Genomic DNA, 1,134,046 nt, shown 5'->3' on the forward strand with positions numbered 1-1,134,046 from the left:
GCTACTTTTGACCAATTTGTTTTTCCTTTTGACTCATTGATTTTGCATCTTATTTTGTTGAAAATTGTCTGATTTAGCCTTTCATTTAAACCGTTTGAAAACGGTGCGTCTACCGCTGTAAGTATTAATTGAATATTTCTGTTATTGAGGTAATTTTTGAATTCAATTGAATTAAATGCTGGATATTGATCTGTAAGCAAGATGTCTATTGTTTCTTCTTTAGGAATTTTTTCTAAAAGTTTAATGAAGTCTCGAGCATATTGATTCTTGGAACATAGGATATATGTATATCTAGTAAAGTGGTCAACTAATAGATGTAAATATCGTTTTGTTGATCTTTGTCCTCCAAATCCTCCTATTGTGTCCAGTGACATTATTTGAAAGGGTTTAGTAGCTGGGCCTAATTGCGACATAAAGCCATATTTTCTATTTAGTCTTGTTTTGTTTTTTATACATATCTCGCAGTTTTTGCACATATTTTTAATATTTTCTGATAGATTTGGTGCAGTATAAAAGGGTTTTATTTTAGATTCTGTTTGATTTATTCCAGTATGACAATATTTTTCATGTATCTTTTTGATTATCGTTTTACTGTAATCTTCAGTTAGGACTATTTTTTTCATATTTTTCCCACTTTTTTTATAATAAATTCCATCTTCTAAAACCATGTTCTTTTCTAATTTTTTTATTTGCAAATTTTGTGCTTGGTCATGTTTTATGTCATGAATATCAATAATATTTACTATTCTTAAGTTGTCTTCATAATTTTCATCAACTTCCAACACCGGATTTCTGCTGAGACAATCCGCTTCTGTATTATTTTTTCCTGGAAAATATTTTATTTCACAATTATATTGTGACAGATAATGTGACATATCGCCTAATTCATCGTCAGGTCTGTTTCTTATATTTAACTTCTCTAAAGGTTTGTGATCTGTATAAACGGTAAAATAGTTTCCAATCAACCAATGTTGCCAAAACTTTATGCTCTCTTTTATGGCTAAACATTCTAAAAATATCGCTTTTTTCTTTTTTTGAGATTCATTTATTTTTTTAGAAAAATACGCAACTGGTTTTTCTTCACCATTGTGTTGAATTTGTTTCAAAACTGCTCCTATTCCTATGGCACTGGCATCAGTATAAATAAATATTGGTGCTTGTGGATCATAAATGGCTAGTATGGGTTTGGAACAGAGATAATCTTTAATTCTCCGGAATGCATGCTCACTCTGTTCTGTCCAATTGAATGTCTGATCTTTTCTCAGCAATTTATGTAAAGGGTCAAGAACTATCGAGACATTAGGAATGTATTTTCCATAAAAGTTTTTTTTTGCTCTTTTGCCCAAAAATTGTCGTATTTGTTTTCTATTTTGAGGAATAGGGAAATCTTTTATTGATTTTAAATTGTCTTTTAGAGGTGAGATCGTATTCGTCTGTAATATATGTCCTAAATATTTAACAGAATCACTTGTAAACTTACATTTTGTGAATTTTAGCCTGAAACCTTCTTCTCGAATAGCCTCCAGCAATTTTTTTAAGTGTGTGATATGTTCATCAAATGTCTTAGAAAAGACCAGTATATCATCAATGAAATTTACTGCAAATCCTGTCAGGTTATTTTTTCTTATAATATTTCCCAAAATTCGTTGAAATATGGCTGGAGATGTTTTAAGTCCGAATGGTAAACAGGTCTATTGGTAATGTCGTTCTTGCGTTACAAATCCAGTTTTGTGTCGGTCTGTAATTTTTAATGGAATAGCCCAAAAAGCTGAATTTATATCCAGAGTTGTAAAATAATTACAATTTATTGTTTTTGTTATTAAATCTTCTATGAGCGGAAATGGTTTTGATTGAGGTATAATTATTTTATTTAAATCTCTGAAGTCTATGCATAATCCACTTTTTTTTCCTTCGTCCCTTTTAAAAGCTAAGGTAACAGGTGCCGCAAATGGACTGTAAGATTCCTCAATCAACTCATGTTTTAAAAGTTGTGAGATTTGATTTTCTATTTCTATCTTGTCTTGGACTGAACATCTATATGGTCTTTTATAGCAATATTTATCAACTTGCAAATCTATACAGGCTTCATATTTCTTCACTTTGCCAGTATCATATTTATTTTTAGCAAAAATTTCAGTGTAACTATCCAATAATGTGTTTATCTGATTTCTTTGATCAGTGTTTAAATGTTCTGTATCTATATTAAATTTGTTGGTATCTATACCTTCATTAAAGTTCACTGCATATACTTCTTTACATGTAATAACTCTGCATCCAGCATAATCAATCCTTTAGTTTTACCTCCTCCACTTATTGTTTTTATTGTGTCATAACAATAATTAGGTTTTATATTCGTCACCTGAACTAATTTTGAATTTATTAATGTTATTCGTGAACCAGGATCATACAGCGCCTTGACTTCTAATTTATCATTTAACATCACTGAAATCTCAATTAGTGGAGGAAATTTTAGTTTTTTGAATCTTCATTACTCAGTTCAACTTCTAATAATGAATTAGAATTTACGTTTTTATCATCTGTCATTTCTTTTTCATAGTTATACCAGCAAACATTCTCTTTATGAAATCTATTTAATTTTCCTTTCTTCTCACAAATTCTACAAGATTTTTTTTTCAGTTCGATTTATTTCTTGGTTATTGTATTTATTTCCAGTGCTTAAGTTTTTCTTTGTGTAGTTTTTTCTTGTTAAATTTTCTAGCCCTCTTATGCAGTTAAATAAGTCATTTGCATATTTAAGACTTTCTCTGTCTATTCTATCCGTTATGTAGTTTGGTAGACCGGTGGCAATCAAATAAATCAAGGTCGGTATATCTATGGATTTGTTTATTTCCAGCAACAGTCTCTCTTTTTTTAGAGCATATTCTAACATTGATCCTTGTATATACTTAAAATTCATAGCGTACCTTATTGGTGACCAGCCTTTATCAGCAAATGTTTCACTTAAACTTTCTTTCCATACAGACCAATCAGAATCTATAGTATGTTTGATAATCATTGAAGTGTACCAATCTACGTAAGTATCGTCTAATAGTAGTTTTAGAATTTCTATTTTGTGTATCTCTTTATCTATTTTTAAACGTGTACATTCACTTTCAAAATTTTGTAACCATTGTTTGACATTTGTCGTATTTCTTGAAAATACCTCTATTGAAAATTCTGCTGGTAATCCGATCTTATTTTCTGGATTTTTTGTCAATATTGGTTTTGTCGATAACAACTCATGACTTTCTTCTAACTTTTCAAGTAAAAACCCATCAAATTGTACATTGTCATTATCTAAATATGTTGACTTCATTTCCTTGGTTAATGTTATCCAAACTTGTCTCTTGTCGTGTCTTCTCTGCAGGGATCTTTTTATTTTGTCAAATATTTCATGCTTTAATATTTCCTTGTGTAAATTAACTGGTTGATACTCTATAGGCACAATAAAAGTTTGATTTTGTGTATCCGTAATGGAAGTTATGACATAAATATTTGTCTTGTTATCATCTGGTTTAGCTTTTACAATAAATTCAAATCGTAATTTCTCCATTATGTAGGTATCCAATTTAAAATTTTCCACATGTATACGAATTGTCGATTTATAAGATTGGATTTTTTTCTAAAGCATAACACAATATGATTCTCGTCTAAAACAAAGTTTATTTAATTTTTACATAACTAATATTAACTAATGAAATACTAACCTAAAACAAAGAATCGACAATTAAATGTTCATGCTTTACATTTCTTATTATAAGAACTTGAATTGTCTTTTAAACTTTTAAATATTAAATTATATTAAAGCAAATTCATTTATGATTGTAATGACAACTTGCCAAGTCAGTGTCACCACAAAGCTTACATGTATAAGGCCTGTAGACCCAGTAGAAGCACAGTTGTAGCTAATGGAAAGTGAGTTCTTACTAGTCAAATTCCAAATCGAATATTTCAACGTGAAATAACCAAAAAATCAAGCACTTTTCGGGGAAAACTCAAATTTTTTAAAGCATTTGAAAAAAGCTTTATTTTTGTTTTTTTAAAAAAGTTTCTAACATCAAAAGTAAGTAACTTACGATCAAAAGAATGTTGGTTCATTTTTTTGTTGGTAAAAAAATCGTGAAAATCACTCCCAATTAGCATCAAAATAGTATAATGTACAACAAGTGAGAAAAAAGACATATTTCTCACGAGCGCAGAAGTTTGTTGGCACGAGCCGAGCGAGGCACGAAGCGAGGGCCACACATCAAGCGAGGGAGAAATATGTCATTTTCTCATGTGTTGTACACTGTACTTTTTCTATGGATGCGGTTTTGTCAAGAGTTCAAACTTCAAAATTAAATAATTTAGGTGCTTTTAGGTATATATTATGCATAAATTGAAATAGAATACATATACATGTAGGTATTTAATATTCTTAAAATGTATTATTATGTATCACTTTATCAATCAAAGATAGAGTAAAAATTTAAATTTTTAATTATAACGCGGGCACATGAATTTGATACACCCTGTATATTGATTTGTAACTATTTAGTAGTCAGAAAACCATGGAAGTAAGTAGAAAATCATGGAAGAAAACCAAAAAGGAACCAAAAGGACAATGCAAGAAAATCAGGAGGAAACAAAACAAGCGATAGAAGAAAACAACAGAAGTATAGAGAGTATCAAAAAGGAAATGGTTAAAAAAATCGAAGAGATTGCAGAAATGAGAGAGAAACAGGAGATAGAGATTAAAGAAATCAAAATCAAAATGAAGGAGATAAACAATTGCCGAAATAATGAAAAACTAATTGATGATATCAGAAAACAACGAGAGACGGGAGACAGGAGGGAAATACTCATCCAAAGTCCGGGTGATATTAAAATACAGTTTGGCGGGGACGTAAAAAAATTACACCCAGTAATTTTCATAAATAATTTAAAAAAGAAAGTACGATAAATTGGTAACTTCGAAACAGCCAAAGAAACGATAAGGAACGATCTTAAAGATGAGGCGAGTTTATGGTTTGATAGCAAAGAAGAAGAATTGGACAATTGGCATAAATTCGAACAAAAGTTCCTGAGTTATTTCTGGGGAAAAATACAACAGATAGAAATAAACAAGGAGTTGCAAAATGGGAGGTACCATGATAGAATGGGTATTTCAGAAAAAACATACGCACTACAGTTATACAACAATGCAAAACACCTACATTACAATTATTCGTCCGAACAGCTAGTAGAACTGATAGCCAGACATTTTGAAGATACCTTAGAAGATCACATAACTTTACAAAACTACAAAGATATCGACAGTTTGTGCCAATTCTTACAAATACGAGAAACAAAAATTAGAGAAAGAGAAATAAGAAGATCGCAAGAAAATTATAGACAACGCGAAAATCAAGACTATAGAGATAGAAGACAAAACTTTAGGAGAGATTATACAAGAAGAGAATTTATTCCGATGAGGGAAAACGAAAATAGAGACAACGGAAGAGAAAACTATGAACAAAGAAATCGGCCATGGAACGAAGACAGATATTGAGAAAACCAGAATAGAAATAACACCCGCAAATATCAAGAAGACAGAAATAATAATAGAAGGAATGAACAGGAAAATCGTGAAAACCGATACGGGTCCGACAGACCAAGAGAAAATAAAAGAGCGGTAAACAATACGCAAATAGGTGAATATGACGATGAGAGAAACAAAGCGACGAAAGAAGAAGCGAAGAAGAACAGCAGGCGTTTTTTCACGAAGGCTCTCACTAGACACAAAAAAACAAACAGGAATTTTTTGTCACCCGAAGGAAGTTATTAAATTAGCAGGAAATAATGATAAAAGAAGTGGAGTAAATTTAAAATTTGTAGATAGTTTTATCAATGAGAAACCGATTAAATGATACTGGTTCGGAAATTACATTGATTAACAGGAAAGTAATAGAAGAGGTTAATTTAACGAATTTAATTTACAAAATTCCCGGGGTAAATTTAGTGGGCGCAAATAAACGGACTTTGGCAACAATAAATAAAGGAATACGAGTAAGGGTTCGATTGGGGAAGAAATTTTATGCATTACAATGTGTTATAATGCCGAACATGATGCATGATATGATCGTAGGAGTGGACGAATTGCCAGAAAAACATCTGGTGATAGATTTCAAAAATAGCACGATGAAAATCACAGAGGAAAAAGAAGAAGAACAGGACATTCTGGAAATGGACAAGGAACATGAGAAACGGAAAAAGGAAAATTTAGACAAAAAACAAACGGTGGAAATGAATTTGGCAATGAAGCAAGGACAGAAAAGAAAGAGGAGAAAGCAGCAGAAGATAATTAAAGAAGATGAAGCCTGGGATTCCTCGAAAGAAGAGATGAGCCCAGAAGAAGAAAAAGAAGAAAAAATATTGACAAAAGAAACTGAAGCTTGGGATTCCTCAAAAGAAGGGATGAGCCCAGAAGAAGAAGAGATCAGAATAGAAAAGGAAGGCGAAAGAGATACAATTGAAACTGTAGTATTTGAAAAAGGAGTATGCGAAATGGAGGAGACAGAATACACAATAAATATGTGTAAAGAATCGGAGGAAAAAGATAGAAAATTGATATGTGGAGAAGAAAAGAACTGCATGTAATATTGAGGGAGCATGAAAATTTAATAAATGAAGAAAACAAAGTAGCCAAAAAGTATGAACATTCCTTTGAGGTTAAAAACGTAGAAAATTTTCGATCGAAAACTTACCCAATCCCATATAAGTACAGACACAGGGGCAAAGGAAGCAATTGTTTTTCAGGCGGGACTAAATATTTTGACATAGGAGAAAAGTGTTGTTGTCACTTTTCGTTGCACTTATTAAAAACGATTTTATCTCAAAACAAGGCGGGGATGTTATTATGTATCACTTTATCAATCACAGATAGAGTAAAAATTTAAAATTTTAATTATAACGCGGGCACATGAATTTGATACACCCTGTATATTGATTTGTAACTATTTAGTAGAAGGTAGCTTTTACGCAGTGTGTTTCTCCCTTAATGAGTTTTTCCCTGAAGACTTAGACATTTGTAAATAAGTGAAGTGAAATGACAATTTATTTCGGATTAAATTTAAAAAGATTGTGTTACGGGAAAGGTAAAATCCACAGGTAATTTTAATTATTAGTTTTTAGAAAAATAAAGGTAGAGAGATTTGGAATTTTGTCTGTTTGTTTAAACACAAGAATTTTTGTATAATTTCCGAAAAGTGCTTAGTTTGAGTAGAAGTATTGTTTGAAAGAATAGCTGGGTTTTTCGAATGGAAAAGAGAAATGTTTCTGATTGGCTTGGCAATTTGGAAGGGGGAACGAGAGGTTTTGAATGTTCAGACAGCTTGGAAAGGAAAGATTATTGTGTGGTCGGCATCCGAGAAAGGCAGTCGAAAGTTTTCGCGTATAGTTCAGAAGCAAGTACTAGTGGTTGTTTGATAGTGGACAGTAGCTGAAAAGTGGAACGAGAGACAAATCAAATCGAGAAGAAAAACCTCTTTGATTCTCTAAAGTCCAAGAGAGTAAGTTACAAGATTTATCGTTATTAAAATTATTTGTGACACCAAGTAAAAAATATACTTTGGTCTCAGGAGATTATTATTGAGAGAAAGAGAGGAGAAAGTTTTGGAGATTATTGAACGAGTACTGGTCAAAAGCGGCCTGGCTTGTGTTTTGGAGAAATAGTTGCAAGTATGCTGCTGGATTGATGCTGAGAACGGAGAGGGCTTTGATTGGTAGCCTAACATAATCAACAAGGAAGAGCTGTTTGGGTCAAGAGGAGACATCATTGTGTGTGAATCAAAAAGATCAATCAATAACTTATGTGATAGATGTTTTTTTATAATCAGAAGTTAAAATATTTGCGTAAAAGCATATGAATTAAAATTCCAACATTTCAATAATTTAATAGGAAGTATAAGTAGTTTGCGAATACCTAAATTTGTTTGTTTAGCTTTTTTTATAAATGGAATCAGGAACAAAGCGATAAATATTTGTTTAAATTAGATTAATTATATGGTAAAAGTTTCATTTGGACAATTATTATATGCCCACAGGATTTAATTGATAGATATTCAGAGCATTGCTTTTGATAATAAAGGTATTTGTATGTGCTTATTTAGGGTCCCGGTAAATTCGTAACTATTTTAATCCCCCATCCTAATTACAAGCCAACTGGTAACTCTTACGCGCAGGTAATTTTGCGGTAACCCATCAAGTACCGGTGAATTTGAAACTTTCTTTTCTAAGTAATTACTAACGATGTTGATAACCGGTATTCCAGATATGTACTTGCATAAATTACCCTCTTTGAAGGTGGTGTAAAAGTTATTCATCATTTATGTATTATCTCTTGGACGAGTTACATGATAAAGTCGAAATAAATTTTGTTAAAATGGCTGAAATACGTAGCAGATTTCGTAATGAGTGAACGTGGATAAAGTTAGGTAAAAATATGCTCGGAACATTAATAAAAAATTAAAATATTAAAAACTTTTGAGAAACATCGATTTGTTTCTATTTTCATTGCTTATAACTTTAAAACGATTCATTTTGGAACAAAGTCGTAGTAAAATAAAATAAAGATAATTGAATTTTGTATGATATACGACTGGTTAAAAATGTCTTAAATTATTACCCAGCGGCGGCTCGTGGGTCAATCTTCAGGGGGGTCATTTTGGTTTGAAAACTTCAAACTGTTGATTTTTTAAAGTATTTAAAAGATCTTTTAGCATTTATATTTTAGATAAAAAATACAGACTTAGATAAAACTCAATACTATTTACCCTAGTTTTCCGAAAATTAAATTTGTCTTTTTTTAGAGTAAATCTTTTAAAAAATATAGGAAAAATGGTATGAACAGGTTATTGACTGATATATAGATAGGAATATTTATAGTATAATAAATTGTAAATTTATTAAAACGAAACTTACTTTAAATATTTTTATATTTTAAGTCAATTCTTCTATCCTTTAGTTCTGCAAAATAGTCTATGACCTTCTCATTGAACAAGCAGACGGTAACTAACTAAACGTGAGGCCGTCGACTCTACTACAGGTATACGACGGAAAGGTCACTCCCACTCTCGCCCACGAAATTGCTATCTGCCGTCTCTTTTCTATTTTACATGCATTTGTCCATAAGCCATAAGAACTGTATGTAGACAATTTAAAATACGGCCCAGCCACGGGCTTGTGTATAGCGCGAGGCGCGACGTTATTATATCTATTATATTTGTTTTGCCAATGCAGACTGCTGAGAGTATTTCAGAGTGAAGTTTTAGATAAAAGATATTTTTAATAAAATTGGTATTTTTATGAGATTATTTTAGGGGGGTCATTGACCAATTGACCCTAAGGAGGAGCCGCGCTTGTTATTACCCTTCCTGCAAAATAGCAATAAATACAAAATAAAGGGGTAAAATAAACCTGTTTTTATTCAGTGTTTTTCAACCACTTTGGTTGCATTTAGAACCTTCTTAATTCAATTATAAAATCCTTACAATATACTTAAATTGTCCACCAAATTTAATTAAAATGGACCTGATAGATTTTGCATAATAATTTTGCAATCTATTTTTTTTTAATTTAAATTTTTTAAAAACTTTTTGACCAAAAATTAGACCATTTAGAGGTTTGCTAATTTTTTTACATAGGCAGCGTTCAAGTATTACGTAACGCGATTTTTGAAGATTTTTGACCCCCTTCCCCCCCTACGTAACGCACTGTAATGGGCGTTTAACTTTTACGCAACGCAATTTTTGTAGATTTTTGACACCCCCCCCCCCCCAACCAACGTTACGTAATACTTGAACGGTCCCATATAAAGAGGCACTCTACCTATCTAATACACTTTACATAATTAAAATCGGATTATCTAAGCGGCCTCAGCACTGTTTTAAAGTTATAAACAATTCTTTGGCTTATAAACAAATACAGTGAGGACGTTTGAGTTGACATAAATTCATTTTCTCGAGAATGGGCAACTCTGCAGGTAAATCCGAAACAGGTCGATTTTTCTTTTTTTTTAATTATAAATTTTTTGGCTTATACATCAAACTAGTTACGTCATCCATCTGGGTAGGGTGACGTAATCCAGTGGTTCCCAACCTTTTATGTCTGGCGACTACCTTTTGAGGTTTTTTCATATCACTCACCCATGATGATATATAATGTACGCTACTCAGGTTTTCAGCTACTGTAAGAGCCGCGCCGGGACCCACCTGAAATCTGCCCGCGACCCACTAGTGGGTCACGACCACGACCCACCGGTTGGGAAACGCTGACGTAATCAATGATTTTTTTTAAATGAGAATAGGGGTCGTATGATAGCTCATTCGAAAGGATATGCAATTCTCTATTTCCTAATATAAATCTTAACATATAATTATTTATACAGGGTGCCCATTTTTTTTAATTAAATTGAGACAAAAGACGAATGTATGTATATAATTTATTTAATTCGAAATACATTTTACTGTTGTCCTAAAACAGAAAAAAAAATGTTTTATTTGATAAACAACTATTGTTTTTCACTTAATTCAATATTAGTTGCCACTCTCCAGCCTCTTAGCAGTTTTAACATTTAATTTAAGCGAAAAACAATGATTATTTTTCAAATTCACATTTTTTTCTGTTTTCTGACTGCAGTAAAATGTATTTTGCATTAAATAGATTACCTACATTCTTTTTTTGTCTTAATTAAATTGAATGAAAAAACTTTTTTGGGCACCCTGTATAAATAATTATGTTAATGTTTATATCAGTGAATACAAAATTGAATAGCCTTTCGAATGAGCTATCACATGGCCCCTATTATCATTTAAAAGAATCATGGATTTCGTCATCACCCCCAGATGGATGACGTCACTAGTATGATATGTATACCAAAAAATTAGAATTTAAAAATAAAAATCGACCTATTTCGGGATTTATCTCCAGAGACACCCATTCTCCAGAAAATGAATTTATTCCAACTGAAACGTCCTCACTGTATTTGTTTATAAGCCAAAAAATTGTTTATAACTTTAAAACAGTGCTGAGGCCGCTTAGATAATCCGATTTTAATTCTGTAAAGTGTATTAGTGTATGTAAAGTAGTGTATGTAAAAAAATTGAGCTCTTTTTAAACAATTTAGATTGCAAAATTATTATGCAAAATCTATCAGGTCGATTTTAATGAAATTTGTTGGACGATTTAAGTATGTTATAAGGATTTTGTGTGCGAATTAAGAAGGTTCTAAGTGCAACCAAAGTTGTTGAAAAACACTGAATAAAAAGAGGCTTATTTTGTCCCCTTATTTTGTATTTATTTTACAGAAAGCTATTTTTTGCTATTTTACAGAAACTACAGTATTGCCCATAATAAACAGTACTGAAACTGAAACACAGATGTATCTTTGTGCGCGCTGTCATATTCAAATTAACTAGTATAGACCTGTCGAGTAATCTTTAAATAATTACTTATTAAGGCCTAATTGTTAAAAATGGTGTTAAATACAGAGGAGAAAGTGTTTCCCGTGGAGCATTATTTTCGCTCATACGGAATCGGCCGACGTAATGGTGCAAGTATGCTATACGTGTGTGATCAATTCACACAATGTTTTAATAAACGTTGTCCAAGTAATGCTGTAATTTTGAAGGTTGTTGAAAATTACAGCATTATAACGTTTATTAAACCGTTGCGTTGTGTGAATTGATCACACACGTATTGCAGACTTGCACTATTACGTCGGCCGATTCCGTATGAGCGAATATAATGCTCCACGAGAAACACTTTCTCCTCTGTAGTTAACACCATTTTTAACAATTAGGCCTTAATAAGTAATTATTTAAAGATTACTCGACAGGTATATACTAGTTAATTTGAATATGACAGCGAGCACAAAGATACATCTGTGTTTCAGTTTCAGTACTGTTTATTTTGGGCAATACTGTATTTTACCCTTTTTTACAGAAAGCTATGTTGTAAAATAGCTTTGCTATTTTACAGAAAGGGTAATAATTTAAGACATTTTTAACTAGTCGTATATCATACAAAATTCAATTATCTTTAATTTATTTTCCTATGACTTTGCTCCAAAATGAATCGTTTTGAAGTTATAAGCAAAGAAAGTAGAAAAAAATCAATGTTTTTCGAAATTTTTAAATATTTAAATTTTTTTAATAATGTTCCGGGCATATTTGAGAAGGAGCATAAGTGAATTATTATTATTGAAGTTGTCACCTAACTTTATCTGCAAAAATCCGAATGACACCTCGCACATCCTCAAATAGACGTTTTTTTACAGATCTGCCCTTGTCTATACATATAATATTGTTTCAATTATTTTATTAAGAGATCTAAATTTTTATTTTCTTATCGGTACATATTATAATACACAACATGTTTTTAAGCAAACCAAGAACCATTCGTTTACATAATAATGCTATATGCCCCGTGTTGGCTTAATCCGTTACTGTTCAAATTTATTTCTTACCTTTTAAATTAACTACCTGTGGTATTAGAATTAAACAATGGTTTCGAATTCACCTGTATAAGTTGCGAGTTGGGAGGGTCAGGTAGTAAAAAAGTTACAAATTGGCCGGTGTACATTTTGATTTGAAAAAGTTTGTCATTAAGAGTTACGAGTTGGCGCGTGTCCCTTATTTATGATTTTTCTATTTATTTCCTTTTCCTATTTTATCCCGATAAGGATCAACTAAGAGATACTGAAGCCACGAGAAAGGATAAGTATAATCTAAGATAATTTTAGTTAATTTTTATGACAAAAAGGCACCTTCAGATTTTTTATGAATTGTTTATGTATGATTTGCGTCAATTCAATAATTAATTAAATAAATACTCAATTAAAATAAAAGTAATAGAAAGCAGATCATAACAGTATATATCTTATTTTTTAAAATTCTAATTAACAGTTATTTTTGAACTGTTTTGATAGGTAATTCCTGGTAAGTTTTACTTTAACACATTTATTTGACAACATTAACTGTGTTTGTATTGTGCATGTTACCATGGAAACGGCGATCATAGTATGAAAGACCGTAGGAGAACCCGTGAGAAAAAGTTTGTCTCAGTGCAATGGCCGACTGTTCTCACTGCGTGAGGAATTATTCGTTTTAAATATATGTACCTAAGTAGTGAGAGAAGTTGCATATTTTATTGCATCCATAGAAAAATTAAATTAATCGTTACCGCTTCAGAAATGACTTTTTGTTTTTAAATAAACACTAAATATAATGTATATTAAAAACTTTGATACCTATACAATGTATGTTTTTATTGGGCGAGCATGTCCGCATCCCAACTGGAACCAGGGCCCGCTGATCTATCAGTACGCCACTGGATTAGGCGAGGTCCTAAAAATAGCGTAACGCCACAGTATATAGGTTTATACCATGGTACAAAGACGCCAGGTACGATATTGCGCATGCGACTATCAGCTGATCGCGTTCTGTCGACGTCACAATGAGAGTAGCCGCTGTTGGAATACATATGTTTATATGGGAGTTTTATCGATTTTTTAGCTTCTGAGAAGATTTCTGTGAGATTTAAGTTGATTAGTAGGCTTGTTAGTGTGAAAGAATTATTATTTACCCCTTAATGTATTGTCTCCAAAATAAGTTTATTTAAAAAACAACTGAACGGTATCTTAAAATAAGTTTATTGTAGTTTATTATTCTGAGATGTTTGATAGTTTAAAATTTATTGTTTATAAAGTACAGCTTTCTTAAAAGTTTTGTAAATGGATACCGTTAATAAATAAATAATATACAAATTAGTTTTGAAATTTCATTCGGTCGACAAATTATTGAATTTTACAGAAATGATTGAAATTTAAAGATAACTATATAATTATGTATAATATTGATGACTTGATATACTATATAAATTATATCCAATGTTCTTAATTATGGTAGGGGAGCCCAAGCGGGGATTTTTGCAGTTACTCGAGCGCGTCAGATTATTACATGGGGAGAAACCTGGTGCCCTGCAGATGTACTTCTACCATATATTGGCTCTTAACACATGGGAGTTCGTTAAGGGGGACCGAAAAAAAATCTATCCTTAAAAATACTCGAAATTGTCAGATTAAGATAAGGTAAGTTAAGGACATGCAAAACAGTGTATATTTCAAAAATCTGACGATTGTGAGCGGGTCGTAAGAAAATGGGCTAGTTAAAAAGTCTCACAAATAAAGCGAATAATTCGCGAAATGAACGTTAGATCGAAAAACTTAAAAATACGTGTTTTTCATATTTTTAATGTTTTTCAAAAATCTATCGAATGATACCAAACATGACCCCCAACGGAGAGGGGTGGGGGTAAATTTAAAATTTTAAATACAAATCCCGCGATATTTCGCAAAATAAACATTAGATCGACAAACTGCAAAATACACTTATTCAATATTTTTGAAAAATCTATCCAATGGTACCCAAAACAACCTCTTACGGAGGTGGGGTGGGGGTTACTTTAAAATATTAAATCGGAGCCCCAAATTTTTATTCCAGATTTGGATTCTTTACGTAAAAATAAGCAACTTTTATTCGAAACATTTTTTCAAATTATGGATAGATGGCGCTATAATCTAAAAAAGTTAAATTAAAAATGGAAAGTCCCCACTAAAATGGAAAACTTTACTTAATTTTTTTTTTGGTTTAGGACCTACTCTTGACAACCCAATAGTTCCCCAAAGCGCTCGAGTGAATGCACATTTAGCCTACTTCGCTCCCCTACTATTACAATTTACGCTATATATGTCGGTATATACCTACTCAATATTTTTCCTATGCTAAATAGTTCAAATTTCAAAGTTGCTGTGGTAAGTATTTTAAATTGAAGACCAAAGTAATAATTATTTATTCATAAAATTTTGCCCTATCGCAAAACAAAATTCTGACATAAATACGTATCAGTTATCAATAGTTCCGACTGGTCGTTATTAGATAGAAAATAAATATCATCTTACAGTGACTCAACCTCGGCTGGGCATTGGGCAATAAAAAAGGTACCTATTTAGATACTGCCACATGTATATACTTACTGCCATTTCAGTCCAGAGAAATAAAATTTTTGCCGGGACACTTTTGGATGGTTGCAAATGGGTTTTTTGTGTACTATATACCGAATACATTATAAATACAAAAATGCCCGTCGAAAATTTAGTTATTAACAAATAAGGGTCAAAAATGATAGTTTTTTCGTTTAAATCCCTACAGGTAAAAATAGGATAATTAAGTATCTTCCACTTACACGTGGATTGACCAAGTCTTCGAAGGAGGCCTAAAGAAACCTCCAGAAGAATTGGTGGTAAAAATGCATCAACTGGATACTATATTTAATAATTTTAATGGGTCTGGACTTCAGTTAAAGTCAGGGAAAAATTATTTGCAAAATCTTATTGATTTGTCTGAAAAGATTGAATGTGATTAAAAAACCAAACACCTGTTTTTTCGGTCGCGCTTGTATTTTAGGATTAAGAAATTAAACACTTAAAGAAAATATGAAAAATAAGAGAAATTTAACGAAACTTGTAACTTAGTCTTGTGTTTTATTTGTTTTGTGATTTTGTTTCACACCATTAATAATAAATTATTTTCATCTGCTTACGTTCAACTAAATGAAGGCTCGATTCATAGGCGCCCATAGATATGGAAAGGGGGGCCTTGGCCCCCATGGCTTTTCGGGTGCTTTAAACTATATATTGTCATCCAAAGTATACAAAATATAATGTGCAACATCTTCAAGTCTAGCCCCCTACAAATTTTTATATGTACGCCCATGGCTCGACCCCCTCCTTAACACTGGCCCCAAATAAGACAAGCCAATCAAAAACAAGCTCGTAAAATTTATTTAAAAAGCGACGAATACAAAAAAAATTTTGAATATAGGTACATCATAAATTTATTTTAGAAATTTATTTTTGTTCATTGTATTGTTAATTAATTATTTAAATCAAAATAATAAAACACCTACATTTCAATAAATCCTAAATAGTTAAACAGAAATTATATTAATCTATTAAAATGACTCCTTATGACCAATTTAAGACTAATTGTGCTCGGAGCGCTAATGTTTTAAATGGGGAATATTTAAAATCACTCTCATTGTGACGTCATGCGTGAACGCATTCGAATTTCGGATATTCCGACTATCGTACCTGGCGTCTTTGTACCATGGGTTTATACAACAATCAGTATAGTCACTTGCCGTGAAGTACGTAATGAAAAAATGTTCCATTTTTCCCACTGCCCATCGAGACCTTGCAGCCGGACGCAAGTGCATAACAGCGTGTGTTATACTGCTCAACATTATTTTTGATACACTGCTCGAAAATAAATAGGACAAATTTGAAATAGATTTTTAGAAATAAGGAATACTTTTCTACAATTAACGTTTACGAAGCTCTTGACAATTTATCGATAGTTTCCTAAATAATTTTTATTGTTGTTCTGAAGACTAAATGTATCAGCTTTAATGGATTCATTGAGATTATGTACCTACTATTTTCAACTAAATAATTTTTTCTATATAAATACAATTTTGGTCTAACAATGGGCTCTACTTTATCTTCATTGGTCTTCTTCTTCTAGTGCCTACTCCACTAATGATGGTTGGCTATAACCACTGCAAATTAGTTTCTTCATTATTAGCGAATATATTTATGGATTTCTAAAGAAATATTGTTTTCACTCAATTTTGAAAAAAAATGTAAAAGTGTTGAATTATATACGAAGTATATAGTTTTGATTTAAATTTGTCTTCTTGCATAGCCTCCTTGACAAAAGGTAGACCTAGAAATAGCGCTATCGGGGGACGGCAGGAGACAGATTTAAATCAAAACTAAACCGTCTATTTTTGTATTTTTACTAATGCCATACTCTGTATGAGAGTACAAAGACTCGTTTCATATAGTTTCTCTGAACCGCATTTTTGGAATATTTTCCCAGCGGTGCCTTTTGATATTTTGATATCTAGGTCAACAGAAAACTAGAATCGAGTCGCCATTTATTTCACTTATTCCCCGTTAGAGGGTGTTCTAACCTTACTCCAGTATAAATAGTTTTATTGTATACCGAAAACTACGGAAGTTTTGATTTAAATTTGTCTTCTTGCATAGCCTCCTTGACAAAAGGTAGACCTAGAAATAGCGCTATCGGGGGACGGCAGGAGACAGATTTAAATCAAAACTAAACCGTCTATTTTTGTATTTTTACTAATGCCATACTCTGTATGAGAATACAAAGACTCGTTTCATATAGTTTCTCTGAACCGCATTTTTGGAATATTTTCCCAGCGGTGCCTTTTGATATTTTGATATCTAGGTCAACAGAAAACTAGAATCGAGTCGCCATTTATTTCACTTATTCCCCGTTAGAGGGTGTTCTAACCTTACTCCGGTATAAATAGTTTTATTGTATACCGAGAACTACGGAAGTTTTGATTTAAATTTGTCTTCTTGCATAGCCTCCTTGACAAAAGGTAGACCTAGAAATAGCGCTATCGGGGGACGGCAGGAGACAGATTTAAATCAAAACTAAACCGTCTATTTTTGTATTTTTACTAATGCCATACTCTGTATGAGAGTACAAAGACTCGTTTCATATAGTTTCTCTGAACCGCATTTTTGGAATATTTTCCCAGCGGTGCCTTTTGATATTTTGATATCTAGGTCAACAGAAAACTAGAATCGAGTCGCCATTTATTTCACTTATTCCCCGTTAGAGGGTGTTCTAACCTTACTCCGGTATAAATAGTTTTATTGTATACCGAGAACTACGGAAGTTTTGATTTAAATTTGTCTTCTTGCATAGCCTCCTTGACAAAAGGTAGACCTAGAAATAGCGCTATCGGGGGACGGCAGGAGACAGATTTAAATCAAAACTAAACCGTCTATTTTTGTATTTTTACTAATGCCATACTCTGTATGAGAATACAAAGACTCGTTTCATATAGTTTCTCTGAACCGCATTTTTGGAATATTTTCCCAGCGGTGCCTTTTGATATTTTGATATCTAGGTCAACAGAAAACTAGAATCGAGTCGCCATTTATTTCACTTATTCCCCGTTAGAGGGTGTTCTAACCTTACTCCGGTATAAATAGTTTTATTGTATACCGAGAACTACGGAAGTTTTGATTTAAATTTGTCTTCTTGCATAGCCTCCTTGACAAAAGGTAGACCTAGAAATAGCGCTATCGGGGGACGGCAGGAGACAGATTTAAATCAAAACTAAACCGTCTATTTTTGTATTTGAATTATATACGTCCGTCTGTCCGTAAACACAACTCCTCAGTCATTATACCAGGTAGAATGACAAATGAGGTGTCGGATGAAAGCTTATAATCCAAGGATGGTACTAAAGGTGAGATAGTTGGCATAGGACTTACAGTTTTAAAATGCAATCGGAAATACGGTTTTAAATTCTCCGGGATAGTACAAGCGATATATTATTCGACGCGCCGTAGCAAGAGGAGAATAAATATATATTTTTGGTTTCATGACTCTCTGTCCGCAAATATAACTCTTCCATTATTAATACAGATTGAATGACAATGAAGTGTCGAATGAAAGCTTATAATCTTCTTCTTCTTCCTTTTTGTAGGTAGGCTTTAAAGACTGTTTCTTCTTCAATATTAGTCTCCTAAATTGTTTAAATTATCGCACCATCTTTTTCTTAGTCTGCAAATACTTCTTCATCCATTTGGTGACTTATCTCGTGCTATTCGTACTATCCTATCCTCTGCCATTCTACTAATGTGTTCGCTCCACTCCAGTTTCCGTTTTGTCACCCATCCATTTATGTCTTCTACATTGCATGATCTTATGATTTATGAAACAATAAGGATTTGATGCCTATTGTAGACTTAAACAGTTGTAGACTTAAACTGTATGTACCTACCAATAAAAAGAGCCGATTTTTTTTATTCCAGAAGGTATCAAAACATTAGTTATGTGAAACTCTGACTTAGCCGTCATCCCAAAGATCAGAGAAATAAAATGACTTAAACGGAGACAAAGTACTTACAGCTTTTATAGTACTTTCTTTCACGGTTTTTGCTGTAAGTTTTAAAGAACCGCTTGGATTGACATGAAATTTGGCATACGCATAGCTAACATGTCAAAGAAAAAAGTGATATAGTTAGTTTCACCCCTACAGGGGGTGAAAAAATATATGTCCAAAATAGTTCCTGAATTGGATAAACTGACTAATTTTAAGCAACTGTTCTATAGAATTTTTTCACCAAGTCAATACTTTTCGAGTTACTTGCGAGTGAATATTTGAATAACCACGTTTTTATACGGTTTTTCGCAATAACTAAAAATAAGCATGTTTTTGTCGAAAAAAACATTCTTTGCAAAAATATAGTCAGCAAAAAAGTGAAAAAAGTGGTGTATATATTAGGTATCTGGACCTAGCAGAAGCAGAGTTATAGCTAATGAAAAATAGGTTCATATTCGCCAAATTCCAAATAGAATATTTCAAAGTGAAATATCCAAAAAATTAAGAACTTTTTGGGCAAAGCACATTATAACTTTTTTAAAGTGTTTAAAAAAAGTTTTATTTCCGTTTTTACAAAAAAAAGTTTCTAGCATCAAATGTAAGTTACGCTCAAAATAAAGTAGGTCCCTTTTGTTTTGGCAAAAAAAAAATCGGGAAGATCACCCCCAATTAGCAACTTGCAAATGAAATTAATCGTTGATGTTTCACAAATTACTTTACTTATATTGTGTTTATACGATCTGTAAGTTTAATTGATTCAAAGTGTTTATTTTTGAAAAGAATTGGTTTTAAAGTAATATTTTTAAAATTTTTAATTTAAAAAAATGCTTTTTTTAAAATAACTTAAAAATTATTAGAGATACCAAAAACCTCAAACAATAAAAAAAGTCAATTTTGCTTTTCTGAATATTTTGTATTTTTATGTTTTTCTGTAAGACAAAAATTGGATAATATTTGTTGTTTCTAAATTTACGTACACTAGTAATTAGTGATTCGTTCAAGCCCTTTTAACTACAACCCTTTCAAAAATAAGGACTTTGCACCGATGAAACTTACAGATCCTATAAACAAAGTTCATTTGAAATGCTAATTAGAGGGTGATTGTCCCGATTCTTTTACCAAAAAAAGGACCAACTTTATTTTGAGCGTAACTTGTTTACTTTTTAGGCTAAAAAGGTTCTTAAAAAACAAAATTAAAGCTATTTTAAACACTTTAAAAAAAGTAGCAATGAGTTTCCTCAAAAAGTGCTTAATTTTTTGGTTATTTCATGTTAAAATAATCGATTTGGAATTTGACCAATGTGAACCTATTTTTTATTAGCTCTAACTCTGCTTTTACGAGGTATATTGACCTAATATATACACCATTTTTTTTTCAACAAAATACTTTTTGAACTGTGTACGAAAAACCGTCTAAAAACGTGGTTAGGTATTTTGTTGAAAAATGAACATATTCACTCGCAAATAACTCAAGTATTGACTTGGTAAAAAAACTCTATAGAGGAGAATTTGCTTAGAATTAATCATTTTATACATTTTCAGACTTATTTTGGACATATATTTTTCACCCCCAAGGTGGGTGAAACTCACCTTCAGGGAAAAAGCACACATCGGCACAATATCACTTTTTTTCTTTGATTTGCTATCTATGTGTACGTATGCCAAATTTCATGTCAATCCAAGCGGTTATTTAAAATTTAGAGGTTTTGTAATATTTTACCGTTAAATAATGTACTAATATAAGGCTCCTTAAGTACAAAAAGACAAATAACACCCAATAGTTTTATTTTTGAAAGATTACAGGCTTACTTTAATCACTTAATCACAGGGTCTGTTGAAACTTACAGACAACACACACATACGCACACGGAGACTGAATTATGTGATTTAATCATTTTTATACCACGTTTAATTACGATTTATTTGACCATTTTACGCAAAAATTTAAAACTACTTTAAAACTAACCTTAAAGGTTAATCATGTCAATATTTGAACTTTTATGATACTGATTCCATTTAACGCAAGTGATGTTGTTAATTAACAATATAAGGTAATGCAAATTAAACAAAATTATTACTTAAACGACAGTTTCAGTTTATTCAATCGCTAATTAGTTTAAACGGATTTAACTAACGCAGTATCTTATCTCGTTGACCTTGGCCATCAATACTTTGTAGAACATACCCTCCACAACAAATCCCAGGACCGCCTAAAAGGAGGACTTCGCAGATCGTGCCGTGACGTCACCACCCACATGTGATTTGTGCTGTTGCTGTTCGATTGTTTTGGTATAACATAACCTAAGAAATTATTTTTTGGCAGTCTGTTGATTCGTATTTTAATAATTATTGTGGGGTTCTTTCTTAAAAAATAAAGGAAAATGGGAGTGTTTTGCCGTGAGTGTAATAATGAGTTTCAGACTCAATCGGCACAATAGAAACGTGCATACAAAGTATGCAAACTATATAGAATATGAAACTCCTAAAAGATATTGCTGCAAGGAATGTAACTTGTTGTTCAATTTTAATAAAGACTTACGTGCTCATTTATTGGAGAAACACGACCATGTTACAGAATTAGTGAATCTTCAGTTTAAAGACTTAGTTTTAGCTAAACTCAGTAAATTGTATTTGTTATTGTTATTAAATAACAATAACAAGATTACAATTTACTATTTTTCTGACTCTATGTAAGCTTTGTCTCGAAAATTGTAATATTTTCAGTAACAATAAGGCATATTTCAATTCTATTTTATAATAAATTATTTTCTTTCACGTTTTTGTTTTATTCTACATAATTTCTCGTTAATGTAACTCTGCAAAATTTCTTCATAATTTGAAAAAAATATTTTTTTGACAAATTCAAATGTCGCTTTTCAATCTATTTAATCAGAAATAGCGACCCTAACTGAAAATAAGGTCACTTTCGACTTTATGTTTGTCCCATCGCATTCGGGTATACAAGGAAATAAAAGAAGCAGATCAACTAGCTGTTAACTGGAAAGTGCAAGCAAGGGACAGAACAGAATGGTGTAGAACGCTTGAGAAGGTCGATGCGCTTTAAGGGCTGTAGCACCAAGATGATGATGATGAAGATCAACTAGCCTGCTTGACATCCTTCTGCCAGGACTCCATTCATATTAACGAGGTTTGTACTTATGATTTGAAGTCAGAAATAAAATGTAATGGGTTAAGTGCCTGGCAAAATAAGTGGAGTACATCATAAAACAAACTCAAAGAAATTAAACAATTAGTGAAACCGTGGCTTCGGCCAACAGCGGATAGACCCAACCAAGTGAAAATAACACATTTGCGGCTGGGACATGTTTCGGGAAAAATGGAAAAATGTTTCGAATAAATGTTGCTTAATTTTTAATGACGGATCCGAATCTGTAATAAAAAGTGGGGGTTGGTATTTAAGATTTTAAAGTTACCCCCCACCCCACATCCAGGGGGTGGGTTGGAGGGTCACGTTTGGTGTTATTCGAAAGGTTTTTGAAAAGGATTAAAAATCTGTTTTTTAGTTTCTCATTTGGAAGTGCATTTCGTGAGATACTAGACCGTTTCTATACTTTACCTATGGTATCAGGATAAATCGTTTTTCCCAATTATAGCGCCATCTATCCACAGTTCGAAAAAATGTCTTGAATAAAAGTTGCTTACTTTTACGTAGCAAATTAAAATCTACAAGAAAAACTGGGGTTTTCTATTTAAGATTTTAAAGTTACCCCCCACCCCACCTTCAGGGGGTGTAGTGGTGGTTGGTGTTTAGTGCCATTTAATAGATTTTCTACAATGATTGAACACATATTTTTCAGTTTTTCGATCCGATGTTTAGTTCGCGAAATATTCGACCGTTCCACTACTTTTGGGACACCTTGTATTCTTTTTCTCATGATCACCTTTCAGTGCGTCACAGTTTTTCGATTTCTCTCTAACGCATTAAATTGTATGTGACAGAAAAACAGGCACGTCTGTGAATACTTTGGTAATTATTCTAGTTTCGTGATTATTCTAGTTGTCGATAGATGGCGCCATAATCAAAAAAGAATTATTTATTAAATAAAATAATACTATTATCAATATAATCTGTACAATTTATAAGACTATACAAATGAAAGAAAATACCATTTTATAAATGCAATAGACAAAATTGATTTGGTTTTATTCCAAATTGAAAATAAAATTTGACAACTGTCAGATTTAACTAAAATGTCACGTTAGAATAAATGTCATAAATGTGTATTATCACGGACTTACCTTTTTTTCTATAATTTGTGACGCACTGAAAAATGTTCATGAAAAGGAGAATATAATAAATTATATATATATATATATATATATATATATATATATATATATATATATATATATATATATATATATATATATATTTATTACAATTTTTTATCAATTATAAATAACATTACTTGGTAGTTGTGCACCTAAAACAGGGTAAAAAATAGATTTTTTGAAAAAATTTATTCAAAAAGTTTGTAAAGAAAGATTGACTATACTTTTGCATAATTATGTATTACTAATAATAGCATATTGTACAACAAGAGAGAAAAAAGATATATTTCTCACGAGCGTAGAAGTTTGTTGGCACGAGCCGAGGTACGAGGCGAGTGCCGCAAATCAAGCGAGGGAGAATAATGTCGTTTTCTCACGTGTTGTACACTGTACTTTTTCTATGGATGCGTTTTTGCAAAGAGTTCAAACTTCAAAATTAAATAATTTAGGTGCTTTTATGTAGATTATATGCCAAAATTGAAATAAAATACATATTATACAAATATTAGGTACTTAATATTCTTAATATTTATACTTATACTTTTATTTATTTAAAATTATAGTTACCAGTTATATTTGAACAGTTTTGAAAGGTAGTTCCTGGTAAGTTTTGATTGGACACATTTTATTTGACAAACATATTTGTGTTTGTATTGTGCATGTTACCACGGAAACCGCGATTCTACGTAGGGAACCCGTGAGAAAAAATATTTCTCACTGCAATGGCCGACTTTTCTCACAGCCTGAGAAATTGTTCGGTTTGAATGTATGTAAGTAGTGAGAGAAGTTGCACATTGTATAGCATCCATAGGAAAATGTATTTTTTATTTACTTTTTTTAAACCAATTTGAAAATATAGCTTACGCTCTTTCATTTAACACCTGTGGAACAGTGGTGTCATGGTGCCGGAACGCCGTTCCGGCACTGGTTAAGAAAAGAAAAAAAAATAAATAGAGAATTTAGGTTTTGTAAATAAAACACGGATTAGGTATAGAAAACGCTCACTATATTTCGATACAGTACAACGATTCACTCCACCCTCCGGGTGAATCGTTGTAAGCCGAAAACATAGAGTAATATTTTACTTGTAAAAAAGTTAAATAAAGTGCGTTCCGGCACTTCTAATTTTGCCGTGACACCACTGCTGTGGAATGGTTCTAACATCATTTTTTTCCTAACTTATGTTATTGCAAAAAAATGCTCTCAGGGATAAACAATTTGAATAAAATATAAATAATTATAGTATTTTTACTACAAAAGCAAGATTACGAGGTCAAAATTTTTGACGTATGAGCCCTGTCAAAACATTAGAATGTGATTTTTCATCATGGCCACGTTTATGTCATTACTTGTCAGAGATATTTTTCTTTGTTTTTGTTTACTATAAAAATAATATCTATAATTATTTATTCTAATTAATGATGTCAATTGGTTTTCATTACTTGCCGAAATATATTAATTAGAAACAATATTATCATAATCAAGTATATTCAAATGGGAAATAAGCCACAATATTACCTAAAAACGATTTTATTAACGTTTCGACGCCCAAGTCGGGTGTCGTTGTCAAAATACAAAATACTTATTTCCCATTTGAATATACTTGATTATAAAAATGCCACAAGAAAATAGCTTCAGAACAATATTATCATAGTGTAGGTATAATCATTAATAAATATTCAACGAGCATGTAATGATGGCTATTACTCACGATGATGAAGTTTGCGACACGAGCCGTTGGCGAGTGTCGTAATTCATCAGAGTGAGTAATAGCCATTACATGCAAGTAGAATACTATACTTTTTCTACGACCTTTTTTTATTTGGATTATTAGAAAAATATAATTATCAACTACTAACATTTTTAAAAAGAAATGTTTTATTTTTCATAAGAAAATATATATATTTTATATAACTATGGCAACACTGTTAGAATTACGCTCGTTGAGCTTATGAAACAATAAACAGTTGTCATTATGTCATGGAATGGCGGTGGCTTTTAAAAATAAGACATATTTTAAGGCAATTACATGAAAAAGAACGTGTGCTCTCAATTAAAATCCATTGTACAATGAACAGTAAGTAAAACAGAATTCATTGATATGAATTTCATATCCGCAAGTCCTTTTACGAAATTAATACCGATTGTTTATTGTTTACCTTTTTATAACGCCAATCTTAAAATGTCAAATGTTGAAATTTAAACGTAAAAGATATAGTTACTCATTGTTAAAATTAAAAATCCTTTAAACATTTTTCAAATTTAATTGTTCATATAAATTACAATGAATATTTTATTAAATAAACAAGTTCAAGTAATTTTATTTGCTAATAGGTATATTAAAAGTGCCACGCACCACTTGAATCTAACTTCAACCCGTGAGTAATGACCCGCGAGTAACTTAAGCCCGTGAGTAATGAATTATTACTCACGGGTAAAGTAATGGGTGTTATTATCTATTCAAAAATAGCGAATAATAAGTATATTATTAAACGTTCGTAGAAAAAATAGATTATTTCACAGCTCACAGCATAATTGACCGCAACCAGCAACACTGAACTGTCATTTGCGTTTGAATGTATAAGTAGTGTACGAATGTCTAAAATATTTAACTAAAATTATTATTTTTTGGAATATTGAACTTAAATAATTGTTTTAGAAAATTTATATTATATTGATAATAATAAATGTTTTTGGTTATAGTCCAGGGCGCATCGGTTTTGAGATGGACGTTGAGAGGTGACTAAAATTTTTTTGCAGAAATTGCTTGAAAATAACTCAAATAATATTATTTGAGCTATCCTCCTTCTCAAAATGGTCCGGAACATTGTTTAAACAATCAAAATGTCAAAAAATGAAGGAAAAATTCGATTTTTTTTCTTCGTTTTTTGATTATAACTTTAAAAATATTCATTTCCGAGAAAAGTTGAACTAAGATAAAAGTTGCGTAATTAAATTTCCTACAATATAGAATTGGTTGAAAATTTAAAAAAATAGTCACCCTTGTTGCATAATAGCAATAATTGCGAAAAAAATCATACAAAATGAAGTATTCGCATTTTACGTTTTTCAACCATTTATGCTACACTTAGTACCTTCATATTTCACCTAGAAAAACTTTATGATACCGTAAAATAATACTGTAAATTTCATTGAGATCGGTTTAATAGATTTTGCAGAATAAATTTTGCAATCCAGCTTTCGCAAAAAAAATTAATTTTTTTAAAATGTTTCAGGACTGAAAATAAAGCAGATAGCAAGTTGATTTTTTTTTGCTTATAGAAGTGTACTGTACCTTTCATTTGCAATTTGCAAAATTAAAATCGATTAATTACCACGGCGTCAGGAAATTTTTTAAATAAACATTAATTTTTGGTGCTACGCGCAGGACAGCGGTGTTCGATTCACACAAATTGATTTCCACCCAAATTTATTCCAATCTTTATCTAATTAATATATTATTTTCTTACTCTACATTTTGTTGTATTTTAATATTTTAATTCCACAAAAATCAAACTAATTTTATTATTATTTGTGAAATATTGTTTAAACAATTGCATATGTTTAAAAATAATAAACTATTATTCTCTAAGTTAAAATATATGAATAAAGAAAGTTTTTGCTAAAAACAGTGTTATTTCAAAGGATAGAGTATGTGTTTCTATTTTGCAATAAACAAATTTATTTATTTATATCGAAATGTAATAAAAATTAAAATGTATCAATCATTATCAAAGGTCATTGGAATGCCCGATCAGAGCAAACTATCCGCTCTCCTGCGCGTAGCACCTATAATTAATGTTTATTTAAAAAATTCCTGACGCCGTGGTAGTCAATCGATTTTATTTTTGCAAATTTCGAATGAAAGGTACAGTACACCTCTATAAGTAAAAAAAATTTACTTGCTATCTGCTTTATTTTCAGTCCTCTAACATTTTGAAAAAATGAAATTTTTTTGCGAAAGCTGTATTGCAAAATTGATTTTGCAAAATCTATTAAACCGATCTTAATGAAATTTACAGTATTGTTTTACGGTATTATAAAGTTTTTTCTGGGTGAAATATGAAGCTCCTAAGTGTAGCATAAATGGTTGAAAAACGTAACATGCGAATACTTGTTTTTGTATGGTTTTTTCGCAATTACTGCTGTTTTGCAACAAGGGTGACTATTTTTAAAATTTTTAGTTAATTCTATATTGTAGAAAATTTAATTACACAACTTTTATGTCAGTACAACTTTTCTCGGAAATAAATACCTTTAAAGTTATAATCAAAAAACGAAGAAAAAAATCGAATTTTTCCTTCATTTTTTGACATTTTGATTATTTAAACAATGTTCCGGGCCTTTTTGAGAGGGAGGATAACTCAAATATTATTATTTAAGTTATTTTCAAGCAATTTCTGCAAAAAAATTTGAGTCACCTCTCAACGTCCAAATGTGCTAATATTTTTACAGATGCGCCCTGGTCTATTATTTAATTAATATAATTCTAAAATTCTCAATGTAATCTCGATTACGTTTTTTTTATTAAAATATCATGTGGACGCCTATAAATACAGGATCGGGCATTTCCGTGTTGGTGTGGTATTTTAGCTGTGCTACACAAATTTCAATTCTAAAATTGATGTTATGGAATATCATTATTTTCGTTAACATTAACAAATATTTTGAAGAATTATAGATATTATTTTTATAGTAAACAAAAACAAAGAAAAATATCTGACAAGTAATGACATTAACGTGGCCGTGAGAAAAGTCACATTCTAATGTTTTGACAGTGCTTTTACGTCAGAAATTTTGACCTACGTAATCTTGCTTTTTTAGTAAAAATACATAAATGAATCGCTTTCAAATTTTTGTCACATATTAAGCACCAAATAATCCTCATTTGACAAAAATTTCAAAGCTGTACACTAATTTTTACAATGGTTATTGCGAAATATTTTTTTTTGCAATTTCGATCTTTTTTCGCAATTATATTAACAATAAATGAGTATATCAAACTTTGTAATAAGCCATTTTAAAGCTTTTTCCATGCTCTCGGAGATGTTTATACTAAAAAAACCATAAGTTTCATTGTTTTCCAGTGATTTGAAAAAAAAGGAAGAAACGCTGTTTTTTGATACTAAATTGTTTATAAATAAAAATGGCCGGCAGGTCCTACGCAGGAAATAGTTACAATTTGTTCTTATAGATATTACCTGTCGAAAAAACGCTTCAGTACCCTAGCTGTTGAAGTGTCACGAACAGGGTATATTTTTGTGTTATTACCCTGGCCTAATATACATCGTTGACTGTTGAACTTGTCTACTTATTATGTTGGGATTTGAGGACCGCCTAAAAGGAGGACTTCGCAGATCGTGCCGTGACGTCACACGTAAATAAGGAGTGACCTCAAACGGTCAAACGTCACCAATTATGTCAAAGTCAAATGTTGCTTGCAATGTTGGTGATTTAATTAAACTGATTTTTGTGTTTATTTTTATTGCAACTTCTAATAAATTATAAAATATCGATTCACATAATAATAATCAAGATGATTTTATTTTCATTGTGGAAGAAGGAAATGTAAGTATGTAAATCAGAATTAATAAAAATAATTATATAAAATCATGAAGTAGACACACAATAATTAGAAAACAATATTGTTTTAAAATGAAAACATTCAAAAATATCGATTGGTGAAGAAGTAAAAACAAAATAATGTGAAGTATGTGAATGTAATTCTTCTGGTGAAGAAGTAATCATGTAAGTTTACTGAAGAGTTTGAACAAGAGTTTCATTTTTTCAAAATGTTAGAGGACTGAAAATAAAGCAGATAGCAAGTAAATTTTTTTTTACTTATAGAGGTGTACTGTACCTTTCATTCGAAATTTGCAAAAATAAAATCGATTGACTACCACGGCGTCAGGAATTTTTTAAATAAACATTAATTATAGGTGCTACGCGCAGGAGAGCGGATAGTTTGCTCTGATCGGGCATTCTAATGACCTTTGATAATGATTGATACATTTTAATTTTTATTACATTTCGATATAAATAAATAAATTTGTTTATTGCAAAATAGAAACACATACTTTATCCTTTGAAATAACACTGTTTTTAGCAAAAACTTTCTTTATTCATATATTTTAACTTAGAGAATAATAGTTTATTATTTTTAAACATATGCAATTGTTTAAACAATATTTCACAAATAATAATAAAATTAGTTTGATTTTTGTGGAATTAAAATATTAAAATACAACAAAATGTAGAGTAAGAAAATAATATATTAATTAGATAAAGATTGGAAGAAATTTGGGTGGAAATCAACTTGTGTGAATCGAACACCGCTGTCCTGCGCGTAGCACCAAAAATTAATGTTTATTTAAAAAATTTCCTGACGCCGTGGTAATTAATCGATTTTAATTTTGCAAATTGCAAATGAAAAGTACAGTACACTTCTATAAGCAAAAAAAAAAATCAACTTGCTATCTGCTTTATTTTCAGTCCTGAAACATTTTTAAAAAATTAATTTTTTTTGCGGAAGCTGGATTTCAAAATTTATTCTGCAAAATCTATTAAACCGATCTCAATGAAATTTACAGTATTATTTTACGGTATCATAAAGTTTTTCTAGGTGAAATATGAAGGTACTAAGTGTAGCATAAATGGTTGAAAAACGTAAAATGCGAATACTTGATTTTGTATGATTTTTTTCGCAATTATTGCTATTTTGCAACAAGGGTGACTATTTTTTTAAATTTTCAACCAATTCTATATTGTAGGAAATTTATTTACGCAACTTTTATCTCAGTTCAACTTTTCTCGGAAATGAATATTTTTAAAGTTATAATCAAAAAACGAAGAAAAAAAATCGAATTTTTCCTTCATTTTTTGACATTTTGATTGTTTAAACAATGTTCCGGACCATTTTGAGTAGGAGGATAACTCAAATAATATTATTTGAGTTATTTTCAAGCAATTTCGGCAAAACAATTTTAGTCACCTCTCAACGTCCATCTCAAAACCGATGCGCCCTGGACTATAACCAAAAACATTTATTATTATCAATATAATATAAATTTTCTAAAACAATTATTTAAGTTCAATATTCCAAAAAATAATAATTTTAGTTAAATATTTTAGACATTCGTACAGTACTTATACATTCAAACGCAAATGACAGTTCAGTGTTGCTGGTTGCGGTCAATTATGCTGTGAGCTGTGAAATAATCTATTTTTTCTACGAACGTTTAATAATATACTTATTATTCGCTATTTTTGAATAGATAATAACATCCATTACTTTACCCGTGAGTAATAATTCATTACTCACGGGCTTAAGTTACTCGCGGGTCATTACTCACGGGTTGAAGTTAGATTCAAGTGGTGCATGGCACTTTTAATATACCTATTAGCAAATAAAATTGCTTGAACTTGTTTATTTAATAAAATATTCATTGTAATTTATATGAACAATTAAATTTGAAAAATGTTTAAAGGATTTTTAATTTTAACAATGAGTTAGTATATTTTTTACGTTTAAATTTCAACATTTGACATTTTAAGATTGACGTTATAAAAAGGTAAACAATAAACAATCGGTATTAATTTCGTAAAAGGACTTACGGATATGAAATTCATATCAATGAATTCTGTTTTACTTACTGTTTATTGTACAATAGATTTTAATTGAGAGCACACGTTCTTTTTCATGTAATTGCCTTAAAATATGTCTTATTTTTAAAAGCCACCGCCATTCCATGACATAATGACAACTGTTTATTGTTTCATAAGCTCAACGAGCGTAATTCTAACAGTGTTGCCATAGTTATATAAAATCTATATATTTTCTTATGAAAAATAACATATTTCTTTTTAAAAATGTTAGTAGTTGATAATTATATTTTTCTACTAATCCAAATAAAAAAGGTCGTAGAAAAAGTATAGTATTCTACTTGCATGTAATGGCTATTACTCACTTTGATGAATTACGACACTCGCCAACGGCTCGTGTCGCAAACTTCATCATCGTGAGTAATAGCCATCATTACATGCTCGTTGAATAATATAATATTAATGATTATACCTACACTATGATAATATTGTTTCTAATTAATATATTTCGGCAAGTAATGAAAACCAATTGACATCATTAATTAGAATAAATAATTATAGATATTATTTTTATAGTAAACAAAAACAAAGAAAAATATCTCTGACAAGTAATGACATAAACGTGGCCATGATGAAAAATCATATTCTAATGTTTTAACAGGGCTCATACGTCATTTTGACCTCGTAATCTTGCTTTTGTAGTAAAAGTACTATAATTATTTATATTTTATTAAAATTGTTTATCCCTGAGAGCATTTTTTTGCAATAGCATAAGTCAGGAAAAAAATGATGTTAGAACCATTCCACAGCAGTGGTGTCATGGCAAAATTAGCAGTGCCGGAACGCACTTTATTTAACTTTTTTATAAGTTAAATATTACTCTATGTTTTCGGATTACAACGATTCACCCGGAGGGTGGAGTGAATCGTTGTACTGTATCGAAATATAGTGAGCGTTTTCTATACCTAATCCGTGTTTTATTTACAAAACCTAAATTCTCTATTTATTTTTTTTTCTTAACCAGTGCCTGAACGGCGTTCCGGCGCGTTCCGGCACCATGACACCACTCTTCCACAGGTGTTAAATGAAAGAGCGTAAGCTATATTTTCAAATTGGTTTAAAAAAAGTAAATAAAAAATACATTTATTAGTAATAAATAGAGGAAAGGATGCAAATATGGGCTACCCATTTTGTTTTTCTTTGTAAAAAAAGAATAAAAATTGTATTTTATTTGCAAATGTACGTAAGAATACCTACATTTAGTTACTTCTAACCTGCCAAAAGTCCAAATTGATTAAAAAATATACAACTGTCTTAAATGTACAAATAATGAAAAATTGTACTTTTGCGCCGTTTGAATAATGATCGTAAATATGGGCTACCCCGAAAAATGTGTCTTAAATTTGTGTGAAGTGAGATAAATGCGTGACAAATATATTTTAATATCTAAAATACAAAAAGTCCATCAAATAACTCATAGGCTAAAACTATTTGCAAAAGTCACACACATAGGTATTCTTCTTTTTCGGCCCCAGCGCACTCGTTATGTGCCCAAAAATGACAAATGAAGCACTTGACCGATATTTCACCAAGATTATCCTCTGAAAAAAGTGCTTCGCAAAACATACACGTTACGTCAGCTGCGTCTTGTGGAGGCTGTGTAGAAGTGAAAGCATTGTAATCGCTCTCATCATCTGCATGCACATATTCCTCTCCATCCTCGCTACTAGAACCCGATTTCTTTTTTTGGTCCTTTGTGACTTTGGTAACCTGCTTACATTTCCTTTTTTTATTTCTTTTCCTTTCCTTTTTTCTTTGGCTTTTCCTATTTCGTTTTGCCTACATTGCTACATTGTTCTAAATATGGGCCACTAGCCCATAATGAAAACAGAGGCATAGCCCATATTGTAAACACGCTTGCTTTGCACAACAAAAGAAGTTATGTCTAAAAGCAGACAATTTGAAGAAAACTCATTAGCATATATCAAAGACTAATAATAGAGCTTCAACGTGACACAGATGTTTTTTTGAAATTCGTGTTTATTTTTAAATACTGGAATTTATCAACTTACCCGAAAAAGTTTTGACACTCACACTAACCGAAAAACAATTATTATAAACTGGGAAATACCTACCGCAGTGGCGCTATCGCTACGGTGATAGTTTAACTTCGTCAAATACCGTTTGCAATAGTCAAAATGTAGAGATCTGCAACGAATAGCTGTGAAACCCACCTAGCCCATATTACAAGACCAGCCCATATTTGCAGCCTTTCCTCTAATTATGCAAAAGTATCGTCGATCTTTCTTTACAAACTTTTTGAATAAATTTTTTCAAATAATCTATTTTTCCGCAAATCGCCAGGAAATTTTGACATTCCTGTCAAAATTTCTTGAAGAAAAAGTCGGGACTTCCTTACTGTAAGGAAATGTCATTTCCTTACTGTAAGGAAATGATATTTCCGTACAGTTGTTAGTGTTCTATTTATAAGCGTCAAGTTTGACAATTCAACCTCAATACGTTTCCATAGTAACCCAAGTAATTTTATTAGGAATTTCAAAGCACCATTTATTTGGGAATAAAATTATCGCGTTTTTTTTAAATCAATCAATATCTGTCGAATTTTAAACGATTTGCGGAAAAATAGTATGTTTACCTTGTAGGAAAAGCCACATTCCTGGACTCTGTGTTGCTAAGTCTCGGCTTGCGCCTCGACTTAGCAATCTTCACAGTCGTCCAGGAATGTTAAGCTTTTCCTACCCGGTAAACAATGTACTATTTTACCCTGTTTTAGGTGCACAACTACCAAGTAATGTTATTTATATAATAATTGATAAAAAATTGTAATAAATATATATATATATATATATATATATATATATATATATATATATATATATATATATATATATATATATAATTTATTATATAAAAAAAAGTTTATAGGGAAAGATTGACGATACTTTTGCATAATTATTTATTACTAATAAATGCATTTTTTATTTACTTTTTTAAACCAATTTGAAGATATAGCTCATGCTCTTTTATTTAACACCCGTGGAATGGTTCTAACGTCCTCTTTTTCTGTCTACCATGTTTGATTTTACTTGAGCGACCCCCGTTCTTATCGTATTCATAGTTTCCACATTAAGTCTAGGGATTGGCCGGTCCACTGAACCTGATGAAAAGAAAATAAGGTGGTTCATCCTGCACTGTTCCAAGGAAGCTTTTCCAAGATTTTAGTTACTTTCGTGGTATTCGAGCTTTGCATAGGGCATGCCGCTCGTCTGTGATATGTTTGTTGTCCTCTAAGAGCTCTGCAATACTTCTGCGTGTTGAGGGTTTTGCAAAACTCGCTGATTTATATAGATTTGAGAGTGACGTTGGTTTCATACACCCTGTTACTATCCTGCATGTCTTATTTAGCTTAGTATCAATTTGTTTGGTTTTGGGAGATAATCATGATGAAAAAACGTCCCTTTTACAGTAATGAATATACGGCCTTGACCTTACCTACATATTGATCATTGAGAGTGTCATATAATTTGTGGAGCAATGTGTTGTGCCTTACTGTGTCATAGGCTGCTCTCAAATCTACGATAGCAGTCTTTCTTATAAGTTTTGCCTGGTGCAAGATTTGGCTGGTCTGAATCCTCCTTGTTGCGGGATAAGTTGCGGGATGTCGAGGTATATTGTGGTTCAGCCCTAAGTTAAAGTTGCCCAGCCGTTTAAACCAAGTCTATTAGATATGGCCTTTCGTGACACTTCTATGAAGTCGTAGGGCTCGACGTTGATAATGCTCAAATCTCAAATATATTGAGCCTTATCCTATCCAACGATGGCAGTTGTACAGAAAGTGTTCCGCCGTCTTCTCTTCAGTCTGACATCTGCAATTCGCACTTTCAGTCAGTCCTATTTCTTTGAAGGTCTATTATAAAAGTATTTCGTTCTTATCAGTGGTTACGTTCCATTCGTTCCACCCGGTGCGATATCGTTATTTTGGCCGTACTTTTTGCTATGCCAACCAAATGTTCTGAGCCTATTAATGTTTCGTTAGCTTCAATAATAGTATGCCAAGGCGCCCAGAGTAAACTTACTGTGTTACTTTTTCGATCCGAATCAGATTATGAAGACAGTTCCAAACTAACTTGAATTCAAGTAATAGATCTTTCCATCCAGTTCCTCTTTAGTAGTTTTTGCAGGAATATCTCTATAGAAGAAATTTCTGCTTGAAATGTAGTGGAATGATTACCTTTGCTTTCAAGAGGGGTTAACCTTGGTTTTCCTCAATATACTTCAGCTTCAACTTCTATTATGAGATTCGTTTTATTCGACTTCCATTCGATATTTCCTGGAATGATGACTGTAAACGGCTTTTCGAAATTACATTTAGGTCTTTGTGCATCTGCTATCGTTTCCAACTCTGGGTGATTTTTTATTATCTCTCCAGATTTGATTCCGGTACCCTTTCGCCCTGCTTCCTGGCATCTTATCTGCTTTCTGTATGCTCTTACCTTCGCCTTCTTCTCCATACATGTAATGGATGGATATCAAGTATAACCTCCATGGAGGTGGTTGCGGCAGTCTACATCGCTCCTGCTATGACTAATCATGCTTGTTCTTGAAGCTTCTTCAGCTTGTCTCTAGTGGTCTTTTCTTCTTCTTCAGTGCTTTATCCGGTCCGGATGTTGGCGATCATCAAGGCTATCATTGTTTTGTTGACTGCTCTGCGAAGCAGCTCCGCGGAGGTTATCCCAAACCATTGTCGGAGGGTTTTCAACCACGAGATACGACGGCGTCCCGGTCCTCTCCTGCCAAATACTTTGCCCTGCATGACGAGTTGAAGAACTCGATATTTTTCTTCGTTCCGCATCACGTGGCCAAGGTACTCAAGCTTACGTTGTTTTACTAAATTAAGCACTTCTTTTTCTTTTGTCATGCGCTGTACGACCTCAATGTTGGTGATATGGTCCGCATAAGATATTTTTAGTATCCTCCTGTAGATCCACATCTCGAAGGCTTCAATCCGCTTTTCAATGGCTTGCGTCAGTGTCCAGGCTTCAACTCCATACATTAGCACTGGAAGAACGTAGCACCTCACTATCCGCATCTTGGTTCCCAAACTGATATCACTGCAGCACAGCAAGGATCTCAGCTTGATAAATGTAGACCGTGCCATTTCAATTCTGGATCTAATCCCTTGAGCGTGGTCCCATTGTGAGTTGAGGGTAGTTCCGAGGTAAGTGAATCTGTCGACTCTATTCTTCGCTATCTGCCATTAGTGCCCCGGGATCTAAATTTACACGGCTGACAACCATGAATTTAGTTTTCTTAATATTAAGGTTCATTCCGTATGTTACGCTCACAGTTTTCACACGGTCTAGTAAGGCCTGTAGATCATTTAGGCTGGTTGCTAGTAATACAGTGTCATCGGCGTAGCGGATATTATTGATGTATTCACCGTTCACTCGGATTCCCATCTCTAGGTTTGTGAGGGCTTCAGTAAAAATTTCCTCAGATTGAAAAGAGTCGGCCAGAGCACACAGCCCTGCCTTACTCCTCGCATGATGTTCACTTGGTCGGTCAACTGGTCTTCGACCTTGACTTGAGCACGCTGGTTCCAGTATAAATTCATGATGATTCGAATGTCCTTCTCATCTAATCCTACTCTTTGTAGGGCGGTGACCATCTTCTGGTGCTGGCAACGGTCAAATTGTCAAATGCCTTGGCGTAGTCAATAAAACAAGCATAGATATCACAACCAACATCGCGGCATCTCTAAAGTAGAACTTGTAAGGTGAAAAGTGCTTCACGTGTACCCATGGAATCGCGGAATCCAAATTGTATTTCACCGACATTTTCCTCGCATTTCTTGTAAGTTCTGGCATGTATGATTTTAAGAAAAATCTTAATTGCATGACTCAAGAGGCTGATAGTCCGGAAATCTTCGCACTTTTTCGCAGATCGTTTTTTTGGTATTGTTACAAACGTTGACAATAGCCATTCCTCTGGGATATTACCTGAATCGTATGGCGTTGAACAGTTCAGTTAACTCCTTCGTGCTTACTTCACTCATAACCTTAATAAGTTCTACGGGTATTTCGTCCGGATCTGTGGCTTTACCATTCTTAGACTGTTGTAAAGCCGATTTCACCTCGCTTTCTAGTATTGACGGCCCTGTCATGCAATTTATTTCTGGAAGGTTGCTTCGGTAGCCCAAGAAGAGTTTTTCGATGTAAATTTTCCAGGTCACCAGCTTCTCCTTAACTGTCGTCGCCAGGTTCGCGTCTTTGTTTATGAGGAAGTGTGTGTTTCTCCTCTTGTATTGACCAGTGGCTTCTGGAATCTTTCGGTGAATATTTATATGATCGTGTTTCACTTGGAGCTCCTCACTCCTTTCACTTGGAGTGGTCTTTTGTTGGCATCTAAATCACCATACTAGTACTCCATACGTAATCACACTGAGTACAGTCATATATAGCCCGCACAACTATTTGGTTTCCAAACCCTACAATTTCCCACATATTCTTCTACATGTCTAAAGAAATAGCCTTGCTTTGTTGGGTATTGTTTCGAGATGGGCGTTCCATGTAAACTGATGTTTGACCTAATTCGCCTCTTTGATAGCTTTTTCATAAAGAGCGTTCGTCCAGATGTTTTCTAGGTTCCGTCTCCTAACTACTACTGTTTTTCTAGAATTGATGAAGAGTTTTTTTCTTCTTCTTAAGGTGCCGAGACCGTTTGTCGATCGTTCGCTCTCATGTTGCGCAGCATATTAAAAATCATTGGCTTATTTACAGCCGCACGAAATAGTTCAGTGCTAGTTTTCCCAAACCATTGGCGTAGGTTTTTAAGCTAAGAAGTTGTACCCCACAGGAGGCCCACACTTCTTTTTCCCATTATTTTACCTTGCATGACAAGGTGAAGTATGTCATATTTTTCTGGGTGAACCAGGTCATCGAACCATGCTTATGCGAAGCTCCAAATTTAGATCATGACTGCATAGGATTTTCTTAAATTTCATAAAACTTGTTCTTGCTTTGGCAATTCTACTTTTTATTTCTGTACTAGGGTTCCAGCTTTCATTTATATGAGTACCCAGATATTCAATATTACTTACTCGTTCAATTGAGTCATTACCGATTGTTACGTTATAGTTATTATTATTTACGGCTGCCTGTTTACTAATAACCATAACCTTTGAGTCCATATATCAAGCAGAATGCCACCATTCGGTTCAATAATGCTTGAAGATGTTCAATTGATCCTGTCAGTAACAAGGTGTCATCTGCGTATCTGATATTGTTTATAAGCATACCATTAATGAGTATTCCCTCTTTTGCGTTTTCCAACACTTCATTTAAGATTGTTTCAGCGTAAAGATTAAACAACATTGGTGACAATATACAGCCTTGTCGAACTTCACGCTTGATTTTTACTTCTTCAGAGCACTGATTCCCAACCCTATCACATGCAGCCTGGCCCCAATACAAATTTGCGATTATTCTAATGTCCCTACCGTCCAGACCAGTAGTTTTGAGAATATGTAGCATTTTTTCATGGCGAACTTTATCAAAGGCCTTTTCAAAATCAATCGCGCACATGAAAACATCATGATTTACATCCCTGCATCTTTGAATTAAAACTTGGGTTGCGAATAGTGCATTACGCGTTCCAAGACCACTGCGAAAACCGAATTGAGTACTTGAGCTTCTTTCCTCAATTTTCTATATGTTCTTTGATGAATTACTCTGAGAAAAGTTTTTAATACATGACTCATTAGGGTAACGGTGCGATAGTCGCTGCATTTTGTGGCTCTGTGTTTTTTTTAGTACAACAAATGATGATTTAAGCCAATCTTTAGGTATTTTTCCGCTTTCGTAGATTAAGTTGAATAATTTCGTAAGTATCTTAATGCCCTCGGTACCTAAAAGCTTTAGTGTTTCTACGTAAATCCCATCTAGTCCGATCGCCTTGCCGTTTTTTGCGTTCTTTATAGCGTATTGCACTTCTTCCCTAGTTATTGGAGGACCGCTCATGTCATCTAGCGTTTCTAGTTCGCTTCTTTCATCATCGAATAATTCCTTTATATATTCTGTCCATCGTATTAGTTGACCTTCGATATCGATTATAATTTTTCCGTTTTTATCTCCGATTAGTCGAGGATTACATTTTTTATTCAGTCCTGCAACTTCTTTCAGTTTTTTGTCCATATTGAATGCGTCATAGATACGCTCGTAGTTCTCAATTTCTTTAGATTGTTGATATGCCACTCTGATTTAGCTGATATTATTTTTCTTCGAATCATACTGTTTAGCTTTTTGTATTCTGTCACATTAGCATTCTTATATTTTCTTCTTGCATCCATTAAATTCAATATCTCTTCTGTCATCCACTGTTGCTTATTCCTACGCTGATTTTCCATTAGATGGTCTTCTTGGATTTTTTCCAATGTTTCTTTGCATGACTCCCATAATTGTTCTTCTGAATTTTTATTTCCCAATTTCTGAAACTGATCTAATTTATCGGTTACTATTTCTTTCACTTCCGCATTTGAAAGTTTATCTTTGCTGATCCTAGGAGATATTTTGGGTTTTTAATCTTTTTAAATTTAAGCAATACTCTAGCTGCTAGTAAGTTGTGGTTGGAGGGTACATTCGCTCCTGGCTCCTGGATATGTTTTGGAGGATAAGATAGCATTTCTAAATCTTTTTGATATACAGATATAATCAATTTGATTTCTTACTATTCTTCCACAAGTGTCCATAGGAGATTTCCAGGTGTAAAGTCGTCGCTTAGGCAAGTCAAAAAGAGTGTTGGATATTACTAATTGTTTTTCTACGCAAAATCTAATTATTCTATTTCCACGGTCGTTTCTCGTTCCTAAACCAAACTTGCCAACGATATCTTCTTCACTACCTCTTCCAACCTTGGCATTGAAATCCCCCAATACAATGTTTATATCCTGGCTTCCTGTGAGTGATAATAAATAGTCTAGATCCGAATAAAATCTTTCGACAACTTCATCGTCATATTGTTGTGTAGGTGCATATACCTGAATGATGTTTAAGTCTGTAAGATATGTCTTTATTTGTAACATTATTAATCTATCTGAGTATGGCACGATATTTTTTTACTGATTTTGCGACATTTTGTTCTAAAATAAATGCCACACCATTTCTATGTTGCGGACCTTCTTCACCAGAGTAGTAAATTTCATAATTATCTATCGTCATATGGCCAGAACCCGGCCACCTCATCTCGCTTATACCTAAGATATTTATATTTAACCTTCGCATTTCCTTGATCGTATTGTGAATCTTTCCAGATTCAAACATACTTGTAATATTCCAAGTCGCTATTATACATTCCTTATCTATTCCCAAATTTGATGAATTACAGGGAATTCGCTTGCTGACGACTGAGGAAACCCTGCTGTTTCCGACGCCGAATCTTGGATTCCGAGTCCCATGATTAGTAAATATATTTACATTATCAACATCTGTAATCATGAGTTACTAGGGAAGTTATAATCAGGTAGTTTCCCGTTGCTTTCGTGATTCCACTGCCGTTGAGACTGAATTTTTAGCCCATCCGCATTCGGGGCCGATTTCTCAACCCCAGGACAATAGAGTGCCCTTCCGTACCTCCTGGTAACGGTTGATTGCTTATACTGGCGCACATTCGGTTTTTATTTAGGTTTAGGTTCGCAGTATCGCAGCCGGTTAAATCATTATTTGATTGTCGCCTGCGACTTTATGGCACCGCACCTGTTAGGAATTGTATTCCTTGACCGCGAGCCACTAATGACACAGCTGCTGTCCTGTGTCATGTCGCACTATCAAGTAAGGATATTTAGTATAAAATAGGAAATGGTTGAATGCTCGAATATATGAATTTTACAAAGACAAAGGCAAAATATCGAGCACTGAATTTATTTAATCTTGCCCCAGTATACTTTCGCTTCTAGAGCATCATCAGGGGCATTTCGTCAATAAAGAGAAGGTATTATCCTCGAATGTAATTTAATATGAAATAGTTTGGTGGCAACTTAAATTAACATATAATTACACACTTAACAATGGACAAAACAGATGAATTTGAGTGCCTGGTAAGGTTCTCCATTTTTGCAACAGGGAAGCAGAATCATACTTCATTCTGCTTCCATCTTGCAAAAATGTAGAACCTTACCAGGCACTCCAATTTATCTGTTTTGTCCTTTGTTAAGTGTGTAGTTATATGTTAATTTAAGTTGACACCAAACTATTTCATATTAAATGACATTCGAGGATAATACCTTCTCTTTATTGACGAAATGCCCCTGATGATGCTCTAGATAGCGAAAATATACTTAGGCAAGATTAAATAAATTCAGTGCTCGATATCTGCCTTTGCCTTTGTAAAATTCATATATTCGAGCGTTCAACCATTTCCTATTTTCCTATTCCAGCTTGCAAAAATGTAGAACCTTACCAAGCACACAAATTTATCTGTTTTGTCCTTTGTTAAGTGTGTAGTTAAATGTTAATTTAAGTTGCCACCAAACTATTTCATATTAAATGACACTCAAGGATAACAGCTTCTCTTTATTGATGAAATGCCCCTGATGATGCTCTAGATAGCGAAAGTATACTTGGGCAGGATTAAATAAATTCAGTGCTCGATATCTGCCTTTGCCTTTATAAAAATTTATTTAGTATAAGTTGGGGTGTGCTAGATAGATTGAAAATTTCCGTATTTATCTTTTACCATAATTACTTGATTATCCGCATAGTTCTGCACTTCTATCTCTTATACGTCAAGGGGTGAGATCAGGCCATCTGCTAGGTGTGACTACAGAAGGAGAGACGGCACTCCCTCCTGTGGGCATCCCTTAGCTATTTTGGTCACAATATCCTCTCCTTACAGGCCTGTTAGAATTGAATAGTCCCTACTGATGCTGCTGTATCAAAAAGAAATTTAATAATGCATTATAAATCCGCTTTCCATATCTAGAATCACCGTTAATGCAATCTTTAATTTATTAATGTAGTGACTGACCTTTTAAACTACAATCTTTTCTATTGCCTTTAACTTTTAAGTCAACTTCAACAAACAAGTCTTGAGCCTGGTTGTACCAACAGACCTTCTTAAGACGTGCTGTTCCAACATTGAGATCAATCTTCACCTTGCCGCAATGGATTGCCACGTGGATTGGCGGATTGCTCAGATAAGAATCGAAAATTATGGTGCAACGTAAGTGAGACTTAAGGCGGCTCTATCTATAAGCTGTGCTGGGCTAAGCTGGAGCTTAAAATTTGTTGGTGCAACTAGGCATCGGTGGTGTATAACCTAGTGCTATAGATCTATAGAAATTTGTTAGGATTGGCCACAAATTGTCCAATCTTTTTGTATTTGGGCAGGAAATATTGTATCCTGCCCTGGAGATTTAAATGGAGCAAAGTGGTAGATGATCCACTTTATATTCTCCAGTTTGATGTGTTTTACACAGAATTTAGAATCTTTCACTTCAGTTACCCTTACCATACTCAGTTCTCCCAAAAGAAACTATTTCTTAGCTCGCTGTAAAAATCAACCTTTAATTTTTTTGAATAAACAAACGAAAACAGCTTATTTGTGATGTATATTTATATATTTTGACTTAAACTAACTGGGTACGAAAGTGTGTATGAATTGATGAGAGTAGGAATGATTGGCGTTACTCGTAATTACTAACTGGTTCTATTTTGTTATAATAGAATTTGTGTAATACATTCCGTAATACAAAAAATAAAAAGAAGATTAACTCTTGCTTGGGCAGCCTACGGAGCTCTGAGAGACATATTTAGGAGCAGTATACCGATCGGTTTAAAAAGACAAGTGTTTGACCAATGTGTGTTACCGGTAATGACATATGGAGCAGAGACACTGACTCTAACCAAGGCAACAGCGTCGAAAATGCGGATTGCTCAAAGGCGCATGGAAAGATCCATGCTTGGCGTAACTCGGGATAAAATAAGAAATGAAGATCTCAGACAAACAACCGGTATCGCAGATGTTGTAGAACGTATCACCAGGCTCAAATGGAACTGGGCAGGACACGTCGCCAGGCTGAAAGATTCAAGATGGGCACGAAAGCTGATGGAGTGGAGACCAAGAGAAGATAAACGAAGTAGAGGAAGGCCGCCTACACGATGGGCAGATGATATCAGGCGGATTAGTAAAAACTGGCAAAAATCAGCACAAAACCGTGAAGTGTGGAAACAATTGAGGGAGACTTATGTCCAGCAGTGGACGTGAATTGGTTGGATGATGATGATTCCGTTAGGTATTTTGAAAATTTCGTAAAATAAAAAAATCATATTTTATACAATTTGAGTCCAAAAGTTAAACTGTTGCACTTTTCTTCGATGATATTTGTCGCTCGTTCTTCTCGCGTCCTCAGTATATTTCTACGGCTTGAGATATGGTATTTCGGACACAGATTGCGCTAGAGAAAAATTTTAGTACAGTTCTTCTCGGAATCCAGCTGGGAGTATACCTACCTGCTTAATTTCGTATTTTTCACGTCATTATTGTGAGAGTTATGGCGTCATAGGCAACCTCCTTATGACGTACGGGTATGAAAAATAGACCTACTCCCAGTCCGGTCGAATATACCTGCCAAATTTCATAATAATCGGTAGGGTCGTTTTGGAGGAGTATGGTAACAAACACTGTGATCGGAGAATTTTTTATATATAGATGTAAAATATTTAAATGGCTATTAAAAAATAACGGTTGGATATAAAAAAAGTGAAAATATAGGGTTGAATGTATATTTGGGTTCTACATCATAAAAAAATTAAGAACAAGCAGTTTGTTCAAAAAAATTAAAAATATATATCGGGGGCTGCTCCCCTTTTCACTTAGGTTGGTAGTACCAATTCAGAAACAATCTCGGGTTCATGTACAACTACTTTGCTTAAGATCATCACGTGATCAAATGCATAGTTTGCGAGTCTATAAGGTACATAATAATAGGTAAAAGATCCATTGGCAGAAGAAAACCTTCATGGTGGAAGAATTTAAGAGATTGGTACAAGTGCAGCAGCTGCCAATTATTTAGATCTACGGTATCAAAAATACGCATAGCCTTGATGATAGCCAAACTTCGGAACGAGGACGGCACCTGAAGAAGAAGAAGAAGGTACATACATACATACAAACATTCATTTTTATTTTTACAGTATGGTGCAAATGTCTCGAATAAATTCATTATTTCGGAAGCCAGCGACTTTAAGGAAAAATCCTGAAACAGGTCGATTTTTAATTTTAAATTATGATTTTTTGACATATTATATATCATACTAGTGACGTCATCCATCTGGGAGTGATGACGTAATCGATGATTTTATTAAATGAGAATAGGGGTCGCGTGCTAGTCCATTTGAAAGGTTATTCAATTCTCTATCCAGTAATATAAATATTAACATATTTATTTATACAGGGCGTCCAAGAAAAATTTTTTTGAATTAAATGAATCGACACAAAAAGAAGAATGAAGTTATTTAAGCCAAAATACACTCTAATGCTGTCAGAAAACAGAAAAAAAAATTTTGATAAATAAACATTGCTTTCGCTTAAATTTCAATGTTCAAGCTGCCACCCATCTGCCTCTTGGCAGTTTGAACATTGAATTAAAGCGAAAAGCAATGTTTATTTATGAAATAAACATTTTTCTGTATTTTCAATTAAATAAATTACATAAATTCTTTTTTTGTGTCAATTAATTTAATTCAAAATAATTTTTCTTGGACACCCTTTATAAATAATTCTGTCAATGTTTATATTACTAAATATTGGCCCCTATTATCATTTTAAAAAATCATCGATTGCGTCATCACTCTCAGATGGATGACGTCACTAGTATGATATATACCTATGTAAAAAATCATAATTTAAAATTAAAAATCGACCTCTTTCAGGATTTTTCCCTCGCTGGCTTCCGAAATAATGAATTTATTCCAGACATTTTCACCATACTGTATAGATTATTAGATGTGTTATAGTCTGGGCTGATTATCGGAGAATAGGCCATTTTTGGGAAAAGTTATTTACCAGCAATTTTATTGCTGGAATCGAATTATAAGATCCTATATATTAATAATATAGGTATGAAAAGTCCTCAGATAGTGTGCTACTCTTTTTATAAACAAAATGGCACACGAAAATCGTGTTTTTTCAATTATTGCTCTATAACTCCGAAGATTTTAACTTTACAACAAAAACACTCAAATAAAAATTCACCGTGATTAAATTCTGCATAAAGACGTGTTTTTCCCGATCTGCTCTGATGAAAATGCGGGTAATTCTTTGGAAAATGCGGGTTTTCCCAACAAAATTTTTAATTTTCAAATAAAGTTTTAGATAAGTAATTATCTACCAATAATTAAATATTTTGGTGACTTAAAAGCCTTCTTGGTTTAGATTATAGTTCCAGAAGCTGGTGAAAAGTGAACGAATATTTTAGCAACAATTCAATTGTTAATTAATAATTTACGGTCGCAATAATAACCAAAATAATTATGATACACTGATCAAACTTTGAAATCTTATAAAGATGAGATGCCTATTTAACATTTTCTCGACAACATATAAATTTTTAATTATTTTGCCTAATCTTTAAATGTTTAAAAAAATAGTTATAAACAAATTAATGTTTCTCAGAAAGTTTTTATTATATTATAATTTTAAAAATAGCTAAAATGCGCATTTCAAATATCTTGAAAATGAATGCTTTAAAACTTTTTTGCAACCATTTGCAAAAAAGTTATGAAACAGCAAAATAAACATACGATTACTACGGTGTTTATAATTTTTTTAAATTCTTTCAAAGCGTAGAAGTGAGTTTAAAGTACAAGCTAATTATTTACAAGAAAATATCGATTATAAGTTTAATGGTTATATTTCAATTAAAGATTATAAGTATATTTTCTTGTAATTTACACGCGCGAAAGTAGAGTAATACAGTACTGTCGCTAAAATTTCCACTCGGAGCGACGACCGGTGGCCGCGCGACGTACACTTTTAATAAATAATAATGTATGCTGCGTGTTAGTCGCTTCGAGTGAACATTTTAGCTCCGACTCTGTATCAGGCCTACTTTTGTGCTAAAAATTACAAAAAAAAGTATTTTTAATCTTTGATTATAATATAACCATTGCACTAATTTTTGACATTCTTTGTGAGTAATTAGATTGTACCATAGACACACTTTTAAGCTTTTGAAACAATTAAAACAAATTATAAACAACGGAGATATCGTATATTAACTTTGCTGTTTCATAACTTTTTTGCCAATGGTTGGAAAATTTTTTTAAATCAATCATTTTCAAGACCTATGAAATACGCATGTTAAGTATTTTTTTAAATTAGAATATAATAAACAATTTCTGAGAAATGTTAATTTGTTCATAACAATTTTTTTAAACATTTAAAGATTATGCAAAAAAATGAAAAATTTATATTTTGTCGACAAAATATTAAATAGGTATCACACCTTTATAATCTTTCTAAGTTTGATCAATGTCTCATGATTATTTTGGTTGTTATTGCGACTGTAAATTGTTAATTAACAATTGAATTGTTGCTAAAATATTCGTTTCATTTTCACCGGCTTCTGAATTTATAATCTATACCAAGAAAGCTTTTATTTCACTAAGCTATATAATTACTAATAAATAATTACTGGCCCAAAAAAATTATTTGAAAATTCGAGATTTTGTTGGGAAAACCCACATTTTTCGAGGAAAATTTTCGTCGGAGCAAATCGGGAAAAACATGCCTCTATGTAGAATTAAATTGGGGTGAATTTTTATTTGAGTGTTTTTGGTGTAAAATTAAAATCTTCGGAGTTAGATAGAGCAATAATTGAAAAAAATACGATTTGTCGGCGCCATTTTGTTTATAAAAAAAGTAACACACTATCTGCGGACTTTGCATACCTCTATTAATAATATATATGATCGTATAATTCGATTCCAGCAATAAAATTGCTGGTAAATAACCTTTCTTTGTACTTTACTAATTAGACCAGCGTATTAGAACTATTTTTTTTTTCAAAATTTAAAGAATATTAGTATAGTTTAGTTGATCCAAAAGATGGCATAACCCAGACATCCAAAGTGAAAGTTATCCTTCAACACCAAATTGTTCTATATGGTCCACACAATGTCCAGAAAAAAGTCACACCATTTTGAGCGTCGGGTTTGGGGGGGAGGGGGGAAATTCGGTAAATTCGTAGTTTTTTAAGTTTTTCGCCAATATTTCTAAAACTATGCGGTTTAGAATAAACAACCTTCTATACAAAATTGTTCTACATTAAATTTGAAATAAAAAAGGCCCTATGCATAATCTTTCTAAAACGAATGGTTCCAAAGTTGCGGAGGTAGTATAATATAACTGGTCCAAAAAAAGGCCTAACCCAAACATCCAAAGTAAAAGTTTTCCTCCAACACCAAAATGTTCTATATGACCCACATATTGTTCAGTAAAAAGTTACACCATTTTGAGCGTCCGGTTTGGGAGGGAGATGGGAGAGAAGCTGGTAAATTAGTAGTTTTTTTTACGTTTTTCGTCAATATTTCTAAAACTATGCTGTAGCGTAAATAATGTTATACACAAAAATGTTCTACATGAAATTTAAAACAAAAAATGTTCTATACATAATTGTTATAAAATCAACGGTTCCAGAGTTACGGAGGGTGAAAGTCGAGGTTTTCGATACTTTTTATATTTTTTGGGCAATATTTATGATATAACTATACCAAAAACCCAGACATCCAAAGTGAAAGTTATCCTCCAACACCAAATTGTTTTATATGGTCCACATAATGTTCAGAAAAAAGTCACACCATTTTGAGCGTCGGGTTTGGGGGGGAGAGGGGAGAGAAATCGGTAAATATAAAAGGTATCGAAAATCTCCACTGTTCAACCTCCGTAACTCTGGAACCGTTGATTTTATAACAATTATGCATAGAAACTTTTTTGTTTTAAAAGAACATTTTTCTATAGAACGTTCCTTACGCTAAAGCATAGTTTTAGAAATATTGACGAAAAACGTAAAAAAACTACTAATTTACCGACTTCTCCCCCATCTCCCCCCCCCCCAAACCGGACGCTCAAAATGGTGTAAATTTTTACTGAACAATATGTGGACCATATAGAACAATTTGGTGTTGAAGGAAAACTTTACTTTGGATGTCTGGGTTAGGCCTTTTTTTGGACCAATTATACTATACTATCTCCGTAACTTTGGAACCGTTCATTTTAGAAGGGTTATGCATAGAGCCCTTTTTATTTAAAATTTAATGTAGAACAATTTTGTGTAGAAGGTTGTTCATGCTAAACCGCTTAGTTTTAGAAATATTGACGAAAAACGTAAAAAACTACGAATTTGCAGATTTCTCCCCCTCTCCCCCCCAAACCCGACGCTCAAAATGGTGTGACTTTTTTCTGAACATTATGTGGACCATATAGAACAATTTGGTGTTGGAGGATAACTTTCACTTTGGATGTCTGGGTTTGGGTCTAACTATACCGTACTATATGCAAAAAAAAGAAAAATTTATATTTTGTCGATAAAATATTAAATAAGCATCTCATGTTTATAATCTTTATAAATTTGATCAATGTATCATGATTATTTTGGTTTTTATTGCGATCATAAATTGTTAATTAACAATTGAATTGTTGCTAAAATATTCGTTTAATTTTCACCGGCTTCTGGAATTACAATCTATACCAAGAAAGCTTTGATGTCACTAAGTTATTTAATTATTGATTAATAATTACTTACCTAAAATTTTATTTGAAAATTAGAGTTTTTGTTAGGAAAACCCGCATTTTCCGAGGAAAATTTTCGTCGGAGAAAATCGTGAAACACATATCTCTATGCAGAATTTAATTTCGGTGAATTTTTATTTGAGTGTTTTTGTTGTAAAGTTAAAATCTTCGGAGTTATAGAGCAATAATTAAAAAAAATACGATTTGTCGGCGCCATTTTGTTTATAAAAAAAGTAGCACACTATCTGCGGACTTTGCATACCTATATTATTAATATGGAGGACCTAATAATTCGATTCCAGCAATAAAATTGCTGGTAAATAACTTTTCCATGAATTTTGCTAATTAGCCCAGAGTATTATATTACTTTACCCTAAATGCGTAATCCAGTACTAGCAGTGCAAATCCATTGGTGCACTAGAGCAGAGATCAGTACCAACATCATCATCATCATCATTGGCTCTACTACCCCTGGTGGGTCATGGCCTGTTCCAAATTCAGCTTCCATTCCTTCCTATCTATCGCCTTTTCGCACTCGTAACCCTCGCAAATCGTCTTGGGGCCTGCGTCTTCTCCTCACTCGATATCCGGTCTTTGGTTATAAATATGTTTCGACGGCTCTACCTCATTCATTCTATCTAATTGGACTAGCCGCCGCAGCCGGTTTATTTTGATAGATCTACCAATACTAGGCTCACTATAAAGGCAATAAAGCTCAAAATTATAGCATCTACACTCTACACCATAATCAATTAATCAGTTTTCATCACGCTTTTATAAATATTATATCTGAGCATTATACATTCAAAACAGCTTAACCGTTCTTCATCACATTTTGTTATCGTCCCTGTTTCTGACGTGTAAGTGAGGACGGGCTTGTTTAGAGTTCTGTATATCAATTTTTTTTTTTCTTTTTTTGACTATGTTTGATGTTAAAAGTTTTTTTAGTCCATAGCCTGCTCGATTTGTTAGATACATATATACGCCTGTTAATTTCTGCAGTTACTGTATTACTTTGGTTGATTTGTAAGCCAATATATAGGGTGAGGCAGATAAAGGGCCTATTAGAAATATCTCGAGAACTAAAGACAACTGAATTATAAAAATTAGAATAAGGGGGTTTTGAAGACTGATCTATTTAATGAAAATATTTTCATCTATTTGGTACTTCCGGTTATACCGGAAGTTGCTTAAAACTTCTTTTTTTTAAATGGGACACCCTGTATAGTTTTACATTTTTGGATTCTTCTCGATTTTTTCTTTCTTAGAATATAAGGTTTTGTCAGATTATACAGGGTCGGTTAAAAGATAATTACGTTTTCTTATTAATTTCGTAGCAATATTCACACCCTGTAGGATTGTAGTAGTTTGACATAATAAAATCTATTTATGTTCAAATGATTTTTAACATAGTCTACTATTGTTACCAATTATTAGTGTAGCTAAATTTTTAATTTTAGTATAGAGGGTGGGTCGAAACTCGGAATGAGTATTTTCTGAGTTTTCTTAAATGGAACACCCGAACACCCTATATTTTAGTATTGCAATGAAATGATATTTCATGGTACTTTTTACTTCTTAAGCATTACCTATACCTAACTGCTTTAGTTTGTGCTTAATTGTTAATCGCACCAACAATCTTAACTTCGATGGTATTTTGATACCTCAACCACTATTGGCAATTTTAAGTATCAGTATAGATTAATATGTATTTATTTCCAAAAAATTATTTGTGACTGAATATTTTCACGGCCAACCTAATACAATTTCACCTATTTTGTGTTGCAATTAATGTTTGGTTTAATCAACAATAACTCACAAATTAAAGGAGTTAGGTATAGGGAATGCTTAAGAAATTAAAAAGTACCATAAAATAACATTTCACTACAATACTCAAATACAGTAAATATTTTATATTAATACAGTAAATACATTTTTTAGTAAAATAGTGGCTTATTTCCCATAAAAAATACGTAATTATAAAAATGCCACAAGGAAATAGCTTCAGAACAACTCAAATACAGGTTGTTCCATTTAAAAAAACTCAGAAAATACTCATTCCGGATTTCGACCAATCCTGTATACTAAAATTAAAAATTTAACTATACCAATAACTCTTAACAATAGTAGACTATATTAAAAATCATTTGAACATTAATAGAGTTTATTATGCCAATCTACTACAATCCTACAGGGTGTTAATATTGCTACGAAATTAATAAGGAAACGTAATTATCTTTTAACCTATCCTGTATAATATTACAAAACCTTATATTTTAAGAAAGAAGAAATCGAGGAGAATCCAAAAATGCAAAAATATACATGGTGTCCTATTTAAAAAAACGAAGTTACAATCAACTTCCGGTATAACCGGAAGTAGCAAAGAGAAGAAAATATTTTCATTAAATAGTTCATACCTCAAAACCCCTGCATTCCAATTTTCAACATTCTCTTAGCTTTAGTTCTCGAGATATCTCTAATAGGCCCTTTATCTGCCTCACCCTGTATATGAACTATATTACGCCTTCGAAAGTGTATGTTCCAACCGTTAGATCTTCGAATTTTGCTACTTGATTATTATTTTTTGTGCCCCTCGTATATTTACTTTTATTAGTGTTAACGTGTAGCCCCATTCTTTTTGCTGCTGCTTCCAATGCCGTGAACGATTAAATCAGGTCCGCCTTTCTTCTTCCTGTGATACCCATGTCGTCTACATATGCTAGTATTTGTATACGTCTATTAATAATGGTTCTCTTTGTTTTATTCCAGATTTTCTAATAGCTTTCTCTAGGGTAATGTTGAATAGAAGGCACTATAGGTTATCTCCCTGTCGAAGTCCTATTTAGGTCTATAGACCAGGGGGCATCTGTAAAAATATTAGTACATTTGGACGTTGAGAGGTGACTCAAATTTTTTTGCAGAAATTGCTTGAAAATAACTCAAATAATAATATTTGAGTTATCTTCCCTCTCAAAAAGGTCCGGAACATTGTTCAAATAATCAAAATGTCAAAAAATGAAGGAAAAATTCGATTTTTTTCTTCGTTTTTTGATTATAACTTTAAAAGTATTCATTTCCGAGAAAAGTTGTACTAACATAAAAGTTGCATAATTAAATTTTCTACAATATAGAATTAGATACGAATTTAAAAAATGGTTACCCTTGTTGCAAAATAGCAATAATTGCGAAAAAACCATACAAAAACAAGTATTCGCATTTTACGTTTTTCAACCATTTGTGCTAGACTTAGGGCCTTCATATTTTACACAGAAAAACTTTATGATACAATAAAACAATACTGTCAATTTTATTAAGATCTGTTCAATAGATTTTGCAAAATAAATTTTGCAATCCAGCTTTCGCAAAAAAAATTCATTTTTTCAAAATGTTACAGGTCTAAAAATAAAGCAGATAGCAAGTTGAAATTTTTTTTTGCGTATGGAAGTATACTGTACCTTCCATTTAAAATTTGTAAAATTAAAATCGATTAAATACCACGGCGTCAGGAATTTTTTTTAATAAACATTAATTATTGGTGCTACGCGCAGGAGACCGGATAGTTTGCTCTGATTGGACATTCCAATGACCTTTGATAATGATTGATACATTTTAATTTTTATTACATTTCGATATAAATAAATAAATGTGTTTATTGCAAAATAAAAACACATACTTTATCCTTTGAAATAACACTTTTTTAACAAAAACTTTCTTTGTTCATATATTTTAACTTAGGTTATAAAGTTTATTATTTTTAAACATAAGCAATTGTTTAAACAATATTTCACAAACAATATTAAAACTAGTTTGATTTTTGTGGAATTAAAATATTAAAATACAACAAAATATAGAGTAAGAAAATGATATATTAAATAAAGATTGGAAGAAATTTTGGTGGAAATCAACTTGTGTGAATCGAACACCGCTGTCCTGCGCGTAGCACCAAAAATTAATTTTTATTTAAAAAATTTCCTGACGCCGCGGTACTTAATCGATTTTAGTTTTTCAAATTGCAAATGAAAGGTACGGTACACTTCTATAAGCAAAAAAAAATTCAACTTGCTATCTGCTTTATTTTCAGTCCTGCAACATTTAAAAAAAATGATTTTTTTTTGCGAAAGCTGGATTGCAAAATTTATTTTGCAAAATTTATTAAACCAATCTTAATGAAATTTACAGCGTTGTTTTACTATATCATGAAGTTTTTCTGGGTAAAATATGAAGGTCCTAAATGTAGCATAAATGGTTGAAAAACGTAAAATGCGAATACTTGTTTTTGTATGGTTTCTTTCGCAATTATTGCTATTTTACAACAAGGGTGACTCTTTTTTAAATTTTTAACTAATTCTATATTATATGAAATTTAATTACGCAACTTTTATGTCAGTACAACTTTTTTCAGAAATGAATAGTTTTAAAGTTATAATAAAAAAACCAATAAAAAATCGAATTTTTCCTTCATATTTTTGACATTTTGATTTTTTAAACAATGTTCCGGACCATTTTGAGTGGGAGGATAACTCAAATATTATTAGTTGAGTTATTTTCAAGCAATTTCTGCAAAAAAAATTTGAGTCACCTCTCAACGTCCATCTCAAAACAGATGCGCCCTGGTCTACTAGAAAATTCTTGATATTCCGTTCTGCACTTTAACCTTACACTCGACTGTTGAGAGTGTTGCTTTCACCAACCTCACTAAGTGAATTGGAATGTTAAATTCTACCATGGATTTGTATAGTGCATTTCTGTCTATACTGTCATAGGCAAATGTAAAATCTACAAACACATGGTGAGTATCAATTCCATACTCATACGTTTTTTTCCAAAGCTTGTCTTAGAAGGAATATTTGATGGATAGTATGTAGACTTGTCTTTGCGAAACCCACGCTGGTCTTTGCCTACTATGCTTTCACAACTTCCCGACAGTCGATCGTAATGATTGTAGGCCAATATTTTGTAGGTCACGTTTAGCAAGGTAATGCACCTATAATTATCACAAATTGTTTGGTCTCCTTTTGTGTGACTAATACTCCAGTCAACTTACACATCCGAGGTTACAAAAATTACCATCAAGCTGAAAATTGGCAGGATTGTTCAAAATACCATCATAAATGAAATCTAAAAAGTCCTCATAAATCCGACCCGAGCTAAAAAATTTACGAGGGGTAAAAGGTCATAAAATACAGTTTTTAGCGATTTTCAGCGAAACGGTAAGTTTTATCATAAAATTAGTTCTAACAAAAAATGTAGATTAGATAATTATCTATAAAAAATATCTTAATACTTTTTTTCGTAAGAGCCACCGTTTTTGAGGTACAACGATTCAAAAAGTTGTAATCGTCATAATATGCGCACACGTTTCCACACCACCTTAAGGTAGTGTGCTTAGCGCGTTTTTTTAACGTGGGTTCCCTAGTAGGCCTATTCCACGGATCTGTTATGATTCTGTTTAATTTGAAGCTATTGAATATAGTAGGGGAGCGAAGTATGCTAAATGTGCAGTCACTCGAGCGCTTTTAGAACCTATTGGATTGTGAAGAGTAGGTCCTAAAACCAAAAAAATTTAAGTAAAGTTTTCCATTTTAGTGGGGACTTTTCATTTTTAATTTAATTTTCCATTTCCAACAATCGTTTTTCAGATTATAGCGCCATCTATCCATAATCTGAAAAAATGTTTTGAATAAAAGTTGCTTATTTTTACGCAAAGATTCCAAATCTGGAATAAATATTTGGGGGTGCCATTTAAGATTTTAAAGTAACCCCACTCGTGTTTGATGTCATTCGATAGATTGTTCAAAAATATTGATAAGTGTATTTTGCAGTTTTTCGATCTAAGGTTTATTTTGCGAAATATCGCGAGATTTGTATTTAAAATTTTAAATTTACCCCCCACCCCTCTCCGTGGGGAGTCATGTTTGGTATCATTCGATAGATTTTTGAAAAATATTGAAAACGTATTTTTTAGTTTTTCGATATATCGTTTATTTCGCGAATTATTTGCTTTTTCTTTGTGAAACTTTTTTACTCGCCCATTTCCTTACGCCCGCCCCGCTCAAATCGTCAGATTTTTGAAATATACACTGTTTTGCATGTCCTTAACTTCCCTTACCTTAGTCTGACAATTTCGAGTATTTTTAAGGATAGATTTTTTTTTCCGGCTCCCCTTACCGAACCCCCCTGTGTTAAGAGCTAATATATGGGAGAGGTACATCTGCAGGGCACCAGATTTCTCCCATATGATAACTTCATCTTCTAGGTCTTCTTATTTTTCTTTTTGTTCTTCTTCTTGTTCATCCTGGGTGCAAGTAAATTGCTCCAATAATGACACATCGCATGGCTCCTCGATAGAATCAAATGAATCCTCAATTGTTGGTGATTCAACATTGGAGCACGACCGGTTTTGACAATTAGTGCATGCTACCGAAAAAAACAGTCCAACTTTTTTGCAACCACATTTAGCGCTACATCCCTTTTTACACTTGCAAAAAATTGTGTTCAGGAGTTTTTCCGGCGCAGGTGGGAGTAAAGTTTGAATTGGTTCTAATGAACTGCCGACTAATTTCCATCCCCAGTCATTTGGATCTAGCTGATAACCAAGCCACACTTGAACTTGGTAATATACCCGAAAAAGATGTTGATTTGCAGCCGCTAAGGTTGGAAAAAGACAAGATAACTGCACTTGTTTTTTATTTCAAGTATTTTTAAAGACACATGCATATCGAAACTTATAATCTAAGTACGTAGTTTTTTTGGGCGCTCCATACATAGAGAGAAGAAAGCTAATTCTGTTGGAAATAACTTCTTGTGGAGTTGAATTAGATTTTTTAAAAACTTTACCGGAGTATTACTAGACTCAAGACTAATTAATAGCTCGAGGGTGTCATCTACCTGAAGGATTTCGCCACCCAGGAAAATAATGGTGTTATTTGCATAATAGTAAACAAACTAAATTTGGATAAAGTTTATTGTATATTGAAATGTTTATTAATACTTAGCAATAAACATTTTGCCTAGAAAGTTAGCTTTCATTATCACGTTCAAACCCTTCTGAGAAAAGAATAGGTAGGGTGATTAGATTAGCCGACGTACCGATAGAACGTGTTTATTCCGACAAAAATCATCCCTATAAATTGAATAAGAGGCATAAGTAAGAAGAATTGTTATAAGTTAAAACTTTGCCATACCAATTTACTATTTTTGTTGGGACTAAGCCGTAAAATTGATATAATTATTCTTATTATTTTCGCGTTACATTCACTTTGTAAAGATTTTTTTGTAGGCACTGTAATATAATACAGCTTATACATTGCATCACTCGGTATAGCGCAAGCTGTACAGTAGAAACATTATCATATTTATAATATCTTATATTATTATATGTACCTAATACAAGTTAAGTTGACCGATTATAACTCATTCGACTATTTGAATCGTTGTATCTCAAAAACGGTGGCTCTTACGAAAAAAAGTATTAATATATTTTTTATAGATAATTATCTAATCTACATTTTTTGTTAGAACTAATTTTATGATAAAACTTACCGTTTCGCTGAAAATCGCTAAAAACCATATTTGGTGACCTCTGACCACACGTAAATTTTTTAGCTCGGGTCGGATTTTTGAGATTTCATTTATGATGGTATTTTAAAAAATCCTGCCAAATTTCAGCTTGATGGTAATTATTATAACTTCACTTCCATTTGTGAGTCTACCTAGACCGGTCTAAAGTACAATAAATTATACCTAAGTTCCAATCTTCTGGTAGTTTTACCTGCTTTCAAATCAATTCTACTAGCTTACTTATACGACAGGTCAGATTTTTTGCACCATGTTTTAAAAGTTCAGGAGGTACGCCATCTTGTTTTCATGCATTGTTTTCTTTCAATTTTTGTATTGGAGATTTCGTTATTGATATGATCAAAGATAGAAGCAAGTAGCACAATGAAATGGCAAAAAGAGTACTGATGATAAATATCACGTGAATATGATTCGTGTGATTAATATTATAGTAAAGATGGACACAAACATTTAAAGTAAACAGTAAAATAATATTTATTACAAACATATAAACATAAAAAATACAACTAACTAACTAACTAACTAATTAACTATAAAGTAACACAATTATTTGTCCAAAATAATGAGACAAATTGTTTATTTGAAGGAAAGTTCAACCTAGTAAAATGCTCAAAAGCATAAAAAGTTATAATAATGTTGGAACCTAACATAATCATTATAATATATACAATGTTATTGGCTGTGCTATATTCCTTTACTCGAAACGCGTACATGCATATTGTACTAAAAGTCATAAGTGGTATGTGGAGCGGAAGAAAATATCCAGTACTAACAGTACAAATCCACTCGTGTACTAGAGCAGAGATCAGAACAGTTACGATTTTTCCTAAATTTCTATTACCCGGAGAAATTATTTCATACATATCTTTGTAAATGTAGGTGTAAAGCCAGTCTCCAATTACCTATAACAAATAGAAAATATTTTTTTATTACTATGCACTTTATTAACGATTTTAAAACTATAGTAGTAATCTTGTGGCATGGCTAAATTCATAGTATATTATGCAACGAGCATTTAAGGATGGTCATTATGAAGCGAGTATGAGGTAAGGCGAGTTTCGTATAGAGTACGAGTTTCATAATGATAGTTAAATGCAAGTTGTATACACGATTTTTTCTATGATCACCCACAACAAACAATATATTCCAATTTATTAATTTTGTAACGCAAACAAATTAAGTAGTTTGTCAGTTTGTTTACATATTGAGAACTGTCAAAGCGTATGAATTTGCCTCGCTATTGGTCACTGCAGAACCAACAAGAATAATATAGAACAATAGAACAATATTTTATTATACCAAAAACTGTTAACTGTAAATAAGAGGTTTAGTGTTTAGCTTCAAAATTATTGATAATTTAGTTCTTCATATCTTCTGTAATGTTTTATTGTAATGAGCTTTGCTCGTAAATATATATAAATAAATAAATAAATAAATAATAAAAAGTATTATTTAATAACGCATGAGAATATGCTTCAGATCTTAACGACTTTAAACCATGAGTCAAAATTATAATACTCAGTATGTACAGTATCCACAACAGGACATTACTATAAGTCCATCACTAAATTCACTAAAAAAATGTGCAGGGCCGTACGCACAAATTCAATATGTACCAATTCAACAGTCCTTATATAATAACACGCTCAGAGTATTCAAAACGTGCAACCGCATTTAGTTCCACAACCGATGCAGCCTTCTACTAGTGCAGCACAATATTATCCTGTAGTACCTGTTCAATCGCAATCCCAAGCTGAATCTGCACCAGATGATTGGAAACACGTACATAACAAAAAAGAAATCGAATTGATAGCCCGGAAAAATATATTAGAGCAACAAAACAACCCAAAATAGATGATTACTGGTTAAACTCACCAATATCGACCTCCAACAAATTCTCAGTATTACAAAAAGAACAAAACGATACCAATCAGGATACAGCTACAGAAGAACAAAACGATGCAAATCAGGATACAACTACAGAAGAAAACCAGAGCCAAAATACAAATACAACTACTAAAACGCCACCAATATTTGTCTACAGTGTTACAAATATTACTCCGCTTACCAAACTACTACAAACGATTCCAAAAGATGCTTATGTATTAAAAACTCTCGCTAATGACCAAGTAAAAATAATGCCTCAAAATAATGAAGTCTACTCTGTCATAACAAAAGCACTAGAAGACAAAAATACTGAATTTCATACCTACCAATTCAAAGAAGATCGCTCATTCAGAGTTGTACTAAGAAATGTACATCCATCTACAGATATCAACGAAATTAAGGCGGAAATCCAAAGCGTAGGGCACGAAGTCATAAATATCAATAACATTCGTCAATCAGGTACTAAAAAGCCATTACCACTGTTCTACGTTGAACTAAAACAAGCCGGGGATAACAAAGATATATATGAGATCGATTCATTGTTGAACTATAAAGTAATTTTTGAACCTCCGCATAAAAAGCGTGTAGTACCTCAGTGCATAAAATGCCAACGCTACGGCCATGTTTGCTACCTTACAAATAAAGAAACAACCAGGTGAAATGCGTGCTGTGTGAAGGAAATCACCCAGCAAACTATCGTGGGTGCTTAGTCCACAAAGAGCTACAAAAAAGAGCATTTCCACAACTGAGAAGCAAACCAACAAGTCAGCCTGTCCAATCAAACCAACACTTAGTAGTCCCGAATGTAACCTATGCTCAGGTAGCAACCGCTGGTAATCAAATACCATCAAATACAGCTCCCAGTCTTCAACAATCCACTGACATGCTCGAACTTACAAATATGATCAAACAATTGGTAGAACAAATGAGCACAATGTTAAACCTCTTAACCGCTCTCATTGCTAAAAAACCCTAAGATGGAGGCGTTTCTAAAACTAGCTTCATGGAACGCCAATGGCTTATCACAACATACACATGAAATCAAATACTTTCTACACCTTCATAAAATAGATATACTGCTAGTATCCGAAACTCACTTTACACAAAAAAGTTACCTTAAAATTCCAAACTATACTATATATACTACTAATTATCCAGATGGATCAGCACATGGAGGCTCTGCCATTATAGTTAGAAAAACAATAAAACATCATAATGCTGGCGAGTACCAAACAAATCATATTCAAGCGACCAATATTGTGGTTGAAGACTGGGATGGACCACTTACAGTATCTGCGCTGTATTGCCCCCCACGACACTCCATCACAAACGAACAATTTAAAGATTATTACAATTCACTTGGGAGCCGCTTCATAGCAGCAGGGGACTATAATGCCAAACATATCAGGTGGGGATCAAGACTAATCACTCCGAGAGGTAGAGTTCTCTTAAATATCATAGAGTCAAATAATATGGATTATTCATCAACCGGCGAACCAACATACTGGCCCTCGGACAGAAATAAAATCTCCGATTTGGTCGATTTTGCTGTAGTTAAGAACATCCCTAGGTCTAATATAAAAGCTACATCATGCTACGAATTATCTTCTGATCACTCGCCTATACTATTCACAGTTGGAACCCAGGTACTTATTAAAGAAATATCCCCCTCACTTCATAACAGACGCACACACTGGCCAAAATTCAGATCTATCCTGGAGAACAAGGTGTCTCTAGACATTCCACTAAAAACCAAAGAGGACCTTTTTCTTGCTGTGGAACAACTAACTGCAAATATCCAATCAGCTGCCTGGCAAGCAACACTAACCATACAAAATAAATGCATAATAAATGACTGCCCACAAGTTGTCAAAGAAAAAATTTTGCTAAAGAGAAGATTGAGGAAAAGATGGCAACAGACCAGAGATCCTGCTGATAAGCGTAGATTCAATAGGTCATCAAGGGAATTAAAAAAGCTCTTCGAAGATCTCAAAAACCAATCACTTCAGTACTACTTGGAAAATTTAGATTCCACTAAAGATACCGATTATTCGCTATAGAAAGCCACGAGAAAACTGAAACAACCCCAGAAACCGTCACCTCCAATTAAAAAATCGGACAGAGAATGGGCTCGTAGTGCACAAGAGAAAGCAAGTTGTTTTGCAGAGTATTTCTCCGAAGTATTTACTCCCAATCAAGTGAATTCACCTGTGGAAGTAGACGTATTCTCATTTCTTCAAAGTCCATATTAAATGAGTTTGCCTATTCCGAAATTTAAATCGTCCGAAGTCATCTTAGCTATTAATAATTTAAACGATAGAAAATCTCCAGGGTACGATCTGATCAGTGGAAAAGTGTTGAAAGAATTACCTATCAAATGCATAAAACTTATAACGTTTATACTCAATGCCATATTAAACTTAGGTTACTTTCCTGATCAATGGAAAGTGTCTCAGATAATAACCATCCTAAAACCGGGAAAACCTCAAGAAGAAACTACATCGTACAGGCCAATCAGCCTCTTGCCCATCACGTCTAAAGTTTTCGAAAAACTATTAGTAAAAAAACTCGAACCCTGGATCAAAAATCTAATTCCAGACCACCAGTTTGGATTTCGATCCCATCACTCAAAAATCCAACAAGTTCACAGAGTGGTAAAACATATAAATGCTGATTTTGAGGCCAAAAGGTACTGTTCAGCGGCATTTCTTGACGTTAGGCAGGCATTTGACAAGGTATGGCATGAAGGCCTCCTATACAAGCCAAAAAGGACATTACCGCACAGCTTTTACATTCTTCTTGAGTCATATTTGTCAGGTAGGTGTTACTTTATTAAATACCAAGATGCAATTTCCAAACTCTATTCTATCAAAGCTGGCGTACCACAGGGTAGCGTGCTGGGACCTACCTTGTATCTCTTGTTTACCGCAGATATACCTCCAGCTCTTCAGGAACCACTAGAGGAGAGACCACCTACAGAAGAAATGATGCTAGGAACATTTGCTGACGATACTGCAATCCTAGCCTCACACACAGACCCTATTTATGCCTCGCATCTCCTTCAAGCGTATCTAGACAGAGTACAAGTTTGGTTTTTGGAATGTAAAATTAAAGTCAATGAAGGAAAATCTATTCATGTTACATTTACAACACCAAGAGGAACTTGTCCTCCTGTAACTTTAAACAATCACCAATTACCATCAGCCAACGAGGTAAAATATCTTGGTATTCATTTGGACAGAAGTCTCACATGGAGGAAACATATCTGGACCAAGAGAAAGCAACTAGGTCTCCAATTCAGAAACATGTATTGGTTAATGGGCCGTTCATCAAGACTATCTCTGGATAATAAATTGCTGCTCTATAAGGCAATACTTATGCCAATCTGGACATATGGGTTGGAACCATGGGGAACAGCCAGTAACTCCAACATCGAAATCATCCAACGCTTCCAATCAAAAACCCTCAGAATCATCACTAATGCACCTTGGTACATCAACAACATAATTATTCATCGAGACCTTAAAACTGATATGGTACAAGAAGTCATCACAAAACGTAGCGCTGCATACATTGCCAAGTTGGAGGATCATGAAAACCAGTTTGCACTTAACCTCCTAGACAATTCCCAGGAACAGCGTAGGTTAAAGAGGTTCAAACCATTGGATTTATCATTTAGAGTAAACTTTTAAAGCAATTAGTTAGTAGTTATGAAATGTAATTATTCTGTACACAACTTTATAAAAATTGTACTTTGATTTTGCCAGTGGGTAAAATCTTTCTTGTCCTTAGTCAATGTAATTACTTTTGTTTATTGTTGACACTCAACAGATTGCAAAATACTTTTAAATAAAAAAAAAAATTGGTCACTGCGCGTGTACCACCTTCATCCCGAATGCTATATCGCGATTCTATTGGTTAAAAATCTGTATCGTAATGAAAATCTGAAGATATCGTCACAGTATAATAAACGAAACCAGCAAGGACACACTACGATGCCGCCTTTGAAGTTAAAAAATACAGAGCCGACATCATTGATCGAGTAGTACATCTCAGTGGTGATGTGATGTCTGTGTTCGTTCATCAGTGTTGCTGATGTCACTATATGAAATTATATTAAGCCACTGCTAAAATGATCAGATTTTGCCAAAAATTATGTTAAAATTTTTGATCTTGGTAGTTTCTAAGGGTAATAAAAATACATTAAGGAAAAAGTTATTTTATTAAAAAAAACTCATACAGAAGTAAAAACTTCGAGATATATTCTGGTATAAAATCGTTTATTTATACCAGAATACATCTCGAAGTTTTTACTTCTGTATGAGTTTTTTAAACTATGGTATACAGCCAACTATTGGGATTTTCCCATTGATTTTTTATTTTATTCAACTTAACTTGTTAATTCAAAAATACTTGTAACAAAATTATATGTAATATTATATTTATATTATACTATAATAAAACTACATCTGGAACGCTTTCAAATAAAGTTTCCTCATCCTCATCTTATGAAAATGAAGACTTTATGTGATTAAAATAATTTAACATTTTGTGTCTGTTTGAAAGGAGTAACATTCTTTTACTCCTTCACTTTTGCTGACACTAATTTAATATTTGGTCACAGGTCGCATTTAAACGTCTACAGACAACGATATCTAAGAAAACGTGATTTTTTTTTATTTCTGCATTGCTGCAGTATCAGTTATTGCACTAACTTTACTACCAGTAAGAGATTCTTTTTAAATATTTTCTGGAATTTCTGCAAAAGATTAACAATAGGTACAATCGCCATTCATCGTCAATATTTTGTGTTATGTCCCAATTATTGACATAATTCCCACAGGCATACGTATAAAATTATGTTAAAAAATATTTATTATCAGAATGTCATAAAAGTTAAGTAAATCTGATAATTATGTACAAATCGGCAACACTGTCGATTTTCTACACTGTCTGGACCTCGATTTTTGACCCTTCGCTTCGTTATCGATCATTCGCTATCTGTAGACTAAACAGATACGAAGCGAATACGTTCGATAACGAAGCGAAGGGTCAAAAATCGAGGTCCTGGTACTACGCGAATAATGGCCGACGATCTGCGCAATAATAGTGCGCGAACTTTTCCCGCCTTCTAGTGTGTCACTGCTGTTGCGTTTTCTATGCTGTGATATCGTAATGAAAATCTACAGGTAGTGAAATCCTAATTGATATACATATTATAGTATGAGAATAGAAAAATATTATTAAAATATAGATGTGAGTTTTACCGACTTCGGAAAGGCCTCTGACAATGTAAATAGGGTATATAAATGAAAAATTTCAAGATTATATGGGATATCACTAAATATCATATGTCATATACTGTATTAAACTCTTCTACAAAGGACACAAAGCCAACCTGGAACATTCAGATGAAGTAACAGAAGAAATAGCCGTAGACAGTGGAGTCAAACAGGGTTGTGTACTGCATTAGCATTAATTATGCAAAATCTCTTTGGTTTCATCAACATCTTTTTTATATATTAAGCTTAAAATATTCGCAATTCACGTCTTGACTCTATTTAGCGTAAAAAATCTAACAGCTGATGTAACTAATTGTAGCATTATATTCTCTTTAAAAGATTTTGAGTAATACTAGGCTGTTCAATAAGTTTTGCGGTTCGATAAGAAAAACACAATTTTATGACTTGAAATACACTTTATTATTCAGTATAATCTTCCTGAACATCAATACTCGTACAGTAGTTTTAATGAGATTTCAATTTATAAATTCCATCCCTCAGGAAGAATTAGGAAGGGCTGCAAAATATGCTTGCACAGCTGTTATAAATGTACTCATCATTTGATGAAAAACGCTTTCCACGCATATTTTTTTTAAGTATTTTAAACAAATGAATGTCGCTAGAAACCAAATCTAAATAATACTGTGGATGCTTCAACAATTCGAACTTTAGAGTACCGAAAAAGTTAATGAGCTGTAAACACGTAGTGTCTCGGCTCTTGATATTTTGTCTATTACCAGTGAAACAACCAGTTTTTAATTATAGTTAAAGTGATCAAACTAACTTTAAACTGTAAGTTTTATACTACATACATTATTTAATCGTATATTTGCGTATTTAAACCAGTTTTGTTAGTTTATATTCCTGTATACTACACCAGTTATTGTAAATAGACACAGGTTTATGGATTATAAACAATTTACCAGTTTTGTTTTTTGCGGGAAACGAAAGTAATTAGTTTCGGTAGTACCGTAAATAAATTATCAATATGTCATCAGATGTTACTATACAGGATGTCCCAGCGAATAAATCTTATTCTACCGCAGCTTCACAGCAAAATTTCTTCCAAGGAAAAGAAAACGCAATACTTTTTAGCGCTATTAATAATACACCACTGCAAGATTATCTTATTTCTTTAGGTAATTTAATAAATCCCAAAAATATCTTATTCTCGTCTCGCCTATCTAATAATCGAATATGCATGTATTTAAGTAGCAAGCAAGCTGTTGAGGATTTTATGACACACTATGGTTCTATACAGGTAAATGGAGAAACAGTCAGGGCCAGAAGGCTCATAACGCCTACAGAAAGAATAGTACTATCAAATGTTTGTCCAAGTATCCCACACGAAGTAATCATCCAAGAATTAAAACATCTCGGCCTAAACTTAGTTTCTCCAATCACTTTCCTAAAGAACAGTGCCTCTCTTCCAGAATATAGCCATATAAAAAGTTTTAGAAGGCAAGTGTTTATTAGTCCGCATAACACGACGATCCCAGATTCAATTCTTCTGAATTATGATAATACTAATTATAGAATATTCATTTCGCAGGATAGTATGACATGCTATATCTGTAAACAAATAAATCACATTGCTAGTAACTGTCCAAGCAATAAAAATTCTTCTTCTCAGCCTTCAGGACCCTTAACTCCCCCTACTGTTCAATCTTCTGACTCTCCTACCAATGCTGGTAATCAAGTAGACCAAACTTCTAATAATGATCAAAATAAAAATAACGAAATATTTCCACAAGTATCCATACCAAACACCTCTAACTCTACATCAGTGGAAATTATACAGCCCGTTTCTGAAGCAAGCCAAGATTTAAAAACTAACGAAAATACTCCACTGGAATTTTCTGCTACAGCCGAAAATATAGAGATAATTTCACAGACTTCACTAGCGATCACGAAAGAATCACCCTGTCCCTCCACCAAACGAACCATAGAGGAAACATTATCTCCACCTGTTGAAAATGTTGATAATCAAACATTTCTTCTTCCTGCTCAGCCTCATAAAACAAAAACTCAAAGGAATAAAAAACCTAAACGCTCATTACCTATCCCCGAATCACTTGAATCATATCTAAGTAAACAATCAACACCGTCCATTTTAAGCTATGATCAATTAATGATGCTTATTGAAAATATTCAAGGCAGCCAATCTCCTATCGAAATTGTTAAAGAATTCACATCTGATTTCCTTGGTCTCGTAAATTTGCTTACCGTCTCTTATCAATATATTCCAGACAGAGCCACCAAATATCGTTTTACAAGGCTAAAAACCCTACTTATACTGCTACGTTTTCTCGGTGAAGAAGCTACTACTGAGAGTGAACTCTCTTCAACTGAAACATAACATTCAACTCAATTTTACAGTGGAATGTTGATGGGCTTTTCCATCGCTTACCAATGCTCAATATCATTCAATCAGAACACTGTCCCGAAATTATATGTCTACAGGAAACTAATCATGTATCTTCTAACCCATATTCGCAAATACATTTTACATGCTTTCGTAAAGACCGAACTAACACAGCTCGCGCAAGTGAGGGAGTTGCAATTTTAGTACCACTTATTTCGACTTTCCCGCAGTCGTTGGAGTTTCACTTATCTCAACAAAATGGTAGAATAGTCAACTTCATTTGGACTCCTTGGAAATGAAGATGCAGACTCAAGTGAGCGTAGTGCAGTGACTGGTGCGGATTCAGAAACGGTATTACAATATGCCCCTAATGACTTGAAAGTGTTGTTAAAACAATATGTGTTAAATGACTGGCTCGATGAATGGCAAAACTCAAATTTAAAACTTAGACCAATTAAAGACACAGTAAAAAGAGTCAAAACAGTTTATAAAAGTTGTTATGAGCAAGCAGTTTTCAACCGCCTACGACTAGGCCATACCAGGCTTACTTACTCATATTTGGTCTCAAGATCTGAACCACCTATTTGTGAATCGTGTAACACACAAGTAACTGTCAAACATTGAATGCCAAAAATATACACAAGAACGTATTGATTTTAATATCGTATCAAATATGTCTGTTCTGGGTGCCAATAATAAAGAACCAAAAATTTAATTGACTTTTTAAAAACAGTTGGTGTATTCAATAAAATATAACAAGTTTTTGTAGATAATGCATGTAACCTTACCATTGTACTATACTTATATTGTACCACATTTTTGTTTAACCTATGTATTGTTCCGTCGCTAATAACCATTAGGTGGATGCGACTTTTTCTTAATAAAAAAAAAAAAAAAAATTCGAACTTTACTTCATGGATTTTAGCCATTGGTAAAATGCTCATATGATACGGTGCATTGTTCTGATGAAAAAGGAATTGTTTTCTTTTGCAAACCGGGTTTTAAGATTTTTTCTTTTGGCCAGTCTAAAAGGTTTCAATAATACCCAGAACAGAATTTATTGTTTTGTCAGTTTGCAAGTAGTCAACTAAAAAAAATCCTCTAACATCCCAAAAACTGATGCTAAAATGTTTTTAGCCGATTTCTGGACACAAACTCGTTTTGGAGCCGAAAAACCAGATTCTACCACTCTTTAACCTCTTGTTTTGATTCAGGATCATGGTGATAGACCAAGTCTCATCCATTGTGATGAGTTGACACACAAAATCTACTTTATCCTTTCCAAAACGCCCTAAAGATTGCTGAGAAAGTCGCATTCGAATGTGTTTGTGTTCCGTTGTCACTAAATGCGGCCCCCATTGTGACCACAGCTTTTTGAAACCCAATACTTCGGCCAAAATATTGCTTATACTGCCCAATATAATGCCTTTGAATAATTCTACTAAATCACTTTCAGTTACTCGACGACCATATCCTGTGTATTTTTTACGATGTCTGGTGTTGTTACTGTTTTTGGGCGTTCTTGACTCGGATCGTCTGGAGGGCTTGAACGACCACGTTTAAATTGAGCAAGTCACTTTCTACGGTAATAATTGAAGATGAATAGTTCTTATACACTTTCAACATTCGTTCATAAATTTCCTTTGATGTTAAACCTTCCAAAAATAAAAATTCAACCACTACACGATACCTGATTATTTCCATTGTAAAAAATACTGTGACCCATCGACAGAGCTGGGCCGGGTACTGATAAATTGTACCCGGGTACAGAGTACCGGGTACTTTTCATACTCGGAATAATTCTACTAAATCACTTTCAGTTACTCGACGACCAACGACCATATCCTGTGTATTTTCTACGATGTCTGGTGTTGTTACTGTTTTTGGGCGTTTTTGACTCGGATCGTCTTCAGGGCTTTAACGACCACGTTTAAATTGAGCAAGTCACTTTCTACGGTAATAATTGAAGATGAATAGTTCTTATACACTTTCAACATTCGTTCATATACTTCCTTTGATGTTAAACCTTCCAAAAATAAAAATTCAACCACTGCACGATACCTGATTATTTCCATTGTAAAAAAATACTGTGACCCATCGACAGAGCTGGGCCGGGTACTGATAAATTGTACTTGGGTACAGAGTACCGGGTACTTTTCGTACTCGGAATAATTCTGCTAAATCACTTTCAGTTACTCGACGACCATATCCTGTGTATTTTCTACGATGTCTGGTGTTGTTACTGTTTTTGGGCGTTCTTGACTCGGATCGTCTCGAGGGCTTGAACGACCACGTTCAAATTGAGCAAGTCACTTTCTACGGTAATAATTGAAGACGAATAGTTCTTATACACTTTCAACATTCGTTCATAAATTTCCTTTGATATTAAACCTTCCAAAAATAAAAATTCAACCACTGCACGATACCTCATTATTTCCATTGTAAAAAATACTGTGACCCATCGACAGAACTGGGCCGGGTACTGATAAATTGTACTCGGGTACAGCGTACCGGGTACTTTTCATACTCGGAATAATTCTACTAAATCACTTTCAGTTACTCGACGACCATATCCTGTGTATTTTCTACGATGTCTGGTGTTGTTACTGTTTTTGGGCGTTCTTGACTCGGATCGTCTTCAGGGCTTTAACGACCACGTTTAAATTGAGCAAGTCACTTTCTACGGTAATAATTGAAGATGAATAGTTCTTATACACTTTCAACATTCGTTCATAAATTTCCTTTGATGTTAAACCTTCCAAAAATAAAAATTCAACCACTGCACGATACCTGATTATTTCCATTGTAAAAAATACTGTGACCCATCGACAGAGCTGGGCCGGGTACTGATAAATTGTACTCGGGTACAGAGTACCGGGTACTTTTCATACTCGGAATAATTCTACTAAATCACTTTTAGTTACTCGACGACCATCTTCTTCTTCTACGGCACTACAGCCCAAATTGAGCCTTGGCCTCCTTTATTTTTTGCCTCCACTCTTGCCTGTCTGTGGCTGCTCTTCTCCATACACGGACTCCTAAAAGGGCTTGTGCGTCGCTGTTTACTGTGTCTTCCAGCGCTTTCGTTGCTTCCCAACCGGTCTCTTTCCTTGCATTCTAGCATTCAGTGCTCGTTTTGGTAGCCTATCCTCTCCCATTCTTATCACATGTCCGGCCCATTGCAATCTTTGTAATCTAATGAAGTCTGATAGGGGCGTTTCCTTATAAAGTTGATAAAGCTCGTTGTTGTATCGACTTCTGAAGATTCCGTTTTCCCTCACAGGTCCTAGTATTCTCCTAAGTACTTTCCTTTCGAATATGTCGAGTTTGTTTTTGGATGTTTCTTTCAGCACCCAGACTTCACTGCCATAGCATGTTATTGGTCTAATTAAGGTTTTATAGATTCTCATCTTTGTATTTTGGTGGACACTTTTTGACCGAAATATATGGGAGAGGGCAAAATAAGCTCTGTTTGCCTGCGTTATTCTCTTCCTTATTTCTCCATCTTCTGATCCGTCGGCATATATTTCTACTTCCAGGTATGTAAACTTTTCAACCATTTCAATGTCATCTTCATGTATAATGTTTTCTGGGACTATATTTCTTCTCGTCTGAGTCATTATTTTTGTTTTTTCTGTGTTAATTTCCAGACCTAGCATTTTTGTTTGTGTTTTTAACTCTGCATATGTTTCCTGTGCTCCTGTTGATGTTCTACTCATAATATTAATATCATCAGCATAAGCGGCCAGTTGAACCGTTCGGTTGGTCAGTAGATTTCCTCGTCCAGTTTGCATTTGCCTAACCGCATACTCCAGTGCCAGGTTAAACAATGTTGGGGCCAGCCCATCTCCCTGTTTTAGTCCCTGCGAAATGTTAAAAAAGTCTGTCCGGTGGTTTTGTATTCGTACACATGCCTGAGTTTCATCCATTGTGGCTTTAATGAGTCTTATTAACTTGTGTGGTATTGCCAATTCAGCCAATATATAGTATAGTTTGTTCCTTTTGACTGAGTCGTATGCCTGTTTGAAGTCTACAAACACGTTGTGAACATCAATATCGTGTTCCCATGCTTTGCTCAAGATCTGTTTTACTGTGAATATTTGATCCAGTGTCGATCTTCCCCGTCGGAAGCCCGTCTGATACTCTCCAATAATATTTTCTGCTAGTGGTTGGAGCCGCTGGTTTATAATATACGTGAGGACTTTATATGCTGTACATAGTAGAGAGATTCCACGGTAGTTTTTGCACTGGAGTTTGTCTCCTTTCTTATAGATCGGGCATACTATACTTTTCTTCCAGTCGTCGGGTATTTTCTCTTCTTGCCATACGTAGTAGTAGTTGAGACACGATCGAAGCAACATCGAATCTCTTTAATAACCGAATCAACGTATTAATATTTGATATTTGTTGTGATTTCTTTTTACTAGTCTAAAAAGTGATTTGCAATTAGTGTTTTGGAACAGGTATATTACAATTTTTAATTGCTTGCTAATTACAAGAATTCATAAAGTAAGGTAACACATTCCAGTCTGTTTTTTGTTTCTTGTTGTTTTTTTAAAGTATTTGGAGGAACATAAGCGTATCGTTAGCTGTATTTTCGGAAATATGCCGTCAAATTTAATATGTTCTTGCTGCAGCAAATCATACAAACCAAATTTAATGTTAAAATGCTCGGTGTGTACTAAAGTATTTAGACATACTTGTGTTAACATTAGTGCAAATGAGCTTGAACTGATTAATGATGAAGAGAAGGGATGTGACTGGTCTTGCATAAATTGTAGACAAATTGGTAATCAGATTAAAGACTTAAAATCATTAATTCTCTCACTTCAGGCTGAAATACAAGCCCTAAAAAATGATAACCAGATTTTGAAATCTTCTTCGAACCCACTAGAAATGGAAGAAATAATACAAGAAGTCAACGAACGAAATAAAAGAAAACGAAATGTTATTTTCTTTGGTGTGCCGGAACAGGATCAACAACTATCTGAGGATCATCGTAAGATTAGCGATAAGTCTGAAGTTCAAAAAATAATCTCAAGCGTAAGTCCTAATGTGAATACTGCCAACATTAAGCTCTTCAGACTTGGGCAAGTTAATCAAGGGCGAATTCGACCAATTAAGGTCATATTAGATGATGAAAATGATGTATTTGCTTTAATACGGCAAGCTAAATTTCTAAGAAATGGGAACTACAAAAATGTGTCAATGTCATTTGATCGAACTAGAAATCAAATTAATTATTACAACAATGTAAAGGTTGAACTAAACAACATGAATGCGAGTGGAAATGGATCTTTCAAAATCAAGTATATGAATGGTATACCCAAGGTAGTGCCTTTAAACCAATAGAGCCCGACAGTGTTGTAGGATGTGAACTTATATGTTATTACCAGAATGTACGTGGTCTTAACTCTAAAGTTTCAGAGTTTTATACTAGTGTAAGTGAGGGTGAATATGACATTATTGCTTTAAGTGAGACCTGGTTGAACAAGGATGTGTCCAGTCTAGAGTTGTTTCCTGATCAATACGATGTGTATAGAAAGGATCGAAAATTTGATGTTGTAGATAAAACCACTGGGGGAGGCGTCTTATTAGCGCTGAAGACGGAGATTAAATCGTCTGTTATCGATGTATCCACATACGATCTACAGTTTCCCCTAATCGATATGTTAGCTGTAAAATGTTGTGTTGGTTATAGAAAATTTTATGTTTTAGTTCTTTATATTATTGATAAGTTAAGTTCTGAAGACTTCGAATACTTTTTTGAATGTTTAGAACAACTGGATATATTTAATGAAACCATTGTTATATTAGGTGACTTCAATGTACCCAAGTTTGTAGATCAAAGCAGATTAGATAAAAAAACATCAACTGTATTAGATTTTTTAAGTTTATTTAATTTAGTTCAATACAATGATGTGCCTAATAACTTAGGTCGTTTGTTGGATTTAGTAATGTCATCAGAGAAATGTGATATTATTCATGATAATTCTTCACTGGTTAAAGAAGATGGTCATCATCCTGCACTTATGATAAAGATTAATAATTTGGGAAAAAAGGAAATTAGGTTTTTACCAAATTCTAGTTCGAAAATGTATAATTTTCGGAAAGCAAATTTCACTTCTCTGTATTCTGAACTATTACAAACTAATTGGGACTTTTTAGATAATTACGATGATGTAAATATAGCATTAAAGCAATTTTATAATATATTGTATACAATAGTTGATAGATATGTTCCGGTATACAAAAATTATAAACATAAGTATCCAAATTGGTATCACTCAGATATTATTAAAAATATTAAACTCAAAGCCAAAAACCGTCAAAAGTATAGAAAAACAGGAAACGAAATATATCACATAGAATTTAAAAGATTGCGCAAAGTTATTAAACAGCAAATTAAAACTGCATATAACAATTACATTGAAAACATTCAAGACAGTATTACCATTGAAACAAAATCATTTTGGTCTTATGTACATACTAAAAATAAGTCATCGCGAATTCCAGGTGAAATGTGCTATGAGGGAAATACTTTTGATAATCCCCAGGATATTGTCAACGCTTTTAAAACATTTTTTGAAAAAGTATATGTATCTACTGACAATAATGAACCAGAGGACATCAGCGTTCAGGGTTTTAATTTACCAACCATTAATTTTTTGAAATTTGAAGAAAATGAAATTCTGGAAGCTTTTAAAAGATTAAAAAATAAAATGACGACTGGTCCAGATAAGATTCCAGCATTTCTAGTTAAAGATTGTACACGAATATTTGTCAAACCGCTTCAAAAACTGTTTAACTTGTCTTTGGAAACTGGAAAATATCCTGAAATATGGAAAGAGTCAAAAGTATGTCCTATATTTAAAAATGGAGTTAAATCTGATATATCTAATTACAGACCTGTCTCTCTGTTGTGTAACTTCTCAAAGATTTTCGAGATTGTTCTGTATAATCGTATATATCCGTGTGTTCGCGGCTATATTGCACCTTTTCAACACGGATTCATAGATAAACGATCTACTGTCACAAACCTGGTAGTGATGACACAATTTATTTCTGAAGTATTAGATGAACAAGGACAAATTGATGTCGTATATACAGATTTCTCGAAGGCATTTGATAAGGTGGTTCATCCGTATTTATTATCCAAGTTATCAAATTTAGGATTTTCTGTTAATTTAATTAAATTCTTTGGTAGTTATTTAATAGGAAGGAGACAGTATGTATTCTATAATGGTTTTAAGTCAGATTTAATTCTGTCTAAGTCTGGTGTTCCGCAAGGCTCCAATCTAGGACCGTTATTATTTTTACTTTATATTAATGATTTGTTTCAAGAAATTAACTGTAAAAAATTGTGTTTTGCGGACGACTTGAAAATTTTCTGTAAGATCGACACTATTGGCGATTGTTTAGAACTTCAGCGTAACTTAACTGCTATTGATACATGGTGTACTAATAACAAACTACTATTAAATTCTGCAAAATGTAAAGTAGTGAGTTTTTGCAGGAAATTGACGACAATTAACTTTAACTATATAATTCAGAACTCTGTTTTGGAAAAATGTAATAGCCTCAAAGACTTAGGTGTCATTTTTGACTGCAAGTTAACTTTCAATTTGCATATTGAACAAAAAGTTTCTGAAGCTATGAGAATGTACGGTTTCATTATTAGGAATTGCAGAAACTTCACCAACATAACACCAATAAAATTATTATACTATTCTCTAGTACGTCCAAAATTAGAATATTGCAGTTTAGTTTGGTATCCTATATATAATTGTTATACAAAAGATATTGAAAAAGTACAGAGAAAACTTATAAAATATCTGATATTTAAAATTGATGGAATCTATCCTAACCGTGGATGTGATAATAATACATTATGTTGTAGAGTTGACATGGTTAGTTTATAATTAAGGAGAGAAATTAGTTCATTAACATTTTTGTATAAATTATTACATAACAGTATTGACTGTAGTGATTTATTAGCACAAATTAATTTCAACGTTCCTCGAGTTAGATCTAGATCAAACGTTTTATTTAAGTGTCCAAGAGCAAGAACAAATATATTAGTTAAATCGCCTCTTTTTGTCATGTGTAAGAATTATAATAGTATTTGCAATCATTCTGATATTTTTTCGTGCTCACTTAATGATTTGTTAAAAATGGCTTCTCTTTACTTAGATTAGGTCTCTACTATTACTTTGTAGATGTTATACTAATGAATTATGTTATTTTTTTCCTGTATTTGTCCTATAAATGGGAAATTGTTGGGCAATAAAGCTATTATTATTATTATTATTATTATTATTATACGTCTCTGATGAGCGCGTGGATGTGACTTGCTAGGTGGTCGCCACCTACCTTATATAGTTCTGCTGGTATTTCATCAACTCTGGTATTTGTTCTAGCTGGTATTTGTTTTTCTGGGCCTTAATGGCTTCGAAAACTTCCTCTATGGTTGGAGCTTCTACTCCATTCTCTTCTACGTAGATCATACCCATTTCATCTTCCATGTCTACTTGAGTTCCAAGTAGTGTCTGAAAATAATGCTTCCAGGTTTCTGTGACTTTCTGTTGGTCACTGATTATTTGCCCACTTTCATCTTTACATAGACTTGTTTGAGGTTTATACCCACTTTTTATCTTTTTCAGGTATTCGTAAGCCCCTCTAATTTCGTTGATTTTGAAATGTTCTTCCATTTTTTCTATTTGTCCATTTTCATAGGCTCTCTTTTTATTTCTACATGTCTTGTCTGCTTTCCGTCTTGCGACTTCAAATAATGCTCGTCTTTGCCGTGTTCTTCTTGTTATGTACATTTTGTGTGCTTCATTTCTTTCCTCGATTGCTTGTCTGCACTCGTCATCAAACCATGCTGCTCTTCTCTCCTTTTTCTTGTTTCCCAAGGTGGACGCTGCTGCTGTCAGTACTGCTGTTTTGATATTAGTCCATTTGCCCTCTAGGAGTGCAGTTCTAGTGTCCTTAACTCATTTGCGACTTCTTGTTCGAACTTCTCTTTACATTCCTGAATCTTCAGTTTTTCCAGGTCCAGCTTGTTTGTTCTTTGTTGTCTTTCGTTTCTTTTGCTGTTAACTCTGCATCTAAATTTGGTTTGTACTAAAAGATGGTCTGATCCACAGCATGCTCCTCGTCGTGTTCTCACATCGGAGATACTACTGGCTGCCCTTTTGTCTATCATCACATGGTCAATTTGATTGGTTGTGGTTCCATCTGGTGAAATCCATGTCATTTTGTGTATGCCTTTATGTGGGAAGCATGTGGAACTTACAACCATGTTTTTACTGGTGGCAAAATTTATCAAAAACTCCCCATTCTCGCTTGTTTCATTGTGCAGAGAGTGTTTTCCTATTGTGCCATAGAACTGCGGTTCCTTGCCTATTTTAGCATTCATATCACCCATTATAATCTTGATGTCATTTTTTGGCGCATTATCATATACTATCTCCAGCTGTTGGTAAAAGCTTTCCTTTGTATGTTGCTCTTGATCTTCTGTTGGACAGTGAATGTTTATCATTGTTAGGTTGAAGAAGTGGGTGCGAATTCTCAACTTACATATCCTTTCACTGACTGCCTGGAAGTCGATGATTTTTGACTTAAAATCATTATCCACCACAAATGCGACTCCACATTATTTGCTTCCTTGTTCCTTCCCACTATATAGAATTGTGTGCGTTTTAGTGTCCCTGACACCTTTCCCCAGCCATCTTGTCTCCTGAAGAGCAGTAATCATGATCTTATATCTTTTTAGTTCTTGCAGAAGTGCGGTTGGAGCTCCTGGTCTATTTAGCGTCCTCACTAGCGACCATATCCCGTGTATTTTCTACGATGTCTGGTGTTGTTACTGTTTTTAAGGCGTTCTTGACTCGGATCGTCTTCAGGGCTTGAACGACCACGTTTAAATTGAGCAAGTCATTTTCTGCGGTAATAATTGAAGATGAATAGTTCTTATACACTTTCAATATTCGTTCATAAATTTCCTTTGATGTTAAACCTTCCAAAAATCAAAATTCAACCACTGCACGATACCTGATTATTTCCATTGTAAAAAATACTGTGACCCATCGACAGAGCTGGGCCGGGTACTGATAAATTGTACTCGGGTACAGAGTACCGGGTACTTTTCATATTTGAGTAACGAGTACAGAGTACCGAGTACATTGCTCAAAAAAAGTACTCAGAGTACAATACTCAAAGTACAATTACCGGAATTTCTCGGGTACTTATTTCGAGTACCTACATTCGAATATAGGACCCGAAAAAAAGTAAGAAAAAAGTAATAATTAGGGAGCGGATTTATATGCGATCAATTTTGATCAAATATGTGCATACATATTATATTAAGTAAAAAATTTCGAAATACATATGCGTAAGATAGATTCTCGTAAAAAATTTTGAAATACATATGCACAAAAATTCAAAGAATGAGCATTTATTGAAACCACATATTTTCTGTTCTATTCTAGTGTATAGTACTCAACATTTTTCTATAAAAATATAATAGGCTCAACATGTTTCTATAATAGGCTTGTATGCGATTATGCCGCAGAATTTCAAAATGGCGACAGTTTAGTTCTTCAATGGCGAAAGTGTCAAAAACTATTAATAATTTGGTACTTAGTCTTCAACTCCTATGAAAAATGCTCTAACAGGTCAATTTATTTTAATTTTCTCTTACACGTACCGATAAAAATTATTGAATTTTTTATAGATATATGTCAAAAATATGCTTATTTTTCTTTGGCGTTTTCTAATTATGAGATGGCCGTTTTTGTCTTCCACAGCACCCTATTCTCGCAATCGCCATCCCTGGGGTCTCTATATTTATATCAAAGGATTTTCTTTGTTAGTTTTTCATCTCATTTCAGTATTCGCGAACTCAATCGACTATAGGTGGCAGTGCAGTTGCATGAAAATGGCCGATGTAATTGGGATATCGTATTTTTCTATAATTAATATTGTTATTGATGTAATTCATTAATATAAATAAATTACTTATTAAATGAACACATCCGACAAGCTTTCAAACGACGTCCACACATAGGTTAACGGATGATTGGTTTATATTTTCATCCCAATTCCTCTAGTTCCAAATAAGCGGCAGCACCCTCGCTTGAGCTCGCGAATTCCTCTCCATCTTCTTCCCGGTGGGTCCCAGTCCACTATTCTTTTCGGCCACTTATGCTTTGGCATTCTTTGTTCATGGCCATAATATTGCAGGGCTCTGTTTTCTAACTTATTTGTGATTGAACAACAGTTCAATGTCAGGAATGTCCCCCTGACCGTGAGCAAATAAATATTTAGTATGCTCTTCAATAAAGAAATAAGCATAAATATAGAAGACGTTTCGGGGGTGTTCTCACAACTCCTATGGAACATAGTTTTGGATACCCTGGTTGCCCAAATCAGCATGAACGGTTTCTACACAATAGCCTATGCAGACGACATAACTGTCTTTTTAAACGGTAATTTGAGAACACACTATGTGAGAGATTACAAGTTGCACTCAGACTAATAGAAACATTGTATAGAACTCTTCACCAGAAAAGAATTATTACGGGATTAATACCCCCCAAAGATTCTAAACTGCAGTCTAAACTTCTCTGAACAGGTGAAATACCTTGATACCCCTTGAAAATATTACCCTTGACAGGAAGTTAACATGGAACTCTCACTTAGATAGTAGAGCTAAAAGAGCATTATGATTGCCTGTGAACAGGATCGGCGAACGGTCGGACGCATTGCAGTTGGGGCCTTTCGCTCAGGGTGGTCGCCTGGATCTAACCTACTATCATTAGGCCAGTGCTAACTAACGGAGCTATTGCTTGGGTACCAAAAGTACTACAGGCAATAGCTGTCAATAAACTAAACCCTATCTAGCAGATGGCTCGCCTCAACTGCTGCAATGGAGTTACTCATTTTCATTAACTCTTAAGACATATTATATATCAAAGAGGCAGTGGCGTACTGAGTATGACTCCGCGGGTTCCGCGGAACCAGGGCCCGGGCCCCGCAGGGGGCCTCTTTAATGCGCTTTTTTCTTCTTTTGTTTCTAATTTGATGGGGACATTTTGAACTACACAAGTACACACATAATAAATGTAACTGCTTAATAGATTTTAATTTTTGTGTAGGTAATTGTGTAGGTAAAAACGAAGAATAACTATTCCTCAAAAAATTTGAAAACAAAATTTACTGAAATACAGGGAATGCTGTTGTAAGGTTCCCTACACCTTTTACCTGCTATCTAAAGCCCATGTTTCAACTTATAAAGACTAACCGTTAGGGCTGCCTACGCGTGATAACTCAAACACTTGTATATTAGCACGATTCATGAATAAGATGTAGGTAAACTACAAAGTTGTAAATATGTATTGCAAGTTTTATAGCAATAATCCCAATACAATAGGGTCGATACTGGTGTTTATAGAACCGTCATCATTCAGCCTGTAATTTTATATAGGTAGGTGATTTTTAAAAATTGAAATTAAATTCTAAATATAGACAGTAGTGGTAAGGATAACTAAAGACTATATAGAGACACTAATTTCTTTTTAAGAAAATCTCGTCGTTTGATAAAAGATATCAGCCCTACCGTTATCCAAGGTTTTTTTGGATATTTTTTTATTTAAGCGTTTTATCTCCCTAGAATTTTGTATGAATTTATTTAACTTATTTATAAATGTATAATATTATGCAATTTGAGAATCTATTTGGTTCATATATACATTTTATTCCAATGTTCATTTTTTAAAACCTGTGTTAGTTTTCCGATATTAAGATTTTTAATTATGACTGGAATTTTGGATGTAGAAAATTTTTGAATTTCGTTATTTATAAAAACGGCTGGCGTAAAGTGATCAATCATGTGAGTATGAAGAACGATAGGATTAATATTAATTCACTGTTTTAATAGTCTATTGTTGTTTTTTAAGTTTCTAACATCAAAAGTAAGTAAATTTCGATCAAAATAATTTTGATACTTATCTTTTTTTTTTGGTTGGTAAAAAAGTCGTGAAAATCACCTTCTAATTAGCATCCGAAATGATATTAATCGTTACCGCTTCACAAATTACTTTACTTAATGTTTATAAGATATGTAAGATTCGTTGGTTCAAAGTACTTATTTTTGAAAAGGCTGTAGTCAAATGGGCTTAAACGAGTCAATAATCACGAGTATATGCAAAATTTGAACAGGCATATCTTAAAACCAATTTTTGTCTTCAGGAAAACAAAAAGTCCAAAATATTCACAATAGCAAAACGTATATTTTTTTATACTAGTTGAGATTTTTGAAGTTGAGTTATTTTGAAAACACAATTTTTTTCAAAAGTATTATTTTTTTTAATTTAAAACCAAATTGTTTTCAAAATTGAGCACTTTGAAGCGGTAAAACTTACAGATTATATAAACCAGGGGTCACCAATTATATTCCCTGAGGGTCCGTTTCGAAAACTTATGACACTTCCTTCTCAAAACGTGTTTTTTTTTGAAAAATGAACATATTCACTCACAAATAACTCGAAAAGTATTGACTTAGTGACGAAACTCTATAGAACTTAAGGTTGCTTAGAATTAGTCAGTTTATTAAATTTCGGACTTATCTTGAACGTATGTTTTTCACCCGAGAAGGGATGAAACACCCCTAGGGCAGAATCGCACATCGGTACAATAGGTATCCCTTTTTTGGTTTGACATGTTAGCTATGTGTATGCCAAATTTCATCTCAATCCGAGCAGTTCTTTAAAATTTACATCAAAAACCGTGGGTAAATGGACTATAAATTAGTTTGAGTTTTTATGAAATATTTTATGACATATGATGATTTATATTGAATGTTTTGGGCGGGGGCCCGCATCCCAACTGGAACCAGGGCCCGCTGATCTATCAGTACGCCACTGCAAAGAGGTGTCGCTGATGACAATGATGCGATGACGCTCAGCGGTTGTAAATCTACACGGTTCTTAGACATTACTACGGTTGCCTAAATCGACTAACCAATGAACATTAAGGGTGAGATTACGTCACGAGAGTTTACTGTCATTTGAATCGTAATATGATTTTTTTCGAATCCCGAGAAAACCAAGTATTTTAGAAAAATTTAAACGCAGGATGCAAGATTACATTATTACGGACGGGGGAAAGCCCCTTAGAATAAACAAGCAGATTCTATTGAATGAAATATTTGAAATTAAATATCACACTTCTCTTTTATTTTCAGCCCTGTAACTTATTAAAATAAACATTATAGAAGTTTTCAAGGTCTTTCAGCCCTCGGTAATAACGTAGTCTTTCATTCTGAGTTTAAATTTTTCAAAAATATTTATTAGTTTTCTCAGGATTCGAAAAAAATGAATACAATTAAAACACATTGAGAATTTTTACATGCGTCAAAATTTTGCATTAACTCAATGTAAAATTCTGAGCTGTTGAGTTCCAGCTTCCCTAATAATTATTTTACATCAAAAGACATTAGAAACTATTTGTAGAGGATTGAAATCTGTATTGGAAATAACTGTTAAAATTGGTCTACGTAATTAAACATATTCCAAAATTTTGTAAAAATGTAATACATTTTAGTTTTCAGCCCAAACTTAGGCCACACACAATGAAATAATGTTCACATTTTTGAACTGTCAATATTTTTATTTTATCATCTATTGTTTAAAAACAATACAGTTGATAAGATACCCTCAGTTGCGGAGAAAGGATTAATAATAAAGATTTTTTTATTCAGTCAATGGTGTGAGCACTGTCAGTTAAATAGTAACGTGTGGCCTTACTTTTACACGCATACCTATTGTGGCAAATGTATCATAGGTATTTTTCAAAATTTTGGAATGCATTTAAATCGTAGAACAATTTTAACTTTTGATTTTAATACAGATTTTAATTCTCTACAAGTATTCTTTCATGACTTTTGATGTAAAATAATTAGGGAAGCAGGAATTCAACAATTTAGAATTTTACATTGAGTTTCCTATGGCCCTTTTTACGATTCATCACCCGGTATAAGGTAAAATGTGTACTATTTGTCTTATTATTTCATAATAACACAAATAATACACATATATACGCAATAACACACATTCAATGATCGAAAATCATTTAAAAATATGGGAATGTAAACTCTTGTGACGTAAAGTCAAAAATATAAGTCTCCCCACCACCGTCGGACAAGACAACCGTAATAAAGTCTAATAACCGTGGTAAATCTAGATGTAGGAATGGGACCGTGATGGTCGTGACGTCAAAACGTCAAAAAAAGTTTTCCAAACAGGTTGTGTCTACGTACACGCTAAAATGTACGCAAATAAAAAAGTTAAACTTCATCAAGCTAGTGACTATTTAGCGTGGGCAGTGACTGTATATTTTGATATACGCTATTTTGATATGTATAGTGTTTGTTTGATAGAAAAATATTTGTTATGACGTTTAATTCTACCTAACTTTTTTATTGGCGTACACGTTAGCATATACCTAGACACAACCTGTTTGGAAAAATTTTGACGTTTTGACGTCACACTATCACGGTCCATTGAGATGTCGTTTCTGACGGGGTGAGCTGGATGCAATACCCCTGATACAGGCAGGCCATGGAGGCGACTCAATTAAACCTACGTTTGTCTTCGACAAACCCTACAAAATCGAAACAAGATAACATAGGGAGTCAAACGTGTCAAACGCATATTGCATCCACCGATGACTCCAAAATGGAAGAAGGCTCAGGATGCGAGATATACTCCAGATCACTGAACCTTAGTATAAAATGGGGTATGGACAAAAATTCCAGCGTAGTTCAGACTGAACTGGCTGGTATCTCCATAGCCGCAAAAGAGATAACCCGGAAAGGTATAGCCGGTAAAGCAATAATAATCTACACAGACAGCAGAAAAGCGCTACTAACCCTGAATAGACCACGTCTCATATCAGGGCTAGTAATGGAGTGTCATGATTCAATAGCCCAAGCTTCGGATGGTAACAATATCATCCTGAGTTGGGTTAAAGGACACAATGGAAATAAAGGCAACCGCATAGCTGACCTGCTAGTTAGGAAGGCAGCAAGCCTAAAAATCTTAGTATCTGGTGATCTTTTTGGCTGGTAACTGCAGCAATCGCGGAAATTGCCAAATGTCCTCTCCCTACTGTACAGATACAGATATGGTTATTAATATTAATCGTTAATCTTTCTTTTCTAATATAATTAGGGAGCCATCGATAATATAAACTTTTAAAATGTTTTCGAATATTAATGTTATCTTCAAATGACTTACCATATTCCATTTCTTGTAATACTGTTGAACATTTGTACAGTTCCACCAATCAGCGTAAAACAGTCGATCTCCAAATCTAAGAAGTTCACCCACAGCATTTTGGATGGAGTGTAGTACAGTAAAGAACATCAACCATATAATAACATAAGCAGGTATGCAGAATTCAATAAAAAGTAGAAACACCTCCAACGCGCTCCATGTTTTTAAACAAGATTCTTTGAAATATGGAGTAATGACGTATTCGTACCAATACGCCAAAAAAATTATTATATTAGCTATTTCGAATAACCGGAAAAACACAAAACCCCATCTTATCTTCTTTAGCCTAAAATGAAATAAAAAAGTATTAACTATTATAATAATTATTTATAAGTTTTCAAAAGCTATTCAAAAGAATTTCAAAAATTATATCTGTTTTTTCGTGTTTCGCTTATAGTCCAGAGAAATAAGGATTTTCTCGGGACACTCAAAGATCCAGGTAGCTGACCACTTTTTTAGTTATTGTAGACCTAAAGGAACAAAATCTACCTGTTTCCTACCTAGAGTTCGTGTCCGTATTTTTAATTATTAACAATTCAAAAGCTAAATAGTTGACATAAAATTACAAAATTTAGTTTTTTAGAACATTGAAAAACCTTCAAAATTCCGATTTTTGAAAGTTAAACAGTTAATTTGCTGCTAAGCAAACTGCGAATAAGTGAAAATTTGTTATTTGTTAATAACTTTTACTAAAACAACCTTAGAACTTTAGTGTTTCACCCAAAGTTGGGTATTGGGGTACTTAACAAAACCTCAAAATTTGAGACCGATCCATTAATTAGTTTAAGAGTTATTCTATTTGTTTTTCCCAGAGATCTTTATTTTGCAATAACATAAGACAGAAAATAATGAAGATACGACAATTCTGAGTATGCCAAATAAAAGTAGAAGAGTGATAATATCAAATTGTATTAAAAAAAGATAAAAAATTAAGTAGTATAGAATCCTATTGCCAAATTTTTGAAATTTTGTAGTTTATAAACATTTAGAATAACTTTAAAAATGTTGTCCGTAGAAACAATCTTTTTATATATTCGAAAATATTTTAACACGAATTTTCAAATAAAAAAATTTAGCCTGGGTTCATTTGGGACAAAGTTAGCCATGTGTTTTTTTTATTCACAGCTAATTTGTTTATAATAATTACCGAATCTCATTAAAGCCATTTTAAAGAATGGGATTTGTATATATATTTTTTTTAAATTTGCACAAACATTGTACCTTCACCCTCTACACCCTCTACGATTAAAAATTTAGTTCAAACGATTACTAGGGGGAACCTCTAAATCCACCGAGTCAAAATACCGAAAAAGCAATTTCAAACCAATACAATTTTTTGTATCTCCGGATCAACTCAATGGATTTTGATCTTTCTTATTTTTTAATTTGTATGTAATTTCTATGTGCATTACAAATATGCAATTTGTTTGTAAATTTATTAATTAGTAAACAGTCTAATTTGTTTAAACAATTCTTGAAAAAATATTTGTTTTACAAAAATCTATTTTTTAATCATAGTATTATTAACGATCATAGAAAAAGTTAAAGTACACTTTAATAAAAAAAATATTTTTATTGGATTATTATTTATTGAAGATAATTTATTTATTAAAGTAAACCTTAACTTTTCTATGATTAATAATGGTAGTGTGATTAAAATCATGGGTTTTTGGGAAAAATTATTTTTTCAATTTTTTTTTAAACAAATTAGAATATTTATCAATTAATAAATGTCTAGACAAATTGCATATTTGTGATATACAATAAAAACAGAACGATCAAATATATTCAGTAGATCCCGAGATATAGAAAATGACATATAATAGTTTTAAGTTGCCTTTTTTAGTTTTTGAACTCGTGCATTTGTCGGCTCCTAGCTCCCCCTTCACTTACCACGACTACATTTTTACCAATTGAACTACATTTTTAAAAATTCGTGTAAAATACTAGCTTTTATAATATATAGAAGCATTTTTTCTACGGACAATATTTTTAAATTTATTCTAAATATTTATAAACTACAAAATTTCAAAAATTTGGCATTATAATTTTTGACCGTATTTTTATTTTTTTTTTTCTTTTTTAAGTACAATTTGGTAGCATCAGTTTTCTACTTTCATTTGTCATACGCAGAATACTTCATAATTTTGAATATCTTCATAATTTTCTGTCTCATGTTATTGCAAAATAAAGGTCTTTGATGGATCGGTCTCAAATTTTGAGCGATTGTTAAGTACCCCAATACCCAACTTTGGGTGAAACACTTAAGCTCTAAGGAAGTTTTAGTAACTAAGGAAGTTATTAACAAATAACGAGTTTCACTTATTTCTCAGTTTGAGTAGCAACAAATTAACTTATTAACTTTCAAAAGTCGGCATTTTGAAGGTTTTTTTCAATGTTCTAAAAAATTAAATATTGTAATTTTATATCAACTATTTAGCTTTTCAATGGGGTGCAAAAAATCGAAAAAATCGCGATTTTTGCACTAAATTGTTAATAATTAAAAAACGGACGCGAACTCTAGGCAGGAAACAGGTATGTTTTCTTCCTATAGGTCTACAATAACTAAAAACTTAGTCAGCTACCTGGATCTTTGAGTGTCCCGAACATAGTCTATTTCTAGCTTATTTCTCTGGAGTATTAACATATTTGTAAAATTGTCTTCTCAGTGAATCATTAAAGAGATAATTCAAGATGTGTTTGAATAAGATTAAAAGTTTAAATTAACATTTATAAGATGTTGGTTGAAGTAAGCAGCACCGATTAACCTCGTTTGGAACGGTCAATACTACACATTCTTCTACCTCATCAAGACGACTGGCCAGCATGCTAAGTTGTGGCCAAAACCTCTAGAAAATAAAAAATGTCGATTTTAACAGAAACAAGGAAGGTACTCAACGTGGGTCGGAATTATTCCGCAATCTTACATAGAAGGCACGGTTTTCCCCGAGGGGGAGGGGACAAGTCGACATGGAAGAAAAAACAACAATACACTACACAGACACAGACACAGACCAGAGTAATTAGCTAGAAATAGACCATGTTCGGGACACTTAAAGATCCAGGTAGCTGACTACTTTTTTAATTATTGTATACCTATAGGATGAAAATCTACCTGTTTCCTGCCTAGAGTTCGCGTCCGTTTTTTAATTATTAACAATCTAGTGCAAAAGTCGCGATTTTTTCGATTTTTTGCACCCCATTCAAAAGCTACATAGTTGACATAAAATTACAAAATTTAATTTTTTAGAACATTGAAAAACCTTCAAAACGCCGATTTTGGAAAGTTAAAAAGTTAATTTGTTGCTACGCAAACTGCACAATAAGTGAAAATCCTTATTTGTTAATAACTTTTACAAAAACTACCCTAGAACTTTAATGTTTCACCAAAAGTTGGGTATTGGGGTACTTAACAAACCCTCAAAATTTGAGACCGATCCATTAATTAGTTTAAGAGTTATTCTAATTGTTTATCCCAGAGACCTTTATTTTGCAATAATATAAGAGAGAAAATAATAAAGATAGAGCAATTCTGAGTTTGCCAAATGAAAGTAGAAAACTGATACTATCAAAATGTACTAAAAAACGATAAAAAGATTATAAAATAAAAAAAAAGATTATAGAAAAAAAAGATTATAAAAAAAAGATTATAGTCAAATATCCTAATGCCAAAGGGTACCCCCCGTTAAGATAGGCAAAATGCCCTCACTCCCAGAATTCAATATATTTATTTTTTTTACGTTTTATGCAATTAAAAAATAGATAACGCGGATTTTTAGTTCGCCACCCCCCTACCCCTCCCCCCACAGCCAAAAAAATAGATTTTTAGATTTAATTTTTTTTAGTTGGGTTGCAATTGATTTAAAAATTTCAAAAAATTCGCACATGTATCTGAGACTTTTACAAAACATGTCCATTTTTTATGGACCCGTAGGTCGAGTGTACATAACCTCAAATTGTTTTTTAACTTTTTTAAAGCTTATAACTTTTTCTTGGAGGGGGTTGCAGGTCCAATTTTTTTTGCATTTTGTAAACTTTATCAAAAGCTATCTCTCTAATTTTTTACAGATTTTTCCGTTACCTGCGCCATCTTGAAAAATCCGGAAAACTGTTTTTTTAGGGAGTTTTTGGGGATTTTCTCCATTTTATAGACTGCAACATAGATCAACTCAAGGTTTTGTTAATAGATTATGTAGAATTTGAAATAACTGAGTATTTTACGACTATCAAAAATTGGTCAAAATACCCCAAGCCCCCCAAAAACAATATTTTTTTTTAAGTTATATAAGGGTTTTTGTTGGCTTAATGATATTTTTTGAGATCGATACAGCCTAAAAATTTTGAATTTCTTTCATTTTTCTACTTTGTGATTAAAAAATAAGACTCATCGCATTTTTAGCCCACCAACCCCTCCCCCTGCCCCCACAAAAACGTCATTTTTTTATTTTGTTTATTTAGTTTAGTTTTGTAAGGGTTTTGCGGGTCTAATCATATTTTTTGAGGTCGATACAGCCTGAATATTTTTTTTTTATTTTTTTACGTTCTATGTGATTAAAAAATTATGACTCACCGCAATTTTAGCCCACTTCCCCTATTACCCCTCCCCACAGCCAAAAACGTAAATTTTTCGATTTTATTTTTTTAAGTTGGCTTGCAATTAAATCGATAATGTTGTTCTAAAGCTATTTCTTTGTGGCATTTTTGTAATTAACTATTCTAAATGGGAAATAAGCTACAATTTAACTAAAAAATGATTTTATTTTCCATCTGTAATGCGTTAGAGAGAATTCGATAATCTGTGACGCACTGAAAAAAGGGTTCGGGGCGATCTATATAAATAAGTCAGATTAAATTAAATTATTAGATATTTTTAAGATAAGATTTTTGTTTTTTTTTTTGTTTAATTTATAAATATTTTGTATTTTTACAACGTGGTGGAAGTCGAAACCTTAATAAAATCATTTTTTAGTTAAATTGTGGCTTATTTCCCATTTAGAATAGTTAATAATTATTAAATTATAAATTACAAAAAGTACATTTTAATATATCATACTTCTTGTAGTTTTGTGAATCAAAACATTTTGTCCTTTGTTCATTAGTTTGTATTTAGTAGGTACCCTAATATTACCATACATTATACATATTCTAATTATTCAAACATCTTCTTGTACCATCTACATAACCTATATGTATCTCTGCCTATAATGACACTTTGCTTCACGTTTACTGCCACATAAAACACCATAAAAAGAATGAGGAAAGTATTACCAAAGAATATATAGCTCCGTATAGGTATATTCATAGAGTATTCGGAGAGTTATATTCGTTGGTATTACACTTAACAGTTCTAAAGTCTTCATCGCTGTCTTCGTCTATTACAGGTGTAACATCTGTATTGTCAAACAGATTTGCAAGATATTCTGCTGGCATGATGATTTTTGTAGAATATCTTTCATGCCATAAATATTATACTACGGCAGCTACATGCGAACAACAGAACAGCCTATGGTTATGTTGTCGATTGCGCAACTCGCATCTACAAGATATATACAAGACATAGATATCTATCGTTTAATGTTTTCCAAACCATCTACATTTGGCTCATAATGCAAATAGTCCACGACGTATGCTTGTCCCCGTTAGGTAAATTATTCCGATTCGTTTTTTTGCACAAACTTACTCAAAAACAGGTCCTTTAAACAAATTCACCTGTACCGCGGTCGGAAAATTGTTTAAACAATTTTTTAAACGAATTCAAAAAATCAATTTTTTCACTTCGGACAAATCTGTTTTAGATTATCTGGATCAACCTGAACAAAAAAGGTCTCTCGTGATCTTGCTCTAAAATTGACTGTTGTTTAAATCGAGTTACACGCGATTTAAAATTTGAAAAAGGCGAAAATGGCCATTTTCAAGGCTTAATAACTCGATTAAAAATTATTATTAGGAAAGTCAGAAAGTGACCAAATCAAAGTTTAAAGCACCCCTTACAAGAGCCTGAAGAAATTTTTGTCATTATTTTATTACTAACTATTAATTTTAATAATTAAAAATGAGCGCTAAGCACGTATTGAGGCGGTCGGCCGCGAGAGAGATGTACAATTCATTGGACGTTCTAAAAAATATCGATAAAACAAGTATCGATCGAAGTCAAAAATACGTTTTAAAAAAATAAAAAAGGAATTTTGAGGTTATGTGTACACTTGACCTACGGGTCTATAAAAAATAGATATGTTTTTTAGAAGCCTCATAAAATGTTTAAATTAATTGCAACTTAACCAAATAAAAAAAATAGAAGAATTGTCGTTTTTGTGGGGACAGGGGGAGGGGGTGGGGCACATATAAAGTAAAAAAATGAAAAAAATTCAAAATTTTTAGGCTGTATCGACCTCAAAAAATATCATTAAGCCAACAAAAACCCTTATATAACTTAAAAAAACATGGTTTTTGGGGGGCTTGGGGTGTTTTGCCCAATTTTTGATAGTCCTAAAATACTCAGTTATTTCAAATTCTACATAATCTATTAACAAAACCGTGAGTTGATCTATGTTGCAGTCTATAAAATGGAGAAAATCCCCAAAAACCCCCTAAAAAAAAAAGAGTTTTTCGGATTTTTCACATTCGGAATACACAAAATTCAAAAAAAATTGGACCTGCAGCCCCCTCCAAGAAAAAGTTATAAGCTTTAAAAAAGTTAAAAAAAATTTTGAGGTTATGTACACTCGACCTAGGGGTCTATAAAAAATGGACATATTTTGTAAAAGTCTCAGATACATGTGTGAATTTTTTAAAAATTTTAAATCAATTGCAACCCAACTAAAAAAAATTAAATCTAAAAATCTACCTTTTTGGCTGTGGGGGGAGGGGTAAGGGGGTGGCGACCTAAAAATCCGCGTTTTCTCGTTTTTTAATTGCATAGAACGTAAAAAAATAAATATATTGAATTCTGGGAGTGAGGGCATTTTGCCTATCTTAACGGGGGGTACCCTTTGTGAAATTTTGTAGTTTAAAAACATTTAGAATAACTTTAAAAATATTGTCTGTAAAAAAAGTCATTTTACATATTAGAGAAGCTGGTATTTTACACGAATTTTTAAAAATGTAGTTTAATTGGTGACCAGTCGTGGTAAGAGAAGGGGGAGCTGGGAGCCGACAAATGCACGAGTTCAAAAACTATAAAAAGCAACTTAAAACTACTATCATTTCCTATACACCACCAAAGAGGCCACAACAACAACCACAGCAAAGACGACGACAAGCAACCGGGGCTTCCTACGCCCAGGCCACGCAGAACAACACAGCGATCCCAGACGAAGACTACCTAGTCAGAATGGTCACCAGTATTGTTACTAAGGTAGTCAAAGAAGTGATATTGGGCACCAGGGAGGCACAGAAGTAATGCTGACAGACAGGGGATACTTGAGGATAGGCTCCTGGAATCCGGGCGGCATAACACCAAACCAGAACATTCTAGACGAACTCGCCAACAGATACTAGATGGACATCGTAGCCATACAGGAAACCAAGCTTACCAACAACTTCAACCTAAAGTTTCCTGGATACGATGTTTATAGGAACGACCACACAAGAAGATCAGGAGGAACAGCCATCCTAGTCAAGAAGGGAATCAAACACACAAGTTTCGCGACTCCACTACTAGTAAACATGGAGGCAACAACAATAGAAGTGAAAATGAGGCAAGGCGCAGTCAGAATAACATCAGCCTACGTAAGACCGCAAGACCCATTAATGGATGCAGACCTCGACGCGTTCCTAAACATCGCCGAATCAACAATAATAATAGGAGACCTAAATGCGAGATCCCCAACTGGAATGATAGAGCTACGAACCGAAATGGAATACTACTAAACAACTACATAGAAAATAACGAAGATACAGTGGCAATGGGCCCAGAAGATCCAACACACTTCCCAGGAAATGGACTCCCCACACATATAGACATCGTTGTTGCTAAGAACCTAGGACTTCAAGCAGACCTAACCACACTAGACGAAGGAAACACAGACCACAACCCCATTCTACTAGAACTAGGAACATGGGAAGAAACAAACCAACCGAAGAGAATTAAAAAGAAAATAAATTGGACAAATTATAAAAGATTAGTTAGTGAAGGAATAAATATAGTGCCAACCATAAATGATCCAGAACAGATAGAAGAAAAAGTCCTAGAGCTATAAAACATCATTCAAGAAGCAATCTGAAACAGCACAACGGTAGAAGAAGTCGAGATCCATACGGGAAGGTTCAAAGACATACCACAAGAAGTAAAAGATCTTATAAGGGAAAAGAACAGAGCGAGGCAAATAGCCAGAAGAACGAGAAACAGAGTAGATAAAACCTGGGCAAATACATTAATCAGAGAGGTGAAGACGGCTCTTCAACTACACCGCAGCCAAAAATGGGACAACTTCGTACAAGAGATGGAAGAATCAGACTCAAACATGAAAAACGTCTGGAAGCTCCAGAAAATGCTAAGAAGCGACAGAAAACCCATCCCCCCATTACATGGAGCAAACGACATGGTATACTCCATAGAAGAAAAGCTGAGGCGATGAGGTGCACACTCGAAAGTGAATGCAGGCTAAACTTTCATGAAGACAAGGACGACGACTTCTTAGAAGAAGTCGAAGAGCAAGAAGAAAGACCAGAGGATCCAGAAGACATCATCCCCCCAACATCACCGAAAGAAATAAACGAACAGATAAGAAAGAGTTCACCGAGAAAAGCGCCTGGTCTAGACGAAATATCAAATAGAGCCCTAAAATACCTTCCCAGAAGAGCTATAGTGTATGTTACAAACATAGTGAATGCGATATTAAGATACAAAAGATTCCCAAACAAATGGAAAGAGTCCCATGTCATCATGATCCCAAAACCTGGCAAAAACCACACGTTCCCGCAGAACTACAGGCCAATCAGCTTACTCCCAGTGATCAGCAAAATAGTGGACAGAATCATCCTCAGAAGACTGCAAGCGGAAACAAACAGACTAGAGATAATCCCAGAAGGTCAATTTGGATTCAGAGCAAGCACTCCAGTGAGCTACAAGTATTCAGACTAACTAAGTACATAGCAGCTGGTTTCAACGACAAGCAGTACACTGGAGCAGCATTCCTGGACGTAAGCAAAGCTTTCGACAGAGTATGGGATAAGGGGCTCATATATAAAATGCGAGGCTATGGGTACAGCGGGGCGATGACGAGGCTGATCTCTTCGTACTTGGGCGACCGGAGCTTCAGAGTTCGGATAGGACAAGTCCTGTCCGAGCTCGAGAGCCCGGAAGCTGGGATACCGCAGGGAGCGGTCCTGTGACCCCTATTGTACACAATATATACCGCAGACGTACCTAGAACTCCGGGTACCATTATGAGCCTCTACGCAGACGACACAGCGACAGCGGCCAAACATAGAAACGTAGACATAGCAATGACCATGACCAACCTGCAAACAGCGTTAGAAGACATAGAAGAATGGAGTATAAAGTGGAAGATAGCCACCAACTCCGAGAAAACGCAAGCGGTACTATATAAGAAAGGAAGAAAACAGCCAGAGGAACAACTGACGGTGCAGAACACCCCCATCGAGTGGAAAGACGAAGCCAAATATCTAGGAGTCATCATGGACAAAGGATTAACCTTCAAGAAACACGTAGAAGCCACGGTCCAAAAAACCAACATGGCAAGAGCAACACTAGGAAAACTAACAGGAAAGAGAAGTAAACTAAGACTGAAGACTAAAATAAGGCTCATAAATAGCATAATATTTCCGATACTAACGTACGCATCTCTCGCATGGGGACACGTGTGTAATACAACAAAAAAGAAGATACAGGCAGTCCACAACAACAGCCTAAGAGAAGCAGCCAAAGTCCCAAAATACGTAGCCGAACGATTCCTCTTCAGAGAACTACAGCAAGTAAGAGTCACGGAGATGATGAAAGACAAGGCCAGGGTAAAATTTGCAGAACTGGAGCACCATCCAAGCCCAATACTGCGAGAGATGCTAAGGTACGACGCTTTCCACCGGTGGAAGCAAAAACGTCCAAAACAACAAATATTGTAAAGTGGGATAAATAAATAAAATATTGTAAACAGTGAACGGTTCGTAGTTCGAAAACAAGTGCCGAAGAAAACGTAACACACGTAGGTCCAATACCACGATCACCTTTAAGGTAAGTCAGATATAAAAAAAATTTAAAAAAGGGGTAAGCCACCAAAAAAATCACAAAAACAAAAAAATCATAAAATTCTTGAGTTCAAAGCCATTGGACTGAGCTCAATGGGGCTTGGTGCAATGACTTGGGGCCCACGCAAGCAATTTTAGTTCCGCGGATAAGTAATTAAGAAGATAAAGGCATAGAGCGCTTCACGCTGGCCTAGTTTTTTGCATTCGATTAGGGTACCACATGGAATCTTATTACCCAGGATTCCATTGTGAAGAGCATTTGGCTACGATAGTTGTGTCCCCATCGCGCATCAGCGTGCTATGGGGGGGAAAGGGATAGCCTGGGGTATTGGAGCGAGGTGGGGTGATCCCTGTTTTTTACTCGGGTCAAAACACCTCGCCCCAATGAATTGTTACACCCGAATGTACTTTTTCCATAGGGTGGACATCTCCCACAGGTCGGGTTGAATCAAATTGCTTGCTTGCTTGCTTATCATTTCCTATATCTCGGGATCTACTGAATATATTTTGATCGTTATTTTCTTAATTTGTATGTAATTTTTCTGTACATTACAAGTATGCAATTTGTCTAGACATTTATTAATTAATAAACAGTCTAATTTGTTTAAACAATTTTTGAAAAAATAATTTTTTCTCAAAAATCCATGATTTTAATCATACTATCCCTATTAATCTTAGAAAAAGTTAAGGTATACTTTAATAAATAAATTATCTTCAATAAATAGTTATATAATAAAAATCATTTATTTATTAAAGTGTACTTTAACTGTTTCTGTGATCATTAATGATACTATGATTAAAAAAATAGATTTTTGTAAAAAAAATATTTTTTCAAGAATTGTTTAAACAAATTAGATTGTTTATTAATTAATAAATTTATAAACAAACTGCATATTTGTAATGTATGTAAAAGTTACATACCAATTAAAAAAAGAAAGATCAAAATCCATTGAGTTGATCCGGAGATACAGCAAATTATATTCGTTTGAAATTGCTTTTTCGGTATTTTAACTCGCTGGATTTGTAGATTCCCCCTAGTAATCGTTTGCACTACATTTTTGAAAAATCGTAGAGGATGCTGTGAAGGTATAATGTTTATGCAAATTTTTTAAGAAAAAATACAAATCCCATTCTTTAAAATGGCATTAATGAGATTCCTTAATTATTATAAACAAATTAGCTGTGAATTAAAAAAAAACATATGGCTAACTTTGTCCCAAATGAGCCCAGGCTAAATTTTTTTATTTGAAAATTCGTGTTAAAATATTATCTTTTCGAATATATAAAAATATTGTTTCTACGGACAACATTTTTAAAGTTATTCTATAAACTACAAAATTTTAAAAATTTGGCATTAGGAATTTTGACTATGTTAATTATTTTTTTATCTTTATTTAATACATTTTGATACTATCATTCGGTCTCAAATTTTGAGGGTTTGTTAAGCACCCCAATGTCCAACTTTGGGTGAAACACTAAAGTTCTAAGGTAGTTTATTTGCCTTCTACCTTATAGTTAGACAGGTTGGCTGAACCAGAGGCACAGCTTTTTGATGTCCTATAACGTCCTGATCATAGGCAGTTAAGGAAAGTAGTTTATAAAAAAAATTAGACAAAAATGTTCTTACTTACCTGGGATACTGGTCTCTGTAAATTATTGTTGGTATATACAAGAAATATATAAATCTGGAGAATGAAAGCAATGTTGTTTTGTCGTTAGAATTATGTAACATCTTTGGAGCGTTATGTCTGACAAAGGCGTGAACTTTCATTAAAAAGCGTACCTAAAACATATTATGTAACTAGTTATTTTTGAATTGTACAAACTTCTTACCACACAATAAAAAAACACAGTTTTTAATTTGCTATCTAGTAACTTCAAATATGCCAACATTTATATAAAAAATTAACCAATAAAAATCCACAAGGAAGAATTTCCTGTACCTGGCTGTATACCATTACTTACAAAAAAAATGTATGAAAAATTTTTCTTTATGAAAGGTTTATTTATTTAAAAAAACTCTAAAAAGAACTACAAATACAACAGAACGTTTTCGCTCTCTAAATAGAGCATCGTCACTGTTCTTGCCTAAAATAAGTATAGGCCATAATTATATTAGTGAAGAAAATATTAGACAATGTGAAGACAATATATTAGTGAAGACAATATGTTAAATATTAAATCAAAAGGATGGATGAAATCCCTAAGGATCTGCCCTAAGGCATTATATGTCCTATAAACACATGGGTTGTTGAGTAAAATTCTATGTGTGCACAATGAGAAAGGTGAACGTCAACTAAAGTAAAGGTGTAAAAGCATTTCCGACTGATGACAGAACTAGAAAGACAAGGGAACTTAGGGTTATGTGAATTGATTTATAGTTACACTACCCACTAAAGGACACCGTACACATCTTATGGAAAATAGAATGTCACTCAAATTCAATAAGACTTACAGTAGGAAAAATGAAAGAATACCCATGAACGAACATATAAAACACGCTGTATTTTCCTGTCACCGTGTCACACAAAAAATTGGCCAGCGCAAGTACATGTAATAATTTATTGTACTTGCACTGGACAATTTTCTTTGTGACACGGCGACAGGAAAATACAGCGTGTTTTATATGTTCGTTCATGGGTATTCTTTCATTTTTCCGACTGTACATGAATGGATTCGTCTCAATTTAACGATAATTTAATACCATTGCGCCAACTCTAAATTTTCCATACTAAGAGCAGAAATTGATATAAATAAATCTGAAATCAAGTAGGTACGTACGTAAGTTAGAGAGAGAAAACATATTTTAAAATACCAAATTTATCGGTACTCCATCAATCTTCTCCGGCTATAAACCTCTTATCTTGTAAACAATGATAATAGTTTCACTAATCCGCTTAGGTCCCGTTGGGCTTAAGCTGTTTTGAATAGCACCTAGAGTACCTACTAGTGATTGTAACTGACACTTTTATGAACTTCGAAAATATGATTTTGATAAACTTTAATTGCAATTTGAGCCGTAATTAATCATAATTAAGAGTTGACACAATGATAGAAAATGACCGTTAACTTGAGACAAACCTTCATGTAAGTTTTATTGAATTTGAGTGACATTATGTTTTCCATAAGATGTGTGCGGTGTCCTTAAAAAGTTATTTGTAGTAAAATTCAATGATAAGAACAAACATCAGTTTGTTGGGATTAAAGTATTCAATATTAGGCTACCATGAATAATGTACCTAAGGTTTAAAAGTAAAGTTATTTAATAGTTATTTATGTACCAAGTCAGTAAAGTTACTCTTTATCGAGCGAGTCTGATATTATAAGCAGAGCGAGCATAGCGAGCGAGGCGAATAAGAGACGATAAAGAGTCTTTACTGACGTGGTGCTTACAAAATTTTATCGACAACAATTTTGATATTGATTTTAATACTTACAATAATTTACAATTTAAGAATTTTTTAAATTCTAGACTTCATACAAACATGACAGTGATGACCATAGACTTATATATTATCATAGACGGAGTTCCATTCAGAGAGAAGTGACGACACCATCTTTTTTATTTGGCTCAGTGCTGTTTCACTCTTACACATAGTAAAGCTGCGACAGTAGTCCTCCCCTTCCGAGCCTATACTCACACTTAATGTCATCTTAGTTTCTCGATACAATGTGCTAGAAAGAGATACCGCAAACCAGTCCAAGACATCTTGTCGTCAGGAAGCGCGGAGGTTAGGCTCACTCTATGTTAATATATACCTCTATGGTGATAACAGATCACTTTTGCATGATGACCGCTTTCGATTTTTAATCGATAGTTATAAATATTGAATAATTACTAAATCGGTAAAGTTTTGATTTATTTTATATGAATATAAATTACAAAATACTAAAGAATTTCACTTTTTGACATAAATTTAATTAAAAATGTCGTAAATGTAGTAAAATATTTTTAATAGTTAGAGTAAATAAATTGTAAGTTAACTCAAATAAATAATCGAGTCATCGACCACTTACATTCAATCTCGATTAACCGCGGCAGGTAAAGTCAAATTCTTCTTTCCGTACAATAAAGTGTTACTTTACTGCCGCAAATGACAAATGAGCACAATAATGAATGACTTTAGTGTCGGTTGGCGATAAAGCTTATTATCATTAGGGTGCAAATAAGTTAAAGATAGGCAAAACAACCATACATGCCTAGAATTTAGAAAATGAAAGATATTATTTTTATTTTAATAGTTATAGAGGAGGATAATATGTCCAATATGCTAAGATGCATCAAGGACAGGAAAAATAAGTAGATTTTTTCCAAAATCTTATATTTGGTACCTCGATGTGGAACCTCGATAAGTCGGCCCCCGATAACCCGGAAGTCCGGCTAACCCGGACCGATTTTCATCGGACAGACATTTAAACAATTAACATAATAATATATGTATTATGTTAAAACATTTTATCTGCAGCCGCTTCTGGAATGTCTTAAAAATATCGAATTTCATTGATAAAACTTCCCTTCAATCATAATATAATATTTGAGAGATAATGGGTATCTGTGTAATTTGAACTATATGATAGTAAAAATGACTCATGCACACGGCGGCGGCAGAGCGACATTCATTATCGCAAACAACAGGCACCTGTTATTCCTTTATTTATTTTCAACTGTCTTTTAAAAAATTGTTTTTTAAACAATGGACTTTTAAACAGCGAAAGAGTCACTGTTCTTAAATTACATAAGCAGACCAGATGAAATTATTGACACAACCAAACTGACTGAGTTTTTTTACCTAGAAATTAATAATACTCTATATTGTCTATACTAAACTCTATACAACCATAGGTAACTGTGCATATATATTTCATATTATTTTGCTTATAAGGGACTTTATCTATAAGTATACCGTATTTTATTAATTTTTACCATGCTCTCCGGCTAACCCGGATTTTCGATAAACCGGATCGGCCGCGGTCCGATTAATCCGAGTTATCGAGGTTCCACTGTAGTTTATATTACATTCCTATAAGTAGTTATTTGAGATCCAACAAAATGATGACTGATAAAACTAATTGAAATAAGAAAGTGTGTAGTCAACAAAGTACATATTGATGTGGAGGATAAATTAATGTAAACTGATATTAGTACAAAAATAATGTTTATGGAATATTTAAGCGTTCCTCCACACTGATTTAAAAAATAAAAGTTACTATAAAAATGTTTTATTATAAAAAGAAAAGAGAATTAGAAGAAATAATTATGGACATCGAAAGAGAAAATATCAGAAATAATTCTAAACCACTATATAATTACTTAAAATTAGGAAAAAACCAAAACCGATGGTAGCCATAGAAGAAAACATTCGGAAAACACATTTCGAAAAATTATATAAAGTAACAGGTGAGACGACACCGGAAGGAGACATAATAAGGAAAAGACAGGACATGGAGGAATACAAGAAGCCTATATACGAAGAAGTAGCAGAAAGTATCAAGAAGATCAAGAACAGAAAAGCAGCGGGTTATGACAACATAAACGGAGAACTCATCAAATACGGTGGAGAAGCTCTAACTAGAAAAATACATGAATTAATTGTAACGATTTGGAAAGAGGAAAGAATGCCAGAAGACTGGAAAACGGGAATAATTATAACAATACCCAAAAATGGAGACCAAAAAATATGCAAAAATTATAGAGGAATCACCTTGCTAATGTGACATACAAGGTCATGACGGGAGTAATAAAAAACAAACTAGCAGAGCATACCGAAAAAATCATAGAAAATTACCAATATGGATTTAGAAAAGAGAAGTCAACGATAGACGCTATTCACATAATAAGACAAAGAATGGAAGGGGCATAGGAACACAACATGGAATTGCATATGCTTTTCGTGGATTTTAAACAGGCCTTCAATAAACTGAACAGAGGAGAACAAATAGAAGATCTAACACACATAAAAATACCAGGCAAAATAATACAGTTAAGAATAATGACAATGAAAGGGGCACCGGCAGTAATAGATTTAGGTCAAAGGGCACCAGAAAAGATTAGGGTTTAAAACGGAGTCAGAAAAGGGGACGCCTTGTCAACTGAATATAAATTATCATTAATTAAGGCGTTCTCTGAAATAGAAAATGGGACAAAAAGAAGAGGACTGGACATAAATATGAAAGAAACAAAGTACATGAACGCAAGCAGATCCAAGAAAAGAAGACTAACACAAATGATAATAGATAATTACAGATTTGAGAAAGTAGATACATTCAAATACTTGGAAACGATGATTAGTAAAGATAATGAAAGGATAGACCTGAAACAAAAGCTACAAGCAAGAAATAGAGCTAACCACAAAAAAAAAATAATAAAAGATAAAAAGTTAAGCAGAAATACAAAGGTGCAAATATATAAGACTACCATAAGGCCAGTAGTAAGGAATGCCATAGAAACCAACACCCTAACGTTAAAAAAGAAGAACAGCTGAAAGTATTTGAAAGAAAAATAATGCGCAACATTCTGGGACCAAAAGTACCAAATGAAAACGAAAGAAGACCCTGGTTGAACCACGAAATAGAACAATGAATGGAAGGAGAAAACCTAGTGAAAGAAGCAAAAGCACAAAGAATAATGTTGTTCTGAAGCTATTTCCTTGTGGTATTTTTATGATTAATTATTTATATGGGAAATAAGCCACAATTAAAATGAAAAAAATTATTTTATTAAAATAAAATTATTTTTTTCATTTTAATTGTGGCTTATTTCCCATATAAATAATTAATCACAAAGAATAAGATGGTATGGTTATATAAGTAGAAAAAGTGAAGATGATCCCATTAAAGTTATTACTAACTGGATACCCCCTGAGACAAGAGCACGAGGCAGACCAAAAGCAAGATGGAAACAGCAAATCGAAGACGACTTAAGAGTTATGGGAATTCGAAACTGAAAAGAAAAGACTGAGGACCGAAGTGAGTGGAGAAAAGTAGTGATGGACACGAAGACACACTAGAAGCTTTGAAGAGGGAGATTAGAAGAAAAGTTGCCTAAATAGAAACCGCAATACCCTGTATATTGTACTATTAAGCCTTAAAATATAGAAAGTGTTTTTCGGAACTAGTGAATCTTATTCGGTTAAAGATATTCCCAGAAAAAAGAAACAATATATTGGTTTTTCTACCGGCTAGTATTTGTAAATTTTGTAAACAGAATTTAACGTGAAACTTTCTACTGTACTGAGTACCACGAAAAAAGACTAAAATCAGATAAAAAGTAGGTAATGACCCTTTTTTCCTTAGAAATTGAAAATGTTTAATTTTGTCTTTACTAAGAATGACTTACGGATTTTTGATAGTAGAAAGTTGGGTTTTTTGAGAGGACAGTAAAATTTGTTTCGATGGATGGAGCTTTGCTACGGGAAGAAAGGTCATTGTGATTTGAATACGGGGCGAGAACACTACAGTTTTGTTGAGATGACGAGTGGTAAGTAGCCAAGTTTTATAAAAAGTATATGTTGTGAAAAGTTGTATTTGTGTTTGTGGAAAGAGTTACAACTGTGGTAGCAGATAGAAGAAATAACTGAAATGCTGTAAGTAATAAACATATGTATAGTTGAGATATCTTTGTGTTTGGAGAGGAGTTGTTCACGTAGTTAAGCTTTGGAGCAGAGGAGTTAGCAGGAGTATTTGGAGAAACTGCTAAGTACGAGCAAGGCAGAAAAGTCACAATCAAAGGAGAGTAAGGTGAAGTCAGCAATTTTGGGGACAAAAGGTTAGTTTTTTCATTTTAGTAAACAGAGACTATCAATCACGACCACCTAGTTAAATTAGAGTTTTTATTTTTTGTTGGTTTTTTATTGAGAATTAAAGTAAATTATAATTTATCTTAAATCACTAAAATTAACAAATTTTTCATTTTAATACAAGTTTAATTAATATTTGTTGATAATGTTGGATATATGATTTGATGGATGTTTGATCTTCTTATTATTCTGATCATGGTATTCTGATCTGGTATATGTTTATTTGATATTTTTCACTTTTAATATTGATTGATTTTAAAATATATCATTAGCTTTGTAATTTCATAATTTTGCTGTAAATTTATTTTCCTCTTGTCTATTCCTTTCCTCACTAGCAACTAGCAAAAAGTACTTTGAAGCCACGTTTTGTTTTAATTAGTAAAAGAGCCCTGAGATTTCATATTTATTTGTCAAAAAAAAAATAATTCCAAGTAGAGAGAAGTTTAAAATAAATATTATAAACACACATTTGGACAAACCACGACACTATATTATTATGTATAAAAAGATATAGACAAGTTAATCTATCCTGATAGATATATATTATTATCTAGGAACAGGAAAAATTGAATATGATTTTATAAGCTCTTACCTTTATTGAGAAAAAGAGATAGGGTGTTGAGTAAAATTGTTATTGTATTGAATAAATTGATTCTGCGACTATTGTGAGATAGAACTAGAAATGAAGGTTTAAAGAAAGTCAAAATATAAAACAATATGTCATCATAAACGAAGTATCAAACCTAAATAAGGCTGGGCATAAAACAAATCACAGGTGGATTATCACAGGTCATTATCATATTATAACAAATCACAAGGACTACCACGTACTAGATAAACTGATGATTTAAAGAGCATAAGGAAAAACGGGATTACAACTTTCTCTCTCTACTATGGTGCTACAGCCCAATTCGGCCTTCCCCAATATCCGCCTTATAAGGCAGAAAAAATTTAGAGATGACCTATTTCCGGGAGTGAACACAAATAGCTAGTTGATGATAACGATTTAGCAGCATACAATAAAATGGGGTTTAAGCGTTTATGTCACATAAACAGAATATCTGGTCGTGAACTCCGATGCTAACTTTGAAATCTTGATAAAAGACGATACTACTGTAAAGCAGCTGGATGAGTTTAAACACCTGGGTAATATAACTAAAGAAGCTCTGGGAAAAACAGAAATTCAAAGAAGAATAGAGCAAAGAAGAAAAGTAATAGGATGCTTAAATTCCATTTGGTGGGATAAAAATATCACGAAAGAAAGGTAAATGCGAATAGGAAAGGCCTTCGTAGAGTCAGTCCTGATGTACGGGAGTGAGGTACGGACGTCAACAGCAGAGTCCAGAATACGAACCAACGCAGAAGAAATGGACTACTTGCGTCGAAGTGCTGGAGAATTTGAGGCAGGAGAGAGTTCGTAACGAGAAAATCCGAAGACGAATGCACGCCCAAGACACTGAATTGGACAGAATAGAGCGGAAGAGCTTGAAATGGTTTGGTCAAGTGCTTAGCATGGATAAACAGCGTTGGCCAAAAATATTATAAAATAGAAACCCCCTGGTAAGAGAAAGAGGGGACAACCAAGGCTATCCTGGAATGAAAATATAAGAGAAGCCATGGAACATCAAGATTTGAAGGAAGAGGACGTCCAGCATAGAAATATATGTTAGGTGACAGGATGTGGCATAGGCCGTTTTAAACCCCGTATACAGGGTTGCAAAAAAGTCTGGCAACACGGTAATTTCTCGGAAACCTCTAGAACGCTTTTTATAGATTTTGGTGGATAGGGGCTTCTAATGTGGCCGATATGATAGTGGTAATTACATTGTTGTCAGATATTCCGTTTTTCTGGAAATCTAATAAACTTTCTTATTTCAAATGGAACACCCTGTATACTTCTTGCCTTTTGAAGTCCTTAAGAAATACTGATTATTTTTCATGTGAAATTGCCTATACCTAAATTCCATAATTTCGGAGTTATTGCTACATTTATAACAAATAAAACTTTTAAACAAATTATAAAAATCAATTTTTTTCGGCTCGGGTAGACATTATTTTAGGTTCGCTGGATCATTAGGAAAAAAGGTTTTTTGTTAATTTTTCTCTTAAATTTATCGTTTCCGAGTTATAAACAATTTAAAACTGAATAAAAAAATCGAAAAATGACGATTTACTAGGTTCAAAAACACAAGTAAAAAAATATTATTTTTGGAACTACGTTGCGTCTAAATTCAAGTTCAAACCTTGTTTTATTAACTACCGATAAGTAATTTGGACTTATTTAATTTTAAAATATTGTTCTTTAGTCGTTAATGCCGCCCGTCCTCTCATATTATGCGCTTCATTAATAATAATAAAAAAAACAACATTTTGTAAAACACATTTATAGAACATTTTGTAAGCACATTTATAAAACGTGCCAAAAATTCTTAGAGGAAGCTGGTAGAAGGAGGATTGAGCTTGAATTTAGGTACTTCGTTGTTTCAAAAATAATATATCTTACTTGTGTTTTGAACCTAGAAAATCGTAATTTTTCGATTTTTTTCAGTTTTAAATTGTTTATAACTCTGAACGATTAACTTTAGAGGAAAATTACAAAAGAATTTTTTTGTTTCCAATAATCCAAAGAAGCTAAAATTATGTCTATCCAAGCCGAAAACAATTTGTTTTTAATATTTGTTTAAATTTTTTTTAATAAATGTGGCAATAAGTCCGAAATTATGGCATTTAGGTATAGGGAATATAACATGAAAAATAATGAGCATTTCTTAAGAACTTCAAAACTTAAAAAATATTTCTATTTGAAATAACAAAATTCATTAGATTTCCAGGAAAATGGAAGACTTGACAACAATGTAATTACCACTATAATATCGGCCGCATTACAAGACCCTTACCCACCAAAATCTATAAAAATCGTTTTAGCGATTGTCGAGAAATTACCCTGTTGCCAGACTTTTTCGCCGCCCTGTATGTATAATAACGATTTATTTTCCGTACTTGGGCTTTAAAATGTGCACTATTTAACCTTGACTTCCTTTTCTGTAGATTGATTGATGGCAATTACTCCTAATCTATTTTTCGTCTATCCTGTCAGGGTATTTGATTTGATATAGAGAAAAACATGTTATGAAATGTACAACTTAGAAAAGTATGTAGGTATGATAAGTAGATCTGTGTTTAGAAGTTTTTCATAAGTTTGATAAACACTGTAAAAAAATTTGCAACCAAGGGTTATCAAACAGTTAATCGATTAGCGTCTTATTTATTTGTTTGTGAATCTAATCCAAGACGTATTAATTATTATGATAAACACAGAACACTAATTCGTGTCAATTATTGCAGAACTCACGATTTGAAATATAAATAATCAAAGATAGTGATTATCTCTATTCTTTTCACAGCTCATTTTTAGTATGAACTAATAAATATTTCAGATTTGTTATTAATTTACTGTAAACAACTAGCAGATAAAATTTAAAATAAGTAGGTATATTCATACTTAGGTCTGGATCCCGCCTATGAAAAAAAAGTTGATTAATAGCAAGCTGAAAGTTTGTTAATAGCTTAAGGGTGTCTAGTCGGATAAACTTTGATATATGGCAACACTGGAACAGGGGCAGTTTTAATTGTGGAACAGGTTAAAAATTTGGAACGGTCAGACCACGAAAACGTCACATGTATTTTGTCCGACAAAACTTCCAATTGATTTGTTACCCTTTCATTAAACTCTCATGCAAAAATCAGACTGCCATTTATCACCCGTCATAATTCCTGTCATAAAATCCTGATAAAATCTGCTCAAATTTCATCTCCTTAATATTATTAAACAATGGAATAGTATATTGTACAACAAGTGAGAAAAAAGACATATTTCTCACGAGCGCAGAAGTTTGTTGGCACGAACCGAGGGCCGCAAACCAAGCGAGGGAGAAATACGTCATTTTCTCATCTGTTGTACACTGTACTCTTTCGATGGAGGCTGTTTTCTAGAGGGTTCAAACTTCAAAATTAAATAATTTAGGTGCTTTTAGGTGTATTATATGTATCAATTGAAACAAAATACATTTACATGTAAGTATTTAATATTCTTAAAATTTAAATACGTTATTTATTTAAAATTCCAATTAACAGTTATATTTGAATAGTTTTGAAAGGTAATTCCTGGTAAGTTGTGCTTCAGAGGCAACAGTAGCGGTCAACAAGTAACAACAAACGCGGTCCAAGATTGGGGCTGTAATTTTGAATAATTTGTCGAGATATTTGGCACACATATTCGTAATATAATAAAGAATAGCGATACAATTTGAGAAATATGTTAGTATGTACGTGGAAATTACTCTATTAGTCGAGGAAATGAAGCATTTTGGCTCGCAATTTTTTCGTCCAGCATGGATTTAGTTGAAATTTTCACAGAAGTAGGGCATAGTCCAAGGATCATTTTCTATATCATACCGCTGTACGCTAAAATTTTGGGGTGGTTCCCACCCCATCTCGTGGGTGGGAATTTTTTTATTACATGTTAACTATGTAAATCGATGTAAAATGTAATTCTAAGAAAAAAATGTTTTTTACATTTTCTTCGTAAAACTAATATTTTTTGAGTTATTCGAGCTTGAAATTAATTGATTTGTGACGAAAAAATCGACTTTTTAGAGGGTTTTTGGAGAATACCTCTAGTATAGTATAGTTGATCCAAAAGATGGCATAACCCAGACATCCAAAGTGAAAGTTATCCTTCAACACCAAATTGTTCTATATGGTCCACACAATGTCCAGAAAAAAGTCACACCATTTTGAGTGTCTGGTTTGGGGGGGGGGGGGAGAGGGGGGAGAAATCGGTAAATTCGTAGGTTTTTAAGTTTTTCGCCAATATTTTTAAAACTATGCGGTTTAGCATGAACAACCTTCTATACAAAATTGTTCTACATTAAATTTGAAATAAAAAAGGTCCTATGCATAATCTTTCTAAAATGAATGATTCCAAAGTTACGGTGGTAGTTTAATATAACTGGTCCAAAAAAAGGCCTAACCAAAACATCCAAAGTAAAAGTTTTCCTCCAACACTAAAATGTTCTATATGGTCCACATATTGTTCAGTAAAAGTTACACCATTTTGAGCTTCCGGTTTGGGGGGGAGATGGGAGGGAAGTCGGTAAATTAGTAGTTTTTTTAAGTTTTTCGTCAATATTTCTAAAACTATGCTTTATCGTAAACAATGTTATATACAAAAATGTTCTACATGAAATTTAAAACAAAACATGTTGTATACATAATTGTTATAAAATCAACGGTTCCAGAGTTACAGAGGGTGAAACGTCGAAGTTTTCGATACTTTTTATATTTTTTGGGCAATATTTATGCTATAACTATACCAAAAACCCAGACATCCAAAGTGAAAGTTATCCTCCAACACCAAATTTTTCTATATGGTCCACATAATGTTCAGAACAAAGTCACACCATTTTGAGCGTCGGGTTTGGGGGGGGGGGGAGAGGGGAGAGAAATCGGTAAATATAAAAAGTATCGAAAACCTCCACATTTCACCCTCCATGACTCTGGAACCGTTGATTTTATAACAATTATGTATAGAACCTTTTTTGTTTTAAATGACTTCTCCCACATCTCCCCCCCAAACCGGACGCTCAAAATGGTGTAATTTTTTACTGAACAATATGTGGACCATATAGAACAATTTGGTGTTGAAGGAAAACTTTTACTTTGGATGTTTGGGTTAGGCATTTTTTTGGACCAATTATACTATACTACCTCCGTAACTTTGGAACCGTTCATTTTAGAAGGGTTATGCATAGGGCCTTTTTTATTTCAAATTTAATGTAGAACAATTTTGTGTAGAGGGTTGTTCATGCTAAGCCGATTAGTTTTAGAAATATTGACAAAAACCTAAAAAACTACGAATTTGCAGATTTCTCCCCCCTCTCCCCCCCCAAACCCGACGCTCAAAATGGTGTGACTTTTTTCTGAACATTATGTGGACCATATAGAACAATTTGCTGTTATAGGATAACTTTCACTTTGGATGTCTGGGTTTGGGTCTAACTATACCATACTACTCGAAAAATTGTATGTTTTAGTAATACAAACCAAGTTCTTTTCCTGTAATATCTTTAAGACCAACACAAACCGAGATACGGCATGTTAAAAGTTAGCTTTTTTCGTCAAATGCATAATTTGAAATATTCAATGCCAAATAACGGAAAAACTTTGCATTTTTCGAGAAAAACTTAAATAATGTTCTTTCAAGTATACAGTTAGACCTTTCAAAAAATAATCATAAAGAGTCTCTAGCCTGTAAATTAAGCGACTTATGATCAAAAAAGGTCGGTAGCTGCTTTTCTCTATGAAAAAATAATTGAAAACAACCCCCTAACTACCTTCCTAATTAAGAATTAGTCTTTACCTTTCTTTAATTCTTTTTATATTTATACACCCAAGAAGTTTGACATATTTAAAACGTCTAATTTTAGAAAAACTGGAGTTTAAAGAAAAATTAATTTTTTGCAATTTCCCATTTTTTACCTTTTACTTCAAAATATCTCCGAAAATACTGGAGATACGAAAAAAATGATAGATAACTAAATTGTAGCTTTTTTAGTAACTAAAATTTTTTGTGCAAATATTTTCATTACGGTGAATAGTTAGTGAGATATAGCTGTTTAAAACCTCTATTTACGAGCAAAGACCCCCTTATTCGAGCCCTTTAAACCTACCCTAATTAAAAACTAAGGGATCTTACGGAATTTAGTTTACACAGTCTTATAACTCTTCAAAAATCCTACAAAGTTGTTTTTCAAAAACTTTTTATCATTAAAAATGAAGGAGCTATGTTTATAAAACCAATTTTTTTTCGCAAAATTCGAATAGTCCGCTTATTGATAATTTTCAATGTATGTATAATACCACACAACCGGTTCGTATACTGGAAGATGACTAAAAAACTATTTGTATTTGTATTTGTACATATTTGTAAATTCGTAGTTTTGTGTAAGTAAATGTTTTTGTAATTCTTTAATTCTACTTTTTTCTGTATAGATCTATTAAAATATCTACTTATAAAAACTGTAATGTTATTAAGAGTGGTTTTTAAAGGTTGAAATATTATGATATTATATCCTAAAGTATATAACAATCATTATTTAACCAATCAAAACCAAATTTTACCCATATTAAAGTTTACAATGTTTTTATATAATTTTTGACAATAAGGGGTAGTTTACACCCCTAAAAATAATCAACGCCCTTAAGCATGATATATAATATGAAGTACAGGGTGAGATGATCCTAATCCCAAATTTTTATGTAAATCGATGCAAGCCGAACTCATTATTTTAGGATAAGTATATTTTTTATATATATCTCCAACAAGGGTGGTTTTAAGCGTTAAAATATGATGATAGTATATCTTAAAGCATAAAACAATCATTATATAACTAAAAAGAACCAAATGTTGACAATACTAAAGTTTAAAATTTTATTTTATAATTTTTTACAATTAGGGGTAGTTTTCACCCTTAAAAAACCAAAAGCGTACAACGGCTCAATATAGAAAATAAACTAGAGGGTGTAATGAGCCTAATCCCACATTTTTGTACAAATCGATGCTGGACGAAAAAATTGCGAGGTTTTGCCATTTCTTCAGCTTCATTTCCTCGACTATATAACTAAATAAAATATTGCAGAAAGGAGCCTGTCCCGCCATTAAGAAGAACAAAGAAATACACTTTCTTCAAATAAACTTCTCTATCCCATGCCTAGATTTTGTGTCACATTGGATCTACTAAAAATCGATTTTCTTTAACAATGCCACTGTCAGTGTCGAATTACCGACGCACTGTTGCCACACTGTTGAAAGTTTGCAGAACTTTCGAAAAACAAAAATATTGATGACGCGCTACTGTTTACTCTTCAACACATTTTGTTTGACAACATTAACGTTGCTTTCGCGGTACTTGAAATTGTCAGGAAATTGCATAAATTGTCAGAAAATCGCATGCGCACTATAAAATAATATAAATAATACCGATATTATTACCGATAATACAGAATACAAGTTGAAGTTTTTACTTCTGTATGAGTTTTTTTAAACTATGGTATACAGCCAACTATTGGGTTTTTCCCATTGATTTTATAAATAATACCGTTGGTAGATAAATATATACAAGGTATATTTACCAAGTATAATTTAATAATTGTCGGTCATGCCGGCTCAGTTGGTTGAGGCGCAGTCGATCGACAAGTTTAGTGGATTTGCGATCGAGATTCGAGCCTCAGCCAGGTCATTTGAAATTAATAAAAGGCCAACGTCGTAGTATAAAATTCAATAGAATCTATGACTTGGTCTGGAATAAACTGGTTTCTGATCGGCCTCTGGAGGAGCGGTACGGCAAGGGATAAGGGCTTGCGGCTTGGTGATACTCCTCCAAAGATCCCAACCGAAGGGCGTTAACGCCTAATAACGGTGTATATTTATATAGAGTGGGCCAAAGAAAAGAGTTCACCTCGATATTTGGCATATTTTTGATCTAAGGGGGACACATTTTTACGGTACATACATCTGTCATTTGTCAACCCCCTTTCTTTTATTTCCCCCACACTTATTTTTAGATAGGAATTAGCGGTTGTGTGCTAGCTAATTTGAAAGGTAAGGTTATTCAATTCTCTATTTAGTACCTAATATTAACACTGATATAATTATTGATACAGGGTGTCCAAGAAAAAATATTTTAAATTAAATTAATTTACACAAAAAGAAGAATGCATGCAATTTATTTAATTCAAAATACATGCTACTGCTGACAGAAAACATAAAAAATGTTTATTTCATAAATAAACATTGTCTGTTGCTAAAATTCAATATTTAACCTACCAAGAGGCAGATGAGTGGCAGCTTGAGCATTGAAATTAAGCCAAAAGCAATGTTTATTTTTCAAACAAAATTTTTTTCTGTTTTGTGACAGCAGTAGAATGTATTTTGAGTTAAATATATTACATACATTCTTCTTTTTGTTCCAATTAATTTAATTAAAATATTTTTTTCTTGGACACCCTGTATAAATAATTATATTAATAGTTATATTATATCTGTGGGAGTTTTTTTGTCAGTTCTTCTATCAGGCGCGGCCCCCTGCGAATGGGGGATGCTTTCTGGGTGTTCGTAGCGCCAATACCCGGAGGGTAGCAGGGATACCTGCCGTGGAGCAAAAACTGACACCTGGCAGTAGGTATAAAATGCAAACCCATTAATATGGTGAATAATGATTTATGTTTAGGATCGCTGCCTGGGGATCGCCAGGGCACGTCTGGAGCCGACGTTGGACGTGACAGCATGCGGGACGTCGGTGGCAGGGTGTTGAGGAGGCGGGCCCCTGTCACACAAACAGCTACAGCCCAACAACAACAACCACCAGAAATGAGCCAAACAACAACAAGAGCTCCACTCGCTGAAGGTGCTGCGCTGGAACATCAGCCGGCGCTCACTCAAGCGGGACGACCGAGACAGCGTATGAAATGGACTGTGTTCATGAACGAAAACATCCTACGCTTTTACTATAAGGTGACAAACCTCGGTCAAGAAGCAATCGGCTACCGACAATAACTGCATGCCGGATTTTGCACGGAGTACCCAAATATTCAAGTATCTGAACAACGAGTAGCAGACCAATACCGGGTAATCATCAGAAATAATCTTATCCCTGAGACTAGACGCGATGCCATCAAAATCGAAGTCGAAAGGGAAATTAATAACCAAGAGCTAGTTGTGAATCAAGTCCCTAATGAAACACATGAGCAGATTCCCGAGCCTGCCATACAAGAAAGTCGACCTGAGAACACACATGAGAACAAAAACGACGAGTTGCAGGATAGTCTGTTAATCGAAATGGCACGAGCCGTACAAGAGTTTAGTGGAACAAACCCACTTAGCAGACCACCGCTACCAAGAATAAACTCTTGTAAGAAACTAAAGGCTAAAGAAAGCTAAAACTTCTGGCTAAAGAAGTTTTGGAGTGTTTATGAGCGATTGTCAATTTTAATTAATTATGTTATTTCTAATCCGCAGACAATACCAGCATTCCTTACTAAGGGGACCATTTATTTAATACTTAAGGATCAAAATAACACCCAAGATCCAGCCAAGTACCGCCCGATTACTTATCTACCTACATTGTACAAATTGGTCACATCCTGTGTAGCTCGGCGTATCTACCAACACTGTGCTCTAAACAATATCATAGAGCCTCAACAGAAAGGATGCGCTAAGGGTTCCATGGGCTGTAAAGAACAGCTTATTATCGACTCAGTCATTTTTAACCAGGTATATGTATATCAAAAAACGAAATCTCTTTACTGCTTTCATTGACTACAAGAAAGCGTTTGATTCAGTGCCGCATGCATGGCTTATCGATATATTGAAAATATATTAGTCGATGATAATATAGTGACCTTTTTAAAGCATATAATGACTGAATGGAAGACAAAAATTCACCTTCAAATACATGGTGAAAACAATATGGAAACTGAAGATATCCCAATTAACCGGGGGCTTTTCCAGCGGGACTCCTTGAGTCCACTTTGGTTCTGCCTAGCAATGAACCCACTATCTCAGCTACTGAATTCCACTGACTCAGGCTTTAGCATCAAAAATAGCAATACTGTTGTAGCGAAGCTTAATCATTTGTTGTATATGGATGATTTAAAATTAATGGCTTCAACTCGAAAACACCTAGATCAGATGCTAAAAACTGTAGAAACCTTCTCTAATGATATTAGTATGCACTTCGGTCTAGACAAGTGCCGTATCTTAAATATAGTCAGAAGACAGGTTCAGCCCTGTGGTTTCGATATGCAAAATGGCCAGAACATCGAGGCCATGGGTGAAAATGACATGTATAAATATCTCGGTGTAAAGCAAGCGCGGAAAATTGACCATAAACAAATGAAAACCGAACTAACTTCTGAATTTGTATGAAGGGTAAGACAGCTTAATCGGTCATATCTCAATATAAAAAATTGTTTAAAGCATTAAATACGTACGCCTTTTCCGCGCTTAGCTACTTATTTGGTACAGTCGAACCCGCTTATTGGAATAGCCTTCGTACCAAGCAAAAGTATTCCTATAACCGGGATATTCTAATAACCGATCATTGGTGGCTAGTGGAAAATTTTCGGGACCTCAAATTTATATTCCTTAAACCGGGATATTCCTTTAACAGGTATTCTAATAAGCGGGTTCGACTGTATTATCAAATGGTCAAAAACCGATATAGAAAGCCTTCAGCGGAAAGCAAGAACACATCTCACAAAGGCACACAACCATTATCCTCGCAGTGCAGTAGAGAGAACAACATTACCGCGGTATCTAGGAGGAAGAGGACTCATGGACAGAGGTGAGCAATTGGATAAACAAGTGACTAACTTAAGAACTTATTTTCACGCACAGGCTGAATCATCTACTTTACATCGTGCAATCTGCGCAGTAGATAACTCAACGCCGCTTAAACTGAGCGAACAAGAAATGCGCATAAACCACCTATCTAAGGACAAAAAAATGCGCACCTGGATGGGTAAACCACTGCATGGACGGCATCTCAATGAGGTAAACGAAGAATATGTCGACAGTAGAGCGTCGAACTATTGGTTGGTATCAGGAGAAATGTTTCCCGAGACAGAAGGTTTCCTACTTGCCATTCAGGATCAGGTTATTTTAACTAGAAATTACCTGAAGTACATTGTAAAGGATCCTCAGGTCCAAAACGACAAATGCCGATATGGATGTCAAGCCCAAGAATCCATCCAACATCTTACCGGGGGCTGCCAGGCGTTTGTCGGAACTGATTATAAAGAACGCCACGACTCAGTAGGAAAGATTCTCCACCAAGAACTAGCTAACAAACTTGGATTTCTCCAAACCGACCATCTTCCTTATTATCAATACGTCCCTGATAGAATGCTTGAAAACGACAACTACAAGCTATACTGGGATCGCACTGTGCTCACAGACCAAACAGCGGCACACAATAGACCGGATTTCATACTAGTTAATAAACTAACTAGGCAAACAACATTAATAGAGGTGGCGATACCTAACAACAATAATCTGCGTGTTAAGCACAACGAAAAGATCGCTAAGTATAGAGATCTCGAAATACAAATAAGGAGACAATGGAGAATGGAAAGTACCCAAATAATACCTATTATTCTTACTACTACTGGAGTCATTCCAAAGAACCTCATAGAAAACATCAAAAAGCTGGGTCTAAATGAACATCTTTACAAGACTATGCAGAAAGCTGTGCTACTCTCGACCTCCAGATGCGTGCGAAAATTTTTGGGAGATACTCTGGCGTACCAAGTCACCTAGGACTCGATAACACGGAAAGAGTCCCACCAGAGCTCAATCCTTTTGATACCCTAGGTATCTGGGATGAGTGAATTTTCCCCTTAGAGGGAGTGCGGGCCGTATGGCTAAATCTGGTTATATTGTTGAATAGAGAATTAAATAACCTTTCAAATGAGCTAGCACAAGACCCCTATTCCCTATTTAAAAATAAGGAGTGGGGGAAGTGGAAGGGAGAAGGTTGACGAATGACAGATGTATGTACCGTAAAAATGTGTCCCCCTTAGATCAAAAGTCGACATGTTTCGTAGTTTTCTTAAAATCTAAAAAATGTTTTCGTTTGCCCACTCTGTATATATATATATATATATATATATATATATATATATATATATATATATATTGTTGTGATCTTTATTATTGATATGAGATAATATTCTTATATGTTACTTAATTTAATCAATGTATTAATACTAATCTAATTAATTAACCAGATCACATATCAATATGTTTTCAATCTCAGGGCGAATTATAAATTAATTACTTACTTCCGTGGCTTCTAAATATTTCTTAATGGTTCCTAATCGGGATAGAAAAGAAAAGAGTAAAAAAAATACACATATGGGTTACAATTATAATCAAAATATTTTTTATTTTATTTAAAAAGGCAATCAATGCTTAATATTTGCTATTTCTTATTATTCTTAAACATAACATTTACAAATGGGAATCTTATTTCCTTTTGGTTTTCAATTGAAAGTTTTTATTAACATTTAACTATTAGGAGTTATTAGGAACAACTCTATTTAAGTTTGATGAAGCTTTTCTGATATTATTGATTATGTTATTCAATTTTTTATGTGGAATTTAATACGAAAACCCATACATTCATGTCCAAACAAATGAGACTGACCTTTTCCTGGTGAACTGAAAATGTCCTCACACAAAACCCTTTCCTGCTATCCTTGGCTGCGATCAAACCTCGTCCTGGCTTCCAGTGATGTTCTCCTTTGAAAAACTAGCTCGAATAGCTCTCGTTCCTGCTTTTGTCGTGATGCTGTGTTCTACCTTTTTCGAAACTGCTATCAGCTACCGGGACACTCTGGGCTCAAGGAGGTTCTTTTACTCTCGACCTGGCCTACTTCTCGTTCCACGATAGATACTCCACACTCACGGAACTACACCGGCTTTCTCACTCCTCGAACACTACCGTCTACTACTCGACTTCACTTCTCGACAGCTCAAAACATTCTGCTCTCACTTTGTCATCCATTCCCCTACTTTCTAAATATCCCTTCCAGATTCACAAATCAATTTTCCACCACCAACTCTCATTCGTAATATTCCTCAAAACCAATTTTTAATCTTTCTAAATATGCTTAATGGATTTCAAAAGAAAATATTTAATTCCCATTCTAAAATACTTTCTAACTATTTACAAATTTTAATGACTTATTCTCTCTTTCAAATGAGTCTTATTTAGCATAGGCTAATGATCGAAACCTTCCGCGAAAAACGATAATGAACTATCATCTATTTCACTGAGTTTTATTTAGCATAGGCTAATGATCGACCTTCCGAGAAGAACGATAATGGTACGCGTCATTCACTTTGTTTATCTAAGCACATTGTTCCGAGTTTCGTACGCTTATTCTAATCACTTCTTAAAATTACATATAACAATTTGTTGTATACAGGTTGTTTTAAATTTATATGCCCGTGGTTGAGAAAATTGAAATTATTTTATATTAAATTGAATTTTGTTTATAATTATCAAAATTTAATTTTAATATCAAATAGAAATATAACAAATTCCCGCCTTGTATTCGATAAAATTTATCTGCATTTTTAAATAAATTTTCTCGAGGCAAAACCAACTCCCTGTATATTTCCTTACTTTAATCTACTTCTTATATCCTAACTTACTATCTACTTTATGTAATTCTGTCTTTTATTCGTGATATTTGTATACATCGTGAATATTATAAATTCCTCGGATCTTTTCCGAGTTCCTGTGCCTCAACTCATAACTATTTATCCCATTTTCATTATTCACGATGTACGGGCCTTCGAAAACAGGCATCAACTTTGCGCAAATGCCCCCAGGAAGATTTGATACTCGTAATGCCCTCACGAGTACTTTTTCACCCTTTTGGAAAGTCACTGGTCTTCTTTTTCTATTTTGTTCCTGTCTTTGGATATATTTTTCGTTGCTTCGCCGTAATCTTCTCTGTACGGTTTCAATCACCTGTTGATATTCTTTTGGCTCTTGGTCTTCCCATGGCCTTATCGGCAATACACCCTTCATGATGTATTCTGGGGTCTCTTTTGTTACTGTGCTCGGAATTGTATTTAGATACCTTTCTATTTCCGCCATTTTCCTGTCCCAGTGGCGATGTTGACCATCTGTTGCAATGCGAAGAAATTTCGTCATTTCCTGTATGAATCGTTCCGAAGGATTACTCTGTGGATGCCTGATGCTGACAAAATTTGTCTCTATTCCTCGTTCTCGAAGTTGTCCCTTGAAACGATCATTTCGGAAATACGTTGCATTGTCCAGTAGGATCTTTTTTGGTGTTCCTACTATGGCTATAAAATTGTCGATTTTTCTTAATATTTCCTCCCCCTTTGTGGTGCGGCAACTATATAATTTTACGTATTTTGAAAACACATCCACCATTACCAGAATATGTTTGTTCCTTTTAGTGGTCATAATTAGATCGCTTAACATATCTATTGCTACAATGTCTAGTTTGTTTCGGGCTTCAATATTTTTGGCAACATTTTCGTTTTTGAAATTCCGACTCTTATATTTTTGACATACATCGCACTTCTGGGTAATTTCCTTTGCAATGCGGTAATCCTGTCGGCTGATGTAATTTTCCCTAAAAACGAGCCAAACTTTTCTGCTACCGATATGCCCATTGTCCTCATGTAATTTCTTTATTATCTTTTCGGCCAATGTCTGTGTCACTAAATATAGTTCCTTTCCGTCTATTCTCTTAAAATATATGTCATTTTCTACTTCCGCTCTTCTTTTCTCTCTTTCCTCTAGGTCTTCTTGGTTTGTCCTTATCTCATTTAACGAATATATCCCTTCTTCTTGTATTAATCTATTTAGTCCCACCTGTAGAGTAATTGTTTCCTTTTTTCCCGTGTCCTCATCCCGTGTTAGAGCGTCGGCTATTATGTTGTCTTTTCCTTTTATATATCGGAACTCAAAATCATACTCCTGTAATAATAGAATACCTCTATGTATTCTATTATTTACTAATCTATTCTTCATGATATGTACTAAAGCTGCATGGTCTGTTTCGATTGTGAATTTTGCTCCCAATAAGTAAAACCTCAATTTGTTTACGCAATATAGTACACTGGCAAACTCCAATTCTGTAACACTATATTTTCTCTCATGTGTTTTAGTCACTCGCGATATAAAACATATCGGCACTTCTTGGTCGTTTTGTATTTGAGACAGAACTCCTGCAAATTTTTGTATGGACGCATCAGTTCGGAGTATAAAAGGTAAATTGTAAATGGGGTGGTATATTTTCGTTCCTTTTGCGAATTCTCGTTTTAATGTTTCGAAAGCTTCCTCCTGTTCTTCTTTCCAATTACATTTTATTCCTTTTTTAAGCAACTTTATCAGAGGGATTTCCTTTTGGCTCAAATCGGGAATCAGTTTTTTAAAATAATTAATCGTGCCAAGAAAACCTCTCAATGTTTTCAAATTCGTTGGTCTTGGGTATTCATCTATGAGCTTGACTCTGTCTTCGGATAATCTTACTGTTTTGGTGTCCAATTGAAAACCCAAATAAATGACTTCTTTTTGAAAAAATTGACATTTTTCAATGTTTAATTTCAATCCCGCTGTGTCCAATTCTTCCAGAATTATTTCTATGTGTTTCAGATGACTCTGAGTATCTTGTGAAAAAATTAATAAATCATCGATATAATGAACTATGAAATCTTCGTGGCGATTCAAAATGGTATGTAGAGCTCGGACGAGTGCAGCACAAGCACTCTGCAATCCAAACGGCACTACCTTAAACCGGTAGACAATACCATCAATAGAAAAAGCGGTGTAGTTTCTACACTTTTCAGCTAACGGTATCAACCAAAAACTGTGTTTTAAGTCAATTTTCGAAAATATGTGTGACCCGGTGATTCTTCCAAAAATGGCCTCGATGTTTATAGGTGATTCATATTGTGATACAGTGTGCTGGTTGATATTCCTGGCATCTAAACATAATCTCAATTCTCCACTGCTTTTCTTTACTATCACAATCGGGTTAACATACGGTGAATCACATCTTTCGATGATTTGATCTTCCAACATTTTATTTATTTCTTCTTTCACCTCTTGTCGATATTTGTATGGAATCGGGTAAGTCTTTGATCGAAAATTTCCCAAGTTTTTCACCTCAAATGAATGTTCGTATTTTTTAGCCACTCTGTTTTCCTCATTGATCAAATTTTCGTAGTTTCTTAACATCAACCGCAATTCTTTTTCTTTCCCTTCTCCACATATCAATTTTCTGTCTTTTTTCTCAGATTCTTCACACATGTTTACCGTGCATTCTGCATCCTCGTTTGCATATACCTCCTCTTCAAATACCACTGTTTCAATCATATTCTTTTCACTTTCATTTTTTAGCTTTATTTCTTCTTCTCCTGAGCCCGTCTCTTCTTTTGAGGAATCCCAGGTTTCCTTTGTTTCTGATACTCTCAAATTTTCTTCTTCTGGGCTCAACTCTTCTTTTGAGGAGCCGCAGGTTTCATTTTCTTTTATCTTTTTCTGACCTTTTCTCCTTTTTCTTCTTTGTCCTTGCTTCGCTGCCAAATTCATTTCCACTGTTTGTTCTTTACCTGATTCGTCCGTATTTTGTTTCTCATGTTCCTTGTCCTGTTCTTTTTCTTTTTCTTCTGTTAGTTTCATCGTATTATTTTTAAAATCTATCACTACATGTTTTTCTGCCAATTCGTCCACTCCTACTATCATGTCATGTGACATGTTTGGCATTATTACACATTGTAGTGCATACATATTCTTGCCCAGTCGTACCATTACTCGTATGCCTTCATTTATAGTTGCCAATGTCCGTTTGTTTGCGCCCACTAAATTTACCCTAGGTATTTTATAAATTAAATTTGTTAAGTTAACTTCTTCTATTAGTTTTCTGTTGACCAATGTTATTTCAGATCCAGTGTCTATCATAATTTTAATTGGTTTCTCGTTGATAAATCCATCCACAAATTTTAAATTAACTCCATTTTTCTTTTCGTTGTTTCCTGCCAATTTAATAAACTCCTTGGGGTGACAAAAGATTCCTGTTTGATTTTTGGTTTTTAGTGAGCGCCGTCGTGAAAAGACGCCGGTTGCTCATCGTTGTTTATATTTTCGTCATAATGTCTCTCTCCGTCATATTCATCTGTCTGGGTATTATTTACTTCTCTTCTATTTTCTCTTGGTCTGTCGGATCTGTTTCGGTTTTCTCGATATCCCTGTTCATTTTGTCTACCATTATTTCTGTTTTCTTGATTTGAGCGTGTGGTGTTTCTATTCTGGTATTCTCGATTTCTGTCCTCATTCCATTGCCTATTTCTTTGTTCATAATTTCCTCTTCCGTTGTCTCTATTTTCGTTTTCCCTTCTGGGATTAAAATCTCGTCTTGTATAGTCCCTCCTATTTTGATTTCTATCTCTGTAATCTTGTGTTTCTCGGGGCCTGTAATCTTCTCGCGACCTTCTTGATTTTCTTTCTCTTAAACGTGATTCTCTTATTTGTAGGAATTGGCATAAACTATCTATGTCTTTGTAATTTTGCAATGTGATATGGTCTTCCAGCGTTTCCTCGAAATGTCTTGCAATCAGTTCGACTAATTGTTCCGATGAGTAATTATATTGTAAATGTTTTGCATTATTGTAAATTTGCAAAGCATATGTCCTTTCTGATACACCCATCCTATCATTGTATTTCCCATTTTGCAATTCCTTGTTAACTTCCAATTGTTGGACCTTTCCCCAGAAATAATTCAAAAATTTTTGTTCAAATTGTTGCCAATTGCCGAATTCTTCTTCTTTACTATCGAACCATAGGCTTGCTTCATATTTGAGATGGTTTCTGATAGTTTCTTTTGCTGTATCGAAATTTCCGATGTGTTGTATTTTCTTTTTCAGGCTATTAATGAACGGCACTGGGTGTAATCTTCTTACATCCCCGCCAAACATTATCTTCACGTCATCTGTGCTATGTATAACCATTTCTCTTCTTTCTCCGACATTTTGTTGCGTATTGATTTCCGCAATCTTTCTTTCCACTTCTTCTATGTCTGCTTGAATAGCGTTTTGCAACTTGTTTTCCAAACTTTCCATTTCTTTTTTCTGGCAATTCGTTAACTCCTTCATTTTATTTTGAATTTTCATTTCTTGTTCTTTCATGTGGTCCTTCATTCTCATTTCTTGTTTTTGCATGTGATCTTTAATTTTAATCTCATACTTTTCTATGCGTTCCTCCATTTTCTTATTGTTCTCTTCTATCGCTTGTTTTGTTTCCTGTTGATTGTCATCCATTTTTTTCTCCACTTTATCCATTTTCTGATCCAATTTTTGTTGTGTCTAAAATATCTTCTTGGTCTGAATGTTCTTTTTGTTTTTTGTTGTCCTTGCTTTGGCTTCTTGTCACAGACATTTGTTTTCAAGAAGTATTATCCCCGCCAAATATGAAATTTTACTAGTATGTTACCAAGACGCCTTTTTTTTTTACCCAAATATTATAAATTGTCAATAAATATATCATATGTAAATATCGTAAAAATAAAATATTAAATCAGTTATGTAAAATTTGTACCTAAAGAGATCTAAAATTTTATGTTATCAAATGTAAGTATCTCACTTTTTACCACAGGCATATAAATTTTCAAATACCGGCTTTACTCTTTCTATCCTTCAAATTTGCCACTAGAAATACTTTACAATGCTTTCCACGTTGGACGACAGTTGTTGTGATCTTTATTATTGATATGAGATAATATTCTTATATGTTACTTAATTTAATCAATGTATTAATACTAATCTAATTAATTAACCAGATCACATATCAATATGTTTTCAATCTCAGGGCGAATTATAAATTAATTACTTACTTCCGTGGCTTCTAAATATTTCTTAATGGTTCCTAATCGGGATAGAAAAGAAAAGAGTAAAAAAAATACACATATGGGTTACAATTATAATCAAAATATTTTTTATTTTATTTAAAAAGGCAATCAATGCTTAATATTTGCTATTTCTTATTATTCTTAAACATAACATTTACAAATGGGAATCTTATTTCCTTTTGGTTTTCAATTGAAAGTTTTTATTAACATTTAACTATTAGGAGTTATTAGGAACAACTCTATTTAAGTTTGATGAACCTTTTCTGATATTATTGATTATGTTATTCAATTTTTTATGTGGAATTTAATACGAAAACCCATACATTCATGTCCAAACAAATGAGACTGACCTTTTCCTGGTGAACTGAAAATGTCCTCACACAAAACCCTTTCCTGCTATCCTTGGCTGCGATCAAACCTCGTCCTGGCTTCCAGTGATGTTCTCCTTTGAAAAACTAGCTCGAATAGCTCTCGTTCCTGCTTTTGTCGTGATGCTGTGTTCTACCTTTTTCGAAACTGCTATCAGCTACCGGGACACTCTGGGCTCAAGGAGGTTCTTTTACTCTCGACCTGGCCTACTTCTCGTTCCACGATAGATACTCCACACTCACGGAACTACACCGGCTTTCTCACTCCTCGAACACTACCGTCTACTACTCGACTTCACTTCTCGACAGCTCAAAACATTCTGCTCTCACTTTGTCATCCATTCCCCTACTTTCTAAATATCCCTTCCAGATTCACAAATCAATTTTCCACCACCAACTCTCATTCGTAATATTCCTCAAAACCAATTTTTAATCTTTCTAAATATGCTTAATGGATTTCAAAAGAAAATATTTAATTCCCATTCTAAAATACTTTCTAACTATTTACAAATTTTAATGACCTATTCTCTCTTTCAAATGAGTCTTATTTAGCATAGGCTAATGATCGAAACCTTCCGCGAAAAACGATAATGAACTATCATCTATTTCACTGAGTTTTATTTAGCATAGGCTAATGATCGACCTTCCGAGAAGAACGATAATGGTACGCGTCATTCACTTTGTTTATCTAAGCACATTGTTCCGAGTTTCGTACGCTTATTCTAATCACTTCTTAAAATTACATATAACAATTTGTTGTATACAGGTTGTTTTAAATTTATATGCCCGTGGTTGAGAAAATTGAAATTATTTTATATTAAATTGAATTTTGTTTATAATTATCAAAATTTAATTTTCATATCAAATAGAAATATAACAATATATAATTTAATAATTGGTTATTAATAATAATTAAAAGTAAATATACCTTGTATATTTATCTATTAACGGTATGATTTTTATTAGGTGAGGTTAGGAATTGTCGGCGACAAATTGTCCAGGGTATCCGCGAACGCACCTTAAAGTCGCGTTTACATGATGGCAATTGTCGAGACAATTGTCAGAAGACAACTGACTGGCATGAAATTATTGTCTTCGTGTAAACACTTCAGGCCAATTGCCTTGCCAACTGCCCTCACAATTGGCCCAAAATTCAATTGTCTCCGGGAGTAGACTGAGGACAATGAGCTGCGCCCAGTGAGCCCCCCACCACTCGAAATCTCAATTGTCGCGACAATTGGCGCCGTGTGAACGGTGTAGGCCAGTAGTGCTGTCTTGTTTTTTGCCAGTTCCCTCTAGATGACGAGCAGTCAGCCATGTTTTAGCTGTCTACTGCCATGGCAATAGTTGGCCCCGTGTAAACATCTTCTCTTCCAACTGGACTGGCCTCCGACAATCCGCAACCACGTGATGACAATTGTCTCGCCAATTGCCATCGTGTAAACGCGACTTAAGTGTGTTTGTGTTGTGCATGTTATCATGGAAACGGCGATCATATGTATGGAAACCGGCGGAGAACCCGTGAGAAAAATATTTCTCACTGCAATTGCCGACTACCCTCACTGCGTGAGAAATTGTTCATTTTGAATGTATGTACCTAAGTAGTGAGAGAAGTTGCACATTGTATAGCATCCGTAGAAAATAGTATATTGTACAACAAGAGAGAAAAAAGACATATTTCTCACGAGCGCAGAAGTTTGTTGGTACGAGCCGAGGTACGAGGCGAGTGCCGCAAATCAAGAGAGGGAGTAATATGTCGTTTTCTCACGTGTTGTACACTGTACTTTTTCTATGGATGCGTTTTTGTCAAGAGTTCAAACTTCAAAATTAAATAATTTAGATGCTTTTATGTAGATTATATGCCAAAATTGAAATAAAATACATATACACATATGTAGGTATTTAATCTTCTTAATATTTATATACTTTCATTTATTTAAAATTATAGTTACCAGTTATATTTGAACAGTCTTGACAGGTAATTTCTGGTAAGTTTTGATTTGACACATTTTATTTGACAAAAATGTTTGTGTTTGTATTGTGCATGTTACCATGGAAACCGCGATTCTACGTATGGAACCCGTGAGAAAAAATATTTCTCACTGCAATGGCCGACTTTCCTCACAGCCTGAGAAATTGTTCGTTTTGAATGTATGTAAGCAGTGAGAGAAGTTGCACATTGTATAGCATCCATAGAAAACATGTTTGATTGTGACATGTTGTCACAGATATGATTTTCCTCACTGTCATTGTCATGTTACTGTCAAGAAACTATTCAAAATAATTATGTTTTATCATACAAAAAATACATTCATTAATAATTTTGTTATTATGCTTTAAAATAACTTTATTCAAACACCAAGAAGATTACAATGCATTTAAACTTATACAACTTTAACAAAATGTCAACTATAAGCGTCAAATATAGCTGATCTACTAATTATTGTCAACTTTCTATGTTAATTTTCAGTTTCTATACATTTTCTGACGTTTTAAACGTCACTAGACATAAAAAAATAGATTGCAACAAGTAAAACGTCCAGGGGTGTAATAGCTCAATGTTTCTATTTGTCTAGCAGGATGGCGGTTAATGTATATTTATTTTAGAATATGGCAACAAGGGAAAAACTACGCGTGACCCTTATTGTTTGATGGGTCTGGATCTCGCGTACCCAAAAAAAAAGTTGATTAATAGCAAGTTGAAAATTTGTTAATAGCTTAACGGTGTCTAGTCGGACAACCTTTGATGTATGGGAACACTGGAACCCAGGAAGTTTTAATTGTGAAACGTGATTTTAATTGTGGAACGTGTCATCCTGACAAGTTTATGATTGTGAAAACTAGCAGGTTATTTTTAAGTTTATTTAACAGCAAACTTTATACATATAATATATCTAATATATAAAAAAATGTTTGTCCGACAAATATGTTGGGCATTTTAATAAGTTCGACACGTAGAAAAAGTCAAATGACAGGAATTGTATTGGTAGGAAATAGTAATCTGATTTTTGCATGAGAGTTTAATGAAGGGGTAACAAATCAATCGGAAGTTCAGTCCGATAAAATAGATGGGACGTTTTCGTAGTCAGAGGTTCGAAACCTGCAACCTGTTCCACAACTAAAACTTCCCCTGTTCCAATATTCCCGTAGATACATCATTCATCTATAAATTATGTATCTAGGTCGTCTTTCTAAATTTGTATCAAATTTTCAGCTTCTTTAATAATTTCTTTATTGTTTAATTTTGGCAAATCTGTTATAACAGGGAAACTTGATCAATAAGTCGATCAGATTCCAGACGTCTATTTAGGTCTCTTATTATCAGAGTGTCGATTATAATAAAGAATGTTCGGATTTTCATCTCAGCACTAGCTGAAAAGTTCATCATCGCCCCCCTCCGTCAAGTTGAATTTTTTTTTCTCTTTTTTGTTATGCTTTATTTGGGCACATTTTTTTGTCTTCCTCTTCATAAATGGCAAAATTATTTGTGAATGAGGCAAAGTTAATTGAAAGAGCTTCATACTCTTTAAGGACAGAACCCCGATACTTTGCAGGACTCTGGACATACTTATTGGATAGGTTCACCCTTTCTAAAATATGTTGCCAAATGACAGCTAATAAGGCCATATCAAAAGTGTCCAAAAAGCATGTAAAAAGCGCACTTTTTATTTCGCTGAAGCCAATGTATAACGCTTTAGTTGCGTCCGCCCTTGCGGACCACCTATTTTCACTAAGAGATTTCGCAACAGGTGATTTTAAGTTGTCAGTCAAAATTTTTCATTTATATGTGGAAGCCGAGCAAAATGTATATATGTACTAACTCTTGTAAAAAAATGAAACAGGAAGTGGCGTTCAGACAGGATTATGGTGCTAAAGATACTACCAAATTGAGAGAATGTCCAGAGCAAGGTATGTACTCAGCAAGTTTATTGTGATTTTTTATTCTGACCTGAAGTCTTGAATATTTTCCAGACATGTTGGATGCGTTACCATATGACTGGCCGCGACAATCACTTAAATCAATGGTACATTCCCCTGAAGTCGAAATCACTCTAGATTCCAAAGCAGCAGATTTGTGACCTTTGGCATCAAAAATAAACTTAAATCTACAATGGTACTTCCAAGTTCCAGTATAAATCAAACCAAATAGTCTTTAGTTTCTGCCTTATGTACAAAATATATTTAAATTGAAGTGTTCAACGGCCCGCCGCCTTTGCAATGCTGCTGGCGGCCCAATAATCCCTAAATTTACTACTTCCGTCTGTTTTGAATGAGTAGTGTTAAGAGAATGCAATTTGTTTTCTAGAAATGAATGCCCACTTCTATTCCAGTGATGGATGTACTTAAATGTTATTCGATTTTAATTTTTATATACAAATATTGTTTTGTACAGTTTTTTGCGGTCGCCTTATATTTTTCCGCCCTAGGCAACTGCCTATATTACGTAACGGATGAAGCGGCCCTGCGCATACAGCGTAGCCGCATAACACATAGCGACGTGTAGAAAACAAGCACCTGTTGTTTCTCTGTTTTCTGTATTCTATTTAGGACTTAGACTTTTGTATGTAATTCTATTCATATACACCCATTTGCACATTATCACTGATCAGTTTTTCAGTTTTTACTATATTATTGAATGCGCAACTCTTAGTTTTGTGTATTAAGTTAATGTTCAATACCGTAAAAAGAGCGAGGGCGGTCTGATATTTTGAGCACTTTTATTTTGGTAACGTTTGAGTATTTTTATTTAAAACTATACAGAAACTTACCGACTCCATTGTAATAATAACAGCCGATGCGAATGGTAAATTCAAAGCAAAAACTACTTTTGTGATCACTACAAATGACATCATGTAATAAGTTATCAGCAGAAGAATCCATAAAGCATCCCACAATTTTCGAAAAATCACTAAAATCAAAAAAATCAAAATTACGCACGCCAATGTCTATTGTAACAAACTAATTCCTTACGATACGCCCCTGGAGGGTGACTGTAATAATTAGGATCGTCAAACGACACCTACTTTTGCAACAGCCCTGTGTTTTGTGAAATGGCCTATATATCGTGTGTGTGGTTCAGTGGCGTAGCTAGCCCCACAGCGGCCCCCTATCAGAGTCTGTCGCTGGGCCCTTTTGCACGACTGATATGGGATAGTAATAAAAATATTCAACAAAAGCAGCAAAAATGCTTATATAGAATATAATAGAAATATACTTTATTGTCACTGAAAATTTTACAATTTTATGGACAAAGCTTACAAAGAGTAGGAAAAAAACAACAACAAATACAGTTTACTGAAATTTTATACATAAATCATCAATATTACAAAATAAACAAAAACAGTCTATTGCAAAATTAAAATAAATTTCAAATTGCATAATACAACCTTAGGAATTAATAAGTTCTCTATGTCACATCCAAATATAGATAAAAATACTTTAATTAATTAAGGGTAACTCTACTTTCTTAGTTATTCATTAATAAACTATTCTACCGCTTAGTATGGTCTTTCAGATAGATAGGATTTTGTCGTTTTACGGAACTTGGGGAAAGTTGTTGCAGATTTAAGTTGTAAAGGGAGATGGTTGTATGGTTTTTTTTTTGTGGAATATAATAAAGATTTATTTACTAACTCAGTGGACGAGATTGTTAATATACACCAAAGGTTGAATTTCTGGTGGAATCATGATTATCTCTTGCTGGAAAGACATGTAGGTGTTTACAAATTAAGCAAACAGTTTCTCTAATATAGAAAGAAGTGTTAAAATTCCGTGATCTTTGAAATATCATCTGCAATGTGTTGTTATTTTAAGGCCAAACAGATACCTTATTGACCTTTTTTGTACTACTAAAATAATATCCGATTGGCAGCTGTACTAGAAACTCAAAAAGGAAGAACATATCGAAGATTAGACACGAACAAAAACAAATATGTTATTTTGGAAGATGCAAAATTGATTTCCTTCAAACAGATCTTATTGCATAGCAAGCTGAGGTTAATTTCTTACTTAAAAAACCGATAAGAAGGGACTATTTAAGTTTGCTGTCTAAAAAATACCAAGAAATTTCACAGACACAAAAGTACTAATCTGGCTGTTATTAAGAAGGAAGGGTTGAATAATCTTATCCACCTTAAAAGAGAGTAAATTATAGTCGGACCAGGTTTTTATTGTAAATAGATCAGAAACTACAGTTGCATGAAGAGTTGAAATATTTGGGTTGCTCCACGTGATACTCGTACCATCAACAAACAGAAAAATGTTTCCATCGAATTTTAAATTAGTGATGTCATTTATAAAGGTAAGAAAAAGTAGAGGACCCAATACTGAACCCTGTGGTATAATTATAGATAAAGAATAGATTATAGTAAAATATACCCAAACACAACACACTGTTTTAAATATTCAAAGGTATGGCGATTACAAAAATTGTAATTTGTCATTATACGATATACAGTGTCTCACACACAGCCAACGGTGAATGGACAATGAGAAGTAGCTTGAAAACAAAAAAGCTCTGTAATTTTGGAATAAAGGCGAGAAGCAGCAAATAGATATACATAGGTACCTGTACCTACATACAACTTACATGTACTAAGATAAATAAAGAATCCATTACACGAAAATGTTGATATCCAAACAATGAAACACTGTTTCAAAGCGTTTTAATAGTGAAATTGTAGTAAATTTTGTTAAATTTTTTAAATGGAACTTTTGTTTCGACGAGCCGCGCCGGGGCCCCTGAATGTCGGGGGCCCCGTATAATTATTGATATGGCTGATACGGCGGTAGCTACGCCTCTTTGTGTGGTCTTCTTTGGTCTTCGTCTATGTTTTAATGTTTTGCAGATGTCAGGACACAAAGACACTATTCTTCTTAATTTCTGTTCTTCAAGTTCTTCTTCTTAAGTTAGTTAGCATTCAACTTTTATACCGTACACACGAAATACAACGTTCGATCCTTTTATCGTGATTTTCATTATAAACAAACCAAAAACCTGATATTAATTACCGTGGGGTTTACCTTTATACTGTCTACTAAAATAATTATTTGGCCTTAACTAGCACAAAGTTCGTAGTGGTAGGGGAGCAAAGTATGCTAAATGTGCAGTCACTCGAGCGCTTTGAGGACATATTGGGTTGTGAAGAGTAGGTTCTAAAACCATAAAAAGTTAACTAAAATTTTCCATTTTAGTGGGGACTTTCCGTTTTTAATTTAATGTTCCATTTTCAACAATCTTTTTTTTAGATTATTGCGCCATCTATCTATAATTCGAAAAAATGTCTAAAAAAAATACTTATTTTTAAGTAAGGAATCCAAATCTACAATAAAAATGGGAGCTTCCATTTAAGATTTTAAAGTAACCCCCAACCCCACCTCCGTGAGAGGTCGTGTTTGGTGCCATTCGATAGATTTTTCAAAAATATTGAACAAGTGTATTTTTCAGTTTTTCGATCTGATGTTAATTTCGAGAAAAATCGGGAGATTCGTATTTACAATATTAAATTTACCCCCCACCCCTCTCCGTGGGGAGCCGTGTTTGGTATCATTCGATAGATTTTTGAAAAATATTGAGTACATATGTTTAAGTTTTTCGATGTGTCATTCATTTCGCGAAATATTCGCTTTTTTCTTGTGAAATTTTGGGACTCACCCATTTCCTTACGCCCCGCTCAAGTCGTCAGATTTTTGAAATATATACTGTTTTGCATGTACTTAACTTACCTTATCTTAATCTGACGATTTCGAGTTTTTCTAAGAATAGATTTTTTTTTCGGTCCCCCTTAACGAACTCCCCTGCAAAGAGCCAATATATGTATGGTACAGGTACATATTCAGGGTACAAGGATTTCTCCCCATGTAATAATCTGACGCGCTCGAGTAACTGCAAAAATCCCCGCTTGGGCTCCCCTACCAGATATAAAATTTACCTTCGCAAATCACGCTTTATCACTCTTCACTCTTTACATAATTAAATATATTTTTTTACCTTGTATGCAGTAGATGTAGAGGAAACATAAAAACGGTATAACATAAAATACGCCTCGGTATAATACCATAATAAACGAAGAATAGATCCAGGTGATAAAAGCGCATATCAAAAAAAGTTAGATCCACCTTCACCCGGATGGGTGCTCTCCCGGTTCTCCGCGTGAATCCGGGGGAGCCACAACCTTTCTCTTGGTATAAAAATAAGAATTCTGCGAAACTACGTCTTCTGTGTCCATTTTTATTGTGTTGAATCGTGTACCTTGAACAAAGATACGTTCAGATAGTCCAGGGTAATAAGGAATTTTTTGGGGACACTCAAAGATCCAGGTAGCTGACTACTTTTTTAGTTATTGTAGACCTATAGGATGAAAACCTACCTGTTTCCTGCCTAGAATTCGCGTCCGTTTTTTAAATATTAACAATTTAGTGCAAAAATCGCGATTTTTTCGATTTTTGCACTCCATTAAAAAGCTAAATAGTTAACATAAAATTACAAAATTCAATTTTTTAGAACATTGAAAAACCTTCAAAATGCCGATATTTTAAAGTTAAAAAGTTAATTTGTTGCTACGCAAACTGCAAAATAAGTGAAAATCGATTTGTTAATACCTTTTACTAAAACTACCTTAGAACTTTAGTGCTTCACCCAAAGTTGGATATTGGGGTACTTAACAAACCCTCAAAATTTGAGACAGATCCATTAATTAGTTTTTGAGTTATTCTATTTGTTTATCCCAGAGACCTTTATTTTGCAATAAGATAAGACGAAAATAATGAAGATAGAGCAATTCTGAGTATGCCAAATGAAAGTAGAAGAGTGAGAGTATCAAGATGTATTAAAAAAGATAAAAAATAATTAACATAGTCAAAAATCTTGATGCCAAATTTTTAAAATTTTGTAGTTTATAAACATTTAGAATAACTTTAAAAATGATGTCCGTAGAAACAATCTTTTTATACAGGGTGTCCCGAAAAGATTGGTCATAAATTATACCACAAATTCTGCTGTCAAAAATAGGTTGATTGAACCTGACTTAGTGCACACAAAAAAAGTTACAGCCCTTTGAATAACGCAACTCATAAATATTGGCAATATCATTTTAAAGTCTTCTACTTTAAAATGTATCATATGTATCTGAATTGCCGATATAAATGAGTCAAATTAAATAAATTATTAGAAGAATTTTTTTACTAAGCAACAACAATTTTGTTATGCTAGTAGTATTTTGTATTTTGACAACGGCACCCGATTTGGGCGTCGAAACGTTAATAAAAATCATTTTTTAATAATATTGTGGCTTATTTCCCATTATAAATAAATAGCTAAAGCCCTTTGAAGTTACAAAATAAAAATCGTTTTATTTTCATATAACGAAATCTATTTGAGATTTTTTATTGAAAATGGACATGTAGCATTCTTATGGCAGAAACATCTTGAAAAAAAAAATTAAAGTGAAATTTGTGCAACCCATAAAAATTTTATGAGGGTTTTGTTCCCTTAAACCCCCAAACTTTTGTGTACGTTCCAATTAAATTATTATTCTGGCACCAGTATTTAAACACAATGTTTTTAAAACTTTTTTGCCTCTTAATACTTTTTTGATAAGCCAGTGTTTATCGAGATATTTTGAATATTTGTCGAATCCACCACATATTTGTATATGGTTAAGTACGATTATAGAAACCTGTTAATAATCTAAAAATTTATTTATTAATTTATATTTTTAGGTATATTTTGAAAAAGAAGCCACATCTCGATAAAAGGTGACTTATCAAAAAAAGACTAAGAGGCAAAAAGTTTTAAAAACACCGTGTTTAACTAATGGTACCGCAATAATAGTTTAATTGGAAAGTACACAAATATTTGGGGGGTTAAAAGGAACAAAACCCCCATGAAATTTTTATGTAAACATATTAAAAAAGAAGCCACATCTCGATAAAAACTGGCTTATTGAAAAAATACTAGGAGGCAAAAAAGTTTTAAAAACGTTGTGTGCAACTAATGGTACCATAATGATGAAGTAATTTGACGTGCGCAAAATTTGGGGGGGTTTAAGGGAACAAAACCCCCATAAAATTTTTATGGGGTGGACAAATTTTACTATAATTTTGTTTTAAGATGTTCCTGCCATAAGAATGATACATGTCCATTTTCAATAAAATATTGTAATAGTTTTCGATATATTGAAAAAAATCGATTTTCATTTTGTAACTTCAAAGGGCTGTAACTTGTTTTATCAGCATAATTGTACTAAGGTAAGTTAGGTTGAATCGAACTATTTTTGACCCCAGAATGTGTGGTATAATTTATGACCAATCTTTTCGGGACACCCTGTATATTCGAAAAGATAGTATTTTAACCGAATTTTCAAAAAAAAAAATTTAGCCTGGGCTCATTTGGGACAAAATTGCCATATGTTTTTTTTTAATTCACAGCTAACTTGTTTATAATAATTAAGGAATCTCATTAGTGCCATTTTAAAGAACGGGATTTGTATTTTTTCTTAAAAAATTTGCACAAACATTATACCTTTACAGCACCCTCTAGGATTTTCAAAAATGTAGTGCAAACGATTACTAGGGGGAACCTACAAATCCAGCGAGTTAAAATACCGAAAAAGCAATTTCAAACGAATATAATTTGAAAAAGACTAAGTTTTCACTCTAAGAATATGGTTCGGCTGTATTTTCGTTTTGCAACGAAATTGAAAATGGTTATTCATTTTTGAATATAATTTGCTGTATCTCCGGGTCAAATCAATGGATTTTGATCTTTCTTTTTTTAATTGGTATGTAATTTTTACGTTCATTACAAATATGCAATTTGTTTATAAATTTATTAATTAATAAACAGTCTAATTTGTTTAAACAATTCTTGAAAAAATATTTTTTTTACAAAAATCTATTTTTTTAATCATAATATCATTAATGATCACAGAAAAAGTTAAAGTACACTTTAATAAATAAATGATTTTTATTAGATAATTATTTATTGAAGATAATTTATTTATTAAAGTATACCTTAACTTTTTCTATGATTAATATGCATAGTATGATTAAAATCATGGATTTTTGGGAAAAAATTATTTTTTCAAAAATTGTTCAAACAAATTAGACTGTTTATTAATTAATAAATGTCTAGACAAATTGCATATTTGTAATGTACAGAAAAATTACATACAAATTAAAAAAAGAACGATCAAAATATATTTAGTATATCCCGAGATATAGAAAATGATAGTAGTTTTAAGTTGCTTTTTTTAGTTTTTGAACTCGTGCATTTGTCGGCTCCCAGCTCCCCCTTCACTTAATTAGTCACCAATTGAACTACATTTTTAAAAATTCATGTAAAATACCAGCTTTTCTAATATGTAAAATGACTTTTTTACGGACAATATTTTTAAAGTTATTCTTAATGTTTCTAAACTACAAAATTTCACAAATTTGTCATTAGGATTTTTGACTATATTAGATAATTTTTTTATAGTTTTTTAATACATTTTGATAGTATCAGTTTTCTAGTTTCATTTGGCATAAGAAGAATTACCCTATCTTTATTATTTTCTGTCTTATGTTATTGCAAAGTAAAGGTCTCTAGGATAAACAATTAGAATAACTCTTAAACTAATTAATGTATCGGTCTTAAATTTCGAGGGTTTGTTAAGTACCCCAATACCCAACTTTGGGTGAAGCACTAAAGTTCTAAGGTAGTTTTAGTAAAAGTTATTAACAAATGATGATTTTCATTTATTTTGCAGTTTGCGTAGCAACAAATTAACTTTTTAACTTTCAAAAATCGGCATTTTGACGGTTTTTTAATGTTCTAAAAAAATTAAATTTTGTAGTTTTATGTCAACTATTTAGCTTTTGAATGGGGTGCAAAAAATCGAAAAAATCGCGATTTTGGCACTAAATTGTTAATAATTAAAAACGGACGCGAACTCTAGGCAGGAAACAGGTAGGTTTTCATCCTATAGATAGACAATAACTAAAAAAGTAGTCAGCTACCTGGATCTTTGAGTGTCCCGAACATGGTCTCTTTCTAGCTTATTACCCTGGAGTAAGAATCTTGAAAGCGTTTTAGATGTGGCTATAACAGAGAATACTTAAGATCCTAGACTGACCGGGTCACATATCAGGAAGTCCTAGGAAGAAATCTCGAAAATTACAATACTTCGGACACATTAGAAGAAAATCTCGAAAATTAAAAAAATACTTCTGACACTTTACACGAAATGATTTCAGATATGGCCTTTTACAAGCCAATAAACAAGAAAAAATATTTGGAAAGCGAGGTATAGGAAGAATAAAAACATTATTGTTAAAGAACCTTAGAACCCGAAATCAAAACTTTTTTATGCAACTTGATCGAGCAACTCTTCTGAACCTTTCGGCGTGTATGCAGTTACGACGGTATCGTCGAAATACCTTGTTATGTATTTTTATATGATGAGATCAAGCAAGCAAGCATAGTGATTTAACCCAGCCTGAGAGACTTGCTCACCCCTAGAGAATGACATTCGGGTGATACAATTCATTGGGGCGAGGAGGATTAACTCCCGTAAGCAGGAATCACTCCACCCCGCTTCAATGCTCCAGACCATCCACTTACCCCCCGATAGCACTCTGATGCGCTATAGAGGCTCTCAATCAGCAAAGTGCTTATCATATGGGAGTCTTGGGTACACGGACTCCCATATGAAATCCTACCCCGATCAATGCAGGCCAGCGTGAGGCGCTCTATTCCCGCTATCTCTAGTGACTTATCTTCGATCTGTTTTGCTTGCTCGGGCGCCGAGTCCCCGCTCTGGGCTATGTCCAGTTCGGCGACTCGGCGCTCGAGGATGTGGGCCCCTCATGCCCGTTTTTTGGGTTTTGTTACTAATATTTTTTTGTGGCTTTCGCCACATATATGATGAGATCTTCTTCTTAGTTAGAATGCATTTTTTATTATGTTGTTGCTGTAAACGTTGAATAACAGTGGAGATAATATGTAACTCTGACGAACAGCTCTCCCAACTTTAGGTATTTAAAAAAGTTGTGATATGTTTGTTAGGTGAGTTTTTAAACTATTTTTCTATTAATTCTATCTAAACAAGATCTTTAAAACATGTTTAATTTGCAGAATGTTTTGCTTCTGTTATATAGTTTTTAAGATGTTTTTTTTATATGTTGTTACCTTGACATAAAGAATTTAATAATCAATAAAATAACTATATCATTATGCTTTATTCTATTATTTGTACATCATTGTTCTCATACAATAGCACAAGGCACAAGTTTAGTTCGGTACAATGCACTCAGTTCATTAGCACATCTAACAATTTATAGTTACATTCATAGGCCAGGGTAATAAGTAGGGAGCGGATTTTATGCTAAATGCATATTGCATGCATATTTCGCATATTTGAGAACTTTACTAAATTTTGCATATTTAAAAAAAACATGCATATTTTGAGCCTATTTAAAAACATTTAAGTAAAAAAAAATTAATTTTTTAATTCGACACAAAATATTTCCCCGCACAGGCTGTCGTATCTATTAATTCGAGAACTACCTGAAGAGAGACGGTTCATTCACTGTCTTTTCATTTTTTTCTTAGAAAATACCTGATCTTTACACAAAGTACTTATAGTGCTTATAGTACGCCGTTATGAAATGATTGTAGGATGTTAAAGTGATGAAGGAGGGTTTACCGGGAAATCCGAATTTTATTTATATATATAGACCGGTCACTCTAGTATAGAGTATAGGTCGCTCAGGTTCATGAGCTCTTTTAATCCATTTCATGCGGTGGATTGGTCCGCATAATTCCTCTTCATTATCCTTTATAGATTTTCGTATTTTTTTGCTTTTTCTTTAATCTGTTTCCATTCTTTCCTATTCTGTATTTTTTCTCTCCAGCCTGTAATTTCCATATTGGATATATCCTCTCGCAGTTGGTCTTCCCATCTTATTTTCGGTCTTCCTCTAGGTCTGTTTATTACTGGCGTCGAATTTGTTATCTGCCTAATTAGTGCATCTGCTTCTCTTCGTTGGATGTGGCCAAACCATTTTAGCCTTTGTGCTTTAATGAATCTCACTATATCTTCTCCTTCCATTAGATTTCTTATTTCGTGATTCATCAGAATTCGTATTTCTCCTTGATCTGTTTTGATTGGGCCATGTATTCTTCTAATAATTTTTCTTTCTATTATTCTCAGTTTTTCTTCATCTTTTTTTGTAAGGCACATTGCTTCTGCTCCATAAGTGATGACTGGTCTAATTGCCGCTCTATATATCTTTGTCTTTGTTTTCTTGCTTAGGTTTTTATCTTTAAGTAACTTGTGGTATTTCCAGAATGCCCTATTCCCTGCTTTAACTCTTTCATTTATCTCTATGCTTCTTCTGTTTTGACCATCTACTATCACTCCTAAGTATTTAAAGCAGTCAACCCTTTGGAATACATTATCACTTATTCTTATCTCTTTTATTCTATTTACTTGGTCTTGATTTCGCGTACTTATTAAGTATTTTGTTTTTTTCTGATTAATTATTAACCCCCTGATTTTTGCCTCTCTTGTCAATGTTAGCAGTGCATCTTCTAGACTTCTCTTGTCACGGGCTATCAACCCTAGGTCGTCTGCATACCCTATTATTTGTGTAGAACTTTGGATTATTGTCTTTTTTGTTAGTCCTGTGTTTTTAATTACTCCCTCCAAGGCTATATTAAAGAGCGTTGTCGATAGGCTGTCACCTTGTCTTACCCCGTGTTCTATGTTGATATTCTTCGTTTCACCATCCACTGTTTTGACCTTTGCTGTTGTGTCCATCATTGTCATTCTGGTCAATCTTATTAATTTTGCAGGTATATTCATATTTTTCATTTCTTTTAATAGCTGTTTTCTGTAGATGCTGTCGAAAGCCTGCTGGAAATCAATAAACAATATGTGCAAATATATGCCATGTTCGTAACTTTTTTCTATTGTTTGCGTTAAAACGTGGATTGCATCAATTGTTGATCTCCCTTTTCTAAATCCCTGTTAATATGGTCCTAAGTTTTTTTCTGTGTATCTGGTTAGCCGATTTCTTATAATTGTTGTCATGATCTTATATGTTGTATTTAATAGCGTAATTGCTCTATAATTGCTGCAAAGCGTTGGGTCTCCTTTTTTAAAAACTGGTATAATGAGTCCTTTCTTCCATTCTTCAGGCATGTATTCCTTTTCCCATATACTGACCATTAATTTATATATACGGTTTAGAAGGTCATCTCCTCCATTTGCAATAAGTTCATTGTTAATCTCATCTGGTCCTGGAGTTTTGTCAGATTTTAGTTGTTTTACTACTATAAATTCTTGGTAGGTAGGTGCATCTTCTTCTTCATCTCGGTTATCTGTTATATCTTCTTCTTCTGTGTCGATTGCTTGGTTGCTTGTATTTATATCTTTAAAGTGATTTTCCCAATCTTTTTTGCTTATTTTGCTGGCCACTTCGTTACCATCATATTGTTGTTTTATATATTCAAATAATTTTTTGTTGTCTCTATTATTTGTTTCAATCTCTTGCATCTGATCTGAGATCCATGTCTCTTTCTTTCTTTTATAAAGTTTGGCCGCTTCTCTCTTTTCTTTCTGGTATTGTTCTCTTTCCTCTTGTCCGCTATTTTCAAGCCATTTATTTCGTGCCAGCGTTTTCAGTTGACTTTGGTATCGACATTCTTCGTCAAACCATTCTTTAGTTTTTTTATTTTCTTGAGGTCCTATGGTTTGCTCCGCAGCCTCTATGATGCTCATTTTTATATTTTTCCATTCCTCTTCTACGTTCGTGCCATCGCACCTCTTTAGTTTTTGTACTAATTCCTCTGAATACTCTTGTTTTGTTTGTTGCACTTTTAATTTGGTTAAGTTTCACTTCCTTCTTTTTCTTACTTTATTGTTAGCTTTGATGATTTTCATCTTCATTTTGGCTATTAAGAGTATGTGGTCAGTGTCAGCGTTTGCTCCTCTAAAGGCTCTCACATCTTGTATTATCTTTGTCCATTTTTTCGAAATCAATACATGATCTATTTGGTTGCCATCTGCTCTCCCTGGTAACATCCAGGTTATCTTGTGTTCCCTTTTATGAATAAATTTCGTACTGACGATGTAGGTATTTGTTGCTGCTGCCAGATTGCAAACTTTTGCCCCGTTATCGTTTGTGACATTGTGGATCGTTTCTTTACCTGCTACATTTTGGTTGTAGCTCTCTTTTCCCACTTGCGCGTTAAAATCTCCCAGTATTATTAAGATATCGTTCCTAGGAATATTTTCGCAGGTTTCTTCTAAAAGTTCATAGAATTCCATTTTATCTTGTTGGTCTGCTTCCTCGGTAGGTGCGTAGCAGTTAACTAAAGATATATTGGCTTGTTTATTTTCGATTCTGATGTAGGAGATTCTTCCATTAATAGCTTTGAAATGTATAACTTTTTCTCTCATTCTTTTGCTCACCATAAAAACTGTTCCATTTTCCCCCTGTTTGTCTTCTCCTGAGTAATAAATAGTAAATTTTTTCTTCTTAACTGTTCCTTCATTTTTCCATCGTATCTCCTGTAGTGCTAGTATTTCTAGTTCGTATTTTTCCATTTCTAAAGCAATTTCCTGCATTTTCCCTACTTTTAGCATTGTCTGGATATTCCATGATCCAATTTTAATGGGTTTAGCTCTTTTATTCATGTTAATTTTATTCCTCTTTTTCTTGTACATTGTTTTATTATTATCATTATCCATTTCCTTAGCCGGGTCTGTTTCCACTATCCTTCGGTTTGATTCTTTCAGTTTTTTGGATTTTCTCTGTTGTTTCGAGTACACTTCAGCTTTAAGTCTTTTATTATGTTATTCCATTCCCAAAGTTGATCGTCTATCCATAATTTTTTGAAGCCCATTTTTTCACTTTTTCAGCCAATTTTAATTTTTTTTTCACTTTCTTCCCTGCTTCCTTTTCCACCTCTGCTCTTTTCTTTACTTGCCTGTGTATTCTTCGTTCTTCATAGGTTCTTTGTTCGTCGATAAATATTTTTGTACCTTTGAGGATTTTCTTTTGTTCCATTATTTTCTTTTTATCTTGTATATTTTCCAATTTTGCTATTATGAACGGCTGTGAATTTCTTGGTCTAATTATCTCTGTTTGTTCTATTTTAGCTTCAACGTTGAGTTTTATTTTTAGAAAATTTTCTAGATCTTTTTTTACATTTTCTTCTCCTATTTTAATTCCCCTGACTATTACGTTTTTCTCAATTTTCTTTTTCTCCTCTCTTTCCGTTCTATCCTCTAGGTCGCTTAGTCTTTTTGGCACTGCCTCCTTAAATTTTAGTTTGCCTAGCGTTTCCATTTCTTCTCGCACTTCTTTAATTTCAGCTTTCATTTGTTTATTTTCTGCTCTTATTTCACTCATTTCTTGCTTTAGTAGCATATTTTCTCTTTTCAGCTCCTGGTTTTGATTTCTTAATTCTTTAAGCTCTTCTTGGATTCCATCCAATTTTTGCTCTATCCTCGTATCCCTTGTTTCCATTCTGTCCAATTTTTCTCACAAATCTTTTATGAATTCTTCCATGTTGTTACTATTCGATTGTTACTATTTGATTGTTACTATTTGATATACTAAATATATTTTTTACACACGTATAATTTGGCTGTCTGCGGTAAGTGCAAAAATCCGATTCAACCTCGCGGAGATTTTTGCCCTTCTTAGACTGGCCTATTTAAAAGGGTATTTATTTCTTTCTTCCCTATTTCTCAGTGCTTTTTTCAGATTTGGCAACACCGCCAAAAATTGTTTAGCAGTTACCTTCTTATGGAATGCAATAATTGATTGTTTTGTTTATTTATAGCTAACCTTGTTTTTTTGACCAGCACTGGCTCTGCAGGTTTTATTTACTTAAAAATGTTTGTTTCACTCCGAATTTTGATTGTACACTTCGCTGTTGTCCTTAGATACGAATTGGTGTGGTGTTTAAATTTTATTTTCACCTCAGTTTTAAGAATTTTCGCGATTTATTCACAGTAAATTTCCGAACTTGTTGATCTAGCCAAGCAACGTTGCCAACCTTCCCGAATTTTATTTACTTTTATTATATTTAGTACAATTTGTATCCCAATTTAGTAGGTAGGTACCTATAATTCTGGTGATGCTTTTAAATCCCCTATTGTTAAGAGAATTTACGCCTTTAAACCATAGTTTTACGATTTTCTAACGGAAATTGAAATATTCATGCTTTACATCAGATCCCGCCTTTAAAACTTTGGAGGACATATGCGAAATTTTTAATGGAAATTTTGAAATTGATTTTGGTGCAGAATTTTCGGCTTTAACAAGTTATTTTAAATACGCCCCAATTACTTCTGTTGATGTTGAAAAGAGTTTTTCAAGTTATAAAAATATTTTATCTGATCAAAGAAAATGTTTCCTCGTAAAAAATTTGGAAAAACACATTGTAGTGAATTATAATCGAAGATAGTGATATTGTTGTTTTATTTTAAATAGGTAACTATTGGTATCAGTTTTTGTAAAAAATGTGAATAAATTGCATATATAAAAAATAATGATATTATTTGAAAGATAATAAATAAGATTGCCGCCCACCCCTTATAAAAGAACCCCCTAGAATAGAATAGAACAGAAAATTTGTGGTTTCTCCAAATGCGCATCTTTTGAATTTTTGTGCATATTTTGCGCAAATTTCGTAATTTTTTACTGCATATATATGCGCATATTTCATCAAAATTGATCGCATATAAATCCGCTCCCTAGTAATAAGATAAGACAAAAATATACCCTGTTCGTGACACTTCAGCAGCCAGGGTACTGAAGCGTTTTTTCGACAGGTAATACCTATAGGAACAATTTATAACTATTTCCTGCGTAGGATCTAGCGGCAATTTTTATTTATAAACAATTAACTGTCAAAAAATGGCATTTCCCCTTTTTTTTCAATTCAACGGAAAACAGTGAGACTTATGATTTTTCTAGTAAAAATATCTTCGAGATTATGGAAAAAGCTTTAAAATGAAGTATTACAAAGTTTGATTTACTCATTTATTGTTAATATAATTGCGAAAAAAGTCGGAATTGAAAAAAAATAATTTATCAATAACTGTTGTAATATAAAAATTAGTGTACAGCTTTGAATTTTTTGTCAAATGAGGGTTCTTTGGTGCTTAATATGTGATAAAAATTTCCAAAGCGATTCATTCAATTGTTTAAATTTTATTCAAATTGTTTATCCCAGAGAGCATTTTTTTGCAATAACATAAGTCAGAAAAAAATGACCTTAGAACCTTCCACAGGTGTCAAATGAAAGAGCAGGAGCTACATTTTCAACATGGTTTAAAAAAGTGAATAAAAAATGCATTTATTAGTAATAAATAATTATGCAAAAGTATCGTCAATTTTTCTTTATAAACTTTTTGATTAACTTTTTCCAAAAAAATTAACGTTTTTACCCTATTTTAAGTGCACAACTACCAAGTAATGTTATCTATATCATAATTGATAAAAAATTGTAATAAATATGTATAATTTCTTATATAACAAAATAAACAGTTTATAAGGAAAGATTTACGATACTTTTGCATAATTATTTATTACTAATAAATGCATTTTTTATTCACTTTTTTTTAAACCAAATTGAAAACATAGCTCATGCTCTTTCATTTGACATCTATGAAATGGTTCTAACGTCATTTTCTTCTGACTTATGTTATTGCAAAAAAAAATGCTCTCTGGGTTAAACAATTTGAATAAAATTTAAACAATTGAATGAATCGCTTTGAAATTTTTATCACATGTTAAGCACCAAAGAACCCTTATTTGACAAAAATTTCAAAGCTGTACACTAATTTTTACAACAGTTATTGCGAAAATATTTTTTTTGCAATTCCGACCTTTTTTCGCAAATGAACAATAAATGAGTATATCAAACTTTGTAATACGTCATTTTAAAGCTTTTTCCATAATCTCGAAGATATTTGTACTAAAAAAACCATAAGTTTCCCTGTTTTCTATTGATTTGAAAAAAAAAAGTGAAAAATGCCATTTTTTGACACTTAATTGTTTATAAATAAAAATGGTCGCCAGATCCTATGCAGGAAATAGTTACAATTTGCTTTTATAGGTATTACCTGTCGAAAAAACGCTTCAGTACCCTGGCTGTTCAAGTGTCATGGAAAAAACCTTATTACCCTGGACTATCAGTTATATTAGCGCAAAGTATTACATACCTAGATAATTGGTAATATACTGATTTCTCAATGCATATACAGGGTGTCCCAGACTAATTTACCCACACTATATCTCTTAAACGAATAAAGATTTTCGAATGGGACAAAAGTTGATATATTCTACTTGTAATACACTTTAATATGGCGTACAAAAAAATCATCCCCTAAATAATCATCCCTTAGTTACAACCACTAACTTTAATTTTTTTAATAGCATCCTGTATATTTTTTTATAGTTTTGGATGTGGTCTTTTATCGTCTATTCAACACATTTTTGAAAGTAAAATCGGTCGGAAACTATCAGTTTATTTTTGTTAAATTGTGTGTCCCAGACTAATTTATCCAGGCTATATTTCTTAAACGAATAGAGATTTTCGAATGGCACAAAAACTGATCTATTCCATTTGTAATACACTTTCATATGGCGTAGAAAAAATTCATCCCTTACATATTCATCCCTAACTTACAGGGTGCTATTTAAAAAAAAAATAAAGTTAGGGGTTGTAACTAAGGGATGAATATTTAGGGGATATTTATTTTCTACGCCATATTAAAGTGTATTACAAATGTAATAGATCAGTTTTTATCCCATTCGAAAATCTCTATTCGTTTATGAAATATAGCCTTGATAAATTAGTCTGGGACACATAATTAACAAAACTAAACTGATATTTTCTTGGTTATTTACGAACCGATTTTATTTTAAAAAAATGTGTTGAATAGACAATATAAGACCACATCCAAAACTATAAAAAATATACAGGATGCTATTAAAAAAAATAAAGTTAGGGGTTGTAACTAAGGGATGATTATATAGGGGATGATTTTTTTGTACACCATATTAAAGTGTATTACAAGTAGAATGTATCACCGTTTGTCCCATTCTAAAATCTCTATTCGTTTAAGAGATATAGCGTGGGTAAATTAGTCTGGGACACCCTGTATAGTCTACATATCTATAAAAATGCACTGAAACATTTTTTTTTCTCGAAATATCCATTTTAGCATTCAGTTCTCTAAATTACTTATAAATAAGTGTAGTAGAATACGTGGGTGGTCCAATAAATACTTGGCCTCACTGCACGATGGCGCTACTATTCTGATAGGAATCTACTTCTTCTTCTTCTTTTGGCATCATAACCCTTGTTGGGTCTTTGCCTGTCTGGCTATGTCCTTCCATTCAGATCTACCTTGGGCCCTTCTCCTCCATTGTCTTATATTCATGAATAGGAATCTACTATCTTATCTATTCTCGTAGACGGCCGTTGTCAAAATATTAACCTAATCTAAATTGTATTTTTATTTTGAGCGCGTGTGGAAGCGAGCGTATCCGCGGATTTTAGTAAACTAAAAAAAGAGCAATATCGATCGGTGATTCGATTTTTGTTTTTGGAAAGGAAATCACGCAGCGAAATCAAAGAGCAATTGAATGCTGTATACATAGTGTGACCAACTCATTTTCAGTCGAATTCGGGACAAGGCTGAAAAAAATACCCGAAATCCGGGACTTTTCAATGAAAATCGGGCCATTTTTTTTATATAGAACTTTAATATCATCATTTTATTGATTATTATTTAACATTGTTATGTTAACCAAGGCATCTTAATAAATGGTCATAAAATAAACAACCTACGTTTCGCAGATGACACAGCCCTTCTTGCAAATAGTCAAGCAGAGCTGATTGATCTTATACGACTGGTTGAAAACGAAAGTCAAATATTTGGTCTGCAATTAAACATATCAAAGACAAAGATCATCATAGTGGATAGACTTCATAACAATCATCCACATATAATCACAATTGATCGATTTGAGGTTGTGAACTCATACTTATATCTGGGATCATTAATCACAAACACAGGGTCACTACAGGAGGAAATAAAACGTAGATGTGATCTAGCAAAAGTCGCCACAGCAAAAATGACCACAATATGGAAGGACTGTCAAATTTCAAGAGCGTTAAAGATGCGGTTGATCAACTGCTTAATATTCCCAATACTGACTTACGGATGTGAATCTTGGACCCTGAGAAATTTGGAAAGAAGAAAGATAGACGCCACTGAAATGTTCTGTTGGAGACGAATGCTACGAATTCCTTGGACCGACCATAGATCAAATAATTCGATTTTAAGAGAGCTAAAAGTTAGCCAACGGCTCTCCAGTAAAGTCCATCTCCAACAATTAAAATACTTTGGACATGTTATGAGAGCAGATACAGAAAACATGGAATGACTCATTATACAAGGAAAGGTGGAAGGCCGAAGATCACGAGGAAGATCCCCAACAAGATGGATTGATCAGATTACAGGAATATGCAAAAGAAATGACCAGAGACAGAGATCTTTGGAGACGGACAATACACGACACCACGTCGACCACTACACTCCCTCCGGGGCGTCAGGATTGAGAGAGATGTTAACCAAAACTTTTTTGATGGGATGGGTTGTAATGATAGGTAATTACATTTGTGTTAGTTTTTGACGTTTTGACTTCAAATCCGGAAACCGTTTTCAAAAAAGGAAAAATTAGAGAATCAATTTGACGTTGGATTTCCATGTAAATAGAACCTTAGGTTAATATAAAAATATAATTATCATTGTTTGATATTCATGTTTTTGAATCGTCTTTTCAGAAGACGATAATTAAAATACAGAAACGGGAAGTCCGGAGTTTGAGTTTTCGTAGAACTATAATACCACGATATAAAATGCATGCGTTTTGGATGTGGTATTAGTATTACTTTCTAGAAATTGTCGACTTTTTTCCTTCCACCAATTCAATTTGATGTGAATTCTTAGAAAATGTCAAAATAGAATTTTACCGAAACGTAGAAAATTCGGATGACCCGGAAGCCTTGTCCGGGACGCCGGGACACGACTTCGTAATTCGGGCCATGTCCCGGATTTTTCGGGCTAGTTGGTCACACTATGTATACAGTGACTCTTCTCCTTCGATGACAACCGTCAAATATTGGTTTAGAGCCCCCAAGGACTGCAGACTTTTTATCGGCCGATAGTTTGGTCGGCTTCTTAATCAGTAGAGAGGTATGGATATGCGCACATTACACCGATTCAGTATCGGCCGATAAAAAAGTTTGATGGGCTTCCCGATTGTCTTCAAACTAATTTGTCGGCCAACTATTGGCCGACAGTTTAATCAGTGTGGGCTAACTAGGACTTGTGCACACACGCCGATTGTTTATCGGTCGATAGTTCAATTCTCTCCTCTAGTTTTAGTGTCCAACATGTGTGCCGTGTAAATATTTTTGAAGTTATACTTCTTTAGGCGCGAGGGTGAATTTTTATATTTCCGGGCGCATGCGCACACCGATAGTATGGTATTAGTAGCTCAAACGTTATACGGGATCTGATTGGGTGTAAAATATGGAGATTATGGATAAACAAATGTTGTGTATATTAGTTTTTATTGTTGTGATGGCAGAGAAAAAACAAGTTTATAATGGTAGTGACTTTTTAAACAGTTTTTAAAAGCGACAGGTACGTAATAATTGTAAATGTTTCAGTAGCCTAATAAAAAATTACATAGGTACCTATGTACCTATTTGGAAAATTAAAATGAACCTATCTCCAAAATAGTATGTAATGCTTTGATTTACATAATTTGATTACCGTCAAAATTTCTACCAATATTCACCTAATATATTGCTTTCCACAAAATATTCCTTTAGTTCCACAAAAATTAAACTAATTTAATTAAATTCATATAAGTAAACAACTGCCAAAGTTTATGGTGTAAACGTTCAGTTAGTGCATATTCCCACATGACAGATACGCGAAGGTGGCGCAATGGGAAAGACTTTAATTTTCGATCGTCGGGATCGACGGAAAGCGGGTTCGATCCCCATGCAAATTACTATTTTTTTAATTTTTTTATACATTTTATGATTGTAAGTATAGTATTATATAATTTGTTTCAGAAAATACGTATTTAGTTAAAATTTTTGGCAACAATTATTGTTCAGAAATAATTTCTTTGTGGCATTTTTCAATGTGTTTGTGTGTGGTTTTATTCTTTTATTTTTTTAATTTTTGGTATTGTTTTAATAAAACTTTTTGAAATTAGTAAGTATTAAAATTAGTTTAATATTTAAATTAAATATAAATAAACTGTTTAAAGTATATTGATTTTGTTGAATTCATATAATAAAAGTATAACTTCTTACGTGCGTACAAAGTACACACATTCTTTTTTTAATAATTTGCGAAAAAATGGCATCGTCTAATCCACAATCGTTAATTGTAGAAACCTGTATGGTCCAATGAACATTCATGAGCATGGTAGAAACTAGCATGACTAGTTTATCGAAGCTGGCTAAGATCATCCGATAAAAGGCGAAAAACTTTTTTGGGTAATCAAGTAATTTAGAATATATTGTGTAGAATTTTCCACTAAATAGTCTACCACTGACAATTCATCATCATCATCAACAGCTATTCCATCCATCGCCAGAAGGAAGCCTCCCTTAGGTGTATCTATTCTTTCTGTTTGTTGTTATTTGCATCCATTCGTGGCCAGCCATTATTTATTTTACTTGTCCTTGGTCGACATTTAAGAATTTGCTTCATTCAACGGTTGTCTTTCATTCTTCCTATGTATCCTGCCCAGTTCCATTTTAACATTGCAATCTTCGGGATCATATGTGTTGCTTTTGACCGTCGTATTATTTCTTACACTGTGAATTGGATGCACTCAATACTCTCGGAATCTCTTCTTGGTTTTCCTCCTCTATTGTATGAGAGCGATAATAACATTTCAGGATAATTTTTGCATTGTGCGACTACTCACTTCAACAGTCAAATAAGAACTTTGGTACTAAATCGATCGAGAATAGTCGGCCGGCGTTTGCTAGTGTGCGCCTTCTTCACCAACCTGACTGTTTAGTTGGCTAGGTATGCGCACTAACAGCCCAACCCGACTAAACTATCTTCCGATAAAAAGTCTGCAGTATGCGGGGGCCCTTAACGAGTTTCAACGTGGTCGAACGTCGGATTTTGATGAGCCATGCCTAGGTGCCCCGAAAATGGCTACCAAGGAGGATAACGTGACAAAAATCCACGATCTCATATTGGCAAACCGTCCACTGAAGGTGCACGAGATATCTGAGACAGTAGCACTGGTGAAGCGTCCATGTAACCACTGTTACCATTGGTAACAGTTAAAAATCTTGCAAATAAATATTTTATGACGATGAATAATTATATTTACCAATATTTTTACCAATAGAAATATATTATTATATTATGTGGTAATAGTACCTAACTCAGTAAATAGCCAACTACTCGTAGACACGAAAATATTGGCGAGTATATGTGACTCAGTTGCACTTTATTATACTCTGTTACCAGACTCATTTCTGGTTACAATGGTTATATACCCACGCTGGCGCTCGGGACCGGCTAGTGACTGAAAATTTTGAAGAAGCGACGGCATAAGTGCGCTGTGTATCAGTAGCGCTGTTACCAGATTTAAAATTGGTGACAGTACCTATAAAAAGTGTGCGTGCAGTTAACCATGGATGAGTGTCGCTTCTTAATCGATCAACTACTTGCAAAGTAATTCTCCTTGTATAATTTTGAAGAAAAAATGAGATTCAAAATGAAAGACCTATTTTAAACAATTTAAAAAGGAATCAACAAAAGTAGTTCAATATTTTAAATTTAGTTGGTACAGGGAAAATCCTTGGTTATATTATGGTTGCAAGAAAAATATACTGTATTGTTGACCATGTCTTCTGGTTTCTACAGAAAAATGGGTGGACCAGGTTCACGATTTAAATAGTGTTAGATTTTTAAAAAGGAGACATAAATTTCTATGTTACCTACATGTAAGATATACCCAATTTGATTCAGTTTGGCAAAACAAAAATCAAAAGTTCTCTTAAACAAGATTTTAAAGCAAATATTGCTAAACATAATGAGTTTGTTAAAAAAATAGATAGGTATATCCTTAGCACACTTATAATAGATACTGTATGTTTTTGGACCAAATAAGAACTAGCGTTTCGTGGTCATTTTGAGTGCGACGACTCTGACAATCCAGGCAATTACAGGGAATTGTTAACATTAATTGCCAAAAAAAGATCAAACATTTTGTCAACATCTAGAAACATCTGTTTTTTCGAGAGTTTCAAGTGATATACAAAATGATATTATTGAAGCTACACTCACCGTCACAAAATTCCGCCACCCAAAATTTTTAATTAAGTTTGACAATTTATAACTTTATTATTTGTGCTCCTATTTTTAAGATTCTTACACCAGTTTGTAGGTACATGTATTCATATTGTTTGGTATTATTCCGGTAACAAAAAATTTTGCTTGCATGTCATTGTACAGGGGTGAAAGGAAACGTTGTATTTTCTCCTAATTAAAAAAAAAAGTGTGTGTGTACTTTGTACGCACGTAAGAAGTTATACTTCTATTATATGATTTCTTAAAAATAAATATACTTTAAACAGTTTGTTTTAATTTTTTTTAGACACCAAACTAATTTTGTGCTTACCGCTTTCAAAAAAATAAAAAAAGTATAGGATTGAACTAAATTCGAACTCACGACCTCTCGATCTCTGGCCGAATTAGTCGAGGCATTGAAGCACAAAAAAAGGCCTTACTCTTGATTTTTGGCGCAGTAAGACGGATTTTAATGCAGTTTGGTGCGTTGGATTCATGAGAATGTCAGGAAATTTTGTGAACTGTTGTAATAAATAAGAAATCTGAAATTGCATTTGTGCATAAGAAAAATTCATTTCAAAAGTGCATTTTGAAATTGGCAATTATTATAAATTTGCAATCCGGTAAAGAGTTGGGCAACATCCCGATTAATTATTTTAATTATTTTTAATCATTTATAAGTCCATATAATAATAGTCTAAGATGTCAATAACCATTAAAAATAAACAAAAAAAATTTCCTTATGTGGGAATCGAACCAAGTACTAACAGGTCCGTAGCTAAATACACATAACGCTAATCTACGCAGACACTTGCTAGACAGGTGTCTAGACACTTAATAGGTATTATTAATATCTACTAATGTTACTAAATGAAATATAAATATTTTGACGTTTCACAATTTGACAATTCACTTTTAACTGCAGTGCCTTAAAATTTTTAAAGCACCGGTGCTTTAAACCATAGGCGTAACCAGGGGGTTTTGGGGGTTATAACCCCCCATTGGGATGTACTTTGAGCTCTATACGCTTAACACCATACCCTTCAGAGACCTTCCAGTAGTTGTAACCCCCCCCTTTCAGGTAGTTATAACCCCCCTTACGATCATCCTGGTTACGCCTATGCTTTAAACTAGCATTTTTAACGCTCCTATGGAGTGCTATAAATTGTATTTTTAACACGTTTGTAGAAAAATATATTTAAAAACACTAATATATTCTTTCCACACTTTTTCTGAACTGATAAATACATAAATTAAAACATTTAGTAACGAACTCCATACTGCCTGTGTGCGCAGATTACTAAAATTTCACCCTCAATGAAATCGCGCCTAAAGAAGTATAACTTCAAAAAGGCAGTATATTTATTAACTAACCTTTGATTGTTGTTTCTCTTCCCACAAATTTTAAAACGCAACAACCATACATAACCAAACCGTCAACCGTCCACACCACAGCTGTGCTACAGCTGCCATATTGGATAATTTTTGACATGTCATTTGAACATCCAATCAGAACAAATTTATAATGCACATGCGCCCGGATCGTACGTTTTAACATATAAAAATTCACCCTCATATCGTGCGTAAAGAAGTATAACTTCAAAAATTCTGTGGAAAAATGGAATAGCTGATTTTGTTTCATAGTCCTGTCATATTTTCCCGGAGGTATCACCAACATTTTGTTTTTTGAATTATCCGAATATCTTTTTTCTTGTAAGAGCTGTACCATTTTTTGTAAATAAAAACACTGATTGACTCATACAGTTGAGGTTGGATCGATAAGATTAGAATGGCCCGCATGCAGCCCAGATCTCAATTATATTGAGCATTTATGGGATGAATAAAAAAACTATTTGACGTCATCCTAGGCCTCCAGAAAATTTGGTACAGTTATGGCCCTGGTAGAGGAATATCGGGCTATTCCCCAGGCAAGGAAAACACATCTTTATTAGATGCTAAACAGATTGCAAGCAGTCGTTGCTGCAAGAGGTGGACATAACCGCTATTTAATTGTTTTGTTTTGTTGTTAAATTTTTTTGTTTCGTTAATTCTAGTGCGTTTGATATTTTTAATTAAATAAACCTTCAAAGCAGTGTTTTTAATTACAGCTCCTACAAGAAAAGAGCTATTCAGATAATTCAAAAAACAAGACCTTAGTGATACCTCCAGGATAATACAAAAGGAGTATGAAACAAAATCAGCCCTCCAATTTTTCCACAGAATTTTTTAAAGTTAGGAGAAAAAACAACGCTTACATTCACCCCCGTATAATGCCATCTAAACAAAAAATTTTTGTTACCGGAATAATAGCAATTGACATCAATACGTGTACCTACAAACTCGTGCAAGAATCTTTAAAATCGAAGTACAAATAATAAAGTTAGAGATTGTCAAACTTAATCAAAAATTTTGGGTGGCGGAATTTTGTGCCGGTGAGTGTATATATCCATTTAGCCATATCTTAATTTTTTTAAATAAGATTTTTAGCATCTGGTTTTGGTAACACTTCAGAAAAACTCACGCGTCGCCACTGGACAGTAGGCATCTTAAAAGGCCAACGTGGGTCATATTCTGCATGAAATTTTAAGCATCAGAAAGCAATGGGCGCGATGGTTGCCGCGTTTGCTCACTCTGAATAATAAGCGGAAATGTAAGACCAGTTCAGAGCAGTGTTTGACGCTAATTAAGCGTGAATTGAAGGAGTTTCTACGTTGTTTCGTAACCGTAACACAATTTGGATCCACTGGTATACCTACACCGGAGACTAAGGGACATTCAAAAGAGTTGATTGCACCCGGCAAACGTGCTCCGAAGAAGGCGAATACTGTCTTATCGGCTGGAAAGGTGATGGTCATCATTTTAAGATGTGGACTCCATTGAGTACCTGGAGAAGAGCAAAACGATCACAGGACTCTGGTATGTCAAATTATTGAGCTCATTCGATGCCGATTTGCATACAAACAACTCAATTTAAAAACATGGGTAATGATAGTTTATAATATTCCGAAAATCTTATTATTGAAAGTTTATAAACTTAGGCACACGTCCTTACAAATCGAAGTAAGTAGTCGAGAAAATGAGGCATTTTGGCTCGCAATTTTTTCGTACAGCATGGATTTACTTGAAATTTTCACAAGATAGGGTCCAAGGATCATTTTCTATATCATGTCGCTGTACGCTAAAACCTTGGGGGTGGTTGCAACCCCATCTCGGGGGTGGGAATTTTTTATTACATTTTAACGATGTAAATCGATGTAAAAGGTAATTCTAAGAAAAAATGTTCTTTGCATTTTCTTCGTAAAACTAATATTTTTCGAGTTATTCGCGCTTGAAAGTAACAGTTTTTCGTCGAAAAAATCGACTTTTTTTTTGAGAATACCTCGAATAATATGAATTTAATTAAAAAAACTGCAGATAACAAAATTGTATCTTTTAGAAACATAAACGAAATTCTTTTTCTATAATATCTTTAAGACCAATACATACCTCGATACGGCATGTTAAAGGTAACTTTTCTCGTCAAATGCATAATTTGAAATATTCAAAGCCAAATAACGGTAAAACTTTGCATTTTTCGAAGAAAACTTAGATTACATTTTTTCAAGCATATAATTAAACCTTTCAAATAATAATAATGAAAAAATTCTAACATGAAAATAGAGCGACTTATGATCAAAAAACGTCGGTACCTGCTTTTCTCTACGAAAAATCAGTGAAAATAACCCTCTAACTACCCTTCTAATTAAAAAATGTTTTTCACCTTTCTGTAGTTCCGTGAATATTTGTATTGTCAATACACCTAAGAAGATTGATATATTTAAAAGGCCTCATTTTAGAAAAATTGGAGTTTTAAAAAAATAGATTTTTTGCAATTTCGTATTTTTTACCTTTTACTTCCAAATATCTCCGAAAATACTGGAGATACTAAAAAAATGATGGACTACTAAATTGTAGATTTTTTAATAACTAAAATTACATTGTGCATAGATAGTGGAGTCACTGAAGGTGGATATGAGCTATTATCTCCGATTTCGTTAAACCTCCATCGATTTTCATGAAAATTGGTGAGTAGATAGAGAATACCTCAAGGAACAAAGGTGACATGATGCCAACTTGCGCTTTTATCCTGGGGGTGGATGCCACCCCTTCTCGGGGGTGAAAATTATTTTAATTAAAATAATACCATAAATCGATAGAGGGACAAATTGTAAGTAAAATTTGTTATATAAAGTTATTAAAATAAACCAAGACTTTTTGAGTTATTAAACATCAAAGATTTTAGTTTTTCGTGAGAAAAATCCATGTTATTAACCGATTTTTCATAAATAACTCAAAAACTGTAAGTCTTTAGAAAAAAGTTGTTATTACCAAAATTGAATCTAATAAAAAATGAAATAAACTAGTTACTAAAAAAACATTTTAGTTTTAATTTAAAGTGAGTTATAGGTAATTGAATGTATATTATTTACGGCGAGTACCCAAATTCAAATATTCAATCTTAAATAACGGGAAAATTATGCATTTTATGACACAAAGTATTAAACATTTGTCAAAGTACTTAAAAATATCTATCAAATGAGTCCCCGAACAAGTTGATAGCGTTAAAAATTTATGCCCCAAAAATTTTTCAAAATTTATCTTTTAAAAATTTTTCCAAAAAATGGTGTTTTTTTTTAATAACTTCGTCAGTTTTTACGTTATCAGGTTCACTTAAAAACAATTTAAAAGCTAATTTCAAGGGATAATAAATTAAGTCAAACTTATTCTTTTATCCCTCTTACTTTTTTAAAAATAAAAGGTTAAATAGTCCCGATTACATGGTTGTCGCAGCAAAATTTAAGTTTTAAACGTTTCTATCTCGGTTATTTTTTACCCTAGCGAAATAGTAAAACGGTAGAATATGTCATACAGAAAAAACTAAAATTTAGTTAAGTATCATTTTTTACGTATATTGAGTATTTTTGGATTTATTATCAAAAGAAAATGAAAATAACAATAATTTTAAAAATTCTGATCTTCTTAAATTATATCTTTTTTTCAAAAATATGCATTCTAAACCGGTCAAAATTATTGAAATTATTACTTATGCCAATATAAAGGAATTTTAGTAAGAATTACTATAAATTTTAATTTTCGTGGAAATGGCGTATGCTTTTATGTTTCACTTTTTCCTAAAAAATTCGAAATGGCTCTTTTATTTTCATCATAACTTGCTTAATTTTGATGCTAATAACTTCTCCTGGAGCTCGTTTGATAGGTATTCTGAAGTACTTTGATAAGTGCATGGCACGTGTATTTTATAAAATGGATCGTTTTCCCGTTATTTAAGCTTGAATACTTAGATTTCAGTACTTGTCTAAAAAAATATACATTCAATTACCCCTAACTCACTTTCAATTAACATTAGTTTAGTTTTTTAAGCGAGGAATTTATTTCGTTTTTCATTAGCTTCAATTTTGGTAATAAAAACTTTTTTGTAAAAACTTATAGTTTTTGAGTTATTTATGAAAAATCGGTTAAAAACATGGACTTTTCTCACGAAAAATTAAAATTTTTGATGTTTAATAACTCAAAAAGTTTTGATTTATTATAATAACTTTATATAAGAAATTTTGCTTAGAATTTGACCTTCTATCGATTTATGGTATTATTTTTAATAAAATAATTTTTAAATGTAAAGACTGAAAAAATAATAGAAAAAATAAGAAAAAATAATTTTTACCGTCGAGAAGGGGTGGAATCGACCCCCAGGATAAAAGCGCAAGTTGGCATTATGTCACCTTTGTTCCTTGAGGTATTCTCTAACTACTCACCAATTTTCATGAAAATCAATGGAGGTTCAACGAAATCGGAGGCGAAAAGCTTCAGTGACTGCACTAAGATTTTCATTACAGTGAATAGTTAGCGAGATATAGCTGTTTAAAACCTCTATTTACGAGCAAACACCCCCTTATTCGAGCCCTTTAAACCCACTCCAAATAAAAAATAAGGGATCTAACGGAATTTAATTTACACAGTCTTATAGTTTTTCAAAAATCCTACAAAATCATTTTTGAAAAAATTTTTATCGCCAAAAATGAAGGAGCTATGTTTATAAAACGAATTTTTTTTTAATATTCGAATAGTGCGCTTATGGAACATTTTCAATGCATTTATAATACAACAGAACTGGTTCGTACACTGGAAGATGACTTAAAAACTATTTGTATTTGTACTTCTACATTTGTAAATTCGTATTTTTGTGTAAATAAATGTTTTTGCAATTCTTTAATTCTACTTTTTTTTCTGTATAGATCTATTAAATTATCTACTTATAAAAATTGTAATGTTCTTAAGGCTGGTTTTTAAGGGTTGATATATTATATTATATCCTAAAACAATCATTACTTTTAGTCAATCAAAACCAAATTTTACCCAGATTCAAGTTTACAATGTTTTTATACAATTTTTGACAATAAGGGGTAGTTTACACCCCTAAAAATAATCGACACCCTTGAGCACGTTATATAATATAAAGTACAGGGTGAGATGATCCTAATCCCAAATTCTCATGTAAATCGATGCAAGCTGAAATTATTCTTTTACATATAGTTCCAACAAGGGTGGTTTTAAGGGTTGAAATATTATGATAGTATATCTTAAATCATTATGTATCTAATAAGAACCAAATGTTGACAATATTAAAGTTTAAAATGTTGTTTTATAATTTTTTACAAGTAGTTTTTTAGGGGTAGTTTTCACCCTTAAAAAATTAAAAGCGTACAACGGCTCAATATAGAAAATGAACTAGAGGGTGAAATGAGCCTAATCCCAAATTTTTGTACAAATCGATGCTGGACGTCAAAATTGCGAGGTTTTGCCATTTTTTCACTTTCATTTCCTCGACTAAAGAGGTAAGAAGTTGATTTGTTGGAAATACGAGTTTTAACGATTTCACCAAATCCCGAGGTGGAACCGAAGTTAAAATGTTTATAGGCTGAAGTCAAGTCACTTTTTTATGAAAGATGAAAATTTTCTTTACATTTAATGTAATCGATATCGTAAATGTTTAAGATATTATCAAAATACATGATCCTGTTAAGGGAAAAGGAACAAAATTCAAAACTTTGACGATTGTCAAAATTTTTAATGTGTTTTAAATGTAATCATTTGTTTTTTCGAATCCTGAGGAAACTAATAAGTATTTTTTTTAAATTTAAACGCAGAATGAAAGATTACTTTATTAGCGACGGCCGAAAGTTTCCTAGAATGAATAAAAAGTTTCTTTTGAATGAGATATTTGAAATTAAGAATCACACTAAATTTTCTCTTAGTTTTTCACCCCTATAACTTATTAAAATAAACATTATAGAAATTTTCAGGGACTTTTGGCCCTGGGAAATACCGTAATCTTTCATGCTGCGTTTAAATTTTTCAAAAATTCTTAATAGTTTTCTCATGATTCGAAAAAAATGAATCCCATTTAAATAGCATTGAAGCCTGTTGAAGCCATTGAAGTTCGTATTCATCTCCATAACGTAATATAAAGTTGTATTAATTACCTTTTTGTCTAGTTTTTCCCCACAGAAGAAAGAAGTAATAAGTTGAAAATGTTGCAAAGTTGTTTCCCAGCCAAACCAGTGCAACTAAATGCATTTTTCCAAACGAACGAGGAATTATAAGTAATGCTTTGGGTAACCTAAAAATATTTGACATTAGCTTTTCTGCATGAAATTATATAGGCCTGGGTACCACGTATAAAAAAAGTTTATTAATAGCAACATACTATCTCAAGGTGAAGGAATAATAATTAACGGAAGATCTATTAACAACATAAGATATCGTCGGTCTTATGAGCAAATTGCCTCAGTCCATTTTTTCCGAATTTTTTTTTTTGTTTCATCTAGTAGTAGACGGTAAAAGCTACCGCCTGACAATTCCCACAAGCGCCATTATTTTTTTATTTCGCGCCAATTTTGCTAAACGAGTTTTGCTGAAGTTCAAACGTTCTTTCCCATTCAGACGAATATTGCCTATGCCAGTGTTTCTGAAGTTGTTTTGATTGAAAACGTTAGAAAATGTAAGTAAATAAATAAATTTTGACTATTATTATTAATAGTCCTGTCGCCAGGGGGGGTACAACGGCCTCCTTAATTCAGATGGACTTACCCAAGTTTTTTTTATATATTTTGACCCGCAGAATACGAATTTTTTGGGTAACAGTTGATCCGGATGTCGATAAGATTGTTATAGACAAAGAACTTGAGGAATTACATAACAGCGATTTCTCGCAAAACAAAACATCTTTTTGTATTTTTTGGGTCATTTTAAGCAAAAAATATTCCTACAAGTTTTTTCGTAGAATGCATAGTTTTCGAGATAACCGCGGTTAAACTTTCAAAAAATCGAAAAATTGTAAATTTTAAACCCGAATAACTTTTGATTAAAAAATAAAGTAGCAATTCTGCTTACCGCATTTGAAAGTTTAAGTCAAATTATATCGGTTTTGATTATTTGCATTGCTAAAAATTTATTATTTTATTGTTAAACAAAGCTGTAAACTGTAGTAAACACCTAGTATGTGAGTGATGTTTTCTATGATTTCTCATTTAAAATCGAACGAGTAGGTAGAGTAGCTACAAGTGCAAGCGAGGCAATTTCTACGTAGCATGCGGTAAAACGCATGTATTAGGCACGGGAAACCTATGTGTTTATAGATTAGTTTAACAATAAAAAAATTAATTTTTAGCAATGCAAATAATCAAAACCGATATAATTTGACTTAAACTTTCAAATGCGGTAAGCAGAATTGCTACTTTATTTTTTAATCAAAAGTTATTCGGGTTCAAAAATTGCAATTTTTCGATTTTTTGAAAGTTCAACCGCGATTATCTCGAAAACTATGCATTCTACGAAAAAACTTGTAGGAATATTTTTTGCTTAAAATGACCCAAAAAATACAAAAATATGTTTTGTTTTGCGAGAAATCACTGTTATGTAATTCCTCAAGTTCTTTGTCTATAACAATCTTATCGACATCCGGATCAACTGTTACCCAAAAAATTCGTATTCTACGGGTCAAAATATATAAAAAAAACTTGGGTAAGTCCATCTGAATTAAGGAGGCCGTTGTACCCCCCCTGGCGACAGGACTATAATATGGATATAGTATATAAGTAGAAAGTTTGTTTAAATATTTTGTTTAACAAATTTTGGTCAATTATGTATTGCATGGAATTAGGCAATTTTCTCTTTGTTTACTTTCGTTCAAAAGTTTTTTGTCTCTCCTGTAAAATTTTCAATTTGTGACAGTGGCGTAGCTAGCCCCACAGGGGCCCCCTATCAAAGTTTGTCGCGGGGCCCTTTTCCACGACTGATATGGGATAGTGCTAAAAAATTTTTAACAAAAGCAGCAAAAACGCGTGTATAGAATAGAATAGAAATATACTTTATTGTCACTGAAAATTTTACAATTTTATGGACAAAGCGTAGGTACAAAGAGTAGGAAAAAAACAACAACAAATACAGTTTACTGAAATTACACAAATCGTCAATATTATTACAAAATAAAAGATAACGAAATAAAACAAAACAATACAGAGTGTTTAATTAATAATTGAAAATATTTTAACTGTAGATTTCTGAGCTCAAAATATTACGGTTTAACCTAAATCACCTACTCCGAAAAGGCTTCCTAAGGGAGCTGGAGCTCTTTAGAGATGGTGCCTTTTAATTAGTTTTTTTGAAATACCTCTAGAATACATCTATTTATAAAAACTAAAACTGGTGCGGCTATTTATCTTCCAGAGATAAATCTATTTCATAAATTGCGAGTTTCTAGTACCGGTCATATGCATCCTGTTTGGGTAGGGCAACGGTTATTTTATCGCATAACTTTTTTGTCTTTAACTTTTAAGCATTTTTGACACTGGATTATTAAATTGTATGGTATTCTAGTACTAAAAGTTACTCTTACTTTAAGTCGGTAGGATACACCGTTTTCTAAAAAAATCGATTTGAAATTTTTTCTTTCTTAAATTTGATCAAAATTAAAAAAAAATTAAAAAAAAACGGTGTATTTTACCGACCTAAAGCAAGAGTAACTTTTAGTACTAGAATACCTCATAATTTAATAATCTAGTGTCAAAAATGTTTCAAAATTAAAGACACAAAAAATAATGCGATAAAATAATCGTTGACCTACTCAAAACGCAAGCATATGACCTGTACTAGAAAATCGCAATTGATGAGATCGATTAAACGTGCCAGTTCTCGTTTATTGTTTTCATAGTTTTTTTTTAAATTTTTTTCAAATTAAAAAATACAAAATTTTCACATCGACATTTCTAGAAAACGGTGTATTCTACTGACTTAAAAGCAAGAGTACCTTTTATTACTAGAATGCCTCACAATTTAATAATCCAGTGTCAAAAAGGCTTAAAAGTTAAAGATAAAAAAGGAAGATAAATAGGCGTACCAGTTTTGTTTCTCTGAATAGAAGCGTTCTGGAGGTATTTAAAAAAAACTAATTGAAAGATGCCTTTTTCAAAGAGCTCTAGCTTCTGTAAGAAGCATTTTCAGACTAGGTGATTTGGGTTAAATCTTAATACATATAATATTTTGAGCCCAGGAATCTACAATTATTTCCAATTATTGATGAAACACCCTGTATATTGCAAAATTTAAATAAATTGCAAATTACATAATACAACCTTAGGAACTAATAAGTTCAGCGTATAACACTCAAATATAGATAATAATAATAAATCTAATAAACTCTAATAACTCAAATAATAGTTAAAAAACAGATTTGAATTGACTCATTGTTTTAAAACAGATTCAGTTTTTTCAAGCCAAGGGTGAATAGACATTGAAAAGGAGCGTACACAAAGAAGCTCTGTTCGTTAACGGCGAGCGACCGGCAAATAGATATGCCTAAATACAATTTATAGATAAAGAACAGATTACACGAAAATATACGCAAACAATACACAGTGTTTCAATGTTTCAAATTATCAAAGGTAAAGCGATTACAAACATTGCAATTTCGCATTATACATTATACAATGTCTCACACAGCCAACGGTGATTAAACAATAAGAAGTACATAGCTTGAAAACAAAAAACGTCTGTTGTTATAGAACGGCGAGAGGCAGAAAATAGATAGGTACCTGTACAGTACATAAATATAGTTTATAGTAAAGAATCCATTACACGAAGTACATAGCTTGAAAACAAAAAACGTCTGTTGTTACAGAACGGCGAGAGGCAGAAAATAGATAGGTACCTGTACAGTACATAAATATAGTTTATAGTAAAGAATCCATTACACGAAAATGTCGATATCCCAACAATATATGTACACGTACACTGTTTCAAAGCGTTTTAATAGTGAAATAATTGCAGAATATTTTGTTCAATTTTTTGAATAGAATTTTGTTTCGACATGCCGCGTTGGGGCCCCTGAATGTCGGGGGCCCCGTATAATTGATACGGCTGATACGGCGGTAGCTACGCCTCTGATTTGTGACTTGGGCAACTTGCTCATTAGACCGACGATTTGCAGATGACACCGTGATTATGGCAAGCTCTGCTGAACAACTCCAATTACTGCTAAACAAAACAAACAGTTTCTGTGAAAGATATGGAATTAAAATGAATATAAAAAAGACCAAATACAGGATAATAACAAAGAAAACAAATATACAAACAAACATACATTTGGGGAATGTACCGATAAAAAGAGTAGATAAATACAAAAACCTAGGAACCTGAATTTCAGACAATAATGATCAAACAACGGAAATAAGGGTAGGATAGAAATAGCAAGAAATGCATTTGTAAAAATGAAAACAATTCTCTGCAACAAAGACCTTAGATTAGAACTGAAAGTAAGAGCTTTGAGATCCTACGTGTTTTTAATACTGCAATATGGACTTGAAAGCTGGACATTGAAGCAAGAACACATAAATAAACTACAGTCCTTAGAAATGTGGTGACACAGGAGGATGCATAGAATAGCATGGACATAGAAAAAAAACTAACACGGAAGTATTGCGAGAAATGGACAAACAATACGAAATTATAAACACGATAAAAATAAGAAAGTTAAAATATCAAGCACACGTAATGAGGGAACAACGATATGAACTACTAAGACTGATTTTACAGGGAAAGATAAGAGGAGGAAGGAGTATAGGAAGAAGGAGAGTGTCATGGTTGAAGAATTTAAGGGACTGGTTTAAGTGCAGTTCCATAGAACTCTTCAGAGCAGCGGTAGATAGAGTAAAGATAATGATGACGATACCTAACCTCCGATTAGGAGACGGCACTTAAAGAAGAAGAATAGCAAGGTAAAAACTTTTAATAGCTTAATGGTGTCTATTCCGACAAACTTTGAGGTACGGGAACACTATAATAGGGGAAGTTTTAATTGTGGAACAGGTTACAGGTTTCGAACGTCAGACTACGAAAACGAAACCTGCAAGTTTTCACAATAATAAACTTGTCAGGATGAGACTTTTACAATTATTAGAATCACGTTCCACAATTAAAACTTCCACTGTTCCAGTGTTCTCATACATCAAAGTTTGTCCGACTAGACACTTTTAAGCTATTAACAAATTTTCAGCTTGCTATTAATCAACTTTTTGTTGGTACACGGGATCAGGCCTAATAACTTTGCATGGTGTGGTATATAAGGGCATAATAAATCAATATGTATATAGGTATAAAACAATACACTTATGAGTTCGCTAATAACCGGCAAAACAACGAAGTAGAGGGAAACATAATACTTTGTAGGTAGTGAAATAAAACGAGATGAAACTAGCAGAGGTGGGAAATTATTTACAAACCTATAAAAATTTACATATTATTGATAGTTTCCCACCTTTAGACGGATAGGAGAAGATTGACAACTGCAACTACGACAGGAGAATTTTATAAAATTTTCCTGGACAGTTTAACTTCGATACATCTAAAAGTCCAAGAGATAAGAGCGGATGTTGGTCGTGATAAGTAATATGGAAAAACTATACGGGAATATGTTAAATTAGTTGTGTACATGACTTTCCCCAACGGGCGGAAACCAGAGTAGGGGACGAGGGTAGTTATAAGAAGTCAAAGTCGCGGTTTTTATTATTTTATTTGTGACTCTCATGATCGAGATAGTGCACCAAAATTTGGGAATAAGTAGATTGTGACGTAACTAAGCAAAATCTCCAGGAGAGAACGTTGAGTAGGGGACAAAGGGGTGAGGCCAGGGGTGAATATAAAAATTATAATGTGTTTTTGTGACGTTCGTGATCGAGATAGTGCACCAAAAATTGGGAAGAGGTAGATCATGCAAGTTGCGGACATATAGACGAAGATCATCACCGAAATGTTTTGCATATTGACCCCTCTACCCACCATGCAGTATTACGCCCCTGGAGATTTTGCTTAGTTACGTCAAGACCTACTTATTTCCAAATTTTGGTAAACTGTTCGATCATGAGCGTCACAAAAAAAAATAATAAAAACCGCCACTTTGACCCCTTATAACTACCCTTGTCCCCCACTCTGGTTTCCGCCCGTTCGGGAAAAACATGTACACAACTAATTCAACATATCCCCGTATAGTTTGTCCGTATTACTTATCACGAGCAAAATCCGCTTCTATCTCTCCGACTGTAAAGGTGGAAAACTATCAATATACTTAATGTAAATTTCTAGGTTTCTATTGATAATCTCTCACTTAGTATAGTAACATCCTTTTTTATATCACAACGTATTATGTCTTCCGTCTTTTGCGTTATTGTGCCGGTTATTAGAGCACTCATTACTGTATATTACCAATACAATATAGGTATGGATCCCGCGTATCAAAAAAAAGTTGATTAATAGCAAGCTAAAAATTTGTTAATAGCTTAAGGGTGTCTAGTCGAACAAACTTTGATATATAGGAACACTGGAACAGGAGAGGTTTTAATTGTGGAACAGGTTAAAAATTTGTAACGGTCAGACCACGAAAACGTCACATGTATTTTGTCCGACAGAACTTCCAATTGATTTGTTACCCTTTCGTTAAACTCTCATGCAAAAATCAGGCTGCTATTGGCTGCAATATGTCAAATGACAGGAATTATGACAGGTGATAAATAGCAGTCTGATTTTTGCATGAGAGTTTAATGAAAGGGTAACAAATCAATTGGAAGTTCTGTCGGACAAAATACATGTGACGTTTTCGTGGTCTGACTGTTCCAAATTTTTAAACTATTCCACAATTAAAACTTCCCCTGTTCCAGTGTTCCCATATATCAAAGTTTGTCCGACTAGACACCCTTAAGCTATTAACAAATTTTTAGCTTGCTATTAATCAACTTTTTTTTCATACGCGGGATCCAGACCAATCAATGATAGTAATTTAATTTAAATGTCAACACAAAGCAATTTTAACTTAATTAAATTACTGAGATTAATGGTTGAATTTTTGTTTGCGAATTTTTAGTAATTTGAATAATGTGTTCGCCCGTTGATATAATAAAATTGTCTATGTATGAAATCTGCAAACCCCGTAGAAGCAAAATTGTAGCTCATGAGAAGTAGGCTTTTATTTGTTAGATTGCAGTTCGAATATTTCAATGTGAAATAACCAAACAATTTTCAGGGAAAACCCTCACAAATTATTTAAATCTTTTAAAAAATCTTAATTTTGGTTTTCTGAAAAAAGTACCTAGCATTAAAAGTAATCAAGTTACGCTCAAAATAAAGTTGGTCCTCTTTTTGATAAAAAAATCGTGAGAATCACCGTGTAATTAGCATCCCAGATGAAATTATTAATAATTACCTCTTTACTATTTATGAAAATACTTAAATTATGTATTGCTTATATGATCTATAAGTTTAAAGTGTTTAAAAAAAAGTTTTTTGAAAAACTTTAAAAATTACACAGAATTTCAACACTTTAAAAAAATTTTGATGAATTTTCTCTAAAAAGTTGTTTTTGGTTATTTCAAGTTTAAATATTCGATTTGAAATTTGGCCAATAAGAATATACTTTTCATGAGCTAAAACTCTTCTACTACTGTGTTTACAGAATTTTATACAGAGAGCATTTTTTCTTTTGTTTTATAAGCTACAGTTTTGCTAAGAAATTTTGTTTTTCGATAAAATACTTAATTTTTGAGTTATTGTGAAAAATCATCTAAAAATGTTGATCTTTTGTTGAAAAATGAACATTTTCATTCTTAAATACCAACACAAAAGTATTGAATTAATAAAAAAACTCTATCGAACAAAAGATGCTTGGAATTAAGTCAGTTTATCAATTTCCTGACTTATTTTAGACATATGTTTTTGCCCCTGAGAAGGAGTGGCTTTCACCCCCCAAGTCAAAACAACCCTGGGTTCAACTCCAAAAGTGAAGTAGAGGGTAAGGGGAGCCTAAATCAAAATATTCATGCTATTCGGTGATGACACAGAAAATTACACGGTATCGCCGTAATTCACACTCATTTACTGACCTAAAGCTGACCACTCACGGTACTGCAGTGTCGTTCGACAAAATCGTCGATGATATCGATTCTGCAGAATTGCAGCAGACAGGCCAGTCTCTCTGTGGTCAAATTGTACGATTTTCTTGGATGCACGGTAGCCACACGATCAAAATTTTTACCAATTAGTCAGATTCATCAAAACTGAACGACGCCACAGTACCGTGAGTGGCTGGCTTAATAGTTACCTATGCTAATTCTGTATCAACAAAAAAATATATAGTCCACTGAAATGTTACATTTAGGGTTGCATTTCTTAGAGTATAAGGATTTAGTAGAAGCTTAAGTTCAAGTTTTTGGGATCGCCGCCCTTGTCCCCCGGCCGCCATCTTGGAAAAATTGGTGCAAAAGGCTTTAGCACTGTATCTCCTAAACTAGCAACGATACAGACAATTTAATTGCACAAAAAATGTGGAAAGTCCACATTAAAAAGGAAAGGGAAGAATTAGGTATCCGTTACAAAAAAATGTATTGGCTGATGGGAAGAAACTCTGCATTGTCCACATATAACAAAACACTTCTATACAAACAAATACTTAGACCAGTATGGATGTATGATTGCCAACTCTGGGGCTGTGCCAATTCAAGTAATATTCAGATTATTCAGAGATTCCAGAATAAAGTATTACGGAACATCGTTGATACTCCTTGGTATATCCGAAATGTCGACCTCCACAAGAATCTTGAGATGGAAGATGTAGACAAAGTTATCAAGAAGATGGCAGATAGTCACGAACAACGGCTCCATAGTCATGTAAACATCGAGGTTATCTAGCTCCTCGATAATACTGGGCTAGAAAGAAGACTCAAACGAAGAAAACCATTTGAGTTAGTGTAAAAACAGAGCATAGTGTTGTATTGTGTGTTAGTTTTAGTTTTAAAATGCATACTTGTTAAAAAAATAAGAGGACACCATAGGGTTAATATCTTAGATTATGTATCATTTAGTAATATAAGTTAAAGAAGAACTGATAATTGGTCAACTGATGACCAGATTTCAGTAGTACAACTGTAAACACAGCTTGTGTTTAAAAAAAAAACAAAAAATGTAGCAAATTAAATTTTCTACAATTTTATATTTATTACTTTTTATCGTCAGGTGACCAACAAAAAGTTATAAACAAAAATAAGAGAAAATTTTGTAAGAAGTTTCCTTTTGGAGTTTATAACTTTTTTTTCGCGTATTTTACAATAAAATAAAATTATACCGATTTTGTAGATAATTTGTCAATAAACAATGTTTAGTATAAAGTTGTTTAATTTTATTTATTTATCTAGGTTTTACAGCGCTCCAAACATGACCAGATTCTCGAATTCTCATGGGAATACAATAAAAACAAAACCTTACTTTTCTACCTATTTATTTATGATTTTAACATTCCTATGCTATTATCAAGCTATTTATGACCCTTTTCCCGGCCACCTATAAGGTAGAGTCTGGAGGCGCGTCTTTTGTGTGGTATCCCCAAAAGGCCTAATCCACGGACAATTTCTAGACAAAATAATATTATTATTATTATATGTTGAAAAAGATATATCGTAGTTATTATTTTTTCATTTTATTCGATGGTCCAGGCTGCCAGTCAAGATCTGAATCAGTATCCGAGGTGAATTTTTGAGGTATAATGAGAGTTAGAGTTGGCGTCACTGTCGGTAATTCATCTACCAATTAATTTTCTTCAACAATTAATGTTGATATGTCCACGATGTTGCTGCAACTTTCACCACCACAATAGAGGCACACTGCTGAACATTTAAGGTCTGCTTTTCGGCAACCACATGCACTTCCAGTTTCCATTGCATCTGCTAAAGATGAATTTCATAAGCTCGGGGGTACTAGAGGCTTGGAAGTTTGGATTGGTATCCAAAATTTTCCATGCTTTTTCCAGCCCCAATTTTCTGGATCACAATGTTTACTGAGCCATGACTGAATATGGTGATACACTCGGAGTCTGGAAACGGACTGCACCTTGTGTTGGATGAAGTGAGAAGAAATTAAATGCATTTTTATGCATTTTTTGTCACTGTTTTAGCGAATCGTTTGTATCTCAGGGTTTCCAGAGAATAGTCTTTAGTTCCGCCATATAAAGAGACGAAAAAGTTCGCCGACAACAGTGAGTAAAGATGGCTCGACTTTCCCACTGACAAATAATTTTCTGCAGTAGTTTCTTACAAATAAAATAACCACCACTCATGATGCGCTCTTACAAAAAACACAAAATGCTTATAAAGTAGAGGAAACCGACTGCTGTGCCACCTTAGGATAAATTATAATAATAAAAGTAATAGCAGGCAGATATTCAGTCCGGTACGGAAGAACATTGACATAATTGCCAATTTTGTCAATTCCTGTTTATTGCGCAATTAACTTCTAAAATACTATGTAAAGATGATACAAAAAGACCAAACTGTAGAAATGTGCTGAGCCACTATAGGGTAGTTGCGTCGTTACTGAAATACGAGCTATGTTAGACCTTGTTTCAGATGCATAATGACGCAACTGTAAATAGGGTTGAAAATGGGGCGATTAAATTAAGATAATGAAATTTGAACCAATATCGATGAAAATAAAAGCCATCGTTGTTAAAAAACAAACGCCATACCGATGCTCATGGACGATTACTCTTTATCTAATCCCAATTTTAAATATTTAAAAATAGTTTTTTTGCTCTTCTGAAGAATTTTTCATTTTGCGGTTGCGTCATTCTTCTTCTTGACCGGCAAATTTGTCATCAAACAACTTCTTGAGCCTTTTCTATTTATGCTTAAGTTTCCAAGTTTTATAGTGGAAAAAGGTCAAAAATAGATTAATAATAGCATAGCAATGTTAAAATCATAATAAATTGTACAAATAAAAAAATATTTGGATAGAAAAGTAAGCCTAACAATTTGATTTTATTGTATCTCTATGTAGACCGGGCTGTATAGTCGCCCCCGCTAGCGAAATTATTCCGATTCGATTTTTTTGCAAAAACTTACTCAAAAAGAGATCCTTATAACATATCCACAGGGTGCCGGGCGGTGCCGTGGTCGAAAAATTGTTTAAACAATTTTTTTTAAACAAACTCACAAAAATATTTTTTTCATTTCGAACAATTTTTTAGATAATATGAGTCATTCTGAGCAAAAAAGGTCTCTTGTCATTTTTCTCTAAAATTGATTGTTGTCGAGTTATATGCGATTAAAAATTTGAAAAAGCTATTTTCAATGATTAATAACTCGATTAAAAATTATTATTATGAAATTCAAAAAGTGACCCAATCAAGTTTCAAACCCCTTCTTCAAGGTCCTGAAGAGATTTTTATCATTATTTTGTTACAAAGCTCTTATTTGTAATTATTAACAATTAGCGCTATAGTTCAGGATGTATCGTCGCTCCCGTTAGTGAAATTATTCCGATTCGATTTTTTTGCACAAAATTACTCAAAAAGAGGTCCTTATAACAGAGGTCCTTTGTTTAAACAAATTCACAAAAATAATTTTTTCACTTCGAACAAATTTTTTTTAGATAATTTGGGACATTCGGAGCAAAAAATGTCTCTTGTGATTTTTCTCTAAAATTGATTGTTGTCGAGTTATACGCGATTTAAAATTTGAAAAATGTGAAAATGGCTCGACATAACAATATATAACTCGACAACAATCAATTTTAGAGCAAAATCACAAGAGACATTTTTTGCTTAAAATAACCCAAGTTATCTAAAAAAAATCGTTCGCAATGAAAAAATTATTTTTGTGAATTTGTTTAAAAAAAATTGTTTAAACAATTTTTCGACCACGGCACCGCCGGGCACCCTGTGAATGTGTTATAAGGATATTTTTTTGAGTAAGTTTTTGCAAAAAAAATCTAATCAAAATAGTTTCGCTAACGGGGGCGACGATACAGTTGGACTATTGCGCTAATTGTTAATAATTAAAAATAGCAGCTTTGTAATAAAATAATGACAAAAATCTCTTCAGAACCTTTAAGAAGGGGTTCGAAATTTCATTTGGCCACTTCTTGAATTTCATAATAATAATTTTTAATCGAATTAGTAAGCCTTGAAAATGGCCATTTTCGCATTTTTCAAATTTTTAATCGCATATAACTCGACAACAATCAATTTTAGAAAAAAATAACAAGAGGCGTTTTTTGCTCAGAATGACCCAAATTATCTAAACAAAAATATGGTTCGAAATAAAAAATTATTTTTGTGAATTTGTTTAAAAAATTGTTGAAACAATTTTTCGACCACGGCACCACCCGGCACCCTATGGATATGTTATAAGGAACTCTTTTTGAGTAAGTTTGTGCAAAAAAATCGAATCGGAATAATTTCGCTAGCGGGGGCGACGATACAGTCCCGTCTAATGAGCATTCGAGAATCTGGTCAAGTTTGGAGCGCTCTAAAACCTAGATAAATAAATAGAATTAAACACCTTAATAGTAGAAATTGTTCACTGAACCTTATTTTATTGTAAAATGAACTGAAAAAAAGTTATAACCTCCAAAAGGAAACTTGTTAAAACATTTTTACTTATTTTTGTGTACATCTTTTTTGTTGGTCACTTGACGATAAAAAGTAATAAAAATAAAATTGTAGAAAATTTAATTTGCTACCTTTTTGTTTTATTAGATTTTCCGTAGGGTTGGTAGTTTACGAGATATATCGCTAGCGCCTTTGCACCCCTTTTCCAAGATGGCGACCGGAGGACAAGGGTGGCGACCCCAAAAACTTGAACTTAAGCTTATACCGATCCCCTCTACACATTAAAAAAATAAAATTGACTCCTCTAACAAATGCAAGGTATTGCCTAAAAAATGTAACATTTTAATGGACTAATAAGGTTAGAAGGAAAATAAAAACGAATGCTGCTTACCTTTGGTGATTCATATATTCCTTTAATGTATATGCAAAAATAAATATGACATAATTTGCAACAAATATATTATAAATAGTGTTTAGCGTTTTATTTTGTTCAAATAATTGCAGTATAAACGATTCTCTAATTGAAAATTGTTTACTTGGTAAAGAGTATCTGAAAATAAAAAAATGTTATTTAAATATACAGATTAAATTCATTTATAAAATAAAAACTCATCATGTATCATGGAATAGTATATTGTGCAACAATTGCAGAAAGGTACTAATTTCTCACGAGTTTGAAAAGTTCCGGTACGAGCGCAAGCGAGTGCCGCAATTCAAACGAGTGAGAAATTTCAGATCGTACAACAATTGCAACATATGCTGATGACACTGTCCTAATGGCCTGCCACAAAAATCCGACCCTAGCTTCTCAGATACTACAAAGTCACTTAAATAGACATGAAATATGGTTTAAACTGTGGGGAGTCAAATTTAATAGCTCCAAGTCAACACACATTACATTTACACTAAGGAAGGGGATCAATCCAGCTGTAACCTTTAACAACACCCCACTGTCAATAAGAAGTGACGTCAAATGCTTGGGGATTTACCTAGACAGCCGCCTAACATGGCAAAAGCATATTTGGAAAAAACGACTGCAACTGAGGCTCGTATATAGAAATATGTACTGGTTCATGAATCAAATCACGCCTAAGTCTAGACAAAAAACTGCTGATCTACAAATGTGTACTGAAACCCATCTGGACGTATGGCATCCAAATCTGGAGAACTGCCAGGAAACAAACCTAAAAATACAGCGCTTTCAATCAAAAGTTCTAAGGCAACTGTGTTAAGCTCGTTGGTACATTTCCAACAATACTAATATAGGGATCTCCAAGTCCAACCCGTCAAAGAAGAAATTATTTCTCTGTGCTCCAAGTACCACAATAGACTACTTCGGACGTCGTTGTCAAAATACAACATATTAATAAATTAAACAAAAATGTTGTTGCTCAGTAAAAAAATTCTTCTAATAATTTAATTTAATCTGATTCATTCATATCAGCAATTCAGACGTAGAATATGGTGCAAATGGAAGGAATAAATTCGTTATTTCGTAAACCCGCAACGTTAAGGAAAAATCCTAAAATAGATCGATTTTTATTTTTAAGCTCATTTGAAAGGTTATTTAATTCTCTATTCAGTAATAAAACAATTACATAATTATTTATACAAAGTGTCCAAAAACTTTATTTTAATTTAAATTATTTGACAAAAAGGAAGAATGTATTTAATTTATTTAATTTAAAATGCATTTTACTGTTGCCCGAAAACAGAATAAATGTTTATATCACAAATAAACATTGATTTTCGCTTAAATTAAATGTTCAAACTTCCAAGAGGCAGAGAAGACAGGACTCGAGTTCTCTGAAAAGACCATTTTTTTTTAATGTGGTTAAGATAAACATCTGAATAGAAGATAATTACCATTTCCGAAAAAATGTATTTTTAAGGAATTATTTAATGATGAATTCTGAAGGGAGCTTTTTTGTCGGGGCTATTTTGTCGGGGCTATTTTGTCGGCGGGCTATTATTCCGCGGCTATTTTGTCGGATCTATTTTGTTTGCGGGATATTATGTCGGGGCTATTTTGTCGGAGCTTTTTCGACGGGGCTATTTTGACGGGGTACCGATTTTTTAGCAGTTTTCTATAGAATAAGGCATGCTGGTTTCAAAAGTGTTTTTAGTTTTCTTCTAACACGTCACGTTCGTTTTCTATGTGGGTGATGATGATGACTGAGTGCTGGGAATGGTGCACTGAAACTGCAACTGATCTAGGCTCTCCTGTTCAGTTACGTCTGTTATACTGTGGTGAAACGTTATATGTCGGTTAGCAGTATTAATTTGTCGTTACTGAAGTATATAGAACGACTTATTGTGTTTGAACTGACACGTTTCCGTAAGGCTACCTCTGCTACTACACCTCATAAGTGCGAAAACAGCCCCGATTCGCTTTGTTATATATGTGGCAGTTTTACCATTCCCAGTCAAAGGACAAACTCAGTACATTTGTCAGACAACCATATTTTACCTATTTTAAAGCGAAACTTGGTGATCAAGATAAGGCATGGGCACCTCATAAAGTGGGATATGGGCACTCAATGGGCACCTCAGTTTAAAAAGTTGACGTGATAGACAAAATCTGAGGATATTCTAAGTTTCAGACGCCAAAAATTAGTGAGAAACAGGTGTCAGATCTAACTCAACAAAAAATGTGTTCCCCAGTGTTACTTTTGTACTATTCAAATTAATTCAATTAATTAATAAAAATAACTGTATTAATTCAATTATTCTTGTAATCTTTTAGGAATTTAGGCAAGGCAACGAAGCATTAAACCTAGAAATTTTGTGCAGTAAGTTGAATAGTCATGCAATTTTTTGCATTCGATTCGAGAGAGTGTCAGGCAATTTTATGAGTTTGTGAGGCAAAACTTTTATGCATGAGAAAATGCATTTTCAAAGTGCATCTCGAAGAGATGGAAAATAAAAAATTTAGTACTCAGGAAATATTGACGGAAATAAGTTCAATTTTTACACTTGGGGATTTTGGAGGTCACTGAACACGAATTTTATAAGGGCCATGGTCTCCGAGGTACCTGGTGCCCAGGGTGGAACTCGTCGCCTGGGACGATCGAATAATTCGCTGGACGATCGAATAATTCGCGAAATGAAGATTGTATCGAACAACTGAAAAATACGTGTTCAAAATCTATCGAAAGACACTAAACACGACATTTGAAAAAATGTCTAAATGTTACTTATTTGTAAGTAAGGAATCCAAATCTGCAATAAAAAATGGGGGCTCCTATTTAAGATTTTAAAATTGCCCCCCACCCCACCTCCAGGGGGTGGAGTGGTGAGTCTTGTTTGATGTTTTTTGATAGGTACTTGAAACATATTATACACGTATTTTTTGGTTTCTTATTTAGAAGTGTATTTCCCGAGATATTAGACCGTTTCTATTCGGTCTATGTTCCATTCGATCCAATATTGACAATTCCTTATTTATAAACGATAAAGGGTAACCATTTTTTGATAAAACATATTATTGTGTTTCAATTTATCAATCAAAGATAGAATAAAAAAAAATTAATTTTTTAATATAACACGGGCACATAAATTTGATACACCCTGTTTAGTGATTTGTAAATATTTATTAGAAGTTAGTTTTCCCGCAAGGTGGTTTCTCCTTAATTACTTTTCGAGGAAGAATTAAAAACATATTTTTTAATAAAAGTGAAGTGAAAGCTATTTAGGATTTTAATTTTAAACCGATTGTTTATTACGGGAAGGCAGAAACAACAGGTAATTTTAATTATTAGTTTTTAGAAAAATAGTTTAAAAGAAAGTTTGGAATTTTAATCACTTTTTGTTTAACCCCGAGTAAATGTTGTAGAATTCCCCGAAAGTAATTATTATGATGGTAGGAATATTTTGAAAGAATGACTGTTTGTTTTCGAATGAAAAGAGAAGAAGGTGGAGAGATAAATGTTTCTGATTGGCTAGGAAATTTGGAATGGGGAAAGAGAAGCTTGAAAGTTGAGACAGTTTGAGAAAGAAAAGATTATTATATTATTAGCATCGCTGAAGAGCAGTAAACGTTTTCGTGGATAGTTAGAAAGCAAGTACCAGTGGTTGTTTGATAGTGGAGGATAGAGCTGAAAAGTGGAACGAGAGACAGATCAAATTGAGACGAAATATCTCCTTGATTCTGTATTATTGTGAGAAGAAGAGGAGAGAATTTTTGGAGCTGTTTGAATCGAGTGCTGGTTAAAAGAGGCCGGGCTCGTTGTTTTTGTTCGAGAATTGGTGCTGGTGTGCTGCTAGATTGAAACTTGAGAACGGAGAGGGCTTTGATGGGTAGCCTAACATAGTCAACAAGGGAGAGCTGTTTTGGGTCAAGAGAAGACGTCAGAGTGAGTGAAGCAAAAGGTCAGTCAATTTATGTGAAAGATATTTTTATGTTCGGAAACTAAAATTTTGAGTAAAAGCATATGTAAGATTCCAATATTTCAAAACCTAAATAGGAAGTATAAGTAATTTTGCGAATACCTAAATTTGTTTGTTTAGCTTGTTTTATCAAAGTCATCGGGAACAAACCGATAAATTGTTATTTGAACTAGAATAAATTTAAGTGGTAAAAATTTCATTCGGACAGCTGTGTCCACAGGTTTTAATTTGATCAATTTTTAGAGTATTGATTTTGATAATAAAAGACAATTCTGTATGCTTATTTTAAATTTCTATTTAATTCCTTTTCCTAATATTTTTTCCCGAGTAGAACCAACTAAGAGATACTGAAACCACGAGAGGAGATAAGTAAAACATAAGATAATTTAGATATTTTTTTTTGTATTATAAAAAGGCACCCTGAGATTTTTTTTTAATTTTTTTTGTATGATTTGTGACAATTGGATAATTGATTAAGGGCCGGTTGTTCGAACGCTAATCAACACTGATCACTATCAAATACTTAATTACTGTCACAACTGTCAATGTCAACTTTGATTGGGTTGCTAAAGACATAATTGTTGATTACAATTATGAAATTAGGTAATCAATTATGTTAATAATTGTTATGTTAATTGACTAATTAATCTCATAATTATAATTAACTATGTTTTCAGCAACCCAACCAAAGTTGACATTGACAGTTGTGACAGTAATTAAATATTTGATAGTGATCAATGTTGATTAGCGTTCGAACAACCGGCCCTAAATAAATTAAATAATTAATTGGAGTAATCAAATAAAGACTAATTGATATAAAAGTAATAAAAAGTAGATTATAACAATATGTTAACAATTGGTTTTCTTCTAAAAATGAATTTTCGTTAGAACAAGTAATTTTGGCTCTATCATATAAGGATTTAATGATTCCCTTTTTAGCGTTGATGTTGTGATTTGATTTGTAATTGAGATATCTGTTGGTGTGTGTTGGTTTTCTATACACTTGAGTCTCATATCCAGTATCCTTATTTGAGACTAAAACATCGAGGAAAGGTAAAGTGTTATTGTATTCCTTTTTCATTGTAAATTTTATTGTCTCTTCTTGATCGTTTATAATATTCAGGAATGGATCCAACAATTCTGATCTATGAGGCCATCTATGGAAAACACATCATCTACATATATCTCCACCATACTGTGGGTTTTAAATTTTGTTTAGTAATGATATTATTTTCGAAATCCTCCATAAATATATTAGCCAATAATTGAGATAAAGAAGAGCCCATTGCTAGACCAAAATTTTGTTTCTAGAATTCATTATTTAGTTGAAAATAGGTATTATTGGTACATAATGTCAATAACTCCATTATAGCTGATATATTTAATCTTGTCCTAGTTGTCAATGTATTATCATTTTCTAATTTCGTTTTAATTATGTTTATAGTTTTATCTAATGATACATTTGTAAATATACTGTTTATGTCAAAACTTACTAAAATATTATTTGGATTAAATTCAATATTTGATAATTTGTTTAAAAAATGTTGTGTATTTTTTATAAATAAATCATTATTATTTGCAAATGGTTTTATATTTAATAAAAATTTTGATAGTTCACTACAAGGAGAATTGATGGTACTACAAATGGGTCTAAGTGGAATATTCGCTTCATGAATTTTCGATACTCCATAAAAATGTGGTGTCTTACTATAATGAGGTGTCATTAATTTTCTTTGATAGTACGTTAGATCATTTTTAAATTTGAATAAAGTTCTATAGATTTTGTTTTCCAGTGTCTTCGTTGGATCCTTCGTTAATTTGGTATAAGGTCCATTTGTAATTAGATCTGTAATTTTGTCTTCATATTGTATTTTATCCATTATTACAGTTGCATTTCCTTTATCTGCTGGTAGGATTGTTATGGAGTCATCATTTTTTAAAGTTTTTAAAGCTTTTATTTCCTCTTTGCTGATGTTCTGTTCAATTTTATTAGACTTTTCCAATTCAAGTTTACATAGTACCCTATATTATTTTTTCATGATTTGGTAAACACTGGGATATTTTTTCCACTGAGCTAATTATGTCTAATTTTGGAATAGATGGATGAGTAACAGCATAGTTTAAACCTTTTGACAATACCAAATTTTCCGTTGCATTTAAATTTCTATTTGATATATTGACAACTGTCGCTAATAAGTCATTATTTCTATTTAGGTTATCAAAATCATGTATACTATTTTGTTCTAAAAGAATATTAAATTTATTTAAATGTATATTTCTTTGTTTTTGATATGAATTTTGAAAAATTATTTGTAAACTAAAAATAATTCGATCAAAATCAGAATTTGATATCATTCCGAAAAGCAAATCTTCAATACTTACGATGTCTTGTTCAATAAAAAATAAATTTGACCTATGAAATTGTAATGTTGATGATATACAAATAATAAAAAATAATGCATGGGATAATGAACGTAGAGTTCAGTGGAGAGATTCAAGTATAGTTCTGAAAGAATCAGATAGTAAAAAGAGAAAAATCAAGAAGCGGCTCTAATTATGCTAAATGAAACCAATTGTGTCGCAAATTCCTTGGTAGAATGCAGTAGGATGTGGTTAAGTGGTTACCCATACTGAAAGAGGAAGTCAAGAGAAAGAAAATACCACGATTAGTAAGTCAATAACATATCGAGTTAGTACAAATTTTATGTTTTAATATTACTTATTGTATATATATATATATATATATATATATATATATATATATATATATATATATATATATATATTTATATATATATATATATATATATATTATTAATATTATTTATAATTTAAACACATTAAAGTCAGAATTTGGTATTAGTTTTTGAAGGTAAATTAAATGTAAGACTAAATACTTACGATGTCGGGATAGTATCACGAGGTTTTTTCCTGGTTTTCCCTCGTGATTTACTATGGAATCTCTAACGCGAGAATTTTACCGTCATCGTTGCATTTGGTTGTTTTTTTTTAAAGACAGATCACATGCTATGATTTTTTTGTGACGGATATTCTTGAGTTGGGATTGATTTGATGTAATCGAATGAACTATCTTTTAGTAAAGTCGTCCCAAGAACGCAACTCATAAATATTGGCGATATCATTTTAAAGTTTTCTACTTTAAATGTATAATATACGTCTGAATTGCCAATATAAATGAGTCAGATTAAATAAATTATTAGAAGAATTATTTTACTTAGCAACAACATTTTTGTTTATTTTAGTAGTATTTTGTATTTTGACAACGAAACCCGATTTGGGCTTCGAAACGATAATAAAATCCTTTTTTTGGTAAAATTGTGGCTTATTCCCATCAAAAATAGTTGATTATAAAAATGCCACAAGGAAATAGCTTCAGAACAATACGTAGATAAAATATTGTATAAAACTGTGAGTGAAGTACTTTTTGCGAACTTACGCGATTTCTAGAACTTGCTCCGTTGTCGCTCGTGCTCTAAAAATCGCGTGCGTTCGCAAAAAGCATACTTCACGAACTGTTTCATAAATAACTATTTCGACCGCGGTACCGCCTGACACTGTGTATTTGTTATAAGGATGTATTTGTTTGAGTAAGTTTGTGCAAAAAATCGAATCAGAATAATTTACCTAACGGGGGCGACGTTACAGTCTGGACTAATAAGTAGTTGAAACGGTCAAAACAAAGAGACGCACACTCATCAAAAATGCACGTGAGATTATACTCGTATAAATTGTATAATCTACTTTTACTAACAAGAGTTAGGAAGAGTCAACTTCAACTAGTAAAAGTTGATTTAAATTTTTCAAATCAACTTTTTGCTCGTTTCAGTTGGAGTTGACTCGAACTAGGAAAAGTCAACTCTAACTGAGGATCAACTTGAACTGTAACATATATATAACAAAAGCAAACATGGACAAAATCATAAAAACGCAAAGAGCAATGGAAAGGCAAATGTTGCACATAAGACGAATGGATAAATAGAGAAACAAGTGGATAAGAGAGAAAACCAAAGCTAGGAATGTTAGACAAGAAGTTGCAAAGTTGAAATGGAGATTTTCCGGACACACTGTAAGACAAAAGGAAGACCGATGGAACAAAATTCTCATAAATTGGAGACCATGGGAATATAAACGAAGCAGAGGAAGACCACAAATGAGATGGGCAGATGATGTCAAGAAGCACGTAGGCTCTAGGTGGATAACTGTAGTGACAGACAGAGAAGAATGGAAAAGAATTGGGGAGGCCTATGTCCAGAGATGGACTGAAGAGGGCTAATTAGATAGATAGATAGTTCACAGCAACTATATAAAGATTTATAAAACAACTAAGATACACCATAAAATGATTAAACAAGTAAACGAATAACAAACATAATGGAAAAATGGGTCAGACATCAAACATTATAATATGACGTCACAATCAATGAGGACGCGTTTTGGGCTAGCTGCTATAATTTGAACTTTCCCTCGATTTGAATCGTTTTTAGGGACCAAACGGAAAACAAAAACAACTTTTGTTCTTTCATTTATATTTGAGATTATGTTCTGTTGTGATGTATAACATATATTTCGAATTTTAAATTTTATGCAAGTTCCCTATTGAGAACACGCTTTAATTACACTCTAGAGCTGGCTACACACTATAGGGCTTTTCATCGATTGTCATTTGTTTCGAGCTTCTGTCATGTGTCACATAATATTAATATATCTACGTCATACCTCTTCGGTTTGTATCATTGGTAATACCAATAACGTACGACGTAGATATATTAATGTTATGTGACATATGACAGAAGATCGAAACAAATGACTGTGAATGAAAAGCCCTATGCATATGTTCGCGATTCGTGATTATTGACATATTAAGCGTAGACTCGGCATACTCACCAAAAAACCGTAACGCGGAAATAGGGCTTTTCATCGATTGTCATTTGTTTCGAGCTTCTGTCATGTGTCACATAATATTAATATATCTACGTCATACGTCTTTGGTTTATATCATTGGCAAAACCAATAACGTACGACGTAGATATATTTAATATTATGTGACACATGACAGAAGCTCGAAACAAATGACTGTGACTGTGAATGAAAAGCCCTATAGCATGGAAACAGTCGGTCGGTGGCCTATCTATCTCTTTTAACCAAGCGATCCCGCGCATGTGACTGACAAAGATGGCTAGACCACTCAATCCTATCTCGACGTTACACCTCGATAAGGTTTTTTCCATGAATTTTCCAAATTGTAATTATTTCCTGCGTAGGATCTGGCGGCTATATTTATTTATAAGCAATTAAGTGTCAAAAAATGACATTTTTCACATTTTTTTTGCAAATCAATGGAAAACAGGGAAACCTATGGTTTTTTTAGTACAAATATCTTCGAGATTATGGAAAAAGCTTTAAAATGAGGTAATAAAAAGTTTGATATACTCGTTTATTGTTAATATAATTGCGAAAAGAGGTCGGAATTGCAAAAAAATATTTTCGCAATAACTGTTGTAAAAATTAGTGTACAGCTTTGAAATTTTTGTCAAATAAGGGTTCTTTGGTGCTTAATATGTCACAAAAATTTCAAAGCGATTCATTCAATTGTTTAAATTTGATTCAAATTGTTTTTCCCAGAGAGCATTTTTTTTGCAATAACATAAGTCAGAAAAAAATGACGTTAGAACCATTCCACAGGTGTCAAATGAAAGAGCATGAGCTATGTCTTCAAATTGGTTTAAAAAAAGTGAATAAAAAATGCATTTATTAGTAATAAGTAATTATCCAAAAGTTTCGTAAATATTTCCTTATAAACTTTTTATTTTGTTATATAAGAAATTCTATATATTTATTACAATTTTTTATCAAATATGATATAAATAACATAACTTGGTAGTTGTACACTTAAAACAGGGTAAAAAAGTTAATTTTTTTGGAAAAAGTTATTCAAAAAGTTTATAAAGGAAAATTGACGATACGTTTGTATACTTATTTATTGCTAATAAATGCATTTTTTATTCACTTTTTTAAACCAAGTTGAAAATGTAGCTCATGCTCTTTCATTTGACACCTGTGGAATGGTTCAAACGTCATTTTTTCTGACTTATGTTATTGCAAAAAAAATGCTCTCTGGGATAAAAAATTTGAATCAAATTTAAACAATTGAATGAATCGCTTTGAAATTTTTATAGAAATAGAAATAGAAATATGCTTTATTGTCACTGAAAATTATACAAATTTTATGGACAAAGCTTAATTAAAGTCAGAAAAAATAAATAAATAATATCTAGCAATAACAATAAAAAATACAATTTTCTGAAATTTGATAAATCGTCAATATAAAAAAATATACATAAATACAAAATATAAGTTAATAAAGTAAAGAAAAAACAAAATCGATATATTGCAACAATTTATAGAAATTGCAAAGTGAACATACAACAAAGTAAACTATTTATAGACATAGGAACTAATAAGTTTAAGCTGCTGCATGTGACACCCAAACATAGATAAGTTTGGTTACTTGTACATTACTGTAATTTCTTAGTTAGTTATTAAGAAACTCTTCTACTGAATAATACGGTCTTTTAGATAGATGAGCTTTTGTCATTTTACGGAACTTGGGGAAAGATGTTGCAGATTTGAGTTGTGAAGGAAGATGGTTGTATAGTTTTTTTTTGCGGAATATAATATAGATTTCTTTACTAACTCAGAGGACGGGATCGGTAAACAGACATCAAAATTTGAATTTCTGGTGGAGTAGTCATGACGAGGCCTTGCTGGAAAGACATGCATGTGTTTACGAATTAAGCAAACAGTTTCTAAAATATATAAAGATGTAAGGGTTAAAATCCTGTATTTTTTGAAGTAACTTCTGCAATGTGTTGTTCTTCTGAGGCCAAACAGATACCTTATTGCTCTTTTTTGTAATTTAAAAATAACATCTAATTGGGCAGCTGTACTAGAACCCCAAAAAGGAAGACCATATCGAAGATGAGACTCGAACAAGGAAAAATATGTTAGTTTAGAAGATGCTAAATTGAGTTCTTTCGAAACAGATCTTATAGCATAGCAGGCTGAGGCGAGTTTCTTACTTAACAAATCGATATGAAGGGACCATTTGAGGTTGCTGTCTAAAAAAATACCAAGAAATTTTACAGAATCAACGGTAGAGATCTGGCTGTTATTAACAAGCAGGGGTTGAAGAGCACTTTTATAAGATAATGCTACTGTTTTATTCCACGTTAAAAGAGAGTAAATTAGAGTCAGACCAGGTTTTTATCGTAAGCAAATCAGAAGTTATAGTTGCATGAAGAGATGCAATAGTTGAGTTGCTCCATGTGATACTGGTATCATCAGTAAAAAGAAAAATTTTTCCATCGATTTTTAAGTTAGTGATGTCATTTATAAAGATAAGGAACAGTAGAGGACCCAATACTGAACCTTGTGGTAGTATGTTTTTGAGACTAGTGTCAGTATCATTTGCTCTAACTAGTTGTTTCCTATTATTCAAGTAAGATTGGAACCAATTCAAAGAAATACCTCGAATCCCATAGAAATTTAGTTTTTTAATCAAAATGTCGTGATTTACACAATCAAAAGCTTTGGCATAATCACAGAAAACAGTGTCAGTATAAAGATTATTGTTTAGTGCTTGGTAAACCTCATGAAGCACAGAAAACAAGGCATTAGTGGTACATTTATTAGTTAAAAAGCCGAACTGATTTTGGGATAAGATGTTGTTATCAATGAGAAAGGACATAAGACGGGTTTTTATGAGTCTCTCAATAATTTTTGAAAGTACTGGTAGTAAGGCAATAGGTCTATAGTTGCAAGCATTAGATTTTTCACCACCCTTATGAAGGGGAATAATAATGGCTATCTTTAGGCACTCTGGGAATTTGCCTCTTTCAAAGGAATCATTAATTAGTGAGACGAGGATTTCCAACACATTTTCTGTGAGATTTGAGAAGATTTTTATGAATAGTCCATCAGTACTACAGGATGAATTGCTTTTGATACTATTGATAGTTTGGATGAGTTCAGATGTATCGATTGGTCTTAAAAAGAATGAATTCGAGAACACTCCTGAATTGGGGAGATAGGAAATGGGATTTTTGTGGCAAAATAGTAGAAGTTATATTTTTACTCACATTAACGAAATATTCGTTTAGATTTTCCGGGTCTGGAAGGGCAAATGTTTGAACTGCGTGAGTTCTATTTCGAAGATCGTTTATTATGAACCAAGTTTCTTTTACAACACTTTTAGAGCTTTCTATACGATTTTGATAGTAGGCTTTTTTAGCTGATTTGATGAGTTTTAGATAGGTTACCCTGTACTTAAATATATATTGAGTGACAGAGACGTTGGTAGCAAATTTCTTGATATACAATAGTGAGCGCATATTTTTGGCTGATATGCGGATACCTTTGGTAGCCCAGGGTTTGTGATGTTTTGGCTTAATTGAAATTAAAGGAAATGCCTTATTGAAGATAGAGACAAGCTTTTCTATAAAATCGTTGAAATTATAGTCCACGTCCGCAGAAGGAAAATGCCACTCATAGTTAAGCATAAATTTTGAAATTTATGAAAATTTCGAGCGGAAAAAATCCTACCTAAACGTCGGGTTTTCGAGGAGGGTTTGCTGAAAATGTTAAACTTCGTAAATACTGCTTCAAGATCTGATAATCCCGCATTAATAATTGTAGAGCAGACATCAAGGGGTGAGAAATCTGAGACAATATAGTCAATTATGGTAGATGAATTTTTGTAATCCTTGTAGGAGAATTAACGTGCATTGAGAGACCATATGAGTCAAATATGTTGACCAAAGACATTTGGGTAGCACAAGCAGCATCATAATTAATGTTAAAAGTCCCCGCATAGAATTTTTCTGCTTCTATGAGGCAAGTCATCTAACAAATTTAGCAGGTTCTGAAAAAATAGTTCCACAGGAGAGTCAGGTGATCTATAGATGCAAATAATGTAAAGATTAAGATTTTTATTATAAACTAGGGAAAACTCAAAGAAGGCTTCATTTAACAGAAAGTCATATTTTGTAATCAGAGAAAAATCATTATTTCTAGAAAGAATTAGGGTGCCTCCATGAGCTGAATTTGGACGATCATACCTAGCAATTGTGGTATATTTTTCTACAAAAAAAAAGGCTCGTTGACTTCAAGCCCGTGCTCTGTAACCGCAACTATCGGGGGAAATCCTAATTCCTCCAGAAACAAAAACAATTCGTCAGTTTTATTTCTCATAGAACGAATATTAATCAGAACCATACTAAAGTTGTCATCACTAAAATTATTCGAGGTTATCACATATTAAGCACCAAAGAACCCTCATTTGACAAAAATTTCAAAGCTGTACACTAATTTTTACAACAGTTACTACGAAAATATTTTTTTTTTGCAATTCCGACCTTTTTTCGCAATTATATTAACAATAAATGAGTATATCAAACTTTGTAATACGTCATTTTAAAGCTTTGTTCATAATCTCGAAGATATTTGTACTAAAAAAATCATAAGTTTCACTGTTTTCCGTTAATTTAAGGGGAAAATGCCATTTTTTACAGTTAATTGTTTATAAATAAAAATGGCCGCCAGATCCTACGCAGGAAATAGTTACAATTTGTTTTTATAAGTATTACCTGTCGAAAAAACGCTTCAGTACCCTGGCTGCTGAAGTGTCACGAACAGGGTATATTTTTGTCTTATTACCCTGGCCCAATATCTCTAGCCAAGTCTATCCTTTTACATGTCTCTGTTCGTGATGCGCGATGCGTGATTCACGGGCAGTTCACGAATAGTATGTAGGGTCTTGTTCGTTAAAAATCAATTCGTAAACGTGAGGCTTTTTAAGGGTGGGGCAGATAAAGGGCCATGTAAAAATATCTCGACAACCAAAGGTAACTTTTCCTCTTCTTCTTCTTTAGTCTTTTTGCATCCACTGCTGGACAAAGACCTTCCCATGAGTTCTTTGTGCTATTTGGTGCCAGTTTTTCAACATTTTGCTTTAATGTCGTCAAGTCATCATTTTTGTGGCCTTTCTCTACTACGACTGTGCTCGCGTGGTCACCAATGTAGAATGTTTCTCGTCCACCTTTCGATGTTTTGACGTAAATTTGCGCAATTCTTCCAATTACATCTTCCACCTTCGTCCTGCTTCGCACGTCCTCATTTCGTATATTATGTTCACGACACATACGTATACGAAAAGGTGAATGAATCATGAAAATTGGAATTAACTGGCTTTGAAAGGTGAACTTTAATGAAAATATTTTCATATATTTGCTACTTCCATTTATACCGAAAGTTGCTTATATATAATTACATTTTTTTAATGGGTTTATGTTTTTTGGGTTTTAGTTTTTTTAATGGGTTTAATGGGTTTAATGGGTTTAATGGGTATAATGGGTTTAATGGGTTTTTTAATGGGTTTGATGGGTTTTTAATGGCTTTAACGGGTTTAATGGGTTTAATGGATATAATGGGTTTATGTTTTTTAATGGGTTTATATTTTTACATTTTTGGATTCTCCTCGATGTCTTCTTTCTTAACATATGATGATTTGTAATATTATGTAGGGTAGTTTAAAAGATAATTAATAGGTTATTTAATTAATTTCGTAGTAACATTCACACCCTGTAGAATTGTACTGATTTGGCATCAAAAACTCTATTTATATTCAAATCATTTATAATATAGTCTACTATGGTTAAAAAGTATTAATATAGCGAATCACCCTTTAAAATGTGGTATCACTCAACCCCTTTTTCTACTAAAGATTTTGGGGGTTGTGTTCACCCTCACTAGAGGATTGATCTAATGTAGTTGAAAATTGGTCAACAAAATTTCTTCCTCACAAATAAATTTGACATATTTTTGCACATTTTTAAATTTTCTATAGGGTCCAAATTATAGAGGGTGGTACCTTTTCAAATTGACATACTGTATAAATTTTGGCCTAATGATTTCTATAGCTGAAGTTCGCTACATCTGGTATTTAAATTATATTTGTTTGTGTTCTGCGTAAAATATTTATTAAATAAATATTTATTTGTTTATTCTTACGTCTAACATTCTGTCATGTCTGTTTATCCAGAAGAGATAAGTTGCTATTATTGACAAGTATTTATTTACCAGAAATAAAATCAGTTGATATCTTTTTTACTATATAAAAATGATTTAACCAAATTAGATTAATTTTATTTACCTAAGCAAATAATTTGATTATCAGTTGTACATATTTGTGTTAAAGGTCAGTAATAATAAACTGCTTAATTTTTTTTATCACTTTATCAATATTCTAATACAAAATGAATAAAGAAAATTAATACTAGGGTATTCCGATAAGTACTTAGCCTTCAAATAGACCAGGGTAATAAGCTAGAAATAGATCATGTTCGGGACACTCAAAGATCCAGGTAGCTGACCACTTTTTTAGTTATTGTAGACCTATAGGAAGAAAACCTACCTGTTTCCTGCCTAGAGTTCGCGTCCGTTTTTTAATTATTAACAATTTAGTGCAAAAATCGCGATTTTTTAGATTTTTTGCACCGCATTCAAAAGCTAAATAGTTGACATAAAATTTTCAAAATTTAATTTTTTAGAACAATAAAAAACCTTCAAAATGCCCATTTTTGAAAGTTAAAAAGTTAATTTGTTGCTACGCAAACTGCAAAATAAGTGAAAATCGTTATGTGTTAATAACTTTTACTAAAACTACCTTAGAACTTTAGTGTTTCACCCAAAGTTTGGTATTGGGTTACTTAGCAAACCCTCAAAATTTGAGACCGATCCATTAATTAGTTTAAGAGTTATTCTAATTGTTTATCCCAGAGACCTTTATTTTGCAATAACATAAGACATAAAATAATGAAGATAGGGCAATTCTGAGTATGCCAAATAAAAGTAGAAAACTGATACTATCAAAATGTACTAAAAAACGATAAAAAGATTATCTGCTAATATAGTCAAAAATCCTAATGCCAAATTTGTGAAATTTTGTAGCTTAAAATCATTTAGAATAACTTTAAAAATATTGTCTGTAAAAAAAGTCATTTTACATATTACAAAAGCTGGTATTTTACAAGAATTTTTAAAATGAAGTGTAACTGATGACTAGTCGTGGTAAGTGAAGGGGGAGCTGGGAGCCGACAAATGCACGAGTTCAAAAACTAAAAACTACTATCATTTTCTATATCTCGGGATCTACTAAATATATTTTGATCGTTCTTTTTTTAGTTTGAATGTAATTTTTCTGTACATTACAAATATGTCATTTGTCTAGACATTTATTAATTAATAAACAGTCTAATTTTTTCTCAAAAATCCGTGATTTTAATCATACTAACCCTATTAATCATAGAAAAAGTTAAGGTATACTTTAATAAATAAATTATCTTCAATAAATAATTATCTAATAAAAGTAATTTGTTTATTAAATTGTACTTTACCTTTTTCTGTGATCATTAATGATACTATGATTAAAAAATAGATTTTTGTAAAAAAATATTTTTTCAAGAATTGTTTAAACAAATTAGACTGTTTATTAATTTTGTAAATTTATAAACAAATTGCATATTTTTAATGTACGTAAAAATTACATACCCATTAAAAAAGAAAGATCAAAATCCATTGAGTTGATCCGGAGATACAGCAAATTATATTCGTTTAAAATTGCTTTTTCGGTATTTTAACTCACTTTATTTGTAGGTTCCCCCTAGTAATCGTTTGCACTACATTTTTGAAAAATCGTAGAGGGTGCTGTGAAGGTATAATGTTTGTGCAATTTTTTTAGGAAAAAATACAAATCCCCTTCTTTAAAATGGCGTTAATGAGATTCCTTAATTATTATACGAAAATTAGCTGTGAATTGAAAAAAACATATGGTTAACTTTGTCCCATAACGAAACATAAACAACATACTTCTACCAGTAACCGATATAGATAATATCAGTAAAAACCATTGCAAACAAAATTGGCAACGTGTATATAACCAAAGTACAACGGGAATAAATTTTAGAAATTGCCAACCACTAATTCCCAATGAGAGATGGTTTAAACAAGAATCAAATAGGCTATTAATAAAAACAATAAACAGAATGAGGTCAAATCACGCACTAACCCCAGCATACAAACACAGCATAGGTATCAGTGATAACCCATATTGCGCCTGTGGTGGAATGGGAGATCTACAGCACCTAATATTGGAGTGTGGACAGTACAGACAAAATATTAAAGTGATGTATGAAAAGTTAATTGATCTAAATTGTCTTTTACCTGTCAATTTAAACGAAATTCTTTTTCCAAAAAATAAGCAGACGTTAAAATGTATTTACGAATATGTAACGTCCTGTAAATTTAAATTTTAAATAGGCTTAGATAATAAAATTAAAAATTGTAAAAATATCACACAAAGTTGAAAAATGTATTCATTAATATATTATAACACCCTGTAAATTTAGATAATAAGTAGGCTTAGATATTAACTTAAAATTGTTATTGTAATACCATACAAAAAAAAACAAATAGTCTGGCTAATTGGCTCTGTCAAAGCCATTAATAAATAAAAAAAAAACTTTGTCCCAAATGAGCCCAGGCAAAATTTTTTTAATTTGAGAATTCGTGATAAAATACTGTCTTTTCGAATATATAAAAAGATTATTTCTACGGACAACATTTTTAAAGTTATTCTAAATGTTTATAAAATACAAAATTTTAAAAATTTAGCATTGGGATTTTTGACTATGTTAATCATTTTTACTTTATCGTACTATATACGTAGTATAGTATAATAGATATTACTTTATCGTACTATATACGTAGTATAGTATAATAGATATTACTTTATCGTACTATATACGTAGTATAGTATAATAGATAGTTATAGGATCGTGCAAAAAAAATTTTTTCAGATTTCACTTTTTTTCGACGTTTTGAGTCCCCCTGAGTCTAAAAAGCAAATAAAAAAAACATGTCGGAAGTATGTACGTATGTACGTACGTATGTACGTACGTACGTATGTCGCCACCGCCCAGCAAAAACTACTGGACCGATTTTGATGAAATTCGGTATGGGTGAGTTTAAGAGAATTTTGTCGAGAAACTAAGCTTTTAAAAAAAAACCTCTCAAAGGGGGGCCGAAATAGGGGGGTTATTTTGGGCCCATTTTTGCAAATTTTAACCGAAATGAATGAAATTCAACTCAAAGTAAGCTCATCGATAGGTAAATAAAAATACGGAATTTGACATTTCCAAATTCAAAATGGCGGCCAAAATGGCCGACCGCCCACCCGACACATTTCCCTATCTATATAAAAACTTGTTGAAGATAAGTTTAATTTGAAAAAGTCGTTATATAGTCTAAAGATGGGGCTATAAGAAGGATGTTATCGTTTTTCAGAAAAAGTTACGGGTTGCCTATATTTAAGGGGTCACATTTTGACATAAATTTGAACTAGATTTTCTCAAAAATGGCTCCAAGGAATTTTTTTTATTTTTTGATATATCTTTGATATCCTATCATTAAATTGAATGACATTAGTCATATATCTTAACTCCCCATAGGAGGGGAGTTATGAATTTTTTATAAAAAAATATTGGAGTGCCCGTAACTTCCTTCTTAATAGAAACTAAAATTTGAAATTTTGCAAACATATATGGTACTTTATTATCTATTATCACAATAAATTTTACCAAAAATATGGCTTCCGGTTGAACCGGAAATGAATAAAAAATCTTAATTTTTTTAGATACGCCCTGTATATTTTAACATATTTTGAAAGAATGCAAAATTACCTTTCCAATGACATAAAATTCATTGCTGTAGCTCAAAAACTCGAAAAGTTACGGTAAATAGAAATTTTGCTATAATCTTATGTGTGTCCTCTCTCACGCGTTCATAGCAGAGCATTATTGTAGGGCAGTCAATGAGGGTATTTGGCTCCGAATTCCATCCTACTACATTGATGTACTTGATATTTTCACAGTAAGTAGGGAATAGCTCAAGAAACAAAATCTACCCTATATACTATGGCGCTTTTATCTTGGGGCGGTTCCCACTTCTTCAAGGGGGTGGAAAATTTGTTGGTCAAAATAAGCACGAAAGTGGCTAAAGAACCTATTTCTAAGCAAAAACTGGTCCATACTTTTTTTTTGGAACTCAATACTTTTTGAGTTATGCGTAGTTGAAAATTGGCCATTTTCATTGAAAAATGACACCTTTTCGGACGGATTTTTTGTGAATACCTTAAAAACTATGCATCTAACTAAAAACACTATATAAAACATTTTTTAGATTATAAATAATAAAGAGATTCGTTCCTTCGTAAATGTTCTATTTATAATACAAAAAGAGATATGGTAGGTGAAAATAGTTTGTTTTTTGGTGCATGCTCAAATTGGTGTATTCAACTTGAAATAACAGAGGAACGGTAGGTTTTAGGTGTATAATGCTACCAACACCTTTTGTAGTGTTTGAAAAGGCCTTTAAAACGAGCACCGTTAAATGTCGGTTACTTACAAACTAAGCGAGATATGGTGCAAAAAAAATATATGACTAATGTACTTTAAGGAAAAATGAAAAGTATATACATTTAACTCCCCATCTACCATAATTTAAATGCATTGTTTTCCTTCTACAATACCTTTTAATATATATATAGTGTTATTTCTACTTTCAAAATGTTGAACGGGTTTAAAATGAATGGTTTTTGTAAAAAATGTGATCAAATTATAGAATGAATTTTTAAATTTTCTTAAAAATCTTCCTTTTTCTCCATGTAATTCGAAAATAAAAATATTTCACTCCTGAGAAGTGGTGGGAACTTCCCCCATGATAAAAGCGCCATAGTATATAGGATAGACTTTGAATTAGGAGATTGGGCTACTCCCAAAATTTCATTAAAATCCATGCAGTAGGATAGAATTTGGAGATAATATCTTGTTCTTAATCTCGCGCATTGACTGGCGTAATCGAAATAGAATGAAATGCAAATATTGTAAACTATTAATTTCTCAGAAAAATGAACTAATTTGAAATGAAAGTATTACTATAATATTCTATTGATTTATGCAATAATCTACAGATCTATAGTGTGTCCCCGAAATATGGCATCGAACATTTTCTCAAATGCAGGAATTAATGATGCGTAGAACCATAAAATACTTTTAAGTACAGTAGGTGTTTCTAAAATATCAAAATAACGAGTAACTTTGTTATTTTTATAGAATTCCAGTATCTAGTACCATAACGATAATAGATCGGTACGATAAAGTTCTCGGGCGGCCCTTCCGTCCAGCGTTTTTTATCATTTTTTTAATATATTTTGACACTATCACTCTTCTACTTTCATCTGTTACTCAGAATTGCTCTATCTTTATCATTTTCTGTCTTATCTTATTGCAAAATAAAGGTCTCTGGGATAAACAAATATAATAAATCTTAAACTATTTAATGGATCAGTCTCAAATTTAGAGAATTTGTTAAGTACCCCAATATTATTACAATTAAATTAAATTACAACTTTACGTGAAACACTAAAGTTCTAAGGTAGTTTTAGTAAAAGTTATTAACAAATAACGATTTTAACTTATTTTGCAGTTTGCGTAGCAACAAATTAACTTTTTTTTTTCAAAAATCGGAATTTTGAAGTTTTTTCCATGTTCTAAAAAACTGAATTTTTTAATTTTATGTCAACTAATTAGTTATTGAATGGAATGCAAAAAATCGAAAAAATCGCGATGTTTGCACTAAATTGTTAATAATTAAAAAACGGACGCGAACTCTAGGCAGGAAACAGGTAGGTTTTCTTCCTATATGTCTACAATAACTAAAAAAGTAATCAGCTACCTGGATGTTTGAGTGTCCCGAGAAAATCCTTATTATCCTGGACTAAAAAGAAAAACGAAAATTTTGGAAAAGTGGCGATTTATTTTTGAATTTTGAACGTAGTAGATTACTCAGCAGCGATAAAAAACTGAGACCTTAGAAATTTTGAGAATCAACACCGATTTTAATGAAAATTCCACACCTGTAATTTTGAACCAATCAAAATACGTTATTTTGACAGATCACCATGGCAACGGAGGTATTTTATCGAAAATTTTTTGCTCGTGGGGTACCCAACAGCGAATTATAGTGGAAATTTTTTGACGTTTACAATAACAGAACATTTTTGACAGACTGGTTTTTATTTGTTTACATAATTTAGTTTTGATTCATTTTCTATCACTTGTAGTTACTCAAAACTTATCTAAAATTGAAGAATATACTATTTTCTATCTTGAAATGGTATTCCCATGCAACTACAATGAGTAGAAATTACGAATTTGAAAGCCTAAATAATTGCTGACAAAGCTATGGCGCGCTATTAATCTGTTCATGCAGCTTTGGATTTTCAAATGCAAATTTGGTGTGGAATTTTCTTACCGAATACCACGCGAAGTCAAATTAATATCCGGAAATTTTTTTTTGATCATGAATATTTTTAGAAAATTTCCCTCGTCTGCGACTCGGGAAATTTTCAAAATATTCATGATCTCAAAAAAATTTCCGGAAATAATTTGACCTCAAGTGGTATTACTAGTGAAAATTTGGATATAAGCTCGGTTGACCCTCTTTTTCAAAATCTAGCCTATGCCGAACCGGGCAGTTCGCATAAAACGTATCAATTATAGTATATCAATTATACCTAAATAAAGTTAATTTCAAGTGGGAAGCTATTCATTTATATTAGGATTGAACAAAATGTCGTTTTTATTGGTTAGGGGCGAGGGAAGGGAATGTAGGGATAAAATTGAGCTGAGTCTTATTTTTTAAACACATCGAATGTAAAAATTGAAAAAAATTGCATTCTGGGAGTGAGTGGGGATACGAGACCCTTTACGTTTGCGGTAGGTTTTTCTGGAATTATTATACTCGTGCATAGCAATAAAAAACTGATAAAAATATTATATTATTAATAAATTTAATGAAACATTCTTTTATAAAAGGTATATTTATTTAAAAAACGCTACGTCTATCACAAAACGTTTTCGTTACAAGTAGAGCATCATCAGTGCTGTTATCTAAAATAAGTATAACTATATTAGTTAAGACAAAATGTTAAAATTGAAATGTGGACCAAGGTAAAAAAGAAAAGTATGGTTATACTTACAGGCATGACGTGCTGAGCCACCAAAAATACATAGGTAAAACCCTTTAATTATTAACGAAATGTGTTATATTGACATAATTTTTGTTATATTTACGTACTTATTTACATAATATAAAATCCAGTTAATAGATAAAATCCCTATATATGGCCTTTGGCATTATGCCAAAGGCCTTTTATGGACTAATGCTAAGGATTTTATCCATCAATTGGATGTTTTAATAATTACCTTAATGTAACACATTTTGTTAATAATTAAAGGATTTTCACCTCTGTATTTTTGGTGGTTTAGCATGTGATGCCTCTAAGTATAACTAAACTTTGCTTTTTTACCTTGGTCAACATTTCAATTTTAACATTTGTCTTCACTAATATCGCTATATTTATTTTAGGTAATAGCACTGATAATGTTCTACTTAGGGTGAAAACGTTCTGTGATCGATGTAGCCCTTAAAGAGTTATTTAAATATTTTATTAAGGAATTTATTTATTGTGATTAATGGTAACAACCAGCTGCAATAAATTCTTCCTTGTAGATTTTATATTATATTATAAAATTAAACAATATTTCAAACTATTCTGTTTTTTTCGAAAAAACTTATTATTTTAGGTACAAAATTATAGTTCAAGAAGAGAAAGTTGTAGAAAACTTCTTAAAACATTACCCCTCCGTTAGTCGCGCGGTCTACAATCGTAGACCACTCTCCTTTAACTGGTCGCTAATTGCAGAAAACTGTACATACGCCCCCATCCCGCTTTGTAGCTGTCACTAATACGACCAACTTACTCTTCAGTTTGCTAAAAGCCGCCGATCTGTTTGCATTATGTAAATATTACATTATTCAAAGAGCACTGGTCTACAACCGTAGACCGCGCGACTAAGCGCGTTACAGTTTTTTGTTGTATATATAAAGCTAATATGTAGCCTGCTGTGTATATAAAGTTAATAACATAAATGAAAAAGTTTCAAGAAGCGATTTCATTGAAAACTTTAGCATGGGAACTACTCAAACCGCAAATTGAATATGGATCAACTATACCTTCCCTGCTAAGAGAACTTAGACGACGTACTGCTCGGAGTTCAAGAAGTCGTACCCCCTCTCCCTAATATTCCAACAAATTACATGGTACGATGTTGTATTTGTACACGAATTTGCAATATGTCAACAAGAACGGCATGCCAAAGATGTAACAAATTTGCATGCAAGAATCATCTCAGGGATATTTACACTGAATGTTTGACGGACTAAAATTGTGTCACTTTTACCATTTAATAATTTGTTATTTTTTTAATTTTTAGTTCTATTCTTTATTATTCATCCCTATTGGTCATTCTAGAAGTTCAAAGATAACAATATTTGTGTTTTTTACTAAATTGAGCTTATTTTTGTGACCATTTTCATTTACTTGCGAATAAAGACCCAAAAAATCATGACCTCGTTTTTAATTTTTGCCACTGCCAAAATGAAAAAAGCCAAGGAACAAAACGTATATCTAATATCAAAGTACGGTGATAAATAAACATGTTATTAACCATTAATTTGTTAATTTTGTCAAAATCCGATATTATACGACAAAAAACTATTGGTCTACAATCGTAGACGGCGCAACTGAGCTCGTCAGCAATAACCGCGCGCCTAACGTAGGGTTAAGACACAAATAAAGCATAAAAAGGTTTTACTTACTTTTTTTCCTTAGTTTCCTCTTCATGATTACTGACGTGTTCTTCCTGTTTAAAATTTTGATTTATAACTTTTTTGGTATTGTTGTTTTTAGATGTTCTTGATTTTATACTGAAAAAATAAAATACATAAATAAATTTTACTCTAAAAGAATGTTTACATACATTTATTCGTTTTGGCGAAAATTAACAAAAATTTACGTATGTTATTTATGTATGTTACCGGCCAAACTAGATTTCAGGAAAAGCTACTCAAAAAATTCAGGAAATTTCAACCCGAATAGAACTTGCACGAAATAGTTATTTTCCTAACAAGTGCAGAAAGTCATACTTTTCCGCACGCGACTGCAATTTGCCGAACGACGCGAAGCGGGAGTTCGGTAAGCAGTCGAGTGCGGAAAAGAGACTTTTTGCAAGCGTTAGGAACAATATTTTTTCTACGAGTCTTTAAAAAATGACCAGATCTTAATCAATTAATTTAATTAATATGATTATTTTTTAATCATTTTAACTTCCAATCGTATAGTAAGATATTTGATCACGTGTTTAATTCTGTCCAATCAGATTAAAATTATACTGAGAATTATCTCCATCCATCCAATGGCACTACAGCCCAAATCGAGCCTTGGCCTCCTTCAATAAGCTTCTCCAATCATTTCGATTTACCGCTGTTCTTTTCCATGAACGCGTTCCCAGAGAATTATCTACTGTAGAAAATTCCCGATAGAATTTTTTTGTTTACCAATTTTCTAGTTTTGACAACTGTCACATTTAAGGAAATATCCATAATAAACGTATTAAAAAATAATCTTACGAATATCACACGAGAGTAAGAATAAATAAGAAAAAAATGCTTTATTTTCTACTCAAATTTGTTGTCATTGGGCAATAGACACGAGAGCCCGCAGGGCTCGAGTGACAAAAATTTTTCGAAAAACTGTCGCATTATTTTCAATTTATTCTCACTCCCTTGTGATATTATACCCGAAAATACATGCACAAATTAATTCTTTGACAAGGTTGTCAAAACCAATCTTTCAGCATAATTGGTTAGCATGACGACGATCTTGGGTTCCATGACGACGATTCAAAACGACTGTTATTGTCTACCGATTTGACTTTCGAATATTATGTCAAAATTATTTTATTTCATCGAATTCTCGCGTTAATTTCATTAAAACATGAACACAATAAGATATATTTGAAATAAATTAGTAAATAATATCTAAACATTAGTTTATTGCATGTATTATAATTACTTTAAGTCCATATTAACATATCTAAACTAACACGCGTACGGAAAAGTAAAACGCGTGCCGAAAAGTAAAACGCGTGCGGAAAAGTAACACGCGTGCGGAAAAGTAAAACTTTCTAAACTAAAACGCGTGCGCGAAAGTAGACATTTTTGCACGCTCGTAGAAAAAAGCTTTATCAGCTGGCGTTCTGTACTCTGAACTAGACGTCTGTCATCGACTACGCGTCTAAGGGTCGATTTCTCATAACTGCCGTAATCTATGGTTCAGTTGAACCAGGTTCACCGGTGATCTACGGTTTTGTTGGGAATGTATTTCTCATTGCACGTTCATTTCAGCGCTCGTTCTACAGCTTTCAAGAAATGCCAATAGATGGCAAAAGGTAAAGAACTGTCGCCATTTTGAACTACCTTTTTTATGCTGTTTTTGAATAAAGTTAAATTTAAGTATTTATAATCAAATAGTAATTTTAATAATTATAAATAAATATTATAAAAACAAAAATAATGTTATCGTTTATCGTTAGGCTTAATATAATAAAATAGGATATATTTATATATGACAGCGTTTCGTGTTAATACAGCGCATGCGTAGTCCATGAAATCATCTGAACTGAGTTCTGAAATCTTTGAACGGCCGAATTCCACCGTTCAAGCATCGTTCAAGTTTAAACTGCCATCGGTTGAACGTGCGAATTGAGAAAGACGATTTTGACTTTAAACTGACGTTTACTAGAAGTTCAGGTTAAACTGGAGTTAAACTCGATATGAGAAATTGGCCCTAAGAGTATTAAAGTGCTACGTCTGGTCCGTTTTGTTCTAGGGATGTGAAACCTGGACAACAAAAATAAAAAATCTTAACAAATTAGAAGCGTTCGAGTTGTGGTGTTACCGTCGCATGCTCAGAATCCCGTGTACAGCACACAATATCCAACAAACGTGAGCTGGAGACCATGCACAAGAAGCGACAATTTATCAACATCATAAAAATATGAAAGGTTTAATACTTCCGTCATATAATGAGAGGACCTAAATATCGCTTACTCCTGTTGATCATTTAGGGCAAATTCGAAGGAAAACGTTGGGTTGGAAGAAATTTACTCTCCTGACTGCTTAACATTAGACAATGGGCACAGTATAAAGACTGAGAGTAGAACTACTCTCCGAAAAATTGAAAGTAAAATCTTTCTTGCGCATGGCGACCGCGCAAGGTTCCCAGTTGCTAGACCACCACTCTTGCATTGCTAGTCAAGTAGAAACGTACGGGTTTTAACAGGAAAAACTCGCATTCATTACTGGTGAATTACCAATTGCGTACTGCCGGTATTAATTCCTGAGATCAAAGTGCCGACATAGAAGAGGTTTTACTGTACCTCTTTATACTGTGCAATGGACATGTTCAACGATCGAGGAATTGTTTCATATACCTGCCGACTTAGAGAAACATTTCATCAGCTCGTTAATACGACGATAGAAAACGCCTGAAAACAAGCACGGCATACAAAGAGAAGAGAAAAATTTGAAATAAAGACACCATTAAAACAAAAAAAATTTAAACGATTTGCTGTACCAAAAATCGGGGATTAGAGTTAAAAACTTATTACACAAAATGAAAACATTATAAAATTTTATATTCGATTCGATGAACTTTATAATGTGATTTAATAATAAACAGCAATAAAATATTTGAAAACATTACATATTTATATTTCTTTAATATTTTGTTGAACTTCTGTGAAAAGTTCACTAACGAAATTGTTTTGATTAAATAACTAATATATCGTTGAAACCACAATAATAAATTGAACAAAAAAAATTAACTGCATTCAAAGTATGCCAAGACGGGTACTAGCGGTAATCAAAGTTAGAGGGGCAGCAAAATATTAAAAAAATACAAATATGTGATATTTTCGAACAGTTTATTGCTGTTTATTATTAAATCTATTATACTTAATAATAAACACCAATAAAACATTTAAAAATATTACATATTTTTATTTTTCCAATATTTTGTTGAGCCACCTTTAACTTTGATTAGCGCTTGTATCCGTCTGGCCATAAATTGAATGTAGTTAAATTTTTTTTTGCTTCAACCTGTCATTGTGGTTTCAATGATATATTGGTACTTTATTAAAATAATTTCGTTAGTGACCTTTTCATTGGAAATTTCTCATTGTAAAAGTTCCCAAATATTTTCGATCAGATTAAGGTCAGAAGTTCAACAAATTATTAAAAAGTATATAAGCATGTAATATTTTCAAAAGTTTTATTGGTGTTTATTATTAAATATAATATAGTTAATGTATAACAATAACATTACATAACAAAATTAAATTTAAAAATCACATTTTAAACAAAGTATCACATCACATTTCTACCTAGTATTATATTATATAGTACTAGGTATATTACATATTATATAGTACCTAGTATTATTCATAGTGTAATAGTTGACTATTATAAAATTTCATAGGTGGTCATAATAATATGGCCAGGGACTGTATGTATAGAGTCTGCCATCAAACGAAAACAAAGAAGAAAAGGAGGTGGCCTCAATGCTCTCAACTATTGTTGCAACTACCAGAAAATAGGTAAAGGGTTGCAACTACCAGAACTTCAGTTAGATCAACACTGCTAGATCAAGATCAAGATACAGCTGCAACAAAAACTCTTCCACAAATAGGTTTAAGTGCAAGAAAGCAATGGTACTTTGCAATTCCAAGTGCCACCAAAGAATTCCATGTAAAAATAAATAATAATTTTAATAGTTGAAATATAATATTATTGCATTTATAAAAAAACACTTACTTATTTGTTATATGTACATTGATGAGTGCGCTAATTACCGTCAAAATAACGTAAAATACGGATCACATAATACGTTGGTAAATAAAAAGATGAAACTAGTAGAGGTGAGAAATTTATCAATAAAAACCAATAAACTTACATTATATTGATAGTTTTCCACATTTAGACGTATCGGAGGAGTTTGGCAATTAACACTGTGACAGGAGAATTTTATAAAATTCTCCTGTAACAGTTTTGGTTGATATGCTCCTTCGATATGTCTAAAGGTGAGAAAATATCAATATAACGTAAATTTATAAGTTTCTATTGATAATTTCCCACCTCTAATAGTTTCATCTCTTTTTATTTCACAACATATTATGTTTTCCGTCTTTTGTGTTATTTTGCACGTTCTTAGTATACTCATCACTGTGTGTAGTACCAATTGCCCATTAGTTTCAACGACGAATCATTATCGTTGTAATAAAAATGATTATTTTATCATTATACTTACCAATATATGTCATATCATACCAATTACAGAGTATTTTATTTAGTTTATCTATTTATTTTGGCTTTGGAAGTACGTCGAACCCGCTTATTGGAATAGCCTTCGTGCCAAGCAAAAATATTCCTATAAACAGGATATTTTAATAACCGATCAGTGGTGGCTAGTAGAAATAAATGTACTGAATATACGTCATTATAGTACAACCCACTTTGTACATGTACATACTATGTAAGTACATGTACATGGTATGTATGTACATGTACATTGTACATATTATGTATATGGTTTTATTTCTTTTTATGTCAATAACACAGTACCTAGTATAACTATTGCTTATTTTATTAAAACACTAAACTACATTATCTGTGCATACATACACAAATAAGTATGAAGTGTATGCAATAATAATATGTAGATATAGGTATACATATTTTCTTATATAACATACATACAACAGACTTACTTTTTTTCTGGAAAAATAATCGGTGATCTGAGAATAATTTTTTTTGTTACCTAAAATATTAGTCACTTGTTGCTTTAAAATATAATAATGAAAAAATTGACACTGGTTTTTCCTTCCAGAAAACTTCATATGATACATATTATAAAGCGGTTATTATATACAAGCGGTTTTGACTTGTAAATTAATTGTTTCTAAAAATCTAAAGAGACAACGACGTGGGTGGTGGGTCAGCAATAACAATATTTACACAAATGAAAAAGTACCTACTTTATGATCGGTAAATGTTTGGCGGAAGTTAGAATTGGTGCCCATAATAAAGTAAGTAATAAAATGTTTATTATCGACAGGTCCTATAAACCAGAAATCATTCCCATTCGTGGGAAATTGTACATAAGGAGTTTTTGGTTACTTGAAAAATATATTCCAATAAGCGGTACTATTTTACAAAAACGTATTCCTATAAACAGTTAAATTTATTAAGGAGTAAATAGAAACGTTTCGGGACCTCAAAACTATATTCCTTAAACCGGGATATTCCTATAAACAGTACTCTAATAAGCGGGTTCGACTGTATACTATAACGGATCAACTAGTTTGATCTAGTCTAAACTGGTTTATTTTATCGGGCTTAGGATGAATTAGTTTAGCACGAAAAGGCTAGTTTTTAGGCTATTCCAATTAATCCTACCGCATATCGGAAGAACTAGTTTACCCTAAGCCAAACTAGTTTGTCATGAAATCGTGTTTGGCTGTGCACGCTGCTTTTTTTCAACACCACTATACCTTATCGGCAGAGTGTACGAAAAGTGCACGGTAAATTGAAGGTGTACTTACAAAAAAAGAATTATGTAAGTCTTTGTGCTCACTTTATAATGGTCAAAAAATTATATACAGGATCTGGATTTCAATGCATATTGTTTTTTATAATTCTCATATCAAAGTTACGCGTGAAGTTAGTCGTATTGATGGCAGTTGAAAAAAAGCCGGCGACCCAACATTATGCATATATCAAAACTGACCAATTATCTATCGCTGTATTTATTATTTACAGTCAGATAATTTGACATGTATTATTAAAAAAAATTAAGTTGGCGTTAAATATAACACAATTTTTGTGAAAATTGGAAATAAATAAAATTATAAGTACATAGAAGATAAAGAGAAGACAATAAATAACGCCAGAATATACAGTGTGGGGGCACATTTTTACATACAGATACATCTGTCATTTGTTAACCCCCCTTTCCACTCCCCCTATTTTTAAATAGGGAATAGAAGTCGTGTGCTAGCTTATTTGAAAGGTTATTCAATTCTCTATTCAGTAATATTAATATTGACATAATTATTTATACAGGGTGTCCAAGAAAAATTATTTTTTTCTATTATTTTTATAACAGAAGAATGTAACAGAAAACAGAAAAAAACGTTTATTTCATAAATAAACATTGTTGCTTAAATTCAATATTCAACCTACCAAGAGACAGATGGGTGGCAGCTTGAACACTGAAATCAAGCGAAAAGCAATGTTTATTTATCAAAAACATTTTTTTCTGTTTTGTGACAGCAGTAGAATATATTTTGAATTAAATAAATTACATACATTCTTCGTTTTCTGTCAATTAATTTAATTAAAATTTTTTATTCTTGGACACCTGTATAAATAATTATATTAATATTTATATTACTGAACAGAGAATTTAATAACTTTTCACATGAGCTAGCACACGACCCCTATTCCCTATTTAAAAATAAGGGGTAGGGAAGTGGAAGGGAGGGGTTGACAAATGACAGATGTATGTACCTACCGTAAAAATGTGTCCCCCTTATATTAAAAATCGACCTGTTTCGGCTTTTCCTTAAAATTTAATAACTACTGCCAAATATCAAGGTGGACCCTTTTATTTGGCCCTCACTGTATATTATAAAGTCAAGTATTTATTTATTGAAACAGTTCGTGAACTATGCTTTTTGCGAACGCACGCGATCTTTAGAGCACGAGCGACAACGGAGCGACTGCTGTACATCGCGTAAGTTTGCAAAAAGTACTTCACGCACAGTTTCATACAATATTTTATCTACGATAAACAAATAAAAAAACTGTAACTCTTCGTCTCTGGAATTGATTTCTATTCTACAATTTTTAGAACTTTGACATTTAAAAATTCTAATTTCTTTCAAACCACAAAACAGACAAAATTTTTGTTGTAATTTATTGCTCATTATGTCATCACCATGACAACGCGAAAGTTAAGGATATTTAATTATATGAAAGTGTATCAAAAACAGTGCGAAAAAGTAAATCCCATTTAAAATATATTGTTACTTCACGCACACTTTAATCTCTTCACGCACTGCTATCTATAATGACAGTTTTCGCAAACTAAAAACTTATACATAATAGGACATAGAGTGGATAAAGTAATTTTTTTACAAAAATGTACTCAAAAAACAGAGCAAAAAAATACAAGGAAGATCACGATTTTGTTTCTTGTTTCCTCAACTTTTTATTGGTTATGGGTATGGGGATACAGGTATAATAGGCATTGCTTTACAGGAAAAAACTTCTATTCTTCGCCACTCACACTATTTCTGGGTAAATTTTCCTTATATTTTCGCAAACATTATTCTATAACTTTTCTCTAGGCAGTTTTAAATAAACTGCGGGCATAACTTAGGGATATAGAAAATTATGCTCATTTTCATAGTTGATTTTTTCGTGAACAGGTTAGCGAATTCCGCTATTTTTTTGTTAGTTCAGATTTTTTTTTAGTATTTACACGGTTGTCCAAAGGTTTGCTCAAACTTCTTTTTTGTGCTTATACCGGGTGGAAGAAAAGATATGTTTATGTTAAGTTTGAGACACCCTATAGGGAGGACGAGGTACAAATGTGAGTATACATAGATCGAAATCGTATTTTAGTTTTATGTTTGTGAATATTTTGGTTTTGAATGTCCCTGATATCTTTAGACACGAAGAAAATAAGTGGTTTTACTCTTTAACACGTGTTTTAACTGAAACAAAACTTTAAAAACAGAAAGGCACATCACGTAAATAGTTCTTATCGATATCTATAAGAGTTCTTTGTTTAACAGAGGCTTTGTGATGTTTTGGAGTGGAGTTTCATTGAGAGTAAGTACGGATTTGGACACCATTTGGTGTCTACGTGAAGGCTCTAATAGCGAGAGGTACATTACACAGATTTTCTTTCTTTGAACACTCATTTCCTTTCGCACTATATACAGGAAATAATTTCATCTTAGTGGTATACATAATAAGACATGGCCTCCTCACCTATCGCATGTCGTTAGTTAAAACGCATAATAGAGTAAAACCGTCTAGTTTCTTTGTTATTAAAGATATAAGAGAAATTAAAAAATAAATTATAATGTTCAGAAAACGTGAAACTACAACAGAATCTCAATGAATACCTTTGTACCTTTTTCTCCCTACAGGGTGTCTCTGAAAAAAAAAGGAAGAATGGACTAACTATATAAAAGGGCTCTTCCTGGATACGAGGCCACCACTTAACACCACAAAGTATACGAATACTGGTCCTAGCATTTTAAAAGCGGAAGTAGAGAAAGCCATTAAACAGAGCAAAAATGGGAAATCTCCAGGCCCTGACCAAGTACCATCAGACTGGCTCAAACTTCTGGATTACGACAATGTCTCACAACTAACAAACATTTATAACCATATATACGAGACTGGAATGATGCCACAGATATGGTTAGAGTCTAAATTTATTCCACTCCCAAAAAAACCTAATACATCATCATGTAAAGACTTTAGACTAATTAGTCTCATGAGCCACTCTCTCAAGCTACTTCTTAAGATAATTCTTAATAGAATCAAGCAGAAATGTGAAGAGACAATGGGAAACAAACAATTCGGTTTCAGAGAAGGATTGGGAACAAGGGAAGCTTTGTTCTCAATGTTAACATTACTTCAACGATCATGGGAAGTACAGAAACCAATTTACGTCTGCTTTATAGATTTTGAGGAGGCGTTTGATAGAGTTCAACATGATAGGTTGTTTCAACATCTAGAAATGATTGGAATAGATGATAATGATCTGAGACTTTTACAACATCTATATTGGAATCAAGAAGCTTCTATTCTGGTAGACGGCAAAGAAACAGACAAAATTTGCATTCAAAGAGGTGTCAGACAGGGTTGTGTGTTATCCCCAACTTTGTTTAACGTATACTCAGAAATAATTTTTAATGAAGCCTTGGAAGGACAATGTGGAGTTCGAATCGGGGGTGAAACTATTAACAACATCAGATATGCAGACGACACCGCGATCATGGCTGAAAACATCGAAGATCTTCAATTCCTTATAGATCGAGTCACTAGAGAATGCTCCAATAACGGACTTAACATAAATGCAACAAAGACAAAGTTACTTGTGGTTAGTAAACAAGACGTCGGCCCTATGCAACTAATTGTCAGTGATGAATCAATAACAAAAGTTAACCATTTTAAATACCTAGGATGTTGGATAAACGAGACACTAAATCCGGATGAAGAAATTAAAACTCGTATAGAAATTGCAAGAGGAGCATTTATGAAACTTAGATCTATTCTGAGCAACTCTCAGCTGAACTTACAACTAAGAATCAAGTTCCTAAAATGTTATGCGTATCCTGTATTACTATATGGATGTGAAACCTGGATCATGAAGGTTAACATGATGAACAAATTAGAAGCCTTTGAGATGTGGTCGTATCGTAGAATGCTCAGAATATCTTGGGTTCAACGCATTTCAAACAGAGAAGTCTTAAACAGAGTAGGTCAAGGCGAAGGTGACTTAATGAAGATGATAAAAAAGAGAAAACTTGAATATCTGGGGCATATAATGAGAGGTAGCAGATACAGGATGCTGCAGTTAATACTCAATGGAAAGATCGACGGAAAAAGAGGAATTGGTCGAAAGAAATATTCATGACTCCGAAACCTTCGTCAATGGACTGGCTTATCGGCAGATCAATTGTTACATGCCGCACAAGATCGAGAACGATATCGGCAAATTGTTATGGAAGCTACCCACGCCTAAAAATTTGGGCACGGTACTTAAAGAAGAAGAAGGGTGTCTCAAACTTTTGTTTCGGTTAAAACCCATGTTAAACTACAAAATCGTATATTTTCTTTGTTTCTAAAGGAATCAGGTACATTCAAACAACAAAATGTTCACCAAACATAAGAGTACAATACGATTACGATGTATACTCACATTTTTGTACCTCGTTCTGCCTACAGCGTATATCAAACTTAACATAAGAATAACATTTCGTTTCTTCCGCCCGGTATAAGTACAAAAAATGAGTTTGAGTAAACTTTTTTTGTTTCAGTAAAAAATAGCGAAAATCGTTATTCTGTTCACTAAAAAATCAACTGTAAAAATGAGCATACTTTTTTTTATATCCCTAAGTTATGACTCGCAGTATACAATATATGCAATGGCACACTTATTATAAATTGCTCTTAAAATGGTATACTGCAGAGTGTGCTAGGACTATTTTTTTACAATTTTAAGTAAGGTATGGTTCTTCAAAGTCTTTTAATTTAACTATTTTCTATTTGCGATTTGCAACTTGTTTCCTATTTATTTATACCATTGTTTAAGAAAGGATACTATACTAGTCTAATTATACAATGACTATACTTATGTATTGATTTTATTTAATTTAAATTTTGTTGTACAATAAAACCCCTTTAACGCTGTAGTTTATATTGTACAAGTGAGGAAAAAAGAATGTGTGTACTTTGTACGCACGTAAGAAGTTATTCTTCTATTATATAATTTCAACGAAGTAAATATACTTAACAGGTTATTTGTATTTCATTTAAATATTAAACTAACTCTCTTATCTACTACTTTCAAAAAAATTTTATTAAAACAACCAAACATTAAAAAAAATGAATCGTCCAGGATTGGAACCCACGACCTTCCGTTCTCTAACCCACCGCTCTACCAACTACACCACGGAGCTCCATTTAACTGACACGTAAGTTTCGGATATAATTAACAACACGGTGACAAATAGACATATAAAAATGTTATACGTACATAATATTTTATTATCTTACTACAGAGAAAGACAAATCCAAAAATTATAATAAATAATAATACATTTACTAAAAACACTAATATATTCTTCTAATGAGTTATTTGCGTTGATACATAATGTACATACATACATATCTTGAAAGATTAGCAACTAAACGCCATACTGTCTGTGTGCGCATGAGTACAGATTTATGAAATTCTACTCTCAATCGCGCCAAAAGAAGAATAACTTCAAAAAGACATATTTCTCACGAGCGCAGAAGTTTGTTGGCACAAGCTGAGGCACAAGGTGAGTGCCGCAAATCAAGCGAGGGAGAAAGCAATATGCCATTTTCTCACGTGTTGAACACTGTACTTTTTCTATCGATGCATTTTTGTCAAGAGTTCAAACTTCAAAATTAAATAATTTAGGTGCTTTATATGAGTATATTATAGTATATTATATGACTAAATTGAAATAAAAGACATATGCACAAATAAGTAGGTATTTAATAGTCTTAATATTTTTATATACTTTATTTATTTAAAATCAAAATTAACAGTTATATTTGAACCGTTTTGAACGTTGTATAGCATCCATAGAAAATAGTATATTGTACAACAAGAGAGAAAAAAGACATATTTCTCACGAGCGCAGAAGTTTGTTGCGAGAATCAAGCGAGAGAGAAATATGTCATTTTCTCTCGTGTTGTACACTGTACTTTTTCTATGGATACGTTTTTGTCAAGAGTTCAAATTTCAAAATTAAATAATTTAGGTGCTTTTAGGTATATTATATGCCTAAATTGAAATAAAATACATATATACACATAGGTATTTAATATTCTTAATATTTATATACTTTATTTATTTAAAATTATAATTCACAGTTGAATAGTCTTAAAAGGTAATTTTTGATAAGTTTTGACAAGTTTGAACACATTTTATTTGACAAGAATAATTGTGTTTGTATTGTGCATGTTACCATGGAAATGGCGATCCTATATATAAACCGGCGGTGAACCCGTGAGAAAAAATATTTCTCACTGCAATGGCCGACTTTTTTTACTGCCTGAGAAATTGTTTCTTTTGAATGTATGTAAGTAGTGAGAGAAGTTGCACATTGTATAGCATCCATAGAAAAATAAAGTTTATTTGTTGAAAATGTTTCATTGAAGAAAGCAATCAAAATTCATTAGTTTTTTACTGTTCTGTTTATTATAAAATAATAAAATGGAGTGTACTTACGAATTAGATATCTGTGATTTATAAAAAATCGCGTTCTTTTGTCATTTTTTAGCTTCGTTTTTTGAATATATATTTTGTAGAGGTATATGTACGAAAAGTGCCTAGAATTCATCCTAATGCAGCCTAGTGTATAGCTAGCTATTCACTCCTTTCTCAAAAACGCACCCCTTTAAATTGTAGCACTCACGGTATTTGTTTGTTTGTTAACGTTGTAGTTTAAGAGCCGTTACCCAATAAGAAATCAGACATAATAAAAAATCTTAGATTTTCTCATTAAAGTATCCAACATTAAATGACAAAAATAAATCCATTTGTTGAAAATATTTCGTTAAAAAAGAACAATCAAACTTAATTAGTTTTTTTGATATTAATTGTGCCTATAACCAAATAATAAAAAGGTGTGTACTTACAAAGCATTTTCTCCATTAAGCAACACATTAAATATCTGTGACTTATCTTCTGTTAACATGTTTGAAAACAAACAAAAAGCTTCCGTTCAGGAGACAAACTACAAGACCAACGCTTCCAACTAAAAATAAAAGCCGGTAGCTAAGCTCTTTCTACTACAAGAAATGATAAAAGAAAAATAGAAGTTGTTTTATTTTGACCTGATAGTGCGACCTTATGTGGTAATTGAAGAGTTAGGTTAAAGGAACCTCGAATTAAATTTACTATCAGATTAGTACGGTCTCTGATGTATTAGGCGAGGCAATGAAGCATTAAACCTAGAAATTTTGTGCAGTAAGATGAATCGTCATGTCACTTTTTGCATTGGATTCGAGAGAGTGTCAGGCAATTTTGTGAACTAAATTGATATCCGGCAAAATATTTTGTGCATAAGAAAATGCATTTTTAAGTGCATATTGAAGAGATGGAAAATGAAAAATTCAGAACTCAGGAAATATTGACGGAAATGAGTTCAATTTTTATATTTGGGGTTTTTGCAGGTCACTGAACACGAATTTCATGACGGCGATAATCTTCGAGTTATAGTGGAACCCCGATAAGTCGGCTTTCAATAACCCGGAAGTCCGGCTAAACCGGACCGATTTTCATCAGACAAAACAATTTTTTTTTATTTTGACTGAGTTTTTTACCAAAAAGTAAACTGTATAGAAATGTACGCAGTTTAGATGTACTGTGCATATGTATGGTTCATTCCACCAACATACGACTGTTTTGGATTATCGCGACAACGAATATTTCAGTGTGCAACATAAGAAGTACGAAAGTAAATGGCTCTAATAATTATTCCAATAAACAGCGATGTAATTTGCAATTTATTTTCGTTCTTCATATTTTGCACAATAAAATATTCGTTGTCGAAATAATCCAACACACTCGTATATTCGTGGAATAGGGTATATATCATGTTTTTGCAATTATGTATAGTCAAGTTTATCTGTAAGTATATTAGTATTTTATTCATTTTTACCATATTCTACGGATAACTGGGATTTTCGATAACCCGGATCGGCCGCGGTCCCGATTAATCCGACTTATCGAGGTTCCACTGTACCTGGTGCCCAGGGTGGAACTCGTCGCCTGGGACGATCGAATAAATCGCGGGACAATCGAATAATTCACAAAATGAAGATTAAAAAAAACTGAAAAATACGTTATATTTATATTAATAAATTCAATATTTTTCAAAAACGCATCGAATGACACTAAACACGACCCACATACTCCACCCTCTGTAGGTAGGGTGGGGGTAACTTTAAAATCTTAAATGGAAACCCCCATTCGTTATTGCAGACTTGGATTGCTTACGTAAAAATAAGCAACTTATATTCAAGACATTTTTTCGAATTGTGAATAGATTGCGCTATAATAGTGCAGTCACTGAAGGTGAATATGAGCTATTACCTCCGATTTCGTTGAACCTCCATCGATTTGCACGAAAATTGGTGAGTGGTTAGAGGATATCTCAAGGAACAAAGGTGACATGGTGCCAACTTGCGTCTTTACCCTGGGAGTGGATGCCACCCCTCCTCGGTGGTGAAAATTATTTTATAAAAAATATCCCCACAATTCGATAGAGCGACAAATTATAAGCAAAATTTGTTATATAAAGTTATTAAAATAAATCAAAACTTTTTGAGTTATTAAAGATCAAAGATTTTAATTTTTCGTGAGAAAAATGCATGTTTTTAACCGATTTTTCATAAATAACTCAAAAACTATAAGTTTTTACAAAAAAGTTATTATTGCCAATATTGAGGCAAATAAAAAATCAAATAAATTCCTTACTAGAAAAACCTTTCAATGTTAAATGAAAGTGAGTTATAGGTAATTGAATGTATATTTCTTTCGTCGAGTACCCAAATCTAAGTATTCAAGCTTAAATACCGGGAAAATGATGCATTTTATAACATAAACTTATTAAACATTTGTCAAAGCTCATTGAAATATTTATCAAATAAGTGCTCGAACAAATTGATAGCATTAAAGTTTATGCACCAAAAATGTTTCAAAATGTATGTTTTAAAAATTTTTCTAAAAAATGTTTTTGTTTTTTTGTAAATAACTCCGTTAAATTTTAAAGTAGCAAGTTCATCTAATAACAGTTTAAAATTTTATTCCAAGAGGTATTTAAAAAATGTCAAAATAGTCATTTATACCTCTTACTTTTTTAAAAATAAAAGGTTAAATGGCCCCAGTTACATGGTTCTCGCAGCAAAATTTAAATTTTAAACGTTTCTATCTCGGTTATTTTTTAACGAAAATAGTAAAATGGGTAAAGTATTTGTTACAGAAAAAACTAAAATTTAGTTATTTATCATTTTTTAGGTATATTGAGTATTTTTGGAGTTATTATCAAAAGAAAATGAAAAGTACGGTAATTCTAAAAATTCTGATTTTTTTTAAATTATACCTTTTTTTCAAAAATATGCATTATAAACCGGTCAATTTGTTGAAATAATTAACTATGATAACATAAAGAAATTCTTGTGAGGATTACTACAAATTTTAATTTTTGCGGAAATGATGGCGTATGTTTAGTTTTTAACTTTTTCCTAAAAAAATCGAAAGGGTCCTCTTATTTTCATCATAACTTACTTAATTTTGATGCTATTAACTTCTACTGAAGCTCATTTGATAGGTATTCCGAAGTACTTTGACAAGTGCTTAACAAGTATATTCTATAAAGTGCATCGTTTTCCCGTTATGTAAGCTTGAATACTTAGATTTGAGTACTCGTCGAAAAAAATATACATTCAATTACCCATAACTCCTTTAAAATAACATTAGTTTAGTTCTTTAAGTAGGGAGTGTATTAAATTTTTTATTATCTTTAATTTTGATAATAATATCTTTTTTACAAAAGCTTATAGTTTTTGAGTATTACGTGAAAAACAGCTTTAAAACATGCATTTTTTTAAGAAAAAATAAAATCTTTGATATTTAATAACTCAAAAAGTATTGATTTATGTTAATAACTTTATATAACAAATTTTGCTTAGAAGTTGCCCCTCTATCGATTTCTGGTATTATTTTAAATAAAAAAATTTCACCCCCGAGAAGGGGTGGCAACCACCCCCAGCGTAAAGGCGCAAGTTAACATCATGTCACCTTTGTTCCTTGAAGTATCTTCTAACTACTTACCAATTTTCATGAAAATCGATGAAGGTTCAACGAAATCGGAGGTGAAAACCTTCAGTGACTCCACTATAATCGGAAAAAACCATTTATCGTGATACCATAGGTAAATTATAGAAACGGTCTAATATCTCGAGAAATACACTTCCAAATAAAAAACTAAAAAATAGGTGTTTCATATTTTTTAAGAAAATATCGAATAAAATCAAACACCACTCTTCACTCTACCCCCTGGAGGAGGGGTGCGGGGTTACTTTAAAATCTTAAATAGGAGCCCCTATTTTTTATTGCAGATTTGTATTTCTTACGTAAAAATAAGTAACTTTTATTCAAGACATTTTTTGAAATTATGGATAGATGGCGCTATAATAGGAAAAACACTATTTATTAGCGCCATCTATCAACAAGTCTAAAAATGTTTCGAATAAATGTTACTTATTTTTTCATGGGGAATTCAAGTCTGCAATAAAACATGAGGATTCCTATTTGATTTTAAGGTTACCCCCCACCCCACCTCCAGGGGGTGGAGCGGAGGGTCTTGTTTGATGTTATTCGATAGGTTCTCGAAAAATATTAAATACGTGTTTTTTGGTTTTTTGTTTTGAAGTGTATTTCTGGAGATATTAGACCGTTTCTATAATGTACCTATGGTATCACGAAAAATCGTTTTTTTTTATTAAAGCGCCATCTATTAGGGGGTGGTGTTTAGTGTCATTCGATAGATTGTTGAAAAATATTGAACACGTATTTTTCAGTTTTTCGCTGCAATCTTCATTTCGCGGTTTATTCGATCGTCCCGCGAATTCCCGACGAGTTTTATCCTGGGCACTAGGTACCTCGGAGACCATCGCCGTTATGAAATTCGTGTTCAGTGACCTCCAGAAACCCCAAATATAAAAATTGAACTCATTTCCGTCAATATTTTCTGAATTCTAAATTTTTCATTTTCCATCTCTTCGAGATGCACTTTGGAAATGCATTTTCTTATGCACAAATTTTTTTGCCGAACATCAATTTAGTTCACAAAGTTGACTGACAATCTCACGAATCGAATGCAAAAAGTTGCACGACGATACATCTTACTGCACAAAATTCCTAGGTTTTGGACTTTTTAGTGCTTCGTTGCTTCGTCTCTTTATACCAGGGCATTTTGATCTACAAACACCGGAATAAATAATTGATTTTTGAGACCTCTAAAATCAGAAGTGAACTCATTGATTGGGATTATGGGGTTCGATAAGCCAGCTATGTTTTCTAGGAGGAGGACTAATTGGATCACTGTTCAGCGGAAATGGTGGTTCGTGATTATCGATGAAGGTTTTGGCAGGCTTTATCATGGAGAAAATGGATACATTCAAATGCCTTTCTTCAAGTTTAGATGTCTTTTGCTTCTTTCCAGTTGCTGTAGATTTTGGTACTGTAAATGGGTTTTCTTGAAGTATATTGTCGGTTTCTTGAGAGGCGACTTCACTGATAAAACGTTTTAAATGAGCGTCTTTGTTTTCGGTTACTTCTGTATTTACGTTTGGTAATTTTGACTCAGTATGTTCTGAAAAGGTACTTTGGTGTAGTTTGGATGTAGCTTGATTAGATTGGAACGTTTCAGGTTGGTTAGTCGTACTGGTAAGGGTTGGCGTAGGAATCGATGCTGTTGTTGTTTGTGCAGCCGAATCAGCTACAGTTGTAGTATTTGAAGCTGTAGAGCTTAGTGGAGTTTGCTGTGTCGTAGATATATTTGTAGGTTCGGTGCAGGCTGCTGCCATATGTCCTGGTATTTTGCATTTGAAATAGACGTTTCCATCTTGAGAGAAGAATATTGTTTGGTTTGTGTTTTCGAATGTTATTGTTATGGCGTTTGGGATGGTTACATTGTAAGGGCTAACATATACTTGCCGTCGAAAGCTTAGGATATGGCTGTACTCGGGAAGATTGGTGCCGATCTTTAGAAATATTATGGGAGATACAAGATGCAGACCGATTTTTAGCAATTCTTTTTCAAGAACATGGTGTGGAATGGTCGGGGATACATTTGACATGACAATTCGTTCGGCTGATGTTATAAGTCGTCTAGCCTTTAAAAGTTCACCTCGGATAGTGATTTGGCGATAGTTATCTAAAAACTGATCGAGGATATTTTTATTCGCGAGGTACATGCAAACCCGGTTGTTGGAAAGGCGGGAGGCGAAAATGATGTGTTTAGGTTGAATAATGTTACCAAGAGGGATTAGGTAGTCATGAAGTGGAGTATTTTCGATTGCACTGAAGACTATTGCCTGGTCTCTTGAAGGGAATTTGAATTGATTTGTCACCTGTGAGTAGCTTTTCGGTGAATTTATGTTGTGTTGAGATTGTTGATATATGCTTGCTTCGGTGGAGATTATTTTAGAAGAACAGGCATCACCCGCAAGAGTGAGAGCGGCCCTGTCCCCCTATTGGTAACCGACTCCAGTTCTTGTCAGTATAGAGCGCAATAAAATTGAAAATGTGTTTAAAATGTTACTAGTATATACAATTGTATATTATAACACAATAAAAATATTTATTGTTTCAAATAATTACGTGAAAAGTAGATAATATGCCGTATATCACTTACTTGTATGTACCACTTTCACAAAAAAACTTAACTTATAAAAATAAACTTTTATTTATATCTGCTTAATGAATGATAAATTTTCTGCTAATTGCTTTTTGATAACTACCTAGCTCCTATTCGATACGTGTTAACTGTACCAATGTTGAACCTCGACTCCAGTTTTTACCATCTTCTTTAACACTTTTCATATAATATGTGTTAAAATATCTTCTTCTTTTAGTGCCTATTCGTTTCGAATATTGGCGATCATGCTGGCTATAACTATTTTATTAACTGATACTTTAAATAGATTAGTATTTGTTGTGGAGAACCATTTCCTCAGGTTCTTTAACCATGATATTCTTCTTCTCCCAATTCCTCGCTTTCCGAATACTTTACCTTGAAGGATTACCTTCAGTAATCTGTATTTATTGCCGTTTCTCATTATGTGTCAGATATATTCTAACTTTATCCTTTTAATGGTATACATCACCTATCTTTCTTTGCCCATGTTAAAATATAAGATATTTATATTTAAGTAGATACTTATAAAATAGATACCTTTCCAATGGGAAGCGAAATAGAAGAATCTTAAAAATGGTGTCATCTAGATTTTTTTGCTCATTTAGATTTTAATTTGGAGCAAATTAATATATTGCCCAAAAACAGCAAAAAGTTATTCAAGTTGTATATCCAAAAGGTCAGTTTTTTAAAATACCATCAGACATAAAACAATTAAGATTTGGTGATTCTATACGGGTATTTTTTAAAAAAATTTACTTTTCATGTACAAAAAAGCGAAAGCAAAAATTTTTGTAAATAAATCAAAACTCGTTTTGTCATTACCTCTTTATTTTTGGTTCTTCTGGAGAAGTCTCCATCTTTGACTGCTCCTAGATTTAATTATCTTTACAATTTTCCTTTCGTTTGTTTTTACTTCGTTTTTTAGTTTTATAATTTCCTTTTCTACTTTTAGTGATGAAGAAGATACAGTTATTTCATTTTTGGGTTCTTTTATTTTCCCTTTCTCTGTAATTATGTTATTCTGTAAAATGCTCTTTTCATCTGGCGAGCATCTCGTCCGTATCCGAAATCAGATCACCTTTTCCATCTTTTATGAAAGGTGTTTTCTTGTGTGTCTTATTTCTGTTTCTAGTTCTTGAAAGACATTTTTACTCTTCGTTCCTCTGAAGTTGGTTTCTATTTTCAATATTTTTCAACCAAGAAAGGATTTTTCTTGCTCTTTCTTCAATCTCTAAACTACGTTGTTTTATTTTTAACTTTTGTTTTCCCTCTGTGGCTCAGTGGTAAGAGCGCCTAACCTTTGGATCGAAAGTTCCGAATGGTAGTGAGTTCGAATCTCACCAGGGTCAGGAATTTTTTCATTTATTATAAATTAATAAATGAAAATAGTTTCTGTCCTTGTGGGATCGGTACTCACCGGAGGGACCGCAGACGTTCGGATACAATTAGCGTCTCTTTGCAAAGACAATGACGTCGACTTTGCAAAGTAACAAGACACTTACTCAACACACACACTACACATTACACCTGACTTAGTGATAAGTTATACAATTACGTGGCTAAAGGTTCTAGTTAACCAAGGCCAGAATCAGAAAAAAAAACTTTTGTTTTTTTTCATTGCGCTATATTGGATGTTTCCGTTCGTTGCCATATTTATGTCGTCGATATTTCCTTTATTTTTCCAATTATACATGTATTGTATTTATGCATTCCATGTATCCACGCATTATAACATTCCATATATTTTTTCCTCAGTTTTGTTTCTTGCTCCTTTAAACTTTCTGTCCGCCATGCCATAATTTTCTTATTTTTAGACCCAGGCGGTTGATATATTTTCCCATTAATAAAAAGTTATCACTATCTACGTGGCTCTATAACTTCAGCAACTTTTCTGATTTTTCATGCTTCTTTATAGTATTTCTTATTTATAATTATCATTCCTAATTTCATGTTTACTGTAATTGCCTATAATTGGTTAATATATCTTCTGTATTTCTATTTTTGCATTAAAGTCACCGATTACCTCATTTATATTTCATATTGGCACTAAGTTAAAGTACTATCTACATCAAAAATGATGTTTTTTTTACTATCTACATCTTCATAAAACAGTTCTTTTTCTTCATCCTTGTTATCTTCACTGTGTATAGTTAGTATACTTACTTCTTCTTTTTCTTCTTCTTCTTCTTCCTCATAATCCTTAGTGTCCTTTAGGGCGACGGATGTAGGGTTCCCCCTCTTATCCATTTCTTCCATGCACTTCTATTTGTGGCCAGATTTTTCATGTCTCTTATAGTCATGTCTCTCTTTTCACCTATATCATGGATTGGGTCCATCCATGTCTTCCACGGCCTTCCCTTTCTTTTTTTGTTTACTATTTTGGCTTTGTGTAGCTTCTTTTTTAGTAGCTTTGCTCCATTCGTTCTATGTGGCCAAACCAGTTCAATTGTTTGTTTTGATTTTCCTCATTATCGGCGTTTACTCCAGCTCCCTCCTTATATCTTCATTTCTAAATCTTTCAAATTTCGTAACTCCAACTAGTCTTCTCATATATTTCATCTCGGCCGCGTTGTGTTAGGATACACGGCATCTCTTAGTAATCTTCTTATTAAAACAAATCCTTTTAATAATTAAAAATGTCTTTAGCAAAACAAACTACGTTTGTTGATAGTAAATACGATCGACCTACATTAGCACATATCGGTGTAACAGTTTAGGTTTGACCAAGGTCGGTTTGAAATAACAATAGTATTCATTATTTTTATAACCTAGTCGACTCAGCGCTTTTAACCAAAACAATCTTACTTTCATTATATACCAAAACAATAAACAGGAGAAGACTAATTATTATTTTCTAATTCAATTGCGAAGAGTAAGTCATTAATATTTGAGATCCCAAAGGGAAAACATCACAGCTACTGAGAACTAACGTACCACCAGCTCTTTACCGTTAGTACTCTAACTTACAAAATAAATTCATCTACGGTGATACGAGTTATTTCATCAACCCTTATGGTAGGGCGTAACCAACCCTTAATTATCTAAGGTAGCTCAGAAGCTAGGAGCCACCATATGGCGATCCAAGACCAGGGAAGAACACAGGACTGGTAAACGGGACGAGTATGGAGAAAAACGTCAATGTTCTGGTACCTCGACCACCCTAGAATACAGTGTTGTATGTAGAAAGGATTGAGACATCAGGCCTGACATGGAGCTAAATGGACAATGGTATGGAAAATGGAACTTGGTATGGAGATGGAACATCGTGGGACAACGGACAATGCTATGGAACGTGCAGCGAGGACTTTTGGGTGATACGAACACAGACGGTTTAAAAGTAGTAAGTCTATTATTATTTATTCTTATGGTATTTCCACGATATTACTCCTGATTCGTATAACCATATAATAACGTAATATAATCGTAATTTAAGATATATAATCTAAGTTTTACCTATTTTTATCTACCTAGTTTATTTTAATTACCTTATTGGTATTATAAGGAATTTTTTTTTTACAAATCTTATGGTTATTTATAGGACGTAATGATACATTTTTATTTGATATTGATTTTTATTTGATTTTTATATATTTACCAACATACATTTTTATCTTTACTGACTTTTTTTTATCCATTTATTATTTTACCTACTGATTTTTATTACATTTTTATTGGTCTACTGATTTTTATCAAAGTGTGGACACGAATTTTTATTCTCCGCAGTTTAATAGTTTGATTTTAACGATACAAACGAGCAGTTCTCGGTGTATTGTGTGTTATTGTGTTAATTAGTGTTCCTTTTGTTAATTTTCTTTATTGTTTATAATAGGTAGGTTAGGTAAGTGATCAAAAAAATATATAATGGATGAGACCTCGGGTGGCACTTCGCCACCCGAAAATAAGGACGCAGAGGAGGATAGGTATGTAAATAATTTTATAGATTTAAATAATAGATATAGAACTGAGGATAAAGGTCCATATTTTGTATATATTGAGAGTACTGATAAGCATTTGGGAAGAATTTTCCCAATCCGGATTGGTCACGTTTTGTTGACTGACAATTATATAAAATCCGATGTTCTTGATATCAAATCGATTGGTCTTAATCGCGTTAAAGTTATTTTTAAGTCTTATGAAAAAGCTAATTATCTAGTTAATAATAAAATTATGTCTAATAATAACTTAGTAGCGTATATACCCAAATTTTTTACACACAAGAAGGGTGTGTTGAGGAATATTGACACATACTTTTCTGAGGAATATTTAAAAAATGCCATAATATCTAATAAAGAGGTGGTTCAAGTTCAACGCATGAAACGAAAGGTAACAGATAAAGACGGTAATATTTCATATGTAAACAGACAAATGGTTATTGTTCAATTTGTAGGAAATGAACTTCCTCAAAATATAACAATTAATTTATGCAATTTCTCTGTAGAACCATATATATTCCCCGTTGTTCAATGTTTTAATTGCCTGCGATATGGGCATTCTGCCAAGCAATGTAAAACCAAATCTTCTCACTGTCGAAACTGTTCTAGCCTAAATCATACGTCAGACTCTTCTTGCGAAAAATTCTGCATTTATTGCCAAAATAATGAACACTGCTCTACATCCAGAGATTGTCCAGTATATAAGAAACAAAAAAATATCAAACAACTCATGGCCAGGGAAAATATTACATTTAAAGAAGCTGAAAGATTGCATGATAATCCATCTTATGCCAAGATTTCTACAAATAATAGATTTTCAGTTCTTAATAATTCCACTAATTTTCCCTCTCTGCCACTCCCCAGTACGTCCCAAACTCCAAATTCTAGCTTTTTGCTACGTAAACCCATTGTTCGAAATACTTCACCCAAAAGACAAGTGCAAAAACGTAAGCCATCTGCTCCGGAGTCTCCACCTATTTCTCCGTCTCTGCCTACTTCTTCCCATTTTCAATCAAAAAAAACCAAATCTTCACATAATCCCATCATACCAAATCCTCACAGAGATGACTTTATCCAATATAAGGAAAAACTAACAAGTCAGATAATAACCGTAGTTAAACAAGTAGTTAATTCAGATTCATCCGAAACAAATTACAATTTAGAAGAAAATATTAGAAAAATGATCTCCTCTATATTAAGTCCTTCAAATCTAATTCCAGAAATCGATATAGAATCTTGTTCTGATGATTCAATCCACTAATAAGATAAGTACACTCAATAGTAAAAACATTAAAGTTATCCAATGGAATATTCGTTCTTTCTCTAAAAACCATCCAAGTTTATTAAATTTTTTACACAATAATCCTGTAGATATTATAGCTTTATCAGAAACCTTCAAAAAACCAAACCATTCTTTTAAACTAAAAGGGTATAAGATTATCCGACAGGATCGTGCAAATGGCTTTGGCGGTGTTGCCATTGCAGTTCGCCAAGACATTAAATTTATAAATTTTCCTATTACTTTTGCATATAAAAAAGATTTAGAACTTTGCGCAGTTAAATTTCCGTCCTTAAATATCATACTAGTATCGGTGTATAAACCACCTAAATTAAATGTTTCTAAATCAGATTGGTCAAATATCTTTCGGCAATTTAATTCTCCTGTTATCTTCTGTGGCGATTTTAACAGCCATCATACACTTTGGGGATCTCATATTAATAAAGCTTGTGGTAATCAATTAGTAGAAGCCTTAGATGACAATAACTATGTTGTTCTCAATAATGGTAAACCAACTAGAATTTCTCGTCCAGAAGAGCTACCTTCGGCGGTAGACATTACATTTTGCTCTGCTAGTTTGGCTAGTGATTGTTGTGTATGGGATGTCGTACCAGATGCGTTAGGTTCAGATCATTGCTTAATCAAATTTGAAATTATTAGGGATAGAGTTATAATAAATAAAAATCCAGCATCTAAATGGAATGATAAATTAGCTGATTGGTCTGCATACTCCACTATACTGGAAAATTCGTTAATTAGTACAAACCAAAATCTAAACTCCAATCTACTAAGCTTCTCTATTTTTATGGAAAAGGTCTCAGAGGCAGCATCCGCAACTATTCCCCTAAAAAGAGCAAGACAACAAGTAACTCAACGTCCAATATGGTGGGATACCGAATGCTATGATATGTTTCGTCGCAGAAAAGAAGCCCTGAACCAGTATAAACGTGTCTCAAACTATACAAACTATTGTCAATATCAAAATGTAGCTAGTCAAACTAAATTACTATTTTCTAAAAAAGCTCGAGATAGCTGGATATCTTTCATAAGCAATATTAATAAAAACACGCACCCTACTAAAATTTGGCAATTTATAAAAATAATATCAAACAAAGACTCAACGGGATCGGGCAGTATATCAGCTGATATGGTGGACGATTTTTTTGAGTTTTTTATTCCCAAATTTGCATCAAATAAAATCGACTTCAGTAAATTTAATAGTAATGTAGCATGCAATGAATCATTTTATATGCCTATCAGTTTGGAGGAATTACGATTAGCAATCAAACAATCTAAAAGTACAGCACCGGGTTTTGATAGCATTACATATAAAATGATTGAATACTTGCCTGAAATTGCTAAAGGAATTCTTTTAAATATTTTTAATAGTTGGTGGTTGCAAGGATTATATGACCAAAGTTTAAAAAAAACTGTAATTTGCTTACTTGCTAAACCCAACAAAAATTTAAGTCTACCTAACTCTTACAGGCCAATTTCATTAATATCATGCATTACAAAAACATTTGAGAGAATTATCAAATTAAGAATGGAATTGCATTTTGAAAGTAATTGTTTATTACCTATTAATCAGTTTGGATATCGCAGAGGCAAAGGCACCTCTGAAGCATTAGCTCAATTAGTTTCCGACATTCAGAATGCACTTTCCGTTAATCTTATAACGGCATGCTTGTTTTTAGATATTAAAGGGGCTTATGATACTCTGGATATTGATATTTTAACTGTTCAGCTCATAAAATACGGTCTAAATTATAAATTCGCACAAAGAATCACAGATTTGTATAGGGACAGAGAAGTTTTCATTCGAGATTCAGAAAATCACATTTACGGCCCTCGATTATTATCAGTCGGAATTCCGCAAGGTTCAGTCCTAAGTCCAGTACTTTTTAATATCTATACTGCAGAATTGCATGACATGTTAAATGAAACAAATAATACAATTAAAATTATTCAGTATGCAGACGATTTCTGTATATACAGCAGCCGTAAATCATATAATGAGTGTTTATGCGATTTGGATCTGATAATGCAATGTGTAAAAAGATGGTCTATGGCTTTTAATTTCACGTTATCCCCTGAAAAATCTAGCATCACCTTTTTCACTAGACATAGGTTAAGTTCCCCTACCAGTATAAATTTAAGTAATGTTGATATTAATGTATCCTCTCACCATAAGTATCTGGGCGTGGTTTTGGACAAAAAACTAACCTGGACACTCCATGTGAATCACATTATCAACAAATGCGAAAAAGGTTTAAACATGCTTCGTTGCATATGTAAAGCTAGATGGGGTGCCGACCCAAAGATAGCATTAATGTTCTATAAATCGTATATTCGGTCAATCATTGATTATGGATGCTTTTTATATGGTTCATCGTCAAAATCTAATTTATCAAAAATCGATCATATTCAGTATAAGGCAATACGTATATGTATTAGTGCGTTTAAGTCAACGCCATGTGCTGCAATTCTAGCAGAAGCGCAGGAACCTCCTCTAAACCTTAGAAGAGAATTCTTGTCTAATAAGTTTCTATTAAAGACCAGGACTTTAGACTCACATAAATTATTAAGTAAAATTAACAGTCTCACTGAATATAACTTAACAAATTCTTATTGGAGAATTAAAACTTCTCCCCCTCTTACAGATGCTTATCTAGAAACTAACAACTTTAGCATTAACACTAAACAAATATTACCCATATATAACCTTTCTATTGAGGAAATCGCAATCTTTCCAAAGATCATAAAGCCTACATATAGAAACCTACCATGCCAAAACAATAAAATTATAAAATTAATCTTATCTGAATTTTCTAATTTTAAATACATCTATACAGATGGTTCGAAAACATGTAATAGTGTAGGTAGTGCTTATTATGTTTCTAATATAAAAAGTGGTAATTCTTTTAGACTACCTAAATGTACATCTATCTTCACTGCCGAACTTTATGCTATTGAAAGAGCCCTAACTTACGCGGTTGAACAGAACTTTGGAGACACGGTTATACTATCAGATTCTTTATCTGCTCTTGAGGCAATATCACAACCAATAACCAAAAAACACAACAATGAGTTGTTATGCCATATTAGAAAGACAATCGCTCGATTTAAAAATAAGAGTAGTGACTTGGTCTTTATCTGGGTAAAAGGACATGCTGGAATCAAAGAAAATGAGATAGTGGATGAAATGGCAAAGAATTCGGCAACTTTAAATGAAATAGTAGATTTAACAATCTCCAGCGATTACATTCCAGAATTGCATAAAAAATTAAGAAAGAAATGGGAAACTATTTGGCTTAAGTTTGTACAAACTTCGAGGAATCCATACACTTACATATACCCACAACTTCCGCAAAATATCCCACACATATTTGATTATCACGTTACTCGGTTTTATTCCACATCCCTAAGTCGCTTAAGATTAAACCATGGCAATTTTCCTGCACATTTAGCTAAAATAGGAATGCGTATCAACTCTCTCTGTTCATGTGATAACTACTCTACTGCAGATTTAAATCATATAATCTTTAATTGTGAACTTAATAAAAACCATACGAAAGCACTAATTGCTAGACTTCAGGAGCGGAATGTAAGTTTACCGCTGAATATTTCACATCTACTAAGCTTCAATACCAAAACTATTAATGATATTATCATACAATTTCTTAAAGATTCTAAAATAAAAATTTAATATGACATCTTCAATCTTCAACTTTCAAATATCTGTGGCAAAAAGTTTATCTAATGCCATCCCCTCTTTGTGAACACACACACTGATTTTTATGGTGATTTATATTGATTGACACAATGATTTTTTTATTGCAATTTACTATATTTTTACTATTTTTGACATAATATTTTATATACATATGTATATTTACTATACCTCGTAAGACTGTCAAATTTATGCGTTCGTTACGGGTACAGGAATAAGGAAAATTATGAATAAATGAGTAGCAACAAAGTTACTTGGGAAGACTTCGTCAAAATAGTCGAGGAGATTACGCAAGAAGTAGTAAGACAAAGTAGAAGGGTCTTGAAGAAGAAAGTACCTAAATCTAGGGATATACAAGAAGAAGTAACGACACAGCTAATTAAATTGTATAACAAATTCACACATTTAACGAAGAAAAATTGGGAAGCGCTATCGGACAAACAAAGAGAAGCGTGCAACAAATATTTCGGAAAAATAAGAGACAAGGTTATACGCTCATTTCAAGCTGTAAACTTAAGTACAGTAGTTCCAAGTTCAATACACCAACCAATCGACAAGGAAATAGAGGAAGAACAAAGCGACGAAGAAGTAGAAGAGGAAAAAAGTGACGAGGAGATAGAGAAAAAAATTAACGAGGAAATAAAAGGGGGAAAAAGCGACATAAAACAAGATATAAAAATATTAAACATGGCCCTGACAATCAACGAATTTTTGAATATTGCAAGCAAGGTATTGCCCAACGAGTTTGATGGAAGCGTAGGGAAACTACAACCATTTTTAGACGCATTAGAGTTACTTGGAAAAATAGCAGAAGGACATGAAGAAACAGCGATAACATTAATAAAAACAAGATTGACTAATAAGGCTAGAAACCTGATAACCACAGAGGATACGATCCCACTAATAGCAGCGGCACTGAAGAAGGAATTAAGAGGCGACAATCCGAAAACGATAATAGACAGGTTAGCAAAGAAAAGGCGAGGAAACAAAAATGCAGCAGTGTACGCATCCGAAGTAGAGGAATTAGCGGAACAGTTGAAGGTAGCATACATAGCGGAAGGAATGCCATTGGAGCTAGTGAAAAAATACACAACTGAAACAGTCGTAGCAAAAATGAAACGAAATGTTAATACGGATAGAGCTAAGTTGATACTGGAGGCAGGTAATTTCACAACAACGCAGGAAGTAGTTTCTAAATTTTTGTCGATTGATACGACAGAGGAGAACACACAGGGAAGAGTGTTCAATTATAGGACGAATTATGAAAATAGTAGAGGACAACAGCAATACCGAAGAGGATACCATAACAAATACGACAGAGGAAGAAGAAATAACTTCGGACAACGGAACGAAGGAGAAGAAACAGGAAACCAACGGAATTATTCCAACAGAGGATATAGACAATTCAACAACCAAACGTACAGAGGGAACCAGAGAGGAGGACGTAACAGAAACGTAAGGCTACTTGAGTTAGAAGATAGCCAAGAGGAACCAGAAAACCAGCAGTTGGGGTTTTGAATGAACGAAACAAGGAAAGTACACAGTCAGAAGTGGAATATAATATTTACAACTTCGATTTAAACCTAACGAATTTTGTACGAATGAAAACAGGAATCCTAGAAAACACAAATACCTTTATCATAGACACAGGAGCTGATATTTCAATACTGAAATGTTCACAAGATTTTATGAAGGAACATGTGAAACCAAACACAAAAGCGAAAATAAAAGGAGTAACTAAAGGAGAATTACAAACAATGGGAGAAGTTGAAACAACGCTAGAAGTAAAAATATCTCGATTTGAGCATATCTTTCAGTTATTGGAACCTAGCTTTCCTATTCCAACCGACGGAATCATTGGGAGAGACTTTATTTCAAACTTTCAATGGATACTAGACTACGCTAACCTTAAAATGCACATTAAAGAGGACAACGATTGTTACATTAGTACAAACATTTTGGATAATATAGATAATGACACGATAGTAGTACCGCCTAGATGTGAAATTTACAGAGTGGTAAAAATTTTTCAAACGCTGAAGAATGACAGGATAGTGGAACAACAGGAAATACAACCAGGAATATTCATAGCGAGAGCAATTATTTCAAGTAATAATCCGTACATCAAAATTTTGAACACAACCTACGAAACAGTAAAAGTAGAGACAAACGAAATCAAAACATTAGACATTAAATTATTCAACATATATAGACTGATCAACGACAGCAAGGATAGGAAAAAGGAATTACGGGAATCATTGAAGTTAGACATTCCAGAATACATACGCGATAAGTTAGTATCTTTATGTGAAGATTATTCAGATATATTCGCCCTAAGGCATGACATGCTAACATGTAACAACTTCTACGAGCAGAAACTGAGAGTTAAAGACCAAACTCCGGTATACATTAAAAACTATAGGACACCTCATGCACAAACAGAGGAATCAAACCGACAAGTACAAAAACTGAGAGACCAATGAATAATAGAACCGTCTACATCAGAATACAACAGCCCAGTAGTGCTGGTACCGAAAAAGGCGATAGATGGAAATAAAGCATGGAGATTATGCATAGATTTTAGACAACTGAACAAGAAAATAGTCACAGACAAATTTCCTTTACCAAGGATAGACTCGATACTAGATCAACTAGGAAGAGCAAAATGGTTTTCAGTTATAGACTTAATGTCAGGTTTTCACCAGATACCATTAGAAAAATCATCGAGAAAATACACATCGTTTAGCACAGAAAATGGAGCATTTTAATTTACCAGATTACCTTTTGGATTAAATGTAGGCCCAAATAGCTTTTCAAGGATGATGTCAATAGCATTTTCGGGATTAACACCAGACAAAGCATTTCTTTACATGGACGATATAGTAGTAATAGGAATATCCGAAAAACATCACCTAGACAACCTGAAAAAGACATTCGAGACATGTCGAAAATTCAATTTGAAACTTAACCCAGGAAAATGTCAATTTTTTAGAAGAGAAGTAACATATTTAGGACATGATCTTTCTCAGGAAGGAGTATCACCAGACAAAGCGAAATATGCAACGATTGAACAATACCCGACACCTAAGACAGCGGAAGAAACAAAAAGATTCGTAGCATTTTGTAACTATTATAGACGTTTTATTCAAAATTTTGCTGAAATATGCAGACCACTCAAGAGAATATCAAGAAAAGGAGTAGAATTTTTTTGGTCAGAAGAATGTGAAAAAGCATTCAATAAGCTTAAATCATCTCTGATGAAGCCACCGATCCTAAAATATCCAGATTTCAATAAACAATTCATCCTAACAACAGACGCATCCAACGAGAGTTGTTCAGCAATTTTAAGTCAGGATTATAACGGAATAGACCTACCAATAGCATACGCATCAAGAAGTTTCAATAAAGGAGAATGTAATAAACCTAATAATCGTTAAGGAATTACTAGCGATTCATTGGGGAATTAATCATTTCAAATGTTATTTATATGGAGCACCAACATTTTTAGTCAAAACGGATCATAAACCACTAACACATTTATTTGCAATGAAAGAACCAACTTCGAAACTTACAAGAATCAGATTAGATTTAGAGGAATACGATTTCGAAATAGAATACATAACAGGGAAAAATAACTACGCAGACAGCCTTTCAAGAATCATCAACTAAAGAACCGATACATAGACAATACCCCTATATTAGCTATAACACGAGCTCAAGCAAGAGAAAAGAAGAAGGAAGCAAGGCAAACGAAGGCAGAAAGTGAACTCGCACTACAGCCAGAAGCCCCCAAACAAACAGTAAGAAAGGTACTAAATAATTTAGAGGCGCATAGACTACCAATTTTGTCTTTGGGAGCAGAACTAATCTCACCAAGACTGAGCATTAGGGTCAAAAACAAAATAAAGTGCAGCAAGAGCATAGCCACAGGATTCAATCATCTTGATTTAAACCAAATGTTGGCACAGCTTGATAAGCTGGCGGTAGAGAATGCAGTACGTAAAGTAAAAATATACGTAAACGATATTATTTTTAAAGTGTGCACAATTGAGGAATTTATTAAACAAGGAAATGAAATATTGAAGAATGTAGAAATATACATATGTGAAGTACCAGAAAAAATAGAAGATGACAAAGAAAAACAGAGGTTAATAGAAGAATATCATAATCATCCGATGTTTGGACGACACTTAAAGAAAAATAGACTAATAAAGAAGCTAAAAGCAAAGTTCAGATGGAAAAATTTAGAAAAAGACGTAAGAAAATACGTTAAAGAATGTCATAAATGTCAAATTAACAAACCGAATAGAACACATGTCAAAGAAGACGTGATATGGGCACTTCTTCGAAACCAGAGGACACAGAATACATAGACACGATAGGTCAATTCACTAGAAGCAATGAAAGCAAGGAAGACAAAAAAGAGCGGCAAGAAGAGAATAAGCCCAAAGCAACACCACAACACTTTAAAATAGGAGACCTAGTCCTGGTAAAAAGGGAAGAGAATGGTAAGTTTGATAGTCTTTATGTAGGCCCCTTCACAATAACAGAGGTAAATAATGTTAATTGTAAGATCAGATTGGAAAACAATAAAATCAGGGAAATACATAAGAATAGATTATATGCTTACAATCCGAGAACACAGTGAGTGACAAGTGAAACGGGAACAATGTCGATAACGAACATTTTTATTTTTTTTTGTATTTAATTATTATTTATAGGAAATAAAAAATGTATATATTGTATTTATTAAAACGCAGTAAGCAGGTGGTGGTACTAATAGAAAATTTTCTTCCTTTTCCGTAGTCAGAAAATTTTCGGAAGGAAAGGAAGATGTGTTAGGATACACGGCATCTCTTAGTAATCTTCTTATTAAAACAAATCCTTTTAATAATTAAAAATGTCTTTAGCAAAACAAACTACGTTTGTTGATAGTAAATACGATCGACCTACATTCGCACATATCGGTGTAACAGTTTAGGTTTGACCAAGGTCGGTTTGAAATAACAATAGTATTCATTATTTTTATAACCTAGTCGACTCAGCGCTTTTAACCAAAACAATCTTACTTTCATTATATACCAAAACAATAAACAGGAGAAGACTAATTATTATTTTCTAATTCCATTGCGAAGAGTAAGTCATTAATATTTGAGATCCCAAAGGGAAAACATCACAGCTACTGAGAACTAACGTACCACCAGCTCTTTACCGTTAGTACTCTAACTTACAAAATAAATGCATCTACGGTGATACGAGTTATTTCATCAACCCTTATGGTAGGGGGAACCAACCCTTAATTATCTGAGGTAGCTCAGAAGCTAGGAGCTACCATAGCGTTTATCATTGATTCATGTTTCTGCACAATCCAAGTTTCCGCCCCATATGTCATTATAGGATTTACTATGCTATTATCAACGAATATATATACTCTGATAGAAAGGTACGGCCCTGTAACGTTTTAGCATAGGATTTTGCGTTCCTTCTGAGTAGGTGCCATGGAGGTGCATAGACCTGACAGCGACTACGGACTAAAGCGCTGGTTTCCTCGAAAGCGGCACCGACAAACTGCGACCATAGCACTGCGATGAATTACGCCAGATTACGGTGAAAAATTCAAGGTTCTTCACTGCGGCAATGGAATGTACAAACTCAGCAAGCGGTGGCTTCCAACGCATCCTTGGAAACCACCGCTATTATTTTGCATGGTACAGTTTTTTTATGACGTCATTCATCGCAGTGTTACGGTCTCAGTTTGTCGGCACCGCTTTCGAGGAAACCAGCGCTTTAGACCGTCCGCACTGCGGCCGCAACATCCCTCGTCAACAAGCGTGCTTATAAACGTGACCATCTGTTTATTGTAAAAGCTTGTTCTAGGAGCTATATCTTCTTTGCTATTATATAGGTACTCTGAGTTTAGTTTTCTTATCTATTTCTGATTTCCCAAAAATTGTATTATTTAATGAGTAATAGGTATACATGGTAGTAGCCTTCTTCAGTTTATTACTTATTGCCAAGTCCGTTTCCCCATCATTTGTTATTATATTTCCCAAATATTCAAAAGTAGATACTTGTTCTATTACTTGTTCCTTTACTATTATATTGGTATTCCTTTTTTTCTCATCTCCATTTATTATCATGAGCGTTGTTTTCTGAGATTCATTTCCATTTTTAAGTTCTGTCTCTTTTTGCCAAGTGTCTATTAGTTTTTGCATTTTTTCTACTGTGTCTGTGATTAAGGCTATATCATCAGCATATAGAAGGGAGTTGATCGTTACTGCATTTAAGCTTTTTACTCCAGGCTGTGGGTGAAAAATAGGTCGATTTCAGGATATAATTCAGGAATTTTTGAAACCTATCAGGTGTTGTAAAGGACGATGCCAGGAATAACTTCTACTAAAATGTGTAAGTTTAATTTCGTTTATTGGTTATTGCAAAACAGCCTGCGAAAGGTCCAAAATGGCCGTTTTTTACAATTGCGTTATTTATTGTACAAATAATTTTTTTATTTTTTAAAGCTTTAAAATGAAGATCTTTCAATTCCAAACATAAAAAATTGTAAGGCCGGATTAACAAATTTGTTGCTTAGATATTATAAATTGTTTATCCCAAGAGGTCAAATGCCGAAGGCTATAACTTTTTGAAAAAAATCGTAGAGAGTTGGTGAAACATCCAATCTCCTTCTAAAGAGTTATATACTGATGTAAATAAATGCTTAGAACATTTTTAAACCTCTAATTTTTGGGTTTGAAAATAAGGGGGCAATTTCGTTATAAACACTTAGAGCTGAAGCGGCCCTGTACATCCTATGAGTTTTTAACTTACAGATTATTGTTGCTGAAGACAAAACGAAGATTTATAAAAAATAAAAAATTTCTACGACCAACTGAAGCCGAGGTAAATGTTGGGTTTGAAAATAAGGGGGCAAATTTCGTTATAAACATTTAGAGCTGAAGCGGCCCTGTACATCCTATGAGTTTCTAACTTACAGATTATTGTTGCTGAAGACGAAACGAAGATTGTTAAAAAAATCTCTGTAATATTATTTCTTCAGAAATGAGATTTCACATATAAAAGTATATCAAGAAAAACAAATACAGTGGTAAATAGACTGTATATTATAATGGTAATATTATTAAATTTATTTCGGTCAAAATTTAATACAAGTTACGTAAAAAATTTCCGAGCGCGCGGATTTGAAGCGAGCCGGGCAATTTGCAAAATTCGGCCGCTCTCAAAAGCACCGATTTTAAAAATAAGTTTTATTAATTAAATGTAACTATATTTTATAATAATTTTTATTTTAAGATAATATAAGTCGTTTTTTAGTCAATGACTGGAAAATAATTTCTTAATTGTTATAAATTAAGGCACTACGATTTAAGAAAAAAGAAACAATTATCTCGGCTTCAGTTGGTTGTAAAAAATTTATATTTTGTTATAAATCTTCTTTTTGTCTTCAGCAACAATAATCTGTAAGTTAGAAACTCATAGGATGTACAGGGCCGCTTCAGCTCTAAATGTTTATAACGAAATTTGCCCCCTTATTTTCAAACCAAACATTTAGCTCGGCTTCAGTTGGTCGTAGAAATTTTTTATTTTTTTATAAATCTTCGTTTCATCTTCAGGAACAATAATTTGTAATTTAAAAACTCATAGGATGTACAGGGCCGCTTCAGCTCTAACTGTTTATAACGAAATTTGCCCCCTTATTTTCAAACCCAAAAATTAGAGGTTTAAAAATGTTTTACGCATTTATTTACATCAGAATATGAAAATATAACTGTTTAGAAGGAGATTGGATGTTTCACCAACTCTCTACGATTTTTTTTTTCAAAAAGTTATAGCCTTCGACATTTGACCTCTTGGGATAAACAATTTATAATATCTAAGCAACAAATTCGTTAATCCGGCCTTACATTTTTTTATGTTTGGAATTGAAAGATCTTCATTTTAAAGCTTTAAAAAATAATAAAAAAAATTATTTGTACATTAAATAACGTAATTGTAAAAAACGGCCATTTTGGACCTTTCGCAGGCTGTTTAACAATAACCAATTAACGAAATTAAACTTACCATAGCTCAAATTGTAGGTTTTTTAAATTTATTACAACTTTCTATTAAAAACTTTTTCTCTGAAAACAATATCCTAAGCTGCAAAATTAAAAATCTTTAAAAATTGCAAATTTAACAAATGAAAATCGCAATAAAAAAAAAAGCTCACAATATTTTTGGTCACATTTTAGTAGAAGTTATTCCTGGCATCGTCCTTTACAACACCTGATAGGTTTCAAAAATTCCTGAATTATAACACGTTTTTTCACCCACAGCCTGGAGTATTTGTATCCTACTAAAATATAAATTAAAAGTATGCATTATTTTTATACTATATAATATTTCTGAAAAAGGCCTGAAATGTTTAAAAAATATACCTGCCCTGAATAGTCGGTCTCCTTTCCCGTTGTTAAAAATTTTATGTATTGTTGTCTACTTCAATAACTGTCAGAATTTCTTTGTGTTTTGATTCTTGTAACTGTTTATTGTATCTTCATCATGTGGACTCCTTATTTGCTTAATTCTTTTGAAAGTTGTTTTACAGCTCCTTCATTGTACCTACTTACATCTTACATTTCAAATTGCTCTGGCAAGTTTTCCTTGTTCGTTGTTTATTTTTTCCTTTGCCAGATTTTTTTCTAATTGACTTACGCAGAGTTTAACGTTTATGCCATATTGTCCCATTTCCATATCTTTTAAAATAAACCCCATCTTAATCTGTTTCCGTCTTTGTACCTCTTCTGTTGATATTTTTCTTAAACTCCTTTGTGTTTTCTACTCTTGTTTGGTTAAATTATTCTTCATAAATAATCTTTCACTCCGTATACCCATCTTTTAATTTTTTTCAAGTACTTTGGGCACGTACTTCCCCTTCCTCTTAGTTTTAATGTGTTCACTGTTCACTGTTACTTGTATTTGTTAATGTTTATTGACAAAAAGTCCACAATGCTTTTATCGATTGTTAGATCCTGAACTAAGACGTTTTTCTGCTTACAACATTTTTTCATAAATTCTAATCTATTCTCTACTTGTTCTAGTTTATCCTGGATGTTCTCATTTTATTTTTTAAATACCTCAATATCATTTTTCGGGAGCATATCCTAAGCTTTAAATTTGCTGCTAATGCTCTAGGATTTCCAGTATCATTTATATCATCTCTGTTCTTTGTTTGAGGTGTTTTTTGACTTCCTGTATCATTTTAAATAGCAGGTACGTGATACTGAGATATTTTTGTTTTTGTTTATTTTTCTTTTTATATTTCGTATCTTTTACTTTTGGCTTCCTCATCTGTGCTGTAACCGTTGTTATCTATTTGTTTGTCTACATTTCCCCCACGAGATATTTTGTAACGTTTTCGAATTCCGTAAAGAGTAAAGATGTCGACAGTTCAGAAGCTATAAAATCTTATCTATGCTATATAATAACCAGATTTTTAGATTTACTGTTAAGTAGTTTATACTTTGATTTAAAAATATTCCCTACTTACAGTTCAGTTGGTTTGTATGTTATTAACTTTGACTTTCTATCATACTGATCTCTTATGACGCATTAAGTAAGTTACCCATAAACCTAGCGGTGACCTCTTAAAAAAATCTTGAATTTACTATTTAAACTATTTATGTAGGGTAATTTATCTAGTTAAATAAAAAAGAATGTGTGTGTACTTTGTACGCACGTAAAAAGTTATACTTTTATTATATTATGATTTCAACGAAATCAATATACTTTGAATAGTTTATTTATATTTTATTTAAATATTAAACTAATTTTAATACTTACTACTTTCCAAAAATTTTTATTAAAACTACCAACAATTAAAAAAATAAAAGAATAAAACACACGCAAACACATCGAAAAATGAAACAAATAAATGATTTCTGAACAACAATTGTTGACAAAAATTTTAACTATATACGTATTTTCTGAAAAAATATACACTGCGCGTCATAGAAAACGGGCACCCTAAAAAATGGGTCAATTTTGATGTCGCGTATCTCCTAAACCTGTTGTCCGATTTAAGTAATTTTTTGAATATGTTATAGCCCTATTCTTTGTCAATATCTTTTTAAAATCATTTTTGCAAAACAGGTAAATTTTCATTGTATACCGGGTGTACGAATCAAACTGTGTTTTTTTCTCAAAGTTCGCAACACCCTGTGGAATATTCTAGCATTATTAGGTTTTCTTAACATTGTGTTTTTTGATTCATTCGCTTATGTTGGATAATACAAAAGTTATGTACTTTAACAACTAGGCATGCTCTTTATCAGTACAGGGTGTTTCTAAAGAAGTACGACAAACTTTAAGGGGTAATTCTGCATGAAAACATAATGACTGGTTGCTTTATAAACATATGTCCGCAAATGCTTCGTGTCCGACATACAGGATGTTGAATTTTTTCTTACAAACTGACGATTTATTTATTGCCCTAAAACCGGTTGAGCTATGCAAATGAAATTTCATGGGTTTTAAGACTTAATTTTTTAACATTTTTTGACATACAATTAAGAATTTTTTATTCACCATTGGCGTGCATACGAATAATATGATCGGTCATATTACCCGTATGCGCTCCAATAGTGAATATAAAATTCTTAGTTGAATGCCAAAAAATGCGCAATAACCATCTCTTAAAACCTACCAAATTTCATTTGCATATCTCAACCGGTTTTAAAGCAATAAATTATCAGTTTGTAAGAAAAAATTTAACATCCCGTATCTCGGAAACGAAGCTTTTGCGGATATATGAATATAAAGCAAACTGTCATTATTTTTAATGCAGAATTACCCCTTAAAGTTTGTCGAACTTATTTAGTCCCTAAAACCCATTAGACTTATAACACCCTGTACTGATCAAGAACATGGCTAGTTGTTAAAGTACATAACTTTTGTATTATCCAACATAAGCGAATGAATCAAAAAAGAGAATGTTAAGAAAACCTGAGGCTATAGTTGGGTTCTAATTTCAGTATTTTATAAATGCTAGAATATTCCACAGGGTGTTGCGAACTTTGAGAAAAAACACAGTTTGATTCGTACACCCGGTATACAATGAAAATTTACCTGTTGAGCAAAAATATTATTACAGGGATATTGACAAAGAATAGGGCTATAACATATTTAAAAATCATATAAAAAATCATTTAAATCGGACAACAGGTTCAGGAGATACGCGACATCAAAAATGACCCATTTTTTAGGGTGCCCGTTTTCTATGACGTGCAGTTTATATATGATAAATATACTTACAATCATAAAAGGTATAAACAAAAATAAAAAAATAAAAATTTGCATTGGGGATTGAACCTGCGTCTATCAGATTGTTATATTTTGAACTCATCGCACGCAGAATTAGGCTACCGAGACATAATATGAATGGTGTGGGAAGATATAGCAACTAAATGTTTTAAACTTTTTTGACAGTTGCTTATTCTCTTAGTTTAATCAAATAAGTTTGATTCTTGTGGAATTAAAATACAACAAAATATAGACTAAAAAAGCAATATATTAGATGAATATATTTGGTTGTCTTTTTAGAGACAGATCACATGCTATGATTTTTTTGTGGCGGATATTCTTGAGTTGGGGTTGATTTCATGTAATCGAATGAACTATCGTTCAGTAAATTCGTCCCAGGAACGCAATTCATAAATGTTGGCAATATCATTTTAAAGTCTTCTACTTTAAAATGTATAATATATGTCTAAATTGCCGATATAAATGAGTCAGATTAAATAAATTATTAGAAGAATTTTTTACTAAGCAACAACATTTTTGTTTAATTTAGTAGTATTTTGTATTTTGACAACGACACCCGATTTGGGCGTCGAAACGTTAATAAAATTATTTTTTTAATTGTGGCTTATTTCCCATCTAAATAGTTAATTATATTAGATGAAAATTGGTAGAAATTTTGTTGGTAATCAAATTATGTAAATCAAAGCATTACCTACTAGCTAGGTACATTTTCCAAATAGATATGTAATTTTTTATTACAATACTGAAACATTTACAATTAGGTACGTACCTGTTGCTTTTAAAAACTATTTAAAAAGTCACTACAATTAAAAACTTATTGTCTCTGTCCTCACAACGATAAAAACTAATATACACACAATTTGTTTACCCATAACCGTTGACGTATTAATAAAATAACCGAAATATTGAACAATTGTTGACAGGTCATTGTAATTACCCAATCAGAGGACGTATAACGTTTAAGCTGCGCCTAGGACCAAGACTTTTGATGAATGCTCGCACATATAAATTTACTCCCAACGCGCCTAAAGAAGTATAACTTCAAAAATATCCTATCTTTTAAGTTGAACTAAACAATATATACACCATGGAAGGATCTATGGAGGAGTAGACCCGCAAGCCCTTATCCCTGGCGAACTACTCCCCCATAGACCGGATCAGACACCAGTTTATTTTTCCCTTCACGTTGCCAGGATTTGAACCCATATACACCACGGCAAAGAGATGTGCGAACGACCTTCCGTCCCGCTTGGCTATCCGGCAGTAGCATTAGTCGGAGAGATAGAAGCGGATTTTGTGTGCGTGATAAGTAATATGGAAAAACTATACGGGGATATGTTGAATTAGTTGTGTACATGACTTTCACCAACGGGCGGAAACCAGAGTGGCGGCCGAGGGTAGTTATAAGGGGTCAAATTCGCGGATTTTATTTTTTTTTATGACTCTCATGATCGAGATAGTGCACCAAAATTTGGGAATAAGTAGGTCATGACGTAACTAAGTAAAATATTTAGGCGCGGAACGCTGCGTGGCCGACAAAGGGGTGGGGTAGGGGTGAATATAAAAAATATAAAGGGTTTTTTGCAACGTTCGTGATTGAGATAGTGGACCAAAATTTGGAAATAAGTAGACCCTGACATTACTAAGTAAAATCCCCAGAGCCGGAAACCAGAGTGGGGGACGAGGGTAGTTATAAGGGGTCAAAATCGCCGTTTTTATTATTTTTTTTTGTGGCGCTCATGATCGAGATAGTGAGCCAAAATTTGGGAATAGGTAGGTCATGAGGTAACTAAGTATAATCTCCAGGGGTGGAACGCTGCGTGGCCGATAAAGGGGTGGGGGTAGGTGTGAATATAAAAAATATAAGGGCTTTTTTGCGACGTTCTAGATTGAAATAGTGCACCAAAATTTGGGACCAAGTAGACCATAACATAGCTAAGTAAAATCCCCAGAGCCGTAAACCAGAGTTGGGGATGAGGGTAGTTTTAAGGGGTCAAATTCGCAGCGTGTATTATTTTTTTGTGATCTGGCACAACATTTGTCCACCACGCAGCGTTCCGCCCCTAGAGATTTTACTTAATAATGTCATGATCTACTTATCCCCAAATTTTGGTGCACTATCTCAAGCACGAACGGCAAAAAAACCCCCATATATTTTTATACTCACTCCTGCCCACTACCCCATTGTTCCCCAAGCAGCGCTCTGCACCTAGAGGTTTTACTTAGTTACGTTATGACCTACTTACTCCCAAATTTTGGTGCACTATCTACATCATGCGCACCACAAAAAAAATAATAAAAACCGCGAGTTTTACCCCTTATAACTACCCTCGTCCGCTACTCTGGTTTACGCCTCTGGGGATATTACTTAGTTATGTCATGGTCTACTTATTCCTAAATTTTGGTGTACTATCTCAGTCACGAACGTCGCAAAAAATCCCTTACATTTTTTTATACTCAAAAAACGGGAATTTGAGCCCTTATAACTACCTTCCTCCCCCACTCTGGTTTCCGGCTCTAGGGATTTTACTTGGCTATGTCATGGTCTACTTATACCCAAATTTTGGTGCACTATCTCAATCACGATCGTCGCAAAAGGCCCCTTATATTTTTTATATTCACCCGTACCCCCACCCCTTTATCGGCCATGCAGCGTTACGCCCCTAGAGATTTTACTTGGGTACGTCATGACCTACTTATTCCCAAATTTTGGTGCACTATCTCTATCATGAGCGTCATAAAAAAAATAATAAAAACCGCGAATTTGACCCCTTATAACTACCCTCGGCCCCCACTCTGGTTTCCGGCCGTTGGTGAAAGTCATGTACACAACTAATTCAACATATCCACGTATAGTTTTTGCATATTACTTATCACGCACAAAATCCGCTCCCAGCTCTTAGACTATGTACATTAAAATTAAAGTAAAATTAAAGTAAACATTAACGTGTCACAAAATTTCATTGAAATTTCTTGGATGGTTTCGGAGACTAGCGTAAAGGAACATCGTGATACGTAATTTTTATTCATAACGATATTAGTCCTGGTTCCCTCGTACCAAATAAAATATTATTAATAGCAAAGCTGAAAATTTGTTCATAGCTTAACGATGTCTAGTCGGACAAACTTTGATGTAGAGGAACACTGGAACAGGGGAAGTTTTAATTGTGGAACAGGTTACAGGTTTCGAACGTTAAGACTACGAAAACGTCCCATATATTTTGTCGGACAGAACTTCCAATTGATTTGATAGACTTGTTTTTCGTATATTATAATATAAAGTTGGCTATTGAATAAACTTTAAAAACAGCCTGCCTGCAGGATGACACGTTTATCACGTTCCAAAATTAAAAATTCCCTTGTTCCAGTGTTTCCATACATCAAAGTGTGTCCGACTCGACCAGCGGCTGATCCAGAAATTTTTTTTGTGAGGGGGTCATGGATCTTGAGGGTGATTTAGTTACTTTTCTTTGATGCAAGGTCACTTAGTCTTACAACCCCTAGGATAAGTAGCTTTTCAATTATTTTTTGGATGGGCCTAAAATTTTTTTTGACGGTTTTCGGTTTTTCCTTTCTAGGATTATTGAATTGATATTTATTTCCGTCTGGGAGGGGGAAGAAAGGGGTATGACCCCGTTGACACCTCCCTTGAACCCGCCACTGGACGGTGTTCATCATGATTGACAAATGGAATTACTAACGAGACAAGTTAGCTGTCATGATTAGTACATAAAATTTGTAGACGAAGCAATAAAGCACTAAAATCGGCCTTACCTCCGAAAAAAAAGGACAATACGGATCTTAATAATTCTTTTTGCATTCGATTCGTGAATGCGCCAGGAAACTTTGTGAACTCGAGCCATAATATAATATTGAAAAACTGCATACAAAAAATGCATTCTTAAAGTGCATCTCAAACAGGCAATAAAAAAAATTCAGAACTCGTCAATTATCGGCGAAAATGAGTTCAATTTTGTTACTCGGGGGTTTTTGGGGTCGCTTAAAACGAATATGACGTCAAAAGTGATCTCCGGAGTACCTGGTGCCAAGGGTACCTACTGCTTACTTCGTCATTAAAATTTATTAAAAAATTAGTTAAAAACCATTACTCGGGGGTTTTGAGGCCGCTAACGACGAATATGAAATCGGAAGTGATTCTCGGAGTACCAAATGCCCAGGGACCTACTGTTTAGCTCTCTTGTGGAGTTTTCGGCAAAAAATTTATTAGAAAATTAGTCAAAATAATTACTCGGGGGTTTTTGGGGTCGCTAACGGCGAATACGACATCGGAAGCGATCTCCGGAATATCTGGTACCCTACCTACTTCTTCTGGAGTTTTCGGAAAATTCATTAAAAATTAGCCAAAAATCATTACTCGGGAGGTTTTTGGGTCACTGACGACGAATATGATATCGGAAGTGATCTACGAAGTACCTGATACCCAGTGGCGGTTATCCCTTTAGGTCAATTGGTCAATGACCTGCCTGTAATAATTGTACAATCAAACGATTATAATGTAATTATTTCCTTAAAAAAGAAAATTTTCTGTATTAAAAATGTTCGGAATACAATAGTATCGTTCAAAGTTAAATTTTGCTTTTATTGTATTGACTTTTCAGTCATTTTGTTGTTGTCAAATATAGCGACAAAAATGCCGCCAAAAGATTACCGATAAATAAACATGAAATACGAGCTGTTTGACAGTACCGAAAAGCCAAATTTATCTTTGACTGAAACTACCGCAATATTACTCAAACAGCTAAATACGAACATTCACGATGGTCAAGAAATTTATTTGACCTCACTGTGAGAATACAGCACTAAGATTTCGAACGTTCACGAAAATACGCTCTAATATGCAAGTTGGTACCATCGTGGTCATTGAGCGTAGACCGTAGATCTACGGTTTTAAGACGTGACTATCTACGCAGGGAGTAAGATTAGTTCGGAATTTACAAAGTTAAGTTAAGTGCGTTCGTGAGATTAATATTATTTTATTATAGATTTTTATAAAATGTCGGTAGTGGTTAGTATAAATGAACTCCAACGCCAAATGAAATTAAATTGAAGAAGAATCGATTTACTTTTTAAATCCGCATAAAAATGTAAGTTTTTATTTATTTTAGCTTTTGAGTTTAAGTAGTTTGTTGATATTCTGGCTGTTATAATTACCTATTTACATATTTACATAATTACATATTTACATATTTACATATTTACATATTTACATATTTACATATTTACATATTTACATATTTACATATTTACATATTTACATATTTACATATTTACATATTTACATAATTACATATTACATCATACTATTTATCTGATTTATTTGACAATTAGTAATGAAGACTTGTTCCTTTTACTTATTTCATATTTACTTGTCAAATAAAGATCCGCTTAAATTTAAACAACATATTGCAAAATAAGTTATAAGAAACCGATACAGATGATGGAATAAGAAATTACTTAAAATGGGATTTGTAGGTCTTGTTTTTCCAAAAAAATCTTGAACTACCGGATATGACCTCCCCCTTCACTTACAGACCAGCCGCCACTGCTGGTACCCAGGATACCTACTGTTTACCTCGTTTTCTGGAGTTTTCGGCAAATTGATTGAAAAATTAGTCAAATATCATTAGTTACGAGATAAACTGTAGGTACTCTGGGCACCAGGTACACCGGAGATCACTTCCGATGTCATATTCGTCATCAGAGACCCCAAAAACCCCGAAGTAATGAATTTTAACAAATTTTTTAATGAATTTGCCAAAATTCAAAAAGTTTCTGGGGTTATTGAACAAGAAAATGCCATCAGAACTGACCGCCGGTGGACCTGTTACCCAAAAGCCTTCCAAACACCAGAAGACAACATGCCTTAGTAATGACCTTGGGCACCAGGTTGTCCAGAAGACAGTTCTGATAACACGTTTTTATTCAACGACACCAAATACCGCCTAGTTATCTATTTTCATGCATTCGGTACCGAAAACCTTCGAAACTCCAGAAGATGACGTTTCTTAGCAGTGACCGTTGACACCAGGTGCTCTCGGAATCGATTCTGATAGCGTATTCGTATTCATCAACCCGAAAAACACCCTTGTAACCTCTGTGCATCAATTTAGTGCCGAAATATCTCGAAACCCAGAAGATGATGTGATCCGGGACACGATGTGCTCCAGGAGTCGTTCTGATGGCATATTCGTCTTCAGCAACCCCAAAAACCCCGAGAAGTCTATTTGCATAATTTAAATGCCTAAAATTTTCAAAGCTAGAGAAGATGACGTGCCTGAGCACCAGGTACTTGGGGGGTTGGTTCTTATGGCATATTCGTGTTCAGCGACTCTAAGAACCTCCAAGTAATCTATTTGCATCAATTTAGTGCCAATAACCCTCGAACCTCCACATGACGTGCTTTTCCTGTGAATTTAGGCATTAGCTGCTCGGTTTTGATGGCGTAGTTGTGTTCAGCCCCAAAATGCCCCCTGCAGCAAAATCTGGCCCTTATGTGCTAATTTTGACATTTGCACATTATGCAGTTTAGGATGCATTTTATGCACTTTAAAATACAATTATGGATTTCCACCTATTTTTCTATAGTAGTCTTTTTTCCTGACATCATCCTGAACACAATGCAAAAAGTTCTCAAAGAGTCTCTAGGTGCTGTATTTAAAAAATCAATTTATTCCGGTATTTTAGTGCTAAATGCCTGGTCTATGAATGTGTTTAATCTTCTTATTTATTTGAATTCGTATGAATTATGAATGGTGTTTGGATGTGTCTATATGTCTATCGTTAATTGTTGATATTAGGCATTTATATAAAATTTATATACAATTACTAAATTTTGTTCAAAATGTTGGGTCACTTCAGAGTTCGCAGCTTCCCGTACCGGCAGCCCAGCCCAGTAATAATCACAAATTCTTCGCAAATAATTATACAACCAACAATACAGTATCTATTAAATAACATGAAACCTGCATAGGGATTAAGAACACTCGTTACGAATCGTATTCGCCATGTTTTACCATAATATGGCAGACCCCAGTAACTATATTTAGCACTATACTGAAACTCACAACAAAAATACTTATGGTTAAATAATGGCATGCATAAATATATCGGATGAACAACAAGGATTTAGAAGTGGAAGATCATGTAACGATGCAGTTTTTGCGATAAGGCAAATAGCGGAGAAGTCATTAGAATATAACAAACCAGCCTTTTTCTATTTCATAGACTTAGAGAAAGCATTTGATAGAATCCAATTAAAAGATGTGATACACCTACTATATGATAAAAATTTACCACTGGATATCATAAAACTGATAGAAAACATATATGTAAGAAATAAAATAGAAATGCAAGTTAATGGAATATTAACAGAACCCATATAAACAAACACAGGAATCATTAAAGGAGATTCACTAAGCCCTCTATTGTTTAACATAATGTTGGATGCAATAATAAAACAAGTGAAGAAAAAAAGAGGGTACAAAATGGGCAATAGAGAGATAAAAATACTCTGTTACGCTGATGACACAGTGTTGATAGCAGTGTGCGAAGACGACCTACAAAGATTATTGCACAAGTTCAACATTAACGCAAAAGAAATGAATATGAAAATATCAGCCCAAAAACAAAAATCTTAGTAATTGCCAAAGAACCATAAGATACAAATTGGAGTTAGACAATCAAATTATACAACAAGTAATGACTTTCAAATATCTGACAATTAATCTATCAGCCGACAAAAATATCGAAGAAGAGGTAAAAGACCAAATAACCAAATAATTAAAGCCAGTATAGAACGGCCGGATGCCTAAACGACACAATTTGCAAAATCAAACACCTAAGATTGGAAGCAAAGGCCCGAATATATAAGTCAGTTATTAGGCCAGTTATGACTTACACGGCCAAAACAAGACCAGATACAAGCAAAACACGAAGACATCTGGAAACCAACGAAATGAAGATCTTAAGAAGGATTGCTGGAAAAGAACTACAGGATAGGTTAAGAAGTGAGGAAATCAGACGCATATGTGGGGTAGACAATATAAATACCTGGGTAAAGAACATAAAAGAAGAGTGGAATGAGCACATAAGCAGGATGTCTGAATCAAGGATAGTAAGAATAGCCAGCGACAAGACACCGTTAGGCAGGAGAAGTATAGGACGCCCAAGGAAAAGATGGAATGACAACTTAGGGGCAGAATGAAAGGCACCGTTGAAGAAAAACAGGCAGTACTGCCTATCTAAAAGAAGAAGAAGAAGAAGAAGACATACATTCTTCTTTTTGTGTCAATAAATTAAATTAAAAAATATTTTTTGGTTGAAAGACTGATAGAAATATTAAGAAATATTTAGAAGAAATATTAAGAAATTATTAAGAAATATTAAGAAATTAATATAAGAAATATTTTTTGGACACCCTGTATAAATAATTGTGTTATGTTTATATTACTATATAGAGAATTGAATAATCTTTCAAATGAGCTAGCACACGACCCCTATTCTCATTTAAAAAAACCACCGCTTACGTCTTCACGCCCAGATTGATGTTGTCACTAGTATGATATACAGGGTAGCGATAAAGTATGGAAACACGGTAATTTCTCGGAAACCGCTGGAACGATTTTTATAAATTTTGGTGGGTAAGGCCGCGTTCGGAGTGGACGAGCAAAGAGCAAAGAGCAAAGCGGAGAAATCAAACTCATACTGGGAAATGGAGGTACACAGAGTGCTAGCAAAGAGCAAAGCGGCGAAACCAAACAAGTTTGATTTCTCCGCTCGCACTCTTTGGTCCATGTGGTGAGACCGCTCCCGTCTGAAAAATTTTTTGATTCGGTTTCTTTGTCAATTTCTATTCAAAAATGTCCCCTTTAAACAAATCTGAAGAGCACCGGGCGCAATTTTTGGGCAGAAATTGTTTAAACAATTTCATCTACTCTATGTTATATTATGTGTAAGTTTTTAGTTTGTGAAAACTGTCATTCTAGATAGCAGTGCGTGAAGTGTTTAAAGTGAGCGTGAAGTAACAATGTATTTTAAATGGGACTTACTTTTTCGCACTGTTTTTAACACACTTTAATATAATCAAATATCCTTAACTTTGGCGTTGTCATGGTGATGACATAATGAGCAATAAATTACGACAAAAGTTTTTACAGTTTTGTGGTTTGAAAGAAATTAGAATTTTTTAAATGTCAAAGTTCTAAAAATTGTAGAATAGAAATGAATTCCAGTGACGAAGAGTTACAGTTTTTTTATTTGTTTATGATAGAGTAGATAAAATATTGTATGAAACTGTGCGTGAAGTACTTTTTGCGAACTTACGCGATGTATAGCACTCGCTCCGCTGTCGCTCGTGCTCTAAATATCGCGTGCGTTCGCAAAAAGCATACTTCACGAATAAATAACTATTTTTAAACAAATACAAAAGATCACGTTTTTTTGCTCCGGAACATATATTTTTAGGTTTTTTGGGTTATTCTAAACAAAAAAGGTATCTTGTAAATTTTCCCAAAAATTAATAGTGTTCGAGTTATAGGCGATTTAAAATCTGAAAAATGCGAAAATACGCATTTTCGAGGCTTAAAAATTCATATTTCAATTAGTATTTTTGAGGTTGCCAGATACTTAAATTGATGATTAAACATTCAGCTTCGATTCTGAAGAGTGATCGCGTCTAACCTTAATTTATACCGTTGTTTTTTAATTGTTAAATATGCGTGTTTATCCGATTTTTTCCGGTGCGGCGCGCTCTATTTCAAAAATCTCCTATTTCCTCCGAAAATTATTTTTTCTAGATATTTTGGGACATTCTAAATAAAATAAGTTTCTTGACATTTTTCTTAAAGTTAGTTTTAAAGTTATAAGTTAATAAAAAACTCATTTTTGGATTTTAAATCGCTTATAACTTTAAAACTGTTAACTTTTGAGAAAAATGTCAAGAAACTTATTTTATTTAGAAAATCCCAAAAAATCTAGAAAAAATAATTTTCGGAGGAAAATGGGAGATTTTTGAAATAAAGCGCGCCGCACCGGCAAAAAAAATCGGATAAACATGCATATTTAACAATTAAAAACAACGGTATAAATTAAGGTTAGACGCGATCACTCTTCAGAGTCTTAAAGCTCAATGTTTAAACTTCAATTTAAGTATCTGGCAACCTCAAAAATACTAATTTAAATATGAGTTTTTAGGCCTCGAAAATGCGTATTTTCGCATTTTTCAGATTTTAAATTGCCTATAACTCGAAAACTATCAATTTTTGAGAACATTTACAAGATACCTTTGTTGTTTAGAATGACCCACAAAACTTAAAAATATATGTTCCAGAGCAAAAAACGTGATCTTTTGAATTTGTTTAAAAAAAAAATTGTTTAAACAATTTCTGCCCAAAAATTCCGCCCGGCACCCTTCAGATTTGTTTAAAGGAAATTTTAAAATATTTTTAAATAAGAATCCACAAAGAGACCGAATCGGAAATTTTTTCAGACGGGAGCGGTCTCACTACATAGACTACTGTGAGAGTAAAGAGCAAATATCCTACCGCTCCTATCCATACTGCCGAGTGGAAAAGAACTAAACTCTCGTCTAGCGTAACTACCCGCTATTAGCACTTCTTTGCTCTTTGCTCTTTGCTCGTCCACTCTGAACGTGCACTTTTTGCTCTTTGCTCTTTGCTCGTTGCTCTTTGCTCTTTGCTCGTCCACTCTGAACGCGGCCTAAGGGTTTTCTAATGCGGCCGATATTATAGTGGTTGTCAAATCTTCCGTTCTTCTGAAAATCTAATGGACTTTCTTATTTCAAAGGAACACCCAGTATATTTTTTGCGTTTTAAAGTCCTTAAGAAATACTGATTATTTTTCATGTTATATTCCCTAAATGCCATAATTTCGGAGTTATTGCTACATTTATTTAAAACAAATTTTTAAACAAATTATAGACATTAATTCTTTCGGCCCGGATAGATAATATTTTAGGTTCTTTGGATCATTGGGAACAAGAAAAGTATTTTGTAATTTTTCTCTAAAGTTAATCGTTTCCGAGTTATAAACAATTTAAAACTAAAAAAACATCGAAAAATGACGATTTTTAAGGTTGAAAAACGAAAGTAAAAAATCTTTTTTGGGATTACGAAGTACCTAATTTCAAGCTAAAACCTTCTTCTATCAGAATTTTTGGCACGTTTTATTCTAAAACATGATTTTTTTAATAATGAAGCGCATATATGAGAGGACGGGCGATCGGGCTGCATCAACAACTAAAAAACAGTGTTTTGAATAAAATAAGCCCAAATTACTTATCAGCAGCTGATAAAATAAGGTTTGAACTTGAAATTAGGCACTTCGTAGTTTCAAAAATAATATTTTTTACTTGTGTTTTCGAACTTTGAAAATCGTCATTTTTAGATTTTTTCAGTTTTAAACTATTTATAAGTCGGAAACGATTAACTTTAGAGAAAAATTACAAAATAACTTTTTTGTTCCAAATGATCCAAAGAACCTAAAATAATGTCTATCCGGGCCGAAAAAATTGATTTTTTAAATTTGCTTAAATTTTTTTTAAATATAGCAACAACTCCGAAATTATGGCATTTAGGCATAGGGAATATAACATGAAAAATAATCAGTATTTCTTAAGGAAGTCAAAACGCAAAAAATGTACAGAGTGTTCCATTTGAAATAAGAAAGTTCATTAGATTTCCAGAAGAACGGAAGATTTGACAACAATGTAATTACCACTATATTATCGGCCGCATTGGAAGACCCTTATCCACCAAAATCTATAAAAATCGTTCCAGCGATTTTCCGAGAAATTACCGTGTTTCCATACTTTATCGCTACCCTGTATATTTTTTTGAGATTTTTCCTTAATATCGCCGCCTTACAAAATAACTAATGTATTCCATATATTTGCACCATACTATATGACATGAGAAGTGCGGTGAAGAGTGTAGATATCTGTCGAAGAAAACCGAAATTTTGCATTAGAGTAAAATGTAACAAAAAGAATTTGAAATAAAAGGAGTTCGGTTCTTCACCGATAACTATAATGTTGTCTTCAATGTGGGGTCCGAATAATTTTAATATTAACAAAGTTTAATATAAGTTATAAATTGTGAATCTCAGTGATATATTGAAATAAACTGTAAGTGTACAAACTCTTTACATAATAAATAAAATAAATTTCGACCACGAGTCAGGATTCTGTTAACCGAGATACTATGGTATCAAGCGGCGCCGCTAGGAGGAGCTTCTCCAACAATGCGTCTCAGAATACTTTAAGAACACTTGGTCATTTTGTACTCTAAACCGAGTAAAGCATGAAAAAGAAAAAGAAAATAATCGTTTTCGTTTTGATTCAATTCGAGTCTCTTGCCATCCTCTGACACGGTGTTTCTGGATCTTTATCCTTTATCAAAGAGGCTATTGCAAGTAGACTGAATTGAATCAACTCGAGACGAAGAAGAACTGCATCTATTAAAATATCTGCAGTATATTGTGGTTAGACTGTCCTCTAACGGGGAATGACAAAATAAATAAAATAAATTTCGACCACGAGTCAGGATTCTGTTAACCGAGATACTATGGTATCAAGCGGCGCCGCTAGGAGGAGCTTCTCCAACAATGCGTCTCAGAATACTTTAAGAACACTTGGTCATCTTGTACTCTAAACCGAGTAAAGCATGAAAAAGAAAAAGAAAATAATCGTTTTCGTTTTGATTCAATTCGAGTCTCTTGCCATCCTCTGACACGGTGTTTCTGGATCTTTATCCTTTATCAAAGAGGCTATTGCAAGTAGACTGAATTGAATCAACTCGAGACGAAGAAGAACTACATCTATTAAAATATCTGCAGTATATTGTGGTTAGACTGTCCTCTAACGGGGAATGACAAAATAAATAAAATAAATTTCGACCACGAGTCAGGATTCTGTTAACCGAGATACTATGGTATCAAGCGGCGCCGCTAGGAGGAGCTTCTCCAACAATGCGTCTCAGAATACTTTAAGAACACTTGGTCATTTTGTACTCTAAACCGAGTAAAGCATGAAAAAGAAAATAATCGTTTTCGTTTTGATTCAATTCGAGTCTCTTGCCATCCTCTGACACGGTGTTTCTGGATCTTTATCCTTTATCAAAGAGGCTATTGCAAGTAGACTGAATTGAATCAACTCGAGACGAAGAAGAACTGCATCTATTAAAATATCTGCAGTATATTGTGGTTAGACTGTCCTCTAACGGGGAATGACAAAATAAATAAAATAAATTTCGACCACGAGTCAGGATTCTGTTAACCGAGATACTATGGTATCAAGCGGCGCCGCTAGGAGGAGCTTCTCCAACAATGCGTCTCAGAATACTTTAAGAACACTTGGTCATTTTGTACTCTAAACCGAGTAAAGCATGAAAAAGAAAAAGAAAATAATCGTTTTCGTTTTGATTCAATTCGAGTCTCTTGCCATCCTCTGACACGGTGTTTCTGGATCTTTATCCTTTATCAAAGAGGCTATTGCAAGTAGACTGAATTGAATCAACTCGAGACGAAGAAGAACTGCATCTATTAAAATATCTGCAGTATATTGTGGTTAGACTGTCCTCTAACGGGGAATGACAAAATAAATAAAATAAATTTCGACCACGAGTCAGGATTCTGTTAACCGAGATACTATGGTATCAAGCGGCGCCGCTAGGAGGAGCTTCTCCAACAATGCGTCTCAGAATACTTTAAGAACACTTGGTCATTTTGTACTCTAAACCGAGTAAAGCATGAAAAAGAAAAAGAAAATAATCGTTTTCGTTTTGATTCAATTCGAGTCTCTTGCCATCCTCTGACACGGTGTTTCTGAAATTTATTTTATTTATTTTGTCATTCCCCGTTAGAGGACAGTCTAACCACAATATACTGCAGATATTTTAATAGATGCAGTTCTTCTTCGTCTCGAGTTGATTCAATTCAGTCTACTTGCAATAGCCTCTTTGATAAAGGATAAAGATCCAGAAACACCGTGTCAGAGGATGGCAAGAGACTCGAATTGAATCAAAACGAAAACGATTATTTTCTTTTTCTTTTTCATGCTTTACTCGGTTTAGAGTACAAAATTACCAAGTGTTCTTAAAGTATTCTGAGACGCATTGTTGGAGAAGCTCCTCCTAGCGGCGCCGCTTGATACCATAGTATCTCGGTTAACAGAATCCTGACTCGTGGTCGAAATTTATTTTATTTATTTTGTCATTCCCCGTTAGAGGACAGTCTAACCACAATATACTGCAGATATTTTAATAGATGCAGTTCTTCTTCGTCTCGAGTTGATTCAATTCAGTCTACTTGCAATAGCCTCTTTGATAAAGGATAAAGATCCAGAAACACCGTGTCAGAGGATGGCAAGAGACTCGAATTGAATCAAAACGAAAACGATTATTTTCTTTTTCTTTTTCATGCTTTACTCGGTTTAGAGTACAAAATGACCAAGTGTTCTTAAAGTATTCTGAGACGCATTGTTGGAGAAGCTCCTCCTAGCGGCGCCACTTGATACCATAGTATCTCGGTTAACAGAATCCTGACTCGTGGTCGAAATTTATTTTTTTTATTTTGTCATTCCCCGTTAGAGGACAGTCTAACCACAATATACTGCAGATATTTTAATAGATGCAGTTCTTCTTCGTCTCGAGTTGATTCAATTCAGTCTACTTGCAATAGCCTCTTTGATAAAGGATAAAGATTCAGAAACACCGTGTCAGAGGATGGCAAGAGACTCGAATTGAATCAAAACGAAAACGATTATTTTCTTTTTCTTTTTCATGCTTTACTCGGTTTAGAGTACAAAATGACCAAGTGTTCTTAAAGTATTCTGAGACGCATTGTTGGAGAAGCTCCTCCTAGCGGCGCCGCTTGATACCATAGTATCTCGGTTAACAGAATCCTGACTCGTGGTCGAAATTTATTGTATTTATTTTGTCATTCCCCGTTAGAGGACAGTCTAACCACAATATACTGCAGATATTTTAATAGATGCAGTTCTTCTTCGTCTCGAGTTGATTCAATTCAGTCTACTTGCAATAGCCTCTTTGATAAAGGATAAAGATCCAGAAACACCGTGTCAGAGGATGGCAAGAGACTCGAATTGAATCAAAACGAAAACGATTATTTTCTTTTTCTTTTTCATGCTTTACTCGGTTTAGAGTACAAGATGACCAAGTGTTCTTAAAGTATTCTGAGACGCATTGTTGGAGAAGCTCCTCCTAGCGGCGCCGCTTGATACCATAGTATCTCGGTTAACAGAATCCTGACTCGTGGTCGAAATTTATTTTATTTATTTTGTCATTCCCCGTTAGAGGACAGTCTAACCACAATATACTGCAGATATTTTAATAGATGCAGTTCTTCTTCGTCTCGAGTTGATTCAATTCAGTCTACTTGCAATAGCCTCTTTGATAAAGGATAAAGATCCAGAAACACCGTGTCAGAGGATGGCAAGAGACTCGAATTGAATCAAAACGAAAACGATTATTTTCTTTTTCTTTTTCATGCTTTACTCGGTTTAGAGTACAAAATGACCAAGTGCTCTTAAAGTATTCTGAGACGCATTGTTGGAGAAGCTCCTCCTAGCGGCGCCGCTTGATACCATAGTATCTCGGTTAACAGAATCCTGACTCGTGGTCGAAATTTATTTTATTTATTTTGTCATTCCCCGTTAGAGGACAGTCTAACCACAATATACTGCAGATATTTTAATAGATGCAGTTCTTCTTCGTCTCGAGTTGATTCAATTCAGTCTACTTGCAATAGCCTCTTTGATAAAGGATAAAGATCCAGAAACACCGTGTCAGAGGATGGCAAGAGACTCGAATTGAATCAAAACGAAAACGATTATTTTCTTTTTCTTTTTCATGCTTTACTCGGTTTAGAGTACAAAATGACCAAGTGTTCTTAAAGTATTCTGAGACGCATTGTTGGAGAAGCTCCTCCTAGCGGCGCCGCTTGATACCATAGTATCTCGGTTAACAGAATCCTGACTCGTGGTCGAAATTTATTTTATTTATTTTGTCATTCCCCGTTAGAGGACAGTCTAACCACAATATACTGCAGATATTTTAATAGATGCAGTTCTTCTTCGTCTCGAGTTGATTCAATTCAGTCTACTTGCAATAGCCTCTTTGATAAAGGATAAAGATCCAGAAACACCGTGTCAGAGGATGGCAAGAGACTCGAATTGAATCAAAACGAAAACGATTATTTTCTTTTTCTTTTTCATGCTTTACTCGGTTTAGAGTACAAAATGACCAAGTGCTCTTAAAGTATTCTGAGACGCATTGTTGGAGAAGCTCCTCCTAGCGGCGCCGCTTGATACCATAGTATCTCGGTTAACAGAATCCTGACTCGTGGTCGAAATTTATTTTATTTATTTTGTCATTCCCCGTTAGAGGACAGTCTAACCACAATATACTGCAGATATTTTAATAGATGCAGTTCTTCTTCGTCTCGAGTTGATTCAATTCAGTCTACTTGCAATAGCCTCTTTGATAAAGGATAAAGATCCAGAAACACCGTGTCAGAGGATGGCAAGAGACTCGAATTGAATCAAAACGAAAACGATTATTTTCTTTTTCTTTTTCATGCTTTACTCGGTTTAGAGTACAAAATGACCAAGTGTTCTTAAAGTATTCTGAGACGCATTGTTGGAGAAGCTCCTCCTAGCGGCGCCGCTTGATACCATAGTATCTCGGTTAACAGAGTCCTGACTCGTGGTCGAAATTTATTTTATTTATTTTGTCATTCCCCGTTAGAGGACAGTCTAACCACAATATACTGCAGATATTTTAATAGATGCAGTTCTTCTTCGTCTCGAGTTGATTCAATTCAGTCTACTTGCAATAGCCTCTTTGATAGAGGATAAAGATCCAGAAACACCGTGTCAGAGGATGGCAAAAGACTCGAATTGAATCAAAACGAAAACGATTATTTTCTTTTTCTCTTTACATAATATCCAGTTAAATTAGCATTAAAGTCAAAAAATTGCAATTATTTGTTATTGTTGTCAACAAACAAATCCAGTTTTACCACCAAAATAACCGCTTTTAGTAAAGACCTATACACCTGTGTTAGCAGGTGTACAGGGTCGGACTTACTTTTCACTTAACGTTTATCGAAATGAATTCTAACATGGAATCACAAAACAGTTCTTCAATACAAGACCATCAAACTCAAATAAACGCACCACAGTCATACTCTTTGGCAGCGTCGAGAGTGCAATTTCCTTTAAAGTCCCAAGCAATTATTTTTAGTGCCTTAGAAAACACCAAACTTCAAGACTACCTTCTCCCACTTGGAAATATAATTCAACCGAAAAATATAATCTTCTCTTCTAGATTATCTAATAATCGCATATGTATGTATTTATCCAATAAACAAATAGTGGATGATTTTATGAATAATCATGGTCAAATAGAAATACAAGGTGAAATTGTCAGAGCAAGAAGGTTAGTTACATCAGCGGAACGACTTGTGCTCTCCGGCGTATGTCCTTCAATACCGCACGACTTGCTAATCAATGAGTTACAAAAAATCGGCATAGTTCCTGTCTCCCCCATGACATTCCTCAAAATTAGTGCTTCTATGCCTGAGTAAAATCACATCCTTAGTTTTTGAAGACAAATCTATATCAGTCCTCACAGTCTAACACTACCAGAATCATTTACTCTTGTTTTAGACAACACGAAATATAGAATATTCATTTCTCAAGACAGTTTAGTTTGCTTCAGATTCAAGAAGCCAGGTCACATTGCATCACAGTGCTCCGAACCACTAGCTCAACCTCAACTAAACCCCAACCAAAACAATGAAGCATCGGTATCCAGCGCAACAAATATATCTTTGCAAGCACCCAATGATACAAAGCTTCTCAGTGTGAACAAATGTCTATTTCAAATTTCCCAGAGATACCGAACAAAGTAGATGCATCAAATAAGGACAGTCACATAATTAATCAACCAACCAACCAACCAACCAATCAACCAACCAACCAACCAACCAACCAATCAACCAACCAACCAACCAACCAATCAACCAAAACGTAGCTTTAATGAAATTATTTCACCTTAAGCAGATCCATCTTCAAAAAAATGTAACATTTTTCCACCACCTAAAGCCCAAGAAAAATCTAAAAAAGCTAAAACTAGTTCAGCAAGCACTCCTGAATGCTCATTTTCTCTCTTACTTGACCCTGCTAAAAACTTCATAGAAAATCAACCTCTACCTTTCCCTCTAAACTTTGAACAACTTAACATGCTCTTAATGAATATCACGGGATCAACAGATCCTATAACCACAATTCAAGAATATACCACAGACCTATCAGCTTTGTCCCATATGCTCAGTCAAGTTTACCCCCATTTAAAGGAAAGATCCATAAAACGTAAATTCACGTCCATAAAGAAAAAAATCAATCTTACTAATGAAGTAAAAACCTCACATGTAGGTAGGTGGTATATAATTTATTAAAAAATTTTTTCTAAAAATGATCCAAGATGGATAAAATCACAAACGTTTTCGGACCAATCAGTCCATCGTCAGGTGGTAGAAACTTCAGATCCAAAGTAGTTGGAACTAGCTACATATTTAGGTCAAAAGACCTTAATGTAATAATAATTATGCCATTTAGGCTACAAAAATGTCGACAATAAGTCGATGTCACAAGAAATTAAATTGCAACGGTATTACAAAGTGGTCTTCATCTTGGCCTCAAACTGACAGAAAAAAATCAATAGTTATCTTGGCAGTGAGACATCGGACTGGGAAAGTGACACATCTCAATTAAGCCAATAATAAAATTCAAGTCTCTACTTCAGTGGAACATTGATGGATTTTTCCATCGCCTTGCTATGCTGCAACATCAAATTGGTGAACAATCTCCTGATATAATATGCCTACAGGAAACTAATCTGAATCCCAAAAAAATATATAACTCCAACCAATATGACTGTTTTCGCAAAGACAGGATAACAAATAATCATTTTTCTTCAGGTGGTGTAGCCACACTAGTAAAAAAATCACTATCAGCGAAAGAATTTCCAGTGGCTACAAATCTGGAAGTTGTAGTCGTGGAAATACAATTATCAAACAGGTATTTTATTTACAACCTTTACTTACACTCCAGTCGCCAAGTAACGTACAACGATTTAAAGAATTCATTCAGTCAAATACCATCCTCTCGCATTATTGTGGGCGATTTTAATAGTCATAATATTATTTGGGGCTCCTTTTATTCAGATGCTAGAGGAAAAATTGTCGAAAATATAATTACAGATTTTCAATTCAATTTTCTTAATGACGGATCTCCAACCAGATTTAACATTAATACCGGAAATTCTTCAGCAATTGATCTAAGTCTTTGTGACCCTGCACTCACACCACGATTATTTTGGGAAGTTTTACAATACACTTATGGGAGCGACCATCATCCCATAGTAATAAAAAACTTTATGGCTCTGACCCATGACGTTTTCATACCCAGATGGAAAATTGAAACTGCCGATTGGTTAAAATTTGAAAATTATATCGACAACTCAATGCCAAACTGTAAAATGGCTGAAAGCATTGATGAATCTTTAAACAATTTGAATAGCATTATTATGAGTAGTGCTGAGCAATTCGTTGGGAAATCAAAAAAGACAAAGAATAATCAGATTCCTGTACCTTGGTGGAACTCAGAATGCGGAGCAGCTATTAGAGCAAGTAAAACTGCATTTAATAAATATAAAAGACATAAAACACCTGAAAATAAAATCATGTTCAAATCACTTAAAACTAAGACACAACTTATTATAAAACAAGCTAAGAAGGCTTCCTGGTCCAAATATGTTTCAGAAATAAATTCCTCAACTCCTGTCAGCGAAGTGTGGAAAAGAATAAGAAAAATTTCTGGTTTGAAATACACGCCAATGATTTCAAAATTAAAAATTGACAATAGGATTTCAACTTCTCCTCAAAAGATAGCTAACACTTTAGCTGAATCTTTTAGAGAAATGTCTTCAAACAGTAACTACAATAATAACTTCCTTGAAAGAAAAATAATAACAGAAAATACTGATCTTTTTGAAAATGACAATTTAAATGATCCATTGGATCTACCTTTCACTTTTGAAGAACTGGAAAATGCTTTATCCGAATTAAAAAACACTAGCCCGGGCCCAGACGATATCCCGGCAATATTTTTAAAACATCTTCCTTACTCAGCAAAATTATTTATTCTTCAACTTTTTAACTTAATTTGGCAAAATAATAAATTTCCATCAATTTGGTCTAAAGCTATTATATTACCTTTTTTAAAACCTCAAAAATCAATCCTAGAACCTGACTCATACAGATGCTTAACATGCTCTATGAGCAAATTGATGGAAAAAATGGTAAATCTTAGATTAACGTGGACATTAGAATTATCAAATCGTTTAGTTCCGAAACAAAACGGTTTCAGACAAAATCGCTCGGGCATTGACAATATTCTTGATCTAGAATCTGACATTCATGAAGCGCTAGCAACCAAACAAAACTGTATTGCAATATTTTTCAACTTGAAAAAGGCATTTAATACTTGTTGGAAATTTAATATTCTGAAAGAACTACATTCATGGAATATTCGTGGAAATTGGCTGAAATTTATTAAAAACTTTTTACAGCACCGGTCTTTTTGCGTGAGAGTACATAATACTTACTCAGAGGAGAAAAGTGAAGAAAATGGAACACCCCAAGGATCAGTCCTAAGCCCTACATTATTCTTAGTGGCAATAAATAATATTATTAACAACCTTACTAAACCTCTAAAGGCTCGACTTTTTGCAGATGACCTTGTTGTGTATATCAAAGGAAATAACACCGCATGAATGACAAACGCTTTGCAGCATTTTCTAAACCAATTAGAACAATGGTCTCTAATGACCGGATTCAAATTTTCAGTAACAAAAACATCAGGAATACTCTTCTCCAAAAAGGCTTCATCAACGTCCTCTACCTTAAAATTATATAATACTATGCTCCCATTTAAACCAACGGCAAAGTTTTTAGGTATGTGGTTTGATCAACAACTTACTTGGCAGGAACATATAAAACAGACAATTTTAACATGTCATAAAAGACTGAATCTAATGAAAACCTTGGCAAACCGAAATTGGGTATCAGATCAGGAAACTCTGTTGAGAATATATAAAACATTAATTAGATCTAAATTAGATTATGGATCAATTGCATATGCATCTGCTTCAAAAACATTACTTAAAAAACTTGACAGCATACACAACGCTGGTATTAGAATTGCACTTGGAGCCTTCCGGACAACTCTCTCCGAAAGCATATTGAGCGAAGCCGGCGAACCACCTCTAAGCTACCGAAGAATATACTTAGCTCTAGCACATGCTACATCTATAGCCTCAGATATAAAAAAAACCTCTCTTCTGTAATACTTTTAATAACAAATATATCAACTATTACAATAATAAGCCCCGTGCCCCCAAACCTTACTACGGGAGAATCCGATTATATAGTTCCAGACTAAACATTCAATTCCCAACAGTATTTTAAACGAATACAAATAACTATCTACCTTGGACTATCGAACAGCCCAAAGTCAATACAGCGTTAAGTATATATAATGAACATGAAACTAGTCCTATTATTTTTAAAGTCAAACTAAATTCGATCCTAGATCAACAATACAATGAGTGGATTAAAATTTATACAGATGCATCCAAAGGTGAACTTGGCGTTGGAGCAGCAGTGATAACCCCAAATGACACTTTTCAATTTAAACTTCCTCTAAATTCCAGCATCTATACTGCAGAACTATTTGGATTGTTCAAAGCCATCAAGCAAGTAAATATCAAAAACATCCCTTGTTGTCTAGTCCTTTCTGACTCTCTCAGCGCAGTCAAAGCCCTGCAAAATGTATACCCTAAACACCCCATTGAGAAGATGATCAAGGCCGAATTAATGAAAGCTCAAGACAATTTTAGAAGAATCCACTTCCTGTGGATACCATCTCATATAGGTATAGAAGGGAATGAAGAAGCAGATACTAGTGCGCGTAACGCTATCAACAGTGACGCATCAGAAACAGAGTGTCGGAGTGTCGCAGGCGATCTAAAAGTTTATTTCAAAAATAAAGTGTTAAGTGCGTGGAATCGGGAGTGGAATGACTCTAGTTCTAAACTCAGAACCATCAAAAGTGACATTTTTTCATGGAAGTCCACTGTCAGAAGCAGAAGATGCCAAACTATTATTACACGTCTACGACTTGGACACTGTAGTTATACTCACGCCTATCTCTTCTCAAATAGTGAACCTACAAAATGCGAAACATGCAATACAGTAGACAGTATAAAGCACTTCTTGATAGACTGTCCTAAATATGTAAATCAAAGACAGTTTTACAATTTGCCAAATAACCTGAAAGCACTCCTCAACAAAAATTTAGTTCTGACAATTTATTGGGTTACTTAAAATGTATAAATATGTTACACAAAATTTAACTTAATTAATTGTTACAAATGTTCAATTGTTCTCAAATTCTAATTAATTGTTAAAATGATTGATTGTTATAAATGTTAAATTTAATATTATTACAAATGTTACAGCAATGTCGCTAATAACCTTTGGGTGGATGCGACTTTATCTCTTTAAATATTAAAAAAAAAAAAAAATTTGAAATAAAACAACTCTTTCTAACGAAATTTTCGCTACCCCAAGATATGATTTTATTTACGTAATTTTCATGTCTTCAGATATAATATACACTATCAGTGAATTAGTCTTATAATGGCGTTTATTTCTAAAAACAAACAATTACACAAACATTTTTTTTTCTGTACTCAGAGGTGGGATTACGAACACTCGATACGAATCGTATCCGCCATGTTTTACCATAGCGCCTTGATCAGGGCATTTAGCACTAAAAACACCCGAATAAATAAATTTTTAAATGCAGCACCTACAGACTTGCAGTTTTTTGTATTATGTTCATGATGACGTCAGGAAAGAAGTCTACTATTCAAAAATGGGTGGAAATGCATAATTGCACGGTAAAGTGCATAAAATGCATCCGAAATTGCATAATTATAAAAATAAAGTCAAAATCAGTATACTAAGGAACAAAATTTATTATTTGGGGGTTTTTGGGGTCACCAAATAGGATTACGCTATCAGCACTGATTCGCGGATCACCTGGTGTCTAAGGTCACGGCAAGAGACGTCATCTTCTGGAGTTTCGATGGTTTTCGGCATTAAATCGATCGATAATTGACTTCTGGAGTATCTGGTGCCCAGGGTCCCTAACTAAGGCACGTCATCTTCTGGAGTTTCGAGGGATTTTGGCACTAAATTGATGTAACTGGACTACTCGGGGGGTTTTTGAGGTGGTTAAACACAAAGATGCCATTAAGACAGACCTTAGGATCACCTGGTGCCCAAGGTCACTGCAATGGACGTCATCTTCTGGAGTTTCGGGGGCTTTCGGTATCAAATTAATGCAAACGGATTACTTACGAGTTTTTGAGGCCGCTAAACACGAATATGCCATCAACACCGACTCCCTGTGTACCTGGAGCCCAAGCTCATTGCAAGAGAAGTCCTCTTCTGGAGTTTGAGAAATTTCGGCATTAAATTAATAAAAATGGATTACTCGGGGGTTTTGGAGACGTTAAACATAAAACCCGTGTTGAGCTGGCCACCCCCCCCACTTGCAAAAATTAAAAAACAAATAGCCCTGATTTATGAGCTATTTATGAGCTCTCGTATTCCGCAAACTAAAAATTTTGAGCTCGTTCCACTGAGCAGGAATTTAATACCCTAGTGGGGGGGGCTGAGTCAGCCCCCCCCACTACTTAAAAATAGGAATATTGAATCGGTTTTTGCGACAGAATTACGAGCTATTTATGAGCTCTTGAAAATATATAGTTTCGATTTTTGAGCTCATCCCCTTCACCCCCAAACAACCCTTTAATTGATTTAACTTAAGAGAAAGATGCTGAGAAAACTTAAAATATATCGTATTGCGGATATAATTCCTATAGCTTATATACTCTAAGAATAAACTATTAAATCAAGGGCATTTCGATTATTGAGCTACAACCCCTTCGCAAGAAAACCCTTCCCGGCTTAAGAGAAAGTTGTACTTAAAATGCGTTAAACTAATTATTTGGCGACTACATACCATTTAATAATTTATAAGCTTCCAAATTACGCGCATTTAGATCAGTAAATTGCAATTTATTTTGTATAGTGCAGTCACTGAAGGTAAAAATCAACGATTACCTTCAATTTCGGTGAACCTTCATCGATTTTCACGAAAATTGGTCAGTGGTTAGAGGATACGTCAAGAAACAAAGGTGACATGGTACCACCTTGCGCCTTTACCCTGAGGGTGGATACCGCCCCTTCTCGGGGGTGAAAATTATTTTATAAAAAATAATTGCACAAATCAATAAAAGAACAAATTAAAAGCAAAATTTATTATATAAAGTTAATAAAATAAGTCAATACTTTTTAAGTTATTAAAGATCAAAGATTTTAATTATTTGTGAAAAAAATGCATGTTTTGAAGAGGTTTTTCGTAAATCACTGAAAAACTGTAAGTTTTTACAAAAAAGTGAATAGTAGTTTAATTCGTATAGCTTATATTCTAAGAATAAACTCTAAAATCACGCGCCTTTCGATTATTGAACTACAACCCCTTCGCAAGAAAACCATCCCATATTCCCGGCTTAAGAGAGGGTTGTACTTAAAATAATTTAAATTAATTATTTGTCGACTATATATTGCTTAATAATTTATGAGCTCGCAAAATATAGGCATCTCAATTATTGAGTTGCCATTTTCTTTCTATAGTGCAGTCACTGAAGGTAAAAATCAACTATGACCTTCGATTTCGGTAAATCTCCATTCATTTTCACGAAAATTCGTGAGCGGATTTTGATACTATCAACTTCTTCTGGATCTTATTTTTGATGGGTATTTCTAAGTACTTTGACAAGTATTTAGTACCTAAGTGTTATAAAATGCATCTTTTTCCCGTTATTTAAGCTTGAACCCTTAGATTTGAACAGTCGCGGAAAAAAATATACATTTAATTACCAATAACTTACTTTAAATTAACATTAAAGGTTTTTCAAGTAAGCAATTTATTATATTTTTTATTAGCTTCAATTTTAGTGATGAAAACTTTTTTGTAAAAACTTACAGTTTTTGAGTCATTTATGAAAAATCGCTCATGCATTTTCTTTCCAAAAATTAAAATATTTGATCTTTAATAACTCAAAAAGTATTGATTTATTTTAATCACATTATATAACAAATTTTGCTTAAAATTTGTCCCTCTCTCGATTTGTGGGGTTATTTTTAATAAAGTAATTTTCACTCCCGAGAAGGGGTGACATATACCCCAGGCTAAAACCCCAAGTTGTTATTGTCAATTCGTGAAAATAAATGGAGATTTACCGAAATCGAAGGTAATAGTTGATTTTTACCTTCAGTGACTGCACTATAGAAAGAAAATGGCAATTCAATAATTGAGATGCGTATCTTTTGCAAGCTAATAAATTATTAAACGATATGTAGTCGCCAAATAATCAATTTAAATTATTTTAAGAACAACTCTCTCTTAAGCCGGGAAAATGGGGTCGTTTTCTTGCGAAGGGGTTGTAGCTATATAATCGAAAGGTGCGTGATTTAAGAGTTTATTCTTAGAATATAAGCTATACGAATTAAACTACTATTAACTTTTTTGTTTTACAAAAAACCTCTTCAAAACATGCATTTTTTTCACAAATAATTAAAATCTTTGATCTTTAATAACTTAAAAAGTATTGACTTATTTTATTAACTTTATATAATAAATTTTGCTTTTAATTTGTTCTTTTATTGATTTGTGCAGTTATTTTTTATAAAATAATTTTCACCCCCGAGAAGGGGCGGTATCCACCCTCAGGGTAAAGGCGCAAAGTGGTACCATATCACCTTTGGTTCTTGACGTATCCTCTAACCACTGACCAAGTTTTGTGAAAATCGATGAAGGTTCACCGAACTTGAAGGTAATCGTTGATTTTTACCTTCAGTGACTGCACTATACAAAATAAATTGCAATTTACTGATCTAAATGCGCGTAATTTGGAAGCTTATAAATTATTAAATGATATGTAGTCGCCAAATAATTAGTTTAACGCATTTTAAGTACAACTTTCTCTTAAGCCGGGAAGATAGGGTGGTTTTCTTGCGAAGGGGTTGTAGCTCAATAATCGAAATGCCCTTGATTTAATAGTTTATTCTTAGAGTATATAAGCTATAGGAATTATATCCGCAATACGATATATTTTAAGTTTTCTCAGCATCTTTCTCTTAAGTTAAATCAATTAAAGGGTTGTTTGGGGGTGAAGGGGATGAGCTGAAAAATCAAAACTATATAATTTCAAGAGCTCATAAATAGCTCGTAATTCTGCCGCAAAAACCGATTCAATATTCCTATTTTTAAGTAGTGGGGGGGGCTGACTCAGCCCCCCCCACTAGGGTATTAAATTCCTGCTCAGTGGAACGAGCTCAAAATTTTTAGTTTGCGGAATATGAGAGCTCATAAATAGCTCATAAATCAGGGCTATTTGTTTTTTAATTTTTGCAAGTGGGGCGGGGGGGGCAGCTCAACACGGGTAAACATAAATATGCCATCAGAACAGACCTCTAGATCACCTGGTGCCCAAGTTAACTGCAAGGGACATCATCTTCTGGAGTTTCGTGGGCTTTCGGTATTAAATTGATAAAAACGGATTACTTACGTGTTTTTGGAGTTGCTAAGCACGAATATGATATCAGAATTGAACTCCGGAGTATCTGGTGACCAGAATAGTTACTAAGGTCCGTCATCTTATGGAGTTTCGAGGGTTTCGGCATAAAATGGATGCAAATGGATTACTCGGGGGGTTTTTGTGGTCGCTAAACATGAATATGCCATTAGAACAGATCCACTGAGCACCTGGTGCCCAGGGTCACTGCAAGGGACGTCATCTTCTGGAGTTTCGAGAAATTTCGGCATTAAATTTATGCAAATGGATTACTGAGGGGTTCTTGAGGTCGCTAAATACGAATATGTCATCAGAACCAAATCCCGGAGAACCTGGTGCCCAAGGTTATTGCTAGGAGCGTCATCTTCTGGAGCTTCGAGAGTCTTTGGTACTAAATTGATGCAAACGGATTACACATAGGTTTTTTGGGTTTCTGAACGCGAACACGCCATCAGATCTCACCCTCGGAGCACCTGGTACCTAAGGCAGGTCATCTTCTGAGGTTCCGATGGTTTTCGGCATTCAGTTGATGCAAACGAGTTACTTACTAATTGGATTTTGGAGTTGTTAAACACAATTGCGTCATCAGAAGAGACACCAGAGCACCTGGTACCTAGGGCACGTCATCTTCTGGAGTTTCGAGGGTTTTTGGTACTTAATTGATTCAAATGGATTACTCATGGGTTTTTGGTGTTTCTGAACATAAATGCGCCATCAAAACAGACCCCCCGGAGCACCTGGTGCGTAAGGCACGTTATCTTCTGTAGTATCGATAGTTTTAATAATAATAATAATAATAATAATAATAATAAACCGACTTTTATTTCCAAAAAATAATAAGTAAAACAAAAATGTACATTCTCTAAAGTAGAGGGCGAAGTTTATTTTTGCTGTGTTCTAAGACACAACAAAAATATTCTTCCACTTAACCCCAGTTTTAATAATAATAATAATAATAAACCGACTTTTATTTCCAAAAAAATAATAAGTATAACAAAAATGTACATTCTCTAAAGTAGAGGGCGAAGTTTATTTTTGCTGTGTTCTAAGACACAACAAAAATATTCTTCCACTTAACCCCAGTGTAATAGTAGTCTTATGGTTCTAACAAAACAGTAGTAAAGAATATAATATTGAACAGTAAATAGTAAAAAATGCACCTCACAAGGAACACTTACTTTTTTATTACTATGAGAACGAGAAAAAAATCACGGCACCTTAATTTTGAATGTTTAGGAGACGGCGTTTAAAAAAGAATTTAAATTTTGGTATGTTACATGTTTTTAATGTAGATGGAATCTTATTATATAAACTGCTGATTTGATAATTATAAGAGCGTCGATAAAGCTCACTTGAAAAAGGAGGAATAGTCAACAATCCCCTATTTCTTATATTTATATTGTGAACATCAGAGCGATATTTTATTTTTCGATGTAGGTAAGATGGTTTTTTATTTACAATTACTTTATGACAAAGAGTGAGAAAATGATGTTTTCTTCTATTCTCCATATTTAACCATTTAGTTTCTTTTAATTTATGCGATACTCTTTGTCGCCTTCTTATACCAAAAATTAAACGAAGACACGAATTTTGAACTTTTTGGATCTTATTTTTATATACTAGAGTTAAATTTGGTCCATACAATACATCCGCGTAATTAAATAATGATAATACAAGTGTTTCACAAAGCTGTTTTTTCATATGAATTGAAAATAAATGGCGATTTCCATAAATCATTTTAATATTACAGTAAGCGCGTTGTATCAGTATATTTACATGTTTCTGAAACCTTAGTTCGGAGTCAAGAGTAACACCTAAGTTTTTTGCAGCATTTACAACTTCAAGTTTTTCATTGTTTATATAAATGTTAATTGAATTTATCAAATATTGCTGATGATGCTTATTACCAAATAACATTACTTTTGAATTCGTTGGATTAATAATCAGGCAGTGCTCAGTTGCATAATCAATAAATGCTTTTAGATTGTCATTAAGTCATTAATAATTTTGCAGGCATTTTCCACATCATCTGGCTTAAAATTTAAATACAATTGGGTATCATCAGCATATAAGTGCACGTTGCAATTCCGAATTTTGGTTAAAAGTTGCGAAGTATATATAGAGAACAATAAAGGTCCAAGGATGGAACCTTGTGGAACACCTGATTTAAGTAATAGAAAGTTTGAATTTACACCATTGATATAAACTTGCTGCTCTCTAAATTTGAGATACTGTTCAAGTAAAGTACTGGCATTATTAGAAAATCCTATATATTTTAACATGCTAATCATAAGATCGTAATGTATGGTATCGAATGCACGACTGAAATCTAATAACACTAACACTGTGCACTCACCTTGATCTACTCCTTTTAAAATATCATCAGTAATATGAAGTAAAGCAGTAGTACAACTATATCCTTTACGGAAACCTGACTGAATAGAAGGAAGTAATGAATTAACATGTAAATAATCTTTAATTTGTGTTTCCAAAGCTCTTTCTAAAACTTTCGACAGGGTAGGCAAAATACTTATTGGTCGCAAATCTTTAAATTCAACAGGATTTTGCTTTTTAGGCAAAACCTTAATAATTGCTTTTTTCCAGGAAGTTCAAACGACACAGTTAGTTATGCAAAAATTAACAATATTAGTAATATATGAAATTATATGTGGACAACACAGTTTAATCAAATTAACATTTAAACCATCACATCCCACAGAATTAGTTTTTATGTCACAAATTGCTTTGTAAACAAACTTAAAAGTAGAATCTATAATTTTATTAGTTTTATAAAAAAATTTAACATCTTCTGATGGTTCAGATTGTGGAATTGATTCAATAAAAAATTTGTTTATCTCATCTGGATTATTTAAATTATTTGGTATCTCAATTCTTTTGTCAGGTATAAATTTATTATATTTTAGAGTACGCCACATTTCTCTAGGAGTGTTATTATTAAATTGTTGTACGAAATATGCTTTCTTTTCCCTCTTAATAGACTGAAACGTAAAGTTACGTAAATTTTTATAAGTTTGGAAATGAACCTCAGATCTAGTTCGCTTATACTTACTTAGTGCTTTATCTCTTTCTGCCATCATCATATTTATAGGAAAAGTTAACCAAGGTGCTTTAGGCTTAGTAACTCTTGATGTAACGATAGGGGCATGTCTGTCAAAAAGACCATTCAGACAGTTTACAAAATACGAAATTTTTTCATCAACTGTGGTCTGATCGAAAATTCTAAAAAATGATGTGTTAAATAGATCATTTTCAAAGCTTACTTCATCAAAAATTTTAAAACTTCTATAAGTAATAAATTTTGGAGTTTTTATGTTATTATCAATTTTTAAATTACAGAATACCATTGAATGATCTGAAATAATCTTTTGCATAACACCCCCATCATAATCAGTACTGTTCGGTATTATAACATAATCTAAAAAGTTGCCGAGGTGGCTGTAACTCTAGTAGGTTTATCAATTATCTGGCATAAATTAAGTGCTTCTAGAATACAATTAAATTTTTTTACATTTGTATTTTCAAAATCCAACAAATCCAAGTTAAAATCCCCCATACATATTATCTCATCTACAGTTGTATAAATATATACAAGACTGTCTTCAAATTCATCTAAAAAAATGTTTGTATTTTTTTCATGTGGTTTATAAATAATTCCTATGGCATAAGTTTTTTTACTAATAGTTACTTTAATCCAAAGCTGTTCCCAAATGTATTCTTGCTCGCTAATAATTATTTCGCTACGTATTGTGTTTCTAACATAAATGCAAACTCCTTTACCATTACAGTTTCTATCAGCCCTAAATAAACAATATCCATTTATAGCTAACACTGAATCATTAATACTCTCTTTTAACCATGATTCACATATTAAAAATATGTCAAACTCGTTTTGAAATATAATTTGTCTCACATCCCGTATTGAAGGTAACAGTGATCTAGCATTGGCACAACCTATCCTTAAGAAATGCATTTCGAACTATGTTCAGCCTTATAAAAATACCTACTTAATTAAAATAATAACAAAAACGATAAATAAATTCGCAAAAACAAGTAGTGATATTCCTAGTCGACACACCAAAGTGTATCTCAATTACACACATTACCAGTGCTGTAAAACATACTTAAATTTAGTAAATGAATTCAATTTAATTTAACGTGCAATTAATTACGTAATTTTGAAAAGAAAGCAAAAAAAACATTAGTGATGAAATAAACACAAAAATAGTAAATTTTACTCAGTGAGTGATTCCTGTATCTTCTATTCAGAGTTTAAACTAACAAAATAGAAACACAAAGCGTAATACTTTTTCATTACTATTAACTAATAAAATAGAAAGAACAAAAAAAAAAGATCTCGAAAATAAAAATAAAACAACTATATCAACAATTATTACAATAATTCACAATGAACCCAAATAATTACAGTGCATTAACATCATCCATCGTAGCTATTTTAACAATCCTATCAGAATTATTAAATTTAATAAACACATTACCGTATTTTGTCCACACTTTACCATTTTTCGAAACTTTTACCAAAGCAGCTTTTAAAATATTCATAGTTTTCGCTGTTAGATCCTCTCTAGCGACAATTTTGCTTTGTTTTAATAATTTTTTATTACTATAAACAAACTCCTTACAGGTTGTCGATAAAAACTTTACAAGGATAGGTCTTAACTTGTTAGTTTGCGAAAACTAACTATTCGAAAACAAGATTCAATACTGTTTTCATTTATTTCTAAGTTCATGGTCCCAGTGAAAATATCCATCATAATTTTCTTACCACTTTCTTCCTGGTTCTCAGTAACTCCATAAAATAAAATATTACGACTTCTGCTCGCTTCCTCTTGTTTCTCTTGCTTTTGTGTCAGAACCCTTATAACTTCATCCTGTTCCTCTAATTTGTTTTTAACTTGAACATTTTCTTTTTTTAATTTCTGGATATCTTCTTTAAATTTTCTGCTAATACTTTCAGTTATTGTTTTGGCAATTTTGCTTATAAACTCTTCCGAGGTACACAAAGTTGTGACTAACGATTTAACTAATATGTGCAGTTCGTCCTCTCCTTTGACCGAAGTCGATCGAGTTCTCGCTCCTTCCATTATGAAAAAACAAAAATGGGAATAAACAAAGGTACTTAGTACTTACAAGTGTAAATATTTACTGCAATAAATTTGTCAGCACACTAACTCTTCATTTAACAAGAATGTTATTTTAGTTTGCACGTATTTTCAAAATTTTAGCAATTTAAATACAGCACTGTAACAGAACGTCTACTCGATTCGAGCCATAGACTACTACTCCTAGTACTACTACGTCTCGTAGTACTACTACGTCTACTTTTCGGTACTAAATTAGTGCAAACAGATTACTCATGGGTTTCAGAGTTACCTGAACACGAAAACGCCATCAGAACAGACACCGAAGCACCTGGTGCCTAAAGCACGTTAACTTTTGGAGTCTCGAGAGTTTTCAGTACTAAATTGATAAAAAATGGATAACTTTTTGGTTTTTGGGTTGTTGAATACAAATATGGCTTACTTGAGGAATTCTGGAGTACCTTGTGATTACGGTAATTACTAATAACGTCAACACATAATAGCACTCATATAAAAAAAAAAAATAAATCAACATAGTAGAGTTCGTATTCCGTAAACCCAAAAACCCATAAGCAATTCGTTTACATTAATTTAGTACCAAAATTTTTCTAAACTCTATAAGATGATATACCTTAGGCACCAGGTGCTCCGGTGTTTGTTCTGACGGCGTATTTGTCTGCAGCAAACCCAAAAAGCTATGAGTAATCCGTTTGAATCTATTTAATGTCAAAAACCCTCAAAACTCCAGAGGGTAACGTGCCTTAGGCCCAGGTACTCCGGTGTCTCTTCTGATGGCGTATTTGTGTTTAGCAATCCCAAAATCCCGTGAGTAATCTGCTTGCATTAATTGAGTACCTACCTAAAACTTTCGAAACTCCATAAGATGACGTGCCTTAGGCACCAGGTCCTCCAGTGTTTGTTCTGATGCGGTATTCGTGTTCAGCATCCCCAAAAACCTATAAGTAATCTGTTTGCATCAACATAGTACCGAAGACCTCGCCTAGCGGATGACGTCCCATGCAGCAACCCTGGGCACCAGGTTCTACGACAGTCTGTTTTGATGGAATGTTAGTGTTTACAGACCTCAAAAACCCCCGAGTAATTTATTTTCATCAATTTAATGCCGAAGTTCCTTTAAACTTTAGAAGATGACGTCCCTTGTAGTGACCTTGGGCACCAGGTGCACAGGGTGTCGGTTGTGATGGCATATTCATGTTTAGCGACCTCAAAAACCTTCCAGTAATCCATTTGTATCAATTAAATGCCGAAAGCCCTTGAAACCCCCGAAGATGACGTGCCCTAGTAGCGATCTTTGGCACCAGGTACTCTGGAGTTCAGTTCTAATGTCATATTCATGTTTACCGATCCCAAAACCCGTGAGTAATCCGTTTACATCAAATTAATGCCGAAAACACTCGAAACTCCAGAAGATTACGTGCCTTAGTAGCGATCCTGGAAACCATGTACTCCGCAATGAAGTCAATTCTGATGGCATATTCCTGTTTAGCGACCCCAGAAACCCGTAAGTAATCCGTATGCATCAATTTAATCACGAAATCACTCTAAACTTCAGAATATGACGTCCCTTGCAGTGACCTTGGGCACCAGGTAATCGGGTGGTCTATTCTGATGGAATATTCGGGTTCGGCGAACTCAAAAACCCCCCGAGTAATCCGTTTGCACCAATTTAATACCAAAAGCCCTCGAAAGTCCAGAAGATGACGTCCCTTGCAGTGACCTTGGGCAACAGGTGATCCAGAGGTCTGTTCTGATGGCATATTCGTGTTTAACCGCCTCAAAAACCCCCCGAATAGTTCTGTTGCTTCAGTTTAGTGCCGAAATCCCTCGAAACTCCAGAAGATGACGTGCCATAGTAGTGACCCTGGACACCAGGTACTCTGGAGGTAAATTCTGATGGCATATTAGTACTTAGTGACCCCTAAAACCCGTGAGGAATCCGTTTGCATCGATTTAATGCCGAAATCAATCGAAACTCCAGAAGACGACGTCTCTTGCACTGACCTTGGGCACCAGGTGATCCGGGGGGTTAGTTCTGATTGCGTAATCGTATTCAGTGACCCCAAAAAACCCCCATATAATAAATTTTGTTCCTTAGTATACTGATTTTGACTTTATTTTTATATTTATGCAATTTTGGATGCATTTTATGCACTTTACAGTGCAATTATGCATTTCCACCCTTTTTGAATAGCAGACTTTTTTCGTGACATCATCCTAAACATAATGCAAAAAAACTGCATGTCTCTAGGTGCTGTACTTAAAAATTTATTTATATTGTGCTAAATGCCCTCGTCTATTTTTAAATAACGCTATCATTTGAGTGGTTCTCAATTCTTCTGGAATTCTTCCTGTATTTATTATTTTACTTATAAGGATATTCAGTTCTTTGTGAAGTCTATCTCCTACGCATTTTAAAAGTTCATTAGCTATTCCATCTTTCCCAGGAGCTTTTCAATTTTTCATCTTTTTTAATGCGTTCTTTATATCTTCCTCTTTAATTTCTGTTTGCTCATCCGATTCTAATCCTGGTGTTTCCAGTTCTTCGTGATTAGCTGTTTGATAGAGGTTTTTTAGGTAAGTTGTCCATGTATTTGTATCAATATGTTTTACTTCTATCAATTCCTTCATCTCTGCTCTTTGACATCTTATCATTTTCCTCATTTCCTTTTGCATCCTATAAAAGTCGTGCTCCATCCCTTTTGAAAATGCTTCCCAATATTCTATTTTCTTCCTTCTTACTATTGAGTTTAATTCATTTCGTACTCTTTTATATTTTTAATATGTTTGTCTCGTTCTTTTTGACTTGTATTCTAGGTAGATTTTCTTTTTTTCTTGGCATTTTATTTTTATTTCTTCACAAAACCATGATGTTCTCCTTTTCTTTCGTATATGTTTACTTATCTTACGTTCTCCAAGTGCTTCCGTTGCTGCCATTGTGATATATTGTCTCTGATCTTCCTCCAACTTTCTTCTATGTCTTCATGCGGTGTTGTGTAGCTTTCATTCAGTACTTTTTGCAGTCTTCTCTGGTATAAATCTCGTGTTGACAAGTCTGACTCGAGTCTGTCTTAAGTCCAATGATTTATTCTTGTCTCACATTCAACAGGGTCTTCTTTCCTGTTTCTTTGTAGCTCTATTCTGATTAAGAATGTATGTAATTTATTTAATTCAAAATACATTTTACTGCTGCCAGAAAACAAAAAAAATATTTATTTTACAAATAAATATTGCTATTCGCTTAAAGTATATGTTCAAACTACCAAGACGCATGTGGATGGCAGCTTGAAGGCTGATTTATCTTAGAATGGGACGTGGACTTGAATGGCTGTCTTGTGGGGCACGTTGAAGAATCGTGTGATATAAAAAACATTGGCTAGCTTTTATTACAATGTGACGGGGCGACAACGGGAACGTGCGCCATCCATCGTTTCGCATCGTACACGCCCAGTCCTAACATGAATCCGGCTTGAACATCAAATTTATATAAGGGCAATTTTTATTTAATAAATAAAAATTGTCTCTCTTCTGACAGCAGTAGCATGTATTTTGAATAAAATAAATTATATACATTTTTCTTTTTTTGTCGTTTTTAAATGAAAGAAGGCTGTAAAAAAAATAAGTAGACAACCGAGTTACAAAAACTTATTGGAAAAAATTTGAAAACTAAGAAAAGTAATACAATTAAATTTAAAATTTTCAAAATTTGGACCATGTTGTGAGACGTGAGGAGTAGTTATGGACGGGGAAAAATACAAGTACGCCGAAACCAAGGTAGAAGACGCCTTTCCTCTTCCTCGCTAAACAACCATAGAACGTGTATCAACTGCAGTTCTACAAACTATTCAGAGCAGCGACATCATGATTCGAATCACTAAGATCATGGCTAACCTTCTGAGCGACTAGCCTCCTAATAATTGTTCTAACCTGTAATTTTGAACTGTTAATAATAAATTATTTTTTGGTTTTAAAGAAGGTTTTTTGAACTGAAATGTTTCCCTGGAATTTGATAGTTTTTCTACGCCAAAAACCCTTTTGCCAACACAGTAGCTATGCAACATAAGTGCTGTATTATAGACCTGGATTCCATGAACCAAAAAAAGTTGATTAATAGCAAGCTGAAAATTTGTTAATGGCTTAACAATGTCTAGTAGGACAAACTTTGTATGGGAACACTGGAACAGGGGAAGTTTTATTCGTGGAACAAGTTAAAAATTTGAAATGTCAAACTACGAAAATGTATTTTGTCGGACAAAACTTCCAATTGATTTGTTACCCTTTCATTAAATTTTCATGCAAAAATCAGACTGGTGTTTAACACCAACTGGTCATTTTAATGAATGAAACACGAAGAACATGTCAAAGACAGGAATCATATTGGTTAGTAATAGCAGTCGGATTTTTGCATGAGAATTTTATTGATAGGGTAACAAATCAATTGGATGTTCTGTCCGACAAAATTCGTAATGTTTTCGTAATCTGACGTTCCAAATTTTTAAACTGTTCCACAATTAAAACTTTAGATTATCTAAACTGTTTATATCAACTTTTGATATGCATTATCTACATTACATAGTGCTCTCTTTCAAGTGATCACGTTTAAATGGTTATTTACGGCTAATTCGTCTAAATTTCTGACGTACGTGTTTTTCCGTAAACGGAATTATTAATAGGAAATGCTGATATCCATTTAACTACATAAATTTATTTCGTGCACAAAGAAACTAAGATAAAATTACACTAAAATTAAAATCTCTTAAGATGGATAAACATGTTTGTTTCTTAATCACCACCTTTTAAGCGTACTTATTATGTCTATTTATCAGAGCCGCATTTATTTATTGATATAATTTTTTGCTGACTGTATCGTCTGAAGTGAAAAACTCTTATTAATCTCTTATCACTTTTCTAATCCAACACTTTTCAACTTCTTTGCCAAAGTCTTTATCAGGACTCCCGGTGTCTCACTCTCTCCTAAGTACCCTTTCAGACTAAGACACTGGTGTCTGACACCGGTGTCCGCCAATTTTACGTTTTTCAAATTTTAAATTGCTTATAACTCGAAAATCATCAACTTTAGAAAAAAATGACAAGATACCTTTTTTGTCCAGAATGGTCTAAAAAACCTTAAAGAAAATTTGTCCAGACCAAAAATAATAATTTTTGCAATTCGATTAAAAAAAATTGTTAAAAAAAATTTGGACCTCTTTTCTCGTGGGCGACTTCTTAAACCTTATTCTGGGGTGTATTACAAATGTGATTATGCAAAAAAATCTCATGGGAATATTTTTTCCAACGAACCCTCCGTTTTCGCCTTGTCTATTAACATTTAACACAGTTATAAAATACATTTTTAATAATACTTTTTATAATTTTCATACATTTTTTAACTACTTTCTTTAACTGATGTCGGTACAAAGCTTTTTCGTAATATTGTTCTGGCGCTATTTCTTCGTGGAATCTTATTTTTTATATACATACTTTGTCCCTCCATCTCTTTTTTGGTATATTATATCTTTCCTACTTTTTTGTATTCGATTTCGTGTTTCTTTATGTCTCCTAAATATCGTATTCTCTGTCATTTCATTATTCTCGTTATTTTTTTATTCGTTATATAATTATTTACGTTCTTTCTTTTTCATTGACCATGCAGTTTTACACTTCCATATGTTGTTCTTAGTATTTTCCTCTTACATTTTTCTAAAAGTACTATTTCCGATTTCTTAAGCACCTACTCATATTTCACATGAATTTTTTACATGAATATGTATTGAAAGCTGTTTTGTAAATTCTAATTTTAGATTTTAATGAGACATATTTCAATTTCTTTAATAATTACAATGCTCCATACTTTTTGCTTCCTTTTCCTATGCTTACTTTTATCTCCAGTTTCTCATTTGTGAGAGTGTCCTACCCAGACATTTTTATGTTTCCCATTCGTTTTTTTATTTCAGCCGTAATTTCTGTTATTCCTGAGCTTTTATTGTATGTTAGTCCCGTTATTTCATTTTTTCTTCCTCTATATGATTTCTTTTATAAGGGGATTGTCTACAATTTAATGGATTGTTTCCCCTTCTTCTTACGCCCTGTTTACAGTTATGTAAAGTAAGTTTGCTAATTTCTCATAATTTCTCCTGATTGAACATTTTTAATTTATGGGATATTTTTTTGATTTGCATTTTCCATTTTTCTTCCTGGTAGAAAAATGGTATTTACATTTTTGGAATTGTTCTTATATTTTTTTGAGTTTGTTCTCGTTTAATTTTCTTTTTGTTGTTTTTGCACGTGCTCTTCATATACTAAGTATTTCCACAGTTATCACTGTATTCATTCATTCAACCGTTCTCTCCAGTTATTTCTGTCTTGCCAGTTCCCTTCCTGTAAATTTCTTCTCTCCATTTCTTCGTCTACTTCAATTTCTGAAGGATCTTCGTGGTCTACCTCTTTTCCTTCTTTCTATCACCCTCCACTCTGTTATTCTGTTTATCCAACTATTTTGGTCTGCTCTTCTGACATGTTCGTACCAGGTTAATCTCTTCTGTTCGATGTAGTCTATTATATCTGAGTTCACGCCCATTCTTTTCTTAATCTTTATGTTATTTATTCTATCTCCTCTTGTTACTATGCAGCGTCTCCTTAAGAATTCCATCTCTTTTGCTCTTTTTTTTGTTTTTGGTTTTCTTATTTATTGTCCAATTTTCACACCCATAAGTGAGTATACTTCTTGTCATGATATTACATATTATTCGTTTTGATCTTATGCTGATGTTCTTATGCAGTATCTTGCTTGCCCTTGTCTATTTTTTATATCTTCTTCAGTTGTTACTTTGCTTGGTATTATGAAACCTAAATAATTCTGCTTGACTGTTCCTCTGATTTGTTTACGGTCTATTTCTGTTTTATTTGTGTATTCTCCGTTGCTAAGTATTCCGTTTTCAGTTATTTCAGTTAGGCATTCAATTTTTGATTTTTCTTTTTCTAAATAAAACTCGTCAAGTATCTTGTCATTGAGATGTGCTAAACACGTTTAGAGTTTGTTTATTTCCCTTGCCCTGGAGTGTGATTCTTTATTTCAAATCCGACCCTGCTCTGTGATAAAGAGTCATTATTTATTTATTTGACCTCTTTCATTAACAGCTAAGTATGTATCACTTCTGTTGTTATTACTGGGTACTAAGCACTTTCGTTTATCTCGTTTAAAATTTGTCTTTGAGTTTTTAAGAAATATGAGGGTGGAAATTTTTTTGCTAATTCTTATTGCAGGTAAGTAAATATTGAATTATATTTTTTGTAACGTATTAACGTATTATAAAAATTTGTTAAATATTTCAAAACTTACTCTGCTTTAACATAATGCATCTGTCAAAACATTGGCATTATAATCCTTAAGCTATAGTCATTATCAACATTAATTTTTTGTGTTAGACTATAATGTGCTTAACTTTAAAACTTAAAAAACAGAGGAATAGTTTCCTTTGTAATTTTATAATAGAACAACTATTTTATTATAAACCAAATAAGGTAATAAAACCTTTACTAGACACAAAATAATAGTTACTTTATATTGTAACAGTAATTTTAATGACTGTTTTAAAATACAAATTTTCATAAAAATTTCATTTGTTCATTTTTTCTTGTTTTTAGTTTTTAGTCTCGTTAATCTTTTAATTTCATTTCTTTCTTTACGTCGTTTGGTATACACATAATCCAAATTTTGTACTGCTACGTGGACGATCTTGCTCATTTTGTTGGTTAATCCACTCATGAGAACGTTTTATAATCTTTTCTGTGTATTTAGTGCTGTCGCCAGGGGGGTACAACGGCCTCCTTTATTAAGATGAACTTTAGATGAATTTAACCAAGTTTTTTTTATGTATTTTGACCCGTAGAACACGAATTTTTTGGGTGACAGTTGATCCGGACGACGATAAGTTTGAAATAAACAAATAACTTGCAGAGTTACATAACACCGATTTTTCGCAAAACAAAACATTTTTTATTTCTTGGGCCATTCTAAACAAAAAAAGTTCTTACGTTGTTGAACTTTCAAAAAATCGAAAAATTGCAATTTTTGAACCCAGATAACTGATTAAAAATTAAATAGCAATTCTGCTTACTGCGTTTTAAATCTCAAGTCAAAATATACCGGTTTTGAATATTTGCCTTGCTAAAAGTTAATTTTTTTGTAAACGGCAAAGTTTTTCAATCCTAATAGCGACATTAATAATATTGAAAAATATTAAAAATATTACTAAAAGATTTTTATTAAATTGAAAACTTATTGGTCCATTTCCCTGGTGACACCTCCAAGGCTTCTACAATATGCAAGCCAGATGGATGCTGCAGTGAAGACAAAAGGGAAGGAATTCTACATTATGCAATTCACAACCCCCGTCTGCAGCTTGGCAAAGTTCCAACGGAAAATGGACCTAGTTACTCTATAGGAGTAATACTTATATAAAAATAAAAATGTAAACCATTTTTATTCAGTTGCAATGCGAATAGACCTGTCGCCAGGGGGGGTACAACGGCCTCCTGTATTCAGATGGACTTACCCAAGTTTTTTTTTATGTATTTTGACCTGTAGAACACGAGTTTTTGGGTATAAGTTGATCCGGATGTCGAGAAGATTGTTATAAACCAAAAAGTTGAGGAATCACATAACAGCGATTTCTGGCAAAACAAAACATTTTTTTTGTATTTTTTGGGCCATTCTAACCAAAAAATGTTCCTACAAATTTTTTCGTAGGATGCATAGTTTTCGAGATAAACGCGGTTGAACTTTCAAAAAATCGAAAAATTGCAATTTTTGAACCCGAATAACTTTTGAATAAAAAATAAAATAGCAATTCTGCTTACCGCATTTGAAAGTTCAAGTCAAATTATATCGGTTTTAATTATTTGTATTGCTGAAAATGTATTATTTTATTGTTAAAAAAAGCTATAAACACCTAGTGCTTGAGTGATGTTTTTAATGATTTCTCATTTAAAATCGAACGAGTAGGTAGAAGAGGTAAAAGTGCAAGTGAGGCTATTTCTACGTAGCATGCATTAAAACGCATGTATTATGCACGGGAAACACTATGTGTTTAAAGCTTTTTTTAACATTAAAAAAATAAATTTTTAGCAATGCAAATATTCAAAACAGATATAATTTGACTCAACATTTTAAAGGCGGTAAGCAGAATTGCTATTTTATTTCTTATTCAAAGTTTATTCGGGTTCAAAAATTGCAATTTTTCGATTTTTTGAAAGTTCAACCGCGTTTATCTCGAAAACTATGCATCCTACGAAAAAACTTGTAGGAACATTTTTTGGTTAAATGACCCAAAAAATACAAAAAAATGTTTTGTTTTGCGAGAAATCGACATCCGGATCAACTGTTACCCAAAAAATTCGTGTTCTACGGGCCAAAATACATAAAAAACTTGGGTAAGTCGATCTGAATTAAGAAGGCCGTTGTACCCACCTGGCGACAGGACTAGAAGGCAAAACAATCTTATTTTTCACTTAGGATACGGAGCGCAGTCCAGCACTCTAAATCGACGATTTTCGACTCTTATTGGAATAAGAGAGAATAAGAATTAATATTTTTTTTATTGTTAAACAAAGCTATAAAAAATTTGTGTTTGAGCGTTTTGACCCGTGCCCAATGCATGCCTTTTAACGCATGCTACGTATAGTGCGGCAGATTCGTGCAAATATTATAAGAATTGCACATTTAATGATACAAGCGTATAATTTGGTCCACATATACTGCACATATAAAGGTACAAATTTACATATGAGGCCAACTCAGATTTTGCCTTTTACAAAAATGGCGGTAATTCAAAATGGGCGACTATACATATGTGACTAATAGCACGATATCTTTTGAATGAAAAGTCCGATCTCAACCAAATTTGCTACATAGGTTCCTTTTGTGATTTATAAGATCGATATCGTGAACTGGAAAAATCGGTTTACCAGAAGTTATGTTTTATCTGGTTTCTTATGTAAAAATATTTTATATTATGTAAATAATTAATTTTCAAATTTTTCACCCTGTGTATATTAATTTTTCAAAATGGTAATACCACCATTGAAAAGAGCGTAAGAATATGTTTTAGTAAATATTTTGAACTTTTTAGTTATGTTAATTACCATTTAATAAATGCTAACGTATCTTCACATGTACCTATGTGTGGTAGATTCGTGCAAATATTATAAGAATTATTGTGCATTTAATGGTAGAAGCATATAATTTGGACCACATATACTACACATGCAAAAGTTTAAATTTAGATATGAGGCCATCTCAGGTTTTGCCTTTTACAAATATGGCGAGCATTCAAAAGGGCGGCTGTAGATATATAACTAATAGCACGATAACTTTTGAACGAAAAATCCAATTTCAGCCAAATTTGGCACCAAGGTTCTTTTTTTGATGAGTAAGATCTAGGTTTTCGAACCGGAAGAATCGGTTTACCAGAAGTTGTGTTTTTACTGTTTTTTATGTAAATATATGTTGTTTTTTTTTCAATTCTTCCACCCTGTATATAAAATTTTTTCAAAAAGGTAATACCGCCATTGAAAAGATGTAAAAATATTTTTTAGGAAAAATTTTGAACTTTTTATTTATGTTAAAAACCTTTTAATAAATGCATAACGTATCTTCACATGTAGCTATGTGCGGCAGATTCATTTTGAATGCCTGCCATTTTTGTAAAAGAAAAAATCGGAGATGGCCTCATATCTAAATTTAAATCTTTGTATATGTAGTGTCTGTGGTCCAAATTATATGCCTTTAGCAGTAAGTGCACAGTAATTCTTATATTATTTGCACGAATCTGCCGCACATAGGTTCATAGGTACATGTGAAGATACATTATGCATTTATTAATTGGTAATTAACATAACTAAAGAGTTCAAAATATTTGCTAAAAAATATTTTTACGCCCTTTTCAACGCCGGTATTACCTTTTTGAAAATTTAATATATACAGGGTGAAAGAATTGGTAAAGAAACAACATGTTTTTACATAAAAATTAGGAAAAACACAACTTCTGGTAAATCAATTCTTTCGGTTCAAGACCTTAGTCTTACACATCAAAAGAATAACGTATATACCAAATTTGGTTGAAATCAGACTTTTCGTTGCCCGCCATTTTTGTAAAAGGTAAAATCTGAGATAGCCTTATATCTAAATTTGAACCTTGATGTGTGTAGTACAGCGGTTCTCAATCTTTTTGAGTCATGTACCACCAAATACTTTTTATTATTTTTGGTACCACCTAACTGAAATACCTATCTGGCTGAATGATCTGATTAACTATAATAGTGGTGCTGACTTTGGCTGTTTTGCGTTTTGTGTACCACCTCAAATAATGAAATGTACCACCAGTGGTACATGTACCACAGATTGAGAACCGCTGGTGTAGTATATGTGGTCCAAATTATATGATTCTACCATTAAATTCACAATAATTCTTATAATATTTGCACGAATCTGCCACACATAGGTACATGTGAAGATACGTTATGCATTTATTAAATGGTAATTAACATAACTAAAAAGTTCAAAATATTTTCTACAAAATATTTTTGCGTTTTTTTCAATTGCGATATTACCTTTTTGAAAAATTAATATATACACAGGGAAAAAATTGAACAAAAAAACATATTTTTATTAAACAACCAGTAAAAACGCAACTTTTGGTAAACCGATTCTTCTGGTTCACCACATCCATCTTGTAAATTAAAAAAATAACCTATATACCAAATTTGGCTGAAAGCTGACTTTTCGTTCAAGAGTTGTGGAACTATTAAACACATATGTATAGTCGCCATTTTGAATGCCCGCCATTTTTGTAAAAGGCAAAATCTGAGATGGCCTCATATCTAAATTTGAACCTTTATATGTGTAGTATATGTGGTCCAAATTATATGCTTGTATCATTAAATGTGCAATTGTTTCACATATCGGCAGCACTAGTAGAAATTGACTGTTTCTAGGAGCTTGCACTTGTACCTACTCGTTCGATTTTAAATGAGAGATGCATTAAAAACATCACTCAGCACTACGTGTTTATAGCTTTGCTTAACAATAAAAAGATTAATTTTTAGCAATGCAAATAATCAAAATCGGTATAACTTGACCTGAACTTTCAAATGCTGCAAGCAGAATTGCTATTTAATTTTCTGATTAAAAGTTATTCGGGTTCAAAAATTGCAATTTTTCGATTTTTTGAAAGTTTAACCGCGTTTATCTCGAAAACTATGCATCCTATGAAAAAACTTGTTGGAACATTTTTTGCTTAGAATGACCCAAAAATAAAAATAAATGTTTTGTATTGCGAAAAAGCGCTGCTTCTGCAAGTTTTTTATTTATATCAATTTTATCCACATCCAGATCAACTGTTACCCAAAAAATTCGTGCTCTACGGGTCAAAATACAAAAAAAAAACTTGGGTAAGTCCATCTGAATAAAGTAGGTCGTTGTACTTCCTGGCGACAGCACTAATTCTAGTAATGATATTCTTTATAATCAGAAGAAGTTCGAACTAGATAAAGGTCATATTCTTATAATAGTCAGAAGAAAGAGAAGTTTGGATATGAAAACGGCAAAATCATCGAAGCCATGCTCGAAAATTATTAAGTTTCTCCAAGAAAACAAATTAAAATGTCAAAAGTTGGTTATAAACAAATGAAAATGGAATTAACTTCAGAGTTCCTATAAATGGTAAAACATAGTTCATTATGCACGTTCCATTCTAGCTACCCAATTGGCATTGCTAAGTGGACTACAACATATAGAAAATTATTAGTGAAACGGAAACCGTTCAGAAGGGCACAAAAAGAAAGAAAGAGGACTCTCATGGATCATGTAAGCAATTAGGAAAACAATTTGTTATTTACGATATTATTTTTAGTAACAGACTGAAATATCTACTTTATGGTAGGGGAGCCCAAGCGGGGATTTTTGCAGTTACTCGAGCGCGTCAGATTAGCATATGGGAGAAACCTGGTACCCTGCAGATGTACCTCTACCATATATTGGCTCTTAACACAGGGGAGTTCCTTAAGGGGGGGCCCGAAAAAAATATATCCTTAAAAAAACTCGAAATTGTCAAGGAAATGGGTGAGTCCCAAAGTTTCACAAGAAAAAAGCGAATATTTCGTGAAATGAATGACAGATCGAAAAACTAAAAAATATGTGCCCAATATTTTTTAAAAATCTATCGAATGATACCAAACACGACTTCCCACGGAGAGGTGTGGGGGGTAAATTTAATATTTTAAATACGAATCCCGCGATATTTCGCGAAATGAACATCAGATCGGAAAACTGTAAAATACACTTATTCAATATTTTTGAAAAATCTATCGAATGGTACCAAACACGACCCCCCATGGTTGTGGGGTGGGGGGTTACTTTAAAATTTTTTAATAGCAGCCCTCATTTTTTATTGCAGATTTGGATTCCTTACGTAAAAATAAGTAACTTTTATTCGAAACATTTTTTCGAATTATGGATAGATGGCGTTATAATCGGAAAAAACGATTGTTGGAAATGGAAAATTAAATTAAAAAATGGCAAGCGCCCACTAAAATGGAAAACTTTACTTAACTTTTTTTGGTTTTAGGACCTACTCTTCACAACCCAATAGGTCCCCAAAGCGCTCGAGTGACTGCACATTTAGCATACTTTGCTCCCCTACCATTACATCAGTAGTGGAGATACGGGAGAGCAGGAAAGAGGCAAAATCCGGCCCTCCTCTTCCCAAGAATGTCCAAAATTCATAAAATTTACGGGTAGTGCTCATATGAACTTCCCAGCAAAATAATATGTTAGAAGAACAGCAAATTATTTCTTTTGATTGACAGAGTTACTCCCAGGGTAGTGAGAAAAGGTAGTAATTGAAAATAATATGGAGCCGGAAATAAATGAAGATCAAGGGAATTATTCTCGTTGGAACTTTACCGCGTTGAGCAGATGGAACGTGAATTATAAATTGTAAAATTCCCTCATCTTCCTTAGTCTCAGCATCCGTTATGGCTTGCAAATTTTAGAAGCCTTGGAGGTGTAATCAGAGAAGGTTCCCATTGTTTTCAATCTGGTAGGATGTAGAGCAACATTTTTGATGTTGTTTTGTGTATTAGATTGAAAACTTAGTCTTTTGCTAGCGGTTGCCGCTAGGGCATCCATGCCATTTCGTTCGTTGCAATGCGTGACTGCACGCCGGGGTTTGACCTGTTTGGATCAGAGAGAGCAGCATATGTGCCTCTTGATGAGAGACTAATAAGCTTCGAAACCAGTAGAGGGGCTTGCAGCACTCTCTGATGAACTAGAATATGTGAGATAATAGATACTAGAGTGTGTGAGATAACAAATCTTAAAACAACAGTATCGCTACTTCTAAATTAATTCAAATATTTTAGGCCTGGATCACGTGTACAAAAAAAGTTGATTAATAGCAAGCTGAAAATTTGTTAATAGCTTAACGGTGTCTAGTCGGACAAACCTTGATGTATGGGAACACTGGAACAAGGCAAGTTTTAATTGTGGATTGTGTCAGGTTGTTCTTCAGTTTATTCAATAGCAAACTTTATATTATAATAAATGAAAAAATGTTTGTCCGACAAATATGTTAGGCATTTTAATAAGTTCGACACGTAGAACAGGTCAAATGACAGGATTGGTATTGGTGGCAAATAGCAGTCTGATTTTTGCATGAGAGCTCAATGAAAGGGTAAAAAATCCATTGGAAGTTCTGTCCGACAAAATACATGGGACGTTTTCGTAGACTGACGTTCGAAACCTGTAACCTGTTCCACATTTAAAACTTTCCCTGTTCCAGTTTTCCCGTACATCAAAGTTTGTCCGACTAGACACCGTTAAGCTATTAATAAATTTTCAGGTTGCTATTAATAAACTTTTTTTGGTACGCGGGATCCAGGCCTATTTTATAAATATATTATCAGAACGTATACACATCTAATTTGACACAGATAAATAGGTATCTAGATTTATTATGACAGTAATAAATAGGTTTTGATAGATAATAACTAATTATTACAAAATTTTAATGTCATTCAAAATAATGGTATTTGGCCATAGTAACTGATTCATTTAATCTTTTTAGCTGTCTGTTATTCCATTCCGACCATACCTGATTTGGATGACTTTGAAGAACTGAAAACAAAATGTGATAAGAGGGGAGGAAATGGCACATTTGCAAAAATAAAGGTAAATATATATATATATATATATATATATATATATATATATATATATATATATATATATATATATATATATATAAATGGCCCTTGGTCGGTAAGTGTGTCTGTCATACTCTTTGATAAAAGGTTCGTAATTACAGTAATATCCTTATTCTACATAGATAAACAAATAAACATGCATCTGGACTACCAGAAAAATATTATGGTCTTTCTACTTTTTATAATATTTAGTTTTTCAGTCTTTTATTTAGTTTCTTAAAAATTACTAAATGCGACATGTGTCACAAAAACTTATATGTGTTATAGCCCAGTAAATGAACGTGAAATACGGCGACATCGTGTAATTTTCAGTAGTAATTGCACAAGAGCTCTGAAATTATTGAATTTTTCCCGAATGACACTTTGACAGTTTTAATTTCACGAGCCGAAGGCGAGTGAAATTATGTCAAAGTATCACAAGAGCAAAAATTCTATATTAATTTCAGAGTTCGAGTGCAATTTGTTGCGATTATTTCATGAATAAAACTGTTCAAAACCAAAGTTTTATTGTAATTTATTTATGTAAGTACCATTAAACACACAGTTTTTATAAATATTTGACGATTGAAAGTCATCACTTTTATAATTTTTAAAACATTAATTGTCATTAATGTCACTGAATGTATTTTTTCGTAGCAACGAAGGGCATCTGACGTAATATACTTAACGACGGGAGATTATCAAAAATTATCGATTTAATTCAGATTTCTGTAGCTTTCTATTGGTCAGAATCTCCTATGAATGAAATAATCAATGTCACCACCGAAGTGGTCCAGTCAATACTACTTTTCGAGTTATTAACGAGTGAAAATGTTTATGCAAAGTAAATGCAAATTTGTAGCTTATGAAGGATTGTTCTTATTTGTCAAATTCCAACATGAAATAACCAAAAAAATGGAGCACTTTTCAGGGAAAACATATTAAAATTTTTTAATGTTTAAAATAAGTTTTAGATATTTTTACTTTTTATAAAAATTTCTATCATCATCATCAAAACTAAGCGAGTTAGGTACGCTCAAAATACAGTTAAAGTCTTTTTTGGTAAACAAAAAATTTTGAAAATCTTCCCCTATTTAGCACTTCAAATGAAACTAATCATTACCGCTTTAAAAATTACTTAACTTTTTTTTAAATGTCCTTATTTTTGTGCTTATTTTTGAATGGGTTTTATTGGAAAGGGGTCCAACGGATCACTAATTACGAGTGTATGCAAATTGTGAACAGCCATATCTTAAACAATTTTTGTTTTCCAGAAAAACAAAATAAAACTAAAATATTTATAAAAGAGCAAAACCTACATTTCTTTTCTCTTTGAGATTTTTCGTATCACTAATACAGGTCGGATCCAAGACCGATTTTCAGGGGGGGGGGGCATGAACTTTTTTTATGATATATGCATAATACCTAGTGTGACCAACTCCAATTGACTCGAATCCGGGACAAGGCTGAAAAAAATACCAGAAATCCGGGACTTTTCAATGAAAATCTGGCCATTTTTTTTTCAGAAGACGATAATTAAAATACATTTTAAAATACAAGAAACGAAAAAAAGTTCACCGTTTTAGTTTTCTTAAAACTGTATTACCACGCAAGATATAAAATGCATGCGTTTTGGATATGGTATTAGTATTACACTTTAGAAATTGTCAACTTTTCGTCCCACCAATTCAATTTGATGTAAATGCTTAGAAGAATAACGTATCCAAAATTGCATAATAGAATTTTACCAAAATGTGGAAAATTCGGATGGCCCGGAAGCCTTGTCCGGGACGCAGGGACACAACTTCGTAATTGGGGCCATGTCCCGGATTTTTCGGGCTAGTTGGTCACACTAATAATACCTCACACGTTACCTCGTTCAGCACAACCTTCACTATTGTTCAGCACAAAGATAAAAACATTTTTCTCGTAGGAAGCGGGATATGTGTTTAAAACAAAAACATTTGATCTTCAAATTTTAAATTTATATTAATGCAAATTCTCGAGGGATGCCCTCTGAGCCCCCCTGAGCGTAACTCGCTTAGTTTTGATGCTCGAAGCTTGCTATAAAATGCGATAAAAATGCTATAAAGAAGAGAAATAAATCTGATTTTAAAACATTAAAAATAGTTTCAATGAGTTTTCCCCGAAAAGTGATTGGTTTGTTGGTTATTTCACGTTGAAATATTCGATTTGAAATTGAACGAATATTTTCATGAGCTACAACTTTCCATTTACTGTGACTGTGTCGATAGACGTCGTGAATAATTACACCATTTTTTTTGTATTTTATAAGCTACAGTTTTGCTAAAAATATTTTTTCGATAATTTTTCGATAATATTTAATTCGATGTAATACTTATTTTTTGGGTTATTTGCGAAAAACTGCCTGAATACGTAGTTTTTTGTTGAAAATGAATTGACTTAGATAAAGAAGCTCTATAGAACAAAAGCTGCTCATAATTAGTCAATTTACCCATTTCCGGACTTATTTATTACACTCCAAATTACACTCAAACAGTCATTTACTTGGCTATTAGTGTATTCATGCACTGTTTAGGACAACTTACATTTTTTATCTTTATTGGTATAGAATAAAATAGAAAACCATTGATAAACGACTACATACTAGTACATTATTACATAGTATTATTCTATGAGATGAACAATTATCTTCGTGCACTACTATCAGCGAATATATTTACAATTTTATTAATACATGCAATACATACATACGATACATTGTATGTATCTAATGGGCAACTTCATTTTCAATACTGTAATTGATTCATTATAAATTTTCAAAAATATAACAGTAACACATTTTTATTACGCCCAGGGGGGCCCTGACATATTGAGGCCCCCGTAAGCTTCATGCTGCGGGGGCCTCTGTTACGCCCCTGTAAGTTTCTCCTTTAGAGGTTAACGATTAATATTGCGATTCAACCTTTAACAACTGCTGTAAGCAACAATTTATTTCTTTAAAACAGTTCAAACTGTTGTCGTTTGCGATGACAGAAAATTTTTTTGCCCATGATTTCTCACTATCAAAACCGACAATAAATACTCGAACTAATTTAAGACTCCAAAAGATTTACTGCAGAGATACTCTACACCTCTAAAGGTATGTGAACACTAATCAGAGGCGACTTCTTGTACACACTAGGTCTTGCAGATGATCAAATGGTAACGAGTCGAGATGAAAAAGAAGGACAACAATAATGGATTGGAAATAAACCTACAAAAGACCGAATACTTAACAACAGAAAAAGAACCAGTGAGATACTTGGAAATAGACGAAGATAGGGAACTTAACGGCACTGAAAAACTTAAATATTAAGGATTCATAATCTCAAAGAATGGAACCACAAAGCAAGATATAACTAGCAGAATAGGACAGGTAAGAACATGTATAAAACAAATGAATGGAGTACTATGGAATAGAAAGGAGATAAAGAAGATAATATATTATAACACCTTAGTAAGTAGTGTACCTAACGACTTTAGAGAATTTAGTAACAAACGAACAAAACAGGTCCAAAATTACAGCAACTGAAATGTAGTTCATGAGAAGAAGCTGTAGAGTAACAAGACAAGATAGTATTAGAAAGGACGGAGATAAAAATAAGAATGGCAGTAGATCAAGACACACTGCACTACATTGAAGACAAACGTTTAATTTCGTATGGATACGTGAGAAGAGTAGGTCCTGTAATTTGTTTATTAATTTATAGAAACACAACCATCCAGGGATTTCAAGAAAAATATTATAGACCTGGATTCCGCGTACCAAAAAAAAAGTTGATTAATAGCAAGCTGAAAATTTGTGAAAATTTGTTAATAGCTTAACGGTGTTTAGTTGGGCACACTTTGATGTATGGGAACACTGGAACAGGGAAGTATTAATTGTGGAACAGGTTAAAAATTTGGAACGTCAGACTACGAAAACGTTCCATGTATTTTGTCCATTGTACCATTTCATTAAACTCTCATGCAAAAATCAGACTGGTGTTTCTCACCAACTTGGCATTTTAATGAGTGAAACACGAATAGCAGTCTGATTTTTTCATGAGAGTTTAATGAAAGGGTAACAAATCAATTTGATGTTCTGTCGACAAAATACATGGGACGTTTTCGTAATATGACGTTCCAAATTCTTAAACTGCTCCACAATTAAAACTTCCCCTGTTCCAGTGTTCCCGTACATCAAAATTTGTCCGACTAGATACCGTTAAGCTATTAACAAATTTTCAGTGTGCTATTAATTAAGTTTTTTTGGTACGCGGGATCCAGGCCTATTATAGTATAGTTAATTTTTTATTTTGTGTTTTCTTATTATCATTTATCATATTCACGATTTCTCTCTGTCCCCAATGGAGGGTGGCTACTACAATTGCAAACTCGTCTCTGTCTTCAGCTGTTCGTATTAACTGTTTAAAATTTAGCCCTGTCTATTGTAGAATGTTTCGTAGCCACCATAATCTTTTCCTTCATAGTCCCTCTCTTTCCCTCGATCTTTGCTTTCACTATAAGTTGAGCATATTGGTACTTATTATTTCTCAGTATGTGGCCTAGGTATGATGTTTTTATAACTCTCACTTGTTGAAAGTTCTCTTTCCTTACCTATTCTATGCAGTACTTCTTCGTTTGAGATATGCGATGTCCATTAAATTTTGAGGAATTTCCGGTATATCCACATTTAAAATCACTATTTCCCTTGTATATTTACACTATACACTATAAACAGTGGCGTAGCTAGCCCCACAGGGGCCCCATATCAAAGTTTATCGCGGGGCCCTTTTCCACCACTGATATGGCATAGTGCTAAAAAAATGTTCAACAAAAAAGCCAAAACGCTTGTATAGAATAGAATAGAAATATGCTTTATCGTTACTGAAAATTTTACAATTTTTTTGGACAAAGCTTACAAAGAGTGGAAAAAAAACAATAACAAATACAATTTACTGAAATTACATAAATCGTCAATGTTACAAAATAAAAGATAATGAAATAAAACAAAACAATACAAGGTGTTTCATTAATAATTGAAAATATTTTAACTGAAGATTCCTGGGCTCAAAATATTAAGGTTTAATACAACTCACCTACTCCAAAAATGCTTCCTAAGGGAGCTGGAGTTCTTTGAAGATGGTGTCTTTTAATTCGTTTTTTTAAATACCTCTAGAACACATCTATTTAGAAAAACGAAAACTGGTACGTCTGTTTATCTTCCATAGATAAACCGATTTCATATATTGCGAATTTCTAGTACTTACTGGTCATATGCGTTCTCTTTGGGTAGGGCAACAGTTATTTTATCGCATAACTTTTTGCTCTTTAACTTTTAAGCATTTTTGACACTGAATTATTAAATTGTGAGGTATTGTAGTACCAAAAGTTACTCTTACTTTAAGCCGGTAGAATACACCATTTTCTAGAAAAATCGATTTGAAAATTTTTCGTTTCTTGAATTTAAACAAAATTAAAAAAAAATCGGTGTATCTTACCGACCTAAAGTAAGAGTAACTTTAAGTACTAGAAGACTTCGAATCTAGTGTCAAAATGCTTCAAAATTAAAGACACAAAAAAATGATGAGCTTAATTAACCGTTGACCTACCCAAAAAGGACTCATATGACCGCTACTAGAAATTCGCAATTGATGAAAACGATTCCTCTCTGGCATAAATGTACTAGTTTTCATTTTTTGTTCTTAAAGTCTTTTTTTAAAATTTTTTTTTCAAATTAAAAAAAACAAAATTTTCAAATTGACATTTCTAGAAAACTGTGTATTCTACCGGCGTAAAGCAAGAGTACCTTTTACTACTAGAATACCTCAAAATTTACTAATCCACTATGAAAAAGGCTTAAGAGTAAAAAAAATATGCTATAAAATAATTGTTGCCCTACCCAAAACGGACCCCTATGACCGATACTAGTAATTCGCAATTCATGGAGTCGATTTACCTCTGGAAGATAAATAAGCCTATCAGTTTTCGTTTCTCTAAATACAAGCGTTCTGGAGGTATTTAAAAAAACTCATTAAAAGATCCCTTCTTCAAAGAGCTCTAGCTCCTTTAGGAAGCATTTTCGGACTAGATTATTTGGGTTAAATCTTAATATTTTGAGCCCAGGAATTTACAGTTAAATTATTTCCTATTATTAATGAAACACCCTGTATATTGGAAAATTTAAATAAATTGCAAATTGCAAAATACAACCTGAGAACTAATAAGTTCTGCGTGTAACACCCAACAATAGATAATAATAATAATTAACCTAACTTTCTGGGTATTCGTAGCGCCAGTACCCAGAGAGTAGCAGGGATACTTGCCGTGGAACAAAAACTGACACCTGGCAGTAGGTATAAAATGCACACCCATTGATATGGAGAATTATGGTTTATGTTTAGGATCGCTGCCTGGGGATCGCCAGGGCACGTCTGGAGCCGGCGCTGGACGTGACAGCATGCGGGACGTCGGTGGCAGGGTGTTGAGGAGGCGGCCCCTGTCACACAAACAGCTACACCCCAACAACAAGAACAACAACCACAAGCGAGCCAAACAACAGCAAGAGCTCCACTCGCTGAAGGTGCTGCGCTGGAACATCAGCCGGCGCTCACTCAAGAGGGACGACCGAGGCAGCGCATGAAATGGACTGTGTCCATCAACGAAAGCATTTTGCGCTTCTATTATAAGGTGACCAACCTCGGTCAAAAAAGATCGGCTACAGACAACAGCTGTATGCCGAATTTTGCAGGGAGTACCCAGATATTCAAGTATCGGAGCAAAGAGTATCAGATCAATACCGGGTAATCATAAGAAACAACCTTATTCCAGAGACTAGACGCAATACGATCAAAAGCGAAGTCGAACGGGAGATTAATAACCAAGAGCTAGTTTTAGATCAAGTCAAGTTTTTAGTTAATAAAGACTTTAGTACAAAGATTAGTACCAGAGTTTAATGGAACAAATCCACTTAGCAGACCACCGCTACCACAAATAAACTCTTGTAAGAAACTAGGTGCGCTGTTACAAATTGTGAATACTGAAGTCCTACCCAATTATGTCGTAGAAGCCCACACATTGGAATATCTGCATATGCTAATCTACTGTGCAGCAACAGCAATTGCCAATGTAATGGGCGTTAAAATCAGAACACGACGGGGTACTAATAACGGAAGGACTGGTAACAGAATTGCACCTTGGGAAAAAAGACTTCTCGGAAAAATTAAATTACTGCGTAGGGATATTGGTCAAGTCACAGAATATATAAGAGGTGTAACAAGTAGAAAAGTCATTAAGAGAGCTGAAGAAATAATGCGGAGCACTGCAAGACACTCGAGATACGATCCAGAAAATAACACAGCTCAACAGTGTCTGGATACATTAAAACAAAAACTCTCCGTCTATTCAGGACGATTAAGAAGGTATAAAGTTAGTAACAACCGAAAATGTGACAATGCACTTTTTGAGAACTCTGAGAAGGCGTTTTACCGAAAACTCAATTCCACCGTAGAAAGTGTCGACAAGTCTTACCCAAGCCAAGAAGAAATTCATGAGTTTTGGGGAAATCAACTTTCCACACCAGCTGCTCTTAACAACAATGCTGGCTGGATAGAAGATACGACGCACAACTGTCACCACTACGTCACTGCTAACTACGAACCATTCACGACTGAAGAAGTCTCAAATGTCATCAAAGAGCTTCATAACTGGAAATCTCCTGGACCAGACGGAGTTCAGAACTTTTGGCTTAAAAAGTTTTGGAGTATTCATGAGTGCTTATCAACATTAATTAATCATGTTATTTCTAATCCGCAGGAATTACCATCATTTATAACTCAGGGAACTACTTATTTAATACCCAAGGATCAAAATAACACCCAAGATCCATCCAAGTACCGCCCAATTACTTGTCTTCCAACTTTGTATAAATTGGTCACATCCTGTGTAACCCGGCGTATCTACCAACACTGTGCTCTAAACAATATCATAGAACCTCAACAGAAAGGATGCGCTAAGGGTTCCATGGGTTGCAAAGAACAGCTTATCATCGACTCAGTCATTTCTAACCAGGCATTCACTAAAAAAAGGAACCTTTTTACTGCTTTTATTGACTATAAAAAGGCCTTTGATTCAGTACCGCATGAATGGCTAATAGATATATTGAAAATATACAAAGTCGATGATAACATAGTGACCTTTTTAAGGCATATAATGAGAGATTGGAAGACTAAAATTCACCTCCAAATACCTGGTGAAAACAATATTGAAACCGAAAATATCGCAATCAACCGGGGCCTGTTTCAAGGAGACTCGTTGAGTCCACTGTGGTTCTGTTTAGCTTTGAACCCCCTTTCCCAACTATTAAACTCCACTGACTCAGGCTTTAGCACTAAAAGCAATAATACTGTAGTAGCGAAGCTCAATCATCTGTTGTATATGGATGATTTGAAATTAATGGCTTCCACTCGAGAACACCTAGAAGAGATGCTAAAAACTGTAGAAACATTCTCTAATGATATTAGTGTGCAGTTCGGTCTAGACAAGTGCCGTGTTTTGAATATAGTCAGAGGAAAGGTACAGCCCGGTGGATTCGATATGCAAAATGGCCAGAACATCGAGGCCATGGGCGATAACGATATGTACAAATATCTTGGAGTAAAGCAGGCGCGGAAAATTGACCATAAGCAAATGAAAACTGAGATAAAAACTGAGTTTATAAGAAGGGTAAAACAACTGCTTCGTTCACAGCTTAACAGTAAAAATTTGTTTAAGGCACTGAACACCTACGCTTGTTCCGCGCTTAGCTATTCATTTGGTATTGTTAAGTGGACAAAAACGGATATAGAAAATCTTCAGCGAAAAGTACGAACACACCTCACAAAGGCACAAAAACACCACCCTAAAAGTGCAGTAGAACGAACGACATTACCCCGGTATTTAGGAGGAAGAGGACTTATGGATATAGGTGAGCAATTAGATAAACAGATTGCTAATTTAAGAACTTATTTTCAGATGCAGGCTGAGACATCTACTCTACACCGCGCAATTTGCGCAGTAGATGACACAACACCGATCAAACTGAGGGAACCAGAAATGCGCATAAACCACCGTACTAAGGACGAAAAACTGCGCACCTGGATGGGTAAACCTCTGCACGGGCGACATCCCAATGACGTTAGCCAAGACTATGTCGACAATACAGCGTCGAACTATTGGTTGACATCAGGAAAGATGTTCCCTGAAACGGAGGGTTCATTACTGGCCATTCAGGATCAGGTTATACCAACCAGAAATTACCTGAAATATATCATCAAAGACCCTCAGGTTCAAAACGACAGATGCCGATATGGATGTCAAGCTCAAGAAACCATCCAACATATTACAGGGGGCTGCCAGGCATTTGCTGCAACTGAATACAAGGAACGGCATGACGCAGTGGGAAAAATCGTTCATCAAGTGATAGCTAACAAGCTGGGACTTCTCCAAATGGACCATCTCCCATATTATCAATACGTTCCTTAGAGTATGCTTGAGGATGGCAACTACAAGCTACACTGGGACCGCAGTGTGCTCACAGACCAAACAGTGGCACATAATAGACCAGATCTCGTACTAGTTAATAAATTAACAAGACAAACAACACTAATTGATGTGGCGATACCTAACAACAATAATCTACGTAGTAAATTTACTGAAAAGATCGCCAAGTATAGAGATCTGGAAATTCAAATACGGAGGCAATGGAGAATGCAAAGTACCCAGACGATACCTATTGTTATGTCTACTACTGGAGTCATTCCGAAGACCCTCCTCGAAAGCATAAAAAAGCTGGGTCTCAATGAACATATTTATAAGACCATGCAGAAAGCTGTACTACTTGCGACGGCCAGAAGTGTAAGAAAATTTTTGGGAGATACACCTGCATTCCAAGTCACCTAGGGCTCGATAACACGGAAAGAGTCCCACCAGAGCTCAATCCTTTTGATACCGTAGGTATCTGGGATGAGTCAATTTTCCCCTTAGAGGGAGTGTGAGCCGTATGGCTAAATCTGGAAATTAACCTAATAAACTCTAATAAATCAAAGTCTAAAAATAGATTTGAATTGTTGAGTTGTCTTAAAGCAAATTCAGTTTTTTCAAACCAAGGGTGAATTAACATTGAAAATGAGCGTAAATAAAGGAACTCTGTTCTTTAACGTCGCGCGACCAATATATACCTAATAAATACAATTTATAGTTAAAGAACATATTACACGAAAATATACGCAAACAATACATAGTCTTTCAATGTTTCAAATATTCAAAGGTAAAGCGATTACAAATATTGCAATTTGGCAATACATTATACAATATCTCAGACACAGCCAACTATTCAACTGTGAATAGACAATAAAAAGTAGCTTGAAAACAAAAAAGCTCTGCTGTAATATAATGACGAGAGGCAGAAAATAAACAGGTAACCTACCTGTACATAGTGTATAGTTTATATGGACAAAGAATCCATTACACGAAAATGTCGATATCCAAACAGCATACACTATTTCAAAGCGTTTTAATAGTGAAATAATTGTAGAATATTTTGTTCAATTTTTTTAATGGAATTTTGTTTTGACGTGCCGCGCTGGGGCCCCTGAATGTTGGGGGCCCCGTATAATTGATACGGCTGATGCGGCGGTAGCTACGCCTCTGACTATAAATGATTCTATGTATATCGAAATAAAACAAATAATTTCTATAGATAAGATTAAATTTTTGTATTACTTACTTACTTACTTACTCACTTACTTACTTACTCCGTGGCGTTACAACCCTTCGTGGGTTTTAGCCGACTCGACAACATGCCTCCACTGTTTTTTGTCTTGAGCAACCTCCATCCAATTCTCCACGCCCATCGCGCTTAGGTCTCCTGCTATATTATCTCGCCACCGGAGTCGAGGGCGTCCGCGTGGTCTCCTTCCAGTTGGGACTTCCTCCCACACCAGTCTTACTCTTCTTTGGCCAGAATGTCTTCTGAGGTGTCCCGTCCATTGGAGTCTTCTGGACTTTATTTCTTTTATGATGTTGGCGTCTGCGTAAAGTTCTTCGAGCTCTTTGTTAGTTCTTATCCTATATTGTCCTGATGCTTCATCCAGCACAGGACCAAATATCTTCCTTAGGATTCTTCTTTCCCAAACAAGTAGTCTCTCTTCGTTTGCCTTTGTTATCGTCCAAGTTTCGCTTCCATACATCACGAGTCGTATGATTGTTTTATAGACTTGTATCTTCGTACGTCTTGTTAATTGTTTTGATTTTATAAGATTTTGGAGGGCAAAAAGACATCTGTTGCCGGCCTGTATCCTGTTGTTTATTTATTGTGATCCGTTATTGTCTTCGGTTATTGTTGTTCCAAGATATTTGAATTCTCTAACGCGCTCAAAGTTAAAGTCATCGATGGTGATGTTCTGACCAATTCTGTCTCTGCTTTGGTTATTGCGGCTCATATACATATATTTCGTCTTGTTTTCGTTGATTTGGAGCCCCATCTTCTCTGCTTCCTTCTCGAACCTCACGAAAGTCTCCTTTATTCTTAACCCGCCAATGGTCGCTATATGAGATTTTCTCTCACGGTTTTAGAAAATTGCGCACAACTTTTTTTCTGTGAAATTATACGCGCTGTAGTTCCTTCTAGTCTCCTAACTATCCTCCCTCGACAATCTAATAGACTCGTCCGCTAAGAGAGTGACTCAGTTTACTTAGTATCACCATATTGTTAAGTCAGTGCGCTTCATGTGAGAGATTCTCTCATCAAGCGACCACCGGCGTCACCAAGTGTGTATAAAAATTAATTTTATTTTTCCCCTTAAAACCTAAAATAATATCCTTTTATGATGTAATAAAAGGCGCCGTGGATGTGGTCGATGGTATGAAAATCCTATATTCTGGTTCACGGGTTAGTTGTAGATGGTCACTTACCATATATTTTTCAATGTTAAATATTGACGGCATTAATAGTCACATTTTATATATAGATAATAATAATAAAACAGAAAAACGTCGTGTCTTTTTAAAGCAAATGGTTTTATCGTTGATGAAACCTTATCTTTTTTGTAAAATATTGTAAAGAAAGGCAAAAGTTGGATATGTGAGAGAAAATGTCAAGCGCGACCACTCGCGTAACAACCTACCTAGCGACCAATGCCGGGTTAATCGTGTGTTACCTATTAGATCGATATCGTCTGCAAATGCCAGTAGTAAGTTTGGTCCTTCTCGATGAAATACTGTATTTGGTTTTTCTATTCTTGCACTTCTGATTACGTGCTCCGGAGCTAAATTGAAGAGCTGTGGTGAAAATGCATCTCCCTGTTTTAGTCCATTGTTTATTTCAAATATCTCCGAGTATTGTTGTCCAACTCGCACCTTACATCGTAACTGTTCCATACACATCCGTATCAACCTGACTAGTTTTTTTTGGAAAGCCAAGTTCCTGCATCGCTGTCCACAGTCTATACTATCCCTGCATACTCTATGAAATGCTTGTTTAAAATCTATGAACATCTGATGAAGCTCACGATCAAATTCCCAGCATTTTTCCATTATCTGTTTTATTGTGAAAATCTGGTCAATAGTAGGGCGGCCCGGTCTGAATCCGCATTGATAATCTCCAACGATTTCTTCTGTGTATTTTTTGGTTCTTTCTAGCAGGATGTGTGCAAGGATTTTATAGGTGGAGTTTAGGAGTGTTATTTCCTGGTAGTTAATACATTGCTTTTTGTTTCCTTTTTTGTGTATTGGTACAATACCTCCTTCTTTCCATTCCTCTGGCATTGTTTCTTCTCGCCAAATGTCTTGAATTAGCTTGTATATAGAACTGTACAACGCTTCTCCTCCATGTTTTAAGCACTCTGCGGGTATACCATCGCTACCTGCTGGCTTATTATTTTTAAGTTTTTTAATTGCCTGTATTAATTCTTCGTATATCGGGTATTGGTCTTCTATTTCAGCTGTATGTACTTCTGTGTTTGATGTATTTCTGTTAGCTTGGTCGTTTAATATTTGATAGAAGTATTTCTTCCAGGTTTTTAGGATTTCCTTGTCGTCAGTGATAATCTGATATCTCTGATTATTTGTTCCTGATACTCCCTCTTCTTCCTTCTCATTAGTTTTCTTGTCTCTGTTCTTCTTTGTTTATACATTTCATTGTTGTTGTGCGAGGGGTTTTGTAGCATGTTCCTTCTAGCCATATTTCTTCCTGTTATGGATTTCAGGCAATCATCATTGAACCATTTTTTTGTGGTTCTCTTTTTGTGTCCTAGTATTTCATCTGATACGCTTTTCAGAGCTAACTTTATATTTTCCCAAGCTGAGTCTATGTTGTTATAGTCCTTTGTCTGTATTAGAGCTATTTTTATAGCCTTTTGAAATTTCTGTTCTGTCTCATTATCACGTAGAACTTCGGTATTCCATAACTGTGTTGGTATATTCTTGTGTGTTTTTTGGGATGCTATTCTTGTCCTTATATTCGTTTTTACCAGAAAATGATCCGTGTCTCCATTAGCTCCTCTTAGGCTTCTTACGTCTACGCAGTTACTACCTCTCCTGGCATCTACTAGAACCTGATCGATCTGATTCCTTGTGACGCCGTCGTTGGAGACCCATGTTTGTTTGTTATGTGTATTTTCTTGTGTTAGAACATTGTCGATTTTATTAGTAGGTTATGGGACGCTGCAAAGTCTATTAACCTTGTTCCATTATCGTTGCTGACATCGTGAAGACTATGGTTACCTATTGTTGGTTTTTATGCTGCTTCCTTCCCAATCTTTGCATTGAAATCTAATATAATATGCATGTCCTGTTTGGGGAGATTATTTATGTTCCTCTAGTCTCTCATAGAAGTTATATTTTACATGCTCTTCCTTTTCCTCTGTCGGTGCATGGGCAACTAGGGAATAGTTATGTAGTTATCTAGTAGAAACGGGTTTGAAAGTTAAGACTGACCCCACAAGACTTTCCTTGACTATAAAGCCAGTGCCGAATCGATGTTCCTGTTCGCTTCCGCTGAAAAAATACTACTGATTTATTAGTTTTTAGTGTGCCTTCTCCAGTCCATCTAATCTCTTGTAAGGCAGGTATGTCCATGTTTCTGAATTCAAGTTTTTTGACCACCTGAGTTATGGCTCCAGACCGATATAGGCTTAGTACGTTCCAGGTTCCTATATTCATTGTCTTTTGTCGTCGCTTTTGTCGTCTTAAAAGATCCGTCCTTATCCGAGGCATGTGCTTCGTTTTCATAACTATGTTGTTTTTTTAAAAGAAGGAATAGTTAGTCCCTTTCTTGACCCCCCTCTTTTCTCATCCTGGACTTGGGACCAGGCAACAGCGGAGTTATTTTTTTTTATTTTTTTATTTTGGTATTGTTACATATTATTAATAATATATTTTCCTTAAAAATTGCAATTAATTTTTAGACTTCCATAGATGAAACTCAAACTTGTATTGAAGACCTGATCGACATCGATAAGTTTACTGAAGAACTTGAAGAGTCCAAAAAGACAGGATCTATGGATGAAGTATTTGCCAAATACTGCAAAAAACGCCCTGATGTCAGGAAATGTATAAAAAAATTTTATGATGCTCTTGAACCATGCTTAGACGAAGCAGAAAAGAAAGGTCTTAATTTCACCTATAGCATTTTAACCGAAATTAGTGATTTTGCTTGTGCAAAGGATGGCGACAGACTTGCATGTAAGTACGGTATTTTTAGATTCTTTGTTTCATGATGTTTTTCTTCGTCTCTTATCGTTTTCCCATTAATGAGGATCGCGATTTCATATTATACTCTATACCGCCATGTATGCCCCAAACACGGTGAGCGACATTTTTGTAGCACTAGCGAATGGTAACAGGGCGCCATTTGTATAGCAGTCCCACGAGTGGGCGCTATTAGTATAACACCATTATTATTTAAAAGTTAAATGCCAAATTAAACAAAATATAAAAATATACTTGGTGCTACTTAACTTTTTGATGTACCTCGGTAGCTCTAAGTCTTCAGAGACCTAGGGGTGTGGATTCTTAATATATGTTAAATAAAATTGAAACTCAAATGCTCGGGGGGCGCCATAATTAAAAAAGAAGATATAATATATGCTTACTTATTGCTTATATATTATATATGCAGTTAGTATTGAAATTCATTCATCTTACACTTCTACCCACGGAGACACCTGCATTGTGTGGGAAGATCGACGAACTAAACGGTTTAAACTTTTGACAGTTCTGAATTTAACCAAATAATTTTGATTTTTGCAGAATTGGAATAACCTATACCCCAGGCTGTGGGTGAAAAATAGGTCGATTTCAGGATATAATTCAGGAATTTTTGAAACCTATCAGGTGTTGTAAAGGACGATGCCAGGAATAACTTCTACTAAAATGTAACCAAAAATATTGTGCGCTTTTTTTTTTTAATTGCGATATTCATTTGTTAAATTTGCAATTTTTAATGATTTTTAATTTTGCAGCTTAGGATATTGATTTTAGAGAAAAACTTTTTAAAAGAAAATTTTAATAAATTAAAAAACCTACAACTTGAGGTACGGTAAGTTTAATTTGGTTAATTGGTTATTGCAAAACAGCCTGCGAAAAGTCCAAAATGGCCATTTTTTACAATTCCATTATTTATTGTACAAATAATTTTTTTATTTTTTAAAGCTTTAAAATGAAGATCTTTCAATTCCAAACATAAAAAAAATCGTAAAGACAGATTAACGTATTTGTTGCTTAGATATTATAAATTGTTTATCCCAAGAGGTCAAATGTCGAAGGCTATACCTTTTTGAAAAAAAAAAATCGTATAGAGTTGGTGAAACATCTAATCTCCTTCTTAAGAGTTATATTTTCATATTCTGATGTAAATAAATGCGTAAAACATTTTTAAACGTCTAACTTTTGGGTTTGAAAATAAGGGGGCAAATTTCGTTATAAACATTTAGAGCTGAAGCGGCCCTGTACATTCTATGAGTTTCTAACTTCAGTTTATTGTTGCTGAAGATAAAACGAAGATTTATAAAAAAAATAAAAAATTTCTACGACCAACTGAAGCCGAGATAATTTTTGGGTTTGAAAATAAGGGGGCAAATTTCGTTATAAACATTTAGAGCTGAAGCGGCCCTGTATATTCTATGAGTTTCTAACTTACAGATTATTGTTGCTAAAGACGAAACGAAGATTTATAAAAAAATTAGATTTATAAAAAAATTAAAATTTTTTACAACCAACTGAAGCCGAGATTTTTTTTTCTTAAATCATAGTGCCTTTATTTAAAAAATTAAGAAATTATTTTACAGTCATTGACTAAAGAAAGACTTGTATTATCTTAAAATAAAAATTATTATAAAATATAATTACATTTAATTATTAAAAATTATTTTTTAAATCGGTGCTTTTGCAAGCGGCCGAATTTTGCAAATCGCCCGGCTCGCTTCAAATCCGCGCGCTCGGAAAATTTTTACGTAACTTGTATTAAATTTTGTCAGAAAACAATTTAATAATATTACCATTATAGTATACAGTCTATTTACCACTGTATTTGTTTTTCTTAATAATCTTTTATATGTGAAATTTCATTTCGGAAGAAATAATATTACAAAAATATGATACATATAAATGAAATATATAACTATATTTTAAATTTTTTCATTGTTATATAAATATAATAATAATAATGTTACTTCTTACTATAATATACAATATAAAACTTTTTCTTCTTGTAGTGGCTATTCGTTTTGGATTTCACATATAACAGTTTACCAAGAAAAACAAATACAATGGTAAATAGACTGTATATTATAATGGTAATATTATTAAATTGTTTTCTGTCAAAATTTAATACAAGTTACGTAAAAATTTTCCGAGCGCGCGAATTTGAAGCGAGCCGGGCGATTTGCAAAATTCGGCCGCTTGCAAAAGCACCGATTTAAAAAATAATTTTTAATAATTAAATGTAATTATATTTTATAATCATTTTTATTTTAAGATAATACAAGTCTTTCTTTAGTCAATGACTGTAAAATAATTTCTTAATTGTTATAAATAAAGGCACTATGATTTAAGAAAAAAAAAATCTCGGCTTCAGTTGGTTGTAGAAAATTTTAATTTTTTTATAAATCTTTGTTTCGTCTTTAGCAACAATAATCTGTAAGTTAGAAACTCATAGAATATACAGGGCCGCTTCAGCTCTAAATGTTTATAACGAAATTTGCCCCCTTATTTTCAAACCCAAAAATTATCTCGGCTTCAGTTGGTCATAGAAATTTTTTATTTTTTTATAAATCTTCGTTTCGTCTTTAGCGAATAATAATAATAATATGTAAGTTAAAAACTTATAGGGTGTACAGGGCCGCTTCAGCTCTAAATGATTATAACGAAATTTGCCCCCTTATTTTCAAATCCAAAAATTAGAGGTTTAAAAATGTTTTACGCTTTTATTTACATCAGAATATGAAAATATAACTCTTTAGAAGGAGATTGGATGTTTCACCAACTTTCTATGATTTTTTTTCAAAAAGTTATAGCCTTCGATATTTGACCTCTTGGGATAAACAATTTAAAATATCTAAGCAACAAATTCGTTAATCTGGCTTTAAAATTTTTTTTATGTTTAGAATTGAAAGATCTTCATTTTAAAGCTTTAAAAAATAAAAAAATTATTTGTACAATAAATAATGCAATTGTAAAAAACGGCCATTTTGGACCTTTCGCAGGCTGTTTTGCAATAACCAATTAACGAAATTAAACTTACCATAGCTCAAATTGTAGGTTCTTTAATTTACTACAACTTTCTGTTAAAAAGATTTTCTCTAAAATCAATATCCTAAGCTACAAAATTAAAAATCCATAAAAATTGCAAATTTAACAAATGAAAATCGCAATTAAAAAAAAGCGCACAATATTTTTGGTTACATTTTAGTAGAAGTTATTCCTGGCATCGTCCTTTACAACACCTGATAGATTTCAAAAATTCCTGAATTATATCACGTTTTTTCACCCACAGCCTGGGGTAAAAATACAACAAAACATAGAGTAAGAAAACCTACATTAGGTGAATATTGATAGAAATTTTGATGGTAATCAAATTATGTAAATCAAAGCATTACATACTATTTTGGTAGTTTTTTTTAAATTTTCTAAATAGGTAGGTACCTACAGTTGAGTCTGCGAATCTTTACCCGTGCGTCATCATTTAAAGCATACGAAATAAGCCAATGATAAGTCGGAAATTGAAATTTACTAAACGCAACAGTAAGTGACAGTAAGTGAATTGCTGTTGCGTTTAGTAAATTTCAATTTCTAACTTATCATCGACTTATTTCGTATGCTTTAAATGATGACGCACGGGTAAAGATTCGCGGACTCAACTGTACCTATGTATTTTTTTATTAGGATACTGAAACATTTGCAATTATTAAGTACCTGTCGCTTTTAAAAACTATTTAAAAAGTCACTACAATTATAAACTTGCTTTCTTCTCTACCATCACAATAATAAAAACTTATATACACAACATTTGTTTATCCATAATCTCCATGTTGAACAATTATTGACAGTTAGTTTTAACACCCAATCAGATCCCGTATAACGTTTGAGCGACTAATAGGGCTTTTCATCGATTGACTTTTGTTTCGAGCTTCTGTCGTATGTTGTATAATCTGTGTATACGAATATTATATTATAGATTATACAACATATAACAGAAGCTTGAAACAAATGACTGTGAATGAAAAGCCCTATACCATACTGTAGGTGTGCGCATGCGCCCAGGAAAATAAAAATTTACCCTCGTGCCTAAAGAAGTATAACTTCAAAAATATAAAATTAGAAATGCCGATTAGGTACTTAAAATATCTGTACTTACCGTAGGCTACTTTCATGCCTGATTACTTTATAAGAAGGATAGAGATTGGTAAAGAAAATCTCATAATTAAACACAATTCTTACTTTATTGAAACAAATAAAAGTTTAGCAAAGTTATTATCACAAAAAAATCTTTAATCATTTTAATAATTGGCGAGAAAACGTAAGAGTTCAACGCAAGTACCTTGTTGTGTACTTAATCCGTAGGTGATCCATAGTCCATCCATGCGGCAGTTAAGGTGTTAACTATTGTCCTGATGTTACGGCACATTTGTTGTCACGGCACATAACGACACTCATTTTGACATATAAAGTACAGCTATTAATTATATTAGAGATGAAATTCCATTGTTCGTTTATTATGTGCAACACTTGGATACTATTATTATTATTGTTATTAATTAAACTTAATTAAAAGAAACGAAGAACTTTTCGACAAAAGAAAACAAATGGATCAGTTTAATCCATTACTAGAAACACAAAATACGGTCGAGAATTTACACTCTACGACCACGGCAGCCCCTTTGTCGTGTTCATATTAACAATGATATATCGAACCTATCTCCAAAGTCAACATTGGACCAAGAAACAAATTCGACATAACATCACCAACACCAACACGGCGAGCATGAGACTTTATGTGGGTCCTTATATCCTACTCCTCTGCATTCTCCAGGCATACGGTACACTATCAGTAAAAAGGAATAAATTTCGGTATAAATGCTTTATTTTCTCACTTCTTTTCTTATAATTTAGGATCTACATCATTGTGAAGTTATTATGAAGTTAATTTATATAAAAAAAAACTGTCTCTGCTGACAGGCAAATATAAGATTCTAAAGAAGACTTAACTTGTGGTGTGAGGGCTTCTTCCTCATGATCTTCTTCGGGAGGCGTCAGGTTTTGATGTACTGGTCTGATGTACTGGTGGATCGGTTGTTGCCTCCGGAGTTGCCTAAATGTTCGTCGAACCCATGGGTCTTGAGGAGCTGCTATTTACCATTTACTTGTACTTTCTGGGGGGGCATTATATATCCTCTGGGCCAAAACAGATGGTGTAAAAACTAGGGCCACGCCCTTCTCCTGGGTGCCTAGAAGAGAAAACAAGATGTAGACAACCCGCAGCATAAATTTATGAAGGGCCCCACCACCCAAGTCAACAAAACCCCAATATTCCCCACCAGCAGCACAGAAAATCTTGGAAGTGACTTTTAAACCAAACAGTAGACCCCAAATGTTCTAATGTGAACACCCCAATTAAAGAATACAATAAAATAAATGAACAAAAATAAATTAATTTAATCCCACATATTTCTATAAAATTAACGTAATAAATTAAACTTGAAAATAATTGATATTTAACACCACTGCTGATGCTAATGAATTAGCATTCACGGAAAATAAGTAAATAAATACCCCAAAATTATTTTCTTATTGGATGAATCAAATTTACAATACAAATACGTAAAAATATAAATATATCCTGCAAATTCGAGTTAGTCAATTAACAAAAAAAATATTATCGGAAAAGTAAATGATAAAACCCAAAAACAACTTACCAATTAGGTCTGTAGCGCTCGCTGCTACCTACTTGGCGAAGAATATAAAAATCAGCCGGAAAGGCACCAGCATGGTATTTATAAAGGTAAAAGAAATTAATTGAAGGTCAGGATTAGCTGATAACGAAAAAGACATTCTCATTGAAATTGACAAAGTTGAACGTTTTAAAATTACAAAAAATTAATGGCTTGATAAATAATTTTGCTTCGAAATAAAATATTTAGAAAGAACGAAAACTGGAAATAATTAAACTGTTTAAAATGAAAATGGCAATAATATTTTCTCAATAAATATTATTCGAGATGATGGAAATAACTTTTCTAATTTAAATCAGGCATCACTAATTTCATTATTGAATTGAAAATGGATATACAGGGTGCACGAAAAGAATATAAATGGACCGACTAATAAATATTTGCTACAAATGAAAATCAACAGCTACCTGAGAGGACCTCTAAATGCAGAGTGGGTCTTATTAAAATAAATTCTACAAAGTAGCGGGTTTGCACGCTACACACCCCCCATCTCGAAAAAAAATTTCAAGTGTTGGAAATTTTTTAATATAACAAATAAAAAGACGGAAGAAAATAAGGAAAGAAGAAAGCAAAGTAAGTGAAAACAACATCAATGGAGGAAGAAAGAGAACAAAAAAAATGAAGTAATATATTAGAAGAAGATTCAAAATTCTTATATAATCATATAAAATTAACAAAAAGAAGAAAAAAATCACGACTAACTCTATCTTTCAAATACACTACTTATTTGCAGCAATATCAAGTTATGTAAAAAAAATGTAACATGATTCACCAATAAGCAAATACAAGAGAACATATAATATAGTATAAATTGCAATAGTAAACCCAAAAAAAATCAAAATTTTTAACTAATATTCACTACATAAGTATATGTATCTATCGCTAACCTAACGCGATGTAGAATTACCATACAATTATTAAAAAATATATATATATATATATTTTCACCATGCACTAAAGCAACTCGACTCTAAAAAAGAAATTTGACCATCATTACTATATAATGGCAAATTTCCAAATAATATTCAAATGAATAAGTAACATAATTTAAATAGGTAAGTTCTCTATCTTACTCTATTTAAAGAACAGGCCTATTTAGTCCATAGACTAAAGCCTCAGGGAAACATAAATGATACATATAGTATCTAATTATGCTATAGGGTAGCATTTTAGTCCACCCTCAAGGGTAAATTAATGTTCCTAACAAGGATACATCAAATAAAAGTGTCCAACGACCACTTTTTATAATATAAACTGTCACAACCGTCAAAAATCTAAGGATTCTCTACAGAAATCCTAAAATTTATTCTTTTGATCAATATTTACATCAAAAGATATTATCCTACACAGTAGGTAAGCTTAAAATTCAAAACTAACTGAACTGGTAAAGGTAAGCATATATAAATATAAATAAACTGGTACCCATTATAATACCAGTACAGAATATTGTATTAAATTTATAGGTTTAGAACTTATTTCTAATCATGTCAAAAATTGGAATATCTAACACTAAACACGTGAGAGAACAAAAACAATAATGAAATCAACAAATTACCGATTTAGCAAACCTCGCTCTGAAATATATGTCTTGATGAGTACGTTTTGTTATTTAAAAATATTTAAAAAAAATATTTTAGTTTTGGTGTCCAGATGGAAAGCCAACAAAGTGGATAAAGCTCATAAATTCTAGAGACAAAACTAGTATCAACAAGAAGCCAGGCGCCAGCATTTAGATGAAAATGAAAAAGTAGTAAGCAAGATTACAAGTATACAAAAATTCGCAAAAAAAATTTAAAGCATATTAATTCCTCTAAGGAGTAAACGTGATTACGCAAGAAGAAAACTATAGCATAATGCACTGAAAATCCAAAAGAATAATACGCAAGAGGGTGTATAGTTTTAGCAAAAACCAACAAAAGTAACTCCAAAACGCCATGAAATTACACTCAGAGTTCTCAATCGAGTATAGCATAATAACATTTGAGTTTCAGAAAGAAAGAGAAAAAAAATTTTACGCAACAACACATCACTGGCCTAAGCACAGCGAAAAAAATTATATAGTGGAAAAAACAACCACTAAAAATACCGCGAGTTAAACATAACCGCCAACAAAAGCGTAAAATATATATTAAACTAAAATGGCCATAATTTAAAAAAAACTAAAGCATAATAGCATGTAAGCTATGCTTATATGGGTACTAATCAAAACTATCCAAGTGTATACTGAATATCAAAGTACCTACTAGGCGAAAACTACAAGAAAATGCAACTACGAGAACAAATCAAACTAAATACAAATTTATAATTTCAAGCAAGATTGATGAAATCAAAGAAACACAGAGTAATTGGCAAAATGTTAATTCACACAAAAAATTAAGTTACCGAACTATCATCATCAGAGTTGGTAACATCTAACTTGATATCTCTCACATGAAAGTTTCCAAGATCTACACCATTAACATCTTTAAGGTTGTAGACTAATGGAGAAATCACTTTATTTATAATACAAGGTACAAATTTAGGAGCTAACTTAGCTGAGAAATTGTCAACAGCTTTAGACTAAACAAAATTCTTTTTCCAAACTCTATCACCCAGATGAAATTGTACATCTCTTTTCCGGAGATTGTAACGCTTAGAATTTTCGACATGAGCCTGACGTAACCTTTTCTGAACCTCCGAAAAGAGAGGAGACAACTCGTCGGCAGGCCTAGGAGTAAATAACTCGTTGTTAATTTTTAAAGTATTATCCGCTCTTTCCTCAATGATACCAAAAAAGGATCCGTCAGTAGGGATGTTTCTGGCGAAGGTCAGAAAAGATGGAGAAAACTTCGTAACTTCATGTTTGGCAAGACGGATTGCCTGGGCTATTTTGAATATTTCTTTATCCCATTCTTTGTGATCATCATGGATAAAAGAACGAATAGCTGTAACAATGGTTTTATTTACCCTTTCAGTAGGATTTATCTCAGGAAAATACCTAGCGTTATACCAGATCTTTTGAACATTATATTTGGACATAAGGTCTTTAAAGTCTTTGGAAATAAATTGTGGACCATTGTCAACTGCAAAAATTTGAGGGACGCCAAAAATGAGAAAAACTTGGTTTTCTATGAACTTGACAATACCCTTAGATGTTGCTGAAGACATGGGATGTACAAATACAAACTTGGTAAACCAATCTACAACCACTAAAAGGTATCGGTTACCATTTTTCGACCTTGGATACGGTCCTAACAAGTCAGCAGACAAAAATTGAAACGGGAAATTAATGTCTCGATATTTTCCAATTTTCCCAGCAGGCGAAAGATTAGAAGACTTCGACTGGCAACAAGTTTTGCATTTAGAAATATACCTGATGACATAAGCTCTCATTTTAGGCCAGTAGTACAGTTCAGAAACTCTAGCTAAGGTTTTAGAAATGCCTAAGTGTGCAGCTGTAGGCTCATCATGATACATTCTGAGAATATCTTTCCTGTGAGATGTGGGAACAAAAATTTTCCATTCCGGAGAAGAATCTGAGAACTTAGAGTTTGAAAAAACATGTTTGTAAATAATATTATCTTGCACTTTAAACGAAGGATACAAGTCGGGATTACTAATAATTTTATTTAATAATGAACTATACCAAGCATCTGCCTTTTAGCTATTTAAATTAAGAATTGCAATATTTGAAGACGTTTCAGGAATCCGTGATAAGGAATCAGCCACTATATTTAATGATCCACTACGATGAACCACATCAAATTTATGTGACGAAAATTTCATAACCCATCTAGCCAAACGTGGGGAGGGATTTTTCATTGTAAAAAGCCATTGGAGAGAACTGTGGTCTGAAATCACCGTAAATTCAGTACCCTCAATATAACCTCTGAACTTTTCAATAGATAGAAGAATTGCAAGGAGTTCTTTTTCTGTAGTGCTATACTTACGTTGACACTTATTCAATGTTTTGCTAAAATAAGCAATTGGATGTTCAAAACCATCTTCTTTTTGAAAAAGTACACCTCCAACACCTAAATCGCTAGCATCACAGGCTAGAAAAAATTTCTTGCTAAAATCTGGGCTTGCAAGAATCGGAGCAGTGGTTAGAAGATTTTTAACCTTGGCAAAGGCTTCATCAGCTTGACAATTCCACGAAATGGGTTGACCTTTCTTTTTACCCTTTAAAAGATCTGAAATCGGAGCACAAACTGTACTAAAGTTGGGAAGAAAACGACGATAATAACCTATCAAACCAATGAGACGACGGATTTGAGTAGAAGTTTTAGGAACGGGGTACTCAAGAATGGATTGGATTTTTTCGGGATCAGTTCGAAGACCATTTTCATCAACTATAAAATCAAGAAACTTTAAAGAAGACCTACAGAACTGGGATTTCTCAAAATTAATAGTCAAATTGGCAGATTTGAGTTGCCTAAAAAGGGACGAAAGAACCTCCATGTGGGTTTTGAAATCTGGAGTAACCACTATAATGTCATCAATGTAATAGAACACATATGGATCCAATTTGGGACCTATTACATTGTCCATTATCCTACACATGGCTTGAGCACTATTGTTTAGACCAAAAGGAAGTACATTAAAACAAAATACACCGCGATTTGGAATAGCAAAAGCTGTCTTAATTTTTGACGATTCATCTAAAGGGATTTGGTAAAAAGCATGACGTAAATCAATCGAAAAAATGTACTTTGCATCTCTAACTTTAGAAATGATAGAGTCAATGAGAGGCATTGGATAACTATCTGGAACTGTCACCGAATTTAACTTTCTACCATCGAAACAAATTCTATGCGTGTTGTCCTTCTTTTTAACAAGGCACAAAGGATTTAGCCAAGGAGTGGGAATATTTAAAGGTTGAACGACTTTAAGTTGTATCAGCTCGTCGATACCAGCATTAAGGATTTTCATCATTGCCGGAGACAATGGGTACTGCCGTTGTTTTATCGGTTTCGCATCACCTGTGTCAATATGATGAGTATAGAGACTGGTGCGACCAATTGCATCCGTAGGGGCTATTTCTTTATAAAGCTGTACCATGGAATCAAGTTGTGCTGACTGTGAAGAAGAAAGACTCAGCCTATCTATTATAGTATTTACTACACAAGTGGAAAGTTCAGCAGAATTAAATGAAAATTTTGCAAAGTCAATCTTAAGTTCAAATTTTGAAATAAAATCCATGCCTAAAATTAGCTTATGGGAAATAGAAGGAACAACTAAAAATTTCAAAGTGTGGACAGTACCTAACAAATTCACTGGTAATTCCACAAAACCAATTGTATTTTGAATACTACCATCAGCAGTAGTCAACTGAATGCAAACGTCATAATTTAATTGTAAGTTAAATTTTTTTAGTAAGTACAAACAAGGAGAACCAATAATAGAAGCATTGCTACCACTGTCTATCAGTGCTGAAACATTCTCATCATGGATAGCAATCGTAATGTAAGGACGGTTATCAGATTCGTGAACATCCAATAATGGATAAGCATGTATATGATTTGAAAAATTTTCTTCAACAGAAAACTGTAGCCCTAAAATTTCATCAGAATTTTTGTTTACCGAAGGAGCAGTTGGAATTGAAGAAAAAGAAGAAGAAGAAGAGACGGAGGCATGAGAAATTGAGTCCTTTTCCTTGAAATTTGTTTTAGAATTTGTAAGAGGGCGAGAAGAAGAAGAAAAAGAAGACGGTGATGATGATGATTCATCTGAGATTATTTCACAAGTGGAAAGGGGACGGGAAGAAGAAGAATACTTCGAAGAACGACTATGGCTAAAACAAATTGAATTTATATCTGCAGAAAATTTATCACCATGAATATCGTTTTTAAAATTATTTTCCATATTATTATTTCGAAATTGAGAAACCTTAGTCGAGCGTTTATTTTTGGAAAAATGACTATTTCCACCATAAAAAGAATTTTGGGAAGTCGAAGTGTTAGAAAACCTACAAGAACGCTTATTACTTCCATTGCCAAAGTTAACAATAGCACATTTACCTTGTGATTTTTCATCATCGGGAAAATTAGAAGAATGAGAATTATCACAATCAGACATAAAATAATTCAAATTGGAACTACCAAACGAGTACGGGGTGTAAATACTATCAGTACTATAATTTCCATAAATATTATTTGAACTGTTACACTTTGAAAGATTATGTTCAGCAACTTCACTACATACAGAGACTTGGTCATTAACGCAAAAGTTCTTATTATTCGAAAAATTAAAATTGCAATTATTATGCACACCATTATTAGTTACCTTACCATATGTATCCGACACATGGTAAAAATCATTATTTCCTGAAAACTCAGTACAATTAACACCGGAATTTTCCGGAATACCAAAATTAGCATGGGTCATCAATTTCGGGACATTCCTGGAGCGTCGTTGTTTGCACCAGGGCTCGCGTTTTTTGAACATTTCGGGCAGCTATTAATGGAGACTTCGCTTCTACCACACCCAACACAAAACAAATTTTTGGGCCGTCTGCACTGGCGAAATGAGTGACCCTTTAACCTGCAATTCCAGCATGACAACCTGGAATTCCTCGACTCTCTATTCCGGAAACTTGCACTCGCAGCTGGATCCGCTGTGATTTCTAACGCACCATCAATCTTCCTACATAGCGAAGCTAACTCTTTTACAGAGCAAACTTCGTGCAAAACTAACGCCCTTATAAAATCAGGCAATAACCCCCGCCTAATTTCGGCCACAATCTCCTCCTCAGGAATTTTTGTGGGAAGACGATGAAACAGTGACCCAAAATTTGCAATAAATTGCGAAACAGGCTCTCCAAACTGTTGTTTTGTCGACCTGATTTTGTCCCAAAGATTCCTTTCATAATCCACAGGGAGATACGTCTCTTTCAAGGCACTGACTAAATCAGCCCATGAAGTGAAAGACTCACGCACAAAATGGTTGTGCCACCAGGTAAACGCTGGTCCCTCAAAAAGGTCTGATGCTGACAAAAACAAATCCTGATCCGAGCAGTTTCGCGAAACCTTTAATGTTTCCAATTTTTCGAGGAAACCAACCAAATTTTCCCTACCGGTAAACTTCTGTAGATCCCATTTGTAAACAGGAACTAATTTTGGGACTCCTACCTGTGGTAACCTAATAGGCGAAGCAATTGGTGTAGAGGCTGGTGCCTCTGCAATATCATCCTGCTGAGGTGTTACTTTCTCCTCCAATACCCCTTCTAACATTGACAACTTCGTCGTGAGTTCCTTTTTACTTTTTTGTTCCTGCTCCGTATTTGTTTCCATACGTCGCAGGCGGTTGGCAACATGACTTAGACGATCAATAAGTGTCTTATACTGTGACGACTTGTGGCTACCAACGAAAGTCTGAACAATTTCAGTAATATTTTGGACAGATTCTGAAGTTTGTTTGAAATTTTCAGCAAAATCTATGTCCACGCTAATAGAAGAAGTGCTTCGATTTGAAGACTCTTGAGTAAGAAGGCCACGTAACAGTTGTCTTCTCTCTTCCGCAGTTTTGGGGACATCTTGACCTCTAATTGAAATTTCGTACGCTAACTCACTGGACTTAAGATGGTTCGGGTTGAAAGACAAAGGCATTGTGAAAAATTTGGGAAGAAAAAACAACCAGCAAAAGAAAAACTCAATTAGTGGCAAAAAAAAAGACGACTGAACTAACCCCAGTAACACATATACGTATGTTATGATCAATATATGAAAGTAAATAAATTACTGAGTTAATATCAAATCATTAAAAATTAAAATAATGTAAATATCCATAATATGCAACTCAGTTGTATCAGCAAGAGACAAATTACTGACTAATTATGAATTATCTTGTAAGCAAAAAAAAAAGAAGTGAGAGGTTATAAAACAAATATACTAAAATTCACCCAATACTAACAGTGCAAAATATACCAAAGAAAACAGAGAGCAGAACCCAGTTGAGGCGCCAATTTTGTCGTGTTCATATTAACAATGATATATCGAACCTATCTCCAAAGTCAACATTGGACCAAGAAACAAATTCGACATAACATCACCAACACCAACACGGCGAGCATGAGACTTTATGTGGGTCCTTATATCCTACTCCTCTGCATTCTCCAGGCATACGGTACACTATCAGTAAAAAGGAATAAATTTCGGTATAAATGCTTTATTTTCTCACTTCTTTTTTTATAATTTAGGATCTACATCATTGTGAAGTTATTATGAAGTTAATTTATATAAAAAAAACTGTCTCTGCTGACAGGCAAATATAAGATTCTAAAGAAGACTTAACTTGTGGTGTGAAGGCTTCTTCCGGTGCTGTCCTAGGTTATCCACACCTCATGATCTTCTTCGGGAGGCGTCAGGTTTTGATGTACTGGTCTGATGTACTGGTGGATCGGTTGTTGCCTCCGGAGTTGCCTAAATGTTCGTCGAACCCATGGGTCTTGAGGAGCTGCTATTTACCATTTACTTGTACTTTCTGGGGGGGCATTATATATCCTCTGGGCCAAAACAGATGGTGTAAAAACTAGGGCCACGCCCTTCTCCTGGGTGCCTAGAAGAGAAAACAAGATGTAGACAACCCGCAGCATAAATTTATGAAGGGCCCCACCACCCAAGTCAACAAAACCCCAATATTCCCCACCAGCAGCACAGAAAATCTTGGAAGTGACTTTTAAACCAAACAGTAGACCCCAAATGTTCTAATGTGAACACCCCAATTAAAGAATACAATAAAATAAATGAACAAAAATAAATTAATTTAATCCCACATATTTCTATAAAATTAACGTAATAAATTAAACTTGAAAATAATTGATATTTAACACCACTGCTGATGCTAATGAATTAGCATTCACGGAAAATAAGTAAATAAATACCCCAAAATTATTTTCTTATTGGATGAATCAAATTTACAATACAAATACGTAAAAATATAAATATATCCTGCAAATTCGAGTTAGTCAATTAACAAAAAAAATATTATCGGAAAAGTAAATGATAAAACCCAAAAACAACTTACCAATTAGGTCTGTAGCGCTCGCTGCTACCTACTTGGCGAAGAATATAAAAATCAGCCGGAAAGGCACCAGCATGGTATTTATAAAGGCAAAAGAAATTAATTGAAGGTCAGGATTAGCTGATAACGAAAAAGACATTCTCATTGAAATTGACAAAGTTGAACGTTTTAAAATTACAAAAAATTAATGGCTTGATAAATAATTTTGCTTCGAAATAAAATATTTAGAAAGAACGAAAACTGGAAATAATTAAACTGTTTAAAATGAAAATGGCAATAATATTTTCTCAATAAATATTATTCGAGATGATGGAAATAACTTTTCTAATTTAAATCAGGCATCACTAATTTCATTATTGAATTGAAAATGGATATACAGGGTGCACGAAAAGAATATAAATGGACCGACTAATAAATATTTGCTACAAATGAAAATCAACAGCTACCTGAGAGGACCTCTAAATGCAGAGTGGGTCTTATTAAAATAAATTCTACAAAGTAGCGGGTTTGCACGCTACACCTTAAGCCTACTTCGGCTCTGGAATAAAAACTGAACTGAACTAAATACAAACAACTATCTCCATTGAACTATTAACAACAATTTTCTCCGTCAGCAAGACAAAGAGCCTGCTGACAAAAAGGCACCAGCTTCTTACTCTAGACTACCAGAATCGATCACGAATCTCTACCTCTCCTACAACCCAAAACTCATTCCACCTCCCCATTTTTCTATCCTACTTAAACATGTCCGGTTTTACCAAGCAAAAAATTAGTCAATTTCCACTCTTCATCTCAAAACGAATAGAAAGGATTTAAGCAAATTTTAACCACGCCTTCAGAGGCAATAGCTCTTTCTCTTGCAAATGGGATTAAACCGAACGAAATTCCGATAGCTATATTTCAGCTCAATATTCTAACATGCTTTTTCGCAACGTTCGCAATATTGCACGAGCAAACTTGTTGTATTACACAAACACACTCAGAGCCCTTATCTGTGCAAAGGAATTCACAAAATAAACAAGTCAGCTTTAAAATAACATATTCCAGTCTCACAGTCGCCAAAAATACATTAGTAAAAGATTTACGAGTCCCGATTCTTTTGGCGGTACGAAACATATCGAGGTCCCTCAGATAAAAGAGATATGAATATCCATGAGAACACAAGATCAATCCAAAATTGTGAGAAACGAATTACGTAATACACTGAAATACAAACATGATTTTAAGTATACAGGGTGAAGCAAAAATAATAATGACTTTCGGACCGTTACAACTCTTAAAAGACTTTCTCCATTGGTCTCTATCTTCAATTTCTCTAAGAATTTCACAGAATGAATGCCCCCTAAATTTAGTTAGACCATCTGGTTGGTGACCGTCCTCCTCGCCTTGTCTCCTTTGTTAATTATTTTAATTCATAGTAAAAATAAAGATTTATTCAGTTTAATACTATGCATCTGGTGCTTTAATTTGGTAGCAGTTTCCCAGTAGAAGAAAATACTTCAACTCTTCTTATCTGTGTGAGATTATCACAAGATCCGCACAGGCATTGAGCTAAATGAAGGTACCAAAATTATTAAATTAATCAGGTGTTGCAGTAATTTTTAACAATGGTGTTCCCCAAAATCTTAAAAAGGTCGTGGTTCTCGTACATTTTTAATGTAGATTTCTACGTTGAAGTACTAACCACAATTTCCTACAAAGATGGCCTCTTGAGTACTACGAACAACAAGGGACCAAGTGGAAAACCTCAGTTTCACAGCGGGATATGCGAAATATAGTCGAGCTGCAGGACAAAAACCCTACTAATGTTGGAGATTGAGGAGATAGCAGATTTAATTTCAGGCAAGGAACACATCATACGAGTAGTACGAGTAGTAGGGTCCCCAAAAAAATGTCTGTTAGGTATATTATAATGTAGTGCAAGAGCTCAAGCTACGTAAAAACATATTATGCATTGAGTAAATGCTAAATATTTAAACGATATATATTTGTTTACTGACATTATCTATTGCAATAAAATTGTGTTTTTGTGAAATTTCCAAGGCGGGTGAGATCAAACTTCCTATATTTTACCACCTCTACAGGGTGTCCAGAAACTCTCACGACAAACAAAGACCGAAGATTCCTCAGATAATTTGAAGATAATTTAACCGATTTCATCTAGTCCTAAAATCTAGTCCTTGGAATTTATTTTTATTAAAATAAATTCTTCTTCTTTTTTACGTGCCATCTCCGCGACGAAGGTTGGTAATCATCATTGCTATTCTCACTTTTGACACTACAGCCCGAAAGAGTTCAGTTGAGCTGCATCCAAACCATTCTCTGAGATTTCTCAGCCAGGACATTTTTCTTCTACCTATGCTACGCCTTCCTTGAATCTTTTCCTGCATAATTAATTTTAGGAGTTCATATCTGTCACCACGTGTTATATGACCCAAGTATTGAAGTTTTCTTATTTTGATGGAATCCAGTATCTCCCTGCTGTTTTATATTCTCCTTAGTACTTCCTCTTTGGTTATTCTGTCTATCCAGGAGATTCTCAGCATTCTTTGATACGTCTACATCTCAAATGCTTCCAATCTATTGAGGCATTGTTTATTGAGAGTCCGTGTCTCCACATCATACAAAATGACAGAAAATACATAACATTTTAGTACTCGCTTTCTAAGATTTAGGCTGAGGTCTCTACTACATAATATTTGTTTCATATTATTTCATGTGAATGCACTTCTAGCCTTTTCTATTCTAATTCGGATTTCTTTGGTATAATCGTTTGTTTCACTAATGTTTGTCCCTAAATAGTTATAATTCTGAACTCGTTCTATCGTCTTATTATTTACGTGTAGACTGATGTTTCTTATATTATTCTTTGATAGGTATAACCACGAATTTCGTTTTCTTTAATGTTTAGTGACATACCAAATTCTTCACTTGTTGCAACAACCTTATCTAAAATTCTTTGTAGATCTGTAATAGTTTGTGCTATTAGTATTGTGTCATCTGCGTATCTAATTTCACATATGGGTAGGCCATTTATTTTTATGCCTGCTACTTCATCTTCTAATGCTTTTTTTAATATTTCTTCTGGGTATGCATTAAACAGTGATGGCGACAAGACACAGCCCTGTCTAATGCCTCTTTTGATTTTTATTTCATTTGTGTTTAAATTATTTATTCTTATGACAGCTTCTTGTTCATGATACATATTATTTATTATTCTTATATCCCGTGTATCGATGTTCTTTGTTTTCAGTAGTTTTATTAACGGATTATGTTTCACCGTATCAAATTACTTGTTATAATCTAGGAAGCAGACATAGATGTCGTGGTTTACATCTAAACATCTCTGTATTAGCACATTTACTGCAAATAATGCTTCTCTGATTCATTGAGCATTTCTAAATCCGAACTGAGTTTGTCCAATGTTTGTGCTAACTTTTTGTATATTGTACGATGAATACTCTTTAGAAATACTTTGAGTATGTGGCACATTAGACTGATGGTACGGTGTTCGCAACATTGTCTGGCGTTTCTCTTTTTCGGTATAGTCACGAATGTTGATAGAAGGCATTCTTTAGGTAATATACCTGTTCTGTATATGATATTAAATAATTCGACAATTACATGAGTATACAGTCGGCTATAAGTTGCAATATTTCTGTAGGTATTTCGTCCGATCCTACAGCTTTCCCAGTTTTCAGTTCTTTAATGGTGTGTTTTACTTCACTTTCTGTTATTTCTGGTCCAGTCTCTTCAACGAAATATTCGTTATCTATTGTGTCTCGGTTGTCGTTAAACAGCTGTTCTATATAGTTTGTCCATACCATCAATTTGCTTTCTGTCTCCATTACTATATCTCCCTTTCATCAACTAGTATATTTTGTTTGTATTCTGGTTTTCTAGTTAATTCTTTGATTTCCTGTGTACATTAAAGCTGTCATGTTTATGTTGTAGCGTTTCTATTTCATCACATTTTTCTTTAACCAATTTTCTTTTGCTATGCGACTTTGTCGCCGTATTTCGTTTTGTGTTTACTGGTATAACGATTTATTTTTGTCCTTATATACTCTTCTTCTGTTCATTAAGTTTAGTATTTCTGTCATCCAATCTTTTTTCTTTTCTTTGGATTTGCGTGGATACTTTTTTGAAAGTTCTATTAAGTCAGCCTTTATTTTTCCCCAGTTTTTGTTGATATTTTCTTCATCGTATTCCCCTTCAAGCTGTACGGTGTTTAGACGTTCGTTAATTCTTTCTTTGATATTTTCTCTGATTTCTGGATTTCTTAGTGCACTTATATCAGTTCTTTCTTCTTTTGCTGTTTTCTCTATTCTTTTCATGTGAGCTTCTAAGAGATTATGATTAGATTATATATCTGCTCCAGGTTCTGTTTTGACTGCTCTAATAATATTCCGATTACTATATCTCCCTTTCATCAATCTTTCTTTAATCATTATGTAATCTATTTGATTTCTCATTATCTGATGTTCATTATCTTTTGTCGATTTCCACGTGTACAAACGTCTAGTAGGTAATTTAAATAACGTGTTTGTAACAATCATATTATCATCTTGGCAGAATTGTATCAACCTATCTCCTCTTTGATTTGTATCACCTAATCCAAAATTTCCCACTACGTTACTTTACGTGCTACCCTTTCCAATTTTGGCGTTTAGATCACCCAGATCGCCAGAATTTAATCGAATTCATCAATTGCGAGTTTCTAGTACTCATAGGCGTCCCTTTTGGGTAGGATAACGGTTATTTTATTCCATAACTTTTTGTCTTTAACTTAAGTATTTTTGACACTGGAATATTAAACTCTGGGGTATTTAAGTACTAAAAGGTACTCTTGCTTTAAGTCTGTATAATTTACCGTTTCCTAAAAAAATCGAGTTGAAAATTGTTCGTTTTTTGAATTTGAAAAAAAATTTTCAACAAAAAAACTAATGAGAAAAACGAAAACTGGTAGATACGTTTATCTATCTTCCAGAGATAAATCGATTTGATCAATTTCGAATTTCTAGTAACGGTCATAGGCGTCCGTTTTGGGTAGGTCAACGGTTATTTTATCGCTTTATCGATTTCGTCTTTTTTTTTAAGCATTTTTGACATTAGATTATTAAATTATGAGGTATTTTAGTACAAAGTCGATAAATACACCGTTTTATTTTAATTATTTTTTTCAATTTTTTTTCGAAAAACCAAATATTTTCAAATCGATTTTTCTAGAAAATGGTGCTTCCTACCGACTTAAAGCAAGAGTACCTTTTAGTTCAAGAATACCTCAGAATTTAATAATCAAGTGACAAAAACACTTAAATGTTAAAGAAAAAAAGTTATGAGATAAAATTATTACCGTTGCCCTACCCAAAACGGACGCTTGTGACCGGGACTAGAAATTCGCAATTGATAGAGTCGATTAACCTCTAAAAGATAAATAGGCATACCAGTTTTCGTTTATCTAAATAGAAGCGTTCTAGAGCTATTAAAAAATTAATTACAAGCCGCCATATTTTAGGAGGAGGTATGGTTTGAAATCAACATATCAAGCACATTTTTGTGAATTTTTTTCGAAGCTATGGTACAAATATTTTATTTTTAAATTAAATAAACATATTAAGCACAATTCAAGGAATGGTTAGAAAAAAATCCAATCCAAAATATTGGAAAATAAGCCATTGGTGACAAATTTTGACAGGCAGCTCACAAAAGAATGGATTTTGCGGTGGACATCAGAACTCGTCACTCGATCATACGAAACAAAAAATTCAAAAAGATTTAATAAGCTTATGAGTTTCACGAGGTCACAACGTCGAGTTTTTTTATTTTTAATGATTTTTGAATTTTTGGTATCACTCAGAAATCAAAAAAATGAAATTTTTAGTAAAAATTTTGTGAAAATCAACAGACTTATTATTGTTGAACAAAAAATAAGCAAAAAAAGAAAAATATCTCGACGTTGTTACCTCATAAAATGTCCAAAGAAAATATTTGCAAAATATCAGATAGATCGGCCCAGTAGTATTTCAGTTACAATGTCCACCGCATTAGAAAAAGCAGTTTTGAGAAAAATGCGTTTAAAGTTTTGACAACTGCATCTTCATCTTCTTATTTGTCTGCCAGATCGTAAAGTGATGCACATTGGAATATGTTTTTTAAATCGAGGAGTAATCTACAAAAGAGAAGGCGAACAGTTGTTTAACGTTTCTCACTACGCTCAAGCGTGCTGGCGCGAAGCCGCGGCAACGCGAGTCGATGGTAGGGATATTCAACACCCTGTATCTCTGGTAATTTTACTCCGATTATTTTGAAATTTTCAGAGAGTATTCTTGTTAGTATTTGTTAGTATGCACTTTTATTTGAAATAATAAAAAAAAATTAAATATTTCAAACCATACCCCCTCCTTAAAGAGCTCTATCTCCCTTAGGAAGCATTTCCAGACGAGCTGAACTGGGTTAGATTATTTTAAAATTATCTGAGGAATCTCCGGTCTTCGTTTCTTGGAAGAGTTTGTGGACACCCTATATAAAATGTCACAATGTTACAAATTATAAATCAAGCAGACCAATATAAATACCGTACTTGCGTACGGTATCTACAATTTGCATTCATCACCTGTCCGCTCATCTATATAAAAACAGAGAACAACGATCACATAAAAATCCAACAGAATTCTGCATCCTTGGTACTGGAATAAAAGCCAGCTTTATATTTAATTCGAATATTTCTTCTTTTTAGAGCCATCAGAAGCGCCTGTGGTGTACCTACCCTTTGTATTATTATTTATATCTGCTATTAATATTTCTTGTATTAAATATATATATATATATATATATATATATATATATATATATATATATATATATATATATATATATATATATATATATATAATGGATTTCTACGGCTGTGGCCGCCTCTCCATACCCAGCTTCAAATTTTTTCTATCGTAACACGTATCTTCATCTAATTGCCTCGAATCCATTGCGTCCTGAATCTTGTCCCTCCAGCTTCTCCGTGGTCGTCCCCTTCTTCTTCTCTCCGGTGGGACCCACTCTAATATTTTTCTCGGCCAGCGAGTCTCATTCATTCTTTTAACGTGCCCGAACCATGTCAGCTGTCTCTTTTCAATATCGTCCATTATAGTTTTTTCCACCTTCATACGTTCTCTAATTGTTTCATTTCTTACATGTTCTAATCTGGAAACCTGACAACTTCTCCTCAAGAAGTCCATTTCTGTACTAAGTAGCTTCTTTTTATTTCTTGCACTTATGTCCCAAACTTCTGCACCGTAGATTGTAGCGCTCTTCATTATACTTTCATATATTCTTTTCTTTGTTTCCTTCCTGATATCTTTGTCCCATAAAATTGAATTGAGGGATCTAGTGATGCTTGTATTAAATATTAATGCATTAATATTTTTATAGTGTTTGTTGCTGAAGGCGGACCAGACTGTATTAAATCCAAGACAGAGGGCATCCAGAAGTGCTTAAATCAAACTCTTCAATTTAATCCAGATAATATATCAAAACTTTCCATTAAATTGGCCATTGATAAGAAGACATGCGAGTGAGTATCGAACTTTGTAATATATTTTCATTTGTAGGTTTATAAGATATGATCTAAAATTATTTCTTCGATAAATTTCATTTACAATTATTACGGTAGAAAATATGTAATATCAATGGATATACGACAACATTACTGTCGCTCGTTCACTAATTTAGCGAGCGGTTCACTATGATACTCTCCTTTTTCATATACCCCTTCCTCCTCTTATCTTTCACTGGATTATCAGTCATAGCATTTCATATCGCTGTCCCCTCATTACGTATCCCAGATATTGTAACTTTCTTATTTTTATTGTGTTTATTCTTTCGTATTCTTTACACATTTCTCGCAATACTTACATGCTCGTTTTCTTCTGTGTCCATGCTATTTTAAGCATCCTCCTGTAACACCACATTTTAAAATGATTGTAGCTTATTTATATTTTCTTGCCTCAATGTCCAGCTATCAAGTCCATATTGCTGCATAGAAAACACGTAGCTTCCCAGAGCTCTTACTCTCAGTTCTAATCTAAGGTCTTTGTTGCAGATAATTGTTTTCATTTTTACAAACGCATCTCTTGCTATTTATATCCAGGTGCGGGAGCACGCCACATAGAATTCTATTTTAGTGACGTCACGTTGTCTAGCAACCGTAGATTCTCCCATTATGAAATTCTATTTTGTGACGTCAGCAAAATAGAATTCTATTTGGCGTGCACCGGGCTCTGGCCCTTATTTCTATTGTTTGATAATTAGACCAGGGCGCATTTGTAAAAATATTTGTACATTTGGATGTTGCGAGGTGACTCATATTTTTTTGCAGAAATTACTTGAAAATAACTCATAATAATATTTGAGTTATCCTCCCACTCAAAAAGGTCCGAAACATTGTTTAAATAATCAAAATGTCAAAAAATAAGGAAAAATTCGATTTTTTTCTTGGTTTTTGATTATAACTTTAAAAGTATTCATTTTTGAGAAAAGTTGTACCGACATAAAAGTTGCGTATTTAAATTTCCTACAATATAGGATTAATTGAAAATTTTAAAAATTTTCACCCTTGTTTCAAAATAGCAATAGCTTCGAAAAAACCATAAAAAAACAAGTATTCGCATTTTACGTTTTTCAACCATTTATGCTACACTTAGGACCTTCATATTTTACCAAAAAAAACTTTATGATATGTTAAAACGATACTGTAAATTTCATTAAGATCGGTTTAATAGATTTTGCAAAATAAATTTTGCAATCCAGCTTTCGCAAAAAAATTCATTTTTTCAAAATGTTGCAGCACTGAAAATAAAGCAGACAGCAAGTTAATTTTTTTACGTATATATGAATACTGTACCTTTCATTTGCAATTTACAAAATTAAAATCGGTTAACTACCACGGCGTCAGGATTTTTTTAAATAAACACTATAGACCAGGAAGGATCTGTTTTTAGGTGGATGTGAGAGGTGGCATTCGGATTTTTGCGGATAAAGTTAGGTGATAACTTCGTTAATTATAATTGACTTATGCTTCTCCTCAAATATGCCCGGAACATTAATAAAAAAGATAAAATATTTAAAAATTTCAAAAAATTTCGTTTTTTTTTTTCTACTTTCTTTGCTTATAACTTTAAAACGATTCATTTTGGAACAAAGTCGTATAGGAAAAAAACAAAGATAATTAAATTTTTTATCAGACACGATTGGTTAAAAATGTCTTTATTTAACACCCTTGCTGCAAAATAGCAATAAATATAAAATAAGGGGGCAAAACAAGCCTGTCTTATTCAATGTTTTTCCATCACTTAAATTTCACTTGGAACCTTACTAATTCGCTTAAAAATTTTTTGTAATGTGCTAAAACCGTCCACCAAATTTCATTAAAATTGACTTACTAGATTTTGCATAATAATTTTGCAATCTAAACTTTTTTAAAAATTAAAATTTTTTAAAATCTTGCACAACAAAAACTAGAACATACAAAGATTTGTAAATTTTTTACATATCAAAAAGCACTTCACCTATCTAATGCACTTTACAGAATTGAAATCGGATTATTTAAGCAGCCCCAGCAATGTTTAAAATTTATAAACAATTTTTTGGCTTATAAACGAATTAGTGCTGTGTCCAGGAGGGGGTGCTACGGGCTTCTTTATTTAGATGGACTTACCCAAGTCTTTTTTATGTATTTTGACCCGTAGAACACTAATTTTTTGGGTAACAGTTGATCCGGATGTCGATAATATTGTTATAAACAAAGAACTTGAGGAATTACATAACATCGATTTTTCGCAAAATAAAACCTTTTTTGCATTTCTTGGGTAATTCTAAGCAAAAAATGTCTTACAAGTTTTTTCGTAGGATGCATAGTTTTCGAGATAAACGCGGTGAAACATTCAAAAAATCGAAAAATTGCAATTTTTAAACGAGAATAACATTTGATTAAAAAATAAAATAGCAATTCTGCTGACAGCATTTGAAAGTTTAAGTAAAATTATACCGGTTTAAATTATTTAAATTGCTAAACAATTAATTTTTTTTATTAAACAAAGCTATTTTTTATAAGCCAAAAAATTGTTTATAATTTTAAAACATTTCTGAGGCCCCCTAAATAATCCGATTATAATTCTGTAAAGTGTATACAGGGTGTTTCATTGGGAAAGTAACATACGTTAACTGTAGAAAGAGGACACTTAGGTGGTCTCAAAAATACCATACTTAATGGGTCTTACTCCATTAATAACAAAGATACTGGGTGTTTTATCTATTTTGCCATTTTCTTAATTGTTTCATAACTTTTTAACCACACTATATATTTATTTTATATTTGGCACGCAAATATCATCTAAGGTGTACAATAAACTAATTTATTTACAATTGTAAAAAATCCAGCTCCGGATTAAAAAATATTGGAAAAATATTCCGAGCCAAAAACAACACACTGTACATTAAATTTTTTTAAAATAGATTTTTCAGTTGAAAAGAGGATGAAAAACTAAATTTAGTGGTATACTTTGAATTTTCGGCAAAATGATTTTTCTGGTCAAATTTTTAATTTGAATTCTGAAATTATGTGAATTGCGAGAGCACTAAGTAGAAAAAAATTGAAATACAGCTTACAACTTGTCAACCGCACTACATATTGATTTTATATTTAACACGCGAATATTCTTTTAGGTGTCCAATCAATTAATTTATTTACAATTATAAAAAATCCAGGTCCGGTTTAAAAAATATTGTATAAATATTCCGACCCAAAAAATACCCTGTATATTAATTTTTTTTTAAACGGATTTTGCATTTGAAAAGAATATGAAAAACTAAATTTAGTGGTATACTTTGAATTTTCGGCAAAATGATTTTTCTGGTAAAATTTTGAATTTGAATTCTGAAATTATGTGATAGATAGATAGATTTATTTAGATAGATAGATTTATTTAACTACTTTACAAAAAAAAATTGTTTGTAGCAAGTCAAAATTACAAAGTCAAAATAAGGAATATAAAAATTACAAGGTATATAAAATCACAAGGTATATAAAACAGAAATATAAAACACAACTTATAAATATGTATCACAAACAAGAATATAGATTAACAAAAAATATTTTGTGTCACGGTAAGCATTTCAGTAGATGTTCTGCAATGAGTCATATATTCTTCCGAGCAATAAAAGCAATGTTTCAACAGATACCTTTTTATTACTTTTTTGAAACTGTTACAGCTTAGCTGTTTAATATCTTTTGGTAAAATATTGTAGTAGTTATAATTAAGACAATTTTTATCTGAAAGACGCAATCTAGAGCGATTTGTTCGTAAATAGTGAGAGTATCGCGTATTGTGAACGTGAACATCAGACTGCTTTGTTAAATGGGACCTTTTTCTGTGAATTTCAGTCAGAACTTGATATATCAACAGAGTAGGTAGCGGCATAATCTTTAATTTGATGAAGAGAGGTCGGCAATGTTCCAGATAACTAACCCCTGCTAAAATCCGGATAGCTTTCTTTTGCATCCTGAAAATTTGAAGAGCATTTGTTGAATTGCCCCATAAGATTAATCCATAGCTTAGGTGTGAGTGAAATAAAGAAAAATATGTCACCTTCAATGTCTCAAAGCTGACAACCCTTGCTAGTTGACGAATAAGAAACAATGAACTAGACAGCTTCGCCTTTACTTGTGAAATATGAGCCGACCAGTTCAATCGATTGTCTATGGTTATTCCTAATAGTTTAGCAGTGTCTTTGTCATCTGGATCGCCATGTAAACCACTTGCAGATATAATCAAGTCCTGCGTTTTTTCAGTATTGAGTTTTAGTTTGTTCGCAGCAAACCATGTGCTAGATTTATCAGAGACTTCCTCGTAAGCCATTTTTAAATCCTCATTTTTATTACCTGATATTATGTATGTCGTATCATCCGCAAATTGTACTGATTTGTACGGAGATATGAAATGAGGCAAATCGTTGACATATATAATGAATAAAAGAGGTCCCAAGACCGAACCTTGTGGGACTCCATGTTTTACGGGTCGAAAATCGGAGAGATAACCTTTAGACACTACAGCCTGGTGTCTACCACATAGGTACGAAGAGATAAGCTTAAGAGGGATACCTCTGATTCCATAATAGTTTAATTTGTGGAGCAAAATGTCATGTGAAACGCAGTCAAAAGCCTTCGACAAATCGCAGAGAGAAATTGCTATGCGATTGCCACGTTCAAGCCCCTCAATCACCTCGCTCACAATATTATATACCGCGTTTGTAGTAGAACGAGCACTTCTGAATCCATATTGCGAGTTGCTAAAATAACTTTTAGACTCAAAATAAGAATATAATTGTTGTTTGATCACCTTTTCAATCACTTTCCCGAATGTAGAAACAATGCTTATGGGTCTGTAATTGTCAGCTTTCGAGGAATCACCTTTTTTATAGATAGGTAGTACCTTTGAGTACTTTAGTGCTTCTGGAAATACTCCAGTTGATAAAATTAAGTTAATAAGATGAGTGAAAGGTGTTAAAACTATTTGGTAAGTTTCTTTTAAAATTTTGCTATTTATTTCGTGAACGTCCTTACAATTGGAATTATTAAGAGATTTAATTATTTGAGAGATCTCATCTTCCACAACGGGTCGGAAACAAAAGGACTTACTCGGGGAAGGATAGTTTCTGTAACTGAAGAGGATATCGTTATTAATAGTGGGAAGGGATGTAATTATATTCTCTGCGATTGTAATAAAAAATTGATTTATTTCGTCTGGAGATAGATCTGGTTGTACCGAACTGGATCTTGTATTGCCTCTTTCGAAGTTTAATATTTTCCAGCAGTCTCTAGGTTTATTATTGGAGTTAGTAATAAAACCAGAGTAAGCCGACTTTTTAGCATTTTGTAACTGCCGATTATATTCATATTTTTGTTGTTTATATAGCTTGAAAATATCGGGATCCTTAGTGACATCTGCAATGTGTTTAATGAGAGAAAGATTAGATCTGTAAGACCTTAATTCGTCATTAAACCATTGCACGGGTGTTATTTTAGCAGTTTGTCGTACTTTTTTTAATGGAAAAAACTTTAATATTAAGTTGTTATAAGTTTCAGTTAAAAAGAACATCAAGACATCGGGATCGTTATTGGTGTCATAGAAAAAGTCCATCTTTGTACTAGCTAGTGCATATTTAAGCTTCTGCAAACCAGAAGCAGTAATAGACCGTTGAAGTGATTGATTAGTGTCAACAACTTTAAGATCAGAATCAATAGATATAAATTGTGCTCGATGGTCAGAGAAACAAGGTTCAAATACGCCCACCCTGTAGATATTTTCAGAAAAGTTAGTCATAATGTTATCGATGCAACTACTGGATTGAGATGTGATTCTAGTATAATCGTTTATCGTTATTTCTAGACCAAAAGACATTAACAGATTTTGAATATCATAAGAAGATTCAGATTTAATTTTAAAATTTATATTAAAATCCCCAAGTATAATCAGTTTGTCTGCTTTGTTAAGTAAAAATGCTATAACATTCTCAAAATTCACCAAGAACAAGTCACAGTCACCATTACCTGATCTGTATACAGTTAAAACATTGGTTCTCATTGAAGGTATATAAATTGCACAAAACTCTGAAGTTTGCTCTACGTTATATTCATTTAGATTAAGAGAAGAATACATAAGATTTTCTTTTACATAAATTGCAACGCCACCTTGCTTCTTTTCAACCCTACAGAAAAAGTTAGCTAGTGAAAAGCCGGAGATGTTAATTAATTTTAGATTTTCTTCAGTTTGCCAGTGCTCTGAAAAACATATGACGTCATAGAACTTTTTATCCGCAAGAAAAGCATTGATCATATCGACTTTATTTGATATACACTGTAAATTGACATGAAACATGCTTACCGTGCCTTGTTGAATTAGGTTATTTTGAAAATTTGATGGAGGGTTAACGGTCGTTTCTTCATCCTTCATTTTATTTGAGTATGTGTTGGACGCTTCATAAAAAACCTGCTTACATAAGAGCCTACGGGCCATAGTTTTGGGTCCATCGCTAAACCAAAATGTTGTTCAAAAATTGAGACTTTAAAGGATGAATATATGTTGGGATGCTTAGCCGTTAAGGACGTACATATCACTTCTGGAAAGTGTTTTTCTAACATCTTCTTAAGATTATCTGCCGTTGTATGCTGGTTTACCCTAGTAACATGAAGATGACTAAATTTTGGGACACCACTGATTTCAGAGTTTTCATTATTGCCAATAACAATAGGTCCATTCCTTCTTTTATACCTAACAGTTTTCCATTCTTGCCCATTATTATTTGGAACTGGAACCGAATTTTTACTCTCAGTATTTATCAAATTCTCATCGTTTGTTAAATTAATGATATCTGAACATTTTGCCTCCGTTTGTATTCTTAAAATATCAGCTGATAATTGTTTATTATTTTCGATTAAGGAAACAACTTGTTTATTTTTATTGGTACTATTTTTAAATAGAGTTTTTGTTGGGGAACTCCTTTCTTTATCAACAACAAGACTTTCATTTACAGCAACATTTTTTGCGGGTGTAGTGTTTTCGTTTTTTGGATATATTTTACTGCTAGACTGTTTCGGTCGTTCAAAATTTGGGTCTCTGTTTGAATGGTTGATTGAATTCGTATTTTGTTTTGTAGATGGCGACTGATCAGCTATTTGCATATATTTAAATAAATCTAGTTGTTCCTTCAATAAATTTATCGTAATTTGTTGATTTGATATTATTGTTTCATTCTGATTAATAATTTTCTTTAAGTACCTTATTTCAGTTTGTCTCGGATCCTCATCGTCAGCCTCACTATCCAAGGTTTTGTTTGGTGGATCACTTAACCTCACACTCTCCTCACAGCATATAACTGTCTCATCATCGATATATTTGATCGATTTTAGTTGCTTCAGGCAGCCACTATGGGATAACGTTCCACAATTCGCACATAATAGACCACTTTGTGCAACTTTATAACACTTTTTACAACACTTAACTTCCGAGTCGTAAACACGACCGTTCTTCTGAGGCGCCATGTTCCTCTCTAAATGTGCATTGCGAAGCACCAAGTAAAATAAATTAAAATATGACTTAATTTTAATTAATACCATTATTTAATCTAAATTGGTAAAATATTATCATTTGCACACGTAACAATAATTTTTTATGGTGGTAATTTTGAATAAGTGCTTTAGTTTTGAATAGTTATTATACTGCAAATTTTCGCTGTTTGTTATAATTTTTAGATACTTTGTTGATTAAATTGATGTATTCTTTATTGACACTTTATTATTTATTCATTATTTAAAGATGAATATTCGCCATAAACTATTTGTCACACATAATTAAAAAACACTGAAATGTTAACATTTTACCAATTTAGATTAAATATGGTATTAATTAAAATTAAGTCGCATTTTAATTTTTTCTGCTTAGAGCTCTCGCAATTGACATAATTTCAGAATTCAAATTCAAAATTTTACCAGAAAAATCATTTTGCCGAAAATTCAAAGTATACCACTAAATTTAGTTTTTCATCATCTTTTCAAATGCAAAATCCATTTAAAAAAATTTAATATACAGGGTATTTTTTTGGGTCGGAACATTTATACAATATTTTTTAATACGGACCTGGATTTTTTATAATTGTAAGTAAATTAATTGATTGGGTACCTAAAAGAACATTCGCGTGTTAAATATAAAATCAATATACAGTGCGGTTGACAAGTTGTAAGCTGTATTTTAATTTTTTTCTACTTAGAGCTCTCGCAATTCTCATAATTTCAGAATTCAAACTCAAAATTTGACCAGAAAAATCATTTTACCGAAAACTCAAAGTATACCACTAAATTTGGTTTTTCATCCTCTTTTCAACTGAAAAATCGATTTTAAAAAAATTTAATGTACAGGGTGTTGTTTTTGGGTCGGAATATTTTTCCAATATTTTTTAATCCGGACCTGGATTTTCTACAATTGTAAATAAATTAATTTATTGTACACCTTAAATGATATTTGCGTGCCAAATATAAACTAAATATACAGTGTGGTTAAAAAGTTATGAACCAATAAAAAATGGCAAAATAGATAAAACACCAAGTATCTTTGTTATTAATGGAGTAAGACCCATTAAGTATGGTTTTTTGAGACCGCCTAAGTGTCCTCTTTCTACAGTTAACGTATGTTACTTTCCTAATGAAACACCCTGTATAGGTAAAGTCTCTTTATACGTAAAAAAATGTCCAACTTCTAAATGGTCTACTTTTTGTTCAGAAAGATTTTAAAAAATTTGAACTTTTTTAAAAACATTTATATTGCAAATTTATTATGCAAAATCTATTAGGTAGATTTTAATGAAATTTGGTAGAACATTTATGTAAGTTATAAGAATTTTCTAAGCGAATTACTAAGGTTCTCAGTGCCACCAAAGTGGTTAAGAAATATTGAATAACAACAGGCGTACTTTGCCCCCTTATTTTGTATTTATTGCTATATTGCAGAAAAGGTAATACCTTAAAACATTTTTGACCAGTCCTATATCATACAAAGTTCAATTATCTTTATTTTATTTCTTTACGACTTTGTTCCAAAACGAACCGTTTTAAAGTTATAAGCAAAGAAAACAGAAAAAAATTGATGTTTTTCGAAATTTTTAAATATTTTAATTGTTTTATTAATGTTCCGGGCATATTTGAGAAGGAGCATAAGTCAATTATTATTACTGAAGGTGTCACCTAACTTTATCTGCCAAAATCCGAATGCCACCTCTCACATACAAAAATACATGTTTTTTACAGATTAGTCCTGGTCTATTAATTTTTGGTGCTACGCGCAGGACAGCGGATACGTTCGCTCTGATTGGGCATTCCAGTGACCTTTGATAATGATTGATAAATTGTAATTGTTAGTACATATCGAAATAAATAAATAAATTTGTTTATTGCAAAATAAAAACACATACTCTGTCCTTTGAAATAACACTTTTTTTTAACAAAAACTTTCTTTGCTCATATATTTTAACTTAGAAAATAAAAGTGTTTATTTTTAAACATATGCAATTGTTTAAACAATTTTTTAATAAAATAATATATTTTGGTATAATATATTGGAAAAATTTTTGGTGGAAATCCACTTATGTTTATTTAAAAAAATTTCTGACGTCGTGTTAGTTAACCGATTTTAATTTTGCAAATGGCAAATAAAAGGTACAGTATTCATCTATTTGTATAGAAAATTTTAACGTGATGTCTGCTTTATTTTCAGTCCTGTAACATTTTGAAAAAATGAATTTTTTCTTGCGAAAGCTGGATTGCAATATTTATTTTGCAAAATTTATTAAACCGATCTTAACTAAATTTACAGTATTGTGTTATCATATCATAAAGCTTTTCTGGGTGAAATATGAAGGTCCTAAGTATAGAAGAAATGGTTGAAAACCGTAAAATGCGAATACTTGTTTTTTATGTTTTTTTTCGCAACTATTGCTAATTTTCAACAAGGGTAACAATTTTAAAAAAATTTAATCAATCTTATATTGTAGAAAATTTATTTAATTACACAACTTTCATTGTTGTGCAACTTTTCTTGGAAGTGAATACTTTTAAAGTTATCATCAAAAAACCAAGAAAAAAATCGAATTTTTCCTTCCTTTTTCGACCTTTTGATTATTTAAACAATGTTCCGGACCTTTTTGAGTGGGAGGATAACTCAATTATTATTATATGGGTTAATTTCAAGCAATTTCTGCAAAAAAATTATAGTCACCTCTTAACGTCCATCTCAAAGCAGATCCGCCCTGGACTAAATTATTATTGCCTGACATGCAGGTTCACAGGTTTCTAAGTTTACTATTGTGTCTAAGGTTTCATCATTTATGCATTTTCAGCTTTCTACTGGGATTTGATCTGGAACTACTACTTCACCATTTTTGCTGTTTTTACCATTACGTAGTTACAATTATTTTATTATTTTTAGCGATTTGGGGCAAGTTCAGACCTGTGTAGTTGCTGAATTGGAGAAGTGTAAAGAGTCTACACCAGCTAATATAGTCGACGCACTTTTTAAATTTGTTAAGCGAACTGCCTGTAAGGATATAAAGAAGAGAAGTATAGTTGGATTCGTAGGCTTGTAAACAATTTACAATTAAACAAAAATTCTCAATAAAGATACTCAAACTTCCTTGTAGAATATGTATTTATTATTAACCTTCCGTTAGTCGTGCCAATTTTTTGTGATCGAATACTCGCGCACGGTGCAGAAGACCGGGTCCAAAAATATGGATAAGCAATATTTAAAAAAACTTTTTTTTGCAAAATTGTGTACAATTATATTATTTAATGAATATATGATCATATCATTTTGTATACATGCGTTTGTGTTAACATTACCTATATTCCTTTATTAAAAAGTAACTTTGTTCATCATCATCTCCATACGTTTCCTCGTAAGTCGATACTTTCTAAAATAATTTTAATTATCTTTGCTTCTCCTTCTCATAATTCATATCTAAATATATAAACAAATATATCGATACATCAGTATCAGAGTGCACTAACTCAAAAAACATAGTTCTTCACAAATCAACTTTAACTTATTTTCTCTGGGAGCAAATATTTTTAATCTGTTGTAAATGGCCCATTTGTTTTTCAAATAGAACAAAATTTTGGAATTAGATGTTAATTTTATGGTTCTTTTAGATGGTAATTTTTAACTAATTGTTTTTTAAATAATTCAGTTTTTTTTTTGACTTGGTGCACTATGAAACTGTAGACACATGATTTTTTAACAGTTAGTGCATTTTGTATAGGGTATTTGTATGGAAATCAAATAAAATTATGTAAGTATTTTATTTTCTTATAAAATCATTATTGTTTCCTTCTTATGAAAAAATATAATAAAATCAAAATAATTCTGAATTGTCACTTTCTTCAGCAGCGGCAACTGTGGTAGTGGTAAGTTCTGGAAAAACTGGAGATTTATTGGAGAGGATGAGAGATGGTTCTTCATAAGCCACACTCGTTCTGTTTTATCGAATATTTATGACATTATAATTTTCGTCAAAATAAGACTTCTTTTACATTATTTTGTGTGGCTGGTCTTTCTCAATTCTTCGAATTTGTATTTCGCTCCATTTTATTTTGTCTCCGGCTTCATTTGTATTAAAAATTTTCCCAATTTTTTCTAAATTTTTATTTCATACACTTCGGCAATTTCTTCTGTAGCGTACTAGGCCATCCAGTTTTTTTCTTCTCGTCTTCTTCTTCTTTTTGTATAGACATGACTGTCTGTTTTTTGAATGTGCCTCTAGTAAGTTGTCGTTTTCCATCGTTTTTTTTGTTCTTCCCACTGATCGTCTTCTTATTGGGGAACCGTCCCTCGCTGTCCTCACTACTATATTTGTTGTCATTCGGCTTATGTGGTCATTTCATTCTATTCTTCTGTTTCTTACCCACTTATTAATATATATATATCTGTACTTCTAGCTCTCTCCCATAGAGTCTTACAATCGATTTTTCGAAGGGTTTTCATCTCCGCTGTTTCGAGCAATCTTTTTGTCCTCTCTGTGTCGGGTCGTGTTTCTGTCGAGTATGTCATTATTTGTCTGATGACTGTTTTGTAAATTCTGCCTTTCATTTCTTTTCCGATATTTTTATTGAAAGTTTTCTTAGCCAGGCTAATAATTATAGGTACCATTTGCGATAAAATATAGAGCGGGTTTCCTTTTAGGTATCTTTTTTTTTCTTTTTCTATGAGGACATGCATCTCATCACCCTCATTTTGAGTATGTCCAACTACTAAGCATTTGTGGGTTATGCTTTTTATTGTTAAGTTTTGACAGCAATATAAAAACAAGCAAGCAATAAACTTGTTTTCGTTTTGGCCCAAGCAATTATAATATCGGAGTAAAATATGTGCTCATATTGAGGTCCCATGATTCTTTAGATACTGTCAAAGACACGTACTTATTTCATTAGCACCTCTGCTTGCGATACGTTCGTGCCACAAAAAACTATAGGAATGTTTGTGAGAAATATCAAATATAGTGAAGTTGTAACATGATAGGCGTCTCATGTAAAAAGAAAATCACTCCGATCTCCATTTGGTAGTGATAATACAACTTGTAGATGAAAGCAACAAACTACAGTACTGTCATCTCCCTTTGAATCCTTAATATCCAACTACTTCTCTAACTGAATCTGATTTTTTTCTCTGATATGTGCTTCATACTTAAGTTGTTGTAATACTTTTACCAAAACTGATCTTTTTTGGCTGAAAAAAGGCAATATTACATTCCCTGTTGAAAATATTGGTGTAATAATGAAGTTTTACGGGAATTTTCAGTTTTCCTCTACATTTTTCTTGGTACATGGTGGCTTTTAGAGATTTGTTTTTTCTTGCTCCGCAATAATGAGAATCAATTACTGGAAACGATTTGATGTGGGACCTCACGAATTCTTTTTCATCATCTAGTACCCTTGGTCGCCCAGCATTTTTTTTCCTCTTCGATTATCATTATGTGCAAGCCCTAGCTCTGTTTTTTTTTAATTGCTGTGCATGCTTTTTCATTATTATCCTATTCGAAATGTTTAAAGTGTTCATAAAGAAAACTTTACATTCTCTAATTTTTTCATTTCTCATCTTAAAGTAATAAGCTATATTTTCGCTTCTATGACTCCCTTCTTTCTTATATTGATATTTTGCCTTAACCGGCATTACATTGTTAACTATAAAATCTCGCCGCCTATTTAAATCACCAAGACCCCAGTAGTTGTTTAACAGTTCTTCTCTTTCTGTATCACTAAATTTTTCCGAACATTTAATTTAGCAACGGTCAGTGCAAGCAACTTTCACAGACCATTTTGAGTTAGTAGCTGACAACAGTTCTACCGATCAAGTTTCATTATGCACTAACTCAAAGTGATGCGGTATGAAACTACGACGTTGTAAAAAATATTCGATTCTGCATGTTGACAAGTCAAAATTTTTACAATGGGGTTGGAATTGTGAGATGGTGTAATTTGAAACTGATAAATAAACATATTTTAACCATTTCCTCATACTTATCTCAATATTGAAAAATTTGGAGGTGGAGCAGTCTGATACTGATGTATCGATATAAACATTGAAAATAAAAAAAGATCTTAAATTACCTTACTAATTAAAACTATCAATGTTTGATAAAAATTTGGCCACAAATACTGACACCCAGTGTACCACACCGTGTTGCCTAATTATACAAGTACAATACTCTTTTTTACACTGCACATGGACTTTACCCACAGTTGACTGACAATTGAAGAGGTATATGCAGCAGCAATTCAAAATCCCCACTACAATCAGAGTTCTAGAAAGTTATTTAGAGCGCCGGTCTCATACACCGTGTGCGAGTAACGGAGGGTTAAGTATATCATTTTTTCTCACATTCGATCCCTGTGGTAGTCTCAATTAACGAATAAAACAGAAATAAGATAAAAATGAAGAAGAAATCATACCAGCGTTTTCAGTTTTTTATTAGAATACAGCATTACCTCTGTGATTTCCACAATGTATCCAATCCTCTGTACGAGATGGTATTGTGCAGTGAAGAATCCTGTTCTATACATATCATGTCCCTGATGCATCGGGTGTTCAACCAATACCATTATCCCTATGCGGGGTCGGCTTCCCTAATTGCATTTCTCCAGAAGTTTTTATCTTGGGCCATATCAGCATCAATCCCCTTTACCGACATGTCCTTCCTAACCGTCTCCCATAGGTCTTCTTTGATCTTCCTTTCTTGCCTTTTCTAGGAACTCGCAGTTCAGTAGATCTTCATATTGGGCGATTAACGTCTCGACATTGAACATGACCAAACTATCTTAACCTATGCTTTCTCATTTTGGCATCAATTGGTGTCACGCCTAGACTTTCCCTAATACACTTATTCCTAATTTTATCTTTTTTTGTTACTTAACTTATCCATCTAAGCATTCTCATTTTCGTCACATGCATTCGCTGTTCCTCTTTCTTTTTAACTGCCCAGAATTCGTTCCGTGCATCATGTCCGGTCATATGGCTGTTTTATAAAATTTTTCGTTTAGCTTCATTGGAAGCTTTCGGTCACACAACACCCCACTCTCTTCCTTCCATTTCTTCCATCCAACCCTAATTCTATTGTATGCATCTCCATCTATTTCTCCACTACTCTGTAATAATGATCGTACGTATTTAAAATTCTCACTCTCCACAATCATTTCGGCATCCAAAGATATCATTTTATTTGTAGTAACTTCATCTTTAGATGAACGTTCCAAATACTCTGTCTTTGTCCTACTAAGTTTTAATCACTTTTCCTAAAGAGCTTATCTCCACTGTTGCAGTGTTTGTTTTAAGTCGCCTTTACTATTTCCCACCAATATACCATGCCTAAAATGCACTTATTGAATCTTCATTAACCATCAATCATGCTGCTGAAAATAGGCCTCCATCAGTTCTATCCATTGTTCTCTGTTGAGTCGTACGTACATTGTACATACATATTATATCAGACTTATCGGTCTCAGGGATTTTTTTCCTGTCAGGTTTTACCAGGTTTGGGTATAAAAACTTCTCTCTGCCAAGATCTATTTCTATTGAGGCTCTCTTTGCCATGGCCTATTTTATTGAGGCTTTTACGATTCTGTAGCCGCTACCTATATAAAACTGGTTGACTACTGGTATACCAGTATCAGGTGTCTAAGAGACTCATTAATAGTCAGCTCAGCGGGCTGCTATTATTGGAGGTGTGAAATTACATAAACAAGGGATGGTTTCATAAAACAGGTAGATCCCTTGTTTATAGAATTCCACATCTCCCACAATAGCACTCGCTGGGCTGAATATTAACTTCTTGAGCTGAGTCTGGTTTTTCTCAAAACCAGAATTATTCAACGCGGAGTCAAACATGGAAAACAACAGAAAGCACATATAGCTCCGCCCCCAATTTCTATTTGTTTCTGTCATATGCAGTTGCCTCTTCTAAGTCTCTTGCCGCCATTGCTTCATCAACATCGTTGCGCCAATTTCTCCGTGGTCGTCCTCTCTTTCTTCTTTCACGAGGGATCCATTCCAGTACTCTTCTAGGCCCTCTGTACTCTGGCATTCTTTTAACATGTCCGAACCAGATTACTTGTTTTCTTTCTATGTCATCATTGATATTTCGTTCCATTTTCATTTCGTTTCTTATTTGTTCGTTTCTAACTCTCTCCAGTTTCGATGTACCGCAGCTTCGTCTCAGATAATCCATTTCTGTCATCATAAGTTTGTTTCTAATAGCTTTGGTGACGTCCCATGCTTCCTAACCGTAAAGTGTAATACTTTGGACTATACTTCCGTAAATGTGTTTTTTGGTTTATCGTCGAATTGTTTTTTTTTTGCCAGAGAAGAAAGTTTAAGGCAAGGGTCGCTTCTCTGCCCTTGTTTATTCTTTTCCTGATTTCATCTGCGCTATTTCCCTTCTTATTTGAAAATGTCCCCCAAATATTTTCAGGATTGCAGGCCTTTGATTTTGTTGTCTTTCAAAACTAGGTCACATATTTCATCTGTTCCACTGAGAGGTATTACCATTTTTTCATATTCATGTTTAGACCTGCCACCTCATATTTTTCTTGCAGTTTTCTTACCATATAGCTATGGTCGTCGCTCTCTTCGGCAATTGCAACCTGGTCATCCGCAAAGAAAAGTGTATATAGCGTGTTTTCTCCCACCGTTATTCCCATGTTTCTACATTTTTTACCCATTTCACTAAGGATCTGTCTAGGTAGATTTTAAATAAGGTGGGTGACAAAAGGCAGCCTTGTTTTAGTCCCTTTGTTGTTTGAAAAGGAGAGGTGATGTCTTGTCAAATTTTAATTTTTGCAAAGTTTTCTTCATAGTATTTTTGAGTGGAGTTAATAAGAATTAAGTTTATTTTCAAGTTACCCATTTCTATCCATATGGTTTTTCCAAATCTATTAAAGCTATGAGTTTCTCTATTTCTCTGCACTCGTTTTTCCATTGCAATTTTTAATATGAAAATATTATCGATAGTGGAGCATCTGGCCTTAAATCCCGCTTGTTCTTTGGGTTGTTTGTTTTAATATCATTTTCTATCAGGTTTCGTAGCACTTTTGAGTATAGTCGCAATCACTGCGATCCCTCTATAGTTTTTAGGATCCGTCTTTGTATCTTTCTTGTGTATTGGAGAGATATACGATTGTTTCCATTCTTCTGGAACTTCTTCTTCGTTTAAGCATATTTCGAATAATTTTCGAATCATTTCAAACAAATTTGATGATCAATACCTAATCAACTCTGGATGTATTCCACCTGGGCCTGGAGATTGTCTTAATTTCATTCCCTTAACTGCTTCTTCCACTTGTTCTATTGATATTTCTATTCTCCTTCTACTTCCACTTGTTCATTTGTCTGTCTAAACCTTTCTCTTCTCACCGTTAATAAATACTCAAAATGCTTTACCCATGTGTTCTCTGGTATTCTATTTATTATGACATTGGTTTTTGTCGTTGTTCTCATCGTTTTTATAGTTCTCCAGGCTTCAGAGCTCTTTGTCCCTCCTATATGATTGTCTAGGTATTGGCATTTTTGTTCCCAGGCACTATTTTTCTTGGTAACCACTTCTCGTTTCACTTCGTTATTTAAGTTTTTATATTGTTGTTTTGTTGTTTTGACGGGAGACTTCCAAAACAATGTCTGGAATGGCAACCTCCTGAACATCGGAAGCGAGGGAGACCGAAAGTTAATTGGACCACCGGCATCCGGAAAGCGATGAGCGCGCGAGACCTCAGGGATGACCTGTGGCAAAATAGGAAGGAATGGAATTTGGGAATCGGACAACGCCGCAAGACGTTCTAAACCGATCATATATATATATATATATATATATATATATATATATATATATATATATATATATATATATATATATATATATATATAGGGCGAAACACATTTCTAAGAGCTGGTGTTTGGATCTTCGATTCTATTCAAAAAAATTTTCCCAGCCCGAAGTAGTGGATGTGTGAATTGTTCGTAAGGGGATTTTTCCGCATTCTCTATTTCATTTGTTTATATATATATATATATATATATATATATATATATATATATATATATATATTGTTGTTTTGTTTGTTAGTCTCTATGTTGTAATAACTTTTGATATATTTCCTTCTTTCTTTTTATCTTTTCTTCCACTTATTTATCCCACCAATATGGTTTATCTACTTTCCGTACCTGTAGCCCTAAGGCTTCTAGCGCTGCGTCTTTCATGCAGTTTGTTATATGTTCGTATTCATCCGTCGTTGATCTGTGTGATTCCTGTAGTTTTTGTGTTATGGTGTATTCCACGAATATACGACTGTTTTGGATTATCGCGACAATGAATATTTTAGTGTGCAACATAAGCTTTGATCGCGCTGGACAATTCGAACGTACCCAGAGGGAGAACGCCTGCGCATTACAAAATCGAGCGTTCGCGGAGGTCGAATGTTTCCCTCTGAACACCCTCCGGATTTTTAATTTGGTGTTCGCGCAGTACAGAAAAAAGATCCTGAACGTGTCTGGGATACCCTCTCGACGTTCGAGGATTTTGTTTCAGATTTTAAGTTCGCACAGGCATACAAAATATTTGGGAAGAATTTCTTGACATTCTGACCATTATTCTGTTCTTACTCCGTCCAATTCTTAACCTAAAATAGTGTAGATGTAGATCCTGGTTTTAAAAGTTTTTAAATTATGTAAAGTGTTGTATCATTTTAATATTCTTCAAACAAATTTTAATATTTTTTATATTAAAGCTTTTTTAGTTGTTTTTGTCATTTTTTTTCATTTGGTATGTTTATAAATAAGTAGGTACCTTTTCTAGTATTATTATCTTATTACTCTTCATTCGATATTCGATAATAATTATAGATAGATAGATAGATAGATAGACATTTATTGTTTTTAAAAACTACTGTTTTATAACAATGAGTTTAGTAAGTACAGAATATAACTAACAACTAGTCTAGAACATAAATAACTATTAACAAATTTAAACAAAAGTTAAGCGCTATCACTAACTGAAATGGAGAACTTGGTTTTTTTAATAAACACCAATGAAGGAGAAACTGAAGTACAGAATATAACTAACAACTAGTCTAGAACATAAGTAACTATTAACAAATTTAAACAAAAGTTAATCGCTATTACTAACTGAAATGGAGACTTGTTTTCTTAAATAAACACCAATGAAGGAGAAACTGAAGCCTATTCATTTAAAACAAAAGATCTAAGTTTTATGATATTCCAAATATATATTGAAATTGCTTTCAGAGATATTATAGTTACATTATTAAGACAACCAATAAGGTCGGTGCAATTATTAAGGGGGGCCATATTAACCGGTTTCATTGAACTGTAAATGGGACATTCAAACAGTAAATGTTCAAGAGTTTCCAACTTGTTTGTGTTACAAATAGTACAGATTTCAGATGGTCGTATATGATATGTTATACCATTATAGGTAAATTTTAACACATGGCGATTAGATGTTCGAAGTTGCGCCATGGCACGAATGTATTTTATGGGAATTTGAAATTCCAGATATTTCTGTACTGAGGTATCTACGGATAAATGTTTGTAAATAGTTGAGAATGTTGACATGGAGACTGCTTGAATGTCTTCTTGATGAAGCATATCCATATACTTTTTTAACATGCTTTTCTTGTTTTTTAATAGCCAATCAGAGATGTTTTCATCCCAAGAAAATTCATAATCTAATATTTGAAAATATTGCTTAAACTGTGAAACCCAGTTGTATCTGTTCGTATTTATTGAATTATTTGCTGAAGAAATTTGAAGCTGACGCAGAAAACAAATAAGAGGAAGTCTTAAATCATGCATTTGCGATAGCTTGATAAGCCAATTTAAAGTTAGCTTGAAAATAGTAAAAGAAATTTTTACTCTTCCTGTCTCCAACCTAACAGCATAATCAGGTGTATTGATACTGAGATGTAAAAGTTTTTTAAAGAAAGTTATTTGTATTCTTTCTAACTGGTCAGCATATCTCATTCCCCAAACGGGCACACAGTTCATAACAAGGCTTTGAACTAGCGAATCGAAAAGTTGCACACGAGATGTCCAAGAATTCATTTTGGTTTTAGCCATTAAACCTATCACGTTACCAATTGCGTGTTTTGCTCTTTCCACTGTTGTATCGGCCATTGCTTTAAAAAGTGATGTTGTGGTTAGGGTGACTCCAAGATATACAAATTTGTTAACAACTTCTATTTTTTCATTCTTATATAGGAACTTAACGCCTTTATTGCCAATTTGACCGCTTCGGGCAAATGGAAGAATTTTGGTTTTGCCAACATTTACAGTTAGCTGGTTTTTGTCACTGTATTTTTCTAGATAACTTAAATTTTTACCGAGTTCAACTTCCGAGTCACAAAGAATGACCAAATCATCAGCATACAATAGCATTATTATTTGATTTTGGCTATCAATGGAGATACCTTGTGATCCTTGACTAATAAAAAACTGTTCTATATCCGCAATAAATAAACTAAATAATAGTGGACTCAAAGGTTCACCCTGTAAGACTCCTGTTGAAATATCAAATGGTCTTGTGTAGCCGTTTGGAGTTTTGATGTACATCCTAGCATTATCATAAATGTTTTTCAAAATGGCTATTATTTTAGAACTCACCCCAAGGCCAAATAGCTTTTGCCACAGCAAATGATGGATAATGGAGTCAAAAGCCCGCTTATAATCTACAAAGGCAGCGTACACTTTGCGTTTTTTCAGTCGTAGTTGCAGTTGTACAGCAGAAGTGAGGGTGAATACATTATCAATGCAACCCCTTGATCCCCTGAAACCCGACTGACATTCGGGAAGAACATTATTTACTTCAACCCAATCTCTGAGTCTGTTTAACAAAATATTAGTAAATATTTTTTCAACACAATTAAGTAAGGCAATACCTCTATAGTTTGCTGGATCATCATATTCGATAATAATTATCTATTACGCTAGTATTACAATAAATTGTACTCTGTTTTAACTTAATTTCTTCTATCTAGATGAGCTTATAAGTACCTACATATTCTTGTGGTTTATTTTTCAGTTTAATTTATGAGTTAAATTAGTCTCTTATTGAATAATGAATCATGAACAACACATCAAACTTATTCTGAAACTATTTCTTGTGTCTTGTTATATTAAATTACTTTTGTGGTGTAATAAACCACAACACAACACAATGCCAGAACCTATCAAATTCAATACATATTATATCAAATTGGAAATGATTGCTTTACTAAATTATTCCTTCCTTCAGATAATGTTCAACCCCCAGGAAGTTAAAGGCTTTTTATATCTAAATAACAAGCTGCAATTTCCAAGGGTACACGACAATTAGACCGAAATCATTAGACCGAAAGCAGTAGACCTAACTCATTAGACCGAAAAGCACTTTACCGAAACCTCACTAGACTGAACAGCATTAGACCAAAGTGGTAAATAAATTTAAAAAGTTTGCAGTAAATTATGCTAAGATTTTGTATATCTGTCTTTTTGTTTATTGTATTTTTTTTGTATTATTTTATATAAAATATAGACTGTGTAAATTGTTACTCTGTACAGTCTGATGTGAAATAATTTTCTTCCGTTAAACAAATTAGTGAAGGTAAAAATAAATTAAGGGTAGAGTGACGTTAACATCACTTTAACTGTTTAAAATTACCATCCAAATAACATTTAATTGTAATTACATTAGTCTTATTTCTTTTACTGCGACAAGTAAAAAGAACTGCTTTTCGATCTTTAGCTGTTCGGTCTAGTGAGGTTTCGGTAAAGTGCTTTTCGGTCTAATGAGTTCGGTCTACTGCTTTCGGTCTAATGAGTTCGGTCTCTTTACAGTAAACCATTTCCAAGTAACTCAAACTCAACAATCGTTTACTCTCTACAAAAATTTAAGCTGGACTTCGGCGTGGAAATACCAAATTATATTGTCGAAATAATAAAGACGCTAATCAAATTTCTAACTTCTAAAAAAGGCATTGAATAGAAAATTAATCCTTTGCCTGTTGCTGTTATTCTATTTCTCTTTGTTGAAATAGAAATTTGTAATTTGTTGCATTTGCTTTGCATTTTTTGTTGACAGTTGATTTCGAAATAAGAAAGGGACAAGAAAAGGCTTCTTTCTCTAACCTTAATGTATGGAACCCGTCATTACATTACGAATCCGAAAATTGTTCGTGGAGCAAAAAATCCTGAACATGTCCAGGATAAGTTTACGTTGACGCCTGCGCCTTGGAAACTAATCCCGAACTTACTCTGAATACATTCGGGTTATACAGCGCGAATACTACTATAAGAAGTACGAAAGTATTTTGCTCTAATAATTACTCCAATAAACAACAATATAATTTGCAGTTTACTTTCGTTCTTCATATTTTGCACAGTAAAATATTCGATGTCGCGATAATCCAAGAGGGTCGTATATTCGTGGAATGGGGTATAGTCTCCAGGAGTAAAGTAACTGTGTGCTCTCGTTATTTAGATTGTCTAAGGTATATGTAGTTCTTTCTATTTTTTTCTCTGTGTTCTTTGTTGATGTTTTTGTGGTTCCTGTCTACGAATAGTGTATATGGGGTGTCAATTTGAAAAGTTGCCACCCCCTATAATTTGGTCACTATAGAAAATCTAAAAATATACAAAAAGACGTCAAATTTATTTGTGAGGGGAACATTTTATAGATCACTTTTCAACTAAATTACATGGGTCTAGGACGTTTCATCGCCGCCGTTTCAATGCCGCCAGTTCGATGCCAATGCCGGCCGATTCATCGCCAGTCAATTCATCGCTATCTGATATATTTCCGAATTTTCGACAGTTACAATTATTAGTTATTTTTAGTATTAATTAGGAATTCTAGGAAATGCGAGATATGACGGCGATGAACTGGACTGGCGATGAACCGGCGGCATCGAAACGGCCGGCGATGAACCGGCGGCATCGAAACGTCCCATTTTGAAATTACATATACCCTCTAACGGGGGCGAACACAACCCTTAAATCTTTAATGGAAAAGAGGGTTGAGTGATACCTCATTTTAAAGATCGTTCGATTACTTTTTCAAAAATACCACATGCGTTATATTTATTTCCAGTACTTTTGGAAATCAAGTGAAACCATACAGATATTAAGTATCGAGTTCAGAACTCCACAACTTTTTTTGGAGTATTGAACTCCAAATTAATTATTGGATTAATAATTATTAAGGTATTGGAGTACTTAGACTATTTTTGGAAAAATCAAGTAAAACCGTAAAGATATTAAGTAGGTATCGAGTTCAGAACTCCAAAATTTTTTTAGAGTATTGAAACCAAAATTTTTTAAAAAGTACTAAAAAGAAATATAAGGTATGTGATATTTTTGAAAAGGTAATTGAATGACCTCTAAAATGAGGTATCACTTAACCCCCCATTCCGTTAAAGATTTTGGGGGTAGTGTCCGCCTCCGCTAGAGGGTTGATGTAATTTAGTTGAAAACTGGTCTACAAAATGTCCCCCTCACAAATAAATTTGACGTGTTTTTGCATATTTTTAGATTTTCTATAGGGACCAAATTATAGGGGGTGGCAACTTTTCAAATTGACACACTGTATATTTTTCCTATTACCAGGCAGTGATCCGAGCCGCACTCTGCTTCTCTATTCACCTTTACGTCCTGTACTCTTAACTTAGTTTGTTGTGTTCTTATGAAATAATCTATTATTGATTTTGGACCTCTTGTTTGCTGATACCAGGTGTATTTATGTATGTTCTTGTGGGCGAAAAAATCATTTAAAATCTTCAACTCATATTGTTGGCATATATTTATAAGTCTTCCTCCATTGTTGTTAACAGTTTCTTCTCCATGCATGCCTACCACTTTACTTTGTACTTGTTTTCCTACTCTGGCTTTGAGGTCTCCCCTGCATATGATCTCATGGCTGTTAGGAATTTCGTTCAGGACTTTTGTAAAGTCTTCTTCAAAAGCTTCCTTTTCTTGTACTGAGTACTCATCATTTACGGCATATACCCCCAGAATTGTTATTTGTGTTCCTCTTAGGAGAATCGTCAGTTTAATAAAACGTTTGTTGTATGCTTCCCAAGATTTAATATATTTTTCGAATTTCTTGTATAAAAAATATTGATATCCCTGCTCTTGCTCTTTGATTTTTTCCCACTCCTAAGAAGAAATGTACATAGTCTTTTACTTTTTCGCTTCCATTTCCTTTTTTCTTGTTCTCCGAGAGAATGGCTATATCTAATTTTCGATTTACGAATTACTGCATAATTTCTTGTTGCTTGTTCCGGATTTCCTGTATATTCCAGATTCTGTAATTCATGGTCCATTTTCGTTGCTGTTTCTACTATAATTTCCGTCCGGTAACCGAGGCTCATTGGGTTTTTTAGCACTGTAGAATTTTCACAAGTGTAAGTTCGCTGGCCTTACGGCTTAACCCCCATCCTTGGAGGACCGAATTTTCTGTTGGGGTTCATTTCCCTAGCCGATATGTTCCAGTTTTTAGGCACCAGAAACTCGCCTTTTATGCTCTTTCGTCTGCTACATAATGCACCCCCATTGTACGCCATGTACCCAGTGGTTACGCGACATGGTATGTCTTCGTGGACGTGAGAGTAAGATTTGCTGGCCAGAGCTAAGTTTTATTCCTAAAACCTCCAACTCATTCGTTGGAAAACAGTGGGCATTTCTTAGAGTTTTGTTGTGACAAAAGCATCGGCAGCTTCATGTCGCCTCCAAGACCCCTTACCAGCTTCTAACCATCTCTTTAGATACCTGGTGGTAATATATCTCAAGATTTGCCTCTTGCCATTGATAATAAAATCGACCTCCCTCCCAATTTTTCCATTCGGGCTCTGCCATCGATGTTCTTTTTGGTAGAAGAAGCTTTTTATTTAAATAGTATGGTATAACTAGACCCAAACCCAGACATCCAAAGTGAAAGTTATCCTCCAACACCAAATTGTTCTATATGGTCCACATAATGTTCAGAAAAAAGTCACACCATTTTGAGCGTCAGGTTTGGGGGCAGAGAGGGGAGAAATCGGTAAATTCGTAGTTTTTTACGTTTTTCGTCAATATTTCTAAAACCATGCGGTTTAGCATGAACAACCTTCTATACAAAAATGTTCTACATTAAATTTGAAATTAAAAAGGCCCTATTCATAATCCTTCTAAAATGAACGGTTCCAAAGTTACGGAGATAGTATAGTATAATTGGTCCAAAAAAAGGCCTAGCCCAAATATCCAAAGTAAAAGTTTTCCTCCAACACCAAATTTTGTTCTATATGGTCCACATGTTGTTCAGTAAAAAGTTACACCATTTTGAGCGTCCGGTTTGGATGGGAGATGGGGGAGAATTCGGAAATTAGTAGTTTTTCGTCAATATTTCTAAAACTATGCTTTAGCATAAACAATGTTCTATACAAAAATGTTCTACATAAAATTTAAAACAAAAAAGATCCTATACATAATTGTTATAAAATCAACGGTTCCAGAGTTACGGAGGGTGAAAAGTGGAGGTTCTCGACACTTTTTATATTTTTTGGGCAATTGATAATAATTTTGGGTATGTTATTTTTTACAATTTTGTACAATTTTTGATGGTATGTTAGTGATAAGCCCTTGAAGAAACGTCAACCTCACCACACAAAATCATCATCAATTGCCCAAAAAAATATAAAAAGTATCGAAAACCTCCACTTTTCACCATCCGTAACTCTGTAACCGCTGATTTTATAACAATAATGTAAAGGACCTTTTTTATTTTAAATTTTATGTAGAACATATTTGTATAGAACATTGTTTACGCTAAAGTATAATTTAAAAAATATCGACGAAAAACGTAAAAAACTACTAATTTTCCGACTTCTCTCCCATCTCCCCACCAAACCGGACGCTCAAAATGGTGTAACTTTTTACTGAACAACATGTGGACCATATAGAACAATTTGGTGTTAGAGGAAAACTTTTACTTTGGATGTTTGGGTTAGGTCTTTCTTTGGACCAATTATACTATACTACCTCCGTAACTTTGGAATCGTTCATTTTAGAAGGATCATGCTAAGGGCCTGTTTATTTCAAATTTAATGTAGAGCATTTTTGTAACAAGGTTGTTCATGCTAAACCGCATAGTTTTAGAAATATTGACGAAAAACCTAAAAAACTACGAATTTACCGATTTCTCCCCCCCCCCCCCCCTAAACCCAAAGCTCAAAATGGTGTGACTTTTTTCTGAACATTATGTGGACCATATACATATAACAATTTGGTGTTGGAGGAAAACTTTCACTTTGGATGTCTGGGTTATGCCATCTTTTGGATCAATAATTGTATCATACTATAAAATAGAGATTTTTCCAGCATAATTTAGTTTTGGAACCATATTTCTTCTCACTGTTTTTATTGTTGCCGTCCCACTTCTTGTTAGATCTTCATAAAGACTTCGTCTTCTTTGACTTTTTGTGTTCAATTATTATATGCTACCGTTGATTGATGTATTGAGGGTAGATACCCAGCCTTACGAGAAATAATAAGAACGCCGCTATATTCGCCTAATAGATGTCAGGCCAAAAGCCACGTATTGAGCAGATATGTGAATCTCTTACCGTAATATCGATAAGAAATTCTGTAGTACATTCCATTTAAATTAATATTAATATTTCAATCAACGATGTTACTCTGAAACTAAGTGAGTCTCTACTTCTAGTATATTTATACTACCTATTCGTCCACTATTTTGACCTCTAAAATGAGGTATCACTTAACCCCCCATTCCGTTAAAGATTTTGGGGGTAGTGTCCGCCTCCGCTAGAGGGTTGATGTAATTTAGTTGAAAACTGGTCTACAAAATGTCCCCCTCACAAATAAATTTGACGTGTTTTTGCATATTTTTAGATTTTCTATAGGGACCAAATTATAGGGGGTGGCAACTTTTCAAATTGACACACTGTATATTTTTCCTATTACCAGGCAGTGATCCGAGCCGCACTCTGCTTCTCTATTCACCTTTACGTCCTGTACTCTTAACTTAGTTTGTTGTGTTCTTATGAAATAATCTATTATTGATTTTGGACCTCTTGTTTGCTGATACCAGGTGTATTTATGTATGTTCTTGTGGGCGAAAAAATCATTTAAAATCTTCAACTCATATTGTTGGCATATATTTATAAGTCTTCCTCCATTGTTGTTAACAGTTTCTTCTCCATGCATGCCTACCACTTTACTTTGTACTTGTTTTCCTACTCTGGCTTTGAGGTCTCCCCTGCATATGATCTCATGGCTGTTAGGAATTTCGTTCAGGACTTTTGTAAAGTCTTCTTCAAAAGCTTCCTTTTCTTGTACTGAGTACTCATCATTTACGGCATATACCCCCAGAATTGTTATTTGTGTTCCTCTTAGGAGAATCGTCAGTTTAATAAAACGTTTGTTGTATGCTTCCCAAGATTTAATATATTTTTCGAATTTCTTGTATAAAAAATATTGATATCCCTGCTCTTGCTCTTTGATTTTTTCCCACTCCTAAGAAGAAATGTACATAGTCTTTTACTTTTTCGCTTCCATTTCCTTTTTTCTTGTTCTCCGAGAGAATGGCTATATCTAATTTTCGATTTACGAATTACTGCATAATTTCTTGTTGCTTGTTCCGGATTTCCTGTATATTCCAGATTCTGTAATTCATGGTCCATTTTCGTTGCTGTTTCTACTATAATTTCCGTCCGGTAACCGAGGCTCATTGGGTTTTTTAGCACTGTAGAATTTTCACAAGTGTAAGTTCGCTGGCCTTACGGCTTAACCCCCATCCTTGGAGGACCGAATTTTCTGTTGGGGTTCATTTCCCTAGCCGATATGTTCCAGTTTTTAGGCACCAGAAACTCGCCTTTTATGCTCTTTCGTCTGCTACATAATGCACCCCCATTGTACGCCATGTACCCAGTGGTTACGCGACATGGTATGTCTTCGTGGACGTGAGAGTAAGATTTGCTGGCCAGAGCTAAGTTTTATTCCTAAAACCTCCAACTCATTCGTTGGAAAACAGTGGGCATTTCTTAGAGTTTTGTTGTGACAAAAGCATCGGCAGCTTCATGTCGCCTCCAAGACCCCTTACCAGCTTCTAACCATCTCTTTAGATACCTGGTGGTAATATATCTCAAGATTTGCCTCTTGCCATTGATAATAAAATCGACCTCCCTCCCAATTTTTCCATTCGGGCTCTGCCATCGATGTTCTTTTTGGTAGAAGAAGCTTTTTATTTAAATAGTATGGTATAACTAGACCCAAACCCAGACATCCAAAGTGAAAGTTATCCTCCAACACCAAATTGTTCTATATGGTCCACATAATGTTCAGAAAAAAGTCACACCATTTTGAGCGTCAGGTTTGGGGGCAGAGAGGGGAGAAATCGGTAAATTCGTAGTTTTTTACGTTTTTCGTCAATATTTCTAAAACCATGCGGTTTAGCATGAACAACCTTCTATACAAAAATGTTCTACATTAAATTTGAAATTAAAAAGGCCCTATTCATAATCCTTCTAAAATGAACGGTTCCAAAGTTACGGAGATAGTATAGTATAATTGGTCCAAAAAAAGGCCTAGCCCAAATATCCAAAGTAAAAGTTTTCCTCCAACACCAAATTTTGTTCTATATGGTCCACATGTTGTTCAGTAAAAAGTTACACCATTTTGAGCGTCCGGTTTGGATGGGAGATGGGGGAGAATTCGGAAATTAGTAGTTTTTCGTCAATATTTCTAAAACTATGCTTTAGCATAAACAATGTTCTATACAAAAATGTTCTACATAAAATTTAAAACAAAAAAGATCCTATACATAATTGTTATAAAATCAACGGTTCCAGAGTTACGGAGGGTGAAAAGTGGAGGTTCTCGACACTTTTTATATTTTTTGGGCAATTGATAATAATTTTGGGTATGTTATTTTTTACAATTTTGTACAATTTTTGATGGTATGTTAGTGATAAGCCCTTGAAGAAACGTCAACCTCACCACACAAAATCATCATCAATTGCCCAAAAAAATATAAAAAGTATCGAAAACCTCCACTTTTCACCATCCGTAACTCTGTAACCGCTGATTTTATAACAATAATGTAAAGGACCTTTTTTATTTTAAATTTTATGTAGAACATATTTGTATAGAACATTGTTTACGCTAAAGTATAATTTAAAAAATATCGACGAAAAACGTAAAAAACTACTAATTTTCCGACTTCTCTCCCATCTCCCCACCAAACCGGACGCTCAAAATGGTGTAACTTTTTACTGAACAACATGTGGACCATATAGAACAATTTGGTGTTAGAGGAAAACTTTTACTTTGGATGTTTGGGTTAGGTCTTTCTTTGGACCAATTATACTATACTACCTCCGTAACTTTGGAATCGTTCATTTTAGAAGGATCATGCTAAGGGCCTGTTTATTTCAAATTTAATGTAGAGCATTTTTGTAACAAGGTTGTTCATGCTAAACCGCATAGTTTTAGAAATATTGACGAAAAACCTAAAAAACTACGAATTTACCGATTTCTCCCCCCCCCCCCTAAACCCAAAGCTCAAAATGGTGTGACTTTTTTCTGAACATTATGTGGACCATATACATATAACAATTTGGTGTTGGAGGAAAACTTTCACTTTGGATGTCTGGGTTATGCCATCTTTTGGATCAATAATTGTATCATACTATAAAATAGAGATTTTTCCAGCATAATTTAGTTTTGGAACCATATTTCTTCTCACTGTTTTTATTGTTGCCGTCCCACTTCTTGTTAGATCTTCATAAAGACTTCGTCTTCTTTGACTTTTTGTGTTCAATTATTATATGCTACCGTTGATTGATGTATTGAGGGTAGATACCCAGCCTTACGAGAAATAATAAGAACGCCGCTATATTCGCCTAATAGATGTCAGGCCAAAAGCCACGTATTGAGCAGATATGTGAATCTCTTACCGTAATATCGATAAGAAATTCTGTAGTACATTCCATTTAAATTAATATTAATATTTCAATCAACGATGTTACTCTGAAACTAAGTGAGTCTCTACTTCTAGTATATTTATACTACCTATTCGTCCACTATTTTTGTTTAACCATTTAGGTCCCAAAGAAATAATACAATTGCACTCAGATTCTTGCAGTTTATATGCTTTTTCTTCTTCTTGATGCGTCTATCCTTGACGAATGTTGGCGAGCATCATGGCAGTCTTTATCTTATCTGCAGCAGCGCGGAAAAGCTGCACAGATATTGTATTAAGCCAGATTCTGAGGTTCTTTAATCAAGATGTTCTTCCTCTTCCTGGACCTCTCTTTAAAAATATTTTTCTTGCAGGATGACTTGCAGGAGGGCATATCTGGATTCATTTCGCCTAATGAGTCCGAAGTCTTGTAACTTTCGAGTTTGGGTGGTGGTGTATTGTTTATCTTTCTCTCTCTGTCTCTCTTTCTCTCTCTCTCTCTCTTGTCGTTTTCCCATTACTGAGGATTATGATTTCTTCTAATATACCTAACAATTTTTTTCCATTCGTCTCCATATTTGGTCTCCAATTCCAGCTGCTCTAAGAGATTCGCAGAATGAGTTTCCAGCTGAATTCTTAATTTGGTCATACCATCTAGTTGGTGATCGTTCTCTTGATCTCCGGTAGGTTTCCAGAAACACTTTATCTCTACAAACTATTCGTCACCTCTGCAAACCACATGACCGAAAAATTGCAGAATTTGTTGCAGACATATTGTGAACGGCCTTTTTGTTAATCTCGAGTTGGTTAAGAATGGAAATGTTTGTCCTATGAGCTGTCCAAGGTATGCGTAGCAATCGTAGCATTCCTCTCCACCCGGAATCAATTTTTAGGGGTCGCGATCACGAAGATTCTAAGTCTCTGCCCCGTATAAAAATATTTAAAAATATTGAGAATACAAGGGCTTTCACCAGTCTCATCTTGATATTTTAAGAGATAGATTTATCTTTCCACATTTTAGTTAGGTAACTCATCGCATTTTTTGCTATACCAATACGTCTCCGAACTTCTGCTTCACAGTTACCATCGTTAGTTATACTAGACCCGAGATAAAGCTGTATACTATCTGGTATTCCTGTAACATGTTAGTCAGTTGAATACTGTGGAATCTGTCGACCACCATTATTTTTGTCTTGGCTTTATTGATTTTCAGACCAACTCTTTATTGCTTTCGTACTCAACTATTTGCAGGAGATCAAACATTTCTTGCTAATTTGCTGCTATAAGTGTAGCGTCATCAGCCAGTCTTACATTGGAGATTTTTCTATAAGCTGCTGCTACTCCACCAACCCATTTTTCTAAAGCAATCCTGACGTGTTGACCAAAAATATTGAATAAGTCAGGTTACAACACGCATCCTTTTCTAACACCTCTCTCGGTTTTGAAATGGTTTGAGAACTTCTGATCTAGTCGTACTGTTGCTATATTTGACTGGTACCGATTTTTAATAAGTGTCACCAGGTGCATTGGTGCGCCCATTTCTATTAAAATGGACCACATGTTCGCTGCAATATTTAATGAAATCCACGAGGAAAAATTTCCTGTAGTTGGCTGTATAACATTACAAAAACATAAAATCCTTTATAAAAGGTATATTTGTTAAAATCCCTATACAGGGCTACATCAAAGACAGAACTAGTTTTCGATCGGTTGACCGATCATCATCAGTGCAATCCTAAAATGTGTACAACCAGATAAAATGATGCAAAGTATTTAAAATGTTGACTAAGGTTATAAAAAGTTATAGGTTATACTCACTTAGAATCTACATGCAAGCCACCAAAATAAAAATAACAGGGTAAAAACCCTTTACAATTGATCCGTCATCGGAACATATGACAAAGATGTGAATTATAACATGGATGATTAAGATATCCAATGTTTTTCGCCCGAGGTACCAATGAGCTCTATCTGACAAGTTCACATCATGACTGTACGGAACTAATTCATTTTTGTCAAAGATAACTGACGAAAGATTTTTAGGTCTGGGGTGAAAATTGAAGTTTGAAAATTTAGTGTTATTACTGTTTTGATTGGATAAAAGTAAATTTTTTTGAATTAAATTGTCTAGTTTGGATTTTACTGACTCTTTACTTTGACTCTTTGACTACATATGACTCTTTACTTTTATCTTTAGGCTTTGATAGTTTATGTAACTTTCTGAATGATGTGCAGGACAGGTTAGACAGAGTATCCTTCCCACATAACAATTTCATGTTCTTAGTAGATTCATAGAACATACTTTTCAGAAAAAGTATATACTTAGAATATGCGTAATTACCATTGCGAATGTGCAGAGCATATACTGAGTATATACTACATTACAGTACTTAAACGTTCTATGTATATACTTAGAATGTACTACCGCACTTCTTTTCAGTATATACCAAGAACATACTTTTTAGAAGATTCTAAGGAGGTGCTATAAACCTTCTATTTATATACTTAGAATGTACTATCGCACATATTTTTAGTATATGGGAAGAATATTCCAAGGAAATGCTATATACCTTCTAGTTACATACTTAGAATGTACTAGGGCACATATTTTTAGTATATGGGAAGAATATTCCAAGGAAGTGCTATATACCTTCTATGTATATACTTAGAATGTACTATCGCACATATTTTTAGTATATGGGAAGAATATTCCAAGGATGTGCTATATTTCTCAGAAGTATGTTTTCAACATCACCCAATCTCATCCTAGGTTCTACTAATATATTATATTTACATATTCTAATTGCATATGAGAATGTATTATTACATTCTACAATATTACGTAAAAAGTAAGTATAAAATGTATAAACTTTAGTTAGTTATATAGGTACCTATGTATAATAAATATTATATGGGTAAGTAGCCTATATATAAAATATAAGTAATATATTTAGGGCCGGTTGTTCGAACGCTAATCAAAATTGATCACTATCAAATATTTAATTATTGTCACAACTGTCAATGTCAACTTTGGTTGGGTTGCTGAAAACATAGTTAATTATAATTATGAGATTAGTTAGTCAATTAACATAACAATTATTAACATAATTGATTAACTAATTTCATAATTGTCATCAATAATTATGTTTTCGGCAACCCAACCAAAGTTGACATTGACAGGTGTGACAGTAATTAAATATTTGATAGTGATCAATGTTGATTAGCGTTCGAACAACCGGCCCTTAGTTATTATGTGCACATCAAAATACAAATGCTGCTTATATAATTATATAATAGCCAAATATACAGGGTGTAACAAAAATACAGGTCATAAATTTAATCACATATTCTGGGACCAAAAATAGTTCGATTGAACCTAACTTACCTTAGTACAAATGTGCACATAAAAAAAGTTACAGCCCTTTGAAGTTACAAAATTAAAATCGATTTTTTCCAATATATCGAAAACTATTACAGATCTTTTATTGAAAATAGACATGTGGCATTCTTATGGTAGTAGTATCTTAAGAAAAAATTATAGTGAAATTTGGACACCCCATAAAAATTTTATGGGGGTTTTGTTCCTTTAACCCCCCCAAACTTTTGTGTACGTTCCAATTTAATTATTATTGTAGTACTATTAGTTAAACACAATATTTCAAAAACTTTTTTGCCTCTCAGTACTTTTTTGAAAAGTCAGTTTTTATCGAGATATTTTGAATATTTGTCAAATCCACTACATATTTGTATATGGCTAAGTACGATTATGGAGACTTGGTAATAATATGAAAATTTATTTATGATTTACATTTTTAGGTATATTTTGAACCATATTAAAAAATAAGTAATATCTCGATAAAAAGTACCTTCTCAAAAAAATACAAAGAGGCAAAAAAGTTTTAAAAACACTGTGTTTAACTAATGGTATCGCATTAAAAGTTTAATTGGAACATACACAAACATTTGGGGGGTTTAAAGGAACAAATCCCCCATAAAATTTTTATGTAAACATATTAAAAAAGAAGACGCAACTCGATAAAAACTGCCTTATCGAAAAAATACTAAGAGGCAAAAAAGTTTTAGAAATATTGAATTTACCTAATGGTACCACAATAATAATTTAATTGGAACGTACACAAAAGTTTGGGGGGGTTTACGGGAACAAAACCCCCATAAAATTTTTATGGGGTGCACAAATTTCACTATAATTCTTTTTTAAGATGTTCCTGTCATAAGAATGCCACATGTCCATTTTCAACAAAAAATCTCTAATAGTTTTCGATATATTCGAAAAAATCGATTTTTATTTTGTAACTTCAAAGGGCTGGTATAATCTCAAATCAAAATGGTGTATTCATTTCAATTGAAAACGAAACGAGAATTTCTCATTTTTCTTCAATAGAATTAAGTTTTAAACTTTTTTACCATACAATTAAAACGGTTTAAAAAAATGATGAATTAGATAGTTCAGTAGTACCTACCAAAATACCTAAATTTTATTAATTATTCTTAACGCGAAGTTGATAATCTATAGGCTAACATTATTCTTCTTCCTATAGGTACATACAGTATATTCTTTTTAAGATATTTTAAAAGTATATACAAGTATGTGTTAAGCATATACTTTTGCATATACTTACGCATATACTAAGAATATTCGATTAAGGTATATTCTAAGAATAAACTTTTACGAACATTCCGAGATACTACGTACATGAATGTGCTCAGTATATTCGGTGCAAGAATATTCTTCGAAGCACATGCAAAGAACATGAAATTTAGAATGTTTTTTATGGTACATGCTATGCTTGTACTACGCATATTGGCTCCGTGCGTCTCCCCTCTACGTACAGTCACGTGATACACTGTCAGATTTTGTAAGGACGTTTTAACATTGAGTCTTATGGGATTTATTTTGTTAAACTTGAATATTTTATTTTGTAGTAACAATAACCGAAAAAAATTGTTAGAATTCATTAGTTATTAATTTATACTGTAATTTATAGTGCAACAAAAATATTTTCTTTTTCGTTAATAAAGATTTATTGACATAAACTGCGATAGTGAGGTTATGTATACAAAATCAAACTGATAATCAATATTGGAAAGTGAAGAATTTATATCAGATTAAGTGCGTTTTTAATTTCTGTTTATATTAATACATAATATCACTAGCGTGACACGGCATTTTTTTTAAATGTCTCATTTAAACATACACAAAGCGTCCTGATAAAATTTCAAAAAACCGCCACCATGAGCAGGTCGGTCGATTTTGCTTTGACACTTTGTTAACGCTCGGGGCGAATACTAAAAAGGATATACTTCGACGAATGTTGGTAGGATATGCTTAGAACATGATGCGAACATCATTGTTATGTGGGTTTATCAAATTCAATACAGTAAAATCCAAACTAGACAATTTAATTCAAAAAAATTTACTTTTATCCAATTAAAACAGTAATAACACTAAATTTTCAAACTTCAATTTTCACCCCAGACTTAAAAATCTTTCGTCAGTTATCTTTGACAAAAATGAATTAGTTCCGTACAGTCATGATGTGAACTTGTCAGATAGAGCTCATTGGTACCTCGGGCGAAAAACATTGGATATCTTAATCATCCATGTTATAATTCACATCTTTGTCATATGTTCCGATGACGGATCAACGGTTTTTACCCTGTTATTTTTATTTTGGTGGCTTGCATGTAGATTCTAAGTGAGTATAACCTATAACTTTTTATAACCTTAGTCAACATTTTAAATACTTTGCATCATTTTATCTGGTTGTACACATTTTAGGATTGCACTGATGATGATCGGTCAACCGATCGAAAACTAGTTCTGTCTTTGATGTAGCCCTGTATAGGGATTTTAACAAATATACCTTTTATAAAGGATTTTATGATTTAATGAAATGTCCTAAGACGGCCTTGCCTGCGTGCAAATATGGTTTATTACCGACATGTTTATTTTTTAGTTAGTCCGTTTTTTGTCTTCAAATAGTTCACATGTCTTAGTAATAAAAATATATAATACACTCCATTAGTCAACAGTTTCATTCATTTAGGAACAAAAGGTTGTGTGGGCAACCTAACACCACAGGTTTATCCAGTTTACACAATCAAATACCTTTTGTTAGTCAACGAAGCATATACTCATAGGTCTTGTTCCTCATAGGTCACCATTTCGAAGGCTTCTCGATCTTCTGCAATATGGAATAATTGTTCTGCATTTGATATCTGAGTCCATTCACGAATGTTTTTTAACCAAGAAACTTGTATTCTTCCTATACTTAATGTATACTTAAATTATATATAATATATAAGTATATAGGTACATACTTAAAATTCTGTAAAATTTTCAATGAGTTGTCTCAGGTTCAGGTTTTGTCCCCGTGTACCTTTACCCTTTACAAACACCGCTTTTTCCTGAGGTATTTGGTTATGAAGATAAATTTTTAATCTGTTTTTGATGATATGCAACAAGATTTTACTATTTAGCAAGTGTTATTACTTAGTGACAGTGTGCTGTAGATTTCACATCTGGTAGTAGAACTTTTTTTGTGTAGCGGGATATAAATTGAGATACACCAATCAGATGGCCATTTTCCTGAATTCCAAACAACGACACAATTTATTGTTATTGTTTATAGATTACTGTAATTCAAGGTCGAAAAATAAACACACTTATCACATAATCAATGTATTTCCCTACAATAATAATAACATTTTTGACTATCAACAATTCTAAGAAATAAAATTTTATTAATTACAATAAGGTTATTAATATATCAGTACAATTAATAATACATCGGCTAATGTTATAAAACTATATACATCACTAACTTTTTGACTCTGGCAGCAGCTTTAATAGTTTCGTGCTCACCATTATGCTATTAGAAACATTTATAATAAAAGTACCCTGTATAAAAATAAATCTACACATATCGTCTTTTGCTTAAGGTATAAAAATAATATCAAGGAAGTTTCCAAAAGCATTTTGAATTCTGGAAAAAAGGTTGAAATATTCAGATTATATTACTAAAAACATAGATCTTTCTGGTTACGTTATACTAAATAATGCAACACTGACAGGTCGGTATTTGGGTTTTTGTATTTTTCCAAGTATCAATAAATATATATTATAATATCCTTTCTCCAAGATGACCCACAAATAAATTTATTAAAAATTATTACGAATTAAAAACATTTTGGACGCGTTTCGGCTTAACACGAGCCATCATCAGCAACAACAGGTAACAAACAACAAACCAAACAGCAAGAAGAAAAAATCAGTCGGCTCAGTCTAGGCAAAAGATACCACAAACATCAAAATTTCTTAAATTATATCTAGTACTTCACCTGCTCTGGTTTAAAAGATATTTAATGGAAAAATCATTTAAGGAAGTAGTACTCTTGTTGAAAATAATTAAATTATTTTTTCATAAAATATCTTTTAAACCACAACGTGAAGTAACATAAAAAAAAATCGGTGTTTGTGGTTTCTGTTAACTAGACTGAGCCGATTGATTCTGTCTCGTTCCTCTTTGGTTTGTTGTTACCTGTTGTTGTTAATGATGGCTCGTGTTGAGCCTAAACACGTCCAAAATACTGTAAATTTGTAACGGTTTTTAATAAAATTATTTGTTGTTCAGTTTGAAGAGTGTATTACAAGCTTCTATTATGTGTTCTAGATCACATTTATGTATCTAATTGAGGTAATCATCTTACCTTCTTTTACCTCCACGTCCATTATGTATTTTTGTTGGTCTAATAATATTCACTAATTGTAGAATATAAATTAGCAATATAACGCAAAATGCTAGCAGTTGGCTAGTATTCCATATAATTTAAAAAACGCTATGTAAGTTTATTCTTCAGGGGAATATTGTTTTGAGTAGTCGTTTGAAGTACGAACTTAATAGGAACCTACACTGATTACTTGCAGTGATAGCTTAAACTTCCCAGTTTTTTAATTATATCTGATTCATTTTTATACAATAAAACTTTATGACTAAAATCGTCTTTGCAATTGTAATTTATAATATTCTTGCATAGAAAAATCCGAAATTATTTCATTAGTTTGGACTGGAACGTTACAGCAACCTAACTCTCCATGAGCTTTCCAGCAACGACCAGTGGCTCGTTCGTAATAGACTCCTTTTGTTAACATTGTCTCTTGGAGAATGAGAACCTTGAGGAACGAATTTGCTTTGTGGTTCCTAAGGTTTTGCTTTAAACATAGAAAAGTTAGCCAGAAACTATTCCAGACAACACGACAAGTCGTACATGACGCATAAGTTCTTTCTAAATAAATATGAGCAAAATCCAGATACAAAAAGATTTAGTTATTTAGTCCGTCAATTGGTTTAAAAACTGTCGACCAGTGTTTAACAGCGACATGGTCGATCTTCCAATACAACACTGGAAAATATGAGACGTACGGGACTAGAAAATCGTCGTTTGCCTATGTGCAAACTAGAAAATAATCTTAGGACTTCAAAATCTTTATCAAAATGCCATGAACTGGATGACAAAGAAGAAAGTATTACGAAGTTATGAAGGAAAGTCGAATATATTTGGAAGAGACCTTCGAATATAGTTTTTATTGCGTCTAATAATTTTCTTCCGTCATCCTTCAAGGCTGCGCCAAATACAAAATTATTAATAGATTTCGTAGACTTGTCCTTATTATGTCCCATAAGGTACCCCGTCAAAATAGCCCCGTCAAAAAAGCTTCGACAAAATAGCCCCGACATAATATCCCGCACACAAAATAGCTCCGACCAAATAGCCTGCAGACAAAATAGCCGCGGAATAATAGCCCGCCGACAAAATAGCCCCGACAAAATAGCCCCGAAAAAAAAGCTCCCTTTACAATTCATCATGAAATAATTCCTTAAAAATACATTTTTTCGGAAATGGTAATTACCCTCTATTCAGTCAGTTGTTTATCTTAACCACATTAAATAAAAATTGTCTTTTCAGAGAACTCAAGTCCTGTCTTTCCTGCCTCTTGGAAGTTTGAACATTAAAGTTAAGCGAAAATCAATGTTAATTTATGATATAAACATTTTTTTCTGTTTTCGGGCAACAGTAAAATGCATTTTAAATTAAATAAATTAAATACATTCTTCCTTTTTGTCAAATAATTTAAATTAAAAAAAAGTTTTTGGACACCTTGTATAAATAATTATGTAATTGTTTGTAAGAGGCTGTTTTAGGCGGGGCTATTTTAGCCGGGGCTGTTTTGACCGGGGCTATTTTGTGTGCGATCTATTTTGTCGGAGCTATTTTGGTTGCGGGCTATTTTGTCGAGGCTATTTTGTGTTCGGGCTATTTTGACGGGGCTTTTTTGACGGGGCTGTTTTGACCGGGCTATTTTGACGGGTCACGGTCCCATAATATAGTGAATGATTGGATAAATTATTATATTTTCCGCCTCTACTTCTCATGACTAATGACAAAATAAGTAAAAGTGCGTTTTTATTTTATTTCTACTTATAAACCTTTAAATTTACGATATGTGTAGTATTTTTTTATACAGGGCTTAATAAAATTAGCCTGAAACATTCTGCACTGACCAATAAGAGTATTTGACAATCAGAGCCCCACCTAAAAAAATGTTAGGGCCGCATTTAGACATTTATTGAAAACTACTTACTTAGTCCAGGCGAGATTGTTGGCATAATAAAATAGAAGGACATATCGAAAAACATTTTTCATAGTTATTATTTATTAGATGCATAGAGTCAGTCGTCTTCTATTAGGTACTATTATCTTAGTGTCAATTTAATTTTATTTTCGAACCGATAAATATGAAACACAATATTTTCGACATGGAAAAATTATGATTTCAATAAAAAAAATGGTTGTAATACAGATACTACTTATACTTATTTATACTTCTTAGTCACATGTCCACTAGTACTATACTCGTACTTTTTGTACTCTGAGTCTATAAAATATATTCACTCCGCTAGCCGAAAGAAAATGGTGTACAAATTTTTGTATCTAAATAGGAACCAATCTAGTTTTACTTCCTTTGTCTAATTCACTACACTCTAGAACTCTAGTAACTTTTAATACATTTTTTACTCATAAAAATAATGTTTAGAATGCCAAAACTTTTATGCCAAAAGAGTGTGGTTTTGGTTACGATGTCTCATTTCAAGGAAGTTGAACAGCATCATAATATATTAGAAATCTGTTAATCTATTTTGTTATAGTTATGCAAGAAATCTAAGAAGGTCATTAATATTCAGCTCAGCGGGGTAATACTGATGCAAATGTGTACTTAAATAAACAAGGGATCATTCCCTAAACCAGGTAGAACCCTTGTTGATAAAATTTCACACTTTGAAAAATAGCACCCCGCCGAGCTGAATAGACTCTCTTAGTTTGCTTGCAGAACTTTATTTAATATATACTCCGTTAAAACTCCATATAATGTTAAGAAGTATTCAATAATCATGTCTATAGTGTAGTATTTTATGAATGATTTCACCACACAATTTCAAGTTTGTTGTTTTAATTCTTCCTATTTTTTTTACCATAATATTGATCCACTTCTAATTTTGTCCTTATGTTTTTCCTACAATGGATTCTATATTTTTCCTGTCATTCTTGTTACGTGTTGTCTTTAACACATTATTGGTTTCTATAGTTACTAAAAATTGAAGTAATTGATCCAGTTTTAGGCTTTAGTTGTAATATTTCACCAAGCATTAGCATTATATGACTCAGATTCTAAAATCGATTACATCAGCAGTCTGAATTAAGGAAAATTTCAAATAAAGTTTTGAAACAACCTGTGGACTAACAGGTTAAAATTTTAATCAATAAATACACGGAATAGTCGTAAAGAGCAGATAATAACTATTGATCTGAAATTACACTGTTGATCGAGGTTATTAATATCCTTCTTTACGTTTTCTTTTCATCAAGGTATTTTCATCATGTCTACAATACCTCTTAAACATCAACATGACTTCAAAAATAATAGAAGAGTACTAAATATAGATACTGCATACATCTTATGGAAAATGTAATAATACTCAAATACAATAAATTTTATATGAATAGATTCGTCTCGAAATGACAATCATTTCATATCATTTGATTCATAACTTTGCGCCAACTCTGAGTTTTAATTCATAACAGCGTAAATTGTAATATGGAAATCAAATTTTTGAATTCCATAAAACTATCATATTCATAAATACTATAGGTATAATCGCTATTGAAAACAGATTAACAAATCTTGAGCTAAGCCAATTAGAGTAACTCTGTATTATGTAGTTTGCAACATTGTCATTTGTTATCTATAAGATAAGAGACCTTAATACCTGTAGAATTTTATAAACTGTCGATTGAAAAAATCTCTTGTCTCACTTCTAACTAATGTACATAATCATTTGATTTTAGATTTATTTATATCAATTTATGCCATTAATAATCAAAATTCAGAGTTGGCGCAATAATATGAAATGATTGTAATTTCGGGACGAAGCTATCCATGTAAAGTTTTTTGCATTTGAGGGACATTACATTTTCTATAGTAGGTACAGTCGGAAAAATGAAAGAATACCCATGAACGATCACATCAATCACTTATTTTGAATTTGCTGTCGTTTTCTATAACAAACGTTTGTTATTTATAGAAAAAGACAGCAAATACAAAATAAGTGATTGATGTGATCGTTCATGGACATTCTTTCATTTTTCCGACTGTATGTGAGCGGTTTCCTTTTGAAGATGATTTTATGTTTGATAAATGCAAAGAAGTAATTTCTTAGATTACCTGCTATGAAATATTAGTTATTGATCGAATATTTTTAGATACAAATATGATTATTTAACTTACAATTTTAATTTGGCATGCACTTAACCGCTTGATACAGCACTCGAAGGAGCATTTATCAAAAAAATTATCTAGTTTTACGACATGTCCGCTTTAAGGGGTTTTCGGATCTCTCGCCCAGTCTACGTGTCGGATTTGTGAGGCCATCTTTAAACTTTTTTTACAATATTTTTTAAAAGCGCAACAACAATCATTCTACAATTTTACAATGTAACAAATTCAACGGATTTATAAGCCTGATTCAAAGAGTCCTCTTACATTCAATTTTTTTAACAATGATAATTTGCTCACAAAATATTGGAGATTTACTTTTGGCCGAGAAGGGCTCAAAGTAAAAAATGTGCGTAGAGGGATCTGGTTAGTGTGCGTTGGTATTTGACAGTTATGACATCTTAGGTATTCTCGTTCAGTTCCTGTTTATCTGTTTATAAGAAATTTGCATTGGATCCCTTTAGGCAGTAAACGAATAATAATACAGGATTTCACAAAATCACAAAGTAAACATTTTTTTTTTGATTTTCACCTTTATTGATATTACTTATTGTAGTTATTTAAACTCAAAATTGGAATACATTAAATTTTTTTATACTTATGCAAGAAATAATGTTTGCATTGTAATTTCGACGATCATTTTCTCTCTAAGAAACATATTTATTTGGTAATACGAATTCCTATAAATTTTTGTAAACCGGTGACAATCAGTCATCCCAAGTCACTGAATTCATTGGCTCTTGCATGTAATAACGTAAATCTTTTGAATGTATGATCAAATGTTTTTCGTTTCTAGTCTACCTCTTTGCAAATTTTATGAATTCTTGTACTTACAGTCACTTTTATTTTACCACAGACGACGAATTTACAAATCATCATCAGGTTTGCGGTACAGCAAAATTAAATGCTAAAATTATAATAACTATTAGTATTAGGATGCTGTCTGGCACAAATAGAAAACAATAAATTAATCAGGCCACTATTATATTTATAAATATATATGTGTACCTACCTACAGTTATAATCGTGTACAACTGTATTTGTACGAGACAACCTTATAATTCTGGTTATTACAATTTTAGCCTTTAGCATTAAATTTTGCTGTATTGGAGACCTGATGATGCTTTGTAAAATAGAAAGCGAAACCGGTCATCTGTGGCAAAATAAAGTGATTAAAGTATTTTCATTTATTTCCTTCTCTAATACTTGAAACTGACTCACATAGGCAACATATTCAACATTTGACATTTATATTGATATTTATTAGATAATCATTTATTCACATGATTTCTTTTTGGAATTACCTATTATAGTGTATCACATATGCGTAAACAAGGTGATTCAGTGAAACGGTACGATTTGGCAACGCTGTTGACGATAAAATAGATGAGCTGCGGGCTTATGACGTAAACGTTGTGAATCTAGAGAGTGGGAAGTTTAATTATCATGAAAACGCAGTCGGGTGAATAACGCGCATTTTCAGTGAAAGCTTTTACAAAAATGGTGAAAGTTTTGTGCGTGCACAACGAGCGTTTCGTTAGTACTACCATTTGCCGCCCTGCGCTGCAGTTCTGTCTAACATGGCTATTAAGAATTGGGTTAGGGACTTTGAAAGTAGTGGTTCAACATCACAAAAAAGAGATGGTCGTGTCAGAACTACAGAACACCACAGAATATTGAAGCAGTGCGACATTCATTACACGCGAGCCGTCGCAGGGATCTTCAAGAACTCGCGTGTAATGAATTTCGGACCGCTTCAATATTATTTGGTGTGCGAGCAGTTCTGACACTGCCACCTCTTTTTTGTGATGTTGAACCACTACTTTCAAAGTTCCTAACCCAAGCCTTAATAGCCATGTTAGACGGAAATGCAGCGCGGTCGGCAAATGGTAAACTCTCACCATTTTTGTAATAAACTTTCATAGCAAATGCGCGTTGTTCACCCGACCATGTCTCTGTGATAACTAAACTTCCCGCTCTCTAGATTCAAAACGGTTAAGTCGCAAGCCCGCGGCTCCTCTATTTTATCGTCAACAGCGTTGCCAAATCGTACCATTTCACTGAATCCCCTTAGAAGGGAATTAATAGACAGGAATGGAATTAATCGATATGGAATGGAATTAATCGACAGAGAGGATATTAAAAAAATATGGAGATATTTTATATAAGCTGAAAAGGTCGTTTTGGAGATATGTTGGACTTCTGATGTGACTAATTTGCTAGTTAGGCATTTACGTATCTTATTTGTCTGATTGTCATTCTGATTAGTTTGACGATTTCAGTAAACCTAGCGATTTTACTTATAAGGTGGCTAACATCTCATAGATCATCAAATGTTTTTTACTCTCTTGTTAGATTTATAATTTCACTTTATATTCTCATTGGTTTATCAATAATAGACAAAAATCGTTCGGATTGTTCTTATATCTCTAGTTGTTTTGACATTATATTTAGTTCTTTTGTATTCTGTGTCATCCTGTATTATATTCTATCCCAATTTGACTGGGTCAGTTTTTAAAAGATTAAAAATATAACATATATTATAGTGTAAATTATAGAGTAACAGTGATTCTAAGAGTAATCTATAAATATTGTTAACAATTGTAGAAAGTTATAAAGTATTGTCTTTTGTATAATCTAGCACCTACCGATTTGGTTAATAAACATATTCTATTCAGGAAAAAATGTTCTGGATATGTCAAATACAACGCTTAAATATGTTGTATTTGTTTTAAACTTTTGTGTAAACATGGTAATACGCATATATAAGTTTCGATACATAAAAAACTGTAAGTAAGTCATTTTAGAAACAAAAGATTAACTATTTTTATATTATATTAACCTGTTTTCCACACCATTGTCTAGATATTTAATTTGTCTTGAGTAACTTTTGTTTGGTTTGCTGTTGGGAAATTTTTTGTGCTCTGGTTTTCATTTCATATGATACGATCTTGACTGTATCAAATATATTCTTACATTATTGGAAAAAATATCTATATATTAGAAGAATCGTACCATTGATTCCTTAAGGGTACCTAAAGAACCAATGGCATGAATTAAACACAATGATAAGTACTTTGAAAATTCCTGTTTGATAGGAATATATGAAAATATCCTTTATTTTTCCCAGTTAATTTTTTTGGACATCTGTGGAAGCATCTCTAGTTACATGACCGTTATCGATCTTGAAATATCATGTTAGCTAACATATTCGCTATCGTGACTTTATTGACAGCAGCTGTGAATAATGATGTAATCGATTTTTCGTACAATTGCCTTAGATTTTTCAACCATGATGTTCTTCTTCTAACAAGACCACGCTTTACCCCCTGAATGATCAGATGCAAAAGTTCATATTTTTCATGGTGTCTTATAATGTGACTAAAGTGTTCGATAATATGGGGTACATCCTTCTCATTATTATGGTTTACTTATTTCTTTTACACCAAAATATATAAAAAAAAGTTTTGGTAATAAATAGGTATGCTGTAAAATATCTGATGGTAAGATAACATGATGTGTATTATGTGTAATGTCTATAGAGAACTGCATGGAATACCAGCATAGCGATAATGACAACATTCCAACTCAATGGTCTTCATATAAATAGATAAAATAGATAATCAATAGGAAGTCATTTGGTTGATTATAACTGCCTATTCGACCCTTGAATAAAGAAATGGAACAATCAAAACCAGAAACTTGGAATATCTCGGACATATTACACATGGAGAGAAATACAACTTGCTCCAACTCATTATGCAGGGAAAGATCCTAGGAAAAAGAAGCGTAGGGAAATTTAGAATATCGTGGCTACGCAACCATAGAGAATGGTATGGATGCACATCAGATGAAATTTTCAGAGCAGCCGTTTCTAAAGTCCGAATAGCTATGATGATTGCTGACCTCCGTTGCGGAGATGGCACTTGAGGAAGAAGATTACCTCCTAGACTGTGCATGTTGTTTGCTTTTAAGAATAGTGAACGTCCTTTCATAATATAACGTTGGTCAGATTATCTAGACGCCCAATAACAGTTGTACCTAACATTATTCAATTTAAAAATAATATAAAAAATAACGTCATCTCAAATCGCTTTATGACATATTTCTGTTTATAGTTCACTACATTTTTATTGGTTGTTTCACCAGAGCAGCTCCATGCCTCTTTGTCCCGTTAATTATCTAGAATCTGTCTTGTTCGAAAACCAACTCAGCAATTCGAAAGTGTTCCAGGAACCAGATATCTTATTTCGAACACTAAATCATCTACATCTATAACATAATAGACATACAATAATGTAATATTTTTACCACAAACTGTGCTTAAAATTATTAGTGTAGACATTTAATTTTTATGTGAACCCATTGAAAACTGCACCGTTTATCAATAGCTCGATTTTTTTTATTTTATTCATACAACATCTAGGTATATGCTCTTACTGGTGTATTATAATAATATGACAACGACAAATATTTCAATAGAACTCTTATATTTAAGTATTAGTATATTTAGACGAAGGCAGAGAAGTTTCTACTGCGGTGTTATGTTTTCACTGTATCTGACAAATTCTATCTCAAGTTTGATTAAACATATCTAAGTCTAATTTAATGCTACTCTACTTCAGCTTTATAATTCATTCAATATGTCGTAAATATTTGTTTAAGTAGATATGCGTGTACAGATAAAACTAAAAAAACAAGAAACCCCAAACTCTCTCTCCTAACAACTCAAGTCGCTCCGTGTCCTTCACCAGCATCTGCCTCCAAGTATCTCTGTCCCTGGCTACTCTCCTCCAGTTGCCCACCCTCAATATCTCTTTAGCATCGGTTCTCACTTCGTCCATCCTCCTCTTCCTTGGTCTTCCTACTGGCTGACTTGCCACCATAGTCCTACTAGGTGTTCTGTCATTGTCCATTCTTATGAGATGACCTGCCCAGCGCAATCTTTGTATTTTTGCATAATTTGCTATAGAAGGTTCTTTGCAATGTTGGTGTAACTCGTGATTGAATCTTATTCTTCATATTCCATTGTCGCAAATAGGACACAATATCGTCCTTAATATATTTCTTTCAAAAATATTATTGAGAAACACCAAACAATGTTATTAAATTGTCATAAGGTGTTTATTGTTGGTATGTGTCAAATATGAAAACATTATGTTTTTTGAGATCTAGAATCAACTGTCTGTAATCAATGTCTTTATCTATATTCTGTGTAACACCCCTGAGGCATCCTCTGTTGTATATAAGCCTTCCCTTCATCCTTCATTTTTCTCTTTCACGAGTAATGTGAATTCATCTCAAACCGGCATGGTTTTGAGGTCATCCATCGATCTCATCTGCGATTTTCCTCTTTTTATACATCATCTCCAATTTGTAATAATCATTTTGAATTTTTCTTACTCCTTCGTCTTTTCATTTAATGCTGTGACGAATTATGAATTGTGTCTTTGTTTACTATGTTCATATGAGCTCTTATGAATGGCTGCGTTTAAAGATGTGAACATTTGGCATTTAGACATTATATATTATGTGTTTATTTTCCAATTTGTAACTGTTGTAACCAAATGCAGTTCATGCCAGTTCCTTTGGCTTTTCCTACTAACTGGATATCTCTACTCACATTTAAGTTTACTTCATTTTTTTTAGTCAAGTTGTTTACCCAATATGGTTAGTTGTTCTTTGTCCACCGTTAAAAGTAAATGAAAGATATCATCTCCATGTCTCGGACAGTTTAAGTTTTTTTTCGCTAATAATAGTTAAATGCTTCTCCCATAGATATCTTGAAAAAAAAATAAATTTATTGGGCCTTCTTCTGTATTTTTGGTATCATGAAAGCATTCCTTCTCTACTTCACTATGATAAACTTTTGCTTTATCATTACTTCTTAAAATAATGTTGATTTAAATCATCGTATGTAGTCACAAAACAAAAAGATAATTTGTCTCTAGTCAGGTCTAACTGATTTGTACTTTCAGCCTAATGTTGATTCCTTTTGTTTGAATCTTTTTGTGATTAATAACGTTACTTTGAATTAATTTCTTTTCAGAGTTATTTGTTTTTCTTCTTCTTCATGTGCCATGCTCGATTATCGAGCGTTGGCTATCAAACTCGCTATAGTAGCCAATTTTTTTTCAGACATTATTTTTTCTTTCCTAAGAAATATAACTATTTAATATTTGCCTATTCGTTCTTTTACTTATTATAGTTATTATTATTTATTATATTCGTATACCACCAGTTCGAATTACTTTGTTTATTAGTTTTTATTAGTTACCAATTATTAGTTTTCTTTTGTTACCTCGCAGACTTGTTTTAAGTGATGTTCTATGAAATAAGTGCAAGCCTCTATTGATGATTAGTGCCTATACTGTTTCTTTATTTTTGTTATAGCCTACAATTATTCTTAATACAATATTTTTGTCGATATATAGTATTATCTTCATGTAGCACATTACATTAGTACTTACATACTTGTTGGCATTTCTCTTGCTTGAGGTTTCACTTCAAACTTTCTGTACGCTCAAAAATGACATTCGTATTCGCTATTATCATGTCAAATTTGGTAATTATTTCTTTATCATGGCATATTTATTTCCTCTTTTATTGATGTTTTACAATTTCATTTGTTTACGAAAGTTTTAACTTCATGGATGGCTTCAATTTTTTATTTCTTTTTATTCTTAGATCACACCAGACATTATCCATATCTGGTATTTGGTAGTGGTATTTTCTAGACATTTATTCTCTTACAATAAAAATTAAATGATCTTTCTTGATTTTCCGTTTTAATGATTAAGATATCGTCAAAGGAAAATGAGAGACATCGTCATCATCTGATGATCCCTAACGACGCGACGGTGAAACGTACTCAAGGGCGTTTATGGTTCTTTCTCACCGGATCGATATATAAGATGTCTCTTATAATAATTTACTCCTGCCTGAGTTTAGTGACCAATAATTCGTTGCAATTTTGCCTTGATAAATACGTAGGTAGTGAAGTGCAATTTTCAGACTTCCCCGGGTCTTCTTTCATTCATCGTTAGCTTGGCTTGCAAGTAGGTACCTAATAGAAATCAGGACTTCAGGCCTAACGAGAATCTGGTAATGATTATTACCTTGGTTTATAAAGGATTAAGATATTGTGAAATGAAAATGAGAGACATCATCATCATCATCCGATGATCTCCAATGACGGCGAAACGTGCGTTAGGACGTTTATGGTTCTTATTCACCGAATTGAAATATAAGATGTCTCTCATTTTCATTTTAAATTAGTTTATTCCTATCTGAGTATATGGACCTAGAATTCGTTGGAATTTTGCCTTGGTAAATAAACAGGTAGTGAAGTGCAATTTTCAGTCTTCCTCCGAGTCTTTTTTCATTTATCGTTAGTTTGGTTTGCAAGTAGCTAACCGAAATCAGGACTACAGGCGAAGCTAGGACAAATAATCCCGGACAAAAAATCCCCACAAATTATCCCCGGACAAATAGTACCCGGACAAAAAATCCCCACAAAAAATCCCGGACAAATAATCCCCAATTTTTTTTGGACAAAATATCCCCACAAAAAATCCCCAAAAAATATTTGCAATATTTGCTGCCAAATAGTTCTCTAAAAAATTTTCCCGTGAATGCAATCGAGCAAATGTTTTTCAGCCTCAGTGTATAAGAGGTATGGCAATCGCCATGAAACCTCTTTTCGGCACGAAAATAGTGATAGCAATTAAAATTAAACATGAATTTTAATTTCTATTACAAAATTTCGAATTCCAAAATTGTGAGTTTTTTTGCTGTGGGAATTATATTGTAATATTTATTCGCTTAAATCTATTGCTCACTCTGCTTTGAATAACTCTGTTCAAAAGATTGCCTATTCGTGATGATAACTGCTTGTCCTGAAAACGATAATCTTGGTTGTAATGCAAAAAAACCTGTTTCTTTTTGTAAATTTAACGCCAAAAATATTTAGTCATCATCATCATCATTGGCGTTATAACTCTTCGAGAGTCTTTGCCACGTTTACTATTGCCTTCCATGTTTGTCGGTCGTGTGCCACTATTTCCCATTGCCTAACTCCCATTTTCTCCAGAACTGCTCTGACACCATTTTTCGACCCTTTTCTAGGCCGTCCTACAAACCTTTTCCTATCTGGCCTCTTCCCGAACAGATATGTCTGGTTTGATTTTTGGATATATTTTTAAAGTTTTTTTATGGATCATTGCACACAGATCCTTAATTGCGTTTTTTTAAAACCGGATATCGGATAGTAATACCCATAAATTTGTTCTCACAAGCATCAAAAAAGTCAAAAGAATCGAAAATCTGTATATCTTTCCTAGCCATGCATGGTTCTGGCATTGGATTTGAAATTAGTGGAAACTTCAATTGTTTTCATACATACTAATACATATATCTGCTCTCATGCACTGAGGCTGAAAAACATTTGCGTCGATTGCATTCACGGAAGAACTATTGGGCAGAAAATACTTCTTGGAGATTTTTTGTCCGGGATATTTTGTGGGGATATTTTGTCCAAAAAAATTTGTGGGGATTATTTATCCGGGATTTTTTGTGGGGATTTTTTGTCCGGGGACTATTTGTCCGGGGATTATTTGTGGGGATTATTTGTGGGAATTTTTTGTGGGGATTTTTTGTCTGAGAATTTGCTGTCCAGGGATAATTTGTGCTGATTTTTTGTCCGGGATTATTTGTCCGGGGATTAGTTGTCCGGACCCCCTACATGCGTAACCAGAATCTAGTAATGATTATTATCTAAAGGATTAAGATATCGTGAAATAAAAACGAGAGACATCATCATCATCTGATGGTCCCTAACGACGGTGAAACGTATGTAAGGGCGTTTATGGTTCCTTCTCACCGAATTGAAATATAAGATATCTCTCATTTTCATCTTAAAATAGTGTACTCATATCTGAGTATATGGACCTAAAATTCGTTGGAATTTTGCCTTGGTAAAAAGACAGGGAGTAAAGTGCAATTAGACTTCCCCGGGTCTTCTTTTATTCATCGTTAGCTTGGTTTGCAAGTACCTAATAGAAATCATTACTACAGGCATAACCCAAATCTGGTAATGATTATTATCTTGGTTTATAAAGGACTAAGATATTGTGAAATGAAAACGAAAGACATTATCATCATCCGATGATCCCTAATGATGGCGAGACGTACGTAAGGGCGTTTATGATTTCTTCTCATCGAATTGAAATGTAAGATGTCTCTCATTTTCATTTTATATTAGTTTACTCCTATCTGAGTATCATCATCATTATCATGCAATCTCTTCTTTCCACTGCCGAACATAGGTCTCTCCCATTTTTTGCCACTCTCCACGGTTCTGTGCGTCTTGTTGCCATTTCTTGGACATTCTTTTAATGTCGTCCATCCAGCGTGTTGGTGGTCGTCCTCTGCAAGGTTCATAGATAGGAGGTAGGTTGTCTCGTAACTATGTGGGCGGAAGCGAGGGAGAGGGGAAGGACTATGTCACTCGTACGACAAAGTCAAGGTTGACACTTGACAGTTTTTGTTTGTGGTTCAAACCTAACCCTCTTTCTTATGTTGTGGTTGCGTTTCCGAATATTTCTATATAATTTTCTTTAATATTGTTTATTTGTTTAATTTTTAATTAATACGTATACCTACATGGTGCATTTTTAATGGATTAGTGCTTGAAGGACAAATATTTTTTTGTATTTTAATCTAAAAATAAATTATTGATATTATTAGTTTTTTTCCTATGACTACATGATAAAAGTGCTGCACATTCCAGAAAAACCGTAATAAGTAAGTAGGTATGTAATTTTGCTAAACTTTTTTTACTTTTTGTTTTGGGTTTTTGTGCGAATTGAACTGTTATCTCCATTTAAAACACACAATAAATGTTAAATCTTCTTCAAATCAATTCTATTTTTTTGTCAGCAGACTATTGATTTTTAAGGGAAAAATTAATATAGTTAGCAATATAAGAACCACTTAATATATCTATACCCAAAAAAATCCCAAAATATATTGCAAAACCTAAGTTTTTGAACCTTTTATTAGCATTGAAACTTATGACAATTTCAAAAGTGTCGTACGGGTGACGTATTACCGCCTTTAAAAAGCGAGCATTTGATCTATAGTTACGAGACAACCTACGCCCAATCTATTAACCTTGGTCCTCTGCTGCGTTAGTCTTCTCTTGGGCACCAGTCAAGTGCCAGTCTTCTCATCTGAGTATATGGACCTAGAATTCGTTGGAATTTTGCCTTGGTAAATAGACAGGTATTAAAGTGCAATTTCCAGACTTTCACCGGGTCTTCTTTCATTCATCGTTTGTTTGGTTTGCAAGTAACTAATAGAAACCACGAATACAAGCGTAACGAGAATCCGGTCCCAAGAGAAATGTTAATTTTTGGGGATTTTTTAAATATAAGTAAACGTAGTACCTACTAAAATGTGAGTAGTATTAGTTGGTAGTTAAGAGTCTACGTACAGTAGTCATCGTATTTTTCTACCAGTACATATGATCAAATACTTTTGTAACATTATACATACAGGTACCGTACATAAACTTCAGATACTCTTCCAATAAAGTTGTGGTTGTTTTGTTCTAAAAATCGATTTTAGGTAAAGAAAAATTTTATTTTTTTTTTCTTTTAAAACCTTCCGATGACCAACCTTTTTTTGATACACGGATGACCAACGTTGGTAAAAATGACCCCAAGCCAAAAATGACCTGGAATGAATGTTTTCAGCATTTAAATCTTCATCTAACAATACATCCTCGTTTTCTGATACTATTTCATCTTCTATATCATCATAAAAATCGCTAGCAGTAACAATTTCCTGTAGCTCAGCCTCAGTAAGATATTTGCGGGCCATATCTCATATGTACACAAAATACTAAGAAACTATAATAACATACGCCAGGAAATAATAATAATGACTAACTGTAGCAGACAGGAATGTCATGATTCGTACATAACAGGCACCACAGTCTAAAAATAGATTTTGATATCGCGCAGTGTAAAACTACTTGGAATTCCACATAATAGACGGTATTTTACTAAACATCAACTTCAGAATATATATTTTTTATTCGTAAAATACAGGGAATTTTTTTTATTTCTAAATATGAGGATATCTAGAATGATATTAAAGTCAAATAAAAAAATAATGAGTTAAAAATTGAAAATACCTTTGAATTTATTAAAGGAAAGCATACGCTGGGGTCCAAATTTACACTGGGGTCCAGTTTTTCACAAAAGTTACGATTTTTGTTCTCTCTTTTGTTTCATCAATGTTTTCCTTTTTCTTTTTTTTTCTCAGTTTAGTTTCTTAAATTTTTTTCTAATTCTCCGTTATATGCTTTCTCTTCATTCTGGTGATTTCCACCCCGGTATCTTTCGTACTGGGTTTGTCTTCTCTTTTCCCATTCTTTGTTACATGCCTTCTTATCGTTTCCGCTCTTAATGCTCTCACTGCATTTAAGATTATTGGGTAGTAGAAAACTACTAATACTTCTTCTTCTTCTCGCAGCACTACAGCCCAGAGTGGGCTTGGCTCACTGCAGAACTCGCTTACATTTCGAACAGTCGTCCATGATAGTTGGGTCAGTGGGTAGGACCATTGTTATTAATGACCATATGTTATCTCTCCATCGCATTTGTGGACGCCCTTAGGTCCTTCTTCCTATTGGGTCTTCCTCCCAGATTAAATAGCAGAGGGTAGTGCGTATTTCGATTCTAGTGTATGAAATAATGATCCTAATCTATACTCCAATGTTATTGTATATCTAAAAAAATTTGTTGATTAAAACTATTTCTTATTCAATTTTTTTCTCATTTAATACCAATGTAACTCAATAGTGTAAATCAATCAATGGGATAATACCACACTTTAACTATAAATAGATTTCAAATCAAATCCAATCAAAGAAGAGATATTATATCATATGAGAAGAAATAATGATACCTAGGTATACGTCAACAGTTGTGTAGCACTTAAAAATATGAATTTTTGACTTGCTATCAAACAGCAAGACACATATCTACTTAAATAAATTCTTTATTTTAAACTATTTATCTTCAGTTAATGATCAAAATCATTAACAGTGATACCATCTAGTACTTAAAGATGTGATATCCACAAACTTTTAATATATAGCATAAGAGTAAGTTCTACTGTAAAGAATACAGTGAAAATTTAGACACCAATGATTATATACACCTCTACGAAAGCATTTAAGGTCCCTGGTCCACTTTTGAATCAATGATAGTTGATGGAACATCCCAAAATACCAAAATGTCCGCAGGAGTGACTTAAGGGCTCAGTAAAGTCTACTTCAAGGGAGATAATGATATTTAGGGATGCAGACAGATTTCAGTGATAATGATTGAATAGTATTTTACTAAACAGCATTGTTCGTTATGTAAAATCTTTCCTAAGATAACTTAAATTATTGTTTTTATTTTATATTGAATTCACAACTGCAACAAAAAACATCACACATCTTTTCCTGAATATAATTGTAACAAGAGAAGGACAAATTTCTGACACATCATGAGTTACATATTTTTAATCTAGAAAAGAACTTTCACAGGTTAGTAAAAAAAATATAAAATCGGTAAATTTATTAAAGAATATGTGTTCTTTCTTCAGCTTAATGTAGCAATTCTCAAAGTACTTCCAAGATATACTTACAAAACAATCTCACATATTTTGAAGAGAACCTACATATTCTGATGATTGTTTTAATAATTTTATCCCTAAAGTAACTCCACCTTACATAATAAAAGTGTAATTTTGGTCATACTTTGGTAAGAACTGTATAGTTTTTAGATTTTCTTTAAAATATTGACCCACTTTACTCATATAACCTTTGGGCTAAATGGCCTATTTATGTCATTAAGTTAATAATTAACTACAGTCATATAAACTATTTTGGTACCATGTTTCATCTAGATTTCGGTAGGTTCAGTAGCTGAAGTATCAGAACTATTCCGATATATTTAGGAAAATATACCAATAAGTAAATATAATGAAATATTTAGTAAATAAATAATAGGCAGCACAACACCTTACCAGATCAAAAATACGAATTGTCAATTATATTATGGTTGTCTTTTAGTATACGTCCTCATTTAAGAATATGTTGAAATTGAGTATGTCAGAAATTTTTTAGTTTTTTCTAACCAGTTACTAAGAAACAAACATTTTGTGCCTAATTTAATCAATTATTTGTGAGCAAATACTTTGAGCTGAACAAAACGACAGAGATACTATAGTCAATGTGAATTTGTAAAACTATACTATGACTAGGTACGCCAATGATTCATTCTTTGTTCAAGTTAGTATGAGAGAGTAAAGTTTGAGAAAACAGTGACAGGTATAAAGCCAAAACCGGCAGCCATATAAACTGCTCGTCAAAAGTTAGGGATAAAGAAAATTCTACCGAATTTTCATAGTAGATTTTTTCGTAAACAGATTAACGGATTCCGCTATTTTTTTTTATTTTAGATTTTTCTTTAGTATTTACACAGGTATGTAAAGGTTTACTCAAACTTTGTTTTTGTACTTATATCGGGTGGAAGAAAAGAAATGTTTTTCTTATGTTAAGTTTGAGATGCAATGTAGGGAGGACAAGGTACAAATGTGAGTATACATCGAAATCGTATTATAGTCTTGTTTTGTGAACATTTTGTTTTTCGAATGTCCCTGATATCTTTAGAAACAAAAAAAAATAGACGGTTTTGTAACTTAACATGTGTTTTAACCGAAACAAAAGTTTGAGACACCTTGTATTGAGAAAATGGCATAAAGGTGAGTATACCTCGATATTGTGTTGTAGTCTCATATTTTGTGAATATTTTATTTTTTTAATTTCTCTGATATCTTTAATAACAAAGAAACTAGACGGTATTACTCTTTAATATGTGTTTTAACTGACGACTTGCGCCACATCACACATGTGAAACATAGAAACAAATATTAAAGAGTAATACCGTCTAGTTTCTTTGTTATTAAAGATATCAAAGAAATTGAAAAAATAAAATATTCACAAAATATGAGACTACAACATAATATCGAGGTGTACTCACCGTTGTGCCTTTTTCTCCCTACAAGGTGTCTCAAACTTTTGTTTTGGTTAAAACACATGCTAAATTACAAAACCGTCATTTTTTTTTGTTTCTAAAGATATCAGGGACATTCAAACAACAACATGTTCACAAAACAAGACTATAATACGATTTCGATGTATACTCACATTTGTACCTTGTACATTTGTACCTTGTCCTCCCTACATTGCATCTCAAACTTAACATAAGAAAAACATTTCTTTTCTTCCACCCGATATAAGTACAAAAACAAAGTTTGAGTAAACCTTTGCACAACTGTGTAAATACTAAAGAAAAATCTAAAATAGAAAAAAATAGCGGAATCCATCAATTCGCGAAAAAATCAACTATAAAAATCAGCATAATTTTCTATATCCCTAACTTTTGACGAGCAGTTTATTTACTTCAAAAATAGTGACGATGTTGAGACATATGACTTTGATTGTTTGACTAAAGAGACAAAAGACGAGATCAACTAAATATATTCAAATACCTAAAGACCGAAGTAAAAATGATACTAAGTATCACCATTTTCTCTATTACCCTATTGTGTCTTACCCTTTAGTTTGAACACTCCTCCTAATTAAATAGCGTATTGTTTTTGATTTGGCGACAGTATCAATAGATACATGGTGTTAAAGATATCCTAGAGTTGCGTATGTCTTAACGAACGGAGTGTCAACTTTACAGGTTTCCCTGAAAAAGAAAAAAAAATATAAATTTATAAAACATTTGAAAAAATTGTTATAGCACCGTGAACTTTTTAGATCAAGGATATTTAAATATTTAAGAGAAATGTAATAAAAACAAGACACATACATATTTTTAGCATTATTATTTTTGCAAGTCTAAGTTTTTCAACCTAATAAAAATATTTGTAAAATATTTTTAAAAGATAATATTTAATTGAAAAACTTTTTGGACCATTTTCCTGGTGACACCTCCATGGCTTCTAAAAATTGCAAGTCAGATGGATTCTGCATTGAAGAAAAGAGGGAATTCTAAAAAGTTGCAATTCACAACCCCGTCTAAAGCTTGGTAAAGTTCCAACGGAAAATGGACCTAGTTACTCTATAGAAGTAATACTAATATAAAATAAAAATGTATACCATTTTTATTCAGTTGCAATGCGAAGCCAAAACTGTCTTAATTTTTACTTACATAGGTTAGAGAGCGCGGCCAGCACTCTTATCGACGATTTCACCTTTTGTTAGAGGCTCTTCAGAGAATGCATAGGCTGCTATCTCTACTCCAGGTAAAAACTTTCGAAAGCTTTTACCTCGAGTAGAGATAGCAGCCTTTGCAGTCTCTGAAGAGCCTCTAACAAGAGGCTGGCCACGCTCTCTAACCTAAGTAAAAATTAAAACAATTTTGGCTTCGCATTGCAACTGAATAAAGTGGTATACATTTTTATTTTATATTAGTATTACTCCTATAGAGTAACCAGGTCCATTTTCCGTTGGAACTTTACCAAGCTGCAGACGGGGTTGTGAATTGCAACTTTTTAGAATTCCCTCTTGTATTCAATGCAACATCCATCTGGCTTGCAATTTTTAGAAGCCATGGAGGTGTCACCAGGAAAATGGTTCAAAAAGTTTTTCAATTAAATATCTTTTAAAAATATTTTACAAATATTTTTATTAGGCTGAAAAACTTAGACTTTCATTTAGCAGATGCCGCTACGCACCTACTACCTTCACGTCAGTTGCAATGGGGGGACTAATAAATGTCGAAAGTTTTTACCTGGAGTAGAGATAGCAGCCTATGCATTCTCTGAAGAGCCTCTAATAAGAGGTGAAATCATCGATAAGAGTGCTGGCCGCGCTCTCTAACCTAAGTAAAAATTAAGACAGTTTTGGCTTCGCATTGCAACTGAATAAAAATGGTATACATTTTTATTTTATATTATTTTTGCCTTTAACCTGAGGCAAGATCGGCATCTCTACTTACATTTTTGCCTAAATTTGTGTGTTAACTCTTACCAATATCAGTCTCTTTTACCGAAATCCCCTGTCTTAGCACATTACACTAGATTTTTTTTCTACTCTTTACAGATATTTGCCAAAATCCACTATTTTTGGTACCTACTGGGTGATCAGTAACCAAACAATCTTAACCTATGCTCTCTCATTTTAGCATCAATTATTGGCGTCCCTCCTAGATTTCCCCTAATTTAATCATTCTTAGTTTTTCCTTTTTTGTCACTTCACTCATCCATCTAAGCATTTTCATTTCCACCACATGCATTCATTGTTCCTCTTTTAACAGCTTGTTTTTAACAGCTTAATTTGAATAATTGTTCTGTTACACAACACAACTCTCACTCCTTCCATTTCACCAGTGGCGTAGCCTAGTGGGGGCGGCAAAATTTAACGATAATTATGAATTATTTTGTGACGAGTTCGGGAAATACCTTTTCTTTGAATGATATTTATTGCGACTTGTAACAACGTCTATACTGACGTGTGGGAATTCCCCGTTTATGACTAACAATCAGCAAAACTTTTTTTTCTCATCGACACATCGTTGGGAAGTTCTGATAGCTGCTACGTGCAAAAGAAGGATTCAAGACACGCATTGGAGTGCAAGAGGCTATGCCGTAAATGTGACATGGCATCATTACAAAGATATTCTCGTCACTTTGGAAAAACTGACAGAGGCAGGTGAAAGCTTAAACACTAGAACAGACAGATGCAGGTGCTTTACTAGTTTCGATGCAGTCATTTTCCTTTCTTTGTTTTTTGGGCTTGTGGAAACCGGTGCTACATGAAGTGAATGATGCGCGAAAATATTTACAAACAAGGGGACTTGAAATAAGATTGTGCGCTCAGAAAGTAAAGGCTTTGCAGATGATATTGACAGAGAAAAGAGAGGAATGGGCAAATGGCGCTGTAGGTTACGCAAAAATATGTGCGAAAAACTTGGAATTTCCATAAAACCTCGGAGGCGCATAACAAGAAAGCATATTTTCGATGACGGAAAAATGAGTTGAGACGAAAGCTGTTTTCTTCGTTAGATAGAGTTATTTTAGAAATTCGTCAGCACTTTCAACAGCAAAAACACTGAATGTAATCTAGACTACACATCTGACGAAATTGACGAGCAGGGTTTCAAGCTGGAAGAACTTCGACTGCAGACTTTAGTTGCTGCTACAGGCCACGAAATTGATTAATGCAGACTCACTTGAATTATTTAAATTTATTGTTAAATTCAAGCTGGAAAATACTCTGCCCAATATTTTAATAATGTTCCGAATATTTTTCATAGTTGCTATAAGCAATGCCAGCTGTAAAAGGAGTTTTTCAAAATTGAAAATGATTAAAAATTATTTAAGATCGACAAGTACACTATGACTAACTTATTTGGCTTTTTGTTTATTGAGCAAGAGGTGTGTGACGCGATAGACATTGAAGGTGCAATAAAAGACTTTGAAATTAAAAAGAGTAGAGGTATAAATTTTTAATTGAAGACGGAAGTTTTGTTTTTAATTCTAACGAAATTATTCATATTACTTTTCAATAAAAATAAAAATATAACATTATAGTATCGTTCTAGTTCTAATTAAAAATTGATTTTATTTCATTTTGTCGATCGTCAAGGTGTACCCAATCTTAAGTGATAGGTACATAAGTTATATCAATATATATATAATTGGTTAAAATAAAAGAATTTTTGTATTAATAAACGTGATTGTAAATCTTTTATAAATAGATAAACTTTTTTATTTAAAATCCAACCTGTATAATGCAAAATAATACTGACTGTTCTTTCCGAAAAGTTCTCTATAATTAATGTATGTAATGTTATACAATAAATTAAAATACCTAAATAAGAGGGCGGCAAAATTGTCTTCCGCCCCAGGCGGCCGAAACTCACGCTACGCCACTGCGTTTCACCCATCCAACCCTAATTCTACTGCATACATCTCCATATTTTTCACCATAACTGTATAATACCGATCGTAGGTACTTAAAACTATTACTTTTCACAATAATTTTACCATCCAAAGACATCATTTTATTTGTAAAAAAATAAATAATCCTTTGTAATTCTATTTGTAATACTTCTATTTTTAAATGAAAATTCCCAATACTCTATTTTTGTCCTACTAAATTTTAAACCCTTTCCCTAAGATCGTATCTCCACAGTTAGAGTTTTTGTTCTACGTTGACTTCACCATTTCCTACTAACACTACATCATCAGCATACATTAAACAGCGGGGAATGTTACCCTGTAGATTCGATGTTATTGGATCCAACACTAATGCAAATAAATAAAGAGTAAACACAGAGACCTCGCGAAATAATAATTTCACATGGAATTTATAAGTATTCTTCAGCTGTCCTAACACTAGTTGTTACTCCCTCATCTCTTTCACAATATTTACATGTTCACCGGGGACTCATTTCTTAGTTGGTGCCCGCATAGGGGTAGCCAGAGGGGTTTTGGGGTTATAGCCCCCCTCCCCATTGGAATCTACTTTTAGCCTATACGCTTAACACCGTTATGTGTTGTTGACAAATCAAGCCAATTTGAAGTTGCAACCCCCCTTAGGATCATCCTGGTTACGCCGTTGATCACAGAATATTTCGAGGAACTCTATGATTTCTCAAGATCAATGAGCATTTCTTTCTTTATTCATGTATTTTTTCATCAACTGACTTATATAAAATTGCCTCTCTTGTTGATCTGCCTTGCATAAAGACAAACTGATTATCCGATGTTTAGGTTCCTTCACGTAAATGTCTATCAATTACTCTCTTCCATATTGCATATCTACCTTATCACAGGAAAAGAAGCGAAAGAAAAGAAAATGATATGTAAAATGTCGAATAGCAATACCAGAGCAGACCAATGGAAGATACAATGGGAAAATCGCAAATAAAAATGACGAAGAAAATATTGGAGATGAAGAAAATAATAGTGACCGGGAAAATAATATGTATACCTATTGTGACCATTGATACCAAATATTTATGAGATCAGTGCCACTACAGTAATATATCTTGACCACATCTAAATAAGACATAAAGTAAAAGGCATAAAGTAAAAAATGAAAAAATGCTAGGTTTGCTGTAAATTATATAAAAATTGTGTAAAAATGCTAGAACTTACTCATCTTCCCAAGGGCAAACATCGTTTGACTTTGCCTCAGCTTGGTCTTGTTCTTGATCCTGATTCTGGTCGTTCTCAGCTTCCCCTGCTTCAGCTTCTAAGGCTTCTCCAAATTCTGATGGAGGTATCTCGCTACCAGGTGATTCGCTATCTGGTTCTGCTAGGGGTGCCAACGGTTCCTGAATCGTACATATCGACAATTCGTTTTCTTTTTCTTCTTTATTCTCGAAATCGCTAACTTCTAAAATTTAAAAAATAAGAAGTGTTTCCTAAGGGTATGTGACAGGGTCTCGCAAGTGTTATGCAATTATTTTTGATTAAACTGATATAATTTGGACTCTACTCTATATTCCTCAATACGAAAATTTATAAACCGAATTATTATTTATATTTATTTTTGTCTGTTTTAAAGATTTTGAAAAGGCGTTGGACAGGGTGCAGGACCTGGGATAGACAAATTTAATGATATCGGAGCCGACAAGAGATTTTCAAATTAAAGAAGCTACTTATTGCAATCAGACAGCAATCATTAAGACCAATGGTAGCACGTTAAGGCCAGTTGAAATATAACGAGGTGTCAGACAGGATTGTGTGTTATAACCGACATTGTTTAACGTCTACGCGGAGGTAATATTTGCGAACTCTTTACCGCACTTTTCCGAAGGTATCAGGATAAACTGACAAAGAGTAAATAACATCCGATATGCATATATGACACTACCCTAATGATTGATTCGGACCATACTTCCCAGATAATGTGAAATAGGGTAACTGAGAGTTGTGAACAAATGGAGATGAAGGTCAATACTGCGAAAACTAAAGTTATGAAAACATCAAAGAAAAAGAATTTACCCCTTCCAAAATATGTTAACCACCAACAGCTTGAACACGTAAACCAATACAAATATCTTGGCTGCTGGTTCAACAATCCACTTGATTATAAACAAGAAGTATTCTAAGCGCGAGAGTAGAGGTAGCCCGACAAGGTTTTATCAAAATAAAAAGCTTATAATTAACTATGTATTTTGATTGGGAAATAAGCCACAATTAGATTGAGAAAATAATTTTATTAACATTACCCCAAATCGGACATTTCGACGCCCAAATCGGATGTTGTGGTCAAAATACAAAATTCCACAAGGAAATAGCTTCAGAACAACATTAAAAAGCTTATTTTGTAACAGTAGCATTAATAGACGCATTAGATGTCGTTTTTTGCATTGATATGTATGGTCAGAGGTGTAACAAACTCCGTCGGGGCCCCCTGCAGAATTGGAAATGGGGCCTCCTTTAAAAAATTACTAAATGCGACATGTGTAACAAATACCTATATTATGTGTTACAGCCCAGTAAATCAACGTTACATATGGCGATACCGTTTAATTTTCAGTGACAACACCGAAGTGGTCAACTGAAGACTTTTCGAGTTATTTACGAGTAAAAATGTTTATTGTTCAACAAAAAAACCACGTTTTTAGGCGATTTTTCGCAAATAGTTCAAAGAGTAAGTACTCGATCGAAAAGAATATTGTTAGCAAAAATGTATCTAGCTTATAAAAAAATGAAAATATCGACTGAGTAAAAGAAAATTTGAAGCTCATGAAAAGTTTTTCTTATTCGTTAAATTCTAAATCGAATATTTCAACGTGAAATAACCAAAAAATGAAATACTTTTCGGGGAAACTCATTAGAACTTTTTAAAAGTGTTTAAAAGAAGCTATATTTTTTTACAAAAGTTTCTAGCATCAAAACTAAGCTAGTTACGGTCAAAATACATTAACAAATAATTAACTTTTTTATATGACCTGTACGTTTCACCGGTTCAAAGTGCTTATTTTTAAAAGGGTTCTAGTTGAAAGGGCTTAAACGAAAGGGCTTGAAAGTTGAATTTTTGTCTTAGAGAAAAACAAAATAAAGCCAAAATATTTATAAAAGCAAGAACCACATTTTTTTACTCTTTGAGATTTTTCGTATCACTAATACTTTTTGAAAAAAAGGCATTTTTCCAAAATAAAAAAAGCGCTAATGATAAATTTTATTTGGGGTGCGAAATAGGTGCAGATTTTCACGATTTTTTTTTACCAAAAAAGGAGCCAACTTTATTTTGAGCGTAACTCGTATAGTTTTGGTGCTAGAAACTTTTATAAAAAATAAAAATAAAGCTTTTTTTGAAACATTTAAAAAAAGTTTTAACGAGTTTTTCCCAAAAATTGCTTCATTTTTTGGTTATTTCAGGTTGAAATATTCGATTTGGAATTGGACGAATAACAATAATTTTTCATGAGCTTCAACTGTGCTTTTACTGTGTCGATAGACTTCATGAATACGTACTCCATTTTTTTTGTATCTTATAAGCTACATTTTTGCAACAAATATTTTTTCGATATCTAATATTTAATTCTATAAATACTTATTTTTGAGTTATTTGCGAGAAACCCGTCTGAAAACGTTGTTTTTTTTGTTGAAAAATAAACATTTTCACTCGCAAATTATTTGAAAAGTATTAAAATAAGATAAGATTAAGAAACTCTATAGAACATTATATATTCCCGGACTTATTTTAAACGTATGTTTTTCACCCCAAGGAGGGGTGTCACCACCCGAAGTAAAAGCAACCAACTGCATAAATCCAACTTTGAAGTGGAGTGTAACTAGAACCTAAATTCAAATTGTCAAGCGGATACGTCCGTCGTGACGCTGATAATTTCACTACAAAACTGTCATTTACTGAGCCATTGGTGTATTCATGCTTTGTTTATGACGACTTACATTTTTCATCTTTATTGGTATAGAATAAAATAGAACAAAAATTACTAAATGATTACATTAGTATTATTCTATGAGATTATCTACTTTCTTCGTGCACTATCTATGTACTATCAGCGAATATATCTACAATTTTATTAATTCGGATGGACAACTTCATGTTCAATACTGCACTGCTTAAAAAACGTATATATGCAAATACTATAACAACACATTTTTACATATATTAGACAACAAGATCGGGCCCTTGACATATTGGGGCCCCCCGTAAGCTTCATGCTGCGGGGCCTCTGTTACGCCTCTGAATAATTGTGTCGAAATAATAAACGTAGGTAAAGAGAAAACTTATTTCTAGATTTAGAAATATTGTTCTAAAATTTGGCAAATTGCAATCCTCAAATCTTTCAATAGTCATGTACAAAACATTATAGTTTATTGTCGTCACCCATAAAAGTTCGTCAGACCGGAAAGGATTAAGTTAGGTAGATATGACCTAGATATCAGATGATTCACTTGCCAAATACGCCTATTTAGAAATTTACGTTTGTAAATTTAAACACACAAAGTAAAATCATATACAGTAGATTCGCGATTATCCGAGTCTAGGTTATCCGAGGCCCTCGGTTAACCGAGGCAAAAGTCATAACTGGTGAGTTACAACTTTCAACCTTGGCGCAACATCGCCACCTCAAAAAAAGGAATAATGCTTACGCAAAAATCAATCAAAGACGTTTTAAAACAGTAATATTGATAAAAGGTAAATGCTTTTATCTTTTATAGACAGTACTGTCTTAGTTTTGTCAATAAAATATCCACAGTTATGGTTGTTTAATATGTGTTTTTCTATCAGTATAACCAATCTTAGTGTTAACCGAGTTTTTGTATATCCGAGGTAGTCACGGTCCCAATTACCTCGGATAATCGCGAGTCTACTGTACCTATAACAGATTTTTACATAATATCAGACGACATGATGGGGTCTCTGCTCGATTGGGACCCCCCGCAAGCTTCACGCTGCGGGGGCTTCTGTTACGCTCCTGTGTATGGTCAAAACTTGTGTATGGAACGGAGGCCTAGACGCTCAACATAACGGTGATAAATAAGTTAGAAGTTGAAAATATCTTGGACAACCCACACCACCAATGAAAATGTTCTGAGGAGAATAGGTACAGATAGGGAGCTGTTGAAGATCATCAACGTTAGAAAAGTTAGCTACATAGGACAAATAATGAGAAACTAAAAGTACGGTATCGCGTAACTAATTATCCAGGGGAAGATTGAAGGAAATAGAGGTCCCGGTAGGTGCCAGATTCTATGGCTTAAAAATATCAGATACTGAACCGGCCTTGATTTAATATCTTCGTTTAGAGCCGTATCGGAGAAAGACAGTTTATAAAATTCGATAAATATTAGAAAAAAGTTGGAGTATAATAGAGTCATATAACTTATTCATAGACTTCAAACATCTTTATAATAGTATTGAGAAAGCAAATTTTCGCTAATATTCACTGGGTTGGGTAAACAACAGAAACATAAACTAATAAAATATAACGAAAGCGTACCTGCAAAGCGCGAATGAAAAAGTTTGGAAGTCAATACCGCTGCTCTAAAGATATCAGCAACAGAAGTAAAGTTTAAGCAAGTTTTTAAATTGTTAAACTAGGAGATGCGTCTTCTTTCACGATTCATTCTGCCATGTATTCTTCCTGGTATTCATAATTGCAGGTAAGCTATACGCTCGCTCCTCATAACATGTCTAGCTATTCTTCTCTCTTCTCTTTTTCTATTATTCTCAACAACTCGACATTCGTTATTCGTCCACCCATAATATTCTTCTGGAGGCACATAATTCGTATGATTCCAATCTGTCTGAAACGTCTTCCTTTTTTATTAAACCCATAAAGTAATACATAGCACACCTTGCATCTAAGAAGTTTTATCTTTAAAGAAATTTTAATGCCTCTGCCACATAATGTTTTTATCAGTTTGTTGAAAGCATTCTTGTATGTTCTATTATTGCTTGAATTTCTACTTTGTCAGTATTTTTGTTATTCTGAGCAGATATCTGGACTGTTAAACTCTTTAAATTCATTCCCCATTAAATATTAAGGTCCTATGTAGAACGGGCAAAGAATGCAAGATTATTGACACCATTAGAGAGCGCAATGAACAGATACGTGGCTTGTTGCAACTCATTCCTCAGGCCAAGGTATTTGAAAAGAGAGGACTAGGGGAAGACGAATATATTGGCTTCAAAGTCTGAGAAAGTTGTTCAGTACATCGACAAACGGACTATTCCGAATAGCAGCAAGCAAAGAGAATAGGCACCGTAAGAAGATAGATTATGTCAATTATGTGATTAGGGACAACCCATTTTCTTCACTGCGTTCTACCATTCTGTCAACCATTTGTTGTAAATAAGATATTGGAACGCTTCCAGTCGAAGGTACTAAGGGCCATAACAAATGCACCTTGGTTTATACCAAACAGGAAAATTCGAGACGATCTCCAAGTAGCCACAGTTAAGGAGGTAGTAAGTGAATACAGCAGCCGCTACTTTGTAAAATTAGAAAACCACCCAAACAATCTGGCACTAAACCCGCTAGATAATAGTGAGCAGACTCGGAGACTGAAGAGGCACAAACCATTGGAGCTACAATATAGGTTCTAAGCAGCAGTAAAGTGAAGTGAAGTGCAGTGCAGTGAATTACTTACCCTTACAGGGCACATAATTTAAGAGACTAGTGGAGTCTTTGTTATCACTGGATAACAAATCCAAATTTATACATACACCCCTTTGAGCAACAAACATGCTTATAATTTTTATTTATTGATTGCATGTAGTAATTAACCTATAATAAAATGAAATCGTTTTAAATCCTCAAGCCATTCCCCATTAAAACAGTGTCATCTTCGAACCGTCTATTATTAAGTGGCGACCAATACACTTCAATTTTCAATCTAAAAGCTTAATGGGACTAAAGTCCTAATATAGAAGTCCTAATTTCACCGCTCTCATTTAACTTTTGAATTTAACTTATTGAGGAGAAAGAACAGATGAATAGAGACAAGTTGGACCAATCATAAATATCCAAAAGACGATAAAGTTTCTTGAAGTCTCACACGAACAAACAAAATTAGTTGGAAGAATCCAACAATTTGATAATGAGGCTTTCGGGATTTTAAGGAGTTTAAAGACCTTAGGCGGGTAGTGCTGTCACCAGGAGGGGGGTACAACGGCCTCCTTCATTCAGATGGACTTACCCAAGTTTTTTTTATGTATTTGGACCCGTAGAACACGAATTTTTTGGGTAAAAGTTGATCCGGATGTCGATAAGATTGTTATAAACAAAGAACTTGAGGAATTACATAACATCGATTTTTCGCAAAACAAAACCTTTTTTGGGCCATTCTAAGCAAAAAATTTTCTGACAAGTTTTTTCGCAAGATGCATAGTTTTCGAAATAAACGCGGTTGAACTTAAAAAAAACCGAAAAATTGCAATTTATGAACCCGAATAACTTTTGATTAAAAAATAAAATAGCAATTCTGTTTACCGCATTTGAAATTTTTTGCAGAAATTGCTTGAAAATGACTCAGATAATAATATTTGAGTTATCCTCCCACTCAAAATGGTCCGGAACATTGTTTAAATAATCAAAATGTCAAAATATGAAGGAAAAATTCGATTTTTTTATTGTTTTTTTGATTATAACTTTAAAACTATTCATTTCTGAGAAAATTTGCACTGAAATAAAAGTTGCGTAATTAAATTTCCTACAATATAGAATTGATTAAAAATTTAACAAATAGGCACCCTTGTTGCTAAATAGCAATAATTGCGAAAAAAACCATACAAAAACAAGTACTGGCATTTTACGTTTTTCAACCATTTATGCTACACTTGGGACCTTTATATTTCATCCAGATAAAACTTTATGATATAGTTAAACAACACTATAAATTTCATTAAAATTGGTTAAACAGATTTTACAAAATAAATTTTGCAATCCAGCGTTCGCAAAAAAAATTCATTTTTTTCAAATGTTGCAGGACTGAAAATAAAGTAGAGAGCAAGTTGAATTTTTTTTGCTTATAGAAGTGTACTGTACCTTTTATTTGCAATTTACAAAATTCAAATGGATTAATTACCACGGCGGCAGGAAATTTTTTAAATAAACATTCATTTTTGGTGCTACGCGCAGGACAGCGGTGTTCGATTCAGACCCATGTTGATTTCCACCAAAATTTCTTCCGATCTTTATCTAATATATTATTTTCTTACTCTATATTTTGTTGTATTTTAATATTTTAATTCCACAAAAATCAAACTAATTTTATTATTGTTTGTGAAATATTGTTTAAACAATTGCATATGTTTAAAAATAATAAACTTTTATTTTCTAAGTTAAAATATATGAACAAAAAAGGTTTTTGCTAAAAAAAGTGTTATTTCAAAAGATAGAGTATGTGTTTTTATTTTGCAATAACCAAATTTATTTATTTATATCAAAATGTAATAAAAATTAAAATGTATCAATCATTATCAAAGGTCATTGGAACGCCCAATCAGAGCAAACTATCCGCTGTCCTGCACGTTGCACCAATAATTATTGTTTATTTAAAAAAATTCCTCACGCCGTGGTAGTTAATCGATTTTAATTTTGCAAATTGCAAATGAAAGGTACAGTACACTTCTATATTCAAAAAAAATTTCAAGTTTCTATCTGCTTTATTTTCAGTCCTGTAACATTTTAAAAAAATTAATTTTTTTGCGAAAGCTGGATTGCAAAATTTATTTTGCAAAATCTATTGAACCGATCTTAATGAAATTTACAGTATTGTTTTACTGTATCATAAAGTTTTTCTGGATGAAATATGAAGGTCCTAAGTGTAGCATAAATGGTTAAAAAACGTAAAATGCGAATACTTGTTTTTGTATGGTTTTTTCGCAATTATTGCTATTTTGCAACAAGGGTGACTATTTTTTAAATTTTTATCCAATTCTATATTGTAGGAAATTTAATTATGCAGCCTTTATGTTAGTACAACTTTTCTTGGAAATGAATACTTTTAAAGTTATAATCAAAAAACGAAGAAAAAAATCGAATTTTTTCATAATTTTTTGACATTTTGATTATTTAAACAATGTTCCGGACCTTTTTGAGAGGGAAGATAACTCAAATATTATTATTTGAGTTATTTTCAAGCAATTTCTGCAAAAAAATTTGAGTCACCTCTCAACGTCCAAATGTACTAATAGTTTTACAGATGCGCCCCGGTCTAATAAGAGATACGGAAAAAAGATACTACACAAAAATGTAGGGTTTTTTTTAGGTAAAAATTTCCTTTTTATTTTTCATTACTGTATCTCTTATCATTTTCGAGTTACATGGCGAAAAAGGAAGATTTTTAAGAAAATTTAAAAATGCTTTCTATAATTTGATCTTTTTTTTTTCAAAAACCATTTTAAACCCCTCCAATTTTTTGAACATAGAACTATGCTAAAAGGTATTGTAGAAGGAAAACAATGCATTTACATTTTGGTGGATTAGGGTTAAAATTACTTCTCATTTTTTCTTAAAACACATTAGTTATCAATTTTGTTTCCAGCATATCTCGCTTAGTTTTAATGTAAGAGACCTTTGATATAGCTCATTTTAAAGGTCTTTTCAAGCACTACAAAAGGTATTGTTAGCATTATACACCTAAAAGCGACCGTTTCTCTGTTATTTAAAGTTGAATACACCAATTTGAGAATGTACCAAAAAACAAACTATTTTCACCTATCATATCTCTTTTTGTATTATAACTAGAAGAGTTATGAAGGCAAGTGTCTCTTTGTTTTTTTATAACTTACAAAATATGTTAAATATAGTTTTTTTCGTTAGATGCATAGTTTTTAAGGTATTCGCAAAAAACCGTTCGAAAAGGTATTATGGTTCAATAAAAATGGCCAATTTTCAACCACGAATAACTCAAAAAATAATGAGTTTTCATAAAAAAATTATAGAACATTTTTTATAAAATTAGATTCTCTAGTAAATTCCGCGATAATTTTCCACCCCTGAGAAGGAAACCACCTCCAGAGCACACATCGGCATAGGGTAGACGTTGAATTAGCAGATAAGTAGAGGCTAGGCCCAAAATTTTATTAAAATCCACGCAGTAGGATAGAATTCGGAGTTAATATCCTATTCTTGCTCCCATTGACTGGCGTATAAGCAGACTTGCTGTTATTTTTTAATCAAAAGTTATTCGGGTTCAAAAATTGCAACTTTTCGGTTTTTTGAAAGTTCAACCACATTTATCTCGAAAACTATGCATCCTACGAAAAAACTTGTAGGAATATTTTTTGCTTAGAATGACCCAAAAAATACAAAAAATGATATGTTTTGCGAAAAATCGCTGTTATGTAATTTCTCAAGTTCTTTGTTTATAACAGTCTTATCGATATCCGGATCAACTGTTACCCAAAAAAATTGTGTTTTACGGCTCGAAATACATAAAAAAACTTGGGTAAGTCCATCTGAATAAAGGAGGCCGTTGTACCCCCCTGGCGAGAGGACTAGGGTTGCTTTTGTCGAAAAAGGTAGATATCACACCCACAAGCTGAAACTTGTTTTAATCAATATAGACTAAGAGCCGCTATAGGTGAAATTTCTTAATCATTTTAGGCAAGATGGGACCCTATAACTTAAATAGTAGAACCTAAAAGAAAACGTTTGAACACTGTGCCGTCACTTTTCAGTGGCACATGCGTCGACAGTGGCGCATCACACTTTCCACTTATGGACGGGATAAATAAATTAAAAGATACCCTCCCTTACTAACAGAATTAATTTTTTTATTTTTTTTAGTTCTATGTGATAAACATATAGGATTCAGCGTAATTTTAACCCACCACCCCATTCCCCCTGCCCCCACTATTAAAAACTTAATTTTTCGATTTTATTTTTTTTTGGTGGGATGCAATCAATTTTAAAATTTCAAAAAAACCACACGCATAGCTGAGGCTTTTATAAAACATGCCTATTTTTTATAGACCCATAGGTAGAGTGTACATAACCTCAAAAAATTAAAAGAAATTTTTTTTTTTTAAAAGCGTATAACTTTTTTTAAGGAATAGCTGCAGGTCTAATTTTTTCTTAATCTTGTGTGTTTTATCAAACACTATATTTTTAATTTTTTTTCAGATTTTTCCGTAAGGCTCCCCACCTTCAAAAATCCGAAAAACTGTTTTTTGGGGGGTTTTGGGGGATTTTCCCTATTTTATAGACTTCATAATATATCAAATCAATTTTGTTTTTATAGGTTATATGTAACATGAAGTAACTGAGTCCTTTAGAATATTTAAAAATCAGAAAAACAAGTTCAAACCCCCCAAAACCCCCTTAAAAAACAGTTTTTTGGATTTTTGAAGGTGACCAGCATTGCAGAAAAATCTGAAAAAAATATTAGAAATATAGTGTTTGATAAAATACACAAGACTAAGAAAAAATTAGATCTGCAGCTATCCCCAAAAAAAAGTTATATACTTTTTTCCAAAAAACAAATTTTAAAATTTTTTTGAGGTTATGTACACTCAACCTATTGGTCTATAAAAAATAGATGTGTTTTATAAAAGCCTTAACTATGCGTGTGAATTTTTTGAAATTTTAAATTTGATTGGATCCCACAAAAAAAATAAAATCGAAAAATAAAGTTTTTGATGATGGGGGCAGGAAGAAGGCGGTGGTGGGTTAAAATTACGATGAATCTTATGTCTTAATCACATAGAACTTAAAAAAATGAAAAAAATAAAATTCTGGTAATGAGAAAGGGGATTTTTTAATTCATGTATCCCGTCCATAAGTGGAAAGTTTGATGCGCCACTGTAGACGCATGTGCCACTGAAAAGTGACGGCACAGTGCTCAAACGTTTTCTTTTAGGCTCTACTATTTAAGTTATAGGGTCCCGTCGTGCCTAAAATTATTAAGAAATTTCACCTATAGCGGCTCTTAGTCTAATAGATTGTGATGCCAAGATGCTATGTTTAAACGTTTACCAAACATTTTGTATGGCATACCATTTATTTATAACAATTTGTAAACAAACTATCAACAATTGCTATTTTTGTTTTAAAACTACTATTTTGATAACTTGAGATATTTTAAGATGAAAGTTTTTCATGTATTTTTTCTAGTAAAATGCTTACTTTAAGCGTAAAATGCAAACAAGCAAGGCCACTGACTCACTGACCAATAGGTTGGACAACGAATTTAAAAACACAAAAAATATGAAGTAAAAGCTTAAATCAAGCAGTTTCAAATCAAAAATACAATGATGAAATACACGTAATGTAAACACAAATTATTAATATGTTAGTTCCAGCGAGAGCTTGGCCTTAATCCAAAATATAATTTAGTGTTTACCTTCATTAGGAATTTCATCCACAGCCGAACTAACACTGATAATGGGCGCTATAGACCCAACGCCGCTAGACGTAAAAGTTTTCACAAGACTATGACTCTTTTTTAAAGTTTTCGTAACCTTATCCTCATTACTAGAGGAGTTATTGTCTATGTCACTAATATTTATGAACGCACAAGACGTCGTCGCTGGCGCGGTCGCAACAGAAGGAGCATCAGTTCTACTAATCGCCACCACTCCAACGGAGATGTACGCCGAAGGGGAACCGGCTATGGCGGAGCTGTCTTCAAAAGAGGACACTTTCCGCCTCGCGACACCGGTGAAAGTTTCTGTTGCAGCCGAAGCCGTGGAATGTTGGATAGGTACGGAAACGGAGGCTCTTCTTTGGGGTTCTATCGGATGGGCCATCAAGTTGCGGCAACTGTCGAGTGTATGCTGTTGGGTTAGAATACACGACCGCTGTACCTATAAGAAAAATATAAGTAAACTTATTATAGTTATCTCATTATTTATTAATAATAACCCGAATCTCCACAGTTAAGAGAATAAAGAGGGGGCCAAAACCCTGTTATAATATTAAGAGAAAAAGCAACATTTCAGTCCATCATGTTTCGCCACTTGATATGATCGCATAGATAAGTCTAAAGATAATTTACAAACGCACTAAATAATGGAGAAATATTTGTTTACCTTATACTCGTAATCTGATAAATGTTCCAAAAAGACTTAATATAGGTACCCAGAAAGCTTAATTAGGTAATTAAGCGATCTGTTAAATGCCGTTTTTAGACATATAAATCTTCTAGAGGTTCTTCTTAGGTGTGTGTTTTTAGAAGCAAAAACAAAATATTATTTATTATTTTTAACGGAAGAAAAGTAAAATGCACATGTACCTATATTTTTGACGGCTTATAGTTTCCCAGTGAATGTTGTATTGCCTTCGGATCTAGGCTTTATTAGGCTTTTTCGGATAGTATTTATTTGTCGATATATTGATTCGCTTTAGTTTGAAAGTACATACTTATGTTAAATTCTTTTGCACTATAGCTACCGTGTAACGTTTCAATCAGCCGATTGAACGCTACACCAAGCTCCGCTTGGTATTTATCCCTCGGACTATATATTTCTATAAGCGACCCTACTATCGTCAAATCAATTAGTACATCTCTTCGAAGGTATTTAATCCGATACAAATTTGTACTTGCTCTTTTGCCATTGCCACGTAAATCAGGCAAAATATTGGCATACATTATCGTGTTTGTGTGTAGGCCGTTAAACAATGGGTAAGTTTGATTATCTAGTTTTAGCCTAAGTTTTTCACTGATTTCTTTTGCACAGCAGATACCTACTTTCTCCTTGAAATAAAGCCTAAAAACTTTTATAATTTTATTTCTTTTTGTCTGGTATATAATATATTACTTTATTTCCTGTACATAGTTATAATATTTTATTGATAGAATTCTTTCCGTTTTTTTTATTTTTAATAATACCACGCCGTGGTCACAGATTTTGCTGAGATCGTGTTTCTTTCAATGCTCAGCTTTATTTCTGTTCGGGCTGTTCTTTTGGGAGAAAACTGATCCTTGTTTGAATTTTTCTAGCCCCTACCTCGGGAAGAAGACTTTAGTCAAGCACTACCTGGAAAAGAAAACACACTACCTTGGAGAGCGGAACTGGCTTACAACCGTATCCTGATGCATCAGTAGAATGAATTAGACAAGACAGCCCTACAGAGAGAAGACAGCCCAACAAGGTAGCCCTAGACTTCCCATAACTGCCGGCGACGACAAATTCTGCAGGAATTGGGGACCTCCTTTAGGAACTGTGACGGAAAGACTTAAAGTTAAGTAAATTTTTATCTTTATAACTTTTGTACCGATTACCAGCAGGGTCTCGGTCACGGGCTCAGAAAATTAACTTGGTTGTCTGTATACAATAAAATGATTTTTGTTAAGTTTTTTTATATCTGAATAAATAGTATATTTAAAATGATTAGGTAGACTTTTTATTTCCTGTACCTTTCTGGGATGGGTGTGAAGGAAGAATGAACAGGGAACGAACCCAGGGCTGAGCAGTCGGGCAAAACACCATTCTGATGGATGGAACGGTGGACGTTTTTCTTTTGAATATCCTAAGGGATGTTCGAGGAATTCCTCCCCTCGTTTCTCCCAGCAGTGTGGTGTTGCTTAATGCCCTGGTCTTGTTATGATCAGGATGTTACAACCGTTGGTATGCCCTTCATAATCCCTGTATTTCCAAGGCAAAAGTACTTGAACCTTGCTTAGTTTAAAGAGGGCCCTTTGTTGCTGCCCTTCTTTTGACCACAATATCACTGACGCATTGATTTTACCACTTGATGTTATAAATGCATTATACCATATCTGTCTTTAAACCGCACATTTGACCGTAAGTGTGTCCGGGTATTATTAACGTCCTTACCGCTCTCTTGGTTATTCGTTCTAGGTGCTGATTCTAGGTAAGCCCAGAGTCTAATATTAGCCCGTGGTTATATTCAATCATCAGATATAGATCTGTCTTATTCATTACTTTTCATACATTTTAAGTACATTCTGTAACTATAGCTAAAGTATTTTGCATTTTATCTTTGACCGTGCCATTCAATTTGGCATGGGTTAACATGGCCAAATAATCCGCATAGCCCATAGCATGATGCCTGCCGTTGCAGAGTCTTTCTATTAGCCTATCCATGACCGGCTTCCATAAGAGAGGAGAAAATCTTGCTCAATACGCATTATACCTCTGAGGTATCGGCAGTATAATATAGGTATGTATTTTTTGTGCAGCTCGTTTTTCTTCTGAAGAATTATTGAATAAATCTTATCCAGACTCGGTGATTTATATGGATCAATCAAATCTATTACCCATTTGATTTTGTCCTAGATTACCAACATTTTGTGCTACAGTTTTCTCTAGCATCATAAGCCATGGTCGCTGATCCACTCTAGTCGCTGCCATTTGTCCAGTGGTATAAATTTTGTTAAAGATTCAGAAAGTGTTATAGCACGGAAAAGAGGTCTAGAAATTAACGAAGGAAAAACAAAATATCTACTCTGCTCTAGAAGAGAAGATAACAGGATGAGAGAAATCAAAATAGAAAACTACACTTTTGAAAGAGCCAACAATTTAAATATTTGGGAGTAATAGTGAATGGCCAAAACAAGAGAAGTGAAGAAGTAACGGAACGAATACTAACAGGCAACAAAACATACTGGAGATATCATAGGCTTATGAAGGATAAGAACTTATCCAGAAATACAAAACTGAAAATATACAGAGTTGCAATCAGACCAGTAGTTACGTACGCAGCTGAGACAATGTGCCTCACGGAAAAAGATGAAGAAAAATTGAGAATATTCGAAAGGAAAATCCTCAGACGCATTATGGGCCCGATAAGAATGGACGACGGAGAAATGAGAAGAAGAATGAACCATGAACTAAGAGACATAATGAAGGAAGAATATATAGTTAGATTTATTAAATCACAGAGGCTGAGATGGCTGGGACACATAGAAAGAAGGAAAAACGACCGACTGATTAAGAAGATCACCAGATGGAAACCGGCAACTGAAAGACCAAGAGGAAGACCCAGAGAGAGATGGGAGGACCAGGCCATGAGAGATATCAAAATTCTGGAAGTGAGAAACTGGAGGGAACTATGCACATATCGAAATGAGTGGAAGAAAATAGTAACGAAAGCCAAGTCATACAACAAACCTTGACAACATACAAGTGGAATGCGGAGTGATTCACCGCAATAAGCGAATCTGAGAGCTCTAAGCAAGAGCGCCAAACATTCCACCTGGAATGAAAAGCCCTCATGATGATGATGATAGATTCAGAAAAGTGCACCCTTTACCATTTTTAGTGTATTTAAATAACCACTTTTGGAGAGACAGAGAATAGCTAAGGTCCAGGAGTTGTCTTAAGGAGAGAGAATAAAGTCCATTGAGAGAACTTTATCGAGCCTTGACGTCTCTACAATCTGTCTATTTCCTCGAAATGCTTTCTTTACGATTCTTCCTTGTCCTTATCAGTTCCTTATTATATTGAGCTAGAACTTTGAGATGACGAATAGGACCCAGTGAAATTCGTACGATGAGCCAGTTGTGGTGCAGCTATCTGTTATTTGTCCATTGGCCACATAGACCTGGATCCCGCGTACCAAAAAAAAGTTGATTAATAGCAAGCTGAAAATTTGTTAATAGCTTAACAGTGTCTAGTCGGACAAACTTTGATGTACGGAAACACTGGAACAGGGGAAGTTTTAATTGTGGAACAGGTTTAAAATTTGGAACGTCAGACTACGAAAACGTTCCATGTATTTTGTCGGACAGAACTTTCAATTGATTTGTTACCATTTCATTAAACTTTCATGCAAAACTCAGACTGGTGTTTATCACCAAATGGGCATTTAATGAGTGGAACACGTACAACATGTCAAATGACAGGAATTATGACAGGTGATAAATAGCAGTCTGATTTTTGCATGAGGGTTTAATGAAAGGGTAACAAATTCATTGGATTTTCTGTCCGACAAAATACATGGGATGTTTTCGTAGTTTGACGTTCGAAACCTGTAACCTGTTGCAAAATTAAAACTCCCCCTGTTCCAGTGGTCCCGTACATCAAAGTTTATCCGACTAGACACCGTTAAACTATTAACAAATTTTCAGCTTGCTATTAATCAACTTTTTTGGTACGAGGGATCCAGGCCTAATAGTGAGTATTTGTGTATATGTGTGTTTGTATGTATAGTTCTTACACTCTATCCTTGCACATCGCCGTCACTCGTATTATAGGAAATAGATGCAAATATATATGAGCCAAACGTACGTCCGTTGTAAAAATTAGAAAATGACTAATATTAGATACAATGGAGGTTTTTATACTTCTCTTTTATGTCATTTATTGGCATATAAGTTGACCAATAACATTTACAGTAAATATTTAAACCGTAACCGTAGTAATAAGAGATTTAAGTGTTTTTATTGAAAATAAGCACATACACTAATATCCGGCACAAGAACGCAAAAGATGGAAAACATATTAAGTTGTGAGATAAAAAAAAGATGAACCTAGTGGAGGTGATAAAAACGATAGTAACTTGTAGATTGACATTATATTGATTGTTTCCCACCTTTAGACGTATCGGGCGAGTTTGAGAAATGCCACTGTCACAGTGACAGTTTTAGTTGTCATACTCCTCTGATACGTCTAAAGGTGGGAAACAATCAATATAATGTCAATTTATATGTTACTATCGCTAAATTTAACAACTCTACTAGTTTTATTTCTTTTCATCTCACAATTTAATGTGTTTTCCATCTCTTGCGCTATTTTTCCGGTTATTAGCCCGCTGATCACTGTATTATGTGGTGCCAATACAGTGATGAGCGAGCTAATAACCGGAAAAATAGCACAAAAGATGGAAAACGTATTAAGTTGTGAGGTAAAAAGAAATGAAACTAGTAGAGCTGTGAAAGTTAGCGATATTAACATATAAATTTACATATATTGATTTTTTCCCACCTTTACACATATCAGAGGAGTATGTCAACTATAACTGTCACTGTGACAGTGGTAGTTGACAAACTCGTCCTATAGGTCTAAAGGTGGGAAACAATCAATATAATGTAAATTTATAGGTTAATATCGCTAAATCTCCCAGCTCGACTAGTTCATTTCTTATTATATCATAACTTAATAAGTTTTCCATCTTTTGTGCCATTTTGCCGGTTATTAGTGCGCTCATCACTGTATATTGTCAGATTATGTTCCTGTTGTTGGCAAACTTAGATTTAGATTAATTTAAAAAGATTACAAAAAAGAATATATTATGTAGGTACTAACAAAAAAGGCGATATGAGAAGATTCAAATGTAAGGAAACAAAAAAAAAAAAAACAGTCGCACGGATAGCTGATATTAAAAAAAAATAATATTATAATATCATGTATAATATACATACAGTGCGTCCATAAAGTAGCGCATAAATTCATTATTTTGTAAACCGGAGACTTTAAAGAAAAATCCCCAAATAGGTCGATTTTTATTTTAAAATTACAATTTTTTGGCATATGTACCATACTAGTGACGTCATCCATCTGGGTGTGATGACGTAATCGATGATTCTTTTACTGTGAATATAGGTCATGTAATAGCTCGTTTGAAAGGGCATGTAATTCTCTATTCACTAATATAAATATTAACAGAATTGTTTATACAGGGTGTCCAAAAACTTTTTTTTTATTAAATTAATTGACGCAAAAAGATGAATGTATGTAAGGTATTTAATTATTAGAAATACGTTTTTCTGCTGTCAGAAACAAAAAAAAAAAAAAAAAAATTTGTTTGAAAAATAAACATTAAGAATTTTGCTTAAACGAAATGTTCAAACTGCCGAGAGACAGGTGGGTGGCAGCTTTAACATTGAATTTAAGCGAAAAACAATATTTATTTGTGAAATAAAATTTTTTTTCGGGTTTCTGACAAAAGTTAAACGTATTCTGAATTAAATAAATTACATAGATTCTTCGTTTTGTGTCAACTAATTTAAATAAAAAAATTTTTTGAACACCCTGTATAAACCTTCATGGTAATGTGTATATGAATGAATAGAAAATTGAATACTCTTTCAAGTGAGCTATTACATGCTATCACTAGTATGATATATATACCAAAAAATCGTAATTTAAAAATAAAAATCGACTTGGTTCGGCATTTATCCCTAAAGTCACCGGTTTACGAAATAATGAATTTATGCGTCACTTTATGGACGCACTGTATAAAAGAACATGATGGTACATACTTTCTCAGCAACTTCAGCAACAGCAACGCTAATATCCGAAGAGGAACTGCCAGAGTCCAATTGCGTTGAGTTTTTTCGACTCCTAGGCTCGTTGACACCGCTTTCCCAAGGGCAAACGTCCTCCGAAGTAGACGCTCCTGCCACTATTGCTATGCTGGGTTTCTTTACCCTACACAAACAGAGAAAATCAAAATATTACATTTCGATCTCAACTTGATTTTATTTATCCTTTTATAGCAATAAGTTTACCACAACTTAAAATATTTTAATAAGGATACTAATGGGTACTACATTAGATATACAAGAGATATACAGGAACAAAAATATTATTTGAACGAAACAATTTTTTTAATAAATAGAGTATAACGTGTTAACTAAATGAATTAAAATAATAATAAAATAATGAGTGGTTCAAAATATCTAGTGTGAAATAGGAAAAACTATTAATCGAAATAACTGGGTTATGGTTATTGTTGTTTGAATTAGGGATGGCGGTTTTTGACGAAACACCGGTTTTCGGTTATACCGGTTTTTTTTGCTTACGGTTTAACCTGGTGGTTATAACCGGCCAAAAAACCGGTTTTTGGAAAAACCGGTTTTCGGCTTTTTTAATCCAATAGATTACAAAGTTACATTTACAATGCACTTTAGTTTGCGATACTCCATTCGACTCGATATCAATATGATCAAAATTAGTACATAGATACTATCGAAAGAACATCAATATCAATATAAATAAAACACAATTTTTAATAAAACCGTTTTATTCTATTAATTAATATATTTATTTATTATTTTATTATTATTATATATTTACTGATTATTATTAAATATAATATAGCGTAGTATTAATATATACATTGGATCGAAATAAATTTTGATTTGTGTGAATCCCAAAGATTTGTGAATTTCAGTAGTCAGATGTAGAGAACAGTAAACCAAAATTATTATTATACTACTGCTCAACAGAGAGCGCTGAAATAATTCAGGTTCTATTGTCATTGAAAATTATGAGAGTAGAATATAATATGCAATTATTGTATTCAATAATGATGCAAATTTAATTTACCATTTAAAAATATAATCCTCTAAAATACCCACCAATTTTCCTCTCCTCCGAAACCCAAAAAATTCCCCAATCATTTCAACTTATAAAAAATTTCCCAGACTCTTTGAAATGACTTTAAAAATAAATATCAACATAAATATTTTACTTAAAAATAAACTGGATAATGCAATTTATTTTTATTTTTACTACCATCAAAAAAAATTATCATGTATTACGTTTAGCACGTTTGTACACATATTTGTAGATTAGGTACATTTTAACTAATTTAATACTTCCTGTATGGGTGTATCGTTTTGAAAACGTACCGAAATTCTTCGAGATTCGTATTCGTAATCAGTAATTCGATATTCATAGTCAGAGCATTATTTTTGGTAATCGGAAAAAGTCATTCAGCCAATTTCAATGTCAAGAGTTAAGTGTGAAAAATAGATTGATGTTTGCGTCTTCTAATTCAACCAGATTACTTCTTATGTAAATATTATGATTACAAATACCTTTTCAAGGAAATATTATAATTTTATTTTATTTAGCGTATGGCTTAAGTATATCACAGAATATATTTAGATTTATGCATTATACAATGCATCACAAACAGATGTCCAATTTTTTTTATATATTCGATTGACCCTTCGGTTGCCATTACAAAGTCTATAGCCTGTGTATGCTCTGCGTGGGCAGTCCTGTACAATGTGACTGATCGTCTGTCTTGCAGCGCCGCAGTCACAAGAAGGCGAGGGGAGTTTACCCCATCTGTGGAGGGAGTCGGCGCATCTTCCACAGTTTGTTCGAATTCGATTAAGGGCTGCCCAAATCTTACGGGGACGTTCAAATTCGCCAGGTTTCCCTATGATGTCAGGTAGACTATGGTAATGCGGATCTGTCCTACTTTCCCAATCTTCTCTCCATCGGGTATTTAAGTCAAAGTTGGATTGCTGCAGCGCTTGAGCAGATTGTAGAGGGGGTAACCTGGATCGGAGACGGTTTCCAAGAATATCGGGGATGTCGTTGTGGACTAGAAGCTGGCGACTGTCCATTATTTTGTTATATTCTTTAACCAATGCATGTTCGCGGCGTAGGTTGGGTGGTGCTATATTACTAAGGGTAGGTAGCCACATTGTAGGGGTGGGCTTAATTGTGCCTGTTATCATACGCATAGTACGGTTTAGTTGGGTGTCGACCAGGTGGGTATGCCTGCTATTTAACCACACTGGAGCACAGTATTCTGCCACCGGATATATCAGGCCAAGAGCAGAGGATCTTAATGTTGATGCTGTGGACCCCCATGTAGTGCCGCAGAGTTTCTGTATTATATTGTTGCGTGTTTTCAATTTTGCTGCTGTTTTCGTCAGGTGTTCTCTGAATGTGAGCGTTCTGTCTAGAGTAACCCCAATATTATAATAAAACTTAATAATTGTTTCTGGCTGATGTGAGATTGCACTTTCAGTTTGCTTTTGCATTTATAAAATAAAATTTGAATTATGGTTTTGTTTGGAATAATTACTTGAGAATAATAATTATGATTGGGATCCAAAATAATACCTAACCTAATCCTAATCACCGTAAAAACCTAATAACCGGTTTTTACTTTCAAAAGAAAAAACGGGTATAACCGGGACAAAAAAACAACCGGTAAAACCGGTTATACCGAAGTAAAAAAAAACGGTTTTAGGTTTAAACCGGTAGGTTTTTCCCATCCCTAGTTTGAATATTGACCGAAAGCTTTGAAAGTAAAAAAAGAAATATTTTTTATCCTAATATACAGTCACAAACTAAACCTAACATTACTATTCTTTGTTTTTATAAATCCAGAAAACTAGCTTCACTACTTCTTCTTCTACTTTTTCTTGTTCTTACCATATTCTATTGCCCTCTCATGTGTCAGATTGGGATTTCGACTCTTTCTTTACCCATGTTTTCCACGCATTTCTATTTTTGGCCATCGTCTTTAATTCTTTTATTCTTTTCCGTTTATTCCTTTCTATTTCTTAGATCTGATCTATCCATATCCATTTTGAGCGAAAAATCCGAAGACAAATATATGGAGGCATAAAAGAACAAGGTTTTGGCGCAGGCGTTAAAACTTTGAGTTGAATAGTGTTCTTCTTCTTCTTTAAGTACCGTGCCCAAATTAGGCGTGGGTAGCTTCCATAACAATTTGCCGATATCGTTCTCGATCTTGTGCGGCATGTAACAATTGATCTGCTGATAAGCCAGTCCATTGACGAAGGTTTCGGAGCCATGAATATTTCTTTCGGCCAATTCCTCTTTTTCCGTTGATCTTTCCATTGAGTATTAACTGCAGCATCCTGTATCTGCTACCTCTCATTATGTGCCCCAGATATTCAATTTTTTTTTATCATCTTGGTTAAATCACCTTCGAGTTGACCTACTCTGTTTAAGACTTCTCTGCTTGAAATGCGTTGAACCCAAGATATTCTGAGCATTCTACGATACGACCACATCTCAAGGGCTTCTAATTTGTTCATCATGTTAACCTTCATGATCCAGGTTTCACATCCATATAGTAATACACATAACATTTTAGGAACTTGATTCTTAGCTGTAAGTTCAGCTGAGAGTTGCTCATAATAGATCTAAGTTTCATAAATGCTCCTCTTGCAATTTCTATACGAGTTTTAATTTCTTCATCCGGATTTAGTGTCTTGTTTATCCAACATCCTAGGTATTTAACATGGTTAACTTTTGTTATTGGTTCATCACTGACAATTCGTTGCATAGGGCCGACGTCTTGTTTACTAACCACAAGTAACTTTGTCTTTGTTGCATTTATGTTAAGTCCGTTATTGGAGCATTCTCTAGTGACTCGATCTATAAGGAATTGAAGATCTTCGATATTTTCAGCCATGATCGCGGTGTCGTCTGCATATCTGATGTTGTTAATAGTTTCTCCCCCGATTCGAACTCCACATTGTCCTTCCAAAGCTTCATTAAAAATTATTTCTGAGTATACGTTAAACAAAGTTGGGGATAACACACAACCCTGTCTGACACCTCTTTGAATGCAAATTTTGTCTGTTTCTTTGCCGTCTACCAGAATAGAAGCTTCTTGATTCCAATGTAGATGTTGTAAAAGTCTCAGATCTTTATCATATATTCCAATCATTTCTAGATATTCAAACAACCTATCATGTTGAACTCTATCAAACGCCTTCTCAAAATCTATAAAGCAGACGTAAATTGGTTTCTATACTTCCCATGATCGTTGAAGTAATGTTAACATTGAGAACAAAGCTTCCCTTGTTCCCAATCCTTCCTGAAACCGAATTGTTTGTTTCCCATTGTCTCTTCACATTTCTGCTTGATTCTATTAAGAATTATCTTAAGAAGTAGCTTGAGAGAGTGGCTCATGAGACTAATAATTAGTCTAAAGTGTTGCAGTTCCGCAACTGTCTTGTTACTTATGGTTATTCCCGTATAGTTAGAATACGACGTAGATTGTTACAGACATCGTAAAAAAGGGTCATCGTCGAATATATGAACTTTTATGAACTATAAGGGCCGGTTGTTCGAACGCTAATCAACAATGATCATTATCAAATATTTAATTACTGTCACCAACTGTCAATGTCAACTTTGATTGGGTTGCTGAAATCATAATTATTGGTTACAATTATGAAATTACCTAATCAATTATGTTAATAATTGTTATGTTAATTCACGAGGAAAATAAACTTCCTGTAGCTGGCTGTATACGATAAATCACAAAAATACCAAGTTTCTTGTAAAAGGTATACATTAAAATACCCTAAATAAGGGTCACAATACAAAACGTTTTCGGATTAAGGAATCCATCATCAGTGTTTGATGATGGATTCCTTAATCCGAAAACGTTTTGTATTGTGACCCTTATTTAGGGTATTTTAATATATACCTTTTACAAGAAACTTGGTATTTTTTTATGTTAATTGATTAACTAATCTCATAATTATAATCAATTATGTTTTCAGCAACCCAAACAAAGTTGACATTGACAGTTGGTGACAGTAATTAAATATTTGATAATGATCATTTTTGATTAGCGTTCGAACAACCGACCCTAAATGTATGAATTTTTAATTACAACTTTGTTTGTTACACCAGCCGGCGAGCATTTATTATTGGGAACGTGTCGATATGACATTCTAATCATGGTAACAGCGTCCCGGAAATCATAAAAGTCGTAATAAACTCTAAACTAATTTTCTTTAATTGAGTACAAATCTAAAAAGCATTCTGGATATCCAATATCAAAGAAGAGGCCCACCAAAAATTGGTCTATTTAATCCCAGTTAGTGGGGGAAATCATCACTTGTGCTTGTGCAGTCCAAATCTTGTGAAAAAGTTAAAGAGTACCTAGCGACATTATTGGTAACGTACATTTGCTACATTTATTTGTTTCTACATTACACGGTTGCTGTGATATTGCTGCCAAAATTCAAATTAATTTGTATGGAACTTCATCTCATCGTTTGCCGGTTTGAACATTTCACGTGGTTTGAACTAAGTATACAGTAGGATGGAGCGAAAAAATGAAAGTTAAAATCTTGTTTCGCAATACCCGCCAAAAGTTGCCTATTGATAAGTAAAAAGCACTTGCAAAATATGAACAAATTCGAACAACTGCTTGGGCCCTCTACCAACGCTTGTTTTTCTCCAAAAATGAAAAAAATCGTTTGTTTTGAGCAAGGCAAAAAAATTTATAATTTGTTTCCTAATTAATTAATTTGCATACTACGCCTATGGAATACATAACTACGATCATTTTCTAAATAGACCCTACGATCGTGCCGTTGCCAAGGAAACAACACCGTAGCTAAGTAAGACGGGAGGGCGGTCTTATTGTTATGATGCAGAATCATCCGATCATCTGATTCTGCCTTCATACGATTTTAATATTCGAACGCGTTACATGGTGTCTGTTATGATATTTGTGTTTAGTAAGTACGAAGTGCCACTATTTAACCTATTTTTGGATATTTTGGTGTTTATATTAGACTTTCGTTTCATTATTAATTCACAAGTGACATTTGAAGAATTACAGCGATTATCCTGCCTAGCAACAGGTATTATTTTTTTTAATGCTCTGTTTTGCAATATTAGTAGAATATTTTGATTACAGCGTTGGTAATAATGGCCGACGGTGTGACTGGAAGAGTTGTAACCAGAAGTACAAGTGAATGTAACATTTTTGGTGCCCCTTCAGAACTTAAAAGTACCGTTTTGCCAACTATTGGAGACACTATAAATGGTTATTTGTATATTAAACATAAATTAATCCATGAACGATCCGGCCAAGAGCCAAGCGTTTCGGAAATATCCAAACAGTTAGGACATCAAATAGAAGAAATTTGGCAAAGAGCTTCGATTCCCACAGTATCACACGAACGCATCCGTCAACTGATTGGTAAGCATTATAATACATATCGTAGCCTTATCAGATATCCACAAAAAAAACGTAATGAAAACTACACCATAAAAGTAAAAACTTTTAAACACGAATCAACGAAGCTGTTTGATATCGCAGCCTGTAAATGCCCAATAATTACTTCTTGTTGTTGTGTCAAGTCACGTAAGGTTCCAACTGAAGAACGGTCTTTCCTTTTGGACCAGAGATCAAATAGAAGAATGGGGATTGAAACTGTCGATATAATTGAGACTAATAAATTAAGAAAGAAACTTGAAAGACAAAAAGCAGAAATCGAACGCGAAGAACGCTTTCGTCAATGGCAAGAAGGGGACTGTAGTCAAAGTGCTAAAATAATGGATGATAGTATTGACGATGGTAATGAGGGTCAATTTATTAACATTGTTGCAGTTCCAGAACTCAAAAAAAGTAGTAATGATACATTGTCTGCAACGGAGCCATCAACATCAGAAGTTGGACAAATGAGGTTCACACTTCCAACACTCTCACGGGTCTGTGACCAATATGGTATTTCTGATAGATGTGCTGCAGCAATTGCTTCAGCAACGTTACAGGACATCGGTATTGTAACAATGGATGATTGTTCTAAAGTTGTTGATAGAAGCAAGGTTCGAAGAGAGCGCCAGAAAACACGTGCTTTACTCAAAAATTTGCAAACTGGAAGTGGCTTAAAAAGTATATTTTTTGATGGCAGAAAAGACAAAACGCTCTCACAGGAAATAGTTGGCGACAGATATCATAAAAGAACGATCAGCGAAGAACATATATCTATGATAGAAGAACCAAATTCTCTTTATTTGGGCCATGTGACGCCGAGTTCTGGAACTGGGAAGCACATAGCGACAGCAATCTATGATTTTTGTATTAAAAATGGATTAAACTTCAACGAAGTTTTAGCTGTTGGTTGTGATGGTACAGCCACAAATACCGGAAGAAAAACCGGTGTTATTGCGAATTTACAGAATAAATTTGGACGTCTTTTGCAATGGTTAATCTGCCTACTGCATGCGACTGAGCTGCCTCTGCGTCACTTATTCGCATTCCTTGATGGTGCAACAAGCGGTCCTCGTGAGTATTCGGGACCTATAGGTAAATTGCTTGAAAACTGCGAGGCACTACCGCCTGTACAATTTGAGGCAATTACTTGCATTGTGCCCGAATTGGAATATAGTGATCTGAGTACCGACCAGAAATACATGTACGAAATATGTCTTGCAATTTCGGCTGGTCAGTGCTCCTTAAATCTAAGTACTCGCAATCCAGGAAAACTATCACACGCTAGATGGCTTACAGCCGCAAACAGAATGCTAAGACTTTATATTGCACCCGAAAGTCCATCTGCAAATTTAAAAATTCTGGCTGAGTACATAGTAAAGGTATATGCCCCAGTTTGGTTCCAGATAAAGAAAGAACCTTCGTGCGCGAATGGAGCAAGGCATATATTTAAGATAATATCATCATCTCGTTATTTAAGTGATGATCTTAAAAATATTATTGATCCTGTCATTCAACGGAATGCTTATTATTGCCACCCCGAAAACGTGCTACTAGCCATGCTAACTGATGAACGAAGGTATATCAGAGAACTAGCTTTGCGTAGAATTTTGAAAGCTAGAGAAATGGTCTCTGTTCCCACAGAAGTCAGAGAATTCCATATTCCACAACTGAACTTCCATGTCTTAGACTACATTGATGTTATCAACTGGCAGACGTGTGAAGTAACCCCACCTCCAATTTTAGCTGGCGTTTTGAATCAAACACTCCAACAATGCATCAATAATACCGAGGCAGATTTGGACTTCGTTCAGTTCCCCTGTCATACTCAGGCAGTGGAACGGTGTGTTAAGATGGTGACTGAGGCGTCTATGTCGGTGATTGGTGAATCGGCTAGGGATGGCTTCATAAGAGCAAAAATTAAATCTAGGAGCATCATGCCCTCGTTCGAAACGAAAAAAGATTATAAGGTGATGTAGTGATTGAATGGTGGCTATAACTGACTATAATGGCTATTACAGCTCTTTGTTTAAAAAGTATTATTGTTCAAATGTCCGTCTCTGCTGTGTTTGTATGGTTTTTTAGTATAATAATAAATCCTTTTTCTACTTTACTTTTTATCTTATATGACATATATTATGTAATAGTTCCAAATTGAAACTTTGGAAACATATTAAATGCCCTAATACCATTTCAACGGGCGGTAGAGGGCCAAATATGTTAAAATATTTCAAAACATCATTTACCTTTTATTTTTAGGATAATATAAGGTAACTTTTTGCGGGTATGGCAAAGTGAAATTTTGAAAAAAAAATTATTACTCCTTTAAGGGATGGTAGAGGGCCCAAGATGTTAAAATAATTCAAAACATTATTTACCTTTTATTTTTAGGATATTATAAGGCAACTTTTTGCGGGTATTGCAAAGTGAAATTTTGAAAAAAAAAATTATTACCCCTTTAAGGGATGGTAGAGGGCCAAAGATGTTAAAATAATTAAAAACATCATTTACCTTTTATTTTTAGGATATTATGAGGCAACTTTTTGCGGGTATTGCAAAATGAAATTTTGAAAAAAAAATATATATCTCATTTTCACTCCACCCTAGATACAGTGTTTAAATTATATCTTAATTATTGCATGTGTTTTAGGAATCATTATTGCTAAAATTGTATTGATTATTTTGTATGTGCTAGTTTAGCATTAAATCACTTTATTGACCTATACATTCCTATATTGATTTTATGATTTTATTGATTTTACTAGGGTGCCTTTCTCGTAATAAACGCTCATGTAATAATTTCCTTTCATTATACTCTTGTATGTTCCATTGACCTAACCGAAGTTCAATATTGTTTTGATATATTTTTAACGTTCTAAATGGCCTAATATTTTTATGACCAATAATTCTTTCTTAAAAAAACGTGCTGTTTACGAGACATCATATTTCATAGTTGCTTCGGAGAATTTAACGTCTCAACTGTTTAGAATATTATTAATTATTGTTGTGCTTCATTTACAAATTTTGTAACAGCTCATTTGGTTATGTCAAGGGCAATATTGTATGTAATTTCGTCAAAAATGTTTTTCTCAGATTTTTATAATTGTATCTATTTGTCTTGATTGTCAACATATTTGTGTAAGTTTGTAAATAATTCTTCGTTTCGTCATTAAATGTATTTTAAGCTATTTTCTGTATTATTTTACTTGGGTTTTAATTAGAGTACAATCCGACAAGGGAGACCTGGCGCGTGACCTTGTTTGAAAATACACAACGAGAAATACACAATACGAGAAGGTAACCCGCCAGCACTGGTTTGTCGGATTGTAATACAGTCCACCTGCTTCGTATATATTAGTATACACTTAATTCGATAGGGAAAAACCAGCGTGTTCTAGACTGAACTTACAAATTAACCCTCCCCTTCTCTTGGCCTCAAATGTGTATTTAGAGCAGAAAGCAACAAAAAGAAGTTTTGGAGAACCTAACGTTGTAAAATTCATTAAGGTAGCACGCCTTAGATGGAGAGGTCATGTAATCAGGCGAGAGGAAGATGCCATAGTCAGAAAAGTTTTTGATCGAAGAGGGCCGATAAGACAACGAGCAAAAGGAAGACAACGAGCAAGAGGAAGACCGAGACTTCGGTACCAAGACAACTTAGAAAATGATTTAAAATCTATTGGAATTAGAGCATGGGGAATAGTTACTAGAGACAGGGGCGAATGAAGGATTGTTCTTAAGAAGGCTTTGGCTCATAAAGAGCTGTAACGCCACTGATGATGATGATCTATCCATGTCTATCTGGGTCTACCACTTTTGATTTCCTTCTACTTCCCAATTATAATGCTTGTCTTGTAATTCTTTCTGATTTCATTATATTACCAAACCATAGCATTTGCTTCTGTTTAATGTAAGGTTTTGACTTTTAATTCAAGTTTTTTATGAATTGTGAATTTTTTTCTTGACTTCCATTTTTACAGCTTTGTGTCCTAATATTGTATATTAATAATTGTGTACTACAATCGTGAAGATGTATTTACTCTATTTGCTATGTCATTCTAACAGGCAGAAAGCTGTCCAGATAGTTCTACGTTGTGATTTTTTCTAATATTGTTGGATTACATTTTTTAACCTCCTAATTGTTTTGGTCTTTCTTTTGATTAATTATCATTGTTTTGTTTTATTTGTATTTGCCTCCATTTTAATTTTTAGTATTTCTTCAATCCAATAATTCATTAGAATCTGCATTTTATTTTTATTGTTCGGGTCCAAGTTAACTCAATGGTGAGTAAGTTACGAAACAAGATGTCTCATTACTTAAATGGTGTTTTTATTTAACTTAAATTGCTTTGATCAGCCTCTCTTCTAAAGAGTTTATTTTAGACTTGCTTTTAGATTACACTTCTTTCTTTACTTCCACCATTTTTCAGGGAAGAAAAGGATCTAAACTGAATTTAAAAGATTTGAAGCAGTTATTATTTATATACAAAAGTAGATTTATTTAATACTAGGTAAACTATATGTTATCGTGTCCTTAGGTGATGCAAATAACATATGTTTGACTCAGTTACATGCAGAAAATAAAAACAATAACATATGGTAGTCTTTCCAAGGCAAAAACGGATTCAGTTCAATATGTATTTATGTACACTTTTTATACTATATTATTTCTGACATACAACAAGGATATATGCAGAAATCCTACACTCAAAACTGGGTACGGATACAAAAAAAGTATAAAAGATAAATATGTATAGAGATAAATAAAAATAGAGAAAAATATAGAGATAGATAAAAATTAAAATAACTTTACTTCCCACTTCTCAGTTGGTCTGTGCCCATTGAACTGGCAAGAACCTAACATTTTTTTGAGCAAGGAACCATGTTGCCCTTTAAGCATTAAATCCATTAACATTGACGTGGGGTCGTTATATTTTATAAAATAATACTATGTAAATAATATATTTTGAGGTTACCACTTTTAACAGTGTTCTAGTTTCATCTACGCCTCAGAATGTAAGTACTTACTTTCCACATGTTTTTTCTCCAATTAACAATCACAATTTTAACCTTTTTCTTTAATCTAACGTGGAAATACTTCATTATAGGCACGGAAGGTGATCTAATTTAGATCGAAAACGTTTTGAAATCCATTTGGATGACATTTTAAGAAGTTTCTTAATAAACTATTTTATACCAATACAGTAGAACCCCGATTATCGATGCTCCTCGGGACCGAAGGGTGGCACGGATAATTGAAAATCACGGATAATCCGAACAAGTATTTCTTATGTATAATACACATGTACGTATAAACATACATATCTACCTACCACAAAAAATAACAGAAAAAATAAATCTTTCATTATGAGTCTCTCTTTCGTCATATAGAGTTTCCGTCAAGTGATTTACGATGACGCTATTTTGATAAAACCTCAAAAACGCAACTTGAGTAATAGAAAATCATAGCACGGATAATCCGCACCCAGATAATAGGAGTTTTACTGTATATACAAATCGAAGTCTTTTACTTCTGTATGAATTATACATATGTATTTTGGTATGAAATCAAACAACATTGCCATATTATTAAGAGATGTTATTTCTCGCAAATAGTATTTCTCCTACCTACTTAAACTGTTAATTAATTGAAAATAGCAAAATCTATTGTTTGTTGAACTCATTAATACACACACCGGCAAAATTAGCCGAACACGTTAAAAATGGGACATGTTTGATGTCTCGTATTTCATAAACCAGTGGTCCGATTTGAGTGATTCTTTTAGTATGTTTTAGCCTTATTATTTAAGAATATCATTATAATAATATTGTTGTTAGACAGGTAAAAACCATTTTATACCGGGTGTATCAATCATACTGTGTTTTTTTCTTAAAGTTTAGAACACCCTGTGGAATATTCTAGCATATGTAAAATATTAGAATTAATACTCGATTGTAGACTTAGGCTTGCTTAATAATTTTCTTTTCGATTCATTTACTTATGTGAGATAATAAAAAAGTTATGTGCGTTAACAACTATCCATGTTTTTCATCAATAAATCCTCAAAGTAGGGGAGGAAAGTATACTAAATTTGCAGTTACTCGAGCTTTATGGGGACCTATTGGATTGTGAAGAGTATGTGCTAAAATCAGAAAAAGGTTAAGTTAAGTTTTCCATAAAGTGGGGGACTTTCCATTTTTTAATTTAATTTTCCATTTGAAACAATCATTTTTCTCCAATTATAGCGCTATTTATCCATAATTCGAAAAAATATGTCGAATAAAAGTTGCTTATTTTTACGTAAAGAATCCAAATCTGCAATAAAAATAAGGGGTTCTAATTTAAGATTTTAAATTAAATCCCCCACCCCACCTCCGTGGGGGCTCGTGACACCCACGGGGAGGGGGGGGGGGTAAATTAAAAATTATAAATACGAACCCTGCGATATTTTGCGAAATGAACATCAGATCGTAAAACTGCAAAATACACATATTCAATATTTTTCAAAAATCTACCGAATGGCACCAAACACGACCCCCACGGAGGTGGGGTGGAGGGTTACATTAAAATATTAAATAGGAGCCCCCAGTTTTTATTGCAGATTTGGATCCTTGACGTAAAAATAAGCAACTTTTATTCGCAACATTTTTTCCCATTATGGATAAATAGCGCTATAATCGGAAAAAACGATTGGTGGAAATGGAAAATTAAATTGAAAATGAACAGTCCCACACTTTATGGAAAACTTAACTTAACTTTTTTTGGTAACCCACTCTTCACAATCCACTCCAGGTCACAAGAACGCTCGAATAATTGCAAATTTAGCATACTTTTCTCCCCTACTATGAGGATTTATTGATAAAAAACATGGCTAGTTGTTAAAGCACATAACTTTTTTATTTTCCAACATAAGCAAATGAATCAAAAAAGAAAATGTTAAGAAAGCATAATTCTATAATACAGTTTTACTTTTAATATTTTATATATGCTGGAATATTCCACAGGGTGTTCCGAACTTTAAGAAAAAAACACAGTATGCTTGTTACACCCGGTATAAAATGACATTTACCTGTCTAGCAACAATATTATTACAACGGTATTTTTAAATAATAAGGCTATAACATACTAAAAGAATCGCTCAAATCGGACCACTGGTTTATGAAATACGGGACATCAAACATGTCCCATTTTTAACGTGTTCGGCTAATTTTGCCGGTGTGTGACAAATTTAATTTATTCTATTTGTGACAAAAGTGTTTACGATTTATATACAATAAAACTAATTTCTACTACTACTAAATAATTTTGTTCTGAATATTTAAAGTTGTGGTAATACTTAAGTTAGTGCGTACTGGTACCACAACATATAGCTCGTGCTATATAGAGTCTGAAGAAAGCCCCCTTCAATCAGAAAGAGAAAGAAAAAAACAACATAGATTACCGGTGCAGTACGATATCTTCAAAAACAGTGTAGAGATATTTTAAAGTGCAACTACTATACCTCAATACATCAATATTATTGAAAAGTAAATGTACATAGAATAAAATACAAAAATTTACATTATAATACTGTCTTTATTTGTAAATAAAGTACAGAAGACAAATTGTTTATATACATTCCGGTTCCTTTAAAGTACACTCTTTTTTGATAAGAATCGGTGGAATGAGTAACATTGAGTCGCAAGACCCTATCTATTGGTCATCCATCAGTTGTTGTTGATTTGATACGCCAGTTTATTCTAGTTTAAATGCAAATAATCCATCTGGATTTTATACTTACATTAAACTTTTTGTTTTCTGGCCCGACACCGAACGATTGACGGACTAGACCACTCAGAATGCAGTCATAGATCAAATCATTCGGTAGTAATCAACAAATAGTTGTTGGTCGTAGTTGGTAGTACTCAGAATTTAAAAAGAAGGTCACAATTTTACTCATGACAGTAATTTTTACGACATTGTATCTTCCTACAGTCACCTATTTAAACTTCATACTAGTGACGTTATCCAGCTGCCAGAAAGCATGTGGGTGGTTGAACATTTAATTTAAGCGAAAAACAATTAAATGTTTATTTATTAAATAAATAATTTTTCTTGGTTATCTGGCAGCGGTAAAATATATTTTAAAGTAAATAAATTAAGATACATTCTTATTTTTGTAGCAATTAATTTAATTCAAGATTTATTGTTTTTGTCACCTGCATAATTAATCATGATGTTAATGTTTACATTGCAGCATAGAGAATTGAATAACCTTTCAAATGAGCTAGCGTACGACCCCTATTCTTATTTAAAAAATAATCATCGATTACGTCATCACGGTTAGACGAATAACGTCACTAGTGATATATATGCCAAAAAATCATAATTTAAAAATAAAACTCAACCTGTTTCGGGATTTGTCTCCAAAATCGCCCATTGTCGAAAACGTGAGTTTATTCCATCATTTTGACCCTCCCTATTTCAGTTGTTCATTCAAAATATTATAGCAGATTATCAAATTATATTGTAAGCCCACATTTTAAAATATTTTTTAATCTTTACTTCACATTTCTATACAAATACCTATTATTTTTTACATTTTTATACGAGAAGCCTGGCGTTTCATTTTTAGTAATAATTTAATAAACTAATTTTTCTTTTATACATTTAAATACCACGGTGCTCGTATAGAGCGTCGAAAAAAATCTACTTAAAAATTACGTAAGAGTCTAAATGGTTTTGATATAGGTAAAGAATACAAATGGTAGAATTTTATATGGATGAACTACCTGTCTATCAGTGGCGGCTCGTGATTTTTACAATAGGGGAGGCTATAAATAATCTAGACAAATTTGCACTAGCAAAAAAAATTCGCAAAAAAAACTAATTTAAGGCCCTATTTTCTTGACCATTTTTAATTTACATTTTATAATATCATCATAATTCACAATTTCATTATATCATCATTTTAAAAATAGTTAGTCTAATTGTAAAAGTGTATTATACCAAAGTTTGTGTCGTTTATTTGTTAACAATTCTATCTCTGTAAGTGGATATGCATATCAAAATAAATACAGATTTGAAGTTTTGCAGTCCATTCAGGTTCAAGGTTCACATTTTTTAAGATACTCAACTGAATTTTTTGAATTCTAAAAGCGGCCTACTTCGAATCCAAAAACACGGTAAATTACCGGTATTTTGCTTTGCATTACAGATATCGGAAAAAGTTATTTGAACAAGTTGTTCCAAATATTATTCTAATCCCACATACCAAATTTCATCACAAAACTCGCACTTTTAGCTTTTTCATTATTTGTAGTCAGGATCCGAAAATAGCAGAGGAGGCTGCTGGCCGATTAGCCGCCCTTGCCCAATCTCCGGGCAGCGTGTGCATTAAGCGATAATGCAGCTCTAAGGAGACCGGGTTTCCTTAAACTACCATGCTTAAACGCTGCTGGGCTGCGCGGAGCATTAGCAAGTGAGATTTTCCGGCCAGCAGCCTCCTTTGTGATTTTAGGATCCTGACTACAAATAATGAAAAAACTAAAAGGGCGAATTTTGTGATGAAATTTGGTATGTGGGGATAGAATATTATTTGGAATAACTTGTTCAATTAACTTTTTCCGATATCTCTAACGCAAAGCAAAATAGTAAAGTAAACAAAACAGTGTAGCAGGTGTAAAAAATTTATGGGGAGGCTAAGCTTCCTTTGCCTCCTCCGACCAGCCGCCACTGCTGTCTATTTATTGAAATAAGCTAAGGCTATGATATAAATTATCGCTCAAAATTGAATAAGAACGAACACACTTGGACCAACAGGATCTGCGTTAAGACTTGTTTAAAAATAGTTAAAAAAATAAAATCTGATATTCATTAGGGATACCTAGGATATAAGAGGACTAATAAAATAAAAATTTTGAAATATGGAGAATGCGCCAGTCTAAAACTTATGGATGGCAATGTCAATTTTACTGTAGATGCCTAATATCCAGTACTAAACTAAGACAAGGGTAAAAGAGATATTTTTGACATGTGGCCACCAAAGAAGTTGATAATTTAATCAAAAGTTGATATTATAGCAGCCATTATAAATATACGACAGAAATTTTATTTCAATAAGTACCAATACCACACAGAAAAATATTGGTATGCTAATTTGTAGCAAAAACTACTATGGTTCACGGTATGCAGGAGAATAATAATTAGTTTACCGACTGAATTGAGAAAATTTAAATTTTTAAATTTTCTCGATTGGGATAACAATGAGTTTTTAATATTGGATAACAATGGGTTTTTATTTTTTTTCTCAAAAATTTAAAACCCATTGTTAAGGGGCGCAGTACAAGGTGTAGTAGAAACCACTTATGAAATAAAATTATTTTTGTGCCTGCTTTGTAAAATTATAAAAAAACGCCGAGACCCATCGACTTTTAATCTTAACTGTGCCCATTTTTAACACATTTTTTTTTAAATTATTATTTTTTAAAATTAATAGCGCATATTTATATATAAAAGTTGGCATCAGCTTTTGTTTTTGTTCCATAAATTATTTCCGCCCTATTCGCTCCGTGCATGACTGACGCGACACCTAGCGTAGTCGCCTGAAATTTTTGGCGAACACAATTTGACGTTAAACATATGATGCGCATATGACATATTTGACGTTAATGTATTATTTATTTACCATCTCCATCAAAATTTAAATCAAACAAGTTGGAACGTCAAAAAAACGTCAAATGAAAAAGCGGATATTTGAAAATTCTCTGAAGGAAATATCATTTTTAAGGGTTTTTCTTCACTTTTTCGTTACAGTTTAGTTGTCGATGTTAACAATAATTAAGTGTACATCGAAAGCAATTAGGTAGTGTGAATTATTAATACTAGATTTTAGCATTAGCTGGGGCTATTAAACTATTAATTTTGTAACACAAAATGGAAAAAGATGACGATAGGAATATACCACCAGATCGGGGAAGGAAAGTAAGTCAGTATGAAAATATAAATATAAATAATAAAAATCAAAACTATCGAGAAAAAATTACACTAGTTTACAACCAATTTGCGACTGGAATGCAATATGCTGTTTTTTGTTAATTTTTGCTCTCTAAATATGATTATGATGATAAAAAGTTCCTAACACGTAAGATTTTTGAGTTATGATTTTTTCAAAAAAAAAATGAGTTACGATTTTTGAGTTATGAATATTTTACTAAATTTTTTTTTAAACAGTCATTTGTAATATATCGGGGAGTGATATTATCAAATTAACATTTTTTCTAAAATTTGTGCATAATTTGACAACACTGGGATATCTAAAATATCTACGAATAACACATTAAGATTTAAATAAAGAATAAACCAAAGGTAATCCTTAATCAGTAAACCTACCCATTTAAACTTATATAGTTCTAAACCGTTTTAACGACTGTTACTTCTGCAAGACAAAATTGTCTGTGTTTTCAAGGAAAAGCAAGCATTGAATATCCAGATATTATCTCAGCAATAAAGCGGGTTTTCCATGGAGAAGATTTACCAGTTCCAGGACCCACGGCAAATTGGGAGGAAGATTTGGAAATGTATGGCGACAAAAGTAAACTCGATGATGTATCAGAAAATAATGATTCTTATGTTCACGAAAGCGACGAAAAGCACCTTATTGCATCCAACAAGCCGAATTACATGATTTAGTTCGAGACCTTCACTTGTCCAAAGGACATGCTTAACTCTAGGTTCTAGATTAAAATAATGGATTTTTTTTTAAATCGAATTTAATAGCCAGTAAAACTTATAATATTTAGAAACCGTAACCAGGACCTATCTCAGTTTTTTACTATGCGGGATAAAATGTGTGTTCGTGTTAATCCACATAGTGTTATGGGAAAATTGGGATATGCACAAAATTGTCTACAAAAGACTTACTATAGTTTTTGTTTCTAGTTCTGAACTTATGTGTATATAGTATAAAAGAATTTTTATAATAAACAGCAATATTTGATGCATTCTTTAACTCAAAATCTAACATTTCACCTGACAAGACAATGTACGCGTGAACCCCTGCGCAGAAATGCACGGCACCTTAAGAAGAAGATAACTCAAAATCTATACGTGGTGGAAAATTTTAGTGTTTGAATTCGCATTCAGGGCGCTTTAAACTTTACGGTACAGCCATTTTAACATCTGTCGCAAAAATTTTTTGTTTATTTGTTGACTAGTGAATACTTGACTTGAATAATAATTGTTATTCAATTATTATTCGCCAAAGTTGTCATATTTCGCCGCTAAGGGCGCTGGCATAGTTTCGTGTATTCTTACCATGGTCACGCACGGAGCGAATATAATACTACTTAACAGTTAAAATTTTTAAATAATGCACGTTTTTAGCTTAAGCCCCACGTTAACTGGAAAAAAGCTGTACTTGGATATTTTACCATGTTAATTATATACAAACCTTTTTTAACAACAGTCATATATTATTTTTACAAACTCAAACTCTAGTATGTACATATTATGTTTAAAGCCCTTTATACAAATTAGTCATTGCTTTACAACATCAAAACATACAGCCATAACAAATACTCAGATATGACACCAATTCTAGAGACTGTTCATTTAAAAGTTAGAGTGTACATAAGGTTAGTGTCATACATAAAACTAATGAGATTTTTAATGCAGTAAAACTCTTAAAAATGATGTGTTCAATAAAGTGTTGACATTAGGGTCATACTGCCATACAGCGATTGCAAAAAAGTATGTGATAATGATAAATGAAGGGACCTACAAATATTAGTATTTGTTAATGAATGATTACAACGTATTTCAAGTGTAGATGTTGACAAAAAGTTGTATGAATAGGACGAGAATTGAAGGTCATCTATCACTGACTATCTCAAGTCTGACACCAAAGTTAAAAAAAATAAACTATAGATATAGATTTGTCAAACAGTTGAGAACAACATAGATACATTTTTAATAACAATATAGAGGACCACATTAAGTGGTATGATTATATGACATTGCCAAATAGGTTCAAACAAAGGTGCTTTTATTGGAGACACTAAATAGAACTAGCTGGGTTTAGATCTAACTATAAAGTATGTTACTACATAAACAAAATGAAGATGTCCATTAGGCTCCAAAACGTAGGTATAATAACTGGACATTAACGTCACAAAAAGGCAGATAACAGATATGATAGAGACTTCTCCTAGTACAAGAAGTAGAAGACAAAATTACTTATTGCCAGGTGAACAGCTTTGTGAGTAAGTGTACCTATTTACGTCGACTTTCATAAGTTTTATAAGTTTATAAATTTCTATAAGTTGAGAATGGTACCCTTTAGTTATGGTTTCCCTTCGGTGGGGGTAACCCTTCGAAAAATCGATGGTATACACTATGAGATAGAGCTAGAAGTACAGATATACGAGGGAGATGCAAGGTGGTCAACATTAATAACTGGATAAAAAACAAGAGAAGAATGGAACACCCACATAAGCCGAATGACAACAAATGCAGTAGTAAGGATACCGAGGGACGATTCCCCAAAAAAAAAAAAATCAATAGGAAGACCATAACAACTATGAAATGACAACTTACTTGACGCACATTTAAAAAACAGACAGAGTCATGTATACACAAATAGAAGAAGAGGAAGAAGCAGAAGAAGAAGAAGAAGAAGAAGAAGAAGAAGAAGAAGAAGAAGAAGAAGAAGAAGAAGAAGAAGAAGAAGAAGAGTTTAACTTTCTCACCAATGACACTGTCCTTTCTTCTTATAACCTGAAGGATCAGCTTCTATCCACTGCTTAGAAAGCTGTTTGATTTTTCTTCTTAACATGCCATACACCAAAGTGCGTAGGCGACTTATTACTAAGGTTATGTTCGCGGCGTGATACAGCCTGTATTGTGTATTCATGTCCATTCCTTAATATTTCTTAACCAGTCTAGTTGTTGTTTGTGACCGACTGCTCTCCTACCTACGATCTTCCCTTAAACCGGGACGGCTATCCCGGCTGTTTGATATCGGAACGTAATAGTATAACTATATTTCACCTATTGTTACACAAAAAGTCACTTCCGTTTTTATTAAAACCTACTAATAATTTTGAGGAAGTCTCATATGAATGCGTGTTTTTTCATTTTCAATTCCAAATAAACATCCTTGGTACATCAAAAATGTCGATCTCCGCACGGACCTTGAGATGAAAGATGTCTTCTTCTTCTTGTAGTGCCTATCCGTTTCGGATGTTGGCGACCATCATGGCAGTCTGTACTTTGAACACTGCTGCTCGGAAAATATTTGTAGTGGTTGTGTTGAACCACGTACGTAGATTTTCAACCAGGAAATCCTTCGCCTTCCTGGTCCTCGCTTTCTTTCTACTTTTCCCTGCAAGATTAGTTGCAGCAGTCCACATCTTTCACTTTTCCTCATGATGTGACCGAGGTATCGACAAATCATAACATTTGAATAATTTTTCCATGTTTTAAAATGCAGATTTTACTTTCTTTATCCTAAATTTGATTTCTATGGAATGGTCCCAATTTTCATTGATGTTTGTACTAATGTAGGTGTATGTTTTTACTATTTCTATTTGTTGACCATTCACACTGATTTGTCCAAATTGCTGTTCATTCTTAGAGATAATCATACATTTTGTTTCTTAGTGTTTAGTGAAAGTCTGTATCTCTGACTGACTTCTGCGATTCTGTTCATCAACTCCTGGAGGGCTTCAGAACTGTTAGCGAATACCACCGTGTCGCCTACGTATCTTATGTTATTGATACATTCTTTGTTAATTCGAATTTCGGCTTCAACATCATCCACTGCTTCTTGAAAGATATCCTCAGAGTAGATGTTAAACAGAAGTGGTGATAGTATACATCCCTGACGGACCTCACGTTTGATTTTGATATCGTCTGATTCTCCTGCCTCTGCCTGGATAGATAATGTTTGATTCCAGTACAGATTGCTGATAATCCTTAGATCACAGGTATTTATTCCAATATTGGTTAATATCTCCATAAGCTTGCCGTACTTTACTGTCTTAAACGCTTTATAGTAATCAATGAAACATGCATAAATATCGCAATTTACGTCTCCACATCGTTGAAATAGCACTTGTATACTAAACAGAGCCTCTCTTGTACCCACTACATTTCGAAAACCAAACTTGTATATCCTTTCGTGTATATTTTTTAGAAATACTTTTAAAATATGGCTCATTAAGCTGATGGTTCGGAATTCACTGCAGGATACGGATTTTGTTTTCTTTGGTAAAGCAATAAACGTCGACTTCAACCATGTTCTTGGTATTACTTCGCTTAAATATACGTCGTTAAATATTTTGGTTAGGCGTTGAATACCGTCGGTGTTAAATAGTTCTATCAGTTCAGCATATTTATGCATTGTCAGGTCCAGGAGCTTTGCCATCTTTTAGTTGTGACATTGTTTTTTCCACTTCATCTGATGTGATTGGTAAGTGGTCATCACATATGTAGGATGGAGATTGTTCAGATCTAGCATCATCAAATAGTTCCTGTATGTATTTTGTCCATATGCAGATTTCTTAATTTCTGTCTGCGATGATATTCCCCTGTTGATCTCGCAATTTGCTAGCTCTGTTGGATTTCTGAAGACCAGCTGCTTGTTTTACCTTTTTATGCATGTTAAACGTATCACGTTTTTGTTCTAATGACTCTATCTCTTCACACTGTGATTTTAACCAATTTTCTTTGGCCTTTCGTATTTCAGTTCTTATTTGTTTCCGAATCGTGTTGTACATTATTTTGCTGTTTTTTGATTTTCTTCTTTCTTCTATAAGTTGTAGTAAATTGTCATTTATCCAACTTTTTCTCATCTCTTTCTTTTCTATTAGATGTTCTTCTCTGATGTTGTTAAAGGTTTCACATATATTTTGGAGTGACTCTTCGGCATTATATTATGTTTGCTCCATATAATTTATGCTCCATGAAAGTTGTAGATAACGCTATTAAGAAAATGGCAGGTAGTTACGAACAACAGCTCCATAGTCATGTAAACGTCGAGGCTATCCATCTTGTCGATAATGCTGGGTTAGAAAGAAGAGTCAAACGAAGAAAACTAATTGAGTTGCTGTAAAGTGTTAACTAGTGTAAAAGCGTGACATAGTGCTATGTTACGTGTTAGCTATAGTGCATATTTGTTAGATACAATAAGAGGACAGAATAGTGTTAATTTATGTATGTTTTGATAATAAGTCAAAGAAGAATTGATCATACGTCAACTGTGACCAGATTGTAGTAGTATAAATATAGCTCAGGGGTTTATTAAAAAAACCACAAAATTTTTATTTATCGATGCTAAACTTTTTTTACGAATAATTTTATTTTTGGTCTGATTGGACCGAGAACGTTCAGTCGTTTCCAAAATAAAAAAGGAGAAAAATAAATGTTTTGTTTTAGTATGTATAAGATAAATAAGTTACGAAAAGTTATAAATATTTAATAGAATTATGGAAAAGAGATATGATAAAGAATTATGGAAGTTGGACAAATGTCAGACGAATGGAGAAGCAGTATATTAGTACCTGTCTACAAAAACAAGGGATACATACAACAATGTACAAACTACAGGGCTATAAAACTACTTACACCCACCATGAAAATATGGGAGAGAGGAATTGATAGAAAGATACGTGAAGAAACCGAAATATCCGATAATCAATTTGGCTTTATGCAGGGCAGGTTAACAACACATGCAATTTTTATTCTAAGGCAACTGATGGAAAAATACAGGAATAAAGAGACCAACGCTCATATGGTATTCCTTGATCTTGAGAAAGCATACGATAGAGTTCCTGGAGAGATTCTGTGGTGGGCACTCAATAAGAAAGGAGTCCCAGGCAAATATTTAAAGATTGTGAGAGATATGTATGAGGGAGTAACGACTAGTGTTAGAACAGGTGTGGGAGAGACTGATAAATTTCAGGTGAAAGTAGGATTGCACCAAGGCTCGGTGCTTAGTCCTTATTTATACTTATTAGTTTTGGACCAGATAACAGCGAAACTACAGGGTAGCATTTCATGGTGAATAATGTATGCTGATAATGTAGTGTTAATAGGAAATAGTGAAAGAGACTTAGAACAAAAACTGGAACAGTGGAGCTAAGCTCTGGAGGAAAAAGGTTTAAAACTAAGTAGGACAAAAACAGAGTATTTGGAATGTTTATTTAAAGATGGAGTTATTACAAATAAGATGGTATCTTTGGACGGTGAAAGGATTGTGAAAAGCAATAGTTTTAAGTACCTAGGATCGGTATTAAAGAGTAATGGAGAAATAGATGGAGATGCATGCAGTAGAATTAGGGCTGAATGGATGAAGTGGAAAGAAGCGAGTGGTGTGTTGTGTGACAGAAAAATTCCAATGAAGCTGAAGGGAAAATGCTATAAAACAGCCATAAGACCGGCAATGATGTACGAAACTGAATGTTGGGCAGTGAAAAAGAAAGAGGAACAACGAATGCATGTAACGGAAATGAGAATGCTTCGATGGATGAGTGGAGTTACAAAGAAGGATAAAATTAGAAATGAGTATATTAGGGGAAGTCTAGGTGTGGCACCAATTGATGCGAAAATGAGAGAGCATAGGTTAAGATGGTTTGGTCATGTTCAACGTCGAGACGTTAATATCCCAATACGAAGAATAGCTGAATAGCTGAAGTGCAGATTCCTGGAAGAAGTAGGAGAGGAAGACCAAAGAAGACCTAGGGGGAGACGATAAGGCAGGACATGTTGGTAAAGGGGATTAACATTGATATGACCCAAGATAGAATTGTGTGGAAAAATGCAATTAGGGAAGCCGACCCCGCATAAGTATAAGGCAAAGAGAATGATTAAGATAAATAAGTTACGCTCTTTGTAAGTAGGTGCTTTTGTAATCAGAATGCCTCCTCTTAGATTACAAATATAAATATTAAGTGCAAAAATTTGAAAAATGCAAATGTATCGAAATTTAAGTAGTCGATAGCTACATTAATTTCTGTTAGAGAACATAATTTATTATGTTTATTGCCCAAACTTAATGTAAAACCGAATAATAGAATAACATGAAAATCAAAAATTGGACGACCAAATAGATGTGAAATAATTCTGAATAGGCAACAAAAATAATTTTAGAGAAGGAAATTTTATAAAACAGCCATACGACCGGCTATGATGTACGTAACTGAATACTGGGCAGTTAAAAAGAAAGAGGAACAGCGAATGCATGTGGCGGAAATGAGAATGCTAGATTCATGCGTGGAGTAACAAAAAAGGACAAAATTAGGAATAAATATATTAGGGGAAGTCTAGTCCACCAGGTGATGCAAAATGAGGGAGCATACGTTAAGACGATTTGGTCATGTTCAACTTCGAGACCTTAATCATCCAATACGAAGAATTGCTGAAATGCTGGTTCCTGGAAGAAGCAGTAGAGGAATACCAAAGAAAACCTGGGGGAAAACGCTTAGGCAAGATATGTCGGTAATCGGGATTGATGTTGATATGACCCAAGATAAAAACTTATGGAGAAATGCAATAAGGGAAGCCGATAAGGCTTATATCATATTATAATCAAATAAATCCATAGCAATAATCAAATAAATCAGCTATTGTCTTATTATTTAAACAATGTTAAAAAAACTCATTATTAAAAAAGTGATTTTAAAAGAATTTTATAAAATAACGAATTTTAAAGGTTCTTTTTTTATTATATTTAAACATTTACTTAAAAATGAACAATCTGTAGATTAAAAATATGAAAATGTTTTGGCAAACGATCATTTGGAGCCTTATTCACTTACGGACTGACGTTAGATTGGGCCTGATTGGCCGAAGTGGCAGCCGCCACAACGGGTAGCTTCGTAATGCAGGCCAGATCACCCCTGTAATTTAAGCATGAATTTCCACTATCTAACTACTCTAAACATAGCCAATCATTAAATTATGCATCGGTTTGTGAATCATCAGAAATATATTTCTACGTGATCCCACTGAAAAATGACTACGTTCATAATAGCCTAAGACCCGAATATAGGTAAATCTGTACCCATCTGCTTGCCGGATGAAACATTTTTTTTATTAAATTTCATACATAGACAAATATTTCTAGCATGGATTGCCTATCAAAATCGTGTCATAGCTATCCTTAAGGGGGGGGCCGTAGGGGTTGAAATCAATATTTCAAGCACATTTTTTTTTGAAAGTATGGTAGAATTATTTTATTTTTAACTTAAATAGGCATATTCAGTACAATTCAGCCTTACACCTAAAGGTAGAAAGACTTAGGACTAAGTAAGTAATTCAGTACAATTCATAGATTATTCAAAAAAACATTCAAGGAAAAATATTGGAAAATAAGCCAACGGTGGCAAATTTTTGAAGACACCTCAAAATAAAATGAATTTTGCGGTGGACATCAGAACTCATCATTGGATCATGGTAAACAAAAAATTCAAAAATATTTTATTAGCTTATGAGTTTTTCGAGGCAACACTGCCGAGCTTTTTAGTTTTATCGACTTTTGACTTTTTGATATCACTCAGAAGTCAAAACAACGAATTTTTTTGCAAAAAAGGGTGAAAATGAACAAAAATTATTATTGTGAAACAAAAAATAGGCATAAAACAAAATAGATCTCGACAGCACTACGCCAAGAAATGTCTAAAGAAAATATATACGAAATTCCACGTGGATCGGTTTAGTAGTTTTGAGTTACAATGTCTACAAACTTTAAAAAAGCAGTTTTGAGGAAAAAGCGTTTAAAGTATTGTCAAATTTCATTTTCAATTTCTTTTTTGTTTATCAAATCGTAAAATGATACACACCGGAATATTTTTGAATCGCGGAGTGATCTACAAAAGAGAATGAGAACAGCTATTGACCGTTGTTCATTACGTTCAAGCGTGCTGGTGCGAACCTGCTGCAAAGCGAGTCGAAGATAGGGATATTGAACACTATCTCATTACCTCCCTACCTTCGACTCGCTTTGCAGCAAGTTCGCGCCAGCGCGCTTGAACGTAGTGAGAAACGGTCAACAACTGTTCTCATTTTCTTTTTAAATACCCCGCGATTCAAAAACATATTCCGGTGTGCATCATTTTACGATTTGACAGACAAAAAAGAAATTAAAAATAAAAGTTGACAATACTCCTAACGAGTTTTTCTGAAAAGTGCTTTTTTCAAAGACTGTAGACATTGTAACTAAAAACTACTTGACCGACCAACTTGGAATTTTGTATATATTTTGTTTAGACATTTCTTGAGGTAACGCTGTCGAGATCTACTTTGTTTTATGCTTATTGTTTGTTTAACCATAACAAATATATTGATTCTCACCATTTTTTGCAAAAAAATTCGTTGTTTTGACTTCTGAGTGATATCAAAAAGTTAAAAGTAGATAAAACTTAAAAACTCGGCAGTGTTACCTCGAAAAACTCTTAAGGTAATAAAATATTTCTGAATTTTTTGTTTACCATGATCCAATGATGAGTTCTTATGTCCACCGCAAAATTCATTATAGTCTAAGAACTAGTGAACCCTCCGACTAACGGTCGTCCTGTAAGGCTAGAAATTTTTCTAGTGATAATTCATAGCACACCAAGGCTAAAAACCATGACCTGGCAGGCATCAGCGGTGCACGTGTATCTACCAGGTGAATCGAAAAGTGCAAATTTAGGGAGTAAAATAAACTTTCTCCTGTAAGGTTTAAATTTAAGTTTGTGTTTGAGTAAGTCCTTTAGAAGAAATGTGTACAATGACAGGCGATTCTGAAGAGCATAAGACCTTGCCAGGCGCGGGGAAACATTAGGGTTTTTTCCTAAAATTATTCTTTTTGCATCGAACAAATTTTTTTTAGGTTTTTTGAATCATTCCAAATAGAAGAGGTCTTTAGTGATTTTTCTCTTGAGTTAATAGTTTTTGTTATACAGGGTGTTTCATTAATAATTGTCCATATAGTAACTGGAGAAACCTTAGCACAAAATACGAAGATTTAAACTAAAACACTTAAATAAAATGTGGCCCCTTACTGAGTTACAGGGTGTTTTATCTAAAAATTTAAAAATTATTTTTGCTCAGCATTTTAAGACTATTCAACGAATCCTTTTCATACTTGGCAAAAAGTGCGACTGCTATACACACTACTAAATTATGATAAACAAACGTTTCTAACTGCTACCAGAGGCGTACGACAGGGGATAGTGAATGGTTGACCTTCTCAAATTGTACGCCACTGGAGGAATTACTATTTTAGTGCGGTTTTTAGATTCTCCAATACTTTATACGTAAATAATATACTCTTCATTGGTAACGATAAAGTCATTAGTTTTCGAGATATTTGAAGTTAAATATGAAACGGCACAGTTATTTTGATTAATTTATGATATGATTCATAAGATTAAAATTTAAAAATTATTTGTACCCGGTACTTTGGCGTATTCTTATCATACTTGGCAGAAAGTGTAGGTACCGTACACCTTACTAAATTAAGATAAATAAACGTTTCAAGCTACCACCAGAGGCGTACGACCGGGGATAGGCTGGTTGACCCTTCCCAAATTCTACGCCACTGACGAAATTGCAATTTTAGTGTAATTTTTTGATTTTTCAGTACTTTTTATGTAAATAATATACTCGTCATTCGGAACGATAAAATTATTAGTTTTTGAGATATTTGAAATTAAAAATGAAGCGACAAAATACATTAATCAAAATAACCCTGTCGTTTCATTTTTAACTTCAAAGATCTCGAAAACTAATGACTTTATCGTTACGAATAAAGAGTATATTATTTTTATAGAAAGTATTGGAGAATTCAATAATTTAACTAAAATGGCAATTCCGCTAGTGGCGTAGAATTTGGAAAGGGTCAAACATTCACTTTCCCCCGTAGTACGCCTCTGGTAATAGTTAGAAACGTTTGTTTAACATAATTTAGTAGTTTGTATAGCACCTATACTTCCTGCCAAGTATGAAAAGAATATATATGTCGAATAGTTTTAAAATGCTGAGCAAAAATAGTTTTTAAATTTTTAGAAAAAACACCCTGTAACTCAGTAAGGGGCCATATTTTATTTAAGTGTTTTAGATTAAATCTTTGTATTTCGTGCTAAGGTTTCTCCAGTTACTATATGGACAATTATTAATGAAACACCCTGTATAAGCGATTGAAAATTTTGAAAATTGCGAAATCGGCCATTTTTAACACTAAATCGGACATTTATCTAAAAATTTCAAAGTTGCCAAGGTAGGTAGATATTCTTTAAACATTGATTGATGAAATACCAAAGAGTTTCTTGCAATACAATATCGGAAACGCCTTTGTTTTTTAATTGCTAATCAAGCGGGCGCGACACTGAAGTATAAGTGAGGACGGTTGAGTTGGCATAAATTCATTATCTCGAGAATGGGAAAATTTCAAGAGAAATCCTCAGACAGGTCGATTTTTATTTTTAAATTAGGAATTTTTGGCATATATATAATACTAGTGACGTCATCCATCTGAGCGTGACGACGCAATCGATGATTTTTTTAAATAAGAGTATGAGTTGTGTGATAGCTCATTTGAAAGGTTATTTAATTCTCTATTCACTAATATAAACATTAACATAATTATTTATACAGGGTATTCAAAAAAATTTTTTTTATTAAATTAACTTTGATTAAATTTGACAAATAGAAGAAAAAATTTTTTTGTACACCTTGTATAAATAATTATGTTAATGTTTATATTACTGAATAGAGAATTAAATAACCTTTTAAATGAGCTATCACACAACCCCTACTCTTATTTAAAAAAAATCATCGATTACGTCATCACGCCCAGATGTATGACGTCACTAGTATTATATATATGCAAAAAAGTCCTAATTCAAAAATAAAAATTGACCTATCTGAGGATTTCTCTTGAAATTTGCCCATTCTCGAGATAATGAATTTATGCAAACTCAAACGTCCTCACTTATACTACAGTGTCGCGCCCGCTTGATTACCAATTAAAAAAACAAAGGGGTTTTCGATATTTCATTGCAAAATAATCTTCGGGATTTCATCAATCAATGTTTAAAGAATATATATGTACCTTGGCAACATTGAAATTTTTAGATAAATGTCCGATTTAGGGTTAAAAATGGCCGAATTCGCAATTTTCAAAATTTTCAATCGCTTATAATAACAAAAACTATTAAATTAAGCTTAAGAGAAAAATCACTAAAGACCTTTTCTGTTTGGAATGATTCAAAAAACCTAAAAAAATTCTTCGATGCCAAAAGAATAACTTTAGGAAAAACCCTTAATCTTTCCCCTCGCCTGGCAAGGTCTTATGCTCTTCAGAATCGCCTATCATTGTACACATTTCTTCTAAATGACTTACTCAAACACATACTTAAATTTAAACCTTACAGGAGAAAGTTTATTTTACCCCCTAAATTTGCAGTTTTCGATTCACTTGGTAGATACACGTGCACCGCTGATGCCTGCCAGGTCATGGTTTTTAGCCTTGGTGTGCTATGAATTATCACTAGAAAAATTTCTAGCCTTACAGGATGACCGTTAGTCGGAGGGTTCACTAGCTCTTAGACTATTATATTTTAAGATGTCTTAGTGTTTTTTCTTGAATAATCTATGAATTGTATTGAATATGCCTATTTAATCTACAAATAAAATATTTCTACCATACTTTCAAAAAAAAAATGTGCTTGAAATATTGATTTCAACCCCTACGTCCCCCCCCCTTAAGGATAGCTATGACATGATTTTGATAGGCAACCTATGCTAGAAGTATTTGTCTATGTATGAAATTTATTTAAAAAAAATGTTTCATCCGGCAAGCAGATGGGTACAGATCAACCTATATTCGGATCCCGTAGTTAATTAATTAATATCACATTTTTATATAAAAAGAATAGGAGAATAGGTATACTGATAGATTGCCAATCAAAAAGTGGCGACAAATAATTTTAATTAAATGAGTAGTAATTAATTTACAAATAAAATCCATTTACATTAGAACTATTTGTTTTTTCATTCTGTATCTCTAAATCCGATTAGTAAACTCAGATTAGTAAAACTTTGACTAACCAACACCAAAGCAGAAGTAAGAATCCAAAATCAACTCCCGATGATTTTATTATTAATATTAACGACGGTCCAGCACAAGGAGATGCGCTATATACAAGAAGAAGGAACAACAACTTCTTAGATGGGAAAGAAAGATTTTAAGAAAAAAAGGGAGGCTTTAACAGGAGAATAGAGAATGGCGTATAAAAATAAATCACTAAATAAAGAGACTATTTAGTAGACTGATTATCACAAAAGAAATAAGAAGTGAACGACTGAATTACTTCGGACGTGTAAAAAGGATAAATGATAAGAGAAATACAACACAGTACGTAGAAGTGAATTAAACAAGAAGAGACTAAAATGTAGACTCAGAAAAAGATATTGGTGGCATCAACCAGGAAATAAAAGAACTAGGAATACCTACGAGAATGGGAAAAACAAATAAAGGAAAGAACAACATGGAACAGCTGCAGCGATGAAGGAAGCTGAAACAGCCAAACACATCTTGCATGACTGCAAGGTATTAGATAGTGGACGGCAAATACATTTTGGACACTGCCAAATCACTCAATAATATATGACATCCACCCACTAGCCCTGTACTACTGTACAAGTTGATAGAGGAGAACCGGTTTACAAAAAATAGCTTCCATGGAAAAATAGTATCCTTCTTTCTTGAAAGTCTCGATGATCTAGTGGACAACATTGATTGGTGAAGAATATGATTGTTATTGAAGTGAAATATTGCACAACGATAGAATACTTATTATTTTAATATAAAATATTTAGCTATAAGTTAGACTGTAGTTTTTGGATTTCAATTTTTTTAAATTTAATAATACAAACATAAAGTTTTTAAAATTTAAACTACTTAAAATTTAAATTCAAATTCCTATTCAGTTTTCTCAGATGCATTTGATTTATATAATATAGTGATTAAAAGACTATTTCTGATGTTTCACTAAATGTACTGTATTGAAAAATATTGTTAAAAGTTGATAATCCATGTGTGCCACAGTAATAAATATGGTTACACTTGAAATTATGAGAAGCCATGCGCAAGCGCATGCAGCTTTCTCACCTGCGATTTAAAACATTACCTAATTTTATCACAACATTTTTGAACTGTTCGTTATTAATGTTAGTAGTAACAGTGAAAACCTATAGACTCATCAAATAAAATTACAATACATGTAAATCAAAATGTAACTCCGTACAGGTTGGAATAAATTTTTTATCAAAGTTTAGGTCCAAACAAAAGATATTTTCAAAAAAGTATATGATTCATATGAGGGGATCATTGTTTAAATAATTAAAAATGGGTAATTTTTGCACAAAATTTACTTTTTTAACTGCTGCGGTAATTCTTGTTTCTATTAAGGATTTTGCAATTTTTTTCTGCAAATATGAAGAAACAGTCTGTTATATCAGACTTACCAAATTAAATTTGACACTTAATTTATTTAAATAATTGTAAATCACAAATTTCCAAAAAAGTGTTATTTGCAATATAAATAGGCACTATAAAATATTTTGTTTTACAGAAAAAGTTGCGCTATGATATCACTATAAATTGAAAAAAAAAAATTGGTTGTTAAATATTGAGTAGTTTATGAGATATTTAATTTGTTTATAAAAAATTACCATTTTTTCAATCGCAAAAACGCGGTTGTTGCTGATAGAGTATACAAGTTTTTAAGCTCTCATTTCTTTTGCTTTTATGCATATTTTCTATAAATGTACTGACAAGTCAAAATTTCAATTAAACACCTCTCCAAAATGGCGTTTGATAATTGGTGTAATTTGTTTAAAACTTATTTTATTAATATCATCGCCGAGATTAAAAATTTTTAAATTATTTTTCGATATTCGTATTATTGGTAATTTTTGACATATCCACAAAAGAATAAAAATTTTCTAGTAGTATTTTCGACCGAGATAGCTTTTCCCAGTTTAAAAATTCATAATTTGTTTATATATCAATATTGACATTTAAAAGTACGTGAGTACATTTATTAACCTTAATACTTAACAATGTCATTTATACACATAATATAAATTGTACAATATTTTTAAAAATGATGATATTCGTTGCACCTTAAATGAAAACTTTTTGTCTGAAAATTGGCGGAGGAGTAGTTTCCAATATCTCCGTTAATAATGGGCCAATTTCAATGTTTTCTTTTAATTTGGGTTAGCATATAAAAATTAATAGCATCTGCATGACCCTTTTTGCCATAAATAATCATTAACCAGTTATAAACAATTTTTTTTCAAATTTTTTTTCTCTAGTATTATGATAAATAAAAGTTGGCACCAAAGATAATCACAAAAGAGGATTAAAACAAATTTTTGTTTTAAAAATTTACCAAAATAGTAAAATTTTGTTCAAGAATCATAAAAACTTTTTTCCTTGTACAAATTATTGGCAACATCTCGCAAAGATAATGTGAATACAAAATATAATATATCAAATATAATATACAAAATATAATACATATAATGTATATAAAACCTCTATATAAATAAATGTATATAAGTGAATATAAATTAACAAATATATACACAATTAATTTTTAGTGTATTACCTGTTAAAAAGATTATAAAATTAAATGTAAAATACATATATACAGAGTGGGCCAAAGAAAAGAGTCCACCTCGATATTTGGCAGTATTTATTAGATTTTAAAGAAATGACAAAACACGTCGATTTTTGATCTAGGGGGACACATTTTTACGGTACATACATCTGTCATTTGTCAACCCCCTCCTTTCCACCTCCCCAGCCCTTATTTTTAAATAGGGAATAGGGGTCTTGTGCTAGCTCATTCGAAAAGTTGTACAATTCTCTATTCAGTAATATTAACGTTGGCATAATTATTTATACAGGGTGGCCAAGAAAAAATATTTTAGAATTAAATTAATGGACACAAAAAGAAGAATGTATGTAATTTATTTAACTCAAAATACATTCTACTGCTGACAGAAAACAGAAAAAAAAATGTTTATTTGATAAATAAACATTGCTTGTTGCCTAAAATTCAATATTCAACCAACCAAGAGGCATATGGGTGGCAGCTTAAACATTGAAATTAAGCAAAAGTAATGTTTATTTATCAAAAAACATTTTTTTTCTTTTGTGACAGCAGTAGAATGTATTTTGAATTAAATAAATTACATACATTCTTCTTTTTGTGTCAATTAATTTAATTAAAAAAAATTCTTGGACACCCTGTATAAATAATTATGTTATTGTTTATATTACTGAATAGAGAATTGAATAACCTTTTAAATGAGCTAGCACACAACCCCTATTCCCTATTTAAAAATAAGGGGTGGGGGAAGTTGGAGGGAGGGGGTTGACAAATGACAGATGTATGTACCGTAAAAATATGTACCTTAGATCAAAAATCGACTTGATTTGTCATTTCCTTAAAATCTAATAAATACTGCCTAATACCGAGGTGGACTCTTTCCTTTGGCCCACTGTGTATATTTTAATATTGTACAAAGAAAAAAAGTCTAAAGAAATTTTTAATGCTAATTCACTATTATTTTTTTTATAAAAAATCTTTTGTGTCAACTTTTATTTATAACATCTAGAGAAAAAAAATTGAAAAAAGAAGTTGTTTATAACAAATTCACGAATATTTATTGTTAAAAGCTGCCATAAACTAAAAAAACATTAAAATTGGTCCATTATTAACGAAGATATTGCAAAGTACTACTGCACCACTCTTCATGCAAAAAGTTTTCAGTTAAGGTCGCTACGAAAATCATTATTTTTTAAAATATTCTAAAATTTACCTCTATGTATAAATGACATTGTTAAGGAGTAGGGTTGATAGATGTAACTTGGAGAAGCTATCTCGGCAAAAAATGGATCTAGAAAATTTTTTTCTTTTGTAAATGTGTCAAAAACTACCAAGAACACGAATATCGAAAAATAATTTCAAAATTTTTAATCCCAGTGATGTTATTAAAAAAACAAGTTTTAAACAAAATACACCAATTTTCAAACGCCATTTTGAAGGGCTGTTTAATTAAAATTTTAATTTATCAGTACATTTATCGAAAATATAGATACAGACAAATAAAATGAGACCTTTAAAACTTGTATACTCTATCGGCAATAACCGCGTTTTTGCAATTGAAAAATGGTAATGTTTTATAAACAAATTAAATATCTCATAAACTACTCAATATTTATCAACCAATTTTTTTGTCGATTTGTAGTGATATCAAGGCGCAACTTTTTCTGTAAAACAAAATATTTTATTGTGCTTATTTATACTGCAAATAACATTTTTTTGGAAATTTGTTTTTCAATTTTGATTTACAAATATTTAAATAAATTAAGGGTCAAATTTAATTTAGTAAGTCTCATGTAAAAGACTGTTTCTTCATCTTTGCAGAAAAAAATTGTAAAATCCTTAATTAAAACAAGAATTGCCGCAGTAGTGAAAAAAGTAAATTTTGTGCAAAAATTACCAATTTTTAATTATTTAAACAATGATCCCCTCATATGAATCATATACTTTCTTGAAAATATCTTTTGTTTTGACCTAAACTTTAATAAAAAATTTATTCCAACCTGTACGGAATTACATTTTGATTTTATTTTATTTTATTGAGCTACTAGTATTAATTGGCTTTTGTTATAATTTCTGGTAAGTTAACATTTCACTTATTCCATTGGCTTTCTTAATATACTTCTTCTTATTGCGCTGTCTCCTTTCAAAGGTTGGCGATCCAAATGACAATTGTAGTTTAAGAGACTGCCGCACGAAAAGTTTTCTGCAGATGAGCGGTCAAACCATCTTCTCAGGTCTTTCAGCCACGACTTCTGGCGTCTTCCTACTGGTCTTTTGCCCTATACTTTACCTTCCAATATGATTTGAAGTAGTTCATATCGTTCCCCTCTCAACTCATGGCCCAAGTATTTTATTTTTCTTTCTTTGATTAATCGTAGTAGTAGTAATTCCTTTTGTTTATTCATGCGCCGAAGTATTTCATTGTTAGAAACTTTTTGTACCCATAAAATTCTCAGCATCCGTCTTATCTATACCTAATCTCCCCTGTATCTCCAAGGCGTCTATACAACATCAATGCAACTTAGTATATTACTATGCAATAATTATACAGGATGTAACAAAAATACAGGTCATAAATTAAATCACATATTCTGGGACTAAAAATAGTTCGATTGAGCCTAACTTACCTTAGTACAAATGTACACCTAAAAAAAGTTACAGCCCTTTGAAATTACACAATAAAAATCGATTTTTTTCAATAGATTGAACACTGTTTTAGGTTTCTTATTGAAAACGGACATGTGACATTCTTATGATAGGAACATCTGAAAAAAAATTAAAGTGACATTTGTGCACCCCATAAAAATTTTATGGGGGTTTTGTTCCCTTAAACCCCCCAAACTTTTGTGTATGTTCCAATTAAATTAGCATTGTGGCACAATTAGTTAAACACAGTGTTTTAAAACTTTTTTGTCTCTTAGTACTTTTTCGAAAAGTTAGTTTTTTTGAGATATTTTGAATATCTTGTCAAATCCACCACATATTTGTATACTGTTAAGTACGATTTTAGAGACTTGGTAATAATATGAAAATTTATTTATAAATTACAGTTTGAGGTATACTTTGAATCATATTAAAAAAGAAGCCACATCTCGATAAAAGGTGCCTTATCTGAAAAATACTAGGAGGCAAAAAAGTTTTAAAAATACTGTGTTTAACTAATGGTACAGCAATAATCGTTTAATTGGAACGTACACAAACATTTGGAGGGTTTAAAGGCACAAAACCCTCATAAAATTTTTATGTAAACATATTAAAAAAGAAGCAGCATCTCGATTAAAACTGGTTTATCGAAAAAGTACTAGGAGGCAAAAAAGTTTTAAAAACATTTTGTTTAACTAATGGTACTAGAAAAATAATTTAATTGGGACGCACATAAAAGTTTGGGGGGGTTTAAGGGAACAAAACCCCCATAAAATTTTTATCGGCTGCACAAATTTCAATATAATTTCTTTTTAGGATGTTCATGCCATAAGAATGCCACATGTGCATTTTTATTAAAAATCTCTAATAGTTTTCGATATATCGGAAAAAATCGATTTTCATTTTGTAACTTCAAAGGGCTGTAACTTTTTTTGTGTGCATATTTGTACAAAGGTAAGTTAGGTTCAATCGAACTATTTTTTTTTGGTCCCAGAATATGTGATTTAATTTATGACCTGTATTTTTGTTACACCCTGTATATTAATAAATTTTTTCTACAACCGTGTTAGAAATGCAATTTTTAGCACTCCATAGGAGCGTTAAAAATGCTACTTTAAGGCACTAGTGCTTTATAGTTATTTTCCTAACAAGTGCAGAAAATCATACTCTTCCGCACGTGGAAAAGAGACTTTCTGCAAGAGTTAGGAACAATATTTTTTCTACGAGTCTTTAAAAAATGACCAAATTTTAATCAATTAATTTAATTAATATGAAAATACATACACAAATTAATTCTTTGACAAGGTTGTCAAAACCAATCTTTCAATATAATTAGTTAGCATGACAACGATCTTGGTTTCCATGACAATGATTCAAAACCATTGTAATTGTCTTATGATATGACTTTTAAATATTATGTCAAAATAATTTTATTTCATCGAATTATCAGTAGTAATTGCCCAAGAGCTCTGAAATTCTATATTAATTTTAGAGGTCGAGTGCAATTTGTTGCGATTATTTCATGAATCAAACTGTTCATAACCAAAATTTTATTGTAATTTATTTATGTAAGTACACCATTAAAAACACAGTTTTTATAAACATTTGACGATTGAAAGTCATCACTTTTATAATTTTTAAAACATTAATTGTCATTAATGTCACTGAATGTATTTTTTCGTAGCAACGAAGGGCATCTGACGTAATATACTTAACGACGGGAGATTATCAAAAATTATCGATTTAATTCAGACTTCTGTAGTTTTCTATTGGTCAGAATCTCCTATGAATGAAATAATCGCGCTAATTTCATTAAAACATGGACACAATAAGATACATTTGAAATAAAATAGTAAATAATATCTAAATATTAGTTTATTGCAGGCAATATAATTATTCTAAGCCCATAATAAAATATCTAAATGCGTGCGGAAAAGTAAAACGTGTGTGAAAAAGTAAAACGCGTGCGGAAAAGTAAAACGCGTGTGGAAAAGTAAAACTTTCTAAAGTAAAACTCGTGCGCGAAAGTAGACATTTTTGCACGCTCGTAGAAAAATTTTTTAAGGCACTGCAGTTAAAAGTGAATTGTCAAATTGTGAAACGTCAAAATATTTATATTTAATTTAATAACATTAATATTAATAGTACAACTTGCGCAATTTGAAAAAGGTGGTTTAAAAGGTTTTTTAAAATTTAATTTAAACTGTATTATTGCATTTTTAACACGTTTGTAGAAAAAGCAAGTTTATGTAACGGTATAATATTTTCGCTAAGAATTTTTAGACATTATTCTCGAGTGTAGACAACCAGTTCTAACTTTTAGGGGTCATAAGTTTGATGGTTTCAGCAATTAACGAAAGTATTGTATTTTATAAATTTATAACGTTTGTAGAAAAAATATTGTACGATATACGTGTTAAAAAGTATATTTTTAAGGCACTTATGTGAATTGCAGATTTCGCTTCGCTCATTCAAACTTTCACATGCGTGCCTTAAAATTGTACTTTTAACACTTGTATCATAAATAACTGTTAAAATAATTTTTTAGATAAATAGATACTTTAAAGAGTATCAAAACCAGGTGTTGTTTGTTGTTGGGTTCTTGATGAATCCTAACCGACTATCCACACTAAAGGACGAAAAGTATTATCTGTTTGTCTCCATTTATCATATTTTGCTTTATTTATGATATAAATCATGCACTTCTTTAGGCATAATAAACTTAATTTATTAATAAGTGTCAATTAATGTGTTAAGCTATGTAATTTCGTTGAGTTTTTAAAGCAATGCAATACTATCCCAAGTAGCCATTTGTCGACGTGACAACGTTGTCTACCACGTGGCAACGTTTTGTTACAACGTTGTTATTGCCTATAAATCGACCCTATTCTGCACTAATTTGGTGGACTATTTTTGAGTTGTTTTGACATTGCCTAAGCAACCTCCTATGTTTAAGCAACATCGTTTAGTAAGCGTTGCATAACACAACTGAAGCGACTATAAAAAGCGCCTGCGCGTGCAATGGTTGCTCAAGGAGTCAGACTGGTTATGTTTTTTTACCTATATTTTTAACACCTGTATGGTGAATGCGAAAACCAAAAAGTAAACTATTTTGACATCGTATTAGGTATTTAAATTTATATAAATACATAAAGGACTTATTACCTGATGTGAAATTTATAAACGCATCTCAGATTACCGTCAAATATGGATATTTCACCTTTAAAAAACACACGCGCTCCTTTTTTATGACATTTTTGACAAAAACATGCAAACTTAAAAAAATCCAATTTTAATATAAAAGTCCAAATTTATGTTAAAGATGTTCTGTATAAATTTAATGTATTGATGGTGCTTTTAAAGGTATCAGAAAATGCCTGCATTTTTTATATTCTGTGTTTTTTATTTTCTTTAAATCCCAAAAGTCTCAGGTAAAACCAAAATGGCGCATTAAACAATATTACCAATATTACTAAAAAATACCTTATTACCAACCCTAGACGGATAAGACAACTTAGAAGTCCAATCGCCAACCAAACCCGGCCGCGCCGACTATCCCAACCATTTTAGAACGCACCCTCTTATTGGGTGACAGAGTTCATGTGATCAGTGTCAAAAGTGTAGCATTCTCCTTAACAGCGTTGCCACATTTAGCAGATTTCTACTTTTTTTGGTAGATTTTTGATATTTTTTTAAAAATTCTAGTAGGCAATATTTTTTAGTAGATTTTTGGTATATTTTAACATTTTGTTAGGACTAAAATAAAATTTGCTTTTAATAGTATTTACCCCATTTCTAAATTAATTTTCAGACCTTTTGTTACAATTTTCCAAACCGAAAATAAGATTCAGGACGTAGATAATGAATATTACAGAGAAATGAAACTGGAAACTGGATTCTGGTGTAACAAACTTGCAGATTTCAAGTAACAGTGCAATCAGTATTTCAGGTGTTATTGAAGAGTTCTGGCATTCGGTGAGCCTATTAGAACCTAACGATGGAAAACTAAAATATCTAAGCATATATGTAACTTTTCTAAACAAAAAATGTTGTGTTTGCGTGTTTCTAATGTAAAATGCGAAACAATTGTTTGAAGAATTTTATCCAGACATGCAGATGTTAAAATCAGTGGATGCCAAATATTCTAGTTGTTAAATGTACCTATTCATTTTTTTCGAATCATGAGGAAACTATAATAAGTATTTTTGAAAAATTTAAACGCAGAATGAAAGACTGCATTATTTAGAAAAACCAAAACGTTTCTTTTGAATGAGGTATTTGGAATTAAAAGTCACACTAAATTTTTTCTTTTTTTTTCACTCCTGAAACTTATTAAAATAAACACTATAGAAGTTTTCAGGGACTTTCGGTCCTCTGTAATAACGTAATCTTTCTTTCTGCGTTTAAATTTTTCAAAAATACTTATTAGTTTTCTCAGGATTCGCAGAAAATGAAAACATTTAAAATACATTGAACATTTTAACAGGCGACATTTTGCGCCTATCCCCCTAAGTTAGCTGTTGTTTTTATTATAAAAAATCCCAAATATATCCCAAAAATCCTTAAGTATATTTTAGTTTTTGATTTAGTAGATTTTAGCTAAGAAATGGTTATTACCAGTTGGTGGTTTGGCATAATTAGGTTTCCAATTTTTGGAATTCCTCTTGGGACATTTAGGACGGTTATGCAAATCACTGTATATACTGTATTTACATGACCTAAAAAGAATCTACTGATTTTGTGAAAGCAAAACTACTGAAATAGTAAAAACTGACCTGGCAACCCTGTCTACCAAAGCTGACAGAAAGATTAAGGATTAAGGTTATCAAATCTACTGATAAAACAATGGACAATGGAATGGAAACCAGCTATTAAAAAAAAACAAATAAACAGGTTGTTAAATAAATCGAAAATTTCCAGCAAAATAAAATATACATTAATAAGAAAAAAGTAAGGTTATAAAGTAAATTCTTTTTCTCCTTCTGAAGTGGCCGCGAAAGTGTCACACACCTAGAACAACACCTAGGGTCGTGACAGAAAACTACAGAGTACAAAGTCGGCCAGAAAACCCAAATCGGCGTAAAGGGGCGTAAATTAGTTTAGCATTATAACGTTTTTAAGTAGTTGCGATTGTTGAAAAAACTGAATTGTGATATGTAGTTGTCACAATGATAATAAATTAGTTGCCCGTATAACTAAAGGTATTACTTAACGTTCTAACATCGTAATGTCAGTCGGGGTAGGGGACGTTGGCCGAAACAACTGAAAATGCTCTCGGGCAACGTTATATACAGTGCATTTGTTTGTACTGACAACCAATGCGTCGAAAAATTGCTACTTGGGATACCTTATGACCACTGTCCTTTTTAAATAATATTATGATTTTAGAGGTAAACTTGCAGTCGAAAAGGCTCTGCAAATGGCTTATGCAGATAATTTGTATGGTAATGGTATCTATATTGAGCCACCAGAACCTGGTGCTGACTGGAACTGACGGACCAAGGCTATGGAGATAAAGACGGATGGATGGTTGATATTTTGTCTACAAGTCAGTTGTAAAAAATGTACCTGAAACATGCATTTCTCAAAGCAGACAATGCAGATATATAATACATTATTTAGGAAGATCTAGAAGAGTCCAATGGAACACTTGGTCACAATAAAGTACATAAGAAAATCCACGAGTAAAATAAAATTCCTGTAGCTGGCTGTATACCATAAATCACAAAAATACGCGGTCCTTTCTAAAAGGTATATTTAAAATTCCCTAAATAAGGGTCACATTATGTCACAGAATCTCTTCGGATTATCATCCGACACTATAACGTATTTAACTCTTAATGACCAGATGGCCATGTAACTCCAATATGTGAGGTTTCAATCCTTAAATTCCAACCACGTGGGAAGAATCCTGTGTTGCCCTGGGTAATATCCAGGCATATTTGCAACATCACTAAGTATTATTAAAAATATGTAGCATATCAAAACAATTTTCAACATTTAAAGGGTTTTTACCCAAAACATTTTGTTGATTCAGGCATGCTATTTTTTTGGCTTTTAGTAACACTGAGGATGGATTTGTTAATCCAAAAACGTTTTGTGATTTAATGTAAGCCTGATTTAGGGAATTTTAAATATACCTTTTGCAAAGGATGTCGTATTTTTCTACAGAAGAAAAAATCTTTCATTTTATAATTTATTTACAAGTTTGCGTTTATTGCATTATTTAAAATGTCTAGAGTACGGCGCAGTAGGCTTCATTTGAGAGAGTCGTATATCACTAGGATTTCCCTTTCCACTAAAGCAAACATTACAACAGCAGCTTAGGGGAGAGTACGAAACAACATTGGATAGAAGGTACGGAGCAATATTGACTAAATTAAAAAAAATGATAACAGTACTGTTAACCTTTACGATACAGGATGTCGTGTAAAAAGTTTAATCATATAAAATTGGTATCTCAGACGAAAAAAAAAAGAAATCCAAATTCATCATCATCATCATCATCATCATCATCATCATCATCATCATCAGTGGTGTTACAACTCTTCGTGAGTCTTTGCCGCGTCTATTATTGCCTGCCATGTTTGACATCCATGTCAGTTTTTTTATTATGACAATACAGGTCACATATTAGATTCTATTGCAAATAAGAAATTATTATAATGTGCTGAAGACATGTGTACATCCATTATACTATACTAAAATCACAATAAAGATCCACTAGAAATAAACAAACCAAGCACGTTGAATGTTACAAGGAGAATTTCCAAATTGTGATTTGCAATGTATATTATGTTACTTTGAAAGTCCGAAATTGGTGTGTGTCGAAATTCACCGGTGAATGTTTATACCTCACAAACGCCTTGGTGAAAGACCGAATATTTATCAATTTTGTTATAGTTTCGGAATATCACCGGTGTAAGTCGACAAACTCAAAAGAGTTTCGGCAAATGTCGGAAATAAGCGATTGTAACAAGGAGGTCATCTCTCCTTTAAAGTGAAATAGAAAATATTGAAACTCAGAAACAGCTCTATCTTTATAAAGGCCGTTTGAACACATTTAAAGAGAACTCGATCGGAATAGATCCGCAAACTAGCAAGCCTATATCTCAAGCACCGACTGATTCGCAGTGTAGCACTTCTAGGTAAATTTCAAGAAATACCCGTTCCGCAGCCCAGCACAGCTTTATTTCAAGTACTGACTAAGATGCACGAGAAAATTTCTTCAAAGCGAGCAGCTGTGAAAGATAATGTTTTACTTCAAGCAACAAAAATGTTGCGAACCTCAGAAAAAAGTTCACTCCGGCCGAAATGGACGATACTGTCAGAAAATTTTCAACTTTCACACGTAATTAGTTCGCAAATTGTAATATTACCATGGATGAGATTACAAATGATAAAATGTCTCTAAGAGAAGCATGTGCCAATTAGAAAAGTGGATGACAAGGCTATACGCTCTGAGCTTCGCTGGTGTCGCTCCTGGCGGATTACTAATTCAACTTTCACCGGTAATTTTTAAATTTATTATTTAATTGTTATCGCTTAATATTTACAACGCAAAAAAGTAATTAAATTGTAATCGATTTTTTTAAGATGTTGTTAATCACTTTGACGTTCTATTGATAAAATATGAATTTCTTACTTCGGATACTTTCACAATTATCGTGTAGATGGCGCAGATTAATTTATAATTACATATTACGGAACATTAAAAAAACTTAAATTCAGCATTTAAAACGTAAGTATATTTAAGGTAAAAATATATACCACAGCTTTGACCAACTAATATTTTTTATAATTAATGTTTTTAATTTTAATTTTAAATTAATCACTTTGACATTTATGTCAAATTTCCGGTAAACGTTTACAGACTCGCCACTACTGGCGTTCGCGAATTTGTAAATATCCCCTCTACGTAAATTGCATAAAAGAAAGTGTTCAACAGCTAAATGTAGTTGTCTACTAATGGCAAGGGGCTTTTGTGAAATTTGGGTATGTAGTTTAAGTTGTTGCAATAAATAAGATTATACATAATTATATTTGCTTTGTTTTGGTTTGGTTTTTATTTTATACTATACAGTGATGAGAGCGCTAATAACCGGCAAAATAGCTCAAAAGATGGAAAACATAATACATTGCGGAACAAAAAGGGATGAAACTAGTTGAGGTGGAAATTATCGTTATAAAAATCTAAAATAACGTTACATTACATAGTTTCCCACCTTTAGACCTATCAGAGGAGTATGACAACTGTTACTGTGACAGTAGAATTTTATAAAATACTCCTGTCACAGACGTCTAGAGGTGGGAAACAATGTAATGTAATGTTAATTAATTCGTTTATAAAGATAATTTCCACCTCCACTAGTTTCATCTCTTTTTGTTTCGCAATGTAGGTATTATATGTTTTTCATCTTTTGAGCTATTTTACCGGTTATTTGCGTGCTCATCACTGTTTATCAAAGTTTAAAAAGTTTTTCGCTGTTGTCGTTGATAATATTATTTTAGTTTCCAATCTCTATTTATTCTGTTTGTTTTAAATACAATAATATTCTTATGTTTATTAAAACAATGTTCCTAAATAAAAAACCAACACACATATTTGTTTATTTTAACTTAATAAAATAGTTATTTTCCTAACTAGTGCGGAAAGTGATACTTTCACGCACGAGATTGACGTTGACCCGAACGACGCGATAGCGGAGTTCGGGCAAGCAGTCGAGTGCGGGGAAGACACTTTCCGCATGAGTTAGTGTCATCGCAGCTCACGCTTGCGATGTGCATCGCCCCGCCTTCTCTCCTCTGACGCGAGTCAGAGGCTCCACCCGTCGAGGTTTTGGAATTCCCGGCTTGCCGCACGCGTCACAGCGACGCTTCTATAAAAGCTGGCGGTTCCAATCCTCGACATAACTTCTTCAATTAGCTAGAAACGAACTTCCCGATGAGTTCCACGAAATACTAGAAAATACTCCCCTACTATATCGCAGGTAACCAAACTGCATCCCAAACGCTGAATCCAAGAGCCGTTCCACTAGTGACAGCTACCTTCGCTGCTTGGCAGGTACCTAACGCAGAGATTAGCAATACAGAACATAGCATTACTTCTTCTCGCTCGCTCCAGCTAACCCAGCACTAGCAAAAACCACTGTCTAACCCCACACTTCTCTACAACACGTTACTCTTTCGGAAACAACCATGTTCCACACACTCCCGGAAAAAAAAAGGGAGTTCCAGTACCCTGAAGAGGCTTAAGCCTAAACGGGGATATAAATAACATGTCTTGATTGATCCTCGACATCTCAGTCCGCAGTCGTCCTCCGGCCTGCACGGGCTTGCCCGTCAGCCTGGGGCGCTGCATCTACCTTCCCCGACTCTGCGGTCTGGGGTCATTCTACCTCAAGAAGTTGTTTTTATTTCATCGTTTAGTCTAAGTTCCAGTAGTGCTTTTCTTTTCAGGGTTCAATTTCAAAATGTAAGAAAGCAATAGCTTTGGCCTGGTTCTTTTCAGAACCAGCCAAAGTCTCTAGAAGCAGCGTAGCAGTGTTTTATTTTTAGGTATAATTATTTTAATGTAAGAAACGACACTGAGTTCTTGTCAGAATTCAGTGTCCCCCTTTGCACTCGCCTTTGTCAAGGCCTGGTGCATTTTCCCATTGCCTTAGCCCTGGAGGGTTGAGGCGTAGCTGATGACCAGCGAAGCCGTGCCATATTTTAAAAATGGACGAGGATACGGATAGGCCGGGGGTGAATTGAGTAGCTCCTTGTATGGAATAAGCTAGAGACCCAGACTTTTGCCTAACTTATTCCCCCTATCCGTAACATTAGGAACAATATTTTTTCTAAAGCCGTACGTTTGGAAAAAAGCCACAAAAATAGAGTTATATCAATTTTTATTTAGAGGTGAAAATACACAAATTAATGCTTTGACAAGGTTGTCAAAACCAAACTATCAATATAATGGGTTACTACGACGAAGATATTGGTTTCCATAACGACGATTCAAAACCATTTTAATTATAGTTGAAAGATTGATAAGTTTGTACACACTGTAATGAATAAAGGAAATAAAAAATGTAGTATGTCAAAGTGTGTAAATAATTTATTTCTTTAGCTGAGCGCTTTCGACATAAACGTCATCATCGGAGCTAATGGTCAAATTGTAAAAAACTGGTTAGTCGGCTGTTCCTACTAGGCCAACAATGGATGGGTGATACCTATGTCATGAAAAAAGTTTTGTGTAACGTGTAATGTGCCCTTTTTCTCTTCTTTTTTTTTTCTGTTTTTAATGTTTGCGGTTGTAGGGAGGTCAAAGCATTTCCAACCAACATTCATATTTAAATTCACAAGATGCAAATGATGACACCTCAATGTTGTAGCGGTACTTTTGTTACAATTTGACCATTAGCTCCGATGAGACGTTTATGTCGAAAGCGCTAAGCTAAAGAAATAAATTATTTACACACTTTGACATACCACATTTTTTATTTCCTTTAACCATTGTAATTGTCTACTACTGATCTGACTTTTAAATATTATGTCAAAATAATTTTATTTTATCGAGATATCAGTAGTAATTGCACAAGAGCTCTAAAATTATTGAATTTTTCCCGAGTGACACTTTGACAGTTTTAATTGACAGTGAAATTATATCAAAGTGTCACGAGAGCAAAAATTCTATATTAATTTTAGAGATCGAGTGCAATTTGTTGAGATTATTTCATGAATAAAACTGTTCAAAACCAAATTTTTATTGTAATTTATTTTTATGTAAGTACAAATTAGTACAATTAAACACACAGTTGTTATAAATATTTGGCGGTTGAAAGTCATCACTTTTTTAATTTTTAAAACATTAATTGTCATTAATGTCACTGAATGTATTTTTTCATAGCAACGAAGGGCATCTGACGTAATATACTTGACGACGGGAAATTATCAAAAATTATCAATTTAATTTTGATTTCTGTAGCTTTCTATTGGTTAGAATCTCCTATGAATGAAATAATCGCGCTAATTTCATTAAAACATGAACACAATAAGATAAATTTGAAATAAATTAGTATATAATATCTAAATATTAGTTTGTTGCATGTATTATAATATATTATAATGCCATATTACAAGGCATTTTACTTTCCTGCACGCCGTGCGGGAAAATTTACTTTCACGCACGCCGTGCGGGAAAGTGCAACTTTCGGAAAGGAAATGCGTACGTGAAAGAGGTTCTTTTAGCACGGCCGTAGAAAACATATATCGACATGCATCATATTTTAAGTGTGTGTTAAAAATAAATATATTATATTTATTTTTAACACACACTTAAAATGTATGATGAATGTCGACAGTCACCGGTGAATGTTAGAAAATATGATATTTACCAACAATTCGAACATACGCCAAGCGATTTGGTGAATGTTGGTTGACATTCACTGATGTATCTCGACATTCACTGGGTTTCGGGCTTTCACAGTGACATATTCATTGTAAATCTCAAATCATGATTTTTAAAGTTTATACATTGTAAATCATGATTAGGGAGTGCTCCTAGTAAAATTCAACGCGTCTTAGTTTGTTTATTTCTAGTACATCTTTATTGTGATTTTAGTATAGTATCTATATTGTGTAAGGTGCATTGAAATGTGTAGAAAATATAATGTTGGCTTTCACAGTGGATTTAAGATAACTTGATTACCTAAGTGTACAATAAATATATTATACACGGCTCACTAAAATAATTAGTTACGCCCCTGTACTACTGATTACTTAAAATTCAAGTAGTATTTATGTAACCTTTCTGGAAACTCCAGGTTATTGTTGAGACTCGCATTTGAACCCCTCGCCGGGGCAGATCGTCAAAAGCTTCCTAACGAGAATCATCTCTAATCTATCGACGCTCCCGCTATTCGTAAAAAGGCCGCATTTTACCGGCTTTTTTTTGCTATCGTTTTATACCGCTCAGATAATTCAATCTGCTCAGTATTATCGACGATGATTTATTTAGCGTATTAGTGAGTGCCTTACAAATGAACCAAATGGATTATGGAATTCAATCAGAGCTCTGATGTGACACGTCATCAAGGAATAAAACTGTAAGTACTCTACATGTATGTGAACATAACTTATTAGTCGTGATACTGTATGCATTTTGAACCATATACCTCTCGTAGCAAATATTCTTTGTGCCATTTATGCAGATAATACTTTAAATTACATATGAAAAATCGTTATCTACTCTTAACCAGCTTACCTATGGGAATATACTCTATAACCGTACAATAAGTATAGGTTACTATTGTTAAGGATACTTTACGTATTGCCTAAACATTTCTGTTCCATCGAGCCGTATCATATTAATTATTTATTAATTAAATCCTCAAGGTCCTTCGTATTTGCATATTTTGATAATCTCTATTCTGAGAATAACGGTTTTTCATTTATAGTGTCTTTCTGTTGCATTTGGAAATTTCCAAGCCACGCCGCCCCGGCACAAAAATAAAATATTCCTCTCTTTCTGCACTCAAATTCTCAGTATTTAACCCAGCACGTCTCTACAATAGCTGGTAGGTTGTTAAGCCCGGTCTACACGTGCAATTTCAGAAACTACTTGCTTTGTTCAAATAAAGGAGTCGTTTTGTTTGTATGAAAAAATATTTGCATATATTACATTATTTTATTTTCGTAAATATATTTTTCTGTTTATAGTATACAAAAAGTGTACTCATTTCTTGGCTGATAGTACGGGTGTTATAATTTTAACATTGTTTGTTCAACCTTTTGATTTAAATTAAATTTATAATTTTGAATCCGATTAAGCCTGGTTCACAGGTTACAAAAATTATTAAAAATAATTTTGTTTTCTTGCATAAATTGTAAGTTTTTGCTACATTTAGCTTCGCTTAAGCTCATTTTACACTTCTAGAAAACTATAGAAAATAAATAATTGTTTTTTCCTTCAATTTAATTAATTTAAATACTTGTTAAGGGTGTCTCACACTTGCTGAAAAATACCCATTTTGGAAAATTGCATATATTTTGAAATTTTATAGTTTTGCATTTCATATACTAATCTGCGCTCATACAGGGTGATACTATTAAGCCAATCTCACACTATTAAACGTGTAATATATAATATATTGTACATATTCTCTCATTTTCGCATCGATTTATAGGTTTAGACATTTGCAAATAATCTATCTAATCTCACATTCTCGCAACATGGCTGACCGATCAAAATATAACCGACAGAGGCTCACCGCAAAACTTGATATAACCAAGTTGGCTGATTCGGTTCCCACAACTCTTAATTCTCTAAACAAATATAAAATTCGTGAAATAATTTCACAACTCAAACATTCTTACGGACTTTTCCGCGATGCTCAAAATGTGCTGGAGACGATCCCCGAGGAACCTACCCCCTCTACTGATTCCTCTGTGGTTTTTGATAAATATTTGGATACAATTTCTCTATTGGAAGAAAGGTTAGAGGTCATTGAAAGTTCTAATGTGACTGCTACCCCCTCCCTCCAATTTGACCCTAATTCTTCTCTAACCTCACAGTCTATGGCTAGGCAACGAACAGTAAACCTCCCTCGTATTCAGTTAAAACCATTTAGTGGCTTAGTTACTGAATACAATTCATTCATTGAGACCTTTGATACAATAATAGGATCTGATACTACATTAAGTGATCTGGAAAAACTCATTTACCTCAAAAGTTTTCTAACTTCCGAGCCTTTGACGCTTCTCGAGCATATCCCACTCACAGGTGACAATTACAAAATAGCCCGGGATAACCTGACACAAAGGTACGCCAACTCTAAATCGCTTATCAAAACTCTCATCTCTCAAATTCTTGATGCGCCTCCTATTTCTGGAAACGCAAATCACTCACAATTAAGAAATTTTCATACGGTCATGTCAAATAATTTCAAGGCCCTATTGAACTTGAATAGGCCCCCTTCAGATCTCTTGCATTTACTTCTCATACATATCGCTACTCAGAAACTCGACGCACCTACCATTAGGGCTCTTGAGTTCCAATCCGGTGGTAGCCAAGCTACCCCTGATTTTGTCCATTTTCTAGGGGAAATCGAGACACGCGTTGTTCATCTTGAGAATATTCAATCTCAATCAAAACCAAAATCGACTACTACTTCCAGACACTCTTTACACCTAGCCTCAGACACTTCTACCAGTAACCTTTCGCCTCGCTTAGGTCCTAAGAAATGTTCCTATTGCAACGACTCTCACTCGATCTACTCTTGTCCTCAGTTCAAGCAGTTGAATTCTAAAGAACGTTTTAGTTTTGTCAAACAAAATAAATTTTGTATTAATTGTCTTGGGTCTCACATGCTCGATCAGTGTAAATCCAAATTCTCTTGCATAGTTTGTAAATCTCGTCATCACACGTTGCTCCATTTCGACAAAACGGGTCATAGTAACCCTTCCGCGGCTGTTGGCCAACACAACTCAAATAATCATAATAAAACCGCTATCTCAAATAACTCCCATACACAGGGTAATTCACAACAGGGGCCCTCACATGTTAGAGCTCCTGAAACGGAAGTTAACCTTCAAAATTCGACTCCACATTCAATGGCTCTATCTGCAGCCTCGCTTGATAATCATTTGGTGTTATTAAGCACACTCCAGGTCTATCTTGTCGCTCCTAGCGGCAAGAGGGTCTTCGCAAAGGCACTTTTAGACTCGGCCTCACAGGTTTCATTTATTAGTGCTGACCTCGTAAAGGAACTGTCACTCACCACTAGAGATGGAAAATTACGGATCAATGGAATTAACTCCACCTCATCCTCGTCTCAATCTATTGTAGATACAACAATTTTCGCTGTCGCTAACGACGTTCCTTTTGACATCTCGTGCTCTGTACTCCCAAAGATAACAAATCCGCTTCCTCAAATTTCTATTTCGGCGAGCAAACTAAACATACCCTCAGAGATACCATTAGGTGATCCGATGTTCCATGTAACATCCCCAATTGGTATCCTGCTCGGTGCAGACCTGTATAACGATATCATTCAACCTGAAATAATTCGTTTGGGAAAAGGTCTTCCCGTTCTTCAACGCACTCTACTCGGGTACACGATATCAGGGTCAGTTCCAGACTTTGCTCTTAAGTCGAAAAATACTAAAAAGGCTTTGGAATTTTATTCAAACTCTCTCGTTACTTGTTGTTCTCATAACACTCCTTCCGCCGTAAATGAGCCGGTAGTGTCCAACGAGGAACTATCCGATCATTTACAAAAATTCTGGGAGCTGGAAGAAGCCGCTCCTCAGAACACCGATCTCATTAATGATCACCCCGCTGAAATTAATTTTGTAAAACATGTTAATGTTCTCCCCAATGGACGATATGAGTCCACACTCAATCTCAAACTCCCTATCGAAGATATAGACATGGGAAATTCGTTTCTCTCGGCAAAAAGACGTTTTCTCAGTCTCGAGAAACGTTTTCAACTCAACCCTGATTTATTGGAAAAATATCAGGACATTATATCGGAATATCTCAATAACGGACAAATAATTCAAGTGCCGTTAAAAATGCTAAATGACTCAGGTAAACCTAATTACTTTCTCCCTCACTTTCCCGTTTTCAAATCCAACTCTACTACTTCCACTCGTATAGTTTTCGATCCAAACAATAAATCGTCTACGGGAATCTCCCTCAGTGACGTCATAGACAAAGGTTATGTCGTCCAACATGAACTTTTTGACATTCTCGCTAAGTTTCGTCAGTTTAAATTCGCACTAGTAGGCGACATCAAGGCTATGTTCCTACAAATCGCCATTTGTCCCACTGAAACATTTCTGTTAAATTTTCTCTTTAGGGACAATATTCAGCAGCCTTTACGGTGCTATCAATTTCAAAGATTACCCTTCGGGCTCCCAAGTAGCCCATTTATCGCTCAAAGAGTTATCAAGCACATCGCTGACAACAACAAACATACCCACGAACTTGCTACTAGTGTTCTGCAAGAATCTATCTATATGGATGACCTGATCAGCGGTGCTGACAGTCTTCATGAATTAAGTTGTCTTTTCGAACAATTAACTTCTTTGCTAGAAACCCATGGTTTCCTCCTCCACAAGTGGAACTGCAGTTCTTCAGAATTTCTGTCTCAACACAATTTAAATCCCGTCTCTGAAGTCAGTCTTAACTTCACGGGATCTGATAAAGTCTTAGGCATATTCTGGGATTCAGAACGCGACCACTTTTCGTTTAAAACTCCTATCTTCAAATTGGCTAATGTTGTTACTAAACGTACTATTCTCTCCTACATTGCTACTTTGTATGACCCGCTAGGATGGTTATCCCCTGTCCTTGTGAACGCTAAGCTCTTGATACAGGAAATATGGTCCCAGAAATTGGACTGGGATCAACCCATTGACTCACCCATCATTATGAAAAATTGGCAAAACCTCTTATCGACATTCAAAACTATAGAAGAGGTCAAGGTACCTCGATGCTTACTTTTACAAAAGAAAGTTGTTGATGTTCAATTAATTATTTTCACCGACGCATCGGAAAAAATATACAGCACTTGTGTGTATCTCAAAGCGACATACTCAGACTTTTCTGTATCGTCGCGGCTTATCGCTTCTAAAAACAAAATTTCTCCGCTAAAAAATAAACTCACCATCCCCAAATTGGAACTTTGTGGAATAGTGTTGGGAGTCACTCTGGCTCATAGACTTTTTCACATCTTCAAGAAAAATTTGAGTATATCTTCATCTCATCTCTTTGCTGACTCTACAATTGCCTTGTCTTGGATACTTTCTAAAAAACACATTTGGAACATTTTTGTACAAAACAGAATTCAAAAGGTCAATTCCTTGTTGGAAACTTTTCCTTGTGATTTCCATTTCGTCAGAAGTCACGAAAACATCGCTGACCCCGCTTCCAGAGGGATAAATGTCTTTGATAATCCCCAGACCACCGAAGACTGGTTATGCGGACCTAGCTTTATTAGAGACAATCCCATCGATTTTTCTCTTCATCAAATTCCTCATTTTCAGGATGATCTTCCTGAATTAAGGAAGTTAGTTGTCTCAAACATAGCAACAAATCACGAACTCAACGACACCTTTGAAAATCTATTCGCTAAATCTTCTTCTTTTCGTAAAATTCAAAGAATTGTCGCTTATCTTTTTAGATTCATCAGTAATATTAAAAAGAAAATAAATAACTCTCCACGAGATACGGATATATTGACGCCACCCGAAATGGAGATCGCTGATCACGCGATCATCAGGTATATCCAAAGTATCTACTTTAAAAAAGAGATTCTTGAATTGAAAAATGCTAAACTCGTGACCAATAAAGCCATTCGTAAACTCAACCCCTTCCTACAACATAATGATGGGCTGATTCGTGTGGGAGGACGTCTCCGACACGCCCCCATATCGTATAATCAAAAACACCCCATTCTACTTCCTTCTAAATGTCGAGTTGTAGAACTAATCTTGACTCAAGCTCATCATAAGTTATTACATTCAGGCGCGCAAACAGTACTTTCGTATGTCAAAATGAAGTACTGGCCAATTGACGGATTAAGACAGATTAAACGCTTAATTCGTAAGTGTGTAAACTGTTTCCGATTCATGACACCCAATTCTGTTCAACAGATGGCAGATATGCATCCCGATCGTGTACTCCCCACTAGACCCTTCCAAGTCGTCTCAGTGGACTATGGGGGGTTCTTCTTAATTAAGTCCTCACATTTGAGGAAGGCACCGCTTTACAAAGCATACGTAGCCTATTTCATTTGCATGAGCACTAAATGTGTTCATATCGAACTCGTCACAGGATTAAGCGCAGAAGCCTATATTCTTACTCTGAAAAGGTTTATTGCCAGAAGATCCACGCCCAGTATTATTTGGAGCGACAATGCCACAAATTTCCATGGGGCAAAAAATGAAATGCGCGAATTCTATGATTTTTTCTTAAATCAAAATAATTCGGAACAGATTAAGGAATTCTGTACTCAAAACTCCATAACTTTCAAGATGGGTGTTCCCCGCAACCCCCATCAATTCGGCCTCCATGAGGTAGGAATAAAGAGTGTGAAGTATCACCTCTATCGAATTATAGGAAATTCCCACTTCACCTTTGAAGTGTTTAACACAGTATTATGCCAAATCGAGGCTATTCTAAATTCGAGACCCATCACTAGGATGTCGTCTGACGCCAATGACTTCGCTTTCCTATCTCCAGCTCACTTCTTAGTTCAAAGAAGTTTAACCGCGCCCCCTGAACCAAGTGTTTCAGAGATACCTGAAAATAGGTTGAATCTTTTTCAGCGTATTAGTAAAGTTCAACAGCAATTTTGGAAATTGTGGAAAAAAGACTATCTTTGCCTCCTGCAGCAAAGAAATAAATGGACCGACCCTACTGACCCTGTCAAGATCGGGGATTTGGTTCTGTTGAAGGAGGATGGTACTCCTCCACTCTTATGGCCAACTGCCAGGGTAATAGATGTATTGCCTGGTAAGGATGGTCTAGTTCGTACTGTCAAGATTCACACTACTCACGGTGATTTTCTTCGTGGTATTACGAAAATCGCTGTGATTCCCCTGGAAGATTAAAATCTATCCCTAGGGGGAAAACTTATCGTTTTCCTCCATTTTATCGTTGTTACCCCTTGTGTATATAAACTCTAATTTCTTCAAACATTTCTTATCGTTGTGCACATCTTTGCCAATCCCCTCTCTTCGAGGTGATATAGGCCATCTCTCTCGCCTGTCGCCCCCGGCAATATGTACAATAAATATATTATACACGGCTCACTAAAATAATTAGTTACGCCCCTGTACTACTGATTACTTAAAATTCAAGTAGTATTTATGTAACCTTTCTGGAAACTCCAGGTTATTGTTGAGACTCGCATTTGAACCCCTCGCCGGGGCAGATCGTCAAAAGCTTCCTAACGAGAATCATCTCTAATCTATCGACGCTCCCGCTATTCGTAAAAAGGCCGCATTTTACCGGCTTTTTTTTGCTATCGTTTTATACCGCTCAGATAATTCAATCTGCTCAGTATTATCGACGATGATTTATTTAGCGTATTAGTGAGTGCCTTACAAATGAACCAAATGGATTATGGAATTCAATCAGAGCTCTGATGTGACACGTCATCAAGGAATAAAACTGTAAGTACTCTACATGTATGTGAACATAACTTATTAGTCGTGATACTGTATGCATTTTGAACCATATACCTCTCGTAGCAAATATTCTTTGTGCCATTTATGCAGATAATACTTTAAATTACATATGAAAAATCGTTATCTACTCTTAACCAGCTTACCTATGGGAATATACTCTATAACCGTACAATAAGTATAGGTTACTATTGTTAAGGATACTTTACGTATTGCCTAAACACTAAGTATGTTGTGATAGTCCCATAGAATCCGTCCTTGTAATAAACTATTTCTTGTAAAATAAAGGGAAATTAATATTTTTGTTAAATTTTTACTTCTTAATATTAATAAATCAATTAATATAAAAAAATTCTTGTTGCTTCTTAAAAAAACTTCGTCAATTTTTTATAAAACACAGCTTTGAGCTAATAAGGTTATTAACGAAGCAGTAACTGCTAATTATACTTTGCTTACTAAATTAAAGTCTTTTAAAAACAAAAGTAGGTTGTCAATAGTGTTATTTGAATTTAAAATTATTATGAATGCTCCTGAAGCATGGATAGTTATATTTTCATGTATTTTTCCAGTTCTCAATATGATGAGCTGCCAGCGCTCTGGTGCACTTTGGACAGGCCCATTGAAATACGAAAGATTTAGGTACACCGACTAGACGTCGGCTTTCTGACTCAATAAACTAATTCCTTATCAGCCACTTCTGAAAGCCGTTTCTTGTAGCATCTTTGATAATGTCACAAAATGAAATTGGGCTTACATACGTTTTGCTTGAGCTTTGTTTTGCCAACAAATCTGTTTGTTCATTCTTGTGAACCCCTTCATTTTTGAAGTTCCTCATCACTTTTGATTTGATGAGTGCGTTTTTTACTACCCGAATAACTGCTTGGCTATCTGTATAAATGTATATTCTCTTTGCTTTGGAGTCTTCATTCATAATATCATCAATGCACGTCACCAAAGCAAACATTTTAGCCTGTAATACAGTATTGTATTGACCTCGGCGGTAAAATTTGTTATAATTACAAATGTCTGTCCAAAGACTTTTGATCCATACCTTGTGCAGTTTTAGATCCATCAGCGAATGATAAACCCATTAATGTTTGGGACTTTTTGTTCTCTAAATGCTAAAAAGCATTTTTGGTACATTCGCTGGTCGCCTAGTATCTATATTAAGTTTGTGGTGTTTTTCATAGAATATATTTATTTCCCTTGATTTAAGTTGGTTAGATTGTTACGCTAATTTAGTAATAAACGTTCTAATCTTCGTTGCACAATATTACAAAAATATTGAAACTTCAACAAAATTACAAAATAATTAGGTAATGTTTTTCTACAGGATGCTAATAATTAAACTATTCATAGGTACTCACCTGTATGGAATATCACTGAGATTACTCTGCGAATGGGAATGTGGTACTTTGGTGTCTTTAACCCCTGAGATGGCAAGTTCGTGAGCGGAACCGGAGAGACTTCTGTCGCTACCTCGACGTTTTGAAAGCGCACCGCACATCACTACTGTTCCTTGCGACGGTTGTTGTTGAATGAGCTGCTGATTGGGCGCCGTACTGGTCGAAGCTTTTTTCTTTGTTTGGCCGAACCCAAAAAAACTATAGGAAAATGGGAAACTAAAATTGATTCTAGGCGATAAACAGAAAAAACGTATACTTTAAAGATGTGTTTCAAACAAGATTAGGTATACGAATCAATATTGAAGTCATTATTAAAATATAACTTCTTCTTCTTCTTCTTGTAATATGACTATATCCTGTTTCTTCTGCTAGAGTCTCTGCTGCGATCCGGGGCTCCAGCTCCCCTACCATCGTTTTTTGGGTCTTCCTATGGGTCGCTTCGTGTTGGGCTTCTGTATCTTCGCCCATTTCGCCATACGTTCAGTAGGGTGGAACGAAAGGATAGGAAAAATTTTTTTTCTTTCATGGAACTTTCTAATAGAACTCGAAAGTTGCCTTATCATGTCTACAATAAAACTACAAAATATTTTTGTTCTAGGTTTACATCTTGAGGTGCCGCAAGAGCTTTGAAGAGATAGGTTTTTAACAAAAAATACGAAAAATTTCAAATATTTTATATATTTATCCTGGTGACGTAGTCATTTTTAGTCAAATATTGTTTCTAATAACAGTTAACATTGCTATCATTGCTACATGTACACATTGCTATAAGATTGCTTTAGTTACAATATTCATCTTGTTACTTAAATAAAATGGATTTTTGTCTCAAACTTGGGCATGATCTTTTGGGAAGAAATGTTTGCTCTAACAAAGTAATTTTTGCTTCAAGACCACAGACACTAAGAGATGACACAGTCACGAGCTTTATGGCTCTTTTCACTGCCTGTGTATGACAGGGAAAACACGGAAAATCCACACATTGTACCTGACAACTAGGGTCTATTGCTTCATTTATATATTTTTTAAGTCCTCGTCAGTTCTATGTTTTGTCATAGGAGGCTAAGTTATTTTATTCTTCCGTTCTGTTAATTACATCTATATCAATGTAAGTCATTGGCATGAAAGTTAAGCTTCGGGACAATAAACTTCCTTACACCATTTATGAGTTCCGATCTTGCCTGCAAAAGTCGCCGCAGACCTAGCTCCCTTTAAGGTTTGTCTTGTCACATTCCTTTGAATTACTGGATCAATTATTTGGAGATGTTCCTCACAAAGATAACGTGAAAATTTGATGAGTCTCCATGGATGTTTGATCCATTTACACAAAATGGTTTCAGTTTGATGTGAAACCAGACTGGGACATACACCTTCATGACATACATAGTTACAGTTGACCGAAGAAGGCGATTGGCCAACGTAAGCCTTCGTGAATGAGCTAATTTCCCATGGGTTTTTAAAGAAAGATCAGAAGAACATACAAGATTGGAGATTGCTTTGCACATTTCAAGAAATATTTTTGATCTGCGCTTAGATCATCCTTAATCTCTAGAGTAGGTAGGTAGTTTTATATGGGAACTAAATTAACCACATGAAGCTAGTTACAGATTTCAAGTTCTTTGCCTGAAAGCCCTCCAAATTCATTAAGATCTTTAGTTTTTCCATCCAATATGCAAAACAAATTATGCAAAGGCAATTATTCATTGGTACAGAACAAACAAATCGGCCACTTCAGCGGCTTATTTAGGTTTATTATTTCTATAAAAGCAATTACACCATTGTTAATACCGGTGTTAGTAGCAGTTCCATCAAATCCGACATCTGTTATATTGGAAATGTTCAAAAGATTTTCCTTTTGAAAATGCTCCATTATCTTTTATAGCTTCACCTGTTCCGGAAGCAGAAGTTATGTAAGCTAGCAAGGTTGATTCAGATTCCTCTATTATTGAAATGTGTTCTTCTGCTATAGTCAGAATGTTAAATTGTATTAAGGAATGAAATAAATATTTCCTATTAAATATTTCTTTAAATGTGGAATTCAAGTTTAAATTTTGCCAGTTCTAGTAAAAATAAACATTGGATTGTTGTAGTTAAAACTAAAATTATCTTGAAAGGGTAGTTTTAGAGTGTGTATTTATCATTTAAAATAGGAATTAAGACATTAAAATAGCTATTTTTTACCAAACCAAAATCATGAAAATTAGCAAAATTTAACTAAAAATTCTAATTTTCAACCCTTTTGCGGCCCCTCTAAAAATATTTTGTTTGGAAAAATATTTTATTTGTGGCTTCACAATGGCTATAGGCAACTTTTTATTACTATTACACATTGAAATTATAAAATCATTCTTTTCGTTCCACCCTAACGTTCAGGGTCCATCCGATCTACGTAGTCTCTCCACATGCGTCGTCGTTCTCTTGTCCATATCACTACGTCTTGAACTCCTAGCGCTCTCAATGTGTCTTCGATTTGTGTTCTATCTCTGAGTGTGATACTTCTTATGGATCTTAGAGTTTTTATCTCTGTTGTTCTCATTATTTGTTTGATCTTTGTTGTCTCGACCCTTGTCTCAGCTGCGTATGTCAGTACGGGTCTAAAGGATCGTTTAAACACAGCGATAAATCAAACAACTTATCAAGGTCAATCGAGTTGTTGCAACTTATCATTGTGTGTAAACGGTGCATCGCACAACTTATCAAAGTTGGAGTTGGGTTGAAGGTGGTATCGCATTGAATCGCAGCGTCTAAACAGCGTTTCAACTTGTCATCACAACTAGTTGCTGTGACTTATCGTTGTGTTTAAACGACGCTTAAAGGATCGTTTAAACACAGCGATATATCAAACAACTTATCAAGGTCAATCGAGTTGTTGCAACTTATCATTGTGTGTAAACGGTGCATCGCACGACTTATCAAAGTTGGAGTTGGGTTGAGGTTGGTATCGGATTGCATCAACTTATCACAAGGATCGAGTTGTTTTAATTTATCGTCGTGTCTAAACGGTACAGCGATTTATCATTGGACTTGGGTTGCATCAATTTAGGAAAATCTTACAGAAATAGAATTTATTTACATATCCAATTAAATAATGTACAGGGTGATTGATTAGTGGGGTAAAGCTACGTAGATCCGTTATACTAATAAATAGCAATAAAAGTTAATAACAAAAATTGTAGCCAACTTTGAGATTCACATTTATAAAATTAATTAGAATGTTACATAGGGTGTTCGAAAACATAGTGGCAGACCAAACTTAATTTTTTTTTATTGGAACAACCTGTATTTTATTTTATATTTAAAATCTTCTTAACTTCGCCATTACAAATGTATAAAGGATTGTTATGTTATACAGGGTATTTTACAAAGTTATAACCAATTTTATATGAAAATTGTAACAAGTTAACTCATTGTATAAATAAAAATAAGCACAAAAGCAATGGATTATTGATGCCATTTTTTTATTTATTATCAAAATTTTCATAAATTATTATTCTTCTTCTTCTTTTTGTATAGACATGGCTGTCTGTTTTTTCAATGTGCCTCTAGTAAGTTGTCGTTCCATCGTTTTCGTGGTCTTACCACTGATCGTCTGCCTATTGGGAAACCGTCTCTCGCTGTCCTGACTACTCTGTTGTCATTCGGCTTATGTGGTCATTCCATTCTATTGTTCTGTTTCTTACCCTGTCTTCTGTCGTATATCTTCACCTTTAGCTCTGTCCCATAGAGTCTCACCATCGATTTTTCGAAGGGTTTTCATCTCCGCTGTTTCGAGCAATCTTTTGTCCTCTCTGTGTCGGGTCGTGTTTCTGCCGCGTATGTCATTATTGTTCTGATGACTGTTTTGTAAATTCTGCCTTTCATATCTTTTCCAATATTTTTATTTCTCCATATTGTGTCATCCAGGCAACCTGAATTCAGGCAAATCTTTCATTATGCGTTTAAATTTCTCAAAAATACTATTAGTTTTCTCAGGATTCCATAGTTCTACATTCTACAGTGTGGCAAAACCAAATGGAGTAGATTCATTATTTCGTAAACCGACGACTAAAAAATCCGGAAACAGGTCGATTTTTATATTTAAATTATGATTTTTTGGCATTTACATACTAGTGACGTTATCCATCTCGAAGCTAAAATAAAAAATATACATGCGGACCAATGTAAAAAAGGTCATTTCATTGTTGTCTTCTTACCGGCGTGAGAAATACAAAATAAGATTTACTATTTTATTTGGACATAAGCCACAATTCGAGTTTGAAATCAAGTTTACTTGACGTTTCAACTTTCACTTCGGAAATCGTTATCAATATAAAAAAAAAACATTCATAAACTAAAAATTTAACTTTGTTTCTGGTGAAGCAACGAAGTTGGAACAAGCAGAATATTATAATTGTCACCGGAAAGCGAAAAAGGTAACGCACAACTTGGAAGAACCTATAGTTTTCTAACTTCGTTTCTGGTGAAGCAACGCAGTTGGAACAAGCAGATAATATTATAACTGTGTCAGCGGAAAGCGAAAAAGGTAGTCCCTGAAAACTATAGGTTCTTCCAAGTTGTGAGTTACCTTTTTCACTTACCGGTGACACAATTATAATATATCTGCTTGTTCCAACCCTGTTGCTTCACCAGAAGCGAAGTTAGAAAACTATAGGGTCTTCCAAGTTGTGCGTTACCTTTTTCGCTTTCTGGTGACACAATTATAATACATCTGCTTGTTCCAAACTATAGGCTCTTCCAAGTTGTGAGTTACCTTTTTCACTTCCCGGTGACACAATTATAATATATCTGGTTGTTCCAACCCTGTTGCTTCACCAGAAGCAAAGTTAGAAAACTATAGGTTCTTCCAAGTTGTGCGTTACTTTTTTCGCTTTCTGGTGACACAATTATAATACATCTGCTTGTTCCAACTCCATTGCTTCACCAGAAACGAAGTTAGAAAACTATAGATTCATCCAAGTTGTGCGTTAGGTTTTTTGCTTCCCGGTGACACAATTATAATATATCTGCTTGTTCCAACTCCGTTTCTTCACCAGAAGCGAAGTTAGAAAACTATAGGCTCTTCCAAGTTGTGAGGTACCTTTTTCGCTTTCCGGTGACACAATTATAATATATCTGTTTGTTCCAACTGCGTTGCTTCACCAGAAACGAAGCTAGAAATCTATAGGTTCTTTCAAGTTGTGCGTTACCTTTTTCGCTTTCCGGTGACAATTATAATATTATATCTGCTTTTTCCAACTGTGTTGCTTCACCAGAAACAAAGTTTAATTTTTAATTTATGAATGTTTTTTTGATATTTTCAACTCAGGCGCGCCAAAACCAACAAACCACTCGGAAACCCGTCCAAATACGTATTGCGAACCATCAAAGCTTTTGTTGAAAAACCGACAGAAGTTAGATTGTGGTGCGCAGTGTGCGTGCCGTTTGTGCGCCACTTGAAAACACGTACTAATCTGACGAATATGCTGCGCGCGAGCGGCTCGCACACCGAGCAGAGCGCATATGTATACCTGCCTTTACGATGAATTCTCTAACATTTTCTGCGAGTTAGGAAATACCACGTTTTCAATGAGGAGTTTTCTAAAAAAAAAAAAAAGAAAATAACTATCTATGCCTGCCGAGTGGGAAAGAACTAAACTCTCGTCTCGCGTAACTACCAGCTTCCACTCTGGTTTAGCACTTCTTTGCTCTTTGCTCGTACTCTTTCTTCGCTCCATTCTGTGCACTTCTTTGCTCTTTCCTCGTGCTCTTTGCTCTTTGCTCGCACTCTTTCTTCGCTCCACTCTGAACGTACGCATAGGGAATGTTGTATACAAATTAAAGTATGGTAATGGTACTTTTTAATAGTGATATAAAATACAGGGTATCCCATTTAAATTTTACTGAAAAAATAATGTACTTGAGTTTTAACTCACCCTTTATTAGATATAAAGTAAATTAGCAATATCAATCATTTTTAAAAATTTTGACAATAAATAAAAAATTATGGCATCAATAAACCATTGCCGTTGTGCTTATTTTTATTTATACAGTGAGTTGAACTTGGTACGATTTTCATATAAAATTGGTTATAACTTTGTAAATACCCTGTATAACATACCCAACCTTTATATTTTGAAAGTAACAGGATCTATTTGTTTAGGATCAAAACTAGTTATGATTCATTGAAGGGTCTAAAAGGGTCTAATGTACACAATGGTCCCCTCTTCAACTTGTTGTGGTCAACTTATCGCAGCGTCTAAACAGCGTTTCAATCTCAACAAATCACAGCAACTTGTCATCACAACTAGTTGCTGTGACTTATCGCTGTGTTTAAACGCCCCTTAAGGATCGTTTAAACACAGCGATATATCAAACAACTTATCAAGGTCAATCGAGTTGTTGCAACTTATCATTGTGTGTAAACGGTGCATCGCACGACTTATCAAAGTTGGAGTTGGGTTGAGGTTGGTATCAACTTATCACAAGGATCGAGTTGTTTTAATTTATCGTCGTGTCTAAACGGTACAGCGATTTATCATTGAACTTGGGTTGTATCAATTTAGGAGAATCTTACCGTATTAGAATTTATTTACATATCCAATTAAATAATGTACAGGGTGATTGATTAGTGGGGTAAAGCTACGTAGATCCGTTATAGTAATAGATAGCAATAAAAGTTAATAACAAAAATTGTAGCCAACTTTGAGATTCACATTTATAAAATTAATTAGAATGTTACATAGGGTGTTCGATAACATAGTGGCAGACAAAACTTATTTTTTTTTATTGGAACACCCTGTATTTTATTTTATATTCAAAATCTTCTTAACTTCGCCATTACAAATGTATAAAGGATTGTTATGTTATACAGGGTATTTTACAAAGTTATAACCAATTTTATATGAAAATTGTAACAAGTTAACTAATTGTATAAATAAAAATAAGCACAAAAGCAATGGATTATTGATGCCATTTTTTTATTTATTATCAAAATTTTCATAAATTATTCTGCTTCTTCTTCTTTTTGTATAGACATGACTGTCTGTTTTTTCAATGTGCCTCTAGTAAGTTGTCGTTCCATCGTTTTCGTGGTCTTACCACTGATCGTCTGCCTATTGGGAAACCGTCTCTCGCTGTCCTGACTACTCTGTTGTCATTCGGCTTATGTGGTCATTCCATTCTATTGTTCTGTTTCTTACCCTGTCTTCTGTCGTATATTTGCACTTCTAGCTCTGTCCCATAGTCTCACCATCGATTTTTCGAAGGGTTTTCTTCTCCGCTGTTTCAAGCAATCCTTTTGTCCTCTCTGTGTCGGGTCGTGTTTCTGCCGCATATGTCATTATTGTTCTGATGACTATTTTGTAAATTCTGCCTTTCATATCTTTTCCGATATTTTTATTTCTCCATATTGTGTCATTCAGGCAACCTGAATTCAGGCAAATCTTTCATTCTGCGTTTAAATTTCTCAAAAATACTTATGAGTTTTCTCAGGATTCCAAAAAAATTATTACATTTAAAAATACATTGAAAATTTTGAGAGCCGTCAAAATTTTGCATTTAGTTCCTTTCCCCTTAAGCTTATAATTTGATACTATGTGGTTTTGCCAATTAATCAACAATATATAATACTTTTATCAACTATAATAATTATACCTACACTTTCCAGCAAAAAAATTAGGTCACTCGATGAATTATACACGTTTGATATCTCGGAATTCCTAAACCTGTTGTCCGATTTAAATGATTTTTTTAGTATGTTATAGTTAGTGTAGGAAACAGAGGTTGAACCTTGCAAAATGGACACAAGTCCGGTTTTATTTTTTTTCTGGCATATCAAGGGGTGCTTATTATAAGACTAACTTTTTCTGAAAAAATTTCGCCCCGGAACCCCCCTTTTCACCCCTTTAAAGGGGGTAATTTATGGTTTTTGCAGAACGTAGCCCTTCCTGTAACTTTTACAAAAATTTTTTTTTATAGAAATATGAAGAGGACTATATTTTCTACGATTTATTTCCGACAGCATCTCTCTATCATCCACCGTTTAGCAAGGGTGGCGCCCCAAAGTTGACAAGTTTTTAAAAAAGATGTTTTTAAAAAATATATATTTTTCCCTAACTCTAACGAAAATTAAAAAGAAATGCTGCGGAAATTATTCACTAATAGATGATTGATTTTTTGGTATAGGTTTCACTTAAGGGTAATTGCCCTTTTTTTAATTACAGGGTGTTACATTTTAAAAAACCCCTTTTTATACCATCTGAACCGTTTATGCTAGAGTAAAAAGACTTTCAGCGATTACCCATGTACTGGTGTTATTTACAAATTTGTATAATGCACCCCCATTTTTTCCCCGGAACCACCCAAAAAAAAAAGAAGAATTAATAAATAAAGTGGTTTTCTTGGAATCCTTCACACACAATGCCCTTCATTAATATGCTTCATATATAATTTTGTGCAAGTTATTATTACCCATGCATGGACACTAAAAGCGATTTCCTAGTGCAACCCCTGTAGCCAAAAACAATAAATAAAATGGGGGGTTGAAATTTTTTTTTGTTTTTTGCTTTTTGATCCATATGGGCATATGCTTCATCAATAGTGCTTTTCAAAAATATATATGGTTATTGCAACATCCCTGCGCAAACCACTCCTATCCTTGAAAATATACTTCAGAAACTACCCCTATACCTTATCCAGCATGTTTTTACGATTTTCTCATTACCTATTAATTTTTTTTAAACAAAACTTATACAAGGTTAAAGACCACTATTTACTCTAAAAATTAGGTCCTATTCATTTTTTTCGTTTAAGCAACCGTTACGGCACAGTGGCGCCGTAAACCTCATATATGCTTTGACGGGCTCCAGTTTTTGTTTATTTTTTCGTCATCTGTTTGTTTTATTGATAAAGTACTTATGTAAAATAAAACAACACAGTGTAATCTACAAATCATGACCTATGCACATTTTACATTCTTTGCTCCCCAAAGCTACAGTGGTGTCCCAAAATAAATTTTTTCATATTATCGCCACCTACACGCATTTTATTGCGGTAATGGTACCTTAATAGCACAATATTCACCCCTAAGTGGTCGCTAAGCAGTGGCGGATCCAGGGAGTGGTGATGGGAGCGATCACCCCCACCCCTCTTAAACCAAGTGATATTATATTTGAAGATTATAAAAATATTCATTTATTTTTACAGAAATACTTATATTATATTAATATTATTTTTATAAGAATTACTTTTTATGCTTTAGCGACAGTGGCGGATCCAGCATCGTTAAGAGGGGGTGCCAATTGGTTAAATTTCTATAAAAATAAATGAATATTTTTATAATCTTTGAATACTTGGTTTGAGAGGGGGGGAGGTGATCACCCCCATCACCCCTCCCTGGATCCACCACTGCGTAGCGACCACGTAAGGGTAAATATTGTGCTGTTAAGGTAGCATTAATGCAATAAAATTCATGTAGGTGGCGAAAATTTGCAAAAATTTATTTTGGGCCACCACTGTGGCTTTGGGGAGCAAAGAATGTAAAATGTGCATAAGTCATAATTTGTATGTTACACTGTGTTGTTTTATTTTGCATAAGTACTTTATCAATAAAACGAACAGATGACGAAAAAAAGACAAAAACGGGAGCCCGCCAAAGCATATATGAGGTTTACGGCGCCACTGTGCCGTAACGGTTGCTTATACGAAAAAATGAATACGACATAATTTTTAGAGCAAATAGTGGTCTTTAACCTTGTATAAGTTTTGTTTAAAAATAATACATAGGTAATGAGAAAATCGTAAAAACATGCTCGCCAAGGGATAGGGGTAGTTTCTGCAGTATATTTTCAAGGATACGGGTGGTTTTCGCAGAGATGTTGCAATAACCATATATATTTTTGAAAAGCACTATTGATGAAGCATATGCCCATATGGATCAAAAAGCAAAAAACAAAAAAAAATTTTCAACCCCCCATTTTATTTATTTTTTTTTTGCTACAGGGGTTGTACTAGGAAATTGCTTTTGGTGTCCATGCATGGGTAATAATAACGTGCAGAAAATGATATATGAAGCATATTAATAAAGGGCATTGTGTGTGAAGGATTCCAAGAAAATCAATTTATTTATTAATTCTTCCTTTTTTGGGGTGGTTCCGGGAAAAAAATGGGGGTGCATTATACAAATTTGTAAATAGCACCAGTACATGGGTAATCGCTGAAAGCCTTTTTACTCTAGCATAAACGGTTCAGATGGTATAAAAAGAGGTTTTTTAAAATGTAACACCCTGTAATTAAAAAAAGGGCAATTACTCTTAAGTGAGACCTATACCAAAAAATCAGTCAATTATTTGTGAATAATTACCGCAGGATTCCTTCTTAATTTCCTTTACAGTTAGAGAAAAATATATATTTTTAAAAACATCTTTTTTAAAAACTTGTCAATTTTAAGGCGCCACCCCCGCTAAACGGTGGATGATAGAGAGATGTTGTCGGAAATAAATCGTAGAAAATATAGTCCTCTTCATATTTCTATAAAAGAAATTTTTTTTAAAAGTTACAGGAAGGGCTACGTTCCGTAAAAACCACAAATTACCCCCTTTAAAGGGGTGAAAAGGGAGGTTCCGGGGCGAAATTTTTTCAGAAAAAGTTAGTCTTATAATAAGCACCCCTTGGTATACCAGAAAAAAAATAAAACCGGACTTGTGTCCATTTTGCAAGGTTCAACCTTTGTTTCCTACACTAAGTCTTATTCTTTAACAATACCAATCTAATAATATTGTTGCTAGACAGGTAAATGTCATTTTATACCAGGTTTTTACACAAAAATAAAATTTTTTTGCATATTGGATTTTTGTCCAATTCATATGAGTCTAAACTGGTATTTATCTAATTATCTATTTAAAAAGGAATCATTTCGGTACATAATTAACTTGACTTAAGTAAACCTGATACCTTTAATAAAAAAGAGCTAAATAATTGAAATATTTAAAAAATGTACTGTAGGTACATTACTTCCTGAAGATGTTCCAACGTTTAATATTGTTGCATGTTTTACTTGCATATGCTTTTTTAAATTAGATGTGCTCGTTTTATAGGACAGCTTTGCTTTCCAAATATTGTGTGTGTGTGTGTGTGTGTGTGTGTGTGTGTGTGTGTGTGTGTGTGTGTGTGTGTGTGTGTGTGTGTGTGTGTGTGTGTGTGTGTGTGTGTGTGTGTGTGTGTGTGTGTGTGTGTGTGTGTGTGTGTGTGTGTGTGTGTGTGTGTGTGTGTGTGTGTGTGTGTGTGTGTGTGTGTGTGTGTGTGTGTGTGTGTGTGTGTGTGTGTGTGTGTGTGTGTGTGTGTTTTGTGTTTTATTGGCACTGGTTTTTACAACCAACTGGCCAGTCAATTTCATAATGATTTGTTTTAGCCTATAACTTATTATATTACTAACTCAGGGGAGTAATGTGTAGTGTGTGTGTTGAGTAAGTGTCTTGTTACTTTGCAAAGTCGACGTCATTGTCTTTGCAAAGAGACGCTAATTGTATCCGAGCATCTGCGGTCACTCCGCTGAGTACCGATCCCACAAGGACAGAAACTAGTTTCATTTATGTATTAATTTATAATAAACGAAAAATTTCTGACCCTGGTGAGCTTCGAACTCACGACCATTCGGACCTTTCGAGCGCTCTTACCACTGAGCCACAGAGGGGGTCTTTACAAATAGGGGGTTTTTCGGCCCACCCTAGTGTACGTGCATAAATGAAAAAAGATATATTTTTGTATTCTCTAAGAGTTAGGTATTAATATGTAAAAAGTTTTATGTCCACTTTTAATAAAGGTTCTGAAAAAAAAATCTTCAAAAAATGCTTATTTTTGGTCTTCTAAAGAATAGTAGTACCTTAAATTCTGGTGATCTGGGTAGTCACGCTACTGGTCCATTGAAAAATGAAAATATCTCGAAAACTATCCTTGTCTACACAAAATACGGAGTAACACGTGAATACCATGTGAACTGATGAAATATTTAGGTCTTTGCCTACAAGCAGTAAAACTTCAGTCAAACAGTCAGAATTCGTGGCAAACAGTTGTTGGTAATAATCCGATACAACTTCTACGAAGTAAGTACCTAATCGGACTCTTCGACTGTTATTTTTCAATAAGCACGTGCCTGATCCCTTGATCACGCATTTTTAATTACTTTTTCTTTTGCGTAGACAGACGAATAGGGAATGTTGTATACAATTAAAGTACGGTAATGGTACTTTTTAATAGTGATATAAAATACAGGGTATCCCATTTAAATTTTTCTGAAAAAATAATGTACCTACTTGAGTTTTAACTCACCCTTTATTAGATATAAAGTAAATTAGCAATATCAATCATTTTTAAAAATTTTGACAATAAATAAAATATGGCATCAATAAACCATTGCCGTTGTGCTTATTTTTATTTATACAGTGAGTTGACTTGTTACGATTTTCATATAAAATTGGTTATAACTTTGTAAATACCCTGTATAACATACCCAACCTTTATATTTTGAAAGTAACAGGATCTATTTGTTTACGATGAAAACTAGTTATAATTCATTGAAGGGTCTAAAAGGGTCTAATGTACACAATGGTCCCCTCTTCAACTTGTTGTGGTCAACTTATCGCAGCGTCTAAACAGCGTTTCAACCTCAACAAATCACAGCAACTTGTCATCACAACTAGTTGCTGGACTTATCGCTGTGTTTAAACGCCCCTTAAACACATTTCTTATAAATGCGGACTTTGCTTTCGGTGCTCATATATTTATTCCGCCGGATTATATCCCTCTGAAAACCAGATATTCTCGCTGTTTCGTTACCTGCTGTTTTGTTTCTTGTCACAGATGCCTGTCGCTAGATATTTCCACACCCAAATATCTACATAATCTATAATCCATTACCTGTTCAATTATATAGTCATCCACTACTAATTTACATCTAAAGGATCGTTTAAACACAGCGATAAATCAAACAACTTATCAAGGTCAATCGAGTTGTTGCAACTTATCATTGTGTGTAAACGGTGCATCGCACAACTTATCAAAGTTGGAGTTGGGTTGAAGGTGGTATCGCATTGAATCGCAGCGTCTAAACAGCGTTTCAACTTGTCATCACAACTAGTTGCTGTGACTTGTCGTTGTGTTTAAACGACGCTTAACTGGGTTCTTAATCAATTGGGTTTTCTCTGTGGATAGTGTCAGGCTATACTTTTTGGCGGTTATTTTAAATTTTTGTAGTAGGCGGTAGTCATCTTCGTTTTCGGCTATTAAGATTGCATCATCTGCGTAGCAATTTATTCTAATGGTTCGCTTACCCATTTTGTATCCCTGATTAATTTTGTTAACACTACCTATAACTTCATCCATTATTAAATTAAATAGGCATGGACTGAGGCTGTCCCCTTGTCTAATGCCGACTTTGATTTTGATTTCTTCCGTGAGCCCGTGTGTGGCTTTTATTCGTGTTTCGTTGAAACTATGGAGCTCTTTGATTATGTTACTATATTTCTGCGTTATGTTTCTCATTCCAAGGATAGTGAGCACGTCCTTTAATCGTACTCTGTCGAATGCCTGTTTCAGATCTACAAAGCATGTGAACATGGGCTTGTCGAATTCTATTGATTGAAAGATAACTAAGTTTAATAAATATTCCCAGGAATATTTTTAATAGATATAAAGAAAAATGATATTACAGACCAGTGTTTTCCATCCTTTCTTAGAATGGGGACATCCTTTTTTAGATTGGGGACCCCCTTTGACGAGTTCATTCGCCATTAAAAAACTTTGGAAAATCAAGATTTTAATGGAAATTATTTCGTGGAACTTAAGAAGGCCTATGACAGGGTCAAATTGAAGGACGTTATCGATTTATTGTCCTAGAGAGAGGTACCTCTAGGAATAATTAAATCGATCGAAAATATCTACAAGAACAAGATAAGAAAAGTAACCAAACTGACACAATTAAAGTTGGTCAAACTGGCAATTAAAGTTGGCAATAGGATAAGACAGAGATTGGCTGAATCCTCTATTCTTCAACCTGATCGTGGATGAAATTATAAAAAAAGTAATTCTTAAAAAATAATACCTAATGGAATAAAAACAACTTAAAAAATATTCTGCTATGCAGACGATGCAATACTATTCCCTCAAATTGAAGACGATATACAACGTATGCTGCGCCAATTTAATATAATCGCGAGAAAATAGAACATGTTAATTTCCTCAAAAAAGACAAAAGGCATGGCTATAACGGCAAGTCGAATAAGATGCAAATTAGAGGTCATGTAATAGAAGAAGTAACGCAGTTTAAATATCTAGGCATCACAATTTAACAATACCCCCAGAAAATTTAACCTGTTAATTTTCTCAAAAAAGACAAAATTCATGGTTATAACAGCAGATCCAATAAGATGTAAATTGGAGCTGAAAGGTCAGATAATAGAACAAGTTATGGAGTTTAAATACCTAGGCATCACACTATCTAGCTACGGAAGGCTCGAAACAGAAATGGAAGATCAAGTGAATAGAGCAAACAGAGCCTTAGGTTGCCTGAATGAAATAATATGGAGAAATAAAAATATCGGAATAGAAATGAAAGGCAAATTTACAAAACAGTTGTCAGACCCGATACAGAGAGAACAAATAGAATGCTGGAAACAGCAGAGATGAAATCCCTTCGAAAAATCGATGGTAAGACACTCTGGAACAAATCTAGAAGTACAGATATACTACAGAGATGCAAGGTGGAGAACATTGATAAATGGGTAAGAAACCGAATAGTAGAATGGAGCGACCAGATAAGCCGAGTGACAACAAATAGAATAGTAAGGAAAGCGAGAGATGGTTGCCGATAGGTAGACCACAAAAACGATAACTTGGATTTATGCGTCAATGGATATAATACGTCTCTGTATCCTGCCCAAACTTGATATACTAGGAAGGGTAACTAACTGGAACCCACTATGGCCCAGGTGTAGAGGAAGGCATAGAAGAAGAGAAGAAAATGGCTGGATGATGTAGAAGATTATATAGGAACAATGAATGCTAACGACTGGAAAGTTCAGTGTAAGGACAGGAAAAAGTGGAAAATAGTCACGGCACATGAAGCAAAGACACACAGCAAGCTATAAATGATATAGAGACATAATTCACCTCACCCAAGCAGGGCCGTAACTACCATTGGGGCCCCCGTTTGGTTGGCCGTGCATAGATTTTAACGAGGAAAATAAAAATATGCATTTAACAGCCGATCCTAACTAATTAATTTCAAATGACACAATTTTAAAAAGACCTTTTAAAAAGTTTTAAATTCTTCACTGGGGAAATTAGACTTTTCGACTAAAATGCAATGGGAACAGAACAGGGCCCCTGAGGCCCGAGATAAGCTGGGGCCCCCGAGACCTTAACATCAAATTTTTAATTATTACTTAGAAAATTAGTTATTTTGGCGTAATAAAACATAAAATTCCATTGGAAGAGGGGGTCCCCGAGACCTTTCGTAAACAAATAAATTGTGACTGAGGAAATTAGTTATTTTGGCGAAATAAAAACTAAAATGCAACCGGAATAGGGGCCCCAGGTCTCAGCTACTTTGTCTTAACCAATTTACCTCAGACCACATCTTGGTACGTGAAAGGAACCGCATACTGAAAAGAAAGGTATAGATAAGGTAGAACACGTTAGGATTAAGTAGCTTAAGGCACCTTTAAGTGTATTTAAATCAAAGTGAACACGAACTAAGGAACGAATTCGTAGGTGTTCGTTTGGTTATTCGTTCGGTACAAAGTAAGACCATTTAGGTATAGTGCAGTCACTGAAGGTGGATATGAGCTATTACCTCCGATTTCGTTGACCCTCCATCGATTTGCTGGAAAATTGGTGAGTGCTTAGAGGATATCTCAAGGAACAAAGGTGGCATGGTACCAACTTGCGCTTTTATCCTGGGGGTGGGTGCCACCCCTTCCCGAGGGTGAAAATTATTTTATTAAAAATAATCCCATAATTCGATGGAGGAACAAATTCTAAGCAAAATTTGTTATATAAAGTTACTAAAATAAATCAAATCTTTTTGAGTTATTAAAGATCAAATATTTTAATTTTTCGTAAGAAATACGCATGTTTTTAACCGATTTTTTATAAATAACTCAAAAACCCCAAGTTTTAATAAAAAAGTTATTATTACCAAAATTGAAGCTAACAAAAACTGAAATAAATCCCCTATTAAAAAAATCTTTTAATGTTAACTGAAAGTGAGTTATAGGTAATTGAATGTATATTTTTTTCGGCGAGTACCCAAATCTAAGTATTCAAGCTTAAATAACGGGAAAATAATGTATTTTATAACATAAACTTATTAAACATATGTCAAAGTACTTAAAAATATCTATCAAATGAGTCCTCGAACAAGTTGATATCATTAAAATTTATGCTCCAAAAATTTTTCAAAATTTATCTGTTAAAATTTTTTCCAAAAAATGTTATTGTTTTTTTTTTAAATAACTCCGACAATTTTTAGGATATCATGTTGGCCTAAAAACAATTTGAAAGTTAATTCCAAGGGCAATTAAGCGACGTTAAATTTAATCTTTTAAACTCCTTACTTTTTTAAAAATAAAAGGTTAAATGGCCCAGGTTACATGGTTCTCGTAGCATAATTTAAGCTTTAAACGTTTCTATCTCGGTTATTTTTTACCCTATAAAAATAATAAAAAAAGGTAAATTATCTGATACAGAAAAAACTCAAATTTGGTTATATATCATTTTTTACGTATGTTGAGTATTTTTGGAGTTATTATCAAAAGAAAATGAAAATGACGATCATTTTAAAAATTCTGATTTTTTTAAATTATACCATTTTTTTTTAATTTTCATTCTAAACCAGTCAAAATTGTTGATATCATTAATTATGCCAATATAAAGAAATTGTTTTAAGGATTACTATAAATTTTAATTTTTGTGGAAATGGCGTATGTTTTATTTTTCACTTTTTCCTAAAAAATTCGAAAGGGTTCTCTTATTTTCATCATAACTTGCTTAATTTTAATGCTATTAACTTCTTCTGAAGCTCAATTGATAGGTAATCCAAAGTGCTTTGACAACTGTTAAAGAGGTACATTTTATAAAATGCATCGTTTTCAAGTTATTCAAGCTTGAATACTTAGATTTGAGTACTCGTCGAAAAAAATTTACATTCAATTACCCATAACTCACTTTGACTTAACACTAGTTTAGTTCTTTAAGTAAGGAGTGTATTCACTTTTTTATTATCTTCAATACTGGCAATAATAATTTTTTTGATAAAGCTTAGAGTTTTTGAGTTATACGTGAAAAACAGCTTTAAAGCATACATTTCTTTTATGACAAAAAAAATCTTTGATCTTCGATAACTCAAAAAGCATTGATTTATATTAATAACTTTATATAACACATTTTGCTTAGAATTTATACTTATATCGATTAAGGGTATTATTTTTGATAAAATAATTTTCACCACCGAGAAGGGGTGGCTTCCACCCCAAGGTAAAAGCGCAAGTTTGCATCATGTCACCTTTGTTGCTTGAGGTATCCTCTAACCACTCACCAATTTTCATGAAAATCTATGGAGGTTCAACGAAATCGGAGGTGAAAACCTTCAGTGACTCCACTAGTACATTGTAACGAACGAACGCATTCGTTGATAATCCGTCAGCAATGTCAGATACAGATGAAGCTGTAATCATTAGCGCTGCTAATTTTATATCTAGTTATTGCAGGACATGCTGAAAAAAAAAGAAAGGAGAAAGTGTGGTGTTCACACAGGAGGGAAAATGCGCTTTCAAAGGGTTAAATATTAAACACTTTTCCGGACCCCCCTTACGCTGAGGGTAAATTCCCCAGACATCCCGGTAGGGGGCTCCCAGATCACATTTGCCCCGGGGCCCCCAACATCGTAGTTACGGCTATGCACCAAAGAATAGGATTTTGGGACATCTTGAATTTTAAAACACCCTATGTAACGCACAGCCAGCACAGCTGAATGTGGTTGAATTTTTATGTTTGTGCATGACAGTGTTGCCATGCTGTTTTCTATATATTTCTTTCATAATTTCAATCAATGTTAAATGTACCTACAAGAATAATAGAATAATAACATTTACTTCTCCGTCATTAAACTAGGTATAATGACAAATGAGGTGTCAAATTAAAGCTTATAATCCAAGGATAGTACTAAAGGTGAGAAATTAGACCTAGGTTGTCTGTCCGTCTGTCCGTCCGACCGCGAATATAACTCCTTCGTCACTATACCAGGTAGAATGACAAATGAGGTGTCAAATGAAAGCTTATACTACAAGGATCGTACTAAAGGTGAGAAATTTGACATAGGCTGTCTGTCCGTCTGTCCGTCCGACCGCGAGTATAACTCATCCGTCACTATACCAGGTAGAATGACAAATGAGGTGTCAACTGAAAGTTTATAATCCAAGGATAGTAGTAAAGGTGAGAAATTAGACCTAGGTTGTCTGTCCGTCTGTCTGTCTGTCCGTGAATATAACTCCTCCGTCACTATACCAGGTCGGACGGACAGGCGGACAGACAGCCTATGTCAAACTTCTCATCTTTAGTACCATCCTTGGATTATAAGCTTTCGGTTGACACCTCACTTGTCATTCTACCTGGTACAGTGACGAAGGAATTATATACGCGGTCGGACAGACAAACGAACATACAGCCTAGGTTAAATTTCTTACCTTTAGTACCATCCTTGGATAAACTTTCATTTGACACCTTTCATACCATTCTACCTGGTATAATGACAGAGGAGTTGAGTTTGCAAACAGACAGACAAGACGGACGGACGGACAGACGGACGTGGACAATTCAATGTTTTCACATTTTTTCAAAATTGGTGAAAACAACAACATCATATACTTTACTTAATTGGTGTTTCTAAACTACTTACTTTTAACACATTAGGTACACAATATTCCAAGGTTTCTAGCAAGTTAAACGTCACAATGATTTAAAATAATCAAGTAAAAACCTATATATACATAACATATTAGAACATACCTAAAATACACAAAAATGATACATTTCAGACTCAAATATAATATCACAAAAAATTGTAACGTGATAGTATGAAAAAATAGAGGACACGGCAACCGTGTTACATGTGACGGTCGGACCGCGTCGGATTCAATGCCAATATCTACACAGACATATTAGGGTGCTTTAATATCCAAGATGTCCGGATTTTGAACGCCATGGCGTTAGCTGCAATACACTGTCATTGGAGATAACTTACCGTTTCTTTTGCGAAGGTTGTATTCCCGTTGCTAACAAATTTTTGTAGTATTCAGACCGAATAAACCTGGGATAACAGTCTTTCTTTAGCAACAAAGTATATACATGTTCTTGTGCGGCATCGAAAGTAAATCTGCTCGGTGATTTCATTTCTTGATGTACTCTTTCCATCGTCTTGCCGTCTATGTTAATTTCGCAAGGAGCACCAGGAGCCAGAAATTCCCTAAAATAATATCAGGTTATAGAGCAGTCATCAGCGGTAAAAAACTGTAAAACCGTGGAATTTTGAGAATAAACACCGATTTTAATAAAAATTACGATTTAAGCTCGGTTGACCCTCTTCTTCAAAATCTACCCTATGCCGAACGAGGCTTTTGTCCTAGGGGTGAAAACAACCCCATCTCGGGGATGGACATTTTTTAAATCAAAATATCTACGGAAGTCGATATATTGACCAATTCTGAGTAAATTTTATTCTATACATTTTTTTTTCTAAGTTGATACTTTCCAAGTTATTAGCGATTGAATCAAATCTATTAATTTTTCATTGAAAAAACTCATGTTTTATAACCGTTTTTCGTGAATAACTTAAAAAATTTAATTTTCTAGAAAAAATCATTAAAACCAAAATTATAGATAATAAAAAAACAAAGGGACTCGCGTCGGAAAAACCTATGTTACTGATACGACTGAGTTATTGCTCTTAAAAGAATGGCTATTTTCGAAGATCCTCGAAATGGAGAACTTTCAATCTCAAATAACTCGAATGTAATGCAATATTTTGGGAAACTTTAACAGACATTTTTTAAAGCCCATTAAAAAACCTTTCAAATCAGCTTCAACAAAAATTTTTCACATAAAAACTAACTGACTGACTTATGACGAAATTAAAGTCATCGTTCTCCGATTTTTTTTATTGTAACAATTTAAACCCTTGTCATTACAATCCTAATAAAAATGAACAGCCTCCCACTTGAAATTAACTATATTTAGGTATAATTGATACAATTCATGTGATTTGACCGGTTTGGAATGCTTAGTTAGAAAAAAATAGTTGAATTAATCAAAAATTACATTTTTTTAATTTAAAAAAGTGCATTTTCCTTAAATAAATCTAAAAGTAGGTATTCATTATATGAAAAAATGACTTAAGTTTTAAGATTTTTTTGTAAGATTTTTTTTACTGAAAATTATGATTTTTTTAAAATTATTGTACCATGAATACTTTTAGGTTTATTTTAGAAAAATACACTTTTTGGAGTTATACTTCTTTAGGCACGAGGGTGAATTTTTACATTCCCTTGCGCATGCGCACACCGACAGTATGGTATGAGTCTCTACATCTTTTAAGTCATGTAGCGCAAATAAGGTGTGCGTTAAAAGAATATGTTATTAGTGTTTTTAGTAAATATATTTATTATAATTTTTATGTCTGTGGATTTGTCTTCCTCCGTATAAGTATTATTGAAATGTTTATTTTCAATTAATGTATCTGTCACGACGATTGTAATTATGTCCGAGAAATGATCGACTGAATACAAAAGCGGTGGTAGCTGATCGGTAGAGCATTCGCCTAGGGATCGAGAGGTCCCCTGTTCGAATCCTGATAAAGTCATATCCTTTTTTTTAATTTTTGGTATTCTTTTTGTTCTTTCTAAAATTAGTTTAATATTTAAATACAATACAAAAAAACTGTTTAAAGTAGACAGGTATATTGATTTCGTTGAAATCATAATATGAAGTTAGATTATATTACAATAGAAGTATAACTTCTGACGTGCGTATAAAGTACAGACACATTCTATTTTTTAATAATTATAAAAATGCCATTTTCGATTTAATTAACTATTTTTTCCAAACCAAGTGTACCGCGGTCAAATCACATGGATCCTATCAATTATACCTAATAAATAAAATTAATTTCAAGAACGAAGCTGTTCATTTCTATTAGGATTGTAATGACGAGGGTTTGATTGTTACATTTGAAAAAAAGCAGGAAGCTATGACTTTATTTTCATCCTAAGTCAGTCAGTTCTTATGCAAAAAACTTTTGTCGGAGCTCATTTTAACGGTTTTTTAATGAGTTTTAAAAGATGTCTTTTAAGTTTTCCCAAAAAATTGCACCACATTCGAGTTATTTGCGAATGAAAATTCTCCATTTCGATTTTCTTCGCAAATAACCATCATTAAATTTTTTTAATTAATTCATGAAAAACGGTTATAAAACGTGAGTTTTTTTAATAAAAATGCATAGTTTCAATCGGTAGTAGCTTGAAAAGTATCAACTTTGCAAAAAAATTTTATAGAACAAAATTTACTCAGAATTAGTTAATATATCGAATTTCATATTTATTTTGATTAAAAAAATTTTCATCCCCTAGATGGGGTTGTTTTCACTCCCAGGGCAAAAGCCCGCTTCGGCGTAGGGTAGATTTTGACAAGGGTTATAAATACTACCGAAATCCAAATTTTCAAGGAAATCGACCTTGATTCTCAAAATTCCACGAGAAAATGACTGTCGATTGGACTAATAAGATAGTAGGTATATTGGTATATTAGGTATATTCTGATTTGCGATAAAATAAATCGTGACGAATAGCGTCAAACACTGCTCTGAAGTGGTGTCATGGTTGCGCATATTGTCTGAAGTGAGCAAAAGCGCACCCATCGCGCCGACAGCTTTGTCATGCAAAAAATTTTATGCAGGATATGACCTACGTAGCCTTTTGAGATGCCTACTACTGTGTCAGCTATCTCGCGCACCTTCAGTCGGCGGTCTGCTAATACAAGATCATGGAGTTTTATCACGTTATTCTCCGTGGTAGCCATTTTAGGGGCACCTACGCGTGGCTCATGAAAAACCGACGTTCGTCCACGTTGAAACTCATTAAACCAATTTTTGACAGTTGCCATCGAAGAATAAGAGCCACCGTACACAGCATCCAATCGCTCTTTGATTTCGCTGCGTGATTTCCGTTCCAAAAACAAGAATCGAATCACCGACCGATATTGGTCTTTTTCCATTTTATTAAAATCCGCGAACACGCTGACTTCCACGCAATCACAACAATACTATATTTTCGATTTGGCTGAAATTTTGACATTAGCCGTCTACGAGATCGCATTAAATGACAGTACACTTCATTTGCGATAGTGGCGCCATCTGGCGGAGAGGCTAAGTACTTATCGGACTGCCTAGTATATAAAATTTATTAAAAAACATGTTTGATCCGGTAAACAGATGGGTGAAGGTCGACCTAGATTCGGATCCTGTACTATTAGGGATCATTGTAAAATACATCAAAACGGTCGAATTTGATAGGTAGAAGTTTCATGTAGAACTATTCAAATATGGTAGATTTTAAAAGTTGTCATATTGTCTACTTCAAGAATATTAGTGTATTTTACTTACTCAAAAATTTCCTGAACTTTCCAAGAAATCTGCGACTGTGCCGACCTTCGCAAATCTTGAACGGCCATCCAGAACCTAATATTTTCGTGGCTGTATTCTTTCCTTAGATAGTTCGTGAACTCTTGCAATCCTGTTGGATCCGATACCAACTCTTCCATGGACAACGCCCATCGTCGTACTCTTTTCTCCGTTGGGACGTCCACCCTAAAAAGAATTGAGTGATATTGATACTTTCGACAACTACAGCTGCCTGTACTTATGGTTAACGTTTAAAACACCATCAGGCTGTGATTCAAAAAGAACAAACATAAGGCAAAATACACAAAAAGATATTGAAAATCCACAAGGAAAATAAATTCCTGTGCTAGCTGTATACCATAAATCACAAAAATAGTTAAATTTCTCTTTGTAAAAAGTATATTTAAAAATCCCTAAACACGGGATACATCACAAAATAACGCTTTCAAAATTAAGAATGTTAATCACAGTGTGTTAATCTATCATCAGTGTTTCTCACAGATCACATTACATGTTTTGAGCCACCAAGATATATGGGTAAAAAAGTAAAAACCTTTAAGTTATTTTTTCTACAACGGTGTTAAAAATGCAATTTTTAGCACTCCATACGAGCGTTAAAAATGCTACTTTAAGGCACTAGTGCTTTAAAAAAATTTTAAGGCACTGCAGTTCGTATTGACCGTATATGCAATTTTGATGTAATGTCAAAAAAATATAAACTTGGAATGTCAGTCAAGTTCAACTAAAAGTTTTTGTAGATATTGTCCTGTAATTACGTTTGTAGAAAAAATATGTATGATATGCGTGTTAAAAAGTACATTTTTAAGGCACTCATGTGAATTGCAGAACTCGCTTTCGCTCATTCTGCAAACTTTCACATGCGTGCCTTAAACGTGTACTATTAACACTTATATCATAAATAACTATTAAAGTTATAAATATATTACATTATATTATAACAATTTATGTAATGTTAAAAATATTCCTGGAAATTATATTATAATGTACCTAATCGTAATATATAATTAAATATTTAGAATATTGAAAAAAGATTGTCGATCTAGACCATCCAGTTAGCTGAGACGCAGTCGATCGACAAGTTTAGTGGATTTGCGATTTGCGATCGCTGGTTCGAGCCTCAGCTAGGTCATGAAATTAATAAAAGGCCAACGCCGTAGTATAAAAATAGAGTCTACGGCTTGGTCTGAAAAATACTGGCGTCTGATCGGCCTACGGAGGAGCGGTACAGCAAGGGATAAGGGCTTGCGGCTTGGTAATACTCCTCCATAGATCCCTACCGAAGGGCCTTGACGCCTAAGAACGGTGCATGTATATAGAAAAAAGATAAAATAAAAATATATACCATTTTTATTCAGTTGTAATGCGAAGGCAAAACATCTTATTTTTCACTTAGAACAGGGAGCGCAGTCTAGCACTCTGAATCGACGATTTTCGACTCTTATTGGAGTCATCATCGGAGAGGCGTAGGCCTGCTGCTCTCTGCTCGAAGTGACCAAACCATGAAAGTTAATCCCCGCATTGCAACTGACGTGTATGGAGTAGGTGACTAGAGTCATATGGTTACTGAAAGGTAAAGTTTTCAATCCTAAAAGCAACATTAATCATATTGAAAAATATTAAAAATATTACTTAAAGATTTTTAAATTGAAAACTTATTGGTCCAATTCCCTGGTTTCTACAACACCTCCATGGCTTCTAAAAGTTGCAAGCCAGATGGATGCTGCAGTGAAGACAAGAGGGAATTATAAAAAGTTGCAATTCATAACTCCCGTCTGCAGCTTGGTAAAGTTCCAACGGAAAATGGACCTAGTTACTCTATAGGAGTAATACTAATATAAAATAAAAATGTATACCATTTTGTTTTCACCCAATTTTGAAAAAATGTGAAAACTTTGTATTATCCACGTCCGTCTGTCCGTCTGTCTGTAATCACAACTCGTCCGTCAATATACCAGCTAGAATGACAAATGAAGTGTCAACTGAAAGCTGATAATCCAAGGATGGTACTAAAGGTGAGATATTTGACCTTGGCGGTCTGTCCGTCGGTCTGTCCGACCGCGAATATAACTCCTACATCATTATACCAGGTAGAATGACAAATGAGGTGTCAAATGAAAGCTTATAATCCAAGGATGGTACTAAAGGTGAGATATTTGACCTAGGCTGTCTTTCCGTCGGTCCGTACGACCGCGAATATAACTCCTCCGTCATTATACAAGGTAGAATGACAAATGAGGTGTCAAATGAAAGCTTATAATCCAAGGATGGTACTAAAGGTGACATATTTGACTTAGGCGGTCTGTGCGTCGGTCCCTCCGACCGCGAATATAACTCCTGCATTATTATACCAGCTTGAATGATAAATGAGGTGTCAAATGAGGTGTCAAATGAAAGCTTATAATCCAAGGATGGTACTAAAGGTGAGATATTTGACCTAGGCTGTCTTTCCGTCGGTCCGTACGACCGCGAATATAACTCCTCCGTCATTATACAAGGTAGAATGACAAATGAGGTGTCAAATGAAAGCTTATAATCCAAGGATGGTACTAAAGGTGACATATTTGACTTAGGCGGTCTGTGCGTCGGTCCCTCCGACCGCGAATATAACTCCTCCATTATTATACCAGCTTGAATGATAAATGAGGTGTCAAATGAGGTGTCAAATGAAAGCTTATAATCCAAGGATGGTACTAAAGGTGAGATATTTGACCTAGGCTGTCTTTCCGTCGGTCCGTACGACCGCGAATATAACTTCTCCGTCATTATACCAGGTAGAATGACAAATGAGGTGTCAAATGAAAGCTGATAATCCAAGGATGGTACTAAAGGTGAGATATTTGACCCAGGCTGTCTTTCCCTCGGTCCGTACGACCGGGAATATAACTCCTCCGTCATTATACCAGGTAGAATGACAAATGAGGTGTCAAATGAAAGCTGATAATCCAAGGATGGTACTAAAGGTGAGATATTTGACCTTGGCGGTCTGTCCGTCGGTCTGTCCGACCGCGAATATAACTCCTCCATCAGTATACCAGCTTGAATGATAAACGAGGTGTCAAATGAAAGCTTATGATCCAAGGATGGTACTAAAGGTGAGATATTTGACCTAGGCTGTCTCTCCGTCGGTCCGTACGACCGCGAATATAACTTCTCCGTCATTATACCAGGTAGAATGACAAATGCGGTGTCAAATGCAAGCTGATAATCCAACGATGGTACTAAAGGTGAGATATTTGACCTAGGCGGTCTGTCCGTCGGTCCGTCCGACCGCGAATATAACTCCTCCATCATTATACCAGCTAGAATGATAAATGAAGTGTCAAATGAAAGCTTATAATCCAAGGATGGTACTAAAGGTGAGATATTTGACCTAGGCAATCTTTCTGTCGGTCCGTACGACCGCCAATATAACTCCTCCGCCATTATACCGGGTAGAATTACAAATGAGGTGACAAATGTCAAAGTTTAGTAAAAATGACTCAATTAGTAAATTCGTATATCAATCCACGCAAAGTTACACGTAAAATTCAAATATCGTCTTCCAGTTCCACTTTCGATTACTTTGGGTGAAAACCTAGGACTTACGAAGTCCAATTACTTGTTTATTCAAAGGTAAAGTTTTCAATCCTAATATAACATTAGTAATATTGAAAAATATTAAAAATATTACTTACAGATTTTTAAATTGAAAACTTATTGGTCCATTTCCCTGGTGATACCTCCAAGGCTTCTACAATATGCAAGCCAGATGGATGCTGCAGTGAAGACAAACGGGAAGAAATTCTACACTATGCAATTCACAACCCCCGTCTGCAGCTTGATAAAGTTCCAACGGAATATAGACCTAGTAACTCTATAGGAGTATTACTAATATAAAATAAAAATAAAAATGTATACCATTTTTATTCAGTTGCAATGCGAAGGCAAAACAATCTTATTTTTCACTTAGAATACGGAGCGCAGTCCAGCAATCTGAATAGAAGATTTTCGACTCTTATTGGAGTCATCATCGGAGAGGCGTAGGCCTGCTGCTCCATACTCGACGTGACCAACCATGAAAGCTTATCCCCACATTATTTTCCACTTAAAACAGGGAGCGAAATCCAACACTCTGAATCGACGATTTTCGACTCTTATTGGAGTCATCATCGGAGAGGCGTAGGCCTGCTGCTCTCCGCTCGGTAACTGAATAAAAATGGTATACATTTTTATTTTATATTAGTATTACTCCTATAGAATAACTAGGTCCGTTATTCGTTGGAACTTTACCAAGCTGCAGACGGGGGTTGTGAATTGCAACTTTTTAGAATTCCCTCTTGTCTTCACTTCAGCATCCATGTGGCTTGAAAATTTTAGAAGCCATGGAGGTGTTACCAGGGAAATGGACCAATAAGTTTTAAATTTAAAAATCTTTTAGTAATATTTTTAATATTTTTCAATATTATTAATGTTGGTATTAGGATTGAAAACTTTACCTGTTTGAAAAAAGATAATTTGAGCGGATAATTTGATAATGAGTTAATATTTTAAATGTGCGGATATCTGTCTCTCATTTCTATTCGTCTGTTAAAACGAAATGTGCTAGCTTATTTACCCTATCAAAATTAAACTCCATAGAATTCCAACCTAGTTTCCAGTTGCTCCACTTTCTGTTCATTACGAAGTGAATTATCGGTGACATATTGGACGATGCATCGAAACTTTTAATAATGTCGCCATGCAGCAACCGTAACCGTACATGAACAAATCTCAGCAGAGTCAAACGAGCGTCAAATGTAATAAAGTGTCCTGCAGATGGCATAGCATGCTAACATAAAATATCGCTGTAATTATTTCCAGTAGGCTCTGGTATTTAATCACTCGACTAAAGCACGGATTGCTAGATGTCACGACCTGTTCTATATCGATTGTTTTTTACAGCAAATCTAGCAAGCTCTGTACACAACAAAAACTTTCTAAAAAACTTTTTAATTTTACTTGGTACAAAAAAAAAGATCAAGAACTAAAGACGAATTAATTGCATCTTGAAACTTCTCTTATTGGTAAATTTATATACGAGTACGTTAGTAACGGTCCATTTTGTTACTCCTTTTTTCTGATTTTTCTTTCCAATTTGAAGACTTTATGCAATGTAGACGTTCAATGGATGTTTATATTCATTGTAAGAGCAACAAGGGCAAACATGTATTCCTTAAAACTTAAAACAAATATACAGGTACATGATACATACTAGAATTGGTTCGAAATAGGTATTAGGATACCAATATGGATACTACATAAGTTTACGGTATTTTTATGTGTACCCTTTTATAAGGTTTTGTAATATTGTACGAGCTAGTTTAAAAGATAATTAAGTTTTTTTGTTAATTTCGTAGCAATATTTACACCCTGTAGAATTGTACTGATTCGACATCAAATTTTTATTTTATGTTCAAACGATTTTCAATATAGTCTACTATTGTTAAACATTAACAGTATAGCGAAATGTTTAATTTTAGTATACAGGGTGGGTCGAAACTCGGAATGAGTATTTTCTGAGTTTTTTTAAAGGAACACCCTGTATTTAAGTATTGTAATAAAATAATATTTGATGGTACTTTTTTATTTCTAAAGCATTCCCTATACCTAAGTGCTTTAATTTGTAAGTTATTCGTGATTCTTTAAGCTAAACATTAATTGCAACAAAAATTACGTGACATTTTATTAGGTGGCCGGCCGCGGCCGTGAAAATATTCAATAAAAAATAATTTTTCGAAAAAAAAGTATATAATGATCTAACGATCCTTAATTTATTAATATTGGATGAGATATCCAAATACATTCGTAGTTAAGGTTGTTGGTGCTTAAAATATTAATCAAACATACAAAATTCTCCCTAGTTGGCTATGACACAAAATTTGCTTAAACATTTGACATTATACTATTTATATAGTTTCAATTGATTTGTTACCATTACTAATATTAATTTTTCTAATAAGGAACTGATTAAATTGGATTTGTGTTAGGAGAGTATAATAAAAATGAGCTACTTGCAATAAAAAATTATCATCATCAATTCCCTGATAGACGACAACCAAGAAAAGAAACTTTTGAAAGTATACTAAAAAGGTCTCAACAGACTAGATACTTAGATTGTAAGAACGGTTGTACTAATATGCTGATCCTCAGCGACACTAAGGATTACATTTAATTCCTGTTTTCTTCATTTACAATAGTTTTTGTTCTCAGATTTATCATAATCTAAGTGTACAGTCCGTTGAAACCGTTCTAGTATATTTTCAAACGTTTCTCTTCTTGGTTGTCGTCTATCAGGGAATTTCTACTGAAACTTTCTTATTGCTAGTAGCACATTTTTGTTATACTCCACTAGCACAAAAATTTTATTAATCAGTTCCCAATTAGAAAAATTCATATTATTAATGGTAACAAAGCAACTGGAACTATAAAAATAGTATAATGTCTAATTTTTAAGCAAATTTAGTGTCATAGCCGACAAGGTAGAATATTACATGTTTTTATTAATATTTTGCGCACCAACAATCTTAACTACGAATACGCTTATTTGTATATCTCATCCAATATTAATAAATTAAGGATCAGACTAGATTATGATGTATTTTTTTTGAAAAATTAATTTTGATTGAATATTTTCACGGCCACTTTATAAAAGTTCACGTAATTTTTGTTGCAATTAATGTTTGGCTTAAAGAATTACGAATAACTTACAAATTAAAGCACTTAGGTATAGGGAATGCTTAAGAAATAAAAAGTATTATAAAATATCATTTTACTACATAACTAAAGTACAGGGTGTTCCATTTAAAAAATCTGAGAACATACTCATTCCGAGTTTCGACCCACCCTGTATACTAAAACTAAACATTTCGATTTATTGTTAATGTTTAACAATGGTCGAGTATATTAAAAATCATTTGAACATAAAATAAAAATTTGATGTTAAATCACTACAATTCTACAGGGTGTAAATATTTCTACAAAATTAACAACAAAACGTAATTATCATTTAAACTACCTCGTATACTATTACAAAACTTTATATTTTAAGAAAGAAAACATTGCGGAGAATCCACAAATGTGAAAATATACAGGGTGTTCCGTTTAAAAAAACATAAATTTGTGTCACAATGTCAATACTCACGCCCCTGTATACTTGAAAATATTTTTAAATTATGGTCCTATCTGTGCCCCAACTTTTACCTAAATAACTTTTTTTCGTATCTCTTACGAGAAACGAGTAACTGGACTTTGTCACACTAATGCCTCACCCTGTATATATTATTAAAAAAATCTACAACATTAAAAGATCATTTTTTCAGGGTGTCTCATAGTGTCACCGAAAAGTATTCCAGCTTGCGTCTCTTTATTATTTTGACCAGTTGTGTTGTTAGAACAATTTCGTATCAGTGTAAATACTCAAGGAATGTGAAATCATCACTGAATTTTTAATGCCCGATGCAAGTGTTACAACAGAACCGAAGGGTAGTCACTAGTCATTCCCACAATATTCACTCCGTTCATTTTTTCCACATTCATCAGGCCACGGCAGACACCGGTGACCGCTGTTTTCCGATGTAAAGTCGTGTTGACAGGGCTAGTGAATCACGAGCAAGGTACTGAATCACAATCGCACACGTGGCACGTGGCGACAAGAATCTTAATACTACTAGTAACTTCATAACTCTGCTCAGGGCCCGGATTACGTACACTCGATACGCATCGTATCCGCCATGTTTTCCCATAGCGCCTTACGGGAAAACATGGCGGATACGATGCGTATCGAGTGTACGTAATCCCTAGGCTGGTTACGCATCGATCGTGAATAAAGTTTACACGGCAAATATTTGCTTTAGTGGCGCATCTAATAATATCCTTGTAGTCCAGGGCGCATCTGTTTTGAGATGGACGTTGAGAGGTGACTCAAATTTTTTTGCAGAAATTGCTTGAAAATATTGCAAAAATCAGATTGCTATTTATCACCAAATGGGCGTTTTAATGAGTGGAACATGTAGAATATGTCAAATGACAGGAATTATGACAGGAGATAAATAGCAGTCTGATTTTTGCATGAGAGTTTAATCTCTGTTCGGAGAGTTTAAGTCTATTCTGTCGGACAAAATAAATGTGCCGTTTTCGTGGTCTGACGGTTCCAAATTTTTAACCTGTTCCACAATTAAAACTGCCCCTGTTCCATTGTTCGCATATATCAAAGTTTATTCGACTAGACACCCTTAAGCTATTAACAAATTTTCAGCTTGCTATTAATCAACTTTTTTTTCATACGCGGGATCCAGACCTATGTCGTGATCGAGCGTTCCAACGCCTTTACGAAAACTACGTGTATGTGGTGATTTTGGCCTTCAGTTAACGGCCTGTCAATCGCCCGGCCTCTTCCATATCCGCAAGTGAGTGGCCAGCATTATTCTTGTTTTGGCCGCCGCGCCCATCAGCGGTCACTTTGATAGTATTCACTCCCGTCAGATCTGTATTTAGCAAATCGTGATATAGTGCTGAAGAGATTTGGTTAGAGCCTTTTATATACTCGTTTTCTGACCAAATATAGGAGAAGATTTTTTCCTTCGTTGAGGATCTTTTGAGGAACCCTCACAGAAAGATTCTAATTCACGAACTTTTAAAAAATAAAAAACGTATAATTAGCAACTTTTTACTTTCTGAAAGTTGAATTAATTTACAGTCATCATCCATGATCATTTAAAGAAAAATGCACTCACTCTATTTAGTCTTCTATGGATTGTCCTTAAACCAGGAGGAGTAAACTAAAAAGACAGATTCACGCCCAAGAAAGTCACTAAAAGATCACCAAATACATCTTATGTATGGCTTCCACTTTCTGCGGCAACGACAACGAACATGTCGCGCGCGCCAGCCTCGCGAAATAGATACGCTGCTTAAGGGGAAAGGCGCAAAATGTCGCTTGTCAAAATTTTCAATGTGTTTTAAATGTATTCATTTTTTCGAATCCTGAGAAAACTAATAACTATTTTTGAAAAATTTAAACGCAGAATGAAATATTACATTATTACTGAGGGCCGAAAGTCCCTGAAAACTTCTATAATGTTTATTTTAATAAAATATAAAATTTAGTCTGATTTTTAATTGCAAATATTTCATCCAAAAGAAACTTTTGAAGTTATACTTCTTTACGCGCGATATGAGGGTGAATTTTTATATGTTAAAACCTACGATCCCGGCGCATGCGCATTATAACTTTGGTCTGATTGGATGTTCAAATGACATGTCAAAAATTATCCAATATGGCAGCTGTAGCGCAGCTGTGGTTTGGATGATTGACGGTTTGGTTATGTATGGTTGTTGCGTTTTAAAATTTGTGGGAAGAGAAACAACAAAGGTTAGTTAATAGTTATATTGCCTTTTTAAATAGTTTTCATATTATATTTTTGAAGTTATACTTCAAAATGTTTTAATTTATGTATGTATCAGTCCAGAAAAGGTGTAGAAAGAATAACATATTAGTGTTTTTAAATATATTTTTCTACAAACGTGTTAAAAATGCAATTTTTAGGACTCCATAGGAGCGTTAAAAATGCTACTTTAAGGCACTAGTGCTTTAAAATTTGTAAGGCACTGCAGTTAAAAGTAAATTGTCAAATTGTGAAACGTCAAAATATTTATATTTCATTTAATAACATTTTTTTTTTTTTTTTTTTTTTTTTTTATTTTGGCTTAGACTTACCGTCATACTGCCAGACACATAAGGAATACAAGTTATCAAGTTATACAAAACAGGTTTAAAACAAAGATAACAACTAAAAGGTATTAAGTAACACTAAGCTTAACAGCTAAAACTACTAATTACCAAAGGTATTAATTAGAAATGTTTAAGGGAATTATAATGATAATTTGCTGTCTTTTAAAAAGTTAATTAAAGAGTTGTATACATCTACAGAACCAAGTGATAATAAATATAGTATATTCCAAGGAGTTGCTACTTTACATTTTAATAAATCATTTATTAATTTAGATGAGTAAATTGTATTTTTAGAACAACCAAAAAATATATGATCTAAATCACTTTCCTCTTCACAATGCTCACATTTATCATTATCCAAAACCTGTATTTTAAATAAATGCTTTGGATAACATGCGTGCCCGAATCGTACTCTAATAATAGAAGTTATGTACTTTCTAGAAGCTCTACAAGACTTGTACCAAGGAAATTTGGGAATATCGGGCTGAATTAACGAGTATCTATTTTGATTCACAAAAGAGTATTCCTTCCACTGGTAGCTCCACTCCCGATGCAGTGTTGACTTGAAAGAGATTATACTATCAGTCAGTGTTATTTTATGTAGAATACTGGTATCGGATGAAACGCTTTCTTTGGCTAATAAGTCGACATACTCATTATGTTCAAATCCTGCGTGTGCTTTAATCCAGATAAAATGTACATTGATTCCTTTGGTTAAAAGATTTTGTTTAATATGTTTAATTTTATAAATGTATGGGCAGTCTTGGATGTTTGGGGGTCCATATTTTTACCAAGAGATTTCAATACTGCTAAGGAGTCAGACAAAATTATAATATGGGCGAAATCAAATTCAGCTACATATAGTAAAGCTTCATATATTGCAATAGCCTCTGCTGTATAAATCGAAGTCTCCGGTTTCAGTTTGAATTTCTTTTCTATATGTCCCGATGGTATAAAAAAGGCGCATCCAGTTCCATCTGCAGATTTAGACGCATCTGTATATAGAGCTATTGACTCATTGTAACTATTCGTTATGGATAAAAGAATATTTTTATTTAAATATATGTTTTCACTATAATTTGGTACAATAATATCTGTAGGAGAAAAGAAAGAAGAGTACGTGTAGTTTTTGAATAAGTCGTTCGTTTTATCTATATTTTTTAAGAGTACTATATTTTGATTATAAGCTTCACACAGTAAGGGAGATTTCTTTTTTTGCCAATATTTATTGGTTAGATCATGGCAACTTAAAGTCACTATTTTTTGGTATAGAAGAGGGTTAATTAAGTATACTTCATTAAATATTTTTTGGACAAAAAACTTCGTCTTAGATTTAAAGGAGGTTCCAAGGCTTCCAAATATAAAGCTTGTACTGGAGTGGATCTCATAGCTCCTAGACATATCCGTAAGGCTGAATTATGTAAAACATTGATTTTGTTTAGTAGTGCATTACTTGCTGATCCATACAAAACACTGCCGTAATCGAAAATAGATCGTATGTAAGCTTTATAAAATAATAAACTTACTTCAACATCCGATCCCCACCAAGTTCTATTAATTGATTTAAGAAAGTTTATTCCCTTATTACACCTGTTCAACATGTCGTCAATATGTAACTTCCAGGTCAATTTTTGGTCGAGTATCATTCCAAGATATTTAATTTTATTTTTAAAAGAAAATTTATGCCCACCTAAGGTGATTGTGCTAATATTAGGAAAGTTATGTCTGGTAAATAAACAAACTTGTGATTTACTGCATGATAATTCAAAGCCATTTTCAATAAACCATTTTTTATGGAGACCATAGACACTATTCAAGTTTTCAATGGATTGCTGATATTTCTTGTGTTCTGTGTACAAACAGAAATCGTCAGCATATTGTACAACATTAAATGCAATATTGTTAATAGTGATGTTGTGTAGATCTGCTGTGTAAATGTTAAATAAAATAGGACTCAAAACGGAGCCCTGAGGTAATCCTTTATTATTAAGTCTAGGGCTTATAAGAGTATGATTATTTTTTAAATAAATTATTCTATCTTTATACAGGTTTACAATATTAGAAGCAAACTGTGATGGAATATTAAAAAATGTAATCATTTTTTCTTGGAGAATTGAAAGAGAGACAGAGTCATAAGCACCTTCGATGTCTAAAAATAAAGCGGGCACATAACTGTTCCTGGAAAAACTGTTCTGAATGTCTACAACAAGAGTTGTTAAGGAATCTAAAGTTCCATAACCTTTTTTAAAATCATGTTGGTTAGCGGGTAAAGGATTTTGATCCCTTAGCCACCAATCCAACCTAATCTTAACCATCCGTTCGAGAGTCTTCAAAATACATGATAATAATGATATCGGTCGGTAAGCTTCAGCTAATTTAGGGTCTTTCCCCGGTTTGGGAATAGGAACGACTATAATACGCTTAAAATCTATTATGCTGTTGCCTTCAATAATTATCTGGTCAAATATATTTAAAAGTAATTGTTTTGCGTTATCTGGTAAATGTTGTATCATAGGATATTTGATTGCATCGTATCCTGGTGAGGTACTAACGCGATTATCAAGGGCAAAATCTAATTCAGTTCTCGAAAAAGGTGTAAGGAGAAAATGATTCTGATCAGATGGAAGCGTTTTAGAATTAATAACATCTAACTGGTTATTTACGTAAGGTGGAGCTATTTTATCGAAAAAATCGTCTACCCATGAATTACTTAGAGGTAATGAAAAATTAACTTTTTTCCTATTCATTTTTCTTGCTTGATTCCAAATAAGACTAGATGGAGTTTGTTTATTTAATTTTGAACACCATGCAACCCAACTTTGTTTGGCCTTTAATTTCAGGAATTTTTTGACACGAGCATTTATTTCTTTACATTTACAAAAATTTTCAGGAGAAGAATTGTTTTTATAGTTTATTAATGCCTTCTTTCTTTCTGCAACGGATTGATCACATTCCGAATCCCACCACGGAGGGGGAGTCCGTTTGCATTTAAATGGTTTATATTCAGAAATAGATTGTTTAGAAGCTTCATTAATACAGTCAATAAGGAAATTATATTTTTCTTGGGTATTTAAGGATGTGTGAGGTTTTTCGTTTAATAAGGTATCAACAAGCTGAGAGTATAATGACCAATTTGCTTTTTTAATGTTCCACTTAGTACTGGGATAAATGGTATTAGCATTAGTTCCCAAGACATCGATCACAACCTTTATAACGAAATGATTTGATCCCAAGGTATCAAGATCTACAGACCACGAAGTTTTATCAAAAAGGGATGGTGAGCAAAACGTGACATCAATCATGGAATTTGAGTTTCCTGGACTCGTTTGGCAAGTTGGTTGTCCATTATTCATTACTACATAATCTAAATTCTGAATTGTCTCCACAATTTGATGGCCTATATTATCATTTTTATATGAGCCCCACAAAGAATTATGTGCATTCATATCTCCTCCAATGATACAAGGGTGTTTTAGTTGAGAAAATAACTTATCCCAATCTTCGGTTTTGGTTTTAGTTTTTGGGCACCTATATACAGAGAGTAAACTTAAATAACTTTGTTTATAGTTGATTTTAATACCACAAGCAAGCAAGTCTTGAATATAATTTTTTTTAATTGTTATGCGCTCAAAAGGAATACCAGTTTTAATTAAAATAGCAACTCCAGAATAGCCGTCATCGCGATCTTCGCGTATCACATTATAACCTCTATAAATATATACAACATCCCGTTTAAACCAAGTTTCACTTATTAAAGCTATGTCAATATCTTCGGTTATTAAAAAGTTAATAAGGCTGTTTTTGTTAGCAACAGCTGATCGAGCATTCCATTGTATTATTTTGAGTTTAGATTTGTTCGTCATTAGATGAGTTATTTTTTAAAATATTATCTAGAACATTATTAATACCTTTGGCTAACAAATTCATGTCAAGTGATTTTGCCTCTTCTAAACAATTAATATTTTGAATAAAACTTGAGAAAAGAAGTACTAAGGAACCTACTAACTTATTTTTATCATTGTCTGTATTAGGAAAACTTTCCTTATTTACGGGAGGTAAAGGTTGAGACGGTCCAAATCTGAAAGGGATGAGATATGGTGTAGGATCTTCGGAAGTTGGAGATGATACTTTTCTTTTTTTATTTGCACTATACTCAGTGCTTGATGTACTACAGCTTGGTTGGCTAAAACTTTTGGGTTTCTGTAGGTGAGACCTCAATGGCTTGAAATAAGGAGATGCACTAACTTCAGAGGAGTTAGTTAATTTTGGAAATTCTTTGTCTGAATTTGACAATATTTCAAATCTGTTATTAGAAATAAGACCAGAAAATGATGAGTCACTCAAATTTTTTGCCTCCAAATATGAGATTTTATGTTCAATCATGATATTTTTTATTTTTTTTTGATGTTCGAAAAAAGGACAGTTTTTAGAGATCGATATATGCTTATCAGTTTTACAGTGTATGCAATACTTTTTTGTTTCATCACATGTATGTATGTCATTTTTAATTTGTCCACATTGTATACAGTATTCCTGTGTACCTTTACACTGTCTAGAAATATGTCCATATTTGAGGCATTTATAACATTGCGTCACTTTACCCAACAATTTTTCCACTTGGAAAAATACATAATTTATCACAACATAGTTTGGCAAACAATTGCCTTCAAAAGTAATTATAACATTACGTCTAGGGACGTATTCTGTATTTCCATCCTTTTCTACTTTCCTGTGCATTCTTTTAATATCAATAATTGGTGAACTAGAGCTCATATATTTTTTCAAATAGTCAATATTATATTTGGTATCAACATCGCGTATCAGTCCTTTGATTTCCAAGAGGTGATTTGGAATGTACGCTTTTAAATTATCGTCCTTTAAGTGACTATTATTGACTAAATTGTTTGCATCCAAAATAGATTTGAGGATTACTTTAACACGGTTTCTTCCTATACTTTTAATTTGCTTAATATTATTAATCTTTAATTTTTGATGTAAAATATCTGCAACAACCATTGGATGCAAACGGGAAATATTCTGATCATTGGTCTTCTCAACATAAACACAACAATTTTGAAAGTCGTAACTATTACAATTAATATTAAAAAGTTTTACCTCCCTTGTAGCAGAAGAATTTGTGGTGATAGTTCCTGTATCCATGTCTTGATTACTATCACTAATAACTTCAGCAGTATTTAGTTCGCACACTGGCGTCTTTTTTATATTCTCCCCCATCTGGGGAGAATATTTTCACTTTTGTATCACTATTCTACAATATGTAAATGTTTTTACCCACGATGAAATTTAAATGTTTTAATTGTCACAAAAACTGCGAGCTGAATGTCAATATTTAGGTACGTTTAACCATGGCCAAATTTTAAACTGTTCACACAAAAGTTAAACACCGTGAAAAGAAGCCTAGGCTGTTTAACCCATAGGACTGAAACTTCTTATCAATGATAATTAAAACCACTATAAAATTAATTTAAGTTAAACTACTAAAAAATTAATTTTTTCTGGAGCTATTTTAGATGCAACCGTATTTGACGTTTATTAATGTCAAAGTGATTTAATAACATTAATATTAATAATACAACTTGCGCAATTTGAAAAATATGGTTTAAAAGGTTTTTTATTATAATTTTGTGTCTTTGGATTTGTCTTCCTTGGGCGTAAAATAATAAAACATCTATTTTTATATTTCACTTGTCACCGTGATGTATAATTATGTATATCTGAAAGGTAACTAGCATGCGGCGAGATTGCGGGTTCAAATCCCGGACGATTCATATCTTTTTATTTTTTTTTTTAATATTTGGCATTGTTAAGTTTTGGTTCATTTTTGGTAATTATTGTTAATTTTTTGTATTGTACCTGTTAAGTAGGTATATTTATTTCGTTGAAATTATATTATAATAGAAGTATAACTTCTTACGTGCGTACAAAGTACACACACACATTCTTTTTTTATTTATTCTACGGGACTTTCGGTCCTCAGTAATAACGTAATCTTTCATCCAGCTTTTAAATTTTTCGAAAATACTTATTAGTTTTCTAATTTAAAACACATTGAAAATTTTGACAGGCGACATTTTTGCGCCTTTCCCCTTAAGGTATTTATTGCAGATAATTGTTTTCATTTTTCAAACTTTATAAATTTATTAAATAATTATTGTAATTTTGTGCAATGGATTTTATCGAGTAGGTACGGTATTTTATCTAACCTGTTGGTATACTTAACAGTAACAGTTCCGTGGCTATGCAAATAGTCGATACCCAAATACCTCATTGAATATAAATATTTTTAAAATAAAAGATATTCGTTGCAGATCTTTCTTTATATCCATCAAATCCACTGCAGTAAACATTGTTCGTGTCTACAGAATCTATGCTTTTAACTAAACTATAACTACTTGCATTATACAATTTTCCGTGACAGAATAACGGCCAATCAACAGAATCAGTTATAGCTAATGGCTTACTGATGTCAGCCTAGATACCATCTACATTTATTACAAACACAATGTTGTTTGCCATGCGATGCAGTTATTTAACGAACAACGATATTTTGCATGTTAAAATATAATAGTTTTTAAAAGGATTTACTACTGATAGTAAATTATGATTATTTTTTTTTCTTTAAAAAAGTTAATTGTTTCCTTTAAAAGTATGATACGTGTATAAGTTTATATTTGATCAATGATCTGAAGAATTTTATTGGTGCAATCTTTCTTTTTGCACAAATATTGCATTGGGCCGGACATACGATAGGAATGGGAGAGGATAGGCTACCAAAAAGAGCACCGAATGCTAGAATGCAGGGAAAGAGACCGGTTGGAAAGTCAAGAAAGCGCAGGGAAGACATAGCAAATAGCGACGCACAAGCCCTTTTAGGAGTCCGTGTATGGAGAAGAGCAGCCACAGACAAGCAAGGGTGGAGGCAAAAAATAAAGGAGGCCAAGGCTCAATTTGGTCTGTAGTGCGGTAGAAGAAGAAGAAGAATCTTTCTGTTACCACTGGTTCCTCTATTATATTTTACTTTAATTGAGGTAAGCGTTTCGTAAATAATCGTCATAAATAAGTCATCTAAGATCCTCATTTTTATTTTAGATTTAGCCTCGTACAAATAAGGGCGGTTTGGCAACGTCGACGTCGCGGTTTACCTGAAAAACATAACCGCCGCGGTTCAAGATAACATAGAAACAAATGCAACCGCTCAACATCGTACATATGCAACCGCCAGTTTACCAGCGCTTAAACTGGTAAATCGCGGCGTCGACGTTGGCGAACCGCTCTTATATGAGCAAGCCCTTAGCGTTTGGTTTTCTTATATCTTTTAGTCGAAGCAATAAGGTACTGAACCTCCGAAAAAAAAGGACAAGACAGATCTTAATAATTCTTTTTGAATTCGATTCGTGAATGCGCCAGGAAACTTTGTGAACCGGAGCCATGATATAATATGGAAAAACTGCATACAAAAAATGCCTTCTTAAAGTGCATCTCAAACAGACAATAAAAACAATTTAGAACTCGTCAATTATCGGCGCAAATGAGTTCAATTTTGTTACTCGGAGGTTTTTGGGGTCGCTGAAAACAAATATGACGTCAAAAGTGATCTCCGGAGTACCTGGTGCCCAGGGTACCTACTGTGTACCTCGTCTTGTGGAGTCTTCCGCAAACTCATTAAAAATTAGTCAAAAATCATTACTCGGGGGGTTTTTGGGGCCGCTAACGACGAATATGACATCGGAAGTAATTTCCGGAGTACCTGGTGCACAGGGTACCTACTGTTTACCTCGTCTTGTGGAGTTTTCGGCAAAAAATTTATTAAAAAATTAGCCAAAAATAATTACTCGGGTGTTTTTGGGGTCGCTAACGACGAATATGACATCGGAAGCGATCTCCGGAATACCTGGTGCCCAGGGTTCCTACTTCTTATGAAGTTTTCGGCAAATTCAATAAAAAATTAGCCAAAAATCATTACTCGGGTTTTTTTGGTCGCTTACGACGAATATGACATCGGAAGTGCTCTACGAAGTACTTTGTACCCATGATGTTGGACTAATTTTTTAATGAATTTGCCGAAAACTCCAGAAAACGACGTAATCAGTAGGTACCCTGGGTACCAGGTACTCCTTAGATCACTTCCGATGTCATATTCGTCGTCAACGACCCAAAAACCCCCGAGTAATGATTTTTGGCTAATTGTTTAATGAATTTGCCGAAAACTCCATAAGAAGAAGGTACGTTGGGCGCCAGGTATCTCGGATATCGCTTTCGATGTCATATTCGTCGTTAGCGACCCCAAAAATCCCCGAGTAATTAGTTTCGTCTAATTTTTTAATAAATTTTTAGCCGAAAACTTCACAAGAGAGCTGAACAGTAGGTACCCTGTGTAACGGTCCACCCGTTATAATATCATTTTTAGCGCTTTAATTATTTTTAAAATTATTTTCTTTTGACCTCCCATTTAAATTTTTTAATTTCTCGTAAAGGACTTCTCATGTGACGTCACACTGTACGGAACATAGTTGAACCGTTCCTTGTCATTTAATTCGTGTTCCGTGAGAGTTTGACGTCTTCCTCGCTGAATGAGAGAGTAATGCTCTTTACTTGACTGTGAGCTGTGGTTCGAATCGGTTATACCAATGGCGGGTTGATAATTTCAACTATTTAAATCATTTTTGTTAATTTCCAAGTGAAAAGTTATCTGGAGCCTGGAGTATGGAAACATATGTGTAACTCAACACCTCATGGAATATGGATAATAATCAACCCGGTAAAATATTTAGTTTTTCATAATAATTTTTTTATATAGCCTGGTTTTTTTGTGATGGAACATTTGATATATTAGGTTCATTGTTAAATTTCTTAGTCAACTCATTATTTGGATTTTATGTAGATTATTCCGATTATTGAATATTCATTCAAGGAAAATTATATATTAATATATTTTTTGGTTAGACATAACCAAACATATGCAATTCTCAATTAATATTGGAAATAATTATCATTTCTCTGTAGGTTTTAAATTTATTGAACATCCAATATTTTTATAAATTCTATATATTTTTACAGATATTCCCTCAGATAAATCATATTCAAATTTCACATTCATTATTATTTGTTCATGTTTTCACACTCAAAATAGTTCAAGGTTACCTGAGATTAGTTTTTGTTCCATTTTAATGAGCGGTTTTTCTATGTTAATGCTTCTAAAAAGTTTCCTCAATTATTTCTTCTTCCCTTTACTTTTTGCTAATGTCTAAAATGGGAAATAAAACTGGGAATGTTTTTAGCCATTTGGGAGAAACCATAAGATAAAGTCATAGCCCCTTCTTTGACCACCTAGGGAAACCACCACAGCCACAGTCAAGTCAACATTGGGAGTAAGTCATTTTTGGGAACAAGCTTTTTGGGAGTATTCCAGCTCCTTTTCGTCCTGCACCTGGGCCTACGGAGGGCATGGAACCGCATCATCTTGATGCTCATTTCTGAGGATGCAGCAGCAACCTCTTTAGGAGTCGTTTGGGAACATTTAGTGTTGTGTTTTTAGTAACTATGGTTTTTATATATCAGACATTTATTTGATACATTATGTTTATTAATTATTTTTTTCAGATTTAGCGTACCTTTGTTTTTATATGACATATTTGTATACTATGGTATTTGGTTCCCAAACTTTGTATCTACGGTAACTTCTTGTGCACAGGAATAAGCCTAGAGAAAATTAGGTTTTTAATACTTTATTATTGGTTTATGTAATTCGGGTAAATTTATTTTTTTTTATTACTAGCTTGTTTCCCAAATATTTTACTGTTATTCGCTTTATTCCATTTGTTCGGTTAATTTAGGTCATCGTCGGTATTTATCTCAACTTCATTTCTACTTTAGTCAATTGTATATTTAACTTTATTTATTCATTATTGTATTTTCCCTTAGTGAGGCTTGGGCCTATTTATTTGTAGTATTTTCATCTTTGTCAGTTTCCTTTAGTTGTACGTAGCAGGCGTACTATAACCATTTGGTAGAAGACTTATGTAATTTTGTACCCTATATGTTAGTGAGAGGTACTTATACCTGTAATTTTGTAACAGGTAACATTATTGTTGTTATCTCAGATATAGCTATAACTTATGTCATTTTAGAGTTACATGATATACGCTTGTCTAACTCAGAGATTGTCCAAGATCTAGTAGTTATTTTAATAAATATTTACTTATTTTGTATATCAATTATTTTATTACTCCTTTATGTTCATTATTACAGGTTTGATATATTTAATATTTGACAGCAGTATAAGATACCTGGGAAAATGATCGAAGATCATTTTCATGGCGCCCAGGATTTGTTAGATTTATTTATCTTGTTTGTCTTTAGAAATTATTCATCTTCATTCCTTTTCAGTACCTTATTTTTATTTTATTATTTCATCTTCTAGTCATCATTACTATCTACATAGAGCTACTGTTCTTCGACAGGCATGCAAACGAGCCGTATCCATCCTTGAGTGTCAAGTGGTTTTCTTGCATCTCTTGCTAGCCAACTCTATTCAGTTTGCCTCTGTCTCTTCCCACTTCTACTTCTATCCCTTCTAATCCCCCTTTCTTCAGTACTACTGCACTTTAGAAGTATTTTTCCTATTGCGGCTTCTCAACGTAGAAGCCACTTCCCCCTTTCTTTACACACACCCCATTCTCTTCTTTTCAGCCACAACTATTTAGTTACCTAGTCTTTCTTCTTTTTCCGTACTTCTGTTGGAGTATATCTTTCTTTTTACTTTCACTCCAACAGAAGTTTTCTTCATTTTTGTTACACTGGCTGCCCAATGCGTGGTGCCAACCGTTTTTGGTTCTAAGACAGTAGTTCTTTTAGTTCATTTTTCTTTTATTGGAATTTTCTGTATTTTTACCTTTTTGATATCTTTGTATTCATGTTATTTCTGATTTATTCTTGTCTTTAAATTTTTTATTAATACTAAACAGGTAGACTTATACTGCTTTTGGTTTTGATTAGTTTATTTTCGATACCTCATTTTTAGAATTAGTGGTACAACTCATATCTTAGTTTGGATTTTGTATTTTTATTGGAAACTTATTTATGTATTTAAACTGATTATACCGATGATTATACATATCTGACATTATGTTCTATTAGTATAAATTTTTATTCCTTCTACCAATGGTAGTATGTTTGCACGTACAATTAATCGTTGACTAGATGCATACATTTTTTTCTAGTATGGTTATATTTTATACATAACTAGAAATCATTTTCAGTATTTAGGTATTTTATTTACTTTATTGATTTGATTATTTATACATTTTGCTGGCATTATTGATTTGTTGGTGTGTCACTAATATTTTCTCCATATGTATATTTGTCTTACAAACTTTAGATTATTTTTTATATTGGTTATTTTTGATATTTGGATTGTTTGGTAAGACAGGCACACACCACAAAGCAATATCAGTCCAGAACATTAGCTTCTATACATGATACGTTGAATTCGCATGGTTCGGATGGATACAGATGGTCATCCAAATTATTTTTTTTTTCTTTAATTGGTAGTGTTAAACATAACAATTATAATTATTCTATGGTAAAGTAGTTCCATTATCCATCTCATCTTCTAGGTTGTTAATTTTGATAATAATATTATATCAGTGTGGGTACTGCTATTATAAATCAGATAGATACTTTAGGTTGAGATTTAAATATAAATTCTTTATTAGGTAGGAAACATTGGTACTTTTTCTATTAAGTTTTAGAATAATCTTCAGAAGAAGATTACCTTAATAGTGTTGTTCAAGCTAATCTCTTCTTCTGTTTGTCAGGTTGTCTTTAGCTTAGCTCAATCTTTAGTATGGTTAGAAATTTTAGTCTGATATTTTTTTTGGTCATCTGATAATGCAGGTACCTACATACATTGCTTGATTTCATCTTTGGCTTTGTTGTTGATGACTTTATTTATGAATTTATTACTTACTGGTTTAAGTATTATGTAGTACTTTATGTATGAGTTTTTTTTTTTTGGTATTATACATGATGCATTTTAATTATTAGTATTGTGCGAAGATGTAGGTGTTGTTGGCCTTACACTTCGTCCTGGTGCCTTTGTTTCGCGCACCAGTTATAGATCGCTGGTTTTTCCCCTTGGGGAAATTGAATTTTCTTTCCTTAGGGAAATGGTTTCACTTTTTCTCTACTTTAACGAAGGACCACCCAAAGCTTTGGGACAAAATGAAATATACGAGAAGAACGTTTTTACTAAGTCTATTTACCAAAAACAATTACAATAACGAAATTTTGGACGCCGATAGCTTGCTTGCAATAGCTCAATAAACACACTATGAGCACGAAAACAAAAAGAGTTGGCACTAGTTACTGAACACGTATTAAAGAATCCGGTTTGCGCTGAACCGAGAGCGTTGAGCTCCAACCTTTCGACTGTCCCGTCTGGCAGTTGCAACTGTACTGTCCACTGTCCCCGAATACACACACCCCAACCCCCTTTCATCGCAACCGCCTTCCTTGACCTTCAAAATTTCCTTTTTTGGTTAAAGTTTACGTCAGCGGTCTTTCTCATGAAATGGCCTGGTTGGAATTTTTGGATAACAAAGACTGAGAGATAAAAATTTCTAACTGTGTACTGTCATTGTTATAATTCTTAAGAACGCATTATGATTATATTTAGAAAGTTACTTTTCAAGCAAGTACCGGCATCCGTAAAGATAATTAAATTTTAGGAAAATTAGGAAAGTCTATATCTTAAAACTAATATACAGCGTGAGCGAAATTAAACTAATAATAAACATTGTTGTTTAGCAACATAGTCCCCCCGTTGATGTGACCTACATCTAAATGAGTATGAGGTAGAGGACACACTTTAACAATAGATCTTATGAATGTTCCGTCTTTAGTTCTTACTTTTATGGTTCGAAACTTGCCGTCTTTACCTGGTAATGTTTCAATTACTCTTGCCAATGGCCACTTTAGAGGGGGAGCGTTGTCATCGATTAGGAGTACAAGATCGTCAACTTTAATGTTTTCTTGGGGCGTAAACCATTTGGGCTTGTTTTGGAGACGATTTAAATAATCCCTGGACCAGCACTTCCAGAAATGCTGCTGAATTTTGCTGCATTTCTGCCACAGTGACAAACTATTTTCGGATCTTGACGAGATGTCTTTCTCTGGATAGGAAGTCATGCTGCTGCCGATCAGAAAGTGACCGGGGGTTAGAAATGAGAAGTCATTTGGGCTGTCTGACAATGGACAAAGTGGTCGTGAATTTAAAACTGCTTCTATTTGAGCTAAAATAGTGGTTAATTCCTCGAATGTAAAAATATTATTGCCTATCATCCTTACCAAGTGATACTTACAGCTTTTTATTGCTGCTTCCCAAATTCCACCCTGATGTGGAGATCGAGGTGCAATGAACTTCCACTCAATTGATGTTGAGGCTGCGAATGCCTTTATGGTAGGTAGGACATCCGCTCCCATAAAGAAGTCGTAAAGTTCCTTCAACTGATTACGAGCTCCGAGAAAATTGGTCGCATTGTCCGAATATATCGTTTTAGGGATGCCTCTGCGTGAAATGAATCTTTTCAAAGTTAGTAGGAAAGCTTCAGTACTGAGACTGGACACTAGCTCTATATGGACTGCCTTAGTAACGAGGCATACGAATACTGCTATATAAGCCTTACAAATGGGTGCACGTCGCAATCTTGAAGATTTTATTTGAAGTGGGCCCCCGTAATCGATACCAACATTAGTGAACGGTCGAGAGACCTGAAACCGCTCTTTGGGTAGATCGGCCATTATTTGATAAGCCGGCCTTGCGTTAAATCTATAACAGCTCTTACATTTGTATATGATTCTCTTGATTTCTCTTATTCCATCAAGAGGCCAATAAGTGAGTCTTATGTTTGACAATGTATTTTGAGGGCCGGTGTGCAATAGGCGAATGTGTTCTCTTTCAAGCAACGATCTAACTACATGGCATTTTGAAGGAAGAAGGAGTGGAAATTTTTGATTATATGAAACATTTGCGTGGCGAAGTCTTCCACCAACTCTTATAAAACCAGATGTGTCTATAAATGGATTCAATTTTAAAATTGCCTTATTTTTAACTAGTTTCTGGAGCTGTATGTCGTTAAATTCTGGTTGAAAGAATGTTAGTTGAAAAATTTTGACTATCCTTTGCTCAGCTTCTATCAGTTCAGTAGCCGAAAGTACACCATTTCTTTTGTTTTTCTTATTCTTAAGATTGTAGATAAACCTATTGCAATATGCAATTACTCTTTGTAAACGAGTGAAGGATGAAAATTTGCAAAATGTTGTATATAGAGTTGGCTTTGAATTATTTACAGTGTGAAGAGTGCCTTTTATTTCAGGGACACCTGTTAAGTCAGTATTTGGAACGAATTCATTGAATTTAGTGGTTGTGTTCATTAAAAAGTTAGGCCCATGCCACCATAATGTATTTTCTATCAGCAAAGTGGGTGTGGTACCGCGAGAAAGAATATCTGCAGGGTTATCTTTAGACCCTATGTGATTCCATGAATAAGTTTGCGTTAACTCCTGTATTTGAGATATACGGTTTGCTACGAAGATTGACCAACGAGAAGGATGAGAATTAATCCATGCAAGTACGATTTGGGAGTCTGTCCACAACCTAACCGAAGCTATGGGAGAAACCTTTGGTGAAATAATAAGGACAATATTTGAAATCAAGGTAGAGAGCAAAACAGCACCTAATAATTCAAGCCTCGGTAGGGAAATGATTTTTAACGGAGCTACACGGCTCTTTGAGGTGATTAGGTTGCACGAAACGGTTCCATTTTCATGTAAAACTCGTAAATAAATACAAGCACCATATGCTTTCATGCTTGCATCGCAGAAACCATGGATTTCAATTCGAGAAATATTGAGAGGATTGAGCAGAGGTCTAGAAATTGCAAGTTTGGCGAGATCAGGAATGTGAGCTAAAAAATTTAACCATTCTGAGGAAATTTCTTGTGTGAGTTTGTCATCCCAATTTAAGTTACACATCCAAATTTTTTGCATTAGCAACTTTGCAGATACAGTAATCGGATTTATTAGACCAAGAGGATCGAAAATAGAGGCAATAATGGATAGAACTTCTCTTTTTGTGTATTTTGTTTCATTGGAAATGTCAGGGATAGATATAGAAAACAAATCAGACTTAGAATTCCAACATATCCCCAGAACTTTATTTGACGAATTTTCGGGTTTTACCACATAATTAGAATTTTGTGATTCAGTGGAAATGGAGTCGAGAAACTCAGAAGAATTAGAACTCCATTTATGGAGTGGTATTCCGGTGGAATTTAAACTCACAGAAAGCTGTTTATAAGTCTTATGCAAAGTGTCGATGTCATTTGCACCATGTAAAATGTCGTCTACATAACAAGAATTTTGTAGTGCATCAGCAGCTAATGGGTAATTTCCTTGATTACGAACTGCCAACTCTTTGAGGCATCTAGTGCTTAAAAAACTAGCTGAATTTGTGCCGTAAGTCACGGTCTGAAGTTCTAGACATTTTAATTCTTCTTGCGGGGAATTGCGCCATAGAATGTTTAACAGAAATGTCTGTTCCGGATTGATTCTTATCTGCCTAAACATCTTTTCGATGTCGGCGATGAGAGCATATTTGTAAAGTCTAAAACGAATTAGGATTTCGAATAAATCAGGTTGTACGGTATAACCTTTAAGCATAATATCATTGAGAGACACATTTGAGGTTGATTTCATTGATCCATCAAATACAACCCTGAGTCGGGTAGTTAGGCTATCATGTTTGAGAACACAATGATGTGGAAGAAAAAACTTATGTACTGACGATTCATTAATTTTAGAAAGAGGAACGCATTTACAATGACCTAAAGATACATATTCTGATATGAAATCATTGTACTGACGCCGTAATTCGTCTGATTTATTAAGCCTTTTTTCAAGATTGAAAAAACGTCTTTTTGCCAAATGAAATGATTCGCCTAATTTTCGATATTCATTAGGAGTTTTCAGAGGTAGGTCTACTTGAAATCTGCCACTGGGAAGAATTGTAAACGAAGATTTGAATATGTCCTCAGCTTGCTGTTCTGAGGGAGTTAATGTTTTTGCATGAATAGGATTGATAGGTTTAGTCTCTTCTATTTCCCAAAAGTTCTTTAAAAGAGAATCGAGATCAACAGTTTGTGCGTGTAATGAAACATTTGAGTAATGAGAGTGAACATTAGTTGAAGGATTCGAGTTTGATCCTAACATTGCATTACGAGAGTATGGAATAGTTCCTCCTACAATATACCCCAAATGAGTGTTTTGAAGAATAGGAAGATTGGGACCTAGTTTTATTAAGCCATACGTAACTAGATCGAAATAGATATCAGCTCCTAAAAGAATGTCTACGTCCGACGGGGTACAGAAATGTGGATCTGCGAGTTTTACATTTTTTGGTATTTTTAATAAATTTAAATCAAGCGCGACTTGTGGATGCTGGCACGTAATGCTTTCAAGGATAGCGCAAGACAGATAAAAATTTTTGTCAGGAGATGTGTTTGAATGGATTTGAAGGTCTACCATCCTGTTTGAAACAGAAGAAGTTTGAGCTATGCCTGATATTTGAAGATTTCTGGTATATGGTGAATAAGAAATTCTTTTGGCTAACCTGTCTGTTATGAACGAAACCTGGCTACCGGAGTCTGTTAAACAACGAACTGAGATGGGATTATTTTGAACATCGTAAACAGTTACCAAAGCAGTTGCGAGTAAAACTTGTAGGTTTTTCGAATATACAGAGTGAGACGAAATATTGCTCGGACCTGGGGGATTTTGCATATCTGGCAAAGATTGCGGAATTGCATTTAGAACAGAATTGTTCTGCGAATTTTCTTGAATATTCTCCGAGGTATATTGAGAAGGATGCTGGTTTTGACGTTGGTCACGGAAATTACGAACAAATTGATTTTGGACGGGTTGACTTTGATGATTTGACCTATCGGAAACTTGCTTTGCATTATTTTCCGACGGATGCGAAAAGTGGAGCAAAGAATGATGGCGCCTATTGCAGGTTTTGCAATTCGACAATGAGGGACAAATATTAGATTTATGGCCACTAGCAAGGCAATTGAGACAGAAACCTTTGTTCTTTACTTTTTGTATACGCTCTTGAGCAGTCAAATTTAAAAATTGTTGGCAAGAGTATACCTTGTGTGAGCTAGAATTGCAGACAAAACATTTAAAAAGTGTATCTCTGTTATCTGCAGAAGTATGCAGAGACGGTTTTGGTTTATGATTTGTTTTTTCTTCAAAGATCAAATTTTCCAATATCTTACATTTCTTTTCAATGAAATTCAAAAACTCATCTATCGTAGGAAGTTCGTTAAAATCTCTTTCTGATTCAAAGGATCGTTTCATATTAAAATCTAATTTTTGTGTGAATATATGAATTAAAATTAAATCTGCAAGATTGTCGGAAATATTTAAATTGTTTATCGCACTTAAATTCTTTTTTATGTGAGTTAAGAATTCACGCAAGTTTTGAGCAGTATTTTTTGTTATTGAAGGAACGTTCAAAAGTTGTTTTAAATAAGTATTAATTATTAAACATTTATTTTCAAATCTATTTTTAAGTATATCGAGAGCAACAGAAAAATTTGAACCCACAATTTCCAAATTTTCAATTAGTTGTAGAGGTTCGTTTTTGAGAATTGATTTTAAGTAGATTAGTTTTTCAATATCTGAAAGATGAGTGTCATTTACGATAAGTTTTGTGAAAATCTCGGAAAAACTAGGCCAATTCCCTATAGTCCCATCGAAATGAGGAATTTTTAGCTCCGGTAAGCGGACATGACGGTTATTTGAGTTTGTGGGACTTTGTTGAGCTGAGGTGCTCATAACAGAATTTACTGAAATTTGATCAATTTTATCATTTAAGGCTGATTCCAAGATTAGAAATCTCCCTTCTACATCTGCCATGTCAACAGCATATGCATCATCTAATATTTCTAATTCATTTTGAACGTCAAGGTACTTGTCAAAAACTTTTGATAAATAATCTTTTCTAGAAATAAGTTCATTTTTTGAAATATTTTTATTTCCATTATCTTTTAACCAATTCTCCAATCTAGTTATCGAAGCTTTGCTACGACCCCTTGCCTTAACAAGGTCATCTCTTGCTTTAGTGAGATCGTCAACGGTTTTATTCATGGTTGACTGCGTAAATTAGACAAAAATTTGATGAGCGAAAACTACGTGAAACGATTTGATCTTTGAATTAAAAACCAAAAAATAATATTAAACAGAGAAATTAACGAAATATTAGAATGTCCAATAAAATCAAGAAAATATATTAATGTCCAATAAATATAAAAAACAGCGAAATAACGAAAGTGTTCAATAAATATTCAAAGAGAGTTTATAGTGTGCACTTCACAAGTAATATTAAAATTAAAAAGCTTACAGTTTGTTGTGAGTTTGATGCGATGCGTTGAATCAGCTACCACGATGAAGAAGTCTGGAGACGTCCACTGGAAGATCCTGAAGGTGCGTCGATGTCTAACTTGAAGGTGAACCAAGCGAAGATCTTTGGTTCGAAGTTAAAATATGAAGATATCCGGTCTCGAAGGAACATGTGCGAAGATGTAGGTGTTGTTGGCCTTACACTTCGTCCTGGTGCCTTTGTTTCGCGCACCAGTTATAGATCGCTGGTTTTTCCCCTTGGGGAAATTGAATTTTCTTTCCTTAGGGAAATGGTTTCACTTTTTCTCTACTTTAACGAAGGACCACCCAAAGCTTTGGGACAAAATGAAATATACGAGAAGAACGTTTTTACTAAGTCTATTTACCAAAAACAATTACAATAACGAAATTTTGGACGCCGATAGCTTGCTTGCAATAGCTCAATAAACACACTATGAGCACGAAAACTATGAGTTGGCACTAGTTACTGAACACGTATTAAAGAATCCGGTTTGCGCTGAACCGAGAGCGTTGAGCTCCAACCTTTCGACTGTCCCGTCTGGCAGTTGCAACTGTACTGTCCACTGTCTCCGAATACACACACCCCAACCCCCTTTCATCGCAACCGCCTTCCTTGACCTTCAAAATTACCTTTTTTGGTTAAAGTTTACGTCAGCGGTCTTTCTCATGAAATGGCCTGGTTGGAATTTTTGGATAACAAAGACTGAGAGATAAAAATTTCTAACTGTGTACTGTCATTGTTATAATTCTTAAGAACGCATTATGATTATATTTAGAAAGTTACTTTTCAAGCAAGTACCGGCATCCGTAAAGATAATTAAATTTTAGGAAAATTAGGAAAGTCTATATCTTAAAACTAATATACAGCGTGAGCGAAATTAAACTAATATTAAACATTGTTGTTTAGCAACAAGTATGAGTCAATATTGTTGATTGCTGATCCTGTCAGTAGGATTACACAATTAATAATAACTTCACTTGTATTTTTGTTTAGTTTTGCACACCTAACCCCTAAGTTAGTAGGGTTGTTAACTTATTATATATTTATATGGTTGGAAAAGGAAAGCTCATACAAGTACTCTTGTTTAATATGGATATTATGATGGAACTATGTTACACTACCATATCTCAGGTTATGTGTTATATTATGTTGAATATTTGATTACTTACTAATTTTTTTATTATTTTTGATATCTTGTTATTGAATTTGCCATATTGGAAAGATGTGGTTTTTAATTTGTTATTGGGTTACTCTATTAACATTTGTCTCCAATATCTTAAACACTTCATAATAATTTATATCCTTCTATCCTACACACTATGATTCTGGAATTAGTTTGGAATGTTGATGTGAGTATGTATGGTTTGTTAAGGTTTTTATTTCTTCTTGTGGACTAGTCTGTCGTTACTCTGTTAACGCTAGTGAGTGAGTACGTGGGTTCGAAATTCAGCAACTGATCACTGCTATCCGGTTTCGTAATCTATGTCCTCATGGCAGAGTAGGCAGATGTCTTTTCATCATTACATTTCCTAACCATTTTTCTGTAATTAGTTTACTTATTCCAGTTTTTTTTTACAATTTAATAGGGAAGTATTTAGTTCATATTAGGTCTTTTACTTCATAGTATGTTTGTACTTTGATAGTAGATGGATAAACATGGATAAATATCTTGCGCACTTGTTTATAAATCAATGCTTACGCCATCCCTATACATAGTAGGTTCATTAAGTCAGTATTTGGAGTGTTTAGACAGATGAGTTGTTCATTTGAGTATATTCCCACTTCTTTCCTTAGGCATTAGTCTTGATATGTAGATTTTGGAATATTTCCTGAATAATTCCACGTATGTGAGAGCGCATGAATTTGCAGTTTTATTTAAAATTGTGCTCGTTCTCGTCAATTTTTTTCCCTATCACTTATCATAATTTTTTTTTCTTCCTATTATTTATCATAGTGCCATAGACCTTGTAAGTTCACCATTCATTCTGTTTTCCCACTTATTCTTACATTATTGGTACCTTATCTGAGTCTGGTTATTCTAATACATCTGTTGTAGCAACATGCTATAGTTCGCGAATACCAGCACGAATTAAGTTTATGTAGTTTCTATAATATTTTAGTCAATACACTTTAGGTATTTATCATACCTTTGATTTAGTTTGGTTACATCTCTGTTACTTAGTCTGTTAGTAATTTTTTTTCTGACTTATTTTGAGTACTTAGTTTGGATAGGTTCATATTACCGGATGAGGGTGTATGTAGACCTAATTTATTTATTTTGTTCAGTATTAGTTACCATTGGATCCAATAATTTAGTTTATTTAGTATTAGTAAGAATTGGTCCATAAATTTGCCTGATCGTTCTTCTTTGGATATACTCCTATATAAATCTGGTGTCCATTGATAATCCGATTCTGGATAAGTGTCCGATTCTTCATTTATTTTGTGTATTTGGTTGGATAGGTTCGTATTACCGGATGTGGGTGTACGTAGACCTGATCTGTTTATGTGATTTAGTATTGGTGTGAATTGGTCCATAAATTTGCCTGGTCGTTCTTCTTTGGATATGCCTTTTATGAATCTGGTGTCCACTGATAGTTCGACTTTGAATTAAGTGTCCGATTCCACATCTATTTTGGTTATTGAGTTTTGGATTCCTTTGGTATGTTTATTATTGGTATTATTTGGCATTAGTGAGAGTTGTTCCATAAATCTTCCTGATTGTTCTTCTCTGGATATTCTATTATGAATCTGGTGTCCATTGTTAGTTCAATTTTGGATTAAGTGTTCAATTCTTTACTTATTTTAGTTACTGATTTTTTTTTATTCACTTTGGTACACTTACTTTTGATATGGTTCGAATTGGCTCACACCTTTTCCTGGTTGTTCCGTCCTTGGATATATCCTTTATAAATCTGATGTCCATGGATAGTTCAATTTTGGTTTTAGTGCTCAATTCAACACTTAGCATTATTATGAACTTTAGTGCAATATTTAGTTTTGTTTGACTTTTAAGCAATAATGTGTTAATATTTGGTAGCAGAGAGTAACAGAGTAACATTTTAGTATGAGTTTGAGTCATGTATTGATTTATTTTTCCTTGACCATTAGTTTATGCTTAGTGGTAACCTTGCGAATAAACGTGGATTGTTAGACTAGTGTAAATTTTATTTGTTATATTTTGAGGTTTAAAAAAAAAATTCTTTGATACATTTTTTTCCCGAGTAGGAGGGGATTGTAACGGTCCACCCGTTATAATATCATTTTTAGCGCTTTAATTATTTTTAAAATTATTTTCTTTTGACCTCCCATTTAAATTCTTTAATTTCTCTTAAAGGACTTCTCATGTGACGTCACACTGTACGGAACATAGTTGAACCGTTCCTTGTCATTTAATTCGTGTTCCGTGAGAGTTTGACGTCTTCCTCGCTGAATGAGAGAGTAATGCTCTTTACTTGACTGTGAGCTGTGGTTCGAATCGGTTATACCAATGGCGGGTTGATAATTTCAACTATTTAAATCAATTTTGTTAATTTCCAAGTGAAAAGTTATCTGGAGCCTGGAGTATGGAAACATATGTGTAACTCAACACCTCATGGAATATGGATAAGAATCAACCCGGTAAAATATTTAGTTTTTCATAATAATTTTTTTATATAGCCTGGTTTTTTTGTGATGGAACATTTGATATATTAGGTTCATTGTTAAATTTCTTAGTCAACTCATTATTTGGATTTTATGTAGATTATTTCGATTATTGAATATTCATTCAAGGAAAATTATATATTAATATATTTTTTGGTTAGACATAACCAAACATATGCAATTCTCAATTAATATTGGAAATAATTATCATTTCTCTGTAGGTTTTAAATGTATTGAACATCCAATATTTTTATAAATTCTATATATTTTTACAGATATTCCCTCAGATAAATCATATTCAAATTTCACATTCATTATTATTTGTTCATGTTTTCACACTCAAAATAGTTCAAGGTTACCTGAGATTAGTTTTTGTTCCATTTTAATGAGCGGTTTTTCTATGTTAATGCTTCTAAAAAGTTTCCTCAATTATTTCTTCTTCCCTTTACTTTTTGCTAATGTTTAAAATGGGAAATAAAACTGGGAATGTTTTTAGCCATTTGGGAGAAACCATAAGATGAAGTCATAGCCCCTTCTTTGACCACCTAGGGAAACCACCACAGCCACAGTCAAGTCAACATTGGGAGTAAGTCATTTTTGGGAACAAGCTTTTTGGGAGTATTCCAGCTCCTTTTCGTCCTGCCACCTGGGCCTACGGAGGGCATGGGACCGCATCATCTTGATGCTCATTTCTGAGGATGCAGCAGCAACCTCTTTAGGAGTCGTTTGGGAACATTTAGTGTTGTGTTTTAAGTAACTATGGTTTTTATATATCAAACATTTATTTGATACATTGTTTATTAATTATTTTTTTCAGATTTAGCGTACCATGGTTTTTATATGACATATTTGTATACTATGGTATTTGGTTCCCAAACTTTGTATCTACGGTAACTTCTTGTGCACAGGAATAAGCCTAGAGAAAATTAGGTTTTTAATACTTTATTATTGGTTTATGTAATTCGGGTAAATTTATTTTTTTTTATTACTAGCTTGTTTCCCAAATATTTTACTGTTATTCGCTTTATACCATTTGTTCGGTTAATTTAGGTCATCGTCGGTATTTATCTCAACTTCATTTCTACTTTAGTCAATTGTATATTTAACTTTATTTATTCATTATTGTATTTTCCCTTAGTGAGGCTTGGGCCTATTTATTTGTAGTATTTTCATCTTTGTCAGTTTCCTTTAGTTGTACGTAGCAGGCGTACTATAACCATTTGGTAGAAGACTTATGTAATTTTGTACCCTATATGTTAGTGAGAGGTACTTATACCTGTAATTTTGTAACAGGTAACACTATTGTTGTTATCTCAGATATAGCTATAACGTATGTCATTTTAGAGTTACATGATATACGCTTGTCTAACTCAGAGATTGTCCAAGATCTAGTAGTTATTTTAATAAACATTTACTTATTTTGTATATCAATTATTTTATTACTCCTTTATGTTCATTATTACAGGTTTGATATATTTAATATTTGACAGCAGTATAAGATACCTGGGAAAATGATCGAAGATCATTTTCATGGCGCCCAGGATTTGTTAGATTTATTTATCTTGTTTGTCTTTAGAAATTATTCATCTTCATTCCTTTTCAGTACCTTATTTTTATTTTATTATTTCATCTTCTAGTCATCATTACTATCTACATAGAGCTACTGTTCTTCGACAGGCATGCAAACGAGCCGTATCCATCCTTGAGTGTCAAGTGGTTTTCTTGCATCTCTTGTTAGCCAACTCTATTCAGTTTGCCTCTGTCTCTTCCCGCTTCTACTTCTATCCCTTCTAATCCCCCTTTCTTCAGTACTACTGCACTTTAGAAGTATTTTTCCTATTGCGGCTTCTCAACGTAGAAGCCACTTCACCCTTTCTTTACACACACCCCACTCTCTTCTTTTCATTTTTATTTTCATCCCTACTAATTAGTTAAATAGTCTTTTCTTTTTTTTTTCCTTACTTCTGTTGGAGTATATCTTGCTTTTTACTTTCACTCCAACAGAAGTTTTCTCATTTTTGTTACACCTGGGCACCAAGTACTCCGAAAATCACTTCGGATGTCATATTCGTCGTTAGCGGTCCCAAAAACCCCCGAGTAATGATTTTTGACTAATTATTCTTTAATGAATTTTAATGACGAGGTAAACAGTAAGTACCCTTGGCAACAGGTACTCCGGAGATCACTGTTGACATCATATTCGTTTTCAACGACCCCAAAAACCCTTGAGTAACAAAATTGAACTCATTTCCGCCGATAATTGACGAGTTCTGAATTTTTTTTATTGTCTGTTTGAGATGCAGTTTAAGAATGCATTTTTTGTATGCAGTTTTTCAATATTATATCATGGCTCCGTCTCACAAAGTCTCCTGGCGCATTTACGAATCGAATGCAAAAAGAATTATTAATATCCGTCTTGTCCGTTTTTTTTTTTCGGAGGTAAGGCCGATTTTAGTGCTTTATTTCTTCGTCTACTTTGATCGATTTAAATTCCGTACTTTTTTGGTATCTTTTCCCTGCATGATCTAGCTCTGTAATACGGCATTTTTCTGTTTCTTTTTTAATATTTATTAAGAAAAATTGAAAAATCTTTACATACTTGAATCCTCCGCTACTTTTTCACCTATGTCATGGATGTCCCAGGCTCCATTCCTAGTCCAATATGTTTATTTCACTATCTTTTGTCTCTCTCTCTAGTTTCATCCCTACTTATGGAGTATTGGGCCTATATGCCTATATACATGAGTAGTAGTTTAGCTTTAGAAGTGTACACACGTTAAATTGGTGCTCCCGTGCTTTTTAATTGATTTTTGCTGGAAATAAGGTATTTACTTATTAAGTTTTATTTGAATTATTGCCATCAAAGACTATTAATCGACAATTTAGTGAAACAATTGAATGCATTTTTTTGCGTTGATCGTGTAATTAAAACATAATCACCAAAAAAGAACTACTGTTTATATACAGAATCAACTTGGATTTTTTCGCTGGTTCCAGTGGCGTGCTAGTGTATTACTCTTTTTTCATTTATTGTTTTATTCTTATTACACCATGCCTTCAAAAATTTGTATGTGTTGTAATAAATCGTTTAAAACCAACTTAATGATTCAATGTTCGGTCTGCAATAGACATTATCGACATGCTTGTGTTAACATAACATCTGAGGAACTCCGAGTCCTGAGTGATCCTGATAAAGGATATAATTGGTCTTGTTCAAGTTGTAGAGTAATTGGCAATCAAATAAGCGATTTGAAAAAATTAATTATATCACTTCAAAATGATATTCAAGAGTTGAAAGCTCAAAATGTGAAAATACAACCTAGTACACAGCAGGTGGATTTAGAAGAAGTCATCGAGGAACTTAACGACAGAAATAGACGCAAGAAAAATTTGGTCATCTTTGGAGTTCCAGATCACAGTCAACAGGGTGAAATCGCTAATGATAAGCTGGAGGTTAATAAAATTATTAATCTCTTAGATCCGCAATTTGATATTTCAAATCTGAGGCTATTTAGGGTTGGTCGATTTTCTGATGGAAGAACTCGACCGATCAAAGTAGTTTTACGCGATGAAAATCAAGTATTAAAATTAATTCGCAATTCAAAAGTTCTTAGGAATGGAAATTATAAAAATGTTTCTGTTGCGAGTGATCGCACTCCGCGTCAAATTACACATTATAAAAAATTAAAAGAGGAACTTATTGTAAAAAATTCGGACGGCCAACAAAACTTCCGAATAAAGTATATTAATGGTGTGCCAAGAATAGTCCAAAATTTAAACTGAACAATCCCAACAGCTTTTCAACTTGTAAAGAAGATTTATTATGCTACTATCAAAATGTGCGTGGATTGAACAGTAAATTGAAGACTTTTTTGGCTGCTGTTAGTGTTTCTGAATTTGATATAATTGCTATAAGTGAAACTTGGTTAAATGAGGAAGTATCCAGTAATGAATTATTTACTGATGATTACGATGTACATCGAAAAGATCGTAAATTTGATTTAGTGGATAAAACAAAAGGCGGTGGCATTTTGCTTGCAATAAAAATTTTTATAAAGTCCGAGGTAATGGATACTTCACCATTTGATCTTCAGTTTCCATTAATTGATATGTTAGTTATTAAATGCAGCATAAGGTATATCGTTTTTTATGTAATGGTATTATATATTCCTGATAAGTTAAGTTTATTAGATTTTGAATTTTTCTTTGAATCTTTAGAGCAACTTGATTATTTGAATGATAATTTTGTGATTATTTTGGGAGATTTTAATGCGCCTAAATTTATCGAGAATGACATATCGGATAGAAAAACTGCAGCAATTTTAAATTTATTTAATACTAATAACTTGGATCAATATAATAATATAAAAAATACTCTTGAACGAATACTTGATTTGATAGCATCCAATATAAAATGTACTGTGTCTCACGATGATTTGCCTCTTGTAGCTGAGGATGATCATCATCCGGCTCTACTAATAAATTTTAACAACATATTTTCTAAAGAAGTAACGTTTATTCCAAATTCACTTGATAAAGCTTATAATTTTAGGAATGCAGATTTTGTTAACTTATATTCAAGTATCCTACAGAGTGATTGGAGTTTTATCGAATGCTGCGACGAAGTAGATATTGCTGTACAAACTTTTTATAATAAAATTTATGACATTTTTGACAAGCATATTCCGGTTTACAAAAATCATGCTCATAAATATCCACCTTGGTTTGATTCCGAGATTATAAAAAACATAAAACTAAAAGTTAAATTCCGACGCAAATATAAAAAATCTAAGATTCATTCCGATTTTATTGAGTTTAAAAGATTACGACGACTAATAAAATATCAGGTCAAGGTGGCATATGACAATTACTTGGAGGATATTCAAACAAATATTTCTCAAGACAAAACTAAGTTCTGGTCTTACATTCACTCTAGAAATAAATCATCACGAATTCCTGGAAACATGAGTTTTGAGGGAAGTGATTACAAAGATCCGCAAGCCATAGTGAATGCTTTTGCGGAATTTTTCAGTAGTGTTTGTTTAGTTTCTGATGATGAGGGTGGTTGCAATTATCCAATAAACCCATATATGACATCAATTAATTTTCAATCGGTTACAGAGGATGAAATAAATGCTGCTATCAGAAAGTTAAAAGATAAGATGACATCAGGCCCTGACAAGATTCCCTCGTTTCTTATTAAAGATTGCGCTGGTGCATTTGTCATACCTTTAACCAAGATTATAAACTTATCTATACAACAAATGAAGTATCCAGAACTATGGAAGGAAGCAAGGGTGTGTCCGATATTTAAGGCTGGGGTGAAGTCAGAAATAGAAAACTATAGAGCTGTCTCTATTTTATCTAATTTTTCAAGGGTTTTAGAAATCGTATTATATAATAGGATCTTATCTTCTGTTCAACTTTATATTTCATCTCATCAGCATGGTTTTGTTAATAAAAGATCAACTGTAACCAACTTGGTTTATTTTACCCAATATATTTCTGAAGTTATTGACGATAATGGCCAAGTTGATGTTATATATACCGATTTTTCGAAGGCTTTTGACAGAATTGATCATGAAGTATTACTTAGCAAGCTTTCAACATTTGGTTTTACTGACAGTGCTCTTTTATTGTTAAAATCGTATCTTCAGGGAAGGATGCAGTTTGTAGCATATAATGGTTATGTCTCAGAAAAATATCTTGCTGCGTCTGGTGTGCCTCAAGGTTCCAATCTCGGTCCATTGCTCTTTCTACTATTTATTAATGATCTTGAAAATATTTCATGCGAAAGATTGGGCTTTGCTGACGATTTGAAAATATTTTCTACTATTAGGGAGCTGGATGATTGTAACCAACTTCAGCAGAATATAGAAATATTGGAAAATTGGTGCAACAGCAACAAATTACAACTTAACACGAAAAAATGTAAAGTAGTCACTTTTTCTAGGAAATCAAGTTTACTTGTATTTAACTATAGTTGTCACGATAAAATATTAGAAAGGCAGAACACGGTTAAGGATTTGGGTGTAATTTTTGACACAAAACTCACTTTTGTGGAACATATTTGTGTTAAAGTTTCTGAAGCGTTGAAGGCTTATGGGTTTTTAATTCGCAATTGTAAGTCATTTAATAATATAAAGTCATTAACATTGCTATATTATACTTATGTCCGCTCTAAACTTGAATATGCCAGTATTGTATGGAGTCCTTTCTATGATTGTCATAACATTTCAATTGAAAGCGTTCAAAGAAAATTTCTAAAATTTTTAATGTTTAAAGTAAATGGTCTTTATCCGGCTAGAGGTATAGATAATAATTACTTGTGTGATCGTTTTAGTATGTGTAGTTTAGAATTAAGAAGAAAAGTTGCATCTTTAATTTTTTGTACAAACTTGTTAATAATGCAATTGATTGTATTTCAATATTACAAAACATTAATTTTAATATTCCAAGGTCAAATTTAAGAACAAATGTATTATTTAGGTGTACAAGAGCTCGTACAAATATTCTATGTAAGGCTCCTATTAATGTAATGTGTAGAAATTTTAATGTTATTGGTAAGCATTGTGACATTTTTTCATGTTCTCAAAGGAACTTTATAAAAGTAGCTATTGAGTGTCTGAAATAAGCACTAATTTTTTATTTTATTTTATTTTATTTTTTTTATTAATTTATTTTCTTTTTCGGTTTGAATTTATATTAATTTTAGTCTAACTTGTATTATTAATGTTATTTTTTTGGTACTACTGCTTAAATCTTACCTATAGGTGTTATAAATTATGTAATATTTTTATCATTGTCCTGTAAATGGGAAACTGTTGGGCAATAAAGCTATTATTATTATTTCAGATTTAGCCATACGGCTCACACTCCCTCTAAGGGGAAAATTGACTCATCCCAGATACCTACGGTATCAAAAGGATTGAGCTCTGGTGGGACTCTTTCCGTGTTATCGAGCCCTAGGTGACTTGGAATGCAGGTGTATCTCCCAGAAATTTTCGTACGCATCTGGCCGTCGCGAGTAGTACAGCTTTCTGCATGGTCTTATAAAGATGTTCATTCAGACCCAGCTTTTTTATGCTTTCGAGGAGGGTCTTCGGAATGACTCCAGTAGTAGACATAATAATCGGTATCGTCTGGGTACTTTGCATTCTCCATTGCCTTCGTATTTGAATTTCTAGATCTCTGTACTTGGCGATCTTTTCAGTAAATTTACTACGTAGATTATTGTTGTTAGGTATCGCCACATCAATTATTATTATTATTATTATCCAGATTTAGCCATACGGCTCACACTCCCTCTAAGGGGAAAATTGACTCATCCCAGATACCTACGGTATCAAAAGGATTGAGCTCTGGTGGGACTCTTTCCGTGTTATCGAGCCCTAGGTGACTTGGAATGCAGGTGTATCTCCCAAAAATTTTCGTACACTTCTGGCCGTCGCAAGTAGTACAGCTTTCTGCATGGTCTTATAAAGATGTTCATTGAGACCCAGCTTTTTTATGCTTTCGAGGAGGGTCTTCGGAATGACTCCAGTAGTAGATATAACAATAGGTATCGTCTGGGTACTTTGCATTCTCCATTGTCTCCGTATTTGAATTTCCAGATCTCTATACTTGGCGATCTTTTCAGTAAATTTACTACGTAGATTATTGTTGTTAGGTATCGCCACATCAATTAGTGTTGTTTGTCTTGTTAATTTATTAACTAGTACGAGATCTGGTCTATTATGTGCCACTGTTTGGTCTGTGAGCACACTGCGGTCCCAGTATAGCTTGTAGTTGCCATCCTCAAGCACACTCTCAGGAACGTATTGATAATATGGGAGATGGTCCGTTTGGAGAAGTCCCAGCTTGATAGCTATCTCCTGATGAAGAATTTTTCCCACTGCGTCATGCCGTTCCTTGTATTCAGTTGCAGCAAATGCCTGGCAGCCCCCTGTAATATGTTGGATGGTTTCTTGGGCTTGACATCCATATCGGCATCTGTCGTTTTGAACCTGAGGGTCTTTGACGATATATTTCAGGTAATTTCTGGTTGGTATAACCTGATCCTGAATGGCCAGTAATGAACCCTCCGTTTCAGGGAACATCTTTCCTGATGTCAACCAATAGTTCGACGCTGTATTGTCGACATAGTCTTGGCTGACCTCATTGGGATGTCGCCCGTGCAGAGGTTTACCCATCCAGGCGCGCAGTTTTTCGTCCTTAGTAAGGTGGTTTAAGCGCATTTCTGGTTCCCTCAGTTTGATCGGTGTTGTGTCATCTACTGCGCAAATGGCGCGGTGTAGAGTAGATGTCTCAGCCTGCATCTGAAAATAAGTTCTTAAATTAGCAATTTGTTTATCTAATTGCTCACCTATATCCATAAGCCCTCTTCCTCCTAAATACCGGGGTAATGTCGTTCGTTCTACTGCACTTTTAGGGTGGTGTTTTTGTGCCTTTGTGAGGTGTGTTCGTACTTTTCGCTGAAGATTTTCTATATCCGTTTTTGTCCACTTAACAATACCAAATGAATAGCTAAGCGCGGAACAAGCGTAGGTGTTTAGTGCCTTAAACAAATTTTTACTGTTAAGCTGTGAACGAAGCAGCTGTTTTACCCTTCTTATAAACTCAGTAGTTATCTCAGTTTTCATTTGCTTATGGTCAATTTTCCGCGCCTGCTTTACTCCAAGATATTTATTATTATTATTATTATTATTATTATTATTATATGCGTTACTTGGCCAAAATTGTAAGATTGCTGTCTGGCCGGGACAGCGCATCTTCTTTTGTTTTTTTTCTCTGGATAAACTTTGTACTAGTTCCCTCTTTTCTCTTCTACTTTTTGCTCTCTTTTTGACTTCACCCCGTCTTAGTCCAATTCTTTCGTGTTCTCCCGTCGTTGTTTTTTTTCCAGATGTTGTCTGGTCTTCCTCTCTTTCTTTTACCCTCTCGTTGGTATTCAAGTGCTTGTCTTTCTATGTTGTTTTGGTCTTTCCTCAAAGTGTGGCCATTCCATTTCCAATTTATTTTCTTAACTGTAGTAAATATGTTTCTAGTTGTGCATATGTGAACAACTAGAGAAATATGTTGACCGCCAAGAATCTAGAGAACTTTCTCCAAAGTCAAATATCCAGCGAGAGAATTCAAGCCACAGACACAGATCATCAAAGATAATAGTGGAAATACCATAACAAACCCAGACGGTATCGCAGAGGTTTGGAAACAATATTGTGAAATACTATTCTCTAACAACGACCCAGACCATAATACAGAGAAAAGGAGTCATGGAAAAGAACCTCAAATATTGAAATCTGAAATTGAGTCGGCAATAAAAAAGCTAAAATGTAGAAAATCACAAGGAGAGGATGGAATAACAGCTGAAATACTCAAAGAAATGGGAGAATTAGGGACGGAAGTAATGCTTAGAATTTGCAATGAGATCTGGAATACCGGAAAGTGGCCAAATGACTGGGGTAAACTCACGTTTATTCCCATATACAAAAAAGGTTCTCTGACAGATTGCAGTAATTACCGTACAGTAGCGTTGATATCTCACGCGAGCAAAGTAATTCTAACAATAATCAATAAAAGATTAAAATCCATTCTCTTACCGGAAATTCCACAAGAACAATGAGGATTCGTCCCAGGTAAGGGAACAAGAGAACACATTCTTAATATTCGTCAAATTATCGAAAAATCTCGAGAGTTTAACATACAAACATATTTGTGCTTTATTGACTACTCCAAGGCCTTCGATAACGTAAAATGGGATAAAATGTGGCATATACTTAGAGAAATGGGTACGCCAGAACATCTAATCTATCTATTACAAGCACTTTATGTAAATAACACCGCTAATGTAAGACTTTATAATGTGGTTTCGAAAAACTTCAAATTAAAATCTGGAGTGCAGCAGGGATGTATAATATCCCCCATTCTATTCAATATATATAGTGACCACATAATGTGTCAAGTTTTTGAGGAATGGCAAGGTGGAGCAACGATATGAAAAAGAAAAATAAAAAACCTACGTTATGACACTTACATCTGTGTCTTCACCAGAAGAACTGGAAGAAATTATGAATAGGCTAGGAACGGTGAGTACAGAATATGGTTTGAAAATAAATATACAGAAAACCAAAGTAATGATCATCGATAGAATCAGAAACAACCAACCGGAGATAAGAGACTTGGCAGGTTACGAAGTGGTCAGACAATTTAATTACTTAGACTCCGTTATTACTAACAGTGGAGGATGCGAAGACGAGATCCGTAGGCGCATCATAATGGCCAGATCGGAAACAGACAAACTCACAAAAATATGGAAGAATACTGATATTACAAAAAACACAAAATTACGCCCTGTTCGAGCGTTAATATTTCCTATCGCAACCTACGCTTCAGAGACTTGGACCATCAAAAAAGCAGATTCAAAACGTATAATGGCATTTGAAATGTGGGTCTACCGGAGAATGTTGCGCATACCATGGACCGCACATCGCACAAATAATTCAATATTAGCCGAAGTTAACATAAAAACTAGACTCAGCACAACTATCAACCAAAATATACTGAGATATTTTGGACATATAACTAGAAGAAGGGAAGGCATGGAACGAATGATAGTTGAAGGCAACGTAGAGGGCAGATAGAGGAGGAGGAGGAGTAAATATGTTAGTTTGCTTTGTTCTTTCCCATAATTCTGTATTAGTTATTCTGTTGGGCAAGTATATTTTCATGATTTTTCTTAAAGATTTGGTTACAAAAGTTTGCAGTTTTTTAATTGTATTTTCATCCTGTTTCCATGTTTCTGCTGCGTACAGTAGTATACTTTTATTGCAACTGTTAAAGATTTTAATTTTTGTTGTTTCCGATATTTCGTCTGTTTGCCATATTCTATTTAAAACGTTGAATAGGAGTTGAGCTTTTATTATTTTCGTCTGTATATCCTTTTTACACCCCCGCTCCTTTCCATGACTGATCCCGGGTATGTGAACCCGGAACGGGTATTGTCTACCTCTCCTACTTTCTTACCGTTTATCATTATTGTATTATTTGAATGGTTATTATTCTTTAAAAGTTTGGTTTTCTCGGAGTTCGATCGTGTCGGAGTAGGTACTGTGCCAATTTGTCAATTTTTGCTTACATAATATGATTTCGATGTTTAGTTATCAGGCAGATGTCATCATCAAATTCGAGATCTTCTAACTGTTTGAATAGGTTCCACCAGATACCTGTTTGATCATCAATTACTTTTCCCATTACCCAATCTATCATAATAAGAATATTGTTCTGAAGCTATTTTCTTGTGGCATTTTTATAATCAATTACTTTTGATGGGAAATAAGCCATAATTTTACCAAAAAAATCATTTTATTAACGCAACTCATAAATATTGGCGATATCATTTTAAAGTCTTCTACTTTAGAATGTGTATAATATACGTCTGAATTGCCAATATAAATGAGTCAGATTAAATAAATTATTAGAAGAATTTTTTTACTTAGCAACAACATTTTTGTTTATTTTAGTAGTATTTTGTATTTTGACAACGAAACCCGATTTGGGCTTCGAAACGTTAAGAAAATCATTTTTTTTTTTGGTGAAATTGTGGCTTATTTCTCATCAAAAGTAATTGATAATAATAATAGTAGGGTAGAAGATAGTACACAACCCTGTTTAACTCCACTTTCTATGGCTATTTCATCTGTTACTTCACCTGAATGTTCTAGTTTGGCTTTGTATCCTTCGTAGAAGAGTTTAATAAAGTTTATGATTTTTAGTGGTATCCCATATAATCTTATGATTTTCCACATCTGTACCCTATTGACACGGTCAAAGGCCTTTTCAAAGTCAATAAAACTAACATCTATATCTTTATTCCATTCATTTATTTGTTCCAAGATAATTCTAAGAGTGCAAATGTGATCAATGATGGAACGTTTGGCACGGAAGCCTGTTTGGTTGTTTTTAAGTTTTTTATCTAGTTCCGGCTTCAATCCTTCCAATATGATTATGGTCAACACTTTGTATGTGGCCCTTAGTAGTGTTATTGCACGCCAATTGTTGCATTGACGTAGGTCTCGGAGTCTTTTTTTTTATATTTTTATAATCAATCCCTCCTTCCAGTCCTTTGGTAATTCTTTGTCCGTCCATATTTTGTTCAAAAGAGTATGTAGCATTTCTACTGATTGCTCGGTGTCTGATTTTATTAGGTCGATGGGTATATTGTCGATTACTGCGGCTTTGCCATTTTTTGGAAGTTTTAGGATTTTTCTAATTTCTTCCGTTGTAATTTCTCTAATATTCACTTTTAGCTCTGGTGATTCTACTTCATCTTCTATGATTTGAGTTATTTAATATTTAGCATACATCTCTTAGAAATATTTTTTACATCTTTGTATTATGTATTTCTTTGACATTTTTTATTCTGTTTTCTTGTTTATACTTCACTTCTCGTATATTCTGTTGTGCTTTTCCTATTAAGTTTCGGATGATTGTAAGTCGTTTTATTTCGGCTGCTTTTTCTGCTATATTTAGCATGTCATTTATATAGTTTCTTTTATTTTTTCTGGCTTGTTTTTTACTTCTTCGTGTTTTGCGATGCATTTCCTTTCAAGTGCACTCTCTTTTCCCGATCCTTCCTTTTGCAGAATTTCTTCTTTGATTTTTTTTCTTTCTTCTATCAGTCGTGGAGTATAATTTAGTAATCCATTTTTTATTTTGTCTTCTTTTTATTCCGATTGTTTCTTTTGCTTTATAATCACTTCTTTAAAATACTTCCATGTTTCTTCGACTGACTCTCCATTTGTTGTGATACTGTTCGGTTAATTGCCAGTTTCTCACTGAATTAATTTCTTATACATTCTTATTTTAGGGCATCGACGTTGTATTTGTTCCTTCTGCTGCTTTTTTGGTTTTTATCTCTGACTAATTTAATTTTTAGTCTCGGTTTTACTAGCATGTGGTCTGACCCCACATCAGCATCTCTCAAGCTCCTGACATCTTGCAACCAGCTTCTCCATTTATATTCAATTATTATGTTTATTATTATGTTATTTCCATGTTTCCGTGTGTATCCGTTATCTTTTGTTAGACCCAGTTATTGATGTCATCTTCGATCGTGCACGTATGTCCTATATTTTCTCCTCTTTCTGTCTAGAAGTGTCTTTACGAGATAGCTGTTCTCTGAGATATCTTCATTTCTGCTGTCTTTCGCTTGTCTTTCGATTTGTGATACTTTTCGTCGAGGTTTATGCCTTGTAGATTTTTAATTTGATGCCCATTTAAATGTTTTTGTATATATGATGTCGTTTGGATGTCCTGTTATTCTTGACTAGTGATTTTCTGTCGCCATCCGACGGGGAATACAATCATTTATTGCCTTCTACAGTAACTGCACTCAATTTTTTGTGACATCCTTCTATTTTATCGTATCTCCTTCAAATTTTTTCTACCCTCCATTTTATTTCTGACACCCTCCAATTTAATCTGATACCCTCCATTTTTTCTGACTCTTATTTTTTTATATTTTTTTCATTTTATAACTCGAGAAGGATTGGAGTGATTTGGCTACTTTTGATTTTAAAATATTTGTAGAAGTCTAAGGAAGTAGATCTTTTCCATATCCTATCAGATATAAAATTCTATTAGTGGTATAGAAAGTGTGTAAAAATGTACTCCTTGCTCAAGAATATCTCTATTTTTAACAATATCGAATATAAATATACAGAAACTATGTATATAATTAAAAATAATTGTAAACCATTGTTTACTTACAATAGTAAAAACTATTTTTCAACATTTTCTCTGCGATAAAGTTGAAAATTTAAGTTTGTGCATTAATGCAATACATTTTAATGATTATAAATTTAATGAAACAATTCTAAATATAGTGGATCCCAAACCCTTTTTTCGTGAGTCATTAATTTTGACGTCATATAGAAGAGGTGCTCAAACGGTCGATCGCGATCGACCGGTCGATCGCCAAAGTTTTTGAAGTCGATCGCGATTCACGGAAAAAATACACATGGAAAAGGTGAACACTGCGCTCACTTGTGGATGATATGAAGTGCCATGCACTTCATGAAGTGCATTAACATCCAAGTAAAATTAAAATGAAAAACATCTTTAATTACAATTCTCTGTAGTTACAACGATTTATCAAATAGGCTATTGATTATGTACTATAGAAAGGAACTACAACGTTAACGGGGTTTTATTATTTCATATGGTTAATGAATCTCTATATATGAAAAAACCGCGGAGTGCTACCATTTAAAGGGGTGCGTTTTTGAGAAATGGGTGAATTAGTCCCTGGGCATAGGTTATACTAGGGTGAGTTCTATGCACTTTTGGTACAAACACGTCTACATAAAAATTGTTCCTGATTAAATTTACTATCTAAATATAACTTTTTAAAGCCAAAGATACTTTTTTTACAAACATATATTCAAAAGAAAAAGCACAAAGAAACCCAAAAGAAAGAAATTTTGTTTTTTGTCCCATAACTTTTGTCCACGAGGACATAGGTATAGACATTGCTTCACAGAAAAAAAACTTACATATTTTCTCTTTAAAATAGTGTTCAGGAGAGGTCATTAGGATTTACAGTTTTCGAAATATGATTTTTCAAAGTTCACTACTCACAGCAATTTTGGGCAATTTTCCTTGTTATTTCGCAAATATTGTTCTGTAACTTTTTTCTACGTAACTTTAGGTATACGCAATGGTACATGTAAGAGGAATAGAAATCAATTACCTTTAAAATGGTCTACTGTATAATGTTGTACGACTTCTTTTAAAGAGGTTATCTTTTTCAAGACTTTATACTTTTAACGAGTTTTTATATTTTTTAACATTATTTTTAAAATTTCTCATTATAACTTTCTTTTTCTATATGGTATATATTATATAATAAAAAAGAAAGCTTATTCTGTTTACTTTAAAATGGTGTATTATAAAAAATTCTAGGGTTATTTTTGAATAACATATGCTTTTTCAAATTGTAATAAGTACTTGCAACGATTTTTGATTTTAGGATTATTTTTTAAATTCCTCATTATAACTTTTTTATGTGATTGTGTGTTATGATTGAATCTTATTTTTTATAGGTAATACTTTGGACCCTCTTGACTCGGCCGGGCAAACTTCAAAATATGGATTAATTCCAATATTTACTGTCAAAGCTCCTGCACCACAAGTTTTGCTTGAAAAAATAGCATGTAAATGTACCAAAGGATGCACAAAAAACTGCGGTTGTAGGAAGATAGGAATTAGTTGTTCAATATTCTGCAAAGGGTGCATGTGAATGGGTACTAATTGTGGGAACTCTAAGATAATTGAGGTGTCAGAGGAAGATACTGAAGCTAATGCTAACGAAGAGATGGACTTTGATTTTAAAAATTTTTTAAATGTCAACGTTTAAATAATTTTAACTAATGTGATGTTTTTTAAGACTAATGTTTATGTAACTTTTGTAAAAGAAATAATTTTAAATAATACAGGTAAAAAAATATCAAAGAATCACTCAGTTTCCATTATGTATTTAAATAGAGATTATACACCATTTTAAAGAGCAGAAAGTAAGCCCTCTTTGTTGCGCAATATATAGATAGTATATTGTATATTCATGTACAAGAAAAGAAAAGTTATAATGAGAAATTTCAAAAAAAATCGTAAAAAACGTAAAAAATTATATTTTTTATATTAGGTATTGTATAATATGTAACATATTATATAATAATTTTATTTTATTTTTATATTATTATATAAAAAAAATCGTTAAAATTATAAAACCTTGAAAAACCATAATCTCTTTAAAAAAAGTCGTACAACGTTATACAGTAGACCATTTTAAAGGTAATTGATTTATATTCCTATTACATGTACCATTGCATATACCTAAAGTTACGTAGAAAAAAGTTACAGAACAATATTTGCGAAATAACAAGGAAAATTGCCCAAAATTGCTGTGAGTGGCGAACTTTGAAAAATCATATTTCGAAAACTGTAAATCCTAATGACCTCTACCAAACACAATTTTAAAGAGAAAATATGTAAGTTATTTTTCTTTGAAGCAATGTATATACCTATATCCTCGTGGACAAAAGTTATGGGACAAAAAACAACATTTCTTTCTTTTGGGTTTCTTTGTGCTTTTTCTTTTGAATATATTTTTGTAAAAAAAAGTATCTTTGACTTTAAAAAGTTATATTTAGATAGGAAATTTAACCAGGAACAATTTTTATGTAAACGTGTTTGTACCAAAAGTGCATAGAACTCACCCTAATGTAACCTGTGCCCAGGGACTAATTCACCCATTTCTCAAAAACGCACCCCTTTAAATGGTAGCACTCCGCGGTTTTTTCATATATAGATGTCCAATGACCATATAAAATAATAAAACCCCGTTAACGTTGTAGTTCCTTTTAGCTATCTTATTTTGAATATAATCAATAGCCTAAAATAGAAATGTGAAATAAAGTTATTTATTTTCATTTTTTTTACTAGCAGTCGATCGCTGGATGCTTGGAATTTATGTGGTAGATCACTTGCAGTGTAAGTCTGAACAGCACTGAAAGAATGTCGCAAATCATTAGATGACATTTTAGTTAAATCTGACAGTTGTCAGAATATTTATATTTATATAAACATCAATATTTATACAAATATTTGCCAGAATATTAATATTTAAAATAGTCTAATGCAAAATTAAATAAATATAACATCAAATTTTACTATACAATGCCCGAATATACCAATGACATAAAACATTTATATTTACGTCGCTGAAAAATACTAACCTAGAAATTACAATTGTCATTTTACCATATGATCTTGTAAAAATACTATCGCAATCGATTACTTTTGTGTCAAATTATCTTTATTCGCATCATTGATTGGTTTAGATTAAGGGCCGGTTGTTCGAACGCTAATCAACGATGATCACTATCAAATATTTAATTACTGTCACAACTGTCAATGTCAACTTTGGTTGGATTGCTGAAAACATAACTGATTATTATAATTATGAGATTAGTTAATCAATTAACATAACAATTATTAACATAGTTGATTTACTAATTTCATAATTGTAATCAATTATTATGTTTTCAGCAACCCAATCAAAGTTGACATTGACAGTTGTGACAGTAATTAAAAATTTGATAATGATCATTTTTGATTAGCATTCGAACAACCGGCCCGTAGGGCCGGTTGTTCGAACGCTAATCAACAATGATCATTATTAAATATTTAATTACTGTCACCAAAACTGTCAATGTCAACTTTGTTTGGGTTGCTGAAAACATAATTAATTACAATTATGAGATTTATTATTAATTATGTTAATAATTATTGTTACATTAATTGATTATAGTCTCAAAATTGTAATTAATTATGTTTTAACAATTGACATTGACAGTAATTAATTATTTGATAATGATCATTGTTGATTAGCGTTCGAACAACCGGCCCTTAGGGCCGGTTGTTCGAACGCTAATCAACAATGATCATTATTAAATATTTAATTACTGTCACCAAAACTGTCAATGTCAACTTTGTTTGGGTTGCTGAAAACATAATTAATTACAATTATGAGATTTATTATTAATTATGTTAATAATTATTGTTATATTAATTGATTATAGTTTCAGAATTGTAATTAATTATGTTTTAACAATTGACATTGACAGTAATTAATTATTTGATAATGATCATTGTTGATTAGCGTTCGAACAACCGGCCCTTAGAGTACCAATTGTAAGCGCCAATCAGTTATACATCTAAAAGTATAAGTCGTTTTATATGCAAATACCCGTCAAGGAATACATAATTTAAGTTCAATGTATAATAATCACAGAGGTATGTTTTTTTCTGTCACTTCCACCTATAATGTGTTAAAGAGAATTCGATAATCTGTGACGTACGTTTGAAGGGTTTGGGACGATCTATACCGTTATTTAGATTAAACAAAATGCCAAAAGCATGGATTTCACGGGAAACGTAAAAAGTAAATAGACCCGAAGTTAGCCGCATAATTTGGTGACGTAAATCTAAAGAAGTATAATATAACTGTTTGTATAGACAATCATATTGTTGATTTTAGTATTTTTCTTACAATTTCATAACATTTTATCATCTTTTAAACCTTTCTTGGACTTCTGTCACAAATGTGTTAAAATAGAAATTAGCTAATTCGATTTAGTCATTCTGGAGCTGTTATAAAAAAAGATATAACAAAATAAAATGACGTGTACTAAAGGCCATTCAGTGTTTATGTTACGCTCAAACTCCAAATTCGGACAATGTCCGAAATTTTCACTGACTTCGCGATATGGACAACGTGAATTATCCACGTAGTGGAGTGAGCATTTTATTTGGACATTGGCGGAAGCGAAATACCCAGAACGCGTTGTAGCCCGATCAGTCAACACAAAATTTTACGAAAACCTCCAAAAAAATAAAGGAGGGATGAAAATTTGGAAATAGGTAGTTAAAATTGTCTGTTATTACTCGTATATAAGAAAACGTTTACAATTCTAAATCCCCTCCATTTTACAAAAATTAGGAAATACGGGGTGAAAAATATTTTCTCGTTAGTGAAAAAATATACGTTCAAAATAGGCCCGGAATTGAGAGGCCCGGATAAAATGACTAATTCTAAGCAACTTTTGCTCTATAGAGTTTTTTCACTACGTCAATACTTTTCGAGTTATTTGCGAGTGAATATGTTCATTTTTAACAAAAAAAAAAAAGATTTTTATGGACGGTTTTTCGCAGATAACTCAAAAAGTAAGTACTCTAACGAAAAAATATTCTTAGTAAAAATATAGCTTATAAAAAATTGAAAAAAATGGTGTACGCGTGAGGTTTACAGACCCAGTATAAGCAGAGTTGTAGCTAATGAAAAGTAGGTTCTCCTTCGTCAAATTCCAAATCAAATATTTTAATGTAAAATAACCAAAAAACGGAGCACATTGCGGGGAAAATTCATTACAACTTTTTAAAGTGTTTAACCCGCCAGTGGTCGCTATATGAGATTTTCTCTCACGGTTTCAGAAAATTGCCAATAACTTTTTTTCTGGGAAATTATACGGGCTTTAGTTCCTTCTAGTCTCCTAACTATCCTCCCTCGACAATCTAATAGACTCGTCCGCTCAGATAGTGACTCAGTTTACTTAGTATCACCATATTGTTGAGTCAGTGTGCTTCATGTGAGATATTCTCTCATCAAGCGACCACCGGCGTCACAAACTGTGTATAAAAATTAATTATATTTTCCCCCTTAAAACCTAAAATAATATCCTTTTATGATGTAATAAAAGGCGCCGTGGATGTGGTCGATGATATAAAACTCCTATATTCTGTTTCACGGGTTAGTTGTAGATGGTCACTTACCATATATTTTTCAATGTTAAGTATTGGCGGCATCAATAGTCACATTTTTTTATAAAGATAATAATAATAAAACAGAAAAACGTCGTGTCTTTTTAAAGCAAATGGCTTTATCGTTGATGAAACTTCATCTTTTTTGTAAAATTTTGTAAAGAAAGGCAAAAGTTGGATATGTGAGAGAAAATCTCAAGCGCGACCACTCGCGTCACAACCTACCTAGCGACCAATGCCGGGTTAAAAAAAGGTTTATTTTTGTTTTTTAAAAAAATTTCTTTATTAGTGTTATTTCTTTAATAACATTAAAAGTAAGTGAGTTACGCTCAAAATATTGTTAATGTTGTTCTGAAGCTATTTTTTTTTTCTTGTGGCATTTTTACAATTTTAACTATTTAGAATGGGAAATAAGCCACAATATTATTAAAAAATGATTTTTATTAACGTTTCGACGCCCAAATCGGGTGCCGTTGTCAAAATACAAAATACTATTAATATAAACAAAAATGTTGTTGCTTAGTAAAAAAATTCTTCTAATAATTTATTTAATTTGACTCATTTATATCGGCAATTCAGATACATATGATACATTTTAAAGTAGAAGACTTTAAAATGATATTGCCAATATTTATAAGTTGCGTTCCTGGGACGACTTTACTGAAAGATAGTTCATTCGATTACATGAAATCAACCCAACTCAAGAATATCCGTCACAAAAAAAATCATAGCATGTGATCTGTCTTTAAAAAGACAACCACATGCAACGGTGACATTAAAATTCTCGCGTTAGAGATCTCATAGTAAATCACGAGGGAAAACCAGGAAAAACCTCGTGATACTATCCCGACATCGTAAGTATTTGGTCTTACATTGAATTTACTCTCAAAATTAATATCAAGTTCTGACTTTACTATAATTTTGTTTAAATTATAAATAATATCAATAATACATGGGTATATAAGTAATACTAAAATATAAAATATGTACTAACTCGACTATTGACTTACTAATTGTGGTATTTTCTTTCTATTGACTTCCTCTTTCAGTATGGGTATCCACATCCTACTGAATTCCACCGAGGAATTTGCGACACAATTGGTTTCGTTTAGCATAATTAGAGCCGTTTCTTTAATTTTAAAGACAGATCACATGCTATGATTTTTTTTGTGACGGATATTCTTGAGTTGGGTTGATTTCATGTAATCGAATGAACTATCTTTCAGTAAAGTCGTCCCAGGAACGCAACTCATAAATATTGGCAATATCATTTTAAAGTCTTCTACTTTAAAATGTATCATATGTATCTGAATTGCCGATATAAATGAGTCAAATTAAATAAATTATTAGAAGAATTTTTTTACTAAGCAACAACATTTTTGTTTATATTAATAGTATTTTGTATTTTGACAACGGCACCCGATTTGGGCGTCGAAACGTTAATAAAAATCATTTTTTAATAATATTGTGGCTTATTTCCCATTCTAAATAGCAAAATATTTTTGGTCCCTTTTATTTTTTGGTACAAAAATCGCGAAAATCACCCCCTAATTAGCTTCCCAAATAAAATTAATCGTAACCGCTTCAAAAGTTACTTTGCTTATGTATTGTTTATATTATCTTTAAGTTTCATTGGTTCAAAGTGCTCAGTTTTGAAATAAAAAATTGGGTTTAAAATAAAACATTTTTTTTTTAATTTTGAAAAAAAAAAATGGAATTGTTCATGGAATTAACTTAAAAATTAATAGTAATACCAAAAATCTTAAAGAGTAATAAAATGTACGTTTTGCTTTTCTGAATATTTTTCCTTTTTTGTTTTCTTGTTATTCTAAAATTGATTATGCTATGGCTGTTCAAAATTTGCCTAAACTCGTGATTAGTTACTCGTTCAAGCCATTCTAATTACAGCTTTTTCAAAAATAAGCACTTTGAGCCGATGAAACTTACAGATCATATAAAATAATACATAAGCAAAGTAACCTGTGAAGTGGTAATGAGAAAATTTATTTGTGATGCTAATTAGGGGGCGATGTTCGCGATTTTTTTACCAAAAAATAAAAGGGACCAACAATATTTTGAGCGTAACTAACTTGCTTTTAATGTTACAAGTTTTCTTAAAAAACAAAAATAATCCTTTTTTTAAACACTTTAAAAAAGTTGAAATTAATTTCCCCGAAAAGTGTTCCGTTCTTGGGTTATTTCACATTGAAATATTCGATTTGGAATTTTATGAAGAAGAACCTACTTTTCATTAGCTACAACTCTGCTTCTAGTGGGTCTGCAGACCTCAAGCATACACCATTTATTTAAGTTTTTTACAAGCTATAATTTTGCTAGGAATATTTTTTCCCTGAAATATTTACTTTTTAAGCTATTTCCGAAAAACCGTCCAAAAACATGTTTTTTTCTGTTAAAAATGAACATATTTACTTGCAAATAACTCTAAAAGTATTGACTTAGGGAAAAAACTCTATAGAACAAAAGTTGCTTAGAATTAGTCATATTATCCAATTCCGGACTTATGTTGAATGTATATTTTTCACCTTCGAGAGGGGGGTATTCCCCTTTATTTTTGAAAAATGGAGGGGATGTAGAATTGTAAACTATTTCTTATATAATAATAGACAATTTCAACTACCTATTCCGAAATTTTCATCCTTCCTTTATTTTTTTTGGGGTCAGATTGTTCTTTGATCGGGCTATTGTGGGTAAAGGAAAGTACTGAACTCCCGAAATAAACACGTTCATCGGAGATTGGTCAAAACTATAATACCCATAACCCGACGTGGGTAAAATATATATTAGCCACCCATTAAGCCACCCATAACCCGACGTGGCTAATATATATTTTACCCACGTCGGGTTGGAGGTATTTCTAGTTTACGCAAACGCCGAAATCCATTTCTCCCGATTCAGAAGTGCAGGTCGAAACATGTCACCGTCACTATCCTCACTGTTAACACGAACAGGCCTACTGTCTATTTCCAAAGCATGGAGTTCTTGACAAACAGGTTTCTAGAAACCGGTTCCAGATCCGAATAAATTTATTAATAACATGGATGTACCTCATGGTACAATAAATTTCCCGTGCGAATAATGTCGTCCGTGGTATGATTTCCTATTCTGTCCCTAACTATCAAATAAATCACATATTTTTGATAAATTAATTATCTTAAACCGGTACCCCTATATTTTCCGTGGCCATCCACACACTATCCACAGCACTATCATACGCTTGTCAAAAGTATATAGATAAGTAGTATACTTCTTTATGAAATTTTGAATTCTTTTCTGGCATGGTGGTCCAAATCTGGATCAAATAAAAACAGCAAAAAACTGCTTTTTCTTATTTTCTAGCAGTTGCCCGATAGAAACAATCTGATATATAATTAATATTTCGGACTGAAAGCCTATATAGTAGTCCCCAAAAAATTATATAATTAATAAAATTCTTAATAAGAAAACAAGCAAAGAAAAAAGAGGGTACAAAATGGGCGAGAGAGAGAGATAAAAATACTCTGTTACGCTGAGGACGCCGTCTTATTATTAGAGTGCGAAGACGACCTACAAAGATTACTCCACGAATTCAACATTAACGCAAAAGAACTGAATATGAAAATATCAGCCCAAAAAACAAAAAGCTTAGTTATAGCCAAAGAATCAATAAGATGCAAATTTGAGTTAGACAATCAAATTATACAACAAGTAATATACCAAGATACTTTAGAATTAATCTATCAGCCGACAACAATATCGAAGAAGAGGTAAAAGACCAAATAATTAAAGCCAGTAGGACGGATGCCTAAACGAGACAATGTTCCACTAAGAGTGGAAACAAAAGCCCGAATATATAAGTCAGTTATTAGGCCAGTTATGACTTACACGGCCGAAACAAGACCATATACAAGCAAAACACAAAGAAAACTGAAGAATAACGATAAGAAGATCTTAAGAAGGATTGCTGGAAAAGCACTACAGGGCAGGGTAAAAAGTGAGGAAATCAGACGCATATGTGGGGTAGACAATATAAATATCTGGATAAAGAACAGAAAAGAAGAGTGGATTCAACACATTATAAGTAAGATGTCTGAATCAAAGATAGTAAGAATAGCTAGGGACAAGTCACCGTTAGGCAGAAGAAGTATAGGAAGCCCAAGAAAAAGATGAAATGACAATTTAGGGACAGAATGAAAGGCACCGTTGAACAAAAACAGGGAGTACTGCCTATGTAAAAGAAAAATAAGAAGAAGAATAAAATTTCCAATAAAAATAGTAAACTAGAATTATTATTTACTACATATTTTGATTTTGTAATAAATGCTACAAAAGTTTCTCGCTAAAATAAATATATTTTTATATAGTCGAAAATGTATTGTAATATTCGTAACAAAGTATTAACATTGGCATTAATAAGACCACCAACACCAGAAGTAATAAATTATATATGTGGACAAATTTTCATAAAATGCAAATATAACCACCGTCAAAACAGGACGCCAATAAGTTACTTTAATAAATAGTTCCATTGTGATTGTTCTATTTGTCCAATAATGAGTTCATGCACAAAGCGTACGCTGAAACAATTTGAAATGTAATATTATTGGTAATATTGAAGGTATTATTAAATCAGTATTTTGCCATCATAATCGTTAATTCACTTAGTCATACATATAACCAGTCATACATAAACAAACTGTACTTTGTTTCTCAAAACAAATAGTAGGGGAGCCAAGTATGCTAAATTTGCAGTTACTCAATTGTTATGGACCTACTGGATTGTGAAGATTATGTCCTAAAACGAAAAAAAGTTTAGTTTTCCATTTTAGTGGGGACCTTCCATTTTTAAATTTAATTTTCCATTTCCAATAATCGTTTTTCCGATTATAGCGCCATCTATCCATAATTCGAAAAAATCTCGCGAATAAAAGGTACGTAATTTTACGCAAGGAATCCAAATCTGCAATAAAAATGGGGGCTACTGTTTAACATTTTAAAGTAACCCCCACTCCACCTACGTGTTTGATGTCATTCGATACATTTAAAAAAAATATTGAACACGTGTTTTTCAGTCTTTTGATCTTATGGTCATTTCGCGAACTAGCGTTGGGTTCATATTTAAAATTTTAAAGTTACCCCCCTCCGCTCTCCATGAGTGTCGTCGTTGGTATCATTTGATAGCTTTTTGAAAAATATTGAACACTAATCTCCGTTTTTGGATCTGACGTTCATGTCGCGAAATATTCGCTTTGAATAGCTAAACAGCTAAACCAATTTGATAATGTATCTTCTGACTGTACATTTTGAGATTAATAAACATTAATCGCAAAATTATGTAGAATTATGTACTTTTTGAATGTACTCTTACAAAATTTTGATTATTTCAAGTATAATTTTACTGTTTATTCATTAACACATTTTATGCATTTGTTTCGGTTAAAACACATGTTAAACTGCAAAACCGTCTATTTTCTTTGTTTCTATAAGAGACATTCAAAAAGAAAATGTTCACAAAACATAAGACTATAATACGATTCCGATGTACACTCATATTTGTACCTCGTCCTCCCTACAGGCTGTCTTAAACTTTACATACGAAAAACATTTCTTCTCTTCCACACGGTATAAGTACAAAAAGAAGTTTGACTAAACCTTTGCATACATCTCTGTAAATACTAAAGAAATATCTAAAATAAAAAAAAATAGCGGAATCCGTTAATCCGTTCACAAAAAAATCAACTATGAAAATGAGCATAATTTTCTATATACCTAACTTATGGCTCGCAGTATATTTATACCAAAATCATAATTTATAAATTAAAAGTTACTTTCTTCGAGATTTGCGTCTAAAGTCGCCAATTCTCGAAAAAAATAATTTATTCCATCATTTTGCCACTCACTGTATAAAATCTAAAAATCATTACGTAAAGGTAAATAAATTCTAATATGAAAATAATTTGAATTTAATAAGCATTTCATAAAAATATCAATTTAAAAAACAATTTTCGAAATAAATTATGAGATAACTTTTGTCAAATAACTAATTTGATTATAATTTTCGACTTACTCTCTTCGTGTGGATCTCGTACCTGAAAAGCTATATTTCGGCAAGTCTTAGATTTAAAATATCGTTTATTATATTTTTAATTTCAATTATTCTAATTATATAAAAAGTAGTAAACTTTGTATCTGGGGCTTTTCGATGTTTTCCTCGTATTGCAAGAGATGTCGCTAGACTGCGTCTCAAAAGGTGGAATCATTGCATCGCGATGTTCGCCTTTAGGTGATACAATAGCGATCAACAGGTAGCCAAAACGCGTTCCAAGATTGCGGCTGTAATTATGAATATTTTTTCGAGATATTTGGCACACGTATTCGTAATATAATAAAGAATGGCGGTACAGAGCCCAATTTGAAAAATATATTAATATGTGGAAATTACTCTGTAATTAAATGCAATATTAAAAAAACGAGACTGTACCGCCATTAAAAAGAACAAAAAAATGCACTTTATTCAAATAATTTTTTGTCGGATGCCTAGATTTTGTGTCATTTTAGAACTACTAATGAAATAACTAATTTTCGGCAAGTAAATATACCTAATTCGAATAGACCGAACCAAACCAAAGTCAGTGATTATTATTCCATTAAGGTTTTCAGGAGTAATTGGGGCATTCTAAACAGTATCATAATTTATAATTCTGTGTACATTTGTATTGAATATCCACGAATCACTTTTCATACTTAAAGTACTAAAATTAGTTAAAATCTGAATGAAGTATACAAAATTCTGTAATTATTTCTAAGACAGTCAATGAGGTTATTTGGCTCCGAATTCGATCCTACTACATCAATTTTCTTGATATTTTTACAGTAAGTAGAGAATAGCTCAAGAAACCAATGCCAATTAATATGCCAATGTGCGTTTTTAACTTTAGGGTGGTTCCCTCGCCTTCTCGGGGGTGAAAAATTTTTTGGTTAAATAGCCACGCAAGTGGCTAGAAATGGAACCCAATTTTAAGCAAAAATTGTTCTATAATTTTTTTTTTGAAAACTCAATACTTTTTGAGTTATTCGTGGTTGAAAATCACGTTTTCATTGAAAAATGGCCCATTTTCGGACGTTTTTTTTTCGAATATATCTTAAGAACTATGCATCTAACGAAAAAAACTATATAAAATATGTTTGTAGCTTATAAAAAAATAAAGAAAGTCGTTCCTTCATAAATGTTCTAGTTATAATAGAAAAAGAGATATGGTAGGTGAGAACAGTTTGTTTTTTGGTGCATGCTCGAATCAGTGTATTCAACTTGAAATAAAAGAGAAACGATTGATTTTAGTTGTATCTATCATGCTACCAATACCTTTTTTAGTGCTTGAAAAGACCTTTAAAATGAGAAATATTAAATGTTGCTTACATTTAAACTAAGCGAGATATGCTGCAAAAAAATTGATGACTAATGTATTTTAAGAAAAAAGGAGAAATATATTTAACCCCTCATCCATCAGAATTTAAATGCATTGTTTTCCTTTTATAATAGTTTTTACTGTAGTGTTATTTCTATGTTCAAAAAGTTGGACCAGTTTAAAATGAATGGTTTTTGAAAAAAAAAATAGGATCAAATTATAGAGCGCATTTTTAAATTTTCTTAAAAATCTTCCTTTTTCTCCATTTAACTCGAAAATGATAAGAGATGCGAAAAAAGATACCACACAAAAATGTAGGATTTTGTTAGACAAACATTTTCTTTTAGTTTTTCATTATTGTATCTCTTATCATTTTCAACTTACATAATATGTAGAAAAATGAAGATTTTTAAGAAAATTTAAAAATGCGCTCTATAAATTGATCTTATCTTTTTTTTAAAAACCATTTATTTTAAACTCGTCCAACTTTTTGAACATAGAAATAGCACTGTAATAAAAGGTATTATGGTAGTAAAATGATGCAATAATATTATGGTGGATGAGGCGTTAAATATACTTCTCATTTTTTCTTAAAATACACACACCGGCAAAATTAGCCGAACACGTTAAAAATGGGACATGTTTGATGTCTCGTATTTCATAAACCAGTGGTCCGATTTGAGTGATTCTTTTAGTATATTATAGCCTTATTATTTAAGAATATCGGTGTAGTAATATTGTTGCTAAACAGGTAAATGTCATTTTATACCGGGTGTAACAAACATACTGTGTTTTTTTCTTAAAGTTCGGAACACCCTGTGGAATATTCCAGCATGTATAAAATATTAAAATTAAAACTCGATTGTAGAATTATGCTTTCTTAACATTTTCTTTTTTGATTCATTTGCTTATGTTGGAAAATAAAAAAGTTATGTGCTTTAACAAGCCATGTTTTTTTATCAATAAATCTTCATAGTAGGGGAGAAAAGTATGCTAAATTTGCAATTACTCGAGCGTTCTTGTGACCTGGAGTGGATTGTGAAGAGTGGGTGCTACAACCAAAAAAAGTTAAGTTAAGTTTTCCATAAAGTGTGGGACTCTCCATTTTTCAATTTAATTTTCCATTTCCACCAATCGTTTTTTCCGATTATAGCGCTATTTATCCATAATAGGAAAAAATGTTGCGAATAAAAGTTGCTTATTTTTACGTCAAGGAACCAAATCTGCAATAAAAATTGGGGGCTCCTATTTAATATTTTAATGTAGCCCCCACCCCACCTCCGTGGGGGGTCGTGTTTGGTGCCATTCGGTAGATTTTTGAAAAATATTGAATAGGTGTATTTTGCAGTTTTACTATCTGATGTTCATTTCGCAAAATATCGCAGGGTTCGTATTTATCATTTTTAATCTACCCCACACCCCTCTCCGTGGGGTGTCACGAGCCCCCACGGAGGTGGGGTGGGGATTTAATTTAAAATCTTAAATAGGAGTCCCCAATTTTTATTGCAGATTTGGATTCTTTACGTAAAAATAAGCAACTTTTATTCGACATATTTTTTCGAATTATGGATAGATAGCGCTATAATCGGAGAAAAATGATTGTTTCAAATGGAAAATTAAATTAAAAAATGAAAAGTTCCCCACTTTATGGAAGAATCTTTTTCTGATTTTAGCACATACTCTTCACAATTCAATAGGTTCCCATAACGCTCGAGTAACTGCAAATTTAGTATACTTTCCTTCCCTACTATGAGGATTTATTGATGAAAAACATGGATAGTTGTTAACGCACATAACTTTTTTATTATCTCACACAAGTAAATGAATCGAACAGAAAAATGTTAAGCAAGCCTAAGTCTACAATCGAGTATTAATTCTAATATTGTACATATGCTAGAATATTCCACAGGGTGTTCCAAACTTTAAGAAAAAAACACAGTATGATTGGTACACCCGGTATAAAATGGTATTTACCTGTCTAGCAACAATATTATTACAACGATATTCTTAAATAATAAGGCTATAACATACTAAAAGAATCACACAAATCGGACCACTGGTTTATGAAATACGAGACATCAAACATGTCCCATTTTTAACGTGTTCGGCTAATTTTGCCGGTGTGTGTATATTAGTCATCAATTTTTTTTTGCAGCATATCTGGCTTATTTTCAATGTAATCGACCTTTATTATTTCTCATTTTAAAGGACTTTTCAAGCACTACAAAAGATATTGGTAGCGTTATACACCTAAATTCGACCGTTTCTCTGTTATTTCAAGTTGAATACATCGATTAGAGCATGTACAAAAAAACAAACTCTTTTTGCCTACCATATCTCTTTTTGTATTATGAAGGAACTAATCTCTTTGTTTTTTATAAGCTACAAAAATGGTTTATATAGATTTTTTAGTTAGATGCATAGTTTTTAAGGTACTCGCAAAAAAATCGTTCAAAAAGTGTTAGGTTTCAATGAAAATGGCCAATTTTCAACCACGAATAACTCAAAAAGTATTGTTTTCAAAAAAAAAGTATAGAATAGTTTTTGCTTAGAATTAGGTTGTCTAGCCACTTCCGTGGTTATTTTTACCAAGACATTTTCCACCCCCGAGAAGGGGTGGGAACCACCCCCAAGATAAAAGCGCACAGCGGCGTAGGGTAAACTTTGAATAAGGAGTTAAGTAGAGGCTATTCCCAAAATTTCATTAAAATCCATTCAGTAGGATAGAATTCGCAGGTAATATCCTATTCTTGCTCCCATTGACTGGCGTATTAGTATTTATTCATTGAGTTTATAATATAAGTATAAATTTACAAGCCTGCAAAATGTTTATCAAAAAACAATTATCAAACAAAGAAAAAACAACAAAACTAGTGTATTAAAATGGTACAAAGGAAAATAAATACCGAACGTGTATAAATTTTTTTTTTAAATCACTCTTGTGCTGATCTGATTTAAATCATCTGTCAAATAGCGGGTCGGTGCAAAGACGAGTCCCAACGATAGACGTACCTATAATATACGCTCATGTACAAAAATATGAAATATTTTAAAATTATCATGTGATGTGAATTTTTTTGTGCTGGAATCCTTTGCCCTGCCAGTGTCATAGAAAAATAATGTATTTCCCAAATGCAATGTTTTAAATTACCATATGAATGCGGGATCGGATTTAAATTAGATATGGGCAATGTGGTGGCCAATATAGTATTTTAAATTGAATCTCATCAAGGTAAGTGTTCAATATTATAGCTACATAAGGACGTGTGCTATAGTATATTAGCACGAATCTGTCAATTCGATCAACCCAATATAGCAAAACAGGATGTTCTAAAATGTCCTCAATGTACATCTTAGCTGTCAGTCGCCAAAACACCTCCACAAGTTCGGTATAATATTATCCTTTCCAAACAATACGAGTACCGCTCCATAGCACTATGGCGCTACCACCAAAACTAACGCTCTATATGAGGTTACAACTGGCATACTGTTCGCCATATGGAAACGAGATTGGTGAAATCTAAGTTTACAAATAGTATACCAGTTGTAACCTCGTACAGAGTGTTTGTTTTGGTTGTGGGTGGCGGCATAGTGCTATGGAGCGGTATTGCTTGGAAATGACATACCGAATTTGGGAAGATGATTGAGCGAATGAGAGTTGACATGTACGCTGAAAACCTTTTAGAATATCATGTTTTGGCATTTGCCAGCCGTATTGAATATCACAGATTCGTACTAATATACGATATTGCACGTTCTGAGGCAGATAGGATCGTGAATACTCACCTTGATGAGATTCGATTTAAAGAATATATATTGGCAACTATAAAGCTCATATTAGATTTGAATTCGATCTAATAATTATATGACACTTTAAAACATCGTATTCGGAAAAGAAATCCTATTCCTATGAAACTGGGAGGGCTATGGATTGTAGCAAAAAAAATTTGATATCACAAGATAATTTTAAAATATTCCATATTTTTGTCCATGAGTGTGTTAACATAGACTGAGCATTGTGTACAGCTAAATGACGGTACCATATTTTTTCTGTTGTTCGTTGTGTCTCTGCTGTACACTAAGTAAGTATAGCAACGTTTTTTTGGCGCGGGAAGGAGAGAATGAGGAATTTTAATGCTCTAGAGAGAGACAGATCGAACAACCGAGAGAGGTCTTGTCAACACGCGCGGCTGGTATGCTAGGTCTATGTTAATATATACGTCTATGGTCCCAACATAACTCATGCAAGTTGAAATTTACTAAACCTTAAAAATTCAGCAAACGGCGGAGATACGCTTTTTCTGTTTGACCATTTCACTTAAGGATATTAATATCCGTAATATTATTCGAGAGAAACAAACTTGAAGTTCGTAGAGAAACTAGAACTGAACTTTTGGTTGCTCCAATTTTTTTACCATCTTCTGTATCTGTAGAGTAGGGAGGGCAAGTCGAGTCTCACAGCACTAAGGCCACAATTGACACATTGTGCGTTCTCATAGAAGGTTGTCATCCTTAGCTCATTGTCTATCCTGCCATTTCCAGAAAGGTGGACAAATCACCAGGGGACATCTGCCCTGTGTCGGCAGGTGTAGGTCAAAGCTCCCCGAACACATACTCTCGTATTGATGATAACTTTGGACATTGACATAGGTCATGCTCGAAAGTTTCGTCCTCTCGTTCACACTTTAGCCAGTTGAAAAATCAACTGTCAAGTGTATGTTTTTCCTGATCATTCTCAAGTACTTTTCTGATGTTGACTTCCCAAGGTTCCTTAGTGTTACCTTGGCAAGTCTGTATCCTGGCCCTTCTTCTCATCTTTTCACACTTTGCGTGTAGAAGTGACATTTGGCAATTTCCGCGATTGTTGACCAGCCAAAAAGATCACCAGGTGGTAAGAGTTTTTGGCCTGTAGCCATGCTAGCTAGCTGGTCAGCAATGCGGTTGCTTTTATTTCCATTGTATCCTTTAACTCACCTCAGGATTATGTTACCATCCGAAGTTTCGGCTAGTAACTCATGACACTCCATTATTAGCCATGATATGGCACGTGGTCTATTCAGGGTTAGTAGCGCTTGTCTACTATCTGTGAAGATTATTATGGTTTTATCGGCTACACCTTTCCGGGTTATCTTTTATGCGGCTATGGAGACACCAACCAGTTCAGTCTGAACTTAACACTGAAGTATCCTTAGGCGTAGGTTTAACCTTATTTCCCGACAACAAAAAAGCTTTTTAAGTTTAATACATGATGCACGTGCTATTTTAATACGTGCCGTAATTTCTTTGGTTCGGTCTACAATCAATTGACTTTTTGCATCTGCCGCCTTATTCATGATCATGTATTTAGTTTTCTTCAAGTTCATCTTCAGCCTGTATTTATGACAGTTCTAATTAAGCCGTTGAATTGGGTTCTGTAAATCATTTTTGTTATTTGTCATTACTACTGTATCGTGTGCAAACTGTAAGTTGTTCAAAATTTGTCCATTGATAGATATGTCCTCTAATGCAGTGGGTCTCAATCTTTTTGAGTCATGTACCACAAAATACTCTTTATTATTTTTGGTACCACCTAACTGAAATACCTGCCTATCTAGCTGGGTAAGCCAATCAACTATAATAGTGGTGCTGATTTTAAGCTTTCTGAAATTCATATGCACTTCATGCTGAAGGCATTCTTTTACGTTGGGTTCTTTAAGCTTGCTTATGTCTTAAGTCTTAAGTTTAGGTGGAACTTTATCAAATGACTTTTGAAAATCTATAAAACAAAGCTACTTATCCTGATTTATGTCCATGCATCTCAGCGCATTCAAGCAAGAAAAAAAAATAACTCTTCGTGAGCCTTTGCTGCGTTGACTATTGCCTTCCATGTTTGTCGGTCATGTGCCATTATGATAACTGATCAATGCCAAATTGTGTGTCATTAATTTCATATTCAAGAGTTTGTACAGTTAATTGTTCTGTGTATTATTTTCAAAAATGTTTCAAGTGTGTAACTTAATAAAGCTATTGTGATCTGCGCGAATTGTTCCACTGGATTTATTGACAAGTTTTTTTTTTTCGAAAATCTGGATTAAATTGTGTAATATACAGGATGATTGATTAGTGTCTCCTTATTTGCTACATTGTTACAATCACCCTGTATATTATCTATTTCGTTAATTAATATAACCGTGTTGTTATACTCAAGTGATCAAGTCAAAATTAGATAGCACCACTTGCCGTTTGACGAATCCATAAAAGTCTGTATACATACTAAAGTTTGCTCAGAGCTGCTAAAGCCCGCCAAAGCGCTATCCTTGACAAGATGTTTACTGCAACTTTCGATGGAAACAAAAAAGTACCTTCCAAAAAATATACTAATTAACACAAAACAATCAAGGCAAACATTACAGTTAACACCCAATTAAAAACACTTAAAAACAGTTCAAATCAGTGATAAGAATAACAACCCAAACCAAATCACTACATCTTACTGATTAATGATCAGATGATACTTGCCTTTTAACCATAACTTCAAATGATTTCCTTAAACGGTGCATCATTACCTCGCTGCAAAAAAATCATTGTTGTTACATATCCAGCATTTTCATTATGATGCTACTCTTTTCATCTAAAGTCAAACCGCATGCTTGATGTATATACTGTTCTAATCTGCGTTTTACTAAGATTTAGATCGTTATTATTTTAGTTGGTTTATTTCAAAGTGAAAAGTATTTATTGAGAAGCTCAGTTTTATTTAAAGTAATTTTTCAATCATTATGTAAGTACATCGTGCAAATTAAATTAAGAACAATAATGAAATACTATATTATGCAACGAGCGTTTAATGACGGTCATTATGAAGCGAGTATGAGGAATACAAAACGAGCCGTATGCGGCGAGTTTCGTATAGAGTACGAGCTTTATAATGATAATTAAATGCAAGCTGTATACATGATTTTTTCTATGATCATTCACAACAAAAATAATTCAAATTTATTAATTTTGTAACACAAACAAATTAAGTAGTTTGTCAGTTTGACAGTTTGTTTACATATTGAGAACTGTCAAAGCGTATGTATTTGACTCGCCATTGGTCACTGCGAGTGTACCACCTTTATCGCAAATGCCATATCGTGATTCTATTGGTTAAAAATCTGTATCATAATGAAGTTCATTAGTAGTGACATCATAATTGATATATTATAGTATGAGAATAGAAAAAGGTTTTTTTTTCTATTCTCATACTATAATATATCGACTATTACATTGCGGCCATTGTATTTGCACCTTCTTTGTTTTTATACTATCATTTTCGAAAACTACATAAAAAATCGTGTAATTTTTGTTATATTACATTTTTTTTCCAATTCTGTAAATAAATCAGTTTACAGGGGGCCAAAATATAGTGAATAACCCTGTACATAACCTAAAAATGCATTTTTTTTTCGAAAGCAGTGCATAAATTTTTTTTGGAGTCTATTTTTTTATTTAGTGTATTTTATCAAAAAAATATTTCTGTTTTCAGATTTTTCCGTAAGGTGCGGTACCTTCTAAAACCCGAAATAATGTTTTTTAGGGGGATTTTATAGATTGTAGACTAGATCAAATTAAGGTTTTTTATAGGCTATATCATAAATAGTTTGAAGTGAATTCTTTAGTTATTTAAAAATTGGCGAAACACCTTCAAAGCCCCCAAAAAACATGTTTTTTTCAGTTAAAAATCTTAAAAACATGTTTTGCAGTAAGATGAATCGTCATGCAACATTTTTCATTCGATTCGAGAGAATACCAGCAATTTTGTGAACCAAATTGATCTCCTAAAAAAAATTGTATGCATAAGAAAATGCATTTTCAAAGTGCATCTCGAACAGACGTAAAATGACAAATTTAGAACTCAGGAAATATTGATGGAAATGCGTTCAATTTTTAGACTTTGGGGGGTTTTGGAGGTCACTGAACACAAATTTGATGACGGCGATGGGGCGATGATCTCCGATGTACCTGGTGCCCAGGGTGGAACTCCTCGCCTGGGACGATCGAATAATTCGCGAAATGGAAATTAGATCGAAAAACTGTGTTCAATATTTTTCAAAAATCTATCAAATGACACTGAACACGACCCCCACTCCACCCCCTGGAGGGGGGTGAGGGTAACTTTAAAATCTTAAATGGAAACCCCCATTTGTTATTGCAGATTTAGATTGCTTACGTAAAAATAAGCAACTTTTATTCGAGATATTTTTTCGAATTGTGGATAAATGTGATACCATAGGTAAATTATAGAAACGGTCTAATATTTCGAAAAAAACACTTCCAAATAAAAACCAAAAAATATGCGTTTAATATTTTTCAAGAACCTATCTAATAACATTACGTAAACACGACTCTCCACTATACCCCCTGGAGGGGGGTGGGGGTAACTTTAAAATCTTAAATAGGATCCCCCATTTTTGATTGCCGATTTTGATTCCTTAAGTAAAAATAAGTAAATTTTATTCGAGACAGTTTTTCGAATTATGGATAGATGGCGCTATAATCAGAAAAACACTATTTATAAGCGCCATCTATCAACAATTCAAAAAATGTTTTGAATAAATGTTACTTATTTTATATGAGGAATTCAAATCTGCAATAAAACATGGGAATTCCTATTTGATTTTAAAGTTTCCACCACCACCAGGGGGTGGAGTGGAGATTCGTGTTTGATGTTATTCGATGGGTTCTTAAAAAATATAAAACACAAATTTTTTGGTTTTTTATTTGGAAGTGTATTTCTCGAGATATTAGACCGTTTCTATAATTTACCTATGGTATCACGATAAATCGTTTTTTCCGATTGTAGCACCATCTATCCACAATTCGAAACAATGTCTCGAATAAAAGTTGCTTATTTTTACGTAAGCAATCCAAATCTGCAATAACAAATGGGGGTTTTCATTTAAGATTGTAATGTTACCCCCACCTCACCTCCAGGGGGTGGAGTGGAGGGTCATTCGATAGATTTTTGAAAAATATTGAAAACGTATGTTTCAGTTTTTCGATCCAACCTTTATTTCGCAAATTATTCGATCGTCCCAGGCGACGAGTTCCACCCTGGGCACCAAGTACTTCGGAGACCATCGCCGTGATGAAATTCGTGTTCAGTGACCTTCAAAACCCCCAAGTATAAAAATTGAACTAATTTCCGTCAATATTTTCTGAGTTCTAAAATTTTTAATTTTCCAGCTCTACGAGATGCACTTTGAAAATTCATTTTCTTATACACAAAATGTTTTGCCAGAGATCAATTTGGTTCATAAACTTGCCTGACACTCTCTCGAATCGAATGCAAAATTTGCATGATAATTTATCTTACTGCACAAAATTCCTAGGTTTAATGCCTCGTTAATGCTTCTTAATAGATACAGTGATGAGCGCGCTAATAACCGGCAAAATAACGCAAAATATGTCCAGCTTTAGGCGTCTGTGACAGGAGAATTTTATAAAATTATAATGTTCATTGACAAATGTCATACTCCTCCGATACGTCTAAAGGTGGAAAACCATGTAAATTAATGTAAATTTATAGGTTCCCATCGATAATTTTACACTTCTACTAATTTTAACTCTTTTTATTTCTCAACGTTTCCATTTCTTGCGTTATTTTGCCAGTTATTAGCGCGATCATCACTGTATAGAATACGCTCGTGACGAAAAGTGTTATTTTCCGCTGTTTCCTGTTGTTATTAAGTCTTCTATTAAATATTTTAAACAGTTGAAATAGAAGATAGATATTCAAGCAAGCAATTCCCACTACGATGACGACGCGCGACGGTAGGGAAGGATATTTAGGACAAGATACATATTTAGAGGGACACATTTTATCCCGTATAGAGGTTAGTTTAAATTTGAGCTTGAGTCTTAGAATAGAGCAAACATTTAGTAATTAATTTTATTATTAATTATTTGTGCGAGATTCGAGAAGTACGTAATAGAAGCAGAGTGTGTACTAAGTAAACAAGGGGAAACATGTGTGCTTGTTTCGCGCTCACTTCGCGCTCACTGTCGAAACTCATTTGGGTTATTTACAATAAATCCTAATTATTTGTTTAGTAATTAATTAAGAAATGTTGGCTTTCGTGACTGGTATTTTGTAATGTCTCTCTCTTGTTACTCTTATTTGGGGTTTATAAACCACTATCTGACCCTCTCTCTCTTACTACAACTGTGCCAGTTATTACAAAATAAGCTGTAGGAGCAGATTTAGACGTAACGTTTTGTTACTATTATCATACACCGATGAGTAAAAGGGTTTTTACAAGTACCTGCTCTGGAACTTAATGTTGGTAATCAGATAATAATCAGAGGATGAACTAACTGACCCAATTCAAGCTGGAAATGGGATAAGACAGGGGGATTCCTTGAGTCTATTGTTCAACCTGATCATGGATGAAATAATAAAAAAAGTAAACTAAAAAAGGATATCAAATGGGAGAAAAACAATCAAGAATAATCTGCTATGCAGACGATGCAATACTAATCTCCCTAAGTGAAGATGATTTACAACGTATGCTGCACCAATTTAACATAACCGCCAGAAAATTTAACATGTTAATTTCCCCAAAAAACACAAAATTCATGGTTTTAACAGCAAATCAAATAAGATGTAAATTGGAGCTGGATGGTCAGATAATAGAGCAAGTGAAGGAAGTTTAAATATCTAAGCATCACACTATCTCGATACGGAAGGCTGGAAATAGAAGTGGAAGATCAAGTGAATAGAGCAAACAGAGCTGCAGGTTGCCTGAATGACACAATATGGAGAAATAAAAATATCAGAAAAAAAATAAAAAGCAGAATTTACAAAACAGTAATCAGAAAAATTATGTCATATGCGGCAGAAACATGACCCGACACGGAGAGGACAAAAAAATTTGCTCGAAACAGCGGAGATCAAAACCCTTCGAAAAATCGACGCTAAGACACTATGGGACAGAGCTAGAAGTACAGATACACGACGGAGATGCAAGGTGGGCAACATTAATAACTGGGTAAGAAACAGAAGAATAGAATGGAATGACTACGTAAACCGAATGACAACAAATAGAGTAGTAAGGACAGGGAGAGACGGTTCCCCAAAAGGAAGACTATCAGTGGGAAGACCACGAAAACGATAGAACGATAACTTACTAGAGGCACATTGAAAAAACAGACATAGTCATGTCTATACAAAAAGAAGAAGAAAAAGAAGAAGAAGAAGATAAATCTCGTTTTAAGTTAAATGTGCCCTAAAATATTTTATATTTTATGTCTTACATTTTTTTAAAAATCTTTATAGGCCCCAGGTCGACTCAGCCTGAATAAAATGAGTACCTTAGGTAAAACCAGGGGTAATAAAAGGCGGTAGAAGCGTAGCACTGGCCCTGTTACTTTCCTTGTATACCGTAGGCCCTAGATATAGCAGACTACCCTGATATACTCCCAAAGCCACGTGAGCGGTATAAAACGGGAGACTATTATATTATGTCTTACATTTAATTTCGTTAAATACTTTAAAGCTGAATGTGTAAGAAACATTTTTTTAAATTTCGCTTTTTTAAGAAACAAAATTGAACGAAAAATACAATATGCAGCGGAAATAAGGAGATATACGATCAAAACAAAGATTATTGGAGACAACAGTAGTAAAATTTTACAAAGAATAAGAACTAAAAAAAGAAAAATAGAATGGACTCAGCATATAGAAATTATGTCAGAAACCAAAACAGTGAGAATATCAAGAGACAAATCGTCAATCGAAAGAAGGTAAATAGTCCAAGGTATAGGTGGTCATGGTAAAGTATTCATATTGCCAAAGGAGAGTGAGAGGAGAGGGCTAGGCCTCTGTATCAATTTAATTTTAACATGTTGTTTATCAACAATTACTCTTCTATGAGGTTTTTATACCTATAAGAAGTAAGTTTTTTCAACCTTTGTATTTTTATAAAAATCTCTTAATTTACTGTTTTTTATAGGAAACTCTGATGATGGCATTTGCTATGCCTAAAGTACTAAGCTGATTTTAATAAATATTTTTTACACACTATCAGTTATTGAGAACATAAACCTCTTGCCATTTTGAATTATATAGAAGTCTGTATTAGTCATACAGTCTTTTCTATTCAATTAGTGACATTGCTTACAGTAGACTGATCCAAAATTTTGTCGTAGCGTAGAGTTGAATTTAGCAAATTCTAAATTATACACAAACCTCTATTAAAAAAGTTTGTCTGCAAAATTGGCTGTTATAAAATTATGATAAAGGAAACTTCGCCAACTCTTTTGAATTATTAAACAGGACAGCATAAAAAACAAAACAAAAATAACATACAATCTCTCGTAACATTTTGTTACTTTTTATCAAAGGCAGCTTTTGTGTTGTCAAGCTTACATTGTTAGCAGGACATATAGGTATAATAACGGCATTCGGATCATAATGCCTTTGTACGTCCAGTTAATGAGATAAAACATGTTATACCCTTTATAATCCAGCCGTTATTATGCAAAGATACAAATGGTCGCATGGAGCAATTATGTCTAGGTAATTAACTTTGTTTGGTGACTTCCCGGTACTAATTGCTCTTTTAGGAATTGTGTATTATATCATAAAGTAGGAAAATAATGTTGGTAATATACATACCAAGTAAAGATGGCTTTATTTAAAAGCAAAAAAATTAGCAAAGCATTAGTAAAATGAAAATAGACAACGTTAATGGAAGTGCAACTGTATTGTTACTTACATTTGACAAAAAAACAATAATATTGATAGTAATTGTTTGTTAAATATTTTAGTTAATTACATTAGTGACTCTTATTTTGTCACCATTTTGATGCAAGTAATAAGGGGATTGAAGGAGTGCTATCTCAAATTCAAGGAGTACATAATTTTTGCTTCACACGGAGAGAACTTCTAGCAGTAGTGAGATCAGTAGAACACTTCTATCAATACCTCTATGGACGGAATTTTCTAATCGGAACCGACCATGCCTCCCTTAAGTGTTTAATGCAGTTCAAAAATTCATTGGGTCAGATTGACAGTTAGATTGAACGACTACAAGAAGAATGGTCAATGACGACTGATCTACTACGATCAGAGAAAAACAAGAGAAAGATTCTGTTTCACGAAAAATTCAAAAGTGAATAGAAGAAAACCGCCGACCATCTTAGCAAGAAATATCAAGTCTTTGCTCAGTAGTTAAGACATTTTGGGCACAGTGGGAATTTTTTATCATGGAAGTCAGCTTAATTAAACGAGTTTTGTAAAATGATGATGTTTCAGAGAAGTGATGACACTTGGAGACTCCAAAGATCAGAATAGTAGAAAGAATTGTAAGTAGAAAAGCAGAATAACAGAATAGTAGAATAGTACTCCGTCAGTTACACGACACTCCATCTGGATGGCATTTCCCTAAAGGTGTAAAGAAAGACCTTTAAAAAAATCGGGAACGGTTTTATTGTTGTAAGATGTAAAGGAATGTTGTAAGAGATGTACATAGTACGTGTGCTACAAGTATCGTACCTTACTGAAAAAGAAAGGCACCTACGAGCCAATACAATGTTGGAAGTTCGTTTGAAAGAATAGCTTTCGATATTGCCAGGATATTTCCAGAAAGTGAAAAGTAGATGTTGGTCATGATGGATAATGATGTGGGTCGAGATTTACGCAGTTCCAGAAGGCAGCCACTATTGAAGATGTGTTAAGCACAGAGCACATCAGCTGATTTGAAGTAAATACTTACGTACTTTTCGAGATCTATAGTGACCAAGGAATAAACTTCGAGAGCGATCCATTTCGTGGAATCCATGATAGATTAGGTATGAAGAAGACAATAATTACAACCTATCCCAGCAATTAGATGAAATGGTAAAGCGAACGAAAATGGTAAAGACACTAGGCAAGTATTTGACAAAGATGGTATCCAATCACCAACGAGACTGAAACCAGTACCTTCCGTTCTCCGTAATAGCCTACAGATACGCTGTTAATAAGTCAACGGGCCAAACCCCAGCCAAAATTATTTTTGGACACTAGATACGACTATGCGATCTAGAGTATGGATGTCGACCTGGAGGGGACGTAGTTGGTGAAGAGTATGTAAACAAATTGCGAAGAAAAATGGACAATATACACGAGTTGGTTCGTTCCGATCTTCAGATCTCTAGCGACCAAATGAAGAAACGGTACGATACCTAAGCTGAACAGATGCGTTAAGAAGAACGACAAAGTCTGGATCTGTAATCCAATGAATCAAAAGGGTTGTTCTCCCAAGTTGCAGCAGTCCTGGAAATGTATGTACCTTATTATGGAGAAGATTAACGATGTCATCTAACGAATAAGCAAGATTCCGAAGGGATCACCGATGACACTACACCATAACCGGCTGGCGCTATTCTAAGGAAACTGCGACATAGATGAAGTGGACGTAAACCATCAGCCCCCGGAAAAACTTTGAAACTGTAAGATGGTTAACGTTACTATGACCTACCCAGATTTACGGAAAATCTTATTTCAATTGAGGGGTCACAAGCAGTCAAATAGCCTGTGGAGCAATTCAAATGTTTGAATTGCAGGACCCCTTGCTGCCTTCCAAACTATTCGACGGAGGGCCGAAAAATTCCAGGTTACCTGGAGTTCCGGAGAGAATTATAAATAACGGAACTAACCATAAAAATAGTGAATTTTGATTGTAAGGGTTAGGCCGCGTTCAGAGTGGACGAGCAAAGAGCAAAGAGCAAAAAGTGCACGTTCAGAGTGGACGAGCAAAGAGCAAAGAGCAAAGAGCAAAGAAGAGCTAATAGCGGGTAGTTACGCTAGACGAGAGTTTAGTTCTTTTCCACTCGGCAGTATGGATAGGAGCGGTAAGATATTTGCTCTTTACTCTCACAGTAGTAGTCCATGTAGTGAGACCGCTCCAGTCTGAAAAAATTTCCGATTCGGTCTCTTTGTGGATTCCTATTTAAAAATATTTTAAAATTTCCTGTAAACAAATCTGAAGGGTGCCAAGCGGAATTTTTGGGCAGAAATTGTTTAAACAATTTTTTTTAAACAAATACAAAAGATCACGGTTTTTGCTCTGGAACATATATTTTTAAGTTTTGTGGGTCATTCTAAACAACAAAGGTATCTTGTAAATGTTCTCAAAAATTGATAGTTTTCGAGTTATAGGCAAATTAAAATCTGAAAAATGCGAAAATACGCATTTTCGAAGCCTAAAAACTCATATTTAAATTAGTATTTTTGAGGTTGCCAGATACTTAAATTGAAGTTTAACATTGATCTTCAAGACTCTGAAGAGTGATCGCGTCTAACCTTAATTTATACCGTTGTTTTTTAATTGTTAAATATGCGTGTTTATCCGATTTTTTTGCCGGTGCGGCGCGCTCTATTTCAAAAATCTCCTATTTTCCTCCGAAAATTAGTTTTTCTAGATTTTTTGGGATTTTCTAAATAAAATAAGTTTCTTGACATTTTTCTCAAAAGTTAACAGTTTTAAAGTTATAAGCGATTTAAAATCCAAAAATGAGTTTTTTATTAACTTATAACTTTAAAACTATTAACTTTTGAGAAAAATGTCAAGAAACTTATTTTATTTAGAATATCCCAAAAAATCTAGAAAAAATAATTTTCGGAGGAAATAGGAGATTTTTGAAATAGAGCGCGCCGCACCGGCAAAAAATCGGATAAACACGCATATTTAACAATTAAAAAACAACGATATAAAGTAAGGTTAGACGCGATCACTCTTCAGAATCGAAGCTGAATGTTCAATCATCAATTTAAGTATCTGGCAACCTCAAAAAATACTAATTGAAATATGAATTTTTAAGCCTCGAAAATGCGTATTTTCGCATTTTTCAGATTTTAAATTGCCTATAACTCGAACACTATTAATTTTTGGGAAAAATTACAAGATACTTTTTTTGTTTAGAATAACCCAAAAAACCTAAAAATATATGTTCCGGAGCAAAAAAACGTGATCTTTTGTATTTGTTTAAAAATAGTTATTTATGAAACAGTTCGTGAAGTATGCTTTTTGCGAACGCACGCGATATTTAGAGCACGAGCGACTGCGGCGCGAGTGCTATACATCGCGTAAGTTCGCAAAAAGTACTTCACGCACAGTTTCATACAATAGTTTATCTACTCTACCATAGACAAATAAAAAAACTAACTCTGCGTCACTGGAATTCATTTCTATTCTACAATTTTTAGAACTTTGACATTTAAAAATTCTAACGTCTTTCAAACCACAAAACTGTAAAAACTTTTGTCGTAATTTATTGCTCATTATGTCATCACCATGACAACGCCAAAGTTAAGGATATTTGATTATATGAAAGTGTGTTAAAAACAGTGCGAAAAAGTAAGTCCCATTTAAAATACATTGTTACTCCACGCTCACTTTAAACACTTCACGCACTGCTATCTAGAATGACAGTTTTCACAAACTAAAAACTTACACATAATATAACATAGAGTAGATAAAATTGTTTAAACAATTTCTGCCCAAAAATTCCGCCCGGTTCTCTTCAGATTTGTTTAAAGGGGACATTTTTGAATAGGAATTGACAAAGAATAACCCGGTCTATATAGACATTTCAAATAACAAAAATTGCCGGAGAGCCAAATTTTGGTGGAGAGCTAGGGTATACGCTGTGAGCTTCGCTGGTGTCGCTCCTGGCGGATTACTAATTCAACTTTCACCGGTAACTTTTAAATTTATTATTTAATTGTTATCGTTTAATATTTACAACGCTAAAAGTAATTAAATTGTAATAGATTTTTTTTAAGATTTTGCTAATCAATTTGACGTTCTATTGATGAAATATTAATTTCTTACTTCGGATACTTTCACAATTATCGTGTAGATGGCGCTAAGAATTTATAATTACATATTACGGAACATTAAAAAAACGTAAATTCAGTATTTAAAACGTAAGTATATTTAAGGTAAAAATATATACCACAGCTTTGACCAACTAATATTTTTTATAATTAATGTTTTTAATTTTAATTTTAAATTAATCACTTTGACATTTATGTCAAATTTCCGGTAAACGTTTACAGACTTGCCACTACTGTCGCTCGCGAATTTATAAATATCCCCTCTACGTACGAGCTCACAGCGTATACCATAACAAATAAAGTTTAAAAAGTCCCCATCGATCCCATGTGTGCGTCAAAAGTTATTGGGGGTCAAAGGTCAAAATTTGAGATTTTTTGGATTTTTTTCGAAAACGGTAAGTTTTATCAAAAAAAACCTTAAACCAAAGTTGTAGATCTTAAAATTCTCTACAAAAATAGTCCTTACTATTTTTTTCCTAAAAGTTACCATTCCTGAGATATCGCGATTCAAAGAGTCACATTATACATGATATGCACACGTTTCCACACCACCTGTGAGGTAGTGTACTCGGCGCGTTTTTTTTTACCTTGGTTTCCCCTGTAGGCCTACTCCACTAACTGTTTTGACAATTTTAGAATAATTTAAGGAAACAATACCGGTCAAGTTCTAGATATTACCTTATTATTGATATTGATTATTGATATTGCTATTGATTATTAGGTTAACTATTGTTTTGATTTCTTTAGATATTTTAATCAGATTCATATTCTTGAAAGTCTACTTCAACAGTCAAGTATTCTTCGATTTCATCTTCTTCCTCTTCCTCTTGCTGGATGTTCAAAAATTGTTCAAATGTGACTGAGTCATTGGTCTCTTCATTAAAGTCACAGGAGTCTTCCTCTGTTGTACTAAACTGGACATGTGAGCAAGACTGACCTTGGCAGTTGGTACACACTAGAGAACACAGCAACCCGACTTTTTTACATCCACATTTGGCACTGCAACCTTTTTTGCAATTGCAAAAAATAGTGTTAAGGAGTTTTTCTGGAGCAGGTGGGAGTAAGGTTTTAATCGGTTCCAGAGTATTATCTATTAATTTCCAACTCCAGTCTTCTGGATTCAGTTCATTGCCTAGCCATGTTTGAACTTAATAATATACTCGATACAAATGTTGAAAAGCAGATGCTGATGTTGGAGGAAGACATGATAGTTGTACTTGTTTCTTGTTTCGCGTATTTTTTACAAAAGTTAAGTATCGGTATTTATCAAGACAAATAATTTTTTTTGGAGCTCCATAAACCGCAAGAAGAAAGCGAATTCCTTCCGTAATTATTGTTTGCGGTGTAGAATCAAGTTCTATAAAAACTTTACAGCAGTCAGTCAAATCTTTTTTTTTTTCGAATAATTTAAGTACTGACGTTTTGCCCCTTCTGTACATTGCGGACGTAGTGTCGCAGCCAATTATCGCATGTAAAAATAAAATGTACTTTTGGCATTTGGGATAAGCCGATAAACTATTCGAAGAATATATCTCTGTTCGCTGTTGAGCCCTTCCAGGTTTCAGAAAATAAATAACTTTATCTACTGGAGTCCTTGCAGTAATCAGTACCAACAAATCAACATCTTCACCAACTACAATTGTTGTGTTTGTTGCCTTAAATTTTTCAATTGCTGTCTCAATTATAAGGACATCTGCGTCATTTTTAACTTGCTTCACTTCAATATTCGCAGCTGTTAATTTGTCAGTTAACATGGAAATGAAACGAGATTTATTATTAATGTTGGCGAAAAATTGTTGTTGATTCGCTGGAACTGTTATATTTTCATCAAAGATAATCTCGGAACCCGATGATGTTTTTGTAGTTCGACGACGTTGTTCTGCAGCTTTAATATTCTTTGTCAAGTCATTGTAGCCGTCAAATACCACTGTCACTGTAAGCCCGTAATGTCTGCGTAGATACTGAACATATTTATCAAAAATAACGCTAAAGGTTTCTTCTCGATCCCACACAACGTGATGTAGTAGGTACCCTCCATCAATAATGTAAGTAGCGTTTCTACGATCAACCTCAGTATTGACTGATTCAAAGCGATCATAAATTTGCTTTCTCAATCATAATTCTGACTTTGTTGTTTTACGCATTCCAGCTGCATCGAAAAGTGATAAGGGGTAAGGAGCTAATTCATACTCAAAAAATTTTTCAATCTCATCCTCAAAAGTTTCAGTGATACTCATGCGTTGAAATAATAATACAGGATCTATAGCTACTTCTTCTTCGTGAACTTTCACGGTGCTACTCGCAGCTAAAATAGGGAGTACTTTTTCAGAGCGTTTTAATTTTATATTATTAAATATTTCACCTGTCATTTTAGCCATTGAAGCAATCCTAGCTTCACGAGCTTTATGGCAATTAATCTTATCATCACCAACAACTCCAAAAGCAATAGATATGATTTTATTAATTTTAGGAAAAGGATCATGTGATAAAAACCAGTCTAGAAGTTTTTTAATATCTTTAGCATCTTTTATGAGCCGCGAGTCACTTGCATCTACATGCTGATCTGTTGTGTCCATTCGAACATTAGCAAGAACTTGCAACCCCTCACACACAGTATTCATTGCATGCATTCCGTAAACCCATTTACTTATCACACTTATACCAGAGAAACAGATAATATTATGAACCAGACCTACGGACAATACTGTAGCCATTGCCTATAATAGACAATCTGTTTTTTTTTAAACAATGGTACCTATAGCCAAATGTTTTTCAAGGCCACGTGGATAGAGGAAATTCAGTTTGGGACTGATTACCTTTTGAAGAAATATTTTCAGAATAGTATAATATACTATATAAAAGAGACACAAATAGGCATTTATACTTGTCTTAAGGGCCACATATGTATACGTGGCTTATATGTGCATATAATGTATAAAGTAACTTTTAAAATCGCGATATCTCAGGAATGGTAACTCCTAGGAAAAAAATTGTAAGGACAATTTTTGTAGAGAATGTTAAGATCTACAACTTTGGGTTGAGGGTTTTTTTGATAAATCTTACCGTTTTCGAAAAAAATCAAAAAAATCTCAAATTTTGACCTTTGACCCCGAATAACTTTTGACGCACACATGTGATCGATGGGGACTTTTTAAACTTTATTTGTTATGGTATACCCTAGCTCTCCACCAAAATTTGGCTCTCCGGCAATTTTTGTTATTTGCCAAGCATTTTGATGTCTAAGTTGACCGGATTAAAACCGAATCAAAATTTTTTTCAGACGGGAGCGGTCTCACCACATGGACCAAAGAGTGCGAGCGGAGAAATCAAACTTGTTTGGTTTCGCCGTTTTGCTCTTTGGCACTCTGTGTACCTCCATTTCCCAGTATGAGTTTGATTTCTCCGCTTTGCTCTTTGCTCTTTGCTCGTCCACTCTGAACGCGGCCTTAGTCTGATAATAAGCGCGTATTGCTAAGTTGGAGCATATAAGCTTGTAATCAATAATATGTATTATATAAATGAATTATGTTTTATTGTAAATTAATTAAACGGGCGTTAGTGTAAATTAATTAAAATAAATATCAGAAGACTATAATAAATTAAAAATAACTGCGTAAATTACAGACTAAATAATACAGGTATAAAATTCTTAATAAATTAGACATTAGTAAGATCACGTTACATTACCATGGTTGCCGCAATGACTTATAATATTAGTCTGCAGATGTCTGATAGTGTCTGCGATAATTGGAGACAAAATTTTAGAAAGCAAAAAAATGCAGACCACGCGATGTAAACAAAAAAATACGATCTAAATATACCAGCCTGGAAAGACTACTACACTTCTTAATAAATTTATACCCGTAAGATAGTTTTTCATATTCACACCAGCAACCTTCAAAAAGTTTATCCTTAAAGTGGCCGTGAAAATTAAAACATGTTGTTATTGCACGCCATACATAAATTAAGCGCGATGGAGACATAATGATTAAATTTTACAAATCTTCTCTTCTTCTTCTTCTTTTTGTATAGACATGACTCTGTCATGTTGTGGTTCCATCGTTTTCGTGGTCTTCACACTGATCGTCTTCCTATTCGGAAACCGTCTCTCGCTGTCCTGACTAGTCCATTTGTAGTCATCCGGCTTATGTGGTAATTCCATACTATTCTTCTATTTCTTACCCAGTTATTAATGTTATCCACCTTGCATCTCCGTCGTATATCTGTACTTCTAGATCTGTCCCATGTCATAGAGTCTTACCATCGATTTTTCGAAGGGTTTTCATCTCCGCTGTTTTGAGCAATATTTTTGTCCCCTCTGTGTCGGGTCGTGTTTCTGCCGTGTATGTCATTATTGTTCTGATGACTGTTTTGTAAATTCTGCCTTTCATTTCTTTTCCGATATTTTTCATCATCATTCTCTTTGCCTTATCCCTATGCGGGGTCGGCTTCCCTAATTGCATTTCTCCACACAATTTTATCTTGGACCATATCAATGTTAATCCCCTTCTTTCTCTTCTACTCCTTCCAGGAATCTGCACTTCAGCTATTCTTCGTATTGGGTGGTTAACGTCTCGACGTTGAACATGACCAAACCATCTTAACCTATGCTCTCTCATTTTGGCATCAATTGGTGCCACACCTAGACTTCCCCTAATATACTCATTTCTAATTTTATCCTTCTTTGTCACTCCACTCATCCATCTAAGCATTCTCATTTCCGCCACATGCATTCGCTGTTCCTCTTTCTTTTTCACTGCCCAACATTCAGTTCCGTACATCATAGCTGGTCTTATGGCTGTTTTATAGAATTTTCCCTTCAGCTTCATTGGAATTTTTCTGTCACACAACACACCACTCGCTTCTTTCCACTTCATCCATCCAGCCCTAATTCTACTGCATGCATCTCCATCTGTTTCTCCATTACTCTATAATACCGATCCTAGGTACTTAAAACTATTGCTTTTTACAATCATTTCACCATCCAAAGATACCATTTTATTTGTAGTAGCTCCATCTTTAAATGAACATTCCAAATACTCTGTTTTTGTCCTACTAAGTTTTAAACCTTTTTCCTCCAGAGCTTGTCTCCACTGTTCCAGTTTTTGTTCTAAGTCTCTTTCACTATTTCCTACTAACACGACATCATCAGCATACATTAAGCACCATGGAATGTTACCCTGTATTTTCGCTGTTATCTGGTCCAAAACTAATGAGAATAAATACGGACTAAGCACAGAACCTTGATGCAATCCTACTTTCACATGAAATTTATCAGTCTCTCCCACACCTGTCCTAACACTAGTCGTTACTCCCTCATACATATCCCTCACAATCTTTACATATTCACCAGGGATACCACAGAATCTCTCGAGGAACTCTATCATATGCTTTCTCAAGATCAATGAATACCATATGAGCGTTTGTTTCTTTACTCCTCTATTTTTCCGTCAACTGCCTTATAATGAAAATTGCATCTGTTGTTGATCTACCCTGCATAAAGTCAAATTGATTCTCGGATATTTCGGTCTCTTCACGTATCCGTCTATCAATTACTCTTTCCCATATTTTCATGGTGTGGCTAAGCAGTTTTATAGCCCTGTAGTTTGTACATTGTTGTATATCTCCCTTTGTTTTTGTAAACAGGTACCAGTATACTGCTTCTCCATTCGTCTGGCATTTGTCCAACTTCCATAATTCTATTAAATAGACCTGCTAGCCACCTTGTTCCTGTCTCTCCCAATGCTCTCCATACTTCCCCAGGAATATCCGATCTTTTTATTATATCCTTTTATTATATCTTTTCCGATATTTTTATTTCTCCATATTGTTTCATTCCAGGTAACCTGCGGCTCTGTTTGCTCTATTCACTTGAACATCCACTTCTGCTTCGAGCCTTCCGTAGCTAGATAGTGTGATGCCTAGGTATTTAAACTCGATCATTTGTTCTATTAAATGACCATTTTGTCTTTTTTGGGAAAACTAGCATGTTAAATTTTCTGGCGGTTATGTTAAATTGGTGCAGTTTAAGTTGTAAATCATCTTCACTTTAAGATACTAATATTGCATCGTCTGCATAGCAGATTATTTTAAGTTGTTTTTCTCTCATTTGGTATCATTTTTTAGTTCTTACCTTTTTTACTATTTCGTCCATGATCAGGTTGAACAATAAAGGACTCAAGGAATCACCCTGTCTTATCCTATATCCGGCTTCAACTGGGTCAGTTAGTTCATCTTTCACTTTTACTTTTATTGTGTTGTTCTGGTAAATGTTTTCGATAGTTTTAATTATTCCTAGAGGTACCTCCGTCGAGTATAACAAATGGTTAACGTCCTTTAATTTGACATTGTCAAATGCTTTCTTAAGGTCCACGAAACATAAATTTGCCAGCTTGTTGTATTCTAACGATTTCTCTTGAACTTGCCAAATTACAAATAAACGTCAGTGCATGACCTTTCCGACCTAAAACCTTGTTGTTCTTCTGCTAATGGTATAATTTCGTTCAATTTGTTTGTTATCACTTTAGTTGTTAATTTTAATGTTGTGTTTAATAAGTTAATTCCTCTGTAATTTTACAAATCAAAACCAGATATCGAGCACAGTTATTTCTTGCCCAAATACTTTCGCTCTCAGAGTATTATCTGGGTTATCTTAAATAAGCCAACAAACGATATTGCAGAGATAGAAAAAAGTGGAATAATTTCGACAAGAGCTCGAAGCTCGAAGCCAATGTACCTATAATAAAAAATTATAATAACGTTGTGAACTTACTTAGTCTAAAAAGGAAGCCATCTAGCACACCTTCCATCGTCGTAGAGATTTACTTAAAAATAATACAAATAATACACACTGGACAAAGGATAAACAGGTTAAAATAATAGTTCGGGGTCTATATTATCGTCTATGTCTGGAGATAAAATGGTTCTTGTTTCTTCAAATTTAACGGAAGCATAAACCAACGGAAGTATATACTTCAATACCTCCGTTAAATATGAAGAAACAAGAACCATTTTACCTCCAAATATAGCCGATAATGTAGCCTCTGAACAATTATTTTATTCTGTTTGGCCTTTGTCCAGGATATGTTATTTGTAGTTTATTATTTTAAATGGGAAATAAACCATAATTTAACTTAAAAAATGATTATATTGACGTTTCGACTTCCAATTAGACGTTGTTATCAAAATACAAAATATTACTACACTGCACGTCAGAGAAAACGGGGACCCCTAAAACTGGATAATTTTTGATGTCTCGCATCTCCGGAACCTGTTGTCCGATTTAAGTAATTTTTAACATGTTATAGCCTTATTCTTTAACAATATCGCCATAATGGTATTGTTACTAAACAGTTCAATTTTCATTGTATTCCGGGTGGACGAATCAAACTGTGTTTTTTCTCAAAGTTCGTAACACCCTGTGAAATATTCTAGTTTCTATAAAATACCAAAATTAAAACCCAACTATAGCTCAGGTTTTCTTAACATTATGTTTTCTGATTCATTCACTTACATTGGATAATACAAAAGTTAGGTACTTTAACAACTAGCCATGTTCTTCATCAGTACAGAGTGTTTCTAAATAAGCGCGACACACTTTAAGGGGTAGTTCTGCATAAAAAGATAATGACCGTTTGCTTTATAAACATATGTCCCCAAATACTTCGACCGATATACGATATATCGACGGGTAATATGACTGATCATATTACCCGTATGCACGCCAGTGGTGAATATAAAATTCTTAATTGTATGTCAAAAAATGTGTAATAACTATCTCTTAAAACTTACCAAATTTCATTTTCATATCTTAACCGGTTTTAAAGCAATAAATAAATCGTCAGTTTGTAAGAAAATCTTGGAAACGGGGCATTTGCGGACATATGTTTATAAAGCAAATGTTCATTATTTTTTCATGCAGAATTGCCACTTAAAATTTATCGCACTTATTTAGAAACATCCTCTACTGATGAAGAAAATGGCTAGTTGATATAGTAGCTAACTTTTTTATCATCCACCATAAGCGAATAAATGAAAACACAGACTGTTAAGAAAACCTGAGGCTATAGTTCGGTTTTAATTTCATTATTTTATAAATGCTAGAATATTCTACAGGGTGTTACGAGCTTTGAGAAAAAAAAACACAGTTTGATTCGTACACCCGGTATACAATTAAAATTTACCTGTTTAGCAACAATATTATTACAGCACTATTGATAAAGAACAAGGCTATAATAGAGTAAAAAAATTACTTAAATTGGACAACAGGTTTAGGAGACACGAGACATCAAAAATTACTAATTTTTTGGGGTGCTTAGTTGTTTAATGTTGCTTAGTTGCAAAAATGTTGTTGCTTAGTTGCTTAGTAAAAAAAATCTTAATTTAATTTAATCTGACTCATTTCTATTGGCAATTCAGACATCTATTATACATTTAAAGTCTTTTACTTTAAAAAAATGTATAATATGTCTGAACTACCGATATGAATGAGTCAGATTAAATTAAATTATTAGAAGGATTTTTTTACTAAGCACTAAGCAACAACATTTTTCTTTAATTTAGTCATGTTTTGTATTTTGATAACGACGTCCGATTTGGATGTCGAAACGTCAATAAAATCATGTGTCTTATTTCCCACTTAGAATAATAAATTACATAAATGCCACAAAGAGATCGCTTCAGAACAATAATATTATGTGTTATTTGTATTATGTATTTTCAAACAAATATCTACGATATTCCGGGATGTGTTGAATAGCTTCCTTTTTGTGACGAAGAAGTCTACAACGTTCTGATAATTTTCGATTATACATCAGCTTCGACCACTTTTCTAAGTTTTTCCACTTTTTTCTATCTCTATAATATCGTTTTTTGGCTTATTTCACTGCCCCTGATGATGCTCTGACAGCGAAAGTAATTGGGCAAGATTTAATAAACAAAACTGTGCTCGTACTCTGCCTTTAATTTGTAGAATTAATAAATTTCAGCATTTAACCGCATCTTATTGTAATAATTAAATATTGCAAACGATAATAAATAGCTTACAGTTCTACATATTTTCATATAGAAGAATATGAGAATATGTTTTATTACATTTTCATATGAAGAATAAGTCAAATAGTACATTATCTAAAATACTGTTATTGTATTCAACTGAGCTTTTCAATAAACACATTTTTTCAATATTTTATGCATATGATGAGAATTCTGTTATTTCTTTATTTTAGAAGAAGTATTTTTATATATTAATTTAAACGAAATCAAATTGTACAGGCAGTCAGCTACTTATGCAGGATTACTATGAAAATTTCGGGTCAGTACCTACTACTTTCTAATAAAAGAAAATTTGAATTCTAATACAACGTTTGTTAAGTGTTTCAAAAGTGTGCAAATTGGAAAAATTGTGTTGTACACAATGCAGCAAACAAATTAAATAGATTAAAACTAATTATTTTTCTAGTTATTCAATTTGTTTTAAGTAAGCATACAGGGTATCCCAATAATAATACCATTAGATACTCGTTATTGATTATCTTGTTCTGTCTAATTTGTAGTTTGTATAATACGCTATAGAGAAGTTTTGTGCAGAAGAACTTTTTTTCAATTTATAGCAACTAATTTTTCGAAAACAACCCATAGTTTATGATAACAACATATATTCTGTTTCTTAGATGTAAGTATGTTAATCAAGATGCGTTAGATCTTGAAAGGCCTCACCTAGTGACATTATATCTAATATGTAAGTGATATATAATTATGTATAAAGGGATAATAATTCCCAGTAGTTGACAGTAAGGCCGTCCGCACATGGGTCGATCGAAGACACGTCTCGAAGTTCGCGCGTCTTGCTCGTCTTGTACTAACCCTGCGACACAAGCGATTGCCCTCCGCACAATAGTCGATTCTGTTTTTATAAATTAACGTATTTTTTATATAGTAACCAAAAAGACTATTTCGATCTGTGAAAAGTACGGTATTATTACATTTTTATACAGTTGCATTATACAGTTGAGAGTATTTTTCTACTTCCTCAACGAATTTTATAACAAACACCTAGAAAGAGAATGTTCGATGTTTTCAGAATTTTACAATACAAACAATATATTTCCACAAAGCTAATAGTACTACAATCAACGAACATAACATTCACCGATCTTTAAAAAGACTAAAATTTAATTTAGGGCAAAAATCAACAAAAACGAAGCAAACAAATAAAATAATGACTGCAAACGTGCGTCTCACTCGAACTTTCTCGTGCGCTTCAGATCGCACGGAACGGGAGTCGTACAAGACGAGGAGATTTGCAATCCTAAACGCTCCGTATACGGAGCCCAATGCCACAACGAAGGAACTTAAGTGACGGGGAGAGATCTACGCGATTGGAATCGAGTCGATAACTTCGAGCGTCGCTCCATGTGCGGACGGCCTTAGTCGAGCGGCCCGCTAGTTCACTGTGGCATTTTTAATTCTGATGGGCAAACTCAACGGTTTCTTATGGATTTGTGGCTGCTGATTACGAATTTCGAGGGTGGATTTCGATCCGAGTGGTCAAAAAATTGTTATAAACAATTCAATTGTTTATAAATTGTTTATAAGGATCTAACTCATAAACTAAAAGAGATACAAAAAAATTTTTCAAATAAAATTTGTTCCTTAATAAAAAATAAGGAAAGTCGCCTTTACCAAACTTAAATGCAATAGTAAGACCTCAAGATATTGTAAAATTAGTGCCTAATGCAAATTGCAATTTTCAAAATAAGTATTTTTCTAAGCTTTTTCGATCGTAACTCGGCTTCTACGCATGCAAATGAGCTTTACAACGTCTCATTTTAAAACATGATTCATATACTTCCTTACAAATTTGTGATAAATTACTTTAATCTTAATTTGTATTAAAGTTATACCCGCTAAAAGTTATAATTTTCTTAAAAAAATTGTACATTAATTTGTTTATAAGTGTGTTAAGCAAACTTGAGCAATAAATATTTATACTTTAATTAATATTAAGGATAGAAGAACCCAAAAGAAACATTTTGAGCTTAGGATTCGTAGGTTTATTTTTGGCCAATATATCGATATTTTAATACCGCGCTCTGAGGCGCAAGATCAGCTCACGTTATCTTCATTTTTCATTTTTGAAGATCCTAATACAATTTTATCATATAATTCTTACAACTAAATCATCATAAAATGCCTCTTACCACCTTTCATTCTATTTAATTTTTCTTCTATTTTTTGTACCAAATGAGAAAAAAAACATGAAAAACTAAGGTTTCATAAATATAGCTTAAAAGGAAGCTATTCTTATATATTATTATTATTTTTACAAACATTTTATTTCATACATCTGCATCGAGATAGACATACAGGAAATCTCAGCTATTTACATCTATATAAGTTTTTAGAGCAACTTTTACAGTCACATGGTGGTACTAAGTCTGTTCTTGGAGGCATTAAAATTAAACCTTTTTGGGACTTCAGAGTTTCATTATCCAACTCTAACTGTAACTCGCTCTATATCCACTTTTATATGGATATCATATGGATAATGAGACTCTGAAGCTTAAAAAAGTTTAAATTTGAATGTTTCAAAAACAGACTTAGTAACACCATGTAACTGTAAACATTTTCTAAAAACTTATATAGATGTAAAAATGCTGAGATATCTTGTATATCTTAATGCAGATGCACGAAGGAAAATGTTTGAACTAAGAACAACTTCCTTTTAGGATATATTTCTGAAATCTTAGTTTTTTATGTTTTTTTTTCTCATTTAGTACAAAAAATCGAAGAAAAAGTAAATAGAATGAAAGATGATACGAGGTGCTGTATGATGATTTAATTATAAGAATTATATGAAAAAATTGTATTAGGATCTTCAAAAATGAAAGATGTAGATAACGCATACACATTATAAATTATATTATTTTACGAGAGGTTAGCGCGCGACCCTTTACGCTGTGAGCCGATCTTGCACCTCAGAGCGCTCTATTAAAATATCGATATCTTGGCTAAAAATAAACCCACGAACATGTTTCTAAGGTCAAAATGTTCCTTTTGAGTTCCTATATCCGTAATGTTAATTAAAGTATAAATGCTTATTGCTCAAATTTGTTTAAAATCCTTACAAACCAATTAATGTACAATTTTTTTGACAATTACAACTTCAAACGGGTAAAACTTTAATACAGATAAAGACAAAGTAATGTAACAAACTTTGTTTGGAAGACTATGAAGTACGCTTTAAAATGAGGTCTTCTAAGGCTCATTGCATGCGTACAAGCCGAATAAAGATCGAAAAAGCTTCAAACAATACTTATTTTGCCATTTGAATTATGCTCTAATTTTACAGTAATAATTAAGGTAATAGTTTAGCATTATGCACTAATAATTAAGGAACAAATTTTATTTGAATTTTTTTTTATAAAACTAAACATAAACTAAAACCTCTTTTAGTTTATGAGCTAGAGCCTTATAAACAATTTATAAAAAATTAAGTTGTTTTTAACAATTCTTTGACCACTCAGATTGAAATCCACTTTCGAAATTCGTAATCAGCAGTCAAAAATTCATAAGATACCGTTGAGTTTGCCCATCAGAATTCAAAAGACCACGGTGACCTCTACTTGGCGCCTAGACTATGTATACCATAGTTTAAAAAAAGCGTAATCAGTTTATTTGCAAATCTACGAATTGCACTAGAAGTATTTAATTAATTGCAAGCTTTTTTTTATTTAGCTTAATGCCTCGACAACTTATGGCCATTGGCATGGTACAGTGGATTTTACAATCGGGTACCTAGTATAATGTGTAGTGTGTGTATTGAGTAAATATCTTGTTACTTAGTAAACTCGACTTCGTTGTCTTTACAAAGAGACGCTAATATTGTGTCCAAACGTCTGCGATCCCTCCGGTGAGTACCAATCCCACAAGTATAGAAACTATTTTCATTTATTAATTTTTAATAAATTACATAGTTTAATAAATGAAAAATTCTCCACCCAGGTGAGATTCGAACTCACGACCTTTAAGTTTGTCCGACTAGACACAGTTAAGCTATTAACAAATTTTCAGCTTGATATTAATAAACTTTTTTTTGTACGCGGGATCCAGGACTATTGCAATAAAGAATAAGGTGTGTTTCGACAATTTTATTAAAAATTAAAGGGGTGCCCGTTTTTCATACCGGTGAGTGTAGTTATTAATTTGTTTTACTGAAAAATTTTTGAAAGGTTGTGATAGCGTCGGCACGTGGATTAGAATTTCATAAAAAAAACAAAGTACTTGTTTTTCAAAGGTCAAAAAAACCACAGTAAGGTAAAAAGGAGAGAACCGGACAAAGGGATTACTTACTGTAAGTTGAACTTTTAGTAGATCCGTTCGCTCAACTCGAGAATACTTTGACAAATTCCTTTTCGGGAACATAAAACACAAAAATTACTACCTCCCACTATTAATAGCCAAAAATCAACCTATTGCTGCAGCCATTTTCCAATGAAGAAGGAACAATAATCCTGAATAATGGGAGTCTATACTTCTAAATTTTCATCAACAATTTTCCCTTTGTAAATACTTATCTATAAATGACTAAAAAATTTCAAAAATAAACTTTTGTTTTCATTGATACAGTTTGTAATTTCCAGTTACTGCCAGTCGGCCAAATTTTAACAAAATTAGCAAAAAATACAAATACACATAACACAGAGAGGAGTGAGACAAGATGATAGGTTTTTTCGAAATTTATTCACATTGGCCCTAGAGGACACTTTAAAGCAGCTTAACTAGAAGAAAACCGATTTAAGTATTGACGGACGATACCTTAGTCATCTCACACCAGCTACAAGAAATAATGTTTTCAGAATTAAGTAATGTTGCAGAAAGAATGGACTTGAAAATGAGAGCCAAGACTCTTAATTTTGAGGTGGTACAGTAATTGTGGGGATGAAAGTTAAAAAAAGAGTTGGAGAACATATGTACTTGGGTCATCTAATAAACTTGAGCAGAGGAGTCTAACACGCGAAAGTATACCGAAGAATCTGTATGGCATGGACTGCCGTTGGCAAACTTACAATACCTCAAAAAGAATAATATTCCTATAAATCCCAAGGCAAAAGTTTTTAACTCTTGCATCCATTGCAGTGATGGCATACGCTCTAGAGACAATAACGTTGATCATGAAAGCCGCCAACAAAATGAGAGTGACACAGCGCGCAGTGGAACGAATCTCGTTTCTGGTCTTGCCTACTGGGCTGTTCCACGTCCATCTTCTGTGATCTTTTTTAGAGAAGAAACTATTCATCTGGTATAGATTTTGTTGTAATACAAATTCTAGTAGTGTTTGTCCACGCTCATTTCTGCCTTTGGATCCAAATTTACCTAGTGCTGTTTCCTGTTCATCCTGCTTTAGACCGATCTTTGCGTTAAAGTCGCCGCATATAATCGTGTAGTGCGTTGGTGTTTCTTTCAGTGCTGTTGAGATAGCATCGTAGAAGTCTTCAATCTCCTCATCCGGATGGTTCGTTGTTGGAGCGTATATTTGAGTAATCTTTATTTTATACCTTCGGTTTAGCTTTACTATTAAATAGGCTACTCTTGTGGATATACTTCTTGTAATTACTATGTCATCTGCAAATCTTTTGTGTATAAAGAAACCGACTCCCCCAGTTGATTCGGTTTCACTACTCATACTGTAAAATATATGCCCTGATTTTAGTGTTGTCAGGTTTTCTCCATGTCGCCTTACTTCACTGACTCCAATGATACCCCATTTTACTTTTGGCATATCGATTTCCATTTCAGTGACTTTTTCTTCAGATAATAATGTTCTGGCATTGTTGGTACAGATAAAGAGTGTTAAGAGTTTTTTTGTCTTTCGCATCATCAGTTTTTTGTTCCCCTCAGAATCCTTGGGACAGACTGATAAATCAGTGTGAGACTTTCGATTTCTCGCTATACTCACCTAGGGTACACCCATTTCTGTTTTAAAATCTGACATTTTTTTGGAAGGTATTTGCCTTGAAACACCACGCTGGCAAGGCGGGTTGGTGAGTTTTTAATTTAGCCGCTCATTGTGAGTACCGACGCAGTTTTAAGGCGCCCGCTCCGGCTCAGATGCTTCTAGGTTTCTAATCTTATACTATCCCTAAAATCAAGGGTTGCCATCTCCGCCATCTTAGCCGTACCGAAAGTATTCTTCGTCGCCTTTGATGCCGTTCTGAACTTCATCCGTGACCCTGAACAAGGACCCTTAGCAGGTGCTAGCTTCCCGGGTCAAGAAGCCCTGGATTTAACAAGAGATCTAACAAGATCTAACAAAAGAACTAAAAGTCTCATCCGGAATCAGGCAAGGAAATAACCGAGCAGCAACTATTACAACGAATCAAATGGATAATAAGATAAAAAAATTTAAAGATTATCAGGGTATTTACGGGATATATTATGGAGAAATAAATAAATTACCACAGGTAAGACGGGAATGTATATCAATGTACAATAATGTAAAATATGAATGCAGATGATGCAAATGACAGGTCTTTGTTCTATTAGTCCAGGGCGCATCTGTTTTGAGATGGATGTTGAGAGGTGACTCAAATTTTTTTGCAGAAATTGCTTGAAAATAACTCAAATAATAATATTTGAGTTATCCTTCCACTCAAAATGGTCCGGAACATTGTTTAAATAATCAAAATGTCAAAATATGAAGGAAAAATTCGATTTTTTTATTGGTTTTTGATTATAACATTAAAACTATTCATTTTTGAGAAAAGTGGTACAGATATAAAAGTTGCCTAATTAAATTTTATACAATATAGAATTGGTTAAAAATTTAAAAAATAGTCACCCTTGTTGTAAAATAGCAATAATTGCGAAAACAACCATACAAAAACAAGTATTTGCATTTTACGTTTTTTAACCATTTATGCGACACTTAGGAACTTCATATTTTACCCAGAAAAACTTTGTGATATAGTAAAACAACACTGTAAATTTCATTAAGATCGGTTTAACAAATTTTGCAAAATAAATTTTGCAATCCAGCTTTCGCAAAAAAATTCATTTTTTTTTACATGTTGCAGGACTGAAAATAAAGCAGATAGCAAGTTGATTTTTTGTTTGCTTATAGAAGTGTACTGTACCTGTCATTTGCAATTTGCAAAATTAAAATCGAATAATTACCACGGCGTCAGGAATTTTTTTAAATAAACATTAATTTTTGGTGCTACGCGCAGGACAGCGTTGTTCGATTCACACAAGTTGATTCCACCAAAATTTCTTCCAATCTTTATCTAATATATTATTTTCTGACTCTATATTTTGTTTTATTTTAATATTTTAATTCCACAAAAATCAAACTATTCTTATTATTGTTGTTCTGAAGCTATTTTCTTGTGGCATTTTTATAATCAAGTATATTCAAATGGGAAATAAGCCACAATTTTACCTAAAAATAATTTTATTAACGTTTCGACGCCCAAGTCGGGTATCGTTGTCAAAATACAAAATAATACAAAATAATACTCTAGTATTATTTTGTATTATTTTGTATTTTGACAACGACACCCGACTTGGGCGTCGAAACGTTAATAAAATCATTTTTACGTAAAATTGTGGCTTATTTCCCATTTGAATATACTTGATTCTTATTATTGTTTGTGAAATATTGTTTAAACAATTGCATATGTTTAAAAATAATAAACTTTTATTCTCTAAGTACGTTAATATATGAATAAGTTCTCTAAATATATGAACAAAGAAAGTTTTTGCTAAAAAAGTGTTATTTCAAAGGATATAGTATGTGTTTTTATTTTGCAATAAACAAATTTATTTATTTATATCGAAATGTAATAAAAATTAAAATGTATCAATCATTATCAAAGGTCATTGGAATGCCCAATCATAGCAAACTATCCGCTGTCCTGCGCGTACCACCAATAATTAATGTTTATTTAAAAAGATTCCTGACGCCGTGGTAGTTAATCGATTTTAATTTTGCAAATTGCAAATGAAAGGTACAGTACACTTCTATAAGAAAAAAAAATTTCAACTTGCTATCTACTTTATTTTCAGTCCCGTAACATTTTGAAAAAATGAATTTTTTTGCGAAAGCTGGATTGCAAAATCTGTTAAATCGATCTTAATGAAATTTATAGTATTGTTTTACTATATCATAAAGTTTTTTTGGGTGAAATACGAAGGTCCCAAGTGCAGCATAAATGGTTGAAAAACGTAAAATGCGAATACTTTTTTTTATGGTTTTCTCGCAATTATTGCTATTTTGCAACAAGGGTGACTATTTCTTAAATTTTTAACTAGCTCTGTATTGTAGGAAATTTAATTACGCAACTTTTATGTCAGTACAACTCTTTTCGGAAATGAATACTTTTAAAGTTATAATCAAAAAACCATGAAAAAAATCGAATTTTTCCTTCATTTTTTGACATTTTGGTTATTTAAATAATGTTCCGGACCTTCTTGAGAGGGAGGTTAACTCAAATATTATTATTTGAGTTATTTTCAAGCAATTTCTGCAAAAAAATTTGAGTCACCTCTCAACGTCCAAATGTACTAATATTTTTACAGATGCGCCCTGGTCTATATGAGAAGAGGAAGAATATTTCTTTGTTTAACAACATATGGTACGACTTGAAAATAATTTATGTTAAAATAAAAGACAATAAAATAAAACTGAGAACAAATTAGAAGAAAAGTCATTAATAAAAAATTTAAGACTCGACAAAAACATGTCTTAGAGTGTTATTCTTGGTATGTTTTTTTAAATATGTATGTGTAAGTTATGTATATGTTACAACACATGACAAAATAAAACAAGTCCCTAAAATTTGATAACCATCATTGATTAATAATTAATTCCATGTTTCGTAATCCAAAACTTCTTCATTAAATTCTGATATTTGAATAATAAGACATTGTGGTAGGCGATCCCATATGTAACAAAAAGATAAGAAACCCTTCTACCCGAAACTCCTTCATTAAATAAGGTTATAATTATTCGTCAAGGTAGGTATGAGTCATAACATCTCAGTTTATGGTCTTCTGGAATTAAGCAATTAGTAAGTTGGAAGTTTTACAGCGTTAATAAAATTCGCCAGAATGTTTCATGGCGAGAATGAAATTTGAAATTTGATTGGGCATGAAAAGGATGTAGCTTTATTATCAAGTATTTCGTTTTAATTTCATTAATTTTTAGGCCACTACATATTTTCGCCTCTTTTTTATCGAATAAAATGCTTCCATCATATTTCTTTGACTTTGTGAAATTATACCATCATCTGCAAACGCTAGTGTTTGTAAAACTTTTATTATATTGTCCCCCTAGTGTTGACTTCTGAACCTCTGATTATTTTACTTAATGTGCTGTTAAATATAATACAGGATAAATCATTTCCTTATGGTAGTCCTTTTTCGACATGGATGGTATCTGCTAGTTCATTTTGAGGGCGAATTTTTTGTTGTATTTAAGTTTTTCTTAAATGTGTCCAAAGTATTGTAGTTTTAGATATTTTTGATTTCCAACCTTTTTTCTTCGATTTTTTTTTTTCGATGTAGTTCATTTTCTTCTCTCCTTCATTATACATGCTTTTTCTGCTTGTCGCGTCCTATGCTCTTGTTGTACTCGTCGGTATGTAGTGATATTATTATTGCGGTCATTCCATTTCAAATCACTCAATTTTGGAGCAAAAAAAATTGGTATATAGCTTCTGCGGGACGTAAAAATAAGATATTTAAGGTCAAAAAATCTTCTTCTTCTTTTTTTCTCAAAATGTTATTTTATGCGATTTTAAAGTGATTTGGTGTTTATTTATACAAATTTGCATTTTTTATCGGAAAGTATCAATGGAAAACATAATATTTTAATAAAAAGGACTCAAAAATGTCATTATATGGCGTTATAACAAGTTACTTTGATTCAAAACAAGCTTTTGATCAAATTTTATAGTGTAGACAACGTTAAAATACCGTTTTTTACATATTTCTCCATTCCCAAAATACATCGTAATCGATTTGGCTGAAAATTTGCCCACAGATAGACAAAATATAGGACTTTAAGTGACGAGAAGGATTTGAATTATATTACAATACCAAAAAAGTTACATGCAATATTATAGTCAGAAATATAGGCGTCTACTGTAAGTACAATTAACTCGAAAATATCGACCTTACGACAAAAATTGTTAAAAAGAAATTGTAATAATTGTAAATACGATTTATTTGGAACAATTTCAGTTTCTACCATTTTTGTCGAAAAGTTAAAAATGGCGGAGATATTGAGCAAAACAGGTTCTCCTTTAAAATCAAGATGGCGGCTAATGTAACGGACGAATTCATTTGTGATTTTAAATTTACTTTACTATTGACTCCCCTAAAGATCAGAAAAATAAAATTTTGGGCAGCTCGGCATTCAAGGCCTGATGCTATCCCGACTGGCCTAATATATACTTTTGAGTATGATATTACTGCATGTAACTTTTTTGGTATTGTAATATAATTTAAATCCTTCTAATCACTTAAAGTCCTATCTTTTGGCTATCTGTGGGCAAATTTTCAGCCAAATCGATGATGATATATATGTTTTGGGAATGGAGGAAAATGTAAAAAACGGTATTTTAACGTTTTTTACACTATAAAATTTGATCAAAAACTTGTTTTGATTCAAAATAACTTGTTATAATGCCATATAATGACATTTTTGAGTCCTTTCTATTAAAATATTATGTTTTCATTGATACTTTACGACAGAAAATGCAAATTTGTTTAAATAAACACCAAATCCCTGTAAAATCGCATAAAATAACATTTTGAGAAAAAAAGAAGAAGAAGATTTTTTGACCTTAAATATCTTATTTTTACGTCCCGCAGAAGCTATATACCAATTTTCAGACAAATCGGAGATCCAAAATTTTTTGCCTGAGTGATTTGACATGGAATGTACCATTAATTGACAAGTTATATAGATATCCATGACATGGGTTTGTATTTATAAGTATTGACAGTATTGAGTATTGACCATTGATACTCCAGTATTGACTCTCTGAGATTTTGTCGTAGTAAATTAATAGGTTATTTTCGCTAATTGTGTGAGATAACCATAGGTATGGTGAAACAACTAAATTTAATTGATTTTCTCCCGGACTTCGGAGCTATACTAAAAGTGACCATTAATTCTCTAGATTCTCATGGGGCAAAAATGGTCTAGGAGCAAATAAATAAAGCCACAAACCATATATGTATAACGTGGTCTGCGTCATATAAAAACTATTTTGTAACACCTAATAATACAGGTTAATTTCTATTACGGAACCAGACATAAGAGAATATCCAGTGAGCCATGGGCGGCGCAATGAGGAGAAGGTTAAAAACGTTTTTTCAATCCAAAGGAGATTCGCTACAGTCGTGAAGGCCACAAATATGGATGGTATACACAAAAGATCTACGAGACCAAATACTCCCTTTGTTTAAGACCTGCCATTTACACAATACAACATAAAATAAAAATGTACGGAATGAAAACACAAAAAATAAAGAAAAACATGAAGAACCAAAGACCATAGAAAAGTAAGCGAAACCAGTTAGACGATGTGAGAATAAAGGCAGAGAAAGAGAAGAAGATATAAAAAATGAAAGACATAAGAACTAGTTTTTTGAGGCTGTGCTAATATATATTTACTTAAATTATAAAAATTAGAATTGTTGACATTTAAATATTTAGATAAGTCGTTTAATGTTTCATAATAGTTTCCTAATGGATGTTTTAACTGTTGTATATGCTGTATATTTATTATTTTATCATATACTGGGACTAAAAATAGTTCGATTAAACCTAACTTACCTTTGTACAAATCTGCTCATAAAAAAAGTTACAGCCCTTTGAAGTTACACAGTGAGAATCGATTTTTTCCAATATTATATCGAAAACTAATTATAATATTGGGGTTTTGTTCTCCTAAATCCCCCCCAAACTTGTTTGTACGTTCCAATGAAATTATTACTGTGGTACCATTAGTTAACCCTCCGGTAGACGCGTCTCGTAAAGTTACATGAGTGGACACACTGCGGTACTTAATGCCGCACAAATGAAAAATGACATTAAGTAGATGTTACAAATATCAACAATTTTGTTCTGAAGCTATTTTCTTGGGGCATTTTTGCAATTAACTAGTTTTGATGGGAAATAAGCAACTTTTTTTTACTAAGCAACAACATTTTTGTTTAATTCATTAATATTTTTTGTATATTGAAAATGACACCCGATTTGGGCGTCGAAACGTTAATAAAATCATTTTTTTTAGTAAAATTGTGGCTTATTTCCCATCAAAACTAGTTAATTATCAACAATTTGTTAAAATAACAAAAGAAAAGGACACCGTGTGGACACCGGAGGGTTAAACACAATGTTTTTAAAATTTCTTTGCCTCTTAGACTTTTTTCGATAAGCCGGATTTTATCGAGATGCGGCTTCTTTATTAATATGCTTACGCAAAATTTTTATAGAGGTTTTGTTCCCTTAAACCCCCAAATGTTTGTGTACGTTCCAATCAAATTATTATTGTGGTACCATTAGTTAAACACAATTATTTTAAAACTCTTTTGCCTCTTAGTATTTTTTCGATACGCCAGTTTTTATCGAGATGCGGCTTCTTTTTTATTGTTTCAAAATATATCTGAAAAATAACTTTTTATAATACTTACCACATTTTTGTTATTTATAGGACACAATAAATAAAAGTATTATAAAAACAATTATTTTTCAAATCAAAATGTCAATTTTAAAAACAAAAAGGACTTCCGATGCCGGGAATCGAACCCGAGCCTCCTGGGTGAAAGCCAGGTATCGTAGCCACTACTGGATGTGAGGTATGGGGATAAATACTTGACATATAATTAGTGCAACAATATCAAAAAAATTACACTTTTATAAAAAAGTAATTTTTATAATATCACGGTTTTGTTATAGGACACAATACAAAATTATTAACTATATTGTTGTTTCAATATCTGTCACGAAAGATTTTTGTAATCGATTATAAACTCATATAAATCAAAGAAAATATTTAAAATTGTAAAAAATTAATGAAACATGCTTTGAAAGAATTATTGTGACATTAATATAGCTAATACCAGATTAACTGAATAAAATATAAATTTTTAGTATATTTAACAAAATACGAAAATGCTAACTAAAGTAAACTAAAAATTTTTTAAAAAAATAGCGAACACCCGTGTTTGAACCGGAGACCTCGATTTACAATCGAATGCTCTACCGTGCAAGTTCGGCAAAGCGACCTCTATTTCTACGCTCTGTACTTTTATTCGCACTTTTAATTATATTGGCCAATTATATTAGTCCTGTTTGCTGGATAATTGTCAAGGCCATAGTCCAAAAAAATAATAAGAAGAAAAAATAAGATGCAGGTTATGTTATGGAAACGTAAACAATTGTGTGTAGTAAATAAAATTAGTTATTAAAATGCAGTACTGCAAGCAAAATACAATTAATTAAATTTACCTTTATATAATAATTGCATATCATATCAATATTGTGGAGGAATATATAATTTTTCTGCTTCAATGACAGAAGGTATGAAAAATACGCCAATTTGACAATTTCAATTGAAAATATGAATTATTTAAGATAGTTGCAATATTTCTCCGCGACTCGCGCACGGTCGTTTCTCGTTTCCCTTCCAAGTACTTGCACACCGCGAACTATGTTTATAATGTATTACAAGATTTCCCGGACATAGTGACAAAGACCAAGTGAAGTATAAAAAAACGTTTTAATAAATTTTCAATTTTCATATTATCGCCAGCTTTCTATAATAGTTATTTATGAAAAAGTTCGTGAAGTATGCTTTTTGCGAACGCACGCGATATTTAGTTAGAGTACGAACGACAGCGGAGCTAGTGTAATACATCGCGTAAGTTCGCAAAAAGTACTTCACGCACAGTTTCATACAATATTTTATTTACTCTACCATAAACAAATAAAAAAACTGTAACTCTTCGTCACTGGAATTCATTTCTATTCTACAATTTCTAGAACTTTGACATTTAAAAGTTCTAACTTCTTTCAAACCACAAAACTGTCAAAACTTTTGTCATAATTTATTGATGATTATGTCATCACCATGACAACGCGAAAGTTAAGGATATTTGATTATATGAAAGTGTATTAAACACAGTGCGAAAAAGTAAGTCCCATTTAAACTACATTGTTACTTCACGCACACTTTAAACACTTCACGCACTGCTATCTATAATGACAGTTTTCACAAACTAAAAACTTACACATAGGTAATATGACATAGAGTAGATAAACTTACTTAACCCGGCATTGGTCGCTAGGTAGGTTGTTACGCGAGTGGTCGCGCGTGAGACTTTCTCTCACATATCAAACTTTTGCCTTTCTTTACAAAATTTTATAAAAAAGATGAGGTTTCATCAACGATAAAGCCATTTGCTTTAAAAAGACACGACGTTTTGCTGTTTTATTATTATTATCTTTATATAAAATGTGACTATTGATGCCGCCAATATTTAACATTGAAAAATATACGGTAAGTGACCATCTACAACTAACCCGTGAAACAGAATATAGGGGTTTCATATCATCGACCACATCCACGGCGCCTTTTATTACATCATAAAACGATATTATTTTAGGTTTTAAGGAGAAAAATAAAATTAATTTTTATACACAGTTGGTGACGCCGGTGGTCGCTTGATGAGAGAATCTCTCACATGAAGCGCACTGACTCAACAATATGGTGATACTAAGAAAACTGAGTCACTATCTGAGCGGACGAGTCTATTAGATGGTCAAGGGAGGATAGTTAGGAGACTAGAAGGAACTACAGCGCGTATAATTTCCCAGAAAAAAAGTTGTGCGCAATTTTCTGAAACCGTGAGAGAAAATCTCATATAGCGACCATTGGCGGGTTAACGATGTAAAAATATGTAATTGGATTTTACAAATCTTCAAAATATCTCGATAAAAACTGGCTCACCAAAACAGTACTAAGAGACAAAAAGTTTTAAAAACGTTTTGTTTAACTAATAATACCACAATAATAATTTAATTGGAACGTACACAAAAGTTTGGGGGTGGGGGTTTAAGGGAACAAAATCCCTATAAATTTTTATGGGGTCACTTTTATTTTTTTAAGATATTCCTGCCATAAGAATACCACATTTTCAATAAAAATCTCTAATCGTTTTCGATATATTGGATAAAATCGATTTTTTCAATAATAATATATCCAATATATCGAAAACTACTAAAGATTTTTTATTGAAAATGGTAATTTTTTTGGCAAAAACATCTTAAAACAAATAACAGTGAAATTTGCATACCCTATAAAAAATTTAAAGGGGTTTTATTCCCTTAAACCCCACAAACTTTTGAGTACTAAGAGACAAATTTTTTTTTAAATTGTGTTTAACTGATGGTATCACAATGATAATTTAATTGGAATGTACACAAAAGTTTGGGGGATTTAAGGGAACCCCCATAAATTTTTTATGCAGTACGCAACTTTCACTTTTATTTTTTTTTAATGTTCCTGCCATAAGAATGCCACATGTCCATTTTCAATAAAAAATCTCTAATCTTCTTCGATATATTGGATAAAATCGATTTTTTCCAATATATCGAAAACTATTAGAGATTTTTTATTGAAAATGGGCATGGATGAAACATCTTAAAACAAATAACAGTGACATTTGCATACCCCATAAAAATTTTATAGGGGTTTTGTCTCCTTAAACCCCCCAAACTTTTGTGTACGTTCTAATTAAATTATTGTTGTGGTACCAACAGTTAAACACAATGTTTCTAAAACTTTTTTGGCTCTTAGTACTTTTTCTATAAGCCAGTTTTTATCGAGATATTTTGAGCATTTTTAAAATACACCACATAATTTGTAAATGGTTAGGAAATATTATAGAGACCTGGTAATAATATAAAAATTTTATAATTTACATTTTTTAGGTAGGTATATTTTGAAACATATTAAAAAGGTAAAAATTCTGCCTGAAGTAATTGCGGGGTGGATCGAGTAGCTCTGAAATTGTGAATGCTGATTGGCAAGGTTAGCAGCCTACCAATCGTAAAAACGAATACTGCTCAAAGAAACAATGTGAAGTTTAAAGGAACAAAACCCCCAAAAAAATTTTATATAAACATATTAAAAAAAGCGGCATCTCGATAAAAACTGGCTTATCGAAAAAATAATAAGCGACGAAAAAGTTTCAAAAAGATTGTGTTTACCAGTTAATGGCACCACAATATAATTTAATTGAAACGTACACAAAAGTTTGGGGGGGAGGGGGTTTAAAAGAACAAAACCCCCATAAAATTTTTATGGGATGCACAAATTTCACTGTTATTTTTTAGATATTTCAGCCACAAAAAATTCCACATGTTCATTTTCAATAAAAAATCTCCAATAATTTTCGATGTATTGAAAAAATTGATTGTAATGTCAAAGAACTTTTTTTATGTGCAAATTTGTACTAAGGTAAGTTAGGTTCAATCGAACTATTTTTCATCCCAGAATAATATGTGATTTAATTTATGACCTGCCTTTGTGTTACGCCCTGTATATATACCTAATTATATTTTGTTAGTTTTTATAATTATTGTGAGTAAACTATGGGATTGTTACTGTTAAAATATTATCTACAATAATTACAGCTAGAACAGTTACAAGCACTTTTTTACAATATAACAGACTGATTTTTTTCAGTTTTAAAAACATGTTGTTTACATGAAGGTACAACAACTGTACATTATAAGGCGTCATAGAATACCTTAAAAATATACGTGCAAACAATCTAGTTCTACAAAAACGGAATGTCAACAATATTTCCAATTTATTGCGTAATCGAAAAGAAACCGTTTAAAGGTTTTTTGGATGTTACACATTCAATATTTCTAAGGATTTACGGTATTTATATACACAGAAGTCTCAACATACTCTTACATATTCGTAAGTCATTTAATCTGTATTGTTTTATTATATGTTTGTTTAGTAGCTTTTATCTTCATTTTTTATTTTTAAGCAACGAGGTAAGGTGGTGAGGACGTAAATGGTAATCAAGCTGAATATACGTGGGACGATAAAATAATATGCAAATATGAGAATATGTACAGTCAAAACATGATCAAATATCGCCAATGATAAATTAAAAATACATAATTATCACTAGGTAACGATCTTAATAATGTCTCGTATATTTTCTTTCTTTTGTTATTTATATGAAAAGTTTCTTATTTATATATTTTCGTGTATGCTTGTGTCTGTTTGTGTTTGTTCAAAATCCTCAATGAATATAATCAGCTAATGATGGAGATGAACTATGAGCTTTTTCTTATCTCCATTATTAGCTGATATATTGATGGAGGATTTCGAACACAACAAGGTACATAAACAATATAAACAACCCATTCGGGTGGAGATACGTAGATGATGTACTATACATTTGGCCATCAACATAATAATGGATAATATAATGGACATCAACAATAAAGAAGAACCCATCAAATTCAACAGGGAACAGGAAAACAATAATACACTTTCTTTTCTGGATATACTTATTCACAAAAGAAAACACAGGATTTACAGTCAAATTCTACACAAAACCAACCCACATCAACAGATATTTAAATTTCCACTCCAACCACAACACAAACATCAAGAAAGGAATTATCAGATCCCTATATGATAGAGCTTAATTATTTATATGGGAAATAAGCCACAATTAAAATGAAAAAATAATTTTATTAACGTTTCGACGCCCAAATCGGGTGCCGTTGTCAAAATACAAAATATTACTAAATAAACAAAAATGTTGTTGCTGAGCAAAAAAATTCTTCTAATAATTTATTTAATCTGACTCATTTATATTGGCAATTTAGACATATATTATACATTTTAAAGTAGAAGACTTTAAAATGATATTGCCAATATTCATGAGTTGCGTCCCAGGAACGCAACTCATAAATATTGGCAATATCATTTTAAAGTCTTCTACTTTAAAATGTATAATATATGTCTAAATTGCCAATATAAATGAGTCAGATTAAATAAATTATTAGAAGAATTTTTTTGCTTAGCAACAACATTTTTGTTTATTTAGTAATATTTTGTATTTTGACAACGGCATCCGATTTGGGCGTCGAAACGTTAATAAAATTATTTTTTTCATTTTAATTGTGGCTTATTTCCCATATATATAATTAATCATAAAAATGCCACAAGGAAATAGCTTCAGAATAACATGATAGAGCTTGAAGCAACTGATCCAAGAAAACTACATTTCAGGAAGAAAAAAACCTGCTAATAAAGGTTTTGACTAAAAATGGCTACCAATTGTCTTTTATAAACAAGGAATTCCACATTTGTAAAGGGCTAAGACAAAAATAATGGTGGTCGACAGATTTGACACTATTCAACTGACTAACATATTACAGGAATACCAGATAGTAAACTCCTTTGTCTATCTCGGGTCTAGTATAACTAACGATGGTAACTGTGAAGCAGAAGTTCGGAGACGTATTGGTATGGCAAAAAATGCGATGAGTCGCCTAACTAAAGTTTGGAAAGACAGATCCATCTCTCAAAATATCAAGATGAGACTGGTGAATGCCCTTGTATTCTCAATATTTTTATACGGAGCAGAGACTTGGACTCTTCGCGCATGCGAGCGCCAAAAAATTGATGCCTTTGAGATGTGGTGCTGGAGAAGAATGCTGCGCATACCTTGGACAGCTCATGAGACAAACGTTTCCAATCTAAACCAATTCAATATTAAAAAAAGGCTGTCCACAATATGTCTGCAACGGATTCTGCAATTTTTTGGTCACGTGGTTCGCAGAGGTGACGACAGTTTGGAGAGATTAATTGTTTCTGGAAACGTTCCGGGGAGAAGATCAAGAGGACGATCATCAACTAGATGGTCTGACCAAATAAAGCATTCAGCTGGAAACTCATTCTGTGTAGCTCTTAGAGCAGCTGAAGATAGAGACCAATGGAGAAACATTGTTAGGAATATTGGAAGAAATCACGATCCTCAGTAACGGGGAAACGACAGGAGAGAGAGAGAGAGAGAGATGGCTTATCAAAAAAATTGGAAAGGATAGGAAACAAGTGCAACATTACAACAAAGATTCCAAATAACCAACAGTTTGAGATTCATCTTGTCCAAAACCAAACCTAACAATACACAAGAGACATGCGAAAACTGCATCTATAGAATACCCTGTGAATGCAACAATTTCTAAGTGAGTGAAACTGAAAGACCACTAAGTGTCAGGGTAATCGAGCATGAAACATACATCAAGGACAGATACTTCGAGAAATCCCAGATAATTTTGCATTCCTGGTACAAGGAACACACACTACAACGGAAAGATGTACCAATAATCATGAAAGAAACAGACATTAAAAAGAGAAAAGTCAAAGAAGCAGCCCTCATCCTATTTATCGAAGAAAAATGTGAAAAAACAAACCAATCAGCAGAATACAGTAGGCTTTCGCTGCCAATACTAAAAGAAGAAGTAAAAAACCAGAACATACTAACAATAGCGGAATAAAGGAAGTTGAAGAATAAATCATTGAAAATCTCATATAAAATACATATGCAACAACCATGAACTAAATTCAACATTAAATTTTTTTAACAATCACAATTACAATACAGATTAAGTACACAAATAAATTAACACAAAATGACACACAAAAGCAGTCACACTTTGATACTCTTAGGGCAATACATACCATAATTTTCAAACATTTTTTTTTCAACCACAGATTGTCTATAAGATCGAGATCGAAATTTTATTTTCTTGAAAAGAAATAAGTATATAACCTAAAAAATCATGTATCCGGAGTGGAAATAGAAACGTCAAAACATTGATTACTTAAAATCGTAACTTTCATTACACCAATATTGTGCCTAAATCCTACATAAACATAAGACTTCAACAGTTTGTACATTTAATTCCATTGTGAAGAGCATTTGGCTGATAGTTGTGCCCCCATCGCGCATCAGCCTGCTATGGGGGGGGGGATGGCCTGGGGCATTGGAGAGGTGGGGTGATCCCTGTTTTTACTCGGGTCAAAACACCTCGCCCCAATAAATTGTTACACCCGAATGTACTTTTTCGATAGGGTGGACACATCTCCCACAGGTCGGGTTGAATCAAATTGCTTGCTTGCTTGTTTGTACATTTGACTAAGCAACGATATAGGTCTATTACGTTTGGCACCTTTTTAATGAATTTGTTTTCTTTGCATATTATTTTAAACTTCCCTTTAATTTTTAATGATTCTTCTTTAACTTGTCAATACATTGGCACATATCCTACAAAGTTATTACAAGAATCTTATGAAATTGTTTATGATTTCTACTGAATTAAAAAAATATCATACCAAGCTAGTCAACGTGCATAATATATTATACTATCTGTCACCAGAATAATTTACTAGGCGAAATATTTAAAATAATACAATGGGGTTTTAAATGTCGCTTGACAATCTTTATTATCTTATTTAGATTTATACTAGAGTAGTTAAATATACATATTTAGAAAATAACATATATTGTACGATATATAGTATGATTTTCGGTAAGTCCCCCATTTTAACAGCTTTATATTATATTATTATTAGAATAGCTATCAACAAAACAAAATTATAAGACATTATTAAGATGAGTCATCATCCAGTCTCAAAAGTCCACTGCTGAACATATGCCTCTTTCTCTTGTTTCCAGCCCTGTCTATCTTGCACCGCTCGCATCTAGTTTTTATTTAGCCTTCTTAAATCGTCAGTCCATCTGGTAGGCGGTCGACCGACGCTTCTCTTGTCTTCTGTTGGGCTCCATTCCAATCACCTCTTTGTCCGTCGCCCATCTGTCATTCTGATTATGTGTCCTGCCGATCTCCATTTTAGTCAGGCAATCCTTTCGATGACGTCAGTCACCTTTGTTCTTCTCCTGACCTCTTCGTTTTTGATTTTGTCTCGCAGAGTTGTTCCTAACATGAACCGCTTCATTATTCTCTGTGTGACTCTCATTTTTAACCGAGGCTTTATTTAAGGTAAGTGTTTCTGGGACCATTCCATAGAAATTAAATGTAGGATAGAGAAAGCAAGATCTGCATTTCAAAAAATGGCAAAGTTATTCAAATGTCATGACTTGTCGATACCCATAAAAATCAGGTTACTACGATATTATATCTTTCCTATACTGTTGTACAGAGTTGAGTCGTGGACTCTCACAGACGCCACCTGCAAGAAAATTGAGGCGTTTGAAATGTGGCTTTATCGTCGATTTTTGAAGATATCTTATACCGACCACATTACTAATCAGGGTGTTTTAATGAGCATTCAGAAAAAAAAGAACTGTTAATTACAATAAAAACAGCCAAAATCGAATACCTCGGTCACATTATGAGGAACAGTGAAAGATATGGACTGCTGCAACTAATCTTGCAAGGAAAAGTGGAAGGAAAGCGAGGACCCGGAAGGCGAAGTATTTCCTGGATGAAAAATCTACGTACGTGGTTCAATACAACAACCACAAATTTTTTTAGAGGAGCAGTGTGGAAAGTACAGATTGCCATGATGGTCGCCAACATCCGAAACGGATAGGCACTACAAGGAGAAGAAGAAGAAGTGTTTCTCCTCCGTATGTCAAGACTAGGAGACACTGATCAAATACGTTTCTCTTTAGGCATGTGGACAATTCACGTTTTAAAGTTTCCCTCAGTTTTCCATATGTTGCCCACCCAAGGCAGATTCTTCTCTTCAGTTCCCACCAATACTGATGTTCTGGTAGGGTACCAAATTTGTGATTATTCTTGTTGTCGAGATGTTTATATTTAAACCTACATTTTCTGTGGCCACAACGAGTTCCTGTACCATCTCTCTTGCCATACCTAGATCCTCAGCTATTATGACTATATCATCAGCGAAACGTAAGTTGTTTAGATTTTCTCTATCTATTTTTATTCCCCATGTCATCCAATCTAAATTCCTGAAACCATGTTCTAAGACCGTATTAAAAAGTTTATGTGGCATTGGGTCTCCTTGTCTAACCCCCCGTTCTATTTTTATGCAATTACTTTTTGTATGTAATTTGACAGTAGTTGTTGCCTGTAGGTATATTTTTTATAATAATTTTGTATACCTATAATCTAGCCTACATTCTTTAAGCGCCGGTAATATTCTGCTTAACCTTACTGTGTCAAAGGTTTTGTGAAAATCGATAAATATTAGAACTAGAGTTGTGTTCCACTACTTATTGAGATGAGATGAGTATTCTACCAAAAAATATCATTATGCGGCAGAAATAAACCGAAAGATGGAAACGGAGTTGGAAAAAACAAACCAAACAAAAAATAAAAAAAACAGATAGTTAAATGGTCATAGAAAGAAAATGAAGAAAAACAATGGTAACCTCCGCCTTTGCTAGTTGCTGGTATAGTAGCTATGAGTACTGAGCTACTTCTAACCATAGAAGGAAGGGATATGGAAAAGAGGTTGCGCCCGCCTGCAAAACTTCCAAAGGCACCCTTTGGGTTTTTTTTAATATTAGCACTTTGTATACCAGCCGCAGAAAAAAAGCTCATTTTGGTTCCCCCAAACAGCAGGCCCCTTCCGTTATCGCCGGTTCTTCTGCTCCCTGCCAAAAGTGAGCTTACCCCTTAGAGGACGGAAGGGGCTACAGAAGCTACTCCCGAGAGCTGCAATTGTAAAAGTATGGCAGCTAAAAGAGGAGATTTTACACGGAGGTGAAGACTTAAAGTACTTTGTGTGCATGATACTCGTTAGAAAAGATATAAGTCGAAAGATCTTGGAGATGGATTCAAGTTAATATATAGTAGTTCGAACGGTCACGACAGAAATGGTGTAGGTATTATTTTTAACTAGTGGAAGGATAGGATAATGATTGTCCAACTAAATGCAGGCAATACCAACGTGAACATCATAATGTGCCTATGCTCCACAGGTACGGTGTCAAGAACATTCGAAGGAAGGATTTTTGAGTGCCTTTGTTTACGAGATGCTCGAAATTCCGATAGACAAAAAGTGTTTTATTGGGGGGTGATTTTGATTGACACATTGATGGAGAAAAGTGGGAGTAAAAAGAGTTCACGGAGGTTTGGGAAGAGAATAAGAAATTATGAAAGAAATAGTGTGATTGACTTTGCAGTGGCATGGGTTTTTCTGTGGTTAAAAAGATCCAGACCAGTATGTTACCTATAATAACGGGAAAAGGGAAAGTCAGATAGATTTTGTGTATGCTGTGTCGAAGAAATCAGCTAAAAGAGGTTACCATACCAACTGCAAAGTGATAAAGGACGAGTGGGTAGCTAGTCAATACCGACCAGTGGTAGTTGATATGGAGATAAACGTGAGGCGAAAAGGAAAGGAAGTAGGACACAAGATAATAAAGTGGCGGAATATCAAGGATTATGATCAGCAGGAGTGTTTAAGCAGCGAGTTCTAGAAAATCTTGCGAGAAAAGATACGGTCAATGACTGGTGGTAAACCAACAACAAAAATTGTGGTAGAAGAGAGAAAGGGAGTGCTAAGAATAACACCTGGTGTAGGGCCTGCTAGGTACAAACTTGGGAGGTGGAATGATGAAGTATAACAGAAGGTTAGAGTGAAGAAAAAGCATAGAACAAGGTACGACAGGTTTAAAACAGAGGAAGATAATGGAATATACAAGGTAGCAAAGAGAAAATCAAAACGCGCTGTAGCTACTGCTAAAAACAGATCACCTGTATGAAGAGTTGGAAACACCCAAGGGATAAAAAGGTTAAACATAATTGCTAAAAAAAGGGGCAAGTCATCAAAAGACTTGCCGCATGTACGGCAGATTAACTGTGCAGATGGAAGATTGTTAAAAATCGATGTTGAAATAAAGCAAATATGATATGAGTACTTAGGACAGTTGTTAAACGAAGAACATCAGAGGAAACATCAAGCATGTGGGATCCCAAATGAGAATGTAATACCGGGAATAACGAGAGACGAGGTTGTCAAGGCGTTAAATAGGATGAAGGATGGGTATGGCGGTAGGACCTGATGGAGTACCTGTGGAGATTTGAAAGGCTCTATGAGGGAAAAGAGTTGATATTTGTCGAAAATTATGAGTAGCATATATAAGAAAGAAAGAATGGGTGGGGTTCACTGTGATCGAAAAATCGGGGAAGGACCGAAAGGAAAGATATGTGTGACCTATAAAAAAGATTCATAAAAGAAGATGGAGGTAGCTGAATTGAAATTGCTACAGTAGATGCCGTGTAAGACAAAAAATCACAGGATCAGGAATGATTTGATTAGGAAAAGAGCCTACAGTCTCAAAAAAGGTTTTAGAAAAAAGACTGCAAAAGTTTAGTAACGTTAGTCGTGGAAATGAAAATTATGTCGGATGAAGGATAGAGCTGTTAGAAGTTGATGGAAAGAGATGTAAAGGAAAACCGAGGAGAAGATGAAGGAACTGTGTAGCAGAGAACTTGAGAGAGAAAGGTTTAGGTAAAGAAGACATGATGGACAGAAATGAGTGGCGAAGAAGGGTAACAGTGACCCCTGAAAAGAGAAAAGCTATACCCATAAATGTATAAAAAGAAGGAAAGATAATAGAAACATATTAAATATCGTATAAATCAAGATAAACTGTTGAATATTTCAACTAAAACAGAAGTATTGCAAGATCAAAATTAAAAATTAAGCTAGTCAAATATGTAGAGCGTAGTCCATTTAGATAACACTACCCATAAAACTTCATAACATAAACATAAATTCTATAACACTCCTCATACCTACACAGGAAAGGAGATCAGACAGACCTCGAAAAATATAGGTCAATCGGTCTTCTAAACCACCTGTATAAATTATTTGCTCGAATAATCACTACCAGAATTGAGAACAAACTAGAAACATGCCAAACAAGAGAACAGGCAGGTTTCCGCTCTGGCTATGGTACAAATGACCACCTAACTTGTCTAAAGGTCCTAATCGAAAAATCTGATAAGTACAACCGGCCGTTAGTTCTAGTATTTGTTGACTACAAAAATCCTTTGACACATTTCCAACGTTCCGATATTCCAACATTATTTAACATATATATGCAAACACCACAACAGCGATAAACCTCCACACCAAAACTCAAAAAATAAAACTAAAATGGGGAGTTAGACAAGGAGACAGCATGTCACCAAAACTATTCAATGCCCTAATGCAGCATGCATTGCAGATGTTAGAATGGGAAAACAGATGTTTGAATGTCGATGGCGAAAGGCTGAACCATCTATGATTTACAGATTGCATGGTTCTAATATCCGACGACTTAAGGAAGCCCACGAAATGCTGCAAGAACTACAACGAGTTTCCCAAAAATTTTGGTTGGAAATTAACTTTGGGAAAACTAAAATTATGACCAATTTAGTACCTAGGGGACCACTGAAACTAGAAAACTGCCATATCGAAACAGTTGACAAATACATATGTATTTCTGGGCCACCAAATAAAAATAAGTAAAGACAACCAAACATGCGAATTATCTAGAGGAATAGCTTTAGGATGGGCAGCGTATGGCAAACTAAGAGACGTGTTCAAGGAAAACATCCCAATAAAGCTAAAAAGAAAAGTATTTAACCATTGCGTTGTTCCGGTGCTCATTTATGGAGCTGAAAAACTGACCTTGACTAAAGGATCAATAAGAAAATTACAAGTAGCACAACGAAAAATTGAAAGATCCATGCTTGGCCTAACTTTAAGAGACAGAATACGAAATGATGAGTTATGGAGAGGAACTGGAGTGGAAGACATCATAAACGGATTACGAAGTTGAAGTGGAAATGGTCAGGACACGTCGCAAGACAGAGAGACAACAGATGGACAAAGAAGATTTTAGAGTGACGGCCAAGGGCAGACAAGCGAAGTCGTGGAAGACCTTCTACCAGATGGACCGACGACATTAAAAGAATAGCGACAAACTGGATTGCAGCTGCGCAGGACAGAGAAGGGTGGAGACATCTTGAAGAGGCCTATATCCGACAGTGGACAAATTTGGCTGTGTGATGATGACCCATAAAACTAATTAAATTTTTTCATGATATGGAATAATTTCAAATGTTATTGTTAGGCGACATTCTTACGATGTTATTAAAATATTCATATAATATCTGCTGTTTTGAGACCATACAATTTGTACTTTTATGTTTAGGTAATTTAAAACAAGGTGATATTTATGCGTTACACTACATGTATCAGAAGTTCCAATACATCACACACAGAAGATGAGATTTTTCATTTCTCGGAGATGTCTGTTTGAAGAAAATGGCTCTATTTTTTGTGAAAGAAACATATAGACATAAGTTCGACCAGAACTGAGATACTGACAGTGCTTTATTTGAAAAATAGGGTGTCACTTATTGCCTAAACTAAAGCAGAAGTGTCATTGTGATAAATATTTACTCTTGATGCTCTAGATTTCTTTCCTGAATTCCAATATCGATATCTAGAAGTTTTATTTGTTTGTGGTTTATACATAGGACCGAACTTTCAAAATCATGGGTAAAATCTGTGAACTTAAAGTTGTACAGAAAAAGTTTCTTTTATTTAAAACTTTAAAGCTGATAAAATGGAGGAAATGTATTCGTCCACCGGATAAAATGTACTATCTAATTTACTTAATACTTTTCTAACGACATATACTTCTTTGATAGCGTGAATTTACATTAGCATACCATTTTATTTAATTTTTACCTAATTGTTTAAATCGTATTTTAGTCATATACTCCAAAATTTACAAATAAATCAAAGCCCAGATTTAACATTTTGATAAGATAAAGAGATACGATCTGTGGAACAAGGTGAATATATACATATCTAAAAGAGAGATAAAAATAAAGTAAAATACCGCTTTGGTGAAATGACGTAAATTCAATACAAAACAATAATCACTGCTACATATTGTATATTACATGGATTAGAACAAAGAAACTAGAGCAAATCAATTCTAGAATTATTAGAAATAATATACTGAAGATAGCGTATTACTAGCGTATGCAGGAGACATTGATATCATAGCAAGAAAAAAGTCGGACCTGGTAAAATGGTTCACGGCATTGGAAGAAGCAGTAAAAATAATATGGCTACACTTTAACACTAATAAAAGTAGCAAGTAGCAAAACCCGAAGATCTAATGGTTGGAACATATATATACTTTCGAAGGAGTACAAGAGTTCATATATCTAGGCTCATAAATCAATCACAGTAATACAGTAACTGCAGAAATTAACAGACGTATTTATATCTAGCAAATAAAGCGTACTATGGATTAAAGAACCTTTTAACACCAAACATAGTTACAAAAAGAACAAAAATATTGATATACAGAACTCTAAATCAAGCCCGTCCTCACTAAGGCATAGTAACGTGGACGATAACAAAAAGTGATGAAAAACGGTTAGGCCGTTTTGAAGGTAAAATCCTCAGACATATTTATTAAGGCGTGCAGAAAAACAGATTGCGGGGTAGACGCTATAATTTTGCATTTTACTGCCTTTATAGTGTGCCTAGTGTTGGTAGATCTATCAAAATCAACCGGCTGCAGTGGCTAAGGGGGGCTAATAAATACAGGGAGATTAACCACCAGATAGGAACGATGATAAAGCAGGTAAAAGAAAAACATTTTGAAGAGAAATGCAAAGAGATCGATGACCTTAGATCTATTTAATCTACACAAGAAAGTAAAAGAAAAAGCAGGGCTTAGAAAACAAAATCTGACTGGTGCATTTCTGGATAGACACGGGATTACTATAACACAGACCGATGAGAAAGTACAACGCTGGACAGAATACATAGATGAACTGTTCGATGATGAAAGAGGAGACCTGGAAAACATAGAACTTACTTCAGACGAAATCGGTACAGATATCACAAAAGAAGAAATAGCACACGCATTAAACACAATGAAAAACGGAAAAAGTCCTGGGCCTGACATGCTTCCTATCGAATTAATAAAATTTATAGATGAACAGCACATTGATGTTTTAGTTATACTCTTGAACCAAATTTATAGCTCAGGCGTATTACCCAAAGAATGGTTAACGTCGATCTTTGTTTGTCTTCCCAAAAAGAAAAACGCAAGAGAATGCGCCGATTACCGCACCATCAGCTTGATGTTCCTGATGTGCTGAAGTTGCTACTGAAAGTCATCCATAACCGAATATATCATAAACTGGACATAGATATAAATTATACACAATTTGGGTTTCGCAAAGGCCTATGAACGCGTGAAGCTCTTTTCTTACTTAATATCCTAATACAAAGGTGACTAGACGTCAATCAAGGAGGAAAGAGGAAATTGAAATTAGACGTGGGGTGAGACAGGGATGCGTATTGTCGCCAGTTATCTTTAATGCCTACTCGGAAGAGATCCTAAAAAGAGCTCTTAAGGGTGAAACAGCTGGAATAAAGGTTAACGGAGTTCCCATTAACAACACCAGATATGCGGATGACACTGTCGTCTTAGCCGAAAATATTGAAGATCTTCAGAGACTGGTTAACAGAATAGCGATATATAGCCAAGAATACGGTCTAAAAATGAACGTCAAGAAAACAAAATTTATGAGAATATCTAAAACTCAAAGAAACAATGAGAATCTCCCCATAAACGAAACCAATGTCGAACAAGTAGACCAATATGCATATCTTGGAACAATGGTTAACTCCACAAATGATTACTTCCAGGAGAATAAAATTAGAATAGAAAAGGCTAGAGCGAATTTTAACAAAATGAGAAAAGTGCTCTGCACAAGAGATCTAAGGTTAGAGCTAAGAGTAAGGTTGGCTAGGTGCTACGTTTTCTCGACTCTGTTTCACAGAATGACATCAATGAAAAACAATGGGTATATAGAAGAATTCTGAAAATATCATGAACAGAACACATCACAAACAAAGAGGTTCTGAGAAAGATGAATAAAGAAATGGAATCAAAACCAGAAAATTGGAATATCTCGGACATATTATACGTGGAGAGAGACACAACTTGCTCCAACTTATTGTGCAAGGAAAGATTCAAGGAAAAAGAAGCATAGGGAGACGCAGAATATTGTGGCTGCGCAACCTGAGAGAATGGTACGGATGTACATAAATCGAACTTTTCAGAGCAGCCGTCTCCAAAGTCCAAATAGCTATGATAATTGCCGACCTCCGTCGCGGAGATGGCACTTGAAGAAGAAGAAGTGGCTAAGCCACTTAGAGAGCATGAATTAGATGGATCCGACGAAACACATTTTTTATAACCAAAGACTGGATGGAGTTAGGAAAAACGACAGGCCCAGAGCACGATCTAAGGACCAGGTGAAAGACGGCTTACGAGTATTAAGAGTACGAAATTGGAAAACCAAGGCGAAGGATAGGAAGGAATGGAAGCTGATTCTGGAACAGGTTAAGACCCACCATGGGCTGTAGAGACAATGATTATCACGATGATATAGATGACCATGAAGATAGAGGAGAGAGTGTAATGCTTAATGTATAGATGAAATACTGATAAAAGAACAAAGTGGCTTTATATCGAAAAGCTCATGTACATTACCAACACTAAATCTTACCCAACCCATCAGGACGGATATGAAAGACGCCAGGTAGCCGGGACGGTATTTGTAGATCTCACTGCTGCTTGCGTCATGACACCTTAAATTTTAAGACACTTATTCAAAAACCGTATCACATATTAGATAGTAAACTCACTGACTTTATCTGCGTTTTCCTGCTGAATAGAAGAATTTTCGTATCTCTCAATGCATAGTCTCTCTCAATGAATAGTAGACAGAGAACACAAAAGAATGACTCGCTCATGGCAGCGTATTGGCACCCACACCTTGTGTAACATTTAGACAAACAACCAACTATACCAGTAGATACTAGGGATTTCAGATATGCAGACAATAGAGCCATGGTTGGACAAGCAAAAACTTGCAGAAGTGAAGACGAAGCCTTAGACACAATGACAACATACTACGCATCCAACTATCTTAAGCCATACCTCAGAAAAACTCAGATCTGCTCCTTTCACCTACGTAACAAAGACACTACCAGAAAACCGAACATTCAATGGCTCAATGAAGCTCTTGAATAGTTTAGTTCTCCAAAATGTCTAGGATTTATTTTGGATAGCACGTTGTCTTTCAAAGAACATTGTCTGAAAATCAAAGGCGAACTGACGACGACCAGAAGCAATATTCTCCGCAAGCTTTTAAAGCAAAAATGCGGCACACATCCTTCCACCCTCAAAACATTAACTTTATCACTCTGTATTTCTGCTGCCGAATATGTCTCTAATTGTTTAACTGCTGATGACAGCACCACTATAGTGATAGTGGTTCACTATAGGGATAGTCTTCTTCTTGTAGTGCCTATCCGTTTCGGATGTTCGCGACCATCATGGCAATCTCTACTTTGCACACTGCTGCTCTGAACAGATTTGTGGTTGTTGTGTTGAACCACATACATAGATTTTTCACGCAGGAAATTGTTTGCCTTCCTGGTCCACGTTCTCCTTCTACTTTTCCCTGTAAGAATAGTTGCAGCAGACCATATCTCTCGCTGTTCCTCATGATGTGATCGTGGTATTCGATTTTGGATGTTTTTATTGTAGTTAACAGCTATTTTTCTTTTTGAAATCTCAACAAAACATGCTGATTAGTAACGTAATCTATAAGATCTTATCTTCAAGATTCGATAATAAAGCCGCATTTCGAAAGCCTCAATTTTCTTGGAGGTGGCGTTTGTGAGTCCAAGACTCAACTCCGTGCAACAGTATAGGAAATATATAAGATCGTGGTAACCTGATATTTATGGGTATTGATAAATTTGAATAGTTTAGCCATTTTTTTAAATCCATATCTAGCATTCTCTATCTATTTGATTACTAGAGAATGGTCCCAATTTTCATTGACGTTCGTACCAAGGTAGGTGTAAGTTTTTACTCTTTCTGCTTGTTGATCGTTCACGCTGATTCGTCCAAATTGATGTTCCTTATTAGAGATCATCATACATTTGTTTTCTTAGTGTTTAGTGAAAGTCGACATCTCTGACTTACTTCTGTGATTCTATTCACGAACTCCTAAAGGGATTCAGAACTGTTATCGAATCATCATCATCATCAGTGGCGTTACAGCTCTAAGGACAATCCCCCATTCGCCCATGTCTCTGGCCACTCTTCTTCATGCTCTAATTCTAATAGATTTTAAATCATTTTCTAAGTTGTCTTGGTACCTAAGTCTCGATATCTCTCTTTAGTCCAGGGCGGATCTGTTTTGAGATGGATGTTGAGAGGTGACTCAAATTTTTTTGCAGAAATTGGATTCGATTTTTTCGATTTTTTTCTTCGTTTTTTGATTATAACTTTAAAAGTGTTCATTTCCGAGAAAAGCTGTACTGACCTAAAAGTTGCGTATTTAAATTTCCTATAATATAAAATTGGTTAAAAATTTAAGAAATAGTCACCCTAGTTGCAAAATAGCAATAATTGCGAAAAAACCATACAAAAACAAGTATTCGCATTTTACGTTTTTCAACCATTTATGATAAACTTAGGACCTTCATATTTCACCCAGAAAAACTTTATGATACAGTAAAACAATACTGTAAATTTCTTTAAGATCGGTTTAACAGATTTTGCAAAATAAATTTTGCAATCCAGCTTTCGCAAAAAAAATTAATTTTTTCAAAATGTTACAGGACTGAAAATAAAGCAGATAGCAAGTTAAAATTTTTTTTTCTTATAGAAGTGTACTGTACCTTTCATTTGCAATTTTCAAAACTAAAATCGATTAATTACCACGGCGTCAGAAAATTTTGGAAATAAACAATAATTTTTGGTGCTACGCGCAGGACAGCGGTGTTCGATTCACACAAGTTGATTTCCACCAAAATGTCTTCCAATCTTTATCTAATATATTATTTTCTTACTCTATATTTTGTTGTATTTTAATATTTTAATTCCACAAAAATCAAACTAATTTTATTATTGTTTGTGAAATATTGTTTAAACAATTGCATATGTTTAAAAATAATAAACTTTTATTATTTAAGTTAAAATATATGAACAAAGAAAGTTTTTGCTAATAAAATTGTTATATCAAAGGATAGAGTATGTGTTTTTATTTTGCAATAAACAAATTTATTTATTTATATCGAAATGTAATAAAAATTAAAATGTATCAATAATTATCAACGGTCATTGGAATGCCCAATCAGAGCAAACTATCCGCTGTCCTGCGCGTAGCACCAATAATTAATGTTTATTTAAAAAAATTCCTGACGCCGTGGTGTTAATCGATTTTAATTTTGTAAAATTGCGAATGAAATGTACAGTACACTTCTATATGCAAAAAAATTTTCAACTTGCTATCTGCTTTATTTTCAGTCCTGTAATATTTTCAAAAAATGAATTTTTTTTACGAAAGCTGGATTGCAAAATTTATTTTGCAAAATCTGTTGAATCGATCTTAATGAAATTTACAGTATTGTTTTATTGTATCATAGAGTTTTTCAGGGTGAAATATGAAGGTCCTAAGTGTAGCATAAGTGGTTGAAAAACGTAAAATACGAATACTTGTTTTTGTACGTTTTTTTCACAATAATTGCTATTTTGCAACAAGGGTGAAAATTTTTTAAATTTTTAACCAATTCTATATTGTAGGAAATTTAATTATGCAACTTTTATGTTAGTACAACTTTTCTCGGAAATGAATACTTTTAAAGTTATAATTAAAAAACCAAGAAAAAAATCGAATTTTTCCCTAATTTTTTGACATTTTGATTATTTAAACAATGTTCCGGACCTTTTTGAGAGGGAGGATAACTCAAATATTATTATTTGATTTATTTTCAAGCAATTTCTGCAAAAAAATTTGAGTCACCTCTCAACGTCCAAATGTACTAATATTTTTACAGATGCGCCCTGGTCTACTTGCTCGTTGTCCTATCGGCCCTCTTCGGTCTAAAACTTTTCTGACTATGACATCTTCATCTCTCCTGATTACATGACCTATTCATCTAAGGCGTGCTACCTTAATGAATTTTACAACGTCAGGTTCTCCAAAACTTCTACACAACTCAAAGTTGCAGCGCCTGCACCACAAACCTTGTTCTTTTATGCCTCCATATATTCGTCTTAGGATTTTTCGCTCAAAACGTTTGAGCAGTTCTTGGTGATTCTGTATGAGTGACCAAGTTTCTGAACCGTATGCTAGCACTGCTCTTATTAGTGTTTTGTAGACAGTCAATTTAATTTTTCTAGGTATTTTTGAGGCCATATCTGTCTTCTTAAGCCATAGTAACACTTATTGGCGAGCACTATTCTTCTTTTAGTTTCTTCACTGCCATTGTTATCTTTAGTTAGCAGCGAACCTTTATACCTTGCCGTTCTAGGTCGTCAATTATTATTCTTGTAGGTGTCGGGTAGCTTGACCTAGTGCAACACATATATTTTGTCTTTTGAACATTTATATTTAGTCCCATTCTCCGTGCAGATGCTCTTAACAACCGAAATGCTTCAGTCAGATATTTTGTGGACCTACCTATGATGTCTATGTCATCTGCATATCCGACAATTTGTACTGATTTGCCAAAGATAGTAGGTACCATTCGTATTAATCTGGGACTTTCGAATTATTTTTTCCAATGCCAGGTTAAATAAGAGACACGATAGTCCATCACCCTGAGAAATCGTTTTGGATTTTTACAATGCTTTCTGCTCCTGTTTGTGTAAGTTCAGTAAATTGGACAAGATGAAGCGGTATTTGAAGCATAACAAGTAGAAGTTTACTTCTATTAACTATATCTGGTCCGTTGTTGATTTATTAGGACGGAAACCGTCATATATGATATCCTCCCACTATTTGTTCGGTGTAGGGGAGGAGTCTTTTGTGAAATACGTTGGACAATACTTTATATGCCATATTGAGTAGAGTGATGCCTCCATAATTATCACACACCATCATGTCTCCCTACTTGTGTAGAGGACACAGTACACCTAACTTCCAGTCTGTGGGTGTTTCTTTCCAGTTATCAGTTTATGCATGTTATTCAAGAGCCTGTCGCCGCTCTTTTTGAAAAGTTCGGCAGGGAGATTATCTGAACCGTGAGCTTTAGTATTTTTCAGTGTTAAGATGGCTTCTCTAATTTCTTCTTTGGTGGAGAGTGGCTGCCGATCATCTTCATTAATTTGAAACAGCGGATCCTCCATCTCACCATCTTCATGATTGCCACTAAGCAGTTCTTCAAAATGTTTTGCCCATCTGTTTAGTATCTGTTCCTTGTTACTAATTACAGAGCCGTCCCTATCTTTACAGGCTATTATTCTGGGTTTGAATTCTTTTCTGCAGCTGTTTATCTGTTGGTAGAATATTCGTGTCTTTTTCATTGTAGCAGTTAACAATTTCGTTTAGAGCGTGTTCGTATTCTTCTTTCTTTTTTTTTTTTTAAATATTCTCTTTTCTTCTCTTCCAAGATTTTCATAATCTTCCAGAGTTGATCTCGTTCTGCGCTACTGGAGTCTCTTATATGCTTCATTTTTTTGTTGGTTAATATAACTACTATCTTCGTCGAACCAATCTTCTTTTCTTCTGATCTTAATAGGTTTTAATACAGTTTCAGCCGTTGTGTGCCAAGCTTCTTTACATTTAGTCCAATGCTCTTCTATACTTAAATTTTCTTCGATTTTTGGTAACGCTTCGTTGAAGTTTTTCATGCAATTATCTATAGCAGTTTCAGATTTAAGCACCTCAGGATTCTATTTTGTGGATTTTGTGCTGTGACCTTCTTTAACGTAGGATATGCGTGCTCTGAGTTTGGCTTTTATAAGGTAGTGGTCGGAGTCTAAATTAGCACCTCTACATGCTCTAACGTCCAGTACATCGGAGAAATGTCGACCTGCATAAGTACGTGGTCAATTTGATTCTTGGTCTGACCGTCTGGTGATTGCCACGTGGCTTTATGGATGTTTTTGTGGGGAAAGCACCTACTTACTACCATTATTCCAAACGATGCCGAGAGTTCAATTAGCCGTAAACCATTTTGGTTACTGACCGTATGGAGACTACATTCGTCAATAATTGGTCTGTAGATTATTTCTTCACCAACTTTGCCATTAAGATCGCCGATAATAATTTTATATCATTGTCCTGACATTTCCTACTAGTGCTTTCCACTTTCTCATAAAATAGATCTTTCTCCTCATCTTCTTTACCTTCAGTTGGAGCATGGACGTTGACAATACTGTAGTTAAAGAACCTGCCCCTTATTTGCAATCTACATATTCTTGGGCTTATTGGGTCGAAAGCTATGACCGTTGATTTTACATGTTTGTTTAGTATGAACCCTACGCCAAAAGTGTGATTGCTTTCATGTCTGCTGTAGTATAGAGCGTAATCCTTTTTCTCCAGGCTGCCACTACCTGCCCACATATTTTCTTGGAGAGCTATGATGTCTGCTGAGTATTCATTTAGCGTTTTTAATAGACATCTAGCATCCTTGCGCTACAAAGCGTACGAACGTTCCAGGTCAATAATCCAATATCATTAGCCTTATTTCGTTCGCCAACTCATCGACTGTTATCGAATACCACCGTCGTAAGTGGTAAACTTTATCAGTAAGGTGAATTAAAAATTACATGGAAGGTCAGAATAGTTATTATGCTTGCCAACTCCACCATGATAACATATAAAAAAAAGACACAGTGTAAAATCCACAACGAAATGTCCACCAAAAAATGAAATACTGAGTATTACGAATATAAATACAGATAGAGAAAAAAGATATTTATTAGTACCTATAACAACAAATTTTTGGAAAAATCTATTATTTATCGATTTTATTTAATAAATCATAATTTGTGAGAAACCCTGTACATTTTTAAAAAATGTTACTTTTACTTACATGTATACAGTGCTAGTCAAAAGTCCGTACCCCCCTCTTATCTTTTGAACGGTTATATCTATAATAGTGAAATTTGGATGGAGAAAATAAACGGACGTAAGCTTCTTAACTAGTCATGACAGGTGACGTAATAGTGACAGATGACTTTACAGCGCCACTGTGACAGATAATTTTAAATGGGACCTTATGACAAGTGATACATCGTTTGAAAGGTATTGAAAATACCTATTCAGACATACTAATTTTGTTTGAGTTTAAGCTAATTTTGATGAATAAATGAAATAATATTAAATTGTAGTTTCGCATTTAATTAATAAAAATTCTAAATTCCGCCTATGATTACTTGTCAAAAAGGTTGATGTTGTCGTAAAAACTACTAGAGAATTGAAAAACGTCAACTCTTTTGACAAAAAAAAACCATAGGCGGACATTTGAATTTTTATTAATTAAATGCAAAACTACAATATTATATTAATTTAATTTATTCACCAAAATCAAAATCAACTTAAACCCAAAAAAATTAGTATGACTGAATAGGTATTTTGAATACCTTTCAAACGAGGTATCACTTGCCATAAGATCCCATTTAAAAGTATCGGTCACAGTGGCTCTGTAATGTCATCTGTCAATATTACGTCACCTGTCATGACTAATTAAGAAGCTTACGTCCCTTTATTTCCTCGCTCCAAATTTCTATTATAGGTATAACCGTTCAAAAGATAAGAGGGGGGTACGGACTTTTGACTAGCACTGTATAACGTTATTTCTATTAATTAAATAATATTTTTTAATCGTTTGTTTACTATAATATTTAACCTTCTTATTGTTTAGATATATTTCTATGGGACTAAAATGATGCAAGCTCAAAAATACATTCTAAAAAGAATAAATTCAAAAAATTGGCATAATACATTTTTAAATATATTTTCACTCTGGAAGTCGATGCACTATTTCCAGATTTTTACTTTACTAAAAATGTGCAATATCTAACTTGAGGAATACATTACTTATAAATTTGAAATAGTTTTCTAATTATGTGTATTATAAGTTTTTAAATGTGTTTCATTATTTTTAATAGTGGCCGCTGTATATTAATTGTTTACCAAGCTAGAGGCCCGGGTTCGATTCCCGGCACAGAAATTTTTCAATTTAAATTTTAACTGAGCCGCCACCATGCTTCGAAGGACATGTAAAGCCGTCGGTATCGGCTATGTAAGTGGTCGTTAAGTCATATTAGGGGTACTTGCGTGATTTGAAAACATTAACACTAGACCTAATCCAGAGGATACACAATTTTATTTTTTTAAATTTATATTAAAAATTACAAATAAAAAATATACAACATAATAGAAGTAGGTACAACACACAAAAAAAACCAAACACAAAACCTTAGCTACTGTATTGGTTCAAAATCGAAGAGATAATAGTTGTAAGGTAATTACGGCAAATCCTGTTTTTAAGTATTTGCTTCAGAAAAAGATTTATTGATTCGTTTGACCAATTAAATCAGAACTAGACAATTATTATGTAATTAAAACGAAGAAGGATTGTCTGCAAATAACAATTGTAGATTATCTATTATTTGCCAGTACCTTTTAGATAAGTGTCAAAAAGCTGCCCAGTTAAGAAGTGGAAAACTGACCGAAGCCTATGTGCTGGGGATCAGAAACGTGAGAGAAAAATGACTTTTGGGAAGTAATTCTCCAGGCCTTTAAGCTAGAAAATTGTACACATACATTTCTTCATTATATCAGCCAGAGAATATACTAAAAAAACAAATAGACCCTTTATATTAAAATAAAAAAATTAATTATACAATTTATGTTTTTATTCTTTTTTTTAAGTCGCCTCGTTTTATTTATTTGCCTTACAAATTCTTGTGTACCAAGTAACTGAACTATTATTTTTATAAAGGTGGCTACTGGTTACTCATATATGCATTTAAAAAGTCAATTTACTTTATTTTAGAACTATACCTAATATTAAGAAGTTACTAAAGCTCTTCAATACAGGCGCTGAAGTTCACATCGGCATCCACAGCTTATGTCGTTCTCATGGCAAGTCTACGTTGACATTAATTAATTTTTCTGTTAGGTGCATCTTTGTAGGTCTTCTTTGGTCTTCCTCTCCTACTCCTTCCAGGAGCCCACAGATCAGCTAGTCTTCGGAATGAGTGATTAAAGTCTAGATGCTGAACACGAACAAACCATCTTAACCTTTTCTTTCTCATCTTGACATCAATTGTGGCCACCTCATTTCTACCACATGTACTCGCTGTTCCTCTTTCTTTTTAATTGCCTAATATTCAGTTCGGTACACCCGTAGTTAGTCTTCTAGATATTTTATACAGTTTTCCTTTCAGCTTCATTGGAATTCTTTTGTCACACAACACACCACTCACTTCCTTCCTCACTTCATCTATCTAACCTTAGCTGCTGCATGCATCTCAATCTATTTCTCCATGGCTGTTTAATACTGATCCTAGGTACTTAAAACTATCACTTTTCGCAATGGTTTCATCATCCAAATATATAATTATTTGTACTACAACTTCATCTTTAAATAAGCATTTTAATTACTTTTTTTTGTTCTACTAAGTTTACAATTTTTTTCCTCAAAAGCTTGCCTCCAATGTTCCAGATTTTGTTCTAAGTCTCTTTCACTATTTTCTATTAACAAAACATCACTAGCATAAGCACCAATGAATGTTACCCTGTAGTTTCGCTCTTATCTGATCCCAAACTAATGAGAATCAATAAGGACTAAGCACCAAGTCTTGATGCAATCCTACTTTCACAAGAAATTTATAAGGCTCTCCCAAACATGTCCTACCCCTAGTTGTTACTCCCTCATGCAGGTATCTCACAATCATTACATATTCACCAAGTACTCCTTTCTTATTAGGTGCCCACCACAAAAAGTCTCAAGGAACTCTACCATACGGTTTCTTAAGATCAATGAGTACCATATTATAGGCGTTTGTTTCGTCATTTCTGTATTTTTTCATCAACTGTCTTTTAACAAAAACTACACCTGTTGTTGATCCAAAAATAAAAGATAAAGCCAAAGTGATTATCGGATATATCGGTTTTTACTTCTAAACCACTGAGTAAACTTTATTTATATGCATACTTCGACAGCTTGGATTCAGTTCGCTTCAGGATACACTACATGCGGCTTTGAAGACGTTGATAAGCAGAAACTATGGTCAGCCGATGGTGGTGGTACCGAACCGAATTTAATCCAAAGCTTTCTTTTCTTACTGAGTAGTAACTTTTCTACCTACATAGTGACTGAGATGCGTTAAGACACGCCAGTGAAATATGAATAAAATTGTCTACGTTCATTAGATATAATGTCACAGGAACAACAAATGCCTAAACAGGAAAGTTTTTATAGAATGCTTTTTTTGTTATTGTTTGTTTGGGTTTGTATTAGTGCGGACACTAAATCTATTCGCCAAATAATGTCTTTTAGATCATACTATTATTTGCTAATAAACGACCGTCAAAAAATATAACTTTTTTTTGTTTTTAAGTATTGTTAATATGAATTCCTCAAGTTAGAGAATCTACCATTCGAAAATGCAAGTGAGAAAAAAATATTACTTACAGAGGACTGTTGAGCTGCCAATAGGTCAAATCTTCGCTAACCCATGGATTAGATGGTTGAGTTGGAGTGATTAGTGGGTCATATTCCATATATATTTCCACGTGTTGGACCATGCTTTCTAAGGCTTGGGAAACTTTGACTCTTGTTTTTGATAAGCTCTTTTTTAACAGTTCCACCTGTCAAAAGATTTTTTTTAGACTTTTAGTACATTATTGGTCTGATTAGTTAAAATTACCTCTCGCCTACAATCTTCAATAGTCTTTTTTCTAGTTCTAGTACTCCCATTCCAACTTCTTGTAGGAACTGGACATGGCTCCAAAGAACTAACCATTCCTGGTGGTGGTCGATGTACTCTCCAATACGCACGTTCTTGAGAATCGCTTACTAGTTTGTCTGCTTTCTTCAAACCCTTAGATAACTTTACCTAAAAAATATTACTTATATGTCATTATATTCTTTATTCCTTATTCCAAATTGACATTTCTTGAGATGAGTACCAGATTAGACCAAATTCATAATCATCCCAAGAAACTTGGATGCACTTGAAAACTCCACCATAACACTGAATATTCCATTGAAAGAGTGAGCAAATTGAAATACCTGGGAACGTGGCTTTTTGAAGACTGGGCATCGGACAGGGAAGTAAAATGTCGCATTGAGCAAGCTCGACAAGCTTTCGTAAAATTCAGGAGGATACTGACCTGTTCAGAGTTTGATCTTCAACTGAGACTAAGGTTAACTAAGTGCTACGTATGGTCGGCACTTCTTTATGGCGTAGAGGGCTGAACACTCAAAACGAGAGATAAACAGATTAGTAGCCTTCGAAATGTGGCTTTATCGCCGTATCCTAAAGATAGCATGGACCGCGCGAAAGTCACAATTGTAGATGTCCTTAACTCGGGAGTAGTCGCGCTCACTTCTGTAACGTGAATAGTCGCGTGTTAGATTCTATCTGAAAATACGAATTTAAATACGAATTTACAACAAATATTTATTTTATAGTATTTTTATTTACTTGTTATGTTAGAAATATTATTTCTAACAATTATTAAAGCTAATTGGCTCTGTCCAAAGCCATAAATTCCACAAAAAGAAGAAGAAGAAGAAGAAAAAAAATCTTAAGCATTACTACACCCTTCCTCAAGGAACTAACGAAATTTTTTCAAAATTGCAAAATTTTTCATCAAGTTATCGCGAAAAAGGATAAAATGTGAGATTCTATCTAACGGCGCGACTACTCGAAGGTTAAGAGAATCAATGAAGAACGCCAACTTTTCAAAGTTATTAAGAAAAGGAAAACGGCATATCTGGGTCACATCATGCGAGACGAAAAATACCAGTTCCCTCAACTTATAATCGAGGGTACAATTGAAGGCAAGAGAGGAATAGGACGTAAGAAAATGTCCTGGCTCCGAAACATAGGGCAATGGACAATGATTAGTGACATACAATCTCTGATAAACATTGCAAGTGACCGAGAGTTAATGGAAACTGTGATCGCTAACACCCATAATTGGATTTGTATCTGAAGAAGAAGATGATTAACAATAAAATATTGGCTCCTTAAATGTTAAATAATTCTGGTTTGTCTGAGCGGGGAGAAAGCTTGAACTCTACCGTAGGCATCCTTGTTATGTTATGGTATATCGGAGGAGACCCCTATCTTACGGACCAGGTCCATAAGTACCTGGTCTTCGGCGTTTATGCGACCCAGGCTGTACCGAGCTCCCATGTTAGTCCCTTAAAAACCTTATGGCCTCACAGAAAGCCGCAAGTCTCCTAAAAAACAACTCCCTCACCTGGCTCGGCTGCATAGATGCCGATCCCAGGATCTGCCACCTCCGATAGGCCAATGCCGGGCACTCCCAGAGGACATGTGAGGAGGTTTCCTCCTCCTCATTACATAGACGGCACCGTGAGCCATCAGCCAGTCTAATCAGATGAAGGTGCCGTCGGAGTCTACAGTGGCCGGTGAGCATACTGACCACCAGGGAGCATCTTTTACGATCCAGAAAAAGCAGTTAGGCTATAAGACTTTTGGATGGCCCTACTATGTGGAGCCTGGCCTGTCTCATACCTCCACAACTGGACCAGGAGCCCCGAAATCTCCGCAGAAGAAGCTCCTTGAGACTACTCCGACCAGTACTGAAGGGCGCTCCAATTACAGGTTCGGGTCCCACAGGCAGAGAGGATGGGCCCCGTCTTGCCAGTGCGTGAGCCCGTTCGTTACCTTCCACACCTGTGTCCAGGTACCCATACCAACCTAACCCTGTTGGTTATAGCAACCTCATCCAGAGCTCTCGTGCACTCAAGAACCTGCTTAGAGCTGATCTTTGGAGCTTCCAAAGCCCTTAGCGCTGCCTGGCTATCAGAGCAGATAGACATCGGCCTGCCTGAGCAAGCCCTATCTGTAATCTCTTGAGCACATGCCAGGATCGCAAAGATCTCGGCCTGAAAGCATGACTGGCTAGACTCAAATCCGACTCCACCACCATACACACCAGCACCTGCCCGCTCGTCTGTTCTAGACCCATCTGTGAACCAGGTGAACCCACTCCGACAGATCAGTGTAGGTTTTCTTTCTACCCATTCATCCCGGTCAGGAAATTGAACCAAGAAGGTTCAAGAAGTAGGCATCCTTGAAGAAGCTTGAGACTTTTGAGATGTGCTACAGACGAATACTAACGTATCTCATAGGTTGATTAAGTGACACATTGTGAATGTCTTCGAAAAATAGAAAAAAAAAACGTGCATTATTTGCCACAATAACAAAAAATAACAGAAAATAGAATACTTTGGATATATTATGAGAAAAAGCAGGAAATAACAATGAAATAAAAAAGGCCTGGGAAGACGACGTATTTCTTGGCTTCAGAACCTAAGAAATATATTTAACAAAATGAAGAGTATACTATGTAACATTAATATGATCTTAATATAAACATTAGATTGCTACTGTTAAAATGTTGTATTTTCAACTTTTTTGTATGGTGTGGAAGCTTAAGCTTTGTCAGATGCCATAATAACTTTCGAAGTGTGGTGCTACAGTAGAATGTTACGAATATCATGGACATATCATGTAACCATTGAAGCCATCTTTAGGATCTGATAACAACAACTACTACTTTAAACGGTAAAACAACGAAAATTGTTATAGTTTGGTCATATAAAGCTAAGTAAACTATACCATATTCTTCAAATTATTTTCCAGGCAAAATGACAAGAAGAACGAGACCAGGTAGACGACGTATTTCGAAGTTTAAAAATCTGGAAACAATGGACCGGAAAACTTTGTTGGAAATAATTAGAAACGCTATGAATAAGGTGTCGGCTAGAGCAATTGATGACATCCAATGAGGGTAGAGCACTGCTAGAACAATAACCTAAGAACCTGGTTTAATATGAGGACTGCAGCTCTGTTTTAGCCTTTGTAATCAAAGTCTAATGAGGATCGCCAATATACGGAACCGAAAGGTATCATAAGAAGGCGGAGAGTTGACTGAACGAAAGGGTAACCGCTGAGGAATAAAAGATATAAGCATTGGCGTGTGCCAAACTGTAAGCTCTAATATCAGTTTAGCACGTATAGCAGTATTTAGATTTGGAAAGTTAAGATGGATACTAAAAAGCACAAAGATACAACAGTACCTAAAAACCCGTGTATTTGACCAGTGTATCCTTCCTGTTCTGACGTATGGCTCAGAAACATGGACAATAACAAAGGCCAACATAAACAAAATTGAAATAACTCAGAGAAAAATGGAAAGATCTATGTTGGAAATAAAACTACAAGACAGAAAATCAAACAAATGGATAAGAAAGAAAACAGAAGTAAAAAATGTAACTGAACATATAACAGGGTTAAAATGGAGATTTGCGGGCCACAATGCGAGACAGGAAGATAAAAGATGGAATCCTGAAATACAAAACTGGAGACCGAAGACAGGAAGAAGAGGAAGAGGAAGACCTCAGATGCGATGGAAGGACGATATTGTTAAAGCTGCAGGAACTAACTGGAAAAACGCAGCCAAGGACAGACGGAAATGGAAAGATTTGGGGAAGGCCTATGTTTAAAGTTGGATAGAAATGGGCTAAAAGGAGAAAAAGATCAGTTTAGCAAGGTAGGGCAATTAATATTGGGTCTTCTTCATGTACCATGTCCTTTCAGAACGTTGTTTACCATCATAGCTATCTTAATTTTATTCAGTGCCACCCTGAATAGCATGCTTGTATCAACACAATACCAATCTCGCAAGTTATTCAACCATGAGGTTCTTCTTCGTCCTGAACTGCCTAGTCGGTTCGTGCGGACACGTGGCAAGAATTATGTAGGTATTAGGTATATAAGAAAAACTAATAATAAAACTACTCTTCTTAAGTAACTAGAACGTATAATGAAGAAGTACTTGCATACACATATTGTGAACAAGAACTGTCTCAAGGATAATATATGGAAAATATTCAATCTTTGATCGCTCCATTCCATAAACACAATATTTATGTACATACTTACTTACAGTCCGTACAATATAGATAGCGTTGCACGTCATTATCTACGTCAGAGATCTAAGTTGACATTGTTGCCTAATTACAAAAAATTAATATTCAATGTAAATAAATAAAAACCTTAGAAATAGAAAACAAGAAGTAAGTTATAATATAATCTTAGGGTAAAGTAAATAATAAAAATAATAAATGTAATAATACAATTACTTATAGTAAGGAATAAAAGCAAATCTAAAGTGTCATCAGCGCAACTGTCAAATAAATGTTACCAATTTATGCAAAAATGTCACCTTTGTTCTATCGCAGTTAGAGTGTAATCCAAACAAGTGTGCTCTTTATAAAAACGCTTTATATTCCACTTATACAAATTAAATGAAACAAGTTATGGTATGTTTCTTTAAATTTACATTAATAGAAATCTTCCAATATTATTTCTAGGCGTATATACTAAAATATGTCTAGTGGCTGTAATTCCAGTGTATTTGGCTAACCGATTCTAAAAAGGAACAGACCTACCACTTAAATATTTCGTGTTGGTATCATGTAACGCCACGTGCTATGAAGCTGATGACGTGCAACGGTATCTATATTGTACGGACTGTAAAACAGTTTTTGTTAATAAGAAAAGTGCCTAATTTTACCTGTTCCTCAGCTTGTCCCGTAATAAAATCCCATTTGTTCGCTAAATTTTTCTTCAGATTGCTCATAGCCTCGATCTCATAATCCTCCAGGCCATGCCTCTGTTTGTTTCTAAGTGTTCTTTTTGATAGATAGATGGCGTACTCAACGTTGTCAGGAGGTCGATTTTGCCAAGGCCAATAGTAGGGATTCTGAAAAAAAAAAGACATAATTAAAACACATATAAACAAGTTAACACAATATTGTTAAATTTTCATAAGCTTGACATAAACCTTGAACATTATTTAAAAAAAAATTTATGAAGCTCACTTTTATTAAAATTTAAATTTACGAAAGTTTTTATTTTTACTTTTTTTAATTTATATTCACCGTCTATTGAGTCAGTTACTTTTGAAGCACGTAACACGACATTATCAGTAGTAATTGCACAAGAGCTCTGAAATTCTATATTAATTTTAGAGATCGAGTGCAATTTGTTGCGATTATTTCATGAATAAAACTGTTCAAAACCAAAATAATTTAATTGTAATTTATTTATATAAGTACAAAGTGCCATTAAACACACAGTTTTTATAAATATAATATGACCATTGAAAGTCATCACTTTTATAATTTTTAAAACATTAATTGTCATTAATGTCACTGAATGTATTTTTTCGTAGCAACGAAGGGCATCTGACGTAATATGCTTAACGACGGGATATTATCAAAAATTATCACCTTAATTTGCATTTCTGTAGCTTTCTATTGGTCAGAATCTCCTATGAATGAAATAATCATTATAGTCCGGGAGGTAGTGTCAAATTTGACCGGGGCATTTTAGCATGGTTGTTATTTTTATTTAGTTAGGTGTTCCAAAGCTTATTAACAAATCATGTGTCAGCTGGCCCAAAACCGAGGCTTTTAGGCAAAAAAGATAAAACATGAAAGTCGATGACAAACCCTACAACTTACATGTCAAATATTTATCTTCGTGGCTTACATCCATAACGGCCTAGTAGTCCTGGCTACTGGCTTTCATCCAGGCGAGTCCGGTTCGATTCCCAGCATGGGCAATCCTTTTTGTTTTTAAAATTGACATTTTAATTTGACAAATAATTGCTTTTATAATACTTTACTATATTATATCGCATAAATAATAAAAACGTGATATTATAAAAACAATGCATGCTAAAATGCCAGTAATGCTAAAATGCACCGGTCAAATATCTGTTTGGCCTTAGAAGAACAACACATTGCAGAAGTTACTTCAAAGATCACGGAATTTTAACTCTTCCATCTTTATATATTTTAGAAACTGTTTTCTTAATTCGTAAACATCTACATGTCTTTCCACCAAGACCTAATCATGACTATTTCACGAGAAATTCTACCTTTGACGTCTATTTACCGACCCCGACATCTGAGTAAAGAAATCTTTATTATATTCCGCAAAAAAACTTTACAACCATCTCCCTCTACAACTTAAATCTGCAGCACCTTTCCCTAAATTCCGTAAACTGACAAAAGCCTACCTATCTGAAAGACCACATTATGCAGTAGAAGATTTTCTTAATCAATGACTAAGAAATTATAGTACTCTTTGCACGAAGTAGTATTTTTATTATTATTTTCAACGAAAACTTTTCGTTTATAAATTTGAAAAAGTCTGTGTGTTATTGCGTTGCCGCTCCTGCAATACTTAGAGCAGATGTATCGATGGATTCTTATGTAGTTTTGTCTTCTGAATCCAAATCTGAAAACGGCATTTCGATATCTCTAACCGTCTTCGAGATAATCGACCTCAAAATCTAAAATGTGACGTCACAATCCGGTTATTTCCTACCACGCACTAAACGTCAGGTAATAGCTATTTGTATAACAAGGGAGGAAAGTGCTACTTTTCCTCCCGAGAATGAAGTTTACTGCCCGACGCGTAGCGGAGGGCAGTAATCATTCAAGGGAGGAAAAGGCACTTTACTCCCATGTTATACATATGGTTTTTCCACCTTCCTCAAATAACAAGTCATTTTTTTATTTTTACTTAATTTATTTATGTAACTAACCAACAAAATTTATTAGAACTAAAACTAGCAAGTAGGTACAATATAACTGTCAACTGTCAAATATAAGTCAAATTATTAATGTAAACATTGTTAAATCAAAATAACAATTTACTGTTTTTTACCATTCTGCAAAATAATTCTGTTTTATAAATAAACGTTAAATGTATAGATACTTACGTAATAGAAAATAGATATTGTACAGGGCGTCAATAAGTTATATTTCATGAATGACGTCACTTTTACTTTTCCTCCCTAGGGAGGAAAAATATTTTCCTCCCTAGGGAGGAAAAGTACAACTTTGCTCCCTACAATCAGGTCCGGAAAAGTATACTTTCGGTAGAGGTAGGTGGAAAAATCTTTGATTAGGAAGTAGGCTACTTTTTTTTATCTGAATTTGTTAAGCAAAGCAAATGATATTATTTACATTTGAGTTTGACACTTCGTGAATGTCAAACTAAATTTTAAATTATTTAGCTATTAATAAAATATAAATGACATTTTATAGTGAATTTAATTATTATATAAAATAATATGTATAATAAATGTATAAAAATACAATTTGAGTATATTTTTAAAGCAATAATATATTAATAACTTTCAAAAGGTTTGTACGAGTAAGTATACGGCCTCCCCTTTAATAATAAATAGACTGTTCCATAAGTACTACGACAGTTCATCAGTAAAAAGTATCTTTATGTATTATGTATTTCACAATATTTGAAAATTGTTCTTAAAATGTTGTTTGGAATAAAAAATTATAATATTTGACGAATTTTCTCAAATTATGGATACCAACATCATTTTCATTTATGAATCTTGTTTTTTTAAATTGACGAAGAAAAGTTATTCTTCATAAAAAGCTCTTCTTGGTCTAAGATTTATGATGCAACTATCACGAATCAAATTTTATTAATTTTATACGAGGTATATAAAAAATATAAATTTCGAGTAAAGTATCTTTATACACTGCGCGTCATAGAAAACGGGCACCCCAAAAAATGGGTAATGTTTGATGTCAAGTGTCTCCTAGGCCTGTCGTCCGATTTAAGTAATTTTTTAAGTATCTTATAGCTTTATTCTTTAACAATATCGCTGTAATAATATTGTTGCTAAAAATGTAAATTTTGATTGTATACCGGGTGTACGAATCAAACTGTATTTTTTCCTCAAAGTTTGCAACACCCTGTGGCATATTCTAGCATTTATAAAATACTGAAATTAAAATACAACTATAGCCTCAGGTTCTCTTACCATTCTGTTTATTGATACATTCGCTTATATTGGATAATACAAAAGTTAGGTACTTTAACAACAAGCCATGTTCTTCATCAGTACAGGGTGTTTCTAAATAAGTACGACAAACTTTAAGGGGTAATTCTGCATGAAAAAATAATGACCATTTTTTTATAAACATATGTCCGCAAGTGCTTCGCCTCTGAGATACACGATGTTGAATTTTTTCTTACAAACCGACTATTTATTTATTGCATTAAAACCGGTTGAGATATGCAAATGAAATTTGGTGGATTTTAAGAAATAGTTATTGCGCATTTTTTGACATGCAATTAAGAATTTTATATTCACGTATGCACGCCAATGGTGAATATAAAATTTTTAATTTTATGTCAACAAATGTGCAATAACTACGTCATTAAACCCACCAAATTTTATTTGCATATCTCAACCAATTTTTAAGCAATAAATTAATCGTCAGTTTGTAAAAAAAAATTCAACATCCCGTATCTCGGCAACGAAGCATTTGCGGGCATACGATTGTAGAGCAAACTGTCATTATTTTTTAATGCAGAATTACCCCTTAAAGTTTGTCGCACTCGTTCTCGCATTTAGAAACACCCTGTACTGTTAAAGACCATGTGTAATTATTAAAGTACCTAATAACTTTTGTACTATCCAACGTAAGCGAATGAATCATGAAACAGAATGTTAAGAAAACCTGAGGCTATTGTAGGGCTTTAATTTCAGTGTTTTATAAATACTAGAATATTTCACAGGGAGTTGCAAACTTTAAGGAAAAACACAGTTTGATTGGTACACCCGGTAGGTATACAATGAAAATTTACCTGTTTAGCAACAACATTATTACTATATACAGCGATATTGTTAAAGAATAAAGCTATAAGATATTGAAAAAATTACTTAAAGCTGACCACAGGTTTACGAGATACGAGACATGAAAAATGACCCATTTTTTGGGGTGCCCGTTTTCTATGACGCGCAGTGTAGTTCACAACATTTAAATTAGAATGATGTATTTGCACATTATAACATAATTTTTAATTCTAAACAGCTTTTCGTAATAGCAATTTTCCATATTATGAATTTAAATACGTATATAAACAAAGTTTTCGTTATGATAATGCTCGCATTTTCCGCTTGTTTTATCTATATTTGGGTGTCATATGCAGCAGCTTAACTTTTAAACTTAATTACTAGGTGGACTATTCAATTTGCAATTTATTTAAATTTTTAAATTTTGCAATTGATTCTTTCTGTTTAACTTCATTATTATTATTATTATTTTAAGTATACTGACGATTTATGTAATTTTAGTAAATTGAATTGTTATTATTTTGTTTTCTTGACTTTTTGTAAGCTTTGTCGATAAAATTATACAATTTTTCATGATAATAAAGCATATTTCTATTCTATTCTATATTAAAGTTGACACTATCTCCCGGGCTATTAGTAACAAATGGAAAACAAGAAAAAAATTGAGAAAATAATAAATGTATTGAAAATTTCACAAATGGCCATCTATAGGTTATTAAAAGCATCATCGAAAAATGTATGGAGTACAACAAATTATTCGTTATAATATTTGTGGATTATGAGAAAGCATTTGACACAGTAAACCATGAGAAAATGCTAGAAGCTTTAAAAGAATGCCGAATAGATCACCGCTACACCACTGTCATCAAAAATATCTAATACACGGCATGCGACACCATTTCGCCAAAACTGTGCACAACATTATTTGAATATATATGTGTAAGCGTACAAACCTAGGCGAAAGGGGCATAAACATAAATGGAGAGCAACTTTGTCACCTCAGGTTCGCGGACGACATGGTCCTGATAACAGATAGCATTGATCATGCCATCGAAATGTGCAAAAGGTTCTACCATGCCTCTACACAAGTGGGTTTAAAGATCAACCACTTAAAAACACAAATGGTGACAAACCTCGTTCTGGGTGAGAACATCAAGATAGCTGGAACAAGTATAGAACAAACATCAGCATACAAATATCTGGGGCACGAAATTCGTTTAAGTAGAGACAACCAGACCCATAAATGAATATGTACAATAGGATTAACTTGGGCAGCTTATAGAAAGCTAAGAGGCGTTTTCAAATCAGCTCTTCCCATCTGCTTAAAAAGAAAGGTCTTTGCTCAATGTTTGCTGCCGGTTCTAACCTATGGTGCGCTAACGCTCACTAAGATGTCCGCAAACAAAATCTGAACAACACAGAGAGCAATAGAAGGGTCCATGATTGCAGGACATTCATGACAGGGATGCGTTTTGTCGTCAATTCCTTTTAAGGCCTACTCTAAAAAGATCCTGAAAGATCTTTTGAGGGTGAAACAGCTGGAATAAAGGTAAGTTAATTAAATAAAATAATTGGTATTTTCAATATAATGGAAATTTTCATTATTGTTCTCATATAATATCAACAAAAGAAAGTGTAGACAGATTAAAAAACTTATAGTTATACAACCTCTGATGATGCTATTGGAAAAGATTCAAGAAAGGGAAAATGATATAAATATACAGTTGAGAGCAAAAAAATCGACTTACTCGATGAATTATACACGTAGATGTCTCGAATTTCCTAAACCTGTTGTCCGATTTGGGTGATTTTTTTAGTATATTATTGCCTTATTCTTTAACAATATCTCTCTAGTAATAATGTGGCTAGGCAGGTAAATCTCATCTTGTACCGGCTGTACCAATCATACTGTGCTTTTTCCTTAAAGTTCGGAACACCCTATCGATTATTCTAGCATATAAAATATTAAAATTAAAACTTGATTGTAGCATTAGGCTTTATTAACATTTGCTTATATTTGACTAATTTGCTTATGTTGGATAACAAAAAAGTTAGGTACGTTAACAACTAGCGATGTTTTTCATCAATAAATCCTTATTTTCTGCTTAGTTTAATAAACAAGCCTACAGTAGGCTATGAGAAATTAACAGTTTAATGGACGGCAAATTGTTAACAGTCAAAAAGTGTCTGGTTTGATGCGAAAATTAGTAGATTTAATATTTAAAATTTCAATTAAGTCCGTATTTTTTTGTTGTTTGGTGGAAATGAAACGCGCTACAAGGAATTCGACCCACGATGAGTGTGTTCAAACAATGATCTTACATAGCGAAGGACTTAACTACCATGTTATCGGCTCCTTATATTGATAACAATTTTTTGCTAACGGACGATAATGGAAGACCTCTAGTTCACGAACTGTAACCGAATATGTACAACAGGTAAATCTTTTGACTTTCAATTGGCATCGCATAGTCCAGATCTTAGCCGGATAGAACATTTCATCATCATTTGGCTCTACAACTCTATGTGAGTCTTGGCCGCGTTTACTATTTCCCTCCATTGTTGTCGGTCCTGAGTAGCTATTTCCCATTGCTGTACTCCCATTTTACGTAGATCACAGGCTACTGTGTCCTTCCATCTCTTTCTTGGGAGACCAACTGACCTTTTCCTATTGGGCCTTTCCCAGAATGTGGCGTTCAGAAGTCTTTCGTCACTTGATCTTAGCACGTGACCCGCCCATCGTATTCTGTTTGCTTTAATGTAGCGTACTACGTTTTCATCTCCATATATTGTCTGTAGTTCATCGTTGTGTCTTCTTCTCCATTCTCCTGTTGTCTCTTCTCTGCAAGGCCCATAGATAGTCCGCAGTATCTTTCTTTCAAATACCAGTAATTTTGTCGTTTCCCGCTGAATCAGAGTCCATGTTTCGCTTCCATACGTTACTGTGGGAAGAATTATTGTCTTATATATTCTTATTTTTTCTGGTCTTGAGAGTATTTTTGATTTAAGTAGGGCCCTTAATGAGTAATATGCCCCTGTTTCCTCTAATGATCCTGGCTGCCATATGGTGGTTGCTGGATATTTACTATACTGGAATGGGGTTTGTTTAACAGGAAGGCACTATGTACTCATAACTTCTTTATTTAGTTAAACTAATACCGTATAAATGTATTCAGTTGATAGGTGATTACATTATTCTGCTCTAACGGCAGCAACCTCCCAAACCTAACTAACTAATTCGACTGACCCACTAATCACTCAAATCTGATCGTGTTCCCATATTTATCAAATACTTCGTTATGTAAATATGTTTGTATATATTCTCGTTAGTGTGTCAAATGAATAGTCACAACCTTGTTGAGTAAGCAAAACGTGCAATTCAGCTAAGGTGTTCTACTTTGCAATTATTATAACAAATATGCGTAATGTTTACTGTTTCATAAATAAATATCTGACGAATACTTTAGTTAATTTAAGGATTTCTAAAATATCTAAATAATGAGATAAATCCCATTATATCATCCCCCTTAGAAAAGAAAATTTTCTGAGCCATGTACCGTGCTTCCTTTTTCCTCCCCGAAGAGAAGAACATTTTCTTATTATCGTTGTTCTGAAGCTATTTCCTTGTGGCATTTTTATAATTACGTATTTTTTATGGGAAATAAGCCACAATTTTATCATTAAATATTCTTATTATCATCATCAACTGACTACGTTATATGTATAGATTTATACAAATTTTTACAAAAAAAATATATAAACAAAATTTACAAATATATACAATTTATTTCACTAATTATCAAACATCGTCTATTCTTAGTTAATTCTTTTCTTGTGACTCGCGAAAATCTATACTTAGAAATTGTATTTTATACTTTACTTTAATTTCAGAGGTTTAAAAAAAAATTACAACTCCTTCATTTGAACTTACTTGTTAATTCTACTTCTTTACTAGACCCTTAAGACAAATCTTTTGATGTTCTCCAATTTTTAATATTCTTCTATTAGAAATTATCTCTTTTCCTTATTCTTCTTCTTGTCTGGTACTTCACAATAACTACATATTTCTTCATTTTCTTTATACCTAGTACTTTCTTCATCGTGTACTATTAAACAAAAATCTTCTTCTTCTTCATATTTCTTCATTATTTCTTTATCATTTACTTTATATTTCATATATCTTCCTTCCTATATTTGTATTATTTTCATAGTTCTTCATTTATATATCATTTGCTTCATAAATTCTTCATTTTCTAACCCTTACCTACTTGGTGGGTAGTTTTTCGCAACTTTATATCCTTGCATTTGCTTCCGGTCCTTTTGCACGTCCTTAGTCGTGAGAAGGTTTGTTCCAAAAAGACAAAATGGATACTTGTGCACTTAAAAAAATCTTCTACATCTTGCATCCCTAAATTCCTGTCTGAACCTAGTGCTCCCCCTTAGTTGAGAATAGGATTACTTCAAAACAAAAACTGGGTATGCTAAAATCTTCGAACTTAAATTTGTACTTTTCTCTTGACAAGAGTCTGTTTTTTTATTGTTTAGCGTCTAGATAGTCTCAAATCAATTATGCTTTTACTATATAAAAATCAGTTACCTCATTAATTCAACATCATAAAACACCAAATCATATTTATACCAAAATTTGACCGATATTTACAAAAAAATTGAAATAAAAAAGTCGGTATCAAAAAAAATTTTAGCATTCAATTATGAAAAAAACGAAAGAAAGTGTAAATAAAAATAGACCATATTCTGTTAAAAAAATATCATGAAAATTTCCTAATAATGAAAATCTCCTAATAATGAAAATCTCCTGAAATATCATGAAAATCTCCTATAAACATAAAGAAAATTTCAGCTTACAATTGCTGAGTACCTAATTAATATTAAGGCTGGACGTCCATTAAAATATTTACATAAAAACTACTAATGAGAAAAACCTACAATAGCTAAATAGTTAATCTAAATTTTTGTTACTAGTTACATAGAAGTTCAGTTTCTTCACGCGTATAGTCACTTTTACGTCACAAAAATAATCTCTATTTCTCTAATTGAAATACAGTCTTACATGACCTCATTCGAATAAAATAAGTATATATGTATATTATAGAAATTTAAAGTTATTTTATATATTATACTAATAATTATGTTACTTGAAGCCATACAAAGTATTCTTCTTAAATAGTACTTTTTAGTGTAGGTACTGTAACTTTTTGTACTGTAGGTACAAAATTCTCTTCAATTCTTCTATTTTTCCAGATCTTTTGACATTAATCTTCTTCAAATTATCCTGAATACTTGTCTTTCTTCTAAGATAACTTTTTAAATCTTAATATTTAATCTTCTTTTGTCTTTTTCCTCAGATGGGATTTTCTTTTCCTTTATAAACTCCGATACTTCAACATATTTATATAACTTGTTTTGTCTTTATTTTTCTTCTTATATCAGTTCATCATCATTTCTTAACTGACTTTCTTTTCGTCACAAAATCATTGTATAAAAATAATTCACTCTCTCACGAGGAAATTCGTTTACTCAATAAAAACTCCATATGCCATTATGGTAGTAGTTGTGGGCTCTATCACGGGGGAGAATTTTATTAGTCCTATGTACGTGGTATAATCATACTCCTTGTATATAAAAAATTATTTCTTTTCCAGTCATTTTTAATTTTTCCTTTTTAAGATATGTTTCTTTGTCTTGTCATATTTATCGTAAGTAAAAATCTTTGCATTTACGTGCATTTCTCAACAAAAATTTCCATTGATTGAGACATTTCCGTCTCGAATACAAGTCCTTTATGCTGGATTTTCCAATTTCTTTCCAACATCTTAAAATACTTTCTTTTATCTTTCCTTATTTATAAACATATTGTTCGAATACTAATATCTTATATTTTCAGGTTGATTTTATTTATCATAATAACTTTCTTCGTAAAAATTGTCGCTTTAGCGAATTCCTATGTAAGTAGTTTATTCGTTTCAATTTTCAATGTCAAACACGTCATATCATCATAATATTATACTCGAAGTACTTAGTTTAAAAATAGTAAATACTGTTATAAACAAAATAACTTCCTTATGCAAAAAGTGCAGAAAAAGCAGAAATACATCAATCAAAATAAACTTATTTACGTACTCGTATGGTTAAAAATAATTTATATTATTTCTTCGATATAATATATACGAATTGTTATATTTCTATTAAAATGAAATTATCGATTAAGATTATTTATATATGATATGTAATTCTCAAAAAAAAAAATCTTCTAAATTAGTGAAATACTTTTAAAACTTAATAATATACGAAAAAATTTTTACCTAATTTACTTATATTTAAGTGAAAATTAATAATTCTAGTTCTTCTTAAATGATTATATTTATATTATATTAATAAAAAAATTATTCATATCTGTGAGACTGTATATGCAATTTAAAAAAAATAGCTAAAAAGTTACTCACGATTAGGTACACATTTGTCCACTAGGCATTGTCCATTTCTTTCCATTTGTCCTCTTGACGTTTGGGCGTGGTCCCATGTCTCCAAACCTTCGTCCATGTCGACGTCTACCATTTGGACTCCCTTATCGTTGGTCTCTCCAGCTCCATATAGTCTCCATTCCATCTAACGATAACAATTAGTAGGGGGATTGGTACTTTACCCCAAATTTTCTTCGTTTCCTCCAGTTTTTTGCCATATTTGTTCCTGTTGTCTACTGCCTCAGAAGTCCAGTCCGTCTCTCAGGTCGCCATATGGTGGTTGCTGGATATTTACTATACTGGAATGGGGTTTGTTTAACAGGAAGGCACTATGTACTCATAACTTCTTTATTTAGTTAAACTAATACCGTATAAATGTATTCAGTTGATAGGTGATTACATTATTCTGCTCTAACGGCAGCAACCTCCCAAACCTAACTAACTAATTCGACTGACCCACTAATCACTCAAATCTGATCGTGTTCCCATATTTATCAAATACTTCGTTATGTAAATATGTTTGTATATATTCTCGTTAGTGTGTCAAATGAATAGTCACAACCTTGTTGAGTAAGCAAAACGTGCAATTCAGCTAAGGTGTTCTACTTTGCAATTATTATAACAAATATGCGTAATGTTTACTGTTTCATAAATAAATATCTGACGAATACTTTAGTTAATTTAAGGATTTCTAAAATATCTAAATAATGAGATAAATCCCATTATAGCCACGTCCTTTTCATATTTATTTTCAGATGTTATGATCGCTCCCAGGTACTTAAATTCTTTGACGACTTCAAAATTGTATTCAGTAATTGTTACGTTTTGTCTAACCCTTGGTCTTTGGTTCTTCGTAACCACCATGTACTTGGTCTTGTCCTCGTTGATCTTAAGACCAGCTTCCTTGGCTCCGGATAGAAGATCTGTGGGACATAATTGGCAGAAGAATACGACAGCGTTTGCCATCTCCTACAGCCTTACAAGAGGTAGAAACAGTAGCTCTCGATATTTGGAATGATATTGATTAAAACCAAATAGCATACCTCATTGTAATATAAAAGTACATTTCTCTTTTATTATCGAACATTATTAGCGAATAAATCTAAAAACAAAATATTAAGAAAGCCTAAGGCTACAATTGAGTTTTAATTTAAATATTTTACATATGCTAGAATGGTAGAATATTCCGCAGCGTCAACCGAACTTTAAGAAAAAAACACAGTATAATTGTTACACCTGGTATAAAATGACATTTACCTGTCTAGCAACAATATTATTACATCGATTGTCTTAAATAATTAGGCTATAACAGAATAAAAAAAGTCAATCAAATAGGGCAAATTTAGGAAATTCGAGACATCTAACGTGTACAACTCAGCGAGTGAGTCGATTTTTTTCCTCTCAAGTGTATTTTTAATTCGATATAAACATTGATTAAACACAATCAGTTTGTGGTTATTCAAAACATAAATATTTAAACTAATAGCGTAATACCTTATATTTTATGCAGAACAATTATTAAGAATATCTGTATTATTAAAGTAGTTTGTTTTGACTGTAATAAATTCCCGGGCCAACTCACTAGTAATCCAAAAATACATTCATATTTTATGAATGAAACATCAACATAAAGCAATCGTTTGAATATTTAATGGACACCTTTGAGGAAAACTTAAATGCGGACTCGCTGAATTTTTCATCGGCTAACCAAAGTAAGTGGAGGAAATTAGGTACTGTGAATTAATAATTGAGTACTTGCCATTACTAATTCGTAAGAGACCTGAAAAGATGTCTTACACCTGCTCTCTGAATACGAACATATGTTTTTTTCATGAGTGAAAACTTTTTTAAAGATGGTATGAAATGTTTTAAAAGTTGTTAGATTTTATGTGTTTATTTTACCACTATAGCTGTTCAGGTAAAATTTACGGAAAAAAAACTGCAATATAAATTGTTACTCTGAAAAGATAAAGATTTTTTTCTAAAGCTAGAAAAATAACACTAAAACGATGTCGCATTAAAAAAAGAAATGTTATGAAACAGCTTTCTTAAGGCATGTCTAATAATTTAAGTATTATGCCGCTGCCACGGCTCATACCTCTGCCATTGCACGGCGTTCCCTCAAAAGTCGGTTTTTTGGGACATAAGTCAAAGGAAAGGCAGTGCGAGCGCGAGTGCGTGTTCACATTCAGCCACTCTCACTCAATCACTTGCAGCCGACGTTTGAATGCGAAATGACTTGTCATTTCGTCGTTTTTAGGGCAACTACGTATAGGCTATTGATTATATACTTTAGAAAGGAACTACAACGTTAACGGAGTTTTATTGTTTCATATGGTCAATGGACCTCTATATATGAAAAAACCGCGGTGTGCTACCATTTAAAGGGTGCGTTTTTGAGAAAGGGGTGAATTAATAGCTAGGCACAGGGTGAACTAGGGGGAGTTCTATGCACCTTTAGTACAAATACGTGTACAGAAAATACGTCTATTATCGAAATATCACCTTTTAAAGTCAAAAATATTTTTTTTACAAAAATTTATTAAAAAAAAGCAAAAATAAACACGAAACAAAGCAATTTTGTTTTGTGCCCCATACCTTTTTTACACGGGATATAGGTATAGGTATTGCTTTATGGAAAAAAGCTCCTATTCTTCTTCTTTAAAATAGCGTTCAGCAGAAGTCTCTAGGATTTATAGTTTCCAAAATATAATTTTTCAAAATTTGCCACTCACAGCAATGGGCCATTTTCCTTGTTATTTCGCAAACATTATTCTGCAACTTTTTTTGTAAACAGCTTTAGGTATATGCAATGGTACATTTAGTACGAAGAAACGTCAATTACCTTTAAGATGGTTAATTGTAGAAGGCTGTATGACTATTTTTAAACAGGACATGGTTGTTCAAAGTTTTACACTTTTATTGATTTTTGATATATTTTACGACTATTTTTAAAAATTTCTCATTAAAACTTATTTTATTAGCCATTTAGGTATACAGAGTTGGGATAAAGTATGGAACCAAGCAAATATCTTTGAAACGAAAAGAACAATATTTATGAAACTTTGCATGCAAGTACAGTGACGCAAACGGCATCTGATGCCATATTTTTTGTTACTACTCCACTTCCGGTTTCACCGGAAATACCTTTAACTTATTTACTTTAAATGGGACATCCTGTATATTTTTGCAGATTTTAAAAGAAATTGTTGTTTTTAATTCATACATACCAAGTTTGGAAGAAAAAACTATTAAAACAAGAAATAAATCTCTTTACAGTTAATAAATAGGTTAATTTATTTACGTTACACCAATGATAATGAAAATGTTCGCTGTTCACCTCCTGACAAAGTGGAAGCCGATAAATAAATTCGTGAGTCACTTTTTGCAAGATTTCTTTGCGTATTCACATTCATCAATTATTCTTTGTCTCAAATCCTGCAAGCATGTTGGTGTCCTAACGTAAACACGTGATTTTAGATAACCCCAAAGAAAAAAAAATCTAACCGGTTGAGTTTCGGAGAACGAGCGCGCCATTCTATGAATCTTCTACGTCCAATCCATCGATTTGAAAATTCACTTCCAAAAAATGAAAATTCACCATAACCGATTATCATTAATATTACAATACGATCTATTTCACTTAAATGAACTATTTTTAATACAACTTATTTCTGTCAATTAGTTCAGTAACCGTTTTACCTACTATACTAAATTCAAATAAGTCATGCAGTGCATGTAAACAACAATTTTAGTCTACAGTGTACAGCAGTGTTTCCCAAAGTGTGGTCCCGACCACCTGGGGGGTCGCAATGAGGTACTAGGGGGGTCGCCGGAAATTTCCAAAATAAGACAAAAACACTACTTTGTTAAATCATGTATTTTTATCTTAATAAAGCCGTAAATAAAAATTAACAATTAATATTATCAAACGAAACATAAAACTAAATATTAAAAGTCCTTAAAAGTAAAAGAAAAAAATAAAGTCAAATATTACAATGTAATGAGACCCATGCGCCTGTTTTTTTGAAACTAGTCTTTCAAACCTAGGCTGTGTATTTGAGACACACACAATTATATCGTTTTCAAGTACGAGACGATTTCTCACTTTTGTTTTAATGGCATTCATAGACGAGAAACTTAACTCACATAAATATGATGTTACAAATGGAAACAAATATTTTACAGCTTCATTCGCCAACTGAGGGTATTCCTGCATCTTTTTGGTCCAAAATTCGTCCGGGTTCTGGGAAAAAAATTGGAGCTTCAACATTCCATCACTTGATATTTCAATAAGTTGTTCTTTCATGTTTATTGGTATTTCAGCATGTTGAAAGGAATCGGCTAAAAACGGATTCAGTATCCATCTGCAACTGTCGTAACTGTTTTGAATTTCTTCGGGGAAATAATCACAGAGCTGTTGTTTTAAATTAAGCAAAGTAACTTGCATGCCTGCATAAACTTGTTCAAAATTTGTAGCACTGTAACATACATTTTCTATAATTTCCTGAACGCACTGAAATGAATCGAGCTGCTTTTTGCCAAGTGAAGTTGACCATAAATCGATTTTTCTTATAAACCCCTTAATTTTATCTGTGGCTGTAATTATATTAATGTCGCGACCTTGCAAATTACTGTTCAAAATATTTAATTGTTCGAATATATCAGCAAGGAAACCTAGTTTCAAAAGCCAAATAGGATCGGAAAATTGATTTTCATATGGGGACTTCTCATCTTTCAAATACATTAAAAGCTCTGCTCTTAAGTCAAATACTCTTTTTAAGACGTTGCCCCTTGAAAGCCACCTTACTTCGGTGTGATAAAGAAGATTTTGAAATATAGCACCCATGTCTTTGCAGATTTTTCGAAAAATACGGGTCTGTAAAGCTTTTCCTTTAATGGAATTTACAACTTTAATGACAGATTTCATAACACAGTCCATTTCAGGAGGTAAAGCTTTTGACGCCAGAGCTTCTCGATGTAAAAAACAATGTCTCCATGTGGCATTAGGCATTATTTCTTGTAATCTGACGACAAGACCAGATTGATGTCCTGTCATAGCTTTAGCGCCATCTGTGCATATAGCAATACATTTTCCCCAGTCAATAACATATTTACTTGTGCGTTTCACAAAACTGTCGAATAAACATTTTCCAGTGGTATTGGTCTCCAATGGGGAACAAAATAACATATCTTCTTGAATGCCATTATTTGTATCATATCTTACAAACGTCATAAATTGGGCACAGTTAGATATATCCGTGGATTCGTCCATTTGAAGAGAGAAGTACGTGCATTCATTAAGATTTTCCACAACTTGCGCTTGAATATCTTCTGCCATATCACTAATTCTTCTTTGGATAGTATTATTTGACAGAAGTATTGCTTTTAACTTTGCAGATTCTTTTTCACCAATCATTATATGTACCATTTCAACAGCTGCTGGCAAAATCAGATTTTTAGCAATTGTGTGCGGATTACTAGTTTTGGCAACGCGATAAGCAACTTTATAACTTGCTAATAATGGTTTTTCGTTAGTAGTGGTTGCCAATTGAAAAGTATCTTGCTGTTTGTGAAGGATGTTCAGCTTTCTTTCAAAGAATTCTACGGGTTTGTCTTTTTTATCTGGATGTTTGCTATTTAAATGTCGAAGTAACTTTGATGGCTTCATGCTTTCGTTTGACAATACTTCTCCACAAATAACACATTGTGGTTTATTGGAAATAATGGTAAAACCATATTTAAGATATTCATCACTGTAAAGTCTGTTTTTCTTTTTATTACTGCCACTTTCAGACGTAGATGGTTCTGCATTTCTTTTTAAAAACTTATCCATAATTTGTAATTTATCGTAGACGTAAATACGTAAACGGGAATACGTAAGTCGCAAAATATTTACTCATTACTTAATACCGCTGCATTCGCCACAACGTGCTGTTTCGAACTGAGGTCTCATTGCACATCGCCGCTTATATAAAGCCAAAACGAGGCTACGAGAACGTTCCAGAGTGCCATCTAGTAGCGAAGTAAGGAGTAGAGCCTTCGCGAATAGCATGGAAAAGTATTGCGATGTAGACACAAAGATGTCGCGGTGTACAATGTGCAGTCGACTTTTTATGATTTATTTTTATTGTAAATGCTAGTCTGGCAGAAGTACTACTAGTGTACTAGTGGGACAGATCGCAATTATTAAAATAATTGTTGAATTTTTTAAATGTATTTAGTTTGAATTTAAACAGTAAAGTAAAATAAAATTTGAGAAACCATCAGTTGTAAATTAGGCACGCTATTTTTGTCGCTATTTTGGTTTGGGTGATGAGTAGGGGGTCGTGAACAATTTTTTTAACAAAAAGGGGTCGCACTTTAGATAAGTTTGGGAAAAACTGGTCTACAGTATAGATTTTACTCGTTTATTTCCTACTACGTTGTATTAATACAAAAAATTATCTAGACACTTTTTAACAAATCTTTTCTACCAAATTTGGTATGTATGAATTAAAAATAACAAGTTCTTTTAAAATCCGCAAAAAATTTACAGGGTGTACCATTTAAATTAAATAAGTTAAGGGTATTTCCGGTGAAACCAGAAGTGGCGTAGTAACAAAAAATATGGCAACAGATGCCTTTTGTGCCACTGTACTTGCATGCAAAGTTTTATAAATATTGTTTTTTCGTTTCAAAGATATTTGCTTGGTTCCATACTATATCTCAACCCAGTATACATTGTCCACTAAAAAATAAATGTTATTTCCTTTACTTTAAAATGGTGTATTGTAAAAAAATCTGGGACTATTTTTAAACAAGATATGCTTTTTCAAAGTGTGACATATACACGTGCAATATGTCCCACTAATGAAAACTAACATAAGTTGAAACCATATGGAAAACTTTTATATTATTAACTTTATGAAAAAAATTATCCTTTATAAAATACTCTGCATAGGCTAAAACCTAAGATGCAATCATCAGATATAAAATTTTATTAATAGTATACGAGGTATGTAAAAAAATATGAATTTCGCTCAAGAGTAAAGTACCTTTATATTTCACAATATCGAAAAATGTTATAAAAAAGTTATTTGGAATTAAAAATTATGTTATAACATGCAATTATATTCTTCTAATTGAAAAAAATAAAAAATTTCAAAATTTTTCTCAAATTAGGGATAAACTTGGATATTAAATTGGATAAAATTATACCCTTGGATAAAATTATCCTTTATAAAATGCTCTGCATAGGCTAAAACCTAAGATCAAATCATCAGATATAAAATTTTATTAATAGTATACGAGGTATGTAAAAAAATATGAATTTCGTTTAAGAGTAAAGTATCTATATATTTCACAATATCGAAATGTGTTATAAAGAAAAGTTATTTGGAATTAAGAATTATGTTATAATATGCCAGTGTATTCTTCTAATTGAAAAAAATAAAAAATTTCAAAATTTTTCTCAAATTACGGATACCCTTGAATATTCTGCTGATGTCTTGTTTAAAAATAATCCTACAATTTTTTACAATACACCATTTTAAAGTAAAGAAAAAGAAAGTAAACTTTCTTCTAAAGAAGAGATGACGGTCGCGATGAAGGTCGCGAAATAAATCCTTTTTCCCCATCTTAAAATATGTTTTCCATTTATTTTAAATTCAAATACCTCTACACAATGTAAATATGCATACACATAATATATAGCATAAGCGATGACGGTCGCAATGACGGTCGCGATGACGGTCGCGAATTCAATGCTTTTTCCCCTATCCAAAAAGTGCACAACGTCGCTAAAGAAGTTTTCACTTCTAAAAAACAGACCAAATCAACCCCAAAGGATTGAAACCACCCCGAGCCCAACCGATAATATAAAATTCTGAATATATAGGTACTTAGTTTTAGCATAAAAACATGTTTCGCAGTATATATTTTTTTAAACTGAACAAATCAACCCGAAAGATACTATAATTTTTGAAAAAAATTTACAAATTACCCCTGTAGTGTTGAAACCACCCCAAAGACAGCCAATAATAGAAAATTTGGAATCTGTATTTAGTTTTACCATAAAAACATATCTCGCAGTTTGTTTTTTGGAAAAACTTAATAAATCACACCTATAGGGCTGAAACAACCCAAACCCAATTAATTATATAAAATTCGGGATCTATAGTTGAAATCACCCTGAAACTAGTCAAACAATAGAAAATTCAGGATCACGTTTACTATGAAAGTTAAAATAAGCGTATATATAATATGTATATTACGGTATACTGCAAGCTTACCACTCGCGTCACGATTATTGAATGACGCCAAATACGAATTTAGTAATTGGCGTCAAATTAACATACCGAGCGATAAGAAGTATTCACATAAAAAAGAACATCAATTTTCGTTGATTAGAACCAGAGGTATTGCGACTTTTATAAATGAGTAGTTGTGAATTAAGTTTTTGACAATAATATCAAGAGGGTAACAATCGCTTCAATTAAACCCCTCATTATTGGCGCGTCATGAACAGCTTATTTAAAAAAAAATCGTTTTGAATTTTTTTTGTTTGAACACGATCTTTAAGTCTTTTGAATTTTGCTGTTAAAATTTCCTAATGGTTATAAACAAAGCCCGGTGAATTTTTGAACAAAAGTGGCTAACTCGGGTTTTGAGGATCGTAAGACATTTTATTTTTGTTTCAGTTTGTATAGGAATACCAACATGTCGAATAAAAAAAAAATAACTTCCTGCATGTTAATGTGTCTGAGTTATTTTAATTATTGTTTATAAGCTTAAAATAACATTACTTTTTCAAAATTATTCTACAACATTTTTCTTTAATTTGATGTCTTCAGAATTTATGTAGACCTCATAGTTTACGTATAATAACGCTGTAGATAAAAGGTTTTTGGGATAAAAAAGTCTCGAAATTTTAACAGCTAAATACTTGTAATTTATTCTAACGGGAAATTAAACTTTTTGTGTAAGAAAAGTTATTAATAGTTTTCAAAATATCGACTTCTGAAGCTATTTTCCCAAGAACTAAGCAATCAATTAACAAAAATAACTTTAAAAAACACTTATTTTAAAGAATTTTCTATGCTTCTTAACAGGCTATTTATTTACTAATTTCTCTGGTCTATGAGATATCTGATATACAAAACATACATTACATTTAAAAATAATACTTCCAAACCTTTAAGCGGTTATTATAATGTTATCATTTTGATCTTACCTGAAATCTATACAGGGAGCTATCATCTTTAACAACAAGGTTCTTGGAATCGCTTATGGGAAAGAAGTATCCGTATTGACATAACTGATTGGCAATATTGAGTGCCTCTGTAAAAATAAGTATCGTTAATAAAATTCATATAAAGCAAGTTAAATTTAAGTATGTAATATAAATTTAATATTATCCCAACATCAAGGGCATCTTACATAAAATAATATTATTTCTTTCTGAAATATCTAAGAGTTATAGACAATATACGAGTAATTTTCAAGGATTCAACTAAATTATCAACTATAATATACTATTCAGAAAAAACTATCAACCTTAAATAACTTTTGAGCCATTGATTTTTCTTCTTCTTCTTCTTCTTCTTCTTCTTCTTATTCCTTCTTGTACGTATGCTTTAAAGCTTGTTTCTTCTTCAATATTAGCCTCCAAAATTGTTTAAATTATCGCACCATCTTTGTCTTGGTCTGCCAATACTTCTTCGTCTATTCGGTGACTTATCTCGTGCTATTCGTACTATCCTATCCTCTGTCATTCTACTAATTTGTTCGTTCCACTCCTGTTTCCGTTTTGTCACCCATCCATTTATGTCCTCTACGTTGCATGCTCTTCTTATGTTTTCGCTTCACTTCCTATCCAACAGACTTTTTCCTGATATTCGTCGAAGTATTTTCATCTTTGTTGTTTCTAGTAGTCGTCCCTTTTTAGATGTGTCAGGTCGTCTCCGCGTGTATGTCAATATAGGTCTAATAAATTTTTATAGATTCTTGCTTGTGTGTCTTGTCTAGGTGTTTGTTCTTCCAGATTGTGTCATTAAGAGGTCCCGCCGTTTTACTTGCTTTTAAGCTATGTTGTCGTACTTCCTTTTTAACATCTCTGTAACTGGTTATACAGGGTGAGTCATGAGGAACTGTACATACTCCTACCTCGTATGGAGGCCCCTATGGGGAATAAAAAATGACCATTAAAAAGTGTCTGCTCCCATTGTTTAATAATATACAGGGCGACTTGTTAATTTTTACAGAAATTTGTATTCATCATAATTTTTGAAGTGTAAGATCAATGTGTCTCTTATTTTGGTCAATCGTTACAACTATTACCACCTAATCAACTGATTTATTCAAACTAGAAAAAAATCAGGTCCGGATTTAAAAAATTAGTTCGTTTTGGTCTTTAAAAAATTTTCGTCCGGCTTTAAAAAATTTTACCTTTTATACGGTTTTTGAAAACTCTAAAAGAAATTTTACAAATTAGACAAATAGGCAATTAAAATGGCATAAATATTTTTCCCCACAAGATTACTTAATTTTTTATAAAAAAATCAAATTTGACTATGAATTAAAAGTTTGGTGAAGTGAACCGTAGATTTAAAAAAATTAACTTTTCATGCACTGGGTGATTAATTAGTGTGATAAAGCTCAGTAGATCCGCTATAGTAATAGATAGCAATAAAAATAGCCCGACTGCGACCTACTTGGGAGTACTGTTCACCAGAACTAACTGGGACGCAGATCTAAAGGAAACTTTAGATAGGGTAAGGAACAGAGCCAGACTTCTCAACCCTCTCTCTGGACGAATTGGCAAGACACACAAGAAGACTCTCATACACACTTACAAGACCTTTATTCGACCCGTCATTGAGTACAAATCATGTCTCTACTCTCTTTGCGCTAGAGCAAAACAAGAGAGGTTGTTGCGAGTGGAACGTAGAATCTTGCGTAGATGCAACTACGAGCACTGGAGATATCCCTCAAACGAAATCCATAACATCTCAAACATCCCCAAAATCAGTGAGAGAATAAACTCTCTGAACAGGAACTTCACAATAAAAGTAATCAACGGTCCCCCCTCCGACACACAAGAATCTCTCAAATGTTCCTGTTCATCTTCCGGCCACGTATTCTACCGAAAGCCCAAACGCAAAAAGATTCATCTACCGTCTGCTCTAATGCAAACATGCATTGACGAACTCCCAGTAGAATACGAAAACATCCTCGAGGCTACCCCGTTAGCCTTCCGTACCCACCTATAACACATCCTCTTTCCTACCCCGAACAGGGAGAAGTTGGTTTTTTGCGGTTTCCCAACTTCATTGCACAATTATACCTGTTCGTCCCAGGAAAATAGCCGCAACTATTTTCATCACTCGAACGCTCACTGTCCACGTTGCACTCAAAAGCCACCTCCTTACCGCCGACGAGGGACGCACGTTTGCCTGTCGTTGTACAAGGGTTTCTAGGGAGACTGGTCGAGAGCAAAGCACGGAGAGTACACGTAAATGTCTATGGAACCAACAACAACTCCATCAAACTTTCTTCTCTGTTGCCTTTTTAGCCTTCTGGACACCACCGTCCGGCATAACCCAGGAACACCAGATCACCAGGACACGACACTTGCCCCAGTGTGTTTTTCGGACTGTTTTCTTTTGCGGCCACATTTACATTCACTACAAACCCTGAAGAGGACTAAATCCTAAACGGGGACACTCATTGATAGCATTTCTACATAGCAATTTATTCTATACTCGCAAATCAAACAATGAGAAGAAGCAATAAAACTTAATAACAAAAATTGTAGCCAACTTTGACATTACAAAATTAGTTAGAATGTAACAGGGTATTCGATAACATAGCGGTAGACTAAACTTACAAACTTACAAAGTTATAACCAATTTTCTATGAAAATCGTAACAAGTTCAGCTCCCTGTATAAATAAAAATAAGAACAACAGCAATGGTTTATTGGTGCCATATTTTTTTGTTGATTTTGAAAATTCTTAGGAATTGTTGATTTTGCTAATTTTCTTTATCTCGAATACAGGGTGAGTCAAAACGCAAGTACATTCTTTTTTCAGAAATTTTAAATGGAAAACCCTGTATTTTATATCACTATCGAAAAGTACCATTACCGAACTTTAATTTTTGTATAATATTCCCTATGTCTAAATTCGTTAGTTTTCGAGATATTTTCATTTTTCAGAGCAAGTTATTACTTAGGGTGTTCTATAAGGTACTTGTACACTTTAGAAGACCAAAAATAAGCATTTTTTCAAGATTTTTTTTTCTCAAAACCTTTATTAAAAATGAACATAAAACTTTTTACATATTTATATTTTACTCTTAGAGAATACAGAAAATATATCCTTTTTCATTTATGCACGTACACTAATATTGTAAAGGATTGGGATCTCTGAAACAAAAAAATCGTAGGGCATTTGAAAAGGAACGGTTTCTTACGTAATAATTTACCGCCGTTAGTGAAAAATTCCGCAAAAACATTATTTACGGATTTGAAAAGAATTTGTGAAAAAATCGCCCGTTCTTCTTCAATTTTTCATGGTTAAAAATACTTACTTTTTATTTTTTGGTCAAATTGTAGTAAATTGTCACGTAAGAAACCTTCCTTTTGCAAATGCCGTAAGATATTTTTGTTTCAGATATCCCAATCCTGAGATTAACTGTCCGCCATCATTTTTCGAGGTCTCGAGTTTTGCGCCCTCTACAATATTAGTGTACGTGCATAAATAAAAAATATATATTTTTTTGTACTTTCCAAGAGTTACAAATCAATATGTAAAAAGTTTTATGATCATGTTTAATAAAGGTTATGGGAAAAAAATTCTTGAAAAAAATGATTATTTTTGGTCTTCTAAAATGTACTAGTACCAATTACTGAGAAAATAATGTACTTGCGTTTTGACTCACCCTGTATTTGATATAAAGAAAATTAGCAATATCAACCATTTTTATAAACTTTGACAATCAACAAAAAATATTGCACCAATAAACCATTGTTATTTTGCTTATTTTTATTTATATAGAGAGCTGAAATTATTACGATTTTCATAGAACAATGGTTATAACTTATATCGTTGTAAATACCCTATATAACATAACAAACCTTTATATTTTTGTGATGAGGAAGTTAAGAAGATTTCGATTATAAAATAAAATATAGGGCGTTCCATTAAAAAAAAAACATAAGTTTGGTCTACCACTATGTTATCGAACACCCTGTAACATTCTAACTAATTTTGTAATGTGAAGCGCAAAGTTGACTACAATTTTTGTTATTAACTTTTATTGCTATCTATTACTATAGCGGATCTACAAAGCTTTAACACACTAATCAATCACCCTGATTTTGTATTTACCTGTACAGGTGTGCTGCGCAGTAATGAATGCAACCTGTATCAGCAGCCAGATGACCGGTACGGTGTTGGAGGAAGCATAGGGAACGATATATTAAAGAATCAGCTGTCTTAAAATACTTTCTTGATAACGTTGCTAGACCAATCTTAGACCAATATTTTTGCGCTTTCTCTAAAAATCAATGGCTCAAAAGTTATTTAAGGTTGATAATTTTATCTGAAGAGCATTGTATGTATTTAATAACGCCAAATGACATAATCGACACATTAACTGTGAAATGAAGTCAAGAATCTATAAGGAAAGTATAATACTAATAATAACGTACGCGTCAAAAACAAGTTCCGCCACAGCCAAAACACACAGAATGCTGTAAACTGCAGAAATAAAAATACTCAGAAGAATTATAGGAAACATACTGAGAGACCAATTAAGGAGCAGTGTTCCCAACCGCATTTCTCTAGATTATCCGATGATCGCTCGAAAAAGATCCGATTTGTCACAAAAAGATACGCTCATAGGCGTAACCAGGGGGGTTGGAGAATTATATCCCCCCCCCCCCATATTTGGATGTATATACTTTGAGCTCTCTACGCTTAACACCATTACTATTCCATACATCTCAGAGGGGCGCGACCCAAAATAGTGACAAGTCTATCTTGTCGATAATAGTCTACGAGAAGTGCAGGGTAAATTGAAGATGCAATTACAAAAAAAAATTTATATCTTTGTACTCACTTTATAATGCTCAAAAAATTACAGCATCTGAATTTCAATGCATATTTTTTTATACTTCTCGTATCAAAGTTGCGCGTGAAGTTAGGCGTGTTAATGACAGTAGCGATTTTGGTGGCGACCCCTCCCAGAGACCATCCAGTAGTTGTAATCCCCCTTAGGATCATCTCGCAGATACCATCCGGTAGTTGTAACCCCCCATAGGATCATCCTGGTTTCTTTTATCTTTTTTTATATTGAATACATTACTGAAAATCCTTTGTATAATCTACACTAGCGTTTGAAAATGGTAGAATGAATAGCAATGTTTTTTTTTAATTAGGAAACAAATATATTAGCTTCATTTTTAAAATTTTACCATTTATCCATTATAGAAAAGTATTTTCACAAACCAAAACTTATTTCAACAGACGTTTACAAGAATTGCACTACATAAAATAAAAATAAAACTAAATCGTGCAGTAGCTATCAAAGACTAAGAACCCATAAATAAAATCGGACGGCAGAATTCCTGTTTTTGAAGTTTGAAATGGATCAGTATGCCTTAAGTGGAAACATTTGTGCATTCAAATTCTAAACAAAAAAATTCGCACAGGTCCCTTTTGTACCTTATTATCTTAGATAATTACCATGAAACTATGTGGAACCAAAGAAAATTAATGTGTTGTTAAGAATATATGAATTAGAAGCGGATTTTTTTAAGTTTATTTTTGTTATGGGCCATTCCACGAACATACGCCTGTTTTGGATTACTTCGACAACGAATATTTTACTGTGCAACATAAGAAATACGAAAGTAAATGGCGCTAATAATTATTCCAATAAACAACAATGTAATTTGCAATTTACTTTCGTTCTTCTTATTTTGCAAAGTAAAATATCCGTTGTCGAAGTAATCCAAAACAGGCGTATGTTCGTGGAATAGGGTATATTAGTCTATTGTAGTAGATTGGTAAATACACTGAAAAATATACGCAAATATCCGATTTATCTAAAGGTACGAAAAAGATACCACAACTTTCAAAAATATACGCAAATCGGATAATTATACGCCGATTGGCAACATTGTTAAGGAGTGACAAGCTTTCATAGAGACAGCAACTCTCAAATGAATAAGCAAAAGTGGCTTATATAAGGAAAAATAAAAAGAGTTATACAGGGTGGTCCTTAAGTAATTGTACAAAAAGAAAGAGTAGATTCGACACTCTAAAATATTACGATTAACCCAACTTACTTTAATAAAATGTTGATATTAAGAAAGATACAGGGTGGTAAAGTTAAACTTTTGTTTTGATTTAATATTAAATATTTCCTGACAGGTATGAGATAACATGAAATTTGGTATGTGGAGGTTTTTTGGGCCGAGAAAACTAAATTCCATATCAATGTATATACAGGGTGTAACAAAATTACAGATCATAAATTAAATCACATGTTCTGGGACCAAAAATAGATCGATTGAACCTAACTTTCCTTAGTACAAATATGCACATTAAAAGGTTACAGCTCTTTGAAGTTCTTCTTCTTATTATTTTGGTAGCACTGCAACCCGGGGTGGATCTTGGCTGACTGCACAACTCACTTCCATCTCGAACGGTCGTCCATGATAATTGAGTCAGTGCGTAGCCCAATTGTTTTGAGATCTGACCATATATGGCCTTCAAGGCTTGAAAATTCGGGGCAACAAGAAGCATCCCTGTCGTCTTCTTCTTCGTCTAGCCATTCACGTCCACATCTAAACATAAGTGTCTTCAAGTCTTCCTTTCCATTGTTTTTTGTTGTACGTTACTTGTAGCCAATGTTTCTGGATCTGGGTCTTTTGTGTTGGTATGGTCTCCAGATTAGAATTATTGTTCTGTGCTATTTGTTTAGATTGCTCCTAGCTCCTAGCGTATTTCCATTTCAATTTTAATAATTTTTGTACCACATCGGTGACTTTGGTTTTCTGTCATCCATGTGTTTGTTTTCCTGTCCTTAAGTGATATGCCTAGCATTGCTCTTTCCATCGCGTGTTGAGTGACTCTGAGTATGTTCATATTCTTTTTTGTGATTGTCCATGTTTGTGCCCCATATGTTAATATCGGAATAATGCATGCATCAAAAATTTTAGATCTAAGATGTAGTTGAATTTGCTGATTTCTGAGTATATAGTTCAGTTTGCCGAATGCTGCCCATGCTAACTTTCTTCTTCTTTTTATTTCTTCTGTTTGAATTTCCCTATTTAGTATTATTTTTTGTCCTAAGTATATATGACAGGGGTGGCCAAGCTTCTTAATAGTCCGAGCCACTTTTCACAAGTTGAAGTTTTTCGCGAGCCGCAATAAAATACTTATTCAAAAAGTATCTATGTATAGAAGGTATTTACAATTTTTTTAACAGAACTTTTACTTACTGAAAACAGAAATACAATTACGAAATATTTAAACTTAATTACATTTTTGTTTTCCTTCTTTTGATAATTCTTTAGAATTTGGTGATTAATATGTGACTTCTCGGTAATTCTTGTAGATGATGGTTAGGTAATATTGATCGGTGTTAGGATTTCACGAATTATAAAATGGAATAAAATGGTCCACACAAGTACGTTGTTCCTAATATGGAAATAATTCGACAAGCATTCTTTTTTAGGGTACCTTCTTGGATTCTGGTACAAATTTCCAAAATTCGGTATTCGGCGTCGACTTATAGTTTTATTTTCGAGCTTGATCTTCTTGCGTCTCTATTAATTTTAATTCTCCAGATGTTGTTTGGGTCATATATTGGTAATAATAAAAAATTCACCTTATGAACTATGTTCATTTCAAATGAATTCGGAAAAAATGAAGAGACGATTTAACATATTTTAAGTCTTCAAATATATTTTGGAGTTCGGTCAATATTCCTTCCGGCTTTTTTATATACCTACTCGTTAAGTTTTTCTAGTATAATATGGTAAACATTTTTTTCTAAGTCGAGTAAAATGACAAATGCAAAATGTGTACCTAAAACAAATTACATATGTAGCAAGAGTTATACAAAAATCGGTCTGGATTCGGTGGATTACTGACTTTTACATTGCGCCACTCTTATGTAATGTTCGTTAGCGCAGTTTTCGATGTGTCATATCATTCTTATCTTGGATGGAAATGGAATTTGTTACAAAGTCTTTCATGTTTGTTGTCAGTAAATTAAAAGACATTTTGAAATACATATTATGGAACGATAATAATTTTTTTAAATCATATCTAACACAAAATTGAAAAATAACTCGGGTATGGTCGAAGCGAAGATCGGTGGGATATGTGCATTTTATCAATGAAATTCGATATTTTTAAGATATCCGAGAAGCCGCTACAGATAAAATGTTTTAACAACCTATTAATCATTCATAATGACTCGACTGATATTGGTACAGTTAAAATAATTAAGACTATATAACCGGACAATGATGATTTAATGAGTAAAATTTAAAGTTTTTTTACTGTAATGACAAAAAAAGTAAACCCATTAGCAGAACCCAATTAAAAATTATTTTGCACATCTTATTTGAAACATTATTTCGTTGAAAAATCTCATTTTTGTTGGCAAAAAAAATATATTAATTTGTTTGGACTAAATTACAGTTATGTTTATCTTAAAAAGGATATGTTACTATCAACTTTCACACAATGTTGCCAAACTGAATTTTGTTATTTTGGGTGTAAATTTTTTCCACGGATATCCGAGGGTACAATACAATCGAGAGCCACAAGTAATCCTTCAAAGAGCCGCATGTGGCTCGCGAGCCGCAGTTTGGCCACCCCTGATATATTATATTCTTCAACTTTTTCTATAACTTTGACGTTTATTATTGTCACGGTTTCTTCGGAGTGCATGACTTTTGTTTTGTTTAAATTCATTTTCAGTCCTATTTTAGAAGATTATGTGTGTAGTTCTGAAAGCATGGTTTGCAGTTCTTGTAGGTCAGTAGCTATCAGGATTATGCCATCCGCAAATCGTAGATTACTGAGGTAGCGGCCATTGCTGTTTATTCCCTTATATTTCCAATTTAGACTTTTAAACACGTCCTCCAAAAATAAGGTGAACAGTTTGGGTGATAGAGTGTCTCCCTGTTTGCCTCACCTGTTTAATGGTACAGGGTTCGTGTATTCATTTTCATTTAGGTAGTATGTAGCTGTAGTTCATAGTTTCTTTTATTAAGTTAATATATCTGCTTTCTATTCTACAATTTTGCATTGCGTTTATTACGGCCGTGTGTTCTATAGTGTCGAAAGCTTTTTCGTAGTCTACAAATGCTATAAAAACTGGAAACCTGCATTCGTTACATTTTTCTATTAGTATTTTTGTGGTTAACAGGTGAGCGGAATTTGAATAGCCTTTTCTAAAGCCTGCCTGTTCATGTGGTTGGTATTAATTTATCTAATTTCCTTGTTAGTCGGGTAGTTATGACTTTGGTGAGTATTTTAAACAGGCGTGACAGTAGACTGATAGGCCTGTAATTTTCTATTATCACCTTTCTTGTGTAACAAGATTACCTTAAAGTTGTTTCAGCTCTTATGGATTTTGCCCTGGTGTAAACAACTGTCTATAAGCTTAGTTACAATTGCAATGAGTTTCTTACATTCTTCTAATATCATATCTGTGGTAATCCTATCTTCTCCTGCAGCTTTATTCGTCTTCATTATTTTGGCATTATTTTCGATCCAACACTTTCTATTAATTTCCGTGCTGGTCTCATTTCATCGTCTTGTTGATGTGTTCTGTAAAGTTCCGTGTAAAATTCTTATATTTGTTTCAGTATGTTTTCTCTAGTTGTGATTTCATTTTCGTCTTTCCCCATTAATAATATTATCTGACGTCGTCCTAGTGTCGGTGTGAGGCATTCTATACTCTTATTTTTTTCAATAGTTGTTGTTATTAATTTTTTTTCTTTTCTTTTTTGTTTTCTGACTCCTTTTCTAATCTGCCTATTAAGTTCTCTATATTCTTCGGTTCCCTTTTGTTAGATTTATTTAAGATCTTCCTTTTTTCTATTTGTTGTAATATTTCTTTGTCTAATTCATTGTGTGTTGTTTTCGGCTTTTTCAGTTGCAGAATGCTTTTGTTCACTGTTTCGGTTATAAGGTTATTCAAATCATCAATATCATTGGAGTTTATCTGCTGCATGTTAACTTGATTTAATGCATGCATAATCTTTTTATTAAATTCACTATTTTTATTTCTTCAGATGTCCATTTTTTATTTTTTTTCATGTATCCTTTTTCTTTCTAGTTTTTTGTTTATTACTAGTTTTGTTCTTATTACTCTATGGTCGCTTCCTAGGTCAAACTGCTTTAACGATCCCTGTCGTACTTCTCTGTTAATATTAAAAGCCTGGGATTCCAAGCCATCTACTAACTGATGTTGTTTAATTCCAATACAAATTTGCAATTATGCAAACGTCTCTGCCACCCATGCCAATGTCTTTTAGAACTTCGATCACAACAACACCACTGCTCAATATAATAAATAAACGCAAGTTGAAATATTTAGGTCACATTATAAGACACCGTATATGGTACAGGGAATGATCCAAGGTAAACATGGTCTGGTAGAAGAAGAACATCATGGCTAAAAAATCTAAGACAATGGTACGAAAAATCGACTATGTCGTTATTGAATGCTGCTGTCAATAAAGTCACGATAGCGAATATGGTAGCCAACATTATATCCAACGATCGATAATGGTCATGGAACTAGAAGAAGAATTACTACGATTATTTTTTTCACCTGTCAAATTCTGACGTTTTTCTAGCCAATCATTGAGTGTAATACTGATAAAACAGCCTCTTCCTTGATAAAACAGTCTCTTCCCTGATAAAACTTAAAGTACCCTAAATTTCACATAATACGTACATACCTGTGTTTACTAACTTAATTTATGAACTGCCCTGGTACATAGGTATTTTAAAAACACTAACCACGATATACTCAGATTTTCTACAGTTTTTATTTTCAAAATAAATATTTCTAAACTTTTCATAAATTTCAAACAGAACCAATGTAAACCGTACACAGAACACAGAACTAATTATTCTATTTTGTTGCCGATTTCAACAAACCAGTGTTATCACATAAAAGGATTCGAATATTTACAACGTAATATTTTGGAACAATAGTTACTTTTAAAATACACATTATATTAGTAGAATTAATAAAATAATTAAATTAGTAAAATAGTTCTAAAATTACATTCTCCTATTTTATTATTACAAAAACACGGGTGAATAATAATTAAACTAAAAAGGGGTAGTTCCCTGGATTGGCTGTATACCTTATAGTTAAACAAACTGGAACATGAAGTAAAAACCACTTCTATGTAAAAGGTATATTTACTAAAAATTTTTAGAATCCCAATGGATTCAATAAAATGAGTTCATCAGAACGTTTTCAAACCTATCGGTCCATCATCAGTGATTTGAATACTTGCAAAATAGCCCCAGAACCAAACAATGGTTGTGATTATAAATAAATCTACATTATGTTGAAATAAATTTAAAATGGCTAAACGCCGATGTTAAAGGATTAAACCTCTGGGAACATGGTGAAACTCTACCCGAGGACCCAATCAACCATCTTCGGTCAAGGATGACTACTGAAGAGTAGTCATCCTTGACCGAAGATGGTTGATTGGGTCCTCGGGTAGAGTTTCACCATGTTCCCAGAGGTTTAATCCTTTAACATCGGCGTTTAGCCATTTTAAATTTATTTCAACATAATGTAGATTTATTTATAATCACAACCATTGTTTGGTTCTGGGGCTATTTTGCAAGTATTCAAATCACTGATGATGGACCGATAGGTTTGAAAACGTTCTGATGAACTCATTTTATTGAATCCATTGGGATTCTAAAAATTTTTAGTAAATATACCTTTTACATAGAAGTGGTTTTTACTTCATGTTCCAGTTTGAATAATAATTAAATAAAATGCATTCACCTGGGGGTTAGGCAAAACCAATTACACCACTGCACTGTGGTGAACTCACCCAGCGTAGCTGGGTAAGACCACGAAGCAAGTAGGCCGCGCAATTTTGACCGATTTAAAATTTCGCGATTTAACATCGTCATAATTTAATTTAAACAAAATAAACGTTAGCGTTAGATTTGGTGACAATAATCATGAACAAATTAATTTAACCAATATGTATTATTAGTATTTACTAATAATACATATTGGTTCACAAAATAATCTTTTCAAATACCACTCGTCCTCTAAATTTTGCTTGATAAATTTTTTCGTTTTCATACTTAAACTTCTTTATTTAGGGTAAAATCACTCAAACAAACCGAAATGGATAAAATCACTCGTCCTTCGGACTAGTGATTTTATCATTCGGTTTGTTTTCGTAATTCTACCAAATAAAGAAGTTTTCGTGAAAACAAAAAAATTTATCGATAAAATTTAGAGGACTCGTGGTATTACCTTTGATTAAATCTAAAAGTATAAAAATAGAAAACTAATCGTAGTGCTTTACTAAAAAAACCTGTAATGGTAAATTTTTTCAGCCAGCTATTCTTTATCGGGAACAAATAAACCCTGTAATTAATCGAATCTCTGGTAAGATATACGATCTTTTCCACAATTAATTTTGTTAAGTATAACAAAAGGCAGGAAAATAATGAGCGGCGAGTACGCTTTCTGGTCAAGTAATTTAAAACTTTCCACTTTCCACTTTCCACCGCATAAACAATGCAGTGGTAGCTGTGTCACGCGAGAAAGGCTCGATCTTGATAGCTAACCCTATTTTGGAACGATGCGATATGTGTGTGTGTGTAATGAAGCATGGGTGCAATTAAAATTATTTTAATAAGTGGTGTAAAATGACCCGAAAAGATGATGTTTGATACAAAATAAAGGGCAATTTTCTAGATAATATGTATATTATAATAATTATTGGTTCTGCAAAAAAGAAACTTATTATTATTTTAGTTTATTTAGATAAGTGTTTCCCAAACTTTTTAGAACGGGTACCCCTTTTGACAAAAAATTATTTGACGGCTTATTGTCTTGTCTTACCCAGCTCTATCGCCATTTAATAGAACCAAAGAAGAGGTTCATAGTTGCAGTAAAAGTTACAGCAAAAGCTCAGAAAGATGGAAAAGTACGAAAAGTACGAAAGTAAAAGCCTTGACTTGATAACGTCACTGTTCAAGAATATATACGAAACAGGTAAAATACCATCTAGACCAGTAAGGATCTGTGAAAAAACGTCTATTTTTGGATGTGAAAGGTGGCATTCGGATTTTTGCAGATAAAGTTAGGTGACACCTTCAGTAATAATAATTGACTTATGCTCCTTCTTAAATATGCCCGGAACATTAATAAAAAAATTAAAATATTTAAAAATTTCGAAAAACGTCGATTTTTTTCTGCTTCCTTTGCTTATAACTTTAAAACGATTCGTTTCACGAATTCGTTAAACGAATGATTCGTTAAACTTTCAAATGTTGTCAGCAAAATTGCTATTTTATTTTTGCACGATTGATCATTTTTGACTGTTTACCGTGACAGATTTTACGTCAGTAGGTGACATTTACTAGCAACTCGACGGTAAGTAATCCAACTCGACGGTAAGTACTCCAACTCGACGGTAAGTAATTCACTTACCGTCGAGTTAAAAAATCTCTTAATTTTAATTTATTTTTTGAAAGAATAAAGAAAACTAACGAATTAGTTATTAATATTGAAACTTATGGTACAATTTGTTAAATTATTTAATGAAATCCCACTTGTTTGGGCTGTGGTTTCACTTCTAACAGAAACTCCTGCAGAATCGCATACATTAGTAGTATTACTAGTATTGCACAATATTTTTTCGGCAAAATCTATTTTATTTTGAAGAGAATCTTCTACATAGCTTTCTGCCACTGTCGATGAACGCCAACCTCCATGACGCTTTAATCCGAGGACATCAACACCTTTATTAGCCAAAAGCGTTGCTGATGTCCTCTTGAACGAATGGCCAGTATAGTTCTCGGGATTAGGCAAATTTAAGAATATGGCAATTTGAGAAGGCCAGCCCCCGATTGTCCCTTTCCCTATTACTTTAGCACAACATTTTCCTTTGGCGTATCTTAAGAACAAATGATTTGATTTTACTTGTAATGGACGAAGTTTTATATACTTTTGCAGAATTTCTAAATATGAAATTTTATCGTCTGGTTTATTAACGACCGTAAAAGTACGCTGGATGTTCGTTTTTATATTGGGTACTTTTACAATCATTAAACCATCGGTTTGTTGGATGTCATTCATAGTAATATATAATTCTTCTCTTCTACAGGCACCAGATATTCCCAATATCATTGTGAGCTACAAATTATGAAAACATCTTCATTAGAGTATTTCTTTTACCTAAACCAGCTTATATTACCTTGTGAACTAGAAATTCTTCATCCGGTTCTTCCATCAGAAATTTTTCAAATTGCTCCCGTGTAAAAATGCTCGCTTTCTTAGGCTTATAGCCAACATTTTTCTCTTCAAATACGCGATCAAAGTTGAAAACTTGGAAATATCAATGCATCATAAAGAAAAACGGTGGATTTAATCATTGAATATTCTGCCCAGAGGCTTCCAGGAGCTTTCAACGGCATATGTCTTTGAACGAAATATGCCAATAGAGTATTTTCTTCGATTCTTAAATTCTTGCCTTCGCACCATTTTTTAAAACTTTGGTAGGTATTTTGATAACAGATTTTGGATTTTTCGGGAATAATTGCGGAACACCCTTCTTCCCAAGCCCGTTCAATTTCTTCAAATTCACTTTCGCTCATATTTTAATTTATAATAATCAAAATTGTACTTAAAATTATTGACAACTAAATAAAAGTTCAAATCTCCATTGTTGTTATGCACCCTAGTTACTACCTAACAACCAAAGTATCTATCTTGATAAAATGAATGAAACTAGTCAATATGACGAAAATGTTTAATTTTATAATTTATAATGGTATCAATCGTGCAAAAAACGTTATAAGCATGTCGAACGTTAAGGGTAACCGATCTCAGACAATAATTGGAGTCGTCGCTCCGCTCCTCCTCCAAACAATTGTCTTCGATTGGTATAAAACCCTTACCGTTCTCCATACTTAATATACTATTTTTAATCAAAAGTTATTCGCGTTTAAAAATTGCAATTTTTCGAATTTTTTAAAGTTCCACTGCGTTTATCTCGAAAACTATGCATCCTACGAAAAAACTTGTAAGAACATTTTTTGCTTAGAATTACCCAAGAAATACAAAAAAATGTTTTATTTTGCGAAAAATCGATGTTATGTAATTCCTCAAGTTCTTTGTTTATAACAATCTTATCGACATCCGGATCAACTGTTACCCAAAAAAATCGTGTTCTACGGGTCAAAAAATACATAAAAATTTTGGGTAAGTCCATCTAAATAAAGGAGCCCGTAGCACCCCCTCCTGGCCACAAGACTAATTTGTTTATAAGCCAAAAATTGTTTATAACTTTAAAACATTGCTGAGGCTGCTTAAACAATCCGATTTCAATTCTGTAAAGTGCATTAGATATGTGGAGTTCTTCTTTATATGCAAAAAAAATTGACAAATCTTTCTATGTTCTAGTTTTTGTTGTGCAGGATTTTAAAAAATTTTAATTTTTTAAAAAAAGTTTAGATTGCAAAATTATTATTCAAAATCTAGTAAGTCAATTTTAATGAAATTTGGTGTGCGGTTTTAGCATATTACAAAAATTTTCTAAGCGAATTAAGAAGGTTCCAAGTGTAACCAAAGTGATGGAAAATCATTGAATAAGGACAGGCTTGTTTTGCCCCCTTATTTCATATTTATTGCTATTTTGCAGCAAGGGTGATAAATTAAGACATTTTTAACCAATCGAATCTGATAGAAAATTTAATTACCTTTGTTTTATTTCTATAAGACTTTGTTCCAAAATGAATCGTTTTAAAGTTATAAGCAAAGAAAGTAGAAAAAAAAAACGAAATTTTTTAAAATTTTTTAATTTTTAATTTTTTTTTTTATTAATGTTCTGGGCATATTTGAGAAGGAGCATAAATCAATTATTATTAACGAAGTTAGCACCTAACTTTATCCGCAAAAATCTGAATGCCACCTCTCACATCCACCTAAAAACAGATCCTTACTGGTCTAATCATACTGGCTAAAATCAATATTCGTAACATTACCAAAAAATCAAATTCTTCACAGTGCGATGATTATCGAATATTAAGCTTTTAATGTCTCATGTCTTGAAAACTTTTTTCAGAATCATTTATAAACGGATTTACAAGAAGTGTGAGTTTCAGATGAGCAATATTCAGTTCGGATTTCGAAATGGATTGGGAACACGAGAAGCTCTTTTTGCTTTAAATGTGTTAACACAATAATGCAAAGACATGAATGCAGATGTGTATGCATGTATTACTGATTATCCAAAAGCATTTGACTGTCTTAACCATCAAAAGATGATCGAAGTCCTAAGAACAACTGGAATTGACGAGTAAGACCTGCGAATTATCTCAGAACTGTATTGGCACCAAACAGCAACAATTGAAATAGGGCACACAACATCCGAAGATATACAAATCAGACGAGGAATGCGACAAGGTTGCGTCTTATCACCGCTATTATTTATTCAGTATTCGGAGTCTTTTCTCAGAGAAGCGTTAGTCGAGGTCAAAGGTGGAATCAAGATTAACGGAACCAGCATAGACAACATCAGGTAAGCCGATGATACCGCCCTAATAGCAAGCAATGCACAAGAACTACAAAATATAATAAATGCGGTAGTCTTCATAGCGAAATGTTTGGTTGACACTTAAACGTTTCCAAAACTAAAATTTTGGTATTCTCCAAGACACCAATAAACGCACATTTGTATAATAATGCAGGTAACGTCCATAAAATATTTGGGAGCAAAATGTAAATAGCCAGTGTAACCCAAAAAATGAAATCCTATCAAGAATCGAACAAGCGAGGAAAACACTCATGAATATGAAAACATTTTTTACAAGATCAGACCTTAGTCTGGAGCTTAGAATTCGAATGATCAGATCTGTACCTCAGAGCTAAACTGTATTAACTCCATTTTTTTAAAAAATTGTATTATTTCACTTTCTACGTAACAGACTTCACACCTTTCATATACGATACGACATTAAATCCTATTTAATGTGGTTCCAAAGACAGGCAACGTTAAAGTGTATTAAGTCCCTCCGTAGTTCCGAGCTAAACAGTCGTTTACACTTAATACCCAGCAAAATAAAAGTATTATCAGTAGTATTAGTGGAGTTAATATCACTTGCATCCGTAAGAAGTATTAACTCTATTGAACGATGTAAAGCCGCGGTGTGCTACTGGTAGTCAGTATTCTTTGGAAAATAAATGGAAGTAGAACAAAATGACTTAAAGGATTTTAAGACTCTTTACAACAACAACTGTTCCAACTGTTCACCTTTTATTATAAGGAAAAAACTCAGCAGAATGCAGACTTTCGTATGTCAGATATTGTCCACTATGAAGTATGTAGCGATAATTTAAGATTACTTTTTTCATAACTAATTTCAGGTCGGAAACATTCCAATCTGTTGATCGTAACATAAATCCTAGGCGTGTTGTTTCCTACGGCCTTGTCTGTGATTCACGATAAGCCAAAGGAATATTTTTTATAAAAATTTATCCCACTCCGATAAAGTAGATGAGGATTTATAAAATGTTTCCAAAAAAAATTGTAAGTGATCAACACTCATGATCCTTTGAGTTTCGTTTTTCATTAGTTTTGTTTACTCATTTTGTTTTATAGATATTGTTTATTTCATTTAATTAAAAAAGAGGTGTTCTTGACTAAATTTTGTTTCATGTATCATATATTATCTCCAGATTATTTATTCATATGTGTCAACTTACCATTATATTATCTACTTACCATTATAGTATCTTCGGAAAATGGTAATTGTTTTCAACAAAACTCTAACATGAAGTAAAAACCACTTCTATGTAATTGGTATATTTATTACAATTTAAAAAAATCCCAATGGATTGAATAAAATGTGTCCAATTCAGAACGTTTTCAGACCTATCGGTCTATCATCAGTGAATTTGAATACTTGCTAAATAGCCCCAGAACCAAACAATGGTTGAATTTATAATTTGATTTACATTATTTAAAAGTAATATTAAACAGGCTAAACGCCGATGTTACAAGATATAACCTCCGGGAACATGGTGAAACCCTACCAGGAAACTTAATCAACCATCTTAGGCCAACGCTGACTACCAAAAGCTGACTTGATAAACGCCGATGTTACAAGATATAACCTCCGGGAACATGGTGAAACCCTACCAGGAAACTTAATCAACCATCTTAGGCCAACGCTGACTAGCAAAAGCTGACTTGGTAGTTTACCAAACTTTTAATTATTCATAGTCAAATTTGATTATAACAGAGGCGTGCGGTCCATGGAAGCGGGGCAAGCACCGCTTCCCTATACTTCCATATAAGAAAATACATATATTATTAATTAGTATTTAATTATCAACAATGTTTCCCTAATCTAAGTAATCTACATATTATGTAGGCAATAGACATTGAAACATTATTAAAAATTGATCGCATACGAACGGACTCAAATATGCACACAATTCAACGATTCAGTCCGCTTCCGACGGAAGCGCATCTCAAGATCGCTTCTTGTCATGCATTTGTCCCGTTTAAAAATTGGTCAGGGTTTGATACCCTCACCCGCCAGTCATGTTCCTTTCACGCGAATTTTCATACCCCTGGAAGCGATCGTCCGAGCGCTGTCCGATTCCGAAATCGAGATGCGTAGACTGTTACTGCTGCTATAAGGGGTAGGTATTTAGGTACAATGACTTAAAGAAAATTTCGATTTCAATTTTTTGCTTAATATTTTTACTAATATTTTATTTGACATTTTGAGATTTTTCCTTTTACTGATATTTTATAGTACCTACGACATTTTACAGACGAAGTCAAGTGACATTGCATTTTATATAAGACAATTTGATGACTTATGATGATTAAAAAATGAGCTGTTTAAAAATATTTGGGATAAAGCTGAAAAATAATGATGATTGATAATGTCGGCGAAAGAGAGACCTATCGATGATTATACATCGAAATTTTTGATAATATTCTACAACAAATGAATTATCACTTTGAAATTTTAAAGAAATAAAATATGTAGAATTATGTAATTGTAATGTCTAATTATAATTCATCAAAATCTTGCACAGAGGTATTTAATTCAGTACGATTAAATTATGATTTTTTTTATATTCTAGCTTTGCATTCTCAGTTAAATATCATTTATAAAACACCTGAAATTAGTGATAAAGACATACTTAGGAATCGGTTGAATTTTTTGAATACTACTGGTTTAAATAACTCTCTGTGTGTAGTGGTCAAGTTGTGTGAATTAGTAGATAGGTACTAACTATCCCAGCTACAAGTGCATCAGTTGAACGAAGTTTTCCAGTATTAAAATGCATTAAAAGTTTTACAATAAATTTCACAAGCGAAGACAGACTTTCTAAGTTAGCCCTATTATCCATTGAAAAAGAGTGCATTAAACAATTATCAGAAAATCCAAAATTTTACGACGATGTTATCGACAAAAAATTTGCACTGGTTGATAGGAGGATAGGACTCGAGTATAAGTAAATAAATGTCACATTGTTGAAAGTTGTGTGTTGTGGAAGGTGATTCGAAATCGGAATATAAAAACAATTCTGAATAGAACTCTTCTTTTTAAGTTTAAAGAAACCAAGCCTGGAGCAGGGACTCGAGAGCCTGAGCAAGTAGTACAGATCGATGATAAGTCACTAGATATACGATATACTGAGTCACTATAGAGTCACTAACCTGCATTGATCGCGGTAGGATTTCGTTTGTGAGTCCTTGTATCCAGGACCCCCACATAATAAGCACTTTGCTGATAGAGAGCCCCTATAGCGCATCAGAGTGCTATCGGAGGTAAAGTGGATAGTATGAAGCATTGGGGCGGGATGGAGTGACGCTTGCTTATGAGAGTAAATTCTCCTTGCTCTAATGAATGTGTATCACCCGAATCTCATTCTCAAGGCATGTGCATGTCTCTCAGACTGGGTTAAACCCTGTACCTAATTTTTTGTAGTTGTTGTTTTTAGTCGATATAAGTTAACAGGTAATACATTAGGTATATACCTATTAAGTAGGTATATATTTTGATCTCGACCCTCGTAAGAAAATATTTGTTAAACCCTTATTGAATCGCTTCCTCTTCCGAAAATGTCACCGCACGCCACTGGATTACAAGATATTTATAAGAAATTAAGTAATCGTGTGGGAAAAAAATAAATATGCCATTTTAATTGCCTATTTGTCTAATTTGTAAAATTCATATCAGAGTTTTCAAAAAGCGTATACAGGGTGAAATTTTTTGTAAGACCAAAACGAACTAATTTTTTAAATCCGGGCCTGATTTTTTTCTAGTTTGTATAAATCAGTTGATTGGGTGGTAACATAAGTTAAATATTTGTTAAAAAAAATTAATTTTTGTAATTAAAGTTATTTTTTTTAAATCTATGGTTCACTTTACCAAACTTTTAATTAATACTCAAATTTGATTTTTTCTGTATACTATTAAACAATGGGAGCAGACACTTTTTAATGGTCATTTGTTATTCCCCATAGGGGCCTCTATACGAGGTAGGAGTATGTACAGTTCCTCATGACTCACCCTGTATAGAAGTGGTTTTTACTTCATGTTAGAGCAGTGGCGGCTCGTGATTTTTAAAATAGGGGAGGCTATACCTAACTGTAAAATATCTAGATAAATTTGCACTAGCAAAAAAATGCGCCAAAAAATGTAATTTAAGGCCCCATTTTTTGACCATTTTTTATTTACATTTCATAATATCATCCTAATTAATAATTTCATGATATCATACTATTTTAAAAATAGTCTAATTGTAAAAGTTTAATACCAAAGTTTGTGTCGTTTATTTGTTAACAATTCCATCTATGTATTTGTAAATAGATACCTCGCATATCAAAATAAATACAGATTTGAAGTTTTGCAGTCCATATATAATGAAGCTTCAATTTTTTTAAGATACTCAACTGAATTTTTTTTTAATTCTAAACGCGGCCTACTGCGAATTCAAAAACACCATAAATTACCGATATTTTGCTTTGAGTTAGAGATATCGGAAAAAGTTATTTGAGCAAGTTGTTCCAAATATTATTATAACCCCACATACCAAATTTCATAACAAAATTCGCACTTTTAGATTTTTCATTATTTTTAGTCAGGACCCTAAAATTCGTTGTCCCGAGACGCACGCAACCACGCAACGAAGCCGAGAAGCTATTCTGCCTTCCTTGGTATATCTCCGGGCAGCGTGTGATGGCACCGTAGATGCCACTGTTAGGAGACCGGGTCTCCTTAATCGCCTGCTGCGCTGCACGGATCATTAGCAACGGAGACTGCTGGGCTTCTCGGCTCCGTGCTCCGTTCATGCATCTCGGGATAACCCAGGGTCCTGCCTACAATAATATGTAATAAAACTGAGACGCGATCATGCGTTCTAATGCTAATGCTCCGTACGTATGGATAATTAGTGATAATATGGAATTTACACGTTGTATAATAGTGAGAGTGCTTTTTGTTTTCGCGATTCATGATAAACAAAACAGTGTAGAGTGTGTAAAAAATTTATGGGGAGGCTGTGCGTCCCTTGCCTCCTCTGACGAGCCGCCACTGTGTTAGAGTTTTTTAACTATATGGTATATAGCCAACCTAGGAAACTTCCCTTTTAGTAATTGTTTTCCTGCCAAACAGTATTAACTCCATGTTTTTTCACATTTTTTTTTTATTTAGCTGATGCCTTGACAACTAATGGCCATAGGCATGGTAGCTATGGTAAATTTTTGCAGTTAGGTACCTAATGTCATGTGTAGTGTGTGTGTTGAGTAAGTGTCGAGTTACTTTGCAAAGTCGACGTCATTGTCTTTGCAAAGAGACGCTAATTGTATCCGAACGTCTGCGGTGCCTCCGGTGAGTACCGATCCCACAAGGACAGAAACTATTTTCATATATTAATTTATAATAAACGAAAAATTTCTGACCCTGGTTAGATTTGAACTCAAGACCATTCGGACCTTTCGATCCAAAGGTAGGCGCTCTTACCACTGAGCCACAGAGGGGGTTTTCACAAAATTAAAGAGGTTTGAAAATAACAAATACAGTAATAATATAGTATCATTTATACTTATCAAATAGTGTATAATATCATTATACTTCAAATCACATATTTGAAGAAAAAGGAATAAAAGTTGTATTCAAAATTTACTCTTTATATTTCTTTTAAACTTCTCTCCTGTAAAATTTCAATTTTGTGAGTTAATACAGTTAATAGTTTAGCTCTGAGGTACAGAGATGTTATGTGTTTTCTGTATTGCTATAATATGGCTGTAAAAGTTGGACAATGGGCTCTAAAACAGAAAAGAGAATAGATGCCTTTGAGATGTATATATGCAGACGGCTGCTGAGAATTCCGAGAATGTTGACTCCATCAATCTCCTTAATAGAGAAAAGAGATTAAACACGTCAATAACATAAGTTTATAAAATACGTCCACCGGAATAATAGCCATTTCCTATATTATTACAATGGCACTACGTATCAATGGTGTTACACATCGACGTACATTTCATTTGATGTTTTGATTTAACTTGTTTGAAAATGAATCATGACGTTTAGGCAAAGATAAAATGGAACAACTATAGTAAACTTTTAATTATCATGTTCAAATTTAGTTGTACATAGTTTGAATCAAACTCAAAAAATATATGAAAATTAGGCGTTTCTATGCTTTTGTTTTATACTTTTAAGGTGGTCTTGACTACATAAAATCAAAAGTATAGTATAGGCCTTTTCATTCACAGTCATTTGTTTCGAGCTTCTGTCATGTGTCACATAATATTAATATATCTGCGTCATACGTTATTGGTATATACCATGATACAAACCAAAGACGTATGACGTAGATATATTAATATTATATGACATATGACAGAAGCTCCAAACAAATGACAATCGATGAAAAGCCCTATACGGTTGAACTGGTATTGAAGTAGATATCTCAATCAAGGTACGATATTAAAAAAACCAAAGTGACTAATGATATCAGAAAAATGGTAAATCTGATAACGTTACAAACAACAAAATCTCCATATTATGGTATATTGATTTTTGTATAATTTGGGCCATTTATTTAAAAATAATTAGTCATTTCCAGACCTTTGGTCTGCTCTTTATATCCAATCAAAGGGTTTCAATATTATGTACTTATGAATATTGTCATATATATTGTCAGAATTAGAAAGGAAGAATTTTGTTCGTAAGTTTTTCATTAAGAATTGTTTCTGCATATTTGTGGAACATGGATAGTTTATATAAGATACCGGAATGCCTGCTTTCCAGAATATGAAGTGCATATGTTGAGACTTTATTTCTTGGTTAAAATGGTCATAGTACACTGAGCAGCAAAATTATCGCACCACCTTAAAAATTGGACTTTTTTGATGTCTCGAATTTTATAAACCTGTTGTCCGATTTGAGTGATTTATTTAGTATACTATAGCCTTATTCTTTAAGAATATCGATGTAGTAACAGTGTTGTTCTAAAGCTATTTCCTTGTGGCATTTTTATGATTAACTATTTAGATGGGAAATAAGCCACAATTAAATTTAAAAAATAATTTTATTAACGTTTCGAAGCCCAAATCGGGTTTCGTTGTCAAAATAGAAAATACTACTAAAATAAACAAAAATGTTGTTGCTAAGTAAAAAAATTTTTCTAATAATTTATTTAATCTGACTCATTTATATTGGCAATTCAAAGTGTTTCAGAATTCAGAATATTTATGAGTTGCGTTCCTGGGACGACTTTACTAAAAGAGAGTTCATTCGATTACATGAAATCAATCCCAACTCAAGAATATCCGTCACAAAAAAATCATAGCATGTGATCTGTCTTTAAAAAGACAACCAAATATGTCAACACGCATGGGATAATGAACATAGAGTTCAGTGGAGACATTAAAGTATAGTCCTAAAAGAATCAAATAGTAAAAAGAGAAAAATCGAAGAAGCGGCTCTAATTATGCAAAATGAAACCAATTGTGTCGCAAATTCCTCGGTAGAATGCAGTAGGATGTGGTTACTCATACTGAAAGAGGAAGTCAATAGAAAGAAAATACCACGATTAGTAGGTCAATAACATATCGAGTTACATTTTAGTACAAATTTTATATTTTAGTAATACTTATTGTATATCTATGTATTATTAATATTATTTATCATTTAAACATATTAAAGTCAGAATTTGGTATTAGTTTATTGAAAGTAAATTAAATGTAAGACCAAATACTCCCGATGTCGGGATAGGATCACGAGGTTTTTTCGTGGTTTCCCCTCGTGATTTACTATGGAATATCTAACGCGAGAATTTTACTGCCATCGTTGCATTTGATTGTCTTTTTAAAGACAGATCACATGCTATGATTTTTTGTGACGGATATTCTTGAGTTGGGATTGATTTCATGTAATCGAATGAACTATCTTTTAGTAAAGTCGTCCCAGGAACGCAATTCATAAAGATTGGCGATATCATTTTAAGGTCTTCTACTTTAAAATGTATAATATACGTCTGAATTGCCAATATAAATGAGTCAGATTAAATTAATTATTAGAAGAATTTTTTTACTTAGGAACAACATTTTTGTTTATTTTAGTAGTATTTTGTATTTTGACAACGAAACTCGATTTGGGCTTCGAAACGTTAATAAAATTATTTTTTCAATTAATTTGTGGCTTATTAGACAGCTAAATTTCATTGTATACCGTGTGTAACAATCATGCTGTGTTTTGTCCTCAAAGTTCGGAACACCTTGTAGAATATTCTTGAAGAATATGCATATAAAAACTGTTGACATTAATCTAAATTTTAGCCTTAGACTTTATTAACATTCTGTTTTTTTTTATTCATTTACTTACCTTATTTAAAACCTTTTAGCATGGTAGCAAAGACCTTCGCTGTGTAAGGTTACTGCTTGAACCCTCTGATCATGGGTTGACATTAACTGTTGACTTTAAGACTAAATTTTAGCCTTAGACTTTATTAACATTCTGTTTTTTTTTTATTCATTTACTTACCTTATTTAAAACCTTTTAGCATGGTAGCAAAGACCTTCGCTGTGTAAGGTTACTGCTTGAACCCTCTGATCATGGGTTGACATTAACTGTTGACTTTAAGACTAAATTTTAGCCTTAGACTTTATTAACATTCTGTTTTTTTTATTCATTTACTTACCTTATTTAAAACCTTTTAGCATGGTAGCAAAGACCTTCGCTGTGTAAGGTTACTGCTTGAACCCTCTGATCATGGGTTGACATTAACTGTTGACTGTAAGACTAAATTTTAGCCTTAGACTTTATTAACATTCTGTTTTTTTTATTCATTTACTTACCTTATTTAAAACCTTTTAGCATGGTAGCAAAGACCTTCGCTGTGTAAGGTTACTGCTTGAACCATCTGATCATGGGTTGACATTAACTGTTGACTTTAAGACTAAATTTTAGCCTTAGACTTTATTAACATTCTGTTTTTTTTTATTCATTTACTTACCTTATTTAAAACCTTTTAGCATGGTAGCAAAGACCTTCGCTGTGTAAGGTTACTGCTTGAACCCTCTGATCATGGGTCAAATTCCTTGTAGCACGTTCCATTTCCACCAAACAATAAAAAAAATTACGGACTTAATGGAAACTTTAAATAATATATCAATCACAACAATCAACAAGCGACACACTTTTTGTTTGTTAAGAATTTGGCATCTATCAAATTGTTAATTTATCATGGTCCAGGGCGGATCTGTTTTGAGATGGACGTTGAGTTGAGAGGTGACTCTAATTTTTTGCAGAAATTGCTTGGAAGTAACCCATATAATAATAATTGAGTTATTCTTCCACGCAAAATGGTTCGGAACATTGTTTAAATAATCAAAATGTCAAAAAATGAAGGAAAAATGCCATTTTTTTCTTCGTTTTTTGATTATAACTTTAAAAGTATTTACTTTCGAGAAAAGTTGCACTAAAATAAAAGTTGCGTAATTAAATCTCCTACAACATTATATTGACTAAACATTTTTAAAATTGTTACCCTTGTTGCAAAATATATGCAAAAATGTTGCAAAAATATTGCGAAAAAAAAACATAAAAAAACAATTATTCGCATTTTACGTTTTTCAAACATTTCTGCTAAACTTATGCCCTTTATATTTCACCCAGAAAAACTTTATGATATGATAAAACAATACTGTAAATTTAGTTAAGATATGATTAACAGATTTTGCAAAATAAATTTTGCAATCCAGCTTTCGCAAAAAAAATTCAGTTTTTCAAAATGTTGCAGCACTGAAAATAAAGCATACAGCATGTTGATTTTTTAACATATGAAAGAATACTGTACCTTTCATTTGCAATTCGCCAAATTAAAATCGGTTAACTACCACGGCGCAGGAATTTTTTTAAATAAACATTAATTTTTGAGACGCCACTGTATTGATAAACATTGCAAATTATTTGCTCCGCTATTTTCTCCGTATTTCGGATAGTAACGAGCTTTTTAATTTACAAAAGTGTTTTAGGGAAAAAGTTAATATTAATACTTAACAGTGAGAGTGTTAGTGAACAAATAAACCATCGAATAAGGACGAAAAGATAACAAATTGTGGGAATATAAGGTGTTGTGACATCGATTGGTAGAAATTACCCATCCGCAAGGTTGAATTGTGGGTAATTTTTGGCGCCGGTCGATAGGCAACACATTTTACACTAGACCTGTACAGTAATTTGCATACATATTCCAAAGGCCTCATTTGCGAGTATATTTAGCACCAATTGATAGACAACATATTATACATTAGACACTAGGAATTCTGGCGCTGGGTGACTGATAATCCACAAAAACAACTAAACAACTAATCGATACCCAACAAAATAAAAAGTAAACAATCAGATTTTTATCTACATAATTGTTGATAAATAAATTCACAAATTAATATAATCCTTAAAAATGGCCAGTGGTGGAGGTGGAGCAATTAAGAAGACGGGACCGGCAAGAGTGGAGTATGAAAGCAGCAGCGAAGAGAACGGGAATAAGAGAAGTAGGGATGGGTACGATGCGGAAGATTTATTCAGAAAAAGCAAGGTAACGAGGAGAACTCCGACTAAGAGTGATAACCAAAATGAACAGATGATACAAATGATGCAGACAATTATGTCAAGAAATGAAGATATGATGATTGAACTAAAAAACTTGCGCAGAGAGCAACAAGAAACCTTGGATTGCGTCAGACAGCTGGAGAAGAAGAATAAGGAGTTAGAAAAACGACTCAATGAAGCAAATGACAGAATAGAACGAATTGAGAAGGATAAAAGAAAAAAGAACATAATAATTAAAGGATTAACTCTCGATAGCAATGATAACAGGTCTACTAAACAAAAACTAGAACAGTTTATTGAAGCAAATCTGCAAATAAAGGTTAAACTGAGGGAAGGAAATAAAATTGGTGATAAATCATTTCTGGCAGAAATGGAAAATATGACGGATAAAATCTCGGTATTAAGGAACAAAAGTAAACTTAGAAACATAACAGGACAAGGAGTATATATAGAGTCTGACATGACAAAAATGGAAAGAGAGATACAGGCTATAATTAGGAAAATAGCGAAGGAGGAAAAAGATAAGGGTAATACAACAAAAATAGGGTATATGAAGCTAAATATTAATGGAAAAGATATGAAATGGGATAAGGATAATGGTAAACTGACAGAGAGCACACAGAACAGCCAGAGAGGACTCCCAAAAAACTAAAAAGGAATGCAGAAACGACTACAAAAAGTATAACGACTAAAGCAACGGACAAGTACATGAGATTGGAAAATGATAATACGAAGTATAAACAAGATAACGAGGCAAAACAAAACCATAAGGCAGAAAAGCCAAGAGATCAAAAGTCTGACTACGTAGAGAATGATGAAAAAGGTAAAGAAATGGGTGAAGAAAAAAGAAGAGTGGAAAAAGGGAAAAAAGAGAAAATAAGAATGGCAACATGGAATGTACGCGGCACCTATGAGGAAGGAGCCATGAAGGAATTAGTAAAAGAAGTAGGGAGATATAAATTGGATATTGTAGCGGTACAAGAAACAAAACAATTGAGGTCAGAAATATCGGAATTAGAAAATGTGGTTTTTTTCAAAAGTGGAGGAGCAGATAGGATGTTGGGAACAGGTTTTATTATAAGAAAAGGTCTAAAAGAAAAGATTATGAGTTTTAATCCCATATCGGAGAGGATGTGTTATATACGAATAAAAGGGGAAAAAAGAAATATAAGCATTTTAAATGTACACGCCCCTACCGAAGAAAAAGATGAAGAGATAAAAGACATATATTATGAAAAAATGGAGATGGAATATGAAAAGATACCGAAACATGACGTCAAAATTATAATGGGAGATGTAAATGCAAAAGTGGGGAAAGAGGCAATCTACAGAAATACAGTAGGAAAGCATAGCAAACACGACGAGTCAAATGACAACGGACAGAGACTGATAAGTTTTGCAATGGAAAAAAATATGGTGGTAAGAAGTACACAGCTACAGCGGAAAGAGATACATAAGGGTACGTGGACATCTCCGGACGGAAAAACCGTTAACCAAATTGATCATGTAATGATAGAAAAACGACACGCGGAATTTATTACAAATGTCAGAAGTATGAGAGGAGCAGACTGCAGTTCAGACCATTTTTTAGTAAAAATTGAATGTAAAAGTAAAGTAGAAGAAAAAATAGTTGTAAAAAAGGATGCAAAAAGAACAAAATCATACGAAGTAGCTGAACTGAAAAAAGAAACAACCAGGCAAAAGTATCAAGAAGAAATAGAAAAAACGTTTTTGGAAACAAAGAATGAAGCCACAGATGTAGAAGAAAGATGGGAACAAATAAAACACATTACAAAAGAAGTAAGCAGAAAATTGATACCCAGAATTAAAAAACAGACAAGAACTAAGGAGTGGTTTGATAGGGAGTGTGCAGAGCTGTCAGAAGAGAAGAAAAAGTTAAGAATACGTATGTTGACCAACCCTAACGACAAAAACAGAGAAGAGTATAACCACGTACGAAAACAGTTAAAGAAAAGTTGCAGGAAGAAAAAGAGAGAATCCAATGAAAAAAAGTTGCAGGAGATAGAAGAAAAATTTAAAAACAATGAAATAAGATCATTTTATCAAGAGGTAAAAAAAGTAGAAAAAGGTTACCAAAGCAAAACAAGCTACATAAAGACCAGAGAAGGAGAGCTAGTAAGTGAGCCGGGAAAAGTTATGAAAGAATGGAAAATGTATTTCGAAACGTTACTAAACAGTGATGATGAAGATCAGGGAGAGGACGAAGACAGAACAGAGGGTGCAGATATAAGAATAGCCGAACCATCCAAAGACGAAGTGCAAAGAGTTGTAAGCAAATTGAAAAACAATAAAAGTCCAGGGCCAAACGAAATAAGTGCAGAAATGCTGAAAGCAGGGGGAAGAAAACTACTGGAAAAGGTGTATGAACTGATAGAACTTACATGGAAAGAAGAAAAGATGCCTGAAGAGTGGGCCAAAGCCTGGATAATCCCATTACATAAAAAAGGGGATGCAACGATGTTGCAGAATTACAGGGGTATTGCTTTGCTGGACGTGTGCTATAAGATATTTGCTAGGATTGTAAGAGAAAGATTAGAGGTATACGCAGAGAAACTAATAGGAGAATACCAAGCAGGCTTTAGAAACAATAGATCGACGACAGAGCAAATATTTAACATAAAAGAAATCCAAACAAGCTGCTACGAACATAAAATGGTTTTATATGCACTATTCATAGATTTTAAGCAGGCCTATGACAAAATTAATAGGAAAAAAATGTATGAAGCCCTACGGCAAATGGAAATACCAGAAAAGCTAATCAAGTTAATAAGAATTACCTTAAATATGACATCTAACGAAATAGTGTGGAACAGTCACAAATCGGAAGAGTTTATAGTCAAAAAAGGACTTAGACAAGGTGACCCTCTATCAACTGTGTTATTTAACCTAGTTTTGGAAACAATTGTAAGGAACAGCAGAATAGAAACACAAGAAACGGTCTACCGTAACGAACATCAATGCATGGCCTACGCCGACGACCTTACACTGCTAGCAAAAACTAATACCGAATTAAAGAAAATCATGAGAAGATTAGTCAGAGAGGCAAAAAAATTCGGCCTAGAAATAAATGAAGAAAAGACGAAGTATATGGTGCTAGGCAACACAGAAAGAGAACCTGTAGATATGCTAAAGTTAACAGCGTTCGATGGAAAAGAATATAAATTTAAACGAGTAAATCACTTTACATATCTAGGTGCCATTATAGATGAAAAAGGACACGAGCAAAACGAACTAAAGCACAGGATAGCTAAAGGTAACCGAAAGGTCGGCAGTTTAAAAAAATTATTAAAGTCAAATTACGTATCAAGAAAGACGAAAATTAGAATATACCAAACTGTAATAAGAGCAACAGTCACCTACGGATGTGAAACATGGGTACTAAACAAAACAGAAGAAGAAATGATAGAGAGATGGGAACGCAAGGTACTGAGGACTATTTTCGGGGGAAAAAATACGGCAGATGGTTGGCAAAGAAGAACTAATGAAGAATTAAGGATGCTTTACAAGGAACCAACTATAACAAGATACACAAAGGCACAAAGAATCAGGTGGGCAGGTCATGTCGAGAGGATGGATAGGTCAAGAATGCCAAAGAAGATACTATTAAGAAAACCAGTTGGGACAAGGAGACGAGGTAGACCAAGAAAAAGATGGCACGAAAAGTTTCAAGAAGATATAGGATCGATGGAAATTACAGACTGGAAAGAGAAAGCGAAAAACAGGATACAGTGGAGAAACATAGTGCAGCAATTTTTACATAGTCATTAAATCAAATTATATAATAAATATAAGACATTAGTATATATTGTTATTTGTATTATGTAAAATTGTTATTGTTAAGTTGTAAAGCCCTAGGCCTCCAAGGTCTGTAGAGCATGTTAAATAAATTAATTTTTGGTGTTACGCACAGGACAGTGGTGTTCGATTCACAAAAGTTGATTTCCACCAAAATTTCTTCCAATCTTTATCTAATATATTATCTACTCTATTCTTACTCTATACTTTGTTGTATGTTCATATTTTAATTCCACAAAAATCAAACTAATTTGATTATTGTTTGTGAAAAACTGTTTAAACAATTGCAGGTTTAAAAATAATTCACTTTTATTTTCAAAGTTAAAATATATAAAAAAGAAAGTTTTTGCTAAAAAAGTGTTACTTCAAAGGACAGAGTATGTGTTTTTATTTTGCAATAAACAAATTTATTTATTTATTTCGAAATGTACTAAAAATTGAAATTTATCAATCATTATCTAAGGTCATGGGAATGCCCAATCAGAGCGAAGGTATCCGTTGTCCTGCGCGTAGCACCAAAAACTAATATAATGTTTATTTAAAAAAATTCCTAGCGCCGTGGTAGTTAACTGATTTTAATTTTGCGAATTGCAGATGAAAGGTACAGTATTCTTTTATATGTAAAAATAATGAACATGCTGTCTGCTTTATTTTTAGTGCTGCAACATTTTGAATTTTTTGCAAAAGCTGGATTGCAAAATTTATTTTGCAAAATCTATTTAACCGATCTTAATGAAATTTACAGTATTGTTTTATCATATCATAAAGTTTTTCTGGGGGAAATATGAAGGTCCTATGTTTAGCATAAATGGTTGAAGAACGTAAAATGCGAATACTTGTTTTTTATGTTTTTTTCTTGAAATTATTGCTATTTTGCAGCTAGGGTGACAATTTTTAAAATTTTCAGTTAATCCTAGATTCTAGGAAATTTAATTTCGCAACTGTTATGTCGGTGCAACTTTTCTAGAAAATGAATACTTCTAAAGTTATAATCAAGAAACCAAGAAAAAAATCTAATTGTTCCTTCATTTTTTAACATTTTGATTATTTAAACAATGTTCCGGATCTTTTTGAGTGGGAGGATAACCCAAATATATAAAAATATGAGTTATTTTCAGGCAATTTCTGCAAAAAAATATGAGTCACCTCTCAACATCCAAATGTACTAATATTTTTACAGATGCGACCTGGTCTAATAGCCAACTTTAGGCTTGTTTATAAAACTAAGCAGAAAATAAGAATTTATTGATAAAAACGTGATCAACTGTTAACGAACCTAATTTTTTTTATTATCTAACATAAGTGAATGAATCAAAAAACTGTATGTTAAGAAACCCTAAGGCTACAATTTAGTTTTAATTTCAATATTTTTTATATACAAGAATATTCCACAGGATGTTCCGAACTTTAAGGAAGAAACACAGCATGATTTTTACACCCAGTATACAATAACGTTTAGCTGTCTAGCAACAATATTACTACATCGATATTCTTAAATAATGAGGCTATAATATACTAAAGAAATCCCTAAAAGCGAACAACAGGTTTAGGAAATTCGAGACATCAAAAATGTCCCATTTTTAAGGTGGTGCGTTAATTTTGCTGCTTAGTGTATATTAAAATGTTTCTCATTCAAAATTAGAGCCAGAAGGCTAACTGAACAGGTAACTTAAAAAACTGAAAGAATACAAATCTGCAAATTGTTAGTGACATTTAAAGTAAATTAACTCACCAGATTCTTCGATTCCTAGGCGCTCCATTAGCCATTCAATTAAGTCATACCCTAAAAGTAAATTTGGTTAATAAATTTTATGATTACTAGATGGTCTGATAAGTAACCACCTTTGAAATGAAAGACGTACTTCAAAAAATTCTTCTATATATTTTTAAAATGAATAACCATTTTCAATATCGTTGCAATACGAAACTACAACCGCATTATATTCTAGTTCAATCAGAGAGTGCAGCAAGCACCTCTACCGGTTTTGAAACTTATTAGTCTCTCATCAGGAGGCACATATGCTGCTCTCTCGGACCCAACCAGGACAAACACCGGCGCGGCGTGCAGTTACGGATTGCAACGAATGAAATGGCAGGGATGCCCTAGCGGCAACTGCTAGCAAAAGACTAAGTTTTCAATCTAATAGCACATAAAATAATACCAAAAATATTACTCTACATGCCAGCTCTGGTTATCTCTGGTTACACCTCCGAGGTTTCTAAATAAGTTGTTCTACTGAATAATCGGTAGACGGGACATCACTTTTGGGAATTTCCCAATTGACACAACGCAATACAATGTATTTAGCGGTATTTCCCACGGTTCTTAGACATTACTACGGTTGCCTAGATCGACTAACCAATGAACATTAAGGGTGCGATTACGTCACGAGAGTGTACTGTCATTTAAATCGTAATATGATTTTTTTCGAATCCTGAGAAAACTAAGTATTTTAGAAAAATTTAAACGCAGGATGAAAGAATACATTATTACCGAGGGCGGAAAGCCCCTTAGAATAAACAAGCAGTTTCTATTGAATGAAATATTTTAAATTAAATATCACACTTCTCTTTTATTTTCAGCCCTGTAACCTATTAAAATAAACATTATAGAAGATTTCAGGGACTTTCGGCCCTCGGTAATAATGTAGTCTTTCATTCTGAGTTTAAATTTTCCAAAAATATTTATTAGTTTTCTCATGATTCGAAAAAAATGAATACAATTAAAACACATTGAGAATTTTGCCTGCGTCAAAATTTTGCATTAACTCAATGTAAAATTCTAAACTGTTGAATTCCAGCTTCCCTAATTATTTTACATCAAAAGACATTAGAAACTATTTGTAGATGATTGAAATTTGTATTCAAAACAACTGTTAAAGTTGGTCTACGAATTAAACATACCTATTCCAAAATTTTGTAAAAATGTAATACATTTCAGTTTTTCAGCCCAAAATTAGGCCGCACACAATGCAATAATGTTCACATTTTTGAACTCTCAATACTTTTATTTTATCATTTATTGTTTAAAAACAATACAGATGATAAGATACCCTCAGCTGCGGAGAAAGTATTAATAATAAAGATTCTTTATTCAGTCAATGGTGTGAGCACTGTCAGTTAAATAGTAACGTGTGTCCTAACTTTTACATGCATACCAAATGGCAAATGTATCATATTTTTCAAAATTTTGGAATGCATTTAAAGCGTAGAACAATTTTAACTTTTGATTTTAATACAGATTTTAATTCTCTACAAGTATTCTCTCATGACTTTTGATGTAAAATAATTAGGGAAGCCGGAATTCAACAATTTAGAATTTTACATTGAGTTTCCTATGGCCCGTTTTACGATTCACAATCAGGTATAAAGATAAAATTTGTATTATTTGTCTTATTATTTAATAATAACACAAATAATACACATATATACACAATAACACACATTCAATGATCGAAAATCATTTAAAAATATGGGATTGTGTACTCTTGTGACGTAAAGTCAAAAATATGTCTCCCACCACCGTCGGTCAAGGCAACCGTAATAAAGTCTAATAACCGTGGGTATTTCTGACCAATTTTAGGGTAATTTGAAAGAGTCTGGGAAAATTTTTAAGTTCAAGTTGCTGAGAAATTTTTCGGGAGAAAAATTGGACAAAGTAAATTGCAATAGGTATAAATTTAACATTTTAGCCTATTGAGTATTGGCTATATTTTAAAAAAACAAACACCGGTTTTTAGACAGGTTTTAACAGGTTTTTTGACCGGTTGTAAACGCCAGGTTAAACCGTAAGTAAAAAAAGTCGGTATAACCAAAAACCGGCTTTTTGTCAATAACCACCATCCTTAACTAGTGCGCTCTATAATAATTCTTGTGGGCTATGTCAATTCACGTAATTTCACTTTATGATCCATTTGAACCATATCGAGGACTTTCTTTACATCTTTTGGTGTAACTGCATCGGTGAGATATCCAGTACGTAGTCGTAGTGCATCCAATGTAGATATACGGCCATTCTCTTCTTTATGTGCCGTCTTCTACCGAAGGTTGGCGACCATCAAACGATAGGTTTCTCTCTTTTGTGCCGCATGTATTATGTTCGCAGCTTCTGGTATTTGAAACCATTCTCTCAAGTTTCTTAGCCAGAATTTCTTCTTTCTGCCCAAACCTCTTCTACCTTCAATCTTCAATATTCAATCTTCTATCTTCAATCTTTAATCAAATACTTTAATCATTAACCTAAAATTTTTCGGTGTAGGATGAAAGACTGCATTAGTCTCATAATATTGGTGCAGATTTTTTTTCCTTCGCCATTTTATTCTTAGATAATAATAAACTAGAAAAGGCTTCCATTGTTTTCAGTCTGGTGGGATGTAGAATAACATTATGTTGTTTTATATGCCATTGGATTGAAAACTTAGCATTCAGATAATAATGTTTATTTAGAGAGCAAATAGTTATTTATGAAACAGTTCGTGAAGTATGCTTTTTGCGAACACACGCGATTTTTAGAGCACGAGCGACAACGGAGCGAGTGCTATACATCGCGTAAGTTCGCAAAAAGTACTTCACGCACAGTTTCATACAATATTTTATCTACGATAAACAAATAAAAAACTGTAACTCTTTGTCACTGGAATTCATTTCTATTCTACAATTTTTAGAACTTTGACATTTAAAAATCGTAACTACTTTCAAACCACAAAACTGTCAAAAATTTTGTTGTAACTGATTGCTCACATTGTCATCACCATGGCAACGCGAGAGTTAAGGATATTTGATTATATGAAAGTGTGCCAAAAAACCCATTGAAAGTGTGCGAAAAAGTAAATCCCATTTAAAATACATTGTTATTTCACGCACATTTTAACCCCTTCACGCACTGCTATGACAGTTTTCACAAACTGTCATATTATGTATAAGTTTTTAGTTTGTGAAAACTGTCATCATAGATAGCAGTGCGTGAAGGGTTTAAAGTGTGTGTGAAGTAACAATGTATTTTAAATGGGATTTACTTTTTCGCACACTTTCAGTGGGTTTTTTGGCACACTTTCATATAATCAAATATTCTTAACTTTCGCATTGTCATGGTGATGACAATATGACTTACAACAAATTTTTGACAGTTTTGTGGTTTGAAAGTAGTTAGGATTTTTAAATGTCAAAGTTCTAAAAATTGTAGAATAGAAATGATTCCAGTGACGAAGAGTTACAGTTTTTTTATTTGTTTATCGTAGATAAAATATTGTATGAAACTGTGCGTGAAGTACTTTTTGCGAACTTACGCGATGTATAGCACTCGCTCCGTTGTAGCTCGTGCTCTAAAAATCGCGTGCGTTCGCAAAAAGCATACTTCACGAACTGTTTCATAAATAACTATATTGTCCATTTGCATCATTTTTTCAAACACGTCAACTTTATGCAGCTGTCAAAAATACACTAATGGCTGCATCGAATTAAAATTTGACAGGTATGTCTAAAAAGGATTAGACTTTCTAAAATTAATATTTTTTATGAGATCGCAGTGCCTCAATCGACAAATGAAGTTACTTATCATTTTAAATTTTTTTAAAAATGAGGTTTATAAGTTTACAAAATTTGTAAACTAGTAATATTTAGATAGTTTGTAATCAAACTGTCAATACGTGTTTAAAACTAAATAACGAAATAAGTATGTATCCTAAATTAACACAGAAAACAATAATTTAATTTCACAATGGACCATGATCCATCGCTACCTATACTCACAATACAGGGTGAATGATTAGTGAGGTAAAGCTCCGTAGATCCGCTATAGTAATAGATAGCAATAAAAGTTAATAACAAAAATTGTAGCCAACTTTGAGCGTCACATTTCAAAATTAATTAGAATGTTACAGGGTGTTCGATAACACCGTGGCTGACCAAACTTATGTTTTTTTTTTAATGGAACACCCCGTATTCCATTTTATACATATTTAAAATCTTCTTAACTTCTTCATCACAAAACTATAAAACTTTGTTGTGTTATACAGGGTATTTTCAAAGTTATAACCAATTTTATATGAAAACCTTAACAAGTTCAACTCACTACAGAAATAAAAATAAGCACAACAGCAATAAATTATTCATGCCATATTTTTTTATTTATTATCAAAATTGTCAAAAATGATTGATATTGCTAATTTTCTTTACATCGAATACAGGGTGAGCCAAAACGCAAGTACATTATTTTTTCAGTAATTTTAATAGCTAATTAGCAAAATACAAGGAAGAGTTATTTACCAGCAATTTTATTATTCTAATCGAATCTTGTGATTCTATATATCAATAATATAGTTATGCAAAATCCGCAGATAGTGTGCTACTGTTTTTATAAACAAAATGGCGCCCGAAAATCGTGTTTTATTCAATTTTTGCTTTATACCTTTAAAAATTTTAACTTTACACCAAAAAAACTCAAATAAAAATTCACCGTAATTAAATTCTGCATTGAGACGTGCTTTGTCCGATTTACTTCAAAGAAAATTTTCAACGGAAAATGCTGATTTTCCAACAAAATCTTTAATTTTCAACTAAAATTTTAGATAAGTAATTATTTATCAATAATTAAATAACTTCGTAATATAAAATCTTTTTTCGTGTAGATTATAATTCCAGAAGCCGATGGAAATTGAACACACAGTTTAGCAACAATTGAATTGTTAATTAAAAATTTACGGTTGCTATAATAACCACAATAATTATAATACATAAGAATTTTTGATGATACATTACAATTTTTGTATAAAAAGACACTGTACCTATCTAGTATATTTTACAGAATTGAAATTGGACTATATAAGCGGCCTCAGGAATATTTTAAAATTATAAACAATTTTTTGGCTTATAAAAAAAGAGAATATCTCGGGAAATATTAAATTAAATTAAATTATGAAAACGGAAAAAAACCGGCAGGGCGCTTCTTTAAAAAGAAAAAACGTTTAATTGTAATGAGTGGTTCCTGAGATACAGCCGGTCAAAGGTGACCGGCATTTACGGCAAAGATATAAATAATAGGATCATAATTTTCGAACCATCACCTTTTTATTTTTGTCCTCTTTCTCCACACCAATTTTCATATCTTTAAAATACTCATAACCTATATTATAATAATAAAAACTATCGATATTACGAGTGAAAATTGCCAAAAATAGCAAAATTCCAATAAAAAATTAGGTTGGAGGAAATGTAATCTCAAAGTTCAAAATCGGTATACGTTAAAAAATGCATTTTCTCGGCATCCCATGGAGCAATTTTCTTCATTCTTTTTTTCTTCCCAAGTAACTCGACTAGAGCCACCTAACTAATGCATTATTTAATGTCAAACTTGCTTTTGTTTTGTTATAATAGATTAATTTATTTATAATAAAATAAAACTACGTATTTTTTTCCATTTATAGACTTTTTTTAGATAAACTTACTACAAGTGTACCTTTTAACGTTAAAAACACAAATATTCTCACTTGAAAGCTTTATAATTATTGAAACAATCTTTATTTAAACAAATTAAAAAATTTTATTATAATAAATAAATTAAGTTGTTATAATAAACAAAAGCAACTTTGACATTCAATAATGCGTTAGTTAGAAGGCTCTACTCGAGTCAATTAAGAACAAAAAAAGAATGAAGAAAATTGCTCCATGGGAAGCCGAGAAAATGCATTTTTTTAACGTATACCGATATTGAACTTTGAGATTACATTTTCTCCAACCTAATTTTTGATTGGAATTTTGCTATTTTTGGCAATTTTCACTCGTAATATCGATAGTTTTTATTATAATAATATATGTTATAAGTATTTTAAAGATATAAAAATTGGTCTGGAGAAAAAGGACAAAAATAAAAAGGTGATGGATCGAAAATTGTGATCCTATTATTTATATTTTTGCCGTAAATGCCGGCCACCTTTGACCGGTTGTATCTCAGGAACCACTCATCACAATTAAACGTTTTTTTTTAAAGCGCACTGCCGCTTTTTTTTCAATACCGTTTTCTCGATTTAATTTAATTTAATATTTTCCAAGATATTCTATTTGTTTATAACCCAAAAAATTGTTTATAATTTTAAAATATTCCTGAGGCCGCTCAAGTAGTCCCATTTTAATTCTGTAAAGTACATTAGATATGTACAGTCTTTTTATACAAAAATTATAGTTATTCTTATGTATCATAATTATTGTGGTTATTATAGCGACCGTAAATTTTTAATTAACAATTCAATTATCTCTAAACTATTCATTCAATTTCTATCGGCTTCTGGATTTATATTATATATGAAAAGAGCTTTTATATTACCAAGTTATTTAATTATTGATAAATAATTATTTATCTAAAATTTTAGTTGAAAATTAAAGATTTTGTTGGAAAACCCCGCATTTTCCGGAGAACATTTTCGTCGAAGTAAATCGGGAAAAACACGTCTCTGCAGAATTTAATTACGGTGAATTTTCATTTGGGTGTTTTTGGTGTAAAGTTAAAATCATTAGAGTTATAGAGCAAAAGTTGAAAAAAACACGATTTTCGGGCGCCATTTTGTGTATAAAAAAAGTAGCACACTCTCTGCGGACTTTGCGTACCTATATTATTAATATATACAATCATGAGATTCGATTTCATCAATAAAATTGGTGGTAAATAACTTTCCCCAAAAATGGCCCATTCTCCGATAATCTGCCCAGACTATACTTTAATTTTTATACCGGGTGTCCACTTATATTTTCCCCCATTTTAACTGCCTATAACTTCTAAACGGCTCAAGATAGAAATATGCGGTTTTCGCTGAAATGTTTTATTTTAGTAAAAGTTATGTTTGAATGGATTGAATTTTTTATATCGCTTTCATATACGAAAAAAAATGGCGGATTTTTGAAAAAACCACTGTTGACTTTTTTTTAATGGAACACCCAGTATACTTTTTTGCGAATTGAAAGAAAGTCATTCACCTATCCAGCGATATAAAGTTTTTCAAAGTCGGTTGTCAAATCACTGAGTAATTAATTTTAAAAATGAGAGGTGCAACGTGGATATGACATACCTAAATAACAACTAATATAAGCAAATTGATATTATGTTATGTGATTTCCACATTGCATCTCTCATTTTAACAATTAATTGCTCACTCATTTGACAACCGATTTTAAAAAAATTTATATCGCTGAATAGGTAAATAACCGGATTTTCAAGTTTTTAGGTAAATGACCATTTTTTATATCGCGTTTAAATAAAAAATGGCGGATTTTTGAAAAAAAAAATGTTGACTTTTTTTTATTAAAACACCCAGTATATATTTGTAACTTGAAAAAACGGTCATTTACCTATCTAGCGATATAATTTTTTTTAAAATCGGTTGTCAAATGAGTGAGCAATTAATTTTTAAAATGAGAGATGCAATTTGGAAATCACATAATATAATATCAATTTGATTAGTTATGTTATTTAGGTATGTGATATCCACGTTGCACCTCTCATTTTAAAAATTAATTACTCAGTGATTTGACAACCGATTTTGAAAAACTTTATATCGCTGGATAGGTGAATGACCTTTCTTTCAAATTACAAAAAAATATACTGGGTGTTCCACTAAAAAAATGTCAACAACGTTTTTTTCAAAAATCCGCCATTTTTTTTTCGTATCTGAAAGCGGTATAAAAAATTCAATCCATTCAGACAAAACTTTTACTAGAGTAAAACATTTCAGCGAAAACCGCATATTTTTATCTTGAGCCGTTTAGAAGTTATAGGCAGTTAAAATGGTGGAAAATATAGGTGGACACCCGGTATATCATTCCCTATGCCTAAATTTATTAGTTTTCGAGATATTTTCATTTTTTCGAGCAAATTACTAATTAGCTGTCTAAATTTTTGCAAATTTTAAGTTAGCCGTGACTGAATTGTCTAAAACTGATTATTTCATTCATAGGAGATTCTGACCAATAGAAAGCTACATAAATCTAAATTAAACTGATAATTTTTGATAATTTCCCGTCGTCAAGTATATTACGTCAGATGTCCTTCGTTGCTACGAAAAAATACATTCAGTGACATTAATGACAATTAATGTTTTAAAAATTATAAAAGTGATGACTTTCAACAATCATATTAATATTTATAACAACTGTGTGTTTAATTGTGCTAATTTCTACTTACATAAATAAATTACAATAAAATTTTGGTTTTGAACAGTTTTATTCATGAAATAATCGCCACAAATTGCACTCGATCTCTAAAATTAATATAGAATTTTGGAGCTCTTGTGCAATTACTACTGACACTTTACTATGATATTACTGACTATCAATCCGGTAATCAATGTAACAATGTAGCAAATAAAGAAAGACAAATAATTTATTAGTAATAAATTTAAAAAAAAACACAACCACAACATAACAACATTTTGTGAAAACAGTTATTAAAAATTACTTTTGTATGTAAATGTAACAATGTATCAAACAAAAAACAAAACATTTTTGAAAAAATTAAAAGCTACTTTTAAAAAATATTTTAAATATAATTTAATCACATATAATGGTGTTCAAAATGACCTACAAACACGTTTATGTATGTCTGAAAACGGTCATTAAATGAGTTACTAACACTACGAAGCCTTTGTAAATTAACACTTCGAAATACACTTTGTATTCTGTTCTTCATTTCATCCCTTGTTGTTGAAAGTATTTTATAACCTTCATTCTTAACATAACCCAAACAATAAGTCCAGTTTATTAAATTCTGGTGATCTGGGTGGCCACGTACTGGTTCATTGAGAAATGAAAATAACTCGAAAACTAATAAATTCAGAAATAGGGAATGTTGTATACAAATTAAAGTGCGGTAATGGTTCTTTTCAATAGTAACATCAAATACAGGGTGTGTTCCATTTAAAATTACCAAGAAAATAATGTACTTGCGTTTTGGCTCAACCTGTATTTAATATAAAGAAAATTAGCAATTACAATCATTTTTAAAAATTTTGGCCATAAATAAAAAAATATGGCATTAATAAACCATTGCTGCTGTGCTTATTTTTATTTATGCAGGGGGTTGAACTTCTTACGATTTTCATATAAGATTTGTTATAACTTTGAAAACACCCTGTATAACATAACTACCCCTTTATATTTTTGTGATGAAGAAGTTAACAGAATTTTAAATATAAAATAAAATACAGGGTGTTCCATTAAAAAGAAACATAAGTTTGGTCAGCCACGGTGTTATCGAACACCCTGTAACATTGTAATTAATTTTGAAATGTGAATCTCAAAGTTGGCTACAATTTCTGATATTAACTTCTGTTGCTATCTATTACTATAGCGGATCTACTGAGCTTTACCCCACTAATCAATCACCCTGTATATCCGGATATAATAATTACCTGTTGTTCCCGTTCTTTTTAAACAGAGTTTGTGGAAGTATGTGACTCTTAACTTTTGACGTGAAACTCGGTGAAACTTTCTACCAGTTTGTTAACCATAACATATATTTTAACGTTGTTATTTTAGACATTAGCATATTAATTTACAGCATAACTTTGTTTGCAGTCTTCATTGGCTTGGAAATGGTTGTACGGAAAACATTATTATCTAGTAACAACTTTAGTATTTCACGTTTAGGTAACTACGTAACTAAAGTAGTAGATATTTAACGAACTTAAAATTTGTAGAGTACTATAAGTTTCACTAATATTAAGATAATTTGATGTTTTTTAGTGACAAATCAATCTCGCACATGGATTTTATGTATTAAAATGTGTAAAAAAGAACATAAAAAGTCTGAGCCGTAATAGACCAGGGCGCATCTGTAAAAATATTAGTACATTTGGACGTTGAGAGGTGACTCAAATTTTTTTGCAGAACTTGCTTGAAAATAAATCAAATAATAATATTTGAGTTATCCTCCCTCTCAAAAAGGTCCGGAACATTGTTTAAATAATCAAAATGTCAAAAAATTAAGGAAAAATTCGATTTTTTTCTTGGTTTTTTAATTATAACTTTAAAAGTATTCATTTGCGAGAAAAGTTGTAGAATTGGTTAAATATTTAAAAAATAGTCACCCTTGTTGCAAAATGGCAATTATTGAGAAAAAAACATACAAAAACAAGTATTCGTATTTTACGTTTTTCAACCATTTATGCTACACTTAGGACCTTCATATTTCACCCTGAAAAACTTTATGATACAATAAAACAATACTGTAAATTTCATTAAGATCGGTTCAATAGATTTTGCAAAATAAATTTTGCAATCCAGCTTTCGTAAAAAAAAATTCATTTTTTCAAAATGTTACAGGACTGAAAATAAAGCAGATAGCAAGTTGAAATTTTTTTTGCGTATAGAAGTGTACTGTACCTTTCATTCGCAATTTTACAAAATTAAAATCGATTAACACCACGGCGTCAGGAATTTTTTTAAATAAACATTAATTGTTGGTGCTACGCGCAGGACAGCGGATAGTTTGCTCTGATTCGGCATTCCAATGACCTTTGATAATTATTGATACATTTTAATTTTTATTACATTTCGATGTAAATAAATAAATTTGTTTATTGCAAAATAAAAACACATACTCTATCCTTTGATATAACAATTTTATTAGCAAAAATTTTCTTTGTTCATATATTTTAACTTAAATATTAAAAGTTTATTATTTTTAAACATATGCAATTGTTTAAACAATATTTCACAAACAATAATAAAATTAGTTTGATTTTTGTGGAATTAAAATATTAAAATACAAGAAAATATAGAGTAAGAAAATAATATATTAGATAAAGATTGGAAGACATTTTGGTGGAAATCAACTTGTGTGAATCGAACACCGCTGTCCTGCGCGTAGCACCAAAAATTATTGTTTATTTCAAAAATTTTCTGACGCCGTGGTAATTAATCGATTTTAATTTTGAAAATTGCAAATGAAAGGTACAGTACACTTTTATAAGCAAAAAAATTTTTAACTTGCTATCTGCTTTATTTTCAGTCCTGTAACATTTTGAAAAAATTAAATTTTTTTGCGAAAGCTGGATTGCAAAATTTATTTTGCAAAATCTGTTAAACCGATCTTAAAGAAATTTACAGTATTGTTTTACTGTATCATTAAGTTTTTCTGGGTGAAATATGAAGGTCCTAAGTGTATCATAAATGGTTGAAAAACGTAAAATGCGAATACTTGTTTTTGTATGGTTTTTTCGCAATTATTGCTATTTTGCAACTAGGGTGACTATTTTTTAAATTTCTAACCAATTTTATATTGTAGGAAATTCAAATACGCAACTTTTATGTTAGTACAACTTTTCTCGGAAATGAATACTTTTAAAGTTATAATCAAAAAACGAAGAAAAAAATCGAATTTTTCCTTCAATTTTTGACATTTTGATTATTTAAACAATGTTCCGGACCTTTTTGAGAGGGAGGATAACTCAAATATCATTATTTGATTTATTTTCAAGCAATTTCTGCAAAAAAATTTGAGTCACCTCTCAACGTCCATCTCAAAACTGATCCGCCCTGGACTATAATCTAAGTAATTTTAGTTCTGGTATCTTGGTTCAGATGAAATTAAAATAAATTTTATCCACTGTGCCAAAGAGTGCTTTGTATAGGGCAAGAATAAATAAATGAAGATGGCAAAAACCGTCTAAAAACATGTCCATAGAAACGAACAGCAGCCTAGTTCTCAAAATCTCTAGACGACCAATCAGGTCGCCGGGTTTTAGTTATTAAGCTCACATTGGCATTTTTGAGCAATTCTGATTATATTTATTTGGAAGGAAGGCCCAGCATTACCTTTAAGCTTGTAGTGGGGAATGGTCATATTAAATCCGTGATTACTTTGCACATTTTGCCACTCTACTATTACCTTTTGGCATTGTTTTCCAAATCAGCACAGCATAAGTATCCACAACGTAGTGTTTACCATTACTAACAACTAACAATCATTATACACGACTAATTGATTATTTTATCTTTCAGACAATATATTTTGTCACAAAGTCTGTGTTACATCCAAAGTACCCTATTTGTACCAGACAAGCGCTACAAACCCTAAATAGACAACGTGTAATATCAGGATAAGTAGTGGAGTATCATGAGTCCAAGCCCAAGCTTCGGATGGTAACAACGTTATCCTGATGTGGACTAAAGGACACAATGGAATTAAAGGCAATTGCATTGCTGACCGGCTAGCTAGCAAGACGGCTGGTCTAAGACTCTTGAGACCTGGTGATCTTTTTGGCTGGTCAACTACAATAATCACGGAAATTGGCAAATGTCACTCTCATACGCAAACCTTGAAAAGTGGGAAGAAGTGCCAGGATTTCGACTTGCCAAGGTAACACTAAGGAACCTTGGGAGGTCAGCATCAGAAAAGTACTTGGGAATAAGCAGAAAAGGCAGTTAACTTTTAACTGGCCATTGTCAACTAAGCAAACACCTCTATACACTGGGGCTAGTAGATACACCTCTATGCAGGAAATGTGAACAAGACGATGAAACTGCCGAGTATGTTCTATGTGAATGTTCGGAGCTATCTTCAATACGAGAGTACGCGTTGGATGAACCCTAATCTACACCTGCCCACATAAGAGACATGTCCCCTGGTGCCTTGTCTACCTTCATGAAAATGACAGAATGGACAATGAGCTAAGGACGGCAGCTTTTTGGGACGATGCACAATGGGTATATTGTGGTCTAAGTGCTGTGGGACTTCACTCGACCTCCCTACTCCAATGATACAGGGAGTACCCTATTTGCATATATTCATGGGGAAATTTGCGAGGTGAGCAGACCTTGTCAACTACAACCCTGATAACTACACGCAGGGCCTATTTTGCCACTAGGCCAGTGAGGCACCTGCCTCGGGCCCGCATTTTAAGAGGGCCCGGAAAGATCATCAAAAAATTTTTATTGCAATAAAACAAGATACATTTTCAATCTACGAGCAAAGACCTTCACAATATTACAATTGTTTACAATAAGTCTATTTAGAACTTAGCTGCATTTAAGAACATTCCCCCTCGAATGTTGTCTTTCTCATTAATAATACATTTTTCTCTGTTTCACAACACATCTGCCTTCAGGATTCATTCCATTTCACTGTGTTGTTTTGACCTACGAAGCATGTCCGCTTGCCCAGTCCCTACCTAGCTATCCTATTAGCATAAGTTGGACGTATAAACATGTTATCGATGAACTTACAAAGCATCCCTTGTAACGGCATGTAATGGGGTGTGAAAGTTAATGGAATTCTGATAAACACAATCAGATATGCAGACGATACAGTTATTTTAAGTGATGATATGAATAGATTACAACACCTTTTAAATGCCATTGACACAGTGGGAAGAGAGTTTGGCCTAAACATAAACTGTTCAAAAACACAATACGTGGTATTTAGCCGTTTGGCCCACCAAGATTCACAGTTATATGTTGATGATCATATAATTCAAAGAGTACCCAGTTTTAATTATCTTGGTTGCCATATTACTGAACAACTAGATCCAGATAAAGAGATAAAATGTAGAATCGAGATAGCCCGCACATTTTTAAAAATGAGGTCATTCTTCTGTAATGATAACTTGCAACTTAAACTGCGAAAGCGCATGATTAAATGTTACATTTGGATAAAAACAGTAAATTGTTATTTTGATTTAACAATGTTTACATTAATAATTTGACTTATATTTGACAGTTATACTGTACCTACTTGTTAGTTTTAGTGCTCTAATAAATTTTGTCAGTTAGTTACATACATAAATAAATTATTTAAAAATGAAAAAATTACTTGATGTTTGAGAAAGGTGGAAAAATAATATGTATAACATGGGAGTAAAGTGCCTTTTCCTCCCGCGAATGATTACTCGGGAGAAAAAGTAGCACTTTCCTCCCTTGTTATACAAATAGCTATTTCCACATACCTCTACCAAAAGTATACTTTTCCTGACCTTATTGTAGGGATCAAAGTCGTACTTTTCCTCCCTAGTGAGTAAAAGTAAAAGTGACATCATGGTATGTCATTGATGAAATAACTTACTGACGCCCTACATAATATTCTATTATCTATTACGTAGGTATCTATACATTTTAACGTTTATTTATAGAACACCCTGTATTTTGCACAATGGTAAAAAACAGTAAATTATTATTTTGATTTAACAATGTTTACGTTAATAGTTTGACTTATATTTGACAGTTGACAGTTATACTGTACCTACTTGTTAGTTTTAGTTCTCTAATAAATTTTGTTAGTTACATAAATAAATTATTTAAAAATGAAAAAATTACTTGTTATTTGAGGACGGTGGAAAAGTCATATGTATAACATGGAAGTAAAGTGCCTTTTCCTCTCTTGAATAATTATTGCCCTCCGCTATGCGTCGGACAGTAAACTTCATTCTCGGGAGGAAAAGTACCACTTTTCTCCCTTGTTATACAAATAGCTATTACGGAGTATGACATAAAAATCGACTCTTTCACAGATATATCTTTCGAATGTCAAGAATGTGCAAAGGCAGCTTCAAAGTGTTCAAGAAAAAAAACTCATTTCAAAATCATTATCCACCGAATAACTATTAAACATCATCCAAAGCTACGACGATAAAACCCCCGATGGAGCACAAAAAACTTTTTCACCTTTGCTCATTTGAACTTGCTTGGAGAGGCAATGAGGCCGTAAACTGCAAGACTCACGTTTTCCAGAAGGAATTTGATTTTATGGGAGAATTAACGGGTCGAATTGAATACAACAGCATTTTTTTCAAAACAAATCAACGCGGTTCGAAAAGTTTGGCAAACAGCAAATGGCTGATAAGAAATTCATCAAACGAAAATGTATTCCCAATAAGATTATTTTTGAAACTAATGGAGAAATGGGACCAAACATTTCATCAGACAGACTCTTTCTTACCGTTCACCCTAACTGGAAGGATGGATCTTGGTTCAAAAACTGTCCACTTGTAATCAACACCGTATCTAAGTGGACAAAAATGTCAGCTGAAAGAATTGGAATAGACACAAAAAAAACATAAACTAACAAACCATTCTCATCGATCTTCAGCTGTGTCAGTCTTGTTCAAGCAAGGTGTTTCTAAAAAGGAGTTAATTAAATTAACGGGTCACTCAAATGCAAGCTCTCTAAAACCATATATGCAGCTGGATTCCAGTCATTACCAGAAGTTGATCGAAAATCTCAGAACAACAAATGAAGCTTGAACTTTATTCAAGTTTGTTGTTTAACGATAACTTTTGTCATGTTAGAGTCACCTTATATGCATTGTTTAACTCAGAGATGGTCAAAAATCTAGTAGTTATCTTTAATAATTGTTTATTTATTTTGCATATCATTTCTTCTTGTTCCTTTATATTTACATTTACTTATATTATTTAATATATTTAATATTTGACAGCAGTGTAAGATACCTGGGAGAGTGATCGAAGATCATTTTCTTGGCGCCCATGATTTGTTAGTGTTATTTAAATTGTTCTTCTTTATCAATTATGTTCCTTCCTTAATTTTCAGTACATTATTCTTATTTTAGTATTTACCCTTTCTAGTCATCATCATTATCTACTTTGAGCTACCGTCTTCGACAGGCATGCAAATGAGCCGTATCCATCCTTGAGTGTCAAGTAGTCGTTCCCTTGCATCTCTAGCTAGCCCAACTCCATTCAGTTTTTCCTCTGTCTCTTCATACTTTTTCTTCTATCCCTTTTAATTCCCCTTTACTCAACTTCACAATCATTATCATTATCAGTTTTCCCCTTCATAATACTACTGCAAAGTAGTATTTTCTATATATCCTCAATTTTTTTTTACTTCGGCCTCTCAAGTAGAAGCCCCTTACTTTTTGTCATTTTGTTCCATCAGCTATAATAGGCATCCAGTCTCTTTATTTTTCTTACTTCTGTTGGAGTATATCATTCTCGTTACTTTCACTCCAACAGAAGTTCCTGTTTCTTCTTGTTTCATTCTTGTTTCAGGCAACAAATTTTCATAACAGTCGAAAATATTGCCGGCAAAATTTTCTCTCTTATGATATTATATACGAAAATATTTAAATGCTACAGGTTGACTTAACCTGACTAAAATGAGTAATCTTGGGTGAAATAAGGAAACAGTAGGTTATTAATTGCAGCGTATCATGTTGGTATCATGTGACGTCACGTGCTATGACGCGGATGACGTTGAACGGACTGTATCTGTTATGGCGGCACCACACTTCGCTATGTGTTAATTTTGTTATGCACCTTATTCGCAGGGCCACTTTATCCATTAGGCAATATAGGCAGTTGCCTCGGGCGGCACATTATGAGAGGGAGGCAAAAATACTGTACAAAAATATTTGTATAAAAAATTATGGATCTGGCTTCTGTCATTAAAGAGTGTATGAAGCTCTTTCAAATTACTTTACCGCAAGGAAGCCAAAAAATTGTGCCCAAATAAAACATATAAAGAAATAAGAAAGAGAAAAAGAAAAATTCAATTTGACGAGGGGGCCGATGATGAATTAAACTTTTCAGCTAGTGATGAGAATCCACACATTCTATATTATAATCGACACTCTGATAAGAGACCTGTATAGACGTCTGTTATTAACGTTTTCGTGTTATTAACAGATTTGCCAAAATTAAGCAATGAAAAAATTATTAAAGAAGCTGAAAATCTGATAAAAAATAAAGACAACCAAGATACATCACATACATGAATGCATTCACGTAAAGGGTGATTTGGATACCACAATAAAATCACCAATTGACATATTTATCTTAATATTTAAAGATGAGTTAGCATTAAAAAGAACAAGTTGATAGCATTAAAATTGATGCACCATATTTTATATTTTTCCAAATTTATCTTTTAAAAATGTTTCTAAACAAGTTATTGTTTTTTTTTTAATATCTCCGTTAATTTTTACGAAATTGGGTTTATATTAAAACCATTTGAAAGTTAATTTAAATGGCTATTAAACTACGTTGTATTTAATCTTTTAAACGCCTTACTTTTTTAAAACTAAAACGTTAAATGGCCCCTCTTACATGGCTCTCGCAGCAAAATTTAAGCTTTAAACGTTTCTATCTCGGTTATTTTTTACCCTACAGAAATAGTAAAAAGGTAAAATATTTGATACAGAAGAAATTAAAATTTGGTTATATATATATCACTGTTTACGTATATTGAGTATTTTTGGAGTTATTATCAAAAGAAAATGAAAATTACGATAATTTTAAAAATTCTGATTTGTTTAAATTATATCTCTTTTTAAAAATATGCATTCTAAACCTGTCAAAATTGTTGAAATCATTATGCTTATATAAAATAATTCTTCTAAGGATTACTATAAATTTTAATTTTTGTGGAAATGGCGTATGTTTTATTTTTCACTTTTTCCTAAAAAGTTCTAAAGGGTTCTCTTATTTTCATCATAACTTGCTTAATTGTGTTGCTATTAACTTCTACTGGAACTCATTTGATAGGTACTTCGAAGTACTTTGACAAGTGCTTAGCATGTATATTTTATACAATGCATCGTTTTCCCGTTATTTCAGCTCGAATACTTAGGAAGCTCTCATACCAAAAGCGATATCCGAACGATATTTGTAACAGGCAACATCCCATATAGTCCAGACTGTATCGTCGCCCCCGTTAGGTAAATTATTCCGATCATTTTTTTTGCACAAACGTTTTTCTTAAAAAGAGGTCCTTATAACAAATACACAGAGTACCGGGAGGTGCCGCGGTCGGAAAATTGTTTAAACAATTTTTTTTAAACAAATTCAAAAAATCAATTTTTTCACTTCGTACCAATTTTTTTTCGATTATTTGGAATATTATGAGCAAAAAGGGTCTCTTATGAATTTTCTCTAAAATTAATTGTTGTCGAGTTATACGCGATTTAAAATTTGAAAAACGCGAAAATGGTCATTTTCAAGGCTTTAACTCTGTTAGGAATTATTATTATGAAAGTCAGAAAAAGACCAAATCAAAGTTTAAAGCACCCCCTACATGATCCTGAAGAAATTTGTGTCAATAATTTATTACTAAACTGTTATTTTTAACTATTAGCGCTAACAGCGTATGGAGGCGGCCGTCAATGTGAGTGCGAGTAAGGCTACGGCTCCACGGGCGGGAAATTGACGCTAGCAGTAGCAGTAAAATGAACTTAAGGTTCCGCGGAACGGAATGGGAATAGCCGAACTGAACCGACTACGCACAAGTCCTGTAGTCGGTATAGTTCGGCTATCCCTATTCCGTTCCGCGGAACCTTAAGTTCATTTTACTGCTACTGCTAGCGTCAATTTCCCGCCCGTGGAGCCGTAGCCTAAGATTCACCATTGGTTGCCGGAATGGTGCATCTCTTTCCCACTCACATTGACGGCCGCCTCAATACGCTGTTAGCGCTGATTAATTAAAAATAACAGCTTAGTAATACATTAATGACACAAATTTCTGCAAGATCATGTAGGGAGGGGGGGGGGGATTTAAACTTTTATTTAGTCACTTTTTGACTTTCATAATAATAATTTATAACCGAGTCATTAAGCCTTGAAAATGGTCATTTTGGCGTTATATATATATCTTAGCTTAGCTATATCTTAATCTTAGCTTTGATTCCAGGCCATACTGGAGTAAAGGGGAATACAGAGGCTGATAAATTGGCAAATATAGTCAAGACTTTAAACATTTCTGCAGACATTGAAATATATAAATTTCACTTTTTACCTTTTATTAAACACAAAATTGTAAATGAGTTTAAAGTTGAATGGACAAAACAGTTTAAAACTAAAGTGATTTTTCTACAAACCCTTTGTTCCACAAATTCACATTTGGGGATCGAAGGCACTTGACATCAATTATTAGAATGCGTTTGGGTCAATGCCTCATACCAGATCATTATTGGTTTAAAATCAATTGTAGTGATACTCCTTTTTGTGAATGTGGACAAAAGTATAACTCATATGTTACTGAATATGTTACAAAATAAATCAACTTGACCTGTATCAGGAACTTGTTAATACAGGAAGTCCAACTCCCATTTCAATATAAAATTGTCTACATAATATTAATGACCAAATCTTAAGAACGATCAATCAAATTAAAATATAAAATAGTTATTTGACAATCATAATACAATGAATTTAACGAAGGGAATATGGAAAAATTCAGACCCCTTGAAAAGAGTATTCCCTTCCAATTGCAGTCTAAATACGAGAACTGGCCAAGTACCTAAGAAGTGGAGGCCAAGAAACTAAAAGGAGAAGAAGTGATTTTGGCGTTTTTCAAATTTTAAATCGCGTATAACTCGAAAACAATCAATTTTAGAGAAAAATCACAAGAGACCTTTTTTGTCCATAATGACCCAAAGAATATAAAAAATTTACGAAGTGAAAAAATTGATTTTTTGAATTTGTTTAAAAAAAATTGTTTAAACTATTTTCCGACCGCGGCACCTCCCGGCACCCTGTGGATTTATTATGAGGACGTCTTTTTCAGTAAGTTTGTGCAAAAGAAAACGAATCCGAATAATTTACCTAACGGGACCAACAATACAGCATGGTCTAATAAATATCTGCGGTTAATTTATGTCTTCAATGCACTTAAACTACCTAGAATTCTTTAAAAGCTCGTTCGGGATCGGATTCTCAAAAAAGGGCAGTAGAGTGTGCTGTGTGCCAAAGGCCCAGATGTGTGTATTTGGGATTGAGGGCGTACAATAAGAGGGATAATAGGGCATTATAATTTTTGATATAATAGATTTATTGGTCAATTATAGGTCAATTTTTTACAATAATTTGTTTACTTACATAATAAACTTAAAAAAGTCTTAAAAGCATAGACATGCTTGTTGACTTATCTATATAATGTTTATAGATTAATATTTACAGTTTTTTTGACAAATCAATTTTTTCTAGTATAATTTAAATTTGTTAAATTGGTACACAAATCCCTTTTTTATTTAGTCCAAGTAGTATAAATAATTTTATATATATAATCTATATCTAAACCTTTCTTAAGGTGTTCGAAAAATACATTTCATGCATCTATATCAATTATATCATATACAAATCGTCTCCACTCTTGCTTATTCTTGGACCTTCGTTTCGCTTCAGTCGAAGTTGTATTTTTCTTCTTCAGAATCCTTACCACTTCATCGTTCCAGGTTTTCTTTGGTCTCCGTTTTCCTCTCTTGTTTTGTGTAGTTTTGCCTCCCATACGCGTTTTACTTGTCTATTGTCGTTCATTCTACACAAAAGCCAAAAGGATTTAAGCTTGTTCTTATCTAGTATTTGTGTTTTTGGTTCGACTTGTAGTTCCTCTGTTACAATGCTGTTTCTTATTCTATCGCGTCTTGTAATTCCTTTTACTTTTCATAAGTACTTCATGTCCATTGAGTTTATTCTATTTTTCGATTATTGTGTTAACACCCAGCTCTCAGTAGTATAGGTGAGAATCGGCCTGAAGATCATTTTATATACCCCCATCTTCGTCCTGCTGCTTACTTCTTTCTTTCCAATGAATGCTCTGTTTAAGCTGTAGTACATTCTGGAGTCATGGTTATCCTTTCGTTGACTTCTTCTTCTGATCTTCCTCCATTTTCTATTTTCATACCCAGGTATTTATGTATATGTTGTTACTTGTTCTAGTTTTTGGTTATTTATCTCTATATTTACTTGAGTATCCTCATTTCCCATGACCATTATCTTTATTTTCTCCATGTTTATTTTCATATTTCTTTCTAAGTGATATTTTTAAAGTTTATGGGCAATTGATAGTCCGTTCGCTGACAGTAAAATAATGCAAAACCTATAAATTTTAAAGATCCGCTTAAATTGGCATGAAATTTGGCATATACATATTATGTAGGTAGCATGGGGGCCCAGCGTCATCCCTTCTCGAGAGTGAAAAAATATACGCTCAAAATAAGACCGGAAATGGATAAACTAACTAATTCTAAGCAACTTTTGTTTTATAGCATTTTTTCACTAAGTTAAAATTTTCGAGTTATTTGTGAGTAAATATGTTCATAAAAAACATATTTTCAGACGGTTTCTTGCCACTAACTCAAAAAGTAAGTATTTTATCGAAAAAAAAAACACTCTTAGCAAAAATATATCCCATAAAAAAGTGAAAAAAATGGTTTAGGTATGAGATTACCTAGTAAAAGAAGAGTTATAAGTAATGAAAAATACATTGATACTCGCCAAATTTCAAATCGAATATTTCAACGTGAAATAACCAAAAAATAAAGCACTTTTTGGGAAAAACTCATTAAAACTTTTTTAAATCGTTTAAAAAAAACTTTAATTTTGTTTTAGTAGCAAAAGTAAGCAAGTTACGCTCAAAATAACGTTGGTCCCTTCCTTTTTTGGTAAAAAAATTGTGAAAATCACCCCCTAATTAGCATCCTCAGTGAAATTAATCATTACCACGTCATAAGTTGCTTTACTCGTGTATACTTATATTATTGTTTATATGGTAAGTTTCACCGGTTGGAAGTGCTTATTTTTGAAGGGGCTGTAGTTGACGCTTGAACTAGTCACTAATTACGAGTGCATGCACATTTAAATTTTTCAAAAATTCTTATTAGTTTTCTCAGGATTAAAAAAAAATGAATCCATTTAAAAAGTATTGGACCGAAATTTTGCGCAAGTATTGTATATTTTTGTAATCAGTATTTTAAAAGCTTTTAAATGAGGTGTTACATGATGTACTTTCCGATTCAAAAAAATCTTAGTTAGGACTGTCACACGAATATACTATGATTGTTTTAAAAATCGACCTGTTCGATTTGCATATTATGTCCTAAAAGTAAATAAGTTAATATGTTCAACCTCAAGTCAAAATTCATCAGAGTATTACCCTTGGGAGGTAAATAGAGTCGTTGCAGAGGATTATCCAAAAATATTAACAACAATAGTGTAGCATGAACATGCTGAACCCATTTTTTTTCTCTGACGTCTTCTTAAAAATTGCCAAGCTACAATAACGTCTTCTTCGCTTGAAGACATTTCAAATACTGATATTTGATATACTTACTGAAGTTCCAAAATTATAGCACGCTCCTGTATTCTACATTATATAAAATGTGTGCATGCGACGTTATCTCTGTTGAGTATAAACAGATGTACGCTATTATGAAATAAATGTGCAACATTTTACGTATGTATTTTATCGTATGTGTTGCATTTGGTTTGCGAGCTCGCTTAGATTTGAATACTCGTCGAAAAAAATATACATTCAATTATCCATAACTCACTTTTTATTATCTTCAATTTTGGTAATAATAACTTTTTTGTAAAAGCTTATAGTTTTTGAGTTATACGTGGAAAAGAGATTTAAAACGTACATTTTTTACGAAAAAATAAAATCTTTGATCTTTAATAACTCAAAAAGTATTGATTTATATTAATAACTTCATACATATAACAAATTTTGCTTAGAATTTGTCTCTCTATCGATTTATGGTATTTAAAAAAAATTAATTTTCACCATCGAGAAGGGGTGGCATCCACCACCACGGTAGAAGCGCAAGTTGGCATCATGTCACCTTTGTTCCTGGAGGTATCCTCTAACTAGTCACCAATTTTCATGAAAATCCATGGAGGTTCAACGAAATCGGAGGTAAAAACCTTCAGTGACTGCACTATTATTTGTAAAGGTTTTAGTGGATTGAAAAATATTTTCCCTAATTTTGACATTACTTTGCACATTTATTTGTGCACCCCAGTTGCCAACGTGTCTGCTGAAAGGTCATTTTCGAAAATGTCCAGAATTAAAAATAAAATCCACAAGTAGTGGAATCACTGAAGGTGGATATGAGCTATTACCTCCGATTTCGTTGAACCTCCATCGATTTGCATGAAAATTGGTGAGTGGTTAGAGGATATCTCAAGGAACAAAGGTGACATGGTGCCAACTTGCGCTTTTACCCTGGGGGTGGATGCCACCCATTCTCGGGGGTGAAAATTATTTTATTAAAAATAACCCCATAATTCGATAGAGGGACAAATTTTAAGCAAAATTTGTTATATAAAGTTATTAAAATAAATTAAAACTTTTTGAGTTATTAAAGATCAAAGATTTTAATTTTTCTTGAGAAAATTGCATGTTTTTAACCAATTTTTCATCAATACCTCAAAAAGTGTAATTTTTTGCAAAAAAGTGATTATTATCAAAATTGAAGCTAATAAAAAGTGAAATAAACCCCTTACTACAAAAACCTTTTAGTGTTAACTAAAAGTGAGTTATAGGTAATTGAATGTATATTTTTTTCGCCGAGTAAAAAACTCTAAGTATTCAAGCTGAAATAACGGGAAACTGATGCATTTTATAACATAAACTTATTAAACATTTGTCAAAGTACTTAAAAACATCTATTAAATGAGCTCCCGAACATGCTGATAGCGTTAAAATTTATGCTGCAAAATTTTTTCAAAATTTATCTTTTAAAAATTTTTCCAAAAAATGTTATTGTTTTTTTTTTAATAACTCCGTTCGTGTTTACGATATCAGGCTCATCTAAAAACTGTTTGAAAGTTAATTCCAAGTTCTATTTAAGCACGTTGAACCTAATCTTTTAAACCCCTTACTTTTTTAAAAATAAAAGGTTAAATGACCCCGGTTGCATGGTTCCCACAGCAAAATTTAAGATTTAAACGTTTATATCTCGGTTATTTTTTACCCTATAGAAATAGTAAAACAGGTAAAATATTTGGCACAGAAAAAACTAAAATTGGGTTATATATAATTTTTTACGTATATTAAGTATGTTTGGAGTTATTATCAAAAGAATATGAGAATTACAATAATTTTAAAAATTATGATTTTTTTAAATTATATCTTTTTTTTTCAAAAATATGCATTCTAAACCGGTCAAAATTACTGAAAACATTACTTATGCTAATATAAAGAAGTTTTTGTAAGGATTGCTATAAATTTTAATTTTTGTGGAAATGGCGTATGTTTTATTTTTTACTTTTTCCTAAAAAATTCAAAACGGTTCTTTTATTTTCATTATAACTTGCTTAATTTTGACTCTATTACCTTGTTCTGAAGCTCATTTGATAGGTATTCCGAAGTACTTTGGCAAATGTTAAGCAGGAATATTTTATACATTGCATCGTTTTCCCGTTATTTAAGCTTGAATACTTAGATTTGAGTACTCGTCGAAAAAAATACACATTCAATTGCCAATAACACACTTTGAACTAACATTAGTTTAGTTCTTTTTATGAGGAATGTATTTAATTTTTTATTATCTTCAATTTTAGTAATAATAACATTTTTGTAAAAGCTTATAGTTTTTGATTTATACGTGAAAAACCGATTTAAAACATGCATTTTTTTACGAAAAAATAAAATCTTTGGTCTTTAATGACTCAAAAAGTGTTGATTTATTTTAATAACTTTATATAACAAATTTTGCTTATAATTGGTCCCTCTATCGACTTATGGTATTATTTTTAATAAAATAATTTTCACCCCCGAGAAGGGGTGGCATCCACCCCCAGGGTCAAAGCGCAAGTTGGTATCATGTCACCTTTGTTCCTTGAGGTATCCTCTAATCACTCACCAATTTTCATGAAAATCGATGGAGGTTCAACGAAATCGGAGGTGAAAACCTTCAGTGACTGCACTAAAGGAAAAATTTCGTGGAGCTGGCTGTATACCATTAATTACAAAAATTGAAGAATAAAAATAAATATACCTTTTACGCAGAAGATTTTTCTTCAATTTTTGTAATTAAAAATAATTTCCCATCAAGTATGACGGAAGAACGTGTTAACAATTTGTCGATTTTGGTAAGAAAATTTTTTTTTGAAAAGTCTTTTTTTGAAAAGAAGTCTCTGATGTGATCGAACTGGACTGACAATTTTTTCTGTTATAGATAAATAAACATCGTAGTTTAAATCCATTTTTAATGTATTCTTATTTAAATAAAAATTTCTGCAATTTTTTTCGAAAAAATGGTACATGTTTGAAGGGCGGCTACTAGAGAATTGCCTAGGGCGTCAATTGACCTAAACGCGGCCTTGCTTATTCGGCTGTATAGGACGAAGTATGGAGGGTTCATTAGTCAATATTCGCTTGGTGTAGCTTGAGTAAGCACGCATAGCAAATACGCCTTTCAAAGGAAATATTTGGGGCATACCACATAACGCATAAAGAAGTGTAGTGCCGCCATTATTCAGATGTACAGCTGGTTCCTAAAAAAACTGATACGACTCTTAAAGCGTGTTTTGTAGAAAATTGAGCAGTGTATTTTGAAGGATAAAATTTGTTATTTACAAACTGTAACTGTCACTTAAAATCTTAAAATTTGTCAGATAACTTATTCCATTCAACCTCAAAAAATGGCTCCACATGCTAGCAAAGAACTAAAAGCAAGAATTGCAACGAAATTTGAAGATGGTTAGTCACTATCTGCCATATCGAACCATTTTAACGTAAGCAGAACAACAGTTTTTAAACAATTTTTACTTTATATATTGTTGAGTTGTCGTTTGTTTTATTCCTTAATAATATTAAAAATAATAACAACCCTATTTTATGTAAAAGCTATCATTTATATACTCTTTATAAAATGCAGGAATTCAAAATAATATCAAAATTTAGACCTTAATAATTATTACAATTTATGAATTAACAGAATATGTACTCCGCTGTTTGTTGTTTGTTTATTTTATTATTTGTCTGTCATAATAAATATAATGTCAGACCAATCAAAATTTGATTGGTCGGTATTTAATACACTGCTCAAAATGATCAAATCTTACTAAGAGTCGTATCAGTTTTTTTAATAACCAGCTGTATTATTGAAAACCAGATGTAGTATTAAAACGATTTTCGTCTAGTAATTATAAACTTTGTGTTTGCTGGAGATATTTTTCTTTGGCATTTCTGAAAGTTACTACTTATAATGATATTTACAAATTACTCAAATTTCCTTGTATTTTGGTCGATATTATTTTTTAATAAACGTATTTACAGGATAGTTTATATTGAGGAATATTAAATAGTTTTCACCATTATCGTCGGTTTATTAATGTCCAAAATTACAAAATCGATAAGTTTTCTGGTAAACACGACAAATGGTTTTTCGATAAAACCATTATAGTTACATAAAAAAATAATAAAACTTACCCATGAAAGCTGCAGGAATTGATGTTAGAAAGAGTTTTTGACTTCTGACGGGAACGCCCCCATGTTCCGTATCCTGCATTTCTCTAACCAACCCCTCCATCTGTAACAAAAAAACGTTCGTTATAATACATTGAAAATATTAACACTATTATTTTCTAGTACAAAAAATAGTTTAGGATATACTTTCAATATAGACCAGGGCGCATCTGTAAAAATATTAGTACATTTGGACGTTGAGAGGTGACTCAAATTTTTTTGCAGAAATTGCTTAAAAATAAATCAAATAATAATATTTGAGTTATCCTCCCTCTCAAAAAGGTCCGGAACATTGTTTTAATAATCAAAATGTCAAAAAATTAAGGAAAAATTCAATTTTTTTTCTTGGTTTTTTTGATTATAACTTTAAAAGTATTCATTTTCGAGAAAAGTTGTACAGACATAAAAGTTGCGTAATTAAATTTCCTACAATATAGAATGGGTTAAAAATTTAAAAAATAGTCGCCCTTGTTGCAAAATAGCAATAATTGTGAAAAAAACATACAAAACAAGTATTCGCATTATACGTTTTTCAACCATTTATGCTACACTTAGGACCTTCATATTTCACCCTGTAAAACTATATGATACAGTAAAACAATACTGTATATTTGATTAAGATCGGTTCAATAGATTTTGCAAAATAAATTTTGCAATCCAGCTTTCGTAAAAAAAAATCATTTCTTCAAAATGTTACAGGACTGAAAATAAAGCAGATAGCAAGTTGAAAGTTTTTTTGCATGTAGAAGTGTACTGTACCTTTCATTTGCAATTTTGCGAAATTAAAATCGATTAACACCACGGCGTCAGGAATTTTTTTAAATAAACATTAATTATTGGTGCTTCGCGCAGGACAGCGGATAGTTTGTTTTTATTGGGCATTCCAATGACCTTTGATAATGATTGATACATTTTAATTTTTATTACATTTCGATATAAATAAATAAATTGTTCATTGCAAAATAAAAACACATACTCTATCCTTTGAAATAACACTTTAATTAGCAAAAACTTTCTTTGTTAATATATTTTAACTTAAATAATAAAAGTTTATTATTTTTAAACATATGCAATTATTTAAACAATATTTCACAAACAATAATAAAATTAGTTTGATTTTTGTGGAATTAAAATATTAAAATACAACAAAATATAGAGTAAGAAAATAATATATTAGATATAGATTGGAAGAAATTTTGGTGGAAATCAAATTGTGTGAATCGAACACCGCTGTCCTGCGCGTAGCACCAAAAATTATTGTTTATTTCAAAAATTTTCTGACGCCGTGGTAATTAATTGATTTTAATTTTAAAAATTGCAAATCAAAGGTACAGTACACTTCTATAAGCAAAAAAAATTCAACTTGCTATCTGCTTTATTTTCAGTCCTGTAACATATTGAAAAAATGAATTTTTTTTGCGAAAGCTGGATTGCAAAATTTATTTTGCAAAATCTATTAAACCGATCTTAATAAAATTTACAGTATTGTTTTACTGTATCATAAAGTTTTTCTGGGTGAAATATGACGGTCCTAAGTGTAGCATAAATGGTTGAAAAACGTAAAATGCGAATACTTGTTTTTGTATGGTTTTTTCGCAATTATTGCTATTTTGCAACTAGGGTGACTATTTTTTAAATTTTTAACCAATTTTATATTGTAGGAAATTTAATTACGCAACTTTTATGTTAGTACAACTTTTCTCGGAAATGAATACTTTTAAAGTTATAATCAAAAAACGAAGAAAAAAATCGAATTTTTCCTTCAATTTTTGATATTTTGATTATTTAAACAATGTTCCGGACCATTTTGAGAGGGAGGATAACTCAAATATTATTATTTGATTTATTTTCAAGCAATTTCTGCAAAAAAATTTGAGTCACCTCTCAACGTCCATCTCAAAACAGATGCGCCCTGGACTAATATAAAGACCACCAAATTTTATCCTCTTGGACTCCTCAGAGTAGGGATAGGAAAAACCTACCGGTTATAACAGAAAACCGGTTTTTTTAATTCGGAACAACCGGTTTTACCGGTTATTTTTTTGTCCCGGTTATAACCGGTTTTTTTTTAAGTAATAACCGGTGAAAAACCGGATGGCTTACCTCTAGAAAAAATAATTAATTTAGAAAAAAAGAAGAGATTTCTATTCATTTTCGATCTCAATCATTATAATACAAGCATATTATAAAAATAATAGGCTAAATTAACTATTTAGATAGGAAATAAGTCAGAATTGAATTGAAAAAAATATTTTTATTACCGTTTCGACGCCCAAATCGGGTGTCGTTGTCAAAATACAAAATACCAAAATTATATTTTTTCAATTTAATTGTGGCTTATTTCCCATCTAAATAGTTAATTATAAAACTGCCACACGGAAATAGCTTCAGAACAACAATAGTTTGATAATAGGTACGAAATTTTTCCGAAAAACCATAATTCAAATTTTATTTAATAAATAAAGGACGGGACCAAAGTGCCACATCAGCTATTATGAAACAATTAAGTTTTATTATAGTTTGGGAATAGTTATTTAGATGATAATATTTTTACATAAAATTTCAGGTTGAAGTAGATATTCCAACCATCATCTAGTAATTGTTTATACTTGAGTACTTGAGTCTCTTGGAAGTTATGATTGTGAATACTTGAATACCGAAATACAATTAGGAATCTCCATTATGAAATTGTTAAACAATACATAATTCTTAGGAAGTATTAAAAATACTACCGAAATTTTTTAATGGTAATAGAAATAAAAGATGAATTGGGTTTTCGAATTTTTTTTTAAGTAAAATATAAGTGCAATTGGATATTTTTTTAAACTCGGTAGATCCGAGGGCCATTTCGGTAGATAGGTAGATAGGTATCAAATTCTGTAGATCTACTGAAAAATCGGTAGATGGAACATCACTTTTGGGAATTTCTCAATTGACAACGCAATACACGCCGACGCCGTCTATAGACGGCAGAGTTGCCAGGTTGGGGGTACTTCCGCTCAATTTTAGAATTACTTGAAAGAGTCTGGGAAAATTGTTATAGGTTGAAATGGTTAGCGAATTATTCGGGAGGAAAATTGAGGAAACTAAAGTGCAATATTATAAATAATGTAACATTTTTACCTATGGAGTAGTTGCTATTGATTAAAAACCGAAAACCGGTTTTTGGAATCACCGGTATTTTTAAACGGTTATAACCGCCGGGTTAAACCCTAAGTAAAAAATCGGTTTAACCGAAAACCGGTTTTTTGTCAACAACCGCCATCCCTACCTCAGAGTAGGGATAGGAAAAACCTACCGGTTATAACCTAAAACTGCATTTTTTTACTTCGCAATAACCGGTTTTAACGGTTGTTATTTTGTCCCGGTTATAACCGGTATTTTCTTTTTAAAATAATAACCGTTAATTTATTTAAAATAGTTTACGTCTGGAAAAAATCATTTATTCAGAGAAAACATGAAGGGATTTCTATCTATTTTCGATGCCAATCAGATATTATAAAATAATATACATACTAAGCAATTATTCCTTCTTCTTTACATGCCATCTCCGCGACGAAGGTTGGCAATCGTCATTGCTATTCTCACTTTTGACACTACAGCCCGACAGAGTTCAGTTGAGCTGCATCCAAACCATTCTCTGAGATTTCTCAGCCAGGACATTTTTCTCCTACCTATGCTGCGCCTTCCTTGAAACTTTCCCTGCATAATTAATTTTAGGAGTTCATATCTGTCACCAGGTGTTATATGAGCCAAGTATTGAAGTTTTCTTATTTTGATGGAATCCAGTATCTCCCTGCTGTTCTTTATTCTTCTTAGTACTTCCTCATTGGTCACTCTGTCTGATCCATCAGCCATTATTCCAAACAACCACAATTCAAATTTTAATAAATAAAGAACGGGACCAAAGTGCCACATGATGAAACAATTAGGTTTTATTAGAGTTTGGAAATAGGTATTTAGATCATAATATTTACATAAAACTGTAAGTAATCTGGTTGAATAGATAGCCTAAATATCATCGAGTATAATTTTTTATACTTGAGTACTTGAGACTCTTGTTATGTTTTTTGAATACCGAAATACGATTAGGAATTTAAACAATACATAATTCTGGGTATTATACAAACGTATTAAAAATACTACTGAAATTTTTTTGATGGCAATAGAAAAATAAAAGATAATTTGGGCTATCGAATTTATTTCTAAGTAGAATATAAGTGCATTTTGATATTTTTCTAAACTCGGCAGATCCTAGAGGTACTTCGGTAGAGAGTATCAAATTCGGTAGATCTACCGAATAATCGGTAGACGGAACATCACTTTTGGGAATTTCCCAATTGTCACAACGCAATACAACGTATTTTAGGGCATTTTCGACCAAATGTAGGGTAATTTGAAAGAGTCTGGGAAAATTTTTAAATTCAAATAGTTGGGGAATTTTTCGGGAGAAAAATTGGGCAAACTAAAATGCAATATAAATGTAACGTTTTAACCTATTGAGTATTGGCTATTAATTAAAAAACCAAAAACCGGTTTTTAGAATAACCGGTTTTTTGACAAGTTATAAACGCCAGGTTAGACCGTAAGTAAAAACCGGTTTTTTGTCAACAACCGCCATCCCTACCTCAGGGCACACCTCTGAACCGAAGAGCTTTCTATACTTTACAAAAGCAAACGGAAGATAAATGAATAGACTTAGAAGGGAATTATTTTTAATGATTTACTAAGATAGCAGGAAGATTTGTTTTCGATTAAGAGAGCACAACACGAGTCGCTATGAGGTGTTCAAGAGGATGAAATGTGTATACGCGAATGGTTAAGAGGTTAAGTTCTTAATTATGTTGTATAATTGAATAGAGAATGTTATATCGTTTTCAATACTAACTGAGCTATTTAATAATAAATGTCTCCATAACAGCAAAATTCCTAAAGACTGGAAATAGAGTTTAGTATACTCGTACACAAAAAGGGGACAAATGTGACCTAAATAGACATACGGTATGTGGCAAAATAAACAGTAGTAAAATGCATATGCCTCAAACTTGTATAAGTGATGCGCCGAAACGTACTTAGTGGTTTCCGACCGTCCAAGAGTAAAATCAACAATGGTTTCAGCAGGACGGGGCAACCTATCACACGGCCAGGGAGTCTTTTCGAAATACTCCGTGATCGATTTGGGGATCGCCGTATTTTGCGTGGCAGTGATTTTCCACTAGGCCTAACGTCATCTAATGGATACATACGGGAAATGTTGAAGTAGGCAGGCCGATAGACCGTCTGACATTCCGGAATTGCGGACTAAAATTAAATATTTTTCGTGCCAGAGGACATCTTTGACATATGTTTTATCGGGAATGTCGCACAATGTGTCGATTAGAACAAGCTAGGTGGACAAAATTATTTTGATCATATTTACATTTATATTGGGCAATAATAGGTATAATTTGGTAATAACATAAATCATTTTCATTAGTTAAAACTGAATCAAAGAGGTCTAGAAGCCTAGAAAATAAATAAAAGCGCTGGACGGAAGGGCCGCCCGAGAACTTTATCGTACCGATCTATTATCGTTATCGTACTAGATACTTGCATTCTATGAAAATAACAAAGTTACTCGTTATTTTGATATTTTAGAGACACCTTGTATACTTGAAAATATTTTATGGTTCTACGAATCTAGATCAATAGAATATTAGTCATACTTTCAGTTCAAATTAGTTCATTTTTCAGAAAAATTAATACTTAGAATATTTGCATTTTCATCCTATTTCTATTATGCCAGTCAATGTGAGAGAGTAAGAACAAGATATTACCTCCGAGCAGCCCAATCTCCTAATTCAAAGTCTATCCTATACACTATGGCGCTTTTATCACGGGGGCGGTTCCCACCCCTTCTCGGGAGTGGAACATTTTTATTTTCGAATTACATGGAGAAAAAGGAAGATTTTTAGAAAATTTTAAAATGCGCTCTATAATTTGATCTTATTTTTTTCAAAAACCTTTTATTTTAAACCCGTCCAACTTTTTGAAAGTATAAATAACACTATATTAAAAGGTATTGCAGAAGAAAAAGTTGCATTTAAATTCTGGTGGATGAGGGGTTAATATGTACTTATTATGTATGTACGTATTTTTCCTTAAAGTATATTAGTCATATATTTTTTTGCACCATATCTCGCTTATTTTGAATGTAAACGACATTTAACGGTGCTCGTTTTAAAGGCCTTTTCAAACAATAAAAAAGGCGTTGGTAGCATTATACACCTAAAACCTACCGTTCCTCTGTTATTTCAAGTTGAATACACCAATTTGAGCATGTACCAAAAAACAAACTCTTTTCACCTACGATATCTCTTTTTGTATTATAAATATAGATTTACGAAGGAACGAGTCTCTTTGTTATTTATAATCTAAAAGATGTTTTATATTATAGTGTTTTAGTTCAATGCATAGTTTTTAAGGTATTCACAAAAAAAACGTCCGAAAAGGTGCCATTTTTCAATGAAAATGGCGTTTTCAACTATGCATAACTCAAAAAGTATTGAGTTCTCAAAAAAAGTATAGACCAGGTTTTCCTTAGAAATAGATTCTCTAGCCACTTCCGTGGATATTTTGACCAACAAATTTTCCATCCCCTTGAAAAAGGGGACCCTTGAAGAAGATATAAGAAGAAGGGATAACCCTTGAAGGTTAGAACCGCCCCAAGATAAAAGCGCCATCGTATATAGGGTAGATTTTGTTTCTTGAGCTATTCCCTACTTACTGTGAAAATATCAAGTACATCGATATAGTAGGATGGAATTCGGAGCCAAATACTCTCATTGACTGCCCCATAATAATGCTCTGCTATGATCGCGTGAGAGAGGACACACAAGATTATAGCAAAATTTCTATTTATTGTAACTTTTCTAGTTTTTGAGCTAGAGCAACGAGTTTTATGTCATTCGAAAGGTAATTTTGCATTCTTTCAAAATTTGTAAAAATATACAGGGCGGATTTAAAAAATTAAGATTTTTTTTCCATGTCCGGTTCAACCGGAAGCCATATTTTGGGTAAGATGTATTGTGGTAATAGCTAATAAAGTACCATATATGTTTGCCAAATTTTAAATTTCAGTTTCTATTACAGAGCAAGTTACGGGCACTCGAATATTTTTTTATAAAAAATTCATAACTCCCCTCCTATGCGTACTTACAAAATTAGACTGTCATTCAATTTATCGATAGGATATCAAAAATATTTCAAAAAATAAACAAATTCCTTGTAGCCGTTTTTGAGAAAATCTAGTTCAAAGTTATGTCAAATTTTGACACCATAAATATAGGCAACCCATAACTTTTTCTGAAAAACGATAACATTATTTTTATAGCCCCATCTTTTGGCTATATAACGACTTTTTCAAATTAAACTTATCTTAAAAAAGTTTTTAGATAGGTAAGGAAATGTATCGGGTGGGCGGTAGGCCATGCTGGCCGCCATTTTGAATTTGGAAATGTCAAATTCCGTATTTCTATATACCTATCGATGGGCTAACTTTGAGTTAAATTTCATTCGTTTCGGTCAAAATTTGCAAAAATTGGCTCCAAATAACCCCCTATTTCGGCCCCCTTTGAGAGGTTTTTTAAAAGCTTAGGTTCTCGACAAAATTCTCTTAAACTTACTCATACCGAATTTCATCGAAATCGGTCCAGTAGTTTTTGCTGGGCAGTGGCGACATACGTACGTACGTACGTACGTACGTACCTACGTACGTACATACTTCCGACATGTTTTTTTATTTGCTTTTTAAACTCAGGGAGACTCAAAAAGTCGAAAAAAACTGAAATCTGACAATTTTTTTTTGCACGATCCTATAACTTTATCTCTTATACTACGTATATAGTACGATAAAGTAAAAAATTAAAAACAAAAGTTTTTCTATATTTAATACTTTATAAATACAAGTACATAAATATATAAATAAATATTCGTCTGATTTTGAAGTATATTTGACAGAGGTTGAGACTCTATTGTAGGAGCTATAATCAACTTTAAAACCTCTATGTACAATTGACCAGCTTTTTTGTTTAGAATTTCTCTGAGGCTATTTTTATCACTGGATCAGATGTTATGATCAACATTGAAAGTAAATCTGTAGTTGGGGCAATACGTGAACAGTCTCTGGTGTATTGCTCCCGGAACTTGCGGCAATCTTTGTTCCCTGCTTCGTGAGCATCTTTTGAAAGCGATCCAAGTAGAACTAATACTGATTTGATTACTTCCATACTATGTATGAGTATTTTATGTACAGTCGCTTTCAGTACCATGAAATGGCTCTTATGGCTAAGAAAAAGTTCTCTGCATTCAAGACAGAAGTTTTCAAATCCCAAAAAATGTTGTGCTCGAGTGTTTTGGTTATAATAAATCTTATCATTATCGGAAAAGGTACAGATATTACATATAGCAAATATAGCCCTGGTACAAAAGGTCCAAGTCATTGCAATCATTTGAAAGTTTCAAAACGAAGAAAATTCATTCGTTCATCATACAAAGTTTTTTTAATGTTGTTTGTGATCAGATACATTTATTAAATTAGAAAAAAATAGCACAAATATTATCCATCTTCAACGATTAATCTGTATAAACTGAGGAACACTTAATAGACGAGGGCATTTAGCACAAAATAAATAAATTTTTAAATACAGCTCCTAGAGACTTGCAGTTTTTTGCATTATGTTCAGGATGATGTCAGGAAAAAAGTCTACTATTTAAAAATGGGTGGAAATGCATAATTGCACTGTACAATGCATAAAATGCATCCAAAATTGCATAAATATAAAAATAAAGTCAAAATCAGTATACCAATGAACAAAATTTATTATTTGGGGGGTTTTTGGGGTCACTGAATATGATTATCCATCAGATCTGACCCCCGGATCACCTGGTGCCCAAGGTAAGTGCAAGAGACGTCATCTCCTGGAGTTTCGTTGGTTCTAGGCATTAAATCAATGCAAACGGATTATTCACGGATTTTAGGGGTCACTAAGTACTAATATGCTATCAGAATTGACCTCCGGAGTATCTCGTGCCCAGGGTCGCTACTAAGGCACGTCATCTTCTGAAGTTTCGAGAGATTTCGGCACTAAATTGATGTAACTGGACTATTCAGGGGTTTTTGAGATGGTTTAAAACGAATATGTCATCAGAACAGACCTCTGGATCACCTGATGCCCAAGGTCACTTGAAGGGACGTCATCTTCTGAACTTTCGAGGGCTTTTAGTATAAAATTGATGCAAACGGATTACTTATGGGTTTTTAGGGTCGCTAAACACGAATATGCCATCAGAATTGAATTCTGGAGTACCTGGTGCCCAGTATCGCTACTATGGCACGTAATCTTCTGGAGTTTCGAGTGTTTTCGGCATTAAATTGATATAAACGGATTACTCACGGGTTTTTTGGGGTCGTTAAACACGAATATGCCATCAGAATTGAACTCCGGAGTAGATGGTGCCCAAGGTCACTGCAAGAGACGTCATCTTCTGAAGTTTTAAGGAATTTCGATATTAAATTGATGAAAATGGATTACTCGGGGGTTTTGAAAGTCGTTAAACACGAAGATGTGATTAAAACAGACCATCGCAGCACCTGGTGCCCGCGGTCACTGCAAGGGGCGTCATCCTCTGGGCGAAGTTTTTCGGTACTATATTGACGCCAGCCGATTATTTATAGGTTTTTGGCGTTTCTGAACACGAATATGCCATCAGAACAGACACCGGAGCAGCTGGTGCCTAGGGCATGCTATCTTCTGGAGTTTCGAAAGTTTTCGGTAATAAATTGATTCAAACGGATTACTCATGGCTTGCTGGGGTTGCTGAAAACGAATACGCCATTAGAACACACACTGGAGCACCTGGTGCCTAAGGCAAGTTATCTTCTGAAGTTGCGTGAGTTTTCGGTACCAAATTCATGCAAATTACTTTTGGGTTTTTGGGGTTGTTGAACTTAGATGACTTAGATGAAGGATTCTGGAATATCTAGTGATTATCTGTTGGCATATTCGTGTTTAACGACTCAAAAACCTCCGAGTAATCCATTTTTATCAATTTAATGCCGAAATCTCTTAAACTCCAGAAGAGGACAACCCTTACAATGAGCTTGGGTTCCAGGTGCACATGCAGTCGGTTTTGATGGCATATTCGTGTTTAGCGTCCTCAAAAACCCGTAAGTAATCCGTTTGCATTAATTTCATACCGAAAGCCCCCGAAAATCCAGAAGATGACGTCCCTTACAGTGGCCTTGGGCACCAGGTGATCCTAACGTCTCTCCTGATGGCATCTTCGTGTTTAACCACCTCAAAAACCCCCCGAGTAGTCCAGTTACATCAATTTAGTGCCGAAATACCTCGAAACTCCAGACGATGACGTGCCTTTGTAGCGACCCCAGGCACCAGGTACTCCGAAATTCAATTCTGATGGCATATTCGTGTTTTGAGACCCCAAAAAACCTGTGAGTAATACATTTGCATTATTTAAATGCCGAAACCCCTTGAAACCTCAGAAGATGACGTGCCTTAGTAGCGACCCTGGGAACCAGGTACTCCGGAAGCCAATTCTGGTGGCATATTCGTGTTTAGCGACCTCAAAAACCCGTAAGTAATTCGTTTGCATCAATTTGATACCGAAACTCCAGAAGATGACGCCTCTTGCAGTGACCTTGGGCACCAGGTGATCCAGAGGTCTGTTCTGATAGCATATTCGTGTTTAACCACCTCAAAACCCCCCGAATAGTCCAGTTGCATCAATTTAGTGCCGAAATCCCTCGAATCTCCAGAAGATGACGTGCCTTAGTAGCGACCCCGGGCACCAGGTACTCCGGAGGTCAATTCTGATGGCATATACGTATTTAGCAACCCCTAAAAGCCGTGAGAAATCCATTTGCATCGATTTAATGACGAAAACCATCGAAACTCCAGAAGATGGCGTTTCTTGCCGAGACCTTGGGAACCAGGTGATCCGGGGGTTAGTTCTGATGGCGTAATCTTATTCAGTGACCCCAAAAACACCCCAAATAATAAATTTTGTTCCTTAGTAGACTGATTTTGCCTTTATTTTTATATTTGTGCAATTTTTGATGCATTTTAGGCACTTTACAGTGCAATTATGCATTTCCACCCATTTTTGAATAGTAGACTTTTTTCCTGACGTCATCCTGAACATGATGCAAAAAACTGCAAGTCTCTAGGTGCTGTATTTAAAAATTTATTTATTCGGGTGTTTTTACTGCTAAATGCCCTGGTCTATAAATTTCGCGTGAAAAATTGATGAACGGAACTCAACTGATTTATTCTATTACAATAAAAATACGTACCTTTGGACGCTATTACTATAAAAAAAAAGAATGATGTGCAAGCGTGTGCAGGTTATAATAAGTATTATTATTAATGGGAAAGGTGCAGCTATGATATATTAAAAATTTAGCCCGGGTACAAAAGGGTACAAGTAATTGCCACCCTTCCAAATTTCAAAACGAAGAAAATTTCCTTCGTTCATCATAAAAACTTTGAAGCACTTACCAGCATAACCGTTAGCCATATTTAACAATTGATCTTTAAAAATTAAGGAAAACATTAATTTCGTGTGATTGAAATGATGTACCGAATTTAACTGATTTATTTTATTACAATGAGAATGCGTACTTTTGGGCTCTATTACTCAACGATGGGATGTGTTAGACATAAACAAATATTAGAGTAGCATGTTTTGGGGTATTGTTTACAATACTGAAATAGTAATTCTTTTAATTTTGAATATGACTTTTGTCCACCTAGCTAGGCTCATCGACACACTGTGATGTCGTTGTGAATAATGTTTTCAAGGCAATATCATGTATAATAAATATATTATAACTAATCAGAAATATTTCAGTATTCATTTCAGTACTCTTTATTTTGCCGCATACTGTATATCGTTGCTCAGTGAAGTATAAACTATGAGAGTTATTAACAATCGGTTGACTTACAAAATGAACAATTACCGACAAGATAAACAGTCTGGCTTCAGCAACAGGATATAGATATAGAGCATTTATAGAGAAGGCAAATAAATACCAACCACTCATAAGTACCTCTTGCCTTCGTAGATTATGAAAAGTCATTTTACAGTATCGAGAAGTGAGCCACAGAACAAGCTATTATTAATTGTAGAACAGATTCGAGATATAGGCAACTAATAGATCATATTCTGATTTATGAAAACGCAGCTATGATTGTACAACTAGACGAAAATACAAATCCCATCCCAGTTGAGATACGAGTTAGACAAGAAGGCGTAATATCGCCAAAGGTTTTTAATCTAGCCCTAGAAGACGTCTTCAATACTAAAAATTGATCAACATACGGGATGATTGTCAATAGCAACAAGTTTCGCTGACCCCTTAAGATCCGCTGACGACATCGTGATTATAGTGAGCAAATTCGAGGTACTACAAATTATTATGCAGGAACTCGCAGAAACAATAATAAACACAGACGGCCCAAGATGTATAACTGTAAATCTACAGTTGGATGGTTAAGAGCCAAAAAATACCTCAATGCTTTAGGAGCAAAGTGTCCAATTCTTCCTATCATGACATATGGATGGCAAATGTAAACCTTAACTAAGACAAATATGAATACATTAGCCACAACAGAAAGTGAAATGTTAAGGATGACTGTCAGATAGAAAGAGGAACTATTGAGTAAGATCAAAAACAAAAATCGAGGATATCATAACAAAAATTGCCAAAACTCAAATGAAGCTTTAGATAAAAATACTAATGTCGGAACGCCACAATACAACATTAGAGACCTTACAAAGTTAGGAGAGCAAGAGGAACAGCTCACAGCAGGAACAGAAGACATAAAATAATAGTTGGAGCAAATTGGAAGTAGGTTGTTCAGGATAGAGACCGATGGAAAGAGTTGGGAGAGGCCTGTGTCCAAAAATGTAAGACAAAAGGCTAAGAAGAAGAAGAGCATTTTTCCTATTTTTATATAGGTACAAATGTTTGTTAATAGCGTAATTTGTGCAATAGCCAGGCCCGCGCCGTCCATAAGGGCGAAGGGGGGCGAAGCCCCCCGGCGCCGTATTCAAAAGGCGCCAGTGGGAGCCGAAAAATTTTTTTTACAATACTGAAATTGCCAGAAATATTAGTAATATTTTATTATCTTGTAAAATTTAAAACTTACCAATCGTTAGGTATAAAAATGGCAGTAAGTATTACTTTGATCCCATAATTCTACGAACCCTTATTTCTCTTATTAAACTGAACCATAGTTGTTCTCTGATGGTGTAATTGTTGTTTTTTGTAAGTATTTATAGTATTCATAATAATTTAGTTTGTAGGTATTCGCTCCGTGCATGACTGACGCAACACCTAGCTTCACCAGGACCTCGATTTTTGACCCTTCGCTTCGTTATCGATCATTCGCTATCTGTACACTAAACAGATAAGAAACGAATACGTTCGATAACGAAGCGAAGGGTCAAAAATCGAGGTCCTGACCTTTTTAGATCTCACAAATTTTTTATAAAATTTGTTATACCAACAATGCCAATGACATTACAAAGATAGCTCCAATAATGTCATTTTTGCCACTACTCACGTTGGCATCGTTTCAAGGTACCCCACCATAGCCACGCACGGAGCGAATACCGATTCTAGTCCATTCACTCACACATAATATTGCAAAATTTCCGAATTTTAAAGAACCGCTTGGCTTGACATGAATTTTGGCATACACATAGCTAACCTGCCAAATAAAAACGTGCTGATATGTGCTTTTGCCCTAGGGGTGAGTTTCACCCCTTATCGGGTGTGAAAAAGTATACGTTTAAAACAAGCCCGGAAATTAATTAACTGACAAATTCTAAGCAACTTTTGTTGTATAGAGTTTTTTCACAAAGTCAATACTTTTCGAGTTATTTGCGAGTGCATATGTCCATTTTTCAACAAACAAAAACAAGTTTAGAAACCCACGAAAAGCACTTTTCGGGGAAAACTCATCAAAACTTGTTTATTTTTGTTTTCTAAAAAAGTTTCTACCATTAAAAGTAAGCAAGTTCCACTCAAAATAAAGTTGGTCCCTTTTTTGGTAAAAAAATCGTGAAAATTACCCTCTAATTAGCATCCTAAATGAAATTAAGCGTTACCGCTTCACAAGTTACTTTACTTATGTATTATTTCTATTATCTATAAGTTTTGTCGGTTCAAAGTGCTTATTTTTGAAAGGGCTGTAGTTGAAACGGCTTGAACGAGTCTCTAATCACGAGAGTATGCAAATTTTGAACAGCCATATCTTATAGCATTGATTATAGACACGGTGTCCGTGTCTATCATCAATGCTTATAGTCCAATCTGTCCAATTAAAATTTTCTCGTAGAATTTTGAGAATCAAGGTCGATTTCAGGGTAGGCTAGATTTTAATCTTTGTCAACATCTACCCTACGTCGAAGCGGGCTTTTGCCCTGGGGGTGAAAACAACCCCGTCTAGGGGATGAAAATATTTTTAATCAAAATAACTATGGAAGTCGATATATTGACCAATTGTGAGTAAATTTTATTCTATAAAATTTTTTTGGAAAGTTGATACTTTGAAAGTTATTAGAACCGAATTATGAGAACCTTCAATCTCTATTCGAACTCGAATGTGTTGAAATTTTTTTGGGAAAACAAGAGACATCTTTTATAGGTCATTAAAAAATATAAGTTATTCATGAAAAACGGTCATAAAACGTGAGTTTTTTCAATGAAAAATGCATAGTTTCAATCGCTAATAACTTGGAAAATATCAACTGTGCAAAAATAATTTATAGAACAAAATTTACTCAGTTGTAAAAACCACTCATGTGGTTGTTTTCACCCCCAGGGCAAAAGTCCGGTTCGGCATAGGGTAGATTTTGAAGAAGAGGATCGACCGAGCTTAAATCCAAATTTTCATTAAAATCGGTGTTGATTCTCAAAATTCCACGGTTTTACATTTTTTTACCGCTGATTAACCAATTTTTGTCTTACAGAAAAACAAAAAATCCAAAATATTCAGAAAAGCAAAACGTACATTTTTTTACTCTTTGAGATTTTTGGTATCACTAATAATTTTTAAGTTTTTTTGAAAAAAATGTAATTTTTTCAAAATTAAAAAAAATTACTTTAAAACCAATTTTTTTAAAAAGCACTTTGAACCGATGAAACTTAGTTGTAATGAGTTTACCCCGAAAAGTGCTTCATTTTTTGTTTATTTCTTGTTGAAATAGGTATTTGATTTGGAATTTGACGAATAAGAACCTAGTTTTCATTATTCTGCTTCATCTGGGTCTACTGACTTCATGCATACACCATTTTTTTCACTTTTTTATAAGCTATATTTTTGCTAACAATGTTTTTTCGATAAAATCCTTTTTGAGTTATTTAAGAAAAACGTGTTTTTTTGTTGAAAAATGGACATATTCACTCGCAAATAATTGAAAAGTATTGACTTGGTGAAAAAAATCTATAGAACAAAAGTGGCTTAGAATTAGTCAGTTTATTCATTTCCGTATTTATTTTAAACGTATAGTTTTTCACCCCCGAGAAGGGGTAAAACTCACCCTCAGAGCAAAAGCACACATCGGCACAATATCACTTTTTCTCTTTGACATGTTAGCTACGCTTATGCCAAATTTCATTTCAATACAAGCGGTGCTTTAAAATCCGTAGCAAAAACCGTGAGTAAATGGACTTATTCATAAAGTTGCAAAAAACTACTTACAAAGGGAGGAGGAAAGGGGCGCCTAAAATTACTTGCCCCGGGGCGCTTGAAAGCCTTGGCGCGGCCCTGGCAATAGCATATTATGAATGATTAAATACAGGTTTAACTCTTTTCCATTCTTTTTTATTTGCGTCATTTACCTAAATACCTCTAAATTAACCTGAATTTTTTTAAATTATTTACTTCTTACGGACGCTTCACCTTTTTTAAAATTAACATAATTCAATCTACTCTAAAAATCTTCCTGGCTAAAATTTAAAGCAGATTTTGTTATTTCTACGTAATTACTTGTTCCTCATGAACTGACTAACAAGCAGTAACTAATCTAACTTTAATCGGATAAAGGTGTATGTATAATTTAAATATTCAAAATAGGAAACAAAATAATATTGTACATGCAAAATTAAAACTTTTAATCAAAGTATAACAAAGAAGATTATCTAAAAAAAGAGGACGAAATTCTAAAATACTGTTCCATACTTGCTAGCTTGCAATTTTGCTGGTAAAAAATCTCTTTATTATGCATATTATTTATTCATAAAACTCTGCAGGTTATAATAAACATGGAACTGGGATAGTATTAAAACAGTTGTTTTACATATTACGTATTAAAATATGACGATATTATACAGGGTGTCCCGAAAAGATTGGTCATAAATTATACCACACATTCTGGGGTCAAAATTAGTTCGATTGTACCTAAGTTACCTTAGTACAAATGTGCTCATAAAAAAAGGTACAGCCCTTTGAAGTTACAAAATGAAAATCGATTTTTTCAATATATCGAAAACTGAGATTTTTTATTGAAAATGGACATATATCATTCTTATGGCAGGAACATCCTAAAACAAAATTATAGTGAAATTTGTCCACCCCATAAAAAATTTATGGGGAATTTGTTCCCTTAATCCCCCCAAACTTGTGTGTACGTTCCAATTAATTCATTATTGTGGTACCATTAGTTAAACAAAACGTTTCTAAAACTTTTTTGCCTCCTAGTATTTTTTCGATAAGCCAGTTTTTATATTTTTCAATATATTTACGTAAACATTTTATGGGGGTTTTGTTCCTTTAAACCCCCCAAATGTTTGTGTACTTTCAAATTAAACTATTATTGTGGTACCATTAGTTAAACTCAGTGTTTTTAAAACTTTTGCCTCTTAGTCATTTTTTCATAAGTCACCTTTTATCGAGATGTAGCTACTTTTTCAAAATATGTCTAAAAATGTAAATTATAAATAAATTTTCAGATTATTAACAGGTCTCTATAAACGTACTTAACCATATACAAATATGTGGTGGATTCGACAAATATTCAAAATATCTCGATAAACACTGGCTTATCCAAAAAGTACTAAGAGGCAAAAAAGTTTTAAAAACAGTGTGTTTAACTATTGGTGCTACAATAATAATTTAATTGGAACGTACACAAAAGTTGGGGGGGGGGTTAAGGGAACAAAACCCCCATAAAATGTTTATGGGGTGCACAAATTCCACTTTATTTTTTTTAAGATGTTGCTGCCATAAAAATGCTACATGTCCATTTTCAATAAAAAATCTCTGAGAGTTTTCGATATATGAAAAAAAAATCGATTTTCATTTTGTAACTTCAAAGGGCTGTAAATTTTTTTGTGTGCACTGTTGTATATAGGTAAGTGAGGTTCAATCAACCTATTTTTAACCCCAGAATTTGTGATATAATTTATAACCAATCTTATCGGGACATCCTGTATATTCCTTTGTGGGATCAGCTTGTCAAGTTCAATTTTTCCAAAATAATTTCCTATCTTGGGTTATGCCAATATCACGAAAAATCTCCTTCACGAAAATGCCCTGCTTAAATTAATGTCTCACAAAATATCTTCTTTAGTCTTCTTCTCCTACTGCTTCCAGGAAATTGAATACTGGAAAAGGAGTTTTTCTGCAGCCGTCCAGAAAATAAAACTTTCGATATGATTTATTAAATCGAAATTACCATTTTACACAACCCGTACCGAAAGTAGCTACTTTCGGGACTAATTTTTTCACTTTCGGGATGCTTTATTTACTTTCGGGACGATTTTGGATAGCTAGATAACCAGGTAACGGCTTTGACAATAATATCAACTTTGTATTTTGTTATGACAACGCTTGTCATTTAAGATTCGTGCGTGCTTTCGCTCAGTTTTTCGCTTTTCAATTCCAAGAAATGGAAATCAGCAGTGAAAGTGAAGCCGAAATGATTCCAGATTAGATTAGGGAAACTAAATATCAATGTAAATAATTCTTATAATTGTGTTATTAATATTCATAAGTAAATTTTTCTAATGTTGAATTCACGAGAGTAACTTTAAAGTATTTAATAAAAGTTCATAAATAAAGTTTATCCATATATTCTTTTTAGCATACAAAACGACTGCAGAAAAAATATTGTGGGTCACACGATCCAAAAATGATTTTACGAGACACAGGATGCCAGGACTCGCCTACGGCTCGACCTGGAAACTTCCTACTCGTCTTGTAAATTGTTACGTAAATTACTATTTTTTGTTCGTAAACTTTTACGATATTGTAACGATTTATTCTGCTATTTGCAGCTGAGACAGAAATTCAAACATCATGAAAACTGGTCCAGTTATACCTACTTGATATATAAAAGCTGTAACTAAAGGATGGTGGATAAAGGTAGAAGACGACATGAAAACCATGAACATAAGACAATGGAGGATAAAGGCACAAGAGAGATCTGCATGAAAGGACATAGCCAGCTAGGCAAAGACCCATCCAGGGTTAGGTGTCAAAAGAAGAAAAAGATTTCTAATTAACTTGATGTAAAATAATTAGGAAATTAGATATTCAATAGCTTGGAATTTTCCATTCCTTTTGCGATAGCTGGTTGGACGATATATCATCCTGTATACAAGAACTTAAGTTTAGATTAGAATAGGTATATTATATTACTTAATTCATGTCCTTCTTGCCTCTCCAATTAAATGGAAGAAGTCTACGTTACTCTATAATCACATTTAGTGTTAAACTTTCAAGAATACATAATATGTAAAGCGCATAAAAAGTACCCACTTCAAACTTTAATGTTCAAAACTTACGGCTTCTTTTAATATTACAGTATAAAACATAATCATCGCATTAAGATAATAATATAATTTTAACGATTGAACGAAAAACTCTCCAAAACAAACATTTAAAGATTCAAACGCGTAACGAGAAGGCGGAATCATTAAAAAATCGTTGTGTGGGCCGAGTGGATATCCTCAAATATAAATTTTGTTATAACGAATAAAGAGCCTTTTTAAATTGGACGTAGGCGGGTTTGCAGAAATAATAGGGTCAATTGGATACACTTGTAATGGGCGTAGGGTAGTGATATCTCAAATTATTCACGTATCCTGATAGCTCGTCTCTTTTGAATTACGCGAATGGCGTATGCAGTTACGGGGTTGTTGGCCAATATAATTTTTATAGGCTTATGTAGAGGGTTAATTAGTAGCTTTTGGAATTAGCATTCAAAAAACCGTTCGGTCAGATGATTTGCATACCTTTATTGTTATTGGAAAGTAATATTCTGCTACAGGCATGGTCGTGAAAAGTGCCAAAAAATTTGCACAACTTACCAAGTGCATGAATTAACCATAACGACTTCTTTAAGATAAATAAGATAAATCGTGAGATTAAAAACAGTTAGAAAGATCTAAACAAGAAAATATCGGTCAAAATCTAGATATCATGAATTCCGCCATGGTCACCATAGCAAACGAAGTTTTGAAACCAGAAAAAGACCCAATAAAGAAAAAGGATTGGATGACCGATAAAATACTAGACCTTATTCAACAAAGAAGAAATTGGAAAAACAAAGACGAGATTAGGTACAGAGAGATATATCGACAACTAAGATACGAGGTTAAGCGAGCAAAAGAGGACTGGATGAAACAAAGATGTCGTGAAATGGAAGAACTACAAAGAAAACATGACGAGTTTAATATACATAAAAAGCTTAAAGAAATTACCTACACTCAGAGAAAAAGAACTTCTCACTTTATGAGAAACTCCAAAGGTAACATAATTCTCGACTTGGATGAAAAAAAGGAAGAATGGACTAACTATATAAAAGAGCTCTTCCTGGATACGAGGCCACCACTTAACACCACAAAGTATACGAATACTGGTCCTAGTATTTTAAAAGCGGAAGTAGAGAAAGCCCTCAAACAGAGCAAAAATGGGAAATCTCCAGGCCCTGACCAAATACCATCAGACTGGCTCAAACTTCTGGATGACGACAATGTCTCACAATTAACAAACATTTATAACCATATATACGAGACTGGAATGATGCCACAGATATGGTTGGAGTCTACATTTATTCCACTCCCAAAAAAACCTAATACATCATCATGTAAAGACTTTAGACTAATTAGTCTCATGAGCCACTCTCTCAAGCTACTTCTTAAGATAATTCTTAATAGAATCAAGCAGAAATGTGAAGAGACAATGTGAAACAAACAATTCGGTTTCAGAGAAGGATTGGGAACAAGGGAAGCTTTGTTCTCAATGTTAAAATTACTTCAACGATCATGGGAAGTACAGAAACCAATTTACGTCTGCTTTATAGATTTTGAGAAGGCGTTTGATAGAGTTCAACATGATAGATTGTTTGAATATCTAGAAATGATTGGAATAGATGATAAAGATCTGAGACTTTTACAACATCTATATTAAAATCAAGAAGCTTCTGTTCTGGTAGACGGCAAAGAAACAGACAAAATTTGCATTCAAAGTGGTGTCAGACAGGGTTGTGTGTTATCCCCAACTTTGTTTAACGTATACTCAGAAATAATTTTTAATGAAGCCTTGGAAGGACAATGTGGAGTTCGAATCGGGGGAAAAACTATTAACATCAGATATGCAGACGACACCGCGATCATGGCTGAAAATATCGAAGATCTTCAATTCCTTATTGATCGAGTCACTAGAGAATGCTCCAATAACGGACTTAACATAAATGCAACAAAGACAAAGTTACTTGTGGTTAGTAAACAAGACGTCGGCCCTGTGCAACTAATTGTCAGTGATGAATCAATAACAAAAGTTAACCATTTTAAATACCTAGGATGTTGGAAAAACGAGACACTAAATCCGGATGAAGAAATTAAAACTCGTATAGAAATTGCAAGAGGAGCATTTATGAAAATTAGATCTATTCTGAGCAACTCTCAGCTGAATTTAAAACTAAGAATCAAGTTTCTAAAATGTTATGTGTATCCTGTATTACTATATGGATGTGAAACCTGGATCATGAAGGTTAACATGATGAACAAATTAGAAACCTTTGAGATGTGGTCGTATCGTAGAATGCTCAGAATATCTTGGGTTCAACGCATTTCAAACAGAGAAGTCTTAAACAGAGTAGGTCAAGGCGAAGGTGACTTAATGAAGATGATAAAAAAGAGAAAACTTGAATATCTGGGGCATATAATGAGAGGTAGCAGATACAGGATGCTGCAATTAATACTCAATGGAAAGATCGACGGAAAAGAGGAATTGGTCGAAAGAAATATTCATGGCTCCGATACCTTCGTCAATGGACTGGCTTATCAGCAAATCAATTGTTACATGCCGCACAAGATCGAGAACGATATCGGCAAATTGTTATGGAAGCTACCCACGCCTAAAAATTTGGGCACGGTACTTAAAGAAGAAGAAGACTTCTTTAACATTTTCATTATGTTTTTGCTTAATTACGGGTATAAAATGGTTACCTATTTGAGCGTTAAAATCCCCCAGTATTATCATTTTCCCTCTAACTTGACCTACTAATTGTTGTAATTCGTCATAAAAGATTTCCCTTGTTGTGTGAGGGTTGTTATTTTCTGCGCCGTATACTCCGATGAGGTTCAGGTCTTCCTTTTCTATTCTACTTTTTGCTGTGACAATTATTTCTGATATATATTGACACTCTTTGATCTAATTTTCGTATTTTTGATGTATTAGTAATGCCTTCTTTGGCCCTGTTTTCTTTTGCTACTCGACTATAGGTAGATTAATATTATATTCACCTAATCTGGATTGTCATTTTTCTTTCTTTTCTGTTTCCCATAGCACGCATATATCTATTTGTTTCTCTTTTAATACTTGGGTGATTTCTTGATCTCTAGTGTTGAGTGATCTGATGATCCATGTGGTAATTCTCATCAATGTTTTTTTATCCTTATTTCTTGCCATGATCGTCTTCATATGATCAATCCGGTTCCGAGGCTTCACATGTTTTTTTGAGCAGTTTTTACGATTGGTAGGTTGATAACTTTGCCAGTCACCCTCCACATTTTATCCGGTCTTGCGACCGGCTGTGGTAACCGCAGAGCTAATCGATTCACCCCCAATTACCCCTGCAGTGTTTGCTCGAAAACATGTACCAGAACACCACATCGAAACACAATAAAAATAAAAGTAAAAGATGAACTAACTGTCCAAATTAAAGGTGTTAATGGGATAAGACAGGGGGATTCCTTGAGTCCTGTATTGTTTTACCTGATCATGGATGAAATAATAAAAAAAAGTAAGAACTAACAAAGGATACCACCAAATGGGAGAAAAAAAACTTAAAATAATTTGCTGTGCGGACGATGCAATACTAATCTCTCAAAGTGAAAATGATTTACAACGTATGCTGCACCAATTCAACATAATCGCCAGAAAATTTAACATGTTAATTTCCTCAAAAAAGACAAAATGCATGGTTATAACAGCAGATCCAATAAGATGTAAATTGGAGCTGGAAGGTCAGATAATAGAACAAGTGATGGAGTTTAAATATCTAAGCATCACACTATCTAGCTACGGAAGGCTCGAAACAGAAGTGGAAGTGCAAGTGAATAGAGCAAACAGAGCCGCAAGTTGTCTGAATGCCACAGTATGGAGATATAAAAATATCGGAAAAGAATGAAAGGCAGAATTTACAAAACAGTCATCAGACCAATAATGACATACGCGGCAGAAACACGATCTGGCACAAAGAGGACAACAAAATTGCTGGAAACAGCATGGGAAACTGGGAAGGTGGGAAACTACGTAACGTAATGTTAATTTATACGTTTATATCGATAATTTCCACCTCTACTACTTTCATCTATTTCGATTTTACAATGTATGATGTGTTCCATCTTTTGCGTTATTTTGCCGGTTATTAGCGCGCTCATCACTGTATATACCTAGGTCATACGATCAAACTAGGCAAACAGAATCAAACGGCGGAGATAACTAGGAGAATCCGAATGACTTGAGCAGCAGCAGGAAGACTCAGTGATGTCTTGAAAAACAAAAAGATAGATACTAATAAATCTAAAGAAAATGGTATTCAACAGTTTTATTCTACCAGTTATGACCTATGGAATGAAGACCATGACACTTACAGAGGTATCAGCCAATATATTGAGAACGACACAGAGAGCGATCGAACGAGCTATATTAGGAGTATCTCTGAGGGAACATATACCAAAGGAGGACGTGCTAAGCCGGACGAAGGTGGAAGATGTAAATGGAAGAATTGCGAAAATGAAATGGAACTGGGTAGGACTAGGGATGGGAAAAACCTACCGGTTTAAACCTAAAACCGTTTTTTTTTACTTCGCAATAACCGGTTTTACCAGTTGTTTTTTTGTCCCGGTTATAACCGGTTTTTTCTTTTTAAAGTAAAAACCGGTTATTAGGTTTTTAGGTTACAAAACCGTAATTCAAATTTTATTTTATAAATACATACAGAAACAAACTGAAGGTGCAAACTCACATCAGCCAGAAACAATAATTAAGTTTTATTATAATAGTTCGTTGAAAAGGTATTTGTAATAATACTATCTACATAAGAAGTGATTTGGTTGAAGTAGACGCAAACATCATCTATTTTTCACACTTGACTCTTGACATTGAAAGTGGGTGAATGACTTTTTCTGATTACCAAAAATAATATTCTGACTATGAATATCAAATTACCGATTACAAATACGAATCTCCAAGGAATTCCCTACGTTTTCAAAACGATACACCCATCCAGGAAGTATTAAATGAGTTAAAATGTAAATGTAATTATACAAATATACAAACGTGTTAAAAGAAATACATGATATTTTTTTGATGGTAGTAAAAATAAAAGATAAATTGCATTATCCAATTTATTTTTAAGTAAAATATTTATGTTGATATTATTTTCTTTAAGTCCCATTTGAAAGAGTTTGGGAAATTTTTTATAAGTTGAAATGGTTGGGTTAAATTGTATATTATTGCAATATGTATATATTAATCTTACGCTATATTATATTTAATAATAATCAATAAATATATAATAATAATAAAATAATAAATAAATATAATCATTAATAGAATAAAATGGTTTTATTAAAAATTGTGTTTTATTTATATTGATATTGATGTTATTTCGATAGTAATAATTTTGATCATATTGATATAGAGTATCAAGTCGAGTTGAGTATCACAAACTAAAGTGCATTGTAAATGTAACATTGTAACCTATTGGATTAAAAAAGCCGATAACCGGTTTTTGAAAAAACCGGTCTTTTCGCCGGTTATAACCGTCAGGTTAAACCGTAAGCAAAAAAAAACGGTATAACCGAAAACCGGTGATTACCGAAAAAACATTAAAAGGTGGACGATAGACATTGTACATTAAAGACCACGCGAGCACAGTCGTAGTAGAGGAAGACCACAAAAACGAAGGCTAGACGACATCGAAGCAAAAATGGGAAGAAACTGGCACCAAATAGCACAAAACAGAGAAGAGTTGAGAACTCATGGGGAGGACTTTGTCCAGAAGTGGATGCAAACAGTCTGAAGAAGAAGAAGAAGATTCGTTTATGGGGGAGTTGTGGATGAAAATGTTTGTATTTATGGATGTTAACGCCCGCCCACATAGGACTCTAGTGGTTATTGACTATCTTGAGACAGAAGGCATTCGCCGTTTGGACTGGCCTACAATGTCTCCAGATATGAACCCCATTGAACATACATGGGACGTACTCTCCAGAGCAGTTAATTCCCAATTAACTCCTCCTAGAACTCGTCATGAAGTTATAATTTCATGTAGAGAAGAATTGGAGAATCTGCCAAAGGAAATGACTGATTGATTTGTTAGCAGTATTAGAGCTAGAATCCAGGCTTGCATCGATGCCCGTGGTGGAAATACCTATTATATTAAAATTGTTAAATACATTATAATTAGAAATAACTTTTTAGTTAGAAGAAGATTTTAATTTTTTATTTATGAAAAAAAAGTATCTCTTTTAAACTAAAAATATCTACATATCTATAACAGTAGTTTCTGAAAGTAGTTAATTAGCGAACATTTTGTGTGATACATAGTTTTTAAAACTATGTGTATGATTAGTAGATTCTTTTATTGGTGTTATCAAGGAAAACGTTGTCGTTGTAACAATTATAGTTAACTAAGAAAAACAGAAACAATAAAGAGTCAGACCATAGAGATTTGAGACTTCTCTGGGGTGGATTAGAAAACATAGGAATGAATCATTTTAGTCTGGCCTAAAATAATTTATTCAAAGTAGATTTTAGGAATATCTAGCAAAAAGGGCAGCAGAAAAAATATGAGAGAATTATAAATTAAATAAGTCAGTAGGTACATATAAATTTATTACCAAAACATATATTGTTTATTAGACATCAATATAATTATATAGTTAAAATGTTTTAAATAAAACAAAAAAATATTTGATAAAAAGTCACCTCGAAGGGGCTTCAAATGAAGTACCTACCTAAGGTCCCTAAGAGCTCTTTACATTAGTTTAAAATAAAACTGTTAAATAGTTTTTATATGACTTTCCCCATTTCGCTCATGCATTTTTGTTTTTTAAGATAAAAATTTGAAATTAGGTATACATATTCCTTTACCTTTTTTAAACTTTTTAGCGTACTCAAAATAATTCTTTGTTATCCCATTTAAGGGATGTGAATTGTACAGTATATTGTACATTGTGAAGAAACGGTGTATACGACCTGTACAATATATTGCACATTGTGAGTAAATTTTAGTGGCTCTTGCGATTTTGGAAAACCTAATACAGTTAAAAATCATATACCTGCAACTAATTATTTATTTGTATGATTAAAATCAATACACTTTTTTTAATACATAAGTGTATACTGCATTTTTATAGACAAAATTGATTCTAGAACAAAATTTAGGGAATTTGCACCTAGAAAAAAAAAGGATTTGTCATCTATAATAATTCGAAAATGACCAAATCCATCCAGACTTACTTCCGCTGCTGCTCTATTTTTTGTTTTTGTTTTTCTGTGACGGAGATGAAGCCGATTCCCTTGTATCCAAAGAACGTCCCCGTTTTCTGGAGGATACTTTGTCTGATGGTATCAAAACTTGAAAAAGATGAATAAACTTCTTTCCTCTCCCTTGTCATCAATAGCAGAACGAATAACTTCCCCGTTGTCTGTACTGCTTTCTTTCAATTCATTATTCATCACTGCTAGCTTCTTTTTTCCTATCCCCCAAAGTATAATCGTCATTGTCATCATCACGAAGCACGTCAATATCTAATAAGCCTGGCTCAATTAACTCTATTAGTTGTTTTTCATTTAGCGGCTTTCTCTTACTCATTTTTATATTTTAATACTGCAAAATAAAAGAAGTACAGACAACTGTAAATAACTTATGGTTGTGTACTGTACCTGTCGACCGCCTCCATATACTCACACTGTACAATATACTGTACACTAATGTTTACTCAAATATAGAAAAAACAGACTAACTTAATGGAACGTGCACTGTAAATGCAGTAAATATAAGTGTTTCTTGCAACGAACTGTCAATACCTACTGATGGAATGGTCCCGTCCCATTCAAACAGTGAAGCGAGATTGCGGACAACATACAAGAGAGAGGTCCTAGAGAGAGACAGAAAAGGATCAGGTAAAGTTTAGGCCATGTAATTTGAGTTGCTTATATAAACTTCAATCAGGGAAATGGACCTCATATTTTTAACTTAAAGGCTGATTGGCAGTACATATTTCAAAATTTAAATACTTTTTGTATTTACAGAGTGAATAGAGTACAGAGTACCATACTTGGTGTTTAAATACTTTTCAGAATTGTTATTTGTAAATAATTTTAAAGCCATTTATTTAACACTAAATTAATAACTGTTTTATATAAAGTGAAGAAGTCCTTGATTATGTTTTTATGATTTTTTTATAATATTTATTTATATAAGATGAATCTATAATATCTGCATAGGTATTTTATTATGGTAGGGGAGCCCCAGCGGGGATTTTTGCAGTTACTCGAGCGCGTCAGATTATCATATGGGAGAAACCTGGTACCCTGCAGATGTACCTCTACCATACCATATATTGGCTCTTAACACAGGGAGGTTCGTTAAGGGGGGCTCGAAGAAACAATATCTATGGTTAAAAATACTCGAAATTGTCAGATTAAGATAAGGTAAGTTAAGTACATGCAAGAGAGTGTATATTTCAAAAGTCTGACGATTTGAGCGGGGCGTAAGGAAATGAGTGAGTCAAAAATTTCACAAAAGAAAAGCGAATATTTCGCGAAATGAAAGTCAGATCGAAAAACTAAAAAATGCGTCTTCAACATTTTTCAAAAATCTATCGAATGGTACTAAACATGACCCCACGGAGAGGGGTGGGGGGTAAATTTAAAATTTTAAATACAAACCCCGCGATATTTCGCAAAATGAACATCAGATCGAAAAACTGCAAAATACACTTTCAAAATATTTTTGAAAATCTATCGAATGGTACCAAAAACGATCACCCACGGGGCCGGGGGGGGGGGGTGGGAGGGGTTACTTTAAAACCTTAAATGGGACCCCCAATTTTTTATTGCAAATTTGGATTCTTTACGTAAAAATGGAGCAACTTTTATTCGAGACATTTTTTTTTAACTATGGATAGATGGCGCTATAATCCGAAAAAACGATTGTTGGAAATGGAAAATTAAATTAAAAAATGACAAGCGCCCGCTAAAATGGAAAATTTTACTTAACTTTTTTTGATTTTAGGTCCTAATAATCACAACACAATTGGTCCATATAACGCTCGAGTGACTGCAAATTTAGCATATTTTAGTCCCCTACTATTACGTCAAAGTCAACTGATTGATTTTTAATTATTTAAAAAATGTTACATACCTATACAAATTAATGTACCTAACTAATTATTATATCATAATTATTCTTTATAGTAATAAATTTCCAATTTTGTTTGAATACATATTATCCACAAAAAAGGTGCTACATATTTGATTCATTCATGTCTTAAAATGTGAATTTTGTTGGTGGTTAATACAGCAACTTGTTGTAATACACAACTGCCTTTTCTTTTTCCATTTCTCTGTGTTCCATATTTTTAACTTTCATGGCCACTTCTTTGAAAATGCTTTATAATAAAGAATTAAATTCGAAAGAATTAAATTGTGGCCCATTGTCCGAGAGTTATTGCACCGTGTGTGGCCTAACTTTGTCGTGAAAAGTCTGAAAATGAATTACATTTTTACAAAATTTTGGAATATGTTTAATTTTTAACTCGTAGAACAATTTTAACAGTTATTTTCATTACAGATTTCAATACTCTGCGAATAGTTTCTCATGTCTTTTGATGTAAAATAATTATTCCTACAACCTACCCTTACATACCACCAGAGTTGCCAGATGTGATTTTATAAAACCCCCACTTAGAAACTGAAATTCCCTCAAATCACCCAAATTTATATTTTTGCCGCATTTTAATACATTAATAGTCAAATGTAGAGAACAATAAACCAAAATTATACTACTTATCAACAGAGGGCCCTGGAAATAATTCATAGGTTCTATCTTCTTGGATTATATGAGAGTATAATATACAGTTGTATGTGTACATTCGCAAATTTAATTTCCCATGGCCCCTTAAAGTCTTCCATAATTTTCACCCCAAAAAATCTCCCAACCATTTCTGCTTAGAGAAGTTCCCCTATACGCTTTCAAATTACCCCAAAATTGTAGGAAAATACCCCAATCTGGCAACTCTGACGTCCCTGACTAGCACTATCAATTTGTTTGTTTACGAAAGATGGCGATTATCTTCCTGCCTTTACCTGATTATCTTCTATCTCATCCTGGCCGCATTAAATTCGCTTCATGGCGATTCCATCAGTATTGACAGTTCGTTGGTTTCTTGTCATCAATAAAAACATATTTGACATTTACAACCAATCTCTAAACTATCTTACATAGAGACACTGAAGTAACCATCACAACAACATAGTTTTTTAAATTTAATTTTGTTTTACTTAAAACTAATCAACGCTAAATGGAAGCAAGCAACGGTTTGAAATTAAAACTAATATACTCCATCTAATTTAATAACCGTTGCACGTCATCCGCGTCATAGCCATTGTGGCCCATTGTCCGAGAGTTATTGCACTGTGTGTGGCCTAACATTGTCGTGAAAAGTCTGAAAAATTAATTACATTTTTACAAAATTTTGGAATATGTTTAATTTTTAATTCGTAGAACAAATTTAACAGTTATTTTCATTGCAGATTTCAATACCCTGCGAATAGTTTTTCATGTCTTTTGATGTAAAATAATGATTCCTACAACCTACAACTACATACCACCAGAGTTGCCAGATGTGATTTTATAAAACCCCCACTTAGAAACTGAAATTCTCTCAAATCACCCAAATTTATATTTTTGCCGCATTTTAATACATTAATAGGCAAATGTAGAGAACAATAAACCAAAATTATACTACTTACTAACAGAGGGCCCTGGAAATAATTCATAGGTCCTATCTCCTTGGATTATATGAGAGTACAATATACAGTTGTATGTGTACATTCGCAAATTTAATTTCCCATGACCCCTTAAAGTCTTCCATAATTTTCACCCCAAAAAATCTCCCAACCATTTCTGCTTAGAGAAGTTCCCCTATACGCTTTCAAATTACCCCAAAATTGTAGGAAAATACCCCAATCTGGCAACCCTGACGTCCCTGACTAGCACTATCAATTTGTTTGTTTACGAAAGATGGCGATTATCTTCCCTCCTTTACCTGATTATCTTTTATCTCATCCTGGCCGCATTAAATTCGCTTCATGGCGATTTCATCAGTATTGACAGTTCGTTGGTTTCTTGTCATCAATAAAAACATATTTGACATTTACAACCAATCTCTAAACTATCTTACATCGAGACACTGAAGTAACCATCACAACAACATAGTTTTTTAAATTTAATTTTGTTTTACTTAAAACTAATCAACGCTAAATGGAAGCAAGCAACGGTTTGAAATTAAAACTAATATACTCCATCTAATTTAATTACCGTTGCACGTCATCCGCGTCATAGCCCGTGACGTCCCATGATACCAACACGAAATATTTAGGCGGTAGGTGTGTTCTATTTTAGAATCCTTTTGCCGAGTTCACTGGAATTACAGCCACTAGACATATTTTATTATATACGCGTAGAAATAATATTTGAAGATTTCTATTAATGCTAACTTAAATAAATACACAATAATATGTTTCGTTTAATTTGTATAAATGGATTATAAATCACATTTGTGAATCACATTTGTTCGGAACGCACTGTAACTGTAATCGGACGAAGGTGACATTTTGGTATAAATTGGTAACATTTATTTGACAGTTGCGGTATTGACACTTTAGATTTGTTTTTGTTCTTTACTATAAGTATTTGTTTTATTATATTTATTGTTTTGGTTATTTACTTTAAGGTAAGATTATAACTTAATTCTAGTTTTCTATTTCTAATGTTTTTATTTATTTACATTGAATATTAATTTGTTTTGTTGTAAAATCCAAGTTTGCAATAATTATGTGATCTATTTGATTTAAAATGGATTCAGGATTTTTTTATACTTTGGCAACAACGTCAACTTAGATCTCTACATAGATAATGACGTGCAACGGTAAATAAATTAGACAAACTGTATGTGTACATTACAATGAAAATTGTGAATAAAGCGGATATAAACATCGGGACACGTCATTTCGATATAAGTAAAGTGATGTACAATATATTGTAAGCCGTGAACGAAAGGGTTAAAGAAGTATCTAATAAAATATTACCTATCTTAGGAACAGATAGACCAGGGAGATATTGAAGTATCTCTCAAAAAAAAACAAAAGAATAGTCCTTTCTACGTGAAAGTAGATATAATAAATAATTTCACTAACCTTGAGTTCCCAAAATTGAACGTCTTCACACCATCAAAGTTCTTACAATCAACCAAAAGAGGCCGTTGCATCCAAAACCCTTATTACTGTGTATTGGAATATTCCATTATTAACAAATACCATTAACCATTTTGCATTTCGGTAAACATTAAATCGGAATAATATATTTGCTTAACTTCCGACTTCAGCGGACTAAGGACAAAGGACTCCAACTAATATTTGCAATATAATTTACAACTTCTCTATTAACTTATGGATGATCCATACACGTGGGTTTTCTTATTCATACAAAAAATATACGGCTGACGAAGACTTTCATAGAGATTAGATTCTACAATCCACATCCAATAAGAAATCGGAAAACTAAATCCATACTATGGTCCATAAAACGATAAAACTGAAGTTATTCTTAGAATAATCCAACATATAATTTTTGACAATATATGGACGTTTGGACCGAAGACCAAAGGCTGACCAAAACATGATTTTACTTCAAGCAATCAACAAAGACAAGACTTAAAATTAATTATATATCTATTTCGCACCTGACAGAAACCTTGAACACGGCCCAATCAAAACAAAAAGTAGGCATTTACTATTTCCGTTACTATTTAAACGTTAAATAGGCCTAATGGCTATTCAACTCATTATACATTTTATTAAGATTAGATATTCATTATTAATTATGGAACTTTGAGAAAATGACCTTTGAACCGTAACAATGGGTAAAATATAGTATTTCTTTTATTTATAATAATGTCTGCATTATCCAGATATATTTTTAGCCCTTATATTCCCTATAAAATTTTTTATCGAATATTGTCATTTTCTCGATACTAAAACTCTATTCTTTTCATTTTTAAAACTGATCCAACGGAACAAAAGCTCCTTTTCTCACAGACTTTCTTTGTATGTATGCCTTTTCAACTATCTTTCTAACAATTCGTCACCCGAGATAAAATTGAACAGCGCATCCCTGAAAGTTGTGTTGAATTCCCGATCTTACTCCAAGATATAGAGGATATATTCACAAAGGACAAGAAGGAAATATGAATTATTGCTGGTAATATAAGCTTTCTGACGCAGTAGTATTAGCTTTCACAAATAAACACAAAGAGAAATTGCAATTTACACAGCGAAGAAGGATTTGGGTGCAACCCGCAGATTGAGACTTCGTTATATCTTAGGAAATTGCTGGTAGATAGTATTTGAAGCCATATAAAGAAGTAAAATGCAAAAATTGTAACATACATCCAACTACTTTAGGTGCGGTCCTGAACTTAGTTAATTAAGTACACCTAAATTTAGTCTCCAAGTTTTTCATAATTTTTCTATAGTAAATATTTAAATTAATTATAAGAAACATAACCAGTAGTTTAGTTATTAGTGGTGATTTGATTGCCGTAAGTACTTTCATCAATATATTTATGGTTTATGGTTTCATCCAAATCTTACAGAATTACGAATTTCAATCCCGTCATAAGAACAGTTTTGTAACTTCGAAAGCGATTAACAAAAACTTGTTTTTTGGCTTATCTTCGACAAGTTAAATACTTTGTAAGTAACAGAGTCGTACCGACACAATTACAATATAATGAAACGAAATAAGAAAATTTAAATAAAAATATTTAACAATTTTTTCCCATGGCTGGTACTTCTGACTACAGGGGGCCTCCAATGTTACCCGATCAACAAACACCATCTTACTCTACAATTACATAACAGAAAGCAGCTACATTCCCTGCCAAAGAACAAGACATTATTATACCAGCAGTAGACACACTAAAATTAGAAAACTACGTTACAGCAATTGGATCACTAGTACAGCCCAAAAATGTGCTCTTTTCATCGCGAATTTCTAACGGCAGAATCTGCATTTACATCTCCAGCAAAGAAGTTGTTAACAATTTTTTAACAGACTACGGAGGAATAAAAATATAAGGCAATGTTATTATCGCGAGAAGATTAGTCACTCCTGCTAATAGGTTACTGTTGTCTGATGTCTGTCCGACTATTCCTCATCACATTGTCGAAAAATATCTTGCTGAGAAGGGCTTTCATCTTCTTTCACCGATGTCTTTCTTAAGAGCGGGAATTCAAGACCCTCAATATAGTCACGTATTAAGCTTCCGTACACAGTTGTACTATACACCTGTCGACAATCTTTTCTTTCTTGAATCAATTCTCATTGACTTCGATAATACGTCTTACCGAATCTTTCTTTCTGATGGACTTCTGCTGCTATCTCTGTCATAAATTTGGTCATATAGCCTCAACATGTACCAATACGGCCATACAGCCAAACTCGTCCATACCTACATCCCAAACTGACCAAGACTCTATTCATTCCTTTAATGTAATAGCAGAAAACAAAAATCACTCTGTTCAGAATCAAATGGAAAACACTTGTGAAGTAATGGAGTCCCAAGAACTCCATACAGAAATTACTAGACCTAAACGTTCTCATTCTGAAATATCGACTCCACTTAGTACACGACCGGTAGAAAACACAGAAGTACTTTTTACGAAACCAAAAGCAACATCGATAAAAAAGCCAGGAGCCACTAAATCTGATACAAAAACAGGAGAAACAGTTTCTACAGAATCACTTGTCCAACCTGCAAAGGAATTTATTGATGAAGCTTCAACCCAGTTTGATTTAAACTATGCAGAGGTAGTCAGATTTCTAGATGATGCACATGGTTCCCCCAATCCATTAAAAATCGCACAAGAATACACAGAAAACATAACAGGAATATTAAAAATACTAACAGAAATCTACCCCAAACTCGAAGACAGACGCATTAAATCTAGAATTACACGAATCAAGAAGAAAATACGTCGTCAACTAAATCTAGAACAAATTGAAAATGATGACAACTCCGAAGATACAGATGTTTCTCAAGGAAACTCCAATTAAAAAAGAATGTGTGTACTTTGTACGCACGTAAGAAGTTATACTTGTATTATATAATTTTAAAGCAATAAATATACTTAACAGGTTATTTGTATTTTATTTAAATATTAAACTAACTTTCTTACCTACCACTTTAAAAAATTTTTATTAAAACGATACCAAAAATAAATTAAAACAAAAGAATATGAGTCGTCCGGGATTTGAACGAACCCGGGACCTCTCGATCTCCGGTCACACGCTCTCCCACTGAGCTATATTCCCTTCGCTTTGACAGGTTACAAGATTTCTCATACATACTGACAAATTTAATAGACCAAGTGAAGTATATAAAAATACTTTAAATATACTTACTATTATTATAAAATATCTTATTCCCGAGGAAGACAAATCCAAAGACACAAAAATTATAATAAATAATACATTTACTAAAAACACTAATATATGAAGAACAAGCCTACGTTCTCTCCGATGAGGCTCCAATAAGAGCCGAAAATCGCGATTCAGAGGACTGGACTGCGCTCCTTATTCTAATTGAAAAGTAAGATTGTTTTGCCTTCGCATTGCAACTGAATTAGAAATAAAATTTTTATTTTACTAATAATAATAATAATAATAATAATATCGTATGGCATTTTTGCCGGGGAGATCCTTTCGGATAGTTCCAGCGCCAATTACATCTTTAACCCTGTTTCAAGTAACTAGTGTCGATGTACACTAGCCCAGGGGGACCGACGGCTTAACGTACTCTCCGAGGCACGGTGAGACGGCTCGTGTCATTATTGGAAATGAAAATGGTTTGTCTTTGGCAGGGATCGAATCCACGTCTACTGGCGTATGAGGCCAGCGTTTATGCCGTTACCCACGGCCGCTCAGTTTTTACTAATATATTTATAATATATTATTTTACTAATATATCCTTTTAATGGCTTATTTGCGCTGACAGCGCTGTTACATACATATCTTGAAAGATTAGCAACGAACTACATACTGTCTGTGTGCGCATGCGCCCGGTATTATAAAATTTCACTCTCGATCGTAAAGAAGTATAACTGCAAAAATCAATAAAATAAATATTAACAATAAATGGATATTATTTAGTGGAATATACAAGGATTATTTACACACATCGAAACACTTCAACTTCTAATAAAATAAATAAACCCACAAAGTATATATCTACAAGAAAGGAACTTTAAAAACAACAAAAAATATAACTTAAAACATTTTGATTCCTACCACAAATTTTGATTATTATAGACTGTCCACTATATCAACTGGAAAGACAAGCTACTGGACTACCAAGTGATATTAAGTGTGATTAATTAAAATCAACTTTGTAAAAACTCTATAGTTTGTATATTATATTAATTAAATATGTATTGTACCACCGCTAATAACCTTTTTTCTATTCTCATACTATAATATATCAATTATGATGTCACTACCTGTATCATAATGAACTTCATTATGATACAGATTTTCATTAAAATACAGATTTTTAACCAATAGAATCGCGATATGGCATTCGCGATAAAGGTGGTACACGCGCAGCGACCAATGGCGAGTCAAATACATACGCTTTGACAGTTCTCAATATGTAAACAAACTGAAAAACTACTGAATTTATTTGTGTTACAAAATTAATAAATTTGAATATTTTTTTTTGTTGTAAATGATTATAGAAAAAATAGTGTATACAACTTGCATTTAATTATCATTATGAAGCTCGTACTCTATACGAAACTCACCGAATACGGCTCGTTTCGTAACCCTCATACTCGCTTCATAATGACCATCATTAAATGCTCGTTGCATAATATACTATTATGGTTGATGCGGGTTATTTCTAAAAAAAATCCAACTTTATTTTCAGATAAATAATATTAATCTAAAAGCTAGATTATTTTTAATAAAAAAACTCTGAAGAACTTTTGTTTACAATCATCCATGTTCAGTTCAGTTCTTTCCAGCTCAGTTCTTTCCAGTGTTATATATACACTGATCCACTTGTAACCAGTTTCTCGCCATTCCTTTTAATGTCATAGGTTCATCGAGTCGGTGGTCGTCTTCGGCATATTTTGTAGTTTCTAGGCCTCCATTTCATTATTCGTCTTGTGCACCGTCCATCTTGTGTTCTAGCTAAGTGCCCTACCCAATTCCACTTAAGCGTCGTAATTCTTTCTATGATATCTTGAATTCCTGATCTTTGCCTGGTTTGTTGGTTTGTTATGTGGTTTTGAAGGCCAACGTCCAGCATTGCACGTTCCATGGCTCGTTATGTAGCTCTGAGTATATTTTCGGATTTTTGCTTCATTGTCAAAATTTACGCTCCATAGGGTTTTACGGGCATAACAGATGGGTTTAAACCTTTACTTGAGACATATGGGAACTGCATTTATTAGAGTATGGCTTAATTTGCCAAATGCTGCCCAGTGCCCATGTCAGACCTGTTTGCATCTATATTTCATGTTTTTGATTGTCATTGCTTATTTGGATCTCGTGTCCCAGATATTTGTAAATGTCTGTTTGTTGGGTGGTGTTATTGTCAATTATATTTCCGCTCATTACTATATTTGTTATGGGTTTTCTCAAAGTTTATTTTTGATCCTGCTCTCTCAGACAGAGTTTTAAGCGAATATATCATAGAAACTGTATCTTTTAAGTTCACTGCGATTAATACAACAAACTATCTGCTTTGTTTTCAATAATTCCACAAAATTTACTACAAATTAATGTCATATACATCTGTTTGTAACAACTAGCTGATGATTTTCTGTTGGAGTGAATGAAAAGGGAGTGGTAAACTCCAACAGAAGTAGTAAAAAGAAGAAGATCTACTTAATGTAGCCAAAGGACAAAAATGTGTGGCTTCTCCGTTGAAGAAGCTGGAGTAACTAAAATACAACTTTGTAGTAGTATTTGTATGGAAGGATGCCAAGACAAAGAATATCGAATTGATACAGGACTAGAGATGAGAAATCATTAATAGATAGATATAACTTGAATGGCTAGCTAAATATGTATGAGAAGGGCCACTTGACACTCAAGGAAGGATTCGGCCAATTTGCACGGCTATTTTTGGCCAGACAATAGATTCAAGGAAGTGACAATGATGGCTCGAAAAGAAGATATGAAGATAATGTTCAGAAAATAGATAGAGTAAATATAATAATATACTGAAAATAGAATGAATTTTTGGGCGCCAGAAGAAGGATAACTAGGTTAACGCTCTTCCAGGTATTCTACGCTGCTATAGAGTATGTTAAATTTGTAGTACAAGTATGTGAAAAGTTATTAAAGATTATTAAATTATAAAATATACTACTAAAAATAAAGGAGTAATAAGAAAAAAAAAATCACAATAAATGTATATTTATTGAATGTAACTACTAGATCTTTTTAACAATCTCTGAGTTAGGACAAGTAACTAGTGTGTAACTCTAACATGACAGGAAAAAGTGATACTAGTGAAAGTCAATTACAAAATCATCATACAACTATGATCTAAGAATACTCTTTATAAGGTTAGAAAAACTGACTACGGGTACCTCTCATACAGGAAGTACAACTTACAACTAGGTTAGTAGAACCCTCACCAAATAATAATTGTACGTTTATAATACGTACACCTTAATTAAATACTACCTGATACTATATATAACATATAAATACCTCACTGTGAGTGGGACAGGCACAAGCCTTATTGAATAAATAAACCTACGAGTGGATACACAGATCCTTTTCCTAACTCGTGGTTTATAATAGTAATAATAACAAGTGAAACCAAAAACTAATCTGAGGGATTAGAATCCAGAAGTTCATATGAATTTAATAAATTAAAGTTAAATAAAGTTAATAAGTTAAAGTTAAGTAAAGTTAATAAGTTCAAGTTAAATAAAGTTAATAATTACAATTTTGACTAATATGTGAAGTTAATTTTTAAAAATTTAATTAAACATATACTAAAATAATGGAATGAGTTTAAATAATTATACAAAAGTGGAACACAGCCTAAAAATAATCAAGATAAGAGTACCGACTACTATTATCAGGGAAAATATCTGAGCTCAGAAATTTATACCTTTATAGATTGCAGAGTGTTGGGGAACGCTATCAATTAAATATTATGTTGTAAAGAAAAAAAAAACCTATAAAAAATATAAAGCAGGAAAAATGTGTGTGCAATTGAACTATAAAAAAAAATGTACTAAATATCACAAAACCAGTCTGTCTTTAATAAGAGCACAGTAAATGTTCCCAAACAAACCACTCTTTCCTAATCTTGAAGTTGATGTAATGAGCACCCAAGGGTGCTAACTCTCGCTAGCAGCTGTCCTGCTGGAGGTACAGGAGAGGAAGACTGGTAGAAAGCAGCTGAAGGTACTCAAAACTGTTGGAAAGCAGCTGGAGGTACTCAAAAAAAAGAAAATGTGGAAATAATCCAGGCTGGTCGCCTATTGATTGTTTCTCTCTGTGTGGTCTGGCCTTGGTGTTGTTGTAGGGTGGCTTTAAGATTTCATGGTAGGTGCTAAAAAAACACAATGTGGTGTTACTACCAATCTACCAATGTCAAAAAAAAGAAGCAAGAGATACGAGGAGGTGTTTTTATTCCTATGGGAATAAGAAGAAATAGGTCATTAAGTCCAAAAACTTGAATGACTAGACAGCTTGACCTTTTATCAGGTTGCTATCAGATGACCTTGGTCAAATAACACAAGTAATTTCCAATTGAAATACAAAATATAATTACTGTGAAAGAATATTTTATTATAATATATACACCGGTATATAGATATATTATACAAGGATGAAATATAGTAAGACTAAGCGATGGATACTTATTTGATCATCGTTCAAAAGATAGGAGTTCTGTAGACTTGAAAGGAATATAAAAAATGGAGTTTAAATTAGCTCTATTTTCCAACTGGAAGCACAAATTAACAACGAATATTGAATTATCTCTAGATGAGTTTGATCCATGAAAATAAAACATAAAAACCATGAAAATAGACTATGTGAAACTTAGTTAGCAAATGTCAAGGACTTCCAAAATGGCTGAATAAAATACTTAATAAAATGTGTATTTACCGGGGTAGAACTCATTGGATATAGTATGCTCTAAAATTCTTCAAATCCACTGCTGCTGGATAACTTCACTATACTTTTATTGTAATATTTAATCAATTTGGAACTGAGAATTAGAGGTGAATAATTGAGTCTAATGACCCCGCACACTACGATTCAGACCGAACACTCGAGAAACAATGGCAATCCAAGGCTCACGTTCACAGCTGAATCCTTCGTACCCCTCTACTAAGCATTGGCTGTCAAAGTGGGGAAACCAATGTTGCCACGTTTTAAATGTGACGTCATCAAGCATTTAAAAATTCTGAGATGGGTTTAAGTTCTATTTGAATAAACATTGAAAGAAAATAATTCTGAAAATAATTAAATAATATTTTGGATAGTTAAATAATATCTTCCCATCAATAATCGATTCTATAAGGGGCGGAACGTCACATTCCCTTTCAACCACCAGAAAAAAAATTTTATTTAAAAAAAATTTTTTTTTTTTTTTTTTTTTTTCAAAATATTAAACTAGAGTAGTAGTGCTTAGTGTATCATTCCCCGTTGATTCGCAAGATTACAAATAATCACCACTAATAATCAAGGGAAAGTAGGATGGTCACTGCAGCAAATAACGGAAATTGCAAAATATGACCCGAAGTCCTAGTAAAAGTGCTAAAGATGAGACATAATTTATAATGACAAATAAGTGTCGAATTGGCAGTAAATCCAAAGTTGAACTATCCATGGACATCAGATTTATAAGGAGTATATCCAAGGACGAACAACCAGGCAAAGGTGAGAGCCAATTCATACCATAACGCAAGTACATATACTAAAGTCACCAATGAAATCAATAACTATAATAAGTGAAGAATCAAACACTCAATCCTAAATTGGACTAGCAATGGACACCAGATTCGTAATAGCATATCCAGAGAAGAACAACTAGGAATATTTATAGAATAATTTTCACCAATACCAACTAATATAAATAGTGAACATACCAAAGGAATGCAAACACATTAACCAAAATAAATGTGGAATCAGACACTCAATCCAAAGTCAGACTATCAATGGACAACAGATTCACAAAAGCATATCCAATGAAGAACGACCAGGAAGATTTATGGACCAATTCACATCCATACTAAATCATATAAATAAATTAGGTCTACGTACACCCACATCCGGTAATACGAACCTATACAACCAAATAAACAAAATAAGTGAAGAATCGGACACTTAATCCAAAATCGGACTAGCAATGGACACCAGATTTATAGGAGCATATCCAAAGAAGAACGATCAGGAAGATTTATGGACCAATTCTCACTAATACTAAATAACTAACTAAATTAGCTCTAGATCTACCCTCATCCGGTAATATGAGCCTATCGAAACTAAATAGTAAAAATAAAGGATGAACTTATAAGTTCTATGACTCCATGGTAAATACAAAATATGACGGGAACGAGCTCCCAATCTTTCATAAGACTGTATATTCATGTGAACATACATAGGATTATCCAGGAGATATTCCTGAATCTAAGCAACAATTAATGCCTAAGGAAAGAAGAGGGAATCTACTAAAAAGAAAATCAATAATTTGTCCCAGTGGGTTAATCACTAACATTACGACTCTACGTCTATGGAAAGTCAAGCATCAATATACTATGAACTAAGAGACATAAAATAAGCAAACTAGACTTCCCTATTATCGTGTGAAAATGTGCCTGGAATATTTGGAACAATTGCACAAGAATGGTTAGGAAGTGTTGTACACCATTTCCCAACCAGAAATATTATCATGGATAAACATCTGCCTACTCTGACAAGAAAGACATGGATTACGAAATCGGATAGCAGTGATCAGTTGCTGAACTTCGAACCCACGTATTCACCAACTTTGAGCATTAACAGACTAGTTCATAAGAAGAAATATGAAGGACTCAAGAATTCATTTATAAATCAAAATTCCAAATTCATTCCAGAATCATCCTGTGGAGGAAGTAAGAATCCGAATTAATATAAAGTATTTAAGGTACCTGTGACAAATATCAATAAAGTAACCCAATAACAAATTAACAACCACAACTTCTTTCCAATATGGCAAATCCAATGACATGATATAAAAACAATAAAAAAAATAATAGGTATGTAATCAAATATCCAAGATATAACACATAATCTAAGATATGGTAGTGTAACATAGCTCCATCTATATTAAGCAAGAATACTTGTATGAGCCCACACATCCAAATATCTTAATATATAATAATCAACAGCCCTTTTATTCTGAGAGGTTGAGTACAAAACTAAGAGTACAAGTGGTGGTTATTAACTTGGTAATACTACTGGCTGGATTAGTATTTGAGAATATTTGTCGATAATGACTCAAATGCAATCTATAATACAAAAAAAATAATAATAAACTCATACAAGCGGTATTACCCAAGAATTCGGTACCTAATAACTAATACGTGAGAAATCATCAAGCCATGCCGAAGGATAAAAATTGCTATGGTCAGGCATTATCTGGTGATTAACAATTTAAACTAAAATACTATACCATAATAAAACTAATTAAAGGCAAACACAGGAAGATATTAGCTTAAACAACCCTGTTAAGCTAATCTTCTTCCGATGAAGTTGAAGAATCCACATCGTCCATGGTGTTGTCAGGCAGTAAATCCTTTACATGAAATTGACCAATTCGCTTATTAGTCGAATTGTCCTTTAATTCATAAATCAAAGGAGATATTACCCTTGAGACAGTACATGGGACATATTTCTGGCAAAACTTTGCAGAAATGGCATCACCCTTATTGGATTTGACAAAATTGCGCTTTAAGACTCGATCACCAACAAAGAATCGCAGATCTCGTTTCCTCAAATTATAGTGCTGCTGGTTCCTTAGGTAAGAAGTTTTTAACTTCTTCCTAATGTCTGCGAAAATATGAGGTAACGTCTGGAGATCATCTAAGCGATGAAGTTTCTCAGATATTTGAGGAAGATTTTCGGAATTGTCTGAAATTACACCAAAATAATCACCTGATAAAGCCACATTCCTACCAAAATTCAAATATGCTGGAGAGCACTGGGTAACTTCATGGACAGAAGTCCTTATGGCTTGAGCTATGGAATGAATATATTGATCCCAAGCTCTGTGATCAGGGTAAGTATAGGACCTTAGAGCTGTGACAATACTGCGATTTACTCTCTCAGTATGATTTGCTTGTGGATGGTAGGCAGCATTATAAAAGGTCTTTTGAACCTTATATTTAGCTAGAAGATCTTTAAAGGCCTTCGATACAAACTGAGGACCGTTGTCACATGACACAATTTGAGGAACACCATACACCAAAAAGACTTGTTCCTCCAAATATTTTAAAATTGCTGGAGTTGTGGCCTGGCGAAGGGGACAAACTAAAGGAAATTTAGTGAAATAATCCACAACTACCAGGCAATAGGTATTACCCTTGTAACTCCGAGGATAAGGTCCAATGAGATCCATTGAGATCATCTGCCAAGGAAAATTTATGTTCCTGAAGGAACCCATAAGTCCAGCCTGTGGTAGGTTACTTGGTTTACAAGTAGCACAAACCATGCATTTAGAAATGTACCTTTTTATAGACTTCCGCATACCAGGCCAATAATATAATTCGGCAATACGGTGATAAGTCTTATAAAAACCAAAATGACCCGCCGTAACTTCATCATGATACATATGCAGAATATTTTCCCTATTTGGCGTAGGTACAACTATTTTCCACTCCGACATATTGGATAAGGACTCTATCGGACTTAAGATGTGTTTGTACAGAATATTATTCTCTACCTTAAAATCAGGATATTTTTGTGGGTCTTGAGTGACCCTATCAATCATATTCTGATACCACATATCAGGACTTAAAGAGGACAGATCTAGGACATTAATATCATGGACACGTGAAAGAGCATCTGCGACCACTACCCCGTTTGCCTTTCTATGGACAATCTTATATGAATAGGCAGCCAGTTTGCATATCCATCGAGAAAGCCTCTGTGAAGGGTTTTTCATACTATGAAGCCATACTAAGGAACTATGATCAGTAATTATAGTGAAATTACGACCTTCCAGATAATAACGAAAAGCTTCTAACCCATGGATGATAGCTAAGAGTTCTTTCTCCGTAGTTGAATAGTTTTTCTGGGCCTTGTTCAACTTCTTACTAGTGTACGCTATGGGGTGTTCGGAGCCATCTTTCAACTGAAATAATACGCCTCCAGAAGCTGTATTAGAGCAATCTGTCATTAGATAAAAATGCTCATCAAAATTAGGTGACATCATAACCGGAGCGCTCGTTAAAGCATCTTTAACGCGCCTAAAAGCTTCGTCAGCCTCAGGAGTCCAAGTAATGGTCTGTCCCTTTTTCCTGTTCTTCAAAAGATCAGTAAGAGGTGACAACAAAGTAGAGTAGGACGGTACAAATCGCCGATAATAGCCACACATTCCCAATATCCTACGGACTTGGGTGGTGGTCTTTGGTATAGGAAAATTTTTGATAGCAACTATTTTCTCAGGATCAGTCCTCAGCCCCTGGTTATCCACAACATAACCCAAGAACTTAAGACTAGGGCGACAAAACTGACATTTATCCAGATTGACCGTTAGATTAGCTTCCTTAAGACGTAAAAATAACTTATCTAAAATTTCCATATGAAGGGAAAAATCAGGAGTGACAACCAAAATATCGTCTAAATAATAGAAAACATAGGGCTCTAACGGTGGACCAATGACTAAATCCATCAGACGACACATTGTCTGAGGAGCAGAAACAAGACCGAAAGGCATGGTGACAAACTGGAATAATCCTTTACCACTGACAGCAAAAGCAGTATACTTCTTGCTCTCTTCACTCAGTGGGATCTGTAGGAAGGCCTTAGACAAATCAATAGAAGAGATGTATTTGGCATTCTGAAGTTTGCTCAAAATCACATCTATTCTGGGGATAGGATAAGCATCCCTGTTAGTTGTGATACTGTTTAGTTTTCGACCGTCAAAGCAGATCCTGAAGGATCCATCCTTCTTCTTCGTTAACCAGAGCGGAGAACAGTAGGACGATGTTGAAGGTTCTATGATATTTAAAGCAAGCATCGAATCTACTTCCTTTTCTAAATCTGCCTGCCAGGCTTGAGGTATGGGGTACTGATATAATCTGAAAGGAGTGGGATTTCCCACTTCGATAGTGTGAGAGATTAACGACGTACGACCTAGTTTGTCTTTTGAAGAAAGAGTAGTAAATTTAGAGATCATACTCTCTAATTGCCTTTGTTCAGAGCTTGATAAACTAGCAAAATCGTGAATAGCACTAAGGGTAGATAAATTAAATTCAGATATGGAAAAAGAAAAATCAGAACAACTTAAGGTACTATTGAAAGCATTGAAAAAGTCCATACCTAAAATTATAGAATTCTGCACGGAAGGAATAACATAAAATGTAATTTCCCTACATAAATCTGCCACTGTGATTTTAATTTGGAGTTTGCCCGTAATGGACTGAACTGTACCATCTGCAGTAGATACTTGCAAAGATGAAATGGGCATAATGGGAATACTAGAATTTTTCAATAAATTTAACGAATGTGCCCCTATCAATGAAATATTAGAGCCACTATCTAACAAAGCTAAACACGATTGTCCTAAAATTTGAATAGGAAGATATGGCCTATTATCATTTTGTTTCCTAACTAATAACGAATTAATATCTAGATCTAAAGTATTTGGTTGTCTACAACCGTTATATGGAACTAACCCAGACGTATCATCATCATTAACAAAACTAGAATCTAATATAGATAATGGAACCACATTACTATCACAATTATTATTGTTACGTTGAACACTACCAATCAAAGAAGCGTTTGTAAATGACCATCTGTGATCATTTGAATCAAGCGAATCTAACGTATTATCTATAGAAATAAATTTCTGGTTTAATTTTGTTTTGTGGTGTGTGCTGCTTTCTTGAACGACACCCCTTTCCCTTTTCGTGAAGATGGGTTTGGGTTGCTGGATGTGCTTGGTCCAGCAGTTTCGTTTGACGATGGGGTTTGATTCCCTGATTGGATGTTGGACGGAGAAACGTTCAGGGGACGGACCTCCGACGTGTCGTTTCCCGAACACTTAGAACAGTTTCTTTTAAGGGTGTTCTCTCGGCCACAACCATGGCAGAAAATACGATTTTGAGGAATCCCACAATTGTAAAATGGGTGACCAGGCTGATCACAATTCCAGCAGACAAGAGAACTAACAACCGAAACATTATGTTCATGACCCTTATTTAGCCAAGAACGTTGCCTAAAGGAAGTTGGCTGAGAAGAAGAGTTAGAAGAGGATCGAGATGTGGATGGAGGTTGAGAAGACCAGGATAACGTTTCCTCCAAACGTTTGCATTTTATAGTAAGGTCATCAATGTTCTGAATGTCCATAAGAGCTAATTGTTGATGATAAAAGGGCAATAGACATTTAAGGATGATTTTAATTTTAGCTAAATCTGACAAAGGAGTGTCTAAACGACTACACATACCTAATATAGTATTAATAAACATAGTAACAGATTCCCCAGGTTTCTGCTTATGATTCTTAATTTGATCTAATAAATCATCCTGGAATGAATACGGAAGAAAATCCGACTTCAACTTTTTAATCAGATCAGACCAACAAGAAAAATTACCCCTGTTATTCATAAACCATGTAAAAGCGGTCCCGGTGAACAACTCAGCAGAAGCAGCAAACAAATCCTCTTCAGAAACACCTCTAGATATTCGAAGACATTCAACCCTTTCTAAAAATGACATCACATCAGTGTGCTGTTTTTCACCTGAAAATGAAATACCCCATTTGTGTACTTGAACAGGTTTGGAGTACGTAAAGCTAGGTACATTGACTGAAGCATTAGGAGTAGAGGTAGCAATGGGGTTAACTCTAGAATCAAGTTCACCCTCTAGTGTTAATATTTTAAGAGAAACAGACCTCTTGAACGGTTCCTGTTCTTCAGAAGGACAGTGTAGCAAGTGTACACGGGCAGAAATATGGCCTAGACGAGATGTTAATCGCGCATACTCTGTATCCTTTACAGTTCCCCTAAACTTTTCGATTTTTTTAGACAAGCTGTCCAATGTTTCAGTGATTCCTTTTTGTTGTTCCTCAAAAGGAAGGGATACAGCTGAAATTTGGAGAAAACTTCTATTGCCAGCTTCTTGTTTCAAAGCACCTCTCAAAAGATTGCGTTTTTTATCGACAGTTGTCGACTCCTCTGGCATTATGTCCCGAATCTTTAATTCATAATCCAATTCATCCACCAGAAGATGTTCAGCTTTAAAAGCACACATGATGAGAGCAAAGTTATTGACAAATAGTCCAAAGAACAGAAATATGAAAAATATGAAAATATGAAAGTTTGCACGCAAAATATATATAATATAAACCGAGAAAATATCAGCAACACACCAACAAAATCAAAATAGCCAGCAAAAAAAAACATATATATATAATGCAGTATATAATCTAATAAATAAGATCAAATAAATATATAAGATCAAATAAATGGATAAATAATCCAATAAATATTGTATACTCAAGTAAACCTACTACCTAAATACTGGAAGTAAATTTTTTTATTTATATGTAACTTACCACCACTCTAGAAAAAATATATATCTATAATAATAATAATAATAATCAACACTTAGTTGTACCTCCAACTATACCACTATTGACTGAAGAAATAAAATTGTTATATGAATTATATTATTAATAGCAATATTAAATATAAGTTCCCAATAAAAATTCAAAATCTAACCCAGAATGTAAGCTGCACAAACATATACTATAATGAGGTCCCAAAATATAAACAAAAATCAAAACAGCGTTTAAGAATACCTGATATGTATCAGAAATTAAAAATAAAATAAATAAGTAACAATATGTGTATAGGATACCAAACGGAAATAACAAAGAGATTTCAGATAAAAGAGAAGAATTGACCTAAATGAATACTGTCTCAGACCAAAAATAAAGCCACCACGTTGGAAAGCCGATGTAACAACTGGCTGATGATTTTCTGTTGGAGTGAATGAAAAGGGAGTGGTAAACTCCAACAGAAGTAGTAAAAAGAAGAAGATCTACTTAATGTAGCCAAAGGACAAAAATGTGTGGCTTCTCCGTTGAAGAAGCTGGAGTAACTAAAATACAACTTTGTAGTAGTATTTGTATGGAAGGATGCCAAGACAAAGAATATCGAATTGATACAGGACTAGAGATGAGAAATCATTAATAGATAGATATAACTTGAATGGCTAGCTAAATATGTATGAGAAGGGCCACTTGACACTCAAGGAAGGATTCGGCCAATTTGCACGGCTATTTTTGGCCAGACAATAGATTCAAGGAAGTGACAATGATGGCTCGAAAAGAAGATATGAAGATAATGTTCAGAAAATAGATAGAGTAAATATAATAATATACTGAAAATAGAATGAATTTTTGGGCGCCAGAAGAAGGATAACTAGGTTAACGCTCTTCCAGGTATTCTACGCTGCTATAGAGTATGTTAAATTTGTAGTACAAGTATGTGAAAAGTTATTAAAGATTATTAAATTATAAAATATACTACTAAAAATAAAGGAGTAATAAGAAAAAAAAAATCACAATAAATGTATATTTATTGAATGTAACTACTAGATCTTTTTAACAATCTCTGAGTTAGGACAAGTAACTAGTGTGTAACTCTAACATGACAGGAAAAAGTGATACTAGTGAAAGTCAATTACAAAATCATCATACAACTATGATCTAAGAATACTCTTTATAAGGTTAGAAAAACTGACTACGGGTACCTCTCATACAGGAAGTACAACTTACAACTAGGTTAGTAGAACCCTCACCAAATAATAATTGTACGTTTATAATACGTACACCTTAATTAAATACTACCTGATACTATATATAACATATAAATACCTCACTGTGAGTGGGACAGGCACAAGCCTTATTGAATAAATAAACCTACGAGTGGATACACAGATCCTTTTCCTAACTCGTGGTTTATAATAGTAATAATAACAAGTGAAACCAAAAACTAATCTGAGGGATTAGAATCCAGAAGTTCATATGAATTTAATAAATTAAAGTTAAATAAAGTTAATAAGTTAAAGTTAAGTAAAGTTAATAAGTTCAAGTTAAATAAAGTTAATAATTACAATTTTGACTAATATGTGAAGTTAATTTTTAAAAATTTAATTAAACATATACTAAAATAATGGAATGAGTTTAAATAATTATACAAAAGTGGAACACAGCCTAAAAATAATCAAGATAAGAGTACCGACTACTATTATCAGGGAAAATATCTGAGCTCAGAAATTTATACCTTTATAGATTGCAGAGTGTTGGGGAACGCTATCAATTAAATATTATGTTGTAAAGAAAAAAAAAACCTATAAAAAATATAAAGCAGGAAAAATGTGTGTGCAATTGAACTATAAAAAAAAATGTACTAAATATCACAAAACCAGTCTGTCTTTAATAAGAGCACAGTAAATGTTCCCAAACAAACCACTCTTTCCTAATCTTGAAGTTGATGTAATGAGCACCCAAGGGTGCTAACTCTCGCTAGCAGCTGTCCTGCTGGAGGTACAGGAGAGGAAGACTGGTAGAAAGCAGCTGAAGGTACTCAAAACTGTTGGAAAGCAGCTGGAGGTACTCAAAAAAAAGAAAATGTGGAAATAATCCAGGCTGGTCGCCTATTGATTGTTTCTCTCTGTGTGGTCTGGCCTTGGTGTTGTTGTAGGGTGGCTTTAAGATTTCATGGTAGGTGCTAAAAAAACACAATGTGGTGTTACTACCAATCTACCAATGTCAAAAAAAAGAAGCAAGAGATACGAGGAGGTGTTTTTATTCCTATGGGAATAAGAAGAAATAGGTCATTAAGTCCAAAAACTTGAATGACTAGACAGCTTGACCTTTTATCAGGTTGCTATCAGATGACCTTGGTCAAATAACACAAGTAATTTCCAATTGAAATACAAAATATAATTACTGTGAAAGAATATTTTATTATAATATATACACCGGTATATAGATATATTATACAAGGATGAAATATAGTAAGACTAAGCGATGGATACTTATTTGATCATCGTTCAAAAGATAGGAGTTCTGTAGACTTGAAAGGAATATAAAAAATGGAGTTTAAATTAGCTCTATTTTCCAACTGGAAGCACAAATTAACAACGAATATTGAATTATCTCTAGATGAGTTTGATCCATGAAAATAAAACATAAAAACCATGAAAATAGACTATGTGAAACTTAGTTAGCAAATGTCAAGGACTTCCAAAATGGCTGAATAAAATACTTAATAAAATGTGTATTTACCGGGGTAGAACTCATTGGATATAGTATGCTCTAAAATTCTTCAAATCCACTGCTGCTGGATAACTTCACTATACTTTTATTGTAATATTTAATCAATTTGGAACTGAGAATTAGAGGTGAATAATTGAGTCTAATGACCCCGCACACTACGATTCAGACCGAACACTCGAGAAACAATGGCAATCCAAGGCTCACGTTCACAGCTGAATCCTTCGTACCCCTCTACTAAGCATTGGCTGTCAAAGTGGGGAAACCAATGTTGCCACGTTTTAAATGTGACGTCATCAAGCATTTAAAAATTCTGAGATGGGTTTAAGTTCTATTTGAATAAACATTGAAAGAAAATAATTCTGAAAATAATTAAATAATATTTTGGATAGTTAAATAATATCTTCCCATCAATAATCGATTCTATAAGGGGCGGAACGTCACATGTTTCGGCAGAGTAAGTTTCTCAAGTCAATTGAGTGCCTTTCTCAAATGAGTTGAGAATAGTGGAGTCACTGAAGGTGGATATGAGCTATTACCTCCGATTTCGTTGAACCTCCATCGATTTGCATGAAAATGGGTGAGTGGTTAGAGGATATCTCAAGGAACAAAGGTGACATGGTGCCAACTTGCGCTTTTACCCTGGGGGTGGATGCCACCCCTTCTCGGGGGTGAAAATTATTTTATTAAAAATAACCCCATAATTCGATAGAGGGACAAATGTCAAGCAAAATTTGTTATATAAAGTTATTAAAATAAATCAAAACTTTTTGAGTTATTAAAGATCAAAAATTTTAATTTTTCTTGAGAAAAATGCATGTTTTTAACCAATTTTACATAAATAACTCAAAAAGTGTAAGTTTTTACAAAAAAGTTATTATTACCAAAATTGAATCTAAAAAAAATTAAATAAACCCCTTACTACAAAAATCTTTTAATGTTAACAAAAAGTGAGTTATAGGTAATTGAATGTATATTTTTTTTTTGGCGAGTAAAAACTCTAAGTATTCAAGCTGAAATAACGGGAAATTGATGCATTTGATAACATAAACTTATTATACATTTGTCAAAGTACTTAAAAATATCTACTAAATGAGCCCCCGAACATGTTGATAGCGTTAAAATTTATGCTTCAAAATTTTTTCAAAATTTATCTTCAAAAAATTTTTCCAAAAAATGTTATGTTTTTTTTTAATAACTCCGTTCATGTTTAAGATATCAGGTTGATCTAAAAACTGTTTGAAAGTTAATTCCAAGTTCTATTTAAACGCGTTAAATTTAATCTTTTAAACCCTTTACTTTTTTAAAAATAAAAGGTTGAATGAAACCGATTGCATGGTTCCCACAACAAAATTTAAGATTTAAACGTCTCTATCTCGGTCATTTTTTACCCTATAGAAATAGTAAAACATGTAAAATATTTGGCATAGAAATAACTAAAATTTGGTTATATACAATTTTTAACGTATATTGAGTATTTTTGGAGTTATTATCAAAAGAATATGAGAATTACAATAATTTTAAAAATCATGATTTTTTTAAATTATATCTTTTTTTCAAAAATATGCATTCTAAACCGGTCAAAATTATCGAACACATTAACTATGCTAATATAAAGAAGTTCCTGTAAGGATTACTATAAATTTTAATTTTAGTGGAAATTGCGTATGTTTAATTTTTCATTTTTTCCTAAAAAATTCGAAACGGTTCTTTTATTTTCATTATAACTTGCTTAATTTTGACGTAATTACCTTGTTCTGAAACTTATTTGATAGGTATTATGAAGTACTTTGGCAAATGTTTAACAGGAATATTTCATACATTGCATCGTTTTCCCGTTATTTAAGCTTGAATACTTAGATTTGAGTACTCGTCGAAAAAAATACACATTAAATTGCCAATAACTCACTTTGAACTAACATTAGTTTAGTTTTTTATATGAGGAATGTATTAATTTTTTTATTATCTTCAATTTCAGTAATTATAACTTTTTTGTAAAAGCTTATAGTTTTTGATTTATACGTGAGAAATCGATTTAAGACATGCATTTTTTTACGAAAAAAAATACAATTTTGGTCTTTAATAACTCAAAAAGTGTTGATTTATTTTAATAACTTTATATAACAAATTTTGCTTATAATTTGTCCCTCTATCGACTTATGGTATTATTTTTAATAAAATAATTTTCACCCACGAGAAGGGGTGGCATCCACCCCCAGGGTAAAAGCGCAAGTTGGCACCATGTCACCTTTGTTCCTTGAGGTATCCTCCAATTACTCACTAATTTTCATGAAAATCGATGGAGGTTCAACGAAATCGGAGGTGAAAACCTTCAGTGCTATCTGCTAACTAGAAAGGCAATCTGCCAAAACAGCCGTAATAAATTAATTTGTAATAAATTTTGTGGAAGTATTGAAAAGAAAAGTATTTCAGTGTTTTAGATAAAACGAATTTCTATCAAGTAACGATCGAATCCACCACTTATTTAGATTTTTAAGTTTACAACAAGATTGGATCGTACATTCGAGTTTACAGATACCTACATTACGTTACGTGCCCAGTTGTGATAACCCAATTTATTTATTTTTTATTTCATTAAAAAATCTGGTCTAGTAGATGGTCCTGACATTGTGCATGCAAATGCACAGCTACGAACAGGATATCTCTAACAGAGGATTAAAAGAGGATTAATAAGCAGTGTGCTGTATTTTGAAGAGAAAGCATCTATTTTATCTATCTTGAAGCCCACGACATTCCTTTTTGGATGGTAAGTTAGCAAGTAACAGTCCTTATTTTCACAGGTTGTTTTGACACCTCCGCACTCCGACTCGCAGGTCATTATGTTCTTTACACATTATAGGGAGAGTTGCTGCCAGATGAAAAAATGTTTTGTTGAGTTTGTAGATCAAGCAGTCGTTTGGCCGTGTAGATCTTTTCCGAGGTAAAAGATATTTTGTCTATACCGTCCATTTATATGGTACAGCTTTCCTCGCTAAATCACAGAATATAGTTATTTCCTAGTTAAGATTTATATCGGTTTTTCTTACTAATTTTCAGTACTTTCTGTATTTACAATGTACCCCAGGCTGTGGGTGAAAAAACGTGATATAATTCAGGAATTTTTGAAACCTATCAGATGTTGTAAAGGACGATGCCAGGAATAACTTCTACTAAAATGTAACCAAAAATATTGTGCGCTTTTTTTTAATTGCGATTTTCATTTGTTAAATTTGCAATTTTTAATGATTTTTAATTTTGCAGCTTAGGATATTGATTTTAGAGAAAAACTTTTTGATAGAAAGTTGTAGTAAATTAAAAAACCTACAATTTGAGGTATGGTAAGTTTAATTTCGTTAATTGGTTATTGCAAAACAGCCTGCGAAAGGTCCAAAATGGTCGTTTTTTACAATTGCATTATTTATTGTACAAATAATTTTTTTTATTTTTTAAAGCTTTAAAATGAAGATCCTTCAATTCCAAACATAAAAAAATTGTAAAGCCAGATTAACGAATTTGTTGCTTAGATATTATAAATTGTTAATCCCACGAGGTCAAATGTCGAAGGTTATAACTTTTTGAAAAAAAATCATAGAGGGTTAGTGAAACATCCAATCTGCTTCTAAAGAGTTATATTTTCATATTCTGACGTAACTAAGTGCGTAAAACATTTTTAAAGCTATAATTTTTGGGTTTGAAAATAAGGGGGCAAATTTCGTTAAAAACATTTAGAGCTGAAGCGGACCTGTACATCCTATGAGTTTTTAACTTACAGATTATTGTTGCTGAAGATGAAACGAAGGTTTATAAAAAATAGAAAATTTCTACGACCAAGTGAAGCCGGGATAATTTTTGGGTTTGAAAATAAGGGGGCAAATTTCGTTATAAACATTTAGAGCTGAAGCGGCCCTGTACATCCTATGATTTTCTAACTTACAGATTATTGTTGCTGAAGACAAAACGAAGATTTATGAAAAAATAAAAATTTTCTACAACCAACTGAAGCCGAGATAATTGTTTTTTTTTTAATCGTAGTGCCTTTATTTATAACAATTAAGAAATTATTTTACAGTCATTGACTAAAGAAAGACTTATATTATTTTAAAATAAAAATTATCATAAAATATAATTACATTTAATTATTAAAAATTATTTTTAAAATCGGTGCTTTTGCAAGCGGCCGAATTTTGCAAATCGCCCGGCTCGCTTCAAATCCGCGCGCTCGGAAAATTTTTACGTAACTTGTATTAAATTTTGATAGGAAACAATTTAAGAATATTACCATTATAATATACAGTCTATTTACTACTGTATTTGTTTTTCTTGATAAACTTTTATATGTGAAATCCAAAACGAATAGTCACTACAAGAAGCAAAAGTCTTATATTGTATATTATAGTAAGAAGTAACATTATTATTATTATAATTATATAACAATGAAAAAATTAAAAATATAGTTATATATTTCATATAGCCAGGAGGAAAAAGGAGACGTGGTCGACCCAGATCGAAATAGTTAACTGAAGTAGAAGAGGACCTAAGAGGAACAGTAATTACAAAATGGAAAGAGAGGGCAATAGACCGGAAGAAATGGATACATATTAGTGAACAAATACAATGATCATGGGGACTGATCCACCCCGTAAAGTGGATCTAGAAAGCGAAAGCGGCGAAACCCCACATGGGGTGTTAAGCCATATACTATACTATATATTTCATATTATATATGTATCATTTTTGTAATATTATTTCTTCAGAAATTAAATTTCACATATAAAAGTTTATCAAGAAAAACAAATACAGTGTAAATAGACTGTATATTATAATGGTAATATTATTAAATTGTTTTCTGTCAAAATTTAATACAAGTTACGTAAAAAATTTCCGAGCGCGCAGATTTGAAGTGAGCCGGCCGATTTGCAAAATTCGACCGCTCGCAAAAGCACCGACTTTAAAAGTAATTTTTAATAATTAAATGTAATTATATTTTATAATAATTTTTATTTTAAGATAATATAAGTATTTCTTTAGTCAATGACTGTAAAATAATTTCTTAATTGTTATAAATAAAGGCACCACGATTTAAGAAAAAAAAAAACAATTATCTCGGCTTCAGTTGGTTGTAGAAATTTTTTATTTTTTTATAAATCTTCGTTTTGTCTTCAGCAACAATAATCTCTAAGTTAAAAATTCATAGGATGTACAGGGCCTCTTCAGCTCTCAATGTTTATAACGAAATATGCCCCTTTATTTTCAAACCCAAAAATTATCTCGGCTTCAGTTGGTCGTAAAAATTTTTTATTTTTTTATAAATCTTGGTTTCATCTTCAGCAACAATAATCTGTAAGTTAAAAACTCATAGGATGTACAGGGCCGCGTCAGCTCTAAATGTTTATAACGAATTTGCCCCCTTATTTTCAAACCCACAAATTAGAGGTTTCAAAATGTTTTACGCATTTATTTACATCGGAATATGAAAATATAACTCTTTAGAAGGAGATTGGATGTTTCACCAACTTTCTACGTTTTTTTTTTTGAAAAAGTTATAGCCTTCGACATTTGACCTCTTGGGATAAACAATTTATAATATCTAAGCAACAAATTCGTTAATCTGGCTTTACAATTTTTTTTTATGTTTGGAATTGAAAGATCTTCATTTTAAAGCTTTAAAAAAAATATTTGTACAATAAATATTGCAACTGTAAAAAACGGCCATTTTGGACCTTTCGCAGGCTGTTTTGCAATAACCAATTAACGAAATTAAACTTACCATACCTCAAATTGTAGGTTTTTTAATTTACTACAACTCTCTATTAAAAAGTTTTTCTCTAAAATCAATGTCCTAAGCTGCAAAATTAAAAATCATTAAAAATTGCAAATTTAACAAATGAAAATCGCAATTAAAAAAAAGCGCACAAAATTTTTGGTTACATTTTAGTAGAAGTTATTCCTGGCATCGTCCTTTACAACACCTGATAGGTTTCAAAAATTCCTGAATTATATCCTGAAATCGACCTATTTTCCACCCTATTTTTTACACAGCCTGGGGTAATGAGAAACATTGAGGCTGCGAATATGGTTAATTGAAACTGGGTGGCAACAAAAGTCAAATGTTCAGTTTGTATTTTTATTTATATATTGTCTAATATATTTTGTTTGTCTTCCATTGTTTCTACCATTAGTACGGTATCGTCAAAGTTCCGAAAGCGCGTGGTTATATTTTGAATATAAAGATCAGCGCACGAACTACAATGTAAGGCCAACAGAGAACGGAAGAATAAGAAGAAAAGAAGACAAAAAGAGAAACGAGTGCATAAGAGAGAAAACCAAAGTTAGGGATGGTAGACAAGAAGTTGCAAAATTTAACCTGCAGATTTGCAAAAATAAAATTGCAGATTTGCTGGACACAATATAAGACAAGAAGAAGACCGATGGAACAAAATTCTTATAAGTTGGAGACCGTGGGAATATAAACGAAGCAGAGGAAGGCCCGAAATGAGATGGGTAGATGATATCAAGAAGCACGTGGGCTCTAAGTGGATATCTGTAGCGACAGACAGAGAAGGACGGAAAAGGACTGGGGAGGCCTATGTCCAAAGATGGACCGAAGAAGGCTAATAAGATGAATGAATGAATGAATGAATGACTTTATTCAAAAAAAAAATTACAGCTTTGTATACATATATAAATAAAATATTTGAATAAAGTAGTACATATACCGATAAGTGTCTACACACTTGTTTCGGTTACATAATAATATAAATAGGTATAATTTATAATCTATAAAACTATGTATAAAAATTTGAAATTAAAATAATATAGATTATTTAATTCGAGGGAAATATAAATTCAACAATATGTACAATATAAAATTTATAAAAATCAATTTAAGTTAAAAATATTAATGTCTAATAATATAATAAAAGGTAACAAAAACATTTAAATCTAACAATTCAATCTACCAATGGATCATTATAATATATCAAAGTAGTTGTGTATAATTGATCGGTCTGTATTCAAAAGAAATATTTTCAATTGGTGTTTAAAACTATATAAATTAACAATGTACCTAATATAGTCCGGAATAGTATTATATAGTTTGGGAGCCATGTAGGTATACGATTTTTGTGTACTAGTTTTATTCATAAGAGGAACAATAAAATGGTCTCTTTGACGAGTATTATATTGGTGTGTTGGTAGTGCATCTAAACTTTTATTTGAATAATACCTGATGCCAGAACACAGATAGTATAGCTGCCTTACATCCAAAATTTTCATTTCAGTATATAGACTATCAGATGCATACACTGTACTTCTGGACAAGATTAATTTAAGAAATTTTCTTTGCATAATTTCTAGGGAGGTGATATGTGTTTTATAAGTTGAACCCCATACTAAAATTCCGTATCGCAGATGAGTTTCAACCAATGCAAAATATAAAGTTTTCAAGTGATTGGTAGGTACCAGTTGTTTTAGTTTTCTAAATTTGTACAGTATTATTCTTAATTTATTTATTAAATACTTTATATGTAGATCCCATTTCATGTGGGGGTCTATAATAATCCCTAAATATTTCATTTTCTTTTCAGGTGCAATGGACATTGATTGTGTAATACATATAAGTGGTTAAATTGAGGAGCACCCGAAGAATAGCAACTAAATGGTAGATAATTGGTTTTACTTAGGTTGACTGTTAATAATTTATAGTCCAACCATTTTTTAATTTTTAGAAAGTCAATTTCAGCTGTATGTTTTAGTTCTTCCCAATTGGTAGCATTATAGAATATTACGGTGTCATCTGCAAAGCCGATAATGCTTCCAGTAGATTCCAATGAAAATAAACCATTATATATATATATATATATATATATATATATATATATATATATATATATATATATATATATATATTAAACAGGATAGGTCCAAGTATTGAACCTTGTGGAACTCCATAATCAATAATACGTGGACTACTCTCTACATCGCTTATTTTTACAGTTTGTTGTCTGTTAGTTAGATAACTATCAAACAGTTTTAGTGATTTATTTCGTATACCAATATCTTCCATAGCTTTCAAAAGTAAATGATGACTAACTGTGTCAAAAGCTTTTGATAGATCTATAAATATGCACAAACACGGCTTACTTTCATTAAGAGATTTATTTATTTTTGAGGTTAGTGAAAGAATGGCGTCTTGTGTGGATGTATTTTCCCTAAAACCAAATTGTTTTTCTGAAAGTATTTTGTACTTTCCTAGGTAAGATACTAATCTAGTTTTGATTACATTTTCAAATATTTTTGAAATGTGGGTAATGAGAGATATAGGTCGATAGTTATTCATATCAGTCGAGTTTCCTTTTTTATATACTGGAGTCACAATAGCATGCTTAAAAGCTGAAGGATAAATAGAACTGTCCACACATTTATTCAGTATGTAGGTCAAAGGTTCAGTGATATAATCAGAAATACTTTTAATTGTTTCTGCTTTTATATTGTCAATACCGACTGCTTTACCATTTTTTAATCCGAATATTATATTTTTTATTTCATCACTTGTAATCGGTGCAAATACAAAAGAATTAGAGACAGTATGTCTGTTAGAAATGTATTCATGATCTTGATGTATTTTAGTTGCCAGTTTTTTACCGATTTCACTAAAATGTTTATTGAATTCATTAGTAATATCCAACTTTTCGCTTAATAATTTGTTTGTGTTTGCTTGCTTTATACTGTCAATTCCTTCATCTCGTTTTTTCGTCTTAGTAATTTGTTGTACCACTTTCCATAGACTTTGACAGTTGCCTTCGTTGCTCTCAATTTGCTGTTGGTAATATCGAAATTTTGCTTTTTGTATTAGCGAAGTTAATTTATTTCTGTATATTTTGTATCTGTTTTTTAGAATAATGTTATTTGGGTCGTTATGAAGTTCAGTATACATTTTATTTTTTTTATTTACAGAAATTAGCAGTGCGCTTGTTATCCAAGGAGCGATTTTATCACGTTTCCTTCTTAGCTGTTTTTTCTCACTACACGCTTCCAGGTTATGTTTCAAGATTCTCATAAATGTATTCGTCGCAACTTCTGGGTCCTGTAAAGGATATATTGAATCCCATTTAGTATTTTGAAATGTATAAGTTAACTTTGTTGTATTAATAATATTTCTGAATTTTCGAGCGTTTTTTTGTATGCTTCCACCAGTTACTAATTGTAGAATTGTTATATAATGATCAGTAACTGAAGATTTCAAGACTAGTGGCAAAACATAGTCCAAATTGTTAACTTCTGTTTTCAAAAAAATATGATCTAAACATGACTTGCTGCTGGCCTGAACCCTAGTAGGTTCATTTATTGTTGAGATATAGCCAAACTCACTTAAAATATTTAAGTACTCGGCAGTGTAGTTATCATCAGGCTGCAACAAGTCAATGTTTATATCTCCCACAAATACAGCATACTCATCTGAATCAGTCTCAGTCTTTTCTAGAAACTCATACAAACTGTGATTAAAATCATTTAAGTTAGTACTGGGTGATCTGTACAAAGCAGTCACTTTAATTAATTGACGATTTTCTAGTTTTATCTGAATTTGCAACAAATTTATATTATTATAAAAAGGAAGTATTTCAAATTTGTACTTTAAAGATGTTTTTATGTATATAACAACACCATCGTTTTGATTGTAATGGCTCTCACTATATACGACATCATATCCCGGAACATCAAATACATTTATATCAATTATTTCCCATGTTTCACTTAAGATTATACAGTCAATATCAGAATTAATTTTATTTAATGTTATTAAAAATTCATCTAGATTTTTGTTTATACTGCGAATATTCATATGCAAAATTTTTAAATTTTGATTGTTTTTATTTATTTCTAAAATCTGTGAACATTCTTCTGGTGTGTCCAGAGTGTAAGTTGGTAATGAGTATATTTCAAACTCCCGAATATATTGATCCATTGTTATTAATATTATCACTAATTATGTGTACCGTAAATCAATAAGAATATTACTTCTATACTAACAAATAAACAGTTTACAACACTATAAATTTACATCTAACAACTATCCTATTGAGAGCAAGTACCCACTATTTTTTATTTGTGGATCCAAAACGTGTTCTGGATTTTATTTCACTAGCCTTTGATGTCGGATTTGTTGGTTTTGGTACTTTTTCGTTAATATGTGTGTTTTTATTGTACGAATCTATATCTGCAACTGACGATTTTTCGGTTGTGCCTCTTTTGGGGGTGTTGGGAGCGCTGTTTGCCTGTATTTGATTCTTTGTCGCTTCAATTTCTTCAATTTCTAATATGTCTGGAGCAGTAAATACTGTGCTATCAACAAACAGTTTTTCACCTTTAATGTAGCACTTATTCGATGAATTTTTTAATCTTTTTAGATGTCTGCTAAGTATTGCATATGTTTCTCGCTGAGCTGTTGTTTGATCATGTGATATTATAAGGTGTGAACCCTTCAATTTAGAACAATTTCTGAGAATTTTTGTTTTATTGATGTTAGATATAAATTCTACTTTTATCGGTGCTTCTGGTGACTTTCCCAGACTATAAACGTTATTAATATGATCGACTTCCAATTGTAAATTCAACAAATTATTTAATTTAGTACAAACACTATCCACTGATACATCTGGTATATTTTGTTTAATACCGAATATTACAATATTATTTTTTTTATTTTGTCTTTCTAATAGCTCTACTTTCTCTTTTAATATTAAGTTTTCTTTTTCTAATGTTTTAATTTCTTTATTTAACTTTTCTTCTATCTTTAATAATATTCGAACTTCACTTGCTTCTACCAAATTTCTTATTTTCTTAATTTCGTCTAATATTTCGGCATTGGTTGGCTGTGACATGTTTTCGTCCATGGACCGCTTTATAATATTTAATGAATGTTTACGGTTCGATTGAGGTTTTTGCGGTTGTTGCCAAAATAACAACTATGTTAAGTATGTGTTTTGCTTTAGTTTTTCTAATAGTCCATTTTCAAAATATTAGTTGTAGATAAAAATTAAAAAGATATTATGTCTTACAGTTTAGATGCTCATCCACTGATGCACTTGTATACATTTATTTTCCTTTTTTTACCATGTTTTAAAACATTTCACTACGGAGCTCACAAAATACACGTCCGCATTACACGGAACCATACATTGTTAGCCCATAAGTAACCATGCAGATAGATAGATAGATCAAAAATATTAAAACACATGTGAAAAATTCGTCATTTAAATTAGACAGATTATTTCCAAGTTGATATACACTGTCAAACTGTATCATCGAGCATGTATTGATCTGAATAAAGAATATTTTGAAAAGCGATAAATTTATCTTCGATAATGTTTGACAGGACGAAGATGAGGATAGTATAGGAAAGTTCAAGAAGTCAATAATAGAAGTGAAGAGTTTTCCTAGTAGTTCTCTCACTTTCAACCTTCAATCTCATATGCTTTTGTTTTAGAAATATACTCGATTGTCACCTGCAGTGCAAAACTTCGCCTTGTGTACGTTGGCAATCGATATCGGAAAACATAAAGCTCGGCTTTGTTCCGTTGCAGCTTTCATTTATACAGAATATTGGTTGTAGAGGTCGTATCTGAATTTGTTTGCTCTAAATTAGCGCACTAGATTTCTGTTTAATCAGACAAACTACCTCAACCTACCAGTGCCGTAACATCTAGGTAAATACGACCCATAAAAATTGGAAAACGAAATGTACGAAATCTTTATTACTGTTCTTTAAACCATTTAGTTTTTAAGAAGCATGGGAGGATGACATTGGATAATATCTACAATAGATTCGCCGGTTAGTCGGTGCGGAAGGATGGGTCCAATTAAGCTATTATTTAAAACACCGCGCTACAAAATTTACAGAAAATTTATATGAGAGTTAGTGTATCGCACCACAGTTTCCGCAGAGATCCGGAATAAATTAAATTTTTTGCCTTTGATTAAAGCGCTTTTCGTTAAACCTAGAAGTGTCTGACTTTTGACTCAAACGTCGAAATAAAATAACCTTTTTCGGGCACTGCCTAGACCAGTGGTTCTCAAACTTTTTGAGTCATGTACCACAAAATTCTTTTAAATTATTTTTGGTACCACCTAACTGAAATACTTATCTAGCTAGGTAATCTAATTAAATACAATTATGCTGGACTTTGGCTGTGTTTTTGTATTTTGTGTATCACCGCATATAATTATATGTACCACCAGTGGTACATGTACCACCGATTGAGAATCCCTGGGCCTAGGCGATCCTAGGAGCGACTAATATACTCGGTCAAACGTCGATCTGTAGTGTACTGTACACTTCCAGATTCGATAAAAAGGTTCTTCGGACAGAGGAAGAATGAATTCGTCTGGTGAGAAGCAAAATGATACTGATGATATTAGTGAGTGGCAAGTTTCTTTAAGTGCTGGAATTTTAGATTCTCTTAAGTATCAATTTCAATAATATTTTATAATGCGCCTTTGATCACTTTGTGTTGATTAAATCAATTGTTTTACTATAATGTGCACTACACCGTGTAATACGTGACTTCCTGTTGCTTTGCCTAGAACGCTAAAAAAGTTCATAAAAAAGTTTCAACCTAAACTTAATATTATACTTAGTAACTACTTTATTACAGGCATATATTTATAGTACACTTTAGACGACCAAAAATAAGCATTTTTTCAAGATTTTTTTTTCTCAGAACCTTTCTTAAAAATGAACATAAAACATTTTACGTATTAATATTCAACTCTTAGAGAATACAAAAAATATATTTATATTCATTTATATTGTAGACTACGTACGTACACTAATATTGTAGAGGGCGTCAAAGTCGAGGCCTCAAAAAAAAGTAGTTCCGATGGCGGACAGTTAATCTCAGGATTGGGATCTTTGAGGTAGAAAAATCGTACGGCATTAGAAAAAGGAAGCTTTCTTACGCGACAATTTACCACCTTTAGTGAAAAATTCCGCAAAAAAAAGATTTTACGGAAATTTGAAAAAAAAATTGTGAAAAAATCGCCCGTTTTTCTTCAGTTTTTCATGGATAAACAATATTTATTTTTTATTTTTCCGTCAATTTGTGGTAAATTGTCACATAAAAAGCTTCCTCTTTCAAATGCAGTACGATTTTTTTGTTTCATTTTTCGAGGCCTCGACTTTTGCGCCCTCTAGAATATTAGCGTACGTGCATAAATGAAAAAAGATATATTTCTCTACTCTCTAAGAGTTAAATATTAATACGTAAAATGTTTTATGTTCATTTTTAATAAAGGTTCTGAGAAAAGAATTCTTAAAAAAATTATTATTTTTGGTCTTCTAAAGTGTATTAGTACCTAGTACTAGCAATGTATTGTTATATTTCTATTTGATATAAAAATTAAAATTTGATAATTATAAACAAAATTCAATTTAATATAAAATATTTTCAATTTTCTCAACCACGGGCATATAAATTTAGAACACCCTGTATACAACAAATTGTTATATTTAATTTTAAGAAGTTATTAGAATAAGCGTACGAAACTCGGAACAATGTGCTTAGATAAACAAAGTGAATGACGCGTACCATTATCGTTCTTCTCGGAAGGTCGATCATTAGCCTATGCTAAATAAAACTCAGTGAAATAGATGATAGTTCATTATCGTTTTTCGCGGAAGGTTTCGATCATTAGCCTATGCTAAATAAGACTCATTTGAAAGAGAGAATAGGTCATTAAAATTTGTAAATAGTTAGAAAGTATTTTAGAATGGGAATTAAATATTTTCTTTTGAAATCCATTAAGCATATTTAGAAAGATTAAAAATTGGTTTTGAGGAATATTACGAATGAGAGTTGGTGGTGGAAGATTGATTTGTGAATCTGGAAGGGATATTTAAAAAGTAGGTGAATGAATGACAAAGTGAGATCAGAATGTTTTGAGCTGTGGAGAAGTGAAGTCGAGTAGTAGACGGTAGTGTACGGAGAGTGAGAAAGCCGGTAGTTCCGTGAGTGTGGAGTATCTATCGTGGAACGAGAAGTAGGCCAGGTCAAGAGTAAAAGAACCTCCTTGAGCCAAGAGTGTCCCGGTAGCTGATAGCAGTTTCGAAAAAGGTAGAACACAGCATCACGACCGAAGCAGAAACGAGAGCTATTCGAGCTAGTTTTTCAAAGGAGTACATTACTGGAAGCCAGGACGAGGTTTGATCGCAGCCAAGGATAGCAGGAACGGGTTTTGTGTGAGGACATTTTCAGTTCACCAGGAAAAGGTCAGTCTCATTTGTTTGGACATGAATGTATGGGTTTTTCGTATTAAATTCCACATAAAAAAATTGAATAACATAATCAATTATATCAGAAAAGCTTCATCAAACTTGAATAGAGTTGTTCCTAATAACTCCTAATAGTTAAATGTTAATAAAAACTTTCAATTGAAAACCAAAAGGAAATAAGATTCCCATTTGTAAATGTTATGTTTAAGAATAATAAGAAATAGCAAATATTAAGCATTGATTGCCTTTTAAATAAAATAAAAAATATTTTGATTATAATTGTAACCCATATGTGTATTTTTTTTACTCTTTTCTTTTCTATCCCGATTAGGAACCATTAAGAAATATTTAGAAGCCACGAAAGTAAGTAATTAATTTATAATTCGCCCTGAGATTGAAAACATATTGATATGTGATCTGGTTAATTAATTAGATTAGTATTAATACATTGATTAAATTAAGTGACATATAAGAATATTATCTCATATCAAAAATCAAGATCACATCAGTATATTTAAATTTTTAACTAACATTATTATTTGCATGTAATTTGGTTTGGCTAATTATATGAATTGTTAGCTCAAAGATATGAAATGACACTTCAATCGGAGAAAAAACTAAGGATGACCATTAGGGTGGATCGAAAAACGGGTTTTTTCTGTTATACAATTCTAATAGCACGGAAAACTTGCGCATAGACGTCATTATAAAGGGAAAAATAATAAAAACATTTTTTTTCAAATTTGAAATCGCGCAGAAGGCCTAAAGTTACAAAAAAAGACAAAATACCGGTAATTTTCAAAAACACGTAAAATTACAAAAAAAAGTCTGTTTTCGTTCTAATAGTGAAAAAAGTGTTGTCAAGAGTGTCCTTAATGCATACAAAAAATAATTAGACCTGTTCCCGTTTATCTGAATTCGCGCAAAAAGCCTAAAGTTGCGGGTTGTTTCGTAAAATAACGATATGGCATTATTTTTGACGATTTTTAGACATATTCCAAAACCATACCATTTGTATTTTAAATTTGTAATAGTGTGAAAACCATTCAAAATTGTTTTCCTAATCCATAAAAAATACTTTCAGACCTGATATTCCTTAACTGTATTCGCGCAAAAGAATAACGCTTACTCCCCTTCGCCGGCACCGAGTGGACTCGCCCACGCGTAGTGGAACTCGCACACATGTCACACCAAAGAAAGGGACCGCCAATGAAATTGCACACAGTATTTACGAACACTTAGAAAGAAAGGAATTTGATATAAGTGCAGTAGAGGCCATCGGAAGTGATGGAACAGTCACAAACACTGGATGGAAAAGCGGTGTTGTACATAACATTGAAGTTAAGTGTCGCCGTCCTTTACAATGGTTTATCTGCTTGCTACATTTCAACGAGATACCTTATAGGCATTTGTTTGATCACTTGGATGGAACGACAACAGGACCAGTTTCATTCAGCGGTCCAATTGGAAAAGAACTCCCTGGCTGTGAGAAACTCCCTGTTGTAGATTTTGAGCCGATCCAATCAGAAGAAGTCATTGATATCACTAAAACCGATCTGAGTAAAGATCAGCAGTATCTCCTAGACATTGTCAGAGCGGTCAACACAGGAATCTGTAATCCAGAATTGGCTGCTAAGAATCCTGGACGCATCAGTCACTCTCGTTGGCTAACCTGTGCTAACCGGGTTTTAAGATTGTATGTCTCCCAAACTACTCCAAGAATTGAGTTACAGACTCTTGCAAATTACATAGTGAAGACATATGCACCTGTTTGGTTTGATATAAGAAAAACTACACTGTGAAAGATGGACCGAGGCATATTTTGAAGGTAGTTAAAACAACCAGACATCTACCGGAAAATATCAAGAAAATCCTTGATCCAGTAGTTCAAAGGAACGCATTTTTCTGCCACTGAATATTTTGATTTTATTTGTAACTCTAAGCCTTCTGCGCGATTTCAAATTTTGAAATGTTTTTTTTAATTTGTTTTTCCCTTTATAATGACGTCTATGCGCAAGTTTTCCGCGCTATTAGAATTGTATAACAGAAAAAACGCGTTTTTCGATCCACCCTAATGACCATACTGACAAATGTAGATTTGGTTGAAGAAAATTGTTGAACAATTGAGATTAGTTCTTCACATGTGATGTGTTGTATTTGCCAAAAAGAGAGCTCTTGCCGCACATACATGCATAATTATTTCTAATCAGGTTGTACATGTTGTGTGCGCTTACCGCACACTTGGTGCATACTACGAAGGCTTCGAAAGTAAAGTTACATGCATGAGTTGTGCACAGACAGAAAATATAAAAACAAAATAAAGGAAAGACGATTGATGGTCTTCATGTTCATGGTAATGTCATGATTCAATTAACTGAACAATCATTTTCGGCCACTTGCAATCGGAAAAACTGTAACTATACCTATTCCCAGATTTGATGAATCCAAAGGAGAAGATCGAAATTTTTAGAGTATCCATACAAGATAAAAAAGTTGACGATTTATACAGAGTACGGACGAATAACGGAACAATAAACACACCTTTTTCGAGTAATCAAGTAAAAGAATGCAAAAAGAATTTTTTTTAAATGTGCCCGACTTTCAGTTGTCCCTAAGAGAAATCAGTCCAACAGATTATAAATTTGGAGGATAAGGCTTTAGAAAATACTACTGTAATAAAAAATGCTCTTCATTTTTATTATTATTATTATCTCTGTTATTTATAGCGTTCTTCGCCTTCCGGTTCCCAGTTTTCAGCTTCGTTGGTCGTTCCATTCGCCAGGGTGAAGATTATTTTCCGACATTGTCTTCTGAATGCCGCCTAGCCATGATTGTTTTGGCCTTCGTCTTTTCCTTATTTCCCTTGGCGTCCATTGTTTTGGCAGTCTGTCGTCGTCCATTCTTTCCACATGGCAATACCAGATCAGTTCTCTCCTTTGAATTTCGTCTATGATGGTTGACTTGACTCCCATTATGTTTCTGATTTGGTCATTTTGTATTCTTTCAAGGCTTGATTTTCTAGCCGATCTTCTCCAGAAGTCCATTTTCAATGCAAGTAGGCGTCGTTCCAGGGATTAAGTAAGTTCTATGTTTCGCATCCGCATCCATAGAGCATTATATTTTAAAGATGGAGTTAAAGATAATATGTTTTCTTTGATTAGAAAAAACAAAAAAAATGCTCTTCAAATTTATGTAAATGTAAAAGGTCTAACTTATTTTGCAATTCTAAATGTCATACTGCTTCATCATGTAAGAATAAACACTAATTTTTATTTTAATTATTACGACAATATAAAAACAATAAACTCTACATAAAAATTACGATTTATTAAACATAATCCCAGAGAACGGCAGTTCTCGCCAGTGGCGCACAACCCCCCTACATGCGACACTATACAGTGATGAGCGCGCTAATAACCGGCAAAATAGCGCAATAGATGGAAAACACATTAAGTTTTGAGATAAAAAGAAATGAAACTAGTCGAGGTAGAAAATTTAGTGATAAAAACCTATAAATTTACATTCTACTTATTACTTCCCACCTTTAGATGTATCGGACGAGTTTGGCGTGACAGTGACAGTTTTAGTTGACATACTCCTCTACTTACTTTCTAATTTTCTTGTCCAGAACACCAACAACTTTAAATTTTATATTTCCAATGGTTGACCACATAGATGGCCCTGTCATTTGCTAAAATTAAGTCTTCTTCTGTGTAGGTCTCTTTCATCTCTGTGCATGATAGTAGATGCCGGCTGGTCTGAACCGCGCTACAGTCGCAGGTATCGTCCTCCTGGTATTCCCATTTCTTCAGGTTACTAGCACAACGTGAAACGCCGGTTCTTAGTCTGTTTAGCGTTTTCCAAGTCGAATACGGTAAATTGTGTCCAGCAGCCATTTCCTCTGAGGGAGAAAAATGTGTTGTGGTAGCTGACGCTTGCCATAGGTGTATTCGGCGCGTCTCTGGCGCTTCGAGGATGGATCTTGATGTTTTCAGAAAGCTCTTCCGAGATCTTAGTCTACTTGGCTGAGTTTGGTGGTCATGTAAGGGGTATCTTCGGTCCGTCTCCTGCTTTTTTTCGTTCTACCTCTGACGTGACCTTCCTTCTGATAGGTGGTGGAGCAATCCCAGCTATGGGGTATACCTCTTCGATAGGTGTCGGTTTAAGGCAACCCGATATTATACGAACCGTTTCATTTAAAGCCAAGTCGACATTATTTGCGTGGGCAGAGTTTGCCCATACTCGTGCTTCAAACTCCGCGGCCGAAAAAGATAATGCTAAGGCAGAAGTGCGAAGAGTGTGTAGTTGTGCTCCCCATTTTGTATTAGTTAGCTTGCGATGATATTATTTCTGGCACTTACTTTCTTCTTGACATCTTGACAGTGGTATCGGTAAGACAGAGTTCTATCCAGACGTACTGGATAATATGGATAATGGATATCCAGACGTACTGGAAAAATATATTACTGTAATAAACCTGCAGAAACAACATGGAAGGAACTAATGTTAAAGAATCTTCTTTGTTGAAAGAAAGAAAGAAACTACCAAATCCTTCAAATTGGAAAAGAGCCAAACAGAAGATTTTGAGGTTAGTATTAAACCGTAACCTAACATTGAATAAACTAATAGATAAACTTAAATAACGTGTTCGTTCAAAGTTACTACATATTACTTAGGCGTAGGCCTAGTTATTAGAGTGAAAATGGACCAATTTCTAGTAGGTACACCTAACCTATTCACAATTCACATTATTTTTATTTTTCTTTAACTTATGTTAGAATAAAATAAGTTCCCCTGACATAAAACAGTTTGTAATTTGGTTTTGAATCCAATGTTTGTTTTAGGTACAGTTCAAAGGGATCACCTGATGCTCTTTCATGTGGCCACAGAGGGAAGAAAAATCGCAGTTTATTGAAGATTACTTACTTACTTACTTACTTGCTTACTCCGTGGCGTTACAACCCTTCGTGGGTTTTAGCCGACTCGACAACATGCCTCCACTGTTTTCTGTCTTGAGCAACCTCCATCCAATTCTCCACGCCCATCGCGCTTAGGTCTCCTGCTATATTATCTCGTTACCGGAGTCGAGGGCGTCCGCGTAGTCTCCTTCCAGCAGGGACTTCCTCCCTCACCAGTCTTACTGTTCTTTGGTCAGATTGTCTTCTAAGGTGTCCCGCCCATTGGAGTCTTCTGGACTTTATTTCTTTTATGATGTTGGCGTCTGGGTAAATTTCTTTGAGCTCTTTGTTAGTTCTTATCCTATATTGTCCTGATGCTTCATCCAGCACAGGACCAAAGATCTTCCTTAGGATTCTTATTTCCCAAACAAGTAGTGTCTCTTCGTTTGCCTTTGTTATCGTCCACGTTTCGCTTCCTTACATCACAACGGGTCGTATGATTGTTTTATAGACTTGTATCTTCGTACGTCTTGTTAATTGTTTTGATTTTATAAGGTTTTGGAGGGCAAAAAGACATCTGTTGCCGGCCTGTATCCTGTTATTTATTTCTTGTGATCCATTATTGTCTTCAGTTATTGTTGTTCCAAGATACTTGAATTCTCTAACGCGCTCAAAGTTAAAGTCATCGATGGTGATGTTCTGACCAATTCTGTCTCTGCTTTGGTTATTGCGGCTCATATACATATATTTCGTCTTGTTTTCGTTGATTTGGAGCCCCATCTTCTCTGCTTCCTTCTCGAACCTCACGAAAGTCTCCTTCATCCTTAATCGTGTGATACCCATTAGATCGATATCGTCTGCAAATGCCAGTAGTAAGTTTGGTTCTTTTCGATGAAATACTGTATTGGGTTTTTCGATTCTTGCACTTCTGATTATGTTTAATATAAATAGGTTTCATAGTGCATTTTATTCTGAACAGAGAAAAGCCAGCCAAGATGCTTTTATTCTTAAGTATTGCACAACAGAACAACCAAAAAGAACCAGACCGGGAGACGGATCAAGACATACTAAAGGCGTAATCTACCAATATTGTATTGAAACAAAGGGAGGAAATATATTAGATATATGTAGGGACACGTTTATTAATGTATTGGGAATCACAAAACACAGAAGGTGTTTTCACAAGATTTAAAAAAGACGGATATCTCATCCCTGTTGAAACTCGAGGTGGTTATAGGAAGGCTAACACATATCAGAAAAAAGTGATTCTGTAATACATTTTATAAAGCAGTTTAAAGGCACAGAATCACATTACAGTAGAGCGAGGAGTACTCGTATTTATCTTGATTCCACCCTGTATATTTCTAAAATGTGGAAGATGTACGAAGAATCAGTTGTTGATGAATTTAAAGTTAAAGAGTCGTTTTTCGACACATATTCGTAACTAGGTTCAACATTAGCTTTAAAAGGCATTCGACAGATGTGTGTTCAACCTGTATACAGTACAAAGAAAAAATTGAAGTTGAAAAAAATGAGGCAATAATATTGCAAACACTTAAATCAGAGTACGCTGTTCACACTACTCGTGCTAAAGGGTTTTTAACCTTTTGAATAAAGATGAACCTAATGTTGCTACAATGGCGTACGACATGCAAAAAAATATGCCTCTGTCAAAGCTCGCAGATCAGAGTTTGTACTATTCAAGACAGTTATACTGCTATAATCTGACGATAGTTTCTGGATGTTCTACTGTAACCGAAGCTTTACACAAAGAAAATGTATCAATTTACTCTTGGGCCGAACACGAAATGAACAAAATCTTCGAATAAAATAATAGCCTCCGCAGTATTTGAAGAACTTGAGTGCAGATCTAAATCTGGTTACTTTGAAGTAAAAGACACCTTAAGGCTGATAGCTGATGGGTGTCCAGGCCAAAACAAGAATAGTATTGTATTAACGATGTGCATTGCTTGGCAGCATAAGACTAAAACTTCAATCACAACGGTAGAGCTTGTGCTTCCTGGTACCGGTCACTCATATATGCCTAGTAATAGAATTATTGGTGGCATAGAACGAAGTGTAAAGGAAAAACATACAATTGTGCAGCTTGAAGACTATCATTCAGAGTTTAGTAAGCATGGGACAGTAAAACTTTTAGGAAAAGACTGGACCAACCGAGATTGGAAGTCAGAATCTCAAAACTGTGTTAAAGACCCAACAAATCTTCATTTCAAAATTTCACAAGTCAAAAAGTTAATTCTGATCAAAAAACAAAAGTCAGTAACTATCAGTGGCGAACTAAACTACAGTTTCCTAATTAATTCAAGTTTGAGTATCATTGAGACCAGGGAAAAAAGTCTGGAATATAAACCGAACTGAACTTAAGCTTGGAGTCAAAGTGAATGCGTTAAAAATTAAAGACGTGCGCGTTTTATTACAAAAACATTATGGTGAAAAATGGTATCACGAAGTGATAAACATTAATGAAATGATGCCTGAAAATATCCTTCGTGGATGTGAGTGCTTAAATAATGCAGACTGCAGACTGCGGTGAAGTCATGGAATTCAACCAAGTTGTAGTAAACTTTTGATTCAGAATTATTGTAAGATTCAGATATTGTCTACCGATCAAGCAGGTATCTAAAGAACTTTTGTTGTTAGTGTATTGAATCGGATTTTTAAATTTTATTGACAAATATTGTATTAGCCCAATAAATTATTAAAATTTGTAACACATATTTAAACTTTTTTTAGTTTCACCAAAAAAATCTTCAGTATAGGGCAAGCCCTGATGCATTGCTACTGATATTTTACTGCTGACTTAAGATATCAGCGACACCATCAGCAATATTTTGGTGACAAAAACGACGAAATATCTCCAATATTTCAAGGTTAAATAACCCTTTAACTACAGTAAAAAGCATAAATATTATTATTCTAAGATGCTCTGGAAATAATTATTAATCAACAAAAAAAAAATTCAACAGTACCAATTGTGTGGAAGTAGTTTAAATAGTTTCTTACCTATACTGAAAATTTTGCTAAATGGAGTTGGTCATCTTTGAAACCAGGCTACAGATATAGTAACTCTAGTGTCATCTAACGACAAATACTTAAACTATAAACATAACACCTTTTGAGATAAGATTTTATAGTTTTATTAAACTTTTGGTGCAATAGAACCGTTCTTTTTTGAGTTGTGACACTATTTGAGCGGATGTGTGATATGTCAAGCTTAGATCTTCATTGTTGGTTTCTACAACATGTCCCAGAAAATAATTAAGTAACAAAGGATAATTTAATATAAGGCAAAATTTAACAATTTCTAAATCAATATGTTTTTAATTTTTTCGTAATGACCCCTACACGGAATGGAATGAAGAATGAACAAAGAGAGTCACAATAACCACTAAAATGTTAACGATTATATCAAGATCCAGTAACCTCCACCTCTAATCCCGCCAAGCGACCGACAAGCTGAATGCACGCTAGAAACACGTGTGCCAGGCATGGCGATATTTGTATACTAATAAAATACTTACCCCTAAATAGCATGGATACGATACCTAATATTATGGTGTTAGTGTGCTGTGAATATTATTGTCAGAAGCTAAATACCTCTGATTTTTTTTAAAACAGCTTTTAGTTCTCATACACTCACAATTATATTTATATGAAGTTCACTTTGTTATAAAATAACTAACTTAACTGTACCTGTACCCTATAAAACGATTGAAAATTAACTGAGTGACATAACATAAACACATGCTTATTCTTGAGTAAATACCACACTTGAGGGATAATAGAATATGGTGGGAGATTCAGGTAAATATTAATAGAGGGACGAATTAAAAAAACTTTAGGAAGATTTGATTATTTTTTAACTTTAAATTTTATCATTTCCTTTTAAGGTAGGTTTGCAGTTGAAAAAAATAAAACAATAATAATTAATATATATATACACCCAAACTTATATGAAATCATCTAATATTTCTTACTATTTCGTGCGAATTTAAAAAAACGAACACACGAAGTCAAACAATATTTATTTTAGAGCAATTTAATAACAAATACATAACAATTAAATAAAACAATAAAGTATTTAACAAACAAATTGAAAGTAGTTGTTTTAAAGTCAATAGCATACAAAATTTCAATGTAAAACGAATAATGTTTAAATGGATTTTATTAATTTTTTTGTATTTTATAGGGTAGTCAGTGTTAATACTTCTAGTCCTTATGCAAGCTTCAGTTTGCGTGGGCACGCTCCTAATCAAATTATCAACATTTTGTTGTGATAGGGTGCTCCATCTTTTAAGAGCAGGTTGTACTAGCCGTGCGGTGTTTTGTGGATTATCCCGGCGGCGAGCTCTAATTTTTCTTTTAAGCATATCATACATATACTCTATAGGGTTAAGCTCGGGTGAGCAAGCAAGCCATTCCAACAAGGGATACCTTCTGCTTCAATGATGTCTGTAGTCACTCTAATGGTATGTAGAGGTCCATTATCATGCAATAAAATTAAATTTTCTCCTGTTGCACCTCTCCAGAGCATGACTACAGGTTATCAACATACCTGTGAGCAGTTAAAATTGATTGGATGAAAATTAAAGGAGTTTAATTACGGATTACAATTCCTCTCCAGAACATTACACTTCCCCTTGTATATTTGTGAACAGATCTGACAGTTTTACTTCCTGCTTGACTTCCTCGACTTCTAAATACACGATTTCGTGGGTCATCTGATTTTACACAAATCCTGATTTTTTTTTTGAAAATATCACATTTTGTCAATTCCCAATTCCCAAAGCATAAAGTGTAATTACACCATAATGGAGTCTTCATCTTGGCTTCAAACTAAAATAAGTTTGAAGCTTCATTTTAGTTTAAAGCCAAGATGAAGACTCTATTATGGTGTAATTACACTTTATTCTTGTAACATCGACTTATTGTCACTCTCGATGTAGCCGAAATGGCTAATTTTTTATACTGGTAAGGTCATTCGACCTACCACAGTAGCTAGTTTCAACTACTTTGGATCTGGAACTTTAACCTGATGATGGACTGATTAGTCCGAAAACGTTTGTTTGTGTCGCACCAGTGATGTACCCACTTTAAGTCCAACTTGGATCTTTTTTAAAAAAATTTAAACAAATTACGAATGGATGGTTACGAATGGATGCAATGAACAACGAACAGAAATGAATGGACACATCTTTACCCCTGTTGAGCTGCCCCCACCCAGAAATTAAAAAACAAATAGCGCTGGTTTATGAGCTATTTATGGGCTTTCATATCCCGCAAATAAAAATTTGAGCTCGTTACACTGGGCAGGAATTTAATATTTTAGTAGCGTTGACTCAGACCCCCCCCCTACTTAAAAATAGAGATATTGAATCGATCTTTGCGGCAGAATTATGAGCTATTTATGAGCTTTTGAATTGATATAGTTTCGATTTTTGAGCTCATCCCCTTAACCAGCCTTAACCCCAAACAACCCTTTAATTGATTCAACAATTGATTGAAAAAATGTTAAAAATAATTAAAATATATCGTATTGCGGATATAATTCGTACAGCGTATAAATTCTAAGAATAAACTCTTAAAATACGCGCATTTCGATTATTGAGCTACAACCCCTTCGCAAGATAACCATCCCATCTTCTCGGCTTAAGAGAGAATTGTACTTAAAATGAATAAAATTAATTATTTTGCTTCTATATATCGTTTACTAATTTATGAGCTCGTAAAACACGCGCTTTCCGATTACTGAATTGCAATTTTTTTTGTATAGTGCAGTCACTGAAGGTAAAAATCAACTATTTCCTTCGATTTTGATGAACCTCAATTGATTTTCACGAAAATTGGTCAGTGGTTAGAGAATACCTCAACAAACAAACGTGACATAATGCCAACATGCGCTTTTACCCTGTGGGTGGGTGCCATCCCTTTTCTGGGGTGAAAGGTACTTTGAATATTCGAAAGGGTTTTTTTATTTTCATCTTCCCTTGCTTAATTTTGATGCTATCAACTTCTTCCAGAGCTCATTTTATAGGCATTTCTGAGTACTTTGACAAGTGTATATCAGGTATATTTTATAAAATCCACCGTTTTCCCGTTATTTGAGCTTGATTACTTTTAGATTTGTGTAGCCGCCGAAAAAAAAATATACATTTAATTACCTATAACTCACTTTATCTACTCTATGTCATATTATGTATAAGTTTTTAGTTTGTGAAAGCTGTCAATATAGATAGCAGTGCGTGAAGGTTTTAAAGTTTGCGTGAAGTAACAATGTATTTTAAATGGGATTTACTTTTTCGCACTGTTTTTGACACATTTTCGTATAATCAAATATCCTTAACTTTCGCGTTGTCATGGTGATGACATAATGAGCAATAAATTACAACAAAAATTTTGACAGTTTTATGGTTTGAAAGAAATTAAAATTTTTAAATGTCAAAGTTCTAAAAATTGTAGAATAGAAATAATGAATTCCAGTGACGAAGAGTTACAGTTTTTTTATTTGTCTATCGTAGATAAAATATTGTATGAAACTATGCGTGAAGTACTTTTATAGTTAGTATAGTTTATAGCACTCGCTCCGTTGTCGCTCGTGCTCTAAACATCGCGTGCGTTCGCAAAAAGCATACTTCACGAACTGTTTTATAAATAACTATTATATTAATATTAAAAGGAAAAATGAATAACCATTTTCAATTGAAGTTCAAGTGAACCAGAGAAGGTTCCCATTGTTTTCATTCTGGTGGGATATGTTATATGCCATTAGAGTGAAAACTTAGTCTTTTTTTTTAATATTAAAAGGTTTTGCAAGTGAAAAATTTATTCCATTTTTATTAGCTTCAGTTTTGGTAATGAAAACTTTTTTTTACAGTTTTTGAGTTATTTATGAAAAACCGCTTTAAAACATGATTTTTTTGCACAAAAATTAAAATCTTTGATCTTTAATAACTCAAAAAGTATTAATTTATTGTAATAACTTTATATAACAAATATGTGTAAAACAAATTTTGCTTAATTGTGCCTCTATCGATTTGTGGAGTTATTTTTTTATAAAGTAATTTTCACCCCAGACAAGGGGAAGAAACACCTCATAATTTCCGGAACTGAAGGGGGGGGGGGCAGCTCAATAGAGGTCATATTTTTGGAAGTCTGTTGATGATGATGAATAATTATTAATTCGCTGATAATAAAATTATTCACCAACTGCCACTGTAGTTCGGTTTTGCCTGCAATTTCGCTTATTTTGCTTTCCATTACAACAAGTTAGCGAAATACAATCAGTCAATTAACTTGTGCTTAATTGCTTTTTATTTGCCAGCGACTAATTGAAAAACGTATTTGATAGGTTGCAGGAACTCATGTACATATTACATAATTGTCTTATTGTAATACGTATAATTACGACATTAAATACGGACACAACAACCAACATAACTCTCACAAATATTGTTCAATAGAAGTTCGTTTAAAACCCGCAAACAAAAACTATTATTCAACTAAGTTTCAAACAATTCCATGTTGACTGTATTGAATAGGATTCATTATAAAGCTAGAAGGCTTCCGCCATGAAGTAGATGTGAAGCCAAGGAGACTTATCAACAATTTTAATGTTGACTGTTTCCCAATCTTGTTGGATATTAAGATATTATATTTTTCAAGAGAAATGGCGAGAATCTGTTTATAAATCAAGTACCCTCCTGAAAGCCTAAAACAAAAACAAAAATACTGAAAAACAAGAAGCAAGTAGCAATACAAGAAGATATAAGGGTTGGAGAATATACTTTCGAAAAGAGTTGGCTCTTATATCTTGGCTCCCAAATCAATCATAATAACACAATCACTGCAGAAATCAACAGACGTAGGTATATGTCTAGCAAATAGAGTATACTTTGGCTTACCGAAACCTTCAATATCAAACATAGCCACAAAAACAATACTCCAATCCCTAAAAGTTAATCTCGTCCACCTCAGCATTTTGGCCGGGGGTCGATAGGGGGCCCCAAAGCACTGTGCGGGGGGCTCCGCCGTCGGACTCCGATCACAAATTTCTATTCTATTCGAAAACTTCTTCGACATACCCACTGCGAGTAGCCGTCATGTCTTACCCCATCAATGTACCTTTCCTACCACACATCCATTCCAAATCCCGCGTAACAGGGGAGGCAGCAGTTACGCGGAAACTCCAGGTAGCCTGTGCATACAGACTGCCACTGCATTCGGAGGCAACCGTGAAAAAAAGCCTAGGGGAGTCTGAGAAAAAACCTCAATAAAACAATCCCCACTATCACGGTGGAAGGCATCGTGTCAAAGATATGAGAGATGCGAGGGTTAGAGCATCACAAACGATCCCTTCGGGATACCTGGCGACCTCCCGAAGTAACCAAGCCTTGGCGTGGTAAGGGCGCACTGCCGCGCTAGACGTATAGTACGTCCCAACTCGTGGGAATTTATATGAGTACCAATATAAAAAATACTGAACAGACTAGGGTGAGCGAAGACGACCATCGGCGAGACATGGACAATGAAACGGATACGGAAAATAAGAATAGGAAAAAACAGTCGCCTGACGACTTGGAATGGGAAGAAGAAATGAACAGTTTTGAGGGAGAGCTCATAAATACACACAAAAGAAAACAGAAGATGAATAGGTCGACTGTTCCAAAACAGTCGACACTAGTAGGGGATGAAATGCTGGAAAACAGTGAAAATGACGACGATGAGATAGGGGAGGAAAGATCCCAAGAGGAGGCGGAAAAAATAGAAAAAGGAGGGCGAAATATTCAGGAGAGGGTGTTAGCCTCTTTCCTGCCTGATGATGAAAAAATGAATAAGAAGAAAAGGAAAGGGGTCAGTCTAGAGAGAATAAATGATCTGAAGAGGGAGAGACTCAAAGAGAGTATTAAGTTTCCCAACGAAACCAAACAACAAAAAATAAACAGGAAACTCGAAGAGTTAAGTGAAAAATTAATAGAGATATTTACTAACCTAAGCGAAGAAAAGGGGGAAAAGGTGGAGATGGACACGGAATTAAAAAAACTGTTAGGAGTCATAAAATCCACCAACAACAAAAAAGAGACGACAGTATAACTGAAAAAACAGAACAAGAAGTAAAATGCGACCACTGCAAGCTAAAAGTGGAACAAGAAAGACAGAGAGAAGAGCAAGAAGAAATTAAAAGGGCTCTAAATATGGGGGGAGGAAAAAAAACCTTCATGAGTATATGTAATAGCAAATGGGAGGAGAAAGCATATATAAAATCAAAGTGGGAACAAGGGGGGTTACTAGAAACGGTCGAGAAGAAAACATGTCTGATAGTAACAAAAAAGGATGCGAAGGATAAGGGGGTAGAAAATATAATAAAGGACGTGGGAGAGGACCTGGAAGAAACACGAAAGGAAGAGAACGAGGGAGAAATCAAATTCCTTGAGAATTTTAGGAGGAAAGAAAATAAAAAACAATTTGGTACACGTTCGTCGCCGGAATAGAAAAAGAAAGGGGTGGCGATATATACGACCTAGCAGAAAAGGCTATAACCAAAATTAAGAAAGAGATGGATGAAACACCAGAGGTTGTACGGGTCGTAGCCGGTAACGACCTTAACAAGGAGATAAGGAAAGCCCTCGAATATGTGGGGCGGAGGGAAAATATCTCACAGGATATGATAGTAAGAGGGAAGGAACTCGAGGCAGAGAAGAAGGCAGAACAAGAAGAAGCCTCCTTATAAAGATGGGGTGGGGGGGGAGAAAATATGGGGGAAAATATAAATATAAAACTTCTTAGCGAAATGAGAGAAAAAATCGACATTGGAGAGATCGGTCTACAAGTTGACAAGATAAAAAGAACGAATGGGGGAGATCTACTTGTAAAGTTGAAGGGAAGAGGGGCTGCGGAGAAGTTGAGGGCTGAACTGAACAGCAAAATGAACAGGGGGGACACGGCAATCAAAAGAAAAGAGACTTTCTTCACGATTACGAGCTTGGACCCAGGGGTTGGTGAGGAAAGTCTAAAGGAAATTATAAAGAGCTATACAGGCGTTCCTGAGGGAGTGATAGAAGTGAAGGCTCTGCGAACAAACAGCTATCGGGAACAAGTCGCTACGATAGCCGTACGGCCCTCCAGAGCAGAAGAGCTGAGGAGGTACGGCTCAATAGATATAGGATGAGTCGTGTGTCCAATAATGGAGAGATATAACCCAGTTAGGTGTTTCAAGTGGCTAAAGTTCGGGCACAACACCTACGACTGTAAGGAAGTGAGCTGGGCGGCGCGCTGCTATAATTGCCTACAAACGGGACATACAGTTGCAAACTGCGGTAATAATACATACTTTTCGGTGTGTAAAGAAGAAGGGCATAGGATGGACAGGATGGCCTGTCCGTCCTACCGAGCCCTTGTATATGGCAAAGGAGGAGAGGGGAACCCCTAAAAAAATGCCAAACAAATATAAAAAAGACTCCTTGGAAAACGAAGGTGGGCCCATATGGAGCCCGCCTAGGTGTTATTTTATATCTACAAAATTTATTTGATTTATTTTATCTATTTTATTTATTTTATCTATTTTATTTATTTTATTTATTTTACTTATTTTATTTTATTTTATTATTTCAATTTTACTAAACCACTTTTATTTATTGAATTCTTTTTCTTTTATATATTTTATCTATATACCGTATCTATTTATTTTATTTATATTAATTAATTTATTTATTTTAGATTTTATGCTTTTTAACTTTTTCGAAAGACGTGAATCCGACGCAGAAACGAGCTCTGGGAACTGAACCAAAGTGGACCTCAAGGATCAACCTGGTATACGGATATTGCAGGTGAACGTGGGCAAAACACGCCGAGCACACGAACTTGTCCACGCAAAAGTCTTCAAGCAAGATGACGTAATCGATGATTACGTCTCGCCCAGATGGATGACGTTACTAGTATTGTATATATGCCAAAAAGTCCTAATTTAAAAATAAAAATAGACATGTTGAGGATTTTTCTTCAAATTTGCCCATTCTCGAGGTAATGAATTTATGCAAACTCAAACATCCTCACTTACACTACAGTGTCATTAGCAATTAAAAAACAAAGGGGTTATCGATATTGTATTGCAAAAATTCTTCGGAATTTCATCAACCGATGTTTAAAGAATACCTACCTACCTTGGCAACATTAAAATTTTCAGTTAAATGTCCTATTCAGGGATAAGAATGGCCCATTTTGCAACTTTTCAATTTTTAATCGCCTATAATATGTCAAAAACTATTAACCTAAGACAAAAGGCACTAAAGACCTTTTCTGTTTGAAATGATTCAAAAAGACTAAAAAATCTTTATTCGATGCAAAAAATAATAATTTTAGGAAAAAACCCTAATCTTTCCCCTCGCCTGGCAAAGTTTTATGCTGCTCAGAATCGCCTGTCATTGTACACATTTTTTCTAAATGACTTACTCAAACACATACCTAAATTTAAACTTTACAAGAGAAAGTTTATTTTACCGGTAAACTATGCACTTTTCGATTAACCTGGTAGAAAAACGTGCAGGGCTGATGCCTGCCAGGTCATGGTTTTTAGCCTTGGTGCGCTATGAATTATCCTATACAAATTTCTAGTCTTACAGGAAGAGCGTTACTTGGAGAGTTCACTAGTTCTTAGACTATAAGTTTCGTTCTATCTGTGATAATTCTACTCTGTCAATGATGCCACGTAAGAAAACTCTGAGCCTGAGAAAACTCATTAAAAGTCGAAGGAATTCCAAGTACCCATAGACCTATACTTTGTTGACTAGGTACTATAAACCATTCGACTATATAAACTTGATAAGTAGATCATTTTAATACAGATGGGTGTACCGATATATCTGTAATACTTATTAAAAGTCTGTATCAGTCCAAATATGGAAACAGCACGACTAGATCAAAAGTTCTCGAGACAAGAAACGAAAGCTTAGCAACAACTTAAAGACTATTTCTACACATATTCATGTGCCAAAAAATTGATGCCTTTTAGATGTGGTGTTGGAGAAGAATGCGGCATTGTTTATGAAAACGTTTCTATGAGAACACTAAGAAGATGGTTACCAACCAGGTGGTACGAACAGTTTCAGAATTCAGCTGGCCACAATCATGATTTTATTAAACGCAGATCTGAAGGGGGATGAAGATCACTAATTAACATTTACGTAGAATTCGAAGCCATGATGTTCTTCTCCTAAGAATTTTCTTTCTATATATTTTGCTCTCAAATCTTCCGATCTTCCAATCTGCTTAAAAAGGAAAGTCTTTAACCAATGCGTTTTGCCAGTTATGACCTATGGTGCTGAAACTCTAACATTAACAACTGCATCTGCTAAGAAGCTGAGCATTGCTCAACATAAGATGGAAAGGTCGATGGTTGGTGTGTCATTGCGGGACCATATAACAAACGAAGAACTACGATTAAGAACAGTAGTCACAGATGTTGTATATCAGGTGGCTAAACTTAAATGGAACAGGGCCGGTCATGTGGCCCGTCTGACAGATGGGAGATGGACAAAGAGGTTGCTCGAGTGGAGACCAAAAGCCGATAAAAGAACTAGAGGAAGACCACCCACGCGACGGACGGACGATATAAAAAGAATAACCACTAATTGGATTCAAAGCACCCAGGACTGAAGAGAGTGGACGGAAATAGGGGAGGCCTATATCCAGCAGTGAATGCAATGGGCTGATTGATGATGATGATGATGATATTTTGACCTGAATAATAAGTTGGATTTTATTCCGTTTTGGGTGTCAGCAGAAAAACACAATATAGTCGATGAGGTCTACTTCCTCTAGTCGCTACAGCGCAATTTACCTCAGTGGTATGAAGTTAGCATCAGCTCATATGCCAAGGTATCGAGAATGTGAAGACTTGGCTGCAATACTTGCACAACTTAAAGTTGTGCTCACAACGAGGCGCCGCGCCGACCCTCGCTCCCTGGTAGCCCTCGTACTGCTCGTATTTATCGATCGCCTGATGCATTATTTTTTATTATATACTTGGCTTGGTTGGTGTCACGGACTCCGCAAATTTTGTAATCCATTTTAAAAATAGTTCTAGGCTACCTAGACACCTGAAATTTTCAGGATAGCTTAGAACTAGCTAACAATGCAATATTTAACTGCTATTATACAGGGTGATTAATTATATAGTGGGGTGAAGATCCGTAGATCCGGTATAGTAATGTATAGCGATAAAACTTAATAACAAAAATTGTAGCGAACTTTGAGCTTTATATTACAAAATTAGTTAGAATGTTACAGGGTATTCGATAACATAGTGGCAGACCAAACTTATGTTTTTTTAAATAGAACACCCTGTATTTTATTTTATATTCGAAATCTTTGTAACTTTTCGATTACAAAAATATAAAGGTTTGGTATATTATACGGGGTATTTACAAAGTTATAACCAATTTTCTATGAAAATCGTAACAAATTTAACTACATGTTTAAATAAAAGCAAGCACAATTTCAATGGTTTATTGACGTCATATTTTTTTATTTATTGTCAAAATTTTCGTATGTGTTTGTTTTGCTAATTTTCTTTATATTGAATACAGGGTGAGTCAAAAGGAAAGTACATTATATTCTCAGTAATTTTAAATAGATTACCCTGTATTTTATATCATTATCGAAAAGTACCATTACTATACTATAATTTTTGTATAACATTCCCTATCTGTAAATTTATTAGTTTTCGAGATATTTTTATTTTTCAGAGCAAAATTATTAATAATTACGGGTCTAAATCTTTCCAAATTTTAAGTAAGCCATGGCTGAATAATTGTCTAAAACTTACAATTTACGATTACTGATTATCAATCTGTAATCAAAGTTGGCTACAATTTTTGTTATTAACTTTTATTACTATCTATTACTTATAACGGATCTACAAAGCTTTACCCCACTGACCAATCACACTGTATGGATAAATCGATTTTTTTTAATTTCAAACTATTTTAAAAATGTGACGAATGCAATGATATTTTAAAGTACGTTAATAAATCGATATCTACAAATTGATGGTGCCTCAGTGGCATTAGACTGCACATCGATAGGTCCCCAGTTGGAACCCGGCAGTTGCGTATCTTTTTTTAAATTGTTTTAATAAATAATTAAAAGTTTGTATACTTAAAATTATATATACCATTTTAAACAACCGTGGTATGATAAAAAATACTATTTTATACTAGTGTAATTTTTAGAATCATAATTATAAATAACAGTTAATACATCCAATAAAAATTCATATTTTGTCATGTTGTGTCATATGTACATGTACAATAACAAAACCTTGATATTATAAAATATCTATTTATGAAACAGTTTGTGAAGTATGCTTTTTGCGAACGCACGCAATTTTTAGAGCACGAGCGACAACGCAGCGAGTGCTATAAATTGCGTAAGTTCGCAAAAAGTACTTCACGCACAGTTTCATACAATATTTTATCTACGATAAACAAATAAAAAAGCTGTAACTCTTCGTCAATGAAATTCGTTTCTATTCTATAATTTTTAGAACTTTGACATTTAAAAATTCTAACTACTGTCAAACCACAAAACTGTTAAAACTTTTGTTGTAATTCATTGCTCATATTGTCATCACCATGACAACGCGAAAGTTAAGGATTGTCACCATGACAACTCAAAAGGTAAAAACAGTGCGAAAAAGTAAATCCCATTTAAAACACATTGTTACTTCACGCACACTTTAAATCCTTCACTCACTGCTATCTATAATGACAGTTTTCACAAACTAAAAACTTATACATAATACGACATAGAGAGTTACTTTATAAAGTACTTTATATTTACTCTATGTCATATTATGTATAAGTTTTTAGTTTGTGAAAACTGTCATTATAGATAGCAGTGCGTGAAGAGTTTAAAGTGTGCGTAAAGTAACAATGTATTTTAAATGGGATTTACTTTTTCGCACACTTTCAATGGGTGTTTTGGCACACTTTCATATAATCAAACTTTCGCGTTGTCATGGTCATGACAATATCAGCAATGACTTACAACAAAATTTTTGACAGTTTTGTCGTTTGAAAGCAGTTAGGATTTTTATATGTCAAAGTTCTAAAAATTGTAGAATAGAAATGAATGCCAGTGACGAAGAGTTACAGTTTTTATATTTGTTTATCATAGATAAAATATTGTATGAAACTGTGCGTAAATAAGTACTTTTTGCGAACTTACGCGATTTATAGCACTCGCTCCGTTGTCGCTCGTGCTCTAAATATCGAATACTTCACGAACTGTTTCATAAATAACTATTTTTATTAGACTGTAATTTTTGGAATTTTAAGCATTTTATCGTTAAATCGTTTATCGTTAAATTATTTTATATTCTTTCCTACAAATAATAAAAAGGTTTTATTATAAAATGTTCTTTTTTGTAAAAGTGTAATTATTAAATACGAGCCTTCACCAAAATGAAGAGTAGGATACTAAGCTATTATAGGCTAGGATACGATGCGATGGTCTCCGTATTCGCTCGATACAATGTGCTAGAAAGAGTTACAGCAAGCCAGTCCAAGAGATCTTGTTCGTGAGTAAATGAGAAGGATAGGCTCAGTCTATGTTAACATATACGTCTATGGAATTATGTATATGATATTTATGTAGGGTTATATTATACAGCGTGTCTACGTAAGTTGGACACATATTATGGGTAACTTTTTTATTTTTCATTTTACTAAAAAAAGTTATTCCCGTAAAAAGTTCTGCCTTGTGTAAGACCTAAGATTCAACCATCAGATATCAAATTTTATCTATATTATACGAGGTATGTAAAAATATATGATTTTCACTTAAGAGTAAAGTACATGTATTATGACAAGTTGTTTGGGATTAAAAACTATGTTTTAATATGCAATTACATCCTTCTAATGAAAAAAAAAATATATGTCTTTGAAATATTTTCTCAAATTACGGATATTCAACATCATTTGCATTTATATTTGATATAAAAAATATGAATTATGGGGTAATGCCAAAAAATATGAATTTAGCTCAAGAGTAAAATGCCTTTATAGTTCACAATATTTAAATTAGAAGAATATAATTCCACATTAAAACATAGTTTTTAATGTTAAACAAATTTTTGTAATAGTAATTTTCCATATTATGAATTTAAATACGTAAATAAACAAAATTTTTGTTATGATAATGCTCAAATTTTCAGCTTGTGAGACGTCACCGCGTTTAACCCTAGAATGACCAAGGAGGGTTAAAAAGTATCCACAACATTGCATTACATCCGATTTTCTAAATATATTTGTTCCTAAAAATCTCAAATAATTAGTAGTTGTCGGCGTACTACTGCCCTATTAGATGACATAATTAGCATTTTTATATAATTCAATTCATTTCCTCACACTTTTATAAAAAACTTGACAGTGGACTATAAATAATCCCTTTGGATACCTTCAACGCCATCCCAAAATGGAAAGGGACGATATCATTCTTGTGTCAAATTAGCAAAATCTAAAAGAAAAAATGCCAATAAGTGGGCAAAAACAACCATATTTTGATCAAAATGCAAGTATGTATGCGGTAAGCACAGCAAGAAGTCAACAATGTTTCTGTATCCTATGATGATGCCAATTCCACTGAAGCCGAAGACTCCGGGTAAATTATAAATTATTTAACTATTCCGTTAACGTCTAGGAATCATATAAAAGTGTTATTTTAAAATTAGTTTAAATAAAGAAGCACGTTTTTGATTAATTTATGTGTGGACATTTTTATTGACCCTCCTTGGTCCCCGCTGTTTCTACTAGAAGGTTGGTCCTGCGAGGGTTAAAGGGCACGTAAAGCCCTAAGTCCCAGCTACGTTAGTAATTTTTAACACTTTAAACTCGAGTCAGAAGTAGTCGACCAGTTAACAACAAATGGATTAAAAAGATTAATTCTTGAAATTTTTGGAGGCCCCTCACACAAGAAAAAGAAGAAGAAATATAAATGTATTATAATACATTTTAGTGACTTTAAAAAATATTTAGTAATTTCTGAGAATACCCTTTATATTAAATATTTATTTCATCATACGTTCAAATTTAATCTAAACTAAAATCACCGTGTATCATCGTGTTTAATTTTCCGTCCCTTTGGCCAATATAATACCGGAAATATTAGTATTACCGTATATAATAGCATATCAAAGGAATTGCGAACTTGTTTATGTAAAATAATTGACTTTGTATAAAAGCTAAGCAATTTCGATGAGACAGAGAAGGGAAATGACAAATAATTACATCTTTCCCTTCCATTCTCCTCCCTGACATAGCACACGGAGATGTGATCGTATAATTCCTCCTCTTTGTCGTAAAGGGCTGCTAATGGAAAACAATTGCCTGTGTATCGGCTCTCTCTGTCACTCCCTATGTTTATCTTCTGACAAAGACATAGCACATCGTCTTTATGTAAGAACATCTCATTGGATTTTCCACTATGAGCGTTTGTCTTTCAAGATGGTATTAAATATGAAAAGTGAGTTGTGTTTGCGATGTTCTTTAAGTGCTACTATTAAATATACAATTATTATTATAGTGTTATAAATATTCTTATTAGAAAATAAATTCATGAATAGATCTCACTAAATTTACATAAATGGGAGATATAAAAATACGAAAATAAATTTAGATCCTATTAACCTATAGATTTTTATTTTCACCCATTTTACAACCTTAAAATGTGAAAACCTTGAATTATCCATATCTGTCTGTCCGTCCGTAAACACAATTCGTCCTTTATTTTTATATAGATTGACAAATCAGGTATAGAATGAGGTGTGTAGAAGCCTATAACCCAAAGAGAGTGTTAAAGATGAGTTTTACCTTGCATTTCGTTACAGAGTTGCAACCGGAAAGTACTATTTCAAAGTCGCCGAAATAGTACAAGCGATATATTATTCGACGCGGCTCAGCAAGATGAGAAGAAATATAAACTTAGGATTTCATGCCGGTCTGTCCTTCCGTCTCTCTGTCCCGTGAATACAACTCCTCCGTTATTATAACAGATATAATGACAAAATTTGTCATTACCCACCTCATTTAATGATGTGGGTAATGAAAGCTTATAATCCAAAGATGGTATTATTGGTAAGAAATGTGTCTTAGAACTTCCGCTTCTAGAGCTACAACCGAAGATACTATTTTATAGTCGCCCAAAATGGTACAAGCATATGTTATGCCCAAAAAATATATATCACTAGTTTTTATATTACGTCCGAATAAAATAAATGTAACCGGAAGTAGCACATCATACTCTCAAAAATAGTACATGTGATACATCAATGAAAAGCGTATTGAAAAGTCCTGTTAGAATGTTTAGTTCCGGATTTGATGTCATTTTCAGTTAAAAAGTTTTGAGCGGAAGTTTGGCAAAAATTACTCAAAATATAGCCCTGGATCCCGTGTACCAAAAAAATGATTAATAGCAAGCTGAAAATTTGTTAATAGCTTAACGGTGTCTAGTCGGACAAACTTTGATGTATTGGAACACTGGAACAGTGAAAGTTTTAATTGTGGAACGTGATTTTAATTGTGGAACGTATCATCCTGACAAGTTTATGATTGTGAAAACTAGCAGGATGTTTTTAAGTTTATTCAATAGTAAATTTAATACAGGGTGATTGATTAGTGGGGTAAAGCTCAATAGATCCGCTATAGTAATAGATAGCAATAAAAGTTATTAACAAAAATTTTAGCCACCTTTTAGCTTCACATTTCAAAATTAGTTAGAATGTTACAGGGTATTCGATAACAGAGTAGCAGACCAAACTTATGTTTTTTAAAGGGATCACCCTATATTTTATTTTATATTCGAAATCCTGTTAACTTCTCCATCACAAAAATATAAAGTTTTGTTATGGTATACAGGGTATTTACAAAGTTATAACCAATTTTGTATGAAAATCGTAACAAGTTCAACTCCCTGTATAAATAAAAACAAGCACAACAAAAATGATTTATTAATGCCATATTTTTTATTTATTGTCAATATTTTCAAAATGATTGATATTGCTAATTTTCTTTATATCAAATACAGAGTGAGTCAAAACGCAAGTACATTATTTTCTCAGTGATTTTAAATGGAAAACCCTGTATTTTATATCACTATTGAATAGTACCATTATCGTACTTCAATTGTTAAATAACATTCCCTATGTCTAAATTTATTAGTATTCGAGATATTTTCATTTTTCAATGGACCATTAGCGTGGCCACCCAAATCACCAGAATTTAATAAACTGGACTGATTTTTTTAGGGTTACGTTAATAATGAAGTTTATGAAATACCTTCAACAACAAGGGATGAGATGAAAAATAGAATACAAAGTGTATTTCGATGTGTTAATTTACAAATAATTCGTAGAATAACTAGCTCATACAATGATCGTTTTTAAGCATGCATAAATGTGTTAGGAGGTCATTTTGAACACCTTATGTAATTAAATATTAAAAATATTTTATTAAAAGTAGCTTCTAATTTTCTCAAACCTGTTTTTTTGCAAAATGTATTACTGATAAATTATTTTTCGTTCTTAATTTGTTACATTGTTACATTTACATACAAAAGTAGTGTTATTTGTCTTCACAGAATGTTGTATTTTGTGTTTGTGTTTTTTTGTAAAATTTATTACTAATTTTCTTTCTTTATTTGTTACATTTACAAAAAAAAGTAGTTTTTAATTGTTTCAAAAATGTTGAATATTGTGGTTGTGTTTTTTTTTGTAAAATGTATTACTAGTAAATTATTTTTATTTCTCTATTAGCTACATTGTTACCTTGATTACTGGATTGGTAGTCAGTAATCGTCAATTGTCAATTCCGTCATGGCTTACTTAAAATTTAGATTTTAGACACCTAAAATAATTTGCTCTGAAAAATGAAAATATCTCGAAAACTAATAAATTTTGACATAGGAAATGTTATATAAACATTAAAGTACGGTAATGTTACTTTTCAATAATGATATAAAATACCGGGTGTTCCGGTTAACATTACTGACAAAATAATGTACTTGCGTTTTGACTCACCCTGTATTTGATAAAAAAAAATTAGCAATGTCAATAATTCTTGAAAATTTTGACAATAAATAAAAAAATATGGCATTAATAAACCATTTCTGTTGTGCTTGTTTTTATTTATACAGTAAGTTGAACTTGTTACGATTTTCATACAAAATTGGTTATAACTTTATAAATACCCTGTATAACATAACTACCCTTTATATTTTTGTGATGGAGAAGTTAACAGGATTCCGAATTTAAAATAAGATATAGGGGGTTCTATTAAAAAAAAAAAAAAACATAAGTTTGGCCTGTCACTGTGTTATCGAACATTCAGTAACATTCTAATTAATTTTGTAATGTGAAGCTCAAAGGTGGCTACAATTTTTGTGATTAACTTCAACTATTACTATACCGGATATATTGAGCATTAGCCCACTAATCAATCACCCTGTACAATGTACAGTATATGGAAACATGTTTTCCGACAAATATGTTGGATATTTTAATAAGTGCGACACGTAGGTAGAACATGTCAAATGACAGGAATTTTAATGGTGGTAAATAGCAGTCTGATATTTGCATGAGAGTTTAATGAAAGGGTAACAAATCAATTGGAAGTTCTGTCCGACAAAATACGTAGGACATTTTCGTAGTCTGACGTTCGAAACCTGTAACCTGTTTACTATCGACAACATGCAGATTGAAAATGTGGAAAACTTTACGTATCTTGGAAGTGTCATAACAGAAAACGGAGATACAGAAGACGATATTCATATGCGAAAAGCTCAACAAGCATTCAGCATATACGAAAAGCTCAACAAGCATTCAGCATGCTCAACCCTGTGTGGAGGTCTGGCGAATACACTACAAGGAACAAGATCCGAATATTCCCATCAAATGTCATGTCGTTTCTACTCTATGGATTTAAAACCTGGAAAGTGACAAAAACCCTTACAGACAAATTGCAGGTCTTTATTAACAAATGTCCACGAAGAATTGTCCGTATTTTCTGGCAAAACATCATCAGAAACGAAGATCTGCTACACCTGACCCAACAAAAGAGGGTAGAAAATGAAATAAAGTCAAGAAAGTGGCGTTGGATCCGTCACACACTCCGAAAAGATAGTTCCAGTATTGGAAAGACTGCCCTAGAGTGGAATCCTCAAGGAAACAGTAAAAGAGGTCGCCCAGCACAAACTTGGAGAAGATCCATCATGGACGAGATAAGAAGTCAAGGAAAATCTTGAGATGAGGTGAAGGCCCTAGCGTAAACTAGAACCCGATGGCACGTTTGCACTGAAGATATATGCTTAACTTAGGAGTTCAAGAAATATAACAAATCAATTGGAAGTTCTGTCCGACAAAATACATGAGACCTTTTAGTAATCTGACGTTCGAAACCTGTAACCTGTTCCACAATTAAAACTTCCCCTGTTCCAGTATTCCTGTACATCAAAGTTTGTCCGACTAGACACCGTTAAGCCATTTACAAATTTACAGCTTACTTTTAATAAACTTTTTTTTTGTACGCGGGATCCAGGCCTATTAGCGAAATCGTTTGTCAATCGACACAAAGTTACACGAAAAATTCAAATATCGACTTTCGGTTATACTTCACGTCACGTTGAGTGAAAACCTATGACTTACAAAGTCCAATTGTATGTTTATCTACTCTACCTATGTCATATTATGTATAAGTTTTTAGTTTGTGAAAACTGTCATTATAGATAGCAGTGCGTGAAGGGTTTAAAGTGTGCGTGAAGTAACAATGTATTTTAAATGGGATTTACTTTTTCGCACTGTTTTTAACTTTCGCGTTGTCATGGTGACAATCCTTAACTTTCGCTTTGTCATGGTGATGACAATATGAGCAATGAATTACAACAAAAGTGTTGACAGTTTTGTGGTGTGAAAGTAGTTAGAATTTTTAAATGTCAAAGGTCTAAAAATTGTAGAATAGAAATGAATTCCAGTGATGAAGAGTTACAGCTTTTTTTATTTGTTTATCGTAGATAAAAAATTGTATGAAACTGTGCGTGAAGTACTTTTTGCGAACTTACGCGATTTACAGCACTCGCTCCGTTGTCGCTCGTGCTCTAAAAATTGCGTGCGTTTGCAAAAAGCATACTTCACGAACTGTTTCATAAATAACTATTGTATGTTTGTACCTCCGTCCGTCTACATTTAGATTGAAAAAAAAAACTGTAATGGATAAAGAAAAACTGACGACAGATTACCAGATTACGATTCAGCATTAAAGTTATTACGAAAAAAATTGTCAAACGAAAATGCTCTACGGAGGCAAGAAAACAAGATTAAATAACTTTTAAGAGATTACTAGGTGAGAACGATTAATATAAAGAAGTAGCTAGATGACACCCGTACGATCTTCGAAAATTATTACATTACCGAATTTCTCACTGTGAAAAACAAAGTAAAAGCGGGTTAGGAAAACTTGTCCTGTTTGCGCAACATTAGAAACAAAGAACTAACCTGTAAAGCACGTATCAGAACAAACGATTTGTTTTTATTAGTTCACATTAAGCAGAGTACTTAAGTAGAGTATTTAAGTAGAGTAGATAATTTCTGTAGGGTTATGGCTATAGTTGATATCGCGGGTCCGGAATAAGAATGACGTAACTGCAAAAAACCAACTTTCTCAGGAGAACAACAAAATGATTTTTAAGTATTTAAAATATGGATTAAATGAGGAGTAATCGTCGAGGAGCATCGGTATAGCGTTTATTCTTACAAATATGTCTTTTAGTTTTATCCCTATTGATTCGAATTTCATTAGCTTAATTCAATCCCCCATTTTCAACTCTTACATTTGCGTCATTCTTCATCTGAAAATTTTTAAAATTTAAGATAGTGATTAAATAAAGAGTAACTGTCCGGAGCATCGGTATGGCGTTTATTCTTACAACGATAGCTTTTTTAGTTTCATCTCTATTGGTTCGAATTTAATTATGTTAATTTAATCCCCAAATGTTCATTCCTATCTACAGTTGCGTCATTCTTGATCTTAAAATTTTTCTATGCAAAGAAACTATTTTTAAATATTTAGTATGCCTCTTATTCTTAGAGTAATGACTTTTATTTTCATCCCTATTGGTGTGAATTTCATTATCTTAATTTTGTCCCCCTTTTTTCAACCTTATTTACAGTTGCGTCATTATTCATCTGAAACAAGGTCTAAAATGGTGCGTACTTCAATAACGACGCAATTACCCTGTAGTGGCTCGGCACATAGTTGAAGTTCTGTGCTTTTGTATCATCTGTACACAGTATTTTAGAAGTTATAGAATAGAATAGAAATATGCTTTATTGTCACTGGAAATTATAAAAATGGACTTGTTTGTGAGACCTGTTAGTAAACACACGTTTTATAATTTACGGTCGATTTAAACAAATTACCGCTAAATAAAAGCCTTTTAATAGTTAAGTTTTACTAGTGCAGTGACATAAAATACCAAGAACAGCAACTGTGAGTAAATTTTTAATATTAACTGCATCCAGACGATTTTTGTTAGGCTGATTGAAGTTAGATATCAGATACACAAGACTGAAAAGTAATTAGCTAGTAAAAACTCGCCTAGCGAAATAAAGAATTTTTAACAACAAAAGGCAGGGTCGGCCTGGGAAAAATGTTTTGGACAATAATTATATTTAACAAAATAACTTAGCAAATTTGAATATTTTAAATAAAATGTCACAACCAACATTTACAAATCAATCTTCATCCACCAACACTCACCCAGATAATAATTTAAATAATATGAATACCTCCAACACATCTTATGCAAGCACTGTCTCAAAAAATATCTACAAGTATCCTAACAAAGACCAGGCACTTATCTTCGGCTCCATTCAGGGAGCAAAACTTCAAGATTACCTTCTCCAATTGGGACCTCTAGTAAAACCAATAAACATAATTTTCTGTAGCAGAATTTCACACAACAGAATATGTGTTTATCTAACCAATAAATCACTGGTTGATGAGTTTTTAACTAATCATGGTCAAATTGTTGTCAATAATGAAGTCATCAAAGCAAGACGTCTAATTTCACCAGCAGACAGACTAGTATTATCGAATGTAAGCCCAACGATCCCACACGAAACTCTTGTAACCTTACTGGAAAATATTGGATTAAAATTAGTTTCTCCAATAAACTTTCTTAGAATAGGTGCATCAAATCCAGAATACCAACACATACTCAGCTTCAGAAGACAAGTGTATATTGCTCCTTCCCCAGATATTACCATACCCGAATTCTTAGAAATAACACATGATAATCTATCATATCATATCTTTTTAGCCCTAGACAGTCAACGCTGCTTCACCTGCAAATTATCGGGTCATGTTGCATCCCAATGCCCTTCGGGCAATATTAACCCACATTCCCAACAATCATCACAACCCACACATAATGTTCCAATCTCGTCAATATCTCAACCGGATGAAACATCTCCTAATGACTTAAATTCCCACTCAATAAATAATATTCTACCCGAAAGTTCCTCAGTAGTAGAAAATTGTGCAAACGTCGCCAATACTGCTTTGATCACATCCAATCTGGTAACAAATCCAGATCACACTACTCAATCTGAAAATATCCCAACCTCGGACAAAACTACTAAGTCAACAACTTCATCCGCAACAGAACGAACAGCTGAAGATATGACCCCAGCCACTCCAGAAGAACAAATGCCACCCAATACTTCTACCTTCTCTCTTCCCCAAACAGTCGTTCAGAAAAACAAAAAACCCGAATCTAATACATCAGATCCAGAAATAGAACTTACTGAATCTATTATAAACTATATCGACTCTCATTCTCCTCACTTCATAATCAACAGCCATCAGCTTAAACAGCTCCTAGAAAATACATACGGATCGAGGGATGTTCTTAGCATTGCGGAAGACTTCACAGAAGATATTCCAAAACTAATAGATATGTTAGAAGAACTACATCCTCACGCAAACACTAAGAAACTAAAAACTCGTGTCACAAGGCTAAAAAAGAAATTACTAAAGCAATCCCAAGATTTAAGTGATACCCAATCTGATATCTCAAATACATCTCAAGATACCCAATAAATACATTCGAGTCATTACTCCAGTGGAACTTAAATGGGTACTATACCCGTTTAAATATGCTACAGCATATCATAGCCCTCCATTCTCTGGACATATTGTGTCTACAAGAAACTCACTTCCGAGACGAAAATGTCCACAAAATGAGGGGATACAATGAATTCGTTAAAAACCGAAATGTGCAAGTTGCGAGTGGCGGCGTAGCCATTTACGTCTCAAAGAATCTACAAGCAACACAAATTAGAATAAATACAAACCTAGAAGCGATAGCCGTAAAAATTAAAGCACAACTAAATTACACCATCTGCAACATATACATTCCTCCTGACCATTATTTAATTGAGGATGAACTGGAGTCTCTAGTTAATCAACTTCCAACTCCTTTCATTCTTCTAGGAGATTTTAATGCCCACAATTACTCCTGGGGTTCTCAAAAAACAGACAGAAGGGGACGAATTCTATCAAACATATTCAACACCATGAACATAAGTTTACTGAATGATGGCAGCAATACTAGATTCAATATAGCTACTGGCAATTCTTCTTGCATCGATCTTTCATTATGTAGCCCAACTATTAGTCCTTACCTTGAATGGAGAGTTATGGATGACTTACTAGGAAGTGACCACTTTCCTATAAAATTAACGAATTCAATTATAAAAGACAAAATATCAAACGGAGATAGTATCCATCAGAAATGGAAAATAAAGAAAGCCGACTGGAGCTCTTTCTCAAAAACCATTGAGAATAACATATACAAAATTAATGAGTGGAAGGACGCAAATACAGCAGTAACTCAACTTAACGAAATAATCATAAAAGCCGCTGAATTTTCAATAGGAAAAACAAAATATATCAAGAAATTTAAACCTGTGCCTTGGTGGAATGACGAATGTGCCGAAGCAATACAAAACAGCAAATCTGCTCTAAATAGATGTAGGAGGGAGAAAACCGCAACAAGTATAATTGAATACAAAAAACATAGGGCAAAAGCAAGATATATTACCAACAAAAGTAAAAAAGAGTCATGGAAGAAGTTCGTAGGAAGCATAAACAGAAACACTACAATATCATCGGCATGGAGCAAGATACAAGGTATTTATGGAAACAAAACTTACCATGTCATTAAAGCATTAGATTATGACGGCAAACGAATAAACCAAACAAAAGAAATAGGTGAAGCATTCGCAGACTATTATCATAAGCTTTCCATAAACAGAAATATAACTAATGATAACATTGCCCTCCCTACGGAATTCAAACAGCTGGCAAACCTTAATTCTCTAAACAAACCACTGACAAAAGAAGAAATGGAGGAATCTCTCTCATCACTAAAAGACAGTTCTTCTGGTCCCGATGACATCCCTCCAGTTTTTCTAAAAAATCTCCCAGAAACGGCGAAACAAATCCTGCTTAATATCTTTAATCACATGTGGAATAATAGTGACTTCCCCTTAATCTGGAAGAAAGCAACAATCATCCCCATACTTAAATCTAACAAATCTTCACTCTTGCCTGAATCTTACAGGCCAATCTCCCTAACCTGCTCCATGAGTAAATTGCTAGAAAAAATAATCAACAAGAGACTAATATGGTTTTTGGAAACTAACAAATTATTAATTCCCGAACAATCCGGATTTCGACCATCTAGAAGCACACTTGATAACATTATTGACCTAGAAAGTCATATTCACGAAGCATTTGCTACTAAAGATAAATGTCTAGCAATTTATTTTGACATTAATAAAGCCTTTGATTCTACGTGCCATAAAATCATCCTAAATAAACTACATCACTGGGGATTGAAAGGCAATATAATAAATTTCATACGCAATTTTTTATCTCAAAGAGAATTCCAAGTCCGAATTTCTGGAACAATATCATCAACCAAGAAACAATTAAACGGCACACCACAAGGATCAATTCTCAGCCCAACTTTATTTTTAATTGCTATGAATGATGTCTTAAAAGATTTAAAGAAACCAGTTGTAGCCAGACTTTACGCAGATGACATGATCGTGTTTATCAAGGGAAGATGTCTTAGCACCATGTCTCAAAGCCTTCAGCAATGCATAACATCCTTCGAACGTTGGTCTATAATGTCTGGGTACAATTTCTCCCCAAACAAAACAAATTGCATATTATTCTCAAAAAGAAACATACCAGAGCAGCATCGACCATCAATATTCCTATACAACCAGAAACTAAGCTATACTCCACACATAAATTTTCTGGGCATGATATTCGACGAACGTCTGTCGTGGAAAAATCATATTAAAACACTAACTCTTTCTTGTCAAAAGGGCTTAAATTTATTAAGATGCTTAGCAAACAAGTCTTGGGGATCTGATGGTCTAATGCTGCTAAAAATATACAGAAGCCTTATTCGATCGAAAATTGATTATGGATGTATTGCATACACACCTGCTCGTCCTTCAATATTAAAATGCTTAGATACTATACACAACACCGCAATAAGAATAATTCTAGGGGCTTACAGGACAACGCCTGTAGAAAGCCTATACTGCGAACTGGGCGAACCAGCTCTATCTTTCAGACGACAAATTCTTAGTTTATCCTATGCCTCCAGAATAGCATCAATACCATCAATTCCTGCTCACAAAAACACGTTCTGTAGTCGTTTCAAATCAACTTTTCAACATAGCACCTCTCCACCACCCTTTTATATTAGAATTCACCGGTATATATCAACGTTAAATCTCCAAAATTTCCCCAGAACGTGGTTAATGAATGAACACAGCATTCCTCCATGGATTATCAGAACCCCACATGTAAACACCCAATTGACGAAATATAATAAATACGATAACAATCCACGTCTTATATATCAAAATTATAAACAAATAGTCGCAAAATATAAAAATTATACCCACTTATTCACTGATTCGTCTAAGTCTTCCCAAGGTGTAGGAGCAGCAGTATACATAAACAATGAAACCAAATATTTATTTAAGCTTCCCAGCTCCTACAGCATCTTAAATGGTGAACTTTATGCCATATTACAAGCGTTGAAGCACATTTCCAATGCACAAACCAAACACTCCTTAATAATATCTGACTCACTCAATTCACTGAGACTCATACAACAAACCTTTACGAAAAATCCAATAGTCATATTAATCAAAGAAATATTACACAGTCTGCATCAAACAGACTCAAAAATAGTTTTTCTATGGGTTCCCTCTCATTCTGGAATCGAGGGAAATGAAAACGCTGATCGTTGGGCTTACACAGCTGCGCAATTACCAACATTGGCAGAACAATCAATTCCAGCCGCAGATACAAAACAATTACTAAAATCAATGACTCTCAATTTATGGAGTGAAAAATGGAAAACATCCACGAGCAAGTTAAGAGACGTTAAAGAAGATACTGGTCCATGGAATCCACATACAACCAACAGATCGAACCAAGTCATCTTATCTCGTCTTCGGTTAGGACACTGTAAACTTACTCATGAGCATCTCATTACCCATACCGAAGCACCAAAATGCAGAAGATGTAATATACCAGTATCAGTAAAACATGTGCTAACAGAATGTGATGAATTCGCCGCTTACAAACAATCTATATCTGGTTATTGAAACAATATGAAAGACATTCTTAACCTGCAAACCGACTGTAAACCTCTTTTCCAATTCCTTAATAAATGTAACCTAGTAAGTAAGATTTAATTGTACACAATTTCATACTTTTGTAAACTTATTAATTGTATTCTCGTTACCCCGCTGATGACCTTCGTGGTTAATGCGGTTATTTCTAAATAAAAAAAAAAAAAAATTATAAAAATTTTATGGACAAAGCTTAATTAAAGTCAGAAAAAATAAATAAATAATATCTAACAATAACAATAGCAAATACAATTTTCTGAAATTTGATAAATCGTCAATATAAAAAAAATATACATAAATATAAAATATAAGTTAATAAAGTAAAGAAAAAAAAAACAAAATCGATATATTGCAACAATTTATAGAAATTGCAAAGTGAACATACAACAAAGTAAACTATTTATAGACATAGGAACTAATAAGTTTAAGCTGCTGCATGTGACACCCAAATATAGATAAGTTTGGTTACTTGTACATTACTGTAATTTCTTAGTTAGTCATTCAGAAACTCTTCTACTGAATAATACGGTCTTTTAGATAGATGAGCTTTTGTCATTTTACGGAACTTGGGGAAAGATGTTGCAGATTTGAGTTGTAAAAGTAGATGGTTGTATAGTTTTTTTGCGGAATATAATATAGATTTCTTTACTAACTCAGAGGACGGGATCGGTAAATAGACATCAAAATTTGAATTTCTGGTGGAGTAGTCATGACGAGGCCTTGCTGGAAAGACATGCATGTGTTTACGAATTAAGCAAACAGTTTCTAAAATATATAAAGATGTAAGGGTTAAAATGCCGTGATCTTTGAAGTAACTTCTGCAATGTGTTGTTCTTCTGAGGCCAAACAGAAACCTTATTGCTCTTTTTTGTAATTTAAAAATAACATCTAATTGGGCAGCTGTACTAGAACCCCAAAAAGGAAGACCATATCGAAGATGAGACTCGAACAAGGAAAAATATGTTAGTTTAGAAGATGCTAAAATGAGTTCTTTCGAAACAGATCTTATAGCATAGCAGGCTGAGGCGAGTTTCTTTCTTAACAAATCAATATGAAGGGACCATTTGAGGTTGCTGTCTAAAAAAATACCAAGAAATTTTACAGAATCAACGGTAGAGATCTGGCTGTTATTAACAAGTAGGGGTTGAAGAGCACTTTTATAGGATAATGCTACTGTCTTATCTACGTTAAAAGAGAGTAAATTAGAGTCAGACCAGGTTTTTATCCTAAGCAAATCAGAAGTTATAGTTGCATGAAGAGATGCAATAGTTGAGTTGCTCCAAGTGATACTGGTATCATCAGCAAAAAGAAAAATGTTTCCATCGATTTTTAAGTTAGTGATGTCATTTATAAAGATAAGGAACAGTAGAGGACCCAATACTGAACCTTGTGGTACTCCACATACAATGTTTTTGAGACTAGAGTCAGTATCATTTGCTCTAACTAGTTGTTTTCTATTATTCAAGTAAGATTGGAACCAATTCAAAGAAATACCTCGAATCCCATAGAAATTAGGTTTTTAATCAAAATGTCGTGATTTACACAATCAAAAGCTTTGGCATAGTCACAGACAACAGTGGCAGTATAAAGATTATTGTTTAGTGCTTGGTAAACCTCATAAATCACAGAAAACAAGGCATCAGTGGTACATTTATTAGTTAAAAAGCCGAACTTATTTTGGGATAAGATGTTGTTATCAATGAGAAAGGACATAAGACGGGTTTTTATGAGTCTCTCAATAATTTTTGAAAGTACCGGTAGTAAGGCAATAGGTCTATAGTTGCAAGCATTAGATTTTTCACCACCCTTATGAAGGGGAATAATAATGGCTATCTTTAGGCACTCTGGGAATTTGCCTCTTTCAAAGGAATCATTAATTAGTGAGACGAGGATTTCCAACACATTTTCTGTAGAATTTGAGAAGATTTTTATGGATAGTCCATCAGTACTACAGGATGATTTGCTTTTGATACTATTGATAGTTTGGATCAGTTCAGATGTATCGATTGGTCTTAAAAATAATGAATTCGAGAACACTCCTGAATTGGGGAGGTAGGAAATGGGATCTTTTTGTGGCAAAATAGTAGAAAGTATATTTTTACTCACACTAACGAAATATTCGTTTAGATTTTCCGGGTCTGGAAGGGCAAATGTTTGAACTGCGTGGGTTCTATTTCGAAGATCGTTTATTATGGACCAAGTTTCTTTTGCAACACTTTTAGAGCTTTCCATACGATTTTGATAGTAGGCTTTTTTAGCTGATTTGATGAGTTTTAAATAGGTTACCCTGTACTTGGTGATATATTGAGTGACAGAGACGTTGTTAGCAAATTTCTTGATATACAATAGTGAGTGCATATTTTTGGCTGATATGCGGATACTTTTGGTAGCCCAGGGTTTGTGATGTTTTGGCTTAATTGAAATTAAAGCAAATGCCTTATTGAAGATAGAGACAAGCTTTTCTATAAAATCGTTGAAATTATAGTCCACGTCCGCAGAAGAAAAATGCCACTCAGAAGTTAAGCATAAATTTTGAAATTTATGAAAATTCCGAGCGGAAAAAATCCTACCTAAACGTCGGGTTTTCGAGGAGGGTTTGCTGAAGATGTTAAACTTCGTAAATACTGCTTCATGATCTGATAATCCCGCATTAATAATTGTAGAGCAGACATCAAGGGGTGAGAAATCTGAGACAATATAGTCAATTATGGTAGATGAATTTTTGTAATCCTTGTAGGAGAATTAACGTGCATTGAGAGACCATATGATTCAAATATGTTGACCAAGGACATTTGGGTAGCACAAGCAGCATCATAATTAATGTTGAAGTCCCCGCATAGAATTTTTCTGCTTCTATGAGGCAAGTCATCTAACAAATTTAGCAGGTTCTGAGAAAATAGTTCCACAGGAGAGTCAGCTGATCTATAGATGCAAATAATGTAAAGATTAAGATTTTTATTATAAACTAGGGAAAACTCAAAGAAGGCTTCATTTAACAGAAAGTCATATTTTGTAATCAGAGAAAAATCATTATTTCTAGAAAGAATTAGGGTGCCTCCATGAGCTGAACTTGGACGATCATACCTAGCAATTGTGGTATATTTTTCTACAAAAAAAGGCTCGTTTACTTCAAGCCAGTGCTCTGTAACCGCAACTATCGGGGGAAATCCTAATTCCTCCAGAAACAAAAATAATTCGTCAGTTTTATTTCTTATAGAACGAATATTAATCAGAACCATACTAAAGTTGTCATCACTAAAATTATTCGAGGTTTCTAGTTCCTCAGAACACGTCGTGTTATTTAAAAATTTCGTCTTGGAGAGCTAGTAGAATAATAATTTCGGTGACAGTCCCATGATTTTTGTAGATGTATGATTCTTTCTGAACTTAAAGGACCTATAAGCAGCAAGATCAGCTTCCACCTCAGCTGGACCAATTCCATAGGCATCATTAAATTCTAGAAGAATTTTTCTTAGTTCCTCAGTCTTGGTAGGTAGTCCTTCGGAAGCCAAAAATAGTTTTACACTGGTGTTGGTATATCCATCACAAAATACTGAGGCAGGCTGGTCGTGTAGGAAAGCAAGATGTAGCTTAATTGCTTTTAATATATCCGGTTCCCTTAATCTTGCTAGAAGATATCGACTGTTTGCGTTATTGATTAATCTAACTCTTGGTGGTGTTAAAGGATCTAAATTTATGGATGGTTCCAAAGTATCTTTCTTAATGAAATTAATTTGGGAACGGAACGGATCTTTAGATTTGCAAATTTCGATGGCCTGCTTGTCAGTAAGTATATTTGTGTTTTGAACTTCATTTTTGTTTTTACTTGGAATGGTAATTGGATTTTCCAAGCTAACTGGGCTTCTGATGTGCTTCGGTTTCATATTTGCCTCAGATGAAGTTGTTGGTTCGGAGCATGAGGATTCTGTAGACCATTTAATGTTTGCACCAGGTGGCCAAATTTCCTTATTAAATAATAAGTCAACAGATGTTTTACACTTAATACCTATTTTGAATGAGGACCCAGTTGTTGTGTTGGCATCTTTAAGAAGGGCATAACATTAACATTCCTTGATACCTAGCTTCTCTTTAATGTAGTGAACTACTTGAATAGGAGTGTAAATTGGGGTTAAGTTGCTAATAACGACAAAGTGGCATTTATCTTCTGCACTTTTTGATTTTGTGACTGGACTAGCTTCGAAATGTTGAGTGTCTTCGGTTTGAGTACTTGAAGTGGCATACACAATGTCTCTCTTCGATACATCTTTCTTCGTTGGTATAGCAGGTAGTTTATTTGAAAGATTACTCATTTGATTAGATATTTCCCTTACGTTTGAAGAGAGCCTATCTAGTCCCAATTTTATCTCAGATGAATTTGAATATTGGACTTGCACCTTAATCGTGTTATTGGAACAGCCGAAAAAAACTGACGATATATTGAAGATATCTTGTTCCATCTGCCTTATCGATTTTAAAAGATATTCAGGATTTAGCAGGTTATTTAATTTATGTATCTCATCAATTTTTTTCGTAATATAGTCTAATTGGTCGTCATTTTTGGTTAATAAATCATATGTCTCGATGAATGCGCAATAAATAGGAATTGACAAAATTTGCAGTTACGTCATTCTTGTTCGGGACCTGCGATATGACCATCTAGCCTAATTATTCAGTAGAGCATTTTGAAAGTTTGAATCATGTTTTGCCAACTCAAAAACGAAAAGTAATCAACATAAGAAATCAAGTAACACATCAAGTTCTGCCATATCTAATAAGAATAAGTACCACATCTGATATATCATATTATGTTATATGTTTGTATAAATATCAGCAAAGCATAAGTTATTTACGAGTGCCATAATAATATGTGAGTATGACACATCCGTCAATGACAAACTAAATTTTAAATTAGGTATCAATCAAATACACAGTAAATGATATTAAGTATTTCATAGTGAATTTAATTATTATGAGGATATTTTATATATTTTGAAAGGAATAGTTTATTAACAACTTTAAAAAGGTTTCTATACAGGTTTTATAGGTTTTGTCTAACGGCCTCCCCTTCAACGGGAGTATTTTACCTAATAATAAATGGACATCTATTGTTGACGATCCAAAATACATAATATTTACTACACTTCATCAGTAATTAAATTTTTCGCCAAATTGAAAGAAAAATTGTTACTTTATTAATAAAATAAGTAATAGCTTTAGGTGTGTAACTTTATTTATACTTATTTACTTGGTTTAGGTGTACCTATGTAAGATGTTGATTATTTTAAAAATTTTAAATAAAAATTCTTTTAAAAGTTTGTTAATCCTAAAACTAACGGGTAATATCATTAGTATTTATATCTATCAAATTGGATATATATTATATTATAGGCATAATATAAATATTAAATAAAAATAAATCTTATCGAATTAAATCGAACCCAATATAAGTACACGACTCTATAAGGGTCGATTTCTCATACCTGCGGTAATCTATGTTTCAGTTGAACCAGGTTCACCGGTGATCTTCGGTTTTGTTTGGAATGCATTTCTCATTGCACGTTCATGTCAGTGCTCGTTCTACAGCTTTCGAAAAATGCCAATAGATGGCAAAAGGTAAAAAACTGTCGCCATTTTGAACTACCTTTTTTATGCTCTTTTTGAATGAAGTTAAATTTAAGTATTTATAGTCAAATAGTCATTTTAATAATTATAAATAAATATTATAAAAACAAAAATAATGTTATCGTTTATCGTTAGGCTTAATATAATAAAATGGGATATATTTATATTATGACAGCATTTCGTGTTAATACAACGCATGCGTAGTCCATGAAATCATCTGAACTGAGTTCTGAAATCTTTGAACGGCCGAATTCCACCGTTCAAGTTTAAACTGCCATCGGTTGAACGTGAATTGAGAAAGACGATTTTGACTTTAAACTAACGTTTACTAGAAGTTCAGGTTAAACTGGAGTTGAACTCGATATGAGAAATTGGCCCTAAGAAGTATTCACTTCTGTCGGCACTGCGCAAGTGCTACAATCTAATGTTTTTTTGTATCTCACACGAGACACTATCTTTGAAACTTACGCGAATACTTGCGAAACCTTTTTAAATACCAAGAAGTCCTACACTCTAGAGAAAACCCAGCAACTTTCTCATCGAGGTCTTATAAGAATTCCCCAATCTTTTGGATGTTGTACAATGAATTTAAAAAAGGGGTTAAAACTTTGTTTGTGTGTTTCTCTGGAAACTTTATATCAGGCAATCTACAATGATTTTAGTAGATGTAGAAAATAAAATTTTAATCCAAGTCACTATCGATTTTGAGCTAAATTTACGTAGAAATTCTATATAACTACTAGAATATCCAGCCTTCCCCTTCATAGGATTTAAAAACGAATATTTTCATCCGTTTCACTATCAGTATTATTTCATGTACTACTACCAAATCACACTTTACTGAGGGGTTTATAACTGGCGGAATATATATCTTCAAATAGTGCAGAGAATGGCACATATTACCTCATATCATTTCAAAACGACATTGATGAATCATTAAACGATATTCCTTTAAACCTACGTCATAATTTTTATTTTATGTACCATAGTACATCTAGGTCTCAAATACGGGCAGTGCCTATGTCGGCCAAAGAAACAGGTAGGTTTTTTTAAAATGTCCCAAGTCGGCTCAAAGATTAAAACTGCCCGATATAAAATATAGCAGCTCGGCTGATGGGATATTAATTGTTACTATCAAATAATTTTATATCTTAATGGAAAAAATACATTTATAGATTAACTTGATTAAATAGATATACAGTGCTAGTCAAAAGTCCGTACCCCCCCTCGTATATTTTGAACGGTTCTACCTATAATAGTGAAATTTGAAGGGAGGAAATAAACGGACGTAAGCTTCTTAACTAGTCGTAAGAGGTGACTTAATAGTGACAGATGACGTTACAGAGCCACTGTGACCGATAATTTTAAATGGGACCTTATGGCAAATGATACCTCGTTTGAAAGGTATTCAAAATACCTATTCAGTAAAACTAATTTTTTGGGTTTTAGTTGATTTTGATTTTGGTGAATAAATTAAATAAATATAATATTGTAGTTTCGCATTTACAGTATAACCTGCCATATCCGGACCTGTCATATCCGGACCTCCCCATATTCGGACGGTTCTGCGCCGTCCGGATCTACTGAAATCTACCGAGAAAGGCAGTCCTGCTGTTGGACAACGCACTAAAAGAAGAACTAAAAGATGGCGAAATAATATATTATAGAATCTATAAAACGTGTCTATCGACGAAAGTTATTGACGGCATTGATTACTGGAATGTATGAAGGAGAAAACATTTCAGGACTGTAAAAAAAGTAGTGGTCTTGATATCCGGATTTTTCCTTATCCGGATCGGTCTGTCGCCACATTGATCCGGATATGGCAGGTTTTACTGTAATTAATAAAAATTCAAATGTTCGCCTATGGTATTTTTGTCAAAAAACTTGACGTTTTTCAATTCTCTAGTAGTTTTTACGCCAACGTCAACCTTTTTGACAAGTAATCATATGCGGAATTTTGAATTTGTATTAATTAAATACGAAACTACAATTTTATATTTATTTCATTTATTCATCAAAATTAGCTTAAACTCAAACAAAATTAGTATGACTGAATAGATATTTTCAATACCTTTCCAACGAGATATCACTTGCCATAAGGTCCCATTTAAAATTATCTGTCACAGTGGCGCTGTAAAGTCATCTGTGATAATTACGTCACCTGTCATGACTAGTTAAGAAACTTACGTTCGTTTATTTCGTTCCTCCAAATTTCACTATTATAGATATAACTGTTCAAAAGATACGAGGGGGAGTACGGACTTTTGACTAGCACTGTATAATTAAAGTAAATTTGGTATGAACATTAACGGAGAGTTAATTAACAATATACGATACGCTGATGACACGCTAATAGTAACAGATAACCAAGCAAATTTACAGTATTTGATGGAAAACATAAACACTCATACCAATAAAATTATGGTCTAAAACTGAACATCAAAAAGACTAAATTCATGATTGTAAAGAAAAAACTATACACCAATGTGAATTTAACCATAAATAATTAGCCAGTTGAAAGAGTTACGGCCTACAAATATTTAGGGGTTTGCTTCACTGATACTAATGATCAGACAAGAGAAATCAAGGGGCGAATAGAGATAGCGAGACAATCGTTTGTCAAAATGAAAAAGTTCCTATGCAGCCGGGACATAAATATAAAATTAAGGGCACCCAAAGTCTGAAAATTTATTTTTTTTTAAGTTTTTTGCGTTATGATTGAAAATTATTTTCTGAAATCTTCTCTTTTCAACGATATATAACACATTATAGTACAAAATATGCATGGTTACGAAACTATTTATTTTCTGAACGTCTGCACTCAACTTATCGTGTACCAGTAGCTTTATAACCTATTAGAGTGTTTTATGTTTGTGCGATTTCCCGAATACTAGGTTTTTAACTTTTGATGTCAGATATCTCTGGATTCTTAGATGATATAAGGTCCAAATTTTTACAGTGGTTGTAGATAGATAATGTCTAGTCCCGCGTAAAGTTTTATTGAAAAATGTATAAAAACAAGTAAAATAAAAAATAAAATCCAAACTTTTTTGGGTTTTTTTTGTAAGAGTATTTTAAAAAAATTTAAAATAAATGTTTCTTTCACTCTAACTTTACAAAAATCAACGCGCGGGACTAAACAATACATGTAGTTTGAAAATAAAACAAAAATTAGGTCTCTAAGTGCTTTGGTTGCAGAGCTATGTGACATAATGTTAACATTGTCGTTAAATGGGACTTAAGGGGTGCCCTTAAGAACAAGAATGTTAAGGTGCTATGTTTTCTCCGTTCTGCTGTACGGCATGGAAGCTTGGACGCTTAAAAAGATAAACATCAAAAACATTGAGGCATTCGAGATGTGGTGTTAAAGGAGAATGTGGAAAATACCATGGACAGAAAGAGTAACAAATCAAGATGTTCTGCTGAAGATGGGGAAGGAATGCGAAGTCATAAAAACCATACAAACGAAAAAACTGGAATATCTAGGCCACATAATGAGAGGAGAAAAGTACTCTCTGCTAAGACTCATCATCCAAGGAAAAATCTCGGGAAAGAGAAATGTGGGACGTAGGAGGATTTCCTGGTTGCGAAATTTAAGAGAGTGGTATGGGTGCAGTTCAATACAGTTGTTCAGAACTGCAGCCAACAAAGTTAAGATTGCTGTGATGGTAGCCAACCTCCGATAGGAGACGGTACTGCAAGAAGAAGTATAATTAAACATAGCCCAATAAAAATAAAAACTAATATCAAATAATTTTTAATACTAACAGGAGTCTTTCTAATAGGTTTTCTGATTCTGGATCATATTTATGATTATTGTTTATACTAGGTGTAATGCGATTCTTATTTTCTCCAATTGTTTTGATAAAAGCAGTGGCGTAGCAGATACCCAAACAGTCAATATGTCTCAAACATTTAACCAAGCTTTATCCTACGTATCAGTAGCGAAATCGATTCCACGGCCAACATTTCCAACCAAGAGAAACTGTTTCTTAAATTCGTAAAGAACCCAAAATTTCTGTACAATATTGAAGGAAGGGGTATTGAGGGTAGGATGTTTTTCTATGTTAATAAGAAATTTTCCCCAATATATAATTCCAAGATAAAATTATTATTATACCTAGTAATGGGGTACTAATACCTACCTGTTAACCTTCGAGCCGACCTGGGGGTTTTTAAAATTTACCTGGGGTATTATAAATAACTAAAGGGTTAAAGGACTTATGATAATAATTTTAAAACCGGTTAAAATAAATGGGCAGTAATAGCGTAACATTTAGAAAGAGAAAGGAGTTCGATTATCCATACCTTACGCCACAAATAAGACTAAAAAAATGTGTTAGGTGATGTATTTTATAATTTAAAAAATATTGTTCAAAGGGTACGGACCCGTGTTTTTACGCAAAATACTCCCATAATTCATTTTTTATATTTTTTTACGTTATATGTGATTAAAATATAAGATTCAGTGCAATTTTAACCCGCAACTCCCATACCCCTACCTCCAACCAATAAAAACGACATATTTTTGTTTTTGGCTTTTTGAAGTTATACTTATTTAAGGCGCGGTTGGGAAAAATGTTGGGATTGGCATTAAATGTAAATGTAAGCGAATTCATCAAAAATTTTTGGCCCTGTGCGCATATGAATGACAGCGGCTGTGGGTAAACAAATATTGTGTTTTAGTTTTTATGATTGTGAGAACAGAGTTATAGTGACTTTTGAAATAGTTTTTAACTTAACTGTAAATGTTTTAGTATTGTAATGAAAAATTATATACCTATTTGGAAAATGTAAAATGTAGTAGTGCTTCGATTTACACAATTTGATTTCCAATAGAATTTTTACCAATCTTATCTAATATATTGTTTCCTTACTCTATATTTCCTTTTATTTTAATATTTTAATTTCACAAAAATCAAACTAATTTGATTAATTCAGACAATAAGCAAATATGACTAACTGTCAAAAAGTTTAAAACATGCAGGTGACGTGTCTTATTGGGTGCATTTTAACGTACTTGATTCCCAACCTAATATACACGAGTTCGAGACACAATGAAAATTTTTATTTTTTTTATACATTTTATGAGTATAAGTATATAATTATATAATTTTTTTTTCAGAAACTACGTATTTAGTTAAAATTTTTGCCAACAATTGTTTCGAAATAATTTCTTTGTGGCATTTTTCAATGCGTTTGTGTGTGTTATACTAACAATAACTAACCATTTTTTTTAATGTTTGACTTCGATAACTGTATTTTTGAAAAGGGTCAAACTTTATCAAACCTGTTCTTTTTTAAAATATCAGGGAAGCAGGAAATCATCAGTTATTTACTGTCCCATTCTTAATGGGACGCTAATTATAATTCGAATAATACATAATATATAAGAATTGATCTAATAACTTACTTTTGAAAAGGCGCTAGGCCTATGGCATCTGTGGTCCCGGTGATCCGCCGCTGGCGGCTCCATGGGCGTGCGGCGCCGAGGGCGGCTCCGGGGTGAGGGGGGCGGCAGAGGGGGGACCGGCCGGCTTAAGTGGCCGCTGCGGCGGCGGCGGTTTTTGGGCAGCCGGTCAGCCGGCGGGTAGCCGGCAAACGACCTCTAGCCGAGCTCCATGGGCGAGCTCTGCCCCCGCCCCATCGTGCCCACACTCACCCCCACATAAAATTCAAAACTGCAATAAAATAAAAACATCACTTTAATTTATTATTTTCATGAAATATTTTTTAAATTTAATTACTTGCTAATTTTCAATAATAATTAAAACAAAACTGATTTTAACTATATGACGTATGTATTTTATAATGTAAAAAGAATAAAAAACCGCTAAACGTGGCGCGGTAAAAAAGAGTGGCTCATACAATATTCCAGCCACAACAGCGCTGATATGAATATTAGGGGAGAGTCGGCTAATGGTTCGCGTCGGTTAATGGTGCGCATCAATGTTTCTAATCTCCTATTTAATAAAATTGCAAAAACTATATTGTCGGACCATCTAGTAGCAACTGCCATATCTATCCGACTGGTTGGCAGTTATCGTTTACATGTTTTCGCGTGGTATGATATTGTTTGTGTGACTGTTAAAATAAGCGACAACTTTTTTTCTTCACAGAAATATTGTTTAAATATTACCTATATCCTTAAGTTGTTCTCCATTTTAAACACTGATATAGTTAGTTTTGCTCGACTCTTTTTTGTTTTTATCAAATTTTGTGTTATGTGGTAAAGTGTAACTAAGTCTAATGTTGCACATTGCGCACCATTGGGCAAGGTATATAAAGGCATTTTTTACGTTTTGTGACTGCGTCATAAAACGTAAACAAGCGTTAAACAACCGACATAGTAGATAAAGGGGCAAAGGGAAAACCACGAAATTAAAAAAAGGTACAAAAGGGAAAATTTTTGAACACAACAGCTTCGAAGTTATTTCAGAAAGTGAATTGTGCCATGATGATGAGTTGGAGGATCTCGTGTCAGATCAAAATGACTTCTGTGTATTGTGATAATGGTAGCAAAAAAGACGAGGTATAGTACAAGTGTTTGATATATTGTCAATGGTCTCATGCAATCTCAGGATAGTCGAAAAGGATATATTTGTGATTTCTGTAATACTAAGATTTTTTTTAAATATCTGTAACTTGGTTTTTTTATCTTTTTCCGTATATTTTTTGTTTATTGCTTTAATATTTATGTTCAATAAGCTACATTTTCGAAGGTCATTTTTAAGTTCCATTATTGCGCAGAGTTATCCGACATATGCGCACCATTAGCCGAATAGGTCGGGCAATTTTGCATATTACACTAATTGGAAATTTCGCCCCTCACTCTTCTACTGTCCAACCATTCATGAAAAGCGGTACCTACCAATATACCTAAGCCTTTGAAGTATATCTACAAAAAATTTGGAAACTGAAATGTTTCAAGTTTGTGAAATATCCTGAATTGGCCTTAGGAGCGCACCAATAGACGACTCTCCCCTACGTGGAGCAAAAATGTATATTCAGTTTTATGGAAAATAAAATTTTATTTTATTTTGAAAGATTTTTCCCTAATATTTGCTAAAAAAGTAAAACGCACTACAAAGAGCCTCAAATGGCAAACTGTATCAAATGTACTCTTTTGTAAAGGTACTATCAAGAAATCCGTCGAGTAAGTACGCTGTTGATCCAACCAGTTTGAAATCGTAGTCCGTACGCGTATCACTGCTTCGAGCCGCGAGCCGTTATTTTATTGCGTTTAAGTTACACCTATATTTGCACTAATTAAGCAAATTGCCTATAAATAATGTAATGGTTTATTGTTGAAAGGAGACAAGTTACATTTTATAAGTTTTGAGAAAACCGTAAAAAACTATTTTAAGCCATACCTACTAAATTATTTTTGATTATTTGTTATTGAGTAAACCTACTTATTTATAGGCTGTTTTCTTCCTCTTAATAAAAATATTTTGTTTATTAATGCCTACTTTGTATTAAATTAAAATAGATCAAAAACAAGTGATATACACATCATAATTTTGACAACTTACCACATTTACAAAAAAATCAAATTATTCTTCTATTTAACAAAACCTGATCAAAACAATAAACAAACTCTACTAAGAAACATAAATATTTCAGCAAAATTAGGAACACAGAAAAATAGAAAATTTAATCACGAGGACAATTTCTAAGTTTTTGCTGGATACACTTCTCACAGCAGGTTACGATATGGTAGGGGAGCCCAAGCGGGGATTTTTGCAGTTACTCGAGCGCGTCAGATTATTACATGGGGAGAAACCTTGTACCCTGAAAATGTACCTCTACCATATATTGGCTCTTAATGCAGGGGAGTTCGTTAAGGGGTAGCCGAAAAAAGAAATCTATCCTTAGAAAAACTCGAAATCGTCAGATTTTAAGATAACGTAAGTTAAGTACATTATGCAAAACAGTGTATATTTAAAAAATCTGACGATTTGAGCTTAAAAAAATGGGTGAGTCACAAAGTTTCACAAGAAAAAAGCGAATATTTCGCGAAATGAATGACAGATCGAAAAACTAAAAAATATGTACTCAATATTTTCTTAAAATCTATCGAATGATACCAAACACTACTTCCCACGGAGAGGGGTGGGGGGTAAATTTAATATTTTAAATACCAATCCCGCGATATTTCGCGAAATGAACATCAGATCGAAAAACTGAAAAATACACTTATTCAATATTTTTGAACAATTTATCGAATGGCACCAAACACGACCCCCCACGGAGGTGGGGAGGGGGGTTATTTTAAAATCTTAAATGGGAGCCCCATTTTTTATTGCAGATTTGGATTCCTTACGTAAAGATAAGTAACTTTTACTCGAAACATTTTTTCGAATTATGGATAGATGGCGCTATAATCTAGAAAATCGATTATTGGAAATGAAAAGTTAAATTAAAAATGGAAATTTAAAACTACTTAACTTTTTTTGGTTTTAGGACCTACTCTTCACAACCCAATAGGTCCCCAAAGTGCTCGAGTGACTGCACATTTATCATACTTTGCTCCCCTACCAATAGGATCCATGCATAACCAACATTTGGAAAGTGTCCAAATATCTGGTTTATCTTTTCTTACAGTATTTGCAATGCTTTTTTGCCTGGTTGTCGATTAGGTCGGTTTTGTGTAGGCATTCCCGAGTATTTCATAACAGCTTATCGAATATGAGAAAGTAATTATGAGGATGCAGGATGCAGCCCTAATTTGCAAATAACTTTTTACTAGGTATATTCCTAATTTTTTTAATAAACTGTCTTCGTTGTTTAGTATATTCCGTATTATGGTTATTATCTATGTTTGGTAAGCGTTTATACTGGCGATATTTAGGACCCATAAAGAAATTACAAGTTGCCATCGTTTAATATTTCTCGACACCTTGTAAGGTGATGCCATTTTATGTACAATACCTACTCAACACTTGGTATCAATTTAGAATAAAATCATCTCGTGCGTGTTGCTAGTTTCGTCTATCCAGTCTGCTGTATCAGTGTGATGAAATGATGAAACCAGTAAAACATTTCTATTCTTTTTGGGTACATGCGATGTCACTTTCATAATATGTGCTCCAAAACCAAAAATAAAGGATCCTGCAGGGCGGCCTTTCACATTGGTCATAATTGGGAGCCAATCCCTTTCTTTGCGACTGAATCGAGCCCATAGCCGTACGAAAAGAATTATATAAATGAACACCGGTGGTCTATCAGGACACTTATTTCTTTGAAAAAAAAAATAAAACGATATTTTTTGTAAAATATGATGTAAAATGTTAAGTGTTCATTTTTATGAAACGTAGGTACTGAAAATCCCGACACACTTTTCGATTTCGTCTTTTTTTATTTTAAAATATAATATGATAGAATTCCTAAATAACACAAAGTATCTTCTCTCGACGACATCGCTATGCATTATGAGTAAGTTTACCGTGTGCCACGTGCCACAGACGACGGGGAGCCAAGTAATATAATATAAGTCATGATCTTTAAACTCGCGTACTTAAAGTTTGCGTGTCTGTCACGGTCTTTAGATCCGTCTGGACTAAAATTTTTGTTTTATTTTCGTTCTTCATAACGTATAAAATATAACGTGTCCTTTTTGGTTTGCAAATTAGTTTAACAAATAGTTGACATTACAGCACGCAAAAAGAGACTTTGCGCATTTAAATCGGTCCACTTGGCTCAGACATATAGCTCTTCAATTATAGGGTAACAAGGTATATTTCTGATCTTTAGAGGGGCATCTAAAAGGCTAAAAAGGCTAAAAAGGCTACTTTTTTCAAGGTACTATAATGTAGGTATAAGAAAAGTATATAACCCTCAGAGCACCAAGTTTTTTTTGCGGTGTTATTTACCAAGCGGTGTCCCAAACGGACGCCAGTTTGTTTATTGACTTTTTTTTATTTTTATAATATAGGTTTTTGTTACTTTATGCCCTAAATAACATGCTGTGCAAAGTTCAATGTTGAAATATTTATTTTCTTAGAAACAAATATGTGTGTGTTTATGTTTTATTGGCACTGGTTTAAGCAACCAACTGGCCAGTCAATGTGTTTTGAATTCTCTCTTTTACAAAATATATGCTTAGTATCTAAATTTAAAACTATTAGTACTACTGTTTTTTTTTACTCTGTTTTTTTTATTATTTTTTTTATTATATTTTTTAACATTTTTTTTATTACATTTTTTTTTTTTTTTTTTTTTTATATTTTTTTTATCGCGCTAAGACCTAAACCCGATTCAACCTCGCGGAGGTTTAGATCTTAGTAACTTTTTATTTTATTTAATTATTTTTTTTTTTATTTTTTTTTTCTTTTTTTCTCAGAGCTTTAATTTTAAACAATTAAAATGGTTGTACAAAATTTTATAAACATCTAGATTGTTTGATTGTAAAAGGTATATAAGATTAAAAGGAAATTGTACATTAACTTGAACTAGATTGGCAAAAAAGTTTGATATTTCAATAAAATGTAAAGGACATTCTAACAGCATATGTTGTAGATCAGCTAGCTCTCCACATAAACATTCATCATTATCTACAAGTCCTATTTCTCTTTTGTAGACTGGAGTCAGACAGTGATTACTTCTTATTCGACAAATAGTTTTGATAAAGCCTTTGTTGGAAACTTGATTAAACCATGTCTTGATGGGAAGTGTAGGCTGGATTTTTTTGTAATAATTTCCTTTGTCTGAATTATTGTATTGTTCCTGCCATTTCGTCCGTTTGATAGATCTCATAATAGAAATTATGTCTCCCATAGGAAGTTGATAAGTATGCAGAGTGGATTCCTTCGTTGTTGCTTTTTTAGCCAGATCATCTACTATTTCGTTGTTTTTTATACCAATGTGTGCTTTTATCCAACACAATATTATATTTTTGCCCGATTTCAAAGCTTCACTGTTCATTGCTATGATGTCACTGATGATATAATTTTCTGCAAAATTATGTACATTATATTTCAATGTCTTTACAATGTTTTGGCAGTCTGTAAATATAACATAATTGAGTTCTTTTTGATTAATACATATTTTGTATGCTTCTTTGATTGCAATGAGTTCAGCTGTGAAAATTGTCATTTTATCAGGTAATCTGTTGTTTATTTTTATACTTTTTTGTGGGTAATATATAGCATATCCAACTTTTCCTTCCATTTTTGAACCATCCGTATATAATTTCTGATAACTCCCCCAGTTTTTTTGTACACACTGAAGGTGGTCTATTTTAGTAAGGAAGTCTGTCGCACGAATATTACTTAAATGACAGTTAACTGGAGATAAATAATCTTCATAATTTAGCTTTCGAGACGAGCTTTGTTCAATTTGGTGTATGTCGCCAATGGAATTAGAAACGTTGAGGAAGCTTTCCACAACTAAAAGCAGTTTCTTTTTTTCCCAGTAATAATGAGTTAGGTATGAGGTGGTTAAATGAACAATTTTATTTAATAGCAGTTTATCGTTAACCGCTGTTTTAACTATAAATTTCTCACTTAGGTATTCCCTGCGTAATGAAAGTGGAGGTTCATTAAGCTCACATTCCATGACCAATATAGGTGTGCTACGAAGATAACCAGTGCATAACCTAAGTGCCTTATTTTTGATCCTCTCGATTTTTTGGAGTACAGAGTTTGATGCTGAGCCATAAAAAATAGATCCATAGTCTAAAATTGATCTTATCAAATTTCTGTATAGTAATATTGATATGTTTGGATCAGCTCCCCAGTTACTGACACTTACAGTCTTCATGATATTCATTGCATTTTCCATTCTTCGTAATATGTAATTTGTGTGTTCTTTCCAATTTAATTTGGAGTCTAAAAATACGCCAAGAAATTTTATTGAAGTTTTATAAGGAATACTAGTATTATCAAATTGTAGATGGCTTTGAGGAACATATCGTTTTTTAGTAAAGGTAACAATGGTTGATTTAGTCTCTGATATTGTTAAGTTATTATCGGTAGCCCATTTTTTTATAATATTCAATGTCGATTTAAGGTAGTTATTACATCTATCTATTGACTTATTTTCTGCATATATCGCAACATCATCAGCGTACTGTAGGATTTTTATGTGTTGAGGAAGTTTAGTTTCTAAGTCAGCAGTATACAGTATATATAATATAGGACTTAGGATGCTACCCTGAGGTAGTCCCAAAGATGTGTATCGGGAGTTAGATTGATCTCCATTTAATCTAACGTGAACTGCTCGATTAATGTATAAGTTAATGATGTTCCATGTTACTATCTCGGGTATTCCTATTTCCAACATTTTCGCGTATAGTATGTGAAGATTAACGTTGTCGTAAGCCCCTTTTATATCTAAGAACAAAGCACTAACTGCTTTCTTATAAGTAAAGGAACTATAAATGTCTATTAAAAAGTGGCAGAGGCTATCTTGTGTGGATTTACCTTTTCTAAAACCAAATTGACTTCTTGGTAATAGGTCGTTCTTTTCTAGCCAAAATTCCAGACGGTTTTTAATAAGTCTCTCATATGTTTTTAGCATACAGGAAGCCAGACCGATTGGACGGTAAGAATCCCAATTCTTTGATGATTTTCCTGGTTTTAAAACCGGGATAATAGTGTAAACGTGCCAATCGTCAGGAATCTTTATGCGGCGCATCCAAATTTCATTATATATATTTAGTAGTGCAGCCTTACCAATTCTTGAAAGATTTGATAGCATCGAGTAATGGATATTATCGGCACCTGGTGCTGAATTTGAGTTTTTCTTCAACGCAAAGTTTAGTTCAGTGGCAGAAAATGGTTTGACTAGGAAACGGATTGGTTCTGGATAGTCGTACAGAGCATTTAGTTGTAAATCAGGAATTATTAATTCTGCAGACGGCGGTGTGATATTTTGATGGAACTCTTCTATCCACGAAGCTTCCGACAGAATAACAGGGACTTTGTTCTTTGTTTTTCTATTTTTTATTCGGTTAACTTTTGACCATACATCTTTAATAGGGACTGACCTATTTAGGGATCCGACATAATCTCTCCAGCTATTTCTTTTAGTTTGTTTAGTGATCTTCTTGACATGTGCATCATCTTTTTTATACTTAAGTAGGTTTTCATGGTTTGGATTTTGTTTGAATATACAAAAACTTTCCTGTCTTCTTCTGACTGCTTCTTCACATTCTAAATCCCACCAGTATTTTCCTCTGGAAGTCGGTTTTTTTATTTTAAATTTGGGGATGCAGTAGGATGCAGTTGTATTTATATTGTGCAAAATTTGTTCATAAGAATTTATATCTTTAAATTGAGAGAATACATCTTCCGAATACTGTTCATATAATTTCCAGTCGGCATTCTTTAAATTCCACTTTTGTGAATATGGATTATATGTATGAGTTGGTTGATCCTCTAACTCTACTCTTATAGGTGTATGGTCTGAACCAAATAGGTCTTGAAGTGTTTTCCAAGTGATAAGGTGGTTTAAGTCAGGAGTACAAATGGTCAGGTCTATTGCCGATTTCGAGAAGTTCCTAAAGAAAGTAGGAGAGCCATCATTTTTGAATATTAAATTATTATCGTCTATACAGTCCATCAAGATTTTACCTTTCATATCTGTTTGGTTGTCTAGGCCCCAGGCAATGTGGTGAGCATTAAGGTCACCTCCTATTATAAATGGTCTTTCTATAGATGTTATGAAATTGTTCCATTGTTGTAACAATAACTTGGTTCCTGGGGGAACATACATAGATATAAATGTGACAGTATATGACTTAAACTTTATTTTTATTGCTACTTTATTGACGTTTATTAAATCTACTTTCATGGTGACTTCCTCGTAATATAGGTTTGAATTTATTAAAATTGCTGAGCCACCGCCAACAGTTACTGAAAAGCGGTCGTCTCTGACAATATTGTACCCGTGAAAGTTATAATACTTTTCTGGTTTAAATCTAGTTTCTGACAATAATGCGATATCAACTTTCTGGTCTTCTAATAGGTGGATAAGGTTTTCTCTATTAGAGTTAGCCGATCTACAATTCCATTGACAAATTACCAATCTATTCATTATTATATAAGAGAGAACTTAAAACTGATTGAATTGAATTTACTAGAACTGATTTTTCTGGAATTTCAAAATTTTTGTGATTTATATTAGAGATAATACTTGTAACTATATTTGATATTAATTCTGTTAATTCTTTTGATGGTTCATGTATTTTAGATCCTTGTTCTGGATTAAATGTAGATTGATACGAAGAAGAGGTGATAATACCACCAGGTCTGTTGGACATGGGGTTTAACTTTATTATTTTTTGATGTTCCATTGTTACTTGGTCTGGTGAGGAAGAGATAGGTCGTTTGTATTTTGGTGGTTTTATTATTGTATATCTATTTGAAACTGAAGGTAGAGCGAACTGATTGGAAGATGTTTGAGATGTGGACAATTGAGTAAAGGAATATGAAGAGGATGGTGCATTCATATTTGGAGTTTGATGAGAATTAATTGAGGAATTATTGGCTGCTATAGATGCATAAGTTATCTTAGGAAAGAGTTTAATTGTTTCCTTAAAAGATGAGCTGTTTTCAGACATATAATGTTTTATTTTCTTTTGGCGATCAAATTCTGGGCATATATCCCATTCATTAGTGAAGTGTTCACCTTCACAGGATAGACATTTTTTGTTAAACGATGATAAAGAACAAGAATCGGAAAGGTGAGATTCATGACACTTAAAACAGCGAGGATTACTTTTACACTGCTTACTCATGTGCCCATACCTATAGCAGTGGTAACAGATAATTACCTTTTGCTGGTATTTTTCAACAGTGTGTAAGACATGATTAATTACTACATACTTTGGTATATTCTGGCATTTAAAAGACACAATAACTGATTTTGTTGGATTAAATATTACTTTGTCATCTGCTACTATTTTTCTTGTTATTCGTTTCACATACTCAACCGAGAATTTGCAATGGTGATCAAATTCCTTTATTCTATTTTTAAGATATTCTTCCGATATATCTGAATCTATATCCCTTACTACACCTAGTTTAAACAATTGAAATTTTGGAATGTATGCGGTCAGATTTTTTTGAATAAGGAATTTGGAAGTAACTAAAGCATTTGCGCTACTATAATTTTTAAATGAGACCCTAACTCGGTTGCGTCCGATTGAGTCAATTTTTTTTATATAATTGTCAATTTCTGGATGTAACGTAAATAGGATCTCGCCTATTTTAACAGCGTTTAATTTTCCTGTAAAATTTAAACTGGAGTTTTCAATGAAAATGTAAAAAGGTCCTAAATCAATTTTTTCGTATAAATAAACAGGCCTGGTTTTTTCTGGTTGATCTGAGTTTACTAAAGTATTTTGTTTTTCATTAATATTGTTAAGATTAATACTACTACTTATCTTATTTTGAGGCTGGTTGGGTAGAAATCCATTTAAATCTTGTAAATCACAGCTACTATCCATCGAATTCTCAATATCAGGCGGTTCGCCTCCACTAGATGACTCCATAGAGGAGTTTTCAAGTAACGTTTAACTTATGAACACTTTCAAAATGTAAACTAAATAAGGAAAAGTTTAACAAAACTAAACAAACTAAATTAGAACGGTATAAATCAAATAATCCGCCAAAAATTAATATTTTTCGGAGAGATTTCCAAATTTAAATTGGAAACAAACATAGTTTACCCAATTAGTTTAAATAGTGCCTTTTTGTCCTTAAATGTAGAAAAAACATTTTTTAATTTCTCTTGCTTAATCTTGATTTTCTGGTTATTTTAACTGTACTAATATCCGACTAATTTTAAAATTATTTTTGGATTGTTAAAATATCTTATTTTTAAGCTGCTTGTGAAATTTTTTAAATATATCGAATTTCATATACCAAACATTGATATCGGCACTTTGTTGCGCATTCTGACGGATTTCCGTTTCGACATAAATATCAGAGACAAAGTGTCAATGAGACCAGATGGGAATATTAACTGCAAATTCTAAAGCGGAATTTGAAAAAAGAAAAGACAAAAGACTAAGCTTTCAATCTAATAGCACAGAAAATAATATTAAAAATATTACTACCTATACATCCCACCAGATTGAAAACAATGGGAACATTCTCTGGTTACACCTCCAAGGCTTCTAAAATTTGCAAGCTATATGCTGAGACTAAAGAAGATGAGGGAATTTTAGAATTTATAATCCACGTCCTATCTGCTCAGCGCGGTAAAGTTCCAACGAGAATAGTTCCCTTCTTACTCCAATCAGAGTAAAGATGTAAATAAAAAATGAATAACCATTTTCAATTTCGTTGCAACACGAAACTACAGCCGCATCCTATCCTAATTCAATCAGAAAATGCAGCAAGCACCTCTACCGGTTTCGAAACTTATTAATCTCTCATCAGTAAACACATATGTTGCTCTCTCTAACCCAATCAGGACAAACCCCGGCGTGCAGTTACGGATTGCAACGAACGGAATGACAGGGATAGTAATATTTTTAATATTATTTTATGCGCTATCAGATTGAAATCTTAGTCTTTTGCTAGCAGTTGCCGCTAGGGGATCCCTGCCATTTCGTTCGTTGCAATCCGTAACTGCACGCCGGGGTTTGTCCTGGTTGGGTCAGAGAGAGCAGCATAATATGTGCCTCCTGATGAGAGACTAATAAGTTTCGAACCGGTAGAGGGGCTTGTTGCACTCTCTGATTGAACTAGAACATGATGCAGCTGTAGTTTCGTATTGCAACGAAATTGAAAATGGTTATTCTAATTTTGAAAAGACAAAAGATTTAAAGTCGATAGAGCACTAAAGGACCCCGCACAAACCTTATGAAAAATAGGTCCCAGTGGATTTCGTTCATACTTTGGGAAAATACTCTTTGAAGCATCCTGATAAAAAGTTCTCATGGGCACAACTCAATCGTATAAAGGATTTTCAAGATATAGAGGTCCAAACTCGAAAAATTATAAGATTTACGGGGTATTCCAATTCCGTGAGTTACTGGTTATTTGGCAACATGTAGAAGTTTGGATCAAGGAAAAGTACTAGTAGTCTAGGATTTTTTCCTGGCTATCCAATGGCGACCTTTACTTTGACCTTGACCTTCAACGGACGTCATCTTCTAGAGTTTCGAGGGCTTTAGGCATTAAATTAAAATAAACAGATTACTTATGGTTTTTGGGATCGCAAAATACGAATATGCCATCAGAATTGCCCTCCGGATGACGTGGAGGCCAGGGCCACTGCAAGGGACGTCATTTTCTAGAATTTCGATGGTTTTCGGCATTTAATTGATGCAAATGAATTCCTGGAGGTTTTTTTTGAGGTCGCTAAATACGAATATGCCACCAGAACCGTCTCCCGGAGCACCTTGTTTCCAAGGTCAATGAAAGGGGCTCCTGGAGTTTCGAGGGTCTTTGGTACTACATTGATGCAAACGGATTAATTATAAGTTTTTGGGGTTGCTGAACACGAATACGTGATCACATTGTGCCGTAGGCACAATGTGATTCGTGGGTCGGATCTGATAGTTTATGCATGTTCAGTAACCCCAAAAACCTAAGAGTAATCCATTTGATTCCTCCGAAACTCCGGAAGATAATCTGCCTTAGGCACCAGGTGCTCCTGTGTCTGTGCTGATCACGTATTCGTGTTCAGCAACCCTAAAAACCTATAACTAATCCGTTTGCATTAATGTAGTACCAAAGACCCCCGAAACTCCAGGAGCCCCTTTCATTGACCTTGGAAATCAGGTGCTCCGGGAGTCGGTTCTGGTGGCATATTCGTGTATAGCGACCTCAAAAAACCCTCCAGTAATTCATTTGCATCAATTAAATGCCGAAAACCATCGAAACTTTAGAAGATGACGTCCCTTGCAGATGTCCTGGCCACCACGTCATCCGGAGGGCAATTCTGATGGCATATTCGTGTTTAGCGATCCCAAAAACCCATGAGTAATCTGTTTATATCAATTGAATGTCGAAAACCCTCGAAACTCTAGAAGATGACGTCCGTTGAAGGTCAAGGACAAAGTAAAGGTCGCCATTGGATAGCCAGGAAAAAATTATAGACTTCTAGTACTTTTCCTTGATCCAAACTTCTACATGTTGCCAAATAACCAGTAACTCACGGAATTGGAATACCCCGTAAATCTTATAATTTTCCGAGTTTGGGCCTCTATATCTTGAAAATCCTTCATACGATTGAGTTGTGCCTATGAGAACTTTTTATCAGTATGCTTCAAAAAGTATTTTTCCAAAGTATGAACGAAATCCACTGGGACCTATTTTCCATAAGGTTTGTGCGGGGTCCTTTATATCTAACGTTAAACGTCAAGCGGGGTCCCAAAGAGACCCCAGAGCATATTTTATTGAATAAATAAATATAAAACAAATATTTTTGAAAAGTCTTATACAATTGATATTTAAAAAAATTAAAACGACACATAGGTAAAGACATCCTCAAAAAAAAATTATGTAAAAAGTTATTTAGAAAAAACACTTGCTGGGGTCTCTTTGGGACCCCGCTTGGTGCTCTAAGGGTTAAATAAGACACAATGGAGTATTCTACGATATCCTAGTTTGACTTATTAGTGCTTTATTAATTTTTATTAATCAACTGTTTAGATCAGCTGTAAACGAAATACAAATAGTCTTGATGATCGTTAACTTTTGAAAGAAGACGACAACTTAGGAAGAAGAATAAATTTTTAAAGAATATTAATTAAACTCTGACGTTAAACAACGGGAACATACTTTATAATGAATTAACAGAAATCTCGACCATAAAATCAATGTAATCGCAGAAAGACGCCCGGGAAAGAAGAGTATTTTTACTAAATAAATATTTGAGTTTTAAATTAGGTTACCAAGATTTAATGAAACATAAAATGTAAATTTTTCCGTTTGGAAGTATTTCATAACTTTGCCATTTAGAAGTTACAAAGCCAAGATTAAAATTTATTAAAACGTTTCCACCATCGCAACAGACATGAAAATAAACTGCTCGTCAAAAGTTTCGGATATTATCACAAAAGCCTTTAAAAAACAAAACTATTTAAACGTAAATGATAAACATTCTTTATTATAAAATAAATCAAGATCACTCCATCTCTTTTTTATCAAAATTGACAAAATCTCTTGTAACAACCTAATAGGGATGGGAAAAACCTATCGGTTTAAACCTAAAACCGGTTTTTTATTTCGCAATAACCGGTTTTACCGGTTGTTTTTTTCTCCGGGTTATAACCGGTTTTTTCTTTTTAAAGTAAAAACCGGTTATTAGGTTTTAACTCTGACTATGGATATCGAATTTCTGATTACGAATATGAATCTCCAAGAATTTCGCTACGTTTTCAAAACGATACACTCATACAGGAAGTATTAAATGAGTTAAAATGTACCTATTCTACAAACATACAAACGTGTTAAAAGTAATACATGTTCTTTCGACTTTCGATAATACTAATTTTGATCATATTGATATCGAGTCTAATGGAGTATCGCAAACTAAAGTGTATTGCAAATGTAACTTTGTAACCTATTGGATTAAAAAAACCGAAAACCGGTTTTTCCAAAAACCGGTTTTTTTGGCCGGTTATAACCGCCAGGTTAAACCGTAAGCAAAAAACCGGTATAACCGAAAACCGGTGTTTTGTCAAAAACCGCCATCCCTACAACCTAATCATTTTCAAAATCTAACAAAAAATTGTTTAATTGGTGGTGTGTCTTTCACCACTCCATCTCTTTTGTATCAGAAATCTACCATCTCAAAAAAATACAAAACTAAAATTGACAAAATCTCTTGTAACAACCTCATCATTTTCAAAATCTAACAAAAAATTGTTTAATTGGTGGTGTGTCTTTCACGACAAAACCTCAACAACTGTTTAGCAACGTATTTGTGTACTTTTCACTAATAGTCCAGGGTAATAAGGTTTTTTCAATGACACTTGAACAGCCAGGGTACTGAAGCGTTTTTTCGACAGGTAATACTTATAATAGCAAATTGTAACTATTTCCTGAGTAGGATCTGGCGGTCATTTTTATTTATAAACAATTAAGTGTCAAAAATGACATTTTTCACTTTTGTTTCAAATCAATGGAAAACAGGGAAACTTATGGTTTTATTAGTACAAATATCTTCGAGATTATGGAAAAAGCTTTAAAATGACGTATTAGAAAGTTTGATATACTTACTCATTTATTGTTAATATAATTGCGAAAAAAGGTCGGAATTGCAAAAAAAATTATTTTCGCAATAACTGTTGTAAAAATTAGTGTACAGCTTTGAAATTTTTGTCAAATAAGGGTTCTTTGGTGCTTAATATGTGATAAACATTTCAAGGCGATTCATACAATTGTTTAAATTTTATTCAAATTGTTTATCCCAGAGAGCATTTTTTTTGCAGTAACATAAGTCAGAAAAAAATGACGTTAGAACCATTCCACAGGTGTCAAATGAAAAAGCATGAGCTATGTTTTCAATTTGGTTTAAAAAAAGTGAATAAAAAAATGCATTTATTAGTAATCAATAATTATGCAAAAGTATCGTAAATCTTTCCTTATAAACTTTTTATTTTGTTATATAAGAAATTATATATGTATATTTATTACAATTTTTTATCAATTATGATATAAATAACATTTGGACACTTAAAACAGGGTAAAAAAGTTAATTTTGTTGGAAAAGTTATTCAAAAAGTTTATGAAGAAAAATTGACGATACTTTTGCATAATTATTTATTACTAATAAATGCATTTTTTATTCACTTTTTTGAACCATGTTGAAAACGTAGCTCATGCTCTTTCATTTGACATGTGTGGAATGGTTCTAACGTCATTTTTTTCTAACTTATGTTGTTGCAAAAAAATGCTCTCTGGGATAAACATTTTGAATCAAATTTAAACAATTGAATGAATCGCTTTGAAATTTTTATCACATATTAAGCACCAAAGAACCCTCATTTGAAAAAAATTTCATAGCATTTTACTAATTTTTACAACAGTTACTGCGAAAATATTTTTTTTTGAAATTCTGACTTTTTTCGCAATTAAATTAACAATAAATGAGTATATCAAACTTTGTAATACGCCATTTTAAAGCTTTTTCCATAACCTCGAAGATATTTGTACTAAAAAAATCATAAGTTTCACTGTTTTCCGTTGATTTGGAAAAAGGGGAAAATGCCATTTTTTGACAGTTAATTGTTGATAAATAAAAATGGCCGTCAGATCCTACGCAGGAAATACTTACAATTTGTTCCTATAGGTATTATCTGTCGAAAAAACGCTTCAGTACCCTGGCTGCTGAAGTGTCACGAACAGGGTATATTTTTGTCTTTTTACCCTGGCCTATAAATAATTGTGAAGCACATCTTCACTGATTTTCATAAAGTTACGGCAATAGGTTTCTTAATTGCTGAAGAGTTTCAGGGCGTGGCTCGTCTGCATCTAATGCTTTCTGGACTTGTGACTTGTTTCCAAGCATGCTCAATACAGTTGAGATATGGAGACCTGGGGGTAATAGCAAATTAGGAATATCTTGATTGTGGAGTTGCATTATCATGAAGAAAAGAAGTCTTGACCCATAGTGGGGCTGGCTAAGATAAGAGGTAGAAAAAAACTGGGAGAAGAACCAGCAACTATTAGACCAGAAAGACAAAAAAATATAATATTTACATCATTAAAAATATAATAGAAACGAGTATTGGCTTGGGGGAAAGCTCCTTCTGGCGTTCAAAGATCCAAGAGCAGCGTTCGACTTCATTGAAAGAAAAATGATATGCCAATTCTTGCAGAATACGAAAGTCTAATTACACTGATAAAAATAATAGAAAGTATATTCAGGAAGGTCTCTTTTTATCCGAATTTTTTTTATGCGATTTTGAAGTTACGCGGTTTGTATTTTATCTAAAAATTTCTATTATTAATAACTAGTATAATTAATATTAACTATTCCCATCCAGATGTCATTAATCTGAGGGTTTGAAATTCGAGTATTTCCCCTGTAGACGGAGAGGCAGCGCTGAAAAATCTTTTTAAATTTACTAACGCTAGATCTTTCACAGTTGATTACTGTGAGTGTGTAGAGAAACATACTGCGCTCGGTCAAGCTAAACGTAGAACAGGGGTTACTGAGAGTTGCTTTCCTACGAAGGTAATTAAATCCATTTACTAAGGCTGAAAATCAGTACACACATTCTAATTTAAATATAAATAAAAGTTATTATAGTCGGTCAGCTGTATGATGGGACAGAGCTGGTCGGTCGGCCCCAATAGTCGATTGAGGATATGAAGCATTTTGGCTCACAATTTTTTCGTCCAGCACGGATTTACTTGAAATTTTCGCAGAAGGTAAGGAACAGTCCGAGGATCATTTTCTATATCATGCCGCTATCATACGCTAAAACCTTGGGGGTGGTTGCCACCCCATCTCGGGAGTGAAAATTTATTTTTTATTACATTTTAACCATGTAGTTGGATGGACAAACTGATTCTAATAAAAAAATGTTTTTTACATTTTCTTCGTAAAATTAATATTTTTCGAGTTATTCGCACTTGACAATAACAGTATTTCGACGAGAAAATCGACTTTTTTAGAGGATTTTTTGAGAATACCTCGAAAAATATTCATTTAATCAAAAAAACTGTAGATATCAAAATTATATCTTTTAGTAACAAAAATCAAATTCTTTTCCAAAAATATCTTTTAGACCAATACAAATCGAGATACGGCATGTTAAAGGTTAGCTTTTTTCGTCAAATGCATAATTTGAAATGTTAAAAGTTAAATAACGGGAAAACTCTGCATTTTTCGAGAAAAACTTAAATAATCTTTTTTCAAGTATACAATTAGACCTTTCAAAAAAAAATAATAAAAAGTTTCTAGCATGAAAATTAAGCGACTTATAATCAAAAAAATATCGGTACCTGCTTTTCTCTACGAAAAAATCAGTGAAAACAACCCCCTAACTCTCTTCCTAATTCAAAATTGGTCTTTACCTTTCTGTAGTTCCTTTTATATTTATACTATCAATGCACTTATAGACAAGGCGAAAACGGCGGGTTCGAAGGGAAAAATATTCCCATGAGATTTTTTTGCATAATCACATTCGTGAGACATCCCAGAATAAGGTTCAAGAAGTCGCCCACGTGAAAAATGGGCCAATTTTTTTTTAACAATTTTTTTTTAATCAATTTGCAAGAATCAATATTATGTCCCCAACAATTTTTTCTTTAATTTTTTGGACCATTCTGGACAAAAAAGGTCTTTTATAATTTTTCTCTAAAGTTGATCGTTTTCGACTTATAAGCAATTTAAAATTGAAAAAAACGAAAAATGGCGATTTTCAAGGCTTAATAACTCGGTTAAAAGTTATTATTATGAAAGTCAATATATGACTAAATCAAAGTTTAAAGCCCCCCCTACAAGATCCTGAAGAAATTTTTGTCATTATTTTATTACTAAGCTGTTATTTTTAAGTAATAATAATAAGCGCCATGCACGTGTGCGTGCGGGGCTGTAAATGCTGAGTGCGAGAGAGAAGCCATTCCAGTAGTCCAATTGTGCATCTTACTCGCACTCACATTTACAGCACCGTCAATACGATCTAACCACTCATTGTTATTAATTAAAAATAACAGCTTAGTAGTAAATTAATGACACATATTTCTTTAGGATCATGTAACGGCGACTTTAAGCTTTGATTTAGTCACTTTCTGACTTTCAAAATAATAATTTTTGACCGAGTTATTAAGTCTTAAAAATGGCCATTTTCGTGTTTTTCAAATTTTAACTTGCTTATAGCTCGAAAAAGATCAACTTTAGAGAAAAATTATAAGAGACCTTTTTTGTCCAGAATGGTCCAAAAAACCTAAAAAAAATTAGTCTCGGCCAAAAATATTGATTTTTGCAATTTGATTAAAAAAAATTGTTAAAAAAAATTGGCCCACTTTTCTCGTGGGCGACTTCTTGAACCTTATTCTGGGATGTCTTACGAATGTGATTATGCAAAAATATCTCATGGGAATATTTTTCCCAACGAACCCACCGTTTCCGCCTTGTCTATTAAGGAGTTTGAAGTATTTAAAATGCCTAATTTTGGAAAATAAAGTTTAACGAAAAATAGATTTTTTGCAATTTGGTATTTTTCACCTTTTACTTCAAAATATCTCCGAAAATACTGAAGACACGAAAAAATTTTAAACAACTAAATTGTAGCTTTTTTAATGACTAAAATTATCCTTGCATAGATTTTCATTACAGTGAATAGTTAGCGAGATATAGCTGTTTAAAACCTCTATACGAACAATAATAGGATACCAAAGATTACAGCCAGTAAAAATAAAAGCTTTATTGTATGTGATTACACAGTCCTTATAGCAGACTTCGTGACAAAAATGCAAAAACTTATAAACATATGGACAAAGGAAATTAAATTATTATTATTATATCAGATTTAGCCATACGGCTCACACTCCCTCTGAGGGGAAAATTGACTCATCCCAGATACCTACGGTATCAAAAGGATTGAGCTCTGATGGGACTCTTTCCGTGTTATCGAGCCCTAGGTGACTTGGAATGCAGGTGTATCTCCCAAAAATTTTCTTACACTTCTGGCCGTCGCAAGTAGTACAGCTTTCTGCATGGTCTTATAAATATGTTCATTGAGACCCAGCTTTCTTATGCTTTCGAGGAGGGTCTTCGGAATGACTCCAGTAGTAGACATAACAATAGGTATCGTCTGGGTACTTTGCATTCTCCATTGTCTCCGTATTTGAATTTCCAGATCTCTATACTTGGCGATCTTTTCAGTAAATTTACTACGTAGATTATTGTTGTTAGGTATCGCCACATCAATTAGTGTTGTTTGTCTTGTTAATTTATTAACTAGTACGAGATCTGGTCTATTATGTGCCACTGTTTGGTCTGTGAGCACACTGCGGTCCCAGTATAGCTTGTAGTTGCCATCCTCAAGCATACTCTCAGGAACGTATTGATAATATGGGAGACGGTCCGTTTGGAGAAGTCCCAGCTTGTTAGCTATCTCTTGATGAAGGATTTTTCCCACTGCGTCATGCCGTTCCTTGTATTCAGTTGCAGCAAATGCCTGGCAGCTCCCTGTAAGATGTTGGATGGTTTCTTGGGCTTGACATCCATATCGGCATCTGTCGTTTTGAACCTGAGGGTCTTTGACGATATATTTCAGGTAATTTCTGGTTGGTATTACCTGATCCTGAATGGCCAGTAATGAACCCTCCGTTTCAGGGAACATCTTTCCTGATGTCAACCAATAGTTCGACGCTGTATTGTCGACATAGTCTTGGCTAACCTCATTGGGATGTCGCCCGTGCAGAGGTTTACCCATCCAGGTGCGCAGTTTTTCGTCCTTAGTAAGGTGGTTTATGCGCATTTCTGGTTCCCTCAGTTTGATCGGTGTTGTGTCATCTACTGCGCAAATTGCGCGGTGTAGAGTAGATGTCTCAGCCTGCATCTGAAAATAAGTTCTTAAATTAGCAATCTGTTTATCTAATTGCTCACCTATATCCATAAGTCCTCTTCCTCCTAAATACCGGGGTAATGTCGTTCGTTCTACTGCACTTTTAGGGTGGTGTTTTTGTGCCTTTGTGAGGTGTGTTCGTACTTTTCGCTGAAGATTTTCTATATCCGTTTTTGTCCACTTAACAATACCAAATGAATAGCTAAGCGCGGAACAAGCGTAGGTGTTCAGTGCCTTAAACAAATTTTTACTGTTAAGCTGTGAACGAAGCAGTTGTTTTACCCTTCTTATAAACTCAGTTGTTATCTCATTTTTCATTTGCTTATGGTCAATTTTCCGCGCCTGCTTTACTCCAAGATATTTGTACATATCGTTATCGCCCATGGCCTCGATGTTCTGGCCATTTTGCATATCGAATCCACCGGGCTGTACCTTTACTCTGACTATATTCAAAACACGGCATTTGTCTAGACCGAACTGCATGCTAATATCATTAGAGAATGTTTCTACAGTTTTTAGCATCTCTTCTAGATGTTCTCGAGTGGAAGCCATTAATTTCAAATCATCCATATACAACAGATGATTGAGCTTCGCTACTACAGTATTATTGCTTTTAATGCTAAAACCTGAGTCAGAGGAGTTTAATAGTTGGGAAAGGGGGTTCAAAGCTAAACAGAACCACAGTGGACTCAACGAGTCTCCTTGAAACAGGCCCCGGTTGATTGCGATATTTTCGGTTTCGATATTGTTTTCACCAGGTATTTGGAGGTGAATTTTAGTCTTCCAATCTCTCATTATATGCCTTAAAAAGGTCACTATGTTATCATCGACTTTGTATATTTTCAATATATCTATTAGCCATTCATGCGGTACTGAATCAAAGGCCTTTTTATAGTCAATAAAAGCAGTAAAAAGGTTCCTTTTTTTAGTGAATGCCTGGTTAGAAATGACTGAGTCGATGATAAGCTGTTCTTTGCAACCCATGGAACCCTTAGCGCATCCTTTCTGTTGAGGCTCTATGATATTGTTTAGAGCACAGTGTTGGTAGATACGCCGGGTTACACAGGATGTGACCAATTTATACAAAGTTGGAAGACAAGTAATTGGGCGGTACTTGGATGGATCTTGGGTGTTATTTTGATCCTTGGGTATTAAATAAGTAGTTCCTTGAGTTAGAAATGATGGTAATTCCTGCGGATTAGAAATAACATGATTAATTAATGTTGATAAGCACTCATGAATACTCCAAAACTTTTTAAGCCAAAAGTTCTGAACTCCGTCTGGTCCAGCAGATTTCCAGTTATGAAGCTCTTTGATGACATTTGAGACTTCTTCAGTCGTGAATGGTTCGTAGTTAGCAGTGACGTAGTGGTGACAGTTGTGCGTCGTATCTTCTATCCATCCAGCATTGTTGTTAAGAGCAGCTGGTGTGGAGAGTTGATTTCCCCAAAACTCATGAATTTCTTCTTGGCTTGGGTAAGACCTGTCGACACTATTATTATTATTATTATTATTATTATTATAAATCAAATAAGGGCAGAGGAGCGAGCTCCTATTATGCCCAAAAACAAAGAGAAATATCATTTTACAACTAATACAAATTAAGAATAAAGTTAAAAATTAACAAACATCAAATAAAAATATTGAAACAATAAAACAATGTCGCCCTAAAACAATTCAATCCTGTAAAGCTCCCATAATGTTCAAAACAAAGAAAAAATATCGTTATAAAACTAATAAAAATTTTAAAGATTACAGTTTCAAACAAAATTTTGAAACAATAAATAATGCCGTCCTAAAATTATTCAGTCTTACAAAGAAAATAAAGAATTATCAAGTCTATTTTTAAAAATGTTAACACTAGTTGCCGATATGGTGTCTATATATAATTAAAGGAGAAATTGAAAACTGAAAACATCGAGAAAAGTTAAATAATTTTCATCAGCTCTCATATAGGTATAGAAGGGAATGAAGAAGCAGATGCTAGTGCGCGTAACGCTATCAACAGTGACGCATCAGAAACAGAGTGTCGGAGTGTCGCAGGCGATCTAAAAGTTTATTTCAAAAATAAAGTGTTAAGTGCGTGGACTCGGGAGTGGAATGACTTTAGTTCTAAACTCAGAACCATCAAAAGTGACATTTTTTCATGGAAGTCCACTGTCAGAAGCAGAAGATGCCAAACTATTATTACACGTCTACGACTTGGACACTGTAGGTATACTCACGCATATCTCTTCTCAAATAGTGAACCTCCAAAATGCGAAACATGCAATACAGTAGACAGTATAAAGCACTTCTTGATAGACTGTCCTAAATATGTAAATCAAAGACAGTTTTACAATTTGCCAAATAACCTGAAAGCACTCCTCAACAAAAATTTAGTTCCGGATAATTTATTGGGTTACTTAAAATGTATAAATATGTTACACAAAATTTAACTTAATTAATTGTTACAAATGTTCAATTGTTCTCAAATTCTAATTAATTGTTAAAATGATTGATTGTTATAAATGTTAAATTTAATATCATTACAAATGTTACAGCAATGTCGCTAATAACCTTTGGGTGGATGCGACTTTATCTCTTTAAATAAATAAAAAAAAATTTAATCGGCGAAAAGGAAGGAAATGAAATAAATAATATAAAATGCAAAAATACTCAACTGGAAATAGTTACCGCATATGATTATCTTAGTAGTATAATTACCAGTGATAGAAAAATAGACCTCGGAGTAGCGTTACCAGGTGTCCCGATTTGCGCGGGACGACCCGATTTTCAGGGGTATGGGGACGCGTACCGATTTGTACCTGATCGGGACACTAAATGTCCCAATTTTCACCCACGAAAACCAATTTCAGGAGGACTTACAGTGAATTTTATAACTATGTTATAAAAAACAAAGCACTCCCAAAATCGGCAAAATCGAATGAAAAATATAATTTTAATAAAAAAAAAAAATATAAAAAATGAATAACCATTTTCAATTTCAAAAAATTCAAACATTCAAAAAATTCAAACAATTGTTTTCAGTCTCGTAGGATGTAGAATAACATTTTTGGATGTTGTTTTATATGCTATTAGATTAAAAATTTAGTTTTTTTTTAAATAAATAATTTACTGAATCTACGATTTTTTTTTGTAATTTCGTCTGATTATTATTATTATGTAGGATTAAATACAGATTATAGAAACTAGTCCTGTCGCCAGGAGGGTTACAACGGCCTTCTTAATTCAGATGGACTTACCCAAGTTTTTTTTATGTATTTTGGCCCGTAGAACACCAATTTTTTGGGTAACAGTTGATCCGGATATCGATGAGATTGTTATAAACAAAGAAGTTAAGGAATTACATAACAGCGATTTCTCGCAAAACAAAACATTTTTTTTGTATTTTTTGGGTCATTCTAACCAAAAAATGTTAATACAAGTTTTTTCGTAGGATGGCTTGTGCCGTTGGTTGCTTTTACTCGGGGGGGTGACAGTCACCCCCTATTTGGGGGTGAAAACCCGTGCGTCTAAAATAAGTCCGGAGATGGATAAATTGACTAACTCTAAGCAATTTTAGTTCTATAGAAGTTTAACTTAGTTAATACTTTTCGAGTTATTTACGATTGAAAATGTTTATTTTTCGATAAAAAAATCACGTTTTCAGGCGATTTTCACAAATAACTCAAAAAGTATTTGATCGAAAAAAATATTCTTTGTAGCTCATGAAAAATACGTTTTTATTCGTCAAATTCCAAATCAAATATTTCAACGTGAAATAACCAAGAAATAAAGCACTTTTCGGGAAAAGCCAATTAACTTTTTTAATAAAGCTTTATTTTTATGTTTTAAAAAAGTTTCTAGCATCAAAACTAAGCGAGTTATGCTCAAAATCAAGTTGAGTCCTTTTTTTGTAAAAAAATCGTGAAAATCTCCCCCTACTTAGCACCCCAAATGAAATTAATCGTTACCGCTTTACAAACACTTTACTTATGTATTTTTTACATGATTGAAAGGGCCTGAACGAGTCACTAATCACGAGTGTATGCAAAATATGAACAGCCATATTTTAACCAATTTTTGTCTTACAGAAAAACAAAATGAATCTATCATATTTATGAAAGCAAAACCTACCTACTTTTTACTCCTTGGGATTTTTAGTATCCCTAATACTTTTTAAGTTATTGAAGTTATACTTCTTTACGGGCGTAATGACGGTGAAATTTTATATGGGAAAACCTAGCGACCGGGCGCATGCGCATTATAACTTTGTTCTGATTGGATGTTCAAATGACATGACAAAAATGATCCAATATGGCAGCTGTGGCACAGCTGTGGGACTGTGCATGGTTTGGTTATAATGTATGCTTGTTGCGTTTTAAAATTTGTAGGAAGAGAAACAACAAACAAAAAGTTAGTTAATGGTTATACTGCCTTTTTAAATAGTTTTCATATTATATTTTTGGACTTATTTACATAGAAGAAATGATTGTTGCATGCCAATGTGAAAGCTCATCAAACTGTGCCTAGTATGAGTGCCGCAGATCTCGCTTATTCAAAGCTAAATAATCTTTCACTGGTAAGTGTTTTATAAATAGTTGATCAAATTTTGTTATGATATTTGAACATAGCCACTTCGCACGACGCAATTGATTGCGAAATTTATTAGTCGTTATACGGGCTCCGATACCTACCTTGAACCTACCAAAATACATAAGTAGTATGTAATACTTTTATTTTACACCTTAATATTCACCTAATATATTGTCTTCTTACCCTATGTTTTGTTGTATTTTTTCAATTCTAGATCATTTCAATTCAAAATCAAAATAATTTGATTTACATAAGTTAAAAATGTCAAAAGGTTAATTTGTTTAGTTAGACGATCTTCGCACATAATGACAAGCTGTGTCTGTAGCGCAGTTTTAATGCGGGTGAATCCCAATACAACGCAAATACCAGCCGCGTGGTAAGTTGGTTCGAATCCCAATAGAAACTTTTATTTTTTTATTTTTTTTTATACATTTTATGATTGTAAGTATATTTATTATATAATTTTATTTTCAGAAAATACGTATTTAGTTAAAAAATTTTCCGACAATTAATGTTCAGAAATCATTTGTGGCATTTTTAATGTGTTTGTGTGTGTTTTATTTTTTTATTATTTTAATTTTTGGCACTGTTTTAATAAAAATGTTTGAGAAGTATTAAGTATAAATTAATTTAATATTTAAATAAAATATAAATAAAAAGTATATTAATTTCGTTTATAATCATATAATCATATAATAGAAGTATAACTTCTTACGTGCGTACAAAGTACACACACATTCTTTTTTTTTTGAAAAAAGGGTATTTTACAATATTTTAGGAAAATGTTTTTTACTATAAAACCTTTTTTTTCAAAACTAAGCACTCCCAACCGGTAAACCTTACATATTGTAATAACAATACACATAGAAGGTAAATGGTAAAGCGGTAACGGTTAATTTTATTTACGGTGCTAAATAGGGGGAGATTTTCACGATTTTTTTTTATCAAAAAAGGGGCCAACTTTATTTTGAGCTTAACTTGCTTAGTTTTAATCTAGAGGCTTTTATATAAAACAAAATTAAATAAACACTTTAAAAAATTTTAATAGGTTTTGCCTGAAAATTGCTTAAATTCAATTTGGAATTTGACGAATAACAACGTATTTTTGATGAGCTGCATACAACTTTGCTTTAACTGGTTTTATAGCCTTTCTAAACATACAATTTTTTTGCTTTTTTAAAAGCTACATTTTTGCTAAGAATATTTTTTCGATAAAATTACTCGAAAAGTATTAGTAAAAAAGTAACAAAAGTTTTTTAAAGTTAGTCACTTGATCCATTTTGGGACTTCCTTTAAACAAGCGTTATTTTACCCCCAAGAAGGGGTAACTAAATATCACCCACCAAGTAAAAGCAACCAACGGTACAAGTATTGAGAGTAAGTAGAACCTAAAACGAGATTATCATGCAATTCGGAGTTGACTCTAAAAATTACACTCCAAAGCGGTCATTTACTGAGCTATTGTTGTTTATTTGTCCCGATCTAAAAACCTAAATCCCGATTTGTTTTTGCTTATGTACCGATTAAAAACAAATCTTACTAGTCCAGGAACCGAAGCATTTCACCTCGCAATTTTTACAGAATGGATCGATTTACTTGAAAATTTGAAAATAAGTAGTGGATAGTTCAAGAATCAAAATCTATATGATGCCAAAAGGCGCTTTTACCATGGGGGAGGTTGCCACCCCATCTTAGGGGTGGAAATTTTTTATTATATTTTGACTGCAAAAGTTGATAAAAATATTCATTCTAAGCAAAGAATGTTCTATACATTTTTTTGATAAAATTAATACTTTTCGATTTATTCGCTATCGAAAGTGTTAGTTTTATACAGAAAAAATCAATGTTTTTTTATATATACTCATTTACCATTCACTCAATTTTTGCCGTAGAAAAAATTTTTTCAAACCAAGTTCTTGGTAATTAAATAACCTAAAATTTCATATAAAAACATTTTTTCGTATATCTGATGCTAATCTTTCTATTCTGAAGAAAATGGCATTTTTGCTAAACTATAAAAAGTCGTTATTCGCTTTTAACTCCAGTTTTTTTAAAACTAATCATTCTAAGCCAGTCAAACTTCTAGAATCTATTAATAATACATAAATAAAGAAGAATGAATAAGGCCGATGACTAAAAGCAAAGCTAACTTACATTATTATGCTTCCAATTGGATTTCTTTTTTTTTTCTCAAAAAAATATATTGATTTTTTAACCGTAACCTTTTTAATTTTTATCTTAGAAAGTTTGCTAAAAATAATTTTGTAGGTTTTTGCAAGACCTATAAGACCATTAATATTAAATTCTTTTAAAATCCTCAGTCGCAAAAAGTGGTGACTTTGAAAGGGTTGGTAAAGGTGATTTTTGCATGTTATTACAAGATTTAATTGTCAATAGCTCACTCAATTTTTACCGTAGAAAAAATTTTTGCAAACCAAGTTCTTGGGAATGAAATAAGCTACAATTTCATATTAAATATTTTTTCGTATCTATGATGATAATCTTTCTATTCTGAAGAAAAAGAAATTTTTTACCACACTTCAAAAATTCGATATTTGCTTTTGACTCCATTTTTTTTAAATCTAATCATTCTAAACCAGTTAAACTTCTAAAACCTATTAATAATACATAAGTAAAGAAGACGAAATAAGGTCAATGACTAATTTTATTCAGGGTGGTGATTAGGGGTTTGCTTTAAATCACTTTTTCGCTGAAAAATATTGGGTCTGACATTCTTTTCATTATAAGCCACTTAATTTTTGAGCTAAAGACTTTGTTTGATTTCTGGAGATAGATATTTTTAAATACTTCAAATTAGTTTAAACAAGTTATCCTCGAAAAATGCATAGTTTTCCCGTCTTTTGACTTTGAAACTACAATATTTAGCATTTGACGAAGACGAGCTAACATATAATAAAATATAGCTCGATTACTATTGGTCTTAAAGAAAATTTAAAAAAACGGTTTTGTTTATTTTTTCAAAAGGTACATTTTTGTCAAGTAAAGTTGTTTTGATAAAACGAAAACTTTTTGAGTTATTTGCAGAAAACTGATTAAAAACATTAATTTTTTTAATATAAAACTAACACTTTCGATAGCGAATAAATCGAAAACTATTAATTTTATCAAAAAAATATATAGAACATTTTTTGCTTAGAATGAATGTTTTTACCAACTTTTGTGGTCAAAATATAATAAAAAATTTTCACCCCCGACATAGGGTGGCAACCACCCTCATGGTAAAAGCGCCTTTCGGCATCATATAGATTTTGATCCTTGGACTATCCACTACTTACTCTCAAATTTTCAAGCAAATCGATCCATTCTGTAAAAATTGCGAGGTTTTGTCCTATTTTAAGCTTCATTACTTGGACTATACCTGGCAACACTACCTCGAAGTAACCAACGGAACTATAAAATCGAACAAACGTACTACCTACTAGCGCAAGTTCTGAGGAAAAAAGAATTATCCCACGAAACAAAAATGAAAACATATAACACGATTGTGATGCCGACAATACTATATACGGGCGAAAATTGCACTTTGCAGAAAAAGCATAATAGTAGGATAGACGCGATGAAGATGAGACATTTAAGAGCTAGAGCCGGAAAGACCAAATCGGATAGAATAATAAATAAGGCAATAAGAGGGATAAGTAAACAAGAACTAATAATGAATAAAATCATAAAGAGACAATTACATAAAGTGGTATAGTCATCGGATGAGAAAGAAATCCAGTAGACTAACGAGAAAAATTCACGAAACAAAAAAATATCACAAAAAAGAAAAAAGGCAGACCGAGAAAAAAATGGAAACATCAAATAGTAGATGCGGAAAAAATTAAACACAAAATGCTTGAAAAAATGAAAATACTAGCAAAGGACAGAAAATAATGGAAGAAGTAAGTGAATATGTAGCTAAACTAAACCCAAATCCGACACCTGAAAGGGTATATAAGGAAGGGGAGAAAGAAAAAAAGAAGACTGATAGCGGCGTGAAAATGTGGAATAATATTGTTGATAACTTCATCTACATAAATCACACTTGTCATATTTCTGTTCGAAATTAATAGGCCTGTTCGACCATCAAAAGAAATTCCTGTAACAGCAACTACCTTCTGGAAATTGACGAATTTCCTGGACAGGTCGGCGATTTTTCCGCACTAATGGATTGGCCCAAACACGTAAGAGGCGACTATCGGAATACCTTTCATAGCTAGACTCATCGGTAAAGAATACAGATTTCCATTCTTCCTGCCAATTTCGATGTTCCAGAGCTCAGAGCCCAAGCTTGTCTTTGGCGTCTCGTCTGTGCTCTGCGGTGAGGGGAACTCTACTTAAAAGACGCCTAAATAGAAGGCGCAAGCCCCAAAAAATTATAAAAAACAAAAAAAGGCGCAAGCCACCAAAAAAACATAAAAAACATAAAAACAAAAAATACTTGAGCACCAAGCCATTGGATTGAGCTCATTGGGGCTTGGTACAATGACTTGGGGCCCAAGCAAACAATTTTAGTTCCGCGGATAAGTAATCGGAAGATAAAGGCATAGAGCGCTTCACGCGGCCTAGTTTTGAATTCGAATAGGGCACCACGTTGGTTTCTTATTACCCAGGATTAGGGCTTCCAATCCCGCAATACCGAGATCTCGGTATTGCGGCATCCCGCGTCATTTTCCAATCCCACGTGATGCGGGATTACAGGCGCGGGATCCGCGGGATTTGCAGGACTGAAAAAAGTGTACATTGCTGCTGCTCAAAATTACATATTAGAAAACTGGAAAAAAATTATTCAAGGTTAGCTTCAGAATTAGCTTTGTCTTTGCGCCGTATTTTACAACGACGCGACGTATAAATGTGACTGCACAACTGATTTATCTCCAAAAGCCTCGTAGTTACCAAGCGTAGTGTGACGATGCAACTTTTCATCTCCCACCGAAAAGTTTACTTCGAAAAGAAATTAATGATTTTGTAACTGGAATGAACTTCAGCCTTTTAAATTCATCTGAGAGCAATGATGACGAAGAGGCTGATCAAGTAAGAAGCACTTGAAACAATGTAGAGGTTCCATCATCGGGTTCCGATCTTGATCTTACATTGCAACAGGAGTTAGAGTTAACTATATCGTCAGCATGTAATATTTATTTGCTCGTCGCCATCTCGAGCTAATATACTTGAGTCCATTATTAAAATAGAAATGACTCTCTATGAATCTTGGGAGTCAATGGGAAAATATCTTACATTTACATACAAAGCCTAAAAGGGAATGCCGTCGACGTATGGAAGCCGAAAGGACATTTTCTGCTGCTGGCTATATTGTGTCTAAAATACACAGGATTTTGTCAGATGACAATTTTGATTTAGATATTGGTTCGTATGAATAAAAATGAGGATGTAGTTTATACTCCAAATTTTAGAGTAAGCACATACTCCACGCGGTAGTATCTACTCTTAGGTACGGTGAGTAGAAACTCATCATATCAACATATTTTTATTCATATGAAATGTAGTATAAACTTTTACTTTATTCTCATACTCATGAGAACGTACTCGGAGTTTATACTCCATTTTTATTCATACCATCCAATATGTTGTGTTTCCTTTGCAAACATTTTTAATTGAACCCTTTAGCTAAATAATAATAACTTATACTTATAGCTAAGTAATATAGCAACTAAATTAGTAAACTACATTAATTTTCAGTTTAAAATGGGTTTTTTTGGTTGATTCATATAATTTCGTTGGTGTATTTTTTGAAGAAGATAGAGTTTTTGTTTTTGCAGTATTTATTACTGTTTTTTGTGAAGAAAAAACAGTTTAATCTCATACTAATAGTAATACTTAAATAAATGTGGAGTTAGTTGATTAATTGACTGTTTTATTTGCCTTATACTGGTATAAATATGACTATTTTCAATATGCGGGATCCCGCAAATACCGAGATCCCGCGGGATTGAAAATTCGTAGTCCCGCAAATACCGAGATTGAACTCAGGCTGCGGGATTGGAAGCCCTACCCAGGATTCCATTGTGAAGAGCATTTGGCTACAATAGTTGTGCCCCCATCGCGCATCAGCGTGCTATGGGGGGGGGGGGCGATGGCCTGGGGCATTGGAGCGAGGTGGGGTGATCCCTGTTTTCGCTCGTTTCAAAACACCTCGCCCCAATGAATTGTTACACCCGAATGTACTTTTTTCGATAGGGTGAACATCTCCTACAGGTCGGGTTGAACCAAATTGCTTGCTTGCTTAAAAGACGCCTTGAACTTAAATTGACTTCCGTAAGCCTTCGACGTAGAGTTGCTACTGAAATAGCAGTTATCGTCGCATTAAAAACCTCTTTTTGAGAATTCTACAGTGTCGAGTGGCCTTCTTCGAGCTGATAGAGTAATGTAACGGTCTAGTGCGGGCATAGTAACTCTCGGCCATTCTGAACCGTTTCGTTGAAACGATTGGCTAACTGCTTTGCAAAACATTAAAACTTTCACCTTCGTCCACTTGCCTAGCCCCAGCACGCATCATATCAATAGCCATATTTGCCGCTGCAACACGTAACTTCCTTCTTTCCATACCTCTACATGGAAAAACACCAAAATGCTAAGGATTGTTTAGAGTTCTATGATAAAAATGTACTGATATGGTTTTGTGAATAAAAAAAGGATTAATGGGACGGTTTACTTCCATTTGATATAAAAATACCCAAATTTTTTTGACAGCAAAAGTTTTACTTGATTAATACCGATATCTCTAACTGTTGTCGACCAGTTTATATCGTTAGCGCGGAGTATTTTTATTTCTTTTAAAATCGCACCGAAACAAATGCAATTTTTACCATTCTATTGTAACATTGATTTATGTGTTTATTCTGCATGTATATTTTGGATGGTATATTTCAAGCGAAAATAGAAATAAAAAATAACACAGCAGTTATTTAACTTCATTTCCACTCGGCTATACACCCACGCGGTTTCATCGGAGTTTTAAAACTAATTTATTAGTGGGGTAAATGGAAAGCGTGAAATTTTGAGGAAATTAGAAGTTATATGCATACAACGATGTAGGTATACTTTTGAACCAGTTATCGAATTTTAAAAGCCGCGATTTTTTCAGTTACGATTATGAAAACATGATTGTGAACACTAAAGACTGAATTGCCATTTTTATTTAAAAAAATATTATTTTATATGGATGTAAACCACATTTGTTTTGACGTTTCCAATTCTAACGCGGCAATCCTTTTCAAAACTTTTTAAATTATGAAATTATTAGATTTAACTATGAATTGGCGGTGGGTGGCAAAAAACAATTGGGTCTAGGAAAGTTGGTCGAGAACACTTCGTCGACGGAAATAGTTATTTATGTACCAAGTCAGTAAAGTGACTCTTTATCGAACGAGTCTGATATTATGAGCCGAGCGAGCCTAGCGAGCGAGGCGAATAACAGACGAGTTCGATAAAGAGTCTTTACTGACGTGGTGCATACAAGATTTTATCGCCAATCATACAAAACATTAACACTTACTTAATTACATCCTTCTAATGAAAAAAGAGTGTGTGTACTTTGTATGCACGTAAGAAGTACTTAAAATAACAGCCTTTCGAAGTTGCTTTTTCCTTGTTTAATCGTAGAAAATCTAAATAAATAGTCATATTTTGTTTAATTTTTTATTGTACAATCGGACTTGTCGGGGTGACGTCATTGGGGTAACTTGTCAGGACTTGTCGGGTGACGTCATTGGGCACGCCCGATTAATTATTTTAATTATATTTAATCATTTTTTAAGTCCTTATAATAATCTAAGTACCTATGTCAATAACCATTAATATTAAAGAAAAAATTTTTCCTTACGGGCGACCCGCACCAAGTACTAACACGTCCGTAACTAGATACACATACCGCTATCCTACGCAACCACTTGCTAGACACGGCCGATATTAGGTATAAAAAAAGAAATATGTGAGTAAAAATTGTAAAGAAAATTACTACTTACATACTTATAAATTAATATATTCCTAAATTTTAGAAGAAACATTTGTACATAGGTACAATTATACAAGACATTCGTAAACTTGCTTATATCTATGTCTTTATTTGTGGTCAAAGTTGCCTTCAACATTGAATATTAGGACCACATAGTCGATGGAGAATATTCTTTAGACAATTCAGAGAAATATGCTAGTCAAACACTTTCACTATAATTGTCATATTGCCTAGTGTATTTTTGGATGGATTTTGCTGGGAGAAGCTCTGAAACTGCCTCTAACTTTTTTTTTGCGTATTTTAGGTGGCGTACATGTAATTTCTTCTATTTCCAAAGCAATACTACTGTACTATAACTTGATATTCGTTTTAACACTTTTATTACACTAAATACAATTTTCAATTTAAATTTTTTAAATATGACAGTGATGACATATGACTTCTGCATGCAGCTTTCGATTTTTAGTCGATAGATAAATATTAATATTAAATAATTACAAAATCGGTAAAGTTTTGATTAATTTTATATGAATATAGTTGCAAAATACTACAGAATTTGACTTTTTGGCATAAATTTAATTAATAATAACGTAAATTATGTACGATATTTTTAATAATTAAAGTAAATAAATTTTAAGTTCACTCAAATAAATAATCGATTACTGCTATCGACCACTTACATTGAATCTCGGTTATTTTGATTAATCGCGGCAGGTAAAGTAAAATTCTTCTTTCAGTACAATAAAGTGTTACTTTACTGCCGCAAATGAGGGCAAATGAGTACAATAATGAATGACTTTAGTGACGGTTGGCGATAAAGAAAATTAGTCGACAACATTTGGTCGACAAACAGTTGGTAAAATGCACAATTTATCGAATGTACAATTATTCGTCAGCGAACATATTTGTTCGAATGGATTTTTCGTCGACAAACTGTTATTTATCTTTAAGATAAAGGGATTAATAGTGACAAATGACGGATTATTGGTTTTTATTTTGTTAACTGGAATAGTGTATTATACAAAAATTTCGAGCAAAAAGATTGCTCGAAACAGCGGAGATGAAAACCCTCCGAAAAATCGATGGTAAGACTCTATGGGACAGAGCTAGAAGTACAGATATACGACGGAGATGCAAGGTGGATAACATTAATAACTGGGTAAGAAACAGAATAATAGAATGGAATGACCACATAGGCCAAATGACAACAAATAGGGTAGTCAGGACAGCGAGAGACGGTTCCCCAATAGGAAGACGATCAGTGGGAAGAACACGAAAACTATGGAACGACAAATTACTAGAGGCACATTGAAAAAACAGACAGAGTCATGTCTATACAAAAAGAAGAAGATGAAGTGTAATATACATATCTGAATAAATTTTTTTTTGGGGGGTTTTGTTAATTATTTTTTCTAAATCTTAAATATTTTTAAATTTAATTAAAAAATTGGCTGCGGTGGGAGAGTAGACAGCACAAACCGATATTTTAATTAGTGATGTTTTACCGTTCTTCTTTTTGGTGTGGGCGCACTTGCGAACGGAGCATTTCCGGACAAGTAAAATTTGGGGACACTTGCGGACAAGACGAAATATGCGAGATGCTAAGCTAAATAAATTGTTAGGGAATCGATTCATTTCGGTACAATATTTTCGACTGCAATAATCAGTCAATATCAATAAAAAATTTAAGAAATCATGAGAATAAACTTCCCTTCACACTTTATCCAAGGCTTAGAACTGGCAATCTATAAAATATTTTTTTTTTGATATGGTACAAAGAAATTAACTTTATATATTGGCGTGTTTCCGCCATGTATTATTCCCTTTGGGTCTTTGTCGACGAAAAATCCATTCGATCAAATTAATGTTCGTCGACGAATTGTACATTCGATGAATTGTGCATTCGACCAACTACTGTTCGTCGACCATATGTTGTCGACTAATTTTCCATCGACGAAGTGTTCTCGACCAAGTTTCCGACACCGAAAACAATTTGTCAGTTGACTTACTTGTCTTTGATCTTGTGGCCAAATAGCCATATTTTGAGGATTTTCCTCAAACTTCTGATCCTCCTGTGCTTATATAGTAATTAAAGATGATGTGTGGCTCATCTTCTAATAACGAATGTAACATGTCGAAGTATCTATTTTTAGTGCATGATTCACCTTATTTATCCTAAGATTTATTATACTTGGGGTTAGATGATTAACATTGTGGTATTCACAAGATATCTTGTAAATGCAGTTCTTTGATCTCGGTGTAAGTGAAGATGCTACTAGTGAACAAATAATGTTATTTTGGACTAAACAAGCAGCTTAAAAACAGAAATTGAAGCCAAAAAACCAAACTAACAATATGTTACAGAAAACTCACTCTACTGGGTCAGAAACATGGACCATCTCCAAAAGAGACGCAACCATCTGCTCATTTTCGAAAAGTCGAAAAGAAGATACTAAGAAGAGTAATCGGTGCAATGTGAGAATGGTAGTTGCAGAAGGCTATACAACTTCGACTTATATACGATAAATAAGTATAAAGAAATAGTAAGTGCTAGAGATGTAATGTTTTTCATAAATTCGGGTAGGCTGAAATGGACTGGACATATCGTCCCTACCATTTCCAACTATCGAATGTGAAAAATCGGGTTTTTCAGATTCGATACCTTGCCCTCACATTATACGTGATACATCTTGTGGCAAATTCTAGTTATTGTAGCTTGATTGGGAGCACGGGAAATATGCTGGTTAAACCATCGAATATGAAAATTTTTTCATTTGATTGACTGCAAACTGACGAAAATGGTTATATTTGATACTTTTGTTTTGTATAAATATAACTAAAGGCGTGACCCGTCAAAATAGCCCGGTCAAAACAGCCCCATCAAAACAGCCCCGTCAAAAAAGCGCCGTCAAAATAGCCTGAACACAAAATAGCCTCGACAAAATAGCCCGCTAACAAAATAGCACCGACAAAATATATCACACACAAAATAGCCCCGGTCAAAACAGCCTTGGCTAAAATATCCCCGGCTAAAACAGCCTCTTATATTCAATTACAAAAACTTTTTTTTAATTTAAATTATTTGGCAAAAAGCAAGAATGTATTTAATTTATTTAATTTAAAATGATTTTAAAGTTGCCCGAAAACAGAAAAAAAAGTTTATATCATAAATTAACATTGATTTTCGCTTAACTTAAATGTTCAAACTTCCAAGAGGCAGAAAAGACAGGACTCGAGTTCTCTGAAAAGACAATTTTTATTTAATGTGGTTAAGATAAACATCTGAATAGAGGATAATTACCATTTCCGAAAAAATGTATTTTTAAGGAATTATTTCATGATGAATTCTGAAGGGAGCTTTTTTTTCGGGGCTATTTTGTCGGGGCTATTTTGTCGGCGGGCTATTATTCCGCGGCTATTTTGTCTGCAGGCTATTTTGTCGGAGCTATTTTGTGTGCGGGATATTATTTCGAGGCTATTTTGTCGGAGCTTTTTTGACGGGGCTATTTTGACGGGGTAGCAACTAAAGGTATATTTGTTTACAACGCTAAATGTCGAATGTGTAACATTCGTTAGATTGTGTTGTAATTTATTCAAGAGTTATTCAATTATAATCTGTAAACTCTCGAAAATGCTTAACTGCTGAGAAAAATAAAATGCACGTGTTTACAATTTGTGCGAATTTTGTTTCAGTATCGCTTCCAAGAAATTTTTGTGAGGCAGTTTATGATTTCATTTTACCGGATTTTCATTATTTGATTATACAGTTATTCGCTATTATACATTCGCTACTTTGAATCTTCGAACCGAAACAAATCTTTGATTAATACAAAAAGCAAAGTAACGAATGTGATTTTTTGGAAAGAAAAAATGATAAGCAGTTCAAATTTCTTATCAATCTATCAAGGATTAAACATTATATACAAAAAATATAAAAATTTCCCCATTTGTCAATGCGCTGAGTTAGGAGTCTCTAAAAAAAAATATTTTGCTCTCCTGAAAAGTACCACTTTTCATATTCGATAGTTGGAAATGGCAGGGACGATATGGCAAGAGCAAATGAAAATTGCCCACCCAGATAAATCCTATTAGCAGTACCAGTAGGAGATATATGATTAGAGAGTGTCTACAAGACTGAGACGGAGGACGGTGTGGAGGAGGACGCGAGGAAGATCAGCGCTACAAATTGGCAAAAGTTAGCGATGGACAGAAACGACTGTCAAAATAGATTGGGGAAGGTCGAGACTTGAATTATCTTCTTTTTTTTTGACATCGTAACCCAGGATGGGTCTTTGCCAGTCTGGCTATATCCTTCCATTCAGATCTCTCTCGTGCCCTTCTCTTCCATTGTCTTATATGCATGGCTTTCAGATCGCCTTCCACGTCATCCATCCATCTCGTTCTAGGCCTTCTTTTTTCACCTTCCTACCGGCTTCCATTTTACTATTTTCTTTGTTTTTTTGTATCTTCTTGTCTCTGACTTTTCACAAATCGTACAATATCGTACCCTTCATTCAATTCATTAACCTCGTCGTTTCTCGTGATTCTCCATTGCTGTCTTTCTCTTGCACCGGGCCGTATACTTTTCTCAGTATCTTTCTCTTGAATGTCCTGAGTTGGAATATATGTTTTTTCGTCATTATCGATGAGGTTTTGCTACCATATTTAGGTTACAACGTGTATAATCAATATTCTGTAAACAGTCATTTTGATTATTTTGTCTAATAATTTCGATGTCATCAATCTTTTATTAGCACGGTATGTACATACGATTCTCACTAGAAATATGTGCATTAATTTTGCTACATACGGAACTCTCGTGATTGATTTCTGTGCCCGGATATGTGAAGTCATCAACACGATCAATAGTATAGATTGATGTCTATTGCGATATTATTTTCATTATCAGGTGTTCTTTTAAAGGTCATGTACTTAGTTTTTGTTTCGTTTAGTTTAATCCCTCTTTTTCGTGCTTCAGGATGAATTTCCTTAAACGCTTCTATTAGTCGTGGCTTGCTCCTAATAGTGATAGGTACGCATCGTCTGAATATTCAGTAATTCGTACTGTTCTGGTATTTATATGGCCGACTACATTGTAGTATCACTGATAATGATCATGATAATACACAGTAGAATACTAGAATATCTCCTACTAGTCCTGTCGCCAGGGGGGGGTACAACGGCCTCCTGTATTCAGATGGACTTACCCAAGTTTTTTTTTATGTATTTTGACCCGTAGAACACGAATTTTTTGGGTAACAGTTGATCCGGATGTCGATAAGATTGTTATAAACAAAGAAGTTGAGGAATTACATAACAGCGATTTCTCGCAAAACAAAACATGTTTTTGTATTTTTTGGGCCATTCTAACCAAAAAGTGTTCCTACAAATTTTTTCGTAGGATGCATAGTTTTCGAGATAAACGCGGTGGAACTTTCAAAAAATCGAAAAATTGCAATTTTTGTATCCGAATAACTTTTGATTAAAAAATAAAATAGCAATTCTGCTTACCGCATTTGAAAGTTCAAGTCAAAGTATATCGGTTTTAGTTATTTGCATTGCTAAAAATTTATTATTTTATTGTTAAACAAAAGTATAAACACCTAGTGCTGGAGTGATGTTTTCAATGATTTCTCATTTAAAATCGAACGAGTAGGTAGAGTAGGTACAAGTGCAAGCGAGGCTATTTCTACGTAGCATGCATGTAAACGCATGTATTAGGCACGGGAAACACTATGTGTTTATAGCTTTTTTAGCAATAAACACAAAACTTTTTAGCAATGTATATATTCGAAACCGATAGAATTTGACTTGAACTTTCAAATGCGGTAAGCAGAATTGCTATTTTATTTTTTAATCAAAAGTTATTCGGGTTCAAACATTGCAATTTTTCGATTTTTTGAAAGTTCAACCGCGTTTATCTCGAAAACTGTGCATCCTACGAAAAAACTTGTAGAAACATTTTTTGGTTAGAATAGCCTAAAAAATACAAAAAGATGTTTTGTTTTGCGAGAAATCGCTGTTATGTAATTCCTCAACTTCTTTGTTTATAACAATCTTATCGACATCCGGATCAACTGTTACCCAAAAAATTCGTGTTCTACGGGCCAAAATACATAATAAAAACTTGGGTAAGTCCATCTGAATACAGGAGGCCGTTGTACCCCCCTGGCGACAGGACTATACAAATCTGTACCAATTAATAAGTTTTTTAAATATTTTATTATAAATTTAAAATTAGACGTTCGATATCACACAGAAAAATTTATAGTTTTGAACACATTCTTGCTTATTTTTCTTAACTGTGTTTAAAAATTCATTCACTCATTCATCAAAATTCATTTTAAAGTAAAAAGCGGCACTTAACAGAAAAATAATTTATTTGACGGTTTTTTGATGTTGCGATGTCGACGGTTACCATTAAATGAGAAGGTAAATAAAAGTTTAGCCAGATGCAAACATTCATGTTCCAATTTACTCACAAAAAACGATGTGTTCGATAGAGTTAAGTAGTGGTTTTAAATAGGAGTGAAACTGTTTCAGTACAGGTTGTTATGATGACGTTACTGTGTATTGTGTAATGGTCTTTGACGTTATATTATTTTAATAAAAGAAGAAACAATATTGATATTTTTACTATCTACTTTATAGACTCCTACTTTTAAGATTCCATCAGTAAAAATGAGTTTTTAGCGTGTATCAAAACAAAAACCATAGACATAATAGAGAAGAAGTTAATGAAGTTTTAGTATTTTTGAAGTTATACTTCTTTGGAATTTTTATTATGCCACGCGCATGCGCACACAGACAGTATGGAGTTAGTTGTTAAATCTTTCAAGTTATGTATGTATATATATATATAATAAGCGAGTCTTCTACAGCTGTCGCCGCTCCTCGCATCCTAATTTCCAGCGATTTCTGTCGAAGCAATCTTCAGTTTTTAAGTCTCTGGCGGTCATTGCATCTTCGACATCTTCTCTCCAGGATCGTCTTGGTCTACCTCGTTTTCTTCTTGTGGGTGGAGTCCATTTTTCTATTTTTTTCGGCCATCTATTTTCAGGCATTCTCTGAAGGTGTCCATACCAGTTAAGTCTTTTGGCTTCGATTGTGTCTATTATATCTAGATCGATTTCCATTTGTCTCCTAATATCTTCGTTTCTCACCCTATCAAGTCTAGTGAGTCGGCAACATCGTCTCCAATAGTTCATTTCCATCGCCTTGATTTTTGACTTGTTTCTTTGGTTGATTTCCCAGAGTTCAGCGCCGTACAACCAATACTTTCTATTATTGTTTTATACATTCTTCTTTTATTTTCTTTTGTTATTTTATTACTCCACAATAGTCCGTGTAGCTGTCTGGTGGCTGATCTTGTTTGGCCAATCCTGGAATGTATTTCGTCGTTACTCCCTGCTTTTGAAGATATTTGGACTCCTAAGTATTTGAAGACTTCTGTTGGATTTATAGTTTCCATTTCAATTTGTAGACGTTCTGGTGTTTCTCCTACAACTAAGTACTCGGTTTTTTGTATATTAATTATAAGGCCCCACTTAGTGTACTCCTCTTCCAGTTTTCTGAGCATATAGTCTATATCACTCTCGTCTTCAGCTAGAATGGCTTGGTCGTCAGCGAAGTGTATTGTGTACAATCTATCGTCATCGATTGGGATGCCCATATTGCAGCACTTTCTTCTCCACAGTGAGAGTGCCTCATTTAAATATATTTTAAAGAGTGTAGGTGCTATGCAGCAGCCTTGCTTTAGGCCCTTACTAATAGGAATTTCTCTCGTTAATTTGTTTCCAGTTTTAATGTTTACCGTCATATTTTTGTAAAGCTGTTGTACTGCTTGTATATTTTTTTTGCTTATTCCTTGTTTTTCCATTGCTATCCAGAGCATTGAAAGTGGTACACTATCGTATGCCTTTGTCAGATCAATAAAAACTATATGGGTGGAAAGGTTGTGGGCTAATCTTTTCTCAATAACTTGCTTTATAGAAAATATGCTGTCCATACAGGATCTGCCTGCAGGAAAGCCATTTTGTTCTTCTACATCTGTCATCTCTTTTTCAATTTTATTTTTTATTATTTTTCCATAGAGTCTTGAGAGTGAGTTTATGACACTAAGCCCCCTGTAGTTTGAACAATTTTTTCTATCTCCTTTTTTGTATATATTGTTAATATGTGCTTTTGTCCACTCATGTGGTAAATCATGACCTTTATAGAATAAGGTGAAAACATACGCAAGTAGTTCTCGTAATACTTGTGGGCTGTGTTTTAGTAATTCGTTCGGTATTCCTTGTGGTCCGCATGACTTTCGATTTTTTAGAGTTCGTATTGCATTCTCGACTTCCTGTACTGTTATTTCATCGTCTTCATCGTATTCTACTTCATATGTTGTTGTACTGATGTTCGTGAATTGCGGTCTTGTTTCAGTCAAAAGTTGCGAGTAATGTTCGATCCAAGATCTTTCTTCTATTAAATCTATTCTACTAGTCTCTTTTCTGTTTGTTCTCAGATTTTTTATCGTTTTCCATGCTTCTCTTGATCTTGTTGACCCTATATATTTGTTGAGCTCTTCGCATTTACTTTCCCAGGAATTATTTTTTGCTTTCGTTACTAGATTTTTTACTTCTCTGTTTGATCTTGCATACGTTCGTCTATCATCTGGGTCATTTGTTTGCAGCCATTTTTGATACGCTTGTTTCTTGTTATGTACTGCATTAGCAATGTCATCTGTCCACCAGAATGGAGTATTCTTTTTGTTCCTTTCCACTGTGCCGAGCGCTTCATAAGCTGCTTCATTGATTTTATTTAATATCTCGTTATAGGTATTCTGGGCTGAGGAGTAGGTCAGGTTCGACAATTTTTGGCTAAGCCGCAGCTTATATAAAAATGATGTTGAGTCGTTTTGCAGTGCATCAATATTGTATTTACGTAGATCCGTCTCGAGTGATTTTGATTGAGCTGGTTGGTTGTCATTTTGATGTAGTAGTCGTGGTCGATACTGTAGAAAACATTTTGATCTTACCATATAGTGGTCAGTTCCACATTCCGGTCCTCTTAATACTCTTACGTCTTCAACTTGTATGTGTGTTTCTTGTTTGGTGATAACATAATCTATAATTGACTTGGTATTTCTCGTTGGTTGGACCCAGGTATACCTATGTATGTTTTTATGTTGGTAGAATCCGTTTAGAATTTTCAGAGAGTGCTGTTCGCAGAATTCGATTAAATGTTCCCCATTTTCATTTGTTTTAGCATCACCGTATTTTCCATTAAAATCTCCCAACAGCACAATTTCTTTGTATGTGTTATGTATGTATCACAGCACAATTGTTATGTATGTATCAGAGCAAATAAGGTGTGAAAAGAATATATGTTTTTAGTAAATATCATCATCATCAGTGGCGTTACAGCTCTTTATGAGCCAAAGCCTTCTTCAGAACAATCCTCCATTCGCCCCTGTCTCTGGCAACTCTTCTCAATGCTCTAATTCCAATAGATTTTAAATCATTTTCTAGGTTGTCTTGGTATCTAAGTCTCGGTCTTCCACTTGTTCGTTGTCCTATCGGCCCTCTTCGGTCAATGACTTTTCTGACTATGGCATCTTCCTCTCGTCTGATTACATGACCTATCCATCTAAGGCGTGCTACCTTAATGAATTTTACAACGTCAAGTTCTCCAAAACTTCTATACAACTAAAAGTTGTAACGCCTGCGCCACAAAACTTGTTCTTTTGTGCCTCCATATACTCGTCTTAGTATTTTTAACTCAAAACGTTTGAGCAGTCCTTGGTCATTCTGTGTAAGTGACCAAGATTCTAAACCATATGTTAGCACTGGTCTTATTAGTGTTTTCAATACAGTCAGTTTTAGTAAATATATTTATAATAATTTTTGTGTCTTTGGATTTGTCTTCGTCGGGAGTAAGATAATAAGTGTTATTAAAACATTTTTATATTTGTACTTCACTTGATCTTTTGTATTTATGGATGTTAACGCCCGCCAACATAGGACTCTACTGGTTATTGACTATCTTGAGACAGAAGGCATTCGCCATTTGGACTGGCCGTCAATGTCTCCAGATATGAACCCCATTGAACATGCATGTGACGTACTCTCCAGAGCTGTTAATTCCCAATGAAATCCTCCTAGAACTCGTCATGAAGTTATAATTTCATGTAGAGAAGGATTGGAGAATCTGTCAAAGGAAATGACTGATTGATTTGTTAGCAGTATTAGAGCTAGAATCCAGGCTTGCATCGATGCCCGTGGTGGAAATATATATTATATTAAAATTGTTAAATACATTGTAATTATAAATAACTTTTTAGTTAGAAGTTTTTAATTTTTTATTAATGAAAAAACAGTATTTCTTTTAAACTAAAAATATCTATCTATAACAGTAGTTTCTGAAAGTAGTTAATTAGCGAACATTTTGTGTGATACATAGTTTTTAAAACTATGTGTATCATTAGTAGATTCTTTTATTGGTGTTACCAAGGAAGACGTTTTTGTTGTATCAACCATAGCTAACTAAGAAAAACAGAAAAAATAAAGAGTCAGACCATAGAGATTTGAGACTACTCTGGGGTGGGTTAGAAAACATAAGAATGAATCATTTTAGACTGGCCTAAAATAATTTATTCAAAGTAGATTTTAGGTATAGATAAGTACACTACAATACAGATGTGTCAAGTGTGCTGGACAACACGACTACCGTAAATGTGCAAAGAAGAAAGAAGACGGAAAACCAGCAAAATGTATTCTATCTGGGGGCGCTCATCCTGCGAATTATAAAGGCTGTCAAGTCTACGTTGAATTATTAAATAAGAGATTTCCAAAGAACACGAACAACAATAATAATAAAAATGAATTCCAAAAAACCGAATCAATTTATCCATCTACATCGCAGCAATATATTGGCCCTAGACCTACGTCAAGCCCGAACCAACCAAAAACTGGATTAACATATGCACAAGCTACATCAAAAAATATAGCTACAAATGATATCTATTCATATCTAAATCAACAAAACATGTACCTGCAACAACAAAATTTATTTCTCCAACAAACTTTGGAAAAACAGCAAAAAACCATAATTGAACTTACACAAGAAATCAGAGAACTAAGAGAACACAAACATGCACTCTCTCTGAAAATAAATGGGTAAGTTACTTAAGGTAGGACTCTGGAATGCAAATGGACTAGCAAATCATAAAACATATGAATGGACATAATGCTAATATCAGAGACACATTTAACAAGCAACCACAACCTTAAATTTTATGGATATATAATTTATAATGCACCACACCCTGATGCTGAAAGGCATGCTAGAGCAGGTGCAGCCGTTATTATTCGAAAAGGGATTAAACACTATCACCTTGGTAACATAGAAGAGCCACACCTGCAGGCAGCAAGTATTATCATAGAAGATTGGCTTGGACAAGTAGCAATATCTGCAGCATATCTTCCACCATACTATCCACCGAATAAAGGATCATTTACTAATTATTTTAATTCACTAGGTAATAGATTTCTTGCCGGTGCTGACTATAATGCAAAACATGTGAGTTGGGGCTCTCGACTTTCTCCACCAGGTAGAGGTAGAATCCTCTTTTAAGTGATGCAGGAACTACATCTCAAACACTTATCTAGTTACACACCTACTTACTGGCCCACTGACCCTAGTAGACTTCCGGACTGTCTTGACTTCTTTGTAAGCAAAGGTTTTGGAGAAGGCTATCTAAATATTTTACCAAATTATGAAATGGCTTCAGACCATACCCCTGTAATAGCGACGCTATATTCAAGATTTGTTGAGAAGGAACGTCCCGCAAAACTGCACAATCATAAAACTGACTGGAATGAGTTCAGGGAAGAAATACATCAAAAAATAAACCTTAATATTTCTCTCAAAACAAAAGATGAACTTGAATTGGCAGTATATGAATTTACTACACTTCTCCAAGAAGCTGCTTGGAATGCCACTCCAAAATGTAAAGATACACAGAATAAAAGAAACAATCCTATTAATATAAGAAATCAAATTAAAGAGAAGAGGAGACTAAGAAAGATATGGCAAAACACAAGGCAGCATCAAGACAAAATGAACTACAATAAAGCCGCAAGACAGCTGAAAAATACAATACTACATCACAAAAACTCCTAAATCGAAAATTATCTTCAAAATTTAACACCAACAGCAGATACCGATTATTCACTTTGGAAGGCAACCAGGAAATTAAAACAACCCAGTAAACACATACCAGCATTAAGAAATCCAGATGGTTCATGGTCGAGAACAGATCAAGAAAAAGCAGAGGCATTTGGAAAATATCTTGAAGAAGTTTTTCAACCCCTGCCCTCTGTCAGTGCTGAAGAAGATGAGGCTATCTATGAAAGTCTAGCAACAATCAACAGCGAAGTGAGCAAATTAAACCAGTAACAAAAAGAGATGTAAAAAATACTATTCAATATAGATTAAAAACCAAAAAAGCTCCTGGCTATGACCTTATAACAGGAACTATCTTAAAATAGTTACCAGATAAAGGTGTAGTTATGATAACACAACTATTCAACGCCGCAATAAGGCTGAAAATTGTACCAACGCAATGGAAAATTGCTGATATAATAATGATCCATAAACTTGGTAAACCACCTCACGAACATACCTCTTGTCGTCCTATTAGTCTCTTACCGGTACTAGCTAAACTATTTGAGAAGCTATTAGCGACCAGGCTAATGAAGATAATAACTGATAATAATCTTTTTCCGGATCACTAGTTTGGTTTCAGAGAGAAGCATTCAACAATAGAACAAGTTCATAGAGTCGTTGATATAGTAAATAAAAATTTTGAAGGAAAAAAGTACTGTTCTGCACTTTTTCTTGACGTCAGTCAGGCTTTTGATAAAGTCTGGCATGAAGGGTTGCTCTTCAAAATAAAAATGAACGTTCCTGATTCAATGTTTACTATACTAAAATCATATTTAGAACAAAGGTACTACCGTGTCAAGCATGAAGCAGATACATCGAAAATCTGCCCTATACGATCTGGAGTCCCTCAAGGTAGTGTTCTGGGTCCTATATTATATTTAATATTTTCACACGACATACCAACAAACGAAAATGTAACGACTACAACATTCGCAGATGACACAGCTGTGTTAGTCACAGATGAAAATCCCGCAACAGCTACCGAATCTCTTCAAAGGCATATTAGGAACATTGAAAAGTGGACAAAGAAATGGCGAATAAAGATCAATGAATCAAAATCACAACATATCATATTTACAAAATGTCGTAAAATATCGCCTAATATAGAAATAAATAACAAAGCAATTCCACAAGCCGAAAGCGTTAAATACCTTGGGTATGCACCTGGACAAAACTTTGACATGGAGAACACATATATGGAAAAAGCGCCAACAGTTAAATTTAAAATTTCGTAAACATTATTGGATACTGGGCAGAACATTGAAGTTGTCTATACGTAACAAACTGTTGGTATACAATACAATACTCAAACCGGTCTGGACCTATGGGATCCAGCTATGGGGTACAGCAGCAAAATCCAACATATCCATAATGGAAAGATTGCAATCCAAAGTGTTACGCTCTATAACAGACGCCCCATGGTTCGTGTCAATCAAAGACATTTATTGTGATCTAGAAGTACCTACGATCAGTGAAGTGATAGTTCAGTGCAGTGTTCGGTACATAAAACGCCTAGAAAGCCATCCAAATGCCCTGGCAATAAACTTGCTTGATAATAGTCAACAAACTCACAGACTAAAACGTAAAAATCCACTGGACCTTATTTATAAATAAGTTTTATACCTCACCGTAATTGTGTTTATATTTTAGATATATGTATTGTTTGTAAATGTAAAATGTATGTTTGTATGTAGCATATTATCGGAATGTCATGTTTGTTCCATACTAGAAGTCCAGTCATTGGACTGACCTCTCTAACGTCAATTCTTTTTTATTTCAAACCCCAAAGACGCTTATTGTTAGAATTTTTATAACTAACAGATTGCTGGATAAACGTTTCAAAAAAAAACTTCACTTGATCTACTTGTCACCCTGATTTGTCATTATGCCCGAGAAGTCATGTAAATAGGAGCGATTGTGTGTCATTGGTAGAGCATTCGACTTCAGATTGAGAGGTCCCGTGTTCAAATCCGGACGATTCCTATTTCTTTTTTTTTAATTTTTGGTATTATTTTAATAAAAACTTTAAATTTAAAAACTGTTTAATAGTTATTTATGATATAAGTGTTAAAAGTATACATTTAAGGCACGCATGTGAAAGTTTGCAGAATGAGCGAAGCGAGTTCTGCAATTCACATGAGTGCCTTAAAAATGTACTTTTTAACACGCATATCATACAATTTTTTTTCTACAAACGTAATTACAGGACAATATCTACAAAAACTTTTACTTGAACTTGACTGACATTCCATTTTATATTTTTTGACATTACATCAAAATTGCCTATACGGTTAATACGAATTGCAGTGCCATAAATTGCATTAATACGAATTGCATTTTTAACACGGTTGTAGAAAAAGTATATTTATTTCGTTGATATCATATAAAAAAAGTATAACTTTTTACAGTAGTAAACCTAATTTTGCATCTTCTGCTGCTTTAAAAATTTCCGGTGGTGTTCCATAAAATGTTTCATCGTCACTAGTTTCCATTATAAAAGAACTTCTTAAAAAAGTGTTATGAAACTTTCAGTATGATAAATAATAACGACTTACTATTCTTGACTTATTTACTTTGTTGCTAGGGTAACGCGAACATATCTATAGAGATTACTGTTTTATCATATTATTATTTCTTACACATATTTCTTTCAATATGACATTTTTTATTAACTAACCAATACAAATGATTCGGTGAGTTGTTATACAGGATGAGTTTTAATAAATTGAGCTATAAAATTCATGCAACTTTTGAAACAGTATTTATAATAAATTGTTCGCAAAAGGTGGAAAGAAAAAGAAGCATTAAAAAATAATCACTAAAACGATCGTGCAAGGAATTTTGTATCTTTATTAATAAATGATCATTAAACCAGTCGTGCATAAAAAATTGTAGGTATTTCGGGCGTAAAGAGCGTTTATGGACCTTACGTGTTAATAGCCCTCGCCTATCGGCTCGGGCTCTTACACGTCGCAGTCCATAAACGCCTATTTTACGCCCTTGATACATAAATAACTATTAAAATAGATTCCAGATATTATATATTAATAGGCAACCAATACGTAATGTATATGAAAACGCTACTATGATGGAGCAAATAGACGAAAGTACAAATCCTATCCCCATTAAGAGAGGAGTCAGACAAGGAGACGTAATATCGCCAGAACTTTTTATCCCAGCCTTGGACCTTGAAGACGTCTTCAAAACGGCAAGTTGGTCAACATATGGCATTAACATTAATGGCAACCAATTTATTCACCTTAGATTCGATGAAAAGGAATTACACATTACGATGGAGAAAAGCTACCAATACGTCGGCCTAAAAATGAATATGATAAAAACAAAAACAACGACAAAGGCATAGGACCACAGACGTACAACTATGAATATCACTGAGATAGAACAAGTCCAGGAATATAATATAATCTACCTAGGTCAATATCTGCCCATAGCCTTTACCTAGCCAATACATGGGCCAATACTTAGCCACAGTTTCAGAATTGGCCAATAGGCAAACTTGAAAAATATAATGAAAGTGGGGAAATCACTAAACGAACAATACTGGCATGGACACGATTGGGAAAACTTAGTTGGATACTTAACCCATTAACGCCCAAGTTATTTATTTTTTAAATTTCAAAATTTTGGTTATACGTAATAATTATCAGTAATCTTGTTCTAAATCAGGAAATATTCATGAAATTAATTTACTCCTTTGCAATTTTGAATTATGACCCGTCCTATTAGTAGGACGCTGGGCGTTAGGGTTATCATAATTGAAGGTATGTATTTTTAAAACCCTTTATTTTTTATGATACTGCATAAATCAATTTTTACATAATGTTACAGTACAATTTCTACAGTGTGTTAGTGGTTTGGCTTTACAATTTTCTCCTTGACGTCGTCTCTGCATTTTATGTTTTTCCATGAAGTGTCCTTTCCTATCTAATCTTACGCCCATAAAAACTTTCGCTGATGATGTACTCGGTCTTTCTATAATACTCCTTGAACTATGAGCTAATTTTAGGTAGGAAACTGCTACAGATCGACGAAAATCTAAAGTAATATTTGACTTATTGACTCGTTTGTAGAGAAGTTCTTGGCTCTGTTTTTAGTGGTATATTTTCCAACCAACCGGCCGTGTGGATCCAGGTCTTCCATGTAGTTATGATAATACTTTTTAACACGTGTGGTTGAGAAATCAAACGTGTTCTTTTGAGCTTGCGATCCCATCTACTTACTTGTGCGAGAGGTTATATTTGGCAAAATTAGATGATATACTAACACGCTTATTATCGTTCCATTTTCCAAAAAGTATTTTTCCATTTACATCACACTGAAAATTAAAAGAACCACGAGCTTCTTTAGTAAGGGTTTTCGTATCTTGTATAGGAAACTTGGATAATCTATTTTCCCGCAAGGGTCCTGTTGGTCGGTGTCATCATTTTTGTAAAAGAATTAACAAATCTCTGCTGGTAAATAAATTATCAAAAAACATCCAGTGACTTGCAGATTTTGCAATGATATCTAACATATCAAGTAGGTACCTACTACTCTTGATCCTAAGGTTAAATCTTCACGATCATTTTTAGCGATTGTTTTGCCAGTATAAAGTCAAAATTTTAAAAATATACCCTACTTCGAGAGAGTTCAAAATTTATATTTCCCCCAAATATGATTAAATACAAAACTTTTTATGCAAATCCCAACAAACAAATGTAACATTTAAAAAACCCCAACGATTTCGGCGTAGATTCAGATAAATTCAATATAAAATTGTTACATATTTTGATATCGCTAAGTACCTGCGTCCTACTTCTAAGACGGTAAAACAAACTTTAAAGTTTACGTTGAGCTTGGTATTTTTACGAGATTTATTTATGATTATCGGATGTAATAAACCTTACTCAACAATAATAACCCATTGAGAGACAAAAAAATAACGAAATGAAATTTTTATTATTAAATGTGTAAATCTAGACGAGGTCAAAAAATTTGTCCAACGTAAATAATTTTTTTACCGAATTGGTGTTTGGTGTTTGTAATATAATCAAACAAAATGTATTAATCACTTTACTACATCATAAAAAATATAAAGTTTGTCTTACACTTTAAACAAATGTTAATGGTTGAAAAAAATTAAATTTTTAGTATCCTATAAAGAGGACGCTGGCCTATAATGGGTTAAGAAGCTCAAAATACTTCAATACTTGAGGAGCAAGGTGTTCAATCAGTGTATTCTTCCTATCATGACATATGGATGTCAAACCTGGTCCCTAACCAAGGCATAAATAAACTAGCCACAACAGTAGGGCTTACAATACCGAGCCAAAATCTCAATACCGGTATTTGGTATTTAAAATTTCATATACCGGGATCCCGGTATTAAAACCGGTATGATGAATAAAAAATATACACGTTATATTTATACTATCCTCAGTTGTTATACCGACTTGTTATTAAATAATAATATGAAACCTATTAAATTTTGTTTTGAAATGAGTAGATGTTGTTTATAACATTCCATAGAGAGTAGGAATAGATAGATACAAAAAATGTGCAAATAGAAAAACTATATTTATTTGATTCTAGGATAAATTTTGCAGATAATAGGATAGTACTTTTACTTATGAAATTTGCTATTTGTAAATTAATTTAACTTTAAAATATATTAATACAAAGATTAACTACTGTGACAAATATTTTATGTGGATTACTATAAATTTTCAATTATTATTAATAATTCAGAAAATAAGTGAGCCTAATTTATAAACCACAATACACAAAAATATGAAAAATAGATCTGAAAATGTAACAACAATTCTGATTATTAAATCTTTCGGCTTATTTATAAAATAAAGTAGTCTAATTTTAAATATTTAAGAATTTTTATATAACTAATTTTATATATTTGTATACACGAGATTTAATCATTTGGATGTAGAAGCTGATATAACCCTTCGCCTTAAATTAACGACATCCACGCTTTTAGAAAGCGCTATACTTGACTTATACAGTGCGGTGGAATAAGTGTTGCCCCCCCCCTGTTAACTTGTTTATTTTAAGAATATAAGCAAAACGCTCGGACAGGTCGATTTTTAAACTAACCACAGTATATTATAGCATAAACGTTTCGAACTTTACGCGGTCCCTCTTCAGGTGACAGCCATAACTTTGATTTTTTTAAATGGTAAAGTACATCATGTGACACCTCATTTAACTGCTTTTGAAATACTGATTTCAAAAATTTATAATACTTTAATCCTTTTTGAGATTGTAGGCGCAAAATTTCGGTCGAACACTTTTTAAACGCATTTATTTTTTTCGAATTCTGAGAAAACTAACAAGTATTTTTGAAAAATTTAAACGGAGAATGAAAGATTATATTATTATCGAGGGCTAACAGTCCCTTAGAATAAACAAAAAGTTTCTTTTGAATGATATATTTGAAATTAAAAATCCCACTAAATTTTCTCTTTTTTTCACCACTGTGACTTATTAAAATAAACATTATAGGAGTTCTCAGGGACTTTGGACCATCGAGAATACTGTAATATTTCATTCTGCGTTTAAATTTTTCAAAAATATTTATTAGTTTTTTCAGGAGTCGAAAAAAATGATTGCATTTAGAAAGAATTTGACCGAAATTTTGCGACTACACTCTCAAACAGGATTAAAGTATTATACATTTTTGAAATCAGTATTTTAAGAGCTTTTAAATGAGGTGTCACATGATGTACTTTCCTATTTAAAAAAATCAAAGTTATGGCTATCACCTGAAGAGGGATCGCGTACAGTTCGAAACGTTGATGCTATAATATACTATGGTTAGTTTAAAAATCGACCTGTCCGAGCGTTTTGCTCATATTCTCAAATAAACAAGTTAACAGGGGGGGCAACACTTATTCCACCGCACTGTATGTGTAATAAACGTGTTTAATAAATATTTTTTACAATGATATTGGTTGTTTATCTTCAAAAATAATTTGTTGTAATAGCAAAAAATATCTTAGAAGAAAGATTATTGTGCATCAATTCCATTTTTATAAATTAAGCTAATACCGAAATACCGGTACTTTATTATAAATACCGGTATCGAATACCGGACAAAAATTGTCCGGGATCCCGGTATTCGGGATCCCGGAATTCCGGTATTGTAAGCCCTACACAACAGCAATAAGTGCAATGGAAAGCGCAATGCTAGGTATACGACTGTCAGATAAAAATGGGAACGACTTCTTCTTCTTAAAGTTCCCTCTCCTATCGGAGGTTGGATATCATAATGGCTATGGTCACTTTGTTGGCTGCTGCTCTGAATAGTTGTAATGAACTACAGTTAAACCATTCTCTAAGGTTCCTCATCCAGGAGATGCGTCTTCTTCCTATGCTTCTTCTTCCTTGGATCCTTCCTTGCATAATAATTCTCAGCAACTCATATTTTTCTCCTCTGGTAATGTGACCCAAATATTCCAGTTGAACGACTAGATAAGCTCAAAAAATAAGTCGAGAATATCACAAAAAAATTACCAAAATCAAATGGAGCTTTGCAGGCGACACTGCTAGACAAAAAAAACGAACGTTGGAACGCCACCATACAACATTGGAAACCTTACAAAGGTAGACAACCAAGAGAGACCACAAATGAAATGGATCTTCTTCTTCTTCGGGTGCCATCTCCGCTACGGAGGTTGACAATCATCATAGAAATTTTAATGTTTGAGGCAGTAGCTCTAAATAGTACTATGATAGTACAATGAGATGAATAGATGACATAAAATCAATAGCCGGAGTTAGCAGTATGAATTAGGAGTATGTTGCTGAGGATAGATCTCTGAAATATTGCATGTGCTTTTGAAAATATTGTGCTATATTTTTGTGATTGTAATAGGACGCAATATTGACTGTTAACCCAAGATAGAGAAAAAGATCTATTTTTGTATTGATATAAAGGTGGAAATTGCGTCCAGTTAACTAGTTTCATTGCATGATGGAATCTGCGGGAATAAGGAAGATTGAACTTTGAAGAGTCATTCGTAACGGACATGTCTAAAATGTTATTGATTGGACTTAATTATTTACAGTTATGTTAGAAGCGTAATTCGAGGTTAACAGCTGCCGACGAAGCTTTAGCGCGGGATCAACTATTTCAGTTTGTATGCTGAATTTGTTTTGTATGCTCCAAGTATAAAGTAACGTTTACACGTATCCAGTAACTGGCGCCAGTCTCACTGGAATGTGAGTGCTTGACTAAGACAGCGCTGGATAGGTTCGTTTACACGTATCCAGTAACCGGCGCCAATCTCACTGGCACTCTTTTTAAAAATCCTAATACTGCCACTGAAACCACAGGTACGATAGCGCCAGCGATTGGAACGCTGTGTTTACACGTGTCTACAACCACTGGCACGGGGTTAAGGGGGACGCGGACGAGGGCCACTGGCATAAAAAATAGACCAGCTTTCTATTCGAGACAGCGCTGGCAGACAGCGCTGGACTGGAGCAAAAAAGCGTTTACATGACGCCACTACCGTGCCAGCACTGTCGTTCCAGTGCTACTGGCGCCAGTTACTGGATACATGTAAACCTGCCTTTATCTCTAGAGAAGATAATCTCTCTAAGTGACAATAGTTACCTCTCTATGTACCATATCCCCAAAGCTTTTAACGTTGTTTTGGTGTCAGATGTATATGCTATGTTACACATCCATAATCAGTTTTGGAGCGAGTTAAGGTTCTGTATAGCATGAACAGTGTTTTACCATCAACACCACTGTTTCTCATATTGAAAGCTCTTTTAACACACCTATGATCTCAGCATTAGTTCTTAAACTTAGAACTACCAGTAAATGAATCCATTACCGACCATCGTCATACGGCTTCCTTTTTAGGTGTATGATATTGTGTATTGACAGGTGCCCTAAGTTAAGGACACCGTTTCTTGCGAATAAACGAGAAGTAATATAAGAAATAATTCGTGAATAATGTCACATTTGTTTGAAGATCCAGCGAATGGACTGTACGTCTACATAAATAAATGAGCGTGTTATATTCTTATCAATTTTAAATTTAGCAATTTGTATTTGAAGTATGGATTCAAGATTCAAGAATTTAATATTCCCTGACAAAAAATAATACCAGCGGCTGAAGATTAGAAAAAAATGAAGTCAATTGTTAGTGGTCTTTTGTTAGTAAAATAAAATGAAACATCCAATGTTCGCCACTTGGTAAAACAAGATCGTGCTCTTAAAATTTTCCGTCAAGATTCTAATTCAAACTGAAAAGCTGTAACACAATGGCTATGCCAGCAAGAATTATCCTGAAACAATCGAGAAACTTTTTAAGAAAGGCCTGCAAATTGTATTTGTCGAGCTCCATATTTCTGCTCTGGACGATTTCAAACATTTTAAAACTGAAGTTTCGGGGATTAAACTCGAAGTTCCGCCGCTTTCTCAAATATTTGACGAAGGATATTCCGTCACGTAATTTATCCTGGAACTGCACTAGAAGAGCTCGAGCTTAAGATTCTCACATAAATATTAAAATTTGGCTGCTGTGCCTGATGTGGCTCGGCTTTTCCATTTTATACAACATTCATGATGTTTAAAACTCGAATGCCTGTTGAAGCGAGCTTTTGGAATTTATTCCGTGTTGGCAACGGGAACTCACTTTAGCAGGTATAAATATATTCCTATGGATCAACAGTAACAGGTATACGTATTTTACTTTTTTGTTTAGAAAACTTTAGTTTTTAAAACAGACTACCTAGGCACCTGCAATTTTCAGAATAGCTCAGAACTAGTTAACAATGCAATATTTATCTGCTGTTATATGGATATATCGAGTTTTAAAGGAGCTAGAGCTCTTTAAAGATGGCGTCTTGGAATTAGTTTTTCTTAAGTATCTCCGGAGCGCTTCTACTTAGAAAAACGAAAACTGGTACGTTTATTTACCTTCCAAAGATAAATCGATTTCCTCAATTGCGACATTTTAGTACTAGTCATATGCGTCCGTTTTCCAAGTCGGTATCTACGAGTTAGAAATAATAAAATATGTAAAAATACACAATCGTCCCATTTAAATTAAGTGAATAAGGAGCATTTCCGGTGGTACCGGAAGTACAGTAATAAAGTAGCAACAATATCGTCTTTTTAGTTTCAAATATACCAGGTTACATACTTTGTCCCAACCTTGTATATACTTTATGAACCATCAAACATATTTTTTGACGTTCCAAAGTTGAAATTTTGTGCTAAGAAAATAAACCGTGGTATATAATTATTATTTTGGACAAAAAAATTTATTTTTTATTTAGTTAAAAATTCAAATATTTTGCCCTAAATAATAAATTAAAATAAGGAAAAAACACTAAAAAAGCTATATATTTTTCTATTAAGTTGGATTCTATATCTTTCCGTATAACCAAGCAAAAGAAGTCATTACCCCCATAAAAACTTTTATAGTTTTATTTGTAATAAACTAAATATATATTATTACCATAGACGAGTAGAAAGAACATGATAATAAACTAAATTGCGTGCGTTATCCTATTCCTTATGGCCTTATTATATATTGGTTTTTTATCGACTTTCTTAAACCTAATTTGGTCTCGGCTTATTCCATATATCACTGATACCGCCCTCCCCTTGGGTGCTGTTATCCTTTATTGCCTCATCAGGAGTGCCGGTTCTTGGCCGACTCCAGGTAATCCTGTTTTTCATCATGCCACGTTTTCTCTTTTTATTCAAATTACCACTTTATGTTGTTTATTTTCATATATTTTAAATCATCATCTTATAAAAAGCACTCTCTACGATTGATAATATCATAGGCCTGGATCCCTCGTACCAAAAAAAGTTGATTAATAGCAAGCTAAAAATTTGTTAATAGCTTAACGGTGTCTAGTCGGACAAACTTTGATATACGGGAACACTGGAACAAGGAAAGTTTTAATTGTGGAAGAGTTTAAAAATTTGGAACGTTAGATTATGAAAACGTCCTAAGTATTTTGTCGGACAGAACATCCAATTGATTTGTTACCCTTTTATTAAACTCTCATGCAAAAATCAGACTGCTATTACCAACCAACACGATTCCTGTCATTTGACATGTTCTTCGTGTTCCACTCATTAAAATGCCCAGTTGGTGATAAACACCAGGTCGATTTTTGCATCATGAGAGTTTAATGAAATGGCAACAAATCGATTGGAAAATCTGTCCGATAAAATACATGGAACGTTTTCGTAGTCTGACGTTCCAAATTTTTAACCTGTTTCACAATTAAAACTTCCCCTGTTCCAGTATTCCCATACATCAAAGTTTGTCCGACAAAACACCGTTAAGCTATTAACAAATTTTCAGCTTGCTATTAATCAACTTTTTTTTATACGCGGGATCCAGGTCTATCATGTTATGTTATGTAGCTGAACTTAACTTGGCATGTCTTGGCATATATCGGTAGCAGCAAATACTTATCGGTAATTACCAATAATGGTAGATAGTTGTTAAAAACTATAATAAAAAAAAGAATGTGTGTGTATTTTGAACGCACGTAAGAAGTTATACTTCTATTATATGATTTTAACGAAATAAATATACTTTCAACAGGTTATTTGTATTTAATTTAAAGACTAAGCTAATTTTTACTTACTACTTTCCAAAAATGTTTATTAAAATAATACCAAAATAAAAAAAAATAGGAAACACACGGATTCGCACCGGGGACCTCTCGATCTTCAGTCGAACGCTCTACCACTGAGCTATACTACCTTTGTTTTTACGGATTACAAGATTTCCAGACATAGTGACAAATAAATCAAGTGATGTATACAAATAAAAAGTGAAATATAAAAATACTTTAAATATTACTTAAATACTATCTTATTCCCGAGGAAGACAAATCCAAAGACACAAAAATTATAATAAATATATTTACTAAAAGATTTATATATTCTTTCCACACTCTTTTTGAACTGATACATACATAACTTAAAAGATTTAGCAACGAACTCCATACTGTCTGTGTGCGCATGCGCGCAGAATAATAAAAATTCACTCCTAATCGCGAATAAAGAAGTATAACTTCAAAAATAATATACGTACAGTTCGTACAGCACTTATTATTCTAGTCAGATTCTGTCGTATTATCAAAAGTGTACAATGATATTATATAAGCTAAAAAAATGTCATTCCATTAATAAGTGATTAATAAATAAATATAGGTACTCGTAGTAGCCCGTGACCAGGCCAGACAACTCTTAACGGCGACAGTTCGCAACGGCAAAAATTCGTAACCGCGACAGTTCGTAACTATACATATTCGTAACAGACAATTCGTAACGTCAAAATTGAATTATTCTGTTTATTTTTCTTAACATGGTAACTAACTTTTATTACAGTTACAACTAAAATTACGTTTATCAATTTAACGAACGAGAATCAGGATAAACATTTACAACACATTTCATATTTCGTGGAGAAATACATTTTCAAAACTGTCTTAAAATAAAAAATATAATCTAGTACCTAATGTAAGTTGTATTAAATTATTATAGTAAATACATTATTACTATTAAACTGTTTTTGTTTGTTTCATTATTCTCCACAATTAGTTTTACAACTGTAAAGAGGTAATTCAAAATAATTTTTTTTTTAATTCTTTAGTTTCTGTAAAAAGTATGTGTGAATTATATTTAAAAAGAAGTGGTCTTAAAAAGTACTAGATATTACTTTTAGTATAGGAATAAATGATAAATGCATTTTTTATTAAATTCAGTAGGTAATATTAAATTTGCTAAAAATAATTAAATGTTAATGAAACTGTAATAAAAGTTAGTGTCCATGTTAACAGAAATAAACAGAATAATTCAATTTTGAGGTTACGAATTGTCCGTAACGAATATGTATAGTTACGAACTGTCGCATTTACGAATTGTCCGTTACCATTTGTCGCGTTACGAACTGTCGCGTTACGATTTGTCGCGTTACAGAACCGTAGTAGACAGGTATGGACCAGGACCAAATTAATGTACTAAATTTAATTTTATTACATTTATATACACCGTTATTAGGCGTATATCCCTTTATTTATATCCCTTCCGGTAGGGATTTAGGGAGGAGTATCATCAAGCCGCAAGCCCTTATCCCTTGCCGTACCGCTCCGCTCCTCCATAAACCGATCAGACACCTTCTGTAAGTCGTAAATTCTGTTGTAGAATTTTAGACTACGACGTTAGCCTTTTTATTTTTCTATGCACCGGGCCGGGATCCAACCTTGAGATAGTAAATCCACTAGAGTTGTCGATCTAGGGCATCAGCGCGCTAAGCCATTTGACCGACATGGCCGACAAATTTTATTACAGAAAATTCAATTTCTTTCCGTGTTATCGAAATGGAGCCGATACGAATTGGTAGGCTGGAGTATCTCCCAAAAATTTTCGTACATATCTGGCCGTCGAGAGTAGTACAGCTTTCTGCATGGCCTTATAAAGATGTTCGTTAAGACTCAGGTTTTACATTTATTTTATAAAAGGTTCTTCGGAGTAACTTCAGTAGTAGAGAGAATAATAGGTATTGTCTGGGTACTTTGCATTCTCCATTATCTTCGTATTTGAATTTCCAGATCTCTATACTAGGCGATTTTTTCAGTGTATTTAATACGCAGATTATTGTAACTAGGTATCACCACAACAATAAGTGTTGCTTACCTCGTTAATTTATTAACTAATACGAGATCTGGTCTATTATCTGCCACTGTTTGGCCTGTCAGCACAGTGCGGTCCCAGTATAGCTTAGGGGTCTACAAGACAAGAATTCTTGTCTTGACAACAACTTCTTGTCTTGTCTTGAGGAAAATTCAAGAAATTTTAAAAAATTTTGTCTTGACGTTTTCTTGACATCTTATATCTTGTCTTGACTCAAGAAATTTCAAGATTTTGAAATTTCTTGATTACCCGATCCGGTGTTTCTCCGGCGACCTTTTTATTGTGTTGCGTGCTGACACGGCCTCTACTGTCACTGGGGGAGTCCCCGAACTGCATTTGTTTCCTGACTAACGAAAAATTGATGTGTACTTGCATGCTTAAAATAAGCATTTTGTATGGTTCGCACATACCTATTCTAAACTTAGCTGTCCAGGATTTCATAAAAATTATTGAACCAAACCGAAACAGTTAGACATCGAAAAGGATTTTGATTATTTGGAGGATGAGATCGAAGTATGAAATGATAGAAATGATACTGCTCTAGATTTCAATTCTTCTGTAAGGAAAATTAAATAACTCTTCAAAAAAGATCAAACACTCAGGGCAAATGCAACTTAAACTTAACAGTGCTTGCGAGGCCATAAATTATTGTAAGATGACTATGCCAAAATTAGATGTGCCTACAAAATGGCATTCAACTTTCGAGATGCTAACATGGGGTTTAAGTGTAAAAAATGCTTTAACTACATTTTGCGACATGGAAAATCTAAATAATTTCAAAATATTAGATAAAGAATGGGTTCTGATTTGTAAATTTTGTCAGTATCTGAGAAGCTTTAAAACATTTTCTTCAATACTCAAAGGGGAAAAATATTGCACACTCCCATTGGTGGCAATTGGGGTAAACTTACTTTTAGACAAACTGGAAATATTTTTAATCTGCGAGAGATAAAATAAAATAAAGTGTTCAATAAATTGAAATATATTATGTTATGTTAAAATAATGTTATATTTTTCACTACCTAATAAATACGTTTTAGAGTTTTCAGTATTATTAGTCAAGATATTTCAAGATTTCTTGTTTTCTTGACAAGAAATCTTGGTATTGACATAAAACTTCTTGTCTTGTCTTGAAATCTAAAATTACTTCTTGTCTTGATCTTGTCTTGGAATCAAGACAAGATCAAGACAAGATCTTGAAATTTTCAAGAAGGTAGAGACCCCTAGTATAGCTTGTAGTTGTCATTCCCAAGCGTACTTTCCGGAAAGCATTGATAGTAAGGGAGATGGTTTGTTTGAAGAAGTCCCAGTTTGAAGGCTATCTATTGATGAACGATCTTTTCTACTTAGTCGTGTCGCTCCTTATACTCAGTTACAGCAAATGTCTGGCAGCCCCCAGTAAGATGTTGGATAGTTTCTTGGCCTTGACATCTATGTAGGATTCTTTAAAGACAATCGTAATAAAAGTCCGTGTGATGGTTAACAGTTTTAATTGATAAAATAGACAACTAAATTATAGATACTCTTAAATTGACGAAATGTAAAATGATTGTGTGATTGCGACTAAAATTTTACGAGTTCTAACAAAAGAAAATGTCTTTGAAATAATCGCGTTTATCTACTTAATGTATGACCGGTTTGTCAATATATAAGTACGTCTTAAACTTCGCGTCTTTTAGATTATCGCCAAATACAGCCTCTTTCATTCGAATCTCAAAATCGACTGACTCTCGCACCCCTACGCTAAATAAAAATATCTTACATCTAATCTCCCTTTTCCGTTTCCCCTGAGAACCAACTTATTAAAATTGGTTCAAAGTATGTACCGAACTTTTCCAATAAACGAAAACTATTAAAATTAGTCAAGGCGGCTACTTGTTTATCTTGCGTCTTAGATAACTCCAATTCCAAATCCCCAAGCCGATCCGCACATGTGCTCGTATGCGTGAGACTATTATTTCGTTTTCGTAATAATAATAATTAAGAAACAATTATATACAGGGGTCTTAAAAATTAAGATAAAATATTGACAATTCTACATGGACCTGAGGGACAATATATTGTAGGTAATTTCTTGTCGGTATAACCGGATCCTGAATCCTCCTCCTAAGTGCCTTGTCTGTTGAGGTTGGAGATCAATATGGGAAATTTCTCTGTGTTCTCGGCTTGATGGATTTAATCATTCCCTGTTGTGTGGGTCCAATGTCTGATGTTTCGGAGCCAGGATTTTTTCTTTCTTCCTATACCCCTTTTACTGCTCAAATTCCCTATGGCGCAAATGGAGCTGCTCAAATTCCCTATGGCGCATTATGTGTCCTAGATATGGCGTCTTTCTAATTTTGATTGTGTTGACCAGATAAGGACGTGTGTTCATTATTTCCAGTACTTCTTCATTTGTATTTTTGCTGGTCCAGCTTACTCTTAGCATTCGGCGGTACATCCACGTTTCGAATGAATTCAGTTTGTTGACGTCATACTGTTTTAATGTCCAGGTCTCACAGCCATATAGTAATAGAGACCACACATAACATTTTAGTGTTGTCAATCTTATTTTGACTAATAGCTTGGGGTTACAGAGCATTTTACGCATGTTCATGAAGCCAGATCTTGCTATTTTAATGCGTTTTCTAATTTCTTTTGAGTGGTCTAGCTGACTGTTTAGCTCTCTGCCCAGGTATATGAAGCTTTGGGAACTCTGAAGGGTTATATTATTGATTTGTATGTTGGGTGTAATTTGTTCATTTGGGTTCTTGTGGAATACCATGATTTTGGTTTTGGAAAGATTAATATCCAAGTCCAGTCTGTGACTTTCTTCTGATAGTATGTTCATCAATATTTTTAGTTGGTCTTCTGTTTCCGCTAATACTACGGTGTCATCGGCATATCTTACATTTTTAATGATAATGCCATTGACTCTGGCACCTTCAGGGCGATCTTCAAGAGAAGCTCTGATGATATGTTAGGTATAGACGTTAAATATTAGAGGGGACAGAATGCACCCTTGACGCACTCCTCGTTCTATGTTTACATAATTGGTATTTCCGTTGTCTGTTCGAACACATCCTGTGTGGTTCCAGTATATATTACTTATTATAGCTATGTCGTGTCCATCCAGCCCTACTTCTTTTAGCATCTCAATAAATTTTTCGTGTCGAAGGCGGTCGAAAGCCTTTCTATAATCGACAAAGCACACATACAGCTGTTTTTGAACCTCGAAATACCTTTCTGCCATTAATGTCAATCCCATAATTGCTTCTCTGGTGCCTGTACCTTTTCTAAAACCATATTGAGAACGACTCAGGTATTCTTCACACTTATTGTGAATGCGGTTATAAATTACTCGCATAAAAATCTTAGCGATATGACTCATTAGGGATACAGTTCGATAGTCTTCACATTTCCTTGCTTTTTGTTTTTTAGGAAGAGCTACATATGTGGATCCTGAATGGGGAGTATTAAACCTTCTGTTTCTAGGAATATCTTTCCTGACATAAACCAATAGTTCGACGATGTACTGTCGACATAGTCTTGGCTGACCCCACTAGGATGTAGCCCGTGCACATATTTATATAATCCAGATGCACCTTTTTTCGCCCCTTGTAAGGTGGTTTAGGAACATTTATGGTTCCCTCAGTTTAATTGGTATTGTGTCATCTACTGCCTAAATAGCGCGATGCAGAGTTGATGTCTCAGCCGCAACTTAAAATAAGTTATTAAATTAGCAATATGTTTATCTAATTGCTCACCTCGCCTATATCCATAACTTGCTCTTCCGTCTAAAGACTTAGCTTTGTCTAACGAAAGTTTTACTTTTTATATTAACAATACCAAAAATAAAACTTAATCAGAACTAATATTCTAGTTACATCATAGGTGGCTTCTAAAATTTGAGAGATCTATCAAGTTGCATCTCACAACCCGCCTGTCCAGCAACAAAGATTAGTTCCCAATATTCAGAATAGGAGTAAAATTCATAAAAATTATAACTAATCATTTCTCTGTGAATCGAAACAAGAGCAGTTTTACTTTATTTAGTTAAGAGAGCGCCAAAAGTGCTCTAACTAGTTTCAACACTTGTTAAAATTTCCTCAGAGAGCACATATTTGATTCTGTCTGAACAACTAAAATTATGGTTGTCAGCCTCGATCCACAAACGAAAGATTATCATGATATGGATCGACGCTGATAGCCAAAATTTTAGTTGTACAGAGAGAATCAAATATGTGCTCTCTGAAGAAACTCTAACAAGAATTGAAACTAGTTAGAGCACTTTTGACGCTCTCTGAACTAACTAAAATAAAATTGTTTTTGCTTCGATTCACAACGAAATTATTATTTATTATTTTTATTAGTTTTACTCCTATTCTGAGTATTGGGAACTAATTTTTGTTGGAATTTTACCGTGCTGGACTGGCTAGTTGTGAGATGCAACTTGATAGATCTCCCTCGGCTTTCTTTGCTTCGGCGATTCGTTGGCTTGCAAATTTTAGAAGCCACGAATGGTGTAACCGGAAGATTACTTCTGATAAAGTTTTATTTTTGGTATTGTTAATATTAAAAGTAAAACTTCCGTTACTCTTTAGCAGATGTTGCCACGGCATGCATATTAGGATAATTTTTCGTTTGTGGATCGAGGCTGACAGCCATAATTTTAGTTGTTCAGAGACAATCAAATATGTGCTCTCTGAAGAAACTCTAACAAGAGTTGAAACTAGTTAGAGCACTTTTGTCGCTCTCTGAACTAACTAAAGTAATATTGAAATGAGTGAAAAATAATTTCGACCACGAATCAAATAATCTATTAACCGAGGTACACAGTACCAAGCGGCGCCGCTAGGAGAACACTCCAATAATGCGCCGCAGATTACTTATATGAAACGTGGTCATTTTGTACTCTAAAACCTGGAGTAAGATATGACAAAAAAGAAAATAATCGTTTCGTTTTGATTAAATTCGAGTCTCTTACCATCCTCTGACACCTGATGTTTCAGATCAGGTCCAATTCAGTCTACTTGCAAAGCCTCTTTGACAAGGAATAGATTCCGAAACATCAGGTGTCAGAGGATGACAAGAGACTCGAATTGAATCAAAACGAAACGATTATTTTTGTAAGTTTCGTATAGTTTTTAAAGCAAGTAAAATTGCTTTTGTTTCGATTCACAACGAAACGATTATTTATTATTTTTATTAGTTTTACTCCTATTCTGAGAATTGGGAACTAATTTTTGTTGGAATTTTACCGTGCTGGACAGTAGGGTGGAACGAAAAAAATGATTTTATAATTTCAATGTGTAATAGTGATAGAAAGTTGGCTATAGTCATTGTTAAGCCACAAATAAAATATTTTTCCAAACAAAACATTTTTAGAGGTGCCGCAAACGGGTTAAAAGTTAGAATTTTTAGTTAAATTTTGCGAATTTTGATGATTTTGGTCTGGTAAAAAATAGCTATTGTAATGTCTTAATTCTTATTTTAAACGATAAATAAACACTATAAAACTACTCTTTCAAGATAATTTTAGTTTTAACTTACAACAATCTAATGTTTATTTTTACTAAAACTGACAAAGTTTGAACTTGAATTCCACATTTAAAGAAATATTACAATTTAATATTCTGACTATAGTAGAAGAGCACATTTCAATAGTAGAGGAACCTAGATCAACCTTGCTAGGGTATATAACTTCTTCTTCCGGAACAGGTGAAGCCATAAAAGATAATAACATTTCCAATATAACAGCTGTTTGATGGAACTGCTACTAACACCGGTATTAACAATGGTGTAATTGCTTTTATAGAAAAAAAAACTAAATAAGCCGCTGGAGTGGCTGATTTGTTTGTTCTATACCAATTAATAATTGCCTTTGCATTATTTGTTTTGCACATTAGATGGAAAAACTAAAGGCCCTAATGAATTTGGAGGTCTTTTAGGCAAAGAACTTGGAATCTTTAACCAGCTTCATGTGGTTAATTTCGTTCCCATACAAAACAACTTTCCTATTCTAGAGATTAAGGATGATCTAAGCACAGATCAAAAATATTTACTTGAAATGTGCAAAGCAATCTCCCGTGGTGTGTATGTCCTTCTGATCTTTCTTTTAAAAACCCATGGAAAATTAGCTCATTCACGATGGCTTACGTTGGCTTCTCCTCTTATATGTTGCAACAGAATCCTTCAAATAATCTGAAAACTGTAACTATGTATGTGATGAAGGTGTATGCCCCAGTCTGGTTTCATATCAAGCTGAAACCATTTTATGTAAATGGATTAAAAGATCTATGGAGACTCATCAAATTTTCACGTTATCTTTGTGAGGAACATCGCCAAATAATTTATCCAGTAATTAATCAAAGGAATGGTTATTTCCACCAAGAAAATGTGCTTCTCTCCATGTAATGTGAAAAGAGAAAACAACACATAAGGCAGCTAGGTCTGCGCCGACTTTTGAAGGTATGATCGGAACTCATAAATGGTGTAAGGAAGTTTGTTGTCCCGAAGCTTAACTTTAATGCCAAGGACTACACTGATATAGATATAATTAACTGAACGGAAGAAGAAATTACTGAGTCTCCTATGACAAAACATATAACTGACGAAAAATATATAAGTAAGTGAAGCAAGAGACCCTAGTTGTCAGGTGCAGTGTGTGGATTTTCCGTGTTTTCCCTGTCATACAAAGGCAGTGAAAAGAGTCATAAAACTCGTGACTGAGTCATCTCTTAGTGTCTGTGGTCTTGAAGCAAAAATGGCTTTGTTAGAGCAAAGATTGCATCCCAAAAGATTATGCCCAAGTTTGAGACAAAAACCATTGTATTTAAATATCAAGATGAATATTATAACTAAAAAAATCTTATAGCAATGTGTACATATAGCAATGATAGCAATGTTGACTGTTATTAGAAAGAATATTTGACTAAGAAATTTTAGCTACGGCACCAGGTTAAATATATAAAATATTTGAAATTTTCTGTATTTTTTGTTAAAAACCTATCTTTTCAAAGCTCTTGCGGCGCCTCAAGATGTAAACATAGAACAAAAATATTTTGTAGATTTATTGTAGACATGATAAGGCAACTTTTGAGTGCTATTAGAAAGTTCTATCAAAGAAAAAAAAATTTTCCTATCCTTTCGTTCCACCCTACTGGACAGGCTAGTTGTGAGATACAACTTGATAGATCTCCCTCGTCCTTCTTTGCTCCGGCGATTCGTTGGCTTGCAAATTTTAGAACCCACGAATGGTGTGACCGGAAGATTAGTTCTGATAAAGTTTTATTTTTGGTGTGTGTGTGTGTGTGTGTGTGTGTGTGTGTGTGTGTGTGTGTGTGTGTGTGTGTGTGTGTGTGTGTGTGTGTGTGTGTGTGTGTGTGTGTGTGTGTGTGTGTGTGTGTGTGTGTGTGTGTGTGTGTGTGTGTGTGTGTGTGTGTGTGTGTGTGTGTGTGTGTGTGTGTGTGTGTGTGTGTGTGTGTGTGTGTGTGTGTGTGTGTGTGTGTGTGTGTGTGTGTGTGTGTGTGTGTGTGTGTGTGTGTGTGTGTGTGTGTGTGTGTGTGTGTGTGTGTGTGTGTGTGTGTGTGTGTGTGTGTGTGTGTGTGTGTGTGTGTGTGTGTGTGTGTGTGTGTGTGTGTGTGTGTGTGTGTGTGTGTGTGTGTGTGTGTGTGTGTGTGTGTGTGTGTGTGTGTGTGTGTGTGTGTGTGTGTGTGTGTGTGTGTGTGTGTGTGTGTGTGTGTGTGTGTGTGTGTGTGTGTGTGTGTGTGTGTGTGTGTGTGTGTGTGTGTGTGTGTGTGTGTGTGTGTGTGTGTGTGTGTGTGTGTGTGTGTGTGTGTGTGTGTGTGTGTGTGTGTGTGTGTGTGTGTGTGTGTGTGTGTGTGTGTGTGTGTGTGTGTGTGTGTGTGTGTGTGTGTGTGTGTGTGTGTGTGTGTGTGTGTGTGTGTGTGTGTGTGTGTGTGTGTGTGTGTGTGTGTGTGTGTGTGTGTGTGTGTGTGTGTGTGTGTGTGTGTGTGTGTGTGTGTGTGTGTGTGTGTGTGTGTGTGTGTGTGTGTGTGTGTGTGTGTGTGTGTGTGTGTGTGTGTGTGTGTGTGTGTGTGTGTGTGTGTGTGTGTGTGTGTGTGTGTGTGTGTGTGTGTGTGTGTGTGTGTGTGTGTGTGTGTGTGTGTGTGTGTGTGTGTGTGTGTGTGTGTGTGTGTGTGTGTGTGTGTGTGTGTGTGTGTGTGTGTGTGTGTGTGTGTGTGTGTGTGTGTGTGTGTGTGTGTGTGTGTGTGTGTGTGTGTGTGTGTGTGTGTGTGTGTGTGTGTGTGTGTGTGTGTGTGTGTGTGTGTGTGTGTGTGTGTGTGTGTGTGTGTGTGTGTGTGTGTGTGTGTGTGTGTGTGTGTGTGTGTGTGTGTGTGTGTGTGTGTGTGTGTGTGTGTGTGTGTGTGTGTGTGTGTGTGTGTGTGTGTGTGTGTGTGTGTGTGTGTGTGTGTGTGTGTGTGTGTGTGTGTGTGTGTGTGTGTGTGTGTGTGTGTGTGTGTGTGTGTGGAAAGATAATGGCATGGAATCAAGTACATTTGCCACAGAAAGTCTTAACAGAGATGTGGGTTATGCCGTTTTAAATTTATATTTTATTTTCTTTAATAAAATTTACTAAAAGTTCCAAGGTGTTTTTATTGGCAGCTAACAAAATGTGTGTGAGATTTAATGGAAGAAAATATTTCATTTCAATAAGTGTATGAATTAAATCATTGGATTTTTTAAAATGTTTTTTGCAACCGAAAAATATATAGTTTAGATCTCCGTAAGTGTTCTGATCACAACTACAGGCCGAGGACTGTATAATGCCCAGCTTAGCAAGATGCGATGGAAATCGCCCATAATTTGTTGTAAGTCGAAAAACACTTGCCAAAAAGATTTTGAAGTAGGGTAGTTAAAAATATATTGAGGTGGAGATGGTAGGGTAGGATGTATTTTAAAATAGGCATTTTGTGAGTTTTCTACAGTATTTTCCCACTGTCGTTCCCATTTTATTCTTATTTTATTTTTTATCAAATGAAAGACGTCTGGTAATGTATAAATATTACAAAGAACTCCGTTACGTACTGCTTCCTTAGCCAAACTATCAGCTTTTTCATTACCTAGTATACCTGCATGACCTTTGACCCAGACAAAAGTTATATTTAAATCTGCTATCAAATTTTTTAAATTGCATAATATAGGACATTTCATTCTTTCAAATTTTATGCTTTTTATTGACTCCAAAGCAGACTTAGAATCAGTTAGTATTACTCTATCTCGTAAATTATTTGATGTTAACCAAGTAATGCCCTTCAAAATTGCTAGTTCAGCAGTATATATGCTACATATTGATGGTAATTTAAACATAAATGATTGTTTTGTATTTTGGATAAAAACTCCACAACCAACTCCGTGTTTTGTTTTTGATCCATCTGTATATATAAATGGTTTATTGACTAATCCACCTAATATGGATTTTAGAAGGGTGTGATTTATATGAAGGTATTCTGTATAATTGGGTATTATGACTCTGTGTGGTTTTATTAGAGATCTATTTATAGGGTATGGTATACATAAACAATGTTTTATTTTTACCAAAAGAAATGTGATCAGCATTGGTCTTAACGAAAGCTTCTGCCAGTGGAGGAGAATCCTTTATTTTCCAATAGCGGTTTGTTAAATCTTCTTTTGCAATATCACTTAATTTGTTGATCATGTTTGACTCTAAGGATTTTAGTTTTAAAAGATAGTTTTGTGATAATAGCTGCCGACACAAATCCAAAGGTAATTCATGACATTCTGCCAGTATTGCTTTCACTGGTGATGATATCATCCCACCGATGCAAGTTCTAAGACATTTATATTGAACTTTGTTTACTTTGTTTAGATTGGTGTTGCAAGCAGATCCGTATAAACAACATTCATAGTCAATGATAGACCGCACATAGGCTCTATAAAACAATAAAGCTATACCAGTAGCTGCGCCCCAACTTCGATTTGTTACACACCTTAGCAAATTATAGCCCTTCTCACATTTGTTTATTAAGTGACGTATGTGACTCGACCATAGTAACTTGGTGTCAACAATGATACCTAAATACTTAAACTCTTTAACTACCGACAAGGTACGCCCACAAAGAGTTAATCTCTCTGGTGCACGTAGTCTATGCCTGGTAAAAAACATAATATAGCATTTTTCTGTTGAAAGGGTCATACCAGTTTCTTCTGTCCATGTACTTACCTTATGCATAATATTATCAAGAGCCTCAGTGCATGCTTCATAACTATTTTGGATGGTGTATATACAGATATCATCTTCATATTGTATGCAATTTACGGAATTATGAAATAGTGAATGAATATTGGCAGAATATATAATATAGGGTGTCCCAAAAGTAGTGGAACGGTCGAATATTTCGCGAACTAAACATCGGATCGAAAAACTGAAAAATACGTGTTCAATCATTTTCCAAAATCTATCCAATGACACCAAACACCAACCCCCACTACACTCCCTGGAGGTGGGGTGGGGGGTAACTTTAAAATCTCAAATGGAAACCCCTAGTTTTTCTTGCAGATTTGGATTCGTTACATAAAAGTAAGAAACTTTTATTCAAGACATTTTTTCGAACTGTGGATAGATGGCGCTATAATTGGGAAAAACAATTTATCCTGATACCATAGGTAAATTATAGAAACGGTCTAATATCTCGAGAAATACACTTCCAAATGAGAAACCAAAAAACAGGTTTTTAATATTTTTCGAAAACCTATCGACAAACACCAAAAACGACCCTCCAACTCACTCCCTGGAGACGGGGTGGGGGGTAAATTTAAAATCTTAAATAGCAACCCCCACTTTTTATTGCAGATTCGAATTCGTCATGAAAAATTAAGCAACATTTATTCGAAACATTTTTTTAAATTGCTGATAGATGGCGCTAATAAATCGTATTTTTCCAATTAAAGCGCCATCTATCAACAATTCTAAAAAGTGTTTCCAATAAATGTTGCTTAATTTTTCATGACGGATCCGAGTCTGTAATAAAAAGTTGGGGTTGCTATTTAAGATTTTAAAGTTACCCCCAACCCCACCTCCAGGGGGTGGGTTGGAGGGTCATGTTTAGTGTTATTCGATAGGTTTTCGAAAAGTATTAAAAACCTTTTTTTTGGTTTCTCATTTGGAAGTGTATTTCTCGAGATATTAGACCGTTTCTATAATTTAACTATGGTATCAGGATAAATGGTTTTTCTCAATTATAGCGCCATCTATCCACAGTTCGAAAAAATGTCTTGAATAAAAGTTGCTTACTTTTACGTAACGAATTCAAATCTGCAAGAAAAACTAGGGGTTTCCATTTGAGATTTTAACGTTACCCTCCACCCCACCTCCAGGGGTTGTAGTGGGGGTTGGTGTTTGGTGTTACTGGATAGATTTTTGAAAATGATTAAACACATTTTTTTCAGTTTTTCGATCCGATGTTTAGTTCGCGAAATATTCGACCGTTTCACTACTTTTGGGACATCCTGTATATTAAAGAGTATAGGACTAAGTGCGGATCCCTGTGGCAACCCATGATAAACAATCCTTGGACCATGTAACACATTTCTATGGTCTCTAATATAGACATGTCTAGAAAAATTTAGTTGCAATATATTTAGAACAGTCGTTTCACTAAGACCAATCTTAATCATTTTCTGTTTAAGTATATTTATATTTACAGAGTCGTAAGCCCCTTTTATATCTAGGAATAAACAAGCTAGATACTTTTTGCCAGAAAAGGCAATCTGGATGTCAATTACTAAATGAGTTACTGCATCCAAAGTACCATATCCCCTTCTAAAACCGTATTGAGTATTAGGTAATATATTGTTATACTCGATGTACCACTCCAGTCTTGTTTTTATCATTCTTTCGAACGTTTTAGTTATACATGACATTAAAGATATAGGGCGATAAGAGGAAGGCATATTTCTATCTTTAGTAGGTTTTAAAATTAAACAAATGGTAATTTGTTTAAGATGCTCAACATAGTTTGAATTCACCCACCAATCATTGTATATATTTAGTATAAATTCTTTAGCAACTTGGGGAAGATTTTTAATAATGTCATATGTAACATAATCATTACCCGGAGCAGTACATCTAGAGGTCTTAATTGCAGCTTCAAGTTCTGTTATATCAAAAGGTGCATCCATGTAGTGGCTGCCAATTTTCTCGTTCGGACCTTCAAGCATATTTGGCACAAAACTAGGTGCTACAATATCAAAAATTTGGTTTATTAGTTATTCAGATAGAGGATGTTTTTTAAAAGTTGAGTTTTTGTTCGATATTTTTTTTATAAAATTTTTGATATTGGGGTATTTTTATTTAATTTTTTAATATAATTTTTCCAGCATAGTTGTTGCTTTTGTTTAAAAAGTAATTTAGCTTTGGCCTGAATATGCTTAAACTTGAGGTAATTTTCATAATTCGTGGTAATTTTATATTCATGGTATGCGTCTTTTCTATCATTAACAATTAAAGTGCATTCATTATCCCACCAAATAGGATTTGGAGGTTTTTTACTGTTACCTGAACGAGATTTCATTGACTTAGAAGCTGCATCATTTTTACTTTCATAAAAAAATCAAAGGAGTTATTATTACTGTTATTGTTATAGATTTGTGTTTCGACTAGGTTTTGAAAAAGTGTCCAGTCACCTGAAGACTCAATCCATTTTCTAGAAGGTGTTTTGTTAGTGGGGATATATTCCCGAGATATAGTAATATGGATAGGGAGATGATCTGAGCCAAGTGTATCATTCAGAGGATTCCATTCAGATAAACTTAAAAGGCTAGGTGAGACCAAGGTAAGATCTATGGCAGAAGGTCTTTCGTTAGGTCTGACTATCTTAGTAGGTCGTCCGTCGTTTAAAATAATTAGGTTAGTTTCTTCTATAGCTTCTACAAGTCGATTTCCTTGTGAGTTATCTATTGTAGAGCCCCAAAGACTGTGATGACAGTTAAAATCACCCTGCAATTGTGAAAAAAGATTTTTCCAGTCAGTCTTAGTTGCTTTTATGTTGGGAGCTTTATAAATGGAGGCTAAGGATATCTTAAGGTCATCGATATATGCTGCACATACTGCTATTTTGGAATTAAAGTTTTTACGAATTGAAATTTCATGATAGCATAGGGAATCTTTAATAAGTATGGCAGTGCCTCCGAATCCATCAGTTCGATCTACGTGTAATATATTGTAAGTTGGTAAATGAAATATTTTCTTTTTAGATAACCAAGTTTCGTTAAGCATAATTAAATCAAATTTAACAGCGTGATCGTTTAGAAAATTAATAAGGTTAGCTTTGTTTTTAGTAATGGAGTTACAGTTCCATTGCAATATATTTATCATCTACTTAATAATAATTTTCGTCACTATCACTATCATTGTATTGTATCGTATCTAAGATTGTTCTGAATTCTGTTTGTGTTTCCTGGATAACTAGTGGATCTGGGTTTACCAAATTAAATTTTTTGAGCATACTTTCAAAAATAGAAGGAAGTTTCTGCAGTATCTGTGATTCTAATTTTTCTTTGTATGAATGGAAAGCTTCTCTATGTGGATTAGGAATGATAGGATTTGAAGCGGTATTTTTAAGTTTAAATGAAGGGGGTTTATTAACTGAAAGGGGCGAACTTACTTTGCGCTTTTTCGGCTGTTGGTAATGAGGACGTGGTACCCAATTTTTATTACTCGTGGAGGGGGAATTGTTCATGTCAATATTACCAATCAGCTCAGGGAAATTGTTTAAATTATTTAACATATCGAAATTATTATGTGTTACTATTTTAGCGTAAGACGAATTTCTTACAATAACTTCAGCTTCTTTAAATGATACATTTTTTGCAGACATGATCTTTTTAATTTTTAATTGTTCCTGATATTTCGGGCAAATTTTTGATACGAACTGATGGTCATGCTTTTCACAGTATATGCAGTAAGTGTCAGAAGTGCAATCGGTATCATCATTTTCATCATGCGTTTGACTACATTTTTTACATTTAGTTGTAGTGCTTTTACAGTATTTGGCTGTATGGCCATATCGAAGGCACCTGAATACTGAACTACAGGATATATGTAGGGCTCTACAGCAAATCTCACCAAATCAATTTTAACAAATTTTGGCAAACTATTTCCTAAAAACGTCAAGACGATCATTTGTCTAGGGACAAACTGTGTCTCATTATCAGAATCAACTATCCTACGTTTCATTCTTTTAACATCTACAACTTTATATTCACTTTCGATATTCTCCATTATATACTTTTCGGACAAAAATGTGTCAATTTGTCTGATAATTACCTTTTTATGGTTGAAAAAATAGGTATATACGCGATCAAATTGTTATCTTTTATTAATTTATGTCCTATAATGGCATTAGCAATAATATAAGATCTAAAAATAATTTTTACTTTACTTCTCCCCACTAATTTTATGTCAACAACATCCTTGTTAAAAGTAGTATTTTTAAATAAATAGTGAACAACTTTAACAGCCGATAAATGACTTTTTTGATCAACCGGTTCAACGATAACATAGTACGGTCCGATGTCTGTCGAAATATATTTGTTGTCTAAATTATATATTTTATTATCAATTTCCATTTCGCCTTGTATATCTTTCTCATCTGGTGGGTCTTTTCCAGACGGGGGAGTACCCCCGTCAGAAGAGTTACTCATAATATTAAAAAACTTGTACTTACCATAACTATGGGTTTATGAAATAACAAACCAAAATAAAATATCTACCTGCCTAAACTCGAACAAAATGTAATTAAGCGCGTGTCACAAAACCAACCTTACTGTTCGGAAGACACACCAATACTGTTTATTTTTGGTATTGTTAATATTAAAAGTAAAATTTTCGTTAGTCTTTAGCAGATGCCGTCACGGCATCCATATTATGATAATCGTTCGTTTGTGGATCGAGGCTGACAGCCTCCATTACTCCTTATTACTTAGCTTTGTCTCTCTCGATACATGTTTGGATTTCTTCATTGGTCTTAGGCTTCCCATTTTTTTTATTTCCCTTTGCTAATCTGGCATTCAGTTCCCAATCTTCCTGACCTTTTTTGTCTATAATAATCCCCGGATACGTAAAATAGACCAGTCTCAAAATTATATTCCCTTGCTTCATTAGATATGAAAATAAACTGCCCCGCTTCTTTCTGCTCTGTATTTTTGCGTATCATGTACTTTTACTTTTCCTGGATTATTGCTAGGTCAAAATATTTTGCCTCCTTTTCTAACCTTTTCATAACATTTTAATTATTTTCTTGTTATCGTTAGAAAAGTTCGATCATCAGCGAATGCCACGCATTAATGCTCATTGTTAAAGATAGTTCCGGTAATTTTAACTCAGCTATATCTGAATATTGTTTCCAATACTAAGTTAAAAAGTACCGTGGATAACAAACCTCTTTTCACTTCAAATTTATCCGAAGAGAGTATCCTCTCCATACTACATGATTTCGTGTGCTAATAATGAAATACTTGTTTTCATAAAATAGTTGTGCTTTTTAAGCGCTTTTTTGCATTTCTTTAAGCTTTTAAGAGGCTATATCAGCGCGTCATCAATATTTTTTTTTGCGAAATTTCTGCGGACTTTCAACCGTGCGGCAACAGTGCATCGGTAGTACGACAGTGACAGTGAGACTATACTATCAAAAAAGAAGGCACAATATTGTAATAACAATAATTATTATAATCATAAGCGCGCTAAATGTTGCCAAGTCAGTCAAGTTCGATTTCTTGTTATAGATAAAATCGATTTTTAGTAATTCCAATGTGACACAAAATCTAGGCATGGAATAAAAAAAAGTTTATTTAAAGACAGTGCATTTTGTTTGTTGTTCTTGATGGCGGGAGATACTCATTTTTGTAATGTTTGATTTAATTATTGTGTACTTACCACATACTAACATATACACACACCCAAACTTATATGGAATCACCATGTATTTTTAAAGTAATATTTATTTCTTTTGAAAAAACTTGTTATTGTTGCGAAGAATAAAGGTTTTTATTGATAATAAACAAATTATATAGGACAATCGGATAGTACAGCTCGGTACGGTATAGGTTATTTGCTTGAGTTGCCAATTGAACGAGAATAAATAAACTAACTTTTGCGTCCAAAAACGAAAATATGCCTCATGTGGGGTCATAGAACTTACAACGAGGAAAGATTATTGGCCTTGTGGAGAAAGTAATGTTGTCAGAGGGACTGTCCAAAACCTATGCTAGGTAACAGGAACTAGGAAAGCTCAAAAATAAAGCAAAGGAAAGTCGCCAAAAGTAATACCGGCTCCCCACGATCGTTTACTTGTCAAATAAGCTGAAAGACACCTAACCATTTCTCACCTGTAGCTCCAAAGGCAGCTTTTGGAAGCTATAGGTGTAACTCTTTCAGTTGAAAAGACAAGAAGAAGAGTTCGTACCAAGAAGTATACAGCAGGAGACAGTTATGGGTTCCCGAGTTATCCACGCAGCACAAGATTGATCGCCTAAATTGGTGTCTTCACCACCAAAACTGGAACATTGGGAATTGACAAAATATGCTATTTTCAAAAAAAGTCAGGATTTGTGTAAAATCAGATGACCCACGAAATCGTGTACTTAGAGGTCAAGGAAGACAAGCAAGAACGAAAACTGTCAGATCTGTTCACAAATATACAAGGGGAAGTGTAATGTTCTGGAGAGGAATTGTAATCCGTAATTAAACTCCTTTAATTTTCATCCAATCAACTTTAACTGCTCACAGGTATGTTCATAACCTGTAGTCAGGTTCTGGAGAGGTGCAACAGGAGAAAATTTAATTTTATTGCATGATAATGGACCTCTACATACCATTAGAGTGACTACAGACATCATTGAAGCAGAAGGTATTCCTCGTTTGGAGTGGCCTGCTTGCTCACCCGAGCTTAATCCTACAGAGTATTTGTGGGATATGCTTAAAAGAAAAATTAGAGCTCGCCGGGATAATCCACAAAACACCGCACGGCTAATACAAGCTGCTCTTAAAGGATGGAGCAACCTACCACAACACAATGTTGATAATTTGATTAGGAGCGTGCCCACTCAAACTGAAGCTTGCATAAGGACTAGAGGTGATAATACTGACTACCAAAAAATACAAAAAAAAATAAAAACAATTTAAACTTTATTCGTTTTACATTAAAATTTTGTATGCTATTGACTTTAAAACAACTATTTTCAATTTGCTTGTTGAATACTTTATTGTTTATTTAATTGTTATGCATTTGTTATTAAATTGCTTTAAAATAAATATTGTTTGATTTCATGTATTTGTTTTTCTAAATTAGCACGAAATAGTAAGAAATATCAGATGATTCCATATAAGTTTGGTTGGGTGTGTGTGTATAGAGGGTGTTTCATTGGTAAAATAACATACGTTAACTGTAGAAAGAGGACACTTAGACGATCTCAAAAATATCATACGTAATGGATCTTACTCCATTAATAACAAAGATACTGGGTGTTTTATCTATTTTGCAATTTTATTAATTGGTTCATAACTTTTTAACCACACTGTATATTTATTTTATATTTGGCACGCAAATATCATTTAAGGTGTACAATAAATTAATTTATTTACAATTGTAAAAAATCTAGATCCGGATTAAAAAATATTGGAAAAATTTTCCGACCCCAAAACAACACCCTGTACATTAATTTTTTTTAAATGGATTTTTCAGTTGAAAAGAGGATGAAAAACTGAATTCAGTGGTATAATTTGAATTTTCGGCCAAGTGATTTTTCTGGTGAAATTTTGAATTTGAATTCGGAAATTAAGTGAATTGCGAGAGCTCTAAGTAGAAAAAAATTGAAATACAGCTTACAACTTGTCAACCTCACTGTATATTGATTTTATATTTAACACGCGAATATTCTTTAAGGTGTCCAATCAATTAATTTATTTACAATTATAAAAAATCCAGGTCCGGTTTAAAAAGTATTGTGTAAATATTCCGACCCAAAAAAACACATTGTATATTAATTTTCTTTAAAATGGATTTCGCATTTGAAAAGAGGATGAAAAACAAAATTAGTGGTATACTTTGAATTTTCGACAAAATGATTTTTCTGGTAAAATTTTGAATTTGAATTCTGAAATTATGTCAATTGCGAGAGGTCTTGTAGAAAAAATTAAAATGCGACTTAATTTTAATTAATACCATTATTTAATCTAAATTGGTAAAATGTTAATATTTTAGTATTTTTTTTTTATTATATGTGAGAAATAGTTTTTGGCGAATATTCATCTTTAAATAATGAATAAATAATAAAGGGTCAATAAAGAATACATCAGTTTAATCAAGAAAATAACTAAAAATTATAACAAAACAGCGAAAATTTGCAGCATAATCACTATTCAAAACTAGAGTACTTATTCAAAATTACCACCATCAAAAATTATTTTTTTTTATACGTAGGTACGGTAAATTTTTGTAGTTGGGTACCTAGCGTCATGTGTACTGTGTACTGTGTGTGTTGAGTAAGTGTCTTGTTACATTGCAAAGTCGACGTCATTGTCTTTGCAAAGAGACGCTAATTGTATCCGAACGTCTGCGGTCCCTCCGGTGAGTACCGATCCCACAAGGACAGAAACTATTTTCATTTTTTAATTTATAAACAAAAAATTTCTGACCCTGGTGAGATTCGAACTCACGACCATTCGGACCTTTCGATCCAAAGGTAGGCACTCTTACCACTGAGCCACAGAGGGGGTCATCAAAAATTATTGTTATGTGTGCAAATGTTAATATTTTACCAATTTAGATTAAATAATGGTATTAATTAAAATTAAGTCATATTTTAATTTATTTTACTTTGAGCTTCGCAATTCACTTAATTTCAGAATTCAAATTCCAAATTTCACCAGAAAAATCATTTTGCCGAAAATTCAAAGTATACCACTAAATTTAGTTTTTTATCCTTTTTGAACTGAAAAATCCATTTTAAAAAAATTTAATGTACAGGGTGTTTTTTTGGGGTCGGAATATGTTTCCAATATTTTTTAAGCCGGACCTAGATTTTTTACAATTGTAAATAAATCAATTTATTGTACGACTTAAATGATATTGCGTGCCAAATATAAAATAAATATACAGTGTGGTCAAAAAGTTATGAACCAATTAAGAAAATGGCAAAATAGATAAAACACCCAGTATATTTGTTATTAATAGAGTAAGACCCATTAAGTATGGTATTTTTGAGACCGCCTAAGTATCCTCTTTTTACAGTTAACGTATGTTACTTTACCAATGAAACACCCTGTATATCTCAAATTGGGCTCTCTACCGCCATTCTTTATATTATATTACGAACATGTGTGCCAAATATCTCGACAAAATATTCAAAATTAAGCTGCAATCTTGAAACGTGTTTTCTGTGCGCTGGTGTTGCCTGTTAAACCTGAACTCTAAAGTAACTAGGTTGTCGACATAGCCTTTTTGTGGATACCAGATCGTTATGACATATCAAATAAATTAAATTCCATAAATACATAAAACCATGAAAGGAAATATATTCTAAAATATACTACATGTTTGCCAGTTTTATTTCCAATTATATTTTAATTTCATTTACTTGTTTAATTTTCAGTAATTAAATCGCAAAACCCATAGTAAATCAAATGATTGAATTTGAAAAATATGTTTATATTGATTGCCGCCTGGTCCATTAAAAATATAAAAAATAAATTGGACTAGCTCGGTAATTAATTGGAAAATTTCATCCATCCCGAATTCAATTATAAAAATTTAATGGAATCTTAACATTTTAAAGCTTTATGGTATGGTACAAAACTGTAAGTAGGATGAATAAAAATATACCGAACAAAACGAAAAATGAGCCAATCATTTTAATGGAAATTGTTTATTGCATTAGAATCTTAAATATATACGTCCACCCAGTAGAAAAATATAGTTTTTATACATGAAAAAGAAACAAGTTTCTTAGTTTAGTTTTCTTGTATTCAATAAAAAAGCAAAACTTGATAACATTTTGGAATCACATTTTTTCCGTTATTGAATTTCTGTCGATATTTACGTTAAAGGCTATAGAGGGATAAGGTGGTCAAAAATGCCCCCGCACCGATGAGCTGCGCTACTTATGTTTTCGATAAAGGATATAAAATTATGCCGTCATGCAAATTTTTAGCTTCCCAGAGGTCCTATATTCCCAGAGAAAAGAAGAATTTTTAGATTTTATGTTTTTGTGAGCGCAATTTTACTTTAAAAATCTGAAAAAAATTCAAGAGGATTTATCTTTTGAATACAAAACAGACTGATTTTTTTCAGATTTTTGTGATAAAAATTAACCCAGGAAAAATTTTTGAAGTTTTCAAAAATTTTTTAGGTTATGATAATATGATTTGGGCAACTCTTAAATAGTATTTTTTTTTGTGAATTTCTTGTCGTTCTTTTGAGTGGCAGAAACAGAATTTTCAATATCTGAGCGTAAGAACGAAAAAATTGAAAAATCGTTTTTTTGGCTGTCTCGAGATGCATCTCGGGACAGCCAATTTTAGGATTTAAGATCCTGACTACAACAACTGAAAAAAACTAATAGTGTGAATTTGGTCATAGAATTTGGTATATGGGGTTATAATAATATTTGGAACAGCTTTTCCAAGTTACTTTTTTCGATATCTCTAACGCGAGACAAATCGAATCGCATATCGGAAATTCACCCTGTTTGTGGATTCGCAGTAGGCCGCGTTTAAAATTTAAATTTCATTTGACTATTTTAAAGATTGTGAACCATCAATCTGTATGACTGTGCCAAATTTCAAATCTGTATATATTTTGATAGCCGAAATATAGGGGTGTCTTCATCTTAAATGCGACACACTGTATATTATCAATTTGACAATTTATTGCAACTAATATAGTCGTATTTTTTATACCTAGATTCAAAATATACATTCAAAATACTGACTAATTCACTAATTTTATCATAAACAGTTCAAATTGATTGCATTGAAGTATTGAACCAATAACATATTATTATAATTATAATTATAATACCGGGTGTCCACTTATACACTCACCGGCAGAGAAAACGGGCACCCCAAAAAATGGGTCAGTTTTAATGTCTTGTATTTCCTAAACCTGATGTCCGATTTAAGTAATTTTTTAATATGTTATAGCCTTATATACATATTATTCTTAGCATTCATCTTTATCTTATTAGCATTATTCTTTATCAATATCGCTGTAATAATATTGTTGCTAGACAGGTACATTGTCATTGTATACAGGGTGTACGAATCAAACTGTATTTTTTTCTCAAACTTTGGAACACCCTGTGGAATGTTCTAGCTTTTATAAAATACTGAAATTATAACCAAACTATACCCTTAGGTTTTCTTAACATTCTGTGTTTTGATTCATTCGCTTATGTTGGATAATAAAAAAATTAAGCACTTTAACAACTACCCCTGTTTTTCGTTATTACAGGGTGTTTTTAAATAAGTACGGCAAACTTTAAGGAGTAATTCTGCATGATAAAATAATGACAGTTTGCTTTATAAACGTATGCCCGCAAATGCTTCGTTTCCGAGATAGGGGGTGTTGAAATTGTTCTTACAAACTGACGATTTATTTATTTCTCTTAAACGGTTTGTGATATGCAAATGAAATTTGGTAGATTTTAAGAGGTAGCTATTGCGCCTTTTTGGCATACAATTAAGAATTTTATATTCACCATTGGCGTGCATACGGGTATAAATATTTTAGGTATATCCCGTATGCACGCCAATGGTGAATATAAAATTCTCAATTGTATGCCAAAAAATGCGCAATAGCTAGCTCTTAAAATTTACCAAATTTCATTTGCATATCACAAACCGTTTTAGAGCAATAAATAAATCGTCAGTTTGTAAGAAAAATTTCAACACCCCCTATCTCACAAACGAAGTATTTGCGGGCATAAGTTTATAAAGCAAACTGTCATTATTTTATCATGCAGAATTACCCCTTAAAGCTTGCCGTACTTATTGAAAAATACCCTGTATTGACGAAAAACCGGGGTAGTTGTTAAAGGGCCTAACTTTTTTATTATCCAACATAAGCGAATGAATAAAAAAAGCAGAATGTTAAGAAAATCTGTGGCTACAGTTGGGTTTTAATTTTAGTATTTTATAAAAGCTAGAACATTCCACAGGGTGTTCCAAAATTTGAGAAAAATCACAGTTTGATTCGTACACCCTGTATACAATGACAATGTACCTGTCTAGCAACAATATTATTACAGCGATATTGATAAAGAATAAGGCTATAACCTATTAAAAAAATTACTTAAATCGGACATCAGGTTTAGGAAATACAAGACATTAAAAATGACCCATTTTTTGGGGTGCCCGTTTTCTCTGCCGGTGAGTGTATTTTCCCCCAATTTAACTGCCTATAACTTCTAAAGGGCTCAAGATAGAAATATGCGGTTTTCGCTGAAATGTTTTATTTTACTAAAAGTTTTGTTTGAATGGATTGATATTTTTATATCGCTTTTAAATAAAAAATGGCGTATTTTTTAAATAATGTTGTTGACTTTTTTTTAATGAATCACCCAGTATGTATATTTTTTCGTAAATTCAAAGAACGGTCATTCACCTATGCAGCGATCTAACGTTTTTTAAAATCGGTTGTCAAATGACCGAATTGGAGGGAAGTTGCCAGGAATCGACAGGAGCGGCGACTTCTTTGTAGGGATGGGAAAAATCTACCGGTTTTAACCTAAAACCGGTTTTTTACTTCGAAATAACCGATTTACCGGTTGTTTTTTGTCCCGGTTATAACCGGTTTTTTCTTTTTAAAGTAGAAACCGGTTATTAGGTGTTTACGGTGATTAGGATTAGGTTAGGTATTATTTTGGATCCCAATCATAATTATTATTCTCAAGTAATTATTTCAAACAAAACCATAATTCAAATTTTATTTTATAAATACAGAAGCAAACTTAAAGTGCAAACTCACATCAGCCAGAAACAATTAAGTTTTATTATAATATTTCGTTGAAAAGTTATTTGTAATCATAATATATACATAAGAAGTGATCTGGTTGAAGTAGACGCAAAATGACTTTTTCTGATTACCAAAAATAATGTTCTGACTATGGATATCGAATTACCGATTACGAATACGATTGTCCAAGGATTTCCCTACGTTTTCAAAACGATACTCCCATACAGGAAGTATTAAATGAGTTAAAATGTACCTATTATACAAATATACAAACGTGTTAAAAGAAATACATGATAAATTTTTTTGATAGTAATAAAAATAAAAGCTAAATTGCATTATCCAATTTATTTTTAAGTAAAATATTTATGTTGATATTATTTTTTTTTAAATCCCATTTGAAAGAGTCTGGGAAATTTTTTATAAGTTGAAATTGTTGGGTTAAATTGTATATTATTGCAATATGTAATTAATCTTACGCTATATTATATTTAATAATAATCAGTAAATATATAATAATAATAAAATAATAAATAAAAAATATAATAATTAATTAATATAATAATTAATATAATAATTAATAGAATAAAATGGTTTTATTAAAAATTGTGTTTTATTTATATTGACATTGATGTTCTTTCGATAGTACTAATTTTGATCATATTGATATCGAGTATCGAGTCTAGTGGAGTATCGCAAACTAAAGTGCATTGTAAATGTAAAAGTGTAACCTATTTAATTAAAAAAACCGAAAACCGGTTTTTGGAAAAACGGTTTTTTTTGGCCGGTTATAACCGCCAGGTTAAACCGTAAGCAAAAAAAACGGTATAACCGAAAACCGGTGTTTTGTCAAAAACCGCCATCCCTACTTGTTTGTGAGCAGGCCAAGATCCACAACGGATTGTCGAGCCACTTATGATGATGATGATGTCAAATGACTGAGTACTTAATTTTTAAAATGAGAGTTGCAATGTGGAATTCGCATAACATAAATAATATAAACATTGCTTTTCGATTAAATTCAATGTTCAAGCCAGCGACTTGCCTCTTAGAAGTTTGAACATTTAATTTAAGCGAAAAGCAACGTTTATTTGTGAAATAAACATTTTTTCTGATTTGTGACAGCAGTAAAACGTATTTTAAATTAAATAAATTACATACCTACTTTCTTCTGTTTTTGTCAAATAATTTAACTTAAAACTTTTTTTTTGACAATCTGTATAAATAATTGTGTAAATATTTATATTACCGAATAGAGAATTGAACAACCTTTCAAATGAGCTAGCCCACGACCCCTATTCTCATTAAAAAAGATCATCGATTATGTCATCACGCCCAGATGAATGACGTCACTAGTACGCCATATGTGCCAAAATATCATAATTTAAAAATACAAACCGACCTGTTTCCGGATTTTTTCTTAAAGTCGCCGGTTTACGAAATCACGAATTTATTCCCTTCATTTGCACCATACTGTATAATAAATGCGGTAGTTCGTCATAGCGAAACGTTTGGTTTACACTTAAACGTTTCCATAACTAAAATTTTAGTATTCTCAAAGACACCAATAAACGTACATTTGTATTCCAATAAGGGACAAAAATAATAGAACAGGTAACGTTCATAAAATGTTTTGTGTTTCTGTCTTACTATATGGCTGTGAAAGTCAGTGGCGGCTCGTACCACTTTATGAAGGTAGTGCCAGAATTCTCAAAATTTTTAATGACATATTCAGGATATTGCCAAAAAAGGCGTATGTACTTAAAACAAAAATTAAAAAATAGGAGCAGATACTTTTATTACCTTATGTATTTTATGTACCTACATTTATCTGAGATGCCAAGAAATTGTCGAAAATTTGTCAAAACATTTCCGTGAATTAATAAATAATAAAAAACCCTCAACATACCACCAGTACTTACTGCTGATAGTACTTGAAGTTTGTTAATATGATCTAGTCTCTATTTACAAAGTTATGAAAATAATAGGTACTATTTCATTATTCACACACATGCACAAATTTGTGTAATATCACCTTTAAATATTACGGTATATTATGAAACCCGATTACGAGTTTTTTTTGGTTGCAAAGTTTTCAATGGCTTTATTATTAAAATAATCAATACAATTTACAAAATGCTTTTCTACAGACAGCATACACAAAGCACTAGTCGTTCTTCGTTCGTTGTATTTAATTCAAATTCAAAATATGTATCTAAAAGTTTAAAGTTTCTTTAAATGTGCTTTTTAAAATTTCATCGTTTAATAAAACCGATAGCAGAACAGCCCCAGAGGTAGTACCTAATTCATCTCGCTAATACAGTACTTCTAATTGAGTTTTAAACCGAGTTTTGCTTAAAAATTAAAACTGTCTCCATGTTTCATTAAGAAATAATTCGGGGAACTGATACTTATAAGCAGAAAACTTCTCCGACATAAATAAATTAAAAGCAACTTAATGTCCGGAGAAGGAAGACCTTTGAAAGATCTGGAACTTTGAATATGAACCTTTAAGTCGTTGTCTAATTCGGCGCTAAAATTGACCAGCTTCTTAAATATTCCTCTATTTTCTGAATTTTCTTTTTCGTCTTGATCTCTTAAAGCTAACTCGAAAGCTCCACAAAACTTTATAAAATTTGTAGTTTTTTTTTCTAACGACAAACTACAAAAAAAAGTTTTTTAAGATGCTAATCTGATTCATTGTCAATTATTAATAAATTAAACCTAAGGAATAATCAAAATATTATTTAAAATACACCCACGATCATGATGCACTTAAAGTTTAATTATAAATAATACAAAAACTTTTTAACAGTAAATTCCATAATAAAAGTGACAAGTCAGCACGTAAATAAAGTCGAAATAAATAGATACCCTCGTGCCTGGCACAAAGATTCTCATTTGAAGGTATACTAGTAGTCCAATATAGCTCTTTCTCTGTCACTTACATAGAATGCTCGTGAAATCTTTCTCTTTTTAGACGTGCCAGTACTGATTTCGGCACAATATTCTCCTGTCGAATAATCTCCCCTGTAAGTGGCAGGGATTGTACTACGCACAAGGTTGCCAGATTTTATATAATTTATGAGGATCATAAGAAATAAAAACAAAAAAATTAACAAGCATTAAAAGGTTTTGAAGGATAGTTAGCAAGGTAGTGCCATGGCTCTATGGCACTACCTCACGGGCCGCCACTGGTGAAAGTTGGACAATGGACTCTGAAACAGAAAAGAGAATAGATGCCTTTGAGATGTACCTATGTATACAGACGGATGCAGAGAATTCCATGGATACAAAAAGTTTCTAACAATGAAGTTCTTCGGCGCATGAACAAAAAAAATATGTACTAAGAATAATCCAACAAAGAAAAATACAATACTTGAGTCATGTGTTGAGAAAGGAAAGATACGAACTTCTTCAAATCATATTGAAAGGTAAATTACAAGGCAAAAGATCAGTAGGAAGACGCCAGAACTTGTGGCTGAAAGGCCCACTTGATCGCTCATCCGCAGAAAGTTTTCGTGCAGCAGTTTCCAAAGCAACAATTGCTATTTGGATCGCCAACTTTTGAAAGGAGACAGCGCAATAAGAAGACGGTTACGAATCACTCGATTAGTTGTATATGGTGGTGATCTCTAGGTATAAAGACGACGTTTTGGAATTTTGAAAATTGTGTTTGTTATTAGTAGTTGCTTTTTTACCAAAAAAATTATGTCAATAGATCTCCTCTTTCATTTCGTGTTCCCAGACCATAATTTTCCTATGATATCTTCCTGTTCCCCTTTGCCAATCCTTGCATTAGCGAAAACCAATCGCACTAGCGAAGAAGTACCACACAAGATGAATATACATATCTTTCTAAGGCTTTGTACACAAGCGGGCGCTTAACGCCGCGGTTTACCTGTTTAACGCGCTCTTGCGTGTGTACGATACCAGTTGTTCCTGGGTAACTTGAAACGCGGAGTTAGAGTTTATCGGATAAAACGCGGCGAAAGCGCCCGCATATATGTACAAAACCTAAGAAAGGATCAAAATTTCCAATCGGCAGAAAATTTCTCATTGTAAATTCTTTCAGTTAAGGCGCATTTAAATCAAAGCGAACACGAACGAACGAACGAATTCGTTTGTTAACTTTATTGTATTTGTACAGCGAATCGAGCACGACAGAACGAATTCGTTCGCATTCGCACATGTTCCAACCGATGTCGGTAAGTTAGCGAATCATTAAAGGAAATCGTTGTTCAATGTGGACAGTGGATAGACGGTAGCGAACGAATTAGTTTAGAAGTACTGATTTAATTTATTTACAAACATTAGTTTGAGAGGGTTGTTTATTGTGTAGTCGTGAAAACATAATTTTGCAATATGGAATGGACCAATGAAAAGATACTTCAATAGATATATAGAAATGAAGAATGCCTATGAAACCCGAAATCGAAGAAATATAGAATAATAAACAGAAGAACTAATGCTTGTTTTAACATTTCTTTAGGAATGGGTTTTATTCTGGCATCCTTTAGACAAGAAAGACAAAAAGAGGTTTCGAAGTGGTTTGCTTTTAAACGCCTAATGATTTTATTGGATAAATTTCAACCCAGAAATACTAATGAGGTAAGAAAATTAAATTAATTGCTAAAATTAAGTAAAACCAAATTTAATTTGATACACCAATTTTACAATTTATTATTTGAACATAATATAGCCATAATACCAAGAGCAAGCAACTTTTTCGAGGAAGAATTTTAAGAAAGCTGGTTCTTTAATATATTATTCTCTATGCTCCCTCAAACAGTGTATAATACCTGCTACCTGGCTGCTGATACAGATTGCGTTCATTAGTTCGAAGCACATTACAGGTACCTACGTAAATATATTGAATTCAAAATTATTTTAAGAAGATAATTTTTTTTGTCATTACTTTTGCCATTTTTAGAAATATGAATACAAATATTTTGTCAATAATTTACATGCTAAAGAGTGTTACGTTTGACCTTTGCTCTTATACGGAATGGAAGGATGGACGTTAAAGACCAGTTCCATTAACAAATTTGAAGTGTTTGAAATGTGGTGCCTACGTCTAATGCTTAGAATATCATGGACGCACAGAGTCAGAAATGATTAAATACTAAGGAGAGCAGCTTTACAGGATAGGGAACTTTTAATTATGTTAAAAGTAAGAAGACTGCATACTTGGGGCACATATTACGAGGGGCACATATATACTTTTCAGTAACTGATACTCGACGGAAAGATAGAGGGTAAGAGAGGTATGGGATAAAGATGTCATGGCTGCGTAATCGCCACCGCCAGTGGACAAGAATCCACGGCTATGAAATGCTTTGCAATACTGTTAAAAACAGTAATATTTTATAAACAAGACAATGTACGGTGGACGCCTACGCAGAAATGCACGGCATCTTAAGAAGAAGAAGAAATAGGAATTTATAATTGCTAGACATTTTTGGACGTTTTATTTATCTCAAACTTTAGTTGATAATGTCAGATTTAAATAAAATATGAATAAATAAAACTTATCATTAAAATTTTCAACAAAATAATAAAAAATACCTGGATAAATTATTTTTGAGTCTGGAAATAAATTTTATTTTATTTTAAATTATTAAAATCAAATTTTTTAAATTAAATAAATTATAGAATAGAGACAGGAAAAAATGAAATTATTGAAGTCGTATCAATTATACTTATATTTATGAATATGACATATTTTTATCCTTACAGAACAATCATTGCCTTTTATAAGCTATTATTGTATTATAATTTACCCAACAAGAAACACGACATAAAACTTAAACATAATGTGTGACTGGCCCATCTTAAATATATCTGAGGGCAATATGCACTCCCGATCATCAACGAATGCGAACGTTCGCTTCAATGTAAATGGCCCTACTTTGTAGCGAACGAATGACCAAGCGAACACCAAAGAATTCGTTCTTTCGTTCGTTCGTTCGTGTTCGCTTTGATTTAAATGCGCCTTTATGTGTTACATTTCTGTCTGTTTATACTTTGAAACATAGCACAACATTATAATAACATACTGTGCAGGCTGTATATTTTAGGCTTTTGGCAATATTTTGTATTATAGTTAATTACAAGGTCATATATTCGTAATTTAAATTAAATTGAAGTTAGAATTATTTATACATACCTACAATACTACAAACCAACAAACTCTAAATAAAGTTTTAGCGATTGAAATATGTATCAGAAATAAAAAAAACACGTTTTAATGAACTTGTTCCATTTAATAATGCCCATACATTAACGCAGCAACAACATGCACTACATTAAAAGCTTGACGACAATTTAATTTAATCAGTTTAATCAATTTACATTGTGTCATCCACCTAAAGCTTTAAACACTCAATTTAATTTTAATAATTCAATTTTAGATGACTATGCTTAAATATTTAATAAGTATTTTAGTTCGATCGCTCTATTTAATTGGATATAACGCACACCAATATACAGAACAAAATTTAACATATTTGGGCACTTCACTACGACCTTTAGGACTGTGATTAAGGGAGGGGGACTGGTTTAAAAATTTTGAAATTTTTATGACTATTTGTTGACAAAGTTAAATTTTTAAAATTTTTAAAAAATTAATAAAAACTGTTTTCTAAAACTTAAAACTATATCATTTTGATCCACTTACGTGCCGTTACAAGGGATGCTTTGCAAGTTTATCGATAACATGTTTAAACGTCCAACTTATGCTTATAGGATAGCTAGGTAAGGGACTGGGTAAGTAGACATGCTTCGTAGGTCAAAACACAGTGATTTGGAATGGATCCTGAAGGCAGATGTGTCTTGTGAAACAGAGAAAGATGTATTAGCAATGAGAAAGACAACGTTCGAGTGGGAATGTTATTAATGCAGCTGAGTTCTAAATAGACTTATTGTAAACAGTTGTACTATTGTGATGGTCTTTGCTCTAAGATGTTTTGAGCTATGGGCAGAGGTCAAAGTAAGGAAAATGACAAATAGGAACAAATATTCAAGTTTATATTGTTCCCAGTCACAGGACTACGGGATGTCATTATTTAGTATCATTGTAGGTGCCTAACACTTGGAAAACTATGAAATGTAGAAGATTATAAGAAAAGTAATTAATAAAAAAGATAGATAAAAAAGATTGTCAAAATAAAATTGGTTGAAAAACTGTAAAAAATATAGGTGATCTGAAAAAGGAAGGGGTTTGTTTGAGCTATTGTATGATAGTGTATGTTTAGAATGAAATATTGAATAAATAATTACAGGGTGTAGGCACTTGCTTGTGAAAATATTAAAATAAATAAATAAATTAACTCAGAACACATACGATTTTTATAAACACACAGACAAAACAACATGAGGTATAAATTTGGATGGTATAAACATGTATGTATCAGTGAGTTGTTCTGAAATGTCAACATTTGCATCACTTTTTAAAATTTTGGCTTTCTATTTGCATATTGATACAACCAGACAATGTTATAACTCTGGCTTTCTTTTAATTGTAGCAATTAACTACTTGTAACGCCGACCTAAAGATGACCTGAATAGTGTAGAGATCGAAACCGGTCGTCAAAGTATTATTAAATGATTCTGAGTAAGTCTGTTTCTTTACTTCATTTAATATGGACTCACATATGCAACCCATTCAATATTTAAAAGCACATAACTTCAAAAACACTCTTTAAAAATGTCGGGTTGATCGGAGGAAAATTACCGGAAATACAGAACTTTGAATATCCCTAACTTAGACATACTTTGCAGCAGCTTCGCGCCAGTGCACTTAGGAGTAGTGAGAAACATTCAACAGCTGTTCCCCTTCTCTTTTGTAAATTATTCCTCCTCAAAAACATTCCGGTGTGCATAACTTCACCAGCTGACAGACAAAAAGAAATCGAAAATAAAAGTTTTCAAAACTTTATACGCGTTTTTCTTAAAACTTCTTTTTTTAAAGGCGGTGGACATTTTAATTCACAAACTACGTGTCCCGTCTACCTGAAATATTGCATAGATTTTCTGTAGACATTTCACGATGTAACGCTCTCGAAATATTTTTTGTCTTAATAATAAATACGTTGATTTTAACTCGTTTTTTACAAAAAAATTTGGTATTTTTACTTTGGAGTGATACCAAAACCTCAAAAATCGTTAAAACTAAAAATTGGCAATTATTAGCTCGAGAAAATCATAAGCTAAAAAGATCTTTTTGAATTTTGACGAGGTCTGATGTCCACCGCAAAAACCATTTTTTGGAGGTGTCTGTAAACATTTTTCACTGTTGACTTATTTTTCAAAATTTTGCCATACAATTTTTTTATTGTTATTTGAATTATACTTATTTAAAAACAAAAAAAAACTAAGTTTTCAATCTAATAGCACATAAAACAACATCCAACAATGTTACTCTACATCCTACCAGATTGAAAACAATGGGAACCTTCTCTGGTAACACCTCCGAGGCTTCTACAATTTGCAAGCCATAACGGATGCTGAGACTAAGGAAGATGAGGGAATTTTACCATTTATAATTCACGTCCCATCTGCTCAGCGCGGTAAAGTTCCAACGAGAATGGTTCCCTTCCTACTCCAATCGGAGTAAACATGTAAATCAAAAATGAATATCCATTTTCAATTTCGTTGCAACACGAAACTACAGCCGCGCCATTGTTCCAGTTCAAACAGAGAGTGCAGCAAACACCTCTACCGGTTTTGAAACTTATTAGTCTCTCATCAGGAAGCACATATGCTGCTCTCTCTGACCCAACTAGGACAAACCTCAGCGTGCAGTCACGGATTGCAACGAACGAAATGGCAGGGATGCCCTAGCGGCAACTGCTACCAAAAACTAAGTTTTCAATATAATATCACATAAAACAACATCAAAAAATGCAATTCTACATCCTACCAGACTGAAAACAATGGGAACAATGGGAGGCTTTTACAATTTGCAAGCCATAACGAATGCTGAGACTAAGGAAGATGAGGGAATTTTACAATTTATAATTCACGTCCCATCTGCTCAGCGCGGTAAAGTTTGTACGAAGGGAACCATTCTCGTTGGAACTTTACCGCGCTGAGCAAATGGGACGTGAATTATAAAATTCCCTCAGCTTCCTTAGTCTCAGCTTCCGTTATGGCTTGCAAATTGTAGAAGCCTCGGAGGTGTTACCAGAGAAGGTTCCCATTGTTTTCAGTCTGGTAAGATGTAAAATAGCATTTTTTGATGTTGTTTTATGTACTATTAGATTGAAAACTTAGTTTTTGATAGCAGTTGCCGCTAGGGCATTCCTGCCATTTCGTTCGTTGCAATCCGTGACTGCACGCCGGGGTTTGTCCTAATTGGGTCAGAGAGAGCAGCATATGTTTCCCCTGATGAGAGACTAATAAGTTTCGAAACCGGTAGAGGTGCTTGCTGCACTCTCTGATTGAACTGGAATAATGATGCGGCTGTAGTTTCGTGTTGCAACGAAATTGAAAATGGATATTCATTTTTGATATACTTATTTAATAAAAAAAAAATAATTCTACCATAGTTTCAAAAAAATTCACAAATATGCGTGATATATTGATTTCAAACCATACCGCCCCCCCTTAAGCAAATTTATTTGCAATCTAAACATCTGAACAAACTGTGGTAATTAAAATAATTCATTATCTTGTTGTTCACATGAGGTAGCCGAAAATATGTTCTCGATCCGTATCTGTTGTTCGGTATGTATTTAATCAACTATATATCATCAACAAAATTAATATGGCTAGTGCAAATGACAATGATAGAATCAGAAGCGCATATAGCAGAAGCACATAAATAATAATTGTTTAAACAAACAACATTATTTATTAATTAATAATATTATTAAAACATTGCATGTTTGTAATGTAAGCAAAAAGTACGTACATAGTATTTACGAATTAATCCATTGAAATGTTACATTTAGTGTGCATTTCTTAGAGGAGTCAATTTTATTTTTTTAATGTGTAGGGGGGTTCAGTAGAAGCTTAAGTTCAACTTTTTGGGGTCGCCACCCTTGTCCCCCGGCCGCCATATTGGAAAAAGTGCTGCAAAGGGCTTTCGCTCTGTATCTCCTAAACTAGCAACCCTACAGAAAATTTTGTAACATATAAAATGTAGGAAATTAAATTTTCTACAATTTCATATCTATTACTTTTTATCGTCAAGTGACCAACAAAAAAGTTATAAACAAAAATAAGATAAAATTTTGTAAGAAGTTTCCTTTTGGAGGTTATAACTTTTTTTCCGTTCATTTCACAATAAAATAACAATAGCTATTTTGTAGAGGATTTTTCAATGAACAATTTTCATTATAAAGTGTTTTAATTTTATTTACAGTGGAACCTCGATTATCCGTCCGGGCACCGGACCAAGGGCATGATGGATAATTGAAAAGACGGTTAACAGAACATTAAAAAAAAATTCATAGTATTATGGTGACACACAGATATTGACTAATAATATAGTAATAATAATTATTGTGCTGTGCGTTTTTATTTTCGGCTTGCGATTCTAAAAATAGAACTCTAAAAGCAGGGTATCATTTATCATTGCCTATTTAAATTGAAATTTAATCCAGAGCCCTGAATAAGAACAAAAATTATAGATAAAAAATGCGGTGGTGGCATAACTGCACGTGTACATTTCAACGAATTTCGTTTGGCTTATCGCAATGCTCAAACAAAATGAATTGATGACTAAATTTTTACTTATGTATACAATATAACTTGAACCAAACAATTGAAGTACAGAGCAGAATCCGATTGGCATGGGCAGCATTTGGAAAGTTAAGATGGATACTAAAAAGCACAAAGATACAACAGTACCTAAAAACCCGTGTATTTGACCAGTGCATCCTTCCTGTCCTGACGTATGGCTCAGAAACATGGACATTAACAAAGGCCAACATAAATGAAATTGAAATAACTCAGAGAAAAATGGAAAGATCCATGTTGGGAATAAAACTACAAGACAGAAAATCAAACAAATGGATAAGAGAGAAAACAAAAGTAAAAAATGTAACTGGACATATAACAGGGTTAAAATTGAGATTTGCGGGCCGCAATGCGAGACAGGAAGATAAAAGATGGAATACTGAAATACACAACTGGAGACCGTGGACAGGAAAAAGAGGAAGAGGAAGACCTCAGATGCGATGGAAGCACGATATTGTAAAAGCTGCAGGAACTAACTGGAAAAACGCAGCCAAGGACAGACGTAAATAGAAAGATTTGGGGAAGGCCTATGTCCAAAGTTGGATAGAAATGGGCTAAAAGAAGAAGAAGAATACAATATAACTTATGTATGGACCCTGACGGTTAACAGAGGTGACGGTTAATAGAGAGACGGGTAATCGAGGTTCCACTGTAATATCTAGGTTTTACAGCGCTCCAAACTTGACCAGATTCTCTAATTCTCATAGGAATACAATAAAAACAATACTTTAATTAAAATTACATTATGCCGACCACGAAAATCAAATTTAAGGTGAATGACGAATTTTGATCATTTTTTATGTTTTCGAGGTCGCTGAATCCGAATATGAAGTTTATTTTTATCTAGATTTGGTGGAACATGTTCAAAAGTCAAATTTTATACAAAAATTCCAAAAATTAATTTTTATGATTTTTCAAATTTACCTCGCTGTATCCTTGGTCGCTGTAAATATTTCCTTTTGAAACTATTACTGTGTAATCTTTGAGGTATTGAAATAACAATGAAATTTGTCCAAAATGTTTAAACACATTATAAAAGGAGTTGTTAATTTTTAAACATTTTGTCAACATATTCCGTTAGTTTCATGTTTAGTTAAAAAAGTTGGGTGACAAACTTTTTAGTTTTTAATTTTAACCAACAGAGTAATAAAATATAATTCATGAAGAAGTTTTTTGGAAAACTTTAAGTCAAAATATACAATAGGAAAAAAGTTATGTTACTTCATAGACAAGTACACCCCAAAAAACGCTTATATCTCGAGATCCTGGTCACGGTGTGGTGGATGGCTAATTTTGATCATACTTTATGATTTTGATATCAAAAATAGTTTATTGTTCTTCTTAACAATTTTGCATTTTGCAGTTGCGTCATTCTTCTTCTGGACCGGCGAATTTGTCCTCAAACAACTTCTTGGGCCTTTTCTATATATGCTTACGGTTATAGTTTATACGGTTAAGTTTTATAGTGGGAAGAAAGGTCAAAAATACATTAATAATAGCATAGGAATGTTAAAATCATAATAAATTGTATGAATAAGAAATATATATATATATATATATATATATATATATATATATATATATATATATATATATATATATATATATATATAGATAGAAAAGTAAGCCTAACCTTTTTTCATTGTATCCCTCTGAACATTCGAGCATCTAGTCAAGTTTGGAGCCCTGTAAAACCTATATAAATAAATATAATTAAATAACCTTATAGTGGAAATTGTTCGGTGAAAAACCCTCTACAAAATTGATATACTGCTATTTTATTTTAAAATGAACTGAAAAAAAGTTATAACCTCCAAAATAACCTTGTTAAAAAATTTTTACTTATTTTTGTTTATGTCTTTTTTGTTGGTCACTTGACGATAAAAAGTAATGAAAACAAAATTGTAGAAATTTTAATTTGCTACATTTTATGTTTAATTAGATTTTCTGTAGGGTTGGTAATTTACGAGATATAGCGCGAAACCTCTTTGCACTCCATTTCCAAGATGGCGGCCGGGGGACAAGGGTGGCGACCCCAAAAACTTGAACTTAAGCTTCTACTGATACCACCTACACATTAAAGAAATAAAATTGACTCCTCTAACAAATGCAAGGTATGGTCTAAAAAATGTAACATTTTAATGGCCTAAATTAAAAAAACAGATCAAAATCTATCAACTAGAATCCGAGATAAAGAAACTTAGGGCATTTTCAAGTTCATTAACATTTTAAACGCTTTGATTTTTAGTTCCCCTTTACATGGTCCAACTAATTTTTATTCCAGCCTCATTTTTACCAGTCACAAACGATGCTGGGATTAAGATTAAACAGTAAGTTTAATCTTATCACTGCTGTCAAATTATTGTGTTATTACGATATTGCTGTGTGGTGTTTTTGCTATAAAGTTAAAATGTTTGGAGTTATAGAGCAATAGTTGAAAAAAAACACGATTTGGAGGAGCTATTTTGTTTATAAAAAAAGGAGCACACTATCTGCGGATTTTGCATACCTATATTATTAATATATAGAATCATAAGATTCAAATCCAGCAATAAAATTGCTGGTAAATAACTTTTCCCAAAAATGGACTATTCTCCGATAACACTGGTAAACACACAGTTTGCTGCCGGAAATTTTTTTACTGTTACTAGGTAATTTGGGTCTGCTGAATACAAGAATGCCACCAGATTTGCTCCATCAGATCGCTTTCAGAAAATACGACAACAGATCACATTTCTAACATATAGGGTAATTTAACATAGCTTTTCATACAATGTAGTGATGCTACCCATGAAATAAACAAAACACGAATAAAAATAAGATATTTATTGTACAACAATATACTTACAAAAATCATGACACATATCTGCCAAAAAACTTAACTTTCCATCTAACCTTATCAGCGTCGCAGCAAAAATATGTTATTCGGCATCACCTAAAAACTTCCTTTTATATGATTTTCTTGCAAAGGTTTTAAAAGGACAGTCCCTTTGAAGACTCCAGCAGTAATCTGCCATCGTGTGATTGCCCCATCTCCCCTAATACCTCTCTTCCATCTATTGGATATCTTGGTGGAAGCGTCCCCCTTGTTCCTCACTAAGGTCACCAAGATTTTCTGGAAAACGGTTTAAGTGGCTGTAGAGGTATTTTAATTCTCATATGACAACCGTGTTTGTTAAATTTGTTGAGCATTTCTTCCACTCTAATGCCCAATTGGTATACTTCCATATTTGTTGCCATTATGTAGGACACACTTTAAACTTTGTTTGGAACTATCGATAAAAAGACGCCAGTGATCTGGTGTATACTCCGATACACCCATTTTTTCTAACAGTCCTATAATATTGTTATAAAAAACCATATCATCTTGTTGAGAAAAAAGGCAAAAGATCTTTTTCTCTATTACGGTGGTATGTAATTTTTGTGTCTGGGTGAAGAACATTCCTTTGTTTTAGTCTGGAGGCAAACAACTCGAAAGAATCCTTTGGAAGGATCAAAGCTCGGATAAGATCGCTTAGCTCTTCTTGAATAAAGTGCTCAGGACGTGTTGAATCCCCTTCAAATTCACTGTCGTCTTCCCAAATCTATTAGTCTGTAGGTCGTCAGACATCATTTCGACATTATTCTCTGGTAACGTAGGTAGACTGCTAAATATTGGAATGGGTATCTGCTTAAGTTGATTTGTAATTGGTCTTATTGCTGAATCCAGGTAAAGATGGTCTTTGCTGAATCGTCAAAATGATTTTTTGGTTCCCTCCATACCATTGGAACACCAAACTTTAAACATTTTCGTTGTCCTTTCGTCCACTGTCGCAAGTTTTCAAGACAAGTTTTGCACACTACATGTGGAGCCCAGGATTTATCTTGATCTCCTAAATGAACTCCAAAATAGGCTTGATATGCCCTTTTGTCCATTTGCCCATTTGTCTTAGAGTTTGTGAAGTTTGTTTATAAACATATTGCAATTATAGTGGTGGAATATACAGAAATGTAAGAATATTTAAGTATTTGATGACTATGTTATATCTCGAAAACTAGAGCTGATACAAAGAAAAGGTTTGTATTTTTGAAATCAGCACAGGTGAATTAACTAAAATCAGTTGATTTTTTTCGGCAGCAAGACAAATTTTTTTTTGTTGGGCTGTGTAATGTGCCCAGACTAATAAAGAAGCATAAAAAACCCAAACTTTTTTTAAAAAATTTGATAGTTGACTGTTGCTTGAGTTTTCGACAATCAAAAAAATCTGATAAAAAGCACGTGCTCTGAGAATATGCACGTGTTTTCTGTTGAAATAAATAGTTATTTATGACACAGTTCATGAAGTATGTTTTTTGCAAAAGTACGCGATGTTTAGAGCACGAGCGACAGCGGTGCGAGTGCTATACATCGCGTAAGTTCGCAAAAAGTACTTCACGCACAGTTTCATACAATATTTTATCTACGATAAACAAATAAAAAAACTGTAACTCTTCGTCACTGGAATTCATTTCTATTCTACAATTTTTAGAACTTTGGCATTTAAAAATTCTAACTTTTTTCAAACCACAAAACTGTCAAAACTTTTGTCGTAATTTATTGCTGACAATGTCATCGCCATGACAACGCGAAAGTTAAGGATATTTGATTATATGAAAGTGTGATAAAAACAGTGCGAAAAAGTAAATCCCATTTAAAATACACTGTTACTTCACGCACACATTAAATCCTTCACGCACTGCTATCTATAATGACAGTTTGCACAAACCAAAAACTTATACATAATATGACATAGAGTAGATAAAATATTTTATTCTAAATGGGGCATTTCAATATCTAAAAAATATATTTTCATCCTTTACGAATTTGGCCAATTTGAAATTTTAAAAGGAAGGCAATTTAATTAGGGCTTTTAGTAAAGAAAGGAGAGTGAATAGGGAATACTGTATAGCCACAAATATCTTATATTAGCTAAATATCCTTTGGCTGAAAAATGGTACGCCTGCCTTAATGTTATTAAAAATCTCTTTGAAATTTTCATTTAATTAAAAATATTTAACATTTAAACTCCTTCTGACAACACATCGTTTAGTCCAAACATATATATTATATTTGATTCTTTTTTGTAAATTCGAAAATCAATTAGTGTTGTTTAATATAATCAAAATTTAACCCTCACGCACAAGTTGTACTACAACTTCTGTGAGAAACTGAGTTTATTGTATGTACAATTATTATTTGCTACAAATAAACTCCATCCAGATTTAGCCATATGGCTCACACTCCCTCTAAGGGGAAAATTGACTCATCCCAGATACCTACGGTATCAAAAGGATTGAGCGCTGGTGGGACTCTTTCCGTGTTATCGAGGCCTAGGTGACTTGGAATGCAGGTGTATCTCCTAAAAATTTTTGTGCACATCTGGCCGTTGCAAGAAGTACAGCTTTCTGCATGGTCTTGTAAAGATATTCATTTAGACCCAGCTTTTTTATGCTTTCGAGGAGATTCCTTGGAATGACTCCAGTAGTAGACATAATAATAGGTATCGTCTGGGTACTTTGCATGCACCATTGCCTTCGTATTTGAATTTCCAGATCTCTGTACTTGGCGATCTTTTCGGTAAATTTAGTACGTAGATTACACTGGTAAACACACAGTTTGCTGCCGGAATTCTTTTTACTGTTTCTAGGTAATTTTGGTCTGCTGAATCCAGAAATGCCACCAGATTGGCTCCATCAGATCGTTTTCAGAAAATACGACAACAGATCACATTTCTAACATAGAGGGTAATTTAACGCAGCACTACGTACATATGTAGTGCTGCTACCCATGAAATAAACCAAATACGAATAAAAAGTAAGATATTTATTATACAATAATATACTTACAAAAATAACCACACATATCTGCCAAAAAAACTTAAATTTTCATCTAACCTAACCGGCAGCTTCGCCTCAAAAATGTGTTATTCGGCGTCACCTAAAAACTTCCTTTTATATGATTTTCTTGCAAAGGCTTTAAAAGGACGGTCCCTTTGAAGACTCCAGCAGTAATCCGCCATCATGTGGTAGCCCCATCTCCCTGATACCCCTCTTCCATCGTTTTGATACCTTGGTGAAGATTTTCTGGGAAACGGTCTAAGTGGCTGTGGAGGTAATGAATTTTAATACTCATATGACAACCGTGTTCGTTAAAATTGTTGAGCATTTATTCCACTCTAATGCCCAATTGGTATACTTCCATATTTGTTGCCATTATGTAGAAGGACACACTTTAAACTTCGCTTGGAGCTGTCGATAAAAAGACGCCAATGATCTGGTGTATACTCCGATACACCCATTTTTTCTAACAGTCCTTTAATATTGTTATAAAAAACCATATCATCTTGCTTAGCAAAAAGGCAAAAGATCATTTATCTCTGTTACGGTAGTATGTAATTTTGGTGTCTGGGCGAAGAACATTCTTTTCTTTTAGTCTGGAGGTAAGCAACTCGGAAGAATCCTTTGGAAGGTTCAAATTTCTGATAAGATCGCTTAGCTCTTCCTGAGTAAAGCGCTCAGGACGTGTTGAATCCCCTTCCAAATCACTGTCGTCTTCCTCAAATCTACTAGTCTGCAGTTCGTCAAATAACCTTTCGGCATTATCTTCTGGTAACATAGGTAGACTGCTAAATATTGGAATGGGTATCTGCTCAAGCTGATGTGGAATTGGTCTTATTGCTGAATCCAGGTTAGGATATGTTCACGTATGTCGATTGTTAAGACTAATGGCCTTTATATTCATAAGCCAGAAATAGCAATCGTCAAAATGATTTTTTAGTTCCCTCCATACCATTGGAAAACCAAATTTAAACATTTTCGTTGTCCTTTCGTCCACTGTCGCAAGTTTTCAATACAAGTTTTGCACACTACATGTGGAGCTCAGGGTTTATCTTGATCTCCTAAATGAACACCAAAATAGGCCCTTTTGTTCATTTGCCCATTTGTCTTAGAATTTATTAAGTTTGTTTATAAACATATTGCAATTTTAGCGGTGGAATATACAGAAATGTAAGAATATTTAAGTATTTGATAAGTCTGTTATATCTCGAAAACTAGAGCTGATACAAAGAAAAGGTTTGTATTTTTAGAATCAGCACAGATGAATTAACTAAAATCAGTTGATTTTTTTTTGTTGGGCTGTGTTATTGTTATTAGGTATCGCCACATCAATTCGTGTTGTTTACCTTGTTAATAACTAATATACTCAGTGACATTAGAAGTGTTACACCCAGAAGGAAACATTTCTTGAACTTAATTTTTTGGCAGCATAATGACTATATTTAAAGCATGTTATGTGAAATTTTATTGTGAAAGACCAATTTATAAAGACCGGTTAGTACAGATATTTTTAGTTATGATTCCTCAGTATAATTTTATTCAGTGCAAGAATATGCCTCGAGTTCGAAGACACCAAAATTACCACCATTTTAGCGATTTTGACAGGGGTAGAATTATTGCCTATAGAGATATGGGTTTGTCGTATCGCGAAATTGGCCGTCGTGTTAATTATAATGCAATGACAGTTATGCAAGTATGTCAGGTGTGGACAAACAAAGGTAGGGGAACACGAAGAAGACCAACTGGTCAACCGAGGCGTACCACAAGGCGTCAAGATAGGCGCTTTATACTCCTGGGTCTGCGAGACCGTTTTGCTACTACGAGTGAAATAGCTGACCAATGGTTTGGAGTAGAATGTAGACTTTTTACTAGACGTACCCTATACCGTAGCATTTGAGCCTTTGGACTGGTTTCATTCCGCCCACCACGAGTGCTTCCTTTGACTGCGGACCACTGTCCTCAACGTTTGAATTGGTGCAGAGAACGGCAGCATTGGGTGGCAGAATGGCATAATGCAGCATTCAGCGATGAATCGAGATTCTGTTTAGGTATGGATGGTGGTCGTAAGATGATAAGACGCAGCCATACAACGCCTTTTCGCCAGACGATAAGTCGACGAGGTATCGGAGACGGATATCTCGTCGGACGAGATTACGGAGATTTGAAGAAGAAGTACGACAACAAAACTCAAAATCAAGTAAAGCGGCGGGATCTCTTAATGACACAATCTGGAAGAACAAACACCTAAGACAAGACACAAAAGCAAGAATCTATAAAGCAGCAAGTACTGACAAGACCTTACACATTTAAAACGAGGCGACTACTAGAAACAACAGACATGAAAATACTCCGACGAATATCAGGGAGAAGTCTGTTGGATAGGGAGAGAAGCAAAAACATAAGAAAATCATGCAATGAAGAAGACATAAATAGATGTGTGACAAAACGGAAACAGGAGTGGAACGAACACATTAGTAGAATGGCAGAAGATAGGATAGTACGAATAGCACGAGATAAGTCACCAAATAGACGAAGAAGTATTAGCAGACCAAGAAAAAGATGGTGTGATCATTTAAACAATTTAGGAGGTTAATATTAAAAAATAAACAGGCTTTAAAGTCTACATACAAGAAAGGAGGAGATAAAAAAATCGTCCCAGTGTATGTGTTATAGTCAAACTGCATGGGGAAGTAGCGAAGGCAGAGAAGACTGTTGAAAATAATTTTCAGTAGTGCAGCAGATTTTTTTAGTATTTTGCAGAATAGTGCCACAAATCAATTTAAATCCTGGTGATTTGTGTGGTTTCAGTTGCTTTATAATTTCACGAACTTCCGATAGTGTGACTGCTTTTGTAGGTAGTAATAGGCGTCATGGAGCTTCTAGGTTTTCTTCAATTTCATTGTCGATGATATTATTGGGATGTGGTATTTATTTTATTTATCGTATGGCATAGATAGAGTAAGAACACATAATTTAAAAAAAATATCCACAGATAACGGCAGTTCTCACCAGTGGCGCACAACACCCCTACAAGCGACACTATATATACACGAGATTTTCGATTTTCTAAACCTGACAATTGAAAATTGGGCCAAATCCCATCTTAAAGTTTAGGAAAAAACTTGTCTATCCATATGTTACTTCTCCATTTCAAGAGAGTGTGAGGGCCGATTTAGAACCGGTATAATTTTTGACTTCTGACTACCCGTAAGTTAGCTAGAGGACTAGGTAAATACAAAATAGCATATTTTTTGGGCGTATATATCTTAGGTTCAAGGAACGACAGGAAAACCGCAAATACACCAAATTAATAGGGTTGAGTTAAGATTTCAAAAGGCGCCTAAGCGATAAAGCTGAGACATACGCAGTGCTCACCATAGCCAAAAAACTGAAAAATTAAACTTTGAAAATTTTGGTTTTTCGACAATTACTCAAAATTTCAACCTACGAATTTCGCCAATAACTGAGCGTTTATAGAAGGACTCAGGACGCGTCTAACGGTGTATACGTTATATCTGGGAAAATTCGAATTTTTAAGTTATAGGCTTCATAATTATGATCAAATCTATTTCTTATGGGAAAAAACGGTTTTTCAAGCTCAATAATTCCTGTAATACGTTCAGTTATTATACTCGATCTTGGATGCATCAGATACTACTTGTCAATACGTTTCAAATTCATGTTTAGTGATCAACATCAGCTAAGTCGTTCAGAAGTTATAGAGCTCCAAAAGTATAATTAGTCCAGGAACTGAAATTTTTCACTTCGCAATTTTTACAGAATGGATCGATTTGCTTAAAAATTTGACAATAAATAGTGGATAGTCCAAGGATCAAAATCTATAGGATGCCGAAAGACGCTTTTACCATGGGGTGGTTGCCACCTCATCTCGAGGGTGGAATTTTTATTTTATATTTTGACCGCAAATGCTGGTAAAAATATTAATTATAAGCAAAAAATTTTCATTATACATTTTTTTGATAAAATTAATAGTTTTCGATTTATTAGTTATCGAAGCTGTTACTTTTATATCGGAAAGATTACCAGATAACGGCAGTTCTCGCCAGTGGCGCAGAAATACACCCCCCTACACGCGACACTATTATATATACGAAATTTTTAATTTTCTAAATCTGACTGAACTGAAAATTTTGCCAACTCCCATCTTCAAGTTCAGAAAAAGACTCACCCATTCATATGTCAACCATCCATTTTGGTCCAAGGGTGTCGATTTTACGGACCTTCCTATTTAGGATCTGTTTTTCGTTCTGGTCCCCAAAACTCCCAAAAACTTCGAAAATTTAAATCCGACTTTTGCGGCTTCTAACAGTACTGATTATTACCTTTCCAACGCATGTCTAATTTTGAACATTACCAGAGAACGGCAGTTCTCGCCAGTGGCGCACACCCACATCACCCTACACGCGACACTATATATACACAAAATTTTCGATTTTCTAAATCTGACTGAATTGAAAATTGGGCCAACTCCCATCTTAAAGTTCAGAAAAGACTCACCCATTTATATGTCAACCATCGATTTTGGTCCAAGGGTGTAGATTTTACGGCCCTTCCTATTTAGGGCCTCTTTTTCGTTCTCGTCACCAAAACTCCCAAAAGTTTAAAAATTTGTCCAACCTTTGCGGCTTCTAATAGAACTGATCATTACCTTTCCAACGCATGTCTAATTTTGAAAATCGGTTATACCATTTAAAAGTTATAGAGCTTAGAAATGTGACTCAATTTTTATTTAAAAAAGGGAAAATGTTTGTGGATATGTATGTATGTGTGTTTGAAAGTTAAACCGATTTGATATTTTTCTCTGTGTTTAAAGAGGGGGTCAGGGCCGATTTAGAACCGGTGTAGTTTGTTACTTTTGACCACCCATAAGCCAGCTATAGGACTTGGTAGGTACAAAACGGCATATTTTTTGGGGGTATATATATTCTTCAATAGTGTTGGCTTAAGCTTTCAAATGGTGTCTAAGCCGTCAGGATCAGACATATACACGGCTCAGTATAGCCGAAAAACTGAAAAACTAAACTTTGAAAATTTTGGTTTTTCGACAATTACTCAACAATTCAACGTACGAATTGCGCCAATAACTTATCGTTTGTAGAAGGACTCAAGACGAATCTAACGATGTATACCTCATATCCGGGAAAATTCGAATTTTTAGGTTATAGGCTTCATAAATATGATAAAATCTATTTCCTGTGGAAAAAACTGTTTCGAAAGCTCAATAATTCCTGTAATAGCTTCAGTTATCATACTTGACCTTAGATCCATCAGATACTACTGGTTAATACGTTTCAAACTCATGTTTACTGATCAAAATCGGTTAAGCCGTTTAGAAGTTATTAAGATACAAAAGTATAATCCAATTAACGATTATTCCCCAAATGGTTTATGTAGTTGTAGTGGTTACGACGCTAATTTTGATCTGGCAACGGGCAATCCGACTTCATTTACCGGCCATCTCAATATACTTTTTTTCGATATATTTCGAATAGAAAAAAATCTAGTGTACATTCGATGGACACTAGATCATTTGGGAGATAATGCAACAAAGGTGACAATTTATAAAGCTTGACGTGTAATAGAGGAACATTGCATTCAACTTCATACATTTAATTTATAAATACCTTTGAAAAACTCCTGATACAAGAATAAAAAACCGCTAAACGCCGTGAAAATGAGGGGCGCATAAAATATTCCAGCTACAAAAGATCTGATATGAATGTTACGTGGCGCGAAAATGGATTTTCATTTGATGCAAAACAAAATCTTAGTTTTATTTTAAAATATTTTTCCATAATATTTGCTAAATTTGAAGTAAACGCGCCACAAAAGAGTTTCAAAATTCAAACTGTATCAAAGTTACTCTTTTGTGGCGCGTTTACTTCAAATTTAGCAAATATTATTGAAAAATATTTTAAAATAAAACTAAAATTTTGTTTTGCATCAAATGAAAATCCATTTTCGCGCCACGTAACATTCATATCAGATCTTTTGTAGCTGGAATATTTTATGCATCACTCATTTTTACGGCGTTTAGCGGTTTTTTATTCTTGTATAAAACGTTACATGAAGTATTACAAACAGACGTCTAATGTATTAATATAATGTAAAACATTTTCAGTTTCATTCAGTAACTCATCGAAAATTCCAGGGAACCGCCTTCGGGGACTTTCTTCAACGATGTGACGGACGGTCTGTCGTTGCGCACCACAGTCACACTCAAGAGTATAGGGTAGGAAACAGAGGTTGAACCTCGCAAAATGGACACAAGTCCGGTATTATTTTTTTCTGGTATATCAAGGGGTACTTATTATGAGTCTAACTTTTTCCTTAAAAATTTCGCCCCGGAACCCCCCTTTTCATCCCTTTAAAGGGGGTAATTTGTGGTTTTTGCGAAACGTAGCCCTTCGTGTGCGTTTTGTAAAAAAATACTTAATAGTAAAATGAAGACCTAGTATTTCCTCCTATTTATTTCCCGACAGCATATGTCTATCACCCAGCGTTTAGCGCGGGTGGCGCCCAAAAGTTGACAAATTTTTAAAAAAGATGTTTTAAAAAAATATTTTTCCCTAACTGTAATGAAGTTTAAGAAGAAACCCTAAAGACCTAAGTGGCTGACTTTTTGGTATAGGTTTCATTTAAGAGAAATTGAAAATTTTTTAGTTACAGGGTGTTACATTTTTAAAAACTCCTTTTTATACCATCTGAACCACCTATGCTGGAGTAAAAAAACTTTCAATCAACGGGTATCCATGTACTAGTGTTATTTACTTTGTATAATGCAGCCCCATATTTTTCCCAGAACCACCCAAAAAAAAAATGAGAATTAACAAGGAAAATAATCAAAAATTGATTTTGGGCCACCACTGTGACTTTAGGGTGCAAAGAAAATAAAATATGCATAGGTCATAATGTGTAGCAGACAGTGTGTTCTTTTATTTTCTATAAGTACGTTATTAGACAAGTCGAAAACAGCGGGTCCGTGGGGAAAAGTATTCCCATGAGATTTTTTTGCATAATCACATTCGTGAGACATCCCAGAATAAGGTTCAAGAAGTCGCCCACGTGAAAAGTGGTTCAATTTTTTTAAAAATTTTGTTTAATAAAATTGCAGATATCTTTATATTTGGCTCGGAAAATTTTCTTGTAGGTTTTTTGGACCATTCTGGATAAAACAGGTCTCCCATAATTTTTTTCTTAAGTTGATCGTTTTCGAGTTATAAGCAATTTAAAATTGAAAAAAAAAACGAAAAATGGCCATTTTCAAGGCTAAATAACTCGCTTAAAAGTTATTATTATGAAAGTCAGAAAGTGACTAAATCAAAGTTTCCCCCCTACAAGATCCTGAAAAAATTTTTGTCATTATTTTATTACTAAGCTGTTATTTTTAAGTAATAATATTGAGCGCCATACACGTGGTAGGCGGCCGTAAATGTGAGTGCAAGTAAGATGCAGAATTGGACTGCCGGAGTGGCATCTCTCTTGCACTCAGCATTTACGGCCGGCTACCACGTGCATGGCGCTCAATATTATTACTTAAAAATAACAGCTTAGTAATAAAATAATGACAAAAATTTCTTCAGGATCTTGTAGGGGGGGGCATTAAACTTTGATTTAGTCACTTTCTGACTTTCATAAAAATACCTTTTAACCGAGCTACTAAGCCTTGAAAATCGCCATTTTTCGTTTTTTTTTTTCAATTTTAAATTGCTTATAACTCGAAAACGATCAACTTTAGAGAAAAATTATGAGTGACCTTTTTTATCCAGAATGGTCCAAAAAACCTACAAAAAAATTGTCCGGGCCAAATATATTGATTTTTGCAATTTGATTAAAAAAAATTGTTAAAAAAAATTTGGCCCACTTTTCACGTGGGCGACTTCTTGAACTTTATTCTGGGATGTCTCACGAATGTAATAATTATGCAAAAAAATCTCATGGGAATATTTTTCCCAACCAACCCGCCGTTTTCGCCTTGTCTATATCCATAAAATGAATAGGTGACGAAAAAAAAAACAAAATCTGGAGCCCGCCAAAGCATTTCTGAGGTTTACGGCGCCACTGTGCCGTAACGGTTGCTTATACGAAATATTATGCATAGGACCTTATTTGTAGAGAAAATAGTGGTCTTTAATTCTGTATAAGTTTTGTTTTAAAAAATGCATAGGTAATGACAAAATCGTCAAAACATGCTCTCCAAGGGATAGGGGTAGTTTTTGAAGTTTATTTTGAAGGATAGGGGTAGTTTCCGCACGGATGTTGCAATAATCATATATATTTATGAAAAATCTATCGATGGTGCATATGTCCTTATGGGTCAAAAAGCAAAAAATAAATTTTTTTTCAACCCCTCTTTATTTATTTATTTTTTGGCTACAGGGGTTGCATTAAGAAATCGCTTTTGGTGTCCATGCATGGGTAACAAGAACGTGCACAAAATGATGAAATATTTTAATAATGGTCATGGTGTGCGAAGGATTCCAAGAAAATCACTTTCTTTATCATTTCTCCTTTTTTTAGTGTTTCCGGAAAAAAATGGGGGTGCATTATAGAAATTTGTAAATAACACCAGTACATGGATAATCGCTGAAAGTATTTTTACTCCAGCATAGGCGGTTCAGATGGTATAAAAAGGGGTTTTTTAAAATGTAACACCCTGTAATAAAAAATGCCCTTAATGCAATTGCTCTTAAGTGAAACCTATACAAAAAAATCAGTCACTTATTTGTGACTAATCTCCCTAGGGTTTTTTGTTAATTTTCATTACAGTTACGGAAAAGTAATTTTTTTTAAAAACATCTTTTTAAAAATTTGTCAAATAAACGGTGGGTGATAGATATATTATGCTGCCCATATGCTGCCGAGAAATAAATAGTAGGAAATATATTCCTCTTCATTTTACTATTATGTAATTTTTTTGAAAAACGGAGAGGACGGGCTACGTTTCGCAAAAACCCCAAATTAACCCATTTAAAGGGATGAAAGCATTCCGGGGCGATTTTGTTTTTAGAAAAAATTAGTCTTATAATAAGCACCCCTTGATATATCAGAAAAAAAACGGACTTGTGTCCATTTTGCGAGGTTCAACCTCTGTTTCCTACACTAGTAAGGGCTTTTCTCCGTCTACGCAAGCTGTCAGCATATCTACCGCTACCTGTTTTTATTCTGTTTAGCGTTGTCCATGTATTGCGGGGCAGTTTAAAGCATGGAGGTTTCTGATCGATACAGCCCATTTGGTGTGCTTCCTGTGGCGAGTCAATCTCCCATTGTCTTCTCCAAGCGTTGGTGAGGTCGAAATGTTCCTGATGCAAGGAGACGGCCCTAAACAATGGAGGATATCTGCAGCGCAGTGTGTTCATTTAGATATCAAGCTTATAATGGTGGATGGGTAGTTGATAGTTAGCCTAGGTTTTTCGATATTTTCTGAGAAGAGAATGACTTCTTGTTAGTTTCGGCGGTGGAATGTGACTCAGAATGGGAAGCCAATAGTTCCGTGTTGGTTGAATTGTACCTAAAATCATTCGCATTGTTTGGTTTAATAGGGTGTCAATAATATTCGTGTGTTTACTATTGAGCCATACAGGGGAAGCATATTCAGCCGCCGAGTATAGAAGTCCGAGAGCGGATGATCTGAGTACGGAGGCTGAGGACCCCCATGTGGTGCCACGTAGCTTTTGAATTATATTATTTCGCGTCTTCAGTTTTTCTGCCATTCTTTGTAGGTGTTCCTTAAAACTTAAAGTTCTCTCAAGAGTCACTCCAAGATATTTTGCTGTTGAGTTATGAGTGAGTAGTCTGTTTTCAAAGTGAACGGAGAGTTTCAAAGTGTGAACAGCACACTTCGGTTTTCGTTGCATTAAGCCGTAGCCTCCATTTGCGAAAGTATTCACCCATAACACCAAGGTCATCCGTCTGTATTGTTTCTGTAACATCCATGTTATTATGTCTTGCTGCAATGGCCCAATCGTCAACGTAGCTAAATTTCTGCGAAGTTGTCCTAGGTAGGTCAGCGATGTATAAATTAAACAGTTAGGGTGCCAAAACAGATCCCTGTGGTAGTCCATTGCTGAGCTTCATTTGGACACCTTTTAAGTTGCCCATTGTGACTTGAAAAGGCCTGTCGGTGAGCATGCTATCGACGAGTTTGGTTACGTTTTGGAACGGGATGACACGGATTAGTTTGCAGATTAGTCCTTGTCTCCAGAGGGTGACGTATGCAGCTATAGGTCAATGAAAGCAACACATGTTTTTTGCTTTCTTTGAAAACCTGCTTCAATATGTGTTGTTAGGGATGGTAGGGTGTGGTGTGAATACCCTTTCAAGATTATGTGCGAATTGAGTAGCTTTTTCAGAGCTTTTTTAAAGCCAAAATGTCAATTAATTCAGCATGGTGACTTGGTGACTACACTACTAATGAGCTGGATAAATAAGTGATTTTATGAACTTTTTATATTGCGACCTTTTCCATGATTTTATTAAACACAAAACACAACATGTTACTTTACTTGTTGATCTTTAAAATCGTTTTTATATTATCTCTTTAGTATTCTCGAAGACAAGGAAAGATAAAGAGATTTTCACATTTTCGCATTAAACGTGTATTCTCAAACATGTCAAATCCATAAAACATCGTATTAGCTTTTAACATATTCTTCTGGTATTTTATTCGTTCGAGACCGGTTTAGAAATGAGGAAAACAGCACATTTTTACGAGTACAGTTCTGGTTTATTGCTGTTGGTGAGCTGCCAACACTTCCACTTCCATGCTGAATAAGCAATTACACCAGGTCGATTTATTTTTCACCTCGAGGTTTGGTAAATAAATAAAGAATGGGGGTTATTTCAAGAATGTCTCGTACTTACCAATTTAAAAATACTCACAAATTAATTTGACGATGAAGCAGTAAAAGTAGTATTTATTTGAATTAGAGGAAATTAGATCATAGTGTCTAATTTAGAATCAGTAAAATATCTGGAGATCCTTACCATATCAACTTTACAGCATTGTTACATTTTTAATAATTGAAAAACTTACAAATCTTTGACATTTTAATGTACCAATACAGTTATTGTACTTTTAAATATAATTAAAAACAAGCACCAAATTCTCAGGAGAACTGTAGTATGATTTTTATTGTTTACAAAAAAATATGACACTTTATAAGGTCAAAGAGCGGAAGTGAACGAATTCTTCTACGTTTACACTCCGATTGATCTTGGTAATTAAGAACACAAATTAGAATAAAATTATTAGCAGCATGAGATAAAACTTATGTAAAGTACAAATTTAAGCACAATAAAAGTAAAATAAAAACTTTTTCTCTCTATCCTCTGGAGAAAAAGAAAATGCTAAATTTAGGCTAAGAGATTCTACAGCCAAAGTCAGACCCTCCCCCCAGCATCCGCCTCCAAGCATCCCTTTCCTTGACTGCTCTCCGTCAGTTATCCACCCTGGGAGTACGATATAGATTAGATATCTAACAATACAAATCTTTTTTTTTGATAAGCCTATGATAGGGAAATAAAATTGGAAAATAAACGATGCAAACATTGAAGTAGTAAAACAGCTCACATACATAGGTGTATAGGTGTACAGATAACTGACAACGGCAGCGAGCAGGACGTATTAAAAATGATAATAATGTTTACTGACAAAACATACTTCTTCAAGTCGCAGGTGTTTCGATCCCAGACATCCATAGGAAGTAGCGTACTGATAGATCGGTGGGCCCTGGTTCCAGTTGGAATGCGGGCCGCCTCCCAATAAAAACACACTGTATTTTTGTATTGTACATCAAAATGTAAAAACACACTTTATTGTATATCAAAAGTTTTTAATAAACATTAAATATAATTCAACATATAAAAACTGAAGCTCATTTAAAACAGTAAAATAATATTAATCCTATCGTTTTTCATACTGACATGACTGATCACTTTACTCCAGCCGTTTTTATACCTAAATAATGAAACTCCAAAATTTTCTACATCGAAGGCGTGGATCCCGGGTACCAAAAAAAAGTTTATTAAGAGCAAGCTGAAAATTTGTTAATAGCTTAACGGTGTCTATTCGGACAAACTTTGATATATGGGAAGACTGGAATAGGGGAAGTTTTAATTGTGGAACGTGATTTTAATTGTGGAACTTGTCATCTTGACTCGTTTATGATTGTGGAAACTAGCAGGTTGTTTTTAAGTTCATTCAATAGAAAACTTTATACAATACATGAAAGCATGTTTGTCCAACAAAAATGTTAGGCATTTTAATAAGTCCGACACGTAGAAATTGTCAAATTATGTTGGTGATAGATGGCAAGATAGCAGTCTGATTTTTGCATAAGAGTTTAATGAAAGGGTAACAAACCAATTGGAAGTTCTGTCCGACAAAATACATGGGAAATTTTCGTAGTGTGACGTTCGAAACGTTAATTGTGGAACTTGTCATCTTGACTCGTTTATGATTGTGGAAACTAGCAGGTTGTTTTTAAGTTCATTCAATAGCAAACTTTATACAATACATGAAAACATGTTTGTCCGACAAAAATGTTAGGCATTTTAATAAGTCCGACATGTAGAAATTGTCAAATCATGTTAGTGATAGATAGCAAGATAGCAGTCTGATTTTTGCATAAGAGTTTAATGAAAGGGTAACAAATCAATTGGAAGTTCTCTCCGACAAAATACATTTTGGGAAATTTTAGTAGTGTGACGTTCGAAACCTATAACCTGTTCCACAATTAAAACTTCCCCTGTTCCAGTGTTCCCGTACATCAAAGTTTGTCCGACTAGACACCGTTAAACATTAACAAATTTTCAGCTTGCTATTAAAAAACTTTTTCAGGTTCCCGGGATCCAGGCCTCTTCAGCCATGATTAAAACCTGAATATCGGAAAACAGCTTTTAAAAAATGAACATTAGATGCAATTTCTGTCAACTAAATAGATTTTGAAATTGCACAGAATATGTCATATGTTTGACACATTTATAAATAAGTTAAATAATTACAAACAAACCTCTAGGAGTGGGGAGGCTTAAATAAAAAATAGCAAAAATAAACCCTTTTATAACGGTGGGGTAGATATCTTTAATCAAACGACAAGATTTTCTTAAAAAGAAATTAATAAAGCCATTTTCGCCAACACTTAGGGATAGGCGCACATTTCGGCTTTAATGTATTTTAAATACATTCATTTTTTTCGAAACCTGAGAAAACTAATACGTGTTTTTTAAAAATACCGAGGGCCGAAAGGCTTCTATAATGTAAAACTTCTATAATGTTTATTTTAATAAGTTAAAGGGGTGAAAATAAAAAGAGAAAATTGAGTGTGATTTTTAATTTTAAATATCTCATTCAAAAGAAATTTTTTGTTTATTCTAAGGGATTTTCGGCCCTCGGTAATAAGCTGGCGGTAATAAGATAGCCGGTGGTATCCAATAGACGCCGTACAGCGTGTATTGGAGACCACAGCCTTAAAACACGGTCTTAGCTCTTAGATATTTCAAACTGTAACTGTACTGATTAAGTTTACTAACTGCAGTGACTGCTTCCACACATGAAGGGCGAAAGTTCTGATACCTACCTGTAAGTTCGGTTGTCCTCATTTTTGTCTATATTTAGAATTTAATTTCAGTTATTTTATAAGAATTACCTAAAAGTAGGTAAAAGCTGAAGAATGAAGGTGCTATTGATATGAACAAAAGGAGCATCGAGCGTATAATTTATTGTCTTGGGATTATTTTTATAACCCCCGTACAAAACTCACAATGAATATCTCAATTTCCCAATTTCTATAACTTTGTAGTTTACAACAATTATTCATGGATCGTGCTGATATAAACACAAGTGTTTGGGTTAGTAGGTACAGGCGGTTATTCTTTAAACAAGTGTTGAAGCCAGAGCTTCGGCTTAAGCAGGTAAAAAGAGTACAGAACCTGACAAAAGCGTTCCCGATGTTTCTTAATAAATTTTGTTTATATCAAAGTTTATCTTTGATAAATAGGTATTACTCGTTTTTATTTATAATTACCTACACAAAAATAAAAATTTATTAAGCAGTTACATTTCCTAGTGTGTGTTTGTGTAGTTCAAAATTCCCCCATCAAATTATAAAAAAAAACAAAAAGCGTATTAGAGCGGGCCCCTGCCGTGCCCGGGCCCTGGTTCCGCGGAACCCGCGTGACCATGCTCAGTACGCCACTGTCCATACGGAATTAAAGTTCAAAATATATAAAACCAACAAACGAGAATAGCATCATAAAGCGTAAAAACATGAATCGTGATAGAAAAAATAATAAACATATTCAATAGTTTAAACGAAAGATATTAAGGATATTGGAACCCATTTTAGAACATGTGAAAAATAGGGTTCAACCACGAGTTATACCAATATTACATAGAACCCTCTACAGCTATTTTGCAAAAATACAAAGATTGTGCTGGGCAGGTCACCTTATAAGTATTGATAATAGCAGAAAACCTAATAGGACGCTTAGTGGAACTATGCCTGGATGGCGGCTAGTAGAGACCAAGGAAGACGTGGATAGACGAAGTGAGAACCGATGCTAAAGATATATTGAGGGTGGATAGACTTTTGCTACGTCATTAATATTTTCACAAATAGTACTTCTTCTTCTTTTTCTGTGTCTTCTTCTTCTCCTTGTACCACTCCTATCGGAGATCGGAAATTATCAAGGCTATCCTGACCTTGTTTACAGCTGACCTAAAAAGTTCATTAGTGGTGCAGCCAAACCACTCTCTCAAATTCCGCAACCATGACATTCTTCGAGAAAAGAACAGAAGTTATCGAATTCTTCTTACGGTGCCTATACGTTCCGGATGTTGGCGATCAGCATGGTTATCCTAACTTTGCTAGCCGTTATTCGGAAAAGTCCGATTGTATATATATTTAATCACTTTCTCAGGTTTTTAAGTCAAGATATTCTTCTTCTTCCTTGTCTTCTCTTTCCAAATACTTTGCCTGAAGAATGAGTTACAACAAGGCATATCTCTGTTCACTCCTCATAACATGGCTAAGATATTCTATTTTGCGCTCTTTGATTGTGTTAATAATCTCGCATTCCATACCCAGTCTACGTAGTAGGACCTAAGCATTAGTCACGCGATCCACTCAGTAAATTCTTAAAATGTGTCTGGAACATCACATCTCGAATGCCTCGAGTTTTCGTAAACCTGGACTATTCGCGTAGCAAAATGTTACATGAGCGATCGCGTGGGATACAAGTGTGCCGCAGGATAAATCAGTTATATTCTGTTGCCGTCTTAATATTAAACATAGTTGGCTTTTACGAAATATTTATTAGACAACCTTATGTTTTGGTAAAAGCGAATAAATACATTTCAAAAATTAAAATTGGATAAAATGGTAACCATATAAGGCCGCACCTACATTGGAACCGTTTTTCTCCGATCCGATCTGATCCGACGTCGACCGACGTCGGATTAAAAAATAAACCCATAGTATTAAATGGCGGTGCCTACATTGGATCCGTTTTTCTCCGATCCATCAGATCAGATCAGATACGACAACAATTATTGTTTCCTATTCTGTCCCTCAAAGTAAATAGTTTTATTGGGATGGTCAATTTCACTTTGGTTATAAAATTCTAACGGGTACTATGTGTCTTTGAAATTGCCAAAATAATCTTGGATAAAACCTTACTTACAATCTTACAAAGATAAGAAGTTTATTACTGCTCAATTTGTGATAAAACCAGAAGTATAATTATACTACCTATTATGTGTTATTATATGTATCTTTTTATATGAGAATATTTTTTAATACGTGCCAATACAAGGCTAGTTTGTAATAAATCAATGTATTTTTTCTTTTCTCATGAATTATTTTACATTCTTTTGAGGAAAAAAGAGGATTTTAAATTTATCAGGATATTTACTTAGATTTTTGTTTATATTAAATTTTCCTGAAGATCTGTCTTTTTAAGAACGTTGTTTTCCAACAACAGCTAACACATTAACACATCTTTATGGAACTCATTGTCGGTGGTCGGTGGTCGGAAGTTAACGGAACCAGTGTAGGCACCATCGCCGGAAAATCGGTCTATGTCGGACCGGATTGGATCGGACAAATACGGATCCAATGTAGGTGCCGCCTATCGGATCGGATCGGATCTGATCTGATCGGATCGGATCGGAGAAAAACGGATCCAGTGTAGGTGCGGCCTAATTTATCTTCTTCTGTTATGCATTTTAAGCAGACGACCGGTGATTCTTTCTGGTGTTCTTTGTAGATCCAATTATATCAGAGGGAACAATATTCCCTTGTTTTTTGTTTCTTTTACAAGAACATATATAGCATCGACCATTTCCTGTTTTGGCCCTCTTTGATTGGGATGTAGTTGTTTCTGCAGAAGTCAAAGCTTCTTCCGAGTGTTCGAACTATTGATTTTTGGACTAAGGCATTTACTCTTGCTAATATTAAAAAGAACCCACTATCTACAGCAAACACTGCTACTCCGAATACTTTTTCCGCTTCTAGCTCTTTGTACCATTCCAGCCATTTTCCGGATCCTTAGTCATTTCTCTTAGTTCATTTCGCAGATGACACAGCCCTTCTTGCAAATAGTCAAGCAGAGTTGATTGATCTTATACGACTGGTTGAAAACGAATGTCAAATATTTGGTCTGCAATTAAACACATCAAAAACAAAGATCATGATAGTGGATAGACTACATAACAATCATCCACATATAACCACAATTTATCGGTTTGAGGTTGTGAACCCATACTTATATCTGGGATCATTAATCACAAACACAGGGTCACTACAGGAGGAAATAAAACGTAGATGTGATCTAGCAAAAGTCGCCACAGCAAAAATGACCACAATATGGAAGAACTGTCAAATTTCAAGAGCGTTAAAGATGAGGTTGATCAATTGCTTAATATTCCCAATACTGACTTACGGATCTGAATCTTGGACCCTGAGAACTTCGGAAAGAAGAAAGATAGACGCCACTGAAATGTTCTGTTGGAGACGAATGCTACGAATTCCTTGGAACGACCATAGAACAAATAATTCGATTTTAAGAGAGCTAAAAGTTAGTCAACGGCTCTCCAGTAAAGTACATCTCCAACAATTAAAATACTTTGGATATGTTATGAGAGCCAACACAGAAAACATGGAAAGACTCATTATACAAGGAAAGGTGGAAGACCGAAGATCACGAGGAAGATCCCCAACAAGACGGATCGATCAGATTACAGGAATATGCAAAAGACCTATCCATGAGTTAAACCAGAGACAGAGATCTTTGGAGACGGAAAATACACGACATCACGTCGACCACTACACTCCCTCTGGGGGGTCAGGATTGAAGAGAGAGAGTCATTTCTGAAGTCTATTAGTAATAATTCCCATAAAAGAAAACAATATATAATAAAAATAAACAAATAACTCACCAACAACTATTAAGCTCACAATGAAATTCAGAGGTCATGTGGGATACGTATGTGTCCCAGAACCAACCTCACCAATAACTCTGAACAGAAAACTCACACATATGCACCCCACCAAGGTCTTGAGTAAACTGTACGAAGAGCTTACCTAGAAGCTGGTGCATCACATGCACTATACAAGAACACATTCGCGGTTTTCCGGCAAGTGGGATACGCTGGTATCCCCCGTGAGTAATGCAGGGTTAAAAAAGCTTCAAAAAGTGTCCAGGCCTCTACTCCGTATAATAACGTAGACTTTGGAACAAGTGGTAAATCGTAACTACTGAAAAGACACTTCATCATTACAGTGTACATCATGCGTTATATTATTTCAGTAGAGTGGTACCATTGGCTGTTTATATTGGTACCAATGTGTGTGTAGCTGTCCACCCTGGCAATTGGTTGTTGGTTAACCAAAGCCGTGTATTTAATATTTCGCCCTAACTGCCTACCATGTTCTTTGTTTTTTTTTTTTCGTATTGAGATCAAAAGTCCATATTCGCTACTTATATCTGACATAAGCAAAACACATCGAAAAGGATGCATCGATTATTGAACATCTAAAGAAGTTATAAAAATAGGATCAACAAATAAACTTGGAGTAACAAACATTAGAAATTACCAAAAGCAAAGAAGTTGATAATCAAGTATGATGCAAAAAAACACCTGTGAAAAAATCAAGAACAGAGGAGCTGCATTTAAAGATGGTATACCAAATGGGATAGTAAATGTCTAAGAATCGTAGCCATAGCTATTCTACGTTTTATTTCTATGTACACGAACACAATGGAAGCGGTTTCCGCTTACGGTCAATCCGCGCGGACCCGCTTTTATACGTTTTCGAAATGAATGCATGTTTTTAAAATGTACACGTACCGGGTGTCTCAATAAGAATGGCTCTCGGCCATATCTCAGGAACCGTTTATAATACAGCTTTGGGGAAAAAAATTTTATAACAAAAGTTACCTCGAGAAAAGCCTGGAAATTATTTTCATATTTGTCAGTCCACCGCTAGAGGGCGTAATTGAATGTCAAAAATTTAAAAATAAAATTTTTACAAAATTTACATAATGAAAGGGCACTGAAAATCCAATCATCGTATTCTTCGCAAAATTCTGCGAATATTTGATTTCACAAGTGTAACTCTACCTTTGCAAATTAGAGGTGGGGGTGAGTGGGAACCTTGTTATGAAAAATGGCTGTAAGTCCGGTTCTGCTTAATCGATTTTTGAAAACTTGTCTCGTTAAAAACAGATCTTTTTCGTTAATGTAAGAGTTATAATTACGAAACAGGGCAATAAGTAATATGCCAGCTAGGGGGCGCTATTTTATGTTTTTCAGAAATCTAGTTTTCTTTGGAAAATATTAAATACAAGTATGCACTTTTAACCCGGTATTACAAAATTAGACCAAATTATCAACAGAATATCGAAAACCGCATGTCGATACCTTTTTTCTATCTCAAGATATCTTAAAAAACGTATTAATTTTTAAACATAACTGATGATGTCTCCTGTAAACGAAGTTACGGAAAACAAAGTGGAAACAAGTAGTGTGCTGTGGAAAAAAATTAAAGCGTGACACTTGTGGAATGCCGACAGAAGTGAATACTTATTATAGATTCGATTATATTCGTTTGATTCAATTACATTCCATTCGATTAGATTTAATTTTATTTAATATATATTATATCTATATTTTAATATAAATATATAATATATACCTAATTTAATACATAATATTATATACTAGTGATTTTACCGTTAAAATTAGGATTAATAAGATATAAAGATACATAAAGCTTTAAATTATTATTTTTCTTAATATTGTAACCGATATTTTTTAATTTAAAAATGAGAGTTCATTTATTTTCAGATACTCTCATTAAAGGGGAGGCCGTTATACAAAAGTGACTTTTTTATATTTGTTGATTACATTATTCCTTTCAACCTACTTATCCTCAAATTGTATTTTTAAACATCCTATTCATTTTATATAATAATAATTAAATTCACTATCAAATTTGAAGTAAAACTTCTTTTGAAAGTTTGTTAATTCTAAAATTAATGGGTAAAATCACTAGTACAGTTTGTCAAACGTAGCAAAAAGTTTAAAAATTTCGGCGATTGTAAGATTTTCAAACTCTTTCCTACGTTTGACAAACCATATATATTATGTATTAAATTGGGTAGATTTTAAATATATTAAATTATAAGCATAATTATAATAAATAAAATTAAATCCAATTAAATGGAATCGAATTGAATCGAACCGAATATAATTGAATCTATGAGAAATATTCACTTCTATCGGCACTCCGCAAGTGCCCCGCTCTAATTTGTTTCCATAGCACACTACCTATTTTCACTTTGATTTCCTTAACTTTGTTTACCGGTGATATTATCAGTTTGTTTACAGTTTATACGTTTCTTAAGATATCTTGAGATAGAAACAAGGTATCGACATGCGGTTTTCGATATTCTGTTGATAATTTGGTGTAATTTTGTAATACAGGGTTAAAAGTGCATACTTGTATTTAATATTTTCCAAAGAAAACTAGATTTCTGAAAAACATAAAATAGCGCCCCCTAGCTGGCATATTACTTACTAGGCTGTTTCCTAATTATAACTTTTACATTAACGAAAAAGATCTTTTTCCAACGAGACCAAGTTTGCAAAAATCGATTAAGCAGAACCGGACTTACAGCCATTTTTCATAACAAGGTTCCCACTCACCCCCACCTCCTATTTGCAAAGGTAGAATTACACTTGTGAAATCAAATATTCGCAGAATTTTGCGAAGAATACGATGATCGGAATTTCAGTGCCCTTTCATTACGTAAATTTTGTAAAATTTTGATTTTTAAATTTTTGATATTCAATTACGCCCTCTAGCGGTGGACTTACAAATATGAAAATAATTTCCAGGCTTTTCTCGAGGCAACTTTTGTTATAAAATTTTTTTCCCAAAGCTGTACTATAAACAGCTCCTGAGATATGGCCGAGAGCCATTCTTATTGGGACACCCGGTACATAGTTAAAGCAGGTTGGCGCGGGCACACCACTGTACTCCGCTTTAAATTAGTTGTATTAGTTTATTTCCGCTTTTTATCGCGCGGGTTTAATGTTTGTACAATGAATAAGGAGGAATTGATTGCTGCTGTTTTTGAAACACCCCCTATTTGGGACACTAGGGAGAACGATATTTTACTTTCTTTCATTAATTTATTCTAAATTTTAAAATAGATGATAATTAGACAACGGAATATATGCAACACAACATTACCAAAATATGCGCATATATATGCATTACTTTTACTACAAATATGCAGGTATTTTTTCTAAATTTGTCTAAATATGCAAGTGCATATTAAAAATACTCAAAAATAAATAGTCCATTCTTTCACGGTTTTTGCTCTAAATTTTAAAGAACCGCTTGGATTGACATGAAATTTGGCATACGTATAGCTTACATGTCAAAGAAAAAAAGTGATATTGTGCCGATGTGTGCTTTTGCCGTGGGGGTGACTTTTACCCTCTCTTGGGGGTGAAAAAATATATGTCCAAAGTAAGTCCGGAAATGGCTAAACTGACTAATTTTAAGTAACTTTTGTTCTATAGAGCTTTTTTGCCAAGTCAACACTTTTCGAGTTATTTGCGAGTGAATATGGTTATTTTTCAACAAAATAACCACATTTTTAGACGGTTTTTCGCAAATAACTCAAAAAGTAAGTATTTTTTTTGAAAAAAACGTTCTTAGCAAAAATATAGCTTATAAAAAAGTAAAAAAAATGGTGTACGCGTTAGGTCTCTATATCTCGCAGAACCAGAGTTATAGCCAATGAAAAATAGATTCATATTCACTAAATTTTAAATAGAATATTTCGACGTGAAATGTCCAAAAAACTAAGCACTTTCTGCAGAAAACTCATTATAACTGTTTTAAAGTGTTTAAAAAAAGCTTTATTTCTGTTTTTACAAAAAGTTTCTAGCATTAAATTTAAGCAAGCTACGCTCAAAATAAAGTTGGTCCCTTTTGTTTTTGCAAAAAAAATCGGGAAGACCACCCCCTAATTAGCAACTTAAATGAAATTAATCGTTACCGCTCCACAAATTATTTTAGTTATGTTGTGTTTATATGATCTGTAAGTTTCATCGATTCAAACTGCTTATTTTTGAAAAAATTTGGTTTCAAAATATAATTTTTAAAAATTTAAATTTTGAAAAATATCTTTTTTTTCAAAATAACTTAAAAATTGTTAGAGATACCAAAAATCTCGACAAACAAAAAAAAGTTAGATTTGCTTTTCTGAATATCATGTATTTTTTTGTTTTTCTGTTAGACAAAAATTGATTAAGATTTGGTGTTTCTAAATTTGCATACATTCGTGATCAGTGACTCGTTCAACCCGTTTTAACTACAGCCCTTTCAATAATAAGGACTTTGAACCGATGAAACTTACAGATCATATAAACAATATATACACGAGTCAAGAAACTTGTGAAGACGCAACGATTAAGTTCATTTAAGATACTATTTAGGGGGTGATTTTCTCGATTTTTTTTACCAAAACCAAAAGGGACAAATTTTTTTTTGAGCGTAACTTGTTTAATTTTAATGCTAGACATTTTTTTTATAACACAAAAATGAAGCTTTTTTTAAACACTTTAAATAAGTTGTAATGAGTTTTCCCCGAAATGTGCTTCATTTTTGGTTATTTCACGTCAAAATATTCCATTTGGAGTTTGACGAATATGAACCTATTTTTCATTAGCTATAACTCTGCTTCTACTAGGTGTAGAGACGTAATATATACACCATTTTTTAAAAAATTTTACAGGCTATATTTTTGCTAGGAAGGTTTTATCGACAAAATACTTACTATTTGAGTTATTTGCGAAAAACCGTCTAAAAGCGTGGTTATTTTGTTGAAAAAATGAACATATTCACTGCCAAATAACTCGAAAAGTATTGACTTAGTTAAAAAACTCTATAGAACAAAGGTTACTTAAAATTAGCCAGTTTATTCATTTCCTGACTTTCTTTGGACGAATATTTTTTCACCCCCCAAAAGGGGGTGAAAACCACCCCCAGGGCAAAAGCACATATCGGCACAATATCACTTTTTTTCCTTGACTTGTTAGCTATGTGTATGCCAAATTTCATGTCAATCCAATCGGTTCTTTAAAATTTAGGGATTTTGCAATATTTTACCGTTAAAGAACGGACTAAAACAATATATTAAGTCGTAAGATCTTCAGAAAAGTTGCCTTCAAAAATACGTACAACTTTCCTCAAACAATCGAAGCCCTCATTTTTTTCTAAAATATTTTTTAATTTATTTCTAATTGTAATCCCCGTATTTCCGGGAATTTTTTGACAATGAGCAGAAAAAGTGTTAACAAGATTAACCGAATCACTTAATTCTAAATTCCTTTGTTCTAATGACTTTATTAGATCTGGTAAAAAACTAAAATTAACTTTTATGAACATAGGTTCTGTAGCAATTTGTACGTTACTTAAAGAACAAAGTATGTACGTTACTTAAGCTGAAGAACAAAAGCGGAATTGTCTACAATTTGATGGATTTTTGTATTTTGATGCTTCTCTCTATGTCCGTCTTTAGAGAAGTAAAAGCGAATTTGTCGAATAAAAACACTCTTTCCAGAAAAATTTCTTTTGTGGGACATGATGCTTTTGTTTGTCAGTTCCTCATTTAAAAAATGAAATGTGAAAATGAATGTAACTTACGATTTTGGAACAGGCCTTGCAAAATACTTTGTCTCCACTTAGCTTTAACTCGGGAAAACACTTTATCCAAGCACTTTTTTGAATGGTAGACATATTTAAATTTAATATGTACCAATCACTTCAAAAACACTAAATACGATACAACGTTTACTTTAAACAAATGTTGGCCGGAAACTGACAAAATAATTATTAGACCCTTAAAAGCGGGTAGGTACCTACGACTTGCTACGCTAATAAAATAATATTTTTCTGGGAACACCCATAATTGTTAAATTCAGGTAGTAATGGGAAAGTCCAGATGAGCGATAGATAGATAAATAACGAGCTTGTTCATATCGAAGTTACAAAATTCCCACTAAGAGAGGAAAATTTTAAATAATTTATTTTTAAAATATGCAAAATAAATCGTGTTTAGCTTAAATATGCAGTGTTGTGTTTGTTGTCTGAAAATATGCAATATATGCATCTATATGCACTTTGCATATATTCCGCTCTCTAATGATAATGTTCTCCATGAATTATTCTTTCGCGATTAAGAAAATATATACCAACTTTTTTCTTTTCAGTTTAGTCCAAACAGAATAAAAATCATGCGTATATCGTCAGAAAACGAAATATTGCTATAAGTTATCGACGCAACTGGCAAATTTGAATCATTTTTCTTGCTTTTACCCGTCTTCACTGTGTATGATAATATTTGACCATAAGCGGAAGCCGCTTCCACTATGTTTGTCCCCTATGTCTGGATCTAGTTGATCCACTATGACAGTTCCAAAATATGTCATTTTGTGAACTTTTTCAACTTGGAACCTATCAAAAAATTATCCAGATACTTGTAGTCCACAGTACATCGTGTTTTTTGGAAGATGATTACTAAAGTCTTAAAAATGGTCTTAGTCTTAACTGCTTCGTTTGAGCGAGTCTACTACTTTCCGAAAAATCTTGGAGTGCCTGTTTACGTTGTCGGACTAACGAAACGAGGCTGTAAATTTGTCAGATAAGAGATCTACAATCTTTATTAATTAAATATAAGTACTTTAAATTGAAAATTAAGAGTTTTTTAATAACAAAACTACCGCGCTAGAGTGAAGTGGGTGTCGGACTCTACGATTTTGTTGTTACAAAATTCTTAATTTGCAATTTAAAGTACTTGTATTTAATTAATGAAGATTGTCGATCCCTTGTCCGACAAATTTAGAGCCGCGTTTCGTTAGTCCGACAACGTAAATCTGTTAATGACGCGGGATACGAAAACGCGTCTAAACTGCACTCGTGGAAGTTTTCAGAAATTGGTAGACTCACTCAAACGAAGCAGTTAAGACCATTTTAACAGGTTGACTGCCACAAAAAAATGTTTAAAAAAGTCCATGGTGCCAAGTTGAAAAAAGTGCATCTGGCAGCCAACTAAAATACTTCCATTACTAATGTTTCATCAATTTTATTTATTAGTCCAAATTTTTGAAACAATATATCAGCGGTCTAATACGCCCGCCGCCGGGGCGTAGGCGACATACTTATTCCCGTGGTGTCAAGCGGTCGTTCGGGCGGTCGTTCTGTTCATGATGAGATTTGTCGTGTATTATTCCACTGAGTGGTTGTTTTGACTAATATTTCATCAGTAGAGATTTGATTGTTAGTAAGACAACGTGCTCGTCTAATTTTTAGGGATACAGGGAAATGAAGATCACCAAAACCAGGCTGATGGATACGAACAACTCTCATGGAAAAAACCTATTGGAAATCACAAAATTTTCAACTATTCTTAGGAATCTGAATTACATGCAAATTATGCTGCATATCAGTAACGAATTTAGACTACATCGATGGGCTCCTTCCAACAAAAAAGAATTAATGCAGTACTAAGAGCAAATCGTCGTGGAAACCCAAAAGAAATAATAAATAAAAAATTGAAAAATGGGAAAACGTTTGGGTTGGAAGACGAGAGAGGCATCTGCGTTTTGAAGTAGAAGGATAAAAGAGGAGTCTTGTTACAATCTACTAAACACACTACCGAAACTCAGGCAATTCAACGACGCAGTGGTGTTGTTCATATACCTCAGGCTGTAATGGAATACAATGAGGGAAAGTCCTCAATTGACCAGTCAGACCAGATGGCAAGTTATAATTCACCCCTACGAAAATCAATGAACTGGTACGTGAAGCCCGCTGTGGAATTTCTTCTTGGTACATCACTCGTAAGTTCTCATATTATTTTCTGCGCTCCTAAATTATGAGAAGTCGCTCCTAAATTATGAAGACAACATTGAGCCACATAATAATTCCGAATGGAAACAACAAAAATTAAGACGAACTATAAGAAGATCGATGCAAATTCATACTTTGGTAAAAAAAGAAGGACCATTATGATAAAATGAAAAATGATTCGGGGAAACAAAAAAATCGGGTCAAAAGAGTAGTAACTTACTGAGACACTTGTGAAGGTTAACCTCACCTTTGTTTAGAAGTTTAGATTGTTTCGACAAACATTCCAAATAACCGATAATTTTTAATTTCTTTGGTGTTCCTAGTTAACTTTTGTGTGTTATTTAGTTTGGAATGAATATTTTTTATATTTTTTACTCAAAATAAAGACATGTCAAACACAGCGGTCGAATACTGCAATAATTCCGCTTCTCTACACAACTTCTAATCTTGTATATCTGGGTACTCATATTAATGAAAGCTGGAACCCTAGTACAGAAATAAAAAGTAGAATTGCCAAAGCAAGAACAAGTTTTATGAAATTTAAGAAAATCCTGTGCAGTCATGATCTAGATTTGGAACTTCGCATAAGAATGGTCCGATGTTATATATTTCCAGTACTACTTTACGGGGTTGAAGCATGGACACTGACAGAATCGCTTTTAAAAAACCTAGAAGCATTTGAAATGTGGGTCTACCGCCGTATTCTGAAGATCAGTTGAGTAAAAAGAGTCGCAAACGAAAGGGTTTTGCAACGTTTGAATAAAAGTTGCGAAGTAGTGAACACGGTTAAAAGGCGCAAATTTGAATACTTTGGTCATATAATGCGTCACCCAGAAAAATATGACATACTTCACCTTGTCATGCAAGGTAAAATAATGGAAAAAAGAAGTGTGGGCCGCCGTACAACTTCTTGGCTTAAAAATCTACGCCAATGGTTTGGGAAAACTAGCACTGAACTATTTCGTGCGGCTGTAAATAAGACAATGATTGTTAATATGCTGGGCAACATGAGAGCCAACTATCGACAAGCGGTCTCGGCACTTTAAGAAGAAGACACAACCTCTGGCAAAACAGGAACTATATCATAGACGCAGACGGTATCAAATCGGTCGTACACGACCGCCGTGGCATGAAGTACTTATTGAATTGTCGGTCGTATACGACCGCCTGGCAGTCAACCTGTTAAAGACTTTTGTAATCATCTTCCAAATAGGACGATGTACGGTGGACTAGTGTATGTATCTTGATATTTAAATAATATGATCCAATTAACTTTATTCAATCTTACTCTCAACATTACTTTGCAGCACTTTAGTCAGATAAATGAGAAAGTAATAACGTACTATTGTTTTTATTGGATGTCTTGGATATAATTTCCTCTTCGGAAACGTTTACTTACTTTCGAGAGTGTGTAATTAAACGCCAGAACTATGTGACAATAAATTTTAACTTCGATAAATGTGTTTAATCATTCACTTTGACAAGATGAAAGGTGAGCCAGGGAGTTTCTAACCAGGCAATGTTACTTGTTAGGAATCCGAGATGGAGACGCGAGCGTTATAGGATATTTTTTTATAAAGGTTGATGTATTACACACGTTCAATAATTTAGTCGACTGAAGTTTTCGTTTCAATTTATTTCTACGAACACTCCGTTTTATCTTGGTAATTAAGAACACAAATTAGAACAAAGTTATTAGGAGCATGAGATAAAACTAATAAAGTACAAATTTAAGCAAAAAAAAGTAAAATATAAACTTTTCCTCTATATCCTATGGAGTTCTAAGGACTTGGTTTGCAAAATTTTCTTCTAGGCCAAACATTGAGTGAGCTATTGACAATTAAATCTTGTAATAACATGCAAAAAACATCTTTACCAACCCTTTCAAATTAACCTCTTTTTGCGAATAAGGATTTTAAAAGGATTTAATATTAATAGCCTTATAGATCTTGTAAAGACCTATAAAAATTTTTTTACCAAACTTTTTAAGATAAAAAATAAAAAAGGTACGGTCAAAAAATCACTATATTTAAAAAAAAAGGAGAAATCTAATTGGATGCATAATAATGTAAGTTAGAGGTTGTTTTCAGTCACTGACCTTATCCATTCTTCTTTATTTACGTATTATTAATAGATTTTATGAGTTTCACTGGCTTACAATGATTAATTTTAAAAAAACTGGAGTTAAAAGCGAATAATGAATTTTTGAAGTTTCGTAAAAAATGCCATTTTCTTCAGAACAGAAAGGTTAGCATCAGAGATACGAACAAATGTTTAAATATGAAATTGTAGATTTAATTCCCAAGAACTTGGTTTGAAAAATTTTTTCTACGGCAAAATTTGAGTGAATCGTAAATGAGTATATGATGTATGGAAAAACATTGATTTTTTCGATATGTAAAACTAACTCTCTCGATAGCAAACAAATCGAAAACTTTTCATTTTATCAAAAAATGTATAGAACATTTTTTTCTTAGAATGAACGTTTTTATCAACTTTTGCGGTCAAACTATAATAAAACATTTCCACTTTCGAGATGGGGTGGCAACCACCCCCATGGTCGTTGGACTATCCATTACTTATTCTAAAATTTTCAAGCAAATCGATCCATTCTGTAAAAATTTCGAGGTGAAAAGCTTCAGTTCCTGGATTATTGGATAAATCCAAATTTCTAGTCTCTAACCAGAAACCAAATAATAATGCACAACTTATTATGTTTGTCCAAAATATCGGACGTGTATATAAACATAAGTACCTACCTTGGAACTATAATAAATGAAAATAATGATTTTTCAAAGGATCTAACAACCGTAATTGAAATTGCATGTAACTCATTTATGAAAATAAAAAATAAATTTTTCTACAATAGAATTTTGATTGTAGACATAGAAATGAGAATGCTTTGATTTGTTACATATATAGTATTTATCCTCCTATATGGTATAGAGGCAGCCACTCTGATTAAAGCGATGATGAAAAAAGTGTAAGTTTTTGAGATGTGGCTTTGCAGAAGTATCTTGAGAATGTCTTACGCAGACAGAGTCACGAATGAAGTACTCTTTCGAAGAAAGAAACAACCCGAAATAATATGATAAATATACGCAAACTACAATATCTTGGCCAAGTGATGATAAGAGCAAAATACCAGATTCTGCAGAATATCATGTAGGGAATGATTTGAGGAAATTTTAGCGTTAGAAGGCGACGAAAGTCATGGCTGCGCAATCTCAGGGAATGATTTTATTGCTCGCCTAACCAACTTTTTACAGCAGCTGTGAACAGAATACAAATAGTCATGATGATCGCCATCCGTCGAAAGTAGACACCACCTTAAGAAAAACATTGTCAAAAAAATATTCTCATTAAAATAAAACCTGATTAATATTAATTTGTGGAATGGTATAGGGAGGATGGTTTATTGTAAATTAAATTTATAGTTACGATGACATTTTGGAAAGAACAAAACCAAAGAAACTAACATATTGTCTAAACGTATGGCTATAAATTCTGTTGCACTTACGATTTTCCGTTTAAATAAACTTAACGTATTAAGAATGGTGTAGGTGTTAGATGTTGAAAATTAATTGTGTAATAACAAGACGATGAAAAAAAAGTAAATATTTTCCTTAGCTATTTTAACGTAGCATTAGGAACGAACTGAATTTATATCTATTTAAATGTTTATATTACTATATAGTTAAGTTGTTTCAGGTATTTTAAACTTAAATAAATGATGACATTGTGCTTATACAGGATGCCGCAAAAGATGGATCATAAATCATACCACGATTTTAGGCGAATTGGCTCAACTTATCTATATGCAAAAGTGCACCCAGAAAAAGTTTCGAAGTGTTATGGTTACTTTAGTCAGGTGCCGTTCACGTGCCAGCGAGTGATATGGTTACTTCAGTCAGGCGCCGTTCAACAGAGTGGCTCCTAAGTGTTGCCAGGTCCGATTTGTGTTTAATCGGTACATAAGCAGAAACAAAAAGGGATTTAGGGTTATAGATCGGGACAAATAAACAACAATAGCCCAGTAAATGACCGTTTTGGAGTGTAATTGGAGTCAACTCGGAATTGCATGAAAATCTGGTTTTAGGTTCTACTTACTGTCTACTTCAAAGTTGAACTTGTACCGTTGGCTGCTTTTACTTGGGGGGTGACAGTTACAGTTACCCCTTCACGGGGGTAAAAAAAGCGCGCGTTTAAAATAAGTCCCAAAATGGATCAACTGACAACTCTAAAAAACTTTTGTTTTATATAATTTTTAAACTAAGTCAATAGTTTTCGATTAATTTTATCGAAAAAAATATTGTTAGCAAAAATGTAGCATTTAAAAAAGAAAAAAAAAATGTATGTTCAGAAAGTCTACAAAACCAGTAAAAGCAAAGTTGTTGCTCATCAAAAATACGTCCTTATTCGTCAAATTCCAAATCGAATTTTTCAATTTCAAATAACCAAAAAAATTTTCGGCAAAACAAATTAAAATTTTTTAAAGTGTTTGAAAAAATCTTTAATTTTATTTTATATAAAAGTCTCTAGCATTAAAACTAAGCGAGTTACGCTCAGAATAAAGTTGGCTCCTTTTCTTGGTAAAAAAAATCGTGAAAATCTCCCCCTATTTAGCACCGTAAATAAAATTAATCTTACTGCTTTACCATTTACTTATGTGTATTGTTTATACGATCTGTAAGGCTTACCGGTTGGGAGTGCTTAGTTTGGAATAAAATTGGTTTTATAGTAAAAAAATTTTCCTAAAATATTGAAAAATGCCCTTTTTTCAAAATAACTTAACAAAGTAAAGTATTAGGGACATTAAAAATCTCAAGGAGTAAAAAGTAGGTAGGTTCTGCTTTTATAAATATTATAGATTCATTTGGGAGTAAAAAAGGAGGCAACTTGATTTTGACCATAACTCGCTTAGTTTTAATTGGTTTTTCCCGAAAGATGCTTAATTTCATGGTTATTTCACGTTGAAATATTTGATTTGCAATTTGACGAATAAGAACGTATTTTTCATGAGGTACAACTTTGCTTTTGCTGGGTCTATATACTTTACGAGTTCACAATTTTTTTAATTTTTTTTATTATGCTACATTTTTGCTAAGAATATTTTTTTCGATCAAATATTTACTTTTTGAATTATTTGTGAAAATCGCCTGAAAACGTGATTATTTTGTAGAAAAATAAACATTTTCAATCGTAAACCACTCGAAAAGTATTAACTAGGTTAAAATTCGATAAAACTAAAATTCCTTAGAATTAGCCAACTTAGCTATCTCCGGACTTATTTTAAACGCGCGGTTTTTCACCCTCAACTAGGAGTGACTGTCACCCCCCGAGTAAAAGCAACCAACGGCACAAGCCGTCCAAATTTTCGTGCAATTCGGAGTTGATCCTAAAAATTACTCGGTATCGCCGTATTTCCCGTTCATTTACTGGACTACAAGGTGTTTCTATAATCTGTATCCTACATAATAATAATCAGACGACATTACAAAAAAACCCGTAGATTAAGTAAATTATTTATTTTTTATTAAAATTAAATTTTTCATTTGATTTTGCCGCTTTTAGGAGTGCCTTGTTTTTATAACATAGTTATAAAATTTATTGCAAGTCCTCTTGATATTGGTTTTCGTAGTTCCATCCTCTTCTATAGGCAGCGAATGGGTTTTAAGCAAAAGTTTAAAACGTGTTTAAGAAAAATGGAAATGTATACCATTTTTATTCAGTTGCAATGCGAAGTAAAAACTGTCTTAATTTTACTTAGTTCAGAGAGCGCAACCAGCACTCTTATTGACGATTTCGCCCCTTTTCGTGGCTCATCAGAGAATGAATAGGTTGCTATCTCTGAACCAAGCTTAAATCACCAAGTCTATTAGTCCCGCATTGCAACTAACGTGATGGTAGTAGGTGCCTAGCGGCATCTCCTAGATACAAATCAAAGCTTTTAATTTAATAAAATATTTAAAATAATAAGGAATTGAAAACTAATTGGACTATTTTCCTGGCAACACCTCCACGGCTTCTACAATTTGCAATCCAGATGTATTCTGTAGTAAAAAAGACACGAGGGAATTCTACAATTTGCAATTCACAACCCCGTCTGTTCAGCGTGCTAAATTCCAACGGAGAATGGACATATGTTACTCAATAGGAGTAATACTAATAGAAAAATTAAAATGTATACCATTTTTATTCAGTTGCAATGCGAAGTCAAATCTGTCTTAATTTTTACTTAGTTCAGAGAGCTCAACGCGCACTCTTATCGACGATTTCGCCTCTTTTTAGTGGCTCATCAGAGAATGCATAAGTTGCTATCTCTGAACCAAGCTTAAATCAACCAGTCTATTAGTCCCGCATTGCAACGAACGTGATGGTAGTAGGTGCCTAGCGGCATCTGCTAGATACAAGACAAAGCTTTCAATTTAACAAAATATTTAAAATAATATCAAATTAAAACCTTATTGGACCATTTCTCTGCTAACACCCCCACGGCTTCTAAAATTTGCAAGCCAGACGGATGCTGAAGCCAAGAAGACACCATGGTGTTCTAGAATTTGCAATTCACAACGGCGTGTTAACTTCCAACGGAAAATGGACATATGTTACTCCATAGGAGCAATACTAATAGAAAAATAAAAATGTATACATTTTTATTCAGTTGAAATGCGAAGCCAAAACTGTCTTTATTTTTACTTAGTTCAGAAAGCGTAACCAGCACTCTTATCGACGATTTCGCCTCTTTTTAGTGGCTCATCAGAGAATGCAAAAGTTGCTATCTCCGAACACTGAAAAAAATATTTTACATAGTACCAATGAACGCCAATCATTGAATTTTTTTACATTGATTCAATGAAAGTTTCGTTAATACTATAAACACGTAGTCATTAAGTAATGACCATATTCATTATTACAATGTAATTCTATTCATTAAAAAATAATGAATAGAATCATTAATTCAACGAATCGTTTTATCTATCCAATGACTTTTTTCATAATACTAATAATTTATTCATTGTCTATACGAAACTATGCATCAGGATTATGCGGTTAAATTAATGAATATAAAACGTTGCATTAATGTTCAGTGTTCATTAAATTACGAACTCGTTTATTGAATCAATGTTTTCCTACATTAAATTAATGTTTTCGTACATTAAATGAATGTTTTCGACTTTGAGTAATAACTCGATACATTGTTTTGATGTAACGCAATCATTGTTTTAACGTAATATACCTGAATCAATGATTAATACATTGTAACAACAATCTTGTACATAAACCGATACATTTCTTAAAACTCTATAAGTGTTTTCATTGGTGTAAAAAATCACGTGACAACAGTTGTAACCTCCTAGCAGACAGTTACCCTGCAGCTGCAGACTCTGAAGAGCGGTGTTTGGCACTAATGATTTGGTTGATTTTTCTAAGGTATGTATTTACATATATTTTTAACTATTTATAAATTATTTTGTTGGATTTCTATAAAAAAAAAGTTGTACTTCTATTTCCACTTTTGCAGATTGATATGAACTTTGGAGTGGCATTTGGAAATGGAAATGGACTTATTGATGGATGGGACAGCAATTTCGAAAGAATTATCTCCTTTCTTTAGTGTGAAAGTCATATCAAGGATAAAACAAATAAATTTTTATTTGAAAATATTACCTGCCCATGAAGACATTACGGAATGTAAGTACCTGTTTCATTATTCAATGCTACATATCTAGTATTAATTAATTTTTTTTTATTTACCTGATGCCTCGACAACTAATGGCCATTGGCATGGTAGGTACGGTGCATTTTTTCAGTCAGGTATCCAGTGTCATGTGTAGTGTGTGTGTTGAGTAAGTGTCTTGTTACTTTGAAAAGTCGACGTCATTGTCTTTGCAAAGAGACGCTAATTGTATCCGAACGTCTGCGGTCCCTCCGGTGAGTAATTAATTTTTGTTCTCTGTAAATTTTTTGAAAACTAATTCGACAAATGAATCGCTTATTTATGAAAGGCCTCTTGTCACAAAATGTAAATTTTGGGAAACAAGAAAAAACTGTTTAGTTTTATAAAAAACGATTTTATACTTTTCTGATTTTTCGAAACATTTTAAGGACCTTAAAACTCAAACTAAACCATGTTGTTACACTTTTTAAAATCAATACTGTATTTTTTTTATTATTGAAAATAGCTGACAAAAGGCCTTTCATAAACAAAAGTGTTGTTTTACGGGAAAATTTTAATTGGTGGCTGAATGTACACCGTGTTTATTTATAATTAATATTACTTTATTAAAACAGTTCTAAGACAATACAATTAGCTAAAATTAAATGCCATTTTATACATTTTTGCTCATTTTTTGGTTGCAACTGTAGGCCATAGGGCAAGCTCATTGTAAAACCACTTGTGTTCTTGAAGGACGTACTGCAAAAGTCTCTTCAGGTCATTAATTTTTTCTTGATGAGTTATTGGTACCTTTGATTCATTAATTTTCCTTGCTAATGACGAAGGGGAAGATGGCTCAGCAATAGACAGTGGATTAGATAATAACTTAAAGGTTTTGCTAAGAAATTCACCTATAAAATCAGGTACATCAACCACTCCTTTTTTAAATCTTTCGCAAGTAAATTCATAGTAGGAAGAAATAGTTAACATTTCCTTTTTTTTGTTTTTCTCAATTTTACTTTCTTCTGAAACACTATGTTGCCAACAGTGCTTTTATTTATGAAAAGCCCCTTGTCATCGACATGAGGCTTTTCATAAGTAAACGATGTGCGAATATATGGGTTATCATTTTCTAAGTTAAACTAAAATTTGAAAAAAGTGACACGAGGCCTTTCATAAATATTGAAAATATTTATAAATGGTATAATCTTAAAAAAGATTAGTAAATTAAATCTTTAGATGATTAAACCGTGAATAATTGAAAAATATTGTTAACTCTTGCAGTCGGCAGTATCTACACTGAACCAAAAAAGTACGTAAATATAATGAAAAAAACATTGATTCAAAAACGGGGAGCATTAATTTTCGTCCAAAGATCAGTATCGTTGGTCGAATGTAAGTAGATACATTAACTAATGCTCAAAAACATTAACTTTTATGAACTAGTACGTTCATTCAATGTACTTTCTAGTTAAGAATTAATGTACCGATACATTGATTCAATGTACCGATCCATTGATTCAATATACTTTCTAGTAAAGAATCAATGTATCGGTACATTGAATCAATGGATCGGTACATTAATTCTTAACTAGAAAGTGCATTGAATCAATGGATCGATACATTGAATCAATGTATCGGTACATTAATTCTTAACTAGAAAGTACATTGAATGAACGTACTAATTCATAGAAGTTAATGTTTTTAAGCATTAGTTAATGTATCTACTTACATTGGACCAACGATACTGATCTTTGGACGAAAATTAATGCTCCCCGTTTTTGAATCAATGTTTTTTTCATTCTATTTACGTACTTTTTTGGTTCAGTGAACCAAGCTTAAATCACCCAGTCTATTAGTCCCGCATTGTAACTAACGTGATGGTAGTAGGTTCCTAGCGGCATCTTCTAGATACAAGTCAAAGCTTTCAACTTAATGAAATATAAAATAAAATTGCAAAAAATTGAAAATTGTAGCATTCTTTCGTGTCTTCATTGCTTCAGCATCCATCTGGCTTGCAAATTATAGAAGCCGTGGAGGTGTTGCCAGAAAAATGGTCCAATCAGTTTTCGATTTGATATTATTTTAAATATTTTATTAAGTTGAAAGCTTTAACTTGTTTTTAAGAAAATTTATATTATACGTTAGCATGCCATGGCTAATAAAACCGAAGTAGCGAAAATATATTTTTTTTATATCTGACATGAAATTCATAATTTGTTACCTGTCAGTTGCTGAAACATCTCATTTTATTTCATTAGTTAAAATGTATTTCTATCGCTTTCGCGAACATCAAAAATTTATAAAATATTACCATAGTTCACATTGAACACATTTATAACAATCAGTTTGTTTCGTGCTTTCCGGACATGGAAAATTATTAACCCATTAAATTTACTGTTCTAGGTAAACATAGAAACATTTATTTCAGATACAACTTTTGAGATGGTCAGCTAACTTGAGTGTGTAGCTTTCAGCCACGGTCCTTTTGTAATGTTAACAATGAAGAATCACTGTCCATTTCGCTCAGATTTGTCAAATTTTGCAAAACTTTGAACTCGCTTTGACAAATTTCTTTGATATTTAAGTAGTTACTTCTGACTTTTTCTATTTGCCCCGTATATGACTGACGCGATACCTAACGTAGTCACCTGAAATTTTTGGCGAACACAATTTGACGTAAAACACATGATACATATTTAACGTGAATGTAATATTTATTTACCATTTTTGATAAAATTTATAATACAAACAATAAGTTCGAGTGTCAAATTAACGTCAAATTAAAAAGCTGATATTTGGAAGTTCTCTAAAAAAATATCAATTTTAAGGGTTTTTATTCACTTTTTCGTTATACTTTAGTTGGCGGTTAACATTAATTAAGTGTACATCGAAAGCAATTTGGCAGTGTGAATTGTAGTACCAGATTTTAACATTAGCTGGGTCTATTGAACTATTAACTTTGTGTTGTGTGTGTAACACAAAACGGAAATAGATGACGAAAGGAATATACCACCAGATCGGGGAAGGAAAGAAAGTCAGTATCAAAATATAAATAATAAAAATCAAAACAGCTATAATAAGGTATATATAAGCGAAATATCTATTGAAAAAAATTATTATTCGATCATTATTCGCCAAAGTTGTCATATTTCGCCGCTACGAGCGTTGGAATAGTTTCGTGTATCCTCACCATGGTCACGCACGGAGCCAGTTGTCTTTTATTTTTTACGGCAACATTGTTAATACTTATCGTGTTTTTGGAGTGTTATAGAAAAAAAATGTTGTGTTATACCCGGGGCCAAATGCAGGTTTTAGCGCTCTCACTCCTCTACGCGTGGAGATGCAAGTTTCATGTATCGCGCTAAAATCTGCTATATTTGCCACATACGGACCCGGCTAATAAATGACTATTTTTCTCAATATATAGAGAGGGTATCTCCTGAATATCTTTAACCACTACTAAGCAAATCGAACAGGGTCTGTGAAAATATTAACTAAAAATAAGGCCAGAAAACTAAATATATGATAATAACTAAGAAGACAAATTAATATACAAACACGTATATATCAGAAATTTACCGATAAAAAGGGTTGATACTAAATACAGTTACCTGGGAATCCGAATTTCAAAAAAAAATCATCAAACAATGGAAATACGGGCTACGATAGAAATAGCAAGAAATGCGTTTGTAAAAGCCACAATATATCTCTGCAATAAGGGCCTTAGATTAGAACTAAGAGATAGAGCTTTGATGTGCTACGTGTGTTCGATACTGCAATATGGACTTGAAAGCTGGACATTGAAGCAAGAACACATAAATAACCTACAGTCATTTGAAATATGGTGTTACAGAAGGATGCATGGGCACAGAACAAACCGAAACGATAAACACGAAATAATAAACCCAATACAAATAAGAAAGTAACAAAATCTGAGACATGTAATGAGGGGTCAGGACAAGAAAAGGGAGAGTATAATGGTTGAAAGATATAAGTGACTGGTTTAAATGCAGACATAGAGCTCTTCAGGGCAGAAGTAGATAGAGTAGAAATAGTGAAGATTAGGGAGCGGATTTATATGCGATCAATTTTGAGGAAATATGCGCATATAATATATGCGCATATTTCCTCAAAATTTATATGCAGTAAAAAATTACGAAATATGCGCAAAAGATATGCACAAAAATTCAGAAAATGTCCATTTCGAGAAACCACAAATTTTCTGTTCTATTCTTTTCTAGAGGGTTCTTTTATAGGGGGGCGGCAATCTTATTTATTATCTTTCTAATAAAATTATTATTTTTTATATACCTATGCAATTTATTCACATTTTTTATAAAAACTGATACTAATAGTTACCTATTTAAAATAAAACAACAATATCTCTATATATATCTTCGATTATAATTCACTACAATGTATTTTTCCAATTTTTTTACGAGGAAACATTTTCTTTGATCAAATAAAATATTTTTATAACTTGAAAAACTCTTTTCAACATCAACAGAAGTAATTGGGGCGTATTTAAAATAACTTGTTAAAGCCGAAAATTCTGCACAAAATCAATTTCAAAATTTCCATTAAAAATTTCGCAAATGTCCTCCAAAGTTTTAAAGCCATTATTTTTTTTGCAACCAATTCTAATTTCTTTTTAACTGAATTATCGATTTCACCGGGAACTTTCGAAATGTTTGCTTTAAAATTTCTAACTATTTCGACGGACTCTGTTAAAGACATTTTCCGTTTTTTTAAATTATTTATGGTTTTTACTATAAAACTATAATGCGTCTTGATAAAAGTTAGCTGATTTGCCAATGAAGTTGTTGTAACAATATGTTGTGCCTTTATAATAACAGCACTGTCTTCGGCGTTAAATTCTAAAAGCAATTCCTTAATTGCGGCAAAATGTTGAGCATAAAAAGTTGCAGCTTCCAACCAAGTGTCCCACCTAGTCAGTACTGGTTCGGGTGGTAAAGGTACATTAGGTAATTTGTTCCTGTACAACTGGACCCGTAAAGGACTTTTGACGAATACTTTTTTTACGCTACTTGTTAGTACATTTACATTAGGGAATTCACCCCTAATATGTTCCGTTAATAATTTCCGTTACAAAATCGTAAAACTATGGTTGAAGGTGTCAATTTTCTTAACAATAGGGGATTTAAAAAAATCACCAGAATTATAGGTACCTACTAAATATAATAAAAGTAAATAAAATTCGGATTCCCCGGTAAACCATCCTTCATCATTTTAACATCTTACAATCATTTTATAACGGCGTACTATAAGCACTATAAGTACTTTGTGTAAAGACCGGGTATTTTCTAAGTAAAAATAAAACGGCAGTGAATGAGCCGTCTCTCTCTTCAGGTAATTCCCGAATTAGTAGAACGGGAAACTGTGCGGGGAAATATTTTTTGTCGAATTAAAAAATTAAATTTTTTTTTGGAGTTAAATGTTTTTAAACAGGCACAAAATATGCACGTTTTTTTTTAAATATGCAAAATTTAGTAAAGTTCTCAAATATGCGAAATATGCATGCAATATGCATTTAGCATAAAATCAGCTCCCTAGTGACGATGGTATCTAACCTCAGATTGGGAGACATCACTTAAAGAAGAAAAAGAAAACAGGGTCTCCAAGCCTTCCCTCCCTAACTTTGTTTGTACAATAACGGATGAAAAACATCAATAAATAAATTACCAATTTTATGACCTTTTTGCCTCTTGGTACTATTGTTTGCAAAATGATTAATATAGAATATTGTAGAAGGTACTGTATTTTACGAAGCTTCCAGAACTGTATTATTTGGACTGTACTAAAGGCGCTGGAATCGTTTTATTTAGCCCTGGATCCCGCATACCAAAAACCATTGATTAATATCAAGCTGAAAATTTCTTAATAGCTTAACGGTGTCTAGTCGGAAAAACTTTGATGTGTGGAAACACTGGAAGAGGGAAACTTTTAATAATTGTGAAAGAGGATATTATTTGTGGAACGTCTCATTCTGACAAGTTTATGATTGTGAGAACTAGCAGGTCGTTTTTAAGTTTATTCAATAGCAAACTTTATACTATAATACAGTGGTTCCCAACTTTTTATGTCTGGCGACCCACCTTATGATGTTTTTTCATATTCGCGACCCATCCCTCACCCATGATGATATATAATATGTACGTTATTCTGCTACTGTAAGAGCCACGCCGCGACCCACCTGAAATCTTCCCGCGACCCACTAGTGGGTCGCGACCCAACAGTTGGGAAACGCTGCTATAATATATGAAAAAATGTTTATCCGACGAATATGTTGGGCATTTTAATAAGTCTGAGACGTCGAACATGTCAAATTACAGGAATAATATTGGTGGTAAATATCAGTCTGATTTTTGCATGAGAGTTTAATGAAAGGGTAACAAATCAATTGGAAGTTCTGTCCGACAAAATACATGGGACGTTTTCGTAGTCTGATGTTCGAAACCTGTAATTGTAACCTGTTCCACAATTAAAACTTCCCCTGTTTCAGTGTTTCCGTACATCAAAGTTTGTCCGATTAGACACCGTTAAGCTATTAACAAATTTTCAGCTTGGTATTAATAAACTTTTTTTTAGTACGCGGTATCCAGGCCTAATTTATTTAAATGACGATTCTATCGAATAAAATAATTTTCAAATTCGGTCATTTACTTGGAAGTTGAATACATGGATTTTCTGAGAGAGGAATAAGAAAAATATGAAAATAGTTTATGGTTCGGCAAATTTTATTAGATCTGTGTAAAAAATAATTGCAAAATAAAAAGCACTGCTAATCAGGAATAATAATTATTCACATAATTATTATGATCATATATAATTTCCAAATGAAAAAGGGCTTCAATTTAAAAAAGAAGAATCGGAGGTAGTGCTATATAATCTGAAATTTAATACGTTAGAGAAATTTAAATATGTTTAATAATTAACGCTATTAACAAAGGAAACTAAAAATATGAAGAGTGGGGCTTGAAAATTAATGTGGAAAAAACTAAATACCTATCCATAGGAGCTGAGTTATCCAATATCGAACTAGAGAATAATAAAGAAATTACATCCTGAAGTGAAAGCACGTACCTGGGAGTAATCTTCGATAGAACGGGAAAAGACGATGAGGAAAAATAGGTAACACAAGCTGGAAGAACAATTAGCTGCCTAAATTGAATACTTTGGACCTCCGAAATAGGAATAAAGAGAAAATACAATATATTTATATGAATCATAATTAAAAGCAGACTACATTACGGAGCAGAAACTTGGCAAAAAACCAAGAACAACAGAAAAAAATTAGATCGTTAGGTATGTCGTTTAGAAGATCGTTGGTATCGCAGGGAAAGCGTTCGAAATGAAGAAGTAAGATTAAGATAATTGGAATAGATGGTTAGTTAATAACAGACATTAAGAGGAATCGGTTGATTTGATATGGCCTTGTTCAGAGAATGGAAGACACAAGAATGCCCAAAACGATTATGCAGTGGGTACCACCAAACCGCAAAAAAAGAGAAGGACAAAAAAAACATGTAAAGATGGGGTAATCAAAGCAGTGAGTACAAGGGATCTTAAGATGGCCAATGATATGATAGAAGGACGTGGAAGTTAGGCATCGGACAACGTCGCAAGACGTTCTAAAACCGATTATATATAATATATAAACATATATAACTAAAAAGAACCTCTTCTAGTACCATTTGAAGAAAACTACAATTGCCTTGGTACACAAAAAGCCACGATAGATACAGGACTTATGTATATTGATAAATAAAGAATAGTGACAGACAGTTTATTACAGTACATCAATTTTAGCATTCATAACTTTTTATCTCCATTGGTTGCTGAGGATAGCCAGCAATCGCCCGACGATAGTAGAAAAAGATCTTTTCTAATTTTAAATGATTTTTGTTGATCTCTACAGTATTTAAAATACGCATATATATCAATGGCATAAAAATATGTGAAATAATCATTTAATAATCATTTCGAAGAAAAAAGTAAAATAAATGAGGGTTCAAAATCACTATAAGGTCACTTAAATCCTTAAGCATCCAAAAGACTAAAAATCAAATTGATTCACACCAAAATATGTAGCAGATATTTAAAAATGAATTACAAAATATTAACTTTCTACATTAGATATTTTTGGACCAATGTGCAGTTCTTATTCTGCAACCAACTGAAGTAAATACTTTTTGTATATTTATTTGCAGGATGACCTATGTAGTGTAAAGTCGTTATTATAATTATTGTCAATTCCTCCCTAACAATGAGAAGTATCAAATGAGCCGTTTAATTATGATTATGTTTTCTGTAAATACCTTCTATTCTCCTGGTTGCCAAACGACTCATAAAAACATCAACCTCAACCTCCGGAGCCACTCCTTCACTACATTAAAAGATAGAGCAATATATTTACCAAAACTAACTAAATTAAACATTCCTATACATTGTTGTGATTAAATAAGGCACACCCAAAATCTACTCCCACATAAAGAATAATCACAAAAGATATATCGCTCACGAAGCCCTTTATTTTGACCCAATTCTATGTAACTTTACGACCAACAAATTTTGACTAGGCTTGTTAGAGTAACAGTATAAAATCTAAGAATAGAGTCTGCACTGTAATGACCAGGGGTCCATAACTTGACAGGGTTGAAACATATGTTGATTGCAAATTAAATATATTTAAGTAATCATCAAGTTTCAGTGATATATTGCGATGTGAGTATTGGATTTTATTATTGTTAGAGATACTGCGAGATAATATGAATGTAGTAGATTAAAATCAAGATAATCTAGATCCAGATTTTGACCTTGAACCCCTCACTTGTTCTTTATTAAGGCATAGGACGCATGACTTTAGGAAAATTTTTAGAGAAAATGACAAACACTTACCAGGAAAATTCTCGATTCGACTCATCCGAGGCCACTGCTGATTACACCATACACAGCAAACGATTTGCTTATTCCCACACCGAATTTTTCAAGTTTTAAGGAGAGTTCCAGTCGTGATTAGGTTCCCGCATACAAAATCGTGACCGATTCCGACTTTCCAGGTCGATTTTCGGTTAGGAAATGGCGGACTGTGTGTGGAAACGGATGCGCGCGCAGTATTTTCCCAGGACTACGCGAAATTATTGATTTCCAAATGGCAAAGTGAAACACGTAATGAAAATTGCAGTGGAATATCTTAGAGTTGGGAGACGGATTCCTAGAAATGCTATGATCAGGCCCCGAATTCGGTAGATTACGAGACCATTCTTTAAATTCTGTTGCACAGGGTGTTAAAGAAGTTAACTGACAGTCGAATATTTAAGACCCACAATAATAAATAACTGCATTTTGTCCAGACATTCAAAGTTGAATTAAATTATATTTTATAATTTATACTAGATTAGAATATAGAAAATCTATTAAATATTTACAAGTTGTTTCTTTAAATAGTTTGATACTATTTTTATACTCCAACAAATTATAGTTTGTTTTATAAATATTTTCTTATATATTAGTATTTATTAACAATTAGAATTAAACATTCTATAAGTTAATTTTATAACAAGCATAACTTTATAAACTATAATATGGCACCCTAATTTATTGCGTTATGAAAAACATCGCCCAGCGATTTCACCTCAGTTTCAACAAAGGTCTATGATCTATGGGTCATAATCTTCGCAATTTCTGTTGTTTAGTGGATGCAGTAGTGGTAATATTATCTGGTTGGGGTGGCCTTCCAAATTTCATGGTGGCTGTTCGCTGTTTCATGAAAAACTCTGCTGACTAACGGGATGTTTAGGTCTCTATGAAGTGTTTGATGAGAAATGTACCACAGAGTATTTGCGATTGTGCGTAGAATTTTGATTGAGTTCGATTAGGTACGGCCGTACAGACCTGATTATTGTTTTGTAAATGAGTAGTTTGTTCTCAGTTAATATTCTAGACTTTCGACCTATAAGCCAATTCATTTCTTTCACATTCAACTTAATTTGTTTCTTCTTCTTTAAGATGTGTTGTTTCTAGTTTAATTTAGAATCAAGATGAAGTCCCGACGATATAGGCTATTGATTATGTATTTTAGAAAGGAATTACAACGTTAACGGGGTTTTATTATTTCATATAGTCAATGGACCTCTAAATATAAAAAAACCGCGGAGTTCGACCATTTAAAGGGGTGCGTTTTAAAAAAAGAGGTGAATTAGGGAGTTCTATGCACTTTTGTTACAAACACGTCTACAGGAAAATTGTTACAGGTTAAATTTACTATCGAAACATCACATTTAAAGTCAAAAATATTTTTTTTTACAAAAATATATTTAAAAGAAAAACAAGAGAAAAACACGAAATATAGCAATTTTGTTTTTGCCCCATAACTTTTTTCCACGGAGATATAGGTATAAGCATTGCTTCACAGAGAAAAATCTTTAATCCTACTTCTTTAACACACGTTTGGTAGAAGTCTCTATGCTTTATAGTTTCCAAAATATGATTGTTTAAAATTCGCCACTCACAGCAATTTTGGTCCATTTTCCTTGTTACTTCTCAAACATTCTTCTGTAACGTTTTTCTACGTTGCTTGAGGTATATGCAATGTTACACTTAGTAGCAAGGAAAGTCAATTATCTTTAAAATTGTCCCTTGTAGAAGGCTGTATAACTATTTTTAAGCAAGATATGGTTGTTCAAAGTTTTATATTTTAAGGGCCGGTTGTTCGAACGCTAATCAACAATGATCATTATCAAATATTTAATTACTGTCACCAAAACTGTCAATGTCAACTTTGTTTGGGTTGCTGAAAACATAATTAATTACAATTATGAGATTTATTATTAATTATGTTAATAATTATTGTTATATTAATTGATTATAGACTCCACAGACTTTTTAACAACCCAAACAAAGTTGACATTGACAGTAATTAATTATTTGATAATGATCATTGTTGATTAGCGTTCGAACAACCGGCCCTTAATGATTTTTGATATATTTTACGATTATTTTTAAATTTCTGATTATAACTTTTTTAATGCAAATTAAGGTATCTAAATTGTACAATAAAAAGGAAAGCTTATTTTCTTTACTTTAAAATGGTGTATTGTAAAAAATTCTTGGTCTATTTTTAAGTAAGATATGCTTTTTCAAAATGTGAAATATACACATTCAATAGATTCCACTAAGTTGGAACCATATGGAAAACTTTTTTATTATTAACTTTACGAAAAAAATTATTGTATATAAAATGCTCTCCATAGTCTAAAACCTAAGATCCAGTCATCATATATCAAATTTTATCAATAGTGTACGAGGTATGTAGAAAAATTTGAATTTCGCTCAAGAGTAAAGTACCTTTATGTTTCACAATATCGAAAAGTGTTATTAAGAAAAGATATTTGGAATTAAAAATCATGTTATAATATGCAATATATAACGATCTCCCTTATTCAGATGAACTTACCCAAGTTTTTTATGTATTATAATCCGTAGAACTTGAGTTTTTTGGGTAACAGTTGATCCGGATGTCGATAAGATCGTTATAAACAAAGAACTTGAGGAGTTACATAACAGCGCTTTTTCGCAAAACAAAACATTTTTTTGTATTTTTTGGGTAATTCTAAGCAAAAAATGTTCTTAAAAGTTTTTTCATAGGATGCATAGTTTTCGAGATAAACGCGGTTGAATTTTCAAAACATCGAAAAATTCCAATTTTTGAACCCGAATAACTTTTGATTAAAAAATAAAATAGCAATTCTACTTACCGCATTTGAAAGTTCAAGTCAAGTCTTATTGTCAAACAAAGCTATAAACAAATAGTGTCTTCCGTACCCAATGCATGTGTTTTAACGCATTCTACGTAGAAACTGTCTATTTGTAGGCGCGCCCACTCGTTCGATTTTAAATGAGAAATGCATTAAAAACATCACTCAAGCACTATGAGTTTATAGCTTTGTTTAACAATAAAAAAACTAATTTTTAGTAATGAAAATTATCAAAACCGATAGAATTTGACTTGAGCTTTCAAATGCGGTAAGCAGAATTGCTATTTTATTTTTTAGTCAAAAGTTATTCGGGTTGAAAAATGGCAATTTTTCGATTTTTTTTAAGTTTAACCGCGTTTATTTCGAAAACTATGCATCCTACTAAAAGACTTGTAGGGAGATTTTTTGCTTAGAATGACTCAATAAATACAAAAAAATATTTTGTTTTGCGAAAAATCGCTGTAACGTAATTCCTCAAGTTCTTTGTTTATAACCATCTTATCGACATTCGGATCAACTGCATTCGTGTTCTACAAAAAAGAATGTGTGTGTACTTTGTACGCTCGTAAGAAGTTATAGTTCTACTACATATTATGTGATTTTTAAGACAATACCAAAAATTTAAAAAATAAAAGAATAAAACACACACAAACACATTGAAAAATGCCACAAAGAAAAAATGATTTCTGAACAATAATAATTGTTGGCAAAAACTTTAAATACGCATTTTCTGAAAACAAAAAATTTTATAACAAATATACTTACAATCATAAAATGCATAAAAAAATAAAAAAATAAAAACATGCATCGGGAATCGAACCCGTGAATTTCGGGGCGCTTTGATTCGTAATCGAAGCCTAGACTCACTCGTCCAATTCCACATTATTTGTCACGTGGAAAAATAGGGTAACTGAACGTTTTACTGTTTGACAGTTGTTTTGAATATAATTAAATTATGTAGTTTAAATTTTGTGGAAGAAAATATTAAAATATAACAAAACAGTAAGAAAACAATATATTAGATGAAGATTGGTAGAACTTTTGTTGGTAATCAAATTAAGTATGTAAATCAAAGCATACATACCTACTAGATAAATAAATCTACGCCAAAAAATCATAATTTAAAAATAAAAATCGGACCTAATAATTTGGGATTTCTCTCTAAAATCCCCATTCTTGAGAAAATAAATGTACAGTAGAGCGTCGATTATCCGAACGTCGATCAACCGAACGACCGCTTATTCGAACTATCGACTCCCGCGTCCCGCACTCGAATACCGAGCAAGCGTTAGTAATTGACGCTTAAAATATATTCAATTTTCTTCAATATTGTATCCAAAAATAATTATGTTGTTGCAAAGACTGCACTTTTTTGTATAGTTGCTAGTTGTCATTATCAAGATATAAATAAATATGTAGGTATATAAATATGGCTTTTATTCACTTGTGGATAAATATGTATGACTCTAAATATGTATCAATATATTGTAGTTCGATTATCCGAACAAATCGGTTTTCCGAACACCTATGTCCCCCAATTAGTTCGGATAATCGACGCTCTACTGTATTTCAACCTAATCCAAATGTATAATTACAATATGATTATAATAAAAACTACTTACCAAATTAAAATGAGTTTTTTTTGTCAAAAATAGTCCAAAAGTCCAAAAATATAGGTATATGAAAACTATTTAAAAAGGCAGTATAACTATTAACTAACTTTTGTTTGTTGTTTCTTTTCACACAAATTTTAAAACGCAACAACCATAAATAATCTAACTACAGCTGTGTCACAGCCGCCATATTGAACAATTTTTGACATGTCATTTGAACATCCAATCAGAACAAAGTTATAATGCGCATGCGCCGGGATCATAGGTTTTAACATATAAAAATTCACCCTCATATCGCCGGTAAAGAAGTATAACTTCAAAAAACTTGAGAAAGTCCATCTAAATAAAGGAGGCCGTTGTACCCACCCTGGCGACAGGACTATGTGCAGATTTTAGTGATCTAGCTAGGGCAATAATTGGATGTCTTAAGATTGCACTTAACATATTATTATGTACATGCAATAAGTTCATTATGTGTGGAAAATTGTGGACTGTTTTTACAATGTTATTTATGCTTATATTAAACTTAATTAAACGAAAAACGAAGATATGTGCAGAAGATTAGAAGCATTTGACATATGGCTATATCGGAGAATTCTTAAAATTCCGTGGACTGACCGGGTCACAGATGAGGAGATCCTCAGAAGAATGAAGAAGAACCGAGAGGTACTGATCACCATCAAATCTCGAAAGTTAGAATACTTAGGACTCATTATGCGAAATAAATTCAGATATGCCCTCGTACAAGCCATCCTGCGAGGATAGATATTCGGAAAGCGAGTCCAGGAAGAAGAAGAACATCCTGATTGAACAACTTAAGAACCTGGTTCAACACATGTGCACAGCTTTTCCGCGCTGCTGCAGATTAAATAAAGATCGCTATGATGATCGCCAACATTTGTCACGGATAGGCACATCGAGAAGAAGAATGTGTGCCTGATTTACAGTTGAGTCTCTGAATCTTTACCCGTGCATCATAATTTAAAGCAAACGAAATAAGTCGATAATAAGTCGTAAATTGAAATTTACTAAATGCAACAGCAAGTCACTGTGCGAACAGCTCCACGGGCGAGAAATTGACGCTAGCAGTAGCCGTAAAACGAACTTGGGTTCCGCGGAACGGAATAGGAATAGCCGAACTGAACCGACCACGCACAAGTCCTGTATTCGGTACAGTTCGGCTATTCCTATTCCGTTCCGCGGAACCTTAAGTTAGTTTTACGGCTACTGCTAGCGTCAATTTCTCGCCCGTGAAGCCGTTCGCTTATTGTCACTTGCTGCTGCGTTTAGTAAATTTCAATTTCCGACTTATCATCGACTTATTTCGTATGCTTAAAATGATGACGCGCGTGTAGAGATTCAGTGACCCAACTGTATACAAATTTACTTAAGAAATATTTTGTTTCACATTTCTCCAAAAACAAAAATTGCAACTAGTCCAGGAACCGAAGCTTTTCACCTTGCAATTTTTACAGAATGGATCGATTTGCTTGAAAATTTGAGAATAAATAGTGGATAGTCCAAGGATCAAAATCTATAAGATTCCGAAAGGCGCTTTTACCATGAGGGTGGTTGCCACCCCATCTCGGGGGTGAAATTTTTTTATTATATTTTGACCGCAAAAGTTGATAAAAACATTTATTCTTTTTTGATAAAATGAATAGTTTTCGATTTATTCGCTATTGCGATTCACTCAATTTTTGCCGTACAAATTTTTTTTTCAAACCAAGTTCTTGGGAATTAAATAACCTACAATTTTATATCGAAACATTTTTTCGTATCGCTGACGCTAATCTTTCTATTCTGAAGGAAATGGCATTTTTTACCAAACTAAAAAATTCGTTATTCGCTTTTAACTCCAGTTTTTAAAAACTAATCATTCTAAGCCAGTCAAACTTCTAGAATCTATTTATAATACATAAATAATTAAGAATGAATAGGGCCAATGACCAAAAACACCGCTAACTTACATTATTATGCTTGCAATTGGATTTCTCCTTTTTTTATTTCAAAAAAATATATTGTATTTGTAACCGTAACTTTTTTATTTTTATCTTGGAAAGCTTGATAAAAATATAATTTTGTAGGTTTTTACAGGGTCTATAAGCCTATTTATATTAAATCTTCTTAAAATCCTCAGTCGCAAAAAAATGACTTTGAAAAGGTTGGTAAAGGTGGTTTTTGCATGTTATTACAAGACTTAATTTTGTCAATAGCTCACTCAATTTCTGTCGTAGAAAAAATTTTTGAAAACCAGGTTCTTGGGAATTAAATAAGCTACAATTTCATATTTAAACATTTTTGTATCTCTGATGTTAATTTTGCTATTCTGAAGAAGAGGCCATTTTTTCCAAATTACAAAAATTCGTTATTCGCTTTTAACTCCATTTTTTTAAAAAACTAATTATTCCAAGCCGGTCAAACTTCTAGAACCTATTAATACCTAATACATAAGTAAAAAAGACCAAATAAGGTTAATGACTAATTTTAATTAGGGTGGTGATTAGAGGGTTGCTTTCGATCACTTTTTCGCTGAAAAAAATAGGGACTGACATTCTTTTTATTATAAGTCACTTAATTTTTGAGATAGTGGTAGATAATTTTTTTATTTTTGGTGATAAATATTTTTAAGTGCTTTAAATTAGTTTGAACAACTTTTCCTCGAACATTGCAGTTTTCTCGTCTTTTGACTTTGGAACTACAATATTTAGCATTTAACGAAAAAGAGCCCGCATATAATAAAGTATACCTAACTCGATTACTATTGGTCCTAAAGAAAATTTAAAAAATTGGTTTTGTTTATTTTTTCAAAAGGTATATTTTTGTTAAGTAAAGTTGTTTTGATAAAACGAAAACTTTTGGAGTTATTAGCAGAAAACTTATTAAACACATTGATTTTTTCGATATAAAACTAACACTTTCGATAGCGAATAAATCGAAAACTATCAATTTTATCAAAAAAAATTACAGAAAATTTTCTGCTTAGAATGAACGTTTTTACCAACTTTTACGATTAAAGTATAAAAAAAATTTTCACCACCGAGATGGAGTGGCAACAACCCCATGGTAAAAGCGCCTCTAGGCATAATATAGATTTTGATCCTTGGACTATCCACTACTTATTCTCAAATCTTCAAGCAAATTGATATATTCTGTAAAAATTGCGAGGTTTTGTCCTATTTTAAGCTTCATTTCTTGGACTATACTGAGTCTAAGAAATATTGTTTTATTTGCGAAATTGCACATTTTTTTATTATATAATATGTTCAGTTTTGTTTAAAAATTTCACGCTTTAATAATAACTTTGTACTTAGAAGTACAAATTTAAAGTTGTATGTGATTTAAAATAATTCAAACGACCCGTGACGTCACATAGTTAAACTTTATGGTTATATTTATATTTACATTCATATTTATGGTTATCTTTAGGTATATTCTTCTTCTTATTCTTAAGTTGATTGGCCTCCACCTACTTCGGTATTTGGCCAGCTCAACGTCGCGGAATAAGAGAAAAATATTTATATTCTAATGACATATTTATCCTGTCATTGTAATAATATATACCAGTTTGTTGAGATTGGAGTTTGATACAGTTCTTGAAGGAAATAATAGGTTTACTATGGAAAATAAAAGAAAACACTATTAGTGTTGTTTAGTGCTAGATATTTTGTAAAAGTACAAGTTTTCTATGTAATTAAAATAGTTCAAACGATCAAACGTATTTTCTACTGACGTTTATAATGTCTTATTTAAAATTATATACAATTTTGTTTACTTTGTTGCTGGAGAATATACACGCAACCATATGACGACGTCACGACGCTTTTTGGGCTAGCTGCAATAATTGTAATTTAGAATCGCCTTTTTGGAGCCAAACGGAACACAAAAACAACTTTTTTTTATCTTTGATACAATGTTTTAAATTATGTTTTGTTGTGATTTATAACATTTTTTCGAATTTAGTTCCTTATTATTGGATATATCAGTTACAATACAATACATAAGCTTTATTATTACGTGAAAGCGTGTTTTTATCGGAAAATGCACAAACTAACTAGTAAATTAACAGAATATTATTGGAGTTAGAAATCGATACCTAATAAAGGGATACTTTGAATTCATAATTTTGAGCATTTAGTTAATAACCGATGCGCGATGAATTCATGGAACATAACAAGAGGGTCGTTTGGATAAATCAGATTAAAACCGGAAAGTGCAGCTCTAACGCGGTGTAACATTGGTAATATTAAGGAGAAATATGTATGTAGTTTTCCGAAGTCATACACTGAGAATCGAAAATTAACCCGAAGTACAGTCTCAACGGTCATTACCGGGATTTTCCAAAATATCATCTGGCGGGATTTTAGAAGAGATATTTATTTGTAATCCTAGGAATACTAATTTGGGGTTCTCCTAATTGAATCAAATGTGTTTAGGGAATTTCTATATTTACGTAAAATACCCATCTTTCCTATACTGTTGTATGAAGTTGAGTCGTGGACTCTCACAGACACCACCTGCAAGAAAATTGAGGTTTTGAAATGTGGCTTTATAGTCGAATCCTTAAGATATCTTATAACGACCACTTTACTAATCAGGGTGTTTTGCTGAGAATGTAAAAAGAAAAAGATATTTTTATCACAACAAGAACAGTCAACATCAAATACCTAGGTCACATCATGAGGAACAGTGAAAGATATGGACTGCTGCAACTAATCTTGCAGGGAAAAGTAGAAGGAAAGCGAGGACCCGGAAGGCGAAGGATTTCCTGGATGAAAAATCTACGTACGTGGTTCAACACCACAACCACAAATCTTTTTAAAGCAGCAGTGTTCAAAGTACAGATTGCCATGATGGTCGCCAACATCCGAAACGGATAGGCACTACAACAAGAAGAAGATATTTATGTCGAAGAGGGTAAGAAATTAAATATTTAGTTGTTCTCATCCAGTGCTCCGACACTACCACGTGTTAGATAGAAAATGCTTTATTGTCACTGAAAAGTTTACAATTTTATATGGAGAAAGCTTATTACAAATGGTCAGAGAAAAACACTAACAAATATAAGTCACTGAAATTACATAAATCGTCAATACTACAAAATAAAAGATATAGTCCAAGTAATGAAGCTTAAAATAGGACAAAACCTCGCAATTTTTACAGAATGGATAGATTTGCTTAAAAAATTGAAAATAAGTAGTGGATAGTCCAAGGATCAAAATCTATATCATAAAGAAAGGCGCTTTTACCATGGGGGTAATTGCCACCCCATCTCGGGGGTGGAAATTTTTTATTATATTTTAATCGCAAAAGTTGGTTAAAACGTTCATTCTAAGCAAAAAACGTTCTATACATTTTTTTGATAAAATTGATAGTTTTCGATTTATTCGCTTTCGAAGGTGTTAGTTTTTTATCGAAAAAATCAATGTTTTTAATAAGTTTTTTGCTAATAACTCCAAAAGTTTTCGTTTTATCTAAACAACTTTACTTAACAAAATGTACCTTTTGAAAAAATAAACAAAACTGTTTTTTTTATTTTCTTTAAGACCAATAGTAATCGAGCTATACTTTGTTATATGTTGGCTCTTCTTCGTCAAATGCTAAATATTGTAGTTTCAAAGTCAAAAGACGGGAAAACTATGCATTTTTCAAGGACAACTTGTTTAAACTAATTTAAAGTACTTAAAAATATCTATCTCCAGAAATAAAAAAAAGTCTTTAGCTCAAAAATTAAGTGACTTATAATGAAAACATTGTAAGTCCCTATTTTTTTCAGCGAAAAAGTGATAGCAAGCAACCCCCAATCACCACCTTAATTAAAATTAGTCATTGATCTTATTCAGTCTTTTTTATTTATGTATTATTAATAGGTTCTAGAAGTTTAACCGGCTTAGAATGATTAGCTTTTAAAAAAATGGAGTTGAAAGCGAATAACGAATTTTTGTAGTTTGGATAAAAATGGTTTTTCTTCAGAATACCAAGATTAGCATTAGAGATACGAAAAAATGTTTAAATATGAAATTGTAGCTGATTTAATTCTCAAGAACATGCAAACATTTTGTCTACGGCAAAAATTGAGTGAGCTATTGACAATTAAAACTTGTAATAACATGAAAAAACCACCTTTACCAACCCTTTCAAAGTCACCTCATTTTGCGACTGAGGAATTTAAAAAGATTTAATGTTAATAAGCTTATGGATCTTGTAAAGTTCTACAAAATTTTTTTTAACCAACTTTCTAGGATAAAAAATAATAAAGTTACGGTTAAAAAATCAATATATTTTTTTGAAAAAAAAAAGAAGAAATTTAATTGGAAGCATAATAATGTAAGATAGCGGTGTTTTTGGTGATTGACCTTATTCATTCTTATTTACTTATGTATTATTAATAGGTTCTAGAAGTTTGACGGGCTTAGAATGATTAGTTTTTAAAAAACTGGAGTTAAAAGCGAATAACGAATTTTTGTAGTTTGGTAAAAAATGCCATTTCCGTCAGAATAGAAAAATTAGTATCAGAGATACGAAAAAATGTTTCTATATAAAATTGTAGGTTATTTAATTCCTAAGAACCTGGTTCGAAAAAAAATTTTCTACGGCAAAAATTGAGTGAATCGTAAATGAGTACATATATCGAAAATCGTTGATTTTTTTTTACAAAACTAACACTTTCGATGGCGAATAAATCAAAGACTATTAATTTTATTTAAAAAATGTATAGAACATTTTTTGCGTAGAATGAATGTTTTTATCAACTTTTGCGGTCAAATATTATAAAAAATTTCCACCCCCGAGATGCGGTGGCAACCACCCCCATGGTAAAAGTGCCTTTCGGCATCATATATATTTTGATCCATGGACTATCCACTACTTATTCTCAAATTTTCAGGCAAATCGATTCATTCTGTAAAAATTGCGAGGTGAAAATCTTCGGTTCCTGGCCTAATAATGAAATAAAAAAACTTTGTGGTCCTTCTTCCAGTTTTTGTACTTGGTTAAAAAGAATTTATTGCAAAATTTAAATAAATTGCAAATTGCTTACTACAACCTTAGGAACTAATAAATTTAAGCTGCTGCATATGACACCCAAATATAGATAAAATTACTTGTACACAAACGTACTGTAATCGTTGATTGATGAATATACATACTGTAATTTCTTAGTTATTTATTAAGAAATTCTTCTATTGAATTATTAGACTAAGAGCCGCTATAGGTGAAATTTGCTAATCATTTTAGGCACCATAAGACTCTATAACTTAAATAGTAGAACCGTTGATTGAGGTATCGTGTAGAACCTATAGTCTGGGCTGATTATCCGAGAATAGGCCATTTTTGGGAAAAGTTATTTACCAGCAATTTTATTGCTGGAATCGAATTATAAGATCCTATATATTAATAATATAGGTATGCAAAGTCCTTAGATAGTGTGATACTTTTTTTATAAACAAAATGGCGCACGAAAATCGTGTTTTTTTTAATTATTGCTCTATAACTCCGAAGATTTTAACTTTACAACAAAAACACTCAAATAAAAATTCACCGTGATTAAATTCTGCATAGAGACGCGTTTTTCCCGATCTGCTCCGATGAAAATTTTCCTCGGAAAATGCGGGTTTTCCCAACAAAATCTTTAATTTTTAAATAAAGTTTTAGATAAGTAATTATCTACCAATAATTAAATAATTTGGTGACTTAAAAGCATTTTTAGTTTAGATTATAGTTCCAGAAGCTGATGGAAATTTAACGAATATTTTAGCAACAGTTCAATTGTTAATTAATAATTTACGGTGGCAATAATAACCAAAATAATTATGATACACTGATCAAGCTTTGAAATCTTATAAAGATGAGATGCCTATTTAATATTTTGTCGACAAAATATGAATTTTTTGTTTTTTTGCATAATCTGTAAATGTTTAAAAAAAAATAGTTATAAACAAATTAACCTTTCTCAGAAAGATTTTATTATATTATAATTTTAAAAAATAGCTAAAATGCGTATTTTAAATATCTTTAAAATGAATGCTTTAAAACTTTTTTGCAACCATTTGTAAAAAAGTTATGAAACAGCACAATAAACATACGATTACTACTGTGTTTATATATTTTTTTAATTCTTTCAAAGCGTAGAAGTGAGTTTAAAGTACAAGCTAATTATTTACAAAAACAATCGATTATCAGTTTAATGGTTACATTTTAATTAAAGATTATAAATATATTTTTTTGTAATTTACACGCGCGAAAGTAGAGTAACACAGTACTGTAGCTAAAATTTTCACTCGGAGCGACGACCGGCCGCGTGATGTACAATTTTAATAAATAATGCATGCTGCGTGTCAGTCGCTTCGAGTGAACATTTTAGCTCCGACTCTGTATCAGGCCTACGTTTGCGCTAAAAATTACAAAAAAAAGTATTTTTATTCTTTGATTAAAATATAACCATTGCACTAATTTTTGACATTCTTTGTGAGTAATTAGGTTGTACCATAGACTCACTTTTAAGCTTTGAAACAATTAAAACAAATTATAAACAACGGAGATTTCGTATATTTACTTTGCTGCTTCATAACTTTTTTGCAAATGGATGGAAAATTTTTTTAAAGCATTCATTTTCAAGACCTATGAAATACGCATTTTAAGTATCTTTTAAATTAGAATATAATAAACAATTTCTGAGAAATGTTAATTTGTTTATAACAATTTTTTTTAAACATTCAAAGATTATGCAAAAAATTAAAAATTTATATTTTGTCGACAAAATATTAAATAGGCATCACACCTTTATAATCTTTCTAAGTTTGATCAATGTCTCATGATTATTTTGGTTGTTATTGAGACTGTAAATTGTTAATTAACAATTGAATTGTTGCTAAAATATTCGTTTCATTTTCACCGGCTTCTGAATTTATAATCTATAACAAGAAAGCTTTTATTTCACCAAGCTATATAATCATTAATAAATAATTACTGGCCCAAAAAATTTATTTGAAAATTCGAGATTTTGTTGGGAAAACCCACATTTTCCGAAGAAAATTTTCGTCGGAGCAAATCAGGAAAAACATGCCTCTATGCAGAATTAAATTGGGGTGAAGTTTTATTTGAGTGTTTTTGGTGTAAAGTTAAAATCTTCGTAGTTATAGAGCAATAATTGAAAAAAATACGATTTGTCGGCGCCATTTTGTTTATAAAAAAGTAGCACACTATATGTGGACTTTGCATACTTATATTAATAATATATAGGATCTTATAATTCGATTCCAGCAATAAAATTGCTGGTAAATAACCTTTATTTGTACTTTACTAATTAGACCAGCGTATTATAACTATTTTTTTTCAAAATTTAAAGATTATGCAAAAACAAGAAAAATTTATATTTTGTCGATAAAATATTAAGTAAGCATCTCATTTTTATAATCTTTATAAGTTTGATCAATGTATCATGATTATTTTGGTTATTATTGCGATCGTAATTTGTTAATTAAGAATTGAATTGCTGCTAAAATATTCGTTTAATTTTCACCAGCTTCTGGAATTACAATCTATACCAAGAAATCTTTGATGTTACCAAGTTATTTAATTATTGCTTAATAATTACTTACCTAAAACTTTACTTGAAAATTAGAGTTTTTGTTAGGAAATCCCGCATTTTCCGAGGAAAATTTTCGTCGGAGTAAATCGTGAAAAACATATCTCTATGCAGAATTTAATTGCGGTGAATTTTTATTAAGGTGTTTTGGTTGTAAAGCTAAAATCTTCGGAGTTATAGAGCAATAATTGAAAAAAATACGATTTGTCGGCGCCATTTTGTTTATAAAAAAAGTAGCACACTATCTGCGGACTTTGCATACCTATATTATTAATATATAGGATCTTATAATTCGATTCCAGCAATAAAATTGCTGGTAAATAACTTTTCCAAGAATTTTGCTAATTAGCCCAGAGTACTAATAGAAAACGAATGAACACTGTGCCGTCACTTTTTAGTGGCACATGCGTCGACAGTGGCGCATCAATCTTTCGACTTATGGACGGGATAAATAAATTAAAAGGTACCTTCCATCACTGCCAGAATTCAATTTTTTAATTTTTTTTTAAGTTCTATGTGATTCAAAAATAAGACTCAGCGTAATTTTAACTCACCACCCCTTCTCCCTTCTTCCATCATCAAAAACTTCATTTTTCGTTTTTATTTTTTTAGGAGGGATCCAATCAATTTAAAATTTCAAAAGAAATCATAGGCGTGGTATAACTTTTTTTTGGAGGAGCTGGAGATCTAATTTTTTATCTGTTTTGGGTATTTTATCAAACACTATGTTTTTAAGTTTATGCAGAATTTTTCGAAAGGTTCGCCACCTTCAAAAATGCAAAAAAATAGTTTTTTATGGGGTTCTCCCATCTCTTTTATGGGTGTTTCTCCCATTTTTAAATGTTCTAAAGGACTCAGTTACTCTAATTTACATATAACCTATAAAAATATTAATTTGATCTATTTTGAAGTCAATAAACTAGGAAAAATCACCTAAAACCCCCCTAAAAACAGTTTTTTTTTAGATTTTTGAAGGTGGCGAACCTTTCGGAAAATTCAAAAAAAAATGAAGAACATAGTGTTTGATAAACGACATAAAATAGAAAAAAAAACTAGACATCCAGCGCCTTCCAAAAAAAGTTACACCAATTTTTCCAAAAAACAAAACAAATTTAAATTTTCTTGAGGTTATGTACACTCAACCTACGGATCTATAAAAACTAGACATGTTTTGTAAAAGCGTCAACCACGCCTATGAATTTTTTAAAATTTTAAAATTGATTGGATCCCACCTAAAAAAATAAAAACCAAAAATGAATTGTTTGATGGTGGGGGAATGGGCTGATGGGTTAAAATTACGCTGAGTCTTATTTTTGAATCACATAGAATTTAAAAAAATGAAAAAAATTTAATTCTAGGAGTGATGGAGGGTACCTTTTAATTTATTTTTCCAGTCCATAAGTGTAAAGTTTGATGAGCCACTGTCGACGCATGTGCCACTAAAAAGTGCCGGACAGTGTTCATTCGTTTTCTTTTGGGTTCTACTGTTAAAGTTATAGTCTTATGGTACCTAAAGTGATTAGCAAATTTGACCTATACCGGCTCCTAGTCTAATATTATGGTCTTTGAGATAGATAGGCTTTTGTGATTTTACGGAACTTGAGGAAAGATGTTGCAGATTTAAGTTGTAAAGGTAGATTATTGTATATTTTTATTCATATAATATAGATTCCTTCACTAACTCAGTGGACGGGATCGGTAAATAGACATCAAAAGTTGAATTTCTGGTGGAGTAATCATGATTAGGCCTTGCTGGAAAGACATGAAGGTGTTTACAAACTAAGTAAACAGTTTCTAAAATATATAAGTAAAGAAGGAAGTGTTAAAATTCCGTGATCTTTGAAGTAGCTTCTGAAATGTGTTTTTATTCTGAGGCCAAACAGATACCTTATTGCTCTTTTTTGTAATTTACAAATAACATAGGATTAGACAGCTATACTAGAACCCCAAAAAGGAAGACCATATCGAAGATGAAACTCGAACAAAGAAAATTATGTTGTTTTGGAAGATGCTAAAATGATTTCCTTTGAAACAGTGTCTTATTATTATTGTTTTTGTTTATATCCAGATTTAGCCATACGGCTCACACTCCCTCTAAGGAGAAAATTGACTCATCCCAGATACCTACGGTATCAAAAGGATTGAGCTCTGGTGGGACTCTTTCCATGTTATCGAGCCCTAGGTGACTTGGTATGCAGGTGTATCTCCCAAAAATTTTCGTACATTTCTGGCCGTCGCGATTAGTACAGCTTTCTGCATGGTCTTATAAAGATGTTCACTCAGACCCAGCTTTTTAATGCTTTCGATGAGGGTCTTCGAAATGACTCCAGTAGTAGACATAATAATCGGTATTGTCTGGGTACTTTGCATTCTCCATTGTCTCCGTATTTGAATTTCAAGATCTCTGTACTTGGGGATCTTTTCAGTAAATTTACTACGTAAATTATTGTTGTGAGGTATCGCCACATCAATTAGTGTTTTTTGTCTTGTTAATTTATTAACGAGTACGAGATCTGGTCTATTATGTGCCACTGTTTGATCTGTGAGCACAGTGCGGTCCCAGTATAGCTTGTAGTTGCCATCCTCAAGCATACTCTCAGGAATTTATTGATAATATGGGAGATGGTCTGTTTGGAGAAGTCCCAGTCTGATAGCTATCTCTTGATGAAGGATCTTTCCAACTGAGTCATGCCGTTCCTTGTATTCAGTTGCAGCAAATGCCTGGCAGCCCCCGGTAATATGTTGGATGGTTTCTTGGGCTTGACATCCATATCGGCATCTGTCGTTTTGAACCTGAGGGTCTTTGACGATATATTTCAGGTAATTTCTGGTTGGTATAACCTGATCCTGAATGGCCAGTATTGATCCCTCCGTTTCAGGGAACATCCTTCCTAATGTCAACCAATAGTTCGACGCTGTATTGTCGACATAGTCTTGGCTGACCTCATTGGGATGTCGCCCGTGTAGAGGTTTACCCATCCAGGTGCGCATTTTTTCGTCTTTAGTGAGGTGGTTTATGCGCATTTCTGGTTCCCTCAGTTTGATCGATGTTGTGTCATCTACTGCGTAGATAGCGCGATGTAGAGTAGATGTCTCAGCCTGCATCTGAAAATAAGTTCTTAAGTTAGCAATTTGTTTGTCTAATTGCTCACCTATATTCATAAGTCCTCTTCCACCTAAATTCCGTGGTAATGTCGTTCTTTCCACTGCACTTTTGGGATGGTGTTTTTGTGCCTTTGTGAGATGCGTTCTTACTTTTCGCTGAATTTTCGTTGAATCGCCGTTTTTGTCCACTTAACAAAGCCAAATGAGTAGCTAAGCGCGGAACATGCGTAGGTATTTAGTGTCTTAAACAAATTTCTACTGTTAAGGTGTGAGCGAAGCACCTGTTTTACCCTTCGTATAAACTCTGTAGTTATCTCTGTTTTCATTTGTTTATGGTCAATTTTCCGCTCTTCCTTTACTCCAAGATATTTATTTTGTTTTACTATTGTCTTATTATTACATAGCCAACTGAGGCTAATTTATTACTAAACAAATCGATATGATAGGACCATGAAAAAGTGAAAATATCATGAAAATTTTCAGAATCAACTGTAGGTAATGATTTGGCTGTTATTAAGAAGCAAAAGTTGAAGAGCTCCTTTATAGGATAATTCTACTGTCTTATCCACGATAAAAAAAAGTAAATTATAGTCGGACCAGGTTTTTATTGTAATTGGATCAGAAGTTATAGTTGCATGAAGAGTTGCAATATTTGAGTTGCTCCAAATGATACTGGTATTAGCAAAAAGAAAATAATTTCCATCGATTTTAAATTAGTGATGTCATTTGTAAAGGTACAGAACAGTAGAGCCAATACTGAACCTTGTGGTACCACACATACAATGTGTTTGAGACTAGAGTCAGTATCATTAAAGTTGTTTTAACCAGTTGTTTCCTATTTTCCAAGTAAGATTGGAACTAATTCAAAGAAATACGTCGAATTCCGGAGAAATGTAGTTTTTTATCACAATGTCGTGATGTTCACAATCAAAAGCTTTATCATAGTCACAAAAAACGTTGATAGTGTAAATATTATTGTTTATGCTTGGTAAATCTCATGTATTATGAAAATATGGCATCAGTGGTTTATAATATGCATAAACATTTTTTTATTGGTTAAAAATCTGAACTCATTTTGTGATAAAATGTTGTTTTCATCGAGAAAGGACATAAGTCGGGTTTTTATGAGTCTCTTAATAATTTTGGACAGTTCCGGTAGTAAGGCAATAGGTCTATTATTGTTGTAGGTATTAGATTTTTCACTACCCTTATGAGAGTAATAATAATGGGTGTCTTTAGGCACTCTGGAAATTTACCTTTCTCAAAAGAATCATTAATTAGTGAGACGAGGACTACAGAAAGATCAGTACTACAGAAAGATTTGCTTTTGATACTTTTGATTGTTTGGAAGTTTTAGATAGGTTGTTACGGAACAAATTGTGTATTTGAACTGACACAGTTATACTAAGTAAGTAAGTAGCTTTTTCTTCGTAGTAAACTTTGTAAAATATTGACTGTGGTAATTTTTTTAAATTGGAATATCACGAAAATATTATTATTAGTAAAAAAGTAAATAGCTTAATTTTTTTAATATGATTATGTCACATTCCGACTAAGAACGAAAACGCCGTTTGAAATTATGGGAGAAAGTTTCAAGTAACGAAGATGTGTTAGGAGGAGTATAAAAGAGTAGTAAACAAGGCTATATTTTTCTACTTACTCTTTCACTTGCATTCAAAGAAAATACTTAAGGAAGCGTTAATGGCGACAACAGTATTATTGTGAATGGTGCGACCGTGAACAATATTAGAGATGCGACGATGCCTAAATGCTGGCTAATTTCGGAGAAGACCTTAAAAACGGAATGAACACAAAAAAACAAACCTGTGGCCACTATGAATTAAAGCTCAACAATAAGAAAACTAAATACATATAATAATTCTTCCTCTTCTTTTGGTGCCTATTCGTTTCGAATGTTGGCGATCATTCTGGCTATAAGTATTTTATTAACTGATGCTTTAAATAGATTAGTTGTTGTTGTGGTTCCTCAGGTTCTTTAAATATGATATTTTTCTTCTTCTTCTTAAAATAATAGTTAGCAAACAAATGTATTTACAGGATGACGGTATTAAATTCGGAATTACCAAACTCGTGTATCTCGCTCGGCAGTAAGGTCATCCAAGGGAGTCCGAGCTACTTTTGTAAAAATGAGAAACGTACTTTGCAGCCACGATCTTAGTATTGGCATAATATATATTTACAGTGCTACTGTTAGGAGTGGAAAAGTGGACTCTATATGAGACCATGCATAAGCACTTGAAAGCCTTTGAGATGTAGTGATACATGTGGTGATATATTTTTCAAGGATATGCAGGAAAACATTATATATTATTTTATATGAAATTAAAACACAATTGATTGTAATAAGAGTTAAAGACTATAGCGGGATAAGATGGTAAAATCTGCATTCAGCTGGATTCTTATTTGGGATTTGGGACTCAAAAGTGTATGTATATTATAAGCTGTACACTCCCGTGGAAGTTATAGCTGTTTTTCACTTTAATGATCCGTTAAGACATGGGGGATCAGTCCACTTTTCTTCTAATCTGTCTCCTCAAAGCTTCTGGCGTGTCTTCGTTTCCATCACTACGTTTCTCCACTCATTTCGGTTCTCATTTTTTTTTTCCAGTTTCGAATTCCCATAACTCTTAAGTCGTTTTCGACTTGCTGTTTCCATCTTGCTTTTGGTCTGCCTCGTGTTCTTGTCTCAGGGGGTATCCAGTTGGTAATAACTTTAATGGGATCATCTTCACTTTTTCTACTTATATGACCATACCACTTTATTCTTCGTGCTTTTGCTTCTTTCACTATGTTTTCTCCTTCTGTCCATTGTTCTATTTCGTGGTTCATTCAGGGTCTTCTTTCGTTTTCATTTATTACTTTTGGTCCCAGAATGTTGCGCATTATTTTTCTTTCAAATACTTTCAGCTGTTCTTCTTCTTTTAACGTTAGGGTGTTGGTTTCTATGGCATACATTACCACTGGCCTTATGGTAGTCTTACATATTTGCATCTTTTTATTTCTGCTTAATTTTTTATCTTTTATTATTTTTGAAGTTATACTTCTTTACCGGCGATAGAGGGTAAATTTTTATATGGTAAAACCTAGCGACCGGGCGCATGCGCATTATAACTTTGTTCTGATTGGATGTTCAAATGACATGTCAAAAATTATTCAATATGGCGGCTGTGGCACAGCTTTAGTTAGATCATTTATGGTTGTTGCGTTTTAAAATTTGTGTGAAAAGAAACAACAAACAAAAGTTAGCTAATAGTTATACTGCCTTTTTAAATAGTTTTCATATACCTATATTTTTGGATTTTGGACTATTTTGGACAAGGAAAACTCATTCTAATTTGGTAAGTAGTTTTTATTATAATCATATTGTAATTATACATTTGGATTAGGTTGAAATACATACATTTATTTTCTCAAGAATGCGGATTTTAGAGAGAAATCCCAAATTAGGTTCGATTTTTATTTTTAAATTATGATTTTTTGGCGTAGATTTATTTATCTAGTAGGTATGTAATGCTTTGATTTACATACTTAATTTGATTGCCAACAAAAGTTCTACCAATCTTCATCTAATATATTGTTTTCTTACTGTTTTGTTATATTTTTATATTTTCTTCCACAAAATTTAAACTGCATAATTTAATTTTCAAAACAACTGTCAAACAGTAAAACGTTCAGTTGCCGTATTTTTCCACATGATAAGTAATGTGGGATTGGACGAGTGAGTCTACGCTTCGATTACGAATCAAAGCGCCACGAAATTCACGGGTTCAATTCCCGATGCAAGTTTTATTTTTTTATTTTTTTATGCATGTTATGATTGTAAGTATATTTGTTATATAATATTTTTTCCAGAAAATGCGTATTTAAAATTTTTGCCAACAATTATTATCGTTCAGAAATCATTTTTTTCTTTGTGGCATTTTTCAATGTGTTTGTGTGCGTTTTATCCTTTTATTTTTTTAAATTTTTAGTATTGTCTTAAAAATCAGATAATATGTAGTAGAAGTATAACTTCTTACGTGCGTACAAAGTACACACACATTCTTGTTTATTTTTGTGGTAAGCTCTATTCCCTGCTTGTAGTTTCTGTTTCATGTCTCTTCTTTCATTATCTCTACTAATCATCGTTCCCAAGTGTTGAAATGTATCTACTTCTTCAAATCTGTAATTATCTATTATCATTTGTGTTAGTTTTGTTTTCTTGAATCTGCATGCGATTATGTACTTTGTTTTTTCCATATTTATGTCTAGTCCTTTTCTTTTTGCCCCTTTTTCTATTTCAGAGAATGCCTTAATTAATGATCTTTTGTTCCGGGCTATTATAACGATATCATCTGCATAACCTACTATTTGTACTGCATTTTTATTAATTATTCCGTTATTTGTTGCTTCTTTTATTGCACAATCTAGAGCTGTAATGAATAACTTAGTTGACAGGGCATCCCCTTGTCTGACTCCGTTTTGGATCCTAATCTTCTCTGTTGTCTTTTGACCTAAATCTATTACTGCTTGTGCCTCTTTCATTGTCATTTTTAATAACTGTATTAATTTGCCTGGTATTTTTATGCGTGTTAGATCTTCTATTAGTTCTCCTCTTTTTAGTTTATCGAAGGCCTATTTAAAATCCACAAAAAACATATGCAGTTCCATGTTGTGTTCATATGCTTTTTCCATGAATTGTCTTATTATGTGAATAGCGTCTATCGTCGATTTTTCTTTTCTGAATCCATATTGGTAATTTCCTATGACTTTTTCGGTATGCTCTGCTAGTCTGTTCTTTATTATTCCCGTCATGACCTTATATGTCACAAGGATATGTAGGAAAACATTAAATATTATTTTATATGAAATTAAAACAAAATTGATTGTAATAAGAGTTAAAGACTATAGCAAGATAAGATGGTAAATTCTGCATTCAGCTGGATACTTATTTGGGATTTGGGACTCAAAATAACTTATTTAAAAAACCCTTTATGGCTGATTTATCTTACACCGGGACATGGACGACACGGTGCGTAGATTAATAGAAAGCGCACGTCCTCGGCACTTCCCGGTGTCGCCCCGTTCCGTTTTAGAATAAACTAGCCAATGCTTTTCACATCACCGTGCCCCGTGCCGTCCACGTTCCCGTCGTAACATAAATCCGGCTTTAAGCCAAATTTTTAGCTCATTAGGTGGCTCAGATGTCTCCTATGGAAAAATTGTGTTCTCTAAAAAAATTTCCTGAGCGATCCTTTGCTACAAAATATCTGAAAAAATTTCATGTACATACATTTTCATGTCACAAAATAATACGTTTTTTTGAGATTTTGTGGTTCAAAATTGAGCTCATATTGACAAATATTTGAAATTTTGAAAAAAATTTTAGGCTTTGTAGGAAATTTTTCCCAAACTTCTAAACAATTATTTCTTGTGTATATTTTTCCGTCTTTTTGAATCAGTTAGAATGAGTTCGATTTTCCATTTTCTCTCCAAAGGATTGCTTAGGATTTTTTTTCGAATACGTTTTAAGTATATTTTGCGCAAACAAAAAGGGAAATCTTTTATGACGAATTACAAGTAGTAGATCAAGTTAGAGGGAAAATGATAATACTGGGGAATTTTAACGCTCGAATAAATAACCAAGTAATACCCGGAATTAAGCAAAAACGCAATGAAAATGTTAAAAACGAAAATGGAGAACTGATGATAAACTTCTGCACAAATAACGAACTTAAAATAAACAACACATTTTTTGACCAAAAAGACCAACACAAACATACATTCAATAACACCCGTGGACAAAGATCTATGATAGATTATGTTGTAACCAACAGAGATATACATCCATCAAAAATAATCGACGTAAGATGCCTCAACTCAGCAGATGTAGGTAGCGACCATAGCCTAGTATTATGTAAAATAGGAATCATTATGAAATATTTCACACCTAAGAGCGCAGCACCAACACAAACAAAAATTAAAGTCGAAGGACTACATACGGAATCCACGGAATACTTATACAGGAAAAGAACATCAGAGAAGATTGCTGAAAATGGAATATGAGAAAACGACAACATCGATGAAAGGTGGCAAAAACTTAAAGATAACATAATCGACCCTGCAACAGAATCATTTGGAGAGAGAAAAGTAACGAATACTCACATATTAAAGAAGAAAAACCCGTGGTTTAGAGAGGAAGTTAAGATAAAATGCGAAGAAAAGAAGAAAGCCTTTTTACAATACAGAACAAAATAAACACAACAGGAATACAACCACTACAAACAAATCAGAAACGAAACGAATACTTTAGTGAGGCAAATAAAAAGGGAGCACTGGCAGAGATTCTCAAAACAGATGGAACACGACTTCTACGGAACACAAAAAGCAGTATGAATCAGAGGGCAAAGAAAGGAGATGAACGAATTAATAAAAGCGAAACACATTCAGAAGGAAACATGGGCAGACTACTTTTGATCTCTATTTGCTAAAGGCGACGATAATGAACCACCAACACCTGAAGTTACGACAAACGAAGAAATAAACATCGAGGAGGGAGAGGTAAAGGAAGCATTAAGAAAATGAAAAAATTGAAAATCTCCCGGAGAGGACAGAATATCGAACGAACTCCTAAAGTACGGAGGAAAAAATCTAACTAAACAACTGTTAAAACTAATACAACAAATAATAGAACAAAACAGAATACCACAAGAATGGAAATCAAGCATCTTAATACCTCTCTTGAAAAAAGGAGACAAATCAGACCCGGAGAATTAAAGAGGGATTAACTTATTAAACACAACATTAAAATTAACAACAAAAGTGATAACAAACAAATTGAATGAAATTATAACATTAGCAGAAGAACAACAAGGTTTTAGGTCGGGAAGGTCATGCACTGACGCTATATTTACAATGAGGCAAGTTCAAGAGAAATCGTTGGAATAAAACAAACGGGCATATTTATGTTTCGTAGACCTTAAGAAAGCATTTGACAGGGTCACATTAAACGACGTTATCCACTTGTTATACTCGAGGGAGGTACCTCTGGGAATAACTAAAACGATAGAAAACATCTACCAGAACAACACAATAAAAGTAAAAGTGGAAGATGAACTAGCTGCCCCAATTTAAGCCGGCAATGGGATAAGACAGGGGAATTCCTTGAGTCCTTTATTGTTCAACCTGATCATGGACGAAATAATAAAAAAAGTAAGAACCAAAAAAGGATACCAAATGGGAGAAAACAACTTAAAATAATCTGCTATGCGGACGATGCAATACTAATCTCTCAAAGTGAAGATGATTTACAACGTATGCTGCACCAATTCAACATAATCGCCAGAAAATTTAACATGCTAATTTCCTCAAAAAGTCAAAATGCATGGTTGTAACAGCAGATCCAATAAGATGTAAATTGGAGCTGGAAGGTCAGATATTAGAACAAGTGATGGAGATTAAATACCTAGGCATCACACTATCTAGCTAGAAGGCTCAAAACAGAAGTGGAAAATCAAGTGAATAGAGCAAACAGAGCCGCACGTTGCCTGAATGACACAATAGGAAGAAGTAAAAATATCGGAAAAGAAATTAAAGGCAGAATTTACAAAACAGCCATCAGACCAATAATGACATACGCGGCAGAAACACGACCCGACACAGAGAGGAAAAAAGGTTGCTCGAAACAGCGGAGATAAAAACCATTCGAAAACTCGATGGTAAGACTCTATGGGACAGAGCTAGAAATACAGATATACGACGGAGATGCAAGGTGGATAACATTAATAACTGGGTAAGAAACAGAAGAATAGAATGGAGTGACCACATAAGCCGAATGACAATAAATAGGGTAGTCAGGACAGCGAGAGACGGTTCCCCAATGGGAAGACGATCAGTGGGAACACCACGAAAACGATGAAACGACAACTTACTAGAGGCACATTGAAAAAACAGAGAGAGTCATGTCTATACAAAAAGAAAAAGAAGAAGAAGAAGAGAAAAAGTATATTTTGCGATACGGGACCCCTAACTTGGCTAAAAGTAGGGTTTGTTTGATTCGATTTCCAGTCCGGAATTTTTTAAATAAAGTTTATTAATGGCAACCTGTATAAATATGTTTACAAATTGGCGTTGGATAGTAGTATGGTATAACTAGATCCCAACCCAGACATCCAAAGTGAAAGTTAAGTTATCCTCCAACACCAAATTGTTCTATATGGTCCACATAATGTTCAGAAAAAAGTCACACAATTTTGAGCGTCGGGTCACAATTCGTAGTTTTTTAAGTTTTTCGTCAATATTTCTAAAACTATGCGGTTCAGCATGAACAACTTACCATACAAAAATGTTCTACATTAAATTTGAAACAAAAAAGGCTCTATGCATAATCCTTCTAAAATGAACGGTTCCAAAGTTACGAAGGTAGTATAGTATAATTAGTCCAAAAAAGGCCTAACCCAGACATTAAAAGTAAACGTTTTCCTCCAACACCAAATTGTTCTATGTGGTCCAGATATTGTTCAGGAAAAAGTTACACCATTTTGAGCGTCCGGTTTGGGGGGGAGATCGGGGAGAAATCGGTAAATTAGTAGTTTTTTTTATGTTTTTCGTCAATATTTCTAAAAATATGCTTTAGCGTAAACAATGTTCTATACAAAAATGTTCTACATCAAATTTAAAACAAAAAAGGTCCCATACATAATTGTTATAAAATCAAGGATTCCAGAGTTACGAAGGGTGAAAATGGAGGTTTTCGATACTTTTTATATTTTCTGGGCAATTTATAATATTTTTACCGATTGTAAGAAATTTTCTTTAACATGATCTGCTATTTCGGTGGCCGATGGTATGTTAATAATAAGCCCTTGAAGAAACGCCAACCTCACCACCCAAAATCATCATGAATTGCCCAAAAAAATATAAAAAGTATCGAAAACCTCCACATTTCACCCTCCGTAACTCTGAAACCGTTGATTTTATAACAATTTGGATAGGAAAATTTTTGTTGTAAATTTCATGTAGAACGTTTTTGTGTAGAACATTGCTTACGCTTAAACATAGTTTTAGAAATATTGAGGAAAAACTTAAAGAAACTGCTAATTTACCGACTTCTCCCCCATCTCCCCCCAAACCGGACGCTCAAAATGGTGTAAATTTTTACTGAACAATATGTGGACCATAATATAGAACAATTTAGTGTTGGAGGAAAACTTTTACTTTGGATATCTGGGTTAGGCCTTTTTTGGACCAAGTATACTATACTACCTCTGTAACTTTGGAAACGTTCATTTTAGAAGGATTATGCATGGACTTTTTTATTTCAAATTTAATGTAGAACATTTTTGTATTGAAGGTTGTTCATGCTAAACCGCATAGTTTTAGAAATATTGACGAAAAACGTAAAAAACTACGTATTTACCGACTTCTTCCCTCTCTCCCCCCAAACCCGACGCTCAAAAAGGTGTGACTTTTTTCTGAACATCATATGGACCATATAGAACAATTTGGTGTTGGAGGGTAACTTTCACTTTGGATGTCTGGGTTATGTCATTTTTTGAATCAATTCTATCATACTATAGTAACACTAATTTGATTGTTAAATTACTTGTTCCCTACCCACCTTTTATAAACCGTATTTTGAAAGTAGAGGAAATATTATTTCTACGTTTGCTATGACGATATAAAGTATAAAAATAACTTCCAATCTCATATTATAGATCACACTAATACACCAGGGAAATAAGGCAAAAATATACCATGTTCGGGACACCTGAGCAGCCAGGTTGTAAATGGGTTTTTTGGGTACTATATACCTAATACATTATAAATACAAAAATAACCGTCACAGTTTGGACGAGAAATTTATTTATTAACAAATAAGGGTCAAAAATGAGAGTTTTTTCGTTTAAATCGCTACATGTAAAAATAGGGTAATTAAATGTCTTATTTATAATATTTTTCTTTTAGTAGATGAGCCAAGGTTAAAAATAGCGTTTTTTGAATTTTTATCCGATTATTTGTTGCTTCGGATATTGCAAAATAAAACTAAAATTTCTAAAATAAAAAAGTTGCTATAACTTTTGCGAAAATGAATTTAGGACTTTCATATTACATGAAAAGTTAATTCAAACAGTCCATACAATGCACAAAAAATTTTAAGACGATGCGTCAATTAGTTTAAATTTTATTCAATTTGTTTATCCCAAAGAGCTTTTTTTTCGCAATGTTATTGTTCAGAAAATAACAATGATACAGCAATTATGTGAAAACAACATAAAAGAAAAATAGTTTCAACGCATTTAAAAAATCACTAAAAAGTCATTTTTATCACTCAGAAAACATTTTACTAAAATAGAGTCATTTTTGGCTTATAAACAATGTGAATAACATTGTTAATATTGAGTGTAGGCTAAAACTACAATGGAATTTGAAAAACTTCTATTTTTATACGAATTTTCAAAGAAAAACTTTTTGCCTAGGTTAATTACGATCACAGTTAGCCTCTTTTTTTTATTTAATTGACGGCTGCTTTGTTTATAACAATTAAGCAACCTAACTAGAGCCATTTTGAAGTTGAAGATATGTAGGCTATGTGTAAAAGTTTGAGTAAACTTTGAACTTCAACAGAGTGGTTAATAAAGCTTTAAAAATGGCGTTCGAACGGAATTAATTCGTGGTCGGTGGAGGGGAATTACTAAAATATGTACGTGCAATCAAAAAATGAAACTGATTCTGCAAACATATGATGCGATTAATATCGCTGGAACTTGTTGATGGATTTTGATCATAATTTTTTAAATTTGTATGTCTCGTAGTCTTATAGAGTACGTTATGTACACACAACCCCACCTAACATTACAAAATGTTAGAGGGAACTCCCCTTAGCACTCAGGGATATGAAAAATAGATTACGATCGATTCTAAGACCTACCGAATATACATATATAATTTCATAAAAATCGGTCAAGCGGTCTCGGAGGAGTATGGAAACTAACACTATGACAGGAGAATTTTATAGATGTAAATATATAGGTGGCTATCAACAAATAGGGGTTGGTGATAGAAGAGTGAAAATTAAGGGTTGTACTCTTCAATGTCCTACGGGACAAACGTATAAAATTTTATAAAAATCGGCCAAGCCATTTCGGAGTGGTATGGTAACTAACAATGTTACAGGAGAATTTGATGTATATAGAAGTAACTGCGAATTAAATAATAAAAGTGGCTAACTTTGAACCTAATTAACCTAGGCGAAAAGTTTTTTTTTGAAAATTCGTATAAAATTAAAATCTTTTGAAATCCTAAAGTAGATTTACTCTATAGTCAATATTAACAAGGTTATTCGATTTGTTTAGAAGCCAAAAATGACTCTATTTTACTAAACTTTTTTCGAAGTGATAAAAACGACTTTTTAATGATTTTTTCAATACTTTAAAAATATAACTATTATTCTTGCATGTGGTTTCCACGGAATTGCTATGTTATTATTATTTTCTGAACAATAACATTGCGAAAAAAATTTCTTTGCGATAAACAAATTGAATAAAATTTAAACTAATTGACGAATCGCCTTAAAATTTTTTGTGCAATATATGGAATGTTTGACTCAATTTTTGGTGCAATATTAAAGGCTTAAGGCCATTTTCGCAAAAGTTATAGCACAGTTTTTATTTTTGAAATTTTAGTCTTATTTTGCACTTTCCGAAACAAAAAAGGATCGGACCAAAATTCAAAAAGTGCCATTTTAAACCTTGGCTCATTTACAAAAAGAAGACTATTATAAATAAGATATTTAATCACCTTATTTTTACCTGTAGCGATTTAAACGAAAAAACTGCCACTTTTGACCCCTTATTTGTTAAAAACTAAGTTTCTCGTCCGAACTGTGACGGCCATTTTTGTATTTATAATGTATTAGGTATAAAGTACCCAAAAAATCCATTTGCAACCTGACTGCTCAAGTTTCCCGAAAAAAACCTTATTTCTCTGGACTATAAAGCCAATCTTGGTTTTATTACTGGTAACATTTTCTAAATTGAATAAAAAAGTTACAAACTCTATAAAATTATTTACGAAATTGCCCACGAAATTTATACCGGAATATTTGCTTTATAAATTGCTTTTTGTTTTAATTTTCTAACATAAACAGCTTTTTGCATAAGAAATATAAACTGTTTGTTGGTTTTAGGTAGACAACTTAGCCAATAATCCTTATTTAGACCAGGACGGATCTGTTTTGAGGTGGATGTGAGAGGTGGCATTCGGATTTTTGCAGATAAAGTTAGGTGACAAATTCAATAATTATAATTCTGATCATACTCCTGTAGTACCAACTGTACATTCAGGAATTAAAGAAAAAGAGCCTCTGCCCAAGTTGCATAAGTTACAAAACCAACTGGCAAGCTTTCAAAGAAATGGTTGAAGCAAATATTGTACTAAACGAATCACTAAAGTCACCAGAAGAACTAGAAAAAGAAATCCAAAATTACACAACAACGATTCAGGAAGCTTCATGGAAATCAACACCTCCACCAACAAAAGCAAAACAAAAAAATAATTGTCCAATAAATGTCAGAGAAATAATAATTGAAAAAAGGTATCTTAGTAGAACTTGGAAGCAAACTAGACATCCAGATGATAAGTTAAGACTCAATAGAGCAGCACGACAATTGAAGGAATTACTAAAACAACTAAAAAATAACAGCGTTCAAGAATACCTAGAAAATTTAACGCCGTCAGATGCCAGAGATTATGCGCTGTGGAAGGCTACAAAAAAATTAAAACAGCAACATCGTCATATCCCACCAATTAGAAAATCCAACGGAACATGGGCCAGAACAAACAATGAAAGGCAGAAACTTTCGGCGAATACCTAGAAGAAGTTTTCAAACCTATACCAGCTGCTGCAATAAATAACGATCAAGAAATCTACAATTTCCTACAGAACCAAACCCCGACAGGAGAAAACACACTCCACGTTTCACCCAAAGGAGTTTAAAACATAATCAACAATAATCTAATAAAAAAGAGAGCACCTGGCTATGACTTAATCATAGGTGAGGTAATTAAAAATCTACCTACCAAAGCAATTAAAATGCTAACTCAATTGTGTAATGCGGTACTAAGGCTAAAACACTTCTCAATCAAATGGAAAATTGCGGAAATTATCCTCATACAAAAATTAGGAAAACGCCTAAATGAGCCCACTTCATATCGACCAATTAGTTTAATGCGAGTAATATCTAAGAAAATGGAAAAAATAATAGAAAAAAGACTTCTACAAATACTAACAGACATAAATATGATACCCGACCACCAATTTGGCTTTAGGAAAGAGCATGGTACCGTCGAACAAGTTCACAGAGTGGTCAACGTTATAAATAAAACATTTGAAGAAAAAAAGTTACTGTTCAGCAGCATTCCTCGATGTTAGCCAGGCTTTTGATAAAGTTTGGCACCAAGGACTGTTGTATGTATAAACTGAAAAAGAATTTACCAGAGGAACTATATACAGTGCGTCCATAAAGTAAGGCATAAATTCGTTATTTCATAAACCGGCGACTTTACAGAAAAATCCCAAAACAGGTCGATTTTTATTTTTAATTTCCGATTTCTTGGCATATATATCATAGTAGTGACGTCATCCATCTGGGGGTGATGACGTAATCGATGATTTTTTAAATGAGAATAGGGATCGTGTGATAGCTCATTTGAAAGGGTATTCAATTCTCTGTTCACTAATGTAAACACTAACGTAATTATTTATACAGGGGGTTCAAAAAAATATTTTTTTAATTAAAATAATTGAGACAAAAAGAAGAATGTATGTAATTTATTTAATTCAAAATGCGTTTTCCTACTGTCAGTAAACAGAAAAAAAATTTGACAAATAAACATTGATTTTCGCTTGAACGAAATGTTCAAACTAGCAAGAGGCAGGTGGGTGGCAGCTTTAACATTGAATTTAGGCGAAAAACAATATTTATTTGTCAAATAAACATTTTTTCCTGTTTTCTGACAACATTAAAACGTATTTTGAATTAGATAAATTACATATATTCTTCTTTTTGTCTCAATTATTTTAATTAAAAGAATGTTTTTTTGAACACCTTGTATAAATAATTATGTTAATGTTTATATTAGGGAATAGAGAATTGAATACCCTTTCAAATGAGCTATCACATGACCTCTATTCTCATTTAAAAAAAATCAACTATTACGTCATCACGCCCAGATGGATGACGTCGCTATTATGATGTATATGCCAAAAAATCCGAAATTAAAATGAAAATCGACCTGTTTCGGGATTTTTTTTTAAAGTCGCCGGTTTACGAAATAATGAATTTATGCGTTACTTTATGGACGCACTGTACACTCATTAAGTCGTATTTGTCAGAAAGACACTTTCGAGTGAAGTTTGACTCAGCCTATACAAAATTATATCCCATCAGATCGGGGGTACCGCAAGGAAGCGTTCTGGGACCACAACTTTATCTGATTTATACAGCCGACTTACCCACAAATCGTAATACAACGACCACTACCTTTGCAGACGATACTGCAATCCTAGCAGTACACAAAAATCCCGTCGAAGCTGCTGCAAAACTCCAGAGAGTATTAAATCAAATAAACACATGGGCACAAAATTGGAGAATTAAATTGAATGAACAAAAATCAAACCATATTGTTTTTACAAAATGTCACAGTGAATCACCTACAGTAACAATAAATAATAAGGTAATTCCCTCAGTTACCTCTGTAAAATACCTGGGCATGCACTTGGACAGGGGATTAACCTAGAGAACCCATATATGGAACAAACGGAAACAACTGGGCATAAAATTTAGTAAGCATTATTGGCTTCTAGGGCGTAAGTCTAAGTTCACGACAAGAAATAAACTGCTAGTCTACAACACAATATTCAAATCAGTCTGGGCATATGGTCTGCAGCTCTGGGGAACAGCATCCAAGTCGAATGTATCCATAATTGAGAGATTCCAGTCCAAGGTGTTACGTTCAGTAATCGATGCTCCGTGGTTTGTTACTAACAGGAATATTTACAATGATCTGGAAACGAAAACCGTCAGTGTAGTGATAGTGGAGTTAAGTGCAAAATACATCGTACGTCTTGAAAGCGACGCGAATGTGCTTGCAATTAATTAGACAACAGTCAGGAAACAAAACGGTTAAAGAGACAGACACCATTAGATTTACCGCACAGACATTAATATTCTTACAGTAGCTAAGTTAATATAATATTTATGTAATACAGTAATTTAATATTATCTCTAAAGAGATGTGTGGGTCACAATCTCTTCATGTCATTATTTCTCAGATATGCCTATTGTTATATGTTATAACATATTGCCTAATAAACATATAAAAAAAAATAATTATAATTGACTTATGCTCCTTCTCAAATATGCAGGAAACATTAATAAAAAAATTAAAATATTAAAAATTTCGAAAAACATCATTTTTTTGCTACTTTGATCGCTTATAACTTTAAAACTATTCATTTTGGAACAAAGTCGTACGGAAATAATAAAGATAATTGAATGTTGTATGATACACGACTGCTATAAAATGTTTTAAATTATTATCCTTTCTGCAAAATAGCAATTAATACAAAATAAGTGGGCAAAAAAGCCTGTTCTTATTCAATGATTTTCAACCACTTTGGTTGCACTTAGAACCTTTGTTTTTAGTTTAGAAAATTCTTACTTCATAAGAAACCGTTCACGAAATTTCATTAAAATCGACTTAATAGATTTCGAATAATAATTTCGCAATCTACTTTTTTTAAAAAAGTTCAAATTTTTTACAAACTTTCTGAACAAAAAGTAGACCCTTTAGAAGTTTGCTAATTTTTTAGCTTATAAAGAGGTGCTCTACCGCTCTAATACACTTTACAGAATTAAAATCGGTTTATTTAAGAGGCCTCCGCACTGTTTTAAATTTACGAGCAATTTTTTGGCTTATAAACAAATGCGGTGAGGACGTTTGAGTTGGAATAAATCCATTTTCTCGAGAATGGACGACTCTGGAGATAAATCCCGAAACAGGTCGATTTTTATTTTTAGATTATAATTTTTGGCATATATATCACACCAATGACGTCATCCATCTGGGTGGGATGACGTAATAGATGATTTTTTAAATGAGAATAGGGGTCGTGTGATAGCTCATTCAAAAGGTTATTCAATTCTCTATTCACTAATATAAACATTAACATAATTATTTATACATGGTGCGCAAAAAACATTCTTTAATTAAATTGATTAAGACAAAAAGAAGAATGCATATAATTTATTTAATTCGAAATACATTTTATTGTTGTCCTAAAACAGGAAGGTAAAAACTAACTTGGGTAAGTAAAAACAACTGAATAGAGGAAGCCGTTGTATCCCCCCTTGATATATATGTCGTATAGCGACAGGACTAAGTTGTTTATAAGCCAAAAAATTGTTTATAACTTTAGAACAGTGCTGAGGCCACTTAAATAATCCGATTTTAATTCTGTAAAGTGGATTAGATACGTAGAGAGCCTCTTTATATGTAAAAAAATTACCAAACTTCTAAGTGGTTTACTTTTGTTCAGAAAGTTTTTAAAAATTTAAACTTTTTTAAAAAAATTTCGATGGTAAAATTATTATGCAAAATCTATCAGGTCGATTTTAATGAAATTTGGTGGACGATTTAAGTGTTATAACAATTTTCTAAGCCAATTACGGAGGTTCTAACTGCAACCAAAGTGGTTAAGAACATTGAATAAAAACAGGCTTATTTTGTCCACTTATTTTGAATTTATTGCTATTTTGCAGAAAGGGTAATAATTGAAGACATTTTTAACCAGTCGTATATGGTACAAAATTAAATTATCTTTCCCCACGACTTTCTTCCAAAGTACATCGTTTTAAAGTTATAAGCAAAGAAACTAGAAAAAAATTGATGCTTTTCGAAAATTTTTAAATTTTTTAATTTTTTTTATTAATGTTCCGGGCATATTTGAGATGGAGCATAAGTCCATTATTATTATTTAAGTTATCACTTAACTTTATCTGCAAAAACCGAATGCCACCTAGCACATCCAAAAATAGACGTTTTTTCACAGATCCGCCCTGGTCTAAATATTTCATTATATAGAGCGTGTAACCAAACTTCCTTGCTAACTTACCGTCAAGCAATCATCATATACTCTTGATTTACTTAAAAAGTTTTCATGTTGTTGTTCCGCTTTTCTATAAAAATAAGTTAACAATACGGAAAAATTTTCTGTTGATTTGTTTTTAGATATACTTTTCATTCATGTTATTATGAAGTTGTACCTATAATCGGTGAAGTTGTATACTCTACGTAGAAGTTGTACGGTGATCCTTGCCAGTAGCATAGATAAATTACAACAAACAATGGAAAGGGTTCATTCAGTTACCGATGAATACGATATGAGCCTCAATATTAATAAGACAAAATGGGTGCTGATAAGCAAAAAGCAAAAACCTGCTCGACAGTTACAGATAAACAACTACTACATACTAAATTGACTATGTAGAGTCTTATGTATACCTTGGCACCAAAGTAAATGCAAAATGGGAACAGAGCACAGAAATTAAGGCGAGAATAAAACGAGCTAGAGCAGCATTTAACAATATGAAAAAGCTCCTCATAAGCAAAGATTTATTTCTTACCCTAAAACTACGTCTAGTTAAATGCTACATTTTTCCGATCTTACTATATGGTGTGGAGGCATAGACGCTGACAGAGTCGCTCACGAAAAAACTAGAAGCATTTGAAATGTACCGACGCATTCTTCGTATATCCTGGACGGAACATGTTACCAACATAGAGGTGATCCACCCAATTGGAAAAGAGAAAGAAATAGTGAGCATAATTAGATAAAAAACTTGAATATCTAGGCCACCTATTGAGACACGATAAATACCGTCTACTGCAAATGATTGTCCAGGGAAAAATAGACAGTAAGCGAGGGCCAGGCAGGAGAAGACACTCGTGTTAATAATTAAGAGTATATTAAGTATGGAGAACGGTAAGGGTTTTATACCGATCGAAGACAATTGTTTGGAGGAGGAGCGGAGCGACGACTCCAATTATTGTCTGAGATCGGTTACCCTTAACGTTCGACATGCTTATAACGTTTTTTGCACGATTGATACCATTATAAATTATAAAATTAAACATTTTCGTCATATTGACTAGTTTCATTCATTTTATCAAGATAGATACTTTGGTTTTTAGGTAGTAACTAGGGTGCATAACAACAATGGAGAATTGAGTTTTTATTTAGTTGTCAATAATTTTAAGTACAATTTTGATTATTATAAATTAAAATATGAGCGAAAGTGAATCTGAAGAAATTGAACGGGCTTGGGAAGAAGGGTGTTCCGCAATTATTCCCGAAAAATCCAAAATCCGTTATCAAAATACCTACCAAAGTTTTAAAAAATGGTGTTAAATAATTTAACAAATTGTACCATAAGTTTAAAATTGTACCATTAAAATTAAGAGATTTTTTAACTCGACGGTAAGTGAATTACTTACCGTCGAGTTGGAGTACTTACCGTCGAGTTGGATTACTTACCGTCGAGTTGCTAGTAAATATCACCTACTGACGTAAAATCTGTCACGGTAAACAGTCAAAAATGATCAATCCTGCAAAAATTATTTTTTTGCCAATATATAGTCCAATAATTTATGTATAATCTAATCCTGAATTCAAGTTTACTTTCATATTATAGATATTATCATGTCACTTACAACCTTCCATTTCAGTAAGTATAGCTTTTATGAGTATGAGCTCCATTTCAGTAAGTATAAAAAAATTTTGATTCGGTTTCTTTGCGGATTTCTGTTCAAAAATGTCCCCTTTAAACAAGCCAGGGTGCTGAAATACACTACCTATATAAAATAAAATTTTTTAGGTTTTTTGGTAAAATATATTTTACACAAAAAAGGTCTCTTTTAGTTTTTAAATATAGACCGTTGTTTTCTAATTGTTAATTGTGCGCGTCCCCTCGACTTTTACCCGTGGCGCGCCGCTGCTCTTCGCACTTTCTAGTGCGTCCCTGTCACACTTACACATATTATACGTCTTCTTTTTATTGTGTCGTCTTCTAACGAAAGTTGACGATCGCTTCTTTAAATGCTTCCCTATCTTTTGCAACGTGAAAAATATCTATTCAACACTGAGGTTATTCCAATCTCTGATATTCCTCAGCCAAGATTTCTTCCCAAGCCTTTTCTTCACTCTACTCTTTCTTGCATGACGACGTGTAGCAGAAAGTATCTATCATTTAGAAGTATGTGGCCCAGATACGATGTTTTCCTTATTTTATTTTTGTGTTTAACAGCCTTACACCTAAAGGCAGAAAGGCTTAGGCAGGGCCGCCGCTAAGGTGTTGGCCTCCCGTGTGCAACTTGATATTTGCCGCCCCCTTCCAATTTCAACACTTCAGAAAAATGTTTATATGTACTAGTATTTGAAGAAATGTGCAGAAGATGCATAACAATAATAATTTGTGAATAGATAAATACTTGAACATTTAGACTAATATCCATGCCATGATCCAACGTCCAATATATGTATATCCTAATATCCTAATTTAAACGTCCATTTAATTAAAATAAACTGTGAGTAGATAACATAAATACATAGAAAAACTAAAAACGGACTTTTCGGGATTTCGTTTCGGAAAATTTGTTGACAATGTTTAACAATGTTTTTGACAATGCTTTTTTTTTGTTTTCTGGCCTTGGTGTTGAACCTTTAGCCACGTAATTACATATACTTATATCAGCTCAGTTATGTCTAGTGTGTGTGTGTGTGGAGTAAATGTCTTGTTACTTTGAAAAGTCGACTTCATTGTCTTTCCAAAGAGATGTTAATTGTATTCAAACGTCTGCAGTATCTCCGGTGATTACCGATTCCACAAGGATAGAAACTATTTCACCTATTAATTTTTAATAAATGAAATGTCTGTCTGTCTGTTCCTTTGTCACTCTTTTTCTCTTCCTGTTCTTTTTTTTTCTTGCTCTCTCTTGGTTTGTTGTTTCTCTCTTCCTTCCTACTTTTCCCTCTTATCTTCTCTGTCATTTCCATTGCTTTTGTTTGCGCTGGTTCAAGATCCGATTTATTCCTTTTCTTCCACTTTTTGCCTACAGCTTTTCTCCCCTCGAGTTTCGTCCTTTTCTTTTTCCCTCCCTCTTTTGTTTTCTCTTTCGCCCCCGCTCCCCTCTTTACGGCTTTATTTTTTTTTTCTTATTTTGTCCCATTTTTCTTCCCAAATGTTGGCTCGTGCTGATCGGTTCAGTGGGGCAGTGTGCCCTTGCCCCCAAGGCTGTTTTCCACTCGGGTTCGCCATCTCCCTTAGGTATCGCTTGTAACCCACTATGTTACCCCCTTCGACATGATGGTATCCCACCTTGAGGTTGGGGTGGCGGTATATTAGGATGACACATAGCCGTCAGCCCTATGCAAATCCGTTTGTTTACGTGGTTTCCTCCACTAGTTTCAGAGGTTTTCTCCTCGGGTATAGGTTTAAGTATCAGGACGTGTATGATGGGTAGGAAGGGGTGAGTGTCGTATGATAGTTAAAAGTATTAATAACAATCACACTGGGACAGGATAAGAGCTTGGCTATACGAGAGCGGACATCTGCTCCAATTTGTTGCGTTTTACGAAGAGCAGGAGAAGCTGTGGAGGTATTCGATCTATAAAAATATCTAAAAGTCCGAAAGCCGCCAGCCGCTTTAAATGAATAAGTATTCTCGGAACTGCTTTATGACTATACCCGCAAAAGGGCCGTTCATACCATAAGTAATATTTTCCACTATTCTTGTTTAGATTAGGACGAAAAAAAAAGAACTATAAATAATAAATGAAACACATTTTAGTATTATCAGGTAATAATAATAATAGTTTACAGAATCATCTGAATCATTACTATTTAGTTATTTGAATTTATTTCCGTTTTAAAAACAGCATTATCATCAGTGGACTGCTTTTGGCCGCCCCTATTGTTGGCCGCCCGTGTGCGATGCATACTTGGCACACATGGTAGCGGCGGCCCTGGGCTTAGGACTAAGTAAATTAGTAATTGTGCTCATAAGCTTTCTGCCATGTCTAATTTGTCTAATTACTTCTTCGTTTGAGACTTTTGCAATTTAAGTAATTTTCAGGATACGCCCATATAGCCACATTTCGAATCCATCTAATTTTTTTATAGATTGGACTTTCAGAGTCCAAGCTTCTCTATCCCATACAGAAGCTGAGATCAAACATAACATTCAACGAACTTCAATCTGATAGCCATACTCTTTTTCATATTTGTAAACATTGACTTGTATTCTATAACTCCTTTTAGGGCAATTTCTATTAGGACCTTCATCTTCTCATCTTGATCTAACTGTGAGTTTGTATAGATAGACAATGTAAATTATGGGTAGGTTAAAGATAACTTTATTTGAGAGGATTACATTGTTTTGTCCCTGTTTAGGATTGTGGTCCTCTTCAATGTATGTGGTGTAGGCAGCAAAATCAAACAGTCCGAAAAAGCGTTGGGGCAAAGTGACTGGGTGGCTTGCAGGATGCTAGACGGTGTGTTCAAGCTGACCGTTAGAAACCAGAGAAGAGAGTGTGGATTGGAAGAGATGTTCTTTCCAGAGATGACATATGCGTGTACTATCCATGCTTTGCCCTCGGCTACCGTCCCTAGAAACCATTGTATACTGGCCAGACAAGCCTGCAGTCTTCGTCGGCGGTCAGGAGGTGTTGGGCATTGCATGATCAGTGAGCGTTCAAGTGTGAGAAAATAGTTGCGGCTATTTCTCGGGGCGAACAGGTATAATTGTGCAATGAAGTTGGGATACCGCAAAAAACCAACTTCTCCCTGTTCAGGGAAAGGATAAGGATCAGATGAGGAGGGTGCGGTAGGCTAGCAGTGAAGCCTCAAGGATTTCTTCGTACTCTGCCGGGAGATCGTCAATGCATGTTTGCATTAGAGCAAACGGTGGGTGAAGTTTTTTCAGTTTGGGCTTTCGGCGGCAGAGTACGTGACCGAGAGATAAACAGGAACATTTTAGAGATTGTTGAGTATTGGAGAGGGGGCCGTTGATGACTTTGGTTGTGAAGTTCCTGTTCAGAGAGTTTATTCTCTAGATAATAGTGGGGATATTTGAGATGCTATGGATTTCGTTTGAGGGAAACCTCCAGGCTTTGTAGTTTGCTCCACGCAGGATTCTACGTTCCACTCGCAACAACTTCAGGTTTTGTAGTCTATTGAATAGACAATAGAGGCCTGATTTGTACTCAATATAGGCCTTGTAAGTTAGGATGAGAGTTTTCGTGTTTGTCTTACCAATTTTCCCAGAGTGAGATTGTCAGTGCGTATTTATACTTGTCGACCCTATCTAACGGCTTAAGCTCAAATCTCATGTATGTTGTCAACAGGGGGTTTCGAGATCACTATGTACAGTGTGCGGCAAAATAAACAGTACTGAAATAAATATTGAAATGTTTATGGTTATTTATATATCTATTATACATGATATAGCCTTGCAAACATTATTTACGACGACGCACGTTCCCGATAAAACCGATGTTAAAGATGCCCTCCGATCAGTGGCGGATCTACAGGGAGGGAAAATGGAAAATTTACCCTCTTAACTGGGTTCAAAATTAAAGAAATAAAATTGTATAAACATAAAAATATGTTAGCTGATATGAAATCAAAACCACAGAAAGACAACTTCAACCCAATAAACACGCTAGTTCGGAAAATTAAGGGAACTTTTTGTTTTTAAGTTATAATTTATGTCTTTTATGTAATTTGAGTTTATCTCTTTTATGTGTTTTGGTTGGTTTTTCATTGAAAGTGCCCCCCTAAGGCAAATTTCCCCTCCCAAGGTAAATTTTTAGATCCGCCACAGCCCCTGGCATAAAAAATCTTTAATTCTAGTCCGCAATTCTGAAATGGCAGACGGTGGACTCCTTCAGCCTTCCCCATATGTACGCATTTGGTGGCGTTAGTTCTAGTGAGTGGCAACTCCCAAAATGATCGCGCAGTATTCGAAGAGACTCCGTGGCAGTGTGACAGGTTGTCCCGTCCTGCTGAAACCATTGTTGATTTTAGGCTTGGACCGTTTTAGTGACATTTTCCGTATGACCGAAAATAGTACTGCCCCATAAAATTTTTTTCTGCAAAACTGAGAACTATTCTGAAGCACCAAAACATTATCACGACATTCACATACGTTATATTGACGTTCGGAAACCACTCAGTACGTTTCAGCGCCTGACACATACAAATTTCAGGCATACCAAATTCAGTACTGTTTATTTTGCCGCATACCGTATTTCGTTTTATCTATGGTAGGGGAGCAAATTATGCTAAATTTGCAGTCACTCGAGCGTTATGGGGACCTATTAGGTTGTGATTATTAGGCCATTAAACCAAAAAAATTTAAGTAAAATTTTCCATTTTAGTGGGGACTTTCCATTTTTTAATTTAATTTTCCATTTCCAATAATCGTTTTTTCCGATTATAGCGCCATCTATCCATAATTCGAAAAAATGTCTCGAATAAAAGTTGCTTATTTTTACGTAAGGAATCCAAATATCTAATAAAAATTTGAGGTCCCATTTAAGATTTTAAAGTAACCCCCACTCCACCTCCGTGGGGGGTCGTGTTTGGTACCATTCGATAGATTCTTCAAAAAATTTTGAAAGTGTATTTTACAGTTTTTCGATCTGATGGTCATTTTGAGAAATATCGCGGGGTTTGTATTTAACATTTTAAATTGACCCCCACCCCTCTCCGTGGGGGTCACGTTTAGTACCTTTCGATAGATTTTTGAAAAATATTAAAGACGTATTTTTTAGTTTTTCGATCTGATGTTCATTTCGCGAAATATTCGCTTTTTTTTGTGAAATTTTTGACTCACCCATTTCCTTACGCCCCGCTCGAATCGTCAGATTTCTTAAATATACACTCTTTTGCATGCACTTAACGGACTTAACTTACCCTATCCTAATTTGACAATTTCGAGTAATTATAAGGATAGATTTTTTCGGGCCCCCCTTAACGAACTCCCCTGTGTTAAGAGCCAATATATTTATATGGTAGAGGTACATCATCTGCAGGGTGCCAGGTATCTCCCCATATGATAATCTGACGCGCTCGAGTAACTGCAAAAATCCCCGCATGGGCTCCCCTACCACTATATTCATTGATCGTCACATCTTTTGCTTTTTCTTTTAATGATTTGTAGAAGATTTTGTAAATCGGCTATATCTTATCACATACTTATAACTCGAAAGCGCTATCAACTTTTGAGAAAAATGCTACTTTTATGTAAAATGACCCAAAAAACCTAAAAAAATAGTTTTCGGGGCAAAAAAGGTACCTAATTGTTTTGAATTTGTTTTAAAAAAATTATTTAAACAATTTCTGCCCAAAAATTTCGCGCCGCACCCGTATGATTTATTTAAAAGAGACATTTTCGAACAGCAATCCGCAAAGAAACCGAAGCAGAAATGTTTTCATACGGAAGCGACCCCACAAAATGGACTAATAGTAACCCGCCTGTTGTCTGGACAATGAATGGTTGCTGGGGTTACGGGGATGCGTTGTATGTCCACAAATGCAATTAAAACAATCATGAATACGTCAAAGGTATGTATCAAAGGTTTTCATTAGATTTTCTTTGAAATTTGTGAAAAAGTGGATCAGTGTGTGATGTTCAAAAATTATTGCTCGTGTTAGCGTGAGTAGATAAAAATATATTTTCACGTTGGATAATTTCTGTTTGTGGTAAATAAAAGGTTATTTTTGTTGTTAGTTACATATATATAGAACAAACATTATTTAAAATTTCGAGTAAATTAAAGTTTATATTCTCCTGTAAACACACAGTCCTTAATTTCTTCTGATTTCTTAAAATAAACAGAGATTAGTTGGTATATCAATACAAACATACACGTGATCACAACATATAAAGCCCTCAGTCATAACAAATAATATCGAGAGTCAATAGTATTTGGTCATAATCAACGAACTGCAAATACTGAATAACTGTTCAGTATTGACAGTTCGTTGGTCATAATACAGATGGAAAAGCTACTACATATTTTCAGACTTATAAAAGTAATGACACCAAGAATAATGTAGGTATAGCCACAATGTTAGACGATAATTTTTTCAACCCACTAAGACCCAAATTTTTATTTCGTTTTCGTTTTCAAGTAGGTATCTTGTTCTAAACAATAGTCTCATGCCCAATTTCAGCGACGATACCTAAACAGTTGCCTTATTAAGTAATAATTCTTATCGAAAGGAACTTCCAAGTCAATACTTTGGAACAATAGCGTTTCACAACTAAAATAACTGCTTATCTAGGAAATTCTTTCCTAGGTATTAATTCGGGTACGTTTGAACTATTCTAGATAAATAAAAAAGAAAAATAAAATGGCATTACCTTACTACTACTCTTATAGTTATTTTGTTTAGTAGTTAGTTATTTCTTGAATTAAGTTTGTTTAGTTTTGTGAGTTATTTGTATAATATGTACCGATAGTAAAATGCGGGAAAAGAAAAGAGCTCTATATTTCAAATATGACGAAAAATTAAAGTTAGTTGAATTGTCATTAATGAAATAATATTAAGGGAATGGGTACGTATTTTCGGCTACAATGCTATTCAAATGGGGATTCATTTTTATCGAATCCTGAGAAAACTAATAAGTATTTTTGAAAAATTTAACCCTTAACTACTAACACACCGTCTCTCAGACGGCATCGTTTGTTGAAAGTGGGATATTTCCCTTCCTAGAAAATTTTGAAAGTCATCTGTTTATGACTTTTCAAGTTGGGTTGTTATTAGTAGTATTGGATTCGGCAATTTTTGGCAGGTTGTTATTCGAGAGATATACACATAATTTGGTCGATCCTTGATAACTCGAGATCTTCTTTCTGTGTCTTCTTCAGAATCAGATTACAACTCGAACCAATCCAGATTTTCGATAAATTGTAGTGCTTCCACATTATGAATAGTACAAAAACAGAACTTATTAGTATAAAAGAATACAACATTAAAACTAATATAAGATTACAGAATAACAACAGAAAAATTAAGGTAAGAAACAAATTATTGACAAACGTCACAAATACATCGGTCAAAACTGTAAATACATAACCTCACGTTCAACGATAAGTTATACCTAATAATTTAGGGAGATCGCAAATTGTATCCTACGATTAGGTAATGCTTCGTTTCTAAATCCGTTTTAGAGTTAGGAAGTATGTACCTAAGCTCATTTAGGTAATTCTTAAATAATTAGGTATCGTTGGTGAAATCGGGCATAAACATTTGAATCTAGGTCGACCTTCACATATCTGTTATCCGGATGAAACATTTTTTTTGAAATGAATGTCGACTCGATTCAAGTTCTCTGTTTAACCCAGATATGACAATACCAAAAGGCACCATTAGGAAAATATTCCAATTTACGGTTCAGAAAACCTGTATGAATCGAGTCTTTGTACTCTAATACAGAGTACGGCATTAGTAAAATAGAAAATCTACGGTTTCGTTTTTTAACCCTGCTGTCCCGTTCGAGTCAACTACACAAATGTACTGTTCGGGTCAGTATGACCCAACTATGGTTTACGCTCCTTAATCGAAATAAAATAAGCTAATGGTGATAAAGAAAACTTTATTAACAAGAAATTATGGTTAATTAAACAAAAATTATGTTGTTAATATAAATTAAACCTAAAAAGCCTAGTAACAAATATCTCCAAAAATTTAATTTAGTTTACAACTGGGACAGTAATAAAAATAATGGATTTTACAGATATGTTTGTGATATATATACAACATAATAATTAGTCTTGTTTTAGCTTTTGGGGTAAGTTTATAGCGTGCACGTTTTGCAGGCGGAGTTAGATTGTCCATAGAAGGTTCACTAGCATTTCCATCTTATCTACTTGTTCCTGCTGGTGTCCTTTTTACCAGTTCGTGAAAGCCTTTAGTTATGGGTATATTTTTTCTGGAAATGATGACTGGTTTCATTAGTTTTTTTCCCAATTCCTCAGGAAAATTCGCCGTTTTCCCACGTTATTGGTACTCCATTGGATATTTATTGATGCCCATAATACGAACCCGTTGTAGGCAGAAATGTCCACCAGAGTAGAAAAAACAATCATTGGCCATCGATTTATATCTTCTCACATGTATACGTGCCATCAAGCTAATCTAGAGTATCCACTGCTCCCTTATTGTAATTGTAATCTAAAATAATTTGGGGCTTTTTCATTTGATGAAAGTGATTCATGATGCATCGATTCATGATGCAAAGTACTCATAAGAACAACATTTCTATTATTTTTAGGAATATTGTCAACAACAGTGGTATCTTGCATGAAGCAAAAATGAAGAGCTATGAACTTCTTTATTCGCGATTTTTGCTGAAAGCTCCGGTTTATTTTACTTATAATCCCCGGCATTGTATCTACTTTGTTTTTAAAAGAAATTGTCCTAAATTTTACGATGTAAAAAAGTTATTGCACGTAATATTTGTGGCCTTCCAAATCACTACTCAAGTCACACATCACACGCATTCCTGTATAGATCTGCAACTTTGGAGCTTAAGAAGTTTTACTGTTCATAATTACAAAAAACCCAAACTTTTGTGCCATGCCATATTTCGCTGGCTTGCTTGGAATGTACCATTTCAAGGGAGAGCGGCCTCTAAAGGCAACTAGTTGCTTATCGACGGTAACATTTTCATCAGGGTTAAAAAATTTTGGTACATTTTTTATCTACGTTTCATAAATTTCGCGTATTTCAGCAAGTTTCTCAAAACGTCTCCTATCCTGTCTAGTAGTTTTGTTATCAAAACGTATTACTTGCAAACTTTTTGTAAATATATCAAGTGCCATTGTTGATTGAAATATACTACTACCCGTTTTTTGATTCCACAAACTTTTAGTTGATTCACCATGGGACTTATACACTCAAGCTAAAAATAACAGACCAATGTATGCTTGGAAACAAACAACTTTATTCATGTATTTTCAGTTGGTTCCAAAGACATGCCGTTTTTGGAAGTCCGTCATCATGTCCGTCCATGTTGGTCATATTTATAATTTGATTTGCAACTTCGTCCAGCCATACTACAGTTTATTTTACAAGTTTTAGCTTGCAGAAACCTGTTTTTGTTTACAGGCGTATCCAACTGACAAACACACAGATACTGCCAATAATAGGTTTGTTCTAGCATCAGTTTCAAACGGTTTGAAACCATCAGCGAATAGTCGACCAGGGCGCGTAGAGGGGATAGCACTGTTGACTGTATTATGTTCTCTCACTGACTAATTGTTTGCTGACGGTTTCTGACTAGTTTGACTGTTTGCTAGAACAAACCTATAGAATACTGCCAACTAAACACACATACACAGGTAATTTTTAACGGTTTAAATACGTGGGTCATATTGACCCGAACGTACCCTAGGTAACAATTTCATTTTTATCAAAAAAATCAGGAAGTTGATTGTTTATCTCATATGCAATTAAAAGACCTCATATTAGGTAATAAAGTCACGAAACACCAAATCGTTACTCTGCGTAATAATTTGTAAAATAAGAAATAAATTATTTTTTGGGTCAAATAGACCCGAACAGGACAGCAGGGTTAATCAAAATGAAACCGTAGATTTTTTATTTTCTTTTTATTAAATTTCATACATAGAAAAATATGACTCGCACGGATTGCCTATCAAAATCTTGTCATAGCTATCCTTAAGTGAGGGGCGTAAGGTTTGCAATCAACATTTCAAGCACATTTTTGTGACTTTTTTAAAGTATGGTAGAATTATTTTATTTTTAAATTAAATAAGCATATTCAGTACAATTCATAGAATATTGAAATTAACAAGTGTCAACGCGCTTGAGCCTAGTTAGAAACGTTCAACAGCTGTTCCCATCCTTTTTTTTTAAATTACTCCGCGATTCAAAAACATATTCCGGTGTGCAACACTTTACTAAAATTTAACAGACAAAAAAGAAATTGAAAATAAAAGTTGACAAAACTTTAAATGCATTGTAAGTCGAAAACTACTTGACCGATCCACCTGAAATTTTGTATATTTTCCCTTAGACATTTCGTGTGGTAACGCTGTTGAGATATTTTTTCTTTTATACTTATTTTTTGTTTAACAATGAAAAAAGAATTAAAGCACCCATGGGAGTGCCGACAGAAGTAAAAACTTCTTATATTATATAAAGTACGAACTCAATGCTTTTTCCCATCCAAAAAGAAGTGCTATACCTTTATTATATACGCATTGCGTACGTTCTATGCTATTTATGTATAGATACATCATCATCATTTGGCTCTACAACTCTATGTGAGTCTTGGCCGCGTTTACTATTTCCCTCCATTGTTGTCGGTCCTGAGTGGCTATTTCCCATTGCTGTACTCCCATTTTGCGTAGATCGCTGGCTACTGCGTCCTTCCATCTCTTCTTGGGCGACCAACTGACCTTTTTCATTCGGGCCTTTCCCAGAATGTGGCGTTTAGAAGTCTTTTGTCACTTGATCTTAGTACGTGACCCGCCCATCGTATTCTGTTTGATTTAATGTAGCGTACTATGTTTTCATCTCCGTATATTGTCTGGAGTTCATCATTGTGTCTTCTTCTCCATTCTCCTGTTGTCTCTTCTCTGCAAGGCCCATAGATAGTCCGCAGTATCTTTCTTTCAAGTACCAGTAATTTTGTTGTTTCCCGCTGATTCAGAGTCCAGATTTCGCTTCCATACGTTATTGTGGGACTAATTATTGTCTTATATACTCTTATTTTTGCTGGTCTTGAGAGTATTTTTGATTTAAGTAGGGTCCTTAACGAGTAATATGCCCTGTTTCCTGCAATAATCCTGGCTGCCACGTCCTTTTCATAGTTATTTTCAGATGTTATGATCGCTCCCAAGTACTTAAATTCTTTGACGACTTCAAAATTGTATTCATTAATTGTTACGTTTTGTCTAACCCTTGGTCTTGGGTTCTTCGTAACCACCATGTACTTGGTATTGTCCTCGTTGACCTTAAGACCAACTTCCTTGGCTCCGTTCTCGAATAGGGTGAAAACTTCTTTTGCATCTCTGGTGGATTTTGCAATTGTGTCCACGTCATCCGCAAAGGCTAATAGTATTTTTGATCCTTGGGCGGCAAATCTGTTTGTCAGTTGTGGCTGAGCTTTCCTTACTGCATGTTCCAGTGCGAAGTTAAACAGCAGGGGGGCGAGAGGATCTCCTTTTCTAAGTCCGCTGTCAATGAGGAATTCCTCCGACGTGTTGCTGCCAACTCTGATTCGTGCGGAAGCGTTCTCCGTGCTCACCTTTGCTAATCGTACCAGTTTTCCAGGTACTCCCATTTCTACCATAGTCTCCCACAATGCTTCTCTGCTAACATAATCGTAAGCTTGTTTGAAGTCCACGAAGATTTGGTGTACATCGCGGTTGAATTCCCAGTTTTTTTCCATCACCTGGCGTAGGACGAAGATCTGGTCTATAGTCGACCTTCCCGGTCTGAATCCGCTTTGGTAGTCACCTATTATTTCCTCTGCGTATGGAGTTAATAACAGTATTATGGATATAATCTTGTATGTTGTATTAATTAACGATATTCCTCTATAGTTCCGACATATTTGTTTGTCTCCCTTCTTGTGAATAGGTATTATATGGCTTTCATACCAGTGTTTCGGCATTTCTTCTCTTTCCCAGACTTCTCTTATAAGATGATATATCTCAAGATGTAGTTTGTCTCCCCCTTTTTTTAGTAGTTCCTCCTGTATGCCGTCTGGGCCTGGGGCTTTATGGTTTTTTAGGGACGAAATTGCGGACTTACTTCAGCTAGTGTGGGCCCTGGTATTTCAGGTTCGGCTAACTGGTACTGTCTTTGTTGCCCTGTCGTTGTGGGGTTTTCTGTATTTAAGAGTTGCTCAAAATACTTTCTCCATTGGCGGCTTATTTCTTCGTCGTCAGTGAGCAATTGTCCTGTATCGTCTTTTATAAATCTTGGACTGTTGATCGTGTTGCCCGTCATTGTTTTTATGTCCCTATAAAACTGTCTAGACTGACCGGTTCTATGTTCCTCCTCGAGTTGCTGTATTCGTGCTTCTAGGTACTGTTTCTTTTTTCTTCTCAAAAGTCTTCTCGTTTGAGTCCTTACTCTGTTGTAGTCTTCCCTGTTCTCTTCTGTAGGTCGCGTTAGTAGCTCCAGCCTCTTGATTGCTTTCTGCTGTAAGCTTTGTTCGCACTCCTGGTCAAACCACTGGTTTTTCTTCTTGTTATTCTTTTGTTTCCCTATCGTTTCCGCTGCGGCGCTTTCTATGGCGTTTGTTATATTTTGCAATTTCTGGTCTATGGTCAATTCTGGTGTTGATGTCTCTTCTTCTTCCATTGTCTGCAATTTATTTTGGATCAGTGACTGATATTGGCGTTCATTATCAGGTAGATCGAGCCTTGAAATGTCCCATCTGTTTCCTTGTTGGCGTTGCTTTGGATGTCTCGTGTTTAGCCTTGTTCTCATTTTTATTCTGACCAGGAAGTGATCAGAGTCAATTTCTGCTCCCCTTAAACTGTGTGCGCCGATGATATTGCTAGAGTGTCTTCCGTCGATGAGCACGTGGTCTATCTGGTTTCGTGTGATTCCGTCATTTGACACCCAGGTTACTTTATGTATATTTTTCCTTTGGAACTGTGTAGTATTCACTACCATATTGTTGGCTACAGCGAACTCTGCCAATCTTGATCCGTTATCATTGGTGTTATCGTGTAAGCTATGTGTACCGATCACCGCTCTAAGATGGTCATCTTTACCTAGTTTGGCATTGAAGTCTCCCAGTATGATTTTGACGTCGTGTCTGGGTGCCATTCTGTACTGTTGTTCTAGAATTTCATAAAATTCCTCCTTGTCGTCTTCATTTGCTTCTTCAGTTGGTGCGTGGGTTGAGAAGAGGGTTAGGTTAAACCATTTTCCTTTAAGCCTTAGAGAACACACGCGCTTGTTGATTGGTTTGAAATCAATTATGGCAGACTTGAGTTTTCCGTTAACTACAAACCCACATCCAAATTCGTGCCTTTCCTCTTCTCCTGACCAGAAAACCAGGGAATTTTCCATTTGCAGGCTTCCCGATCCTCTCCATCTCATTTCCTCATATGTGTATGTATACTAGGGTGACCAAACGTCCCGTAAAAACGGGATTGTCCCGTTTTTTAACGATTTGTCCCGGTGTCCCGAAAAAGTCTCTCGAGACGCTTAAATGTCCCGTATTTAAGTTGGGTTGATTTTATGCATCTGACTTTATTTTCTCTCTTTAATTCTTCTTCAATTTCGGCATTTGATGTCATTCTTATTTCTCCCTATCTTATTACATTGTGGCCCAGTATTGTTCCCATTATTTTATTTCAAATTTCAGAAGGCCCAGTATTGTTCCCATTATTTTTCTTTCAAATTTCAGGTCTTCCTTCTTCTTTCTTACGCGTCATTGTTTCCATCCCATATGTAACAACAGGTCTTATTAAGATCTTATTGTCTTATATAAATTAATCTTTGTTCTCTTACTTAGAGTTTTGTTTCTCAGCAGATTTCTATTCAATCCACATTTATGTTTTTTTGGCTTTCGGAATTCTTTCTTCAGTTCTCTCTTTTCCGGTTTTCCCTATTGTTACTCCTAAGTAGCCAAAGGTGGATACAGTTTCAAATATTTATGGTTCTGTGTTATTGTAATTGTACGGCCTTAAATACTTCTTCATCACAGTCTTCCTTTGCAGTGAATAGCATTTTTTCGTAATATTCTTCCCATATTCTACTGTTCTGTTTGTCTTCTAATGCGATTTCTCCTTTTTGGTTTTTTAGTCCTCTTGTTTTAATGCTAGGCGTATTTTTGGTTGCTCTGACTTTTTTGTAAAATTGTTTTATTTTATGGTATTTCCTGTCCTTTTCAATATCCTCCTGAGAAACCAGTCATTTTTCTTCTTTTTATTTGTTCCGTTGGCCTTATTTCTCGCTATTTTGTATTCTTTCCTGTTTTGTTCTGACGGGTTGTTGATTCATGTCATTCTGGCGGAGTTTTTTAATGTTCTGTCTGTTTCGTAGCCTTGATGTATTTTACGATCATGTAATTTACGTAAGTAAATTGAAAAGGATTTGTATTTCCCAAATAAGCTAAAACACCATGTTTCAATAATTACGTCTCGATGGAAGCCCTTGGAAGTGGTGGGTTAACTCCCCCCCCCCCCCACCGAGCATATGAAAAATATATAAAGAATAGTAGGAAAATGTAAATTATCTTTCACAAACAATACAAAAAAAATAATTCACCCCCCCCCAGAGAAAAATTCTAGGTGCGCTACTGCTCCTTGGATGTGTCCCGTTTTTTCGAATTTATGATTTGGTCACCCTAATGTATACATACACATAATATATTATATATGTACAGTATGGTGCAAATGAAAGAAATAAATTCATTATTTCGTAAACCGGTGACTACGAAAAAATCCCGAAACGCGCCGATTCTTATTTTTAAATTATGATATTTGGCATATATGTATATCAAATGAATTACGTCATTCATCTGGGCGTGATTACGCAATCGACGATTTTTTTAAATAAGAATAGGGGTCGTGTGTGATAGCTAGGGAGCGGATTTATATGCGATCAATTTTGATGAAATATGAGCATATATATGCAGTAAAAAATTACGAAATATGCGCAAGATATGCACAAAAATTCAAAAAATGCGCATTTCGAGAAACCACAAATTTTCTGTTCTATTCTATTCTAACGGGTTCTTTTATAGGGGGGGCAATCGTATGTTATCTTTGAAATAAAAACATTATTTTTTACATATGCAATTTATTCACAGTGAGAAGACACACAGTGTGGATTCAGAAAGTGCAGAAGCACGCAAGACCTATAATATTCATAATAAGACATGTGAGTGTGAAGGTAATCAATAAGAATTGAGAGATACATACATGCTTCATCGATATGGAAAAGGCGTTTGACAGAATCCGAAGAAAGGACGTATGGAAGAAACTAAAAGACGAGGGAGTCGACAGGCACAACATGGAAGTAATAAAGGATATGTACAAAAATAATACAAATACAGTAACAACCAATAACGACAAATCCAGAAAATTTACTACAAGTCAATGCGTCAAATTATAGGGATGCGTGTTGAGTCCACTGCTATTCTCAGTGATACTGGGATTCCTGTTCTGAAGAGTACAGACAAAATACAAAACGAAACAATCAGACAAAAACCTAAAACTAGAACCAATCAATGAAAAAATATTAGATGGACAACTTAGATGGTTGAGGAACGTGTGTAGAATGTCGAACGTGAGACTAACAAAACGAGTGTTCGAAACGAGAGTAAAGGGGAGAAACAAAAGTTTCCTGGAAGACCAAGAGTTATGTGGGTAGATGAAATCAGGAAACAAGTCAAGAAGAAAGGATTGACATTGTAACTGTAAGAAACCTAACACAAGATCGGAAAACATGGAGACTGTAATGCCAAATTCAAATTCACCAGCCTTACACCTAAAGGTAGAAAGGCTTAGGACTAAGTAAGTAAGTAAATAAACTTTAATGAGGAAGCAGCCAAATATTAGCCATTTATTAAAGAAAAAAGAGGAAGAAAGCAATTTTAAAACTCACCATTTTACTACATGCTTTGCAGAATAAGTTTCCATTGCTGTAATGAAGCTCGGGATAGGTTCTGATCCAGGAATAAACCAGGCAAGATTCTTTCGGCATATTGAAATATTTTCAAACAGAAGTATTAAACAAAAACTAAACATTCCCATTGTACCGACTAAAGGTATTATTTAGGGGATATGATCTAAAGCATGAACATTTCAATTTCCATTAGAAAATCGTAAAACTATGGTTAAAGGTGTAAATTCTATTAACAATAGGGTATTTAAAAGAATCACCAGAATTATAGGTACCTACTAAATATAATAAAAGTAAATAAAATTCGGATTTCCCGGTAAACCATCCTTTTCATCATTTTAACATCCTACAAATCATTTTATAACGGCGCGGCGTACTATAAGTACTTTGTGTAAAGATCGGGTATTTTCTAGGAAAAAATGAAAAGGCAGTGAATGAGCCGTCTCTCTTCAGGTAGTTCTCGAATTAATATGTAGATACGACAGCCTGTACGTACGGGAAAATATTTTGTGTCGAATTAAAAATTTTTAAATTTTTATTGGACTTAAATGTTTTTAAATAGGCACGCAATATGCATGTTTTTTCAAAAATATGCAAAATTTAGTAAAGTTCTCAAATATGCGAAATATGCATGCAATATGAATTTAGCATAAAATCCGCTCCCTAGTGATAGCTCATTTGGAAGCGTATTTAATTCTCTATTCAGCAATATACACATTAATATAGTTATTTATACAGAGTGTCAAAAAAATTTTTAATTAAATTAATTGACAAAAAAAAGAAGAATGTATGTAATTTACTTAATTCAAAACACATTTGACTGTTGACAGAAAGTATAATTAAATGTTTATTTCACAAATAAACATTGCTTTTTGCTCAAATTCAATGTTCAAGTCAGCCGTCTGTCTCTTGGAAGTTTGAATATTTAATTTAAACGAAAAGCAATATTTATTTGTAAAATAAACATTTTTTCTGATTTCTGACAGCAGTAAAATATATTTTGAATTAAATAAATTACATACATTCTTCTTTTTTGTCAATTAATTTAATTCAAAAAAATATTTTTTGGCCAGCCTGTATAAATCATTATGTCAATGTTTATATTATCTACTGAATAGGGAATCTAATACCCTCTCAAATAAGCTATCACACGACCCCTAGTCTCACTTAAAAAAATCATCGATTACGTCATCACGCCCAGACGGATGAAGTCACTAGTATGATGTATATGCCAAAAAATTTAAGAATAAAAATACCAAACAATTTAAGAATAAAAATCGACCTGTTTCGGGATTTTTGGTTTAAATGTCCAGATTACGAAATAACGAATTTATTCTTTCATTTGCACCATACCGAATATATGTACGAAATTTAGTTCGGCAAAGTCATGACGGTCGCAAACTCAATATTTTTCCCCATCTAAAAAGTGCACAACGTCTCTAAAGAAGTTTTCACTTCAAAAATTTATTTCGTCGGAGCAATGACAGTCGCGATGACGGTCGCTAATTCAATATTTCTTCCCCATCCAAAAAGTGCACAACGTCCCTAAAGAATTTTTCATTTCAAACATTTATTTTGTCGAACAATGACGTTCGCTAATTTAATACTTTTTCCCCATCTAAAAAGTGCACAATGTCCCTAAAAAAGTTTTCACTTCAAAAATTATTTTGTCGAAGCAATGAGGGTTGCGATGACGGTCGGTAATTCAATACTTTTTCCCATATAAAAAGGGCACAACGTCCCTAAAGAAATTTTCACTTCAAAAATTTATTTTCGTCGAAGCAATGACGGTAAAGGTGACGGTCGCTAATTCAATTCCTTTTCCCCATCTAAAAAGGGCACAACGACCCTAAAGAAGATTTAACTTGAAAAATTTATTTCGTCGAAGCAATGACGGTCGCTAATTTAATACTTTTTCCCGATCTAAAAAGTGCACAATGTCCCTAAAAAAGATTTCACTTCAAAAATTATTTCGTCGAAGCAATGAGGGTCGCGATGACAGTCGGTAATTCAATACTTTTTCCCCATCTAAAAAGGGCACAAACTCCCTAAAGCAGTTTTCATTTCAAAAATTTATTTTCGTCGAAGCAATGACGGTAAGGATAACGGTCGCTAATTCAATTCCTTTTTCCCATCTAATAAGGCACAACGTTCCTAAAGAAGTTTTCACTTCAAAAATTATTTCGTCGAGGCAATGAGGGTCGCGATGACGGTCGGTAATTCAATTTTTTTCACCATCTAAAAAGCGCAAAACGTCCCGAAAGAAGTTTTCGCTTCAAAAAATTATTTCGTCGAAGCAATGACGGTTGCGATGACGGTCTCTAATTCAATATTTTTCCCCATCTAAAAAGTGCACAACGTACCTAAAGAAGCTTTCACTTCAAAACATTATTTCGTCGAGGCAATGGCGGTCGGGATGACGGTCGCTAATTCAATTTCTTTTACCCATCTAAAAAGGGCACAACGTTTCTACAGAAGTTTTCATTTCAAAAATTTATTTCTCCCAAGCGATGACGGTCGCTAATTCAACACTTTTTGCCCATCTAAAAAGTGCAAAACGTCCCTCAAGAACTTTTCACTTCAAAAATTTATTTCGCCGAAGCGATGACGGTCGCTAATTCAATACTTTTCCCCATCTTAAAAGTGCGCAGCGTCCCTAAAGCAGTTTTCACTTCAATAATATTGCTATTATTATACGTGCATTATAATAATATACGTACAAAATTTATTTCGTCGAACCGATGACGGTCGGGAAATCAATCCTTTTTCCCTATTTTAAAATAGATTTTACATTTATTTTAAATTTAAATACTACTACACAATTTATATATACATACACATAATAAATATACGTACAAAATTTATTTCGCCGAAGAGATGACGGTTGCGATGACGGTCGCGATGTCGGTCTTGAAATAAATCCTTTTTCCCCATCTTAAAATAGGTTTTACATTTATTTTAAATTTAAATACTTCTATATAATTTATATATACGTACACATAATATATAGCATAAGCGATGACGGTCACAATGACGGTCGCGATGACGGTCGCGATGAAGGTCGCGAATTCAATTCTTTTTCTCCTATCCAAAAATCGCACAACGACCTTAAAGAAGTTTTCACTTTAAAAATATATGTTGATTGCATATTATGACCATGCTTTAAGACAGAAATAATATAATAAGTTGAATTTATTTAAGCATCGTTTAAAAAATAAGACAGTGTCTCAATTTAAAATTAAAAAAAAATCTTTTTTTTTTTTCAGGAGGAGCTTATAGAATTGGTCGATCTTAAACCAATATCCAAAGAGAAGTCTAAAAGGTCGAATAGAGTGGATCTTTCACCATCGGTTTCCTCTATTAATACATTAACTGAAAGTGAAGATGCTAATATAGTTAATTTATTTTCTGTAACCCCAAGAACTTACTCCAAGAGGTAAAATTATAACATTTTTTTTATTTTATTTGTGAGGATAATACAAACAAGCAATTTTTTCACTCAACAAGGTTTTTACCCAATGTGACTGGAAATAGAACCGGAAGTCGATATTATGAACACTTTGTGTAACTTTATGTCGATTGATACACGATTTCACTAATTTTGAGTCATGTTTGCCAAACTTCCGGTCATAACTTTTTAACCGGAAATAACAATAAAACCGGAACAAAAGAGCTATTCGATCTAGACTTTTCAATACGTGATGATTGATATGTCACATGTACTATGTATTTCTGTGACTATAATGTGTCAATTCTGATTACACCTTTTTTCAGCCCGAAGCATGTATACATATAAAAACCGGAAGTATAACCCAGACATGCGGTGAAGCTGTTAGTATACCCTGTTCCACGAACATACGCCTGTCTTGGATTATCGCGACAACGAATATTTTACTGTGCAAATTATGAAGAACGAAAGTTAATTGCAAAATACATTGTTGTTTATTGGAACAATTATTAGAGCCATTTATTTTCGCACTTCTTATGTTGCACACTAAAATATTCGTTGTCGCGATAATCCAAGACAGGCGTATATTCGTGGAATACAACATATATATTTGTTTTCGTCTTGATAAGGAGCATCGAATAATATATCGCTTGTACTATTTCGGTGACTTTAGAACAGTGCTTCCGGTTGCCACTCTAAAACCAGGAGTCCGGGGTCAAACTGCTTACCCATAATACCAAATTTGGGTTATAAGCTCCCGTTCAGCACCTCACTTGTCATTATATCTGTTATAATGACGGAGGACTGTCTTTTTAAAGGTGTCTGGGACAGACAGACATGGATAATTCAAATTTTTTTCAAAATGGGTGAAAACAAAATACGACAAAAACTAATGAGGTAAACAAAATTTAAAAGAAAAATCAATGGGAAAAACCCAATAGTTGGCTGTATACCATAGTTTAAAAAACTCATACAGAAGTAAAAACTTCAACTTGTATTCTGGTATAAAATCGTTTATTTAAAAACTATCTAAAAAGTCATCCAAATGGATTGCAAAACGTTTTCTTTCTAATTCAGAATATGTTCAGTGCATTCTGCAGAGTAGTTTGAAACTAGCACACCATTCAAAGTGGTAACCCCATAATATATGGTTTAAATATATTGTTATTTTAAGAGGATCGGTACGTTTTTTCGGCTGCAATGCTATTCAAATGGGGATTCATTTTTTTCGAATCCTGAGAAAACTAATAAGTATTTTTAAAAAATTTAAACGCAGAATGAAAGGTTACGTTATTAACGAGGGCCGAAAGTACCTGACAACTTCTATAATGTTTATTTTAATAAGTTACAGGGGTGAAAAACTAAGAGAAAATTTAGTGTTATTTTTAATTTCAAATATCGTGTTCAAAATAAACATTTTATTTATTCTAAGTGACTTTCGGAACTCGGTAATAATTTAGTCTCTTATTCTGTGTTTAAATTTTTCAAAAATATTTATTGGTTTTTTCAGCATTCGAAAAAAATAAATACAATGTCCGTGGTAATATTTTCCAAATCTATCTTTGTCATACAACGCACTTAGTCGAATAGAATATTGTCAGTCAGACACTGACAATCAGTGACAATTTTAAATAATTATTTGACATGAATCGGGAATATTTTTAGTTGTTGATAAATTAATATTGATATATAGTGTATTTGATAAATAATGGATTTAAGAGGTGAACTTTATAAAAAGTTATTTATTGTGTATTATTTATGGAGGATAGAAGCAGAGAATACATCAAGATATATTCTGTGATCCAAGTATTTTGTTGTTAAAAATGTTCAAAATTGAAAGCGTTCCGTAGTAACAATATATTATTAAAAAAGCACTTTAACACTTTTACTCTTCTCTCGATTGAGTATTAGTTTTTGTTGTAGGTACATATAAATTATTACAATCACTGAATACATAGCTAGTGAAAAAATTATCAGTAGTGATTGCACAAGAGCTCTGAAATTCTATATTAATTTCAGAGGTCGAGTGCAATTTGTTGAGATTATTTCATGAATAAAACTGTTCAAAACCAAAATTTTATTGTAATTTATTTATGTAAGTACCATTAAACACACAGTTTTTATAAATATTTGACGATTGAAAGTCATCACTTTTATAATTTTTAAAACATTAATTGTCATTAATGTCACTGAATGTATTTTTTCGTAGCAACGAAGGGCATCTGACGTAATATACTTAACGACGGGAGATTATCAGTAGTAATTGCACAAGAGCTCTGAAATTATTGAATTTTTCCCGAGTGACACTTTGACAGTTTTAATTTCACGAGCCGAATGCGAGTGAAATTATGTCAAAGTGTCACGAGAGCAAAAATTCTATATTAATTTCAGAGGTCGAGTGCAATTTGTTGCGATTATTTCATGAATAAAACTGTTCAAAACCAAAATTTTATTGTAATTTATTTATGTAAATACCATTAAACGCACAGTTTTTATAAATATTTGACGATTGAAAGTCATCACTTTTATAATTTTTAAAACATTAATTGTCATTAATGTCACTGAATGTATTTTTTCGTAGCAACGAAGGGCATCTGACGTAATATACTTAACGACGGGAGATTATTAAAAATTATCGATTTAATTCAGATGACATATTCAATAGAATGGCATTCTAGTAATATGTACATATCCATACCAGTGTGAATTTTACTACACGTAATTTGCCATGTAAAGACAGAGAAGGTAGGGATAGCCGTAAAATATTTGCGAATTATGTACCCATAGCCTTAACAAAAAATGGTGACTACAAGTCGATGTTATTAGATATAATAGAACACACTGTACTGCTAAGTACCTAGCATTTTCGAGCAGGGAACCATGTTGCCCTTTGAGCATGTGTTCTATTATATCTAATAACATCGACTTGTAGTCACCATAATTTGTTAAAATAACACATTCAAACCATACATTATGGGTAGTGATGTGAGTTGTAAAATTACATAACTTACGTTACATAAATTACACGTAACTTACGGTAATATTACATGATACCCGTAACTTAATGTAATTTATGTAATTTTTGGAATTTACGTAATTTATGAAATTTAACGTAACTTATGATAAATTTACATAAATTACCGTAATTTATGTAATTACTGGTAAAATTACATATATTATGGCAACTTATGCGCGCGCAATTGTCGTAAGTGCGGTGCGCCGGTGCCGGCGCGCGCGAACCAGTGGGTGCTATTACGCTCGTCGCTCGTTAGTCGTTCCTTAGTCTGAGTCAGGCAGGTTATGTTTACATTTCTGTTATTGTATGTGTAATGTGTATGTATAAGTTAGTTTTCGACTGTTCTTTCTCTATTCATTCACGCAGCGTTGGTTACTTTACATTTATTTATAAGGAAGCACAGAAACTATAAGGTAAGAAATATATTATTTCTACAAACAGCAAAACACGTGCCGGTGATGTCCATAGCAACCTTAGATTGGGAAACACAGGGGCGGGCCTATCGCATATCGACTGTACGTTAAATCTAACGCGCGTCATTTTATATGTGGCTACAGTACTTAATTCTGAATTCGGTTTACCAAGTTTTATTCGATTTTTTAGATTAGTTTACTGTACAATAACTATAAGAATGATAGGAGCAACGGGGGTACTTGTGCATGTAGCATGTGTAATTGAATTACACTGACATAACTTACTAAATAAAAAATTTTGATAACGTTGAGGGCAAAATAATGTAGTTGTCCGATCCAGTATTCTGCTTATTCGAATTTCATTAAATTGTTACACAGATTCAATTTTAATCTTTCTTCTATTTAAGGATGCCTAACAATTTTTTATGCCCTCGTGCCCATCAAATACTTTGAAAAATAATGTTTTTTCCCTTCTTAATGTTTAAGTCTACCTGAATATTTTTTTTAGGTCATAAAACATGGTGAAACGTAAGACAGATATCTGGCTTTATTTTGAAGTGTTACCTGCGGGTTCTTCTAATCAAAAGACCATAAATGTGAGGTGTAAATTTTGCAAGAGTGTACATGCAAAAAATGCTACAAGAATGAAATCTCATCTTCAACAATGCACTTATGTGCCGCATATGATAAAACTTAAATTCAATATTTTAACTCCAAAGTCAAAGGGGAATCACTCTAAATTTCCATTTGAAACATCCATGAAAAAGATCACATCGGCAAAATTGGATAACGATAACACTGATGCTGCTTGTACATCATCAACGGTTTCCACAGCATCAACATCTGCTTCTGATAACATTCATGTGGAAACACCTGTTTGCACAAAAATCAACAGAATACAATCATTTTGTGATCGAATGACACACGAACAAAATAACGAATTGAATATTTTGCTTGCTAGAGCTATTTACACCAGTTCAGCACCACATTCAATTACCGAGAATGAAGATTGGAAATTGTTTTTTAAAAAAATTAGACCTTCATACACCTTACCATCGAGATATATGTTATCAAATCGTCTCCTGACCGAAGAGTACGAGCGAGTTGAAGTTCAAGTTAATGATAAAATTAAGCAAGCTGACAATTTATCATTGCAATGCGATGGTTGGTCCAACTTGCGAAATGAAAGTGTAATTAATTTCATTGTTACAACACCCGAACCGTTATTTGTCAAATCAGTACTAACAAAAGCAGAGAAGCATACCGCAGAATATATAACAAAATTAATGGTTGAAGTTCTGGAGGAGTATGGACCTAAAAAATTTTTCGCTATTGTGACTGATAACGCAAAGAATATGAGGAAGGCTGTGAGACAATGTGAAGAGATGTATCCCCATCTTGTATCATACGGCTGTTTAGCGCACACATTACATTTATTGTGCAGCGATATTTTGAAATTATCTTCAATAGAGACACATTTGTCACATATTATACATATCGTTAAAACTATTAACCAGTGTCAAGTACTGAGAGCTCAATTCACAGAAATAAGAAATGAGATGAAGTGTGGAGTGTCTCTTAGCCTACCTGTAAAAACAAGATGGGGTTCACATGTAAAATGTCTTCAAGATCTGACTAAATGCAAGTCCGTCCTACAACGTCTAGCAATATCTCCAGATAAAACAATTCAAGATAGAATACGCAGCGCAAAAGCAAATTTACTTGATGAAGGATTCTGGATAAATTCTAGCGCTCTTGTTGAATTGCTTAAGCCAATTACTGAAGCAATAACACGTCTTGAAGGAGATTCTTCGTCAATTCATTTGGTTTGTGAAACTTTCGCGAAAATCGGTAGTAACATATCTACTCATTTAGAATGCGTGAAACTAACGGATTGCGAAAAAACAGAAGCGATGGATAAATTTATATCAAGGAAGGAATACGCCCTTCAACCGATCCATTTTGCCGCAGACTTACTAAACCCTCGGTCTGTTGGTGCAAATTTATCATCAGCCGAAAGGATTGAAGCGATGAAATACATTACTACTATGTCAACCACGACCACGATAGAGATTGGTGATGAAGGAGTGTCAAAGATTACTGAGGATTTAGGAAACTATTTAGCTAAAACAGACTTTTTTGGCGAAACATTTTTATGGAACATACTCGATAATGTCTCTTTGGTTACATGGTGGAAAGGATTTTGTGGACATTCATGCCTCTCCAAAGTTGCAGTCAGGATATTGACAATGCCGTGCACTTCTGCGGCAACAGAGAGAAGCTTTAGCTCCCAGAGCAGCATTCATACGAAGAGAAGAAATCGCCTAACAACTCAAAGGGCAGCAAATTTAAATTATATACAATATAATTCAAAATTGCTGAAACGTTCACGACAACATCACATACAAAGTCAATATCCTATAGAAGAGACTGTACAGAACAACGTTTCGATAGAAGGTAGAAACTTACAGAAGGAGATAGAAGTAATTGAAAACCATATTTCCGAAGAGGAAGAATTAGACGAGGTAATTTTAAATTTAGGCATTTTTTAGATATGTGATATGTGCATGTGATATATGCAGTTTGCTTCTTTTCCGATTTTCCAATGCATTCCACCGTTTTCGAATAAAAAATTATAAATCTTATGTTTTCAGACAATATCATCATGGCATTCAAATACAACAGGAAATGGAAATTCCGACGATGATTTTAATTTTGCTGACTTTGCAATGACCGATGATGAAATTGATCAAAGAATGGAAACTAGGGAACAGAGACCAGCACGCATTTTGAGACAAAGCAAAGTGAACATTTTAGAAAACGTCTTAATGAAATCGGTAAATTAGTGTAAACACATACATATTTATTGTTTATATTCCAAAATTATCAATTTCAGGGTAAAGGCACAGAACAACCCCAAAAAAAAACGGAAGTCGAGAAGGATACTTCAGATGCCGAAAACAAGGTAGTTAGATCTGTATATATTATATTATAAACCCATTATTTTTACTCTCTATGTTTACACTTTCCTATTTAATTTCAGGATGCAGTTCTGGATTTGCCGGAGATAAAAAAAATTACACAAGGCTCATTGGAAGAGCAAACAATTGAAACTTCGACGTTTTATAACAAGAAGGTCTCCAGTTGTCTGCGAAAAAGGAAGTTGTGATTTATAAAAGCCGCTTAAAACAAAACTAAAGAACCTATGTTTTCATTTCTTTATTATTTGTATGTATTTCTTATCCACTTTTCTTTATTTCATAAGTATGTAGTTACTTTGTGTTTATTATATTCAATATGAATGCAAACAATTGATTTTTTAATACAATGAACATAAATTACATAAGTTACATAAATTACATCTGGTTTGTAATTTTTGGGTAATTTTACACGTGTAACTTACAATTTCTGAAATTACACGTAATTTCACATCGCTAATTATGGGGTTACCACTTTGAATGGTGTGCTACTTTCAAACTACTTTGCAGAATGCACTGAAGATGTTCGGAATTAGAACGAAAACGTTTTGCAATCCATTTGGATGACTTTTTAGATAGTTTTTGAAATAACCAGAATAGAAGTTGAAGTTTTTACTTCTGTATGAGTTTTTTAAAATCTAAAACGATATCATTTATAGATTACTTATATTAGCCGTAATTAAACTACGAGACATAAGTTAGGGATATAGAAAATTATGCTCATCGCCGTAGTTGATTTTTCATGGAGATTCGTAGATATTTAACAGATTAACGGACTCTGCTGTTTTTATTACTTTAGATTTTTCTTTAGTATTTACACAGTTGTGGAAAGGTTTACTCGGATTTCTTTTTTGTACTTTTATACCGGTTGGAAGAAAAGAAATGTTTTTCTTATGTTAAGTTTGAGACACTCTGCCGGTAGGACGAGGTATAATAGTATATTATTCGACGAGCATTTAATGATCGTCGTTATGAAGCGAGTATGAGGGATACAAAACGAACTGCCTAGCGGCGAGTTTCGTATAGAGTACGAGCTTCATAATGATAATTAAATGCAAGTTGTATACACGACTTTTGCTATGATCATTCACAACAAAAAATATATTCAAATTTAGGAATCCTGGACTCAACTTTAAGATCACATATTCTGGGACCAAAAATAGTTCGAATGAACCTAACTTACCTTAGTACAAATATGCACATAAGAAAAGTTATAGCCCTTTGAAGTTACAAAATGACAATCGATTTTTTCGAATATATCCAAAACTTTTAGAGATTTTTTATTGAAAATGGATAAGTGGCATTCTTACGGCAGGAGCATCCTAAAGAAAAATGATAGTGAAATTTGTGCTCCCCATAAAAATTTTATGGGGGTTTTGTTCCTTTTAACCCCCCCAAACTTTTCTGTACGTTCCAATTAAATTATTATTGTGGTACCATTAGTTAAATTCAATATTTTTAAAACTTTTTGGCTCTTAGTATTTTTTCGATAAGGCAGTTTTTATCGAGTTGCAACTTCTTTTTTAATATGTTTACATAAAAATTTTATGGGGGTTTTGTTCTTTTAAACCCCCCAAATGTTTGTGTACGCTCCAATGAAACTATTACTGCGATACCATTAGTTAAACAAAATGTTTTTAAAACTTTCTTGCCTCTTTGTAATTTTTCGAGAAGGCAACTTTTATCGAGATATGGCTTCTTTTTTAATACGGTTCAAAATATACCTAAAAATGTAAATCATACATAAATTTTCATATTTTTACCAAGTCTCCATAATCGTACTTAACCATATACAAATATGTGGTGGATTTGACAAATATTCAAAATATCTAGATAAAAACTGAATTTTCGAAAAAGTACTAAGAGCCAAAAAAGTTTTAAAAATATTGTGTTTAAGTAATGGTACTACAATAACAATTTAATAGGGAACTTGCACAATTTTTTTTATTACATAATAATGTTCAGTTTTGTTTAAAAATGAGATTTCCAAAATTTCACGCTTCAAAAACTCGTAATAACTTAGAAATACGTATTTAAAGTCTTCAGCGGTATAAAATAGTTCAAACGACCCGTGACGTCACATAGTTTTACATTAGTTATTATTATGGTTATACTTCGCTGTGTCTAGGTACACGCTAACGTGATCGCAAATAAAAAAGTTAGGTATGTACACGCGAATTAAACTTCATCAAGCCAGTGACATTATTATTTAGCGTGCGCAGTGACTGTATATTTTGGTACATGCTATTTTGATATGTTTAGCGTGTGTTTGATAGAAAAATATTTGTTAAAGGAAGGGAAGCAGAACTATTGAGATGTTTCAAACTTAATTGTAATAAATCAATGTGTATATTAAAGTATATATTTAGGTTAGCAAAATAAATATATGTATTTAGTTGACATAACACGTAAAAAATATTGTTAAAATAATTTTTATACGTAAGTTAATTATTATAATCAACTATTCTAAATGGGAAATAAGCCACAATTTAACTAAAAAAATGATTTTATTAACGTTTCGACGTCCAAATCGGATGTCATTGTCAAAATACAAAAATTAGTCAGATTAAATAAATTATTAGAAAAATTTTTTACTAAGCAACACCATTTTTGTTGAATTTAATAATATTTTGTATTTTGAAAACGACGTCCGATTTAGACGTCGAACCGTTAATAAAATCATTTTTTGGTTAAATTGTGGCTTAGTTCCCATTTAGAATAGTTGATTACAAAAATGCCACAAGGATAATAGCTTCAGAACAAGTTAATTATTATTGTGAAAGCTTTAGGTCTTCTTTTTATTTTAATCTTTTACGGTAATACATACTATTTCATTTATAACTAAAAAAATATATAATAATTTATATTCTCTTATCTTTTTCGTACTGTTTTAAAATGTTCTTAAACTCATTAAAAGAACTAAATAATTATCCACACTCCGTAGTTTATTTAAAAACAAACATTAAACAAATAAAAAATAAGAAATCACTGACACTCTAACTTTTTTATTTGCGTACACGGTAACGTATACCTAGACACAACCTTATATTTAGGTATATTCTTCTTCTCCTTCTTTAGTTTATTGGCCTCCACCTACTTGGGTATTTGGCAAGCTCATCGTCGTGGAATAAGTCAAAAATATTTATATTCTAATGACATACAGTCGGAAAAATGAAAGAATACCCATGAACGAACATATAAAACACGCTGTATTTTCCTGTCACCGTGTCACAAAGAAAATTGTCCAGTGCAAGTACATGTAACAATAATTATTACATGTACTTGCGCTGGCCAATTTTTTATCTGACACGGTGACAGGAAAATACAGCGTGTTTTATATGCTCGTTCATGGGTATTCTTTCATTTTTCCGACTGTATATCGTATGTCATTGTAATAATATATACCAGTTTGTTAAAATTGTAGTTTTATACTGTTTTTGAAGGAACGGAACGAAGGTTTACTATTGAAAATAAAACCATTTTTTAAAAGTACGAATTTTTCTATGAATAGTTCAAACGATCAAAAACACTTGTAACGTCACATAAATGTATTTTCTACTGACGTTTATAACGTCTAATTTAAAATTCTGTTTACTTTATTGGAAAAATGTAAATGTAAAACCAAGTTACGTCACGAAGCGTTTTGGACCACCTGTTTTAATTTGAATTTTTAATCGTCTTTAGGAGCCAAACGAAAGACAAACAAAACTTTTTTATCTTTGATACATGTTTTAAATTATGTTGTGTTTTATAACATTTTTTTCGAATTTAAAAATTTATGCAAGTTCCCTATTGGAACGTACACAAAAGTTTGGGGGGGGGGTTTAAAGAACTAAACCCCCATAAAATTTTTATAGGGTGTCCAAATTTCACTATAATTTTTTCTTAAGATGCTTCTGTCATAAAAATGCCATATGTCCATTTCCAATAAAAAATCTTTAATAGTTTTCGATATATTGGAAAAATCGATTTTCATTTTGTAACTTCAAGGGGTTGTAACTTTTTTATATGCACATTTGTACAAAGGTAAGTTAGGTTCAATCAAACTATTTTTGGTCCCAGAATATGTGATTAAATTTATGACCTGTATTTTCGTTACACCCTGTATAGTGCGAAAGTACAAGAGTGTCCAAAGAAGAAAATATGTGTAATGTACTTCTCGCTATTTAAAGAGCGTCCACGTAGACACCAAATCCGTATTTCCTCATAGAAATTCCACCCCAAAACACAGAGCCTCCATTAAACAATCTCGTCTCTCTTATGTTGCGCTATGCATACCGCTTACCTGATTAACAAATAACTCTTGTAGGTGTTGACGAGAACTGTTTACGTAATGTGCCTATCTGTTTTTAAAATTTTGTTGTTTTGTTTTATTTTTAATTTATTTTTGTTTCAGATAAAATACATGTTAGAGAATAAAACCACGTATTTTTTTTGTTTTTAAAGATATCAGGGATATCAGTCCAATCCATACTCACATTTATACCTCATCCTACCTGCAGGGTGTCTCAAACTTAACATAAGGAATATAAATTTTTTTTTCTTCCACGCGGTATAAGTACAAACAACAAATTTGTGTAAACCTTTGCACAATCGTGTAAATACTAGTAGGTCTGGATCCCGAGTATGAAAAAAAATTGATTAATAGCAAGCTGAAAATTTGTTAATAGCTTAAGGGTCTCTAGTCGGACAAACTTTGATATATGGGAACACTGGAACAGGGGAAGTTTTAATTGTGGAACAGGTTAAAAATTTGGAACGGTCAGACCACGAAAACGGCACATGTATTTTGTCCGACAGAACAGACTTAAACCTCCGAACAGAGATTCGGAATCAGTTAACCTGGTCACGAAAAAAGGAACTATGAAAATGAGCATACTTTTCTATACCTCTAACTTATGCGTCGCGGTTTAGCTGTTTTGATTCACCTTTATATTAAAATCATGCCTAATTAAAAGATAATTTAGAACAAAATAGGTAGATACATATTCAGAGTGGCTTAGAAAAGTATGCTGTGCCAAATTATGTATTTAATAGTTATAGTGTCATTTGATACCAAGGCGAGGAAGTATTTCTATGTGTAGGCAGGAGTGAGGGAGAGCTTATATCGCCAGCGTTCTGACGATAATAGATGTGCTCTTACAGATAATTTAGTGAAATTTTATACAATACCGATTATGAAGTAATTACTGTGAGTAGGAGATCAACGGTAGGAGGTAGGAAGTGTGAAACAATATCTGCTCTGTCTCTCGTAACACACCTGACTTACAACAAGTATGCAGATGTGAGATCTTATATGTGGCGAAATTAGCTTTTTTTATTTTAGGGTAATCGTGTCTTACCCTAATTAACTATTTTAAGTAGTCGCTACAGCGTCTGTAAGCGAATTATTTTATTACTCCAGGGAAATAACCAAGAAATAGGCCATGTTCGGGACACTAAAATATCCAGGTAGCTGACTATTTTTTTAGTTATTGTATACCTATAGGAGGAAAACCTACCTGTTTCCTGCCTAGAGTTCGGGTCCGTTTTTTAATTATAAACAATTTAGTGCCAAAAACGCGATTTTTTCGATTTTATTGAACTCCATTAAAAAGCTAAATAGTTGAGATAAAATTACAAAATTTTATTTTTTAGAACATTGAAAAGCCTTCAAAGTTCCGATTTTTGAAAGTTAAACAGTTAATTTGTTGCTATGCAAACTGAAAAATAAGTGAAAATAGTTATTTGTTAATAACTTTTACTAAAACTACCTTAAAACTTTAGTGTTTCATCCAAAGTTGGGTATTGGGTTACTTAACAAACCCTCAAAATTTTGAGAGCGACCCATTAATTAGTTTAAAAGTTATTTTATTTGTTTATCCTAGAGACCATTATTTTGCAACAACGTAAGACAGAAAATAATGAAGATAGGCAAATCTGCGTATAAAAAAAATAAAAAAAATTTCTAATATAGTCAAAAATCCTAATGCTAAATATTTGAAAATTTTTTTGTTTCTAATCATTTAGAATAACTTTAAAAATATTGTCCGTAGAAAAAATTATTTTACGTCCTCGAAAAGCTGGTATTTTAGTCAAATTTTCAAAAATGTAGCTCAAATGGTGACTAGTCGTGGTAATTGAAGGGGGAGCTGGGAGCCGACAAATGCACGAGTTCAAAAAGTAAAAAAGCAACTTAAAACTATTGTCATTTCCTATATCTCGGGATCTACTGAATAGATTATGATTTTCCTTTTTTAATATGTATGTAATTTTATGCAGTTTAATTTGTTTAAACAATTTAAAAAAATAGTTTTTTCTCAAAAATCTATGTTTCTGATCATACTATCATTATTAATCATGGAAAGAGTTAAGGTATACTTTAATAAATAAATTATCTTTAATAAATAATTATCTAATAAAAATAATTTAAAAAATTGAAGAATCTCAGATGCAGAATCCACCAATTTAATAAGAATTAAAATGGTAAATAGTATTTTAAAACTGAGATTTTTCGTGTTGAAAGTTCTTACTGGTACATCCTTAATCTGCGACTTTTTCAATTAATAAGACAGCAGACGACGAATATAGAAAACGAAAGGGAAACGATCACATTCCGCTTTCATTCGTCTAGGAAAAACGGACAGCAGAGGAACTTTCAGTACTCAAATCCGAATAAAGGAAATACAAATAATAAATGATGGTTTTGCTTGTTTTCGATTGAGAGGGTTGCACACCAGCTAGACAGGCTCTGTTTCTACCACTTCAGGCGTCCTCAGTAGCTTTCGTTAGTGTGCCTACCTCTGGACCTGATGGGAAATTTGAATTATTTTTCAGATTCCCTTTAAAATGATGGTAGAGCTGTTTTTCGGTCCAGAGGTAGGCACACTAACGAAAGCTACTGAGGACGCCTGGAATAGTAGAAACAGAGCCTGTCTAGCTGGTGTGCAACCCTCTGAATCGAAAACAAGCAAAACCATCATTTATTATTTTTAAAAATAATTTATTTATTAAAGTGTACTTTAACTTTTTCTATGATCATTAATGATACTATGATTAAAGAAATTGAATTTTGGAAAAATAATATTTTTTCAAGAATTGTTTAAACAAATTAGACTGTTTATTATTTATCAAATTTATAAACAAATTTCGTATTGTAATGTACGTAGAAATTACATACAAATTAAAAAAAGAAAGATCAAAATCCATTGAGTTGATCCGGAGATACAGAAAATTGTATATATTAGTTTGAAATTACAATTTGGGTATTTTAAATTGGTGGATTTGTAGGTTCCCCCTAGTAGCCGTTTGAACTACATTTTTACAAATTCGTAGAGTGTGCTGCGAAGGTGCAATGTTTGTGCAGATTTTTTAACAAAAAATACAAATCCCATTCTTTAAAATGGCATCAATGAGATTCCTTAATTATTATAAACAAATTAGCTCTGACTTAAAAAAAACACATGGCTAACTTTGTCCCAAATGAACCCAGGCTAAATTTTTTTATTTTAAAATTCGTGTTACGGTACTAGCTTTTCTAATGTATAAAGATATTGTTTCTAGGGACAATACTTTTAAAGTTATTCTTAATTAATATAAAATACAAAATTTCAAAAATGTTGCATTAGTATTTTTGACTATATTAATTAATTTTTTATCTCTTTATAATACATTTTGATAAAATCACTCTTCTACTTTCATTTGGCATACGCAGAATTGCCCCATATTCATTATTTCCTGTCTTATGTTATTGCAAAACAAAGTATGATATTGCAAATAATAAACAATTGGAATATCTTTTAAACTAATTAATGGATCGGTCTCAAATTTTGAGGGCTTGTTTAGTACTAAAATACCCAACTTTGGGTGAAACCCTAAAATTTTAAGGTAAATTTAGTAAAAGTTATTAACAACTATCAATTTTTATTTATTTTTCAATTTGGAGAGCAACAAACTGACTTTTTAATATGCAAAAATCGGCATTTTCTTGTTGATACTATTTAGCTTTATAAGGGGGTGCAAAAAATCAAAAAAATTGGCGTAAGCAGTCGAGCGCAGAGAAAAAATCTCACAGTACGAATTTAAATACGAATTTAAAACAAATTTCTATTTTATACTATTTTTATTTATTTGTTATGTTAAAAATATCTATTTCTAACAATTTTAAAGCTAATTGGTTCTCACCAAACCATAATTTCCACAAAAAAAATTAAAAAAAAATAAAAAAAAATTAAAAAAATTCCCACGCTTTACTACTATCTTCCTCGAGGCACTTACGAATGGAAAGTTATGTTGCAACATTTTTCATCCATTTATCACGGAAAAGGATAAAATGTTAAATTTTTTCTAAGTTCGCGACAGCTGCTGGGTTAATAATTAAAAAACGGACGCACGTCGACTTTGCAAAGTAACAAGACACTTACTCAACACACACACTACACATTACTCCCCTGACTTAGTAATAAGTTATACAATTACGTGGCTAAAGGTTCTAGTTCTAAACCAAAGCCAGAATCAGAGAAAAAAAAACGGACGCGAACTCTAGGCAGAAAACAGATAGGTTTTCTTCGTATATAGGTCTACAATAACTAAAAAGTAGTCTGCTACCTGCATCGTTGAGTGTCCTGAGAAAATCCTTATTAAGACAGACAGCTTATTTTCTATTCGGTTCAAAGTAGACTATACAGGGTGTTTCATTAATAATTGTCCATATAGTAACTGGAGAAAACTTAGCACAAAATACGAAGATTTAACCTAAAACACTTAAATAAAATGTGGTTCCTTACTGAGTTACAGGGTGTTTTATCTAAAAATTTAAAAAGTATTTTTGTTAATTATTCGACGTATCATTTTCATACTTGGCGGGAAGTATAGGTACTATACAAACTACTAAATTATGTTAAAGAAACGTTTCTGTCTATTACCAGAGGCGTACGGCGAAGGAAAGTGAATGGTTGACTCTTTCCAAATTCTACGCCACTGGCGGAATTGCTATTTTATTTCAATTTTTGGATTCTCCAATACTTTCTATGAAAATAATTAGTAACGATAAAGTCATTATTTTTCGAGATCTTTAAAGGTAAAAATAAAACGACACGGTTATTTTGATTAATGTAGTGTGTCGCTTCATTTTTAATTTCAAATATCTCGAAAACTAATCATTTTATCGTTACGAACGAAGAGTATATGATTTACATAAAAAGTATTAAAAATAAAAAAAATACACTAAAATAGCAATTTCGTCAGTGGCGTACAATTTGGGAAGGGTCAACCAGCCACTATCCCTTGCCGTACGCGTCTGTTAGTAGCTAGAAACGTTTATGTATCTTAATTTAGTAGGGTGTACAGTACCTACACTTTCTGCCAAGTATAATAAGGATACGCCAAATAGTTTTAAAGTACTGGGTACAAATAATTTTTAAATTTTAATCATATGAATCATGTCATAAATTAATCAAAATAACTGTGCCGTTTCAAACTTAACTTCAAATATCTCGAAAACTAATGACTTTATCGTCACCAGTGAGGAATAAATTATTTACGTAGAAAGTATTGCAGAATCTAAAAATGGCACTAAAAGAGTACCCAATTCCTACAGTGGCGAAATTTTTAAGGAGAGTCAACCATTCACTATCCCCTATCGTACGCCTCTGGTAGTAGCTAGAAACGTTTGTTTAACATAATTTAATAGTTTGTATAGTACCTATACTTCCTGCCAAGTATCAAAATGATACGTCGAATAGTTTTAAAATGCTGAGCAAAAATAGTTTTTAAATTTTTAGATAAAACACCCTGTAACTCAGTAAGGAACCATATTTTATTCAAGTGTTTTAGGTTAAATCTTCGTATTTTGTGCTAAGGTTTCTACAGTTACTATATGGACAATTATTAATGAAACACCCTGTAGAACCCTACGTAAGCGGATAGTGGTCTTCTCTGCAAAGAATTGGAATAATAAGCAAGCACTCTTTCATTTTCATTTTAATATTCTTATTTTTTCTAATAAGAAACATCATTATTTAAAATCAGCATACGTTTCTTAATAATCGTATAAACAATTAAAAGCCAATATTTGTTTAAAACTGAGTGAACATAAAAGGTTTCATACTTTCAGCAAAGTTTGCTCATATGTGGTCACTGCCTCAGAGGACCTTTAACTTTGTCAAATTATTTAACGCCATTTAACGACTAAACCTTCCTAGAATTAGAAGAGACAAATCTCAAAGGGAATATAAGGTCTCTTGTAGTTGATTGCAGAAAGGATCTAATTTAACATCTGTTTTGGAATAAAAGCTGTAAAATAGGAGTAGAGAACAGTGGCGTGCTGGAACTTTTGAAGCAGCCCTGTGATTTTATAGAAAAGCGGCCTCCCATCCTTATTTTACCTTCCATTATCAAGATTTCTATTCGTTAGTTATAAAACAAAAATATAAATTATTTGTAAATCAAAGAAACTTAAAATTTTAAATTCAATGATTTTTTTTAACTAGCTATGTTTTTTTATTTTATAATAAGCAATATTACAAATAATAAATATTATCACATTTATGACAATATTGTTTGCAGTAAGCCAGAAATCATAATTTCCTGAATAAATAAATATGCATTTTTTGTAATTAAGATACAAGTCAAATAAAATTTTGAGAATTTTTCAACTACATTTTCAGTTGAATTTTAGTAAATCAATTATACAAGAGAGTACAAATACAATACAGTACAAATGCTTTAATTTAACAATATTTAAATTTTGTAATTCTCTTTTTTTCACCCCTGTGACTTATTAAAATAAACATTATAGAAGTTCTCAGGGACTTTCGACCCTCGATAATACTGTAATATTTCATTCTGCGTTTAATTTTTTCAAAATACTTATTAGTTTTCTCAGGATTCGAAAAAAATAAATGCGTTTATAAAGAATTAAACCGAAATTTTGCGCCCACGCTCTCAAATAGGATTAAAGTATTCTACATTTTTGTAATCAGTATCGCAAAAGCTTTCAATAAGGTGTCACGTGATGTACTTTCTCATTTAAAAATATCAAAGTTATGCCTGTCACCTGAAGAGGTATCGCGTAAAGTTCAAAATATTGATGCTATAATATGCTATGATTATTTTAAAAATCGACCTGTCCGAGCATTTTGCTTACTTACGTGCTAAAAATAAAGAAGTTAATAAGGGGGGCAACACTTATTCCAGCGCACTGTATAATCTTTACACTTGTTAGTACCACACGGAGGGGAAGCTTTCACGGTATCAACAACATTGTCATTTGTTACTTCATGTTCATTATCACTTTGATTAATAATAGCATCCTTCATATTTTCTGTAGACTGATCAACGAGCTCTTCTCTAATTGCAGTCGCAGATATGGAAAGATAAAATGTCTTAACTTTTCAGTGAATGATTTAAATTTAAATGCCGTTAACGGTATACATACCATTTTCAAAATTTCTAGGATGTAGAGTGCCGGATGTAGATGAAGATTTGTCTTGATCAATCGTTTTTCGATACTTTTAAAAATTTGAATAAGTTTATCATTAAGTTTCTCATATTTGTGGAAAACTCTTGTGCAAAAAGGTTTTCCATTTTTGTATTCTGCAAAGTACATATTTATTGGATGCTCGAAAAAAAATTGGAAAACCATAAAATATACTTGTATGTATGAAAATAAATAGTATCTGTAGTAATCATTTATGTATATGTATAGTGTATAGTATTATTCATTTACATAAACTGCATTTAACAATTAAAAAAAGATTTAAACTTTTAAAAAGGGTTCAAGGCAGGTTTTGTTTATATTCGATTCAGAGTTGGACTACCATCTCCATATAGTAACTATTTCAGCATCCTTATGCATCATCAGTGAAGATTATGCAGTCGCAACTCTGAAGGGAATACAAACATTCTGCCTCTTTTAAAGCAAACCATCGCGATGCGATGAACCCGCCTTTTGAGACGCAATACAGCGACATCTCTCGTATTACGAGGAAAACGAAAAGCCCTAGATACAAAGTGTACTACTTTTTAAACAATTAGAATAATTGAAATAAAAATATAATAAACAATATTTTAAATCCAAGACTTTTCGTTAATAAACTGCTTTCTGGCTGCATCCCATATGTTCGCTGCATCCCATAGTTGCGACTGCATAATCTTCACTGATGATGCATAAGGATGCTGAAATAGTTACTATATGGAGATGGTAGTCCAACTCTGAATCGAATATAAACAAAACCTGCCTTGAACCCTTTTTATCTTTTTCATTTTTACTCAATTTGTGAGTATTTAGAAACTGTCTTTCGGTCCTTTTCCTAGACGAAGAGAAGGTAAATGCGTGGCCTAAGTGTCCTCTATTTGCTTTCTCCTATTTCGTCGTCTCTATGTGATTATATATTGTAAAATCCGGAGATATGGGATGCAGCCAGAAAGCAGTTTATTAACGAAAAGTCTTGGATTTAAAATATTGTTTATTATATTTTTATTTCAATTATTCTAATTGTTTAAAAAGTAGTAAACTTTGTATCTAGGGCTTTTCGTTTTCCTCGTAATTTAATCTTTTCTTGAAATGTTTTGTTAATATCATTTGATTAGAAATAAAAAAAATTGTTACATCTAAAATTTTTTGTGAAAAAAACTTATTTGACCGGCCTCAAGAGGCCGCGGCCTCTCGGTGATTGCACGGTTTCATTTATATGGCCAGCACGCCACTGGTAGAGAACGAATTGAATGTAGGTGTATGTTAATTTAAAATGTGAACAATAGTTAATTACTCCAGTCAATGGAAGCAAGAATAGGATATTACCTCCGAATTCTATCCTACCGCATGGTTTTTATGAAATTTTTGAAATAGCCTCTACTTAACTCCTAATTCAAAGTCTACACTACGCCGATGTGTGCTTTTATCTTCGGGGTGGTTCCCACCCATTCGGAGAGGTAAAAAATTTTCTGGTTGAAATAACTACGGAATTCGCTAGAGAACCTAATTCTAGTCAAAAACTGTTTTATAATTATTCTTATACTTTTATAACACTTTTTGAGTTATTCGTGGTTAAAAATTGGTCATTTTCATTGAAAAATGACACATTTTCGGGCGTATTTCTGCGATACTATATAAAATTTTTGCGAAATATTAAAGATTTCTGCGAAAAATTAAAGATTTCTGCGAAAAATTGTGCGAAAAATTTAACTTAAAGTTAGCTCATCGATAGGTAAATAGAAATACGGAATTTGACATTTTCAAATCCAAAATGGCGGCCAGCATGGCCGACCGCCCACCCGATACATTTCCCTACCAATCTAAAAACTTGTTTAAGATAAATTTAATTTGAAAAAACATTTATATAGCCTAATGATGGGGCTACAACAAGAATATTATCGTTTTTCATAAAAAGTTATGGGTTGCCTATATTTAAGGGGTCAAAATTTGACATAAATTTGAACTAGATTTTCTCAAAAATGACTCCAAGGAATTTGTTTATTTTTTGATATATTTTTAATATCCTATCGGTAAATTGAATAACATTAGTCAGATTTCTTAACTCCTCATAGGAGGGGAGTTACGAATTTTTTATAAGAAAATATTCGAGTGCCCGTAACTACCTCTGTAATACAAACTAAAATTTGAAATTTGACAGACTTATATAGTACTTTGTTATCTATTAGCACAATAAATTTTACCCACAATATGGCTTCCGGTTTAACCGGAAATGAAAAAAAATCTTAATTTTTCACATACGCCCTATATATTTTAACACATTTTGAAAGAATGTAAAATTGTCTTTCCAATGACATAAAACTCGTTGCTGTAACTCAAAAACTCAAAAAGTTACAGAAAATTGAAATTTTGCTAGAATCTTGTGTGTGTCCTCTCTCACGCGATCATAGCAGAGCATTATTATAGGGCAGTCAATGAGGGTATTTGGCTCCGAATTCCATCCTACTACATCGATGTACTTGATATTTTCACAGTAAGTAGGGAATAGCTCAAGAAACAAAATCTACCCTATATACTATGGCGCTTTTATCTTGGGGCAATTCCCACCCCTTCAAGTGGGTGGAAAATTTATTGGTTAAAATAAGCATGGGAGTGGCTAGAGAACCTATTTTTAAGCAAAAACTGATCTATACTTTTTTTTGAGAACTCAATACTTTTTGAGTTATGCGTAGTTGAAAATTGGCCATTTTCATTTAAAAATGACACGTTTTCGGACGGTTTTTTGTGAATACCTTAAAAATTATGCATCAAACTAAAAACACTATATAAAATTTTTTTTTAATTATAAATAACAAAGAGATTCGTTCCTTCGTAAATTTTCTATTTATAATACAAAAAGAGATATGGCAGGTAAAAAGAGTTTGTTTTTTGGTGCATGCTCAAAGTGCTCATGCTTTTGTAGTGTTTGAAAAGGCCTTTAAAACGAGCACCGTTAAATGTCGGTTACATTCAAACTAAGCGAGATATGGTGCAAAAAAATATATGACTAATGTACTTTAAGGAAAAATGAGAAGTACATACATTTTACCACTCATTCACCAGAATTTAAATGCATTGTTTTTCTTTTGCAATACCTCTTAATATAGTGTTATTTCTACTTTCAAAAAGTTGGACGGGTGAAAAAAATAAGATCAAATTATAGAGCGCATTTTTAAATTTTCTTAAAATTCTTCCTTTTGCTCCATGCAATTCGAAAATAAAAATGTTCTATCCCCGAGAAGTGGTGAGAACCGCCCACATGATAAAAGCGCCATAGTATATAGGATAGATTTTGAATTAGGAGATTGGGCTTTGGGCTACTCCCAAAATTTCATTACAATCCATGCAGTAAAATGCAAATATTGTAAACTATTAATTTCTCAGAAAAATGGACTAATTTGAAATGAAAGTATGACTAATATTCTATTGATTTATGCAATAATCTATAGTGTGTCCCCGAACATTTTCTCAAATGCGGGAATTAATGATGCGTAGAACCATAAAATATTTTCAAGTATACAAGGTGTTTCTAAAATATCAAAATAACGAGTAACTTTGTTATTTTTATAGAATGCCAGTATCTAGTACGATAACGATAATAGATCGGTACGATAAAGTTCTCGGGCGGCCCTTCCGTCCAGCGTTTTTTAATCAAAAGTTATTCGGGTTCAAAAATTGCATTTTTCGATTTTTTGAAAGTTCAGCCGCGGTTATCTCGAAAACTATGCATCCTACAAGAAAACTTTTAGGATTATTTTTGGCTTAGAATGATCCAAAAAATGCAAAAAATGTTTTGTTTTGCGAAAAATCGCTCTTAGGTAATTCCTCAAGTTCTTTGTTTATAAGAATCTTATCGACATCCGGATCAAATGTTCCCCAAAAAATTCGTGTTCTACGGATAAAAATACACAAAAAAACTTGGATAAGTCAATCTGAATAAAGGAGGCCGTTGTACCCCCCACCCTAGCGACAGGACTATTAACATATATAACAAAGAAAAAACCATCTAGTTTCTTTGTTATTAAAGATATAGTCGGTTCGTTAAACTAAGTTACAAATGGCTAGTGATTTTCGTAGGTATTTTTTTTGTTTTTTGCCAATTTTGCCAAAATTAGCAAAATTACTAACTATTTAGTACCTAATTATGAACTCTGTAGTAATTATTTTTTGCCAATTTCACCAAATTGTCAAAATTACTTACTAAAATGATTAGCCAGTTGTGTCTGAGTTTAGAGAACGGACTATATCAGAGAAATTAAAACAGCAAAATGTTCACAAGATATAAGACTACAACACAATATCGATGTATACCCATCTTTGTACCTTTTCTATATTGAACCGTTGTACGCTTTTGGTTTTTTAAAGGTGAAAACTACTCCCAATTTTACAAAAATATAAAATAATATTTTAAACATTAATATGGTTAATATTTGGTTTTTATTAGTAAAATAACGATTGTTTTATGATTTAGGATATAATATCATAATATTTTAACCCTTAAAATAAAACTAATTTATCCTAAAATAATCATTTCGGCTTGCATCGATTTGCATAAAAATTTGGGATTAGGATCATCTCACCCTCTACTTTATATTCTATATCATGGCCAAGGGCGTTGACTATTTTTAGGGGTGTAGAAAACCCCTTGCTTTTAAAATTTTTATAAAAACAGTGTAAACTTTTATGTGGATAAAATTTGGGTTTGATTGGTTGATTAATGAGTGTTTTATGCTTTGAGAAATAATATATCATAATATTTCAACCATTAAAACTACCCATAATAACATTGCAATTTTTGTAAGTAATTTAATAGATCTATATAGAAAAAAGTGAATTACGTACAACAACATCTACCTACACAAAAATATGAATTCACAAATACAAAAAAAAACAAATTTAAATAGTTTTTTAGTCATCTTCATCGAAATCAATGTCAACTTCTGTGGTATTACATACATTGAAAATGCTGTTCTACACTCCCAAACGGATTATTCGAATTTTTCGAAAAAAAATTCGTTTTATAAACATAACATTTGGCTTTGAATATTTCAAATTATGCATTTGACGAGAAAAGCTAACTTTTAGCATGCCGTATCTCGTATTATATTGGTCGCAAAAAATGATAAAAAAAGGATTTTACTTGTGTGTCTAGAATATACAATTTTCATATTTACACCTTTTTTGACTAAATTCATATTTTTCGAGTTGTTTTTAAAAAATCCTCTAAAAAAGTCGATTTTTTCGTCGAAAAACTGTTAGGTACATTCAACCGCGAATAACTTGAAAATATTAGTTTTATGGAGAAAACGTAAAGAACATTTTTTTAGAATTACTTCTTACATCTATTTCCATGGTTAAAATAAAAAGAAAAAATTCCCAACCCCGCGATGGGTGGTAACCACCCCAAGGTTTTAGCGTACAGCGGCATGATATAGTAAATGATCCTTGGGCTATTTCCTACCTTCTGTAAAAATTTCAAGTAAATCCATACTGGACGAAAAAATTGCGAGCCAAAATGCTTCATTTTCTGGCCAATAAAGAAAAATCTAAAATAATAAAAAAATTAGCGGAATCCGTTAGTCTGTTCACGAAAAAATCAACTATGAAAATGAGCATAATTTTCTATATCCCTAACTTATGCCTCGCAGTTTATATTATGTATAGTATGTGTATGTATATTATATAAATTTCTTCAGTTTACTTTCAACTATTTCTTCTCTTACTTCTAACAAGTGATCCCGTTTGGCTTTGTATCCTGCATATAAGAGTTCAACAAATCATTTTATTATTTTTAATTGTTTAAATAAAACATTACTTGGCGTACTATACATATATTATCCTATTTTTAGGCCTAGTAGTTCAGACCGAAGGACAATATCAGAAATATCCGATGACGTATTTTTGGCGAAACCAGACGCGAGACCTAGCAGCTCAAAACCTGGCTTTAGGAAGAGATATAAAGAGAAAATCATTGAGCATATCCGACAAATTAAAGAAAGAACAGCTACTGCATCTAGCGATTTAACCAGAGACAGAATACCAATTGACAGAGTAAGAAAAGAGAGTCAGGAAATCGATGCCTTAATTGAACAAGTCAAAAATAAATTTGGAAGAAACCGAGCAAAAAACAGAGAAAAAGATTTGTTTTTTGCCTATAATGAAGATTTGGTAGAACAGGTATATTTTATTTATTTTTGTATAGATGCAAACCATTGTGATCGAGTTTACTGAAATATTACACCAACCCTTCTCATAAATATTTGTTATGCAAGGTATTAAACACACATAGATAATAAATTAGATTACGTTCTGGAGTCAAAACTTGAGTCAAAAAGCTGATGTTTTTGAAGTTACAAAATAATTGAAAATCAGTTAACTTCAAATTTTCAAATATTTTTTATTTTTTTGTAATCTATTTTGTGAATATTAAGTATGGGCCATTCCACAACATACGCCTGTTTTGGATTACTTCGACAACAAATATTTTACTGTGCAACATAAGAAGTACGAAAGTAAATGGCGCTAATAATTATTGCAATAAACAACAATGTAATTTGCACTTTACTTTCGTTCTTCTTATTTTGCACAGTAAAATATTCGTTGTCGAAGTAATCCAAAACAGGCAACATGTTCATGGAATAGGGTATAAGCCCGTTATTTTCTTGAAAATAAACTATACCGCTTTTTAAAAAGAAGAACCGAATATTTTAGAAATGGATTGCCATATGTTTTACTATACGAATATATCTTCTTCACACCGTATACAAGATACAAAATTATGCAAGGAAAAGAAGAATTATTAAAAGAAAAATATGCAGAAATAAAAGAATACCAGAAAACAGCTGATAGTTTTAACACACACAAAAAAAATAATTAACTCAACAATAGAAAAAGAAAACCTGGAATGATGAAAAATAAAAATTGAGAAACTTGTATTAAATACTAACTAATAAAAATTATAGTGATGGATAGAATACCTCAGTGAATTGCAACTCTCTTGTAACTGTCTCAGGTGGCACAAGTAAAAACAGTTTTCTTTATTAGATCTTTCTCGTGATTATTAATAAATTAATTTTGTTATTATTTAGCAATGCCATTAAATGGCGAATGAACTGGGTATGATAAGAGAAGAGTTCGCCAACTAATTTGATGTGAGAACTGGTTTTCGATCTAAAAAAGTTTAGGAAAGACTGACTGGTTTTTCCAAGTCAACATAAACCAAAATTTGAAATTTTTGTTATAAGAATTTTGCTATTAGTGCAGTCACTGAAGGTGAATGTGAGCTATTACCTCCGATTTCGTTGAACCTACATCGATTTGCATGAAAATTGGTGAGTGATTAGAGGATATCTCAAGCAACAAAGGTGATCTGGTGCCAACTTGCACTTTTACCCTGTATGTGGATGCCACCCCTTCTCAGTGGTAAAAATTATTTTATTAAAAATAACCCCATAGTTCAATAGAGGAACAAATTCTAAACAAAATTTGTTACATAAAATAAAGTTATTAAAATAAATCAAAACCTTTTGAGTTATTAAAGATCAAAAATTTTAATTTTGCGTGAGAAAAATGCATGTTTTTAACCGATTTTTCATTAATAACTCAAAAACTATAAGTTTCTACACAAAATTTACTATTACCAAAATTGAAGCTAATAAAATACGAAATAAACTCCTTTTAAAAAAATCATTTTGGTGGTAATTAAAGGCGAATTATTATAGGTAATTGAATGTATGTATATTTTTTTCGACGAGTACCCAAATCTAAGTATTCAAGCTGAAATAACGGTAAAATGATGTATTTTATAACAAAGTTCCTATTACCAAAATTGAAGCTGATAAAAATGAAATAAACTCCTTATAGGCTATTGATTATGTACTATAGAAAGGAACTACAACGTTAACGGGGTTTTATTATTTCATATGGTCAATGAATCTCTCTATATGAAAAAACCGCGGAGTGCTACCATTTAAAGGGGTGCGTTTTTGAGAAATGGGTGAATTAGTCCCTGGGCACAGGTTACATTAGGGTGAGTTCTATGCACTTTTGTTACAAACACGTCTACATAAAAATTGTTTCTGCTTAAATTTCCTATCTAAATCAAACTTTTTAAAGTCAAAGATACTTTTTTTTACAAAAATATATTCAAAACAAAAAGCACAAAGAAACCCAAAAGAAAGAAATTTTGTTTTTTGTCCCATAACTTTTGTCCACGGGGATATAGGTATAGACATTGCTTCACAGAAAAAAAACTGACATATTTTCTCTTTAAAATGATGTTTGGTACAAACAGGTCATTAGGATTTACAGTTTTCGAAATATGATTTTTCAAAGTTCGCCACTCACAGCAATTTTGGGCAATTTTCCTTGTTATTTCGCAAATAATGTTCTGTAACTTTTTTCTACGTAACTTTAGGTATATGCAATGGTACATGTAAAAGGAAGAGAAATCAATTACCTTTAAAATGGTCTAATGTATAATGTTGCACGACTTCTTTTAAAGAGGTTATCTTTTTCAAGACTTTTAATGAGTTTTTATATTTTTACGATTATTTTTAAATTTCCCATTATAACTTTTTTTTCTATATGGTATATATTATATAATAAAAAATAAAGCTTATTCTGTTTACTTTAAAATGGTGTATTAAAAAAAATCTAGGGTTATTTTTGAATAAGATATGCTTTTTCAAATTTTAATAAGTACTTGCAACGATTTTTGATTTTAGGATTATTTTTTAAATTCCCCATTATAACTTTTTTATGTGATTGTGTGTTATGATTGAATCTTATTTTTTATAGGTAATACTTTTGATCCGCTTGACTCGGCCGGGCAAACTTGAAAATATGGATTAATTCCAATATTTACTGTCAAAGCTCCTGCACCACAAGCTTTGATTGAAAAAATAGCATGTAAATGTACCAAAGGATGTACAAAAAACTGCGGTTGTAGGAAGATAGGAATTAGTTGTTCAGTATTCTGCAAAGGGTGCATGTGCATGGGTACTAATTGTGGGAACTCTAAGATAACTGAGGTGTCAGAGGAAGATATTGAAGCTAATGCTAACGAAGAGATGGACTTTGATTTTGAAATTTTTTTAAATGTCAACGTTTAAATAATTTTAGCTAAAGTGATGTTTTTTAAGATTAATGTTTTTGTAATTTTTGTAAAAGAAATATTTTAAATAATACAGGTAAAAAAATATCAAAGAATCACTCGGTTTCCATTATGTATTTAAATATAGATGATACACCATTTTAAAGAACAGAAAGTAAGCCCTCTTTGTTGCGCAATATATAGATAGTATATTCATGTACAAGAAAAAAAGTTATAATGAGAAATTTCAAAAATAATCGTAAAAAATGTAAAAAATAATATTTTTTTTATTAGGTATTATATAGTATATAATATATTATATAATAATTTTGCTTTATTTTTATATTATATTATAAAAAAATCTTTAAAAGTATAAAACCTTGAAAAACCACAATCTCTTTAAAAAAAGTCGTACAACGTTATACAGTAGACCATTTTAAAGGTAATTGATTTCTATTCCTATTACGTGTACCATTGCATATACCTAAAGTTACGTAGAAAAAAGTTACAGAACAATATTTGCGAAATAACAAGGAAAATTGCCCAAAATTGCTGTGAGTGGCGAATTTTGAAAAATCATATTTCGGAAACTGTAAATCCTAATGACCTCTACCAAACATCATTTTAAAGATAAAATATGTAAGTTTTCTTTCTGTGAAGCAATGTCTATACCTATATCCCCGTGGACAAAAGTTATGGGACAAAAAACAAAATTTATTTCTTTTGGGTTTCTTTGTGCTTTTTCTTTTGAATATATTTTTGTAAAAAAAAGTATCTTTGACTTTAAAAAGTTATATTTAGATAGGAAATTTAACCAGGAACAATTTTTAGGTAGAAGTATTTGTATCAAAAGTGCATAGAACTCACCCTAATGTAACCTGTGCCCAGGGACTAATTTACCCATTTCTCAAAAACGCACCCCTTTAAATGGTAGCACTCCGCGGTTTTTTCATATATAGATGTCCATTGACCATATCAAATAATAAAACCCCGTTATCGTTGTAGTTCCTTTTAGCTATCTTATTTTGAATATAATCAATGGCCTATTAATATAAAATCGTTTTAATGGTAACTAAAGGTGAGTTATAGGTTATTGAATAAATATTTTTTTTATAACATAAACTGATTAAACATTTGTCAAAATACTTAGACATATCTATCAAATGAGCCCTGAACAAGTTGATAACATTAAAATTTATACTCCAAAAATTTTTCCAAATTTATTTTTTTTAAATTTTTCCAAAAAAACGTTATTTTTTTTAACACCGTTAATTTTTACGATATCAGGTTCAGCTAAAAACCGTCTGAAAGTTAATTGTAAGGGATATTAAACCACGTTAAATTTATTCTTTTTAACCGCTTACTTTTTTAAAAATACCTAAAGGGTTAAATGGCCCCGGTTACATGGTTTTCGCAGCAAAATTTAAGCTTTAAACTTTTCTATCTGGGTTATTTCTTAGCCTACAGAAATAGTAGGGAAGGTAAAATATTTGATACACAAAAAACTAAAATTAGGTTATATATAATTTTTTACGTAAATTGAGTATTTTTGGAGTTAATATCAAAAGAAAATAACAATTACGATGATTTCAAAAATTATGATTTTTTTTTAATTATACCTTTTTTTTCAAGAATATGCATTCTAAACCGGTTAACATTGTTAAAATAATTAGTTAAACTAATATGTATAAAGAAGTTTTTGTAAGGATTACTATAAATTTTAATTTTTGTGGAAATGACGTATGTTATATTTTCACTTTTTGCTAAAAAAATCGAAAGAGTTCTCTGATTTTCATCATAACCTGTTTAATTTTGAGGCTATTAAATTCTTCTGGAGCTCATTTGATAGGCATTCCAACGTACTTTGACAAGTGTTTAGCAGATATATTTTATACAATGCATTGTTTTCCCGTTATTTAAGCTTGAATACTTAGATTTGAGTCTGGTCGAAAAAAAAATATATATTAAATTACCCATAACTCACTTTGAATTAACATCAGTTCAGTTCTTTAACTAAGTACTGTATTCACTTTTTATTATCTTTAATTTTGGAAGAATAACTTTTTTGTAAAAGCTTATATTTTTTCAGGTATACGTGAAAAACAGCTTTAAAACATGCATTTTTTTACGAAAAAAATAAAATCTTTGATCTTTAATAACTCAAAAAGTATCGATTTATATTAAAAACTTTATAAAAAAAAATTTGCATATAATTTGTCCTTCTATCACAGAAAGGGTGGCACCCACCTCAGGGTAAAAGCGTAAATTGGCATTATGTTACCTTTGTTACTTGAGGTATCCTCTAACCACTCACCAATTTTCATGAAAATCGATGGAAGGTCAAAGAAATCGAAGGTGAAAACCTTCAGTGACTGCACTATATATATTTTAAATCGACCAAAATGATGTTGGAATTAGTTTTTCAATAACAAAAAATAATTTAAGGATAAATAAATGTACGAGATAATGCTTTGCATGCGTCATTACTGGAGAATAAGCGTCGTGAATAATTTTGATTATAAACTGTATAATTTATTAAATATTTCTCAATCAGACATAATTTTCGCTTTTTACATTTATCTTGAAAATTGTTATGTAATAATTGGTAATATAAAACAATTAATAACATTTTACAACTATGAATTTAAGAACGGAGAATGTGACGACAATCAAGACCAACAGGTGTATTACGTTCTTCCAGAAAAATTGGATTTCACACTATACTTGTCAGAAAAGGAATGCTTTATAACGACCAATACGTAAGTATGTTTTTTAATGTCAATAAATAATTTTATGTTCTATCATATCATACCAGAAGAAAAATTAATTCTAATATAAAAGTGTCTCCTTTTTTTAATATTACACTTTCTTATACAGGGTGTACCAGAAGTAGCGGGACAGTCGAATATTTCGCGAAGTGAACATCCGATCAAAAAAACTGTCCGATGTTTATTTCGAGAGATATTAGACCGCCCCGCTAGTTTTGGGACACCCTATATATACTGCGAAGCATAAGTTAAGGATAAAGAAAATTATACTTATTTTCATAGTTGATTTTTTCTTGAACAGATTAACGGTTTTCGCCATTTTTTTTATTATTTTAGATTTTTCTTTAGTGTTTACATAGTTTTGCAAAGATTTACTCAAACTTCCTTTTTGTGCTTATACCGGGTGGGAGAAAAAACATGTTTTTCTTAAGTTAAGTTTGAGACACCCTGCAGGAAGGACGAGATGAAAATGTGAGAATACATCAGAAGCGTAATATAGTCTTAGGTATTGTGAACATTTTGTTTTTTGAATGTCCATGATATCTTTAGAAATAAAGAAAATAGCTGGTTTTACTCTATAACATGTATTTTAACGTTTAAACAAAACGAAATTCACCATCATTCTCTTTGCCTTATCCCTATGCGGGGTCAACTTCCCTAATTGCATTTCTCCACACAATTCTATCTTGGGTCTTTTCAATGTCAATCCCCCTTACCAACATGCCCTGCCTTATCGTCTCCCCCCAGGTCTTCTTTGGTCTTCCTCTCCTACTCCTTCCAGGAATCTGCACTTCAGCTATTCTTCGTATTGGGTGATTAACTTCTCGACGTTAAACATGACCAAACCATCTTAACCTATGCGCTCTCATTTTGGCATCAATTGGTGCCACACCTATACTTCCTCTAATATACTCATTTCTAATTTTATCCTTTTTTGTCACTCCACTCATCCATCTAAACATTCTCATTTCCGCCACATGCATTTGTTGTTCCTCTTTCTTCTTCACTGCCCAACATTCAGTTCCGTACATCATAGCCGGTCTTATAGCTGTTTTATAGAATTTTCCCTTCAGCTTCATTGGAATTTTTCTGTCACACAACACACCACTCGCTTCTTTCCACTTCATCCATCCAGCCCTTATTCTACTGCATGCATCTGCATCTATTTCTCCATTACTTTGTTATACCGATCCCAGGTATTTAAAACTGTTGCATTTTACAATCAGTTCACCATCCAAAAATACCATTATATTTGTAGTAACTCCATCTTTAAATGAACATTCCAAATACTTTGTTTTTGTCCTACTAAGTTTTAAACCTTTTCCTCCAGAGCTTACCTTCACTGTTCCAGTTTTTTTTCTAAGCCTCTTTCACTATTTCCTACTAATACGACATCATCAGCATACATTAAGCACCATGGAATTTTACCCTGTAGTTTCGCTGTTATCTGGTCCAAAACTAATGAGAATAAATACGGACTAAGCACAGAGCCTTGGTGCAATCCTACTTTCACATGAAATTTATCAGTCGCTCCCACACCTGTCCTAACACTAGTTGTTACTCCCTCATACATATCCCTCACAATCTTTACATATTCACCAGGGACTCCTTTCTTATTGAGTGCCCACAACAGAATCTCTCGAGAAACTCTATCATATGCTTTCTTACGGTCAATGAATACCATATGAGTGTTTGTTTCTTTACTCCTGTATTTTTCCATCAACTGCCTTATAATGAAAATTGCATCTGTTGTTGATCTGCCCTGCATAAAACCAAATTGATTCTCGGATATTTCGGTCCCTTCACGTATCCGTCTATAAATTACTCTTTTCCGTATTATTATGGTGTGGCTAAGCAGCTTTATAGCTCTGTAGTTTGTACATTGTTGTATATTTCCCTTGTTTTTGTAAACAGGTAACAGTATACTGCTTCTTCATTCGTCTGGCATTTGTCCAACTTCCATAATTCTATTAAATAGACCTGCTAACCACCTTGTTCCTTTCTCTCCCAATGCTCTCCATACTTACCCAGGAATATCATCTGGGGAAGTATGGAGAGCATTGGGAGAGACAGGAACATGTCTCTAAACAACAGGAACAAAACTAAACTATCAATAAAAAATAACAATAATAGAGCGTTAAAAACAGGAAGGCACATAACGTCAACAGTTCTTATCGACACCTATAAGGGTTATGTGTCAACCAAATAAGCGCTACACACAGTGCAACATAAGAGAGACGAGTTGTTTAATGGAGGCTCTGTGATATACAGGGGTGGAATTTCCTTGAGAGTAAGTAGGGATTTGGTGTCTACGTGCAGCCTCTTTAAATGGCGAGAGATACGTTACACAGATTTTTTCTTTGAATACTCATTTTCCTTCGCACTATATATAGGAAATAATAAATAATTTCATCTTAGTGGTATAAGATGTGGCCTCTTCACCTATCGCATGTCGTCAGCTAAAACACATATTAAAGAGTAATCATCTAGTTTCTTTGTTATTAAAAATATCAAAGGAATTAAAAAAATAAAATGTTCACAAAATATGAATCTACAACATAATATCGATGTATACCCACATTTGTACCATTTCCTCCCCACCGTTAAAACACATGTTTAACTACAAAGTCGTCTATTTTCTTTGTTTTTATATATATCATATCTAATATTCAAAAAACAAAAAATGTTCAAAAAACAGAACAATACAATTCCGATGTATTCTGTTGTATTTGTACCTCGTCCTCCCTACAAGGTGTCCCAAACTTAACAGAAGAAAAACTATTCTTTTCTTCCACCCGCTATAAGTACCAAAAATAAGTTTGAATAAACCTTTGCACATCTGTGAAAAAACTAAAGAAAAAACTAAAATAAAAAATAGCGGAATCCGTTAACCTGTTCACGAAAACTTCAACTATGAAAAAAGGCAGAATTTTCTATATCCCTAACTTATGCCTCGCGGTATATTATCATATCTCAGACAAACTTATGGTTGTCCAAAGGTAATAAAGAAAATACATTTTAAGAGCATCGCGATGTTTCAGTCCTGCAAAATAAGTCCAATTTATTCCTTTATATGCCTGATGATCAGCTTTCTAACGACTGAGTTGATTTTTAACGTCTTTTATAATTTAATTAAAATTATGGTTGGTTTAATATTTTTAGATTTCCGTTATGCAGCCAAAGAAGAAAAAATGATTCTGTTAAAGAGGTAGCCAAAACATCTTCAGAAGTTACGAACACTGAACAAAATGAAGAAGAGGAGCAGGAAACTGCGACTGATAATGAGTAAGTGTTAAATAACTGTTATATATTTATTTACGCGTTACTTTTTTGTTTACCAATATTAGCAAATTGTTCTAGATACGCAGTTATTATTATTGCGTTGTACAGTATCAATTCCCTTTTTTAAACTTGCTACTGCTATTGCTACTGTCATCATACTCCTACAGAAACTTTAATTATAGAACAAACATAAGATCCTCATGTAGTCGAGGAAATGAAGCATTTTGGCTCGCAATTTTTTCGTCCAGCATGGATTTACTTGAAATTTTCAGAAGGTAGGGAATAGTGGAATAGTCCAAGGATAATTTTCTATATCATGCTGCTGTACGCTGAAACCTTGGGGGTGGTTGCCAACCCATCTCGGGGATGGGAATTTTTTATTACATTTTAACCATGTGAATCGATGCAAAAAGTGATTTTAAGAAAAAAATGTTTCTACATTTTTTTCGTAAAACTAATATTTTTCGAGTTATTCGCGCTTGAAAGTAACAGTTTTTGGTTGAAAAAATCGACTTTTTTATAGGTTTTGTTGAGAATACCTCGAAAAATACTCATTTAATCAAAAAAACTGCAGATAACAAAATTTTATCTTTTAGTAAAAAAAAACTAAATTCTTTTTCTATAATATCTTTAAGACCAATAAAAACCGAGATTCGGCATGTTAAAGGGAAGCTTTTCTCGTCAAATACATAATTTGAAATATTCAAAGCCAAATAACGGGAAAACTTTGCATTTTTGGAGGAAAACTTAAATTACCTTTTTTCAAGCATACAATTAAACGTTTCAAAGAATAATAACAAAAAGTTTCTAGCATGAGAATAGAGCGACTTATGATCAAAAAAATTCGGTGCCTGCTTTTTTCTACGAAAAAATCAGTGAAAATAACCCCCTAGCTACCCTCCCAATTAAAAATTGGTATTCACTTTTCTGTAATTCCTTGTATATTTATATTGTCAATACACCCAAGAAGTTTAACTTATTTAAAAGGCCTAATTTTAGAAAAATTGGAGTTTAAAAAAATTGATTTTTTGAAATTTCGTATTTTTCACCATTTACTTCAAAATATCTCCGAAAATACTGGAGGCACGAAAAAAATGATAGACCACTAAATTGTAGCTTTTTTAACAATTAAACCTCTAGGTTTTTTAAAAACCTCTATTTACGAGCAGACACTCCCTTATTCGAGCCTTTAAACCTACCCCTATACAAAACTAAGGAATCTAACGGAATTTAATTTACAAAGTCTTATAGCTTTTCAAAAATCCTACAAAATCATTTTTGAAAAAACTTTTTATCGCCAAAAATGAAGGAGTAATGGTTATAAAGCGACTATTTTTTTTTCGAAATATTCGAATAGTCCGCTTATGGAACATTTTTAATGCATGTAATGTATATATAATACCACAGAGTGAACTGGTTCGTATAGTGGAAAATGACTTAAAAACAATTTGTATTTGTATTTCTACATATTTGTAAATTCGTATTTTTGAGTAAATAAATGTTTTTGTAAATCTTTAATTCTACTTTTTTTTCTGTATAGATCTATTAAATTATCTACTTATAAAAAATGTAATGTTCTTAAGGGTGGTTTTTAAGGGTTCAAATATTATGATATTATAGATTTTAAAGCATAAAACAATCATTATTTTTAGCCGATCCAAACCAAATTTTACCCATATTAAAGTTTACAATATTTTTATATAATTTTTGAAAATAAGGGGTAGTTTACATCCCTAAAAATAATCGACATCCTTGAGCATGTTATAGAACATGAAGTACAGGGTGCAATGATCCTAATCCCAAATTTTTATGTAAATCGATGTAAGCCGAAATTATTCTTTTAGGATAAGTAATTTTTTATATATAGCTCCAACAAGGGTCGTTTTAAGGGTTGAAATATTATGATAGTATATCTTAAAGCATAAAATAATCATGAAAAAATGCCGGAGCAATGGAACACAGCACTCATCTGCCCAATTCACAAGAAAGGTGATAAGACCATATGTGAAAATTAGAGAGGAATCGCACTGTCAGAAGTGGTGTATAAGGTATTAGCAAAAATTATAAGAACTAGATTGAAAGCTTATGAATCATAGATAATAGGAGAATACCAGGCTGGTTTCAGACAGGGAAGAGGAACAACCGATCAAATTTTTTGCTAAAGTTATTGCAAAACAATAGTTATGAACAAAATCTGGGATTACATATGCTCTTTATCGATTTTAAACAGGCTTACGACTCAATCTCACGAAACGGGCTATACGAAGCAATGAGAGCACTAGGAATATCAGAGAAACTGATGCGATTAGTTAAAATGACGTTAACCAACACAGTCAGTAAAGTCATGATAGACGGCAGTTTTTCAAATCAGTTTAACGTCAACAGAGGATTAAAACAAGGGGACCCCCTGTCAACAGACTTATTCAATCTAGTACTAGAAAATATAATTACAGGAGCCAATATCCAGACAAGCGGCACGATTCTTAACAGAAGACAACAGTGTATAGGTTTTGCAGATGACTTGGTGTTTCTGACGCGTTCAAGAATAGAACTTCAAAAAATGTTCAAGCAATTTGAAGAAGAAGCAAAAAAATATGACCTGACTATAAACCAAGGAAAAACCAAGTATATGGAAATGAGAGGAGAAAATGCTGAAGAAAATAAGTGGATTACCCTAAGGACAAACGACAAAGATTATAAATTTGAGAAGGTAAGTGAATTTGAGTACCTTGGAGTCACAGTTACAAATAGAGGAGACGAAGAGAGACAGATAGATAAACGGTTGTTAAAAGGTAGCAAAGCAGTAGGTTCATTAAACGCACTGTTGAAGGCAATAAAACGTGTCCAGGGCAGCCAAGATCCGAGCGTATGAAGCAATAGTGAGACCAACGGTGCTGTATGCATGTGAAACTTGGACAATGAACCAGAAAGTAGAAAAGAAGCTAGAGATTTGGGAGAGAAAAATATTGAGAAAAGTTTTTGGTGGTATAAAGGAGGATAACGGGGAATGGCGCAGAAGAACAAACCAGGAGCTAATGGAGATGTATAAGAAACCTAAAATAACTCAGAAAATCAAGGCACAGAGAGTTAGATGGTTGGGCCATGTTTTACGAATGCCACAAGAAAGAAACGTCCTAAGAGTTTTATCAGCAGGAAAACAAGGGAAGAAAAGAAGAGGGAGACCACGAAGGAAGTGGTTTGATGCCGTCCGGACTGAACTAGAAGAAATGGGTACAAGAGACTGGAGAGGACAAGTACAGGACCGCAAAAAGTGGAAGAAATTAGTCAAGACTATCGAAGCCAAGGGCCTCTAAGGCCTGTAGGGCTGTTATATATATATATATATATATATATATATATATATATATATATATATATATATATATATATATATATATATATATATATATATATATATATATATATGGATTCCGACTTTAGGAAGCCAAAAACGCTATATCGCACCGGTCATACGAAGCCCGACACCTCCTTACGAAGCCCGGATTCGGGCTTCGTAATTCTTTAATGTTATTTCCCCAAAAAACGTACTTTACACCATCTCTCGATATTTTAACCAAGTTCAGAACATGTGAATACGCTTGGGCTTCATATATATTCGGACAAATTTTAGAAATGTACCATAGGTAGCTCTGAAATCATGATTAACAATACGAAGCCCGGGCTGCTTATGCCTGGAATTATTATCAAAACATACACTCGTAGTTCATGGTATCTACCACCAGTTTGCGCTGCGAAAAGAAGTATATACTCTGTAGAAGTTCAGCAGCGTTAGGAAGCCCACATTGAGCTACCGATTATAAGAAGCCCTGAAGTTTGGCAACGTTTTTGCATATTCCTCAAAGTACTATTAGCTTGTAAACATTTTTATTATTACCTGGCAATGCACATTTTTTGTATTTTTGGGTCGTTCATCGTCATTAATCTTGTGTACTAAGACTCCCGAGAACAGATTATGGTAATTCTTAGCATTACCTGTACACAGTAAGATACCGACAGAAAAAAGATTTAAAAATTGAATCGCAAAAGAATTATTTATTTTAATTGATACAATTAATACAAATTAATACTTTGTATTACTAATTTACTATTTTAGTTTGTAATAAGCCACATAATTTGCTACCAAATAGGAAATTAATATGACAAATTAAATTATTGTTTTTTTTTTATTTAAAAAAGGTTAATGCCTCGACAACTAATGGCCATTGGCATGGTAGGTACGGTAATTTTTAACAGTTAGGTACCTAGTGTAATGTGTAGTGTGTGTGTGTTGAGTAAGTGTCTTGTTACTTTGCAAAGTTGACGTCATTGTCTTTGCAAAGAGACGCTAACTGTATCCGAACGTCTGCGGTTCCTCCGGTGAGTACCGATCCCACAAGGACAGAAACTATTTTCATTTATTAATTTATAATAAATGAAACATTTCTGACCCTGGTGAGATTCGAACTCACAACCATTCGGATTTTTCGATCCAAAGGTAGGCGCTCTTACCACTCAGTCAAGGACGGAGTTAAAGTTATTATTATTAAATATTACTTTATAAAATTAAAAATAGTCATTCTTATGAATTATGCGTATTATTCTGATTCTGATACGATGAACACTTGTTTGATGGGTCTGAGCCACACAATTGAGGGTTAGGCCACTGTTTCATTCGTATTTTTAGTATTTGTCAAGGCAACAATACATTATGTAGTGCCATATTGCCAAATATAGAGCTAGATTGTGTAGACCACTGTTGAACCATATATCCAATTTTTCTGCTTTTATTGATGTATTAATCTAAAAATGCTCAATTTGTGGACTGTGCCACTGTTGCTCTGAGCGCCTCATTTAATACAAATACAAAATATTTAATACAATAATGCATATAGATTTTCCCTTCGGAAAAAATCAAACAATATAGAGGTTTTTTAATTTCATTAAGGGTATGGGCACGTAGTTTCTGCTGAAATGCTACTCAAATGGAATTCATTTTTTTTTTCGAATTCTGAGAAAACTAATAATTATTTTTGAAAATTTTAAACTCAGAATAAGAGATTACGTTATTAGCGAGGGCCGAAAGTCCCTGAGAACTTCTATAATGTTTATTTTAATAAGTTACAGGGCTAAAAACTAAAAGAAAATTTAGTGTGACTTTTAATTTCAAAATATCTCATTCAAAATAAACTTGTTATTTATTGTAAGAGACTTTCGGCCCTCGGTAATAATTTAGTCTTTCATTTTGCGTTTAAATTTTTCAAAAATATTTATTGTTTTTTTTTCAGGATTTGAAAAAAAATGAACACAATGTCCGTGGTAATATTTTCCAAATCTTTGTCAGTAGTAAATAGAATATTGCCAGCATATTGTCAGTCAGACAGTGACAATTTTAAATATTTGACCTGGCATTGGGAATATTTTCAGTTGTTGATTAAATAATATTGATAATGTGTTTAATAAATACTTGATTTAAGACGTGAACTTAATAAAAAGTTATTTATTGTTTATTATTTATGGAAGATCCAAAGCAGAGAATACACCAGGATATATTCAGTGATCCAAGTATTGTGTTGTTACAGATGTTCAAAATTGTAAGCGTTTCATAGTAACAATATATTATTAAAAAATCACTTTATCACTTTTCCTCTTTTCTCGATTGATTATTAGCTTTTGTTGTACAGTAGATAAATTATTACTGAATACATAGGTAGTGAAAAAATTATCAGTAGTAATTGCACAAGAGCTCTGAAATTATCGAATTTTTCCCGAGTGACACTTTGACAGTATTAATTTCACGACCCGAAGGGGAGTGAAATTACGTCAAGTGGCACGAGGGAAACAATTCGATAATAATTTCAGAGATCGAGCTGCAATTTGCTGCGATTATTTCATGAATAAAACTGTTTAAAACCAAAATTTTATTGTAATTTATTTATGTAAGTACAAATTAGTACAATTAAACACACAGTTGTTATAAATATTTGACGATTGAAAGTCATCAATTTTATAAGTTTTAAAACAGTAATTGTCATTAATGTCACTGAATGTATTTTTTCACAGCAACGAAGGGCAACTGACGTAATATACTTGACGATGGGATATTATCAAAAATGATCAATTTAATTTGTATTTCTGTAGCTTTCTATTGGTCGGAAATATGAAATAATCATATTAATTAACTGAATTAACAATTAAGGCAATTAATTATACTAGTAAAAGTTATCCAAGAACATTCAAAAGCCATCTTTAGAGTTAATGATGAAGTTGTCAAGTAAAGTTTACATATCCATACCAGTGACAATTTTACTACACGTAATTTGCGGTGTAAAGACAGAAAGAGTGGGGATAGCCTTAAAATATTTGCGAATTATGTACCGATGGCCCTAAGAAATGTTTAATAAACAACATATTAAAAAGTTCTAGTCTAGAAGTGGGCACTTAATTTTTTATTAAACAAATGAACTGCGAAATTAGATGTTTCTTTAAATAACCCCGAAAATATAAATTTTAGAAAAAAACTGACTTGACTTGAAAAATTCAGACAATTGAAAAAAACCTAAATATAAGATTAAAATTTTTATAAAATTAAATCTGTAGCTTCTATAATTTTTTATTTATAACGCTAAAGTCACCCTTCTCACAAATATTGGCGCACTGTAAACTAGCGAAGTGCACGGCTGAGTTATTTAAGTGTATTTCTCTAATTAATGGATCAAATAAAATTTTACAAATTGGACAAGAAAGAAGGAAATTAAGAGAAGGAACAAGAAAGAATAGCTTAATTGGAAAGAAGAACAATTAAGCTATCTTATGGTTATAATAAAAAGAAATAAAATGTATGGGCATAAGTACGGTGTGGGCTGAATTTTGTTTAAACATTATTTAAAAATGTGTAACTAATAAAATTTTTCTTATAAAGCTCTCAAATTTGCACAACTTACCTTTCAAACATCTTACTAAACAATGTTTCATTCAAAAAAATGCCAAAAATTTAATTCAAATGATATGACGCAAAAATGCAATTTTTGAAAACTTTTACGTAAGTTTTAAGGAAAAACGTAGTTTACACAATTACCAGCACTTTAAAACGGTATTACTCAAGTTTGAAAAGATTTTTTACAATTTTATAGGTGATTTTTTAAAGCATTTGATGTATTTTTAAAATTTACTCAATAATTTTATTTTAGAAATGAAACTATGAAACTATGAATGAAACTATTCCTTTTTGACAAAAATTAAGAAAGATAACAAAAATGTACCTAATACAAAAACCGAAAATTACCAACTAAAAAATTGTTTATAAAAAGTGATCAAAAATGTTTTCTCTAAAACTTACCTAAAATATATTTAATAATAAGCTTGAACAATAATAAATTTTCAACAAAAAAATATTTTTAGCTCTTAAACATTATGTCTGCGTAACTTCGAACCTATTAATAACTTTTTTATTACCAGTTTTACGAAAAAAGTTATTCTTTATAAAATACTCTGCATCGTATATGATCTCAGATGCAACCATCAAATATCAAATTTTATTAATTTTACATACGAGGTTTTACATACGATTTTACATTTTGACATACGAGGTATGTAAAAAAATATGAATTTCACTCAAGAGTAAAGTACCTTTAGATTTCACAATATCGAAAATTGTTATTAAAAAAAGTTGGTTGGAATTACAAAATATGTTTCACTGTTTAATTACATTCTTCTAAATGAGATATTGTGAACTATAAAGGTATGGTATGTTTAACAGTAAATGGTCGAGTTCAATTAGTTACCACTATAAACATCCTGGAATAACCGATAATAGTATAAAAGGTCCGGTTTCAGGTAAAATTTAAATATGTTTTCTGGTACAATTTCTTTGCTTTATTATGGGATTACCGTCTAGTCAGTGTTAATTGTCAAAAGACCCCAACTCTGTCTACCTCGGTTGCTTATCGCTCCGGGTGGGTCTTAACAATGGGCCAGGTCAGATAAATTTAATAATATTTACGACCGCACTAATTGAACTCAACCATTTACTGTTGAACAAACCATACTGAACTGTTAAGCAAAAGTCATATTTGTTTGATATCTGATGGTTGTTTTTTGGACTTTAGACCAGAATAGAGTATTTTATGAAGAATAACTTTTTTTCGTAAAATTAATAATAAAATAGTTGAAATAATTGAAATAAAATAATGATGATGGGTATCCGTAATTTGAGAAAACATTGAATTTTTTTTTCAATTATAATGATGTAATTATAATAAAACATAGTTTTTAATTCCCAACAAATTTTTATAATACCCATATTTTGATATTCTGGAATATAAAGGTACTTTACTCTTTAACAAAATTCGTATTTTTGACATACCTCGTATAAAATTGATAAAACTTGATATCTGATGATTGGGTTTTAGATTTTAGACTATGCAGAGCAATTTATGAAGAATAAACTTTTTTTCGTAAAATTTGTAATAAAAATGTTTCAAATATGGTTCCTTGCTACGCAGACATAGTGTAGAAGAGCTTCTTTATAAGCATTTTCAAATTGTAATGCCATATTCGGATTCAGCATAATCAAAAACAAAATAGAAACAAAATTCAACGATATTTTTAAAATTATTTTAAATTATATAATTTAACATGATTGTTTGGAATTAAGAACTATATTCTGATATGCAATTTCATCCTTCTAATGGAAAAAAAAATTTTGAAAATTTTTCTAATCAACATTATTTTTAGTTTTTTATTTCAATTATGATATATATAGATATTTGTATAACAAGGGAGGAAAGTGCTTCTTTTCCTCCCGAGAATGAAGTTTACTGCCCGACGCGTAGCGGAGGGCAGTAATCATTCAAGGGAGGAAAAGGCACTTTACTCCCATGTTATACATATGGTTTTTCCACCTTCCTCAAATAACAAGTCATTTTTTCATTTTTACTTAATTTATTTGTGTAACTAACCAACAAAATTTATTAGAACTAAAACTAATAAGTACGTACAATATAACTGTCAACTGTCAAATATAAGTCAAAATAAAAATGTAAACATTGTTAAATCAAAATAACAATTTACAGTTTTTTACCATTCTGTGAAATACAGAGTGTTTTATAAATAAACGTTAAAATGTATACAAACTTACGTAATAGAAAATAGATATTGTACAGGGCGTCAATAAGTTATATTTTTATGAATGAAATACCATGATGTCACTTTTACTTTTCTTCCCTAGGGAGGAAAAGTACAACTTTGCTCCCTACAATCAGGTCCGGAAAAGTATACTTTCGGTAGAGGTAGGTGGAAAACTCTTTTATTATTCATTTTACAAAAAACAGTTATTCTTTATAAAATGTTCTACAGGGTCTAAAACCTAAAATACAACCGTCTAATATCAAATTTTGTCAATTTTATACGAGGTATATAAAAAAAATATGAATTTTCCCAAGAGTACTTAAATAATATACCCTTATTTTTCACAATATTGAAAATTGTGCTTATGTAAAGTTGTTTAGAACTAAAAACCATAATTAACCCGCCAGTGGTCGCTATATGAGATTTTCTCTCACGGTTTCAGAAAATTGCACAGAATTTTTTTTCTGGGAAATTATAAGATCTGTAGTTCCTTCTAGTCTCCTAACTATCCTCCCTCGACAATCTAATAGAATCGTCCGCTTAGATAGTGACTCAGTTGACCTAATATCACCCAATTGTTGAGTCAGCGCGCTTCAAGTGAGACATTCTCTCATCAAGCGACCACCCGCGTTACGAACTGTACATAAAAATTAATTTTATTTTGGCACTTAAAACCTAAAATAATGTAAAAAAAATTGTAATTGTCATCAATCAATTTTTCCAGAGCATTCTTGTTATATTTGTGTGCTGTGCCGTAAATTATCAAGATACGGAGATTGATTAATATTGGTTTAATTCCGATTATTTCTTTTTATTTTATTACATTATTATTTATATTATGTTACATTTTTTTTTCTTATTATTAGTTAAGAAAAAAAGTTTAAAAACTGTTTTAAAAACTTTATTTTGTAAAAAAAGGTAACATTTGGATATGTGAGAGAAAATCTCACGCGCGACCACTCGCGTAACAATCTACCTAGCGACCAATGCCGGGTCGCTAGGTAGGGAATCTATCTTTGGTTGGGAAATAAGCCACAATTAAATTGAAAAAATAATTTTATTCGCGTTTGGACGCCCAAATCGGATGTCGTTGTCAAAATATAAAATATTACTAATATTTACTCGGTAATATTTTGTATTTTGACAATGACATCCGATTTGGGCGTCGAAACGTTAATAAAATTATTTTTTCAATTTAATTGTGGCTTATTTCCGAATCAAAATAATTATAAAAATGCCACAAGAAAATAGCTTCAGAACAACACTAAAAACCATCTTCCAATTTTCCATCCTTCTCATTGAAATATTCTGAACTATAAAGGTACTTTATTCTTGATCGAAATTTATCTTTTTTGACATACCTCGTATAAAATTAATCAAAATTGATATAAGATGGTTGTATTTAAAGTCTTTGGCCATGCAGAACTTTTTACAAAGGATAACTTTTTTTTCGTATAATTAATAATAGACCAGTAAGGATCTGTTTTTAGATGGATGTGAGAGGTGGCATTCAGATTTTTGCGGATAAAGTTAGGTGATAACTTCGTTATTAATAATTGATTAATGCTCCGTCTCAAATATGCCCGGAACATTAATAAAAAAAATAAAATATTTAAAAATTTCAAAAAATTTCGTTTTTTTTTTCTAATTTTTTTGCTTATAACTTTAAAACGATTCATTCTGGAACAAAGTCGTATAGGAATAAAACAAAGGTAATTAAATTTTCTATCAGATGCGATTGGTTAAAAGTCTCTTAATTAATCACCCTTGCTGCAAAATAGCAATAAATATAAAATAAGGGGGCAAAACAAGCCTGTTATTATTCAATTATTTTCCATCACTTAGGTTACACTTGGAACCTTCCTAATTCGCTTAGAAAATTTTTGTAATGTGCTAAAACCGTACACCAAATTTCATTAAAATTGACTTACTAGATTTTGAATAATAATTTTGCAATCTAAACTTTTTTTAAAAAATTAAACTTTTTTAAAATCTTGCACAACAAAAACTAGTGTATACAAAGATTTGTCAATCTTTTTACATATAAAGAAGCACTCCACCTATCTAATGCACTTTACAGAATTAAAATCGGATTGTTTAAGCAGCCTCAGCAATGTTTTAAAGTTATAAACAATTTTTTGGCTTATAAACAAATTAGTCCTGTGGCCAGGAGGGGGTGCTGCGGGCTCCTTTATTTAGATGCGCTTACCCAAGATTTTTATGTATTTTTTGACCCGTGGAACACGATTTTTTTGGGTAACAGTTGATCCGGATATCAATAAAATTGTTATAAACAAACAACTTGAGGAATTACATAACATCGATTTTTCGCAAAATAAAACACTTTTTTATATTTCTTGGGTAAGTCTAAGCAAAAAATGTTCTTACAAATTTTTTCGTAGGATGCATAGTTTTCGAGATAAACGCAGTGGAACTTTCAAAAAATCGAAAAAGTGCAATTTTTGAACGCGAATAACTTTTGATTAAAAAATAAAATAGCAATTCTGCTGACAGAATTTGAAAGTATAAATCAAATTATACCGGTTTTAATTATTTGCATTGCTAAAAATTAATTTTTTATTATTAAACAAAGCTATTTGTTTATAAGCCAAAAAATTATTTATAAGTTTAAAACATTGCTGAGGCCCCTTAAATAATCCGATTTTAATTCTGTAAAGTGTATTAGATAGGTAAAGCACCTCTTTATATGTAAAAAAATTAGATAACTTCTAAATGGTCTACTTTTTGTTCAGAAAGATTTTAAAAAATTTGAACTTTTTTAAAAACATTTAAATTGCAAATTTATTATGCAAAATCTATTAGGTCGATTTTAATGAAATTTGGTACACAGTTTAAGTATGTTACAAAGAATTTCCTAAGCGAATTACTAAGGTTCTAAGTACCACCGAAGTGGTTAAAAACATTGAATAACAACAGGCATATTTTGCCCCCTTATTTTGTATTTATTGCTATATTGCAGAAAAGGTAATAAGTTAAGACATTTTTGACCAGTCGGATATCATACAAAATTCAATTATCTTTATTTTATTTCTCTACGACTTTGTTCCAAAACGAATCGTTTTAAAGTTATAAGCAAAGAAACAGAAAAAAATCGACGTTTTTCGAATTTTTAAATATTTTATTTTTTTTATTAATGTTCCGGCCATATTTGAGAAGGAGCATAAGTAAATTATTATTAACGAAGTTATCACCTTACTTTATCTGCAAAAATTCGAATGCCACCTTTCACATCCAAAAATAGACGTTTTTTCACAAATCCTTACTGGTCTATAATAAAATAGTTATCATAATTGAAATAACTGAAAATAATGTTGTATATCCATAATTAAAAAAATTCAACTTTTTTTTAATTAGAAAGATGAAGTGGAACATTAGAATATAGTTCTTAATTCCAAACAACTTTTCATTACAACAATTTTTAATATTTTGAATAATAAAGCTACTTTACTCTTGAGTAAAATTCATATTTTTTGACATAATATCTCGTATACGGCTTAAAAAAAATGAACCGATGGTTCTATTTTTAATTTAGACCATGCACAACTTTTCACGTTGACGAACAGAACGTCTATAGTCGTCTAATTTCCATTGATGTAATGTGACACAACGTCTATATACGTTGAATTTTTCCCTATTCTACTTTGCAAAATACATATAGTGTCACAACACTTGCTTATACATTTGACGCAGTGTCCGACAACGTGTTAATTGGACACACTGTACAAAACAATTATTGTTATTGTTTAAACAAATAATAATCAATTAGCGGCAAAATCTGTGAGTAGAACTTTTTTACTTTAACATGTATATAAACTAACAAAAAAAGTTTTAGAAAAAGATAATCTTGTTTGAATTGCTCCGAAACAATGCATCTTTTCGTTCTATCTTGACTCTTCTAAAATGCTTCGTATAGATTGCTGAATAGAATTGGGCTTCTTATAACAGGCAATATGACGACTTATATACACATATAAGGATCTCGTAGAACAGTCGTATTATTTAAACGTAAATTAAAACATGGCAACATCGTCGGGCTTCGTATAATGCGTAATCCATATACACTGTGAACGCGTTTATACGAGTGGGCTTCGTAAGACTGTAGGAATAAGACAGTGCTACAATCCCCTTACCCCGTAAACCGCGGGCTTCCATTCATCGGCAGGTTGTAGCGGGCTTCCTATCATTTGTGAGCCATATATATATATATATATATAATGGAGATTGTGGGCCAAAATAGACTGCATCCTCAAGAATCACTGCTTGATATATATATATATATATATATATATATATATATATATATATATATATATATATATATATATATATATATATATATATATATATATATATATATATATATATATATATATATATATATATATATATATATATATATATATATATATATATATATATATATATATATATATATATATTGCATTTGCGTCCCTCGTGGCTTCCGTATAGTTTTGACTCTTCGTGACTTCCGATCAATATACATCGTGTATATTAACAAGATTAATTTCATACAGTTAGCGCTCGCTTTGGCATCCGTTATACTGGCAACAATGTACTTATGGTATCAAGTAAAATATTTAACCTTGGTTGTGTTTACGTGAGAATTTAGTTGAAGAACCCAGACAAATTCTATTTATAACTTTTGCCAACTAGCTGGTTTGCTCGGATATACGATAAGGATTTGCTGTAAATTCTTTGTTTTCGTTTTTATACTCTTAAATCAGGTTAGAAAAACTTATTATTTCTTGGGTGTAGTTATGAATAATGTATTTTCTAGACTTTAAAATTTTCTATTTATTTTGATGGAAGAAGATTATGGATTTCGGAAGATTTCGATGGAATAAGTTATAATGTAATATACCTAACAATACCACTATATACCCTTGACAAATGTTTTTTTTTTGAGTTAATAATTGTTTGATGAGCCTTTCGATAGGTTAGGTTTATTCTTAAATTTTATTTTGATAAATTATCGGTGTTGTTTCTCTCTCTCTCTCTCTCTCTCTTTCTCTCTCTCTCTTTCTCTCTCTCTCCCTATCTTTCTCTCCCTGTAATACTTTCCCTTATTATGAAGTATTGGGCGCTCTTGCGTTTCTTAGCCAAAAATCAAAGATGGCTGATTCGCAGGATTAGCGCATCCTTTTCTGTTTTATTCTTTCGAAATTTGCTATACAAGTATTTTCCATTGCTCTCTGTTTGACTTCTCTCCATCTCAACGCCAATTCTTACATGATCTCTTGTTACAGTTCTTCTCCAGCTATTAATATTTTGATTTTGGTTAATTCTGATATATCGCGTGTGTTCCAGATTTTCCTTAAGAGGAAACAGTAGCGATCAACAGGTAGCGAAAACGCGTTCCAAGATTGCGGCTGTAATTTTGAATATTTTTTCGAAATATTTGGCACACGTATTCGTAATATAATAAAGAATGACGGTACAGAGCCAATTTGAAAAATATATTAATATGTGGAAATTACTCGGTTATTAAATACAATATTAAAAAAACGAGCCTGTACCGCCATTAAGAAGAACAAAAAATACACTTTCTTCAAATAAACTTTTTTATCCAATGCCTAGATTTTGTGTAATTTTGGAACTACTAAAATTTTTTATTTCATTAGTAGTTCCTAAATGACACAAAATCTAGGCATTGGATAAAAAAGTTTATTTGAAGAAAGTGTATTTTTTTGTTCTTCTTAATGGCGGTACAGGCTCGTTTTTTTAATATTGTATTTAATTACAGAGTAATTTCCACATATTAATATATTTTTCAAATTGGGCTCTGTACCGCCATTCGTTATTATATTACGAATACGTGTGCCAAATATCTCGAAAAAATATTCAAAATTACAGCCGCAATCTTGGAACGCGTTTTGGCTACCTGTTGATCGCTACTGTATCACCTTAATGCATTATATGATTACATAATGAGTGCATATTGTGCCTTTACTATCTTTTTTTCTACATCTGCTCTACTAGCGCCTTTTTTTCCATAATCGATCCCAGATATGTAAAGTTAGCTATCTCCTGTATTTGTCTTCCTTGTATTTTAATTTTAGTTTCTTGGTTGCTGTTTTTTTTTAAGTTTGGTTTTTTTGTCTTTATCTTCAGACCCATTATCTTGGAGTATTTTGCAAGCTTGTCGATCTTCTTTTGCTTATGGCTACTATGTTCGGTTAGGGGACAAATGTCATCTGCGAACTACAAATCGTCCAACTAGTTATGCAATTTCTATCTAATACCTCTTTTTTTACCACTTATTTTCTGCATGATCCAGTCCGTTATTATTATAAATATTGTCGGTGTTATTGCTCGCCAATTCTCGCATTTATTGAAATCGCCCTTTTTTGGTATCTTAATAGTTAAACCCACGTTCCATTTCTGTGGGAGCTCCTGGTCGGCCTATATCTTGTTAAAGAGTTTGTGTAACATTTCTACTGATTCGTTTGCGTCCGCCTTTATTAAATATATCGGTAGTTTGTCGCTTTCAGCGGCTTTGCCATTTTTTTAGTTGATTTAGTGTGTTTTGTATTTCTTCTTTCGTAATTTCCACTGTTCTAATGTTTATTTCCTGTATTACATTATCTCCGTCTATATCTGGTGTTTGGAGTATATTTCCTCGCTGTGTTCTTTTCATCTTTGTATTATTTTATGTTCTGATTAATTATATTATTTCCTTGTTTATCTTTAATTTGTTTATTACTGTTTAGTGTTTTCCCTGTCAAATTTCGGATGATATTGTACTGTATTTTCAGGTCGTTTTCTTGCGCAACTTTTTCTGACATTTTTACCATATGATTTACGTAGTATCTTTTGTCTTTTCTGGCTTGCTTTTTAACCGCTATATTTTTCTTTGTATTTCCTTTCTACTGCTTTTCCTTCTTCGGTTGCTTCTTTTTGTAACATTTTTTCTTTAAGTTTCTTTCTTTCTTCTCTTAGTTGCAATAGTCCAGAAAAATAAGGTTTTTGTCAGGACACTTGCCAGCCAGGTTGCAAATGGTTTTTTTGGAGATATACCTATTACATTATAAATACAACAATGCCCGTCACAATTCGGACGAGAATTTTAGTTATTAACAAATAAGTGTCAAACATGACAGTTTTTTCGTTTAAATGGCTACAGGTAAAGATAACCTAATTAAATATCTTACTTAGATTATTCATCTTTTAGTAGATAAGCAAAGGTTTAAAATGGAAGTTTTTGAGTTTTGTTCTGATTATTTGTGATTTCAGAAATTGCAAAATAAAACTAAATTTCGAAAATAAAGAAATTGCTATAACTTTTGCAAAAATGAACTTAAGACTTTGATATTGCATGAAATGTTGAGTCAAACAGTCCACATAATGCACAAAAAATTGCAAGACGATTTGTCAATTAGTTTAAATTGCATTCGATTTGTTTATCACAACGAGCTTTTTTTGCAATGTTGTTCAGAAAATAATAATGATACAGTAATTCTGTGGAAACCACAGGAAAGGAGAATACTTACATTTTCAACTTATTTAAAAAATCAATAAAAAGTCATATTTACCATTCTGAAAACATTTTACGAAAGTAGAATCATTTTTGGCTTATAAAGAATTTGAATAACCATATTAACTTATTGACTAAATCTGCGTTGGGATTTGAAAAGCTGATATTTTTACACGAATTTTCAAAAAAAAACTTTTCGCCTAGGTTAATTACGAGGAAATTTAGCCACTTTTATTACTTATTTAATTTACAGTTACTTCTATATACATAAAATTCTCCTGTAACAGTGTTAGTTATCATATTCCTCCGAAACGGCTTGACCGATTTTTATGAAATTATACACATATATTCTGTAGGACTGAAAATAGATTGTAATCTATTATTTATACCTATAAGTTATAAGGGGGTTACCCTCTGCCACTTTTTTATTGTTTTAGAAAACATTGTCTACCTTAATTTTATAGTGTGTACCATTAAAACTATATATACAACCCTTAATTTTCACCCTTCTATCACCAAGACCCTATTTTTTAATACCCTATTTATTTACATCTATAAAATTTTCCTGTCGTAGTGTTAGTTACCATAATCCTCCGATACCGCTTGAACGATTTTTATGAAATTATATAGGTATACTCGAAGGTCTTAGAATCATAATTATCGGCCCCATAACGTTTTGTATTAAGCGCAACATATCTTTGAAAAATAAATTTCATTTTTTGAGTGCACGGATTTTAATAATTCCCCTCCACCGACCATGAGTCGAATTCTGTGGAGTTATTTTTAAAGATATATTAACCACTCTGTTCAAGTTTACTCAATCTTTTAGATATAAACTGTATACATGCCTTGAACTTCAAAATAGTGCTAGTTAGCTTTCTTAATTGTTAGGAAGAAACTAGCTGTGAATTAAATACAAAAAGTAGCTAACTTTGACCGTAATTAACCAAGGTGAAAGTTTTTTTACATTTATGTAAAAGTACACATCGAAAACAATGTGATAACAACACTGTATTTACTACAGGGGTATTTCCTGTACACCAACAATCAGCAAAATATACGGAAGAACCTTAAAAAACCGAATAGAAGACGAATACAAGAATATGGAAGCAAAAGAACAAGCAGGATTTAGATCTGGAAGATCTCACTTGATCACCTTTTTGCAATCGCACAAGTCATGGAAAAGAAAACAGCGATTAACCAAGAGATTCATTTCGTATATTATATTGATCTGAAAAAGGCATACGACAGTGTACCTTCGGTAAAGTTATGGGAGGCAATGGAGGATACAAATATAAACATGTGAAAACGAAATGTGAAAAGTGAAAACTACCCCTAACTGTAAAAAATTATAAAACAACATTTCTAACTTTAATAATGTCTACATTTGGTTTTTATTAGGTACATAATGATTGTTGTATGCTTTAAGATATACTTAAAACCACCCTTGTTAGAGCTATATATAAAAAATTTACTTATCCTAAAAGAATCATTTCAGCTTGCATCGATTTACATAAAAATTTGGGATTAGGATCATATCACCCTGTACTTCATATTCTATATCATGCTTAAGGGCGTTGATTATTTTAGGGGTGTAACCTACCTCTTATTGACAAAAATTTTATAAAAACATTGTAAATTTTAATATGGGTAAACTTTGGTTTTGATGGGTTAAATAATGATTGTTTTATACTTTAGGATAAAATATCATATTTCAACCCTTAAAAACCACCCTTAATAACATCACAATTTTTATAAGTAGATAATTTAATAGATCTATACAGAAAAAAAGTAGAATTAAAGAATTACAAAAACATTTATTTACACAAAAATACGAATTTACAAATATGTACAAATACAAATAATTTTTAGTCATCTTCCAGTATATCAACCGATTCTGTGGTATTATACATACATTGAAAATTATCCATGAGCGGACTATTCGATATTTCAAAAAAAAAATCGTTTTTTGAACATGGCTCCTTTATTTTTGACGATAAAAAGTTTTTTCAATAATAATTCTGTAGGATTTTTGACGAGTTCTAAGACCGTGAAAACTAAATTCTGTAAGATCCCTTAGTTTTTAATTGGGGTGAGTTTAAAAGACTCGAATAAGGGGGTGTTTGCTCGTAAATAGAGGCTTTAAATAGCTATAGTATCTTGTTAACTGTTCACTGCAATGAAAATCTATGCACAAGAGAATTTTACTTATTAAATAATAAGCGAAAATTTAGTAGTCCAAAATTTTTTTCGTATCTCCAGTATTTTCGGAGATATTTTGAAATAAAAGGTGACAAATAGGAAATTGCAAAAAATCAATTTTTCTTCAAGTCAAATTTTTATAAAATTAGGCCTTTTAAATAGGTCAAACTTCTTGGGTATATTGATAATACGAATATAAAGGGAATTACAGAAAGGTGAAGACCAATTTTTAATCAGTAGAGTAGTTAGGGGGTTGTTTTCACTGATGATTTTTTCATAGATAATAGCAGGTACAAACCTTTTTTTGATCACAAGTCGCTTAATTGTCATTCTAGGAGGTTCATATTACTATTTTTTGATAGGTCTAACAGTATACCTACTTAAAAATATTATTTAAGTTTAATTTAATTTGTGTTACTAAAAGATGCATTTTTGATATCTACAGTTTTTTTGATTAAATGCATATTTTTCGAGGTATTCTCAAAAAACCATCTAAAAAAGTCGATTTTTTCGTCGAAAGACTGTTACTTTCAAGCGCGATTAACTCGAAAAATACTAGTTTTACGAAGAAAATGTAAAAAACATTTTTTTTAGAATTCATTTTTACATCGATTTACATGGTTAAAATATAATAAAACATTCCCGTCCCCGAGATGGGGTGGCAACCACCCCAAGCTTTTAGCGTACAGCCGCATGATATAGAAAATGATCCTTGGACTATTCCCTACCTTCTGTGAAAATTTCAAGTAAATCCATGCTGGACGAAAAAATTGCGAGCCAAAATGCTTCATTTTCTCGACTATAGAAGGAGGAGAAACAATCAGTAAATGTAACGAATATAAATACCTGGGTATGAAAATCACGAATGATGGAACACTGGACGGAGCCATTAAAGAACGAAATACTCAGGGCAGGAACGCAATTAGGCTCCTAAACTCAGTAATCTGGGACAAGCAGATAAACAACCAAAACAAGAAAAAAATCTATAACGCCGCACAGTGGTCCAAAATCCCAAAAAGCTGGCCAAAAGTCAAAAAAAAAATTCAACGTTTCAAGAATATTATTATATTTTCTAAAAGAGAATTAAATTCCCTATTCAGTGTTGGCAACCCTAGAGCTATATCTCGTATATCTGAATTTCTAGTTCAGTTCAAAGTTGACCTTCTTACGGAACAGAAGCGCAGTTAAGAATAACGAATATTTTATACGCACAGTCTTCTGCGTGTATCTTGAAAACGGAGTGCGCAAATTCAATTCTGCAAAATGGAAGATATTCGTGGATCCATCTTTAATAAAATGAGATAATATCAAAATATTTGTATATGTGTTATATTTAGTATATTTTAAGTTGAAATTAAGTATTAAGAGAGTATATATTTTGAAAAAATTAAATTTTCAGATAGGCAAATATGTAGTTATATATTCCATCGAATTCCAAGATGTTACTACAATCATCTTTTAGCTTATATTTCTCTCTTTAAGATTAAAAGAAAATTAGCTGCCACTATCTGCCCCTTTTGTTTTGCGAGAATTTTTTGTACAAGCGCTCTGCGCTATGAGTTTCAATATGAATCGTTAACGACGCAGAATAAACAGATCATGCCGCAGCATTCAGGTAGTTGTAATGACTGTAAGTCTTTAGTTATTTCAGTATCATAGGGTAAAATCAGAGATAAAAGGGTCAGGTACAGTATTGTTGAAAAATAAAGTAAAAATTAGTTTTGACTTTCATATGATTAATAATCGAATTTAACGTTGGAATAAAAAATCTGCCATTGCATCCGCCATTTTGTTTTTTGAAATTTCGATTTCGGATTCGTAATCAGCAACCTCAAAAACCCCCGGATATCAAATTTCGACGGTATTACATATATTTAAATATATAAACCCGCCATATTACATCCGCCATTTTGTTTTTCGCAATTTGGACTTCGGATTCGTAATTAGCGACCTCAAAAACCCCTGGATACCTAATTTCATGCAAATCAAAAAAAGCTCTCATATTTTGGCCATCTTTTCGGGTTTTTGGACCACTGTGCGCCGTCGTGAAAAGCATTATAACATACAGCTGCGAAGTATGGCATATGAAGGAAAAATCAAAACAAATGTTAGATGTCACTGAAATGGATTTCTGGAGCAGAGCTGCAGGAATATCAAGAAGAGAACATGTCACCAATGAACGGATACGAGAAATAATGAAGGTCACAGATACACATACAATAAATGACGAAATCAACGAAATACAACTACGATGGTTTGGTCACGTACAAAGAATGCATGAAGACAGAATCACAAAACAAGTGCAAAACTAGAAACCGCAAGGTAGAAGAAGAAGAGGTAGACCGCGAAAAATTTGGCAGGCAGGAATAAACAAAGCCATGGATGAAAGAGGTCTGCAAGTAGATCAATGTGCGGACAGAGAGGAATGGAGAACGGGTATCGGAAGACGGAGAAGGTTATAAACCGATAATACAATAATAATGTAAAAGTACCAGGTTTTTAAATCTTAAAGTCTAGGGATGGTGCATGGCGGTTGTTGAACAAAAAACCGGGTTTCGGTTATACCGTTTTTTTTTACTTACGGTTTAACCTGGCGGTTATAATCGGTCAAATAACCGGTTGTTCCAAAAACCGGTTTTCGTTTTTTTAATCAAAAGCAAATACTCAATAGGTTATAATGTTACATTTATATTGCACTTTAGTTTGCTCAATTTTCCTCCAGAAAAATTCCCCAACCAATTCAACCTATAAAAATTTTCCCAGGCGCTTTCAAATTACCCTAAAAATGGGCCAAAGTACCCCAATCTCTGATTCGTCGCTCGTTGTAGACGGCTTCGGCGTATATTGCGTTGTGAATAATTGGGATATTCTCAAAAATGATGATCCTACCGATCTACCGGAATGTCCCTTGGATCTATCAACTATCAAGTTTAGAAAAATATTCAAATGACTTATATTTTACTTAAAAATTAATTCGATAAACCAATTCATTATTTACTTCTCTATTGCCATCAAAAAATTTCAGTAGGTAATATTTTTTAATACGTTTGTATAATACCTACCTTTTATTTCCTAATATTTAAAAATTACATATTGGAGATTCCTAATCGTATTTCGGTACATATTCACATTTCATACAAGAGTCTCAAGTCTCAAGTACTCAAATATAAACAATTTTTTAGATGATGGTTGGAATATCGATTTCAAGCAGATCACTTACTTTTTTATGTAAATATATTAACATCTGAAACTATATACCTATTCCCAAAATTGTTTCATAAAAGCTGATGTGACAATTTCGTCCAGTTCTCTATTAGTAAATAAAAGTTTAATTACGGTTGTTTGGGTTAATTACTTATTACTTCGCATATTATTTATAATACACATGATTGAGATCGAAGATAGATAGAAATTTCTTAATTTTTCTCTAAATAAATTTTTTTTCCACAGGTAACTTATTCGGTTTTGCGCCGGTTATTACTTTAAAAAGAAAAAACCGGTTATAACCGGGAAAAAAAACCGGTAAAACCGATTGTTTCGAATTAAAAAAACCGGTTTTAGGTTATAACCGGTAGGTTTTTCCCATCCCTAAGTCGATTAATTTAGTTTGCAGCCAATACTAACAAAGTTATTCAAATTGTTTATAAGCCAAAAATGACTCTACTAAAATATTTTCGGAATGATAAAAATGACTTTATATTATTTTTTTAAAAACTTTGAAAACATAGGTATTCTTTTTTCATGCTGTTTCCACAAAATGGCTATATCATTATTATTTGATGAAGAAAGCATGCTTCATCATTGTAAAGAAAAGCTTTTTTTTATAAACAAATTGAATAAAATGTAAACTAATTGACGAATCGACTTGAATTTTTTTGTGTATTATCTGGACTGGACATAGACTATTTGACCCAGTATTTCATATAATATCAGTCTTAAGTTTATTTTTGCAAAAGTTATAGCAAATTTTTTATTTTCGAAATTTAAGTTTTATTTTGCAACTTCCGAAGCAACAAATAATCGTACCAAAATTCAAAAACTGACATTTTTGACCCTTATTTGTTAATAACTAAAATTATCGTCCGAACTGTAACGGACATTTTTGTATTTATAATGTAATAGGTCTATAGTACCTATCCAAAAAATCCATTTGCAACCTGGCCGGTCAAGTGTTCCGAACGTATATTTTTGCCTTATTTCCCTGGAGAACAATGTGTCTCCGGTTATCCATTTTTATTCACTTTTTTTTTCATCCCTATAATTTCGTTTGCAGTTTTTGCATAATGTCCTTGAAGTTCTTCCATATTTTTTCCACTGTTTCCTCATGTTGGGAAACTGCTGTTCGGTTTAATTTCAGTCTTTTTGTGAATTCGATTCTTGTGTTTTCTTGTTTAAGAGCTTCCACATTGTATCTTCTTCTTGTGTTTACTTTTCGGTTTTTGTCTTTGGCTAATTTCATCTTTATTTTGGCCCTTACTCGCATGTCTTTGATATGTTTAATTGCAGACCAAATATTTGACTTTTGTTTTCAACCAGTCGTATAAGATCAATCAGCTCTGATTGACTATTTGCAAGAAGGGATGTGTCATCTGCGAAACGTAGGTTGTCTATTTTATGATTATTTATTGAGATGCTTTTTTCCCATCCTTCAAGTGCTCCTCTCATAATATGCTCTTCATATATATTGAATAATCGTGGAGATACTATACATCCCTGTCTGATACCCTGTTCTGGATGAAATTCGTTTGAAAGTGTGTCAAGCACTTTAACTGATCCAATAGTGTGTTCGAATAGTTCAGTTATAAGCGAAATAAGGTGTTGGGGTACGCCTACTTCTTTTAGTATAATAAGTGTCTCCACTTGACCCTGTAGAACGCCTAACGATAGTCTATAAAGCATATGTACAGTGGAATATTGAATTCCCTAGATTTTTCGATTATCTGTCTTATATTCAACAGGTGTTCTCGAGTACATCTACCTTTGGTAAATCCAGTTTGTTCTTGTGGAATTTCTCTTTGAAGGAATGTTTTTAGTCTCTCATTGATTATATGTAGTATTATTTTAATGGCATGTGATATAAGAGAAATAGTTCTATAATTGTCGCATTTATGGAAGCTGCCTTTTTTATGAATTGTTGTTATTGTAGATTTTGTCCAGTCTTCAGGCCATTGTTTAGAATGCCATAATTGCCATATTTGGTTACAGAGTAGATGAAGTAATTTTACGCCAGTTTCTTCTGTGGCTTTGAGTATTTCTGCTGTTATCATATCTGGACCTGGTGCTTTATTATATTTGAGCTTAATGATCGCTAGTCTTACTTTATTTTCAAGTATATCAGGTTCTTCTTCTACCTCATCAAAGATTTGGTTAATAGGTTCTTGGGGTTAATCATGTTTATATAGGTCCCTGCAATTCGATCTCCATGTCTCTGCTATATTTTCTCTGATTGTTCTCAGTGTTCGAGTGTTGTCTTCTATGGCCCAAGTTCTGGCTTTGAATTATTTTGTTAAGTAGCGTATTTTTCTAAATAGATCTCTCGGCTGATTATTCTGATCATGTCTCTCAATTTCTTTGCATATACTTTGATAGTACAGTTTATTTCTGCCTTGCATCTTCGCTTTACTTTTTAATTGAGGTTTCTTAAACTAGGGTTTTCCCTTTCACTATGCATACCACTTTGACAAACATTTCTTCTATTCTCAATGATCTGAAAGGTTTCATCTGTTATCCAGTGTTTCCGTTTCACAGGAGTATTTATCTTTGGATGATCAGTTGGTGTTGTTACACAATGTTTAAAAGTCTCCCATATTTCTTGTGATGTTCCGTTACGAATAGAGGGCATTATTTTATGTACTTCCTGGAGAAGTTCGTCCTGCTTTTTTTAGTTCTACCTAATGATCTATCTGATTCTATCTATGATACAGGTGGTGACATTATAATTGATATATTATAGTATGAGAATAGAAAAATTATATTATTAAAAATATTGTAATAAAAAATTATATCTATATATCTATAAGCGAGGTTCCTACAGCCTCTGCTACTTCTCGCATTTCGACCGCTATCTTTTTCTGTCCATCCATTCGTCTTCTTTGATGGCTTTATCTCTCATGATGTATTCTACATGTTCTTCCCAGGTAACTAAAGGCCTTTCCCTTCTTCTTCTTTGTTGTGGTATGCAATTTAAAGCTTTCTTTGGCCATTTATCTTCATTCATTCGTTTGACGTGACCATACCACACTAGTTGTCTCGTTTTAATTCTATCTACACTGAAATCTACAGTTTTTGTCCTCTAACGCGATCTTTTATATACCACACGCTCTCCTTAGATAATGTATTTCTACTACCTACTTCTATTCTCTTTTTATCTTTTTTTGCGATCTGCCAAACTTCTGCTCCATAAGTCAAAATAGGCTCTACCAAGGTACGATAGATTGTTGTTTTTTGTCTTATCTCTTTAGACCATAGTAGAGAGCTTAGAATGTTTACCGCTATTTTGCCCTGCTGTGTTCTGTTTTCGATGTCTCTTTTGCCTTCTTTAGATAATATAGATTCAAATTATTTATATTCTTTAAATGTATTTGTGGTTCTAATTCCTAAATCTGGATCTTCTAATAAAGAATTAATAATTAAATTCTAACACTTCTATAATATGTTACAATTGAGCAATTAGACCACCAGTTTCGGCAACTGGTTATGATAAATTCATCAATTTTAATGAACATACTTTTCATTTGTTTTTATTTTTGCAGTAAGAAATACACTGTTAATTATACAAAGAGAATATCATTAATCTGTCACAATAATTGTTTTAAAATACTACAATAATCACTTATAAAAATATCCCAAGTCTAAATACCAACATTTGAGGTGGCAACAGCGTAGTAGAAGCCATGAGGACATAAACTGAAATATACGGATTCCGCGACAACCTTAAAATGAATAAATATATATTTGGACGTCATCAAAACCGTTAAAGTGATTTTATATATACAGCAAGCGAACGTGGCGCGCCTGACGGCAACTGCCCCAAGTAATGTGTATATTATTATACAGATAACGTGTCTGAGGACATCCGGCCAATATTTTGTTCAGGCAGTGTAGGAAGTGGTACCTTTCACCTGCGATAAATTTTAGAGAAAATCCTCGTGGCAACCGTATATCGGAGTCCACGAAGACCTGGACGCCACGAGAGACTACAGTTTAACATGGGGGGACGTCATGAGATGCTAAAAATAAATATATATATATATATATATATATATATATATATATATATATATATATATATATATATATATATATATATATATATAATTATATATATATATCCAGGAGTACGACTGTATAATATTTAAATGTAAAAAGTGAGTGAGGAGAAAATCTCACTGTAATTGAGGTTATCAGTCAAGGAGAATTAAAAAAATGATCAAACTATTTCAATCTTTTTAATAGAATACGTTTCGTGCAGTATTCCTGCACTTCATCAGTTCTAAAATGATTGTGAAGTTAACATAAAGATGTAAAAAACAATGTCATAACAATGGTTTTTGACGTTATAAACTTAGTAGCTAAAAAATACATTAAAATTTCTTATGCTAAAGTAAAAAACCAAAAAAGTCACAAAACTAAAAGTTTCAAAGTTACATTTACAAAAATTGGTTGAACCATGAGGCCAGGAGAAGAAAATAAATTTTTTCCCATTTGATAGAGTTAGAATAATCAATTTAACACAATTATTTGCTGTATATATTTGCTGTATACAATTATATATATATATTGTTATATTTCTATTTGATATGAAAATTAAATTTTGATAATTATAAACAAAATTCAATTCAATATAAAATATTTTCAATTTTCTCAACCACGGGCATATAAATTTAAAACAACCTGTATACAACAAATTGTTATATGTAATTTTAAGAAGTGATTAGAATAAGCGTAAGAAACTCGGAACAATGTGCTTAGAATAAACAAAGTGAATGACGCGTACCATTATCGTTTCTTCGCGGAAGGTCGATCATTAGCCTATGCTAAATAAAACTCAGTGAAATAGATGATAGTTCATTATCGTTTTTCGCGGAAGGTTTCGATCATTAGCCTATGCTAAATAAGACTCATTTGAAAGAGAGAATAGGTCATTAAAATTTGTAAATAGTTAGAAAGTATTTTAGAATGGGAATTAAATATTTTCTTTTGAAATCCATTAAGCATATTTAGAAAGATTAAAAATTGGTTTTGAGGAATATTACGAATGAGAGTTGGTGGTGGAAGATTGATTTGTGAATTTGGAAGGGATATTTAGAAAGTAGGGGAATGAATGACAAAGTGAGAGCAGAATGTTTTGAGCTGTCGAGAAGTGAAGTCGAGTATTAGACGGTAGGGTTCGAGGAGTGAGAAAGCCGGTGTAGTTCCGTGAGTGTGGAGTATCTATCGTGGAACGAGAAGTAGGCCAGGTCGAGAGTAAAAGAACCTCCTTGAGCCCAGAGTGTCCCGGTAGCTGATAGCAGTTTCGAAAAAGGTAGAACACAGCATCACGACAAAAGCAGGAACGAGAGCTATTCGAGCTAGTTTTTCAAAGGAGAACATCACTGGAAGCCAGGACGAGGTTTGATCGCAGCCAAGGATAGCAGGAAAGGGTTTTGTGTGAGGACATTTTCAGTTCACCAGGAAAAGGTCAGTCTCATTTGTTTGGACATGAATGTATGGGTTTTTCGTATTAAATTCCACATAAAAAATTGAATAACATAATCAATAATATCAGAAAAGCTTCATCAAACTTAAATAGAGTTGTTCCTAATAACTCCTAATAGTTAAATGTTAATAAAAACTTTCAATTGAAAACCAAAAGGAAATAAGATTCCCATTTGTAAATGTTATGTTTAAGAATAATAAGAAATAGCAAATATTAAGCATTGGTTGCCTTTTAAATAAAATAAAAAATATTTTGATTATAATTGTAACCCATATGTGTATTTTTTTTTACTCTTTTCTTTTCTATCCCGATTAGGAACCATTAAGAAATATTTAGAAGCCACGGAAGTAAGTAATTAATTTATAATTCGCCCTGAGATTGAAAACATATTGATATGTGATCTGGTTAATTAATTGGATTAGTATTAATACATTGATTAAATTAAGTAACATATAAGAATATTATCTCATATTAATAATCAAGATCACATCAACTGTCGTCCAACGTGGAAAGCATTGTAAAGTATTTCTAGTGGCAAATTTGAAGGATAGAAAGAGTAAAGCCGGTATTTGAAAATTTATATGCCTGTGGTAAAAAGTGAGATACTTACATTTGATAACATAAAATTTTAGATCTCTTTAGGTACAAATTTTACATAACTGATTTAATATTTTATTTTTACGATATTTACATTTGATATATTTATTGACAATTTATAATATTTGGGTGAGAAAAAGTCGTCTTGGTAACATACTAGTAAAATTTTATATTTGGCGGGGACAGTACTTCTTGAAAACAAATGTCTGTGACAAGAAGCCAAAGCAAGGACAACAAAAAACAAAAAGAACATTCAGACCAAGAAGATATTTTAGACAAGACAATCATGGCATCAGAACAGCAAGAATTATCAGGAATAGATAAACTATTACAACTGATGCAACTCCAGTCACAAAAAATGGATGAAGCAAAAAGGACAATGGATAAAAATCAGGAGGAAACAAAACTAGCAATGGATGAAGCAAAAAGGACAATGGATAAAAATCAGGAAGAAACATCAAAGAAAATGGATAAAGTGGATCAAAAAATGGAGGAAACACAACAAAAAATGGAACAGAAAATGGATAAAGTGGAGAAAAAAATGGATTACAATCAACAGGAAACAAAACAAGCGATAGAAGAGAACAATAAGAAAATAGAGGAACGCATAGAAAAGTATGAAATGAAAATTAAAGATCACATGCAAAAACAAGAAATGAGAATGAAGGACCACATGAAAGAACAAGAAATGAAAATTCAAAATAAAATGAAGGAGTTAACGAATTGCCAGAAAAAAGAAATGGAAAGTTTGGAAAACAAGTTGCAAAACGCTATTCAAGCAGACATAGAAGAAGTGGAAAGAAAGATTGCGGAAATCAATACGCAACAAAATGTCGGAGAAAGAAGAGAAATGGTTATACATAGCACAGATGACGTGAAGATAAGGTTTGGCGGGGATGTAAGAAGATTACACCCAGTGCCGTTCATTAATAGCCTGAAAAAGAAAATACAACACATCGGAAATTTCGATACAGCAAAAGAAACTATCAGAAACCATCTCAAATATGAAGCAAGCCTATGGTTCGATAGTAAAGAAGAAGAATTCGGCAATTGGTAACAATTTGAACAAAAATTTTTGAATTATTTCTGGGGAAAGGTCCAACAATTGGAAATTAACAAGGAATTGCAAAATGGGAAATACAATGATAGGATGGGTGTATCAGAAAGGACATATGCTTTGCAAATTTACAATAATGCAAAACATTTACAATATAATTACTCATCGGAACAATTAGTCGAACTGATTGCAAGACATTTCGAGGAAACGCTGGAAGACTATATCACATTGCAAAATTACAAAGACATAGATAGTTTATGCCAATTCCTACAAATAAGAGAATCACGTCTAAGAGAAAGAAAATCAAGAAGGTCGCGAGAAGATTACAGGCCCCGAGAAACACAAGATTACAGAGATAGAAATCAAAATAGGAGGGACTATACAAGACGAGATTTTAATCCCAGAAGGGAAAACGAAAATAGAGACAACGGAAGAGGAAATTATGAACAAAGAAATAGGCAATGGAATGAGGACAGAAATCGAGAATACCAGAATAGAAACACCACACGCTCAAATCAAGAAAACAGAAATAATGGTAGACAAAATGAACAGGGATATCGAGAAAACCGAAACAGATCCGACAGACCAAGAGAAAATAGAAGAGAAGTGAATAATACCCAGACAGATGAATATGACGGAGAGAGACATTATGAAGAAAATATAAACAACGATGAGCAACCGGCGTCTTTTCACGACGGCGCTCACTAAAAACCAAAAATCAAACAGGAATCTTTTGTCACCCCAAGGAGTTTATTAAATTGGCAGGAAACAACGAAAAGAAAAATGGAGTTAATTTAAAATTTGTGGATGGATTTATCAACGAGAGACCAATTAAAATTATGATAGACACTGGATCTGAAATAACATTGGTCAACAGAAAACTAATAGAAGAAGTTAACTTAACAAATTTAATTTATAAAATACCTAGGGTAAATTTAGTGGGCGCAAACAAACGGACATTGGCAACTATAAATGAAGGCATACGAGTAATGGTACGACTGGGCAAGAATATGTATGCACTACAATGTGTAATAATGCCAAACATGTCACATGACATGATAGTAGGAGTGGACGAATTGGCAGAAAAACATGTAGTGATAGATTTAAAAAATAATACGATGAAACTAACAGAAGAAAAAGAAAAAGAACAGGACAAGGAACATGAGAAACAAAATACGGACGAATCAGGTAAAGAACAAACAGTGGAAATGAATTTGGCAGCGAAGCAAGGACAAAGAAGAAAAAGGAGAAAAGGTCAGAAAAAGATAAAAGAAAATGAAACCTGTGGCTCCTCAAAAGAAGAGTTGAGCCCAGAAGAAGAAAATTTGAGAGTATCAGAAACAAAGGAAACCTGGGATTCCTCAAAAGAAGAGACGGGCTCAGGAGAAGAAGAAATAAAGCTAAAAAATGAAAGTGAAAAGAATATGATTGAAACAGTGGTATTTGAAGAGGAGGTATATGCAAACGAGGATGCAGAATGCACGGTAAACATGTGTGAAGAATCTGAGAAAAAAGACAGAAAATTGATATGTGGAGAAGGGAAAGAAAAAGAATTGCGGTTGATGTTAAGAAACTACGAAAATTTGATCAATGAGGAAAACAGAGTGGCTAAAAAGTACGAACATTCATTTGAGGTGAAAAACTTGGGAAATTTTCGATCAAAGACTTACCCGATTCCATACAAGTATCGACAAGAGGTGAAAGAAGAAATAAATAAAATGTTGGAAGATCAAATCATCGAAAGATGTGATTCACCGTATGTTAACCCGATTGTGATAGTAAAGAAAAGCAGTGGAGAATTGAGATTATGTTTAGATGCCAGGAATATCAACCAGCACACTGTATCACAATATGAATCACCTCTAAACATCGAGGCCATTTTTGGAAGAATCACCGGGTCACACATATTTTCGAAAATTGACTTAAAACACAGTTTTTGGTTAATACCGTTAGCTGAAAAGTGTAGAAACTACACCGCTTTTTCTATTGATGGTATTGTCTACCGGTTTAAGGTAGTGCCGTTTGGATTGCAGAGTGCTTGTGCTGCACTCGTCCGAGCTCTACATACCATTTTGAATCGCCACGAAGATTTCATAGTTCATTATATCGATGATTTATTAATTTTTTCACAAGATACTCAGAGTCATCTGAAACACATAGAAATAATTCTGGAAGAATTGGACACAGCGGGATTGAAATTAAACATTGAAAAATGTCAATTTTTTCAAAAAGAAGTCATTTATTTGGGTTTTCAATTGGACACCAAAACAGTAAGATTATCCGAAGACAGAGTCAAGCTCATAGATGAATACCCAAGACCAACGAATTTGAAAACATTGAGAGGTTTTCTTGGCACGATTAATTATTTTAAAAAAACTGATTCCCGATTTGAGCCAAAAGGAAATCCCTCTGATAAAGTTGCTTAAAAAAGGAATAAAATGGAATTGGAAAGAAGAACAGGAGGACGCTTTCGAAACATTAAAACGAGAATTCGCAAAAGGAACGAAAATATACCACCCCATTTACAATTTACCTTTTATACTCCGAACTGATACGTCCATACAAAAATTTGCAGGAGTTCTGTCTCAAATACAAAACGACCAAGAAGTGCCGATATGTTTTATATCGCGAGTGACTAAAACACATGAGAGAAAATATAGTGTTACAGAATTGGAGTTTGCCAGTGTACTATATTGCGTGAACAAATTGAGGTTTTACTTATTGGGAGCAAAATTCACAATCGAAACAGACCATGCAGCTTTAGTACATATCATGAAGAATAGATTAGTAAATAATAGAATACATAGAGGTATTCTATTATTACAGGAGTATGATTTTGAGTTCCGATATATAAAAGGAAAAGACAACATAATAGCCGACGCTCTAACACGGGATGAGGACACGGGAAAAAAGGAAACAATTACTCTACAGGTGGGACTAAATAGATTAATACAAGAAGAAGGGATATATTCGTTAAATGAGATAAGGACAAACCAATAAGACCTAGAGGAAAGAGAGAAAAGAAGAGCGGAAGTAGAAAATGACATATATTTTAAGAGAATAGACGGAAAGGAACTATATTTAGTGACACAGACATTGGCCGAAAAGATAATAAAGAAATTACATGAGGACAATGGGCATATCGGTAGCAGAAAAGTTTGGCTCGTTTTTAGGGAAAATTACATCAGCCGACAGGATTACCGCATTGCAAAGGAAATTACCCAGAAGTGCGATGTATGTCAAAAATATAAGAGTCGGAATTTCAAAAACGAAAATGTTGCCAAAAATATTGAAGCCCGAAACAAACTAGACATTGTAGCAATAGATATGTTAAGCGATCTAATTATGACCACTAAAAGGAACAAACATATTCTGGTAATGGTGGATGTGTTTTCAAAATACGTAAAATTATATAGTTGCCGCACCACAAAGGGGGAGGAAATATTAAGAAAAATCGACAATTTTATAGCCATAGTAGGAACACCAAAAAAGATCCTACTGGACAATGCAACGTATTTCCGAAATGATCGTTTCAAGGGACAACTTCGAGAACGAGGAATAGAGACAAATTTTGTCAGCATCAGGCATCCACAGAGTAATCCTTCGGAACGATTCATACAGGAAGTGACGAAATTTCTTCGCATTGCAACAGATGGTCAACATCGCCACTGGGACAGGAAAATGGCGGAAATAGAAAGGTATCTAAATACAATTCCGAGCACAGTAACAAAAGAGACCCCAGAATACATCATGAAGGGTGTATTGCCGATAAGGCCATGGGAAGACCAAGAGCCAAAAGAATATCAACAGGTGATTGAAACCGTACAGAGAATATTACGGCGAAGCAACGAAAAATATATCCAAAGACAGGAACAAAATATAAAAAGAAGACCAGTGACTTTCCAAAAGGGTGAAAAAGTACTCGTGAGGGCATTACGAGTATCAAATCTTCCTGGGGGCATTTGCGCAAAGTTGATGCCTGTTTTCGAAGGCCCGTACATCGTGAATAATGAAAATGGGATAAATAGTTATGAGTTGAGGCACAGGAACTCGGAAAAGATCCGAGGAATTTATAATATTCACGATGTATACAAATATCACGAATAAAAGACAGAATTACATGAAGTAGATAGTAAGTTAGGATATAAGACGTAGATTAAAGTAAGGAAATATACAGGGAGTTGGTTTTGCCTCGAGAAAATTTATTTAAAAATGCAGATAAATTTTATCGAATACAAGGCGGGGATTTGTTATATTTCTATTTGATATGAAAATTAAATTTTGATAATTATAAACAAAATTCAATTCAATATAAAATATTTTCAATTTTCTCAACCACGGGCATATAAATTTAAAACAACCTGTATACAACAAATTGTTATATGTAATTTTAAGAAGTGATTAGAATAAGCGTACGGAACTCGGAACAATGTGCTTAGAATAAACAAAGTGAATGACGCGTACCATAATCGTTTCTTCGCGGAAGGTCGATCATTAGCCTATGCTAAATAAAACTCAGTGAAATAGATGATAGTTCATTATCGTTTTTCGCGGAAGGTTTCGATCATTAGCCTATGCTAAATAAGACTCATTTGAAAGAGAGAATAGGTCATTAAAATTTGTAAATAGTTAGAAAGTATTTTAGAATGGGAATTAAATATTTTCTTTTGAAATCCATTAAGCATATTTAGAAAGATTAAAAATTGGTTTTGAGGAATATTACGAATGAGAGTTGGTGGTGGAAGATTGATTTGTGAATTTGGATGGGATATTTAGAAAGTAGGGGAATGAATGACAAAGTGAGAGCAGAATGTTTTGAGCTGTCGAGAAGTGAAGTCGAGTAGTAGACGGTAGGGTTCGAGGAGTGAGAAAGCCGGTGTAGTTCCGTGAGTGTGGAGTATCTATCGTGGAACGAGAAGTAGGCCAGGTCGAGAGTAAAAGAACCTCCTTGAGCCCAGAGTGTCCCGGTAGCTGATAGCAGTTTCGAAAAAGGTAGAACACAGCATCACGACAAAAGCAGGAACGAGAGCTATTCGAGCTAGTTTTTCAAAGGAGAACATCACTGGAAGCCAGGACGAGGTTTGATCGCAGCCAAGGATAGCAGGAAAGGGTTTTGTGTGAGGACATTTTCAGTTCACCAGGAAAAGGTCAGTCTCATTTGTTTGGACATGAATGTATGGGTTTTTCGTATTAAATTCCACATAAAAAATTGAATAACATAATCAATAATATCAGAAAAGCTTCATCAAACTTAAATAGAGTTGTTCCTAATAACTCCTAATAGTTAAATGTTAATAAAAACTTTCAATTGAAAACCAAAAGGAAATAAGATTCCCATTTGTAAATGTTATGTTTAAGAATAATAAGAAATAGCAAATATTAAGCATTGGTTGCCTTTTAAATAAAATAAAAAATATTTTGATTATAATTGTAACCCATATGTGTATTTTTTTTACTCTTTTCTTTTCTATCCCGATTAGGAACCATTAAGAAATATTTAGAAGCCACGGAAGTAAGTAATTAATTTATAATTCGCCCTGAGATTGAAAACATATTGATATGTGATCTGGTTAATTAATTGGATTAGTATTAATACATTGATTAAATTAAGTAACATATAAGAATATTATCTCATATCAATAATCAAGATCACATCAATATATATATATATATATATATATATATATATATATATATATATATATATATATATATATATATATATATATAAAATAATCATTATGTAACTAATAAGAACCAAATGTTGACAATATTAAAGTTTAAAATGTTATTTTATAATTTTTTGCAAGTAGGTTTTTTAGGGGTAGTCTTCACCCTTAAAAAACCAAAAGCGTACAACGCCTCAATATAGAAAATGAACTAGAGGGTGAAATGAGCCTAATCCCAAATTTTTGTACAAATCGATGCTGGACGAAAAAATTGCGAGGTTTTGCCATTTTTTCAGTTTCATTTCCTCGACTAATGCTATTATACCCTTAATTATATCTAAATATTATACATGCCGGTTTCAAGCGTACTGGGTTGACCTGTTATGACTTTAACTGTTTTCCTGTCTTTGCTTTTATCGGTCTGTCGTAAATTTTCGCAAATGTTCTGTAATGAACTGTTTCGCCTATAGTTATCCTGATGCACTTCTCCAGCATTTCGGAGATTTGTGAGCTACCAATTTTGTTGTAGCCATTCTTGTTACTGCTTTTGTAACGCTGCCAGAAGGGTTATGGTTTAACAAATGTCATTGATGATGAGCCTTTCTGGGCCATTTGATCTGCTTTTTCATTACTCTTAAGACCCTCGCACTCCGGCATCCATGCTATCGTAACCTTGCTGCGGTCTCCTAGTTTATTTCAAGCACCCACACAATCCCATACTAGCTTAAAATTGGCTTTTTGACTGGCTTTACTGGCCATTTCTAAAGATGAAAATTGAAAGGTACGTTCTATTGTGCAGTTTGTATTTTTTACACGCAGTGATGGATTGCCGCTATTTTCACCTGGAAAATTGTGACACCCTTAGCTAAACTTATACAGTGAGCACGTAAAGGTTGGAATAAATTCATTTTCTCGAGAATGGACTCTTTTGGAAAAAGATCCCGAAACAAGTCAATTTTTATTTTTGAATTGCGACTTTTTGGCATATATATCATGCTAGTGACGTCACCCACCTGGGAGTGATGACGTCATCTACGATTTTTTAAATGAGAATAGGGGTCGTGTGATAGCTCATCTGAAAGGTAATTCAAATCTCTATGGAGTAATATAAACATTAACATAATTATTTATATAGGGTGTCCAAAAAATAATTTTTTGAATTAAATTTATTGAAATAAAAAGAAGAATGTGTGTAATTTATTTAACTCAAAATACGTTTTACTCCTATCAGTAAACAGGAAATAATGTTTATTTGACAATTTTTTTTTTTGATGTACTGCATTTTTACAATCTACTCTAAACACAAAGTAATAATGAATGGGTTGCATGTGTGAGTCCATACTATTGTAGTAAAGAAAAGAGAGACGTTCTCACAAACAATTTATTTTACAACTGACGACAGGTTTCGCTGTCTACAATATTCACAGCATCTTCAGGTCACGGTAAAAGTAAAATTAAATGCTACAAATAACAAAAAACCAGAGTTAGTTAAGTGGTCTGGTTGAAATCAAAAGGGTAATGATCAAGCCAATATTAAAGTATATATATTTATGCATACATATAAATACTAAAATGTACGTAAATATGGTTTAACAGCCCACACACTCACATACATGCAAGCATTCAAATGTAGTGGCAACTAAAGTACAGTCGGAAAAATGAAAGAATACCCATGAACGAACATATAAAACACGCTGTATTTTCCTGTCACCGTGTCACAAAGAAAACTGTCCAGTGCAAGTACATGCAACAATAATTATTACATGTACTTGCGCTGGCCAATTTTTTGTGTGAAACAGTGACAGGAAAATACAGCGTGTTTTATATGTTCGTTCATGGGTATTCTTTCATTTTTCCTACTGTATGTCAAGTATAAGTATAAAATGTACACTTACTTTCCGTTATAAGGGAAGAATATAGTAGTATTCAATATCATATTTTTCTCCAAATTATGCTAAAGGGAGAGATGGTAGAGGGACAGATTTGATTGTAATGCACAAACAAAACGAAATAATTGGCAGGATCTTGAGGGGGTTAGTAAGGGAACACGACATTAAACCGTGACACCAAAAAATTGTTAGTTATATATAAAGTGATGTTATTTTTAAATTTTTTAATTAATAGTGTATATTTTTAATTTTATTGGGATTATTAGATGTTGTTCTGGATGTTCAAGAACTGATAGATGTAAGATTGGTTGTGCAATTTTCTTAAACCAGAATTGGTCAGTTGTGTATTAGTTGTGGTGCAATTGTGAAAAATGTTTTAATTTTGATTTGTTGGAGACATTGAAATTAAACTGAACAATATAAATAGGTAAATTTTCTAAAATTTAAAAGTGTCAAACAATAAAATCATTAATAAATAATTCAGAATTAAATTCAAATGTGAAGGTAACTAACTGTACATGAAAATAAACATTATAGTAATATAAAGTTATGATGATTTGTGCAGCAATGAATGAGATTTTATGAGATATTACTAAAAAGTTAGAAAAAGGCAAATATGAAAAAATAGATGAAAAAATGATTCATTTATGTTAATATCTCTTGAATGTAATAAATAGTTGAGTATATTGAAAATTAATCTCAAAAATCTTTGAAAAAGTTACCTGGTTGAGCTGAATTATATGGTTTCTTTGTAAAGTTAACAAAGGTTTTGAAATATTTTTTGTTTTAAAGTCGATAAAAATAACACATAACAGATTCTCAAACGCACACAAAGGACGTGGACACAACGGGAATTTGGGAATTTTTTGATGAGGAAAGCAAACTGTGTACTACTACATCTTATTTCTTTTTGATTTTTAAGAATTGTAAAAATTCCTCTAATTTGGTTTTATTTACAAAGAAACTCAAATGTCACTGAGAGTGAGAGGTTAAGTCAATGTCAAATTCTTCTTCTGTTATGATCATCATAACTTTTGACCCAGTGTGTTTCTTCAGGTCATCTGACCATCGCACCTGTGGCCTTCCCCTTTTTCGTTTGTGGTTCCATGGTCTCCAAGGTATCTTAGTCCATCTTTCATCCTTCTGCCGTAGGGTGTGTCCGGCGAACTTCCATTTAAGCTTTGCTACTTGCAATAAAAGATAATATCAAAAATTTTAGCCACCTTTGAACTTCACATTACAAAATTAGTTAGAATGTTACAGGGTGTTCGATAACACAGTGGCAGACCAAACTTATGTTTTTTTAAATGGAACACCCTATATTATATTTTAAATTCGAAATCCTTTTAACTTCTATATCACAAAAATATAAAGGTTTGTTATGTTATACAGGGTATTTACAAAGTTATAACCAATTTTATACGAAAATCGTAACAAGTTCAACTCCCTGTATATGTAAATAAAAATAAGCAAAACAGAAATGGTTATTAATGCCATATTTTTAACGTACTGTCAAAATTTTCAAGAATTATTGATATTGATAATTTTCTTTATATCAAATACAGGGTGGGTCAAAAAGCAAGTACATTATTTTCTCAGTAATTTTAAATGGAACATCCTTTATTTTATATCACTATTGAAAAGTACCATTACACTACTTTTTTAGATAACGTTCCCTATGTCTAAATTTATTAATTTTCGAGATATTTTCATTTTCATCCATTCAATGAATGGTCCATTCAGTGGACCAGTAGCGTGACCACCCAAATCACCGAAATTTAATAAACTGGACTGATTTTCCTGGGGTTACGTTAATAATGAATTTATAAAATACCTCCAACAACAAAGAATGAGATGAAAAATAGAATACAAAGTGCATTTCGGTGTGTTAATTTACAAATGCTTCTTAGATTAAGTAGCTCATTCAATGATCGTTTGTAGGCGTGCATAAATGTGTTAGGAGGTAATTTTGAACACCTTATGTAATTAAATATTAAAAATATTTATTAAAGGTAGCTTCAAATTTTTTCAAATATGTTTTTTTTTGTAAAATGTATTACTGATAAATTATTTTTCGTTCTATATTTGTTACATTGTTGCTTTTACATAAAAAAGCAGTGTTTACTTGTCTTCACAAAATGTTGTATTTTGTGCTTGTCTGTTTTTTTGTAAAATTGATTACTTATTTTCTTTCTTTATTTGTTACATTTACATAGAAAAGTAGTTTTTAATTGTTTCAAAAATGTTGCATGTTGGGGTTGTCTTTTTTTTGTAAAATGTGTTACTAATAAATTATTTTTATTTCTTTATTTGCTATAAATCAGTAATCGTCAATTGTCAATTCAGTCATGGCTTACTTAAAATTTAGATAAATTTAGACACCTAAAATAATTTGCTCTGAAAAATGAAAATATCTCGAAAACTAATAAATTTAGACATAGGGAATGTTATATAAAAATTTAAGTACGATAATGTTACTTTTCAATAATGATATAAAATAGAGGGTGTTTCGTTTAACATTACAGAGAAAATAATGTACATGCGTTTTGACTCACCCTGTATTTGATATAAATAAAATTGGCAATGTCAACAATTCTTCCAAATTTGGACAATAAATAAAAAAAATATATTATTAATAAACCATTGCTGTTGTAAATACTTATTTATACTTATACAGCGAGTTGAACTTGATACGATTTTTGAAAGAAATCCTATTCCTATGACACTGGGAGGGCTAAGGATTGCAGCACAAAAAATTTAAATTCACATGATAGCTTTAACTAAACCAAAAACTGTATTTTCGCCCTTCTGGGTAGTACAATACATTTACTTCTTTCTTCTATAAATTTATTTATTATATTGTCAATAATATTTTTCTCATTTTTCTTATTGTAATTTTATAGGATATGCGCCGACACTGGAAGTCAACTCCTAGTTTCAGATTTCCCTTCAATAGAGTTTCCTATAGAACTACCTCATTTTAAAACAAATAATACAGCTGTGGTTACTTATTCACGACCAAGGCTACCACACGATGATCTCGAGGAAGTGCTTGTCATCAAAGAGAGTATTTTGGATTTGTATTTATCACACATACAATTTGTCCAGCATCCATTATTTAGCATCGAACATATATTTGCTCAGATACTTTCAGATTCTTATAACGATTACTCACTTATGGAGGAGAAAAATACCATAAACAAATTGAAGCAACAGTTAGATGAGCTACGAGAAAAGCCAAATAAACTAGAAGATCGTCTGGCTATTAATAAAATCCATAAGAATATTAAAAAGATAAGAACCAAATATTTTGAAGAAAACAGGAAGTACAAAGACACTATTTTTATGATACTCGAGGCTTGGAGAACAATAAAGAAGATAAGACAGTTACAAGGCTATTCGAATACAACCATAAAACTTCTAATAAAAAAAGAGGCAAGTAATGCGGAGGAACAGCGTGAACAGTATCAAAATATGTTTGATGTTACTCTGCATGAACTTCAACAACAACAAATAAGTGCAAATGATAGTGATATTGAGGAAAAGAACAGCACTAAAGGAAATCAAGAAGAAAATGAGAGTAGAGAAGTTGATGAAATATCTGAAGACAAAACTAGGGGCAGTTCAAAAGAAATGTCTAAGGTAAGAATGCTATATTTTTTTGGCTCAATTAACTACAAGAATAAAAAAACCGCTAAACGCCGTAAAAATGAGTGGCGCATACAATATCCCAGCTACGCAAGATCTGATATGAATATTACGGGCGCGAAAATGATTTTCATTTTGATGCAAAACAGAATTCTAGTATTATTTTAAAAGATTTTTTCATAATATTTGCTCAATTTGAAGTAAAACGCGCCACAAAAGAGTAACTTTGATACAGTTTGAATTTTGAAACTCTTTTGTGGCGCGTTTACTTCAAATTTAGCAAATATTATGGAAAAATCTTTTAAAATAAAACTAGAATTTTGTTCTGCATCAAAATGAAATAGTTATTTTCCTAACAAGTGCAGAAAGTCATACTTTTCCGCACGCGACTGCAGTTTGCCGAACGACGCGAAGCGGGAGTTCGGAAGGCAGTCGAGTGCGAAAAAGAGAATTTCTGCAAGCGTTAGGAACAATATTTTTTCTACGAGTCTTTAAAAAATTACCAAATGTTAATAAATTACGAAGTAGTTTTCAATCCTAATAGTAAATTATTAAACACATGAAGAGAAGTATCCATTCTCAAATGTGGTCTCGAGGTAAGAAAGTAGAAAACTCAAAGAGGTACCACAAAAATATATATTATAAAAATATCATTCAATGACGCGTTTCGGCTCTTACCCAGCCATCATCAGCTTGAAATACAGGAACAAAGTCTAAAACTGTCCTACAATATAAAAAGGAAATTTTTAAGCATGTGGTGATCACGCCCACCTCGGCAAAGGAACTTACCAGACCAGGAAGGAGGAAGAATCTAATGGCTTACATTGTATTGGGTTCTTTAGGTTTCATTCTAAGTTATAAGTAGTGTATTAGACATTAAGGGTATAAATTCATTTTAAGATTTAAATGACTTCCTCTTTGAGAGAAACCATCTTGCGAACAGATCAGGTGCAAGGAACTTTTCGGTGAACTGTCAAATTGCTGTCAGTGATGACAGATGACATGTAGTACTCAAGAATGAATTTGTCGTTAGTTGGTAAATGTTGTAACTAGAAGACCCCACAGACTAGGGAAAGAAAAAAGAAGAAGATTAAACGTCAAATTCAAAATTCGTAAGGTGAAAGAATAGAGGAAAATAAATAGGACAATATTGAATGTATACGGTATTAAAACGAAGAGGAAAAGCTGAAAAACAATGAAGAATAGCAATAACCAATAAAATTTGATAAGTAATTACCGAGGTGGACAAGACCACCCCAAGTTCAAAAAGAAGTAGGACAGTTTAAGAAAAAAGGACAAAGATTCAATCAGGACAAAACATATTAAGATAGCTCCATATAAAATACATTTAAAAAGTCAAGTATCACAGTACAGTTGTGTCAATACAACTTATTAATTAGATATCACAGTTTTTTTTCCCGTGTCACTGAAAGATTAAACCCAACCATACCAACACCTAGTTCACTCATAAGTATTTGAAATAGAAGAGTCTATAGACTCGGTGTATAAAGTTTGTTAGGTGATATTATAGGTGTTGTCACGGTTCTGCTGCAAGATGTTACAATCGTAATGAAGCCCTACAATGATAACAGTGACAAAATTATTATTGAAAATTAAAGGTGTATTTGAATGTGTTACCTGGCAGTGGTATCATTAGTAGTATTTGAAATAATAAAGAATTAGTGTTGAAATGTTGTTGTTTGATTGAAAAGTATAAAGTAATTTATAACTATATTATGACAAAATATTATATTTATTGTAATATGGGAAATGAAGACAAGTAGAAAAGGTGGCTATGTTATTGAAAAAATTAATTAAAAAATTATTATTATTATTTGTCAAAGAGAACGTTAAAAACAGGTCATAACGACAACAGCAGCTCAACCCCAAGTAGACACCACCAATCACTTCATTGTTCAAAAGAGCCAAGAAAAAACTAAATAACTCCACCCGAGTTATCAATAGTATACTTATATTTATAGAAGGAAACTGGAAGAGGAAAATTAGGAAAACCAAAAAAGTGTTATCTAGTAGAAAGGAAGAGGTAACGATTAGGTTCAATATGAGTAAAAGTTAACCAAGAACTTAGGGAAGATCAAAAATTATTGGTTGACTGAAAACTATTGTTTGTTGTTATTTTAAAACATTAAATTAAGACAAATATAAGGTTCAGTTGGTAGGAGTTGTTCATTAAGGACATTTACAGATGTGTTGTTAGTAGCTTCATGTATTTCGAAAGCTTCAAGTATGTTTAATCTATTTCCTTTATTACAAGAATGAACTATTTGAAAATCAGAGGTAGAAAAATTGTGATTGGTAGATAGAATATGATTGGCAAAAGCAGAATTAGTATTATGGATATCAGTATCTTTATATTTTTCTATAACTTTCAAATGTTCAGCAAAACGAGTGTCTAGACGTCTCCCACTCTGTCCAATGTAAATAGAATTACAAGAAGAACAGCAAAGTTTGTATACTCCTGATTTGTGGAAAGGTGGAACCAAATCCTTAGAGTTCACAATAGATCTGAGGTTATGATTGGTTTTGAAGGCGGTGGGGATATCATATTTTTTGAAGATTTTTTGTACTTGATAAGAGTGAGGGCCTAGAAAATGCAAAGAACCATAAAATGAGGGAGTGGTATTAGGTGATATGGTAGGGTAAGATAAATTCAGCTTATTATGGAGTCTGACCAAGAGTTTATCAATAAGATGTAAAGGAAAATTATTATTGACAGCTAGCTGTCGAATAATATTAATTTCTTTATTGAAGGCAGTATCAGAAAGAGGTAGTCTTAAGGCACGCGTAAAGAAGCAGTTGAAAGAGGCTATTTTATGTGAGAATGGATGGTTTGAGAAAAAATTGATCAACGTATCAGTAGTTGTTGGTTTTCTGTAAACTTTAAAAGTAAGGGTTTTATTAGGTGGGTTCCTGGTGATGAGAAGGTCTAAGAAAGGAAGTGAGAACTTATCTTCAAACTCAATAGTGAATTTTATCCTGTCATGTAGGGTATTGAGATAACTAAGAAAGTTTAAAGCTTCTTCTTTGGTGCCATCCCAAAGAACAAGACAATCATCAACATATCTAAAGTAGAAAACAATATTATGTTTGAAATCAGAGTCATGTAAAAAGCCTGTTTCAATGTTACTCATAAAAATCTCTGCCAAAAGAGGGGACAGGTTACTTCCCATGGATAGGCCTGTATTCTGAGTGAAAAAGTTATCATTAAATTTAAAGTAATTTTGATCCAAACATAAACCTAAAAGCGAGCAGATGTCTAAAGTATTGTGTGTTGGAACATCATTAGAGAAAAAAAGGGTTCTTACCAATTCCACGCACTCAGAAGGTGGAATACTAGGAAATAAATTAGTAACGTCCAGTGAAAGTAAGATACTGTTGTCTGGGACTAAAGTATTTTTGATTTTGTTAGCTAGATCTACTGAGTTCAATATTGAATATGGGTTATTGAAATTGGTCAGCTTTTTCAAGTTGGAATTTAAAAAAGAAGCTAATTTAATACATGGTGAGTTTGAAAAGTTAACAACAGGACGGATAGGAATGTTAGGTTTATGTGTTTTAGGTAATCCCCTAAGAAGTGGAGTGGTGGGATTCATAGTCGTTAAACGTAAAGGTGAACTATCTAAGGATTGAAGGCATGTCTTGTAAAGTTTTAAAGAGTTCCTTAAATATGAGTGAAATTTAACAATAGGATCTTGGTTAATAAGTTGAAAAGAAGAGTCTGATTCTAAAAAGGAGTTCACTTTTGAAATGTACTCAGGTTTGTTGAGAATTACTATGCAATTACCCTTGTCAGCTTTGGTTATAGTCAAATTTTCACTTTCACAAATCTTTTTTAATTCTTTGAAGTATTTATGTTGTTTTTTGTGAGTAAATGAGGATGGATTAAAGTTATGAGAACGATGGATGTCATTTAAGGTTGATGAAATGTCAGCTCTAATAACAAAGCTAACAAAATCAAAAATACTTTAGTCCCAGACAACAGTATCTTACTTTCACTGGACGTTACTAATTTATTTCCTAGTATTCCACCTTCTGAGTGCGTGGAATTGGTAAGAACCCTTCTTTTCTCTAATGATGTTCCAACACACAATACTTTAGAGATCTGCTCGCTTTTAGGTTTATGTTTGGAGCAAAATTTCTTTAAATTTAATGATAACTTTTTCACTCAGAATACAGGCCTATCCATGGGAAGTAACCTGTCCCCTCTTTTGGCAGAGATTTTTGTGAGTAACATTGAAACAGGCTTTTTACATGACTCTGATTTCAAACATAATATTGTTTTCTACTTTAGATATGTTGATGATTGTCTTGTTCTTTGGGATGGCACCAAAGAAGAAGCTTTAAACTTTCTTAGTTATCTCAATACCCTACATGACAGGATAAAATTCACTATTGAGTTTGAAGATAAGTTCTCACTTCCTTTCTTAGACCTTCTCATCACCAGGAACCCACCTAATAAAACCCTGACTTTTGAAGTTTACAGAAAACCAACAACTACTGATACGTTGATCAATTTTTTCTCAAACCATCCATTCTCACATAAAATAGCCTCTTTCAACTGCTTCTTTACGCGTGCCTTAAGACTACCTCTTTCTGATACTGCCTTCAATAAAGAAATTAATATTATTCGACAGCTAGCTGTCAATAATAATTTTCCTTTACATCTTATTGATAAACTCTTGGTCAGACTCCATAATAAGCTGAATTTATCTTACCCTACCACATCACCTAATACCACTCCCTCATTTTATGGTTCTTTGCATTTTCTAGGCCCTCACTCTTATCAAGTACAAAAAATCTTCAAAAAATATGATATCCCCATCGCCTTCAAAACCAATCATAACCTCAGATCTATTGTGAACTCTAAGGATTTGGTTCCACCTTTCCACAAATCAGGAGTATACAAACTTTGCTGTTCTTCTTGTAATTCTATTTACATTGGACAGAGTGGGAGACGTCTAGACACTCGTTTTGCTGAACATTTGAAAGTTATAGAAAAATATAAAGATACTGATATCCATAATACTAATTCTGCTTTTGCCAATCATATTCTATCTACCAATCACAATTTTTCTACCTCTGATTTTCAAATAGTTCATTCTTGTAATAAAGGAAATAGATTAAACATACTTGAAGCTTTCGAAATACATGAAGCTACTAACAATACATCTGTAAATGTCTTTAATGAACAACTCCTACCAACTGAACCTTATATTTGTCTTAATTTAATGTTTTAAAATAAAAACAAACAATAGTTTTCAGTCAACCAATAATTTTTGATCTTCCTTAAGTTCTTGGTTAACTTTTACTCATATTGAACCTAATAGTTACCTCTTCCTTTCTACTAGATAACACTTTTTTGGTTTTCCTAATTTTCCTCTTCCAGTTTCCTTCTATAAATATAAGTATACTATTGATAACTCGGGTGGAGTTATTTAGTTTTTTCTTGGCCCTTTTGAACAATGAAGTGATTGGTGGTGTCTACTTGGGGTTGAGCTGCTGTTGTCGTTATGACCTGTTTTTAACCTTCTCTTTGACAAATAATAATAATAATTTTTTAATTAAATTTTTCAATAACATAGCCACCTTTTCTACTTGTCTTCATTTCCCATATTACAATAAATATAATATTTTGTCATAATATAGTTATAAATTACTTTATACTTTTCAATCAAACAACAACATTTCAACATTAATTCTTTATTATTTCAAATACTACTAATGATACCACTGCCAGGTAACACATTCAAATACACCTTTAATTTTCAATAATAATTTTGTCACTGTTATCATTGTAGGGCTTCATTACGATTGTAACATCTTGCAGCAGAACCGTGACAACACCTATAATATCACCTAACAACTTTATACACCGAGTCTATAGACTCTTCTATTTCAAATACTTATGAGTGAACTAGGTGTTGATATGGTTGGGTTTAATCTTTCAGTGACACGGGAAAAAAAAACTGTGATATCTAATTAATAAGTTGTATTGACACAACTGTACTGTGATACTTGACTTTTTAATGTATTTTATATGGAGCTATCTTAATATGTTTTGTCCTGATTGAATCTTTGTCCTTTTTTCTTAAACTGTCCTACTTCTCTTTGAACTTGGGGTGGTCTTGTCCACCTCGGTAATTACTTATCAAATTTTATTGGTTATTGCTATTCTTCATTGTTTTTCAGCTTTTCCTCTTCGTTTTAATACCGTATACAATCAATATTGTCCTATTTATTTTCCTCTATTCTTTCACCTTACGAATTTTGAATTTGACGTTTAATCTTCTTCTTTTTTCTTTCCCTAGTCTGTGGGGTCTTCTAGTTACAACATTTACCACCTAACGACAAATTCATTCTTGAGTACTACATGTCATCTGTCATCACTGACAGCAATTTGACAGTTCACCGAAAAGTTCCTTGCACCTGATCTGTTCGCAAGATGGTTTCTCTCAAAGAGGAAGTCATTTAAATCTTAAAATGAATTTATACCCTTCATGTCTAATACACTACTTACAACTTAGAATGAAACCTAAAGAACCCAATACAATGTAAGCCATTAGATTCTTCCCCCTTCCTGGTCTGGTAAGTTCCTTTGCCGAGGTGGGCGTGATCACCACATGCTTAAAAATTTCCTTTTTATATTGTAGGACAGTTTTAGGCTTTGCTCCTGTATTTCAAGCTGATGATGGCTCGGTAAGAGCCGAAACGCGTCCTTGTATGACATTTTTATAATATACATTTTTATGGTACCTCTTTGAGTTTTCTACTTTCGTAAATTATTAATATTGAAAATATTAAAAATATTACTAAAAGATTTTTAAATTGAAAATTTATTGGTACACTTTCGTGGTGACACCTCCAAGACTTCTACAATTTGCAAGTCAAATGGATGCTGCAGTGAAGACGAGAGGGAAGGAATTCTACACTATGCAATTCACATCCCCCGTCTGCAGCTGGTCAAGTTTCAACGGAAAAATGCACCTAGTTACTCTACGGAGTAATACGACTATAAAATAAAAATGTATACCATTTTTATTCAGTTGCAATACGAAGGCAAAACAATCTTACTTTTCAATTAGAATACGGAGTGCAGTCCAGTCCCTTGAATCGCGATTTTCGGCTCTTATTGGAGCTTTTATCGGAAAGAACGTAGGCACTGTTCTCCATATTTTAACTGATTCGCATCGAGAGGTTTTCCCACCCATTGCAACTGAAGTGATGATAGTAGGTGGCTAGCGCCATCTGGCATTGCCAGGGTGGGAAAACCTCTCGATGCGAATCAGTTAAAATATGGAGAACAGTGCCTACGTTCTTTCCGATGAAGGCTCCAATAAGAGCCGAAAATCGCGATTCAAGGGACTGGACTGCACTCCGTATTCTAATTGAAAAGTAAGATTGTTTTGCCTTCGCATTGCAACTGAATAAAAGTGGTATACATTTTTACTTAATAAATTAATTTAATTAATATGAAAATACATACACAAATTATTTCTTTGACAAGGTTGTCAAAACCAAAGTTTCAGCATAATTGGTTAGCATGACGACGATCTTGGTTTCCATGACGACGATTCAAAACCACTGTTATTGTCTACTAATTTGACTTTCGAATATTATGTCAAAATTATTTTATTTCATCGAATTCTCGCGTTAATTTCATTAAAACATGAACACAATAAGATATATTTGAAATAAATTAGTAAATAATATCTGAATATTAGTTTACTGCATGTATTATAATTGCTTTAAGGCCATATTGACATATCTAAATTAACACGCGTGCGGAAAAGTAAAACGCGTGCGGAAAATAAAACGCGTGCGGAAAAGTAACACTCGTGCGGAAAAGTAAAACTTTCTAAACTAAAACGCGTGCGCGAAAGTAGACATTTTTGCACGCTCGTAGAAAAATACATTTTCGGGCCACGTAATACTCATATCAGATCTTTTGTAGCTGGGATATTGTATGCGCCACTCATTTTTATGGCGTTTAGCGGTTTTTATTCTTGTATCAGGAGTTTTTTAAAGTTATTTATAAATTAAATGTATGAAGTTGAATTCAATGATTCTCGATTACACGTTAAGCTTTATAAATGGCCGCCTTTGTCGCATTATCTCCCAAATGATCTAGTGTCCATCGAATGTACCCTAGATTTCTTTCTATTCGAAACAGATTGAAAAAATAATTGGAATGGTCGGTAAATATACTCGGATTGCCCGTTGCCAGATCAAATTTAACGTCGTAACCACTACAACTACATAAACCATTTCGGGAATAATCGTTAATTGGATTATACTTTTGTAGCTTAATAATTTCTAAACGGCTTAACCGATTTTGATAACTAAACATGAGTTTGAAACGTAGTGACAAGTAGTACCTGATACATCTAACTAAGGTCAAGTATGATAACTAAAGCTATTACAGGAATTCTTGAGCTTGAAAAACCGTTTCTCCCATAGGAAATAGATTTGATCATACTTATGAAGCCTATAACTTAAAAATTCGAATTTTCCCGGATATCAGGTAGACACCGTTAGATTCGTCTAGAGTCCTTTTATAAACGCTCGGTTATTGGCGCAATTAGTAGGTTGAAATTTTGAGTAATTGTCAAAAAACCAAAATTTTTCAAAGTTTGTTTCTCAGTTTTTCGGCTATACTGAGCCATGTGTATGTTTGATCCTGACGACTCAGACACCATTTGAAAGCATAACTAAACACTATTGGTTTGGTGTATTTGCGGTCCTCCTGTCTCTTTTTGAACCAGAGATAATATATACGCCCAAAAAATATGCCATTTTGTACCTACCAAGTCCTATAGCTGGCTTACGCTTGGTCAAAATTTAAAAACTACACCGGTTCTAAATCGGCCCTGACTCCCTCTTCAAACACAGAAGAAAAATTCAGATCGGTTTAACTTTTCCACACACATATATATCCACAAAGATTTTCCCTTTTTTAAATATAAATTGAGTCATATTTCTGAGCTCGGTAACTTTTGAATGGTATAACCGATTTTCAAAATTAGACATGCGTTGAAAAGGTAATGATCAGAACTATTAGAAGCCGCAAAGGTCGGACTTAAATTTTCGAAGTTTTTGGGAGTTTTAGTTTTGGGAATGAGAACGAAAAACAGACTCTAAATAGGAAGGGCCACACCCTTGAACCAAAATGGATGGTTGACATATGGGTGAGTCTTTTCCTGAAGTTTAAGATGGGAGTTGGCCCCATTTTCAATGCAGTCAGATTTAGAAAATCGAAAATTTCGTGTATATATAGTGTCGCGTGTAGGGGGGTGTGTGTGTGTGCGCCACGGACGAGAACTGCCGTTCTCTGGTAATTTATTTATTTGTATTAACGCATTTAATCTGATTAAAACCGATTGCTTCTAGACCTGGACCCCGCGTACCAAAAAAGATGTAATAGCAAGCTGAAAATTTGTTAATAGTTTAACATTGTCGAGTCGGACAAGCTTTGATGTACAGGAACACTGGAACAGAGGAAGTTTTAATTGTGGAACAGTTTAACAATTTGGAACGTCAGATTACGAAAACGTCCCATGTATTTTGTCGGCCAGAACATCTAATTGATTTGTTACCCTTCCATTAAACTCTTATGCAAAAATCAGACTGCTATTACCAACCAACATGATTCCTGTCATTTGACACGATCTTCGCGTTCCATTCATTAAAATGCCCAGTTCTCATAAACACCAGTCTGATTTCTGCATGAGAGTTTAATGAAATGGTAACAAATCAATTGGAAGTTCTGTCCGACAAAATACAATGGATCGTTTTCGTAGTCTGACGTTGCAAATTTTTAACCTGTTCCACAATTTAAACTTCCCCTGTTCCAGTGTTCCCATACATCAAAGTTTGTCCGACTAGACACCGTTAAGCAATTAACAAATTTTCAACTTTCTATTAATCAACTTTTTTTGGTACGCCGGATCCAGGTCTATTCCTTTGCTCTACGTTTGACTGTTTTATATTCCGTTTTTTAACTTGCCTGATATTAAGTTTAGTAATCGTTTTCTCATAGGCATCTTTCAGTGCGTCACAGTTTTTTGATTTCTTTCTAACGCATTTAATTGTATGTGACAGAAGAAAAAGCACGTCCGTGATTACAGGCATTTATAACATTTATTCTAGTTGTGGATAAAACAAATTATGTACGAATTATATAATATATCTACGAATATAATCTGTACAATTTATAAGACTATACAAATCAAAGAAAATACCATTTTATAAACGCAATAAACACAATTGACTTGTTTTTATGGCAAATTGCAAATAAAATGTGACAACTGTCAGATTTAAATAAAATGTAATGTTAGAATAAATGTTATGAATGTGTATTATCACGGACTTACATTTTTTTTCTATCATTTGTGGCGCACTAAAAAATGACTATGAAAAGGACCATATACGCTCTCTGTAGCCTTCTGGTTTAGCTTTTGCTACTTCTACTTACACTTATTTTGTGGCGACCATATAGTTTTGAAGAATTCTGTCCAACTTTTTTTTACCAATGTGTATAAATATAATTTTCTTTTTTTTTTGGTTTTTCTTGAACTTCATTTGACGACTATTAGGTGTCATACTAACTTTCCAAGCATTTCAATAACAGTATTATATATTATGTAGAATCTAATCGTTTCCTGTTTTATCTTTTCTGTTCAGAATATATAAAACTACAGAGAGGGGTTCTATCTAATCTAAACTATTTACTTTAGCTCTAGAAGATATATTTCGGACTTAGGAATGGACAAATAAAGGGGTTGACGATAGACGGCGAAAACCTCTACCATCTGGGATTTGCCAATGATGTTGCGCTTATAACAAAAGATATATAAAAATTGCAGGAAACGCTATTAGACCTGAATACAAAATAAATAGAAATAAGATTAAAAATAAATCTAGCAAAAACTAAATATCCAACATCAAACTTACCAAATACTTTAAAGGATAAACTTCAATCAGTACGTATTGCCGGTTCTGACATAAATATGAAACTGAAACATGGGCTTTTAACAACATTAAACTCAAATATCGCAAATCTTATAAAAAAATAGGAAGACGATCAAAAGTAATAAATTATAATATGATCCAAAAGATTGCCATGTTAACATAGAACTGGGCAGGACACATAGGCAAAATGGAAGACAACCGTTAGACGAAGCGAATTCTTGAATGGTGACCAAGAGCAAGTAAGAGAAGTAGAGGTAAACCTCAAACCAGACATGACGACATCAAACGGATGGCTGGCCAAGAATAGATGTAAAAAATTGCGAAAAGAAACGAATGGAAAGACCTAATAGTTCTGGATCCCGCGTATGAAAAAAAAGTTGATTAATAGCAAGCTGAAAATTTGTTAATAGCTTAAGGGTGTCTAGTCGGACAAACTTTGATATATGGGAACACTGGAACAGGGGAAGTTTTAATTGTGGAACAGGTTAAAAATTTGGGACGGTCAGACCACGAAAACGTCACTTGTAGTTTTTCCGACAAAACTTCCAATTTATTTGTTACCCTTTCATTAAACTCTCATGCAAAAATCAGATTGCTATTTATAACCTGTCATAATTCCTGCCATTTGACATTTTCTACGTGTTCCACTCATTATAATGCCCATTTGGTGATAATAAATATCTAAAGAAGTACTTAACAAGAATAAACACACGTCCTCATTTGGTCAATACTATCAAAATTAGACAGACGTCATGGCTAGGACACATAATACGCCATAAGTAATTCGAGCAGCTCCAGGTAATATTAGATGGCAAGGTCGAAGGTAAAAGGGGTATAGGAAGAAAGAAAAAATCTTGGCTACAAAATGTCAGAGATTGGACCCATACAACAGCAAATGACTTAATTCACCAAGCCCAGAACAGAAAGAAATTTGCCATATTGATCGCAAACCTTAATAGAGGTCACTAGAGGATAAGGATTTTTTTTTATAATATCTCCGTTAGGAACGTGCCGTTTTTCGTTCTCGTTTTTAACAGAATTTGTGCTTGACATCCACACTGCATTTTTTGGTTTCTTATATTATCTTATCTACTTATTTATTTCCAAGCTGTTTAATTTATTTTTTTTTTATATTACATATTTTAATTTACAATCTGCTTCATCGAAGCTATAATAAATAGTTTGAATGTTAAATACATGAGGGAGAAACTGCCCTGTGGCAACCCTCCTATTATATTTTTTAAAACGTTTTTATATACTTAGCTTGGTCTTTGTCACTATCTCCACAAATTTTGTAATCCATTTTAAACATAGGTCTATGTTTCCTGACACTTCCTTTAAATATAGGCACCTGAAATTTTTCAGAATAACTCAGAACTAGCTAACAATGCAATTTTTATTTGCTATTATACGGATAAATCGATTTGTTTTAATTTCAAACTATCATAAAAATGTGACTAATGCAATGACACTTAAATACCATTTTTAAGTACGGTAACGAATCGATACGTGGTAGTTCAGTGGCAGAGTGGTAGACTGGATATCGAGAGATCCTGAGTTCGAAACCCGTCTGTTACGTATCTTTTTTTAATTTTTTTAATAAATGATTAAAAGTTTATATAATTAAAATTCATATTTTATAAGTTTATTATTATTCTCTGTGGCTTGGTCCTAAAAGGGCCAACGTCAAAATCTTTACATTTGAGAAAGCTGCAGTTGAAGTTTTTGCCAAAAATTCTTTTATTTATAGTTTCATTGTAATGGTATACATACTGTACATACCAAATTTTGCCCAGAGGATAATATATTTGAACATAATAAGACTGTGCTTTTATTTTTTTTCTGAATTTAAAAATTTCGAAAAAAAAGACGACATTGGCCCTTATTGCCCCAATTTTTTTATTTGTATTTATTTTCTTTTGAGACATTGGCCATTAAAACTAGAATAGTAATAAATATAGTGGCTTTATATTAATAATTTATTGTAGACAAAAATGAGAGAAATAAAAATTAATAATAGGAAGATACAGAATTTGTATCTTATTTGTGATTTTTCAGGATAAGGAAAGTTCCTGGAAACAGTTTCTCCCATTAATTTAATAATAATAATAATAAAAATGCCATTTAATGGCAGTAAAAGATACATAAAAATAAAATTATGATTATTAAATTAATGGGAGAAATTGTTTCCAGAAACTTTCCTTATCGTGAAAAATCACTTTCTTCATCCGGAGCTTCAACTGGAAAGTATTCCAGTATATTATTATTTGCTAGGCTTCTTTAGTTTCCTTCATTATGTCTCAACCGTTGGAACTTCTTTTTCTGTTCTTCTATAGAATTTGCAATCAACTGGTTTTGTCCAGAGATAGATAACTGATAAAACTCTGTGAAAAGTTTATTTCGCGGCTTTTGAGTAAATTTTTTTAAAGCACTTAAACAAAATGAATTAAGATTAAATAAAATTTTATAATTTGCTGCTTGTTCTTTTCGTGTGCTCAGAATTTTTCTCCTGCTTACGGTTCCGTTTAGAGATATTTTTTGAAAATTTCGCAAGATTAAAAAATTCATATTTTGCCCAATTTGAGTCCCAAAGTTAAACTGTTCCACTTCTCTTCTATGAAATTTGTCGCTCGTTCTTCTTCTGTCCTCAGAATATTGCTACGGCTTGATATATTGTATTTCGGACACCGATTGTGCTAGAGAAAAAAATTTTGGTACGGTTTCGCTTGGAATAGCAAGGAGTCTACCTACTTAATTTCATATTTTTCACGTCATTATTGTGAGAGTTACGGCGTCATGGGCAACCCCCTAATGCCGTACGGATATGAAATATAGACAGCAACCTACTCCCAGTCCAGTCCAATATACCTGCAGAATTTCATAAAAATCGGTTAAGTCGTTTCGGAGGAGTATGGTGACAAACACTGCGACTGGAGAATTTTTATATAGATGTAAAATATTTAAGAGGATCGGTACGTATTTTCGGCTGCAATGCTATTCAAATGGGGATTCATTTTTTTCGAGTCCTGAGAAAACTAATAAGTATTTTTTAAAAATTTAAACGCAGAATGAAACATTACGTTATTAGCGAGGGCGGAAAGTCCCCGAGAACTTCTATAATGTTTATTTAAATAAGTTACAGGGGTGAAAAACTAAGAGAAAATTTAGTGTGGTTTTTAATTTCAAATATCTCATTCAAAATAAACTTTTTATTTATTCTAAGGGACTTTCGGCCCTCGGTAATAATTAAATCTTTCATTCTGCGTTTAAATTTTTCAAAAATGAGCACAATGCCCTGGTAATATTTTCCAAATCTATCTTTGTCTTACAACGCACGCAGCCGAATATAATATTGTCAGCATATATTGTAAGTCAGACACTGACAATCAGTGACAAGGTATTGATTAAATATTATTTATATATAGGGTATTTGATAATTAATTGATTTATTTATTGTGTATTATTTGTGGAAGATCCAAGCAGAGAATACATCAGGATAATATATATTCTGTGATCCAAGTATTTTGTTGTTAAAGATGTTCAAAATTGTAAGCGTTCCATAACAATATATTAATAAAAAATCACTTTAACACTTTTCATCTTTTCTAGATTGAGATTAGTTTTTGTTGTACAAATAAATTATTACAATCACTGACTACATAGTTAGTGAAAAAATTATCACATTTATTAACTGCATTAATAATTTGCAATTATAAAAATAACAGTTATCCAAGAACATTCAAAAGCCATCTCTTTAAATTAATGATGGCATTTTCAAGTAGAATGACATTCTAGTAATGTTTACATATCCACACCAGTGTGAATTTTACTACACGTAATTTGCCGTATAAGGACAGAACAAGTAGGGATACACGTAAAATATTTGCGAATTATGTACCCATAGTCTTAATAGTCCTGTCGCCAGGGGGGGTACAACGGCCATCTTAATTCAGATGGACTTACCCAAGTTTTTTTTATGTATTTTGGCCCGTAGAACACGAATTTTTTGGGTAACAGTTGATCCGGATGTCGATAAGATTGTTATAAACAAAGAAGTTGAGGAATTACATAACAGCGATTTCTCGCAAAACAAAACAATTTTTTGTATTTTTTGGGTCATTCTAACCAGAAAATGTTCCTACAAGTTTTTTCGTAGGATGCATAGTTTTCGAGATAAATGCGGTTGAACTTTCAAAAAATCGAAAAATTGCAATTTTTGAACCCGAATAACCTTTGAATAAAAAATAAAATAGCAATTCTCTTACCGCCTTTAAAAGTTTAAGTCAAATTGTATCTGTTTTGAATATTTGCATTGCTTAAAATTTATTTTTGATTGTTAAAAAAAGCTATAAACACATAGTGTTTCCCGTGCCTAATACATGCGTTTTAATGCATGTTACGTAGAAATAGCCATGCTTGCACTTTTACCTCCTCTACCTACTCATTCGATTTTAAATGAGAAATCATTGAAAACATCACTCAAGCACTAGGTGTTTATAGCTTTGTTTTAACAATAAAATAATAAATTTTTAGCAATACAAATAATTAAAACCGATAAAATTTGACTTGAACTTTCAAATGCGGTAAGCAGAATTGCTATTTTATTTTTTAATCAAAAGTTATTCGGGTTCTAAAATTGCAATTTTTCGATTTTTTGAAAGTTCAACCGCGTTTATCTCGAAAACTATGCATCCTACGAAAAAAATTGTAGGAACATTTTTTGGTTAGAATGGCCCAAAAAATACAAAAAAATGTTTTCTTTTGCAAGAAATCGCTGTTATGTGATTCCTCAACTTCTTGGTTTATAACAATCTTATCGACATCCGGATCAACTGTTACCCAAAAAATTCGTGTTCTACAGGTCAAAATATATAAAAAAAACTTGGGTAAGTCCATCTGAATACAGGAGGCCGTTGTACCCCCCCTGGCGACAGGACTATAAATGGCTATTAAAAAATAACGGTCCGAGATAGAAAATTGAAAATTTAGGATTACATGTATCTTTTGCTTCTACATCTCATAAAAATAGTAGAAAACGGTTTTTCCGAAAATTAAAAAAATATATCAGGGGGCAACCCCCCTTATGACGTACGCGTATGAAACTCCATATTATCCTATTCCCAGTCCGCTCAAATATACGTGTAAAATTGCATAAAAATCTGTTCAGTCGTTCTCGACTTATAAATGGTGTAACTAACGTAACCTCGACTTTCTTATATATATATATATATATATATATATATATATATATATATATATATATATATATATATATATATATATATATATATATATATATATATATATATATATATATATGTTCGGAAAGATTTCCGCGGTCAGGTAAATGAAAATTACTAAGTTCTCGGGAAGAACCGCGTTGGGAATTTATAACTCGACGTTTCGGCACCCTTTTTGGAGCCATTATCAAGAGGGGTATGGTTCCGTTCGAGTTCGGGGTCTCAATCTGCCTACTCCCCTCACTCGTGACGTACCAGTAGTGTCTTGTTCTCTAGGAGAACGGTCAAGTGGCACTGAGGTCTCAATCTGCCTACTCCTCAGTGTCGAGTGACGACCTGTCTTCGCCTGTGTAGCTCTTTTTATACTCTCAGTGCGCGCGGGAACTGTATGCGCGGGAGAGGCCTGAGTGGGATCGACTGACGTGGGGATTCGCCGAAGCAGCGATCGCCATGTTGCCGGCAGTCTTTTGGCGTCATCGCGTGTGTTTAGGCTGTGAGGGCGTTTTTCAATTTCGATGGCTTCACGGATGATTCTCGATTTTAAGGAGCGGACAGGGGCGATGGTTTTTGCTTTCTCGAAATCTATTTGGTGACCTGTCTGAATATGATGTTGGGCAAGGGCTGAAGTAGTGTCGGAATGTTTTACAGATATGGAATGTTCGTAGATACGGTTTTGGATTCGTCGGTTTGTCTGTCCTATGTATGTCCGTGGGCAACTGGAACAAGGTATCTCGTAGACACCATGGTCTTCATTGGGGATTTGGTCTTTTACGGATCTGACAAGATTGCACAACTTGGAGTGAGTAGTGAAGACGGTTTTGATATTTAGAGGGGTAAGAATTCTACTAATCTTGTCAGTGACACCTTTGATAAAAGGTAGAAAGATTTTGGGTTGATCGGGCGGCAAGTTTTCTTTATTAGATGGAATGGGATTTAGATGTTTCTGAATGCTCCTATTGATTTGGGTTTTATGGTAGCCGTTTTGTAAGAGTGTTTGCCTTATTGAATTTATTTCAGATGGTCTGTGATTGTCGTCACTAAGCCTTATAGAGCGAGAAACAAGAGTGTTGACAACTGAACTGAGTTGGGCGGGGTGATGATGTGACTGGGCATTGAGATACCGATTTGTATGGGTGGGTTTTCGGTACACGGAATAGGAAAAACTGTGAGGTGGCTGTTTTTGAATAAGTACATCAAGGAATGGTAAAGACTCCTCAGACTCAACTTCCATCGTGAATTGAATACTGGGGTGTATTCCATTCAGGTGGGAGAGGAAGAGATCTAACGTATCTTTACCATGGGGCCAAATGACAAAAGTGTCATCAACGTACCGTAACCAGCAAGTGGGTTTGAGATTTGATGATGACAGGGCTATTGTTTCGAAATGCTCCATGTAGATATCAGCTATTACGGGAGAGAGAGGGGATCCCATTGGGGCACCTTTGATTTGACGGTAGAATTGATTTTGGAATGAAAAGTATGTGTTAGACATGCAATGTTTTATAAGAGATAATGTGTCTTGGGGGATTTGATGTTTGGAGTCCAAGATGGAAATGGTTTCATCAATAGGAATGTTGGTGAATAAAGAAACAATGTCAAAACTGACTAGAATATCTGAGGATGAGATAGAAATATTTTTCAGAAGATCAATGAAATGGAAAGAATTTTTGATGAATGACAAGGCGTTTTCGGCTAGTGGTTGTAGGGATGAGGCGAGATGTTTTGCCAATTTCTGAGTGGGGCAATTGTATGCACTGACGATGGGTCTTAGAGGAACGTTGGGCTTATGAATTTTTGGAAGTCCGTATATTCTTGGAATTCGGGACGATTTTTCTCTGGGTGTAAGAGATTTTTTGATGTCTGGAGGTAGAGTCGACTTATTTATGATAGATTTGGTCGTTTTTTCTAGATAGGTAGTGGGATCGTTTGGGACTCGTTTGTATTCTGTAGAATTAAGAAGTTCGGACATTTTGTCGAAATAATTAGAAGTGTTGAGAATGACGGTGGCCAAAAGAGAATGACGGTCATCAAAAATTCTTTCCATTTCATTGATCTTCTGAAAAATATTTCTATCTCATCCTCAGATATTCTAGTCAGTTTTGACATTGTTTCTTTATTCACCAACATTCCTATTGATGAAACCATTTCCATCTTGGACTCCAAACATCAAATCCCAAAAGACACATTATCTCTTATAAAACATTGCATGTCTAACACATACTTTTCATTCCAAAATCAATTCTACCGTCAAATCAAAGATGCCCCAATGGGATCCCCTCTCTCTCCCGTAATAGCTGATATCTACATGGAGCATTTCGAAACAATAGCCCTGTCATCATCAAATCTCAAACCCACTTGCTGGTTACGGTACGTTGATGACACTTTTGTCATTTGGCCCCATGGTAAAGATACGTTAGATCTCTTCCTCTCCCACCTGAATGGAATACACCCCAGTATTCAATTCACGATGGAAGTTGAGTCTGAGGAGTCTTTACCATTCCTTGATGTACTTATTCAAAAACAGCCACCTCACAGTTTTTCCTATTCCGTGTACCGAAAACCCACCCATACAAATCGGTATCTCAATGCCCAGTCACATCATCACCCCGCCCAACTCAGTTCAGTTGTCAACACTCTTGTTTCTCGCTCTATAAGGCTTAGTGACGACAATCACAGACCATCTGAAATAAATTCAATAAGGCAAACACTCTTACAAAACGGCTACCATAAAACCCAAATCAATAGGAGCATTCAGAAACATCTAAATCCCATTCCATCTAATAAAGAAAACTTGCCGCCCGATCAACCCAAAATCTTTCTACCTTTTATCAAAGGTGTCACTGACAAGATTAGTAGAATTCTTACCCCTCTAAATATCAAAACCGTCTTCACTACTCACTCCAAGTTGTGCAATCTTGTCAGATCCGTAAAAGACCAAATCCCCAATGAAGACCATGGTGTCTACGAGATACCTTGTTCCAGTTGCCCACGGACATACATAGGACAGACAAACCGACGAATCCAAAACCGTATCTACGAACATTCCATATCTGTAAAACATTCCGACACTACTTCAGCCCTTGCCCAACATCATATTCAGACAGGTCACCAAATAGATTTCGAGAAAGCAAAAACCATCGCCCCTGTCCGCTCCTTAAAATCGAGAATCATCCGTGAAGCCATCGAAATTGAAAAACGCCCTCACAGCCTAAACACACGCGATGACGCCAAAAGACTGCCGGCAACATGGCGATCGCTGCTTCGGCGAATCCCCACGTCAGTCGATCCCACTCAGGCCTCTCCCGCGCATACAGTTCCCGCGCGCACTGAGAGTATAAAAAGAGCTACACAGGCGAAGACAGGTCGTCACTCGACACTGAGGAGTAGGCAGATTGAGACCTCAGTGCCACTTGACCGTTCTCCTAGAGAACAAGACACTACTGGTACGTCACGAGTGAGGGGAGTAGGCAGATTGAGACCCCGAACTCGAACGGAACCATACCCCTCTTGATAATGGCTCCAAAAAGGGTGCCGAAACGTCGAGTTATAAATTCCCAACGCGGTTCTTCCCGAGAACTTAGTAATTTTCATATATATATATATATATATATATATATATATATATATATATATATATATATATATATATATATATATATATATATATATATATATATATATATATATATATATATATATATATATATATATATATATATATATATATATATATATATATAGGTGTAAAATATTTAAATGGCTATTAAAAAATAACGGTCTCAGATAGAAAATTGAAAATTTAGGATTATATGTATCTTTTGCTTCTACATCTCATAAAAATAGCAAAAAACGGTTTTTCCAAAAATTAAAAAAATATATCAGGGGGGCAACCCCCTTATGACGTACGCGTATGAAACTCCATATTATCCTATTCCCAGTCTGCTCAAATATACGTGTGAAATTTCATAAAAATCTGTTTAGTCGTTCTCGAGTTATAAATGGTGTAACTAACATAACCTCGACTTTCTTTTATTATATTAGATGTAAAATATTTAAATGGCTATTAAAAAATAACGGTCTGAGATAGAAAAGTGAAAATTTAAGATTGTATGTATCTTTTGCTTCTACATCATACGAAATTAAGAAAAAATCAGAGTTATGCCTATTCGCAGTCCGGTAGAATACACTTGTAAAATTTCATAAAAATCTGTTGAGCTGTTCTCTAGTTATAAATGGTGTAACTAACATAACTCGACTTTCTTTTATAATATATATTATATATTGTTATATTTCTATTTGATATGAAAATTAAAATTTGATAATTATAAACAGAATTCAATTTAATATAAAATATTTTCAATTTTCTCAACCACGGGCATATAAATTTAGAACAACCTGTATACAACAAATTGTTATATTTAATTTTAAGAAGTGATTAAATAAGACTCAAGTGAAATCGTTAATAGGTCATTATCGTTGTTCGCGGAAGGATCGATCATTAGCCGATGCTAAATAAGACTAAGTGGAAATAGAGAATAGGTCATTAAAAATTTGTATATAGTAGAAAGTAATTTTAGAATGGGAATTAACTATTTTCTTTGAAATCCATTAAGCATATTTAGAAAGTTTAAAAATTGGTTTTGAGGAATACTGCGAATGAGAGTTGGTGGTGGAAGTTTGATTTGTGAATCTGGAAGGGATATTTAGAAAGTAGGGGAATGAATGACAAATAGAGATCAGAATGTTTTGAGCTGTCGAGAAGTGAAGTCGAGTAGTAGACGGTAGTGTACGGAGAGTGAGAAAGCCTGTGTAGTTCCGTGAGTGTGGAGTATCTATCGTAGAACGAGAGGTAGGCCAGGTTGAGAGTAAAAGAACCTCCTTGAGCCAAGAGTTCCCGGTAGCTGATTGCAGTTTCGAAAAAGGTAGAACACAGCATCACGACAGAAGCAGGAAACGAGAGCTATACGAGCTAGTTTCAGAGGAGAACATTACTGGAAGCCAGGACGAGGTTTGGATTGCAGCCAAGGATAGCAGGAAACGGGTCTTGTGTGAAGACATTCTCAGTGCACCAGAAAAAGGTCAGTCTCATTTGTTTGGACATGAATGTATGGGTTTTTTCGTAGTAAATACCACATTTAAAATTGAAGAAACATAATCAATAATATCAGAAAAGCTTCATCAAACTTAAATAGAATTGTTGCTAATAAATCATAATAGTTAAATGTTAATAAAAACTTTCAATTGGAAATCAAAAGAAAATAAGATTCCCATGTGTAAATGTTATGTTTAAGAAAAATAAGATATAGCAAATATTAAGCAGTGATTGCCATTTAAATAAAATAAACAATATTTTGATTACAATTGTAACCCATATGTGTTATTATTTTACTTATTTCTTTCCTATCCCGATTAGGAACCATTAAGAAATACTTAGAAGCCACGTATGTAAGTAATTAATTTTATAAAAAGCCCTGAGATTGAAAACATATTGATATGTGATCTGGTAAATTAATTAGATTATTATTAATGCATTGATTAAATTAAATGACATATAAAAATATTATCTCATATCAATAATCAAGATCACAACAACTGTCGTCCAACGTGGAGGGCATTGTAAAGTATTTCTAGTGGCAAATTTGAAGGATAGAAAGAGTAAAGCCGGTATTTGAAAATTTATATGCCTGTGGTAAAAAGTGAGATACTTACATTTGATAACATAAAATTTTAGATCTCTTTAGGTACAAATTTTACATAACTGATTAAATATTTTATTTTTACGATATTACATTTGATATATTTATTGACAATTTATAATATTTGGGTGAGAAAAAGTCGTCTTGGTAACATACTAGTAAAATTTCATATTTGGCGGGGACAGTACTTCTTGAAAACAAATGTCTGTGACAAGAAGCCAAAGCAAAGACAACAAAAAACAAAAAGAACATTCAAATCAAGAGAATAATTCAGACCAAGAAGACATTTTAGACACGACAATCATGGCATCAGAACAGCAAGAATTATCAGGAATAGATAAAATATTACAAATGATGCAACTCCAGTCACAAAGAATGGAACAAAAACTGGATGAATCACAACAAAAAATGGATCAGAAACTGGATGAATCACAACAAAAAATGGATCAGAAAATGGATGAAACACAACAAAAAATGGATGAAACACAACAAAAATTGGATCAAAAAATGGATGAAACACAACAAAAAATGAAACAAGCAATAGAAGAGAACAACAAGAAAATGGAGGAACGCATAGGAAAGTATGAAAAGGAAGTAAAAGGATGTTTGACAACAATGAAAAACGAGATGAAAGAACAAGAAATGAAAATTCAAAATAAAATAAAGGAGATAACGAATTGCCAGAAAAAAGAAATGGAAAGTTTGGAAAACAAGTTGCAAAACGCTATTCAAGCAGACATAGAAGAAGTGGAAAGAAAGATTGCGGAAATCAATACTCAGCAAAATGTCGGAGAAAGAAGAGAAATGGTTATACATAGCACAGATGACGTGAAGATAAGGTTTGGCGGGGACGTAAGAAGATTACACCCAGTGCCGTTCATAAATAGCCTAAAAAAGAAAATACAGCACATTGGAAATTTCGAAACAGCAAAAGAAACTATCAGAAACCATCTCAAATATGAAGCAAGCCTGTGGTTCGATAGCAAAGAAGAAGAATTCGGCAATTGGCAACAATTTGAACAAAAATTTTTGAATTATTTCTGGGGAAAGGTCCAACAATTGGAAATTAACAAGGAATTGCAAAATGGGAAATACAATGATAGGATGGGTGTATCAGAAAGGACATATGCTTTGCAAATTTACAATAATGCAAAACATTTACAATATAATTACTCATCGGAACAATTAGTCGAACTGATTGCAAGACATTTCGAGGAAACGCTGGAAGACCATATCACATTGCAAAACTACAAAGACATAGATAGTTTATGCCAATTCCTACAAATAAGAGAATCACGTCTAAGAGAAAGAAAATCAAGAAAGTCGCGAGAAGATTACAGGCCCCGAGAAACACAAGATTACAGAGATAGAAATCAAAATAGGAGGGACTATACAAGACGAGATTTTAATCCCAGAAGGGAAAACGAAAATAGAGACAACGGAAGAGGAAATTATGAACAAAGAAATAGGCAATGGAATGAGGACAGAAATCGAGAATACCAGAATAGAAACACCACACGCTCAAATCAAGAAAACAGAAATAATGGTAGACAAAATGAACAGGGATATCGAGAAAACCGAAACAGATCCGACAGACCAAGAGAAAATAGAAGAGAGGTAAATAATACCCAGACAGAAGAATATGACGGAGAGAGAAATTATGACGAAAATATAAACAACAATGAGCAACCGGCGTTTTTTTCACGACGGCGCTCACTAAAAACAAAAAAACAAACAGGAATCTTTTGTCACCCCAAGGAGTTTATTAAATTGGCAGGAAACAACGAAAAGAAAAATGGAATTAATTTAAAATTTGTGGATGGATTTATCAACGAGACACCAATTAAAATTATGATAGATACTGGATCGGAAATAACATTGGTCAACAGAAAACTAATAGAAGAAGTTAACTTAACAAATTTAATTTACAAAATACCTTGAGTAAATTTAGTGGGCGCAAACAAACGGACATTGGCAACTATAAATGAAGGCATACGAGTAATGGTACGACTGGGTAAGAATATGTATGCACTACAATGTGTAATAATGCCAAATATGTCACATGACATGATAGTAGGAGTCGACGAATTGGCAGAAAAACATGTAGTGATAGATTTTAAAAATAATACGATGAAACTAACAGAAGAAAAAGAAAAGGAAAAGACAACATAATAGCCGACGCTCTAACACGGGATGAGGACACCGGAAAAAAGGAAACAATTACTCTACAGGTGGGACTAAATAGATTAATACAAGAAGAAGGGATATATTCGTTAAATGAGATAAGGACAAACCAGGAAGACCTAGAGGAAAGAGAAAAAAGAAGAGCGGAAGTAGAAAATAACATATATTTTAAGAGAATAGACGGAAAGGAACTATATTTAGTGACACAGACATTGGCCGAAAAGATAATAAAGAAATTACATGAGGACAATGGGCATATCGGTAGCAGAAAAGTTTGGCTCGTTTTTAGGGAAAATTACATCAGCCGACAGGATTACCGCATTGCAAAGGAAATTACCCAGAAGTGCGATGTATGTCAAAAGTATAAGAGTCGGAATTTCAAAAACGAAAATGTTGCCAAAAATATTGAAGCCCGAAACAAACTAGACATTGTAGCAATAGATATGTTAAGCGATCTAATTATGACCACTAAAAGGAACAAACATATTCTGGTAATGGTGGATGTGTTTTCAAAATACGTAAAATTATATAGTTGCCGCACCACAAAGGGGGAAGAAATATTAAGAAAAATCGACAATTTTATAGCCATAGTAGGAACACCAAAAAAAATTCTACTGGACAATGCAACGTATTTCCGAAATGATCGTTTCAAGGGACAACTTCGAGAACGAGGAATAGAGACAAATTTTGTCAGCATCAGGCATCCACAGAGTAATCCTTCGGAACGATTCATACAGGAAGTGACGAAATTTCTTCGCATTGCAACAGATGGTCAACATCGCCACTGGGACAGGAAAATGGTGGAAATAGAAAGGTATCTAAATACAATTCCGAGCACAGTAACAAAAGAGACCCCAGAATACATCATGAAGGGTGTACTGCCGATAAGGCCATGGGAAGACCAAGATCCAAAAGAATATCAACAGGTGATTGAAACCGTACAGAGAAGATTACGGCGAAGCAACGAAAAATATATCCAAAGACAGGAACAAAATAGAAAAAGAAGACCAGTGACTTTCCAAAAGGGTGAAAAAGTACTCGTGAGGGCATTACGAGTATCAAATCTTCCTGGGGGCATTTGCGCAAAGTTGATGCCTGTTTTCGAAGGCCCGTATATCGTGAATAATGAAAATGGGATAAATAGTTATGAGTTGAGGCACAGGAACTCGGAAAAGATCCGAGGAATTTATAATATTCACGATGTATACAAATATCACGAATAAAAGACAGAATTACATGAAGTAGATAGTAAGTTAGGATATAAGACGTAGATTAAAGTAAGGAAATATACAGGGAGTTGGTTTTGCCTCGAAAAAATTTATTTAAAAATGCAGATAAATTTTATCGAATACAAGGCGGGGATTTGTTATATTTCTATTTGATATGAAAATTAAAATTTGATAATTATAAACAGAATTCAATTTAATATAAAATATTTTCAATTTTCTCAACCACGGGCATATAAATTTAGAACAACCTGTATACAACAAATTGTTATATTTAATTTTAAGAAGTGATTAAATAAGACTCAAGTGAAATCGTTAATAGGTCATTATCGTTGTTCGCGGAAGGATCGATCATTAGCCGATGCTAAATAAGACTAAGTGGAAATAGAGAATAGGTCATTAAAAATTTGTATATAGTAGAAAGTAATTTTAGAATGGGAATTAACTATTTTCTTTGAAATCCATTAAGCATATTTAGAAAGTTTAAAAATTGGTTTTGAGGAATACTGCGAATGAGAGTTGGTGGTGGAAGTTTGATTTGTGAATCTGGAAGGGATATTTAGAAAGTAGGGGAATGAATGACAAATAGAGATCAGAATGTTTTGAGCTGTCGAGAAGTGAAGTCGAGTAGTAGACGGTAGTGTACGGAGAGTGAGAAAGCCTGTGTAGTTCCGTGAGTGTGGAGTATCTATCGTAGAACGAGAGGTAGGCCAGGTTGAGAGTAAAAGAACCTCCTTGAGCCAAGAGTTCCCGGTAGCTGATTGCAGTTTCGAAAAAGGTAGAACACAGCATCACGACAGAAGCAGGAAACGAGAGCTATACGAGCTAGTTTCAGAGGAGAACATTACTGGAAGCCAGGACGAGGTTTGGATTGCAGCCAAGGATAGCAGGAAACGGGTCTTGTGTGAAGACATTCTCAGTGCACCAGAAAAAGGTCAGTCTCATTTGTTTGGACATGAATGTATGGGTTTTTTCGTAGTAAATACCACATTTAAAATTGAAGAAACATAATCAATAATATCAGAAAAGCTTCATCAAACTTAAATAGAATTGTTGCTAATAAATCATAATAGTTAAATGTTAATAAAAACTTTCAATTGGAAATCAAAAGAAAATAAGATTCCCATGTGTAAATGTTATGTTTAAGAAAAATAAGATATAGCAAATATTAAGCAGTGATTGCCATTTAAATAAAATAAACAATATTTTGATTACAATTGTAACCCATATGTGTTATTATTTTACTTATTTCTTTCCTATCCCGATTAGGAACCATTAAGAAATACTTAGAAGCCACGTATGTAAGTAATTAATTTTATAAAAAGCCCTGAGATTGAAAACATATTGATATGTGATCTGGTAAATTAATTAGATTATTATTAATGCATTGATTAAATTAAATGACATATAAAAATATTATCTCATATCAATAATCAAGATCACAACAATATATTATAATATATATTGTTATATTTCTATTTGATATGAAAATTAAAATTTGATAATTATAGACAAATTCAATTTAATATAAAATATTTTCAATTTTTCTCAACCACGGGCATATAAATTTAGAACAACCTGTATACAACAAATTGTTATATTTAATTTTAAGAAGTGATTAAATAAGACTCAAGTGAAATCGTTAATAGGTCATTATCGTTTGTTCGCGGAAGGATCGATCATTAGCCGATGCTAAATAAGACTAAGTGGAAATAGAGAATAGGTCATTAAAATTTGTATATAGTAGAAAGTAATTTTAGAATGGGAATTAACTATTTTCTTTGAAATCCATTAAGCATATTTAGAAAGTTTAAAAATTGGTTTTGAGGAATACTGCGAATGAGAGTTGGTGGTGGAATTTTGATTTGTGAATCTGGAAGGGATATTTAGAAAGTTTAAAAATTGGTTTTGAGGAATACTGCGAATGAGAGTTGGTGGTGGAATTTTGATTTGTGAATCTGGAAGGGATATTTAGAAAGTAGGGGAATGAATGACAAATAGAGATCAGAATGTTTTGAGCTGTCGAGAAGTGAAGTCCAGTAGTAGACGGTAGTGTACGGAGAGTGAGAAAGCCGGTGTAGTTCCGTGAGTGTGGAGTATCTATCGTGGAACGAGAGGTAGGCCAGGTTGAGAGTAAAAGAACCTCCTTGAGCCAAGAGTTCCCGGTAGCTGATTGCAGTTTCAAAAAAGGTAGAACACAGCATCACGACAGAAGCAGGAAACGAGAGCTATACGAGCTAATTTCAGAGGAGAACATTACTGGAAGCCAGGACGAGGTTTTGATTGCAGCCAAGGATAGCAGGAAACGGGTCTTGTGTGAAGACATTCTCAGTGCACCAGAAAAAGGTCAGTCTCATTTGTTTGGACATGAATGTATGGGTTTTTCGTAGTAAATACCACATTTAAAATTGAAAAAACATAATCAATAATATCAGAAAAGCTTCATCAAACTTAAATAGAATTGTTGCTGATAAATCATAATAGTTAAATGTTAATAAAAACTTTCAATTGGAAATCAAAAGGAAATAAGATTCCCATGTATAAATGTTATGTTTAAGAATAATAAGATATAGCAAATATTAAGCAGTGATTGCCATTTAAATAAAATAAACAATATTTTGATTACAATTGTAACCCATATGTGTTATTATTTTACTCTTTTCTTTCCTATCCCGATTAGGAACCATTAAGAAATACTTAGAAGCCACGTATGTAAGTAATTAATTTTATAAAAAGCCCTGAGATTGAAAACATATTGATATGTGATCTGGTAAATTAATTAGATTATTATTAAAGCATTGATTAAATTAAATGACATATAAAATTATTATCTCATATCAATAATCAAGATCACAACAACTGTCGTCCAACGTGGAGGGCATTGTAAAGTATTTCTAGTGGTAAATTTGAAGGATAGAAAGAGTAAAGCCGGTATTTGAAAATTTATATGCCTGTGGTAAAAAGTGAGATACTTACATTTGATAACATAAAATTTTAGATCTCTTTAGGTACAAATTTTACATAACTGATTTAATATTTTATTTTTACGATATTTACATTTGATATATTTATTGACAATTTATAATATTTGGGTGAGAAAAAGTCGTCTTGGTAACATACTAGTAAAATTTCATATTTGGCGGGGACAGTACTTCTTGAAAACAAATGTCTGTGACAAGAAGCCAAAGCAAGGACAACAAAAAACAAAAAGAACATTCAGACCAAGAAGATATTTTAGACACGACAATCATGGCATCAGAACAGCAAGAATTATCAGGAATAGATAAACTATTACAACTGATGCAACTCCAGTCACAAAAACTGGATGACAATCAAAGAGAAACAAAACTAGCAATGGATGAAGCGAAAAGGACAATGGATAAAAATCAGGAAGAAACATCAAAGAAAATGGATGAAACACAACAAAAAATGGATGAAACACAACAAAAATTGGATAAAAAAATGGATGAAACACAACAAAAAATGAAACAAGCAATAGAAGAGAACAACAAGAAAATGGAGGAACGCATAGGAAAGTATGAAAAGGAAGTAAAAGGATGTTTGACAACAATGAAAAACGAGATGAAAGAACAAGAAATGAAAATTCAAAATAAAATAAAGGAGATAACGAATTGCCAGAAAAAAGAAATGGAAAATGTGGAAAACAAGTTTGAAAACGCTATTCAAGCAATCAGAGAAGAAATGGAAAGAAAGATGGCGGAAATCAATATTCAACAAAATGTAGGAGAAAGAAGAGAAAATGTTATACATAGCACAGATGACGTGAAGATAAGGTTTGGCGGGGATGTAAGAAGATTACACCCAGTGCCGTTCATAAATAGCCTGAAAAAGAAAATACAGCACATCGGAAATTTCGAAACAGCAAAAGAAACTATCAGAAACCATCTAAAATATGAAGCAAGCCTATGGTTCGATTGCAAAGAAGAAGAATTTGACAGTTGGCAACAATTTGAACAAAAATTTTTGAATTATTTCTGGGGAAAAGTCCAACAATTGGAAATTAACAAGGAATTGCAAAATGGGAAATACAATGATAGGATGGGTATATCAGAAAGGACATATGCATTACAAATTTACTATAACGCAAAACATCTACAATATAATTACTCATCGGAACAATTAGTCGAACTGATTGCAAGACATTTCGAAGAAACGCTGGAAGACCATATCACATTGCAAAACTACAAAGACATAGATAGTTTATGCCAATTCCTACAAATAAGAGAATCACGTTTAAGAGAAAGAAAATCAAGAAGGTCGCGAGAAGATTACAGGCTCCGAGAAACACAGGATTACAGAGATAGAAATCAAAATAGGAGGGACTATACAAGACGAGAATTTAATCCCAGAAGGGAAAACGAAAATAGAGACAACGGAAGAGGAAATTATGAACAAAGAAATAGGCAATGGAATGAGGACAGAAATCGAGAATACCAGAATAGAAACACCACACTCGCAAATCAAGAAAACAGAAATAATGGTAGACAAAAAGAACAGGGATATCGAGAAAACCGAAACAGATCCGACAGACCAAGAGAAAATAGAAGAGAAGTAAATAATACCCAGACATATGAATATGACGGAGAGAGACATTATGACGAAAATATAAACTACGATGAGCAACCGGCGTTTTTTCACGACGGCGCTTACTAAAAACCAAAAATCAAACAGGAATCTTTTGTAACCCCAAGGAGTTTATTAAATTGGCAAGAAACAACGAAAAGAAAAATGGAGTTAATTTAAAATTTGTGGATGGATTTATCAACGAGAAACCAATTAAAATTATGATAGACACTGGATCTGAAATAACATTGGTCAACAGAAAACTAATAGAAGAAGTTAACTTAACAAATTTAATTTACAAAATACCTAGGGTAAATTTAGTGGGCGCAAACAAACGGACATTGGCAACTATAAATGAAGGCATACGAGTAATGGTACGACTGGGTAAGAAGATGTATGCACTACAATGTGTAATAATGCCAAACATGTCACATGACATGATAGTAGGAGTTGACGAATTGGCAGAAAAACATGTAGTGATAGATTTTAAAAATAATACGATGAATCTAACAGAAGAAAAAGAAGAAGAACAGAACAAGGAACAGGAGAAACAAAATACGGACGAATCAGGTAAAGAACAAACAGTGGAAATGAATTTGGCAACGAAGCAAGGACAAAGAAGAAAAGGGAGAAAAAGTCAGAAAAAGACAAAAGAAAATGAAACCTGTGGCTCCTCAAAAGAAGAGTTGAGCCCAGAAGAAGAAAAATTGAGAGTATCAAAAGCAAAAGAAAACTGGGATTCCTCAAAAGAAGAGATGAGCTCAGGAGAAGAAGAAATAAAGCTAACAAATGAAAGCGAAAAAGATATGATCGAAACAGTGGCATTTGAAGAGGAGGCATATGAAAACGAGGATGCAGAATACACGGTAAAAGTATGTGAAAAATCTGAGGAAAAAGACAGAAGATTGATATGGGAAAAAGGGAAAGACAACATAATAGCCGACACTCTAACACAGGAGGAGGACACTGAAAATAAGGAAACAATTACTCTACAGGTGGGACTAATTAGAGTAATACAAGAAGAAGGGGTATAAGACGTAGATTAAAGTAAGGAAATATACAGGGAGTTGGTTTTGCCTCGAGAAAATTTATTTAAAAATGCAGATAAATTTTATCGGATACAAGGCGGGGATTTGTTATATTTCTATTTGATATGAAAATTAAAATTTGATAATTATAGACAAATTCAATTTAATATAAAATATTTTCAATTTTTCTCAACCACGGGCATATAAATTTAGAACAACCTGTATACAACAAATTGTTATATTTAATTTTAAGAAGTGATTAAATAAGACTCAAGTGAAATCGTTAATAGGTCATTATCGTTTGTTCGCGGAAGGATCGATCATTAGCCGATGCTAAATAAGACTAAGTGGAAATAGAGAATAGGTCATTAAAATTTGTATATAGTAGAAAGTAATTTTAGAATGGGAATTAACTATTTTCTTTGAAATCCATTAAGCATATTTAGAAAGTTTAAAAATTGGTTTTGAGGAATACTGCGAATGAGAGTTGGTGGTGGAATTTTGATTTGTGAATCTGGAAGGGATATTTAGAAAGTTTAAAAATTGGTTTTGAGGAATACTGCGAATGAGAGTTGGTGGTGGAATTTTGATTTGTGAATCTGGAAGGGATATTTAGAAAGTAGGGGAATGAATGACAAATAGAGATCAGAATGTTTTGAGCTGTCGAGAAGTGAAGTCCAGTAGTAGACGGTAGTGTACGGAGAGTGAGAAAGCCGGTGTAGTTCCGTGAGTGTGGAGTATCTATCGTGGAACGAGAGGTAGGCCAGGTTGAGAGTAAAAGAACCTCCTTGAGCCAAGAGTTCCCGGTAGCTGATTGCAGTTTCAAAAAAGGTAGAACACAGCATCACGACAGAAGCAGGAAACGAGAGCTATACGAGCTAATTTCAGAGGAGAACATTACTGGAAGCCAGGACGAGGTTTTGATTGCAGCCAAGGATAGCAGGAAACGGGTCTTGTGTGAAGACATTCTCAGTGCACCAGAAAAAGGTCAGTCTCATTTGTTTGGACATGAATGTATGGGTTTTTCGTAGTAAATACCACATTTAAAATTGAAAAAACATAATCAATAATATCAGAAAAGCTTCATCAAACTTAAATAGAATTGTTGCTGATAAATCATAATAGTTAAATGTTAATAAAAACTTTCAATTGGAAATCAAAAGGAAATAAGATTCCCATGTATAAATGTTATGTTTAAGAATAATAAGATATAGCAAATATTAAGCAGTGATTGCCATTTAAATAAAATAAACAATATTTTGATTACAATTGTAACCCATATGTGTTATTATTTTACTCTTTTCTTTCCTATCCCGATTAGGAACCATTAAGAAATACTTAGAAGCCACGTATGTAAGTAATTAATTTTATAAAAAGCCCTGAGATTGAAAACATATTGATATGTGATCTGGTAAATTAATTAGATTATTATTAAAGCATTGATTAAATTAAATGACATATAAAATTATTATCTCATATCAATAATCAAGATCACAACAATATATATAATTATATTATAATATACAGAGAGAGTCTGTAATTTGGAATAAATTCAATATCTCAAATACTAATTGTTTTTTTGAAAAATGCTCAGACCCGTCGATTAGTATTTCAAATTGTCCTTTTTGACATACAATTATAATGTATACAGGGTGTCCCAATGTAGAGATATGACGTCATCGTTGATTTTCTTAAATGGCAACACTGTCATTTTGATAGCTATTTTGATAGGGTGTGTAAAGTTATACACAACTGCAAAATATAAAATTTTATTTCTCTACCATTTACAAGATAATAGAAAATAACAAAGTATATCTGTATTTGGAATAAATTCAATAATTAAAATATTAATTGTTTTTTGAAAAATGCTCAGACCCGTCGATTAGTACATATTTCAAACTGTCATTTTTGACATTCAATAATAATGTATACAGGGTGTCCCAATTTAGACATATGACGTCATAGTTGATTTTCTTAAATGGCAATACTGTCATTTTGATAGTTATTTTGATAGGGTGTGTAAAGTGTAAAGTTATACACAACTGCAAAATTTCAAATGTTGTTCCCTATCATTTACAAGATAATAAAAAATAACAAAGTTATGAAAAACAAGTAATCAAATAATAATTTAATTTAATTATTTAAATTAAGCAAATACTCATAATGTTGCCCTCAATTATTATTGTCAAATTGTCAATGGGCAACGTTATGAGCATTTGCTTATTTGAAATAATTAAATTCAATTATTATTTGATTACTTGTTTTTCATAACTTTGTTATTTTTTATTATCTTGTAAATGATGGGGAACAAAAATTTTAAACTTTGCAGTTGTGTATAACTTTACCACACGCTATCAAAATAGCTATCAAAATGACAGTGTTGCCATTTAAGAAAATCAACGATGACGTCATATCTCTAAATTGGGACACCCTGTATACATTATTATTGTATGCCAAAAAGGACAATTTGAAATACTAATCGACGAGTCTGAGCATTTTTCAAAAAAACAATTAGTATTTTAATTATTGAATTTATTTCAAATTACAGACATAACTTTGTTATTTTCTATTATCTTGTAAATGGTCGAGAATAAAAATTTGATATTTTGCAGTTGTGTATAACTTTACAGATCCTATCAAAATAGCTATCAAAATGACAGTGTTGCCATTTAAGAAAATCAACGATGACGTCATATCTCTAAATTGGGACACCCTGTTTACATTATTATTGTATGTCAAAAAGGACAATTTGAAGTACTAATCGACGGGTCTGAGCATTTTTCAAAAAAATAATTAGTATTTGAGATATTTAATTTATTCCAAATTACAGACTCTCTCTGTATAAAAGAAAGTATATAATAAATATATTATATAAATATTATATAGATGTTCTTTTTTATAAAAGTGTAATTATTATATTAGATCATAATATGTTTAATTTATTAAATATGTTTGCCATAGTTTCTTCAGTGGTCTTGCGAATTCTTGAGGAGCGTTTAGCAGTCTTGCTTCATCATTTAGATGACTTCTCAATCCATCAAGGCAGCTCTTTGTGATCCTTTGAATTTCTTCCTATACTACAGGTGTAGCTAAGAGTCTTCGTGTAGGGTTTTATTGCTTACATACCAGAGCTCGTTGAATATAATTCTCAATATTTTTGATTGGAGTGTCCTACTAGAGTGTTAGTGTATGTTCGTGTTTACTTCTACGTGATTTGATCAACATGTTGTTTAGATATTTATACTTTTATATGGATTACACTTAGTATAATGTATATAATTATATAAAATCTTTTAAAATCATGAATTAAAATATTGAGTTTATATTTTCTCTATATACCTATATTGGAAAACTGGCATTGACTACGTTAAAATATAAACGAAGCATGCAAAATCCAATAAAAATATATAAATTTCTATGTCATTTACAATCGAATATATTATAATATCATTAAGGTGCAATTTAACATTGTTTAGCTAATTATTAATTAATGTTCATGCAATTTGGTTGCATTAAAACTTAAACAGAATAGATAAAATTAAACTCAATTTGCTCTATTTGTGAATAATAATTTTAAATTATAATTTAAAATCAGCAAATTAATTTGATAAGCTTTAAACTATTTTTAAATGAATACCTATGCGTCATTATTACTAATTTGTTATTTGGTATCTGCGTAATAAGCTGTATATGTTTGGTCGAATATAGCACATATTATGTTAAAGTGTGTTATAATACATACTAAGTAGTTTTTATAGTATCTCAAAGTCGGTAATCTATCTCAGGTTAGACAAATGCTACAGCTTGCATCATTTAAATCATCTGACAATCATTACTAAGGTAAATTTTTTTTTAGCAGCAGACTAATAGGAGTTGCTATTAGTAGTTTTTAATATGTAATGTATGCAGAAGTCACTTTCTGTTACTCCTTGTTCTAATCTATTTTTTAATTTTATTCGACATATTGGTCTAAAAGCCCTTTGTTCGTCTATTTATTTTCCAAATTTTGGAAAGACTAAAAGGTTATTAGTAATAGAAATACTTGTCTTCTTAGTAGATCATTCATGATTTCTTTGATCCATTCAGCTTCTTTTTCTGTAATGATTTTGTCGATTTATGGTAGAATTTTTTCCGAACTTGGTGATTTTCCAGCTCTTAAAGTGCAATAATTTCTTGCTTTGAAAATTTAATTATTGGCATCCCTGTTGTAATGGTCTTATATTAATTTTTTCTTTTTCGAAACAACTTCTCGGTCAGTTCTTTTCTTCGGCTATCTTAAATTTTTAGAATTATAAATATAGTCTTCTTGATTTTAAGTAACTATCTTATAGATATGCATCCTCCAAATGTTATTCTCTAGGTCAGCGTTTCCCAACCGGTGGGTCGCGACCCACTAGTGGGTCGCGGACAGATTTCAGGTGGGTCGCGGCGTGGCTCTTACAGTAGCTGAGTGGCGTACAGAATACAGACTAGCATATCATCATAGGTGAGGGATGGGTCGCGAATATGAAAAAACATCAGAAGGTGGGTCGCCAGACATAAAAGGTTGGGAACCACTGCTCTAGGTCTTTGCATAGTTCATTCCTGAATTTTTTTATCTCTTTATTAATTTTTTTCTAGTTTTTCCTTGAATTTTGTTAGTTGGTTTTTTTAGAAAAAAACTAGTGCATGTTTTTAATTTAATAAGTCATATGTAGTACACGATTATACAGGAGTATTTGGAATGTTCGTTCAAAGATTAAGTTACTACAAATAAAATGATATTTTAGGATAGTGAAAAATAAGAGTTTTGAATATCTAGTATATTTAATATTTAAAGAATATATAGACTGTGCGAAAAAAAATCAGCCGAGCACAGTTTGGTTTTCGAAATACAGTAAAAGAGAGGCTCTATTTAGTATACACGTGTTATTTCAACGACGTAGAGACATAAATTGCGATATTTATGCATGTTTCATTGATTACCATAAAGCGTTTGATACAGTAAAGCACGACAAGCTGATGGAGATGTTAACCAATATTGGAATAAACACCTGCGATTTAAGGATTATCAGCAATCTGTACTGGAATCAAACATCATCTCTCCGGTCAGAGGCAGAAGAATCCGACGATATCAAAATCAAACGCGGAGTCCGTCAGGGATGTATAATATCCCCACTGCTGTTTACCATCTACTCTGAGGAAATCTTTCAAGAAGCAATGGATGATGTTGAAGCCGGAATTCGAATTAACGGAGAATGTATCAATAACATAAGATACGCAGACAATACGGTAGTATTCACTAACAGTTCTGAAACCCTCCAGGAGTTAATGAACAGAAGCGCAGAAGTCAGTCAGAGATACGGACTTTCACTAAACTCTAAGAAAACAAAATGTATGATGTTCTCTAAGAATGAACAGCAATTTGGACGAATCAGTGTGAATGGTTAACAAATAGAAAGAGTAAAAACATAAACCAACCTTGGTACGAACGTCAATGACAATTGGGCATTCCATTGAAATCAAATGAGTATTCAAATATCATGATTTGTCGATACCCATATAAGTCAGATTACTACGGTGTTATATCTTTTACTCACAATCGGTTAGTAATTTATGGATTTCTAACATTTGAAGTAATCAGGAAGCGACTTATTACTTACTTTACTTTCCCAGCTAGCCGGGAAAGTACTTTCCCGGCTCGCATCTGTCACTTTTCTACTTGCAAATGTCAATGTCATTTTTGATTAAAAGATGGTTTAGAAAGAATAGAATCCACTCAACATTTATTTAATTAAGAAACAACAACAACAATAACAAAAAGAAAATTATTTGGAATTATAAATGTTAATAGTTACATTGGAATTATGATTACTATTAACGGTTAAAGTAAGACCGTGTTGCTCAAAATTATGAGTTTCAGAAATAGATGATGACGCCGACGTTTCTGGATTTTCTACATGAGACAACATATTAGCAATTTTTATTTGTCCATGTAATGAATTCTCCTCTGCTACGGTGTTGGATTTCTAACCCCCCAACTTTTTCAACTGTAGGATGTCTCCACCTGTATTTGCTAATAATGTTGCTGAAGTGCGTCTAAAACAATGTCCTGTAAACCTGTTAACATTTTCCAACTTAAAATAAGTTGCTATTTTTTTAGGAAAACTTCATATGGCATTATGCCCAAAAGGCTGTCGTGTAATTTTACTAAATCTTATTTGTAATAAAAATCTATCAGAGCCAATGTTATTACGAAGGTCACAATATTGCTTTATTATTTTTATCCATTCCGATTTTGTTATTACAAATGTACGGGAAGAGTAGGTTTTTGTGACAGGAATCACTATTATAATTCGATTTTCTATAATATCCAGGTCACTTATTTTCATTTTTAAAAGTTCATCGCACCTACAGGCTCCGGAAATGCCAATAATTAAAGCAACCTAAAAAAGATTTAATATAACATATATTTATTAATATGCACTAAATAAATTAAAATTACCTTTTGAGGAAGATATTCTATCGGGGCATTGTTTAAAAATGTATCGATGTCTGTTTCAGAAAAAACACTTGACTTTTTAGCTTGATATCCCACATTCCGCCTTTTCAAAAATGCCCGCAATTTTGCGTATTTACTAATATCAACAGTATGCCTAAAGTTTAATACTGCTCGCAACATCGAATATCTTGACCATAATGTGGAGGCTTTACTTTGTTTGCTCATTTCACAAAAATAAGCAAGAAGTACCGTCTCACAGGTATGCTGCACACCTTTAGCCACGCACCATTTACTTATAGTTCATAGGTGTTTTCATACCTCTCCCTGCTTTTTTCAGGAATTATTCCGTCAGTAGCTCTCTCTGCAGCTACCCGCAGTTCTGGTGGCGTACATTCAAATTCACTATCAGAAATTTTTGTAAAATAAACACAATTTGATTATATGTACAATTAATGACGTCGTGTATCGTCTAAATGTCAGATTCAACAAACTTGTTTTGTTACCTAGCAACGATCTCACAGGTTACTTAAGATAATTCATCTTATCATATAATGAAAATGGATACAGATATTTGAAACGAAATTATTATTGGTAGATTGTGAGTATTAGAAATCCATAAACTACTAACCGATTGTGAGTAAAATAGTATACAAACCTCGTGGGAACTCATTCTAGCCTCGCGTCTGTAGTTTACCTCGGTGCTTCGCACCTCGGTAAACTACCTTGCCGCTCGGCTGAAATAGAGTACTTTCCCGCTAGGTATGTAATATACTATTCTATACTGTTGTACAAAGTTGAGTCGTGGACTCTCACAGACGCCACCTGCAAGAAAATTGAGGCTTTTGAAATGTGGCTTTATCGTCGAATCCTGAAGATCACACACATTACTAATGCGGGTGTTTTGCTAAGAATGCACAAAGAATTAAACAGTTAATCAAAATAAAAACAACCAAAATCGAATACCTCGGTCACATAATAAGGAACAGCGAAAGATATGGACTGCTGCAACTCATCTTGCTGGGAAAAGTAGAGGGAAAACGTCGACCAGGAATTCGAAGGATTTCCTGGCTGAAAAATCTATGTACGTTATTCAACACAACAAACAAAAATCTTTTTAGAGCAGCAGTGTGCAAAGTACTGATTGCCATGATGAAATGGAAGGAAGCCAGTGGTATGTTGTGCGTGACAGAAAAATTCCAATGAAGTTGAAGGGAAAATTCTATAAAACAACCATAAGACCGGTTATGATGTAAGGAACTGATTGCTGGACAGTTAAAAAGAAAGAGGAGTAGCGAATGCATGTGGCGGAAATGAGACTGCTTAGATAGATGAGTCTTCTTTATGTGTCGTCTTCTACCGAAGGTTAACAATTCCACCTCTTTACCCATTCGTCTCAATACCTCTGTGTTGGTCACTCTGTCTGTCCAAGGTATTCTCAGTATGCGTCGATACAGCCACATTTCTAGAGCCGCTAACTTCTTTATAGTTGCTGCTGTTAACGTCCACCCTTCTACTCCGCGAAGTATCGTAGAGAGTACGTAGTATTTCGTGGCGCGCCATCGGAGGTTAATGCTTAGGTTGCGGTTGCTTAAGAGCTTTCTCATTTTTATGAATTTGGATCTTGCTATTTCAATTAGAATCCTAATCTGTACGTCCGGGTCACACTTATAATTTACTGTATATGCCAGATATTTAAATCGGTGTAATCTTTCAATACGTTCGGCTTCAATATTCAGGTCGATATGTTGAATGTTCTTTTTACTGATCACCATAAATTTAGTTTTCTTTCTATTGATCTTCAGTCCAAATCGGTTGCCAGTTGTATTTACTCTATTTAGCATCATCTGTAAATCTTTGATGCTATCGGCCAGTATAACAGTATCATCTGCATATCGAAAATTACTTATTGTTACGCCATTAATCTTGATGCCCTCATTGTACATTTCCAGTGCCTCTAGAAATATTTGTTCCGTGTACAGGTTGAAAAGCAGTGGCGAAAGAATGCAGCCTTGTCTAACCCCCCTAAAAATGGTTATGTTTTCACTCACCATATGTCCATTCTTTATGTGGGCTGTTTGATTCTAATATAGATTTTTTTATAGATTTAGCATAGATTTAAATATATATTTAGCAATTATTCTCCTTTTTTTTCCTCCTATTTATTTTCTGAACATTATTCTCATTTTAGTATATACCCCTTTTTCTCAATTCCCCTTTCCTCAACTTCATCATCTTATCATTATCCCCCCATACAACTACTTCAGCTTTTTCTAAATATTTTTATTACTTCGGCTCCTCAACGTTGAAGTCATTCATTTATGTCCCATTAAACAAATTGGTTTACTTCTTTGTTCCTTACTTCTGTTGGAGTTTATCACTCTCTTTACTTCCACTCCAACAGAAGTTTTTATTTGTTACAATTAACGAGCCCTGAGCCTAGTTACAATTGGCAATTGGCAATTGACATTTTATAGATAGATGAGTCTTCTTCTTCTTCAAATGCAAATCCACTAATGGATGTTGGCGATCACATTTTCCATTAACTCTCTGTTTCTTGCAATGTGTATCAGAGATTGTATGTCGTTAATCCCTGTCCATTGCCTTATGTTTCGGAGCCAGGACATTTTCTTGCGTCCTATTCCTCTCTTGCCTTCAATTTTACCCTGGATTATAAGTTGAAGGAACTGGTATTTTTCGTTTCGCATGATGTGACCCAAATACGCGTATAGATGAGTGGAGTAACAAAAAAGGATAAAATTAGGAATGAGTATATTAGGGGAAGTCTACGGCTGGCATCAATTGATGCCAAAATGAAGGAGCATAGGTTAAGATTGTTTGGTCATGTTCAACGTCGAGACGTTAATCACCCAATACGAAGAATTGCTGAACTGCAAGTTCCTGGAAGAAGCAGAAAAGGAAGATCAAAGAAGACGGGGCAGATGCTTAGGCAGGACGTGTCAGTAAAGGAGCTTGATGTTGATATGACCCAAGATAGAATCTTATGGAGAAATGCAATTAGGGAACCACCCCCGCATAGGTATCAAAGTAAAAGTAGAATACCACTCTCCCCAGCACTTATCCGGCTCGTTTTGTACCGCGCAACAAAACTGTACCGCGCTGGAATGACATCTTGTGGGTGTCGGACTCGACGATCGATCCCTCTTTTTTGTCCGTACAAAAAAAATTTATTTTATTTTAACGTAAGATCTTTTGACGAAAATTAAAAATTACTGTTTTGCAATAATATAACATAACCGCGCTAGAGCTACAAATTTAGGTGTTGTGAGTGAGGAGACGCGTCCCACTCTGAAACTTTTCAAAAGTTGGTAGACTCGCTCAAAAGAAGCAGTTAAAACCGGTTCCATGACATCTCCTAACGCGACAGTTCGTAACCGGGCAAATCGCGTTTCGCAAGAACGTAGGCTTAAGTCAAAATTTGACGAAATTGACTTATTAATGCAGATCTACTAAAAATAAAAGTATCTATCGCGTGAATACAGACCTATGACGTTAATATTAATAGTCGCTAAGAAATGGCACCAAGTTTCTATATTTGTTTAGCGCGGAATTAGTTAAATACTTAACATTTTCGTATGAATATAGACCCACGTTAGTTACGCCGCAGAATAGCGCAGAATGTGAAGCAATTTATGTGTTTATTTCTCGTCAAGGACGACCGATCTTATACTTACGATTAGTTTTTGTGAACATTCTCTCTAAAATAAGGACCCTTTTTTAGTTAAGTCAGCGTTTTAACAAAGTTGAAGTAAATGTTTCTGAGGAAAAAAGACCCAAATGTAATAGGGGTTAACAAAAACACTTTATAAATTTATCTAGTTATCACAGCTTGTAGATACATATATTTCTAACAAAATTGTATAGGTAATTTCTTTAAAGTAACAGCTTATGCGGAGTTATGCTCATAATCATATCCATACAATTTTAAAATGCCTCTCGTCTAAAATCGACTTTTTTTACTTAAGCCTACGTTCTTGCGAAGCGGCGAAATGGTAACGGACAGTTCGTAACGGCGACACTTCGTAACGGCGACACTTCGTAACGGCGACAGTTCGTTCAAACCTTCAAATTTAATTATTCTGTTTATTTTTGTTAACGTGGAAACTAACTGTTATTACAGTTATAAATGAAATTATGTTTATCAATTTAACGAATTATTATCAGGATAAACATTTTTAAGGCATTTCATATTTTGTGTGTTAGATATTAAAAGTATTTAAACCAAGTATTATAGTTATTAAGGTATCAAAGGTATTATACGGATAATAAAGCTTGAGATCAATGGTGTATATACCAAGGGCCTTTGGCCCGAGGTCAAGTAACCCGGTAAGGCCCGATAACTTTGACCGAAAGGGTTATTATCTATAATACCCGTGGTGCCTTCAACGTTTAATGTCCGACTAAATTGTTCTTTATATGCAAACAATTTGAATGAATTTTGAATTAATTAGTTTTAAAATAAGTTCATTTACCAGATGTAGTCGTAACGTAATTGAGTTAACCATAGTTTTACTTAGGTTGTTATTTGTCAACTTGACAGTATTTAGCTAGTTATTTAAATTTAATGCCCTATGGCAATATTTTGAAAAATAACGCCCTAGGGAATTATATTTTACTTAACTGACTTCGAAGTCATGTCATTATTAATTTGTCAAATTATATACCAGTCGTACATTAAAGTATTAAAAGCCATCCCTCTTATCAACTATAACCGATGATTGAATACCCCAATAACGCTATAACCAATCGAAAGGTTTATTATAATAACAGGTAATTATAATATTTCCTTTACAAAGTGTTTAAGTTGGGAATGTCTAAAGACGGTTGTCAGCTTAAAAATTTCACGAATTACATCATTATTCCTTTGTCAAGGTATATATAAATTTAAGAAACAACTATAGGGGTAAACTTTTAATAATATTGTTAAAAGTTTGTATGTATTTTAATATTTATTTGTGTTTAAAGACTTTTAATATATTCTGAAACACGAAATATAAATTGCTTTAAACATGTTTATTCCGGTACTGATTCGTTAATTTGATAAACATAATTGCAATAATAACTGCAATAACAGTTAGTTTCCACGTTAAGAAAAATAAACAGAATAATTCAATTTTTACGTTACGATTTGTCAGTTACGAATTTGTACAATTACGAACTGTCGCCGTTACGAAGTGTCGCTGTTACGAACTGTCGCCGTTACGAGTTATCCGTTAAAACTTGTCCGGTTACGAATTGTCGCGTTACGAGATGTCTGGTCACGGTTAAAACCATTTTAAGACATTTGTAATAATTTTTAAAAAAGGAAGTGTTTTGTCCTTCTGTTTGAAATAAACAGATGGCGTTTGAAACAAAAAAAATATTACAGTGACGCTTACTGGATAACACATTTATGTATGTAGTATTCGCTATAGTTTTCTTTTATAATGATGAACAGATTTACGTAATAATTCTTTAATGTCAGCATAAGATAATATACCTAATATAAATTGATACTACTATATACACAAAATTTTACTCAAACAAACAATAAAATCAAAGTTGTGTTTTAGGAAGAAGAAATCTCAAGCCAGAAGCTTCGCTCCCAACTTCTAACAACATTTCAAACCTGTTTTAAATCACCAGAAGATCCAAACATACAGTTTTCTTTGACCTTTTCTAACCAAATAAGCGAAGATTGTGAAAACACCAGAGAAGTGGCTAGAAGAGCCGCCGTTTTATCCACAAAGTTTTATTTACGAATATTATGTAACGGAATAGAAGCATGTAATACCAAATTTCTGAATATGACAGATGATTTTCTACTAAACATCGATGAAGCTTTTTCTTTACAATTAACGGATATACCAAAATGTTTAACAGTAGAAATATACGCTCAACCAAAATCTTTGCTGAAGAAAAAAGTTTGTGAGATGAATATAAATATTCCTAATAAAAAAAGTGCCAAGAAGAATGTTAAAAATGTCTTCGAGAAAGTTGAAATTGTTCATTATAAACATGAAGGTGTGGGCAGCGGAGTTGAATTAAAAAAGGTAATTGAACATTTAGATCTAGACTTACAGCATATTGAAAATTTTGAATTAAATACTTCTGGTTTCTTGGAATACTCATTAGAATGGGAGAAGGCTAAAAAATTACAGGAAGATGGTAGCTTAAGTGAGCAGTTTAAAGTTAGGAATGAAGCAAACCGTGAGCAATTTGGGTCAGAGAAACAAACGGATGAAAAAAATTTAGATATAGATGAAGATCCTGGTGACGGCAATAGTAAAAGGACCCGACGAGATCGACGCGCTAATAGGTAAGTCAACATTTTTTATCATTTATTTAATTTAAGAATGTTTCATTTAGACATATTTGCTATATTAGGCTGAGCAGTTAGGTACTTCTAAACAGGTAGACCTGTCCGGTGTACGTGCTTACACCAGAAGCACACTCTTTAGGTATACCTCTGTTGGATGTCTATATCATTAAATATAATTATTTCAAGTACATACATGGATGACTCAAGTTCACGAATGGATCCTCCAGAATCTGTTATTATTCCATTGACTTTCATTTCTATTTTATTTTCTACATATATGTTTTCTATCAGTTTTATGATATCCAGTGGTAAATTTTTGTTATATAGTAGGTGTATCACATCTTTTAGTTGGATTCTATCAAACGCTTTCTCTAGGTCAATAAAACAGAAAAAGGCTGGTTTGTTATATTCTAATGATTTCTCCGCTATTTGTCTTATCACAAAAACTGCATTGTTACATGATTTTCCACTTCTAAATCATTGTTGTTCATCCGATATATTTATGCATCCCATTATTTTCTCCATAAATATTTTTGTTGTATAAATCAATTAAATCAATTAGTCCTGCGTATTTTTCTTCTTTAATCCTGTTTATTAGTGTTTATAGCAGCTTCTACTTCCGCATATAGAATGCGTGGTCCGATATCGTCAGTTTTTAATTTTGCGTGATAGTGACACTTTTATTGTTTTCAAATGTTGTCACATATTAGCACATAGTTCATCTATGTTGTTTTTATTTGTTCAAGACGTATTAGATTTTCTAAGCGTCCGTCAAGGGTCTCTGTTTTTTAGATCTATAGAGGTCACTTCTTTGGTTTTCAGAAATCGTTTCTTTACAATGTTCTTATAGAATTCTGATTTTAGGTGCTAATTCTTATTTAGTTTAAAAATCGTTAATTATAATAATAATATATCATTTAACTTACAATTTAAATAAATGAATTTATTATGAACTAAATATTTATTCTAATGTTGTTCTGAAGCTATTTCTTTGTGGCATTTTTGTAATTAACTATTCTAGCTGGGAAACAAGCCACAATTTAACTTGAAAAAATAATTTTATTCACGTTTTGACTTCCACATCGGATGTTGTTGTCAAAATACAAAATATTAATAAATTAAACAAAAATGTTGTTGCTTAGTAAAAATTTTTTCTAATAATTTAATTTAATCTGACTCATTTATATCGCCAATTCAGACATGTATTATACATTTATTAAAGTAGAAGGCTTTAAAATGATATTGCCAATATTTATGAGTTGCGTTCCTGGGACGACTTTATTGAAAGATAATTCATTCGATTACATGAAATCAACTTTAACTCAAGAATATCCGTTAAAAAAATTATAGCTTGTGGTCTGTCTTTAAAAAGACAACCACATGCAACAGTGACAGCAAAATTCTCGTATTAGAGATTCCATAGTAAATCGCGAGGAAAACCAGGAAAAACTCGTGATACCATCCCGACATTGTAAGTATTTGGTCTTAAATTTAGTTTAATCTCATAACTAACACCAAATTCTGACTTTGTATATAAGTTATGTTAAATTATAAAAAATATTAATAATACATAGATATATAAATAATAATACTGGTTTTATTTAGCATAATTAGAGCCGCTTCTTTGATTTTTCTCTTTTTACTATCTATTTCTTTCAGAAAGAAACAGATGAAACCAATCGTTTTCAAATGAAACCAACGTCAAATGTGTTGCAAATTCCTCTGTAGAATGCAGTAGGATGTGGTTACCCATACTAAAAGAGAAAGTCAATAGAAAGGAAATACCACTATTAGTAAGTCAATAACATATCAAGACGATACATATTTTATATTTTAGTATTATTTATATAAGTATCTACAGTAGGGATGGGAAAAACCTACCGGTTTAAACCTAAAACCGGTTTTTTTACTTCGCAATAACCGGTTTTACCGGTTGTTTTTTGTCCCGGTTATAACCGGTTTTTTCTTTTTAAAGTAAAAACCGGTTATTAGGTTTTTACGGTGATTAGGATTAGGTTAGGTATTATTTTGGATCCCAATCATAATTATTATTCTCAAATAATTATTCTAAACAAAACAATAATTTAAATTTTATTTTATTTTATAAAATACAGAAGCAAACTAAAAGTGCAATCTCACATCAGCCAGAAACAATTACATATTAAGTTTTATTATAATATTTCCTTGAAAAGGTATTTGTAATCATAATATTTACATAAGAAGTGATCTGCGCAAATATCATCTATTTTTCACACTCAACTCTTGACATTGAAAGTGGGTGAATGACTTTTTCTGATTACCAAAAATAATGCTCTAACTATGAATATCGCATTACTGATTATGAATACGAATCTCCAAGAATTTCGCTACGTTTTCAAAACGATACACTCATACAGGAAGTATTAAATGAGTTAAAATGTACCTATTCTTCAAATATACAAACGTGTTAAAAGTAATACATGTTCTTTCGATAGTACTAATTTTGATCCTATTGATATCGATTCGAATGGAGTTTCGCAAACTAAAGTGTATTATTGTAAATGTAACTTTGTAACCTATTGGATTAAAAAAACCGAAAACCGGTTTTTCAAAAAACCGGTTATTTTGGCCGGTTATAACCGCCAGGTTAAACCGTAAGCAAAAAAAACCGGTATAACCGAAAACCGGTGTTTTGTCAAAAACCGCCATCCCTAATCTACAGAGTGGGCCAAAGGAAACAGTCCACCTCGATATTAGGCAGTGTTTATTAGATTTTAAGGAAATAAAGAAACAGGAGTCGATTTTTGATCTAAGGGGGACGGTTTTTACGGTACATACATCTGTCATTAATTTGTTAACATCCTCCCTTCCATTTCCCCATCCCTTATTTTTAAATAGGGAATAGGGGTCGTGTGCTACCTCATTTGAAAGGTTATTGAATTCTCTATTTAGTAATATTAACATTGACATAAATATTTATACAGACTGTCCAAGAAAAATTATTTTGAATTAAATTAATTGACAAAAAGAGGAATGCCTACTGCTGACAGATTACGGGGAAAAATGTTTATTTGGCAAATAAATATTGTCTTTAGCTTAAATTCAATATTCAACCTACCGAGAGGCAGATGAGTGGCAGCTTGAACATTGAAATTAAGCGAAAAGCAATGTTTATTTTATCAAAAACTTTTTTTTCTGTTTTGTGACAGCAGTAGAACGTACTTTGAATTAAATAAATTACATACATTCTTCTTTTTGTGTCAGTTAATTTAAAAAAAATATTTTTTTCTTGGACACCCTGTATAAATAATTATGTTAATGTTTATATTAATGAATAGAGAATTGAATAACCTTTTAGATGAGCTAGCAAACGACCCCTATTCACTATTTAAAAATAAGGGGTGGGTGAAGTGGAAGGGAGGGGGTTGACAAATAACAAACGTATGTACCGTAAAAGTGTGTACCCCTTAGATCAAAAATCGATCAGTTTCGTCATTTCCTTAAAATCTAATAAATACTGCCAAATATCGAGGTGGACTGATTTCTTTGGCCCACTCTCTATGTCGGATTATTAATATTACTTATAATTTAAAATATCATAATATTTATATAAAGTCAGAATTTGGTGTCAGTTTTGAGAACAAACTAAATGTAAGACCAAATACTTACAATGTCGGGATAGTATCACGATTTTTTTCCTTGTTTTCATCGCGATTTACTATGGAATCTCTAACACTAGAATTTTACTGTCACCGTTGCATGTGGTTGTCTTTTAAAGACAGACGGACAGACCACAATGCAATGATCTTTTTGTGACGGATATTCTTGAGTTAAAGTTGATTTCATGTAATCGAATGAACAGATTAAATTATTATTAAATAAGTTTAAATTATTAGAAGAATAATTTAATAAGAAAATCAAAAATCGATCAGTTTCGTCATTTCCTTAACATCTAATAAATACTGCCAAATATCGACGTGGACTGATTTCTTTGGCCCACCCTCTATGTCGGATTATTATTATTATTTATAATTTATAATATCATAGTATTTATATAAAGTCAGAATTTGGTGTTAGTTTGAGAGTAAACTAAATGTAAGACCAAATACTTACAATGTCCGGATAGTATCACGAGTTTTTTCCTTGTTTTCATCGCGATTTACTATGGAATCTTTAACACGAGAATTTTACTGTCACCGTTGCATGTGGTTGTCTTTTAAAGACAGACCACATGCTATGCTTTTTTTGTGACGAATATTCTTGAGTTAAAGTTGATTTCATGTAATCGAATGAACAGATTAAATTAAATTATTAGAAGAATTTTTTACTAAGCAACAACATTTTTGTTTAATTTATTCATATTTTGTATTTTGACAACGACGCCCGATGAAGAAGTCGAAACGTTAATAAAATTATTTTTCAAGACAAATTATGGCTTATTTTCCAGTTAGAAAAGTTAATATTTATTCTAATTCCTAAAAAACTGCTTTTCCATTTGTTGATAAAATATTTTAACCTGTTGACACAATAACTAACTTTCTTTAATGTAGTTATTAAATTATGTGAAGAGCTAAATATTTTGTATTTATTGTTTTCATTTGTTAGCTGTTTGTTTAACTGACAAAAACATGTTTTTAGTATCGACCAACAATATTAAACAAGTTAAAGTTTTGGATATATTTGGCAGTTTGGATGTACATTTTGAAATTGCAGCTGCTTCAAATTATCTGAACAAATTATTACCACCCCTGCAATAGAGTGATTTCAGAGTTTCGATGTTTTATTTTCGTTATTTGGTTTTTAAATTTACTATAGTATGTACTTTATGTGCAACATAAAATTTTAGTTTTATCTCGTAACTCCTAGTAGGTAACTGGACTTTGTAAGTCCTTGGTTTTTACACAACGTGACCTGAAGTGGAACCGGAAGTCGATATTTGAACTCTTCGTATAAATTGGTGTCGAATGATATACGATTTCACTAATTTTACGTCATTTTTACCAAACTTCCTGTAACTCAGAAATGGGAAGTACGAGGTCAATTTTCTCACCTTTAAAAGCATCTTTTAGTTATTAGCTCTCATTCGCCACATAATTTGTCATCTATCTGTTATTCTATCTTTTTTATTGACGACCTAATTGTATCCACTGACAGACAGATGGACGGACAGAAAGACATGAAACCTAAAATATAAATTATTTCTTCTTATCTTGCTAAGGAACATGAAAAAAATAACGCTTCCTTTATTTCGGCTCCTTTAGAATAGCACTTCCGATTTCAACTCTAAAACCGGAAGTCCGAGGTCAAATTTCTCACCTCTAATACTATCTTTGGGTTATAAGCTTTCATTCGACGCCTCATTCGTCTTTGTATGCCTTAATAACGGAGGAGTTATATTTGCGGACAGGCGGACAGATTGGCATGAAACCGGAAGTACCTATATATTTTTTGTTTTCGTCTTACTAAAGCGCGTCGGACAGTATATTGCTTGTACTATTTGGACGACTTTAAAACAGTACTTCCGGATACAACTCTAAAACCGGAATTACGAAGTCAAATTTCTCATCTTTAATACCATCATTGGGTTTTAAGCTGTTATTCTACACCTTATTTAATATTTTATTTCATCCGCTATAACTTTTCCCATGCGTCACGATTCATTTTCAAACAAACTAAGTCAAAACATAAAGTGAAACGTACGCCGATGTGTGTAGTATATAGTATACAGTATACAAAATGCATATACACATCGACGTTCGTTTCACTTTTTGTTTTTTGTTTTTTGTTTTTTGTTTTTTCATGTTTTGACTTAGTTTGTTTGAAAATGAATCGTGACGCATGGGAAAAGGTATAGCCGACGAACATTATCTGTTCTACTAACGGATAAGTTATTTTCGATGACAGACGAACAGACACACAGACAGACATGAAACCGGAAGTATATATGTGTTTTCGTCTTGCTAAGGCGGGTCGAATAATATATCGCTTGTACTATTTCGGCGACTTTAAAACAGTACTTCCGGTTACAACTGTAAAACCGGAAATCCGAGATCAAATGTCTACCATCCTTGGGTTATAAGCTTTCATTCAACAACTCATTTGTCATTCTGTCTGGTATAGTGACGGAACAGTTGTATTTATAAAGTCTCTGGAACAGGCGAACGTGGATATTTCAATATTTTCACACTTTTTGGCAAAATGGGTAAAAAAAATTCCAAATTACAATATTTGGTATTTACGTAAATGTTTTAAAGTAAAATCCAAATGTAATATCACGATTTATTAATAAAACTTTTCAAAAAATTAAGAAAAATTAACAATGCGTCAATTGTCAATGCGTCATGGACTCACTCCTTGTACAAACAGCTCAAAAAACAGACAAGATAATAATAGGTCATCCACTATTTAGTACTCTTACACCAAAAAAAAATATTTTTAAATTTTCTAGATGTTTCAACTTTTAGAAATTGGACTTACCTACCTACTTTGAAATGTACTAAATGTAGTAGATACTGATTGAAATGTTTTACAAAGGCACATCATTTAATAAAGTTTCATTAACCCTATTTGAAAATTTGATTTAAAACTTCATTACAACTTAACAAGTAATTTATTTTAGTTTTTTTATTTTAGGAAAAAAACTGACGAAAATTTATTTACATTTTGTAAAACTTCAGTAATAGAAGAAAACCTTAGGCTAAAGATCTTACAGTTGCGAGACCAAAAAGAAATCGAATTCGATGGGATGGTAGTGCCAAATAGAGTCAGGGAAATTCCGTTTACAATCCTTAATCCATATATGAGACGAAAAGCTTCGGAAGAAAAAGGATATATTTCCGACGATGATGACACGGAGTACAAAGCTCAATACAATTTTGGTAAAAAGCGTTTAAAGCAGGTGTATCTGAGACTGTTCCATTTATGTAAGAACACTGAAAATAATTTGGACTATGAGAGTGTTGTCGATGAGAACTACTTTATATATTTTCAGTAAGTATATAGATAAACTTACGCACTTTCGATATATTTTTTAAAAAAGAATTTATTTTCAAAATTATACAACTAAGTTTTCTACTTCAAAAAATTATACATAAAAATTCTTAAGTACAAAAATGACCCGAATTGATCGAAGAATGGTAATCGAATGAATAATTAAAATTGAAAAATGAGTTTATTGTCCGGTTGTGTTCCAATTGCTGAGCTTGCAATTCCCTGCAGTTCAACGAACAATGTTTGATAGTCTGGGAGCTAATGGTTACATTTCTTCTCCCTTCTGAAGATTTGGCCTCGTCCTCGAAGTTCTTAATACTTCTACTACTAGTTCTTCTAAAATTTGGATTTGGGCTGTATCTAGCTTAGGTCCGAAAAGGATTTTGGAAATACGTTTTCTTTTCTTCAGTACGAATATTGTTAGAATCAATAACACAAATAAGATGATTATTAGTGCAGTGATGCTGACTCCAGTGGAAAGTTGCGGTAAATTAGCGGTCATCTCGATAGGTTGAATTTGTCCATGCGTTTCTGGGATTCTCAATTTTTCGATTATTATTTCGTGGTTTGCAATAACATTCATGGGTATCCTGTCCGCAGCGCCAGATAAATTGACGCACTTTCGATATAACTTTTAAGAAAGAATTTATTTTCAAAATTATACAACTAACTTTTTCTAATTCAAAAAATTATACAATAAAAAATCTTAAGTACAAAAATGACCCGAATTGATCTAAGAATGATAATCGAATGGATAATTAAAATTGAAAAATTAGTTTTTCTTCAAACGTCAAATAATGATGACATTACTTATCTAACTTGATCCTGTCAAATTTTGATGTCCCGCCGGCAGCAGTTTTTTTCCCATTTCTTTACGGCGGAGGGAAAAATGTTGTCATGGCAACAATATGAAACATGTCACAAAGCAACAATACAAATGTCATTAACAACAATTAAACATCATTTTTATTTATAGTAATATTAAAAGTACAATTAGTTAATGAGGCATTTTCAAAATTGAAACCGTGCAAAAATGTTCCCGACTCTTGATACGCATTGGTAATTGTTGATGATACTGATGGTCGAGCACAACTTTCAGCAATCATTCCCGATGTTGGCGAATCATGAGGGTTTAAAATTTTTTGAGCATTATCGTTCTTATTTCTTATTGAATCCTCTATATATCCTTTGGCAACCGTGCTTGATTTCCAGCCCCCATGTCGTTTGAGGCATTCTAGATTTCCGCCTCCATCAATTAAAAGTGTTGCTGAAGTTCGTCGTTAAGAGTGACCCGTGTATGCGCTTGCATCGTTTAAATTTAAATAACTAGCTGCTTTTTGGGCTACTGCGCTGATCGAATGTATTCCCATGACGCTTCGGTAACACTTTCCATTTTGGTACTTGATAAAAAATCATTTTTCTGTGAAATTTTCAGGCCGCAGTGATGCATACTTATTATGAATTGTACTATTTATGGTTGAAAATTGCTACGTTTGAAGAAAAAATAGTATACTTTATTCGGCAAAGAAGCGACTTTTCTTGACTTGCCCTCTATTACGCGCCTCACTTCGTTCGGCGCGTAATATCGGGCGCGTCAAGAAAAGTCATGCTTCTCCGCCTCATAAAGCAATATACTATTATTGTCCGGTTGTGTTGCAATTCCTGAGCTTGCAATTTCCTGCAGTTCAACGAACAATGGTTTATAGTCTGGGAGCTAATGGTTACATTTCTATATAGACCAGGGCATTTGGCACTAAAACACTGGAATAAATCAATTTTTAAATACAGCACCTAGAGATTTGCAACTTTTTGAATTGTGTTCAGGATGATGTCAGCAAAAAAGTTTACTATAGAAAAATAGGTGTAAATGCATAATTGCATTTAAAATTGTGTAAAATGAGTCCAGAAGTGCATAAACATGTCAAAATAAGTGTATTAATGGCCAGTTTTTATTACTAGGGGTTTTTGGGGTCGACGAAATCGGTCAGGTGCTCTGGAGGTTTTGATGGCGTATTCGATTTCATCGACCACAAAAACGCCTAGTAATAAAAGCTGGGCATTAATACACTCATTTTGACATGTTTATGCACTTTTCGATGCATTTTATTCCACCCATTTTTCTATAGTAGACTTTTTTCCTGATATCATCCTGAACACAATGAAAACAGTTGTAAGTCTCTAGGTGCTGTATTTAAAAATCGATTTATTTTGTGCTGGTTAATAGGTTAAATACCCTGGTTAATAGGCAAGCGGCAGGCACCCCAAAATGACCAGGTACTGACCACGGAGAGGTGAATGGCCAATTTTAGACATACTGTATGTTTTTGACGGTGCTGAAAACGAAAATGAGATTTATTTTGAATTTCATGTGGGGGAACATTGTAAAAATCGCAATTTTACCCTAAAAATAAAAAAATAAAATCACTTTTTTTGCGTTTACCTCGCTACAACTCTGTTCCATTGTAATATTTTTTTTCAGAAATTTTTACAGTATATTGCTCTAACATTTTTGAAAACAACGATACCTGTTTCAAGCTTAAATTCTTATTCTGATAAAGATTATGAATTTTTCAAAGGAAACGGTGCGGATTTGTGCATTGCAAAGTTTAATCGCAAAAGTTGAGTGACGAAATTTAAAATTTAGCCTTTTAATCACGTTTATGTACAAATAGAGAGTACAAAGAAGTTTTATGGAGAATCTTAGATCAAAATGTTTTATAGAAAAAAAAATAGTGCAACTTTTATAATTGGCATTAGAAATCCCCAAAATAACGGTTATTTTTCGAGATACTGACCATGGGCGGTGAATGGCTAATTTTGTTCTTAGATTATGTTTTGGACGCTGCTGAAATCTAAAATGAAATTTATTTTAAATTTTAGGTGGGGAAATATTGTCAAAATCGCAATTGTACCCTAAAAATAAAAAAATTAAATCACGTTTTTTTGCGTTTTACTTGCTACAACTCTGGTTCGTTTTTATATTTTTTTCTAAGGTTTGTAAACTATATATTGCTCACTTTTTTGAAGACAATGGTATCTATTACAAGTTTTTATTATTATTCTGGTAAAAGTTATAAATTTTTTAAAGTACAAGGTGCAGATTTGTGAACTGCAAAGATTAATTACAAAACTTTCGTAGCAAAATTTGAAATTTGTCTTATTAATCACGTTTATGTTTAAACATAGAGTACAAAGAACTTTTCTGGAAAGTTTTAGTTACAAATGTTTTACAGAAAAAAAAATGGAGCAACTTTTAACATAGACTTTATACATCCCCAAAATAACGCTTATTTTTCGAGATATTGACCATGGGCGGTAAATGGCTAATTTTGGTCTTATTTTATGTTTTCGATGGTGCTGACAATGAAAAAGAGGTTTATTTTGAATTTTATGTAAGGGAACATTGTCAATATAGCAATTTTAACCTAAAAATGAAATAAATAATGAAATATTATAAGTTTTTATTATTATTCTGGTAAAAGTTACGAATTTTTTAAAGTACAAGGTGCAGATTTGTGAATTGCAAGGATTAATTACAAAACTTGAGTAGCAAAATTTAAAATTTATCTTATTAATCACGTTTATGTTTAAACATAGAGTACAAAGAACTTTTCTGGAAAGTTCTAGTTACAAATGTTTTACAGAAAAAAAAATGGAGCAACTTTTAACATAGACTTTATACATCCCCAAAATAACGCTTATTTTTCGAGATATTGACAATGGGCGGTAAATGGCTAATTTTGGTCTTATTTTATGTTTTCGATGGTGCTGACAGTGAAAAAGAGGTATATTTTGAATTTTATGTAAGGGAACATTGTCAATATAGCAATTTTAACCTAAAAATGAAATAAATAATGAAGTCATGAATTTTTACGTTTAACTCGATACAACTCTGTTCTATTTTATTATTTTTTTCTGAAATTTCTACAGCATATATTTCTCACCTGTGTGAAGACTATGAAAACAAGTGTAGCCTTTAAGTCTTTTCTTTATAAACTTTATGAATTTTTAAAAATAAATGTTGCAGATTCGTAAATATTTGCAAAGTTAAATCGCAAAAATTAAGTGACAAAATTTAAAATTTATCTAGTTGATTACGTTTATGTTTAATCATAGAGTTCAAAGAAGTTTTATGGGGAGATTTAGATCTAGATGTGTTATAGAAAAAATATGGTGCAACTTTTAATTAAAAAAAACGTGGTTTAATTTTTTTTATTTTTAGGGCAAAATTGCGATTTTGACAATGTTCTCCCACCTAAAGTTCAAAATAAACTTGATTTTCGTTTTCAGCATCATCAAAAACATAAATTAAGATCAAAATTAGCCATTCACCACCAATGATCAGTATCTCGAAAAATTAGCGTTATTTTGAGGATTTATAACGTCGATAATAAAAGTTGCACCATTTGTTTTCTATAAAACATTTTGATAAAAAACTTTACAGAAAGCTTTTTTGAGATACTCATGTTTTAAAAATAATTTAATTTAAGATCTATATTTCAATTTTTTCAGTCAAATTTTGCGATTAAACTTTGCAATTCACGAATCTGCACCTTTAACTTTAAAAGATTCATAACTTTTAGTAGAATAAGACTAAAGCTGATAGCTTAAAGCAGGAACCATTGTCTTCAAAAAAGTGAGCGATATATAATGTACAAACTTTAGAAAAAAATACTAAAACGGACCAGAGTTGTAGCATTGATTAATAAGTACATAGATACCTCACCTTTAGGTAAAACCGAATTCAGTGTTAAACTCCGCCCACTTACACCTCTTTGCCCCTCAAGTCTAAGTACTAACTGGCTGGACGGTGGCGACATTTATTGAAATTTTTGCCAAGATTGAAAAATAAATTTGAGTCGCTTGGCTGGCGTAATAGACAACGATATAAGGGTAGTATTCAGCATTTTAATAAATAATTTTAACGCGATTGTAATCTCTATTTTGGAATTCCGATTTTACTTCAGATAAAACGCTAAAAATTGATTAATAAAAATAGTGAAGAGGTTTCTTAAAAATTATTTAATTATTAATGCACTACAAAAAAAACAACAAAATAGAAAATACATAATAAAATTAGCAGTGATAATTCACATGTAAATTATTTTTTGCAATTTGTAAAAGAATGATATTTTCAGAACTTATGCGAAATAAACTATTTGAAGTTGATAACAGAATTTCTTTCCAGATCTTACCCATTCACCCCAGGTAAAATATTGCAAAACCTCCGAATTTTAAAGAATCCATTAGATTGGCATAGAATTTGGTATACATATATCTTGATAAAATGACAGGGAATTTCCAACATATAAATAGTTGAGGGCCATCTGCCTAGGAACAATAGGTAAAAGCTGATAAACGGAGAGGATTAGAAAGTTTAAAACATCACTAATTAGATCATATTTCAAAACAAAGTAAATAAGTATATTTGAATGTTAATTCTTTTCAAACTAAGATAGTAAAATTAAAATTTTAGGAAAAAAAGATATTTATTATTTCTTGTTCTCAAGAAGTACTTTCATTATTGACAATATCGAAACATTTTCTTATTAAAACTCGAGAACAATTAAAAACCACGTTCATGTTTATATGAAAGTACTTTAAAAATGAAGGTATATTACTCTTGAGAAGAATTAATATTTTTTAACAAACTTGGTATACGACTCATAATATTTGACATCTGATTCTTTCATTTTGAGTTTTAGGACGTGCAAGATTTTATCAATAACACATTTTTCCCTAAACTGAATAAAAACGTTTCCATATGATTCCAAGGTTTTAAGACATACTGACATTGTTTTCCTGATATTATAAAATATTTGTTAATATCTACTGTATATTATATAAACTAAAGCTAATAGTGTAGTTTAACATTCAGTTGAGTCCACGATTATTTACCCGTGCGTCATTAATACCTGACGAGATAAAACACATACTTTTGATCTAGCATCATTCTCTTCCACGCATGAAACTAAAGACAAACCAGCAACCGCCTGTTATTAAGTAAAAACACATGTTTTTTTATGAACGCACTAGACTAACTCTATTGCGCACAATAGAGAAAAAATTTCTAGCGGATTTTGGTTCAGAAAAGATGTTAAAAGATATGACACATTATATTATTTTTGAAGTTCCTCCCACAAACATAAAACTGACAAAATGGTCCACTGAAAGCCGTGTAGACGGTGAATATTATTTATCTCTTTTTGATTTTCAAAAACTTTAATTTTTTAAAAATATTCTAAACTTGCTTTTAAGTTTTCAGTTGACTTGCTTAAAGTTGACATTGGCTTTCTGTTTGGATTACTATCACTACAATATTTGCTGTTAAGACCATCAAAAATATTATTTATGATTTTCAAAAATTCGGCAGTAAGAGAAGCCGTTTTGGTGTGTAACTGCCCTACAGATATTGCTGTTGATATTGCTGAGGCAATTGAGTTGAAAACAATTTGTGCTGCTAATTTTACACGCATTTTTTGAAAATTATTAGGGTTTATATAAACGCTTGTCATTTTCACCATGCATTGTGCTCTCACACTGGTTCTATCGATGTTGTATGTGTATTCAATATCTTGCCACGATATTTGTTTAGAATCGGCAAAAAACGTCAACTTTGTGTTAAGAAAATTATTTCTTAGACTTTTTAATAAGTGGGGTGTATCGAACACAGTGAAAATCCTCTGATTTCCTATTTCTATTTCAGGCTGATCCTTACATGCGCCTAACAGCTTAAATAAAGCTCTATTATTAGATGCTTGATCACACAACACTTTTGTTATATACCCAATATTTTGTAATTTTGAAACAACTTCAACTACATACAATGTTTTTTAAGTTGTCGCTATGTATTGGACCACCTGTAGCAAGCCGCGTAGCCTTATGTAGCAAGCTGCGCATCATGAAAACCAGACCTGTGTTGGCAAGTTTGTTTGTTCTGTTCTTCCTAAAGCACCTAAATCTTGAAACCCTTCTATAATGTCATCTAATTTATTGTACTCCAATTGTTTTTTCAAAGAAATTTCATCAAACATTACACAAATTTTTTCCCACTCATCCATTGTCTCTACTTTTTTCTTCAACTTGTCAATTAAGGAAATGTTTAAACCAGTTCTTAATTTTATGACACCCAACCAAGTTTGAATTGTTTTTAGTGAAGGTAAGATTAAGTTAAGAGATCTAATTACAAATTTTTAACAACTAGGAGACTTATAATAAATGGCCAGAGCTAAATCCTTTTCATTGTGACTCCATTGTGAACGAGTTTTGTGTGAAAACTGCATATTAACAAAAGTGTGCACGTAAATGCTTTTATTTTCTAACAGTACCTCTATCATGAATTTGGTTGCCGATTTTTTGTTTTTTGTTGTTCTTCTACAACGCTGACTGTTCTTCTGACGGCACTTCTTCTTTAAAGCATTTACTTGATACTCCAATTTTTTTACCTTCTCCGTCAATTCAGTTTCAAGTTTTGTGGGCAAATTAACATCAAAACTGGAAATATCACTGAGACTACTACTTGATCTCTTAGGCGATGGAGTTGACCTAACCATACAATCGCCACTTGTAGATTTTTTACGTTTCGTACCACAATAAACGTATGTCGAGCATAATACTGGTGGGGTATCACCTAAAATAGGTAATGATTGAAATGTATGTGTAATAATTTTAATTAAAGCAAAACAAGCATCTTCGTTATTTCTGGAGTGATACTAACAACGCATTCATATTTAAAAAAAATCTCTTTTGATTTAATTGTATAAAAAATATATAAATCACTCAATATCAACTGATTTTATATAAAATATATTTTAATAGTATTATTCTCATTGACAAAGCGCATTAGGCAAACATAAAAATATTTCCAAAGTTGAGTACTCACCTAAATCAGTTGCTAACTGTGCAAATTTTAGAGGAACAGCATTTTTCCTTAATAACTTTGTTTGGCCACTTTGGTAAATATGTTCCACTGCATAATGATGCTGGCAAATTACCCTCTGTTTCAGGTCACTGATATCCATCAATATAATATCAATATTTCCGCAATTTTTTTGCCAAATTTTTGTGCGCTCTACTAGTCAGTTCTTTAACGGTAAAATATTGCAAAACCTCTAAATTTTAAAGAACTGCTTGGATTGACATAAAATTTGGCATACACATAGCTAACAAGTCAAAGAAAAAAAGTGATCTTGTGCCGATATGTGCTTTTACCCTGGGGGTGGTTTTCAACCCCTCTTATGGGTGAAAAAATATTCGTCCAAAGAAAGTCAGGAAATGGATAAACTGGCTAATTTTAAGTAACTTTTGTTCTATAGAGTTTTTTCACTAAGTCAATACTTTTCGAGTTATTTGGCAGTGACTATGTTCATTTTTTCAACAAAATAATCGCACGCTTTTAGACGGTTTTTCGCAAATAACTCAAATAGTAGGTATTTTGTCGAAAAAACATTATTAGCAAAAATATAGCCTGTAAAAAATTAAAAAAAAAATGGTGTATATATCACGTCTCTACACCTAGTAGAAGCAGAGTTATAGCTAATGAAAAATAGGTTCATATTCGTCAAATTCCAAATGGAATATTTTAACGTGAAATAACCAAAAATGAAGCATATTTCGGGGAAAACTCATTACAACTTATTTAAAGTATTTAAAAATCTTAATTTTTGCTTTATAAAAAAAAATTCTAGCATCAAAATTAAACAAGTTACGCTCAAAATAAAGTTAGTCCCTTTTGGTTTTGGTAAAAAAATCGAGAAAATCACCCCCTAATTAGCATCTTAAATGAACTTAATCGTTACGACTTCACAAGTTTCTTGACCTGCGTATATATTGTTTATATGATCTGTAAGTTTCATCGGTTCAAAGTCCTTATTATTGAAAGGGCTGTAGTTAAAACGGGTTGAACGAGTCACTGATCACGAATGTATGCAAATTTAGAAACACCAAATCTTAATCAATTTTTGTCTAACAGTAAAACAAAAAAAATACATGATATTCGGAAAAGCAAATCTGACTATTTTTGTTTTTCGAGATTTTTGGTATCTCTAACAATTTTTAAGTTATTTTGAAAAAAAGCATATTTTTCAAAATTTAAATTTTTAAAAATTTTACTTTACAGATCATATAAACACAACATAAGTAAAATAATTTTTGGAGCGGTGACGATTAATTTCATTTAAGTTGCTAATTAGGGGGTGGTTTTCCTGATTTTTTTTTGCAAAAACACAAGGGACCAACTTTATTTTGAGCGTAACTTGCTGAAATTTAATGTAAGAAACTTTTTGTAAAAACAAAAATAAAGCTTTTTTTAAACACTTTAAAAAAGTTATAATGGGTTTTCCCCAAAAAGTGCTTAATTTTTTGGATATTTCTCGTCGAAATATTCTATTTGAAATTTGGTGAATATGAATCTATTTTTCATTGGCTATAACTCTAGTTCTACGAGATCCAGAGACCTAACGCGTACAACATTTTTTTTTTACTTTTTTATAGGCTATATTTTTGCTAAGAACGTTTTTTTCGACAAAATACTTATAGGTCTGGATCCCGCGTATGAAAAAAAGTTGATTAATAGCAAGCTGAAAATTTGTTAATAGCTTAAGGGTGTCTAGTCGGACAAACTTTGATATATGGAAACACTGGAACAGGGGCAGTTTAAATTGTGGAACAGCCTAAAAAGTTTGGAACGGTCAGACCACGAAAACGGCACATTTATTTTGTCCGACAGAACAGACTTAAACTCTCCGAACAGAGATTAAACTCTCATGCAAAAATCAGACTGCTATTTATCACCTGTCATAATTCTCTAATAGAACTAATAGAATAATAAAGCTCTATAGAACAAAAGTTACTTAAAATTAGTCAGTTTACCCATTTCCGGACTAGTCCAGGGCGCATCTGTTTTGAGATGGACGTTGAGAGGTGACTCAAATTTTTTTGCAGAAATTACTTGAAAATAAATCAAATAATAATATTTGAGTTATCCTCCCTCTCAAAAAGGTCCGGAACATTGTTTAAATAATCAAAATGTCAAAAATTGAAGGAAAAATTCGATTTTTTTCTTCGTTTTTTGATTATAACTTTAAAAGTATTCATTTCCGAGAAAAGTTGTACTGATATAAAAGTTGCGTAATTAAATTTACTACAATATAGAATTGGTTACAAATTTAAAAAATAGTCACCCTAGTTGCAAAATAGCAATAATTGCGAAAAAACCATACAAAAACATGTATTCGCATTTTACGTTTTTCAACCATTTATGCTACACTTAGGACCTTCGTATTTTACCTAGAAAAACTTTATGATATTATAAAACAAAACTGTAAATTTCATTAAGATCGGTTTAATAGATTTTGCAAAATAAATTTTGCAATCCAGCTTTCGCAAAAAAAATTTATTTTTTCAAAATGTTACAGGACTAAAAATAAAGCAGATACCAAGTTGAAATTTTTTTTTTTGGTTATAGAAGTGTACTGTACCTTTCATTTGCAGGTTTCAAAATTAAAATCGATTAATTACCACGGCGTCAGAAAATTTTTTAAATAAACAATAATTTTTGGTGCTACGCGCAGGACAGCGGTGTTCGATTCACACAAGTTGATTTCCACCTAAATTTCTTATAATCTTTATCTAATATATTATTTTCTTACTCTATATTTTGTTGTATTTTAATATTTTAATTCCACAAAAATCAAACTAACTTTATTATTGTTTGTGAAATATTGTTTAGACAATTGCATATATTTAAAAATAATAAACTTTTATCATTTAAGTTAAAAAATATGAACAAAGAAAGTTTTTGCTAATAAAAGTGGTATTTCAAAGGATAGAGTATTTTTTTATTTTGCAATAAACAAATTTATTTATTTATATCGAAATATATAATAAAAATTAAAATGTATCAATCATTATCAAAGGTCATTGGAATGCCTAATCAGAGCAAACTATCCGCTAACCTGCGCGTAGCACCAATAATTAATGTTTACTTAAAAAAATTTCTGACGCCGTGGTATTAATCGATTTTAATTTTGCTAAATTGCAAATGAAAGGTACAGTACACTTCTATACGTAAAAAAATTTTCAACTTTCTATCTGCTTTATTTTCAGTTCTGTAACATTTTGAAAAAATTAATTTTATTTACGAAGGCTCGATTACAAAATTTATTTTGCAAAATCTATGGAACCGATCTTGATGAAATTTATAGCATTGTTTAGCTGTATCATAAAGTTTTTCGGTGTGAAATATGAAGGTCCTAAATGTAGCATAAATGGTTGAAAAACGTGAAATGCGAATACTTGTTTTTGTATGTTTTTTTCACAATTATTGCTATTTTGGAACAAGGGTGACTATTTTTTAAGTTTTTAACCATTTTTATATTGTAGTAAATTTAGTTACGCAACTTTTATGTCAGTACAATTTTTCTCGGAAATGAATACTTTTAAAAATATAATCAAAAAACCAAGAAAAAATCGAATTTTTCCTTAATTTTTTGAAATTTTGATTATTTAAACAATGTTCCGGACCTTTTTGAGAGGGAGGATAACTCAAATATTATTATTTGATTTATTTTCAAGCAATTTCTGTAAAAAAAATTGAGTCACCTCTCAACGTCCAAATGTACTAATATTTTTACAGATGCGCCCTGGTCTAGACTTATTTTGGACATATATCCTTTCACCCAAAAGAGGGGGTGAAAGTCACCCCCAGGGAAAAAGCACACATCGGCACAATATCACTTTTTCTCTTTGACATGTAAGCTATACGTATGCCAAATTTCATGTCAATCCAAGCGGTTCTTTAAAATGTAGACCAAAAACCGTGAAAGAATGGACTCATACGTCTTTCAGGGGAAATTTAAAGAAAGATATATTATTATTTGTTCCATCGTTTCTTTCAAAACATCCCGCGTAAACACACTTATGCGTTACAGAGGCCATTTTATCTAAAATGTGAGTCCTTTTTTTTTAATTTTGCTATAACTTGCCACAACACTTGTAACAGATAATACACCTATAGGGTAAGTTCGGCCCTGACACTACTCCTACCTCCTCGCAAGTCAGAGAGAGAATGAGAAATCTCGATACGGTTTTCGAGTAGCGCCATCTAGTTGTTGATACGTCTTTCGGTTACCAAGAGGTGAGCTATCTAGAGGAATATTTATAATCAATGGTTGTAGCGAGCTAAACGCAAAACACGTGATTGCATTTTTTTTATTTTTAGGGTACAATTGCAATTTTGAAAATATTCCCCCATCTAAAATTTAAATAAATTATATTTTCGTTTTCATCAGGGTCAAAAACATAATATAAGGCCAAAATTAGCCATTCACCACCCATTGTCAGTATCTCGAAAAATAAGCGGTATATTGGGGATTTCTAATGTCGATATTAAAAGTTGCACTCTTTTTTTATATAAAACATTTTGATCTAAAACTTACCAGAAAACTTCTTTGTACTCTCTGTTTTAACATAAACGTGATTAAGGAGCTAAATTTTAAACTTCGTCACACAACTTTTGTGATTAAACTTTGCAATGTACAAATTCGCACCTTTTCCTTTGAAAAATTCATAACCTTTATCAGAATAAGAATAAAAGCTTGAAACAGATACCTTTGTCTTCAAAAATTTTAGGGCTGTATACTGTAAAAATTTCAGAAAAAAAATGTTAAAATGGAATAGAGTTGTAGCGAGGTAAACGCAAAAAAACGTGATTTTATTTTTTTTTATTTTTGGGGTAAAATTGCGAATTTGACAATGTTGCCAGACATAAAATTCAAAATAAACTTCATTTTCGTTTTCAGCACCCTTGAAAATGTAAAGTATGAATAAAATTAGCCATTCACCCCTCCGTGGTCAGTATCTCGAAAACTAAGCGCTTTTTTGAGGGTGTGCCGCTCGTGTATAGTAGTCTAATTTCAGTAAATACATATAGTTGACTATAACTAAAGACTGGATTATATGCAAAATGCATATGCATATATATGCTGCATATTTCTCATGTTTTTCATAAATGCATATGCCTTGCATATTTGGAGATTTAAGAGCATATAAATGCATATTTTGATGGGAATTTACTCTACCCCATTTAAAAATAAGGTATATATTAGTAACATCAACATCCATTAAAATAAAATGTGAAAGTAAATATTTTGCTGTTAAGCTCCTTTGTTGTTGTACCCATAAACATAATGGGCGTTATTTATAGCTGCAGGTATCATTATCCGGATATTTAAGATTTATAGACTTCTCAGAATTTACAAATTACCTAAGTAAATACCGATTATATTTTGAATAACATTACAAATATTACCTGTACTTTCTGCTGGTGTCGGCCAACTATGAATTATTCTGGGAAAACCAACCAAAACGAAATTTTAAGGCAGCGTTGCCAATTTAGCTTATTTTATGCTAGATTTGGCATATTTTTGTGTTGTTTAGCTTATTTATTTCTTGTTTAGCATATAGCATATTTTCTAGCATATTAAATAATATAAAAATTATTTAGTAAAAATCGAAAATCTTCTAATTCAGAACAAATTTTTATGTTGGCCTTACAATTACTAAAACAACTTAGGAACTCTCTCACAGGAACTTGAAACTGATATCAGTGAGTCAAATCTGATTCCTAACAAAAAATGTTTAACCATTCACACATACACACCTACATCAGCAAATCCCTTCGCCTTCAATAATGTTTATATTAGTACTTATGTCTGTGGACCATGAGATTACTATTAACTACAGGATCATGTTTCAGCATTTTTTAAAACAAATAATTTATCTGTACTGGGTTATGCTTGCTATAGGGATTTTTTATTAGTTGATAATGGAATACCTACTGTTGAACTGATCATTCCATCATTCTTGTGAGGTTTGGCAAATACTATATTGGTCGAGTTGGCAACACTGTTTTAAGGGTAGGATAGATTATTTTATTTTATGAATGGTTAGTCTTAAATCAATCGCCGATTATTCAACTTTTGTGATTGCAAGTTATTGACAGTAATAGTACTGTAACAGTTCGGCCTATTTCCCCGTGTTAAATCCCATAAGAAATCGCTAAGGTTCATTCTGGTCATTTTTGTCTCGTTTTGCGACTGCGCATGCGCGAAGGCTCGTCTGATCGTGACGAGTTATCTCCGTTGTTATTGGTCCGCTCGTGGCGTGTGAGGTTTGGAAGGGGACACGGCATTCTCGCATACGTTGTTACTTATGTGTTCCCTCACCACTTTCGAATCTAAATTTATAACACCACGCCCGTTTATGAATATTTCTAGGCAGCATATGTCTCTCATAAATTTAATAAGGTAATGTTTTGCTATACTTCATTATATTTGTATTTGTTAAAGCGTGATGAGGAAGGATTAGTTTGTGTGAAATAAAGACATCTGCATGTCTTAATAATAACCGCCAAGGTTTTTAATATCTAAAAATAACTTAACCATCTGGCAGTCTAATCAGCATCCGGTACTTCAGGGCAAATGAGGGGAGCAACGACCAACAGTGGGAGTAAACATTCGGTCTAAAAATTGCATTCAATCATTAACATATTTAAAGCATAGGCCTCTTCTTTCCATCTCTCGCAAAGTATAATATACAGGGTATAGTCAGAAAGTTAAACCATTTTTCTTTCCGTCTGTCGAAAAGCATAATATACAGGGTGTAGTCAGAAAGTCAAACCAATTTTTCTTTCCGTCTGTCACAGAGTATAATATACAGGAGGTAGTCAGAAAGTCAAACCAATTCTTTCCGTGTATCACAGAGTATAATATACAGGGTTTAGTCAGAAAGTCAAACCAATTCAACATATACCATTCTTACGGCCAAACCAACAAACATCCACCGTCTTCTACGATTGAATACTACTATACATGAATCTCCAGCCAATCACACACCTGTTCCTAGAGACATATACCATCCTTACGGCCAAACCAACAAACACCCACCGTCTTCTATGATTGAACACTACTATTCATAAATCTCCATCCAATCGTGATTGTGAGTTGCATACTTTATTTTATCTACGGCAAGTCGGGTAATATGTTTTGTAGGTAGGTAACTCAGGTAAAAAAAAATGGGAATATATGTTTTATTAGAAAAATCGTTCAACAATATAGCATAGCACAAACAATTGTTGGATATATAGATATGATGCATATGTGGTCATAGAAAAGGCATTTAACATAGTGAAAATAAGCAGTAGTATTAAAATAAAAAAAACATTGTACTGTATTTTACCTATGCCCATAAATTAATTTAGGTTACATAGACTGAAAAAAGGTTAGCAAGGACAGTCAAGCAGTAAGTAATGGTTAAATATAATATGTAAACGTTAATAAAATAATGTTAGCATCTAAGCGATGGAATGTGAGTAAAGCGATGAATAAAAATAATGTAAGCATGAAATAAATGAAAGGTAGTCATTTCGGTCGAACATAAATTTGTTGAAAAAACAAAAATATATTCTTAACAGCAGCCACCAACGTGAAGGTACGACTACATAGACCGCCATGTTAGTAGGGGTGATGGTTAGTAGGAATGAAATATTTTACATTATATGATAATATATTTAATAACGGCAATATACTTAACTTACTTACTAAGGTCACTCTATTACTTGGTTTAGTAGACATCTTTTTATTGATCTGTCGGACATCTTTTATGTATTCTTATTAATGTTAAAACACCGATACTTTGGTATCAATTCATTCGTTACTAAGTTCTATAGTATTCAAAAATGAATTATTAGGGGGAAAATAACTCTAGGTTATCTAATCTTAAAACTAGGGATTTTCCGACTCCTGTTTTGTGACAGGCTATCGACGACTTAAAACTAAATCGGGGTAAGAAGACCATTAAGTTATCGATTGTCTTAACTTGGAGGCTACACGAGCAACGGTTCCAGAGTTAACTAGAACGGCTCATTAATTTGCCAGTGGTCCATATCAGATATCTTTTTAGTGGTCATAACTAAACATCTTTTTATATGGGTTAATCTTAATAATTATTCTTCATTTAGAGATAATATATACAAAACTACGATCTACTAGAATCATCATATGTTAAAAAAAACGATGAGTGCAGGAAAGGTTGAGGAATGTAGTAAAAAGGGTCTGTTCCTGATATCAGTATGTTAGCTGTAATAAATAAAGTTTTAAAAATTACAATATTCAATCATCTAAATAATCTTAGTGGTGTAAAAACGATTAGTGATAGGGTGATAAGAGGATTATATTATTAAAAAATGTCTAATTCTGATGTACTTATCAATATTGCAGTTGTAATAGATAAAGTTTTAAGAAATGACTATATTCAATCAGCATCCATCTTAAAGTCAATCGAATCATCAATGGTAAATGTTAAAATAAGTTTATTAAAATTTTTGTCTTAAATCTAATCAACATCCATCTCAAGAGTATCAATTAAATAGTGCCCAAAGGGAAGCGTATCATAAGAACCCTGAATGTGTTGTCTTTTATCATCATTGGAGCTGAGCGCAATCTTGCTTTGAGTTATAGAATAAACTTGGTGTTTATCAGAGCGTATAAGATTTTGCGTGGCAGTCTTTGTTGTGAAGGTATCTAAACATTCTACGTAGTCCTCAAAAGTAATTTTAGTATTTACTACAGATTTCTTTACCCCCTTCGCCTTCTTTGTAACACCATAATTTCGTATAATATTATCAATTTCATCATCCTCATACTCTTGTTCTTTCAACTTCCCCCTCAGCTTTTCAATGTCATTATCTGTGGTAGCTGCTTTTGTCGTGTATAATTTCGATCGGAGTCCTATGTAATCGGTCATAATGCAGCCATTATTCTCATCTTTCATTATGCCCAATACCTTCTTATTAACCAGAGGGATGTTGTAAATGTTATCTTTAGGATAGTCTGAGGTATCAAAATATTTATAGCAATCATGTATCATTGCTTCATACGGGTCTTTTTCCCGTATCTCCACAATCACCGAATCTGTATCTGTATAGCAGGTCGAAAAGTTTTCTCCGAACCTGCTAGCTAAGTAGCCATATTGGAAATCATATATGGTTGTTTTCGCCAAATCTAAAATACTCATTCCAACATAAATCGGTTTAACTAACCATATTTCCGCTCTATGCATCTCAACAGCAATCAAATTGTCATTAAAGATAGTGGCGTTTTTAAACAGGGGGCTACTTATTCTAGCTTCAGCTCCATAACGACCCTCCCACTCTGTCAGCAATTTAATATCAACGCGCCTGCGCACACACTCTAAAGTCTTACCGAACACTGCATTGTTCATAAGCTTAAACAGATTCTTTTCAAACTCATTTTTTGCTGCCTTCCGGAGATTTGTATTCAAGTCGATGTATGACTTTAACCAAGGAGACTGCTTAAATTTCAGGACTCGATGAATCTTTTTTAGTATTAATCCATGAGCTAGCGCTTGCTTCAAGGCCCTGTAATGAATTACATATCTTTCTTTATCATGAAGGGTAGCCATTAATTTGGTCAGCTCTCGCGGACGTTTAGGAGGTTTCATAGTTTTCGGGTTCAAGGATTGGGGACAGAAAGGGATGTCTTTATGACGATCATGGAGATGTTGAGGGTACTCCAGATCGACCTCGAGAATGCACCCTTCAGAAGAATCGTCCGGAATACTAAGAACGTCGATGTTAGTATCAGTCCACTCGAAACCTCCAAATGGAAGATATTGCGACATTGCCCACCCATATTGATTATTGACATCGAAATACATCAGATAGGAGTCGGGCTTAGATGGGTCGTAAGATACCATGTACTTGTTATTAGCATGAACACGACGTTTCGAGCAAACTTGACTCAAACCGCCACGAATGCCACGCTCCACAAACAAATGCATATCTGGATCAGTTAAGAGTTCAAGTTCCTGTTTTGTATACTTAAGCATTGCATCCCACGTGAATCCAGGTAGAGTAAAGTAATGAGCGGGGTCAAGATTATATGTTTCGAGACAACTGGAGCGGAACCGTTCGAAAACATCGGCAAGAAGAAGAATATCTGTTTTCATGTAGAGATCGACGTAATCTCCGAGAGAAGAACAAGAGAATGAGGACCAGACTTGGAGGGCGCGATGATAATGGCGGCGAGGACAAGGTTTATCCTCAAGTTTATTATAAAAAGACTCGATAGACGGCAGACATGTTTCAATAAAGCGATCAAAAGAATCAATATAATCATAAGGCATGATACCTTTCGCAGTAAGAAGAATGAATTGCTCCTCGGGAAGGAAAGCATATTGAGAGCGGAGATTAGGATATTCGGTCAAATAAGATGAGAGCTTATCGAGAGAAGACGCCATAAATCGAAAGCTATCGATGAAACGAAATTTAATTCGAGCACCATTAATGTGTTTAGTGAAAGATATATATTTTTCCTTAGTGATAGGAAGAAGATCTACGGGACCTTTGATGTGAGTAGCAATATCAGTAACAATGAAGTGGGCATCATATCCGCTGAGGTTATGAAATATCACAGGGATAGTGTGAGCATCTTTGTAATTAATGTTACACCCTTCATGAGCTGCAAATCGATAATTATTTTCTGGGATCAGGTGATTATGGTCTCGCATTTTCTTATCCCTGGGGGAGAAGCGCTGCTCACAAATATGACAATGAGTGGCTGCTTGAAAATCACTCTCTTGCTGAAAGGTCATATTAATATCAAATGGGCACATAAACACCGTAGAAACATCCTCAGCAAGCTGATTTAGTTCATCTGCGAACCATTTCATGCAATCTTTTCCACGATATGATTTGTAAAATGACAGAGAATCATCATAGGAACATTTAAAGTAATACCCAACGGCAGCAGGTATATGTTTTTGATAGGTAGTCTTTTCCGCACTATGTTCCAGAACGCTTTCGAGATCTGCGTATACGGCGAAGGGGGCTTTTAGTTTATTCCTGAAATTCTTAAATTTTAACATTTTTTGGCTTTCTTCAGGCATTTTAATGGCTGTTTCATTTATTCTTTCACAATCGTTGATGTGAGCTTCTAGCTGTGTAGATGATGAAAATGGTTGTAAACATCGATCACAGATAAGATCCATTCGCCCTTTGCAGCATGTCTTATGAACATTCAACTTTTCTTGCGATCGAAAATAATGGAGGCAGCCATCACAGAAATATTTTGTTCCATCACATTTGCTAAGCTGCTTGGAAAGGAGGCGAGATAGATTTTTTATCCAAACGTAATGATATCTAACTTGCTCGTCATTATTATCTTGTATCAAAAGCAGATTCACATGTTTATCCTTCTTGTTTTTTGTTAGGAAGGTTGGGAGGGTCGTATAGTTTTTCTTTTCCTTTTTCAAAATGTATACATTGATCGATATATTATTCTGCTTTTCAAAATTCGGAATCTGTTTGATGGTCATTGGCCACTGAATACCTTTAAGTTTTAATATGGTCGAGTAATGTGGGTAAGATGACATTAAATCAGAGTTACTCCGACAAGGATATAATGCCGATATGACAGCCCATGCAAAGCATGCCTCATCATCATTCTTAACATTAATGCATGCCTGTTTTCTTTTTATCTGAGGGGGAAGTTCAATGTATGAGGAGCCAAGCTGTGGTGTAAATTTGTTTATATTAACCCCCAGGTTAACAACCGCTTTTAGTGCCCAGCCACTATCTCTCTCTTGGAATTCTTCCAAGTCTCTGTTGATGGGTTCCACTACTTTTTTCTCGAACCATTCATCAATATTGGTGTCTCTATAAATAGCTGAGTTTGAAGTAGTGAAGTACTTGGTTTCATTTATCATCTTTTCACCTTGAGCAATCTCGAACTCTCCTCCAAATGCTATGTTAACTTTCACTGCAGCGTTATTTTTTAAGGCATTTTGGATTCGTCGCTTGAACAGAGCTTTGCAATCAACCAGGAAACTTCCCGGGTCCTTGTGTTTAAGGTTCGAAATGACTCCAGTCTGAATTCTTGAATTAAATGTAGATACAGAGTCATCCCATTGTACCCTACGCTTTGCAGTCTCCGGTAGAGTTTTTAGTCCCGCCCCCTTCTTCTGTTCGGCGTTTAGTTGGTTTCTTAACGTTTTTACCAGTCGCATCTGGGCTTCGAGGTGGTGCTTTTCGCCAATCGTCTTTGCAAACCTCATTCTATTATGAATCATTTTAATCGCTTTTTTACACTCTACCAACCCTTTTCTTAACTTTTTTTCATTATAATTGTCAGATATTAACCCCAAGATGGATGAAATATACATAATAAGTTTAGCCAACATGTTAAATTAAAACTAAAAAATTTAATATTAAATTATCAATAAAATTTTCTAAAATTGCCTATTTAAAGCAAAAATTATGAAAAGGTCAAAATTATCAAAAAAATTCAAAAATTAAAAAAAAAAATCAAAATCAAAATTTACCACACACCGAAGCACACGTAAATGATTTACCAAAGCACTGAAGGAAGATCTGAAACAGAATGAGAAAATACAAGTTACGTCAAGTATTTATTAAACTTTGGTCGGACGGAAAACTGAATGGTGATACGTTATGCTCAAAAGGCCCCTGAAATGAGTAGATTTGTGCTTGTTTTCTCATAAGAATCAATGTAAAAGTGCTGTATTTAACATATTTATTGAAATCATCAAATACTTCATCCAGTTCAGTGCTGATAGTTATAAGTTTATTGCATGTGTTCATGGACTTGATATCTGATAGATTGGTGTCAGGTTTTAGATAAATAGCAATTATTTCAAAATTTACCTTAATCGTATTGTGCTGATGTAGATATTCACTCAAAATGTTCAAAAACTTTGGGTTTAACATGTTTTAAAAATCAATTATAATCCAGTTTTTATCACTACTAAAACGATAAGATGCGATTCTGATTTAAACGCATGCGTCAATTTTAAAACACATCCATATATCACTTCCAATTTAAGCGGTCTTAATCTTTTTTCGGGAATATAATAATCACCATTAAGCTTATTATCACTATTTACATTTCCGTATTTACATATGTTCCTACGTCGCGACAGCTTATCCGAGCGCGAAAACGATTTATTACACTTACTACACGTATTATAATTCACGATAAACTAATGAGGAGCTCCACTAATTTGCCTTAAATAGGATAAAGATACGAGAATATTAACCCCACCATATCATTTTTGACGATGTTGATCGATAGTTATTTTTAGACCGAACACCGGCTAGTCTAGTCTGCATCCTGTTTGATATATATTTTCTTCATGCGAAATGAGGAACATCTGGCAATTGTGATAAATTAAGAAAGATGATATTGTGGGAACTCATTTCTTGGTTTTTCTCATACAAATTGGCAGCTGTCGTAAAGCGGACATTAAGACATAATTAAAAAAATTTAACTGAACCTCCACACACACTGTGAGAAACACAGTTGGTATTTTTTGTGAAGAATATAACTATGCATCTGCCGATCTAAGCACCGAGGTTTTAATATCTAAAAATAACTTAAGCATCTGGCAGTCTACTCAACATCCGGGCATGCCAGATGAGGGAGCAACGGCCAACAGTGGTAGTGATGATTCGGTATAAAAATAGCATTAAATCATTAACATATTTAAAGCAAAGGCCTCTTCTTCTCGTCTGGCGAAAAGTGTAATATACAGTGGGTAGTCAGAAAGTCAAACCAATTCTTCTTTCCGTCTATCGCAAAGTATAATATACAGGGTGTAGTCTGAAAGTCAAACCAATTTTTCTTCTCTACATGTGTCGCAAAGTATAATATACAGGGTATAGTCAAACCAATTCTTCTTTCCGTCTGTAACAAAGTATAATATACATGGTGTAGGTAGAAAGTCAAACCAAGAACCAGGAAATAAATTACAAATATAAGAGCACACGAGTTATGAAACAACCATCTTACAAGCAAAAACGACACAGCATATAATGAAATCAGTAAAATAGCGAAAAGGCAAGACGTCATAATCAGGGTAAAACCTCCATATATATTTGTGAATGGAAGAAACAACACAAGATATAAAATTAAAGTGTTGGAAAACTCATACCAAAGTAATATGTATACGTGTGTTCAATATTTCTATAAACCTTGTTATTTAATCTAATCATGAATTAAAATTTCTAGTGTAAATCTTAAGATCCAGTTTGAGATAGGATTTCAATGTTCCTTTTTATTTTTTCAAATAATTTAAGATACCGCTTATTTGGTTATATGTATACCTACAGTTGCAGCATCAATAATATTACTTATTTTGTAATTACCCACCATCCAGATAATTATTGATAAATAAAATATGTATGATTAGCAGCAGAGTCCCAGGTATTTGTCACATTTTCCGTTCATTTTTTGTATTTTCCAGATATTTTTCTGAACTCTCTTATTATCCATTTATTTTTTGAATTTTGCAAGTATTTTTAACATTTTTCGTAATTTTTCGGGTATTTTTCATATTTTCCATATATTTTTCTGAACTTTCTTATTATCCATCTATTTTTTGAATTTTGCAAGTATTTTTAACATTTTTCGGGTATTTTTCATATTTTCCAGATATTTTTCTGAACTCTCTTATTATCCATTTATTTTTTGAATTTTGCAAGTATTTTTAACATGTTTCGTAATTTTTCGGGTATTTTTCATATTTTCCAGATATTTTTCTGAACTCTCTTATTATCCATCTATTTTTTGAATTTTGCAAGTATTTTTAACATTTTTCGTAATTTTTCGGGTATTTTTCATATTTTCCAGATATTTTTCTGAACTCTCTTATTATCCATCTATTTTTTGAATTTTGCAAGTATTTTTAACATTTTTCGTAATTTTTCGGGCATTTTTCATATTTTCCGAGGTATTTTTTAACATTTTGTCATCCACTTTAAAAAAAAAAACGACAACAACGAAAATCTTTTATGTTAACCATTTTCAGTTGTACTGTTACAAATACACCACATTATTCTTAAAGATTTTATAAGGTCGGCTGAATGTCTCCGGACCTGCGTATAATTTGTCTCCTTTTCATTACTGAGAAATTGCAACGAATTTGTCTATTTGGCGAAAAATATCTAATTGACACAATTTTATAGGAAAACTTTACCGTTGTACCGTTTTATTCACTGTTTTCATTTGTTGAGTAACATATTTAAATTATTTTTATTTTAAATAGTTTCATAGTCTTTTCTAATTATCATTCTTTATAGCTTATTTATCCTCCGCAAGACTTCCGCATTTGTTATATGGCTCAGGTAGTATATCGTCGTCATCAGACCCAAACTTCGTATGTAAACTTTTTGACGAAATCTACTTTTGTGGTATGGCCATTCATCTAGTCGACTTTTATTGTAAGACCTCGTAATAAAATTATCGGTAGATATGAGGTTTGGATTGTCATTAAATTTCTTTCGATCTGTACAATGTCAGGTTACTCGTTTTTATACAAACTTTCTACTATATAACTAATAATTCTAGTAACTATATAACTAGTAATTTGAAAATATTAAACATACATACTTAAATAAAATGAGTAGTGTAATTATGTACTAGCAAAATGAGCAGGGTCAACGATCTGGCCATCTGGCAGTCTCGACATCCGGTCTAAAAATAGGGTGAGGGAATATATGATATTGTACTAGCAAAATGAGTTGGAACATCTGGCAGTGAACACCTGCATCCGGTTTGCTAGGACATAATTACACTACTCATTTTATTTAAGTATGTATGTTTAATATTTTCAAATTACTAGTTATATAGTTACTAGAATTATTAGTTATATAGTAGAAAGTTTGTATAAAAACGAGTAACCTGACATTGTACAGATCGAAAGAAATTTAATGACAATCCAAACCTCATATCTACCGATAATTTTATTACGAGGTCTTACAATAAAAGTCGACTAGATGAATGGCCATACCACAAAAGTAGATTTCGTCAAAAAGTTTACATACGAAGTTTGGGTCTGATGACGACGATATACTACCTGAGCCATATAACAAATGCGGAAGTCTTGCGGAGGATAAATAAGCTATAAAGAATGATAATTAGAAAAGACTATGAAACTATTTAAAATAAAAATAATTTAAATATGTTACTCAACAAATGAAAACAGTGAATAAAACGGTACAACGGTAAAGTTTTCCTATAAAATTGTGTCAATTAGATATTTTTCGCCAAATAGACAAATTCGTTGCAATTTCTCAGTAATGAAAAGGAGACAAATTATACGCAGGTCCGGAGACATTCAGCCGACCTTATAAAATCTTTAAGAATAATGTGGTGTATTTGTAACAGTACAACTGAAAATGGTTAACATAAAAGATTTTCGTTGTTGTCGTTTTTTTTTTAAAGTGGATGACAAAATGTTAAAAAATACCTCGGAAAATATGAAAAATGCCCGAAAAATTACGAAAAATGTTAAAAATACTTGCAAAATTCAAAAAATAGATGGATAATAAGAGAGTTCAGAAAAATATCTGGAAAATATGAAAAATACCCGAAAAATTACGAAAAATGTTAAAAATACTTGCAAAATTCAAAAAATAGATGGATAATAAGAGAGTTCAGAAAAATATCTGGAAAATATGAAAAATACCCGAAAAATTACGAAACATGTTAAAAATACTTGCAAAATTCAAAAAATAAATGGATAATAAGAGAGTTCAGAAAAATATCTGGAAAATATGAAAAATACCCGAAAAATGTTAAAAATACTTGCAAAATTCAAAAAATAGATGGATAATAAGAAAGTTCAGAAAAATATATGGAAAATATGAAAAATACCCGAAAAATTACGAAAAATGTTAAAAATACTTGCAAAATTCAAAAAATAAATGGATAATAAGAGAGTTCAGAAAAATATCTGGAAAATACAAAAAATGAACGGAAAATGTGACAAATACCTGGGACTCTGCTGCTAATCATACATATTTTATTTATCAATAATTATCTGGATGGTGGGTAATTACAAAATAAGTAATATTATTGATGCTGCAACTGTAGGTATACATATAACCAAATAAGCGGTATCTTAAATTATTTGAAAAAATAAAAAGGAACATTGAAATCCTATCTCAAACTGGATCTTAAGATTTACACTAGAAATTTTAATTCATGATTAGATTAAATAACAAGGTTTATAGAAATATTGAACACACGTATACATATTACTTTGGTATGAGTTTTCCAACACTTTAATTTTATATCTTGTGTTGTTTCTTCCATTCACAAATATATATGGAGGTTTTACCCTGATTATGACGTCTTGCCTTTTCGCTATTTTACTGATTTCATTATATGCTGTGTCGTTTTTGCTTGTAAGATGGTTGTTTCATAACTCGTGTGCTCTTATATTTGTAATTTATTTCCTGGTTCTTGGTTTGACTTTCTACCTACACCATGTATATTATACTTTGTTACAGACGGAAAGAAGAATTGGTTTGACTATACCCTGTATATTATACTTTGCGACACATGTAGAGAAGAAAAATTGGTTTGACTTTCAGACTACACCCTGTATATTATACTTTGCGATAGACGGAAAGAAGAATTGGTTTGACTTTCTGACTACCCACTGTATATTACACTTTTCGCCAGACGAGAAGAAGAGGCCTTTGCTTTAAATATGTTAATGATTTAATGCTATTTTTATACCGAATCATCACTACCACTGTTGGCCGTTGCTCCCTCATCTGGCATGCCCGGATGTTGAGTAGACTGCCAGATGCTTAAGTTATTTTTAGATATTAAAACCTCGGTGCTTAGATCGGCAGATGCATAGTTATATTCTTCACAAAAAATACCAACTGTGTTTCTCACAGTGTGTGTGGAGGTTCAGTTAAATTTTTTTAATTATGTCTTAATGTCCGCTTTACGACAGCTGCCAATTTGTATGAGAAAAACCAAGAAATGAGTTCCCACAATATCATCTTTCTTAATTTATCACAATTGCCAGATGTTCCTCATTTCGCATGAAGAAAATATATATCAAACAGGATGCAGACTAGACTAGCCGGTGTTCGGTCTAAAAATAACTATCGATCAACATCGTCAAAAATGATATGGTGGGGTTAATATTCTCGTATCTTTATCCTATTTAAGGCAAATTAGTGGAGCTCCTCATTAGTTTATCGTGAATTATAATACGTGTAGTAAGTGTAATAAATCGTTTTCGCGCTCGGATAAGCTGTCGCGACGTAGGAACATATGTAAATACGGAAATGTAAATAGTGATAATAAGCTTAATGGTGATTATTATATTCCCGAAAAAAGAT

General features: G+C 33.1%; 4 protein-coding genes and 1 non-coding gene across 6 annotated transcripts in view; 2 read left to right on the top strand and 3 right to left on the bottom strand.

The window, feature by feature from the left end:
* Positions 1-56,745: 56,745 nt before the first annotated feature.
* LOC126881300 (sterol O-acyltransferase 1-like) lies at positions 56,746-203,640 on the bottom strand. Its single transcript, XM_050645502.1, has 8 exons — positions 203,419-203,640; positions 190,699-190,806; positions 166,844-167,002; positions 154,010-154,146; positions 124,818-124,957; positions 94,001-94,152; positions 82,125-82,449; positions 56,746-57,191 (listed from the first exon to the last, which is right to left on the bottom strand). Exons 1-8 carry the CDS (start codon positions 203,475-203,477, stop codon positions 56,820-56,822), a joined length of 1,452 nt encoding a protein of 483 aa, XP_050501459.1. The 5' UTR covers positions 203,478-203,640; the 3' UTR covers positions 56,746-56,819.
* Positions 203,641-268,528: 64,888 nt separating this feature from the next.
* LOC126881302 (27 kDa glycoprotein-like) lies at positions 268,529-324,401 on the top strand. The gene is made up of 5 exons (XM_050645504.1): positions 268,529-268,696; positions 276,559-276,662; positions 291,127-291,403; positions 313,597-313,738; positions 324,198-324,401. The coding sequence occupies exons 1-5, from the start codon at positions 268,660-268,662 to the stop codon at positions 324,352-324,354; spliced, it is 717 nt and encodes a 238-aa protein (XP_050501461.1). The 5' UTR covers positions 268,529-268,659; the 3' UTR covers positions 324,355-324,401.
* Positions 324,402-349,950: 25,549 nt separating this feature from the next.
* On the bottom strand, positions 349,951-928,493 carry LOC114333236 (regulator of G-protein signaling 9). Of its 2 annotated transcripts, XM_050645500.1 has the most exons (16): positions 928,320-928,493; positions 788,126-788,393; positions 679,682-679,781; positions 653,261-653,311; positions 620,536-620,642; positions 600,727-600,915; positions 595,815-596,003; positions 595,580-595,755; positions 471,409-471,612; positions 467,998-468,219; positions 448,689-448,925; positions 417,646-417,726; positions 392,360-392,528; positions 385,535-385,997; positions 374,354-374,594; positions 349,951-369,933 (listed from the first exon to the last, which is right to left on the bottom strand). In XM_050645500.1, exons 2-16 carry the CDS (start codon positions 788,186-788,188, stop codon positions 369,873-369,875), a joined length of 2,553 nt encoding a protein of 850 aa, XP_050501457.1. In that variant the 5' UTR covers positions 788,189-788,393; positions 928,320-928,493; the 3' UTR covers positions 349,951-369,872. The 2 variants fall into 2 exon arrangements, with proteins under 2 accessions (XP_050501457.1, XP_050501458.1); XM_050645501.1 differs by lacking the exon at positions 417,646-417,726.
* On the bottom strand, positions 844,664-844,735 carry Trnaf-gaa (transfer RNA phenylalanine (anticodon GAA)). Its single transcript has one exon. It is a non-coding gene; the product is annotated as a tRNA-Phe (tRNA).
* An 83,826-nt stretch (positions 928,494-1,012,319) lies between the features above and the next one.
* LOC114343886 (coiled-coil and C2 domain-containing protein 2A) overlaps positions 1,012,320-1,134,046 on the top strand; it is a 217,388-nt gene continuing 95,661 nt past the window's right edge. The window contains exons 1-6 of the mRNA XM_050647533.1: positions 1,012,320-1,012,337; positions 1,013,286-1,013,395; positions 1,016,567-1,016,689; positions 1,056,344-1,057,082; positions 1,100,087-1,100,832; positions 1,107,448-1,107,804. Of these exons, the coding sequence (XP_050503490.1) occupies positions 1,012,320-1,012,337; positions 1,013,286-1,013,395; positions 1,016,567-1,016,689; positions 1,056,344-1,057,082; positions 1,100,087-1,100,832; positions 1,107,448-1,107,804 (2,093 nt within the window). The remainder of the gene's footprint in view (positions 1,012,338-1,013,285; positions 1,013,396-1,016,566; positions 1,016,690-1,056,343; positions 1,057,083-1,100,086; positions 1,100,833-1,107,447; positions 1,107,805-1,134,046) is intronic.

This window comes from Diabrotica virgifera, chromosome 3, assembly GCF_917563875.1.
Source record: "Diabrotica virgifera virgifera chromosome 3, PGI_DIABVI_V3a".
In the NCBI taxonomy this organism is placed as follows: Eukaryota; Metazoa; Arthropoda; class Insecta; order Coleoptera; family Chrysomelidae; genus Diabrotica; species Diabrotica virgifera.

Bases quoted from the DNA above. Each gene is read 5' to 3' on its own strand.
- LOC126881300 (XM_050645502.1), bottom strand. From the start codon at position 203,477: ATGTTAACAGAAGATAAGTCACAGATATTTAATGTGTTGCTTAATGGA. The intron at 124,958-154,009 runs GTAATTAATACA...TTTTGATTTTAG, and splicing joins GGGAAAAACTAGACAAAAAG to TGATTTTTCGAAAATTGTGG. The intron at 57,192-82,124 runs GTAAGTCATTTG...TATTTGTTATAG, and splicing joins ATTACAAGAAATGGAATATG to GTAATTGGAGACTGGCTTTA.
- LOC126881302 (XM_050645504.1), top strand. From the start codon at position 268,660: ATGAGGGTGGAAATTTTTTTGCTAATTCTTATTGCAG. The intron at 276,663-291,126 runs GTAAATATATAT...ATTAATTTTTAG, and splicing joins GCACATTTGCAAAAATAAAG to ACTTCCATAGATGAAACTCA. The intron at 313,739-324,197 runs GTGAGTATCGAA...TATTATTTTTAG, and splicing joins ATTGATAAGAAGACATGCGA to CGATTTGGGGCAAGTTCAGA.
- LOC114333236 (XM_050645500.1), bottom strand. From the start codon at position 788,188: ATGGAGCCGCCAGCGGCGGATCACCGGGACCACAGATGCCATAGGCCT. The intron at 448,926-467,997 runs GTAAGTTATCTC...ATTTTCCTATAG, and splicing joins CAACCTTCGCAAAAGAAACG to TTTTTTTGGGTTCGGCCAAA. The intron at 417,727-448,688 runs GTGAGTACCTAT...CTTAAATTACAG, and splicing joins CTCAGTGATATTCCATACAG to GGGTGATCTGGCCTGCATTA.